Source organism: Staurois parvus, unplaced genomic scaffold (assembly GCF_062004578.1).
Source record: "Staurois parvus isolate SC_StPar_1 unplaced genomic scaffold, SC_StPar_1.0 ptg000364l, whole genome shotgun sequence".
Classification (NCBI taxonomy): Eukaryota; Metazoa; Chordata; class Amphibia; order Anura; family Ranidae; genus Staurois; species Staurois parvus.
Window position 1 is genome coordinate 1 of NW_028318160.1, and position 944867 is coordinate 944867.

The 944867-nt window shown below is 44.1% G+C and overlaps 2 protein-coding genes across 10 annotated transcripts; one reads left to right on the plus strand and one right to left on the minus strand.

Annotated features, from left to right (window-relative positions):
• Nucleotides 1-147131: 147131 nt before the first annotated feature.
• Nucleotides 147132-868420, plus strand: L1CAM (L1 cell adhesion molecule). Of its 9 annotated transcripts, none has more exons than XM_089685157.1 (29): nucleotides 147132-147282; nucleotides 212298-212364; nucleotides 268520-268674; nucleotides 360949-361093; nucleotides 418675-418783; nucleotides 461487-461677; nucleotides 478322-478444; nucleotides 500583-500753; nucleotides 515974-516085; nucleotides 518305-518489; nucleotides 539413-539544; nucleotides 602233-602376; nucleotides 612725-612836; nucleotides 618628-618794; nucleotides 665920-666079; nucleotides 677154-677278; nucleotides 696051-696152; nucleotides 730640-730837; nucleotides 732802-732872; nucleotides 755498-755720; nucleotides 770890-771005; nucleotides 774977-775157; nucleotides 781323-781445; nucleotides 788098-788274; nucleotides 803091-803210; nucleotides 808780-808938; nucleotides 834399-834524; nucleotides 836665-836737; nucleotides 864606-868420. In XM_089685157.1, the coding sequence occupies exons 4-29, from the start codon at nucleotides 361003-361005 to the stop codon at nucleotides 864835-864837; spliced, it is 3723 nt and encodes a 1240-aa protein (XP_089541283.1). In that variant the 5' UTR covers nucleotides 147132-147282; nucleotides 212298-212364; nucleotides 268520-268674; nucleotides 360949-361002; the 3' UTR covers nucleotides 864838-868420. The 9 variants fall into 9 exon arrangements, with proteins under 9 accessions (XP_089541283.1, XP_089541284.1, XP_089541289.1 ...); XM_089685158.1 differs by having other exon boundaries at nucleotides 268520-268614; XM_089685160.1 differs by having other exon boundaries at nucleotides 147148-147293.
• Nucleotides 572686-576837, minus strand: LOC149456329 (uncharacterized). The gene has a single exon (XM_089685166.1). The coding sequence runs from the start codon at nucleotides 576253-576255 to the stop codon at nucleotides 574375-574377; it is 1881 nt and encodes a 626-aa protein (XP_089541292.1). The 5' UTR covers nucleotides 576256-576837; the 3' UTR covers nucleotides 572686-574374.
• Nucleotides 868421-944867: the final 76447 nt, after the last annotated feature.

A 944867-nucleotide genomic window follows, 5' to 3' on the forward strand; every position in this document is an offset into this window, starting at 1 on the left:
GGATGGTGGAAGGAAGGAAAGAAAATGGATGGAGGAAGGAATGAAGGAAAACGAGGGAAGGGAGGAAGTTAGGAAGGGAGGGAATGGATGGAGTGGAAGGAAGGAGGAAAGGAAGGAAGGAAGGAAGGAAAGGGTGGGAGGAAGAAAAGATGGAGGGAGGAAGAAAGGGGAGGGAAGGAAAGGAAGGAAGGAAGAAGGAGGGAGGGAATGGATGGATGGAAGGAAGGAAAGATGGAGGGAGGAAGGAAAGATGGAGGGAGGAAGAAAGGGGAAGGAAGGAAGGAAGGAGGGAAGGAAGAAAGAAAGGAAGGGAAAGAATGGATGGCGGAAGAAAGGAATGAAGGAAGGGGAGAGGAGGAGGAAGGAAGGAAGGATTGAAGGAAAGGGAAGGAATAGATGGAGGAAGAAAGGGGAGGGAAGGAAGGGAGGTAGGAAAGAAGGAGGGGTGGGAGGAAAGAGTGAAGGGAGTTGATAGAGAAAAGAAGGGAAAGAAGAAAAGAGAGGGAGGGAGGGAATGGATGGAGAAAGGAAGGAATTAAAGAAGTGGAGAGGAGGAAGGAAAGCAGGTAAGGGAGGGAATAGATGGAGGAAGAAAGGGGAGGGAAGGAATGGAGGAAGGAAGGAAGGAGGGGTGGGAGGAAAGAAGGAAGGGAGGGGATGGAGGAAGGAAGAGACAGAAGAAAAGGGAGGGAAGGAATGGATGGAGGAAGGAAGGAAAGAAAATGGATGGAGGAATGAATGAAGGAAAATGAGGGAAGGGAGGAAGTTAGGAAGGGAGGGAATGGATGGAGTGTAAGGAAGGAAGGAAAGGGAGAGAGGAAGAAAAGATGGAGGGAGGAAGAAAGGGGAGAGAAGGAAGGAAGGAAGGAAGGAAAGAAAAGGAGGGAGGGAATGGATGGAAGGAAAGGGAGGGAGGAAGGAAAGATGGAGGGAGGAAAGAAAGAAAGATGGAGGGAGGAAGAAAGGGGAGGGAAGGAAGAAATTAAAGAAGGGGAGAGGAGGAAGGATGGAAGAAAAGGGAGGAAATAGATAAAGGAAGAAAGGGGAGGGAAGGAAGGAAGGGAGGTAGGAAGGAAGGAATAAAGGAGGGGTGGGAGGAAGGAACGAAAAAGGATGGAGGGAATGGATGGATGGAGGAAGGAAGGAAGGGGAGGAAAAAATTAAGGGAGGGATGGAGGAAGGAAGGGAAGGAAGAAAAGGGAGGGAGAGAATGGATGGAGGAAGGAATGAATGAAGGGGAGCGGAGGAAGGAAGGAAAGAAGGAAGGAAGGAAGGAAGGAAGGAAGGAAGGAAAGAAAGAAAAAAAAGAAAAGGGAGGGAATAGATGGAGGGAGGAAGGAAGGAAATGGATGGAGGGGAAGGAAAAAAGGGGAAGAAAGGAAGTAAGGAATGGAGGAAGGAAGGAAGGGTAAGAAAGAATGAAAGGAGGGGATGGAGGAAGGAAGAAAAGGGAGGGAGGGAGGGAATGGATGAAGGAAGGAAGGAAGGGGAGGAAAGAATGAAAAGAGGGGATGGAGGAAGGAAGAAGAGAGAGGGAATGAATGGAGGAGGGAAGGAAGGAAGAAAGTGGAGGGAAGGAAGGGAGGTAGGAAGGAAAGAAGAAGGGGTGGGAAGAAAGAGTGAAGTGAGGGGATGGAGGAAAGAAGGGAAAGAAGAAAAGGGAGGGAGAGAATGGATGGAGGAGGGAAGGAAGGAAAAGGAGGGAAGGGAGGAAATGGATGGAGGGGAAGGAAGGAAGGAAGGAAAAAAGGATAGAGGGAATGGATGGAGGAAGGAAGAGGAGGAAAGAATGAAAGGAGGGGATGGAGAAAGGAAGGGAAGGAAGAAAAGGGAGGGAGGGAATGGATGGAGGAAGGAAGGAATGAAGGAAGGGGAGGGATGGAAGGAAGGAAGGAGGGGTGGGAGGAAAGAAGGAAGGAAGGGGATGGAGGAAGGAAGGGAAAGAAGAAAAGGGAAGGAAGGAATGGATGGAGGAAGGAAGGAAAGAAAATGGATGGAGGAAGGAATGAAGGAAAACGAGGGAAGGGAGGAAGTTAGGGAGGGAGGGAATGGATGGAGTGGAAGGAAGGAAGGAAAGGAAGGAAGGAAGGAAGGAAGGAAAAAGGAGGGAGGGAATGGAAGGATGGAGGAAGGCAGGGGTGGAAAAAAATAAGGGAGGGGATGGAGGAAGGAAGGGAAGGAAGAAAGGGGAGGGAGAGAATGGATGGAGGAAGGAAGGAATGAAAGGTGGGGATGGAGGAAAGAAGGGAAAGAAGAAAAGGAAGGGAGGGTATGGAGGAGGGAAGTAATGAAGGAAGGGGAGGGGAGGAAGGAAGGAGGGGTGGGAGGAATGAAGGAAGGGAGGGGATGGAGGAAGGAAAGGAAAGAAGAAAAGGGAGGGAAGGAATGGATGGTGGAAGGAAGGCAAGAAAATGGATGGAGGAAGGAATGAAGGAAAACGAGAGAAGGGAGGATGTTAGGAAGGGAGGGAATGGATGGAGTGGAAGGAAGGAAGGAAAGGGAGGGAGGGAGGAAGAAAAGAGGAAGGAAGGAAGGAAGAAAGGAAGGAAGGAAGGAAGGAAAAAGGAGGGAGGGAATGGATGAAAGAAAAGGGAGGGAGGATGGAGAAATGGAGGAAGGAAGGAAGGAATTAAAGAAGGGGAGAGGAGGAAGGAAAGAAGGAAAGGGAGGGAATATATGGAGGAAGAAAGGGGAGGGAAGGAAGGGAGGTAGGAAGGAAGGAAGGAAGGAGAGGTGGGAGGAAGGAAGGAAAAAGGATGGAGGGGATGGATGGAGGAAGGAAGGAAGGAAGGGGAGGAAAAAATTAAGGGAGGGGATGGAGGAAGAAAAGGGAGGGAGATAATGGATGGAGGGAGGAAGGAAGGAAGGAAGGAAGGAAGGAAAAAAGGAGGGAGGGAACGGATGGATGAAGGAAGGGGAGGAAAGAATGAAAGGAGGGGATGGAGGAAGGAAGGGAAGGAAGAAAAAGGGAGGGAGGGAGGGAATGGATGAAGGAAGGAAAGCCATGCGGTGTGTACACAATACTTAGGGGTACCTCCCTAACGTGTTTCGTGTTCAGACACTTTATCAAAGTATTGTGTACACACCGCAGGTCCTTTATGGACAGTCGGTGGCCATCTTGGATTTTTATGTGAGTGTGATTCATCTTATATACCTTTTTTTGACTAATAAAAATACTACACCATTGGAGGCTTTCTTCTTGGGCTCATTTTTTTCTTGTGAGCCCCCCTCTTTGAAGGTGATTCCTTTTGACCTGATGCATGCTAATGTACATGATCATCCTGGTGGCTGATATGGGCATTTCTGGAGGCTGGTTACCTTACCCAGACGTATTACACCTGGCGGTTGCTGCCCTGATGACTTCAACCGTCTGCAGTGTTCCAGATCCAGAGAACTAGGAGTAGGTTTTATATACTCCATGCACAAGCAATTGTGCTATCTGGTTAGTGCAATCTATATCCTTTCCCATTACCACAGGAGTCACGGATATTTTTCATCACACGTTTTATTGATTTTTTCACATATGTCACTTTATACATCTTACCCCATTGGGGTTCAGCACCTTCTATGTCATTGAGACTCTGGTTTATGTGATTGCTAGTTACAGTTATTTTATGTTTACTCATTTCCTTACAGCGCTGCAGTTTTATATATACACCAAAAAGTCCAACCAGTTGTTATGGTGATCTGAAATATAGCAACGTAGGAACTGTTCCAAGGCTTGGTTGGCCCGTTCTGTGGCTCCATTGACCTTTCCAGATTTCTGCTCAGATCAACCCAGTCACCTTTCGCTTAAAACTTCCTGACAGTATGAAGATTCACCCTGTTTTTCACATAGCGCTATTCAAACCATTTCATGAAAATCCTTTTTCTGGAAGAATTCTTCCACCTCCTCCACCTGTTGAAGTACAGGGTGAAGAAGAATATATGGTGGAGAAAATTCTTGACTCTAGTATGTTTAGAAAAAAATTGAAATGTCTTGTCCAACTGGAAGGATATTGTCAGGGATCCATGGTGACAGATTCACTCGGGCCGTGGTGGTACGAGTGCACATGCACGGGAGCGTGCGGGTGTGCACACGCAGGAGCGCGCAAGTGCGCGCATGCGCAGTAGCATACACGTCACCGCAAGGTGGGCTATTTAAACCTGAAATACTGTGTGATCAATGCCTTCTGGTCTATAATGTCCAGAACTACATTACCTGATTCTGTTGCCTGTATCCTAATCTGACCTGACTAAGAAAGAACTCTGCCCGACCCTGGCTATCCCTGACTATCCGCTTGCCTGTTCCCTTGTACTTAATTTGCTTGTTTGATCCTGACCTGGCTTGTCTGACTTTGCTGCACCTACTTACCTGTATCTGCACCTGGCTTGCATCCTGACGGCTGCCATACTTACCTGCTGCTGCACCCGCGGTCCTGCACCTGGCCTGCATCCTGGTTACTGCCAGTCCCAGTCTGCATCCTGATTGCCGCCATACCTGCTACTGCTACGTTCCTGCATCCACACCTGGCCTGCATCCGGATCTCCTGGATCTTCACCTACCTGCCACCAGCTCCAGACCTACCCGGCACTCGTGCCACTCCTGGTTCTGCGCCCTCTGTTCCTACTATCAGGGTCTCCGAGCGGGAGTAGTAAGAGGACGCCTCCTCTCCACGTCAAGCTCCCCAACCAGGTAGGTGACCGTACCAGAAGGCCATGTCGGAGCCTGAAAGAGGGGCCTCTCCTCTGGAAGAGATCTGCACATTGTGGCACTGACACAAGCCGTCAAGGGCCTGCAAGAGAGGTATAACCGTCTGGAGGACCGTTTCAGACCCTATATGCAACCACACCCTCTGCTAGCACCGCAGCGACTTCCACTCCAACTGTCGCTCCAGGAACCATGGCGAGCCCTACAGTGATGATGTTGCCTCCTGAACCTATAATACCTACACTCAAAAGATTTTCTGGCGACCGCCACAAATTCAGGGCCTTCTGCAATGCCTGTGAACTCTATTTTGCGTTGCAACCCCGCACCTTTTCATTAGAGGCAACCAAGGTGGGGTTTGTGATCTCACTTCTTCAGGGCGAACCACAAGCATGGGCCCACCATTTGCTGGAGAAGGAAGATGCCGAACTGTCTTCCTTAAATCGTTTCTTTAAAGCTATGGCGCAGCTCTATGATGATCCCCAGCGATCTGCGTCGGCAGGAGCCGCACTACACTCTCTTCAGCAGGGTCACAGGGCAGCTGAGGACTATCTAACAGAATTCCGGTGTTGGAGCACCGATACCAATTGGAACGACGCTGCCCTACGATACCAGTTCCGCTTAGGTCTAGCCGAACCCCTGAAAGATGAGTTAGATCGAGTCAGAGTACCTAACACGTTGGAAGAGCTTATTAATCTGGCTATCCAAATTCACCGCCGACTTAGGGAACGAAGGTTGGAATGATCCGCAGGCCAAGTTCGCCCCATGTGGATGCTATCCAGGGTACCACCTCTAATGAGGATGTCACCAACCAGCCCTGCTACACCCAACTGAGTCCATGCAAATAGGGTTGCTATGAACCTCACTCACCCCGGAGGAACGGCAACGCCGCCGACAGGACAACCTATGCCTCTACTGTGGAGAACCGGGCCATTATGTACAGAACTGCCCTGCAAAATTACGTAAGTCTCTGACCACCCTGCCTGCTAAAATACCAGCTGTCAATCCTGCTCATCTCACCATTTCCATCTCATTCCAGCTTTCGGAAAGAACCCTGCCAGTACCCGCTATCATTGATTCTGGGGCCTGCAGTTGCTTTATTGATGCAACCTTCGTTCAGCAACACCAGATACCCTTAAAATCCAAACCTCAGAGACTGACAGTATATCTGGCTGACGGATCTGACATTAAGTCTGGGGCATTCACACAGGAAACGATCCCACTTCCTGTGATAATATCTCCATCTGGTCACAAGGAACTACTATGCCTGGATGTTATTGCATCACCGCTGTTTCCAGTCATCTTGGGGATCCTATAGTTGCATGCCCACAACCCCAGTGTAAATTGGGTATCTGGTGAAGTGGACTTTCAGTCGGCCTACTGCCATTGAGCACTGCTTTCCCCAGGGTCCTGCTCCATCCGGGCCCCTGCTATGCATGGAAAATGATATCGAAGTAGGCCAAATGGTTCTGGCAGCATACCATGACTTTCTGGACGTCTTCAGTAAATGTGGTGCAGACAGCCTTCCACCTCACAGGCCCTATGACTGCCCGATCAAACTTCTACCTGGAGCTGAGATCTCCTTTGGTCGGATCTTTCCACCCCCTTAACAGGTATAAAATGAGCCATCTTAGTAAGATGGTCGATGACTGCCAAGATAGTGGTCATTTCTTTTGAGGGAGGTAAACAAACGACTACAAAGTCCATAGAAATTGACCCCCAAGGTCTTGATTGAACAGGAAGTGGCTGGAGCAACCCCAAAGGAGAAGCTTGGGGTGTCTTATGGCATGCGCACGTCAGACAGGAGGCCACATAGCATTTGAAATCTTTCTTATAACCAGGCCACCAGAAGGAACGTGACAAAAGTTCATCTGTCTTAGAAATCCCAAAATGTCCCACAAGTTTGGAGTCATTAACTAATTTGAGGGCTTTCACCCGAGCAGATTCAGGTACATAGAGACGATGTGCTTGAGTCCAAAAGCCATTCTTGTATTCAAGGTTAATGTTCTTAGGAGGATAACTGAGAAGTGGGTCATTCTCATATCCCTCTTTGAGAAGACTTGAGAATGTCTTCGTAGATCAAGAGTAATGGATAACGGTTTTCTAATAGTGATTTTATTCATGTCTTTGTAGTCAATGCATGGACGCGAGGTGGAGTCTTTCTTTTCAACAAAGAACAGGGCTGCTCCTGCAGGAGATGTTGAGTGTCTAATAAAGCCCTTCTCTAAATTTTCGTCGTGCCACTCCCTGAGCACTTTTAATTCAGGTTCTGACAGTTTGAAAAGGCGGCCAAAAGATATTTCTGCCCCTGGGAGCAGCTCAATGGGACAATCATATGAGCGATGAGGAGGTAATTGATCTGCATTTTTCTTGTCATATACATCCCAGAACTCATGGTATTGTGGAGGCAAGTTGTCATATGATTGGATAGCTAACACATCAATTTGCGATTCCTTGGTCAGTGAAGAACGTGGTGAACAAAGTTCCCTACAGTATTTTTCACAGTGGGGGGATGTAAAATCTTTAGTTCGTGCTGCCCAGTTGATGGAGGGATTGTGAGTGGAGAACCAAGAAATGCCCAGAATGATAGGAAACTTGGGTGACGTAATCAGCTGAAAGCTGATGGTCTCACAATGGTTAGCCTCAAACTAAAGTATCAGGGGAACCATTTTATGGGTAACAGGTCTTGAAGATAAGGGTGAACCATCACCTGTTTCCATATCAATAGGGGTAAATGTATTTCTTGCTTGAATATTATTTCCATGGGCAAATTCTATATCCGTAAAGTTCCCCCTAGCCCCGGAGTCCAGCATAGCTGAGCAGGAGATTTCACGGCCCTCTGAGACAGTTTAATGGGGATGACAAAATGAGAGATTCGAGAGTTCTTTTTATTTTCTTCAGGAATCAGTGGGGAGACAGACTGACTAATAGAGTTTATTTGTTCAGGCACAATCACATCAGCCTTAGCATTTGTTCTAACTTTGTTAGGACAATTAACTGCATAATGACCAGAGTCCCCACAATATAGACATACGTTCTCTGAATGTCTTCTCTCTCTCCTGAATGGAAATGGATCTCTTGATAGCATCAACCTGCATAGGCTTGGGAGTGTTAGAACCTGGAGAGACTTTTGAATCCTACTGAACAAATGGGCTAGCAGAGAGATGCATGCCACCATTATTTCCATACATTCCCAGCCTCTCCTTCCTCCTTTCTGTAAGTCTTTGATCAATTAAGATACATAATTGGATGAAGGCCTCAAGATCATTAGCAGTATCTATTCTGGAAAGCTCATCCTTTACCTGTTCAGAAAGCCCTTGGCGGAACTGGCTTTTTTGTGCTGCAGTGGTATCTGCGATCCAACATCTGAATTTGGCTGTGTATTCAGCTACAGAGCGTTTACTCTGCTGCAGACTATGCAACTTTGCTTCGGCAGTAGCACAACGGTTGGGATCATCAAAAACCTGATTCATCGCAGTCAAAAAGGTCTGAAAATTCTTCAGAGTGCCACAAGTTTAATGGAGACCACCGCCATTACAGGGGTTTCCTTAATCAATGTAGTATATATTTCCAAATGCACCCTGCATTTCCTTCAGAGAAAAACAAGGTAATGTTATTATTGGACTTCTGACTGGAGAAGCTCTAGCTTGGGCCTCCCCTTATATAGAACAAGACTTTCTATATATATAGGTAACCCCGAATTCGTGCAGCTCAGCAATTTGCTGCCTAAGGGGAGCCACAAGCCAGTGGAAGGATTGGCAAAGAGGGACAGCAGTCGCTGATTGGGTGGTAAGGTGTATGAGTCTAGCAGCAGCATTCATAATATACTGAAGGAGGGATAGCCTGTGTAACGGTAGACCAGTGAGGAGGGAGTTGCAGTAATCGAGGCGGGATATAACCAAGGCATGGATAAGTTGTTTTGTGTTGTCATTGGTCAGGAAAGGGCGGATTTTGGAAATGTTTCGGAGGTTGAGGCAGCAGGATTTAGCCAGTGAGTGGATGTGGGGCCCAAAGGAGAGGTCAGAGTCTAGGATTACGCCTAGTACCCTGGCATGAGGGAAAGGACCAATGGTAGTGCTATTGATCTTAATGGTAAAGTCATGAGTGGGGATCGGGGAGGAGGAAATATTACAAGGTCAGTTTTTGAAAGATTGGGTTTAAGGTAGTGATGTGACATCCATGTTGATATGTCGCTTAGATTTGTGATATGTGAGGAGATTGAGGGGGTGAGCTGGGGAGTGGAGAGATAGATCTGGGTGTCATCACTCAGATCTATCTTGTAGCAATATGTTATATGCTGTGTATGGCCTCTAGGGGTCTCACTACTTAGATACTGGTACAACTGTGTTATTTGATCTCTTTGGTTGTAGTTCTAACAGACACATGTTTAATGGCGGCTATGAGCACCTAATAAAATGTCTGCTACTAACTACAGTGTGTGAGCATCTGAGCAGGATCGACTAACAGAACATGGTGGCAGCTGGGCACTGGACCTCTTAATAGCCAGTCTTCTGTCTACAAATACAGATTGTGTGACACTAGAACTGTACAGAGAATCAGCAACTGTAAGTACAGAGTCCCTATCAGACTGCACTATGGAGAGTGGCCTGAAACCCCCTCAGAGACTGGATGTCACTTCTTCCAATCTCTCACAGACATGGAGACACTGGAAGGAAGAGTTTACTCTGTATGTGGACCTGACAGTGGCACCCAGAGATGAGCAGAGGGAAGTAAAGCTGTTTTATTACTTGATTGGGGAAAAAGGCAGAGAACTAGCCGAGACCCTGCTCACAGACAGCATGGCACTGACAGACATACTGCTAGCATTTGATAAGCACTGTGACCCCAAAAAGAATGAGACAGTGGAGAGATACAAGTTCTTCTCAAGGAATCAGGAGATTGGGGACAGTGTGGACAGATATGTGACAGAGCTGAGGAGACTGGCTACAACCTGTGGATTTGGGGACATCAGGGACTCCCTTATCCGAGACAGGATAGTGTGTGGCATCAGAGACTCTCACCTCAGAGAAAGATTACTGAGGGAGGAAGAGCTGGCTTTGGAGAAATGTATACAAATCTGCAGGGCTGCTGAGCTGACTAAAGACAGGCTGAAGATGATGGAGGGCACCAGTGATGCCTCAGTACATGCAGTATCTGTGAAAGGCAGAGCAAGGTCCAGGCTCCCTGTGAGCTCAGTCCAGTGTAAATACTGTGGCAAAAGACATGAAAGAGACAAAGAGAAATGTCCAGCGTATGGGGAGTCCTGCAGGACTTGTGGCAAGATGAACCACTTTTCAGCTGTGTGCAGATTCAAAACCAGCAAACAGTACAGACAAGTCCACACAGTGACCCAGGACACAGACGAGGACAGCACAGAGGGCATCACATGGCTGCAGCTGCAGTCTGCAACAGAGAACGTCAATGTAGTCAAACAGCCAGTAGCCAATGATGCAAAGCAGCTCTTTGCCATATTTATGGTGAATGAACAGCCCATAAGATTTCAGCTGGATTGTGGAGCAAGCTGCAATGTCATTCCATTTACTCTGCTTAACAAACAGGTTCCCATTGAGCCCACTGATAAGGTACTGGTCATGTACAACAAAAGTATTCTGAAACCCATGGGAACATGCAAGCTAAAATTAAGAAATCCACGTAACAGAAAGAGCTACAGAGTGGAGTTTACTGTGTTGCAGGAGGACGATCACATTCCTTTGCTGGGAGTTAAAGCAGTTCAGGCTATGGACTTAATAAAGGTGCAGTCCCATAACATCATGGCTCTGGAAGTTTTTGAGAATACTCAAAATCCTAAACAAAAGGCAGAATATATTTTGGATTTTCACCACATAAAAACAGAGGATGCTGATTTGTTTGAAGGTGATGGGTGCCTGGAAGGTAAATACAAACTAGAAATTGATCATACAATACAGCCTACAAGACTGCCTACAAGAAGAGTACCTGTAGCCTTAATGCAACCGCTTAAAGAGGAACTGCAGGATTTGCACAGCAGAGGTATGATAGCACCAGTACAGGAAAGCACAGACTGGATAAGCAGTTTGGTGGTAGTAAAAAAACCATCAGGCAAGTTAAGAATATGCATTGATCCTAAGCCACTGAATAAGGCCCTTAAAAGAAATCACTACCCAATGCCAACAATAGAAGATATTCTACCAGATCTATCAAAGGCTAAAATATTTTCAGTATGTGATGTGAAAATGGGTTCTGGCACGTGGAACTGGATAAAGAATCAAGTTTATTAACAGCATTTTCTTCCCCATTTGGACGCTATAAGTGGCTGAGAATGCCAATGGGATTAAGCCCGGCTCCAGAAGTGTTCCAACAAAAATTGATGCAAGCTTTGGAAGGACTGTCTGGAGTAAAAATAATAGCAGACGATATACTAATAGTTAGGAAAGGTGATGATCTAGAATCCGCAACAAAGGATCACGATAAAAAGATGATACAATTCTTAGACAGATGTAGAAAAAAACAAATCAAACTGAACCTGGCAAAATTCAAACTAAAAATGACAGAAGTACCATATATTGGACATCTTCTTACCTCAAATGGTGTTAAAGTCGATCCAGAGAAGGTGAGGGCAATACAGGACATGCCGACACCTACAGATATACGTGGAGTACAACGATTCCTGGGCATGGTGAATTATCTTTCCAAATTTTGCAAGCATTTATCAGACATGTGTGAGCCACTGAGACAGCTAACTCACAAAGACGTACTCTGGGAAAGGACAGAAAGCCATGAAACTGCTTTTCAGTCAGTGAAAAATGCTATTGCAGACGCAGCAACGCTAAAATATTTTGATCCAGATCAAGCAGTGGTAGTACAATGTGATGCCTCAGAAACCGGCCTTGGAGCCACACTAATGCAGGATAAACAGCCAATCACATATGCAAGCAGAGCGTTAACTCTAACAGAGCAAGGATATGCTCAAATCGAGAAGGAACTACTAGCGGTAGTATTTGGGTTAGAGAAATTTCACCAGTACACCTACGGTCGACAAGTGGTGGTGCAATCAGATCACAAGCCTTTAGAAAGTATTACAAAGAAGCCACTACTGAATGCCCCAAAAAGACTGCAGCGTATGCTGTTAAGGCTTCAGAAATATGATTTTAACATTTGTTACTGTCCAGGGAAGGATTTACTGATTGCAGATGCCCTAAGCAGAGCTTACTTACCCATCACAAATGAAGAAGAAAAAGACATTGAAAGCATCAATATGTGTGAATATCTGTCTGTTTCAAAAGACAGACTGAAAAAAATACAGACCTGCACAGCGGAAGATAAAACTCTACAGATCCTAAAGACTGTCATCTTGAAGGGATGGCCAAAACACAAGCAGCATGCTCCAATGGAGATTTCTCCATTTTTTCACATAAGAGATGAACTCTCTGTGCAGCATGGAATCATCTTTAAAGGAGAAAGGGCTGTCATACCAAAATCCCTTAGAAGAGACATTATAGAAAGATTGCACTCGACTCACTTAGGTGTAGAAGGATGTCTACGTCGTGCACGAGAATATGTTTATTGGCCTGGAATGAATGACCACATAAAAACTTTATAGCACAGTGTGAAATATGTGCATCGTGCAATGATAAGCAACCGAAAGAGACATTGCAACCACATACAATTCCAAACAGACCATGGTCAAAAGTAGGAACAGATCTGTTCACGTGGAACGACAAGGAATATCTGGTAACTGTGGACTATTTTTCCAACTTCTGGGAGATAGACTACTTACAGGACACAAGGGCCAAAACAGTAATTAAAAAACTCAAGGCCCATTTTGCCAGATATGGCATTCCGGATATTGTGTTCTCTGACAACACTGCTCAATTTACATCGGAAGAATTCAAAAAATTCAGGGAGACGTGGGAATTTGAGCACCAGACATCATCTCCTGGATATCCACAGAGTAATGGTAAAGCGGAGTCAGCAGTAAAAACAGCCAAAAGACTCATGCAAAAGGCAAAACAGGCAGGTACAGAGATATACCTGTCTATACTGGAGCACAGAAACACACCCACACAAGGCCTAGACACCAGTCCAGCACAGCGGCTTATGAGTAGACGTACAAGGACTCTCCTACCAACTGCAGGTCAACTACTAAAGCCAAAGCTTGTGGGCAATGTTAAAGCCAAACTAACGAAGAATCAAGATAGGCAAGCTTTCTATTATAATAAATCTGCAAAAGATCTGCCTGTTCTCTAGAGCAATGAAAATGTATGGATTCAGCCAAAATGCAAATATGACAAACACTGGAAAAAAGCAAAGGTTGTACAGAAATTGGGACCACGGTCCTATGAAATTATAACAGAGGAAGGAAGAAGATGGAGGAGAAATCGGAGACATCTGAAAAAAACACAAGGAGATGATACAGGGCCCTGGGAACAGTATATGGACACTCAAAGCGATGAGACTATGAATACCAGCAACAAAGAAACAGAGACTGCTGAGGAGCATAGGGAGGTCTCTAGGCAGAGAGAGACAGTCCCAGAAAATAGACTGCCAGAATCAGAAGAACATCAAGATTTCTGTGAAGAAACCTCATATGTTACGCGAGCTGGCAGAACAATCAGAAAGCCGGCTCACCTCAAGGATTATATCTAACTTATAGCTATGTTCTACTTCACCATTTTGTGTTTGTTATATTTCATTGTTCTTTTATTTAAAAGAGAAAGGATATAGCAATATGTTATATGCTGTGTATGGCCTCTAGGGGTCTCACTACTTAGATACTGGTACAACTGTGTTATTTGGTCTCTTTGGTTGTAGTTCTAAAAACAGACACATGTTTAATGGCGGCTATGAGCACCTAATAAAATGTCTGCTACTAACTACAGTGTGTGAGCATCTGAGCAGGATCAACTAACAGAACATATCTCTCATCCTTCGGGTTTGATGACCCAAAGGATCCTCCTACCCCTGATACAGTGTTCTCAACAGGTAACTTCTGTCTCTTACAACCAGACCTTTTTTTGCAGATCCAGCAGGCATCTTTTGGGGCTCCATCCCCTCCAGGAATAACTCTGTCCTCTAGAGAAGAATTACTATGGTCAGGGAACAGAATCTTTGCACCAGAAACTACCCGACTGGCAATTTTAGGGCTGTGTCATGACCATACGCTGGCAGATCATTTTGGGGTCCACAAGACCTTAGACCTAGTACAGCGCCTGTTCTGGTGGCCTGAGTGGGAGAAGGATTACAAGGCTTACGTAAATTCCTGTCTGTCAGGAATGGACTGGCCAGCAATAGTGGGACTCACCTGCCTTATGAGCTGCAGTACCAGGGCTGGCCAGCGGGTGCTCCCAGCAATCAGAGACTCAAGCTTGCAGCCAGTCAAACACCTGGAACTAATTATACTGGTGTATTTAAGGGACATTCAGACCTGCAGACTCTGCCTTGGTGTGTTTTTCCTGGGCCCTGTATCCTGTTCCTGCATCCTATTCATGTTCCTGTTCCTGTCTTGTCGCTGACCCTGCCTGATCTGACCTCTGCTGACTTCTCCTGCTCTGACCCCGGCTCGCTCCTGACCATCCCTCTGCCTGACCCTCTGTACCACTCTGCCCGCTACCTGCTGAACCTGGCTTGTGACCCCGACCATTCTCCGCTTGCTCCCCCTGTACCTACCTGCCCGATTGATATTGACCTGGCGTGCCTGACGACGCTTGTATGTACTGTTATCTGTGGGTGGTTGGTTTGGTTTGTTTGCACTGTGTTATGTTCTAGTATTGCACTGCGTTTATGTTTGTATTGTTAGTGTTAATAAATTACATTGTTATAACATATCTGAAGTCTGCGTTTCCCTGCGTCAGTCACACACCTCTGGTCATACCCGGGAGCCCTGACATTACACCAAGGCCAATCCTGACCAGAAGTGGCTGCACAGGGAAGCCATCTTGGTTTGTTGATGGGAAGGATGGATCTTGATGAGGTTGTGTATTTATATCTGCTAGTGTTTGATGACAGAGAGTATGCTTATCAGACTCTGAAGGAGTATCCCCAGGATGAACTGCTAGAATGTATACGGCTCGCTCATGTTCTAGTAGATCAGGGCACAGAGTTCTCTGAGGTGCAGCCATTGATTCAGATTTGTGCGGAGTTGGTTTCATCTGGTTCCCCCGAATGCAGGGATGAATTTTTGCCGCCATTTAGTGCCGACCAGGTAGAGTCCCTGGTGTGGTTATTAGAGGATGATGTGGATTGCTTCTTGGAGCATTATGCTGCATGTTCACCACAGATACTAAGAGATTGTATAAACGCAGTGCAGTCTTTAGTCAGACAGGCTTTGTGTAAGCTCAGCTTTGTTCAACCCATACTGCAGACATGGACAGATTTGTTGCACCCAGCCTCAGTCAGCTTACAAAAACCCAGTCCTGCTTCTAATCTATTTCCTCAAAGCTCTATTCCTGCATTCCCAACAGCTCCTCCTGCCCTGCTATCTACCGCATGTCAGTACCCTGTTCCCACTCGCTGCACCTATCCTGCCTTTAACCCTGTAAAAAAGCCCTCTGTAGCAACTGCTCCCTTCCCTGTTCCATCCTCCAGCTCTTCTCTGTCTCCAGCTGCTCCATTCATTTGCAGACCTGCGTTTACTTGCAGTGCTCCAGTAGTTAAAACCAGAAAAAAGCAAAAATTCTTTCCAACCAGTACCATCCTGCCAGTATCCAAACCGGTGAACCTGCCTTCCGTGGTTCAGCCTGAATCCTCTACTCAGCCTGAACCCTCTACTCAGCCTGAACCCTCTACTCAGCCTGATGCCTCTATTCAGCCTGATGCCTCTATTCAGCCTGATGCCTCTATTCAGCCTGATGCCTCTACTCAGCCTGAAGCCTCTACTCAGCCTGAAGCCTCTACTCAGCCTGAAGCCTCTACTCAGCCTGATGCCTCTACTCAGCCTGATGCCTTTACTAAGCCGGATGCCTGCATTCAGCCTGATGCCTCTACCCAGCATGATGAACTGATCCAGCCTGACGATCCTATTAGGCCTGGTGACCCGATGCCAGCTGTCGAGCCAGACAATCCGGTACCTGATGACCCGGTGCCCGCTGTCATGCCAGTTGACTCAGAGCCCGCTGTCGTGCCTGGTGACTCGGTGCCCACTGCCTTGCCAGATGACGCGGTGCCCGCTGGCGAGCTAAATGACCTGATGCCTGGTGACCCAGTGCCCGCTGTCATACCTGGGGACCCGATGCCCGCTGTCGAACCAGACGATCCAATGCCTGGTGACCCGGTGCCCACTGCCTTGCCAGATGACGCGGTGCCCGCTGGCAAGCCAAATGTCCTGATGCCTGGTGACCCAGTGTCCGCTGTCATACCTGGTGACCCGGTGCCCGCTGTCGTGCCAATTGAGTCAGAGTTCACTGTCGTGCCTGGTGATTCGGTGCCCGCAGTCTTGCCAGACGACTCGGTGCCCGCTGTTCCGCCAGTTGACTCGATGCCCGCTGTTCCGCCAGGTGACTCGGTGCCCGCAGTCTTGCCAGATGACTCGGTGCCCGCAGTCTTGCCAGACGACTCGGTGCCCGCAGTCTTGCCAGACGACTCGGTGCCCGCTGTTCCGCCAGTTGACTCGGTGCCCGCAGTCTTGCCAGACGACTCGGTGCCCGCAGTCTTGCCAGACGACTCGGTGCCCGCTGTTCAGCCAGTTGACTCGATGCCCGCTGTTCCGCCAGTTGACTCGGTGCCCGCAGTCTTGCCAGACGACTCGGTGCCCGCAGTCTTGCCAGACGACTCGGTGCCCGCAGTCTTGCCAGACGACTCGGTGCCCGCAGTCTTGCCAGACGACTCGAAGCCCGCTGTTCCGCCAGTTGACTCGATGCCCGCTGTTCCGCCAGACGACTCGGTGTCCGCAGTCTTGCCAGACGACTCGGTGCCCGCAGTCTTGCCAGACGAATCGGTGCCCGCAGTCTTGCCAGACGACTCGGTGCCCGCAGTCTTGCCAGACAACTCGAAGCCCGCTGTTCCGCCAGTTGGCTCGGTGCCCGCAGTCTTACCAGTTGACTCGGTGCCCGCAGTCTTGCCAGTTGACTCGGAGCCCACTGTCGTGCCTGGTGACTCGGTGCCCGCCGCTCCGCCTGGGGGCCCGAGACCTGTCGCTCCGCCTGGGGGTCCGGCGCCCGCCGCTCCGCCTGGGAGCCTGAGACCTGTCGCTCCGCCTGGGGGCCTGAGACCTGTCGCTCCGCCTGGGGGCCTGAGACCTGTCACTCCGCCGGGGGGCCCCGATGCCTGTCGCCCCGCCGGGGGGCCCGATACCTGTCGCCCCGCCTGGGGGCCGATGCCTGTCGCCCCTCCTGGGGGCCCGGCGCCCGGCGCTCCGCTTGGGGGCCCGATGCCTGTCGCCCCGCCGGGGGGCCCGGTGCCTGTCGCCCCGCCTGGGGGCCCGGTGCCTGTCGCCCCGCCGGGGGGCCGATGCCTGTCGCCCCGCCTGGGGGCCCGGTGCCTGCTGCTCCGCCTGGTGGCCCGCTGCCTGCTGCTCCGCCCGGTGGCCCGGTGCCTGCTGCTCCGCCCGGTGGCCCGGTGCCTGCTGCTTCGCCTGGTAATCCGATGTGCCTCTGCCCGGAGTCCAGCCCGATGTGCCTCTGCCCGGAGTCCAGCCCGATGTGCCTCTGCCCGGAGTCCAGCCCGATGTGCCTCTGCCCGGAGTCCAGCCCGATGTGCCTCTGCCCGGAGTGCCTCTGCCCGGAGTCCAGCCCGATGTGCCTCTGCCCGGAGTCCAGCCCGATGTGTCTCTGCCCGGAGTCCAGCCCGATGTGCCTCTGCCCGGAGTCCAGCCCGATGTGCCTCTGCCCGGAGTCCAGCCCGATGTGCCTCTGCCCGATGTGCCTCTGCCCGATGTGCCTCTGCCCTTTGTGCCTCTGCCCGGTGTGCCTCTGCCTGGTGTGCCCCTGCCCGGAGTCCTGCCCGGTGTGCATTCAAGCGCAGGAATCCAGAGAAGATGTCCCAGTTGGGCATCCGGAGGCTGCCCTTAGGGAGGGGGCACTGTCAGGGATCCTGCCGCTGTGCAGCCGTGCGTCGGATCCCCTCGGGCCATGGCGGTGTGAGTGCGCATGCGCAGGAGCGCGCAAGTGCGCACATGCGCAGTAGCGCACACATCACCGCAAGGCGGGCTATTTAAACCTGCAATACTGTGTAATCAATGCCTTATGGTCTATAACATCCTGCACTACATTACCTGATTCTGTTGCCTGTATCCCGATCTGACCTGACTAAGAAAGAACTCTGCCTGCACTGACCCCAGCTATCCCTGACTATCCACTTGCCTGCTTCCTTGTACTTGATTTACTCGTTTGATCCTGCCCCAGCTTGTCTGACTCTTCTGCACCTACTTACCTGTATCTGCACCTGGCTTGTATCTTGACAGCTGCCATACTTACCTGCTGCTGCACCCATGGTCCTGCAGCTGGCCTGCATTCTGGTCACTGCCATACCTGCCTGCTGCCCCATCCACGCTCCTGTGTCCAGTCCCAGTCTGCATCCTGATTGCCGCCATACCTGCCTGCTGCTGCACCTACGTTCCTGCATCCGCACCTGGCCTGCATCCGGAGCTCCAGACCTCCTGGCTCTGCGCCCTCTGTTTCCACTATCAGGGGCTCCGAGCGGGAGTAGTAAGAGGACGCCTCCTCTCCACATCAGGCTCCCCAACCAGGTATGTGACAGATATGGGCAAGAGGAGAATTATTGGGAGCCTGAGGAAAATGTTCATGCTCCTAGATCATATCTATGTAGTCCTCCCGCGCTCTAGGTTCCTAATCTATATGTACAGCTGCTAACACCTTACTATATACCAAATGGGAAAATGCTAAATGAGGAGTAATTGGTGCTGCGCTAATTCTAAATATATAAAAATTTCAACAATAAATATTCCTCACAATAAATCTTACATAAACATATTTATTATTAGTGGTGTACCTAGGTTACACCTTTTGTATATTTTGGGTGTTTTTCACTGTTATCCACCATTTTGGATGTTTCATGTGTATTCTATTCAGTACTTTATTATTTGTGATTGGTTTTTATATGTTTATGTAAGCTTTATTGTGAGGAATATTTCTTTTTGACATTTTTATATATTTAGAATTAGCGCAGCACCAATTACTCCTCATTCATGCTCCTAGATTAACAAGAGAATTCCACTAGAGGTTTCCCCACAAGCCTAGTCCTAAGTAATCCAGTGGATGTCCTGTGAGGAGGGGAGCCTGGGTCTGAACCTAGGCCTTCTGTAGAGAGTGGCAATGCTTTTTCTTGCTGCGCCACCTGGATTGCTGGACAGCTCCCTTGACAATTATTTGAATGATCCTGCCTTGACCTTGTTTGTCATAAACCTTGAACCCCTTGCTCCTCCCATGAACTTCCTGATATAAGCCATGTCTCTGCACTTCCTGTTTGCCAGATTATTGTGCTCTCCAGCCAGTATCTTGCTCCTTGCCTTCTCTGCTGTTATCCATATTTTGCTACCACGCGTTATTGACCCCTGGCTTGTTCTCAACTACGCTTCTGCCTGATTCCAATCGTCGACTGCTCATTACCGACTGTTAGGGACCTGCCAGCAGTAGCCTCTAGCGTTCAATAGACCAGAATTCCCCATGGCGCGGAGTCTAAGCCCCGACCTGCTTGTTCACCAGGGCCCCTGATGTTGGGGATGGACTTGGAGCAGGCCGGAACCAGGTCACAGCCCCTGGGTGCACCCAGCTGTGGTAGAAGCACTTGCCGGAGGTTTATAGCAGGTGAGAGCCTGATGTGAGGAGGTAGAAAGAGCAGAGTCGGGCAGGCCGGGTCGGTAGTGGTGGAGGCAGCACGGTAAAAAACAGTAGACAGAAGGATAAACGGGTCACAAGCCGGGTTCGGTAACAGAAGATCAAAACGTGTGGGATAAGACAGGAGAATGGTCAGGCAAGCCAAGGTTCAGAGCAGGAGACAATCAGCACATCAAAGGTCAGGCAGAGTCGGCAACAAAGCAATCGAATCTTCAGGAACACAGGATACAGGTAAGACCATACGGAAATTAGAGCCAGACCTGACCTGTTTTAAAGAGGGCGCCCTGCACCCTGATTGGTGACAGGCGCGCGTCCGCGATTGCGAGTGTGCATGCGCGAGCGCCGCTGACGTTGCGGGTGCCCAAGTCCCAATGCTCGCACGCTAGTGCGGCCGGGCACACCGCGCATGTGCAAACCCGTGCGCGACCGCGGCCAGATCTGGGGTCCCTGACATTGCCCCCCCGTACGGGTAGCCTCTGGATGCCCACTCGATTCCTCCTTTGAGGCTGGTTGCGAAGGAATTCCCGCATCAATCTGGGAGCATGGACATTTTGTGCAGGTTCCCACGAATTCTCCTCTGGCCCATAGCCCTTCCACTTAATGAGGTATTGTGTTTGACCACCCCTCTTCCTGCAGTCCACAATTGCCTATACGTCAAATTCCTCTTCCCCATCAATGTCTATGGCTTCTGGAGGACTGGATCTGCGATCTGAGAAAGGATCAGGTACTGCGGGTCTCAATAGCGACACATGGAAGACGGGGTGTATCTTAAGGGACCCAGGAAGTGCTAGTTTATATGCCACTTCACTGACCTTACGTTCTACTTGAAAAGGCCCCACAAATTTGGGTGCCAATTTCCTAGATGGGCATGCCAGTTTCAGGTTGGTTGTTGCCAGGCAAACCCGATTCCCCTTTTCTCCTTCTGTCAAAAAACTTCTTGCTCTCCACCTGGGCTCTAGCCATTGTTTCCTGTAATAACTTATTATTGGTTGTGAAAAAATTTAGGGTCTCTTAGGCTGCTGGGACTGAGTTCTCTGGAACCAAATCTGGCAGGAAAGTAGGGTGGAACCCGTAGTTGAAGAAAAACGGGTATTGATTGGTGGCAGAATAGTTTGCATTATTGTATGCAGATTCCGCCATTGGCAGAAGTGTCAGCCAGTCATCTTGCAGTAAAGACGTATAACATCTAAGATATTGCTTGAGTGTCTGATTGGTCTGCTTTGTTTGCCCATTAGTCTGTGGGTGATACGCTGAAGAAAAAGACAATTTGATCTCCAATCCCTCACATAAAGCCTTCAATAACCTGGACGTGAATTGGACTCCCCTATCCGAAACAATATTTTTTGGCACTCCGTGGAGTCTCATTATTTCCTTAATGAAGACCCGTGCTGTCTCGGAAGCGGATGGTGTCTTCTCTAGTGGAAGAAAGTGGGCCATCTTAGAGAGACAGTCCACCACCACAAAAATCATGCTGTGATCCTGCGAAGGTGGAAGTTCCACGATAAAGTCCATGGAGATCATGGTCCAGGGTCGGTCAGGTATTGGCAAGGGTCGTAGCAGGGTCCCAAGCCCTGTCTCTGGTGGGTTTATTCCGATTACAGATTGCGCAAGTTCTGACGTATGCTTCACAATCTTTGGCCTTGCTTGGCCACCAAAACGTGCGTCGTGCCAATTCTAGGGTCTTGTGTATCCCAAAGTGCCCCGCCAATGGATGGTCATGACAGTAACCTAAAACCAAGGTCTGAGCTTCTTCAGGTACCAGGATCTGTTCCCCCCTCCAAAAGAGACCTTCCCTGCTGTGTATTGGAATTCCCGGTAGATCAGGAACTCTGGTGGAAGCAGCCTGTAGTTTGGACAGAAGCTCAGACTGGAGCAATAGGAAGCTACCCGCCGGTAAGATGGTATCTGGTTGGGGTGTTTCTTTAGGGTCCTCAAACATCCGGGAGAGAGCATCCGGTTTTGTGTTTCTAGACCCAGGACGATAAGTAATATGTATGTTAAACCTTGCAAAGAATAGTGCCCATCTGGCCTGGCGTGGTCGGAGGCATTTTGCTGTCTTCAGATACTCAAGGTTCTTATGGTCGGTATAGACCAAAATGGGGTGTAGAGCTCCTTCTAACAGATACCACCACCCCTCTAATGCTGCCTTAATGGCTAACAATTCCCGATCCCAAATGTCATAATTTCTTTCTGAGGGGGAGAGCTTCCTAGAAAAGAAATCCACCAGGTGCATTAGTTCCTTGGCCCCTACTCTTTGTGACAATACTGCTCCTGCACTAGTTTGCACACATATAGCCCCACCCATTCTGTAAGACTATATCCATTAATGTATTTCTCACAACACTTCTGTCAAGATCTGACTGCTTATTGCTCTGGGCCATCTAGCAGTTTTAGAACCCCCAGGTGTTACTGTGTGAGGCCGGCCTGTAATGGTTGCTTCAGTCACTGGATCCTGTGTTAGGCATTTACTTTCGCATGAAGTTCAATGTGTGTAGCTATCCACAGGGTGCTATAAAGGTTTAGGGCCATGGTCCATTACTATGTTCCCAAACACTGAAGAACCCTTTGAGCGTATTTCCACTGTGACATGTGAAACCTGGACCTCTAGTAGGCCCAAAGTCATGGATAAGGTAAGACAAGGTTTCCCTATATGTTGACATTGGTTTTTGGCTTCTAATAAAATAAAACCAGAGTGCTTAGCCCTTTATATTATTTTACAGGCAAAGGAACAGGAAGTTATTCACGTTAATGTTGTATCCTCTTATTATAATTGTCTCTTAAACTTAAATTTGGTGCATTTTCTCATCCTATCTAGACCTAGTGTTAGGGACCTGCCGGCGGTAGCCTCTAGCATTCCACAGATCGGAATTCCCCACGGCGCGGAGTCTAAGCCCCGACCTGCTTGTTCACCAGGGCCCCTGATGATGGGATGGACTTGGAGCAGGCCAGAACCAGGTCGCGGCCCCTGGGTGCATCCAACTGTGGTAGAAGCGCTTGCCGGAGGTGTATAGCAGGTGAGAGCCTGATGTGAGGAGGTAGAAAGAGCAGAGTCGGGCAGGCCGGGTCGGTAGTGGTGGAGAGAGCATGGTACAAAACAGTAGACAGAAGGATAAACGGGTCACAAGCCGGGTTCGGTAACAGAAGATCAAAACGTGTGGGATAAGACAGGAGAATGGTCACTCAAGCCAAGGTTCAGAGCAGGAGACAATCAGCACATCAAAGGTCAGGCAGGGTCGGCAACAAAGCAATCTAATCTTCAGGAACACAGGATACAGGTAAGACCATACGGCAATTAGAGCCAGACCTGACCTGTTTTAAATAGGGCGCCCTGATTGGTGCCAGGCACGCGTCTGCGATCGCGAGTGCGCATTCGCGAGTGCTGCTGCCGTCGCGGGTGCCCAGGTCCCAATGCTCGCACGCTAGTGCGGCTGGGCACACTGCGGATGCGCAAACCCGTGCGCGATCGCGGCCAGATCTGGGGAACCTGACACCGACCTTGGCTTGTTTACTGACCATGCTTCCATTTGATCCTTACCTGCTTAATACGCTACTGGACCTCCGCTTGCTCACCTCCTGGTGGGATGATCCTGAGGACCGCGACCTGGTGCTAACACGCAGCAAAATCCATCTCCACCATCAGGAGCTCTGGTGAACACTGGTTAGTACTTAGACTCCGCACCTCAGGTGAGCCCACTCCCCTGACAAGGTGACCTGCCTGTGTAACTATCCTGCTGGTTTCGGTGTGAGCCTCTCCACTGCTATAGCAACTGGTCTTCAAGCCTGACCCCTGATAATGATAGTCTTACAGCAGAAGTCTCAAAATTGTACAGGAGAACAATAGAAACAAGAATCTTCTCGGGAACGAGTACCAATATTCCTGTGTATTAAAAGATAAGTAGCAAGAGAACTAAACATATATGAAGAGTAGATCAGTGAAGGGGGGGGGGCTAAAAAAAAACCCAATTGAGCGCAAATCCCAGTACAATAAAAAAAATACATTCATCCTCAGGAGAAAAGTTTGGATAAGCGAACCTCGGAGAAACAACAAGAAGACATTGGAAATTCGGATGGAGATTAAACTAGATTGTCATTTGGATTCTGGGAGGAGAATCAGATCAAAGAACCGACTAACATGAATAGGGTCAGCAAACAAAGTGTCATGGAACAACAAGGAGCAATGTCACAATTACCTACAAAAAACAAGATAGCCGAACTGTTTGCGAAATTGGAGAGATCCATGAAAAATTAGATGGGAGTATTACGCAATGATTTGGGTCGAATACTATTACTGTATTTACTGTTCTTCCACACACATACGACTATGTGTGTGGAAGAAGTAAAGGAGAGTATGGAGATAAAAGTGCAATTAATTAATAAATTAGAAACGCAGGTGGAGGAGATGCAAAGGAACCAGAGAATGCTATCATTTAAACTGGAAGATCATCACTATGAAGACAGAGAAAAAATATGGAAAAGTTTGCATATCACCGAAATAAAATATGAGGAAACAAAACTGCATGTTTTTGCTGACATTGCATCAGAGACTCTAGCTAGAAGATCTTTGAAACCGCTGCAGATCAGATGAGAGAGAAAAAAGTTTGATATAGCTGGGGCTTTCCAGCATGTATGATTGGATGGAAAGACAGAAAATCTGCAAGGCTGAGGTTCCCAGAGGACTTTAGTGACTTTAGCGAAAAATTAGACTTACAGAAAATGGACCCTGAAGGCCTCTTGAGAGTGTGGGGCAGGGGACAGGAAAGTGGCAGCGGGTTTCTAAGAAGGAGTAGGTAGGTGGGGGGTGGGTGGGGGAGGGCGGGAGGTTGGTTGGTAGGGGAGGGTGGCCAGGGGAAAGAAAAGAGGGGGTATTCTGAATTCTCTCCCGGAGACTGGAAATGTTTTTTATCTTCTCCCTCCCTTGCCGCCATGCCGTCGGCCCTCCTCCAGTTGCACCATGTCTCCTTCACCTTCCGTCCTCTTACTCCCCGGTTGTGAAGGGGGGGAGGGATAGAGGGAATTCAGATGCGGGGGCCAAACATGCGGTCAAACTCTGATTTAACCAATGTTACGAACTAGGGATCGGAGTGGGCGTGCATTTTTTGAGTCTTACCCCAAAATAGGAATCGCGAATGGAAATATTCCATGACAGATTCCAGGGCAACATGCAAGCCATGGGGGTTTTAGGGGGAAGCGAGGGTGGGTGGACAGAGGGTGAGGGGGAGGATAGTGGGGAGATGCTGTGGGTTGGGGGGAGAAAGTCCATGTCTTAAGTTGCCTATACCAATGTTTCCTCGTGGGGAATCTGGTAGAGAAGTGAAATAACATTAGAGATGAACCTGATTAAGTTTATGACTAGAGATGAGCGAAGAAATGAAAAATTCGATTCGACTGATTCGGCGAATTTGTGGACAATATTCGATTCGAGTCGAATAAATTCGCTGTGAATTTAACTTAAAAAAGGGTGTTTCTAGGCTTCAGAGAGACTTAATATTAGTGCAGAACACTGTACCTTTAATTTAAATGCCCTTGGAGTCTGCTGGGGAAGAGAAATAATACTGTCACTCAGTATGACATGCAGATGAGTGCCGTCGATCTTAGAATCACCGCACACTTCACTCATTTGGCCAGTCACGGGGCCAAAACCAGTGTTTGGAGCCACAGTGTGGCGGTGGAGGCAGCAGCAATGGGAGGCCATACAGCAACCTATGACAAAATGGAAACCAGCAGGAGTGTGAGGAGACCTCAAAGTGGCACATGGCAGAGTGGGAGCAATGGGAGGCGGTACAAGGACCCATGTCACACTGTGGACCCAGCAGCAGCGTGACGAGGTGGTACGGGGGCCCATGGCAGATTTGGGGCCTGGCAGCACCTATGGGAGGCCTGTAATCTGCCAGCAACCTATGACAAAATGGAAACCAGCAGGAGTGTGAGGAGACCTGAAAGTGGCACATGGCAGAGTGGGAGCAATGGGAGGCGGTACAGGGACCCATGTCACACTGTGGACCCAGCAGCAGCGTGACCAGGCGGTATAGGGGCCCATGGCAGATTAGGGGCCTGGCAGCAGCTATGGGAGGCCCGTAATCTGCCAGCACCCTATGACAAAAAATTGAACACACCAGCAGTGTGTGAGGAGACCTGAAAGTGGCACATGGCAGAGTGTGGCGATGGAGACAGCAGCAATGGGAGGCCGTACAGGGACCCATGACACACTCTGGACTTGGCAGCAGCATGAGGAGGCGGTATAGGGGCCCATGGCAGATTAGGGGCCTGGCAGCAGCTATAGGAGGCCCGTAATCTGCCAGCACCCTATGACAAAAAATTGAACACACCAGCAGTGTGTGAGGAGACCTGAAAGTGGCACATGGCAGAGTGTGGCGATGGAGACAGCAGCAATGGGAGGCCGTACAGGGACCCATGAGAGACTCTGGACCTGGCAGCAGCATGAGGAGGTGGTATAAGGGCCCATGGCAGATTAGGGGCCTGGCAGCAGCTATGGGAGGCCCGTAATCTGCCAGCACCCTATGACAAAAAATGGAACACACCAGCAGTGTGAGGAGACCTGAAAGTGGCACATGTTTGGGGCATGATTCATGGCGGATTTAGTCAGTTGTGTCAGGAACTGGTGGTTTGAAATCCAGACTAATCCACGCCTGATTCATTTTCACAAACGTGAGTCTCTCCACACTTTGGGTGGACAGTCGTGTCCTCCGCGGAGTTACAATACCTCCTGCCGCACTAAACACGTGCTCCGATGCCACGCTACTGGCCGGGCATGACAGCCTTTCAAGGGCAAATTCAGCTAGTTGGGGCCAAAGGTTAAGTTTTGTTGCCCAGTAGTCAAGGGGATTGTCTACCTCGGTTGGCAGGGTGCTGTCCAAGTAGGCCTAAGCCTGTTGTTTGAGGTCCTGCTCCAGGTCCACCTGATGCTGCTGCTGCTGCGGCTGGTTAGTAGTTTCCTCACTGCGCTGGTGAAGAAAGCTACTCATCATCGACTGCAGACTGAGGCAGCCGCTGCTGGTGGAGCTGCCACTGCTCCTACCACCCCACCCCTCCCCTGCTGCCATGGCAGCGGAACGCGAGCGCACAGGGCCCACAGTGTCTGAGGATGGACGTTGGCGCAGAAAGGCAGAGACCAGCTGACTACATAGGTGGTTTTTATAGTACGTTATTTTGGCCTCCCTCTCAGCAGGTGTGAAAAAGGCCACCATTTTTGAACGGTAGCGAGGGTCCAACAAGGTGGACAGCCAAAAGTCATCCCTCTGTCTGATGGTTATTATTCAGCTGTCGCTACGCAAGCAAGCGAGCATGCTATGGGCCATTTGTGCCAAGGAATGCGAGGGACTCCCTGCCTCCATCTCCACAGCATACTGCCACGGTGCGTCTGGGTCCTCTGTCTCCTCCTCCTCTACCAGATGCTCCTGCTCCTCCACTCCTGTCCGCTGAGTGGAAAAACCACCCATTTCACTCAATAATTCCTGAGCACCAATGTCCTCCTCTACCTCCTCCTCTTCTTCCTGTCCTGCCCCCACAGGGTTCATGTGGCATTGAGATCTGTGCGCCACGTCTACCGCACCCTGACCAGCCATTGTTAACAGCATTTGTTCCAGGACGTGCAACAGAGGAATGACGTCGTTCATCCCATAGTCCTGCCGACTCACGAATAGCGTGGCCTCCTCAAAGGGCCTGAGCAAGCGGCAGGTGTCACGCATGAGCTGCCAATGGCTGACATCGAAGTTACACAGGGGAGTACCTTTATCCGCTTGTAACATCAGGAAATCGGTGATGGCCTTTCGCTGTTCGTAAAGGCGGTCTACCATGTGTAGGGTTGAATTCCACCTTGTTGCAACGTCGCAGATCAGGCGATGCTGTGGAATTCCGTTCTGCCGCTGCAGCTCAAGGAGGGTGTGCTTTGCGGTGTAGGAATGGCTGAAATGCATGCAAGGTTTACGTGACATTTTAAGGATGTCTTGCAGTGGGATGGTGGATTTTAGGAACCGCTTGACAACCAGATTGAACACGTGAGCCATGCATGGCACATGGCACAACCTTCCTTGACGCAGAGCAGACACCATGTTCTTTCCGTTGTCGGTCAACATGGTTCCGATTTTCAGTTTGCGCGGAGACAGCCATCTGTTGATTTCTCTGTTCATTACACTGAGAAGTTCCTCCCCTGTGTGACTACGTTCGCCTGGACCTGGCAGCAGCATGAGGAGGCGCTATAGGGGCCCATGGCAGATTAGGGGCCTGGCAGCAGCTATGGGAGGCCCGTAATCTGCCAGCACCCTATGTCAAAAAAATTGAGCACACCAGCAGTGTGTGAGGAGACCTGAAAGTGGCACATGGCAGAGTGTGGCGATGGAGACAGCAGCAATGGGAGGCCGTACAGGGACCCATGAGAGACTCTGGACTTCGCAGCAGCATGAGGAGGCGGTATAGGGGCCCATGGCAGATTAGGGGCCTGGCAGCAGCTATGGGAGGCCCGTAATCTGCCAGCACCCTATGTCAAAAAAATTGAACACACCAGCAGTGTGTGAGGAGACCTGAAAGTGGCACATGGCAGAGTGTGGCGATGGAGACAGCAGCAATGGGAGGCCGTACAGGGACCCATGAGAGACTCAGGACTTTGCAGCAGCATGAGGAGGCGGTATAGGGGCCCATGGCAGATTAGGGGCCTGGCAGCAGCTATGGGAGGCCCGTAATCTGCCAGCACCCTATGTCAAAAAAATTGAACACACCAGCAGTGTGTGAGGAGATCTGAAAGTGGCACATGGCAGAGTGTGGCGATGGAGACAGCAGCAATGGGAGGCCGTACAGGGACCCATGAGAGACTCTGGACTTCGCAGCAGCATGAGGAGGCGGTATAGGGGCCCATGGCAGATTAGGGGCCTGGCAGCAGCTATGGGAGGCCCGTAATCTGCCAGCACCCTATGACAAAAAATTGAACACACCAGCAGTGTGAGGAGACCTGAAAGTGGCACATGGCAGAGTGTGGCGATGGAGACAGCAGCAATGGGAGGCCGTACAGGGACCCATGAGAGACTGTGGACCTGGCAGCAGCATGAGGAGGCGGTATAGGGGCCCATGGCAGATTAGGGGCCTGGCAGCAGCTATGGGAGGCCCGTAATCTGCCAGCACCCTATGACAAAAAATGTAACACACCAGCAGTGTGAGGAGACCTGAAAGTGGCACATGGCAGAGTGTGGCGATGGAGACAGCAGCAATGGGAGGCCGTACAGGGACCCATGAGAGACTGTGGACCTGGCAGCAGCATGAGGAGGCGGTATAGGGGCCAATGGCAGATTAGGGGCCTGGCAGCAGCTATGTGAGGCCCGTAATCTGCCAGCACCCTATGACAAAAAATGTAACACACCAGCAGTGTGAGGAGACCTGAAAGTGGCACATGGCAGAGTGTGGCGATGGAGACAGCAGCAATGGGAGGCCGTACAGGGACCCATGAGAGACTGTGGACCTGGCAGCAGCATGAGGAGGCGGTATAGGGGCCCATGGCAGATTAGGGGCCTGGCAGCAGCTATGGGAGGCCCGTAATCTGCCAGCACCCTATGACAAAAAATTGAACACACCAGCAGTGTGAGGAGACCTGAAAGTGGCACATGGCAAAGTGTGGCGATGGAGACAGCAGAAATGGGAGGCCGTACAGGGACCCATGAGAGACTCTGGACCTGGCAGCAGCTTGAGGAGGCGGTACAGGGGCCCATGGCAGATTAGGGGCCTGGCAGCAGCTATGGGAGGCCCGTAATCTGCCAGCACCCTATGTCAAAAAATTGAACACACCAGCAGTGTGTGAGGAGACCTGAAAGTGGCACATGGCAGAGTGTGGCGATGGAGACAGCAGCAATGGGAGGCCGTAAAGGGACCCATGAGAGACTCTGGACCTGGCAGCAGCATGAGGCGGTATATAGGGGCCTGTGGCAGATTAGGGGCCTGGCAGCAGCTATAGGAGGCCCGTAATCTGCCAGCACCCTATGTCAAAAAATTGAACACACCAGCAGTGTGTGAGGAGACCTGAAAGTGGCACATGGCAGAGTGTGGCGATGGAGACAGCAGCAATGGGAGGCCGTACAGGGACCCATGAGAGACTGTGGACCTGGCAGCAGCATGAGGAGGTGGTATATAGGGGCCCATGGCAGATTAGGGGCCTGGCAGCAGCTATAGGAGGCCCATAATCTGCCAGCACCCTATGTCAAAAAATTCAACACACCAGCAGTGTGTGAGGAGACCTCAAAGTGGCACATGTTTGAGGCATGATTCATGGCGGATTTAGTCAGTTGTGTCAGGAACTGGTGGTTTGAAATCCAGACTAATCCACGCCTGATTCATTTTCACAAACGTGAGTCTCTCCACACTTTGGGTGGACAGTCGTGTCCTCCGCGGAGTTACAATACCTCCTGCCGCACTAAACACGCGCTCCGATGCCACGCTACTGGCCGGGCATGACAGCCTTTCAAGGGCAAATTCAGCTAGTTGGGGCCAAAGGTCAAGTTTCGTTGCCCAGTAGTCAAGGGGATTGTCTACCTCGGTTGGCAGGGTGCTGTCCAAGTAGGCCCAAACCTGTTGTTTGAGGTCCTGCTCCAGGTCCACCTGATGCTGCTGCTGCTGCGGCTGGTTAGTAGTTTCCTCACTGCGCTGGTGAAGAAAGCTACTCATCATCGACTGCAGACTGAGTCAGCCGCTGCTGGTGGAGCTGCCACTGCTCCTACCACCCCACCCCTCCCCTGCTGCCATGGCAGCGGAACGCGAGCGCACAGGGCCCACAGTGTCTGAGGATGGACGTTGGCGCACAAAGGCAGAGACCAACTGACTACATAGGTGGTTTTTATAGTACGTTATTTTGGCCTCCCTCTCAGCAGGTGTGAAAAAGGCCACCATTTTTGAACGGTAGCGAGGGTCCAACAAGGTGGACATCCAAAAGTCATCCCTCTGTCTGATGGTTCTTATTCGGCTGTCGCTACGCAAGCAACCGAGCATGCTATGGGCCATTTGTGCCAAGGAATGCGAGGTACTCCCTGACTCCATCTCCACAGCATACTGCCACGGTGCGTCTGGGTCCTCTGTCTCCTCCTCCTCTACCAGATGCTCCTGCTCCTCCACTCCTGTCCGCTGAGTGGAAAAACCACCCATTTCACTCAATAATTCCTGAGCACCAATGTCCTCCTCTACCTCCTCCTCTTCTTCCTGTCCTGCCCCCACAGGGTTCATGTGGCGTTGAGATCTGTGCGCCACGTCTACCGCACCCTGACCAGCCATTGTTAACAGCATTTGTTCCAGGACGTGCAACAGAGGAATGACGTCGTTCATCCCATAGTCCTGCCGACTCACGAATAGCGTGGCCTCCTCAAAGGGCCTGAGCAAGCGGCAGGTGTCACGCATGAGCTGCCAATGGCTGACATCGAAGTTACACAGGGGAGTACCTTTATCCGCTTGTAACATCAGGAAATCGGTGATGGCCTTTCGCTGTTCGTAAAGGCGGTCTACCATGTGTAGGGTTGAATTCCACCTTGTTGCAACGTCGCAGATCAGGCGATGCTGTGGAATTCCGTTCTGCCGCTGCAGCTCAAGGAGGGTGTGCTTTGCGGTGTAGGAATGGCTGAAATGCATGCAAGGTTTACGTGACATTTTAAGGATGTCTTGCAGTGGGATGGTGGATTTTAGGAACCGCTTGACAACCAGATTGAACACGTGAGCCATGCATGGCGCATGGCACAACCTTCCTTGACGCAGAGCAGACACCATGTTCTTTCCGTTGTCGGTCAACATGGTTACGATTTTCAGTTTGCGCGGAGACAGCCATCTGTTGATTTCTCTGTTCATTACACTGAGAAGTTCCTCCCCTGTGTGACTACGTTCGCCTGGACCTGGCAGCAGCATGAGGAGGCGCTATAGGGGCCCATGGCAGATTAGAGGCCTGGCAGCAGCTATGGGAGGCCCGTAATCTGCCAGCACCCTATGTCAAAAAAATTGAACACACCAGCAGTGTGTGAGGAGACCTGAAAGTGGCACATGGCAGAGTGTGGCGATGGAGACAGCAGCAATGGGAGGCCGTACAGGGACCCATGAGAGACTCTGGACTTCGCAGCAGCATGAGGAGGCGGTATAGGGGCCCATGGCAGATTAGGGGCCTGGCAGCAGCTATGGGAGGCCCGTAATCTGCCAGCACCCTATGTCAAAAAAATTGAGCACACCAGCAGTGTGTGAGGAGACCTGAAAGTGGCACATGGCAGAGTGTGGCGATGGAGACAGCAGCAATGGGAGGCCGTACAGGGACCCATGAGAGACTCAGGACTTTGCAGCAGCATGAGGAGGCGGTATAGGGGCCCATGGCAGATTAGGGGCCTGGCAGCAGCTATGGGAGGCCCGTAATCTGCCAGCACCCTATGTCAAAAAAATTGAACACACCAGCAGTGTGTGAGGAGACCTGAAAGTGGCACATGGCAGAGTGTGGCGATGGAGACAGCAGCAATGGGAGGCCGTACAGGGACCCATGAGAGACTCTGGACTTCGCAGCAGCATGAGGAGGCGGTATAGGGGCCCATGGCAGATTAGGGGCCTGGCAGCAGCTATGGGAGGCCCGTAATCTGCCAGCACCCTATGTCAAAAAAATTGAACACACCAGCAGTGTGTGAGGAGACCTGAAAGTGGCACATGGCAGAGTGTGGCGATGGAGACAGCAGCAATGGGAGGCCGTACAGGGACCCATGAGAGACTCTGGACTTCGCAGCAGCATGAGGAGGCGGTATAGGGGCCCATGGCAGATTAGGGGCCTGGCAGCAGCTATGGGAGGCCCGTAATCTGCCAGCACCCTATGTCAAAAAAATTGAACACACCAGCAGTGTGAGGAGACCTGAAAGTGGCACATGGCAGAGTGTGGCGATGGAGACAGCAGCAATGGGAGGCCGTACAGGGACCCATGAGAGACTCTGGACTTCGCAGCAGCATGAGGAGGCGGTATAGGGGCCCATGGCAGATTAGGGGCCTGGCAGCAGCTATGGGAGGCCCGTAATCTGTCAGCACCCTATGTCAAAAAAATTGAACACACCAGCAGTGTGTGAGGAGACCTGAAAGTGGCACATGGCATGAGACACTGTGGACCTGGCAGCAGCATGAGGAGGCGGTACAGGGGCCCATGGCAGATTAGGGGCCTGGCAGCAGCTATGGGAGGCCCGTAATCTGCCAGCACCCTATGACAAAAAATGGAACACACCAGCAGTGTGTGAGGAGACCTGAAAGTGGCACATGGCAGAGTGTGGCGATGGAGACAACCCACCGACTGTTTTGCTCGCTGCCAAGCTGCCACCCTCTTCTCCTGATGATGCGGAAGCAATAGCCTGATGACGACGAGGCTGCCAAGTGCGATCAGCCTCATCATCATCAATTAGGGTCTCCGCCTCACTACTAGCCCCCTCGGCTGCGTGTGGATCAGGAGACAGACCTGTCTCTAGACCGGCTACCGAGCCACTCTCCTCGCCACTACTTCTTCGCCTGGCTGCTGAAGAGGCGGTTGTCTCCCCCCGTTCCTGACTGCCCTCTGTTAGCTCTTCCTCACTGTACTGGATGACACCGGGAGCACTGGCCTCTGGCTGCGAATAGTGCTGCCTCGACCCCTTCCTCTGCTGCCACGTCTGCTCGCTCCTAAAACATTGCCTCCTCTGCCACTCCTCTGCATGTTGTCTGACATACTCTTTAATTCAACGATTCTGTGTCCCTGAGTAACAATTCTGTGTCTGTCCCTGAGTAACAATTCTGTGTCCCTGAGTAACGTTTCTGTGGCCCTAAGTAACAGTTCTGTGCCCCTCAGTAACAATTCTGTGTCCCTCAGTAACAATTCTGTGTCTGTCCCTGAGTAACAATTCTGTGTCCCTGAGTAACGTTTCTGTGGCCCTAAGTAACAATTCTGTGTCCCTCAGTAACAATTCTGTGTCTGTCCCTGAGTAACAATTCTGTGTCCCTGAGTAACGTTTCTGTGGCCCTAAGTAACAGTTCTGTGTCCCTCAGTAACAATTCTGTGTCCCTCAGTAACAATTCTGTGTCTGTCCCTGAGTAACAATTCTGTGTCCCTGAGTAACAATTCTGTGTCCCTCAGTAACAATTCTGTGTCCCTCAGTAACAATTCTGTGTCCCTGAGTAACAATTCTGTGTCCCTCAGTAACAATTCTGTGTCCCTCAGTAACAATTCTGTGTCCCTGAGTAACAATTCTGTGTCTGTCCCTGAGTAAGAATTCTGTGTCTGTCCCTGATTAACAATTCTGTGTCCCTGAGTAACGTTTCTGTGGCCCTAAGTAACAATTCTGTGTCCCTCAGTAACAATTCTGTGTCCCTCAGTAACAATTCTGTGTCCCTCAGTAACAATTCTGTGTCTGTCCCTGAGTAACAATTCTGTGGCCCTAAGTAACGTTTCTGTGGCCCTAAGTAACAATTCTGTGTCCCTCAGTAACAATTCTGTGTCCCTCAGTAACAATTCTGTGTCTGTCCCTGAGTAACAATTCTGTGGCCCTAAGTAACGGTTCTGTGGCCCTCAGTAACAATTCTGTGTCCCTGAGTAACAATTCTGTGGCCCTAAGTAACGGTTCTGTGGCCCTCAGTAACAATTCTGTGTCCCTGTGTAACAATTCTGTGTCTGTGCGAGTAACAATTCTGTGGTCCTAAGTAACGGTTCTGTGGCCCTCAGTAACAATTCTGTGTCCCTGAGTAACAATTCTGTGTCTGTGCGAGTAACAATTCTGTGGCCCTAAGTAACAGTTCTGTGGCCCTCAGTAACAATTCTGTGTCCCTGAGTAACAATTCTGTGGCCCTAAGTAACGGTTCTGTGGCCCTCAGTAACAATTCTGTGTCCCTGTGTAACAATTCTGTGTCTGTGCGAGTAACAATTCTGTGGCCCTAAGTAACAGTTCTGTGGCCCTCAGTAACAATTCTGTGTCCCTGAGTAACGTTTCTGTGGCCCTAAGTAACGGTTCTGTGGCCCTCAGTAACAATTCTGTGGCCCTCAGTAACAATTCTGTGTCTGTCCCTGAGTAACAATTCTGTGGCCCTAAGTAACGGTTCTGTGGCCCTCAGTAACAATTCTGTGTCCCTGAGTAACAATTCTGTGGCCCTAAGTAACGGTTCTGTGGCCCTCAGTAACAATTCTGTGTCCCTCAGTAACAATTCTGTGTCTGTCCCTGAGTAACAATTCTGTGGCCCTAAGTAACGGTTCTGTGGCCCTAAGTAACGGTTCTGTTGCCCTCAGTAACAATTCTGTGGCCCTCAGTAACAATTCTGTGTCTGTCCCTGAGTAACAATTCTGTGGCCCTAACTAACGTTTCTGTGGCCCTAAGTAACGGTTCTGTGGCCCTCAGTAACAATTCTGTGTCCCTGAGTAACGTTTTTGTGGCCCTAAGTAACGGTTCTGTGGCCCTCAGTAACAATTCTGTGGCCCTCAGTAACAATTCTGTGTCTGTCCCTGAGTAACAATTCTGTGGCCCTAAGTAACGGTTCTGTGGCCCTCAGTAACAATTCTGTGTCCCTGAGTAACAATTCTGTGGCCCTAAGTAACGGTTCTGTGGCCCTCAGTAACAATTCTGTGGCCCTCAGTAACAATTCTGTGTCTGTCCCTGAGTAACAATTCTGTGGCCCTAACTAACGTTTTTGTGGCCCTAAGTAACAGTTCTGTGGCCCTCAGTAACAATTCTGTGTCCCTGAGTAACGTTTCTGTGTCTGTGCGAGTAACAATTCTGTGGCCCTAAGTAACGGTTCTGTGGCCCTCAGTAACAATTCTGTGTCCCTGTGTAACAATTCTGTGTCTGTGCGAGTAACAATTCTGTGGCCCTAAGTAACAGTTCTGTGGCCCTCAGTAACAGTTCTGTGTCCCTGAGTAACAATTCTGTGTCTGTGCGAGTAACAATTCTGTGGCCCTAAGTAACAGTTCTGTGGCCCTCAGTAACAGTTCTGTGTCCCTGAGTAACAATTCTGTGTCTGTGCGAGTAACAATTCTGTGGCCCTAAGTAACAGTTCTGTGGCCCTCAGTAACAATTCTGTGTCCCTGAGTAACAATTCTGTGGCCCTAAGTAACGGTTCTGTGGCCCTCAGTAACAATTCTGTGTCCCTGTGTAACAATTCTGTGTCTGTGCGAGTAACAATTCTGTGGCCCTAAGTAACGGTTCTGTGGCCCTCAGTAACAATTCTGTGTCCCTGAGTAACAATTCTGTGTCTGTGCGAGTAACAATTTTGTGGCCCTAAGTAACAGTTCTGTGGCCCCCAGTAACAGTTCTGTGTCCCTGAGTAACAATTCTGTGTCTGTGCGAGTAACAATTCTGTGGCCCTAAGTAACAGTTCTGTGGCCCTCAGTAACAATTCTGTGTCCCTGAGTAACAATTCTGTGGCCCTAAGTAACGGTTCTGTGGCCCTCAGTAACAATTCTGTGTCTGTCCCTGAGTAACAATTCTGTGTCCCTGAGTAACGTTTCTGTGGCCCTAAGTAACAGTTCTGTGTCCCTCAGTAACAATTCTGTGTCCCTCAGTAACAATTCTGTGTCTGTCCCTGAGTAACAATTCTGTGTCCCTGAGTAACAATTCTGTGTCCCTCAGTAACAATTCTGTGTCCCTCAGTAACAATTCTGTGTCCCTGAGTAACAATTCTGTGTCCCTCAGTAACAATTCTGTGTCCCTGAGTAACAATTCTGTGTCTGTCCCTGAGTACGAATTCTGTGTCTGTCCCTGATTAACAATTCTGTGTCCCTGAGTAACGTTTCTGTGGCCCTAAGTAACAATTCTGTGTCCCTCAGTAACAATTCTGTGTCCCTCAGTAACAATTCTGTGTCTGTCCCTGAGTAACAATTCTGTGGCCCTAAGTAACGTTTCTGTGGCCCTAAGTAACAATTCTGTGTCCCTCAGTAACAATTCTGTGTCCCTCAGTAACAATTCTGTGTCTGTCCCTGAGTAACAATTCTGTGGCCCTAAGTAACGGTTCTGTGGCCCTCAGTAACAATTCTGTGTCCCTGAGTAACAATTCTGTGGCCCTAAGTAACGGTTCTGTGGCCCTCAGTAACAATTCTGTGTCCCTGTGTAACAATTCTGTGTCTGTGCGAGTAACAATTCTGTGGCCCTAAGTAACGGTTCTGTGGCCCTCAGTAACAATTCTGTGTCCCTGAGTAACAATTCTGTGTCTGTGCGAGTAACAATTCTGTGGCCCTAAGTAACAGTTCTGTGGCCCTCAGTAACAATTCTGTGTCCCTGAGTAACAATTCTGTGGCCCTAAGTAACGGTTCTGTGGCCCTCAGTAACAATTCTGTGTCCCTGTGTAACAATTCTGTGTCTGTGCGAGTAACAATTCTGTGGCCCTAAGTAACAGTTCTGTGGCCCTCAGTAGCAATTCTGTGTCCCTGAGTAATGTTTCTGTGGCCCTAAGTAACGGTTCTGTGGCCCTCAGTAACAATTCTGTGGCCCTCAGTAACAATTCTGTGTCTGTCCCTGAGTAACAATTCTGTGGCCCTAAGTAACGTTTCTGTGGCCCTCAGTAACAATTCTGTGTCCCTGAGTAACAATTCTGTGGCCCTAAGTAACGGTTCTGTGGCCCTCAGTAACAATTCTGTGTCCCTCAGTAACAATTCTGTGTCTGTCCCTGAGTAACAATTCTGTGGCCCTAAGTAACGGTTCTGTGGCCCTAAGTAACGGTTCTGTTGCCCTCAGTAACAATTCTGTGGCCCTCAGTAACAATTCTGTGTCTGTCCCTGAGTAACAATTCTGTGGCCCTAACTAACGTTTCTGTGGCCCTAAGTAACGGTTCTGTGGCCCTCAGTAACAATTCTGTGTCCCTGAGTAACGTTTTTGTGGCCCTAAGTAACGGTTCTGTGGCCCTCAGTAACAATTCTGTGGCCCTCAGTAACAATTCTGTGTCTGTCCCTGAGTAACAATTCTGTGGCCCTAAGTAACGGTTCTGTGGCCCTCAGTAACAATTCTGTGTCCCTGAGTAACAATTCTGTGGCCCTAAGTAACGGTTCTGTGGCCCTCAGTAACAATTCTGTGGCCCTCAGTAACAATTCTGTGTCTGTCCCTGAGTAACAATTCTGTGGCCCTAACTAACGTTTTTGTGGCCCTAAGTAACAGTTCTGTGGCCCTCAGTAACAATTCTGTGTCCCTGAGTAACGTTTCTGTGTCTGTGCGAGTAACAATTCTGTGGCCCTAAGTAACGGTTCTGTGGCCCTCAGTAACAATTCTGTGTCCCTGTGTAACAATTCTGTGTCTGTGCGAGTAACAATTCTGTGGCCCTAAGTAACAGTTCTGTGGCCCTCAGTAACAGTTCTGTGTCCCTGAGTAACAATTCTGTGTCTGTGCGAGTAACAATTCTGTGGCCCTAAGTAACAGTTCTGTGGCCCTCAGTAACAGTTCTGTGTCCCTGAGTAACAATTCTGTGTCTGTGCGAGTAACAATTCTGTGGCCCTAAGTAACAGTTCTGTGGCCCTCAGTAACAATTCTGTGTCCCTGAGTAACAATTCTGTGGCCCTAAGTAACGGTTCTGTGGCCCTCAGTAACAATTCTGTGTCCCTGTGTAACAATTCTGTGTCTGTGCGAGTAACAATTCTGTGGCCCTAAGTAACAGTTCTGTGTCCCTCAGTAACAATTCTGTGTCCCTGAGTAACAATTCTGTGTCTGTGCGAGTAACAATTCTGTGGCCCTAAGTAACAGTTCTGTGGCCCCCAGTAACAGTTCTGTGTCCCTGAGTAACAATTCTGTGTCTGTGCGAGTAACAATTCTGTGGCCCTAAGTAACAGTTCTGTGGCCCTCAGTAACAATTCTGTGTCCCTGAGTAACAATTCTGTGGCCCTAAGTAACGGTTCTGTGGCCCTCAGTAACAATTCTGTGTCCCTGTGTAACAATTCTGTGTCTGTGCGAGTAACAATTCTGTGGCCCTAAGAAACAGTTCTGTGGCCCTCAGTAACAGTTCTGTGTCCCTGAGTAACAATTCTGTGTCTGTGCGAGTAACAATTCTGTGGCCCTAAGTAACAGTTCTGTGGCCCTCAGTAACAGTTCTGTGTCCCTGAGTAACAATTCTGTGTCTGTGCGAGTAAGAATTCTGTGGCCCTAAGTAACAGTTCTGTGGCCCTCAGTAACAATTCTGTGTCCCTGAGTAACAATTCTGTGGCCCTAAGTAACGGTTCTGTGGCCCTCAGTAACAATTCTGTGTCCCTGTGTAACAATTCTGTGTCTGTGCGAGTAACAATTCTGTGGCCCTAAGTAACAGTTCTGTGGCCCTCAGTAACAATTCTGTGTCCCTGAGTAACAATTCTGTGTCTGTGCGAGTAACAATTCTGTTGCCCTAAGTAACAGTTCTGTGGCCCTCAGTAACAATTCTGTGTCTGTCCCTGAGTAACAATTCTGTGGCCCTAACTAAAGTTTCTGTGGCCCTAAGTAACAGTTCTGTTGCCCTCAGTAACAATTCTGTGTCTGTCCCTGAGTAACAATTCTGTGGCCCTAACTAAAGTTTCTGTGGCCCTAAGTAATAGTTCTGTGGCCCTCAGTAACAATTCTGTGTCTGTCCCTGAGTAACAATTCTGTGACCCTAACTAAAGTTTCTGTGGCCCTAAGTAACAATTCTCTGGCACTCAGTAACAATTCTGTCTGTCCCTGAGTAACAATTCTGTGGCCCTAATAACGTTTCTGTGGCCCTAAGTAACAGTTCTGTGGCCCTCAGTAACAATTCTGTGTCTGTCCCTGAGTAACAATTCTGTGGCCCTAACTAAAGTTTCTGTGGCCCTAAGTAACAATTCTCTGGCACTCAGTAACAATTCTGTCTGTCCCTGAGTAACAATTCTGTGGCCCTAATAACGTTTCTGTGGCCCTAAGTAACAATTCTCTGGCACTCAGTAACAATTCTGTCTGTCCCTGAGTAAGAATTCTGTGGCCCTAACTAGCGTTTCTTTGTCCCTAAGTAACGATTCTGTGGCCCTCATTAACAATTCTGTGTCCCTGAGTAATGGTTCTCTGTCCCTAAGTAACGTTTCTCTGTCCCCAAGTATCGTTTCTGTGGCCCTAACTCTGTCCCTAATACAGAGCGGTCTGCCTCTGTTCAATGACTGCAGGCAAATGAAGAATTCCAAAATGGCCGCTATTTATAGCTCGACCATTACACAGTGCTGGCTGGCTGGCTGCTGATTGGCTAATGCGATCACATGTCATTAAGGAATGCATTATGGGTCAGCGCGCCTTGTCTGCGCGCCTTCCCAGACATCCCCGCTCCGTCGCCGCACATGTCCGCCGCCATTTTCGGAAAAATTTCGATTCGCGCGTCCGAAGTAGGCTATTTTTCGGATTCGAAATTTTTCCGATATTCGACTCGAATTCCACTTCGGCTACTTCGATTCGCTCATCTCTATTTATGACCTATAACGTGAAAGCATTAAACTCCCCGACAAAAAGATACAAGATACTTAGGGAAATCTACCAATATTCTATAGATGTAGTGTTTCTACAAGAGACACACATAACCCATGAGACAAATGTTAAGCTAAATGCAAAGTATTATCCATTGTGGTACTACGCTGACTCACCTATAAAAAGGGATAAAGGAATAGCAATTGGGTTTTTTAAAAAAATATCAGTTTCAACTTGGAGGGGAGATTAGAGGACCCAGAGGGTAGGTTTCTATTCCTGAGAGGAAAATTACAAGGATTTGAATGCACACTAGTTAATATCTATTGCCCGAACAAAAACCCAGTAACATTTTTAGAGGGTGTTCTAAGAAAACTCTCTGAATTTAAAAAAGGTAGTTTGGTTGTGGCAAGAGATTTTAATGTTTGTCTAGATCCACAGCTGGATATGTCATCCGGTGCGCAGAGAGAAGGTGGTAGGAAATTAAAATTATTGAAGAGGATTTTATACCAATGTCAATTGACTGATACTTGGAGAGTGAAACATCAAAAAGAAAGAGATTACACCTTCTTCTCCTCAGTACATGGATCATACTCACAACTGGATTATATTATGGTTGAGCATAGACAATTGGAGTCGTTGGTTAGCTCCAACATAGAGGTTACATCCTTAGCGGATCACGCTCCTGTCACAATGAGACTATGGGTAGGAGGGGAACGGGACAAAATAACTATGTGGAGATTAAATGAGATGCTATTACAAGAACCTGAAATAGAGAAAAGGTTAAGGCAGAAAATAGAACAATTCTTTGTGCTTAATGAGACTGAGGACGTGTTGGTAACCACAGTATGGGAGGCACACAAAGCTTATATCAGGGGAATACTGATCTCAATAGGGTCAGAAAAAAAGAAAGACAGGAGGGAAAAAATAAAGAGGATGATGGAGGAGCTTCACAAGTTAGAACAAGCACATAAAAAAAAGAGTGGCATAGATATACAACAGAAAATAACCCTTAATAGAGAAGAATTAAAAGATTTAATGGAACAGAAATCGAGAAGGATATATAATAGGGTCTCAAAAGAGAGATATCAGTGGGGGAATAGACCAGGAAAGTATTTAATGAGGAGACTAAAGGAAAAGAACTCAAAGAATTTTATAGAATAAATTAAAGATGAAAAAGGTGTAATGGTGTACTCAACCACTGATATAGCTAGTATGTTCCAAAATTATTATAGTAGGTTGTATGATGTAAGCCCCACAGACCAAAAAGAAATAGAGGATGAAAAGAAGAGAAAAAGGCAGAAATGTTTAAATAAGGTAGGGATGCCTGGAATTTCTGAAGAAAAATTAGAGGCCCTAGAGAGAACTATCACCCTGGAGGAAATTAATTTGGCCCTGAAGCGTACAACCGCAGGAAAGAGTCCAGGCCCTGATGGATATACTGTTGGCTATTTAAAAAAATTTAGAGATCCAGTGAAGAAATCCACCAACTCTGTCAGATGTAAACTCACCAGAAAACTACTGGTAAACAGCATGTATGTACATCACATCAGGACATAGGAAACAGCCAGAAGCCTCTGTATGAAATGCTCCGCCATGGGCAAACAGCAGGTGGACCCTCTCCTAGGAAGAACAGCTCATTACAGGAGCCCAAAAATGGTCAAGATGGCCACCGCTCCGACCTTCGGCAGCGGCGGCGTGACATCAGCAAGTGCAGCTCCACCCGGTGCGTTTTGTGCGCATGTACATCTTCAGGGGTACACCCACTGCTAACGTCACGTGCAGGCTCTATTTAAATATCCTTCAAGGCACGATAAATTACATGGCGCCATTTTTTCAGAGACCCGGAAGCAATGGCCAATTAGAAAATACCGGAGGCCATTTTCTTGAAGCCAATTAGTAGTAATAACGGCCAACATTCTGGAATGTGAGGGGCCACAACGTGGATATAGACATTAATTTTTTTATTGATAAAAGTTAACTCTATGGTCCCCTCCACGTTATCTTATTTTTTCACTATGACCTATCAAGGTGGATGTTCATAGTCCTTTTGCCTATTTATTTATAGCTATTCTGATACATACTGTATTTATTCGTTTGCCATATTACAATTGGCCTATATGCACCATTGAGCTATATTTTATTTTAATTATTTATTTTATTCTCCTGTCTCTTAATATGCCTTTTTATGCATCCTTTTTTTTATATATGCCTCTCAATATGCTTTTATATACACCTTCATATTTGCCTATATATGCCTTATATAGATTTTATCTCCGTATTTTTATGTATGTTTATTATCTATGCTGTGATTGTACTGTATTCTAATACAGCCATCTTCTATTTAAATCGCCTGCTATATATTTCCCTTTGAAGGTATTTCCTCTTTATTTATTTATTCAATTCAATTTATTGTATTTTGGACGTCCCCATTTATTACCTACTTTGATGTCATTATTTGGTTCTTTTACCAATTTTTGGCCTTTAATATCATATATCTATTATAGTCTGTTATTTAATCTGACACCCGTTCATCTAATGTTCTGACTCATCCCAGAGTGGTAGTGGTATCCCCTCACATTCCGGAATGTTGGCCGCAATTACTACTATTTGGCTTCGAGAAAATGGCCGCCGGTATTTTCTGATTAGCCATCGCTTCCGGGTCTCTGAGAAAATGGCGCCGCGTAATTTATTGCACCTTGCAGGCTATTTAGATAGAGCCTGCATGCGACGTTAACAGTGGGCATACCCCTGAAAACGTGCATGTGTACAAAACACATCGGGTGGAGCCGCACTTGCTGACATTACGCCGCCGCTGCTGAAGGTTGCAGCGGAGGCCATTTTGACCATTTCTGGGCTCCTGTGGTGAGCTGTTCTTCCTAGGAGAGGGTCCACCTGCAGTTTGCCCATTGCGGAGCATTCCATACAGAGGCTTCTGGCTGTTTCCTATGTCCTGATGTTTACCAGTAGCTTTTCTGGTGAGTTTACATCTGACAGAGGTGGTGGATTTCTGCACTGGATCATTTCACAGTTTTATCCTTTACCGTGATTGCTGTGATTTTTATTCCCATGGACATTATCTATTACACACATATATATATATATATATATATATATATATATATATACAGTATGTATATATAGACTTTATTTAGTTTCACTTTATATGTTGCACTTGACTGTTCCATATTTATCAATTATTTATTTAGCACTGTATCCTATATCAATGCTAGATTTGACTGTTTCACAATATGTATTTAATTTATTTTATTTTTTTACTTAGTGCTGCACTTTATGCCATATTTTATAAGGAGTTGTTACCTTTACCTTTGTGCTAGCTGCTTAAGATTTATTTCCAGCGCCCGCCTATGCACAACGTTCTTTATATATAACTATCATTCTTAAAAAAGGGAAGTACAGCTCACAGTGCGCTAGTTACAGACCCATATCCTTACTAAACATCGACACAAAATTGTATGCGAAGGTATTGGCAACTAGACTGAAGGAGTTTATGTCGGAGTGGCTACACCTGGATCAGGTGGGATTCATTCCTGGAAGAGAAGGGAGGGACAATGGCTTGAGATCATCGTTCCTTTTACAAAGAGCAAAGAGAGAGAAACAGCCGACAATATTTCTGTTAATTGATGCAGATAAGGCTTTTGACAGGGCTGACTGGGGATTTATGTTTGATACGTTACAGGCCTTAGGATTAGGGCCTAAAATGTTAAAGTGGATAAAAGGGCTTTTTTAATGGTCTGTCAGCGGTGGTAAAGGTTAATGGTTCCCTCTCTGTTTTTCAAAATGTACAATGGTACTAGACAAGGATGCCCACTCTCTCCTTTGTTATTTGTAATCTCCCTGGAACCCGTGTTAGCGAGGGTAAGAAAGTGTGTAGATATAACAGGAATAATGATAGGTGAAGTAGAATATAAGGTGGCAGCATATGCAGACGATGTGCTATTTTATATTGTAAATCCCAGAATAACGCTGCCTAATTTAATGAGGTTATTGAAACAATACGGTGAGCTAACAAATTTGAAAATAAACCCCTCAAAGTCAGCGATTTTAAATATCAATATCTTAAAGATAAAGAAATGTAGTCTACAAAAAGATTTTCCATTTATATGGAGGGAAAAAGAAATTGGTTATCTGGGAATAAAACTTACCCCTTCATCAAAAGGCCTATACAAGGATAATTATATTCTGTTAATTAAGAAATAAAAGATGAGTTGGGGAGACTTTCTAAGGGAGGGGCATCTTGGATAGGTCACATAAATTTGTTAAAGATAGTGATATTACCAAAAATCCTGTATAGGTTTCATATGCCTCCAGTACATTTACCAGGGTCTTTTTTCGGGATAATGAAGAGGACGATACTCAGGTTTATTTGGGCAAATAAAAAAAAGAGAATTAAATATAAAGTATTGTGTAGGGCAAAAGGGAATGGGGGATTGGGCCTGCCTAGTTTCAGGAAATATTATTTATCGGTGATATTATCACGAATTGTAGACTGGACATATAATTCACAAGGGAAATGTTGGGTAAACAAGGAAGGGACGTTGAGTAAGGCACAACCAGAGAAGATAATTTGGATAGCACCAAAATTTCGTATATTGGATGTGAATATTAGCCCACTGACTAGGAAAGTATTAAGAGTTTGTATATAATATTTAAGCAAAAGGGATGGAAATATAATTCAATATGGACTCCCTTGATGGGAATGGAGTTCTCCCTCCAGGGAAGGACAATATTTCCGGGAAATAGATTAAGGATAAAAATGCAGGTTTGAAAGATATATTGGATAAAGGGAAATTGCACACTTTTCAAGATTTAAAGAAGAATAAAGATTTATTTTCACATTGATGAGTTACGTTATTGCCAATTAGGACACTTTCTTTCAATGCTCCCACAACCATTGAGGACATTGGAGGAGCTATATCCATTTGAAAAACTATTGACCATAAGTACTGCTCTAAAACAGACTACCTCAAGGATTTTTCAGATCTTCATGGATATGGAAGGAGCGGTCCCTCCCCTGTTCTTGGAGAAATGAGAAAAGGAACTTTGGACAAAAGTGAATGAGCAACAAAAGAACAGAATATTTAAATTAACACATAAGGTGATGAATATGAACACAATTGAAATGAACTATAAATGTTTGATGAGATGGTATATTACACCGAGTGTGGCACATAAACAACAATTAAATGTCTCACCATTATGTTGGAGAGATTGTGGGAAAAAAGGCACAATGGCACATATATGGTGGGGATGTCCTAAAATACAGGGGTATTGGCAGGAAATAATCCAAAATTCAAGAGATATGTGGGATTACTTTACAGAGGGACCCATGGGTATGTTTATTTTATAATTTTGTTTCTTCTGTGAAATTTCATGAAAATAGGGTGTTGTATCATTTAATTAGTGCGGCTAAGAGTTTGATTCCCAAGTTTTGGCAAGTCCAAGAGTCCCCAAGAATAAGTGACTGGATAAATAGAGTTGATGAATGGAGGATGGATACAGGATGAAGGAGTTGTATCATGTGGAGGAGGACAAAATGGAAAAATTCAGGAAAACTTGGAATAAGTGGTCAAACTTTAAAATATCTAAAAGATATCTGGAATTGTTTGGAGTTTAAGGTGAAAAGTCTAGAGAGAGCACGCTGGAGAAGTGGAATGATGGAGTGGAGGGAAGACGTGAAGGGACACGGATATAGGTGACCCCCAGTGATCTCCATGATCACTGTGTCCTATGGACACAGCTGATTACATGATGTGGTAAAAAGCCAATCACAGCGGCCTTTTACCAAGTGGTTAGCCATGTCCAATGACACAGCAGATCACCAGTAAATGCAGTTGCCGGTTTTCGGCTGCACTTTTCTCACGCTGTCACAGCATGAGGAAAGTACTGCCGATAACCTGTAATTGTCAGAGGACGGATCGGCACCAATCATCAGGGCACTGATGATCAGTGCCCAGCAGTGCAAACTGACTATTCAAACTAATCTAATTATTGCCACAAGGTACTATACTTATGTGCAAAAATTGTGCATTTACAAAAATACTGTGCAACCCGTGTATTACAAAGGAATAAGAATAAAGTGCAATTAGTGACAAACAAAATCACTGCAACCATTTGTTGTACATGATAATGAATCCAAAAATTTTTTTTTAAAATTAAAGTGTCCAAATGCAACAAAAACGCATTTCAATCTTCATGCATGTGTCACACGTGTCCACACTGTGTGAATCCAAACTTTAGCCGTGATGGCCCCTCACCTTCTAGCCACGACCCCACAGGGTCAGCTCGCTTAAAACAGGACACCACTTTGATAGCTCACCAGGACCTCACCCGCCTCTTATACTCTATCAGCAGTCTCCTCCACGATTCATATACAGACAAAAAAGACTCACATAGTGTAATCCTGTTTATTTTGTATATTGAATGTAGAATAAAATTGCCCACTCAAATTTAGGTTCATCTCCTCATAAGCCTTCAATACCCCATGCTATGAATCTCCTGCATGGGTATTTAGATACAGGGATTTCAAATATGGCCGCCACACCGGAAATGACGTCACCGCGCTCCCAGAATCCTCCTCACGTTCCGACGCGTTGCGGGTGAGGTCCTGGTGAGCTATCAAAGTGGTGTCCTGTTTTAAGCGAGCTGACCCTGTGGGGTCGTGGCAAGGAGGTGAGGGGCCATCACGGCTAAAGTTTGGATTCACACAGTGTGGACAAGTGTGACACATGCATGAAGATTGAAATGCGTTTTTGTTGCATTTGGACACTTTAATTTAAAAAAAAATTTTTTGGATTCATTATCATGTACAACAAATGGTTGCAGTGATTTTGTTTGTCACTAATTGCACTTTATTCTTATTCCTTTGTAATACACGGGTTGCACAGTATTTTTGTAAATGCACAATTTTTGCACATAAGTATAGTACCTTGTGGCAATATTTAGAGCACTTTGAATAGTCAGTTTGCACTTTATATTTATATTTATTTAGTGTACTTAGGTATAGCGCTGCACTTTATATTTATATGTATTCACTCATGTTGGTAAGGAGTTTTGTGTCAGCAGCTTGGTGAATAGGGCCCCATTTCTAGCGCAGGAAGTTCTTGCATTCAGTGCCCAGCAGTGCCACCCACAAGAACCCAGCAGTGTCACCCACCTGTGCCAAGCCATGCCACCCACCTGCACCCATCAGTGCCGCCTTTCAGTGCCCATCAGTGCCACCTATCAGTGCCCATCAGTGTCGCCTGTCAGTGCCCATCATTGTTGCTTATCAGTGCCAGCTCATCAGTGCCACCTATCAGTGTCCATCAGTGCTGCCTATCAGTGCAGCCTCATCAATGCACATCAGTGAAGGAGAAAAATTACCTGTTTGCAAAATTTTATAACAGAAACAAAGAAAAACTTTTTTTTTTCAACATTTTTGCTTTTTTTTGTTTATAGCGCAAAAAATAAAACACCCAGCAGCGATTACATACCACCAAAAGAAAGCTCTATTTGTGTGAAAAAAATGATAAAAATTTCATATGGGTGCAGTGTTGAATGGCCACGCAATTGTCACTCAAAGTGCGACAGCGCTAAAAGCTGAAAATTGGCCTGGGCACAAAGGGGGTATACAGTGGGGCAAAAAAGTATTTAGTCAGCCACCGATTGTGCAAGTTCTCCCACTTAACAAAATGAGAGAGGCCTGTAATTGGCATCATAGGTAGACCTCAGCTATGAGAGGCAAAATGAGAAAAAAAATCCAGACAATCACATTGGCTGATTTGGAAAGAATTTATTTGCAAATTATGGTGAAAAATAAGTATTTGGTCACCTACAAACAAGCAAGATTTCTGGCTCTCACAGACCTGTACCTTCTTCTTTAAGAGGCTCCTCTGTCCTGCACTCATTACCTGTATCAATGGCACCTGTTTGAACTTGTTATCAGTATAAAAGACACCTGTCCACAACCTCAAACAGTCACACTCCAAAATCCACTATGGTGAAGACCAATGAGCTGTCGAAGGACACCAGAAACAAAATTGTAGACCTGCTCCAGGCTGGGAAGACTGAATCTGCAATAGGCAAGCAGCTTGGTGTGAACAAATCAACTGTGGGAGCAATAATTAGAAAATGGAAGACATACAAGACCACTGATAATCTACCTCGATCTGGGGCTCCACGCAAGATCTCACTCTGTGGGGTCAAAATGATCACAAGAACGGTGAGCAAAAATCCCAGGACCACACGGGGGGACCTAGTGAATGACCTGCAGAGAGCTGGGACCAGCGTAACAAAGGCTACCATCAGTAACACACTACGCCACAAGGGGCTCAGATCCTGCAGTGCCAGACGTGTCCCCTTGCTTAACCCAGTACATGTCCGGGCCCGTCTGAAGTTTGCTAGAGAGCATTTGGATGATCCAGAAGAGGATTGGGAGAATGTCATATGGTCAGATGAAACCAAAATAGAACTGTTTGGTAGAAACACAACTCGTCGTGTTTGGAGGAGAGAAAATGCTGAGTTGCATCCAAAGAACACCATATCTACTGTGAAGCATGGGGGTGGCAACATCATGCTTTGAGGCTGTTTCTCCGCAAAGGGACCAGGACGACTGATCAATGTACAGGAAAGAATGAATGGTGCCATGTATCGTGAGATTTTGAGTGCAAACCTCCTTCCGTCAGCAAGGGCATTGAAGATGAAACGTGGCTGGGTCTTCCAACATGACAATGATCCCAAACATACCGCCCGGGCAACGAAGGAATGGCTTCGTAAGAAGCATTTCAAGGTCCTGGAGTGGCCTAGCCAGTCTCCAGATCTCAACCCCATAGAAAACCTTTGGAGGGAGTTGAAAGTCCGTGTCGCCCAGCGACAGCCCCAAAACATCACTGCTCTAGAGGAGATCTGCATGGAGGAATGGGCCAACATACCAGCAACAGTGTGTGCCAACCTTGTGAAGACTTACAGGAAACATTTCACCTCTGTCATTGCCAACAAAGGATATATAACAAAGTATTGAGATGAACTTTTGATATTGACCAAATACTTATTTTCCACCATAATTTGCAAATAAATTCTTTCCAAATCAGCCAATGTGACTGTCTGGATTTTTTTTCTAATTTTGTCTCTCATAGTTGAGGTCTCCCTATGATGCCAATTACAGGCCTCTCTCATCTTTTTAAGTGGGAGAACTTGCACAATTGGTGGCCGACTAAATACTTTTTTGCCCCACTGTAAGTGCCTGGTAGGCAAGTGGTTAAAGGGGCAGTCATTTTTCATTACATAAAGTTAAAAAAATAAAAAATTCCTTTATATGTCATTCCTGGGGGGCCTTAAACTACCTCGAAAGCTGTACAAGTTGTACATCTGTACAATGTATAGAACCTGCTGCAGCAGGACTGACATTTTTTTTAATGACATTTTTATTTAAAAAAAAAGTGATTTTTTTTTTCTAAAGTGCGTGGGGTTCCCCCTAAAAGCCATACCAGGCCCTTTAGGGGGGGGGAAGCGTAAGGTCCCCTCTACATTCATGCCAGACCCTTGATCCGAGCACAGGCCTGGCAGGGCAGGAAAGGGGGGAGGGCGATCATGTGCCTCCCCTCCCTGCAGCCTACCAGGTGTAGCAATGGGCGCAAAATTTGCGCCCAGCCTTGCTAATATTTTTTTAGCAAGATGGGAGTCAAGAGAAATTTATGGTAAAAAGTGGGAGGGACTTAGAACCTGGAAAAGATACATTGATGATATAGTGATGGTGTGGGATGGTACGGCTGAGGATTTGGGTTATTTTATGGATCATGTTACAAATAATGAATTTGGATTGGGTTTCACACATTTTAGTAGCACTCACTCGATTAATTTTTTAGATTTGAATATTTTTAAATATAATAATAAATTATATTTTAAAACCTATTTTAAAGAAACGGACAGAAACGGGTATATTCCTGTTTATAGCTGCCATCATCCCCAGTGGATAGAAGGTATACCTAAGGGCCAGTTCTCTAGGATTATGAGGAATTGTTCCAGGCTTGAAGATTATATCACACAATCAGATATAATTAAAGAAAGGTTTATTCAGAAGGGCTATAATCCAGAGAAATTGGAAAAAACCAGATATAAAATTAGCCGTGATTATTTGGGAGAAGGAAAAATTAAGAAAGAAAATGTGATTATAAGAAGGGATGGCAAGATAGCAGATTTTGCTTTTATTTCCCGTTTCAATTGCCATTATAAAGACATAGAAAATATTTTTAATAATCATTGGCCGATTTTAATGAAAGATGCTACTTTAGGGACCCATCTTCCAAAGAAACAGTCGTTCATATATAGGAAAAATAATAATCTTAGGAATGTCCTGGTAAAAGGAGTTATTTCACCTCCCAAGTCAAAAGGTATGAAATTGTTCGATTTTAAAGGATTTTATCCATGTAAAAAGTGTAACGTGTGTAAGATCACAGGCAGTAAAAGTAAAATTTCTGGGTTTGAATCTTTTAATACGGGAGAAAAATTTACAATTGAGAAATTCATCACTTGTGGTACCAAATATGTGACATATCTGTTGGAATGTCCCTGTAAATTACAGTATATAGGGAGAACAAAAAGGACCCTTAGCGATAGAATTAAAGAGCATGTGAGAAATATCGCGAAAGGGAAAAAGAATCATAGTGTGTCGAGGCACTTTAAGGAATATCATCGGTCAGACCCTAGTGTCCTTAAATTTTGTGGGATAGACACAGTGGAAGCTCATTGGAGAGGGGGAAATAGGGTCCAGATGTTGTCCAGGAATGAAACATTTTGGATTTATCAGTTGCGCACTCTAAAACCTAGAGGTTTAAATATCGATTTAGATCTAAACTGCTTTATTTCAGATTGGTAAAAATAGGCCATTGGAATATGTAATAAATTTAGGGGAAGGTTTTTCTGGTGTGAGATAAGGATATGAGTTATCTTCTGACTGGCAGTGGATTGTTTTTTAGCTTATTAAATTTTTTCTTAAATTGGTTCCTTAGATTGGAGGTTATAGGATATTATCTAGGGATGGGGTTTCTGATTGAGGAAGAAAACAACAAAAAACAAAAAATAAAAAATAAAATAGAAAGTTTTATTGCTGATATTTAATATGTAGTGGAAGATTTATTTTAAAAAATTATATTATTTATTTATTTTATTTATTTTTGTACATTTATTTATATTGCCCATTGGGGTTTTGTTGGGGGAGATGTATTGATTAATAAGAAGTAGAGAAGTGACTCATTCAGTTATTTATCAGCTGGGGTTTATATATTTAATGACCAGTAGAGGGTGCCCTATCCATATAGATGATCTGCTTCAGGTTCAATTGAAGTATTTATATTTATATACGGTATGTATATATTAAATCTTATAGATGATTTACTTTAGGTATAGTTTAAATATTTTATATATATATATATATATTAATTTTAACATTTTAGTTCACTGTATTCTATGGATGTATTTTATCTTATGTGTCTATGGATTTAATAGTATTCCTATAGAAGTATTCGGCGGGATACTGTTTAGGGAAAATCTATTGTCTGTATATGGTTTAATAGATTGAGATATACCTATCTATCGGTTCCCTGTGTATGGGAATAAGTATGTATTTATTTTATTTTCTGAGCCGTTCGGTTGAGAATGTAAGGCATCGTTAAGATGCCCATAGTTAAAATGGCGGCGGGACGTTTTTTGCCAGTAGCCTTACTGGATAAGAGGAACCGCCGCATGGACGTCTGGATCCCTTGTGAAAAAGTCGGAAGTGACAAAACGCGTCAGGGTCGTGACGTCAGACGCTGTAGCCGGAAGGAACAGCGCGGCCATTTTTGAATTACTCACAACAGCGAACGGACGGGAGCGAGGATGGACGGTATATTCTAAGATGTAAGTTTACTGAATAAAAGTGTGTATTACCTTTTACTCCACTGAGTCTGCTACTATTTCCCCGCGAGGAACGGGGACCTTGGTATCTATGATCTATGGCTGGATGAGGAAAAAGGGATCCCATTGCTTACTCCTGAGAGGAAGACGCACCTCCTAGGAAGTTTACCTTGTGGCATATAGGAATCCTAAATGTCTTCTGACCTACAGCAAGAGGGTAATTGCAATTTTATCCCCTAACAGAGTGTGGCTCTATTTTGGCACTACTGTCACGGATTACTGTGGCACGGATCACACTGTGTGGTTTATTTTCACGATTGCAGTGTTGTCTCACTGGACCACTAGTGATATGGTGGATTCACTTTTTAACTATATTTAATTTATGTTTATCACTAGTGTGATTGCATGACATCACTCACAGTATTTTGTATTAAGGATAATGCGCTATATTGTATTTTGTTTTTTTGAGGATCTCATGGATTGAGCGGGAAGATTTTGGACACATTTGGAATATTGTTATTTTTGTTTTTGGCTTTTGATTTTGGACTGTGGACTGAGGTGTGGACAATTTGAGAGTGGTGTGGGACTGTGGGAGAGGGTCCTGTATGGATTGTTGAAAAGGTTTATGTTACCAGGCCACATTCCCTCATCATTGAGACGGTGTGCTCATGCCAATGGAAACAAGGGCCTCTTTCCCACAACCCTGGCCCGGTGGTTGTGGGGGTCAGCAGGCAGGGGGGCTCATTAGCATCAGGGTATAGTTTCATAGTTAGTCTGGCTGAAAAAAGACAAAAGTCCATCCAGTTCAACCATTAAAAAAAAAAGTTCAAATCCTACACCCAGCAAAGCATGATCCAATTTGCTCCTGCAGGGAAAAAAATCCTTCCTGATCCCCCAAGAGGCAAATGGATATTCCCTGTATCAACTTTACCTATAAATATTAGTAACCAGTCATATTCTGTGTATCCAAGAAAGAATCCAGGCCTTTTTTAAAGCAATCCACTGAGCTTGCCAGAACCAACTCTTGAAGGAGTCTATTCCACATTTTCAGAGCTCTTACTGTGAAGAAACCGTTCCGTATTTGGAGATTAAATTTTTGATTTCTGATGCTGCCCCCTTGTGATTGAGGTACCCATACACTAAAGGGTTAAATTTAGAAAACAATAAAGAGACCAGTCTTATGAAAAAATCCTTTAATTGAACAAAAAAAACAACAGTTTTTGACAAGTACTTTAATTAAATAAAAAAAGCCCAAAAAATGGTTCCATCATTGTAATCCATCGTCAACGACGGCATCCAGCGTCGTCACAATGGCGCTGACTTGCCAAAATAAAAAAAACTTGATGCCCACTGACCTGTCCACACCTGCTGAGCACTTGTGATGTCACCACTACCTGCGCCCAATTGTGCTGTGATTGGCCAAAGCATTGCACCTGACCTGTGGAATACCTGTGGTCAGGTGCATTGTTTTGTTCAATCACAATGCACTGTGAGAGTTTAGTGCATTGTAAGGAGCAGCACGAAAACAGCCCACTGAACACCCTTTCCTTTCATGTGTTTGGCGAACACACATCAAGTCCATCCCTATTCAGGAGTTAGTGATCCTCTTTGAAACAGATTTCACCTTCTTAGGAGTACAAAACTAAACATAAGCCTCCTGTTTCTTTAATAACCCTATGAACTCATAGAAAGAAAGAATTCTCGCATCTATGTAAGAGGATGAGGAGGTAGCAAGCCTCTTACTGACTGGTCCTCATAGAGTCCACTGCAGAATGAGGTATATACCAAACTTGACAAGAATAACTGTAATCAATTATTCCCCCATCTTCCACTTATTTCTGACAAGACATATGGTAGTTAGAAACCATCTGCTTCTGATCATATTGTGAGAAAACATTACCTGTATGTAGTCCATTGCACTTACCCCCTCATTAGTGTTTTATATGTGTCTTAATTCTTTAGTCATTCAGTGACACACTGTTGCTTTTGCCTTCTTCTGCACAGGACCACACACTTTGACATTGGAGAGGGTGCTGTTTCCAGACTTTGAAACTTTTTTCTCCTTGTGGCACAGGAACATTATCAGAAAATACTTTTACCTTCCTGTGATGTGCTGTCTGTAAAACCCTGTGCTAACATTTCATTCAGTTTGACTAAAGTACCTCCTGCATTCTTTTATATGAACCAGTAAGAAAGTACAAAGTAAATCTACCATTTCATTGAGGAGTAGTTTACACACTTTATAAGATGCTGCTCTGGATTATTTTGCTCCTCCATACTACTGTACCTCACAGTAATTATTTATTTATTGTAATTATAATGTGGGTCACTCAGTAGCTGCCTTTACTCCTTTTTTGACCACCCTTTGATTATGTAATATATTTTTTCAATATAGATGACATCCTATGGGCTCCATATGTACACATCTACTTACCTATTTGAAGATATTTTCCTTCCCTTGTGCAGGATCTATTTTCTGAAAATGTCATGCTTGTAATTTTACTATACAACTTTTAAGTGGTCCTCATGCAATACTTATTTTGAACTATTTAACCAAATTGACAAAGACATTTTTACTTTTATTTAGATTGGTGGCATTATGGTGTCCCTTGTGTTCACTTTTGGTGACTATTGGTTATTTATAATGCTCCTCCCTGTGCTGAGTAGATGATGGTCTACACAGGCTATGCTGTAGAGACGCCGATTTATGCAAATTGTTTTGAATGATTATGACTGATCATTCTGGTAATACACGTATGTATAAATATATTCATATTCCTCAAGGCTACTTAATTTTTATAATGACTGAATCGTAGCTGGATAACATGCATTATATACAGTATCTTTAGATTATGTTCCTGAAGAAGACAATGAATGTTCGAAATGCTTTAAGTTTTCATCTGGACTATTTCATCTGATAATAAGGATTATAGATGATGCAGGCCTTGAAATTTCCACTCGCCTGTTTGCATTGGTGAGTGGAAATTATGGTGGGGGAGAGTGTGTCCCCAAGGCCATCTTGCTGAGCAGGCTCAGAACTCAGGGCTGGATCTGTCACTCGCACTGGGAGCCGTCAGACTGCTCAATAATTGAGCAAAGTGAAAGCAAAGGAAGGAGTTTGTGCTGTGCTCTCTGCCTCCCCCTAGAGTGCAGTACCTGGCTCTGTGAGTGAACGTAATGAAGTACTGCAACTTTTTATAGGGGTGTGTGTGTGTATATTTGTGTGTATGTGTGTGTGTGTGTGTGTACGTGTGTGTGTGTGTGTTTGTCTGTGTATGCATGTACATGTGTCTGTGTGTATGTACATGTGTGTATTTGTACATGTGTTTGCATGCATGTACATGTATGTGTGTGTTTGCATGTGTCTTTGTGTGCGTGTACATGTGTGTGTGCATGTACGTGTGTGTGTGTATGTACGTACATGTGTCTGTGTGTGGCCGGATCTATCACTCGCACTGGGAGCCGTCAGAATAGTTGAACAAAGTGAAAGCAAAGGAAGAAGTGTGTGCTGTGCTCTCTGCCTCCCCCTATAGTGCAGTACTCGGCTCTGCGAGTGAACGTAAGGAAGTACTGCAACTTTTTATAGGGGTTTGTGTGTGTATTTGTATGTGTGTATGTGTGTGTACATGTGTGTGTGTGTATGTACATGTATCTGTGTGTGTGTTTGTCTGTGTATGCATGTACATGTGTCTGTGTGTATGTACATGTGTGTATTTGTACATGTGTTTGCGTGTATGTACATGTACAGTTGTGACCAAAATTATTCAACCCCCAATGCTGTAAAGGGGTTTAGGGACTATAGTGTACATTTGGAATTGTATTCAGAATCAAATCCTACAAGGACGTTGTAACTACCCAAATGCAACTAAAATGACATCAATTGTTTATGTAATACAGTAGTAAATGGTTCTTATGTGGTTTCTTCATTGCCACAATTATTCAACCCCTTAAAGACTACCACTCTGAAGAACAGAGGTTCATACAGGTGCTTTCCATCAGGTATTGAAAACACCTGTGGATGTCACCGAGCAGCAATCAAGCATAATAAGCACCAATTAGGCAGCTTTAAAATGACTGTGATACTCAGCTCCTTCTAGACATTTACTGGTGTGGTTACAAACATGGTGAAGGCAAGAGAATGGTCCAGGAAGACAAGAGAAGAGGTGATTTCTCTTCACAGGAAGGGCAATGGCTATAAGAAGATTGCAAAGATGTTAAACATACCAAGAGACACCTTAGGAAGCATCATTCGCAAATTCAAGGCAAAGGGCACTGTTGAAACGCTACCTGGTCGTGGCAGAAAGAAGATGCTGACTTCGACTGCTGTGCGCTACCTGAAGCGTAGAGTGGAGAGAAGTCCCCGTGTGACTGCTGAGGAACTGAGAAAAGATTTGTCAGATGTGGGTACAGAAGTTTCAGCCCAGACAATAAGACGCACACTGCGTAATGAAGGCCTCCGTGCCAGAACTCCCAGGCGTACCCCCTTGCTGTCTCCAAAGAATAAGAAGAGTCGACTGCAGTATGCCAAAAGCCATGTGGACAAACCACAAAAGTTGTGGGATAGTGTTCTGTGGACTGATGAAACAAAATTAGAACTGTTTGGGCCCATGGATCAACGCTATGTTTGGAGGAGGAAGAACAAGGCCTATGATGAAAAGAACACCTTGCCTACTGTGAAGCATGGTGGAGGGTCAATCATGCTTTGGGGCTGTTTTGCTTCTGCAGGTACAGGGAAGCTTCAGCGTGTGCAAGGTACCATGAATTCTCTTCAGTACCAGGAGATATTGGATGGAAACGTGATGCAGTCCGTCACACACCTGAGGCTTGGGAGACGTTGGACCTTTCAACAGGACAATGATCCCAAGCATACCTCCAAGTCCACTAGAGCATGGTTGCAGAGGAAAGGCTGGAACATTTTGGAGTGGCCATCGCAGTCACCAGACTTAAATCCGATTGAGAACCTCTGGTGGGACTTAAAGAAAGCAGTTGCAGTGCGCAAGCCTAAGAATGTGACTGAACTGGAGGCCTTTGCCCATGAAGAATGGGCGAAGATACCCGTAGATCGCTGCAAGACACTTGTGTCAAGCTATGCTTCACGTTTAAAAGCTGTTATAACTGTAAAAGGATGCTGTACTAAGTACTAAGATTGAATGTCACTTGGGGGTTGAATAAAACTGATAATGCTGTGAGCACAGAAAAGACATTTGTGGTTATTTCATTATAACTGTTATGTTATATTTGTCTGACCTACAAGTGCCTCTTTAATGTAAATGTAAGCAAGATGACTGAATGATCAAAAGCAATGTCAAACTGGCCAAAACACTCAATTTCAGTGGGGGTTGAATAATTTTGGTCACAACTGTATGTGTGTGTTTACATGTGTCTGTGTGTGCATGTACATGTGTGTGTGTGTCCATGTACGTGTGTGTGTGTGTACGTACATGTGTCTGTGTGTACATGTGTCTGTATGTATGTGCATGTGTCTGTGTGTATGTACATGTGTCTGTGCGTGTGTATTTCTGTGTATGTACATGTGTCTGTGTGTATGTACATGTATGTGGGTCTGTGTGTGTATACATGTGTCTGTATGTGTGTGTATGTGTGTACATGTGTCTCTGTGCGTGTGTGTACATGTTTCTATGTGTGTATGTGTATGTACTGTGTCTGTGTCTGTGTACAGGTGTCTCTGTTTGTGTGTCTGTATGTACATGTGTCTGTATGTAAACCTACATGTATGGGTGGTTTGGTCAGGTTTAGGATTATGTGGTTATTATGAGTGGTAGAGGATGGGGCACTTGGGGTACTGCTGGGTTGGATAGTAGGTAGGATATGCTTGGTAGAGTTATGGTTTTGTGAATGAAAGATTATGAGGGGTTATGGTTGTATGCGGTGCATGGTCTAAGTATGATGGAGTGTTTAGGGGGACATTCGAGGCCCTGATGTAATGTGGGGGGACTCTGGGGACCCTGACGTAATGTGGGTAACATTTAACAGTGTCATTTCATGAAATAATTTACGAGGGCGTGTTTAGGGGCAGAATTAGGGGTGTAGCAGGGTAGGGGTTGGATGGGGCAACTGGTGGCGAGTAACTCTTAAGGCCTGGCTAGTAGCTCAGGACTTGAAATTTTAAGCCCTGGATGATGGATATGTCAATCTTCTTCTGTAATATGGAGATATGGTCATATCTCATCATCATAGCTCATGGTGTCGACTCACATAATAAGTGAGCACATAATGCATTTTTGGCATATTAGCAGGTTGGTTTACGTAGTTGAAGTGTGTTTTATGGTGTACAGGACACCAGGGACACCTGGAAGATTGATATGTTTCCCCATAATTTGGGCTGTGGACCTTTCAAAAGGGAGAAAAAGAGGCACAGTTGGAGTATCCAGGGTTTTTTAACCAATTCAGGTTGGGGGGGGGGGTCAGATAGAGAGAGAAAACTGATTTCCAGCTATTCGTTTTTACAAAGTAATTTGGCTGGTGATTCAGAACCCAGAAAATCACAATGGGAAATCAACTGAGGAAAAAAATGTTTTTTTTTTTTACACAATATTGTCACTGAGATATTTCTCTCACATGTCATCATTATATGTGGAATTACACTGCAAAGCACATTCTGACCTTTCTTCCAAGCATGTGAAATAACACCCCAAAGCATTCTGATCTTTCTTCTGAGCATGGGGATACCACATGTGTGAGACTTTATTTTGGAATCTAGACGTGTACAGGAGACCAGAACCAATGAATTTCATCAGGCTTTCAAAGAGCATCATTTTTTCATTTCACTTCTTGACTATCTATCACAGGCTTGGGGACCCTAAAATTCAAGGGCAGTTTAGACACTCCCCAAATGGCCCTATTTCTTGCCGAGAGGCATGTTGCGTCAATGGAAGATTTTTTTTGCCACAAGTTTTTGGCAATTTGAAAAAAAAAATTTTGTTCTTTATTATATACAAAGTTGTCACTTTATTGAGATATTGTGATGATTAAATGTGGAATTACACCCTTAAAACCATTCTGCCTCTTCTACCGAGCATGGGGATACCACAGGTGTGAGACTTTTTTGGGAATCTACTAGGAGCACAGATTTGCAGCTATTTGTTTATACAAAGTTGTTTGGCTGGTGATCTAGAACCCAGGAAATCACAATGGAAAACAAATGAGGAAATTTTGTTTTCCTTTTTTTACACAACATTGTCACTTTATAAAGATATTTCTCACACATGCCATGGTTATATGTAGAATTACACTCCTAAACACATTTTGCTTCTTTTCCAGAGCATAGGGATACTACATGTTCGAGACTACAGGAGCCCAAAACCCATGAATTCCATCAGGCTTTCAAAGGGCGTAATTCACAGGTTTAGGTTCAGATTAAGAGGACCTAAAATCCAAGGACAGTTCAGACATCCCCATATGACCAATTTTCTCGAAAGTAGTAGTAGTGGAGTCAATGGAAGATTTTATTTTTTTCCACAAGTTTTTGGAAATTGAACAATAATACGATTTTTCCTTTTTGTTTTACTCAAAGTTGTCACTTTAGTGAAATAATTCTCACACGTCATGGTTATATGTGTAATTACACCCCTAAACACATTATGCTTCTTGTCCTGAGCATGGGGGTACCACGTATGGAAGAATTTTTTGGGAATGTGTACACAAGCCCAGAAGCAATAAACTCAATCAGGTTTTCAAAGGGCTTAATTTTCTCATTTCACTTCCTGACTACCTACAGTATCAAAAGTTTAGCTGCCCTGAAATTCAAGTTCAGTTTAGACACCACCCAAATGACAAATTTTCTCAAAAGTAGACATCCTAAGGTGCTGAGAGTCATGTTGACTCAATGGAAGATTTTATTTTTTTGCCACAAGCTTTTGGAAATTGAAAAAAAAAAAGTTTTTTTCTTTTTTTAATACACATATTTGTCACTTTAATGAGATATTCCTCACACATTGCATGGTTATATGTGGAATTACATCCCTAAGAACATTCTGTTTCTTCTCCTAAGCATAAGGATGTCACATGTGTGAGACATTTTTGAGAATCTAGCTGTGTAAAGGTGCCCAGAACCAATGAACTCCATCAGGTTTTCAAAGGGCATAATTTTCTCATTTCACTTCCTGACTAACCTTCACAGGTCTGGAGGCCCTAAAATGAAAGTACAGATCAGACACCTCCTAAATGACCCCATTTCTTGAAAGTAGACAGCCCAAGGTATTTTCTGAGAGGCATGTTGAGTCATTGGAAGATAATATTTTTTGCCAAAAGTTTTTGGATATTGAAAAAAAACGTTTTTTCTTCCTTTTTATACACAAATTTGTCACATTATTGAGATATTCCTCACACATTGCATGATTATATGTGGAATTACATCCCTAAGCACATTCTGTTTCTTCTCCTGAGCATAAGGATACCACATGTGTGAGACATTTTTGAGAATCTAGCTATGTACAGGAGCCCAGAACCAATGAACTCCACAAGGTTTTCAAAGGGCGTAATTTTCTCATTTCACTTCCTGACTAACCTTCACAGGTCTGGAGGCCTTAAAATGCAAGGACAGTTTAGACACCCCCTCAGATGACCAATTTTCTCAAAAGTAGACACCCCAAGGTTTTTGCAAAGAGGCATATTGAATCAATGGAAGATTTTATTTTCCACCACAAGCTCTTGGAAATTGAAAAAAAAAAAGGATCTGGTGAACGCGATGGGTACTTGAAAATACCAGATTAGGGTAATTAAAGTGCCTGCATTTTTAAGCAATAAGGCTCTATCTCTGTTGAGAAGTATTGTCTGTGCTCTACGTGAGTGCAGTACAGTTACTCCTGTCAGAGAATAAACTAAGGCACTGTAATATTTAGTAGCTTTGCTTAAGTGCTGTATTTTCTTTAAGATGCGTACTGTCCATGGTAAGGGACCTCTGCCCGGAATACCTAAGCCTCTGCATAAAGCATTAAGTGATATTGCTAAGAGAAAGAAAGAAAAACAGGAGAATTGTGAGACCCCCAGATTAATTTGTAAGGAATGTGGTATTGCCATGGGATGGTTATTATGTAGATCCCTTTGTGGATAATATCACCGGGCGCATTAAAAGCAATAGTCCCTTTCCGAGAGATGGGTTTAACAATAAGTTTCATATGGACATGATAAGGGGACTGTGTTTGGGAGATAAGGAAGCTTTCCCGTGGTTTTCAGGGGACCCTGAATGGGATATGAAGTATATGAAGGCAGAAGGTCTTAACTGGCTGCAGTATTGACCTGGATATACCCCAGAGCCCAATAACCCAAATTTCCACTTTTTAGCCCCTCCATCTGCCCCACCAAGTTATACATAAGTATATCAAACTTTTCCCAAAAGATAGGATGATGACTTCCCCAGGCCTCTGAGGATGGACAGACCACCACAACCTCCCGTAGGTCTATTACCAGTAGAAAATATACAGACTTCAGACAGTACTGAATGGAGGGCAGAGGGAGGAGAAGAGGGAGACCAAAGGGACCAAATGGGAAATGAGGTGGTAATTAAACCCATGGATATGACAGAGATGAATGACATTATAAAGAATAGACAAGAGTCTAGCCGGAACCCGGAAGCATGTGTAGCCTATTTGAAGAGAGCTACCAGAGGGAGACAATGTTCACAACAAGACATGAGACATGATGGCATACTAGGATTTGATATGGACTCAGGTTTTGAGTGGACAAAGGTCCCTACTATTGACACTTTGGAGGCACCTTGCAGAACTTCAACTAATGATGCATTGAGGACCACGGCCAGACAAGATAAAATGTGGGAGGAATTAACAAGTGAAATGAACAGACTATGGAAGGGAAGGAAGTCCTTAGCTACTGTTGTAGCATGTAAACAGAATCTGAAGGAGACATTGACTGATTTTGTTAAAAGGTTTAGGAAAGTGTGAAAGGAAGAAGCAGGCATGAATTTAGGTACAGAAGAAATGGGCACTATATATTCAAGCATTAATGATAGGATTTGGACCTGAAATATGTCTCTTGGTGAAACAGTTGATCTCAGACTGGACTGAAATGACGGCAAAGGATTTTGAGAAGAGGGTGTTAGAAAAAGACGACGCTGAATGTTTTGAAGTTCCCAAGCCTGGTAACAAGGCCCATTTCCAAGGATTGCAACATAGTAATTATTCGAGAGCCGGAGAATACGGTAGGCATAGAGGAAGAGGAGAATTTAGAGGTGGAAGAGGTAGAAACAGCCGAAGAAATGACACGTGTTTTGCATGTGGACATGAAGGACATTAAGAAAGGTGAATGCCCAAATAAAGACAGGAACATGAATAGAAGGGTTGGTGAACAAAGACAGGAAGGAATGCCAGGGGAACCCAGATGCAGAAACCCACCAATAAGATACCCCTTTAATTGGAGGGAATCAAATCCCCAATAGGGGTGCTCTAAAGGTGAAAGCTCCCTCACATGTCCTGTGGCCTTACCTGCAACTGAACAGAATCCACAAATAATTATGACAGTAAGAGATAAGAAAGGGCATTTCATCATCAATACTGGAGAGGCCAAATCTTCTTTAAGACAGGATCAATATGTGGGACCACTTTTTGAATGTGAACCTTCAATAGGGATTGGTGGAGCAATGATAGAAATAAAGAAAACCCCACCACTTTTTTTTTGTGTAATTTCCGGACACCCTGTATATGTTTTAGGAAGGGATCTTCTCTGTAAGATGGAAACAATTATGACAATGGACAAAGAAGGCATGGCTGTGATTAGCCCTTTTCTTACTTGTCCCCAACTTACTAGAGATTTTAAACAGTTACCTGAAGTTGCCCTTACAGTTGGAGGAATACTGATATATTTTCTTTTTGATACGGAAGCCACCAGGTCTTCTCTGAAAGAAGATTATTATGAAGGGTTGAAGGTTGAGTGTGAACCATCATGGGGATAATGGGCATCCAGGTCAAAACATGGGAAACTCCCCCATTAAGTGTAGTAAACCCATATGGAAAAGGGCACATTGTAAATCATTCATTCAAAATTATACCAGGATGCCCCGTGAATCTTTTAGGTCGAGATTTGTTGGGGAAGTTCGGGGCCACAATCAAAGTAAATGAGGAGGGGGGAGTGCCGATGGAACTGTTTTGTGAGCATGGAAGATCTAGATGAAGTAGAGCCTGAAGTCTGGGCCAAAAGTAAATTAGATGTAAGGTATATTCCCTGTACACCTTACAAAACCAGACTCAAACCTGGAATTAGCCTGGTATATCAAAAGCAGTATCCCCTGTCACAAGAAGAGATTGATGGTCTTATGTCAACAACAGAGAAGCTCCTTGAAGAGGGAGTTTTAAAACCTGTGATTTCCCCATACAATACCCCGGTAATTCCAGTGAAGAAATCTGACGGTACGTTCTGTGTAGTGCAAGATCTGAGGGCCATAAACAACCTCATTATTCTGATAGCACCCATTGTCCCAGATGTACCCTCATTGATTACCTCCATTATACATGATACACAGTATTATTGTCAGGGATCCCCTCGATCCCCGCCGCGATGGTCCCGGCACAGGCGCAGTGCGCCGCCCTGTGCAGGGACTCGAACATTAGGTCTGGGCCGGCCGCGGCGTTCGAGTTCGCGCATGCGCAGTAGAAGCCGCGGCCGCCCGCTGGGCACCAATGGCAGCGCAGGGCGGGATATTTAAATGGCCCTGAGCTGTCATTCAGTGCCTTCTGGTCTTACCTATATCCTGTATCCTGTGAACCTGTGAATTGTGAGTTGCTGACCCGGATTGTGCTCTGACCTTGCTGTATTTCTCCTGCCCTGACCCTTGCTTTGCCTGACCTCTCTCTTGAATGCCCCCTATTGGATCTGACCTGCTGTTGCTGACCTGGCGTGTGACCCGACTATTCTCTGCCCGCTGCCTTGTACCATACCGTCCTCCCTGTTACCGACCCAGCTTGTCTGACCTCGCACCTGCTCAGCCATCCATCCGGCCATCCCTCCCAGTGGGGTCTTCTGACCTCCTCATATCAGGCTCTTCCCCGCGGGAGCCCTCGGCGATTACCACTAACGGGTTTGCCCAGTAGTCACGACCTGGTCTCGGGGGGCTCATAGTCCATCCCCACCATCAGAGGCCCTGGTGAACAAGCACCCTGGGACTTAGACTCCGTGCTCTGGGAACGCCTATTTAGTGGAGTGCTAGTGGTACCGCCGGGTGGTCCCTTACATTACCAGAAGGCCATGACGGAGCCTCGAGGAGGACCCTCCCCGCTGGAGGAAGTTTGTAGGCATCTGGCTACCTTTGACGCAAGCTGTAAACGTATTACAGGACAGGTGTTTACAGATTGAAAATCGGTTCCAGGCCTGCACGATATCTGCCCCTGCACCACAGGCCCCGGCCCCTGCACCTCCGCCCGTAGCGGCCCCTGAGCCTACTTCAGGGGTCCCCGCATCACTTCCTATGGCCGAACCCCGGGTACCCCTACCGGAGTGTTTTCACGGGGACCGCACACGCTTCAGGTCATTCCGTGAGTCCTGCCTTCTCTATTTTGAGTTACAACCTCGTACCTTTTTGACGGAATCAGTAAAGGTGGGGTTTGTCATCTCCCTCCTGCAGGGTGAACCCCAAGACTGGGCCCACCGACTGAGAGGGAACAATGACCCCACCTAGGCTCAGTTAACGTTTTTTTTGACGCAATGGCCATCTTATATGATGACCCACAGCGGGCAGCTTCGGCCGAAGCAACCTTGTACACACTCCGGCAGGGCCGACGGGCCGCGGAGGAGTACGCCTCTGATTTTAGGCGTTGGATGGGGGACACACGCTGGAACGAGTTTGCCCTTGTGCACCAGTTCCGTATGGGCCTGTCAGAGGCCCTGACAGACGAGCTCGCCCAGGTAGAAATGCCTGAGGCATTAGAAGACTTAATTGCACTAACCATCAAGATTGACCGTAGACTGCGGGAATGCAGGTTTGAGAGGTCCGGTCAGGGTCGCGGAGGTACCTGGGGGTCTTTCCAGGGTCCCAGCCAATCCACTAGGCCACATTTCCAGAACCCACCACCGGAGGATACTCCTGAACCCATGCAGCTAGGCCTGGCGCGACCTAAGCTATCTCCAAAGGAACGTCAGCGCAGACGCTCCCAGAACCTATGCCTCTACTGTGGTGAAGCTGGTCACATGGTACGATCCTGCCCGCAGAAACTGAGTAAGTGCACCTCTTCTTTCTTATCTGTTGGCCATGTTCATCCTTCCCAATACTTAGTTGTGCCCCTCTACTTTCAGCTTCCAGAAAGGACCGTGGAAGTGACAGCCATAATTGACTCGGGGGCATGCAGCTGTTTTGTAGATATTAATTTTGCTCGCCAGCAGGGTATTCCCCTCCAACCAAAAGAAAAGGGGTTCAACATATTTCTGGCCGATGGGTCCCGGATAAGATCAGGGGTGGTTAACCAGGAGACCCCTTCCATTGCTACCACCATTGCCAGCCAACACCAGGAACTCCTCCACTTGGATGCCATCGCATCGCCCCTTTTTCCAGTCATTCTGGGGCTTCCGTGGTTACGGGCTTATAACCCCCAGATTGACTGGGAAACCAGGGTAGTCTCATTCCCTTCCCCATACTGTCGGGATCACTGCCGCACTTCGGGCCCGGGGGTTCCCCAGGTCCTCGTGTGCTCGAAAGGGGATGCTGACTTAAGGCAGGTCATTCCTGCAGCCTACCATGAATTCCTTGATGTATTCAGTAAATGGGGAGCAGATACTCTACCCCCCCACCGCCCGTATGACGGTCCTATCGACCTGTTACCTGGCTTAGAGATCCCTTTTGGGCGGATCTTCCCCCTTTCGGAGCTCGAATTGGGGGCCCTGAGGGAATACATTGAGGACAGCCTTCAGAAGGGATTCATCCGCCCCTCTACCTCTCCGGCAGGGGCAGGGATTTTCTTTGTAGAAAAAAAAGACTAGACCTTGAGACCGTGTATTGATTACCGGGAATTGAATAGAGTTACAATCAAAAATCGTTACCCCCTGCCGTTGGTACCCCCTGCCGAGTTATTTCAGAGTTTAAAGGCGGCAGTGATGTTCACGAAACGACAACCTGGTTCGCATAAGGGAGGGGGACGAGTGGAAAACGACATTCCGCACCCGCTTTGGCCACTTCAAATATCTGGTCATGCCGTTCGGTCTGTGCAATGCACCGGCCACCTTCCAACACTTTGTGAATTACATTTTTAGGGACTTCCTGGATGTCTTTGTTATCGTCTACTTAGACGATATTTTGATTTTTTCACCTTCTCTGGGGGAGCACAGAGTTCATGTAGCAAGGGTATTAGGGCGGTTGCGGCAGCACGGCTTATACGCCAAGGCTGACAAATGTTGGTTTGAACAGTCTAGTATTACTTTTCTGGGTCTGATTATCTCCACCGCGGGGGTCGCGATGGACCCTCAGAAAGTCTCTGCAATACTGGATTGGCCTGAACCCACAGACAGGAAGGGCGTCCAACGGTTTGTCGGGTTCGCAAACTTTTAACGCAAGTTCATCAAGAACTTCTCGGGTCTGGTCTCCCCCATTACTCAACTAACCAAGCTTGGAACTCGATTCAGGTGGACGCTGGAGGCGCAGGAAGCTTTTGAAGCTTTGAAGAAGCTATTCACTTCAGCACCCATCCTGGGTCACCCCGATGCCGCCTTACCCTACATCTTGGAGGTAGATGCATCAGAGAATGCGGTAGGTTCCATCCTATCCCAGCGAAAGGGCACCAGGGAATTGCTCCACCCTGTGGCATTCTTCTCACGGAAACTCACCCCGGCGGAAAGGAACTACGATATCGGCGATCGTGAACTTCTGGCTATTAAGACAGCGTTAGAGGAATGGAGGTACCTGCTGGAAGGTGCCTCACACCCCATCTTGATATTTACGGATCATAAGAATCTGGAGTACCTGAGGACCGCCAAACGCTTACACCCACGACAGGCGAGATGGGCATTGTTCTTCTCAAGATTCAATTTCCACATTACATACAGGCCGGGATCAAAAAATACGAAGCCACATGCGTTGTCACGCATGTACGAGGAGGTCCCAGCGCCCGCCACTATCCTGTCTTCGGAAAACTTCTTGGCGCTCCAGACGGACCTTCGTTCCAAGATAATGGAGGTATCCACGGCCATACCCATCCCAGCCGGGGTGCCCCTCCAGAACAAGGGGGGACTCCTGTGGAAGGAGGATCGGATTATGGTGCCAGAGGAAATCCGAACCCTGGTCTTGGGCCATTGCCATGACCACCCGATGGCAGGGCACTTTGGCTCGGCCAAGACTTTAGAGCTCCTCCGACACTCCTTCTGGTGGCCTGACATGGCGAAAGATTGCAAACACTACGTTAACTCCTGCATCACCTGCCAGAGGAACAAACCATCAAGGTGCAAGGCTTGGGGTCTTCTGCGGCCTTTACCTATTCCCGAACGGCCTTGGCAGAAAATTTCAATGGATTTCATAGTCGAGCTCCCACCTTCACGAGACCACACAGCAATCCTTGTGGTCGTGGACCGTTTATCTAAGATGGCCCACTTCATACCATTAAGGAAGACTCCGTCGGCAGCCGAAACTGCGCGAGTATTCATTCAAGAGATTGTAAGACTGCACGGGGTCCCTGAAGACATTGTCTCAGACCGAGGGGTTCAGTTTACCTCAAGATTTTGGAGAGCTCTATGTAAAGCTCTGAACATCCAACTATCCCTCTCTTCTGCATTCCACCCTCAGTCCAACGGACAGACCGAGAGAACCAACCAGACTCTGGAGCAATACCTACGCTGCTATACATCTTTTGCTCAGGATGACTGGATACCACTTCTACCCTTGGCGGAATTCGTGTACAACAACGCGTGCCATTCGGCAACGGGGCAGTCTCCGGTCTTTTCCAATTATGGGTTTCACCCTACCTTCCTCCCGGACTTGGTCCCTGAATGCCCAATTCCAGCAACACAGGATACATTGACGTTCTTCTCCTCGAACAACAAGAAGCTACAGGAAGCCATCATTCGGGCCCAAGAAGACTACAAGAGGGCATTTAACAAGAGACGAAGGGGAGATCTGGTGTTGCGACCCGGAGAGAAGGTTTGGTTGTCTACATCCAACTTAAAGATGCTTTGCCCCTCAAAGAAATTAGGCCCTAAATTTATAGGACCCTTTTGCGTTAAGCGGATGGTCAACGAGGTGGCCTACGAACTTGTCCTCCCTGACACACTCAAAATCCACCCAGTCTTCCATGTGTCCCTGCTGAAGCCAGTGGTCCCAGATGCCTTCCCCGAAGGAGAATCTAGACCTCCGGAGGCCATAACGGTAGAAGGGGAAGAAGAATTTGAGGTGGAATCAATCCTGAAGTGCCGAAGGAGGGGGGGCCAGACCCAGTTCCTAATCAAATGGAAGGGCTATGGCCCTGAGGACAATTCTTGGGAACCAGCCCATAATGTCCATGCACCTAGACTTGTCCGGAGGTTTTTTCGCGATCACCCATGGTGGAGAGATCGGGTGGGCATCCGGAGGTTGCCCGTAGGGGGGGCAATGTCAGGGATCCCCTCGGTACCCGCCGCGATGGTCCCGGCGCAGGCGCAGTGTGCCGCCCTGTGCAGGGACTCGAGCATTAGGTCTGGGCCGGCCGCGGCGTTCGAGTTCGCGCATGCGCAGTAGAAGCCGCGGCCGCCCGCTGGGCACCAATGGCAGCGCAGGGCGGGATATTTAAATTCAGTGCCTTCTGGTCTTACCTGTATCCTGTGAACCTGTGAATTGTGAGTTGCTGACCCGGATTGTGCTCTGACCTTGATATATTTCTCCTGCCCTGACCCTTGCTTTGCCTGACCTCTCTCTTGAATGCCCCCTATTGGATCTGACCTGCTGTTGCTGACCTGGTGTGTGACCCGACTATTCTCTGCCCGCTGCCTTGTACCGTACCGTTCTCCCTGTTACCGATCCATCCATCCGTCCATCCCTCCCAGTGGGGTCTTCTGACCTCCTCATATCAGGCTCTTCCCCGCGGGAGCCCTCGGCGATTACCACTACCACTAACGGGTTTGCCCAGTAGTCACGACTTGGTCTCGGGGGCTCCAAGTCCATCCCCACCATCAGGGGCCCTGGTGAACAAGCACCCTGGGACTTAGACTCCGTGCTCTGGGAACGCCTATTTAGTGGAGTGCTAGTGGTACCGCCAGGTGGTCCCTTACAATTATACAGTAATAGATTTAAGTAATGCATTTTTTTCCATTCCAGTTGACGAAGAGACACAATTACTGCATATTTTTGCCATCGCTGGGCGGCAGGTTGCTCCAGGGCTATGGTGATTCACCGGCTGTATATTCCATGGCTCTCCGAGAGTCCTTGAAGGGCTGGGCACCCCACCATGGTTCCACGTTGCTTCAGTGCGTGGATGATTTGTTACTTTGTTCTCCAGACAAGGAGGGTTGTAGGTGGGACAGTATATCTCTGTTAGATCTTTGGGGTACAGAGGGACACAAGGTGACAAGGCACAAGGTACAATACTGCCAAACTAGGGTGGAATACTTGGACTTCTCTCTATCACAAGACACTAGAATGGTGAGCCAGTCCAGGATCCAAGCTATTATGGGACTGCCCCACCCAAAAATTAAAAAGGAAATTCTCTCCTTCCTTGGTATGGTTAATTAATGTCGTCAATGGATGCTTGACTGCTCCCGTTATGACAATATACTCAGGCAGCATGCTAAAACTGAGGCTCCAGACCTCATAAATGGGAACAAGAATCCACCAATGCCTTCCAAATCTTGAAGATCTCACTAGTTTCCTCTTCTGTGCTGGGCTTAGCAAATTACAATGTTGATTTTCATGTGTATGGTCGTGAAAATTGTAAAACCATGGCGGCTGTAGTTGCTCGGGATGATGGGGGACATATGAGGCCAGTTGCCTATTTTTCCAAAGTAGTACCAAGTCCGGTGCAGGGCATGCCAGCATGTCTGAGAACCCTGGCCATCTGTGCAATGACAGTGGATGCTTCCATGAGTGTACCCCTGGGACATAGGACTATATTGCTCACTTCCCATTATGTGCTGCATGTTTTAAAGAATCTTACTACCCAACAGATGACAGTCTAAAGAGCCAGTGGATATAAAGTTATCCTCACCACTACTACTAATCTAGAAATTAAATACTCTGGCCCCAATTCTGGCCCCTTCACCTTGTTAAACTCCATGCTTGGTCTGAAAGGGGAAACTGATATAACTCCAGAGGAACATGATTGTGTTCAGGTTTTTCATGAGGAGACCACCTCTAAAGCAGACATGCAGCAAAATCCAATTCCTGGAGCTATAGATATATTTGTAGATGGCTCCTGCTCTAGACCCACTGATGAGAATTTTTTGACGGCTTATGCGGTAGTCCAGTTACTGGATATTGTTCATGAAGCCAAACCCCTACCTCATACATCTGCACAAGCCGCTGAATTAATTGTCCTCACTAGATCTTTTGAACTCTTTAAAGGACAGGAGGTCAATATTTATACAGATTCCAGGTATGCCTTTGGGGAGGTACATGATTTTGGTAAAATCTGGCAGAGAAGATATTTCACCGTGGCGAATGGTAAGGGCATATCACACTCCGACCTTATTAATGATCTTTTAGAAGCCATTCACAAGCCCAAATCAATAGCAGTAATTAAGTGTAGAGCTCACACATCTTTCTCTGATCCTATGGCTAAAGGCAATGCATTGGCTGACCAGGTGACCAAACAAGCCGCCGCACAGCCCTTGTTGCCACCTACGGCATTCCAGATGACATATTTAGAGCCCCCCCTTGTTAACGGAGCAGTCCTTGCTCCTTGAGCTACAGTACAGTTCCACAGAGGAGGATGTAAACTACTGGAAAAGGAAAGGATTGCCATTGGACATAAATGGTCTAATGTCACAGGGAGGGACAATCATAGGTATCCCTCAGCATAGCGCTGCCCTCATCATTGCACAATTTCATGGCATAGGGCATAGAGGGTGGCAGGTGGTGAAAGGAGAAATAAAGAAATGTTTCTGTATACAAGACCTTTCTAAACAAGCACAGGAGCAAATAGGATGCTACATCATATGTCTCTGGAACAACACAAACAATCCAGGTCAGGCAAAACATGATAACTTGGTGCCACCCAGTGGTCTGTTTGAAGAACTACAAATTGATTTCGCCATATGCCCAACCATATGAGAGGTAAGTATCTTCTGGTAGTAGTGGATAGGTTTAGCTGATGGCCGGAAGCTTTTGTGACCAATAAAGAGGATGCAAACATGGTGGCCAAAATCCTCTGTAAGGAGATAGTTCCGCAGTGGGGATGCCTGGTAAGTATTGACAAGGGACCAGCCTTTGTATCCAAGGTGACTCAACAGGTAGCAAGACTAATGGCTATTAAGTGGAAATTTCATATACCTTGCCACCCCCAAAGCGCTGCCCAGGTTGAAAGAATAAATAATACTTTAAAAGACAAGCTGAGGAAAGGGACTTGTGGGACATTTAAAAATTGGAAAACTTATTTACCTGCAGTATTAGCAGAGATTAGAATGACACCTAATAAGACCACCAAGTTATCACCCTTTGAAATATTATTGGGTAGGCCATTCCCTACCCCATGGACCAGGGCACCATTGGTAGTTATGCCAAAGGATTTGGAACTTATCCAGGAAAAATATGTGCAAGAATTGATTAGGGTGTTGAATAGTTTAAACAGAGATATCTCTCTCTCGTTTCCTCTCCCAACAGATGGACCCACCCCTTTAAGCCAGGAGACTGTGTGTTTGTGAAGGAGTTACATAGGCACAAGACCATTGATCCCCCTTTGGGAAGCCAACTGTGGTGACGGCAGTAACCAGAACAGCAGTGCTGATAGACGATACTCAGGGATGGATTCATGCGTCAAGGGTTAAATGAGTCCTAGACTCTCCTGGGAGGACCACAAAGAGTGAAGAAAACGTACAAGCTTCCAAGGAAACAACTCATCAGCCTGACTCTGACTTAGGGCTCATGTACACTGCAGCTGATAAACTCACGTTTGAACGCTGGAAACTGACAGCAGGTAAACGCAGGTTAAAAAACGTCAGTTTTGATGCATTTGCATACCGCATTTAGCCGCATTTGCGTTTAGAAGCATTTTGTAAAGATAAGCACAGGAGAACCTCCCAAATGCCCAGAATGTACTAGAAAGTGGTAAATTATTAACTATTTCAGACTGTTTCAGAGAAATACAGACAGCAGAAGCAGAGAGAGTAGTATGTGTTGAGATTAGCTTAGGTTTGAGTTGATCATTAACATTTCTTTTGTTTCTAAGGGTGGGAAAGGTGTCTGGTGGAGTGAGTCATTAAGGTCACCTGGCAGGGGGTCTTCATGAGGAATTTGAGGTGTGAATGGTCATTAACATATCTTTTGTTTCCAAGGGTGGGAGAGGCCTGAGGTGTTAATTGGTCATTACAATGCCTGACAAGCTTGTAGGAACATCCTGTGTTCAGTGTTTTGTCCATTTGAGTACCTTGAAAACGACTTGCATGCATTTTTCATGATGAAAAAAGGCTCTGGACAGCATCTGGAAATGGAAGAGTTTAAAAAAATTTCCAAACACGAATGCTTATAAGCCGCATTTACAAGCGTTTGGCATTTGAAACGCTGATAAAATCTACTGCTGAACGCAAGTTTTCTGCGCTCAAAAAAACTACTGTAAACTCAACTGCCTACAAACGACTGTAGACGACATAGTGTACATGGACACATAGGAACACATTAGGGTGAGTTCAGGGGCTGCTGAAAAAACACTGAACAGCTCCTAAACATGAGTTTATCAGCTGCAGTGTACATGAGCCCTTAGAGAAAGACTTAAGACAGGATGCCAATTATGAATCCCCAGACATCTTGGAAACTCTTCTTATTGATAGGATTGATATCACTGGTAGTGTTCTTACCAATATGGGTGGGGACAACGTGTTATTATCACCCTGAGGAAATTCCCTTTTTGTGCGCAAAACCTGCAAGAAATAATACATTGCTCCCCACCCAAATTAATAGAATAAGTAGAAGTGCACCCATGACACTCAGGTATTTTTGAATAAAAGAGACCTAACACCAATAGACACCACCTCCCTCACTGATAAAATGTTGTTAAAATTCAAATACAATTCTGCACAGAAGTCAGGGTATGAAAAATGTTGCATGTGTAGTAAATTGCACCCAGGTACAATGAGAATTCCCGTAATGGCTGTTCCTGTAAATATTACCCCCTTTTTAAATGGGACACCTGCAGTATATATTCAAATGTTATCCAGTGCAGAGGAAAACAAATCTATCTCCTTTTCCATAATAGCCCAAGGGTATCCGCCCGACTGCTGTTTTAAACTAGGAAACAGTTATAATCATAACCTGGAAATGTGTCATAGGTCATTAGTGGATATGTCTGGCCTAGATCCAAAAGCTCTGAATCCTATATAGACTGCCACCAGGAAATGAGTCAGTCTTTTTTCGAAATGGATAAACCTACTCAGCCTCTGCGCAATAGTACTTTATCTTTCCTGGGAATGTTATCAATTGTAGGTTGGAGTTATGACAAGACTGCCAGTCAAGTGACTGTACTGTTTTTGATAAATGATAATTTGTACATTTGTTGTGGCAAGGTATGTTATCCGTGGATTCCAAGAAATGAAAGAGGATGGTGTTATCTTGCCTCCCTAGTCCCAGTCATGAATGTAGTGGGAGGAGGAGATTCTAAACACATATTGCAAGCTAGCAACTACCCAAAATATCCCCTCAAACATTTAAAAAGAAGGGAACTATTTGATACCACAGACAAGGCTTGGGCTTGGTTCCTGTCCTGGATGGGCTGGGGAATTATGGTGATGAACATGTTAAATAACTACAGCATAATCATTATTAATATTATTATTATTATTATACAGTATTTATATAGCGCCAAAGGGTTTGCTCAGCGCTGTACAATAGCAAGGGGGACAGAACATGAGACAATACAGAAACAATACAATACACAAGGGGTTCGAGGGCCCTGCTCTTTCGAGCTTACAAACTAGGAGGGAGGGGAAAGTGGTACAGGAGGAAATGGCTGTGGGGGATGGAGTGGTGGGAGGAGTGGGGGAGGTTAGTTGTTAGGTGAGGGTGGGGTAGGCTTCCCTGACGAGCTGGGTTTTCAGGGTGCGCCTGAAGGTGAGGAGGGTAGGTGACAGTCTGATGGATTGGGGTAGGGAGTTCCAGAGGATGGGGGAAGTCCTGGAGAAATACTGCAATCGGGCGTGGGAGGAGGAGATCAGGGAGCTAGAGAGTAGGAGATCCTGTGAGGAGCGAAGGGCACGGGTAGGGTAGTATTTGGGTATCAGGTCGGTTAGGTAGTTTGGGGCGGCGTTGTGAATGGCTTTGTAGGTCAGAGTTAATAGTTTGAATTTGATGCGCTGGGCAATCGGGAGCCAGTGAAGGGATTGGCAGAGGGGGGTAGCAGATGTGGAGCGGTTAGTGAGGTGGATGAGTCTAGCCGCTGAGTTTAGGATAGACTGGAGTGGGGATAGCGTTTGTTTGGGTAGGCCAGTGAGAAGGGAGTTGCAGTAGTCCAGGCGTGAGATGATGAGGGAGTGTACGAGTTGTTTAGTAGTGTCTGGGGTGAGGAATGTACGTATCTTGGAGATGTTGCGGAGGTGAAGCCTGCATGATCTTGATAGTAATTGGATGTAAGGTAGGAAGGAAAGGTTCGAGTCCAGGGTGATACCCAGAACTTTGGCATGTGGGGTGGGAGTGATGGTGGCGTTGTGTCAGGGATCCCCTCGATCCCCGCCGCGATAGTTCCGGCGCAGGCGCACTGCACCGCCCTGTGCAGGGACACGGGCACTAGGTCCGGGCCGGCCGCGGCGTTCGAGTTCGTGCATGCGCAGTAGAAGCCGCGGCCGCCCGCTGGGCACCAATGGCAGGATATTTAAATGTCCCTGAGCTGTCATTTCAGTGCCTTCTGGTCTTACCTGTTTCCTGTGAATCTGAACCTGTGCCTTGTAAGTTATTTGACCCGGATTGCTCTTGACCTGCTGATTTCTTCTGCCCAGACCCTTGCTTTGCCTGACCTCTCTTCCTGAATGCCCCTCATTAGATCTGACCTACTGTTGCTGACCTGGCGTGTGACCCGACGATTCTCTGCCCGCTCCCTTGTACCTTACCGTCCTCTACGTTACCAACTGGGCCTGTCTGACTTCGCACTTGCTCAGCCATCCATCCATCCATCCCATCGGGGTCACCCGACCTCCTCACATCTGGCTCTCCCTGGTTGGAGCCCCTGGCAAACACCCCTACCACTGACAGGTGTGCTCAGTAGTGGCGACCTGGTCTCGGGGTACTACAAGTCCATCCCCACCATCAGGGGCCCTGGTGAACAAGTACCCTGGGGCTTAGACTCCGCGCTCTGGGCAGGCCTGACCGGTGGAGTGCTAGTGGTGCCGCTCGGCGGTCCCTCACACGTTGTTCGTAGTGATGGAGAGGATGGGGGGGCATGGGGTGGGGGGTAAGACCAGGAGCTCAGTTTTGGACAGGTTTAATTTGAGGAAATGGAGCGACATCCAGTCTGATATGTCGTTCAGGAGGTGGGCGATGCGCGCGGAGAGAGAGGGGGTGAGATGGGGGGTGGAGAGGTAAATTTGTGTGTCGTCGGCATAGAGGTGGTAATTGAAGCCGTGGGAGTGTATTAGTTTGCCAAGGGAGGAGGTGTAGATGGAGAAGAGAAGGGGCCCAAGGACAGAGCCTTGGGGGACTCCGACAGAGAGGGGGAGAGAGGGGGAGGTGACAGTGTTATAGGTAACGCTGAAGGAGCGTTGGGATAGGTAGGAGGAGAACCAGGAGAAAGCAACGTCCCTGATGCCAAAGGAGCGCAGTTTAGTAAGGAGGAGAGGGTGGTCGACAGTGTCGAAGGCCGCGGAGAGGTGAAGGAGCAGGAGGACAGAGTAATGGCCATTGCTTTCGCGGTTAGCAGATCGTTGGTGATTTTAAGTAGGGCGGTTTCGGTGGAGTATAGGAGACGGTGTCATGGAAATTTTCTATTACAGGTTGTCCTTTAAATGTGTCATATATTAGTGTTATTTTTTTATCACACAAGTGTTATTCATATGTCTCTTGTGTGGCTTAATTAAAGCTCTGAAGGCTGCAATTAGGCCATGCGCATTTACAATGTATATATTACAGTACTCAGCTCGGTAATGGATGAGATGGCAGATCTGCGCTTATAGACTGGCGTGTATACCACCACGGCATTCAATGCCGTATCCACATATCAGCAGCATAGTACCACATGGACTTCGTATGGCCAGGCGCCAGGCAGTGCGAACTCCGCGTGTATGCTCATGTATATCTCTACAAGCCGCTACCGATCTGAACTGTATCTGGATGGATGTGTTTTAATAAAGATTGTATCGGGCCCATTCAGATACAGACTGGCACTGTTTAATCTAAGGGATGCTTATACAGACAATGAACATACTGCTGGGAGCTGATAGCATGTAAATAATGGGAAACTCGCTCTCCAAAGCGAGCTTACGGGGGAGGACAGAAAAATTGGTTTAACTGGTTAAGAGGGAACTTTGCACTCCGAGCAGGATGGACATTCTCGTGTATGGACACTCCCTATACATTGTTCTGTGGGAGGGGATTGACTTGGCCCCGTGCGGGGGGTGTGTTTTGTAAGATAATAAAAACAGGAGTCTGGTGTTAGACCCAGGCAGAGTGGATTCCAACTTTAACCTGGGAGTATCGTCTGATTTATTCCTGGATTACTGGAGCTCCATTTCCCCACATCTCAAAAGAGCTAAACCTTTGCACACCGGTTGGAGGCACAGGAATCGTTGAGCTAAGCTGCAGTCGCGGTAAGCCGAGGGTGCAATACGGTTGCAGCGAAGTTCGCACAGCTTTCGGGGGGATTGCTGTGGATCCAACTGCGGACACTCACGGTAAGGAAAATTCATGGAAAGCAAATTTCCAAGACAACGGAAGCCAGACTGTAGAGGATCAAGGAGGTTGTTATCAGTGAGGTGGGCGCTTAGGCGATTGTAGGCCAGGCGCTCAAGGAGCTTGGAAGTGAATGGTAGCAGGGAGATGGGTCTAAGGTTGTTCAGGTCAGTGGGGTCAAGGGAGGTTTTTTGAGTATGGGGGTGATGTGCGCGTCCTTTAGAGGGGAGGGGAAAGTGCCAGTGGAGAGGGAGAGATTGAAGATGTGGGTGAGGGAGCGAATGATGGAGGGGGGGGTGACTGGAGGAGCTGTGAGGGGATAGGGTCCAGGGGGCAGGTGGTGAGGCAGGCTTCGGTGAAGACCTTAGAGACCTCCTCAGGGGTAGCTGGGCTGAAGGAGCGGAGTGTTGGGGAGGTGATAGTGTGCGGGGCGTTGGGCATAGTGGGGGGTAGTGTGGCTATGAGGTCAGAGGAGGGGAGGGTTGAGGGGATGATGGAGGGCAGGGGGCTGGGTGGAGAGGTAGATTGTGAGTTGACAATGTCCTTACGGATTGCGTCAGTCTTGTTTTGGAAATGATTGGCAATCTCGTGGGCGGTGAGAGAGGTGCTGAGTGGAGGTGGGGGGGAGAGAGCAGGGATTTGAAAGTGGAGAAGAGCCGTCGAGGACAGGTGGAGAGGGTGTTGATAAGGGTTACGAAATAGGCTTGCTTGGCGGCGTGGAGGGAGGTGGTGTAGGTGAGAAAGGCGGCTTTGTAGAGGGAGATCGCGCGATGGGATCTGGTTTTGCGCCATAAGCGCTCCAGCGTGCGACTGCGTCGTTTGAGACGTTTCGTATGGTCGTTTTGCCAGGGTTGAAGCGGTCGGGGTCTGGTGTTATGCGTGGTTAGGGGTGCCAGGGAGTCAAGGGCAGCTGACAGTGAGTGCACAGTAGCGGCTAGGTCAGGGCAAGACAGAAGGAGGATACTGTCATACAAATGGTCAGCTGCTGGGTGGAGATGGGTCGGGTTCAGATTGCGGAGATTGCGGGTGATGGTTAGACACTTGGGGGGGGGGGAGTTAAGGGAGGGGGAGATGGAGAATGTGAGGAGGTGGTGGTCAGAGAGGGGGAAGGGGGTGTTAGTGAAGTCGTGGGGGGTGCAGAGGTGGGAGAAGACGAGGTCCAGGGTGTTTCCATCGGTGTGGGTGGAGGACTGTGTGTGCTGTGTGAGCATGAAGGAGGAGGTTAGGAGGAGGAGTTGGGAGGTAGCCAGGCTGTTGGCATTGATGGGGATGTTGAAGTCCCCTAGGATGATGGTCAGTAGCTCGGAGGAGAGGAAGAAGGGAAGCCAGGCGGCAAAGTCGTCTAGGAAGAGGGATGCGGAACCAGGAGGCCGATAGATTACCACAATCCTCAGGGGGGTGGGAGAGAAGAGCCGGATGCAGTGGGCCTCGAAGGAGGAGAAGGATAGGGAGGGGGGTTAGGGAGGACCTGGAAGGTGCTCAGCGGTGGCAGGAGCATACCGACCCCACCGCCTCTGTGTCCGCTCGGTCTGGGTGAGTGGGTCCAGACGAGACCTCCATAGAAGAGTGCTGCAGGGAAGGTGGAGTCAGTGGCTTGGATCCAGGTTTCAGTGACCGCTAGGAGAATGAAGGAGTGGGAGACAAAGAGGTCGTGGATGGCGGTGAGCTTGTTGCAAACCGAGCGTGCGTTCAGGAGTGCAACGGAGAGAGGAGGGGTGGATGTGGGGAGGATGGGGACAGATATGAGGTTGAGAGAGTTGCGGCGGCTGGCAGGAGTAGGGGGGTGCCGAGAGGTGAAGTGGGGAGGTGGGGGCCAGGGTTCGGGGAGATGTCTCCGGCGGTTAGGAGAAGGGTGAGGAAGGTGGCATGGGAACGGGATGTGAAGGAGCGTGTGGGTCTGTTGGTGGTAGCGTGTGGGTCGGCGGGGGAGTGGAGTATCAGGAGGAGGTGGTGAGAGCCGTAGAGGGGAGAAGGAAGAAGTGAGGGTGCAATGTAGAGCTGTTTTGGGGGAGTAGAGGGGTAGAGGGAGGCAAGGTTGGGAATGGAGGAGAGGAGAACGAGGAGGAGGAGTGCAGGTGGCATGCTAGGGTGAGCGGAGTGCTGGTCGGGTCAGGGGGGAGGGAGGTTTCAGTCAGGACGTGAGGATGGGGAGAGTCCGTTATGCCATGTTGGAGATCATCAGTGTTCATCAGTGTCCAATCGTAGGAGGGGAGTGGGAGTGGTGGGCGGCTGGGGCATGGACTGTGTCATAATTGATACAGACCAAGAAGTAGAACTGCTTAATACAGAGCTTAGGGAAGTAAGAAAACAATAAATGCTATATGATTTGGCAATTGAAAGTATGGGTGTTGCATTAACCACTTGCCCTTCATAGGATTTACCCCCCTTAATGACCAAGCCTCTTTTTGCTACTCGGCGCTGCACTAATTGAACTGATAATTGCGCGGTCATGCAATGCTGCCCCCAAACTAAATTTACGTCCTTTTTCCACACAAATAGAGCTTTCTTTCGGTGGTATTTGATCACCTGTGCCATTTATATTTTTCGCTCTATAAACAAAAAAAGACAAAAAATTTTGAAGAAAAACGAAAAAAAAAAAAAAAAATTGTCATAAATTTAGTTCAAATGTATTCTGCTACATATTTTTGGTTAAAAAAAATCCCAATACCTGTATATTGATTGCTTTGTGTGAAAGTTATAGCGTCTACAAACTATAGTATAGATAATGGAATTTACACAGCTTTTACTTTCTGACTGCCCATCACATTTCTTGAAGTGCTAAAATACCGGGATAGTACAAATACCCCCAAATGACCCCTTTTTGGAAAGTAGACACCCTAAGCTATCTTCTGAGAGTCATATTGAGTCCATGGAAGATTTATTTTTTTACACAAGTTTCTGGAAAATGACAAAAACATTCTTTATGTTTTAATTTTTTTTACACAAAGTTGTAATTTAAATTATATATTTCTCATACAAGCCATGGGTATATGTGGAATTACACACTAAAATACATTCTGTTACTTCTACCGAGTATGGGGATACCACATGTGTGAGACTTTTTGGGAACCTAGCCACATACAGGAGCCTAAAATCCAATGACCACTTTGAAAGCCTGAAGGTGCGTAACTTCCTCATTACACTTCCTCACTACCTATCACAGTTTTGGAGGCCCTGAAATGCCAGGATAGCACCAACCCCCCTCCAAATGACCCCTTTTTGAAAAGAAAACACCCAAAGGAATTTAAAAAGAGACATGGTGAGTATTTTTCAGATCTCATTTTTTCACACAAGGTGTTGAAATATAAAAAAAGAAAAGAAGAAAATATGTTTTTGTTTTTTTTCTTCATTTTCCAAAAACTTGTGGCAACAAACGAGATCTGCAAAATACTCACAATGCTTCTTATCAAATTCCTTAGGGTGTCTACTTTCCAAAAAAGGGTTATTTAGGGAGGGTTTGGTGCTATCCTGGCAATTCAGGGCCTCCGAAAATGTGATAGGTAGTCAGGAAGTGTAATGAGGAAATAAATCCCTTTAAAAGCCTGAAGGTGCTTATTGGATTTTGGAGTCCTGTACTTGGCTAGACTGCCAAAACGTCTCTCACATGTGGTACCCTCCATAATCGGGAGAAGTAGCAGAATGTATTTTGGGGAGTAATTCCACATATACCCATGGGACGTGTAAGCAATAAATTATTTAAGTGACAATTTAAAAAAACAAACAAACAATTTTTGTCATTTTTCCAAACACTTGTGGTAAAAAAATAAATTATTTTATTGATTCCAAATGCCTCTCAGCAAATAGTTTGGGGTGTCTACTTTCCAAAAAAGGATCATTTAGGGGGTGGGGGCATTTTATGCCCAGCATTAGAAGTTTATGCCAACATCACTCACTCTTCTAACCAACTGAAGATCAAGCCTTTTCTGTCACTTTTTGCTAAAAAAAAAATCAGTATTTAAATCCCCAAACATTATATATTTTTTAAAGCAAACACCCTAGTCAATATAATAGTGGGTGCTGCAATTTTTTATGTTAGTACTTGCGCAGCGATTTTTCACACACTATTTTTAAAACAAAATACACTTTTTTACTTTTAATGCACAAAAACACAATATATTGGCCAATTATTTGGTAAAATATAAAAGATGATGGTATGCCGAGTAAATACATACCAAACATGACATGCTTTAAAATTGCGCATGCCCCATGCAATGGCGACAAACTGCATACGTTTTTAATATTAATAGGCAACGTCTTAAAAGCCTTTACAAGCTTAAATTTTAGATTTACAGAGGAGGTCTAGTTTTACTGCCCTTGATCTGACGTTCATGGTGATACCTCACATGCATAGTGCAACCACTGTTTACATACCGACACAGGGTCAACTCTCACGCACACAGGTATGCGTGCGCTGGGGCGGAGACGGGGTGCTTTTTTTTTTAAGATACTTTTATTTTTTTAATTATTTTTACACTGTCCCTTTCATTTTTTTTATCGCTTTTAATTTAATGCTATCATAGGGAATGCCAATAGCCCCTATAATTTCAATGTGCATTATCATATATTTTTTTGAGAAATCTGGGGTCTATCAGACTCTAGATAGCTCCTCTGCCCCTACATTATCTAATCAAACCAAGATCAGATGTTTTCCCAGTTTACAAATGGCACTGTTTATATCCTGAAGTGATGAGATGCTCATAGCTTCTAATTTCTTAGACTATAGAGATGATTGGCACCATTCTGGTCTCCAATCAACTCTATGGTCATCTGGCAGAAACACCGGCTGCATTCTCAGGTTTCCCCAATGGCACGGGACTGCCCAAGAAGGCCGTGGAAGGCATCTCCTGCTGCTTGTAAAAGCAATCCTGCAGCTAATTAGCCACTAGGACTGCTTTTACATGAAAGCTGATTGCCGGCTCAAAAAAACGATACCGAGGGGGCGCTCGTGAGCAGCAACCAGGATGGCTGCCTGTTAATTTTGTTCCTCGGCCGCCGGACACATCGGCCGATTTTTGACCCTCAGGGGGTGTCCCTCTGAATTCTTCCTGGCCCCTTGTCCTTCCGGTACCCGGATGGGTAAAAAAACACCGGCCGCCCGCACCTCCAGTATCCGGAGAACCGCGCCAGAGGTTGCGGCCTACCCGCCGGAGGTTGCGGCTGAACCCGCGGCCTCGATTTTGGGTCAGCTGACGGAGGCTTCCAGGACCCCGGCCACTGGTTCGCAGCTCCTGCCGGAGACCGCAGATGAAGCCCCGGATGCGATTTCGGGTCCCCCGCCATCACTATCTGCGGGTGAGATGGATCCTGGTAGGATGGAAGACCTGGCATCAGAGCCATCCCTGCAGTCTCCCATCCCATCCCTGCGGGATGCTGAGCTCCTGCGCCGCTTCAAATGCATGCTGCAGTCGGAATTGTTCTCCGCTACCTCCAAGCTGGCCGACCGTCTTTCGCGGGAAATTCGGGAGTTGGGTAACCGAACGAATGATCTCGAGGATAAAATGGACGCTGCGGCCACGGTCATTGAAAATCACGAACAGGATTTGTGCGACATCAAGAAAGAATTGGTGGACGCGCTGTTACGGCTTGAGGATTTCAAAAATCGTTCCCGCCGTGGCAATTTGCATTAAGGGGTATCCCGGAAACGGTCACGGATCTTATTTCCACCGCTACTGCTCTGTTTCAGGAGCTGACACCCTCTATTCCCATTGACCGGCTCGAATTTGACCGCATACATCGCGCTTTGGGCCCCAGACGACCAGATGGGCCCCCGAGGGACATTGTCATTAAGTTTACTTATTACCACACTAAGGAAACTATCCTCTTGGCGGCCAGAAATAACCCTGATCTCAGCTTCCAGGGGCATCGCTACCAGCTTTTCGCGGACCTCTCCCAGACCACTCTTCAGAAGCGCCGCCAGTTGAGGCCCTTTACTTCGGTCCTGGTGAAACACAGCATTAAATACGCCTGGGGCTTTCTGTTTCCACTTCACTTTCACCTACCAGGGCTGCAGTCGCTCTGTGACTACGCCGGAGGAGGCCCATTCTCTCCTGGAATTGTTACACCTTCTTTCACCGGATGCTGCTGATCGGAGCCCAGCTTGTCTGGATACCCAGCGAGGCCGCTTCCTCCGGGCCACATCTGGGAGCGGTCGTCCAACAGGAAGAAGGCCCTCCCTCAGACCTCTTCGCGATCAAGTCCTTCCTGTTCTTCTCCAGGCTGAAGATGCGTTTTGGACCTCCCACGTATCGTCTCACCGAAGGACTTTTCTGACGGGACCGTGAGTTTGGCCCTTCAGGCTTTCCCAGTTTGTTGGCATTCCAGGTTGGGACTGCTCCAGCTTACTCCCTTGGGTTCCATCCCTGGTTGGGGGGGTCTCTTCCTGGACTTAAGACTCATGACTTTCTGCTGCCGTAGCCTATTTTGGGCCCGGGTGATGATATTCGGGTCTCCGTTGGTGGCATTGGGTAATGGTTCCCTCGGGTTTTGGGGTGGGAGGTTGACCCGGTAGGCCTGGTTGGGTGGGAGGAGGTTGGCCCCTATGGTTCTCCGGGTTTCTATGGGGAGGTCATCACGGAGGTTCCTGCTCCTGGGACTTTTAGTTTTATTATTTTGGTACTCCGTTTTATTAGGTACATTGCCTTATTGCCTTTTTGCCCCCTGAGGGCTTATGTTTTTGATGTTTCCATTTGCAGCCATGTGTCCGGTGGTAGAGCCACCCCTAACTGGTATCCTTCATGTGTAGGATGCATGTCACCATTGGCGTGACACGATTGCACTGTTGTATATACTTTTTGTGTCTTTTTCCTTTTTTCTTTCTTTGTTTTTTTTTTCTTCTCTGTTCTTTTTCGTTTTTGTTTTATGCAGGGTGCCGGGACGCCACGGTCCGATCACCATTGGGAGTGGAAATTGCTGGCTGCTTTAGGCTTTTTTTTGCTGAGCGTGTTGCTCTGATGCCGCCATGGCCACGCCCCTTTTGAAAATTCATTCACAAAATGTTCAAGGCTTTAATTCGCCTCAGAAGCGGGCTAAAGTTTTTCATCACCTCAAATGATGTGGTATGTTTACAAGAGACCAGGTTTTCTCAGTCCTCCGCTCTGCGTTATCTTTCACCTCACTATCCCACCTTTTACACGGCCTCGGCTCCTGAGAAGCGTCGGGGTGTACTGATAGCTTTTAAACGCAATCTCCCTTTTGTCTGTGCTAGGAATATAGCGGACCCCACAGGCAGGTATCTGCTTCTGCAAGGCACCCTCTGGGACCAGGAGGTTACCTTTGTCTCTTACTACGCGCCTAATCGTTTTCAGCATAAATTCTTTTCGCATCTTTGCACCATTGTTTCCTGACACTGTAAGGGTCTTCTTCTTGTTTTGGGGGATTCAAATCTTACCTTGGATTCCACATTGGATAGGCGCTACGCACGGGGGTCAACCCCTTCTCACGACTTGGTGTTGGAGGAACGTATGCGCTCTCTTTTGCGGATGGCGGGGCTGGCGGACGTCTGGAGGGAACTTCACCCAACCGAGCGCGACTTTACATTCTATTCCAATCCTCATGACAGTTTTTGTAGAATTGACCATATATTCATGTATGTTCAGCAGCTTCCCTTGGTTCGGCAGATAATTATTCCCTCCTCACCCTGGTCGGACCATGATCCTTTGGTACTCCTCCTGGCCCTTTCTGGGTCAGAACGGCGCCATTTTCATTGGCGCATCAATGACTCTTTATTGATCACTCAGACTACCTGCCAACAAATAGAATTTTTCTTACAACATACTTCACGGAAAACTCGGGATCGGTCTCTTCGGCTGTGCCCCTATGGGAGGCGCATAAGGCCACGGTGCGGGGTCATGTTATACAGCTGGCGGCAGTCCGGAAGCGGGAGCGCCGACTTTTGGAGATTCATTCTCTCCTGGCCTCTGCAGATGCGCGTTGGAAGTTATCTCCATCCGTGGCCCATAAACGCGCTCAGGACGCTCTGGCGGCGGAGTTGGACCTACTTGCCTCTGCGTTGGACCAAACACAAATTTTATTCCTGTGCTAATAAGCCAGGCCCGATGCTGGCCAGAAAACTCAATTCTGTGGGGAAACCCCATAAACCGATTCGACTGCGACTTCCTACAGGTGGCTGTACTTCTAATCCCCAGCAGATTGTTTCCCGTTTCTCAGACTTCCTTTCGCGCCTCTACGCTAAATCAGATCCCTTCCCCGTGGCTCAAGCAAAGGCATTCTTTCAAGATCTCCGACTTCCTGGGTTATCCGAGGCAGCACAGGTGGCACTCAACGCCGGTGTCACTGTACCAGAAGTGCTCCAAGCTATCAAATCTTTACGGCCCCAGGTCCTGACGGCTTTTCTGGTCTTTATTATAAGAAATTCTCAGCCTTGTTGGCGCCCTTTTTGGCTGACTATTTTAATGCGTTACGACAGGGCTCCTTGCCCTCTCCAGATGCGCTTAGAGCGCATATCGCCATGATTCCTAAGATGACCGATGATGTACAGGAACCGCAAGCCTTCCGGCCCATTTCTCTTCTTAATGAAGACCTGAAGATATTGGGCAAGATCCTTAGTTTTCGCAGCAATAAATATTTGCATAGCCTGGTCCACAGGGACCAAGTAGGGTTCGTCCCCAGGAGGCAGGCGGGTGATAACGTTCGTAAGGTGGTACATCTTATACATTTTCTGCAACAGCGGAAAACCCCGGGATTTTTACTGTCTTTAGACATATATAAAGCCTTTGACTCTCTATCCTGGGAATATCCGCAGTTTGTGCTGTCTCGTTGGGGTTTTGGGGATTCTATTCTTTCTTGGATTCAGGCCTTGTATTCTTCTCCTTCGGCCTCCGTTAAATACGCTGGGTATTTTTCAGATCCCTTTCCTATTGGGCGAGAGACAAGACAGGGTTGCCCCCTGTTTCCAGCGCTCTTTGTCCTGGCGCTTGAGCCGCTGGCTTTGGTGCTTCGGACCGATTGCAATGTATCGGGGGTTCCTTACGCGGGACAGGAGTTCAAACTGAACCTTTTTGCGGACAATGCCCTCCTGACTCTTACTAACCCTCTGACGATGCTTCCTAATTTGCAACAGGTTCTTGAGCGCTTCTCCTTGATTTTGGGTCTCCGTATCAACTTGGATAAGACTGTCGCCCTCAATATTACTTTAGCTTCAGATTTGGTTTCGCGCCTACAATCCCACTTCCCGTACAAATGGGCTTCCTCTTCTCTTGAATACTTAGGCATTCGCTTGACCCCCACTCATGGCTCCTTGTTTGCTGCAAATTATTATCCATTGCTTAGCTCTCTATCCTCTCTTATGCATTCTTGGCAATTTCCGCACCTGTCTTGGATAGGACGGGTTAATTCGGTGAAAATGACCATCTTGCCGAAATTGTTGTATTATTTTCGCACACTCCCGGTGCGGGTTCCCCCTCATTTTCTTCAGTTGCTTCAGGCGAAGTTAATGCGTTTTGTCTGGGCCGATAAGCACCCCAGAGTATCCAAAAATACGCTTTTTGCCCATAGACTTCAGGGTGGTCTTGGGGTGCCTAATGTAACTAGGTATTATCAAGCGAGCCAGATTGCCAAGCTGTCTATGTTGCACGCCGCTTCCGACGTCCCCCTCTGGGTCCTGTTGGAACTACCTACTTGTGCCCCTATCGCACTGTTGACGCTTCTATGGCTTCCCCCTGCCCTGCGCCCTATGGCACTGAGTCCGATGTTACTTCATGGCTTACAAGTCTGGGACTCTGGTTACGTTACTCTGGTGGCCTGATGTCACCTTTTCTGCCTTTGTTCCCAATTATTAACAACCCTCTTTTCCCACCGGGTTTAGATCACCCAGGGGCGTTTTCTTGGTGGGTGACTAATGGTTTTTCGCAAGTGCGGCACTTTTTGATTTTTCGGTCCTTTCCCACCTGGAACTCTCTTCGGGAATCCCGGAATATCCCCCCGGCGGAATTCTTTCGATATCTTCAATTGCGACACTGGATGCTCTCGATGCGGGGCACTTCTGCTTTCCCGTACCAGAAATCTGCCTTTGAACAGCTTTGCCAACAGCGTCCGGGCGCTCCGGGCCTTATATCCCTTCTTTATGCAGCTATGAACAGACGCTCGTCGCATACTTCTCTTTCATATGTTGTTCAGTGGGAGCGCGACCTGGGAGTGGCTGTGGATCCGGAGGACTGGAATAAGGCCTGGTCACTCATAGCTAAATGCTCATTTAATATGACCACACTGGAGGCAGCCTATAAGGTATTGTTTCGTTGGTACTTGGTTCCGGCTCGGTTGGCCCGGGCTAACCCTGCCTGTAGTGATCAATGTTTTTGTGGTTGTGGCCATCGTGGAGATGTTTTGCATATCTGGTGGTCATGCCCGAGACTGTTTCATTTTTGGTCTCGTGTGTTTGGCCTCCTTTTCACCTTGTTCCATCTCTCTCGCCGGGATGCTCGATATGCTTTGCTTCATTGCCCCATACCGGGCCTCTTGGCTCACTAGCAAAAGTTGGCTTCCTCTCTGTTTTTATCGGCCACTAGAACAATTGCTCAGGCCTGGAAGAGTCTGTTTGTCCCTCGGGGTGCGGGATCGTATGACCACTTTGATGCTCAACGAGCAGATGTCGAGTATCTGCAATGACTCCCAACGTAAATTTTTGAAAATATGGGAGCCGTGGTTGCAATATGCCTTTCCCTCACTCCCCCCGGATAGTCTGGGGATGTAATGGCGTTCGGTATTGGCGCTCTTGGACCCCTGCTTTTTGCCCCTCCCCCCTTTTTTTTTTTTTTCTTTCCTCTTTCTTCCTTTTTCTCTCTCTCTCTCTCTGTTTTTGGTGTGACTGGACAGCTGCATTTAGTTGTTATAGGCAGTTATATTAATGTTTTCCAACTTATGTGCCATTGATAGCCCCTGCGTGGGCGTATCTTTTGCCCTGTTGGCATTAGAGCACTGTTTTTCCTTATTTTTATTTTGCAGTTTTTTTATCTGTGCAATTGATAGCCCCTGCATGGGCATGTTTTATTGCCTCTGCTTTATATTGTTTAAAAAATTAATAAAAACCATTGAAATAGAAAAAAACGATACCAGGATGATGCCTGCAGCTTTAGGCATCATCCTGGTAAAACCATTCAAAGTCCAGTGATGTACCAGTACATCGCTGGTCCATGTTGGGTATATATGCTATATTCTTTTTTTTTGTATGGAGCCTGTGAGCTGAATGGAAAAAAAGAGAAGAAATCTCTGCCAGAAAAAGTGTGTGGTATGCCCACCATTAGAATATACCGCCCTGCATCCACCCACTTCTAATGGTGGGCACACATTAGGTCGCATGGTGCCACATGCATTAGTTCCAAGATTGTACAAATGTCTAAATAGTGGCACTCTTGAATAAAATTGTCCATGTATAAGTGGTACCCCATATGGAAAAAGGATGACACCAAGTCCCACACTATCTTGCCACTACTCCCTATGTAGTCTGGGCATCCGGGGGGCTCCACATGACTATCTTTTCCCTCGTAAATCAGAAACTTATAAGTATAGCCTGTTACCCTCTCACAGGTCTTCTACATCTTGACCCCATACACACAGATGTTTTGCTGGGGAGTATAGACATCTGCAAATTTTTGGTTAAGTTGATTTAAGAGGGGCTGAATTTTGTAGAGCCAGTCAAATTCAGGTTCACCTCGAGGATGACAGAGTGTATTGTCGTTGAAATGCATAAAACACATTATACTCTCATATCTATGCCTGGCCATGGCAGCAGAGAACATGGGCATATGATGAATCGGGTCCAATACAACCCCAATTAATTTTTTTTAGTAATGCCCATGTTGAGGGTTAGGCCCAAAAAAAATTTAAATTCAGAAACCATAATGGGTTTCCATGTGAATGGTCTGGCAAGGTTTGAATTTGGGTTGGTGGCGATAAATTGTTGTGCATATAAATTGCTTTGATCCACAATCAATGCATACAGATATTCTGTGAAAAACAGCTCCACAAAATCAAGGGGAGTAGTTAAATTTGCTGTTTCCATCTGAATTCTGGGTTAGGCAGTGGATGGGGGAAATACGGGTGCCTCCGAATTTGTGGACTGCCAATCGGGATTTGCAAGCACATCCGGAAGGATACTAGGGGCTCTACGGGCCTGTGTGTGAATTCTTGGTGGTTGCAGGACAATACTTGTGCTCGCAAGCGCACCAGCTTGTACTACACTTATGGGACTCGCCACGTCACTAAGTGATACTGCAGTGCTGGTATATGAAAGACTGCGGTTTTGTGTGCAATGTATCAAGTGACAGTGACCTACTGAGACTGCACTTGCTGGGGAAGAAGGGGGGGTAAGCATAGGGGCTAAACGCAGGTGTCGGGGCTGATCCTGCTAACGCTGCATTTTTGGGGACACTATACTAACGTGAACGCTGATATAGTGCTAATCTGATCAAAGATATTGATCCGTTCAGACACTACAGTATACTAGAAATGGAGGTTTATTGTGTATGAGCGTGTTCCTGGCAATCAAGGGGTTAAATGTGATTACTGGTGTACTGACTGGCAATCTGACACTATCTGGGAGGGGAGTGAAAACCACAGGAGCGCGAATCATATATACAGGTGATTTTGCACACCCATGCTGCCATGCAGCAGTATTTCTGCTATAGGGCGGTCAGGAAGTGGTTTGTGTTACGGCACTGTGTTACTTTAACTGACAATTGTGCGGTCATGAAACATGTCCAGTAAAAAAATTTTAAAAACAAATTTCGTAATAAATTTAGGCCAAAATGTATTCTGCGACATGTCTTTGATAAAAAAAATCCCAATACGTGTAAATTAATTGGTTTCCGTGAAAGTTATAGCGTCTACAAATGGTGGTATATATACTGGATTTTTTTTTTAATACTAATAATGGTGGCAATCAGCGACTTATAGCAGCAATCAGCAACTTATGGCGGTGATCAGCGACTTATAGCGGGACTGCGGCGGACATTCTGACACTGGGGGGAACTGACTTGGGGTCACTGACATCCCCAGTGACACCAATACATTGATCAGTGCAAAAAAACCCCATTGACACTGTACTAATGGCACTGGGGAGGAAGGGGTTAACATTTGAAGGCATTTAAAGGGTTAACTGTGTGAGGGGAGTGTTTCACTATGGGGCGGGGGGGTGTGCTTCACTGTAAGCGCACTGATCCGAAAGGCTGTGCTCAGCGATCCGGACCAGTGTGCTCAAATTGACAGGGAGGAGAGCTGCAGTGTAAACAATGCAGCCTTCCCCCCCATCAGTGTTTGCCAGTAAACGGCAGCTTGTGGCAGCTTGTGCCCCCTACCCGAAATTCAAATCACGTATATATATATACACGTGATTTTGTGCAGCAGTGCCGACCTGCCACAGTAAATGTACTGTGGCTGGTCGGCAAGTGGGTAACAGGTTTGTGTGAGGTAACCGAAGACTATGAATGTTGTACCTGGATACACAACATTTCTCTGGAAATACCAGACTATTATGATGTAATAGAAAAACACAAAAAGGAAGTCTTAGATTTACAAAATGAAGCTAGGCAAATAGCACAGGATGGTTGGAAACCATTCAAAGGTCTAGGGGAGTTTGGTGATTTTTTTTGGGTCCATATTTGGATGGCTCAAACAAATTGGTATGTTTGTCCTACTATGCCTAATAGTAATTTTAATGGTGTATATTGTGATAAAACTATGTATGTGTTTTTTCAACCGATTTTTGGCACTCTGATTCATATTGGAGGCAAAAGCTATAATCATCGAATTTGTTGTCACTTTGTGAAAAAAGGGAGGGATTGAAGAAAACATATGTGCATTCATTGTATTCATTTTGTTATGCTGCCTCCATTTCATGTGTATGTGCTTGTAACAGTTTCTAATTCCCAGAAATAACTTCTAATTTCTCTGTAAGCAGATATGCCTTGTATGGTACAGCTACTGATGCTGCATTTCCTCATTTTTACGTATCGATACTTGTTTTGTGTTAGTTAGTGATTGGCTACTTTGATGATCTACCTTTTTTCTATGTTTTTGTATTGAAGAACAAACACGCCGTAATAAATGTTGAATAACTGCTTGTACGATTCCTGTGTGTCTCTCGCATTATTCCAATAATCCTGAGGCAGCAAAGACAACAAGGACAGGGTGTGTTACCAATGAACCCTTTCAAATAGAGGATTTTAGTTTTTGCCACAAGGTTTTGGAAACTTAAAAAAATATTTTTTTTTCCTTTCTTTTTTACACAGCGTTGTAAGTTTATGGAGATATTTCTCACTCATGCCATGGTTATATGTGGAATTACACCCCTAAACCCATTCTGCTCCTTTTCCTGAGCATAGGGATACCACATGGGTGAAACTTTTATGGGATTGTAGTTGCATAAAGGAGCCAAGAACCAATGAACTCAATCAGGTTTTCTTAGGGCGCACTTGTCTCATTTCATTTCCTTTTTTTCACAGGTTTGGAGGCCCTAAAATTCGAGGACAGTTCAGACACCCCCCAAATGACCCCTCTTCTCAAAAGTAGACCCCCCCCCCTTCACGGTATTTGCTGAGAGGCATGTACAGTCAATGAACAATTTTATTTTTTTACACAAGGTTTTTGAAATTGAAAAAAGAAATAATTTTATGAGATATTATTCATGTGTGCCATGGTTATAGGTTGAATTACACACCTAAACCCATTCTGCTCCTTCACCTGAGCATGGGGATACCACATGCGTGACTTTTTTTTTGGATTGTAGACGTGTACAGGAACCTAGAACCGATAAACTCCATCACATCAGGGTGCAATTTGCTCAGTTCACTTCATGACTACTGTTCTGTCCTCCTTATGTGTGAAGGTACATAGCTTGACAGACAGCTAAACCTTTCTCGGCAATGAGTTGACAAAGAAGCAACGTCCAACTTTGTCTTTATTGCAAAGATATAAGAGGTGAAACTGAGGAACAGAAAATAAGGCGCTTAGTAACACTGTCTGCCATGTGACAAAGCATATTATACATTACAGTAAGGCAATGCACATATAAACACATGTAAGACATGTAGGTTACATAAAACACAGATGCATAAGATATAGACATGTGTGTAGACGTACCGACGATGCTATTGTGAACCTGAATGTGAGGGCTGGATCCTACCAGCATACCACAGGAATGGAGTCTGTGATGAGGAAATGGCTGCTATGAGCATGGCTGATGATGTAATCAGAGTTAATAGGCTACAAGCTATGGAAGCTGAAATGGGTCAAACTTCTACTGTGAAAAGATGCAGTGTATACAAACAGCCACTAGATGGAGCAGTTACACAATGAACAGAGAATTACAAACTGATAAGGCATACTAATAATGCCTAATTAACAAAGAACAAATTGCTAAAGGCATGACACTCCCCGTCTGGTATCTAAAGGATACCACATTAAATCACCCCTGGAGAGAGCAACAAAACCAGTTCAGTAACGGGTCTGAGGAAGAGTTTGGGCTCCTGTTGTCTGCAGACCTTGACCTCCACTTTTCTGACTTTCCCATTTTCACTTGGGAACACCTTGGTTATCAGTCCCAAAGGCCAGTCATTTCTTCTTGACTGAGAGTCTTTGACAAGAACAACATTACCAACCTCCATATTGGGTTTGCTGGTTTGCCATTTATTCCGGACTTGTAGAGTAGAGATGTATTGTTTTCTCCATTTATCCCAGAAGGTATCTGCTAGAGTTTGCACTCGTCTCCACTGACACTTGTACAAGTCTTTAGCTCTAAATTCGCCAGGAGGAGCCGATGCTGTACCGACTTTTTGGGTGAGAAGAGTGGAAGGGGTGAGCAAGAAGGGATCTTCTGGATCACTGGATATTGAAGTCAAAGGTCTGGCGTTCATGATCGCCACTACTTCGGCCATGAAGGTTGAGAGGGTTTCATGGGTGAGCCTCGAAGTTCCCAGCTGTAGAAAAACAGAATCAAGGATCCGGCGAGCTATGCCAATCATACGCTCCCAAGAGCCTCCCATGTGAGACGCATGTGGGGGGTTGAATGTCCATTTACAGTCTTGGGCGGCAAGATATCTCTCTACATGGTCACTGTCAATGTTTGAGGGGATATGCAGTTCTTTGCAGGCCCCAACGAAGTTGGTACCTCTATCAGAGCGGATTAGTTTAACTGGGCCTCTGATGGAGATGAAACGTCTGAGAGCATTTATAAAGCTGGATGTGTCTAAAGACTCGATAACTTCTATATGCACAGCCCTGATACTCATGCATGTAAATATAACTGCCCAGCGCTTGCTGTTTGCCTGGCCTCCTCTAGTGTGCCGTGTGGTGACAGACCAGGGACCAAACACGTCAAGACCAACATTAGTAAAGGGAGGTTCTATACTGAGTCGGTCCGCAGGGAGGTTAGCCATCTTCTGTGACTGAAACATACCACGTAGTTTTTTGCAAGTGACACATTTGAAAATAAGACAACTCACAAGTCTTTTCGCTCCCACTACCCAAAATCCAGCTGTACGTAAAGCTCCTTCAGTGAACAAACGTCCCTGATGTTTAGTCTTCTCATGGTAGTGTTGCACAAGTAAAGATGCAATGTGATTGCTTGGAATTATTATGGGATTACATTCTTTACTCTCGAACTTTGCATTTGAAATACGTCCCCCAACTCTCAACAGTCCATTAGCATCTATGAAGGGGTCAAGCCTCTTGAGGGAACTGTCTTTAGGAACACTCTTTTGATTTTGGATGAGTTCAAATTCTTGAGTATAAACCTCTTGTTGGATACAACGGATGATAACGTCTCTGGCCTGTGCGAGCTCATCCACTGTATGGGCCTTGTGACAGTAATGCCAACCTTTGCAGTGATCTGATCCTGTAGGTGTAGCTCTAAAGGATCTGGCTATGTGGATCAAGCCGGCTATAGCTCTGTTCAGTGATTTCCACGTAGAAAACTTGTTGAATCGTTTGGATCCAAGCTCTTTGTGAGAAACTCTTGTGGTGAGTACAGAAATATGAGGACGAATCTCTGCATCAGCATTTGGTTCTAATAGCTGAAATGAGTATTTCTCCAGGGTGTCAAGTACAGGTTTGTAGAGGAATGGTGGCCCTGTGAACCACGTAGTATCTTTAAGGTGAGCTGCTGGAACAGCTCTTGTAGCATGGTCTGCTGGGTTGAGGTCAGTTGGTACATAGCACCACTGGGTAGGCTGTGTTGACCTCCTAATTCTTTGAACTCTGTTATGAACATAGACATAGAATCTCCTAGTCTCATTGTAAATGTAGCCCAATACTACTTTGCTGTCTGTATGAAACATTGTACTGACAAGTTTTATATCTATTTCTGACACAATGAGATCTGCCAGCTCTACTGCCAGAACAGCAGGCACAAAGTTCCAGTCTTGGTATGGTAATCTCAGGGCTTGGTGCCAGTTTTGCCTTGCCCATTACAAAGCCAATTTGGACTTGACCTTTAATGTTTATAGTTTTAAGGTAAGCGACTGCAGCGATTGCTTTTACCGAAGCATCACAAAATATGCACAGCTGCCTAGACTGAACTTCTGCAGGGGAGAAGTGGGCATATGGCCTATAGATATGTAAGTTAGATAATGCCTGTAGAGAGTTTCTCCATGCTATCCATAGTGCTTCTTTCTCTGAGGGAAGTGGCGAATCCCAATCACACGTATCTGTGGTTAACTCTCTGAGCAGAGTCTTACCTTGGATGATCACAGGAGCTGCAAATCCAAGTGGATCATATAGACTGTTAATGGTAGATAACACTCCACGTCGTGTGAAAGGCTTTTGCTCTTGGTCGACCTGAAAGGTAAAGGTGTCAGATTTGAGGTCCCAGCTGAGCCCTAGGCTGCGCTGCATGGGTATCGGGTCTGTCGCTAAGTCTAGATCTTTCAAATCACTGGCATGATCTTGAGTAGAGAAGGCTTCCATAACAACTTTGCTGTTTGAAGCTATCTTATGAAGTCTGAGGTTTGAACAGGAAAGCATACTCTGGGTCCTTTTGAGTAGACTGATTGCAGCCTCTGGTGAGGGAAGCGACTTTAAGCCATCATCTACATAGAAGTCTCTTTCAACAAACTTCTTAACGTCTTTCCCATAGTCTTTTTCACCTTCTTGAGCAGAGAGTCTGAGTCCATAAATAGCGACAGCTGGAGATGGGCTGTTGCCAAAAACATGGACCTTCATGCGATATTCTATGATGTCTTGAGTAGGGTCATTGTCCTTGAACCAAAGAAATCTCAAGAAGTTCCTGTGCTCTTCTTTTACTAGGAAACAATAGAACATTTGTTGTATGTCGGCAACTATAGCGATGGGTTCTTTACGGAATCTGATGAGGACACCGAGAAGTGTGTTATTGAGGTCTGGTCCTGTCAAAAGGACATCATTGAGAGAGACTCCCTCATACTGTGAACTGGAGTCAAATACCACTCGGATTCGTCCTGGCTTCTTAGGGTGGTAAACGCCGAAGATTGGTAGATACCAGCATTCTTCTTTTTCTTTTAGGGGTGGAGCTACTTCTGCATGATTGTTCTCAAACATCTTTTTCATGAATAAGAAGAAATGTTCCATCATCTCTGGTCTTTTCTGAAAGTTGCGTCTAAGTGAACAGAAGCGTTTTAAGGCCTGATACCTGTTGTTGGGAAGATGACGTCTCTGTGTTTTGAAAGGTAGTGGTGCAACCCAGTTGTTTGTTTTATCCTTGAAGAATCCTTGTTCCATTATGCCCAAGAAGGCCTCATCTTCAATAGAGGGAGCTATCTTGTGGTCTTCCTTTGTCCTCTGGAACACCGTGCACCCCAAGTGATCTTGGTCTTCACTGCAAGAGTGGTTCTCGGTTTCTGTAAAGTCAGGATATAGCACACTTGCCGGCTTCTCTCTTAGAAGGAATCTGTTAGGACAAGGCTGAAAGAGGGATGGACGTCCATTCTCCAAGGTATTTGTGTAAAGAGAATTCACTGTGGTTGGCTTGTGAACATTTCCTAGGCAAACATCACCTATGATGACCCACCCCAGGTCGAGCTTCTGAGCATATGGAGAACTATGAGGACCATTTATTTGTTTTCTTACCTTGTGGACTCTTATGATATCTCTCCCAAGGAGAAGTACTATTTGGGCCTTTGGGTCGAGTGCAGGTATGAGATGCGCTATGGTCTTTAAATGTTCATGATGTAATGCTGCCTCAGGTGTAGGAATCTCTTCTCTATTGTTTGGGATCTGATTGCATTCAATCAAGGTAGGTAGTTGCAGGGATGCTTCACTATTTATGGATTCGACTTGGAAACCAGTAGCTCTTCTGCCTTTTTCTTCACTCACACCAGCGCAAGTTTTAAGTGAATATGAAGAGCAGTGTCCTTTAATACTGAAGATATCAAAGAAGGCTGAGTTTGCAAGAGATCTATTGCTTTGGTCATCAAGGATGGCATACAACCTTACCGCTTTCTCTTTATGACCGATGGGGTAAACTGTAACAAGACAAATCTTGGAGCAAGATTTGTTACTAAGACCTTCTCCACAGACTTGGGTGCACTGGGGTGTCACTTCAGGAGGTACTGTGTCTCCCTCCTCCCCGCCGTGGGTTTGAATGCAGGTTGCATTGAGGGTTGATGTTCTATGGAACCGTCGACTTGTTCCATGCAGGGTCTTTGGTTAACTGAGGTCGCTTGTTGTATGACTGGAGTCTGTTGGAGCTCCTTAGCAGGGGTTGATGTCGCTCTTGGACCTGGATTTAGGCCTGGATTTAGGCCGTCTTCTGACTTAGCATGTTGCAGTACGTAATCTGAAGTGCGTTGCAAGTTATTGTGAAGACTGGGTTCGGGCCTACTTATGTAGCTGAGTCTATCGCTTGTGAAGTTTGCTGCTTCCTCTAAAGCCTCTGCTTCTGCTACAGCAGCTGCAGCTTCTTTTTCCACAGTTAGCTTTTCTAGAGCTTCTTCCGTGCATGCTTTCTCTATTTTTAATTGTCTTTCTTGTTCGGCAAATGTCGCGCGGGTTTTGGCGGCTTCGGCCTTCGCGCGGGCAATGGCGACGGTGGAGCTGCTCAAAGATCTCCCTGAGCCTCTGGAGTTAACTGAGATGCGAGACCTTGTCTCGAACTGTCCGGATTCCCTTGCTGACATGATGATGCTGTGAACGGGTTAGCACACTTGCAACCGCTGCGGGTGGCGATGCTGCGTAGTTCCTCTTATCCAGCTTGTGAGAAGCCACCGTTTCGCTGCAGTCAGGACTTCAGGAGTCGCAGTCCTCGTATCCAGCTTGTAAGAAGCCGTCGTTTCACTGCAGTCAGGACTTCAGGAGTCGCAGTCCTCGTATCCAGCTTGTAAGAAGCCGTCGTTTCACTGCAGTCAGGACTTCAGGAGTCGCAGTCCTCGTATCCAGCTTGTAAGAAGCCGTCGTTTCACTGTTCTGTCCTCCTTATGTGTGAAGGTACATAGCTTGACAGACAGCTAAACCTTTCTCGGCAATGAGTTGACAAAGAAGCAACGTCCAACTTTGTCTTTATTGCAAAGATATAAGAGGTGAAACTGAGGAACAGAAAATAAGGCGCTTAGTAACACTGTCTGCCATGTGACAAAGCATATTATACATTACAGTAAGGCAATGCACATATAAACACATGTAAGACATGTAGGTTACATAAAACACAGATGCATAAGATATAGACATGTGTGTAGACGTACCGACGATGCTATTGTGAACCTGAATGTGAGGGCTGGATCCTACCAGCATACCACAGGAATGGAGTCTGTGATGAGGAAATGGCTGCTATGAGCATGGCTGATGATGTAATCAGAGTTAATAGGCTACAAGCTATGGAAGCTGAAATGGGTCAAACTTCTACTGTGAAAAGATGCAGTGTATACAAACAGCCACTAGATGGAGCAGTTACACAATGAACAGAGAATTACAAACTGATAAGGCATACTAATAATGCCTAATTAACAAAGAACAAATTGCTAAAGGCATGACAACTACCTTACACAGTTTTGAGGCCCTAAAATGCAAAGAGAGTTCAGACACACTCCAAATGACCTCTTTTCTCAACCGTAGAAACCCCAAGGTATTTGCTGAGAGGTATCTTGAGTCAATGGAACATTTTTTATTTCATACCAAAAGGTTTTGCAAATTAAAAAAAAAAGATTTTTCCTTTCTTTTTACACAATGGGTTCACTTTATTAGGATATTTCGCATTCATATGTGGAATTACACCCCTAAGCCCATTCTGCTCCTTCTCCAGAGCATGCGGATACATGTGAGTTTTTATGGGATTCTAGATGCATACAGGAGCCCAGAACCAATGAACTCCATCACGTTTTAAAAGAAAAGAATTGAAAAATTCCTGATTATAAGCCAACATCCCCGAGGGAGGAGCCTGATCATGGCGGTAGGTGAGAGCGCGATGTGAGCGCTCTCCATAGGACAGCCACCTTCACCCCAAAGCTCCCAAAAGTCCTACCCTTGAGAGGGGGGATCCCGCCTGAGAAGTGGAGTGGACAGAGCCTGTGGGGACCGCGGTGGAGAGACGCTGGAGTCTTCCGTCCGAGGCAGTGGGCTGCTGGGAGTCCAGAGGAGGCGAGGTGGTCACGTGATCTCCCGCAAGGGAGTACTGGGAGGAAGAGAAGCCGGCTGGGTTTCCTAAGCAAAGGGAGACGCCGGCTCTCTTACTGACAAGCCACCTGGACCCGGCTCAGGAGAACGGATCGTGGAGACACCGGCCTAAAGGAGGGGAGCTTTGCTTGCTGGGCACATGAGGCGGAGAGGCGGAAAGGACAAAGAGAGAGACCTGGAGGAATCCCCCCAAAAAAGAGGAAATAAAGCCTGAAGGGACCCCTGAATACAGAATAACGAGCCTGAGAGCAGCCTTCCTGAAAAAGCAGTCGGAGAAGGGTGAGTGAGAGTGGCTGAATTGTACATTAATCACACACTAATTGTATATGGACTGTATAATATTGAAGCAGGAGGGAATAAATAGAGAAAAGGGGGGATTCCTAAAGGATTCCTAAAGGGGACAGAAGAAATTGAACCTCTTTAAAGGACTAATTGCAGCATATGCCCTAAAGTTTTAGAGGAGAGAGATTGGACCTATAGAAAAAATGAAGAGTAAAAGTAGTAAAGGGAGCGATTCCAAGCACTCCCAATCTGGAACGATTAGAAAATATACGTCTCAGGGTAATGTGACCCCAGAAAGAACTCAGGGGATATGTGAAAGAAGTATAATGGAAAATAGTATGGATAAGAGTGTCAGGTCGTCTGTGGAAATGGATAATAATAGTCATTTATTACTAGAGGAAACAGAGCTAAGAGAAAATGAAGAAGAACTACAAATCCCAAATAAAAAGGAGATGGCAGAAATGTTTGGAAAATTGGAAAAATCTATTAAACAAGAGATGGGAATCATTCGGAATGATTTTGGACATTTATTATCCAGAGTAGAAGAAACAGAAGAAAAAATTAAAAAACATGCTCAAGTTATTCCTGAATTGAGAAATCAGATAATGGAGATGAGGAAAGAACAAAATAAGTTGTGGTATAAGTTGGAGATACAAGGTAACATGCATAGGAAAAATAATCTCAGGATAAAAGGAGTCCCAGAGCTTGCACAAGGAGAAGACTTAAGAGGGATAATACATAAAATCTTAAACTCCATTATGGATAAATCTAGTACTGAGACATGTGAACTGAATAATGTATACAGGATAGGAAGGTTCCAGCGAGATCGAGTGGAAGAGAGACCAAGAGATGTAGTTGTACAATTCCATAAAAATAAAGAGAGAGAAGAGGTATGGAAGAAGATAAAAGGAAGAACCAGAATTAAATTTGAAGGGAAAAATATACAAGTGTTTGCAGACCTGACAGCTGAGACATTGTGGAGAAAGAGATCATTGAAACCACTATTGAAACAGATGAAAAAACAGAACATACAATATAGATGGAGTAGCTCGATGTGTTTAATTGGATGGAAGAATGGAGTTACCGCATACTGAAGATTTCCTGAGGAACTGAGAGACTTCTTTGATAAACTTAATATCCAGAGAATAGAGATTCCAGGTTGGGAGGAGGAAGAAGGAGGGATATATGATGAGGGAAAAGAAGAATGGCAGCAAGTTAGAAAGAGAAATAGAGAACTGATAGATAAGGGAACTTTGGAGGAAATGGAGGGAAGGTGAACCGTACAAGGTCAGAGCTCAACCCCTGGGTCAAAAATCAAACTTGGCAGTAGTTCTACAAATGATTAGAAGGCAATTAGTAGGCCTAATGGGGTGGGGAGTGGGAGAGGTGGGGGGGAAGAGGGAGGGGAGGGGGAGGAGGATGGTATAGGGGGAAGCTTTTAAAAATACTCTGCATAGGGAGGAGATGTATACAAGAAATATGGAAGATATAAGATTTATAACATATAATGTAAAGGGGTTGAATAGTCCCGGGAAGAGATTAAAGTTATTTAAAGAATTACAACATAGAGAGGCTTCGGTAGTTTTCTTACAGGAGACACACCTTGAGATTAAGACAAATATAAAATTGAACACCAGAAATTACCCAACATGGTTTGATGCGGACTCCCCAATTAAGAGAGCTAAGGGGGTGGCAATTGGGTTTGCTAAAAACGCAAGGTGGGAGATGGAGGAGATAGAGACGGATCCTGAGGGGAGATTCTTGTTTCTGAGAGGTAGATTGCAAGAAACGGAATGTACAATAGCGAATATCTACTGCCCAAATAAGAAACCAGAGGTATACCTGAAAGGGATATTAAGAAAATTGATAGATTTCAAAAAGGGAAGATTGATAGTGGCAAAGGATCTGAATTTATGCTTGGATCCACAGATGGACACAACCTCTTGTTTGCAGAGAGAGGGAGGTAGGTTACTGAGAATTTTAAAGAAGGAGATACATGAGTGTCAATTGGTGGATATATGGAGAATAACGCATGGAAAGGAAAGAGACTATACCTTCTTCTCTAATGCACACAAGATTTATTCGAGATTAGATTATATAATGGTAGATCATCAACTTATTGAGAGGGTGGTTAAAGTAGAAATAAAGACAATGACTCTCTCAGACCACGCCCCGGTTATAATGAAGGCAAGATGGGGGAGGGAGTTAACAAGAGGGGTAGGGTGGAGGTTAAATGAGGCCCTTCTACAAGACCAAGAGATTGACCAGAAGATCAGAAAGGAGATAGAAATATTTTTTCAGGAGAATGAAACAGGGGATGTGTCAGTGGCCACAGTCTGGGAGTCTTATAAGGCATATATTAGAGGGATACTAATCGCGTTATGGTCAAAAAAAAAAAGGGAAAGGAGTAAGAAATTAACGGAGCTTTTAAAAGAGATATATGACCTGGAACAGATCCATAAAAATAGAATAACAAGTGAGATAAGACAGAAGGTAATAAAAAAGAAGAAAGAACTGGAGATATTAATGGAAGAAGAGAGGAGGAGAGTACTTAATAAAGTAGCAGGAGAGAGGTATAGATGGGGAGATCGACCAGGAAAATACTTAATGAAAGCTCTGAGGAAAAAGAGAGATAGAAATTATATAGAAAAAATAAGACATCCCAAGGGAGAAATGGCTCACTCTACTAAAGAGATCGTAAAGGTGTTCAAGGAATATTATAGTAAGCTGTATAATATTAATTCCCAGGAGGTAGTGAATGAAGGTGAAAATGAGAGTAGAGAAAAAAGAAGAATATACTTAAAAAATGCAGGACTACCAAAGTTAGATGAGGACCTATTGAAATCACTGGAAGTAGAAATTACGCAAGAGGAAATAAAAATAGCAATAAAAAACACTAAGGTGGGGAAAAGTCCTGGCCCAGACGGATATACTGCGAGGTATTATAAAAAATATAGTGAATTGTTAATACCCAAATTGAAAGATTATATGAATGCCCTGGGTGGAGAAATGGAGATTAGACAGGAATCCCTACAGGCCCATGTAACACTTATACATAAGGAAGGGAAGGACGCTACTCAATGTTCCAGTTATAGACCAATTGCACTTCTTAATATAGACACGAAGTTATACGCAAAGGTTCTAGCAAATAGAATGAAAGATTTAATGCCAGAATGGATCCATGGAAATCAAGAGGGTTTTGTATCGGGGAGAGAGGGTAGAGATAATGGAATCAGAACTATGTTATTGAACCAGAAATCTAGGAAGGGGAAAACCCCGGTAGTGGTGCTTTCGATCGATGCTGAAAAGGCTTTCGATAGAGTAAACTGGAATTTTATGATGGATACCCTAGAGATCATGGGAGTAGGTGGTAGGATGAGGGAGTGGATAGGAAAGCTATACAGATCGCCCTCTGCGGTCATCTTGGTTAATAGTGAAAAATCTGAGCCCATAGAAATGTCAAACGGGACAAGACAGGGGTGTCCATTGTCCCCGCTGCTATATGTGTTATCAATGGAACCTTTACTGGAAACAATTAGGAAGAACGTAGACATAAAAGGAATACAGATAGGGGAAACTGAACATAAAGTGGCAGCCTTTGCGGACGACCTGTTGTTTTATGTGGGAAATCCTAGGATAACACTCCCAAACTTAATATGGGAAATTATCAAATTTAAAAATCAACCCAACAAAAACTGAGATCTTAAATGTAAATCTTCCGAATAGTGAGAAAGAAAAGATACAAAAAGAATTCCCTTTTATATGGAGAGATAGAGAGATAAAATATTTAGGGGTTAAACTTACTGCTTCATATACAAAATTGTATAAATTAAACTATATTGCTCTTCTAAATGAAATCAAGGAGGAATTGAAGAAACTGGGAGGAGGAAACCCCTCTTGGTTAGGACGTATAAATCTGATAAAAATGATAATTGTACCCAAAATCTTGTATAAATCTTGTATAAATTTCAGATGATCCCAACTAGACTCCCAGAGGCCTTTTTTAAAGAATTTAAAAAGATAATTACAAGATTTATATGGAAAAATAAAAAACCTAGAATATCTTATAACCTGATGAGTAGTAGTAAAGAGAGAGGGGGATTGGGAGTGCCAGATTTCAGGAGATACTATAATGCTGTAGTACTAACAAGAATCTATGATTGGACACACAATGCAGAGGGGAAAAGGTGGGTTAAGATAGAGGATGAGTTGAGTGGAGTGGACTTGAGTAGAATCATATGGGCACCTGCACAACATAGAGGTTTAAAAGACACTACAAGTGTATATACACTGAATGTTTTAAAGGTTTGGGATAATTTACATAAAGGTATGAAATGGGATTATAACTCACAGTTAATGTCATTAAGGAATATGGAGTATTTCCCACCAGGTATAGAGGGGAGGGTGGGAAAATGGATTAAAAAGGAAGACATTCAACTGAGAGATATAATGGACGGACAGAAATTGAAAACACTGAAGGATTTAAAGAAAGATGGAGGAGAACTTTTTATTAAGATTGATGAGTGGAAATATCACCAATTAAAACACTTCCAAAGCCAATGAGAGGGAGAAAGGAGTGGAATTTATTTGAGAGGTTGTTGGAATCACGGGGAGATGGGAAACGGGGCACGGCAAAAATTTATAAGATTTTAAGAGACTTCATAAGGAAAATTTCAGGGATAAAGATAGGACTAGATCCAGAAGCTTGCCTATTACATAGTACAAAGATACCAATGAATAAATATAAAGATTTGAGTATATGGTACTATGTAAATGCAGCAAAGGGTTTGATACCTAAATTCTGGCATAGTCCAGAGGTGCCGAGAGAAAAGGACTGGGTAGAGAGAGTAAATCAGATCAGTAGGATGGAGAAACTGTATTATATCCAAGAAGACAAGATGGAGGTTTACAATGGGAGATGGAGGAAATGGGAAGATTTTGTATATCAAACAAATATATGTGAAGCAATGGGAAGTGATAACTGAAGATTCTTTTTGAGTCTATAGAGAAAGATGCAAGAGAGCAATGCAGAGTGGGAGGGTGGGGGGATGTGGTAGGGAGTAGGGGTGGAGGGAAGGGAAATAAAAGGGGGAAATAGAAGGGGATAAGAATTTTATATGATATATGAGATTGTTGAAGAAATGTATTGCTATGCTCCTTTGTATTTTCTTTTTTCTCTTTTTATATGTATTTATAAATATGAAAAATTAATAAATATTTGAATTAAAAAAAAAAATAAGCCAACATCCCCAAGACAACAGTTGGAAAAAGGAGAGACCCCCTAACACTGGGACTTTAAAGGCTTAGAAAGTACTGGAAGTATAAAAAAAAAGTATACATTTTATTGTCAAAAAAGGTGATAATACAAAGACCTACAATACAATACATCATACACTGTAAGCTCGAAAGAGCAGGGCCCTCGAACCCCTCATGTAGTGTATTGTTACTGTCTTGTCTCATGTTCTGTCCCCCTAGCTACTGTACAGTGCTGAGCATACCCTTTGGCGCTATATAAATACTGTATAATAATAATAATAATCATACACAGTCATATTAAAGCATCACAATCAGAAAATGAAATTACATGATACGGATACCCAATATGACTGGGTTTGACTGGTCATAAAAGATATAAATTGGTATCATCATAGATGTAACAAAGCTGCAGAGATACTAATCTAATTGTCCCAACACGTTTCAGAGTGATTCCACTCCTTCCTCAGGGAAAAGAGAAGAATTCTGCATATGGGTGACATCATCTAAAAGATTAAACATATTTGTTTGGAACCTGTCTCATATCTATAACAACATGTAATACCTTGTAATCTGTAGGTATACTTACAGTATATGAAAATGCACAATAGATAATTGGTTAAAAGACATAAATGCTTCAGAAATGTCGCCTCATAAAACTGGGGGCTGAACGAACTGGGACAGCAGAACCCCCCAAAAAGGCCTCAAGTCACAAGGACATCCCAGGTCCCTGCACTAGATGACTATATGAGTAATTGAAAACATGCCATATATATCACACCAAGGTGTCATATTAGTTTGTAAAACAGGGGACCCACCATAAAGTGTATAGACGTCCAAGTCAGCACACACCACCTCAAAGATGTATTTCATGGAAATTTGTGAAAGACACCACAAAAGAAAGAGGGAGGGGGAAGAAGGTACAAAACACTACGGCCACACCACGAAAAACTGCAATGAATGACTATAAATGTAGGTTATAAACACATGTACTGTGTCCAACAGTATATAATCTTAATTGAAAAGACATGAACAACCCACCATACAATATCTCAAAGTCCAAAACTGATTCTATATCCTCTTGTTGACACAGTGAGTATAATAAAGGGCTTCAAGGTGAATATGCCCAATTGGAACTACAGATTACTACAGCCACACCACAGAACGCCGCAAAACAGAACTATATGTAAACAAGTCATAAGACCACATTCTGTGTCTGACAACATACAGTATAGAGAGAAATGGAAAACATAGAAACCCATCATAGAGTGTTTAAAAATCAAGATTCTGATTCCTCTTTATATTGGCACAATAAATATAGTATAATGTGGTGCTTCAAGGACAAATGTGTCCAAAAAAAGGATACAAATCACTACAACCACACCACGGGGCACTGCAATGAATATATATATATATATATACAGTTGTGTTCAAAATAATAGCAGTCAGACATCACTAACCTGATCAATCACTGTTTTTGGTAGAAATGATATTTCTACATGGCAAATAATTTACTAGCAGGTGTAGTAGAGCAATAGAAATCCAACAGACCCAACAGTCATGACATGCATGCTGCTGATTCTGTGTAATTGAATCACTAATTGAAAGGGGCATGTTCAAAATAATAGCAGTGTGGAGTTCTATTAGTGAGGTCATTCATTTTTTGAAAAACAGGTGGCAATTATTGCCCTTATTTAAGGAAGGAAGGCAGCAAAGGTTGTACATGCTGGTTACAGTGCATTTCTCTCTAAAATTCTGAGGAAAATGGGTCGTTCCAGACATTGTTCAGAAAAACAGCATACCTTGATTAAAAAGTTGATTGGAGAGGGAAAAACATATAAAGAAGTGCAGAAAATGATAGGCTGCTCAGCTAAAATGGTCGCAATGCTTTAAAATGGCAACCAAAACCTGAAAGACGTGGAAGAAAGCGAAAAACTACCATTCGAATGGATAGAAGAATAGCCAAAATGGCAAGGACTCAGCCAACAATCAGCTCCAGGAAGATCAAAGAAGGTCTAAAGTTACCTGTGAGTACTGTTACAATTAGAAGACGCCTATGTGAAGCTAAGCTATCTGCAAGAAGCCCCCGCAAAGTCCCACTGTTGATAAAGAGACGTGCTGAAGAGGTTACAATTTGCCAAAGAGCACATTGACTGGCCTGAAGAGAAATGGCGCAACATTTTGTGGACTGATGAAAGTAAGATTGTTCTTTTTGGGTCTAGTGGCCAGAGACAGTTTGTCAGACGACCCCCAAACACTGAATTCAAGCCACAGTACACTGTGAAGACAGTGAAGCATGGTTGCGCAAGCATCATGATATGGGGATGTTTCTCATACTACGGTGTTGGGCCTATTTATCGCATACCAGGGACCATGGATCAGTTTGAATACATCAGAACACTTGAAGAGGTCATGCTGCCTTATGCTGAAGAGGAAATGCCCTTGAAATGGGTGTTCCAACAAGACAACGACCCCAAACACACCAGTAAACGTGCAACATCTTGGTTCCAGACCAACAAGATTGACGTTATGGAGTGGGCAGCCCAATCCCCGGATTTTAATCCAATAAAAAACTTGGTGGGTGACATAAAAAAATGCAGTGAGGAACAGAAGTATTTGAACACCCTGCGATTTTGCAAGTTCTCCCACTTAGAAATCATGGAGGGGTCTGAAATTCACATTGTAGGTGCATTCCCACTCTGAGAGACAGAATTTAAAAAAAAATTCAATAAGTCACATTGTATGATTTTTAAATAATTTATTTGTCTTGCACTGCTGAACATAAGTATTTGAAAACCTAAGAAAAAGCAAGAATTCTGGCTCTAAAAGACCTGTTACTGTGCCTTTAAAAAGTCCACCTCTACTCCACTCATTAATCTAACTTAGTAGCACCTGTCTGAGCTCTTTAAAGACACCTGTCCACCCCACAGTCAGTCAGACGCAAACTACTACCATGGGCAAGACCAAAGAGCTGTCAAAAGACACCAGAGACAAAATTGTGGACCTCCACAAGGCTGGAAAGGGCTACGGGGCAATTTCCAAGCAGCTTGGTGAAAATAGATCAACTGTTGGAGCAATTGTTAGAAAATGGAAGAGGCTAAAGATGACTGTCAGTCTCCCTCGGACTGGGGCTCCATGCAAGATCTCACCTCATGGGGTATCACTGATGATAAGAAAGGTGAGAAATCAGCCCAGAACTACAAGGGAGGAGCTGGTCAATGACATGAAGAGAGCTGGAACCACAGTTTCAAAGGTCACTGTCGGTAGAACACTACGCCGTCATGGTTTCAAATCATGCATTGCACAGAAGGTTCCCCTGCTCAAGTCATCACATGTCCAGGCCCATCTAAAGTTTGCCAATGACCATCTGGATGATCCAGAGGAGGCATGGGAGAAAGTCATGTGGTCAGATGAGACCAAAGTAGAACTTTTTGGTCTAAACTTCTCTCGTCGTGTTTGGAGGAAAAAGAAGGAGGAGTTGCATCCCAAGAACACCATACCTACTGTGAAGCATGTTGGTGGTAACATCATGCTTTGGGGGTGCTTTTCTGCGAAGGGGACAGGACGACTGCACTGTATTAAGGAGAGGATGAATGGGGCCATTTATTGTGAGATTTTGAGCAACAACCTCCTTCCCTCAGTCAGAGCATTGAAGATGGGTCGTGGCTGGGTCTTCCAATATGACAACGACCCAAAGCACACAGCCAGGATAACCAAGGAGTGGCTCCGTAAGAAGCATATCAAGGTTCTGGAGTGGCCTAGCCAGTCTCCAGACCTAAATCCAATAGAACATCTTTGGAGGGAGCTGAAATGCCGTGTTGCTCAGCGGCAGCCCCGAAACCTGACAGATCTAGAGGAGATCTGTGTGGAGGAGTGGGCCAAAATCCCTGTTGCAGTGTGTGCAAACCTGGTCAAGAACTACAGGAAACGTTTGACCTCTGTAATTGCAAACAAAGGCTTCTGTACAAAATATTAACACTGATTTTCTCAGGTGTTCAAATACTTATGTTCAGCAGTGCAAGACAAATACATTCTTTAAAAATCATACAATGTGATTTACTGAATTTTTTTTTAAATTCTGTCTCTCAGAGTGGGAATGCACCTACAATGTGAATTTCAGACCCCTCCATGATTTCTAAGTGGGAGAACTTGCAAAATCGCAGGGTGTCCAAATACTTCTGTCCCTCACTGTATATATATAGGTCATAGGAATACAGAATGTGTCCAACAACTTATAACAATAGATGAAAAACACACCATGGAATGTCTCAATAGTGCCCAAAGGTAGTGCCCAAAGGAAGGAAACCAAAAAAGGCTTACCAAAGAGCCCTGGATATGGTGCGCACATGTATACAGGACCAATCTGCAGCACTGAAAGTTCAATGGCTCACAGAAAGACGTACAAATGCCACTCAATGCTGTCATTGAGAAGATTAAAAAAAAAAACATATAAGTGCAACTATCCAACTAACAAGTTCTGAACAACAGCATAGAAATCACTATTAGTAACCAAAAATGGCTAACCAACATGGCAGCAATGTGGCTTACCAAAACCCATAAGGGTACTGCTCTCCAACCTACACAGAAAAGGAAAGAAACCTGCAGCGTGTCAAAGACCGTGTGTCAGCTCACAGGGAACGAGGATTATCAGAGAACAGGAGAGAGGCTCCCTGTGATATAGGAGCCTAATTAGAGCAGTGACGATGTTCAGCTTTACCACAGGGATCCAAGATGGCGTCTAAAAGATACCGGAGCCATGCTCATATGGGGCATATGGAGAGCATTACAACAATATAGTCCGAAAAAAGACAGTATAGGACAAATAGGGGACATGAAATATAATTCACTTTTCCATGACTCCAGATGTAAAACCTTGTAAAAAGGGATGAAAATTGACTGATTCAATCAGACCGGGCTGGGGGAAGTAGAACTGAGGTGGATTTTCCATCTACAAGCTAACTGCAAAAACAATTTGTTCCAGTCCCTCTAAGCCCTGGATGTACTAGGTCTAGGATAAGAAATTTGATTTTGGGAAAATGTCCATTATGTACATTCAGAACATGGCGTCCCAAAGGTAACTCAGGATCGCCTGTACACATGCTTTTGATGTGTCTATATGTATGTCTCCAGAATTCCAACTTAGTCTTCCCCACATAAAAACAGCCAAATTCACAAGATAACAGATATATTACCCCAGCATCACGACAGTTGGCAAAATGTTGGGTTTGAAAAAAACACTATTGGGTAGTTTGCATCGTACTTCCGTATGCATATACTTGCAGTAAGTGCAATTACCACAACAGAAAGTACCCTTTAATTTACAGGGATGTTTTGCCGAGTCATCATGTTATTGATGTGATACAGTCTCTAATGGATATCGCTCTCCTGAAGGTAATCTGAGGAGTGGAAGATACAAATTTGCCTATTAGTGGATCTATCGTTAATAGGTGCCAATACTTTTGGATCACATTCCTATTTGATTGTGGTGATTCGAGAATTTCAATTATGATTCTAGTTTGATTGTCTGCTACTATTTTATTCTGGTTTTTATATAAAAGATCACTCCTACTGTTACTGTAGGCAAGTTTGTAGGCTTTTTTTAGACATGATTTTGTATATCCCCTCTCCAGCATTCTATCATGAAGTGCATCAGCCTCCTCTTTGATGGGTTGCTCCTCAGAGCAATTTCTTCTTATCCTTAAATATTTACTATATGGGATGGATGACATTAAAGCCTTAGGATGGAAATAAGTAGCATGCAGTATGGTATTACCCGCTGTAGGTTTGCGATACAGTTTGCTAGCCAGACTGCTGTCATTGTTGACCAAAATATTGTCATCTAAAAAGGTAACTTCCCTCTTGTTATAAGTCATAGTGAATGTGAGATTAAACTCATTCTTGTTCATTCTTTCTAAACAGCCAATCAAAAGATCCTCAGGATCATCCCAAACCATAAGGATATCATCGATATACTGGCTCCACATAGTAATGTGGTCCGTGTACACTGATAAATCCTCATTGGAGAGAAACATTTGTTCCCACTCACCCAGGTACAAACTGCCGTACGATGGGGCACACAAGGTCCCCATAGCCATGCCTTGCACCTGGAGATAGTGGGATCTATTGAAAAGAAAGACATTGTGCTGGAAAATGAAATCTAAGGCTTTGTGTGAGGATATGTCTAATAGCTGCTATGCCCCTACTATAGGGAATGGAACTATATAATGCTTCTACATCTATGGTGACCAAAAAGGCCCCTTCAGGAATATGTAAATTGTCAATAATTCTCAATAAATGTATAGTGTTCTTCACATATGGGGGCTAAGATGTTCGTCTATCAATTGACTTAAGTTCTCAGTTAGCACTCCATTGCCAGATATAATAGGCCTTCCTGGAGGGTTGTCTAATCTCTTGTGAATTTTTGTAAGGGAATAAAAAGTAGGAATCCTGGGGAAGCTAATTCTAACAAAATCCCAAGTTGTTTTGGTGATAATGCCATTCAAAAAGGCAGACTGAGCTAGCTCATAAAATTGATCACTTCTGATGAGACTGGACGGTATCAATGTGAATCGGAGAGAAATTGTTTACACATACTGACATATTGGTCATTATTCATAATGACAATATTACCTCCCTTGTCAGAGGGCTTGATGACAAGAGAAGTATTGGCTGCCAACGCTTTTAATGCCAATTGTTTGGTCAGATTAAGATTATCATTCCTTTTAGTATTAACATTTACTTTGTTAATTTCTTCCCTCACCAATTTCAAGAAAGCCGCCACATATGAATTGGTGCTTGGAGAGAGGAAAAAATCAAAATTTTTCTTAAGCTTCGAAGTATAGGCAAAAGGTTTAGGTTCTTCTAGATCTATTTGTTGAAGAAGTTGAGTGATGTTAATGTGATCAACGAAGCCTGATGGATCATTTTCTTCCAATAATGATAACAGATCATCAAAGGCTTTTTGATCCTCTCTGTTTAAAGGCGCACTGACAGATTTGTCGTACATACTTTTTAAGATTACATTTTGACCGAACAATTGTAAATCCTTAATTGCTGAGAACTTATCCAGATTTTTAGCCGGGCATAAACTTAGACCTTTAGCTAGTACATTTTTTTCCTCACTGGACAAAGAATAATTGGATAGATTGACAATATTCAGACCTATTTCTTCATCAACTTTTCCATGCATGTTTCTATATTTCTTTGTCCTCTGTTTGCTAAGAGGCATGTTGAGTCAAAGAAAGATTTTATTCTTTGCCACAATGTTACGGAAATAGAAAAAAAGGAAGATTTTGCCTTTTCTACACAACATTGTCACTTTATTGAGATATTTCTCACACATGCCACGATTATATGTAGGATTACACACCTAAACCCATTCTGCTCCTTCTCCTGAGCATGAGGATACCGCATGTGTGAGACATTTGTGAGATTCTATATGCATACAGGAGCCCACAACAAATTAAATCCATCAGGTTTTCAAATGGCGTAATTTTCTCATTTCACTTTCCTGACTACCTTTCACAGGTTTGGAGGCCCTAAAATGCAAGGAGAGTTCAGGCATCCCCCAAATTACCCCTTTTCTCAAACATAGACACCCATAATGTATTTGCTGAGAGGCATGTTGAGTCAATGAAACATTTTTTATTTTATGCCACAAGGTTATGGAAATTGAAAAAAATAATTATTTTTCCTTTCTTTTTACACAATGGGTTCATTTTATTAAGATATTTCTCACACATGCCATGGTTATATGTGGCATTACATGCCTAAACCTATTATGTGCCTTCTCTTGAGCATGGTGATACAACATGTGTGAGACTTTTTTGGGATTCTAGATGCATACAGGAGCCCAGAACCAATGAACTCCATCAGGTTTTCAAATGGCATAATTTTCTCATTTCACTTTCCTGACTACCTTTCACAGGTTTGGAGGCCCAAAAATGCACGGAGAGTTCAGACATTCCCCAAATTACCCCTTTTCTCAAACATAGACAACCATGAGGTATTTGCTGAGAGGTATTTTGAGTCAATGAAACATTATTTATTTTATGCCACAAGGTTTTGGAAATTGAAAAAAAAAAGATTTTTCCTTTCATTTTACACAATGGATTACATTTTTTAAGATATTTTTCACACATGCCATGGTTATATGTGGAATTACACCCCTAAACACATTTTGCTCTTTCTCCTGAGCATGGGGATACCACATGTGTGAGACATTTGTGGGATTCTAAATACATACAGGAGCCCACAACAAATGAAATCCATCAGGTTTTCAAATGGCGTGATTTTCTTATTTCACTTTCCTGACTACCTTTCACAGGTTTGGAGGCCTTAAAATGTGAGGGCAGTTCATACAAACCAAAAATGAGCCCTTTTATCTACAGTAGACACCCCAAGGCATTTGGTGAGAGGCATGTTGAGTCAATAGAAGATTTTAGTTTTTGCCACAAGGTTTTGGAAATTGAAAAAAATGAATGATTTTTCCTCTCTTTTTACACAATGTAGTCACTTTATTGAGATATTTCTCACACATGCCATGGTCATATGTACACCCCTAAACACATTCTGCTCCTTCTTCTCAGCATGGCAATACCATATGTTTGAGACTTTTTTTGAGATTCTAGATGCATACAAGAGCACAGAACCCATGAACTCTATCAAGTTTTCAAACGGCGCAATTTTCTCATTTCATTTCCTGACTTTCACAGGTTCGGAGGCCCTAAAATGCAAGGACAGTATAGACACCCCCTAAATGACCCCTCTTCTCTAAAGTAGACACTCCACAGTATTTGCTGAGAGGTATGCTGGGTCAATGGACGATTTTATTTTTTTACACAAGGTTTTAGAAATTGAAAAAAGAAAGATTTTTTCTTTTTTTTTTTTTTTTTTACACAACATTGTCTCTTCTTTTAGATATTCCTCACATGTGCCATGGTTATAGGTGGAATTACACACCTAAACCCATTCTGTTCCTTCTCATGAGCATGGGGATACCACATGTGTGATTTTTTTTTTTGTATTGTAGACGCATACAGGAACCCAGAGTCATCAGGTTTTCAAACGCAGTAGTTTTCTCATTTCAATTCCTGACTACCTTTCACAGGTTTGGAAGCCCTAAAATGCAAGGACAGTTCAGACACCCCCCAAATCACCCCATTTCTCGAAAGTAGAAACCCAAGTTATTTGCTGAGAGGCATGTTGAGTCAATGGAAGATTATACTTTTTACTACGAGGTTGTGCAAATTGAGAAAAATAAATATTTTTTCCTTTCTTTTTACATAAAATTGTAACTTTGAGATATTTATGACACATGCCATGGTTATATGTGGAGTTACACCCCTAAACACATTCTGCTCCTTCTCCAGAGCATGGTGATACTGCATGTTTGAGACTTTTTTGGGATTCTAGATGCATACAAGAGCCCAGAACCAATGAACCCCATCTCATTTCATGTCCTGTTAATTAAACATTGAGGTCGGCTTGTAAGTTGGAGACATCCTGTAAGGACGTTATTCCACTGCACAGCTTGGTGTCATCTGCAAAGACTGAAATTGTATTTATAATCCCAGACCCTATATTGTTTATAAATATATTAAAAAGTAAGGGTCCCAACACTGAACCTTGGGGTACACCACTAACAACCCTAAACCATTCAGAGTATGAATCCATTTACATACAGATTTTTCCAAGCTTGTAGACTACCTTACACATTAGCTATGTATGAGGAACTGTGTCAAACACTTTGGCAAAATCCAAGTATACCATGTCCACCGCCACCCCTCTGTCCAAGGTTTTGCTCACCTCCTCATAAAAAGAAATCAGATTTGTTTGACAACTTCTGTCTTTCATGAATCCATGCTGTCTGTTGCTTAAAATATTTTTTTTCCAGCAAGAACTCATCTATGTGGTCTTTTATTAAACTCTCCAGTATCTTCCCAACTATAGAAGTTAAATTAACAGGTCTATAATTACTTGGTAAAGATTTTGACCTCTTTTTAAATATAGGCACTATATTGGCCTTACGCCAATCCATTTGTACTATGCCAGTCATTAAAGAGTCCCTGAAAGTTAGAAACAGTGGCTTTGAAATGACAGAGCTCAATTCTTTAAGGACCGGTGGGTGTATACCATCCGGTCCATGTGCTTTATTGACCTTTATTCTGTCTAAATATTTTTGGATCATAACAATTGTAAGCCAATGTGGATCATCTGGAGTTGTGTCAATACCATGCCCATTATGGACGACAGCTCCCCCTTGCTCCTTTGTATACACAGAGCTGAAGAAGGTATTTAATACATTTGCCTTCTCTTTGTCCCCAGTCACCCACTCTAGACTATTTTGTAAAGGGCTTACATGCTCGGACCGGACTTTTTTATTATTAATATATTTGAAGAATGTTTTGGAGTTGGTCCTGCTATCTTTTGCAATCTGTCATTCTTTTTTTAATTTTTGCAGCCTTTATTTCCTTTTTGCGTATTCTGTTCTATTCTTTGTAATGTTTCAACAATGATAGCGTTCCTTCATTTTTATATTTAATAAAAGCTCTTTTCTTATTATCTATAGCTTTTTTCATTTTGGCCATAAGCCACATAGGTTTGATTTTTAGCCTTCTAAACTTGTTGCCCATGGGAATATATTTTGCAGTGTGCTCACATACAGTCTTTTGATGCCAATATTCCCTCCCAGTCTAAGTCATGGAGAGCAGCTCTCAGCCTTGGAAAATTAGCTCTCTTAAAATTGACCGGTTTTATTTTTCCTGTATGTGCTTGATGTTTACAGCTAACAATAAATGAAATCATGTTATGGTCACTGCTACCCAGATGTTCTTTTATTTGGACATTAGTAATAAGCTCTGCATGGTTTGAGATTACCAGGTCCAGCAGATCATCATTCTTAGTTGGGGGCTCTATGAACTGTACCACAAATTGTGCTGTGGTAGGTTTAAAAATGTTTGCCCTTTAACTGAGCAAGGAGCTGAGTCTCCACCTCCTCACTAACACTGGGAGGCCTATAACAAACTCCAGTGATTACCCCATATGCAGTTCCACCCATAATGCTTCAGCCTCATCACACTCTCCATCAACTAGTTCCTTGTCAGGGAAGATCGCCACAACGCATGAATATGCGCATGCACAGGATTCCGACAAGGCATACAGGCGTGCAGGCACTAGGACCCAGACGCGCCTGTCACCAATGACGGCGCCGGGCAGGCACTAGGACCCACGCGTGCCTGTCGGCTCTGGGCGGGCTATTTAAACAGGCCACTGCAGGCTCCAAATTGCCGTATGGTCTTTTCCCCTGCCTGTGTTTCTGACCTTTGTGATTATTCCTTGTTGCCAAATCCAGCCTGTTCCTGACTACTGATCAATTATCTCCTGCCCTGACCCCTGGCTTGTCTCTGGATTATTCTCTGCCTGCTCCTGATTGACTGATACTCTGCTGCTGAACCTGGCCTGTGACCTGACTACTCTCCTGCCTGCTGCTCCTGCCTGATCTGTCTCATCCAATACCGAACTCGGCTTGTCTGACTCTGCTGCTCGCACCACGATGCACCTGCATCCATCCATCCTGCTCGGATCCATCCACATCTTGCTCTGGTCTGCTCGGCTTCTTCACGTCAGGCTCACTACTAAAGTATGTGACACTAGCGGACTACCACAGCTGGGTGTACCTGGGGGCCGTGACCTGGTCTCAGCCTGCTCCAAGTCCATCCCCACCATCAGGGGCTCTGGTGAACAAGCAGACTGGGGCTTAGACCCCGCGCCCTGGGAAACCCCAAACTGTGGACCTAAAGAGCTACCACCAGAGTTGTGACAGTACCATACAGCCATGTCTGAGCCTGCAAGAGGACCCTCTCCATTGCATGAGATTTTTCATCACCTGACGGCACTCACCCAAGCCGTTAAGACGTTGCAGGATGGGTATACACACTTGGAGGAACGCATACAAACCTTGGCCCCACCTGCTTCCGTATCAACAGATCCTGCCACTTCGGCCACAGCCAGGGATGCCACAGAATCCCGCACCAATACAATTGTTATGATGCCTCTACCTGAACCCTGTGTACCTACTCCTGAGCAGCTTAATGGAGACCGGAGTAAATTCAGAGCATTCCGAAATGCATGTCAGCTTTATTTTGAGCTACAGCCCAGAACTTTCTCCACAGAGACTGTTAAAGTGGGGTTCATCATCTCCTTGCTTCAGGGCGAACCGCAGGGTTGGGCCCATCGCCTACTTGAAAGTCACCATCCACACTTGAATACTAAAACAACGCTCGTTAATGCAATGGCCAAACTGTATGACGATCCACAGTAGACCACTACCGCTGAAGCAGCATTACATGTGCTCCAACAGGGTCATCGAGCAGCAGAAGATTACGTCACTGACCAGATGTTGGAGTGGGGATACAAACTGGAACTACGCAGCCCTACGTCACCAGTTCCGCTTGGGTTTGGCTGAACCCCTCAAGGATGAGCTGGCTCGGATTGGCATACCTGATTCGCTGGAGGACCTAATAGCATTAGCCATCCAGATTGATCGTCGCCTGCGTAAACGCAGGCTAGACAAGTCTAACCAATCTCCTAGGCCTACATGGATGCTACCTAGATTCCCAGTCCAGCCTAACCCTCCTGCTAGAGCTCTGGATTCTGAAGCTACAGACATAGCAGAACCAATGCAACTCGGACTAATACGCCCCTCACTTACTCCAGATGAACGCCAACGACGCCAAATTAATAACCTCTGTCTCTACTGTGGAGAGTCAGGACATTATGTGCGTTCCTGTCCAGCTAAGCTGCGTAAATGCGCCTCTGTTTCTTCTGCTGTTCCTCCACCATGTCCTACCAGCTCAACTCAACTAGCTGTACCCACTTCCTTCCAGCTTTCCGGAAGAACTGTGTCGGTAACCGCGATTATTGACTCTGGGGCCTGCAGCTGCTTTATTGATCTAAACTTCGCAGCCCAGCAACATATCCCACTACAGCTAAAAGAACATGGATTGACCATATTTTTGGCTGATGGGTCTCGTATTAAATCCGGACTAGTAGACAAGGAGACCCCGCCAATCAGGACTACCATAACCAACCACCAGCAAGAATTCCTACGATTAGACGCAATCGCCTCTCCAGTATTTTCTATTATTTTAGGCCTACCATGGCTACGGGCGCATGATCCACAAATCAACTTGAAGACCGGGTCGATCCAGTTTACTTCTTCTTACTGCCAAAGACATTGCTTATCCATGATGCCCTCAGCCACACCTACCCTGCTGTGCATGGATTCAGATACTGAATTGCTCAAATAGTTCCTCCAGTCTACCATGGCTACCTGGACGTTTTTAGCAAACGGAGAGCAGATATTCTCCCCCCTCATCGATCCTATGATTGTCCAATCGATTTACTCCCAGGATCTGAAATCTCCTTCGGGCGTATTTTCCCCCTATCCGAACGGGAACTGGGAGTTCTGAAAGAATACATTGATGAGAACCTTCAAAAGGGATTTATTCGTCTCTCCACATCACTAGCAGGAGCCGGAATATTTTTTGTGGAGAAAAAGGACAAATCTTTGCAGCCCCGCAAATTAAATAAAATCACAGTAAAGAACCGTTATCCCCTTCCCCTAGTTCCTGAACTTTTCCAGAGACTCAAAACTGCTACTATTTTCGCCAAGTTAGACTTGAGTGGGGCATATAATTTAGTTCGCATCCGGGAAGTGGATGAATGGAAAACGGCATTCCGCACCCGTTTCGGTCATTTTTAATATCTGGTCATGCCGTTTGGATTGTGTAACGCACCCGCTACCTTTCAGCACTTTATTAATGATGTCTTCAGAGAATATCTTGATATTTTTGTTGTGATATACCTGGATTATATCTTAATCTTCTCCACATCTCTGGATGTACACCGGGAACATGGTAAAAATGTCCTGGGACGACTTCGCAAGCACGAACTACACGCTAAAGCAGAGAAATGTAATTTTGAGCAGCAGAGTTTTCCATTCCTCGGTCTGATCATCTCTACAGCAGGGATCGAGATGGATCCCCAAAAGATTACAGCAATCTTGGAATGGCCGGTACCCTCAGACAAAAAGGGAATTCAGCGATTCATTGGCTTTGCTAATTTTTATCGGAAGTTCATCAAGAATTTTTCAAGTATCGTATCACCCATTACGCAACTCACTAAGTTAGGGGTTCGCTTTCACTGGACCCCTGAGGCACAGGCTGCCTTTGAGACTCTGAAGGGATTATTTACGGCAGCTCCTGTTTTAAGCCATCCGGATTCCTTGCTTCCATACATCCTAGAAGTAGATGCGTCTGAAAATGCAGTAGGGGCAGTTCTGTCACAAAAGAAGGGCCTTAAGGAATTTATGCATCCAGTAGCCTTCTTCTCTCGGAAACTTTCTCTAGCTGAAAGGAACTATGATGTAGGGGACCGGGAACTTTTAGCATTAAAGGTAGCTCTGGAGGAATGGAGATACTTGCAGGAGGGGCCTACACATCCAATCCTGATTTATACAGATCACAAAAATCTGGAATACTTAAGGACTGCTAAACGCCTCAAACCACGCCAGGCCAGATGGGCACTGTTCTTTTCTAGATTTGTCTTCCATATCACCTACAGGCCAGGATCCAAAAACACCAAACCTGATGCGCTCTCACGCATGTTCGAAGATCCAAGAGATACTCCAAAGCCAGATACCATTCTACCAGCAGGAAATTTCTTATTGCTTCAGACGAAACTTTTGTCCCAATTACAGCAGGTATCAGCAGGAGCACCCAGCCCACCTGGAATCACAGTACAGAGCAAGGAGGGGCTTCTATGGAAAGGGGAACAAATTTTGGTACCTGAGGAAACACGAATTCGTGTCCTGGGTTACTGCCATGGTCATCCATTAGCAGGTCACTTTGGGGTCTCCAAGACGCTGGAACTGGCTTAACGCACGTTCTGGTGGCCAGATATGGAGAAGGATTGTAAAAAATATGTAAGCACTTGCACCATTTGTAACCGGAACAAGACCACAAGGAATAAAGCCTGGGGATTACTCAAACCCCCTGCCGGTACCCGATAGGCCATGGGAGATGAAAGTAATGGACTTCATAGTGGAACTTCCACCTTCCCAAGGTCACACCGCTATCTTTGTGGTAGTGGATCGCTTATCAAAAATGGCCCATTTTTTGCCACTAAGGGGTACACCTTCTGCTTCGGAGACTGCTCAGGTCTTCATTAAAGAGATTGTTAGACTCCATGGGATTCCTATGAACATTGTTTCTGACCGGGGGGTACAATTTACGTCAAGGTTTTGGAAGGCACTATGCGGAACCCTGGAATTTCTTCCGCCTACCATCCACAAATAAACGGACAAACCGAGCGGACCAACCAGACTCTGGAGCAGTATATCCGGTGCTACATGTCATTCGTCCAAGACGATTGGGTATCACTCTTGCCTCTGGCAGAGTTCGCATACTATAATGCTAGCCATTCTGCCATCAAACAATCACCATTTTTCGCTAACTATGGATTCCACTCTACCTTTTTACCCGACCTGGTGCCAGAAACTTCTGTTCCTGTTACCCAGGATGTATTGAATTTTTTTGTCACTAACAATAAATTGTTACAGGAGATGGTCACAAAAGCCCAGGAGGACAACAAGAAGGCCTTCGACAGAAGGAGAAGGGGAAAACTGATTCTGAGCCCAGGAGATCAGGTCTGGCTGGCTGCAACCAACCTGAAGATGGCATGCCCTTCAAGGAAGTTGGCACCGAAGTTTGCAGGACCATTTCCGGTAAGACGCAAGATCAATAATGTTTCTTATGAATTAACACTTCCGGAATCCCTTAGAGTGCACCCAGTCTTCCATGTGTCGCTATTGAAGCCTGCAATACCTGATCCTTTTCCAAATTGAAGGTCAAGGCCCCCTGAGCCTATAAATATTGACGGGGAGGAGGAATTTGAGGTTGAGGCTGTTGTGGACTGTAGAAAAAGGAGGGGTCAGACACAGTACCTTATTAAGTGGAAAGGTTATGGTCCAGAGGAAAACTCATGACACAAAATGTTCATGCCACAGACCTAGTTCAGAAATTTTTTCGCAGTCACCTGCAAAAGAGGAGCCAATTGGGAATCCGGAGGCTGTCCAGAAGGGGGGGGCAATGTCAGGGAAGATCACCGCGGCGCACGAATCTGTGCATGCACAGGATCCCGACAAGGCATACAGGCGTGCAGGCACTAGGACCCAGGCGCGCCTGTCACCAATGACGATGCCGGGTGGGCACTAGGACCCAGGCGCACCTGTCGGCGCCGGGCGGGCTACCACATATGTGGGTCTTTTTTGTTATTCTGGACACGTACCATCAGGTTTTCAAAGGATATAATATTATCATTACACTTCCTGTAACAGGATTAAAGGCTTTAAAATGCACAGAAAGTTTAGACATTCCCCATATGACCCCTTTTCTCAAAAGTAGACACCCAAGGTATTTTTTGAGAGGCATGTTGAGTACATGGAAGAATTTAAATTTTGCCACAAGTTTTTGGAAAATGAAAACAAAAATGTTCCGTTGACTCTCCGTGGAAGCTGCCTCTCAGCAATTACCTTGAGGAGTCTATTTTTGAGAAAGGGGGCGATTCTGAACTTTCCTTGCATTTTAAGGCCTCCAATCCTATGATAGGTAGTAATTACACCCTTTGAAAATTTCATGGAGTTCAATGATTCTGGGCTTCTTATGTGACTAGATTCCCAAAAAATGGTGTCACACTTGTGGTATCCCCACTCGGGAGAAAAAGAAGAATGTGTTTTGGGGTGTAATTACAACTATAACCATGACATGTGTGAGAAATATTTAAATAAAGTGACAACTTTGTCAAAAAAACTTTTGTCATTTCCAAAAACTTGTAGCAAAAAAATATAATTTTCAATTGACTCAACATGATTTTCAGCAAATATCCTGGGGTGTCTACTTTCAAAAAAATTGGTCATTTGTTGATGTCTGAACTGTCATTGCATTTTAGTGCCTCCAAATCTGAGAAAGTTAGTTAGGAAGTGAAAAATGATGAGCTTTGAAAACTTGATGGAGTTAATTGGTTCTGTACATGGCTAGATTATCAAAAAAGTCTCATTGATGTGGTATTCCCATGCTCGAGAGAAGGAGAATGTGTTTTGGGGTGTAATTCTTCATATAACCATGGCATGTGTGAGATATATCTCATTAAAGTTACAACTTTGTGCACAAAAGAAGGAAACATTTTTTTTAAAATTTTCCAAAAACTTGTGGTAAAAAATAAAAATCTTCCTTTGACTAAACATGCCTCTCAGCAAATACTTTGTTTACTTTTGAGAAAAAGGGTTATTTGGGGAGTGTTTGAACTGTCTTTGCATTTTAGGGCCTCCAAATCTCTGATTGGTAGTGAGGAAGTGAAATGGGAAGCTTAAGCTCTTTGAAAACCTGAGGTAATTCATTGGTTCTGGGAACCTATAAGTGGCTAAATTCCAACAAAATTCTCACACACGTGATATCCCAATACTCCTCATTCCACATATAATCATGACATGTGTAAGAAATATCTCATTAAAATAAAAACTTTGTGAAAAAAAAAAATTTTTTTTAATCATTTTTCAAAAGGGGTTGCAAAAATTTAAATCTCCAATTGATTCAACCTGTCACTCATAAAATACGTTGGGCTGTCTACTGTCAAGGAATGGGTCATTTGAGTGGTGTTTGAACTGTGCTTGCATTTTAGGGCCTCCTCTGACAAGTAGTCAGGAAGTGAAATGAAAAAATTACACTCTTTTTAACCTGACAGAGTTCATTGGTTATGGTCGTCTATGCGCGGCTTGGTTCCCAAAAAAGTCCCACACGTGTGGTATCCCCATACATGGGAGAAGGTGCACATTGTGTTTTAGTAAAAAGAAAGAAAAAATCTTTTTTTTCAATTTCCAAAACCTTGTGTCAAAAAATTAAGTCTTCCATTGACTCAACATGCATCTCAGCAAATACCTTGAGGTGTCTACTTTCGAGAAAAAGTGTCATTTGGGGGGTGTCTGAACTGTCCTTGCATTTTAGGGCCTTCAAAACTGTCATAGGTAGTCAGGAATTGAAATGAGAAAATGACTGTGTTTGAAAACTTGATGTATGTCATTGGTTCTGGGCTTCTGAACTATCCTTGCATTTTAGGGACTAAAAACCTGTGATAGGTAGTCAGGAAGTGAAATGAGAAAATTATGCCCCTTGAAAACTTCATGGAGGTATTGGTTCTGGGCTCCTATACGTGGTTAGATTCCCCTGAAAAGTCTCACACATGTGGTATCCCCATACTCGGGAGGAGTAGAATGTGTTTTGGGGTGTAATTCCACATATAACCATGGAATGTGTGAGAAATATCTCAATAAAGTGACAACTATGTGTAAAAAAATGAAACAAAAAAAACCCTTTTTTTAATTTTCCAAAAACTTGTGGCAAAAAATAAAATCTTTCAATGACTCAACATTTCTCTTAGCAAATAACTTTGGGTGTCTACTTTCAAGAAAGTGGGTCTGTCAGGGATGCGGGTGTGACCAGAAGTGTGTGGACTGACACAGGGAAACGCAAGCTTCAGATACGGTATAAATAAGACAATTTATTAAGACTAACAATACTAACATAAACGCAGTGCACCAAACCCCAAGCTAACACAAATACATACAACAAGGTGAAACAAACCCAAACCTAAACTGATACAGATACACAGGTACATACACATATAGAACACAACGTAGTCAGGCAGGCCGGAACGATAACTATCGGGCAGGTAGGTACAGGAGGAGCAGGCGGAGAGAATGGTCAGGGTCACAAGCCAGGGATCAAAACAGGAGAAGTCAGTAGAGGTCAGGATCAGACAGGGTCGGCAACAAGTCAGGCAGAAACAGGAACAGGAACACAGGTTACAAGATACAGGGGCCCATGGAAAAACACACACCAAGGCACAGACTGCAGGTCTGGCCATCCCTTAAATACACCTGCAATCAGCCCCAGGTGATGGCTAATTGCCGAAGTGAACCTCCGGTTGTTGAGAGCACCCGCTGGCCAGCCCTGCTACTGCAGCCCACAAGGCAGGTGAGTCCCACCACTATTGGCAAGTCCATTCCTGACAGGGTTATTTTGGGGTGTCTGAATTGTCCTTGCATTTTAGGGTCTTCAAAAACTGTTATAGGTAGTGAGGAAGTGAAATGAGAAAATTATGCCGTTTGAAAACCTGATGCATGTAATTGGTTCTGGGTTTCTATAAGCGGTTAGATTCCCAAGTCTCACATGTGTGGTATCCCCAAACTCAGGAGCAGGAGCAGAATGTGTTTTAGGGAGTAATTCCATATTTAACCATGGTATGTGTGAGAAATATCTCATTAAACATAAAACGCATAAAACTACTGTGAGAACTAGCATCAACGGTAGTGCTTTTAACCTTTTGATGGCGGCCAGCAAAATCCCTTAGCGTTCCGGGTGGACACCATACGGTGTCCTTCCGGGCATGTGCAGTTTGCGCGCCTGCAGAGCCGCGCAGCGGCGTGATCTGTCACCGGGCGTGTACCCTGGACACGGCCGATGACAGATCTGAGTACCAGTCCCGTTGCTGGTACCATGTGACCTGCTGTGACCAATCACAGCAGGTCACATGACAGTTGTATACAATGGATGGCTTCATTCATGCCATCCATTGTATAATAGTGTGTGTAGCTGTGAATGGTCACAGAGATCACATGCACAAGCTGGGCTAATCACAGTCCAGCTGTGTCATGTGATTAGCCGTGGCCAAATCACAGCTAAGCACAGAAAAAAAAAAAACCCTGAATGAATCGATGTAATTCAAGTAAATGCTTGCTTATAGCAAAGTAATTCTTTGCTATAAGCAAATTGTGTAACAAAAAAAAAAAATACTGATCACTTTCCCAAAGTAGTACAATGTTACTATGGTAACATTGTACTACTTTGGTCATAGTGAAATATGAAAAAAAAAATCGTAAAAAAAATGTAATAAAAAATTACAAATAATAAATAAAAAATAAATAAAAAAAGTATATATATTTTTTTTCATACTGTCACCAGTCAGTGTCCCTGATCACCGCCATGCCAGTTATATGATGACGCTGTACTGCACTGGTGACAGTATGTAAAAAAAAAATAGTGAAAATAATTTTTTTAATTTTTTTATTTTCCGAAAAATTATGACAAAAAAATACAACTTCAAAAAACTCGCCATGCGAGTACGTCGGACTGTCTACTTTGCAAAAAAGGGTCATTTGGGGGATATCTGTACTGTTCTGACATTCTTGGACCTCAAGAAATTAGATTGGCTGTCAGTACTTCAGGATTGATCAATATTCAGATCTATACCAAAGTTTGTGACCTCTATAACTTTCCTACAAACTAAAAATACATCCTAACCTGGGTTATTTTCACCAAAGACATGTAGTAGAATACATTTTGGTCTAAATTTATGAAGAACAATTATTTATTTGCAAACTTTTATAAGAAAAACAAAGAAAAACTTGTTTTTCTTTCAAAATTTTTGGTCTTTTTTTGTTAATTTAGCAAAAAATAAAAACCCCAGTGGTGATTAAATACCACCAAAAGAAATCTCTAGTTGTGTGAAGAAAATGATAAAATTTGAGTTTGGGTACAATGTTGTATGACCGTGCAATTGTCATTCAAAGTGTGAGAGTGCTGAAACCTGAAAAATGGCCTGGGCAGGAAGGGCGTAAAAGTGCCCGGTATGGAAACGGTTAAAGTACACAGCCACTTGTTTTCTTCTTTTTAAGGGCCGTTTTTGCCCAATTTTATTTAAAATAAAGTTCTATACAATATATGTTTCCCACGCAGGGGTATCCACCATCAATGCAAAAGAAAAAGATTCAGCCTCCTGGCTTTCTTTAGCAGCACCGCTGCTCAGGCTTTATGCCTCGGTCCTCTAAACCAATGTTTCTCAACCTTTTTTTAGTCAAGGCATCCTTTAAACTTATGGACTGTCCTGAGGCACCCTTTAAAACTATGGACAGTCTCGAGACACCCCATTCTAAAATGTGAAAAACTATTCTAATAGTTTCATATAACACAGCAACATCCACACATATAGGACACCCAACATTAGATGTGATTTATTCTTCCAAAGCAAATACAATTTTGCACACTTGTACTGAGTAGTATTCCAGTGTTTTTTCTTCTCCCTCAGTTTTTCTCTATCACTGAGATAATGTGACCTTAGCAGTGATGGAGAGGGGCAGGGGAGGGTCAAACTAGGATGCAGTGCAGGCAGCTGACATCCTCTTTATCAACTGATGATGTCATTGGTTGTCAGGACGCTAATGGCTAGAAGGTCGTAATGGAGCACAATGAAAACCCGTGACATTGTGTAACTAAAAGGTAGGCTTGTTCCACTCGTTGGCTTGTATGCAATGTTTGGGCTATTTTTAGACATTTTGCCAAGGCACCCTTGAAGAAACCTCAAGGTACCCTTGTGGCTGCTCCCTTGCACCCAAATGGACTCCTTGGGAGGGTGGAGCCCAGAACCCTGGTCCTGACTCTAGAAGAGACCCACACACACCTGCCCAATTAGTCTCCTGGCCATTCCCAAAACCTGGTCCCAGGACTGGAGATTTGTCCCACCCAGATCACTGTGAAATCTCCAAGCTCCAGGTCCAAAACAGATTTTTGCAATGAACCGAGGAAACTGAAAACACAGTTTCCTCCAACTTAAATAAGCACCCTGGAGCCCCTCAATCTGCCTTGTTAAGAATCCTGGGCAAAATGTCCTTTTTACATTGTGACAGATCACCACACTGTCACAGTACTATATGGCAAATGCACATATTTATAGATTTATTGGTAACATCAATCATGATAAAATCCAGTTAGAAGATATATTTCGCTAATTTGTAGTATATATCAAATGGTGCCATACATTCCTTCACAATTATTGTGATATTATTGTACATTCCAAATATAAATACATAATAAGCAATAAACATATAACAATTCATATATTCCACATATAAATACATAGTTGACAATTTGCATTAAAAACACAATGCGTTTCTAATTATCAGCATACAAGTTTTTGGACACACTAGTAGTATTGCATAATCAGCCAAGCTGTTCTACGGGGGCAAGCACATGGCCTCCCTTCTTACGAATTAGCTCCAAGTAAATATGGTAGCGACTGGGAGGGAAGGTTATGTCTGTTTTGGATACTGTGGGTATATGACCCGCAAGGGCAAAAGGCACAAATGGAGGAAAGGTAGGAACACCCAGGAGTGCATAGTAGTCCATAATGACACCCATAATGGGTGCCAAAAGTATCTAAAATAAAAAATATTACTATCAAATTTGATAGTGTAGGACATATGACCCATTATGGGTGTCATTATGGACAACTATTCCTTCCTGGGTGTTCCTACCTTTCTTCCATTTGTGCCTTTTGCCCTGGCGGACATTATTATTATACAGTATTTATAAAGCGCCAATAGTTCGCTCAGCACTGTACATTACAAAGGGGGACAGAACTTGTGACAGAACAGTAACAATACAATGCAAAACATGAGGGGAACGAGGGCCCTGCTCTTTCGAGCTTACAATCTAGGAGGGAGGGGATGGTGGATGTTGGCACAGGAGGAGAAAGCTGTGGGGGATGGAGTGGTAGGAAGAGTGGAGGAGGTCGGCAAGTTAGCAGGGGGTGGGGTAGGCTTCCCTGAAGAGGTGGGTTTTCAGGGTGCGCCTAAAGGAGAGGAGAGTAGGTGATAATCTGATGGGTTGGGGCAGGGAGTTCCAGAGGATAGGTGACACCCTGGAGAAGTCCTGGAGGCGGGCATGGGAGGAGGAGACCAGGGAACTAGAGAGAAGGAGGTCTTGTGAGGAGCGGAGTGTGCGTGCTGGGTGGTACTTGGATATTAGGTCGGTGATGTAGTTCGGGGCAGTATGGTGGACGGCTTTGTACGTCAGTGTTAGGATTTTGAATTTGATCCGTTGCGCAAAGGGAAGCCAGTGGAGGGATTGGCAGAGGGGGGTGGCGGAAACGGAGCGGTTGGAAAGGTGAATGCCTCTGGAAGCCGTATTCAGGATCGACTGAAGTGGGGATAGCCAGCGGCAAGGCAGGCCAGTAAGGAGGGAGTTGCAGTAATCGAGTTGTGATATGATGAGGGAGTGGATGAGCTGTTTAGTGGTTTCTGGGGTTAGGAACGTGCGTATTTTGGCGATGTTGTGGAGGTGGAGTCTGCATGAGTTTGTTAAAGATTGGACTTGGGGCTGGAAGGATAGGTTGGAGTCCAGAAAGACACCAACTACTCTGGCCTGCGGGGCGGGTTTGATGGTGGTGTTGTTGGACATGATGGAGAAGTCAATGGGGGGGTGGGTTTCCGGGCTGGGGGGAAGACAAGAAACTCGGTTTTGGAGAGGTTCATTTTAAGGAAGTGGAGCGACATCCAGTATGATATGTCGCTCAGTAGGTGTGTGATTCCGGCGGAGACTGAGGGGGTGAGGTGGGGGGTTGAGAGATAGATTTGTGTGTTGTCGGCATATAGGTGGTAGTTGAAGCCGTGAGAGTGTATGACTTGGCCAAGGGAGGAGGTGTAGATGGAGAAGAGAAGGGGCCCGAGGACGGAGCCTTGAGGGACCCCAACAGAGAGGGGGAGTGAGGGGGAGGTGGTAGCATTATAGGTAACGCTGAAAGAGCGTTGTGACAGGTAGGATGAGAGCAAGGAGAGAGCAGAATCTCTGAGGCAGAGGGAGTGTAGTTTTTTGAGGAGGAGGGGGTGGTCGACTGTGTCGAAGGCCGCGGAGAGGTCAAGGAGTAGGAGCATTGAATAGTGGCCATTAGCTTTGGCGGTTAGCAGGTCATTGGAGAGTTTGAGTAAGACATATAACCACAGCTCACAGGACAGACATTCCTGATGACCTTCACTTCCAGTCGCTACCATATTTATTTGAAGCTAACTTGTAAGTAGTGGGGCCATGTGTTGGCCCCGGCAAATTTGTTAAAATAATTTGCTGATTTTTAATAGATGGCAGCCTGGAAGTTGCTCAGCACCATCCAACTGGCTAAGCGAAAATGCGCAGTGACAGGAGACCATCCATCAATCTCCCAAGAAAGTAGCGCTCCCTATTAACCAAGTGCACCCAGAATGCTCCTACACGATAAGCTTTGTGCCATCTTACCATGAGAGAGTGGACTGTGTGTGGCATGGTGCCACGCCAGCAGATGGCCCTTAATGTAGGCAGTCAAGAGGCATTAAATGTACAGAGGCGATGCATGAAATGTGGGCAGAGATCCCAGTAATAAATGTCCAGGCAGCTGTTGGTCTTGTCATCTTTACCTTCTGCAAAGGTTCTCTACTCATTGGCCGTCGAGGAGCGCACATCTACTGTGATTCCACAGGAATAAAACAATGTGACAAAACTTGTCTCCTTACTGCTGAGCTACTCCCATCAAATCCAGCTCACATCTGCTAATCATGTTTAATGCAGTTTGGATCTTGGGATAAAAAGTGGTTATGTGCTGGGTCGTGTTACTTATTTAGAAGGAGAGGAAAGTGGAAAAGAGATTTCTTTGAGGTCCCTTTAACACTCATGTGTATGCAGCCATGGGCCTATGTAACCACTTTTGTTTACCCTCTTTCATCCTTTGTTAAATCTCAACCCTGCTAATCTCCTGCAGCCTCTTTGTTTCCACTTCCTTACTACATGTGGTCTAGCGATTTCTAGAATGGGTTTCGTGATGGTGACACCAATGGGCCATACCTCTGTAATTTGACTTAAAACAGCTACGTCGAAAGGCCATGTGACAATGCTGAAGCACAATTGGGAGGCAGGGATAGACCACTAAGTCCCTGAACAAGGACCTTCATGGCAGGATCACCAGACATTGGGGTTAATTTACTAAAGGCAAATAGACTGTGCACTTTGCAAAGTGCACAGTCTATTTGCCATTAGTAAATCAACCCCAAAGTGCAGTTGCTCCAGAGCTTAGTAGATGAGGTAAAGCTTCACTTTTAAAAACAATAGCCAAACACGTGCAAGGAAAAAAACATCATTTTTGATTGGATTAGGGAAGTCTGCAGAGCTTCTGCTTATTTACTAAGCTTTGGAGCCCTGTACACTTCAATAACAGCCCTGTACACTTCCATGGCAAGTCAGTGGCACCTGCAGCTATCCATGGGTAACCAGCAATTACCTGCAGTTGGATGCACTCAAAGTGTATCAATTGCTGGCTGGGCGGACAACTACAGATAGCTGCAGTCGTCGCCGACCTGTCAGATTCCTAGTGTAAAAAGCAACCTAAATTGTTTACCTTTTAAGGTCACATCAAGGCCCAAGGTACTGTATAAATTACCTGGATATACAACATACTTATGATAATATGTACATGTAATACCCTCTAGGTTAGCTAGGTTTGTTGTTTTTTTAGATAGAGGCTGAGTAGCAGCCTGGGATGATTCTGCCTGGGAGTGAGGCAGGAGTTCACCTCAGGACAGGCTGGGAGGTTCTACAGGTCAGGGCTTCTGGAGCCCTCCCACCTTTCCAGAAACTAGAGAACTTTCTGGAAGATGGGTGGAGGAGCAGAGGAGGCCCAGATCTGCATGTTTGAGGGACCTTGGCCAATCCCCAAGCAGGAGGCTGGGCATGTTGACCAGTGCAACCCTCAAATATGACAGAGCCTGGGGAGCACAGGGGAGTCGGGTGGAATATGGACTGAGAGGAAGGCTGGAGTGTGGAGCCTGGGAGGGGAGACTAACTACAGGCTAGTTGCTGAACAGGGGGATCTCCACTGCCCAAAGTCTCCTACGGAGGACATCCTGAGCAGCAGGGAATTTGCCATCCCAGCAAAAGGCCTGAAAGCAGTCACCAACCCCACAAGCTGACAGGACAGGACAGGATAAGGTGCGTACTCCTACACCCCTTGGGCCAGATATAGGGGGAGGGGAGTCAGGTTCAATACTCATCTGGGACCGCTCAGTTGCAAGCTTCTGGGACCTCTTGCTCAAGGATACCCTCAGTACAGCTGATGGAAGCGTAGGATTCATCCGGGGTGTAAAGAGGCACAGCAAAAAGGGACAGTGCTATATTTTCTTGCTAGTCCACATTTTTGTACATAGTTGCTAAGAAGTTCATCCTCAAGTTCTACAGTTCTTTGGGTATCCCACATACCCCTAGACCCCATCCAAGTTGTTAACCCCTTAATAAAAAAAATTCATGTCAAAGTTGGAAGCTGCATCTAGGCGTTAAGATTAGTTTTACCTTCATGCATGAAGGGGTTCAAAAGTGTAACTGGAGTTCAGTTTTAATTTCCTGGACAAATCCATCTAAATCAACTAGCGCATCTAACACTACCTCCTCCCAAGATTGACAATGCTGCTCTCCAAAGTTGTCTCTGTTGCTCCTCTATCAAGAGTAGAGCCACCCTAAGGCTATGTTTACACTTGTGGTAGTGGTGGTAGGGGGTGATAAAAAGACATGGATGGACATGGATTTTAACTGTCCCTTAACAACACCCCTTTAAGCTGCAAAGGCAGTGGACAGAGGTGTACACATGCCACAGTCATGCAGCTTTACATCATGGTGTGGCAAAAATGATTCCCTTCTTGTGGTTAGCAGGCAGTACCGCTTACAGAACATTACCTATTCAACTGAATGAGTCAACCCCGCAACCGAGTGTAATGCAAGTGGTCCTGTTGTTATGGTGCAGGTTTTTAGCAGTTAAAACAGGTGGCAAGTGTAATGTTATCACATACTGGGCACACAAAAACCTGTGTCTGGCAGCCATGTTGTTCAGGAATCATAGGTCGGCCATGATGGTTTTGGAGAGCAGGGACACATTACAGCAGAGAATACCTAGGAGTGCACCCACATAGCCTTTTATCTTAAGTCACATTTCTGTATGGGTCTGGAATTTCAAAGAGCCTGTTATTTCAACTTAGGGACAGCAGACACCAGTACACAGGCATTTACCAGAGCTGCAAATATCTAATTGAGGTTCTGGCATGGGGTCTGACAGTGTCTGCTAACCATGAACATCTGCAGATTATTACTTCCCTCTGGGGGGGGAATTGGGATTGACCGAACGTAAAACAGTGACAAAATTCTTCAGTTCAGTCACCCATGGTTTGTAGGGCATTAAAAAAGAGGAAAAGGACTACCTTCTGTGAGGTTATGTCTGACACCATAAAGTCCTTTTCCTGACTTATACTATTATGATGTGGTGCCATATGGAGTTTACTGTGGCCCTTATGTTTGATGTGCATGGCCTGCAACAAACTATTTAAGACCTCTGCCTCACTCACAATTTCAAAAAACACACAATTCATTCAATCAGACAGGATCAAAACACATTGATATTAAGTATATCTTTGAATGAAGAATATCAAATTGAGGTCATACATGACTAAGCTATAGTATACAGGAGAACCTGTCCAAGAGAACCTATGTTTAGTATCTCGACATGAAATTCAATGCTGCACAAAAGCATAATTTCCAGAATGTAACCTGTACATATCTGAAGATATTAATATTGGTATAAAACAGTTTGTAAGGAATGGCCACAGTACAGTCATAAAGGCAGTGACATCCCATGGCTACTCCTCAGCCGCCTAATTGGTCACAGATCTTTTCTGTCAACACCCCCAACACCACCAAAAAAAGGAGGCTGCCCTTGCAGTTGACAGCTCTCATTTAACATCAAACCAAGGAACACCTGACAAGTCTTCTGGGAGCCAATTTTCCATCTTGCTTGATTGACTGGACTCTGCACAACCAGGACGTTACTGCGTTACAATCACTCTTAGTCTGTTAGCACCTAGATTGTGGTCCCGCAAGCTGGACAATCTTTGTGCAGGGAGAGGCTGAGAATGTCATTGTTGCGTGTTGTTAGTTGTCAGTGACAGAGCAGTGTGAGGTTGACCAGTCATTTGTCACAAGTCAGTGAAGAGGGCAGTGGTCTGACCTGTTTTTGTCACAGTAAGGAGGAAACATAATGCCCCCTCACTGCCTGTGCAAGCCCTCTGAAAAGCAATCTACTGCAACTTGCTCCTTAGAGGGCACTACTAGTGTAAACGCGCACTAAGACACAAAGTGTGTCACTAGCCAGACGGCCAGGTAAAAAGCAAAAAAAGCTAAAAGAAGAAAAATAATGCAGCCATGTAGCTACATATATAGGCTTCATGCACACAGGTGTGTGAATTTATGATGCATTTTTTTCTGCCAGAATTTGGCAGAAAAAAATGTCTTTAATATTGTGTATTTGTGTGCAGTCTTTTTGTGCGTTTAAGTGTGTATCGCGAGTTTATGAGCATATGCAAGTAAATTATGCTCATATGTACCTCTCCAAATGCAGCTTTTGGGGCATTTTTTATGCCCCGAAATGCTGTGCACAAATATACGTTAATGCCAAGTGGGCATAAAAAGAAATGGCTGAGAATCCTAGGAGCAGCATTTTTTCTACACCTGTACATACAAAATATGACATTTATGTTGCTTTAAAGTGGATGTAAAGGTTTGAGATTTTTTTTACCTTAATGCATTCTATTCATAAAGGTAAAAAACCTTCTGTGTGCAGCAGTACCCCAGCCCCTCTAATAGACTGCTCAAAAAAATTAAAGGAATACTTTTTAACCAGAGTATAGCATCAAGTCAATTAAACTCCTGGGATATTGATCTGGTCAGTTAAGTAGCAGAGGGGGTTGTTAATCAGTTTCAACTGCTTTGGCATTAATAAAATTAACAGGTGCACTAGATGGGCAACAATGAGATGCCCCCAACAACAGTAATGGTTTTACAGGTGGAGGTCACTGACATTTTTTTCCCTACTCATCTTTTCTGACTGTTTTTCACTAGGTTTGCATTTGGCTAGGGTCAGTGTCACTACTGGTAGCATGAGGCAATACCTGCACCCTACCGAGGTTGCACAGGCAGTCCAACACCTCCAGGATGGCACATCAATACTTGCCATTGTCAGGAGGTTTGCTATGTGTCTCCCAGCACAGTCTCAAAAGCATGGAGGAGATTCCAGGAGACAGGCAGTTACTCTGGGAGAGCTGATCAGGGCCATAGAAGGTCCTTAACCCATCAGCAGGACCGGTATCTGTTCCTTTTTGCACTTCCAGCAGGCCACTGGTGTGAATGTCTCTGACCACACAATCATAAACAGACTTCATGAGGGTGGCCTGAGGGCCCGACATCCTCTAGTGGGCCCTGTGCTCACTGCACGGCACCATAAAGCTCAATTGGCATTTGCCATTGAACACCAGACTTGGCAGGTCCGCCACTAGCGCCCTGTGCTCTTCACAGATGAGAGCAGGTTCACCCTGAGCACGTGACAGACGTGAAAGGGTTTGGAAAAGCTGTGCAGAACGTTATGCTGCCTGCAACATCGTTCAGCATGACCATTTTGGTGGTGGGTCAGTGATGGTCTGGGGAGGCATATCCATGGAGGGACACACAGACCTCTACAGGCTAGACATTGGCACCCTGACTGCCATTAGGTATTGGGATGAAATCCTTGGACCCATTGTCAGACCCTACGCTGGTGCAGTGGGTCCTGGGTACCTCCTGTTGCACAACAATACCTGGCCTCAGGCAGTTCATGGAGGATGAAGGAATTAATACCATTAAATGACCCCCATGCTCGCATGACCTAAATCCAATAAAACACCTCTGGGATATGGTTTTGGTTCACCAGACGCTGCCAGGTTGCACCTCAGACTGTCTAGGAGCTCAGTGATGCCCTGGTCCATATCTAGGAGGAAATACCCCAGGACACCATCCGTCTTCTCATAAGAAGCATGCCCAGACATTGTCAGGCATGCATTCAAGCACATGGGGGCCATATAAACTTCTGAGTACCATTTTGAGTTGCTGCAATGCTGAACTAGACTGCTGCATTATTTTTTTTACTTTTATTTTTGGAGTGTCTTTGAATTCAGTCCTCTGTAGGTTGATAATTTTCATTTCCATAAAAACGATGGGGCATCCTTACGTTCCTAACACATTACCCAGTCCAAATTATTATTATAATACAGTATTTATATAGCGCTAAAAGGTTTGCTCAGCGTTGTACATTATAGTGGGGGACAGAAAATGAGACAATACAGTAACAAAACAAAACACGAGGGGGTCAAAGGCCCTGCTCTTTCGAGCTTACAATCTAGGAGGAAAGAGTATATGAGTATTGATATCCAGTATGATATTGTTGCCTATCGAGATCTGATGTGTTTTCAAAGTGTTCCTTTAATTTTTTTGAGCAGTGTACTTACCTGAGCCCCATCGCAATCCAGCGATGTGCATGAGAGCATCAGCTCTCTGGAGACTCTCCCTCCTCATTGGCTGAGATAGCAACAGAAGCCACTGGCTCTCGCCACTTTCAATCACAGCCAGTGAGCCAATGAGAAGAGAGAGGGGGTTGGGCTGAGTTGCGCCTACGTGTGTCAATGAACACACAGACCAGCAGCTTGGGAGCAAGGCTGCTTGGGTGCTCCCATAGCACGCTGATTGCTCTGCGGGCACTTGGCAGAAGGGAGGGTCCAGGAGTATCAGCGAGGCCCAAGAAGAGGAGGATCGGGGTTACTCTGTGCAAAACCATTGCACAGTACAGGCAAGTAGAACATGTTTGAAAATGATAATAAAAAGGCATTAAAAATAACATACTGCTTTAATTCTCCCATTGATATATATGCTCCAACATGGAGACTCTCATAGCCTAGTGTTGGGACTGCACTATGCGAAAGGGACTTTTGTCCATACTTCCACATTCATTTTTCCACTGAAATAAGTCAGAAAGGAGATGTCTACAAGGGTCACAGGGTCCCTGCAAGCGTGCAGTAGTTCTTCCATCTGACCATCTTTAAACAAAGTGTGCAATGATATTGTAATATATGAACACCTTTAGGGCTCATTTACATGTGCAGTGCCCTCTGAAGATTAATCTGCAATGGATCACTCTTCCGAGGGCATTTGAGAGGCCATGAAGAGGCAATATGTTGCTAACTCACCACCTATTTTAAGCACTAAAAACCTGCAGCATTGCAATGCAATCATGTGCAATGCAGGCAATACAGTGTAGTTCCATGCAGATGAACAGGCTCAGCTGACAGTAGCTCCACTGAACACAATGAGGGGTAATTTTTGGCCTGAACTAGCCCTTAGAGCAGAAAAAACACTGGATCATGAAAGCAAGGCTTTCTTCCCAAGTGCAGATCTAATCAGTTAACGAGTAATGTAAAGGTAGAGTGTAAAAACACAAGAATAATGATTTCAATTTGTATGGGATTTTAGACATAGTAGGATTTTAGACATACAGAGACCCAACAAACAGCATTTATACAAAAATAAAAACATTTATGTAAGAAAAAAGAACAAAATGTAGTAACCAAACACCGATTATAATTCCTCTTCTCTGACTACAAAAATGCGATGAGCCATTAGAGATTACTGTCCTTTTTTTACGGTTTACTATATTGCACTTTTCACTGTTTTAATCAGTAGTGCACCAACAGTGGAATTAAACACTTTCAGAGCTGTCGGTTTTTCCCACCCACCCAAACTATCACAATACAGCTGAACAGGACTGCACACATGCTGTGACTACAAAACATGTAGCATTTTTAACTTGGGGTGCCGAGTTTTACAAGTGGCACCACTTGCCCATTGGGGCCATGCTACAACTGTGTGCAATGCACATGATTGCAGTGCGGTAGTGTGGCATTATAGGGTTAAATCAGGTGGTGAGGAGTGATATAACATCTTCTCATCACCTGTCACATGCCCTCTGAAAACTGTTCAGAATGCAAGTCACTCTTCAGAGGGCAACACCACAAGTGTGAAAGAGCTCTCATGACACGTTTCTGCCAATGTGGCCTATCAAAATAGTAGGCACCAGATTAAAAAATTCCTGCTGAAAGTTTTGGTAGCTTTACCAACATGTGCAGGTAGTTCGTAACGTAACCAGAATTGCTATTACAGAATTATGCAGAGCCTTAAAATGTATTATTGTAAAATTTCCTGAATGCAGTTCCCCTTTTCCATTACAAGATGGAACCAGTAGCAGCTTTGAGCTCCTTATTCTAAAATATAGGGCATTGAATGCTTGCAGGCAGATGTACTCTGGACCATACATGGTGTCATTGCAGTTGCTGGAAAGAAAGCTACAAGCTCCAATGTACCTAGGATCAGGAGGAGTACAAAGGAGAATGTATAAATGGATAAGTGGGAAAGTGCAGTGCTTGTTGGGAGATCGCCGCCTGTCAGAGCAGAGTGAGGAGCTGCTGCTGAGAGAAAAGAAGGAGAGAGAGAAAGTTGAGAATGATTCGTGGCTGCATAGCTGAGTGGCCGGTGGGTCTGCACTATGCGGAGAGCCCTTTGCTATTGCTACAAATCACTGGCCTGAGAACTGTAAAGTGCCTGCATCTATCTGCAGGGCATACAGCACCGCATAGTGATCTGGTTCTCTGCCACTCAGGCCTACTTCAGTGACACTGGCACACTGGTGAATGGTGATCCTACTGGCACAGTAACAAATTTCTAAAGGAAGCCTCCGAGAATAATCATCACGCTATGCCAATGACACAGCTTACTGCAACAGATCAAAGAAAGCTGGTGAACGGGTCATTGACCCATTTGACACTGTGTAGCTATTTTTTGGAGCTTGATCATCTTTTGCCTTCCCTAAGTTTTCACTTGCCCATTGTTAAGCACTGCTAGTCTTGTTTGGCCAAAGCCTACATCACAAAACCTTAACACATTGCCTGGCCCCTCCCACTTCAGTGTCCTAAGGAACCCATTATTTTCTTATAACTAACCCACTGGGTGCAGAACTATCAGACACCAATAAGCGCGCCAACGTCTTTAAGGGCACAAAATTAGCCAGCAGAAGACTGCCTTACTGTACATAGTTCACTGCCTGTTGAGGGCAGTTACCATTACCTCTCACATTTTTTTCACAAGAGGCCTAGGTTTAGCTCCTTCATCACAAAATGAAACCCTTAGTGTATTGTGTCTGACAGCAAGTTATTTTTGTTGAGCCACCTGAGATGCTGCCTGCCTGATCCCTTGGACAACCTTACTTTTTATCTTAGCTTGGACCTCCACTTATGTAAAACAAGACAGTGCAAATCTAAATAATTTTGAAACTTTTGTGACTGCGATTAATTAAGTTTTTGATTATTCCAATCGCTGCACTACTGCCAAAGCAAAGCTGCATAGTTTGCGGCAAGGTGGACGCTCTATTGCCGAGTACACAGCTGAATTCCAATGTTGGATCTCAGATACCATAAGGAACTCAGCAGCGCAAAAAAAATTAGTTCCATCAAGTGCTCTCTGTACAGGTAAGAGATGAGATCACCATACTAAAGAATCCTAATCATCCTGAGGCTTTCATCCAATTATGTATCCAAATTCATTGAAGACTTACAGAAAGGAGGAATATTTGGATGTAATGGTGGCATTTGTTTTTCTACCAGTCCAAGATTTTCTCTGGATTCTAACACCTATGCAGGTTGATGCTAATTAAAAGATCCAGGATCTCTTGCATGTCTGACAGTAGCTCTACTTGCTGAACAACCTGAGATGCTTTAAAGCAGGGGTAGGCTGACAACTCCAGGGGCCCCTGGGCAATAGGGGATCATGGGGCCCCTGTGTCATCACACCCACACTCAAACCACACCTAAAAAAGCCTATGAAAGGTACCAGGCATCTCATGGGGCCCCGTACTGACCCCAGGCCCTCGGGCAGTGCCCTAGTGCCCGAATGGCCAGTCCGCCCCTGCTGGACAGTTAACTGTCTGATTCCTTGGGCAACCTTACTTTCTATCTTGTTTCCTGTGAACCTTGAACTCCTTGCTCCTCCCATGAACATCCTGTTTAGGCCATGCCCTTGCACTTTTTATTTGCCAGATTATTTTAGTTTTCTCCAGCCAATATCTTGCCTCTTCCACTCCTGTTGTCATTTGTATCTTCACTACCACTTGTTACTGACCTTTGGCTTGTTCCTTGCCTACCCTATCCTTACCTGCTACATCTGCTACCAGGCTTGATCACTTCCTGGTGGGGCGATCCTGAGGACAACGACCTGGCATTAGCACCCAGCCTCCTGGGTTGCATGATGTAGGGAGATCATCCTAACCTAGACAAAGAACTTGGAAGTTAGAGTGAGTACCACCAAATAAAAGGACTCTCCCCTCCCCCCCCAAAAAAAAGCCATTTCATTACAGGCTTTAAGAAGAACCCCATTAACATTTTTTCAAATTCGCTGTTCTGTCTCCTATGGGAGAAAGTACAGTACATGTAGTACTTTGTCCCATGTTGCTAGCAGCTAGCTATGAAATCGCATTGGACAAACCCTTTCTCCCTGCAGATGCCCAGCAACAAAGCTAGTAAGGGGACAGTCGGTGTCTTGGCTCCAAACATTTTACCAACACAAGTGGTGGTAATAGGAATTAATTTTTCTTGCTGCTGTTTCGCCCAGTGGCCATCTCTTTATGGTCATCCAGCCAGTAACACTGTCAGGAAGGGTATGTCAGCATACAGAATGATGCATCAGGGTGATCACCTTGTGAACTTGTGCAAGAATGTGAGTGTGCATCTGTCACTAATGCTGATGCCACGTTGGCTATTTAAACTGGGCTACTTGTAGGCAGATGCCTACTGTTGGGGTGCACACTGCCTCATGTTATTAGTTTGCACTATGTTAATGATACAATATGTGTTAGTGAGTTCTTGTACAGCAAGCTGACTGGGGAGTTAGGAAGGGGTTAAGGCTGCCAACTCCCAGGGTGTTCATGGGTCTGCCCTCTTGTGGTGGGCTATAAATACAAGTCAGTTTATACATATGTCAGTCTATCTGGACACTCTCTTAGCCTTCTACATGGGAATAGACAGGAAGGAATGCAGCAATAAGTAGTGCTGTGATGACCAAGTGGCCCCCCTTTTGGGGTACCCAGTTGGTGTACCGGAAGTTGGTTCTGGACTTTGCTGAAAGGACTTCTCTTATTTAAGAAGTATGAACTAGGCAGCCTGAGCTAGGATGAACTACAGCTGTGTATGGAGGAGTCTGTAAGAGAGTGCTCTATATTGATTCTGTATCTGCACGAAGTTTCAAACATATGTTCTAAAGTTCCAAAAATCCCTGGTCTGAAGTCCTTTAAGTAAAGGAGTGCATGTAAGGCATGTAAAAAAGTAGGGCTTGTTACAAGGGGATGAAGAGAAGTTTGGGAGAGACAGCTACCAAGGATTAACAAGTGGCTTAGAGGTGAAAGGTCGCATTGCTGTTCCTATGAATATCTGGAGGAGTGTTGGGTGTTACAGCTGGAGAACTTGTAACTTGGCAGGGTAACAATGTGCTCTGGTATTGAGGAGGTTTCTGAACTTAACCCCCGCCCTATCGATTGGTGCCCCATACATGGGACCAATATTGTGGCATGGAGCCCCTATGGATCTAGCCTGTATGTCACAGGGGAGATGGAAGACTGAGGATCTTCAAAACTACAGAAGCTCAGAGATATGCAGAGAGTTTGTCTTTAATACACTGAGAAGTCCCAAGAGTGTCACTGGGAGTGAGGTGACATGGAAGCTGGGTTAAAAGAACAGTATACAGTTGCAAGAAAAAGTTTGTGAACCGCCTAGGATGACGTGGAGTTTTGCATGAATTGGGCATAAAATGTGCTCTGAATGTCTTCTACGTCACAACAATAGAAGAACACAGTCTGCTGAACATAATACTACACAAACATTAGATGGTGCCATGGTTTAATTGCACATAACATGTAAACATTCACAGTGCAGGGAGGAAAAAGTATGTGAGACCCTAGCTTAATGACTTCTCCCAGAGCTAATTGGAGCCAGGAGTGAGCCAACCTTGACTCCAATCAATGTGATGATATTGGATGTGTTGCTGACAGCTGTCCTGCCCTTAAAAAACACACACCTGTTTTGGGTTTACTGGTTTCAAGAAGCACTGTCTGATGTGAACCATGCCTCGCAGAAAAGAGCTCTCAGAAGACCTACGATCAAGAATTGTTGAATTGCATGAAGCTGGAAAGGGTTACAAAAGTATCTCCAAAAGCCTTGATGTTCATGTGTCCACGGTAAGACAGACTGTCTACAAATGGAGAAAGTTTAGCACTGTTGCTACTCTCCCTAGGCGTGGTCTTCCTGTAAAAATGACTGCAAGAGCACAGCGCAGAATGCTGCATGAGGTAAAGAAGAATCCCAGAGTGCCAGCTAAAGACCTACAGAAATCTCTGGCACATGCTAACATTTTTGTTGACACATCTACAATAAGGAAAACATTAAACAAGAATGGAGTACATGGGAGGACACCACGGAGGAAGCCATTGCTGTCCAAAAAGAATATTGCAGCACGTTTGAAGTTTGCAAAAGAGCACCTGGATGTTCCACAGCACTACTGGCAAAATATACTGTGGACAGATGAAACCAAGATTGAGTTGTTTGGGAAGAACACACAACACTATGTGTGGAGAAAAAAAGGCAGAGCACACCAACATCAAAACCTCATCCCCACTGTAAAACATGGCGGAGGGAGCATCATGGTTTGGGGCTGCTTTGCTGCCTCAGGGTCTGGACAGATTGTTGTCATTGATGGGAAAATGAATTCCAGAGTTTATCAAGACATTTTGCAGGAAAACGTACGAACATCTGTCCGCCAACTGAAGCTCCGCAGAGGATGGGTGATGCAACAGGACAATGACCCAAAGCTTACAAGTAATTCAACAAAACAATGGCTGCAACAACACAGAATACGCCTTCTGGAGTGGCCCAGTTAGAGTCCTGACCTCAACCCGATTGAAATGCTGTGGCATGACCTTAAGAGAGCGATTCACACCAGACATCCCACGAATATTGCTACACTGAAACTCCAGATCATTGTGCAGGTCTGATCTGCAACTACAGGAAACGTTTGGTTGAGGTTATTGCTGCCAAAGGAGGGTCAACCAGTTATTAAGTCCAAAGCTTCACATACTTTTTCTTCCCTGCACTGTGAATGTTTACATGTTATGTGCAATTAAACCATGGCAACATCTAATGTTTGTGTAGTATTATGTTCAGCAGACTGTGTCCTTCTATTGTTGTGACTTAGATGACGTTCAGAGCACATTTTATGCCCAGTTCATGCAAAACTCCACGTAATCCCAAGGGGTTCACATACTTTTTCTTGCAACTGTACAGGCTTTGAGGTATCCCCTTGAAAGTACTGCACTGAGAGGGGAACGCCTGCATAAAGTTAAGCGAGTGTGAAGTAGCTGTGAAGTGAATTGTGCACAAAGAGTTAATTGTACCAAGAGTTATGCTCGCTTTTAAGTCTGGTTTCTCATTTCTCAAGATTTCTCATGAACAAAGCTTCTGCCTGATCAAGCAGCGAGAAAAATTTCCAGTGTCCCTACTTGGGCTCATTAAGCCTTGCTCACATGCTGCACATGTGGTCTACAGCATTCCCTATGAAACCTGTTATCTGTTCCTTGTACTTGTCTGCCTGTTACTGATCTGGTCTGCCTTGATTACTCCTAATATCTGTCTGTACTGACCTTGGCTTGTCTATGGAATACGTCCTCCTTTATTGACTCCAGCCAGAGTTCTGACTTTACATCTGGATACATGATTACACCCAATCTTGCCGCCAGCTGGCAGCCCAGCAAGCCTGACTCTGCTGATCACCTGCCTGCTGCCCCGCCAGTCTCTGCTGATCACCTGCCTGCTGCCCAGCCAGTCTCTGCTGATCACCTGCCTGCTGCCCAGCCAGTCTCTGCTGATCACCTGGCACTTTCACCTCCCATTACTTTAACATGACCCCTGAACCAGAGGTGCAAAAGAAGTAATCTTTGTCATTCCAGGCTTCTCCACCAGTTATGTGACAAACATATTTCCTGTCTTAGGTCCTGTTCACACTTTGTAGTTTGGAATTCCCAGCAGGATTGCCTCGATTCTGCATGTGATTCAAAATTGCGGCAAAACTGCAGCAAAATGCACAAGGCCCATTTCAGTGCCATTTATTCTTAATCGCACGCCAAATGCCATGCAGCAAAATGCACATTTAAAAAACAGCACAAAGCTTGTTGCTCAAAATGGCGCATGAGCTTTTTTAGAGTGTTTCTGGAGTGGACTGAGCTCGATTCAAATGAATGGTGTTGCTCCAAAAACATGCTTTAAAAATGTGCAAAAAATGCTCCACTCTATGGAGGAACAACAGAGCCATCCTTGGACAACAGCATTGTCAAAGTGGGGAGAGGAAATGCAATGGCCCTTACACACAATACATCATACATAGATTTCTGCGTCAGGAAAAATTGTCCGATTATCTGATCGTTAGTATAGTGCTTTCGACAGCTAGTTCTGACTTTTTGGATAACAAGAACCAAGGATGCAAACTAGAATTTTTATTGTATATGAACACAACATCCAATTTTCATTTAATGTGCACAGTTATCATATGGAAATCAAATAGAAAAAAACACATATGATAAGAGGCATAGAACGTCCCTACACTTCCTCTTCTATTACGATGGTACGCGGCTATGTTTGCCTTTGTCGGTTGAGAATTTTTTTACAAGTCAAAATCATTCTGACTACATCATGATATGCACTTTCATGGGAAATCAGATGATCGGTCATCCAATTTTCTAATAGTGTGCATTAGGCTTTAGATTATTATTATATAGACCTTATATAGCGCCAACAGTTACTCAGTGCTTTACAATTATTATTATACAGGATTTATATAGCGACTATATTGTAAGCTTTAGGGTTCAACTGCCTTTTTTTATCAATCCCCTGGTTACTCATGTGAAAGAGGCCTAATGCAGCCACCACATCTAAGGATTTTACACTGCAATATATTAAGGCAGTAGTAAATCACAACATTTAAGAAAAAAAAACCCCTGCAAGGCAATAGCTGAATGTGCTAGTATGCAACACTTACCTCATGTGCGTGGGAGTCACAGGCACGGTGCGGCGCACTGAAGGAGCGGTATGGGTATGCAATTTCTTCAGAGCGCATGCCCCGGTGACGTCACTGGCTCTTGAAAGAGCGAATATCTCCTAAACGATACACTAGGGTTGCCACCTCATCCAGTAAAAACCAAACACTTATTACACAGGTTCTGTAGCTGATTAAGGTGGTAATTAAACCTACTTAGTGCCTTATCTGTAATAAATTAGCCTCAGAACCTGTGTAATTAAAATGTGTTCAGTTTTAAAAGGGATGAGGTGGCAACTCTATGCTACACATTTAGGAAATATTAATGAATACAGTAATATTACTATAAAGGAGTACAGATTTGTCAGAAAACCTTTACTTTCCTTTCAGAATCAACATTTTCTATCAGACACTATATTACAAAATACTCCCATAAATGTGGGACATTGATTGCAAACAAGGTTTGTTCATTTGCACACACAAAACAGTATTTTTCATAACAAATTCATTCAAGACCATGTTGCAAAAATGAATACACCCCAATGAAAGTCTTAGAAGGCTACATTTTTTACAACAAAATCCTAATTAACAAGAACTCAACTACAGGTGAGTTTAATTATTCATTAAATACAATTTCATTAAATAGGTGTCCAGCAGACAGTTGATTATAAAAGGGCGTTACTTAACAAAGAAAACCCCTTCCTATTTCATGCTGTCAGCAATGGTACCACATGGAAGAGAAATGTTACAAGGCCTTAGAAAGAGAAAATAATTTCTTTACACAAGAAAGGTGAAGGCTACAAGGACATCAGCAAAGCTTTACTTATCAGTCAACACTGGAACAAAAGTGATACAAAAATTTTACAAAGATGGAACTGCAACCATCTCACAGAGACGATTAGACCATCCATGGATGTTAACACCTTGACAGGAGCGTCTACTGATGAGAAGGGTTGAAACAAATCGCTATGCAAGTTCACTGTAGTTAGCTAAAGAAGTAGAAAGCCAAGGTGGGGTGATTATTTCCTGTGACACAATATGGTATACACTGCAGAAGAATGACATGTATGGGTGTCATCCACGAAGGAAGCCTCTCCTAAATCCTATGCACAAAAAAACCCACCTAGAGTTTGCCAGGGCCCATGCTGAAAAAGAAGACTACTGGAACTTTGTTCCAAAAAAAACATTTATCTTGGTCTCATCCCTCCAAAATACAAATGGCTTCAAAACTATATGGCATTGCAAAGGTGAGGAGTACAAAGAAATATGCATGGTGCCTACAGTGAAATATGGTGGTGGCAGTGTCCTTCTGTGGGGTTGCATCAGTGCTGCTGGTGTCGGGGAGCTGCATTTCATTGATGGTATCATGAATTCACAGATATACTGCTCTATACTGAAAGAGAAGATGCTCTCATCACTCCGTGCCCTTGGTGGTAGTGCACTTTTCCAACATGACAATGATCCAAAAACACACATCTAAGGCCACTGTTGCATTTCTGAAGAAGAACAGGGTGAAAGTGATTTAGTGGCCAAGTATGCCTCCTGATCTGAACCCAATCAAACCCTATTAGGAATTCTCTCCATCCAGCATCCAGGCTCTAAAAGAGGTTGTTCTTGAAGAATGGAAAAAGATAAAATGTTGCAATATGTTGCCAACTTGTTCATTCCATGCCTAGAAGACTTGGTGCTACAGGTCATACAAAATACCAGATGGAGGAGTTTTTGTTGTAGGGTGTATATATATATATATATATATATATATATATATATATATATATATATGTGTGTGTGTGTATATATATATATATATATATATATATATATATATATACACATACATATACACACACACACATACATATACACACACACACACATACATACACACACACATACACACTGGTAGGGGGAAGTGCAGAATCATGGTCAGTGCAGTTCGGGCACTGAACAAACTTCTTGTTTGTATTTCCCTAGGCAACACACCAGCCCTATTGTCAACCACCACCACCCCAATCCACCCTTTGCCACCATCCCCCACCAAAAACCAATCACCCGCCATTGCCCCCTCCACCCATCACAACCCCCCCCCCCCGAAAGTTGCCACCCCAGGTAAATGCCATGTTTTTGTTTTCCTGCCGCTGGATCAGCAGAAGCCGATGGATGACCGCCAGCACCTGCTGATCAGCGAGGAGAGAGCGGTGTCCTGTCTGCAACGATGTGCTGGATTTTGTTTGAATAAAATCCAGCACATCTTAGTAAAACCACCTAAAACACAGCTGTCAAACACAAGGCCCCTGGGCTGAATTCAGCCCTCCAGGTCATTTCATGTAGCCCTTGCATCTCTCCTGCAGGTATCCTCTTGTGTTTGCCCCCACCTTGTCTCAGCAGTCGGCAGCAGAGATGAGAATGCCAAATCCTGCACCTCTCAGTGCAGTTACAGCACCCCCTTATCTCTTCCTCCCGTTCTCAGCGTTCAGCAGACTTTGGTAACTGACTCCACTTCTCTGCTTTCCAGCTCTGCTCCCAAAGGGGGTGCACAGTGATGTTACGGAGGGTGTGGGATTCTTGACATCTGATGTAAGGGGGGGGGGGGTGGGGTGCTTTGAACATCTAGTCTTACAGATACAACTGACCCTTTTTTGGGCAACCATAATGATGGCACCTTGACCTATAGGGAAAGGGAGCCTTGACTGATGGGGGCATGGCTGGAAGTTGGGCGTGATTACATGCGATATGTAAATTGGCTAAAGAACATTGCTCAGATGGTATGAGGTGAGGGGGGTGGGGCCTGAACTCACTTATAAGGATGTTCGGAGGTAAAATCTTGACATTTAAAGAACTGTGTTTGAAAGAGTTGCCCACCTTCCCACTCTATTCTTGCTATGTCACGGCTTCTTCAGCGGATTTTGGACCTTGCCAGCGATAAAAGTTGCCGTAATGGGCTATGCCCTTGATTGGAAGTTGGAATTGGTCTAATGTCTGTCCAGCACTTATGGTAAGGAGAGGACTCTTTACACTTGTTTAATCTAATGTTAAAATGTGCTCACAGTACAACTGTGACTGGTACTGGTTAAAATGGTTTGATTTCAAAATGGTCTGTGTTTGAATTAAAATAATGCTGTGGCCTTGTCCCTTTTCCAACTAAATTACACTACGTTTGTTTATTTATATTGGCAAGGTTAAGATATTATCAGTTGGGATTCAAGCCTATACTCCTCAGCAGTCATGCTAATACGGCTTTCCTTGATGTAAAAGGACACACAAAAACACTGGTAACCCTGATCGCCCTAAATGTTTAACCCTTCCCAGCCAGTGTCATTAGTACAGTGACAGTGTATATTTTTAGTGCGACTGGTTCACAGATTATGTACAGCGTTGCATGACCGCGCAACTGTCAGTTAAAGTATGGCAAAAATTGGAGGGTAAATCTTCCGGAGGTCAAGTGGTTAAATGTTTGTGTATGGACAGCATGGTGGCTAAATGGTTAGCACTTCTGCCTGGCAGTACTAGGGTCATTGGTTCAAATCCCAACCATGGCAACACCTACCTGGAGTTTGCACGTTCTCCCTGTGCCTGCGTGGGTTTCCTCTGGGTACTCCGGTTTCCTTTCACACTGTAGGTTAATTGGCTCCTGTCTAAAGTGGCCCTAGTATGTGTATGTATGAATGTAAGTTAGGGACCTTAGATTGTATGCCCCTTGAGGGTTAGGGACTGATGTGAATATACTATAAGTAAAGCACTGCGTAAATTGACTATATAAGTACCTGATATCAATAAAGAAGTGTATGGGCTTCGATATGACGAGGCTGCCCAGTAGTGCACATTACTAAGATGAGCTTGCTGTAGAGCCTGAGCATTGCATCCCTCCCCCCTTCCTCCTCCCAGCTGTAATGTGCTTCCTGTACCCATGGTGGACCCTCCTTAGGCACTGATTCTACTCCATAGGCACGTTTCCTTTTAAACCCAATTCCAGTAAAGTAACAATACCATCTATTCTGCGGAAACTTCGTTGTACCATCTGCCAACCAGCCAATCGTTGCTCCCCCATGGATTCCACATAAACACGTATTTCATCTTCGCATATCATTGCCTGATATGTCTGTTTTGGGGAAAAAAGGGGAAACACTGATCTTAGACGATGCAACAGGAGCTCCCTTCCCCTATTCTGTGTTACAAAAGGTGTGCAGACAATCGCATCGAGCTGCAACAGGGGTGGGAACAGAAACAGCATTTCCAAGGGTGTCAGCTGCTAGACAGACCGTCTATAAAGTGAGTCTGTTTAAATGGACTGCTCAAATATTGCTGTTCCAACTAGTCATAAAACAAGGTCCAATTTAGGAGTGAAGAGCTGAGTGATGCTCCTTGTCTCCTTTATCTTGCAGCAGCAGCAGCAGCAGCATCATCATCACGGGGGGAGGAGCTAAGGACCTAGGCTGAGCCGATGATATCACTGTGTGGGTTTGTGTCTCTACAGCAGCGATCAGCCTGTATCCCGGAGAAGCACACCCATATCGAGGAGAGGCACCACATCCCTACAGAGCCACCACATCCCTGCAATCCTTTTGTCTTGCACCAGGTAGGCTCCAGGTTCGTCTCTGTGTTCTGTCAATTCGTAGGTTTAGGATTTGTCTGATATCATGCAGTGATTTGTAGCACACAGTGGCTATATGTCAGTTGAGTGAACATCCACCCTCTCATTTGCATGTGCTCTGCCATTGTATTGTCTGCTGCCTTTATCCTTTTTCTCCGTTTAAGAAAATTAGGGAACAATGTTTCCCCATCCAATGTTGGGAGGGATTGTTTCCCTCATTTTTTAGAGCCACACTTGAACAGGGTGGGGAATTGGCTACAATGATGAATGCCACAATGGAAATGGATCTGGGACCATGGCTTACTGTTGGGAATGGTGTATTATTATATTTTATTTAATAATTTAAGATGGTAGCCTTTGTTGAATAAAGCACATAGCATACATATCATAATGTGATTGGCTGATATATATATATATATATATATATATAAAAAATCTCTATATCTACACACACACCTTAGATTGTAAGCACCTTGACTTGAGGGCAGGGACTGATGTTGATGTACAGCGCTATACAAGTACCTGTAATAAATTATATATATATATATATATATATATATATATATATATATATATATATAACTATTATGTACTTTACATGTATATTGTATATATTTAGTGTAAAGGTGGCCATACACTATAAAATCTGATTGTATAGCCTCCCCTAACACCATACATGTAACAATCTGATTGAATTGTTCTTCACAGAATTGGATACTATGATCAGATCTATGAATTATCAAATCAATTTCATTGAAATTATTTTCATTGGACTGGACAGAAACTCTGATTATTGGAAAATAGAAAATTTGATATGATCATTAGGTGTGTGCAACATCCAAAAAATATTTCTGAGCTTCTGATTGTATTTATGATCAAACGGTAACTCTTAACAATACAATGCCCTTCATAACTATGTCATGTAAGGGCCTTTGTGATTGAATAGAAATTAAATGGATTGTATAGTTTTGGTAGATTTAAATGCGATTGTACAGTGCTTGTACAATCAGATGGTAGGGTGTATGGCCACACTTACATCTACCATTAACTATGTAGAGTAACGGCCTGCCTGATTTTATACAAATTGAATGGATTGTTTAGGCCATTTTTATACAGGGTGGACCCATCAGCGGATCCGCTTGCTCAGCAGGGGAGCTGTCTGCTGATCCCTGCTGAGCAAGTGGATGACAGGTTCGTGTCCGCTCTCTTATGCAGAGGACACAGCCTGCTGTCCTAAATGGGCGGTTGGGTGGAAACGGACCGCCTGTCCATTTTGATCCGACTGCCATCTGATCCAAACCGACAGAAGGGGAAGGAATCCCCATCCGTCTCTTTTTGGTGAATTGGATTGGATCGGATGTCAGCGGGTATGAACGGACACATGTCTGTTTTACACCTGCCACTCCATAAAGGAGAATAGAGGTTCCGATCAGGTCTGCCTGAAAAACAGCCAGGCAGAGCCGGTAGGTACGTCTGTATGAAAAGGGCCTTATCCTCATGCATTCTATGCATGAAGGCAAACAACCTTCTGTGTGCTTTGCCCACCTAATACTTACCTGAACCCCATCACCAGTAATGTGTAGAGGAGCCTTGGCTCTCCCGAGTCTCTCTCTCCTCATTGGCTGAACAGTGGGATTCATTGGCTCCTGTAGCTTTTAATCACAGCCAGTGAGGAGAGAGCAGGGGGCGAGGATGAACCACGCTCTGTGTGTCTTATGGACACACGGGGCCAGCTTGGAATTGAGCACGCATGCTCTGGGGGCAAACAGCAGAGAGGAGGGGCCAGGAGCACCAGCAGGGAACCCAAGAAGAGAAAGATCTGGGCTGTTCTGTCTAAAATCATTGCAGAGCAGGTACGTATAACATATTTGTTATTTAAAAAAACAAGTCTTTAGTGTTACTTTAATGGTGGCCATGCATGCTTAGATAAATGTTAGTTTTCTTTTTCAGTCGATTTCTCTTGATAAGGGGTAATCAATCTATAGTCAGTAACCAATTTGATTGGTATGGGAAATGCAGTGGAAGAGATTTCAATTGCTAGTTTTAAGATACGATCATAAGTTATCGATTACATTTCTGTTTTCATAATGCAGGATCAAAAGCTAATCAATTGAAATACAATTGAGTTCATGAGCAAAGCATCTCAGTGCTTCTGATTGATTTAACATGACTGATAATTTTTTCCACCCTGGCCAATTGACATGTTTGATAGAATTTGTTCTACGTTCTAAGAAAAGTCTAAATAGTTCAGAACAGAAATTATCAATTGTTTTGATTGAATCACACATCAGTCAGATTTAAAAAAAAACAAAGTGTGTATGGCCACCATTAAGGTGATAAAGATTGTACAATCAGATTGTATAGTGTATGGCCAGCACACATTTTGTTTTAATTTAATGTTTCCATCCAGGGTTCACATAACTTTTGACCAAGATTTACCCAATTCAAATAGAAAATAGGTGTATGTAGGTTAAAGACTTGTATATTGGGTCAAAACTTTGGTAAATAGGCAATAAAAGAAAAAAAGAAACCTGGATATTTGAAGTACCATATAGACCGGGTACTTAAGTTTCCCTATTTTTTATAATTATATTTCAATAATAATTTCTTAAAAATAGCCAGGTAAAATACTCATAAAACAACTTGGGATATCTTTGTGATCCATAGATGTTAGATATCAAAATAATGTATAATGCCTATTCATTAGGCCTCCCCATTTGTCCTTGTCCAGCTCTCTTCCTTCCTATAAAAGTTTGAGCTACCCGTTATATGTCACAGAGAGGCAACTGCTGGCTTTGTGATCAAATGGTGATGGTTTTACTCAATGTGCTTCGTAGTCTATTGACACTGCTTCATCAAGAATATTATTGGTGGTGAGATCTGTAGAAAATCACAGATCATATAATAAGTAGGGATGCGCCAATACTGAGTGTTTTCATGAGTACTCTTACTTGTGAAAATGCTCCTGATACCCAACACTGATACTTTGCAGTGTGATTTGTGTCCATATAAAATGTATGGATGCAAATCACACCACAAAGAATAGCATGCAGTTTGAACAAGAATGCAGTGCAATTCCTGTTTAAATTGCATGCGGTTTCTCCACTGCCCCTGTGTGAACCCAAGCTTGTCATAGCATTCACACAGGAGCAGTGCTGGAAACCTACCTGCACCGATCCCATGCTGTGACAGAAGGAAAAGGTCTGGGGATATGAAATCTCCGCGGCTTGCTCTCCTCTTCGTGCAGGGATGATAGTATGGCTAGACAGATTTGGATTGCTCAGTACTTTCACGGTGCTGACCAATCAGAAGCTGTCTAGTCTGTACTGTCATCCCTAGAAGGAGAAGAGAGAAAGCTGCGGGGACAGACCTCGTTCACACTGCATTTTAATTTGTGCCCCATGCAAGGCTGTGTTTTACCCTGGGTGCTTTCAGGGCTGTGCATCTGCACCCATAAAGATGTCACATTAGGAGCAGTGGCTGTGTCCATGTAGCCGTTGCGTCCCAATAGACAGCAATGGGACCTCTGGCATGGGGATGCACGTAACACCTGTGCAACCCTGTGCGGGCTAAACACGGACTCATGAATTGAAACGCCCAATGTGAATGAGGCTTTAACATTTGCATCAATTATTAATACAGAAGCAAGGTTATTTCTTATCCCTAAATTAATAGGTTATTTACAATTGACTTATCAGGTGTGGTCAGATAATTCCCTATAAAAAAAAGGCAGGCACAGGGGTTTTGAAGGGACCAGACATCAAGATTGAGGGGACTAAAATGACAAACAAAAGTGGATTCACATTAATGCATAACTTCCCAAATTTAAACTGGGTATGAATAAAAGATATAACTTCATTTTACCTTGTTGGAACACCCCAAAGGGATATATTGTGCTGTGAAGTTACCACTGATAGAGGGAAAATACGTTTTGAGTGACAAGTTGAATACAGATGTCATATTAAAGATTATATTATTTTATGTAATATTGCATGTTACTTGTTAAGGATTTCTTCTGTATGTTTAAAAGGATATAGAAAATGAAGAAGACATATACTGAAAACATTATAGATACAAAGTTACAATATTATATAAGTATATATCTATCAATCAGATATCTTAGAATTAGAAAGATGACCTTGCAATGATGAGTTCTGAAAATACGTGGCATTAGGGTTTTTTTTTTCTTAACTACAAATGAACTTACAACTTATATGGAACATAAAAAACACAAAACTAAATTGAGAATTTAAAAAAATTTTTTAGGATGTTTTTTTTTTTTTAACTACTTGCCAACTGCTTACCCGCATTCTGTGTAATCATGTGTCACTTCCTATTTTGGGGTGTAAACGCACCTGCACCCCCCAGGGAGAGAAGAGAGAACACAGCATGGAGTAAAAGCACCACTACATTTTACACGCATGCATTAGATTAGCACATTTAACCCTTTGATTGCCCCTATTAACCCTTTGATCACCTCGTTACCCAGCCAGTGCCATTAGTACAGTGTCAGTATATAAAATTTTTCACTGATCAGTGTATTCCTGCCACTAGCAACATCAGATAACATCAGAGTCAGTAAGTGTCCCTCCCAGCCAGGGATAGCTAGCGTTAGATTGCCCACACACTATCGCACTCACGCTATAGGTTGCTGATCACCGCCATTACTAGTATAGTGTTTGTACAGATCAAGATATTGATCACATACAGAACTATACTAGTGCCTCCTTTGTATAGAGTCAACAAAAACGCAGAGTTAGCATGATCGGCCCCGTTCGCTGCCAGCACTAGCGTTTAGCCCCTCCACTGTTTTTCACGGAAGATTTGTATCAGTTGATTGTGGGCCAAGTCAATTTATACGCACAACAATATATGGCCACCCACCAAAATTCAGCTCTTGCCAGACAATTCGCATGGAAAACTATCACAGTTTCTGAATCTAAAACTCTTTTGGGCCTCAACATGGGCATTACAGAAAAGAATGAATTGAGGTCATGTTGATCCACAGAGCCAATTCATCGTATGCAAAAAAAACACTTTTTATGATTGAAATTATAATTTAAATTATTAATAAAAAAATAAATATATAAAAATTAGGAAGGTAAATATTCCTGACCCACAATAAATGAACATGAACAACTCACCACAGCAATCTATTCAAAAATTGCTGATGAAGCCGTTAATGTCCAGTTCTGCGTTCAAACCTCCTGATGTTAAAGATTTCAGCTAAAAAAATCCATTTAGTCTCCCTTTGTGATCTCTTACTCTATTTGATCCCCTCCATTTAGGGGGGATCCAGTCTACCCCCCAAAATTTCAACATGGAGAGATCCTTCTGATGATACCGCGCAAAGTGTTCAGACACACTATGTTTGAATCCTATCCTAATATTTTTTATGTGTTCTGCAATTCGCACTTTTAAAGGGTGTTTAGTTCGACCTGTATATATTAGACCAGGGCTTGAAAAAGCCGCTCGCGGGGGAGTGTCCGAGATGGGGACTGGAGCTGCAGCTTGATCGTGAGCTCCGGCGCCCTACAGTGCAAACCGCTGCCATCCGGGCGGTCCTGCAGCCCCTGCCTGACATCCAAGGAGGGGTGCTGGACGCTTTTGTCCCTCCCTCGGAGCTCCGGGTGTTTGCAGCCTACCGCAGCCAGCGAAACCGCAGTCTCTCCTGCGGTCGTGGCCGGAGCGAGACACCGCCGCTCCGCCCCCCTGCTATCGGGCCCGCCCCTGGGGAGGTCTCTGTGTGGCCCCCTGGCCTCTCCATTAGCTCAGGGGATCACACTGGGCCTGCACAGTCTGCAATAAGGCCTGGTGGCCCAACGTGGTGGAGGAGAAGCCCCCGACAGGCCTGGAGGCCTACCCCATCTGCCCCCTTTCTATAGGGAATGAACTAGAGGCTCCTGTGCCCCCTCTTGCGGGCCTTTATTGCTGCCTTTCGCCTGGCCTGGCTTACCCCATCTGGTGCTGAGACCCTGGGGCCTACGCTCGCTCCACCTGGAACTTCATCACCCTAAAGGAAGGTATCGTTCAAGTTACAATTTCAGCCTATACCTACCCCTCCCCCTCAATTGTGACAATTTTTTCTACAATTTAATGGCTATGGCGGGATGCATGAGGTGCTCTGCAGCAATTGTTCTTATGCAAATGCAACCCCGCTGGGGGACACGCACGCGTCGCCAGAGAAGATGACCATTTGATCTCCCTGCACCGCGCCACCGGAACATCTACCTTGGCAATAGGGCTTTACACCCCTGCATATAATCTCTACCGGCTGAGGTGCTTGTGAAATACCTGGGCTTCACCTAAAAATGCATCGTACCCCACGCACCAGACCCAAACACCGGGCCCAGCAGCAATCTCCTCCGCATAGCCACACTGCCAAGATAATGCCCAGTCCCCCAGAGCCTGACAACGTTACGCAGCTTACCGGAGATCCGGAGTTGGATGGCGATAGTCAGCAGCAATTCCCCTCGAGTCTGACCGGCCCCCTTGAACAAAACTCTGAAGCCTTACTACACAAATTCCGCGCCATAGTGTGAGAGGAGATCTCAATTGCCTCTCGTAAACTATCGTCTGATCTGGTAAGAGGCCTAAAAGAATTGGGTCACCGTTCCCATCAATTAGAACAACGTATGGATCTGGCGACTACGGTCTTGGAGGGCAATGAACAGGAGGTGGATGATCTGCATGCTGAGCTGGACACTTTAAAATATAAATTGGAAAATGCTGAGAATAGGGCCCGCAGAGACAACCTCCGCATACGTGGGGTTCCTGAGGTAATCACTGATCTACAGGGTACAGCTACCGCCCTCTTCCAGGAACTGGCTCCTGAGATCCCCTTGGAGCGACTGGAATTTGACCGTATCCATAGAGCTTTAGCTCCTAAACCCTCGGAGGGCCCTCCCAGGGACATAATCATTAAACTCCATTGTTACAGCACCAAAGAGCGTATACTACAGGCGGCTCGGAATCATCCGGCTCTGGAATTTCAGGGTAACTCCATTCAGCTGTTTGCGGATTTGTCTCCAGTCACGGTTGCGAAACGTCGAACCCCGAGACCCTACCTTCAGATTCTACAATCAGCGGATATCAAATACAGATGGGGTTTCCCTTTCAAGCTCTCTTTCTCCTTCCAAGGTCGTCAGTTCCAAGCTTCTTCACCTTCAGATCTTCGTCGCCACTTTCAGGAACTGAAACTGGAATTACCACGCTCCCAGACTGAGGAGGCTACAGTTTCCACATGCCCGTGGGGCTCCCAGTCTTCACATAAATCATCTCCTCCAAGCCAGAGTAGTTCTCAGGCTCTTCGATCTTTACAGGCCTAGCGTTTCCAGGAAGTTGACATTCTATGTCCGGCTGGGTATTCACATTTTCTTTTTACTTTTTGAGATGCAGACGACACTACCCACAGATGTTTCTACGCAGCTATGCCATGTCGCACTTTTTTCGCTGCAGCCAACGCCTAAATAACCATGCTAGTTCTGTTTAGATACTTCTATTTATGTAATTATTTATAGGCAGAACCGGCGGTGGAACTCAGGCTGCGGGTGTGACTCTGTTCACTGGGCGGGCCCATGAGTGGTCTCACTCCTCCAGTTATTTTGGAGTTTCTTCATTTTTGAGGCTTTAGCTGACTGAGATTCCTATTGCCTTAGGAGTCACTTATAGACCACTTATTCGTGGATGTATTAGCTTAAGCTGTTTGCTTTGTGTTTTCTTGTCTTTACTAAGTCGAGTGGTTCTGGTGGACTATTGTGTCCCCCTCCGAGCTGGCTAATGGTCTGGATTGGTGTCCTGCCCGCTACCTAGCCTCTTCGTGGGTATATCACCCACAGTTGATTATTACGATGTTTGTACTAATCTTATGGTTTCAAATGCATATTGCTAATGGTCTGGATTGGTGTCCTGCCCGCTACCTAGCCTCTTCGTGGGTATATCACCCACAGTTGATTATTACGATGTTTGTACTAATCTTACGGTTTCAAATGCATATTGCTCGTATATCAGATGGTTTCTTGTTTTCTTCCTTCTTTTCTTTGCTCCTTGTCATGTCTGTTTTGTGTTTTTCTACATTTTTTTTTTTTTTAGGGCTCTCGGGGATCGTGGCGGACTTGATCTTTTTTCCTTTCAATCGCCATATCGTTGAACTGGTTATCTTTGAATGTTCAGGGAATTAACTCCCCGCAACAATGGGTAAAAATATTTAAGCTTCTCCGGTCTCGCCATGTCTATATTGCTTGTCTGCAGGAAACGCATTTCTTAACTACCTCCGCCCCAAAATATTTTGATGCACGCTACCCTCAGGTATTTCAGGCTACTGGCCCTACTAAACAAAGGGGAGTTCTTGTTGCTTTTCACAGCAAAACCCCATTTGTCTGTGTGAAGCGTATTGCTGACCCCAGTGGCAGGTATCTTTTATTACAGGGCACGATTCAGGGTATAGATGTCACAATACTGACCTACTATGCTCCCAATGTCAACCCTGGACCCTTTCTATCACATATCTGCTCCCTCCTGGCTGTCCATCAACGGGATACCCTTTTGATGGCAGGAGATTCCAACTTAGTATTAAATCCCTCCCTAGATAAATATCCTGTAGAGACTTCTAGTTCTTCCGCGTCAGCTAAATCCTTTACCCAAACGTTAAGTCCCCATGATCTGGGAGATCTATGGCGTGAATTCCACCCCCGGGGGAAAGACTATACTTACTACTCTCACCTTCATCATTCTCACTCTAGAATTGACCATGCTTTTGTATTGCACAAACATCTCCCTTTGATACGCTCAGTCTCTATCCTCACAGTTCCATGGTCTGATCATGACCCCATTTTGGTGGTTTGTCGATCTCTCCTTTGTAAGCCAGCCTACTCCTCTTGGATTATGAATGACTCCCTACTTTCGCTAAAGGAGATTCAAGCGGAACTACAGTGCAAATCCCAAGAATACTTTCAGCTAAACTCGGGTTCTGTCTCTTCCTTGGTGACGTTGTGGGAAGCTTACAAGGCTGTTCTTAGGGGCCATATTATTCAGATAGCTTCGAGGCGGAAGAGGGACAGACAACATAAACAGTGTCAGCTGGAATCAAAGCTAGCTTCCATGTCGGCTCAATTTAAGCAGGTACCTACCCCATCGAACCATAGATTGCTAGATCAGGCCCGCCTGGAACTGGATCTCTGTTTGATGGATGAGGCTGAGCGCTCTTTGTGTTGGACGCGCCAGAAATGGTATAGTAAAGCAAATAAACCACATTCCATGTTAGCACGTAGATTACGCTCTTTTACACATCACCCCAAACCGATTTCTTTACGCACTCGTCAGAATGCTCTCACAAGTAACCCTGTAGCGGTATTGGAGGAGTTCCGGCATCGACTTGCCAGACTCTATACGGATCCTACACGGGCTGACCCTCAGTCTATTTCTGACTTTTTATCCCATCTGTCCTTGCCTACTTTGACTCAGGCTCATAAGGACCTGATGGACCGTGATATCCAAATATCAGAAGTTCTGCAATGCATTGCAGATCTGAAGATGGGCAAATGCCCAGGTCCAGATGGTTATACGGCTTTATATTACAAGAAATTGGCTGATGTGCTTGCCCCTCACCTTGCCGCTATGTTCAATGCGGTGAAGGGAGGTTCGAACTTTTCCCCTGACTCTGACTGCTAATGTGGTTATGATCCCAAAACCGGATCGTGATCATTCCTCTTGGGCAAACTATAGGCCAATTTCTCATATTAACATTGACATGAAAATCCTCACCAAGATCTTAGCCACTCGTTTGAATTCTTTCCTTTCTCGTCTGATAAAAAAAAAGGACCAGGTGAGTTTTGTCCCCCACAGACAAGCCGGAGATGCCATCAGACGCATTTTACAGTTACAACATTTGGCTCATGTTTGCAAAATTGATATGATGCTCCTATCTCTAGATATCAACAAGGCCTTTGACACTTTGTCCTGGCCTTCTCAGGTCGGTCCTTCACCGTTTTGGCTTTGGTCCCTTGTTCTTACGTTGGATCTCTTCTTTATATACGTCCCCTCAAGCTAAACTCAAATATTATGCTTTTGAGTCCTTAACGTTCCGGATTGGCAGGGGAACTAGACAAGGGTGCCCACTTTCTCCCATACTATTTATCTTGGCTTTGGAACCTTTGGCAGAAGCTATTCGTATGCATCCTGATATTAAGGGAATAGACGTAACTGGTTCTGAGCATAAGTTCTCTGTTTGCTGACGATATATTGTTGTCTGTCACGAACCCGGGGGTCACCTTGCCAAATTTACTTGTGGTTTTGGATTCCTTTGCAGCTCTCTCGGGCCTCAATGTCAACCCTGCCAAATCTAAGGCTATGTCAATTACCCTCTTACCATCACTTTTGGCTACTCTGAAACATTCGTTCCCTTTTCAATGGCTCTCGGCCTTGCCGTATTTAGGAATCAAGCTCACCCCGACTTATGAAGGACTTTACCGGGCTAATTTTCCCACCGTCTTTAATGAACTGACAGAGCTGTTGTCCTCCTGGTCTCACTATCCGCTTTCGTGGCTCGGTAGAATCAATGCGATCCATATGACTTATCTTCCCAAATTATTGTATGTGTTTCGAGTTTTACCTGTCCCCTCACATATATTGCGTATTCATCAGCGAAAACTCCTGTCTTTCATTTGGGGTTCTTCTCGATCCAGAATTAGTAAACAAATCTTATTTGCTCGTAAGACCACGGGTGGGTTATCTGTCCCAAATCTTCAGTCTTACTATCTGGCGGCCAATATTGCCCCCTTAGCCCATCTTCATGCATCTCATCACTTTCCCTTGTGGGCTACTATAGACTTGATGGATTCCCACCTGATACCAATCTCTTTTTTGCCGTGGCTTCCCTCTTCTCATCGACCTTCATCGCTTAGTCCGACGCTGACGCTAACGATTCGTCTTTGGGATTCTATTAAATATTCGCTGGTCTCATCTCTGCCCACCTACCGTTACTACGTTTGCTACATAACCCATTATTTCCCCCAGGTCGTGATAATCCTGGACAGTTTGCTTGGTGGCAAGCAAATGGCTTCCATGATATGCATTCGATGCTATCTCCCACTCGAATACTCACCTTTGAAACTCTGCGCTCCTCTCATGATATCCCATTGCGGAAACATTATGGCTAACTTCAAATCCGCCACTTTTTCAATACATTAATACAGACGCACTCGGGACCCTTCAGGTTGTACCCCTTTGAAAATCAATGTAGACATAGACCCCATGCTCCGGGCTTAATTTCTCTGGTCTATTCTTCTATTACTTCTTCTAGAACTCCTCCGGTCCATTCTTATCATCAGTGTTGGCAGTCGAAACTCGGGGGCACTCTGGATCAACAGGATTGGCGGACCATGACCCAAGCATTATCTAAATGCTCTAGGAATGTTATAGTACTAGAAAATGCCTATAAGGTTCTTTATAGATGGTATTACACGCCTGCTCGCCTGGCTCGCTTTATCCCTACATACTCTCCGACTTGTTTTCGGGGCTGTCAGCATATGGGTACTATGGTCCATATTTGGTGGACTTGTCCTAAGGTTTGCAGATTGTGGATCAGAGTTTATGCCCTCCTCTGTACTATGTTTCACACAGACATTAAGCACAACCCGTATGAAGCTCTTTTATTTAAACCATTAGTGGGCCTACTTCATCCCGAACGGCAGCTGGCATCACACCTGTTTATGGCTGTCGATCGCAAGGGCTTGGAAGACTCCCCTCCGCAGCTTCGAGGCTGTCAAAAACCGGATGAACTTCATAATGGTCAATGAAAAACTGATGGTTATACTGTTAGACACCCACACAAAATTCCTACAGACATGGCGTCCCTGGCTTAATATAGCCCAACCATCGAGATTCGACCAGTCCCTTTTGTCGATATAAAATTTACATATCAGTTTATTTTTCTTTTTTTCTGCTGCGATCCCCCTGGAGCCCTTTTGTTTTCATCTCCTTCCTCTTCGTTCCTCTCTTTCCTTTTGTCTAGTCTGTTTTTATGCTATGTGTACTGATTGTGATTATTGCTTTGAGTGCCGCACCAGCAATACTATGCTGGACTCCATCGGGAGCCCTGCGTGTGGAATGCCCGTTTCTGAGAGGTTCCATCTCATATCATCTCCGCTTTCTATATGCTGATATAGTGACAGTTTTTCCTTAGAGTTTATATTCTCATTGGTCTATAAACGTTTCCCCATTTTTGCAACTTATTGTTTTCTCCTTTTATTTTTTTTTTTCTTTCTGTACTCGGCCCTTAAGTATGATGTTTATTGCTAGGTCTCTCCATCAGTACATATTCTGTAATATTCAACGAATACCTTGTATGTTTTATTCCTGTTGGTCAGTGTATCTGTTTTTGTCTGATTCTATGCTCCTCTCTATTCTATAATAAAATTCTTTGTAAAAGAAAAAGCTGCTCGCCAAATGCAAGGAGAAATTCCTCTGTGGCGAGCGGCTAGCACAGATGAAGCATGGAGCGACTGCACCTGCTCTCCAAGCCTTATTGTAAAGCCGAGTTCCGGTTTACAACTTCCAGTTTCCGGCTTCTGCGGCACCGCCACCGAGGGGACAGGTGCAGGCGAGGTCCGCTCTCCTACGCTGAGAGGAGACACCCTCTCCACTGCCGTGGGGGACAGTAAGTACTGTATACAACATGTCCTATCACTATAATGGAGTACTGGGGAGATGGGATATATATTACTCAGTAATGTATATCCCAGCTCCCCTGTACTCCATTTATAGTGATGACATGTATACAGTAATGATTACTGTATACATGTCATATCACTATAATGGAGTACAGGGGAGTTGGGATATACATTACTGTGTACAGTTTTATATTTTGGACTATTTATTCTAAAGAAAAATGTAATTTCAGAAGCTTTAAGGGGGCGTGGTTGGGGGCAAGCCGGGGTGGGATTGGGGGCGGACCCAGGCAAGGTTGGGTGGGGCAACTGGTGGAGAGTAAGTTTTGTGACCAGCTAGTAGGTCTGGACTCGAAATTTTAACCCCTGTATTAGACTGCATGGACATTGTAAAGCATAAACCACATGGGTGGTCTCACATGTGATGTATTCAGGAATAGTGAACTCACGTCCCACTGTGTCTGATAAAAATGATTGAATTTTAGTTGGATTATTAATAGTAGTATGGCAGGCTCTACATTTCCTACATGCCCTAAAACCTCTCGAGGGAACATTGTAGTTTTCTTTGGCGCATCTAGAATTTTTTGAACAATTCTCTCCCCAAAATTGTGTGCCCTTCTATAAAATGAATTTGGGTGACCTAGGTATAATGGGTCCTAAAGTTTTATCCATCAATAAAATGCGCCAGTGTCGCTGTATGCTGGATTCAACTTCTGTATATTGACAGTGATAATCAGACAAAAATTCCATTGATGAATATTATCACCCACTCTATCCTGGTCTATCAGACATGCTTCCCTAGGTAATCGCCAGAACTGCCTGCATAACTTGATCCAGAAAGTGCTGGGAGTAACCTTTTTGTAAAAATCTTTTAGAAATGACATTGGATTGGGAGATATTACTATCATAGGAGCAATTCCTTCAGACACACATATATTGTCCACGAGTGATGTTTTTTAACCATGCTGGATGATGCCCACTTCTAATAGACAGGTAACTATTCCTGTCCGTGGGCTTGAAAAATACTTTAGTAATGAGTGCATCATCTCTTCTGTATATGGTAACATCCAAAAAAATCATTGAACTTTTGTTCCATTGATAATCCAACTTAATGTGGTTATTGGTATTATTCAATGTAGTCATATACTGATGTAAATCTGATTCTGACACCTCCCAAATAAGCAATACATCAATAAATCTTCTGTAAAATATTTCTAATTTATGATGTTGAAAAATAAATCTCTTCCCACTCGGTCATAAAAATATTGGCTAGAGTGGGAGCAAATTTTGCTCCCATAGCGACACCACTCAATTGACTGAAAAACATGTTGTTATACAAAAAATAATTATGCTTGAGACAAAAGTCCAAAGCTTTTCCCAAAAAAACGTTCTGTGTATGTGGAAGGTCATCTTTTGCTCAAGGATCAATTTAAAGCCAACAATGCATCATCAAGACCTATTATAGTGTACAGTGATAATACATTGGCTGTTACTAAATAGACTTCTTTAGTTGTATTTAATGTCACCCAGTAACTGGAGTAGATTTTTAGCGTCTTTTAGATAGGCTTTAGTTTTAAAACACTGATCTGAAGAAATTTATCCAGATATTCCCCCAATCTGGCAGTTACCGAACCTATACTATTTACTGTAAGTCTACAAGGTGGACACACTGCGTTGTTATGAATTTTGGGCAGTGTCTATATAAAACTGGTATTCTACAACTGCTTGGTATGAGATATTTTTTTTCTCTTTTATTGAGAACATGCGTTTGATATCCACATCTAACTAAATTCTTAAGTTCTTCTTTGTACCTATGAGTCGGATCCATAGTTGAACATATGTTGTCAGATGAGACTGTTTATAGTTGTTTAAGTTGTCGGGTATAAAATTCTTTATCCATAATGACAACACCTCCCCCTTTGTCCGCTGGTCTTATTATAATGTTTTTCCTATTTTCTAAACTTTTAATTCCCTCCAAAATGTGGGGTGCATTTATCTAATGTTTAGGGATGATTTCTTCCAAATCCCTTAAAACTAAGTTGTTAAATACGTCCACGCAGTGTTTGGCTATATTGGGGGGGGTTAAAGGTTGACTTGTTATGGAGACCACTATCCACACAAGCCCCTAAAGGATTAATCCTATCGATGTTAACCTATGGATTATTAAGAAAATATTTCTTAAGATTAAAGTTATCTAATATATTTATGTACATCAATGTACACATCAAATTTATTAATGGGTTTTTTTGCAGCACATTTTAACCCTAAATTAAGGATATTGGATTCTTTGGGTATGAATGTTACTCTGCTTATGTTATATATACACACCCTCATTGCTTAATATCTTCTCCGTTTTTTTGCGTTGGATTCTTCTGCCTGCTCTACACCCTCTTTTTTCCTATATTATTGCCTCTCATTCTGTATATAGGGAGAAAATGGACGACCCCTTGGCCCCCCCTTTCCCTTCCTCCACCTCTCACAAAAAGGGGGTCCTGGGAATTGGGAAGTGGCATAATGGTCTTCCCTATAGTCCTCAAAAGGTTGGTATCTATTATATGTAGGTACCTGATATTACGTAGGGTGTGAGTGTGGTTGGTTTTGAGGGCGTGTTGAATATCCTTGATTCCTCCACTGAGGGGAATAATACTGCTCTCGATACCCATCAGAAGGGCATCCCCCTCCTCTCTTTAAGTGGTATGGGGGTTTCTGCGGATATGAGCCTACTCCCCTCTGTTCAGAAATAGGTGGGGTGACTAACCCCTCCTTCTTAGTGCCTCCCTTACGTAGATGATCCTGTCCAGTATTTATTTTATCAGGAGTAGAAGGTGCAGTTAATGTCAAGGGATTAGTACTATCCTTTGAAACTGCTGTTTCGTTTTACCAGAGGTAAGCTTTATGATTAGTAAAATCGGTAAAATCTGTTGTATTTTTTTACCTTCTTTTTTTGTGTCTTTATCCACCTTTTCTGATTTCTTTTTAATAGTATTAACCACTTGCCCTCTAGAGGATTTACCCCCTTAATGACCAGGCCTCTTTTTGCTACTTGGCGCTGCACTAATTCAACTGATAATTGCACGATCATGCAATGCTGTACCCAAACAAAATGTGCGTCCTTTTTCACACAAATTGAGCTTTTTGGTGGTATTTGATCACCTGCTACATGTTTTTGGTAAAAAAATCCTAATCAATATAGATTGCTTTGTGTGAAAGTTATAGCATCTACAAACCAAGGTATAGATACTGCAATTTATACCATTTTTTTGCTATACAGCGCTGTACTAGTTTAACGGACAATTGCACGGTCATGCAATATGGTACATAAATGAAATTTATGTCCTTTTTTTTCACACAAATAGAGCTTTCTTTTGGTGGTATTTTATCACATGTACGCTTTTTATTTTTGGTGCTATAAACACAAAATTTTTAAGAAAAAACATTTTTTGGAAAAATACTATATGGTTTTATTTTGGTCATAAAAAATATCCAAAAAAAAAAAAGTCATCATAAATTTAGGCCAAAATGTATTCTGTTACATGTTTATGGTTAAAAAAAATCCCAATAAGTGTATATTGATAGCTTTGTGTGAAAGTTATAGCGTCTACAAACTATGGTATAGATAATGGAATTTACACAGCTTTTACTTTCTGACTGCTTATCACATTTCTTGAGGTGCTAAAATACCAGGACAGTTCAAACACCCCCAAATGAACCCTTTTCAGAAAGTAAACACCCTAAGCTATCTGCTGAGAGGCATATTGAGTCCATGGAAGATTTTTTTTTCCACAAGTTTCTGAAAAATGACAAACTTTTTTTTTTTTTTTACAAACAAAGTTGTCATTTAAATGAATGTCTTATGGAGCGGAAAATACGGTATGTACAGTATATCTCACACAAGCCATGGGTAAATGTGGAATTACACCCCAAAATGCTACTTCTATCGAGTATGGGGATACCATACTTTTTGGGACCCTAGCCACATACAGGAGCCTGAAATCCAATGACCACTTTGAAACCCGAAGGTGTGTAACTTCCTCATTACACTTCCTCACTACCTATCACAGTTTCAGAGGCCCTGAAATGTTAGGATAGCAGCAACCCCCCCCCCCCCCCCCAAATGATCTACTTTTGGAAAGTAGACACCCCAAGGAATTTAAAAAGAGGCATGGTGAGTATTTTTCAGATCTCATTTTTTCTCACAAGGTTTTGAAATATAAAAAAAAAGAAAAAATATGTTTTAGTTTTTTTCTTCATTTTCCAAAAACTTGTGGCAACAAACGAGATCTGAAAAATACTCACAATGTTTCTTATCAAATTCCTTGGGGTGTTCTTTTTCCAAAAATGGGTCATTTGAGGGGGTTTGGTGCTCTCCTGGCATTTCAGGGCCTGAAGGTGCTTATTGGATTTTGGGGTCCTGTACTTGGCAAGCCTGCCAAAAAGTCTCATATGTGGTACCCCCATACTCGTGAGAAGTAGCAGAATGTATTTTGGGGAGTAATTCCACATATACCCATGGCATGTGTGAGCAGTAAATCATTTAAGTAACAATTTTGTGTAAACAAACATAAAATTTATCATTTTCCAAAAACTTGTGATAAAAAAAAAAAAATATTTTATTGATTCAACATGCCCCTCAGCAAATAGTTTGGGGTGTCTGCTTTCCAAAAAGGGGTTGTTTTGGAGGGTGGGGGCATTTTATGCCCAGCATTAAAAGTTTAGGCCACACATCACTCACTCTTCTAACCACCTGAAGATCAAGCCTTTTGACACTTTGGTCACATGAAAAAAATCAGTATTTTTTGCTAGGAAATTAATTTAAACCCCCAAACATTATATATTTTTTTAAAGCAGACACCCTAGTGAATAAAATGGTGGGTGCTACAATTTTTATGTCACATAATACTTGCGCAGCGATTTTTCAAAAGCAAATTTAAAAAAAAAAAAATTTACTTTTAATGAACACAATATATTGCCCAATTATTTGGTAAAATATAAAAGATGATGGTATGCCGAGTAAATAGATACCAAACATGACATGATTTAAAACTGTATGCCCCGTGCAATGGCGACAAACTGCATATGTTTTTAATATCCATAGGCAACGTTTTAAAAGCCTTTACAAGGTACCATTTTAGATTTACAGAGGTTTAGTGTTAGAATTACTGCCCGTGATCTGACGTTCACGACGATACCTCAAATGCATGGTGCAACCGCTGTTTACACACTGGCACAGGCTCAAGGGGAGGGGCAAGGGTTTTTTGTTTTTTTTTGTTATTTTGATTTTCACCTTCAATGGGCATTGTCCTATAGATATATCTTGTGCCCTTACATTATCTAATAAAACCAAAATCGGTGTTATCAGATGCTTTTCCAATTTACAAATGGCGTTGTTTATATCCTGCGAAACTGAAGTGATGAAATGCTCGTAGCTTTCGATTTCTTAGACTATAGAGATGATGGGCACCATTCTGGTCTCCAATCAGCTCTATGGTCAGCTGGCAGAAACACCGGCTGCATTCTCAGGTTCCCTTGATGGCACGGGACTGCCCGAGAAGGCCGTGGAAAGCAGCAGGGGAGAAGGGGCATCATCTCCCGCTGCTTGTAAAAGCAATTCTACAGCTAATTAGACACTGGGATTGCTTTTACATGAAAGCCGATCGCCGGCTGAAAAATACTATATCAGGATGATGCCGACAGCTGTAGGCATCATCCTGGTATAACCATTCAAAGTCCAGGGATGTACCAGTACATCGCTGATCCTTGTTGGGTATTTATGCTATGTTGTTTTTTTTTTTCCCATTCAGTCCACAGGCTGCATACAAAAAAAAAAAAAGAGAAGAAATCTCTGCCAGAAAAAAAGTGTGTGGTATACCCATTAGAATATACCGCCCTGCATCCACCCACTTCTAATGGTGGGCACACATTAGGTCACACAGTGCCACATGCGCCAGTTCCAAGATTGTACAAATGTCTAAATAGTAGCACTCTTGAATAAAAATTGTCCACGTCTAAGTGGTACCCCATATGGAAAAAGGATGACACTAAGTCCCAAGCTATCTTTCCACTACTCCCCATGTAGTCTGGGCATCCGGGGGGGGCTCTACGTGACTCTCTTTCCCTTGTAAATCCGAAACTTATATGTATAGCCTGTTGCCCTCTCACAGGTCTTCTACATGTTGACCCCATATCTGGCACGCTTGCTGGGGAGAAATTGTGTGAATGCAAGGAGGCCAGAAAAATTAATGATGGACTCATTGAACACAGATTTTTTGCTGGGGAGTATAGACATCTGCAAATTTTTGGTTAAGGTGATTTACGAGGGGCTGAATTTTGTGGAGCCGGTCAAGTTCAGGTCAAGTTCACCCCGAGGACGACAGAGTGTATTGTCGTTGGAATGCAAAAAAACACATTATACGCTCATATCTATGCCTGGCCATGGCAGCAGAGAACACGGGCATATAATGAATCGGGTCTGTGGACCAATACAACCGCAATTCATTTTTTTAGTAATGTCCATGTTGAGGGTAAGGTTAAAAAAAAAAAAAGTAAATTCGGAAACTGTAATGAGTTTCCATGCGAATGGTCTGGCAAGTTTTGAATTTGGGTTGGCGGCGATAAATTGTTGTACATATAAATTGCTGTGTTCCACAGTCAATGCATACAGATCTTCTGTGAAAAACAACTCCAAAAAAATCAAGGGGAGCAGTTAAATTAGCTGTTTCCACCTGAATTCTGGGTTGGGCAATGAATGGGGGAAGTACGGGTGCTGCAGAATTTGTGTGTGAATTCTTGGTGGTTGTGGGACAATACTTGTGCTCGCCACCGCACCTGCTTGTACTGCACTAATGGGACTCGCCACATCACCAAGTGATACTGCAGTGCTGGTATTATTATTATTATAATACAGGATATATGGCGCCAACAGTTTGCTCAGTGCTGTACAATATAATGGGAGATAATACAGCAACAATACAGTTTGATACAAGAGGATTAGAAGGGCCTGATCCTGGGAGCTTACAATCTAAGAGGTATGTGACATACCAGGATGTACTAGGTCACTAGTGCTCGCCAGTTCACCAAAAGGTAGTGGGCACTAGTACTGGCACTCTGCTGCATATGAGAGTCATCAAAATTTACCTGCAAGTGCTAACAGAGATCAGGCCTGAACACTGCGGATTTGTGTGCAATGTATTAAGTGACAGTGACCTACTGATACTGCACTTGCTGGGGGAGAAGGGGGGGGTAAGCGTAGGGGCTAAACGCAGGTGCCGGGCCTGATACTAATGTGAACACTGGTATATTACTGATCTGATAAAAGATATTGATCCGTTCAGACACTATACTAACAATGGAGGTTTATGGTGTATGAGCGTGTTCCTGTCAATCCTGGTCTCTACTTCCTGATCCTATAGGCATAGTCTGCTGCTGGACGGCTGGATGTCCCACCTGGATCTAATTACCACACGATGAGTCTTTTTAACCGTTTATCTTGTAAGTGCAAATTTTCCATTGTTTACTGAATAAATTGTCAATACTGCACTTAGAGGCGCCTTCCTCTCTTTTTCTTCTTACTGCATTAGAGCCTTGCTTCCACTCTAAGAAGAGCTGCCTAAGTGTTACTGCTCCCATCCATTCCTGATATCCATCTGGCACCTTTATCTTACAGCTACAGAGGTTGGGCTCCAACAAGCGCACCTTATACAATATACATTTGCAGTTTTAAAGCATGTCATGTTTGGTATCAATTTACTCAGCAAACAATCTTTTATATTCTAACAAACAATTGGGCAATATACAGTTGCAAGAAAAAGTATGTGAACCCCTTGGGATTACGTGGAGTTTTGCATGAATTGGGCATAAAATGTGCTCTGAACATCAGCTAAGTCACAACAATAGAAGAACACAGTCTGCTGAACATAATACTACACAAACATTAGATGTTGCCATGGTTTAATTGCACATAACATGTAAACATTCACAGTGCAGGGAGGAAAAAGTATGTGAGGCCCTAGCTTAATGACTTCTCCCAGAGCTAATTGGAGCCAGGAGTGAGCCAACCTTGACTCCAATCAGTGTGATGATATTGGATGTGTTGCTGACAGCTGTCCTGCCCTTAAAAAACACACACCTGACACAAGTGTCAGAAAACGCTTGGTCTTCAAGAGTGGGTGATGTGTGGTATAAGCTTCTAATGTTGGCCCTGAAATGCCATGATAGTAGAAGTAACACCTTCAAATGACCCCTTTTCGGAAAGTAGACACTCCAAGGTATTTGCTAAGAGGCATGGCGAGTGTTTTGCAGATCTCATTTGTTGCCATGTGTGACAAATACCCTGTGACAAAAATTCTGTAAAATACTCACCATGCCTCTTATCAAATTCCTTGGGGTGTCTACTTTCCAGAAAGGGGTCATTTTGGGGGGGGGGGGGGTTTGTACTCTCCTGGCATTTTAGAGCCTCCGAAACTGTGATAGGTAGTGGGGAATTTATGTGAGGAAATGTGCCCTTTGAAAGTCTGGAGGTGGTCATTGGATTTTGGGGGCTTTATGCTGCCATCCCCATACTCGGGAGAAGTAGAAGAATGCGTTTTGGGGTGTTATTCCACATATACCCATGGCATGCATGAACAATATATCACTGAAGTGACAACTTTGTGTAAAAAAAAAACCAAAATAAACAAAAACATTCAAAACATTTGTGGCAAAAAATAAAATGTTCCATGGACTCAACATGCCTCTCTGCAAAATCCTTGGGGTGTCTACTTTCCAAAAAGGGGTCATTTGGGGGGGGGGAGGATTGTACTGCCCTGACATTTTAGCACCTCAGGAATTGTGATAGGCAGTCAAAAAGTAAAAGCTACATAAATTCCACTATATATACACACCATAGTTTGTAGATGCTATAACGGTCACACAAACCAATTAATATATACGTATTGAGATTTTTATTTACCAAAGACATGTAGCAGAATGCATTTTAGTCTAAATTTATGACTAACTTTGAGTTTATTGGATATATTTTGTAATCAAAAGTGAAAAAAATTTTTTTTTTCAAAATTCAGCCTTTGTTTATAGCACAAAAAATAAAAACCGGTGATCAAATACCACCAAAGAAAGCTCTATTTGTGTGAAAAAAAGAACATAATTTTAGTTTGGGTACAGCATTGCACGGCCACGAAATTACCAGTTGAAATAGTGCAGTGCTGAACAGCATAAAATGGCCTGGTCAGGAAGAGGGGTAAATACTCAGCAGGGCAAGTAGTTAAAGATTTGGCTAAACAATGTGAGATGAGAACATATGAACATACTGACATTTGGCATGGTCAAGAAGATTGAAACATATTGACATTTGGCACGATTAAGAAGATTGTGTAATGTTAGGTAGGAAAATTCTACCCTCCCTGAACATGTCTGACAAAAATATGTGTATAAAAAGTGGATGTTCTAACCATATACTGTAACCACCACACTCCATCTTGCTGGTGGTCCGATGTACATCGTATATTCTGAATAAACCATATACAGATAACGCAAGCTGATTGATGTTGATGTCCTTCATCCAAAGGCTAACTTAACATGAGTAATATCAACCATCTATACTGCCCTGTCTTATCATAAGTATCAATTAGAGCAGCGGTTCTCAACCTGTGGGTCGCGACCCCTTTGGGGGTCGAACGACCATTTCACATGGGTCGCCTAAGACATCGGAAAACACATATTTCCGATGGTCTTAGGAACCGAGACACCGCTCCTCTGTCTCAGGCGATGTGTGGGCGGGATGACATGCCACACCTCCGGGATCACTAAACAGCTCCGCCTCCTCGCCGCTGATTGGCCACCAGAACTGTAGCTCAGGAGAGGCACACAGGCGGCCAATCACCGGCGAGGAGGTGGAGCTTGGAGAGGAGGAGCCGAGCGGCAGCGCACGTAGATCAAAGAAGATCGAGGGAGCTGCCGGAGCAAGTGAAGAGGAGAGGGGCCAGAGAAGGAAGACAGCTGACAGGGAAGTGCAAATTTTGCTGCTGCAGCCAGGTATGCTGGCTGTAGATGGGAGGAGGAGAGAGCGAGCCCAGGCTAGAGCAGGGGTCAGCAAGGTAAGTATCATTGGTGTCAGTGGGAGGAATAGTGCACCATCATTTGTGTCACTAATACCAATGATGGGGCACTATTTCTCCCACACATACACCAACGATGGGGCACTATTCCTCCCCCCACTGACACCAACGATGGGGCACTATTCCTCCCCCCACTGACACCAACGATGGGGCACTATTCCTCCCCCCACTGACACCAACGATGGGGCACTATTCCTCCCTCCACTGACACCAACGATGGGACACTATTCCTCCTCCCACTGACACCAACGATGGGACACTATTCCTCCTCCCACTGACACCAACGATGGGACACTATTCCTCCTCCCACTGACACCAACGATGGGACACTATTCCTCCTCCCACTGACACAAACGATGGGACACTATTCCTCCTCCCACTGACACCAAGAATGGGGCACTATTCCTCCCCCCTCCGACACCAACGATGGGACACTATTTCCCCCCCCCCACTGACATCAACGATGGGACACTATTCCCCCCCCCACTGACACCAATGATGGGGCACTATTCCCCCCCCTTACCCCAATGATGGGGCACTATTCCCCCCTCCACAACACTGACATCAATGATGGGGCACTATTCCTCCCACTGACACCAATGATGGGGCACTATTCCTCCCACTGACACCAATGGTGGGGCACTATTCCTCCCCACTGATACCAATGATGGGACACTATTCCTCCCCACTGACACCAATGATGGGGCACTATTACTCTCAGTGACACCAATGGTGGGGCACTATTCCTCCCCACTGATATCAATGATGTGGCACTACTCCTCCCACTGACACCAATGGTGGGGCACTATTCCTCCCACTGACACCAATGGTGGGGCACTATTCCTCCCACTGACACCAAAGATGGGACACTATTCCTCCCACTGACACCAATGATGGGGCACTATTCCTCCCACTAATACCAATGATGGGGCACTATTCCTCCCACTGACGCCAATGATGGGGCACGATTCCTCCCACTGACGCCAATGATGGGGCACTATTCCTCCCACTGACGCCAATGATGGGGCACTATTCCTCCCACTGACGCCAATGATGGGGCACTATTCCTCCCACTGACGCCAATGATGGGGCACTATTCCTCCCACTGACGCCAATGATGGGGCACTATTCCTCCCACTGACGCCAATGATGGGGCACTATTCCTCCCACTGACGCCAATGATGGGGCACTATTCCTCCCACTGAGGCCAATGATGGGGCACTATTCCTCCCACTGACGCCAATGATGGGGCACTATTCCTCCCACTGACGCCAATGAGGGGGCACTATTCCTCCCACTGACGCCAATGATGGGGCACTATTCCTCCCACTGACGCCAATGATGGGGCACTATTCCTCCCTCTGACGCCAATGATGGGGCACTATTCCTCCCACTGACGCCAATGATGGGGCACTATTCCTCCCACTGATGCCAATGATGGGGCACTATTCCTCCCACTAACGCCAATGATGGAACACTATTCCTCCCACTGACGCCAACGATGGGGCACTATTCCTCCCACTGATACCAATGATGGGACACTATTCCTCCCACTGACACCAATGATGGGGCACTATTCCTCCCACTGATACCAATGATGGGACACTATTCACCCACTGACATCAGTGATTGGGCACTACTCCTTCCACTGACACCAATGATGTGGCACTAGTCCTCCCACTGCAAAATTACAGTTATGAAGTAGCAACGAACATAATTTTATGGTTGGGGGTCACCACAACATGAGGAACTGTATTAAGGGATCGTGGCATTAGAAAGGTTGAGAACCACTGAATTAGAGGGTATACCTATCTTAGTTGGAACTTGAGTGGGAGACCACATTCAGACCTGGTCAATAGATGTTAAATCTCTCATTAACTGCAATTCCATAAAAATAATGATAGAAAATACCATAAAAGAATGCAGTTCCATAAAATAATATATATACATTGCGTAAATATACAGTATAATCCCTAGCAATAGTTTAAACCCTGGAGTGGACAGGGTAATTAAACATAATATAGTGGCAAATGTACAAAATGTGCTCCGTGGTGGACTTCTCCAAGATAAACACACCAGGTTCTATTCAGTTTGTTTAAAACATGGTATAGTCACTTAACCACCTTCCGCCCGCCATATAGTACAGTGACGGGCGCAAGGTGGTTCTCTCATTCTGATAGGACGTCATATGACGTCCTTCCATTCTCACTGCGCATGCGCGGCTCAGGGAGCGCGCAGCATGGCGATCGCCGGTCCGCTGTGTCCGAGGATCACGGAAAGAGCCGAAGATGTCAGCTCGGTCATGTGATCAGCTGTGTCCAATCACAGCTGATCACATGTAAACACGGAAATGCCGGTTAACGGCACTTCTCTCCTCTCGATCTGTCACGCTGACAGCTCGAGAGGTGAGGAGAGCCGGCAATCAGCTTTCCGCGGAGGGGACATGTACACTGATCATCAGGGCACTGATGATCAGTGTGCCCTGATGATCAGTGTGGCCCCAGAAGTGCCACATGTCAGTGTCCATCAGTGCCAGCAGTCAGTGCTCATCAGTGCCAGTGCCCATCAGTGCCACATCAATGCCACATATCAGTGCCCATCTGAGCTGCCTTTCAATGCACCCAGCAGTGCCAGTCAGTGCCACCTATCAATGCCAATCAGTGCCACCTATCAGTGCTGCCAATCAGTGCCACCTACCAGTGCCAGTCAGTGTTGCCTATCAGTGCGCGTCAGCGCCGCCTATCAGTGCCAGTCAGTGCCGCCTATCAGTGCCAGTCAGTGCCGCCTAACAGTGCCAGTCAGTGCCGCCTATCAGTGCAGCCTATCATTGCCAGTCAGTGCTGCCTATCAGTGCCATATATCAGTGTCATGTATCAGTGCTGCCTTTCAGTGCCCATCAGTGATGCCTGTCAATGCCCATCAGTGCAACCTACCAGTGCCTCCTCATCAGTGCCCATCAATGCCACCTATCAGTGTCCATCAGTGTAGCCTATCAGTGCCCATCGCTGCAGCCTCATTAGCGCACATCAGTGAAGGAGAAAAATCACTTATTTACAAAATTGTATAACAAAAACGAAGAGAAAACGTTTTTTTTTCAAACTTTTCAGTGGTTTTTGGTTTGTTTAAGAAAAATAAAAATCCCAGAGGTGATTAAATACCACCAAAAGAAAGCTCTATCTGTCTCAAAAAAATGATAAAAATTTAATATGGGTACAGTGTTGCATGACCGCGCAATTGTCATTCAAAGTGCAACAGCGCTGAAAGCTGGAAATTGGCCTGGGCAGGAAAGGGGTATAAGTGCCCGGTAGGCTAGTGGTTAAAGCAATTGTAAAGGTTCAGATTTTTTCTTATTAAAATACAAACTTGTCATACTTACCTTCTCTGTGCAATGATTTTGATCCTCTTCATCTTGGGTTCCCTGCTGGTGCTCCTGGCTCCACCCCCCTGCTGAGTGCCCCCAGAGCAAGCTGCTTGTTCTGGGGGTACTCATGTGCTCGTTCCTGAGCCGCCTCTGTGTGTTTATGGGACACACAGAGCACAGATTGGCCCACTCCCTCCTCACTGCTTGTGATTGACAGCAACAAGAGCCACTGGCTCCCACTGCTGTGTCTCAAACAATGAAGAGGGAAGAATCCAGGAGAGCTTCTGCTCTCGTACACATCACTGGACTGGGCTTGGGCTCAAGTGAGTATAAGGAAGGCTAAGGGGGGTAGCTGTACATTGAATGCCTTCAGCCTTTAGAACCACTTTAACATGTAATTCTATTGTGTAATGCATTATTATTACTATATTAAATGGCTGGGATGTTAAGTTAGTCACAACCCTCCTATCGTTTTCAGCCAAGGAAGCTGCCATCTTAGTTTGATCTTCAGCTGCCATGATGCTGCACATGTGATCAGTTATGACACCAGCCATTTGATGGTTTGACAGTTTAGTTGAGAGCACAAGCAAATGTGACAGTTAGCACTCTTGGAATGTAAGTGCTCGTTCACACAATGAAAACTGATGGGAAAACCGTGCAGATTTCACTTGCAGAGATATGAGTTTACATCAGTTTCCCATCAGTTCACATCAGTTTTCATGCATGTTTCAGTGAGTTTTTATGCACGTTGACATCAGTGTTTATGCGCGTCATTTATATTTACCCCACAGTGTTGATGTCATGTCAGTTTTTTTTTCCAGCATAGAAAACTGCATACACATTGCAGATTCCTGTGCAGAAAAAAAATCTGCACGTGATACCAGTGTTGTGATGTGAACAGGACACATAGAGAACTATTTTTTTTTGTGCAAAATGGATGCAGGAAAACTGATGTCTCAGCACATGATGTAAACGAGTCCCAATTGTTTTTTAGAACTGTTAACTGATGGGTTTAGATCTGCTTTAAACTAGAACTTCACTTACTACAGGAAGTTCCACTGTTTGTTCTCCCCACCTCTTCTGCCTGTTTAGGATTTTTCTATTCTCCTGGGACAGGTACCTATTTCTGACAGGTGCTCGTTCCCACTTGTTCCCCCACTCCTGCAATCTCCTGGGACACGTCACACACTGATGGGCTAGGATTGAGAGACAGTCACAAACAGGGGCGGACTGACCATTTGGAAGCTTGGGCACTGCCCGAGGGCCCGGGGTCAGTAGGGGGCCCCCATGAGATGCCCCTGCTACCTTTTTCATAGGCTTTTTTTGAGTTTGGGCAAGGACACAGAGGCCCCATGATCCCCTATTGCCCAGGGGCCCCATAAGTTGTCAGTCCGCCCCTGGTCACAAATAATGTATTCATTTTGTGGTAAGAAATAGCATTGCTTACATATAAAGCATTGATAATTTTATATACACACACATATATACAGTGGGGCAAAAAAGTATTTAGTCAGCCACCAATTGTGCAAGTTCTCCCACTTAAAAAGATGAGAGAGGCCTGTAACTGGCATTATAGGTAGACCTCAACTAGGAGAGACAAAATGAGAAAAACAATCCAGACAATCACATTGGCTGATTTGGAAAGAATTTATTTGCAAATTATGGTGGAAAATAAGTATTTGGTCACCTACAAACAAGCAAGATTTCTGGCTCTCACAGACCTGTACCTTCTTCTTTAAGAGGCTCCTCTGTCCTGCACTCATTACCTGTATCAATGGCACCTGTTTGTGGTTGTGGACAGGTGTCTTTTATACTGATAACAAGTTCAAACAGTCACACTCCAAACTCCACTATGGTGAAGACCAAAGAGCTGTCGAAGGACACCAGAAACAAAACTGTAGACCTGCACCAGGCTGGGAAGACTGAATCTGCAATAGGCAAGCAGCTTGGTGTGAACAAATCAACTGTGGGAACAATAATTAGAAAATGGAAGACATACAAGACCACTGATAGTCTCCCTCGATCTGGGGCTCCACGCAAGATCTCACCCCCTGGGGTCAAAATGATCACAAGAACGGTGAGCAAAAATCCTAGGACCACACAGGGGGACCTAGTGAATGACCTGCAGAGAGCTGGGACCAACGTAACAAAGGCTACCATCAGTAACACACTACGCCGCCAGGGACTCAGATCCTGCAGTGCCAGACGTGTCCCCTTGCTTAAGCCAGTACATGTCCGGGCCCATCTGAAGTTTGCTAGAGAGCATTTGGATGATCCAGAAGAGGATTGGGAGAATTTCATATGGTCAGATGAAACCAAAATAGAACTGTTTGGTTGAAACACAACTCGTCGTGTTTGGAGGAGAGAGAATGCTGAGTTGCATCCAAAGAACACCATACCTACTGTGAAGCATGGGGGTGGCAACATCATGCTTTGGGGCTGTTTCTCCACAAAGGGACCAGGACGACTGATCCATGTACAAGACAGAATGAATGGGGCCATGTATCGTGAGATTTTGAGCGCAAACCTCCTTTCATCAGCAAGGGCATTGGAGATGAAACGTGGCTGGGTCTTCCAACATGACAATGATCTCAAACATACCGCCCGGGCAACGAAGGAGTGGCTTCGTAAGAAGGATTTCAAGGTCCTGGAGTGGCCTAGCCAGTCTCCAGATCTCAACCCCATAGAAAACGTTTGGAGGGAGTTGAAAGTCCGTGTTGCCCAGCGACAGCCCCAAAACATCACTGCTCTAGAGGAGCTCTGCATGGAGGAATGGGCCAACATACCAGCAACAGTGTGTGCCAACCTTGTGAAGACTTATAGGAAACGTTTGACCTCTGTCATTGCCAACAAAGGATATATAACAAAGTATTGAGATGAACTTTTGATATTGACCAAATACTTATTTTCCACCATAATTTGAAAATAAATTCTTTCCAAATCAGCCAATGTGTTTGTCTGGATTTTTTTTCTCATTTTGCCTCTCATAGTTGAGGTCTACCTATGATGCCAATTACAGGCCTCTCTCTTCTTTTTAAGTGGGAGAACTTGCACAATTGGTGGCTGACTAAATACTTTTTTGCCCCACTATATATATATATATATATATATATATATATATATACACATACACACATATACACACACACACACGTAAAATGAGAGATCTTATTATATGCTCTGTAATTTACTACATATCTCATATCCAATAATACTCCTGATGATGCAGTGTATAAATGCGTTGACTGGAGCAATCCCTGGTTGATCACAAACATTTATTCTAACAACTAAAATTAATTTGCACACATACATGCACTTTTTTTATATATATTTATGTGCTTACTTTATGCCAGTAACTCCTCTGAACACAGGTTTGAGGCAACACTGCTCTAAAATGCGAATATAAAGGTCACAGTTTGCATGAACACATTGTGCATTAAGCCTTACGCCCCTTCCACATGGACATATCATCTATCTGTTGATGGATCCGGTGATTGTGGGGTTCTGGGGGGTTATTCCAGCCCTGCCCCCAAGTGAATGAGTATGAGGTACATTCCCTACTCATTCACAAAAAAAAAAAAAAACACCACCTGCCACACCCAACTGCTCCTCTCACTTGCTCACACTGAATGACATTGCTGGTAAAATAATCAAAGGGGTGGGGCCAGCTGATGACCCCTGCCCCTTATGATGTCATTGGCCATTACTGGACATATCCATATATGGTCAAGAATGACCCCCTGCTTCTTTGTATACTTCAACGATGGGGTCTCAGTACAGATCTCCCCTAAATTCACTCACCACACTGAAGACCAGATGCTGAAGCATTACAGAGTGAGTAGTCCTCCCCTTGGCTCTATATGATCAAAGCAGGGAAGGAGGCTTACCCTCACACTGGACTGACGTTTTCATGGAAGCTGCAGGTGTGGACTGTGTCATGAATTATTTTTTTGTGTTACATAGCGCTGCAGTGTAGTGCAACACAATAAAAGCAATTTCAGGTGGCCACAGCACCCCTAAAGAGTTGTCACTCGCACCCCTTATGAATGCCATTAAAACAAACCCCATAGTACATACACTATGCATTATCGCAACATGCATTGACATACATTAAGGGAGAGGCATGGCCAAAGATCTTTTGGCCATAAGTCTCTTGTGGATAACAGGAGTGCACTTATGCACTCCTTTCACCTAGATTCCGCTGTCAGCCGTCTAAAACCCGCTGTTGGCTGACATCACAAAACTGGTCCAAGCTCTGCAGGGATCCTGATAATATTGTCAGGATATGCCCAGACACCTGACCAGCAGCTGGCTCAGTCTCTCTGCACACAAGCCCCCTCTACAATACCCTGCTCCGATGAGCACTGGAGGGGCCGAACTGACAGTCACTGCTCTGTACCGCTGTCACGTACCTGATGGGAGACTGAAATGATGAGGTCGGCCTCACTTGTGTCACTAGTCCTGGAGTAGGAACAGAGGGAGTGTAGGAACCAGGGGAACAAGAGTGCCAGTAGTTATTTGCAGCTCTTACTGATGAAAACCTTGGAAGGCTGATGATCCTCTGATTTTGCCACAGTAGTAGTAGGCAGAGCAGGTTTTGCAGATTGCCAGGCGTGCACCAGAGCAAGGCAGGTAGTGAGGACAAGAGACAGGAGCAATGTCATGGAATAGCCAGGGTCATCAACAGTCGGGCAGCACGGTACAGAATCAAAAGGAAAAGCCAAGGTCAGGAGCAGAGCTGAAGTCAGGAACCAGTATCAGGGGAGCAATCAGAGTCAGGTGAGGAACACGTTAGGTCAGCAACAAAGGAATCATACAGGAACAATCAGGACACAGGGGAGCTAAAGACCAGTCAGCACTGAACCTGAGCAGAGGCACTCCTTAAATAGCCCGTCTGGCTCCAATCTTCGCCGTGCGTGTGCACGTGCGCGATCGCACAACCGGCAATTCTTCTGCGGGATCTCCTATGCACATGCGCATTCCCGATCGCGATTCTTCTTGCCGGAAATCCCTTACATTGCCCCCCCCTTAGGGGCAGCCTCCGGATGCCCACTAGGGCTCGTTTCTGAGATTGACGACGAAGATAGGCTTGAACTATCAGTGGGGCATGGACATTAGTGGATGGTTCCTAGGAGTTATCCTCTGGTCCATAACCTTTCCATTTGATGAGGAACTGGGTCTGTCCACCCCTCTTCCTACAATTCAAGATAGCCTCAACATCGTACTCTTCATTTCCCTCAACCAGCAGTGGAGCAGGCGCCTCAGAATTCCGGTTGGGAAACCCACTTGGGATATGTTTTTGGAGAACAGGGAGCAATGGAATACCAGGTGAATCTTCATGTTAGCAGGTAGTTCCAATTCAAAGGCTACAGGGTTCACCTTTCTCTTGATAGTGAATGGTCCCAGGTATCTTGGACCAAGCTTTGACGGACAACTTAATTTTAGATTAGCCGTGGATAACCAGACTTTATCCCCTTGTTTCAGTTTCAAGTTGGCCCTTCTCTGTCTGTCAAAAAAAATTTTTGTTACTCGCCTGAGCTTCAGAAATCGTCTTCTGCAATACTTCGCCGTTCCTCCTGAGGAACTCCATCCTTTCTTGTACTGCCGGAACAGCGTCCTCCACTGGTATTTCCGGAAGAAAGGAGGGATGGTATCCGTAGTTAGAGTAAAAGGGAGATTGCTTGGTGGCGGAATGAATGGAATTATTGTATGCAAATTCCGCTAATGGAAGGAGCGATGCCCAGTCATCCTTTTGAATATGAGAAGCATTGGAAGTATTGCTCCAGAGTTTGGTTTGTCCTTTCCGTTTGTCCATTCGTTGTGGGTGATAAGCAGAGGAAAAGCGTAACTTGATCTCTAATGCCTCACACAGAGCTTTCCAAAATTTGGATGTAAATTGCACTCCTCGATCAGACAATATTCAGGGGAACGCCATGTAGTCTTACGATCTCCTTGATGAAAGCAGAGGCAGTTTCCGTGGCAGAAGGAGTCCCTTTCAAGTGAATGAAGTGAGCCATCTTGGACGGGCGATCAATTACTACAAAAATAGTGGTGAATCCCTGATGGGGGAAGTTCAACAATAAAGTCCATGGAGATCATACTTCAAAGTGTTTCCGGTACGGGCAAGGATTCTAACAGGCCCCAAGTCTTGGGTTTATCAGATTTGTTCCTCAGACAGACTATGCAAGATTTCACATAGTCCTGGCAATCCTTTATTGCGTTTGGCCACCAGAAAGAGCGAGAGACCAAATCTGAAGTCTTATGAATTCCAAAGTGACCTGCTAAGGGATGGCCGTGACATCTCTTGAGAATAATAGTCCTGAGTTCTTCGGGCACAAAGATTTGTTCCTTGTGGAAGTACAGACCATCCTTTAATTTCAGATGCATATTTATGGGAGGTGGATGATTATCCACGACTTCTCTTATTTGCATTACAAGGTCTGTCTGGAGAAGTAAGAAATTATTGGCTGGCAAAATAGTGTCAGGTTCAGACTGCACAATTGGGTCGGGAAACATACGGGAGAGTGCGTCAGGTTTTTTTGATCCAGGACGGTACGTCAGATGGAAGACAAAGCGGAAGAAAAATAATGCCCATCTTGGTTGTTGTGGCCTGAGGAGTTTTGCCGTTTTCAGGTAGGTTTTTATGATCAATGAAGATGAGAATAGGGTGGGATGCTCCCTCCAGTAAGTAGCGCCATTCTTCCAATGCTGCCTTGATGGCTAGTAACTCTGTCTCCCTCATCATAATTTCTTTCAGAGACACTTAAATCCCTTCTGCATCCTGTTGCATTTTTCTCCAGGAAATTAAGTCCCTGTCTTTGTGACAATATGGCTCCTACCGCGTTCTCCGAAGCGTCCACTTCAAGGACAAAGGCTAGAGCAGGGTCTGGATGCTTCAGGATAGGTGCAGAGGTGAACATGATTTTTAATTGCTGAAAGGCTGCATGGGTCTCAGGAGTCTCAGCTGTGTCACTGGTGCAATGATTCCAGAGAAGTTTTTGATAAATTTCCTATAGAAATTTGTGAACCCTATAAAGCGCTGCACTGCTTTCCTGTCTCCTGGAATGGGCCATTCTAAGACGGCGGACACCTTTTGGGGGTCCATAGAGATGCCCTCAGAAGTGATCACAAGCCCAAGGAACTGGATGGATTGTCTCTCAAATTCGTATTTCTCGGCCTTTGCGTAGAGGCGATGCTGGCGTAGTCTATCCAGAGTTTTCTTGTGTTTTTTTTTACGTGATCCCGATGACTTTCTTTAGAACTGGAGAAAACCAGGATGTCATCCAGGTAAACAATGAGGAATAGATCCAGATAGTTCCGAAATACATCATTTACTAGGTGTTGGAAGGTTGCTGGGGCATTACAGAGACCAAAAGGCATTACCAGATATTCAAAATGCCCAAATTGGGTTCGAAAGGCTGTCTTCCATTCGTCACCTTCACGAATTCTCACTAGGCTGTAAGCGCCCCTCAGATCCAATTTTGAGAAGAAACATGCTCCTTCGCAGCCTTTGAAATAATTCGAGGATTAGAGGAAGGGAATAAGGATTCTTGACCATTATCTTGTTTAGGTCACAGTAGTCTACACAAGGTCTAAGAGTGTGATCCTTCTTCTCAACAAAGAAGATGCTGGCTCCTGCTGGTGATGTAGAAGGGTGAATAAACCCTTTTTCCAAAAACGTTCATCTATATACCCCCGGAGGATTTCTAATTCGACTTCGGATAAGGGGTAAATTCGACCGAAAGGAATTTCGGCGCCGGGCAGGAGCTCAATAAGGCAGTCATAGGAACGATGAGGAGGAAGGGTATTGGCACTCTTTATTGAAAACGTCCAGATACTCGTGATACACCACAGGAATGAGTTTCATGGTCTCAGGATCAGAGTGAATACTAAGAGGAGTTGCTACACTTGTTTCTTTAGGAGTGCAGTGAGTCAGACAATATTCTGAAGGGAAGAAGATTTCTCCAGACAACCAATTGATGGTTGGGTTGTGCACTCTTAGCCAAGGCATGCCGAGAATAACTGGAAAAATCGGGGAGGTAATATTCAGACATAGAAATTCCTGGTGTCCTGAAGGAGAGTAGCAGAATATTGGCATGGTTTCTTGTGTTACAGGGCCAGAACTGATACCAGACCCGTCTGTCAGATGAGCGGCAAGTCTTTGTGCATTGGTACGGTGTGGAATCTTATTCTGGGTAGCAAAGTACACATCCATAAAACAACTGCAAGCACCCACGTCTATGATGGCCGGGACCGTGATTGTCATTTCGGCCAGTTGTAGTTGCAGATGAAAGTAGAGGTGCGTACGGCTTGTCCCTTGGGGGTGCATCATGTAAAAACAGTTGGGAGAGGACTTATGAGGTTTTATCGGGCAGGTCGCCACAAAATGACCTGCATCACCACAGTAGAGGCAGAGATTGGATTTCTGCCGTCGAAGGCGTTCTGCTGCAGATAACTGTGGTCTCCTAAAGCTTCTCCTAGCTGGATTGGTGGGTGATTCTGACGGAACAACTTTCATGAAGGGCACGGAGGGCCCAATTTCTGAGCATATCAGAATCTTCCCGTTAGTCCTCTCATCCTGTCTTTCCCGAATCTGACGGTCAATGTGGATCGTCAGGTCTATCAGACTCCAATCTGGTTGTTACACCCACTTGGGCCAGCTCATCCTTCAGGGTATCAGAAAGACCAAGACAGAACTGATAGCGGAGAGCAGACTCATTCCACTGAGTATCAGAACTCCAGATGTGGAAATCAGTGACATATTCCTCCACAGGCCTTTGGCCTTGCTGTAGCTTACTGAGCATAGATTCAGCGGTTTGGCGCCGGAAAGGATCAGCATAGATTTGTGCCACTGCTGTAAAAAACGAATCCACTGAAGTTAGGGCCGGATCATGTTGTTCACGTAGGTGGTATGCCCAGGACTGAGGTTCATTCCTAAGAAGCGTGATGATAAATCCCACCTTAGTATTTGGTGAAGAGAAGGTCCTGGGGAGCAGGAAAAAATATAACTCACAGGAGATACGAAAAGTCCTGAACTTCCGGCGGTCTCCTGTGAAGAACTCAGGCGTAGGCACCCGGGGTTCCGGTAGGGCAGGGGTTTCAAAGATCATACTGGTCTTAGTTTGAGTGGCTGCATCAAAGGCTGCCGTGAGGTCTGTGAGGACATTAGAGTCAGTTAGCAGTTTACTCTCCAGATGCTCAAAGTTTTTCTGTAGGTCTTGTATCACATTAAACAAGGTAGTTACTAATTGGCGAATGTCCCCCAGTTGCGAGGCCTCCCTTTCAGACTCCATCATTGGCTGACTGGTACTGTCACGTACCTGATGGGAGACTGAAATGACGAGGTCGGCCTCACTTGTGTCACTAGTCCTGACCCAGCTGGAGTAGGAACAGAGGAAGTCTAGGACCCAGGGGAACAAGAGTGCCAGTAGTTTGCAGCTCTTGCTGATGAAAACCTTGGAAGGCTTGCACCAGAGCAAGGCAGGTAGTGAGGACAAGAGACAGGAGCAATGTCATGGAATAGCCAGGGTCATCAACAGTCGGGCAGCATGGTACAGAATCAGAAGGAAAAGCCAAAGTCAGGAGCAGAGCCGAAGTCAGGAACCAGTATCAGGAGAGCAATCAGAGTCAGGTGAGGAACAAGCCGGGTCAGCAACAAAGGAATCATACAGGAACAAGCAGGACACAGGGGAGCTGAAGACTAGTCAGCACTGAACCTGAGCAGAGGCACTCCTTAAATGGCCTGTCTGGCTCCAATCTTCGCCGTGCTTGTACACGTGCATGTGCGTGATTGCGCATTCCTGCGCACAACCGGCAATTCTTCTGCGGGATCTCCTACGCACATTCCCGATCGCGATTCTTCTTGCCGGAATTCCCTTACAGCCGCCTTTACCAGGCTCTCCCAAGCGATCGGGGTGCCCGGTAATGATGCAACCAGCAACATCCAGCTCCGGGCACACACTGTGTGACATCAGAAACTGGAAGCAACAAGAATTTTGTCACTTCTAGTTACAGCTCTTTTTTACCTGGCCATGGAAGCAGTTGATCAGTCCAATCTGTATCTGATCAGCTGCATTGGAGGGCAAAGGTCGTAACAGTGCTGACCAAACAAAAGCCATCTAGCTTGTCTTCTCTGCACAGAGAAAAGAGAAAGCCTCTGGGAGGTTTCCCTCACCACACCTGTGTGAACTCAAGCCTGGGTTAACACAGGAGCAGTGGGGTATCCACATGCAATTTGGACAGGAATCGCACCGTATTCCTGTTCAAATCATATGCTATTCTTTGTGGTGCAATTTGCATCCATACATTTTGTATTGACGCAAATTGCACCACAAAGTATTGGTTTCGGGAGCATTCTCATGAGTACTCGTGAAAAAAAAATTCTCGGAATCGGCAACGATACTGATACCGGTATTGGTGCATCTCTATTTTTCACAGAATGAGAATGTCAGGCCATTCAAAAAGAGCAGAGCAGAGGCAATCAGCATTACCCATGACTGACCTCCTCCATAATGCTTGCTTGCTTGGCCTCTCAGGCTCAGGTAAAGTTCAGACTCCTCCAGAGTCCGGGCATCTCGCTCGCTCCTCCTCTTCAATCAAGGCACCAAGCCATGTTGTCACCACACGCCTGCCTCTCCTCCCCCTCCAAGGCCAGCTGGGCCCACACAAGCACGGCTGGCTTCAGAACTGTGCATGGCCATATTTTTTTGCAGGCAGTCACTGTACGTAATGAACATTTACAGACAGTTTGTAAATTGTCCACAGTATACATACTGTCCATAAATTTATGGATGGTTGGCAACACTGTAGCACAGTGGAATCTCAGCCTTGAATCCCAGCTTCCCCAGAAAGGGAAATTCCCTGGCCGAAGTTGATTGGGCAGCAGTGGGTTGGGTGATAGCTTCCTTCCAGAATTGGTCCAAACCTGTGCTCATTCTTACTGCCTGCTAAAGCCTGCACTGCCGCTGCCTAATGACCAAGCAACCCTCTGTTTACAGTCACAAAACAAAAATTAAATTAGTGCCATGTGGGCACCCCTAAATGACAGTACTCAGTGTTAGCCACACCCTCCTAGTTATGATACCGTCTTTTTCCACCATTATTCATATTTTTTTTGCCAATAACCCTAAGGGTCCATTCACACCAGATGCGGTAGGACTGCACTGAGCGGTTATTTCAGCACAGTCCCATCACATGACAAGGCCAAATGCCTCTCCCGTGTGCTCAATTCACACCACTGCATTGTGGTGTGTGGGCACAGTGTGCTGAAAAAGAGTAGTACATGCACTTCACTGCGAGGCACTGCACGCCGGCCAATTGAACTTAATGAAATGCCTGTGTGACATTTCAATAACATTTTTTTGAAATAAAAAAAAAAAACAGTGCTGTACAGAGCGGTGATTCCCTCCAGACCGCACCGCTCACCAGCCTCTGTGTTATTAAGTGGTGACTGGTGTGAATAGACCTTTAAACGTCCACCGACAGTTGTAAGGAAATAACTGCTGGTGTGCGCCATGTCAAGAGCAGTGCCTCTGTGCTGATAATACAAATTGTGATCTTTTTTTGTTCAAACATCACAAGGGACATTTATTTCAGTTCTGTTCACCTTAGTGGGGATGCGATGCATTGTGCTGTGATGCAACACACTGCTGTGAAAAAAACAGTTGTCAGGGACCATCGCGACGCATGGGTCTGCACATGCGTAGGTGTCTGTCAAGACATGCAGGCAGCAGGGCACTAGGACCCAGGTGCACGCGTCGCCTATGATGTTGCTGGGCAGGCACTAGGACCTAGGCTGCACCTGTCAGGATCAGGGCGGGCTACTTTAACCAGCCCTGCACAGACTGGTCTGATCTTGTTCCTGTATTGCTGTTGTTTGAGATTCGTTGCTGACCTTACCCCCTGCTGACGTCTCCTGCTCTGACCCATGGCTAAGTTCGACCTGTCTTTTGGATATCCCTACCTGATCTGAACTACTGGTACCTACCCCGGCGAGTGACCTGACTATTCTTCTGCCTGCTGCCTTGTACTACGCTGACCCCTCTGTTACTGACCTGGCCTGTTTGACCACGCTATTGCTCAGCCATCCATCTGACCCGCACGGATTAGCTGCTACTCTCCAGACCTGTCTGCCTCTTCACGTCAGGCTCTCTACCTGTCATTACCTCTGGTGATTCCTCTACCTCAGGTGGGTGTACTCAGGGGCCGCGACCTGGTCACTGTCCGCTCCAAGCCTACCCCCACCATTAGGGGCTCTGGTAAACAAGCGGACTGGGGCTTAGACTCTGCGCCCTGGGGAATCCTGTCCTGTGGACTGTTAGAGTGCACCAGGTGGTCCATAACAACAGTACTGCATGTTGTGATTTTTTTTTTTTTTTTTTCTTTTCATAAATGCACACTACTGCAGTGCAAGAGTGTGAACTGACCAAATTGTAAACAATGTAAGTTGTCTTGTCTGGGACTGAGCTGGGTAAGGCTGCCCAGTCCAGTTCAAGACACATGGTGTGATGGGCTCTGGGTTACATAGAAATATCATGCATTTTTCATTGCAAATTCGGCAGGCGAAACTACCTTTTTGTCCTGCTTTGTGAGATGCTTTTACAATTGATGTATTTTTTATTTGTATTTTAGTCTACAGCTCACTTAGCTACTACTGGTCAAAACTTCCCAGCTAACTTAAGCCCGGTTCACACTACTGCAGTTTCAGATGCCACTTGAATTGCACAGATCAAATGCACATATTTGCCAGCATACCATGGCACATTGATTAACATCTGAATCTCTATTGAAGAACGATCACATAACAGAGGACATGATGCAACGTTTCAGAGCCCTTTTGCCAGGCATGTGATCATGAATTGGACGTTACTCGATGATCCATAGTGTGCTGGTGAATATTTGCATTTGATCTGTGATATTTACAATTCCAGCTGGTTGTTACTTCAGCACCCATTATTCCTAAACCATATCCAGGAAAGTGTATGGTGGGAATAGACATTATCTTGAGTTGCATGACAAGGAAAATCGCATAGTTTTCAGTGATGTCTGTTCACATCAATGCGTCAGGTTCCTTTACTACCTTGGTACGATTCCAATGTGATTTTGGTCTCATAGAATATACAAACCTAGTCAAAGTTAGGGCAGCAAAGTGGCTAAATGGTTAGCACTTCCTCCTGGCAGTACTAGGGTTGTTGGTTCAAATTCCAACCACAGCACCACCTGCCTGGAGTTTGCATGTTCTCCCTGTGCCTGTGTGGGTTTCCTCCTGGTACTCCAATTTCCTCCCACACTCCAAAGACATGCCGTTAGGTTAATTAGATCCTGTCTAAATTAGCCCTAGTACGTGCATTTATAAATGTAAGTTAGGGATTTTAGATTGTACACCCCTTGAGGGTTAGGGACTAATGTGAATGTACAATATATGTGTAAATTGACAGTGCTATATAAGTATCTGTAATAAATAAAGTTGCATCCAAATAGTAATATATAATTGCACTGAAAGTTGGACAAAATTGTATTCCAGCAGTGTGAACCTAGCCTTAGGAAGATTTATTCTCTGTGACCTCACTTCTGCTCAGACTTATTCCCAGGAGGTACATTTCACATCCACAGTCACATCTCAGTACTGCTTAACCCCTTTGCTGCCAGGTCTGTACAGCGTGCAGACCTGCAGCACTGCTTCTAGCTGGACAGGTCCAATAACCATGAGCTTACAGCAGAACTGTTCAACAGACCCTGCTGAACAAAACAATAGGCTCTGATTAGTGGCTAACAAGCCGCTGATCAGAGTTATTAACCTAAAATGTGACAACCCCCCCCCCTTAACCCACTGCGCCTGTCAATTCTCACTAGCTGCTTCCACCACTTCCCTGCACTAGCTGTCAAACTGCCCCCTTCCCCAGATGCATCTGTGTCCTCCAACGCTAATTTCCCCCCAGCCCCGCTCCTGGCAGCAATGATCCTGTGTGGCTCCCATGCAATTACTGGTCTCCCTCCTCTGCCTTTCCTGCAGGCAATTGCATTTGAGCCAAAGAACTGCCCCCTGCTGCTGCAACCCCCCCTTTCAATGTCCCACCCCCCAGTGATCCTCAGCAGTCCCCCAACCCCCCCCCCCTCCATGCAGTGATGCTGGCTGTCATTTCCACAACAACTCCCGTCTGCGGCTACTGTGTTTACCAGCCCCCTTCCTTTCCTTGTATGAATACAGACTGCACACTGACCGCTGAAGAATAGTAAGAGTGTTTACTATTCTTCAGTTTGAGAATGAACAGGGGTCTCTATGCAGACTCCTATCCATTTATCTACCTGTCTTCAGTCCCTTCTCTTTCTCAAAAAAAGAGACATTAGAGGTCTGTTTAGACCCATGATGTCTCTCCAAGCCCCCCTGCCCCTCCCCCCCCAAAAAAAAAAGTGTAGAAAAAAAAAGTGTAACTGTTGAGAAAAAAAAAATGTAAAATAAATAAAAAAATAAAAATCAGACTAAGGGTAGATTCTCTAGAGGCTGACAGGCAATACGGAAGCTATGAAACGACTCCTCACCGCCTGTTTTACCCTCATTTTTGCAGACAATGCGCCGCAACTGCATGCATTGGATGTGTAGTATGTGGTGGCTTGCATCACTACAAGCCGGTCAAATTTGCCACAGGTGCAAAGCATTGCAGGATGGCGGGCAGCAGACCACAAGTCTAAACAAAGTCTAAGATCTCGTTCATGCATGGCATAATATTGCACGCTGTGTTTAGCTGCAGAGGGATGCACAGGTGTTCCATGCATTCCTGTGCAGTCAATCCCATTTATCTCAGTTGGGAGGCAGTGGCTGCAAGGACACTGCCTCCACTGCTTCCAACTTCACATCCGTGTGGGTGCATGTCCCTGAACTTACACTGTCTTCATGTGGGGACATGCACCTACACCCCCACGGATGTCAGATCTGTCCTTGCAGCTGCTGTGTCCCGATTGACATGAATAGGACTGCCTGCACAGGGATGCACAGAATACCTGTGTATCCCCATGCAGGTAAATACAGTCCTCCAGGGGCGTACGCTTTAGCACACCCCACTGAACGAGGCCTTAGCAGGAGTTTAGCAGTTTATTTAAATAATTTATTTTGTATTTATGTGTGCAAATAAGGATTTTAGTGTTTTTTTGTGAAAAATAGTGATTTGATAAATATTTGCACAACTAGATTTGATACACATTTGCACAAATATTGTGGGGCCTAAAAAATCAGTAGCACCTTCTTTTTATTCTACTGGTCATGCGCTTTCTGAAAATATATGGTTAGGGGGGTCTTTTAGAACCTCTGACAGATGTAAGTGAAAAATGAAAACCTTCAGATTTTTAGAGAAATCCTGGTTATTTAAAGTTTTGCGTATATACTATTTTCAGCATTTTGCAAAAAGGCGCAATTTAAAATTTACAAATATTTGTAATTTATTAACTCAAGACAGGTTTAGATTTTATATTTAGTAGGTTAAGTAGGTAAAAGTTGTTTTGTTTGTGTCTGCCAATATTGATTTTAGTGTTATTTCAACAAAAATATTGTTTTGATAAACAATTGCGCAATTATCGTGGGACCTCAAAAATCAGTAGCACCTTCTTTTTATTATTCAGGTCATGTGTCCCCAGAAAATATATGGTTTGGGGGGGTCTTTTACAAACTCTGAAAGCTGTAAGTGAAAAATAAAAACCTCCAGATTTTTAGAGAAATCTGGATATTTACATTTTTGCAGACTGTAATGGTCACGCGTACTTGGCACACAAACAGCTGTAGCAGCCATGTTGTTACAGGGTTCAGCCATTACATTTTGTCATTTTATTTTCTGTTTTAAAACCAGAGATCCAGGAGCTCTGATTTCTCCCCCCCCCCACCTTCCAGACCATATGTGGCTAAAATTTCATAGGCAGCTTGAGTCAAAAAGGGTCTGGGTTTGCAAAGGACCGGTTATCTCCACTTAGGCCATTGACCTATCGTACTATGAAAATCCTTCAGGCAATTAAAGCTCTAGGAATACATAGCGTGCCATAAAAGGTCTACAAATACAGCAGGCAGGTGCGGGGTGACCTCTACCTAACTCACAAAATCTACACACAATTCATGAAATCCAACAGGACCAAGACACATTAATATGAAGTATATATTTGAATGGGGAATATTATACCAAAAAAAATCAAGGTCATACATGACTAAGCACATGCGAAGGGGGAGATAGTAATCTCCTACCTCCTGGTTGACAGACCCATCTGAAATCCTCTGTTTGGTATTCTGACACTAAATATACAGGTGAAACTCAAAAAATTAGAATATTGTGCAAAAGTTCATTTATTTCAGTAATGCACCTTAAAAGGTGAAACTAATATATGAGACTCATTACATGCAAAAGTAAGATAGTTCAAGCCGTGATTTGTCATAATTGTGATGATTATGGCTTACAGCTCATGAAAACCCCAAATCCACAATCTCAGAAAATTAGAATATTGTGAAAAGGTGCAATATTCTAGGCTCAAAGTGTCGCACTCTAATCAGCTAATTAAGCCATAACACCTGCAAAGGGTTCCTGAGCCTTTAAATGGTCTCACAGTCTGGTTCAGTAGGAATCACAATCATGGGAAAGACTGCTGACCTGACAGTTGTGCAGAAAACCATCATTGACACCCTCCATAAGGAGGGAAAGCCTCAAAAGGTAATTGCAAAAGAAGTTGGATGTTCCCAAAGTGCTGTATCAAAGCACATTAATAGAAAGTTATGTGGAAGGGAAAAGTGGGGAAGAAAAAGGTGCACAAGCAGCAGGGATGACTGCAGCCTGTTGGGGATTGTCAGGAAAACGCCATTCAAAAGTGTTGGGGACTTTCACAAGGAGTGGACTGAGGCTGGAGTCAGTGCATCAAGAGCCACCACACACAGACGGATCCTGGACATGGGCTTTAAATGTCGTATTCCTCTTGTCAAGCTGCTCCTGAACAACAAACAACGTCAGAAGCACCTTACCTGGGCTAAAGAAAAACAGACCTGGTCTGTTGCTCAGTGGTCCAAATTCCTCTTTTCTGATGAGAGCAACTTTTGCATCTCATTTGGAAACCAAGGACCCAGCGTATGGAGGAAGAATGGAGAGGCACACACTGCAAGATGCTTGAAGTCCAGTGTGAAGTTTCCACAGTCTGTGTTGATTTGGGGAGCCATGTCATCTGCTGGTGTTGGTCCACTGTGCTTCATTATTTCCAGGGTCAACGCAGTTGTCTACCAGGAGATTTTTGAGCACTTTATACTTCCCTCTGCAGACGAGCTTTATGGGGATGCGAACTTCATTTTCCAGCAGAACTTGGCACCTGCCCACACTGCCAAAAGCACCATAACCTGGTTCAATGATCATGGGATTACTGTGCTTGATTGGCCAGCAAACTCACCTGACCTGAACCCCATAGAGAATCTATGGGGCATTGCCAAGAGAAAGATGCGACATGAGACCGAACAATGCAGATGAGCTGAAGGCCGCTATTGAAGCATCCTGGTCTACCATAGCACCTCAGCAGTGCCACAGGCTGATAGCTTCCTTGCCATGCCGCATTGAGGCAGTAATTGATGCAAAAGGGGCCCAAACCAAGTAATGAGTACATATGCATGCTTATACTTTTCAGAGGATATTGTTCTATGTACAATCCTTGTTTTATTGATTGCATGTAATATTCTAATTTTCTGAGATTGTGGATTTGGGGGGTTTTCATGAGCTGTAAGCCATAATCATCACAATTATGACAAATCACGGCTTGAACTATCTTGCTTTGCATATAATGAGTCTATCTCATATATTAGTTTTACCTTTTAAGTTGCATTACTGAAATAAATGAACTTTTGCACGATATTCTAATTTTTCGAGTTTCACCTGTAATGCTGAACAATCTACCAGTTTCCAGAATGCAACCTGCACATAGTGGAGGATATTAATATTCGTATAAAATTGCTTGTAAGGGAGTGCCACAATACAATCATAAACGTTGTGACCTCCGAGCCACCACTCCTTATACCGGGTAATTGGTCAGATGACCTCTGTCAAAACCCCTCTTGATGTCAGATAAAATAGAGAGTGTAAGCAGTTTGACAGCTCTTGTTTTAACATCAGCCAACAAACCGCTAACTGGACTTCAGACAGCCACTGTATCATATTTGCTTGATCAATTGGACTATGGATATTTGCATACGTTTCATTTTCACCATTTCGCCAAGAAAAAGTTTACAAATAATTGTTATTTATTAACTCAATACAGGTTCGTTGACAGTGAGCACAGTTCTTCTAAATACACAGCCATCAATTGTTTTGTACCTTCATCTTGCATAGACCGTTCATTGGGCAGGAACTGAGCAAGCCTATGTGGAGCAGATCTGTTGTACTAAAAACAGGAGGTGTGTGCTTCTAAAAGTCTGTAAAGCTCACCATATACTATACAATCTGATTGTACAATATCCTTTACATCTACCATCAACTATGTAGTGCAAGGGCCTGTCTGATTGGATGCAGAGTGATTGGATAGATAGGGGTGACCTATTTTAAAATTTTGGTAAATATAAAGGAAAATGTACAGAGATTGTACAATCGGATTGTATGGTGTATGGCCACTTCTATACATCTAAATTGAACTTGTTCCACTTTGCGATTAACTGTTAATATCACTCCAAATATGGAAGCAAATGCTCATTTTGTCAAGTGCAAAAACAGGCAACAAATGCGCTGTACAAAAATGAGCAAACTTCAGTGTGCCAAAATGAACTACTTTGCTGTGTTTGTCGCATGGAAAAATGCACTAAAATGTGTGCTCCCACTATGCTGTGTGAATGGGGCCTGAAAGTGAAATTGGTGTGTTTAGACCCTCCCTGAGCTGGAGCACACGAACATTGATAGCTGAATGTCTCCCTCCTATGCACTTGTATAAAGTTGGCCATACACTATGCAATCTGATTGTACAATCTGTGCAATTTCATGTAGATTTACCAAAATCCCCATAGTGTGACATTAGTTGACTGCACACGTAAATGTAAAAAAAAAAGAAGCTGATTTACACTGTACAGGCCACATGGCCCATTTGAATGAGCCCCAAGACCTTAAATCGCACACAGAGCTTTGTTTATTAACCGCTTGCCAATTGTGCTATAGCCAAAAGATGGCCACAGTGCAGTTGTCCAGTTCTGGGAGGGCGTCCATGGATGTTCTCCCAGACAGTTCCCTTGGCACGCCCCTAGCGGCGTGCACCCAGCACTTTCAGTGATCGCTGTGTCCTACGGAACCAGCTGATCACATGACAAGGTAAAAGGCCAATCACAGTGGCTTTTTACCACATGATCAGCTGTGTCCAATGAAACAGTAGCTCACAAAGTAAATACAGTTGCCGGTTATCTGCAGCAATTTCCCCATGCTGTCACGCGTGAGGAAAGTACTGCCGGTAACCAGTAAATGTGACAGAGGAGATCTGCACTGATTATCACTGCCACCCAGCAGTGTCACCCAGCAGTGTCTAGCAGTGCCGCCAGTCAGCGCTATCCATCAGTGCCACGCATCAGTGTCGCTCATCAGTGCATCATCATCAGTGCCCACCAGTGCCACCTCATCAGGGCTGCCTATCAGTGCAGCCTCACCAACACACATCAGTGAAGGAGAAAAATTACCTGTTTGCAAAATTTTATAATAGAAAAAAAATCAACCTTTTTCCCCAAAATTTTTGCTCTTTTTTTTCTAGTGCAAAAAATAAAACCCCCAGTGGCGATTAAATACCACCAAAAGAAAGATCTATTTGTGTGAAAAAAAAAATTATCAGAATTTCATTTGGGTGCAGTGTTGCATGATGGCGCAATTGTCATTCAAAGTGCAACAGTACTGAAAGCTGAAAATTGGCCTGGGCAGGAAGGGGGTAAAAGTGCCCGATAGGCAAGTGGTTAACTCAATACAGTTTTATCTGTTAGATTTAGCAGAAATGTTGTAAGTTACTGTATGTTGTGTTTGCTAATAATGATTCATTGTATTTTTTAGCAAAAATATTGTTTAGTGGTGGTGCCCTGCCTGCCTGGGCACTGCCCTGCCAAGTAGGACCTGTGATTTTTCTCAGCAGCCCTGCCTGACTGCTCCATCTACCGAGCTCCAGCTACTATTCTTTTGCAGCTTGGTATGGGCGGATGATAGAAGAGCTCTGATGCAGAATGGGATAGACTGGTGACGGTGCTCTAATGGGAGGGAAAACGTTGAGTGGGGAGGCTCTGGTGAGGGACCTCTGATGGGGAGACTCTGATGAGAACTATGATGTAAAGGTGGGCTCTGATGGGACTATAATGCACAGGGGACTTTGATTGGGAGTATGATATAAAAGGAGATTCTGATGAGGCCTATGATATAAAGGGAGGCTCTGATGGGGACTGATGTAACGTGAGGCTCTGCAATAACTCTAGCAACAAACTGTCCAAAAATCACAAAATCTGTAAATCAGTGCTGTACAAGATCTCTTGTTTAGCAAACCTATTGTGCACTATGTAATACTGTAATATAATGAAAAATAAAGAAATATATATCAAAATAAAAAATATATAATATATCCACCTGAGATATAAATCAAACATGCACGCAATTTGCGTTTTCCCGTGGCCGGCGGTCAGGGAAGCTCGTGTACATGGAGTCTTAGTGTCAGCTGCAATATATACTGTATAGTGCACTTAAATAACACTAACAGGTGGTTATATTTGCTCTATATTTCGTTTGTTAAACACTCGACCTCCGGAAGGTTTTACCCCCTACATGACCAGGACATTTTTTTTACTACTCGGCACTGTTATTTTATCTGGCAATTGCTCAGTCATGCAACACTATACCAAAATTAAATGTTTTTTTTTTGTTTTGTTTTTTTTACACAAATAGAGCTTTCTTTTGGTGGTATTTGATTACCAATGAGTTTTTTTATTTATTGTATAAACAGAAAAGGCTGAAAATTTTTAAAGAACTAATGACCAATATATTGTCCGCTGAAAATTATCAGCCAAAAGTAGTTATCAGCGTTTTACCGATAGAAAAGTGCCAATAATGGCTGAAAAGATTAGCTTACATAACGCGTATTATGGCCAGTGCCATGCCATAATATGCAGCCTCCGCGGAAACCACTCTGTCTCTGCTGCCATTACTCTGCTTTTTTTTTTTTCTTCATTTTTCAAAAACGTTTGGCAACAAATGAGATTTACAAAAGTCGTGCCATGCCTCTTAGGCTTTGATTTTAGTTAGAGTTGTGCTCAAATGTTTGTAAACCCTTGCAGAAATCATGAACTTTTGGCTTTGATATTGAAAATATGACTGATCATGCAAAAAAAAACACAATAAAAAAAAACACTGGTCTTTTATGAACATATGAAGCCATTCATTATTACATAATTGTTTGGCTTCTTTTTAAATCATAATGATAAACAGAAATTACCCAAATGGCTCTGGTCAGTAGTTTACAAATCCAAATAAATTATGTTGCCGCTAAACTGCCATGCATTCCCACTTCAACCAAATATTTAAATATCAAAAAACTCATAACGTGTTATACACTTATGCAAACCTATTATATACAGTATTTATATGCATAGATATGAAATCACATGTACAACTAAAAAAAATGATAAATGTGACCAAATATATATCTTTACAAAACCCAAACAAATATTTGCATTGTGATAATGTAAAAAGAAATTATTCGAAATAAATCCAGTCCAGATTCTCTCTCAAATAATAATAGTGTATGATAACATGCGTTTTCATGCGTGCTCTATAGATAATGAAGAAGTACTCCACCACAGTGTACCTCCACCTCTTACTGCTGCCGCTTATCTCAAAACTTGACCCACACAAAAGGTAAGTTAAAAAATCGCTGCTTTCCCTCCCACTTGGTTACAGCTCCACAGCAAACTTCCAACACACTTTTTGAAGGTATAGATCACTTTAACATCCCTCAGCCAGAAAAAATAGAAACTAATCACAAGAATGGTGCACTGAAAGATCTAGTGCACTAGATAAAATTACCTTCTGTAAAATTGCCTTTTTAAAAAACCATTACCCCCCCCCCTAAGGATGAATATCTCTGGATAAATGTCAAAGATGGCCGATCTCGTGTGCTGATGTCACGTAGCCCCGTCCCAAAAAAGAGCTGCGTCAAAGTGTTGTCGAGTATATTGTATGCTAGCTTTTTTGTGACATTGGCACAGTAAAGGCTTTTTTGGCAAGTCGACCATGCAGCTCATTTTTGTTCAAGTATCGTCGTATTGTGCTCCCTATAAACAGACTTGCTGTCTTTTCCCAGAACATCCTGTATTACTCCTGAGGTTACCTGTGGGTTTTTCTTTGTATCTCAAACAATTCTTCTGGCAGTTGTGGTTGCAATCTTTCTTGGTCTACTTGACCTTGGCTTGGGAGCAAGAGACCTCCGAATTTTCCACTTCTTAAAAAAGTGATTGAACAGTACTGATTGGCATATTCAATGCTTTGGACATCTTTTTATATCCTTATAAAGTTCCATGACCTTGTTACACAGGTCTTTTGACAGTTCTTTTCTGTTGCCCATGGCTCAGTATCTAACCTGGTCAGTGCATCCATGTGAGAGCTAACAAACTCATTGACTATGTATACACAGACACTAATTGCAATTTAAAAAGCCATAGATGGGGGAAATTAACATTTAATTGCCATTTTAACCTGTGTGTGTCACCTTGTCTGTCTGTACCAAGGCCAAACAATCCAGGGTATGTAAACTTTTGATCAAGGCCATTTGGGCAATTTCTGTTATTAGGTTTTATAAAGTAGCCAGCTATGTGATAACAAATGGCTTCATATGATCACAAAACTTAAATAAAAGACAGTTTTTGGCATGATCCGTCATACTTTCAATATCAATGGCAACATTGCAAGATTTCTGCCAGGGTATGCAAACTTTGGAGCACAACTGTACATAGTTACATAGTTAATTTGGCTGAAAAATGATACAAGTCCATCCAGTTCAACCAACAGAAAAAAAAAAAAACACAAATGGAAAACCTCCATATACACTATCCTTTACCCACAGTTGATCCAGAAGAAGGCAAAAAAAAAACCCCCAACAGATCGTGATCCAATTTACCGCAGCGGGGGAAAAAATTCCTTCTTGGTCCCCCAAGAAGAAAACGGATATTCCCTGGATCAACATTACCTTAGTATTAGTTTAGGATCTCTCAAAATGTAAGAGGCTCTTATGTGATGGGGAAGCTTCTGATGTAAAAGAGGGTATTCTGATATGAAGTTATTTTGTGGGGCTTCTTCATTCATTTACATTTTATTCATCCATTTATTAAACTGATTATTTTTGGCCTGCAAATATTTGGAAAATATCCAATGTGGCCCTCAGATTGAATTGTTTGGAGACCCCTGCCCTAGACTAATAGTTCACTAGGTGTGGTAGATAAGTGTGCTACAGCAGCAGTCCTTGATGCAGAGGCCAGGTTGGTCACGATATGACAAAAAAAAAAAAAGTGTCAGACCTTATTCCAAGTTTACCACCGACACAACATCTGGTTAACTGCATATGAATATGGGCTTTGGACCACATTCCTTCTGGATACAAAAGGAGCGAGATGATTGAAATTTTAGGAAGGATCCAGATCTTCTAGTAGCCTTTGTACATAAAAAATGCATTGTATAGAGCCAATTGAAATAAATATATAGAAACTTTTTTTGTACCAGTGTCTAGCTCTGCAGGAGGCTAAATACGGCTTTATGATTTTGTTGTTGGATGTCTGCATCTCCCATATTTAGATTAAAGTCATGTACACAGAGGCTTTTCAATACTAGATGCCGTGTGAATTTGGACCGTCTTGTCTGGGTTAATGGAAGGGAGGATGAATACATCATGTTTGTCCATTTTACTGCTACTAATTCTTCATTCCGCAAGCAGGCTGTCTCCCCCTTTCTAAGTGGGGTGTTAACGAGCCATTGGAGGAAGCTCTTGCTGTTAGGTCACATAGTGCCACAGTAGCCAATTTTTAAGGAACAAATTTCTAAAATGTGGCACACTTGCATAAAAGTTATCCACATACAAATTGTATTCCATAATAAACAAAGGTGACAACAAGTCCCACGCTATCTTACCACTGCTCTTCATGTAGTCTGGGCACTCAAGGGGCCTCCACTTGACTGTCTTTTCCCTCATAAATTCTAAAGCGGTATGTATACCCTGTTGCCCAATCACAGAGCTTATACATTTTTACCCAATACAGTATCTGACACCTTTGCTGGGGAGATATTGCTTGATTTCAAATCTGCCAGTAAAATGTACAAGGGACTTGTCTATGCAGATGTTTTATTTGAGCGTATACACATCTGCAAATGTCTGGGAAGGTAATTTTGGAGGGGCTGAATTTTGTGGAGCCGATTATTATCAGGGTCACCCTGGGGACGACAGAGGTTATTGTCACTGAAATGCTTAAAATACATTATCATCACATATCTTTTCCTGGCCATTGCAGCAGAGAATATGGGCATATAATAATTCGGTTTTGTAGAGCAAAATGATTGTAATTCATTCTTTTGCAATGCCCAAGGGCTAAGACCAAAAAAATTTACATTCAGAAACCATGATAAGTTTCAGAGGTCTTCAGTAAAACACAGCTCAAAAAAGTCAAGATGCATTAAGTTGGCTGCTTCTACCTGAACCCTGGGCTGGGCTATGAATGGGGGGGGGGACACGGGCAGACTGACCATTTGGAAACTCAAGGGCCCAGGGTCAGTAGGGGGCCCCATGAGATGCCCCTGGTACCTTTTTCAAAAAGGCTTTTTTGAGTTTGGGCAAGGACACAGGGGCCCCATGATCCCCTATTGCCCGGGGGCCCCATGAGTTGTCAGTCCGCCCCTGGGGGGGGATAAAAGGTGCTACTGAATCTGGGGGCAGTCACTTAGGGTTTGCCAGCATCTCTGGAAGGCTACTTTGGGCTCTACGGGCTTATGCTTGAATTCTTAGTGGCTGCAGTTACAGTATGCTACTAGGTCTAGCCACCTCACCAGCCTGTACTGCACTACTGATGCTCGCCACGTCACCATGAAATACTGCAGTGCTGGTGTCACGGTATAAGGTCAGTTTCAGAGACTAGTTGCTACAGCAGTGTAAGGCTTACCTGAAACCAGCAGGATTGATACACCAGCGGGTCACCCTGGGAATGACGCAGGCTCACCTGAGGTGCGGGGTTTAAGTATAAACCGGTCTTCACCAGAGCTCCTAATGGTGGAGATGGATTTGGCTGCGTGTTAATACCAGGTCGCAGATCTCAGGATCACCCCACCAGGGAATGAGCAAGCTGGAAACAGTGCTTCTTGAAACCAGTAAACCCAAAACAGGTGTGTGTTTTTTAAGGGCAGGACAGCTGTCAGCAACACATCCAATATCATCACACTGATTGGAGTCAAGGTTGGCTCACTCCTGGCTCCAATTAGCTCTGGGAGAAGTCATTAAGCTAGGGCCTCACATACTTTTTCCTCCCTGCACTGTGAATGTTTACATGTTATGTGCAATTAAACCATGGCAACATCTAATGTTTGTGTAGTATTATGTTCAGCAGACTGTGTTCTTCTATTGTTGTGACTTAGATGATGTTCAGAGCACATTTTATGCCCAATTCATGCAAAACTCCACATAATCCCAAGGGGTTCACATACTTTTTCTTGCAACTGTATGTGTTTCTAGCACTTCAGCAACATGGGGTCAGGTACGCCTGATCTTAGCAGGAACCTCTTCACCATTGCCCGAGCTAGTTTTCTGGGTTCTGCTACTTTCTATAGGTTCATATTCTGAGCCTGATTCTTACAGTGAGGCCTCCCCTTCGCTCTCATCTGGCATGCTCAGAATCGCCTCCTCACTAGTGTATCTATTTTTGGGCACTAACTTTACAGGTACCTAGTGGTGACTAGGGGAAAAAGAGCTCCTAGCTAGCAATCAGGAACTGTTTGCACACTAGAAATAAAATTAACTGCTAATGCTAGCAGAGATCAGGCTTGATCTTGCTAACACTGCGGTTTTGCAGACAATGTATCAGAGGTGGCAGTGATTAGAAAAATTATACCAACACTGCACTTGTTGGGATGGCTAAATGCAAGTGCTGGAAGGGATTTAGGACTGATTCTGCTAACACCGTGTTTTTGGGGACACTATACTATTGGGAACACTAATATAGTTATGACTGTGACCAGGATAAGGACTCAGACAGACACTATACTAGTAATTGCAGTGATCAGTGCTGCATTTTCTATTTCGTGGGGGGGGGGCACGGATGGAAGGACCTTTAATGAGGGGGACATTGATAGGGGAGCTGCAGTGAGAGGACGCTAATGGAGGAATTGTAATGAGGGGATCACTGATGGGAGGAGTTGCAATGAGCAATGCACTGTTCCAACCCAAAGATTCCTTCCTTCACAGAGGCTGGCTGCTACTGGAGTGGATGAGATGCTGTAACTCGTCCACATGACATGTGAGTGCAATGGTTGTTATTTTTCTTCTGTAATAAGAAGCTGTGCTATGGATTGCACTTCTTGCTTCTTTTTTACCTTTTCCAGTGTTCCTCTTCCCTAAGAGGTTTGGGAAACTGCAATCTTTTTTCAATTTTGCCTTGACTGCATCAGTCCCATATACTGGCAGATGACAATGGCCTGAATTATCTGCCTTATGTTTCTGTTACTCCATCCCAGATTGATCCTTATATGTGTATAGTTGGTCTTATGATCCACCCAGTGTAGATTGGTACTCTGCAATTTCTATATCAGGTTCTATTGCTTTTGATTCACTCTCCAGTGCAGCTGAGGCTGTAGAGAAAGGGACTGAGGAATTTATGTCCTCAGTCCCTTTCTCTGTCTTTAATGTGAGACATCAGGGGTCTAAAAAGTACCCCAACAGGGCTGCTAAAAAATTGTAAAAAATAAATTGTAAACAATATAAAATAAGTGTAAAATAATAATAATAATAAAAAAAAACATAAAACCACTGTGTAAGGGACCGCCTGGCGGTACCACTAGCTCTCCACTGAATAGGCGTCCCCAGCGCACAGAGTCTAAGTCCCAGGGTGCTTGTTCACCAGGGCCCCTGATGGTGGGGATGGACTTGGAGCCCCCTGAGACCAGGTCGTGGCTACTGGGTGCGTCCGTCAGTGGTAGTGGTATGCTCCAAGGGCTCCCACGGGGAAGAGTCTGATATGAGGAGGTCAGCAGACCCCACTGCACGGGATGGATGGATGAGCAAGGTCAGACGGGCCGGGTCGGTAACAGAGAGGACGGCAAGGTGCAAGGCAGCGGGCATAGAATGGTCGGGTCACACGCCAGGTCAGCAACAGCAGGTCAAATCCAATAGGGGGCATCCAGGAGAGAGGTCAGGCAAAGCAAGGGTCAGGGCAGGAGAAATACAGCAAGGTCAAGGCACAATCCGGGTCAGCAACTTACAATTCACAGGTTCGCAGATACAGGATACAGGTAAAACCAGAAGGCACTGAATGACAGCTCAGGGTCGTTTAAATATCCCGCCCTGCGCTGCCATTGGTGCCCAGCGGGCGGCCGCGGCTTCTACTGCGCATGCGCGAACTCGAACGCCGCGGCCGGCCCGGACCTAGTGCTCGAGTCCCTGCACAGGGCGGCACACTGCGCCTGCACCGGGACCATTGCGGCGGGGATCGAGGGGATCCCTGACACACTGATACCATCCATTGCCCTACTGATACTGTTCTTTGGCCTACTGACTGACACCACCCTTTGCCCTACTGACACCGTCCACTGTTCTTCCAGCACTGCCCTCTGCCCTACTGACACTGTCCACTTCTAAGGTAGGCTATTTTTTTAAACACATTTGTTTTATTATATTTTTCTAGATTTTCTTTACTATTTAGTTAGGCCTTGCTAGTTAATTTCTTTATGAAAAAAGGGTGCTGAAACCCCAGTGATCTTTGATCTCTTTCATGTTGCTCAGGTAGATCTCCACCTCTCAAACGTTGCCTACCCGTTTTACACTGTGTCGCTGGGGAAAAGCACTTGCAGCGTCACACTGCATAGGTAATTTAGTATACTCAGAGGACCTGTGCCAGGCGGGCAAGGGCCCACCCAGACTTCTCCTGGGCCCTCTGATTTTCCTGTTTCACTTACACAGAGTGATGGGGGCAAGCATGCAGTGGAAGCGGTGTGTAGTAGTGAGGTGGGGAGCCAAGTAGACTTTTTCATTAGGGTCCACAAGCCTCAAACTATGCATCTGGGTGTAGGTGTTGGTGTTAGGCAGCCCAACTGCAAATCTCCCAGAATTTGCATCTTCCTGACCTGCCTTGTTGCCAGGACATCACTAGGAGACTCGCAGCTGTTACTGTTTATGTCCACCATCACAGGAGTGAGTTTTATCTGATTCAAATCCCAAGTGTGCTTTCTCTCCCTCAATGCAGTAGCTTTGAGCTCAGCATTTGAAAGCTGGTTTCTGTGATGGTGGGGACAAACAGTGCCAGCTGTGAGCCTCTTAGTGACATCCTAGCAACAAGGCAGAATAGGGGTTATGTCATTTCTGGGAGTTTGTCAGAGCATAGGCAGTTTTGTTTTTTTTCTAAATGTAAACTATACCTTTAATTGAACAAGCTGATGATAGAAGCTGATTTACTTGAACAGGCTGCTATTGTCATGCTGTGCTCTGCTGGAAAAACTCCATTGTGTCTCACACTGTAAGCTTCCTGCCTGGGCTTACCTTAAAGAAGATCCAGCACCCATAAAATCAACTTCACTTACATCAGCCAGCCTCAAGCCCCCTCTCAGTGCACCCCTCCATCCCTCCACAGAGCGTCAGTGCCTCCACTCTCCCTTCAGAGTGCCAGTGCCCTCCTCTTCCTCTATAGAGTGCCAATTCCCCCCTCTTTAAAGCGCCAGCGCTTCTCTCTCCCTCCTCAAAGTGCCAGTGCCCCCCTCTTCTCCAAAGAGTGCCAGTGCCCCCCCTCTACTTCTGCAGAGTGTGGAGTGAGAACAAATTCCTACTAATACCAAATACTGAACATGCTGGAAAATATTCAAAAATCCTCATCAGTCCCTATCAGTGCCTCATCACCAGTATTTAACCACACTCCCTTTAAGCCACATCTAATTAACACAATTTAAACCTGCCCACTATTTTCCGCGGTACTCATTTTTAGCTTTCTCTGTTCCTAGGGCACACTTTTGATCTTGCACACGGACACTGATTTCATGATACACCCTTGCCCTGAGTGATCTATTCTGTACACTACAACCAGAGCTTGTGCTAAAAAGTATTCCATCATGCTCCAGGTATACCTCTCCCTCACTCTTCTGACACTAGGTGCAGGCCTCAAGCTGCTGTTGCCAACTCCATAAAGTCCTCTTTTAAGTAGCAAGAGAAAGGAAATCACTCTCCATTAAAACCTTTTGTGTATGTTTATTGAAATATAGAACGCACAATCTGATCCACCTGTTTTACGAACCTTGCACATTTCCTGAAAGGTAATCTTATTTTTTAAGCAGACTATACACTGTAGTACAATTTTTTGTTCTACTTTTTTTTTTCAGAATATTCATTTGATTTTCTAATTGTTAATGGGATCAAATCAACATTCTTTTTCTACTGCAGTGACAAATACATTTGAAGAAGCAAAGTAAATTTTGAAGTTCTTTGAATTACATTTGTCCAGTCATTGAATGCATAAAGAATTTTTGTACAAATGTTGATTATTCGAAAATCTACTAGCTTTCCATTTAAAATCTTCAAGTGGTTATGAATGAAAGATGGTAACATATAGAAATGTGCAAATAGCGCAAGATGCATAGAGAAGAGCATGATCAATGTCCAATTGTACAAAGAATTTCTAACATATTAGATGATCTCTCTGATGATAAAGCTTGCCCAGTCTTTGCATGCATGTTTACTGTTTATTGGCCACTGCTAACCCTAAATCTGCATTGCATGCTACTGTGCCTTGTTGAGTGCAGAAAGCATCCATGGAAAACTATGCCTAACTGGCAGTTTTCAGATGCTGATTGGCAGGGATGTTAAATATAATCCTGCAATGACCACTATTGTTATCTTCAGCTGCTCTTACTGGGCTCTAAACACATATGGTAAACTGTGATACAGATCTCCCTGTTCAAATGCTTTAGATCATTTATGTAGCTTTTAACTGTATGTTCGTAAATGGCTCCATATGTAATCAGTCTCAACTAAAATTTACACTGCTGCTGTTAGTGAACCTTTCAGGTGGCGAAATCTGTCTTTTAGAGAATATTTTTTAAAGCAAAACTATTGGCACTCTGCCTATCTCTAAATTTTCCCTCTGCTAGTTTAAAAAAAATGGTTCCACATGCCAAAATTACTTACCCTAATTTATGATGTTTCAGGTCCAGAGTCTTCCATCCTCTTACCTGCAGGGGTGGTGAAGCCTCTTTTGTGTGTTTATGCCACTGCTTTAATGACTTGGACACTTCTATTAGCAGTCCAGTGGCAGGGTCCTTTTAAACCTGCATTGGTTAAAGGTGTAAGGAAGAGATGACTGGTCTACTACAGCACTGGATCCACCATTCGTCACTCCTGGAACCAGCTCCAGCAAGGGATACTGATGGTGTAATAAGACAAGTTAAAAGTCTTCAGAAGGAATATCTTAATCAAAAAAAAAATGAGGGGTGAGAAAGCTTGACTTGGAGACGGTCTTTGAAGAGGACCTATTCTGTATTTTAAAAAAAAGGCAAAAAAAGGTGTAGCAAAAAGGAAACTGTAACCAGTATTTTCTCAAGGCGTGTAGCTCCATGCAGCTGGTCTCTCCCCCAGGTCTATCTTATCATGCCTCTTTCCACACTATGTCTCCATAAGGCTGCATCTAACTTATAAAGGTACGGGGCTTTTCTTTCTCGTTTCAACCTCTGATAACTGGTGAGCTTATAAATTGAGGATTGGTGAAATGATGAATTCTGGGGGAAGGGACTTGTAGGCAGCAAGAGAGGGGGAGGAAACACAGAACAAGAGAAAGAATAAAGTAAAAGCAGAGGGAACTCTGAACTTGTAAGAGTGTATTCGTTGTACCCTTGGGTGTCTCCACCGCAATCGGACAAGGTGGTACTGCAGAGTATCAATGGGTGGAGCCAGGTAGTACAAGCTGTGTTTGGTAACAATAATCATGAGTGGAATAGGTTGGTACAATGTGTAGTACAGTGTCGCAAGTGATTTTACAGTTCCCTATGAGGGCGCTTCCAGTGACTGGTTTGTATGGAAGGCGCTCAGGAGAGCTGGTAGAGATATCAAAGGTCTCTCTGCCTGATGCGGTGATTAGAGATATTTCTGCTAGTGCGGTCCCAAGTGAGGATAACTGCTGAGTTCTCCTCTCTGCTTTCTGCTCAGCTCCCCCCAGCGCTCACTGGAGAGCTGGGCTGTTGAGGGGGAGGAGCAGCTGGCTCAGGCTCTCAGCACTTCGCTGAGAGGCTGAGCTGGGTGCTACTCCAGACTCTGGGGTGGATACGGACTGTGAAGTTGCTGCAGTATGAGGCTCTGTCACTGTGAGAATATAAGGAAATGTGACACAGGATTTGAATTTAAGGTAAATATGACGTTCCAGAGTAATGGTTCTGGACAGAGAATGCTGTGTCTTTGGCTTTCGCCAGATTCTGTAGTTCTGGATGGGAACATTCAATCCTGTGTCTGGGCTTTGCTTGACATCTGCAACCTGGCAGTACAAAGGTGTGCAATGTCATTATATACTGAGGTCTGAAGATGGCTCAGGGCTCCCAGTGGGGAGATGAAAGGACTCAAGGGTTCAAGAGGATCCAGCCAGAAGCCACAAGACAAAGGGTCTCAGTTCCAGGTTGGCTCCTATCCGGGTGTCAGGAGAACCCCAGTCCAGAGGCCAGAGGTTGGCCATGCAGCAGGGTGCTGTGACCAACGGCTAGAGAGCCAAGTATCCAGGAGAGCTGGACAACACAGCCTGAGAGACTAGTAAGAGGAGCAGCATGGTACTGCAGTTTAAGCTGAGTGAGTTTATGAGCCAGGTGGCTTGCAATTTTCCAGTGTTTGTATTTTGCTGAAGCTGGAAACAATCCCCTGCATCGGAAACCTTATCTTTACTTTCAATGATCAGTGTTTTATGATCAATATGGGTTGGCCCCAGTTTATCTGATCTCTTCAGTCTGACAATCTCTTCCAGTTATCCTTATTGGATTATTTTACCTTCATTTGTTTCCTGCTCGTTTGTATTGACTCTTGATGTTTTGGTTACCAAGGACATAGGGAATCTGATTACTATATCTGGGAATTGGGAAATGAGTAGGAAAGATCACATAAGACCACTGCTGGAACAAATGCATGCTATTGCTGGCTGCTGCCATCTATTTAGTGCTTACTGAGAGCTGAGATAATTAAAAAAAGGTTGCACTTAGATTACACTGTGCAACATGTTCTTCTTTCAGAGGCACTCAGCAATAGATGTTCCTTGCATCCACTATACATTAATGCAAAATATGAAAAGTCTTGTTCCCAGCTTGCCAATAGCTGGATTGAAATGCTGAGTTTTGTAGCTCATGTTATGTGGTAATGTTTTTTCCTAAGTCCTTATTCACAATTGCAAATGGGGTTTTCTTGTGATTAGGTGCAAGAGACCAAGTGGGGGTTCCTTGTGATTAGCTGCAGGCGGAAAACAATTGGAGGCTGACGGCTTCCATAGCTATTCACAGCCCATTGCAGCTTCCTCCTGTGAGAAGGGAGAGAGGGGAGAAGAGCTGCTGCAGATGAGCATAGTTCTTGATCGAGATCAGATTCAGTTAAGTGCTTAAGGAAGGGAGGTTTTTTTTACCTTAATTCTATACATTAAGCTAAAAAACCTTCTGGATGCAGTTCCCAACCCTCAGCCCCCCCCCCCCCTTATACTTACCTGGGCCAGCCAGTGAGCAAGTGAGGAGAGAGCATGGGGCGGAGCCGAGTCACCCTCTGTGTGTGAATGGACACACAGGTGTGCTACTGGGAGCACTCGCTGGGGGGGAAGGGCCAGGACCTCAGGTGGGGGACCCAAAAAAAGAGGATCAGGGCTGCTCTGCAAAACCATTGCACAGAGCAGGTAAATATAACATTTTTTTTCTTATCCTTTCTTTTAAAAACACTTTAATGCAGAGAATGCATTAAGGTAAAAAAACCCCTTTGCCTTTAAACCCATTTTAAACCTATAATGGGTAAAACATGTTAGAAGGGAAGGTTTTTAGGTGGGGGCATAAATGTGTGCTATATAGGATTATTAAGGTTCTAACTGAAAGTGACGTCATTAGAGTGTTTCCTCCTTGTTCATTGCAGTTAGTATATATGGAATGTGGAATGCTTCCAGGCCAGCACCTCAATACCCAGAGGCAGAGGGAGACTAATGGCTTGAAAGGTTGACAACTTTCTTCTTTTTTACTAACTTTGTTAATAGTGATGTGGTGCTGCAGGAACACAATCTTCTCCTCAGTTTGAATTACAGTAAAACAAGAGCAGGTACACACGCTGTACTATGTGATATTAATACAGCAATTTCCCTGCTGTACCTTTGTGTGTTGATAGAAGGACCGTTCCCTCCAGAGCACACTGGTAAGCTCACACAGCCCATTGGCTGCAAACACTGATCAGATGCTGATAGTTTGCTGGTTTTTCACCATGCTTTTTGATAGAAGTCGGTCGTGAGATTGGCTTCTGTCGGACAAGGACCTGTACACACAGGCTGAATGTCGGATGGTTTCTACTGTACTGGCTGATTTCGGCCGATATTTGGACTGTGTTTTTACAAGACTTTGGGGTCATCATACATATTACAAATTGACTGTCCAATATTTTTACAGTTAACTTTATATTGACCAAAACTATGTAAGATGAGGACCTATCTAGTTTATACCATCAATTAGTATTCAATCAGGCAGGCACTTGCACTACATAATTTTTGAAAGATACCGGTCCAGACTTCTGGGTGGATCCCGACTAAATGGTCAGAATCTTCCCGAGCCTAAATCTGCTCTGTAACTTAAGGCAACAGTGGACTTTAGCCTACTGTTAGCTGAAAATGGGTCACAGGAGTGCAGAATGAACAACACTCCTGTGACCTACAGGAGAAGTATAGCCAAAAAAGCTTTGGCTATACTTCTATTTTAAGGTGTTCTAGGGGCATAAATTACACATCTAATTTCCTGACTACCGGTTACATTTTGGATGCCCTGGAGCAGCAAGACAGTGTAAACACAAACAAAATGAGCACAATTTGGAAAGCAAACACCCCAACGTATTTTCTAAAAGGCATAATGAGTCTTTTGAAATAATTTTTTGCCAGTTTTTGGAAATATGGAAAGAAAATGTCTTCTTTATAAAGAAAAGTTGCCAATTGCTAAGATATTTTAACACACAAAATGTACATACTTAAAATTACACCCTAAAATATATTCTGCTACTCCTCATGAGTATGGAGTTACCATATGTGTAAGATCTTTTCCTTTCAACAGATGTTTATTAGATAATTTTGAAGTTAGAGAATACAAACTTGACTGGTGTCTTATGCATAAACAGAAATATTACAGTAAAAGGTAACAGTCAAAAGCGCTCGTGAACAAACAAAGTGTAATTGTAATAAGCGACGTGTAAGATCTTTTCAATGTCTGGACTGATTATGTACCCTAAATTGCAACCTGTGTTACACAAAAATAAACCAACACTCTATAGAAAACAATGTACTGTAATGGTTGCCTCTGGGGACGTCTCACAACAGGGACTGTCTCTGGGAAATGGGAACGAATGGTAACCAGATGCTAATTTCTGTGTCATCAACTTTAAGCTGATCAAAATGAAACTGATCAAAATGACAGCTCAAAATTTCGATCAATGTGTGGCCATCCTCGCCAGGCAGAAAGGTTGAAAAACTTTTGTTGATCAGCAGCTGCAACTGCTGAACAGAATATTCTGACAGCAGTGGGTGCCAATGTCAGACTACAATGTCACAGTGGGGGGATTCCTCCATCCACCTCATTTGCTGGCTGAACAAACTTTAGCCCTCTGCTGCATGATTTTAACATGATTTGAAATGAATGAAAATCTTTAAGAAGCACACCAGGAAGAACCAGCAGATGAATCAATTGTATGTAAAAACCAAGATGGCAGACACTGCGGGCGTGATGATATTGTATGTGTGTATGTGACATGGGTGGGCACAGTGACATGTTTCAGGGCAAGGAGCCCCTTTCTCAAACCTACCTTCACTCATCAAGACAGTAATTAATTTTCAAGTATTTTATCAATATCCCAAAGGTCATGTTTCTGTATCAGAGGCATTTGATCACACTATTGAAAAACTTCAGACAGAGAAGACATAATCTGTGGATGTCTAAAATATTTCATTGAAATAGGACATTTTTAAGACTAACATATATTTTATTATTTAAATATATCAACCAGCTACAGCGGTGTTGTGGTAACTGAAAGTTGATTTACATTTAGGATATAACATGGGAAATGGTTTATGATTTCTCCGTTTGATCTACTGTAACTATTTATATGAAATCAATGATGGTTTGATTGCGGACAGCCACACAAGCAGCGCACGTAAGAGAAAATATTTGGTCAGCAATACAGTTATAGAAAGTCAAAGCAATCAATCACATATGAGATTTAATCTGGCCACTTTAAGATGCCCATACCAAATGGCTCTTATAAATACCATACAACGCTGCTGCAAGGCATATTTATTGTCTAGATCTGTGCTTCCTAAACTAGGGCTAGACATAAATTGGTTTAGAGGCCCATTTACCATGGATCCCTGTTGTCACCTGCCCTTCATTTGTTTACTTGACTCCGCTACCGCCTATAAGCTTTTCTGTTGTAAATGACTCTGCTGCCTTCTGGCCTGCGTTTGTTTAAAAGACTCTTCTGCTGCCCAACCACCCTTCAGTTGTTTACAGCTGCACAAACAGTGTACAGGAAAAGCAGCAGCTTGCAGAATCGTAAGTGCCTGGCATTAGAGCCAGCTGCTGGAGGAAATGTAATATGTATGCAGAGGTGATCAGTGATGGAGGAAAAGTGCAGGGAATACAGAGCTAACCAAAGATAAATTTGAGCAGTGTAATATGAATGCAGAAGGGATTGGTGGTGGAGAAAGCATGACCACACCAAAGATGTTCATTTAAAAAGCTGATTTGGCATCTAAAGGAGAAGTACAGCCAAATCTCTTTTGGCTGTACTTATCCTGTGGATCACAGGAGTGCAATTCGTTCTGCACTCCTGTGACCCATTTTCTGCTGGCAACAGGCTGTCACTTGATGTCACTTAGCTGCTCCAGGCTGTGAAAAGATCCTGACTTCAAAGTCGGGATCCACCCCAGAGTCTGGAGCGGCACCTGGCTCAGCCTGTCAGCGAGCTGCTAAGAGCTTGAGCCAGCGTCTCCCTCCAGAGCAAACAGCAGTGAGAGACAGTCACTGCTCTCTGCTCAGAGTGACTGTGAGAACTCAGCGATCAGCAGTCATGTGATTTCTCACACTTAGGGCTAGTGGGGGACAGATGCAGCATTGGACTGATGCTGCATCCACCTAGGTAGGTGTAAATGGGGGAGAAAAAAATTCCACACTTCTCTTTTAAGTAGTTCAAGGTGCTGAAGGAAGGATGGGGGGGGGGCAGAGGTGAGCAGTGGTAGAGAGTCATGGGTAAGAAGCACAGTGGTAAGCTGTGGAGTCCCTGACTTTGTTAATGAAGCCCTTCTATAATCTAGGTTTAGGCAAAATGTTAACTCTCTGTCTATATTCTGTATTCTGAAAAGCATATGTAGTGGATGGGTTTCAGTTTTAAAAGATTGATTGTACTGACTCAGCTCTGTGTTTAGTAATTGTCACACAGCTCAGTGCTTCCAAATGGAGCAGTAGAAAGTAACATTAAACAATATTCTTATTTTCCAAAAATAATTCATACATATTGACTACTTTGGCTACATTTGCATGGGCATTTTGCCATGGTGCGAATGGCAGTGGCAGGAATCTGCTGTGCAAATAGCCACGGATAGCTACGCTTCTCAGACCTGTCAAAACAGCAGCAGGAATCGTTATTCCTGCCGCTGCCATTTGCACCATAGTAAAATGCTCATAAGAATGTAGGCTTAATGACCCAATAATCTGTTTTTCATGAAATAATTTCTTACTGCGTTTTCCTTTTTGAGCTCCTAAGCCTCTTCTTTCCCCTTCACTTTTGTTTAGAACGAAAAATGCATGTTCACTGCGGCCGTATGCACTGCTCTATGCACACTACACCTCTCATAGTTCCTAAATCATAGTTCCTGGTTCATCTTGGGGGCAAGTAAGAGAGGGTGGCTATGTTCCTACATACAATGGGACCATGGACATAGCCACCCTCTACCAATAAGGTCCCTTACTGTTCTGTCCATTTGCTCCCGCCTACCTCTGTGTCCAACCAGATCAAGTAAAAAAAATGGAAAAGGACTGCGTTCTTTTCTGTTTTGGTGAACTGGATTGGCGGTAGCCTGATGTAAACGAAGAGCAGAGTCTATTTACACCCAGCTGTCCATAGAGCTCAGCGGATATTGCCCATGTTCTCTCTGCATAAGCTGAACAGGCACAGATGTGACATCCGTCCCACCCTGCTTCCATCAGTAGGGGGATCATCTCACAGATCCCCTGCTGATTGTAAAGGACTCTACTCCGTTTGGAAGAGCCCTAGATCAGGTCACAGTGCAAAACCTAAGGAAATTTTAGTGATTTGGAGGAAGCTGAGAGCAATGGAAAGTACCATACTTTTCTGAAATAAGAATGTATAATTGAATAGAATTGTTTCTTTTTAAAGCAGGGTTTACTGTCACAGAGAGTGGACACTAAAATACCACTTTGCTTTCAATAATTCTGCCTATATTGTGTACACTGAAGTAATTTTATGTTTCATTAATGCTATATTCCTTGTGTATACAGAAATCAATCAGTGAAACTATGCAACATTTATATTAGAGTGATTTGCCCTTATTTGTTAAGGGAAAAAAAAAAAAAATATATATATATATATATATAAATAAAATAACAGGCTGGGGGCAGAAAAGCTGAAAGATCCTTTACTCAGTCTTCTTCTGTACACCTAGAACCGACATCTAGAAGAGTAGGGCGAAACTATGAATCAAACCTCAACCTAGCAGACTTTGATGTCAAATCCCTCCCTTAGGCTGCTATAGGGCTGGTTTCACTCTGGCGTACTGCGGTTTACCGTGCGGGTGTAATCTGCTATTTTTGTGTGCTTTACTCCTGGTTTTAGAATGCAAGTGTGAAATCCAAACGCACACGTTCCTGCATTAAAAATGGCTGTGTGTATAAATGGGTGCTGCAGCAACTGTCGGCTGGAACAGAACAGAATCAGCAAGGGAAAATGTCACCAGCACATCGAGGATCACCAGGACCAATATGGGTCCAAAAGATTTAATGAATGATCACATAGTTACAGCAAGGCAACGTTTCAGAGTCAGACATGTGATGATGAAGGAGTCCTGCGAGACTCCGAAACGTTGCCTTGCTGTAACTATGTGATTGTTCATTAAAACGTTTGGACCCATATTGGTGATCCTCGGTGTGCTGGTGACAGTTTCCCTTACTCCTGGTTTTAGACGCGGTCCTACAGACTTTCTATTAGGTTGCACATTTTTGCCGCATTTCTGACAGTGCACCTAAAGTCCTGCATGCTGCATGTTTGGTGCACTTTCAGAAACCATGGCAAAAACACAGAACCTAATACGGGACCGTGGTTAAAATTGAACGTGAAGCGTACTAAAATTGCAGATATACCAGCGCTGCAGCACTGCGACAAAATAATTTCATATGCTAACCAATTCTTAATTGTGTTGTCTCTTTATAGAGAAAATCTGTCTCCTCTTCATGGAATTGCAGACCACGCAGCACCTAAATACCAACTTGTAAAGAAGGTAGGTTAACAAAAAATAAACTAGACATAAATATTGGAGACATTAGGCCTTGGCCCTGTATAAATTCAACAAATATAATGTTTTTCTTTTTTAATCAGCATAAGATTTATTGTAAAAACCAGCAGATATATCACAGCAGGTATACTGTACGGTACAGTTGGTATGAGACAATGTCATATTAGTGGAGGTATACAAAAGACCTTACTTGGAATACAAAATAGATCAATAATGAAATAACCAATAGAATCTCACAGTAGCAGAAGAAACAAAAGAAAAAAAAATATATACCATCCAAAGTATTGAAAAGTAGAGCGTCTTCAAATAAGTCAGCCACAACAAATCACAAAGCCCCTACGGTGACTTAACCCTGGAGAAGTCTATCCATCACCAACTGATGTGCTGTACAGTAAGTGTAGGAATGCTACATGGATACCCATGTAGCATACCCAACGGCTTGAGGCATCTTCATATCATATGGAGGAGGTCCCCATGATCCGGTTCACATTTTGGAAACAGAGGGCTAGCCCTGCTCCCCCACCAATGTAACTGGACTGGTTTTCTATATGCCCTATGTAACGGAAATAATTGGGAAAGATTTTGGGAAGGTGAAAATGAGACTAATGGTGCAGAGGTCAAGCAAAGCTCTCATGTGTCCCCATCAATAGTGCCCAGGTCTTTCTCCCATCTGCAAGGCAGCAGAAGTATTCTGAGAGCAATTAGGAAGAATTGAGTAAATTTGTGAAATCATACCTCTTTTATCCGTCACCATCAGGGCATCCTGCACTATGGGGTAGTCAGTGTAAAGGAGCCTGGAGATTTGGGACTGTGAATGGAGAACATGTCTCAGTTGTAAGTATCTATTAAACTGACCTGGTGATGGCAAACTCCTGTAAGTCTGAAAAGTATTTGAGCACAGGGCCATCATATAGCTGTGTTATATACTGATCTCCCCAACTTCCAGTCTTGAAAACCTTCCAATTTGAGCAACTCCCTATAATTGGAATTAAGCTTCGGGGTATAATGTAGAAAGTCTTGAATTCCTAAGGTAGTTTTAACATAAGTCCACAATGTTCATAAAAAGACAATTGTTGCTCCAAATGGGTGAACCCCGTCTCCAGATGAGTAAGGGCAAGGCAACTAGAATCCCAGGTTAGAAGAAGGACGCAGATAGAATTTAAGGGGTCTACATGTGCCCAACCCCTCAGCTGCTGTATTTAGGAGGCAATATAATATGACATAGAATGAGCAACAGCCAACTCCCCTGTTATTTCCAAGTTTGTAAGGTAGATAAGCTGATTCTGGCCTTTTTTTTACACCAGACTAGGTCTCTAAACTGAACTAAACTGGGAATCTATGTGAAGGAACCACATCCAACAACTATATCACGTTTACCAAAACTTTTTTTAACCTGCAAACCAAACATTTAAAAATAGAATAGCCATTAACCAAAAACTCAGTTGCCAAAACTTGAGCTTAACTGAACTAGTCTAGTAAACGTAGTTATCCACCCACAAATGTGGGCAACAATACCACCAATAAAGGATAGCTGTAACAAAAGGAAGGAAGGCCAGGCAGCCCGACTTGATTGACGATCCAGGTGTTGAAAGGACCCCTAGGAAAGAAGAAAAAGGTAGGTTTGATGCACAATAACTTGCCAGATTTCGCAAACATTCAGGACCAATCCTTACAGACAGGTAGTTCCCAGTGACCTACCTTTAGAACTCTATTGTGATATGGTCAGTTCTTTATAGTATTCCTTCAGTCAGAGGGTTTATTTTAGGAAAGTAAACCTCTATTTGAAGTAGAATGTATCATGTTAAAAGATTGCACTCACTCTTGTCCGCATATTCATAGAACTTGGCATTTTTGGTGTGGAGAGATGTTTGGCTGAAGCAGTGGAGGATTGTACAAATATGAAAATGCATGTGTGGTTTAATTATATTTTGGTACCTTTTGTGTACAGGGACCAAGTTAGAGCATAATGAGAAATTAGGAAATATATTCTTTTGTAAGTGAACTGTTTATCTTGAGTGTTTTGTAAGCTCAAAACATCAGTCCTTTGTACTGTTTGTAGTTCTTTTTAAAGCTTTTTTTATATCCTTTTGGAAAATTTGGGACTTGTGTTACACTCTGAGTACAGATTACAATTCAACATTTATGTTAACAGTCTGCTGTGATAGATTAAAGAAGAATGGTAATTAAATGTTTTCAACTTTCAACTTTATTTAAACCCAAAGGAGGCCAAGTTCGTATCAGTGGCCCTGTTGGGGATTAAAATTCCCTTTTTTGCTGCCTGTAGCTGCACCCTATTCATAAGCACAAATTATGGGTGTTCTTTGGGGCAGGGGGAGGTACAGCCAGCACTGAACTCCTGTCTCTAAACTAACTATTATTTTACTATAATGAATGAACAATCAGTGCTGCCCTGACGGCGCTGATTTTTCATTTATAATAGTAAAACATCACTCCACTCTGCAGCTCCCTGTGATCTATCTGCTGGTGCTTGTACACATGCCTTGGCCAATAAATCACACAGCCCCACACCAATGTGGGATCTTTCAATTTTATAAATGAACAATCAGCACTATTGGGACTGGTGTTGTGTACTTCGTCATACACAACTCTGGTCCAGGTAGCAATGAGCAGGGGCGGACTGACAACTCATGGAGCCCTCAGGCAAAAGGGGATCATGGAGCCCCTGTGTCCTTGCCCAAACTCAAAAAAGGGGCATCTCATGGGGCCCCCTACTGACCCCGGCCCTCGGGCACTGCCCGAGTTTCTAAATGGTCAGTTCGCCCCTGGCAATGAGTGTTCATTCATAAACGTGAAGCTCTTTTTAGCGCTGTGGAGCTGTGTAACCTATTGGCCATGGCTTATGGCATGATATTTCTACCAGAAATGCATTTTTAGACAAGTTAAAGGATAAGTTCACTTTTGGGAACATGTTCCACCCGTTTCTAGGATGTAACATGTTCCAACTGCTGCAGGCACTATCCGATCCCCCCTTCCTCCCTGTGGCAGCAGTATGGGGAGTTTCACCGTACTAGCTTTCAGTTTTTGAAATCAGAGCAGCCATCCTTATCTTTCATTCACACACAGTTCTGTGAATGAATGAAATACAAGTACTGACATCTGTTGCGGATGCGGACTACTGTAGTTCATTCAGCTGTTGAGCGCTACAGTAGTTCATTCAATCTTCCTGTCAGTGTTAAACTGTCTGTTCATACAAGGTACCAGCACACAGATTAAACTGGCAGTCTGCTGGAAACCTGCATGGCACCAGCGATCTGCTGATCGCAAGTGCAATGCTTAACTGGCTCCAAAAATAAATAAATAAATAAATGTATGCAATTTTTTTTTTACCTGCAAAAACATGTGCATTTAATATTTTCTTTTTTTTTTAAGTGAATTTATCCTTTAATGCAGGGGTCCTCAAACTGCGGCCCGCCGAACACATTCATCGGCAGGGGACACTAAGTACAGGGGCGGGCAGGGGGCTGCTGTCTCTTACCTGGCTCCGGTCCCAGTCCCACGACGATCCAGTCCAGGATGCGCAGCTCCTTCACTCCGGCTGCTCCCTCACTCGATGTCCGTGCTGCCACTTGGCTCCGCCTCCTCACCGGTGATTGGGCGCCAGTACTGTAGCTCAGGAAAGGCACACAGGCGGCCAATCACCGGTGAGGAGGCGGAGCCGAGCGGCCCCACGAAAATCAAGGGAGGGAGAGGCCGAAGTGAAAGAAGGAGGACAGCTGACCGCCCGGTAAGTGTGCCGTGCAGATGGTACTGCTGCAACCAGGTATGCTGGCTGCAGCAGCACCATGCTGGAACAGGGGTTGGCTAGTTAAGTGTCATTGCTGTCAGTGGGAGGAATAGTGCCCCATCATTGGTGTCACTGATAATAATGATGGGGCATTATTCCTCCCACTGACACCAATAATGGGGCACTATTCCACCCCCCCCACTGGCACCAATGACGTACTATTCCTCCCACTGACACCAACGATGGGACACTATTCCTCCCACTGGCACCAATGACGTACTATTCCTCCCACTGACACCAACGATGGGACACTATTCCTCCCACTGACACCAGTGATGGGACACTATTCCTCCCGCTGACACCAATGATGGGGCACTATTCCTCCCAATGACACCAATGATGGGGGACGATTCCTCCCACTGATACCAATGATGAGGCACTATTCCTCCCACTGACACCAATGATGGGGCACGATTCTTCCCACTGACACCAATGATGGAGCACTATTCCTCCCACTGACACCAATGATGAGGCACTATTCCTCCCACTGACAGCAATGATGGGGCACGATTCTTCCCACTGACATCAATGATGGGGCACTATTCCTCCCACTGACACCAATGATGGGGCACTATTCCTCCCACTGACACCAATGATGGGGCACTATTTCTCCCGCTGACACCAATGATGGGGCACTATTCCTCCCACTGACACCAATGATGGGGCACTATTGCTCCCACTGACACACATGATGGGGCACTATTCCTTCCACTGATACCAATGATGGGGCACTATTCCTCCCACTGACACCAATGATGGGGCACTATTCCTCCCACTGACACCAATGATGGGGCACGGTTCCTACCACTAATTCCAATGATGAGGTACTATTCCTCCCACTGACACCAATGATGGGGCACAATTCTTCCCACTGACACCAATGATGGGGCAATATTCCTCCCCCCACTGACACCAACGATGGGGCACTATTCCACCCCCCCCCCCACTGGCACCAGTGACGTACTATTCCTCCCATTGACACCAACGATGGGACACTATTCCTCCCACTGACACTAATGATGGGACACTATTCCTCCCACTGACACCAATGATGGGGCACTATTCCTCCCAATGATGGGGCACGATTCCTCCCACTGATACCAATGATGAGGTACTATTCCTCCCACTGACACCAATGATGGGGCACTATTCTTCCCACTGATACCAACGATGGGGCACTATTCCTCCCACTGACACCAATGATGGGGCACTATTTCTCCCACTGACACCAATGATGGGGCACTATTCCTCCCACTGACACCAATGATGGGGCACTATTCCTCCCACTGATACCAATGATGGGGCATTATTCCTCCCACTGATACCAATGATGGGGCACTATTCCTCCCACTGACACCAATGATGTGGCACTATTCTTCCCACTGAGACCAATGGTGGGGCACTATTCCTCCCACTGACACCAATAATGGGACACTATTCCTCCCACTGACACCAATGGTGGGACACTATTCCTCCCACTGACACCAATGATGGGACACTATTCCTCCCACTGATACCAATGATGGGACACTATTTCACTCCATAAGACACACTTGGGGGAAAATGTCTGTGCGTCTTATAGAGCAGCCGGCCCAGTGTTCCCACTGCCATTGTATGTCCGCAGTCTCTGAACAAATGCGGACACAGTACAGGAGATGACCATAGTTTTTTTTTTTAAAACTATAGTCCCACTGACACCAATGATGGAGCACTATTCCTCCCACTGACACCAATGATGAGGCACTATTCCTCCCACTGACACCAATGATGAGGCACTATTCCTCCCACTGACACCAATGATGGGGCACGATTCTTCCCACTGAAAGCAATGATGGGGCACGATTCTTCCCACTGACATCAATGATGGGGCACTATTCCTCCCACTGACACCAATGATGGGGCACTATTCCTCCCACTGACACCAATGATGGGGCACTATTCCTCCCACTGACACCAATGATGGGGCACTATTCCTCCCACTGACACCAATGATGGGGCACTATTCTTCCCACTGACACCAATGATGGGGCACTATTCCTCCCACTGACACCAATGATGGGGCACTATTCCTCCCGCTGACACCAATGATGGGGCACTATTCCTCCCACTGACACCAGTGATGGGGCACTATTGCTCCCACTGACACACATGATGGGGCACTATTCCTTCCACTGATACCAAAGATGGGGCACTATTCCTCCCACTGACACCAATGATGGGGCACGATTCCTACCACTAATACCAATGATGAGGTACTATTCCTCCCACTGACACCAATGATGGGGCACGATTCTTCCCACTGACACCAATGATGGGGCACTATTCCTCCCCCCACTGACACCAACTATGGGGCACTATTCCACCCCCCCCCCCCCACTGGCACCAGTGACGTACAATTCCTCCCACTGACACCAACGATGGGACACTATTTCTCCCACTGACACCAATGATGGGGCACTATTTCTCCCACTGACACCAATGATGGGGCACTATTCCTCCCAATGATGGGGCACGATTCCTCCCACTGATACCAATGATGAGGTACTATTCCTCCCACTGACACCAATAATGGGGCACTATTCTTCCCACTGATACCAATGATGGGGCACTATTCCTCCCACTGACACCAATGATGGGGCACTATTTCTCCCACTGACACCAATGATGGGGCACTATTCCTCCCACTGACACCAATGATGGAGCACTATTCCTCCCACTGACACCAATGATGGAGCACTATTCCTCCCACTGACACCAATGATGGGGCACTATTCCTCCCAATGATGGGGCACGATTCCTCCCACTGATACCAATGATGAGGTACTATTCCTCCCACTGACACCAATGATGGGGCACTATTCTTCCCACTGATACCAATGATGGGGCACTATTCCTCCCACTGACACCAATGATGGGGCACTATTTCTCCCACTGACACCAATGATGGGGCACTATTCCTCCCACTGACACCAATGATGGGGCACTATTCCTCCCACTGACACCAATGATGGGGCACTATTCCTCCCACTGACACCAATGATGGGGCACTGTTCCTCCCACTGACACCAATGATGGGGCACGGTTCCTACCACTAATTCCAATGATGAGGTACTATTCCTCCCACTGACACCAATGATGGGGCACGATTCTTCCCACTGACACCAATGATGGGGCACTATTCCTCCCCCCACTGACACCAACGATGGGGCACTATTCCACCCCCCCCCCACTGGCACCAGTGACGTACTATTCCTCCCATTGACACCAACGATGGGACACTATTCCTCCCACTGACACTAATGATGGGACACTATTCATCCCACTGACACCAATGATGGGGCACTATTCCTCCCAATGATGGGGCACGATTCCTCCCACTGATACCAATGATGAGGTACTATTCCTCCCACTGACACCAATGATGGGGCACTATTCTTCCCACTGATACCAACGATGGGGCACTATTCCTCCCACTGACACCAATGATGGGGCACTATTTCTCCCACTGACACCAATGATGGGGCACGATTCTTCCCACTGAAAGCAATGATGGGGCACGATTCTTCCCACTGACATCAATGATGGGGCACGATTCTTCCCACTGACATCAATGATGGGGCACTATTCCTCCCGCTGACACCAATGATGGGGCACTATTCCTCCCACTGACACCAATGATGGGGCACTATTGCTCCCACTGACACACATGATGGGGTACTATTCCTTCCACTGATACCAAAGATGGGGCACTATTCCTCCCACTGACACCAATGATGGGGCACGATTCCTACCACTAATACCAATGATGAGGTACTATTCCTCCCACTGACACCAATGATGGGGCACGATTCTTCCCACTGACACCAATGATGGGGCACTATTCCTCCCCCCACTGACACCAACGATGGGGCACTATTCCACCCCCCCCACTGGCACCAGTGACGTACAATTCCTCCCACTGACACCAACGATGGGACACTATTTCTCCCACTGACACCAATGATGGGGCACTATTCCTCCCACTGACACCAATGATGGGGCACTATTCCTCCCACTGACAACAATGATGGGACTTTATTCCTCCCACTGATACCAATGATGGGGCACTATTCCTCCCACTGACACCAATGATGTGGCACTATTCTTCCCACTGAGACCAATGGTGGGGCACTATTCCTCCTACTGACACCAGTGGTGGGACACTATTCCTCCCACTGACACCAATGGTGGGACACTATTCCTCCCACTGACACCAATGATGGGACACTATTCCTCCCACTGATACCAATGATGGGACACTATTTCACTCCATAAGACACACTTGGGGGGAAATGTCTGTGCGTCTTATAGAGCGGCCGGCCCAGTGTTCCCCCCGCCATTGTATGTCCGCAGTCTCTGAACAAATGCGGACACAGTACAGGAGATGACCATAGTTTTTTTTTTTAAAACTATATTCCGGCCCTCCAACGGTCTGAGGGACAGTGAACTGGCCCCCTGTTTAAAAAGTTTGAGGACCCCTGAATAATGTGTGTAGGTTAGTGTTTTTCCAGTACCCTTGATTAGGAATATGCAATTCAGCACATCAAAAATGCAGCAGTGGGGACATTATGGTAATGCATCTTAATGCAATGCATTGCTGTTATAATAATCCTCTGATAACAATTAAAGTACATTCATTGTATCTGTGTTGGAAAACACAGTAAAATACAAATAAGCACATCTAATGTGAATGATACCTAATGATCAATGAAGCATATGAGAAATTAATGCTGAGTTCTGCTTCCCAGGGTTGCTGGTTTAGATGATGTACAGAAAGTGCTGATATGCACAAGTTTTAATGCCAGCATGCATGAATGAAAACAACTTTAGATGTTGATTTCTTCCGAATCATGTAATAATTGCATGTTACATTTAGTGTTTAATTATGCTGTGAAAGTATGCATTTAAATTGAGACAAAACAAAGCAAAAAAAATTAAAAGCAGCAATAGATGTGTGTCTGAAATGTGTTTTTAAATGTACTGTTGTAGGCACAATCACTGTACATCACCAGCTTCCAGCGTGCAATATCCCATATGTGTGCCACAAATCGTGTGTGTGACCAACACTAACCAGGTTGTAATTTCATCCTCCAATGGAAGCATTCTTCCTTATCCACTTGCTGCCTGCTAACAGTACATTTACTGCTACTGGACAGCACAGCCAGGCATCGAAAGTACCGGTACATCATGGTGAACTTCCTGATTATCGGGTGTGCGCCCGCTCGCTCGACCAATGCTGTGTTTGGACACAGCACGAGTTTGTCAGTAGGTTTCAGCCAATGAGTTTGTGGTCAATCACAGCACAGAGTTCTGCATTTACAGAACTCTGAGTAAACAGAAGAGTGACAACCAGTCTCTTCTCCCTGACAAGCAAGGAGAAAAAATAGCCAGGTCTTTGAGTAAAAGCAGCACACATTACATACATTACACTTGTTAGGCACATTTAACTCCTAGATTGCCTTTAGATGTTAACCCCTTCCTAGCTAGTGTCATTAGTACGGTGTACAGTATTATGTCTAATCACTGTATTAGTATCACTAGCAATGTCAGTGTGAGTCAGTTAGTGTCCCTCCCAGCCAGTGCCTGTTAGTGCCAGATTAGTGGACCACCAACCACCAAGGGGGTGCATGGGTGAAGCATGGACACTGACCACTGACCATTAATGAGGTGTGTGGGGGGCTTGGACACTGACTACCAGGGGGGGCATGGGCACTGAGCACCAAGGAGGGGAGGACAGGAGGGCGTGGACTCTCACCACCAGGGGGGAGCATGGATTCTGACCACCAAGGGGGGCAAGTGAAGGCAGAATACAAAACAGAACACTCAGGGACCTGGAGAGGATTATATTTGCCTGTACTTATACTCGTCTTTACTCACAGTCATTGCACACAGTATGTTACTCAAAATCTTTCTCTAAACAAGATCCTGAGTAAACATGAGTAAATTATGACACCCATGTGCAAGAGGCCTTAAAATGATTCTAAAGGTTTTAATAAAAAAAAAAATTCAACTGTTCACTGAAATCTCCTAGACACATGCCCTAGGAACAACTAATGTCATGCCATGTCATGTCATGTTGCAGGTCAGGCACTATAGCTGACTTTTGTGATCTTCAGACCACTTTCCCATAAGGCAAGGTGGACAGGCAGATAGTGAGAGTACAGCTCAGCCAAAACCAGAATTCTGGAATCCTGAGATCAGTAGCTACCATGGCTCAGGCCATGATGTGGCCCTTTGCTTGTATTTATCTGGCCCTTAGGTCACTATTCCTCCCACTGATACAAATGATGGGGCATGATTTTTCCCACCGACATCAGATATAGGGCACTATACTTCCCTTTAACATCAATGATGGGACAGTATTCCTTACACCAACACCAATGATGGGGCACAGTAATACTTTTTTACTTCCACTGACCACCAAGAAAGGACAGTAAAAAGCCCTTTGTTTAGAAAGTTTGTAGACCCCTGCTATAGACCACAGGCAGCTGTATTGGGTGATGATTGCATGCTTGTAGGCACTTTCAGTACCTGATGCACCTGCTGACCCGAGAAGAGGAAAGGAAAGTGGGTAGAAATGTACCACTTGCTGACCGCGCTATAGCTAAATGACAGCTACATTGCAGTCGTCCATTTCTGGGAGAGTGTCATATGACGCCCTTCTTGTTACATAGTTACATAGTCTGGCTGAAAAAGACAAACGTTCATCCAGTTCAACCATAAAAAAAACAAGTTATAATCCTATACCAACAGTAGATCCAGAGGAAGGCAAAAATAACCCAGCAAAGCATGAACCAATTTGCTCCTGCAGGGGAATAAATTCCTTCCTGATCTTCCAAGAGGCAAACGGATATTTTATATGTTAGCAACCATTTATATTATATGTATCTAGGAAAGAATCCAGGCCTTTTTTAAAGCAATCCTCTGAGCTGGCCAGAACCAACTCTTGAGAGAGTCTATTCCATATTTTCACAGCTCTTACTGTGAAGAAGCCTCTGTATTTGGAGATTAAATCTCTTTTCCTCCAGCCATAAAGAGTGCCCCCTTGTCCTCTGTGATGACCTCAGGGTGAATAACTCTACACAGAGTTCACTATATGAACCACTGATGTGTTTATAACATGTTGATCATATCCCCCTTATGTATTATACATGGTGATCATATCCCCCCTTAATCTCCTCATGTATCACTTACCTGGTGATGGAGGCCAATGGAAAGAGGGCTTCCCTTTGTGGCTAAGTTCCGGACTCCCCTGAGAGTGGGACAGTGGGAGTCAGGCCCAAAGTTGCACAGGTCTCCTGTAGGAGTGCTGGTTGGTGGTCCACTCAGAAGCACAGCTGGTGCACAGAGAAAGGTCTGCAGACAGGAGGCGCCTGTGCGTGGTATGCAAGCCCTTCCGGGATTTGGATGTTTACTGGGTAGTCGGTTCAAGCCAAGGTCAGGTACCAGGTGGGAACCAGAGCGGACGTAGTCAGATGGGAAAGCCGAGGTCATTCACAGAGGAGCGAGAGAGAGAGAGAGAGAGAGAGAGAGAGAGAGAGAATATCTGTAAGCCAAGCCAAGGTCAGATCAGGGGTAAATCAGAGTAGACAGGTCCAGGAGCAAGCCGAGTCGGTAACAGGAAACCACAAGTCAGAATCGCAGGAACCAGGAACAGGGCACGGGGAGCTAGAGATCATCCAGCAACCAGAGGAAGTGATGAGCCTCCTTATAAAAGCCGTCTGGCACCAGACTGAGGCTGATGTGCACCTCTGCGGCCATGTAGAGTACTGGCAGAAATGCCAGATCTTCCAGAACTTCTGCCATGGACAGGACCCTGACAGTGCCCCCCCCCAAAGGGCAGCCTCTGGATGCCCACCTGGGCCATCTTTTCAGGATACTTTGAATTAAATTCTTCAAGTGGGTACCCCTTCCATCTTACCAGGTACTGGATTTGTCTTCCCCGTCTTCAGCAGTCCAGAATTGCTTCAACCTCATATTCCGTCTCCTCCCCAACTGTTATCGGCGGAGGAGGTGGTTCTACTCTCCCTGGAAAAGGATCAGGAACAGCTGGCTTGAGTAGGGAGACGTGGAAAACTGGGTGGATCTTGTATGATTCCGAAAGGAACAGCTTAAACGCCACAGAATTTATTTCCTTCTTGATCCGGAAAGGGCCAATGTACCTTGGACCCAACTTACGTGACGGCCACAGGAGTTTTGGATTGGCAATTGATAGCCAAACTTTGTCTCCAATCTTCAGAGGAGGGTTGCCTCTCTGTTTCCTGTCGTAGTGTTTCTTATAATTAGCCTGGGATTTCAGTATAGACTCTTGGAGGACTTTACAGTTGTTCTGTAGCATGGAGAGTCTGTCCTGTACTGCGGGTACCGAAGCTTCAGGAATGGTGTCAGGTATGGAGGAAGGGTGGAATCCATAATTGGCCCAAAATGGCGACTGGTTTGTGGCAGAATGGACTGAGTTGTTGTAGGCAAATTCTGCCAATGGGAGTAGAGATGCCCAATCATCTTGAGAAAAGGCAGAGAAGCACCATAAATATTGCTCCAAAGTCTGGTTTGTTCGCTCCATTTGCGATGGTAGGCGGACGATAAGCAAAGTTCCACCTTCAGGGCTTTGCAGAGGGCTCTCCAGAACCTGGACGTAAACTGCACCCCTCGGTCTGAGAAGATAATACTGGGCAGACCATGTAACCTGACAATCTCTTTGATGAAGGTTAGTGCAGTCTCTGGTGCGGATGGCGTACCCACCATTGGTAAAAAGTGGGCCATCTTGGATAGCCAATCCACTACTACCAGAATGGTAGTAAACCCCTCCAAGGGTGGAAAATCCACAATGAAGTCCATTGCGACCATCTCCCAGGGACGATCAGGAATGGGCAGGGGCATCAGAAACCCCCAGGCCTTGGCTTTGTCTCCCTTATTCCGCAGACACACTGTGCACGACTTCACATAAGCTCTACAGTCATGATTCAGGTTGGGCCACCAGAAGGATCGCTGGATTAGTTCCATTGTCTTACGGTCTTCAAAGTGTCCAGCCAGTTGATGGTCATGAAAAGCCCTTAACACTTGAGACCTCACTTCTTGGGGTACTAAGATTTTTTCCTTGTGCCACAGAAGACCATCCTGCCTTCTAAGCGAATTTTGTTCAGGTTCAGGGCATAGTGCAGAGGCTTTCTTGATCAAAGACTTTAGGCTGGGTTGGATCGGCAAAATATTTTGGGCCGACAAAATGGTGTTGGGGGGAGAAGGCTCCTCTGGGTCCAGGAGCATGCGGGACAGGGCATCTGCCTTTCTGTTCTTGGATCCTGGGCGGTAGGTTATGTGGAAGTTAAACCTGGAGAAGTATAAAGCCCATCCAGCCTGTCAAGGTCTTAGGCGCTTGGCTGACCTTAGATACTCCAGATTTTTATGATCTGTGAAAATCATAATTGGGTGGCTGGCTCCTTCCAAGAGATACCTCCATTCTTCGAAGGCTATTTTAATCGCTAAAAGTTCCCTGTCTCCCACATCGTAGTTCCTCTTGGCTTGGCTCAGTTTTCTAGAACAAAAGGCTATTGGGTGAAGCAGAGCCTTTGGGCCCTGGCGCTGGTAGAGTACGGCTCCTGTAGCAACTTAGGATGCGTCTACCCCAGGATGAAGGGGAGTGTTGGATCTGGATGCTGTAACACAGGAGCGGAGGTGAATTGATCTTTTAATTGCTCGAATGCTTTTTGTGCTTCCTGGCTCCAGTAAAATCGTGTATGCTGGCTGGTGAGTTGAGTAATAGGGGCAATGATTGTGGAAAAGCCCTTAATAAATTTCCGATAAAAGTTGGCGAAACCCACAAATCTTTGGACCCCTTTCCTGTCTGAAGGTGCAGGCCAATCCAGGATAGAAGATACTTTCTGAGGGTCCATGGAGATCCCCTCGGTGGAAATTATGAGCCCCAAGAACTGAATGGACTGCTTTTCAAACTCACACTTCTCCGCCTTGGCGTACAAGCCATACATCCTTAGAGTGTTTAGCACTTTCCTAACGTGGTCACAATGGAGTTCCAGTGAGGTAGAGAAAATTAGGATATCGTCCAGGTAGACGGTCACAAAAAGGTCTAGGTATTCTCTAAAGATGCCATTCACAAACTGTTGGAACGTAGCAGGGGCATTACATAGCCAAACGGCATCACTAAATATTCAAAATGTCCAAAGCATGTTCTGAAGGCGGTCTTCCACTCATCACCCTCTCTTATATGGACTAAATTGTAGGCCCCCGTAAGTCCATTTTAGTGAAGACTCGGGCTGTTCGAAATCTCTGAAATAACTCGGGCACCAGAGGAAGAGGATACCGTTTTTTTATGGTAATTTTATTAAGTTCCCTATAGTCAATGCACGGTCTATGAGACTGATCTTTTTTTTCTACAAAGAAAATACCAGCTCCGGCAGGAGAGGAAGAAGGGTGGATGAATCCTTTAACAAGACTTTCGTCTAGATAGTGCCGGAGGGCTTCCAGTTCAAGTTCTGATAATGGGAAAATTCGCCCAAATGGTATTTCTGCTCCTGGGAGTAACTCAATTGGGCAATCGTAAGACCGATGAGAAGGCAATGTGTCGGCCTTCTTTTATCAAATACATCGAGGAAGTCATGGTAGGTAGAGGGAACTAGTTGACTGGCCTCTGGTGAAAGTTGAGAGACATACGGAAGAATTGGTGGGTGTAGGGGCACCACAGTGTTGTAGACAATATTCTGAAGAAAAGATGATTTCCTTCTTGGGCCAATTGATCTGTGGGTTGTGGGCTTGCAACCAGGGTATTCCTAGGATGGCTGGAAACATGGGGTATCTGATCACGTAAAAATGAATAAACTCCTGATGGCCAGAGTCGATGGTTGCAAGAATAGGAATGGTTTCCGGGGTAACAGGTCCGGAACTCGGAGTAGTGCCATCCACAAGTAAGACGTCAAGTCTCTGTTTCTTAGGCAGAAGAGGGATGTGTAAGTCCTTGGCCAATTGGATGCCTAAGAAACAGCTACAAACTCCCGAGTCAACGACTGCTCGCAACTTGACGTCCTTTCCAGCCACCTGCAAAGACATGGGGAGAATGACATGGGTGGTTAAAGTCCTGGATAGCTGAATGTACGAAGGATGAGGCTGGCTGGACTTACTTGGGCGTACTAGGCAGTTACACAGGAAGTGGCCTGTGGCACCACAGTAAAGACAGAGGTTGCCTTGCTGTCTGCGTAGCCTTTCTTCCGGAGTTAGGGCAGGTTGGAGAAGGCCGATTTGCATAGGTTCTACCTCCGAATTGTTGATGGGTTACGGAGCAAGGGCAGGAGCCATTGGCCATGGAACTTTTGGCAGAACCCAAGTGGGACGAAATGTCTGAGTATGCACAGCATGTCTTTCCCGTAGACGCCAATCCAACCGGGTAGCGAGCAGGATAAGGTTCTCCAAGGAGGAGGAAGATTCCACCCTAGCTAACTTGTCCTTGAGGGACTCAGACAGGCCTAGACGGAACTGGTACTTCAATGCTGCATCGCTGCAACCGGTGTCTGCAGACCATTTACGTAACTCCACTATGTAGTCCTCCACAGGCTGCCGACCTTGTAGTAGAGCATGGAGTGCGGACTCAGCAGTGGAGGTCTTCTGGGGATCGCCATGGCTTCAAAGAATTCACTCACTGATTTGAGTGCTGGGCTCTTTTGTTCCAGAAGACTATGTGCTCAAGTGTAAGGGATTTCCGGCAAGAAGAATTGCGATCGGGAATGCTCATGCGTGAAAGAGATCCCGCAGAAGAATTGCCGGTTGTGCGCAGGCGCGCAGGAATGCGCGATCGCGCACATGCACGCACACGTGCACACGCACGCCGAAGATTGGTGCCAGATGGGCTATTTAAGGAGGGCTTCTGCTCAGGTTCAGTGCTGACTGGTCTTCAGCTCCCCCCGTGTCCTGCTTGTTCCTGTACGATTCCTTTGTTGCTGACCCGGCTTGTTCCTGACCCGACCCCGATTACTCTCCTGCTCCTGGTTCCTGAGTTCGGCTCTGCTCCTGACTTTGGCTTTTCCTTCTGATTCTGTACCACGCTGCCCGACTGTTAATGACCCTGGCTATCCTATGACCCTGCTCCTGTCCTGTGTTCTGGCTACCTACCTTGCTCTGCTGCACATCGGGCACTACACAGAACCTGCTCTGTCTGCTATTATGGTGTTCAAATCAGAGGATACCCTGCCTACCAAGGTCACCACCTGCAAGAGCCGCAAGCAACAACCACTGGCGCTCTTGTCCCCCTGATCCCTAGACTCCCTCTGTTCCAACCTCAGCGGGGTCAGGGCTAGTGACACAAGTGAGGCCGACCTCGTCAATTCAGTCTCCCATCAGGTACGTGACAGTACCAGTCAGCCAATGATGGAGTCTGAAAGGGAGGCCTCGCAACTGGGGGACATTCGCCAATCAGTAACTACATTGTTCAACGTGATACACGACTTACAGAAAAACTTTGAACACCTGGAGAGTAAACTGCGAACCGACTCTAATGTCCTCATAGACACAGATCTCATGGCCACCTTTGATGCAGTCACTCAGAGACCAGTATGATCTTTGAAACCTCTGCCCTACTGGAACCCCAGGTGCCTACGCCTGAGTTCTTTACAGGGGACTGCAGGAAGTTCAGGACTTTCGTAACTCCTGTGAGTTATATTTTTCCCTGCTCCCCAGGACCTTCTCGTCATCTAACACTAAGGTGGGATTTATTATCACACTTCTTAGAAATAAACCTCAGTCCTGGGCTTACCTTCTCCGTGGACAACATGATCTGGCCCTAGCCTCAGTGGATTTATTCTTTACAGGGATGGCACAAATCTATGATGACCCCTTCCGGCACCAAACCGCTGAAACTATGCTCAGTAAGCTACAGCAAGTCCAGAGACCTGTGGAAGAATATGTCACTGAATTCCGCATCTGGAGTTCTGATACTGCTCTCCGCTATCAGTTCCGTCTTGGTCTTTCTGATACCCTGAAGGATGAGCTGGCCCGAGTGGGGGTACCAACCAGGTTGGAGAGTCTGATAGACCTGACTATTCATATTGACTGTCGGATTCGGGAAAGGCAGGGTGAGAGGACTAACGGGAAGATTCTAATATGCTCCGAAATTGGGCTCTCTACGAATGTTTTTTCATCAGAATCGCCCACCAATCCAGCTAGGAGAAGTTTCTGGAGACCGCAGTTATCCGCAGCAGAACGCCTTCAACGGCAGAAGTCCAACCTCTGCCTCTACTGTGGTGATGCAGGTCATTTCGTGGCTACCTGCCCGGCAAAATCTCATAAGCCCTCTCCCAACTGTTTCTACATGATGCAACCTCAAGGGGCAAGCCGGACGCATCTCTCTTTTCATCTGCAGCTACAGCTGGCCGAAAGGACAATCACGGTCCCAGCCATCATAGACTCGGGTGCTTGTAGCTGTTTTATGGATGCTCATTTCACTACTCAAAACCAGATTCCACTCCGTACCAAAGCACAAAGACTTGCAGTTCATCTGGCAGACTGATCTGGTATCAGTTCTGGCCCTGTAACACAGGAAACCACAGGAATATTCTGCTACTCTCCTTCAGGACACCAGGAATTCCTATGTCTAGATATTATTACCTCCCCGATTTTTTCAGTTATTCTCGGCATGCCTTGGCTAAGAGCCCACAACCCAACCATCAATTGGTTGTCTGGAGAAATCTTCCTTCCTTCAGAATATTGTCTGACTCACTGTACTCCTAAAGAGACAAATGAGGCAACTCCTCTTCTCAGCATTCACTCTGATCCTGAAACCATGAAACTTGTTCCTGTAGTATATCACGAGTATCTGGACGCGTTCAATAAGAAAAGTGCCAACGCCCTTCCTCCTCATCGCTCCTATGACTGTCCAATTGAGCTCCTGTCCAGCGCTGAAATTCCTTTTGGTAGAATTTATCAATATCCAAAGTCGAATTAGAGGTCCTCCAGGAATATATAGACGAAAGTTTGGAAAAAGGCTTTATTCGGCCTTCTGCATCACCAGCAGGAGCCGACATCTTCTTTGTTGAGAAGAAGGATCACACTCTTAGACCTTGTGTTGACTACCATGACCTAAACAATATAACAGTCAAGAATCGCTATCCCCTTCCACTGATCCCCAAATTATTTCAAAGGCTGCGAGAAGCATGCTTCTTCTCAAAACTGGACCTGATGGGCACTTACAACCTAGTTAGCATTCGGGAAGGTGACGAATGGAAAACGGCCTTTCAAACCCGATTTGGGCACTTTGAATATCTGGTAATGCCTTTTGGTCTCTGTAATGAACCAGCAACCTTCCAACATCTGGTAAATGATATATTTCGAGACTATCTGGATCTATTTCTAATTGTTTATCTGGACGACATCCTGGTGTTCTCCAGTTCCATAGAAAGTCATCAGGATCACGTAAAGAACACTCTGGATAGACTACGCCAGCATCACCTTTACGCAAAAGCCGAGAAATGCGAATTTGAGAGTCAATCCATCCAGTTCCTTGGGCTTGTGATCACTTCTGAGGGCATCTCTATGGACCCCCAAAAGGTGTCCGCCGTCTTAGAATGGCCCATCCCAGGAGACAGGAAAGCAGTGCAGCGCTTTATAGGATTTGCAAACTTCTATAGGAAATTTATCAGGAATTTCTCTGGAATCATCGCACCAGTGACACAGCTCACCAGGCAGCATACTCCCTTTAAGTGGACTCCTGAGGCCCAAATAGCCTTTCAGCAATTAAAAACTATGTTCACGTCTGTACCTATCCTGAAGCATCCAGACCCTGCTCTAGCTTTTGTCCTTGAAGTGGACGCTTTGGAGAACGCGGTTGGAGCCATATTGTCACAAAGACAGGGACTCAAATCCCTTCTGCACCCTGTCGCATTTTTCTCCCGGAAATTAAGTGTTTCTGAAAGGAATTATGATGTGGGAGACAGAGAGTTACTAGCCATTAAGGCAGCATTGGAAGAATGGCGCTATTTACTGGAGGGAGCATCTCATCCCATTCTCATCTTCACAGATCATAAAAACCTAGAGTACCTGAAAACGGCAAAACGCCTCACGCCACGACAAGCAAGATGGGTTCATCTGACATACCGTCCGGGATCTAAGAATGGTAAACCTGACGCACTCTCCCGTATGTTTCCCGACCCAATTGTGCAGTCTGAGCCCGAAACATTTTTGCCAGCCAAAAACATCTTACTCCTCCAGACAGACCTTGTCACGCAAATAAAAGAAGCCGTGGATAATCATCCACCTCCCATAAATATGCACCTACAATTAAAGGACGGTCTGTACTTCCACAAGGAACAGATCTTTGTGCCTGAAGAACTCCGGACTCTTATTCTCCAGAGATGTCACGACCATCCATTAGCAGGTCACTTTGGGATTCACAAGACTTCTGAGTTGGTCTCTCGCTCTTTCTGGTGGCCAAACACAGTAAAGGATTGCCAGGACTATGTGAAATATTGCACAGTCTGCCTGAGGAATAAGTCTGATAAAGCCAAGACTTGGGGCCTGTTGGAATCCTTGCCCGTACCGAAAAAACCTTGGAGCATGATCTCAATGGATTTTATTGTTGAACTTCCCCCATCTGAGGGATTCACCACTATCTTTGTAATAATTGATCGCCTGTCCAAGATGGCTCACTTCATCCCCTTGAAAGGGACTCCATCTGCCACGGAAACTGCCTCCGTTTTCATCAAGGAGATCGTAAGACTACATGGCGTTCCCCTGAATATTGTGTCTGATCGAGGAGTGCAGTTCACATCCAAATTTTGGAAAGCTCTTTGTGAGGCATTAGAGATTGAGTTATGCTTTTCATCTGCTTACCACCCACAAACAAATGGACAAATGGAAAGGACAAACCAAACTCTGGAGCAATATCTCCGATGCTTCTCCTCATATTCACAAGATGACTGGGCATCGCTCCTTCCATTAGCGGAATTTGACTATAATAATTCCATTCATTCCGCTACCAAGCAATCTCCCTTTTTCTCTAACTACGGATACCATCCCTCCTTTCTTCCAGAAATACCAGTGGAGGCCGCTGTTCCGGCAGTACAAGAAAGTTTGGAGTTCCTCAGGAGGAACAGTGAAGTTTTACAAAGGACGATTTCTGAAGCTCAGACGAGCAACAAGAAATTTTTTGATAGAAAGAGAAGGGGCAACCTGGAACTGAAACAAGGGGATAAAGTCTGGCTATCCACGGCTTATGTGAAATTAAGTTGTCCATCAAGGAAGCTTGGTCCAAGATACCTGGGACCATTTACTATCAAGAGAAAGGTGAACCATGTGGCTTTTGAATTAGAATTACCTACTAACTTGAAGATTCACCCAGTATTCTGTTGCTCCTTGTTGAAACCACACATCCCAAGTGGGTTTCCCAACCGGAATTCGGAGGCGCCTGCTCCACTGCTGGTCGAGGGGAATGAAGAGTATGAGGTTGAGGCTATTTTGAATTGTAGAAAGAGGGGTGGACAGACCCAGTTCCTAATCAAATGGAAAGGTTATGGACCAGAGGATAACTCCTGGGAACCATCCACTAATGTTCATGCTCCGCGGATAGTTCAAGCCTATCTCCGTCGTCATCCTGAGAAACGAGCCCTAGTGGGCATCCGGAGGCTGCCCCTAAGGGGGGGCAATGTAAGGGATTTCCAGCAAGAAGAGTCGCGAGCGGAAACACGCATGCGCGAAAGAGATCCCACAGAAGAATTACCAGTTGTGCGCAGGCGCGCAGGAATGCGCGATCACGCACATGCACGCACACGTGCACACGCACGGCGAAGATTGGTGCCAGACGGACTATTTAAGGAGGGCTTCTGCTCAGGTTCAGTGCTGACTGGTCTTCAGCTCCCACCGTGTCCTGCTTGTTCCTGTACGATTCCTTTATTGCTGACCCTCTCTCCCTGGAGTCTTTACCTCTTTTAGTACAAGAGAGGATTTTGCTTGCTTTAGAAACCGCGACTTGGCATTGCATGCCATTATTAAGCTCATGATCTACCAGAACTCCCAGATCCTCATCCACCATTGATTCCCCCAGTTACACCCCCCCCCCCCCAGTATGTATGATGCATGCATATTCTTAGCCCCCAAGTACATAACTTTACAGTTATCAACATTAAACCTCATTTGTCACATAGTTGGCCAATTAAACAGTGCATTGAGGTCGGCTTGTAAGTTGGGGACATCCTGTAAGGACAGTATTCCACTGCAAAGCTTGGTGTCATCTGCAAAGACTGAAAGGGTATTTTTAATCCCAGACCTTAAATCATTTATAAATGTATTAAAAAGAAACACTAAACCTTGGGGTACACCACTAACAACCCTAGACCATTCAGAATATGAATCATTAACCACTACTCTCTGAATACGATCTTTTAGACAGTTTTCTATCCATTTACATACTGATTTTTCCAAGCCTGTAGACTTTACCTTACACATTGGCCGTATGTGGGGAACTGTGTCAAATGCTTTTGTACAATCCAAGTAAACCATGTCCACCACTACCCCGCTGTCCAAGGTTTTGCTCACCTCCTCATAAAAAGAAATCAGATTTGTTTGACAACTTCTGTTTTTCATGAATCCATGCTGGCTGTTGCTTAAAATATTTCTTGGAGAGTGGCTCTCAGCCTTGGAAAATTAGCTCTCTTAAAATGTGAGCGTTTTTATTTTTCCCGTGTGTGCTTGGTTTTTACAGCTAACAATAAATTAAAACATGTTAAGGTCACTGCTACCCAGATTTCTTTTATATTTTCTTTTATATGGACATACAGTAAGTAAGTAATATGGACATAGTAATAAGCTCTGCATGGTTTGAGATTACCAGGTCCAGCAGAGCATCATTCCTAGTTGGGGCCTCTATAAACTGTACCATAAATTTGTCCTGTAGCAGGTTTATACATTTTTGCCCTTTAACTTTTCCTGCATGTCCTCCCGTTCTGCTTCAAATAGTGAACTTAACCTTAAAGTTTGTCAACCTTATTCTCTGCAACAACATGATCTTGTTTCCAATTACTGCTCATTCTGCTAGTGTGGTAGGTACATTCCCAGAATTTCCCTTGTAAGGCTTTGATTCCTAGGTCTGTAAATTTGTTTCCTAATCCTTGCTTCACACCTTTTAGTTCGTTTAGTGTGGATCTAGCTGCATCTGTGGATGCCAGCTTTGGATGCAAGGTCTTACAATAGGCTGCCTGAATAGTTTAATGGCTTCTTTTGTGGGTTTTTGCCCCTCTTCTACTTAACTGTTTACCTTTTGGACTGGGTTTGGAGTTCTGACATGAAAAAAAGTACATGGCTGTGTTCCCCAAAGAATACTGCAAAAATGATTTTTCTACTTATTATAAAATCCTTCATTGGGGGATACCACTCTCTCACCTCTTTTTTTGGGCAATAATTTTGCTTGGATTGTTGCCTATGTTTTCCAATACTGGCTACTACTGAGCTTCCTGAGCATGTGCAGAGGTATAGCTACCAGCTGGTTGTAACCTTGATGTTGTGCATACTACCACTTGGTGAAAAGGATTACTTGGATGTATCCCCAAATGAACTACATAACAAAAAGGATTTTGTGGTTAGTACAAAAAATCCTTTTTTTGTTCTAATTTCCCTCTCACTTCTGCTTAGATTTGCATGAGAGCTACTGTTTGTAACCATACTTTTCTATTAGTTGAACTGATGTTAATTTAAAAAATGGCTCCATGCAAACCTTCCTCCTAGTGCAGTAAAGAGAAGAGTTAGTTTTAGGTGGGATTTTTTAGACACTTAGCAATACCCACACATTTATAAATACGAAAATTGTTTTATTGGACCATACTATAAAAAAACAAAACAGTACAAATAACAGTAAAAGCAGTCAACTAGTTGATGATACATCAGTACACAGAGACCACACTTAATTGGTTACATATAGGCAGTCATATACACCTCAATGCTGTAAATAATTCCCAGCACATTTTGATTTCAAAACAAATCTTCATCAGAGTGAAAAACTGAACAGTAGTTAATATGAAATTATAGATGTACAGTTATGAAATTTACATCCTCATATATATGTACAGCAAAGTTAACGCAATGGTGTGTTAACATGTGCTTATGTAAAACTTGAAACATCATCAGCAACTATAAGATAAAATGTGTCCTTGCACATACCCCTCACAGTGTATAGCCAGTGGAGCTGGTGCTAAAGACCCCCCAAAGTATTCTATACAGAAATAAATAAGAAACATGTTAAGTATTGCATACTGTGGGAGGTTGTATTACTTCTCAAGACTAAACCACATATACTGTACCACTACAGTCTTGATCCAATCATGCAGGTAGGGGAATGAGTTGATTTAACTGGGTATACCAGAGAACAAAGGGTCCATACAAGATAATACAAACACAATGCACCCACGTGTGTAAATACACACCTTACATACTGTAAGTGTATTCTCAATAAATATTAACCAAAAAAAGAAAAGAAGGACAAATACCTGACTAAAAACTATTTAAGGCCACCCACAAACACTCCACCAAACTCAATAACAAAAAGAAAGTCCAGGGGGGAAGAATTCCTACTCTGCTTGTTTAATCTAAGAGGTAGGTGTAGTACAATGCAGAAGTAAAGGAAATAAGTATAAAGGCCACTAAATATAAAACCAGTAAATAATTGTAATATAAAAATGCCCATTACAAAAAGAAAAAAGCTTACTTAATGAAAAATCTTTTCATACCTCCTACATCACAAATGCTAATCCCCAACAAAATGGCCACAAAAACAGCACTGCCACCAGTGCTTGCGCTCTCTCTCTCTCTCTTAAATGACCCCTAATGATAACCAGGTCATGTGACATAGGGGAACCAATAAAGATGCAACAAATTAGCACCAAAACCACTCTCCAATCCACACAGTCAATGGGGAAACTATCAAGACAGAAACGCCTCATCTTGTAGATGCGCCTTCAGTCGTCTTCTGGCGTGATGACGGTGCAGTCATGACGTCACTGAAACTGGAAGAGAGACGCTAATACAGATACCTCGGCGGTTACCAGGCAATTGCATAGCAGCTGCCTGAGGAGGAAGCAAATGGCTCCAGATACTAGAGCTGTCCACAATCCTCCAAACTCACACAAGGAAAAAAAATACTGAATTTATTAGATTCTTTATTTAGGTAGTATAGACCTTTAGAAAATATTCCAAAACATGTCTACAGCTTTAAATGCTTTTATGAGCTCAAATTACAACCAGGTATAACCTTTGTCCCAGTTTCCAAGGCTGAATAGATATGTTTACTAAGTCAATATTTTGAAACCCGATTACTAAAATATGTTGAGTGACAAACAGCCCCTGTCAGTCCAGGGAAATGTTGTGGATGGAGGCTACCTGCCACATAGCTTGTGACATTTTGTAAGATAAGCTGGTGGCAATGCAAGGTCTGAAGCAGTATACAGGGGGTTAAACTCCTGCCACACCTTGTTCCCAACTTGGCTTATAAGAGTGCATTCACACTTGCAAATGCACCCTAGACATGGTTACCTGCAAGAACTTCAGCGGGGTTTCCCGCAATTAGCCAGTTATACTGAATCTGACAGTAAGCCTCCATTTACCATTGAGCATTTTTCTGCTTGTTTCCCTGGCTAAGCCCTACTATAACGAAAGAAATCCCATGCTTTCTAATTATCCCTGTTCACACTTGAACATTTAGTTGTTCTACGCCATGCGGCCTATGCTCAGGTGTATTCAGCCATTTTTGGTCCTACAGACTTCATTGGGAGCACCTGTAATTGTGTGATACACATGTTTTTGTGCATTTTTAACACCTTAAGAACGTATCTACTCCTATAGAATTGTTCTCCTCCCCTTTCCCAGCCCAGGAAACAAACTTCTGAAGCTTGATACACAAAAATGCAAAAATGCTTGTAACACACCAGTACAATGACTGAAAAATCCCCAACAATACATTGTGCTCAGGTGTGAATGGAGGCTAAGATCTATGCATCGGAGTTACCAGGTCTGACTAGCTGCTTAGCAACTATTAGGAGATTTCTAAGCACTTTATTTATTTAGTTCTTTTATAGAAAATTCTAGACACATGCTGAACCCTTAGAAAATAGCCAGTAGAAGTAGATGATTATACAGGTGAAACTCGAAAAATTAGAATATCGTGCAAAAGTTCATTTATTTCAGTAATGCAACTTAAAAGATAAAACTAATATATGAGATAGACTCATTACATGCAAAGCAAGCTTACATGACCATGTGGATTTGGGGTTTTCTCAATGCTCAAGGGTAAATGGAGGCTTACTGTCAGATTCAGTATAACTGGCTAATTGCGGGAAACCCCGCTGAGGTTCTTGCAGGTAACCATGTCTAGGGTGCATTTGCAAGTGTGAATGCACTCTTATAAATTACATGACCAAACCAATCATCACAATTATTTGTCATAATTGTGATGATTATGGCTTACAGCTCATGAAAACCCCAAATCCACAATCTCAGAAAATTAGAATATTGTGAAAATGTGCAATATTCTAGGCTCAAAGTGTCGCACTCTAATCAGCCAATTAAGCCATAACATCTGGAAAGGGTTCCTGAGCCTTTAAATGGTCGCTCAGTCTGGTTCAGTAGGAATCATAATCATGGGAAAGACTGCTGACCTGACAGTTGTGCAGAAAACCATCATTGACACCCTCCATAAGGAGGGAAAGCCTCAAAAGGTAATTGCAAAAGAAGTTGGATGTTCCCAAAGTGCTGTATCAAAGCACATTAGTAGAAAGTTATGTGGAAGGGAAAAGTGTGGAAGAAAAAAGTGCACAAGCAGCAGGGATGACCGCAGCCTGTTGAGGATTGTCAGGAAAAGACCATTCAAAAAAGTGTTGGGGACTTTGACAAGGAGTGGACTGAGGCTGGAGTCAGTGCATCAAGAGCCACCACACACAGACGGATCCTGGACATGGGCTTCAAATGTCGTTTTCCTTTTGTCAAGCCGCTCCTGACAACAAACAACGTCAGAAGCATCTTACCTGGGCTAAAGAAAAACAGACCTGGTCCAAAATCTCTGAGGAATGTTTCCAACACTTAGACCAATGACCCAGAGTATGGAGGAAGAATGGAGAGGCACACACTGCAAGATGCTTGAAGTCCAGTGTAAAGTTTCCACAGTCTGTGTTGATTTGGGGAGCCATGTCATCTGCTGGTGTTGGTCCATTGTGCTTCATTTAATCCAGGGTCAACGCAGCCGTCTACCAGGAGATTTTGGAGCACTTCATGCTTCCTTCCACAGAGGAGCTTTATGGGGATGCTGACTTTATTTTCCAGCAGGACTTGGCACCTGCCCACACTGCCAAAAGCCCCAAAACCTGGTTCAATGACCGTGGGATTACTGTGCTTGATTGGCCAGCAAACTTGCCTGACCTGAACCCCATAGAGAATCTATGGGGCATTGCCAAGAGAAAGATGAGAGACATGGGACCGAACAATGCAGAAGAGCTGAAGGCCGCTATTGAAGCATCCTGATCTTCCATAACACCTCAGCAGTGCCACAGGCTGATAGCTCCATGCCACGCCGCATTGAGGCAGTAATTGCTGCAAAAGGGGCCCAAACCAAGTACTGAGTACATATGCATGCTTATACTTTTCACAGGTCTGATATTGTTCTATGTACAATCCTTGTTTTATTGATTGTATGTAATATTCTAAGTTTCTGAGATTGTGGATTTGGGGTTTTCATGAGCTGTAAGCCATAATCATCACAATTATGACAAATCATGGCTTGAACTATCTTGCTTTGCATGTAATGAGTCTATCTCATATATTAGTTTCACCTTTTAAGTTGCATTACTGAAATAAATTAACGTTTGCACAATATTCTAATTTTTCGAGTGTCACCTGTATTTGTTTATTGTAATGTTAGCTGTATATATAGAATGTATAAATTAAAAAGTACTTAGTAAGTATAGGTATAATCCTTGATTATGTGTAAGGAAGCCTGTAAAGGCTATATAATTATATCTTGAACAAGGAACACAGCCTTAAAGCACATAGATTGCAAGTCACCGATGCATGCTTAGTCTCTGGGTTTTTATGTGCTTTCTATGTGTAGACTGTGCTGGTGTAACCAAGAGGATGGTGCTGTTGGGAGGGTTTGTGGTGACGCAATGCCAAATCTCCAGTATTTTCAGGAGCAGATGGGGGCATGCAAATGCCTTGGGGACCTCCCAAGGCGAGAGTTAATTGTTATCTGTATCCAGTGTACTGTGTTGGCTACATGATGTATTCTATGCAAGATCAACATGATATTTCATGCAGAACATGGTTTATATATAAATATTTGTGTTTATATCAAAATAATTGTTTAAGAGAAATCAGTCAATTTCTCTCTTTTCCTGAAGAACAGTATGTTCAATGAGTCACTAGGAATTTTCTTAGGATAACTGCATTGCTCAGATGACTGTTTTTTGTGATTACAGAACAGAGATGAGGTGATGCTGATGATGAATAGATATGTACATCAGAAGCAAGCTATACTGGTTAACTGAAGAGAGAAAAGTGAGGTCAGGGACCTGGCTGTGCTCTCAGGCAGAGTTGTCCAGGTTAAAAGGCTAGCTGAGCAATAACTAAAGTGGCTGTAAAGGCTCAAGGTTTTTTACCTTCATGCATTATATTCTAATCTGGCAAGATCCTTCATCTATCTCACAAATCATCCATAGCAAACAAGTACCAGCAAATAGGATATACAATTTTGTCCAGATGGTGCCAGGTCCCTTAATGTGTTGCACAAAATTGACTGGAAAGTCCAGGACACTTGCTGGCGTTGCTCTTCTGCAGTGGGTACAATATCTCATATCTTTTGGTACTGCCCCAAATTCAGATCTTTCTGGGATCACAAGATGACCACAATTAAACGATTGACCTCTGTTGACCTAACTGGGAACCCTGCAGCTTGCCTTCTCCACCTAACAGAGGGTTCTACTCAGGAATACAAAGCAGTTGATTTACTAAAGGCAAATAGACTGTGCACTTTGCAAAATGCAATTGCCCTCTGCAAGTGCAGTTGCTCCAGAGCTTAGTAAATGAGCAGAAGCTCTGCTGACTTCAGTCATCTAATCACGTGCACGCAAAAATGCTTTTTAATTTTTTTTCTTGCATATGATTGGGTATTCTTGGCAAATGGAAGCTTTACCTCATTTACTAAGCTCTGGAGCAGCTGCACTTGCAGAGTGCAATTGCACTTTGCAATGTGCACTGTCCAATTGCCTTTAGTAAATCAACCCCAAAGCCTCTCTCACTATTCATCTAGTGAATGTAGCTAGGGCTTTTGTTCCATCATTGCAGAAGCAAACGCAGCCTCTGACTAGATCATTGTGGTACTTGAAAATCAATGACATACTCCGTACTGAGGACCTGACTTCCACCTTACACAACACTAAGGAAAAATTTAAAAAGAGACGGAAACCCTGGAGATTTTTCATATCTGACAGTTACCTACAGATGATGTCTGGCACGCAGCCTGATGCGTCTTCTTGACATGCTACTCTGCTACATGCCTATGTGATCCTGTTTGGTGGTGCTCCAGGGAGTAATCACTCTGCTGACCCTTCCCCCTCTCTCCCTCTTTTGTTTGTGTACTTTTCCCTTATTCCGTCCTGTAGGTTAATTGCTGTTTGAAAACTGGTTGATCTTTAAACTTTATTATTATATTATACATAATTTATTCGACTATAAAAAAACAAAAAAAAAACAAACCAGTTTTTCGTTTATTTAGCAAAAAATAAAAAAAAAGATTAAATACCACCGAAAGAAAACTCTATTTGTGTGAAAAAAAGATAAAAATTAAGTGTTGCATGACTGTAGCTACTAACCTTTAATATAAGGACACTTACCCCTCCAGAGATCCAGCGCTGTCCTCACCCAAGCTGATTTTTTAGTCGGCTTCAGGTCCCAGCGCCAGCATTTTAAAGGATAAGTTCACCTTTTGTTGCGAGCCCCGCTTCCCCCCGATCCCCCGTTTTAACAGTTAGTGTGGTAACTGCGGGACCATTTACAAAGCACAGCATTACTCACGCATTCTTTGTCGGAAACCGGCTGTGAAGCTGCAAGGCTTCACTGCTGGTTTTCCCTAGTCAAAGGATAAGTTCACTTTTTAACAAAAAGTACCGTATTTTCCGGCGTATAAGACGACTGGGCGTATAAGACGACCCCCCTACTTTTCCTGTTAAAATATAGGGTTTGGGCTATACTCGCCGTATAAGACTACCCCCCTCTACCAACCAATCACGGCAAGCGATGTACCAGTATTTTCTGTGCACACTGCATACAAAGCCTGCTTGGATTGGGTGGGTCAGCTCTCCCTGCCTGCCCAGCCCTCCCTGTCTCCAAGATGATCTGAGAACTGCCACAGTTATTAATATATAATAATTAATGTTAATTACCGTATTTCCTAAAGGGGTCAAGAACTGCAAGGTACTGCCTAGCTGACGCTTCTGCACATGTCTTCGGCAGCAGTAGACGATCGCTGATCACCATTCCTCACAGAACTGCATGAGACGTCGGATGCAGCCGTTCAGTGCTCGATTGAGCTTGACTGAAACTGTGATATGCAGAGAAGGGATACACATCGGGTAGCGGCAAGAAGACGCTTCTGCACATGTCACAGTTTCAGTCAAGCTCAATCGAGCACTGAACGGCTGCATCCGACGTCTCATGCAGTTCTGCGAGGAATGGTGATCAGCGATCGTCTACTGCTGCCGAAGACATGCGCAGAAGCGTCAGCTCGGAAGTACAGGTAAGGTTTCAGCACAACACCCGGCGTATAAGATGACCCCCGACTTTGTAGAAGATTTCCAGGGGTTAAAAAGTCGTATTATACGCCGGAAAATACGGTAACCAATGCACATTTTTTTGTAGGTAAAAAAAATAGTATTTCCTATTTTTTGTTTTGGGAGCCTGTAAAGCATTGCACCAATGATCAGTAGATCCCTGGTGCCATGCAGGATTCCTGCAGACCTGTCAGTGTATCTTCAGGGGGTTTATTCAGTGTATCTACAGGCGGTTTGTTTGTGCCTCTTTACAGCCGGTTTCCCAGTGCTCATGCGTGAGTCATGCTGCGCTTTTGTGAATGGTCCCACAGTCTATTGGCACCTGTGATGTGTCCCAGAAGGCTGCAGGGGAAGGATAGGGGAGAAGGGGGGTTGAACGTCCGCTCGAATTACTGAGGCGATCCGACTGGAAGTGGGTTTTTACAGGTACCCTCTCCCCCCAAAAAGTGGCAATTGTTAAAGAATAGTGGGGGAGGGAGGATTCAAACAAGGGGAAACTCCCCTTTTGAGTTAAATTCTGCTTTTACAACAAAGTTCAGCGCTAAAAATTAGAGATGAGCGAAGAAATGAAAAATTCGATTCGACTGATTCGGCGAATTCGTGGACAATATTCGATTCGAGTCGAATAAATTCGCTGTGAATTTAACTTAAAAAAGGGTGTTTCTAGGCTTCAGAGAGACTTAATATTAGTGCAGAACACTGTACCTTTAATTTAAATGCCCTTGGAGTCTGCTGGGGAAGAGAAATAATACTGTCAGTCAGTATGACATGCAGATGAGTGCCGTCGATCTTAGAATCACCGCACACTTCACTCATTTGGGCAGTCACGGGGCCAAAACCAGAGTGTGGAGCCACAGTGTGGCGGTGGAGGCAGCAGCAATGGGAGGCCATACAGCACCCTATGACAAAAATGGAAACCACCAGCAGTGTGAGGAGACCTGAAAGTGGCACATGGCAGAGTGTGGCGATAGAGACAGCAGCAATGGGAGGCCGTACAGGGACCCATGACACACTCTGGACCTGGCAGCAGCATGAGGAGGCGGTACAGGGGCCCATGACAGATTACGGGCCTGGCAGCAGCATGAGGAGTCGGTACAGGGGCCCATGGCAGATTACGGGCCTGGCAGCAGCAATGGGAGGCCGTACAGGGACCCATGACACACTCTGGACCTGGCAGCAGCATGGGGAGGCGGTACAGGGGCCCATGACAGATTACGGGCCTGGCAGCAGCATGAGGAGTCGGTACGGGGGCCCATGACACACTCTGGACCTGGCAGCAGCATGAGGAGGCGGTACAGGGGCGCATGACAGATTACGAGCCTGGCAGCAGCAACTTGGACAGGAGGACGTTCAGCTTCTGCACCGTCGGGTGCGTGCTCGCAAACTGTTGTCTCTTGGAAACGGATTCCAAGAAAGACTGCTGACGGAATCCGTGAAGAGGAGTAGCAGGAGAAGGAGCATCTGAACGAGCGGAATATGCCAACAAGCGACAACAGTGGCCCATGACAGATTACGGGCCTGGCAGCAGCATGAGGAGTCGGTACGGGGGCCCATGGCAGATTACGGGCCTGGCAGCAGCTATGGGAGGCCCGTAATCTGCCAGCACCCTATGACAAAAAATGGAACCCACCAGCAGTGTGAGGAGACCTGAAAGTGGCACATGGCAGAGTGTGGCGATGGAGACAGCAGCAATGGGAGGCCGTACAGGGACCCATGAGAGACTCTGGACCTGGCAGCAGCATGAGGAGGCGGTATAGGGGCCCATGGCAGATTAGGGGCCTGGCAGCAGCTATGGGAGGCCCGTAATCTGCCAGCACCCTATGACAAAAAATGGAACACACCAGCAGTGTGAGGAGACCTGAAAGTGGCACATGGCAGAGTGTGGCGATGGAGGCAGCAGCAATGGGAGGCCGTACAGGGACCCATGAGATACTCTGGACTTGGCAGCAGCATGAGGAGGCGGTATAGGGGCCCATGGCAGATTAGGGGCCTGGCAGCAGCTATGGGAGGCCCGTAATCTGCCAGCACCCTATGACAAAAAATGGAACACACCAGCAGTGTGAGGAGACCTGAAAGTGGCACATGTTTGGGGCATGATTCATGGCGGATTTAGTCAGTTGTGTCAGGAACTGGTGGTTTGAAATCCAGACTAATCCACGCCTGATTCATTTTCACAAACGTGAGTCTCTCCACACTTTGGGTGGACAGTCGTGTCCTCCGCGGAGTTGCAATACCTCCTGCCGCACTAAACACGCGCTCCGATGCCACGCTACTGGCCGGGCATGACAGCCTTTCAAGGGCAAATTCAGCTAGTTGGGGCCAAAGGTCAAGTTTCGTTGCCCAGTAGTCAAGGGGATTGTCTACCTCGGTTGGCAGGGTGCTGTCCAAGTAGGCCTAAGCCTGTTGTTTGAGGTCCTGCTCCAGGTCCACCTGATGCTGCTGCTGCTGCTGCGGCTGGTTAGTAGTTTCCTCACTGCGCTGGTGAAGAAAGCTACTCATCATCGACTGCAGACTGAGGCAGCCGCTGCTGGTGGAGCTGCCACTGCTCCTACCACCCCACCCCTCCCCTGCTGCCATGGCAGCGGAACACGAGCGCACAGGGCCCACAGTGTCTGAGGATGGACGTTGGCGCAGACAGGCAGAGACCAGCTGACTACATAGGTGTTTTTTATAGTACGTTATTTTGGCCTCCCTCTCAGCAGGTGTGAAAAAGGCCACCATTTTTGAACGGTAGCGAGGGTCCAACAAGGTGGACAGCCAAAAGTCATCCCTCTGTCTGATGGTTATTATTCGGCTGTCGCTACGCAAGCAACCGAGCATGCTATGGGCCATTTGTGCCAAGGAATGCGAGGGACTCCCTGCCTCCATCTCCACAGCATACTGCCACGGTGCGTCTAGGTCCTCTGTCTCCTCTTCCTCCTCCTCTACCAGATGCTCCTGCTCCTCCACTCCTGTCCGCTGAGTGGAAAAACCACCCATTTCACTCAATAATTCCTGAGCACCAATGTCCTCCTCTACCTCCTCCTCTTCTTCCAGTCCTGCCCCCACAGGGGCCATGTGGCGTTGAGATCTGTGCGCCACGTCTACCGCACCCTGACCAGCCATTGTTAACAGCATTTGTTCCAGGACGTGCAACAGAGGAATGACGTCGTTCATCCCATAGTCCTGCCGACTCACGAATAGCGTGGCCTCCTCAAAGGGCCTGAGCAAGCGCAGGTGTCACGCATGAGCTGCCAATGGCTGACATCTAAGTTACACAGGGAGTACCTTTATCTGCTTTTAACATCAGGAAATCTGTGATGGCCTTTTGCTGTTCGTAAAGGCGGTCTAACATATGTAGGGTTGAATTCCACCTTGTTGCAACGTCACAGCATGAGGAGTCGGTATAGGGGCCCATGGCAGATTAGGGGCCTGGCAGCAGTTATGGGAGGCCCATAATCTGCCAGCACCCTATGACAAAAAATGGAACACACCAGCAGTGTGAGGAGACCTGAAAGTGGCACATGGCAGAGTGTGGCGATGGAGACAGCAGCAATGGGAGGCCGTACAGGGACCCATGAGAGACTCTGGACCTGGCAGCAGCATGAGGAGGCGGTATATAGGGGCCTACGGCAGATTAGGGGCCTGGCAGCAGCTATAGGAGGCCCGTAATCTGCCAGCACCCTATGTCAAAAAATTCAACACACCAGCAGTGTGAGGAGACCTGAAAGTGGCACATGGCAGAGTGTGGCGATGGAGACAGCAGCAATGGGAGGCCGTACAGGGACCCATGACAGACTCTGAACTTGGCAGCAGCATGAGGAGGCGGTATATAGGGGCCCATGGCAGATTAGGGGCCTGGCAGCAGCTATAGGAGGCCCGTAATCTGCCAGCACCCTATGTCAAAAAATTCAACACACCAGCAGTGTGAGGAGACCTGAAAGTGGCACATGGCAGAGTGTGGCGATGGAGACAGCAGCAATGGGAGGCCGTACAGGGACCCATGACAGACTCTGGACTTGGCAGCAGCATGAGGAGGCGGTATATAGGGGCCCATGGCAGATTAGGGGCCTGGCAGCAGCTATGGGAGGCCCGTAATCTGCCAGCACCCTATGTCAAAAAATTCTACACACCAGCAGTGTGTGAGGAGACCTGAAAGTGGCACATGGCAGAGTGTGGCGATGGAGACAGCAGCAATGGGAGGCCGTACAGGGACCCATGACAGACTCTGGACTTGGCAGCAGCATGAGGAGGCGGTATATAGGGGCCCATGGCAGATTAGGGGCCTGGCAGCAGCTATGGGAGGCCCGTAATCTGCCAGCACCCTATGTCAAAAAATTCAACACACCAGCAGTGTGTGAGGAGACCTGAAAGTGGCACATGGCAGAGTGTGGCGATGGAGAAAGCAGCAATGGGAGGCCGTACAGGGACCCATGAGAGACTCTGGACCTGGCAGCAGCATGAGGAGGCGGTATATAGGGGCCCATGGCAGATTAGGGGCCTGGCAGCAGCTATGTGAGGCCCGTAATCTGCCTGCACCCTATGTCAAAAAATTAAACACACCAGCAGTGTGAAGAGACCTGAAAGTGGCACATGGCATGAGAGACTCTGGACCTGGCAGCAGCAGGAGGAGGCGGTATAGGGGCCCATGGCTGATTAGGGGCCTGGCAGCAGCTATGTGAGGCCCGTTATCTTGCAGCACCCTATGTCAAAAAATTTAACACACCAGCAGTGTGAAGAGACCTGAAAGTGGCACATGGCAGCAGAGTGTGGCGATGGAGACAGCAGCAATGGGAGGCCGTACAGGGACCCATGAGAGACTCTGGACCTGGCAGCAGCAGGAGGAGGTGGTATATAGGGGCCCATGGCAGATTAGGGGCCTGGCAGCAGCTATGTGAGGCCCGTAATCTGCCTGCACCCTATGTCAAAAAATTTAACACACCAGCAGTGTGAAGAGACCTGAAAGTGGCACATGGCATGAGAGACTCTGGACCTGGCAGCAGCAGGAGGAGGCGGTATAGGGGCCCATGGCTGATTAGGGGCCTGGCAGCAGCTATGTGAGGCCCGTTATCTTGCAGCACCCTATGTCAAAAAATTTAACACACCAGCAGTGTGAAGAGACCTGAAAGTGGCACATGGCAGCAGAGTGTGGCGATGGAGACAGCAGCAATGGGAGGCCGTACAGGGACCATGACAGACTCTGGACTTGGCAGCAGCATGAGGAGGCGGTATATAGGGGCCCATGGCAGATTAGGGGCCTGGCAGCAGCTATGTGAGGCCCGTAATCTGCCTGCACCCTATGTCAAAAAATTTAACACACCAGCAGTGTGAAGAGACCTGAAAGTGGCACATGGCAGCAGAGTGTGGCGATGGAGACAGCAGCAATGGGAGGCCGTACAGGGACCATGACAGACTCTGGACTTGGCAGCAGCATGAGGAGGCGGTATATAGGGGCCTATGGCAGATTAGGGGCCTGGCAGCAGCTATGTGAGTCAAGTGCCAAGTGCGATCAACCTCCTCATCATCAAGTAGGGTCTCCGCCTCACTACTAGCCCCCTCGGCTGCGTCTGGGTCAGGAGACAGACCTGTCTCTAGACCGGCTACCGAGCCACTCTCCTCGCCAGTACTTGTTCGCTTGGCTGCTGAAAAGGCCGATGTCTCCCCCCGTTCCTGACCGCCCTCTGTTAGCTCTTCCTCACTGTACAGTGGGGCTGAGCCCACAGCATGCGATACTTCGCTTGGTGAGGGAACAGCAAAGGACAGGGGCAGGTAGAGGACACGTGATTTCAGTGGGCTTGGTCCCGGGCCATGCCAACTAACGGTTGTGTCTGACGTACCCACCGACCGTTGGCTGTAGGTGTCAGAGGTGACCTGGGAAGAGGAAGACGACCGAGCCAACCAATCAATGACGGCAGGGTTGTCGGTGGAGACACGACCGCTGGATGACACCGGGAGCACTGGCCTCTGGCTGCGAATACTGCTGCCTCGACCCCTTCCTCTGCTGCCACGTCTGCTCGCTCCTAAAACATTGCCTCCTCTGCCACTCCTCTGCATGTTGTCTGACATACTATTTAATTCAACGATTAGGTGTCCCTGAGTAACAATTCTCTGGCACTCAGTAACAATTCTGTCTGTCCCTGAGTATGAATTCTGTGGCCCTGAGTAACAATTCTGTGTCTGTGCGAGTAACAATTCTGTGTCTGTGCGAGTAACAATTCTGTGTCTGTGCAAGTAACAATTTTGTGTCTGTGCGAGTAACAATTCTCTGGCACTCAGTAACAATTCTGTCTGTCCCTGAGTAACAATTCTCTGGCACTCAGTAACAATTCTGTCTGTCCCTGAGTAACAATTCTCTGGCACTCAGTAACAATTCTGTCTGTCCCTGAGTAACAATTCTCTGGCACTCAGTAACAATTCTGTCTGTCCCTGAGTATGAATTCTGTGGCCCTGAGTAACAATTCTGTGTCTGCGCGAGTAACAATTCTGTGTCTGTGCAAGTAACAATTTTGTGTCTGTGCAAGTAACAATTTTGTGTCTGTGCGAGTAACAATTCTCTGGCACTCAGTAACAATTCTGTCTGTCCCTGAGTAACAATTCTCTGGCACTCAGTAACAATTCTGTCTGTCCCTGAGTAACAATTCTCTGGCACTCAGTAACAATTCTGTCTGTCCCTGAGTAACAATTCTCTGGCACTCAGTAACAATTGTGTGTCTGTGCAAGTAACAATTCTGTGTCTGTGCAAGTAACAATTTTGTGTCTGTGAGAGTAACAATTCTCTGGCACTCAGTAACAATTCTGTCTGTCCCTGAGTAACAATTCTCTGGCACTCAGTAACAATTCTGTCTGTCCCTGAGTATGAATTCTGTGGCCCTGAGTAACAATTCTGTCTCTGTGCGAGTAACAATTCTGTGTCTGTGCAAGTAACAATTTTGTGTCTGTGAGAGTAACAATTCTCTGGCACTCAGTAACAATTCTGTCTGTCCCTGAGTAACAATTCTCTGGCACTCAGTAACAATTCTGTCTTCCCTGAGTAACAATTCTCTGGCACTCAGTAACAATTCTGTCTGTCCCTGAGTATGAATTCTGTGGCCCTGAGTAACAATTCTGTCTCTGTGCGAGTAACAATTCTGTGTCTGTGCAAGTAACAATTTTGTGTCTGTGAGAGTAACAATTCTCTGGCACTCAGTAACAATTCTGTCTGTCCCTGAGTAACAATTCTCTGGCACTCAGTAACAATTCTGTCTGTCCCTGAGTATGAATTCTGTGGCCCTGAGTAACAATTGTGTGTCTGTGCAAGTAACAATTCTGTGTCTGTGCAAGTAACAATTTTGTGTCTGTGAGAGTAACAATTCTCTGGCACTCAGTAACAATTCTGTCTGTCCCTGAGTAACAATTCTCTGGCACTCAGTAACAATTCTGTCTGTCCCTGAGTAACAATTCTGTCTGTCCCTGAGTATGAATTCTGTGGCCCTGAGTAAGAATTCTCTGGCACTCAGTAACAATTCTGTCTGTCCCTGAGTATGAATTCTGTGGCCCTGAGTAACAATTGTGTGTCTGTGCAAGTAACAATTCTGTGTCTGTGCAAGTAACAATTTTGTGTCTGTGAGAGTAACAATTCTCTGGCACTCAGTAACAATTCTGTCTGTCCCTGAGTAACAATTCTCTGGCACTCAGTAACAATTCTATCTGTCCCTGAGTATGAATTCTGTGGCCCTGAGTAACAATTCTGTCTCTGTGCGAGTAACAATTCTGTCTCTGTGCGAGTAACAATTCTGTGTCTGTGCAAGTAACAATTTTGTGTCTGTGAGAGTAACAATTCTCTGGCACTCAGTAACAATTCTGTCTGTCCCTGAGTAAGAATTCTCTGGCACTCAGTAACAATTCTGTCTGTCCCTGAGTAACAATTCTCTGGCACTCAGTAACAATTCTGTCTGTCCCTGAGTAACAATTCTGTCTGTCCCTGAGTATGAATTCTGTGGCCCTGAGTAAGAATTCTCTGGCACTCAGTAACAATTCTGTCTGTCCCTGAGTATGAATTCTGTGGCCCTGAGTAACAATTGTGTGTCTGTGCAAGTAACAATTCTGTGTCTGTGCAAGTAACAATTTTGTGTCTGTGAGAGTAACAATTCTCTGGCACTCAGTAACAATTCTGTCTGTCCCTGAGTAACAATTCTCTGGCACTCAGTAACAATTCTGTCTGTCCCTGAGTAACAATTCTCTGGCACTCAGTAACAATTCTGTCTGTCCCTGAGTAACAATTCTCTGGCACTCAGTAACAATTCTGTCTGTCCCTGAGTAACAATTCTGTCTGTCCCTGAGAATGAATTCTGTGGCCCTGAGTAAGAATTCTCTGGCACTCAGTAACAATTCTGTCTGTCCCTGAGTAACAATTCTCTGGCACTCAGTAACAATTCTGTCTGTCCCTGAGTATGAATTCTGTGGCCCTGAGTAACAATTGTGTGTCTGTGCAAGTAACAATTCTGTGTCTGTGCAAGTAACAATTTTGTGTCTGTGAGAGTAACAATTCTCTGGCACTCAGTAACAATTCTGTCTGTCCCTGAGTAACAATTCTCTGGCACTCAGTAACAATTCTGTCTGTCCCTGAGTAACAATTCTGTCTGTCCCTGAGTATGAATTCTGTGGCCCTGAGTAAGAATTCTCTGGCACTCAGTAACAATTCTGTCTGTCCCTGAGTATGAATTCTGTGGCCCTGAGTAACAATTGTGTGTCTGTGCAAGTAACAATTCTGTGTCTGTGCAAGTAACAATTTTGTGTCTGTGAGAGTAACAATTCTCTGGCACTCAGTAACAATTCTGTCTGTCCCTGAGTAACAATTCTCTGGCACTCAGTAACAATTCTGTCTGTCCCTGAGTAACAATTCTCTGGCACTCAGTAACAATTCTGTCTGTCCCTGAGTAACAATTCTCTGGCACTCAGTAACAATTCTGTCTGTCCCTGAGTAACAATTCTGTCTGTCCCTGAGAATGAATTCTGTGGCCCTGAGTAAGAATTCTCTGGCACTCAGTAACAATTCTGTCTGTCCCTGAGTAACAATTCTCTGGCACTCAGTAACAATTCTGTCTGTCCCTGAGTATGAATTCTGTGGCCCTGAGTAACAATTGTGTGTCTGTGCAAGTAACAATTCTGTGTCTGTGCAAGTAACAATTTTGTGTCTGTGAGAGTAACAATTCTCTGGCACTCAGTAACAATTCTGTCTGTCCCTGAGTAACAATTCTCTGGCACTCAGTAACAATTCTGTCTGTCCCTGAGTAACAATTCTGTCTGTCCCTGAGTATGAATTCTGTGGCCCTGAGTAAGAATTCTCTGGCACTCAGTAACAATTCTGTCTGTCCCTGAGTATGAATTCTGTGGCCCTGAGTAACAATTGTGTGTCTGTGCAAGTAACAATTCTGTGTCTGTGCAAGTAACAATTTTGTGTCTGTGAGAGTAACAATTCTCTGGCACTCAGTAACAATTCTGTCTGTCCCTGAGTAACAATTCTCTGGCACTCAGTAACAATTCTGTCTGTCCCTGAGTAACAATTCTCTGGCACTCAGTAACAATTCTGTCTGTCCCTGAGTAACAATTCTCTGGCACTCAGTAACAATTCTGTCTGTCCCTGAGTAACAATTCTGTCTGTCCCTGAGAATGAATTCTGTGGCCCTGAGTAAGAATTCTCTGGCACTCAGTAACAATTCTGTCTGTCCCTGAGTAACAATTCTCTGGCACTCAGTAACAATTCTGTCTGTCCCTGAGTATGAATTCTGTGGCCCTGAGTAACAATTGTGTGTCTGTGCAAGTAACAATTCTGTGTCTGTGCAAGTAACAATTTTGTGTCTGTGAGAGTAACAATTCTCTGGCACTCAGTAACAATTCTGTCTGTCCCTGAGTAACAATTCTCTGGCACTCAGTAACAATTCTGTCTGTCCCTGAGTAACAATTCTCTGGCACTCAGTAACAATTCTGTCTGTCCCTGAGTAACAATTCTCTGGCACTCAGTAACAATTCTGTCTGTCCCTGAGTAACAATTCTGTCTGTCCCTGAGAATGAATTCTGTGGCCCTAAGAATTCTCTGGCACTCAGTAACAATTCTGTCTGTCCCTGAGTAACAATTCTCTGGCACTCAGTAACAATTCTGTCTGTCCCTGAGTAAAAATTCTGTGGCCCTAATAACGTTTCTGTGGCCCTAAGTAACAATTCTCTGGCACTGAGTAACAATTCTGTCTGTCCCTGAGTATGAATTCTGTGGCCCTAACTAGCGTTTCTTTGTCCCTAAATAACGATTCTGTGGCCCTCATTAACAAGTCTGTGTCCCTGAGTAATGGTTCTCTGTCCCTAAGTAACTTCTCTCTGTCCCCAATTCTCGTTTCTGTGGCCCTAACTCTGTCCCTGTCCCTAGTACAGAGCGGTCTGCCTCTGTTCAATGACTGCAGGCAAATGAAGATTTCCAAAATGGCCGCTATATATACCTCGACCATTACACAGTGCTGGCTGGCTGGCTGCTGATTGGCTGATGCGATCACATGTCGTTGAGGAATGCATTATGGGGCAGCGCGCCTTGTCTGCGCGCCTTCCCCGACATCCCCGCTCCGTCGCCGCACATGTCAGCCGCCATTTTCGGAAAAATTTCGATTCGCGCGTCCGAATTAGGCTGTTTTTCGGATTCGGCACGAATCGAAATTTTTCCGATATTCGACTCGAATTCCACTTCGGATACTTCGATTCGCTCATCTCTACTAAAAATGTTAGAAACCCGAAAGAAGTGCAATGAATCTATATGCAAAAATATAATGTAAATAAATAATAATATATATGCAAATGATGTTGAACCAAACAAATAAGTAGATAAAGTCCAACACACACGTGCAATCTAATAAGTCCTTAGATATTGGAAGGAATCTATAAAATCTGCCAAGTTGGCAAGCCACACTGCTTACCATAAAGTTATGACTTTCAATTTACGAGCGGTCTAAAAGCACACAGTAGGCTGGTCTGCTTGAACATCCATAACAAGGTTCCACTATATCTCAGTAGGAATCCAACTAGTAAAAGGATAATTGCAAACAAAAAAAATACACATAGTATAGTATGTATTAAACACCACTTGACAGGGCCGCCATCAGGGGTTGTGACAGCCCCTACACATGTAGGGTGCTCAGCAGGGGCTGACTGGTTTGGCCGCTACAGACATGCCTACAGCAGGGCCGGTGCCAGCATACTTGGTGGTGTAGACAGAAGGTGGGAGAAGCAGCTTCAGTGACACACAGGAAGCGCTGCCTGCATGGGACACACACCACCCTGGCCGGCCGGTGGAAAACAGCCACACTGAAGGAACAATGGCAGGATCTCTCCTTAACATCGGCCAGCACACTGTGACTGCTGCATGGGTAGAGAGAGCCATCACACACTGGGTGGAAGGTGTGTGCACTGAACCCTACACCGATCCAGTGTCACAGCCACACAGTCCCTCTCTGTAGTGGCAGTGCATGGTGTGGGGTCTGAGAGGACTGGAATGTTGGGAAGCACATTATGCAGTGAAGTCTGTTTAGTCCTGCTGTGAGGTGGCCTGGGATGACCCGCTCCTCTCTCTCAGAGAATGGTATGTTGCTGGATGAGGATGTCTCTTTGCTGAATTGTAGTGTGTCTTTGCTGGATTGGGCTGTCTCTTTCTTGAATTGGGATGTCTCTTTGCTATATGGGACTGTCTCTTTACTATATGGGGCTTTCTCTTTGCTGGATCGGGATGTCTTTCTGCTATATGGGGCTGCCTGTTTGCTGAATTGGAATGTCTCTTTGCTATATGGGGCTATCTCTTTACTGGATCGGGATGCCTCTTTGCTATATGGGGCTGTCTGTTTGATGGATTAGTATGTTACTTTGCTATATGGGGATGTCTCTTTGCTGAATATATGGGGATGTCTCTTTGCTGGATTGAGCTGTCTCTTTGCTGAATATATGGGGATGTGTCTTTACTGGATTGGGATGTCTCTGTTGAATATATGGAGATGTCTCTTTGCTGCTGTTTGGCCAAAATAAAATTCCTTACTGTTACATTTTTAAAGCATTGATGACTTGGAATACGCTTTTCATTTTCATATATTATGTTGTAAGAGTGCTAAAATAAAAGTGGGTGCACTGAAGTACTCCATGGATGGCCAGTGGGTGGATTCTTTGTGACGGCCAGTGAGTGGGCTCTGGAGAATGTTGGTGGTCAGGCCCAGGCCTAAAGCTGTGTAGGGGGTCCCAAATTTTCTGATGGCTGCCCTGCCACTTGATAAAAAAAAAACTAAAATAAATTCACACTAACGTGAAGTGAATCAAACGTATATTTCACTGCAAAGAGTGCCACTGCATGAACCAACAGGGTGAAAAATGTGCCATGCCTAGAAAAATCTCCAACTGCTTCAAAGGGAAAGCCAAACTGCTTATCAGAGTTTACAATGACCATCAAGATATAAATGGTCTAAGCACATATAGTCCGCTAATGCCAATTCAGCCACAGGTTAAAAGCTTCCACCGGAATAACCCGCATGCTGGAAATATAGTAAACAGAAAAAATCAGCTCCATAGCGTAGTAGGTAAACATAAGCCATTTTATTAGAGATAAGTCATATACTCATAATTTATTGGATGCGGCACTGCCACACTATCCTAGACATTACACAGATAATTTGTAAGAAATAACCAATATGAGCGATGATGTCACACGTCTTGGCTCAGCCCTACCTGTTTCATCACAAATGATGTCATCAGGGGCTCAGGGATCGAATGGTAATCACGCACCATATATATCACAGTAAACTCTAAAGGCAGAATTGAACTTTCATTCCAGCCACATGAGGTTGCTACGGTGCAAACACCATTGTGACCAGAAAGAGTCAGGTAGCAGGTAACCATGAATTGTGTCTAGCCACCATCTACTGTAGTGACTATTGGGCAAAAAACTAATGCTAATATAGAAGGTGCCATACTGAAAATGCAAACACATTTACTGTCAGTTAAAAATACTGTGTAAAATAAATAAAACCAGCACAAAACAAATATTTTGAATATAAAAGAAATAAAAGTAATGTTCTATCACATAAAAATATACCAATAATTACATAATTGAAAATTCAAAAAAGCATAATAAAATTACATAGCACATAGGCACAAGAATAGTAAAAAAAATTAAATTGGTAGTAATCTGCAAAAAAAAAAAAAAAATTGGGCATCCCTGCAGGATAAAGTTATAATGTGCTAGTATTCACCGCATACAAGCAAATAATGACAGACTTACCTTAAAATGAAGCCCTCCAGCGGAGCACTGTCACCGCTGCCAGGGCTTTCCTTCTTCATCAAGTCTATCTTCCAGGTTCGTGGGTTTGAATGGCCAAGCTATGGTAACTTCAATCCTGCCCATGTGCATGAGTCACTTCCTCAGCACAGAGATCTGAATGGACAGCACTGTCAAATTGAGAGCGCAGTGCACATGCGCTGTTTATATCACCAGCTGCTACTAAAGTAAAATATCTCTTAAACAATGCACATTTAGGAGTTGTTTGTTGTACCTACAGGTAAGCCTTAATATAGCCTTACCTGTAGGTATACAGTGGGGCAAAAAAGTATTTAGTCAGCCACCAATTGTGCAAGTTCTCCTACTTAAAAAGATGAGAGAGGCCTGTAATTGGCATCATAGGTAGACCTCAACTATGAGAGACAAAATTAGAAAAAAAATCCAGACAATCACATTGGCTGATTTGGAAAGAATTTATTTGCAAATTATGGTGGAAAATAAGTATTTGGTCACCTACAAACAAGCAAGATTTCTGGCTCTCACAGACCTGTACCTTCTTCTTTAAGAGGCTCCTCTGTCCTGCACACATTACCTGTACCAATGGCACCTGTTTGAACTTGTTATCAGTATAAAAAACACCTGTCCACAACCTCAAACAGTCACACTCCAAACTCCACTATGGTGAAGACCAAAGAGCTGTCGAAGGACACCAAAAACAAAATTGTAGACCTTCACCAGGCTAGGAAGACTGAATGTGCAATAGGCAAGCAGCTTGGTGTGAACAAATCAACTGTGGGAGCAATAATTAGAAAATGGAAGACATACAAGACCACTGATAATCTCCCTCGATCTGGGGCTCCCCGTGGGGTCAAAATGATCACAAGAACGTTGAGCAAAAATCCCAGGACCACACGGGAGGACCTAGTGAATGACCTGCAGAGAGCTGGGACCAACGTAACAAAGGCTACCATCAGTAACACACTACGCCACCAGGGACTCAGGTCCTGCAGTGCCAGACGTGTCCCCCTGCTTAACCACTTGACCTCCAGAGGATTTACCCCCCTTAATGACCAGACCTCTTTTTGCTACTCGGCACTGCACTAATTCAACTGATAATTGCGCGGTCATGCAATGCTGCACCCAAACAAAATTTACGTACTTTTTTCACACAAATAGAGCTTTCTTTTGGTGGTATTTGATTGCCTGTGCAGTTTTTATTTTTTGCGCTATAAAAAAAAAGGCTGACAATTTTGAGGAAAAAAAAACAATATTTTGAACTTTTTGCTATAAAACATGTCCAGTAAAAAAAATGCAAAAATCAAATTTAGTCATAAATTTCTGCCAAAATGCATTCTGCGACATGTCTTTGCTAAAAAAAAAAACCCAATACGTGTAAATTAATTGGTTTACGTGAAAGTTATAGCGTTTACAAATGGCGGGAAAGATACTGGGATTTTTAGTTTTTTTTTTATACTAATAATGGCGATGATCAGCGAATTATGGCGGCATCAGTGACTTATGGCAGCGACCAGCGACTTATGGCGGGACTGCGGGACTGCGGCGGACATTCTGACATTGGGGGGTACTGACTTGGGGTCACTGACATCCCCAAAAACACTAATACAGTGATCAGTGCAAAAAAAAAAACACTGACACTGTACATTGTCATGTTGGAAGACCCATTAGGCACTGGGGAGGAAGGGGTTAACTTTATTTTGCAGGGAAGGGTTATCTGAGTGAGGGGGAGTGTTTTACTAGGGGGCGGGGGTGTATGCTGGACGGGACAAGGCTGATCGAGAGAGAAAAACTCTTCTTTCTCGATCAGCTCGTCCTCGAGCTGTCAGGGAAGTGACAGACAGCACAGCTACTGCAGCTGTGCTGTCTGTCACTGTTTGCCGCCGATCGCCGGGAAACAGCCGGTAAAGACCGGCTGTGACCCAGCGACTGACATCCGTGGCGGTGATCGGCGGGACAGATAGGGAGGCGGCGCGTCTCGCGCACGCCCCCTATCTGTTTACAAAACACGCGTTTTAAAACTTGGTTTTGCCTGCCAGTGCCGCCCTACCAACGTATTTCTACAGTGGCAGGGCGGCAAGTGGTTAAGCCAGTACATGTCCAGGCCCGTCTGAAGTTTACTAGAGAGCATTTGGATGATCCAGAAGAGGATTGGGAGAATGTCATATGGTCAGATGAAACCAAAATAGAACTGTTTGGTAGAAACACAACTCGTCGTGTTTGGAGGAGAGAGAATGCTGAGTTGCATCCAAAGAACTACTGTGAAGCATGGGGGTGGCAACATCATGCTTTGGGGCTGTTTCTCCGCAAAGGGACCAGGACGACTGATCCATGTACAGGACAGAATGAATGGGGCCATGTATTTTGAGTGCAAACCTCCTTCCATCAGCAAGGGCATTGAAGATGAAACGTGGCTGGGTCTTCCAACATGACAATGATCCCAAACATACCGCCCGAGCAATGAAGGAGTGGCTTCGTAAGAAGCATTTCAAGGTCCTAGAGTGGCCTAGCCAGTCTCCAGATCTCAACCCCATAGAAAACCTTTGGAGGGAGTTGAAAGTCCGTGTTGCCCAGCGACAGCCCCAAAACATCACTGCTGTAGAGGAGATCTGCATGGAGGAATGGGCCAACATACTAGCAACAGTGTGTGCCAACCTTGTGAAGACTTACAGGAAACGTTTGACCTCTGTCATTGCCAACAAAGGATATATAACAAAGCATTGAGATGAACTTTTGATATTGACCAAAATACTTATTTTCCACCATAATTTGCAAATAAATTCTTTCCAAATCAGCCAATGTGATTGTCTGTCTGGATTTTTTTTCTCATTTTGTCTCTCATAATTGAGGTCTACCTATGATGCCAATTACAGGCCTCTCTCATCTTTTTAAGTGGGAGAACTTGCACAATTGGTGGCTGACTAAATACTTTTTTGCCCCACTGTAAATCAAAAAGCAGACTTTATCACTGCTTTAACCTCTTAGCGGTATGATTATGTCAGTATTTCTGTGCTCAAAGCGGTACATTATTTTCATATATTATTAATGGAAATATGTTATTTTTTATTGTATGCCTGTAATTCTTAGGAATAAATCACTGAAATCTGTCCGAACAAGAGTCTAGTAAACATCCTGGGTATGATAAAATTTGAAACACGAAATCACAAATTATAATGTAATAAATACTCATAAAAAAAAATAAAATAATAATAATACATTTTATTCAATAATGTAATCAAACCAAAAACACTGAAATTTGAAATAGAGTGCCAAGTTCGCACATCACTGAGCTCAGTCGCAGAATCGTTTTCAGTGTCTGATGATGAATTTCCCCACAAATCATTATCACTCAATTCTGCAAGTGGTTTTAATTTACTATCACTGTTCTCTAGCTGCTCTAAAACCGCTTTTGACCTAAAGGGACGATTTTTGGATGCCATGGGCGTTTCTCAGTTTCCAGGCAGAAAGAAAGGTAAAAATGCAGGCAGGGCACTGGACAAAGCACTAGGGACAAAATGTATGTGAAATGGTTTGATACAGTAATGTAATGCTAGCAGATTTTAGTGTATTATGTGTATGTAAAATTTTGACATTTTTGAATCTCCCGCTGGTTTCATCCCCCGTATGTCCTGACGCTCGCAGGGAACGGAACCAGGAAGACGCATGCCGGCATCGGCCGGAGGACATGGCTTGGGATGCAGCGGGAGGACAGCGCAGGACCGCGGGACAATGTAAGTGTTCCTGGGATCTCAGAGCAACGCTGCAGTGTAGCTTGGGGTTACCGCTTCTGGTACTGAAACTTAACCCCGAACTACACTTGGGAATACCGACAGGGGAGGTTAATAAGAACACATCAATTATAAAACTAGTTAATAATTGGAAGGAACATACCGGAATATGTACAGGGATTAAGTTAACTGTTATTATTAAAGCAGTTGCTGTCTCATTTTTTTTTTTTTTTTATTATTTAGATATTTATAACATTTTTCAGATAAATACATATTGCACTTATAATCACATAAAACCAACAAATAACTTTTATTCCTTTCTAATCTCCTTTTCCCACTCCCTCCCCACCTCCCTCTCCCCCTTCCCCATCACCTACCCTACAATACTTTCGCCACTTCCAGTTAGAAATAAGAGAGAGATTCTTGCTATACACTCTGTCCACTTCTGTTTCAACTTTAACTTAAACTCCTCCCACTTGCCCCATCTCAGGTAATATGGTCCCATCCTATCTTCTTGCATATAAATGATTTTTTCCATCCTACAGATCTGGTCAACTCTCTCCATCCAGTCCTCCTCCCTCGGCACCTCTACTTTCCACCAGAACTTGGGTATTAACCCTTTTGCTGCATTTAGATAATACCAAATACCCGTCTACTTATATTTGTTCACAGAATACTCTGTACAATGAAAGAGACAAGTCTCTGGATCCAAACCAACATCAATTTCAGTTATCCTTCTAATTAAATTCACTATCTCCTTCCAGAATACTTGAATTTTTGGGCACACCCACCATACATGATATACCGTGCCACTCTCTCCACATCCTCTCCAACACCACCGTGACTTCTCACCACTCATCTTATTTTCCACTTCTGGTGTAATATGCCACCTTGTCAAGCACTTATAATTCATTTCCACCTCTCTCATGGATATATTCTCGTGAATTAATCTAAATATTTTCCTCTGTTTATCCTCATCAATCTCCACTCCCAAATCTCTTTCCCAATTAACTATATACTTTGGCTTTGTATTTGTGTCTAAATCAGTGAGAATCTTATATATCTTTGCTGTTCCGTGTCTCCCATCTCCCCTTGATTCAAGCAGTCTCTCAAACAGATTACACTCTTTTTTAGATCTTAGGGGTTTTGGGAGATTCCTAACAAAGTGTTTCAATTGGTGATATCTCCATTCATCTATCTTAATGAAAACTTCTCCACCCTCCTTTTCCAAATCCTTAAGTGATTTCAATTCCCCCTCCACCATTATGTCTCTCAACTGGGCATTTTCCTTCTTAATCCATTTTCCCACAATCTTCTCCCGCCCTGGGGGAAAAAATGTTGTGTTCCTCAATGGCATTATTTGTGAATTAAACTCCCATCCCATTTGTTTGTGCATTACATCCCAAACTCTCAAAACATTCAAAGTGTACAAACTAGTGTTATCATTTTAATTCTCTATATTGTGCTGGAACCCATACAACTTCCCTCAATATCCTTCCACTCAGTGTATTTTCAATTTTGACCCAACTTTTCCCACCTGGGTTGTGTGTCCAATCAAATATTCTTGACAGAATTACTGCTTCATAGTATCTTTTAAAATCTGGCACTCCCAAGCCCCCCTGTTCTTTAGTTCTACTTAAAAATTCATAAGATATTCTAGGTTTTTTATTCTTGTTATCATTTTTTTAATTATGTTAAAATAAACCTCAGAGAGCTTGATGGGGACCATTTGAAATTTGTATAGGATTTTAGGTATAATTATCATTTTTATCAAGTTTATGCGTCCTAACCAAGTCAGGATTCCTCCTCCCATTTTCCTTAATTCTAGCCTTATCTCATTTAGTAATGCAATATAATTTAATTTATATAAATTCTGATATGAGGTCGTAAGTTTTATTCCTAAATACTTTAACTCTCCTTTCTTCCATTTAATGGGAAATTCTCTTTGTAAGTTTTCTCTTTCACTATTTGAGAGATTAATATTCAGAAACTTAGTCTTAGTTATATTGATTTTCAAGTTTGATAGTTCCCCATATTCCCTCAAGCTCTTCATTAAATTTGGGAGTGTTATCCTGGGATTCCCCACATAGAACAAGAGATCATCCGCAAATGCAGCCACCTTATGTTCTCTATCACCTATCTGAATACCCTTAATGTCCACATTCATCCTAATTGTAGACAATAGAGACTCCAAGGACAAGACATACAATAATGGAGATAACGGGCACCCCTGTCTTGTACCATTTGACATCCCTAAAGGATCAGACCTCTCACCATTTACCATGATTACTGCGGAAGGCCCACTGGACAACTTTCTTATTCACTCTCTCATCCTGACACCTATCCCCAGGACTTCTAAAGTATCCATCATGAAGCCCCAGCTATCTCTGTCAAATGCTTTTTCAACATCAATCGACAGCACCACTACCGGGTTTTTCCCTTTTCTACTATTCTGGATGAGCAACAGGGATCTCAACCCGTTATCCCTGACCTCTCTTCCTGGAACAAAGCCCACCTGATCTCCATGGATCCAGTCAGGCATCAAATCCTTCAACCTGTTTGTCAAAACCTTTGCATATAACTTGGTATCCGTATTCAACAGTGAGTTAGGTCTATAACTTGCACACTGGGATTCATCCTTTCCTTCTTTATGAATCAATACCACATGAGCCTGTAGGGATTCCCACCTCATCTCCATCTCTCCCCCCAAAGCATTCATATATATCTTCAGTTTGGGTATCAACAATTCATTATATTTTTTATAATATCTTACCGTGTAGCCATCTGGTCCTGGGCTTTTCCGAGACTTAGAGCTTTTTAATGCTATTTTTATTTCTTCCTGTGTAATCTCTGAGTCTAGAAACTTAATATGTACTTCATTAAGTTTTGGCAAACCTGTGTTTTTTAGATATGTCTTTCTTTTCTCTCTTTTTGACTCTCCCAACTTATTTATAGTGTCATGTGGGGTGATATTATACAGCTTACTATAATATTCTCTAAACACCTTAACAATATCTTTAGTTGAATACACCAATTCTCCTTTGGGGTTTTTTATTTTGCAATATAATTCCTATTCTTCTTTTTCCTCAGATCTCTCATTAGGTACTTTCCTGGTTTCTCTCCCCATTTATACCTCTCATTTAGGACTTTATTAAAAACTCTTCTTTTTTCCTCTTCCATCAATAACTCTAATTCTTCTTTCTTTTTTTTAATTTTCTGATTTATCTCTTTTGTTATTCTATTCTTATGCATCTGTTCAAGCTCAAATAGTTCCTTTAAAAGTCCATGCATTTTCTCTCTCCTTTCTTTTTTCTTCCTAACCCCAATCACAGTGAGTATACCTCTTATGTAAGCCTTATGTGCCTCCCATACTGTAGCAACCGACACTTCTCCTCTATCATTCTCCTCAAAGAATCTCATCATTCAGTGCTTCATTTAACTTCCACGTCAGACCTCCCATCTTCCATCTACCCCATCCTAATTTCATTATGACAGAAGCATGATCCGAAATCAACCCAACTTCTATATTTACTTTAACCACAGATTCAATAAGTCAGTGTTCTATTAATATATAATCCAATCTCGAATACATCTTGTGTGCATTTGAGAAGAAAGTATAATCTCTATCTTTCAAGTGCTTAATTCTCCAGGTATCTACCAATTGGCATTCCTGTATTGTTTTCTTCAATTGTCTCAGAGACCTACCCCCTTCTCTCTGCACACTAGAAGATGTATCCATCTGTGGGTCCATACAAACATTAAGATCTCTAGCCACTATCAGATAACCTTTTTTAAAATCCATCAGCTTTTTTAAAATACCTTTCAAAAATATCTCTGGTTTCTTATTTGGACAGTAAATAATAGCTACGGTACACTCGATCTCTTGCAGTTTACCCCTTAAAAACAAAAATCTTCCCTCAGGGTCTGTTTCTCTCCCCTCCAACTCAAACCTTATATTCTTCGCAAACCCTATTGCTATTCCCTTTGCTCTCTTAATTGGGGAATCTGCATAGTACCATGTTGGGTAATACCTAGATTTCAGCCTGACTTTTGATTCTATCTCCAAATGTGTCTCCTGCAAGAATACCACAGCTGGCGCTCTATGCTGTAACTCCTTGAATAATCTAAATCTTTTCCCAAGACAATTTAACCCATTTACATTATAAGTTATAAATTGAATTTCTTCCATCTTTCTCCTGTTTTTTCCTTCTCCCTCCCCTCTCCTCTTTTCTTTTACTTTTATAGCTCTTCCCTCCATGCAGAGTGGTGACTTTACTACCCCTCCCCCCTCCTAGGCTTCTACCTTGCCCAACCACCTCCTCCTCCCCTCCCTCCCCATCCCCCTCTACCCTCCCTCTTTTATGGCTTCCAATATGCCTACTAATCATTTGTGGGAAATCCCACCTTAGATTTAATCCCTGGGGAGAAACTCTGCCCATGGACGGCTCACCCTCTATCCAACCTCCCCAGTGACCCCCATGCTATCTATTTGACTCAATAAATTTCCACCGGTTTCTCAGACCAGTATTCTAGCGGGGATATCGCAAGGAAGATTAGGACAGCTGAATGGAGAGAGAGAAAGAGAAAAAAAAACTCCCCTTCTCCCCCTTCCTCCCTCTTCCCCACTACCTTCCCTCCCGAACAGTCTGCCAGTCCTCTTTTCTTATAACTCTAATTTCTCTATCTTCTTCTTCCCATCCAACTATTTCCACTCTTTGCAATTCGAGTCTATCACAGAAGTTTCTCTTGTCCTCTGGGAATCTCAGATACGCTGTAACTCCATTTTACAATCCTATTAGGCACTCCGGGATCCCCCATGTATAATGCACGTTCTGCTTTCTCATCTGCTCTAGCAGGGGTTTTAAGGATCTCCTCCTCCATAATTTCCCTGGTGTTAAATCTGCAAATATCTGAATGCCCATTTCTCCACACTTAATTGTTGTTCTTCCCTTAATCTTCCTCCAAATTTCTTCTTTATCCCAAAACTTATGAAATTTAACAATTATATCTCTTGGCATTTCCTTCCCAGTACTTTGTTGGAGTTTTCCTGTTCTAAAAATTCCTTCTAATTTAGTTCCTTCCATATCAGATCTCTCCATTATGGAATTTAGGATTTTACATACTACCTCTTGCAATATTTCTCCGTTTGGATTCTCTGGGACCCCTTGCATCCTGATATTTCTCCTCCTGTCTTTATTTTCTTGTACCTCCACCTTATAAAGCAATTTTGTCTGAGTTTTCCCCATGTTAGCTATCTTCTTTTCTAATTCGGAAATGTCTTGGGCCTGATTTTTAACTTTCTCCTCCGTTTCTTCCACTCTCATTAACAACTGCCCAAGATCATTTTGGATATTAACCATTTCTTGCTTTATTGTTTTCTCTAAGTCTTTGAACATTTCTGCCATCTCTTTTTTATTCGGTACTTGTAGTTCTTTATCGGTCTCTACATTTACTGATATTTGTTGATTGCTAGTATTCAGGCCCAGTGATAGTCTAGGGCTATTTTCCAGACTAAGATCTACTTCCCCTTTTCCATTTATGCCTTGGGACCTTTCTGGAGTCACATTTCCTTGGGACGTATATTTTTTAATTGTGCCAGTTTGGGACCCTTTAAGCCCACTTCCTTTAGCGCTTTTGTTTTTCATATCTTCTGTAGATCTTATTCTCCTTTATAGACTCGGAGCAAATGAGGATTAAATATATATACACTCAACCTTGTCAGACTATTTGTCCTTTAACTTTCCTTTCATTAATCCTCTTCTCCTTTCCACTCCTTGGTATTCCCTGGGAATCCCCTTTTTTCCCCGTCCTCCTCTGTTTTCCCAAACAGCACTGTATACTGTTTGCCACATATCAAGCCTCAGCTCGTCTCACTCACCCTCCTCACACTTCTCTTCTTGCGAGACAGCTCCAGCCCCCATATAGCAGTCCTTTCAACAGCTCATCATAGCTCCTGGGGGATTCCTCAGGGTATCCTCTGGTTATTATCCCTGGATTAGGACATCATATTTCTCCTTGTCCCTGAGTACAGGCCAGGCAGCTTTCCGGGGAATGGACCGACTAGCAGACCGGCACCTCCCTCTCTCCACAGGACGCCAGCCGGCTTTCTCGCTTCCCAGCGCTCCTCCTCGGCCGACCATGTGGTCATGCCGCGCCTCCCCGTCTCCTGGCAACCTGATACACTAACTCCGCCGAGCACCAGACAAGCCAGATTTCGTCTCTCACCCCCTCCGCTCCAGAGGGCCGCCACAGAACCGCCGAGACCTCTCAAGCAGAGGTAGGTCCCACCTCTCTGGTCTCCTGCATCACAAGGGCCCCTGGGCAGGTCAGACAGCGGAGCCTGTCCGAGAGCTCCTACATCGAGCCCTCCTCAGCTGCCATGGTCAGGCTCCTCCCCCTCTGTTTAGCAGTTACTAGACAACACCACTTCTATGTCCAGTTGCTGTCTCATTTAAACCAAAAGGAGAGAAAATGTTAACATTGTATATCCACTTTCTAGTGGTTTCTACTTTGGGGAATTTTTTTTTTTTACAAAATGTCCCCTCCAATGTGGAACAAATTTGTCGATATCAAGAAACAGGGTGTGAACTGGATTTTTATTTATGGACCCTGGCATAATGCTTTGATACACTTTGTCCGGAGAAACCCCCTTTGATGTTGGCTATATGTTCACTGAGGAGCACCTGTAATATTATTTTGGTCATCTTTACATACTGCAGGCCTCAGAAGCATTGGAGCGTATAGAATATTTTCTTGGATGCACAAGTAACAAATGTATCAATATTTCACATCCTAGTTGTTAGAATTGAAAGGAGAATAAGTTACCTCCTTTGAATTGGCTAAGTTGATAAGCTATGCAATAACAGCAGGGATAAAAACCTTTCATTGTTTGAAAAAATATAGGTCTAGTAGGGAGGTCAATAACATTTGACACTATTTTATGCCTCAAAGAAGGAACCTTTTTATGCATAATCTTAGGAGTCTCAGGCAACAAAGGACCCAACACAGTTTTTTTATTTTGTTTATTTTAATAGAATAGTGCTGGTTAGAATATGTAGTTAGTAACGACCAATGAAACATATCAGATTTGATTGCATTGTCAGTTTTTTTTCACCAACATTTTATCTCTGTACTGCGTATATACCTCACTGATAGTTTGGTCAAGTTTATCGTTGTCATAACCGTTCTCAAGGAAATGAGATTTCACATTTTTTGCTTGTACTAAATGGTCCTCTGCAGATGTGCAGTTGCGCCTCAACCTTAAAAACTTGCTTTTCAGGTCAGATCTAAGCCATGAGGGACAGAGACAGCTGTGAAGAGACGTGTGTATCCATTTTGATCGTCTCTTTAAAATGGGTAAAAGTCCAGACAGAATTGCTTGAAGCCATAATTGTCAAATCCAGGAAATAGGCTTCCTGATGATTGGCTTTAGTCTAGTATTATACATTCTCATTGAGATTCAATAATTCCAAAGAAGACAAATCAGCACCCCAAATCTTTTTGCAGTAGACACATCCACAGTCAAAAACAAATTGATGTCGGTGTAGACTGCTAAGGTCTCTGTAATATTTTTCTGCAGTTTGTAAAGCATTTGTAAAGTCAAAATGTATTTGTTTTCAAAATCATAAATATGTTATTCTTACCTGCTCTGTGCAATGGTATTGCACAGAGCAGCTCTAATCCTCCTCTTCCAGTTCCCTGCTGTCTCTCCTGGCTCCTTCTCTTCTTGGTGTGCCACCTTAGGAAGCCGATTCCTATTGTGGCACACCTGTGGGTTGAGCCCTAGCTGCGCTGCCTGCATCTATAGAGGTCTCACTCCTCACTCCCTTGTCACAGGACTGACAGCAGCTTGAGCCAATGACTAAAAGGTTGTATACATGACATCAGTACAGCTGTTAAACATAGTAGAAATGCAAAATACAGCATACTGTGACAGTTTGATAAGTCAGCATTTACAAATAAACAATCATCATAACTTTTTTTTAAGCCTCTGTCCATTGTCCTGAGGCATTGAAATATGGCTCATGCAGATCGTACAACAGTACAGCATTGTCGCATTCTTCAAAACCTAAGACAGTAGTAGATTCAAATATAAAGAGCTCCTTAATACTCCATAATGTTACATTAAGACAGCCAATTTATAAAAAACCCCTTCAAATTCATGTAGCAAGGGGGAAAAAAAACAGACCTGTACCTTTTTTTTAACCACTTACCTACCAGGGAACGTTTTGAAATTTTTCACATATATGTTAACATTTTTTTTATGTCACATGACATTTGCATAGCCATTTATTAAGTACAAATTTTTTAGGAGAAAAAACATTTAAAGCACTTTTAAACCCAAAAGCAAACATTTATTATATTGCAGCTTACCAATTCTTAGATGTGATGGTTGCATTAGTTTTCTTTTAAAGGCTTTCTTTCCTATATTCACTTTCTGGTTTGGCCAGTAAGCCTGTTATTTATCAACAGAACAAGCTCCCTTGTAAATGTAGCAGTTTAGATTTTTGAGACAAACCATTTACCACTGACTGGGGTACCTAAAATGATCACCTTCTATTTATTAATTCACAATTTTTGGAGTGTTTTTTTCTTCTTTATTTCCTTTATTTTAGGTACACAATATTTCCATCTCTCAAATAGATCACCCTTTTTGTCATTTCACTATTCTTGTTTTGTTTCTGTTCTTGAATAATTTATGTATTGATGGATGGATCGCACATGTGCAGAATAGACAACTTCCACAGTATATAAGATCTGTCTCTGGCAATGCCGGTCATGCTCCATACCCCTAACGATGCTGATTGGTGGTGAAACATGTTGGGCGGGGCCTAACCAGTGACATCACACACCCGCTGACACACCTGATTTTGGCGTTTGATTGTTCTGTGCTCTATTTTTTAACAATAAATTGTTTTTTACGATTCAAAACCATTGCGGCTCCTTTGATCTTCTCCTCGGAAGGGACTTTTTCATCTGTATCACTGAAAGGATCTCTTCTTTGTCTTGTGACAGTATGAAGAGGAGGCGATGAGAACTTACCAATAGTGAGATGAGTGCCAATTGAGAGCACTGAAGCGTGTATTGTTCTCTGATTACTGAGATCAATACCTTTGGTAAGAGGCTGATTATTTGTTTGGTGGAGGAAAGACTTTTTTAAGATTTGTTTTTCACCATTGGGATTTGTGTCTGAATGAACACTTTATATCTACAATCAGTTTGTTGGATCACACTATTCAATAACATTGCAATATTCTGGACTGTTTAATACCAATACGACAAGACTTAAGTTTGTTTGCATGATTGCTTGTTATTTTTGGCTGGTTTAAAGAGAAGTGCACCAAGTGTACGATAATTTTATTTATTCATGTAAACTCTGTATTACAAAAGGAAAAAAAGCTGTTTACTGTAACTACTTTTGTAACTGCAGTTTGAACTAGAGTTTGACTTCAATGTGTTAGTGTATCTAAATATGCTAGTATATCTAACACTCTCCTCCCTCCAGACTGACAGTGTTGCTGTCCAAAGGTGCCCCTATGCTTCTTCATCCAGAGTGGGGACACTCTAATACAGGAGGTGTGTTACTGGCCAGATCACCAGGTAAAAACAGAAGGAAAATAGCATAAATAAAACGTATGCAGCCACCACATCCAAGGACTGGTAAGCTGCAATATATTACATTTTTGGTTTTGGGTTTAATAACACATTAAATTAATTTTAGTGCACACAAACACAATATAATATTCAGTTTAAAATATGATGTTGCATCCAGTAAATAGATACTGACAACACGACAAGATTTTAAATTGTACACACTTGTGAAATGGCAACAAACTGCAATACTTAATATTGTCCATAGATAACGCTTTAAAAGTCTATGCAAGTTATCAGTTGAGAGTTGAATGTGAGTTATGGAACTAGAATTATTTCTCCCACTCCAACTTTCACTATACCTCACATGTGTGGTGGACTCAACCTTTACTTATGCATGCCAGATCTATATACGCATTTGCATTTATACAGGGGGATGGCTCTGCTTTTAATATTTTTAAATGTTTGTTATTTACATTTTATTTACACTTTTCTTTTTTTTAGGCCGTATATATATCTATTCTGGGCAGCAAGTGGTTAAAGCAATGCACTGCAGTGCAAGACGTGCATTGTGGTGGTCTGCTGTGCGAGCCCAATGGCACTTAATGTACTTGAGGTGTTTCTTAACCATTTGCCCTCCAGAGGTTTTACCTTCCTTCCAGGCCATTTTTTGCGGTATGGAGCTGCGTTACTTTAACTGAAAATTGCGCGGTCATGCAACGCTGCACCCAAATTAAATGTATGTCCTTTTTTACCACAAATGGTATTTGATCGCCTCTGCGTTTTTTTATTTTGTGCACTATAAACAAAACAATTTTGAAAAAAAAAACCCCAATATGTTTTACTTTTTGCTATAAAACATATCTGGTAAAAAAAATTTAAAAAATCTAATTTCATCATAATTTAGGCCAAAATGTATTCTGCTACATGTGTCTGATGAAACAAAAAACCAATATGTGCAAATTAATTGGTTTACGTGAAAGTTATAGCGTCTACAAATAGTGGTATATACACTAGAATTTTTTTTTTCTCTTTTTATACTAGTAATGGCGGTGATCAGCGACTTATAGCGGGACTGTGGGACGGCATTCTGACACTGGGGGGGGAACTGACTACCTGCCACCGACATCCCCAGTGACACTAATAAAAAGTACTGACACTGTACTAATGACACTGGGCAGGAGGGGGTTAATATCTGGGGCTATCAAAGGGTTAACTGTATGCTCTGTTGTTTTACTATATGGCCTGTGTGTGTTTTACTATGTAAGCATGCTGCTTTGTATTGTATGCTCCTGGTGCTGACAGGGGAGAGATCTGTATTGTTTACATACAGACCTCTCCCCTGTCAGTGCTCCTCAGCGATCGCCTGGTGCCGGCGGGGAATCTCTGGCTGGGACCTGGTGATCGACAGCTGTAGCCGCCAATGGCGGCGCAGGTAGATATATGTGATTTTGCATGGCCCTGCCGCCCTGTAGCAGTAGCTCTGTTGTAGGGCAGTCGGGATGTGGTTAATAGCACTGCAACACACTACATAGATTGCCTTGTGTTACCACTGCAGTAAAATGCACATTACAGCAACAAATACTGTATGTCTTGAAGAAGCCTAAAAGCTTACTATTTTTTCAAATATCTTGACCTCCCTCCCTATGCTGATAAACCCCCCCTGTATTTATCTTAGATCAGTAGGCAATGTGCTCACCATATGGGGTGGCACAGTCAGAGGAGACTCCCTGCAGGCACTGTTTGTATTCAGGAGAATGCAGAGCCAGTACCCATGGCACTCTGCACTCTTATGGGTGGATATCATCGCTCTAAAGGGGAACTGATGACTCCTTAGCTTGCTATAATACCTGATTGCACAGGCGAAGACCAGCATTAAGGCGGCGCCCCAGTGTAGAAGTAAGCACACTTTGTGGAGCATTTAGTTAAGCCTAAGTTAGAGGTGTAGCGCATATATGAGCGGTACCTAGTCAGCATGGTTCTCTGTATCATCAGGCTGCACATTGATCCATGTGGGGGGGAGGAAACTGCCTGTTGTTTTATTATGTACAAAGCATATATCATGGCACTTAGCGTGCATATGTAATGTGAGTGTCCTGTTTTAAGTTTAGCATTAAATGATTTTAAATGTATGGAGAGTACTATTGGTTTTCATTCCTTTCACATGAGCAATATTTACATGGGATATAAGAGGAAAAGTAAAGGAACAAGTCTGGGAGCCATTGAGTAGTACTGAAAGCCTGGATCCATATGCATGTATAAGCCCATGAAGGGGCAAAAGTGCATTTGAACTTGTTTAGTCTGAGGTCATTCCCTGGAGGTGAGAATACAAAGTGCACGAGAGGTGTTTTGCATGCTGCACTCGGGTGATTTGGTTCATGAAGATAGAGAAGTCTGGATGTCATTGGTGGATAATTACACATTTTAGATGGACGATATACTTTTTGTTAGTTGCATGTGGATTTTTATATACTGTATGTTTGAGTGACATTTTGTTTAAGTTGCGCTGCATATATATATATATATATATATATATATATATATATATATATATTAGTAATCTGTGAGGTGTAGTGAAAATGCTTGTAGGTTCTGGGCTGCAGTTTCACTTGTGGTTATTGGTAGGTGAATTATCACTGTTTATAGTTTATTCTTTATTTGAAGTTATGGATTTGACATATTGGAAATCTGGATTGCCTGAGTGTACAGAAATGCTATTTGGGGTTACGAATGCACCATTCACCTCTCTGAATGACCTACTGGGAGTGTTGGGACCTTGGGCAGTTGCATATTGTAGGGGTCTTGTAGTGTTCAGTCCTACCTGGGGAGAACATACTGTGCTCCTGTTACCAGTCCCTAACAAACTTCCAGTGTCCAGTTTGATAGTTAAACAAAGTAACACAGGCAAACACAGATGGGCATGTCAGAGGTTTAGTGCCTGGAACAGCAGATAGGAGGAGGCCCCCAGAGATCTGAAACAGGGAAGGTTAAGGCCATTATGGCCTGGCCTCCTCCTCAAGCCAAAATACTAGTAATGTCACGTGTCGGTACAGCTAGCTACAGTTGTTAACCTGTGCAGACTCATAGTGGCTCAACTGAACCTGTGACTGACCAAACAAACAGAAATAGAATAAAATGGTGTCCTTGATGCCAGCGTGTAAGAAGGACCGTCCAACCTTGACGGAGGTACTGGTTGGTGCAACTGTGCACGCGTCCTGGAATTCACCTGTCTGGTTCTGACGCACACCGACACCACTTACTTTTGGTCAAGTTCAGTCCTGGGTCAGGAGGATGAGACAGGAGAGAAATATATCATCCCCTACCTACACAGGAAGCTGCCTTCTAGTAAAACCTCCTATGCCACCCCTGAACGGAGATATATTCTGATCAGCTGCCACGTCATCCAGGTGGTTACAGAAGTCTGGTACTCACCCATCACAACTCATTTTGTTGGCCAAATAGTGTTGCTAGGGAGAGGGAACCTGGTTCTCCAGCAATTCAGTTGGACCAGACCACAAAAAGGTGAATGCCTTAGCAAGGCAGACCTGTGTGACAGCATGCCAAGCCTGCAGCAGCTGCTTGCATTAGGAGGGAAATTGCAGTTCCCTCACATGCTACCACTTGAGAGGGGGTTGTAATGGTCATGTGCATTGGACACAGGAAAAACTGTATATAGCAGTCAATTTGTTCAGGTCCCAGGTCACTCAGGTCATTTTGACAGAAGAGAGACATAGTTGCAGTGACCTTCCCCTAACACCTCCTTCAGTTTATACAATCAACTCATGCCACTCCCTATTAGAAGAGATAAGACTAGTAAAATCTAGCACATCTCATTGCCTCATAAAAATGTCAGACTTGCAAGCCTGAGTAACTAGAGTTGTAACAGATACCTGACCTGGTCTCAGGCACATCAGTCTTTAAAAGTCGTAAATACCTAAACTGGATTAGCAATACACATTTCTGTCTCTCTACCCTGGTAGAATCCATAATCCCAGTGTATTTTGTACTTATGAAATGATAACTGTACAGCCAGAATAAGGACATATTTACCTCCATCAGTTAATTAGTAATGTTTTGAGCCTAAATACCGCTACCTAGGAGTACCGGGATCAGAACCAGCCCAATTCCTCTCCTAGATGAACTGGGTATCTGAAACCTGGAATATTTACCGTATATTCATTCTAAATGTAATTAAATGCTGGTCAATAATATGCACGTTAGTAGACTGTAACATTTAGGTATTCAAAGATATTAATACCTATAGTAAACTGGATCTGTGACATTATCATAAACACTGAGACAACCCATAGCCACCCCTCTGCCTCTTGATTGGTCAGATCATTTTAGACAACACCCCCCTCACGAGCAAGAAAAGGAGACAGCCCTGCAAGTTGTCAGCTCTCGTTTAACATCAATCCAAGGAACACTTGTCGAGTTGTATGAGAGCCGTCTTGCTTGCTGATTTGGACTCTGCCGAACCAAGACTTTGGTAAGTGTTCTCACCCTCCTCCACTGGAATCACTTGGGGGACCACCAGATCTAATAATTATTCAGCATGAAAATATTATTGTCAATGATGTATTATTATTTACTTTACCAACCCAGAAAAATCCCTTTAAACAGTTCAAAAGATTTTATTTTATAAAATAAATAAGTACATTCCAAAGGTCGGGAATATATTTAACTGAGAGGATCAAAATAGCTATTAAAACTCTCTCCTTATTTTCATGGGGCCCATCCTCTTAAAGATACTTACATTTGATCTTCCTTAGCTTTAGAATCTCTTATGCAAACTATTTTACACTAACTACATAAACAGTACAGAATTTCACAAAAGCCAAACCCTTTAGGTGAGAAGAATTGTAGTAAACAGAATGTTTATCACCCCTATTATGTTTTTACCTCATCAAAATACAGAAAATTCAAAAACTTTATTTATAAAGAAAAGTCATAGATTTCACAAAGCCATCTTCTCACTTCAAGCATGGGGTAACATGGGAGTCCCTGATGTTGCCAAAAATTTTAAAGCCACAGTGCTGGACCAGATTAAAGCCTTATTAAACCAAAAACAAAAATGTAATATTTTGAAGCTGACCAATTTATAGATGGGGTGGCTGTATTAATTTTCACCTGGTGATTAAGCCAGTGACACACTTCCTGTCTTAGGGAGCAACGGATACACTTTTGGACAGCAGCCATGTCAGTCTGGGGAGAGGTTAGTGTTGAATGCGCTAGCAGACTTAGATGGGCTTGAATAGCAAATTAAGGAAGAAGTAGGACCAAAGCTCCTTTGGCCCTACTTCTCTTGTGGGTCACAGGCGTGCATTTAGTTCTTCAATCCTTTAACCCGTATTCAGCTGATAGTGAGCTAAAGTCCGCTTTCAGTTGACGTCACTCAGCCAGTCCGGACTCTGAACGGATTCCAACTTTAATGTCGAGATCCACCCAGGTGCCTGATGGGCAGTTGGCTCAGCCTCTCTGCATGCTTTTGAAAGCCTGAGCCAGCCACTCCCACCCCCTGCACAGCATAGAGCTCCAGTGGTGGGGCAGAGCAGAGAGCCAGTGTCTGATAGTCACTGGCTCACTGAACACTGAGAACTGAGCTAAAAGTAGTCATTGATCGCTCAGTTCTCAGTCTTAGAGACGGCGGGGACAGATGCAGCAATGGACCAAAGAGTATGTGTAATGTACCGCCTGGCGGTACCTCTAGCAACCCACGGAATAGGATTCCCCAGAGTGTGGAGTCTAAGTCCCAGTCTGCTTGTTCACCAGGGCCCCTGATGGTGGGGATGGACTTGGAGCAGACAGAGACCAGGTTGCGGCCCCTGAGTACACCCACCCGTGGTAGAGGGATCCGCCAGAGGTATCTGCAGGATAAGAGGCGGATGGGTCCGAGCAGGACGGATGGATGGCTGAGCAGAAGCATGGTCAGTAAGGCCGGGTCGGTAACCGTGGGGACAGCGCGGTACAAGGCAGCAGGCAGAGAATAGTCGGGTCACTCGCCTGGTCAGTAACGGAAGGTCAGATCCAATGAGGGGCATCAAAGGAGAGGTCAGGCAAGCCAGGGGTCAGAGCAGGAGAAGACAGCACGGTCAGGAACAATCAGGGTCGGCAACAATCAATCAGCACAGATACAGGAGCAGGAACAACAGATGAGACCATACGGCAACCAGTGTCAGTGCAGAGCGGATTTAAATACCGCGCCCTGCGCTGTCATTGGTGCCAGGCGCACACCTGCGGTGCCGAGTGCGCATGCGCAAGTTCTGCCGTTGCCGCGGCCGCCCAGGACCTAGTGCGAATCGGCACACTGCGCCTATTCCGAGCCACACGCCGCGGCGGCTCTTGACAGTATGTTTGTATTTTATTTAAATCCCATACTTCTCTTTTAAAGCTGAAGTCAATCTAACACTTTTTAAGCAGTACAGCAACTTTTTTTGTGATAAAGCTTTTGAATAAGTGAATAAAAGCTGACCATTGTAAGCACCCCTTTTGGGGATAAATGGTTTGTCTCAACCCTCAAACTGCCACTTTGCTGGACAATTTGGTCTGTTAAAGGGCATTTAAAAATAACAGATTTACTAGTTGGGTTAACAGGTAAAAGTAATTGAAATAGGGCAGTGAGTTAAAGGGGTTAAAAGAACAGGAAGTGAGAATGCAACATAATGTCTCCTCACCATCAAAAGCCCCCTGAAAAGCAGTCCAGTGCAGATTGCTTTTCAGAGAGTACTGTGAGGATCGCGCGTCAGACCCCTGACCTTCTCACCAAACTCGTGACCGAAGGCCAATCTGAAACCGCGATGTCACGTGCGTAACAATGCCACGCCCAGCTGCACCCTGCACAATGATTTTCCAGCTAATGGACCACAAATCGATGTACCGGCAGCCTGAATGTGATTGTTACTGGGTCAGGTTAATTACGCAATTAACCCTTCACACAGCCACCACTTCCTTTTTGTACAGAGAAAGAGGAAGCTCGGCAATATCAGCAATAACACTATGATGGTTGAGATAATCATCTGTATAGCACTGTCACCGCAGACAGGTTATACAGAGGGTTAAACAAACACAGTAGCGCTCTTTTAGAGGCAGGAATGCGTAAGTTGCATTAACGAGCTATAGAAACAGTTCAACACTTTCAGAAAGAAGATTTATTACTAAAAGGTCAAAAGGGTGCAATAAAAATATTTACAGAGAAACGATGTAACAAATTTATATATAAATATGCAGAGAACAATAGCACAGCAAAGAGGTAACAGGAGGTTAAAGGGTTAAAGTACTTGCCAATCAGCCTTGGGTTAAGCAGATCAAGTTTCAGAGCGAAAGGGCACGTCTTCCAAGCTGGTTCTGATGTTAAACGGAAGAAATCTTCAACTTACACTCTTAGGCCTGACAGCCTATTTTGTTGTCCCCCAGCAGGGGGTGTCTCTGGAGCCAAGGACCAATGCCCCATTTGGGGAGGGATTGTCTGGGCGGAGACCTAAACTAGAACCAAAATCTCTTATTTTCATAACTCATAATTTTGGCTCCTAACTTTTCCTAGGCACAAGTAACATTCCACCCGCGGGTAGATTAACATGCAGACGCATCTGAGCAACGGTTAGATATGAAATATGAAATACATACTTGAAGGGTTCAAGAGATGTGATTTTCTGCTTTCCTAGGTATTCCAATCAGGGAGTGTGACCTATCAAACGATTTGTCTGATCGTGACCAATCCGAAGATATGTCTGGTTTTTATGTAAGTCTCACATATTCCAAGATATGAGATATAGGGGAAAAATGGATGTTAAGTGTTATCTAGTTTCTTACTCCTCTAGAATGTCTTTGAACTCAGGGGAAGGCTTGGGTCATCTTTTTTACAATGTGCTAGATTGCACAGGTTCTTTAGACAGCTAGGCCCCAGCTCCCTTGGGGGTGTTATAGCTCGGAGCTTCCTGCTGTGTTTTGGCCTCCTGTAACACTTCTCATCACTCAGGCCACATGTCACTGTAAATGAACAGAGAGGGAGGGAGGATTATGGGACAACATGATGAATGCTTAACAAAATGGTTGAACCGCGTCTATCTCTGTGTGTATGCTTGCTACAAGTACTGCTTGTGTGAACGAGCCCTTACAAGCCAGATCAACAGGTGCAAATAAAGGAAAACAACCTTACAAAGAAAGCTATTTGGAGTCACCACATCTAAGAACTGAAAAGCTGCAACAGAATACATTTTTAGGTCTAATGCAGCTTTAAATTCTGGTAGGTCTTAAATAAGATTTATGTACAAATTCACTAACTAAATATTATAAACAGCTTCACTTGGACATTTTAGTTCATAGAAATATTTAAACTGTTATTAATATGAGGATGTCACTGTTGCAAATTAACAGACTGAAAAAATATACATAAAGCACCATCTTTATAACAGCGGGTTTAGTGACTAGGGATAAGTGGATTGCTCTGAGGAAAATTGATTTCTCTCTAGGCAAAATGTAGATGGTACAGAATCTCTGTTTCACTTATTGAGTTGTTTAGGTAAAAAAAAACTCTATTTAGGCAATATTTGTTTTTCTTTTGGGATGCCTTTTCTTAAACTGAACTCCGGGATAAGCAACTTATTTAAATAAATTAGGCATGTTTATTCATAATTCACTATTGACTACCACTAGCATTAGTGACTAGATAGGAAAGTAGATCATATTTACTTTTTTGAAACTTTTTTTGTACATTTCTTCAGTTACTTCCTGGTTTCCATGCCTAGACAAATGATGTCATAAATCTCAGAAGTCTTCAGGAGGGGAGGGAGGGTTCACAGCTCAGCCAGTGACTGTGCTAAGGGCAGCTAGATTCCAGTAAGTAAATTCTACATGAATCATTTGCCCTTACTCAAGATGGCCACTGCCAGAAATTCCAGGGGGTGTTTTTCAAAATGATTTCTCAGCAAAATAAAGCATGGAGACATGGCTGCTTTGAATATTAACAATGAATAAATAGCATTTTTGGTTTGTGGTGTTCAAATGCAGTGCAGTTCCACTTTAATGACTCCCTGGTATCTGTCCTACAGGATGCCACAACCATTAGTAAAGTGAGGAAGTTCTTTGCATTCTCAGCACCTGTGTTCAAGCACACCCTCCTCTAGCTGACTGCTCTTGTGCTCCAGAAAACTTGCCCACCACACCAGAAGATAGCTCTTGCCTACTTCTGCAGCATCCACCCAGTGCTCAAGTGCACTCCTGATGTATTTTAGTCTATGTTCCTTACTGCATAAAAATGCATCAACCACTGTCAAAGTGTGTAGAATCTGAGCACTGCTCAAGAATATTTGTCCTTCCCATAACATTGCTCTAGCCTGATGTCTTTCAGGCAGTGTCTGTTCCCATAAATTCCTGCCCTCATAAATTCTCCCGGAGCTGTCAAATTGTGCTAACCCTGATCTCTGTTGCATGCCACTTGTTCCATTAGCATTGCCTTACGGTTCTGTTCTCCTCTTAGTATACAGCTCTTTCTTCCTCTGGATGCACAGGGGAACTCATTGCCAAAAATGCAATTGCATTTATTGGTTTGAGTAGAACTCCAATTGTCAATGAAAATGTATTAGTGAAATTGACAAGAATGCAATGAGAGCTTTTCTTATGAGAAAAATACTCATATTAATGACTCTGCTGCTAACTTCTCATGATGACTCTAAAAGCTCCCCATGCATTACAATCATTAAAACTAGCAACAACTATGTAATGGAAGGTCCTTCCTGGTTGGATATAAATTGATTGTTTAGATTATGTGGGTCCTCATATTGCATAATTTTGGTAAATAGAAATTTGATTGTACAGATTGTATTATGTATGCCAAACCTAAGGCTATCTGTGACAAACCTGGTGTCAGACCACTGCCCCTTTCACCAACTTGTGACAAATGACTGGTCAACCTCACACTGTGCTGTCACTGATGCACAACAATAGCACCCCCAGCCTCACCCTGCACAACGATTTTCCAGCTTGCAGGACCACAATCTAAGTGCCAACAGACTGTGAGCGGTTGTCACTGTGTTTAGTTAACTAAGCAATTAACTCTTTACACTACAACTGCAGTCATGACCAAAAATATTGGCACCCCTGCATTTCTGTCAGATAATGCACCACTGCGCCCAGAAAATTGTTGCAATTACAAATGTTTAGGCTTTCTCATGTTTATTTTTTATTTGTTTGTATTGGTATGACACAAAAAAGTGGAAAAACAAAAAGCCAAGTCTGACACATGCCACGCAAAACCCCAAAAATGGACTGGACAAAATTATTGGCATCCTCAATTTAATATTTGGTAGCACACCCCTTGGAAACAATAACTTAAATGAAATGTTTCCTGTAACCATCAGTGAGTTTCGTACACCTCTCTATTGGAATTTTGGACCACTCTTCTTTCGCTAGCTGCTCCTGGTCTCTCAGATTGAAAGGGTTCCTTTTCCCAACTTTTGAGATGTCTCCACAGGTGCTGTATGGGATTGAGATCTGGACTCACTGCTGGCCAGTTCAGTACTCTCCAGCACTGATTGTAAACCATTTCTGGGTGCTTTCTGACGTGTGCTTTGAGTCATTGTCCTGCTGTAAGATCCATGGCCTCTGACGGAGACCCAACTTTCTGAAACTGGACCTTACATTGCACCCCAGCATTCGTTGGTAGTCTTCAGATTTCATAATGCCATGCACACAGTCAAGACATCCAGTGCCTGAAGCTGCAAAGCAACCCGAAAACATAAGAGAACCTCCACTGTGTTTGACTGTAGGGACTGTATTCTTTTCTTTAACCACTTCAATACTGGGCACTTATACCCCCTTCCTGCCCAGGTAAATTTTCAGCTTTCAGCGTTGTCATACTTTGAATGACAATTGCGCGGTCATGCAACACTGTATCCATATTACATTTTTATAATTTTTTTCACACAAATAGAGCTTTCTTTTGGTGGTATTTAATCACCACTGAGTTTTTTATTTTTTGATAAATAAAACAAAAACACCTGAAACTTTTGAAAAAATGCAATTTTTTTTGTTTCTGTTATAAAATTCAGCAAATAAATAACATTTCTTCATAAATTTAGGTCAAAATGCATTCTGCTACATTTCCATGGTGAAAATAATAATAATAATTGAATTTTATTTTTTTTCAAATGTTTTTATTATTTTTTTTATTACATTTTTTCTTTTTTTTACTATTTTATTTTTCAGCACACTGTGACCAAAGCAATACAATGTTTCCATAGTAACATTGAACTACTCTGGGCAAGTGATCAGGATTTTTTTTAACACATATTTGATATTTGCAATCATTGTTGCTGAATGATTCATTCAGAATTTTGTTGTGATTAGCAGTGATTGGGCAAAGCTGATCACATGGTACAGATGGGCTGTGATTGGCCCTGTCTGTATAATGTGACTGCCTTGACCAGTCACAGCTAACATAATTGTATACAATGGATGGCATGACAGGAAGCCATCCATTGTATACAATTGACATGTGATCTGCTGTGATTGGTCACAGTGGTCACATGACACTGGCAACAGGCCAGTGTAGTGATATGTCTTTGACTGTGTCCCATGGACACAGCCAGTGACAGATCGCGCCATTGTGAAGCCCGGAGGCCGTGTGAGCGGCATGTTTTGACAGGACATCATATGATGCCCAGTCATAACAGCGACTATCCCACTTGGCCTTTAACAGTTTGTTGGCTGGGTGGGACACTCACCATTGTGACTGGGCGTCATATGACGTCCTGTCAAAACGAGCCGCTCACGTGGCCGTGGGGCTGTGCAGTGGCACGATCTGTCACTGGCTCTGTCCACGGGACACACATCACTACACCAGCCCGTTGCCAGTGTCATGTGATCACTGTGACCAATCACAGCAGATCACATGTCAATTGTGTACCAGCTTGAATATGTCTGAAAGTTGATTGAGGTTCTTTTGCCACCATTTGGACAATCCTTCATTGCAATCTTTGAGCAGTTGTTCTCTTTTGTCCACATCCAGGGGGATAAGCTACAGTGCTATGGGCTGTATACTTCTTGACAATGATGTGCACAGTTGACACAGGAACATTTAAGATTTCCAGAGATGGACTTGTAACGTTTAGATTGTCCAAGGTTGAGTCAATTTTTCACCATTTTAACTGGTTTCCAGTGTGATTTCTATATTGTCAGCACTTGGTAATTGATGCAGGTGATTTCAATTACGAATTACAGGAGCATAACAATGTTGGAATGCAATTATTTCTTACAATTTTGAGAAAGTGCCAATAATGTTGTCCAGTCCATTTTTGGGGGTTTGCGTGGGATTTGTTAGATTTGGCTTTTTGTTTCTCCACTTTTTTTGTGTCATACCAATACAGACAAAAAAAATAAATATGAGAATGCCAAATTATTTGTAATTGCAACAACGTTCTGGGCAAAGTGGTGCATTATCTGACAGAAATGCAGGGGTTCCAATATTTTTGGCCATGACTGTACATTTAGTAGTAAACTTTCACAACATTAGCAATAGCAATTTATGACTGTAAATCAGTGTTTCTCAACTCCAGTCCTCATGGACCCCCAACAGGTCATGTTTTCAGGATTTCCCTCAGATGAAACAGTTGTGGTAATTACTAAGGCAGTGAAACTGATCAAATCACCTGTGCAAAATAATGGAAATCCTGAAAACATGACCTGTTGGGGGTCCATGAGGACTGGAGTTGAGAAACACTGCTGTAAATAAATGTATGTACACACCCTGTCACCAAAGATAGGTATATCCTGAGAAATTTTCTCTACAGTAATGCTAGTCAAAGAAACAGGGATTTGTTAATGTCTGCGTTAGAGACAATCTTAACAATTCTAAAATTATGGTTTAATAATTTAAAGGTAATAATAAAGTATTTACAGAAAAAAGGTATTATAAAGGAAATAAAGGACAGGAATTCAGCAGCAAGACAAAATGGGTGAAAAAGGAAAATACTTGCAGTACCTGGTTTGCAGAGTCCAATGAATAAGCAAGACGGTACAGTGGCTTTCACAAGTCCTGGTAGGTGTTCCTTGGTTTGATGTTAACTGAGAGCCTCAAACTATGGTTGCAGTCCCCTTTTTTTGGATCTTGAGGGGGTGTTGACAACAATGACTTGACCAATCAGGAGACTACCACAAATCCAGTTTTCTATAGGTAATTAATATCTTTGAATACCTCCATGTCACAGTCTGCTATTGTGCATATTATTGCTCAGCATTGAATTACCTTTGGAATGAATATAAATATGACAGGGTTTAGATGCCCACTTCAAAAAGCTTAATTTTGTAACGCTGCCACCTTGTCTTCTGTACATACTTTTTCAAAGTGTTACCTGGTGGATATCTAATCTTCTTTGGTTGTAGCTTTTGTCTGCAAGGTTGACTCAGCTGAACTCTGAACATAGAAATTTTACTCCTGTTATTTTTGGGCCTGTTGGCTAGTTGTTGTCCACCTTTGTATTCATTGCTTTAAACTTTCCAAGATATATGAAAAAGTTGCCTGTGTCCTGTATGATTGTACGATTAAAATAAAAGGAATTTTGACTGACCTGTAAATTTAATTTCTTGGTGTACAGTGCAGGACACATGCCACCCTCCGTGAATTCTTCTTGTTTTTCTGTGAGTTATTAGTTTTTAGCAGGCAGTGCAGAGTGGGGTAGGGTTATGAGGCAGGTGCCCTGGGGGTGTGTGTCCTCAAAAGCTTGCCAGTGTCTAATCACTCTTCGAAGCTGTAAAACATGGTGTCTGTGACCTATAAATAAGCTGCCTGTGACCTATACAGTACTCACTGTACTCCTGAGCCTTCTCTTCTGCTGGTGCTGCTGGCTCTTCCCCCTACTGAGTACACCCAGAGGAAGTGGCTTCCTATGGGGGTATTCGTGCCAATGGCTCCCGCTGCTCTCAGCTAAACCTGCAAGGGCGGGGAGAGGGGAGATCGGGCTCAGGTAAGTATTTAGGGGGGTTGAAGGGGAGCTACTATTAAAAGGTTTTTTACCTTAATTCAGAGAATGTATAAAGGTAAAAAGCATTTTATATTTACACTTTAAAACACTTTAATATTGTTTTACCCCTCAAAATGTCTTGCTATTGATGTATGCAGGGTATACATGTTACTTACATGGTACACTGTGTAGTGCCATTCATTTTGAATGTGTTGCAGTGCACAATAAAGCACTAATTTGCGTTGTGGTGCACTTTGTTAACAAAATGGCCGCAGGAATGATTTCAGATCTGTTGTCTGATCACACAACATAACACAGGTGTGTTAAATGCACCACTTCATCTTGGTGTGAATGGGAACTAAAGGTCCAGATTGCAAAAGGTTTGTGTAGCAGGCTCCTTGTACAAGAGGATTCAGAAGGAATCACATGTTCAGCAGTCAGCTTTCCTCTCTCTCCCCTATTTGTAAAACCTGGGCATTCTGCCAAGTTCATGACTCATCCACTACACAGCAAAGAACGCTGGGAGGGGGAGGAAGCAGGAAGTGAAGGGGAGAACAGAGAGACACGAGGCTGGAGAAAAGACAGGGACATGTGGAGCCCGTGCAAGCAGAGGAAGAGGCACTACAGCACTCAGCGCGGATAGAGGGACCCTGCTGTGTGTTCAGAGTCTGGTGAGCTGTCCCCCTGGAGAGAGTAAGACACACCATTTACACTTTGCATATAGACTGGGACATCCGCACCCCACTGCTGGGATCTCACCCATCCAGGGCCCTGTGCAAGCCACAGATCCTCCTGCCTGCTTTGCCCCTCACCACCAGTGTAATTGAGACTGTCTGCCCTGGGGACTGACACATACTGGGAGATTGCATCCTGCGACTGCCCCTGGTCTTGGGGTGCTTTGTGCTGCGTTTAGACACTGAGGTTGGACCCTCTCAGCCCAGAAACCTAGTAAAATTGGATGTAACCCACACCAGCTGAAACTCCAAAGAAGCCTTCAGCTGCTATTTACTTTATTGTAAGGACTAAACGTGCACCAACTAGAGCTCCACCGTTACAAGGACTGAAGTGGGGGAATTTGGCTTAGTAGCCTTATTAGAGGTACCTCTTTATTGCATCCTGTTCTGACTCTGAGGTGATTTTTGGCTAACGCCCCTCAGAAGCAGAATCATACACCAGTGCGGGTAATACATTTCATTGATAGAGTATAAGTAAGTTTATTTGTTTGATATCAGTTGTATTTTGCTTAAAGTGCGACTCTGCCATCTGGAGATTTTTGGCTGTGAAGCCCTCTAGTGGCAGACCAAATTTACTGCATTGCATAAAAGAAGAAAAGTAAGTTTTGAAGTTGAAAGGGGAACCCCACCCCTCTACACTGCATTTCATTCTCCATAAAATTGTTCTTGTTTCATTTAACCCTGTGTCAGCAAATTTCTTGGCGGGGTATTTGCTATTCATTACCAGTTGTGCCAGAGGGATTGGGTTTGCTTAGGATTGGATCTATTGAGCGCAGGACCCATAATATATTCCAGCTTGTCCCAAGGGGCAGTGCTACACGTGGGGGCTCGTCCGGGATACTTGCTGCTCAAATACCCAACAACCACTCAAGCAGTGCCCTATACCAACTCCTAAGATGGACATCGCAGCTGCGACCAAGTGGTGCAGCATGGAAAATGCTTGCCCAGAACAGAGTGTAGTGATCGAGTTCCCCAGAGAAAAGGGGACCGAAAAACAGATTACCAAGATAGTGAATGCACTACCCACAGAGGGGAAGAAAACATGCGTGATAGATGTGATACCCGCCTCAGACACCACCCTGGCATATGCCCTGCTAGAGTGGAACACCGAATAAGAGGTGGGTCTAGGGCAGAAGACATTGGGATTTCGGCGTCTGGCGTTCCCAGGTGTTATTGCAATGTCACCCAGGTTGGGGGTGAAGGCCTGCCCAAGCTTTCCAGGAAGGATCTGCGAAGAGATCAGTTGGAAGACCCCCTCTGCGGCCTAGTATTGAAGGCTTTAGAAAGCAAAAGCCCTGATTTGCTTCTTACATTGTCAAGGGAGGCCCGGCGGCTACATCGTGAGTGGGATCGGCTACAGTTACGCCACGGAGTGGTCTACCGAAGGGGCCCCTCTGATGATCCTGAAGAGAAATGGCAGCTATTTTTGCCCGCAAAACACAGAGAAACGGTGCTGACCGCTCTCCATGATGACCATGGCCATTTGGGACCAGAAAGAACCTTTTGTTTGGTAAGAGACCGCTTCTACTGGCCCTGCATGCGGACAGAAGTTGAAAGTTACTGTCACTCCTGCATCCGATGTATTCAGAGGAAGACTCTGCCTCAACGAGCTGCCCCAATGGGCCACCTTCAAAGTCAGGGACCCATGGAATTGGTGTGCATTGACTTCCTGTGCCTGGAGTCGGATCAGAGTGGACAGGGAAATATCCTGGTAGTGACTGACCATTTTACCAGGTATGCCCAGGCTTTTCCTGCTAGAGATCAGTTAGCATCAACTGTGGCAAAGATTTTAGTAGAAAGGTTCTTTGTGCATTACGGACTACCACAACGTATCCACTCAGACCAAGGGAGAGATTTCGAGAGCAATCTCATCAAGAGACTCTTGAGTCTACTAGGCATCCAAAAGTCGAGGACTACTCCATACCATCCTCAGGGAGATCCTCAGCCAGAGAGATTCAATCGTACCCTCCTGAATATACTCGGGACTTTGACTTCAGTGCAAAAGCAACACTGGAGTAAGCATGTAGTAGCCATCGTACATGCCTACAATAGCACTGCCAACGACGCTACAGGATACTCTCCTTACCGGCTGATGTTCGGCCGGGAAGCCCGACTGCCAGTAGACTTGGCTTTTGGAACCTCTGTAGACCATACCTCTGCAGCTTCCCATAGAGGATATGTGGACCGCCTAAGGAAAAGCCTGAAGATTGCTTATGAGAAGGCTCAAGCTACCTCAGACGCCAGGGGTCAGAGAAACAAAGAGAACTTTGATCTCAGAGTGCGAGTACAGGACTTACAATCTGGAGACAGAGTCTTACTGAGAAATCTGGGTATCCCTGGAAAACACAAGTTGGCAAATCGGTGGCAATCAGAGCCCTATGTCATCTGCAAACAATTGCCTGGATTGCCAGTTTACCAGATCCGACCGGAAAAGAGTGTTGGCCCACTCAAAACCTGGCACCGCAACCACCTTTTGCCTTTGTCAGATGCAGTCCGTCTACCATCACAATCTGATCCACAGTCTACCCCCTCAACTTCTCAGAGGACTAGACCTGTGACCAGGTCTCAACCCACACCACCTCCTGCAAATGAAGAGGACAGTGAGAGTGAGGAGGTAGGGACAGATTTGCTGTGGCCATCTGACATTTCCGAACCCACCACTCCTTTTTCCACTGGAGTGACTGACGTAGTTCCTCTTAGGCCAGAGGCTCCTGAATTTGTGCCTCAGGCCCAACCTACAGAAGATTTGCAAGAGCCTGAGCCGTCTCTACCCGAGTTAGAACCCGAAGACTCTGGGTCCATTGTTGATGAGGGAGAAGACGTGGAGGAAGCTGAACTGGGAGAGACAGAGAGCATTGAGCAAGAGGCAAGGGTTGATGAGTCAGTAGTGTCAGAACCAACATCGGAACCAACACCAGAACCATTGCTAGAGCCCAGGGAACAGAGAGAGCGTAGAGTTATTCAACCCCCAAAAAGACTGACATATGATGTGTTGGGTGAAAACTCTGAAAAAGTAGTACATGCTTCTCCACGCCTGGTTCTCCTACCGCAGTTTCGGTAGGGGACAGCCCTAACTCACCCCCTGGCACATCTGGTTGGGCCATTCCCATTAGTGTGGCCTATGGGCAGGACAACCCTCACTCTGCTACATGGTGGGAGGTCCCTCTGCCAGATTCTTATGCAAGTGTGAATAATTTAATTTCCTGTGTGTACTAACTTTGCTTTTTCTCCGCGTGTATATAAAAAGCATGTAACAGGTTGCTTTTACTGCTGTCTTTGGAGGACTAAAGCTTCTCTGGTGGGGGGAGTGTGTAGCAGGCTCCTTGTACAAGAGGATTCAGAAGGAATCACATGTTCAGCAGTCAGCTTTCCTCTCTCTCCCCTATTTGTAAAACCTGGGCATTCTGCCAAGTTCATGACTCATCCACTACACAGCAAAGAACGCTGGGAGGGGGAGGAAGCAGGAAGTGAAGGGGAGAACAGAGAGACACGAGGCTGGAGAAAAGACAGGGACATGTGGAGCCCGTGCAAGCAGAGGAGGAGGCACTACAGCACTCAGCGCGGATAGAGGGACCCTGCTGTGTGTTCAGAGTCTGGTGAGCTGTCCCCCTGGAGAGAGTAAGACACACCATTTACACTTTGCATATAGACTGGGACATCCGCACCCCACTGCTGGGATCTCACCCATCCAGGGCCCTGTGCAAGCCACAGATCCTCCTGCCTGCTTTGCCCCTCACCACCAGTGTAATTGAGACTGTCTGCCCTGGGGACTGACACATACTGGGAGATTGCATCCTGCGACTGCCCCTGGTCTTGGGGTGCTTTGTGTTGCGTTTAGACACTGAGGTTGGACCCTCTCAGCCCAGAAACCTAGTAAAATTGGATGTAACCCACACCAGCTGAAACTCCAAAGAAGCCTTCAGCTGCTATTTACTTCATTGTAAGGACTAAACTTGCACCAACTAGAGCTCCACCGTTACAAGGACTAGAGTGGGGGAATCTGGCTTAGTAGCCTTATTAGAGGTACCTCTTTATTGCATCCTGTTCTGACTCTGAGGTGATTTTTGGCTAACGCCCCTCAGAAGCAGAATCATACACCGGTGTGGGTAATACATTTCATTGATAGAGTATAAGTAAGTTTATTTGTTTGATATCAGTTGTATTTTGCTTAAAGTGCGACTCTGCCATCTGGAGATTTTTGGCTGTGAAGCCCTCTAGTGGCAGACCAAATTTACTGCATTGCATAAAAGAAGAAAAGTAAGTTTTGAAGTTGAAAGGGGAACCCCACCCCTCTACACTGCATTTCATTCTCCATAAAATTGTTCTTGTTTCATTTAACCCTGTGTCAGCAAATTTCTTGGCGGGGTATTTGCTATTCATTACCAGTTGTGCCAGAGGGATTGGGTTTGCTTAGGGTTGGATCTATTGAGCGCAGGACCCATAATATATTCCAGCTTGTCCCAAGGGGCAGTGCTACATTTGTGTTTGTCATCATTTATACATAATAAACAAAGTATAGGTTAGAGTGGATTTTATGGTTTTGCATGCAGATTCCAAATTGTAATGTGATCTTTGTGCATAGTAAGACAGAGGGGTTACTAAGCTATTTTTGTTCGAATACAGAGTTTAAAGCGGAGTGCCACTTAAAAGGGGAAGTTCCATTTTAGGGCCTCCTCCACTGCACCTATTTGTGAAATGGAGCTTTTGGGGAGGAGTGGGGTTGCGGGTACCCAATTTTGACAGGTACCTGCTCCCATTTCTGCTCTGACCGAGTGGGCAATCAGAAGCGGAAGTTCTCCTCCCCCTTCCCTCCTAGAAGACTACGGGACCATTCACAGTGCGCATCGTGGGAACTCAGCTGTGAAGTTGCAAGCTGTCATAGCTGGGGGCCCATAGTAAAGCTATCGGCACCAGAAGGAGAGGACACAGGGTAAAAACGGCTGAGCTGAGCACAGCGCTGGATCGTGGGACAGTTTTTGTACCGGCTGATTGGAGTTCCTCTTAAGTACACTTGGTGCTCTGCAGATATCATTGTGTCTTTGTGATAGAACATTACAGTGCCCAGTATTGTAAATAAAAAATAAAGTCCTGTCATTTTTACAAGGATGTTGCTGGAACAGGGAACCCTTTACACTATGTGAAGAGACTAGAAATGAATCAATATATTTAATACTATAACAGAACATACCACAGTCAAATTCTAGATTATACTGTGCGATATTATAACTTTCATCCTCTATCCTAATGTGGCAAAAGATTTTTCAAGTTTTTTTTAAATAAGTTTATCAACTCTTAACTTCTTCTTATAGCACTCTTACTTTCCTGGCATTAATCACTTTAAGAGCTGGTTCACTTACTGTGTATGTGAATTGAACGAGTTTTGAACTCGTATGACATGTGAAATATGCAGTGCAACCGGTGTGCTGATTCAGTGCAAATTTAAAAAGAGTTCTGTCAGTTTTCTGAGCACCTGCATTCACTTCTAAGATATTTTACATTCACCAATTATCAAAAACACATGAATAAAACTCATAGGAATTGTTATGGCCAATTCCTCCGCCGCAACTATCCAAAACGTTTCAACTCTGTAAGTTTATTTCTTGCTGTTTCCGTAGAATTGGAAAAATTTCCCTTTTATTTCCTATCTCAGACAAGCAACAGGAAGTTAGATGAAATCTTCCAAAGTGAGGAAAATTCCTCTCACTATGTCCCTGTAACAGGTGTGCCCGTTGGAAGATTTCCACTCACCTCTTGTTCTGGGGACAACTGTAAAATGTAGGGGTTCCCCTTACTTTTTATTTTGTCAGAGTTAATGGTAACCAGTACAGATAGAATGATCAACCTTCCTAAATTGGACACAAACAGCAAACATCCCAGATCGTGGAGTGAATTCGGAATATAGACCACATAAGGAAGATGGAAAATTGGCAGCAGAGGATACCGACAGACATGATACATTCACCCAAACCGGTTTGCTTGGATACTGTTTAGTTCCTCACCACAACTACACACCTTCCTACACAGGTATTTGAGCGATCCATCCCCCCCCCCCCCCTTTCCGAGCATGGTGTGGGTCATTGCCTGCTTGCCCATTAAACCCTACCCCTCCTCTTCTCAGCCCTACCTCTTCCACTTCTTGTTTGTCTTTATTTATATCTCTTCTATCCCACTTAACCCATACGTTTTCCACAGCCACATGCCTCTCGATTACTACATTATGTGATTCATTTTATAGTTACCACACTGGAAAGTTAGACCCTCATTGATATCCTCTCAATACAAATCTTGAAACTTCTTGTACTGATACAAGCTGTAACATGTCCATGTTTTTAGCACTGAGAAACAAGAAACCATAACACATATGCATCATTTGTCTTTTGTTGTCTTACTAAAAAAATTACAATAAACCTACATTTTGCTAACATATAAATTATTTAATAACTGGTCTGTGAACTCATTCTTTGCTAGGGTTATTTTTGTCTTCCTTGGATTAACTGTGGGTATAGGATATTAAATATTTTTAATTTTTTTTTTCCTTTTATGGTTGAACTTAAATGGACTTGTGTCTTTTTCAGAATAACTATGTAACTCTCTAAGACCAGTAATTTATCAAGCATGACTTTTACAGCTTACAAACACCCTAGTCTTCCAAATAAGCTTAACACACATTACAACCAGAGAGACAAACTAACTGTTTTAATATATACCCAAAATTCTAATACTGTATATGTGGATAAGTGATGAGTAGTTTATCTTGTATTTCCATATTCCAATTCTCGCGTTTATGTATTGTTGTAAAACAATGGTATTGGTCATGATACACACTATAGTACAGTGATATGTAACTTACTGGGTATTATTCTGCCTGTAGGAAATGTTATGTGCCTGAACACAATAGAACATTTGTAAGTCCAGTATGAGAGCATAATGTATCATTTGTACCACTGGCATCCAAAAAAATTCAGACAACAAGCCATTTTAGTTACAGACTATATACAGTTGCCAAGTTCACCAAAATACAGAGCCTAGAAGGAGGAAATGAGTAAAATTGTGTCCTTTTCCTCTGAAACAAGTAATCCCTTTGTCACCCAGCCCACACATTATTAGATTGGAGAATTCCATCCCTGTGAGAGAAGAGATGTAGAAACAGAAATAGAGGGTAAATAACCTCCAGAAAGGTTCAGGACAATCATCTTATGAGGGAAGTCAGCAGGACAGAAATGTATTACAGCAAAATATGATATAAAGCTGCCTGTAACAAATACTTAATACCTGGTATTATCATTGTCAGACACATTTCAAACTGGCATCTGGTAGGTATGTTGTGAATAATTAAAGGTCCATTATTGTGAAAGATAATCTATTCTAGTAACAGTATGTGATAAAGTACTTCTAAAATCTTTCTCCTTTTGAATAGTGCTCATAATACGAGGGGCATTCAAGTCAAACTTTTGGGTTTTTATAATAAAATAACTGCATTAATTTTTTTACATACTCCCCTGCTACATTTATACACTTATCCCAGCCTTTTACTAATGCCTGGAAAGGTTCGGCATAGAAAGATTTGTCAGTATGCCCGAACCATCCTAGGACAGCCTACTTCACCTCATCATCATTGTGTTCACTGTTGTCACAGAAAGATCCATCTCCTGTGCAATTTCACGGCAGATTATGCGTCGATTATCCAGAATCAGGCTAAATGTTCACAGGAATGACTGCACGGGGATGCACAGGTGTTCCATGCATCCCCATGCAGGCAGTACCATTGATGTCAATTGTGAAGCAGCTGCATGTACACAGTCGGTGATGCCAATTTTACAACCATATAGGTGTGGGTGCACGTTCCTGACAGATATTAGACTGGGAGCAACATCTGCGTCCCAATTGAAATTAGTGGGACTGCCTTCACGGGGATGCAGAGAATACCTGCTCACCACTGTGTGGGTAAACGTAGCCCTCCATGGGCATACATTTTACTACGCCCCATAAGAAAAAAACCCTAGAATAGAAATTTTGCAGGAATTTTATAAGTTATGTAGTGTTCATGTTCTCTAATGATGATTTTAGTGTATTTTTAGCAAAAATAGTGATTTAGGCCCCACAACTATTGCATGGCCTAAATAACCAGTGGCACTTCTTTTTTTTTTTTAATTCTACAGTGCTTTTAGAAAACGTATGGTTTGGGGGGAGTCCTGAAAAAAACTGAAAGCTGCAAGTAAAAAATTATAATCTTCAGATTTTTAGAGCAATTTTGCTTATTTACAGTTTAGTGTACCTTTGATTTTCACCGTTTTGCAAAAAGGGCAATTTAAAATGTATAAATATGTGTTTTTTATTAGTTTAGGACAGTTTTAGCTTTTATACTTAGTGACAATCTAGCAGGAATGTTGTATGTTTGCTGTGTTTGTGTACACATATAATGATATTATTGTATATTTAGCAAAAATATAATTTTGATAAACTTTTGTGCAACTACTAAGGAGCCTAAAAATTCACTAGTGCTTTTTCTTTTATTCTACAGGTCATGTGGGGGTCTTTAGCAAGCTCTGATAGCTGTAGTTGAAAAAAAAAAATTAAAACATCACAAAAATGGTCTGGCCACTTGAGTTTAAAAGCGTAGTGCAAGGCCTGTCAGTGAAAGGGTTAATCATTCTCTTTCTTGTATTCGGAGATCCCACACAGAAGGGGGTGTGAGCTGAGTTCTTGTTTTGAGGAGTATGGGGAGGTAAACTGGTTGGGTTTCAGGGATTTCTTTTGTAATTACTGTATATTTATATCCATGCTAAACTAGGTCCATAATCATGAAAACCACTGAGCGCTAGAAATAGTCACTCAGGCAGCTTGCAGAGTAGATCAGTATGTGTGTATGTGTGTGTATATACTGTGTGTATGTATATATGTGTATATATATATATATATATATATATATATATATTATACATATACAGTGAAGGAAATAAGTATTTGATCCCCTGCTGATTTTGAATGTTTGCCCACTCACAAAGAAATGATCAGTCTAAAAATCGAATGGTAGGTGTTTTGTAACACTGAGAGACAGAATAGCAACAGAAAATTCTGCAGAAATGCATGTCTAACAAATTATGCACTGATTTGCATGTTCATGAGGAAAATAAGTATTTGATCCCCTATCATTCAGCAGGATTTCTGGCTACCAGGTGTCTTTCATACAGGTAACAAGCTGAGATTAGAAGCAGTCTCTTAAAGGGAGTGCTGCTAATCTCATTTTGTTACCTGTATAAAAGACACCTGTCCACAGGAGCAATCAAACAATCAGATTCCACACTCTCCACCATGGCAAAGACCAAAGAGCTGTCCAAGGATGTCAGGGACAAGATTGTAGACCTAAACAAGGCTGGATTGAGCTACCAAACTATCGCCAAGCAGCTTGAGAGAAGAGAAGGTGACAACAGTTGGTGCAATTATTCGCAAATGGAAGAAACACAAAACAACTTTCAGTCTCCCTAGGTCCGGTGCACCATGCAAGATCTCACCTCGTGGAATGTCAATGATCATGAGAACAGTGAGGAATCATCCCAGAACTACACGTGAGGATCTTGTTAATGATCGCCAGGCAGCTGGGACCACAGTCACCAAGAAAACAATTGGTAACACACTGCGCTGACAAGGATTGAAATCCTGCAGTGCCCGCAAGGTCCCTCTGCTCATGAAAGCACATGTCCTGGCCCATCTGAAGTTTGCCATTGAACACCTGTATGATGCAGAAAAGGACTGGTTGAAAGTGTTGTGGTCAGATGAGACCAAAATCGAGCTCTTTGGCATCAACTCAACTCGCCATGTTTGGAGGAGGAATGCTGCCTATGACCCCAAGAACATCATCCCAACTGTCAAACGTGGTGGAAACATTCTGCTTTGGGGGTGTTTTTCTGCTAAGGTGACAAGACAACTGCACCGCATTAAAGGGACGATGGACGGGGCAATGTACCATCAAATCTTGGGTGAGAACCTTCTCTCGGCCAGGGCATTGAAAATGGGTCGTGGATGGGTGTTCCAGCATGGCAATGACCCAAAACACATGTCAGAGGCAACAAAGGAGTGGCTCAAGAAGAAGCACATTAAGATCTCCAAACCTTAATCTGATTGAAAATCTGCGGAGGGAGCTGAAAGTTCGAGTTGCCAAACGTCAGCCACGAAACCTTAATGACTTGGAGAGGATCTGCCAAGAGGATCTGCCAAGAGGAGTAGGCCAAAATCCCTCCTGAGATGTGTGCAAACCTGGTGGTCAACTACAGGAAACGTCTGACCTCTGTGATTGCCAACAAGGGAGTTGCCACCAAGTATTAAGTCATGTTTTGTGAAGGGGATCAAATGCTTATTTCCCTCATGAACATGCAAATCAGTGCATCATTTGGTCGACATGCATTTCTTTTGAATTTTTTGTTGCTATTCTGTCTCTCAGTGTTACAATACACCTACTATTCGATTTTTAGACTGATAATTTCTTTGTGAGTGGGCAAACATTCCAGATCAGCAGAGGATCAAATACTTGTTGAGAGAGAGAGAGAGAGAGAGAGAGAGAGAGAGAGAGAGAGAGAGAGAGAGAGAGAGAGAGAGAGAGGAAGTAGCTCCACAATATGGATGGTGAACTCTTGTTATATCACTCCTCTCCAGCAAGGGGCCAGCACTTTGCCACTTTGTTAAAAGATTCTGTATATATAGCCTACAGTACAGATGGTGCACAGTCCACATGTGTTTTTCTGCTTTTTCTCTACTAGCAGGAACTTTATTATAGAGAAAATCATAGAATTCTATCATAGATGCAGCTACAAACGTATAAACACTGCCATCTACTGGTTAAAGAATATATCTCTACTGAATACTGATCTACAGTAGTTGTTGCACGGAATATTGTATTCCTACACCCCATTCAACAACTACAACTTATATTAGTGGCATTTTGGATCTCAGTTCTATAAATCTGTTTCGTGTAAGCAGTTTTGTTGAACGCTCTGATCCACTTTTGTTTCTGATAGGTTGGAAGTCTTTACATCTTATTCCATGAATCTGGCTCTGGTTTTAATGCTACGCGAGCAACATAGGACAGACTTTTGGCTAGGATGCCTTTATTGCTTCTGGTGAATTTCCTGATTGAATTCTCTTGTGGCCTGGCTTCTTCTTTTACAATATTTGGATTGTCTGCATTAATTTCCATTTCCTTGTCACTTTATTGCTTATCTTCATGTGACACTGATGTGGAATTTCCCTCAGAAATTTTGAACACACTGAAGTTTCATTGACAATTACACTTATACTGATGGTTACCTTTTTTGTGTCTTGGTGTAGAATTCTGTATCCCTTTTGAAGAAAAGGGGAGAGGGAGGAAAAGGCACCAAACCGCCAACAGTGTAGCACAGTTTTATTAGGATGAACATAAGTATGAAATAAAAATACACTCACAAACATCCAAGGAAGCAGGCATGTACAGCTCAGTGTGGAGACATCAAAGTGATTCCCATCTGTGCAAGAACCGCTGTGATGACACCATTCATATTCTTCATTTTTAATTTTCTTTCCTGTTGTGAAAAATAGCCACTGCAATTTGATTGTGATTGGAAGCAACTTATTGATGAGGCCATGTCTAGGTATTGTAGAGTTGCTAAAGCTGCATCCAAGTTACCTGTTATTGTTTGTTGTGGTTGCACAGTGTTCTGGTGACGGTTGCTGTAATGCATTACTAGCACTATATATAGTGTTTTAGTCCTATATACAGTGCATAGATGCAGTGTTTTAATGTTCCAATCCCTGATCGGGTGGCCCTCTTGGAGTAGGGCATATCTTCCAATTTTCATGCTGCTTCTCAAGATGAAAATAACATTCAATGTTAGATTAATGGCTTCTGGCTGCTTCTCAATATGGAAATAACATCTAAAGTAAATGGCTTCCGGTCATTAGGGAATTACGATACCAATTACCATATTGATTATTAATCATTCCATCACTGTGATTTCTGCAAATGGGCATTTACTGCCCAGACAGGCTTACAGTATGTCCGGAATGTTTACAAAAAAGAAATTGTATCTAAATATATTTCTTTCATTTTAGTTGAATATGCAGGCAGCCAGTTTGCTAATTACATAGCTTCCTGTTATTGTAGTGCTGCACAGTGACTATACTAAAAAGTTTGACTTTCCCAGTGTAAACCTGCTGAGATTAGGTGAAAACAGTTGGGTTATATCCTGTAAAAATGGAGAAATTTTAAACACATTTGGTAGCACCCTCCTTGAATAGGTTGCTAGAGCGGTTCAGGTAAATTTAGTCTGTTTGTCTTCTGTAAACATTGGAGTCGTGTGTAATTATTTTTGGCTATTCTGGATCTCACAGGCTGCAGGCTCAACTACTTCTCAAATTCTTTATTTAAAGACAACAGTGACTTTCAAAGTCAAATGATATACTGAAACATAAATTGCACAGTCAGAAAAATATATAGTTAACAGGTAGCTGAGTTGGCCACATCAAATAACAGACTTTGAAAACAAGAGTGATGCCCCTGAGTGTCAGTTGATCAGTGGATTGGTAGATCAGTGTGCAACCAGAATGCTGACGCAAAAGCAACCTGCTGGTTCTATTTGTCACTAGAAAGTAGAAGATTGTAGAGGAAAGAGTGGAAGTGGAGGGAGGGAGAAAGAGGAGAAAAAAATTAAAACAACATTGGGGGGGGGGGGGGGGTGCACAAATAGCTAAATATATTGATATATCCAGGGTGAAAAGACCTTATATGCCTAACAATCTACGGGATTCACTTCAAGAAGAGACTTACCCTCCTTTGAGTAGATGAACATGGTCCACAAAGTCCAGGTTTTAGAGTAAACATCGTATTTATGTTGAGATGTCAATACAAGATCCTCCATGTGGTTCAGCTCTTCAACTTTGTGAAGCCAGAGACCAGTGGATGGATGTTGTGTCTCCCTGCTCTCTAGTAGGCTGTAGAATATCATGGGCTGGAAGAGGCAGACCTGAGGCTTGAATATTTCTGGGACTCTAGTCAATCCCTGGTGAGGTGTGCCCAGAGAGAGGGCACAGTGGAGAGAGCCCATAAATAGTTTGAGGCCTGGAGCAGCAGAATTATTGCCCTGAGGGAGGGGATACCAGGCAGGTAAGCTGAAGCCTGCAGAGAGTTCATCTAGGTCCCAGCTCAGTGGGAGCTGGGGGGGGGGCTATTTTTTCTGTAAGCAGTTTCAGCCAAGTAAAGGGAGTGCACTGAGGACCCAGCCTGGAGATTCACAGTACAGTGTCTAGCCAATATCTGGTGACACAGTGAGTAGAGGCTTTGAAGTGGGGTCCTAGTGACTATCTGCTGTTTAACTCCTTCTGTGACTGTGTCAGTGTTGCTAAAGTGGAATCTGCATCGCTGGGTGTCCCAGAAGTGCTGGTGTATTTAGTCTCTGCAAAGAAGGGAGGTGCCTCTCAAGACAGAATAGAGAGTCCTTTTGTATATTTTGTACACTAAATCTTTTGAGTATCCCAAGACTTACCCACACGCCATCGAAGTTTAACCAACAATAAAGCCTAAAAAGACATCCATGACCTCATTATTGTATGTGAGACAGAGAGACCTGCTGTTTGCCAGCAGATGAAAACTCACTTGGGAATAGAACCTGGGACAAATCTGCAGGGCCCATCAGGGGTATGCACTACGTCCAACATATCTCTTTGTAAAACTTTCTCCCACAGCTTAAAAAAGTTGGAAACAATGCATGCAAGTCTATTTTACAGATAGAGTTCACAGTTTATAAAGACTTTTCACAACTCTGTGGGCCCACAATAAGGAGATTTCTCCTCACCTTGCCATAGCTTTTCCATGCTTAGCATTTCAGCTGAGTAAGTGGTGCTGCTGAATGCATGGGGCATGAACTGTCGCAGCAATATTATGTGTGTACATTATCTTGTCAGAGTCCCAGTAAGCTTTCAAGATCTGGCATGGAATTGAACCCTGCTTTTATGCACCCAGAACAGAAAAGCCATTATGAGGTCAGCTCAAGTGATTGTAAACATTTTTTTTTTAAATAGCAAACATGTTATACGTACCTGCTCTGTGCAATGGTTTTGCATAGAACAGCCCCGATCCTCCATTTATGGAGTCCCCCGGTGGAACTCCTGGCTCCGACCCCCTGCCAAGTGCCCCCATAGCAATGCTATGAGGACAAACAGGGATTGTCACTGTTGTTGCAAGGGACTTTACAAAGGCCTAGTAAATATCGTGGCAACATAAAAACAGACAATATAAAAAGTTTCTGATCTGGCTACACGCTGTGAGGTCACCACGTATACTTGTCATGCATGCGTATGATGCTTACTATGGAGGCTGGTTAACCTATATCCCCTGCTGTCTCTGAATAGGAGTTAAGGTTTTTTATTTAAATTCATTTCTTTTAGATTTAATTAATCTTTGAGGACCATTATCTTCCTACACCATATTGTGATCCACCTGTCATAGATCATATGACTGTGACCGGCGGACTTTATCTGTGGAACTAACTTGGTGAATTAAATTTCTTTTTCCCTTCGTTTTTTGCTTGTGGTAACTTATATTTTAGCCCGTATGTTTACAGAACCATTGACTGTGGTGACTAAAAGCTAATTATGTTTATTACTCGTTATTATCATTATTTCTTTAGATCTGGTGATTTCTCACTGGTGTCCCTTGTGCTCAATCAGATGCTCTCAGACTCTATGGTGCTGACTGCATCTCCCTACATTGGGCAATTCATGAGTTATTCTGTACTTACTTTTGCAGTCAATTGTAGATATCATCAGCTCTTTTTAATAATCTTGATTTTCTTGATAAAGGTATGAGGACTGATAGATTTGTATAATGCACTTTGTAATATGTGAATATATAAGATTCTGTTGCTATGTTTGACCTTTGTACGATAATCTTTTCTAGATCTTGACCATATTTTCTCCTGATGAACATTGAACTATAATGTGGTACAAATCCTTATAAGATGTTTTTCATGTGAACCTATTTTTATATGACATGGCATCTTTGGATGGTTTTAACACTTTTGTAATAAACATTCAATAATTTTAAGATTGTCTTTGTTTATGGTGCCACAATATACTGTATAGTAGACTCTGTAAAGTCTCTTGCTACAACAGTAACATCCCTTTTTGAATATATGATATGGGATGTGGTGCAATATGACACTGAACCTGTATTCTAATATTCTTCTATCTTGCTATGAGGGCGGTTGTGAGGGCTCAATCCCAAGCTGTGCTCTGTGTGTCCATTGACACACTCAGCGCAACTTGGCCCCACCACCCTCACAGGCTGTGATTGACAGCAGAAGGAGCCAATGGCTCCTTCCATCTCCATAGAGGAGAGAGAGAGAACAGGGAGAGTGACTGCTCTTGGACACATGCTGGATCAAGATTGGGCTTAGGTTAATATAAGTAAGGGCTGGGGGTGGAGGAGCTGCACACAGAAGGTTCTTTTCCTTTAATGCAGAGAATGCATTAAGGTAAAAAAAATCCTTCTACCTTTACAACCACTTTAAGTCTTAGGGCCAATTCACACCTGGACATTTTTGTACCTTATATCAAAGCACAGTTTAACGTGACTTGTATAACTTGTTAAGTTGCGTTGCAATAGTCAGCCCATTTATTTTTAAGAGGTTGACGATGGACAAGAATAGACCTAGGTGCATATAGCTTTTTTTGCCACATGGCAATACAAAACACACAGTAATGTTTTACTACGTTTTTTGTGTGTGCTGCAAGGCATGTGCATTTGAGCTGCATTGCTTTAGTGCGTTCCACAGCAAACCAAACATTAAAGTATAACTGAAGGCAAATCTTTTTTTTTTAGTTTTGGAGAGAGTGGAGATGGATAAGAACACTTATCATTCTTCATCGCTGTCTGTGCCCGTTAGGGAGACTCATACTCTCTATTTGTCCTGTTTACCATTAATATTGAAATTGAAAGTAAAAGAAAATCCCAGATTTTGGGTTTTTCCCAAAAAAATAATAGAGGGGAAATCGTTCAATGAGGGCACTAGTTCTGGTGACCTGGGGGTCCCTTAGAAATTCCATAAATTTGTAGGGATTTGCACTTACTTCCTGTCTGGTTATGGGCCATGAAGTGAAGGGAAATCTCAGCAATGGGACACAGATGGCGAGAAAAAAAAATCTGACGGATTACAACCTTCCCATACTTTATCCAAAATGAAAAAAAAATGTTTTGCCTATAGTTCTACTTTAGCATGTGATGTGAAAATGCCACACAAAAATGTGAAACAGCCCTTTAAAGAACAACTATAAATCTTTGTACCTGAATTTAAAAATCAATAGATTTAGGCTGAATGCAACTCGCAATACCACGAAAAGGAGACTCCCCTGGGATTACATCTTTTGTTTGTAAGCTATTGGGGGTATTATGTGTTACCCAATAAGTCCAATATATACTGTGGGTGTGTGTTTGTGTGTATATATATATATAAAAATATATATATACAGTGGGGATCGAAAGTTTGGGCACCCCAGCTAAAAATTTGTATTAATGTGCATAAAGAAGCCAAGGAAAGATGGAAAAATCTCCAAAAGGTATCAAATTACAGATTAGACATTCTTATAATATGTCAACAAAAGTTAGATTTTATTTCTATCATTTACACTTTCAAAATAACAGAAAACAAAAAAATGGCGTCTGCAAAAGTTTGGGCACCCTGCAGAATTTATAGCATGCACTGCCCCCTTTGCCAAGCTGAGACCTGCCAGTGTCATGGATTGTTCTCAATCATCGTCTGGGAAGACCAGGTGATGTCAATCTCAAAGGTTTTAAATGCCCAGACTCATCTGACCTTGCCCCAACAATCAGCACCATGGGTTCTTCTAAGCAGTTGTCTAGAAAACTGAAACTGAAAATAGTTGACGCTCACAAAGCTGGAGAAGGCTATAAGAAGATAGCAAAGCGTTTTCAGATGTCAATATTCTCTGTTCGGAATGTAATTAAGAAATGGCAGTCATCAGGAACAGTGGAAGTTAAAGCAACATCTGGAAGACCAAGAAAAATATCAGACAGAACAGCTCGCAGGATTGTGAAAAAAACAATTCAAAACCCACGTTTGACTGCACGATCCCTCCAGAAAGATCTGGCAGACACTGGAGTTGTGGTACACTATTCCACTATAAAGAGATACTTGTACAAATATGGTCTTCATGGAAGAGTCATCAGAAGTAAACCTCTTCTATGTCCTCACCACAAAAATCATCGTTTGAGCTTTTCAAATGAACATATAGACAAGCCTGATGCATTTTGGAAACAAGTTCTGTGGACCGATGAGGTTAAAATTGAACTTTTTGGCTGGAATGAGCAAAGGTACGTTTGGAGAAGAAGGGGCATAGAATTTAATGAAAAGAACCTCTGTCCAACTGTTAAGCATGGGGTTGGATCAATCATGCTTTGGGGTTGTGTTGCAGCCAGTGGCACAGGGAACATCTCACGAGTAGAAGGAAAAATGAATTCAATAAAATTTCAGCAAATTTTGGATGGTAACTTGATGCCATCTGTGAAAAAGCTGAAGTTAAAGAGAGGATGGCTTCTACAAATGAATAATGATCCTAAACACACCTCGAAATCCACGGGGGATTACATCAAGAGGCGTAAACTGAAGGTTTTGCCATGGCCTTCACAATCTCCTGACCTCAACATAATTGAAAATCTATGAATAGACCTTAAAAGAGCAGTGCGTGACAGACAGGCCAGAAATCTCAAAGAACTGGAAGACTTTTGTAAGGAAGAATGGGCAAAGATACCTCAAACAAGAATTGAAAGACTCTTGGCTGGCTACAAAAAGCGTTTACAAGCTGTGATACTTGCCAAAGGGGGCTCTACAAGATATTAACTCTGCAGGGTGCCCAAACTTTTGCAGACGCCATTTTTTTGTTTTCTGTTATTTTGAAAGTGTAAATGATGGAAATAAAATCTAACTTTTGTTGAGATATTATAAGAATGTCTAATCTGTAATTTGATGCCTTTTTGGAGATTTTTCCATCTTTCCTTGGCTTCTTTATGCACATTAATACAAATTTTTAGCTGGGGTGTCCAAACTTTCGATCCCCACTGTATATACACACACACACATTTTTTTACCCCTTCATTCATATAGCCACAATCAATATTTGGAAAATACCAATATACACTATACTGCCAAAAGTATTAGAACACCTGCCTTTATACGCACATGAACTTTAATGGCATCACAGTTTTAGTCCATAGGGTTTAATATTGAGTTGGCCCACCCTTTGCAGCTATAACAGCTTCAACTCTTCTGAAAAGGCTGTCCATAAGGTTTAGGATTGTGTCTCCTCTCTAATTCATCCCAAAGGTGTTCTATAGGGTTAAGGTCAGGACTCTGTGCAGGCCAGTCAAGTTCCTCCACTGTGCACTGGTGCACAGTCATTTTGGAACAGGAAGGGGCCATCTGCAAACTGTTCCCACAACATTGGTAGCGTAAAATTGTCCAAAATGTATGCTGACGCCTTAAGAGTTTCCTTCACTGGAACTAAGTGGCCAAGCCGAACCCCTGAAAAACAACCCCACACCATAATTTCCCCTCCACCAAACTTTGCACTTGGCACAATGCAGTCAGGCAAGTACCGTTCTCTTGGCAACCGCCAAACCCAGAGATGTCTATTGGATTGCCAGACAGGGAAGCGTGATTTGTCTCTCCAGAGAATACATCTCCACTGCTCTAGAGTCCAGTGGTGGCATGTTTTACACCACTGCATCTGACACTTTGCATTGTATTTGGCTTGGATGCAGCTGCTCGCCCATGGAAACCCATTCATTGAAGCTCTCTACGCACTGTTGCTGTGCTAATCTGAAGACCACACAAGGTTTTGGAGGTTTTTAGCTATTGACTCTGCAACAGTTGGTGACTTCTGCGCACCGTGTGCTTCAGCATGCGCTGACCCTGCTCTGTCATTTTATGTGGCTGTTGTTCCCAGTTGCTTCTACTTTGTTATAACACCACTAACAGTTGACCGTGGAATATTTAGTAGCAAGGAAATTTCACAGATGAAATTATTGCACAGGTGGCAACCTATCACGCTTAAATTTACCGAGCTCCTGAGAGCGACCCATATTTTCACAAATGTTTGTCTGTATGCCTAGGTGCTTGATTTTATACCATAAAAAACAGTGCAGCGCTGAAGGTAGTAATGATAAAACAGAAATAAGTCCACTGCAAGTCCAGTTCATAGAAACATGTCAGGTGACAAGTAGAAATTCAATGCTGGTGATCCGTGAGGAAGTGGCTCTCCGCCTCCTTCTGCACTGACAGTCACATCTAAAGCTGCGGGGTCCTCTGGCTCTGGAATAGAAAGGAGCACTTTGTTTGCAGAACCCTGACTTTTGAATCCAATACCAAACTGGGAGGAGGAAGATCTGTTGCTGCATCCATAAAGGAGGGACCCACTTTCTGTGACCAGACCAGCTTTGTTCCTTCTGGATTGAGGATCTATGGGCTTTTGATATATACTGCTTATATATATCTTCTTTCTGGTGAGTGCGTTTTTCAGCCACTTCCTCACGGATCACCAACATTGAATTTCTACTTGTCACCTGACATGTTTCTATGAACTGGACTTGCAGTGGACTTATTTCTGTTTTATCATTACTACCTTCAGCGCTGCACTGTTTTTTATGTTATTCTGTATAAGTATATATCGGTTGCTTAGAGTGCTTAGCTGCTGTTTAGGACCAGCGCTCACTGTTCTTTTCCTTTTAGCTTGATTTTATACACCTGTGGTCATGGAGGGGATTGGAACACCTGATACCAATAATTTGGAGGGGTGTCCCAATTCTTTTGGCAATATAGTGTATATATTTGTTACCCCTTAATTCATTTTTCCACAACCAATATTTGAGAAATTCTCTACATCATTGACAACTGATGCAAGTTGTAATGCTCTTTCAAACAGCAATTAGCTTCTTTGCTTAGTCAGCAACATTGGAAGATAATGTATAGCTTGCTTGAGACATTAAAAGTCAATAAAATATTAATGTATAGCTTAGTAATCAAGTGGCAATAGTTCCAGAGAAGCATTATTTGTACATCTATAGTTTTAAAAAAAATTTAAAGTATACAGTTGCAAGAAAAAGTATGTGAACCCTTTGGGATTACGTGGAGTTTTGCATGAATTGGGCATAAAATGTGCTCTGAACGTCATCTAAGTCACAACAATAGAAGAACACAGTCTGCTGAACATAATACTACACAAACATTAGATGTTGCCATGGTTTAATTGCACATAACATGTAAACATTCACAGTGCAGGGAGGAAAAAGTATGTGAGGCCCTAGTTTAATGACTTCTCCCAGAGCTAATTGGAGCCAGGAGTGAGCCAACCTTGACTCCAATCAGTGTGATGATATTGGATGTGTTGCTGACAGCTGTCCTGCCCTTAAAAAACACACACCTGTTTTGGGTTTACTGGTTTCAAGAAGCACTGTCTGATGTGAACCATGCCTCGCAGAAAAGAGCTCTCAGAAGACCTACGATCAAGAATTGTTGACTTGCATGAAGCTGGAAAGGGTTACAAAAGTATCTCCAAAAGCCTTGATGTTCATGTGTCCACGGTAAGACAGACTGTCTACAAATGGAGAAAGTTTAGCACTGTTGCTACTCTCCTTAGGCGTGGTCGTCCTGTAAAAATGACTGCAAGAGCACAGCGCAGAATGCTGCATGAGGTAAAGAAGAATCCCAGAGTGTCAGCTAAAGATCTACAGAAATCTCTGGCACATGCTAACATTTTTGTTGACACATCTACAATAAGGAAAACATTAAACAAGAATGGAGTACATGGGAGGACACCATGGAGGAAGCCATTGCTGTCCAAAAAGAATATTGCAGCACATTTGAAGTTTGCAAAAGAGCACCTGGATGTTCCACAGCACTACTGGCAAAATATACCGTGGATAGATGAAACCAAGATTGAGTTGTTTTGGAAGAACACACAACACTATGTGTGGAGAAAAAAAGGCACAGCACACCAACATCAAAACCTCATCCCCACTGTAAAACATGGCGGATGGAGCATCATGGTTTGGGGCTGCTTTGCTGCCTCAGGGCCTGGACGGATTGTTGTCACTGATGGGAAAATGAATTCCAGAGTTTATCAAGACATTTTGCAGGAAAACGTACGACCATCTGTCTGCCAACTGAAGCTCCGCAGAGGATGGGTGATGCAACAGGACAATGACCCAAAGCATACAAGTAATTCAACAAAACAATGGCTGCAACAGCACAGAATACGCCTTCTGGAGTGGCCCAGTCAGGGTCCTGACCTCAACCCGATTGAAATGCTGTGGCATGACCTTAAGAGAGCGATTCACACCAGACATCCCAAGAATATTGCTACACTGAAACAGTTTTGTGAAGAGGAGTGGTCCAAAATTACTCCAGATCGTTGTGCAGGTCTGATCTGCAACTACAGGAAACGTTTGGTTGAGGTTATTGCTACCAAAGGAGGGTCAACCAGTTATTAATTCCAAAGATTCACATACTTTTTCCTCCCTGCACTGTGAATGTTTACATGTTATGTGCAATTAAACCATGGCAACATCTAATGTTTGTGTAGTATTATGTTCAGCAGACTGTGTTCTTCTATTTTTGTGACTTAGATGACGTTCAGAACACATTTTATGCCCAATTCATGCAAAACTCCACGTAATCCCAAGGGGTTCACATACTTTTTCTTGCAACTGTATATGATTGTATTGTATATTTATATAGAAAATATAAAAATATACATAGTAAGACAATAACCAGAATGGATAGGGTTGGGGATATTGAAAAAGTCCTACGCAAGGTAGGGTAATGTACCTCCCATTTCGTTGCCCCCTCTCCTGGAACTGCCTGCATTTAACCTTTTAAAAATTGTATGTATATGTACCTTTATTCTAGCTAATCATTTGACATGTGATACCTGTTCTTCTGTCTCTCAGCAGTGAGGGATCTTAAATGCTGCAAAGAACAGCATTCATGTAGCGAAGTGAGCACTGTTCTTTGCAGCATTCTCCTTTATGCCCAGCCCTGCATAATGCCGCACACCTAAGGGGTGTGCCTAGGAGACCCTGGGTTCATAGGATGAATGAAAATGGGTGTCATTCATTCTAGAAGAGCAGCATGAGGATTGAGGAGACTTTCTGTGGTTGAAAGCACTGGGTAGCAGGAGAGTTATGAAATCTGCCTTTTTACTTCTACATAGTGGACATTAGATTTTTCTTAATTGTATACTGTATTATGTGACACAGGATGTATTCAGATACATCAAGTTATGCTGCTGCCCTCAATTGATTAGACACTGGCAAACAAAAGCAGTAAGGATAGCCTAGTATAACCCCATCCACTCCCATCATACCTCAGTTTTGTGCTAATGTCCTAGGACAGATGTGTCAAACTCAATTTCATGACGGGCTGCATCACCATTATGGTTGCCCTCAAATAGCCAGTTGTATCTGTTATCTGTAAGAGTAGATGTCCAGAGCATCCCCCCCCTTACATCAGATATCAAGAGCCCCCCAACCATAAGAAGTCAAGAGTCCCTCACCCTCCCTTACATCACCGTGCACACCCTTTACCTTGTATTGCTGCTGGGGAGCAGAAAGTGCAGGGTCTGAAGGAGGGTTTGAGTCAGCTGGCACAGTCTGCTGAATGCTGAGACCAGGGGAGGTGTTCTTTCTGCTGCCAACTGCTAAGATGGGGGGGGGGGGTTGTAGACAAGCCTCTCCGTGGCTGCACGGAGAAGCGCACGCAAGATCTGGCAGGGAAATTCTGTCCTCTGCTGCTGACTACTGAGACATGGTGGGGCAGAAATGAGGGGGTGCTGCAGCTGCAGGGGAGATGTGAGGGCCACATGAAATGGCCTGGTGGGCTGTATTTGGCCTGTGGGCATTGTGTTTGCCACATGTGTCCTAGGATGCCTTCTGAGAGAAACTGAATTTTTTTTTTTAAACTTTTTTTTCTCTTATAGCAAGTTTCTTCATTTTCTGAAGAGTCAGAAGAGGCTTATTTTGAAGCTTTCAGGATTGGCTGATCTTTGGCATTGTCACAGTAGCCATATCCAGGCCTCACACAGAGAACATGTGTCTTTGAATACTGGAATCTGCTGAAGGTGCTTGCCTAGGCACCTGTGTGCAACATGTGAGTCAGCTACAGAGTGTTTTACGGTACACTCATCTCGTAGAAACCTGTCCCTGAAAACTCCTTTGGGAAAATATTATCTAAAGCTATGGTGCTGTGTAAAAGTATTTATCCCTTCATGATTTTTTTTTGCATATTTGGCACACTTAAGTGATTCAGATCATCGAACAAATTTTAATCATACACAAAGATAACCCGAGTAAATACAAAATTCAGTTTGTAAATTATTTTTTTATTTATTAAACCCGAGTAAATACAAAAATCAGTTTGTAAATTATTTCATTTATTAACCTCCCTGGCGGTATTCCCGAGTGTAGCTCGGGGTAAAGTTTCAGCACCACAAGCGGTAACCCCGAGCTACACTCGGGAATACCTTGCAGCGCTGCTCCGGGATCTCTTCTGCACTTACCTTGTCCTGCGCTCCCGTGATGTCCCCCCTGCAGTGTCCCCTGCAATGTCTTCCGGCGGATACCGGCATCTGTGTTCTGAGTTCCGTTCCCGGCAACGTCAGGACGTACGGGGATGGAACTGGCAGGAAATTTGAAAGTTGTAAAAGTGACATTCACTAAACTCACTAAAATCACATAGTAAAACATTACTGTATCAAACCATTTCACATACATTTTGTCCCTACTGCTTTGTCCTGTGCCCTGCCTGCATTTTTACTGTTCTTTCTGCCTGGAAATTGAGAAATGTCCATGGCATCCAAAAAGCGTCCCTTTAGGTGAAAAGCGGTTTTAGACCAGCTAGAGAACAGCGATAGTATATTAGAACTACTTGCAGAATTGAGTGATAAAGATTTGTGGGGAAATTCATCATCAGACACTGAAAACGATTTTGCAACTTTGCTCAGTGATGTGCGAACTTTCAAATTTCAGTGTTTTTGGGTTGATTATATTATTTATTTAAATTTAGTATTATTATATTATTATTTTTTATGATTATTAAATTATAATTTATGATTTCGTGTTTCAAATTTTAACATACCCGAGATGTTTACTTGACTCTTGTTCGGACAGATTTCAGTGAATTGTTCCTAAAAATTACAGGCCTACAATAAAAAAAATACATATTTCCACGCAAAAAAGGTACCGCTTGGAGCACAGAAATATGGACATAATCAGACCGCTAAGGTGGTTAAGGGAAAAAAAGCTGTCCAAACCTGCCTGGCCCTATGTGAAAAAGTAATTGCCTCCCCCCCCTTGCTAAATCATGAATGAACTGTGATTAACCACATTTTTTTGGAAAGCTTAGTTAAATTTAACTTGCCACACCCAGGCCTGATTACTGCCAGACCTGTTGAATCAAGAAATCACTGTATGACAAAGTGAAGCACGCTAAAAGATCTCAAAAAGCAACACATCATGCCGTGATCTAAAGAAATTCAAGAACATGAAAAACAAAGCAATTTACATGTATCAGTCTGGAAGGGGTTACAAAGCCATTTCAAATGCTTTGGAACTCCAGCAAACCATGGTGAGAGCCATTATTTACAAATGGAGAAAACTCTGAACAGTGGTGAATCTTCCCAGAAGTAGCCTTCCTACCAAAATGACTCCAAAAGCACTGATCCATGAGGTCATAAAAGAACACAGAACAAAATATTATAACTGCAGGCCTCACTTGCCTCAGTTAAGGTCAGTGTTCATGATTCAACAATAAGAAAGAGATGGCATCCATGGGAGAGTTCCAAGGTGAAAGCCACTGCTGACCAAAAAGGCACAAAGGCTCGTCTCACATTTGCCAAAAAAACACCTTATTTTTCCCCAAGACTTTTGGGCAAATATTCTGTGGACTGATGAGACAAAAGTAAAATTTTTTGGAAGGTGTGCATCCCAATACATCTGGCGTAAAACTAACACAGCATTTCATAAAAAGAACATCATACCAACAGTCAAACATGGCGGTGGTACTGTGATGGTCTGGGGCTGCTTTTCAGCTTCGGGACCTTGACAACTTGCCATAATTGGTGGAACCAGGAATTCTGTACTCTACTAGAGTCCTGAAGGAGAATGCCAGGCCATCAGTTTGTGACCTCAAGCTCAAGCGCACTTGGGTTATGTGGTCACCTTTTTCTATAGAAGAATAAAATGCACCAGCATCAAAAATGCATCAAAACACACCAATGTCACACTACAAAACCACACTGAAAATTGAAAAGTTGCAGGTACACTAGTGTGAGCCTAGCCTAACTCAAATACTGTGTATATAGTGATACACAAACTGATTAGATTGGAGGGCACCTCATGTAATCCCAGATCTAGGTTAGCTGAACTCAGAATTATCTAGTCACAAATAGGGATCCACTCCATTAAGGCAAACCATACATTAATAATTTTTTTCATTCGCCCAGCGGTTGAATGAAAAAAATGATCTGATTCCCCTATCCACACACCTGATGTGGATGGGGAAATTGTTCCTGCTCAGCTATTGTGCTCTGTCGGTGGGGAGACAGATTGATCAGGAAAAAATAGACAGGCTGGTTGTACAGAAGTTTATAGCGGTAGTAAAATCTGTAATAAAAAAAATAAAGGTTGCCCCTACAGGTTAATGTCATAATGTTCTAGTATGCACCATACACTAGCATATCATGAAAGACTTACGTATCAAGCGGATCCCTCCAGTGGCACGCTGTCACCGCTGACAGGGATTCCATCTTTACCCATTATTAGTGGGTGTGTGTGACCCAAAAACACAAAAAGGGGCACAGCAAAACAGCAGTTTAGGTGAGAACACAAAGGTGCAGTTTATTTACTCTATTTACAAGAGGAAAAACATCGAAACAAAAAGAAACATGAAAATAAATCCTTGCCAACTTGGCCATTTACTATACACACAGCTTCCCTCGCTATCAGCTACGTGCAGCCTTGTGCTGCACCCAGTCCCTACCTCCCTGTTATTTAGAGGCTGGAAACACAGGCATTTGTCTCACCACACAGACAGCAATGCCACTCCCCTCAAGCACAGAACTGGTTCCAGGATGGAGCAACTCCCTATGTAGGCTGGGAAGTTTTATAGAGGCCCTAATGAGCCCACTTGCTTCAACTGGGCTCATTGCCTCACTGCTGAAGGGCTCAGCACTTCCCCCTAGTGGAACAAATCCACATAGAGCCTGAATCTAGGACAAATGTACCTGCCATCCTAGACGCAACCAGGTGATTTTACCTGCCTACTGTCACACAGCCATCTGATGACTTAACTAAACCACATACTGCTTTCTAGCCTACAATGTCCCATAAAAAGTTTACCCAATTTCTGCTCAAAAGGACAGTTGTCACTGCATCTAAGTTGGGTAACCACGATTTGTAGTCCTCTCTAAGAAGTGCTGATATCAGCTTAAGGAAAATGTAGTTAAGTGAATGTAACATAGATCGCTGTTTGCACCAGTGAAGAGAGGGCACAATCATGGAGTTCAGCATTATTACCTTTTGAATCACTGACCCAGAACAAGTATGAAGATCAGGAACGTCAGAGTGAAGGCCAAAATCTTTATATACCTATTTTTCTGGGCCAGCAACTCAGACTACTGAAGCAAGAGAATCAGTGTGACAGCAAGATAACCAGCTTTTATCGAATGAGAGGTCAGCGATGACAGCTTTCATGTTTCTCTTTTTTTCTTTTCTAGAAATTTTGATTTTATTCTCAGTGTCAAACTCTGCAGATTCATTAATCTGTAAACATATACAGTGAAGGAAATAAGTATTTGATCCCCTGCTGATTTTGAATGTTTTCACACTCACAAAGAAATTATCAGTCTAAAAATCGAATGGTAGGTGCATTGTAATACTGAGAGACAGAAGAGCAACAAAAAATTCAAAAGAAATGCATGTCGAACAAATGATGCACTGATTTGCATGTTCATGAGGGATATAAGTATTTGATCCGCTTCACAAAACATGACTTGGTACTTGGTGGCAAATCACAGAGGTCAGACGTTTCCTGTAGTTGGCCACCAGGTTTGCACACATCTCAGGAGGGATTTTGGCCCACTCCTCTTGGCAAATGCTCTCTAAGTCATTAAGGTTTGGTGACTGATGTTTGGCAACTCAAACTTTCAGCTCCCTCCACAGATTTTCAATCGGATTAAGGTTTGGAGACTGGCTAGGCCACTCCAGGACCTTAATGTGCTTCTTCTTGAGCCACTCCTTTGTTGCCTTGGCTGTGTGTTTTGGGTCATTGTCATGCTGGAACACCCATCCACAACCCATTTTCAATGCCCTGGCTGAGGGAAGAAGGTTCTAACCCAAGATTTGACGGTACATTGCCTCGTCCATTGTCCCTTTGATGTGGTGCAGTTGCCCTGTCCCCCCCAGAAAAACACCCCCAAAGCAGAATATTTCCACCACCATGTTTGACAGTTGGTATGGTGTTCTTGGGGTCATAGGCAGCATTCTTCCTCCAAACACGGCGAGTTGAGTTGATGCCAAAGAGCTCGATTTTGGTCTCATTTGACCACAACACTTTCAACCAGTCCTCTTCTGCATCATTCAGATGTTCAGTGGCAAACTTCAGATGGGCCTGGACATGTGCTTTCTTGAGCAGAAGGACCTTGCGGGCACTGCAGGATTTCAATCCTTGTCGGCGTAGTGTGTTACCAATTGTTTTCTTGGTGACTGTGGTCCCAGCTGCCTGGAGATCATTGACAAGATCCTCTCGTGTAGTTCTGGGATGATTCCTCACTGTTCTCATGATCATTGACACTCCACGAGGTGGACCAGACCTAGGAAGACTGACAGTTGTTTTGTGTTTCTTCCATTTGCAAATGATTGCACCAACTGTTGTCACCTTCTCACCAAGCTGCTTGGCAATAGTTTGGTAGCCTAGTCCAGCCTTGGTTAGGTCTACAATCTTGTCCCTGACATCCTTGGACAGCTCTTTGGTCTTTGCCATGGTGGAGAGTGTGGAATCTGATTGTTTGATTGCTCCTGTGGACAGGTGTCTTTTATACAGGTAACAAAATGAGATTAGCAGCACTCCCTTTAAGAGACTGCTTCTAATCTCAGCTTGTTACCTGTATGAAAGACACCTGGTAGCCAGAAATCCTGCTGAATGATAGGGGATCAAATACTTATTTTCCTCATGAACATGCAAATCAATGCATAATTTGTTAGACGTGCATTTCTTTTGAATTTTGTGTTGCTATTCTGTCTCTCAGTGTTACAATACACCTACCATTCAATTTTTAGACTGATCATTTCTTTGTGGGTGGGCAAACATTCAAAATCAACAGGGGATCAAATACTTATTTCCTTCACTGTATAAATTGTTTGTTTCCCAAGAAACCATTTACCAATTTCAGGTGAAAATTGTGTGTATTGCCATATTGAGCTGCAGATCATGCCGAAATTTTCAATCATGTCTGATGGTGTCAGAAAAAATTTGAAGACAACATTTGGGATAAGAAAAAACAATAATTTATTCTTGATTGATTCTTGTAGTTATCTTTGAAAAATTAGCTTTATGTAAAATAGGCTTTGGAATAAGCTTCCTGAATTGATAACTGAATTGAAATGAAAAATCCTAATTTGGCAAGTGACTTTTTTGTTGTTGTTTAATGAATATAGAAAGTACCTTACCAGATATAAAATGGAAATATTTGAGAGGTTCATTATGCTTTATTCTTTCCTAGGTTTCCTATGATTCAGGCCAACAATAAAAATCAGAATTGCATATAGTATGTAATGTGATGTACTGAATATTAGAATAGCAAGCCAAACTGCAGTCTCCCTGGAGTAAAAGAAAAAGGTCTGGTTACTATAATCACATTCAGTTTGGAGCTGTCCCTCACAGTATGTCTTCTGTGCTACAAGATGTCTGTAGTCTTCTGGGTTGAATGAAGCCCAGCCATTTGGGTTGAATGCATGCAGACCGTTATGAACCCACCCTTTAAAAATATGCACTAACAGTGTATTAAGGTAGAGGGCAGAACTGATATCAACAGGAGTTGGGCTGTAAGCAGTACTGTGACAGAGCGAAAATGCCAAACTGTGTCATTATAAATTGAATTAGGTTTAATTAATTCAAAACTGAATTCATTTACACACATTTTAATAGTATTTATTTATGTTTCTAGTGCGTCAACCTTTTCTTTTAATCCTGTTCTATTTGGGTGGATGCATAAAACACTATAAATTGTCATTGATGCTGTATGTTTTACAATAGGGCACAGTGAACAGAAAGCAAAAGTCTCTGAAGACCCTTGCAGCTGTATGCCCACTGTAGAAGGCACAAAGCCAGAAAGGAGTTAAACCCACCATAATGCCTGATACTTTTTTGGGGGTGAGGAATACCATCTGTATTGGCCCATCTTCCATGGGCCAGGTCAGTGGCACTTTGATGCAATTTAGGTGTCCTTCCAAAGGGTGGCTGCAGTGGTGCTGTGCTCTCCTTCTTACTTGTGGCGCAGTACTGTGCCTGCACAAAGAGTGCAGAAACTACTGAGCCTGTTTGCTCGGAAGCCCCCGACATCTCTCTCTTCCTGGATGCCAACTGAGCAATATATTCTGGCTATCCTCTTCCAAAGGCACAGTAATAGTGGTTCTTACTCACTGATCCTGGTTGTAGCAGCTGGCAGGTGTTTGCATCAAGGCAGCATCACTGCTGCAGAGGTTGTTAGTATCCCTTTTGCAGACAATTGATTCATAAATGTGGTAGACCTTCTTACTTGTGGCGCAGTACTGTGCCTGCACAAAGAGTGCAGAAACTACTGAGCCTGTTTGCTCAGAAGCCCCCGACATCTCTCTCTTCCTGGATGCCAACTGAGCAATATATTCTGGCTATCCTCTTCCAAAGGCACAGTAATAGTGGTTCTTACTCACTGATCCTGGTTGTAGCAGCTGGCAGGTGTTTGCATCAAGGCAGCATCACTGCTGCAGAGGTTGTTCGTATCCCTTTGCAGACAATTGATTCATAAATGTGGCAGACCTTAAACATAAATATAGGAGCTTGGATAGACTCAATAGCTCAGGCTCAGACTTTAGTTCTGTTCGGGGGTTTGTAGTGCATAGGTATTGATCCTAATGTAATTTGTTCTGTTGGTTTCCCCCATTCTAACTCTGGCTACACCTGCGTGTTCCTTCTCTTCTAGAGAGGAACTTTCTGCCATAGTGTCAGAGCTCCTAGCAGAATTTCTGGCCTTGTGAGGCCATCTGTGCCCCTTCAACTTTCCCTTGAACAAGACACAATGCAGGAGGAGGACTCATCAGCTGAGGAGGATTCCTCACAATCTGAGGTGATCAAGATGATATGCCTGCTACAGACATATAGCCCCAAATCCAAGTTTACATCTTTATAGATCCCTTTATTCACTGGCAGCTGGACCTTTCTTCCTTCAGTTTTACGCTACTGCTTAAATGGTTTGGTGGGTACATTTCACCAAATTTCCAGGATGAACCTTCTCTCTGTAAAAATGCACAGGATTCTTTGACGTAATTGCTGGGCAGCATAACTCCCTTGCAAGAAGAGCCTTGAGTTGTTGCCCTTCCTCAGCGAATGCCTGTTTGGGTCCTCCTTGAATAAGTATCATGGTGGGTGTGAGGACTCTCCTCCCCCAGAAAAAAAAGGCTTATCCTGCTAGTAGATTTTTACTTCTGAGGCTAGGAAGGGTTCATTTTGTCCTGCACAGTCTTCAACTGCTAAATCTGACAGGAAAATATGAAAGTAAGAAGACATGGCTTAATAAACTAACCAAGACTAGAGTCAAGGTCTCTTCACTGCTATAGGGCACCCTCACTTCCCAAAGTAGTATTTCTGCCCCAGAAATCTTAGATGCCTGAGATCTGGGTGTTGTTTACAGGGGCTACAGACTGCAGTTTTGCACTTTGCCTCTTCGTCCCTTTATGCTTACCAACTTATCTCCTTTTCTGTCTTGGCCTCTAAAGACATTCGGAATGTCCATCTACAGATTCCCATTCTACACCTTTTAAATGACATCTGTGTTTTGCAGTGTGTTACCAGCATTTTCAGTTTATCGCCCTCCCACAGTTTGAAATACCTGGGCTGGCCACATCCTTGTACAGAATTTTTCTTCCTCAGGATAAGCTTCTGTACCTTTGTCCTCATGTCAGGGCCCTACAGGCACATGAGAATCCCTTGATTCATGTTTGCATGAGGATCTTGGATCCTGGTGACCTCCTTAGAGGTGGTCCTATACACCCAGTTTCACTCCAGACCATTGCAACTAGATATTCTGGTCTTGCGTGAAACACAAATTTGACCCTTGGTCCCCCCTTTACAACTGACCCCCAAGATCAGACTCTCCCTAGTTTGGCTAAGGATACTGACCCTGCTCTATGGAATTTTTTAAAAGATTTTTGCCATTGAGATAAGTCTCCCATGGCAGAGGCTTTTATTAGCAGCTTGCCTACAAGCCCTACAAATATCCAGAACTGACTATCAAGATTCACTCCTACAGACTTCAATCTAATTTCCAGCAAAGTTTGAATTCTTGGAAACAACACTCACCAAACACTTTGTGAATATGTTCACTTTAAACCTAGATGCATTCATGTATTAGTACTGTTATGTATTATACTGCAGAAAGTAAGCATATCTTAAGAATCTTAAGAATAAACTGTAATAATAAATCTCTGCATTATCCGTGTTTCTGGCAACACTTTCATTTTGCAGAGCACATTTAAACTGATTGCTGCCTACAGAGCGCAGGGTTCAAAAGTACACTACATACAGAGTGCAGAGTTTAAGAGTGCTCTGCATACAGACTGAAGAGTTCAGGAGTGTACTACGTGGAGGGTTCAGGAGTGGGTTACACACAGAGTGCAGCATTCAGGAGTGGGCTACGCACAGAGTGCAGGGCTCAAGAGTAAGCTACAGAGTGCAGGGTTCAGGAGTGTGCTACAGACAGAGAGCAGAGTTTAGGAATGTGCTACATACAGAGTGCAGGGTTCAGGAGTGCGTTGTATACAGAGTGCAGGGTTTAGGAGTGCATATTTCACAGTCCAGGTTACAACCAAAAATGACTCCCCCTTCCTTCCTTCCCCCAGTACAGAGCTCCTTCCCCCAAACCCACCATGTAGAGAGCTCTTCCCTCTCCTCCACCTAGAGAGTACAAGAGAGGGATTGCTGCAGGGGAGCAGCTACAACTTACAGCAGGAGAATGAAGTGTGCAGACTGAGGGCAAAGGCTTCAGGAGGAGACTGCTGTGTACATCCCCTGCCCTTTCCTCTGTTGTTATAGGGATGTGCAGGGCAGGGAGAGTTCTATGTGAGCCACCTTGAGAGGTGTGCTGCCGCTTGTAAAAACAGCAGTTGGGTATGTTTGTTTTTTTTTCCATCTGTGTCTCATTGGAGAGATTTCCCTTCACCTCCTGTCCCATATCCAAATCAGGAAGTGAGAAGAAATCCCTCCAAAGTGAGATAATCCCAGTGTGTTACCATGATCATTAATGAGATTTCTCCTTTATTACTGTTCTGGTGTTAACCCAAAATTTGGGATTTTCTTTTCCTTTCGATTTTGACGATAACGCAAAACAGGACAAATAGGGAGGGTGAATCTCCCTAACGGGGGCACAGACAGCTTTAAAAACTGAAATGTGTTCTATTCCCTCTAACGGCTCTATAATATTAGGCTGCATCTGAGCTGAATTGTAAACCAACCTATCTGAATGTACAGTTGGTCAAAGGGGCAAAGGGGAACATTTTTTTTAACGGCTGCACCCTAAAATGAGGAATAATCCCCTTTTGTTTTCCTTTTTTTTGGGGGGGGGGGTGGATGTAAATACCTTTGTTTCTAAGGAGGGCCTGCTGTGTTTCATTGCTTTTCAGAAATGTCAGTATTATGTGGAAGAGGCGATAGGGTTGTTTGTGAGTTTGTAGTGCAGAATTATGTTTTTGGAATTGTGTATGTTTCTGTGTGCCCCATTTTGGCTAGAGCTTCTGGGCAGCTGGTCATTCTCTGCTCTTCCTATAGCTCCATACTCTGCATGTGACTGTCTGAGGTCTTTCATTGCTTGTGGCACTGGGTTCATGACAAGTCTGCTCTCTAATGGCTGTATTGCTATATCAAATCTATTTCATAAAGACATAAATTCAGAATCTTCCACCAACTGTCATATTGACTGATGTCACTGAATATAATGTGTTTTCGAATATCACAGCTGTCAAAACAAGTAATGTCATTGCATATAGTATTAAAAAAAAGAAGGTCACCAGCACTCCCATGTAGATAAATTATTAACACATATTTATGTGTGTACCATCACATCTGTCACATATAGCCAACAATTCGGGGCTGCACAAGGGACTTCTGCAAGGCAGCAGAGTGACACGTCACCAATATAAGATCAGGCCCAATGTACAGTGCATCAAGAAAATATTTACAGCGCTTAACTTTTGCCACATTTTGTTATGTTACAGCCTTATTCCAAAATTGATTAAATATATTACTTTCCTAAACATTCTACAAACAATACCCCATAATGACAACATGAAAGAAATTCGTTTTGAAATCTTTGCAACTTATTAAAAATAAAAAATAAAAAAAAACACATGTACATAAGTATTCACAGCCTTTACCAATTACAGCCTAAAGTCATTTTGAATATGATGCTACAAGCTTGGCACACCTATTTTGGGGCAATTTCTCCCATTTATCTTTGCAGTACCTCTCAAGCTCCATCAGGTTTGATGGGGGGCGTCTGTCAGGCACCGCCCGGCGGGATCTCTAGTGACCCACAGAACGAGATTCCCCAGGATGCGGAGTCTAAGCCCCAGTCTGCCTTTTCACCAGAGCCCCTGATGGCGGGGATGGACTTGATGCAAGACTGAGACCAGGTCGCGGTCCCTGAGTGCACTCAACTGTGGTAGACGGGTCCCGCGGAGAGTATGTGCCAGAGGTGAGCCTGACGTGAAGGGGCTGACAGGTCCTGGACCAGTGCAGGATGGATGGATGACAGGAGTATGCGTGGTCAGACAAGCCGGGTCGGTAACAGTGGAGGCAGATCGGTACAGAGCAGTAGGCGAAGAGTAACCGGGTCACGAGCCAAGGTTCAGCAACAGGAGGTCCAATAACAAAGGGGTAGGCAGAGGAATAGTCAAAAACTAGCCAGGGATCAGAGCAGGAGATAGTCAGCAGGAATCAGGACAGGCAGGGTCGGCAACTAGGAACTCACTTCAGAAACAGGAACTAGACCTTGCGGCAATCTGAACACCGCCTGGCTAGTTTAAATAGTGCTCCCTGCACGATCATTGGTGCCAGGCGTGCGCGAGTGCACATGCGTGGCCGTAATTGCCGCCGCGGGCGCCCAGGTCCTAGTGCCTGTACATTGGTGCACCTAGGCAATCTGGTCTCGCGCAGACCCGTGCGCCGCGGCGAGACCCGCAATCCCTGACATTGCCCGCCCCTACGGGCAGCCTCTGGATGCCCAACTGACCCCTTTTCAGTGGTTGGCTTCTAAAAATTTCCCGAACAAGTCTTGGGGCATGAACGTTTTGGGCCGGTTCCCACAAATTTTCCTCTGAACCATAACCCTTCCATTTAACAAGAAACTGAGTCTGTCCTCTCCTTTTCCTACAATCTAGGATTGCCTCTACTTCAAACTCCTCCTCTCCGTCGATGTTTATAGCCTCCGGGGGTTTAGACCTACAATCCGGAAAGGGGTCTGGTGTCGCAGGTTTTAATAGAGACACATGAAAAACCGGATGAACCTTGAGAGATTCAGGGAGTGTGAGTTCGCAGGCAACTTCATTAACCTTGCGTCTCACCTGGAAAGGACCCAGGAACTTAGGTACCAGTTTCCTCGATGGGCAGGACATTTTTAAATTAGTCATGGATAACCAGACCTGGTCCCCTGGGTGCAAGCTTAATTCCCCTCTTCTCTTCCTATCAAAAGCCTTTTTATTGTCATCCTGGGCTTTTGCCATTGCCTCTCGCAACACCTTGCTATTAGAGGAGAAAAAATTTAACATATCCTGCGTAGCAGGAACCGTGACTTCCTGAATCAGGTCTGGCAGGAATATGGGGTGAAACCCGTAATTCGCAAAAAACGGGGATTGCTTCGCAGCAGAATGGCTCGCATTGTTGTATGCGAACTCCGCCAGCGGCAGGAGCATTAACCAGTCGTCTTGGAGGAAGGTGGTATAGCATCTGAGGTACTGCTCCAGGGTTTGATTCGTCTGTTCGGTCTGGCCGTTGGTTTGTGGGTGATAAGCTGATGAAAAGGACAGCTTAATTCCCAGGGTTTCACATAGGGCCTTCCAGAATTTAGACGTGAACTGAACCCCCCTGTCTGACACAATATCCTTGGGAATTCCGTGGAGCCTTACCACCTCCTTAATCAAAACCTGCGCTGTCTCAAGGGCCGTAGGCGTGCTCTTTAATGGTACAAAATGGGCCATCTTAGACAAGCGATCAACAATCACAAAAATTGCTGTGTGATCCTGAGAGGGCGGAAGTTCCACAATAAAATCAATAGAGATCATTCTCCATGGCCTGTCGGGTATCGGTAGAAGTCGTAGTAGACCCCAGGCTTTGTTCCTAGTGGGCTTGTTTCTTTGGCAAATGGCACAGGTTCTAACATACATTTCACAATCCTTGACCATATTTGGCCACCAGAACATGCGTTGTAATAGTTCCAGGGTCTTACGTACTCCAAAATGCCCTGCTAATGGGTGGTCGTGGCAGTAGCCCAGTACCAAGGTACGGGCTTCTTCGGGTACCATGATCTGTCCTTCCTTCCACAAAAGTCCCTCCCTGTTCTGTAGGAGAATACCGAGTGGACTTGGCATTCCTACAAATGCGGTTTGCAATTTGGAACGGAGCTCAGTTTGGAGGACTAGGAAATTCCCCGAGGACAGAATAGTATCAGGTTTGGGGATTTCTTCAGGGTCCTCAAACATGCGGGAGAGCACATCGGGCTTTGTATTTTTTGACCCTGGCCTATAAGTGATGTGGAATGTAAATCTCAAAAAGAACAGTGCCCACCTGGCCTGACGTGGTCTTAAGCACTTTGCCGTCCTCAAGTACTCTAAGTTCTTGTGGTCCGTGAAAATCAAGATTGGGTGTGTAGCCCCCTCTAGCAGGTACCTCCACTCCACCTTGATTGCCAGGAGTTCCCGATCCCCGATATCATAGTTCCTTTCCGCAGTGGTCAGTTTCCTAGAAAAGAAGGCCACTGGGTTCATGAGCTCCTTAATGCCCTTCCTTTGAGACAGGACTGCCCCTACTGCGTTCTCGGATGCATCCACCTCCAGGATGTAAGGTAAAAAAGGATCCGGGTGGCTCAGGATAGGAGCTGCGGTGAATAATTTTTTCAACTCTTCAAATGCTACCTGCGCTTCAGGTGTCCACTGGAAGCGAACACCCTGCCTTGTCAGCTGGGTGATGGGGGACACCAGACCTGAATAGTTCTTGATGAACTTTCTATAAAAATTGGCAAAGCCAATAAATCGCTGGACAGCCATTTTATCGGTGGGGACTGGCCAATCCAAGATAGCCAAGATTTTCTGAGGATCCATGGCCACTCCTGTGGTGGAGATGGTCAGTCCTAAAAAAGAAATGCTGCGCTTTTCAAAACAGCACTTGTCTGCCTTGGCATACAGGCCATGTTGGCGAAGTTGTTCCAACATGCACCTCACCTGACCTCTATGGACCTCCAAGGATGGGGAGAAGATCAGAATGTCGTCTAAGTAGACAACGACAAAGATATCCAGATAGTCCCTGAACAAGTCATTTATGAAATGTTGGAAAGTGGCGGGTGCATTACATAAGCCGAAGGGCATGACCAAGTACTCAAAATGCCCGAACCTGGTACAGAATGCTGTCTTCCATTCGTCACCCTCTCTGACAAAGACTAGATTATAAGCACCTCTCAAATCCAGTTTGGTAAAGACAGAAGCTGACTTTAATCTTTGAAACAGTTCGGGGACCAAAGGAAAAGGATAGCGATTTTTAACTGTTATTTTATTTAATTCCCGGTAATCTACACAGGGTCTTAGGGATTTGTCCTTCTTCTCCACAAAGAAAATACCAGCCCCAGCTGGTGATGTGGAGGGCCGAATAAACCCCTTACGTAGGTTTTTGTCTATGTAGTCCTTCAGTACCCCTAGCTCCCGCTCTGATAAGGGAAATATTCGCCCAAACGGTATTTCAGACCCCGGGAGGAGGTCAATTGGGCAGTCATAAGCTCGGTGCAGAGGAAGAATATCTGCCCCCCGCTTACTAAACATGTCCAGGTAACTATGGTAAGCCGAGGGAATGACTTGAGCCAGTTCTGCATCCGCATCCATACACAACAAGGCCCGCAGGGCCGGGGAAGTCTTAGGAAGTCAATACTGTTGACAGTAGGGTGACTGGAAGTGAATGGGCTCATAGCCAAGGGAGCCCCAGGATAATTGGGAACAATGGGGATGCAATTGTCAGGGAACGAGGAGCCAGACACACAAGGAGGTGCAATTAAAGGTAGGTTTATTATACAACAACAAGACAGAGTCTATGCAAGTCCAACAGCAACAGCAGATGACTTGGTAGAACAGTAGCCAGGAAGGATGGTCGCCAGAGCCGGGGTCAGAAGCCAGGAAGGATGATCGCCAGAGCCGGGGTCAGAAGCCAGGAAGGATGGTCGCCAGAGCCGGTGTGAGAAGCCAGGAAGGATGGTCGCCAGAGCCGGGGTCAGAAGCCAGGAAGGAGTCTTGCCAAAGCCGAGCCGGTATCCAGGAGAGCAATGAGAAACTAAACAGGAGCTGGCTACTGTGCAACAGACAGGACACGAATGCAATGGACAGCTACAAACAGCAGACTTATATGTGATAAGCCACCACCTCCTGGGGGAGGAGCCGCAGGGGGCTGAAAGCATAAAGGATCCCACAATGCTTTGCAGACACCTAAGATGGATGCCAGCACATGGAGCAGCACAAGCCCTGAGGAAAGGTAGGATCTTGACAGCAATGGCATCTAGGCGAAGGAATTCCTGGTGATGGGTCGCCACTGTAGTGCGGATAGGTGGGGTGTCACGGTCTACTAGCCCTGACCTAATACGGGACCCATCAGCCAGGAAAATATTTAACCCAACTTCCTTCGTCTGTAGGGGAATCTGCTGCTGAGCTGCAAAGTCTAAATCTATGAAGCAGCTACATGCTCCGGAATCAACAATTGCCGTTGCTGATAGTTCTCCCAGGAAGCTGAAGTGAGATAGGCACAGCTAAGTAACTGGTGCTGCTAGGACCATTGGGCGCTACCGCCGAAAAAACAGAGGTACACTTACCCATCTTGGCTGGACAGGTACGTACCACATGGCCTGCTTTCCCACAATAAAGGCAGAGATGGTTTATCTGACGTCTCTGGCGTTCCGCAGGTGTTAGTGAAGGCCGCGTCCCTCCTGGCGGCCTAGGCTCAGGTGCATCTCTAGATTCCTGGTTCCGGTTATCCAAACAGGAACTAGGCTGGGCCGGAGCATGAGGTAGCATCCAGGTTAGTCTCAGACCTAGGTTGGACCCGTAACCTGCGATCGATTTGGATAGCCAAGGTTATCAAGCCCTCGAGAGTATCGGGAATGTCTACTCGGGCTAGCTCGTCCTTAAGTGACTCGGATAGAACCATGCGGAATTGGTGACGCAGGGCCGCATCATTCCATTCGGTGTCACTACCCCAATGCCTGAACTCGGAAGCATAGTCTTCCACGGCTCAGTGACCTTTCCTCAGGGTATGTAAAGCTGTCTCAGCCGTCGCTGTCTGCTGCGGGTCATCATACAATAGCGCCATCGCTTCAAAAAATAACGTTACTGATTTTAAGCGCGGATGACGGGTCTCTAATAGGCGGTGGGCCCAGCTCTGGGGTTCATCCTGTAGCAGGGAAATGATGAACCCTACTCTTACGTACTCTGATGAGAATGTCCGCGGCTGAAGGTCGAAGTACAGTTGGCATGAGTTGCGAAATGCCCTAAATCTGCTTTGATTCCCGTTGAAACGTTCTGGTGTGGGGACACGGGGTTCCGGTGCGGGTATTGAGACCACTGTCCCCCCAGGTGGTCTGAATGCTGTCTTCCAGATATGTATAACCCTCCTGTAGGGCTTTAACCCCTTGTGTGATGGTCACCAGGTGTTGGCATATGTCATCAAAAGGGGGAGCTCCCTTTCCAGGCTCAGTCATGGCCGCAAGGTACTGTCAAGCACCACCCGGCGGGATCTCTAGTGACCCACAGAATGAGATTCCCCAGGACGCGGAGTCTAAGCCCCAGTCTGCCTTTTCACCAGAGCCCCTGATGTTGGGGATGGACTTGATGCGAGACTGAAACCAGGTCGCGACCCCTGAGTGCACCCAACTGTGGTAGAGGGGTCCCGCCGAGGGTACGTGCCAGGGGTGAGCCTGATGTGAAGGGGCTGACAGGTCCTGGACCAGTGCGGGATGGATGACAGTCAGGAGTATGCGTGGTCAGATAAGCCGGGTCGGTAACAGTGGAGGCAGATCGGTACAGAGCAGTAGGCGAAAAGTAACCGGGTCACGAGCCAAGGTTCAGCAACAGGAGGTCCAATAACAAAGGGGTAGGCAGAGGAATAGTCAGGAACGAGCCAGGGATCGGAGCAGGAGATAGTCAGCAGGAATCAGGACAGGCAGGGTCGGCAACTAGGAACTCACTTCAGAAGCAGGAACTAGACCTTGCGGCAATCTGAACACCGCCTGGCTAGTTTAAATAGTGCGCCCTGCACTGTCATTGGTGCCAGGCGCGCGCCCGCGTGCACGAGTGCGCATGCGTGGCCGCAATTGCCTCCGTGGGCGCCCAGGTCCTAGTGCCTGCACATTGGTGCGCCTAGGCAATCTGCGCACGCGCAGACCCGTGCTCCGCGGCGAGACCCGCAATCCCTGATAGCGTCAGTGCACAGCCAGTTTCAGATCTCTACAGAGATATTCAATTGGGTTCAAGTCTGGGCTCTGGCTGGGCCACTCCAGCACATTCACAGAGTTTGCCCATAGCCACTCCTTCTTTATGTGGGTGTGTGCTTAAGGTCATTGTCCTGTTGAAAGATGAACCATCGCCTCAGTCTAAGGTGCAGAGCACTCTGGAACAGGTTTTTATCAAGGATGTCTCTGTACATCACTGCATTCATTCCCACAGCATGATGCTGCCATCACTATGGTTCACTGTAGGGATGGTTTTGGCCAGGTGGTGAGCGGTGCCTGGTTTCCTCCAGACATGACGTTTGGTATTCAGGCCAAAGAGTTCAATCTTTGTTTCATCAGACCAGAGTGTGTTGTTTCTCATGGTCTGCGAGTCCCTCAGGTGCCTTTTGGCAAACTCCAGGCGGGCTGCCATTTGACTTTTACCAAGGAGTGGCTTCCATCTGGTCATTCTATCATACAGGCCTGATTGGTGGAGTGCTGCAGAGATGGTTGTTCTTCTGGAAGGTTCTCCTGTCTTCACAGAGAAACGCTGGAGCACTTTCTGAGTGACCATCGGGTGCTTGGTTTCCTCCCTGGCTAAGTCCCTTCTCCCTCAATCGCTCATTTTGGCTGGGATGCCCACTCTAGGAAGATTCCTGGTGGTTCCAATCATCTTCCATTTATGTATGATGGAGTCCACTGTGCTCATTGGGACCTTCAATGCTGCAGAAATTTTTCTGTACCCTTCTCCAGATCTGTGCCTCGATACAATCCTGTCTCGGAGGTCTACAGACAATCGGACAATTCCTTGGCCTTCAGGAATTTGTGCTCTGACATTGCTGTAATTGGTGCTAAAGATGCTTCAACAAAGTATTGAGCTAAGGCTGTGAATACTTGTGTACATGTTTTTTTTTATTTTTAATAAATTGCAAAGATTTCAAAATGAACTTCTTTCACATTGTCTTTATGGGGTATTGTTTGTAGAATGGTGAGGAAAAAAATTAGTTTAATCCATTTTGCAATAAGGCTGTAACATAACAAAATGTGGCAAAAGTTAAGCACTGTGAATACTTTGTGGATGCACTGTATCCAAGGGACACCTCAAGGATATTCTTATGAGATGTATGTTTTTTAGGCTAGGTTCACACTTGAGTGGGTTGATGCGGATGCGGGAATCGCAGCTGTTCCCGAACCTGCAACCACTTGCAGCCAAATTGCGCTGCTCTGTGGAGACACGTGGGGCTGCCATATATTGTTAATGGCACCCCATGTGTCTCAACCCACAGTGTGTTTGCAAATGCAGGGACCTCAGGGAAATCACAAAGTTGAAAAGCACCATGCGATTTCCCTTCGGCTGTGTTTTTAAAATGGCGCAGTCACCATTTTTGTGGGAAACAGAGGTACAGCAGCCCATTCATTTGAATATGGACCGCAAACCCACTGAAGTGGTGCATCCATTCTGCACCAAATTATTACAATTAGCATCCTGACAACTCCAGCAATTAGCCTGTTAATGAACAGGCACATTTGTTAAAATAACAAATATCCAAAATGCACTTACATGATCCAGATACAAAGCTGGTGTGAAGAAATGACAGGGTGCTTAACTTTGTATAATCTAGTATGAACAATCTCTCCCCAAGCTTGCTAGAAAAAAAAGAGCAGACCCAGTTGACCAAACTGGTGTTCTCAGCTCAGAGAAGGAGAGTGCTCTTCCAGCTCCAAGAAGACCAAACGTGTGTTCTCAGCTCAAAGAAGAAGAGTACTCCGGTTTCAAGAGCACAGCTGCACACCTTCAAGTCCCTGATTGTAAGGTCCTGCCACCAACATTCTGCTCTTCAGAGTGGCAAGAACATTACAAAACCACCATTTATATGTTAGCTGACAATCTTTGACAAATACATGGTCTATCTCGTAAGCTTATCTTCAAAGGGAAGTTGCAATACCTGCCAGTGGTGAGTGATGAGTTCTTCAAGCAGCAAATTTTTAAATCAGTCATTAAAGTGTATGTAAATTCTGCATAACAGTATTTTGAAATAAAGAGCAATCTTTTCATAGAAGACCTCAGTGTTTTTATTTTTGATGTAACTTTGCTGTAAATCTACATGCTCAATAGTTGTTAACTTACTGTGGATGACTATGACAAAATCTTCAATAAACCTTACCTGATTTGTAAATAAATTCTGTGTAACAGGCATGGAATGAGCTGTACATTAGCAAAAAAGTGTGGGCTATGCACTATAACAGTGAGTCTAATTGATCCCAATAGCATTTATAACATATATGTGTACAGTGGGGTAATGCCTAGTAAAATCACCAAGATCACTAAACACCAATTACTAGAATAGAAAGGGCTCAGAGTACCTCCGAAATTCCTTAGTGATTACTGTCCAATGATAGATATCGTCATCCAAGAATAACATTGGAACCAAAAACAATCTTAAATAATGTCAATATTGTAAGCCATGTAAGGGTTAAAATCATCAATATTGGGCATGTTAGCTATGTTAGTTGGTGGCAATCCAAGTGTGCAAGCTTACATGAAAAGGAGAGTTCCAACCAGTGCTTAGACCTTCTCACAATTTCCCTGCTAGTTGCTAGCAAGAAGTGCTGCTAGACACTATCTTTAAAGTCCAGAAAGCTTAATGGACTACAAGAGCGATCACCAGCACCCTTATATTTCATTGAGAACTAGAAGCCATCAGCTACAAAGGCTGACAGTACTTGAAGGCATTCATTCACAGAACCCTGTGAAAGAATAACGTGGCCGTGTGGGCATAAGCTCACACGGACATTCTGTTTCAAATTGTGATCGTGGGTGCAGGGAAAAGGTCCTCGCCCACTTTCATAAGGAGGGTGAGGTGGTAGATGCTCAACATGTTACATGGTACACCTTAAATACCGGTGTAATGTGTAACATGTTGAGAAGGGTGAACTTATCCTTAAATTCAATAGCCAGCAAGGGAGACTGCGCCATCCACGCTGTGTAGCCTTCATGGAGGAATCTATTGTTACAAACCCATTGCCACCATGAATCTATTAATCTCTCTCGTTCACAGAGAGAAAGCTACACAAATGACTATCATTAGATTGGAGAAAAATCATCAGTGTATATCTAATGCTCAGTCGTTTCTGTGCAACCATAAATAAAAATGCATAGGTTCTTTAGGAATTTGTCTAATAAGTCCTTTAGGCCTACTTCCTTCTACATTCTTTTAAATACAGCTGTCCCCACAACCATTCTAATATGCTCACCTAGGGGGCATTATCCAGCCCACCCTAAAATAACAGTTGTCACTTCTGCCTGTGGGAATTGTATTCTTGACTTTAGCCTTGTAACCCGGATCTTTCTGATGGAGTAGAAGTCCATTTAGCTGCTGAAGGATACTCATCTCGATGATCACTGGCGCCCCTTCAGATCTGAGCTCCTTGCAATTACTATTCTCTTTCACATAAAGTTTTTTTCCAATAGCTGGATATTCATCCCCTCCACCTGAATAGGCATAGTTATTATGACCCAAGGTGTGTTTCAGTTCCTATACTTTTAAAGTACACTGATGTAATTAATCTTCCTGTTTCCTGTTCATAAACATGAGCCAATCTTGTCAGAAATGTAGAAGTGTCCTGTATATTCTGCCTATTTTATCTCAGAGTCTAGTCAGAACAAGCTTGGGGTGCACCTGCTTCTTATCTTTACCTGCATAAGGACCTTGACTTTCCCACAACCCCTTTATCTATTTATATTGGAGAAACACTCTTTAATCAGACGTCTGCTATTATATTATAGCAGGAGGAATAGCACCAAATTTTTAAGATTGATGAAGACCGACCATACATGGATTGAAATTTGGCCGGTTCGGCAGGGATCAACCGAATTTTGATCCATATATGGGCTAGCAGGTTGTACACAAGTCGGTCTATTGATCGACCTGTGTACAACCAGCCTCTCTGGTTTTTCCTGAATGAGCAGTGCTGCCAGATATAACCAACAGCATTGATCATAGTATTCTGCTGGCGGGAAAGGCTTCCTGCTGGCAGAATACAAAAGCATGGCAGGAGTAATCATCCACCATGATTGTGTGAATGGGAAAATTGGTTAATTTTTTGTTGTTGTTGAACCCGCTGGTTATTTAAAAAATTAATCATGTTTTGACAAGCATATAGAATATATTTCTTCACAAGAACAGATTTGTATTTGACTAGGAGAGATGTTGTTCTCTAATATTTAGGTAGTAATGAACTATAGAGTAATTAAATAAAGAAATATGTCAAAGTTTTAGTGTCTTACAAGCCTACCAAAAAATCTGCAATGTGCAACACTCCATACACATTCAGATGCCAAATTGAAGTGCCTAGAACTAAATCCTATCCTCTAATGGTTACAGTATACCTAAAGGAGTTGATTTGCTAAATTCAAATAGGGTGTTCACTTTGGAGGGGAATTTACACTTTGCATGAGATATTACCCTTACCTTTAAGAATGAGTTAAGCTCTGTTGACTTCCATCATCCATTGAAGTGGAAACAAAAATACATTTTATTTTCCCTATTGGACGTGATTGGGTATTCTTTGCAAAGTGATTTTCTACCACATTCACTAAGCTAAGGGAAACTTTCCTTGCAAAGTGAACAGCTTATTTTTCTTTAGTAAATCAACCCCAAAACCATATGTTCCATAAACCTAGTATAAACCTAGCCAGCTCTCCAGTTGAGCCTTTATTTTTTTGGGGAGTTGTAGTTCCTAAGCAGCCATAAACGTATGGGTTGAATTTTAATGTATTGGAGCAATGACAGATGATTGTTTGCTATTGATGATTGCTGCTATTTTTATTGGATGAATTTATAAAAAAAAGTTAAAGGATCAAAAAAGTTTACAACTGTTAAAAATTCCAAAATTTAGCAATTACAGAAATAACCAATTAACAAGTACCCTGTAAATGAAAGCTCGAAGTCATGACTTGAAAAATAATTGCATATTGTTGTTCAAATCTGTCTTGGATATGAAAGAAGACTGTTGGTATATACATAAAGATAATAAGCTAAAATAGAGTACAGTGATACTGGTGTTTTACAAGGTGTATACATTTTGACAGTTTTAGCACAGCAGTAATTAGGTGTCTATTTATATTTACATAGGTGGTTGCACACAATGAGTCCTTGTAGAGGACTGGGGGGGGGGGGGTGTTCTATGTATTATTGAAGCTGCATTCACAAGTAATTTAGCTGTTAAATGTAAGCATCATCAACAGCTTTATATCATGGTGTTGCCATGGAAACTAAGGACCAGCAGCTTCTAGCACAGGGGTCCCCAGGCAAAGGAAGTGTAAGAGGAGGGAATGCCCTGTAACAGCTCCAAGGGTGGAGGCAATGGATAAGCCAGTGAATTTCTCTGCTAGTGTAGGCGCAAACCATTTTAATGACCTAATGAGATATTATACAAGTCAAAGAATATGCATATTTAAACCCCAAACCAGAAATATATATTTCAGCTTACCAGACATTTAATGTGATTGCTGCATTAGGTTTTTTTTTAGGCTTTTTTCATATATTTTCAACTATTAATCCTGTGAACAACACACTTACTGTCCTGGGTGGCTATACTTACTCCTCCACTGCGAGAGCCATAGGGGAGCAATGGTTGTCACTCAGGCTGGACTTAAAACACCTCTTTCTTTGTTCAACTTCATTACGTAGGGTATGGGAAGATAATTGCCTTTTTATACTTGCCTGTAAAATCCATATACTGGAGTACATCATGGGACACAGAACAGGTTATAAATCATGCCTACCTGGGATGTCCCAAAGCAATGAACCTAAGGGGGGGGGGGGGACACGGTAACCACCTTCAGGATCAAAAAAATCACTTTGCAAAACACTGCAGGCAAAAGGAGTATCCTCAGCGGACCTTGCATCCACCTGGTTAAAACCTTGAAAAGGTTGCAGCCTTACAAACCTGAGCCTCTAGTAGAATAAGCTTTCATTTGAAAAGGTGAACAAATATCACATTTTGACCTGGCAACTGAAGTCTGGGAAAAAAAGAAGACAAAACAATTTCCTGATTAAGATAAAAATTTGAAAGAACCTTCGGCAAAAACAAACTACCCTGTCATAGCATAGTATCAAAAAGCTGTTCTTTGCAAGAAAAAAAAACACCCATCCTGACACTCTTGTTACCGGAGTACAAATACCAAGAACACAACCTGTTAAAGAACTAATAGAAGGCCCCTAAAAGGTGGTCTCTTTAAAACTGAAACCCCATGGGGACAAAGATGAACTAACTGGAGGCACCATGTGTGTGACACCTTAGAGACAAGTATGCACCAAAGCGAGAGAAGCAATCAGGCTTTGAAAATAGTCAGGGCCAAAAACTGTCCCTGGATTGTACCCAGGACAAATATCATATCTACTCCAGATTGGAGGAAAGTCAAACTACGGCCCACAACATATTTACAAGGATACAGCTTCCTAGCCTCACACCATACCACATGCAGTTTCCAGCTCCTATGATAAATCTTCCTTGAAATAGCCTCTCTGGCCCTCAGGAGTGTGGGAATGACTGCATCTGACACTCCCTTATGTTTTAGGAATCTGGCTTCGATACCTAAGCCTTTTAATTCAGGGATCACCCTCTGACATGTTTACCATGTCTGCAAACAATATTTGCCTGGGTCAAGGAAGAGCTGCTCGAATCACCGGTATACCTTCTATCCAAATTCTGCATAACAATATTTTGAAATAAAGTGTAATCCTTTCGTAGAAGACCTCAGTGTTTTTATTTTTTATGTAACTATACTGTAAAGCTACATGCTCAATAGTTGTTAACTTACTCTGAATGACTATGAGAAATCTTCAATAAACCTTACCTGATTTGTAAATAAATTCTGTCTAACAGGTATGGAATGAGCTGTACATTAGCAAAAAAAGTGTGGGCTATGCACTATAACAGCGAGTTTAATTGATCCCAATAGCATATATGTGTGCAGTGGGGTAATGTCTTGAGCTGCTCCTAGTAAAACCACCAAGATCACTAAACACCAATTGTTAGAATAGAAAGGGCTCAGAGGACCTCAAAAATACCTTAGTGTTTATTGTCTAATGATGGATATAGTCATCCAAGAATAATATTGGAACCAAAAGCAATCTTAAATACTGTCAATATTGTAAGCCATGTAAGGGTTAAAATCATCAATATTAGGCATAAACTACAAAATCTATGTTAGTTGGTGGCAATCCAAGTATTCCAAGTGTGCCAGCTTACATGAAAAGGAGAGTTCCAACCAGCAAGATGGTGGGGGTGATCAAAACCCAGTGTGCTTTATGACTGGAACAGAAGCAAAGCTGGGAGTGCGCTCTGATGGAACTTCAAGGTGCATGTATCGGTGGTGGGCAAGGCAGAAGAGCCTTGTAAATACTCATGAACCATGGACAGATCAAAAAGCAGTGCCACAAACTGAAAAATACCAACTTTCTATTGCAAAACTGCAGAAAAACTCTGATGAGTAAGGAGATTGGGACATTTACTGTAGATAGGTATCCTTTAAGTCCACTGATGCCAGGAAATCCTCTGGCTGGAGCAAACATTCAGAGGAAAATACAGGACCATAGATTAATATTCCTAAAAATGCCAATTTAGTTCATTCAGATATACTCACAAGCATCTCGGGGTAACAAAAGCTCAAAAATACCACACTGCATTACACCAGCAAATGTGATGACATCATAGGCTGCTAGCCCTACTTTACGCAGTTTGTGCATGCAAGGGACATCCCCAGCGGACATAAAGAAAGGCCACATCTGGGCATCATTTATATAACTATTTATTGTTACTTTATTGCTATCACAAAGAGTTAATAACCCCCATGTGATAGCATTGGGCAGGTGACAGGCACTCTTTATGGAGAAATTAGGAGTCTAATTGACCCCAATGTCTCTCCTGCCCTTCACAGAACCTAACTGAGCACAGATCAATTCAGTTAGCTGTGTCCCCTGACTGTACCAGCTAGGAAATAGAGGATCTGAAACCAGAAGTGACTAAATCATTGTCACTTCCAGTTTCTTTCAGTACAGGGGAGATTGAGGCATGGATATGCCTCAGTCTCCCCCTGCTCTCCATCCTAAAGTTGGCAGTTGTGGTCCTGGGCTTCCGGTGACAGCGAGAGAGCCATCAGCTTTTGCTTTAGGGGTTCACTTTTTGGACATACAGTACGTAGTATGTCCAAAGAGCTGAACTAGGTAAACTTATACAACTTTTATAATTACAATTTTCAAAACAAAAAACAGAATAATATCACAATCATTTAAGGTCAGTGGCATTTTAGACCCTCCAACCCCCTCCCCTTTCATGGGGGGTTGCTGGAACTTTAATCCCCCGTTTGGTGGTCAGTGGCCACTTAAATCCTCAACCACCTTTGATTGCCGTTTTCCATCACTGCAGCTGGAGGATTTGGGAAATAGATTATTTCCTTAAAGTGTTACTAAACCCACAACAGTAAAATCAGCCTGTATATGCAGTAAAGCATGCTTGTTATACTCACCGTGGAACTCTGCATTGTGTAAAAAGGCCGTTTGATCCTTTCTTGTCTGTTCCTCCCCTTTTTTCAAGGTTACCACTGATTACCTTCAAACTGAACCGTAGGCATGCACATGGTCAGTTTGGTGTGTATTGCTATAGAGGTTTTTTTTTTCTTGGGAGAGTGCTTGTGATCAGCACAGGGGCCAATCAGCACTGTCCAGACAGAGGTCAGGGGTTTTGCATCCTCCTAGAGTAGAAAGAAAACTCCTCCTAAAAGCTTTAACCAGTTCTGGGCTGGACACTGATAGAAGTCACAAGACTGCTCTAACTGCTGATGAGAAAAGGTGTTTAGCAGTTTATATTTACTAAAATAATTGCACTTTCATGTTCTGTGTACTGTGGGAAACCAGATATAGTGGATGCAATTTCCTGGGTTTAATAACACTTTAAATGCTTTGTTCACCCCTTCCTTTGTTTTGAAAGGAAGGGGAAAGCTCACCAGTGTAAATAAGACTATACTGTTTACATTGGTGATCACTAAGACTGGTCATCACACAGCTTTGTGTGCATGTTGGGCATACACACATTAGTAAACAACAAGGACTTATAGGTACATCACCTTCCTTCCCAGTAAGGGGGTTAATGAATTATTTAAGAAAACAGGATTTTTGACTTACCATAAAATCCTTTTCTTAGAGTTCATCAAAGGACACAGGGTTTTCACAAAACTGGAGAATAGTGCATACAGCTTTGTTTACCAGTGTCCAATCTCCTGTAGGCAGCAGCATAATGCAGTGTCTCAGAATTACTTCTACTCTATGTCCCTTAATGAACTGCAAGAAAAATGATTTTACGATAAATCAAAATCCTTTTGTTAGATTATTAAATGTTGTGCTATGTTCCATAGAGATAACATTTTGACAGACGCTCCTTTCAAACATAATTGTTGCTTGGCAGAATTTACTTTACTGTAAGTTAAAAACCATGTGTACAGATAACTATAATTTATTGCTTTTTCAGCAGGTTTTGCTACTTCTTTGAAGATGACTTTAACACTAAACATCTTGAAATCCATTAGTATGAATTAGTCCAGGCCCTCATTAATATTTCAATACTGGCTGTAGTGAGCATATGGTGGAAAGCACAGATTTTTTTTTTAGGACAGCTGTCTGACCCATATGGAAGAAAAATATATTTTAGATATATTTTAAAAATATTCTTCCCAAATATATTGACATATATTTGAAATGCTACAATTTTGGCCATATTCAATATTTGGCCAAATTATATGTATATACTACCTGTTGAAATGTGTTTTTAAATATTTTTAAAAATACATTTCAGATATACTGTATGTCTTTAAAAATGCAAATCTACATTTTTGGAATGCATTTACAAATATATGTAGAAATATATGTTAAAATGACTTTTTTACATGTTAAAAAAAAATCTGAAGAATATATTTTAATATATTTATATTTTTTTGAAGGGTGTCATCAATATGGATATCTGCCAAACCTTCAAATTGATGACACCCCACTTCTAATAGCTCAAGTTCCGCACCTTTGTTAGAATACTTGTCTATTAATAATCCACCTCTTTCCTGTGAAAATGCTTGCCAAAGAAAAAATAAATATATTTTACTACATGCAATGGGGTTCATTTACTAAAGACAAATAGACTATGCACTTTGCAAGTGCAGTTGCTCCAGAGCTTAGTAAATGAGGGGGATCTCTACTGACGTCCATCAACCAATCATGTGCAAGCAAAAATTCTTTTTTTTTTATTTTCCTTACATGTGATTGGGTATTCTTTGTAAAGTGAAGCTTCACTTCATTAACTAAGCTCTGGAGCAACTGAAAATGCAAAGTGCTCAGTCTATTTGCAGTTAGTAAATCAGCCCCAATGTTTGTGTTTTTATCCATATTTAGGTTTCTGTGTATTACTGTTGAGAGACTATTTATCCAAACAAGTAGAGACTATTCCAAATTGGCTGTTATATTTTACATTCCTTAAATAAGTAGTTATTTACCAAATGCATTTATTATTCACTTGCCACACAAATTGACTTAAAAACCAAAAATATTCAGTAAATACCTATTATGTTTATGTACTGCATAAAGTAGCACAGAAGTCAAAAACTCTTGTACTTCATGTACTCCAGTCAGGGCATTTTTTTTCCTGCATGAGTGTTTTTTTCTGCAGGAGTGTTCAGCAGTTGAACACAGCAGTTTAACCACTTCCCTACCGGGCACTTATACCACCTTCCTGCCCAGGCCAATTTTCAGCTTTCAGCGCTGTCGCACTTTGAATGACAATTGTGCGGTCATGCAACACTGTACATATATGAAAGTTTTATCATTTTTTCCACACAAATAGAACTTTCTTTTGGTGGTATTTAATCTCCACTGGGTGTTTTATTTTCTGTGCTATAAACAAAAAAATAGCAAAAAAAAAAAAGATTTTTTGTTTCTAATTTACAATTTTTCAAACAGGTAATTTTTCTCCTTCACTGATGTGCATTGATGAGGTTGCACTGATAGGCAGCACTGATGGGCACTGATAGGAGATACTGATAGGAGGCAATGATAGGCAGTATTGATAGGCGGCACTGATGAGCTGGCACTGATGATGCTGCACTGATAGGCAACACTGATGGGCACTGATGGGTGGCCCAGCTGGGCAGCACTAATGGGTGGCACTGCTAGGCACAGGTGGTTGGCACTGCAGGGCACAGGTGGTTGGCACTGCAGGGCACAGGTGGGCGACCCTGCTAGGCACAGGTGGGTGGCACTGATGGGCACAGGTGTGTGGCACTGCTAGGCACAGATGGGTGGCACTGTATGGCACAGGTGGGTGGCACTGATGGGTACAGGTGGGCAGCACTGCTGGGCACAGGTGGTTGGCATCGGTGGGCGGCACTGCTAGACACAGATCATCAGTGCCGATCCCTTCTCTGACAATTGCTGGTATCGGCAGTTTTTTCCTCACGTTGTGACAGCGTGAGGAAAATGCAGCCGATAACCGGCAACTGTATTTACCCAGTGATCTGTTGTGTAATTGGACAGACGTGGTAAAAGGTCAACGTGATTGGCCGTTTACCATATTACATGATCAGCTTGGTCCGTAGGACACATCGACTACTGGCGGCGCTGGGTGAACGCCACTGGGCGAGCGCAGGGGGCATATTCTGAAATGACGTCCATGGACGTTGTTCCAGAACCAAACAACCGTGCTGTAGCCATTTCCTTCTGTAGGAAACAGGTTAACTAAAGCAGAAAGAAGATACATTAAAGAACTCTGATCTACTCTGGAATGACTGCAAGCAAAACAACATTTTGTAAAGCATCTCTTACAAGTCTACTCTTCCTTCTCATATTAATATCCTTCTGTTCTCTGTTTCTCATTTCTGTACTCCTCTTCTCCTCCCCAAAGCTTATACATATCACCCTCACTTCTACCCTCTCCCACTTCTGTACTCATCACGTCTTGCAAATACTTAATCCACATGCTGACCCAAATACGCGGACAGGGAGGAATGTGCACTGATATACATCCCACTCGCATCTTACTTTCCTCATCCTCCTTCTCCTAATCTCTGTGGGTATCTCCCCTAATCCTGGTCCTCCAGTATTTCACCCCCCGCCACACTCCTTCCTCTGGCAAAAGTCTCAATCCACTCAGTTTAATCTTCATCCCCCTGCTTCCAAAAACTACACATCCCCTTCTCATGTGCCCTCTGGGATGCCTTCTCTATCTGTAACAAGTTCACCTCTGTCCAGGACCTTTTTTCTCCCATTCCCTTAACCTACTTGCAATTACAGAAACCTGTTCAAGTGTCTGATTCCGCCTCTCCCACTGCCCTCTCTCATGGAAGCCTCCACTAGACTCACTCACCCAGGCCCAGTGGTTGGAGTAGAGTTGGTATGCTTCTATCCCACTGAGCACCCTTCAAGTCCTTTCTACCCCTTTCTCTCTATCCCTCTCTTCTTTTGAGACTCACTGTATTTGTGTGTTTTCTCCAATTTCCCTAGGGATTGCAGTGATCTATCAGCCTTCTGGACTGGTGTTACACTCCCATGATAACTTCTCTGCCTTGCTACCCTACTTTCTCTCCTCTGAAATACCCACTGTTATTCTTGGTGATTTTAACATCCCCATTAATGTTAACGACCTGGCTACATCTCAGCTTTTCATCTTAACTTCCTCTTTTGATCTAACACAATGGACACAGTCCTCCACTCACTCTGATGGTAACACCCTTGACCTTGTTTTCTCCCATCTTTGCACTCCTGGCAACATTATTGACACCCCTTTTTCTTCTGTCTGATCACAACCTCATCATTTTCACAGTATCCTTGTCTTTAGCCACCTATCTCTCCAAGCAGCAAACAATTACCTGTAGAAATCTTCGCCACTTTAATCCTTCCCTTTTCTACTCTGCAACTGACCACCTCTATGGCAAAATCACACCCCTGTCCTGCCATGACCTGGCCACTTCTGTCTACAACAGTTCACTCTCATCCACACTGGACTCACTTGCTCCTCTCACTACATGAGGTATCAGGCCCCAACCATTACAGCCTTGTTAGACTGACAACACCAGAAATCCTAAGAGACATAGCCGTGCACTGGAGCGATTGTGGCATAAAACCAAATACCAGCAAGCATTCACCCTATGTAAATCTGCCTTCCTAAAATACAATTCCTCCCTCCATTTTGCCAAACAAGACTACTTTGGCACTCTCATTAATACTCTCTCATCCAGTCCTCGTCGTCTCTTCTCTACCTTTAACTCCCTCATTTCTCTTACCACCACTCCCAGTAACTCACTCACTGTTCAAGGGATTGCCAATCACAAACCCTGTACAAAACCACCCTCAACACTTTCCTCTTTTGACCTTGCTATTACCGAAGAGGTCACTGAAAAGCACATAGACCCTAACTGAAAGAAGCTAATGGGGCTTTTAGAGGCACCATACCAAAAAGAAAATCAATACTCAAAAGTATAAAAGATTAAAGCTTTATTTAAAATTGTTAAAACCACAGTTGTGGTAAAAAGAATGTTGAGCATTCGCATAGCTTGTGTTAAAAGACGTGTGTATCTTGTGCATAGTAACAGTCTTATTACATAACATTGCATAAAATATCCATAGATAACATAACTAGCATAGTTGACATAATTTCCTCAAGATCTTTCACCAATCTTTCTCCAATGCGTTTCACAGGACAATAGCCGCTTAACATATAACATACAGTTCTAAAGTTATATAATCAAAGCCAGAATAAGCAGCTGTCTGAGCTAATACCTCACTGACAACAACCTTCTTGACCCCTTACAGTCTGGCTTACTACACTCCACTGAAACTGCCCTACTAAAATTCGCTAATGATTTACTAATGCTAAAACCAATGGCGACTTCTCCATACTCCTACTACTAGACCTTTCTGCAGCCTTTGATACTGTTGATCATCCACTCCTCTTCAAAATATTCCACTTTCTGTCCTGTTCTCCTTCTACCTAACACAGCACTCCTTCAGTGTTACTTGTAACTGTCTCCTCCTCTCCACTTCCTCTTTCTGTAGGGGTCCCCAATGTTCTGTCCTTAGACCCCCTCCTCTTCTCCATCTATACCTCCTTCCTTGATCCACGGCTTTCAGTACCATCTCTATGCTGATGACACGCAGATCTATTTATCTACTCCTCACCTCAGTACTTCAGTCTCCTCTCACATTACCAACTTATTAATTGACATATCAGCATGGGTGTCGCACCACTCCCTCAAACTCAGTCTTTCTAAATCTGAGCTCATAATATTCCCTTCTGCCCTTCCCCTGACTTCTCCATCAAGATCAATAATACAACTATCAGTCCCTCCCCTCATGCCAGGGTACTAGGTGTGTAATACTGGACTTGTCCTTTCAGCCCCAAATCCAATTACGCCCCTTTTTAACCATTGAAACCATTAAGCGATTTGATCACTTCCTTGTTATCTCTTGCCTGAATAATAATGTCATTAAACACAGCTTTTAGCAAACAATTGATCCCTCACCACCCGGAATGTACTTCACTTTTCTTAACATAGAGCGACAAAGCATATAAAAAAAAAGAATAACATTCAAGAACAATAGTAACATAGAGGGGAGGGAAAGGAGAGGATAAGATGGGAATTCTAGGATGAGAAAAAAGGGGTAGGTAAATAGAGCAGAGCTATATTCCCTGGAACAGGTATAAAGAGACTTGTAGAACAACTTTTTTGTTAAATTTCTTCTCTTTGTGCTCCCCATTGTTCAGCGGAGAGTGAAAGACTCAGGTCCTGTTCCAATTTCAATAGAAACCCAGGGATGAAGCCCTCAGGAGGTCATATTAGCAATTTATAGGACTCAGAAACCTTGTGGGTAGAGGGGCCCGGTTCCAGACATATTGTAGATTTTCCCCCAGAGTGTTAAGGTGGGCTGACCACCCCCCCACAAAGGACACTGGTAAAGGAAATGGGTGAGTTACTGCACTCACCAGGGATCTAATAGCAGATCAGACATCAACAGTATTTCAGCATTGGTCTTTAACTGAGAATCAGCAAGAAAATTACCAAGGTGAAACATACCATGCCCAAGCATTGCAGTGGAATATCAGAGCATGATTGCTCAATCATTACCCACACTTTTTTTTATACCATGTGAGTATCCTGACAAGATAGACTGCCTGGTAATATCAAAGCGGGTACGGAAAGACCATCTCCCTCATATATTTTGGGCAGGACCAGATATGAGTGAGATTTTTGCCCGGAGAAATCTAATGAAGAAACTACATAAAGATTTCAAAAATTATGTAGGGACAACAATAGGCAAAGTCTGAAAGAGATAAGGCATTCTTGGCATAATGTTCAGTTTAAGGATAGCATTCTGACCCATCCATGTGTACAAACCTGTGTGCCATTTGTCGAGGTCAGAGGTAAGGACACGAAGCATAAGTGGAAAATTAGCTGCGGAGGAAATCAATTTCACCCCTAGATACGCAAGATGAATGGTTGCCCATGGAAAAGAAAATGACGAGCAAAGAGTTTGAACACGTGTAGAGGTGAGCATGATGTTGAACATTTCAGATTTGTGTATATTGATCTTGAAATTCAAAAGAGCACTATACTGACTAACCTCATGCAAAAGGTTAGGCAACGTAGTTTCTGGAGATGTGATAAAAAAACAGCATGTCATCCGCAAACATTGTTAATTTATGCTCCGACTTGTCAACCGGGAAGCCATGAACGTCCACGTGCATGTATATGTCTTAAAAATGGATCCAAGGTTAAGATAAAAATCAATGGCGACAAAAGGAAACCTTGTCTGGTACCATTGGTTGGAGTAAAGTCAGCAGCGGTTGTCTCATTAGCTTTGACAGCTGCTGCCAGAGCTGAATATATGGCTTCTATCCATTATCCGAAGGCCTCTCCTATTCCAATATGGGTCAGCATCTCCTTCAGAAATGTCCAATCCACCCTGTTGAATGCTTTCTCCGTGTATGAAGAAAGCAGGCAGACAGGTATTTTATGAGAATGGGCCAAATGAATGTTATCAAGTGCTGTTATTGTACTGTCTTTCGCCTCCCTGGTGGGCATAAAACCAGCTTGATCAGGGTAGATGACATTTTGAAGGTGAGGCAAAAGTCTTGACACTAAGACCTGTGTAAAGGTATTGAAATCAATGTGTAGCAGGGAGAGGGGCCAGCAAATCATACATTAAGCAGGATCCTTTCCCTCCTTAGGCATCACAGTGATATGTACCCTCAAAGTGTCAGCTGGCAGAGGCTGGTCATCCAAGAGAGAATTACATGCCTCCACAAATCACGGGTCTAAGATTGATACAAAGGCCGTGTATCCATCTGGGCCTGGGGCTTTATGAAGCTTAAGAAACTTGACATCCATCAGGTATTCATCTGTTGAAATGGGAGCATTAAAGTGTCGATAAACCCAGACTATAAAAAACTTTCATTACATGATATATAAAAGAGTGTGCATACTCACAAAGCTGTTAAAGCATTCATTTTGTGTAGAGCGAAATATATCTGGGTATTCCTGCCTTCAGCTGTCCCTCCCATTTTCTTTCTGTTCCCATTGCAGGCCTGAGATTGTGTAGACCAGCTTGTGTCCTCTATTGCTCAATTTCAGTTCCCTTCTAAACTCTTCATTTGCTCCTTTTTGTTATCTGTGCAGCCCACGTGACTATAGAGTAACACATGTGGGTGCATACACAGTGGTAAATGACACTATCCTCCCTACCTCCCTACAAGGTCGAGCTGTATTTGGAGTAAGGCTTGCCTGCTTTTCTTCAGCTCCGTCGTCTTTTCAATCAGCTTAGTCTACAGAACACATTTATAGGTTTACCATAAAGTCAGTAGAGCAGCAACCTCCTTATTGTTGGAGAAGATTCAAGCTAAAGTTCATTGTGCAAGGGGTCTTCCTGTGTCAAGGAGTCATTTAGTTTCCACATCCAAGGTTTGTAGCAAGGAGTACCAAAGCCGAGGTCAAGAATAGATGGAGCATGGCCAGAGACAGTCTGTGTACATATCAAGGTGCTCACTGCCTCTAGAAGGAGAGTCTGGGAAACCATCACGTAGTCAAGAGTAATTGTCATGTGGGAACGAGTAAAACGTATAGTCACTATTGTTGGGGTGATGGACCCGTCACACATCCACCAAGGGTATAAATTGAACGGCATTTTCCACATACAGTCATGGCCGAAATTGTTGGCACCCTTGATATTTCTCCAGGAAATCATGTATTTCTCACGAAACGTATTGCATTAACACATGTTTTGCTATACACATGTTTATTCCCTTTGTGTGTATTGGGACAAAACAAAAAAAGGGAGGAAAGAAAGCAAATTCGACATAATGTCACACAAACCTCCAAAAATGGGCTGGACAAAAGTATTGGCACCCTTTCACAACTGCGGATAAATAAGAATGTTACAAGCATGTGATGCTCCTGTAAACTCACCTGGGGCAAGTAACAGGTGTGGGCAATATAGAAATCACACCTGAAAGCAGATAAAAAGGAGAGACGTTCACTTAACCTTTGCATTGTGTGTCTGTCTGTGCCACACTAAGCATGGACAACAGAAAGAGGAGACGAGAACTGTCTGAGGACCTGAGAACCAAAATTGTGGCAAAATATCAACAATCTCAAGGTTACAAGTCCATCTCCAGAGAACTAGATTTGCCTTTGTCCACAGTGCGCAACATTATCAAGAAGTTTGCAACCCATGGCACTGTAGCTAATCTCCCTGGTCGTGGACGGATGAGGAAAATTGATGAAAGATTGCAACGCAGAATAGTCCGGATGGTGGATAAGCAGCCCCAAACATGTTCCAAAGACATTCAAGCTGTCCTGCAGGCTCAGGGAGCATCAGTGTCAGCGCGAACTATCCGTCGACATTTAAATGAAATGAAACGCTATGGCAGGAGACCCAGGAGGACCCCACTGCTGACACAGAGACATAAAAAAGCAAGACTACAGTTTGCCAAAATGTACTTGAGTAAGCCAAAAGCCTTCTGGGAAAACGTCTTGTGGACAGATGAGACCAAGATAGAGCTTTTCGGTAAAGCACATCATTCTACTGTTTACCGAAAACGGAATGAGGCCTACAAAGAACAAAACACAGTACCTACGGTAAAATATGGTGGAGGTTCAATGATGTTTTGGGGTTGTTTTGCTGCCTCTGGCACTGGGTGCCTTGACTGTGTGCAAGGCATCATGAAATCTGAGGATTACCAAAGGATTTTGGGTCGCACTGTAGGGCCCAGTGTCAGAAAGCTGGGTTTGCGTCCAAGATCCTGGGTCTTCCAGCAGGACAATGACCCCAAACATACGTCAAAAAGCACTCAGAAATGGATGGCAAAGAAGCGCTGGAGAGTTCTGAAGTGGCCAGCAATGAGCCCAGATCTAAATCCCATTGAACACCTGTGGAGAGATCTTAAAATTGCTGTTGGGAAAAGGTGTCCTTCCAATAAGAGAGACCTGGAGCTGTTTGCAAAGGAAGAGTGGTCCAAAATTCCGGGTGAGAGGTGTCAGAAGCTTATTGATGGTTATAGGAAGCGACTGATTTCAGTTATGTTTTCCAAAGGGTGTGCAACCAAATATTAAGTTAAGGGTGCCAATACTTTTGTCCAGCCCATTTTTGGGGTTTTGTGTGACATTATGTCATATTTGCTTTTCTGCCTCTGTTTTATATTTGTTCCAATACATACAAAGGGAATAAACATGTGTATAGCAAAACATGTGTTAATGCAATACCTTTTTTGTGTGAAATACTTGATTTTCAGGAAAAATATCAAGGGTGCCAACAATTTCGGCCATGACTGTATCTAAGATAGGAGTAAGAGCTGATTCTCACATGTGCAGTGCGGATTGAAGCTCGGGTTTCACATCTAATTGACACAGTAGTTGTTCAGCAGTTCAGGTCAGGGTTACATCAGGTTCGGGACAGGTTCAGATCAGGATTTTATCCTATTCACACATGTGTGGTTTAGAAACGGTTCCCATAGAAGTCAATACCCTGTAAACCGAACCTGAACCGTACCGCACTGCTCGGAAAACGGAGAGCACTCTTAGGAAGCATAGGAAGCAATGTTATTTCACATGTCATGCAGATTGGATGCGGCATAGGCCCATGGGGCAAGGTTATAACCAATTAAACATGTAAAAACCTAAACAATGTTTAACAAAGGAACTTAAAGATGGCAAAAAATAAATACTATTATTCTCATACTGATTTCCATATATTTTAATTCACAAAATAATAATGTACAGTCCTGATTTTGTTGATCTCTTCTCTGGTTTTCCAGACTCTGTTAGGTAACTGGGTAGTTATGGATAATTATATATATTTATCAAATTTTGTAGACCCAGTATTATCTTCCTTACCCAGTAATAAAGAGAACTATTGTTGGTTGACTTGCCAGCACGGAAGAAAGAGTACATTGATTGTGTATTTGCATGTGTACATGGCTCTCCTTTATCTTTCTGCTGTATTTAAAGCAAATGATAAGTAGGCAGCTACTTAAAGTGGTTCTACAGGCTGAAGGTTTTTTACCTTCATGCATTCTATGTATGAAGTTAAAAAAGCCTTCAGTGTGCAGTTCTCACCAACCCCACCCCCAACGTAGCCTCCCTAATACTCACCTGAGCCTAATCTTGAATCCAGTGATGTGCATGAGGAGAGCATTAGCTCTCCAGGGTCTCTCTCTCTCTCCTCATTGGCTGAGACACAGCAGCGGAAGCCATTTGCTACCACTGTTGTAAATCACAGCCAATTGGGAGGGAGCAGGGGGCGGGGCTGAGCCATGCTCTGTGTGTCTTATAGGGGATAGGGGAGAGGGGCCAGGAGTGTTGGCAGGGGACCCAAGAAGGGAAGGATTGGGGTGATATGTGCAAAACCATTGCACAGAGCTAGTAAGTAAAACATGTTTGTTATTTTAAGGAAAAAAAAAAGATTTGCCTGTACAGTCACTTTAATTTAGGCAGTACAGAGCTTTACTGGTATGAATCAATAAAATGTGTCTGCTTTTTATGTCTTGAATCAGCATTAAATCCAAAAACAGACAATTTTAATCCACTTTACGACCACCCACCTGCAATCTACTGCGGACAGGTGGCCTCTGTAGGTTAGCGACGTACGGTGCTGCCTACTTCTGGGCGCGCGTGCCTCCTCCCCCTTGCTGGCACCCGCTGTAATTGTATGCAGCGAGAGCCTGTCAGCAAGTCTCGGCCAATGATTCATGATCAGGACCTGCTGATCGGCTCTGTACGATCACAATCGAAAGCTGTGCTGGTAAACAGCACATAGATCTGTGCAGAGGGTGCTATCTGTAAGTTTCCAGTCACTGCAAAGTGGGATTAGAAATCGTTTAGTAAAATCAGCACACATTACACATAGTTAGGCACACTTTAACTCCTTGATCGTCCTAGATGTTAACCCCTTCCTAGCCAGTGCCATTAGTACAGTGACAGTGTATAGTATTATCACTTAATGTCACTTGTGATGTGAGTGTCTAATTGCCTGCCGCACTCTCTCGGTCCCATTATAAGTCGCTGATCTCTGCCATTAGAAGTATAAAAAAAATTACAGTATATATACTGTACCATAGTTTGTAGATGCTATAACTTTCACGCAAACCAATCAATATACACTTATTGGACATATATACAGTCAGGTCCATAAATATTGGGACATGGACACAATTCTAACATTTTTGGCTCTATACACCACCACAATGGATTTGAAATGAAACGAACAAGATGTGCTTTAACTGCAGACTGTCAGCTTGAATTTGAGGGTATTTACATCCAAATCAGGTGAACGGTGTAGGAATTACAACAGTTTGCATATGTGCCTCCAACTTGTTAAGGGACTAAAAGTAATGGGACAATTGGCTTCTCAGCTGTTCCATGGCCAGGTGTGTGTTATTCCCTCATTATCCCAATTACAATGAGCAGATAAAAGGTCCAAAGTTCATTTCAAGTGTGCAATTTGCATTCGGAATCTGTTGCTGTCAACTCTCAAGATGAGGTCCAAAGAGCTGTCACTATCAGTGAAGCAAGCCATCATTAGGCTGAAAAAAACAAAACAAACCCATCAGAGAGATAGCAAAAACATTAGGCATGGCCAAAACAACTGTTTGGAACATTCTTAAAAAGAAGGAACGCACCGGTGAGCTCAGCAACACCAAAAGACCCGGAAGACCACGGAAAACAACTGTGGTGGATGAGCGAAGAATTCTTTCCCTGGTGAAGAAAACACCCTTCATAACAGTTGGCCAGATCAAGAACACTCTCCAGGAGGTAGGTGTATGTGTGTCAAAGTCAACAATCAAGAGAAGACTTCACCAGAGTGAATACAGAGGGTTCACCACAAGATGGAAACCATTGGTGAGCCTCAAAAACAGGAAGGCCAGATTAGAGTTTGCCAAACGACATCTAAAAAGCCTTCACAGTTCTGGAACAACATCCTATGGACAGATGAGACCAAGATCAACTTGTACCAGAGTGATGGGAAGAGAAGAGTATGGAGAAATAAAGGAACTGCTCATGATCCTAAGCATACCACCTCATCAGTGAAGCATGGTGGTGGTAGTGTCATGGCATGGGCATGTATGGCTGCCAATGGAACTGGTTCTCTTGTATTTATTGATGATGTGACTGCTGACAAAAGCAGCAGGATGAATTCTGAAGTGTTTCGGGAATATTATCTGCTCATATTCAGCCAAATGCTTCACAACTCATTGGACGTCGCTTCACAGTGCAGATGGACAATGACCCAAAGCATACTGCAAAAGCAACCAAAGAGTTTTTTAAGGGAAAGAAGTGGAATGTTATGCAATGGCCAAGTCAATCACCTGACCTGAATCCGATTGAGCATGCATTTCACTTGCTGAAGACAAAACTGCAGGGAAAATGCCCCAAGAACAAGCAGGTACTGAAGACCGTTGCAGTAGAGGCCTGGCAGAGCATCACCAGGGATGAAACCCAGCGTCTGGTGATGTCTATGCGTTCCAGACTTCAGGCTGTAATTGACTGCAAAGGATTTGCAACCAAGTATTAAAAAGTGAAAGTTTGATTTATGATTATTATTTTGTCCCATTACTTTTGGTCCTTTAACAAGTTAGAGGCACATATGCAAACTGTTGTAATTCCTACACCGTTCACCTGATTTGCATGTAAATACCCTCAAATTAAAGCTGACAGTCTGCAGTTAAAGCACATCTTGTTTGTTTCATTTCAAATCCATTGTGGTGGTGTATAGAGCCAAAAATGTTAGAATTGTATCGATGTCCCAATATTTATGGACCTGACTGTATATATATATATATATATATATATATATATATATATATATATACATATAGCAGAATACATTTTGCCCAAAATTTATGAAGAAATTTGATTTTTTTTAAATTGGATATGTTTTATAACAGAAAGTAAAAAATATTGGGGTTTTTTCTCAAAATATTCTGTATTTTTTGGTTTATATTGCGAAAAATGAAAAAAAAAAACTGTCATAAAATACCACAAGAAGAAAGCTCTATTTGTGTGAAATTTTTTTTATAAATTTCGCTTGGGTACAGCATCACATGACCGCACAATTACCAGCTAGTAACACAGTGTAGTATAGCAAAAAATGGCCTGGTTATCAAGGTAGTAAAACTTTCCAGAGCCCAAGTTTTTATATTGCAGCTCACCAATCCTTAAACGTGATGGCTGCCATTTTGTTTTCTTTTTTAGGCTTTCTTTCCTTAATTTTCATCGGGTGATCTAGCCAGTAAGTATTTTGTTTTTCAACAAACCAAGCTGCCTTGCAGATGTAGCAGTTACAGGGTTGAGACAAACTACTGAATGCTGACGGGGTTGCTTACAATGATCAGCTTTTGTTTATGTAAAACCTTTAGCCGAAAGCAACAAAACTGTTGATGTAACTGCTTAAAAAGTATTAGATGAAGTTTGGCTTCAATTTGTGTGTCTCCTAGCCTCCCCCCCCCCCCAGACTGACAATGCTGCTGTCCAAAGGTGTCTCTGTTGTTCCTTCTGCCAGAGTGTAGGGTCCCTAATACAGGAGTTGTGTTATTGGCCAGATCACCATCAGAAAAAGCCTAAAAAAATAAAACTAAACCAGCCACTACATCTAATGATTGGTAAGCTGCAATTACCTTTTTTGTTTTGGTTTTAATACCACTTTAAAATATCATGATTTTGTTTAGTCTTAGAAGCTAGCATGAACCCAGGTTTAATAATGGCACAACATCAACAGAAAGAACTATGATCACACAAATTATGTAATACATTCAGTGTATGTGGAGGATGATAGTTATATTACTATTACGATGTGCTAAAGAAATCTTAAATCTGAATGGTTGAAGTGGGGTACTGTATTTGTCATTTGCAGCCTTTGTGTAGTGACTAATGTACATAAATATATTACAGTTCTGTATTTTTACATTTTACATGTGGGTGGAAGTGTTGGGCCTGTTTTTCATTCATTGTATAATATTGGAGCAGGCAGCAATCAGATGGCATTTATAACCTCTATTTTTTATGTTTCATGAACACTTTAAATATATACTATATGATAAAATGACAACACAGCTATGTGGTAGTGATCACTATGGACAGATGAAAAATTTCTATTTTTATAATACCAGCATATTCTTTATAATGTGTTACAAGGAAATCACAAAATTAATAAATTACAAACTGGATAATTTTGTCAGTGTGGAGAAATAATTTAACTGCTTCCAGACTGCCGTATAGCAGAAATACTGCTACAGGTTGGCACAGGTGCGCAAAATCACGTATATATGTGTGATTTTACACTTCCGGGTAGGGGGCGCGCTTGAGCCCGGGTCCCTGCCCAAAACTACCCGCCGGGTTCCGGCCGGTAATTACCCGCCGGCGCCCTGTGATTACCGACGATCTCCGATGGGGAGGATGGCTGCTTTGTTTACTAGCAGTCCTCCTCCCTGTCGGCTTGGGCACACTGCTCTGGATGGCTGTGTACAGCCATCCAGAGCAGTGTGCTTACAGTGAAGCACAACCCTCACCCTTGTAAAACACTCCCAGTTAACCCTTTGATCGCTCCTCATGTTAACCCCTTCCTGCCCAGTGCCATTAGTACCTTAGTGATTTTTTTTAGCATTGATCACTATATTGGTGTCACTGGGGATGTCAGTGAAACCAAGTCAGTTCTCCCCAGTGTTAGAATGTCCGCCGCAGTCCTGCTATAAGTCGCTGATTGCCGCCATTATTAGTACAAAAAAAAAATTACACTATCTATACTGCTATTTGTAAACACTATAAGTTTCACGTAAACCAATTAATTTACCCTTATTGGGATTTTGTTTAGCAAAGACATGTTGCAGAATATATTTTGGCCTAAATTTATGACGAAGTGTGATTTAAAATTTTTTTTTTACTGGACATGTTTAACCACTTCCGTGCTGCCCTACAGTAGAGATACTACTACAAGGCGGCACGGTGCGCAAAATCGTATATATGCGTGATTTGCTCTCCCGCGGTTTCCGCGCCCCTCCCAGATAGTGTCAGATTGCCTGTCAGTACACCAGTAATCACATTTAACCCCTTGATTGCCAGGAACAGGCTTACACAATAAACCTCCATTGCTAGTATAATGTCGAACAGATCAATATCTTTAATCAGATGAGCACTATACCAGCGTTCACATTAGTATAGTGTCCCCAAAAACGCAGCATTAGCGGGATCAGCCCCGGCATCTGCTAGCACCTGCGCTTAGTCCCTACACTTACCCTCTCTTCTCCCCCAGCAAGTGCAGTGTCAGTAGATCACTGTCACTTAATTCAGTGTACACAAAACCGCAGTGTTCGCAGAATCAGACCTGATCTCTGTTAGCACTTGCCGGTAGATTTTTTTGTAATGGTCCAAGCAGTCCCTGACAGCCAGGTGCTCTTTTTCCCGTGAGTTGCACTAGGTACATAAAAATTTAGTGTCGAAAATGTCAATGGAAAGGTACTCTACTGAAGAGGCCTACAGGATTCTGACCATGTCAGATGAGAGCGCAGGAGAAGATTCACTGACACAATCAGCCTCAGAATACGAATCTGTAGACAGCAGCGGCACCCTGACAGATAGCTCAGACGATGGAGAAGAGGTCCCTGCTAAGATCAGGTATACCTGACCCTGTTCCCAGGTTGCTGAGATATTACAATCGCATGATGACTCTCATATGCAGCAGAGTGCCAGAACTCTACCTTTTGGTAAACTGGCAAGCACCAGTGGCCTAGTACATCCTGGTCTTTCACATACCAGCACTGCAGTATCACTTGGTTATGTGGCAAGTCCCATAAGTGCAGTACAAGCTGGTGCGGTGGCAAGCACAAGTAGTGTCCCGCAGCCACAAGAATGCGCACACAGGCCCCTAGTATCCTTCCGGATGTGCTTGCAAATCCCAATTGGTAGCCCACAAATTCTGCAGCACCTGTACTTCCCCCATTCACTGCCCAACCTGAAATTCAGGTGGAAACAGCAAATTTAAATACTCCCCTTGATTTTATGGAGCTTTTTTTCACAGAAGATCTGTATGCATTGAATGTGGATCAAAGCAATTTATATGCACAACAGTTTATCGCCACCAACCCAAATTCAAACCTTGCCAGACCATTCGCATGGAAACCCATTACGGTTTCCAAATGTAAAGTTTTTTTGGGACTAACCCTCAACATGGGCATTACTAAAAAAAATGAACTGCGGTTTTATTGGTCCACAAACCCGATTCATCATATACCCGTGTTCTCTGCAGCCATGGCCAGGCATATATATGAGAATATAATGTGTTTTATGCATTTCAATGACAACAAACTCTGTCGTCCTCGGGGTGACCCTGAATTTGACCAGCTCCAGAAACTTCGGCCCTCGTAAATCATCTTAACCAAAAATGTGCAGATGTCTATACTCCCCAGCAAAACATCTGCGTTGATGAGTCCCTCCTTAATTTTTCTGGCCGCCTTGCATTCAAACAATTTCTCCCCAGCAAGCGTGCCAGATATGGGGTCAAGATGTAAAAGACCTGTGAGAGGGCAACAGGCTATGTATATATATATTATATAAGTTTTGGATTTACGAGGGAAAAGATAGTCACGTGGAGCCCCCCCGGATGCCCAGACTACATGGGGAACAGTGGTAAGATAGTTTGGGACTTGGTGTCATCCTTTTTCAATATGGGGTACCACTTATACGTGGACAATCTTTATTCAAGTGTGCCACTATTTAGACATTTGTACAATCTTGGAATTGGCGCATGTGGCACATTGCGACCTAATCGCTGGGGCTTCCACAACGGTTTGCAAATACCCATCTTAGAAAGGGGTAAAAAGCCTGCTGGAGAAATGAGGATGTCATTCAGCTGCAGCACTGACTTGTTTATTCTGACAGTAATAGGGTCTTGCTCTCAGAATATACATAAGTGTGCGTGTGCAGTGCTGTTGGATGAGAATTTTCATCCGCAGTTAAAAAAAGAGCATATATGCCGAAGCATGGGGACCTGGGGTGGGCAGTGTGTGGATGGCCCCTATGCTTCGGCATATAAAGTGCATCCAGAAAATATTCACAGCGCTTAACGTTTGCCACATTTTGTCATGTTACAGCCTTATTCCAAAATGGATTAAGTTCATTTTTTTCCTCAACATTCTACAAACAATACCCAATAATGACAACATGAAAGAAGTTCGTTTTGAAATCTTTACAATTTATTAAAAATGAAAAGCGAAAAAAAACACATGTACATAAGTATTAACAGCCTTTGCTCAATACTTTGTTGAAGCACCTTTAGCACCAATTACAGCCTCAAGTCGTTTTGAGTATGATGCTACAAGCTTGGCACAACTGTTTTTGGGCAATTTTTCCCATTCTTTGCAGTACCTCTCAAGCTCCATCAGGTTGGGTGGCGAGATGTTCAATCGGGTTCATGTCTGGACTCTGGCTGGGCCATTCCAGGACATTCACAGAGTTGGCCCGTAGCCACTCCTTTATTATGTGGGCTGTGTGCTTAGGGTCATTGTCCTGTTGAAAGATGAACCGTCGCCCCAGTCTAAGGTCCAGAGTGCTCTGGAACAGGTTTTCATCAAGGATGTCTCTGTACATTGCTGCATTCATCATTCCTTCGATCCTGACTAGTCTCCCAGTTCCTTCCACTGAAAAACATCTCCACAGCATGATGCTGCTACCACCATGCTTCTCTGTAGGGATGGTATTGGCCAGGTGGTGAGAGGTGCCTGGTTTCCTCCAGACATGACGCTTGGCATTCAGGCCAAAGAGTTAAATCTTTGTTTCATCAGACCAGAGAGTTTTGTTTCTAATGGTCTGAGAGTCCTTCAGGTGGCTTTTGGCAAACTCCAGGCAGGCTGCCATTTGATTTTTACTGAGGAGTGGCTTCTGTTTGTCCACTCTACCTTACAGGCCTGATTGGTGGAGTGCTGCAGAGATGGTTGTTCTTCTGGAAGGTTCTCCTCTCTCAACAGAGAAATTCCGGAGCTCTTTCAGAGTGACCATCGGGTGCTTGGTTACCTCCCTGGCTAAGTCCCTTCTCCCTCGATCGCTCATTTTGGCCAGGCGGCCCGCTCTAGGAAAATTCCTGGTGGTTCCAAACTTCTTCCTTTTATGGCTGATGGAGGCCACTGTGCTCATTGGGACCTTCAATGCTGCAGAAAAGTTTCTGTACCCTTCCCCAGATCTGTGCCTGGATACAATCCTGTCTCAGAAGACTACGGACAATTCCTTGGACTTCATGACTTAGTTTGTGCTCTGATATGTTGCACTGTTAATTGTGGGACCTTATATAGTCAGGTTTATGCCTTTCATAATCATGTCCAATCAACTGAATTCCCCACAGGTAGACTCCAATCAAGTTGTGGAAACATCTCAAGGATGATCAGGGGAAACAGGATACTTCGGAGCTCAATTTTGAGTGTGATGGCAAAGGCTGTGAATACTTATGTACATGTGTTTTTATTAATTTTTTTATTTTTAATAAATTGCAAAGATTTCAAAACAAACTTCTTTCACATTGTCATTTATGGGGTACTGTTTGTAGAATGTTGAGGAAAAAAATTAATTCAATCCATTTTGAAATAAGGCTGTAACATAACAAAATGGCGCAAAAGTTAAGCACTGTGAATACTTTCTGGGTGCACTGTATATTTTATAATATTTTTTGGCACATTTCATGTGTGCCCATCATTAGAAGTGGGTGGATGCAGGGCGGTATATTCTAATGGTGGGCATACCACACACTTTTTCTGGCAGAAATTTCTTCTCTTTTTTTCATTCAGCCCACAGGCTACATAAAAAAAAAGAACATAGCATATATACCCAACAAGAACCAGCAACATACTGGTACATTACTGGACTTTGAATGGTTATACCAGGATAATGCCTGTCCTGTCCTGGTATTTTAGCACCTCAAGGCACTCAGAAAGTAAAAGCTGTGTAAATTACATTACCTATACCATAGTTTGTAGATGCTATAACTTTCACACAAAGCAATCAATATACACTTATTAGGATTTTTTTTTGCCAAAAGTATGTAGCAGAATACATTTTGTCCTAAATTTATAACGAAATTTTAGTTTTTTGGATATTTTTTATGACAGAAATGAGAAAATTTGCAGGAAGGAATTTTTTTCCTGGAGGAGCAAATTGGATCATGCTTTGCCTTCCTCTGGATCAACTGTGGGTATAGGATTATAACTTTTTTTTTTCTTATTTTTAATGGTTGAACTGGATGGACTTTTGCCTTTTTTCAGCCAGACTATGTAACAATATGTAAAAATATCAGTTTTTTTCTAAATGCTCTGTCTTTTTTTGTTTATAGCGCAAAAAATAAAAAGCGCACAGGTGTTCAAATACCACCAACAGAAAGCTCTATTTGTGTGAAAAAAGTACATAAATTTCATGTATGTACAGTATTGCATGACCATGCAATTGTCAGTTAAACGAGTGCAGCACTGTATAGCAAAAAATGGCGTAAATTGCAGTATCTATACCATAGTTTGTAGAAGCTGTAACTTTCATACAAAACAATCAATATATGCTTATTTGGATTTTTTTTTTACCAAAGACATGTAACAGAATACATTTTGACCTAAATTTATGACTAACTTTGAGTTTACTATATATTTTTTATAGTCAAAAGTAAAAAATATCGTTTTTCTTCAAAAATTTTGTTTTTATTTGTTTATAGCACAAAAAATAAAAAGTGCACTGGTGATCAAATACCAACGAAAGAAAGCTCTATTTGTGTGAAAAAAAGGACGTAAATTTAGTTTAGGTACAGCATTGCATGACCACGCAATTACCAGTTGAAGTAGTGCAGCGCCGAATAGCAAAAAAGGCCTGGTCAGGAAGGGGGTAAATGCTTTGCTAAGTGATGTTTCGATCTTGGCACTCTATTTCAAATTTCAGTGTTTTTGGTTTGATTATATTTTTTTCCAAAAAGAAAGCCTTTATTAAGAAAGAACATAATGGTACAAAAGACATGTACAGGGTGCCCAAGCGAAACAGCAGGCACAACCTACAGCGATACAGCAGTAACTCAAACAAGAAAATACAGATAATGATAATGCAATAATACAAAACTCGACTACAATAAGGTAATGCTTGCAACAAACCGGAGCCAATCTAGTATAGTATGGGGTGTAATTGCATCTAATAATATCCCCTGCGCTCATGCTTCGCCAAGCAGGGCTGTAGCGATAGGAAGAGTGGTCATGGCATCTGAACGTAGGAATTGGACAAAAAACTTATGGCAAGGTGGAGAGTTACAAAATCGGCATATATTGCGGTAGGAGCCGTTGATGGAAGTGGGGAGAGTGATAGGATGGCATGTTTAGTGTTCCAGGTAGCATAGCAAAGCGAGAGGCGAGAAGAAAAGAGAAAGGAGAAAAGAAAGAAAGGGAAATAGAGAGAAAAGTGATAGAAACAGAAAGAGGGGGATGGGGGTGGAAGGTGAAGAAAAAAAAAAAAAAAATTAAATAAAAAAATTTTTGCAAAATAAATTAATAGTGGGGGGGGGGGGGGAAACATATGGGGTGAGTAATGACGGCAATATCTGGGGTTACTCATGCATGGGGATAGGAGTTAAGCTAACGCCAGAGTCGCGTGGGAAGGGATACATTGTCGAAAAGAGTCTCAGTGCCTATCACAAAAACTACTGTAAAGAAGTAACATCAGCCGGAAAGCCGGACCAAGTCAGACCTGATGGTCCATAAGAGACCTGTACATAGGAGTAGTTGTGAAGTAGATCCAGCAGGCCCAAATGTGGGAAAATTTAGTGGGGGTGTCAAGGGCCGACGCAATTAGTTCCTCCATGTCTGCCATTTTACCCGCACGGACAAGCCAATCACGAACAGAGGGGGGGCGAGAAGAGCCCCAAAGGACGGGAAGGCAGAGTCTGGCCGCGTTGACCATATGCATGGCCTAAGATCTATGATATTGTCTCCCCGGAAGGGAGGAATGATGGAGGAGAAACTGGGCTGGAGACAGATCCAGAGGCACGGTTGTCACCGATACTACAATCCTATGGACCTCTTTCCAAAACGGTTGAATGCTCGAACAGGACCACAAGATGTGTAAAAATGATCCGTCCGCAGCCCCACACCTCCAACAGGTATTGGGATAAGAAGGATTGAAATGAGAAATTCGTGAAGGGGTGCGATACCACCTCGACACCAATTTGTAACCGTTTTCCTGCGTCGAGACATTAAGGGAGCATTTATGAGAATATTTGAATACACGTGCCCAGTCGGAATCCGCCAAATTATCATCCAAATCTCTATTCCAGGCCTGACAGGAGGGCAGGGAGTTATAGGCCCTATTCTCAATTAAGAGGGGGTAAATTTCTGAAATCAAATGCTTACGCGGTTCTCCTTTCGAGCAAATATCCTCAAAAGGGGTAAGAGGGCGGGTCCAATCACGGAAAGGTTTATGCGAGAGCAGATAATGCCGTATTTGCAAATAAACCCAGAGAGGAAAATCGCGGGTACCCAAGCTGTCACGCAGTTCGTGGAGTGATTTCATCTTGCCTTCGTGGAGAAAATGTTTGGCCAAAATTTGATCATGCGGCCAATGTTCAGATAGAAAGTTCTTGTGCATTCCAGGGGGGAAGTCAGGGTTGAGTCGGATGGAAGTGAGACAATTCGGAGACGCAGAAATAGATGCTGATTTGCAGGTATAGCGGAAGGCTTTCAGGGTAGGACCTACCAAAGGGTGACTAAGAAGGACCTGAGGCGTATGCTTCAGCGGCAGCCAAGGGATCGAAATCAGGGGTGCAAACGAGAAGGCGTGTTCTAATTGCACCCAGTCTTTAGAAGCAGAGTGGACATGCCAATCCACTACACGGCAGAGCTGGCATGCCAAATAGTAACGGTGAAGGTCAGGAAGGCTAATACCACCACTAAGTTTAGGGAGAATCAGTTGGGAATAAGCAATGCGCGGGCGTTTATGGTTCCATAGGAATAGAGAACAGAGCCTCCTACAGGATGTGAAGAAGGCAAGCGGTATGTGGATGGGCAGAGTTTGAAAGAGGTAGAGAAGGCGAGGAAGGATGTTCATTTTAATTATCGCAGCTCTTCCGAACCACGAAAAGCAAGGACGGTGCCATTTATTCAGATCCTCTTGGAGAGAACGAAGAGTGGGTAAAAAGTTCTTAGCATATAAATCGTCAGGGTTGCGGGTAAGCTGCACACCTAAATAAGAAAGTGAGTCCCTTTCCCAATGAAACGGGAAACGCGACTCACAATCAGAAACTACTTCCGAAGGCAAGGTGATGTTGAGAGCGAAAGACTTGGAAAAGTTCATCTTAAAGTTCGACAAATAACGAAAAAATGCAAAGTCCTTTAGTAAATTTGGCAGAGTAATATGCGGTTCGGCAAGGAAAAGAAGAATATCGTCCGCGTAAGTGGTTTGATTATATTATTTAATTAAATTTATTATTATTATATTATTTTTTATGATTATTTATTAAATTATAATTTATTATTTCGTGTTTCAAATTTTAACATACCCGGTATGTTTACTAGACTCTTCGGACAGATTTCAGTGAGTTATTCATAAAAATTACAGGCCTACAATAAAAAAACTACATATTTCCTTCAAAAAAATTTAACGCTTTGAGCACAGAAATACTGACATAATCAGACCGCTAGGGAGGTTAATCTGATTTTATCCACTCATACATAAAATATTATGAGAGATTTAACTCTAAATAATCTGCTAGTGGTTTGAAATAAATGTGTTGGCAAGGTGGACATTCTAGTAATACAATGAACTGAACAAAGAAAATAACTGCCAATAATTTAGTGGCCATAGTTAATTGTTTTCATTAAAGCCTAAGTGCAACCAAGATCATGAAGAGAAAAATCAACATAAGGCACATACAGTTAGGTCACAGGCACAATTTTAGTTTTTTCAGATATTTACCAAAACATATTCAAGCTATAGTTATATAATGGATATGGACTGAAAGTGCACACTCTCAGGTTTAATTTGAGGGTATGTAAATCCAAATTGGAGGAAGGGTTTAGGAATTACAGCTCTTAAGAGTAGCCATCCCCCCTTTTTCAAGGGACCAAAAGTAATTGGACAGTTGAATCAAAAGGTGTTTCATGGCTAGGTGTGGGCTACTCCTTTGTTATTTCTTCATCAATTAAGCAGGTAAAAGGTCTGGAGTTGATTCTAAGTGTGGTCTTTGCTGGACGGGCTGTCTCTTTGCTGGATGGCTGTCTCTTTGCTGGATGGGCTTTTTCCTTGCTGGATTGGGATGTCTCTTTGCTGGATGGAGATGTCTCTTGGCTGGACGTGCTGTCTCTTTCCTGGACGGGCTGTCTTTTTGCTGGTTGGGCTGTCTCTTTGCTGGTTGAGCTGTCTCTTTGCTGGACGGGCTGTCTCCTTGCTGGATGGCAAAGAGACATTCCTGTCGAGTAAAGAGGCATCCCATCTCTTTGTGGATTGGGATGTCTCTTTGCTGGATGGGGATGTCTCTTTGCTGGACAAGCTGTCTCTCTGCTGGATGGGCTGTCTCTTTGCTGGTTGGACTGTCTCTTTGCTGGTTACATAGTTAGTCTGGCTGAAAAAAGACAAACGTCCATCCAGTTCAACCATAAAAAAAAAGTTATAATCCTATACCCACAGTTGATCCAGAGGAAAGAAAAAAACCCAACAAAGCACGATCCAATTTGCTCCTGCTGGGAAATAAATTCCTTCCTGATCCCCCGAGAGGCAATTGGATATTCCCTGGATCAACTTTACCTATAAATGTTAGTATCCAGTTATATTCTGTGTATCTAAGAAGCAATCCAGGCCTTTTTGAAGCAATCCACTGAGCTGGCCAGAACCAACTGTTGAGGGAGTCTGTTCCACATTTTCACAGCTCTCACTGTGAAGAAACCTTTCCGTGTTTGAGATTAAATTTATTTTCCTCCAGACGTGAAGAGTGCCCCCTTGTTCTCTGTGTTGACCTCAGGGTGAATAGCTCTACACCAAGTTCACTATATGAACCACTGATGTATTTATACATGTTGATCATATCCCCGCTTAATCTCTTCTCAAGAGAGAATACATTCAGTTCCTCTAATCTTTCTTCATAGCTGATCTCCTCCATGCCTCGTATCAGTTTAGTTGCCCTTCTCTGTACTTTCTCAAGTTCCCCAATGTTCTTTTGTGAATTGGTGCCCAAAACTGAACTGCATATTCCAGATGAGGGATAACTAATGATTTGTACAGGGGTAAAATGATATCTCTCTCCCTGGAGTCCATACCTCTTTTAATACAAGACGATTTTGCTCGGTTTAGAAACCGCAGCTTGGCATTGCATGCCATTATTAAGCTTTTGATCTGCCAGAACTCCCAGATCCTTCTCCACCATTGATTCCCCAGTTGTACTCCCCCTAGTATATATGATGCATGCATATTCTTAGCCCCAAGTGCATAACCTTCATTTATCAACATTAAAACTCATTTGCCACATAGTTGTCCAATTACACAGTGCTTTGAGGTTGGCTTGTAAGTTGAAGATATCCTGTAAGGACGTTATTCCACTGCACAGCTTGGTGTCATCTGCAAAGACGGAAATGGTATTTTTAATCTCAAACTCTATATCGTTTATAAATATATTAAAAATAAGGCTGAGCCCTGGGGTACACCACTGATGACCCAGACCATTCAGAGTATGAATCATTAACCACTACTCTCTGAATACAATCTTTTAGCCAGTTTTCTATCCATTTACATACGGATTTTTTCAAGCCCATAGACTTTACCTTACACATTAGCCGTGTGTGGGGAACTGTGTCAAATGCTTTTGCAAAATCCAAGTATACCACGTCCACCACCACTCCTCTGTCCAAGGTTTTACTCACCCCCTCATAAAAAGAAATCAGATTTGTTTGACAACTTCTGTCTTTCATGAATCCATGCTGTCTGTTGCTTAAAATATTTTTTTCCAGCAAGAACTCATCTATGTGGTCTATTATTAAACTCTCCAGTATCTTCCCAACTATAGAAGTTAAAGGTCTATAATTATGTGGTAAAGATTTTGACCCCTTTTTAAATATTGACACCACATTGGCCTTACGCCAATCCAGTGGTACTATGTCAGTCATTAAAGAGTCCCTAAAAATTAGAAACAATGGCTTTGAAATGACAGAGCTCAATTCTTTAAGGACCTGTGGGTGTATGCCATCTGGCCAGGTGCTTTATTCACCTTTATACTGTCTAAATATTTTTGGATCATATCAATTGTTAGCCAATGTGGATCATCTGGAGCTGTGTCAATACCATGCCCATTATGGACAAGAGCTCCCCCATGCTCCTTTGTATACACAGAGCTGAAGAAGGTGTTAAATAAATTTGCTTTCTCTTTGTCCACCTTTTTACTATTAATATATTTGAAGAATTTTTGGGGTTTGGTCCTGCTATCTTTTGCAATCTGTTGTTCGTTTTCAATTTTTGCAGCCTTTATTTCCGTTTTGCATATTCTGTTATATTCTTTGTAATGTTTAAACGATGATAGTGTTCCTTCATTTTTATATTGATTAAAAGCTCTTTTCTTATTATCTATAGCCTTTTTAACTTTGGCCGTAAGCCGCATAGGTTTGATTTTTAGCCCTTTAAACTTGTTGCCCATGGGAATATATTTTGCAGTGTGTTCACATACAGTCTTTTTGAAGAACTCCCATTTCTGTGTTGTGTTAATCTATGCCAATATTCCCTCCCAGTCTAAGTCTTGGAGAGCAACTCTCAGCGTTGGAAAATTAGCTCTCTTGAAATTGAGCGTTTTTATTTTTTCCGTATGTGCTTGCTGTTTACAGCTAACAATAAATGAAATCATGTTATGGTCACTGCTACCCAGATCTTCTTTTATATGGACATTCGTAATAAGCTTTGCATGGTTTGAGATTACCAGGTCCAGCAGAGCATCATTCCTAGTAGGGGCCTCTATAAACTGTACCATAAAATTGCCCTTTAACTGTTCCTGCAGTACCATTACTCCAGTCAATTTCTGGGTAGTTAAAATCCCCCATTATTATCATTGTCCCAGCCCTTGCAGCCCTTTCAATCTGTGCAAGGAGCTGAGTTTCCACCTCCTCATTAAAACTGGGAGGCTTATAACAAACTCCAATGATTACCTTTGTAGTACGCGCCCCCATGTGCAATTCCACCCATAATACTTCAGCCTCATCACACTCTCCATCAACTAGGTCCTATTTCACACTCGCTGATGTCTCTTTGCTGGATGGGGATGTCTCTTTGCTATAAGGGGATGTCTCTTTGCTGGATGGGAATGTCTCTTATGTCTCTTTGCTGGATGGGGATGCCTCTGCTGGAGTACGCTATCTCTTTGAATATATAGGGGGCACTATGATTAGATTTCTAGGGGCAATGTGATATAAAAGGGACTGCATTGTAAACGGGCACAGTAATCAGAGCAGTGCCCCTTTACACTGCAGTCCCCTTTATAGTACTGTGCGGAGGACCGACTCCATGAATATTCTGTCACTAACTGCCCTACTGCCCCCGCTCATGCCCTTGCACCCCCCCTCCCCTCCCTGGAAATTGGCTGTTCAGTCTAAAATGCTCGGGCCTGTTTTTTGTCCCAGTCCGGGCCTGCCTATAGGGGCTTTTGAACCGTCACCTATAGAAAATAGGGTACTAAGGTTTGTCGCCATTTCACGGGCGCACAGAATTTTTAAGATTTGACACGTTGTATCTCTTTACTCAGTGCAACCTCATCTTATATATTTTACCAAAAATGTGGGTGATTTATTGCGTTTGTTTGCCCTAAAATTCACTTTAGTGTGTTTTTCATTGAAATTTTTAGTTTCTTAGATCTTTGCGGTAATATTGTGTGACATAAAACATTGGAACTACCACTATTTTATTCTCTAGGGTGACTGCTTTCAGAAAATATATACTGTTTGAGGGTTTTGTATAATATTCAGGCCTAAAATGATTTTTTAAACAAGTGCAAAAACTGCAAAAACGGCTCTGGCAGAGAAAGTGTTAAAGGTGCAGGGTTGGACTGTCATGGTGAGCCTAATGCAAGCTTTACATGGGTCCAATTCTGAACAAATTTTCTTTAGAAAATCAGAAATTTAGTGCTTTTTGTAATCCGATGGTGCCACCATTGGTTTTGAAATTCGACCAACCAAGCCTTTAATTTCACATCATGTTGCTACAGAAAAGAATTTTCGTGTCCAAGAATTTTCTTTTCTTTCCAGGTCACAGCTTTTCCAAAGCTTAATTGAACAAGCTGAAAGAATAAATTCACCTTTTAGTAAAAAAAAATAGTAAATGCACATTTTTTGCAGTAAAAAAATGTGCATTTGTCTGCAGGAGCCTGTAAGGCATTGCACCAGCGATCAGCAGACCTGTCAGAATATCTGCTTACCTGTATGGGATGTACGAGCAGGCAGATATACTGACAGGAAGAACCGGTGAACTACCACAGTGCTCCACAGCGCCGTGGTAGTTCACTGAGGACTACGAGCTAATAGCCGCTAAAGCTGCCTGCACTTGTAGTCTCTCACTCACAGAATACTGTGAATGAGTGACACAGCTGGTTGGAGCCCTGCACAGCCAAGTTTTAAAAAAATATGACAGCTGGGGGGGGGGGGATCAACTGCTAGCTGTCAAAGCGGGTATTGAGGGGGGGGGGGAGCAGGGGCCGGTCAGATCATAACATGTTGCATGCTACACCCATGTGTAACATGTTATGAAAGGTGAACTTATCCTTGAGGTTAGAAGCTGATTGTCTACCTTGCACAGCTGCACCAGATTTTGCACTTTCCAGTTTTAGTAATTCCACCTCTTTGCTGTAAAACCAATACTCACTGAAAGGTTCTTGTACTCCTTTATGAGTCTGTACCATTGATGTGCGAATTTCAGTCTAGCTTTTAGTATAAACAAAGAGTCATTCTGACACCTCTTCACACTGTCTCCACCCCTTCCTCAGTATCTCCTTCTGTCAAAAGAGTCAGGTTGCAAAGGAGGGTATTCAGCTATTGCTATGATTGTGTTATTCATGGTGATCTTTTTTCCCCCTCCCTTAAAGGTGGATTCTCTTCTTGTGTCTTCCTGGATCCTGAAAAGACGTTGACTCTCCGTTATGTCCCATTCACCAAGAGCATGTGTGCTTGGGTTTTTCTCCATCTTCCTGTTGTACATCAACATCCATGCGCTGGATTTACCTAAAAACTGTAAGTAAACCACATGCTCCCTCCTCCTCTGTGTGCCTTATTCATACCTGCTGTAATTTTAAACAGTGTCTAATTGCTAACCATCTGTATATACTTCAGTGTAAATGGTTTCTTGTTTATGAAATGATTCTGTTTTGCCTCACTCACTAGTATAATCACTGCCATAATGTGCAGCAGTCTGTTTACTGAGGGTGTGAAGTCATGAGCCATAATTGTGCTGTGCTTCAGCACAATGAACAGCTCCTAGGGAAGGTAGCAGCTGTATAGTGAGGCAGGCTTTCACGCCTCAGTGAATTCCTGGTCACTTAGCAGGATAGACGTTTATGATTAGGAAGTACTGTATATGTAATCCCACTAAAGTAAGCTTCAACACATGAATGTAGTTTCAAAGGTCATTTTCAATGTTTTTAAATATCCATATTTTAATGTAAAAATACCTGAAGGTCCTTGTTTAGGAACTTCCAGTAAAAGGGTGAAAACTCCCTATCCTTGTCTTCTGATTGTGTTCCTGGCATGTGCAGCCTTCACTGGGCACATGCATGTACACAGTGTCACAAAGAAGCTGCAGGAGATCAGCAGCACTGAGGCCCCATTCACATCTTGCTAATTGGGATCGCGGGCTGAATCGCTTCGATTCTGCCCGATTCCAAATTGCACTTCACTGCTGGCAAAACACAGCACGTCTGTTCGGGTGCCATCATTTTCAATGGAACCTAAACGCAGTGCAGTTTTGCCTCGCCATCAATCGCAACACAATTGTGGCAAACTGCATTGCGTGAAGCTTGTTGTCTGGCAAAACTCAGCACGTGTGTTTGGGGACCATTTATTTCGAATGGCACCTAAACCCAGTGCAGTGTTGTTGCAATAAATTGTGCTGCAATCACGGCAAATCACATCTCGCAAAGTTTGTTGCCAAAAAGAAGCTCCTGCTCTTTGTTGGGCAAAAAGATTCATGCAACGCGGTTTGCCGCAATTGCAGCGCGATTTATTACATGAGAATCGTGGAAAAACTGCACTGCATTTAGGTGTCATTGAAAACGAATGGCATATGAACATGCGTGCTGCGGTTTGCCAGCATTGCAGTGTGATTTGGAATCATGGGCAGAATCATCATAATGCAATGTGGGCAAAAGGGAGCACGTGCGTTTGTGTGCCATTCATTTTAATGGCACCTAAACGCAGTGCGGTTTTGACACAATTTTTGCATGATAAATCCTGCTGCAATCACAGCAAGTGAAGATTGTCACCCATAAAGGAGCAGAAGCTTCTTTTGGGCGACAAGCTTTGCACAATGTGGTTTGCCGCAATTTACCGCACAACAGTTGCAGCAAAACCACACCGCATTTAGGTGCCATTAAAAATGAATACACACGAAAAGGCATGCTGCGTTTTGTCAGCATAACAGTGCAATTTGGAATCATGGGCAGAATCACGGCAATCCTGCCCACGATCCCAAATCGCTAGATATGAACGAAGTCTAAGATGGGGAAAAAAGGTGTAAACAAGTATCAAGAAAAAAACAGCTGTGGTTTATGATACACTGCACCTCAACAAACTAAAGAGTCATAGTGGAGAATAAATATTATTCTCTGCTATAAACCGCAAAGTTACTCCTCCTGTGGTGTGGAGCCTACGGTGCTTCACAGGGTTCTTTCTGGTTAATGAGGCAGAGAGAATTCCCTGATTGGCAAATATACTGAACTGAATAGACTTTGACAGGTCACAAGACAGCGCTCTCTTTATAAACGGAGCCCTAAATGTGGTTTGGTTAGGGTTTACATGTACTGCATGTGTGAACAGGTTTCATTTTTTATCAAAACCTTGACACAGCTTTTTAATTAAAAATATACTGTATGTGTAGTAAGCACTGCAATTTTAAAGTAGAGCTATTCATTTTACAGTGATTTTGAAGTGTATTATTATTATTATTATTATACAGTATTTATATAGCGCCAAAAGGTTTGCTCAGCGTTTACATTATAGTGGGGGATAGTACATGAGACAGTACAGTAACAAAACAATACACGAGGGGTTCGAGGGCCCTGCTCTTTCGAGTCATTAGTGATTTTGCAAGTCATTAGTGATTTTGAGTAGGGCGGTTTCAGTGGAGTGTAGGGGACGGAAGCCAGACTGTAGTGGATTGAGGAGGTTGTTGTCAGTGAGGTGGGAGCTTAGGCGATTGTAGATTAAGCGTTCAAAGAGCTTGGAAGTGAATGGCAGCAGGGAGATGGGTCTAAGGTTGTTCAGGTCAGTGGGGTCCAAGAACATTTTTTTGAGTATGGGGGTGATGTGCGCGTGCTTTAGGGGGAGGGGAATGTGCCAGTAGAGAGGGAGAGATTGAAGATGTGGGTGAGGGAGTGTAGGATGGAGGGGGAAGGTGCCTGGAGGAGTTGTGTGGGGACAGGGTCAAGGGGGCAAGTGATGAGAAGACTTTGGTGACCTCCTCAGTGGTGGCAAGGCTGAAGGAGTGGAGTGTTGGGGGGGTTATGGTGTGCGGGATGTTAAGGGTGGTGGGGGGCAGGGCGGTTGCGAGGTCAGAGGAGGGGAGAGATGGAGGGGTTGTTGTATATTATAGTATACAGTAGTATTATAATAGTGTTCACATTTCAGACAAGTACATTTTCAGCAAGTTTAGAAAATACCTGTTGATCCTGCCATAATTGCGGTGTACTTGTTTTTCCCTTTGAGCTTTAGACTTCATGCACAGGACTTAATAAAAACACATCTTTTACAGATGTTTGTTTTTTTTCCAGCCTGTAAAAGCACCTATGGGGGAGATTTACTTAAACTGGTGCACTCAGAATCTGGTGCAGCTGTGCATGATATCCAGTCAGCTTCTAACTCCAGCTTGTTCAGTTAGGTTTTGGCAAAAAAACCTTGAGTGCCGGTTCACATATATGCAGATTGCATGCAGTTTGATATGTGAAAATACATTGCATCCTATCGTGGCTGTTCACATATGTCCAGTGCACTGGCGGTGCAGATTCAGTGCTGTTTGTAAGACTCATGTACGGTTTCTGAGCAGTGCCTTCAGGTTCAGGTGCAGATTACAGACTATTGACTTCTATGGGAACCATTTCTAAACTGCATATGTGTGAACAGGATAAGATCCTGAGTTAATTCTGTCCTGAACCTGATGTAAACCTGCCATGAACCGGAGAACAACTATTGTATCAATTAGCTGTGAAACCTGAGCTTCAATCCATATTGCACGTGTGTGAGTCAGCATGGAAGCTGACTGGTTTCTATGCAGAGCAGTACCAGATTTTGTTCCATGCAGTTAGTAAATAAAAACAAAATGAAAACATTTTGCTCTAAGAGTATAAAAGAAAGCACACAAACAATGTCTTGGATACAAAATATACGTGACAATACTCAAAAAAAGGTCCGCTATCTGTTTAAGTATAATAATCAAGCAATCCACAAATACTTAAATGAGGAAAAAACCCAATAAAGTACTGGTATGTCACTGGTCCTTGCTGGGCATATATGCAATGTCCTTTTTTTGTCATTCAGCTTGTGGGCTGAGCAAAAAAGATAAAACACATTCCTCCATTCACACCGGTCAATGTGGATGAAGAAATCTCTGCTAAAAAAAGGGAAAAAATATATGCTGAAGCATAGGAGCGATCTGCCCACTGGCCACCCCAGGCTCCCTTGCTTGGGCATATACGTTCTTTTTTTTAACTGCAGATGAGAAATCTCCTCCTGCATGCACTGAGCAACACCCTGTTGCTGACAGAATAAACAGATCAGTGCTGCAGCTGAATGGCATTCCTGTAAAGCAAACAACTGTCTGGCCCTCCTGATCTATTACAGCTGCTAGACTCATTCCAGCATCCTGGTTTTGGCTATGATTCATTCACCCTGCCTGTCCACCTGCAAGGCGATTGATGTGGCCAGTCTCTGGGTGGAGACCAAATTGGATTTAAGCCAGCCAAGACCGCAGTCTCATGCTTGTGATATTGCTTTTGTAAAACGTGCTGCAAGCTCCCTGTCTGCCCGTCCTGCTCTGCTGTTTGAAGGCGTTGACTATCGGATATTGACTACTCTCTGAACTCTGCCTGCCTTTTAACTATGGATCTAACTCTGGCTATCTTGATCTCATCCTCATTGTACATAACTATAGTTAGTCTGGCTGAAAAAAGACAAAAGTCCGTCCAGTTCAACTATTAAAAAAAAAAAAAAGTTATAAACCTACACCCACAGTTGATCCATAGGAAGGCAAAAAAACTCAGCAAAGCATGATCCAATTTGCTCCTACAGGGGAAAAAATTCCTTCCTGATCCCCCGAGAGGCAATTGGATATTTACTAGATTAACCTTACCTATAAATAAATACATAGGTCCCTATTCTTTTGATTTCTTTGCATTCTAGACTGGTACTGTGTCAGCCTTCTCTTTATAGGCATAGGTAAATCTGTCACTAACTATTTTCCTATCTTTTTTTATAATCGTTTCATAATTACATTTTTCCAAGTACTTCTTAAAGTGGAACTTTACCCATAATTTGATAAAAAATATTGTTCCTTAGCAAGGAACATACATTCTGTATAATTATGCCACCAAAATTAGTGTGTGCTGAAAACTGCCTCCAGCATCATTCCTGTTGCTTCTTGCTAAAAGCCCAGATCCCCTGAGCAGCAGTAAATCTTTAGGATGGCAGCAGATTAGCCTCTAGATTTTAATCAGTGCCAGAATATAGAGAGCAACTAAGCATGTGCAGAGCAAGGTGAGACAGTGTATTACTGGATTTTAAATAGTATAGGTACTTATTTTTAATGTTTTACATAGCTATACCTGCAAAAGGGGCCAGACTGAAGTGATCTAGCAGGACTTAATTTTCTGACTAAAGTTTCACTTTTAAAAAAGTTCATGTAAAACCCCCCGGCAAAAAGTATGGAAACACTGCTCTTGTAAAATGTTAATTCAATTGTTTAATTTTGCAGAGAAAAAAATTACAGGCATGCCTCAATTGACATCTCTCGTGTTGGAGCCATGATTCATGTCAATCAGCTGGGTGAAACAGCTCACTAAGGTGTGTAAGCACTGTTTAACTGCGGATTAATTAGCAGATGTAATCTGATGCAGATGTTTGTTTCAGAGCTGCAAAGTACATGGTGATTCCATAATATTTTCCTCAGAATTGAGTGATTCCATATTTTTTCCTCTGCTTGATCTGCAAAAACAGTTGCAATTGACTAGTTTTCTTTCCTTTTTATTTTTTAAGCGTTTCTTAAAGCCAGAAGGTTGGAATGGTAAATTAAACAATTGAATGAATATACTTTTTGCCAGTGGTTGTATGTCTAGACCTTCACTTCAGTTTCCTTATCTACCACAAGAAGTTCTTAGGATCTCCATCATAGTATTCATACATCTTTGCAATTTGGCCTTCTAGAAAATCCTCAAACTCAGGTTCTATCCTAGGGATATTCAGAAACTTTTCTATCCACATACCCCAAGTATTTATTTCCTGACTAATATATTTTTTAAAACACTTAGGTTGCCAATCAATCTAATAGTCAGGGGTCCTCCTGCACTATGAAAGGAAGTAAACCTAGCCTAAAGCTGCCAACATTCAAAAACTGGTACCAAAAACAGTGTAAATTGTACATATAAATAGTGTAGCGCTCATACAAAAAATAGTAAATACTAAAAAAGTAAGATAAATACATGTGATGCGGCTTTAGAAAAATGAAATAAAAAATGTGACAAAATTCACACAGTATAACTCTCCATTGCAGTGGTGTAAAACATAAATAGTGCCAGACTTGAAATAAATATCTGTGCCCCCCACTGGAAACACGTGTTCACACACTAAATCAATACATTAAATAACATGTGCCTTTTGCTTAAAAAAGTGCACACACACTTAATAAATTAAATAATTACCTAAATATCTAAAAAAAAAACCTATCATTCAAGGGGCTAAACATAAAGTGCTAAAGTGCCAAAAACAGTGCAAAAAAAGTGTCCATTCTTCCAAAGATTGATCTCAACAATGTCCTTTTGGTGATGAATATAATCATGCAATGTGCAGTGATATTTGACAAATTTGTGATTGTGCCAAAAACTCTTCTCCTATTTGCGGCTAGATTGCCTCCTTACCTCCTCCCAATGACCCCCTAGGGGCTAACAGGCTTGCAGGATCACCCTGGATCCTTAAATCATATGGGCCAGCAGCTTCCTTCCTTCAATTGATCTCCTTATGGGGCTCCTATTGCCCCTGATCAGCCAAGATATCTCTAGAGGACAATGGCTCACCAGTCCAGTGAGCCAAGAAAAAAAGACCCTCTAAGTGTAGTATTACTACAATACGACTCCTTTATTATAAAGTAAGGAATGACACTCACATTCTATGCAGTCCTCCCTCCTCACCGATATGTGGGTATACTGCATGTGTGTGGGACTTCCTGGGTGTAGCAAAATAGAGTCGCACGCCAGAAGTGCGTCACCACGCACCGGAAACTGTCCTCGCGTACCTACGCGTTATGTCACTGTCTACTCGTGACTTCCTCGACCCTGTTTCCAGTGGGGGGCACAGATATTTATTTCAAGTCTGGCACTATTTATGTTTTACACCACTGCAATGGAGAGTTATACTGTGTGAATTTTGTCACATTTTTAATTTCATTTTTCTAAAGCCGCATCACATGTATTTGTCTTACTTTTTTAGTATTTAATATTTTTTGTATGAGCGCTACACTATTTATATGCCAATCAATCTAGATTTCCTCTTTAGGAGTTTTCCAAAAGAAGAAAACATTGGAGAATATACAGTTTTCCCAGGTTCCAGTAGGTCGTCTGATAGTGCTGGGCATAATAGTAGGAGGTAAAAATCCATGCCTAAGGACTCTTTTAATACTGGAAGGAGATATAGTCATATGCACTTTATTATGGTTGTAGTGTATACTGTATATCTCTATATGCTCACACATTTTATGTCCCCTAAAGTCCCCCACCATTTGGGAGAGCCTGGTTTACCACATTTGCTCACCAGATAATATAATTGCTGTAAGTACATAATACTAATTGAATATTATCATTGTGCAACATGGGTAAGGTTATTATGATGACTGTAATTATATTGACCTCATTGGTCTGAAGAACCAGATATGATGTATGAAACATGCAGCCGTACATTCAAAATTCTGCTGTGACTGGTAGAAAGAAAGTCTTTGTCTAAAGCCATATCAGCTTTATTTGAACCCCTAAAGTGGAAGTAAACATCATCTTTTTTGGTAATTTATTGGATAATCTGCTATTACTGGGATGTGATGTCTATATGCATTAGAAAAGGACATTCTCTGTTTAGATGATTTAAACTGAGGAAAACACACAAACCCTTGGAGTTCTACTTTAAACTGGCATGCCCACATTTGGGTCCACGACATTAAAATGTTTAAGGACACTGGCCACGAAAAGGTAAATGTTGGACTGTGAGGCTGTTGGATCTGACTATCCTCTGAATGATTACAGTCTGACTGTATAGGGTATCATATTTCTATGGCAATCATAGTGCCATTGTGTGTGACACAAGTGATATATAAAGGCTGGAATATTGTACCTGATACAATAGTTACTATACTAGAATTGGTTGCAATTCTAGCAATATGTGGCTCATGTTTTGCCATCGTTACAAACTGTACAGCATGTACTGTTTCAGGAACCTGGTTATTATATTGCCAGGGAGTTAGAATAGTTTCAAACAAACATGTTGCCATCCTGCCCTTGAATCCTTGGTATCATTTAGGTGGATGGCCTGAAGCAGACACAGATATACCAGCTGCAGCAGACACTTCATATCTCATGAAATCACTAGTTTCCTCTTCAGTAAAGAAATGAGTGCTTTTGGCAATATCTCAATAAACCATTCCTGACAAGCTGGGGAGACAGTAGCTTCTTTTATTAACGCGTATGTCAAGGGAAAAAAACCCAAAACAAAACATATGCAGTACATCTCTGCAATACATGCACATTTCTTCATGTTTTATTCCTTTAAAGACGTTGCAAGTACATAAAAAATACCCGCCTATCTTTAAGAAATGTGCTCATCTGTTGTGGGCTGACACGCAGCATTGTTGTGAACTGAGTGTTGTCAGCCCTGCCTTCTACCCATTCTCTTCTCCATTTTATTTCATAACACATATATACACAAAATAGAAATTAAATATTTTACATACTCCACATTCACAAAGTCACTACAATCAAAACCCTGCACAGTCTCCAAAAATTAACCTATTTTTGAACAAGCATGGAACAAGTCAATAACCACTTGTCTACCAAGGAAAGTTAAAATATCTTATTGAACACTAAGGCTGGATATTGATAGTTCCTGGGTTATAGGCTGCTGCATTTAGGTGATATTGGCGAAAACTTTGCTGGACATGCGCTCTGGGTATACTCCTATAACACTATTCCACACCGTGAGGCCTAGTGTCCTGTTGCTAGTGTCCTTAGGTGATGAACCTCTTTTCCACTTACAGAGAAACTATTCTTTGCTTCACGAGTTTATAATTTTACTTTAAGCAAAATCCTGGAACCCAACTACAGATCTGTGACATGGACAGGTAAGACAGGTTCATCTTTTATTTGACCAATACTGTAGTCTCACTTATCCACGCTTATTCTCAGGTGGATGACTTGGTGCATTAAACCGAAAATTGCACCTTGACCGCCGCTTCCACCTAGAGCCCAATTTTAAAGTACTTAGATTCTTCTTCCCTCCATTTGCAATGAGAATTTTGCTACAGGACAGTTGACACCTGGGTTGCCATGTACTCCACCTACATGCTAACTCTATTTCCAACACCCTGTTCCATAAGTACTCCACAGGGGAATACTTTCACTAGTAGCAATGGTGGAAACAAATGGCACGAGGAAAGAACGGCAAAAGTTCATGCAAACACTTGCTCTGTCGCAATTCACTGCTTACCTTGTACCAGAGCAGGACCAATTCTCTGCATCCAATTCTAGCTCTGTCCCAGGCACACAACAAGCTACTTATTTGACCAAAACAAACTTTTTTGAAACTATGTCGAACTTTCTTGGTCAAGTAATGGCTTTAGTACAGCACTCACTGTCCAGAGATCAAGCTCCCCCTCCACTCCCACCATCTCTACCAGAGTTGGAGCATGAAATGCCTCCTCTAGAGGATGCAGACATTGAAGGGAATGAAATGGACCCAGAAGTTCTGATACAGGAGACTACAAAAGCATCCTCTACCCAGACACCTAAATACCTGAGGTTATGGGACTTAGAGACCCTGTAAGTCTAAAAAGACATCCCCCTTCACAAACAAATCGCATGGGCAATTTATGACTATTGGGTTAATCCGGAAAAGCTTTTCACCCCTTCAAGAATCAATACTTAACTCTATCCAATGGAAAAGGAGTTCACTAAAAAAATGGTATGTTCCAGTATTAGACCCTGCTGTCTCAGTCTTAAATACAAAGCTCACACGGTTTTAAAGGCTTTCTTCAATCTTGCAACCAGCTATTGCTGCTGTTACTGTTTGCCACACCACAACTAATTTGACTAGGGCAATGAACAAGCAACAGGACCCTGTCTTCCAGAACGGAACCTTGACGGAGCAGACACTTCCCTCTGCCTTACATTTTTTTTTATATTGATGTCCTAGAACAATCCATGACACATTCTCCAGAACAACTCTCATTTCTGTCCATATTCTGGCTAAATGCCTGATCAGTTGAAGCTGTTTGTAAACAACACCCATAGGTATGAAGAAGGGCATCTCTTTGGTGAGGCACTTACGTTCATCAAAGATTGGAGGAAATGTCCTTCTTTCACAACAGCAGGTTCAAAAATTCTCCTTCTTGGGGGGCTTCTACCTCCCATCACTTTCCACAGGCTTTGCCTTCAAAGCCAAAATTCTGTCCATCATTTCAGCAAAAGACTTGCAACAAAAAATCTACTAAGTCCACCCCAAAACCCTCTGCACACTCAAGGGACCCCCTCACTCATAACATTAAGGGGACATCTGTTACAGCTTGACTTTCTCTCAGTTTCATAGCTGTGAGTTCAATCAGTGGTTTCAAAATAGTACAAAATAGAGTTCTACATTCCATCCTCTCACCATTTTTTTTCCTTCTTTCTTTCAAACCAACCATAATCTTCTCAAGGACCGTCCGATTTGTAGACCATCCCTTGTCCCAGGGAATTATTTTTCAGTTCCTCTGGAGGACAGGTTTAAAGGATTCTATTCAAACATGTTTGTTTACCAAAACCCAACTTGGGTATTTATTTCAACCTGGACCTATAATCACTGAACAAGCATGTCATGTTACAAAGTTTCACATTAAAACCTCAAGATCAGTTACTGATTCTCTAAGACAAGGGGAGTAGAACTCAGGTCATTCATGTAACTGGGTACCTAGACAACCTTCTGGAGGAATCCTCTCCCTTTCAAATATATGCAAACATTTAAAGGACTATTCACATGCTTCACGCTTTCAGTTGAGTAATCCACTTTCAAAAGTCTCTAACCATCCCTTAACCTCAGATACATAGGCCTCATTCTGGGCACAGCCCAGGCAAAACTTGTCCTTTTAGAAAACAAAATTCTCTCTTAGATCTCATGCTCTTATTTTAAGAGACATCTCTCAGTGAGATTCTCTGAGAGTTCTGGGCCTCACTCTAACCTCATTCAAGGCCATCCCTTTCTCTCAATTCCATTCAAGGCCTCTCCATCACAATATTTTGCTAGATACAGAGGAAGAAACACAGCGCCTCTAAGTGTAGACTGAGATGCAAGTTTAATGGTTAAAAAGTAAGTAGGCAACTCACATGTTCATTGCTAAATTACAGGCTCATCATTAATATAGATGCTTAGTCCGCCTCATCACCAAGATGGTAAGCCTTAGTGGAATATATCACAGTAGATGGGGAGGGTTAAGGTGGAGGAGATCAGCGGGATGTATGCCGGTGATCCATATCTAGAATCATTTCTTGTGGCATTTTGGCTACTTCTCCTAGATAAGATTCTTAGATTCCTGATTTTCCGCTGCTTAAATGCAGTGTTGAATATTAGTATTTTATTATTAATTATTTTCTCCTATTCCCTGATAACCATTATGGTATCATTGGGTATCTTTAATTAGATCTACACAGGAGTCTTATTATGCAGAAATTGTTCTTGTAAATGTTGTTGTAAGAGTACAGTAGTAGGACTCTTAGAGGAATTTAGACACATTGGAGGAAGGATTAGCAAAATTACTTGAAAGTGGGTCTATATTTTTGTTTTGTGATCCTAACTCTGTTGCGGTTGTTGGAAACATTAGTATTTTATTTATTATTCTTGGTAATAGGCCAAATTTTATCACAACCATGATATCACAACCGCACCTGTATTCCACAATGCAATTACCAATACATGAAAATATAAATATTCAAAAATGTAAAATACATCAAAAAGCAAAATAAATGTCCTCATGAAATTCCAATATTATAAATAATATGAAAAAAGGGAAAGTTCAATATATATGTGCTCCACTGAAAATTCACTTGAAAGCACTTGATCCTTTATGCTGTACACTCCATGTGCAACTTATACCACCACCACCACCCCATTTTGACCTATGGTTTATAGTTCTTATTCACTTGCCCCTTTAAGGGTATTCTATGAATACAGCCAGATCTCTCAAATATCTCACTGTATCTAACCAATTATACCAATGGATACTCAGCGATAAAGTATACAGACCTTCATAGTGCTTTCCATATAAAATGGCACATTTATTAAAACTCTTAAATCAACATACTGACATTTAAAAGTGCACAACAGATAAGCAGCGTATGTAATGATACCATATGGGGCATCACAATTGGATGCTGCAGCTTGTGGGTATATGACTGATTACTATCACCTTAAAGCTGAGTTCCACCCTAGTGTAGAAACTCTGCTTATCAGTCCCACCCTCCACTGCCACATTTGGCACCTTTTGGGGGGGAGCGGGTACCTGGTTTTGACAGGTACCCCCTCCCACTTCTGGCTCAATTCAAACTGAGCCAGAAATTCAGCCCCCCTCCTTCCCACACAGCCCTCTGTGACATTTCACAGGTCCCAGAGGACTGCGGCCCATTCACAAAGAGCAGCGCAATGCACGCATGCGCAGTAGAAAACTGGCTGTAAAGCCGCAAGGCTTCATTGCCGGTTTCCCTTAGTCAACATGGTTGCACCAGCACTTGACAGTCGATTGAATGATCAGCTCAAGGTGAGGACACCCCTGGATCCCAGGACAGGTAAGTGCCCTAATATGAAAAGTCAGCAGCTACAGTATTTGTTTTTTTATGTACTTTATTTATGTGTATCAAGTTTACATAGGATATCTTGCAATTCTTCTTCACAGTGGGACACTATTCTTATTCAATCCTTTTTAGGTTTTTGGTACATATCTATATAATGCATCAATTAAAAATTTTAGCATAGATAAACTTTGTTAGTAATACATATATACACAGTATATGTGCCCTACTAATGTTCATTAATTTATTTTGTCTGCATTGGTTGATTATACATGGCATTTTGCTTTGTCATCTGGCTAGTTGATATTTACGGCATAAAAGGCTGACTCTTGTGTTGCTGTTCCTGTGATGTCTTACTTGGAAGTGGACAGAGCCAGGTGTGCTATTGTTGTTCTCTGCTGTGGATGCTATAGATGGTTACTTCTAACCAGCTTCATACCTTCTGCACCAGACAGCCTGCTTGCTGCCTGTGGTCAGGTTTCCAGCCTCAGGGACTTTGCTGTGATTTGTTGAAGTGGTGTGCACCTGTTGAAATGGTGGTGCACAACATTCTGGGTGAGGTTGAGAAGATTAGGGGTCTTGAAGGACAGATGGTGGTTGCTTGGACAAAGGTGTGGAGGAATGTCAGGTCCCCATCTGTTAGTCTCTGGGTGTGCAGCTTTTTTTTTCTGTCCTTTCACATCCCCTAGATTTTATAAGATCAGATTTTTGGAAAAAAAAAAGGCTGCATGCATTGGCTCAATATTTAAAAATTTCTTAACCTGAGGGTGTGTTTAGGTGGAGGTTAGGGTTTTGTTTGAATGTGATCGAATGTGAATCAACCATACAATTCATTTCAGTTCTTCAGAGGTATCAGATTTGCAATCAGAAACATCTAATACTGCGTACACTAGAACTTAATTTGTTTCTAGACCATATCTGGATTCAGTGTTTTCTCATGAAGATGCAGGCAAACATTAAAAAAATGTGACACCTTTGAGCTATTACAATGTACCAAAAAAGAATTCCAAAAGAGAAAAGGGGAGAGGAACAAAGGAAGAAAAGAAACAGATGAATAAGAAAGTCAAGAGGAAGTAAACAAGAAATATCCCTTAACTGGTTGCCGCCCAGCCACAGTGTTTTTACTGCGGCAGGGCGGCACCTCTGCGCACAGCGCCGTTTTTAAACGGCACTCTGCAAAACAGGTAGGGGGCGCGCACAAGAAGCGTGCCCACCCTACCCGTCCCGCCGATCTCGGCAGGGGGTATCCATCACCGGATCCCGCCAGGTCCCGGCGATTACCAGCAATCACTGACAGAGAGCACGGCTGCAGTGTTTACACTGCAAGTCTGCTCTCTTGTCAGTTCCGAGCACGCTGAACCTGAGAGAAGAGTTTATCTCTCAGGATCAGCTTGTTCCTGTGAAGTACACCCCCCCCCCCCGCCCCTAGTAAAACACTCCCCTTACACAGTTAACCCTTTCATTACCTAAAAAATGTTAACCCCTTCCTTCCCAGTGCCATTTGTACAGTGTCAGTGTTTTTTTTTTTTTGCACTGATCACTGTATTGGTGTCACTGGGGATGTCAGTGACCCCAAGTCAGTTCCCCCCCAGTGTTAAAATGTCCGCCGCAGTCCCGCCATAAGTCGCTGATCACTGGCATAAATCGCTGATCACCACCATAAGTCGCTGATCACCGCCATTATTAGTATAATAAAAAAAAATCCCAGTATCTTTCCCACCATTTGTAGACGCCATAACTTTCACGTAAACCAATTAATTTACACGTATTGGGATTTTTTTTTAGCAAAGACATGTCACAAGATACATTTTGGCAGAAATTTATGACTAAATTTTATTTTTAAATTTTTTTACTGGACATGTTTTATAGCAAAAAGTCCAAAATATTGTTTTTTTTCTCAAAATTGTCAGCCTTTTTTTTTATAGCGCAAAAAATAAAAAACGCACAGGCGATTAAATACCACCAAAAGAAAGCGCAATTTGTGGGGAAAAAAAGGATGTAAATTTAATTTGGGTGCAGTGTTGCATGACTGCACAATAATCAGTTAAAGTAACGCAGCGACGTAACACAAATTGCTTCTGTAACCGCTTCCTGACCACCCTATAGCAGAAATACTGCTACAGGGCGGCATGGGTGTGCAAAATCACATATAAATATACGTGATTCGTGCTCCTGTGGTTTTCACGCCCCTCCCAGATAGCGTCAGATTGCCCTTCAGTACACCAGTCATCACATTTAACCCCTTGATTGCCAGTAGCACGCTCATGTACAATAAACCTCCATTGCTAGTATAGTTTCTGAACGGGTCAATATCTTTGATCAGATCAGCACTATACCAGCGTTCACATTAGTATAGCGTCCCAAAAAATGCAGCGTTAGCGGGATCAGTCCCGGCACCTGCCAGCACCTGCGTTTAGCCCCAACGCTTACCCCCCCTTTTCCCCCAGCAAGTGCAGTGTCAGTAGGTCACTGTCACTTGATACATTGCACACAAAACCGCAGTGTTCGCAGAATCAGGCCTGATCTCTGTTAGCACTTGCTGGTAAATTTTGATGACTCTCATATGCAGCAGAGTGCCTTTACTAGTGCCGCTCTACCTTTTGGTGAACTGACGAGTACCAGCGGTCTAGTACATCCTGGTCTTTCACATACCTCCTTGATTTTTGGAGCTGTTTTTCATGGAATATCTGTATGCGTTGATTGTGGATCAAAGCAATTTACATGCACAACAATTTATCGCCGCCAACCCAAATTCAAACCTTGCCAGACCATTCGCATGGAAACTCATTACGGTTTTCGAATTTACATTTTTTTTGGGCCTAACCCTCAACATGGGCATTACTAAAAGAAATGAATTGCGGTTGTATTGGCCGATTCATCATATGCCCGTGTTCTCTGCTGCCATGGCCAGGCATAGATATGAGAGTATAATGTGTTTTATGCATTTCAATGAAAAAACACTGTCATCCTTGGGGTAACCCTGATTTTGACCGGCTCCACAAAATTCAGCCCCTCGCAAATCACCTTAGCCAAAAATTTTCAGATGTCTATACTCCCCAGCAAAACATCTGCGTTGATGAGTCCCTCATTAATTTTTATGGCAGCCTTGCATTCAAACAATTTCTCCCCAGCAAGCGTGCCAGATATGGGGTCAAGATGTAGAAGACCTGTGAGAGGGCAACAGGCTATACTTATAAGTTTCGGATTTACGAGGGAAAAGATAGTCACGTGGAGCCCCCTGGATGCCCAGACTACATGGGGAGCAGTGGCAAGATAGTTTGGGACTTAGTGTCATCCTTTTTCCATATGGGGTACCACTTATACGTGGACAATTTTTATTCAAACGTGCCACTATTTAGATAATTGTTCAATCTTGGAACTGGCGCTTGTGGCAAAGTGTGACCTAATGTGTGCCCACCATTAGAAGTGGGTGGATGCAGGGCAGTATATTCTAATGGTGGGCATGCAAAAAACTTTTTCTGGCAGAGATTTCTTCTAATTTTTTCATTCAGTCCACAGGCTGCATACCATAAAAAAAAAGAACATAGTATATATACCCAACACGGACCAGCGACATACTGGTACATCACTGGACTTTGAATGGTTATACCAGGATGATGCCTACAGCTGCAGGCATCATCCTGGTATTGTTTTTTTCAGCCGGCTTTCATGTAAAAGTAATGCTAGTGACTAATTAGCTGCAGGATTGCTTTTACAAGCAGCGGGAGATGATGCCCCCCTCCCCCGCTGCCTTCCACGGCCTTCTCGGGCAGTCTCGTGCCATCAGGGGAACCTGAGAATGCAGCCGGTGTTTCTGCCAGCTGACCATAGAGCTGATTGGAGACTAGAGTGGTGCCAATCATCTCTATAGTCTAAGAATTCGGAAGCTACAAGCATTTCATCACTTCGGTTACGCAGGATATGAACAGCAGCATTTGTAAACTGGGAAAGCATCTGATCACACCGATTTTGGTTTGATTAGATAATGTAAGGGCAGAGGAGATATCCAGAGTCTGATAGACCCCAGATTTCTCAAAAAAAGAATATATGACAATGCCCATTGAAGTTATAGGGGATATTTGCATTCCCTGTTATAGCATTAAAAGTTATAAAAAAAAAAATGAAACGTACAATGTAAAAAAAATCTAAATAACTAAAAAAAAAAAAATAAATAAAAAATTGCCCCTCCCATGCGCGTACACCTGTGTGCACAAGCCTTGACCATGTGGCGGTATGTAAACAGCGGTCACATGTGAGATATTGCTGTGAAAGTCAGATCAAGGGCAGTAATTCTAACACAAGACCTCCTCTGTAAATCTAAGATGGTAGCTTTTAAAGGCTTTTAAAGTGTTGCCTATGGATATTAAAAATGTTTGCAGTTTGTCGCCATTGCACAGGGCATGCGCAGTTTTAAAGCATGTCATGTTTGGTATCTATTTACTCAGCATACCATTATCTTTTATATTTTACCAAATAATTGACCAATATATTGTGTTTTTGTGCATTAAAAGTAAAAAAAGTGTATTTTTTAAAAAACATTTGCATTTGAAAAATCGCTACGCGAGTACTATGTGCCATGAAAAATTGTAGTACCCACCATTTTATTCACTAGGGTGTCTGCTTTAAAAAAATATATAACGTTTGGGGGTTTAAATTAATTTCCTAGCAAAAAATACAGATTTTTTTTCATGCGAACAAAAAGTATCAGAAAAGGTTTGGTCTTCAGGTGGTTAGAAGAGTGAGTGATGTGTGACATAGAATGCCCCCACCCCCCAAAATGACCCCTTTTTGGAAAGTAGACACCCTAAACTATTTGCTGAGAGGCAGGTTGAATCAATAGAAGAATTTATTTTTTTACCACAAGTTTTTGGAAAATGACAAAAAAAAATAATTTATTTTTTTTACACAAAATTGTCACTTAAATGATTTACTGCTCACACATGCCATGGGTATATGTGGAATTACTCCCCAAAATACATTCTGCTACTTCTCCCGAGTATGGGGGTACCACATGTGAGAGACGTTTTGGCAGTCTAGCCAAGTACAGGACCCCAAAATCCAATAAGCACCTTCAGGCTTTTAAAGGGCTTTATTTCCTCATTACACTTCCAGACTACCTATCACAGTTTCGGAGGCCCTGAAAAGCCAGGATAGCACCTAACACAACCAAATGACCCCTTTTTGGAAAGTAGACACCCCAAGGAATTTGATAAAAGCACAGTAAGTGTTTTGCAGATCTAATTTGTTGCCACAAGTTTTTGGAAACTGAAGAAAAAAAACAAAAACATATTTTTTCTATTTTTTTTTTTGATATTTAAAAAACCTTGTGAGAAAAAATGAGATCTGAAAAATACTCACCATGCCTCTTTTTAAATTCCTTGGGGTCTCTACTTTCCAGAAAGGGGTCATTTGGGGGGGTTTGGTGCTATCCTGGCATGTCAGGGCCTTCAAAACTGTGATAGGTAGTGAGGAAGTGTAATGAGGAAGTTACGCACCTTCAGGCTTTCAAAGTGGTCATTGGATTTCAGGCTCCTGTATGAAGCTAGGCTCCCAAAAGGTCTCACACGTGTGGTATCCCATACTCGGTAGACGTAGCAGAATGTATTTTGGGTTGTAATTCCACATATACCCATGGCTTGTGCGAGAAATAAATCATTTAAATGACAACTTTGTGTAAAAAAAAAAAAATGTTTTTGTCATTTTCCAGAAACTTGTGGAAAAAAAATTAATCTTCCATGGACACAATATGCCTCTCACCAGATAGCTTACGGTGTCTACTTTCCGAAAAAGGGTCATTTGAGGGTGTTTGTACTATCCTGGTATTTTAGCACCTCAAGAAATGTGATGGGCAGTCAGAAAGTAAAAGCTGTGTAAATTCCATTATCTATACCATAGTTTGTAGACGCTATAACTTTCCAACAAAGCAATCAATATGCACTTACTGGGATTTTTTTAACCAAAAACATGTAGCAGAATACATTTTGGCCTAAATTTATGATGACATTTTAGTTTTTTTGGATAAATGTTTAAGCCCAAAATGATAAAATATTGTTTTTTTCAAAAAAAAATTTTTCTTCAAAAATTTTCTGGTTATAGTGCCAAAAATAAAGAGTGCACAGGTGATCAAATACCACCAAAAGAAAATTCTATTTGTGTGAAAAAAGGACATAAATTTCATTTATGTACCGTATTGCATGACCGCACAATTGTCAGTTAAACTTGCGCAGCGCTGTATAGCAAAAAAAATGGCGTAAATTGCAGTATCTATACCATAGTTTGTAGACGCTATAACTTTCACACAAAGCAATCAATATACACTTATTGGGATTTTTTTTACCAAAAACGTAGCAGAATACATTTTGGCCTAAATTTATAACTAACTTTGAGTTTACTATATATTTGTTATAGCGAAAAGTAAAAAATATCTTCAAAATTTTTGGTCTGTTTTTGTTTATAGCGTGAAAAATAAAAAGCGCACAGGTGATCAAATACCACCGAAAGAAAGCTCTATTTGTGTGAAAAAAAAAAGGACGTAATTTTTGTTTGGGTGCAGCATTGCATGACCGCGCAATTATCAAATGAATTAGTGCAGTGCCGAGTAGCAAAAAGAGGCCCGGTCAGGAATGGGGGGTAAATCCTCAGGAGGGCAAGTAGTTAAGGAAGAAAACCTAAAGCAATACTCCAATGTGATTAATTTGTCAGGCATAATACTGAGTGTTGATAAATTGTCTCTGTTGTCCCACAGTCTCTCCTTCTCTCCTACATACCATTTTGTTCTGTGTTCAACTCTCATCGACGTTAATAGATTTATTAGAAAACTTTCACTCAGGAACCATTTTGTTGAGGAAGGGAGACATGACAGGTGAATTTTTTTTGATGAAGTCTCCTTTTCTTTTCTCTGATTCATGTGGTACATTAAATTGGAACAATTGCAGATCAAACCTACTGGTGGTGTGTGTGGGGCTGATAACAGTAATCGTATTTCAGGTGACAAATATTTCTACACTGTACATGCTAGAAGTATGGCAGTGGAGGTATTTCAGTCAGTAGTAGAATAGGATTAAACAGAGCTCAAAGAGAAGAAGTTAACTTTATGTTTTTCTAACATCTCAATACAGGAATTAAAAGCATGGAACATCATATAAAAACTAAGGATTTGGTCATTCGGGAGGCTGATAAGGGTGAAGTGGTGGTGATATTAACAAAGGAGCATTCTATATTCTACCAAAGTTCTTAGACAGTTGAATGACCCATCCACTTCTTATCGGCCCCTCAAATCTGATCCTACTAAGATCTTCAGTGCAGGTTTACAGGACCTGATCTATAGAGGTAAAAATGTTAGATCAATTAGTTTAAAAACTGCAGAACACCTTATGGTTCAGAATCCCATTATGCCCATTTTTCATTTTCTTCCAAATGTGCATAAAATAGGAAAGCTGATGTGGTACTGACCTATTGTGGCCGGCATCGGCTTTCTTTTTGAAAGTTTTAGTGAATGGGTGGACATACACCTACAACCACTGGTGTACATTGATTGCCAGGATATGTTAATCACAGGCACAGTGCTTTCTCAGAAACAAAAAGTTCACTGGATCCCCCTCGTTGTATGGGTTTACTCTAGATGTGAGAGCACTGTACTCATGGGTTCCCCATCCCCTAGCTTTGCAAGTGATTAAATATTATCTAAAACAGGGGTGTCCAAACTTTTTAAACAAAGGGCCGGTTTACTGTCCTTCAGACTTTAGGAGGGCCAGAGTGGCCAGTGGGAGTAGAAAATGTCCCAGCGTCAGCAAGAGTAAAAAAAATGACATAGTGCTTGTAGTGTTTTGGACTAGACCAATCGTCTAATGAGTATCTGCCCCCGTCCTGATTCGCTGTATGGTTATGGTGCATGCACAAGAAGAATCACACTGAAGCCGTGTTCAGACAAATGACACTTACTTTATTGAGATAAGGCACAGAGATTTTTTGGGCAAGCAGTTAGTGCTGTGTGCAAAGGTCATGTGAACATAGCGTCACTAGACTACTCATAAGCTTCTGATTGGTCATGTCCATATAAGGTAAACTTCCTCCAGGATCTAAACATCATTGTCTTGGGTGGAGTCACGGATGGAGTCCCGGATGGAGCCACCATCTTAGTTCCACATTCATGGGAGGGGGTGCTGCTAGCGGCCATTTTTAGCAAGGAAATAGAAAGAATAGCTGCACATATATATACATTACAAAATGGTAATTTTACTTAATTCCATCACAGTAGTCAGTGGAAGGAGGAATAGTGTCCAGTCATTGGTATTAGTTGGAGGAACAGTGCCCCATCCTTGGCATTAGGCAGGAGTAAAGAAATTACATAGTGCTTGTAGTCAGTGGAAGGAGGAATAGTGTCCAGTCATTAGAATTATTTGTAGGAACAGTGCCCCATCCTTGGCATTAGTGGGAGGAATATTGCCCCATCATTGGTATTAGTGGGAGGAATAGTGCTCCATCATTGGTGTCAGTGAGAGGAATAGAGCCCCATCATTGGTGTCAGTGGGAGGAATACTGCCTTTTCATTGGTGTCAGTGGGAGGAATAGTGCCCCATTATTGGTATTAGTGGGAGGAATAGTGCCCCATCATTGGTGTCAGTGGGATGAATAGTGCCCCATCATTGGTGACAGTGGGAGGAATAGTGATCCATCATTGGTGTCAGGGGGAGGAATAGTGCCCCATCATTGGTGTTAGTGGAAGGGATAGTGCCCCATCATTGGTGTCAGTGGGAGGAATTGTGCCCCATTATTGGTATTAGTGGGAGGAATAGTGCCCCATCATTGGTGTCAGTGGGATGAATAGTGCCCCATCATTGGTGACAGTGGGAGGAATAGTGATCCATCATTGGTGTCAGGGGGAGGAATAGTGCCCCATCATTGGTGTTAGTGGAAGGGATAGTGCCCCATCATTGGTGTCAGTGGGAGGAATAGTGCCCCATCATTGGTGTCCGTGGGATCAATAGTGCCCCATGATTGGTATTAGTGGGAGAATTAGTGCCCCATCCTTGGTATTAGTTGGAGGAAAAATACTTAACTGTTTATATCAGCAGGAGGAATTTTGCCCCAACATTGGTGTCAGTGGAAGGGAAATACCCCATAGTTGGTGCCAGTGGAAGAAATGGTGGCTCCTTGCTGGTATCAGTGGAAGGAATAGTACACTGAGGGCCGGATAGAGGCAAGCAAAGGGCCGCATTCAGCAGTTTGGAGACCACTGATCTAAACAGTACAGTTCCTACTGTTGAGTTCCAGGAATATTTGCTACAATGTATAGAGTATCTTTTAACTCATATTTTTTTTTATGTTCGATGGCTCCTATTTTATACAATCCTGTGGAGTATCGATGAGAGCTACATTTTTGCCTGCTATTTATTTATGGGATGGTGGGAGGAGTTTTTTTTTTTACTCATCAGAACCCTTTTGCTGAACACCTTCATTGGTTTGCTTGTTATATAGGTGACCTGTTAGTCATATGGGAGGGTGACATTACTAAGTTGGAAGATTTAGTGAGTTACTTAAACAATTTTAATCTGCAATTCACCTATAATGCCAGCATCACATGTATAGATTTTCTGGATGTCACCTTACTGAGCAATTTGGAAACAGGATCTGTTTCTTCAACCACCTACTGCAAATCTTGTGCAGGGAATATTACTCTGCACATGACAAGCTGCCATCCTTCCATTACTATTACAGCTATTTCAGTGCGGCAATTTATCCGGGCACGTAGGAATTGTTCTAATACTTAACTCTTTAACCACTTGCAGCCTGCCTGCCCTCAATGTACTGTGGACGGGCGGCAGCTACAGGCAAAGTGATGTACCCATACGTTGCTCTGGCTGTACTAACAAAGGGGGCACTGCATGCCCAAGCGGGCACGCAGCACTCCACCCGTGACCGATGTGTCCTGTGGGCACAGCGGAATGAAGATCCCAGTGAATGGGACCCGGTGATCATGAGATCACTATGCAATCCCATGATCACAATGTAAGCAAAGCTGTTATGAATCAATCTGATTCATAACAGCTCTGCTTCTCTTCCTGGTGAGCTGTGATTGGTTCACAGCTGTCACATGATACATGGGGCCAATCACAGCTTCCTGTACTATGTGACCAGCTCTAGCCAATCACAGATCACTATTATTTTGCACCATCATGAACTTAAACATTCATGACATGTCAAAACAAGCTTTGCATTGCAGAGCAAATATCTTCATTGCTCATGCAGTGGAAAGAGTAAAAAAACAAAAAAACTGATCACCCCCCAAAGTAGTACAATGTTACTATGGCAACATTGCACTACTTGCATAAAAGTATTTTTAAAAAAAATTATAGAAACATTTTTAAAAAATACAATAAAAAATACTGTATTGGGAATTTAATTAAATTTTTTATTTAAACTACCTGCCGACCGCCTGACCACATTTTGTGTGCGAGCAGCAGCTCTGGGCAAAGTGACATAACATTACTTTGCTTTCTATATTGGATTGTGAACACGCCTGTGCCCCCCGCTGCTCACCCCCCCACACTCGTTGGTCCAGGGAATGAAGAGAGACCACAGCACTGTGAGTAAAAGCACTACATTTTACACACGTTAGATTGGCCCATTTATCCCTTTGATCTCCCCTAATAACCCTTTGATCACCCCGTCACCCAGCCAGTGCCATTAGTACAGTGTCATTATATGGAATTTTTCACTGATCACTGTATTACTGCCAGATAGTGTCAGGGTCAGTTACCGCCGATCACAGCCATTACTGGTATAGTGTTTGTACAGATCAATATACAGGTGAAACTCGAAAAATTCGAATATGGTGCAAAAGTTCATTTATTTCAGTAATGCAACTTAAAAGGTGAAACTAATATATGAGATAGTCATTGCTGTGGAGCACGGATTTATATTTATATTTACATTACTGGGACATTGTGTGGATTTTGTTTGCAGTGGATATATATACAGTTGCAAGAAAAAGTATGTGAACCCCTTGGGATTACGTGGAGTTTTGCATGAATTGACCATAAAATGTGCTCTGAACGTCATCTAAGTCACAACAATAGAAGAACACAGTCTGCTGAACATAATACTACACAAACATTAGATGTTGCCATGGTTTAATTGCACATAACATGTAAACATTCACAGTGCAGGGAGGAAAAAGTATGTGAACCTTTGGACTTAATAACTGGTTGACCCTCCTTTGGCAGCAATAACCTCAACCAAACATTTCCTGTAGTTACAGATCAGACCTGCACAACGATCTGGAGTCATTTTGGACCACTCCTCTTCACAAAACTGTTTCAGTGTAGCAATATTCTTGGGATGTCTGGTATGAATCGCTCTCTTAAGGTCATTCCACAGCATTTCAATCGGGTTGAGGTCAGGACTCTGATTGGGCCACTCCAGAAGGCGTATTCTGTGCTGTTGCAGCCATTGTTTTGTTGAATTACTTGTATGCTTTGGGTCATTGTCCTGTTGCATCACCCATCCTCTGCGGAGCTTCAGTTGGCGGACAGATGGTCGTACGTTTTCCTGCAAAATGTCTTGATAAACTCTGGAATTCATTTTCCCATCAATGACAACAATCCATCCAGGCCCTGAGGCAGCAAAGCAGCCCCAAACCATGATGCTCCCTCCGCCATGTTTTACAGTGGGGATGAGGTTTTGATGTTGGTGTGCTGTGCCTTTTTTTCTCCACACATAGTGTTGTGTGTTCTTCCCAAACAACTCAATCTTGGTTTCATCTGTCCACAGTATATTTTGCCAGTAGTGCTGTGGAACATCCAGGTGCTCTTTTGCAAACTTCAAACGTGCTGCAATATTCTTTTTGGACAGCAATGGCTTCCTCCGTGGTGTCCTCCCATGTACTCCATTCTTGTTTAATGTTTTCCTTATTGTAGATGTGTCAACAAAAATGTTAGCATGTGCCAGAGATTTCTGTAGGTCTTTAGCTGACACTCTGGGATTCTTCTTTACCTCATGCAGCATTCTGCGCTGTGCTCTTGCAGTCATTTTTACAGGACGACCACGCCTAGGGAGAGTAGCAACAGTGCTAAACTTTCTCCATTTGTAGACAGTCTGTCTTACCGTGGACACATGAACATCAAGGCTTTTGGAGATACTTTTGTAACCCTTTCCAGCTTCATGCAAGTCAACAATTCTTGATCGTAGGTCTTCTGAGAGCTCTTTTCTGCGAGGCATGGTTCACATCAGACAGTGCTTCTTGAAACCAGTAAACCCAAAACAGGTGTGTGTTTTTTAAGGGCAGGACAGCTGTCAGCGACACATCCAATATCATCACACTGATTGGAGTCAAGGTTGGCTCACTCCTGGCTCCAATTAGCTCTGGGAGAAGTCATTAAGCTAGGGCCTCACATACTTTTTCCTCCCTGCACTGTGAATGTTTACATGTTATGTGCAATTAAACCATGGCAACATCTAATGTTTGTGTAGTATTATGTTCAGCAGACTGTGTTCTTCTATTGTTGTGACTTAGATGACGTTCAGAGCACATTTTATGGTCAATTCATGCAAAACTCCACGTAATCCCAAGGGGTTCACATACTTTTTCTTGCAACTGTATGTATATATGTGTGTGTATATATATATAAATATATATATATATATATATATATATATATATATATACATAGATTGAATTATTTCACAGAGTGTTTTATACACATGCACGAATTATGTTATTCACTTAATATGATCCTAGTGTTGGGGTTATTATTTTTTGATTACATGTGTGAGCACTAATTATTGATACACCTGTTTTTTACTAAAGTATGTTCATCTATGGATTTTAATTAGTTTGATTTTATATTGATTTAGTATTTAGCGCTGCACCATTATTTATTGTTTATTTACAGTTTATGGTTGGAGGGGGGTGTTAGCAGCTTAGTGGTAGGGTTTCTCCATTCAAGCGCAGGAGATTGCATTTATTCAAAATATGAGATAGACTCATTACATGCAAAGCAAGATAGTTCAAGCCGTGATTTGTCATAATTGTGATGATTATGGCATACAGCTCATGAAAACCACAATCTCAGAAAATTTGAATATTACATGCAATCAATATAACAAGGATTGTACATAGAACAATATCGGACCTCTGAAAAGTATAAGCATGCATATGTACTCAGTACTTGGTTTGGGCCCCTTTTGCAGCAATTACTGCCTCAGTGCGGCATGGCATGGAAGCTATCAGCCTGTGGCATTTCTGAAGTGTTATGGAAGACCAGGATGCTTCAATAGCGGCCTTCAGCTCTTCTGCATTGTTCGGTCTCATGTCTCTCATCTTTCTCTTGGCAATGCCCCATAGATTCTCTATGGGGTTCAGGTCAGGCGAGTTTGCTGGCCAATGAAGCACAGTAATCCCACGGTCATTGAACCAGGTTTTGGTGCTTTTGGCAGTGTGGGCAGGTGCCAGGTCCTGCTGGAAAATGAAGTCAGCATCCCCATAAAGCTTGTCTGCGTAAGGAAGCATGAAGAGCTCCAAAATCTCCTGGTAGATGGCTGGGTTGACCCTGGACTTAATGAAGCACAGTGGACCAGCACCAGCAGATGACATGGCTCCCCAAATCAACACAGACTGTGGAAACTTCAGACTGGACTTCAAGCATCTTATAGTGTGTGCCTCTCCATTCTTCCTCCATACTCTGGGTCCTTGGATTCCAAATGAGATGCAAAAGTTGCTCTCATCAGAAAAGAGGACTTTGGACCACTGAGCAACAGACCAGGTCTGTTTTTCTTTAGCCCAGGTAAGACGCTTGTGATGTTGTTTGTTGTTCAGGAGTGGCTTGACAAGAGGAATATGACATTTGAAGCCCATATCCAGCCTCAGTAGACTCCTTGTGAAAGTCCCCAACACTTTTGAATGGCCTTTCCCTGACAATCCTCTCCAGGCTGTGGTCATCCCTTCTGCTTGTGCACCTTTTTCTTCCACACTTTTCCCTTCCACATAACTTTTCTATTAATGTGCTTTGATACAGCACTTTGGGAAAATCCAACTTCTTTTGCAATTACCTTTTGAGGCTTTCCCTGCTTATGGAGGGTGTCAATGATTGTTTTCTGCACAACTGTCAGGTCAGCAGTCTTTCCCATGACCGTGATTCCTACTGAACCAGACTGAGAGACCATTTAAAGGCTCAGGAATCTTTGCAGGTGTTATGGCTTAATTAGCTGATTAGAGTAGGACACTTTGAGCCTAGAATATTGCACCTTTTCACAATATTCTAATTTTCTGAGATTGTGGATTTGGGGCTTTCATGAGCTGTAAGCCATAATCATCACAATTATGACAAATCAGCTTGAACTATCTTGTTTTGCATGTAATATGTCTATCTCATATATTAGTTTAACCTTTTTAAGTTGAATTACTGAAATAAATGAACTTTTGCCTGATATTCTAATTTTTCGAGTTTAACCTGTATTTATCATGAACAGAACTATACTAGTTCCTCCTTTGTATAGTTTCCCCAAAAGCTCAGTGTTAGCAGGATCGGCCCCGTTCGCTGCCAGCACTAGCGTTTAGGCCCTCCGCTGTTTTTCCCACAGAACATTTATATCAATTGATTGTGGGCCAAAGCAATTTATACACACAGCAATACATCGCAGGCCACCCAAATTCAGCTCTTGCCAGACAATTTGCATGCAAATCTATCACGGTTTCTGAATGTAAAACCTTTTTGGGCTTAACACTCAACATGGGCATTACAAAAAAGAATGAATTGCGGTCATATTGGTCCACAGACCCAATTCGTCATATGCCCATGTTCATTGCTGTTACATATACAGTATGCCCAACATGGACCAACAATGCACTGGTACATCACTGGATTTTGAGTGGTCATACCAGGAAGATACCTGCAACTACAGGCATCATCCTGGTATAGTTTTTTTCAGCTGGCGGTCGGTTTTTATGTAAAAGCAATCCTAGTAGCTAATTAGCTGCTGGAACATTTTTATAAGCAGCGGGAAGGGACATTCCCCCTCTGCCTTCCACGACTTTCTTGGGTTCTCCCATCCCACCGGGGAACCCAAAAAAAGTCAGTTCTGCTGGCTGACCATAGAGCAGATCAAAGACCAGAATGGCTCTATGGTATAAGAAATAATTTTAGTTTCGCCGGATATTAACAGTGCCATTTTTAAATTGGGAAAGCATCTGATCACACAGATCTTGGTGTGATCAGATATTTTAAGGGCAAAGGAAAGATCTAGAGTCTAATAGACCCCAGATTTCTCAGAAAAGAGTACCTGTCCCTGCCTATTGCTATCACAGGGGATATTTACACTCCTTTTGATAATAAAAGTGATAAAAAAAAAGAAAGGGACAGTGTAAAATAAAAAAATAATTTTAATTCAAATTTTTTTTTATATTTCAATATTTTTTTATTGAGAAACGGGCATATAATAGCATAAAACAGGATGGCAAAAAAAGGGGCCCACCTACATGGTGGGACGTAATATAGAATCACAATCACAACACTGATAGGCACGCAAAAAAATTTGACTAACAATGCCAATAAGGATACACACAGAGAGTACCATTACCATCAAGACGTACAGGTTTCATCAATCAATAAACAAAGACTAAACTGTAGGAATAAACCAAATGTAACAAAAACAATGCAGCAGATAAAATAGAAAAAGAGAGAAGAAAGAGAAAAAGGAAGGAGGAAACAGCTCCTAAGAAAAAGGAAAAAAATAGGGGGGGGGGGGGTCAGCTGTAAGACTCTCACGATACAGAAATGTAACTAATCCAAGGCTCCCAAGTCCCCTCAAATCTGGACACATTGTCATTGACAATACTTGTAAGTTTATCGTTTACCATTATCCAATTAAGTTTATGTTTCACCCTGTCCAACAGGATCACAGATTGTTTCCAACTTCTAGCTATGGTAATGCGATAAGAGATATAAAATTAGTTTAGTCGATTTTTTGGGAACGTCAGCGGGAAGTATATGAAACAAGGCCACTTCTGGTGATCTATGGATATTAACTTCTGTTACCGAATATATAAAATTAAATATGCGGATCCAGAACCTACTCGCAACTGGACATTTCCACCAAACGTGGAACATAGTACCTTCTTGACCACAGCGTCGGAAACAGCTAGATGATACTGAGGGGTACATTTTGGCCAAGCGAGTAGGAACCAAATACCAGCGAAGTAGCGTTTTATAATTGGATTCAACAAGATCAGTATTAATCAAGATCTTCGATAAAGTATGAGCTGCATTCCACCATGTATCTAAATCTAATGAACTATTTAAATCCTCCTCCCATTGGGTCATGTAGGACAATTTAGTGAGAGGATCAACAATGGAAGCATAAATAAAGGATAAACGACCTCACATCATCCCACCTGCTCCACAGGAGACTTCGAGGGAAGTAAGCGCACAGGGTTCTCTGAGTAATCTAAGTTTGCTAATGATAAAAAAGTGTGTATAGAGAAGAAAGTGAACGCACTCCAGTAAGCGGCAAATGCACAAAAAGGAACTACAAGCCCTTCCAACTAAAATAGAAAAAATAAGTGCAGCGCTACAAACAATGTCCAAGTAGCAATAAGAATATATATGATTGTCCAATATAAAAATATTATAGGTGATAGACAGTTCAATGATGGGGGACTCTCAGGGAGTATAGGTGTAATCCAATCCAAGGGATAGATAAATTGCCCGCTTACCAGAAGCGCAATTACAATGCGCATGTACAGGTTTCATGTAGCCGAGGTCCCATGTAGGCGCTGCTTTATAGTACCCAGATGGTCCGTCGGTGATAAGACGATACTGGTCTGGTCGGATCACACTGCTCCTTGGGTCCACACAGAGAACCTAAAAATGTTGGGGCTGAGGTATGGGAACTCAGTGCCAGGTATAAGGAGTAAAAATACTCATAGTGTAGTATGTTTTTTATAAAAAATATTTATTAAATCCAATACGTAAAAACCACAGGAGTTACAAAACACATGCCTGCAGCCTGTAGCCAGTAAAAGCAGCTGAAAAAAGATTCTAAACACTGACCAGTGAGAAACATGGGTGGGCCGCCAGACCTCCTGACCCGGTGGCGTGACGTCAAGGCGTGCGAAGGCTCCTCCTAGACGCGTTTCGTGTCAATACACGTCTACTGTAGGGGTGATGCCATGCATGCCTGACGTCTGTTTACCTCTTTATATGCTTCAAAATTCGCGCCAAACCGCACTAGCGCCGCCTCGCTGACGATCAGCGCAACTGCGCATGCGCGGGCGCCATTTTCCCGGAGTTTGGGAACCATAAAGATGGCCGCCGCGTGTCCCACTGCGCATGCGCGAATAGTCTGGTCGCCATTTTCTCGGTTGGATATAAACATCCAACCGGTCTCCAGTGCGCCTGCGCGGATCGGGACGGGCGCCATTTTCTTGTGGATTCTCAATGAGAAAGAAGGGACTGAAGCCGAAATGACTGATCCGCTGCATACAGGAGAACAGTCAGGCAACAGTACGCTCAATACTACTGAGCTATATATCCTACAGGATGGACTTCATATGGATTATATAGATTCTCAATCAACTATAAAACATAAGGGGATCTGGTCCTCTAATACCTATATCCCATGATAATACAACGCATGTGCATGAGACACGGGAGCCCATCTACCAGAGATCCACCTTACGTATATATGTATCTCTATATAAAATAAAAATAAAAATATAAAAAATCTAGAAATATGTAGCCAGAATACAAAAATAATGAAATATAAAAATACACAATTATCCTTAAGGTAAATTGATACACATATAACGTTCATGTACAAGAAAATGCATATACCATAAAAATAATAATAATAGTAATAATAATGCGTCCTACTAATAAGACGCACTAGTATTAACACAAATGGACCCAGTAATGAAGATGCGGATCAATAAGAATAAAGAAGTACCAAGAACCTCAATTGTAAGAGAAGAAGACGTGAAAAAAGGAGCATCTACAAGATGTTATAATTGGTTCATCAGCCCACATAAACGCATGTGAAGAAAGCGAATATGTGGAAGACTTCCTTATGAAATGACCTAAGAAGGCAGGGGCATGTACTACAATCGCCCAGGTACAATAAAACAGCTAAAGTTGCACAAAGAGCCCTCGTTACATAAACACATGTTATGAGCCGTATGGCACCAATATAGGGGACCATGGGAAAATAGAGACGACCAACCAATAGGTGGTCATATGTAAGATCATTCCATATTTAAGTTTCAACTGTTGTCGATGAAGCAGTTTAGGTCCAATTCTATGTTGTGACCTAACGGTGTCATAGACTTCATCTCAAAGATCCATTTAGTCTCAAGACGCGAGACCTCCCTGCTTCTATTAGAACCCCTCCAGTGATGTTGTGCAACGTCAATGCCTGTAAACCTGAGGGTGGAGGGATCTCTGTGGTGATGGTCTCTGTAATGCTTAGATAGGGAATGTTCGCGAAATCCCCTTTTAATATTATAAACGTGATCGCGGAGGCGATCACGAAGTCTCCTCGTGGTCCTTCCAATGTATTGCTTCTGGCACGGGCACTCCAGAAGATACACCACATAACGTGAGTTACAAGAAATGAACGTGGTTATTTCATAATCTTTCCCAGTTATGGTGGAAGTGAAAGATTCGACTTTCCTCTTGGGCATATTGCCATACTTGCATATTTGACATTTCTTACAGGGAAAAAAACCCCTAAGATTACCAAAGAGCTTAGGGTGTGTGGGGGGATCCAGTATATTCGGGGCGATAGTATTACGAAGCGGTGGGGCCCTTTTAAAAATAATTTCCGGATTTGTAGGTAAGCATTTTGAAAGGATAGGGTCTGCTCTAAGTACTTCCCAGTTTCTTTTCACAATGTGGCGTATAACCTTATGCTGAATAGAGTAAGGGGTGATGAATGGACAGAACAGATCTTTCCTTGGGTTAGGTGGTCCCGAGAGCATGTCATGCCTGTCCAATTTAGCTACCCTATCAATTTCCTGATCTATGGCTTCTGCCGTATAGCCTTTATCCAAAAACCTTTGTCTTAGAATTTTTACTTTTTCATGATAGGTTCCAATTTCCGTACAATTACGCCTTATCCTCATGAATTGACTCTTAGGAATGCTATTTAGCCACTGCGGATGGTGACAACTATCAATAGGGATGTAACTGTTCCTATCTGATGATTTAAAGTGAGCTTCGGTACTACAGTATCCTCCTTTATTAAAGATGGTGATGTCCAGAAAATTCACACAATTAGTACTATACTCATACGAGAACCTGATGTTAAGATTATTGTTGTTAAGTGTGCCGAAGAAGCTAATGAGAGAAGCTTCTTCCCCCTGCCATAGGAGGAGGACATCATCTATGTATCTTTTATAGAATAGCAGTTCTGGCCAATCTCTAGAATAGATGATGTCCTCCTCCCACCTTGCCATAAACAAGTTAGCCAGGCTAGGGGCGAATTTAGCGCCCATTGCCACACCCCTGGTCTGTAGATAGAAATTATTGCCAAACCAGAAGTAGTTGCTTCTCATTGCAAAATTCAAAAGGTTCAGGATGAAGGTTTTGTGTGTGGCGGAAACATTATTAGCCAGATTGAGGTAATAATCTGCAGCTGACATGCCATCATCATGATTGATGTTACTATACAGCGATGCGACATCAGCTGTCACCAGGAAAGTTGTCAACTCAGGATTCCAGTTTAGGGTACTGACTTCATTTAATACTTGTTTAGTGTCTTTAATATAGGCTGGAGTAGCAAGGTCCAGAGGCTGTAAAAAATAATCAATGTACTGTCCAACTTTAGAACAGAGGGACCCGATACCACTAATAATAGGTCTAGCAGGGGGGTGTGTAGAGTTTTTATGTACCTTAGGCAGATAATAGAAAACCGGGAGTTTAGGTGACTTAGGACATAGAAAATCTTTCTCCTTACTATTAATTACATGAAGCTCATGTCCCTGTTTAATAAGATTCCTTAGGGTACGCTTGAAAGCGATAACAGGGTCCTTAGGAAGTATGGTGTAAGTATCCCTGTCACCAAGGATATTTAGGGCCTCAGCTACATAGTCTTTTTTTATTTAGGACGACTATACCATCTCCCTTGTCCGCAGGCCTGATAACAATATCTTTGTTATTCAGCAGTGATTTAAGACTTATGTCGAGATCTTTAGGTTTACAGGGATGCTTAACCCTAATGTTCTCTAGGTCTTTAATCATTAATTCCTTAAAGACATTGATATAAGACTGTTTATGTGGTGGGGGATTAAAAAGAGATGCGTTACGGAGATTGGAATAATGGGAATTGATGGTTAAATTATTAGAAGCTGTAACTTTACTCATAAAATGCCTTTTAATTGACAGTTTTCTTGCAAATTTGTGTATATCTACATATGCCTGAAATTTATTAAGCTTGGTCTTAGGTACATATTTCAAACCTTTGTCTAAGACAACCAATTCCTCTTTAGTAGGGATATGTTACTTAAATTATATATACCCTGACCCCTTACGTTTTCCTTTTCTTTGGGTCTGTTGACCCTCTTTCCTCCCCTGCGTCCTCTGCTCTTACACTTCTTTTTCGTGTATGGCCGCCCCCTAAAAAATGCATCCCTGACTGGGAGTCATGATAATGGTTAGGGTAATGGTTCGAGTTCTTTATATCATTACGACAATTATCTCGTCCCTTGTTATAATTATTATTATTGCTTTTAGTAGTGTTCATATTGGGTCCTCTTCTCTGTTGGGTGCGGTGTGCTTGCCCTTTGGGGTGGGAGTTGGAGTGTTGGGGGGATCTTTGCATACCCCCAGATCTATCTTGGTAATAACCACTATTAGGATAGTGCATCGGTTTAAAATTTTGACGTTGATAATAATGGACCCCTGCCTGGGAGATGATGGAGCCCTTTGCATACCTCCCGATCCATCCTGATAGTAGTCATTATCACCATCAGGATAATACATTGGTGTAGAATTCTGATATCCATAGTAATGGGCCCCCTGCTCAGGATAAGTTCTCCTAGGTTGGGATGGATGCCATCTCATATCCCTTGACCCAATGTCAGCATCCGCAATGTCATATAGGGGTTCAAACCTATTTTGGACAGGAATGGGTGGATACTGATTATAGTGTTGTGTTTTAGGTGGTCTAGAGTTAGGGTGGCTAGCATGCCTACTCTGAGAAAAATTATGCGACGCAATAGGGCGCCTTGGAGTGCCCGGAAGTGGGTCCTGAACAGAATCCCCTTTAGGGAGCTGCCATTTGAAAACTAGATTTTCCTGGTAATCTTTGGTATCCCTAGAGTATTTCTTACGTTTCTTATTTTTCTGTGTGCGTTCCACACTTTCAAGATATAATTGTAATTTGTTGGATTCAGCAGTATACTCAGGTGTGCCTTTATATGGGGTGAGTTGTTCCCTCACTTTATTAATTTCGATGTCCAATTTGGCTAATTTTCTCTTTTTTCTGGTTATAAGAAAACCTTCATCCTGAACCTTTTGAATTTTGCAATGAGAAGCAACTACTTCTGGTTTGGCAATAATTTCTATCTACAGACCAGGGGTGTGGCAATGGGCGCTAAATTCGCCCCTAGCCTGGCTAACTTGTTTATGGCAAGGTGGGAGGAGGACATCATCTATTCTAGAGATTGGCCAGAACTGCTATTCTATAAAAGATACATAGATGATGTCCTCCTCCTATGGCAGGGGGAAGAAGCTTCTCTCATTAGCTTCTTCAGCACACTTAACAACAATAATCTTAACATCAGGTTCTCGTATGAGTATAGTACTAATTGTGTGAATTTTCTGGACATCACCATCTTTAATAAAGGAGGATACTGTAGTACCGAAGCTCACTTTAAATCATCAGATAGGAACAGTTACATCCCTATTGATAGTTGTCACCATCCGCAGTGGCTAAATAGCATTCCTAAGAGTCAATTCATGAGGATAAGGCGTAATTGTACGGAAATTGGAACCTATCATGAAAAAGTAAAAATTCTAAGACAAAGGTTTTTGGATAAAGGCTATACAGCAGAAGCCATAGATCAGGAAATTGATAGGGTAGCTAAATTGGACAGGCATGACATGCTCTCGGGACCACCTAACCCAAGGAAAGATCTGTTCTGTCCATTCATCACCCCTTACTCTATTCAGCATAAGGTTATACGCCACATTGTGAAAAGAAACTGGGAAGTACTTAGAGCAGACCCTATCCTTTCAAAATGCTTACCTACAAATCCGGAAATTATTTTTAAAAGGGCCCCACCGCTTCGTAATACTATCGCCCCGAATATACTGGATCCCCCCACACACCCTAAGCTCTTTGGTAATCTTAGGGGTTTTTTTCCCTGTAAGAAATGTCAAATATGCAAGTATGGCAATATGCCCAAGAGGAAAGTCGAATCTTTCACTTCCACCATAACTGGGAAAGATTATGAAATAACCACGTTCATTTCTTGTAACTCACGTTATGTGGTGTATCTTCTGGAGTGCCCGTGCCAGAAGCAATACATTGGAAGGACCACGAGGAGACTTCGTGATCGCCTCCACGATCACGTTTATAATATTAAAAGGGGATTTCGCGAACATTCCCTATCTAAGCATTACAGAGATCATCACCACAGAGATCCCTCCACCCTCAGGTTTACAGGCATTGACGTTGCACAACATCACTGGAGGGGTTCTAATAGAAGCAGGGAGGTCTCGCGTCTTGAGACTAAATGGATCTTTGAGATGAAGTCTATGACACCGTTAAGTCACAACATAGAATTGGACCTAAACTGCTTCATCGACAACAGTTGAAACTTAAATATGGAATGATCTTACATATGACCACCTATTGGTTGGTCGTCTCTATTTTCCCATGGTCCCCTATATTGGTGCCATACGGCTCATAACATGTGTTTATGTAACGAGGGCTCTTTGTGCAACTTTAGCTGTTCTATTGTACCTGGGCGATTGTAGTACATGCCCCTGCCTTCTTAGGTCATTTCATAAGGAAGTCTTCCACATATTCGCTTTCTTCACATGCGTTTATGTGGGCGGATGAACCAATTATAACATCTTGTAGATGCTCCTTTTTTCACGTCTTCTTCTCTTACAATTGAGGTTCTTGGTACTTCTTTATTCATATTGATTCACATCTTCATTACTGGGTCCATTTGTGTTAATACTAGTGCGTCTTATTAGTAGGACGCATTATTATTACTATTATTATTATTTTTATGGTATATGCATTTTCTTGTACATGAACGTTATATGTGTATCAATTTACCTTAAGGATAATTGTGTATTTTTATATTTCATTATTTTTGTATTCTGGCTACATATTTCTAGATTTTTTATATTTTTATTTTTATTTTATATAGAGATACATATATACGTAAGGTGGATCTCTGGTAGATGGGCGCCCGTGTCTCATGCACATGCGTTGTATTATCATGGGATATAGGTATTAGAGGACCAGATCCCTTTATGTTTTATAGTTGATTGAGAATCTATATAATCCATATGAAGTCCATCCTGTAGGATATATAGCTCAGTAGTATTGAGCGTACTGTTGCCTGACTGTTCTCCTGTATGCAGCGGATCAGTCATTTCGGCTTCAGTCCCTTCTTTTCTCATTGAGAATCCACAAGAAAATGGCGCCCGTCCCGGTCCGCGCAGGCGCACTGGAGACCGGCTGGATGTTTATATGCAACCGAGAAAATGGCGACCAGACTATTCGCGCATGCGCAGTGGGACACGCGGCGGCCATCTTTATGGTTCCCAAACTCCGGGAAAATGGCGCCCGCGCATGCGCAGTTGCGCTGATCGTCAGCGAGGCGGCGCTAGTGCGGTTTGGCGCGAATTTTGAAGCATATAAAGAGGTAAACAGACGTCAGGCATGCATGGCATCACCCCTACAGTAGACGTGTATTGACACGAAACGCGTCTAGGAGGAGCCTTCGCACGCCTTGACGTCACGCCGCCGGGTCAGGAGGTCTGGCGGCCCACCCATGTTTCTCACTGGTCAGTGTTTAGAATCTTTTTTCAGCTGCTTTTACTGGCTACAGGCTGCAGGCATGTGTTTTGTAACTCCTGTGGTTTTTACGTATTGGATTTAATAAATATTTTTTATAAAAAACATACTACACTATGAGTATTTTTACTCCTCATACCTGGCACTGAGTTCCCATACCTCAGCCCCAGCATTTTTAGGTTCTCTGTGTGGACCCAAGGAGCAGTGTGATTCGACCAGACCAGTATTGTCTTATCACCGACGGACCATCTGGGTACTATAAAGCAGCACCTACATGGGACCTCGGCTACATGAAACCTGTACATGCACATTGTAATTGCGCTTCTGGTAAGTGGGCAATTTATCTATCCCTTGGATTGGATTACACCTATACTCCCTGAGAGTCCCCCATCATTGAACTGTCTATCACCTATAATATTTTTATATTGGACAATCATATATATTCTTATTGCTACTTGGACATTGTTTGTAGCGCTGCACTTATTTTTTCTATTTCAATGATAAAAGAGTGAAGTTGGTGATAGCAAAATATTTCTCCGGGAGGCATCTGATATGTCGTCAAAAAAAAGTTGAAGTGACCGAGGACTAAACCCATCTAAATAGTCTCCGATACGTAACAGACCCTTATTAATCCACCACTGGAACACCGATGGAGATAGACCCGGGGCAAATTTAGGATTACCAAACACTGGGGCTAATGGGGTATGTGGAGAGGAGAAAGGTTTGCGAGCTCGCCATCTATCCCACACCGATAATGAATAGGATAGAGTAGGACACAAAATAGGAAGACGCAATCCACCGGGAAGCCACATGAGAGTACCCACAGCGTATGGATGGCACGAAAGAGCCTCAATCCCGACCCACTTGGGGACATATCCCCTGGCCGTAGTACACAATAACTGTGATATTTGGGCCACCTGAAAATATGCCAGGATGTTAGGGAGTCCCAAATTGCCATGCCTCTTCAGGGAGAATAAGGTAGACTTGTTAATCCTAGGGCGTTTTCCCCTCCATATAAATCTAGAGACCGCTGCTTGTAGTAATAACAGTTCCCGTTTGGGGACCATGATTGGCAGCATCCTGAAATAGTACAATAATCTCGGTAAAAGGTCATTTTAATAGAATGAATTTTACTGAACCAGGAAAGTGAAAGATCCTGCCAGTCTAATAAGTAATTTTTAAGTCGTTGAAAAGCGGGAGATAGTTGATCTTGTATAACGTCGATATAGATTTCGTGAGGTGAATCCCTAGATAGAGAAGAGAGCCAGGGGCCTACTGAAAATCAAAATTTTCCCGGAGGTAACGAACCTCCGAATCGGGTAACGAGATATTCAAGGCAACCGTTTTAGACGAGTTAAGAGTAAGACCAGAGGCCTCAGGAAACCGATGAAACAAGTGGAAGAAACCAGGCAGAGACGTTCGAGGATTAGAAACATACATGAGAACATCATCAGCAAATAAGGCGCATTTATGATCCCGTTGACCACATTAGACGCCCGAGATAGTGGGATCAGCACGAATAGCAATCGCAAGTGGTTCCATTGCCAAAGCAAAGAGCAATGGAGAAAGAGGACATCCCTGTCTAGTCCCTCGTTCTATCAAAAATGGGGCTGATTTATATCCACGAATGGAAACTTGAGCGGACGGAGTAGAATATAGGGCCCATAACAGCGTCGTAAAATGAGGGCCAAACCCGAATTTGTCTAACGTCTTAAACAGATAGTCCCAAGACAGACAGTCGAATGCTTTCTGAATATCCAGTGACAGTGGTAAAATTTGCCTCTGTGAAGACCCGTCCCAATTGGACTGCACCACTGACAGCAAAGCTATAGTCTGTCGAATTTGGTCCGATGTTTGTCGACCGCTTATGAATCCTGACTGGTCATCGTGAATATATAGGGCCAAAAATTTATGGAGACGTAGGGCCAGTATATTAGTAAGAATCTTTAAATCGCAATTAATTAAGGAAATAGGCCAGTAATTGGACACCATAGCGGCGTCCTTGAGAGGCTTGGGGATTACACTGATGAATGCTTTATTTTCATCTGGGAGTACCATTCCCCCATCCCGCAAATAGTTAAAGTAGAGGGCCATATGGGGCATCAAAATATCAGGGAAAGCTTTATAATAATTATTGGGAAGACCATCTAGTCCTGGGGCCTTATGAGAGGCAAGAGATTTCACCGTGTTCCCGATTTCTTCACATGAAATAGGCCGTTCCATCATCTCCCTATGGGTCTCCTGGAGGGGGGGAAGTGAAACAGACCCCAAAAAGGTGTCAAGAGATGAAGAAGAACCCCCTTTGGGCGAGCTATAAAGTTTAGAGTAGAAAGAATGAAATTTGTGGAGGATCTTACTAGGGTCCTGGGATAACGAACCGTTATCCATTCTGAGTTTGGGGAAAGCCATCTGGGAATGTCTGGGAGTCAGCTTTTGTGCTAACAAAGTGTCAGGTCTGTCCCTCCAAGTAAAGAATTTATGATTAGACCAACAAAGTTGTTTGTCAGCAATGGTAGTAAGACACAAATTAAGTTCCAGTCGGGCCTGGTCAAGTTTAAGTAACAAATCAGGACTGGGATTTTGCTTATGTTGAGCAACCAGGTCAGTGTATAACTGAGTTTTAATGGTAAGTAGGTCATTTTGGGCTTTTTTAAGATGAAAAGAAAGTTGAATAATACACCCCCTGACCGAGGCCTTATGAGCTGCCCAATTAATCGCCGGGTCCGTGTCCCCTGCTTTATTGCAGGCAAAGAATGCTTGTAAATGTGAGGAGATTTCCCAACAATGAGAGGGGTTACCCAAAATACAGTCATTAAGACGCCAGTGAAAAGCCGTCCTACCAGGTGTCCTGGACGACAAGGTTATAGAAACTGGATCATGGTCAGACCAGGGCGTGGGGAAAATTTTAGCAGTAAGAAGTCTGGGGAGTGAATGTGTCTGAAGAAATATACGGGAATAACTGTTATGAGCCCTGGAGTAGTGGGAGTAGTCTCGAGAAGTACGATTATCCTCTCTCCATGCATCAATAAAGTCATAGCGATATAATAGTTGGGCCAACTTACGGCTCCGTCTAGAAGGAGGCTGCAGCGTGATGGTTTGGGAACGATCGAGAGTCTGGTCCAGTGCTAGATTGGAGTCACCAGCCAGAATAACATCTCCCTCAAATTCCCCAACCAGGGTGCTTAGCAGGGACTGAAAAAATTCCACCTGATTGGTATTTGGAGTATAATAAATTAGAAAAGTGATTAGGTGTCCTTCCAAGTGACCTTTCGCCAGAAGATATCGCCCCTCCCTGTCCCGGATAATTTAGGATTCAGTAAAGGACAGTCGGCGAGAAAAGCAAAGGGCCACCCCCCGTTTTTTGCATTAGCAAAAAAGCAGACAGGGTAATTTTTATGGATATAGCGCGGAGAGGAGGGGGGAAAATGAGTCTCCTGTAAGGCAACTATATCTGCCCCAAGAGAGTGGTACAAACTAAAAGCCTGTATGTGTTTAGAGGGGGAATTAAGCCCCTGAACATTGTGAGAAATTAGACGAATACCCCCTCTAGTTGACCGTAGGGAAGACATTATAAATAATTAAGGAGCTAAGCAGGATGGAGACCCTACGTTCCTGAAGAGTGAAAATGTTCCTAAGAGTCCCTAAATGTAAGGAAAAATTGGAGAAAAAAGGAAAGAGAAAGGATAAGACATTCGGAACACAAAAGTCCGCATGTCAAGTAACCGTGGTACACGAAACATTACTAAATAAATAGTTCAGACTATGCACCAGGAAATACAGAGCAATAGCCCTGTAGTGGAATGGATCTGCCCAAAGAAGCGATCTCGGGGAAGAGTCTTCCAGTCAGTGAGAGCGTAAAGACACTCTCCGGCACCAACATTAGCAGAAACCCATCAGCCAATACAAGAACAAAACAAAACAATTGAACCTTCTGAAATGGCATTCAGCAAACAGCAAACAGATGTAAAGTAATCCCCAGGTCCCGCCCCCACCCTCCCCCCCGCCAATCCCCCCACACCAGCAGAGCAGCAGTGGCCAACGCTCGCAGGAGCCATAGAGAGGCCACAACCAATCAAAACATCACAGTGAAAAGTCCCCAAAAGGACACAGGAGTTCAAGAGATCTTCCCAGGTGGATTCCGTGAACCCTTCTTCTTAGAGTTTGGCGTAGCCCACAATGGCTGGAGCAGCGGAGGTCGAGAAGCCGATCCTGTAGGGGAATGGGATGCCGGACTGCGAGAGATAACACCCAGCTGAAGCAGCAACTCCTTGCCATCCTGGAACGTAGCAAACCCATAGGATTTTCCATTAAGAGTGAACTGCAGGCAAAAAGGGTAGGCCCAACGATATCTAATGCCCTTCTGAACTAAGTGAAAGAGTAGTGGCTTGAGGGATCGCCACTTCTGGATAGTGGCCGGAGAGACATCAGCAAAGATTTGTATCTTGTGCCCCGTAAGCTCCAGGTCCGGATTCTCCCTGCTATATCGCATAACCGTTTCCTTCACCTGAAAAATATAAGGCTTGACGATGATATCTCTAGGAGGCCCCCCTTGCCGGGGGGGGGGGATCAATGCCCTGTGAATACGATCTATCTCAAGATGAAGGTCATCAATGTCGGGCAAAGCAGACCGCATGAGGGTGTGTGCGCAGCTAATGAGCTCCTTAACAGACTCAGGGAGTCCTCGAATGCGAAAATTGTATCGCCTGGTCCATTTCTCCAAATCATCAATTTTAGAGTATGCTTCCTCCAGGCGATCTTGCAAGTCGGTGATCATGTTGGAATTTTAACATCAACTTTAGCCTCGATACTGTCCAGCCGTTGGCCCAAGGCCTGAAAATCCTGCTTAAGGTCAGCCACCAATTTTGAGGTTGCTCTATCCAGTTCGCGTTGCAGCAGATCCGTGAACCAAGCTATCAAGGTCACGTCACCCGAATATAGTGGTGGGTCAGGAGGAATTGTTGGCGAGGAGGCCGGGCTGTCATCTGTGGGTTCTGGACTGCTATGCTGGCTGGAAAAAATGGCAGCGGTCTCGCTGCTCAATGGCGAGGAGGCAGGGGAGTCACGGCCCAAGGAACAGGCTAAAGCCTGGGACTCTGGTGGTACAGGGCTGGAAGGTGACCGGGGGGACCGCAGGGAGTCACTCACCCCAGCTGGTGACGCTGTCGCAGTCCTCCTCAGTCCAGTGTGGGATGAGGTGCTCGTTTTCTCCCTCTGGGGGAGAGGTGCTGCCGTGAGAGAGGCAGAGGAGGCACTAGGAGCCGTCGATCCGGGCGCCATCGTGGACCTCCCAGTCCCCGCAGGGAGCAGCATCTGGGAGCCTCTACGGCTCTTCCCTGCCAGTTTTCCCGGCATATTGCATGTGCCCGAGGTCTGGTCCAGGTCCGGGGGGGCCCCCGGAGCTAGCGTGCACTATGCCCTTATATGGGCTGTTATCGGTGTCGGAGGTGTGCGGAGCTATCGCCGGGATGTCCGATCCCGGCGGCTGCGCATGCGCACTCTATTCAAATTTTTTTTAAACATCTTTGAGTTTATTGGGTACATTTTGGGGGTAAGCGGTGGTGGTGGCGGTAGCAGTGTTCATGGAATGACACCACAGAAGCCATTGCAGTTTATCCACTGCACAGGTTCAACCATTGCAGATTATCCACTGCGCAGGCCCACGGATCTCGGCCATATATTGCTTCTAGAAGCTTCACATGTGAGTGTGCATTTTATTTGTTATAGAGATATTAAAATGTTTTAAGGTTTGTACTATGTGGAGTCTTTTATTTATGAGGTGATGTGATGGATGGAGTTAAATTCCAGAGAAGCTATGAATGTTAGTTGGGGTCCATCAAGTTGAACTTCAGCGTCCACACTGGGACGAAAAGCGCAGTTAGACCAAACATAATATTATGTGAGGTCACACTGCTGGAGGTGAGCAGACATCTAGTGGCGAAGTATTTGCACCTTTATGACTTGGAGCACTTGGTGTTTAGATAAGGAAGGAAGGATGGAAGCATTACAATGAAGATAAATGAACTATTTTACACACTTGTATTTCTGTGATTCAGAATTTTGTAATTTATTATGTTTTGCGGTGCACTTATCACAGCATTTTTAAATTTTTACCGCCACAGCAGTTGATTTTTTTCAGCTGGCGATTGTCATGCAAAAATGGTCCAGGCAGCTCTAGAGATCATGTTTTCACTGCTGAAAATGGTAAAGGGTCATAGTTGAGTGGGCAGCACAGTAGCTAAATGGTTAGCACTTCCGCTTGGCAGTACTAGGGTCATTGGTTCGAATCACAGCCACGGCACCACCTGCCTGGAGTTTGCATGTTCTCCCTGTGCCTGTGTGGGTTTCCTCCGGGTACTCCGGTTTCTTCCCACACTTCAAAGACATGCTGGCAGGTTAATTGGATCATGTCTAAATTGGCCCTAATATGTGTATGTATGAATGTAAGTTTGGGACCTTAGATTGTACACCCCTTGAGGGTTAGGGACTGATGTGAATGTACAATATATATGTGTAAAGCATTGCGTAAATTGACGGCGCTATATAAGTACCTGAAATAAATAAATAGATGAAGGTTAACGCTAGACAGTTAATCTGTAAAGGCTCTTAAAGCATTGGCTATGGAGAATTTTCGGTACAATCGATTTTTGCTGTTTCGCAGGTGTGTGCAATTTTCAGTGTAGCTGAGTGCTATGTGTTCTGCCCCCCACTCTCCCTGCTAGTCCAACCCCCCACAGCCGTCAGAGTACAGAGTGGCTGGAGGAGCAGTTGAGCGCTTCTGTGCCTATTCTCCTCCTTTCTTTTCTCCCCTTTGGGATATGTGTGTCTAGAGGGCCATGCTATGACATAGGAGAGGCGCCTTGCCAGCCATGGACAAACTAGGAACCGAAATCGAGAGACAGATGGGACATGTAATCCCTTGGGAATAAATGTCCATTGGCAGCAATGTGGTCTGGACTAGAGATCCCACAAAACCTTGCTACAGAAGGGGTGTAGAGAGCAGGGTTTCCTGGGCAAAATTTACACCAGACAGGCAGTGCAGTCCAGACCGTGAGAGTGAAAGGACTGTGCTGTAGATTGCTATACTGGGAAGAGTAAAAGAGAGAATGCAAGTGTGCCGCTGAAACTCACTGCAGAGCTAAGAGACACAAACCCAGAGGGCCTACTGCTGCTGTATATCTAGGTCTGGTGAGGAAGCCTGTCGTCCATTACTTACTACCATCTCTGGAGACCTAGCCTTTAGGAAATACCTAATCAGCTGCCTTGTTGACTGTCTTAAAGCGTGCCAGTGGTTACTGGGTCCCAACGTTTAACCAGCTGAAGAGACAGTTGCTGCCCCTTGGCCTTTGCCCCTTGCTTTGTTAAAAAGGTACCGCTGTACCATACCTCAGCCAATTCTTTAGCGTGCACTCTAAACTAGTGTAGTATTATTTTCATTCATATTGCATTTAACATTTATCTATGTTGTTTCTCTCTAATTTGCTGAGTTGTGTATTGATTTCAGTTAGTAGTATACTGTAGAACCTGATCTTAGTCACTTTGGCGTAGTCATTACTCTGTCTAGCAGACGGTGTTCAAATTTGCTCACTGTTTGCTCATTTATGTTCTACTGCCATGTATTCTAAACCAGGGGTAGGCAAACTTAGAGTGGTAGACATCTACTTGAACAACATGGGAGAAAGCAAAGATCACTGGGCACAGCGCTAGTTTTAGGGAGCTAACCTAGCTAGGTTGTTAAAAAGTAAGGCAGTTTTGAAGAAAACTTATGGCCGGTTCCCACTGTGATCGCACGGAAGTGTGGCACATTCCCATGCATTTTCCGTGTGCTCCTGAGCAGTGCATTTTATCAGCCAGTTTCATTTAAATGGGCTGCAATGCACTGGAATGCAGAAAAAGTAGTGCATGCACTACTTTTAAACGCATGGCGCACCAAATAGCATGGTACTATGGAACCATGTGATTTGGTGTTCACAAACGCACTGCATTTGTGGTGCCGTTACCAATACATTGACACCTAAATGCAGATCACAAAGGCAGTGTGGTCACCTGTGGTGCCGGAAACGCGCATGGAATGCATCTATACAGCAACGTGTGAACCAGCCCTTAGAAAAAATATAAGAATACAAATGTCAATGTAAAAATATGAACTTATTTAGGTCAGGAGTAACTAAAGCAGAGTTCACAGGTCAGAAGTATGTAGCGTAGCAAGCATTCACAGATCAGGAGTATATAGCACAATATTCACAGGTCAGGAGTACGTAGTGCAGCGTTCACAGGTCAGTAGTATATAGTGCAGTGTTTACAGGTCATTAGTACACCGATCAGGAGTACACAGGTCTGAGTTCTTGTGTAGATCCTGACATGACTCCTGTGCCCAGCTGCCAGTATCCCCCTTTCATCTGCTCTTGCTGTAATAATGCAGCCCTTTTTTAAAAGTACTGCTTTGCCCTTCCCTAACAATCAGTATCTATTCTGGCATGCTGCTTTACATCCACTCATCTATCCTGGGTGCATGTATGTCATGTAGAAAATGGGCAGAACGGATATGAGGAGAGGATCCACAGGAGTCCATATAGCTAGTGTAGCTGCGGTGGGGCTTTGCTTGGAAAAAAGTTGTTTTGATGGCATGGTCGGTACTTGCAGGGATATGATCTACCTGTCACGTGCTTACGACCAATGGGTAAATCACGGCCAATGGGTTGCTGACTCCCCTTCTAAACCCATATACATAGATAAAGCCCATTTATCACTAAACAAGTGTGTAATTATTTTCTTGTAGTGACCTACAGCCCGATTAAAGATATTTATATTTGTGCTTTGTTGTGTATACTTGTGCTTGCAGTGATTTTCATTCAACCAGGTATGTCAGAAGGGCTGAGATTGTTCTTGGAGTCGAGGTGCAGAACAGAGAACCCAAAGCCAAGGAAAACAGAGAACCCCCAAGTGGCTCCTGCTTGAAATGTTTGTGATCTCTTTACTGGACGCATCCCCTTCTTTTATATTTTACCCAAAAATTGGGTGTTGTGTTTGTGTGCTCTAAAGTTCATATCTTAATTGTTCAGTACATAAGCATAATATTCATAGATCATGGATTATAGGATCATACCTTCAGTTAATTGGATACTGGCAAAGCTCTGAGGACACGGAGCGCCGCTTCTATATCCCTCTCTCACTCCGTGAGTCACTCAAAACTTTATTACCTTATTAATTTCTCTTGAGAATCTTCAATCAACTCCTCACTGTTTTCTATACTTTACAAAAAAATTTCCAACACATTTGCTAGCCTGTAAAACAACCAAATTGACCCTATCTAACCACTTACGTTAAAAACAGAGGACTTTGTTTGCATATATTTGCAAATATATGCATAAGCTGCAGTGCCCACAACAAGTCTCCTCTGTATATACTGGGGCCTCAATGCTATAATTTTTCGGAGTCTCCCAAGTAGGAGCACATATAGCAGTGGATAGACCAAGGTTAGGTGTGTCTGGAGGGAGCCGACCCCTTCCTAAAGGCACAAGGATGCACATGACGCAAATGGTTAGACAGGGTCAATTTGGTTGTTTTGCAGGCTGGCTGGTAAGTGTGGTGAGAAATATTTTTGTTTGTTTGTGATGTGCATTCCCCTTCCATGTGCACCTTACTGCAAATGCTAGTTATAGGTTGGGGTGGTTGTCACTTTATTGTACAGTTGGTTTTCTATACGTTACATTAAAAATAGTGCATTCTAATCAATGCAACCTCAGCAAAACCGTGGGAACTACACCCAAAGCTGTGGAGACAACTTGTAATGTTGCTTCAGCCACTGGATCCTGCATTGACCCTCACCTTGGCCTTTAGTGCAACATGTTACAGGTAGCTGCAGGGTGCTATAAAGGTCCAGGGCCATGGTCCACCACAATGGAACCCAGTCCCTGAAGATCCCCTCAGGTCTATGCCCACTGTTACGAGGGAAGCCTTGACCATTTATAGAGACCACGACCTAGTCAGGTAAGACAGGTTTGCCTTGTATTCTGACCTCTATTATCATAACCCACATGCTTGGTATGCACAGTGTCACACCTCTAAACTTTTCAAACTTGGATAGCTAAAACCTATCAATTTGATAGCTTAGGTTCAGGCATTGCATCATATCACAGGTCATGCACTTTACCACCAACTTTGAGAAAGCACGTAGGTGCTCCTTCCACCCTCTTTGAACAAGGAAATTTAGTGCGGGGTGGTCTGCAATCACTTGTAGCGTTAGCCCTCAGGACAGGCTTACCCTATATTCCGCACCCTCCTTTGTGAGTATCCCATGGAGGAACAAATATATTTGTAGGATAACACTGGAATCCAAGAATAAGGGGGCCACAGCAAAAACTAAACCTAATGGTCACTTTGTCAGGACTTTACTTGACACTCCACCTCAGAGTGCTCAGTCTTCCCAAATGCTGGAGCAGGAACACATAGCATCTGATAGCACTTATCCCTGCATCTGAAGCCACCTATATACAGTATCTGGTACACAACAGGCAGCTTATCTGTCTGCAGAGGAAGCTTTCTGCAACCATGGCAAAATTTTAGTCAGGATCTCTGAAGATAGGCCTAGATTCATTGGCTACTGTAGCCTCATACAATCAGCTAATACAGAGCTACAGTTGCAAGAAAAAAAGTATGTGAACCCCTTGGGATTACGTGGAGTTTTGCATGAATTGGGCATAAAATGTGCTCTGAACGTCATCTAAGACACAACAATAGAAGAACACAGTCTGCTGAACATAATACTACACAAACATTAGATGTTGCCATCGTTTAATTGCACATAACATGTAAACATTCACATTGCAGGGAGGAAAAAGTATGTGAACCTTTGGACATAATAACTGGTTGACCCTCCTTTGGCAGCAATAACCTCAACCAAACATTTCCTGTAGTTGCAGATCAGACCTGCACAACGATCTGGAGTAATTTTGGACCACTCCTCTTCACAAAACTGTTTCAGTGTAGCAATATTCTTTTGATGTCTGGTGTGAATTGCTCTCTTAAGGTCATGCCACAGCATTTCAATCGGGTCGAGGTCAGGACTCTGACTGGGCCACTCCAGAAGGCGTATTCTATGCTGTTGCAGCCATTGTTGAATTACTTGTATGCTTTGGGTCATTGTCCTGTTGCATCACCCATCCTCTGCGGAGCTTCAGTTGGCGGACAGATGGTCGTACGTTTTCCTGCAAAATGTCTTGATAAACTCTGGAAATCATTTTCCCATCAATGACAACAATCCGTCCAGGCCCTGAGGCAGCAAAGCAGCCCCAAACCATGATGCTCCCTCCGCCATGTTTTACAGCGGGGATGAGGTTTTGATGTTGGTGTGCTGTGCCTTTTTTTCTCCACACATAGTGTTGTGTGTTCTTCCCAAACAACTCAATCTTGGTTTCATCTGTCCACAGTATATTTTGCCAGTAGTGCTGTGGAACATCCAGGTGCTCTTTTGCAAACTTCAAACGTGCTGCAATATTCTTTTTGGACAGCAATGGCTTCCTCCATGGTGTCCTCCCATGTACTCCATTCTTGTTTAATGTTTTCCTTATTGTAGATGTGTCAACAAAAATGTTAGCATGTGCCAGAGATTTCTGTAGGTCTTTAGCTGACACTCTGGGATTCTTCTTTACCTCATGCAGCATTCTGCGCTGTGCTCTTGCAGTCATTTTTACAGGACGACCACGCCTAGGGAGAGTGCTAAACTTTCTCCATTTGTAGACAGTCTGTCTTACTGTGGACACATGAACATCAAGGCTTTTGGAGATACTTTTGTAACCCTTTCCAGCTTCATGCAAGTCAACAATTCTTGATCGTAGGTCTTCTGAGAGCTCTTTTCTGCGAGGCATGGTTCACATCAGACAGTGCTTCTTGAAACCAGTAAACCCAAAACAGGTGTGTGTTTTTTAAGGGCAGGACAGCTGTCAGCAACACATCCAATATCATCACACTGATTGGAGTCAAGGTTGGCTCACTCCTGGCTCCAATTAGCTCTGGGAGAAGTCATTAAGCTAGGGCCTCACATACTTTTTCCTCCCTGCACTGTGAATGTTTACATGTTATGTGCAATTAAACCATGGCAACATCTACTGTTTGTGTAGTATTATGTTCAGCAGACTGTGTTCTTCTATTGTTGTGACTTAGATGACGTTCAGAGCACATTTTATGCCCAATTCATGCAAAACTCCACGTAATCCCAAGGGGTTCACATACTTTTTTTCTTGCAACTGTACTTATCTCCGCTATTCATTTATACATTGTACATTTATACATTACATGTATATGTACCTTATACATTGTTTTCTGTGTTGTATTGAACTGTATCAGGTTAATATTGTTTTGTAGCATGTAGTGTTAGTTTTGGGTAACTACAACATGTTCACTATGTGATTTTGGTCTCTTTCTCTGTTCTCCTCTTTGCTTAGTGCTAGTTAATTTAGTCTTAGCTAGACCCTCTTCATTTCTTCCATGTTTCCTCAATCAGTATTAATATTTAACAGAAACAGGGCTCAGGAAAGCTCATTGTTTTCTTACCTTTCCAAAGACTGGGAAAACATCCTCTGTACTACAGTTAGCTGAAAGAAAAATTGCATTTGATTCAACTTCTGTGTCCTATTGAAGAGTTAATGTCATGGATACCAAAAACAGAATTCAGCAAGGATGACCAGATCTGTGGGCTATACCTAAAGAAATCAGGAACAAGACAGAGTAAAGTTAAATGACGTTGATTACCATAAATATCAATCTTACAACACCAGCACACCATAAACAATGAAAGTGACAAAATAAACGCAAAATGAAAGTGCAGCAACCCAAATGATACCCTAACTAACTATATACAAATGGAGGGAGCACACATAAACAAGCCAAGGTCAGGACTAAGACAGGAAACAAGAGGAGCAGGGAGCAAAGTACAGGGAGAGCTGGATGCAGGGAGCAGGTCACAGGAACAGGTCTCAGAGTCTGGTATACAAGAACAAGAATCAGGCTCAGGCAGGGACACGGCTTGCAGGAAGAACACTGAAGCCTTGAATTCCAGTCAAAGGCGGGCTTATATACCCCCTAGCAGTCTATATCAGGTGCAGATTAATTACTTGTACAGTCCAGCTGCTGGGAGACACCTGCTGGTGGCCACCGGAATGGTGCCCTCTGGGAACAACAGTGCCACCAGCAGGTGACCCAAATAATGACACAGGTCCTGACAGTAAAGCTGCCTATGGATGGTGCCAAGTCAACAGGTGAATATATTGTCTGGACAGACTGGGTCTAAGGAGGTATGTCAATTCATAAAGCAACATTTAAAACAGAACAGTATTATAGTGGGTTTTGTGACAAATGGCCTTGGATAGCACAAGGGGTAGCTAGGAGCTATGCATGCTGTGCCATTGTGGCAAGGTAAACAACTCCACTTCAGGTTTTGCACCTGGGTGAGAGGCCGCAGGATACCTTCTAAAGAGTGAAACCTTTCAAGTTAAAAATGAGAGAGCCAGACTAGCAGTATGGCTGAAAAGGAACAATCAACACAAACCTGAATGGATGTGTGATTGAGCACATAGCTAGAACGGTTAGCCAGGAGGCTGTAACTGTCTTTGCAACTTTTGTAACTTTGTCCTTGAGGGGAACAGCATGTCTACCTTTCTAGAGGCAAAGCATGTCTACTAATCCTTGAACAATACATCCAAAACATGCATAGGAAGCAGTTGACTGGCTGCATTGTCTACTTCCCTCCTTCCCTCCTTCCTCAGTTGCTACATCTACCCCCACTCTACCCCCAACATTCTCCTGGCACTTTTGCAGCCTACCTCTGCTGCTTTCAGCCAAAAAGAGGAAGGCTTACAACAGGGCTCAGAGACATTTCCCTTGCTATATCCAGTATTGAAGTTATTGGGCCAGGCAGAAGACATTGAAGCGAAGGCTGGAACCTCAGCAGGATTTGCCAACACTCACACCACTAAATGCAGTAGCTACCTTCTTGCACTTAGTTCCCTTCTCCAGTTGCTGGACTGTAAAAAAGAAAAAAAAAAGAAAATTGCTGTCCCTGAACCACACCTAGAGTCTGAATGCTAACTTGGCAAAGCTGCTGGCATTGCAACTGCTTCCATTCCAGCTGGTGGTAATATCCCCTTCCCAACAGTTCTTAGGTTGTGTTGTCAATAGTCAACTATACCCAGTCGCCAATACACTTCTAACAGGGTCATCCATGCCCTCCACCATTCTGTGGAAATGTGTCTCTGTCATTAAGCCATGCTTTTAGTGGCAGGGTACAAATGACCACCAAAATGTGGGCAGGTAGAGTATATATAGTTCACTGCACACTGCTTTCTGCCAGCTAGAAAGGCTGCTGTGGTGCCACCACTTTGTTGGGAAATGTTAACAGCTCTGTCCACTCTGCTTATTTTTTCTCATTTGCCTCATCCTGTAATTCCTCATTTTCCTTAGCACCACTAGACCACCAAGCACTCCAGAGAGCCGATGCAAAATGCTGCCATTCGGTGCTTCATTCTGTATAACTGGGGAATGGGAGCCACACTGGGCTGCAGCTTGCACGTCTTGGGAACATACCTACTGGCCTCTCTCCAGGCCCTGGCCAAGAGGTGGCTTACCACAGATCATCAGGTCATTTGTAATATTAACACAAATGGGTTGGTTGCCTAAACCCGGTCACTGGTGACTATTTGTTCCAGGGTGGATACTGAAATGCAAAAGCTGCCCATAGGTTGATTGAAATTTGAGGTGAATAGAGGAATCTTCTCCACTGGGACGTTGTATTCTGACAACAAGACTCTCCACTGTCAGAATACACTGACCAAATGGCTGCAGCTGGCTGACTGAAAAAAACTTTCCAACAAGACCGTTGACAGTAGTCCTGCTGTCAGAACACAATTTCCCAGCAGGGAGGATTCCTGTATCCATCTCAGTTGTGTGGATGAAAGAATTCATTGTTTTTTTCTTTCTCCTGGTTCCCAGACAGTATAGACTGGCTCACTTTTATAAAAACTAGCAAATGCATCTGTTCCTAAATGGGTTCCTTTTAGTAGTGCAGATTATTGATTGTGATTATTTTGCGCATGTGGAATATCCTATGTAAAATACCTAATTTTATGTATGTGTTATGAAATAAAGTGGTCAGAGGAGGAAATGGAGACAGCACATCTCTGAAACGTGACAAAAAATATCTAAAAAAGGTAGCAAAAGTCAGGCATCTACCGTAGGTGGATCCTACTAATATTATCGGTATCCCTGCAGAGCCTTGGACCGGCTCTGTGACTTCAGGCGTCAGCCTACTTTAGCCCATTGTTGGCTGAATCTGGGGTCATAGGAGTGCAGAAAAAGAAAAAAAAAGCTTTGGCCATACTTCTCCTTTAACTGTACAGATCAAGAGCAGGAAGACGTAGGCCTGCCTTAGCTAAATACTATTTAATACCTGCTAACTTCTAATCAGATTTCTGTAAGCTGCTGTATTAAACATATACAAGTGTCTTAAATAAATATATCCACTATACAGTGTTATGCTCTATTTGTCACATACAGTATATAATGTGCATACATTTTTTATGTGAAAACAATCCGTTCATTAAATAAAAATATATAATACTTCATAGCTCAGTGTTTAAAGTGTTACTAAACCCATGACCCTGCATTCACTATATCTGGTCTCCCACAGTGTACACTACATGGAAATGCAGTTATTGTAGTAAATATAAACTGATAAATACCTTTTCTCAGCAGCAGTATATAGCAGTCTTGTGAGTTCTGTCAGTGTCCAGCAGAGCACTGGTTAAAGCTTGTAGGAGGAGTTTTCATTCTGCTCTGACTGTCTTATGAGGCTGTATAGCCCCTGACTCTCTGTCTGGACAGTGCTGATTGGCCCTGTGCTTTTTACATGCGCCCTTCCAAAGAAAGAAAAACTCTCCAGCAATACAAACTAAAATGAGCATGCACAGAGTGGCTTCTAGAGCTCTGTACTATCAACAGATGGATTGGGGACAGTGGAAGAAGGGGAGGATCAGAGTGACAGGATCAAACAGCCTTTTACACAATGCAGAGGATTGACCCCTTAGGTTCCACAGTGAGTATAACAAGCATGCTTTACTGCATATACAGACTGATTTTACTGTTGTGGGTTTATTAACACTTTTATATACAGTGTTATTAATAAACAGATCTTTTTACCATTTCAGTTTTCCAGTTCTTTAATTTTATCAACCAAAGTGTCCAGTGCATCCAATAAATAATTTAGACTTCATTCAATATTCAAAGTGCTTGGTGTTTCCAGCTTTCTCAGTCTCTCCAGTCAGCTTTATAAATAAAGCGCTCCACAATACACACTGTGCCTCTTCTCAACCAGTGTTTCTCCAGATATTTTTCACATAAATAGCCAAATGTTTTTACAGTTTTAGAGTGACGAAGCATTAAAATCTTTGTTGGGGTATTTTATTTTTGTGTCCTGCTGGGGAGGTCCTGTTTCATTTCCATGTCTTGGAGACACAGCAGGAAATTGAAGAAAATCTCTGAGGCCTGGTTCACACCTGTGCATTTTAGAATGCACAAAAAACTGATGTGTCATAAAAATACATTGAATCCAGTACATTCACATCTGTGTGCTGCGCTGTGCTTCTTTGATAGTAATTGAGCATTTCCAGTTTTCTGTGCATTTACATGCGCTGTGATGCCAAATAGAATAATGAACACATGTAAAATGTATCACAACACATGGAAAAAATGCACTTAACCCCTTGCCCTCAAGAGGATTTAACCCCCTTCCTAACCAGGCCATTGTTTGCGATACGGCGCTGCATTACTTTAACTGAGAACTGTGCAGTCGTGCAACGCTGCACCCAAATGAAATGTATGTCCTTTTTATTCCTACAAATAGAGCTTTCTTTTAGTAGTATTGATCACCTCTGCGTTTTTTATTTTTTGTGCTATGAACAAAGAATGCCCGACAATTTTGAAAAAAACAACATATTTTTGACTTTTTGCTATAAAAAATGTCCAGTAATTTTTTTTTTAAATTTCATCATACATTTAGGTCAAAATGTATTCTGTAACATGTCTTTGCTAAACAAAAACTAAAAACCCAATACATGTAAATTATTGGTTTACATAAGAATTATAACATCTACAAATGGCGGTATATATACTGGAATTATTTATTTATTTTATACTAGTAATGGCGGCGATCAGCGACCTATAGTGGGACTGCGGCGGGCATTCTGACACTGACTAACTGCCATTGCCATCCCAAAGACAGTAATACAGTGATCAGTGCTAATAAAAAGCACCGACACTGTACTAATGACACTAGGCAGGAAGGGGTTAACATCTGGGGCGATCAAAGGGTTAACTGTGTGCTGTTTTACATGATGTGCTGTGTGTGTTTTACTAGGGAAACATGCTGCTTTGTATTGCTCTGTAATGGAGAGCAATACAAAGGAGCATGTCAGTGCTGATGGAGGAGAGATCTGTGTTTTTTTACACACAGACCTCTCCCCTGTCACTGTTCCTCGGCGATCGCTGGTTGATGGTGGGTAATCTCGATCCGGGACCCGGTGATCGACATCTGTAGCCACCAACGGCGGTGCAGGTAGGGCAGCGGTCGCGCCCCCTATCCGAAAGTGCAAATTCATGTATATATACATGATTTTGCACAGCCCTTCCTCCCTGTAGCAGTAATTCTCCTATAGGGTGGCGGAGAACCAGTTAAAAAAGCACACAAAAGCGGACGTGGATAGATGTGAACCCAACCCAATGGGAACAGAATTCCCACCATAGATATTTGTCAAAGGATTAGGTGTCCGATTTGGGGAATTTTCCTCTAAAATTTTGAACTATTGATCACATTTTGTCTCAGTGATCATAGGGGGGGTAAATCTACTCAGCAGGGACACAGGCAGCTATAAGACCCTGAAAGGGTATTTTGCCTTCCCCACTCCACCCAGCACAAAAAAACGGCCTCTAAATACTCTTCCAGTGATAGAGACTGTCCTATGAAAACATTTTACATATTTACCTTAAATTGTTAATCCAACCTCCACCCACTGCTTTCTTCAGGTTTTTAATTTGGTTAGAGTAGTAAGGGAATCCCCAGTTGTCACCTGGGTCACTAGAACTAGTGTCCTCATTGGAAGATTTCCCCTCTAATATTCAGGAGTCATCCCAATATTTGGGATTTTCATTTACTTTCAATGATAATGGTTAACATGACAAATTGAGAGGGTTGATTTACCTAAAAGGGAGTAAAGGGAGAAAACATTTTAATCCATTTCCACTTTGTCCAAAAGTTAAAAAAAAAAGTTTTTCTTTAGTTATATTTGTGTAATATTTAGTTATAATTGTGTTATTTAATTTGTGCTTACACAGCAAAATGTTTTTTATTGTTCCTGTGCTCATCCTTATCTGCTTGCTGCTTTCCAAGACTGTGTCATATAAACCAGCTTTGGCTTTCTTTCTCCCTCTCTTTATTTTGCTGCACTAACTGGAACCTACAGATGAATTTCCAGCCAGTAAGTCTAATCTTCTATTTCCTGAACAAATGTGCTGCTTATTGTAATTATTTATAAATAAACCAATAGACGATATACAGCAGTCAGAGGTTTAGGACAGGTTCACACTGGTGAGCTGTGGTTTGGCCACAGCATGGGTGTATACATAATATTTGTGCGTTTTACCTGTCTCATAAACTTCTATTAAGATGAGTGTTTTCTGAAAGCCTGCCAAAAGTTTGCATGCTGCATCTTTGGTGCACTTTCAGAAAACTGCATACACTCACTCTGCTGCCAAACTGCAGCACACCAGTGTGGACCCAGTCTTAGAGATAATTCATAAACAAAAAAAATATCATGCCATGAAGAAGAAGCGCATAACCACACATGTAATATCACCAGCAGCTGCCATGGGCTGTCTTTTTTATTTGTCAACAGGTGTCTTAAGAACCCTGCACATAAGCTAGCTTCACCTATGCACAGTATTTGGTCATTATGGGGTTGATTTACTAAAATTTGATAATACAAAATCTGGTGCAACTGTGTATGGTAGCCAATCAGCTTCTAACTTCAGCTTGTTCAATTAAGGTTTGGCAGTAAAACCTGGAAGCTGATTTACAGAGCTGCACCAGATTTTGTACTCTCCGGTTTTTGTAAATCAACACCTATATCTTTACCATGATCAGAGAGATTGTCTATCGTAGCTATTGATTTCTAAATTGGCCATAATCACAGTTTATCAAAAGCCAGAGAACTGAAAAGTTGATCTGTAGGCGGCTTGAAGCAGGGCTCCATCTGTACTTTTTTTTTCTATTTTAAGAAGGGTTTGCACACTTCCTAGATCTATTCTGGTCTCTAACACCTCAGTTTTGTTCTCTTCCGATTGTCAATTAGATTTGACCAGCTCCTGCTTTGTTGACAGCTTAGCTTTTTTCAGCCTAATGGATTTGGCCATGGGTTATATTTAAAATTCACTTTCTCGAGGACACATGTCTATCTTTAAACAGTGAACAGAAAAAAAATATGGTGAGGAGTGACCCCTATTTCACTCCATCAAGCAGCAACTGAAAAATGCTTTCAATGCGAGTTGAATTTACAACTCCGCATTGCTATAGTGTGTGTAAACAATAATGTAAGAGCCTAGTTTAGTTTATTAATGAAGCCTGTATCTGTACAATACACTTTCGCTTGCTGCAGAGGCATTGTATGTATGTACAGAGGCTATATAAAAGTATTTTCCCCTTTGAGATTTTCATGATTCATTGACATAGCACAATAAATAACAGTGGGTTTAAAGTTTACACCAGTCAACAGAAATATACTCTCTCGTGTCCAAGTGAAAAATATCTGCAAAGTGATAAGGGAAGCATACCCACAGCTTCCTGATGACACCATGTCTATTTATGTTCACCAGTGTCACCCACTGACTACTTTTTTTAGGCACTGTACTTTATTTTTATATAACCGTAAAAGTTTGTCAGATTTGTAATTGTATATCAGAGCTCATTTACACTTGCTTTGACTTTAACACACATTAAAGCGCCTACTGCTTCAACATACGTTTTTGATGTGTTTTTGATGCTTCTGTGATGCTTCAGTGATGCTTTTTTGAAGCTTTGATGAAGCTTGGCAAATGCCCTGTATGGGTTGATTTTCTATTTGTTTTAAAGGGACCCAGTATAACCCCGGCTCAGTAGTATCTGCACTCAGCAGATCCCCAGCTTATTAGTATCCTGTTTAAAGATCCCCAGCTCATTAGCACCTCTCTCCAGCAGATCCCAGTATCATTGGTAACCTCGTTCAGCAGATCCCCAGCTTATTAGTTCCCTTGTTCAGCAGATCTTCTCCTCAGTAGTTCCAACAGCTCTGCTGATGCCCCACTCAGCAGTGCCCCCAGCTCTGTTGATTCCCCGCTCATAAATAACCCTCAGCTCTGCTGATCCCACAGTCAGTAGTAACCCCCAGCTCTGCTGATCCACCACTCGGTAGTAACCCACAGCTCTGCTGATCCTCCTTTCTCACTGGTCCCAACTCATCCTCCACTATACAGTATTGTTCCCATGTTGCACAGCATGTGTGCCGTCTGCTAGTTGATCCTCACCAGTCTGGACCCCACTCATCTTCCTGCTGCTCCACGCTGCACTCTAGATGTATTGTCTGCACCAGACACTTCCAAAATATGTACACAAGAACCAGAAGTGACTGCTGTCTTTGTGCTTCGCTTGTTGGTTTCCCAGTTAGGGTTGCCACCTCATCCCTTTAAAACCAGACACATATTAATTACACAGGTTCTGAGGCTAATTTAATGGAGGTAAGGCATTAATTGAGTTTAATTACCACCATAGTCAGTCCCATAACCTGTGTAATTGATATGTGTTCAGTTTTAAACACATGAGGTGGCAACCCTATTCCCAGTGCATCCTGGGATCCATACCTGCAATACCACCAAAGCAAACAGAAGCCAACTCTGAATAAAAGCCCCTCAAAAGCTGAAGGTGCTTTTAGCAAGCTTTGTTATAGACTACTATGGAGGCTTTGGAGATGCTTTGAAGCACCAAGAAAGCAGCATTCCGTATAATTTTTAAAGCAAATGCAATGTGTGAACAGGACCATAAGCGTACCATTTTATTTAGTGACAGGTGCTTTGATTGGCATTCAGAGTGCTTTAAAAAGCGAGTCCAATGCCACATTGTGAAGCAAGTGTAAACGAGCCCTTACTGCATGATAGTAAGAGAAAAAATCTGTGGATAGCTTTGGTAACATATGATACCTGTCTTCCTCTTAGCACAACTGTTTCCTCCTGTTTTCACTGGACAACCTCCACAGACGTATGTGGTCTTCCCTAACGATGATATCATGCTCAGGTGTGAAGCAAAAGAAAACTCCAGAGCTTGGTATGTTCAGCAGTTCCTTTTTTTTACTGCCTTTGGTTGCTTTTCAAGACAGCAATACACTAAATATTTATACACTGGTATATTGGAGGTACCACATGGTGGGGAATATGATGGGTGAAAATTGGTGGTATCTCAAGGTCCATAGCTCTGTGGAAGACCAGATATAAAACAAAGTATGTTGAAGTATATTCCTACTCTTGAGGAGTGTCAGGAATGGACTCGTCAATGGTGGCGGGACTCACCTGCCTTGTGGGCTGCAGTACCAGGGCTGGCCAGCGGGTATTCTCGGCAGCAAGAAGCTCACTCCTGCAATCAAGCCATCACTTGAGGCTGATTGCAGGAGGTGTATTTAAGGAATGGCCAGGCCTGCAGTCAGTGCCTTGGTGTATTGTTCCCATGAGCCCCTGTACCTGCATCCTGCCTGATCCCTGCCTGATCCTGACTCTGCTTGAACTCTGCCTGCACCAACCTCGGCTACTCCTGACCAATCTTCTGCCTACTCCTTGTACCTTGTCTGCCCATTAGCTACCGACCCAGCCCGCCTGACTACGTTGTTCTCCATATTTATATATATATATATATATATCAGTTAAGGTTTGGGTTTGTTGCACCTTGTTGTACGTATTTGTGTTAGTTTTGGGTTTGGTTTGTTGCACTGCGTTTATGTCTGTGTTGCCTTAAGAAATTATATTGGTTTACACGCTATACCTGAAGTCTGTGTTTCCCTATGTCGGTCCACACACCTCTGGTCATACCCGGAGCCCTGACAAGGAGGTTCTTTTTTATCTTTTTTACTAAATTATCATGGAAACATCAAGTTTAACCCCTTGGCACCGGCACCTCCCGGCCCTTTAAGGGTTTCAGAAGCCAGGAGGCGGGGTGGGGTTTTAAGGTCATGTGACCGCCGTGATTCGCCGTCACATGATCGGGAAAGGTCCCGATCGAAAGAGGAGATCGGGACCTTTCTGTGAGCACCGGACATGTGTGCTGGGAGCGCGCAGGGCGTTAATAATAAATAGAAGAGGTTAATAATAAATAGAAGTTTAAAGAATATGTAAACCCAACATTTCATATTCCTGATATGTGCCTGCTGTACCATGTATGGAACTTTTGTATGAAAAGTATCATGTTCTCTTTGTACTGTATTCCTTCCTTTGTGTTAAATATCTGGTGTTCCTGTCAGTCCCCTGATTTCCTATTAAATACTGACCACATTAGGTATGAGAGCACAGCATGGCCCATTTTCTAGCTGTGCTGGAACTCAGCCTGCTCTCCTCCAATGATCAGACTTCTGCTGACACTCTACACCCCTCAGCCCAGATATTCACTGGGAGGATCAGTGTTCTGTTGGTTCTCATCCCTGAGGATGGAAGGAGCTTATGCAACTGAGAATAGGGGGTATGTGATCACCTATAAAAAAGGGGAAAAAAGGTATTTATGATTTTTTTTTTATGTACAGGTGAAACTCGAAAAATTAGAATATCATCCACGATAGAAGCCGTGATTTGTCATAATTGTGATTATTATGGCTTACAGCTCATGGAAACCCCAAATCCACAATCTCAGAAAATTAGAATATTACATGCAATCAATAAAACAAGGATTGTAAATAGAACAATATCAGACCTTTGAAAAGTATAAGCATGCATATGTACTCAGTACTTGGTTTGGGCCCCTTTTGCAGCAATTACTGCCTCAATGTGGTGTGGCATGGAAGCTATCAGCCTGTGGCACTGCTGAGGTGTTATGGAAGACCAGGATGCTTCAATAGCAGCCTTCAGCTCTTCTGCATTATTCGGTCTCATGTCTCTCATCTTTCTCTTGGCAATGCTCCATAGATTCTCTATGGGGTTCAGGTCAGGCGAGTTTGCTGGCCAATCCAGCACAGTAATCCCACGGTCATTGAACCATGTTTTGGTGCTTTTGGCAGTGTGGGCAGGTGCCAAGTCCTGCTGGAAAATGAAGTCAGTATCCCCATAAAGCTCATCTGCAGAAGGAAGCATGAAGTGGTCCAAAATCTCCTGGTAGATGGCTGCGTTGACCCTGGACTTAATGAAGCACAGTGGAACAACATCAGCAGATGACATGGCTCCCCAAATCAACACAGACTGTGTAAACATCACACTGGACTTCAAGCATCTTGCAGTGTGTGCCTCTCCATTCTTCCTCCATACTCTTAGTCCTTGGTTTCCAAATGAGATGCAAAAGTTGCTCTCATCAGAAAAGAGGACTTTGGACCACTGAGCAACAGACCAGGTCTGTTTTTCTTTAGCCCAGGTAAGACGCTTCTGATGTTGTTTGTTGTTAAGGAGCGGGTTGCCAAGAGGAATACGACATTTGAAGCCCATGTCCAGGATCCGTCTGTGTGTGGTGGCTCTTGATGCACTGACTCCAGCCTCAGTCTACTCCTTGTGAAAGTACTCAACACTTTTGAATGGTCTTTTCCTGACAATCCTCTCCAGGCTGCTGTCATTCCTGCTGCTTGTGCATCTTTTTCTTCCACACTTTTCCCTTCCACATAACTTTCTATTAATGTGCTTTGAAACAGCACTTTGGGAACATCCAACTTCTTTTGCAATTACCTTTTGAGGCTTTCCCTCCGTATGGAGGGTGTCAATGATGGTTTTCTGCACAACTGTCAGGTCAGCAGTCTTTCCCATGATTGTGATTCCTACTGAACCAGACTGATAGACCATTTAAAGGCTCAGGAACCCTTTGCATGTGTTATGGCTTAATTAGCTGATTAGAGTGGGACACTTTGGGGTTTATTTACTAAAGCTGGAGAGTCCAAAATCAGACTCCCTTCTGCATAGAAACCAATCAGCTTCTAACCTCAGCTTGTTCAATGAAGCTTTGGCAATGAAACCTGGAAGCTGATTGGTTTTTATGCAGAAGGGAGTCTGATTTTGGACTCTCCAGCTTTAGTAAATAAACCCCTTTGAGCCTAGAATATTGCACCTTTTCACAATATTCTAATTTTCTGGTGGATTTGGGGTTTTCATGAGTTGTAAGCCATTATCATCACAATTATGACAAATCATGGCTTGAACTATCTTGTTTTGCATGTAATGAGTCTATCTCATATATTAGTTTCACCTTTTAAGTTGCATTACTGAAATAAATAAATGAACTTTTGCATGATATTCTAATTTTTTGAGTTTCACCTGTATACATAAATGTTTTGCCTTTCATTTTTTAAACAGAATGGGTTGTTTTACAAGGTGAGGGTTTATATATACTTTAAAGTGGTATTAGACCCAAAAGCAAAATTTGTCATATTGCAGCCTACCAATTATTTGAGTGATGGCTGCATTCATTTTATTTTTTTTGTTTTTTGCCTTCTTCCATTTTCACCTGGTGATCTAGCCAGTGAGTCTCTTGTGGTGACTTTTTTTTTTTTTAAATCAGATTTTTAGTTGCAGCAGACAGCATCCATAATGACAAAATAACAGATGTCGGCAAAGTTACTAGGCCATTGACTGAGTACAGACAATATCAAATAACAATTGTAGTAAAGGCCTAAGTCTCCTGTTTTTAAATAGAACAAGCTGTCTTATAGGTGTAGCAGTTAGCGGGTTAAGACAAACCATTTAACACAGACAGCGATGCTTACATAGTCAACTTTTATTCATTTATGTAAAACATTTATCCCAAAAGAATTAAAACTGTTACTGTAATTGCTTATAACATGTTAGCTGGAGTTTGGCCTCAATTTGCTACTGATTCTAACACTAGCCTTCCCCCAAATTGACAATGCTGCTGTCCAAAGGTATCTCTGTGCTCCTTCATTCAGAGTGTAGGCACTGTAATACAGGAAATGGGTTACTGGCCAGATCATCATGTGAAAACAGAGGGAAGAAAGCCTATAAAAAAAAACTAATGCAGTCCCAATATGTAATGATTGGTCAGCTGTAATCGGGGCAAGTGCTTCCACTAGAAAAACTAGGTGGCAACCTAGGCTCTGCCACCTAGAGGTGCCTGGGTGCAGCACAGACTAGAACTCTCTCTGTGTGGGATGCTGCCATGTCATGATGAATCCTTCAGCTGAGAGAAGGGGCAGCAGAGGGGAAAAGAAAGGACAGAGGAAGATGCCGGGTGTCTGGGGGCAGTGTAGCAGCTGAGCTGCCGCTCCTTCCAGTGTTCTTCTCAGACTCAGTCCCTTACTGCAAGCTGGCTGATGGCCGCTGAAGACTGTGGAGTTCTAGCCCTTCTCTTCCCATTCATCAGCGCAGGCGGAGCTGCGCCTGCGAAGGAAGGTAATGTATGATTCTGATGTTTCGTGTCTGTGTGAATGTGACCTGGTCAGCCGAATATCCATCACATGTGCAATGTATCAGTGAGTGATGAAAATTTTCATGATCCCACAGCCTGCTCTTCTAGTGCCTGCTGATCTGTGTCAATGTTGGTGGTGGTGTGTTGTGTCAGATCTGTCACTGTGTGCGTTTGCTCAGTTCAGGTGCCTGCTGTCACAGCGTTTTATCTCCCCCCATTGCCTGGGGAATTACATCCTGGGATCTGTCAGAGTGTGGATTCATCAACCTCCAATCACTGCAACTGTCACCCTGCCACGGCCAGCAACAGATACAGTCCATCCGTGACACTGATTTTGTCTTTAATATTGGTGCTAGTGCCATCTTATGGCACTTATTTTTGCGAATTAAAAGAAATTTAGCAGTTTCACATTTTTATTGATTTATTATTTTCTACAGGTTTTTTTTTTAATGTATTTATTTTTTTTTTCTGGGGGGGGGGGGGTGGCTAGGGTGCAAAATAGTCTAGCACCAGCCCTGCCTGCAATATATTCCATTTTGGTTTAGGGTTTAATACTGCTTTACCTTCAACTATGTAGTGCAAGGGCCTGCCTTTGACCTCATATTATATGGTTTTGGTAAATCTAAATGAAAATTTTATAAGAAAAATGTATAATGTATGGCCAGCCTTACTGTGCTTTGCAAATTGTTTTTCTTCATTGTTCATTAAAGCAGAAGTTCCCTCAAAAGTTTAAGTTCTTTATCCTCCTTATTCCCCCTCTCCTCTGCCATTATTGGAACATTTTTTTTGATCTGTGAGCGAGTACATACCTGCTCCCACTTTTAGGCAAGAATAGCAGAAGTTTGCCCCCCTCCCCCCTGCCCACGACCTCCTGGAACAAATCACCTGTCCCAGGAGGCTGTGGAACTAGTCTGGAAGCGCAGCAAGTCACACACATGCGCAGCAGGGAGCCGACTGTTAAACACCAGGCAGTCACAGCTGGCTTCCCTCAGTAAAGGTGCTGGCCCAAAAGGAGCCAAAGACGGGCAAAGAACTGGCATGGGTGAAGACAGCACTGGTTCCCTAGGTTGGTGACTGTCTGTTTATTAAAAGTCAGCAGCAACAGTATTTGTAGCATTTTTTTTTCACAATGACCATAGGTCACCTTTAACTGGTTCTTGCTTGGTCTATTGTACAATGATAACCGAGGATGTCAGTGCATCACCGATCAGGGTAAAGAGCCAATGACATTGGCTCTTTACCATGTGATCAGCTGTGTTTTTTTTCTTTTTTTACATACCGTCACCAGTGCAGTACAGCGTCATCTCATACTGGTATGGCAGTGATCAGGGGCACTGACTGGTGACAGTATATTAAAAAAAAAAAAAAAAACATCATTTTTTTTTCTTTTATTTTATCTTTTTTTTATTACATTTTTTAGTTTTTTTTTAACACACTTTGACCAGAGAAATACAGTGTTACCATAGTAACATTATGAGTTTTTTCTTTTACACATTATGATTGCTTAATGAATTTCACTGGTATAAGCAACCATTTTTACTGAATGATATTGATTTATTCAGTGTGTATTATTGTGATTAGCTCTGATTGGCCACAGCTAATCACATGATACAGATGGACTGTGATTGGTCTTGTCTGTACCAAGTGATCATTGTCACCAATCACAGCTAGCAGCACAATTGCACAAAATGAATGGCATGAATCAAAGCCATTCCTTGTTTACAATTGTCATGTGATATGCTGTGATCACGGCTATCTCGGTACCAGCAGTGGGCCAGTATAATGATCAGTCATTGGCTGTGTCTGGTGGATACAGCTGATGACAGATCGCATCACATAGCTTGTTCTTTGGAGGATGTCCTACGATGTGCTGCCAGAACGGCAAACGTCCTGCCCAGCTGTCATTTGACAATAGGCTGAGCAGGAAGTGGTTAAACATATGCTTATTTAGGCGCTTATGTAATGTCTGAATGCTGCAGCCTACATAGTGTGGGCCACATGTACATTGTATAATTATAGATAACATAATAAAGACTATAATCCATGAAGGATTTGATCTCCCGGCTTTTGGTATTGGTTGTTGATGTACATGAAGTTTTGCTATTTGTAATAGATAATATTTCTGTTAGTTTTCAATTTACTGAGGCAACTATGTTTGCTAATGTTTTTGCTCTTCTAAAAGTAAATTTAGTTTTTTTGGGTAGTTTCCTCTTTAGCAGTGGGTCTTGTTTTAAAATAAACATGTTCACTATAATTGTTAGTAAGTATTAATAACGCCATAGTTTTTTTTTTTTAATTTTTAGTTATCTAGTTGTAGCATTTGAACAATTGATCTATTTTAGAATTTTTGCATGTTCTAATGCTACTGATATTAATTTTTTTGTAATATACAAAAGCCAGCACTTAATGAGTTCTCTACAGTCTTTGTTTTTTTAAAAGTGCATGTATTGAAAAAACTTCCATATAGGTGTTACAGTATTATTCTTATGCGCTCACCGGAAAACTGAAGAAATAAAGCCCTTTCAGCTCTGCCCTTATCAGCCCTTTGTATGACGATGTTACTGTTCTTCTGTAGATTGTTAAGTGCTCGGAATTCTTGACTGCTAACATTCTTTCTGATTAGTGGTAGATCACTGAGTTTGTTACATTCTTGCATGACAATTGAGGTAAGGTATTAATGAATGGTACTTTTAGACTTTGTGGGATTGAAAGTAGAAAGTTTTTAAGTTCTGTTGAGATAAGGGTTCCAAATAGTTCACAAGTAAGCTTTTCAGCTGTATCCTCTATTGGTGTAGTAATAATAGGTAGAGTTCCTGGTTTACTTTTAATGTGTTACTAAACCCACAACAGTAAAATCAGCCTGTATATGCAGTAAAGCATGCTTGTTATACCCACTGTGGAACCTAAGAGGTTAATCCTCTGCATTGTGTAAAAAGGCCATTTGATCCTGTCCTCTGTGCTTCTCCTCTTGTTCAAATGTCCATGTCTTATCCTGATAAGACAGACTGAACCCGTAGCCATTCTGCACATGCTCAGTTTGGTGTGTATTGCTAGAGAGTTTTTGTTTTTTTCCTTGAGAGAGCGCATGTGATCAGCACAGGGCCAATCCGTGTTTTCCAGACAGATGTCAGGGGTTTTGCATCCTCCTAGAGCAGAAAGAAAACTCATCCTACAAGCTTTAACCAGTGCTCTGTTAGACACTGATAGAAGTCACAAGACTGCTCTAACTGCTGATGAGAAAAGGTATTTAGGAGTTTTTATGAGTTCTCTACAGTCTTTGTTTTTTTAAAAGTGCATGTATTGAAAAAACTTCCATATAGGTGTTACAGTATTATTCTTATGCGCTCACCGGAAAACTGAAGAAATAAAGCTCTTTCAGCTCTGCCCTTATCAGCCCTTTGTATGACGATGTTACTGTTCTTCTGTAGATTGTTAAGTGCTCGGAATTCTTGACTGCTAACATTCTTTCTGATTAGTGGTAGATCACTGAGTTTGTTACATTCTTGCATGACAATTGAGGTAAGGTATTAATGAATGGTACTTTTAGACTTTGTGGGATTGAAAGTAGAAAGTTTTTAAGTTCTGTTGAGATAAGGGTTCCAAATAGTTCACAAGTAAGCTTTTCAGCTGTATCCTCTATTGGTGTAGTAATAATAGGTAGAGTTCCTGGTTTACTTTTAACGTGTTACTAAACCCACAACAGTAAAATCAGCCTGTATATGCAGTAAAGCATGCTTGTTATACTCACTGTGGAACCTAAGAGGTTAATCCTCTGCATTGTGTAAAAAGGCCATTTGATCCTGTCCTCTGTGCTTCTCCTCTTGTTCAAATGTCCATGTCTTATCCTGATAAGACAGACTGAACCCGTAGCCATTCTGCACATGCTCAGTTTGGTGTGTATTGCTAGAGAGTTTTTGTTTTTTTCCTTGAGAGAGCGTATGTGATCAGCACAGGGCCAATCCGTGTTTTCCAGACAGATGTCAGGGGTTTTGCATCCTCCTAGAGCAGAAAGAAAACTCATCCTACAAGCTTTAACCAGTGCTCTGTTAGACACTGATAGAAGTCACAAGACTGCTCTAACTGCTGATGAGAAAAGGTATTTAGGAGTTTTTATATTTAATAAAATAATTGCACTTCCATGTCGTATACTGGTGGGAGACCAGATATAGTGAATGCAGGGTCCTGGGTTTAGTAACACTTTAAGTCTTTTATTTGCATAGTATCTTTGTAATGATAATTTCCTGGTGTATCTTTGAAGGTCAACGAATAATTGATAAGTATTGGCTTTTGTAGAGAAACAAAAAGAGAGGCATTTTTGTAATAGATGTGTTTAACACATAGTAAGTTCACAAATAGATAAATTAATTATATTTATGGTGTTTTCTTGATGAGCCTGTTTTATGTTGTGTTTTCTTGTTCCTCCCCTCTTCATGTGCTTGGGACTTTTCAGTTGTGGGTATAAGTTTATGGTTGTAGGACTCGGGTGGAGGGTTGAGAGTTCTAAAAAGAACCTATAGATGTAGGTGAATTAAAGAAGTCTGTATAACTTTATGAATATTCGTGTTAAAGGTAGAAGTAGGCATACTTCACAGTTATTTCAGAATACATTTTTGCCAGCTCATCGGGTACCAGAATATGTGGATCTGGCGTGTTGGCTTCTAGATGTAAATTGTGTTCTGATCTATGTTCCTATAGTGAACTAATAGCTATCTCCTGTATCTCTGGGGACAAGGCATTGTTATCCAAAGGTGTAGGTATATTGATTTTCGTATGCGTGTGATTGGTGGTGACTTCAGTGTTAGAAGTGTCTGTACTTGTTGTCTAGGCTGCTAAGGCATTTAGTTTAGGGGGCTCCTGTTAAATTTGGGTTTTTGATAAGCCTTTAGGATAATATGGATAGGCATTAGTAATAGCTTTTTTTTTTCTTTTGTTGTGTCATGACAGGGGGGATCTTTTTTGTTCTGTTGTGATTGTAAAATTCCCTAGTGTATGGGTGATTAGAATTCTTATTGTTTCTTTTTTAATTTTTTTCTTCCCCTCGCTGTTGGTGCCATCACCTTTGGTGAAATTATATTACTGCATCTGTAGGTTTGGGTCTAAAGTCTTTCTGCCCTTTTGAATAATTGGCTCTTTCCAATATCTTTTATTTGCTCTCATAGAGGCCTTTTTCCCATCCTTGTTACCCGATTTGATATTTGTATATTTAGCTTATTTAGTTGTGGATCATCTAAATATGTGATGATCCCTTATCAATAATATGTTTCAAAGCCTCTAGGGTTTTTGTATCCCAAAAAGTGTCCCATAGATCAGCAAAGGATACATCATCTGGTAAGGCAGACGGTATAAATACTTGCAACCCACTTGTTGCTACAGTATATATATATATTTCATATTGGTCAAGATTAGATTTTATTTCCTTTTCCAGTATTCTTCTAGTTTCCAAATATATTTGATGGGATTCATTATATCTTTATCTTGTGTGCCAGAAAACTATATTATGGTCTGTATTCAGTTGTAATTTCTGTGTTGAATTCTTTTAAAAAATAGTCCATGTTTACAGGGATACAAATACCTCTAGTGACAGATGAAGAATATCAAAGGAGTCAGAGATATGATTATTAATACCTGAACCCTCACCCTCGGGCCATTCTATACAATCAATGACTTTACAAGTGTCTAGAGCCACTATTATTCTTGTGCAGGAGTGGGTATATGGATATTGATAATATTTTAAGATTTAATTAAGATTATTTTATAAATGTGCAAACAAAGCAAAACAAAATTCCAAAAGTCCACCATGAATTTTCGTTAGATTTAAAGTAGAACTCTGGGCAGAAACTTCCTTACATGTCATTGTTGTTGATTTTCTACCTTCACTGAATATGTCATCCATCTTCTTGTAAACTCAGTAGTTGCTCTAATATAGCCTGAAGATTTTCAAATTAGACCATTAATTCCCAGGGGTTTCCTGTTTGTACAGTTGCAAGAACAAGTATGTGAACCCCTTGGGATTACGTGGAGTTTTGCATGAATTGGGCATAAAATGTGCTCTAAACGTCATCTAAGTCACAATAATAGAAGAACACAGTCTGCTGAACATAACACTACACAAACATTAGATGTTGCCATGGTTTAATTGCACATAACATGTAAACATTCACAGTGCAGGGAGGAAAAAGTATGTGAGGCCCTAGCTTAATGACTTCTCCCAGAGCTAATTGGAGCCAGGAGTGAGCCAACCTTGACTCCAATCAGTGTGATGATATTGGATGTATTGCTGACAGCTGTCCTGCCCTTAAAAAACACACACCTGTTTTGGGTTTACTGGTTTGAAGAAGCACTGTCTGATGTGAACCATGCCTCGCAGAAAAGAGCTCTCAGAAGACCTACGATCAAGAATTGTTGACTTGCATGAAGCTGGAAAGGGTTACAAAAGTATCTCCAAAAGCCTTGATGTTCATGTGTCCATGGTAAGACAAACTGTCTACAAATGGAGAAAGTTTAGCACTGTTGCTACTCTCCCTAGGCGTGGTCGTCCTGTAAAAATGACTGCAAGAGCACAGCGCAGAATGCTGCATGAGGTAAAGAAGAATCCCAGAGTGTCAGCTAAAGACCTACAGAAATCTCTGGCACATGCTAACATTTTTGTTGACACATCTATAATAAGGAAAACATTAAACAAGAATGGAGTACATGGGAGGACACCACGGAGGAAGCCATTGCTGTCCAAAAAGAATATTGCAGTACGTTTGAAGTTTGCAAAAGAGCACCTGGATGTTCCACAGCACTACTGGCAAAATATACTGTGGACAGATGAAACCAAGATTGAGTTGTTTGGGAAGAACACACAACACTATGTGTGGAGAAAAAAAGGCACAGCACACCAACATCAAAACCTCATCCCCACTGTAAAACATGGCGGAGGGAGCATCATGGTTTGGGGCTGCTTTGCTGCCTCAGGGCCTGGACGGATTGTTGTCATTGATGGGAAAATGAATTCCAGAGTTTATCAAGACATTTTGCAGGAAACCGTACAACCATCTGTCCGCCACCCAAAGCTCTGGTGGCTGCTATTCCTCCTATTCTCCCAGCCACCGGTCTTGGCCCTTCCCATCTGCAGTTCTTTCTACAGGAAGCAGGGATGTACTTCCATCCCTGCTTGCTGTAGTGGGCAGAACAAGACTCAGAGACTGCCGGTTTGTACCGCCTATGGAGTTGGGGTTATAAAAATGACAACCCCCTTGGGCCGCTCTGAAAGGCTGCACTGGCTGGAGGAGGAGGATACAGCTGGGACACAGGAGGACTGATCACAGACTAAACGCTCCTCTTTCAGCCAGATAAAACAGTTCTGCAGCAGTTGGTGAAGCTTCCAAGAGCCAGGAAAAAGCCAGCTGTCAAAACTGAGCAGTGATGTTGAGGTGGTTGGGACCAGAGCAGCTGTCAAATGCCAATGGGAGAGGGACTGGGCAGGCTGCTACATATCTGGGGCTTCACCCAATTTCTTAAACTGTCCAATCATTGGCTGTCCTTTGACATCTGCTCTGGTCCCACCCACCTGAATGAGGGGGCATATAGAGCAACTGATGCTCTGCACACTCCTCCATGCAGCTGCTGAATGTCTGTGGGAGGAAGAGGGGGATAAGCAGGCATTCAGCCCCCCCTTCTGACACACTGTTCCCCCACCTGTCACACTGCCACCCCCCCACACCTGTCACACTGATGTAATAGTGCCTGTCCTGTGACCCCACAGGAGGGAGACTTCTCACCTACTGTTTCTGTGACCCCACCAGAGGGAGACTTCTTGTCACTGTGACACCACCGGAAGGAGACTTCCTTTTTCTGTGACACCACTGAAGGGAGACTTCCTCTTTATGTGACACCACTGAAGGGAGACTTTCCCTCACTTCCTGTTTCTGTGACCCCACTGGAGGGAGACTTTCTCTCACCTCTCATCCCTGTGACACCACTGGAGGGAGACTGCCTTTTTCTGTGACCCCAATGGAAGGAGTCTTCCCAACAATTCCTGTGTCTGTGACCCGTCCAGAGGGAGACTTCCCCTCGCTTCCTGTCCCCCCACTGGAGGGAGACTTCCCCTCACTTCCTGTTCCTGTGACCCCACTGGAGGGAGACTTCCCCTCACTTTCTGTCTCTGTGACACCACTGGAGGGAGACTTCTGCTCACTTCCTGTTCCTGCCATTGGAGGGAGACATCCCCTTATTTCCTGTCCCTGTGACCTCACTGGAAGGAGACTTCCCCTCACTTCATGTCCCTGTGACACCACTGGAGGGAGACGTCCTGTTTCTGTGACCCGACTGAAGGGAGAATTCACCTCACTTCCTGACCCTGGCACAGGAACAGCCATAAAAACAGTGTCAGAGGTTCAGTGCATTCCTTGAGGTGTTAGAAATGTGTTCTTTCCTGAGACCCCATTGGATACTTTTCAAGTCACCTCCTGTAGAATTGCTACAGTATCTGATCAATTAGTTTATCTGCTGTTGTGACTAGAGGGGGAGAGAATTCATGTGAAGAGAGCAGCCACAGCCAGTAACAGAAAACCTAGAGGAGGAAGAATTCAATATAAAGTAGACTACATAGAATGAACCAAACATTTTGCACATGCATGCTGTACATGTATAAGATTGTTGTCTAACTGTTCTGCTGTGTGATACTGAGCAGTGTGGCTGGAGAATGAGAGGGTGCAATTTACAATGAAGTGGGCGAGCACATATTCAACATGTACAGGCCTAGTGTACCCGCCAACCTTCACTGCAATTCCCAGAGGTTGATGGGAAATGTAGTTTCCTGAGAGGAGAGGATATGATGTAATCCCTGCTGTTACATTTCCTCCTTGGCAGAGCAGATTCTGTTATCTTTTGAATTACCTAAAAGACTTCTTGAAAATTCAGTTAGACTTTGCTTTTTAATGGTAAGGCATTTCAAAAATGTATTAACTGTTTTGTGTTTTGTGTAGGGAGGTGTACTAATGGGTGACTTTTTTTGCCTGTCCCAGAGTTCTTCTTTAAGCCACATAAGGATAAAATTAAGTGCCAGCACACCAATCGTTCACCATCACCAACAGAAAACTACACTCCTTGCCAAATGTATAGACCCCTTATTCAATGGAGGTCATAATGTACTTTTTCCCACAAACATGGGCATCCAAATAACCAGCTCTTGTTCAGTCTCCTCAAAACACGATCTCTGAAACCCGTTCAGTACTCCCAGTACACCATATATTTAAAATAAATGCAAACTACACATAGTGTGATACTGTAAGATGACTATATCATTAACCAGAAAATGTACTCGCATAACGGCAAAGATATGTATACATATCAGGAATGTAGTGTGCGTTCCTAATGTGTGATGACGTCAGTTAATGTGCCTCACTCGACACATTTCATTAAAAATAACATCCTCAGGGGAACCAGGAAGCACAAAGTCTGGCTACAATGGAATGCATTATACAGAAGCTATAAACCAGATGAGAAGGAAACATCTACACCATGTTATTAGACATCCAAAAAATGCCACTATTTATATATACTACAATTCAAACTGTACCTTTTAAAATCACTACAAAATTGCCCTTATTTAAACTTCAACTGGTGGCAAGCAATTCTCTTGTTCCCGCACAATGTACCTTTACATCGTGGCGAAACTGTGAGGTTTACAGACAAGCCCGCGCCCCCCCCCCCCCCCCCGCGCTACTCGTGCTGTGGTTGGACAGAGCTTGAGTTTGTCAGCAGGCTCACAGCCAATGATGTTGGCTGTGAACCTGCTGATGGCTGTGGCCAATCACAACATAGAGTCCAGTATGTTAGTAAACACACAACAAGATCTTGCTTGTTCCCTGATCTCACTTTCCATTCAGAGATGAGATCAGGAAGAAAAGCCAACCAGTCTGTGAGTAAAATCAGCACACATACACCTGTTAGGGATGATCAGATCAAGGGGTTAACTGTATGCCTGTCACCCAGCCAGTGTTATTAGTACACTGACAGTGTACAATATTATCACTGATAACTGTATTTGTGCCACTAGCAATGTCAAATAGTGTGACTTCGAGTCACTTAGTGTCCCTCCCAGCCACCGTCAGTCAGTGCCAATCCCTGATTGCCAGCCATACTATCACAGTCTAACAGTCACACTTTAATTTACTGCCATTACTAGTATAGTGTCTGTCCATATCAGTATCCCACTCACGCTCAAAACTATACTAGTGTCCCCAAAAATGCAGCGTTAGCAGGATCAGCCCCAATCAGAGTACCAGCACTGGCGTTTAGCCCCCCCCCCCCCCCCCCAGCAAGTGCAATGTCTGTATAATTTTTCTGATCAATGTCACCTCTGATTCATTGCCCACAAAACTGCAGTGTTAGCAAGATCAGGCCTTAAATTTTATTTCAGCAGTTAATTTTCTTTCTAACATGCAAGCAGTTCCCGATTGCTAGCCAGGAGCTCTTTTTCCCATAGTCGCCACTTGGTACCTGTAAGGTTAGTGTCCAGAAAAAGGTACACATTAGTGAAGAGGCGTGCAGGATTCTGAGCATGACAGATGAGAGTGAAGGGGAGGCCTCACTGTCAGAATCAGGCTCAGATCATTATGTTCAGATGCAGCAGGGCACAGGTACTAGCACTGCACTACTTTTTGGTGATCTGGCGTTTGCTCCTAGTGCTAACCACCTCACCAAATTGTACTGCACTGCTGGTGATCACCACTTCACCATGAAATACTGCAGTGCTGGTGTCTTAAAGGCCAGAATGTACTACACTGTTGGTGTAACTGCAGCCACAATAATAATGCAACTGCAGCTACAAAGAATTTGAGCACAGGACCATAGAGCCAATAGTAGCCTTCCAGAGGTGCTTGCAAACCCTAATTTCCTGCATTCTGCAGCCCCAATTCACACCATTCACAGCCCAACCCTGGGTTCAGGTGGAAACAACCAACTTAACAATGCCCCTTGACTTTTTTTAGCTGTTTTTCACCAAAGACTTCCTTAATTTGATTGGACCAAAGTAATGTTCATGCCCTACTGTAGATCGCCGCCAACCCAAATTATGGCATGGTTTCCAAATGTAAAACTTTTTTGGGCTCAAACTTTAACATGGGTATTACAAAAAAAAATTAATTGCGGTCATATTGGTTCACAAACCCGATTCATCATATGCCCATGTTCTCAGCTGCAATGGCCTTTTCAGTGACTAAGCTCCCAAAAAGTCTCACACGTGGTATCCTCATATTCAGTAGAAGTGGCAGAATGTGTTTTCTTGTGTAGTGCCATGTATACACATGACGTGTTTGAGAAATACCTCAGAAAAGTGACAACATTGTGTAAAGAAAATTGTTTTCATTTTCTAAAAACTTGTGGCAAAAAATAAACACTTCCATGGACTCAACATGCCTCTCAGCAAATACCTTGGGGTGTCTACTTTCTAGAATTTGGGGGGTGTTTGTACTATCCTGGCATTTTAGCTTCTCAAGAAATGTGATAGGCAGTCAGAAAGTTCGAGCTGTCTAAGAACTGCATAAATTCCCGTATATATACCATAGTTTGTCTATAACTTACACAAATCATTTATTATACTCTTATTTTATTTCACCAGACACATGCAGCAAAATACATTGTGGCCTATATTTATGAAGAAATTTGATTTTATTGGATATGTTTTATAACAGAAAGTTAAGAATATAGTTTTCTTTCAGAATGTTGTCTTTTTTTGTTTATATATAAAAAAAAAGCCCAGTGGTGTTCAAATATCAGCAAACGAAAGCTCTATTTGTGTGAAAAAATGATAGAAATTTCATTTGAGTAAAGTGTTACATATTCGAGTAATTGCCAGTTAATATAGCACAGTGCTGAAAAATGCCTGTTTATGAAGGGGATAAAACCGTCCATAGGTCAAATGGTTAAAAATATAAAATTCAAGAATTAAAACCAATTATGGCCAATTAAAACAGGGTGCCATGTAATGGTAGAAAAAGAGAAGACATGCCTTAACAATGTCTCCTTGGGCAAGAAAGAATAAAGGAATATAATCTTTATTCATTTATTAAATATAATGTTCTTAAGTATGAACATTGTAAAAAGAGTATTTATATAACTTCAAAATGACACAAGGAAGTCAGGTAACACTGGGCCTAAGGTTTTGTAATTTTTCAAAATATGCCAACGTTTATTGATAAGTTTCTCCACTTTATAATATAGGACAAGGTTATTATAAGGTTATTGAGAAAGTTCTGTCTTCAGACTGAATGCTGGGTTTCAACCCAGCATCCTTCTCTCTCCTCGTTGCCTTCTTGACTTCCGATAAAGTATTCCTATCCTTCTGGGACACCAATTGTATTCGTTTATCTAATTTGTTCTCCTCATATCCCTTTTCTAAGAATATACATTTCAAAATATTCACCTGGGCATGAAAATCGTCAACGGTTGTACAATTATGTCTTAAACACAAAAGTTGACTTTTGGGAATTCCACTCAACCATGAGCAGTGGTGAAAACTCCAGACAGGAATGCTTGGGGTATATACTCCAGGAATAAAGGCGTAGGGTTTTATAGATACCCATAGATACAGAAAGCCTACAGCACTGAAAGGTAGGAATATACTTTTTTCTGAGAATGCTAGTAGAGGTTCTAATTATTCTGGTCCTATGTGGTCTGGACCCAATGTTTATCCCAATCACTATGCCCAGATGGAGGAAGAGGTTTGCCAAATCCCTTGTTTAACCCAGCTACTATAGAGGAGGTGGGTAAACTTTTTTTGTAAAGCCTACCTAACCACCTGTCCCTTGGACCCTGTTCCCTCACAAATACTACGGTCACCCTCTGGCTCTATCCTTCACTCTTTAACTAATTTCTTCAATCTCTCCCTTTCTACTGGCATCTTTTCCAACTCTCTAAGACATGCGCTAGTCACCTCTATACTTAAAAAAGGCTACACTGGACCCCACCAATTTTAGCAACCTAAGACCCATCTTCTTACTCCCTTTTGCTTCCAAACTCCTTGAACGTCTAGTGTACAACCGGCTGACCTGCCACCTCATTGAGAATAACCTTCTTGATCCCCTTCAGTCTGGATTTTGCCCGCAACACTCTACAGAGATTGCTCTCCTGAAACTCAAAAATGACTTATTACCGCTAAAACCAATGGTCACTATTCTGTACTCTTACTCTTGGACCTCTTCACTGCTTTTGACACAGTTGACTACCCCCTCCTCCTCAAAAAAACTCTATTTACTTGACCTCCGTGACTGTGCTTTCCATTTTGGTTCAAATCTTACCTGCCTCACTGCACCTTCAGTGTCACTTACAACTCTACTTCCTCCTTTCTTACTCCTCTTACCATCAGGGTCCCCTAAGGTTCTGTCTTTGGACCTCTCCTATTCTTAATCTACACTTCTTCCTTGGGTCAGCTGATAGCTTCCCATAGTTTCCAATACCATTTTTATGCTGATGACACACAAATCTATCTCTCTATTTCTCAGCTCACCCCATCAGTTTCGTCACATACCACTGATTTACTAACAGACATATCAGACTGGATGTCACACCACTTCCTAAAACTCAATCTATCCAAAACTGAGCTCATAATATTTCCACCCCCACGTGCCTCTTCCCCTGATTTCTCAGTCAGGATCAATAGCACAACTATCAACCCATCCCTGCATGCCAGAGTGCTAGGGGTAACCCTGGATTCTGAACTATCCTTTCAGGCACACATCCAATCCCTGTGCAAATCATGCCGCCTCAAACTCTGCAACATGCCCTTTTTTTAACCATTGATGCCACAAAGCTCCTAATTCACTCCCTATCTCTTGCCTCGACTACTGCAACTCCCTCCTCATTGGCTTATCTTTACATAGGCTATCCCCCCTCCAGTCCATCATGAATGCTGCTGCCAGGCTCATCCACCTTACCTACCGTCTCTGCCAATCCCTACACTGGCTTCCACTCGCCAAACAAGTAAAATTCAGAATGCTAACAACAACTTACAAAGCCAGCCACAACTCTGCCCCCAGCTACATCACCAACCTGGTCTCAAAATATCAACCAAACTACTCTCTTCGATCCTCCCAAGAACTAGTTCCCATGTCACCTCCTCCCATGCTCACCTCCATGACTTCTCCCGAGCTTCTCCAATCCTATGGAACTCCCTACCCCAATCTGTCCACTTTTAGACAATCCCTGAAAACCTCTTTAAAGAAGCCTATCCTGCTTCTAACTAGTTAAGTGCCTTTTATTTGCTCTATCAGCTCATCCCCCACAGCTATTACCTTTTGTATCACTCAACCCTTCCTCTTAGATTGTAAGCTCTAGCGAGCAGGGCCCCCTGTTTCCTCTTTTACCAAATTGTATTGTAACTGTAATGTCTACATTTAATTTTGTGAAGTGCTGTGCAAACTGTTGGCATTATATAAATCCTGTATAATAATATTAATCTCCTTTCTATGAAGAGGAACCCAGGTCTCCAAGAAGGGAATCGGGTAACTTGGGAGAGGGGAAAAGTATGTTAAATCAGGGCTTGAAATATTCCCTCCCATGGAAATTGGCTAAATTTCAAACTTTTGTACAGTAGATATTCACAAATAGGTGAAAAAATTTAGTATTAAAAAATATTTTTTGGACAACCTGGTTAGCAAGGATCCTCGAGTTAGATCTGCAGGATTGAGTATTTTCCATACAGGGTTAGATAATGCTTCCCTTTTCAATCCCCCAGGTAATCTGGCACCGTCTATCTCTAGTCCTGAAGGATTTGGATGGTAACAGGATTTGAAAGGGGACCCTACATGCCTCTTAGGCTTTTCAGCAGCAGGCATCTGTTTCCTGGATCACAAAGCTAACATCTGGTCTCAAATATTATGTAAACCCAACATTTCATATAATGGATATGTGTCTGCTATACCATGTACTTGTATGAAAAGTATCCCGCTCTCTTTGTATTTCTTCCTTTGTGTGAAATCCCTGGTGTTCCTGCCAGACCCTCTGCTTTCCCATTAAAAACTGACTACACTAGGTATGAAAGCCCACTGTGGTCAGTTCTCTAGCTGTGCTGGTAACTCAGTCTGCTCTCCTTCAATGATCAGACTTCTGCTGACAACCCCCCCTGCACAGCCATTCACTGGGAAGGTCAGTGTGCTGCTGTTTCTCCTCCCTTAGCTCATATGCAGCTGAGAACAGAGGGTAGGTAATCAAAGGGTAAAAAGGTGTATATACTATTTTTTTAAATGCATACATTAATGTTTTTCCTTTCATTTCTTTTTTAAATAGAATGGGTTTTACAAGGGGAGAGTTTACAATCCCTTTAGCTTTACACATTTTCTGAGTTTTACCATCAGGATGTTCATGCCTCATCCTATGCCAGTTTCACAAATAGTGTCCCTTAGGTGGCTCTTTGAGCTCCAACCAGCCCCTATTTTATGATGTCACTTGTGGGCCTATTAGCATTTTGCTTGCTGCGTTTCCTAAGTTGGACTGATATGGGATGTCCCAGTTATCTCATAATTCCTTTTAACCCTGTCTCCTTTAAGGAACCATAAAGAAAACAGGATTTTTGACTTACTGTGAAATCCTTTTCCTGGAGTTCATGAAGGGACACAGGTCCCACCCCTCTGTCTTGTGTTTACTCCCACTACTATTTTTGCATGAAACTATAACATGATGGGAGTGTGATGGGTTATATCTGGCCAAGTAACAGCTTTTTTATTTGCCAGTGCCCAATGTCTGCTATTCAGCAATCTAACCTATTTGTCTCAGGGTTCCTTCTGATCCTTAAAGGGGTATTAAACACAAATCCAAAAATATAATATATTGCAGCTTACCAATCATTAGATGTGTCTGCTATAGTTGTCTTTTTTCCCCTTTTTTTTTTACCTGGTGACCACCAATAACACCCCTCCTGTATTAGAGTGCCCCTATCTTGGCTGAATGAGCACAGGGGCACATTTGGACAGCAGCATTGTTAGTTTGTCAGTCCTGAGGGAGGGGAGTGTTAGATGGACTAGCAGATTTAAATACACTAAAAACTGAAGCCAAATTTCAGCTTTTTTGTAAGCAGATACAGCAAACCATTTATTTTCATTTTAGGATAAATGCTTTACATAAATAAAAGCTGTTCATTGCAAGCACCCCAGGCTGCGTTAAATGATTTGTCTCATCCTGGTAATTGATACATTCTGCTGGAGGGCTTGTTCTTCTGAAAAAACAACAGACTTACTGACCAGATCACCAGATGACAATAGAAGAAAGAAAGCCTAAAAAAGAAAATACACCAGTCATAACATCTAAAAAATGGTAAGCTCCAATATAATGACTGTTTGCTTTTGGGTTTAGTACCACTTTCCTTTCAATAATTTTTATTAGGTTTTTTAATAATTTTAAAGATTTGTAAAAACATTTTTAAAGATCAAACCTGACCGCATATATAAAACCAAAGTTACAAAAGTAAACAGCTAAAAATGGCGGTCGTATGTGAGTAGAACAAAATTTAAATAAGTAACATTATAAACAACTTGTGAAATGACCAGAAATAAAACTTACTGTATGTGTCGGTTAGTTAGCTGATGCACAAAAGATACTATGTATTAGTGATTCACCAGCCGACATTGGTATAAAGTGATATCTTGAAGGATACACAAATTTGTGATCCAAACGGGAGGTGTATAAGACACCTCATGGTTCATATGGCATCCCTGTGGAAAAGCCAGAAGAAGAAAATCTAGAAAGGGAGGACAGTAAAAGAGAAGGGACAAATCAGGAGGTGAACATCTGAAATGTTCGGGTTCGAATTGTAAGAAATAATACGGCTATAGCATGGTGAAGCTTACCGCTGAGATCTCGGGGTGGTCATGTTGGATCTATGGAGTTCAAATTTTAAGGAATCTCTCATGGGTATCTAAGAGGATGCTGGACAGTTTTTTGTTGATCAAGAAGAAATCAAGACAGCGTTGAACTTCTGTATAGGACACAAACTGTTGTTTCCATGCTTTCACTATGGTTTTTTAGCCGCCAGTTATACATGAGTGGCAAGTTTGAATTGGTGTTTAGATAAACCCAGGGGTTTTAAGTGTAGCAGAGTATACCAAGGATCTCTTGGGAAGGGGCTCATGAATAATGATTGGAGTAGTTTGAGAACCCTTGACCAGAACCGGGAATGCCTAGGGCATGTCCACCATATGTGCAGAACATCTCCCTGTGCGTTACACCCTCGGAAACAAATATTAGGGGCTGATGGATGAAGGAATGCTAAGAGAGATGGGACCAGATACCACCATGTGACTGTTTTTAAATGCAGATTCCATGGTGAGGACATTGATAGAGCATGAGGTCAGGGTTAACCTTATCTGTGACCAGAATGCACGATCTTTGGTGCTGTTAAAATCTCTTTCCCATCTGGAGACATAAGCGTGATTGTTAGGGTTCCATAGGTTAGATAATTGGGAGTACAGGATAGAGATAAGTTTAGGAGAGAGAGGTGTCCGGTGGCAGATGTGTTCAAATATAAATAATTGTGTGGTTGGGTCTTTATCGATGAGAGTTGATGATACCCAATGCTTAATTTGTAAGTATCGGAAATGTTCTGAGTCAGGGACTTGATGTTTGTTTTGTAGCTCTGCCCAAGTGTAAACTGAGCAACCCGTAAGAAATGAATGAATACAATGGAAATTGTGAAAGATCCACTACTGGAATGCGGCAGGAGATTCGAGGCCAGGTGGGAACATAGGGTTACCCACGAGGGGAAGGAGTGGTTAGTGAAGGGAAATTAAGCTGCTAGTGTATTTTGTGGAGTGCCATATTCACAATGAATGGGCCATAAGGGGGATGATAGACGTGGGTCTGGATTTCAGGGGGAGCCACAAAAGTGAAGTCAGGGAGGCCAGGTGGCAGGAGAGAGCTTCCAAAGTAACCCATACAGGGGCTAATTGTGCTGCATACAATGAGGATAAAGGTGTGATTTGAGCCGCCACGTAGTACTTAGAGAAGTTAGGAACTCCCAGGCCTCCCTGTTTTTGATGAGTGAGCATAGTACTTTTAGTGACCCGAGGTCTTTTATTGGCCCATATAAAACGTAAGACGTGGTTTTGAAAGGCTTTCAGGGCATAAGAGGGAACTGGGACAGGAAGAGTGTGGAATAAATATAGTAGTTTGGGAAGGATAGTCATTTTCACTGCATTCATTCTACCCATCCACAAAAGGGATTGATGTGACCAGGTTGCAAGTAGAGTTTTCAGGGAATGGAAAATTGGAGTATAATTGGCCTCGTAGAGAGTATGATACGAGTTTGTGAGATTAATCCCCAAGTATTCCAGATGTTTAAGGGGCTAGGCAAAATTGTAATTTTGTTTCAGCAGGTTCACATCTGCTGCGGGAGGGAAACATTAAGTGCTGAAGATTTGCCTTCATTTACTATTTGGTTAGAATGGAAAAAAATGTGGGTAGGGAGGTGTGCGGTTGGGCAGCATCAAAATTAGATCATCTGCAAATGCACTAACTTTAAAAGATTGATGGGCAAATGTGACTCCTTTGACATTCAGGTTGGTTCTGATAGGACAAAACAAGGGTTCCAGGGCTAAAACAAAAAGTATTGGGGGCAGAGGGCATCCCTGGCATGTTCCACTTTGGCTGGGAAAGAAGGAGGATTGTCTGGAGAGGTAACAAACTGTGGCAGAGGGTCCACGATAGAGAGCCTGCACCCAGGATTTAAAAATAGGCAGGAAGCCCCATTTTTCTAAGGCATAGTACATATATTCCCAAGAAAGGGAGTCAAATGCTTTGTGTATGTCTAGGCTCAGAATCATGCCAGCAGATTTTTATTGTTGTAACAAATGGATTAAGTGGATATCTTTATGGGTGTTATCTGAAGCCTGTCGGATCTTTGTGAATGAGATGATGCAAGAAGGAGTGAATTCGGGTAGCGAGTATTTTCTCTAAAATCTTGATGTCAATATTTAATAACAAAATTGGTCTAAAGTTATGGGGATCATGAGGGTCTTTTCCAGGTTTCGGAAGCATCATTATTTGAGCTGCTGTGGATGATGAATGAAGGTCTGAATGAGAGCGTAGATGGTTAAAAATTTGGTTAAGTGGGGGGCCAGAGAATCAGCAAATTTTTTATAGTAAAGCACAGAAAAGCCGTCAGGTCCAGGAGTTCTTTGCGTTTTAAGCATTTTTATTGCCTTGAGGACCTCTGGGACGATGATATCAGCTTTCAGTGTATCTACCATGGAGGTGGATAATTTGGTGAGATGAACATCCCGGAAGAGATCATCCCGAAAGAGATCATCTGCCAACTCCCTGTGTAGAGGCTGCGGGGACTGGTATAACTTGGACAGGACGGTGGCAAAAGTGTCCACGATTTTGGAGGGATTAGCTGTGGTGATTTTGTTAAAAAAGCATAATCTGGGTGTTATGGGTGTGAGCGTTAAGAAGATTAGCCAGCATTGGTCCTGGTTTGTTAGTGCAAGTGTAATATTTGTGTTTTGACCATCTGAGTTGTTTTTCGGCTTTATCGTCGAGAAGAAAATTAAGTTCAACTTTAGTAGCTTCTAGTTGCTTACGCATAGGAGTAGTGTGGGCTTGTTTAAATTGGGCTTCTAGTTGTGTTAAGCGAGAGGATAGAAATTATACTCTATATTCCCTTTCTTTCTTTCTGCGCGAGGCGATTTGTATTAGTTTCCCTCTGAGTGGTGCTTTGTGGGCTTCCCATAGAATTGTAGGAGTTGAAGCTGATGTGAGTTTATCTTTAAAGTAGTTGGAGATAGTGTTTAATGGTCCCCTGTACCACATTGAAGGACAATCTGGAGTCGTTAAGACACCAAGAGTAGTGTTGAGGAGTGGAGGCCAGCGTTCTACAGGTGAGTAAGAGAGGTGAATGGTCAGACCATGGGGTGGACAATATCTTAACATTGTGAACATTGGGAAGGAAGGCCTGGTGGGTGAAAAGGAAAAGAGCTAAGGTATCCAGCAATAAGCCGTCTTATGTCAAATGTAATAAGTACAGGAGTTTCAATGTCCTGAGAAATAAAAAGAAAAAAGGAAGTTAGGAAATGGATAATAGTGAGATAAGGCGTAGAAAGCTTGACCACAGGGGTGCCAAACAGAGGACTGCCTATACAATCGAGGGCAGCGGTTACACCAACTGCCATGGTTAGGGGGTCACTGGAAACCCTCCAGGCACACATTGTATTATATAATCAGACAGCTTTTACTCCCCCCCAGTAAATAAAAGCGTTCAGGTACCAGACATTGAAAAGAAAGGAGAGAGAGAGAGGAAAAAAAAGGGGGAGGAAAAGGGGGCAGAGGGAGCGATATAATGAAATATCATTGCCGCAGAGAAGTGGGGGGGTCACCCGTTGCAGGGCCCAGACCAGGTAAAGCCACGACTGTCCGGAGTGGTTCAGAGACCATTAGACTAGGGCAGTTGGAAATAGAAGGTATGAGGTAGGAGATGCGATGGGGTCCCACTGCCCACAGCACTCCTTTTGAGCACAAGGCTGTATAGGCCGCATCCAGCTCAGGGTCATGGCAACGAGCCCCCAATCTCAACCAGAAGGAAGGAACAGAAGAACTTGAAAGGCAAACTTAAAAGTTAGTACGTTGGAGTTCAGTTTAAAACATTCCGTGAAAGGGTGTATCGGTTCCAAGTCGGGTGAAACCATTCGAACTTGAGGTGCTCCAAGAAGGGAGTATCGTCTGGTATCAGTCCTCTTCCAGGATCTCTGGTCAGGGAGCCTGCTTGGACTGCCTAGGTGCTGGTCATCGTTTGTGAGGAAGTGGTTCCCAGAGAGGAGTAAGGAGAGGAAATTTGCGGGGTGAGGCTTGTGAGCCAGTAGCGGAGGGAAGCATGAGTTGTAATCTGGTAAGAACTTCCTGGGCTTCGTCTGGCGAGGAGAAGGTATGGGGGTGACTTTGAAAGGAGAAGATGAATTTGAATAGGAAGCTCCAATGGTATTTTATGCATTTGGTTTTGTAGTACCTGGACAAAAGGCTTCAGTTCTCTGTGCCTCTGAAGTGTTTGCGGACCGATGTCAGAAAATTTTTGGTATTTGTAGGATTGGAAGCTCAAGTCCCTCTTAGACCAGGCTGCTTGCATAACAGCCACTTTAGTTTTGTAGAAGGTAGGTTTGATAATGATATCCCAGGGAGGACCCAGAGCTCTGTGGATTCTGTCGAATTCTAGTCATTCAATTGAGGTACCAGGGATAAGTTCCTGCAGCAGCGCTGTGACTGTCGAATTGAAGTCCTTTATAGATTCTGGAAGGCCTCTGATTCGAAAACTACCTCTCCTGTTACGGTTCTCTAAATCTTCAAGTTTTTGCAAAGCAGAGGAGAGGTCTAGTTTCATTGTATCGATATCTTGTTCATGGTTATCAATTACTAGAATGGCATCATCAATTTTGTTTTCGAGGTCGTGAATTCGGGAACCTATGTCTCTGATTTCAAATGTAATCTTAGTGGTAAGTTGTTCCGTGGCTGTATTCAGTTCCTTTTGAAGAAGGAGTTTGAATTTTTCAAGTAGGACTAAGTCACGGAGCACTGCGTCCATAGGTTCTTCTTTCTGTACCGTTGAGAGTCCGTCGTTAGAATCATCTAATAGAAAGCCAGTCTCTTGGGAAAGACACGGGTATTCAGGCAAAGGTTGCGGCAAGGCCATTTTGGAGCGAGGTAAGCCTAAGTGGAAGCAATTGTAAGTTTGGTTGCCTTGGCTGGGGTAGCTAGGAAGTTCTTCCCCATGGTCTCCGTAATGGAGCCACCTCCCAGTGGCTAACGTGGGACGGCGTAAGCGGCTACTCAGTATTGCCTCTCCAAGGTCCTAAAACTTTACGTTCTTGAAAGGGCCTTTAGTGGGCACAGAGTTTTGGGCCACCAGATGTGCGGTTGGTGTATAATAGAAGGGAGGAAGGGGTGAAAGGTGCACTGCCCGCTAATGGTGGCGCTGCAGGGGTCCAGAAAGCAGTCAGGGTCGCTGCGGTGGCCCAGTAATGGAGACTGGGGCTAATTGGGGGTCCAAAAGGGACTGTGTATCCCTACCTCCTTCTCCGACTGTGGCGGGATCCTGCTTGAAGGTCGTGGCCTTCTCTTTCAGGCCGTGATTGTCACGTGGCCAACCAGGCCTCTAGGAGTTGGGAGGCCTAGGACTGGAGTAGGGGCTCTCGCCTGGAGTGTGGGACCAGGGCCGTCCGCAGGGAGCCATCCGACAGTGGTGAGAGGCCGCAGGGGCCCCGAGTCCAGTGTGGCAGAGTGCCAGGGCTGATTTATGTAGCCGAACTCTGGGCTAATGTGGCGGGTGCCGGCCGTGGAAAGATGGTGGCCGCCGCTTCCTTTTGGGACCGGAGCAGCTCTCCCTCGGGGATTGAAGCGGGTAGCTCCGCCGTCTCCACTCGGTCCAGCAAATTCCAGGGGGTTCTAGGGGAGATGAGGAGGGGAAGCCAGTGGGCAGGCTCGTCTTTGGCCAGTGTAGAGGTGAAGGTGTGCCTGGAGGTTAAAGAGCGGCCATCATGCTCGCCTGCTCAACAGCGACGCCAGGTTTAGTACCACTTTAATGAACTCCAAGAAAAGGATATTACAGTAAATTAAAAACACTGTTTTACATGTTGTACTGCTGTATTAAAAGGAGTTTATCCGAAGTAATTAGGTTTAAGAAATGTGCATTGTTTACAGTCAGTTCCAAAATGATTACATAATAAAGCTATTCATTCTGATCATATTTTACTTTCCCTGGTTCTTCTATTAGTGGTGAATACTACAGTAAGTCCCCACTTCCACAGAGATCCCACATGTATGGCATATGCATACTTACAGTACATTGGTCCAAGCTGGACCAATGTAACTGGGCAAAAATTCCACAGCTGGAATTCAGCTTTAAAAGATATCAGGATCTAGAGATGTATTGACATACACTATACTGCCAAAAGTAATGGGACACCCCTCCAAATGATTGGATTCAGGTGTTCAAATCACCTCCATGGCCACATGTGTATAAAATCAAGCACCTAGGCATGCAGACTGCTTCTACAAACATTTGTGAAAGAATGGGTCACTCTCAGGAGCTCAGTAAATTCAAGTGTCGTACCGTGATAGGTTGCCACCTATGCAATAAGTCCATAGTGAAATTTCCTTGCTACTAAATATTCCACGGTCAACTGTTAGTGGTATTATAACAAAGTGGAAGCAACTGGGCACAACAGCAAATCAGCCACAAAGTGGTAGGCCACATAAAATGACAGTGCATGCTGAAGAGCATAGTGTGCAGAAGTCACCAACTTTCTGCAGAGTCAATAGTTAAAGACCTCCAAACTTAATTTGGCCTTCAGATTAGCACAACAATAGTGCATAGAGAGCTTCATGGAATGGGTTTCCATGGCAGAGCAGCTGCATCCAAGCCTTACATCACCAAGTGCAATGCAAAGTGTTGGATGCAGTGGTGTAAAGCACGATGCCACTGGACTCTAGAGCAGTGGAGATGTGTTCTCTTGAACAGACTTCTCTGTCTAGCAATCCAATGCACATGTCTGGGTTTGATGGTTGCCAAGAATACGGTACTTGCCTGACTGCATTGTGTCAAGTGTAAACTTTGATGGAGAGGGGATTATGGTATGGGGTTGTTTTTCAGGGGTTGGGCTTGGCCCCTTAGTTCCAGGCATCAGAATACCAAGACATTTTGGACAATTTCATGCTCTCAACTTTGTGGGAACAGTTTGGGGATGGCGAGTCTGGGGTGGAGGAACTTGACTGGCCTGCACAAAGTCTTGACCTAAAACCGACAGAACACCATTTGGATGAATTAGAGTGGAGACTGCGAGCCTGGCCTTCTTCTCCGACATCAGTGCTTGACCTCACAAAAGCGCTTCTGGAGAAATGGTCAAACATTCCCATAGACACACTCCTAAACCTTCTGGACAGCTTTCCCAGAAGAGGTGAAGCTGTTAAAGCTGCAAAGGGTGGTCCAACTTAACCACTTGCCCTACAGAGGATTTACCCCCCCCCCCCTTCCTGACCAGGCCTTTTTTTGCGTTATGGCACTATGCTATTTCAGCTGGTAATTGCGCGGTCATGCAGTGCTGTACCCAAACAAAATTTATATCCTTTTTTTTCACATAAATAGAGCTTTCTTTTGGTGGTATTTGATCACTGCTGGGTTTATTTTTTTGCGCTATAAACAAAAAAAGACCAAAAATTTTGAAAAAAAATATATTTTACTTTCAGTTATAAAAAAAATATATAGTAAACTCAAAGTTAGTCATAAATTTTAGCTAAAATGTATTATGCTACATGTCTTTGGTAAAAAAAAAAAAAATCTCAATAAGTGTATATTAATTGCTTTGTATGAAAGTTACAGCATCTACAAACTATGGCATAGATATTGGAATTTACACCATTTTTGGTATACGGCTCTGCACTAGTTTAACTGACAATTGTGTGGTCATACAATACTATCCATAAATTAAACTTATGTTATTTTTTTTCACACAAATAGAGCTTTCTTTTGGTGTATTTGATCACCTCTGGGTTTTTTTTGCGCTATGAAAAATCCAAAAAGCTCCACAATTTTGAAAAAAAGACGTTATTTTCTCATTTATGTCATAACAAAATTTCCAATAAACTCAAATTTCGTCATAAATTTAGGCCAAAATGTTTTTTGCTACATGTCTCTGGTAAAAAATCCCAATAACTGCATATTAATTTGTTTGTGTGAAAGTTATAGCGTCTACAAACTATGGCATAGTTTAGGGGTGTCAAACTGGCGGCCCTCCAGCTGTTACAAAATTACAAGTCTCATCATGCCTCTGCTTTTGGGAGTCATGCTGGTAACTGTCAGCCTTACAATGCCTCATGGGATTTGTAGTTTGGCAACAGCTGGAGGGCTGCCAGTTGACACCCATGGTATAGATACTGGAATTTACACAGCTTTTACTTTGTGACTGCCAATCACATTTCCTGAGGTGCTAAAATGCCAGGGCAGTACAAACACCCTCAAATTACCTTTTTTCAGAATCTAGACACCCTAAGCTATATGCTGAGAGGCACGTTGAGTCCATGGAAGATTTATTTTTTCTCAACAAGTTTTTGGAAAATTACAATTTTTTTTTTTGCAGAAAGTTGTCATTCAAATGGTATATTGCTCACACATGCCATGGGTATATTTTGGAATTACACCCCGAAATATATTATGCTACTTCTCCTGAGTATGGGGATTCCACTTGTGTGAGAATTCACATGAAAAAAATCTGTATTTTTTGCTAGGAAACTACTTTGAACCCCCAAACATTATATATTTTTTAAAGCAGACAGCCTAGTGAATAAAATGGTCGGTGCTGCAATTTTTTATGTCACATACTACTCGTACAGCAATTTTTAAAACGCACATTTTTTTAAAAAAATACACTTTTTTTTTACTTTTAATGCACAAAAACACAATGTATTGGCCATTTGTTTGGTAGAACATAAAAGATGATGGTATGTCGAGAAAATAGATACCAAACATGACATGCTTTAAAACTGCGCACGCTCCATGCAGTGGCGACAAACTGCATACGTTTTTAATATCCATAGGCGACGCTTTAAAAGCCTTTACAGGCTACAATTTTAGATTTACACAGGAGATCTAGTGCTATAATTACTACCCTCGATGTGAGGTTTGCGGCAATACCTCACATGCATGGTGCAACCGCTGTTTACATACCGTCATGGGGTCAACAGTTGCGCACACAGTTTCATGCGAAGCGGGGCGAGGGTGCTTTTTTTTTTTTTTTAATTATTATTTTTACACTGTACCTTTTCATTTTTTTTTATCACTTTTATTGTTATCACAGGGAATATAAATATCCCCTGTGACTTCAATAGGCAGTGACAGCTATTCTTTTCTAAGAAATCTGGGGTCCATTAGACTCTAGATATCTCCTCTGCCCTTACATCATCTGATCTCACCAAGATCGATGTGATCAGATGCTTTCCCAATTTACAAATGGCGCTGTTTATATCCTGCGAAACTGAAGTGATGAAATGCTCGTAGCTTCCAATTTCTTAGACTATAGAGATGATTGGGGGGGGTGACATCTTTGGCATCTTCTCCCGCTGCTTGTAAAAGCAATCCCGCAGTTAAGTAGCATCATGCTTGTATAACCACTCAAATTCCAGTGATGTACCAGTATGATGCTGGTCCTTGTTGGGTATATATGTTTTGTTCTTTTTTTTTTTTTTTATGCAGTCAGTGAGCTGAATGGAAAGAAAAGAAATCTCTGCCAGAAAAAGTGTGTGGTATGCCCACCATTAGAATATACCACCCTGCATCCACCCACTTCTAATGGTGGGCACGCATGAAAAGTTCTTTTTTTTTCCGTTCAGCCTGAACCAAACAGATTCCTCTATTCACATCAAACAATGTGGATGAAGAAATCTCTGCCTGAATTATTTTTTTTTAAATATATGCCAAAGTATTGTGGCTATCCACCTACTGGCCACCCCAGGCCCCCCTGTTTGGGCATATATGCTTTTTTTTAACTGTGGATGAAAAATCTCATCCAACATCGCTGCACACACTTTTGTAAATTCTGAGAGCAAGACCCTGTTGCTGCCAGAATAAACATTTCGGTGCTACAGCTGAATGCAAAGAAAACAGCAATGGTTAAAAATAAAACCGTAATTCAATAAAACAACTTTTTTTATTGAAGTATGTGCCAAAATATTTTATAAAATATATACGTTGAAGCATAGGCGCCACCCACCCACTGGCCACCCCAAGCTTGGGCATATATTCTTTTTTAACTGCGGATGAAAATTCTCATCCAACAGCGCTGCACACACTTACTTATGTATATTTTGATTGGTGCTGCAGCTGAATGGCATTCCTGCAAAGAAAACAGCAATGGTTAACAATAAACCGGTAACAATAAAACTGTAACAGTGAAACAGTAACAGTAAAGCAGTAACTCGACAACAGTAAAAGGACAACTATTACTTTTAAATTTTTTTTATTTTTTATGCTTTTTTTCTAACTTTTTTTTTAACTTTTAACCAGATGCTAGGGTCTCTCAAAATTTTCCTGACTATCTAACATCTTTCGAGACCCTGTTTGAGAATGGAGAATGGTGAATATGTGCCCTGAACTGTGTCGTGCTATACCCTATACTAATAGTCAACTAGTGTATGGTAGTGACGGAAGCAGTCATTGAGGCAGAGACCAGGTTGGCCAGGACAGGAGGGACAAAAAAAAGCGTTTGTCAGATCTAATTCCGTGTCTGCTTCAGACACAACATCTTTTTTGGGGTTCCTTTTGGTTTGGGCTACCAGGAATAGCATCAGGAAAATGCGTCTCATGTAGCCGGCTCACTGCATCTGTGTTTGGGGTTTGGGCCACAGCTCCTTCTGCATACAAAAGGGCCGAGATGATCTCTTCCTGGAATTTTAGAAAGGATCCACTTTGTCCAGTTGCTTTGTAAAGCACAAAAGCGTTATATAGAGCCAATTGAAATAAATAAACAGACACTTTTTTGGTATCGCTTCTGGCTATTTGGGAAACTAAGTACAGCTTCATCATCTGTTTTTTTTTTAAGTCCACCCCTCCCATGTAAAGGTTATAGTCGTGGACACAGAGGGGCTTCTCAACAACACCAGCTGCCGTGGAAATTTGGATTGTCGTGTCTGCATGAATGGAAGACAGGGCGAAAACATCCCATCTTCCACTTCACTGTGAGCAATTCATCATTTCTCAAACAGACTTTCCCCCCCCCCTTTCTAAGATGGGTATTTACAAGCCTTTGGGGGAGGCCCCTGCGATTAGGTTGCACGGTGCCACATGTGTCAATTCCAAAATTGTATAAATGTCTAAATAGTTGCACGCTTGAATAAAAATTGTCCACGTATAAATGGTACCCCATATGAAAAAAAGAGTGACACCAAGTCCCAAACTATCTTGCCACTACTCGCCATGTAGTTTGGGCATCTGGGTGACTCTACATGACTATCTTTTCCCTCATAAATCCAAAAATTACATGTATAGTCTGTTGCCCTTAAACAGGTCTTATAATTTTGACCCCATATCTTGGCACACTTGCTTGGGATAAATTGTTTGAATGCAAGGCGGCCAGAAAAACTAATGAGGGACTCATCAACGCAGATGGTTTGCTGGGGAGTATACACCTCTGTAAATTTGAGGTTAAGATGATTTACAAGGGGCTGAATTTTGTGGAGCAGGTCAAATTCAGGGTCACCCCGAGGATGACAGAGTGTATTGTTGTTGAAATGCATAAATTGCATTATATTCTCATATCCATGCCTGGCCATGGCAGCAGAAAACATGGGCATATGATGAATAGGGTCTGTGGACCAAATTAAATTTGGAAACCGTAATAGGTTTCTATGCAAATGGTCTGGCAAGGTTAGAACCTGGGTTGGCGGTGATAAATTGTTGTGCATATAAATTGCTTTGATGCACAATCAATCCATACAGATCTTCTGTGAAAAAAAGCTAAAAAAAAATAAAGGTGAGTAGGTAATGTGTTACTAAACCCACAACGGTAATATCAGCCTGTATATGAAGTAAAGCATGTTTGTTATACTCACTGTGGAACCTAAGGGGTTAATCCTCTGCATTGTGTAAAAAGGCCATTTGTTCCTGATTTCTCTGTTCCTCCTCTTGTAAAAGCGACCACCTCTTATCTCTTGATAAGACAGACTGAATGGTAGGCATTTTGTACATGGTCAGTTTAGTGTGTATTGCTAGAGAAGTTTTTTTTTTTTCTTGGGAGATTGCATGTGATCAGCACAGGGCAAATCAGCACTAGTCAGAGAGAGGTCAGAGGTTTTGCATCCTCCTAGAGCAGAAAGAAAACTCCTCCTACAGGCTTTAGCTACTGCTTGGCTGAACACTGATGGAAGTTACAAGACTGCTCTAACTGCTGATGAGAAAAGATATTTAAATTCATTTCACCTCCATGTTCTGTAGGAGACCAGATACAGTGAATGCAGGGTCCTGAATTTAGTAACACTTTAAATCTGCTATTTCCACCTGAATTCTAAGTTGGGCAGTGAATGGGGGAAATGCGGGTGCTGCAGAATTTGTGGACTGCCAATCAGGATTTGTAAGCACATCCGGAAGGACACTATTGGCTCTATGGTCCTTTGTTTGAATTCTTGGTGGCTGCGGGACACTAATTGTGCTAGCCACTGCACCAGCTTGTACTGCACTTTTGGGACTCGCCACGTCACCAAGTGATACTGCAGTGCTGGTATGTATAAGACCAGGATGTACTAGGCCATTGGTGCTCGACAGTGAATGGTTATGCAGTTGTACCACCTCAGCAACCTTGGAATGGGGTCGGGTATGCCTAATCTTAGCAGGGACCTCTACTCCATCGTCTGAGCTGTCAGTGTGCCGCTGCTGTCTACAAGTTTGTATTCTGAGGCAAATTCTATCAGTGAAGCTTCCCCTTCGCTCTCATCTGACATGGTCAGAATCCTGTAGGTCTCTTCAACAGAGTACCTTTCGTTGGACATTTTGGCAACAAAATTTATATCTTCCTTGGCTGTCAGGGACTGCTTGAACTGCTACAAAAATATTTACCTGCAAGTGATAGCAGAGATTAGGCCTGATTCTGCGAACACTGCGCTTTTGTTTGCAATGTATCAAGTGACAGTGATCTACTGACACTGCACTTGCTGGAGGAGAAGGGGGGAGGGGTAAGTGTAGGGGCTAAACATAGGTGCAGGCAGATGGCAGGGCTGATCCTACTAATGCTGTATTTTTGGGGACACTATACTACTGTGAACGCTGGTATAGTTCTGATCTGATCAAAGATATTGATCCGTTCAGACACTATACTAGCAATAGAGGTTTATTGTGTATGTGAGCGTGTTCTTGGCAATCAAAGGGTTAAATGTGATGACTGATGTAGTGGCGGGCAATCTGACACTATGTGGGAGGGACGCTAATGCTACCTGAAGTTGCCGGTGACACTAGGGGTCATTAAAAAAAATCTGTACATTGTTCTAATGAAACCGATGACAGGGCAGTAAAGGAGTTAACTGGGGGGGGGGGGGATCAGGAGATTAAACGTGACCTAACTTTGATTTTACTGTAAAACTGTGATGTTTTTGACTCACGTGGATCTGCTTTCTTCTCTCTCTGCAACGGAATGTGCTCAGGGAGAGAAGATTGCATCATTTCCTGTACCTGTGTAAATGTAAACACAGGTACAGGAAAATATCTGATAGGACAAGGATCAATCAGCAGATCCAGGTCAAAAATCACTGGCCTGAATCTGCTGACTGATTTGTCGGGCACGGATTCACGGCGCCGCCGGGTCGGTGGGCGCACGTGCCCTTGGCCTGCGATCACGGCAGGAGCACAAATCGATTTTGCGCAGGGAGTCCGCTCTGTAGCTGTAATTCTGCTATAGGGCGGAGCTAAAGCGGTTAATATTGAGCCCTACGGACTAAGACTGGGATGCCATGAAAGTTCATGTGCGTGCAAGGCAGGCGTCCCAATACGTTTGGCACTTTTCTATCATGTTCAACCAAAAAAACAAAAATAAATAAGTAAAATATGAAAAAAGAAAAGCCTTTTCATCCTCAGATCCCTGAGCTCATTCACACCAGATGCACTTAGGTGCCTTTTAAACGCATGCGCAGTAAAAAGCAGTTTATTTCAGATCAGATTTTTACATTAAAAAAAAATGCGCTTGCATTAAGGCAAGGAAAATGGGGGGATTGTAGCGTAAACAGTCCCTAAATGCAAAGTTGACCCAGAGGAATGCAAAAAACATTCCTCAGTATTGCGTCCTTCTCTGCAACTAATGTTAAAAATCGACTGTGTTGGTGACCTTGGGCAGCAGTGACTTTAGTGACTCAGTTAATAAAAGTGTCTGTGCACTGACACAAGGGAGCAAGTCATGTACCATATCCTGAAGAGCTGGATATTCTCAGCGGCTGTGGAGGAGAGAGGTGTGGTGAAGGAACCCAGGCAAGGTGAATATAGGGGTACAAAATGCATATAAAACCAACTTTAAAGTGTTTTTACACTTTCCAGATCTGTATTCTTCACAGTATGGCACTTTTAAAGGCATCTAAAATGAAAATTAGCAATTAAATTCTGACTGTCAGATGTATTGAAAATTAAGACATCTGATGACACCATTGTTTTGCCTCTAACCTACTTTTTACAAATCTATGCTGCATAAATATTTAATAATGAAGTCAATAAAGTGTTGCTAAACCTTAACAGTAAAATCAGTCTTTATATGGGCTAAAGCATGCTTGCTATACTCACTGTGGAACCCAAGGGGTTAATCCTCTACTTTGTGTAAAAACGCTGTTTAATCGGTCTTCTCTGATCCTTCTCTTATTTTGCTGTCCTCAATCCATGTGCCATAGTTAGAGCAGCAGTTGCAAGTCTGCACATGCTCTGTTTGGTGTGTATTGCTAGAGAGTTTTTTTGGAGGGGAAGGTGCATGTGATCGGCACAGGGCCAATCAGCACTGTCCAGACAGAGGATCAGGGGTCATGCAGCCTCATAGGATAGTCAAAAGAGAATGAAAACTCTTCTTACAAAAGTAACCTGTGCTCGGCTGGACACTGATAGAAGTAGTAAGATATACTGCTATATACTGCTGATGAGAAAAGGTATTTAGCAGGTTGTATTTACTATAATAATTGTATTTCCATGTTCTGTGTACTGTGGAAGATCAGATATAGTAAATACAGGGTCATGAGTTTAGTACCAATTTAAGCCTATTTAGTTATTTAACCGCCTCCCGCCCACCATATAGTAATATGATGGACGCAAGGTGGTTCTCTCGTTCTGGGAGGATGTCATATGACGCCCTCCCATTCTAACCGCGCATGCGCGGCTCCCCGAGCGCGCAGCGATTGGAGGTGCGCTGTGTCCCTCGGACACAGCGGATCACCGATCCATGGAAATAGCCGAAGATGTCGGCTCGGTCATGTGATCAGCTGTGTTCAATCACAGCTGATCACATGTAAACAGGGAAATGTCGGTTATCGGCATTTTTCTCCTCACGAGCTGTCACGCTGACAGCTCGTGAGGAGAGGAGAGCCGGTAATCGGCATTCCTCGGAGAGGACATGTACACAGATCATCAGAGCACTAATGATCAGTGTGCCCTGATGATCTGTGTAGCCCCAGCAGCGCCACCTGCCAGTTCCCATCAGTGCCACATCAATGCCACATATCAGTGCCCATCTGAGCTGCCTTTCAGTGTCACCCATCAGTGCCAGTCAGTGCCGCCTATCAGTGCCCGTCAGTGCTGCCTATCAGTGCCAGCCAGTGCCACCTAACAGTGCCAGTCAGTGCCGCCTATCAGTGCCATATGAGTGCTGCCTTTCAGTGCCCATCAGTAATGCCTGTCAATGCCAACCAGTGCCACCTATCATTGTCCATCAGTGCAGCCTATCACTGCCTATTACTGCAGCCTCATTAACGCACATCAGTGAAGGAGAAAATTTTTTTTTTTCAAAATTTTCAGTGGTTTTTGGTTTGTTTAAGAAAAAATTAAAAACCCAAAATAAAGCTATATCTGTCACAAAAAAATAATAAAAATTTCATATGGGTACAGTGTTGCATGACCACGCAATTACATATTACCAAACTATTTTTTGTGACTAGACTATCCCAATTTCAATAAATTCATAAATCAATAAATATTAAATAAATTGCTCAATGATAAGTGTCCCAAAAATAAATGTCCCAAATAATAAATGTCCAAAAAGTCTCTAAATAATAGTGTCTTTTCCACCTCCAAACCAAATAATGTCTTTCTTAAGATGATCCAAACGTAACTTATCCAGAATCTTTGTGTACCTTAAAAAAATATAAACTTAAAATAGTGTATTGCCTTTTACATAAAACGATAAAGTGCCATAGATCGTGTATCATGCAAACTGCATAACGTGCACTCAAATCACACGTGAAAAGAAGAAAAAAAAAATATTCAATAAAAATATATCGGCATGATTACCAATACAAAAATTCAATCAATACCTCAAAAACAATGCACACGTGAATAATATTAAAACGTGAACATTCCAAAATCAAAAATATGTGATCCACTCCACATGCAATTGATAAAATTACTTAATAAATATTAAATAATTGATTATAAAAAAATGTGATTATAAAAAAGTGACACAACTTGCAAAACCACTCCTGTGGTTTATATAGTGAACCAAACAAATCAATAGTGAAAATAAATTGATGGTGAATCACTCCAGCTAGTGCAACAATGGATAATTACTCTAAGCCAATATAAACAGGCTTTCCCCAAAACACTGGATGACAGCACTCTCCAGGATCCTAATATTCTTGTTGTTACTCTTCCATGTTCCTCATAAAGTAAAGCCAGAGATTAAGGATAATATATAACCAATTCAAAACACATTTATTAGGTATCTTACATTAAAATTAGAAAAAGCAGCTTCCAGCATGTGAGATTGCTCTAATGTAGTTCAATTAAGGGAAAAACCGCATGTTCCCTTTTCCAAAATGGCCGCGACCGCACTTCCGGTTTCGTGTCAGTGTGTCAGCCGTGACGTCTGACGCACTGACAGGGAAAGCCTGTTTATATTGGCTTTGGGTAATTATCCATTGTTGCACTAGCTGGAGTGATACACCTTATGTTCATCATCAATTTATTTTGACTATTTGTTTGGTTCACTATATAAACCACAGGAGTGGTTTTGCAAGTTGTGTCACTTTTTATAATCACATTTTTTTTATAATCAGTTACACTGTTCAACAGGTAAAAAGTTTTGGGCATAAAATTAGCTAATCTTGCATAATTTTGGGGTGCTGAAAACGAAAATGACCCTAAAAAATGTTGATTGGCTCTAGTTTCCATGATATATTCACCCATCTAATGACGTAAGCCATTCAAAATTATGATGCAACTTCAGCTGCATATTGCGCAATTGATACTGGTGACCAATAGAAAATTGCATGTATACTGAGATGATGCAATATTAGCCTTTAATTGCATCACTTCACTGCATAAAAGCTGCAGTATCTGCAGCTGATTGTAGTTCGACAGCGTCTTTACATTTCGTTTTATGCTTATATAGGCTACTCAGTAATGCCTCGAACTTGTGTGAATAAAGCAGATAATTTCTGCTATATCTGCGGTGAAATAACTTTTATCTCACAAAAAAGGAGGATAACAGGAATGATTAAGAAAGCCTACAACTTGTATTTTGGCTGCAAGATAGGAGACCAGGACAAGAGCTGGGCACCACATATATGCTGCAATTCTTGTGGGACGGCACTGGAGCAATGGTTGAATGGAAAAAAGGCATCTATGCCTTTCGCTGTGCCAATGATTTGGAGAGAGCCAACAGATCATGTTAGTAATTGTTACTTTTGTATGGTGCCTCCAACAAAAGGGCTAAATAAGAAGAAAAAGTTATCTGTGCACTATCCAAATATTCCATTGGCAATATGTCCAATTCCTCATGGAGAGGGGCTACCAATTCCTAAAGCACCAGAATCCTTTGTGGTTGAGTCAAGTGAGGAAGAACCTGAAGCGTGTAGTCATCAACCGTCAACCTCACATGACCCAGACTTTCTTCCATCCACACCCACTAAACCACACCTCATTACACAAGTGGAATTGAGCGATCTTATCAGAGACCTGGATCTTCCGAAGAACAAGGCAGAGCTTTTGGGGTCAAGACTACAACAGTGGAATCTCCTAGCAAGTGATGTTCGTACGTCTTTCTACCGTCATCGTCAGAAAGATCTGATCCCATTCTTCGTCCAGGAAGGTGATATTGCTGTATGTAACAATGTTCATGGTTTAATCTCAGCCATCAGCGTATGCTATGATCCCGATGAGTGGAGGCTGTTCATTGATGCTTCAAAGGCGAGTCTTAAAGCTGTTTTGCTCCATAATGGCAATCAGCTGCCGTTAGTTCCAGTTGCTTACGCAGTTTCAATGAAAGAAACGTATGAAAACTTGAAAGAGCTTTTAAGGTGCATCAACTATGATGAACATCAATGGTCGATTTGTGGTGACCTGAAGGTGATTGCTATCCTACTTGGACTTCAAGGTGGATATACTAAGTACTGCTGCTTCCTCTGTGAGTGGGACAGTCGTGTGAGAGAAATGCACTATGCCAAAAGAGACTGGCCATTACGCCAGTCATTGCAGCCTGGAGAAAAAAATGTTAACTATCCAGCACTTGTAGACAGCAATAAGATCTTATTACCTCCATTACACATCAAGTTGGGATTAATGAAAAACTTTGTTAAGGCAATGGACAAGAATAAAGCAGGTTTCAAGTACCTGATTAGCAAATTTCCAGCACTTAGTGCTGCAAAAATAAATGAAGGAGTCTTTGTTGGGCCACAGATTCGTAAACTTATTCATGATGATGAGTTTCTTTCTCTGTTGCGTGGAAAGGAAAAGGCTGCCTGGGCAGCATTTGTATCAGTGACATCAAATTTTCTTGGAAACAATAAAACACCAGACTACAAGAAAGTGGTAGAAAAACTCATCCAGACTTACAGAAATCTGGGTTGCAACATGTCTCTAAAAATTCATTTTCTACATTCGCATCTGGATTTTTTCCCACCAAACTGTGGAGCAGTGAGTGATGAACACGGAGAGCGCTTCCATCAAGACATTGCAGCTATGGAAAGAAGATATCAAGGTAAATGGAGCCCATCAATGCTTGCTGACTATTGCTGGACAGTTGTAAGAGATAGCCCTTTCCTCGAATACAAGAGAAAAGCCAAGAGAAGCAAAACCGACACAAACTGAAGACAAAACTAGTGAGAATCCTAAGTATTAAAATGATTCAACTTAGCTTATGGCTATAATTTTTCTTGGTAATCCTATGCAATATATTATGCCATTTAGGCTTTGTTATGTAGTCAATATCACTTGCTTTATATTTGTGGAAAGACATCTATCTATATAATTATTGTGCATTATGTAGTCATTACGCCTATAGTAGAAAACTTTCCGTTAACAGAAAAACTAGAGCCAATTGACAAATTTCATTGTTATATTTGAACTCAGAATGTGAAATTCATTAAGAAATGGATCCTTTTGTTTCCAAAACTGGCAAAAAATAAAAATTTGTTGAACAGTGTTATTTAATATTTATTAAGTAATTTTATCAATTGTACTATGTAGAGTGGATCACATATTTTTGATTTTGGAATGTTCACGTTTTGATATTATTCATGTATGCATTGTTTTTGAGGTATTGTTTGAATTTTTGTTTTGGTAGTCATACTGATATATTTTTATTATTGAATATTTTTTTTTTCTCTTCTTTTCACGTGTGATTTGAGTGCACATGTTATGCAGATTGCATGATACATGATTTATGGCACTTTATCATTTTATGTAAAAGGTAATACACTATTTTAAGTTTATATTTTTTGAGGTACACAAAGATTCTGGATAAGTTACGTTTGGATCATCTTAAGAAAGAAATTATTTGGTTTGGAGGTGGAAAAGACACTATTATTTAGAGACTTTTTGGACATTTATTATTTGGGACATTTATTTTTGGGACACTTTTTTGGCTCTATACACCACCACAAAGGATTTGAAATGAAACGAACAAGATGTGCTTTAACTGCAGACTGTCAGCTTTAATTTGAGGATATTTACATCCAAATCAGGTGACCGGTGTAGGAATTACAACAGTTTGCATATGTGCCTCCCACTTGTTAAGGGACCAAAAGTAATGGGACAATTGGCTTCTCAGCTGGTCCATGGCCAGGTGTGTGTTATTCCCTCATTATCCCAATTACAATGAGCAGATAAAGGTCCAGAGTTCATTTCAAGTGTGTTATTTGCATTTGGAATCTGTTGCTGTTAACTCTCAAGATGAGATCCAAAGAGCTGTCACTATCAGTGAAGCAAGCCATCATTAGGCTGAAAAAACAAAACAAACCCATCAGAGAGATAGCAAAAACATTAGGCGTGGCCAAAACAACTGTTTGGAACATTCTTAAAAAGAAGGAACGCACCGGTGAGCTCAGCAACACCAATAGACCCAGAAGACCATGGAAAAAAAAAAAAAAAGACCAAAAAAAAAATGACCGAAAAATTCTTTCCCTGGTGAAGAAAACACCCTTCACAACAGTTGGCCAGATCAAGAACACTCTCCAGGAGGTAGGTGTATGTGTGTCAAAGTCCACAATCAAGAGAAGACTTCACCAGAGTGAATACAGAGGGTTCACCACAAGATGTAAACCATTGGTGAGCCTCAAAAACAGGAAGGCCAGATTAGAGTTTCCCAAACGACATCTAAAAAAGCCTTCACAGTTTTGGATCAACATCCTATGGACAGATGAGACCAAGATCAACTTGTACCAGAGTGATGGGAAGAGAAGAGTATGGAGAAGGAAAGGAACTGTTCATGATCCTAAGCATACCACCTCATCAGTGAAGCATGGTGGTGGTAGTGTCATGGCGTGGGCATGTATGGCTGCCAATGGAACTGGTTCTCTTGTATTTATTGATGATGTGACTGCTGACAAAAGCAGCAGGATGAATTCTGAAGTGTTTCAGGCAATATTATCTGCTCATATTCAGCCAAATGCTTCAGAACTCATTGGACGCCGCTTCACAGTGCAGATGGACAATGACCCAAAGCATACTGCAAAAGCAACCAAAGAGTTTTTTAAGGGAAAGAAGTGGAATGTTATGCAATGGCCAAGTCAATCACCTGACCTGAATCCGATTGAGCATGCATTTCACTTGCTGAAGACAAAACTGCAGGGAAAATGCCCCAAGAACAAGCAGGAACTGAAGACAGTTGCAGTAGAGGCCTGGCAGAGCATCACCAGGGATGAAACCCAGCGTCTGGTGATGTCTATGCGTTCCAGACTTCAGGCTGTAATTGACTGCAAAGGATTTGCAACCAAGTATTAAAAAGTGAAAGTTTGATTTATGATTATTATTCTGTCCCACTACTTTTGGTCCCTTAACAAGTGGCAGGCACATATGCAAACTGTTGTAATTCCTACACCATTCACCTGATTTGGATGTAAATACCCTCAAATTAAAGCTGACAGTCTGCAGTTAAAGCACATCTTGTTTGTTTCATTTCAAATCCATTGTGGTGGTGTATAGAGCCAAAAATGTTAGAATTGTGTCGATATCCCAAAATATATGGACCTGACTGTACGTTGACTTTCAAGGGTGAAAGTATTTGACTTTTCTTTTTTGGGTAGGTTTTTTATTGGTAAAGGTGGTATTGTGCAGAGTTTATACTAATGACCACGCAATTGTCATTCAAAGTGCAACAGTGCTGAAAGCTGGAAATTGGCCTGGGCAGGAAGGGGGTATAAGTGCCCTGTAGGCTAGTGGTTAATTAATACCTAAGATGACATTTTCATTTTACATATGACATATTACATAATTAATTAATTCCCTTTATTATCATCATTTCTATTTTAGGTATAGTTGGGAAAAAGATGGGGTACGGTTTGAACCAAATGACACAAGAGTCATACAGAATAAAACGTCTGGAACTTTAGTCATTTCCAATTCCAATGGAAATATAAAGGATTTCCAGGGAAAATATCGTTGCTTTGCCAGAAATGACCTGGGTACAGCTGTGTCAAATGAGGTCCATGTGATCGTAGAAGGTATGTTTACCATCAGCTTTTACTATGTGTTGAATACTGCATTTACATATAGTTCAGATAATTCATCAGGGTCTAAAATATTACTGGTTTGTGTTGAAACATTAACAACAAGTAGACATTAACCTGCATTGCAGAACAATTGGAGAATGAAAATTTGAGTCAGACTGGGGAATGTAGCTCTTAAAGTGTAATTAAACTTTTATGGTTGAACGTGGTTTTTGTATGGTAAATGTTAGCTGCCACAAATGGTTGTTTTGTTCGTGTAAATATAAAATTATTCTGATTTAAAAAAAAAAAATAACCCTGTTGCTCACTTCATTTGGGATTTAGGCTGTCTTCAATGACCAGTCTAGGAGATGTTTGTCTAGGGGATGTTTGTTTATGGAGTTTTTTTTGTAGAACTTGAGATAGGAATGGGGAATTGTAGCAGGATACTCCAAAATTAGAACTATTCATACTGCGGACATCAGAACGTATCTCTTAGTTGAGCAGTATTAAAGTCCTGACTGAAAGCAGATAGCAGACTTCTCTTTAAAATGTAGTAACAAGTAGTTTAGGAGTGAGCAAAGTCCCTTTTTAGAGGTAGGGTAGGCAGGGCTGAGCTCTTAGGTACTAGCCTGTAATGGCAGACCGTGGCAGTCCAAAAGTAACAGAAACTGAGAAAAAGTCCTTTGCAGTAGCACCCGTTGAAGCTCTTCAGAACACGCTGAACTTTAGTAGAATGAAGGTGAGCCGCTGTCCTTTCACACAACAGCAGCCCACATAGACTTAACTCGAAGAAAAACAAGGGAGTTCTCTGAGCATTAGGAGTTTACCCCCTCCAGGTTGTAGCCATGGGTGTTGGATAGGAAAAGGCCTTTTCTTCTGAAAATAGCACAATCACCAGATGTACCCCTTTTCAATTTTCAAGGGTAGAAGGGGAAGGGGAATTTGTGAATAGAGGGATTTCCCTCTTACTGTACCTGCAACTGTAGTAATTCTAACAACTTCTAACAGAACATTTTAGCAACGATCCTCAGCAGTAAGAATCTGGATGATTTATCTGGACCATCTTTCCATCAGGGCCCCAGACATTGCTGGTCCACACTTGACATTGCCGTCTGGCTCTCTTGATCACCACTTTGTCGATGAAGATGGATCTTTCCAGACTCCAGTTTTCTTTGACAGACAGGAATTCTTCCCAGAGTGGAGCTTTCGTTCTGTTGCGGAAGGTCTTAGGGATGTACATAAAGCTTCTTCACCCCAAGAGCCCCTCTTGGCCTCAATTTCTTCCACAACCTTCACAATACACTGAAGGTGAGAGAACCTGGGTAATTTCTACCTATCACCTCTCCCAGGTGGGGCATATTAGGGCTGTTTCCTCTTTGATAAGGATGTTGTAGGCCTCATTCTCAGCTCAAGACTAAGCATAACTCTTACGAGAGAACAGATAAGGCTCCCATTTACATAGGCTTCACAGAACCCCAAATTTCTTGCACACTGCACAATGATGGCATCTTCCTTGTCAAACAGGTTAGAGCATTGAGAGCTGAGAGCCTTTCTCCTCTGCAGCCTCATGGACAAATTCAGTCTCTTCAACTGGCTCCCAGTCTGCTAACCCTTCTTCTTGGGATCCATAGTGGTACTGGAAGCTAGTTGACCCAATGTCAATAGCTCATGACTCCTCCTCTCCTAAAGAGCCCCAGGAAGCTAACCTCTGTACTCCGTAAGCCATTGCGGCTGGGGTCCCTATTTGTGAGCGACTAATAGTGACTGCTGTTGAAGCAACTGGTTGGTATTCAGCCTGAACTGGGTGGGTGTCTCGCACAGAGACGATACTAGTCTCCCTGGTCTGGCAGATCCTCTCCACTGCATCAGGCCAGACTCCCATGGGGGGCCAAATGTACTCTGGTGTCGGTTAGCCATGCTGGATGTTCACCACCTTTCTCAGCAGTTCCGACAAGCACATCTGCTGCCGTCATCTTGCTACTCCTCACACGTGGTTCTTCCTCAGTTGCACCCAGAATGGTGGCTTAGCTCCGCCCCTCTTCATTGGCCTACTTTGGGTGCCGACTCCGCCCATTCTTTATGAAGGGCGGACCCTCCTGTTGGGCAGACAGTCCCAGTGTGCTGTTTCCCACTCTGCTAGTTAACCCTTTCACTGCCACCATTTGAAAATGTCCCGTTACTGGCAACTGTGTAGCAGACATCTTCTGTGGCACAGACACTGATAATGATCCTGTCTCCTTTCAGACAGACTTCACTGGCTCTCTCACTGCCACGCCACACATCAACATTTGCTGCTGCCACCAGGAAAAGCCCCTGATCTGGCAGTGTCCTTAACTGTAAAGCACATTGTTTGCCTCTCTGCAATTCAACATCCCAATTGCCTCTACACACAACAGCGACAATCTCTTCTGTTGCCCGTAGCAACCACTATGACTTCCAAGGGGAAAATCCCAGACTGATGTCCCCACATGCTAACCTTGCGACGGCCCCTTGCACTTTTGCTCCGGTTTCCCTTACTTCAACTCACAGCCAGGCACAGTGTGTTTCTTCAGCCAAATACACACACTGTGAGGGACCGCCGAACGGCACCACTAGCACTCCACTGGTCAGGCGTGCCCAGAGAGCGGAGTCCCAGCCCCAGGGCACTTGTTCACCAGAGCCCCTGATGGTGGGGATGGACTTGGAGTACCCCGGGACCAGGTCGCCACTACTGAGCACACCTGTCAGCGGTAGGGGTGTTCGCCAGGGGCTCCAACCAGGGAGAGCCAGATGTGAGGAGGTTGGGTGACCCCGATGGGATGGATGGATGGCTGAACAAGTGCGAAGTCAGACGGGCCGAGTTGGTAACGGAGAGGACGGTATGGTACAAGGGAGCGGGCAGAGAATCGTCGGGTCACACGCCAGGTCAGCAACAGTAGGTCAGAACGTCAGAACAGTAGGGGCATTCAGAAAGAGAGGTCAGGCAAAGCAAAGGTCTGGGCAGGAGAAATCAGCAGGTCAAGAGCAATCCGGGTCAATAACTTACTTAGGCACAGGTTCAGAATCACAGGATACAGGTAAGACCAGAAGGCACTGAATGACAGCTCAGGGACATTTAAATATCCCGCCCTGCGCTGCCATTGGTGCCCAGCGGGCGGCCACGGCTTCCACTGCGCATGCGCGAACTCGAACGCCGCGGCCGGCCCGGACCTAGTGCCCGTGTCCCTGCACAGGGCGGTGCACTGCGCCTGCGCCGGGACCATCGCGGCGGGGATCGAGGGGATCCCTGACATTGCCCCCCCCTTACGGGCAACCTCCGGATGCCCACCCGATCTCTCCACCATTGGTGGTCACAAAGAAACCTCCGGACAAGTCTGGGTACATGGACATTATGTGCTGGTTCCCAAGAATTGTCCTCAGGGCCGTAGCCCTTCCACTTGATAAGAAATTGGGTCTGGCCCCCCCTTCATCGGCACTTCAGGATTGATTCCACCTCAAATTCTTCTTCCTCTTCGACTGTTACGGCTTCCGGGGGCCTGGATTCCCGTTCCGGGAAGGCATCAGGGACTACCGGCTTCAGCAGGGACACGTGGAAGACTGGGTGGATCTTGAGTGTCTCAGGGAGGACAAGTTCATAGGCCACTTCATTGACCATCCGCTTAAGGCAAAAAGGGCCTATAAATTTAGGTCCCAACTTTTTTGAAGGGCAGAGCATCCTCAAGTTAGAGGTAGCCAGCCAAACCTTCTCTCCGGGCCGCAACACCAGATCTGCTCTTCGTTTCCTATTAAAAGCCCTTTTGTAATCTTCTTGGGCCTGACTGATGGCTTCCTGTAGTTTCTTATTGTTCGAAGAGAAAAAAGTTAGTGAATCCTGTGTTGCTGGAATTGGGCATTCCGGGACCAAATCCAGGAGGAAGACAGGGTGAAACCCATAGTTGGAGAAGAACGGGGACTGCCCTGTTGCTGAATGGCAAGCGTTGTTATACGCAAATTCCGCCAGAGGGAGAAGTGGTACCCAATCGTCCTGAGTAAAAGATGTGTAGCATTGTAAGTATTGCTCCAGGGTCTGATTGGTCCTTTCGGTCTGTCCATCGGTCTGAGGGTGAAATGCCGAGGAAAGGGATAGTTTGATATCCAGGGCTTTGCACAATGCCTTCCAAAATCTCGAGGTAAATTGCACACCTCGGTCCGAGACGATGTCTTCAGGGACCCCATGCAGTCTTACAACCTCTCGAATAAAAACTTGCGCCGTCTCGGCTGCCGATGGAGTCTTCCGTAATGGTATAAAATGGGCCATTTTAGATAAACGGTCCACGACCACGAGAATTACTGTGTGGTCAAGTGAAGGTGGAAGTTCGACTATGAAGTCCATAGAGATCTTCTGCCAAGGCCGTTCAGGGATGGGTAATGGACGTAGCAGACCCCACGCCTTATTCCTTGAAGGCTTGTTGCGCTGGCAGATGACACAGGAGCCCACGTAGCTCTTACAATCCTTGGCCATGTCTGGCCACCAGAAGGAACGTCGGAGAAGTTCCAGGGTCTTGACCGGGCAAAAATGTCCTGCCATCGGGTGGTCATGGCAATGTCCCAAGACTAGGGTTCGGGCTTCCTCCGGCACCACAATCCGGTTCTCCCTCCATAGGAGTCCCCCCTTGTTCTGGAGGGGCGCCACATCTGGGGTAGACATGGCTGTGGATGCTCTCAGTATCTTGGAGCGAAGGTTCGTCTGGAGGGCCAAGAAGTTTCCTGCAGGCAGAATAGTGTCCGGTACTGGGATCTCCTTGGCGTCCTCATACATGCGCGACAATGCGTCTGGCTTCGTGTTCTTTGATCCCGGCCTGTATGTGATGTGGAAATGGAACCTCGAGAAAAACAATGCCCATCTCGCTTGTCGTGGGCGCAAACGTTTGGCGGTCCTCAGATATTCCAGGTTCTTGTGGTCTGTGAATATCAGGATGGGGTGTGAGGCACCTTCCAGCAGGTACCTCCATTCCTCTAATGCGGTCTTGATAGCCAGTAGTTCTCGATCGCCGATGTCATAATTCTTCTCCGCAGGGGTAAGTTTCCGTGAGAAGAATGCTACTGGGTGAAGTAATTCCTTGGCGCCCTTTCGCTGGGAAAGAATGGAGCCAACCGCGTTCTCTGACGCATCTACTTCTAAGATGTAGGGTAGGGAGGCGTCAGGGTGACCCAGAATGGGTGCCGAGGTGAATAACTTCTTTAATGCTTCAAAAGCTTCCTGTGCCTCTGGCGTCCATCTGAATCGTGTCCCAAGCTTGGTTAACCGAGTGATGGGGGAGACCAGACCCGAGAAGTTCTTGATGAACTTCCAGTAGAAGTTTGCGAACCCGATAAATCGTTGGACGCTTTTCCTGTCTGTGGGTTCAGGCCAATCTAGGATCGCAGAGACTTTCTGAGGGTCCATTGCGACCCCCGCGGTGGAGATAATCAGGCCCAGAAATGTAATGCTAGACTGTTCAAAGCAACATTTCTCTGCTTTAGCGTACAACCCATGCTGCCGCAACCGCCCCAACACCTTTGCTACATGTACCCTGTGCTCCCCCAGGGAGGATGAGAAAATCAAAATGTCGTCTAAGTAAACGATGACCAAGATATCCAGGAAGTCCCTAAAGATGTCGTTTACAAAGTGCTGGAAGGTGGCCGGTGCATTGCACAACCCGAAAGGCATGACCAGGTATTCGAAATGGCCAAAACGGGTGCGGAAGGCCGTTTTCCACTCATCCCCCTCCCTTATGCGAACCAAGTTGTAGGCTCCCCTTAAGTCCAGCTTGGTAAATACTACTGAAGCCTTTAAGCTCTGGAATAATTCCGGTACCAGTGGTAATGGGTAACGATTTTTGATTGTGACCCTATTCAGTTCCCGATAGTCAATACATGGCCTTAAAGTCTGTCCTTCTTTTCTACAAAAAAGATCCCTGCACCTGCTGGGGAAGTGGAGGGACGGATGAATCCCTTCCGGAGGCTGTCCTCAATATAGTCCTTCAGGGCCCCTAATTCCAGCTCAGAAAGGGGAAAAATTCGCCCAAAGGGAATTTCTGAACCAGGTAACAGGTCAATAGGACAGTCATACGGGCGGTGGGGGGGGTAGAGTATCTCCTCCCCATTCACTGAACACATCAAGAAACTCATGATAGGCTGCAGGAATCACTTGTTTTAGGCTGGCATCCCCTTCAGAGCACAGGAGGACCTGGGGGACCTCCGGGTCCGAAGTTCGGCACAGTTCCCAACAGTATGGGGAAGGGAACGAGACAACCCCAGTCTCCCAGTCAATTTGGGGGTTATGGGCCGGCAACCATGGGAGCCCCAGAATGACTGGGAAAAGGGGTGATGCAATAGCATCCAGGCGGAGGAGCTCCCGGTGTTGGCCGGCAATGGAAGTAACAATGGAAGGGGTCTCCTGGTTAACCACCCCTGACTTTATCCGGGAGCCATCAGCCAAAAAGATGTGAAACCCTTTCTCCTTTGGATGGAGGGGGATACCCTGCCGGTGAGCAAAATTGATATCCACAAAACAGCTGCATGCCCCCGAATCAACTATGGCCGTCACCTCCATGGTCCTTTCTGAAAGCTGAAAGGAGAGGGGCACAACTAAGTATTGGGACGGATTCATATTGCCAATAGATAAAGAAGATGAGGTGAACTTACTCAGTTTCTGTGGGCAGGAACGTACCATGTGACCAGCTTCACCGCAGTAGAGACACAGGTTCTGGGAGCGTCTGCGCTGGCGTTCCTCTGGCGGTAGCTTAGGCCGTGCCAGGCCTAGCTGCATGGGTTCGGGAGCATCCTCAGACGGCAGGTTCTGGATGTTTGGCCTAGTAGTTTGACTGGATCCTTGGAATGACCCCCAGGTATTTCCGCGACCCTGACCAGACCTCTCCAATCTGCGCTCCCGTAATCTACGGTCAATTTTAATGGTTAGTGCAATCAAGTCCTCTAATGTCTCGGGCACCTCCACCCGGGTGAGCTCGTCTTTCAGAGCCTCTGAGAGGCCCATACGGAACTGGTGCAAAAGCGCAAACTCGTTCCAACGAGTGTCCCCCATCCAACGCCTAAAGTCAGAGGCGTATTCCTCAGCCGCTCGCCGACCTTGTCGGAGTGCGTATAATGTGGCCTCGGCTGAGGCTGCCCGTTGTGGATCATCGTATAAGATGGCCATAGCATTAAAAAAGTTGTCAACTGAAACCAGATGGGGATCATTATTTCCCCTTAGTCGGTGGGCCCAGTCTTGGGGTTCACCCTGCAACAGGGAGATAACAAACCCCACTTTCACTGAATCCGTCAGAAAAGTCCGTGGTTGCAGTTCGAAATAGAGCAGGCAGGAGTCACGGAATGACCGGAAGCGTGTGCGATCCCCGTGGAAGCGCTCGGGTAAGGGTACTCGGGGTTCCGCCATAGGGAGTGATGCGGAAGGCCCGGGAGACGGCTCATGGGCTGCTGCGACCGGGGGTGCAGGAGCCGGGGCCTGTGAAACAGGAGCAGATATGGTGCAGGCCTGGAACCGATTCTCAATCTGCAAACATCTGTCCTGTAACACGTTTACTGCTTGCGTCAGGGTAGCCAGGTGCCTGCAAACCTCCTCCATCGGGGAGGGTCCTCCTCGAGGCTCAGTCATGGCCTTCTGGTACTGTGAGGGACCGCCGAGCGGCACCACTAGCACTCCACTGGTCAGGCGTGCCCAGAGCGCGGAGTCCAAGCCCCAGGGCACTTGTTCACCAGAGCCCCTGATGGTGGGGATGGACTTGGAGTACCCCGGGACCAGGTCGCCACTACTGAGCACACCTGTCAGCGGTAGGGGTGTTCGCCAGGGGCTCCAACCAGGGAGAGCCAGATGTGAGGAGGTCGGGTGACCCCGATGGGATGGATGGCTGAACAAGTGCGAAGTCAGACGGGCCGAGTTGGTAACGGAGAGGACAGTATGGTACAAGGGAGCGGGCAGAGAATAGTCGGGTCACACGCCAGGTCAGCAACAGTAGGTCAGAACTAATGAGGGGCATTGAATGACAGCTCAGGGACATTTAAATATCCCGCCCTGCGCTGCCATTGGTGCCCAGCGGGCGGCCACGGCTTCTACTGCGCATGCGTGAACTCGAACGCCGCGGCCGGCCCGGACCTAGTGCCCGTGTCCCTGCACAGGGCGGTGCACTGCGCCTGCGCCGGGACCATCGCGGCGGGGATCGAGGAGATCCCTGACACACACACACTTCTGCTTGTTGTCTTCAATGAATAGTCCAGGGAATGTTTGTTTTTGGAGTTTTATTTTTAGAACTGGAGTTTTATTGTAGAACTGGGGATAGGGATGGGAAATTGTAGTAGGATACTTCAAAATTAGAACTATTCACACTGAGGACATCTGAACTTATCTCTTAGTTGAGCAGTATTGAAGTCCTCAATTCAAATGTAAGTGCAGCGCTAAAGCATAAGTGAAAAATGCAATCATAGAGTGTTTATGTGAATAGGAGTTGTGACGGGAGTCACTCAGGGTAGGGGGGCCCAAGTAACCCAGCTCACTTTGGAGAAGTGGGGAGACCCCTGTCTCAGCTCCCCATATCCCTCTTATGTGTAAATCCCTCTTATGTGTTGTCACGGAGTGTCTGCTCCTCTCCCCCCCCCACCCCCTGTGCCTGTGTCTTTCTGTGTCCCTTCATCCTTTCCTCATCCTGTCACAGCCTTTGAAGATAGGCTGCACAGGATGAGGGGGGTCAACTCACCCCCCTGCCCCTTGTCACCTCCTCACATCCTGATGCGGCCTTTGAAGGCAGGCCGTGCAGGATGGGAGGAAAGTGACCCCTGTGGCGGACCTCACACCTCTACGGCCGTATAGCCGGAGAGGAGTGACACCCCGCTGAGGGATTCTGGCGCGGGGCCGCCAACAGGTCTCCGCGCTCCCCCGGTGGGTACAGCACGGGCACAGGGGCTTCCCACGCTCTGCGCCCGCCAGGAGACAAAGGCCGCGTTCACGAGTGCGCAGCCCGAGTCAAGGGGGCGTGCCTCGTTGCCCCGGCAACGTGGCGCTGGGCCGGACATTGCCGGGGCAATCGGGAAGCGTCCTGGCTGGCCTTAAAAAGGCTGGCGCGGGACCCGGCCTTTGTCTTCTGTCTCCGCCGCTGCTGTACTGCAAGCCTTTGGGAGGTCCGGGTGGGGACCAGACCTCCGCAGCCATCCCCGATCAGCACTCTGCAGGAGACCCCCCCCCCCAAAGGTCAGGACTCTTATCCGCTGCCACTCTGCAGAATACTCCAGGTTTGGGAATACCCGCTGCCCTCTGCTAATACTCCAGGGCTGGGAGTATCCGCTGCCACCCCGCTAATGTTACTCTGCTAATTCTCTGGGTCAGGACTGTCTGCTGTGGGCCCCACAATACTCTGCCTAATACTCTGGGGCCCGGATTACCCGCTGTGTTGTGTGCTAGAACTGCTTTGCTGTGGGCCCCACAATACTCTGCCTAATATTCTGGGGCCCGGATTACCCACTGTGCTGTGTGCTAGAACTGCTTTGCTGCGGGCCCCACGATACTCTGCCTAATACTCTGGGGCCCGGATTACCCACTGTGCTGTGTGCTAGAACTGCTTTGCTGCGGGCCCCACGATACTCTGCCTAATACTCTGGGGCCCGGATTACCCGCTGTTGCTGTGTGCTAGAACTGCTTTGCTGCGGGCCCTACGATACTCTGCCTAATACTCTGGGGCCCAGATTATCTGTGTGCTGAGGAGGTTCGCCACCCCCCCCCCCAGCCTGATGTTGTCCCTAGAGATCTGTGTGGGAGCTGTGCTGAGGTCAGACCCCACAACCAAGGTCCCGCTGAGTCCCCGTGAGCCTGATGTTGTCCCTAGAGAGCTGTGCTGAGATCAGACCCCACAGCTAAGGTCCCGCTGAGTTCCCGTGAGCCTGATGTTGTCCCTAGAGAGCTGTGTGGGAGCTGTGCTGAGGTCAGAACCCACAGCCAAGCTCCCGCTGAGTACCCGTGAGCCTGATGTTGTCCCTAGAGAGCGCTGTGGGAGCTGTGCTGAGGTCAGACCCCACAGCCAAGGTCCCGCTGAGTCCCCGTGAGCCTGATGTTGTCCCTAGAGAGCTGTGCGGAAGCTGTGCTAAGGTCAGACCCCACAGCTAAGGTCCCGCTGAGTCCCTGTGAGCCTGATGTTGTCCCTAGAGAGCTGTGTGGGAGCTGTGCTGAGGTCAGAACCCACAGTTAAGGTCCCGCTGAGTCCACGTGAGCCTGATGTTGTCCCTAGAAAGCTGTGTGGTAGCTGTGCTGAGGTCAGAACCCACAGCTAAGGCCCCGCTTAGTTCCCATGAGCCTGATGTTGTCCCTAGAGAGCTGTGTGGGAGCTGTGCTGAGGTCAGACCCCACAGCTAAGGTTCCGCTGATTCCCCGTGAGTCTGGTGTTGTCCCTAGAAAGTTGTGTGGGAGTTGTGCTGAGGTCAGATCCCACAGCCAAGGTCCCGCTGAGTCCCCGTGAGCCTGGTGTTGTCCCTAGAGAGCTGTGTGGGAGCTGTGCTGAGGTCATACCCCACAGCTAAGGTCCCGCTGAGTCCCCGTGAGCCTGGTGTTGTCCCTAGAGAGCTGTGTGGGAGCTGTGCTGAGGTCAGACCCCACAGCCAAGGTCCAGCTGAGTCCCCATGAGCCTGCTGTTGTCCCTAGAGAGCTGTGTGGGAGCTGTGCTGAGGTCAGATCCCACAGCCAAGGTCCCGCTGAGTCCCCGTGAGCCTGGTGTTGTCCCTAGAGAGCTGTGTGGGAGCTGTGCTGAGGTCAGACCCAACAGCTAAGGTCCCGCTGAGTCCCCGTGAGCCTGGGGTAGTCCCTAGAGAGCTGTGTGGGAGTTGTGCTGAGGTCAGACCCCACAGCCAAGGTCCCGCTAAGTCCCCGTGAGCCTGGTGTTGTCCCTAGAGAGCTGTGTGGGAGCTGTGCTGAGGTCAGACCCCACAGCTAAGGTCCCGCTGAGTCCCTGTGAGCCTGCTGTTGTCCCTAGAGAGCTGTGTGGGAGCTGTGCTGAGGTCAGACCCCACAGCCAAGTTCCCATTGAGTCCCGTGAACCCGCTTGTCGTGAGTGTCCCTTCAAGCCGCATGTTGCGGAATGCCATGAACTGCATGATTGAGTGCCTTCCATAGTTCAATAAAGCTTTGTGTGTTTACCGTCTTCTTTGTGTGTTCTGCCCTGCCTACGCTTCCGTCACATGTGTAAATCACCCTGCGCCTGTTAGGGGTACAGGGTGATCTGTCCTAATATTGGGGTGTGGGGTTGCTGATTGTTTGATGTTATATGGCTGCATCCCATTGTTCTATTGTTTGGGAGTAAACTTTTATGGGATGCATGTGTTTATGTGTATTAGCTTAGAGGGGGGGGGGGGTGTCTCCAGCAGCCTTCCCTCCTGATGGGACTGTCTGCTGGTGTGAAGTTTGAATACCTGTGTGTCTCTTGTTACTAAATGTAGATTGCCCCGCCCTGTATCATTATGCAGGGAGGGGGAATTGCCCCTTTGTTGTGTATATATTGTACCTGTGTTCAAATAAACTAGTCTACCTCCTGGTTTACTTCAAGACCGGTGTCATCTAGTCTTGTATGCTCGGCTGTGGTGTCTGTTGTTGGTGTTCAGACGGGGAAACGATAGTCTAATGGAAGTACTCAAGCGAAGTCTGGGTCAGTTCTGTTACATTGGTGGCAAGTGGTGGGATTGTGCTTCCTGGCTGTGAACACATCCAAACCACCACCGGGATTCAAGATCAGGAAAGTAGATGTCGGTCACCCTAGTGGAGATATGGACCTGGCATCAGAGTTCACGGGGCTGCTGAGGATCATTCTTGCAACATACCTCAGGATTATGTCTGCGGATGAGTACCTGGAGCTCAGGCAGCGGATTCGGCTGGTGCTTTGGAGTGGAGCCCTCCAGGTTGCTGGTATGTACAAAGGCAAGTGCTATCCAACCCCAGGGGAATGAACCAGGGACCAATGGGAGTTATGGATGCCATTCCTGGGAGAGCGACCCCAGGAGCAATGGGTGACTGAGTTGGACAGGCTGGTCCAGCAAGAGATAGAGCTGGGCAACCGATATCAGGTTCTGCAATGGCACGCAGAGCAGAAATATTTAGGGGTGACAACAGAATGCTCTCCGGAGGGATATGATTTTGGTGGCTCTGGATTGCTGTGGGATAGCCTTACAGATTATTTTGTGTTTGGCGATGAAGGAGAACCTACCCTTGAGGACCTGCGAGAAGACAGAGAGGCTATGTTCAGTCTCACAGGGGTCTCAGAGCTTGAACCAGATCTAGAATACCTGCTGATGAAAGAACATTATCTGGAAAGGGCATACAGGCAACTACTAAAACATGTTCAGCAGCATGCTCAAGAATCAGCAGTGGAAATTCCAGAGATTGCCGTCCCCAAACCTGAAGTGCTGACAAAAGGGCAGATGTCAGAGGAAAAGACGAGGAAGCTCGGGCAAATGTGCCAATGCGCAACATGGCCACGCCAATTGACGCAAAGAAGTGCGCATGTGCATAGGCAGGCGACACGTAGTGAAACATTCCTGTGCATGAAAACACACCAGCACACGCAGGGTGCACTAATTGCTGACACTCAGTGGCCTTTATAAGGACCGCAGCTCTGCTCAATGATTGCTGGATTATCGTCAGCCCCTCCTGTTCCTGTGGTCCTGAGTCTTCTGCTGATTACCCATTACTGACCCGGCTTGATCCTGATCTTGTTCCTGTCTGCTGCTCTGTGTATGACCCCGGCTTGTTCCTGACCTTGTTCCTGTCTGCTGCTCTGTGTATGACCCCAGCTTGATCCTGACCTTGTTCCTGTCTGCTACTACTCTGTGTATGACCCTGGCTTGATCCTGACGTTGCTCCTGTCTGCTGTTCCATATTGATCCTGGCTCTGGCTACTGACTACTCTACCCATCCTCCGGGATCCAAGTGTTCTCTGGAGAAATGCACCCTGCAACTGGAGCACCCACGGGCTCCATCTCTTCAGGCATTTCCAAGCAGCAACACCACTGGCAACCCGTGCTTCTTTGGGCACTGCACCTCCTGTTTCCACCTCCAGGGGCGCACTGCACTTAACCGTAACCGCTCTATTACAGCCTCCGGTCAGGTATGTGACAGCAGAGCTCTGGTAGGCTCTTCCCAGCACTGGTAACTTCTTTTGGGTTCCATGGACAGGAGATGGTGAACCCCAATCCCCAGACACCAGTTCCAGAGACTGGGGACTTGATTGACTTTTCTGCTGAGGAGGAACCAGCTGGTGCGCCTCCAGCAGAAGAGCTAGCATCAGGGCATGGCATTGTTGACCTCTGCCCACAACAGTCAGCACCGCAGGAGCTACAGAAAGAGGATGCAATCGGCACCTCGCAACTGCAGCTTGAGCTGATGTCTGTGGATGGGACTTCGGTCTCCAATGACACATTCCCAGAAAAGGGTCTGGCATTGGGTCAGGAGGATGTCAGCCTTACTTTGCGAACACTGGGGGTTGTCCATCAAGTCAAAGTGGATGAGACTACAGTCACCACCTGGATACCCCAGGGATGCTGGGCAGTCGGCCCAGATCCCCAACAGCATGATGGAGTTTGCCCAGCCACCCTGTCTTCTCTCCAATGGCTGAGAGGACTTCAGGAAGAAGGACCAGTCTGTACTTCTCCCCAGCAGTGGGTATGTTCTATGAGAGAGGCAGAGGTTGGCTGGGTGAGTAATGCTTTGCGTGGGACAATTTGCTTGGGGTACTGTGTGGATGCTGGCATTGGAGGACTGGAAGTACAGACTAACTTTGGAGTCAACCCAGCTGGGGTCTGCTCCTGTGCCGAAAGGGGAGATATGTGACGGGAGTCATTTTGGGTGGTGGGCCCATGGAACCTAGCTCACTTTGGAGAGGTGGGGAGACCCCTGTCTCAGCTCCCCATATGTCAGGGCAGGAGCTGAGGAACGAATAGGCAGGCCTAATAACAATGTAACGCACTGGCTGACGACAACCACCACCCACAGACCGAAGTCCCTCAGGGAGCGGAGTCTAAGTCCCAGGCTGCCCTTCACCAGGGCCCCTGATGGTGGGGATGGACTTGACGCAGCCAGGAACCAGGTCGCGGCCCCCGAGACACCCCAGTTGCGGTAATGGCCGCCGCCAATGGCGTGTAGCTGGTGGAAAGGACAATAGAGTAGTCGGGCAGGCCGGGTCAACAACAACGGGACAAAACGGTACAGGACAGCAGACGAGAATCACAGGTCACGGGCCGGGTTCAGCAACGGAGGGTCAGATCAAAGGAGAACACAAAGAATGGTCGAGTCACAAGCCGAGTCAGATTCCAGGAGAGTCACGAGAGTCAGAACAGAGCTGTAGCGACACAAGTGCAAAGAGCATGTGCGGACCACAGGCTTATATGTAATCAGCCACACCCCTCTGGGGGATGGACCTCAGAGACCTGAAGGCATAAAAGATTCCCACCATGCTCTGCAGAAATCCAAGATGGATGCCAACACATGGAATAACATAACCTCTGGGAAAATCACCCTGTGCCTTGACACCATATCCCTCTTATGTGTAAATCACCCTGTGCCTGTTAGGGGTACAGGGTGATCTGTCCTAATATTGGGGTGGGGGATTGTTGATTGTTTGCTGTTATGTGGCTGCATCCCATTGTTCTATTGTTTGGGAGCAAACTATTATGGGATGTGTGTGTTTATGTGTATTCGGATGGGAAAGTGGTAGTCTAATGGAAGTACTCAAGGGCAGTTTGGGTCAGTTCCATTACAGAAGTGTTCATACAATAAAAACGTCTCAGATCATATAAAATCATAGAATCATAAAAAAACTCTAAAAATCTGAACATAAATAGTGAATATAAATAGTCCGTGGCACTACAGGTCACAGATACGTGTGTGCTTTTTAGCAATATTAGTGATTATACATAGTCTGTGGCACTACAGGTCACAGCAATGTACGGTGATCGTGGAACTACAAGGTGTAGCAATAACATCTGGGATGCTCTAGAGTGATCATGATCCAACATGGGAATCCACCACCTTATATGGATGTGCACTCACCAGAACACTACTTGTATAATAGCGTTAATGTTGACCCTTATGGGGGGTCTCAGGAAGCCATAAATAGGGACTGGACTTCTCTAGGGTCAGGGCTATGCAAAACCAGCAAAGGATCCTCCTAGGGGGGAGAAGCTCACCACAGGAGCCGAAGCTAAAAAGCAAACATGTATTACTTGACACTTCTGTGACATGTAGCGCAACAGACTGTTTATGTTCAGATTTGTAGAGTTTTTTATGATTCTATCATTTTATAATCTGAGACGTTTTTATTGTATGAACACTTCTATACACATAAGCACTCTATGATTGCATTTATCACTTATGCTTTAGCGCTGCACTTACATTTGAATTGATTATTGTGGGTGTGTTACCTTGCCTTTTGTGCTAGCTGCTACCATTGTATCTGCGCTCACCTTATATCTTGTGTTATAGTATTGAAGTCCTGACTGAAACAAATAGCAGACTTCTCTTTAAAGTGTAGTAAAAAGTAGCTTAGGAGTGAGTATAATCCCTTTTAGCAGTAGTAGTTGAAGGGCTGAGCTCATCAGGTACAGGCTTGTTATACTGTGGCAGTCCAAAAGTAATAGAAATTGAGCAAAGTCCTTTGCCGTAGCACCCGCTGGACAAGCTCTTCAGAACACTAGCTAGTGTTCTCTTTTCTCAGGCATCAGAGGGGTAGCAAAGGTCACAGAGTCCCCGAGATCTGTGTCTGTACTCACAAGCCCAAGGAAAGAATGGTTGCCTCCTTCCAATCGACACTCTATCTAGTAATAATTGAAATAAACACCCTGAGCTATGTGTATTAAAAAAGAAATCATCAAAAAATGTGTGAATAAAATGACAAACAGCTGCACTCACTATGTGTTTTCACCAAACAACAACATTTTCAAAAAACTATACGTGTTGCACTATTTAGATCAATAAACAACCATAATAATCTGATGAAAGGTGCACATGTGAAATAATTCATAATAATAAAAAGAAAAAATGAAAATTAATAATTCAATTAATAATCCTAACTAGGATGTTTTCAATCCTGCCCAGAATCAGGTGTGGGGAAATTACATCATTTTACAGAGTTGGAAAGTTTACGAAGGGGAGTCTACTGACTCTAGCCACTGGTGGAAGGAACAGAGTCACTCAGCAGGATAGGCAGTGTGTCACATGACACAAAGCAAAAACTAAACCCAGAATATCAGGAAATCTGCCAAAAAATTGAGCAACATGGTACAGGGGGATGATCTATGCTGGTATTGATAATCACATTCCTTTCTAGTGAAAATAAAGTTGGAGTTCAGTTTTAGGCATTTTACATAACATAACCCTAGTGCTATTACAGAAAAAGAACTTGTTTCTCTATAAAAAGACTAATTGGTCTTTACGCTTGAATAAAAGTATTAGCATGATGTCCCAGGGGGGTGGGAATAATATTTTTCATTACATTAGATCATTATTGCAGAGATGTTCAAGAATTATTCGGGTGTCATTTTTCATGTTTCTTGAACAACACTTGTGTACCGTAAATTGCCTTGCTTTTTTTTCAGTCATTTAAAATATTTTGTCTGTAAAAGCAAGCTTATGTATAATAAAACTATTTTTTAATATCACATCTTACCTTCCTCTAGCCACGCCTAAATGGCCGAAAGAGATCATAGAACCTGTTGAGGTCGAAGAAGGAGATTCTGTGGAATTGCCTTGTAACCCTCCAAAAAGTGCTGTGCCCCCTCGGATCCTCTGGATGAACAGCAGTGAGTACCAAGCAGTTTCAGTTCATTGCCTATACATATATTTTCATAGTGATACTATTTTGTAAAGAGTTAGAACAAGTCATTATATTAGGGAGCTCAAGGACTACACACAATGTATACAATTTTATTAACAAGTTAGAAAAAAACATAAGTATAAGACAACTCAATTAAAAACATATTCCAGTTGTTATGACACAGCTTGATGCTGCCTTCACCATGCTTCACTGTTGGGACGGTATTGGGCAGGTGATGAGCGGTGCCTGGTTTCCTCTAGATATGTTTAGAATTGAGGCCAAACAGTTCAATCTTGGTTTCATCAGACCAGAAAATCTTTTTTCCTCACCGTCTGAGAGTCCTTCAGGTGCTTTTTTGCAAACTCCAAGTGGGCTTTCATGTGTTTTGACTGGCCTTATGTTGTTTGGTGGGCGGGAATATAGCGACCATTTTCTTGTAGCCACACTGTGGCTCCCACAGGTACAGTGGGGATCGAAAGTTTGGGCACCCCAGCTAAAAATTTTGGAGATTTTTCCATCTTTCCTTGGCTTCTTTATGCACATTAATACAAATTTTTAGCTGGGGTACCCAAACTTTCGATCCCTACTGTACCTCAGACCTCTTCAGTTCATCAGGGCAGCTGTTCCCCGGCTTCCTGACCACAGTGTGTGTGTTCCACATGGCTCCTCAGTTTTCTTCTTCTGCTAGTGAGACTGCTGATTGTTCTGCTCTGGCTTGGTGTGGTGAGTGCTAGTGGTGTATCACCTCCTCTGCTGGCCTGGGGTACTTGTGTATCCTTGGGGGTTTCCCTTGCGGCTAGTGGGCGTCTATTTTCAGATGTGCGTGCGCATGCGTGTGCCCACCGCTGCCCCCTATGCCAGTCCAGGGTGAGAAGAGAGAACATGACACTGAGTAAAAGCACTACATTTTACACACACACGTTAGATTGCCCTTATTATTTTTCCGCCAACCTGCGGCTTTCCCCAGCTCGCCTGTGGGCTTTGTACAGGGCTGTGCAGGATTTGCTGTCTCAGGGGGTGATTGTCCCAGTTCCACCCAAAGAATGATTTTGGGGGTTCTACTGCAACTTGTTTACGATTTTGAAGGAGGAAGGACGTTGTTGCCTGATCCTGGGTCTCAAAGGCTCTGAACTGCTTTGTGCACGTGCAGAAGTTCAGGATGGAGTCCATTCAGTCCATGGTGGCCTCCCTGTATCAAGGGGATTTTCTGGTATCTATAGACATCGAGGATGCCTACATGCACATCCCCATCCGTGTCTGGCACCTGTGTTTCCTCCGCTTCCTGGTGGCAGAGGAGCATTATCAGTCTGTGGCGCTACCCTTTGGTCTCGCCTCAGCTCCTCGGGTTTTCAGTGCTGGCTCCAGTTCTGGCTGTGTTGAGAGAATTGGGGATTACCATGATTTATTTTCTGGATGATCTGCTTTTGAGGGCAGAGTCTCTAGGCCATGGAGCATGATGTGGTGATCATGATCACCACCTTGCAAGAGTTTGGGTAGATCCTGAATTTTCAGAAATCCACTCTTCTCCTGACCAGGGAGCTGGACTATCTAGGTCAGACTCTCTCCAGTGTTGGTCAAAGTTCTTCCGCTGGACAAAGTCCGGAAGCTTCAGTCAGTGATTTGGCTGCTGCTGTCCTGGAGGTGGTCCACCCTTCACTGTTGTATGCAGATCCTGGGACTGATGGTCTTCACCTTTTGAGGTAGATCAATGCGCTCCATTCCATACGAGGCCCTTCTTGAAGGAAATCTGTACAAGTGGGACAAATTCCCTGACTCCTTGGACACCCAGATTTGTCTGGGTCAAAAGACCAGGATGTTGCTACTTTGGTGGCTTTGACCTCCTGTCCTTCAGGAGGGGGAAATCTTTCCTTACATTGGATGGTGATGATGACAAACGCCACCCTTTCCTGCTGGGGAGGAGTGCTGTCGACAAGCTCAGCCCATGGTCACAGGTTATGCCAGTGGAGACCCAGTTATCGATCAATGTCCTAGAACTTCAGGCAGTCAGACTCTGCCTGGAGCAGTGGACAAAGCGTCTTTGAGGGCACCCTGTCCATATCCAGTCAGACAATGTCACAGTGGTAGCCTATGTAAATCACCATGGTGGGACAATGTGTGTGGCAGCATCGCTAGAGGCCTCCTGCATCCTCAGGTAGGTGGAAGGACACATGCGGGCACTTCTCACCATGCACATCCCCGGCGTTAACAATTGGCAGGTAGACTACCTCAACTGTCAAACTTTGGACCAAGGCAAGTGGTCCCTGCATCCCATCATGTTTCATCAGATTTGCATCCTCTGCCACCAATTCTAGATGGATTAGGCAGACCATGTTTCAGGCCCATTAAGGGTCAGCTTCCTCTTTCCTGTAACGGCGCCTTCTTCTTAGGTGCTTAGTGATTCCTGGGCCTTCCATCATCAGGCTCAGTGTCTCAAACCTGGTCATCTGTGTACAGCTTTACTAAATTTTACAAGGTGGATGTCCTGGCATCTTCGGACTTATGTTTTGGTTGCAAAGTTTTGCAGGCGGCTGTTTGGGGTTTCTGTTCCCTCCTGGGGGGTGTATGTTCTGGTTAGGCTCCTGTGTTCCGGTTGAATTCTTGTTGGCCAGGTTTTGTCTTTAATGTTTGGTCTTGTTTTTTTCTTCCACCCCTCACTTAGTGGGCAATTGAGAAGTCCATATGGTCGAGAAAATAAGACATCAATGAACACAAGAGAAAATGTTTTTTTTTTCTTACCGTAAAACCCTTTCTCTGAGTTCATTGACAAACAAAACACCACGCCTCTATGTTTTTTCCTTGACACTGCTTGTGACTAACTGGTTTGCCTATTCAGCCAGGACTTCTCATAGATGGTGCCGAGTTTTTTTCTGCCTAGTGTGCTACTCATGCTGGTGGCACTATAACCATATGGTTGAGAATAAAAGACGCTGTGTCCAACAATGAATTCAGGAATGGGATACGGTGAGTAACTAAAGAAAATGAGAAAAAAATTAATATAAACAACTGTAGAATCAGGCTGCCACAGTAATCTGTGTTAAACAAAAAAGTGTTAAAAAAAAATTCCTGATCACCCTCCCCAAAGTAGTATAATGTTACTATGGTAACATTTGCACTACTCTGATGAAAGTGTTTAAAAAAAAAAATTGTAAAAAGAAAAATGTTGCTCTGGGCAAAGCGACCTACCCCTACGTCGCTTTCTATTTCCACATGTGCGTGCGCATGCATGTGCCCACCGCTGTCCCCTATGCCAGTCCAGGGAGAGAAGAGAGAACATGGCACTGAGTAAAAGCACTACATTTTACACACACACATGTTAGATTGTCCTTATTAACCCTTTGATCACAATGTCACCAAGCCAGTGCCGTTAAAACAATGTCAGTATATAATATTTTTCACTGTATTACTGCCACTAGAAATATCAGATAGCATCAGGGTCAGTTAGCTTCCCTCCCAGCCAGGGTCAGCTAGCGTTAGATTGCCCGCACACTATCGCACTCATGCTATAGGTCGCTGATCACCGCCATTATTGGTATAGTGTTTGTATGGATCAATATATTGATCACAAACAGAACTATACTAATGCCTCCTTAGTATAGTGTTCCCAAAAATGCAGCACTAGCGTTTAGCCCATCCACTGTTTCTAACGGAAGATTTGCATCAATTCAGCTTTTCCCAGACAATTAGCATGGAAACCTAGCACGGTTTCTGAATTTAAAACTTTTTTGGGCCTGACCCTCAACATGGGCATCACAAAAAAGAATGGACATTGGTCCACACACCCGAATCATCATATGTCCATGTTCTCTGTTGTTACATATATGCCCAACATGAACCAACAACGTACTGGTACATCGCTGGACTTTCAGTGGTTATACTTAGATGATGCCTACAGTTACAGGCATCATCCTGGTATCATTTTTTCAGCTGGTGATCAGCCTTCATGAAAAAACAACCCTAGCAGCTAAGTAGCCACTGGATCGCTTTTATAAGCAGCAGGAAGGGATGCCCCCCCCACCACCACCACCACCACCTTCCATGGTTTTCTTGGGCTCTTCCTTCCCACTAGGGAACCCGAGAATGCAGCTGGCAGTTCCACTGGCTGACCATAGAGCTGAACGGAGACCAGAATGCCTCCAATCATCCCTATGGTCTAAGAAACCGGAAGCTATGAGCATTTTATCATTTCGGTTTCACCAGTTACAAACAGCGCTATTTTAAAATTAGAAAAACAAGGAAGGACCGAGGAGAGATCTACAATCTAATAAACCCCAAATTTCTCAGAAAAGAGTACCTGTCATTGCCTATGGCTATCACAGGGGATATTTACATTCCCTGTGATAAAAATGAAAGTGAAAGGAAAAAAAATGAAAGCGACAGTAAAAAAAAGAAAAATAAATATTTAAAAAAAAAAATTCACCTCCTCCCTCATCCTCGTGCTCATGCAAAAAGGCAAAACGCAAGCGGCGGTCCGTGTCGGACCATGCACCATGCATGTGAGTTATCACTGTGAAGGTCAGATCGGGCGCAGTAATTCTAGCACCAGACCTCCCTGTGTAAATCTAAAGTGGTGACCTGTAAATGCTTTTAAAGCTTCGCCTATTGATATAAAAAATTTGCGTAGTTTGTCGCCGTTGCACGGGCATGCGCAATTTTAAAGCTTGCCATGTTTAGCATCCATTTACTCAGAATAACATCATCTTTTATATTTAGCAAACAATTGGGCAATATAGTGTGTTTTTATGCATTAAAATTCCAAAAAGGCTATTTTTTCCCAAAAATTTGCGTTTGAAACATCACTGCTCAAATGCAGTGTGACACCCAGCATTTTATTCTCTAGGGCCCCTGCTTTAAAAAATATATATACTGTTTGGGGGTTCAAAGTAATTTTCTAGCAAAAAAAACTGTTTTTTCATGTAAACAAAAAGTGTCAGAAAAGGCTTGATCTTGGCACTCACCCATTCGAGTGATGTGTGGCATAGACTTCTAATTTTGGCCCTGAATACCCCCAGAATAATCAGGATTAGGGGGGTCACCATCTTCATCCTCCCCGCTGTCATCTATAGAAACCCCAAGGTGTTTTGGGTGTTTGGTGACCCCCATCATCCTGATTATTCTGGGGGTGTCAGGGGTGCAGTGTGGAATGTGAATAGAGAGTATACAGCGCTTGGAAAGATCCTGAGATACACCAGAGTGGTGTTTGTCCCTTGAGGCGAAGTGTCCCTGTATGATCTGTGTAAGGAGGAACCGGAGAGGAAGCTGGTTATAGAGCATACATCGCTGGGGAGGATCCTGTGATATACCAGAGTGGTGTTTTGTTTCCCAAAGCGAGTTGACCCTGCAGGGTCGATGTAAGGAGGTGAGGGGCCATTGCAGCTAATTTTGGATATACACAGTGTGGACACTTGACAACACTTGCATGAAGATTGTGTATGAGATACACTCTATATTTATATATGGACATGTTCACACAGAGTGGCGTTTTTTAGAGTATTTTGTGGTATACAGTTTGTTTGGTCACTTGGTCACTTTGAATATTCCCTTATAGGGAATACGCAGATTGCACTGTATTGAGTAAAATTGATCACTTGGTCACTCTTGCTTATTCCCTGTGTAATACACGTGTTACACTTTATTTGCACTATTGCACATTTATATGATATATATTGATTCGAATATTTATTTATTTATTTATATGAATGTTTTTTTAGTATTTAGCGCTGCACTATTTATTTATTTATTAATTATTTGGACAGCCCAGCTGCTGGGAGACACCCACTGGTAACCAACGAAACTGCGTCCTTTGACTCTGGGAACCACAGTGCCACCAGCAGATGACCCAAGTAGTGGTCTTGACATCCCCCCTTAAAGAGCGACTTCTGGATGCTCCATTTACCTTTGACCCAAACATCCATGTGGTGCAGGATAAATCCAAAAAAGGTTTCCCCTCAGTGTCTGAGGACTCTCTTGCACTTTTCAAGCCAAAGTCTTTTAACCCGCTGGAAGGTGTTCCACCTGAGTCTGGTAATTGGTCATGCGCCCCACCCGCCAGGGTCTGATTACACTGCCACTGGGATCCTAAAGCTGCCTGGGTTACCCAAAGGTAAGATTCCTAAAGAGTTGCAACATCCAAATTCTCCATGCCCTCAATGCAGCACATGTGCCAATGCTGGGACCCCCAAAGGCCAGCTGAAGACCTGACACCAGAATCCCTGATCCATGCAACAACCCTGACACCAGGGTGTCCCAACCGGACCTTCCACATTTGGTTTGACAGAAACTGTTCCACCCTCTAACAGCCACATAGATCTACCCAAGGCATTGGTTACCCAGCGAGGGTCCCCTAATGCACCTGGGATTGCAAAGATACCACCTAGGTCAGGGCAAGGTTCAGATGGAACTCTGCCCTTTCGAAGAAGGTCTCTACTACTGGGAATGAACTGGGGAATGCAGTTCTTACTTACATAGTGGATATTCGGATTGTCAAGCTTTGGCGCAACAAATGGCTGCAAGAGGGACCCAGGAGGGGCAGCGATCTTTGTCTGAGTGGGTAGCCCATGCCAGGCATGCAACAAACTTGGAGGCACAGCAAAATTAGAGGCACAGCAAGATTATACCCAACAGCAGATGAGACCCTAGTACCAAAGACTAGCTGGGCAGTGGGTACAAATCCATCTGAGGCAGACTGGGCAGCGGACACAAATCCATCAGAGGCAGACTAAGCAACGAGCACAGGAGCATCAGAAGCAGGCTGGGCAGCAGGCAGAGGACAATCAGAGGCAGACTGGACAGCAGGCAGAGGACCATCAGAGGCAGGCTGGGCAGCAGGCAGAGGACCATCTGGCTGGGCAGCAGGCAGAGGACCATCAGGCGGGGCACCACCAGGATAAGCAGCAGGCAGGGCACCATCAGAGGCAGGCTGATCATCAGGCACGGATACCTCAGAGGCAGGCAGGTTGTTGGACACAAGACTGTCAAAGGAAGGTGGGTCATTGGGCACAGGACCATTAGAAGCAAGGTGTCATCGGGCATGGGACCCTCTGGCTGGGTAAAAGGAACAGGACCACCAGGCTGGACAAAAGGAACTGAAACACAACCCTCAAGCAGGACATAAGGAACAGGACCCTCAGGAACAGAACTCTCCGGCTGGGCACTAGAAACCTCAGACTGGGCATCAGGACCAGGATTTTCTGGCTGAACACCAGACTCAGGACCACCAAGCTGAGCAACTGGCAAAGGAAAATGTGAGGCAAGATTACAAGAGGTTAGCAGATCACCCGAGGCAAGATTTGGCAGCAGACAGCAGGGCACCAGTGGCAGACTGAAACCCATCTGCAGGCAGTAAAGGATGGGACTGTATCTCATTAGTAGGCAGCATGCCATCAGGCTGGGCAATGGTCAAGGAATTAGCAAAGTCAATTTGATCAGCCAGTAAAGGATCTATGGAGCCAAACAGGATGGTGGACAGAGAACTTATTGGCTGGACAGCAGGTGGTATATAGTTATGGTTAAAGTGGGACATTGGAACACAGGTTGGATGCAGGTTGGCTTGGAGCAAAGGACGAGGCCCCACTTGGTGGTGTCAGGGCTCCGGGGTGTGACCAGAGGTATGTGACTGATGCAGGGAAACGCAGGCTTCAGAAAAGTTATAAACAATATAATTTATTAAAGACTAACAATACAAACATAAACGCAGTGCAATACTAAAACATAACACAGTGCAAACGAACCAAACCACCCACAGATTACAGTACATACAATGCAAGCGTCGTCAGGCAGGCCGGGTCAATAACAATCGGGCAGGTAGGTACAGGGGGTCAGGCAGAGAATGGTCGGGGTCACAAGCCAGGGATGAAACAGGAGAAGTCAGCAGAGGTCCGGATCAGGCAGGGTCAGCAACGAATCAGACAGGGACAGGGACAGGAATGCAGGAACAAGATACAGGGCCCAGGAAAAACACACACCAAGGCTGAGACTGCAGGTCTGGCCATCCCTTAAATACATCTGCATAATCAACTTCAGGTGTTTGGCTGGCTGCAGGGTTGAGTCTCTGATTGCTGGGAGCACCCGCTGGCCAGCCCTGGTACTGCAGCCCACAAGGCAGGTGAGTCCCACCATTACTGGCAAGTCCATTCCTGACAGTACCCCCCCCCTCAAGGAGCGGCCTCAGGACGCTCCAAACAGTCCTAGCTGGGCAAAATGTTCCACCGCCCGGGTCTGGTAACTGGCGGGATATCAAAGACTGGCACATGGGGCAGGACTCCGGGCAGAGGCACACCGGGCTGGACTCCGGGCAGAGGCACACCGGGCTGGACTCCGGGCAGAGGCACACCGGGCTGGACTCCGGGCAGAGGCACACCGGGCTGGACTCCGGGCAGAGGCACACCGGGCTGGACTCCGGGCAGAGGCACACCGGGCTGGACTCCGGGCAGAGGCACACCGGGCTGGACTCCGGGCAGAGGCACACCGGGCTGGACTCCGGGCAGCGGCACACCGGGCTGGACTCCGGGCAGCGGCACATCGGGCAGGACTCCGGGCAGCGGCACATCGAGCTGGACACCGGGCCACCAGGCGGAGCAGCAGGCACCGGGCCACCAGGCGGAGCAGCAGGCACCGGGCCACCAGGCGGAGCAGCAGGCACCGGGCCACCAGTCGGAGCAGCAGGCACCGGGCCCGCAGGAGGGGCGACAGGCATCGGGCCCCCAGGCGGAGCGACAGGCATCGGGCCCCCAGGCGGAGCGACAGGCATCGGGCCCCCAGGCGGGGCGACGGGCATCGGGCCCCCAGGCGGGGCGATGGGCGCCGGGCCCCCCAGGCAGGCGACAGGCATCGGGCCCCCAGGCGGGGCGACAGGCATCGGGCCCCCAGGCGGGGCGACCGGCATCGGGTCATTAGGCACGACAACGGGCATCGGGTCACCAGGCATCAGGTCATTTGGCTCGCCAGCGGGCACCACGTCATATGGCAAGGCAGTGGGCACTGAGTCACCAGGCACGACAGTGGGTTCCGAGTCAACTGGCATGACCACGGGCACTGGGTCAGACATTGGATCGTCTGGCTCGACAGCGGGCATCGGGTCACCAGGCATCAGGTCATTTGGCTCGACAGTGGGCACCGCGTCATCTGGCAAGGCAGTGGGCACCGAGTCACCAGGCACGACAGTGGGCTCTGAGTCAATTGGCACGACAGCGGGCACCGGGTCATCAGGTACCGGATCGTCTGGATCGACAGCGGGCATCGGGTCACCAGGCATGACAGCGGGCACTGGGTCACCAGGCATCAGGTCATTCGGCTCGCCAGCGGGCACCGCGTCATCTGGCAAGGCAGTGGGCACCGAGTCACCAGGCACGACAGTGGGCTCCGAGTCAACTGGCATGACCGCGGACACTGGGTCAGACATTGGATCGTCTGGCCCGACAGCGGGCATCGGGTCACCAGGCATGACAGCGGGCACTGGGTCATCAGGCATGGGATTGTCTGGCTCGACAGCGGGCATCGGGTCACCAGGTATGACAGCGGGCACTGGGTCACCAGGCATCAGGTCATTTGGTTCGCCAGCGGGCACCGCGTCATCTGGCAAGGCAGTGGGCACCGAATCAACAGGCACGACAGTGGGCTCCGAGTCAACTGGCATGACCGCAGGCACTGGGTCAGACATTGGATCGTCTGGCCCGACAGCGGGCATCGGGTCACCAGGCATGACAGCGGGCACTGGGTCATCAGGCATTGGATCGTCTGGCTTGACAGCGGGCATCGGATCACCAGGCATGACAGCGGGTACTGGGTCATCAGGTACCGGATCGTCTGGATCGACAGCGGGCATCGAGTCAACTGGCCTAATGGAATCATCAGGCTGGATCAGTTCATCAGGCTGGGTAGAAACATCATGCTGGGTAGAGGCATCAGGCTGAATGGTGGCATCAGGCTGAATGGTGGCATCAGGCTGAATAGTGGCATCAGGCTGGGTAGAGGCATCAGGCTGGGTAGAGGCATCAGGCTGAATTGTGGGCGCCGAGGCACCAGGCTGCACCACGGAAGGCAGGTTCTCAGATGGGAGGCTGACCGGTTTGGATACTGGCAGGATGGTATTGGTTGGAAAGAACTTTCGCCTTTTCCTGGTTTTAGTTACTGGAGCACTGTAAGTAAGCGCAGGTTTGTAAACGGATGGAGCAGCTGGAGACAGAGAAGAGCTAGAGGATGGAACAGGGGAGGGAACAGTTGCTACAGAGGGCTTCTTTACAGGGTTAAAGGCAGGATAGGTGCAGCGAGTGGGAACAGGGTACTGACATGCGGTAGATAGCAGGGTATACTGGGCTGTAACTGGAGGTGCTGTTGGGAATGCAGGAATAGAGCTTTGAAGAAATAGATTAGAAGCAGGACTGGGTTTTTGCAAGCTGACTGAGGCTGGGTGCAACAAGTCTGACCATGTCTGCAGTATGGGTTGAACAAAGCTCAGCTTACACAAAGCCTGTCTGACCAAAGACTGCACTGCGTTTATACAATCTCTTAGTATCTGTGGTGAACATGCAGAATAACGCTCCAGAAAGTAATCCACATCATCCTCTAATAACCACACCAGGGACTCTACCTGGTCGGCACTAAATGGGGGCAAAAATTCATCCCTGCATTCGGGGGTACCAGATGAAACCAACTCAGCACAAACCTGAATCAATGGCTGCACCTCAGAGAACTCTGTGCCCTGATCTACTAGAACATGAGCGATCCGTATACATTCTAGCAGTTCATCCCGGGGATACTCCTTCAGAGTTTGATAAGCATACTCTCTGTCATCAAACACTAGCACAGATAAATACACAACCTCATCAAGATCCATCCTTCCCAGCAACAAGCCAAGATGGCTTCCCTGTGCAGCCACTTCTGGTCAGGATTGGCCTTGGTGTAATGTCAGGGCTCCGGGGTGTGACCAGAGGTATGTGACTGACGCAGGGAAACGCAGGCTTCAGATAAGTTATAAACAATATAATTTATTAAAGACTAACAATACAAACATAAACGCAGTGCAATACTAAAACATAACACAGTGCAAACGAACCAAACCAAACCACCCACAGATAACAGTACATACAATGCAAGCGTCGTCAGGCAGGCCGGGTCAATAACAATCGGGCAGGTAGGTACAGGGGGTCAGGCAGAGAATGGTCGGGGTCACAAGCCAGGGATGAAACAGGAGAAGTCAGCAGAGGTCCGGATCAGGCAGGGTCAGCAACGAATCGGACAGGGACAGGAATGCAGGAACAAGATACAGGGCCCAGGAAAAACACACACCAAGGCTGAGACTGCAGGTCTGGCCATCCCTTAAATACATCTGCATAATCAACTTCAGGTGTTTGGCTGGCTGCAGGGTTGAGTCTCTGATTGCTGGGAGCACCCGCTGGCCAGCCCTGGTACTGCAGCCCACAAGGCAGGTGAGTCCCACCATTACTGGCAAGTCCATTCCTGACAGGTGGAATGAGGAAGTCTGTCCAAAAGATGGATGGTACTCCTAAGAAAGGATTGAGCAGATGGAATTGCCATAGGGTGGGGCCTGATTGCTGAGAATCCCCCATAAGGCAAAAGGCTCAATTATGGGCTGGATCAGAGTGACAGGCATGGTGGCAGGCTGCACCAGAGCAGCTGGCATTGTGGCAGGCTGGACTGGAGCAGCTGGCATAGAGGCAGGAGAGGACAAAGATAGATTTGTGTGAGTTGGGAAAATCCCCATTCTATCTTCATCTATATGGTATAGTTCCTCAGTTCTGTATACTTGATCTACTTTTCCCATCCAATCCTTTATTTTTATTATTCTTGTTCCTTCCAGTGTTTGGGTATTAAGCCTTTTGCTGCATTTATATAGTGTAATATACCGGAGTTTTTATATTTTTCTACTGAGAACTTAGTACCATGAAAGAGACATGTCACTGGATCCTTTGGGATTTTAATCTCCATTATCCTCTGAATCTGGTGAATTATTCCCTCCCAATACTCTTGAATTTTAATACATTCCCACCATATATTTAACATTGTGCCCTTTTCCCCATATCCCCGCCAACACAAAGGTGAATTATCTCTACATTGTTTATGTGCTATATTCGGTGTAATATACCATCTCGCCAAAAATGTATAGTTCATTTCCACATCTTTCATATTTACATTTTCATGTGTTAATCTATATATTTTTTTTCACTTTTCCTCATCTATTTTTACTCCTAATTCTCTTTCCCATTTCTCCATATATGGAGGAATCGTGTTCATTAATAATCTAGTGAAAATTTTATATACTCTAGAAGTCCCATGCTTCCCATCACCTTGTGTATTCATTAAGTGTTTAAATGGATTCCATTTATCATTTGTTCTTAAGGGTTTGGGAAGCTTCTCAACTAAATGTTTTAATTGAAAATCAAGCACTTCCCCCTTAATCTCATTTAATAATGTTTTTTTTGTGATGCAGTTAAATTTATTCCCAGGTATTTTAGTTTTCTTTCCTTCCATATGAAAGGGAACTCATTTTGTAGAATTTTTTTCTCTTTATTTAGCAGGTTTACGTTCAAGATCTCCATTTTAGTTGGATTTATTTTTAGATTTTATATCTCACCATATTCTTTCATTATTTTCATTAAATTCAGCAGTGTTATCCTGGGATTAGCCACATAGATGTAAGGGACCACCTGGCAGCACCTCTAGCAATCCACTGATAGGGCCTCCCCAGAGCGCGGAGTCTAAGTTCTGGAGCACTTGTTCACCAGGGCCCCTGATGGTGGGGATGGATTTGGAGCGCTCCGAGACCAGGTTGCAGCTACTGGATATCCCTACCGGTGGTAGAGGAGTCTGCCAGAGGCTCCCGCAGGGTGAGAGTCTGATGTGAGGGGACCAGGGGGTCCTAGAGGGATGGATGGAGGAGCGAGAGCTAAGTCAAACAAGCCGAGTCGGTAGCCGGGGGATTGGTGCGGTACAAAAGAGTAGGCAAAGAATGGTCGGGTCACATGCCAGGTCAGTAACAGGAGATCAGATCTAAAGGGGAACATCCAGGAGCGAAGTCAGACAAGCCAAGGGGTCAGGATAGGAGAAGGCAGCAAGGACAGACAATCCGGATCAATAGTACTCACAACACAGGTATCAGATAACAGGAATCGCAGAAAGACCATTCGGCAACAAGTGTCTGTGCAGGGTTGGTTTAAATAGCCCACCCTGCACCTGACAGGCGCAGCCTAGGTCCTAGTGCCTGCCCAGTACTGTCATAGACGACGGGTGCGCCTGGGTCCTAGTGCTGTGCTGCCTGCATGTCTTGACAGACACCTACGCATGTGTAGATCCATGCGTCGTGATGGTTCCTGACATTGCCCCCCCCCCTATGGGCATCCTCCGGGTGCCCAACTGATCTCTCCTCCGTGGGTGGCTGCGATGGAACTCCCGGATGAGTCTAGGGGCATGGACATTTTGGGCTGGTTCCCAAGAGTTCTCCTCTGGACCATAGCCTTCCCATTTGATCAAGAATTGGGTCTGGCCTCCCCTCCTTCGGCAATTTAGGATTGCTTCCACTTCGAATTCCTCTTGTTCCTCAATGGTGATGGGTTCAGGGGGTCTGGATTCTCGGTCCGGAAATGGATCTGGGACAACTGGTTTTAGCAGGGAGACGTGAAACACCGGGTGAATCTTAAAGGTTTCCGGAATAAGGGCAATAAGAGCAAGGCCTGGGGATTACTGAGGTCTCTACCAGTACCTGACCCCCCAAGGAAGATGATATTGATGGATTTCATCGTAGAGCTACCTCCATCAGAAGGATATTCAGCCATATGTGTTATAGTGGATCGATTTTCCAAAATGGCCCACTTCATTGCCTTGAAAGGAGTACACTCTGTAGCAGAAACAACCCAAGTCTTCATTAAGGACGTGGTGAGACTCCATGGTGTTCCAGGAAACATCGTTTCAGATCGTGGGGTACAGTTCACCTCAAAATTTTGGAGAGCCCTTTGTGAGAAATTGAGAGTGGGACTCTCGCTTTCTTCTGCCTATCACCCCCAGATTAACGGCCAGACAGAGAGAACCAACCAAACCTTGGAGCAATATATTCGATGTTTTACATCCTTCTCTCAAGATGACTGGGTATCACTCTTACCCTTGGTGGAATTTGCCTATAATAACTCAAGACACTCGGCCACAAGACAATCTCCCTTCTATTCGAACTATGGATATCACCCTGCATCTATTTCTAATTCAATACCCGAATCAGCGATTCCAGCAGTCCAGGATATCTCAGAATTCTTACAGCAAAATAACAAAATACTGCAGGAAAAAATATCAAAGGCTCAGCTGAATAACAAGAAGTTCTTTGACAGGAAAAGGAAAGGAGAACTGGTCCTTGAACCGGGACAAGAAGTATGGCTATCAACAGCCAATCTAAGATTAACTTGTCCTTCAAAGAAGTTAGGCCCAAAATTCGTGGCTCCTTGTCCCGTAAAGAGGAGAATCAATGACGTAGCGTATGAGCTCATATTACCAGATTCCCTGAAGATTCATCCTGTATTTCATGTGTCACTACTCAAGACTGCACCCTCTAACCCATTCCCAGGTCCGCAAGTGGGGCCACCTGAACCAGTAATCGTCGACGGCGAAGAAGAATACGAAGTTGAAACCGTTGTTAACTGCAGGAAGAGGAGGAACAAACTCCAATATCTGATTAAATGGAAAGGGTATGGTCCTGAAGATAATTCTTGGGAGCCGGAGTCTTACATCCATGCCAAAGAGTTAATTGAGGCATTTAAACGCAGGCATCCAGAGAAGTTGGCCCAGTTGGGCATCCGGAGGCTGTCCTTAGGGAGGGGGCACTGTCAAAGATCCTGTCGCCGTGCAGCGGTGCGAGGGCGACGTATTCCCTTGAGTCACGACGGTGCGAGTGCGCAGGCACGTGCGGCCGCGCATGCGTGGAAAACTCGCGCATGCGCAGTAAGCGCACACGTCATGTCTGGCAGGCTATTTAAACCTGCTTCATAGTAAAATCACTGCCTTCTGGTCTAATACATTCCTGATCCTGATACCTGTATTCTGCATTACCCGACTAAGAAAGAACTCCGCCTGCACTGACCCCGGCTATCCCTGACCATTCTCTTGCCTGCTCCTCTTGTACTTATCTGCCCGCTTGTTACCGACTCTGTCTGCCTGACTCTGCTGTATTATTCTGCCTGCACCTGACCTGCATCTTGTCAGCTACCATATCCACCTACCGCTGCACCCACGGCTCTGCATCTGGCCTACATCCAGATCACCGCCATACCTGTCAGCCACCGCATCCACGCACTGGTGCTCGGTCCCAAGACCCGCACCCTGACTGCCGCCACACCTGCTTGCTGCTGCACTTACGTTCCTGCACCCGCACCTGGATTGTGTCTGGATCTCCTGGGTCCCCAGCTACCTGCTGACAGCTTCAAGAACTACACGGCACTCCTGCCCCTCCTGGCTCTGCACCCCTGTTCCCACTTTCAGGGGCTCCGAGCGGGAGTTGTAAGAGGACGCCCTCTCTCCACTTCAGGCTCCCCAACCAGGCACGTGACAAGCGGGGACCCCAGCCATCAGGTGGATCGCTGGAGATCCATGCAGAATGCCTGCTCTGCCACCTGGATGGAGCTGGGGTCAGACAGGAGGCAGTAGGGAGGATGAAGGGGGAGCCAAGTGGCAAAGCTGAGCAGGAGGCACAGGCACATTGTTTGAAGTGGCAAGATGTCTCCAGTGGCTCAGCTCTCTGGCATGTCATGTGTCGATTGGGCTGGGAGAAGATCGGCAGAATCTCAGCAGCGGTGAGAGCCAGACAGCTACATGAAACCCTCCTCCACCTGACCACCGCCATCCCCATGGTGACCTCTCACCCTTGGCTTATGAGCACCTCTTAGCCCCCCACGCTCACCCTCCTAACTGGGACTGCACAAGCCTAACCACCCGCCGCCACCTGATGCTGAAGAAGTTCTCCTTTGTCCTGTAACACTGCCCCCTCCTCTGTGAGCAAGCCTCCGTGGGCGAGCCGAAGCACTTCAGAAGGCGTAGCCAGTACGGCGGCTGAGGCCATTCGTCAACTTTGGTCTCCTGGTTCGGTTGAGCAGCGACCATCCCTTCACTTGTATTGGCTGACAGTGGAATCATTCGGACTCATGATCTCCTCTTCTCACTTGCAGGTGGGCTGATTCTTTTCCTACCATCCATAGCTTAGAGCGGCGCCCAGGGGCAGACTGACCATTTGGAAACTCGGGCACTGCCCGAGGGCCCGGGGTCAGTAGGGGGCCCCATGAGATGCCCCTGGTACCTTTTTCATAGGCTTTTTGGAGTTTGGGCAAGGACACAGGGGCCACATGATCCCTTATTGCCCAGGGACCCCATGAGTTGTCAGTCCGCCCCTGGCGGCACCATAAGGTATACTTTTCACTGCCCTCTCCTATCTCAATGCCCTGTTCTGTCTCACTGCTCCCTCCTGTCCTGCTTCTCCCCTCCTGTGACACTGCCCCTCTCCTGTGACATTGCCTTCTGTCCTCTTGCCCCCCTCCTGTCCCGCTGCCCCTTCCTGTAACACCTCCCCCCTCTTGTGACACTGCCCTCCTCCTGTGAAGCTGCGCATTTCCTGTGACTCTGCCCCCTTCCTGTCATGCTGCCTCCTTCTTTGATGCTGCCCACCTCCTGTGACTCCGACCCCCTCCTATCTTGCTGACCCCCTCCTCTGACACTGCCCCCCTCCTGACTGGCAGGGGCAGCCTTGTCCCCACAAGTCTTGTGCTTTCACCCTGGCAGTGCAGAGGCTGCTCAGGGTGCCGGTGGTGACGTCTGTACGAGGAGTCCAGGGATAGGGAGGGTCCATGGGGAGTCCGGGGATCTGGTGAGTTCGATGATGGGGAGGATCTGTCTTTCTGCACACATTACAATCTACACAGGGACACATGAACACTTTGTCCATCACTCAGCTGCACACAACTCATTTTCCATGTTCCCAAACTGGCTCCTGGAGCCCAATGACACCTGGACACATCAAACTTTTGTTGTTAATATTTATTTTTGTAACTCTATTCTTCAAAAAACAGTGTAATTTCATGAGATAATTTGCAAGGGCATGTTCAGGGGTGGGATTATGGCGGGGCAGGGTAGGGGTTTGGTGTGGGCAATTGGTGGCAAGTAACTCTTAAGGCCTGGCAGTAGCTCAGGACTTGAAATTTTGAGCCCTGGTATACTGTATGTACTGGAATTTACGCAGCTTTTACTTTCTATCTGCCTTTTAATTTATTGAGGTGCTAAAATGCCAGGGCAGTACAGAAACCCAAATGACCCCTTTTTGGAAAGTAGACACCCTAAGGAATTTGCTGAAAGGCATGTTGAGTCAATGGAAAATTTTTGGAAAATTACAACTTAAAATTTTTTTTTTATAACACAAAGTTGTCATTTAAATGATATATTGCTCATGTAGGCCATGGCTATATGTAGAATAACACCCTAAAACACATTCTGCTACTTCTCCCAAGTATGGGGATACCACATGTGAAAGACTTTTTGACAGCTTAGCCACATCCTGGCCCCCAAAATCCAATAACCACCTTCAGGCTTTCAAAGGGCATATCACTTCCTCACTGCCTATTGCAGTTTTGTAGGTCCTAAAATGCCAGGATAGTATAAACACCCCCCTAAACGATCCATTTTTGGAAAGTGGACACCCCAAGGAATTTAGTAAGAGACATGGTGAATATTTTGCAGATATAATTTTTGGCACAGGGTTTTGAAAAAGAAGAAAATAAAAGAAAAAATGCATTTTTAGTTTTTTTTCTTCATTTTCCAAAAACTTGTGGCAACAAATGAGATCTGCAAAATACTCACCATACCCCTTAGCAAACACCTTGGAGTGTCTACTTTCCAAAAAGGGCTCATTTGGGGAGGTTGCTACTACTATCCTGGCATTTCAGGGCCAACATTAGAAGCTTATGCCATACCTCACCCACTCTTCGAACCGTTTCTAACACTTTTCTGACCCTTTTTTTATTTTTTACGTGAAAAAACTTTTTTTTTTGCTAGAAAATTACTTTGAACCTCCAAAAATTATATATTTTTTTAAATAAAATGGTGGGTGTTGCAATTTTTTTATGTCACACAGTATTTGTGGAGCGTTTTTTCGAACGCATTTTTTTGGGAAAAAATACAATTTCTTGAATCATAATGCACAAAAAATTTAAAATTGCACATGCCCGTGCAATGGCAACAAAATGCATACATTTTTAATATTGATAGGCGACGCTTTAAAAGGCTTTACAGGTCACCAGTTTAAATTTACACAGGAGGTCTAGTGCTAGAATTATTGCCCTCAATCTGATATTTGCAGTGATAACTCACACACATGCATGGTGCAATTTCTGTTTACATACCGACACGGGACCAACGCTTATGTCTGCCTTTGTGCATGAGCATGGGGAAGGGGGATTTAAAAAAAAAAAAATATATATATATTAGATTTTATTTTTTTTTACTTTTACACTGTTCCTTTTTTTTTATCACTTTAATTGTTATCAGGGGGAATGTAAATATCCCCTGTGATACCAATATGTAATGACAGGTAAATCCGAGGTCTATAAGTCTCTAGATCTCTCCTCTGCCCTTAAAGCATCTGATCAAAGCAAGATCAGTGTGATCAAATGTTTTCCCAATTTAAAAATGGCACTTGTATCCTCCCTAGTGGTCTGATTATGTCTATATTTGTGTGCTCAAAGTGGTATATTTTTTTGCATTGAAATATGTAGTTTTTTTATTGTAGGCCTGTAATTTTTAGGAATAACTCACTGAAATCTGTCCGAACAAGAGTCTATGGGTATGTTAAAATTTGAAACCCGAAATCATAAATTATAATTTAATAAATAATAATAAAAAATATTATAATAATAAATTTAATTCAATAATATAATCAAACCAAAAACACTGAAATTTGAAACAGAGCGCCAGTTCGCACATCACTGAGCAAAGTCGCAAAACCGTTTTTAGTGTCTGATGACAAATTTCCCCACGAATCATTATCACTTAATTCTGCAAGTAGTTCTAATTTACTATCACTGTTCTCTAGCTGGTCTAAAACCGCTTTTGACCTAAAGGGACGCTTTTTGGACACCATGGACTTTTCTCAGTTTCAAGGCAGGAAGAACAGTAAAAATGCAGGCAGGGCACAGGACAAAGCACCAGGGACAAAATGTATGTGAAATGGTTTGATACAGTAATGTTTTACTATTTGATTTTAGTGAATGTCACTTTTAAAATGTCCCTCCTGTTCCGTCCCCGTACGTCCTGACATCACAGGGAACGGAACCCGGAAGACAGATGCCGGCATCGGCCGGAGGACATTGCCAGGGACCCTGCAACACTGCAAGGGGGACATCGCGGGAGCGCAGGGCAAGGTAAGTGCAGAAGAGATCCCGGAGCAACGCTGCAAGGTAACTCGGGGTTACCGCTTGTGGTGCTGAAACTTTATCCCAAGCTACACTCGGGAATACCTCCAGGGAGGGTAATATCCGGCGAAATAGGAAATGATGAAATACTTGTACCTTCCGGTTTCTTAGACCATAGAAATGATTGGAACCATTCTGGTCTCCTGCTCCAGTGATACAGTGGCTGAGCACCAGGGGCAGGTCTTAAATGCTCCATGCGCTTTAATATGCGCTATCTGGTTAGTGCATTACTTGGCTATTTCTTATCATTTCTGAAAGTCACTACTTTTGGTTCTTTACATATTGGAGACTGTATGCATTTTCAGCACATCTGATGAACTTACACTGACATTTACTGATCCACAATCATATGTGGTCTATCATATGTTTAATCGCTATTTGGGTTAGCGCTGCACTCTCATTCTTTATCATTTACTTTGGAGGTTCCCGAGGTGCCTTTTTGTGCCAGCAGCTACCGTACTTACACCCATACACTGCGCTCGATTTTATATATAGATTTTATATATAAGTTTATTTCATTCTGGTCTCCTATCAGCTCTATGGTCAGCCAGTGGAACTGCCGGCTTCATTCATTCCTCTGTGGGACATGAGAGCCCAAGAAAATCGTGGGAGGGGGGTGTCGCAGAGACCATGGCCATATGATGAATCGGGTCTGTGGACCTATATGACTAAAATTCATTCTTTTTTGCAATGCGGTGCTTCCACTAGGGGCGCCTTGGTACAGCACACATCATGAATAATCCTTCAACTGAGAGAAGTGGCAGCAGAGGGAAGAAAGAAAGGACATAGGAAGATGCCGGGTGTCTGGGGCCAGTGTAGCAGCTGAGCTACCGCTCCTTCCAGTGTTATATATAGATTTTATATATAGGAAAATTGATTCCTTCATTTTTATATTTTTTAAAAGCTCTTTTCTTAGTTATAGCTTTGTTAACTTTGACCGTAAGTCACAATAACCACTTGCCTACTGGGCACTTTTACCCCCTTCCTGCCCAGGCCAATTTTCAGCTTTCAGAGCTGTTGCACTTTGAATGACAAATACACGGTCATGCAATACACGGTCATGGGTACACCATATGATATATGATATTTTTAGCGATTTCTTTTTACACAAACAGTGCTTTCTTTTGGTGGTATTTAGTCACCACTGGGTGTTTTTATTTTTTGTTATACAAAAGAAAAAAAGACCTCAAACTTTGAGAAAAAAAATGTTTTATTATATTCTATTATAAAATTTAGCAAACTGGTAATTTTTCTCCTTCACTGATGTGCATTGATGAGGCTGCACTGATAGGCAGCATTGATAAGGCAACACTGATAGACAGCACTGATGGGCATTGCCAGGCTGTACTGATGAGATGACAGTGATGAGGCAGCACTGGTGGGCATTGATGAAGAGGCACTGATGAGGCTACAGTGATATGCGGCACTGATAGGCGGACGTCATATGATGCCCTCCCAGAACTGGATGACTGCGCTGTAGCAGTTGTTCAGCTATAGCACGGTTAGGAAGTGGTTAAACTTCTTGCTCATGGGAGTATATTTTGCAGTAATACTGCATTTAATACTGCTTTCACGTTCATTATTTTATGCATTGAGACAGATCCTTCATATGCTCTATCTTTCTCTGAAAAAAAAAAAACACAACAGCAATACATACTGTAGTAGTCCACTGTGGTGCACTTCAACTCGGCTGCATTGGAGGTGCATTGAATAGTATATTGGAGTGCATTTCAGTACACACCTCACCACATTCAGTACACACCTCACCACATTCAGTACACACCTCACCACATTCAGTACACAACAATGCAACAATGTGAATAGGTCTTAAAGGTCAGGCCCTTTCCATTGTTTTGTAGATATGTTTGTTAGCTGCAATAAAATTAAAGTATTTTTTCATGGATATTTTATAAATATTCCTTTGATTTTGTCTCAGTTTAATTTGCAACTTGTAGATTTCCAGCAGTGCAGTAATGTGAGGAATAATTTTAGAACTATACTTTCTAGCACATATTAAAGGATTAGTTCACCTTAAAAAATAATTGCACGTTTTTGCAGGGAAAACATTACAGTTTTTTTTGGTGAATGGAAAGCATTGCATCAGTGATCAGATCGTTGGTGTAATGCAGGACTCCTGCAGACTGTCAGTGTAAGCTGTCTGCTCATACATCGTATGGACAGGCAGTTTCACACTGACAGGAAGAATCAATGAACTACTAGAGCTCTCAAAAGCACTGTGGTAGTTTGAGAACTACAAATCGACATCCACAAAGGATGTCAATACTTGAAGTTGTTTCATTCACAGAACTCTGAATGACGTGGTTGTGTGGACTGAGCCCCGTATGGCCACGCTCTTTTCACAAAGTGACAGCTGGTACAACTTCTCCCCATACTGCTGTCTCACAAAGGGCTTGGATTGCCGTGCCAGTGCAAGAGTGGCAAAATGTTACATCTTCCACCCTAAAAACGGGTGGAACACGTAGCATGTTCCCGAAGGTGAACTTATCCTTTGAAAAAAAAATAAATTTGATTTTGTTAAATATTGAAAATTCTTTCTGCTGATCAGTATATTATATAATTATCCCTAATTTCAGATGAATGGGAAGAGTATACATGTTTTAGACTGATGTTTATGTAATATCTTTATAGTAATAAGTACATTTTTTATCCTCTGTTTAGCCTTACTGCATATTATTCAGGATAATCGTGTCTCAATGGGAATGAATGGAAACCTTTATTTCTCTAATGTGAAAGTGACAGATCACCATCCTGATTACATCTGCCATGCCCAGTTTGTTGGAGCCAGAACTATTGTGCAGAAGGAGCCCATTGAACTTAAAGTCAAACCAAGTAAATATATGTTTCTATTATTTTTCCTCTGTCTTTGGGGGGTGCATGTTTTAAGCATTAATTGGAGTGAATACACTGGGATGTATGAGCGATCAATAGACAGAAACAGCTATTTTAAAGAGCAAAAGTCTGTATGATAATTATAAAAGAATTGACTTTTTTGGGAAACACATCACACCACAAAGAATGACACTGTGGTGTGCTGATGTACGTTTGTGTTGGCTGCTACTGCGTACAATAAATGTAATTGTACAGTACTGTAGTAACTTCATTGCATAGCAGTTACTATTCATAGCTGTGAATGCATAGCCCTAAGTGTATTTAATATACCAATCAAGTGTCCATTGCAATGTTTACCTAATAATACATTGTAATAAAAATACTATGGGGTTGATTTACTAAAGGCAAATATACCATACAATAAGTGCAGTTGTTCTAGAGCTTAGTAAATGAGGTAAAGCTTTTCTTTGTAAAGAATACGCAATCAGATGGGCACTGGCAGGTGGCATTGATGAGCACTGACAGCTGGCATTGATGGACACTAACAGGTGGCACCGCTGGGGCTACACTGATCTTCAGAGCACACTGATCATCAGTGCCCTGATGATCAGTGTAGATGTCCCCTCAGAAAAATGCCAATTACTGGCTCTTCTCTCCTCTAGAGCTGTCAGCGTGACAGCTCGTGAGGAGAGAAATGCTGATAACTGGCATTTCCCTATTTACATGCGATCAGCTGTGATTGGACACAGCTGATCACATGACCGAGCCGATATATTTGGCTCTTTCCATTGATCGGTGATCCACTGTGACCGAGAGAAACAGCGCACCAAAGATCGCTGCGCTGCGTGCTCCTGGAGCCACGCACGCGCGGTTAGAGTGGGTGGACCGCCTTGCGCCCGTCATTACCTTATATGGCAGGCGGGAGGCAGTTAACCGAGTAAGTTCCTCAGTTACCTCTGTCTCCAAGAATCCTGAAAGTGAACTGTTATTACTAGAACCAATATGTTGTTCAATTTATTTCTGAAAAGACTGAACAGAAATTATTGTTCAAATGGTTTGATACATCCAAGTGCTGTGCCCAGTTTTCATTTTAGTGATCCCATTGTATTTTTTCCTTCCATTGCTGATATACTTAAAAAGGTTTTGTCTCCTTTCTTAATATATTTAGCCATATCCTCCTTTTTCTGCTTTGGCCTCCTTTTTGTCTATTTTTATACACTTCTCTTTCAGCTACACTTTGTTTCCTTGAATCTCCTACAGGTGAAACTCGAAAAATTAGAATATCGTGCAAAAGTGAATTTATTTCAGTAATGCAACTTAAAAGGTGAAACTAAAAAATTAGATAGACTCATTACATGCAGAGCAAGATAGTTCAAGCTGTGATTTGTCATAATTGTGATGATTATGGCTTACAGCTCATGAAAACCCCAAATAAACAATTTCAGAAAATTAGAATATTACCTGCAATCAATAAAACAAGGATTGTACATAGAACAATATCGGACCTCTGAAAAGTATAAGCATGCGTATGTACTCAGTACTTGGTTTGGGCCCCTTTTGCAGCAATTACTGCCTCAATGCGGCGTGGCATGGAAGCTATCAGCCTGTGGCACTGTTGAGGTGTTATGGAAGACCAGGATGCTTCAATAGGGGCTTTCAGCTCTTCTGCATTGTTCGGTCTCATGTCTCTCATCTTTCTCTTGGCAATGCTCCGTAGATTCTCTGTGGAGTTCAGGTCAGGCGAGTTTGCTGGCCAATCAAGCACAGTAATCCCACGGTCATTGAACCAGGTTTTGGTGCTTTTGGCAGTGTGGGCAGGTGCCAAGTCCTGCTGGAAAATAAAGTCAGCATCCCCATAAAGCTCGCCTGTGGAAGGAAGCATGAAGTGCTCCAAAATCTCCTGGTAGACGGCTACGTTGACCCTTGACTTAATGAAGCACAATGGACCAACACCAGCAGATGACATGGCTCCCCAAATCAACACAGACTGTGGAAACTTCACACTGGACTTCAAGCATCTTGCAGTGTGTGCCTCTCCATTCTTCCTCCATTCTCTGGGTCATTGGTCTAAGTGTTGCAAACATTCCTCAGAGATTTTGGACCAGGTCTGTTTTTGTTTAGCCCAGGTAAGATACTTCTGATGTTATTTGTTGTTCAGGAGCAGCTTGACAAGAGGAATACGACATTTGACGCCCATGTCCAGGATCCGTCTGTGTGTGGTGGCTCTTGATGCACTGACTCCAGCCTCAGTCCACTCCTTGTGAAAGTCCCCAACACTTTTGAATGGCCTTTTCCTGACAATCCTCTCCAGGCTGCGGTCATCCCTGCTGCTTGTGCACCTTTTTCTTCCACACTTTTCCCTTCCACATAACTTTCTATTAATGTGCTTTGATACAGCACTTTGGGAACATCCAACTTCTTTTGCAATTACCTTTTGAGGCTTTCCCTCCTTATGGAGGGTGTCAGTGATGGTTTTCTGCACAACTGTCAGGTCAGCAGTCTTTCCCATGATTGTGATTCCTACTGAACCAGACTGAGAGACCATTTAAAGGCTCAGGAACCCTTTGCAGGTGTTATGGCTTAATTAGCTGATTAGGGTGGGACACTTTGAGCCTAGAATATTGCACCTTTTCACAATATTCTAATTTTCTGAGATTGTGGATTTGGAGTTTTCATGAGCTGTAAGCCATAATCATCACAATTATGACAAATCACGGCTTGAACTATCTTGCTTTGCATGCAATGAGTCTATCTCATATATTAGTTCACCTTTTAAGTTGCATTACTGAAATAAATGAACTTTTGCACGATATTCAAATTTTTTGAGTTTCACCTGTATATGCTGATTTTTTTTTTCTTTTACTAGCAAACTTACCTCTTTAGTGAACCATATTTTTTTTTCTTCTGTTTCCTCTTACTAATTTGCCTAACATATAATATAGTTGCTTCCAAGATGGTAGACATTTAACAGTGCCCACTGATTCCTTACTCCTGTCTCTAATTCTAATTAATTTTTTAGAAATTCTCCCATTTTAGAAAAATTGGTTCTTATGAAGTCTAAAACTTTTGTCTTGTATATGATTGTTCAGTTCTTGTTTTAATATTAAACCAAAGATATTGGTGATCACTAGAACCCACATTTTCACAAACCTCAACATCAAACAATCGATCCCCATTTTTTGTACTAAATCTAAAATATGATCACTTTGGGTTGTACTTTTTTTTTTTTTTCAATAAGGATTTTTTGTTGAATGAAAATAGCAAGAGCATACAAGGTTGTCCACAGACACATAAAATACAGGTCAACATCCAATGTAGGGGGTGGGGCTATGCTGACATCATCACGCTCTAGGACCCATGGCGGGTCGGTCTGTAAGATTGCTTTGTTTATTGTGAACAAGGTGAGTACCTTTTTAAACTTAATAAAGAGCTAATAAGAGGTTTTACACTACGTGGCATCTATGGTCTATCTCTTCCCGGTCCACCATTGATTCCTGTTACCGAGTCTTTTGGTTTTCCGCTGAGTATAGATGAAGTCAGAGGGTTTTAGCCTGTTTAAATGAGCGCCATTAGACCTCCTATAATCTGGGGTCTATGATTTGGGTAAGAATATAAAGAACTCTCAGCGCACTAATGGGTTGTATCCAGTGCATTGTAGATCAAATGTTCAAAAAGTCCATTCCATAAGTCCCAATAAAGTCCATAACTATATAACCACTTTAGGTGGCAGCCATTCCAAAGTGAGCCAACTCTATATGCATTTATTATTATACAGTATTTATTCCTAGATTGTAAGCTCGAAAGAGCAGGGCCCTCGAACCCTTTGTGTATTGTTTTGTTACTGTATTGTCTCATGTTCTGCCCCCCACTATAATGTACAGCGCTGAGCAAACCTTTCTGGCGCTATATAAATACTGTATAAATACTGTATAATAATATGCATGATAAGGAAAGAGAAGAGGATAGGCGCACAATAAAGATTAATAAAAAATAGGTATATATATATATATGTATATATATACTAAATAAATATTTTTTAATTAAACTTTATTGTTAATATATGGTCCTCTGGGCTCTGTAGTCCTCCAGACGTTCTTGGCCCTATAAATAGAATACATCAGGTAATTATTATTATTATACAGTATTTATAAAGCGCCGATAGTTCGCTCAGTGCTGTACATTACAAAGGGGGACAGAACATGTGACAGAACAATAACAATACAATGCAAAACATGAGGGGATTGAGGGCCCTGCTCTTTCAAGCTTACAATCTAGGAGGGAGGGGATGGTGGCACAGGAGGAGATAGCTGTGGGGGATGGAGTGGTAGGAAGAGTGGAGGAGGTCGGCAAGTTAGCAGGGGGTGGGGTAGGCTTCCCTGAAGAGATAGGTTTTCAGGGTGCGCCTAAAGGAGAGGAGAGTAGGTGATAATCTGATGGGTTGGGGCAGGGAGTTCCAGAGGATGGGTGACACCCTGGAGAAGTCCTGGAGGCGGGCATGGGAGGAGGAGACCAGGGAACTAGAGAGAAGGAGGTCTTGTGAGGAGCGGAGTGTGCGTGCTGGGTGGCACTTGGATATTAGGTCAGTGATGTAGTTTGGGGCAGTGTGGTGGACAGCTTTGTACGTCAGTGTTAGGATTTTGAATTTGATCGGAAGCCAGTGGAGGGATTGGCAGAGGGGGGGTGGCGGAGATGGAGCGGTTGGAAAGGTGAATGAGTCTGGCTGCCGTATTCAGGATTGACTGAAGCGGGGATACCCAGCAGGGAGGCAGGCCAGTAAGGGGGAGTTGCAGTAATCGAGTCGTGATATGATGAGGGAGTGGATGAGCTGTTTAGTGGTTTCTGGGGTTATGAACGTGCGGGTTTTGGCGATGTTGCAGAGGTGGAGTCTGCACGAGCTTGTTAAAGATTGGACTTGGGGCTGGAAGGATAGGTTGGAGTCCAGAATGACACCAAATACTCTGGCCTGTGGGGTGGGTTTGATGGTGGCAATGTTGGACATGATGGAGAAGTCAATGGGGGGTGGTGTCCGGGCTGGGGAGAAGACAAGAAACTCGGTCTTGGAGAGGTTCAGTTTAAGGAAGTGGAGCGACATCCAGTCAGATATGTCGCTCAGTAGGTGTGTGATTCGGGCAGAGACTGAGGGGGTGAGGTGGGGGGTTGAGAGATAGATTTGTGTGTCGTCGGCATATAGGTGGTAGTTGAAACCGTGAGAGTGTATGAGTTGGCTAAGGGAGGAGGTGTAGATGGAGAAGAGAAGGGGCCCAAGTACAGAGCCTTGAGGGACCCCAACAGAGAGGGGGAGTGAGGGGGAGGTGGTAGCATTATAGGTAACGCTGAAAGAGCGTTGTGACAGGTAGGATGAGAGCCAGGAGAGAGCAGAATCTGAGGCCTTAGGCCTGTAGAAGGAGCAGTCAGCTCCAAGCGCGTATTTTTTTGGAGGAAAATTTCACTTTAATGAATTTTAATGCATCAAAACACATTATAATACCCAATTGACTGGTAAAAAATAAGATGATGTTACGCCAAGTAAATATATACCAAACATATCACGCTTTAAAATTGCGCATTTTTGTGGAATGGCACGAAACTAAAAATACCGGGTTGATGTCTGCATCTACAGGCATCATTCCGGTAAACCCTCTGAACTGGCGACATAAATGTACGTTGGCCGGTCTGGAATTAAGCGATGGGCTTCTTTTCCCTTACAGAGAAATCACTCTTGGCTTAACTAGTTTTTTATTTTAGCTTGGGCTGCTTCAAGCAACACTTCAGACAACTCTTCACCATCTTATAATAGCACAATAGAAACATTGCATCTGGATATGTGCTACCTTGGTAAAACGATGGAAGCTGTACCCATACCCTATGCCATGGGGTTATTGTTGCTTTGGGTACTGGATCCTGCAAAGACCTCAGCACTTTGTACAATGCATGTAGTCATCCGCAGGGAGCACAAACCCTCCAAATCCCCCTCCTAGCACAAATTCCACTCCCCAAACCCTCCATCTCCAAGCACAAAACTGGTAAGAGGTACAGGGTGTGCTCTCTCTCCGCTCTGTGCACTGGAGTTTACACAGGGTCACACTAAGACCGAGGTGTTGCTTCTGCACCCTTTAGGACTCTTTGTGGAAAACACTGCTCTAGATGACAGGGGGAAGTAGCATCCTGTGAAACACTAAGCATCTCTAAGCAACCTTTGCTCCACTGCTTACAGCTAAACTAAATATACCTAGCAACCTACTATAAGCTAGGAGGGTGCTACATCCACCCCCTCCATCCCAGTAAAAAAAAAGTCCCAGTCCCCATGTCCCCATGGGCAAAGGCACAGAAATAGATCCTGGTCCCATGAGCATGAGTATTCCATGCTAAAAAGGAGGGGGAAAGGGGAAATGACAAGAAAACATTCCACGTGATAAGCAAGCACTTCAGTACAATAACTAGTAAAGAATATAAAGGACAATAAATATAAATAATTGCCATATTTTACACAAATATAAATGTATTTTTGTTCGATGAAATGGATAGCCCCAAACTTGTCAGAACCGGCTCTGACTCCCGTACCATATTTACATAGATACATTCTGCCTAGGTAGAGCTTTACCACTAGCTAAATAAATAACCAGCACATATCAAATCCCACAATAGTGATAATATGAAACTTGGAAGCAACCAAAGATAAACATATATTCCTTCCTTTAAAGCAGTGGTTCTCAACCTTTCTAATGCCGTGACCCCTTAATACAGTTCCTCATGTTGTGGTGCCCCCAACCATAAAATTATTTTCGTTGCTACTTCATAACTGTAATTTTGCAGTGGGAGGAGTAGTGCCACGTCATTGGTGTCAGTGGGAGGAATAGTGTCCCATCACTGATGTCAATGGGAGGAATAGTGCACCATCATTGGTATCAGTGGTAGGAATAGTGCCCCATCATTGGTGTCAGTGGTAGGAATAGTGCCCCATCATTGCTGTCAGTGGGAGGAATAGTGCCCCATCATAGGTGTCAGTGGGGGGAATAGTGCCCCATCATTGGTGTCAGTGGGAGGAATAGTGCCCCATCATTGGTGTCAGTGGGAGGAATAGTGCCCCATCATTGGTGTCAGTGGGAGGAATAGTGCCCCATCATTGGTGTCAGTGGGAGGAATAGTGCCCCATCATAGGTGTCAGTGGGGGGAATAGTGCCCCATCATTGGTGTCAGTGGGAGTAATAGTGCCCCATCATTGGTGTCAGTGGGGGGAATAGTGCCCCATCATTGGTGTCAGTGGGGGGAATAGTGCCCCATCACTGGTGTCAGTGGGGGGAATAGTGCCCCATCATTGGTGTCAGTGGGAGGAATAGTGTCCCATCACTGATGTCAGTGGGAGGAAAAGTGTCCCATCACTGGTATCAGTGGGAGGAATAGTGCCCCAACACTGGTGTCAGTGGGAGGAATAGTGCCCCATCATTGGTATCAGTGGGAGGAATAGTGCCCCATCATTGGTATCAGTGGGAGGAATAGTGCCCCCATCATTGGTGTCAGTGGGAGGAATAGTGCCCCATCATTGGTGTCAGTGGGAGGAATAGTGCCCCATCATTGGTATCAGTGGCAGGAATAGTGCCCCCATCATTGGTGTCAGTGGGAGGAATAGTGCCCCCATCATTGGTATCAGGGGGAGCACTAGTGCCCCAACATTGGTGTCAGTGGCAGGAATAGTGCCCCATCATTGGTATCAGTGGCAGGAATAGTGCCCCCATCATTGGTGTCAGTGGGAGGAATAGTGCCCCCATCATTGGTGTCAGTGGGAGGAATAGTGCCCCATCATTGGTGTCAGTGGGAGGAATAGTGCCCCATCATTGGTGTCAGTGGGAGGAATAGTGCCCCATCATTGGTGTCAGTGGGAGGAATAGTGCCCCATCATAGGTGTCAGTGGGGGGAATAGTGCCCCATCATTGGTGTCAGTGGGAGTAATAGTGCCCCATCATTGGTGTCAGTGGGAGGAATAGTGCCCCATCATTGGTGTCAGTGGGGGGAATAGTGCCCCATCACTGGTGTCAGTGGGGGGAATAGTGCCCATTCACTGGTGTCAGTGGGAGGAATAGTGTCCCATCAGTGATGTCAGTGGGAGGAAAAGTGTCCCATCACTGATATCAGTGGGAGGAATAGTGCCCCAACACTGGTGTCAGTGGGAGGAATAGTGCCCCATCATTGGTATCAGTGGGAGGAATAGTGCCCCATCATTGGTATCAGTGGGAGGAATAGTGCCCCATCATTGGTGTCAGTGGGAGGAATAGTGCCCCATCATAGGTGTCAGTGGGGGGAATAGTGCCCCATCATTGGTGTCAGTGGGAGGAATAGTGCCCCATCATTGGTGTCAGTGGGAGGAATAGTGCCCCATCATTGGTGTCAGTGGGAGGAATAGTGCCCCATCATTGGTGTCAGTGTTAGGAATAGTGCCCCATCATAGGTGTCAGTGGGGGGAATAGTGCCCCATCATTGGTGTCAGTGGGAGTAATAGTGCCCCATCATTGGTGTCAGTGGGGGGAATAGTGCCCCATCATTGGTGTCAGTGGGGGGAATAGTGCCCCATCACTGGTGTCAGTGGGGGGAATAGTGCCCCATCATTGGTGTCAGTGGGAGGAATAGTGTCCCATCACTGATGTCAGTGGGAGGAAAAGTGTCCCATCACTGGTATCAGTGGGAGGAATAGTGCCCCAACACTGGTGTCAGTGGGAGGAATAGTGCCCCATCATTGGTATCAGTGGGAGGAATAGTGCCCCATCATTGGTATCAGTGGGAGGAATAGTGCCCCCATCATTGGTGTCAGTGGGAGGAATAGTGCCCCATCATTGGTGTCAGTGGGAGGAATAGTGCCCCATCATTGGTATCAGTGGCAGGAATAGTGCCCCCATCATTGGTGTCAGTGGGAGGAATAGTGCCCCCATCATTGGTATCAGGGGGAGCACTAGTGCCCCAACATTGGTGTCAGTGGCAGGAATAGTGCCCCATCATTGGTATCAGTGGCAGGAATAGTGCCCCCATCATTGGTGTCAGTGGGAGGAATAGTGCCCCCATCATTGGTGTCAGTGGGAGGAATAGTGCCCCATCATTGGTGTCAGTGGGAGGAATAGTGCCCCATCATTGGTGTCAGTGGGAGGAATAGTGCCCCATCATTGGTGTCAGTGGGAGGAATAGTGCCCCATCATAGGTGTCAGTGGGGGGAATAGTGCCCCATCATTGGTGTCAGTGGGAGTAATAGTGCCCCATCATTGGTGTCAGTGGGAGGAATAGTGCCCCATCATTGGTGTCAGTGGGGGGAATAGTGCCCCATCACTGGTGTCAGTGGGGGGAATAGTGCCCATTCACTGGTGTCAGTGGCAGGAATAGTGTCCCATCACTGATGTCAGTGGGAGGAAAAGTGTCCCATCACTGATATCAGTGGGAGGAATAGTGCCCCAACACTGGTGTCAGTGGGAGGAATAGTGCCCCATCATTGGTATCAGTGGGAGGAATAGTGCCCCATCATTGGTATCAGTGGGAGGAATAGTGCCCCATCATTGGTGTCAGTGGGAGGAATAGTGCCCCCATCATTGGCGTCAGTGGGAGGAATAGTGCCCCATCATTGGTGTCAGTGGGAGGAATAGTGCCCCATCATTGGTGTCAGTGGGAGGAATAGTGCCCCATCATTGGTGTCAGTGGGAGGAATAGTGCCCCATCATAGGTGTCAGTGGGGGGAATAGTGCCCCATCATTGGTGTCAGGGGGAGTAATAGTGCCCCATCATTGGTGTCAGTGGGAGGAATAGTGCCCCATCATTGGTGTCAGTGGGGGGAATAGTGCCCCATCACTGGTGTCAGTGGGGGGAATAGTGCCCCATCACTGGTGTCAGTGGGAGGAATAGTGTCCCATCACTGATGTCAGTGGGAGGAAAAGTGTCCCATCACTGGTATCAGTGGGAGGAATAGTGCCCCAACACTGGTGTCAGTGGGAGGAATAGTGCCCCATCATTGGTATCAGTGGGAGGAATAGTGCCCCATCATTGGTGTCAGTGGGAGGAATAGTGCCCCATCATTGGTGTCAGTGGGAGGAATAGTGCCCCAACATTGGTGTCAGTGGCAGGAATAGTGCCCCATCATTGGTATCAGTGGCAGGAATAGTGCCCCCATCATTGGTGTCAGTGGGAGGAATAGTGCCCCCATCATTGGTGTCAGTGGGAGGAATAGTGCCCCATCATTGGTATCAGGGGGAGCAATAGTGCCCCAACATTGGTATCAGGGGGAGCAATAGTGCCCCAACATTGGTGTCAGTGGGAGGAATAGTGCCCCATCGTTGGTATCAGTGGGAGGAATAGTGCCCCATCGTTGGTGTCAGTGGGAGGAATAGTACCCATCCTTGGTGTCAGTGGGAAGAATAATGCCCCATCGTTGGTGTCAGTGGGAGGAATAGTGCCCCATCATTGTTGTCAGTGGGAGGAATAGTGCCCCATCGTTGGTATCAGGGGGAGCAATAGTGCCCCAACGTTGGTGTCAGTGGGAGGTATTGTGCCCCATCGTTGGTATCAGTGGGAGGAATAGTGCCCCATCGTTGGTGTCAGTGGGGGGAGGAATAGTGCCCCATCGTTGGTGTCAGTGGGGGAGGAATAGTGCCCCATCGTTGGTGTCAGTGGGGGGAGGAATAGTGCCCCATCGTTGGTGTCAGTGGGGGGAGGAATAGTGCCCCATCGTTGGTATCAGGGGGAGCAATAGTGCCCCAACGTTGGTGTCAGTGGGAGGTATTGTGCCCCATCGTTGGTATCAGTGGGAGGAATAGTGCCCCATCGTTGGTGTCAGTGGGGGGAGGAATAGTGCCCCATCGTTGGTGTCAGTGGGGGAGGAATAGTGCCCCATCGTTGGTGTCAGTGGGGGGAGGAATAGTGCCCCATCGTTGGTGTCAGTGGGGGGAGGAATAGTGCCCCATCATTGGTATTAGTGACACCTATTCCTCCCACTGACACCAATGATACTTACCTTGCTGACCCCTGCTCCAGCCTGGGCTCGCTCGCTCCCTCCCTTTCCCATGGTACAGACACTTACCGGTCAGATGTCTTCCTTCTCCGGCCGCTCTCCTCCTCTTCACTCGCTCGAACTTCGCGGTGCTGCTTGGCTCCTCCTCTCCAAGCTCCATCTCCTCGCCGGTGATTGGCCGCCTGTGTGCCTCTCCTGAGCTACAGTTCCGGCGGCCAATCACCGGCGAAGATTGATCCCGGGGGTGTGTCCAGATGACAGGGACGGCATGTCATCCCGTCCACACCTGGAGACGGATAGAGGAGTGGTGTCTCGGTTCCTAAGGCCATCGGAAATATGTGTTTTCCGATGGTCTTAGGCGACCCCTGTGAAAGTGTCGTTCGACCCCCAAAGGGGTCGCGACCCAAAGGTTGAGAACCGCTGCTTTAAAGGCATCAACAAGGCCAAATGGGTCCACCCCCTTCACTTGTCAACAACAAACTTTTCTCCAACAAGGTGGCTGAACAATGACCTGGCAACCTGCCAAAGAACAAAACAGAGGGTCCCCTCATCTTTTTTTTTTTCAGTAGCTTATAGGGAGCTGAGAATCCATACTAATGACTCCTTCCATCATAAGGCTTGGGGAGTTACCCAAGAGACAAACACAGGGGCTAAACAAAAATGCAATCCAGCTCAACAGTAATAATTTGGATCTGGAACTTGGACTATGCATCCATCTGACCCCCAAATGTTAATAGAGTAGTTACGGTTTTGTTTTCCCCACCGCCACTCTGTCCTTAGATGGCACCCCCCCAGGCCCCTCCTTCTTAATGTCCTGGAAGCAGGTCAAAAACCTAGGATAACGATGCTCTCAAGAATGCCTCAGGACATACAGGTAATCCCAAATGAGATCCTCTTCCCATTTAGGACTCTTGGCTTTCACCTTGTCCATTGTCTGCTGGTCACATATGGGTAGTCCAACCCTTATTTCAAGGCAACCCTCCATTGTACTTCTCTCTGGAACTGAGAAAACCTTGGTAGCTGGCTTGGCTTTCCACAAAGGCCTGTATCTGCTCCGTTGAACTTCCTGTAAGAGTTACTAGACCCCTCATGTGACTCTGTAGACAAACTCTCCTTCCTTCCCCAGGATGCCCTCCCCCCCCAATCCCACTCAGTACAGGGTGAGCTGAGAGGGGTCCCATTCCTCCATGCCTGCCTCCAGGGACTCGCTGGCTCTCACCCTTGGGCCCTTGGGGACCCTAGGTCTATAGCACCCCCACCAGCACATCGCTGAGCCAAATCCTCTCTACCACTTAATTTTATTTACAGCCTACTCTGGTCACAGCTTATCACTCCTGGCAATATGGCCTCCACAGAATACATTCCTCCTAGCAACTTTACACCTTCCTACCCCACCTGACTTCCATGCTGCTCATAGCTTACACAAACCCCTGCACCAATGAGTACCGTCCATCACTGTAGAGCACACACTCCTGCACTCTCCACCACTATACAGAAGGGCAGTCTCACACATGTGCACCACTACACCAACGTGCATTCCCTAGCCCTCTGTCACTGCACCAGTGTGAACTTCTGTACTCTCTGCCACTGCATGAACACAAACCCATACTCCTTGCACTGATGTGCACTCCCAATACTGATGAGCACTACTACATTGTGGTGCAAAATGATAAATATTCCTCCTGCGCTGCCAATATCCTAAAACAAACCAGGATGGTTGCTAGCACCTGCCTATAATACCAATAGTGTCAAAAAAAGTGAATGGGAAAATTATGATGCGCAACCCAATGACTGAGGAAACCCAACCCCTGCAATAAATGATGAACCAAAAATGATGAACCAAGAAATATATAAATATGTAAAAGTGTAAATGAAATAAATATACATTTGTAAAAACATGACTCAATAAATCAAATATTAAAGCGGAGCTCTACCTAAAAGGGGAAGTTCCGCATTAAGAACTGCTCCCCCGCTCCCCATTAAGGATTGGCAGCTTTGGGGAGCGGGTACCCGATTTTGACAGGTACTCGCTCCCACTTCCGGTCCGATTGCCTAGGCGATCGGAAACGGAAGGTGTCCTCCCTCCCTCCCTTCTTGTAGTCTTTTGGGACACGTGTCAGGTCAAGACTACAGGACCATTCATGAAGATCAGCGCTACTCGTGCATGCGCAGTGGGTACCGGGCTGTGAAGCTGCAAGCTATCACAGCCGGGTGCCCACACTGAAGATGCCGGCCTCCTGGAATCCAGGATAGCCGGTGAAACGAACTGTAGGGGACAAACCACGGGACCGAGGGACACGTAAGTGGCTGCTTTTTAAAAGTCAGCAGCTACAGTTTTTTTAGCTGCTGACTTTTTTTTTTTTTTATAGGTCGAGTGGAACTCCGCATTAAGTGGACAAAGAATAATGAACAAATCAGCTTCCACATACATAAAACATACATACAAATAATCGTGACCCAATGTGTAAACAATATAAATATTAGATAATGATGAATCACATGATGTGCATAAACCATGTGAAAACAATATGAAAAATACAAAGCAACCGTGCACAGTCCTAATAATGTTTCTTCAAAACGTGACAATCCAGTGACCACTGCAAAGAGCAATCCACCACCAGCTAGTGTGCATGCTCACCTCCAGGCTGCGACATACAGGTGTAAAAAAGCTTCAACATACACTCAGAACAATCCTATTCCTGTATATCCCCTCGGCAGTAATCAGGGCAATCCTCTTGGCGGAAAACAGTAAACACTCATGAGCATACCAGCAGTAGTGATGTCCCCTCACGGAGAAGGCCAGACATTCTCCTCTTAAATGGCCCCCACATGGAAGATTAAATCAGAGAAGTGTAGTAAGCAAAGATATTTACATTTTTGGTTGTAATATGACAAAATGTGGAAACTTTCAAGGGGTATGAATACTTTTTCAAGGCACTGCATCTAGTCATTTGAACAGCATTTTAAAACAACATGCCTTACCTAGTATCCGTCCATAAAGGAGAATTCTAGGTTTAACCATGTTTTCAAAATCTCCACTGTAATTACTGTGTCTTCAAATATTATTTTAGTCATTTGTGAAAATGTCCATTTTACTCCCTCAATCCAAAAATATACTGGTAAGTTAATTAGAGGTAGTCAAAATGCCTTTGTATATATGACAGTGATTGGCATTTACACTGGGACAATAATTTTCTACTATATATACTCTCTCTCTAAATCACTGGTTCTCAACCCTATCTTTTGGGTATATCCAGGGTGGATTAATTAACCCCATTTTAATAAAAAAAAGGGACACATGGAAGTTCAGACTAGATAAATCTGTCAGTTTTTTAGACTGATCCAAACTGAACCACAATTTGTGTATGTGTGGGTGGATGTAAACGGGCACTCATCTGTTTACATCTGATTCAGTTTATATCCGCAGAAAAAAAAAGCAAAAGGTCTGCATCCTTTTCTGTTTTTGTGAACATAAACAGATGTAAACTGAACTAAAGGTGGATGTACAAACTGATGAAGACTGATGTAACCTCATGTAACCTTTTTGCAAACATAACTGAACTGATGTCGCAGTGTGTAAGGACCCTAATTATTCAACCTTTGAGTCTATGAAGAAATGTGGAAAATACCTATTGATGACTGGTTAAAAAGCACTGCAAATTAATTTGTTGGCGATTTAAAAGATATTGAATTAAAGTGTTACTAAACCCACAAAAGTAAAACCAGTCTGTATGTGCAGTAAAGCATGCTTGTTGTACTCGCTGTGGAACCTAATGGGTTAATCCTCCACATTGTGTAAAAAAGATGTTTTGATCCTGCCTTTTCTGATCCTCCCCTTCTTCTACAGTCCCCAGTCCATCTCCTGATAGAACATAGCCTTGGGAGAAAGCTGCACATGCTCAGTTTGGTATGCTCAGTTTCTTGTAAGAGAGCATGTGATCAGCACAGGCCCAATCAGCACTTTCCAGACAGAGGGTCAAGGGTCCTGCAGCCTCATAGGGGAGAATGAAAACTCCCCCTACAAGCTCTAACCAGTGCTCTGCTGGACACTGATAGAAGTCCCAAGATTGCTCTAACTGCTGATTAGAAAAGGTATTTAGCAGTTTATATTTACTAAAATAGTTGCATTTCCATGTTGTGTGTACTCTGGAAGACCAGATATTACTGCAATGCAGGGGTTTAGTAACACTTTAAATAAAAGGTGTGATTTCCTTTTGATTTGATTTCTTATTTTCCTTGCAGCTAACTCTTTGAAGTTCCGCAAACCTAAAATGATGGCACCTACAGGCAGTACAAGCCGCTACTTGGCACTAAAAGGAATGCCTCTGCAGTTAGAGTGTATAGCTCAAGGACTGTAAGTACAGTGATTTTGCTACAATATCAGGATGCAGAGATTGATTGCAACACAATTAGTTTAAAGTAGTTGAAGTAGTATTGTGTATCATGTAATGCTGCATAATCCAATGTAATTTCAGGGAAACAAAAGCACTCTTCCTATTGAAGCACTATTTATTGGCATTCCCCGGCCTTTGGACAATGTAAAAATTTAAAAACTAGGTTTTGTGTACAGTTTGTTGGAATCAAAATAAAAATAAACCGAAAACTTTTATTTGTCTGTAATAGCTTTCCATCATATAAGCCCCTTTCACACTGATCAGCTGTGGGGTACGGCAGTGCTGGTACGGCACTACAAGCAGGACTTTTGGTGCGCTTTCAAAAAATGCACCAAAACAGCCAATTTTAATGGAAGTGTATGGCAAAGCGTGGGTAACCTGCACAATAACCACGGGTACACCAATGTGAAAGGGGCCTTAGTCAACATATACCTTTTTGGTATATATTGAGAGATCAGCGAGCGCTCAAGATTCTGATGCGGTCAGCAGCATATGCACTAAAAGGAACCCAAAAACTTTATATAAAACATACATAAAAAGTGGGTGCAGCGCTGAAATTATTATATATAAAAAAATATATAAACGTGCACAAATACTAATATGAAATTATTAAACTCAAGTGATATCATAGAAGTGACTCTTTACAATCAGCACAAATAGATACATGCGACTGTGAAAGTCAATAAACAGACAAAGAAAGTGTTCATATAATGGTGAAGGTCTGATAAACACCAGTCAAAAAATTGTGCCGCATACAGATCCTGTTGCACAGGTGGTATCAAAGAATTTCATGTGACTTTAATCTGCAGGGAATATGATAAAAATGTGCATTCACTAGATGCGCATAGTAAAAGCGCAATATGTTGAATCATATAATGGCCATAAGATCTGCAGGAAGCCCCTTTACGTAGGTGGACTAGGCAAGCAGCATAGGAAGAGACTCCCTCCTCTAGATCTGAGATTGCACTGCAAATTTTCTCCAGATGGAGTCCTGGAAATCGTTTAGCTCAGTTCAGAGCCAAAAAAGAAGGTGCTCTTAGTGTAGTATTTGATCAGATTTATTTAGGTATAAAATAATATATCATCCACGTGGAAAATAGCGCCAAAAACAAAGTTTAAAACCAGTGAGACTGACCAGCCACTCTCTAAGATGGCTGCCATCTCTAAGATTTTCCACGTGGAAAATATATTATTTTATACCTAAATAAATCTGATCAAATTACTACACTAGGAGCACCTTCTTTCTTGGCTCTGAATTGAGCTAAACGATTTCCAGGACTCCATCCGGAGAACAGTTGCAGAGCAGTCTCAGATCCAGAGGAGGGAGGCTCTTCCTATGCTGCTTGTCTGGTCCACCTAAAGGGGGCTTCCTGCAGATCTTATGGTCATTATATGATTCAACATATTGCGCTTTTAGTATGCGCATCTGGTGAATGTGCATTTTTATCACATTCCCTGCACGGATTAAAGTCACATGGATTAAAGTCACATGAAATTCTTTGATACCGCCTGTGCAACAAGATCTGTATGCGGCACAATTTTTGACCGTTGTTTCAACCTTCAGACCTTCACCATTATATGAACACTTTCTTTGTCTGTTTATTGACTTTCACAGTCGCACGTATTTATTTGCGCTCATTGTAGCGAGTCACTTCCATGATATCATTTGTGTTTAATAATTTCATATTACTATTTGTGCACTTTTATATATTTTGTTATATATAATAATTTTTTCAGCGCTGTACTCATCACTTTTTATGTATATACCTTTTTGGATTCCTTATATGGGACAATGTAGATGCAAAAGTGGTATAGATACATTAAGGTAAATAATGTCCCAGTAGTAGTATGGCTCTCCCATCCCCACCTGGTCCAGTGCTGTGTCTGTCTGCAGCTGCACTCTCCTCTCTAACTGCTCTTACAGGACACAGAGGCAGCAGCAGGGGAGTGCACCCACATTTGTACCCACATAGCACACTGCTTGCTATGGGGACACACTCAAAAGAGGAGTGGAGAGCATTGGCCTGGGACCCTAGAAGAGGAAGTAACATGCTTTGTGATAATTGAGAGCATAGTCATACATTTCAGTATAAAATATTGAACACACAAGACAGAGTATAGCTGTGTCTGCTTATTTTATTCCATACATTTTTTTTTTATAATCTTTTTTTCTGGATAGCCCCACTCCAGACATTGAGTGGCAGCCTTTCACTGGTAATATGGACCTTAATCGCCTTAACTTTGATGAATATAAGAAGATCCTTCATATTGAAAATGTGAATGAGGATGATGATGGAGAGTATGAGTGTATTGCCAAGAACACAGAAGGAGATGTCCGCCACAAATACATTGTTACAGTGGAGTGTAAGTCTCAAGTTATCTTACCAAATAAATGATATATATATATATATATATATATATGATATTAAAGTTAATACACAGTAAAATATTAGGGTATTGGAAAAAAGGATGCATAAACATGGAAATTGCCCCATACTAAGATTTTATGTAGAGAGGTATTCTGAATATTTAAGTTGCATAAAAATACACCTCTTGGCCTAAATTGTTGCTGAAATATCAGTACTTTTGTTGCTATATAACATTTTATGACACATTTAACCTTTTTTACATATATTAAAGGTTATTAAATAGTGTAAGCCTTTTAACAACCTTTACTGATAAGTAATTTAATATTGTTAATATGTTGCCATTGACCATTTTCACATACCTGAATGCAGAGCATGAGATGATTAGGGTGGCTTATTTTTCTATTCTGTATAGACTTTGCTATATCACATAAAATGGCATCAAGGAAGAGACCTGCTCAGCCCACACTGCACAGGGAAATGTAGTGGATCCTATTAGAGAGCATGCAGTCACCGTCTAGAATGCATTACCACTGACCAGTTTCAAGGGCTGTCCCTCTTCATCAGAGCAGGTTTCTTTGCACTCCATGCTCATTGTGTCCTGGCCAAGATTAGAACCCAGATACTCAGCATTGCAAGGCAGAAGTGCTATCCACCAGGGTGGGGCCTGATAATGCAGCGAAGAGCCTGAGGGGTTAATTCTGGTCCTGGTCTCAGTTAAACAGCAGCAGAACCTCCTCAAACCCCACATATTTACCTCATGAGCAGAAAATGCAGACTTCAGGGAACATTGTTCGGTGGCCAGACACATTGAAAATAGATCACACCTGATGTCCGGACGGCCTATCTCATTTCTTGAGCCCCTAACATGCCAGGAAAGTACAAATAGACAGTCCAAGCTATTTAGTAAGAGGCATGGTGAGTTTTTTTGAAGTTGTCATTTTTTCCCACAATTCTTGGGAGAATGAAGAAATAAAATTTTTTTTGTAAAACAAAATGTTCATATTAACAAGTTATTTCTTACATACAGCATATGAATACTTGCAATGACACCCCAAAACACATTCTGCTACTCCTGAGTATGGCAATACCACATATGTGAGACTTTTTCACAACCCGTCCACATACATCCAAGTAGCACCATCAGGCGTTCTAGGGGCATAAATTACACTTTTAATTTCCTGTATACCTATCACATTTTTGAAGGCCATGGAGCACCAGAATAGTGGAAACACCCACAAAATAACCCATTTTGGAAAGCAAACACCCCCAACATATATTCTATGAGGCATAATGAGTATTTTGAATGTGACATTTTTTTTCCACAACTTTTTGAAAAATGTGGAAAGAAAATTGAAACTTTTTTTTTTTTTTATACAAAGTTGTCAACTTATAAGATCTTTCTAAAAACACAGCATGGACATAACAAGAATTACACCCCAAGATACATTCTGCTACTCCTCCTGAGTATGGAGATACCGCATGCATGAGACTTTTTCACAGCCTAGCTAAACAAAGGGTAAACAGAAGGTTACCTGTGGTTATAGTAGAGAAGTTGTCTGCAGAGGAGCGCAGTGGTCCAGGAAGCAAGCAGAGATGTGGTCAGCAATAGCCAAATTAATAGTCCAGGCAGCTGGCAGTAACATAGTCCAAAAACAGTCCTGGGTCATTACAGGCAGCAGGCAGAGATATGATCAGCACAGTATTGGTCCAGGCAGCAGGAAGGAACATCAGGTTTAAGACCTCAATCATGTAAGACCTGGCCACAGGGGTAGAAGCTTCGCCCCACCCAATCCCTTTGAAGCCTCCAGACTAACAGACCCTGATCCGGGAATTACAAAACCCGAAGAAAACCAAAAACTGTTTTTCTCTACTCTGAAGCCCCTCACACATGTGAGACTACTGTGTTATCTTGCATCCCACTACTACAGGAGAAGGGCAAAAGATCAGTTCAAGTGGCAGGCAAAAAACATGGTCAATTAACAGGTCGAGGTCAGTGCAGGTAGAAGGCAGAAACATAGTTTAGAAACAATCTAGACTGCAGGCGAAAGCATTATTGGTAAACATGCTAGGGTCAGTTCAGGTGGAAGGCAGAAAAGCAGTTTAGAAACATTCCAGAGGGCAGGCAGAGGCATTGTCGGTAAACAGGCCAGTTTTAGTTTACATGGTAGGCAAAGGCATGGTCAATCAAAGCAGCATGCAAATAATCAGCATGGATTTTAGAAACTTGGAAATGGCAAGCTGTTAAAAATAAGGGGAACTAATATTTTAGTGACGTGATAATGTCGGAAGCAGTCTCCGATGCATAGGCCTGGTTGGGAGGGACATTGGGGATAATGAACACTGGTGTCTCTCCTAACTCCTCTTCTGCTGCATACCCAACATTTTTTTGTGGCATTTTCTTCCTGATTCTGTGTTTTCTGGAAAATATTGCTCGTGAAGTCTGCTCACACAATCAGAGCAAATGTTTTCTGGTGGGGGATCCTTGCTGGTAGATCAGGGCAGAGATAATTTCTTCTATATATTTGAAGAAGGTGGTGGGTTATACCAGAAGAGGCACTTTCTTGCTGACAAATAGGGCTGTAGCATTTGATCATTTAAATCCCCCTCATAAACCAATTATAATCGTGGATACATTTAGGTTTATGGATGGGACCGCGTCTTCCGTGAATTTCCACTGAAGTGTAACTGTGAATGGTGGACAGGGTGTAAACATCTCACGTATCTCTCCACTTCATGGTCAACACTTCCTCATTTCTCAGACTTGCGGATTCCCCCCTTTTTAGCCTTGTGGTTACTAGAATTTGTGGGAAGCCCTTTCTATTTCTTTGGGTGGTAACGCAGGCTAAGGTTTTCTCATCTTTTTGGAACAGTGGGAATGCCAGGTCCCAGACAATTTTTCCACTTGGTTGGGCACTCAAGGCTGGATCTGGAAGTCTTTGCCTTCGTACACACGGAGGGCATGCACATATCCTGTAGCTCTTTCACAGAGCTTGTTCAGCTTCAATCCATACCTGGCCCTTTTGGGAATGTATTGCTTGAATTCCAGCCTGCCACTGAAGTGGACAAGGGATTCATCCACACAAATGTGTTGCTTAGGGACATAAAGTTCTGCAAATCTCTTAGCAAAAGAATTTATTAGGGGGCAGATTTTGTATAGTTTGTCGAAGTTGGTATGATCTCGGGGAGGGCATCATTGAAATGCAGGAATAGCATGATCAGATCATAACGTAACCTGGACATTACAGCAGAATAGATGGGCATATGATGGATGGGGTTGGTGGACCAGAAGGCATGCAATTCGTTTTTTTTGTAAGCCCCATGTTAAACGTAAGGCCCAAAAACAATTTTAACTCCTCCACTGTGAGACATCTCCATAGAAAAGAATGGGCATAGGATGTACTGGGATTGTTATCAATATATTGCTGAGCAAAAAGGTTTGTATTGCAGTAAATTGGCTGGGAAAAACTAATTTAAAAAATCAATTTCAGAAAAATCTTCAGTATTGGTCTGCACACCTGGCTGTGCGGTGAAAGGGGGGATTGAAGTTGATCCTGAGCTGTAAGGCAGCCGTAAAGGGTTTTCCCGGGTGTCAGGATGTTAGCAACCACCTGGCGGTACCTCTAGCAGCCCACAGGACAGGGTTCCCCAGAGCGCAGAGTCTAAGCCCCAGCCTGCTTGTTCACCAGGGCCCCTGATGGTGGGGATGGACTTGGAGCAGACTGGAACCAGGTCGCGGCCCCTGAGTACACCCGTCTGCGGTAGAGGAATCCGCCGGGGGTCTGTGCAGGTGGAGAGCCTGACGTGAAGAGGCAGAAGGCGGAAGCAGGGATGGCTGGATCTGTGCCAGATGGATGGATGAGCGTAGTGAAACGGGCCAGGTCGGTAACAGAGGGGTCAGCATAGTACAGGGCAGCAGGCAGAAGAATAGTCAGGTCACTCGCCGGGGTCGGTACCAGTAGTTCAGATCAGGTAAGGATATCCAAAAGAGAGGTCAAACTTAGCCAGGGGTCAGAGCAGGAGAAGTCAGCAGAGGTCAGGTCCAGGCAGGTCAGCAACGAATCTCAAAGAACGGGAATACAGGAACACAGGAATAAGACCATATGGCAATGAGTGTAGGTGCAGGGCAGGTTTAAATAGTGCGCCCTGCCCTGCCATTGATGCCAGACGAGCAGCCGCGATCGTAAGTGCGCATGCGCGGCCGCCGCCGTCCAGGTCCTAGTGTCCGCCAACTAGAATGGATCGGCGCTCTGCGCATGCGCAGAGCCATTCGTTGCCGCCATCCCTGACATTGCCCCCCCCCTACGGGCATCCTCCGGATGTCCAACCGATCTCTCTCCCGTGGGTGGCTACGATAGAACTCCCGGACCAGTCTAGGGGCGTGAACATTTTGGGCCGGTTCCCATGAGTTCTCTTCAGGACCATAGCCCTTCCACTTGATCAGGAACTGTGTCTGGCCGCCTCTTTTCCTGCAATCAATGATTGCCTCTTGAAGGTTCTTGGGAGTACCAACTCGTATGCCACCTCATTGATTCTCCGTTTCACCCGGAATGGGCCCATAAATTTCGGCCCCAGCTTTTTCGAAGGACAAGACAACCTCAAATTGGTAGTGGCTAACCAGACCTGATCCCCTGGTTGCAAGCTTAGCTTCCCTCTTCTTTTCCTGTCGAAGGCCCTCTTACTGTCCTCCTGGGCCTTCGTAATGGCTTTTTGAAGTACCTTGTTATTGGCTGAGAAAAAATCCAGCATATTCTGTGTAGCTGGAACTGGCTTTCTGGAATCAGGTCAGGTAAAAACGTGGGGTGAAACCCGTAATTGGTGAAGAATGGGGATTGCCCCGTAGCAGAATGAATTGCGTTATTATACGTGAATTCCGCCAATGGCAAGAGTGCCAGCCAGTCGTTTTGAAGAAAAGACGTGTAGCACCTCAAGTACTGCTCCAGCGTCTGGTTTGTCTTTTCTGTCTGCCCATTCGTCTGTGGGTGGTAGGCCGATGAAAGGGACAGCTTGATCCCCAGGACTTCGCATAATGCTCTCCAGACTTTTGAGGTAAATTGGACTCCCCGGTCCAAGACGATGTCTTCTGGAATCCCATGAAGCTTGACTACTTCTTTTACAAAGATCTGTGCCGTTTCCATAGTCGAAGGCGTACTCTTTAGTGGCAAAAAATGGGCCATTTTTGATAATCGATAAATGATTACAAAAATCGCTGAATGGCCATGGGATGGGTCCACAATAAAGTCCATCGAAATCATCTGCCATGGTCGATCCGGTATGGGTAATGGTCGTAATAAGCCCCAGGCCTTACTTCTGGTGGGCTTATTCCGCTGACACGTGGCGCAGGTCTTTACGTAATGTTCGCAATCTTTCGCCATATTTGGCCACCAAAATGTCTGCTGGAGTAGTTCCAAGGTTTTCGCAGTTCCAAAATGGCCTGCCAGAGGGTGATCGTGACAGTGCCCCAGAACTAGGGTTCGGACCTTCTCAGGTACCACAATTTGCCCTTCTTTCCAGAAGAGACCCTCCTTGCTCTGTAGAGATACCCCAGGCTTGGCATTCCCATGGATGCAGTCTGTAATCTAGAGCGTAGTTCTGTTTGGAGGGCAAGAAAGTTTCCCGTGGACAGGATGGTGCTGGGTTTGGGGATTCCTTCTGGCTTCTCAAACATACGTGATAGAGCACCGGGCTTTGTATTCTTGGACCCGGGTCTGTACGTGATGTGGAACACGAATCTGGAAAAGAAGAGTGCCCATCTTGCTTGGCGTGGTCTCAGACGTTTGGCGGTCCTCCTCAAGTATTCCAGATTCTTATGGTCCGTGAAAATCAGGATTGGATGTGTGGCGCCTTCCAGCAGATACCTCCACTCCTCCAGGGCTGTTTTAATAGCCAGGAGTTCCCGGTCTCCGATGTCATAATTTCTCTCTGCCGGTGTAAGTTTCCTTGAAGAAGGCCACTGGGTGCATCAGTTCCTTGGCACCTTTTCTCTGGGATAGAATGGCCCCTACTGTGTTCTCCAAAGCGTCCACCTCCAGGATATAAGGCAGAGAGGAGTCATGATGACTAAGGATCGGGGCAGAAGTAAATAGTTCCTTTAAAGTCTCAAAGGCTGCTTGGGTCCACCGGAAACGGGTCCCCTGCTTGGTGAGCTGGGTAATGGGAGACACAAGGCCCGAGAAGTTCTTGATGAACTTCCTGTAAAAGTTCACAAATCCAATAAAGAGTTGTACGCCTTTCTTGTCCGTAGGTACCGGCCATTCTAAAATTACCGATACCTTTTGGGGATCCATCGCAACCCCCGTGGTGGAGAGAATCAGCCCCAAAAAGGTAATGCTGCGCTGCTCAAAACTGCACTTGTCAGCTTTGGCATACAACCCATGTTGGCACAACCATTCCAATACACTTTTGACATGACCCCTATGGTGATCAAGAGAAGGGGATAAAATCAGAATGTCGTCCAAATAAATCACCACAAAGATGTCCAGATAGTCTCGGAACACGTCATTAATAAAGTGTTGGAATGTTGCCGGGGCATTGCACAGTCCGAAGGGCATGACAAGGTACTCGAAGTGCCGAAAACTCATGCGGAAGGCGGTCTTCCACTCGTCTCCCTCCCTTATGCAAAACTAGTTATACGCGCCACTCAAATCTAGCTTGGTGAATACGACTGCTGTCTTTAGTCTTTGGAGTAGTTCTGGAACCAAGGGAAGGGGGTAACGATTTTTTATGGTCATTTTATTTAGGTCCCGATAGTCGATACAGGGCCTTAGAGACTTATCCTTTTTCTCCACGAAAAAGATTCCTGCTCCGGCCAGTGATGTGGAGGGGCGGATAAACCCCTTCTGGAAGCTATCGTTTATGTATTCCTTGAGGACCCCCAATTCCCGCTCTGATAGGGGGAATATTCGTCCGAAAGGAATCTCAGATCCAGGTAGGAGGTCAATGGAGCAGTCATAGGTTCGGTGAGGAGGGAGAGTGTCAGCCCCCCGTTTACTAAATACATCCAAGTAGTCGTGGTAGGCCGGGGGAATGACCTGGATGAGCTCGGCATCCCCGTCAATACACAGGAGAGATTGAGGAGCCAGAGTGGTCGGGACGTGACAATGATCCTGGCAGTAGGATGATGGGAACTGGATAGATCCAGTTTCCCAATCAATCTGGGGATTGTGTGCCCGTAACCAAGGGAGTCCCTGGATTACACAATTCGCAAGGACATCGCCGCAACTCACACGCCCTCTCAACCCGTCCCCTCTCACACAGCTACCCCCTCATCCCCCCTCTCCCTCGACATAACCCGCAGGGACTTCATCGCTGCTCAAACTCCCTCCAACCCCATTCCCCCTCACTCAGCTACCCCCTCATCACCCCTCTCCCACGGCCCCACCACTGCTCTGACCCCCACTTCCACCCCACCCTACATTCCTCATACTGAAGCCCCCCCAACACTCCACACCTTTGACCTTACTACCATCGAGGAAGTCTCCAAGATCCTCTCTGATGCCTGCCTCACCACCTGCCCCCTCGACCCTATCCCCTCACAACTCATACGACCTCCCTCCCCCTCCATCCTACGCTCCCTCACCTACATCTTTAATCTCTCCCTCTCCTCCGGCACTTTCCCCTCCCCTCTGAAACATGCACACATCACCCCCCTACTTAAAAAGCCCTCCCTGGACCCCAATGACTCGAACAACCTCAGACCCATCTCCCTGCTCCCATTTACATATAACTCCTCGAGCGCCTAGTCTACACCCGCCTAAGCTCTCACCTCAACGACAACAACCTCCTCGATCCCCTACAGTCCGGCTTCCATCCCCTACACTCCACCAAAACTGCCTTACTAAACTCTCCAACGACCTGCTAACCGCCAAAGCTAATGGCCACTATTCAGTGCTCCTACTCCTTGACCTCTCTGCGGCCTTCGACACAGTCGACCACCCCCTCCTCCTCAAAAAACTACACTCCCTCGGCCTCAGAGATTCTGCTCTCTCCTAGCTCTCATCCTACCTGTCACAATGTTCTTTCAGCGTTACCTATAATGCTACCACCTCCCTCTGCCAATCCCTCCACTGGCTTCCGATTGCGCAACGGATCAAATTCAAAATCCTAACACTGACGTACAAAGCTGTCCACCATACTACATCACTGACCTAATATCCAAGTACCGCCCAGCACGCACACTCCGCTCCTCACAAGACCTCCTTCTCTCTAGTTCCCTGGTCTCCTCCTCCCATGCCCGCCTCCAGGACTTCTCCAGGGTGTCACCCATCCTGTGGAACTCCCTGCCCCAACCCATCAGATTATCACCTACTCTCCTCACCTTTAGGCGCACCCTGAAAATCCATCTCTTCAGGGAAGCCTACCCCACCCCCTGCTAACTTGCCAACCTCCTCCACTCTTCCTACCACTCCATCCCCCACAGCTATCTCTTCCTGTGCCACCATCCCCTCCCTCCTAGATTGTAAGCTCAAAAGAGCAGGGCCCTCGATCCCTTCATGTTTTGCATTGTATTGGTATTGTTCTGTCACATGTTCTGTCCCCCTTTGTAATGTACAGCGCTGAGCGAACCATTGGCGCTTTATAAATACTGTATAATAATAATAATTACCTGGAACAGGGGGGATGCAATGGCATCCAAACGGAGGAACTCCCGATGATGGTTAGCCACCGTGGTACAGATAGGTGGCGTCTCCCGGTCCACTAGCCCTGACTTGATGCGTGACCCATCAGCCAAGAAGATATTAAGCTCCCGTTCCTTGGTTTGGAGGGGGATCCTCTGTTGGCTGGCAAATTCTAAATTTACGAAACAACTACATGCCCCGGAGTCGATAATTGCCATTGCCGTTACGGTTCTTCCAGGCAGCTGAAAGGAGATGGGTACGGCTAGGTAATTAGCATGGTTACCACATTTAGAAGATACAGTGGAAAAGACAGCATCACACTTACCCCGTTTCGCTGAGCAAGAACGTACCATGTGACCTACCTCCCCACAGTAGAGACATAAGTTGAGTGCCCGTCGCCTTTGGCGTTCCTCCACTGATAGTGCTGGTCATGCCAACCTGAGCTGCGTTGGTTCAGGCATCTCCTCAGGTATCAAGTTCCGGCTTCCTCCTGGTGGAGTCTGGACTGGAGCACGGGGAAGTACCCATGTGGGTCTCTGCCCTGGGTTAGATCTCTCTAATCTGCGTTCCCGCAGTCTGCAGTCAATCTGTATGACCAGGGTGATGAGATCCTCCAAGGAGTCAGGTAGGCCCACCCCGGCTAGCTCATCCTTAAGGGACTCCGACAGACCCATGCAGAACTGGTGGCGTAATGCGGCATCATTCTATCTGGTGTCCCCCATCCAGCGTCTGAACTCGGCTGTGTACTCTTCCGCTGTCGGAGGGAGTACAGGGCCGATTCTGCGGAAGCTGCCCACTGTGGATCATCGTATAGTACTGCCATTGCAGCAAAGAAGTTGGTCACAGTCTCCAGGTTAGGATCCTGGTTCTCCATTAGCTGGTGAGCCCAGCCCTGAGACTCGTCCTGGAGTAAGGAGACAACAAACCCCACCTTCACCGATTCCGTAGAAAAAGTCCGGGGCTGCAGGCTAAAGTACAGCTGACAGGCATTCCGGAGGGCCCTGAATTTAACTCGATTCCCGTTGAAGCGTTCCGGTAACAGCACACGAGGTTCCAGTGGGGCAACGTGACTACTGCCCGGTCAGGCGGTTCGGAGGGTTCTCTGGTTGCCGAAGGAGCACCCGAGCCCTGGGATGGGACTGCTGGTGCGGCCAATGTCTGGATCCGGTCCCCTAGATGTATGTAGCCCTCCTGCAGCGTTTTGACAGCTTGCGTAAGTGCCATCAACTGCTGATATATCCCTCAGAGTGGGGATGGCCCTCTTCCAGGCTCCATCATGGCCGTATGGTCCTGTTAGCAACCGCTTGCAGTACCTCTAGCGGCCCACAGGACAGGGTTCCCTAGAGCGTGCAGGCTAAGCCCCAGCCTGCTTGTTCACCAGGGCCCCTGATGGTGGGGATGGACTTGGAGCAGACTGGAACCAGGTCGCGGCCGCTGAGTACACCAGTCTGCGGTAGAGGAATCCGCCGGGGGTCTGTGCAGGTGGAGAGCCTGACGTGAAGAGGCAGAAGGTGGAAGCAGGGATGGCTGGAATCCATGCCGGATGGATGGATGAGCGTAGTCAAACGGGCCAGGTCGGTAACAGAGGGGTCAGCGTAGTACAAGGCAGCAGGCAGAAGAATAGTCAGGTCACTCGCCGGGGTCGGTACCAGTAGTTCAGATCAGGTAAGGATATCCAAAAGAGAGGTCAAACTTAGCCAAGGGTCAGAGTAGAAGTCAGCAGAGGTCAGGTCCAGGCAGGTCAGCAATGAATCTCAAAGAACGGGAATACAGGAACACAGGAATAAGACCATACGGCAATGAGTGTAGGTGCAGGGCAGGTTTAAATAGTGCGCCCTGCCCTGCCATTGGTGCCAGGCGAGCGGCCGCGATCGCGAGTGCACATGCGCAGCCGCCGCCATCCAGGTCCTAGTGTCCGCCGGCTAGAATGGATCGGCGCTCTGCGCATGCGCGGAGCCATTCTTTGCCGCGATCCCTGACACAGGAAGATATGTTTGGGCTCTAATTTTTGGGGTCTGGTGGGATATTCCAGTACTGGTACTGGGCGTTTCATGCTGGGGTCTAGCGCAATTGTTGTCTGCTGATTGACCATTGGGGTGTATGGCGCTGTTTGTGGTTGCCTGCTCTTCAGAGCACCATATCCTTTTTAGGAGGGACTGCTTCCTCCTCAAATTCGGTCACTGACCCACTACTTTCTACTGGCTCGTATTCCAAATTGGAATCAGATGGTGAGAGCTCTCCGCTGTTCTCATCCGACATGCTGAGGATTTTGAGCGCGTCCTCACTAGTAAAATATTTTTTGGACATTGTGGCTCTGGTGATTGTGGCTGTATGAGGGGTAAACTGCTGATGGATGGCTGTGATGGGTACACTGCTGATGGGTGGCAGTATCAACTCTGTGACGAGTACACTGATTAGGCTGCACTGATGGCTGTGGTGACAGGTACACCGATGGGCTTCACTGATGTATGCACTGACAGTTACACTGATGGATGCAGTGATGGGCTGCACTGACAGGTCTACTGATGGGCTGCACTGACAGGTCCACTGATGGGCTGTGCACTGATGGGCTGCACTGACAGGTCTACTGATGGGGATGCACTGACAGATGCACTGATGGCAGCACTGACAAAGCCACTGATGGCAGCACTGATAGAGCCACTGATGGGTCCACTAAAGGCTCCACTGACAGATCCACTGGTGGCACTGACAGGGACTCTTAATTAGGGGCAGTGTGGTGCACAGTAGTGAGGATCGGTGTGTGAGGAGGAGAACACAGGCACAGTGAGAGACTGCTGTGTGTTTATATTTATGATCGGCTGTGACAGGTCACAGCCGATCACATGGTAAAAAGCCAATTTCATTGGCTCTTTACCTTCAGTTGGGAAGCGCTGTGTCCTAGGGACACAGCCTGACAGCAACGGCCATGCAACTTGCCCCCGGGGACGCACATGTGCGGCGCAATGCACAGGGACAAGTTAAAGTAACATATCACAAATTTGGAAAACAATAATGCTACCTTTCAACAGCAGTCTCCTTACTATACCTTGATGACCTGGAAAATAGGAGATGAAGAAACATTTGGATCAAGGACCTCCCTTAAACAAGAACCACAGCAGATGTAAATGACACAGTGGGGTTGATTTACTAAGACCGGGGTGTGCAAAATCTGGTGCAGCTCTGCATAGAAACCAAACAAAGTCTAGGTTTTTATTTTTATTCTTTTGTCAAAGCTTAATTAAACACCGTGAAGCTGATTGGATACCATGCACAGCTGCACCAGATTTTGCACTTTCCAGTTTTAGTAAATCAACCCCAAAATATTCAATTTTTAACCTATATCTAGACTATCCCTATTGAAATACAGTACACCGAACCTTGGGCCCTCGCTTTTCAGTCCCTACTAGACCCAGGGTCGTTGTGTGCAGAATCTATTATGTAAAAAGGAAGAAATCATGCAATCTGTCTGGTTTAAATATTTGATGCAGCTCAGGTTTAACTTTAACTGGATATATCCTGAAGAACGCTGCAGATGTGATGCCTAATGAAACCACTGCTGGATATAATCTGGGAATCAAGGGTGACTTACAAATGTGGCTTTCCTCTAAAACTAATTGTTAAGAAAGCAGAATGAACCTTCATTCTCAGATCCCCAACATAGGCCATGGGGTTATTTGAATTCTTTGAAACAGATCTAATCCCAGTTCAGACTGGTTGTAACCAACACCAGAACTTTCCTGCTTTACTCAGTAGAAATCCTACCAACAGAAATTGCAGGCCTAGACCCTCCCCACTACATCTGCTTCATAGTGAATAATGACCTTGCTACTACTAGACTCTGAAACAGACTTGTTTCGACATGAGACACCCAGATCAGTGCTTATAACAGCCTGTGACACCTTTATTTTAATACCGGGACACTTCATGGCAACACACCCCAATGATGCCCTACCATTTCCTCATTTCATTTTGGGATGACATTCAGTCCCAAACACCTCAATGCAACTTTAAACTAGTATAATATTTTTTATTGGGCTGGTTAGGAGAAAAAATCTTCACATGAAAGATATTTTCAAGCCCTCTTAAAGACGGTAGACAACTGGATACTTTACAACCCTAATATTTGGTTAGTGTTGTAAATGACGTGATGTTTCTTAAGATTCAACAGTTACACAACAATACTTTGTATCACTTCGCCTTGGATTAAGGTGTACTGTTGAGCTAAAGGGTCCTTAGATGTTGCCCATGACATCACCAAAGGGCCACACATAATGTTAAATGTATGTAATGCTTGACTGTCAAAAACTGCAGACCTAATAGAGGAAGTGAGGGTCAGAGATTGTGGACATACTACATTTTTGGCTGTAGATATGCTACAGAAGACAATATAAAACTGGGAACGTGTTTAATGAGGCTAGTAGAGATAAATGCAAATACCCTAATCGATGTTCCCACTGCAGAATTCTGAGGTCCAAGGGCTGCATATCATATACCAAAGGGGCACAGGTTGGGCAGTGAAGATCTAGATGTTTCCATTTTACACATGAATTGAGTTTCAAGAAAGAAATGTATTAGTTGCTAACTTGATGGTATAGATCTCCTCATTCCTCATAAGATGCATTAGATATCTGCTATAAATTCAAATAAATGTTGGAGATGTTTATCAGAGATTGGCACACTCTTACACATTTGGTGGAGCTGCCCATCAATTAAATAGTATTGAGATGAAATAATACATATATGGGGTAATATCAATAAACCATGAGTGGACATCCATAATGGTGTTGCTCTCCGAAATCCGTGGTACAATATCTTCAATCTTTAACAGGTCACTATGTAGGTTTTTTCTTAGTGACTCAAAGAAGATCAAAGTATTTACCCCAGCGGACATGCTACGAAGCTTCAGACTTCAGTTGACCAACAATTGCCACGCAAGCGGTCCTCCCTGTGGTCTTGCATGCAGTTTCTGGGCCTTATGATGTCTGCCTTATAGGTTTAGTCCACCAGAAGCCTCCCTTTGGGGGTTTTGGGGATATTTCCTTGCTTACTCCTTCTCAAAAGGTTGCTTTCTTGGTTGCGGCAGTTTTTGGCCCTGGTGGCCTTATTCTGTAAGTCTCCCTATCTCTTCTTGCGCAAGGATAAGGTGTTTCTCCACCCATGCATTTCCTTTCTTTGGAAGGTGGTGCCCGATTTTCACTGGAAGCAGGACATGTCCTGCCTTCCTTGTGTCCATTGTCATAGTGTGCTATGAAGATTGTGTTGCACTTCTTGGATGTTTTCCGGGCCAGCCTGTCTGCTAGGGCTTCCTTTGTGAAGTGTCCCCTCCCAATATGATCTTCACCTCAGCAAACACAGAAAGAATTGTGAGATATTGGAGAGCTACATTAGTCTGTATGGTATTAGGTAGGTAAAAGTTAGCAACAGTAAAGAGTCAAATAGGTACCTTTTACAGGGGGTCCACCCTTTGGTCTAAGAAGGTTATCGGGAGGTTCTTTTGTAAAGCAATGGAGACTCTCCTGGACCTTCCTTTAGGATTCATGCTATGAAACCAATGTGAAAAATTCCTATTATGTCAGTCAGGGATGTGATCAGCCTGGAAATTAGTTTTCTGAAACAAGATAAGTTGTACCTTTTAGGATTGTGGACGTGGTATAAGATTTGTTCTCATTTGGAGATGATATTGAGAACTTATATATTGTAAGAACATAGCTTAAAGTCTAGTAAACTAGTAATTGTGGCAGCCATGTTGGAGATTGGGGTTAAGGGGAAAGAGGTGTGGAAGAGGAGGGGAGAATGGGGCAAAGAAAAGGAAAAGAAAGAAAAAAGGTAAAGAGGAGGTAGATGAAAAAATGTATAAAAGATTAGAAGAGAAAGAAAAAGAGAAGATGGGACAAATCAATAGGGAGTTATCAAAAGGTTACCAAAACAAAAATAAGGTAGATGTGCATAGTTGGGGAAACGTGGCTAAAAATGAAGGAACGTGAGGTGTGGTTCCAATGCTTAACAATTAGTAGCAAAATGTAAACACCCATAAAATGTATATAAAAAAAGAGGGCGTTAAGTGAAAATATCCACTTCACAACCAGGCCATAGTCAAGACATCCTCGGTTAAAAGTGGAACCAGGGTTATGGCTGCAGTAGCTACGTATTTTTTTTTTCAGCTGGCGATTCTCTTTTTTAAAAGTGATCCACTGGGTCTCTTTTTTTAAAAGTGATCCTCTGGATCACTTTTAGAAGTGATGGGAGGGGTCCCCTCCACCTTTCCAGTGGTTCTCAAACTTACCTGGATGATCGGTGAGCCCGAGAACTTATCAGGTGATCATGGCAGCTGGGCATAGAGATGAGTGAAGGAAAGATGGCCTCTGCTCATCTCTATGGCCTAGAAGGACTGGAGTGACGTCATGATGTCACTTCCGGTTCTGGCCTAATGTACTGTAAACAAGGCTTTTTTTTAAGCATTAGATCAGTGCTTTTTTACAATTCCAATGCTTTACATTATACAGGAGAGATGTGGAGTCTTATTGACCCCAGATCTCTCCGTAAAGAGGACCTGTCGCTGCTTATTTCTATCACAAAGGATGTTTTGTTTACAACCGCATAAATAAAAAAATAATTACAAATAAAAAAAATGTACAGCTGCCCCCCCCCACCACCCCCGCGCTCAGTGGTGAACACATACTTAGGTCACACCCACACATGTAAACAGAACCTGGTACTAACATGCAGCAAAACCCATCTCCACTATCAGGAGCTCTGGTGAACACCGGTTAGTACTTTGACTCAGCACCTCAGGTAAGCCCGTGTCCTCTGCCAGGGTGACCTGCTTCTGTACATATCCATCTGGTATTTGGGTGCATCTCTACTGCTATAACTACTGCTTCCGAGCCTGACTCCAGATCGTGACACCTGGCCTGTTCCTTACAGCCCTGATGGCAGAGAGGTGGACTTTCTCCAGATGGGTTACTATGGTCAGATGGACAAGAAGAACTGTACCTCGACCCCACATTCAACAATGTGGATAATCTGCAGTGCTACTGGTTGATGCTGGATCTTGCTGGCAAAGGAGTAAGGTTTTGAGGATCAGGAATGCTCTGCAGGCTAGTCCACCAAGGCGGTATCTCAGGCTCCAGGGTTGTCTCAGATACAGAAGACCACAGTGGACTTTCTGGTGGATGTGGAATGCACGAATTCTCATTCTCATTGCCAAAATCCTCTTCCTCTGAAGTCTTTGATTTTGGGTCCTTGTGGTCACTTTCCAGGGCTTCATGTTCTGTCCCTCTCTGTTGTGTAGATTTCTAGCGTGTGAAATTGGAATGCAAACTTTCTCAGCCTTCAGCAGCTGAATTTGGAAGAATGGGTTCCACCACCCAAATGTGTTTGCAAAGATTTGTTTGTGTGTGTGTGTGGGGGGGGGGGGGCTGCCAGATGTTGATTTCTTGGCATCCAGTTTCAGCACTAGGTTTTGAATGGAACCAGGGATTTTCTGCCATTTCCCGGAGATGCCCTTGTGACTCCTTGGGATCATTTGTTCCTAATCTTTGCATTCTCTCCACATTATCTGCTTCCCCATCTCTTAAAGGTGGTGGCCATTCCATTTTTGATTGCTCTGGCTTGGCTAAGAAGAAGGTTATATGCCAACATTGTAAAGAGCTGTGGGCTCTTCCAGATTGGCTAGATTTGCTGTTGCAGGGTTTGATCTTCCATCCTGCTATATGGTTGTGAAAATTATGTAACTGCGCTGAGTGCCAAAAAAATCCAAACAAATTGTGAACTATAAGACAAAACAAATAGTGAAACAATAGTCGCACTCAAAAATACCAATACAAATGCTCAATAAGTGATATCCAGTTGCACTCTTGATAAAAAAATATACTAATAGTGAGTCACATACTTTAAATGTGCTCCTACCAATTAAGTCAAAATGCATGAATCACCAAACAATGAAAGTTTTTTTAAGAGAAAAGTCTGATTATGATGAACAGCCGTGTCCACAATAATCCTCTACATGTGTAGTGAAATAAAGACTCTCATGCCCACCACCACAAAAAACACACTGCTCCTTACTGAATAGTTAGACCCCAGATTATAGGTGGTCTAACAGAGCATAGTGCTGAATATATCTTGTTTGTCACATCCTAGATGGAAAAGGTGTCACAGACTTCGATATCTCTCCTCCTCTCTTCCTCTCTTTTTCTGATCTGCTGTGTACTGCTGCACATCTCCTGGCACAGCCTCGGGACACTCTGCACATGCTCAGTTTGGTGTGTACTGATAGAGTTTTTTCTCTTTCTTGGGAGGGTGCATGTGATCAGCACCGTCAGCACTGTTCAGATAGACTGTCAGGGGTTATGTAATCTTATAGGGTAGTGAGAGGAGAATAAAAACTCCTCCTAGAAGCTTTAACCAGTGCTCAGTCAGTTGGACACTGGTAGAAGTCACAAAACTGTTCTAACTGCTGACGAGAAAAGGTATTTTGCAGTTTACATTTACTAAAATAATTTCATTTTCATGTTGTGTGTAATGTGGGAGACCAGATATAGTGAATGCAGGGTTTTTCTTTAATACCTTATATGTTTTATCATCAACTAGAATTTTCTTAAAGTGTTACTAAACCCATGGAAGAAAATTCTAATTGCTGATAAAACATATGAGGTATTAAAGAAGAACCCCACTTTAAACTATGAGAAAGAATTGGAAGCTCTTTTATACAATGCATTTATGGATGCTGTAATCACCAATAAGGAAAATAACCATTTGATTCCTTCTGCACCTAGAATGCCTATCATATACGGTTTACCAAAGATTCATAAATCTTTAGAATGCCTGCCTGGTCATCCAATGATAAGCGGTATTGACTCTCTAACCTCAAGAGCTGGTAGATATATAGATTTTTTTTTTTCTTCAAAAACTTGTAGGGAAAACACCATCATATTTGAAAGACACTAAAGATGCGCATGTGCAGTTGGATAAAATTGTTATTGATGATGAATGTCTTTTAATGACAGCTGATGTTAGTTCCTTATACTGTATACGATTATCCCACATGTGAAACGAATGGAGGCAGTGGAATATTATTTAAGTAAAGATAACTCCATATGTGATGAGATCTTTTGGACTTTTGTCTTAAACAATATTTTTTTGGGGCATTATGAACAGTACTATTTACAGAAAACGGAAGTAGCTATGGGGAGTAAGTTTGCTTCCAGTATGGCCAACGTGGTTATGGCCCACTGGGAAGAAGGTGCTATATATAGTAAAAACATGGCTGAGGTAGTCATCTGGAGAAAATTCATTGATGGCAAGGAACAGAGAAAATGTCACAATCCTTTATGATTTTTTGAATGATAATGACATAGGGATAAAATGGTCATATGATCTGAGTAACACAGAGATTACCTTCTTAGACTTCACTATTTTTAAAGCGAAACAATCATTAGCCACTTAAACTGTTTTTAAAAAGACTGGCAAAAATGGATACATTCCAATAGCGGTTGTCACCATCCTTCATGGTTATGCTGCATCCCTAGGGGCAGTTCATGCGTTTATGCAGGAGCTGCTCTAATTTTTCAGATTTCCATCAACAAGCAGAAATGTTGAAAGAAAGATTTATGGTAAAAGGTTATAATTAATAGGATTTAAATTTAGAAATAACACAAATTTCCCAGATTATAAGGGAGAACCTTTTAAATACAACCCCTATGGAACAAGCTAATAGTACATTTTAGTGGGCTTTCTCCACTACTTTTTCATTACAACATTATAATATCAGAAAAATATTGAATAAACATTTGGATATTATTAAGAATGATAGGATCATAGGTGATAAAATTCCTAATAAACCTCCCAATATAAATAAAAAGGTGGTGGCTTAGCCCACAATGTGGTGCAGAAGCCTCAGAAAGCATTCATGTTTGGGAATTTGGTAGGTCTCTTTCCATGTAGAAAATGTAAAGTTTGCAAACAAATGGGGAGAAACTGTTTAAGAACAAAATAATTTACAATAGATCTGAAGTGACAAACAAGGTGTATAATATTAAACATTTCAGCACGTGTTCTACTACTTATGTAGTATAAATGTTGAGCTGTTTGTGCAATAAGCAATATGTGGGTAGGACAAAGAGGAATGTATATATTAGAATAGGAAAACATTTTGACAATATCAAAAAGGGTTATCAGTACCATAGTTTATTGAAACACTTTTCATCACGCCATCAAAAAGACCCATTATGTTTAAAGGCTATAGGGATAGATAATTTTGAACCAAATTGGAAAGGAGGCAATAGGATCAGAGGCGTTGCTCAGCTCGAAACAAGATGGATTTTTTATTTAAAATCCAATGCATCCTATAGTCATAACATTGAATGGGACATCAACTCTCTTATCAATAACAGTTGATAGTATAGGTCACACTGTAGGAATATCAGGATGTTTACTCAGAATATTAAGGTGCTTATAGATATTGGGAGTTGGTTGGGCTGAAATACAATATGGTTGGCATTAGTCCTGATTTTAATATATTATTTTGTATATTATTATAATATAATTTATAATTATATATTCTAATTTTAAATTTGCATTTTATTCATATTTTATATGTATAAGCTTTTTTGTTTAAGCATTGTAAACGGTACATGCACTTGCACTTTAAGTGGTGGGATTTTTATTTTTCCTGATTTGATAGTATGAATCCTGAAGCCAGGTGCAATTGTATCTTCTAGGCAGAATGGTTATTTTATCTTTCACCACTGGGGGGAGTTAATACTCAGACTATAATGTGATAGGATGTTTATAACTTCTACCACGGGGGGTGGAGTGAGCATTCAGATGATATTCTGGATAGATTATTATAAATGTTTAAGAATTTTTCAATATAAGATTTCTTCCCATTTATCCGGCAGTGGTTGTTGTACTATCAGTAATTTTTTCATTTGGAGTTGAAGGGTAGGGGCGGTCACTGTGAACTCTTATGTGTCTCTTTAAACTCAGCATGCACATCAGCACAGTCACCTGATCCCCTTGAAAACGTCTATTGAGACGAATTGTACGTTGGGGCTGGACGGAGATTGTGCTGACATCACTCATGCCTGTCTGGAGCCGACCCCAGTTGTGTTTATGACCTACATGCTTGTATGCTTTACGGTTGCTGAATTTGATGGCATGGCTGTTGAAGCCCTTGTTCTGAGTGTTGGATGTTTCTGATCCTGTAATTCATACCCTCCTCAAGACTAAAAAAAGTACACCCCTAAAAATGTACATGGTGTACATGGAAATTTTATGGGGCACATTTTAGCTTTTCTCCAATCTGGTGTGGAGATTTCTCTGTATTCAAATCAAGTGCCATATATTGGCCTTGGCTGTTCTGTGTCAGACCTATTACACCTCATTCCTTGAAAAATATGTTTGAGCAGGGTATCACACATATTGTTACGACATTCTCCCTTGGACTTTAACTTGGTCTTGTCTGTTTGATATACTTCTCCCTTTGGACCTCTCTGAGAGATTCCCTTGTTGTGCCTTACAAGGCAGATGTTTTGGCAATTTCCTTAGCTTGCAGGGGCTTGTAGTTGGCCTTGCTTTCCTGGTTCTTCACCAGGATAGGGTGGTGTTGAGACATTGTTTTGCCAGCTTTAAGTCCTGATCCTAAGCATCCTAAGCACACCAGAAATGTTTGTGCTTCCCAGACTATTCAGAATCAAGCTTCTATTACTCGAGGCTGATACCTGGTCTTCTCTTCACATGCTTACTAAGTTCTAGCAGGTAGAGGTTCATGCCTCTGCAGACACCAATATTGGTTGGAAGGCCTTGGCAGCATTGTAGTGGGGTTCTGCTCTGTTTTTTAACTTTTTGTTGTGTTATGCACCCCTCATGTTCAGTGCTTTGGGACATCCCAAGTAGTCATGAATATGAACTCCTTTGTCCTGTTATGCAAGATTAAGAAATTAGAGTTTTTAGTGTACTTGTAAAACCCTCTTTTTATAGTTTATTCTTAGAGTAGATTCCAAAAATTACATCAGTTTTATGTGTCATTTGTTCAAGTAACTTTATCTGCAGGCACCGTTTGAAAATCTAGTGTTTGCCTGTTCAAATATGCCAATTTTCTTTTAGTTAACTTATTTTTTGCACATTACTGTATACAAAATGACTATACATTTCCTACAGGAATTTGAAATTTTTAAAAAAAAAAACAGAATTAGGTTGGAGAAATTTAAACAAGGTATTTTTTTCTTATGGAACAATATCATCTATTTGGTTACCAATGACCTTTCTCTTAATGCTATTTTCTCCCATTGTTTACCTTGTTAGCTGCTCCTCATTGGGTTAACAGGCCAAAAGATGAAATCCGTGGTCCAGGAGAACATGTAAAATTCACCTGTGATGTAGATGGCAAGCCCAAACCCAAGATTACCTGGAAAATTAATGGTGAACCTGTAAAAGGTATGAAATAAGACTATTATACCTTAGTTTAATCTTGTATTTTTTCCCTTTTTGTTTTGTTTTTATAATTTTACTCTATCAGACTGAAGATGGGGGAGTCTGCACCTATAGGTTGTTTGTTACTCCCACCTTTGCCTATCCCTTTTAAGGCAGAAAGTGGGTGCAGAATAACCATTAGCCTGGTGTGAATTTTGAACTGCTGCAATGGGAATGATGGGAATAAAGATGGCACATAGCACAGTTTTAAAATAAATTAATAATTATTATGCATATTTTTATGGGCTATATGACTGTTTTTGAAGACCCTCATATGCCCTGGTCCTTTTGCACTTCTGTGGCCATTCATCCACTATTACCCAGCAGCTAAGGCTGGCCATACATTATACAATTTTCTGTCCAATTTCTGCCCAATTTCCTTTAGATTTACCTTCAACTATGTAGTACAAGGGCCCGCCTGATTGGATGCAATTGAAAGTGTTGTTTAGGTTTGACCTCATATTATATGGATTTTGGTAAATCTAAAGCAAAAATCTCAGGAAAATTGTATAATGTATGGCCAGCCTAAGTCTTGCTCTAAGTTCCAGTAGCAGCTGAAAATTAGTTAACCCTAATAAGACCTTATTAACCTCTACTTCTCCTGATCTATTTATTTCTATCTGCTTTTTTACCTCTAATATTTAAAATGTTGACATTTAAAAATCTCCGATTTGCTCACATTAGTTTTAAAGCTGGACCTTAACCTCCCTAGCGGTCTGATTATGTCCATATTTCTGTGCTCAAAGCGGTACATTTCTTTGCATTTAAATATGTATTTTTTTTATTGTAGGTCTGTAATTTTTAGGAATAACTCACTGAAATCTGTCCGGATAAGAGTCTAGTAAACATCCCGGGTAGGATAAAACTTGAAACACGAAATCATAAATTATAATTTAATAAATAATCATAAAAAATAATAATATAATAATAAATTGAATTCAATAATATAACCAAACCAAAAACACTGAAATTTGAAATATAGCGCCAAGTTCGCACATCACTGAGCAAAGTCGCAAAATCGTTTTCAGTGGCTGATGACGAATTTCCCCACGAATAATTATCACTCAATTCTGCAAGTGGTTCTAATTTACCATCGCTGTTCTCTAGCTGGTCTAAAGGGACGCTTTTTGGATGCCATGGACGTTTCTCAGTTTCCAGGCAGAAAGAACGGTAAAAATGCAGGCAGGGTACAGGGCAAAGCACTAGGGACAAAATGTATGTGAAATGGTTTGATACAGTAATGTTTTACTATGTGATTTTAGTGATTTTAGTGAATGTCACTTTTTGTCATTTTTGAATTTCCCGCCGTTCCGTCCCCCGTACGTCCCGACACTCACAGGGGACGGAACCCAGATGACAGATGCCGGCATCCGCCGGATTACATTGCCAGGGACACTGCAGGAGGGACATCGCGGGAGCACAGGACAAGGTAAGTGATTGAGGGATCGCGGAAAAGCGCCGCATGGTAAGCCCGAGTGTAGCTCGGGGTTACCGCTTGTGGTACTGAAACTTTACCCCGAGCTACACTCGGGAATACCGCCTGGGAGGCTACACTGTAAGTTGGACTTTTGAACTGTTAGTTTTAGGTTAAAAAGATAGGTTAGGAAACTATGGGGGTTTTGATTTAGAATAAAACGACATTAATAAAGGCAAAATGTTTGTTGAGTTCCCTTTTATAATGAGGCCTTGAACTTTTGGGTTAGATATGATCCTAAATAACAGCAGTTTAAGGATTGGTCTGTTACCAACTGATACAAACTGTCTTCATGGTCATCAACCTCAAGCAGATATTGTCTACCTGCTATGGACATGCCCTCTGCAACTTTTGGTGCCAGGTGACAGAATTATTGTCAGCCCCAATTACAGTGCCCACTCTCATGTTGTGGCCCTGCTATATACAGATATTATTGAGGATTAACTTTTTTTTTAAAAGGTGTTTATTTTGCATTTATAAAACACAAACAATAACAGAACAAGAAAAAAACAAATAATAATAGAAACTCAAAACTAAAATCAAAAAGTAAGGGTACATAAAAAGGGGATCAAAAAACAAACAACAAATTATTGCAGGCCAGAAACCCCATACATATAACAAGAAAGATTCACAAAACAAAAATAATAGCATAACAGGTAAGCAGAAACATACAAACACACTCATTAGCATGTAAAATCCAACCACTCAAACCATAGAACCCTGTGACAATGGTTGTGACAAGAGAGCATCTCCCCAAAAAGAATCCACTATATCCAGCCAAGGCTGCCAGGTGTTTGTAAATTTTTTTGGGCAGGCCCGTCCTTTATAGATCAGCTTATATTGAGGCAGCACTAGATTAAACAAGCGATAAAATCAGTGTATAGAGGGAGGAGTATCACCCTTCTAATTCAACAATTCAAGTTTTCTAGCATAAAACAGAAGCAAACATATCAATATCCTAGAATGAGTGTGAGTAACAAAATCGTTCAAAATACCCAACAGGCCAACTTCTGAGGTACGTGGCACTGGCAAATGCAGTTTCGTCAAAAAAAGTAAAGAGGTCCTGCCAATATGAAGCAAGGCCCGGGCAGGCCCGAACAATGTGCAACAGATCAGCACCCTCAAGGCCACAGCGGGGACACAAGGATGCTGATCCAAAGCCCATACGGGCCAGCCGGGCTAGGGTATACTGAAGATGATGTATGAATTTGAATTGAATAAACCTGTCAGCAGTACTAATAAGATTTTGAAAACAGACCTCCTCCACCTCCTCCCAACCCTCCCCAGGCAGCCCGGAAAGAATCGCCTCCCACTTACGAAGAGCAATTTGAAAGGGGTTAGCCCCGGCCGCCTGGATACGGGCGTAAAAAGAAGTAACCAGCTTCATCACATCATGGTCCAGCATCAGCCCCTCAAGGGGCAAAGTGGAAAGTTCAAGGGCTAAAGTACCAAACTGAACCCCTGGAGCATGCCGTAATAATAAAAAAAACCCATCAACAAAAACGTGGGAAAGATGAGTGACCCCAAGGCGACTCCACCACCCTGAATCAGGGTGGCTTAGAAGCTCAGGGACACTCGGGTTGTACCACAAAGGAATCCGAGGGGATACACCAGGAGATGGAGATAACAACTTGTTTCCCTCCCACCAAGCCAACCAACTAGTGTCTATCAGAGAGTAATGGGAGCAATGGGAAGTAACCGACCTATAAAGAGTATCCTGAAGACAGGCAAGAGAGCCAAACTGGGCAGAGAGAAAAGCATTGGAAGATGTAGGAGAGGAACCAATCGTACACGTAAGCCAGCTGGGAGGTGATAAAATAATTATGGAGGTTAAGACAAGCCAAACCTCCATCCTCCTTAGATGCCTGAAGCAAGGCCTTGGCCACCCGCGGGTTAAACCCACCCCAAGAAAAGAGTACAAAACCGAATCCAGTTTGTTAAATAGCTTTCTAGGAAAAAAAACTGGCGATGCCCTAAATACATACAAAAATTTGGGTAAGTATATAATTTGGAAAATATTAATCCTACCAATCAAATTGAGAGGCAGTGTAGCCCAAGTATGAAATCTAGTCTCCATATGTGTAACAAAGGGTGCAACATTTAGCAAAAGTGGAAAGGTCAGAATGAATTTGGATGCCCAAATAACGAAATTGATGTGAAATTTGCAATTTGGTGTTAGACAAAATACAGAACTATGGGACCAATAGGAAATGCCAACAATATGTCCCAACCAACCTGAAGACCCAAAGCCTCTCCAAATTCCTCCACCACACACATCAGACTTAAGAATGATTCAGCGGAGCCATCCAAATATACCAGGGCATCATCAGCATATAGTGAAATTTTTCTCTAGCAAACCAACACGAATGCCCTTGATCGCCACCGCCAAAGCCATGGGCTCAATGGTCAGAGCAAACAGGAGGGGCGAGAGGGGGCAGCCCTGTCTCTTGCCCCTACGCAAGGGGAAGGCCAAAGACACATCCCTGTTAGTACGTTCCCGAGCTCTGGGATTGGCATACAGCAGTTGAACTCAGCGTATAAATTTGGAACCGAACCCCATCTGGGACATGGTTTCCCATAAAAAAGGCCAGCGAACTGTGTCAAATGCCTTTTGCACATCCAAGGATAACACCAACCCACTCCGCCCCTCAACAGCAGCTCTATGTATATGAAAATATAGATGTCGTATATTATCAAAAGTGCTCTTTCCAGGCATGAATATAGACTGGTTCCGGTGCACTAGTGTCAAGATCACTCTCTGCAAGCGGGTGGCAAGAAGTTTAGACAAAATTTTAACATCACTATTAAGCAATTAAATTGGACGATACGACCCACACTGTAACAAGTCCTTATCAGGCTTGAGTATTAGCACTATGAGAGCTTCATTCGTAGAATCTGGAAGTGATCTATCCGCAAAAGCTGAATTAAAAAGGTTATGTAGACACGTAGCCAGATCCTCCCTGTATGTTCTATACCATTCAGAAGGCAACCCATCCAACCCCGGTGTCTTATTGGAAGGCAGGGAACAAACCGCTGCCAGTATTTCTTCCACCGTTAATGGCGCATCAAGGAGAGAACTGTCTAATTCACTCAAGGTGGGAAATTCAAGAGAAGCAAAAAAACCTACAAAGGAGTCCTCAGTTTGAGCTCCCACATCCTAATATACCGTTTCGTGAAAATGATCAAAAGTCTGGTTAATAACAATCAAGTTAGAGGAAATAGTGCCATCAGACAATCGAATTTCGGGTATAGAACTATCAGCAACCTCTGTGCGGGAGAGATACTCTAACAACTTACCATTCTTCCCACTATTCTCAAGCAACCAAGCCGATAAATAAAGTTGTTGTTTACGAGTTAAATCAACTAGATGGAGCTGCAGGGCACGATGAGTGTTGATTAAAGCACCCCGAGACCCTGGCTAGGGAGATGTATACTGAGAACGTGCAGAAGACAAGAGAGCCTCAAGCTGCCGTTGGGTAGCTCTAGTGACCCTATGGTAATGATCAATATTGGAAATCTAGGACCCCCCAATTACAACCTTAAAGGCGTCCCATTGATAGCCCGGGAAAGATGAGTGTTCATTAGTAGCCCAATAATTAAGCATATCAGTATGAGTGGGTCCCTGAAATTCTGGCATAGAGATCCAGAGAGGGCTGAGCCTCCAGGAGCGAAAAGCAGGTTTATGGCCCAGTTGCAATTCTAACCGCAGCAGAGAGTGATCCAAAACTGTCTGAGGAACATACGAAATAGAGAGCACCCAAGGTAGCACCACAGGCGAAGCCAAAGCATAATCCAACCAGGAAAGAGCATGGTATGATTTGGATTGACAAGAATACACCCTAGCCGTAGGGAATTTCCAACGCCAAATATCAACATATTGATAAGAGTCACACCACTGCCCAAACAACCTAGAATCAAAAGAGAGGGGCCTCAGTCAGTCCAACGCAGGATTCAGGACCAAATTGAAGTCCCCCTAATATAACAGTAGCAAAACAAGGCAGTGAAGACAATCGTACACTCAAGTCAGTAAACATCGCAGCCATGGCAGGAGGATAAAAGTAAACAGCTACCAGGATCAGCCGGACACCATGTATTGAACATAACAAAAGGACATATAGACCTTTGGGGTCAATGATCACCTGATCACAGGAAAGGGGAGGCCCGTACAAATCAACACAGACACTCCACGTGCATAATTCGAATAGGTAGAGTGGTGCGAGGGGGCTACCCTCAGGGAGAGGCCTACATGGGACTCTATGGGTTCTCTCAATTACAAAACAGGAAAACAAGACACGGCCAAATTCCTGTTCCAGCCAACTCTCCAGAAAGGCCACCGGATCAGACCCCTCCACTTTCCAGGGCAGGCCCCCCAACCGCAAGTTATTCCTGCGGTGGCGATTTTCCAAGTCATCCACCTTCTCTTCCAGAGATTTAACTTTACCCCCATACAAAATAACTTTAGGCAGGAGAGGGTTAAGCACGACCTTCAAATCACTAATGCGCCTGTCTGTAGCAGACACCTGTTCTCTGACTTTATGCATGTCCTGGCCCATAAGGGTAAAATCATATTTGAGCTCTTCTACCTTCCCCATCAGATCAGAGTTATTTATCTTGATAGTAGCCAGAACATCCGACAGGGTGGGTTCCGCAGCCTCCTCCGCACCATCGTCACTCTGTTTTGTATACGTCATATTTATGATAGCTGTCTACTTATGAAAGCTGTCTGCTTTAGAGTGGACCTTTGACCCCTTTAGATGGTCCTGTATCTGACTGGTTGTACTGTCTGTGTGTATAGGTGTCTATGGAGAACTACGTGTGTGCATATCATTTCATTTGTTTCTCTTTTCAAAAAACATTTTGTACAAACCTATTGTAACACCATTTTTTCTCCTGAAGAAGGCACATTTGCAAGCCGCAAATCTCGCTATGCTCAACCTTCCCCATTGTCAAGCAGTTTCAAGCAGATATGACAATTCTGTATATTTCAATAAAGCTAGCATGCCAAGTTTATTGCAAAAGATCTAAAGGGTATACAATTGCATTACATACAAAAAATGTATATTTGATTTTGAGCCACACCTGGGTAGAACTGCCAAGTTAAGACTTGGAGAGCAAAATGGTGATGGATCAAAGAAGGCAATCATGATTAACCTCCCTGGCGGTAATCCTGAGTGTAGCTCACAAGCGGTAACCCCGAGCTACACTCGGGAATACCATGCAGCGCAGCTCCACGATCCCTCGGTCACTTACCTTGTCCTGCGCACCTGCGATGTCCCTCCTGCAGAGTCCCCGGCAGTGTTATCCGGCAGATGCCAGCATCTGTCATCTGGGTTCCGTCCTGTGCGAGCGTCGGGACGTACGGGGGACGGAACGGCGGGAAATTTGAAAATGACAAAAAGTGACATTCACAAGAATCACTAAAATCACATAGTAAAACATTACTGTACCAAACCATTTAACATACATTTTGTCCCTAGTGCTTTGTCCTGTGCCCTGCCTGCATTTTTACTGTTCTTTCTACCTGGAAACTGAGAAATGTCCATGGTGTCCAAAAAGTGTCCCTTTAGCGTTTTTAGACCGGCTAGAGAACAGCGATAGTAAATTAGAACTACTTGCAGAATTGAGTGATAATGATTCGTGGGGAAATTCATCATCAGACACTGAAAACGATTTTGCGACTTTGCTCAGTGATGTGCAATCTTGGCGCTATATTTCAAATTTCAGTGTTTTTGGTTTGATTATATTATTGAATTAAATGTATTATTATTATATTATTATTTTTTATGATTATTTAACCACATGCCGCCCAGCCACTGTAGAAATATGGCGGCAGGGCGGCACGGCTGGGCAAAACCACGTTTTAAAACGTGTGTTTTTAAAACAGGTAGGAAGCGCGCGCAAGGCGCGCCGCCGCCCTACATGTCCTGCCGATCACGGCCGCGGAGGTCAGTCGCCAGGTCACAGCCGGTCGTTACCGGCTATGTCCCGGCGATTAGCGGCAATCAGTGACAGAGAGCACAGCTGCAGTAGCTGTGCTTTCTGTCAGTTCCCTGACAGCTCCTGACACGCTGATCGGAACAGAAGAGTTTATCTGTGCCGATCAGCGGTGTTCCCTGCAGTACACACCCCCGCCCCCTAGTAAAACACTCCCCTCACACAGTTAACCCTTTTACTGAATAATAAAGTTAACCCCTTCCTCCCCAGTGCCATTAGTACAGTGTCAGTGTTTTTTTTTTTGCACTGATCACTGTATTGGTGTCACTGGGGATGTCAGTGACCCCAAGTCAGTTCTCCCCCAGTGTCAGAAATGTCCGCCGCAGTCTCGCCATAAGTCGCTGATCGCCGCATAAGTCACTGATCGCCGCCATTATTAGTATAAAAAAAATGAAAAATCCCAGTATCTTTCCCGCCATTTGTAAACGGTCTAACTTTCATGTAAACCAATTAATTTACACGTATTGGGGTTTTTTGTAGCAAAGACATGTCGCAGAATGCATTTTGGCAGAAATTTATGACTAAATTTGATTTTTAAATTTTTTTTTGATGGACATGTTTTATAGCAAAAAGTCCAAAATATTGTTTTTTTTCCTCAAAATTGTCAGCCTTTTTTTTTATAGCGCAAAAAATAAAAACGCACAGGTGATCAAATACCACCGAAAGAAAGCTCAATTTGTGGGAAAAAAAAGGATGTACATTTCATTTATGTAGCGTATTGCATGACCGCGCAATTGTCCGTTAAACTAGTGCAGCGCTGTATAACAAAAAAAAGTCGTAAACTGCAGTATCTATACCATAGTTTGTAGACCCTATAACTTTCACACAAAGCAATCAATATACACTTATTGGGATTTTTTTTACCAAAAACATGTAGCAGAATACATTTTGGCCTAAATTTATAACTAACTTTGAGTTTACTATATATTTTTTATAGCTGAAAGTAAAAAATATTGTTTTTTTTTTTTTGTGGTCTTTTTTTGTTTATAGCGGGAAAAATAAAAAGCGCACAGGTTATCAAATACCACCGAAAGAAAGCTCTATTTGTGTGAAAAAAAAGGACATAAATTTCGTTTGGAAGCAGCATTGCATGACCACGCAATTATTAGTTGAATTAGTGCAGCGCCGAGTAGCAAAAAGAGGCCTGGTCATTAATGGGGGTAAATCCTCAGGAGGGCAAGTGGTTAAATTATAATTTATGATGTCGTGTTTCAAGTTTTATCCTACCCGGGATGTTTACTAGACTCTTGTTTGAACAGATTTCAATGAGTTATTCCTAAGAATTACAGGCCTACAATATAAAATGCCAAATTTCCATGCAAAATAATGGTACTGCTTTCAGCACCAAAAATCTGAAATAATCATACCGCCAGGGAGGTTAAGATAAATATGAAAAAATCATCCACAGAGAGGATGATGGTCAAGACCGTGTTGTCAACCACTGAAGAGAAATTTACTGACCAGACACCCAAATTTTACTGAAAGCACCAATATTTTTTTTTTTTGCTGAAAAAAAATCATGAAATTAACTAACAGCCACATTTTTGTTTGAAGATAATAATGTAAAGAGGAATGCTGCAGACTTTAGTGTGAAGGGAAACTATGATATAAGGTGGTCTCTGTTCCCCTTTACATCAGAGTTCCCACTTACATCAGGATCTGCAGCGTTACCCTTTACATCAGGGTCCACAGAGTTCCCCCGTGCACTGTAAGGGGGAATCCTGCAGACTCTGATGTAAAGGAGACCTCTGAGGACACTTATTTAAGGGGGAACACCATGAACTCTGAGGTGGGGGGATTCTGGACAAACCCCCCCCCCCCCATCAGACTGGTTTTGGACATCTGCTCAGGCGCACCGTGCAGGGCTCAGACAGATGGTTCTCTCCACAGTCCACACACTTCTGATTCCTCCCATGACCCCCATCCCAGCAGCGCTCCCGCTCTTGGCTCTTCTCCAGGCTCCCCCTCAGAGACTGCAGATATGATACAAGACACAAAATGGTCAGAGATTGTGGACATGATAGAAGAGATGTCAGAGATTGCGGACATGACACAAAAGATGGTCAGAGATTGTAAACGTGGTACAAGAGATGACCAGAGACTACAAACGTGGTACAAGAGATGGCCAGAGACTGCAGACATGATACAAGCGATAGAGATTGTGGACATCAAAACAGGAGTTGGTTAGAGGCTGTGGACATGATACAGGAGATGAAATTGCAAAATAAAAATTGTGCGCTGTCACTTTGTGTATCCCAAGTGTAAATGTGAATTATAGCCTCTGTTGTGCTGCTGCAAACACCAATAATGTGTGTTCTTTGCATTAATATTAGAATCAGATAAATACAGAAGTGCTGTGCTGCTCCAGTAACAAGAAATAAAAATAATAAAACCGTGACCAATACTATAATAAACAAAGTGCTATACATCCTGTAAAAGTACAAAAGTCTCTTCCACTCCACAGATGAAAAGAAAGAGCATCCACTTCTACTGGTAAGTGAACCCACTAGCCCAGTGCTGCAAACTTTCAACAGCATGTCTCTTTCACTCCAATGATGTGAAAATGAGCATATTCCTACTTGCAAGTGAGCCCACTACCCCAGTGCTGCAAACGTGAAATAATGTGCTCCACTGTCACACCCTGATTTATAGATGGACCCTCACCTTCATAGGTTGACCTATAGATTATAATAGGTCTGACTGTACATCTCCCCTTCTACTGGGGGGTTGGCTCAATCCTCTCACAGGTCCTAGTTCTCCTTGTTGTTATAACCATTCATTGGGGGTAGCCTTATCCTAAATCCCTTCTTTCACTTTTAGAGGCTGTATGATTATAGCACTTTGTTTATTAAAGTAATGATCACGGTTTAATTATTATTTACATTTTTTATTTCTTGTTATTGGAGCAGCACAGCACTTCTGTATTTATCTGATGATACAGGACATGGTTAAAGGCTGCGGACAGGATACAGGAGTTGGTTAGAGGCTTTGGACAGGAGACCGGACATGTCTAGTGGCTGCAGACAGGATACAGGAGATGCTTAGAGGCTGCGGACATGATACAGGACATGGCTAGTGGCTGCTGACAGGATACAGGAGATGGTTAGAGGCTGCGCACATGATACAGGAGATGGCTAGAGGCTGCGGACATGATACAGGAGATGGATAGAGGCTGCAGGCAGGATACAGGAGATGGTTAGAAGCTGTGGACATGATACAGGAGAAGGTTGCAATCACACCACTGACTGCAGTGCCTCCTCTGCAGCATGTAATTCCAACTTCCTTCCTTCCAGGCTGTGCTGAGTACTAGAAGCCGCCCATTAGCCGCAGTACACTCCAGTGCATGGATCCAGGGGGAACAGGGTATCTGTCCACTGACCGCTGGTCTCTAGGAAGCATGCCCACTGATGTGGCTGCCGTTTATTCATAAATGGCACCAAATGAACATGACACGCCTACCAGGGAACAGCCAAAAATGTCCGAGCCCAGCATGTGCAGTTCCAAAGTCGGCCCATGGCCATATTTTTTACAGGCAGCTCCTGTCCGTAATGGACATTTATGAACAGTCTGCAAATTGTTTGAAATGTATAAACTGTCTGTAAATTTACAGCCAGTTTGCAACCTTGGGTCAAGATGAAATATATGAAATGTGATCAAGATGGATGGACATGGCTGGATCAAGATGGATCAATAGCCCCATTTCTTTCTGAGCTTCCCCTTTTATTTCCAAAAAACTTGGTCATCTAGGGACGAGCAAAGAAGGTGCAGTTTGGCATATTTAGTCACTTTGGGGAGTATTACCGATTTAAATTATTTGAACAGCCAGTAGAATAACTTTCCCACCAGATGGCACTCTTAAGACTAGAAATCCCTATATTAGGTCTTCTGGGAAAATTGGATTTTTTTGATCTGTAGCAGATAAAATAGTTTTGTCTCTAGATTAATTTAAATATGTCATTTTACTTAGAGTGTATACAGTATAACTTGTGTGGTACTTGTGGCATTATTTGTGATTTTAATCTTTGGTATATTAGTATCTTAATCATGAAAGGAGGTGTAATTACTGTATACCCTGCGATCTATGTTAAAATATTAATTATACTCCTAAAAATGTTTGGATACCTTTTGCACCATTTCCCTCTTACTTCTGAAAAGGTATAGATTATGAAACACACATTTCCTATTAAAAGAATTACATTGTAATATCATCTTAATCATGATTGAGTCATTTTGGATATTATGTCTTATATATTATTAAATTCAGAAATACATATAATTAATTTTCCCTTAACTGCAAGACACTTTATAGAAAGATTCACGAAAGTGTCCTTCAGTTGTTAGTATTTTTAAAGAAGGAACAGGGCGGACTGACAACTCATGGGGCCCCCGGGCAATAGGGGATCCTGGGGCATACAGAGAATGTTCTCTTAGTCAGCTGGACAAATATCGAACCAGAAAGTTGTTTTCCTTAAAGTGGTTTCCTCTGCATGCAGCCCCCCTTTATTCTTACCTGAACCCGATCCCAATCGACCAGTGTGCACAAGAGCCGATGCTCTCTCCCTCCTCATTGACTTACAGAAATAAAGGATACAGAAATAGAAGCCATTAGCTTCTGCTGCTGTCAATCACAGCCAGTGAGGAGGGGGCAGGGCCTTACCATGCTCTGTGTGTCTTATGGACTGCAAGCGGCTTGCTGTGGGTGCACTTGACAGGGGGAGGAGCCAGGAGTGGCAGCGTGGGACCTGAGTAAAGGAGGATCGGATCACATAATTGTAATCCATTGTACACTGTGTTAAATGTGTCTCCCTGAGAGGCCACATTGCTGCCACGTGCTTTACTGTTGACGGCATCCATTTGGCCAGTGATCCAGTGGCCATATTAGGATGGACAGGAGGGTGGTCACTTTGTTGTGGATCTTCTGTTTGACTTCTATGGGAGCTGGATGGAGAAGTGCATGGCGGCCTCGTGGCAGTGGCTATCTTGCCAGTGATCCTCATTGACGTGTATGGTAGCTGGCTGGGGAAGTGCATGGCACCCATTTTCTTGTAGCTTCAGTGGTCCTGGAGTCATTCGTCTTCTGCTTGGAGGCAACATTTAGGCACAAGGTGGGCAGGAAGCACCCCGTCATGTGCATCTTTAGACATTTCTAAGCCTGAGTCAGGCTTCGCTCTGCATTTTCATTGGACCCTGAAGATGCCCCCCCCCCCCCAATTCCTCAGACAGCGAGGTCGAGTCCTCTGTCTCTGTAATTTCACAGTAGAAAGTGCTGGTGACCACCCTGATTACTTTATGTATGAGACACTTAAAAGTGAGATTTTTCCTTACCTCACATATTTCACAGAAGTTCATTTACAAAGATTGGGAGAGTCCAAAGCTTCCTTTTGTTGTTCTGAAGTGCTTTGCAGTCCTTTGAGGAGGCCCTTCTGAAGAAGTGGCCCTTACCTCCTATAATGAATTCCCCTATTTCGAGGCTAAAAAAAACAGCCGTCATACCAGTGGAGGAGTCTCTCTCCTTTAAGGATCCTGTAGACTGCTGGACAGAATCAGTCGCCTGCTCTATGTTTACCGTTGTGGGGTGAGCTGTGTTGGCCATGGCCCTGGTGCCTGAGGCTTACTGAATGGGCCAAAGTTCTGCAGCAAAGTTTGTCCACCAGACAAGTGGTTCAGGTGATCAGGTCCAATCTGGAGGACCAGTTGGTCCAGGGCCTGAAGTATGTTTTGATGCATCCTTGGATGCTATTTCACTCCTTCCAAGCTCTCCTTCTCAGTGGTGGTGCATTGATAGGTGTTTCTGCTCAAATGCTGGTCTACTGACCAGACTTCTAAAAAGCCTTGGTGGATCTGCCCTTCCAGGGGGAACAACTCTTCGTTGCTACCTTGGATGTCATCATCAAGAACCTCACAGGTGAAAAGAGTATTTTCCTCCCACACAAGTCCACGAAGTCTACGAACAAGTCCTTTTCAGTATTATGATTTTCCCCCAGCTATTTCCAGGGTGGGGATTGGGGGGGGGGCGTCTTTGCTGCTTCTCGAGCCCATGGACCTCCTTTATTCCAGTGGGTCCGTGAAAAAGTTGTGTCCAGCTACAGGATAGAATTTCTTTCTTATCCACCAGAGAAATTCTTTCTCTCCAATTTTCGCCATCTGTCACTGCACCTTTGGGCCCTGTGCCGAAGCAACCAACCTGTTTATGGTTCCAAAAAAAAGGGAGGGTTCACCTGACTTTGGAACTCCATGACCTTGAATTTTTTCATGCGAGTCCAGAAGATCAAGATGGAATCTATCTGTTCGGTGGTGGCTTATCTTCATCAGGTAGATTTTCTGTCATCCAAAGATATCAAGGATGCATGTCTGTACTTTCCCATCTTTGAGGGACATCAGTGGTCACTTTGTTTTGCAGTGGGGGATGCAAAATTTTGTTTTCTGGCACTCTTTATTGGGTTGACCTCGGGCCCTCGGATATTCTCCAAGGTGTTGGCTCCAGCCCTAGCATTGCTGAGACAACAGGGGATTGCTGTGATGAATTATCTGGATGACTTGTTCCTTCAGGCAGACTCCCAAGCTTCACTGACTGACAGTGTGAAGATCACAATGGGATTCCTGAAGGACTTCAGATTGATCCTGAACCTCAAGAAGTCTGCCCTGACCCCCGGGAGGCTGGAGTGTCTGGCCCTGAGTCTCCAAGCAGGCCACAGTGTTTTTCCTGGCAGACAAGCTCTGAAAGCTTCAGACTGAGGTTCAACTACTCTTGTCCCACAAGCAGCCCTTCCTGCAGTCTTGCATGTAGGCTCAGGGTGTTATGGTGTTCACCTTCACGGTGGTCCCAGAGGGAAATCCTGTTGACATCAGACAAGTCTCCCTTTTCCCTGGACAACCAGATTTTTCTTGGCAGTCAGTGAAGGTCTCCCTCCACTGGTGGTTCTGGTCTCCTCTCCTACAGGCTGGGAAGTCCTTTCCCCCTTCCACTGGATGGTAATCAAAATGGATGCCAGCGTGTCTGGCTGAGGATGTGTCCTGGGTTTGAGATTAGCACTAAATCGCTGGACTCCAAAGGAGCCTCAGCTACCCATCAACATCCTGAACTGTGAGCTATCAGTCTGTCTCTGGAGCAGTGGATGGATCTTCTCTGGAGGCTTCCAGTCAGGAGCCAGTTGGACAATACCACAGCAGTGGCCTATATCAACCACCAAGGCAAAACAAGCAGTGCAGCAGTGGCGCTGGAGATATCACGCATTTTGTGGTGGGTAAAACTGGCTCTCTGTTAAGAAATAGCCGACTGATTCAATTAGTCGCCAGACTACCGATCAAGGGGAGTGGTACCTACTCCCAGATTTGTTCTATCAGATTTGCCTATAATGGGGGACCACGGACATGCATTTTCTGGTGTTCCACCTCAACAGGAAGGTACTTAGATTTGTGGCGAGAGCATGGAACCCCCTGGCGGATGCAACGGATGCATTAGTGGCACCATGGGACCAGTATCGTCTCATTTACACCTTTCCTCTTCTCAAGCTACTCCTTTGCCTGCTGTGAAGGATAGATGCTGAAGGGATTCTGGTAGCTCCAGACTGGCCTTTTCTGGTATTCTGGTGTGGTGCGGCTGGTCACAAATGCTCGCTGGCGATTGCCTCCTTGAGAGGACCTTCTGTTCTAGGGTCTGGTCTACCACCCTGCTTTACCATCTCTGGCTTGGACAGGGTGGCTATTGAAGCCAGGTTTTGAGGAACGGGGTTGTTGGGCTCAGTGATCCCTGTTGAAGGCACACAAGTCTACTTCTCAGAAGGTATTGTATTGCACCTGAAAGGTTTATATTGCCAGGTACAAGGCTCTAGGTGTCTGTCCACGTTCCTTCTTGGTGGCTAGTGTTTTAGTCTTTCTCCAATGGGGCATTGCACAGTAGCTTGCCTTGAGTACAATTAAAGGCAGGTTTCTACCCTTATGGTCTTTTTTCCCTTGGCCCTGTATTCTTTGATCTGCACTTTCATCCAAGGGGATTGTTATGGGATGCGTCCTGTGTGTTCCACGTTGCTATCATGGGAGGTCTCCCTTTGGGAATATATAGGAGATTCCCCTGTGTATTTTTTCTCAAAATTTGCCTCCTTGGTCACCATTACTTCCACTTGATGGGTGTTGGAACTGGTGGCTTTGTCCTGTGAGTCTCCCTCTCTGGTTTTGCACAAGGTGGTTTGCTGTCCATGCCTTCCTTTCTTTGGATGTGGTCCGGGCAGTTCCTTTGTGCCTGTCAGCTATGGCCTCCTTCTGGAGGTCAGCTTCTCTTTTTTTGTGCTCACAGACAGTCCATGAAAAGGCCTGGTGGCCTCCTCTGCTGTTACATGCCATTGGATTTGGCAGAAGATTGTTCTTGCATATGCCATTAAAGGTCGGACTCCTCCCTTCCTTGTTGTAGTACACTCTACCAGGGACATTAGTGCCTCCTGGAAGTTGCAGCCACAAGCATCAAGGTTGTTTCCTGGTCATCTGTGCATGTTTTAAACAATTTTACAAGTTTACAATTTTACAAGTTGTGTTTGCATCTTCGGATGCTTGTTTTGGATGCAAGGTTTTGCAAGCCACTTTTTAAGATTCCTTCTTTTTTTTGGTTTGCCCACCCTTTCTTGAGACACTGCTTTGGGACACCCCTATGGTTGAGAATCAGAAGAGCTGTGTACATCAATGAGCATAAGAGAAAACTGGATTTGGTTACTCATCGTAAAATTCCTTTCTCTAAGTTCATTGATCGACGTAGCACCCACCCCTATTTTTTGGAGTGCAAACTTCTGACACTTCTTTCTGACCAACTTGCTTGCCTATAGCAGGGAGAGGGTTTATATCAGCTAGGACTGCTCATAGGCAGTGTTGTGTTCTTTTTTTGCCTAGTGTCCTACTCCTGTAGTTGGTACTATAAACCATATAGTGAAGAATCAGAAGAGATATGTCCATCAATGAACTCAGAGAAAGTGATTTTATGATGTGTAACAAAAATGTTTTTAAACAGCATATCTTAGCTCTTGAAAATGGGGAATCTGATGTCACACACGCTACCGAGCTAGAGCACAGAGCTCCCTGATATCTGATAGCCGAGTAGGGGAAAGGTATAAAGGTATACACCCCCCTCTACACAATGACCTAGAAAAACATACAGAGCTAAGGCTATGAGCCACCTGCTGCATGCTGGAGGGGAGGGGGGTGTCTCCCTGCAGGCTGTTGTGCCAGCTTAAGCAGCCCATAGATGTATGGCTCATGTAGGCTAACTCAGAGCATAGGTTCTGCATACATGCCATCCATGATTTCCCTCAATAATGCATTTTTTCTGCACAGTCAGTTGGGGATAAAGGAATGTGCCTTTATCTGTGTTTGATGACGTGGTGTATGAGGAGTCTTAAATTATTGACATTGCTCTGAAGCCTAAGGACACCATTTGGTCTGTGCATGCAGTGTGCACATGCCTGAAACAACCTGTGTCTGCCACACCTAAGATTACTTGCCTGGATTCTCTTAAAATTCCCCAGCTTGTTATAGTGTTCCCTGCGATAATGCTCCAATTGTCGTTATCAGAAAGGTAGCAGCCCTATACCCCAACAGAGTCTATCACTTACTGCCTACAATTTGGATATAACCCATTGGAAGCAATTTCCTCTATACCCTCCACACAATAATCTGCCGATAGGCAGCCTCCAGTGGCTCAAGTCTAGCCCTATCTTCCACCCAAGTGTAATACCCAGCTTGTTATAAGCTTCCAGTTCACTCTCTAATGCAACTTGTATAGTAATTGATGTAATCCTAAAAAGAGCTTTCCTCCTCCCAAGTATTTTTCTTAGCAATATCTTGTTAAGGAGAGGTTCCTTACTTATTGAGCCAACCCTTTAGTGGATTCAGCCATTTCGAGTCTGACTGTCTTCAGTGTTTAAATACTAGATCTCCTTTCTAAGGCCTTATTTCGACACGCTGGCCCTGCCCTATATCTTGCTATTGCTGCCATGTCTGTCTGTCAGACTTTTAGGGGTTTATTTACTAAAGCTGGAGAGTGCAAAATCAGACTCACTTCTGCATAGAAACCAATCAGCTTACAGGTTTCATTGCCAAAGCTTCATTGAACAAGCTGAGGTTAGAAGCTGATTGGTTTCTATGCAGAAGGGAGTCTGATTTTGGACTCTCCAGCTTTAGTAAATAAACCCCTTAATGTCTGGTCCAAGGATATTTCTCAGGATCCTAAGTCTGTCATCACACATCTGTCTGTCTTTCAACAATTGGTGCTTATGTCTGGCCTGCATTGATGGGTTCGCAGATTTCATTTGCTTGATATCCAGAATGAGTCTCCTTTTGGTACAAGAAACGCCGTTTGCATATGCACTTTGAAGTAAACTGATTTTTTTGGCCATGACTCGGACAAATTTACCATGGACTTCACTGGGGGAAAGAGCCCCCTTTCCTTAACAAAGACTCAGATTGATATACCCTCTATCTCAGAGACTAAAAGTTTGTTTTGTTACTCCCAAGCCTCCAAGGCAAAGCCTGGAACTTAGTTTTAGCATAAGACTTCTAAGGCCATAAACAAGTCCACTTCACAATGAGGGATCACTCCCACTTGTCTGTTTGGCCATTTGTAGCCCCCTCCAGGAAAATGCAGAAATTTGGGTCCAGAGGCTACAAACTGAAAATTCCGTCTCTCCTTTCCTCCCGCTTCATATTGTCTAACTTTATATCTATAACTACCACTTCCTCAAGTATAATAAGTGACAAATTAGAAAAACCAATATACAACAAAGCTTAATTCCCCATAGCACAAATAAAACCTTCACCCTTGAAGATATGAAATAGCAATATGAAAATGTGCCAAAATTACATAAATAGATAAATACTTGTACAATTCACCTCATAAAGCAACTATATATCAATATTCCAAAAGAAGTTCAAAAAAGTAATTCAAAAAAGTAAGAAAAGTCCCAAAAAAAAGTCCAAGCAAAATTAATATAAATCCAAAAAATTCCAAAAAATATAAATATAAAAAATAAAACTGAGAAATCCTTCCAATCCTTCCTTTCTCACGATAAACCTCAAACAAAAAGAAAATATCACATAGTGTATTATCTTTATAATATAATAAAATATTCGTGACAACACTCTGGTGATTATCCAAATAAAATATAATTTATTTTTTAAGTAATTAGTGTAAAAAGTGAACCAAGTGAATCAACTTAATTAATTAAAAAAAATATAATATATAAAATAAATTAGTGCAAAACACTGTGTACTGTGAATCACTCTTCCAGTGCTCCAAAAACAAATCCACACTGTGCCACTTCTATTGTAGTAAGGAATATATACCCTTACCAACACTCCTCCATAAACCTGCTTTCAATAATTATCCTATGGATGGGATCCTCCTAAAGTGCTCCCCCAGATTCCACTGTATTCAGGGCACTATTCCAGCAGGATTTTCCATATCTCCATATCATTGGCACCATATAGATAGAAAGCATATGAGGGACAAATAGTGTAATACCACCAAAGTAATGTACAGAGAAACTTTATTAAAACTGCTCACATTTCAAATGATTTAAAACCGCTTTAAATACCGTAGAAACCGCCAAGCTACCATCCAGGAACCGGAAGTCGACCGGTGGCCATTTTGCAAAAGGGAAAAAGAGGATAAAGACTGTGTGTTGGTCCCTGGATGTTCCCTGGATGGTAGCTTGGCGGTTTCTACGGTATTTAAAGCGGTTTTAAATCATTTGAAATGTGAGCAGTTTTAATAAAGTTTCTCTGTACATTACTTTGGCGGTATTACACTATTTGTCCCTCATATGCTTTCTATCTATATGGTGCCAATGATATGGAGATATGGAAAATCCTGCTGGAATAGTGCCCTGAATACAGTGGAATCTGGGGGAGCAATTTAGGAGGATCCCATCCATAGGATAATTATTGAAAGCAGGTTTATGGAGGAGTGTTGGTAAGGGTATATATTCCTTACTACAATAGAAGTGGCACAGTGTGGATTTGTTTTTGGAGCACTGGAAGAGTGATTCACAGTACACAGTGTTTTGCACTAATTTATTTTATATATTATATTTTTTTTAATTAATTAAGTTGATTCACTTGGTTCACTTTTTACACTAATTACTTAAAAAATAAATTATATTTTATTTGGATAATCACCAGAGTGTTGTCACGAATATTTTATTATATTATAAAGATAATACACTATGTGATATTTTCTTTTTGTTTGAGGTTTATCGTGAGAAAGGAAGGATTGGAAGGATTTCTCAGTTTTATTTTTTATATTTATATTTTTTGGAATTTTTTGGATTTATATTAATTTTGCTTGGACTTTTTTTTGGAACTTTTCTTACTTTTTTGAATTACTTTTTTGAACTTCTTTTGGAATATTGATATATAGTTGCTTTATGAGGTGAATTGTACAAGTATTTATCTATTTATGTAATTTTGGCACATTTTCATATTGATATTGTCTAACTTACCAATATCCTCACAAAGACTGACAAACCTGCTCTGGTGTATCTCCTTGCTTAAGGGGTCATAGCCGTTGTCATAAAAGTATAGATATTGCAAAGTTTCTATTCAAACCTACTCACTCCCCCTGAGTGCCAAAGGGGGCATCCACCCCATATTGGTTCTTAAGGCCCTGAACACCTTCCTCTGGGTGTAAAAATTCTGCATAGGTTGATCATAGCTTCACTCCAGCCGGTAGATCTTGTGGCCTCTGTGGACATCAAGATTGCCTACTTACATGTGCCATCTTCCTGCTTCTTCATTTCATCACTTGGAATATCTGGACCTGGTCCTAGACATGGCCCTGTCCAAGTTTTTCCTTCCCCTGGACAAACTTTATACTCTCCACTCCCTCGGTTGCACTTTACAGTCCAGGAGCGAATCAACCCTCCACTTTTGCATGAGGGCTTCAGGCCTTATGCTGGCCTCCTTTTGAGGTAGTACCGTATGTTATATGCCCAGTTTTACTCTAGATTATTGCAATTTAAAGTGTTACTAAACCCAGGACCCTGCATTCACTATATCTGGTTTCCCACAGAACATGGAAATTCAATTATTTTAGTGAATCTAAACTGCTTTTCTCACCAGCAGTTAGAGCATGTGCAGCCTGCTCCCACAGCTCCGTTCTATCTGGAGATGGATTGGGGACAGTAGAAGGTGAGGATTAGTGAAGACAGGATCAAACATCTTACTACATATACAGACTGATTTTACTGTTGTGGGTTTAGAAACACTTTAATGTATAAAGGCAAAACTGTTTTAGCTTTGGATAGAGTGAAGAGGGTTTAGAACACCTGTCAGGTTTTTATTTCTCTGTCTTCTTTACCTAGATTCACCCCCTCTATTTGTTCTGTTTACCTTTTAGTTAGGCGATTGCAATATACAGGAATATGGAAAATTGTACTTAAATAAGCACCCACGCACCCACACCCACGCAGGTTAAACTGGATGGACTAGTGTCTTTATTCAACCTTACCAACCATGTAATTATGTAACTACCGTTATCTCCAAAAGTGAGAGTGAAGAAAATCCCATATTTTGAGTTGTCACCAGAACAGAAGTGAAGGGGAAATCTTCCAATGGGGATGCAAGTTCTGGTGACCCTGGTGACAACCATGGATTCTCTTAGTTTGGAGGGATTTCTTTTCATGTTCTGTTTTAGTTGTGGGGCAGGAAGTGAAGGGAAAGCTCCCCAATGGTACAGAGATGCAAAAAAAAACCTGACTGCTGTTATACCCTCTGTCTCTTGATCCAAAATAAAGTTTTGCCCTGTCCCATTTGCTTGATCAGCAAGACCAGGCTTGGCATGACATGGTGGGTCATGAGTTTGGTGCTGAAATCAGGAAAGTTACCCCCCCCCCAATGGTTTGAATGGTCCTCATGACAAAGACCAACCTATTCCTTCAAAGATGGCCCTATCTCTAATCAAGCTTTAGGGAGCAACAAGAAGTCTTGAAACTTAAAAAGAAACATACCTGATTCTGGCTTGAGAAGAATTTCACTTTCCTGGCCCTGTCTGTTGTGCACATCCCTGGCATGTGAAAATTGTGGATGTCCACCTAGCCCAGTGGAACTCCTGACTTTCAAGTTCAACAACAAACTGAACAGGTTTGTCTTTAGATCCAGGGATCCTCTGGTCTTCACAATGGATTGTCTGGTGATTATATGGGAACAGTTCAACCTGATAAATGCCGTTCTTTCTTTGAAACTCCTATGTCGCCTACTCTGCAGGAGCAAGATGGAGAGCACTCAGGTGATTCTCATCACATAAATGTGCCCCAGGAGGATGCGGCAGACTTCTGTGCTCCCTCCTGGATCATCTGAATTTTCTAGATAACCACCCTGTTTTCTGGCTGTCCTTTGAAAGGACAGGGGCTTGTCAGATTTAGTTATCTTCTCTCTGTCCTATGCTTCTCAAAGATAGGAAATCTTTATTAAATAACTATATATACTGACAAAAAGAGCCTTTTGTGTACAGAGACCTAACTCTAGGCCACTCACACCCAGTGAACAAAAACTGTGAAAATTGAATAATGATGCAATTTCTAAAAAAATATACTCACTACCTCTAACATAAACAAATGTGAAATCACATTTGTTTAATATAATAGCGTAATATAACATTCACAATAGAACAATGTGTCATCAAATGCAAAACAAATAACATCAAACAATAATGAACATTAACATATGTTGCATTAAGTGTCCTTTAAAGTGTCCAAACAATCAAAATCTTCAGTGTAAAAGTGTGCAGTCCACCTCCTTGCAGATATTGAGATCCTTTGCAAAGTACAGTGCAAATCACACGTGCTCCCCACCAAGAAAATGCACTCATCTTCTAGATTTGGCTTGAACATACTGTATATCAGACAGGTCAAAATAAGCTTATGTAATTTTCTATGCTATGCTAGAAAGTGGTCCTTGGGACAACTCCTGTCTTTCTACAGTCTGATCTGTATCAACCATTGGCCTTGAGTACTATCAAATCTCAGCTCTAGTGGTTCTTTTCCAGAGACTGCATGATATCTCACTCCTTAATGAAGGCTTTCATACTGTGTGTCACTCACATCTCTCCTATATATTCAAAAGACTAGATTAAAAAGCAAAAATAATTACGCTCGGGATAAAAGCTCATAAAATATAAAGAGATCCAATCAAGCAGCTAACATAATATTGCAGGATACAATATAATGAACATGTAAAAGATGGTGAAGCGCAACTAATACAGTGGGGCAAAAAAGTATTTAGTCAGCCACCAATTGTGCAAGTTCTCCCACTTAAAAAGATGAGAGAGGCCTGTAATTGGCATCATAGGTAGACCTCAACTATGAGAGACAAAATGAGAAAAAAAATCCAGACAATCACATTGGCTGAGTTGGAAAGAATTTATTTGCAAATTATGGTGGAAAATAAGTATTTCAATATCAATATCAAAAGTTCATCTCAATACTTTGTTATATATCCTTTGTCTGGCACTGCAGGATCTGAGTCCCTGGCGGCGTAGTGTGTTACTGATGGTAGCCTTTGTTACGTTGGTCCCAGCTCTCTGCAGGTCATTCACTAGGTCCCCCCGTGTGGTCCTGGGATTTTTGCTCACCGTTCTTGTGATCATTTTGACCCCACAGGGTGAGATCTTGCATGGAGCCCCAGATCAAGGGAGATTATCAGTGGTCTTGTATGTCTTCCATTTTCTAATTATTGCTCCCACAGTTGATTTGTTCACACCAAGCTGCTTGCCTATTGCAGATTCAGTCTTCCCAGCCTGGTGCAGGTCTACAATTTTGTTTTCTGGTGTCCTTCAACAGCTCTTTGGTCTTCACCATAGTGGAGTTTGGAGTGTGACTGTTTGAGTTTGTAGACAGGTGTCTTTTATACTGAAACAAGTTCAAACAGGTGCCATTGATACAGGTAATGAGTGCAGGACGGAGGAGCCTCTTAAAGAAGAAGGTACAGATCTGTGAGAGCCAGAAATCTTGCTTGTTTGTAGGTGGCCAAATACTTATTTTCCACCATAATTTGCAAATAAATTCTTTCCAAATCAGCCAATGTGATTGTCTGGATTTTTTTTCTCATTTTGTCTCTCATAGTTGAGGTCTACCTATGATGCCAATTACAGGCCTCTCTCATCTTTTTAAGTGGGAGAACTTGCACAATTGGTGGCTGACTAAATACTTTTTTGCCCCACTGTAAATCTCTCTAACATTTCAATCCTTTAGAAGTAAGATGCTAAAAGATATATTAAACAGTCCAATCCGCAGGTAAGTGGTGTAGTTCAGCTGGAAAGAAAGTGACAGAGTCCACCTGTAGAGCCTGCATAGGCTGCTCTTTGGATATTAGTGCTCAAATTCCCTTCTGGATTTTGCAATGGGACACAACAATTTTTGGTTCAATGGTTTATATTTCCTGCAGAATAGAGGTGTGGCCATGGGGGCCCAGTTTGCGGCCAGCATGGCCAACCTTTTTATGGCCAAACATCTGAGCTGGTGCTTTGGAAAAGATATATAGATGACGTCCTCCTCCTATGGGATGGTGATGTTGAATCCCTGAAAGGATTCATGGACTGTCTAAATAACAATAACTGTGGTGTTTTACTACAGTATGAGTCTAGTAAAACAGAAATCCATTTAATTGATCTTAGAATTGGAGTTTGTCGTAACAAACTTGTGGCATCTACTTTTTTCAAACAAACTGATAGAAATGGATTTATTGAGACTGATAGCTGTCATCATTCTGCCTGGCTTAGATCCATTCCAAAAAGCCAGTTTCTGAGACTCAAACGGAACTGCACGAATCATAAAGAATTTGTGTGGGAGGTTTAATTTTTAAGGCAGCCCTTCCTCGAAAAGGGTTATAATCCCAAGGTTTTAGTTGAGGCATTTATTGATGTGGACGGCAGAAGTAGGCAGGATATGTTGCTACCTAAGATGACAAGAGACAGATAATTCTTTCAATTGTGCCTTTTTATGTAGCATCCTCTTAGTTAGCTAGGGGGAGCTAGATTGACCTGATTGACAGTCAGAGGCTGAGTAGCAGTCCAGGAGCAATAGTCAGAAGGCTACATTTGAATTAGGAGCTGAGAGACTCTGCAGACCAGCCTTCTGGAATTCCCCCTCTAGATTTTTGGAGAAGGGTCTAGAAACAGTGGGTGGATCTGAGGAGTGGCTGACTTGTACTTTTAAGGGATCCTGGCCAATCCCCAACAGGAGGCTTGGCAAGGGGCCAGGACAACCCATAATCGTGAGTGAGCCTGCTCAGTAGCAGTAGAGTTCGGGTGGAAGACGGAGAGGAAGATGTGAGGCTGAAGGCAGGAGCCTGGTAGGGGGCACTGATGGAGAAAGGGGTTCACCTACAGGTGATGGAGCTGGAAAGGACAAAAACTTGGAACTTTACCAGCCCCCTGAGAGCGAACCAAAAAGAAGGCCTGGTAGCAGCCACTACCCCACTAGCTGTATGGGAGAAGGACTGACTGAGTAGACCTGCACCCCTTGGGCCCGACAGTGGAAGGAGCACTGAGAAACCAGATTTGCCATCTTCTGGACTGTCTAATCTATTAAAGTGATAGATACTGGATCTCCTGCATAGGGATACGTCCAGACAGCTGGTTAGAGCGAGAGGAGTCTATCTGAGGTCTAGGGTGGTACACTAGGAGACGCTGGCTAGCTCTCTAACAGAGACTGTATTGCAGTGGAGGCTTGTAAAGAGTTGTTGTCACTTCATTGGTTCCATTGGGCATCCTGTACACCCCTAACCCTATCCCAGTTCAAAACCCCTAATAAAATCACAAAAACAAAGCTCAAGGACTGATCTCTTGACTTCTGGATGCAAGTCTGCATGGAAATGTGTGTTGCCTAGCTGTGCAGGACTACAGGGGGACCAGAAATCTCTATGCAACTCCTAAGGGTTAGTGCTACATTTACTTCCACACAACATTGTGCAATCAAGAAAATCCTGCACAAACATTGGGAAGTGTTACATACTGATAGGGTCTTAGGCCCTTTACTCTCAGATACTCCCTCAGTGATTTTTAGAGGGGTACCTTCATTAAAGTTACATATATCCCCAAATGTTGTATAATCACCTAAAAAATATTCCTCTTTCCAAGAGATGACTGGCTTTTTTCCTTGCAGAAAATGTGCCGTTTGCTAATTTAAAGCTCAGAAATGTAGAAAATTTAGCTCCTTTCAGTCTGTAACCACCCATGGTTCTTATATTAAGTCCTTCATTACCTGCACTACTAAAAATATTAGATATCTTATTCAATGTCTGTGCGGCCTCCAAATTGTTGGACGCATGGTACGTACATTGAGAAGGATCTTTCCCAACCATAGTGTATCAAAGCATTACGCGATACACCATAATAAAAATCCTGAAGGAACGTTGTTTTTGTCCATCAATAGATTTACCAGCAATTGGAGGGGTATCCATATTAGATGTGAAATCTCCAAACTGGAAACGTTATGGATATACATTTGAAAACATATGTCCCATATGGTTTGAACATAGACTGGGATATAAACTCGTTTATTAACAACAGTTCTATTGTGTTGACCATATCCCCTCATATTGTTTTTATCTTCAGTTGTGTTTTGGGTTGGTGAGTGGTTTTCTCCTATATTCATCATCCTTTGAGCACTAATATACACACTATTGGGGCGGCACAGTGGCTTAGTGGTTAGCACATCTGCCTTGCAGTAAATCGGTCATGGGTTCGATTCCTGACCATGGCACCTCCTGCATGGAGCTTGCATGTTCTTCCTGTGCTTGCGTGGGTTTCCTCTGGGTGCTCCTGTTTCCTTCCACACTCCAAAGACATGCTGGTAGGTTAATTGGATCCTGTCTAAATTGGCCCTAATATGTGTATGTATGAATGTAAGTTAGGGACCTTAGATTGTACACCCCTTGAGGGTTAGGGACTGATGTGAATGTTCAATATATATGTGTAAAGCGCTGCATAAATTGACAGCACTATATAAGTACCTGAAATAAATAAATATTGAGGCTCTACGGGTGGACTCTGTCACTTTCTTTCCAGCTGAACTACACCATTTACCTGTGGATGGGACTATTTAATATATCTTTTAGCATCTGTGTTTTGAAATGAGATTTATTTATTAGTAGTGCTGCACCATCTTTTACATGTTTATTATATGGTATCCTGCAATATTGTGTTAGCTTTTTTAGCCCGAACATGATTATTTTTGTTTAATATGGAGGGGGGGGGGGGGTTGGCTTGACCCCCTAGTTCCAGTGAATGGAACTCTTAAGGTGTCAACATACCAAGACATTTTGAATAATTTTATGCTCCCAAATTTGTTGGATCAGTTTTGGGATGGCCCCTTCCTGTTCTAAGATGACTGTGCACAAAGCAAGGTCCATAAAGGCATGGATGAGTGAGTTTGGGGTGGAGGAACTTGAGTGGCCTGCACAGATTCCTGACTTCTGGCTTGAGGGAATACCTTTGGGATGAATTAGGACGGAGACTGCAAGCCAGGCCTTATTGTCCAACATCAGTGCCTGACCTCACAAATGTGCTTTAGGAAGAATGGTCAAACATTCCCATAGACACGCTACTAAACCTTGTGGACAGCCTTCGCAGAAGAGTTGAAGCTGTTATAGCTGCAAAGGGTGGGCCAACTCAATATTGAACCCTACAGACTAAGACTGGGATGCCATTAAAGTTCATGCGTGTGTAAAGGCAGACGTCCCAATACTTTTGGCAATATAGTGTATAATGGTGCTTAATGGTGCTTATGAAGGAAGGGAGGGACCCACTCTTATGTCAGAACTATAGGTCTGTCTCCCTGTTAAATATTGACCTTAAATTGTCCACGACTTAAATTTATGAACGACTTACGAACAACTTAAGTTGTTCATAATTGCCACGAGACGGATGGAATATATCACTGACATTGTCTACACGAACAGAGTTGGTTTTGTGCCTTTGCGGGAAGCTAGGTGTTGTCATAGATAAAGGATAAAATTTATTCCGGGACTGCCTACGAGAGCATGTATACAACATCAAAAGAGACTTTAAGGAGCACTCTTTTTCTAGACAGTATCATAACAGAGACCCCTCCTCTCTTAAGTTTGTTGTGATTGACATCATTACATCCCACTGGCGAGGCACCTACAAAAAGAGAGCGGTCTCACAGGCTGAAACAAAATGGATCTTTGAAATAGTCTGCACCCAAAAGGACTTAACAAAGACATTGATCTTAATTGTTTTATTGACAATAGTTGACGTTTTTACTGCTTTTTTATTTGCCTTTTAGCCTCCTTTTTAGCCTCTTTTTAATATTGTATATATTTTTATAATATTTTTTACCCGGTTATTATCTTTTTTAATTTTAAAATTTTCCTATCATGTCCTCCTCCCTATTAATATAGTTTATTACGGTAAGATGGAGTTTATGATTTGAGTCACCATATCCGTTTTGAATTATTACCATTTAATGATGATTTTAACTGGGATTTATTATATCTCTTTTGTGGTGATTTTAGTGTATTCTATGCTATTTTTTGACGGTATTCTATTCATTACCAATTTTTGTCTTTCTTGCATATTATCTGGACTCTTATTACTTCTATTACCCTTTAATAATGATTTTATAGTATCTGATCTTATTGGGCAGTTTTTTAAGGTTATGCATTATCTCAACTATTTTATGTTTTTATTGGTATCCTTTTCTGTTATATGCACTTTTTGCACTTTATGTGTTTTAAGTTTTATCTTGCTAATGGATTGTGTAATTTTTTTGCAATAGACCGTGATTTTTGTTTTTAATATGCTAATTATTTATGTATGTATGGTCTTACCACCTATATACAATGATATGTTTTTTTCCCTTCATTGGGATATATTAACCTATTGGCGACAATAATATGCATACTCTTACCCATGTGCGTACCCTCAGAATTATGCCCACTTATTATCCAGCAATTATGTTGGGGAATATACTTATTTCCTTCCCACATTAATGTGGGTGTTTTTTCCCAGCTGTTCCAATTGATTATATACCTGCAATGCTTACAGGACACAATTCTGTGTCATTCCTGGACGGACTATGGCAAAATGGTGTTCGCGCATGCGCGCGCAACCATTTCCGCTTTTTGGGAGCATGGCGCGGACGCAGTGAGCATGCGTCAGCCAGTACATGCCGATATGCACGTAATGCGCATGCGCGGTGTGCGGCAAGATGGCGCGCACGCACGTGCAAACGAATGATTAATGATTAGGACTATAAATAGACATGACGCATGGCACTGGTGTGATGGCCAGCCTTTCTGAAGAAGTGCTTTTGCACGAAACGCATTAAAGGGGCCATTACGCCGTGACGTCTTGCCGCTGCCACCTAGCATAGGTCCGGCGGCCATCTTTTAATTGTGAATGAGCCCATCCTAGAGGATATAGGAGCTGAATCACATGTGGCACCATTCCAGAGGAGGGGGCTGTTCCAATATTAGCTGACAAGCATCCACCCATCCATTAAGGAGGCCTCTGGCTGGATTACATTCGCACACACCAAGGGAGACGTCTCTGTAGCTGCCTACCACCCAGAGGAAGGAGAGTCCATTAAAACGGGCCAACTCATCCATCCCATCCTGAGAGGGGGACATCTGGTCATATTAATTATATGCGTATTTAAAGATACGCATCTGGAGAGTGCGTATTTTTACTATCATTTATTGGCACACCACTGAAGTTTGAAGTCACCATCAACTCCTGTATCAATCACCTTACCACGAACTGTCATCATTTTATAATCATAATTTTATACTGTTATACTTTGAAATACTTTTTAGCGCTGCACTTTTGTGAATTTTAGTTTTTATGAGGTTTTTACTTGGTTACCTTTATGTGCATCAGCTGCTAAATTATTAAGCTCTCACTGATTATATATTTTATTGCATAGATAAAGGATAAAGGATGATTGTAAGCTCGAAAGAGCAGGGCCCTCGATCCCCTCATGTTTTGCATTGTATTGGTATTGTTCTGTCACATGTTCTGTCCCCCTTTGTAATGTACAGCGCTGAGCGAACCATTGGCGCTTTATAAATACTGTATAATAATAATAATGATTAATAAGTATCTCCACAGTAACAAGTCCAAGAGAGAGATATGTATTAGGTTCCAGAACAGTCCACAAGATACTTTCAACAGATGACAAAATTCAGCATTGTTTAACGCCAAAATCACATTCTTAAATACTCTTAAGTGGGTAAACAAGTTCCCCTTTGAAAAATGCTATTTATCATAAACAAATACTCAATAAATACTTAGGGCCACTTGTCATCATTAGATACTGGCCAAATTGCATTTTTACCAAATTGCATTAACTTGCCCCCTAGATCCTTTCAAGTCTGATTAGACAAATCTGCATTTTACTTTTGATATGTAAAATAGCCTCACATACCTATGTACATATTAACCACTTCCCTTTACAAACAGCAGGACGGTGGCAGTTCATAAATGGCACCCGCATTTTCAAGCTGTTGCACGCTCCCTGGGAGCGCGCAGCACCGCGATCCGGTGCCCGCTGTGTCCTCCGGATACAGTGGAACACCGATCATCATACGGGACCTCTGAGCAAGGTCCCGATCATGTGATCACTGAATGGCCAATCAGTGATCATATGCAGAGTAATGAGCAAGATGTCACTTATGACATCATTGCTTACTATGTGTGAAATCTGTGAATGATCACAGAGGTCACATGGTACAAGGCTATTCACAACAGCTTTGTACCATGTGACAAGCTGTGACCAATCACAGCTCACACAGCATTTCTTAATGGCTGCAAGAATGCAGCCAGAGAGAAGGAGAAATTATTGCTTTTACAGCCTTTATGGATGTAAAAGCAATAAGTGTATAAAAAAAAAAAATCTTCATCACCCCCTACAAGTAGGACAGTGTCACCATGGTGACACTGTACTGCTAGGGTGACAGTATGTAAAAAAACAAAACAAAAAAACAAATAATATAAAAAAAAATGTAAAAAAACATTTTTCAAAATTATAATTTTTGGTTATAAACTAATTTGGGTTTTTTTTTTTTTTTTTTTTACTAAAAGGTAACTGAATAAATTTTGGCTAAGATTTATGATGAAATAATATTTATTTGCAAAATTTTCCAAATTTTTGGACTGTTTCATTTATATATATATTTATCTGTCTAAAAAAAAATGCTAAAAAATTCATATGGATACAGTGTTGCATGACCGCGCAATTGCCATTCAAAGTGTGATAGCGCTGAAAGCTGAAAATTGGCCTGGACAAGAAGGGGGTGAAAGTGTCCGGACTTGAAGTGGTTAAAACACTGTGTGTATGTGTGGGTGTGTGTGTATATATATATATATATATATATATATATATATATATCTGCCTACACTAGGGATAATACTGCTAAGGTCCTCGCCATCATCCACTCTGCTCATTCCAAGAAAATCCCTCTTTTAATCCTATCCACTTATGCTGCAAAGGCATTTGATATGGTTACTGGACCTTCCTGATGGAAACCCTTCGACACTTAGGCCTAGGAAAGTGGATGATGCATTGGATAACCACCATATATTCACATCCCTCTGCACAAATGAAAGTAAATGGTCATCTCTCTGCTCCATTTCAGATTAAGAATGGCACATGACAGGACTGCCCCCTGTCACCACTGATCATTATACTGACATTAGAACCTTTTCACTGCAAGATCAGAAACCATTCAGACATAACCAGACTGCTTATAGGGACATCTTTTCCCCCTGAAAGTGGTGGCATATGCTGACATTTTTTTCCCTCACAAACCTATTTATTTCCTTGCCAAACCTTCTATTTGAGTTAAATGCATACAGGAGTCTGTCACACGTCCCGATTAAAAGTACAAACCTCTGAAAATGTATCTGCCTACCTCTCTGGCAGTCACCTGAAGACTAACTTTCTATTCAAGTGGGCAGTGTCTCACATTAGGTATCTAGGCATTAACCTCCCGAGATGCATAGAGAATTTTTCTTGTTTGGCAGATGCAACATAATTAAGAAGCATATTATCCGCCGTCTGCTTTATCTTTTACAAGCACTACCAGTGTGCATTCCTGAAGGCCATTAATAAAATGTTCTTAACTTTTCTATGGTCTTATAAACCACCATGCTTCCTGCAGTCCATTCTATGGCTTCTAAAACTGCCCTTTGAGCAAGGTAATCCACTGGTGCCTTCATGCATCTTCAAAACAATGGATGTCCATAAAACAGGCTGTCATAGGTCTCCTTCTGGAGACTCTGCTTTGGTGCCAGAATGAAGTCCCTGCTAGTCTCAACCTACTGTGGGAGAAACTTGGTGCATATGCTCCAAGGTCTTTCAGAAAACAGCGCTTTCTCCCAGCCCCAATCGGCTCTTTTCCACCATAGGACCTTTTAGTCTGGGCCTTTTCGATACAGGCTTTACAACATGGAAATGAAATGGACTAATCCAAGAGAGGCACTTTGTGGCTGGAAGACGCTGGACCTCAAGATCTCAGTTGTTTGCCAACCCGGCATATGCCGCTCTTTCCTTCTGGCACAAAATTCAACCCTCACATTTTCTGGCCTCCTTACCATCAGCTTCACTTTTCACCCATTAGCTCACTTTAAGTGAGAAAAAAATACATAGAGAATATTTAAAATAGTAAAATCCACCACAGTTATTCCTTTCAATTGAAATTCATTAATTAAGAATTTTCATGAATATGAATGAATAAATAATGAAAAATGTCCCAAAAGGAATTTAGTAAAATACGTATTATAAAGATCAATTTGACCACCATCAGCCAAGGACCTTTTATCATGGTAAAAATAACACAGATAATTGAGCTGGTTGATGTGCAGACTTTCATTCTAACGCAGTGAGTGCATTCATGTGTGTTTTTATCGATTTCAGTAAAACTACACCTAGTCAGTGGCACCTTCTCTGTTTCTCTGTTTTCTATATGGGCATTAGGGAGATTCACCAAAGATATTGCTCCAGTTATGTTCTGCAGCTGTAAAAAAGTGTTTTAGTTGTCATTGGACTTTGAATGACTTATATTACTATTAACAGAAATTTAGAAGTGTACATTCTTTTACGTTTAAACCAAACTTTAAATTTCTCTTCTGAGTCTGAGTCCACCTTTTCTGAGTTTTAGCTCACCTCTTCTGAATCTGAGCCTGCCAGCCTTTTGCCAGTGCCATGCTCTCCCAAGTCCCTGCCAGTCCCACAAGTACCCATTGCCCTGTTAGCTATGACCTCTTTTGAGAAGTTTTCCAAGCTTCCATCTGCTGTACAGCCAGCTACCAGTCTTGTTCCTGTATCATTGGTGACTGTTTTGACATCCTTCATGTTGCTGAGAAGCATATGTGGGGGGATTTAATAAAACTGGAGCATGCAAAATTTGGTGCAGCTCTGCATAGAAACCAGTTGGCTTCCATGTTTTATTGTCAAAGCGTAATTGAACAAGCTGAAGTTAGAAGCTGATTAGCTACCATGCACATCTTCATCAGATTCTGCTAGCTCCAGTTTTAGTAAATCTTCCTGTTAGATTTCCAGAGTTATGAAAAAACTCTATTAATATTTCTAGGTTCTTGTAGATGGTTGTGGGAAGAAATCCTTATGAAAGCCAGGTCAGTATGAGCAGTGTGACTTTATTTGATCACACACCAAAAATACAAAGTCAATAAAAAAACAGTAAATTCAGATATATGTAGCTTAAAATGAAATAAAAATAAAGAATAAATTGCCTTGGATATTAGGAAATAATGTAGTTCCTTTGCATAGCTTAGATAGAAGTATTCTTGGCCTAGTTTAAGAAATGCCCATGTGCTATTCTTTTGTTCTTTGTCCAAGCATGTGCTTTGAGTAATAGTGTGTGAAAAGAATGTCTCTGTGTGTGAGTGAATGAAGTGAAGTGTAGTCTATATGAGAAGTCTTCTGCCTCGTTCTTTGAAAAGCTGCATACTTAAAATGCATGAGAAATTAGGTCCTCCCATTAAGCTTTGTTTCAAATTCGCGGGCTTCTAAACTACTCCCATAATCACACCCAATTTGAATAGAAACATGTGTTCCCATTCAAACCACCAAGTCATTATCATGATTGACATACAGACTATGAGAAAGGTTTCTGAAGTTCTTATATTACATACAACTGTCAAAATCCATGATTTATGACTACAATTTAAACTCTCAGACTCATTAAAAGAATTCACAATATGGTATACATTACATGAGTATTTTAAAAGAAAACAGGACTTTAAACCTCTACTGATTACCTAGACTCAAACACAAATAATTCACATCTGACCACTGAAATACAAAACCTCACATTCACATCCAATTAATAGGGAATATATTCTGCCAGCATATATTTCAAAAACTACTAAAGACCGAATTAAAGTTTGGATATTAAAAAATTAATATTACATTCCCCTCTGAAATATGAAATTCATATTAATTTATAACAAGCACACATCATTTATATCACAAACACTCAGGTTTTGATTTAGTAATCTCAAATGTATCATTATTTGTAACTGAGTCAGCATAACCAGAAAGTAGTTTCCTCTGAAGTATATCTTGTAATAGATTATCTCCTTTCCTAATTTCACTTCTAATTCGCTTATAGAAACTGTTCATTTTACACATCAAACATAATTGAAATATAATACATAATACGATAATAATAAAAATAATTATTACAGGATGTAATAAAATATTTCCTGCTGCAGATGCAATTGAAGTTTTTCCCAACATTGATACAGTACGTTTACATTTTGACCACCAAGAATGACCTGAAAATCCAGACCATTCATGTTCTATATCTTTTAAATTCCCTTGTTCATGTTTAAATAATATTTCTGCTTTTTGAAGTTCATCTGATAATGCTATCAGTAAACCTTCATCTTTTTGAATAACATTTGCCCAATCTCTCCATGGGAATTCATCCACTTGAGATATATTGTACTGTATGGGAAGAGCACTTATATTTTTCATAAGCATGTTTGTTAAATTCATTCTCATCCCATTAACACTTATTGCTGAAATATCTCCTTCTATACAGAACAAACCTCGACTTAAATTTTCTGTATGTGTACAAGAAGAGAAGAAGGATTGAACCCTTTCTGAGTCAGACATAACTTGAAAACAAACTTTCTTTTTATCTACAATTGAGATTAACTCAGAAGTGGTTTTAACCTTTTCTATCCTTGCTGAACATAGAGTATGGTTATGGTAACAAGAATGAAATATACCTTTGTCTTGATTAGGTAGACAAATCACTTTAGACTGAAATTGTAAACATGAAGACAGATCTAATTGTTATAACTCAAAATTATTATCAGTAAATGCAAAATCTGTATATTGCAGATGATAATATAGTAACTGTGTGTTGCTAACTGGTAATCCCAAGACAGTGATTGGAACCAACATTTGTTCTTTTCCTGCTACAGGAATCATTGAAGAACTATAACATATGTTCTGATAACATCCAATCCACTTATTTACCCACAGATCAGTATGGTTTATGGCATATACATACTCTCTTGGTAAATTTTGTACAATACCTATAGGAGTTATTCCACTTTGAAAAGCTTGAGCTATTATTTTAAAATTTGTGGAATATTCCATCTGAATTTCTAAACATGCTCTGGCTATATGGGAATGCTGTTCACTTGACATTAAATTAAGAGTAATATTCTCTAAGTGTAATATAGATGGACCCATAATATTGGCTGTTTTAATCACCATATTTTCCAATATTTGATTCAAGTTTCTTTGTACTTTAATACTATTGCTTCCCACTAAACCGGCTGTCTCGAGATCAGACTTTAGTGTACTAATGTCCATGCTATTTGTAATACTACCAATAGTACCTATTCCTCCTAAAATACCTTCAACTATACCACGTTTATTCCTGTGAGGATTCCTAATATCAGTACCAAACCATCTTTCAATACCTAATTCCATGTTAACCAGATGTTCTTTACATTGTGGAAACCTTGTTGAGATTTTCCATTCTGAAATGTTAAAGTTCCACAATATAATAACAAACTTTCCTTCTCTCAACAGAAGTCTGGTCTGGAAATGGTTAATTTGGAAGGGACTGGCTGGAATAAATTTCTTATCCGTACACTGCGTTCTTTTAGGGGATAGTACAATTACATTTGTATTTACACATTTCTTTGGATAATTTTCTATTGATATGCAGCATTCATATATACCTGTATCATTAATTGATATAGTGTTTTGATGATACACAAAGTTATTATTATCCCAGTTCAAATTACCAAAAATACTTTTATGGATAACATCAGTTTTATCATGAAGAAAACTTCCCAAAAATTCACCATTCCTTTTCCAAGTTAATAATGAATTTTGAGGTAGGTGTATTTGTATATTACACATCAAATTCAGATTATCCTTTCCTTCTACAAGTCTTAATGATTGAGGAGATATTTTTATCTCTGGGACAATCAAATCTACCACAGTAACAATTACTTTGACTTTAGTTTGAACCAAAGCTCTTGTCACTTGGAAATCCCATATTTTCACTATGTCCTCTTTTTCATTACCATTAATATTCAAATGTTCAGGATCAAGAAAGTGTGAATAACTTTGTAATTGATACCAAATATCTGTTTTAGAACTTCCTATATTTCCAGTATTTAACATGTCTATGGAAATATCTCCTGACCAAATAGTAGGTTCATTTCCCTTTAAAACTATTAACCAGTATCCCATATCGGATAAATTACATTCAAAGTTACTAGTTTCGTTATTGATCCTATAAAATCCTTGCATTTTAACAAATTTTGATTTAGACTCTATTTTAGCTCTAACTTCAATATCATTATTATGAACGAAATACAATTCCGAACAACAAGTTCTCCCATAACCTATGCACATATATCCTAGCAAGTCTTCAGCTGTATTAATGTTACTGTCTTTAGGAAAAAATCTTTTGTTCCTAATAAGTGTAGTGTTTTTCTTATGTAGGGCTTCAGTCTTGTTAACTTCTGCATTGCTGGAAAAGTTTATGTTGTAGATTACTAATATTGTCATTGTCACTAAGAAAAAAATCAATCCTGTAATAAGTCTTTTCTTTCTACTGCTTTGATTTTCCTTATGTTCTTTTGTTGCAATGTTTATTTTTCTTTGGAATCTGCGATGCTTTGTTTCTTCCGGATTATTGAAATCCATGTCTGCAAAAGAAATGCAGTATCATTATCTCGGTATAAACAATTTGCATTGGTCACTGTGCACCCACATTGTTTGTTGTCTGCGCGCATTTTTTACTGAATTAAGAGGTCTTTGCACTTGTACCATTACTCCTTGAACATCCAAAATATCAAATGGACCTTCCCAGTTGCTTTGCCATGGTCCAGTTTTTCTGAAAGTTTTTACCATTACTTGTCCTCCTTTTCCGAACTTAGAAGAATGTGGAGGAACCATTTTTTGCATGCGAGTAGCTGCATGTGGTACAATAGTGTTCAGATTGTCTTGCAACATCTGTAACCACTTTGTTTTTTCTATTGCCTCTTTTTGCGGCGTTGACAAAAACGGTTCATGGGGAAAAACAATACGCATTTTCCTTCCTGTCATTAACTCAAAAGGAGAATACTGTGTTGCAGAAGATGTTGTACTTCTGACACTCATCAGAACCAATGGTACAGCATCAACCCAAGTATTTCCTCTGTCTAATAACATTTTTGCAATCCTTGATTTAACAGTCCTATTCATTCTTTCCACAATACCTGCAGATTGTGGATGATAGGGCACATGAAATCTCTATTGTATACCCAAGATTTTACACATTGCCTGCATTATTTTACCTGTGAAGTGGGTTCCTCTGTCGCTACTGAGGTTTGTTGGTATACCCCAGACTGGAAAAACATGATTAATTAGCATTTTAGCAGTTGTTAATGCATCATCTTTGCGAACAGGCAAGATTTCAATCCATTTTGAAAAAACATCAACTACAACTAAAGCATACCTGTACCCATTTTTACCTGTAGGTAACGGTCCTATATAGTCTAGTTGTAATGTGGACCATGGTCCATCTGCTGGAGGAGTTCTTTGTAATGGAGGTTTTTGACCCTTTGGTCGAGGATTCACTTGAGCACAGATTAGACAAGATTGAACTACACTGTCTACTGTTTCTTCCATTTTGTCCCAGTAAAATTTTTCCTTGAGTATTTCAAGCAATCTTTGTTTACCTATGTGACCTAGGCTTTCGTGATTGTATTTTGTAAATTCTACCTGTAGATGCTGCGGTATAACAGGACGCAGAAACCCGTTTAAGTCATGATACAAAATTCCATATTCACATATAAAGGGAAATTTTGGATCAACCTGAGAAGCAGAAAGAGATGGATCCCTTTTCTGTTCTTCTGCAAAGGAGGGAATCTGTGTGTCTGTCTTCCTAACAACATTAACTGAGACTGGTTCAGACTGAATCACTGGTACTCCATGTAAAGCTGCTTCCTTTGCTAAGAGATCAGCTGTTCTATTGCCTACACTCATCTCATCATTGTCCTTCCTATGAGATGGAATTTTTACAATTGCATAGGCAATAGGATTTTCCTCTGCTAGCTTAAAAATTGATTCAAGTGTCTCTTTGTGCACTAGGACTTTGTTAGATGCATCTACAAAACCTCTACGTTTCCAAATTGGTAAATAATCTGTCAGGGAACGTACAACATATGAACTGTCACTGTAGATCACTAATGGACTTCTATTCTCTTCCTTGTCTAATGTCAACACAGTTTTTACTGCTTCAAGTTCTGCCCTTTGAGCTGAAAAATGTCCTGGCAATTTGTGCTGTATGGAATAATTACGCTCTGGATACCAAATTGAATATCCACTGTAATAATTACCTGACATACAGTATCTAGAACCATCAACAAATACAGGTTCATCAATTTTCTCTGCCTCTCTACGGAAAAGAGGAGAGGAAGTTTCTTGGACTTCACATAAGCATTCATGTTCTAACCCGTTGTATTCCATCAACTGAGGTAGGACATACTTGGCATTATGTTCAACCTGTATTTGCTTAGGTGATAGAGCCAACAACCATTGAGAAAATCTTTGGTTGGAAACTCCCGGAACATTTTTCTCAAAAAGAAACTTCAAAGTGCTATGTGGAGTTTGTAGAATAATTTTGTTGAATCCTACAATATGCTCTGTTGCTTTTACTGCATAATGTACTCCCACAAGTTGTCTGACACAATCATCAAAACCTTTCTCTACTGCAGACGTGAGAAGTATCCAAGACTTCTCCAGACTCCTCCCTGTTTCTGAATCAAGACAGCTGAGATTGCAGTTTCTGAAGCATGCACTTGCAAAGCAAATGGTGCTTGCTTATCAACAGTAGCCAAAGCTGGAGCTGTTTGCAAATCATTTTTCAACATCTCAAAAGCTTTTTGCTGTATTTCTGTCCAGGGACCAAATACATTTTCCTCATTGTACTTCAACAAATCATACAATGGTTTGGCTTTTTCTGCAAATGATTCGATAAAATCTCTAGAGAAATTTACCAAACCCAAAAACTGTCTCAGTGCTTTGAATGTTGCTGGTACAGGAAGTGAAGCAATAGACTCAATTCTTTCCTGTAAAGGCTGTCTCTTTCCTGGACCAATCAGAACTCCAAGAAATTTTACTTCATTTTTCATGAGCTGAACTTTGCGTGTATTCAGCTTGAGACCTTCATCTTGCAGAAGTGTAAACAATTCTGCTAAGAGAGTCCTGTGTTCAGTGTCAGAATTCGTCATAAGCAAGATATCATCTACATATTGAATTAAACAATCAGGTCTAGAAAATTTAGACAAAACATTTGCTAATGCCTGATGTAAGATATACTTAGCAGAATGATATCCTTTTGGAAGACGTTTGAGACAATATTGCACATTTTTGTGGACAAATGAAAACTTGTATTGGCAACTCTCAGCCAATTTAATACTAAAAAATCCATTTGCAATGTCAAGAACAGAGAACACTTTCGCATTGGCATTTATTTGTGACATGATGTCTGGAGTTTCTGCCACAATGGGTGTACAACTTGGAGTGTATTTGTTTAGCATTCTTAGATCTATCAATAATCTATATGCACTAGGGTCATCACGCTTTGCCACTACCCACAAAGGATTATTAGTAACTGAATTAGCTTTCCTGATGATACCCTGTTCCAAAAATTCTTGTATGATTACTGATACAGGTTCATCAGATTCTGGCGGCAACTTGTATTGTTTTAATGGGGGATGGTCTTTGCCTTGAATATTAACTTCAATATTTTTGAACAGTCCAGCTTCATTTTTCCCTTGACTCCACAGTTTTTTGTGTAGTTGTACTAACTGTTTCAATTCCAGATTATCTCCAGTATCTGGCCATTTATAGTCAGCATCAATTGCTTCTGTCAAACAGATGCTACCGACTTCACAATAATCTGTTGGGTCAATTACCATAGGCTTACGATTAGCAGAGCCTTGCCAAACAATGCCATTGGCTAAATCAAGTATCCACCCTCTTTGAGACAAAACATCAGCACCAATAATGTTCTCTGATCCTTGACAATACCAAAAGTCTATCTCCATTTGCGAACATCCTGGTATTTCAAAAGACACATTTTTACATTTTTTAGCTTGAACATCACCTTTTCCATTGAAACCTACAACTGTGCATACTGTTGCATTAGATGGAATTGGTATTTTTATGCCTAAAACACTTATTTGGGCTCCTGAATCCAATAAAATTGAAGATTTCTGTCCATTAATTTTAGCTTTTACATAAGGGCGGCCACACTTATCCAAGAAAATTGGAGCTACATATTCCAGACAATGGAGTTCAACTTCCTTTTCTTTTGCTAGTCATGGTGAAGGTAATAGTGGCTGTCTTGAAGTATTGGATGAATGTGAGTTGTTCACATTTCCTCCATTACTAATTGACATTTCACTAATCTCTCTGATCAGAGGAGCGTAGGGTGAAGATGACTTAACTTCCTGTGAACGAATTGGAGCTGACGGTTCAGGAGAAATAAGTCCATTTTCTTTACCCAAATTTCTCATCTGAATGTCTTTCAAAAACTTCCTACACTGCCATTTCAAATGCCCTGGTTTTGCACAATAGTAACAAGTGAGTGGTCTTTGATTCCCTTGTCTTACTCTGTCATTCCTGCGGGGGGCAGCATTTCCTGTCTTGAATTTATGCTGACTGTCAGTCTTAGGATAATTATTCTCAATTAAAGCAATTTTTGGTCTTACATTATTTAGCTTTAATTGTCTCCTAATTTTGTCAATAATATAGGCAGCGTCATCCAAATTATCCTTTTCATTAGCAATCAATAAAGATGCTGGATCAAGGTACTTAAATTTTTTTACAAAATCCTTGACCATAGCAGGGGTCTCATCTTGTAAATTAAAAATCATCCTGTATGCCTTAGAATATCTAATCCTAAAATCATAAGGGTCATCATTAATAGTAGCTCTTAAGGAGTCTAAAATTTCCAAACTAGGTGTCTCCTCTCCTGTTGTGAACAGTAATAACTGTCGTAGTCTATCAGTAGCATTGCTATGAATTTCCATATCATCCTCATTCATGAAAGGAGTCTTGACTAACCTACGAGCCATAAAACTGGGGATCCACAACCCAAAAATGCGATTTCTTTGCTCATCAGTTAATTGAAACCTATCACAAAAATTCTCAAAAACATCGGAATTATGGAAAGAATTTTCTCTCATGTTATATGCTGGTATATCCTTCAATATTTTCATTAACTGATCCTGAATCTGTAACTTCAACTTAGATGCTCTAGCAAGTAATTTCTCTCTCTGTACATTAGCCTCACTGCCTACTTCATCACCCCTGGGTGAGTCCGGGATAAATGAGGCCTGGGCCGTTTCTGATTGTTTTTTCTTCGCTACCACAGCTATTTGCTTATTTTTTAATATTGCAACATTTTGAGATTCAATTTCTTGCTCAAGATGTTCAATATAGGTACAAAAAGTTTCACAATTTGCACAATTGGATTCAACAGTATCCTGCATGTCTGTACTCTGTAAGACAGTTTTGCTATCTGTCTTAACAACACAAACCACATTTTTCTTTGGCAATTCAAATACCATAGAATTGAAAACTCTAACTAGCTTCACAATGTTACGCAATTTTCTTTTCATCTTATTAAACGTAAATCTAGAGCTATCAATATCAACATTAGCCTGCATACATTGATCATACATAGCTTTCCATAAACCAGTATCAGAAGCATGGCTAGCTAAACCTTGAAATTCCAATTTACTTTCATTAGCTAATGAATCAATAAATTCCATTTTTCTACTCACCAAATGTAGTAAATTTCCTCTTTTGTCCTGACTTAGAGACTTTTCTGGTCACCACTTGAATCCTCAGATCTCCACAACCAACGTTTTCCGTTCCAGGTTCTGCAATCTTTCCGAAGCTTAATCAATAGAAATAGTTCATCTCAATCCCCTCTGAAGAAGCGAGGAGAAATTGAAAAAACGTGGAAAAATCGAATGGCTGGCACTCGCCAATAATGTTAGATTTCCAGAGTTATGAAAAAACTCTATTAATATTTCTAGGTTCTTGTAGATGGTTGTGGGAAGAAATCCTTATGAAAGCCAGGTCAGTATGAGCAGTGTGACTTTATTTGATCACACACCAAAAATACAAAGTCAATAAAAAAACAGTAAATTCAGATATATGTAGCTTAAAATGAAATAAAAATAAAGAATAAATTGCCTTGGATATTAGGAAATAATGTAGTTCCTTTGCATAGCTTAGATAGAAGTTTTCTTGGCCTAGTTTAAGAAATGACCATGTGCTATTCTTTTGTTCTTTGTCCAAGCATGTGCTTTGAGTAATAGTGTGTGAAAAGAATGTCTCTGTGTGTGAGTGAATGAAGTGAAGTGTAGTCTATATGAGAAGTCTTCTGCCTCGTTCTTTGAAAAGCTGCATACTTAAAATGCATGAGAAATTAGGTCCTCCCATTAAGCTTTGTTTCAAATTCGCGGGCTTCTAAACTACTCCCATAATCACACCCAATTTGAATAGAAACATGTGTTCCCATTCAAACCACCAAGTCATTATCATGATTGACATACAGACTATGAGAAAGGTTTCTGAAGTTCTTATATTACATACAACTGTCAAAATCCATGATTTATGACTACAATTTAAACTCTCAGACTCATTAAAAGAATTCACAATATGGTATACATTACATGAGTATTTTAAAAGAAAACAGGACTTTAAACCTCTACTGATTACCTAGACTCAAACACAAATAATTCACATCTGACCACTGAAATACAAAACCTCACATTCACATCCAATTAATAGGGAATATATTCTGCCAGCATATATTTCAAAAACTACTAAAGACCGAATTAAAGTTTGGATATTAAAAAATTAATATTACACTTCCCCTATGTGTCACTCTGATGTTCAATTCAGCCCAGAATGCCTGATTGATACTTTTGTTCAAGTGTGTCCTGATGCTGTCAAAACTCTCTAGCAATACACACCAAACTGAGCATGTGCGGAGTGACTCCAAAACCTCTGTCTTATCAGGAGAAGAGTGGGGCACAATGGAAGAAGGGGGCATAAGAGAAGACAGGATCAAACAGCCTTTTTACACAATGCAGAGGACTAACCCCTTAGGTTCCATAGAGAGTATAACAAGCATACTTGGCTGCATATACACACTGATTTTACTCTTGTGGGTTTAGTAACACTTTAAAGCGATTCTAAAGGTTCTTTTTTTTTTATAAAATAACAAACATGTCTATACTTACCTGCTTTGTGTAGTGGTTTTGCACAGAGCAGCCTGGATCCTCCTCTTCTCAGGTCCCCCGCAGGCTCTCCTGGCTCCTCCTGTCTGTCGGGTGCCCCCACAGAAAGCAGCCTGCTATGGGGGCACCCGCTGCTCCGTATGTCCATTCACACATGGAGCTGTGGCTTGCCCCCCCTCCTCATTGGCTGACTGGCTGTGATTGACAGTAGCAGGAGCCAATGGGGCAGCAGAGACCCATAACAGAGGAGGCTGTCATTCACATCGCTGGATCGCGATGAGGCTCAGGTAAGTATTGAGGGGGTTGGGGGAGCTGCTGCACACAGAAGGTTTTTTACCTTCATGCATTAAATGCACGAAGGTAAAAAATCTTCAGGCTTTACAACCACTTTAACCACTTGCCTACCAGGCACTTATACCCCCTTATTTACCAGGCCAATTTTCAGCTTTCAACGCTGCCGAATTTGATTGACAATTGCGCGGTCATGCAACATTGTACCCATATGAAATTTTGATCATTTTTTTCTCACAAATAGAGCTTTCTTTTGGTGGTATTTAATCGCCACTGGGCGCTTTACTTTTTGCGCTATAAATAAAAAAAGTGCAAAAAATTTGAAAAAAAAAAAAAGTTTCTTTGTTTCTATTATAAAATTTTTCAAACAGGTAATTTTTCTCCTTCACTGATGTGCGTTGATGAGGCAGCACTGATGGGCACTGATAGGCGGCACTGATGGGCACTGATAGGCAGCATTAAAGGGCACTGATAGGCAGTACTAATGAGGTGGCACGGATAGGCGGCACTGATAGGCAGCACTAATGAGGTGTCACGGATAGGCGGCACTAATATGCAGCACTGATAGGCGGCACTGATAGGTGACACTGATGATGGGTACTGATAGACGGCACTGACTGGCATCACTGCTGGGCACTGACTGGCAGCACTGACTGGCACAAACGCTGGGCACTGACTGGTGGCACTGACTGGCAGCACTGCTGGGCTGCACTGGTGGGCAGCACTGGTGGGTGGGCACAGGTGGGTGGCACTGCTGGGCACAGGTAGGTGGCACTTCTGGGCACAGCTGTGTGACACTGCAGAGTGGCACAGGTGGGTGCACTGCTGGGCACAGGTGGGTGATCTGCTGGGCACAGGTGGGCGGAGCTAGTGGGCGCACTGCTGGGCACAGGTGGGCGGAACTTGTGGGTGGCACTGCTGGGCACCGATCATCAGGGCACTGATCATCAGTGCCCTGATGATCGGTGCCGATCCTCGCGGTGACAACTGCCAGTTCTCGGCAGTACTTTCCTCATGATCTGACAGCGTGAGGAAAGTGCAGCCGAGAACCGGCACTTGCATTTCCCTGTGATCAGCGTGTCATTGGATCACGTGGTAAAAGGCCGCTGTGATTGGCCTTTTACCACATCACGTGATCAGGACACATCACGTCCGTAGGACACAGCGATCACGGAGATCGCCGGGTGCGCGCCCCCTGGGGCACGCAGGAGAGCGCGTTCTGGGAGGCCGTCATATGACGTCCACCCAGAACTGGCCGGCCGCAGTGCAGCCGTCATTCGGCTATCTGCGGTCGGCAACTAGTTAAGCTCTACCATCATGGGGGAGTAATTTGATAGGATCATTAGCACAATGAAAAATCTTTTTAGTATAGCCAAATAAAGCTAGTCAAGGAAGTAACAATCAATTCTGTTATATAAATCACTGTGAGGGTTAGTAGAAATAATACTCCCCTGATTCGTGGTGGAGTTTTCTCCATTAATCCACCAAATGAAAGTGGTGAAGTAGTTTTTTGCAGTTGTTTTTTGTTTTGTTTTTTTATAAATATTTATTGATTTTCAACAAAATTCATTTTACAATCATTTTCTCCAATAAAAAAGAGAAACAATATCACTTTACAACAATAATTATCTCCCTAAATGTCTATATCCCCCCCCCCCTCCCATCTACCCTCTTCTCCCTCCCTCCTCCCCCCCCCACCCCCCCACACTCCCATCCACCCACTCTGCATTTTTCCACCTCTCCCTGTATAAAGCAATCAGAGTATTCGTCTTATTAGATGTTATATCTTCATATATTTCACCTTCACATTAAACTCTTCCCATTTTTTTACATAATATGTCCCATCTTATCTAAATGCATATAATAAAGTTTCTCCATCTCACAAATCTGATTCACTCTAACTACCCAATCCTCTTCCGTCGGCACATCCTTTTTTCGCCAGAACCTGGGTATCAATCCCTTTGCTGCACTTAAAAAATACCATGTACCCGAATCCTTATATAATTTCACTGATAACTCTGTATTATGGAAAAGACAGTTCTCTGGGTCTAATCTAACGTTGATTTCAGTAATCCTCCTCACTAAGTGAGCTACTTTTTTCCAAAATACTTGTATTTTTGGGCACTCCCACCATATATGATACAATGTGCCTATCTCTCCACAACCCCTCCAACACAATGGTGAATTCACCCCATTCATTTTATGTTCAACTTTCGGTGTAATGTGCCATCTTATCAAACACTTGTAATTTATTTCCACCTCTCGCATAATTATATTTTCATGAATTAATCTATATATTTTCTTCTGCTTCCCCTTATCTATTACCACCCCCAAATCTCTTTCCCATTTCCCTATATACAATGGTTTTGTGCTGGTGTCTAACTCAGTGAAGAATTTATATATTTTAGCAATTCTGTGTTTTCCATCTCCCCGTGATTCTAACAACCTCTCAAATGGATTCCAATCCTTTCTAGTTCTCAAAGGTTTTGGGAGTTTGCCAACAAAGTGTTTCAATTGGTGATATCACCACTCATCTACCTTAGTGAAAACTTCTTTTTTCTTTTCCAACTCCTTAAATGATCCCAATTCCTCCCCCACCATTATATCTCTCAATTGCGCATCCTCCTTTATAATCCATTTTCCTGTAATACCCTCCCTACCTGGAGAGAAAAACTTTGTGTTCCTTAGTGGCATTAACAGTGAATTAAATACCCACCCCTTCTGTCTGTGCAATACATCCCAAACTCTTAAAACATTTAAAGTGTACAAACTTGTGCTAGCATCTAATCCCCTATATTGTGCAGGCACCCATATACTCCTACTCAAATCCGTTCTGCTCAGTGCATTTTCGATTTTGACACAACTTTTCCCTGGGTTGTGCGTCCAATCAAAAAATCTCACCATTATTATATATATATTATATATATATATATATATATATATATTATAAATATCTCTTAAAATCTGGCACACCCAAACCACCCCTTTCTTTATTTCTACTCAACGTTTCATAACATATTCTAGGTTTTTTATTCCTCCATATATATCTTGTCATCATTTTTTTAAGTTCTTTAAAATATACTTCTGGAAGTTTGATTGGGACCATATGAAATTTATATAGGACTTTGGGCACAATTACCATTTTTATCAGATTTATGCGTCCTATCCAAGACGGGTTTCCTCCCCCTAATCTCTTTAATCCTCTTTAATCTTGTTTAATAGTGAAATATAGTTTAATTTGTACAAATTCTTATATGAAGCAGAAAGTTTTACCCCTAGATACTTTAATTCTTTTTCTCTTCATACAAAGGGAAATTCCACTTGTATTTTTTCTTTTTCACTGTTTGTAAGATTTATATTTAAAATCTCCTTTTTTGTTGCTTTGATTTTTAAATTTGATAACTCCCCATATTCCTTCAATATCTTCATTAAATTTGGGAGTGTTATCCTAGGGTTTCCCACATAGAACATCAAATCATCCGCATAGGCCGCCACTTTATGTTCTCTATCTCCTATCTGTATTCCCTTTATATCTATGTTCTTCCTAATTGTAGACAGCAAAGGCTCCAAAGACAAAACGTACAAGAATGGGGCAATGGACATCCCTGTCTTGTTACATTTGACATCCTGAAAAACTCCGACCTTTCTCCATTGACCATAATAGCTGCTGAAGGCTTACTATATAACTTTCCAATCCACTCTCTCATTCTAACTCCCAGCCCTAGAGCTTCCAAGGTGTCCATCATGAATCCCCAGTTCACTCTATCAAATCCTTTTCCGGCATCAATTGACAACACCACCGGGGTTTTCTCTTTTCTACTTTTCTGAATGAGCAACAAAGATCTCAACCCGTTGTCTCTACCTTCTCTCCCTGGGACGAACCCCACCTGATCCCTATGTATCCAATCGGGCATTAAATCTTTCAACATGTTTGCTAATACCTTTGTGTACAATTTAGTATCTATATTCAGCAATGAGATTGGTCTATAGTTTGAACACTGGGTGACATCCTTATCTTCCTTATGAATTAGAACTACATTAGCCTGTAGGGATTCTCGCCTCATTTCCATCTCACCCCCTAGGGCGTTCATATATATCTTCAGTTTAGGTATTAACAATTCTTTGTATTTTTTATAATATCTCACAGTATACCCGTCTGGCCCTGGACTTTTCCCCGTCATAGTACTTTTTTTTTTGTTTACAAACGATTTTATTGTACATAAGTAGACAGTAAAACAACAGCACATTTTTAAAGTGATATTGTCAGCAAAAACAAGGCACTTTTGAAAAGTACAATACATAAAAGTATAGTAACATAACAAAGAAGAAAAGAGGAAGTTACAAGTGCATGAAATACGTAAACGTATTTCATGCAGTAAGTTGAGTGATACATCTGTCAACAGTATATGTCAGCCAGCTTTTACTAGGGATGTTGTGAAGCATGTAGTAAGTTTCTACGATCTCTCCATGACTCCCATTTTTTATCGTATAAGTGCATCTTATCCAGTAGGGTATAATGAATGCGTTCCATAAGCATTACAGCGTCAATTCTGTGTAAAACAGAGTACAAGGGTACAGCATTGGACCTCCAATGTAGGGCAATAGACCATAAAGTGGCAACACATAATGTATGTATCAATCTCAGATTGGCATCAGAGACCCCTGGGACATGGGCCCCCAATAAACAGGTCTGTATGGACAATCGTATCGGGGTACCCGACAGTGAGGTAGCCACCTCAGAAATCTTACGCCAAATCAAAGATACGGTCGGGCAATCCCAAAATATATGAACCAAAGTACCTGTGAGGCCACAGCCCCAGAAACATAAAGGGGATGTTTGTGGAAACAATACATGTAGTCTTGACGGGGTATAATACCATCTGGTTAGAACTTTTAGGGCCGTCTCACGAACCAAAAGAGATCTAGAGCTCTTGCATATATTATCCACCATGGAATCCCAATCCTCATCTGAAAAAGTGATACCACAATCCTCCTCCCATTTTCGTCTGTACAAAGGGGGAGCATGAAAAAGACAGATCAAAAGTTGGTGATAAATTTCTGAAATAAGACCCCTACCCCTGGGAGAGTCACGGCTGATACGTTCAAAAAAGGAAATCGGAGAAGATGGGGTAAGGCCAAAGTGTGCATTAAAAAAGTGCCTAATCTGTCTATAACGAAGGTACTCACGAAGAGGAACATCAAATAACACGCGCAGCATATCAAAGGTAATGTAAGATCCTCCTCTTTGGAAATCAGATAATCTGATAAAGGATCGATCATACCACCAATGAAACATGTGAGGGGAGGAGAAAGCTACAACAAAAGTAGGATCACCAAAAAATGACACACCTGGGGGAATAGGAGAGACTAAACTCAATTTAGATTTGTATTTGGACCAAAGTGTCAGCGAGTGGGTCACTATGGAGTTATGAAAAGTAAGCGATCGGGGGGAGATTTTTGACCATAAAATTCCCGGTAAATAAAAAGGTCGTATCGACTGAGACTCAAACTTGATCCATGGGATTTGAGAGTTAATAGTAGCCCATTGTGATAATTGCGCAAAACGAGCCGAGAGATAATATAGCCAAAAATTAGGAAGACCGAGACCGCCCGTCCGTTGTGAACGATACAAAATAGATGAGGCAAAACGTGGATGCTTATTTCCCCAAATGAAATTATTAATAGTCCGCTGAAAGTGATCCAAAAACGTTTTTGAGACCGGAACTGGAAGTGCTCTAAAAAGATAAAGCAGTTTAGGCAAGATATTCATTTTAACCGCCGTGACTCTTCCCAGAAAGGAAATATGATAACCATGCCAAATCTTCAGTAAAGTAGAGAGACGTGATACACATGGTGGATAATTAGCTGTAAACATATCTGAGTATCTGGGAGAGAGATTAATCCCCAGATAGGATATCCTGTCCTTGACCCAGCGAAATGGAAAAGCACTACGGAGAGATACACTTAGGGAGTCAGGAATATTAACAGGCATAATCACCGATTTGGTAAAATTAACAGTGAGACCTGACACTTTGGCAAAATCATTCAATACGGCACACAAATTAGGTAAAGAAGTCAACGGGTTAGTAATAAATAGCATAACATCATCAGCATACATGCTCAACTTAAAATGTGAAACTAATAATGAATAGCCAGAAATATCCGAATGTGATTTGATCGCCAATGCCAAAGGTTCCAACACCAGCGCAAACAAAAGGGGTGAAAGAGGACAACCCTGACGGGTACCTCTACCCAATGTAAAGAAATCAGAGTTACAGCCGGGAAGCCTTATTCTTGTTTTAGGAGAATCATATAGGGCATGTATGCCTGCCAAAAACCCGTCACTGAAGCCCATTTTCTGTAGCAAGGAAAACAAATAGGGCCAAAGAACACTGTCAAAGGCCTTGTTTATGTCTAAACTCATCAACAGAACCTCTTTGGAATGTAAATTGGCGTCTTGAATAACATTAAGAGTGAGACGAATGTTATCAGTAATAAATCTGTCGGGAATAAAACCTGACTGGTCTGGAGAAACCAAAGAGGAGATGATAGGGGCCAACCGGGTCATAGTACTTTTTAATGCTACTTTTATTTCTTCTTGTGTGATTTCTGAGTCTAGGGAGTCCAATTGTGCTTCACTCAGTTTTGGTAAACCTGCATTTTTAAGTATGTCCTTCTTTTTTCACTATTTACAATTCCAGCGTTATTTATAGAATCTTGGGAGATGATATTATACAGATTACTATAATATTCCTTAAATACTCTAGCAATATCTTTATTTGAGTGGACCAATTCACCCTTGGGGTTTCTTATTTTTTCTATGTAATTCCTATTTTTCTTTTTCCTTAAGGCTCTCATTAAGTACTTTCCTGGCCTATCTCCCCATCTTTACCTTTCGCTTATTACTTTATTGAAGACTCTCCTTTTTTCCTCTTCCATCAAGGTCTCTAGCTCTTCTTTCTTTTTTATTACTTTCTGCATTATCTCTTTAGATATTTTACTTTTATGCACCTGTTCAAGCTCAAATATTTCCTTTAGAAGCCCACTAATTTTTTTTCTTTTTTGCCCCCATTGCAATAAGAAATCCTCTGATGTAAGCCTTATGGGCCTCCCACACTGTAGCCACTGACACGTCTCCTGTATCATTCTCCTCAAAAAATAGTTTGATCTCCTCCTCGATCTTCTGATCAATCTCATGATCCAGGAGAAGTGCCTTATTCAACTTCCAAACTAAGCCTCCCTTCATCTCTCTTCCCCATCCTGATTTCATTGCGACAGGGGCATGATCTGATAAAGACATTACTTCAATTTTTACTTCTACCACAAACTCTATAAATCGATGTTCCATCAATATATAATCCAATCTAGAATATATCTCGTGTGCATGTGAAAAGAAGATATAGTCTCTGTCTTTTATATGCCTAATTCTCCATATATCCACCAGTTGGTACTTATGTATCAACTTCTTTAGTGATCTCAGAGACCTACTCTCCTCCCTCTGCACAGAAGAGGTAGTATCTATCCGTGGATCTACACAGATATTAAAATCTCCAGGGGGCGCATGCGCGGCCAGGATCGATGGCGGCCGCACTTTAAGTGAGCTCCGCTCATCCCCGGCCAGTAAAGACTCACCCGACAGCCGCTTCCACTCCTCTTCAGCTGTGGGTGAGTCCTACGTACCCCGCACCCGGCCCGGCACTTGAGGAGACTTGATGGGGAAGATAGGGCGCTGGAGGCCCCCCTCCCCGCAGTTACGTGACCCGCGGCCGTCGCCGCTCCGGCAGTTCCTCTCCAGGCCGCAATCCCCGGCCTCTAGTATGGCTGGGAGCCCAGGAAGGGATCGCGGCCCCCCGGTGGTCGCAGAGGGTACTGCACCCAAGGATGTTCCAGCCTCTGCCCTGACACAATCACTGCTGGAGGACTATGAGCCCCAGCATGCTACTGGGGGGGTTGCGGAGCAGTCTGCATCAGGGAAGCATCCTCCCTCCATCCAGGCACCTCAGCAGGCCACCTCATCAGCTTCCCTCACATTGTCGGCGTTGGATGATAAGTTACAAAATTTTTTGCGCAACATTACTGCGTCCATATCCACGGAGGTGGGAAAGCTGGCCTTGGAGCTTAGAGGGGAAATTGCCCAGATTGGAGACCGCACGGACAGATTGGAAAACGAGTTTGATAATTTGGTACAATACGTCCACGTACTGGAAGAAGATAACGCTTACTTGAAGCACTCCATGTCCCAAATGCAGCTCCAGCAAGAGGACCTGGAAAACAGGGAACGGCGCCAAAATATCCGTATTCGCGGTATGTCCGAGTCTATTGCAGATGCACAGCTGCACCGTCATCTTCTGTCCTTCTTTACTGCCACTGCCCCCTTAGTTCCAGTAGCAGATTGGCGTATGGATAGGGCTCACCGCTCCTTGGGCCCAAAACCTGCTGAAGGCACCAGACCACGCGACGTTATTGTTCGCTTTCATTTTTTTCAAAGGAAAGAAGCTCTACTTTCTGCTGTTCGTCATAAATCATCGCTGGATTTTGAGGGTGACAGACTCCAACTCTTCTGCGACCTGTCCCCGATTACGCTGGCTAAGCGACGAGACCTGAAGCCGATTACCATGCACCTTCAACAACACCATGTCCCTTACCGTTGGGGGTTTCCCTTTCGGTTGGTCGTAAATAGGGACAATACCCAAGTTGTGCTCCGTGATCTTCATGAGGCGGACTCCTTCCTAAAACGCCTGGGACTTCCGCCTCTGTCAGAGGATGGGTCCTCTCTGCCACCAACTCCGTCTCGTCCGTCCGCCACCCCCAGCAGGATTTGGACCCCGGTTCGCAGAGGTCGGAAGAGACCTTCACGTCCGCGCCATCCTCGGTCAACTGATCCACCTGCTTGACGAATCTCTGGGGCTACCTTCTGGATCTGGTGATGAACCTTTTCCTCCTGGGTTTTTGGTTCTCTCTTGCACTTTTTTTTTTTTTTTTTTTTTTCTTCTCTACATAATTTTCCCACGGGTTTCCCTTATCTGTCCGGCCAAATTGTGTTGGGTGCTTTTTTCATTTTTGATTACTTTTTCTTTGCTGGCCGGGTTTGACGTCCTCTCCGATGTTCTGGTTGTCGTGCTGCTCCCGATTTTGTCTAGCCATAGGCCTAGACGACTTGGGTCACATTGTTGCTCCCGAGTTTATATCCTTGCGGATACTTATTTCTCTGTTTTTTGTTCTTTACACTATTGCCTTGCAAAGTATTGTGTTCAACTGTTTGATGTTTTTTGTTTTTTACTGTATTACATCGATGGTATTCCATTCATTTTTCATGCTATTACATGTAAAACCGTTGTCGTTATTTTATAATGGCTTTGCGGTTTCTGTCATATAACGTCAAGGGCCTCAACTCCATTCAAAAACGGTGGATGGCTTTGAAGGAATTCCGATCCTCAGGAGCAGACATTATTTTTGTCCAAGAGACCCATTTCAAATCGACTGGCTCTTTCCGTTTTGCCTCGAGATTTTTTTCCCAAGCGTACTCGGCCTTTGATCCCTCTGGGAAGGCCGGGGTGGCAATCCTTATTGGGTCACACTGCTCCCTTCGGGTTGTTTCCTCCAAAGTTGACCGTCAGGGTCGTTATATTATTTTAGAGTGTATGCTTGGCGAGACTCCCCTTGTTCTGTTGAATTTATATGCTCCCAATACAGGTCAACTGCAATTCCTGTCCCAAACGCTCGCTAATCTGGATTCCATTACTACCTCACAGGTGATTGTAGAGGGTGATTTCAATCTGATTGTTTCCCCTCATAAAGATAGGAAGGTGCTTTTTGAATCCACCCCCTCGAAGCGGCAATGCTCCTCTTCAAAATCGTTTCGTAAATTGATTAGGGAGCATCGTCTCTTTGACGCTTGGCAGATTAAACACCCTCTTCATAAACAATTTACATTTTACTCCAACCCTCACCGTAGCTATTCGCGCCTAGATCATTTTTTCATCTCTGCCTCTTTGCTCCCACTTCTGGTTTCCTCTGAAATCAATCCCATCACTTGGTCTGACCATGCCTCTTTGACCTTAAATCTTTTTTTTCCCCCTGCTGTGTCCAAACCGTGTCACTGGCGCCTTAATGAGACATTTCTTTCCACAGATCATCTTAGGGATGAATTGTCACGGGGACTCGATTCATATTTCACTCTTAATGTCGGTTCCGTAGCTTCTTCTTCATCTCTGTGGGAGGCCCACAAGGCGGTTTTTCGTGGACTTTGTATTTCCATGGGTTCTCGTTTAAAAAAGTCCTCGGCGAGTGCTAGGGCCTCTCTCATACAACAGCTCTTGGTGGCGGAACGTCGGTTACTGAATAGGCCATCTATTTCGGGGCTTCAGAGGGTGGCATCTCTACGTGCCCAAATTAAAGCTTTTGACTCCTGTAAGACTGCACAGTCTCTCCTTTGGGTTAAACAGAAATTTTACGAATTTTCTAACAAGCCACACCGTATGTTAGTCAACCGTCTCAAAACTCAGTCCCCTTCTACGATGCCCGATCTTCTAATACAGCCAGATGGAAGCCCTACTTATGACCCTCGGGCCATGGCAACACTTTTTGGCTCATTTTATGGGAAATTATATAATTGTCTGACCCCGGACCTTCACCCGTCTCTCACACAGTCATCATTTGACAATTTTTTTGACCCCTTGTCACTTCCGAGAGTAACATCCTCAGACATGGACGCCCTTAATGCAGACATTACACTAGAGGAATTATTGGACACAATCAAACACCTCCCTTCTCGTAAAGCCCCGGGACCGGACGGATTGCCTTACTCCTACTATAAATCTTTTATTGGTATTTTGGCCCCGCATCTTCTCTCCCTTTACCGAGATCTTTTTAAGGGAATCATACCCCAGACTGACTTCTCCCGTGCATATATCTCGGTTATCCCTAAGCCTGATAAGGATCACTCTATCGTAGATAACTATCGCCCTATTGCCCTACTTAATTCCGATTATAAGATTTTTACTAAAATCTTGGCCAATCGACTCTCCGGTATTATCTCCAAGCTCATACACAGGGATCAGGTGGGCTTTGTACCTGCCAGACAGGCTGCAGATAACACCAGGAGATCTATTGATCTGGTTGATTTGGTCAATCGTTCCTCTACCCCTGCTGTGTTATTGAGTCTGGATGCTCAAAAAGCTTTTGACCGTTTAAGCTGGCCCTATATGTTCATGGTTTTGGAGAGATTTGGTTTTAGGGGTTCATTTGTAGCAGCTTTGAAGGCCCTTTATTCATCCCCTTTTTCACAGGTCAGATTAGCCTCCTTTCTCTCACCACCCTTTCAGATGTCAAATGGCACTCGTCAGGGCTGTCCACTCTCTCCCCTGCTGTTCATTCTCTGCCTGGAGCCATTGGCTATCGCCATCAGGTCGGATCCGGATATCCGGGGAATACAATCCCATTCTCGTGAGTACAAATTATCGTTATTTGCAGATGACATTCTCCTTACACTTACGAGTCCCCACACCTCTTTACCGATTTTGCATAAAACTTTGAAACAATTTGGGGCTTTATCAGGCTATAAGGTCAACACGTCCAAAACTGAGGCACTTCCAATACATGTTTCTCCTGACGTTCTTTCCTCCCTTCAGGCAGCCTTTTCCTACCGATGGTGCACCCACTCTTTAAAGTATTTAGGTACCAACCTCACCTCCTCTTACCAATCCATATATGAGGCCAATTTTCCCCCACTGTTTGTAGCAATTTCTCGCTCTCTGAAACACTGGGATGCCTTGCCCATTTCCTTCCTCGGTCGTATTAATGTCCTAAAAATGACCGTGCTACCCAAACTTTTATATCTGTTTGCAACTCTGCCCGTACCCGTTCCTATGTCCAAGCTCCACTCCCTTCAGAAATCTTTCTTACACTTTATTTGGCACAACAGGCGGCACAGGATTGCTCGTTCGGTTCTGCTTTCCCCACATTCTAGGGGAGGCTTGGGAGCGCCGGATATAATAACATACTACTTTGCAACCCACCTTCGCTTTCTCATGTCATGGTCCACCCACTACCCTCCCAATACATGGACTGAGATTGAGTCTTTGCAATTGTCCCCTGTTCATCCGTGTTCCCTTCTCTGGTCGACCTCAGCAGTGGAAGTCCTTTCTTTTCGACACTTATTCCTAGGTCCCATGCTTTTCTCATTGAATGTTTGGCAGAAATGTAAGGCTAAATTCACATTGGCCTCTGATTGCTCCCCACTGACAAATATCCTTTATAACCCTAATCTTCCAGACAATATGGCCAAGTCCCGGATGTCTCTCTGGGTAGGATCTAACCTTTTTCAACTACGTCACTTGGTACACCCGGTGACTCGTAAGTTGCATTCATTCTCGGATCTCCAGAGGAAAGCCTCTCTACCCTCTCGCCATCTGTATATATACCTTCAAATACGCCACTTTTTCTCTACTCTATCTCCCTCATTGAGCTTAGGGAAACCTACCCCCTTTGAACGTCTATGTATGGAAGGTCCCCACCAAAGGGGTATTGTCTCTAGCACCTATAAAGTTCTTATGGAGGCCCCCCCTTTGTCCAATGACGCTCACCTCTATATGCGTAGATGGTCTCAATTTATACAACGTGATATTGACTTATTGTCATGGAAGAAAATATGGGACAATGCATCTAAATCCTCTATTTGTGTGGTTTTTAAGGAAAATATATACAAGATTATGATGTTGTGGTACAAAACACCAGAAGTTCTTCATGTTTATAATCCGAGTGCTTCTCCTGCTTGCTGGCGCTGTAGTAGAGCTTCTGGCTCTCTTTATCATATTTTTTGGACCTGCAGCTCCATTGCTCCTTTTTGGGAAGAGGTTCGCTCCTTGTTGCAATCGTTGTTGCATGTTTCTCTCCCATTTGACCCATTGCATTTTTTGCTGGGCTTGCCATTCCCGGGTCTACCTAAACTAGCCAGAAAACTTGCTGCACATGTGCTAACAGCGGCCAGGAGAAGTATTTCTATGTGTTGGTTATCCTCTACTCCACCTTCATTGCCAACTTTGTATAAACTTATTGCCGATGTAAGACAGATGGAGTGTTTGACTGCTTCACATAGTGGTTTGTTTGCTGTATTTGAGATGATCTGGCTCCCGTGGGATAATTTCTCTTCCTCTATGCTGGCCTGAAATGTAAGACCCTGATTATTAACGCACTGTTAATATATGACTCTATTGGTCTTGACTAAATGTAATCCTTGCCATCGATGTACTTCTCTGTTTTGCTTGTCTTTTTTGTTTTTCTCTCCTTGTTTTCTGTAACATATGATTTCTTTGAAAACCAATAAAAAATTGTTAATATAAAAATCTCCAGCCACTATCAAACTGCCTTTTTTAAAATCCATCAGTTTTTTCAATACTCCCTTCAAACATATCTCCGGCTTTTTATTTGGACAATATATATTCGCTATTGTGCACTCAATTTCTTGCAATTTGCCCTTTAGAAACAAAAATCTCCCCTTAGGATCTGTCATTCTATTCTCCAGCTCAAATCTTATATTCTTTGCGAACCCTATAGCTACCCCCTTTGCTCTTTTAATTGGAGAATCTGCATAGTACCACACTGGGTAATGTCTAGTATTCAGCCTAACATTTGACTCTATCTCTAGATATGTCTCCTGTAAAAAGACCACTGAAGATGTTCTATGTTGCAACTCTCTAAACAACCTAAATCTCTTCCCAGGACAATACAACCCATTAACATTGTAAGTTACAAACTTTACTTCTTCCATACTTCTTTTCTCCTCCAACTCCTTCTCTCTTCTCCCCCTACTCTCACAGCTCCTCCTAACCCACAGAGTGTTACCGGTAGTACCCCCTTCCCTCTCCCCTCCCTCCACTTTACCCACCCTCCACCCTGTTAGGCCTTTAATTTGCCTACGAATCATTTGTGGGCCTAATCCCACCTTTGATTCAGATCAATCTCAATCTTGCCGATCGACCATTCTTCCATCCTATCAGACAGGCGGGAAATCCCCATCTATATTGAACTTTCTGCTTTCTCATTTGTTCTAAAAGTGGTTTTAAAGTTCTCCTTCTTACCAATGTTCCTGCTGCAAGATCAGCAAAGATCTGAATATTTACTTCCCCATATTTTATTATTGCTCTTCCTTTTACCCTTTTCCATATTTCCTCTTTGACTCGATAATAATGAAATTGTACAATTATATCTCTCGGATTGCTCTTTCTTCCCTCCTGTTGTTGGACCCCTCCTATTCTATAGACCCCATCAAGTTCAAGCAGAGCTGTTAAAGTTTTTTCCAATATTATATCAAACACCTTCCCTATTGTTTCCCGCAGGTCTTCTCCTTGGGATATCTCCGGGAGACCTCTTATCCGTAAATTACTTTTTTCTGTCCGCTTTCCTGATCTTCTAGTTTATATAGCAGATTTCTTTGCTCTTTTCTCATATACGTTAGCTTTTTTTTTCATGATAGATATGGCTTGGGCATGTTTGTCTAATTTTCCCTCTGTATCTTTCACTCTTACCAATATCTGCCCCATATCTTTATGTAGTTTCCCAATTTCTTGTTTTATAGATTTTTTAAATTCTTTAAACATATCCGCTATTTCAATTTTAGTTGGCAATTGAGATCTCTTCTCTTGTTCTTTCATATCTTCCCGTGTCCTTGTTTTTTCTATATCCATATCTTCCATAGTTTGGATTCTATTTGCCATCCCCAGGGATAGTCTAGAGCTTTCACTGATGCTATGTTCCATCTCATCATTACCATTTATTACTGTTTGTCTCTCCGGGGTACTATTTCCCTGTGATGGTATATATTTTTTAATTGAGCTTGTTTTGAGCTTGTTTTGTTTGCCGTTCCCTTTGCCGTTTTATTATTTTTTTTTTTGCAGTTGTTTATCTTAGCAAATGATATGGGTAGGAGGAGTATTTTTTTTTCAAGTTATTCCAAAAGATTGAATGTTTTTTCAAACAAACTAAGTTGACCATTGTTAGGTGCATAAACATTTGTGAAAGAAAATTTACTCTTATGGGATCTCATTTAAGGATCAGTGCAAGTTGCTTTAAAGTTTATGAGCAGTGAATTATCCACAGCGGTTGTCACACCTTAACTACTTGCCGCCCTGCCACTGTAGAAATACGGCGGCAGGGCGGCACGGGCAGGCAAAACCACGTTTTAAAACGTGTGTTTTGTAAATAGATAGGGGGCGCGTGCGAGGCGCGCCGCCGCCCTATCTGTCTCGCCGATCACCGCCGCGGATGTCAGTCGCCGGGTCACAGCCGGTCCTTACCGGCTGTTTCCCGGCGATTGGCGGCAAACAGTGACAGACAGCACAGCTGCAGTAGCTGTGCTGTCTGTTACTTCCCTGACAGCTCGAGGACGAGCTGATCGAGAAAGAGGAGTTTCTCTCTCTCAATCAGTGGTGTCCCGTGCAGCACACACCCCCGCCCCCTAGTAAAACACTCCCCCTCACACAGATAACCCTTCCCTGCAAAATAAAGTTAACCCCTTCCTCCCCAGTGCCATTAGTACAGTGTCAGTGTTTTTTTTTTTGCACTGACCACTGTATTAGTGTTTTTGGGGATGTCAGTGATCCCAAGTCAGTACCCCCCAATGTCAGAATGTCTGCTGCAGTCCCGCAGTCCCGCCATAAGTCGCTGGTCGCTGCCATAAGTCACTGATCGCCGCCATAATTCACTGATCGCCGCCATTATTAGTATAAAAGAAAAAACTAAAAATCCAAGTATCTTTCCCGCCATTTGTAAACGCTATAACTTTCACGTAAACCAATTAATTTACACGTATTGGTTTTTTTTCTAAGCAAAGACATGTCGCAGAATGCATTTTGGCAGAATTTTATGACTAAATTTGATTTTTGCATTTTTTTTTTTACTGGACATGTTTTATAGCAAAAAGTCCAAAATATTGTTTTTTTTCCTCAAAATTGTCAGCCTTTTTTTTATAGCGCAAAAAATAACCGCACAGGCAATCAAATACCACCAAAAGAAAGCTCAATTTGTGGGGAAAAAAGGATGCAAATTTCATTTATGTACCATATTGCATGACCGTGCAATTGTCCGTTAAACTAGCGCAGCGCTGTATAGCAGAGAAATGGCGTAAATTGCAGTATTTATACCATAGTTTGTAGACACTATAACTTCCACACAAAGCAATCAATATACACTCATTGGGATTTTTTTTACCAAAAACATGTAGCAGAATACATTTTGGCCTAAATTTATAACCAACTTTGAGTTTACTATATATTTTTTATAGCTGAAAGTAAAAAATATTGTTTTTCTTCAAAATGTTTGGCCTTTTTTTGTTTATAGCGTGAAAAATAAAAAGCGCACAAGTGATCAAATACCACCGAAAGAAAGCTCTATTTGTGTGAAAAAAAGGACGTAAATTTCGTTTGGGTGCGGCATTGCATGACCGCGCAATTATCAGTTGAATTAGTGCAGCGCCGAGTAGCAAAAAGAGGCCTGGTCATTAAGGGGGGTAAATACTCTGGAGCTCAAGTGGTTGAATTTCTATACTGGGGAACCACTAGACAAATGTTTTAAAGTGGGTTTCCTAAAGGAAATTTCAATCACAGCCTATTTTTCTTCTGAAGAGTTCTCAGAATATATTATAGGAAAGTACTTTAGGGTGGACCATAAGAGGTGTTTTGCGGGAGTCTAATATGGGAGCTGTAGTGGTAGCTCTAGATTCTGGGTACAATTTGTTAAACAGAAAAATATTAATTGTATTTATTTATTACAGGTACACCACTGTCAGTTTACACAGCACTTTACATACAGTGTATATTGTACATTCACATCAGTCCCTGCCCTCAAGGAGCTTACAATTTAAGTTTCCAAACTCACATTCATATATACACATACTAGTTTAGACAGGAGCCAATTAAGCTACCAGCATGTCTTTTAAATGTGGGAGGACACGCACACAGACACAGGGAGAACATGCAAACTCCAGGCTGTAGTGTTGTGAAATGAAACATCAACTTGGTCCAATAGAGTGATTTTGATTGTCTTGTTTTGAGTTGTGTTACAGCTGTGTTATGATTTGTAACACATATCTGCTTCAAATCCTTCACTACAATACCCAGGTCTGTGATATCTTTTTTCGGAGTGGAAGGAGTGTTCATTGTGCTGTATGTAAAGGTCCATCATCCATGCCTGCTTTAGTAGGCAAAGCTCTAATGTAGTCTAGCAAGACAATGTCTCCTTCGTCTTGTACTAGATCTACCATCTTTAGAACCCTCAGAGTATGCAAGATACCCCAAGGAATGATGACTGGACCTACAGGTCTGTGCCATTTTGTGGTCTGCAGAGTCTGGGTAAGAGTTTGAGAAAGAGGGGCTGTTTACTTGTGGTCTGGACCAGTATGTTGTTGAAGGTGTTTAGCAGCTTTCTCTTTGCCATCTCAATGGTAGTTTTAGGAGTAAATGAACAAACAGTAAGAAGGTAATTCTGGCGCACAGAGATGAGGTAAACAATGTATATAGAGTGATGCAAGGAATAGCAATGATGTAAAACACTGTGGAAAAAAGAATAATGTCCATAAACAAACAGAAAAGTCTTTTTGGAAGTCTCTCGGGCAATCCGCCCAAAGATTAGCACAAATTAGCAGCAGCCATCCTAGGAGCAAAGCCAACTTTGTATGCAAGAACAAAATGAAAGAAACAGGAGGCACCCATCTAAGTTCGGTAATTAAAACCGTGTTTAATTGTAAAGGATAAAAAACACTCACAAGAGTAATAAAAAAAAACAAGCTCATCTGTGTGTGAGAGGGATGATCGTTCCTCAACGTCCTGCAGGCACCACCAGTGGCATGGGGGATGTATGCTGGGCTGATGGAGATGTGTGAAGGCACAATGGAGGTCTGTCCTGTAAAGTAATGGTGCTGTGAAGCCGATCCAGCGGCATCTGTATAGGAAGAGACCTACAACCAGCTTGGAGCGCAGCATTGGAAGTGACGTCACAGGGACAGGCGGAGGGTCATCGTGGTCAGGAGGCACAGACATGGGACAAGCTAGTTGTAGGTCTCTTCCTGTACAGACGCCGCTGGGTTGGCTTCACAGCACTATTACTCTAGAAGACAGACCTCCATTGTGCCTTCACACATCTCCCTCAGCCCAGCATACATCCCCCCATGCCACCGATGGTGCCTGCAGGACATTGAGGAACGATTATTCCTCTCACACACAGATGAGCTTGTTTTTTTATTACTCTTGTGAGTGTTTTCATCCTTTACCATTAAACACGGTTTTAATTACTACACTTAGATGGGGGCCACCTGTTTCTTTCCTTTAGGTGTAAATTAAAACTTTGTATCGCTTACTATCCTGTTCAGACTGGTAGCTCCACAGTTTCCTTCCTCACTTAGCGGTGCTCGCATCATGTCTCCGATTGTTTTGGTTTTTGATTACTAACCTTATTCCAAAGTGGTGGCAGTACAAAATCTGGAAATTGTGTTCACTGTGTTTTTAGGTTTGTGACATTACTTTTTACCACTATGTGATTATGTATGTATTGTTTACAGTTTTTAGCTCTGATGAAGGGAGAGTGTTTTGGCCCTTGAAGTACATTGGCTTTTCACCCTGAACTTTCTAAATATACATATATCTGGACTAAAATCTTTGTGTTGCACTCTTGTTTCCTTCAACTTCAAGGTCTGCTTTAAAGGGAACCTATGATGAGAGAAACACCTTTTCATTGCTGACCACTAATTCCCCAAAATGATAGCAGACTAGCTGTCATGCAGATTCTCTGGTTTCAGATTTTTCTAATGTGCAGTTCATGAATTCAGACTTTACAGGCATTTTGGTTGTTCTAGGTAAGCAACTCAAGGTACTGAAGCTAGAAACAGCCTGTCAGCTAGAGGAAGAGGTTAGCAATAACAGCTGACATATGCTTTTCAGCTGCACTTCTTAGCATGATCTGCTGTCTGGTCATGTTTCTGTCTATTTACATCAGTAATGATTTATTGACATCTTTCTCTATGCCACATATGTATTAATCTCTATATAAAAAATATCACTCATTACCATTTTCATAACCTCTTTCCATGTGACAGTCTCAGAATCAGGTCCAAATGTGAAAATGGAGGGTGGGAGTTTGATCCTGCAAAACTTGAAGACTAATGGCTCAGCAGTTGTTCAGTGTGAAGCACGCAACAAACATGGTCGTATCCTTGAAAATGCTTATGTTTATGTTGTTGGTAAGTCCATCTATTCACCCGTATATGTTACTACTAGCACTAAATGTAATGGTCATTACATGTCTATTGAGCATAACAATCTACCTATTATTCCTGATCCGACCCACCTACCCAGATCTTGATCTCTCTCTTTCTTTCTTTCTTTGTATTTTGCAACATTCAAAACACTGGTATTATGATCTAGCTGTTGGAATAGCTTTGAATTACAGTATGAGAGGCCACTGAGATATTCTTCCCACCATTTTCCACCTATACCCTAACATACTTGCTAACTGTCCCGATTTTGCTGAAACAGTCCCGATATTCGAGCAGCGGGGATAGCTACAGAATCTCTGCTGTTGCCAATAGTGCACTGTCAGGTCACATTCAAAGTATGAAGAGCGAGGACAGATGAATTACTCTGCCAGCCCCACCTCCTCCCTGAATCCTGATCTCTGCTCCGCCTCCCTCCACACTGCTTTTTGTGCACTTCAGACTCCAGTGCTGCAGAACTTGAACGGAATATTGTTACTGCTGGAGGTGGTGAGTGCGGGGTTGCTGAAATGAAGCTGCAAAAAGTTAAGGATTCGGAGATGGGGTGAATGTGCAAGGAGCCGGCTGGCTGGAAAAGGAGTTTGTAGGTAGATGGTAGGCAAGGATGCCTTTGTGCTGCAGGAGCCAGCTTCAGTTACCAGCTCAGGGGCCTGTGCATACACCTTTCCCTCTGGCTGACAGATATCTCTGCCCAGCCATTGCTGTACACCACCCCTAAGGGCCCTTTCACACAGGTGGCTGAGCCGTGGTTTTACCACCACCCCTGGCGGCGCACCTAAATGTTAACAATACACTTGGACAGGGCTGTATGCATGCATTTTAAATTCAAACTGCAGAGTTTGACGGGCAGCACCGCCTGTCAAACTCGCCCATTGAATTCAATGGGGCCACTCTGCACTTGACTCACATTAGTGGCGTTGTCCCACAATGTAAATTGACATTCAGAAATAAAAAAAAAAAAAAAAAACAGGCATCAGGAGGCAGAGGTATGCTTGTCAGCTGCTGCAATACCATCTTCTGAAAAGCGATCCACCACAGCTCGCTTTTCAGAATGCAGTAAGCATTACCGCAAATGTGAAATATATAAAAGCTGACACACATCATCCATTTCACACCCACCACCATCCAGGATGTTACTCCCCAGCCACTTCCATGTTACCACCTCCCCCCCGCCACCAACTTACATCATTGACCAAACGATTCCCAACCCACAGGTGACCTATAGGCGAGCTGTGGTGGATCGCTTTTCAGAAGATGGTATTGCAGCAGCTGACAAGCATACCTCTGCCTCCTGATGCCTGTTTTTTGTTTTTTTTTTTTTATTTCTGAATGTCAATTTACATTGTGGGACAATGCCACAAATGTGAGTCAAGTGCAGAGTGGCCCCATTGAACTCAATGGGCGAGTTTGACAGGCGGTGCTGCCCGTCAAACTCTGCAGTTTGAATTTAAAATGCATGCCGGGTGGTGGTATTTGGCTGAGGAATGATATATCATTCCTCAGCCAAATACCACCACCCGGCATACATACATACCTACCTTCTGTTGACAGGCATCGCTCCTAACTACTTCCTAACCCCCAGTTGACAGACATTATTCCATAGTTTCTTTTTCATCCCACATCTCCCAACATCCCTCCCTAGTGACCACACAGACACTGACACTGAAAGTCATCCTTCCCCACAAAGTTGCCTCACCCCCCCCAACCCTCCTCCAACAGACATCACTCTCCAGCTACTCCCCTGCTGATTAGTATCCCTTGCTGACCACCTCACACCCCCTTGCTGACAGACATCTACCCCCAGACCAGGGGCGGACTGATAACTCATGGGGCCCCCGGGCAGTAAGAGATAATGGGGGCCCCATGCCCCCACCTACACTCAAGCCACACCCACACAACACCCTACCTACATATTGCAGCTCAGCTGCATAGAAGGGGCATTTAAATAATTACTCCAGCAAAGACTGCATGAATGTTCCCGGCTTATTTCCGTAGAAGCCACTGGGCACTTCCACGTTTAAAGATAGCTGCCATGTAGGGGAAGTGAAAGAGAGAGGGGAGGGAGAGGGTGAAAAAGAGAAGGGGTGTAAGAGAGAGGAGGAGGAGTGAGAGAGAGAAGAAGGGATGAGAGAGGAGGGGTGTGTTTTAAATTGCGCTAATTGAGCTAATTTTTATTATCTAATTTTTTACTTATTTTTTACAATTTATCTCTGTATTATTTTTTCACAATGATTTTGTGGGGGTAGTGGACAGTGTCAGTAGGGAGTGAACAGGGAGCACTAGTATATGTTGGGCTGTCATTAGATTGGGATGAATAAACAGCCTGTACCCCCTTATATCGGAAGGAAGGGAATGGATGGTCGGAAGGAAAGAAGAAAGAAAAGGGAGGGAGGGAGGGAATGGATGGCGAAAGGAAGGGGAGGGAAGGAAGGAGGGGTGGGAGGAAAGAATTAAGGGAGGGGATGGAGGAAGGAAGGGAAAGAAGAAAAGGGGGGAGGGAATGGATGGAGTAAGGAAGGAATGAAGGAAAGAAAGAAAATGGAGGGAGGAAGGAAAAGGAGGGAAGGGAGGGAGGGAGGAAGGAAGGAATAAAAAGGGAGAGAGGGAATGGATGAAGAAAGAGAAGGAAGGAGGGGTGAGAGGAAAGAATGAAGGGAGGGGATGGAGGAAGGAAGGAAAAGAAGAAAAGGGAGGGAATGGATGGAGGAAGAAATGAAGGAAAAGGAGGGGAGGGAGGAAGTTAGGAAGGAAGGGGAGAGAAGGATGAAAGGGGGGCGAAGGAAGGAAGGAAATAAATGGAAGGAGGAAGAAAGGGGAGGGGAGGAAGGAAGTAAAAAGGAGGGAGGGGATGGATGGAGGAAGGAAGGAAGGAAGGAGGGGTGGGAGGAAAGAATGAAGGGGGGGGGATGAACGAAGGAACGAACGAAGGGAAAGAAGAAAAGGGAGGAAGAAAGGGAATGGATGGAGGAAGGAAGGAATGAAGGAAGGAAAGAAAATGGATGGATGAAGTAATGAAGGTAAAGGAGGGAAGGAAGGAAGGAAGGAAAGGGAGGGAACAGATGGAGGCTGGAAAGAAGGAAGGAAGGAAAGGAGGGGGGGAGGAAAGGATGAAGGGAGGGGATGGAGGAAGAAAGAAAAGGGAGGGAGAAAATGGATGGAGGAAGGAATAAAGGAAGGAAGGATGGAAGGAGGAAAAGGCAATGGATAGGAGAAAGGAAGGAGGGAATGGATGGAGGAAGGAAGGAATGAAGGAAGGAAAGAAAATGGATGGACGAAGTAATGAAGGTGAAGGAAGGAAATGAAAGGAGGGGAGGGAGGAAAGGATGAAAGGAGGGGATGGAGGAAGAAAGAAAAGGGAGGGAGAAAATAGATGGAGGAAGGAATGAAGGACAGAAGGAGGAAAAGGCAATGGATAGGGAAAGGAAGGAAGAAAAGGGAGGATAAAGGGAGGGGATGGAGGAAGGAAGAAAAGGGAGGGAGGGAATGGATGGAGGAAGGAATGAAGGAAAGGGAGGGAGGGAGGAAGGAAGGAAATGAAAGGAGGAGAGGGAGGAAGGAAGGAAATGAAAGGAGTAGAGGGAGGAAGGAAGGAAATGAAAGGAGGGGAGGAGGAAAGAAATAAGGGAGGGGATGGAGGACGGAATGAATGAAGGTAGGGAGAAAGGAAGGATTGAAGGAAGGAGAGGGGGAGGAGGAAGGAATGGAATGATTGAAGGACGAGGAGGGAGGAAATGAAAAATGAAGGGAGGGGAGAGAGAAAGGAATGAAGGTAAGTAAGTAAAGGGAGGGAGGGAATGGAGGAAGAAAATGGATGGAGGAAGGAATGAAGGAAGGGGAGGGAGGAAGGAAGGAAGAAAAATAGGGAGGGAGGAAATGGAGGAAGGAAGGAATGAAAGGAGGGAAGGGAGGAAGAACGAAAGGGAGGGAAGGAAGGAAGGAAAGGAAGAATGAAGGGAGGATGGAGGAAGGAAGGAAATGGATTTATGAAGGAAAGGGAAGGGAAGGAAGAGGGAATGGATGAAGGAAGGAAGAAAGGAAAGCAGGGAGGGAAGGAAGTAAGAAAAGGGAGAGAGGAAATGGATGGAGGAAGGAAGGAAGGAGGGTGAGGAAAGAGGAAGGAAGGAATGAAGGAAGGGGAGGGAAGGAAGGAAATGAAAGGAAGGAGGGAGGAAAGAAGAAGGGAGGGGATGGAGGAAGGAAGAAAAGGGAGGGAGGGAATGGATGGAGGAAGGAAGGAAATGGATGGAGGGAAGGAAGGAAGGAGGGGAGGGAGGAAGGAAAGAAATGAAAGTAGGGGAGGGAAGGAAGGAAGGAAATGAAAGGAGGGGAAGAAGGAAATAATGAAGGGAGGGGATGGAGGAAGGAAGGAATGAAGGGAGGAAGGAAAGAAGCGGGAAAGAAGGAAGGAATAATGAAGGAGGGAGGGAAGGATAAAATTAAGGGAAGGGATACAGGAAAGGAATGAAGGTAAGGAAGAAGAGGGAGGGAGGGAATGGTGGAAGGAAGGAAGAAAAGGAAGGAAGGAGGGGAGGAAGAAAAAAGGAGGGATGAAATGGATGAAGGAAGGAAAGAAGGGGAGGGAGGGAGAGCGGAAAAGGAGGGAGGGAAGGAAGGAAAGAATGAAGGGAGGGGATGGAGGGAGGAAGGAAGGAAATGGATGGAGGAAGGAATGAAGGAAGGGGAGGGAAGGAAGAAAAGGGAGGGAGGGAATGGATGAAGGAAGGAAAGAAGGGAAGGAAGGAACAAAAGGGAGGGAAGGAATGGAAGGGAGGAAGGAAGTAATGAAGGAAGGAAAGAAAATGGATGGATGAAGTAATGAAAGTAAAGGAGGGAAGGAAAGGGAGGGAATAGATGGAGGGTGGAAAGAAGGAGGAAAGGAGGGGAGGGAGGAAAGGATGAAGGGAGGGGATGAGGAAGAAAGAAAAGGGAGGGAGAAATGGATGGAGGAAAGAAGGAAGGAAGGACAGAAGGAGGAAAAGGCAATGGATAGCGAAAGGAAGGGAAGGAAGGGAAGGAGGGAATGGATGGATGAAGGAAAGAAAATGGATGGACGAAGTAATGAAGGGGAAGGAAGGAAGGAAGGAAATGAAAGGAGGGGAGGGAAGGAAAGGATGAAGGGAGGGGATGGAGGAAGAAAGAAAAGGGAGGGAGAAAATGGATGGAGGAAGGAATGAAGGAAGGAGGAAAAGGCAATGGATAGAGAAAGGAAGGAAAGGGAAGGAAGGAAGGGGAGGATAAAGGGAGGGGATGGAGGAAGGAAGAAAAGGAGGGAATAGATGGAGGAAGGAATGAAGAAAGAGAGGGAGGGAGGAAGGAAGGAAATGAAAGGAGGAGAGGGAGGAAGGAAGGAAATGAAAGGAGGGGGAAAGGAAGGAAGGATTGAAGGACGAGGAGGGAGGAAATGAAAAAATGAAGGGAGGGGAAGAGGAAGGAATGAAGGTAAGGAAGTAAAGGGAGGGAGGGAATGGAGGAAGAAAATGGATGGAGGAAGGGGAGGGAGGAAGGAAAGAAGAAAAATAAGGGAGGGAGGAAAGGGAGGAAGGAAGAATGAAAGAAGGGGAGGGAGAGCGAAAGGGAGGGAAGGAAGGAAAGGAAAAGAATGAAGGGAGGGGATGGAGGAGGGAGAAAATGGAGGGGGAATGGATGGAGGAAGGAAGGAAATGAATTTATGAAGGAAAGGGAAGGAAGGGAAGAGGAAGGAGGAAATGGATGAAGGAAGGAAGAAAGGAAAGCAGGGAGGGAAGGAAGTAAGAAAAGGGAGAGAGGAAATGGATGGAGGAAGGAAGGAAGGAATGAAGGAAGGGGAGGGAAGGAAGGGAGGGAAAGAATGAAGGGAGGGGATGGAGGAAGAAGAAAAGGGAGGGAGGGAGGGAGGGAATGGATGGAGGATGGAAATGGATGGAGGAAAGGAAGGGAAGGAAGGAGGGAGGGAGGAAGGAAAGAAATGAACGTAGGGGAGGGAAGGAAGGAATGAAAGGAGAGGAGGAAGGAAATAATGAAGGGAGGGGATGGAGGAAGGAAAATAATGAAGGGAGGGATGGAGGAAGGAAGGAATGAAGGGAGGGAGGAAGGAAGGGGGAAAGAAGGAAGGAATGATTGAAGGAGGGAGGGAAGGATAAAATTAAGGGAAGGGATCCAGGAAGGAATGAAGACAAGGGAGGGAGGGAATGGTGGAAGGAAGGAAGAAAAGGAATAAAGGAAGAGGAGGGAAGGAAGGAGGGGAGGGAGGAGGGAGGAAGAAAAAGGAGGGATGAAATGGATGAAGGAAGGAAAGAAGGAGAGGGAGAGCGAAAAGAAGGGAGAGAGGGAGGGAAGGAAGGAAAGAATGAAGGGAGGGGATGGATGGAGGAAGGAAGGAAGGAAATTGATGGAGAAAGGAATGAAGGAAGGGGAGGGAAGGAAGAAAAGGGAGGGGGGAAGGAAGAAAAGGGAGGGAGGGGAATGGGTGGAGGAAGGAAGGAAGAAAAGGGTGGGAAGGAATAGGAGGAGGAAGGAAGTAATGAAGGAAGCGAGGAAGGAAGGAAATGAAAGGAGGGCAGGGAGGAAAGAATGAAGGGAGGGAGGGAGGGAATGGATGAAGGAAGGAAGGATTGAAGGAAAGGGAGGGAAGGGGGAAAGAAGGAAGGAGTGATTGAAGGACGAGGAGAGAGGGAAGGAAAAATTGAAGGGAGGGGAGAGAGGAAGGAATGAAGGGAAGGAAGAAAAGGGAGGGAGGGAATGGGTGGAGGAAGGAAGGAAGAAAAGGGTGGGAAGGAATAGGAGGAGGAAGGAAGTAATGAAGGAAGCGAGGAAGGAAGGAAATGAAAGGAGGGCAGGGAGGAAAGAATGAAGGGAGGGAGGGAGGGAATGGATGAAGGAAGGAAGGATTGAAGGAAAGGGAGGGAAGGGGGAAAGAAGGAAGGAGTGATTGAAGGACGAGGAGAGAGGGAAGGAAAAATTGAAGGGAGGGGAGAGAGGAAGGAATGAAGGTAAGGAAGAAAATGGATGGAGGAAGGAATGAAGGAGGAAAAGGAGGGATGAAATGGATGAAGGAAGGAAGGAAGGAAAGAAGGGGAGGGAGAGCAAAAGGAGGAAGGAAGAGGGAGGGAAGGAAGGAAGGAAATGGATGGAGGAAGGAATGGAAGGGAGGGAAGGAATGGATGGAGCAAGTAGGGAGGAGAGAGGGGGGGGAGAGAAAGAGGGAGAGGGGGAGGGGAGAGAAAGAGAGGAGGGAGGGGGAGGGGTAGAGAGAGAGAGAAAAGCACTGACCTGGTACATTAAGAGGCATCACAGAGCTGCCGACTGATCTGGATAGGGGAGGCAGAGCAGATCCTCTCTCTTCTGCCATGGAGGATGGGGGGAGGGGCTGGACACTGTCAGAGCAGACGAGGCATCAGAGACCTGCAAGGTGGGGGGGAGGGGCTGAGTAGCACAGAGGGGAAATCCGATGCACAGTCAGGGATGATCGATGCAGGGGAGGGACAGTGACAACACTGATCTCCCTGCATGGATGTCAACGAGGCAGCTGGAAGTCTCTCCCTCCCATGGCTTTCAGCTGCTTCATTGAAATCCATGCAGGGAGATCGGTGCTGTCACTGTACTTCCACTGCACCGATCACCTCCAACTTTGTTCCTGATACATATTATCCATGGGGGGGGGCAGTGTGTGCAGTGAACACCCCGCATCCATGGATGATATGCCTCTCACCTTCCCACTGTCCACCAACTCCATCACAGCACAGTGTAGGACCAGTCACCCGACTTACTCTGCCACCACGTGAAGTTGCAGGTGAGCTACTTCTGGGTCGAGATCTGAGATTGCCTCCTCCTTCACTCCCCACGCTGTCACTGGACATCGAACCTCTCACGGGCCCCCTACTGACCCTCGGAAAATGCTCTAATGGTTAGCCAGCCGCTGCCCCAGACTTTGCTCCTTGACTATCCTAACACCCGGACATCCTTCCCCTAACCTTACATCTTTCTCAGCCTGTTTCATCTCCCCCCCCCCCCCCCCACCTCACCTGAAAAACATCTTTGCTGACAGCAGTAAAACCTACAGCTAGTCACACAATACAATCTGATTGTGCTTACTTTCTGCACACTTCTCCTGCACATACTGCCTGTTATCATACACTTTTTCTGCACATAAGACTCACCACCATACCCTGAGCATTCCTCTCCTTCGCCTAATACCTTCTTTCATATTCTCCACACTCCTCTCCTGCACATACTGCCCACTGTCATACCATCCACACGCAACTCCTGTACATACTACCTACTGTCATGCTCTCTACACTCCTGTCTTGTACTTACTGCCCACTGTCATTTCCTCCACACTCATTTTCTACACATACTGTCCACTGTGTTCCCCTTCACACTCCTCTCCTACACATACAGCCCACTGTCATACTCTCTACACTCCTCTCCTGTACAGACTGCCTTTGTCTTATTCTCCACACTCCTCTACTGTAAATACTGCCTACTGTCATACCCTCCACGCTCCTCTTCCTCACCTGCACACACTGCCTATTGTTATTCTGTCTGCACTTCTTGCCCTCACCTGCACATACTGCCCACTTTCATACCCTCCACACTTGTCTCCTGCACATACTGCCCACTGTCATACCCTCCATTCCTCTCTCCTGCACAAACCGCCAACTGCTTTACCCTCTACTCTCCTCCTCTATGCATCTTACTCACTAGAACTATTCTTCAACATTATATTGAATAACTCCAATGTTGCTTGCTCGACAGTGTGCACACTTTTGCTAGTTCAGCTTAAGAAAATTTTCTCTGTCTCCAATTTTGTTGTGTCCAATATTAGTACTTATATCATTTCATGATTACTACTATGACATACTGTATAGAGAAGCATGGGGAGTGTGTTTGAACATAATCCACCCCAGGTGTCAGCTTTGCTAGTCACACCACTGCTGTTTAAACTTCTTACCACTGTCTAGACCTGAACAAGCACTATTACAGCAGGCATACTATGTTGCATGAGACAAATTTATCACCTCATTTTTCTCATATGTAGTGTTCTTCCACCATTTCTGTACTGTGCAGAATGATTGTTCACACAATTAATGTCCGCAGCCACTTTAAAACCTTAGGATTTGTTTACCATTACAGCCACTGTTTTGTTGTTTTTTTGGTTTAATTTTGTATATCTTTAAGCCCTGATAACTACAGCTTTCCTATACATGTTTAACCACTTCAATACTGGGCACTTTCACCCCTTCCTACCCAGGCCAATTTTCAGCTTTCAGCGCTGTCACACTTTAAATGACAATTGCACAGTCATGCAACACTGTACCCAAATGAAATTTTTATATTTTTTTTCACACAAATAGAGCTTCCTTTTGGTGGTATTTAATCGCCACTAGGTTTTTTAACATGTTTTGACAAATAATCGAAAAAAGACCCAGAATTAAAAAAAAAGGCATCTTTTTTTGTTTCTGTTATAAAATGTTGCAGATAAATAATCTTTCTTCAAAGTTTAGGCCATAATGTATTCTGCTACATTTGTTTGGTGCAAATAACCCAAATCAGTGTTGATAACTTTTCTACTTTTCTACCAAATAAATAATAGAGTTCGCAAACTATGGTATATATCTGAAAATCAATCAATCCTGATGTAGTGGTGGCAGAAACACACAGGGCATAGAAACACTGCACAGCTTTTTTTTTTACATATTATGATTGAATTTCACTGGTATAAACAACCATTTTTACTGAATGAAACTGATTCATTCAAAATGTATTGTTGTGATTAACTGTGATTGGCCACAGCTAATCACATGGTACAGGGATGGGCTGTGAATGGCCCTGTCTGTACCATGTGATCACTGTGAACAGAGCTAGCAAAACAATTGTAAGCAAAGAATAGCATGAAAGGAAGCCATTTATTGTTTACTATTGTCATGCGATCTACTGTGAATGGTCACAGCGATCATATGGTACCGGCAGCAGGTAATCAATCTTCGGCTGTGCCAAGTGGGCCGACATAGCCCCAAAACGCGTTTTGGGAGGACATCATATGACGTCCACCCGGAATGAAGAAAGTCCCGCCCAGCCACCATATTACAAAAGGCGGAGCAGAAACTGGTTAATTAACGTACAGCATTAGGTTCAAGATATGTGTCTTGTAAATGATTGCTCCACCCCAGATTAAAGTACATTCTCTACAATTGATAGCAAAAAAGTATCTCTGCAAACTTTTTTGAAATGTTGACAACTATGCCTCTGTCAGTTTAAGGTGATCTGACCTATACTTTCTCTCAAATAGTGTATTAAAAAAATTTGGGTCTTTTTTTTTTGTCTTTTTCCAATAAAGAGCTGGCTCCACAAATCTTGACAGCAGACAAAATGACCTACATTGCAGTAGAGAACACAGATGTCTTCTTGCATTGTCAATTTTTTGGATCTCCAACTCCCATTACGCACTGGTAAGAAAGTCTCTTTTAACTACACGTAATAATAATTTGGGTAGCTGCACTTATGAAAAACCAAGCCTAATAGTCCTTTCACCTTTTCCATACTGCGCATATACCCCTGTACATAACTCAGATGCACAAGTAAGCCAGCAGGATCCGCAGCCCAGCAGGTGTCTACTGTTCAGCCTGGATGGCTGAGTAGAACTGTGTGCTTGGCCTAATTTCCTAACGTTTTAAAGGAAAAGTCATCTACCTGCACACTATGAAGAAAAGTCACAGATGTGCCTCAGCACCACCAAGCCTTGTCTTGGCCTTGGATCCTACACAGAGTTGCCTGCTGATCTGAGATATGTACAAGGAGATAGTCATGGCCAAAAATATTGGCACCCTTGCATTCCTGTCAGATAATGCACCACTTCACCCAGAAAATTGTTGCAATTATGTTTAGGCATTCTCATGCTTATTTCTTTTGTTTGTTTTGGTATGACACACAAAAGTGGAGAAATAAAAATCCAAATCTGACACATTCCACACAAAACTCCAAAAATAGACTGGAAAAAAATATTGTCGCCCTCAATTTAATATTTGGTAGCACACCCCTTGGAAAAGAATAACTGAAATCAATTGCTTCTTGTAACCATCAGTAAGTTTCTTACACCTCTTTACTGAAATTTTGGACTACTCTTCTTTAGCCAACTGTGCCAGATCTCTCAGATTGGAAGGGTTCCTTTTCCCAACTGCAGTTTTGAGATCCCTCCACAGGTGCTCTATGGGACTCATTACTAGCCTGTTCAGTACTCTCCAGTGCTTTGTCTTGAACCAATTCTGGGTGCTTTTTGACTTGTGCTTTGGGTCATTGTCCTGCTGTAAGATCCAACTCAGATTTCATAATGCCGTGCACACGGTCAAGACATTCAGTGCCTGAAGCAGCAAAGCACCCCAAAACATCAATGAACCTCCACTATGTTTGATTGTAGGGACTGTATTCTAATCTTTAAAGGCCTCTTTGCTTTTTATGTAAACAAAATTTTGGGCTTTACCAAAAAGCTGTAATTCTCCAAAAAGGATTTGGCAAGTTTTGGCAAACTCCAATCTGGCTTTTTTATGTTTCTGTGTCAGCAGTGGGGTCCTCCTGGGTCTCCTACCATAGCATTCCTTTTCATTCAGATGGCGACATATAGTGCAAGCTGACACAGCTGTACCCTGTGCCTGAAGGTCAGCTTGAATTTTTCTGAAAGTGGATTGAGGTTTTTTAGCCACCATTCTAACAATCCTTTGTTGCAATCTTTGATCAAATTTTCTCTTTTGTCCACGTCGAGGGAGATTAGCTACAGTGCCATGGACTGTAAACTTCTTGCCAATGTTGCGCACAGTGGACACAGGAACATTAAGATCCCTGGAGTTGGACTTGTAACCTTGAGATTTTCCATGCTTTTCCATAATTTTTGTTCTCAAATCCTCAGACAGTTCTTTGCTGCTCTTTCTCTTCTCCATGCTCCATGTGGCACACAGACACACAACAGAAAGGTTGAATCAATTTTTCAACATTTTAAACTGGTTGTCGGTGTGATTTCTATATTGTCATCATGTTAATTGATTCAGGTGAGTTTAATTCCAAATTACAGGAGCATCACAAACTTGGAATGCAATTATTTCTTACAATTTTGAGAAGGTGCCGATGATTTTGTCCAGTCCATTTTTGGAGTTTTGCGTGAAATGTGTCAGATTTGGCTTTGTGTTTCTCCACTTTTTTGTGTCATACCAATAAAAACAAAATAAATAAACAAGAGAATGCCCAAACATTTGTAATTGCAACAGTTTTCTGGAAAAAGTGGTGCATTATCTGACAGAAATGCAGGGGTGGCAATTTTTTTGGACATGTCATTATGTTTAGTATAGAGAGGGAATGATAGCAGTTAGGGTAATGTTATTAAAAGTTGTTATCCTTTTAAACAGTTGGGATAACAAAACATACATTTGGCGCTCGGGTTGAAAAATTTGGAGACCCCTGCTCTAATCCACCCTGATTCCCAGCCTCTGGCTTTAACAGCATGACAGTTTAAACTCAGGTCCTAAGGCATAGAGAGATTTCTGAGTCTTTGATTTCTACCTTAATTCAAGTGAGAAAGGCCACTTCCAGCAAGGTTTATTATGATACCTGTAAATATTTCTTTACCTGGTATGAGCGTAGTCAATTCAGTTCCAGGGATTATTGTGAATCACATTCTGGCCTTCCTGCAAATAGGTCTTGATCAGAATTTGGTTCTTAGCACCCTAAAAGGGCAGATACCAGCCTTATCCTTCCTTTTCCAAAGGCAATTTGTGAAACCCTTTGTTCAAGATGTTTCTTGCAGCACCTGTACTTCCTTGAGACCTTAATTTGGTTTTCTCTTTCCTGCAACTTTAAACCCATTCTTGCCAGAACATTAGCTTTTAGGTAGCCATTGCATCAGTCAGATGTGTCTATGCACTCGCTGTCCTTTCCTATAAAGAGTATTTCTTTATACTTCAAAGTGATAAGGTTGCACTACGCCCTGGACCATCCTTTTTTTCCAAAGGTGGTTTCAGCGTTCCATTTCAATGACTATATTGTAGTGCCATCCTTGTGCCTTGCTCCTAAGAATCCAAAGGCTTTCTCTCTACATTGCCTGAATGTAGTCAGAGCCATTAGAGTGTACTTAGAAGTTACTGATAACATTAGGCAAACAGATTTTCTGAACGTGATTACAAGCGCTTATGCTTCAGGAGTCAAGCCAACTGTGAAAAGCCACCACCTGGTCTTCTCTTCATGCTTTCTCAAAGTTATAGCAGATGGATGTCCAATGTTCTGCAAATGAGGCTTTTGGCCCCAAGAGTTTTGCAGTGGCACTCTGAACTTTTTTGTCTCTGACCTCTGTTGTTTTTGGGCTTGTTGTCACAGTTGCTGTTTGTCAAGTAGTTGCCCACCCTATATATTCATTGCTTGGGGATGTTCCATGGTGTATGAATACGTTTTCTATGTCCTGTACTATATGATTGAAATAAGTGGAATTTTTACTTACCGTATTTTCCAGCGTATAAGACGACTTTTTACCCCTTGAAAATCTTCTCAAAAGTCGGGGGTCGTCTTATACGCCGGTATACGGCATGCTGACACTTGGTGTCAGGGCGGCACTTTTTAGGGGGGCGGCACGGTGCCGCCGCCGCCTCCCCCCCTCCAACGGAAGGGACACTAAGTACAGGGGTGGGCAGGGGCTGCTGTTTCTTACCTGGCTCCGGTCCCAGTCCCACGACGATCCAGTCCAGGAAGCGCGGCTGCTCCTTCATTCAGTTTGGCCACTGGATGTTCGTGCGGCTGCTCGGCTCTGCCTCCTCACCGGTGATTGGCCGCCAGAACTGTAGCTCAGGAAAGGCACACAGGCGGCCAATCACCGGCGAGGAGGCAGAGCCGAGTGGCCCCACGAAAATCGAGTGAAGGAGCGGCCGGTAAGTGTGCCGTGCAGAGGTGCTGCTGCAACCACATATGCTGGCTGCAGCAGCACCATACTGGAACAGGGGTCAGCAAGTGTAATTGGTGTCAGTGGGAGGAATAGTGCCCCATCATTGGTATCACTGATACCAATGATGGGGCATTATTCCTCCCACTGACACCATCGATGGGGCACTTTTCCTCCCCCCCACTGACACCAACGATGGGGCACTATTCCTCCCCCCCCCCACTGACAACAACGATGGGGCACTATTCCACCCCCCACTGACACCAATGATGGAACACTATTTCTTCCCCCACTGACACCAATGATGGGATACTATTCCTCCCACTGACACCAATGTTGGGACACTATTCCTCCCACTGTCACCAATGTTGGGACACTATTCCTCCCACTGACACCAATGACGGGGCACGATTCCTCCCACTGACACCAAAGATGGGGCACTATTCCCCCCACTGATACTAATGATGGGGCACTATTCCTGCCACTGATACCAATGATGGGGCACGATTCCTCCCACTGACACCAATGATGGGGCGCTATTCCTCCCACTGACACCAATGATGGGGTGCTATTCCTCCCACTGACACCAATGATGGGGCACGATTTGTCGCTCTGACACTAATGATGAGGCACTATTCCTCCCACTAATACCAATGATGGGGCACTATTCCTCCCACTAATACCAATGATGGGGCACTATTCCTCCCACTGATACCAATGATGGGGCATGATTCGTCGCTCTGACACCAATGATGGGGCACTATTCCTCCCACTGAGACCAATAATGGGGCACTATTCCTCCCACTAATTCCAATGATGGGGCACTATTCCTCCCACTAATACCAATGATGGGACACTATTCCTCACACTGACACCAATGATGGGGCACTATTCCTCCCACTAATACCAATGATGGGGCACTATTCCTCCCACTAATACCAATGATGGGGCACTATTCCTTCCACTAATACCAATGATGGGACACTATTCCTCCCACTGACACCAATGATGGGGCACGCTTCTTCCCACTGGTGTGCATTGGAAGAGGGTAGTCTTATATGGCAAGTATAGCCCAAACACTATATTTTAACAGGAAAAGTAGGGGGTCGTCTTATACGCCCAGTCCTCTTATACGCCGGAAAATACGGTACCTGTAAATTCCATATCTTGGAGTACAGGGCACAGGCCACCCTCCCTAAATTCTCCTTGTTTATAAGCATTGTTTGCTACAAAATTGAGGAGTCACTGAGTCAGGTCAAGTTGTAGGGGAGGTGCCCCAGGGGGTATGTCCTCAAAAGCTTGCCAGTGTTCAGTCACCTGAAGAAATAGGCTTATAACCCATGGTGTATGAATAAGTTGCCTGTTTCCTGTACTGTACTCCAAGATGTGGAATTTAAGTGTAAGTCAAGAGTCCTCTATTTTATTCACTTGCAAATTGACTTTGAAGTTGCTAGGAATATTGATTAGTCCAGGGGTGGGCAACTGTGGCCCCCCAGCTGTTGGTGAACTACAAGTCCCTCATGCCTCTGGGAGTCATGCTTGTAACTGTCAGTTTTGCAATGCCTCATGGGACTTGTAGTTCTCCTTTTCTGGGAGTGTCTCTGCGCTAGCCTAGGTCCTGCACCTGTTCTTCCTTACTTAAACCTTTAAACATAGAGAAATTTTGGATGCCTAAACCAGAGAACCCTTTTATGGGTAAATAACATACATAAATATGTTAAATACACATACAGTATAATCTGTAATCACAGGTCCTCTTTATTAGGACAGATGTAAATGATTCTGGGTGTCTGGTTTTTTGAACATTTATTTTGTACATAAGCAGCTCTCCCAGCTTTACAGCTGGTTCACATCAGGAAACGCACAGGAACATGCTTGTGTTCCTGTGTGATTAGAGTGCAGCGTATGTACTACTTGCACTACTTTAAAAACACACTGCAACCAGATTGCATGGTACTTCTGTACCATGTGATTCGGTGCAGGCAAACGCTCTGTGTTTGCAACCTGAGTTTGGTGTGTCATTAGTATTACATTGACGTACGCTGGCGATAGCAAGTGCATTGCATTTTGAACACAGTGTTGGAAACACGCAAGGAACGTGGGCTTCACACACTGCGTGCTGGTGTGAACAGGCCCTAAAAATTGTTTAATTTTTTACACATTATACATAAACTGCCTAAAGATTTTACAAAACTGCTGGCCATGCATGCAAAATCTAATTGCCAAAAGATCTTTCTAGCAGGAAAAGGGCCTGCAAATATTACTACTGAATTAAATAGAGATCTTTTATATCTGCATGCACTTCTACTTTAATGTCTCTTTTTCAGGTATGATAAATATATGAATTCTGTAGTAAGCAAGGATGGCTTTGAAATCCTTACAAATGGGAGCATGAAAATATCAAATGTGCACATTGAAGATGAAGGAAATTACTGCTGCACTGCATCGAACAGCAAAGGCAACATGACCATCTCTGCATACATAGATGTCAGAAGTGAGTTTATAACCAAAAATTGCCTGTTATGCCTTGAGATTACATAATGAACAATAGATAACATTTTGAGCATGGTTTTCCATTTTCTTAAATCTGATCACCAGACAAACACTTAAATATGAATATGTAATACATACTGTATGTGAGATCTGTTCTACATGACAAGGGATTTGTCCATTCAGTCCTGGAATCGACTTTTTTGCAGTTACTTTCACTTAGAGGTCCTCTGCATCCCTACTCTATCCATCCAGTCCTGAGATCTATGCATTTCCACCAAAGACCATGTGCATGCGTATCAGATCTGTAAGAACTCCCAGAAATGAAGATTTAAAGAAAAGGGAAAACTGCAGGAGAGAATAATTTAGGAGTTTTCTGTCTCCTTTGAGGCCTCAACAACCATTGTTATGGCATGGAAAATATATATCTGTCTTCTTGCTGTTTGGTTTGTGGTTAGGAACTTTTGAGTACAACTAAAAGCAAAACATGTACTTTTACACATTTTCTGGTGCTCTTGATATTGGTCTTACCTTCTGAGACTCTTATGGACCTGACTCTTGCTGGCATCAGTTTAGCATCAGAGTTTATACATACCAAATGCAAGTGAGGGACAGACACATTTAATGTGAAAATGGCTTAATGTAGCTTAACGTGTAATAAACTGCCTAAAGCTCAATAAAGTGACTTGAAACTTTACACAGCCCAAGTTCTCAACATCCCAAACATGTCCTAGAAGTTTCATAGATTTTGGCCTGCCACAAAGAAAATGGGGGAAATTAAGCTTGTTTTTTGGGGAGCTTAATGTGACTTAATGTACAAAAAAGAGCTTAGATGTTTACCAATTTCCCCCAAACTTCACAAAATAGAAGACCCTATCGATGGCAACATATTCTGAAAATTTCAGACCATTTGGTAAATCACACGAAAAGTTATTCACGTTAAAGTGACACTATAGGCACGTTTTTTTCTGCATAAAAATAACAAACATGTGATACTTACCTCCTCTGTTGCAGTTGGATTTGCACAGAGCAGCCTGGATCCTCATCTTCTCGGGTCCCTCTTCTGTGCTCCTTGCCCTCCCTCCTTTTCAGTGCCCCCACAGCAAGCAGCATGCTATGGGGGCACCTGAGCTGTGTCACAGCTCCGTGTGTCCATTCAGACACAGAGCCCTGAATAAGCCCCACCCCTATCTCCTATGATTGGCTAACTGACTTTTATTGACAGCAGTGGGAGCCCATGGCACCACTGCTTTGTCTCAGCCCCTCAGGAAGGAGAATCTCGGAAGGCTGAGAAAGTCATGGTGGTCGCTGGAGAGAGATGGAGCTAAGGTAAGTGTTAGGGGGGCTCAGGGGGGCTGCTGCACACAGAAGGCTTTTTATTAAGTGTTCTTGCATGGCAAGACCACTTACTGTTATCTCACATATATATTCTTATTATAGCCAAATTTACCGCCCTAACTCCTCCCACAGTTTTTACACTACATAAACAGTAATATACCGAAACGTGCGGATTGTTCCCGATTTGTGTGCTATTACTTTGTGGAACGTTTCGCCGAATGGTTCACGAAATATCGGCGTTTTGGTGGTGAAATTGGTCCCATAGGAATGACTGGTGGAATGTTCAAAACTAGAGTGGGAGCTGACAAAAGCTAGAGTGTGAGCTGAAAAATCAGGACATGATTTCTAAACTGCCATTACTCCCTCATTTTCAAGCTCACCTACACAAATCTTATATCAAAACTTTCAGCTATCCCTGCTGTCACTAAAAATGTCCACGGCTAAGCCATAGTCCTGATAGTTTTTACAATATGACCATTTGTTTGCAACTCACGCCACCCATTGACATTCATTGAAACTCCACTCTAGCCACCTCAAATTTGAAGGGCAATATCTAAACTGTGACTGTGCCTTCATTTTTCATATTTCAGAGACATACTATGCATCAAAATGTAGGTCTGGATCTTGTGATTCTCACAATATAAAGCTCTTCAGTGTAGGATTTATAATTTTTAAACTACAACCGTTTGAAGATGGCAACCGCCAGTGAAGTGAGCAAGTTGGAGCAGTTTGTTTTTAACCGCTCTTCTCTGCCCTTGCTGTAGAGTGGGTTGACATAGGAACCCAGGGGTGTGAGCAGGCAGCAGAGTGACAAAAGCTAGAGTGTGAGTTGTAGACTACTGGTGGAGGCAAGAACACTTCACACAATTTCCCCAGAAAGCTTTTCTAGTTTTAATGTATAGAATGCATTAAGATAAAAAACCTTCTGCCTTTACAACCACTTTAAGCTATATTTTACAATGCTAAAACATTTAATGTAAACAGCTTAATGTAAAAAGAGCTTAACGTACCATAATGTGCCTAAATCTCAATCAATTGACTTGAAACTTTGCACAGCCCAAGTTCTCAACATCCCAAACATGTCCTAGAAGTTTCATGGGTTTTGATCTCCCACAAAGCAAGTGATTGACATTCAGCTTGTGTAGCCCTTACCACCTTGTGTAGTGGCCATAGCATGGGACACCAATGGGGGAATATTATGAGTGTGTGTTTGTGGCTCACCAGCCAATCACTGGGGGTTTCTTGGCTTGTGGTGCATGCTTGGGAAGTGCATACTTCCAAGTTTCAAATACCAGTGAATATTGGCACAAAATCTTCAGGCTTTTGCTAGAAAGCTGAACATGAAGAGGAACTTCATCTTTCAGCATGACAACGACCCAAGCATACATCCAAATCAACAAAGGAATGGCTTCACCAGAAGATGATTAAAGTTTTAGAATGGCCCAGCCAGAGCCCAGACCTGAATCTGATTGAAATCTGTGGGGTGATCTGAAGAGGTTTGTGCACAGGAGATGCCCTCGCAATCTGACAGATTTGAAGAGTTTTTGCAAGGAAAAGTGGGCAAATATTGCAAAGTCAAGATGTGCCATGCTGATAGACTCATATCCAAAAAGACTTGAGTGCTGTAATAACATGAAAAGGTGCTTCAACAAAGTATGAGGGTGTGCACACTTATGCAACAATATTATTTTAGTTTTTTATTTTTACTTCCCTCCACCGAAAAGATTTCAGTATGTTTTTCAACTGAGTTGTACAGTTTATAGGGCACATTAAAGGTGCAAATGTTTCTGAAATTATTTTTCTTTGTCTCATTTTCTTACATCACAGAAACTTGACTTTTTTAACAGTGGTATGTTGACTTTTTAAATCCACTGTATATATTCATGAGAATTGCTATGTGCTCAATCTTAGTACAGTCTACAGGTGAAACTCGAAAAATTAGAATATCGTGCAAAAGTTCATTTATTTCAGTAATGCAATTTAAAAGGTGACACTAATATATGAGATAGACTCATTACATGCAAAACAAGATAGTTCAAGCCGTGATTTGTCATAATTGTGATGATCATGGCTTACAGCTCATGAAAACCCCAAATCCACAATCTCAGAAAATTAGAATATTACATGCAATCAATAAAACAAGGATTGTACATAGAACAATATCGGACCTCTGAAAAGTATAAGCATGCATATGTACTCAGTACTTGGTTTGGGCCCCTTTTGCAGCAATTACTGCCTCAATGTGGCGTGGCATGGAAGCTATCCGCCTGTGGCACTGCTGAGGTGTTATGGAAGACCAGGATGCTTCAATAGCGGCCTTCAGCTCTTCTGCATTGTTTGGTCTCATGTCTCTCATCTTTCTCTTGGCAATGTCCCATAGATTCTCTATGGGGTTCAGGTCAGGCGAGTTTGCTAGCCAATCAAGCACAGTAATCCCACGATCATTGAACCAGGTTTTGGTGCTTTTGGCAGTGTGGGCAGGTGCCAAATCCTGCTGGAAAATGAAGTCAGTGTGTGCCTCTCCATTCTTCCTCCATACTCTGGGTCCTTGGTTTCCAAATGAGATGCAAAAGTTGCTCTCATCAGAAAAGAGGACTTTGGACCACTGAGCAACAGACCAGGTCTGTTTTTCTTTAGCCCAGGTAAGACGCTTCTGACGTTGTTTGTTATTCAGGAGCGGCTTGACAAGAGGAATAAGACATTTGAAGCCCATGTCCAGGATCCGTCTGTGTGTGGTGGCTCTTGATGCACTGACTCCAGCCTCAGTCCACTCCTTGTGAAAGTCTCCCAACACTTTTGAATGGCCTTTTCCTGACAATCCTCTCCAGGCTGCGGTCATCCCTGCTGCTTGTGCACTTTTTTCTTCCACACTTTTCCCTTCCACATAACTTTCTACTAATGTGCTTTGATACAGCACTTTGGGAACATCCAACTTCTTTTACAATTACCTTTTAAGGCTTTCCCTCCTTATGGAGGGTGTCAATGATGGTTTTCTGCACAACTGTCAGGTCAGTAGTCTTTCCCATGATTGTGATTCCTACTGAACCAGACTGAGACACCATTTAAAGGCTCAGGAACCCTTTGCAGGTGTTATGGTTTAATTAGCTGATTAGAGTGGGACACTTTGTGCCTAGAATATTGCACCTTTCACAATATTCTAATTTTCTGAGATTGTGGATTTGGGGTTTTCATGAGCTGTAAGCCATAATCATCACAATTATGACAAATCACGGCTTGAACTATCTTGCTTTGCATGTAATGAGTCTATCTCATATATTAGTGTCACCTTTTAAATTGCATTACTGAAATAAATGAACTTTTGCACGATATTTTTGTGGCAGACCAAAATCTTTGAAACTTCTAGGACATGTTTGGGATGTTGAGAACTTGGGATGTGCAAAGTTTCAAGTCAATTGATTGAGATTTAGGCACATTAAGCTCCTTATACATTAAGCTGTTTACATTAAATGTTTTAGCATTGTAAAATATAGCTTAATGTAAATAACTTTTGGTGTGATTTACCAAATGATCTGAAATGTTCACAATATGTTGCCATAGATAGAGTCTTCTATTGTGTAAAGTTTGGGGGGAAATTGGTAAATATCTAAGCTCTTTTTTTCTTTTTTTTTTTCCATAAAATATAACTTTGTTTACACCTTTGTACATATATACATGTCTTAAAGCAGGTCTAAACTGATTCACAAAAATCTCATATAAACATGTTAATGGCATTTCAAAATGTTTAATCTTTTTTTTTTTTTTTTTTTTTTTGTATTTCATTGGTTTTTATTAACTTTAAACAGTATAAAATAGAGGCAACAAAACACACCCACGCAGGGGCTATCAATTGCACCGATAAAAAAGGCATAATAGAGCAGACAATGCTCTAATTCCAATAAGGCAAAACGTATGCCCAAGCAGGGGCTATCAATGACACATACAGTTGTGACCAAAATTATTCAACCCCCACTGAAATTGAGTGTTTTGGCCAGTTTGACATTGCTTTTGATCATTCAGTCATCTTGCTTACATTTACATTAAAGAGGCACTTGTAGGTCAGACAAATATAACATAACAGTTATAATGAAATAACCACAAATGTCTTTTCTGTGCTCACAGCATTATCAGTTTTATTCAACCCCCAAGTGACATTCAATCTTAGTACTTAGTACAGCATCCTTTTACAGTTATAACAGCTTTTAAACGTGAAGCATAGCTTGACACAAGTGTCTTGCAGCGATCTACGGGTATCTTCGCCCATTCTTCATGGGCAAAGGCCTCCAGTTCAGTCACATTCTTAGGCTTGCGCACTGCAACTGCTTTCTTTAAGTCCCACCAGAGGTTCTCAATCGGATTTAAGTCTGGTGACTGCGATGGCCACTCCAAAATGTTCCAGCCTTTCCTCTGCAACCATGCTCTAGTGGACTTGGAGGTATGCTTGGGATCATTGTCCTGTTGAAAGGTCCAACGTCTCCCAAGCCTCAGGTGTGTGACGGACTGCATCACGTTTCCATCCAATATCTCCTGGTACTGAAGAGAATTCATGGTACCTTGCACACGCTGAAGCTTCCCTGTACCTGCAGAAGCAAAACAGCCCCAAAGCATGATTGACCCTCCACCATGCTTCACAGTAGGCAAGGTGTTCTTTTCATCATAGGCCTTGTTCTTCCTCCTCCAAACATAGCGTTGATCCATGGGCCCAAACAGTTCTAATTTTGTTTCATCAGTCCACAGAACACTATCCCACAACTTTTGTGGTTTGTCCACATGGCTTTTGGCATACTGCAGTCGACTCTTCTTATTCTTTGGAGACAGCAAGGGGGTACGCCTGGGAGTTCTGGCACGGAGGCCTTCATTACGCAGTGTGCGTCTTATTGTCTGGGCTGAAACTTCTGTACCCACATCTGACAAATCTTTTCTCAGTTCCTCAGCAGTCACACGGGGACTTCTCTCCACTCTACGCTTCAGGTAGCGCACAGCAGTCGAAGTCAGCATCTTCTTTCTGCCACGACCAGGTAGCGTTTCAACAGTGCCCTTTGCCTTGAATTTGCGAATGATGCTTCCTAAGGTGTCTCTTGGTATGTTTAACATCTTTGCAATCTTCTTATAGCCATTGCCCTTCCTGTGAAGAGAAATCACCTCTTCTCTTGTCTTCCTGGACCATTCTCTTGCCTTCACCATGTTTGTAACCACACCAGTAAATGTCTAGAAGGAACTGAGTATCACAGTCATTTTAAAGCTGCCTAATTGGTGCTTATTATGCTTGATTGCTGCTCGGTGACATCCACAGGTGTTTTCAATACCTGATGGAAAGCACCTGTATGAACCTCTGTTCTTCAGAGTGGTAGTCTTTAAGGGGTTGAATAATTGTGGCAATGAAGAAACCACATAAGAACCATTTACTACTGTATTACATAAACAATTGATGTCATTTTAGTTGCATTTGGGTAGTTACAACGTCCTTGTAGGATTTGATTCTGAATACAATTCCAAATGTACACTATAGTCCCTAAACCCCTTTACAGCATTGGGGGTTGAATAATTTTGGTCACAACTGTAGGTTACAATAACATCAGTGAAACTCTGACTAACGCAACTAAAGGCAGCTGTCCACTGTCACACCAAAACAAACAAAAAAGAGAGAAGAAGAGCAGAGAGGAAAGAAAAAAAACAAAAAAAAAAACAATACACACCAAAGAGCAGGGATCCACGAACGCCAATACCAAACTCCATTACCTCCCCACACTGGCCGGGGGGAGCGTGGGAAAGGCATATTGCAACCACGGCTCCCATATTTTCAAAAATTTAGGTTGAGAGTCATTGCATATACTCGACATCTGCTCGTTGAGCATCATAGTAGTCATACGATCCCGCACCCCCTGAAAAAGTACAAACGGACTCTTCCAGGCCTGGGCAATTGTCCTAGTGGCCGATAAAAACAAATAGGAAGCCAACCGCTGCTGACGAGCCAAGAGGCCCGGTATGGGGCAATGAAGCAAAGCATACCGAGCATCCCAGCGTATGGAGAGATGGAACAAAGTGAAAAGGAGGCCAAACACACGAGACCAAAAACGAACCAACCTTGGGCATGACCACCAGATATGCAGTACATCGCCATGATGGCCACAACCCCGAAAACATCGATCACTACAGGCAGGGTTAGCCTGGGCCAGACGAGCCGGAACCCAGTACCAACGAAACAATACCTTGTAGGCTGCTTCCAGCGTGGTCGTATTAAATGAACATTTAGTTATGAGTGACCAGGCCCTATTCCAGTCCTCCGGATCCACAGCCACTCCCAGGTCGCGTTCCCACTGAGCAACATATGAAAAAGAAGTGTGCGACAAGCGTCTGTTCAAAGCTGCGTAAAGAAGGGAGATAAGGCCCGGGGCACCTGGGCGCTGCTGGCAAAGCCGTTCAAAGGCAGATTTCTGATATGGGAAAGCAGAAGTGGCCCTCAGTGAGAGTAGCCAGTGCCACAATTGAAGGTACCGAAAAAATTCCGCTGGGGGAACATCTCGAGACTCCCGAAGGACATTCCAGGTGGGAAAGGACCGAAAAATCAAAAAGTGTTGCACCTGTGAGAAACCATGAGCCACCCACCAAGAAAAAGCCCTCGGGTGATCTAGACCCGGCGGGAAAAGAGGGTTGTTAATGATTGGAAGCAAAGGCAAGAAGGGTGACATCAGGCTACTGGAGTAACGTACCGAGTCCCAGACTTGTAGGCCATGGAGCAAGATCGGACTCAGCGCCATAGGGCGCAGGGCAGGGGGAAGCCATAGAAGTGTCGACAGTGCGATAGGGGCACAATTAGGTAGTTCCAGCAGGACCCAGAGAGGAACATCGGAGGAAGCGTGCAACATAGACAGCGGAGCAATCTGGCTCGCCTGATAATACTTAGTTCCATTAGGTACCCCAAGACCACCCTGGAGTCTATGAGCAAAGAGCGTATTTCTAGAGACTCTGGGGTGTTTATTGGCCCAGATAAACCGCATAAACTTCGCCTGAAGCAACCGAAGAAAATGAGGGGGAACCCGCACTGGGAGGGTGCGAAAATAATATAACAATTTCGGCAAGATGGTCATTTTCACTGTCCTATCCAAGACAGGTGCGGAAATTGCCAGGAATGCATAAGGGAAGATAAAGAGCTAAGCAAAGGATAGTAATTTGCACCAAAAAGGGAGTCATAGGTGGGGGTCAAGCGAATGCCCAAGTATTCAAGAGAAGAGGAAGCCCACCGGTAAGGGAAGTGGGATTGTAGGCGCGAAACCAAGTCTGAAGCCAAAGTAATATTGAGAGCGACGGTTTTATCCAAGTTGATACATAGACCCGAGATCAAGGAGAAGCGCTCAAGAACCCGTTGCAAGTTAGGAAGCGTCGTCATAGGATTAGTGAGAGTCAAGAGGGCATCGTCCGCAAAGAGGCTTAGCTTAAACTCCTGTCCCGCGTATGGAACCCCCGATACATTGCAATCGGTCCGGAGCGCTAAAGCCAGTGGCTCAAGCGCCAGGACAAAAAGCGCTGGGGACAGCGGGCAGCCCTGCCTCGTCCCTCGCCCAACAGGAAAGGGATCCGAGAAATACCCAGCGTATTTAACGGAGGCCGAAGGGAAGGAATATAAGGCTTGAATCCAAGAGAGAATAGAATCCCCGAAATCCCAACGAGACAGCACAAACCGCAGATATTCCCAGGATAGAGAATCAAAACCTTTATATATGTCCAAGGACAGTAAGAATCCTGGGATTTTCCGTTGTTGTAGAAAATGTATAAGATGGACCACCTTACGGACGTTATCACCCGCCTGCCTCCCGGGGACGAACCCTACTTGGTCCCTGTGGACCAGGCTACACAAATATTTATTGATGCGAAAACTAAGGATCTTGCCCAATATCTTCAGGTCTTCATTAAGAAGAGAAATGGGCCGAAAGGCTTGCGGTTCCTGGACATCATCGGTCGTTTTAGGAATCATAGAGATATGTGCCCTAAGTGCGTCCGGAGAAGGCAAGGAGCCCTGTCGTAACTCATTGAAATAGGCCGCTAAAAAGGGCACCAATAGGACTGAGAATTTTTTATAATAGAGACCGGAGAAACCGTCGGGACCTGGGGCCGCGGAGGACCGTAAAGATTTGATCGCTTGGAGCACTTCCAGTACGGTGACACCAGAGTTGAGGGCCGCCTGTGCTGCCTCGGTTAATCCAGGAAGATGGAGGTCTTCAAAGAATGCCTCTGCCTGGGCCACAGGGAAGGGATCCGGGGCAGCATAGAGGCGCGAAAGGAAGTCCGAGAATCGGGAAACAATCTGCTGAGGATTAGAAGTACAGCCACCCGTGGAAAGTCGAAGACGAATCGGTTTATGGGGTTTCCCCACAGAATTGAGTTTCCTGGCTAGCATGGGACCGGGCTTATTAGCACAGGAATAAAATTTATGTCTGGTCCAACGCAGGGCCCTTTCGGCCTCCGAAGAGGCGAGGAGGTCCAATTCTGTCGCCAGAGCATCCCGAACGCGTTTATGGGCCACGGATGGAGATGACTTCCAACGCGCATCCGCAAAGGCCAGGAGAGAATGTAGCTCCAAGAGCCGGCGTTCCCGCTCCCGCTTCCGAACTGCAGCCAGCTGTATAACATGACCCCGCACCGTGGCCTTATGCGCTTCCCATAGGGGCACTGCTGAAGAGACCGATCCCGAGTTTTCCGTAAAATATGTCCGTAAAAAGAATTCTATTTGTTGGCAGGTAGCCTGAGTGGTCAGCAAAGAGTCATTGATGCGCCAATGAAAAGGGCGCCGTTCTGACCCAGAAAGGGCAAGGAGTAGTACCAAAGGATCATGATCTGACCAGGGTGAGGAGGGAATAGTTATCCGCCGGACCGAGGGGAGCTGCTGGACCTGCATGAATATATGATCAATTCTACAAAAGCTGTCATGAGGATTGGAATAGAATGTAAAGTCACGTTCAGTTGGATGAAGTTCCCTCCAGACATCCGCCAGCCCCGCCGTCCGCAAAAGAGAGCGCATACGTTCCTCCAGCACCAAGTCATGAGAGGGAGTCGCTCCCCGTGCGTAGCGCCTATCCAATGTGGAATCCAAGGTAACATTCGAATCCCCCATAACAAGAAGAAGACCCTTAGAGTGTCGAGAAACAATGGTGCAAAGATGCGAAAAGAATTTATGCTGGAAACGGTTAGGCGCGTAGTAAGAGACAAAGGTAACCTCCTGGTCCCAGAGGGTGCCTTGCAGAAGCAAATACCTGCCCGTGGGGTCCGCTATATGCCTAGAACAGACAAAGGGGAGATTGCGTTTAAAAGCTATCAGAACACCCCAACGCTTTTCAGGAGCCGAGGCCGTGTAAAAGATGGGATAGTGAGGTGAAAGATAACGCGGAGCGGAGGACTGGGAAAACCTGGTCTCCTGTAGACATACCACATCAATTTGTTGCGATTTGAGGTGATGAAAAACTTTAGCCCGTTTCTGAGGCGAATTGAAGCCTTGAACATTTTGTGAATGTATTTTCAAAAGGGGTGAGGCCATGCCGGTATCAACGCAACACGCTCAGCAGAAAAAAACCCAAAGCAGCCAGCAATTTCCACTCCCAATGGCGATCGGACCATGGCGTCCCGGAACCCTGCAGAAAACAAAAACGAAAAAAAACAGAGAAAAAGAAAAGAATAAAGAAAGAAAAAAGGAAAAAGACATGAAAAGTATACACAACAGTGCAATCGTGTCACACCAATGGTGACGTGCTTCCTACACATGAAGGATACAGTTAGGGGTAACTCTACCACCGGACATATGGCTGCAAATGGAAACATCAAACAGAAGCCCTCAGGGGGCAAAAAGGCAATGAACATAATATAATATAGTAAAACTTAATAAAACTAAAAGTCCCAGGAGCAGGGACCTCCGCGATAACCTCCCCATAGAAACCCGAATAACCATAGGGGCCAAACCCCTTCCATCCTACCAAGCCCACCGGGTCAACTTCCCACCCCAGAGCCCAAGGAAACCATCACCCAATGCCACCAACGTAGACCCAATTACCATCATATGGACCCAAAATAGGCTACGGCAGCAAAATGTCCCGATTCTCAAGTCCAGGAAAAGACCCCCCTAACCCGGGACTAAGCTCTTTTTTGAACGTTAAGCCACATTAAGCTAGGACATGTTTAGGATGTTGAGAACTAGGTCTGTGCAAAGTTTCAATTCAATCGATTGAGATTTAGGAAGTTTATCACATGCTAAGCTACATTAAGCCATATTCACATTAAATGTGAAAATCACATTAAAAGTATGTCCTTGCAAGTGGCCATTTGCCTATGTGCAATACGAGTCTGGACACTAGCAGTGTTCCTCATCACTCTTTTGGTTGTCCAGATGCAAAGATTCCTTTGGCTTTGGGCTGGGGTACATTGTTTGATAGCTGTCCTACGTCACAAACAGAAAATGCTTTTTTGAAGCTAAGCTTGATGAGGCCTTATGGGCAGTGTTAATTTTGACGTCAACTTTTGATTTAGTTTCAGTCATAGTTTTTTGATTAAAATAAAATTTTAGTTTCAACCATATTTTAGTCATCTGAATTGTTTTAGTTTTACTCATATTTTAGTTGACTAAAATCTCCAGTACATTTTAGCCAACTAAAATAATTTTAATTGGCTAAAATCTAATGGGTTTAGTTAAATTGTTTGCATTGCAAGGTTGTTGCATTATTTAAGCATTTTTCTAGAATTTCCAAACTCATTATTTACTCCTGGAGTAAAAATCAAATAACGTTATTATTTATGTACTAAGGTTTGCAAATGCACTACATACCCAGATTTAGCCATTGTGATACATAACCAATGTTAATTTTGATGTCAGATTTTTATTTAGTTTTAGTCAGTCTTTTGACTAAAATGCCATTTTAGTTTTTAGTATTTTAGTCATGTGAATTGTTTGTGTTGTAGTAATATTTTAGTTGATTAAAATAGTGTTAACTTCATAGACAAATATTTTCGTCAATGAAATTAACACCGCTTAAGTACAAGAATGCAGGATCTTTGGGTTTACACTTCTGCTTGGGGCCTTCCATATCTCAGGACAAATCATAACTTCCTATGTTATTAGATCTGTTACTGGTGAAGGATTTGAAAGGTATAGGAAATCCAACATGATGGGTCTACTGCCAACCTTCTTTATCTGGAAGATTTGCCCTCACCATAGATGACCTGGCACCTACTGTATGATGAGGGGACTGATATGACTCTTGGTGATAGTTTAGAGATTTTTCTCTTCTCAAGCACATTCTGGTCTTTTTTTTCCATCTGCTCATCTACTTCCTAAAGAGCCCCTTACTCCCTTAGGCTTACTTACACCTTGCCCTGCACTTACCTGCATGGCTTTACCTGATTTGGGTGCATCTTGATAGAAAAAGATAGCCTATTCCTTCATCAAACTGCATTGTTTCCCTCATCCATTGCTCTTAAATGTTGTTAGCTTTGATGGGCCACTTCGCCATGCCTTCCAGGCTCATGGGTATCTACTGCACTGCAGCTGGACAGCCAGTCTCTGATCTCCTACCATTTTGTTGGTAACCATTTTGTTGGGCCTTATTTGGTCCCTTTGGTCAAGCTTGGTGGTGTCTTTACTAGTCAACTGGATGATTTCATTGTGAGCATTGCTGTAGTAGGTGATGGTTGTAAACATCCTGCTCTGAACAGTTTAGGCTTCCGATTGCTTTCCTTGGTCTTCCTGTTCTTGGTTGCTCTGGTGACTTACTTGATTACTATGTTTATGACCCCATCACCACCGTTGTTGGTCATAATGAGTGAACTTAGTGAACCTTGGGCCTTGTGGTTGTTACTTTTCCTGCTTGTATTCCACATTGTGTGTTACTATGGGAATGCCCTGTAAACAGTGCAAGCTTTAAACCAGAAGTCGCCACCTATTCAGAATGGTTAAAGTGGCTGCAAACCTTGAAGTCATAAAACAATCTGATCATAAAGTGGAATAAAGTTTACCTGCACTTTGAGATAAGTGCCACATCTAGAAGCACTCCCGTTCTCCAGAAATCCTCCATTCTCTGCTAAATTGACTTAACCCAACAGCAAGAAATCTAAGAGGACAGTCCTCCCCTTCTCTTATAAGTGACAGGCTGTGCAGAAAAGAAACATGCATAAGCTCCCAAACGTAGTAAGGCGGGCCGGGTCGGTAGCAAACGGGCAGACAAGGTACAAGGAGCAGGCGGAAGAGTGGTCAGGAATGACTGAGGTCGGTACTGGCAGAATTCGTGCAGAGTCAGGATCAAAGCAAAGTCAGGATCAGGCAGGAAGCAGACAGGATGCAGGTACAGGGGCTCATGGGAACAATACACCAAGGCATTGACTGCAGGCCTGGCCATTCCTTAAATACACCTCCTGCAATCAGCCTCAGGTGATGGCTTGATTGCAGGAGTGAGCTTCTGGCTGCTGAGAGCACCCGCTGGCCAGCCCTGGTACTGCAGCCCACACGGCAGGTGAGTCTCACCACCAGTGGTGAATCCATTCCTGACACTGCCTTTCAGGAAACCAGAAGCCACAATTTTCAAGTAGGTGCTGGCCTCAGCGACCATGTATCCCTTGGTTTACACTGGGATACTCCCATCCTTTATAGTATAAACTTGTGTGCAGATGAAGGTGGTATGTCTATTACACTCCTAGTCTACCCCCTATGAGGTGTGTTTTTTTTTTTTTTTAATTCTGGAGTAAATATTATGCCACGTAACCCAGGGATCCTGCTACTTTACCTCTCTGCCATGCTATAGCTGTTGCCTTCAGCCAGAACCACTTTTCCAGTTCTGACTTCCCACACCTAGATCCCACTGTTAGTGGGCTTGTGATGGAAGGTGGGCACATTTCCCTTCTAGCAATATGTAATTCCCTGTAGTGTCACCTTTCTTGGTATCTGGGGTCCTGATCTCCTCCCTTCTACTGGTGCTAGCCCTGGTGGCCCTATGGTAGCCGTATACTCTGTGGGACCTAAGTCCCAATTCCCAACTCTTCTGTGACTCTGGACTATGGTTATCCTTCTTTGCCTTGTTGTCCATTCCTGCAAGTTGGTGGTATGGCCTCCTACATTGTACACTTCTCATGTAACCATTGTCTTTTACAGTCTCAAGATCTGAGACCGGATTGACCACATTCATATATTAGGGAAGGTGTGTTTTCTGTGGGAGCATCCCACAGTTCATGAATATAAAATACTGTGACCCTCAAGTGATGAAAAAGAAAATGAAATACTTACCATAAAATCCTATTCTTGAGGAACACAGCTTCCCCTCTTGTATTGGATATTGTTCTATTTTTCAATACAGCTTGATAAAACTGAGCAGGGTTATTACAAGATTGAATAAGTCCGTAGGGGCTAGCCTTTAATTTTTGTATATCCAAAGTCCAATCTCCTGCAGGTGGCAGTATAACCCAGGAATATGAAAAGCTACTGTATGTTCCACAGTGGAATCCGAGGAAAGGATTTTTTGATGAGCGCTAAAGTCGTATTTTAATGTTTAGACCTGATAAAATTGATAAATAGATAAACGCTGTCATTACTTACACAATTTTTTTTTTTTAAGTCTACTGTTCTTTTTGCCTCTGCTACATCATGCAGTAAAGCATTGCACAGTTTAAGTACCCTTACGGTACCCATTACCCATTCCTAATCTGATAGAAATTTATAATTTCTACCATGTGTAACTGATGTTCCTTTGTTCTTTAAATATAAAGTAAATGTGTAATTTCTATATAATAGCATTTACTACTTTTTAACACATTCGATGACGTATGCCATTTTTCTAATCTTTTACTGTAAATAACATTTTTGCTGCTAGATGGTAGCTAAGAACATACGTACATTCTACAATCTAGGCAAGGAACAACAGGATAGCTCAATGACAGGGGAAAACCCGGGTGTTCTGGTAAATCATAGACTTAACAGCATGCATTGCATACTGCTACTTCTAGAGCGATCCTGATACTGAGCAAGGTTTTTGGAAAAAAGCATACAACCAGGAAAGGGATTCATAACCTTTTCCTTTTTGTGCAAAGCAGTGATAACACTTCATCTTAACCGTGTTTAAAAGTGGCACTATTCATCCCAGTGCTGTTTTGAAATAGCACCCAGTCTCAGAGGCTCCAGCGAGTCCTGGTGTGGTTGCAAGCTGCAACCTCTAGCTGGCTGCAAAAAAATCCTCTGGGCAACAGAACACTATTAGAGGTGATCCTCTGCTGCACAACTGCCTGGGGGTCTGGATCAGGCCTCCACTGACCAGATAAAAAAAAAAGGTGTAAAAAAAAATTAACAAGAAAAAAAATCTCCTAAAAATAAAAAAACATTATTACCTTCCCATATTAAGTCACCAGTCTTTTTTGCGTTCACTTCTCAAAACCATCATACCCACAAATAAGTGAGCACAAAGTAATTCAAATTTTTAGAGATCACAAATCTATGAAAAAGTCACCATGATGCTAATTTGTCAATCTGAATTAATCTAATGTTAATGTTACGCTAGCAATTTAGTTTTTACTCCTGCGTGCATTGCAAAGTAGCATCTGAATGGGTTTAAATCTCTTCTAAAGTAAAACTCATACCTTCACTTTGAGCTTTACCTTTCTGTTATGTTACATAAAAATCTGTCTTATGTGATGTCATTTTAATCAGCAGACTTTATAGATTATATTTTGCAGCACCTTCCCTCCAAAAATAAAACTAGTAAATATAATACATTAAAAGAGCTTCAGTTGCCTCTCCATTAAGTCATGAAATAATGCATATAACTTTGGATACTACTAAAATTAAGAAAACAAAAAGGCACTCCTGCCTAGCAGCACTAGGGTCACAGGTTCGAATCCCAACCATGGCATGACCTGCTTAGAGTTTGTGTGTTCTCCCTGTGCTTAGGGTTTCCTCCAGATACTATGGTTTCCTTTCATATTCCAAAGGCGTGTTGGAAAGTTATTTGGCTCCTGTCTAAATTGGCCCTAGTATGTGTATGTATGAAAGCGTGTTAGGAACCTTAACCCCTAGACGCCGAGCGCAGGCAAATATGCGGCCTCTTGGCGTCTGGGCCTTGATGCCAAGCGGCCGCCTATTTGCGTACCATTTGAAAATACATATGTGCTGAGAGTGTGCACCCTGCGTGCTCCCAGCACATATGTACATGACTCATGGAAAGATCCCAGCCTCCCTTTGCAATCGGGACCTTTTCCGATCATGTGACCACCTTGACAGCGAACCACGGCGGTCACATGACCCTAAAATCCCTCCCTGCCTCCCAGCTTCTGAAATCTTAAAGGTCCAGGAGGCACTAGCGCAAAGGGGTTAAATTGTAACCTTCTTGAGGGCAGGGACTGATATGATGAATAAATTGCACTGCTAAAATTGAATAAGCTGCCCAAGTACCTGTAATAAATAAATAGAACAAAATAATGTATTTAAAAAAGCTTTATTTGTCTGAGAGCCCAAAAGGTAAAAGCTTAGAACCCCCTATATATTAAAACCAATTAAAAGGAGAAGCCACTTGACCAAAATTACCCTAAATGTTCAAAGCAACCACCTACTAAGATGATTAAAAAAAAAAAAAAAAAATAGTAGAGACAGTCACATTTATGTTGAGGAATCTCACCAGAGATTACATCCAAATTGGACTATAGCAGTCTTAAAGGGTCACCTTAGAAACAGCACATCGATTGCATACATAAACAGAACATAATATTCAATGAAACCTATATGAATTATGTCAATATATAAATTAGGTATGTCAAATGAGATATATAGAATAGCTGGACTTAACAAGAATAGATTGTTCACTAGTTATAGTGAAGGTGACTGACTCTGCTTAAAAAAAAAATTATATATACATTGCTAAAAATAATTAAAGGAACACTTTGAAAACACATCAGATCTCAATTGGGAAAAATATCAAGCTTGATATCTATACTGATATGGACTGGGTAATGTGTTAGGAATGTAAGGATGCCCCATCGTTTGATGGAAATGAAAATTATCAACCTACAGAGGACTGCATTCAAAAACACCCCAAAAATCAAAGTGAAATAATGAAGCAGCAGGCTAGTCAATTTTGCTGAACTTTCATTGCAGTAACTCAAAATGGTACTCAGTAATTAGTATGGCCCCCAAGTGCTTGTATGCATGCCTGACAACGTCGAGGCATGCTCCTAATGAGACGATGGATGGTGTCCTGAGGTATTTCCTCCCAGATCAGGACCAGGGCATCCCTGAGCTCCTGGACAGTCTGAGCTGCAACCTGGTGGTGTTGGGTGGACCGAAACATGATATCCCAGACGTGTTCTATTTGACTTAGGTCAGGCAAGTGTAGGGGCCATTCAATGGTATCAATCCTTCCATCCTCCAGGAACTGCCTGCATACTCTTGCCACATGAGGCCGGTCATTGTTGTGTACCAGGAGGAGCCCAGTACCCACTGCACCAGCGTAGGGTCTGACAATGGGTCCAAGGATTTCATCCCGATACCTAATGGCAGTTAGGGTGACATTGTCTATCTTGTAGGCACAGGCAGCATAACGTTCTCCACGGCTTCTCCAGACCCTTTCATGTCTGTCACATGTGCTCAGGGTGAACCTGCTCTCATCTGTGAAAAGCACAGGACTCCAGTGGCAAACCTGCCAATTCTGGTGTTCAATGACAACTGCCAAACGAGCTGTATGGTGCCGGGCAGTGAGCACAGGGCCCAGTAGAGGACGTTGGGCCTTAAGGCCACTCTCATGAAGTTTGTTTCTGATTGTTTGGTCAGAGACATTCACACCAGTGGCCTGCTGAAGGTCATGTCATGGGGTATAGGGTTCTGGCAGTGCTCATCCTGTTCCTCCTTGCACAAAGGAGCAGATACCAGTCCTGCTGATGGGTTAAGCACCTTCTACGGCCCTGTCCAGCTCTCCCAGAGTAACTTCCTATCTCCTGGAATCTCCTCCATGCTCTTGAGACTATGCTGGGAGACACAGCAAACCTTCTGGCAATGGCACGTATTGATGTGCCTTCCTTGAGGAGCTGGCCTGCCTGTGCAACCTCTGTAGGGTCCAGGTATCGCTTCCTGCTACCAGTAGTGACACTGATCCTAGCCAAATGCAAAACTAGTGCAAAAAACAGTCAGAAAAAATGGCAGTGGCCTCCACCTGTAAAACCATTCCTGTTTTGGGGAGTTGTCTCATTGTTGCCCATCTATTGCACCTGTTGTTAATTTTAATAACACCAAAGCAGATGAAATTGATTAACAGCCCCCTCTGCTGCTTAACTGACCAGATCAATATCCCAGGAGTTTAACTGACTTGATGCTATACTCTGATTAAAAAGTGTTCCTTTAATTTTTTTGAGCAGTGTATTTCAGTTATAAATCAGGATATTATACACAGGGTAGATGTATCTTACAGCAACAGAGTGTCTAAGGAGAAGACCATTTAGATGAAGAGGAGCCAAGAAAGATGTAGTTTAGATGAAAATAGATAGATGAAAATAATTTCATCATATATCATTTGAAAATATCCATCTCCAATTACCCAACATAGATCTTCATGCAAGAGATTGGCATGCATCAGATTGCCATGCCTGTTGCTTTAAAGCTAATCCACTTGTGCATTGAACAGTAGATATAGAAGGCACATGAACACCAACTGTATATTCTTCCTAGTGAAGAGTCCAGTCTTCCAAAAGAGTTATATCTCAAGGGGCCTTACCATCTATCATTCATAAAATAAAGTCTCCAAAAGGAGAAGTCAAACGTAGCACCATAGAGTGAAATAATGCTGCTCCAAATTCCATAAGAGATAACCATTCAAGTATGAGACCACCAGTAAATATCATGTTTTCATCAAGGTGATACTACTTCATCATCTCGCAGATGCTCAAATATGAATCCATGTCCCATAGATATGCAGTTAGGTCCATATATATTTGGACTCAGGCACAATTTTAGATTTTTGAGGTATTTACCAAAACATATTCAAGCTATAGCTATATAATGGATAAGGGCTGAAAGTACATACACTCATGTTTAATTTGAGGGTATGTACATCCATATTGGAGGAAGGGTTTAGGAATTACAGCTCTTAAGAGTAGTCACCCCCCCCTTTTTCAAGGGACCAAAATTAATTGGACAATTGAATCAAAAGCTGATCCATGGCCAGGTGTGGGCTAATTCTTCATCAACTAAGCAGGTAAAAGGTCTGGAGTTGATTCTAAGTGTAGTATTTGCATTTGGAATCTGTTGCTGTGAACTTACGTCATGCGTTCAAAGGAGCTGTCCATGCAAGTGAAACAGGCCATTATAAGGCTTCAAAAACTAAACAAATCCATTAGAGAGATGGCAGCAACACTAGGAGTGGCCAGATCAACAGTTTGGTACATTCGGAGGAAAGAAGAATGCATTGGTGAGCTCAGCAACATAAAAAGGCATGGACATTCATGGAAGACAACAGTGGAGGATTATCACAGGATCCTCTCTATGGTAAAGAAAAACCAATCCACAACATCCAGACAAGTGAAGGACACTCTCCAGGAGGTGGGTGTATCATTGTCAATCAAGAGAAGACTTCAAGAGAGCAAATACAGAGGGTTCCCCACAAGGTGAAAACCATTCATAAGCCTGAAGAATAGAAAAGCCAGATTAGACTTTGCCAAAAACATAAAAAAAAACCAAACCAGTTCTGGAAAAGCATTCTTTGGAAGGATGAAACTAAGATAAATCTCTACCAGAAGGACAGGAAGAAAAAAGTGTGGAGAAGGCTTGAAATAGCTCATGATCGTAAGCACACAACGTCATCTGTAAAGTACAGATGGACAATGAACCAAAACACACTGCAAAAGCAGCCCAAGAGCTTTTGAAGGAAAAGAAGTGGAATATTCTGCAATGGCTGAGTCAGTCACCTGATCTCAACCCAATTGAGCATGAATTTCACTTGCTGAAGGCAAAACTAAAGGCAGAAAGACCCATAAACAAAGAACTGAATACAGATGCAGTTAGAAACTGGCAAAGCATCAGAAAGGTGGAAACCCAGTCTTTGGTAATGTCCATGGGTTCCAGACTTCAGTCATTGCAAGTAGAGGATTCTGAACAAAACATTAAAAATGAACATTTTATTTATAATTATATTCATTTTTCCAATTACATTTGAGCCAATGTTCAACCTCTTGAATTAAAGCTGAAAGTCTGTTTCATTTTAATTTATTTTGGTGGCATGCAGAGGCAGAAGTATGAAAGTTTGCCTGTGTCCAAATATATATGGACCTAACTGTAATTAGATCAGATCTATTTAAGGTGTGAGCTGGACAGTCCAGAACCCATGGCTAATACAAGCATGACAGTTTTTCACAATGTGTTAAATCGCTATGGAAAGTGAATTTCTTAATTGAACTGATCAAATGCGAACTATATTGGGTAGGACGTGCACTATAAATGGGCCAACATGGTGCCCAGTGTCATGGCATTTTTGGCTCTATACACCACCACAAGCATCCCCAGGGATGAAACCCAGCGTCTGGTGATGTCTATGCGTTCCAGACTTCAGGCTGTAATTGACTGCAAAGGATTTGCAACCAAGTATTAAAAAGTGAAAGTTTGATTTATGATTATTATTCTGTCCCATTACTTTTGGTCCCTTAACAAGTGGGAGGCACATATGCAAACTGTTGTAATTCCTACACCGTTCACCTGATTTGGATATAAATACCCTCAAATTAAAGCTGACAGTCTGCAGTTAAAGCACATCTTGTTTGTTTCATTTCAAATCCATTGTGGTGGTGTATAGAGCCAAAAATGTTAGAATTGTGTCGATGTCCCAATATTTATGGACCTGACTGTAAGTCACAACAATAGAAGAACACAGTCTTAACAATAGTAACACAAACATTAGATGTTGCCATGGTTTAATTGCACGTAACATGTAAACATTCACAGTGCAGGGAGGAAAAAGTATGTGAGGCCCTAGCTTAATGACTTCTCCCAGAGCTAATTGGAGCCAGGATTGAGCCAACCTTGAGCAAACCTCAGCGGTGTTGCTGACCGCTGTCCTGCCCTTAAAAAACACACACCTGTTTTGGGTTTACTGGTTTCAAGAAGCACTGTCTGATGTGAACCATGCCTCGCAGAAAAGAGCTCTCAGAAGACCTACGATCAAGAATTGTTGACTTGCATGAAGCTGGAAAGGGTTACAAAAGTATCTCCAAAAGCCTTGATGTTTATGTGTCCACGGTAAGACAGACTGTCTACAAATGGAGAAAGTTTAGCACTGTTGCTACTCTCCCTAGGCGGGGTCGTCCTGTAAAAATGACTGCAAGAGCACAGCGCAGAATGCTGCATGAGGTAAAGAAGAATCCCAGAGTGTCAGCTAAAGACCTACAGAAATCTCTGGCACACGCTAACATTTTTGTTGACACATCTACAATAAGAAAAACATTAAACAAGAATGGAGTACATGGGAGGACACCACAGAGGAAGCCATTGCTGTCCAAAAAGAATATTGAAGCACGTTTGAAGTTTGCAAAAGAGCACCTGGATGTTCCACAGCACTACTGGCAAAATATACCGTGGACAGATGAAACCAAGATCGAGTTGTTTGGGAAGAACACACAACACTATGTGTGGAGAAAAAAAGGCACAGCACACCAACATCAAAACGTCATCCCCACTGTAAAACATGGCAGAGGGTGCATCATGGTTCGGGGCTGCTTTGCTGCCTCAGGGCCTGGACGGATTGTTGTCATTGATGGGAAAATGAATTCCAGAGTTTATCAAGACATTTTGCAGGAAAACGTACGACCATCTGTCCTCCAACTGAAGCTCCGCAGAGGATGGGTGATGCAACAGGACAATGACCCAAAGCATACAAGTAATTCAACAAAACAATGGCTGCAACAGCACAGAATACGCCTTCTGGAGTGGCCCAGTCAGAGTCCTGACCTCAACCCGATTGAAATGCTGTGGCATGACCTTAAGAGAGCGATTCACACCAGACATCCCAAGAATATTGCTACACTGAAACAGTTTTGTGAAGAGGAGTGGTCAAAAATTACTCCAGATCGTTGTGCAGGTCTGATCTGCAACTACAGGAAACGTTTGGTTGAGGTTATTGCTGCCAAAGGAGGGTCAACCAGTTATTAAGTCCAAAGGTTCACATACTTTTTCCTTCCTGCACTGTGAATGTTTACATGGTATGTGCAATTAAACCATGGCAACATCTAATGTTTGTGTAGTATTATGTTCAGCAGACTGTGTTCTTCTATTGTTGTGACTTAGATGACGTTCAGAGCACATTTTATGCCCAATTCATGCAAAACTCCACGTAATCCCAAGGGGTTCACATACTTTTTCTTGCAACTGTACATGCAACCACGGTTGGAAACCCTTGAATTTTCTTGATAAACTCTCAGTATCAAGGAAATGCCTATCACAGCATCTAAGTATGCTGACAAAATTAGGGAAAGCACCTGTAGGTGTAGAAAATCAACACAGACCCCAGGGAAGGACACCACCCTGTACTACATCCAGAAACTGCTGAGATGCCAGTCATTTCTGTTATGTGGAAGAGCTGGAGACCACACAGGATATGACACAGAATGGAAACATAGCTGGCAAGTCTGATTCAGTGTCTGCTGCTACTAGATCCCTGGACGATATTCTGTCTGACGACCTGGATCAGGACATTGAGACCCTTTGAACAGCCTACCCTGAAAAGTCTTAAGTGCAGTTGAAAAATTTGCAGCATTAGTGAACACCATATGGGAACACCCTTCAGGCCTGAAAGAGGAGGTATCGCTGATCTGCTAAGATCTTCAGGATATGGGAAGTAACAGCAGTGGAAAGTCATATTAGTGACCTTGATACGATAAACTAAATGCACTGGTTAAAGAATCCTGCACTACCTCACAACTAACAATGACAAACAGCCAGAAAAATTATATAAAGAGCGGACTCAGATGGAATAACTTTCATATTGGCAGGCTACAATAAAGTGTGGAGGGTACAAATCCTACTGGCTTTGAGGTGCAGTGGTTTTTGGAGCTGTGCCTTCACGCTGCTATTCTCTACCAAATGAGTTCAAAGAACGCCTCTATGCCCTCTGCCACTAGACCTATGCTGGCATGAGTTTTGAATTACAAAATTAGGGAGATAATATTACGCCTAACCCGAGATCATCAAGACATCCAGTATAATGCAATTAAAGTGTCCATCTACCCAGATTTCTCTGCTGAAGTGCATCGTAGGAGAGCCAAGTTGGATGAGGTAAGGAAAGCACTGCAACACTTTCACATACCTTATAGAATGCTTTATCCAAAAATATGAGGATACTTGCCCATGGGCAAAGCCACTTTGAAGCTGACTCGGATGCATCCATCTGGCTGGACAAAAATGAATCCATCCAGAACCAACAGGTTACTGCAGCAGTTTAATGAACATGTGAGCTATGGTGAGCATCTCCTAAACAAAAATGTTATACTTTTTGATTGACTGAGTAGTCTGTCTCTCTGGGCTGGGAGTTCCTATTGTTTCTTACTGCTGCACAGCTACTTGACAAGGAGCTGCAAAATATTATTTCTCGGTTTAGATGAATCTGTGTTTGGCTGATTCTGTTTGCAGATTATTCCTTGGGCACACATTTAGTGAGCTATAAAGTTCAATTAATGAGACCTGAGCAGTTACAACACTCAAAATTGGAATATGGTTACTTCCTGTTAGTCTTTTTTGTTTGCTCAATCCTGGTCTATTTTCTTCAACATTATAGTATGGTACTGTGCTATACACTTATCCAAATTGCATCTGCTGATTTAACAATGACAAAGTATCAGCCTTGTTCTAACGTTTTACCACAGTCCATCCATTTCCCTAGTGAAGAAGATGAACTACTTACAGTCCATGAGATGGATATAAAAACAGTCAGCTTCCATTTATACCTACTGGCACAATGGAATATCAGGGGATTGAAAGACCCCTCAACCCCCCTCAAGCACTATGATTGATTAATAAAAAATATTTAATACGAACCAGCAATTTGTGATATACAGGAAACAAAACTCACTAAAGCAACCACAAGCTATGTTATTCATGAATAGGACATGCTTACCACTCCATTCATACCTCTTATCAGGGGCGGACTCAGGCACTGCCCGAGGGCCCGGGGTCAGTAGGAGGCCCCATGAGATGCCCCTGGTGTCACGGATCCACGGTCGCCGCCACCAACATGCGACAATCGCACGTCCGCGACTAACAGTAATACGTCACGCCCACGGCGTCAGACCCCAGACCTTCTCACCAAACTCGTGACCGAAGGACCGGCCGATCTAAAACCGCGGTGTGACGCGCGTAACAAGGCCCCACCCAGCTGCACCCTGCATAGCGATTGTCCAGCTAATGGGCTACAATCGGTGCCTGCAGCCTGAATGCGCTTGTTACTAGGTCAGGTTAATTACACCACTAACCCTTCACACTGCCACCACCATCTTGAAATGTACAGAGAAGACGAACTCTGTCAGAAATACACTATAATGATTGAAAAGTCACCTGTCCAATATGGTCAATTGGGCAGGGAGTAAACAAACACAGTAACGTCTCTTCAAAAGGCAGGAATTCGTGAATTGCAGGTAAGCGCTTAGAAACAGTTTAACACTTTCAGAAAGAAAGATTTATTACTAAAAGAGTCAAACAGGTGCAATAAAATATTTACAAAGAGATGTCACAAAAATATATATATATGTATATAAAGACACAGCACCAAGAAAATAGGAGGGAGATTACAGGGTTAAGTTACTTGCCTTGCCTTGGTTTTGCAGATTCAAGCTGCAGAGCAGGGTGATTCTTTGATCTCCTTTTGTTACGATGTTAGCTGGGAGATCTGTGTGTATCTTAAACTAGCTTGTCTCTTCTTAAAAGTCCCTTTCAAAGGGGAGGGGGTCTCTGACTACACGTTTTGGGAGTGGTCAGTGGGAAACTCAGTTAAAACTAACAGCTTCATAATCCATGACATGAAACACACAGTTGACCTGAGGAATGCTCAATTCTCTTTCAAGTCCGGGAGAGAAGCTATCTTATCTTGATTACGATGGGGGAGAAAGTTTACATGTTTCCCCAGACAACTAGCAGGAAACCAGGGATGTCTTAACCTGGTTGACCCACACCATCTGTCAGGAGATAACGTGTGCCTCTCAGGAAGGGAGGGAGGTAGGGAATGAGGGCTGAGAAATAGAAAATATCTCGAATAAAAAGAGAAAAAAGGGTGAAGGAGAACTCCGCTCCAACTCTGATGAGCAAGTTTGCTACACCTGGTACCTTTTTTTATAGGCTTTTTTTGGGTGTGGGCAAGGACACGGGGGCCCCATGATCCCCTATTGCCCGAGGGCCCCATGAGTTGTTAGTCCGCCCATGCCTCTTAGTTGTACAAAGTGAGCATATGGGTTCACAGTTGCTGGATTTCCTGGTACTTGGCCTGGCCATAGATGATGAGGGCTGTTGGATTTTTAGACACATATAATACTTCTTCTAGTGTCTTGAGGCGATTATGAATGAAAGAGCCATTGAAATAAAAAATGAAGTGTGATTTTATTCTATCACACAATGGTGTAAAATAACAAATGTAAAGCGTATTATGAACAGTTCCATGTAGATAAAATTACTGTAGAAATAACGAGCAAATGTGTAAAGATAAAGTCACCATTATTTGTCATGGCTGTCCTGGCCATGTGCAGTTATCCATGTCCTTGTCCGTCTCAATGACTTTGTGAAGAAGAAGCCGGACGTGACGATATCATAGCCGGAAGTGATCTTGTAACAGTATGCACCTGTTGCAGCTTCTCAGACGTGTGTATGCAAGAGTGTCATGTTAGCGTGTAAGTGTGTGTCTCATTGTCCGTTGTCTCATGGTCTTTTATGAGGCAAATGTACGTCATAGTTAGTGATCTTAATACCTTCTATGGAAATTATTACTGCTTAGCAAAGCCATTTCATTTAAGGAAAGGATGCTATACATATGATGTTTGATGGACAGGAACATATGTATGCTGATGAACCCTCAGCTATATATTTAAAGAATAGTATAGCTTAAGAACATATCAATGTATAATCACTAAACTATATATGTATCAGTGTTAGAGACGTATACTAAATACACACAGATACTATTAAAATACATAATGTAATAGTAAGTCACTTCTAATAACCTTGACATAACTACCAGATACTCCTATGCCTAAATATAGTATACTCAACCTTCAACTGATTTAGCTAGTTCAGCTTAATTTATTCATATCTTTTTCAGTCTCAGTTTAACTTATTCATATCTTTTTCAGTCTCAGTTTAATTGAAGAATACTAATACTACCATTTGTCAAAAGACCATTTACACATATTAATATTAATTATGACTAATCATAAAAACCAAATATTTTGCAAGCTTGCCATCAATATAAGTGCCGAATCATAATTTAGATTTATTACAAGGGCCAATATATATATATTATTTTTACCAGTTCTTTATTCAGGAAAAATCTTTAAAATGATCTTGGGTGATTTCAATTCCCACTTGAACCATTCCTTAGATAAACATTAGAGATGAGCGAATCGAAGTAGGCGAAGTGGAATTCGTTTCGAATATTAGGAAAATTTTGATTCGCGTCGAATCCGAAAATAAGCAGACTTCGGATGCGCGAATCGAAATTTTTCCTAAAATGGCGGCGACATGTGCGGCGACGGAGCGGGGATGTCTGGGAAGGTGCGCAGACAAGGCGCGCTGACCCATAATGCATTCATTCATGACATGTGATCGCATTAGCCAATCAGCAGCCAGCCAGCCAGCACAGTGTAATGGTCGAGCTATAAATGGCGGCCATTTTAGAATTCTCGATTTGCCTCCAGTCATTCAACAGAGGCAGAGCTGGCTGTATGCAGGGAGAGAGTTAGGGACAGAGAAACGTTACTTAGGGACACAGAAACGTTAGTTAGGGCCACAGAATCGTTACTTAGGGCCATAGAAACGTTACATAGGGCCACAGAAACGTTACTTAGGGCCACAGAATCGTTAGTTAGGGCCACAGAAACGTTACTTAGGGACACAGAATTGTTACTCAGGGACAGACAGAATTGTTACTGAGGGACACAGATTTGTTACTGAGGGCCACAGAATCGTTACTTAAGGCCACAGAATTGTTACTTAGGGCCACAGAATTGTTACTTAGGGACAGACACAGAATTGTTACTGAGGGACACAGATTTGTTACTGAGGGCCACAGAATCGTTACTTAGGGCCACAGAAACGTTACTTAGGGACACAGAATTGTTACTCAGGGACAGACAGAATTGTTACTGAGGGACACAGATTTGTTACTGAGGGCCACAGAATCGTTACTTAGGGCCACAGAAACGTTACTTAGGGCCACAGAATTGTTACTTAGGGACAGACACAGAATTGTTATTGAGGGACACAGAATTGTTACTGAGGACCACAGAACCGTTACTTAGGGCCACAGAAACGTTACTTAGGGCCACAGAATTGTTACTGAGGGACAGACACAGAATTGTTACTGAGGGACACAGATTTGTTACTGAGGGCCACAGAATCGTTACTTAGGGCCACAGAATTGTTACTTAGGGACAGACACAGAATTGTTATTGAGGGACACAGAATTGTTACTGAGGGCCACAGAACCGTTACTTAGGGCCACAGAACCGTTACTTAGGGCCACAGAAACGTTACTTAGGGCCACAGAATTGTTACTTAGGGACAGACACAGAATTGTTACTGAGGGACACAGATTTGTTACTGAGGGCCACAGAAACGTTACTTATGGCCACAGAAACGTTACTTAGGGCCACAGAATCGTTAGGGCCACAGAAACGTTACTTAGGGACACAGAATTGTTACTCAGGGACAGACACAGAATTGTTACTGAGGGATACAGAATTGTTACTGAGGGCCACAGAATCGTTACTTAGGGCCACAGAAACGTTACTTAGGGCCACAGAAACGTTACTTAGGGCCACAGAATTGTTACTTAGGGACAGACACAGAATTGTTATTGAGGGACACAGAATTGTTACTGAGGGCCACAGAACCGTTACTTAGGGCCACAGAAACGTTACTTAGGGCCACAGAATTGTTACTTAGGGACAGACACAGAATTGTTACTGAGGGACACAGATTTGTTACTGAGGGCCACAGAAACGTTACTTAGGGCCACAGAAACGTTACTTAGGGCCACAGAATCGTTACTTAGGGCCACAGAAACTTTACTTAGGGCCACAGAATTGTTACTTAGGGACACAGAATTGTTACTCAGGGACAGACACAGAATTGTTACTGAGGGATACAGAATTGTTACTGAGGGCCACAGAAACGTTACTTAGGGCCACAGAAACGTTACTTAGGGCCACAGAAACGTTACTTAGGGCCACAGAATTGTTACTTAGGGACAGACACAGAATTGTTACTGAGGGACACAGAATTGTTACTGAGGGCCACAGAACCGTTACTTAGGGCCACAGAAACGTTACTTAGGGACACAGAATTGTTACTCAGGGACAGACACAGAATTGTTACTGAGGGCCACAGAACTGTTACTGAGGGCCACAGAACTGTTACTTAGGGCCACAGAAACGTTACTTAGGGCCACAGAAACGTTACTTAGGGCCACAGAAACGTTACTTAGGGCTACAGAAACGTTACTTAGGGCCACATAATCGTTACTTAGGGCCACAGAATCGTTACTTAGGGCCACAGAAACGTTACTTAGGGACACAGAAACGTTACTTAGGGACACAGAAACGTTACTCAGGGACAGACACAGAATTGTTACTGAGGGACACAGATTTGTTACTGAGGGCCACAGAACCGTTACTTAGGGCCACAGAAACGTTACTTAGGGACACAGAAACGTTACTCAGGGACAGACACAGAATTGTTACTCAGGGACACAGAATTGTTACTCAGGGACACAGAATTGTTACTCAGGGACACAGAATTGTTACTGAGGAACACAGAATTGTTACTGAGGGACACAGAATTGTTACTCAGGGACACAGAATTGTTACTCAGGGACAGACACAGAATTGTTACTGAGGGACAGACACAGAATTGTTACTGAGGGACACAGAATTGTTACTGAGGGACACAGAATTGTTACTGAGGGACACAGAATTGTTACTGAGGGACACAGATTTGTTACTGAGGGACACAGAACCGTTACTTAGGGCCACAGAAACGTTACTTAGGGACACAGAATTGTTACTCAGGGACAGACACAGAATTGTTACTCAGGGACACAGAATTGTTACTGAGGGACACAGAATTGTTACTCAGGGACACAGAATTGTTACTCAGGGACACAGAATTGTTACTCAGGGACAGACACAGAATTGTTACTCAGGGACACAGAATCGTTTAACTAAAGAGTATGTCAGACAACATGCAGAGGAGTGGCAGAGGAGGCAATGTTTTAGGAGCGAGCAGACGTGGCAGCAGAGGAAGGGGTCGAGGCAGCACTATTCGCAGCCAGAGGCCAGTGCTCCCGGTGTCATCCAGCGGTCGTGTCTCCACCGACAACCCTGCCGTCATCGATTGGTTGGCTCGGTCGTCTTCCTCTTCCCAGGTCACCTCTGACACCTACAGCCAACGGTCGGTGGGTACGTCAGACACAACCGTTTGTTGGCATGGCCCGGGAGCAAGCCCACTGAAATCACGTGTCCTCTACCTGCCCCTGTCCTTTGGTGTTCCCTCACCAAGCGAAGTATCGCATGCTGTGGGCTCAGCCCCACTGTACAGTGAGGAAGAGCAAACAGAGGGCGGTCAGGAACGGGGGGAGACATCCGCCTCTTCAGCAGCCAGGCAAAGAAGTAGTGGCGAGGAGAGTGGCTCGGTAGCCGGTCTAGAGACAGGTCTGTCTCCTGACCCACACGCAGCCGAGGGGGCTAGTAGTGAGGCGGAGACCCTAATTGATGATGATGAGGCTGATCGCACTTGGCAGCCTCGTCGTCATCAGGCTATTGCTTCCGTATCATCAGGAGAAGAGGGTGGCAGCTTGGCAGCGAGCAAAAGAGTCGGTGGGTTGCCCAGGAGGCAGCAGGGTCGCAGCAGTGTCAGTGGAGGCAAACGGCCACGGAGTACAGCACCAGCTCCACTGCAGCCTACCACCACGGCCAGTAGTGGTGCCGGTGTGCACGGAGGAAGCAGCAGTCAGCCAGTGAGGAGTATCGGGGTCAAAGTTTCCTACTCGGCGGTGTGGCAATTTTTTGTCAAGCCGCCCGAGGAAGTAAACGTAGCCGTATGTCGACTATGTGGCCAGAAAGTCAAGCGTGGCCAGGGGGCCCATGTTGGGACTACAGCGTTGCGGCAGCATATGCAGCGTCGCCATTTGGTGGCCTGGGAAAACCGTGATAAAGATACGGCGGTTCTGCCCGCCCCAGCCCCCGCTCCATCACCCGCTCCGTTACTTGCTCCGTCACCCGACGTCAATCGCCCTCTATCAGCCAGTCAAGGCTCCAACACCTCTGCTGAGGGGAGTTGTCGCTCGTTGCCATCTTCCGCTCGTTCAGATGCTCCTTCTCCTGCTACTCCTCTTCACGGATTCCGTCAGCAGTCTTTCTTGGAATCCGTTTCCAAGAGACAACAGTTTGCGAGCACGCACCCGACGGTGCAAAAGCTGAACGTCCTCCTGTCCAAGTTGCTGGTGCTGCAGTCCCTCCCTTTCCAAGTGGTGGACTCAGCACCTTTCCGAGAAATGATGGCTTGTGCCGCGCCGCGGTGGAGAGTGCCAAGCCGTCATTTCTTCGCCAAAAAGGCAGTGCCAGCCCTGCATTCACATGTAGAAGAGATGGTGGGCCAGTCTTTGAGCATGTCGGTCTCTGCCAAAGTGCACGGCAGCGCCGACGTGTGGAGCTGTAACTACGGTCAGGGACAGTACATGTCATTTACGGCCCACTGGGTGAACGTGGTGCCGTCACAGCCGCACCAGCAACTTGGACAGGTCACGCCGCTTTTGCCTCCACGTTTGCACGTCCTTGGTCCACAAAAGATGTCCGCCTCTACCACCTCTTCTTCCTTCGTGTCCTCAGCCGCCACCCCCGTGCCAAGTCCCATTACCCGACCGGCATATCACATGTGCAGGGCGCAACGGTGTCACGCTGTGCTGCACCTGGTATGCCTTGGCGAACGTAGTCACACAGGGGAGGAACTTCTCAGTGTAATGAACAGAGAAATCGACAGATGGCTGTCTCCGTGCAAACTCAAAATCGGAACCATGTTGACCGACAACGGAAAGAACATGGTGTCTGCTCTGCGTCAAGGAAGGTTGTGCCATGCGCCATGCATGGCTCACGTGTTCAATCTGGTTGTCAAGCGGTTCCTAAAATCCACCATCCCACTGCAAGACATCCTTAAAATGTCACGTAAACTTTGCATGCATTTCAGCCATTCCTACACCGCAAAGCACACCCTCCTTGAGCTGCAGCAGCAGAACGGAATTCCACAGCATCGCCTGATCTGCGACATTGCAACAAGGTGGAATTCAACCCTACACATGTTAGACCGCCTTTACGAACAGCGAAAGGCCATCACCGATTTCCTGATGTTACAAGCGGATAAAGGTACTCCCCTGTGTAACTTCGATGTCAGCCATTGGCAGCTCATGCGTGACACCTGCCGCTTGCTCAGGCCCTTTGAGGAGGCCACGCTATTCGTGAGTCGCCAGGACTATGGGATGAACGACGTCATTCCTCTGTTGCACGTCCTGGAACAAATGCTGTTAACAATGGCTGGTCAGGGTGCGGTAGACGTGGCGCACAGATCTCAACGCCACATGACCCCTGTGGGGGCAGGACAGGAAGAAGAGGAGGAGGTAGAGGAGGACATTTGTGCTCAGGAATTATTGAGTGAAATGGGTGGTTTTTCCACTCAGCGGACAGGAGTGGAGGAGCAGGAGCATGTGGTAGAGGAGGAGGAGACAGAGGACCCAGACGCACCGTGGCAGTATGCTGTGGAGATGGAGGCAGGGAGTCCCTCGCATTCCTTGGCACAAATGGCCCATAGCATGCTCGGTTGCTTGCGTAGCGACAGCCGAATAATAACCATCAGACAGAGGGATGACTTTTGGCTGTCCACCTTGTTGGACCCTCGCTACCGTTCAAAAATGGTGGCCTTTTCACACCTGCTGAGAGGGAGGCCAAAATAACGTACTATAAAAACCACCTATGTAGTCAGTTGGTCTCTGCCTTTGTGCGCCAACGTCCATCCTCAGACACTGTGGGCCCTGTGCGCTCGCGTTCCGCTGCCATGGCAGCAGGGGAGGGGTGGGGTGGTAGGAGCAGTGGTAGCTCCACCAGCAGCGGCTGCCTCAGTCTGCAGTCGATGATGAGTAGCTTTCTTCACCAGCGCAGTGAGGAAACTACTAACCAGCCGCAGCAGCAGCAGCATCAGGTGGACCTGGAGCAGGACCTCAAACAACAGGCTTGGGCCTACTTGGACAGCACCCTGCCAACCGAGGTAGACAATCCCCTTGACTACTGGGCAACGAAACTTGACCTTTGGCCCCAACTAGCTGAATTTGCCCTTGAAAGGCTGTCATGCCCGGCCAGTAGCGTGGCATCGGAGCGCGTGTTTAGTGCGGCAGGAGGTATTGTAACTCCGCGGAGGACACGACTGTCCACCCAAAGTGTGGAGAGACTCACGTTTGTGAAAATGAATCAGGCGTGGATTAGTCTGGATTTCAAACCACCAGTTCCTGACACAACTGACTAAATCCGCCATGAATCATGCCCCTGCCATGTGCCACTTTCAGGTCTACTCACACTGCTGGTGTGTTCCATTTTTTGTCATAGGGTGCTGGCAGATTACGGGCCTCCCATAGCTGCTGCCAGGCCCCTAATCTGCCATGGGCCCCTATACCGCCTCCTCATGCTGCTGCCAGGTCCAGAGTCTCTCATGGGTCCCTGTACGGCCTCCCATTGCTGCTGTCTCCATCGCCACACTCTGCCATGTGCCACTTTCAGGTCTCCTCACACACTGCTGGTGTGTTGAATTTTTTGACATAGGGTGCTGGCAGATCACAGGCCTCCCATAGCTGCTGCCAGGCCCCTAATCTGCCATGGGCCCCTATACCGCCTCCTCATGCTGCTGCCAAGTCCAGAGTCTCTCATGGGTCCCTGTACGGCCTCCCATTGCTGCTGTCTCCATCGCCACACTCTGCCATGTGCCACTTTCAGGTCTCCTCACACACTGCTGGTGTGTTGAATTTTTTGACATAGGGTGCTGGCAGATTACGGGCCTCCCATAGCTGCTGCCAGGCCCCTAATCTGCCATGGGCCCCTATACCGCCTCCTCATGCTGCTGCCAGGTCCAGAGTCTGTCATGGGTCCCTGTACGGCCTCCCATTGCTGCTGTCTCCATCGCCACACTCTGCCATGTGCCACTTTCAGGTCTCCTCACACTGCTGGTGTGTTCCATTTTTTGTCATAGGGTGCTGGCAGATTACGGGCCTCCTATAGCTGCTGCCAGGCCCCTAATCTGCCATGGGCCCCTATACCGCCTCCTCATGCTGCTGCCAAGTCCAGAGTCTGTCATGGGTCCCTGTACGGCCTCCCATTGCTGCTGTCTCCATCGCCACACTCTGCCATGTGCCACTTTCAGGTCTCCTCACACTGCTGGTGTGTTCCATTTTTTGTCATAGGGTGCTGGCAGATTACGGGCCTCCTATAGCTGCTGCCAGGCCCCTAATCTGCCATGGGCCCCTGTACCGCCTCCTCATGCTGCTGCCAGGTCCACAGTGTCTCATGCCATGTGCCACTTTCAGGTCTCCTCACACTGCTGGTGTGTTCAATTTTTTGACATAGGGTGCTGGCAGATTACGGGCCTCCCATAGCTGCTGCCAGGCCCCTAATCTGCCATGGGCCCCTATACCGCCTCCTCATGCTGCTGCCAAGTCCAGAGTCTGTCATGGGTCCCTGTACGGCCTCCCATTGCTGCTGTCTCCATCGCCACACTCTGCCATGTGCCACTTTCAGGTCTCCTCACACTGCTGGTGTGTTCCATTTTTTGTCATAGGGTGCTGGCAGATTACAGGCCTCCTATAGCTGCTGCCAGGCCCCTAATCTGCCATGGGCCCCTATACCGCCTCCTCATGCTGCTGCCAAGTCCAGAGTCTGTCATGGGTCCCTGTACGGCATCCCATTGCTGCTGTCTCCATCGCCACACTCTGCCATGTGCCACTTTCAGGTCTCCTCACACTGCTGGTGTGTTCCATTTTTTGTCATAGGATGCTGGCAGATTACGGGCCTCCTATAGCTGCTGCCAGGCCCCTAATCTGCCATGGGCCCCTATACCGCCTCCTCATGCTGCTGCCAGGTCCAGAGTCTCTCATGGGTCCCTGTATGGCCTCCCATTGCTGCTGTCTCCATCGCCACACTCTGCCATGTGCCACTTTCAGGTCTCCTCACACACTGCTGGTGTGTTGAATTTTTTGACATAGGGTGCTGGCAGATTACGGGCCTCCCATAGCTGCTGCCAGGCCCCTAATCTGCCATGGGCCCCTATACCGCCTCCTCATGCTGCTGCCAAGTCCAGAGTCTGTCATGGGTCCCTGTACGGCCTCCCATTGCTGCTGTCTCCATCGCCACACTCTGCCATGTGCCACTTTCAGGTCTCCTCACACTGCTGGTGTGTTCCATTTTTTGTCATAGGGTGCTGGCAGATTACGGGCCTCCTATAGCTGCTGCCAGGCCCCTAATCTGCCATGGGCCCCTATACCGCCGCCTCATGCTGCTGCCAAGTCCAGAGTCTGTCATGGGTCCCTGTACGGCCTCCCATTGCTGCTGTCTCCATCGCCACACTCTGCCATGTGCCACTTTCAGGTCTCCTCACACTGCTGGTGTGTTCCATTTTTTGTCATAGGGTGCTGGCAGATTACGGGCCTCCTATAGCTGCTGCCAGGCCCCTAATCTGCCATGGGCCCCTATACCGCCTCCTCATGCTGCTGCCAGGTCCAGAGTCTGTCATGGGTCCCTGTACGGCCTCCCATTGCTGCTGTCTCCATCGCCACACTCTGCCATGTGCCACTTTCAGGTCTCCTCACACTGCTGGTGTGTTCCATTTTTTGTCATAGGGTGCTTGCAGATTACGGGCCTCCTATAGCTGCTGCCAGGCCCCTAATCTGCCATGGGCCCCTATACCGCCTCCTCATGCTGCTGCCAGGTCCAGAGTCTCTCATGGGTCCCTGTACTGCCTCCCATTGCTGCTGTCTCCATCGCCACACTCTGCCATGTGCCACTTTCAGGTCTCCTCACACACTGCTGGTGTATTGAATTTTTTGACATAGGGTGCTGGCAGATTACGGGCCTCCCATAGCTGCTGCCAGGCCCCTAATCTGCCATGGGTCCCTATACCGCCTCCTCATGCTGCTGCCAGGTCCACAGTGTCTCATGCCATGTGCCACTTTCAGGTCTCCTCACACTGCTGGTGTGTTCCATTTTTTGTCATAGGGTGCTGGCAGATTACGGGCCTCCTATAGCTGCTGCCAGGCCCCTAATCTGCCATGGGCCCCTGTACCGCCTCCTCATGCTGCTGCCAGGTCCAGAGTCTCTCATGGGTCCCTGTACAACCTCCCATTGCTGCTGTCTCCATCGCCACACTCTGCCATGTGCCACTTTCAGGTCTCCTCACACACTGCGTGTGTGTGGAATTTTTTGACATAGGGTGCTGGCAGATTACGGGCCTCCCATAGCTGCTGCCAGGCCCCTAATCTGCCATGGGCCCCTGTACCGCCTCCTCATGCTGCTGCCAGGTCCACAGTGTCTCATGCCATGTGCCACTTTCAGGTCTCCTCACACTGCTGGTGTGTTCAATTTTTTTACATAGGGTGCTGGCAGATTACGGGCCTCCCATAGCTGCTGCCAGGCCCCTAATCTGCCATGGGCCCCTATACCGCCTCCTCATGCTGCTGCCAAGTCCAGAGTCTGTCATGGGTCCCTGTACGGCCTCTCATTGCTGCTGTCTCCATCGCCACACTCTGCCATGTGCCACTTTCAGGTCTCCTCACACTGCTGGTGTGTTCAATTTTTTGTCATAGAGTGCTGGCAGATTACGGGCCTCCTATAGCTGCTGCCAGGCCCCTAATCTGCCATGGGCCCCTATACCGCCTCCTCATGCTGCTGCCAAGTCCAGAGTCTGTCATGGGTCCCTGTACGGCCTCCCATTGCTGCTGTCTCCATCGCCACACTCTGCCATGTGCCACTTTCAGGTCTCCTCACACTGCTGGTGTGTTCCATTTTTTGTCATAGGGTGCTGGCAGATTACAGGCCTCCTATAGCTGCTGCCAGGCCCCTAATCTGCCATGGGCCCCTGTACCGCCTCCTCATGCTGCTGCCAGGTCCACAGTGTCTCATGCCATGTGCCACTTTCAGGTCTCCTCACACTGCTGGTGTGTTAAATTTTTTGACATAGGGTGCTGGCAGATTACGGGCCTCCTATAGCTGCTGCCAGGCCCCTAATCTGCCATGGGCCCCTATACCGCCTCCTCATGCTGCTGCCAAGTCCAGAGTCTGTCATGGGTCCCTGTACGGCCTCCCATTGCTGCTGTCTCCATCGCCACACTCTGCCATGTGCCACTTTCAGGTCTCCTCACACACTGCTGGTGTGTTGAATTTTTTGACATAGGGTGCTGGCAGATTACGGGCCTCCCATAGCTGCTGCCAGGCCCCTAATCTGCCATGGGCCCCTATACCGCCTCCTCATGCTGCTGCCAGGTCCACAGTGTCTCATGCCATGTGCCACTTTCAGGTCTCCTCACACTGCTGGTGTGTTCCATTTTTTGTCATAGGGTGCTGGCAGATTACGGGCCTCCTATAGCTGCTGCCAGGCCCCTAATCTGCCATGGGTCCCTATACCGCCTCCTCATGCTGCTGCCAAGTCCAGAGTCTGTCATGGGTCCCTGTACGGCCTCCCATTGCTGCTGTCTCCATCGCCACACTCTGCCATGTGCCACTTTCAGGTCTCCTCACACTGCTGGTGTGTTCCATTTTTTGTCATAGGGTGCTGGCAGATTACGGGCCTCCTATAGCTGCTGCCAGGCCCCTAATCTGCCATGGGCCCCTGTACCGCCTCCTCATGCTGCTGCCAGGTCCACAGTGTCTCATGCCATGTGCCACTTTCAGGTCTCCTCACACTGCTGGTGTGTTCCATTTTTTGTCATAGGGTGCTGGCAGATTACGGGCCTCCTATAGCTGCTGCCAGGCCCCTAATCTGCCATGGGTCCCTATACCGCCTCCTCATGCTGCTGCCAAGTCCAGAGTCTGTCATGGGTCCCTGTACGGCCTCCCATTGCTGCTGTCTCCATCGCCACACTCTGCCATGTGCCACTTTCAGGTCTCCTCACACTGCTGGTGTGTTCAATTTTTTGTCATAGAGTGCTGGCAGATTACGGGCCTCCTATAGCTGCTGCCAGGCCCCTAATCTGCCATGGGCCCCTATACCGCCTCCTCATGCTGCTGCCAAGTCCAGAGTCTGTCATGGGTCCCTGTACGGCCTCCCATTGCTGCTGTCTCCATCGCCACACTCTGCCATGTGCCACTTTCAGGTCTCCTCACACTGCTGGTGTGTTCCATTTTTTGTCATAGGGTGCTGGCAGATTACGGGCCTCCTATAGCTGCTGCCAGGCCCCTAATCTGCCATGGGCCCCTGTACCGCCTCCTCATGCTGCTGCCAGGTCCACAGTGTCTCATGCCATGTGCCACTTTCAGGTCTCCTCACACTGCTGGTGTGTTAAATTTTTTGACATAGGGTGCTGGCAGATTACGGGCCTCCTATAGCTGCTGCCAGGCCCCTAATCTGCCATGGGCCCCTATACCGCCTCCTCATGCTGCTGCCAAGTCCAGAGTCTGTCATGGGTCCCTGTACGGCCTCCCATTGCTGCTGTCTCCATTGCCACACTCTGCCATGTGCCACTTTCAGGTCTCCTCACACACTGCTGGTGTGTTGAATTTTTTGACATAGGGTGCTGGCAGATTACGGGCCTCCCATAGCTGCTGCCAGGCCCCTAATCTGCCATGGGCCCCTATACCGCCTCCTCATGCTGCTGCCAGGTCCGCAGTGTCTCATGCCATGTGCCACTTTCAGGTCTCCTCACACTGCTGGTGTGTTCCATTTTTTGTCATAGGGTGCTGGCAGATTACGGGCCTCCTATAGCTGCTGCCAGGCCCCTAATCTGCCATGGGTCCCTATACCGCCTCCTCATGCTGCTGCCAAGTCCAGAGTCTGTCATGGGTCCCTGTACGGCCTCCCATTCCTGCTGTCTCCATCGCCACACTCTGCCATGTGCCACTTTCAGGTCTCCTCACACTGCTGGTGTGTTCCATTTTTTGTCATAGGGTGCTGGCAGATTACGGGCCTCCTATAGCTGCTGCCAGGCCCCTAATCTGCCATGGGCCCCTGTACCGCCTCCTCATGCTGCTGCCAGGTCCACAGTGTCTCATGCCATGTGCCACTTTCAGGTCTCCTCACACTGCTGGTGTGTTCCATTTTTTGTCATAGGGTGCTGGCAGATTACGGGCCTCCTATAGCTGCTGCCAGGCCCCTAATCTGCCATGGGTCCCTATACCGCCTCCTCATGCTGCTGCCAAGTCCAGAGTCTCTCATGGGTCCCTGTACGGCCTCCCATTGCTGCTGTCTCCATCGCCACACTCTGCCATGTGCCACTTTCAGGTCTCCTCACACTGCTGGTGTGTTCCATTTTTTGTCATAGGGTGCTGGCAGATTACGGGCCTCCTATAGCTGCTGCCAGGCCCCTAATCTGCCAGGGGCCCCTGTACCGCCTCCTCATGCTGCTGCCAGGTCCACAGTGTCTCATGCCATGTGCCACTTTCAGGTCTCCTCACACTGCTGGTGTGTTCAATTTTTTGACATAGGGTGCTGGCAGATTACGGGCCTCCTATAGCTGCTGCCAGGCCCCTAATCTGCCATGGACCCCTATACCGCCTCCTCATGCTGCTGCCAGGTCCAGAGTCTCTCATGGGTCCCTTTACGGCCTCCCATTGCTGCTGTCTCCATCGCCACACTCTGCCATGTGCCACTTTCAGGTCTCCTCACACACTGCTGGTGTGTTGAATTTTTTGACATAGGGTGCTGGCAGATTACGGGCCTCCCATAGCTGCTGCCAGGCCCCTAATCTGCCATGGGCCCCTATACCGCCTCCTCATGCTGCTGCCAGGTCCACAGTGTCTCATGCCATGTGCCACTTTCAGGTCTCCTCACACTTCTGGTGTGTTCCATTTTTTGTCATAGGGTTTTGGCAGATTACGGGCCTCCCATTGCTGCTGCTAGGCCCGTAATCTGCCATGGGCCCCCATACCGACTCCTCATGCTGTGACGTTGCAACAAGGTGGAATTCAACCCTACATATGTTAGACCGCCTTTACGAACAGCAAAAGGCCATCACAGATTTCCTGATGTTAAAAGCGGATAAAGGTACTCCCTGTGTAACTTAGATGTCAGCCATTGGCAGCTCATGCGTGACACCTGCGCTTGCTCAGGCCCTTTGAGGAGGCCACGCTATTCGTGAGTCGGCAGGACTATGGGATGAACGACGTCATTCCTCTGTTGCACGTCCTGGAACAAATGCTGTTAACAATGGCTGGTCAGGGTGCGGTAGACGTGGCGCACAGATCTCAACGCCACATGACCCCTGTGGGGGCAGGACAGGAAGAAGAGGAGGAGGTAGAGGAGGACATTGGTGCTCAGGAATTATTGAGTGAAATGGGTGGTTTTTCCACTCAGCGGACAGGAGTGGAGGAGCAGGAGCATCTGGTAGAGGAGGAGGAAGAGGAGACAGAGGACCCAGACGCACCGTGGCAGTATGCTGTGGAGATGGAGGCAGGGAGTCCCTCGCATTCCTTGGCACAAATGGCCCATAGCATGCTCGCTTGCTTGCGTACCGACAGCCGAATAATAACCATCAGACAGAGGGATGACTTTTGGCTGTCCACCTTGTTGGACCCTCGCTACCGTTCAAAAATGGTGGCCTTTTTCACACCTGCTGAGAGGGAGGCCAAAATAACGTACTATAAAAACCACCTATGTAGTCAGCTGGTCTCTGCCTGTCTGCGCCAACGTCCATTCTCAGACACTGTGGGCCCTGTGCGCTCGCGTTCCGCTGCCATGGCAGCAGGGGAGGGGTGGGGTGGTAGGAGCAGTGGCAGCTCCACCAGCAGCAGCTGCCTCAGTCTGCAGTCGATGAGGAGTAGCTTTCTTCACCAGCGCAGTGAGGAAACTACTAACCAGCCGCAGCAGCAGCAGCATCAGGTGGACCTGGAGCAGGACCTCAAACAACAGGCTTAGGCCTACTTGGACAGCACCCTGCCAACCGAGGTAGACAATCCCCTTGACTACTGGGCAACGAAACTTGACCTTTGGCCCCAACTAGCTGAATTTGCCCTTGAAAGGCTGTCATGCCCGGCCAGTAGCGTGGCATCGGAGCGCGTGTTTAGTGCGGCAGGAGGTATTGCAACTCCGCGGAGGACACGACTGTCCACCCAAAGTGTGGAGAGACTCACGTTTGTGAAAATGAATCAGGCGTGGATTAGTCTGGATTTCAAACCACCAGTTCCTGACACAACTGACTAAATCCGCCATGAATCATGCCCCAAACATGTGCCACTTTCAGGTCTCCTCACACTGCTGGTGTGTTCCATTTTTTGTCATAGGGTGCTGGCAGATTACGGGCCTCCCATAGCTGCTGCCAGGCCCCTAATCTGCCATGGGCCCCTATACCGCCTCCTCATGCTGCTGCCAAGTCCAGAGTCTCTCATGGGTCCCTGTACGGCCTCCCATTGCTGCTGTCTCCATCGCCACACTCTGCCATGTGCCACTTTCAGGTCTCCTCACACTGCTGGTGTGTTCCATTTTTTGTCATAGGGTGCTGGCAGATTACGGGCCTCCCATAGCTGCTGCCAGGCCCCTAATCTGCCATGGGCCCCTATACCGCCTCCTCATGCTGCTGCCAGGTCCAGAGTCTCTCATGGGTCCCTGTACGGCCTCCCATTGCTGCTGTCTCCATCGCCACACTCTGCCATGTGCCACTTTCAGGTCTCCTCACACTGCTGGTGTGTTCCATTTTTGTCATAGGGTGCTGGCAGATTACGGGCCTCCCATAGCTGCTGCCAGGCCCCTAATCTGCCATGGGCCCCCGTACCGACTCCTCGTGCTGCTGCCAGGCCCGTAATCTGTCATGGGCCCCTGTACTGCCTCCTCATGCTGCTGCCAGGTCCAGAGTGTGTCATGGGTCCCTGTACGGCCTCCCATTGCTGCTGTCTCCATCGCCACACTCTGCCATGTGCCACTTTCAGGTCTCCTCACACTGCTGGTGGTTTCCATTTTTGTCATAGAGTGCTGTATGGCCTCCCATTGCTGCTGCCTCCACCGCCACACTGTGGCTCCACACTCTGGTTTTGGCCCCGTGACTGCCCAAATGAGTGAAGTGTGCGGTGATTCTAAGATCGACGGCACTCATCTGCATGTCATACTGACTGACAGTATTATTTCTCTTCCCCAGCAGACTCCAAGGGCATTTAAATTAAAGGTACAGTGTTCTGCACTAATATAAAGGCTCTCTGAAGCCTAGAAACACCCTTTTATAAGTTAAATTCGCAGCGAATATATTCGACTCGAATCAAAATTTTTCCACGAATTCGCCGAATCAGTCGAATCGAATTTTTGAATACTTCGCTCATCTCTAATAAACATACCTTTACCCTATAGATTTATAGAAATCTGCAGTCAGCTGTATTGTAGTCATTGGCTTTGCCCTGAAGGACAGAAAGGTCTCATGTCTGATAATGGTTTTAGCCCTGGGGATCCAAGTTCAGACGCTACCTAAATTTGAAAACTAGGGGCAAGGTTTCAGAGTGGAAAAGCCAATCTGGGTGGAAAGACTAGTGGCATTCAGTAGAAGTTCCTACATTTTATGTATGAAGTGAGAGTGTGGGGAGTAGGCAGATAGTAGGAGGCCTTCAGGAACTGTGTCAGGGGGATTGAGTGATAAAGAAAAGGCAATATCGAAGACAGGTGTCGCCCCATGATTGGTGTGCATCTGCAAAATATCTATCAAAGATGTGGGTGAATAAGTTTGCATGATAGAGTAAGTTAAAGTGAGGTACTCCAAGGCTTCTGTCTAATTAGAATGTTATGGGGTGGGCTTTCTTTGCCCATATGAAACACGTTACCACTTAGCGACTGGAGGAACACTTTGTGTACTTGTATAGGGATCATTTGGAATATATACAGATACCTAGGTAAAATGTCCATCTTGCATACTGATTTTTCCCAAACTGGTAATGTTTAAGGATGGTTTGGTGTTCTAAGGACTCTCTAGTGGTTTTTAATAGTGGTAGTTAGTTAATCCAATAGAGGCGGGATAGATCTGAAGTGGTATAGGTTCCCAAATGATTAATATCAACCAGTTGCCAAGAGAAGGAGAAATGTTCCTGAATCTTTTCTCCTTTTTTCCAAGGTTGAAGAGCTAGGTAATATATTAAAAGAAGGGATCGGCAGGTACTGTGTTCAGCTCACTGAACTAAAGGTCCATTTGGGAAACTTTTGTAGGATATAGGTTTGAGCACCGTTTTGTTTGTGGTAATAGCAAAGTGACATCTTGCTGCATTTTTTGGCGCATTAATTGCCTTTTGGACCTGGTGTTTGTAGTGGAGTGACTTCATTGGGGGCCCTCGCTTCTGTGAGTGTGACTTATCTTCTGAAATGTCTCTAGAAAGGAGATACTGTTTAATAGGTCAATAGGTTTCCCATTTCATTTTGGAGAAGTTAGGGTTGTTTTTTTTATGGTGTAATGCAAAATTGGTGAAGGTGGGGATAATATTTCTGATTATGGGTTGGTTGGGAGTGTTTTTTGTGAAAAATCCATGTACATACTCATATGCCACACCAGATAACTTATTCAGGTAGAAATGTGCTATCTGTAGAAAGGCAGTCTTCTGACATTGGTATTCTTTGTTTTCAAAAGTTGGAATAAAGACTTGGATTTAATTTATTTATTTAGAATTCATGTTTCTGTGCTTTGCTTTTATTTTATTACACCAAACCTCAGGAAATGGCCTGGCGTGCCACAAAAATACTGAATATGTAATGTTTTGCCTCAAGTTAACATTTCACGTTCTACTATTAAATGCTTTTTTATATAGGCATTTAATTCCACTGGCAGATGCCAGAATTTATACAGCTTGTCTGAGCTTCCAGAAAGCAGGATACAGGGAGCTGAAGTTACACTCTGCAATGCGAACTGCTCTGAGAGCTGATTGCAGGAAAGGGACACACCATTTCACACAGCACACAGAGCTGATGCTGTCAATCTTATTCTGAGTTCTGTAGCTCCCTACCTAGTAAACTTTTTCTCTCAGTGTCAGGAAAGTATGTGTCAGGGACTGCGGGTCTCGCAGTGGCGCACAGGTCTGCACATACACAGATTGCCAAGGTGCACTAATGTGCAGGCACTAGGACCTGGGCGTCGGCGTCGACAATTGCACCAATGACTGTGCAGGGTGCACTATTTAAACTGGCCAGATGGTGACTAGGTTGCCGCAAGGTCTAGTTCCTGTACCCGTGTTCTGAAGTGTGTTCCTGTTGCCAATCCTGCTTGTCCTGATTTGTGTTGACCTTCTCCTGCTCTGACCCCCGGCTCGTCCCTGACTACTCTCCTGCCTGTTGTATATTACTATTGGACCTCCCATTGCTGAACCTTGGCTCGTGACCCGGCTGCTCTCTGAACTTTTTCAAAGATTGAAGTCAGCTTCTGTCTTTACTAAGCTGGATTTGAGGGGTGCATACAATCTAGTCCGTATCAGAGAGGGGGACGAATGGAAAACAGCATTCGGGCATTTTGAATATTTGGTCATGCCATTCGGCCTTTGTAATGCGCCCGCCACCTTCCAGCACTTCATAAACGACGTGTTCAGGGACTATCTGGACATCTTCGTTGTCGTCTACCTGGACGACATCCTGATCTTTTCCCTGTCATTGGAGGTCCATAGAGGTCACGTGAGGTGCGTGTTGGAGCGGCTCTGCCAACACGGCCTATACGCCAAGGCAGGCAAGTGCTGTTTTGAACAGCATAATATCTATTTTTTGGGTCTGACCATCTCCACCACGGGAATAGCCATGGATCCTCAAAAGGTCTCGGCTATTTTGGATTGGCCAGTACCTACTGACAAAAAGGCGGTCCAACGCTTCATTGGCTTCGCAAACTTCTATAGAAAGTTTATCAAGAACTTTTCTGGCATGGTTTCCCCAATCACCCAGTTGACCAGACAGGGGGTCCGTTTTCAGTGGAAGCCGGAAGCGCAGGAAGCCTTCACATCCTTAAAGAAGTTGTTCACTGAAGCCCCTATTCTGAGCCCTCCTGACCCATCATTATCCTATATCCTGGAGGTAGATGCGTCTGAGAACGCAGTTGGGGCAATTCTGTCGCAGAGGAAGGGCATTAAGGAGCTCATGCACCCGGTGGCCTTTTTCTCTAGGAAACTGACTTCTGGACCTCCCATTGCTGAACCTTGGCTCGTGACCTGTCTACTGTTTTGTACCTACCTGCCTCCACCGTTACCGACCTGGCTAGTCTGACTACGCTCATTCCTGACTGTCATCCATCCATCCCGCTCGGGACCTGGACTTGTCAGCCTCTTCACAGCAGGCTCACCCCCCCCAGCACGTACCCTCGGCGGGACCTCTCTACCACAGTTGGGTGCACTCAGGGGTCGCGACCTGGTTTCAGTCTCGCATCAAGTCCATCCCCAACATCAGGGGCTCTGGTGAAAAGGCAGACTGGGACTTAGACTCCGCGTCCTGGGGAATCCCGTTCTGTGGATCACTAGAGATTCCGCCGGGTGGTGCCTGACAGTATGTCAAAAGTGACTCATGCTGGTAACAGAAGAAAGAGGCAGCAGACAGAAGTTACACTTCATGATCAGGACTGACACAAATACTCACTATGCAGGAATGTGCTTTGTGCAAATTTTTGTTTAAAACCACTTTAACAAGAGATTATCTGATGTGTTTAACTCCTTGCCCTCTGGAAGATTTACCCCCCTTCATTACCAGGCCATTTTTTGCAATATGGCGCTGCGTTAGTTTAATTGACAATTGCGCAGTCATGCAGTGCTGTACATAAATTAAATTTGTCATTTTTTTTCACAAATAGAACTTTTTTGGGGGTATGTGATCACCTCTGCCTAATTTATTTTTTGCACTATAAACAAAAAGAGACCACCAATTTTGAAAAAAAAAAAAAAAATTCATATCCCCCAAAAAAATCTTCATAAATTTAGGCCAAAATGTCTTTGGTAAAAAAAATCCCAACAAGTATATATTGGTTTACATGAACGTTATAGCATCTACAAATGGCGGTATATATACTGGAATTTTTATTTATTTCGTTTTTATACTAGTAGTGGCGGCGATCAGCAACTTATAGGGGGACTGTGGTGAGCATTCTGACATTGACGCTGGGTGGAAACTGACTAACTGCCACTGACATCTCCAGTGACACTAATATAGTAATCAGTGCTAATAAATAACACTGACACTATACTAATGACACTGGGCAGGAAGGGGTTAACATCTGGGGCAATCAAAGGGTTAAAAAAATGGCAAGCAAAGGGTTAATATGTATGTAACTATCATGTGGGTGCAAATGTGCTGCTTTTACTCACGTGTGGTGTGTCTTTCCTCTCTCTTTGAAATGAAAAGGTTCCAGGGAGAGAAGATCCAGCTAGAGTCTGTGCCTGTATTTACAAATGTAGGCACAGCTCTGCTTCTCCATTCATTGCAGGAGATCAGCAGAGTCCGGATCAAAAATTATGGTTTGGGAGCTGCTCAAACATGTCCTTCAGCAAATGTCAATGGGGGGACACATGCATGCGCACTCCGAACCCGGAAAAACACAACTACATACGGGTACTGGTCTTTAAGCGATAATGAAACAAGAACAAAGCAAAGTGCAGTATTCAACATTAACCAATTTTTGTAATAAAGCAATTCAACCCATGAAAGTGCATGAACATTCTTTCTGTGTGAATGAGGCAAAAAATCATGTTTTTAGAATATTTCCTGTGCTGCTGAAATTATGTTTTTCATTAATTTAAAATGGAAAATATACTGTAGTACCAGTATTTGGTAGCTAGCAATTTCTGATTATATCTAGTGCCATCTAGTGGCCAAATGCAGTTTTTTATGTTTCAGCAAATTAATAATTAACTTTTTTTTGCCTCATTCTTTTCCACTCTATTTTCCCTGAGTGAATAGCTATACAAATGTTTGCATAAATATATCCTTTTATAGAGCAGTTCTACTGAGCACACATCCCTGTCACTGGTGGTATTTCATTTCATCCCTTTGGTTGTATATTGTATTGAGGACTCTTGTGCCTGTTTGCTGGAACTATTTGATGGGCATTTGTTTTGATTCTGTACAGCACTATTTAAAAAAAATATATTTTGAGATGTTTAATTGCATTTTCATATCATTTATAGTGCATTACTGGCACTTTTATATTGCTATACTTCATGCTGTATTGAGGTCTAGTGCATATGATACTTGGTACTTTGTATTTTTGAGTGGAGAATTATACATCGTGTTGAGGGGTACATTTATAGTGTATGTGTTTTTTTTTTAATTCAAGTTGTTACTGTCTCCTTTACCAGGATCCGTATCCAGTTTTTTGACAAAGTACATCTTTATTATAACATTTTAACTGTTATATAGAAATAATTATTTTCTGTGCATTTTCTTACAGATGCTACCCACATTGTAACTCCCCCAAAAACACAGCGTGTGAGGAAGGGTGGGAAGGCTACATTTGAGTGCATTCCTGTATTTGACCCCAGAATGTTGAAGTACCTCATCGAATGGAGAAAAGATAACATAGAGATAACAGAAGATGATGACGATGACAAGTATGAAGAATATTGATGGAAAACATGTTATAGGATAGGGAACACAAAATCATTTGATCAATAAACTAGATATAGTGTTATTAAACTAATAGTAAACTAATGCAGCAGCTATGAAAGCACTACTTTGGCTTAGCCTAAACTAAACCAACCATTTTGCATTTTTCCTATTATGATGTCCATCAAATATCATGCAATTAGGACAGGTATGGTGCTTTGATTAGACTTTTTTCACACATATCCAAGTCAATAAAACAGATATTTCCACAGCAATGCTATTGGCAAGTGGGTGGAACTGAGCAGTGGGGGACAATTCACTAAAGGTTATTGCACGCGTTATGTCGTTTGTGTGACCACATATCGCATGCGATACTGAAAATGTTAATTCACTATTGCTAGTATGCGGTATTTACTGAAAATAGCAAAAACGCTTGGTAAATACGGCAAAAAAGACCTTCACGGAAGGAAATAAATAAATGCATGCAGTAATTAAGTAGTGGTCTAGGCATGTGGTATGTACTAGTAACTGTCTGTAACTGTGATGGTTGTTAAGGAGTGGGTGGCCGCCACATTCTTAACAACCCTAGAGTCATTAGTTGTCTGTTGGGTTTGCCACTGACAGCTGAATGTAGAAAAAAAATTGCTGGCAATTAAAAATTAAGCAAAAAACAGTGTGGGAGCCCCCCCATCCATAGTAAGTCCTTTGGGTCTGGTATGGATTTTCAGGCGAACCCTCATGGCAAAATAAAAATAAAATAGTGTGGGCCCCCCCCCCCCAAAATCCATACCAGACCCTTATGTGAGCATGCAGCCCACAGGTCAGAAAAGGGGGGGATCCCCCCTCCTGAACCATACCAGGCCACATGCCCTCAACATGGAGGAGTGCTTTGGGGCAGGGGGGCTCCCCCCCCCAAGCACCTTGTCCCCAAGTTGATGGCCTTTGGTTATGACGGTCTGCGGGTGGGGGGCTTATGGGAATCTGGAAGCACCCTTTAACAAGGGGGCCCCCAGATCCCGCCCCCCATGTGAATGAGTATGGGGTACATGGAATGACCATGCCCCCTTGTAATGTCATGGGGCATGCTTGGTCGATGACGTTACAAGGGGGTGTGGTAACTCGGTGACATCACTGGATGGCCCCAACTCTTAGTTATTTAAGAACTGTCATGCCAGCGGAGCTGTCAGATGGCAGGAGCCAGCATCGAGAGCAGAGCCTTTTTTTTTTTTTTCTTTTTTTGGGTCAACGGTGGCTGCGGGCATCATGATTGACAATGGATCTACTTCGGGGGACATTTTTTTTATTTTTGTTTTTTTAATAAAGGACTTTTCAGAACTGCCTCCTGTGTTTTCTACACTACACTTCTTTTTCGGGTAAATGAGTAGCATGTACCCCATACTCATTCACATGGGGGGGCAGGATCTGGGGGCCCCCTTGTTAAAGGGTGCTTCCAGATTCCAATAAGCCCCCCCCCATCCGCAGACCCCACAACCACAAGCCAGGGTTGTGGGGAAGAGGCCCTTGTCCCCATCAACATGAGAAGAAGGTGCTTTAGGCAGGAAGCCCCCCTGCCCCAAAGCACTCCCCCATGTTGAGGGCATGTGGCCTGGTATGGTCTGGGGAGGGTTGGGGGGCCCTTGTCATCCTCCCCTCCACCCCCCTTTCCTGACATGCCGGGCTGCGTGCTTGAATAAGGGTCAGGCATGGATTTTTCCCCTCAAAATCCATACCAGACCCAAAGGGCTCTATCCTATAAAGTGCGGCTGTCTCCCATAGGAAATGTTCTTTTTTTATCCTCGCTCCAGACACCTTGCATACAGAGAAGAAAAAAAAAAGTTTCTCTTTCAAGCATTAGCTTTCCTTGTGGTCTTCGCAGGTTTAGCCTCTCCTGGGCAAGAAGACCCCCTCTTTTTGGGCTGTAAATCTCCCTTGATGGTGGGTACCCTTGGTACTGGGGTGGACTACAGTGCAGTATAAATGAGTGCGGTTAATGCTGAAGCCATCTGCTGGTAGTTAAACACTACTACGGCTGCTGCTATCCAGTGGGGTTCTTTCCCGCTATTTGTATGGTATAAATGACCGTAATGAAGCTGGCTGGCTGTTTTTGTTATATTTTTTGCTTTAACAGGCTTGTTGGGACTTGTAGTCTGCCTGTTGTGGCAGCTTCGCATGCTGTAACGTGGGGCTGGTGCACTGTTCTGTGGCGGGTGACATGTCACAGATTGGCTGGCAGGGAGGCAGGGCCAGCCCGGGTTTCCCCTGGTTGTTATGGAGCCATTGGGTACGCTTTCGCTAATTGGAACCTGCCTTCTGGTTGAGCAGTTGGCTTCCTTCTCCCTCCACTGCTGTCACCACAGTATACAGCCTTGGTGTCTGCCGCAATTCACGGTGAGTTTATGCTCAGATTTTCTATTATGCCTGTGTCTCCTTCCTTGTGGTGCCTCCTGCTATGCTATGCTATGCCTATACCTGCAGGGGCATGGAGTGGAGATTTTATATAGAGGGCTCCTGTTTATCAGTATCTTTTAGGATTATTGAAAGCCCTGCCGCCAGCCTCAAAGCACTGAAGTTTTTAAGGAAATTAATTTATTTTTAAATTTATTTATTTTAACCACATGCCGCCCAGCCACTGTAGAAATACGGCGGCAGGGCGGCACGGCTGGGCAAAACTACGTTTTAAAATGTGTGTTTTCTAAACAGGTAGGGGGCGCGCGAGGCCGCGGATGTAAGTCGCCGGGTCACAGCCGGTCGTTACCGGCTATGTCCCGGCAATTAGCGGCAATCACTGACAGAGAGCACAGCTGCAGTAGCTGTGCTTTCTGTCTGTTCCCTGACAGCTCCTGACACGCTGATCGGGACAGAAGAGTTCATCTGTCCGGATCAGTGTGTCTCCGTGCAGTACACACCCCCGCCCCCTAGTAAAACACTCCCCTCACACAGTTAACCCTTTCACTAAATAATAAAGTTAACCCCTTCCTCCCCAGTGCCATTACAGTGTCAGTGGTTTTTTTTTTGCACTGATCACTGTATTGGTGTCACTGGGGATGTCAGTGACCCCAAGTCAGTTCTCCCCCAGTGTCAGAATGTCCGCCGTAGTCCCGCAGTCCCGCCATAAGTCACTGATCGCCGCCACAAGTCGCTGATCGCCGCCATTATTAGTATGAAAAAAAATTAAAAATCCCAGTATCTTTCCCGCCATTTGTAAATGCTCTAACTTTCACGTAAACCAATTAATTTACACGTATTGGGTTTTTTTTTAGCAAAGACATGTCACAGAATACATTTTGGCAGAAATTTATGACTAAATTTGATTTTTAAATTTTTTTTTACTGGACATGTTTTATAGCAAAAAGTCCAAAACATTGTTTTTTTTCCTCAAAATTGTCAGCCTTTTTTTTTTTATAGCGCAAAAAATAAAAAACACACAGGCGATCAAATACCACCGAAAGAAAACTCAATTTGTGGGAAAAAAAAGGAGGTCAATTTTATTTATGTACCGTATTGCATGACCGCGCAGTTGTCCGTTAAACTAGCGCAGCGCTGTATAGCAAAAAAATGGCGTAAATTGCAGTATCTATACCATAGTTTGTAGATGCTATAACTTTCACACAAAGCAATCAATATACACTTATTGGGATTTTTTTTTACCAAAAACGTAGCAAAATACATTTTGGCCTAAATTTATAACTAACTTTGAGTTTACTATATATTTTTTTCTAGCTGAAATCAAAAAATATCGTTTTTCTTAAAAATTTTTGGTCTTTTTTTGTTTATAGCGTGAAAAATAAAAAGCGCACAGGTGATCAAATACCACCGAAAGAAATCTCTATTTGTGTGAAAAAAAGGACATAAATTTTGTTTGGCTGCAGCATTGCATGACTGCGCAATTATCAGTTGAATTAGTGCAGCGCCGAGTAGCAAAAAGAGGCCTGGTCAGGAAGTGGGGTAAATCCTCAGGAACGCAAGTGGTTAAAAGAGTGCTGCATGTACTTCAGAAGGAAGAGACCAGGGCGAAATAATTTTTCGACAGTTGGTCACTCCAAGTATACTAATTGTATTCTTATCCATAAGAATTAGCACAGACCGCTGCAGTCAAGGTCTTGTCACCTAAAATCTGCTAGAAGCATAGATCGGCCCATCATCATAGCAGAGGGCATTTTGGTCTGCCGGAGACTCTTTTCTGTGCCTGCCTGAGTTGGCTGTGGCTTGGACCTGTTCAGCTCCAACTTGCTTGAGTAATGAATGTGCACTGGCAGAAGGAATGTATCAGAGATGCATTAAAGTGGCAGACAAAAGTTTGCCTTCCCACTATGCTTGTCCACTAGGAAGTGCTGTGAACCAACTTTTCAGGATAAAGAGAATATCACGGCTGCCTTTAAGAAGCAGCCAGAAGCTCTCTTTCCCACTATGCTTGACCACTAAGAAGTGCCTTGAAGCTGTATTTTCAGGATAAAGAGTGTATCAAGACTACCTTAAAGGGGTAGATACATGTTTTTTGGCCCACTTTTTCATAGCTGCAAAGGATTGCTATGAATCCTGGGTGAAGCTACCGTAGCCAGGTGATTGCAATCAACTCAACATGCTAATAACTGCAGAAGGCCTTCCACAATGGAGAGCAGGTCAGCTTCTGCTGGCAAGGAACAGCCAAATGGATAAGTTGGTTATTTATGTGAAGCCGGTGCCTTCGCCCCGGTTAGTCCTTTTTTCTTTAGAGCAGGTAAAGTTTACCATGAGTGGAGTAGAACCAGAGGAGTCACAGGGATCTAGGCATTTCTTCAGTCAGAAGAAGAGGTCTGCATGGTTTTCTGGGGACAGTCTTTCTTGAGACAATACAGGACAACAGCAGCAGTGAGGCTGAGGTGGTTGGACAGCTATTTTTCACAGCAGAAGGAGGTTAAAGTGAAGATTGCAATATTTTTTCTCCCTATAGTTGTTAGCAGGCATCTTTTTTTTGCTCATGGTCTTTACTTTTCCCCTGAAGGTTTCTGGGTCAACGGTTTGCACCAGTTCTGGTGGCATACAGCTCACCATTCTTTGCCCATAGGGACCATTACCTCTTAAAGCTCTAAGGGGCAACATTCAGATACAGGTTTTGATAGAAATATACAAAATTTGCATTGCCTCTCTTCACCTGGGAGACCTTGTGGCTTTTTGTGGGCATCAAAGATAACTAAGGTTCCCATCCCTTCAACAATTCCTGTGCCTTGCCAGAGAGTACAAAAATAATAAAACTGGAGTCGGGAACCACTTCCAAAGTGTAATATTGATAATTTGGCCGAATCACCATTAAGGTTAAAGGTGTTGTCCTCAGGACTGATGATATATATAGCAAAGAGAACAATCTGCAGCTTGAAAAATATTTATTGAACACTATCAAAATGGCAAATTTTATAAATATCCCTCCACCCTAAACAAAAATAAAACACAATGACAACACTGCCATATCATAAAAACACCCGCCCCCGGGCACACAGACACACCTTCCACTCACACTGGGATGTGCATGACAAAGGGATGGGGTTATAGGGGCTCCAGATATATTTTTCAAGTCGCAGATTGTTCTCTTTGGGAAATCTTTTCTTGTGGATCCTTCACCCACAGGTTGGTGTTTGTGCCTTACCAGAGAGTCCATGCTCCACCAATCTGTGTACTAGGATGCTAGGCCCTGAAGTACTGAAATATTCTCATGGTGGGATCTTGAGACCTCTGGGTGAGGGAACAATTGCTACAGGCTCTATTGAGCGACCCAACATGAGCTTTTTGATATTCCAGTGATTTGGATGGACCCAGAAGCTTCAGAAATTGTCACTTGGGCTGAATAGTCCTGCACACAGCTCAGGGCAGAGTGCTTTTGCTCACCAATAGCTTACACATCAGATTCTAAGTCTCTGGGCTGTATACTTTTATATGAGAGGCCTCGATCCAAGGGTAGCTTCACATGGGACAATGCCTTTGGCACCCTAGCCATGTACAGGCCATTTGTTTTTTGGTGAACATGTTGATTTAGTCTTAGGACAATTTTCCTATTGCTTTTGGGAGTTCGGCTCTGGAGCAAGAGACTTCTTTCCTGTTGTTTTAGAAGAAAATGGAGAAATGTGGCTGTCAGAAAACATATTTAAATGAGTTATTAGTGGCCCGGGGCCTTCTTTGAATGCTGATGCAGGAGTGGAGTGTGAGGATTTTTTTCCCTTCTTTTTTGTGTCACCGGTTATGGGACATATCTTCATGTTCCTTTAGTCTGGCTACCCCAGCGCTTTTTCAGATTTTCATCATTCGGTGCACTCTTTCTTGTGTATTGTAGCTTTGGTCTTTGCTCTACACCCAGATCCTTTTTGATGATACAGTCGGTCTTTATGGCAATGCTGGGAATCGAAGGTCTTCAAGCCATTCATTACCTCAGTAATATCCTGCTGTTAGTTCCGCCTTCTACTATATCAAATTTTAGCCTGCGGAACACTCAAGAACTTTGAGTAGCTTTTCAATTATTAGTATAGTCATCTTCAGTCTTCTCAGGTCTTGCGACAGTGAATAATTCCAGCTAAAGCCACATCTCTCATTCTAAGTAGAAGATCCTGAACATTTAATTCAGGATGAAGGTGGTAATATCCAAGCCATTTTCATTAGCAAGAAGTTGTTGCAATTTTTGGACTTTCTGCCCTCCACCATGCCTGTGGGGGCAAGGGCCAGATGGTGAAGTAAAAGACTTCAAATCATTTTCCTTCAACAATGGAATCACTATTCTTCAGCTCTAGAAGTCTCTCTTCCCAGTTCCTATGGCCCACTCCTGTTATTGTAGATGGTTTCTTGGTTCAGGGTCAGAGGAGACGGGGTCCAATGGCAAGTTTCAACCTGTTCGGACTAGAGGTGGTCTGGTAAGTTCCGATGACAGTTTAGTCTCTGTTATGAGGTTAGGCGGTTAAAGTCTTTCCAGACAACAGGATCACAGTAGCTTACTTAGCCTGCCTATGTGGAGCCAGGAGTCTGCCACTTTAGAGGATAACATGCCTAATTTTTCTTTCACTAGAGTACAACGTTCAGTTTTGGGTGGCGTTGTATCTTCCAGGGACAGAGAATATTAGCAGACTGATTGAGCAAGAAGTTCATTGATCTCTACAAATTGCTTCTTAACCATAAATACCTACGGATGATCTTTAACCTAGGGATTGTGTTGTCTATTGGTCTGATGCAGTCAGCAGTCAATACCCAGCTTCCTTTCTACTTTTCCTGGGACTCACAGGTCATAGGTCATGATTCCAAGATGTGGAAATTCTGCCTGGTGCATGTCTGTCCTACAACTGATTATCAGAGTGTTTCCAAACGTCTGATGGGAAAAAGGCCAGATATTATTCATTTTGCCCTGTGGGTTGAGAGAGTCTGGGTTTCCTAGGGTATTGTAACGCACCGCCTGGCGGTACCTCTAGCAACCCACGGAATAGGATTCCCCAGAGCGCGGAGTCTAAGTCCCAGTCTGCTTTTTCACCAGGGCCCCTGATGGTGGGGATGGACTTGGAGCAGACAAAGACCAAGTCGCGGCCCCTGAGTACACCCACCCATGGTAGAGGGTTCCGCCAGAGGTATCTGCTAGCAAAGAGCCTGACGTGAAGAGGCAGATGGGTCCCTGCGGGACAGATGGATGGATGGCTGAGCAGAAGCGTGGTCAGACAGGCCGGGTCGGTAACCGTGGGGACAGCGTGGTACAAGGCAGCGGGCACAGAATAGTCGGGTCACTCGCCGGGTCAGTAACGGGGTCAAATCCAATAGGGAGCATCCAGAGAGAGGTCAGGCAAGCCAGGGGTCAGGGCAGGAGAAGGCAGCACGGTCAGGATCAATCAGGGTCGGCAACAATCAACTGATAGCAGGAGCAGGAACAAAACAGGTAAGACCATACGGCAACCAGTGTCAGTGCAGAGCGGATTTAAATACCGCGCCCTGCACTGTCATTAGTGCCAGGCGCACGCCCGTGGTCGCGAGTGTGCATGCGCGAGTTCCACCGTCGCCGCGGCCGCTCAGGACCTAGTGCCCGCACGCCAGTGCACATCAGCACACTGCTCCTGCGTCGGGCCACACGCCGCGGCGGCTCCTGACAGGTATGGGTCAGTTGTTGCCGAGATCGCCCGCTCCATAACAGGTATTTTGATCATAATCCTGGGGGCTGAAACGGATGGCCTGAAGGGTGGAAGGAGGTGCTTGTAATAATTTTACATTGCAAACTCAAGAAGAGTAGACTAGTCAACTTATCAGCATTGGATGGAAGGCTTTCTTGTGCAAATCTTCAGGGAAGAATTAGAATCCCTTCAGTTTTGAATGTTCATGAATTCCTGTAAAATGGGTTGGAGAAAGGCTTGGCATACAATTCGTTAAAAGTCCAGGTTTTGACTCTATCACCTGTGACAAATAGAAAATGGACCTTTTAATCCTCTAGTTTTCGTTTTTTTCTTTCTTAAAGGCTGCAATGAGTATTGAACAAATGGTTAGACAGTTCTTCCCAAGTGGGACCTATCTTTTTGTCCTGAAGGCATTGTCTCCTCCTTTTGATCTGATCTTCTATCACTCTTTGCCCCTTCTAAGCTAAAAAAAAAGATATTCCTTACTGTATTTGCTTTCACTTGCAAAGTATCAGAATTATGTGCCTTTTCTGTCAAAAAAAAAAACCCACTGCCTTGCAAACTGCCTTATGTTTGAAAACAAGGTCATTTTTAGGCCACTTAGATGTCTGGCTTTTCTTCCCAAGGTCTCAGCTACATTCCAGGTGAACTGGGAAGTCACACTTCCGATCTTTCCAGGTTACGAAAGAAAGGAAGTATGGAAGGAATTCAGTCTTGTTTTTCCCTGCCGACTTACCCAGAAGGATTTTAAGCTTTCAAGGGCAAGATAATCTCGTTGTGTCCTAAGGGGGTCAAGGGAGATTTCACTGTATTGCTAAGTGGTAGTTCTTCCTGGCTGGTTAAAATGATTCAGGTGGCCTAGCTCTCTGAGGCTTCCTCCATTGGAGGTTGCAGCACATTCCATGAAAAGTATGGCAGTCCCTTCAGCACATTATCATGAAAAGTCCACATCAAAGGTCTTTGTTCTGCTCTATAAGGAGCAATTCAGCCCCCACCTTCTCCTGAAAATGGGTTGGTTTTCCTTTCTGTTTCTTACAGTCCCACAATAATATCTAGTGACAGATGTATTGAACAAACCTTCAGTCTTGCTCCCCCTCCCCTAGGCCAGAGTCTGGCTTCTGAAATGTATTACTCAGGACCTCTAATCAGAACTAAGCTGACATTCCATAAGGGTCAGGAGGGATGGGATGTGTTACACCTATCTGTCTGTCTGTGTGTTACTCCCCAAAAAATTCTTAATGTAAAGTTATATCTTTTATAAACATCCTAATCAAGGAATATTACAGTATAAAACTTGTATGCTTAATGCATATGAAATAGATTCTTACACTCCTAATAGCCATCCCATAAAGAAACTCCAGCTTCCCACCAACAGAGATGGGAAAGCTAGCCAATTCATGACTAATTACTACCGCATGTTGCTAGAATGTAAAGAAAAAAACCAAGACCTATATTTACATACATATATGTACATGTTCACATAGACTATAAAAGTCTGTTTATCTTGCTTTTCCCAATCTAGAACAAATAGAAATATAATGACTCTATTATTCTATTGAGATCCAACACCTTCATACATATGTTAGTAATGTTAATAAGCAGATATTTTAATGGAAACTACAAGTAGTTTTTTTATATAAATATGGTCCACTGTTTTTGTCATGGTTGGTCTACTGTTGTCACTGCCAAGAACGCCCTGTAGCCACCTCTTGAGCGCATGCATGTTGACAAAAAGCGGCTGCAGGAGATTAGTAGCAATAAGATGCAATAAGGATAGAAAAAAAGGAAAAAAGTATATTATTTAAAGCTGAACTCCAGGAGAAGTAAATATTGTCTAAATACAAGAAACATGTGTATTCCTCCTTGAATATTGGTATGCTTTGTGTATTTCCTTCAGACCTGTGCAATAACTCAGTGTGAAACTTTTCCTCTGTGCAGGAGCTTCTTGTAATAAAGACTGGTAACTGCTGCTCTCTCTCCTTGTGCAGGGTGAATGGTCTTGTCTATGCCTCTTCTTGTAGTCTTCTGCAGGCAGCCGTGCAGGCATGCTGGGCCCCTCCCACGGCTGTGCTCTCTGCATAAAGCTATGTGCAACATAATGATGATGTCACTGCTACTTTTACAATGTAATATCTGAGTTTGCAAAGGCATTTGGTGCACACAAAGCCAATTTACTGTATATTTTTGTCAGTGAGTTGGGGTGCTGACATCACATTGGAGATGGAAATGCCCATCAACAGTATTGCGGCTTTTGAGTGTCCACACAAGAGAGACTTTATCAGGTAGATAACATGCATATAATGTTAAGGGAAGACTTTTGTTGACATAAATAGTCTGATGATAGGGTCTGTTTCAAGGTTTTATTCTTAAAGCGGTATTGAACCCAAAACCCAACGTGTATTATATTGCAGCTTGCCAATCCATAGATATGGTGGCTGCATCAGTTTTCCTTTCTTTGGCTTTTTCCCTTTGTTTTCCCCTGGTGACCTGGCCAGTAACACACCTCCTGTATTAGTGAGACACCACTATGCAGGAATGAGTCAGGACACAACAGACAGCAGCATTCTCAGTCTAAGAGGGAAATGAGTGTTAAATGTATTAGCAGATTTGAATACAAATAACAAATTGAGGCCACACTCCAGTTAATACTTGATAATCAGTAACAGCAAACTGTTTTTCCTTTTGGGATCATATTAATCACCCCTGTCAGCGGTAAATGGATGGTCTCCTTTATGTAAGCTGATACATGCTGCTGGAGAGCTTGAACTTCTCAAAAACAGCAGCGTTCCTGACTGAATCACCAGATGAAAATAGAGGAAAGAAAGTAAAAAAAAAAAAAAGGAAACTAATGAAGCCATCACATCTAAGAATAAGCTGCAATATAATAAATGTTTGCTTTTGGATTTAATATTGCTTTAAGGAAAAAAAGTAATTGCTATAGTTTTTAAATTAAACTATGTTTTTCTTTGTGCAGGTATTTTATTGAAAAGTATATTCTCACCATAGAGACTGTGCAGGAAGATGACCAGGGAAACTATACATGTGTTGCTGTTAGTGAATTGGATTCAGTGAGTAGATCTGCTCGTTTAATCATGCTCGGTAAGTGTACAGAGACAGTTTAACTTTAGATTCAAAATTCTTCTCACTGTGAAGTTGGCATTTATCTTTGTCTGGTTTAACAATAGCATTAAATACTGCATACCTGTTAATTGGTGCTCAAGCTGTTTCTCTGGGTTCTGAGATGTTAGTGGGGATCTGATATAATAAGCACAAGAGATGATTTACAGATAAGCAAAATAGTTCAAATTTAAACTGCATAATGCTATACACTATTACAGATATACTGCTGTGTAGGGTGCAATGGAAATCTATCTGTATCTGCAATCTGTAGTTGTACACAGCGAGCGACTGAATTTGTCAAGAATTTATACATACTAGAATAATTCTAATTAAAAAATGAGTATACGAGTGCGCATGCGCGGCCGGCGGGAAAGACATGTCCCGCTGAGGCTCCGTCTCCCCGTCGGGTGACAGCTCCCTGAAGCAGCGGGCCCCGGCCCGCAATATACCAGGAGGGGACCTGGTCCCCGTGGTGATCTTCCCAGGGTCCGATCCGCCCTGGACAGTGACGGATCCTCTGCGGTGAGTCGGAGGAATCCGACAGAGGACTCCGTCCCTGCAGCGAGCCGTCCATAGGCCTGCCCACCGCTACCCTCGTCACATAGAGCCAGGGGAGAGAAGAGAGAGAACAGGGGGGCTGAGATTGGAATAACAGCCCCCCCCCAATATAAGCAGCACTATGGTCAAAGGGGCACCCCGGCACCAGGTCCCCCCATCCACCAAAACCATTAAGGAGGCCCTGGCAAAGGCCTCCTCAAAGATGGCCACCGCCCCAGCACGTGGAAGCAAGCAGGCAGCAGGAGCATATGCAGCCCTGCAGGATCCGCAGCCCAGCCATCCCTGCACGTCTGAGGGTGAGTCTGACCCTGAACCAGATGTCCATACACAAGCCATGACGCCTGACCTTACACCCCCAGACCTGTTGTCACGCTTTGAAAAAATGCTACACAAGGCTTTGAAACAAACCTCAGACCGCATCACTGCCACACTATCTAGGGAAATCCGTGAACTGGGACAGCGCACTGCGGACCTAGAACAGAGGGTGGATGGTCTTGACGCCTCACTTCAGACACATACAGATGACCTTGATCTCCTGCGTGACGAAAACGCAACTCTATTGACACGACTAGAGGACTTTGAAAACCGAGCACGGCGCTCAAATCTACGTGTCCGGGGCCTTCCGGAAACTATCGTTGATGTACAATCGACAATAACAGCTCTGTTCCAAGAGCTTGCCCCAGCTATCCCAATCGATAGATTGGAATTGGACAGAGTCCACAGGGCGTCAGCACCACGACGCAATGACGGTCCGCCACGTGACATTATAGCCAAGCTTCACTTTTTCCGTACCAAGGAGCAACTTCTACAAGCTGCCCGTAACGCAGAATCTCTACAGTTCCAAGGTCATACCTACCAACTATTCCAGGATCTATGCCCCACAACCATCGCCAAACGCAGGGCTATGAAACCTCACCTACAAGTACTTCAACAACATGCGATACAATATAGGTGGAGTTTCCCTTTTGCAGTGCGATTCCGACACCAGTCCCGAGATTACACCTGCAAGACGCCTGAGGACCTTATAGACACCCTGCGGACCCTGCAACTACATCCCCCAGCGACGCCTTCAGAGAGCGCCAAGCGGAGGTCCACATCCAGCTCGCCACGGAAGTCCTTCCCCACGCGTGCAACTGAAGGTCAATCCAACTTCCACAAGAGAGGGCGTTTTTCGTCTCCGGGCCTACCCTCACAAGAAACCATGGACTGAACTCTGTCCCATGTTTATCCCTTTTTTTCCCCCCCCTTATTTTTTATCGCACACACCATGCGATATACTCTTTTGATTGTCACTACGGTTAGCACCGTTAGTATTCTCTCTCCCTCTACATGTTAAATCTTGGTTGCCCCACAACATGAGGTCTGTTCTGCAACCCACCCTCCTGGGTTTTATAATAGTTTACATCTGGGAGCCTAGGCTTTGACGGCATGCGATGCCATACCCCTACACCCATGAGGTTTCACTAGCACCATTAGTGCCGTCTGAGTCTGGGATTCCCTGATTTTATTGGATGTTTTTCTCTTTTTAATATACCTGTTTTTTTCTGCCGGGACCTTGCCACTATTTGGTAATCACATTGCTGTCATCCTTACGGTCCGCGTACCTGCACACTCCACCTTAGCCCCTGTGTTATTGGTTATTTAATAACACTTGGGCTACTATTGCTCCCTAGCCCACCCTGACTCAGGGTGTCCTTGGGAGCCCACCTTTTAGGCCTTAAATGGCCTCTTACACCCTTTCTTTCCTGTTACCTCTCTCCTACCGTACCCCTCTTTCCTCCCTCCAACATGACTCCATGACTTTGCTTAACATACTCCGCAACAATCTTATCCTCCGCAGTAATCGTCAGGCTCCACCCTGGGCGGTGGTGCCATGCTATCCAATCCACTATGCGCTTTCCCCATGGGCTCGTTAAATGTCCTTACCCTGAATGTTCAGGGCCTCAATATCCCGCAGAAACGTAATAAGGCTTTCCGAACCTTTGCTACACTTAAAGCCCACGTGGTCTGTCTTCAGGAAACACACTTCACTTCCAACTCCACTCCTAAGTTTTTTGGTCCTCGATATCCTCAGGTCTACACAGCCTCTGCCACTGCCAAATGAAGGGGGGTACTGATCGCCTTCCATCGAACAACACCTTTCGTGCCATGCACCGAAATCAAAGACCCAGAAGGTCGTTACCTCCTGTTAGTAGGGCAACTCCTTGATGTAGATGTCACCATTGTTGCATACTACGCCCCAAACCAAGACCCTTTACCATTCCTTTCACACATACTCTCGGTTATAGACCATCATAAACGCGGAACTTTAATTGTTAGCGGAGACTCTAACAATGTAATATATCCCTTTCTCGACAAATCTCCTCAACTATCTCCTATCCCTGCTTCTAAGCAAACCCATTCCTGGCTCTTTCACTTCGCAGGCTCGACCAGCTCACTAAACCTATCAGGATACGCACCTCCTCTGGCAACCTCACTAGTAACCCGGAACACATCCTACGGACGTTCCATAAACACTTGTCACAACTTTACTCCTCTTCCACACCTTTCGACCCCACACAGGCTGATACCCTTTTAACTTCCATTTCTTTCCCGAAACTCTCAGAGTGCCAGTTAGCGGCACTTGAAAGACCCATCTCCCAAGCCGAAACCTTAGACGCTATTAAAAGTCTAAAGCTACGTAAACGCCCAGGGCCAGATGGCTTCTCAGCCACTTACTATAAAAAATTTGCTCATCTCCTTACACCTATCCTCACTAATGCTTTTAACGCTTTACTATCTGGCCAAACCTTCAACCATGAAACAGTGCAAGCGAACATTTCAATGATCCCAAAGCCGAATTCTGATGACACGCAGTGGTCCAACTATAGGCCAATCTCTCTCCTCAACATTGACATCAAACTGCTAGCAAAAGTCCTTTCTTCACGTCTTAATCTGTATATTGGCTCTTTAATTCATAATGACCAAGTGGGCTTTATCCCGACTAGACAAGCGGGAGATAACATCAGACGTGCATCCCTTTTGGCAAACTTGGCAAGATCCCGTAATATTCCCACATATTTCCTGTCCCTAGATATCCGGAAAGCATTTGATACAGTCTCGTGGCCATACCTCGATTATATTTTGCATCGGTGGGGTTTTGGCCCACATTTCTTAACCTGGATCTTCTCGCTGTATCGAGAACCTTCGGCCAGAATTAGGTATCTGGGGCACAGGTCAGCTCAGTTCCCGATCTCCAGAGGCACGAGACAGGGCTGCCCTCTGTCCCCCTTGCTCTTTGCTCTGGCTATAGAGCCCCTAGCCCTCTTAATTAGAGCTAATCCGGATGTCAGGGGACTCGAAATTGGGGGCACACACCATAAGCTATGTCTCTTTGCGGATGACGTCTTGCTCTTTCTCACGTCACCGTTGACTTCTTCACCTTCCCTACTCCGGCTTCTCGAGGCGTTTGGCGCGCTTTCTGGTCTAATAATAAACCCAAATAAATCTACAGCACTCAACATTTCTCTCCCCCCTAAAGAGTTGACGCATCTGAAACAGATTTTACCATTCCCTTGGTCACAGTGTCATATCCCTTTCTTGGGAATCAAACTGACTCCTGGATTATCGGACCTTTACGCAGCTAACTATCTTCCGATGCTAAACCATCTCTCTGCCCTTATGTCCAAATGGTCTTCCCTCCCCCTCGCATGGCTAGGCAGAATAGCAGTTATCAACATGTCAATCCTCCCAAAAATTCTATATCTGTTTAGAGTCCTTCCAGTCCCAGTCCCCCTCATTACCTCCGCACACTGCAGCGTCGCATCTTTTCCTATGTATGGGGCAATACTCGCCCTCGTATACCCCGCTCCACCCTATACCGCCCTAAGCTTGCTGGAGGTCTAGGCCTACCCGACATCAGCAAATATTATCAAGCAGCGCATTTAGCCCAATTACCTAAGTATCATGCAACCTTTGAAATTCCTCAATGGGTTGCGCTTGAATCAATAAAATGCGATCCCCTATCCACCGCTAACCTACTCTGGTTGAGGCCGATAGACCGCCGCTCTATAACCAACCCCATCACTTCTCATTTTTTATCCTTATGGGATAAATTGAAAACCCGTTACCTCCTCCAATCACTACATAATCCTATGCTCTCGTTTCTACGAAACCCAGATTTTCCCCCGGCGTGGCAGACACCCCGTTTATTCAAAGCCTGGTGCTCCGCTAATTTGCTCCGTACGCATCACTTCCTACAGAGGAATAAGTTTAAATCCTTTGCCTCGCTGCGGGAAACGCATAGCCTCCCGGCCTCTGAGATATTTAGATACTTGCAGCTACAACACTTTTACGCCCCATACGCTACAATAACCAATCGGCCAGACACCATGTCTCTCTTTGAACGAGCGTGTTGCAAAGACCCTCATAGACGTGGGCTTATCTCCTGCTTATACTCACTCTTCGCCGCTTCGACCACCACGTCCCCCCCTCTATATACCCATAAATGGGAAGTGGATCTAGGTAAGAAATTCGACCCGTCTGATTGGGACCACATTTGGGCCAACACAAAATCGTCTTCGCAGAACGTTGTAGCATTGGAAACGAATTATAAAGTTTTAACCCGCTGGTACTTGGTCCCAGCAAGAATCACAAAATTTACCCCTAATTACTCGCCCAACTGTTTCAGAGGCTGTGCGGACATTACCATATATGGTGGGACTGTCCTGTAGCCCGAACCTTTTGGGATGAAATTTTTACCATGATATCTACATTTAGCACTATCACTATACAGCCAGACCCAACGACAGCCCTACTCAACCAATGCCCTTCTGGCATCTCCAACTCGCAATTTAAGCTGTTTATGCAAGTCACGACAGCAGCTAAACAGGTTATAGCAAAGTCTTGGAAATCCCCTACTCTTAGTGTCGCGGCTGTCAAAACCAAAATAACTCAAGCCATGATACACGCAAAGGTGGAAGCCACAGTTCTTGACACGATCCCTAAATTCCTGCGCATATGGAGCCCTTGGGTAGAGCATTTCCTTCCGTCTAACTTTGACGAGTCACTGCTTCTCCCTTGAGTTCAGTACTGTACGACAAAGACATTTTCCATAACCCCTTGTGCGTAGCGCGTAGAGGCTGTTGTGAATTTGATGAATGTTCATGGAGTCATGGTTGTTGTTCTTCTTCCCCTTCCCCCCCCTTCCGCCCCTGTCTGACCCCCTCCAGAATTCCCCCTATTTCTTTAATGCACTTGGGAGACATTACCATGATTGACTGATACCATCTTGTATTCTGTCATTGATTTCTATTTACCTGTTTCCGTTAGAAATGTATAGGCGTTAATGCCTTGTCCCTCATTCATTTTATTGTATCCTACTGTCACATCAATGCCTAATATGTATTAACAATGTCTCCTTGTTTGTGTCATCCCCGTTTATTGTTAATAAAATTGTTTGAACAAGAAAAAATTAGTATACATTTAGATGACAAACCAAAGATATATTGCATGCATAAAAATGAACCACACCAAGCTGTACTAGCATTCTTGCATAAACACTGCCTCAGCTCCAACTGGACTATCAATGACAGATCTCTTTAAATATACAGTATATATGCAGATGATAAAAACATTTAAAAAATCAAATTAACTAGTGATAAAAATCATTAGGTAATAAATATTAAATGTTAGCAGCATCAAAGCTAAATGAGTGGACAGAATGTTTCCAACGTTAACTGCTTAATTAATAAGTAATTAGCAGTACAGAATTATGCTTCAAAGTTCCACATGGCAGACACAGGGAGATTCTTGTACTGCTGGTCTTCAGATTCAACATCAGGAACTGTGAGCAACACAGTATTTTTCAAGAGTAATTTACAGTATGACAAATGGTAGATTTTTCAGGGCATTGCCTAGGTTGATTCTACATTTCCAGATGTTACTTAGATAGGAAATCTTCACCTTTTAAACTCAGGTGCACTTTAAGTAGTTAGGGCTAATTCACAGAGAACGAACAGCTGCTGGTGAGGTAAACTGCAGCGGTTTCCTCTCCAGCAGCTATCCATTTCGGGTGCAGTAGGGGGTGGCGTGGTGCACAATTCAACACATCACACAGCTGTCTTTTTTTTTTTTTTTTCCCCACTGAACTTTATTTGAAGTGTACAAAAGTAAGTTTCATGTATGTAACTGTACAGCAGCACAGTGTGTTGCTGTACAGTCACATGCGATCCTGAATGATGCACAGCAAAAAAATTTAGCATGTCTGCACTTTATCACATCTCACTGCAGTGCAGCTTTGGCCTGTGTTGCAGTGTGAATGGACACATGGAAAACAATTGGTTTCTGTGAATCCTTGGGGTGACCAGCATTTTACAATGCTGTAAAACGCCACCGCACTTAGTGTGAATTCAGCCAGTATTTAAAAAATCCCAATAAGCGTATATGGATTAGTTTACGCAAACGTTATTGCATCTACAAACTACAGGACATATACAGGAATTTAAAAAAAAAATGTTATACCATTTATGGCGGCGATCAGCGAATTATAGTGGGAATGCAATATTGCAGCAGACATTTTTACAATGACACTTTCTGGGAACCAATGACACAAATACAGTGATCAGTGCTTAAAATATACACTGATTATTATACTAATGACACTGCTTGAAAATGGGATAACATCTAGGGTGATCAAAGGGTTAAGTGTGTGCCGTGCTATGTGCTTCGTGTACAATAGATGGCGCAGGTACAAGACAAAGTGATAGATCATGTTCCCAGCTCTGCAAGGACACACAATCGATCACTCCCTCCTTTCACAAAAGAGCTGTGCCTATGTAAACATACACTATATTGCCAAAAGTATTGGGGCACCTACCTTTACATGCATATGAACTTTAATGGAATCCCAGTCTTAGTCCATAGGGTTCAATATTGAGTTGGCCCACCCTTTGCAGTTATAACAGCTTCAACCCCTCTGGGAAGGCTTTCCACAAGGTTTAGCAGTGTATCTAGGGGAATGTTTGACCATTCTTCCAGAAGCGCATTTGTGAGATCAGGCACTGTTGTCGGACGAGAAGGCCTGGCTTGCAATCTCCACTCTAATTCATCCCAAAGATGTTCTATCATAAAGTCAGGACTCTGTGCAGGCCAGTCAAGTTCCTCCACCCCAAACTCGCTCATCGATGTCTTTATGGACCTTGCTTTGTTCCCTGGTGCGTAGTCATGTTGGAACAAGAGGTCCAGTGGCTGAGTGCTTTACACCACTGCATCTGACACTTTGCATTGTACTTTGTGATGTAAGGCTTGGATGCAGAGGCTTAGCCATGGAAACCCATTCCATGAAGCTCTCTATGCACTATTGTTGTGCTAAGCTAAAGGCCACACAAATTTTGAAGGTCTTTAGCTCTTTACTCTGCACATAATTGGCGACTTTTGCGCTGACCCCGCTCTATCATTTTACGTGGCCTACCACTTTGTAGCTGAGTTGCTGTTATTCCAAGTGGCTTCTACTTTGTTATAATACCACTAACAGTTGACCGTGGAATATTTAGTAGCAAGGAAATTTCATGGATGGACTTATTGTACAGGTAGCAACCTCTCACAGTACCACGATTGAATTCACTGAGCTCCTGAGAGTGACCCATTCTTTCACAAATGTTTGTAGAAGCAGTCTGCATGCCTATGTACTTGATTTTATACACCTGTTGCCATAAAGGTGATTGAAACACCTGAATCCAATTATTTGAATTTCTGTCCCATTACTTTTGGCAATATAGTGTAGGTACAGCTCTGTTCTTTCTCCCTGCCTGAGGATCTGCAAGTCCCGGTGAACATCCTTACAGATCGGCTTTTGCTGTGACAGTTTACAGCAGAAGTGATTTGACAGCAGAGCCTGCATGCCCCGTGAGAGGGTTAAGTAATACAAAGGGGGATGAGCTAATGGAGAAAATAAAGTACAGTTTTTAGGTGGGGGCAGGATAGGCTTGGGGTGATGGGATTTCAGGGATCTTCTAAAAGTAGACAGAGTAGGAGAAAGTTGGACAGATTGGGGTAGGGAATTCCATAGGATGGGAGAGACTCAGAAAAAGTCCTGAACGCAAGCAAGGGAGGAAGTGACATGGGAGCTAGAGAGCGAAGAGAACAATTTGGTTGATATTTTGAGATGAGTTAGTGATGTAGCTGGGAGCCGTGTTGTGTATGGCTTCGTATGATGTTGTTAGTATTTTTAATTTAATTTGTTGGGTAAGAGGAAGCCAGTTGAGGCATTTGCAGAGAGGACTAGCATACACTGAACAGTTGGTAAGGTGGATGAGTCTGGCAGCAGCATTTATGATGGACTGAAGAGGGGATAGCCTATATAGACGTAAGCCAATGAGGAGGGAGTTGCAGTAATCAAGGTGGCAGATGACCAGGGAGTTAATTAGGTTTGTGGTGTCATTGGTTAGGAAGGAGCGTATTTTGGCAATATTGAGGTGGCAAGCTTTGGTCAGTGATGCGATGTAGGGCCAAAATGATAGTCCAGAGTCCAGGATAACACCTAGCGCCTTGGCATGAGGGGAAAGGGTTGGTAATTGTGCCATCAATCTTGACAGAGAAGTCGGGAAAGAGGCACGTGGGGGAGGAAATATTATGCGGTTGGTTTTGATAGATTGAGTTTGAGGAAGTAGTGTAACATCCAGGCTCATATGTCTGTTAGTAAATTAGTGATGCGTGTGGAGACTGATGGAGTGAGCTGTGGAGTAGAAAGATAGATAGATTTGAGTGTCATAAGCGTAAAAATGGTATTGGAAGCCATGGGAGGCTATAAACTGACCCAGGGAGGAGGTGTAGATCGAGAATAGAAGAGGTCTAAGAACAGAACTGTGATGGGATCCCGACAGATAAAGGAAGGGGAGAGTAAAGTGAAGGTGTAGTGGGATAAGTAGGATGAGAACTGGTGAATAGTCATGGAGACCAATAGAGTGGAGCTTTTTGAGAATGAGAGGGTGGTCCACTGTGTCAGAGGCTGCAGAGAGGTTCAGGAGCAGGAGTACTGAATAGTTTCCATTGGTTTTAGCCATTCACACAAGCAAGATAATGGCACTGCAACCCCATCATGCAATCGGGCTGGCAAGAGCTCTCTGTTTCCACCCACCATGCCCGACTTGCAGTCTTCACCCCGCAACACAAGAGTCCTTCCATGTAGCTAAAGTTGGCAATCAGATGAGGATGAATAAAATTTCTCTTTACTTTGTCCAAAGAGCATACATGTTCCAAATAGAGCCAAAACTGTGTTGAGAGCAAAATGCAGATTGCTCTGTCAGTTGTAGACTAGACACTCAAGGAATTTGGAGGACAAGGGGAGAAAGAAGATGGGAAGTAGGTTAAGACTTGTGTGGTCCAATGAGGGCTTTTTAAGTATGGGGGTGACTAGAAAGTTGGGGAAGATGCCAGAAGAGAGTGATTTAGAAGGATAGAGCCAGAGGGTGATCGTGGCATCTGTGAGGAAATGGGGTTCAGGGTCAGGTGGTTAGGTGGGAGTTAGAAAAAAGTTTAGCAACCTCGTCTATAGTAGTGGGATTGAATGAGGGAAGTAATGAATGTAGCTGTGGACATGGAGCCATAAATGGGGTGGATATCTGTACAGCAGAGATCTCATCACAAATTTTATCAATCTTATTTTTTAATTGATTGGCGATCTCATGAGCAGTGATTAAGGTAGTGGGTGGAGGACGAAGTAGAGATATGAAGGTAGAAAAGAGTTGACGGGGATTGGATGGGAAGGTGTTAATGAGAGTGATTAAAATAGGTCTGCTTGGCAGAAATACTATTTTTGTAGGGCAGATTTATATTGGTTGAAATCTTTCTGAGACTTAATTTTACTCCACACTCAAGAGGGTGGCTATATTTCTTTCAGGCTTCTGGTGTCATCTGTATGCCAAGGTTGTAAGGGTCTGGGCCTGGTCATGTGTGTTTTGAGGGGGGCAAGAGTTTCTAGGATGGATGACAGTGAACTGTTGTAGACAAATGTGGCTAGATTGGAGCAGGACAGGGGTGAGATGGAGGTTTCTGTGGGTAACTGTTAGGCAGTTGGGGGGAGAGGAGCTAGAAGACAGGGGAAGAGCAAAGCTAATAAGGTAGTAATCAGAGAGAGGAAAAGGATTGTTGGTGAAGTTGCATGAAGTGCATAGGTAGGAGATAACAAGCCAAGGATATTGCCGTCAGAGTAAATAGAAGAATTTATACTTTGCTTCAAGTCAAAAGAGGAGGTTGGATGGAGAAGTTTAGAAGTATTGGAGTGTTAGTATTAACAGGGATGTTGAAGTTGCCAAGAATGATTTCGGGAATTTCAGTTGAGAAAAAGTACAGCAGCCAAGCAGCAAAGTATTCAAGGAAGGTTGATATCGGTCCAGGGGCTGCTAGATCACAGCAGTTAAAGAAACTGGAGAAAATAGATGAATGCAATGTGCCTCAAATGAGGAGAGTGAGAGAGAGGGTGGAGGGTGAAGTACCTGAAAGGTGCTATGTGGGATAGAATGATTCCCACTCCACCTCCCTTCCGTCCACTGGGTCTGGGGGAGTGAGCCCAGAGAAGGCCGCCATGGGGGAAACAGGGGAAGCAGTGTTGGAATCATGGGGCCAGATTTCAATAATGGCAAGCTGACAAAAGAAGTTCACAATAAAAAGGTCATGAAGAGAGTTGAGTTTGTTGCAGACAGAGTGGACATACCAAAGAGCGTAATTGAAGATGAATCTGGTTTTGGCAGAAGAGGAAAGGAAACTAAGTTGTGTAGAATTTGGCTTCTGCGGAAGGGTGTGGGGTGATGGGAGCATTGGGCACAGTTAAGTGATGGAGGCCTAGGGTTAAGGAACACTTTTTTTTTTATTCAGAGTATAACATCAAGTCAATTAAACTCCTGGTATATTGATCTGGTCAGTTAAGTAGCAGAGGTAATTGTTAATTCCAGGAGACAGGCAGTTACTCTAGGAGAGCTGGACAGGGCCGGACAAGGTCCTTAACCAATCAGCAGGACCGATATCTGCTCCTTTGTGCAAGGAGGATCAGGATGAGCACTGCCAGAGCCCTACAAAATGACCTCCAGCAGGCCACTGGTGTGAATGTCTCTGACCAGACAATCAGAAACAGACTTCATGAGGGTGGCCTGAGGGTCCGATGTCCTCTAGTGGGCCCTGTGCTCACCTGCCGGCACCATAGAGCTCGATTGGAATTTTCCATTGAACAGCAGAATTGGCAGGTTCGCCACTGGCATCCTGTGCTTTTCATAGATGAGTGCAGAATCACCCTGAGCAAATGTGACAGGGTCTGGAAAAGCCATGGAGAACGCTAATCTGCCTGTAACATCGTTCAGCATGACCATTTTAATGGTGGGTCAGTGATGGTCTGGGGAGGCATATCCATGAAGGGACACACAGAGCTCTAAAGGCTAGACAAAGGCACCCTGACTGCCATTAGGTATCGGGATGAAATCCTTGGACCCATTGTCAGACCCTATGCTGGTGCAGTGGGTCCTGGGTTCCTCCTGAGACACGACATTTCCGGGCCTCGTGGTGAGAGTATGCAGACAGTTCCTGGAGGCTGAAGGAATTGATACTATTGAATGGCCCCCACACTCATCTAACCTAAATCTAATATAACACCTGTGGGATATCATGTTTTGGTCCATCCGACTCCGCCAGGTTGCACCTGACTTTCCAGGAGCTCAGTGATACTCTGGTCCAGATGTGGGAGGAAATACCCCAGGACACCATCCATCATCTCAAATGTTGTCAGGCATGCATACAAGCACGTTGTGGCCATACAAACTACTGAGTACCATGTTGAGTTGCTGCAATGAAATTTCAGCAAAATGGACTAGCCTGCTGCCTAATTTTTTTTAACTTTGATTTTCAGGGTGTCTTTGAATTCAGTCCTCTGTAGGTTGATGATTTTCATATCCATCAAATGATGGGGCATCCTTACATTCCCAACGCATTACCCAGTCCATATCACTATAGATATCCAGTATCCATATATTTTTCCCCATTGAGAACTGATATGTTTTCAAAGTGTTAAATTTTTTTGAGCAGTGTATATACATACACACATAATGCCAAAAGTTTTGGGACACCCCTCCAAATCATTGGATTCAGGTCACCTCATGGCCACAGGTGTATAAAATCAAGCAGCTAGGCATTCAGACTGCTTCTACAAATATTTGTGAACGAATGGGTCGCTCTCAGGAGCTCAGTGAATTTAAGCGTGGTACCGTGATAGGTTGCCACCTGTGCAATAACTCCATCTGTGAAATTTCCTTTCTACTAAATATTCCACAATCAACTGTTAGTGGTAAAGTGGAAGCAACTGGGAACAACAGCAACTCAGCCACAAAGTGACAAAGCAAGGGTTAGCATATGCTGAAGCGCTCAGTGCACAGAAGTCACTAACTGTCAACAGAGTCAATAGCTAAAGACCTCCAAACTTCGATGTGGCCTTCAGATTGGCACAACAGTGCATTGAGAGCTTCATGGCCCAGCAGCTGCATCCAATCCTTCCATCACCTAGTGCAATTCAAAGCATTGAATGCAGTGGTGTAAAGCACGCCACCCCTGGACTCTAGAGCAGTGGAGACGTGTTTTCTGCAGTGACGAATCACACCTCTCTGTCTGGCAATCCGATGGAGTTTGGCGGGGTTTGGCGGTTGCCGGGAGAACGGTACTTGTCTGACTGCATTGTGCCAAGTGTCAAGTTTGGTTGAGGGGGGATTGTGGTGTGGGGTTGTCTTTCAGGAGTTGGGCTTGGCCCCTTAGTTTCAGTGAAGGGAACTCTTAAGGCGTCAGCATACCAAGACATTTTGGACAATTTCATGCTCCCAACTTTGTGGGAACAGTTTGGGGATGGCCCCTTCCTGTTCCAATATGACTGCGCACCAGTGCACAAAGCAATGTTCATAAACACATGGATGAGCGAGTTTGAGGTAGAGGAACTTGACTGGCCCACACAGAGTATTGACCTCAACCCAAAAGAACACCTTTGGGATGAATTAGAACGGAGACTGCGAGCCAGGCCTTCTCGTCCAACATCAGTGCCTGACCTCACAAATGCACTTCTGGAAGAATGGTCAAATATTCCCATAGACACACTCCTCAACCTTGTGGACCGCCTTCCCAGAATAGCTGAAGCTGTTATAGCTGCAAAGGGTGGGCCAACTCAATATTGAACCCTACGGACTAAGACTGGGATGCCAATAAAGTTCATGTATGTGTAAAGGCAGGTATCCCAATACTTTTGTCAATACAGTGTGTGTGTATATATATATATATATATATATATATATATATATATATATATATATATATATATATATATATACAGAGAGAGAGAGAGAGAGAGAAACTTTTTATCCATCATAAAGCAGAGTTCCATCCAAAAGTGGAAGCTCCACTTATCTGCCTCCTCCCTCCACTGCCACATTTGGCACCTTTTTGGAGGAGAGGGTACCACCAGTGCCGCCCACCTGTGCCCTGCAGTGCCACCCACAAGTGCCCAGCAGTGCCACTAACCTGTGCCCATCAGTGCCACCCAGGGGCGGACTGACAACTCATGGGGCCCCCGGGCAAAAGGGGATCATGGGGCCCCTGTGTCCTTGCCTAAACTCAAAAAAGCCTATGAAAAAGGTACCAGGGCATCTCATGGGGCCCCCTACTGACCCCAGGCCCTCGGGCAGTGCCCGAGTTTCCAAGTGGTCAGTCCGCCCCTGGTGCCACCCACCTGTGCCCATCAGTGCCTAGTAGTGCCACTCACCTGTGCCCAGCAGTGCCCCCCAGCAGTACCACCCATCAGTGCCCAGCAATGCCAACCATCAGTGCCTAGCAGTGCCGCCAATCAGTATCGCCTATCAGTGTCGCCTATCAGTGCCCATCATTGTTGCATATCAGTGCCGCCTCATCAGTGCCAGCTCATCAGTACTGCCTATCAGTGCTGCCTATCCATGCCACCTCATCAGTGCCCATCAGTGCTGCCTATCAATGCCCATCAGTGCTGCATATCCATGTAGCCTCATCAACGCACATCAGTGAAGGAGAAATATCACCTGTTTGCAAAATTTTATAATAGAAACAAGGAAAAACTTATTTTTTGCGCTATAAACAAAAAAAAGAGCAAAACATTTGGAAAAAAAAAAAACACCAAGTGGCTATTAAATACCACCAAAAGAAAGCGCTATTTGTGTGGGGAAAAAAAATGATAAAAATTTCATATGGATACAGTGCAATTGTCATTCAAAATGCTACAGTGCTGAAAGCTGAAAATTGGCCTGGGCAGGAAGGGCCGTACGAGTGCCTGGTAGGCAAGTGGTTAAAGTAAGGCTGTCATGCGCTAGTACATTAGGACATTATCCTGCAGGGGCTTTTTTTTTTTTAGTGGTTTACTACCGCTTGAACAATTAGGATGCATTAAAATCTGTATGTTTCCGCAACCTGCACAGAAAACGCATGCTTTGCCACGTTTTGGAAACACGCATCATGCTTGCATTGCCATTATGGCAAAGCATGCTTTATCTGTTTCCTCACGTTCATAAATAAATACTCAGATGTAAATGCAGCCTAATTGTTAATGACACCCGATCGTAATTAACATGCCAATATGGTAACACAACTGCACCTTTGCAGTGTGCTTCCGAAACGCATGGCAAAACCTGAATTTTCTGTGTAGGGTGCTGCGTGTTCAGAAAAGAGCAGATGTGAATGTAGCCAAATTTTTAATGACACCCCAATTGTGGTTAGCATGCCATTATGGCAATGCAAGCACATTGCATGTTTGAAATGTGTTTTTACGAAATACACGTCAAAGCTTGCATTTTCTGTGTGGGTTGCCATTAGTTCAAAAATGTGCAGATGCAAATGCAGCCTGATGGTAATGACATTTCAATTGCAGTTAGCATGTCATTTTGGCAACACAAGTGTAATGCACATTTGCAATGCGTTTCCGAAGCAAGCGATCATTTTCTGCAGGTGCATTCAGAGACATGAAGAAGTGAATGCAACCTAATTGTTAATGACATCCCAATCATGGTTAGTATGCCATTTAGGCAACTCCAGTTTGCAGCGCATTTCTGAAACACGCAGCCAAGCATATTTTCTGTGCTGGTCGCCGCACGTTTGGAAATGCAAAGGTGTGAGTGCAGTCTAATGTTTAATGACACCCCAACCACAGTTAGCAAATGCGCATTTTGCTTCATGACAAAATGCGCTACAAACACGCCAAAGTGCACACTAAAGAAACATGCAGCGCTCCACGGCCGAAGCGGTTCTTGAGCTACTTTGGGGTGTTTGCTGCACATATGGCAGCCCATTCAAGTGAATGGGCTGCCTTATTTACAATTCACATTTACAAGGGAAAAAAGCATAGTGGGAACATGCATTTCCATTAAGCCAGTGTTTCTCAACTCCAGTCCTCATGGACCCCCAACAGGTCATGTTTTCAGGATTTCCCTCAGATGAAACAGCTGTGGTAATTACTAAGGCAGTGAAACTGATCAAATCACCTGTGCAAAATAATGGAAATCCTGAAAACATGACCTGTTGGGGGTCCATGAGGACTGGAGTTGAGAAACACTGCATTAAGCTCAGGTGTGAATGGAATGTGTTTGATAGGAGAATGTTTAGGCAGCAAGGATGACCTGAAAAAAAGAGGTGAGGGTTAAAAAAAAACCACTTGAGTTTATCAAAGTGTGATAGGAATGCTTATCTAATGCTACTTCCACTTCAAAAGTCACATTGAAGTGGATCAAAGTCAGATCAAAGTAGGAAGCAACTACCTAGATGCACTTGGAATAAAATGAAAATGACATTGCATTATTGTGAACCAAGCCTAACATTCACTAATGTCTGCCGTTCCTAACTGACTGAGTGGCCAAGTCTCTTTATTATGTACTTTTTATATAATACATAAAAATGCATACACAGTTCAACATGAAAAATATATGCATGCACATTTTATTACTAGATTTATATAAACATCAAAGGGTAGCTGTAAGTCATGTTTGAATTATGCAAATCACACTAGGTGCTCAATGGTCACCAGTGGTCATCCAGACACTTTTGATTTCGGTGAACTACTGCATGAACAACATTGACTAAAGTGTCCACAAGAATTGCTCTGCACTTTGTTTCAGTTTCTTCCCATAGTGCAGTCAGTGTGGGTGGTTTTCTACACCACATCCGTTAGTGTTCCCCACAGATAGAAATCGAGGGGTGTTAAGTCCAGGCAATGAGGAGGGAATCCAACATCACCTCTACGTCCTATCCAACGTCCTGGCAGAATGTCATCGGTGATAGTGAAGTGGTGCACAATCCTGGTGGAAGTAAAATTGTTCATCCACATAAACTGCATAATGGCCGGTAAAATGGATGTGCGAAGTTTGTCAAGGTACACTGGACCAGTGACTGTGCCTTCAAAAAATAATGGTCCAATTAAACCCTTGGATGACAGTCCACACCAGACAGACATTTTGCCCTGGTACATTGACTGCTTTGTCCACATAAATGTGAGGATTTATTGGTGGCCAATAAACAAAATTATGACTGTTCATTGTACCATTTAGTTTAAACTGCGCTTCATTTGACCACACCATTTTCTGTACAAACTCCTCATCCTCATATACCATGTGTCGAAACCACTCAAAGTACTTTATTCTCCAATCAGGTCCATCTTCATTCATGGCATGTCTCAGGATGAAACATTTCCACTGTGCTCTCTTCAGAATACATTGCATTCTTGATCTGCTATTTCCTGTCTCATGTGCTCAATGTTTGACAGACCACTAGAACACAATATCCGAGGAAGCAGAACTTGTTGTTGTGCAACGCCTACCAGATCTTTGCTTGTGCACATCACACATAGTGCCATTGGTTTCTAACTTATCACAAATTTGTGTGATTGCTAGTTGTGTTAGTGGTTTTGTTTCGAACTTACTTCGCCATTGTCTTTGAACTTCACACACATTTTCAAATTTACAATACCGCTTCAAAATAGTCTTGCGTTACTCGAAAGTCAAGCTTACCTCCGCCATTTACTTTGATTCTCTCCTGACAGTCACATGATGACATCAACAGTGGTGCGACTACTGACATATTTAGGGGAAACATACTACCCATTGCTGCCATAATTCTGGTTTTAATAAAGGGCAGAGATAGCAACTGTTGAAGTGTGTATACATTTTTTGTCATGTTAACTGTATTAATAATTTAATGTATATACAGTGATACCTCGGTTTTACGTACGACTCGGTTAACGGAACTTTCGGTTTACGAATGAAAATCCATTGATAATAAATGCCTCGGTTTACAAATTTTTACCGCAATATGAAGCAAGTTTCCCCAGGATGCATTGCGCCTGGGAGGTTTATATCTCCGTGCATGCTGGAGTCTGTGTTGTGCCTGGGAGGTTTACACAGTAGCACTGTGCATGCTGGAGTCGGTGTTGTGCCTGGGAGGTTTAGCAACATGCATGCTGGTGTCTGTGGAAAGGTAGGGAGGTGAGGTTTGTCCTTTGCATGTCTTTTACTGTGTGTTCTGCATTGTGGGGTGGTTTCCATGCCAGCTCATGTGCTGTGCATGCCTGCTACTGTGTGTTTTGCATTGTGGGGTGGTTTCCATGCCAGCTCATGTGCTGTGCATGCCTGCTACTGTGTGTTTTGCATTGTGGGGTGGTTTCCATGCCAGCTCATGTGCTGTGCATGCCTGCTAATGTGTGTTCTGTATTGCCATGTTTTAAAAGATGTGTGCTTTAAAATGTGAAGTTGGATGTTTGACATGTTATTGCTTGAGTAATCCTGTCCCTGTACAATATTAATTCCTTTGAAAAGTGCACTTTATAAAGAGTTTTGTACAGATAAAAGACTTGTGTTTGAATTTTTTTCTGACCTCAGGAATGGATTAATTGGTTTTCAATGCATTCCTATGGGAAACGGTGTTTCGGTTTACGAATTTTCCGCTATACGAAAATTCACGCAGAACGAATTAAATTCGTAAACCGAGGTATTACTGTAGTATGTATAACTAAACTAAAAATGTGTCTTTATTTTATGTTTGTTTGTTTTGTATGTATATTTAGATGTAACTAATATGGTGTCAATGGTATTCGTAAATATTCATTATACTTTGATCCCTTAAGAGCTATTACCTTTTGTCACATATCATGTTAACTGCATTGCTAATATTTTAATGCTTTTAGACTTACCAGAGCCTCCTTACAACTTGGAACTCTCCACCTTTCAAGATACAAGTGTGACTTTAAGTTGGACCCCAGGAAAAGATAACAATAGCCCCATTGATGGTAAAGTTTTACATCTTGTAACCTTAATTGATGTGATTTTGTATTGATTTTGAAATCTACTCTAACAATGAGAATAATACATGCAAATGAAAAATGCTTAATGGATGGAGGCAAACAGTTCATCCACCTGTACTCCACTCATAGATTTTGTTTCATTCATGAAAGCTATATTACAGCATCTATGATTTGAGGAGGGGGCAAAAAGATAGGGTATAGTTGTCACTCTTAAGTGCTTATGACAGATCCTGTCAGGGATCCCCTCGATCCCCGCCGCGTTGGTCCCGGCGCAGGCGCAGTATGCCGCCCGGCGCAGGGACTCGAGCACTGGTTCCGGGCCGGCCGCGGCGTTCGAGTTCGCGCATGCGCAGTAGAAGCCGCGGCCGCCCGCTGGGCACCAATGGCAGCGCAGGGCGGGATATTTAAACGACCCTGAGCTGTCATTCAGTGCCTTCTGGTCTTTCCTGCATTCTGAATCCTGTGAACCTGTACCCTGTAAGTTATTGACCCGGATTGAACCTGACCTTGCTGTTTTCGCCTGTTCTGACCCTTGCTTTGCCTGACCTCTCTCCTGAATGCCCCCTATTGGATTTGACCTGCTGTTGCTGACCTGGCGTGTGACCCGACCATTCTATGCCCGCTGCCTTGTACCTTGCCGCCCTCTCTGTTACCGACCCGGCCCGTCTGACCCTGCTCATCCATCCATCCATCCCGTGCAGTGGGGTCTTCTGACCTCCTCACATCAGACTCTTCCCCGGGGGAGCCCCTTGCGCATACTACTACCACTGACGGACGCACCCGGTAGTCACGACCTGGTCTCAGGGAGCTCCAAGTCCATCCCCACCATCAGGGGCCCTGGTGAACAAGCACCCTGGGACTTAGACTCCGTGCGCTGGGGACGCCTATTCAGTGGAGTGCTAGTAGTACCGCCGGGCGGTCCCTTACAGTACCAGAAGGCCATGACTGAGTCTAGAGGAGGTCCCTCGCCGCTGGAGGAGATCTGCAGGCACCTATCCAATTTGACACAGGCCGTATCGGCCCTGCAGGATAGATGTCAGCAGATTGAAACTCAATTCCAGGCCTGCACTATATCCGTTCCTGCCCCACAGGCCGCGGTCCCCACACCTCCAGCAGCCCCTGTGCTGGTGTCTGGGGCACTCGCACCACTCCCGGCGGCCGACCCCCGAGTACCCTTACCAGAACGTTTCCACGGGGACCGCACACGGTTCAGAGCATTCCGCGAGTCCTGCCTCCTCTATTTTGAGCTACAACCCCGAACCTTCGTGACTGAATCCGTGAAGGTGGGGTTCGTCATATCCCTCCTGCAGGGTGAACCCCAAGACTGGGCCCATCGATTACGGGGAAAAAATGACCCTCACCTTGGTTCGGTTGACAGTTTTTTTGATGCTATGGCCATCCTTTATGATGACCCGCAGCGGGCAGCTTCTGCTGAAGCTACTCTGTACACACTCCGGCAAGGCCGCCGAGCGGCGGAGGAGTACGCATCTGAATTTAGGCGGTGGATGGGGGATACTCGCTGGAACGAGTTCGCACTCCTGCATCAGTTCCGTGTTGGCCTATCAGACGGCCTGAAAGACGAGCTCGCCCGGGTGGAGGTACCTGAGACTTTAGAGGACCTAATAGCACTGACCATTAAAATTGACCGTAGACTGCGGGAACGCAGGTTTGAGAGGTCCGGCCAGGGTCATGGAAATCCCTGGGGATCATTTCAGGGTCCCAGTCAAACACCTAGGCCAGTCATCCAAAACCGGCCACCTGGAGACAACCCCGAACCCATGCAGCTCGGCCTGGCACGGCCTAAACTATCCCCAGAGGAACATCTGCGCAGACGATCCCAGAACCTGTGCCTCTATTGTGGAGAAGCTGGTCATATGGCGCGTTCCTGCCCGCAGAAACTGAGTAAGTGCACCTCTTCTTCCTTATCCCTTGGCAATGTTGGTCCATCCCAATACTTAGTGGTGCCCCTTTCCTTTCAGCTTCCAGAAAGGACCGTGGAAGTATCGGCCATAATTGACTCTGGGGCATGCAGCTGCTTCGTGGATATTAATTTTGCTCACCAGCAGGGTATTCCCCTTCAATTGAAACAAAAGGGGTTCAATATTTATTTGGCCGACGGTTCCCGAATAAAATCGGGGGTAGTGAACCAGGAAACCCCCTCCATCACCACTGTCATTGCCGGCCAGCACCAGGAACTCCTCCGCCTGGATGCTATAGCTTCACCCCTCTTCCCAGTCATTCTGGGGCTCCCATGGTTACGGGCCCATAACCCCCAGATTGACTGGGAAACCGGAGTAATCACGTTCCCTTCCCCATACTGTCGGATATACTGCCGCACTTCGGGCCCGGGGACCCCCCAAATCCTCCTGTGCTCTGAGGTGGAAGCTGAATTAAAACAAGTAATCCCTGCGGCCTACCATGGGTTTCTAGATGTGTTCAGCAAACGGGGAGCTGATACTCTACCCCCCCACTGCCCTTATGACTGCCCCATTGACCTGTTACCCGGCTCAGAAATTCCTTTTGGGCGAATCTTCCCCCTTTCAGAGCCCGAATTGGGGGCCCTAAAGGAATATATCGAGGACAGCCTCCAGAAGGGGTTCATCCGCCACTCCACTTCACCGGCGGGGGCGGGAATCTTCTTTGTTGAAAAGAAGGACAAAACCTTAAGGCCATGTATCGATTACAGGGAATTGAACAGGGTCACGATAAAAAAACGTTACCCACTACCGTTAGTACCTGAACTGTTCCAAAGTTTAAAGTCAGCAGTAGTTTTTACCAAGCTGGATCTGAGGGGGGCGTACAACTTGATTCGCATAAGGGAGGGGGACGAGTGGAAGACGGCCTTCCGCACCCGCTTCGGTCATTTTGAATATCTGGTCATGCCGTTCGGGTTGTGTAATGCTCCGGCCACGTTTCAACATTTTGTAAATGATATTTTTAGAGATTTTCTGGATGTCTTTGTGATCGTTTATTTAGACGACATTCTGATTTTTTCCCCGTCTCTGGGGGAACACAGAATACATGTAGCAAAAGTATTGGGGCGGCTGCGGCAGCATGGGTTGTACGCCAAGGCAGAAAAATGTTGTTTTGAACAATCCAGCATTGCCTTCTTGGGCCTGATTATCTCCACCGCGGGGGTCGCGATGGATCCCCAGAAGGTCGCTGCAATACTGGATTGGCCTGAACCCACAGACAGGAAAGGCGTCCAGCGATTCATCGGCTTTGCAAATTTTTACCGGAAGTTCATCAAGAACTTCTCGGGTCTGGTCTCCCCCATTACTCAGCTAACCAAGCTGGGGACCCGATTCAGATGGACACCAGAAGCGCAGGAAGCTTTCGATGCCTTAAAGAAGCTGTTCACTTCGGCACCCATTTTGGGTCACCCAGACGCCGCTCTGCCCTACATCTTGGAGGTAGATGCATCGGAGAATGCGGTAGGCTCCATCCTCTCCCAACGAAAAGGCACCAAGGAACTGCTCCACCCGGTAGCGTTCTTCTCACGGAAACTGACCCCAGCGGAGAGGAACTATGATATCGGTGACCGTGAGCTACTAGCGATCAAAACGGCGTTAGAGGAATGGAGGTACCTGCTGGAAGGTGCGGTGCACCCCATCTTAATATTTACTGACCATAAGAACTTAGAGTATCTGAGAACTGCCAAGCGTCTACGCCCGCGACAGGCGAGATGGGCACTATTCTTTTCAAGATTCAACTTCCATATTACGTACCGGCCGGGATCAAAGAACACTAAGCCGGATGCGTTATCACGGATGTACGAAGACGCCAAGGAGACCCCAGTACCTGACACCATCCTATCCTTGGGTAACTTCTTGGTCCTTCAGTCGGACCTTCGTTCCAGGCTAATGGAGGCATCCACAAACTTCTCTACCCCAGGCGGAGGGCCACTCCAGAACAAGGGGGGACTCCTATGGAGGGAAGATCGAATTGTGGTGCCGGAAGAAGCTCGAACCCTGGTCTTGGGGCATTGCCACGACCACCCAATGGCGGGGCACTTTGGCCCAGAAAAGACCCTGGAACTTCTCCGACGCTCATTCTGGTGGCCAGACATGGCTAAAGATTGTAAGGGCTATGTCAGGTCCTGTGTCACCTGCCAGAAGAACAAGCCCTCAAGAAACAAGGTTTGGGGTCTGCTGCGACCCTTACCTATTCCTGAACGGCCTTGGCAAAAGATCTCACTAGACTTTATAGTCGAGCTTCCGCCATCCCGAGACCACACGGCAATCCTGGTAGTCGTGGACCGCTTGTCCAAGATGGCCCACTTCATCCCGTTGAAGAAGACCCCCTCGGCGGCCGAGACCGCGCGAGTCTTCATTCGTGAGGTAGTCAGGTTGCATGGGGTCCCCGAAGACATTGTCTCGGACCGAGGGGTCCAGTTCACGTCCAGATTCTGGAGAGCACTGTGCAAAGCCCTGGACATCAAATTATCTCTCTCTTCTGCGTTCCACCCTCAAACTAACGGTCAAACCGAAAGGACCAATCAGACCTTAGAGCAATATTTGAGATGCTATACCTCATTTACTCAAGATGACTGGCTGCCACTTCTTCCTTTAGCGGAATTTGCGTATAACAACGCCCGCCACTCAGCAACAGGGCAGTCCCCGTTCTTCGCCAACTATGGCTTTCACCCAGTCTTCCTCCCGGATTTGGTGTCGGAATGCCCAGTACCAGCAACACAAGATGTGGTAACGTTCTTCGCTGCGAACAATGAGAAGCTTCAAGTGGCCATCAGTCGGGCCCAGGAAGACTACAGGAAAGCATTCAACAGGAAACGGAGAGGAGATCTGGTATTGCGGCCTGGGGAGAAGGTTTGGCTGGCGACGTCCAATCTAAAGATGCTTTGCCCATCGAAGAAATTGGGACCCAAATTTATAGGCCCCTTCTGCATTAAACGGATGGTTAACGAAGTAGCCTATGAACTCGCCCTCCCTGACACGCTCAAGATCCACCCGGTCTTTCATGTGTCCCTTCTGAAGCCTGTGGTCCCAGATGCCTTCCCTGACCGGGAATCTAGACCCCCGGAAGCGGTAACGGTCGAAGGAGAAGAAGAATTTGAGGTTGAAACAATCCTGAAGTGTCGAAGGAGGGGAGGCCAGACCCAATTCCTTATCAAATGGAAGGGCTATGGTCCTGAGGACAATTCTTGGGAACCAGCCCATAATGTCCATGCACCCAGACTTGTCCGGAGGTTCTTTCGCGATCACCCGTGGTGGAGAGATCGGATGGGCATCCGGAGGTTGCCCGTAGGGGGGGGGCAATGTCAGGGATCCCCTCGATCCCCGCCGCGTTGGTCCCGGCGCAGGCGCAGTATGCCGCCCGGCGCAGGGACTCGAGCACTGGTTCCGGGCCGGCCGCGGCGTTCGAGTTCGCGCATGCGCAGTAGAAGCCGCGGCCGCCCGCTGGGCACCAATGGCAGCGCAGGGCGGGATATTTAAACGACCCTGAGCTGTCATTCAGTGCCTTCTGGTCTTTCCTGCATTCTGAATCCTGTGAACCTGTACCCTGTAAGTTATTGACCCGGATTGAACCTGACCTTGCTGTTTTCGCCTGTTCTGACCCTTGCTTTGCCTGACCTCTCTCCTGAATGCCCCCTATTGGATTTGACCTGCTGTTGCTGACCTGGCGTGTGACCCGACCATTCTATGCCCGCTGCCTTGTACCTTGCCGCCCTCTCTGTTACCGACCCGGCCCGTCTGACCCTGCTCATCCATCCATCCATCCCGTGCAGTGGGGTCTTCTGACCTCCTCACATCAGACTCTTCCCCGGGGGAGCCCCTTGCGCATACTACTACCACTGACGGACGCACCCGGTAGTCACGACCTGGTCTCAGGGAGCTCCAAGTCCATCCCCACCATCAGGGGCCCTGGTGAACAAGCACCCTGGGACTTAGACTCCGTGCGCTGGGGACGCCTATTCAGTGGAGTGCTAGTAGTACCGCCGGGCGGTCCCTTACAGATCCCTTGGCTTTATTAACCCCCAAGCATTGGTGGGTGGTAGTGTGGGATCAGAGGGTGGAAGATTTGACTTAAAACAGAAGCCAGCAGCACAATGGATATATGGCATCGATTGTAAGGCACGTGTGCTGATTTTTTTTTCTTTTTAAGTTTTGAGTAAATTTAGTGTTCTGCTTCGTGTTATTGAACTGTTGCATAACACTAGTCAGACAGTCTAACAATAATTCAGAAGTCAAGTAGTGAAACAGCACACATTTAACCCTTTGATTTCCCGAGATGTTAACCCCTTCCTGCTCAGTGCCATTAGTAAAGTGTCAGTGCTTTTTATTAGCACTGATCAATGTATTGGTGTCACTGGGGATGTCAGTGACACCAAGTCAGTTCCCCCCAGTGTCAGAATGCTCGCTGCAGTCCCGCCATCGCCGCCATTACTAGTAAAAAAATAAATAATTCCAGTATATATACAGCCATTTGTAAACACTGTAATTTTCACGTAAATCAATTAATTTACATGAATTGGGATTTTTTTTTTACCAAAGACGTAGCAGAATACATTTTGTCCTAAATTTATGATGGAGTTTGATTTTACATTTTTTTTTTAATGGACAGGTTTAATAGCAAAAAAGTCAAAAATATAGTTTTTTTCTCAAAATTGTCGGTCTTTTTTTGTTTATAGTGAAAAAAATAAAAACCGCACAGGCGATCAAATATCACAGCAAGAAAGCTCTATTTGTAGGAAAAAAAGGACGTAAATTTCACTTGGGTGCAGCATTGCATGACTGCGCAATTGTCAGTTAAAGTATCATAAAAAATGGCCTGGTCAGGAAGGGGGGTAACTCCTCTGGAGGGCAAATGATTAACCAATTCCTCTGGAAGGCTGGGAAATCCCAATAATAACATGTGACATGTTAGCTTATTTATGGTTTTGAAAACAGATTTAGGAACCCACACTGGGGAATTATGAAGAACATAGAGGAAGAGGAGAAGGATTTTCATATTGTGAAGACTAATCTTCTCAATAAGCGAGAGAGGAACATTTTCTCCAGGTATTTAGTTTATGCTCACTCACCTCTATACTGAGCACTTTTGCCTCTTTCCTGCTCAGACCAGTTTTTAGCTTTCAGTGCTCTCAGACTTTGAATGACAATTACTCATTCATGCTACATTGTACCCAAATTAATTTTTATTTATTTCGATATAACCAAAAAAAGGCGAAAATTTAAAAAATAAACAATATTTTCTACTTTCTGCTACAAAAAAATGTTGTCATAAATTTAGGCTAGAATGTATTCTGCTACATGTCTTTGGTAAAAAAAAAAAAATACCCCAAAAATCCTAATAAGTGTATATTAACTGGTTTGTGTAAAAGGTATAGGGTTTACAAGCTATGCTATCGTTGGAAATTGATCAATCCTGATATCCTGATATCCTGACTTCCTATCTCATTTCTTGAGGCCCTAAAATTTCAGGACAGTACAAAAATCCGCCAATTGATCCCTTTTTTGAAAGTAGACAGTCCAATGTTTTAGTAAGAGGCATGTTGGAGTTTTTGAAGTTGTAATTTTTTCCCACAATTGTTTGGAAAATTAAGAAATTAATTTTTTTTCCCCACAAAATTGACATATTAACAAGTTCTTTCTCGTACACGCCATAGGCATACTTGCAATTACACCCCAAAATACATTCTGCTACTCCTGAGTATGGCAATACCACATATGTAAGACTTTTCCACAGCCTGGCCACATACAGAGGCCCAACATCCAGGTAGCACCTTCAGGTGTTCTAGAGGCATAAATTACACATCTAATTTCCTAACTACCTATCACATTTTTGGCCCTTAAGCACCAGGACAATGGAATTAACCACAAAATGACCATATTTTGGAAAGCAAACACCCCAATGCATATTCTATGAGGCAAAATGGGGCAGAACATGTGTTTTTTTTTTTTTTTCCACAACTTTTTGGAAAATGAAAATGTAATGTAAACTTATTATCAATGTATGAAATATTTCTAACACATAGCATGTGCATACCAAGAATTATACCCCAAAATACATTCTGCTACTCCTCCTGAGTATGGTGATGCAACATGTGAGAGACTTTTCCACAGCCTGGCCACATAGAGAGGCCCAACATCCAAGAAGCACCTTCAGGCTTCTAACATATAGCATGTACATACCAAGAATAACACCCCAAAATACCTTCTGCTGAGCAAAGGGTAAACAAAAGATTACCTGTGGTTTTAGCAGTACAGTTGTCCACAGAGTTGAGCATTTGCCCAGGCAACAGACAGGGATGTGGTCTGCAATTGTCCAGACAGCAAGCAGTAATACTGTCCATAGTCAGTACAGGCAGCAGGCAGAGATATTGCCAGCACAGCCAAAGCATTGGTCCAGGCTGCAGGCAGAGATGTGGTCAGCAACAGCCAGATGAATTGTCTAGGAAGCAAGCAGAGACATAGTCAGACCAGCCAAAGTATTGGTCCTGGCAGTAGGCAGGAACATAGTCCATAAGCAGACAGTACAGGTAGCAGGCAGAGCCGTAGTCAGTTCAGGTGGCATATGGAGGCATGGTTGGCCAGGGTCAGATAGCAATAGGCAGGAACATCAGGCTTAGGGAATTTTTCCCACCCAAATCTCTTCAAAGCCTCTGGTCTGTAGACCCCAATTCAAAAATTACAAACCCAGAGAAAACCAAAAACTTAGCTTTCTCTCCATTCAGCAAAACCATTCTGGAGCCCCTCACATACGTGAGACCCCTGTGTTATTTTGAATCCCACTAATACAGTGGCAGGGCAAAAGATCAGTTCAGGCGGCAGGCAAAAAGCATGGCCGATTTAACAGGCTGAGGTCAGTTCATGTGAAAGGCACAAATGTGGTTGATAGTTCAAGCAGCAGGCAGAGGCATCGTCAATAAACAGTCTAGGGACATTTTGCTTTTACTAAGTTGGCTGACTATTGATCCTAAACCACAGAATAACACAATATGAGAACACATTATTGTCAATTCAATGGTGTTGTGTACCTTACCTTTAGGGTAACTCCACTTTCAAGAGAAAAAAATTAGCAAATAAACAATATAATGTATACAATTGCGAAGTCATATTGTAATTGAATGTATTAAAAATAACCTTTCCTTTTTCTGTAAAATGCTGTGCGATATGGGTACCTGGAGGAATTCCATACACAAATGGTGTACGGAATGCCCCTAAAAATATTATTTCTTGCTTGAGTAATTGGCTTACTGATTTTCCCAGAAGTCTGCACTAAGAAAGTGCAGTGCAACAGTATGAACAACTTAAATAAAATGTGCAAAATACAAAGATAATTACACCATAAGTGAAACAAACATTATAAAGTGGAGTCCATATATTAATCTCAAGAAGCCTTTCATCAAATGTGTTTAATGTTTACGACTCCTTGCTATTCAAAAAAATCTTTCATATACAGTATGGTCCATAATTATATAGCAGTCTGTGGTGGTATTTGATCACTACTTTTTTTGTTTAATGAAAAATAAAAAACAGACCGAAAATTTTGAAAAGAAAAAAACTTTATTTTTTACTTTCTGCTATGAAACATATCCAATAAAAAAATTAAGAAAAATAAAAAATTTTCATAAATTTAGGCCAAAATGTATTCTGCTACATGCCTTTGGTAAAAAAAATCCCCAAAAATGTATATTGGATTGGTTTGCGTGAACGTTATAGCATCTACAAACTATGGTGTGTATATATACTGGGATTTTTTTTTTTACCACTAATGGCAGTGATTAGTGACTTATGATGTAGCGGCAATATTACACTAACTGGCACTGGGTGGGGGAACTGACTAACTGACCTTGACTTTTCCTGTGACACTAATACTATATATGTAGTATATGACTATGTACTGTCACTAAAACAAATAGTAAAAGTGAGCGCTCTTAAAATAAGCAGCTGAGCACCCAAGGAAATCAAATAAAACCTTGTTAAATATGTAAAAATTGTGCAGCACTATGATAAATATACTATAAATCCAAAAAATGTCTTAAAAATAGAATAAATCATACAAGTGTGACAGTCTATGTGATGTGAATAACAGAATCTTCAATCCAGTGATGGTGCTCTCAGTACTAAAGTAAGAACTACGCACTCACCAGAAGCGTAATAAAATTACGCGGTGTGTATATCAATAGAGATCCCCCTTCACAGGCCTGGGTCCGGGCTGGAACATGGGATGATTCCCCCTCCAGGAATAAGGATGTGAGCCCTCAAGGGATGTGAATGGATCCAGCAAACCAGAGGTCCCTTTAAGGCAGCAGTTCTCAACCTGTGGGTCGCGACCCATTTGGGGGTCGAACGACCATTTCACAGGGATCGCCTAAGACCATCGGAAAACACATATTTCCGATGGTCTTAGGAACCGAGACACCGCTCCTCTGTCTCAGGCGATGTGTGGGCGGGATGATATGCTGCCCCTGTCACCTGGCCACACCTCCGGGATCACTCAACAGCTCCGCCTCCTCGCCGCTGATTGGCCACCGGAACTGTAGCTCAGGAGAGGCACACAGGTGGCCAATCACCGGCGAGGAGGTGGAGCTTGGAGAGGAGGAGCCGAGCGGCAGCGCGTAGATCAAAGAAGATTGAGGGAGCTGCCGGAGCAAGTGAAGAGGAGAGCGGCCAGAGAAGGAAGACAGCTGACAGGTAAGTGCAAATTTTGCTGCTGCAGCCAGGTATGCAGGCTGTAGATGGGAGAGGGAGAGAGCGAGCCCAGGCTGGAGCAGGGGTCAGCAAGGTAAGTATCATTGGTGTCAGTGGGAGGAATAGTGCCCCATCATTTGTGTCACTAATACCAACGATGGGGCACTATTCCTCCCCCCACTGACACCAACGATGGGGCACTATTCCTCCCCCCACTGACACCAACGATGGGGCACTATTCCTCCCCCCACTGACACCAACGATGGGGCACTATTCCTCCCCCCACTGACACCAACGATGGGGCACTATTCCTCCCCCCACTGACACCAACGATGGGGCACTATTCCTCCCCCCACTGACACCAACGATGGGGCACTATTCCTCCCCCCACTGACACCAAAGATGGGGCACTATTCCTCCCCCCACTGACACCAAAGATGGGGCACTATTCCTCCCCCCACTGACACCAACGATGGGGCACTATTCCTCCCCCCACTGACACCAACGATGGGGCACTATTCCTCCCACTGACACCAAGAATGGGGCACTATTCCTCCCCCCACCGACACCAACGATGGGACACTATTTCCCCCCCCCCACCGACACCAATGATGGGGCACTATTTCCCCCTCCACCACACTGACATCAATGATGGGGCACTATTCCTCCCACTGACACCAATGATGGGGCACTATTCCTCCCACTGACACCAATGATGGGGCACTATTCCTCCCACTGACACCAATGATGGGGCACTATTCCTCCCACTGACACCAATGATGGGGCACTATTCCTCCCACTGACACCAATGATGGGGCACTATTCCTCCCACTGACACCAATGATGGGGCACTATTCCTCCCACTGACACCAATGATGGGGCACTATTCCTCCCACTGACACCAATGATGGGGCACTATTCCTCCCACTGACACCAATGATGGGACACTATTCCTCCCACTGACACCAATGATGGGGCACTATTCCTCCCACTGACACCAATGATGGGGCACTATTCCTCCCACTGACACCAATGATGGGGCACTATTCCTCCCACTGACACCAATGATGGGGCACTATTCCTCCCACTGACACCAATGATGGGGCACTATTCCTCCCACTGACACCAATGATGGGGCACTATTCCTCCCACTGACACCAATGATGGGGCACTATTCCTCCCACTGACACCAATGATGGGACACTATTCCTCCCACTGACACCAATGATGGGGCACTATTCCTCCCACTGACACCAGCGATGGGACACTATTCATCCCACTGACATCAGTGATGGGGCACTACTCCTTCCACTGACACCAATGATGTGGCACTAGTCCTCCCACTGCAAAATTACAGTTATGAAGTAGCAACGAAAATAATTTTATGGTTGGGGGTCACCACAACATGAGGAACTGTATTAAGGGGTTGCGGCATTAGAAAGGTTGAGAACCACTGCTTTAAGGGATAGGTGGGTATGGATGCCTGTGTACAGGTGCTTCCAAAGTAGCATAAGCAAATAATGAATAAAACATGGCAGCGTCAGGTGTAATGAAAGGCTGACCCTCCTGAGATAAAGATGACCCCAGGGCCTCCACGTGGCACCAGCGGCGTGATGTCACAACATCCTAGGCTCCTGCCGACGCGTTTCGTGCGCATGTCACTGTGCCTGTGCCCGTCTGTGGTACATTGCGGGCGGTCAGTCCGCAAGTGGTTAAAGATGTGTGCCTGCACTATGCCTTGAAATGACTGAAGACTGAGGCCCTGATTTACTAAGACTTGAGTCTACCAGCAGACTCTGAACATTCAAGCAGACTCAATGAAATCAATCAAGACCTGTCAGTCTTCTGAGAGGCGTATAGCAATCTCATTGACGAACGTCTACTTTACTATTAGTAAATGTGGAATCGCGTCTGGCACATTTTTAGGTGCAATACCGGATATATTCGCTAGATGGTGCACAAGCGCGGGCTTTGTACAGTTGGCGTTTTCCTGTTTGCATAAGAGAATACTTAGAATGTAACATAAAAAGTACACCTATATTATAATTTTTTTTTTTCTTGCTGTTTCTCCAAAATGATCAGACAACTAATGCATTTACTAATGAATGTCATACATTCTATTTTCAAATGTTAAACATTTTCACACTTATATCTCTAATAATTTGGAATATCTAGTTCTAAGTTCCCAATATAATGATATAGCTTCCTTCTCTTTAATCATGTAACTATTCTATGTTAAGGTATTAATGCGCATGGGTTATACACATCACACATCTGGGGGTGCAGCGGTATGCTGGCAGCTATGGGTTAGTCATCCAGCTCCATCCATCCATCCATCCATCAGGGTGGGTGTCAAAATGGTAAGGGGAGGAATTAGCTCAGCCACAGGAGCCAGAAAGGTGCTTAATAGTGTAATACACGGGGGCGGGGCCTGAGCATGGCGGCAGAGGAGAGCTCGATGTAGGAGCTCTTGGACGGAGCTCCGTTGTCTGACCTCCCCAAGTCTCCAGGTCTATCCGCCTAGGCATGCAAAAGTCCTGTGGCATGGGACTTACCTTGGCCTGACGGCCCCCTGTGGATGAGAGACAGAGGCATGCGGGAGGAAAGCGGCTGGAGACCGGCGGTGAGAGTGCGCCTGGATGCCGAGAAACGAAGGAAGCCGGCGTGACCACGTGACCGGCCGCTAGACATTACTGGGAGATCGGGAAGCCGGCCAGCGTTTTGCGGTGAGAGAGCAGCGCCGACCTGCTTGCCGGCTCACTCCCCCCCCATCTCCCTGAAACCCTGTGTGCTAAAAGCAAAGGAGGAGGAGAAACATCAAGACCTGGACAGTGGAGACCCTGGGGAGTTCCCCCCCCATGAACAAAACCCTGAAAGACTGAAGGAAGAGAGCTCTTAGCCGGGTCACAAGAAGAGACATATGAGGAGGGTGAGTGACTATGGCTGAAGCTTGATTTACACTAATGTAAAGTATTGTATTGATCCCTAAAGAGAAGCAGGGTGTAAAAGAAAGGGGGGACCCCCAGGGACTGTAAAAAATGTGGAAGAGGTCTGCTGAAAGAAAAGCCTGAAAATACCAGCAAGGGGATAGGGCAGAGACTTGTATACCAAAGAATTGTTTTCCCTTCCTACCCACGAATTTATAAAGGAGGATAAGAAGGATAAGAGCCACAGAGAAAATGAAAAACAAAAATGTAAAAGGAAGTGGGCTTAAAGGGTCCCAGACTGGTACAATCAAAAAATATACCTCCCAAGGAAATGTAACCCCAGAAAGGTCCCAGAACAGGATTAAAAAAGGAGAAGCAGATCTTAGCCTGGAAAGTAGCCCTAGAATATCATTAGGCCTTGACACTAGTAATCAGCAAATATCAGATAATATAGAGACGGAAAAAGACCTACAAATACCTAATAGAAAAGAAATGGCAGAAATGTTTAAAGAACTGGAGAAAACAAAACAAGAAATGGTAAATATTCGAAGTGACCTGGGACACCTGTTGGTGAGAGTGGAAGAAACGGAGGAAAAAGTTAAAAACCAGACCCAGGCTATTTCTGAACTAAAAAAAGAGATAATCAATATAGGGAAAGCCCAAGAAAAATTGCTGCATAAGGCTGAGATACAAGAAAATAGAGACAGGAAGAGAAACATTAGGATACGAGGGATCCCAGAGAACTCAAAGGGAGAAAGTCTACAAGAGGTGGTTTGTAAAATATTAAATTCTATAATGGACAGTACTGATATGGAAAGGACTAAAATAGAAGGAATTTTTAGAAAAGGAAAAACTCCAGAGATATCTGGGGAAAGAAAGGCCGAGAGATATACTAGTTAAATTTTATGAGTTTCGGGACAAAGAAAAAATCTGGAAGAAGATTAAGGGAAAATCAGTAATTAAGTATGAAGGAAAGGACATACAGATATATGCGGATTTGTCACCAGAGACTCTGTGGAGAAGGAGAACTTTGAGACCCCTATTGGAAAGGTTGAAAGAACAAAATGTGCAATATAGATGGGGGATTCCCAAATGCCTAATAGGATGGAAAAATGGGGTTACAGCATATCTCAGGTTTCCAGAAGATTTGAAAAATTTTTGTGACAGTCTAAAAATACAAAGAATGGAGATTCCTGGCTGGGAAGAAGAACAATGGGAAATTAGAATGAAGAGAAAAAAGGATTGGCAATTCGTGGGGGGGAGGAGGCGGGGGGAGGGGTGGAAGAGGAGAAATACGTTTTTTTTTTCTCTCTTTCTATCTCTTTCTGCCCTTACCCTACCGTCCTTACCTTACTGTACTCGAGATAACTTGGGTAGGACTTGGGGATTAATGGGGAGGTTGGACAAGGGGAAAGTCGTCCATGGTCGGAGTTTCAGCCCTAAGGATCAAATCAAAAGTGGATTCTATTTTCACAAATGATTAGTAGGCAAATGGTAGGCCTAAAAACTGGGGGGGGGGAGGGGGGGATGGAAAGATGGGAGGGAGGGAGAGGGGAGGGTATTTTCCTGCAAGATAAAAGAAGATATAAAAGCAAGTGAGATGGGAGAAGGAGGGGAGGAGAAGAAGGGAAGAGAAAAGGAAAAAATAAAGAGAGAGAAAAAATATAGATGGAGGAGAAAAGAGAAGATCCAAGGAAGATGGAAGAGATTCAGTTTATAACATATAATGTAAACGGGTTGAACTGTCCTGGGAAAAGATTTAGATTATTTAAAGAACTACACCATAGGGCAGCCTCAGTGATATTCTTACAGGAGACACACTTTGAGATAAAATCAAATGTTAGGCTGAGGTCTAGATATCACCCAACATGGTATTATGCAGACTCACCGGTTAAAAGAGCAAAAGGTGTAGCAATAGGCTTGGCAAAGAATACTAGGTTTGAGTTGGAAGATAGAAAAACAGACCTAGAGGGGAGATTCTTGATTTTAAAGGGCAAGTTACAGGAGATTGAGTGTACACTGGCCAATATCTACTGTCCTAATATAAGGTCGGAGGCGTATTTGAAAAAAGTGTTGAGGAAGCTGATGGACTTTAAAAAAGGCCGTCTGATCCTGGCAGGGGATTTCAACTTTTGCATGGAACCACAAAAGGACGCTACTTCCCACACACAGAGAGAGGGATGTAGGGCCCTGAAATTATTGAAAAAAGAATTACACATAAGTCAACTGGTAGATGCCTGGAGAATTACACATATGCAAGATAGGGACTATACCTTTTTTTCAAACATGCATAGGAGGTACTCAAGATTAGATCATATATTAATAGAACATCAATTAATTGAATATCTGATTCAGGTAGAGATAGAGACAATTTCTCTATCAGATCACGCCCCAGTTACTATGAAAATGGAATGGGGAAGGAGGATAATAGGAGGGCTGGGATGGAAATTGAATGAGACACTCTTAGTAGAAAAGGATATAGCTCAGAAAATAGGGGAGGAGATCAAACGCTTTTTTAAGGAGAATGAGACAGGTGAGGTATCAACAGCCACAGTGTGGGAATCTCATAAGGCATATATAAGAGGAATATTGATAGCGATTGGGGCAAGAAAGAAAAAAGAAAGAAGAGAGAAAATGAGTGGGCTCTTAGAAGAAATAAGTAAATTAGAACAAATACATAAGAACAGAATAACAAAAGAAATAGAGTTGAAGATAAAAAAAAAAGAGAGAAGAACTGGAAGAAGTGATGGAAGAGGAGAGGAGAAGAGTATATAATAGAGTTTTGAGCGAGAGATATAGATGGGGAGAAAGACCTGGAAAGTATTTGATGAGAGCCCTGAGGAAAAAGAAAAATAGAAATTATATAGAAAAAATAAAAAATGTTAAGGGTAACCTGGTACACTCAAATAAAGAAATCACCAAAGTTTTCATGGAATATTATAGGAAACTGTATAATATAAACCCCCTGGAAGGATTAGAAAATATAGAAAGTGAGAAGAATCAAAAAAGAAAGAAATATCTGGAGATGGCTGGGTTATTAAAATTAAGTGAGGATCAAATGAACTCCCTAGAGGCAGAAATCTCACAGGAAGAAATAAAAATAGCATTGAAGGGTACAGCGTCGGGGAAAAGTCCAGGACCAGATGGATATACAGTGAGATACTATAAAAAATATAGTGAAATTTTAGTACCAAAACTTAGAAATTACAATTGCTCTGGGTGGAGAGATGGAAGTAAGAAGAGAATCGCTACAAGCTCAGGTGGTGCTCATTCAAAAAGAGGGAAAGGACGCCTCCCAGTGTTCGAGCTATAGACCTATCTCATTATTAAACATCGACACTAAGCTATACGCAAAGGTCCTAGCAAATAGATTGAAAGAACTAATGCCTGAATGGATACATGAGGACCAGGTGGGCTTTGTCCCAGGGAGGGAGGGCAAAGATAATGGGCTACAATCACTGATCTTAGTCCAAAAAAGTAAAAAGGGAAAAGAACCGATGGTGCTACTCTCTATAGATGCTGAAAAGCGTTTGACAGAGTGAACTGGAGATTCATGATGGATACTCTTGAAGCTCTGGGAATTGGGCCTAGAATGAGAGAGTGGATAGGAAAGTTGTACAGATACCCTTCTGCGGTTATTGTGGTAAATGGGGAGAGGTCGGAACCCATTGAGATGTCAAACGGAACAAGACAGGGATGCCCATTGTCCCCACTGTTGTATGTTATATCATTAGAACCACTGTTGTCAACAATAAGGCTGAACAGAGACGTAAAGGGAATCCAGATAGGGGACACAGAACATAAAGTTGCTGCTTTTGCGGACGACTTGCTGTTCTACGTAGGAAATCCCAGGATAACACTTCCAAACTTAATGAAGCTATTAAAGGAATATGGGGACCTGTCAAATTTAAAGATTAATCCAACAAAAACGGAGATTCTAAATATAAATATTTTAAAAAATGAAAAAGAAAAGATACAAAAGGAATTTCCCTTTTAAATGGAAAGATAGAGATATAAAATATTTAGGAGTAAAACTTACAGCTTCATATAAACATCTATATAAATTAAACTATATTTCATTGATAAACGAGATTAGAGAGGAGTTAAAAATATTGGAGGGAGGAGGCCCGACATGGATAGGCCGTATTAATCTGGTAAAAATGGTAATAGTACCAAAAAGTTTATATAGATATCAAATGATCCCAATTAAACTCCCAGAGACATTTTTTAAAGTAATTAAGAAACTGATAACAAGATACATATGGAGGAATTAAAAACCAAGAATATCATATGAGTTGCTGAGTAGGAGGAAAGAGAGAGGTGGATTAGGGCTCCCAGACTTCAAAAGATATTACAAAGCAGTAATATTGGCAAGAACCATAGTTTGGATATATAACCATAAAAAAAGTTGGGTGAGAATTGAGAATGAACTCAGTGGAACAAACTTAGGTAAAGTGATATGGGTGCCAACACAGTATAGGGGTTTAAATGACAATGTAAATACATACACTTTGAATGTTTTAAAGACCTGGGATAATTTACACAAAAGTATGAAATGGGCTTTTAATTCAACATTGATGTCACCCCCATGTAGAGAAGAAATAGGAGGTAGGTGGTTTAAAAAGGACGAGGTCCAACTAAGAGATATTTTGGTGGAGGGTAAAATAGGATCATTTAAGGAATTAAAAAAAAAAGAGGGAGAGATTTTCACTAAATTAGATGAATGGCGGTATTTTCAATTGAGGTGTTTTGTTGGAAGTCTTCCAAAACCTTTAAAGACAAGAGATAATTGGAACTTGTTTGAAAAGGTATTGGGGACACAAGGTGATGGGAAACATGGGATTGCAAAAGTCTATAAAATACTCACTGAATTAGATACAAACACAAAGCCAACATATATAGCAAAATGGGAAATGGATATGGGAGTTGTGATAGATGAGGAAAAGCAGAGGAGAATATATAGATTAACTCACGAAAACGTTTCTATGAGAGAAGTAGAAATGAACTATAAGTGTTTGACAAGATGGCACATTACACCAAATGTAGAAAATAGGATGTGTGGAGAGAATTCACCGTTGTGTTGGAGGGGATGTGGAGAAATAGGTACTGTATACCATATATGGTGGGGATGCCCAAAAATCCAGGTATTTTGGAAGACAATAATCCATTTGATAGGAAAGTTAACAGAAATAGACATAAGTCTAGACCCAGAAGTATGTATTTTGCATAATATGGATATAACAGTAAATAAATATAAAAAATCAGGGATATGGTACTATATAAATGCTGCAAAAGCTCTGATACCCAAATTCTGGCGGAGAATGGAGGTGCCGAAGGAAGAGGATTGGATAGAAAGAGTAGAGCAGATTAAAAAGATGGAAAAACTCTGTCATATTCAAAAAGATAAGATGGAGGCCTATTATGGGAAATGGGAGAATTGGGAAAAAGCCAGATTATACATGAAGTATAAGAAAGAATAAAGAAAACAATAGAAAATTTTAACTTGCTGTTATAAGAAGATGCAGAGAAAATGAAGGGCAGGGAGATGGGGATAGGGCGGGGGGAGGAGGTGGGAGGGAAATTTGGAATAGAGCAAATAAAGTAGAAATGTTGGATATTATAATGTATTTGTTTATATATATATAATGTGATGATGAAATGTATTTAAAATGGAAAATTAATAAATATTTAAATAAAAAAAAAAAAAATAGTGTAATACACACGTCCCAAGGGTGGTTTACCTTTCACAAGTTCATGTACTACTGCTCGTCAAGGATAAACCACATGTGCCATTCATAGGCACTCTCTGAGTTGGTACTCTGACACAAAGGACATTCCATTATTCAGGAATGATTATTATGAACTTTTTTTTAGCACCATTTACCAGTTTACATCATCATTAATGGGCAGCACAGTGGCTTAATGGTTAGCACATCTGCCTTGAAGTAAATGGGTCATGGGTTCGATTCCTGACCATGGCACCTCCTGCATGGAGTTTGCATGTTCTCCCTGTGCTTGCATGGGTTTCCTCCCACACTCCAAAGACATGCTGGTAGGTGTATTGATTCCTGTCCAAATTGGCCCTAGTGTATGAATGTGAGTTAGGGACCTTAGATTGTACACCCCTTGAGGGTTAGGGACTGATTTGAATGTGCAATATATGTGTAAAGCGCTGCATAAATTGACAATACTATAAAAGTACCATAAATAAATGATTGCACTTTTTGGATTTTACATGCGTTGATGATTGATAACATGCATTTATAGCACTGCGCTATTATTTTAACATATTTCTATTCTGGGACTGTTGCCAATAACCTGAGTGCTAGCTGCTACCTTCATATCTATACCTAGATTTATATTTATCTTGTGTAATACCATTTTAGTAGTCTATATAATTTTACCAGCGCTCGCTTTATCATTATTTTTAAACAATATAGCTATTCTACTTTGCAGCTCAAACTCTGTCTCCTACAGTGGCTTAGTGGTTAGAACTCAGAACTTACAGCACGTGGGTCATGAGTTCTAATCCCAGTCATGGATGCATCTCAGTTTGAATGCTTTCTCTGCACGGGTGTGTTTCTGCCAACACTCCAAAGACATTCTGTTAGGTTAATTGGGCCTAGTATATGTAAAAAAACAAAAAAATCAGTTGTTCAATCGGCTGACGTTACCACCAACAGCAAAAAAAATTTTCTGATTTTCATCCCGTCTACGGCCGGCATTTTTACTTCTGTCCCTTGCAGAGAGCTCTGCTATTATTTTTTACATGAAAAGTATTGTGGTTGCAACATTGTATCCATTTCGGATACAGATGTTTTTATTCGGATACAAATAGATACATTGTTGCAAACGCAAGACTTTTCATGTAAAATATAATAGCGGACTGGAATTCTTCTTCTTCTTCTTCTTCCCAACTTTACCAGTAGAAAAAAAAAATGTGCCAAAACCCCGATTAAACGGCCGACCAATTAACCCACTAACAGTGCAAAAATTGGCTGATTTTTTTTTTTCCGCCCGATTTTCGACCCATCTATGGCCTGCATTAGATTGTGAGCTCCTTGACATTTGTGAATGCCCAAAATATGGAGATCAATATCCAGGGTTCTGTCAGTGCCAGGAATATAGATCAATTAATTAAGATTTTGGCTACTGACTAGAAAGTGGAAAGGAAGTGAATCTTACCTGCGTCCTTTTCTTCTGACAAGTTTTCTTCTGACTGCGTTCACACTAGCTTTGTCAGCAGGCATCAGACAGGCATTTGGGAAGCGTTTTTTACGCTTCTCAAACTGCTATGAAGGTTCTGCACATGGCAGCACACAGCGCTGTTCACACTGAAGCGTTAGCATTGCATCATGGCAAAACTGGCGCCTCCTGTCGAGTCAGGAGGAGTTGAAGCCTCCCATTCAAGTCTATGGTGCCACTCCTCAAATGCCTGGCAGACGTTTGTGGTGTGGTTGCGAGGCATTTTCGGAGCGTCAATACCATTTAACTTCATTACAGGCATTTGTGGTGCAGTTTTACGCTTGGTACATGCCTCAAAACCGCACATAGGGCGTTTGGGGAGCATTTGAGGAGCATAAAAAACGCTTCCCAAACACCTGTCAAACGCTATAGGGGCGTTTGGCAAGAGTTCGAAATAAAGTCAAGTGTGAATGAGCCCTTAAACCTCTCTCCTTATACAACTTGACCCCCACCCCCCCCCCGTCATCACCTGTTCCATCTGCAAATCTATGTATCACCGCCCAACTCTTTTTATTTAACTATTTGTTTACTGATCAAGTTAGTGTCTCATTTTCTATCACCTACAGATCAGATCTCACATTATTATACGATTCCTGATTGTATCTCACCACTAGTCTGATTGAATTCACAATTCCTGGTCAGTCCTGTTCCTTGACCTATAATAACCTTTAGGGCCAGTTCACACCACATGTGTTTCAGTTACTTTTTTTCCATCCAAAACGCACAGAAAGAAGGTTATATGGTTGTCAATGTCATAGTTCACTTCAGCACTTGCAGTTCCAGTGCGTAGCAGGTGCTGCCAAAAAAGTCAAACAGGCTGCATTGTTTATGCATAGAACTGTACTGGAACACGGTAAAACGCCCTGGAACGCACTAAAATGCACATGTCCCTAATTAAATTTTAAAAAAAGAGAGGGGAAAAAAATTAACTGGAATGCATAAAAAAATGCACTGGAACACGTCAAAAACGCATCCAAACTGCACTGGAACACACCAAAAATACATCCAAAATGCACTGGAACACACAAAAAATGCATCCAAAATGCAGTGGAACACATCAAAAATGCATCCAAAATGCTCTGGAACATGCATCAAAAAAGTGCATGCAAAAACGCAACTGGAACACATCTAGACTGTTTCTATAGTGTGAACTGGCCCTTAGGACTTGTTCACACCATTTGTGGTGCAGAAACGCATGCAAGAGCACGCATTGTCCAGCACAGCAAAGAAATGCAACGGGGCCCGTGATATCTAAGAGTGGCCCTGGGTGTATGCTTCTGTCTGTGCCACCTGTATAGTTAGGAAGAACTTTGAACCTCTGCTATGTACCTCAATGGATCTAGGAATTGGACATGTTTTCAACTGAAAATACAATTATTAGTAATGTTTCCCTGGCAATTGAGGATCAGCTCCTTGGTGGAGAACAGCGATCTCACCATGTCCAGATGTGGTCTGGAATTCCACAAAAGAACAATTCACAAAACTAAAAAATAGACTTGCAAATTACCACTAAACTCTCCTAACTACACTCCCATCCACTAACACTCCCCACTACCACTTCTGGGTGTGTGCAAACGTCCTTCCGCCAACGTCATGACGTATTTCCGGTATGACAGCTGCTCTAGCGCCTCCAACAGCCGTCTTGGCGTTTATTTGTGCACCATAGCAATTTTACATGCGGCTCCATTGTGTATATAACATTCGCAAATATATGTTTGTAGTTCTATTGTGGATTTGGCATGGGTGAATGTCTGCTTGCAACTCTACTGTGTGTATGACATTGGCAAATATATATTTGCCGGTAAAGGCCCAAAGTCAACATAAATTGGGGGCCCAATTTATTACTGTTAAGAGGATTGTAGAAAAAGAATAGCTAGCTGGACATTGAACACGACCTATTCATTGGTACATAACTTGGTCTTGTGGTGCAATAGGGGGCTTTTGGTTTGTTAGTTTGGACATACTTGCATATGTGCACTCTAACAAGGAAGATTTGGGCATATTATATAGCTAGCAAAAATAAGTGTTAGGGGTGCTAGTACATTTATTTCAGATACTTATATAGCGCTGTCAAACTACACAGCGCTTTACATATATATGTGGTAAATTCACATCAGTCCCTAACCCTCAAGGGGCATGCTATCTAAGGGCCCTAACTTGCATTCATACATATACTAGGGCCAATTTTGACAGGATCCAATTAACCTACCAGCATATCTTTAGAGTGTGGGAGGAAACCAGAGTACCTGGTGGAAACACAGGCACAGGGAGAACATGCAAACTCTAGGCAGGAGGTGCCATGGTTGGGATTTGAACCAATGACCCTAGTACTGCCAGGTGGAAGTGCTAACCATTTAGCCACTGTGCTACATTCAACTAGAACATGAAATAATCCCCCAAAAATACATAGTCCAAATGTTTATTGATCAAATACACATTCCACATTTATTTGGACAGCAACAACAAGTAGGTACATTCAATATCTTGGTGAAAAAAAAAAAAAAAGGATTGATGTTGCTAAAATAGAACGGTCCCTGGTGAACAAGTGTTCCGGTACTTAGACTCCGCACTCTGGGGAGGCCCTATCAGGGGACTGATAGAGATGCTGTCAGGTGGTCCGTTACAGTACCATTCGGCCATGACTGAGTCTGGAGGGAGGCCCTCTCCGCTAGAGGACATTTGCCGACATTTATCCGCCCTGACTCAGGCAGTAACTGCACTTCAGGATAAATGTTCACGTTTGGAAAATCGTTTTGATACCATGACCGTGTCTGAGACTCCTTCCCAGAGCCAGGCTTCGGCTGTCGGCTCTGGGGGAACCTCTGGATCTCCCACAAGGGCTGCGGCTGCACCTTCACCAGCCGAACCTCGTGTTCCCATGCCTGAACGTTTTCGGGGAGATCGTGCACGATCAGGTCTTTTAAAAACGCATGTCTACTATATTTTGACCTGCAACCCCGTACATTCACCACTGAGTCGGTCAAAGTAGGATTCATTATGTCCCTGCTACAAGACGAACCCCAGGACTGGGCCCATAGATTAAGGGAAAGTCAGGCTTCCCAGCTACAGTCTGTAGACGCAATTTTTGAAGCTATGGCCATCCTTTACGACGACCCCCAACGGGTGGCTTCGGCCGAATCCACCCTTTACTCACTCCGACAGGGTCGCCGAGCAGCAGAGGAATATGCCTCTGAGTTCAGGCGATGGATGGGGGACACGCGTTGGAATGACGCTGCCCTGCGTCACCAATTCCGGGTCGGACTCTCGGAGGCGCTAAAGGATGAGCTAGCCCGAGTTGGCCTCCCAGAGTCCTGGGAAGATCTGATCGCCCTGGCGATCCAAATCGATCACAGGTTGCGGGAACGCCGGTCTGAGAGGTCAGGCCAGGGTCAAGGAGTCACATGGGCACCTCCCAGGGGCACAGGTCAAGTAACCTCCACTGATAATCTACCATCCGTTCCCGTGGATACTTCTGAACCCATGCAGCTGGGGTTGGCTCGGCAGACCCTCACCCCAGACGAACGCCAGCGAAGACGCACCAGGAACCTCTGTTTTTACTGTGGAGAAGCTGGACATGTCGTGAGGACTTGCCCGGTGAAAGCACGTAAGTCAAGAACTTCAGTTCCTTCTTGTTCCATGGGAAATATAAGCCAATCCAGTTACTTAGCAGTGCCCCTCTTTTTTCAGCTTCCAGGAAGGATCGTGGAAACCACAGCAATCATTGACTCGGGGGCCTGCAGTTGTTTTGTGGACCTTGACTTTGCCCGTCAGCAGGAAATTCCTTTACAGGCCAGGAAATGGGGGCTTAACTTATTTTTAGCTGACGGTTCCCAGATTAAATTGGAATTAGTAGATCAAGAGACTCCCCCTATGCTTACCACCATAATGGGTTTTCACCGGGAGTTGTAACGTTTTGACGCCATCGCCAACATTTTCCCAGTGATCCTGGGGCTTCCGTGGCTACAAGCCCACAACCCCCAGATCAACTGGGAGAACGGTTCCCTCAGTTTTCCTTCGGCATATTGTCGGGAAAATTGCCATGCCTCAGGGCCCGGGGCCCCCCAAATTCTCCTGTGTGCTGAGGAGGATTCCAGTCTGAGACAGGTTGTTCCAGTAGTAAATCATGACTACCTTAACGTTTTTAGCAAACGTGGGGCCAACACCTTGCCCCCACATCGCCCATATGACTGTCCTATTGATTTATTACCAGGATCCGAGATTCCCTTTGGCCGCATTTTTCCGTTATCTGAGGTGGAATTGGGGGTGTTGAAGGAATATATAGAGGAGAACCTCCGGAAGACATTTATCCGTCCTTCCACTTCACTGGCAGGGGCGGGTATTTTCTTTGTGGAAAAGAAAGATAAAACCTTGAGGCCTTGTGTAGATTATCGGGAATTAAATCGAATTACGATTAAGAACCGCTACCCTTTACCGCTAGTCCCAGAGCTCTTCCAAAGCCTGAGAGCGGCGGTTTGCTTTACCAAGTTGGACCTCCGTGGGGCATACAATTTGGTACGCATCCGGGAAGGGGACGAGTGGAAGACAGCTTTTCGCACACGGTTCGGTTACTTCGAGTATCTGGTTATGCCTTTTGGACTCTGCAACGCTCCGGCCACCTTCCAGCATTTTGTTAACGATGTCTTCAGGGATTTCCTGGACATTTTTGTCATTGTGTACCTAGATGACATCCTGATATTCTCACCATCCTTAGACACCCATGTGATTCATGTTCTGGAGCGTTTGCGCCTACACGGCTTATATGCCAAGGCCGATAAGTGTTGTTTTGAACAGCAGAGCATTTCTTTCCTGGGTCTGATCATCTCCACTGCGGGGGTCGCGATGGATTCCCAAAAAGTCGCGGCAATTCTTGAATGACCAATCCCAACTGATAAAAAAGGCGTCCAACGATTCATTGGGTTCGCCAACTTCTACAGGAAGTTCATTAGGAATTTTTCAGGTCTGGTCTCCCCTATCACGCAGCTGACTAAGTCAGGGGTCCGCTTTAAATGGACATCAGAAGCTCAGGAAGCATTTGAAACTTTGAAACGATTGTTTACCACAACTCCCATTCTGGGCCACCCGGACGCAGCACTACCATATGTGCTAGAAGTGGATGCATCCGAAAACGCGGTGGGATCAATTCTGTCCCAGAGGAAAGGGCCAAAAGAACTGCTGCATCCAGTGGCATTTTTCTCTAGGAAACTCACCCCGGCAGAGCGTAACTATGACATTGGGGACCGAGAGCTACTGGCCATCAAGACCGCTCTGGAGGAGTGGAGATACCTGCTGGAAGGAGCAGCCCACCCGATTTTGATCTTCACAGATCACAAGAATCTCGAATATCTAAGAACAGCTAAACGCCTAAGGCCACACCAAGCTAGGTGGGCACTCTTCTTTTCTCGTTTCTCGTTCCACATCACTTCTAGGCCGGGTTCAAAGAATACTAAGCCAGACGCCCTTTCGCGCATGTTTGAGGGCCCCAAGGAGGAACTCAGGCCAGATACCATCCTGTCATCAGGGAACTTTTTGGCCCTTCAAACTGATCTGCGTGCGAAACTGCAAGACGCATCAGGGACATGGTCTTCCTTACCAGAAGTACCACTCTCCCGCGAAGGAGGTTTGATACGAAAGGAGGGATTGATTGTGGTACCAGAGGAGGTGCAGACGCAGGTCTTGGGGCACTGTCACGATCATCCAATGGCAGGGCATTTTGGAGTGGCAAAAACGCTGGAGCTGCTGAAACTCACCTTCTGGTGGCCTAACATGAACAGAGATTGTAAACGATACGTGAAGTCTTGTGCTGTTTGCCAGAGAAGCAAGCCAACTAGAAACAAGGCCTGGGGCCTGCTACGCCCACTACCCATTCCTGCTCACTCTTGGCAAATGATAGCCATGGATTTTATAGTGGAGCTACCTCCGTCCCAGGGTTATACTGCAATTTTTGTCATTGTTGATCGCCTGTCGAAAAAGGCTCATTTTGTACCCTTGAAGAGTATTCCTTCGGCTATAGAGACTGCTCGGATTTTTATCAGAGAAGTGGTCAGGTTACATGGGGTTCCAGAAGACGTGGTATCCGATTGCGGGGTACAATTTACCTCCAAATTTTGGAGAGCCTTGTGCAGGGCCCTGGGTAGCAAGCTATCACTCTCCTCCGCTTTTCATCCCCAGACCAAAGGACAGACAGAGAGGACCAACCAGACCTTGGAGCAGTACCTGAGGTGCTACACATCTTTTTTGCAAAACGACTGGCTGACACTCCTGCCCCTAGCAGAATTCGCTTTCAATAACGCAAACCACTCAGCCACAGGGCAATCGCCGTTGTTTGCGAATTACGGATTCCACCCCACCTTCATGCCTGACCTGATTGCTGAAAGCACAGTTCCAGCCACCCAAAGCATGGTCAGTTTTTTTTCTGATAACAAACTACTGCAGGAGGCCATGGCTAAGGCCCAGGAAGATAACAAAGAGATGTTTGACAAGAAGCGAAGGAGGGAACTAGTGCTGCAACCAGGGGATAAGGTCTGGCTAGCAACAACTAACCTGAAACTACTTTGTCCCTCGAAGAAGCTAGGACCAAAATTTTTAGGACCCTTTCAGGTCAAACGCATGGTTAACAAAGTGGCTTATGAGCTTGTCCTTCCAGAAACCTTTAAGATTCACCCGGTGTTCCATGTTTCATTGCTGAAACCGGTGGTCTCAGATCCATTTCCGGACCGGGAATCCAGACCCCCTGAAGCCATTACTGTTGAGGACCAAGAGGAATTTAAAGTGGAAGCAATTCTAAATTGTCGAAGGAGGGGAGGCCAGACCCAGTTCTTGATTAAGTGGAAAGGCCATGGTCCAGAGGAGAACTCTTGGGAACCAGCCCAAAATGTCCATGCCCCTAGACTCATCCGGGAGTTCCATCGTAGCCACCTGCGGAGGAGAGATCAGTTGGGCACCCGGAGGATATCCATGGGGGGGGGCAATGTCAGGGACCATCGCGACGCATGGGTCTACACATGCGTAGGTGTCTGTCAAGACATGCAGGCAGCAGGGCACTAGGACCCAGGCGCACCCGTTGTCTATGACAGTACTGGGCAGGCACTAGGACCTAGGCTGCGCCTGTCAGGTGCAGGGTGGGCTACTTAAACCAGCCCTGCACAGACACTTGTTGCCGAATGGTCTTTGCGTATCCTGTTGCCTGTGTTGTGAGTACTCTGATCTGGATTGTCTGACCTTGTTGCCTTCTCCTGTCCTGACCCCTTGGCTTGCCTGACTCTGCTCCTGGATGCTCCCTTATAGATCTGATCTTCTGGTATTGACCCTGCGTGTGACCCGACTATCCCTTGCCTACCGTCTTGTACCGCACCGACCCGCTAGTTACCGACATGGCCTGTTTGACTCTGATCTTGCTCATCTATCCATCCATCCCTCAGGGATCCCCGGGCTCCCTCACATCAGACTCTTAACCCACAGGAGCCTCTGGCAGACTCCTCTACCTCTGGTAGAGATACCCGGTAGCTGCGACCTGGTCCCGGAACGCTCCAAGTCCATCCCCACCATCAAGGGCCCTGGTGAACAAGTGTTCCGGTACTTAGACTCCGCACTCTGGGGAGGCTCTATCAGGGGACTGATAGAGGTGCTGTCAGGTGGTCCGTTACACATACATTTCTCATCATGTTTGTCTGAAAACTGCATTTCATTCTAAATAAAGCAAACTTGGAAGAGCAGAGCAATGTGTTAGGATTACAATGCAAAGATAATAAACACACAATCATTGTACAATACCACACAAACACACCTTAGAAGGAAGAACATGCAAAACATTTACAGCCCACATCAAAACACAGCGTGAGTGTGGCCTGGGGCAATTCACCACAATATCGCTTCCTCCCCCCCAACACAGCCTGAGTGTGGCCTGGGGCAATTCACCACAATATCTCTTCTTCCCCAAACCACCACAGACAAGGACTTGCAGAAAAAATGTGGCCTGTACAAGGCAAAAATAAGCCACTACTGCATCTCTTTATACAAGGTAGGCCACACCCACCACTGTCATTCATTTGGTCAGAGAAAGTGTCTGCACCTGATTAATTCTCTTCCCACCTGCGTTAACCCTTGGTATACAGGCCCCACAAATCAGAGTCAGAAAGAAAGCCACAGTGAAGTGTACCTATGCAGCATACAACAGAACATTGAACAGGGATGTGAAAGGGAACCCTATTGGCAATATTTCTTGGCCCTATGGGCACAATTCACTCCAGATTATCGCACGAGTTAAGGCAGTCACATGACCACATCTCGCATGCAATACTGAAAATGTCAATTAACTTTTTCTAGTATGCGGCATTTTCCATAAATCAAAAAAACACTCAGGAAATCAAACATAAAAAAGCCTTACACCCTGGTCACATCAAAGCCGATTTGAAAATTGTGCGACGTACAGTGAAGATGCCGATTTCCTTGCAATTTGCAAGACATCTGACGCAGGTATCTATGCAAATCACCACAAATGTAGTACATGTACTACTTTAGAAATCAGTGTCGGAAACGCACCCATGTGACTGCTCTAAAAGCAGACAATAGGGTGCGACTTGGCATACGATTTGCAAGTCGCATGTCATGCAAATCGTATGCCAAGTCACATCCAGTGTGCACGATTTCAGGTGCGATTTGGGAATTGAAATTGTACCTGATATCGGATCTAATGAATGTGGATGTGAGTGTCTTAACATAAGCGATTTGCTGCAGCACAATTTCAAACGTCGTTCTTGTCTACCTTTTTCAGCATTTTATAGCGATTTCATATATAGTCTACAATCGAAACCGCAGTGCAAAACACAATTGAAAATTCAATAACTCATTGGTAAATCTACAGAAAATATGGTAAAATTGCCAACAAAAAGCACAATTTTAAATCGCATCTAGTGTGAACCAAGCAGGCAATTCAACAAAGAAAATAAATCTTTGAAGGCATGCGGTATCTGCATGCTCGGATAAGGGTCTGTTATGGATTTGGGGGGGGACTCCATGCCATTATTTTATTAATTTTTTTAATCCTTTTCTCTCTCTCGCTCACTCTTCTCATGGTTTGACAAACTTTCCCAAAAGGAGGTGGAGTGCAAAACAGCATTATCAAAAAAGAAAAAAAAAAGCTCCACTCTAGACAGAGGCTAGCTGCCTTATGCAGTGAGTCTCTCTCTGACAGTTCTTACATAGGTAAGGGGCGGGGCCGGCTGGGGACATCAAGCATGTGATCCCACCCCATGTGACATCAATGATGTCACATGGGGCAGGGTCACATGGATGATGTCCCCGGCTGGCCCCGCCCCTTACCTATTTAAGAACTGTCACGCTGTCTCTCCACTGAGGCTAACCAGCTTTATGCAGGAGACAGGCTGACAGTTCTTAAATAGGTAAGGGGCGGGGCCAGGCAGGGACATCAAGCATGTGACATGGGGCGGGGTCACTCGGATGATGTCCCCGGCTGGCCCCCCCCCTTACCTATTTAAGAACTGTCAGAGACTCACTGCATAAGGCTGGTAGCCTCTGTCTAGAGTGGAGCTTTTTTTCTTCTTCTTTTTTCGGGTCGCCGTGATTGATGTTGGATCTACTTCGGGGGACATTGTTTTATTAAAGGACTTGTCAAAGACCCTGTACTGTTTTTTTTACACTACACTTTTGCTTTTTTTGTGACTTAGTAGCGGTACCACAGACTCATTCACGTAGGGGGGGGGGGGCCTGGATCTGGGGGCCCCCTTGTTAAAGGGGGCTTCCAGATTCTGATAAGCCCCCCGCCCGCAGACCCCCACAACCACCGGCCAGGGTTGTGGGGAAGAGTGCCCTTGTCCCCATCAACATGGGGACAAGGTGCTTTTGGGGGGGAGGAGCCCCCCTGCCCCAAAGCACCCCCCCATGTTGAGGGCATGCAGCCTGGTATGGTTCAGGAGGGGGGGGGCGTGCTCGCTTGTCCCCCCCCCCCTTTCCTGACCTGCCGGGCTGCATGCTCGGATAAGGGTCTGGTATGGATTTTAGGGGGAACCCCACGTTGTTTTTTCTTTAATTTTGCGTGGAGTTCCCCCTTAATATATATACCAGACCAGAAGGGCTTGGTATGGATGGGAGGGGGGACCCCACGCATTTTTTTTTTTTTTTTATTGCAGACCTTTATTTTTACATTCAGCTGTCAAAATAAATATTATCTAGACCTTCGAAATAAGTAAAATCATTACAGAAATAATTATAAAGGATAAGAAACAAAATTAGAATCAATAGAACTAAGGAAATGAAATTAGAATACATAAAGATATGCCTAGTGCTGTTTGTTAAACACGGTAGACGCGACCGAGTGCCGGCTGTCAGAGGAATCCAGCCAGAGATTTACTATTGAGCAGCGTCTAAAAAGCAAGCGCCCACAGAGGACGTCTAAAATGTGTTCTGCACATGCGCATTTATATCAGCCAAAGACACTGCACAAGCGTCTAGTTTTTCACTGTGTCGACTTGCTTAAAAAAAACTATTTAACACATTTTACATTTTTTTTGAAATGGCAGATATTGTTTAAAGTGAAGTCCTGATATTTGGCAAAGCAAATTTCAATGTGAACATGTTTCTGCAATGATTTTTCATGGTGTTAGACGTGCCTCTTAGCAAGTCTGCTTTTTGAGTCTGATTCCTGGTCTGTGTCTCATTAGCAAATTCGATTTAGCGTCTACTTGTTGACGCTTCTCTTTAGTAAATCTCTTAGCAGGGTAAAACTAGACGGTCGCCACTAAAAAAATAGATGTTCGCCCACGGAAATGTGCCTTTGCACAATAGTAAATCAGGGTCTGAATGTCTAACCTTGCATGTGGTGTTCTGCGTGAAAGGTTCTGCTAGTATGTCAATGTTATATGTCATGGAAAAGGTACAGTAAAGTGCGGAAAATGCAATTATATGTGCACATTTTGTACACATAAATGCCTCTGGCAAGGGATGGTGTGAGTGGTTCTCAGGCCAGGAGAATGACACACAATAGCGGAGTTCCTCAACAATAGGTAGGTGGCTGTCCTATCTGAGAATAAGTGGGGCAGGGACTTGCACAGTTCGGCTCCAACTTCTGCCCAATCATAGTCCCCCTCTCACCCGGATATGATAGCGTGGACCTTTCTTAATGGTGCACTTCCATAGCTGGGCAGGGCTGGGTGAACATTGGCCGAATTCCCACAGGAGGGAGCAAACTATCTTTTACACAAACATTTATGTTGTTTCTTCCAGGGTAATAGACTACATTGCAAAATAAATACATGTTAAAGCTGAGCTTCACTCAGCACTGTATTGAGGAATAAATAATTAAAGGAACTACATTTAAATACAGATGTATACAGTAAGTACATGCAATAAATTTAGTATGAGATTTCTGCCCCTTAAATACCGAAGAGTATGTGGGCAGGTCCAGATTTACTGCTAGGCCACAGCCTGGGGCAGTATGTGGGACAGAAGTGGCTTTAAGCTGATGAAAACAAGGGTATAGAGGGAAGTGTGTGTTCATTCATTCTTTATAAACCATTTCTTTCTTTGTCACTCCCACCCCACTCTTTCAAATGCACACTCATTTCTCCTAGTTGCTACAACTAGGGTTGCCACCTGGTGTGTTTATTTGTCAGCTTTGCTAATAAAAATCTATTGCCAATATTAATAATACAATACTATTATTATTATACAGGATTTATATAGCGCCAACAGTTTGCTCAGCGCTTTACAATATAAAGGGAGACAATACCGCAACAATACAGTTCAATATAAGAGGGATAGGAGGGCCCTGCTACTTGGAGCTTACAATCTAGGAGGGAGGGGCTAGTGGTACAAAAGGTAGTAACTGGGGGGGATGGACTGGTAGGAAGAGTAGAATATTCCATTATTAGCTGAGGGCAGGATAGGCTTCCCTAAAGAGATAGGTTTTCGGAGATCGCCTAAAAGTGAGAAGAGTAGGCGATAGTCTGATAAATTGGGGTAGAGAGTTCCAGAGGATGGAGGAAGCTCTGGAGACGAGCATGGGGGGAGGAGACAAGGAAGCTAGAGAGCAGGAGGTCTTGTGAGGAGCAAAGAGTACGGGTTGGGTGATATTTGGAGACAAGATTGCTGATGTAATTTGGGGCAGAGTTATAAATGGCTTTATATGTTATTGTTAATGTTTTGAATTTTATCTGTTGGGCAACGAGAAGCCAGTGGAGGGATTGGCAGAGAGGGGTGGCTGATACAGAACGGTTAGTAAGGTGGATGAGTCTGGCAGCAGCATTCATGATAGATTGAAGAGGGGATAGCCTGCAATGAGGTAGGCCAATGAGGAAGGAGTTACAATAGTCAAGGCAAGAGATAACCAAGGAGTGAATAAGTATACAATAAGTGAACAATAGAATTAAAAGGCCAGTATTGTTCCCAGAAAAGGTGGTGACCCTAGCTACAACACACTCCTAACATTATATAAACACAGCAGAAATTGTGAGCTTGGTGCAAAAGAGGTAATGCAGTGACCTATATTTCAGACACAAGGAAATACTAAAATAATTAATCAAAAAGGTGAGCAAAACCAATATCTCTGTAGTGATCAATACAAAGTTATATGTATGAAAAAATTAAATTTATTTTAATGTAAACTTTACTAAACAATGTGCCTCACAAATGGTGAAACAATAATCACATAAATAAATAACTTCTGCATAACAAAAGGGGGTAAACTTCAAAGAAAAATATTATAAAATCCAAAATGTAAAATCTTTAAAAACGATGAATGTTCACATGTAAGGATCCAATACCACCTCACAAACAAGTTTGCAAGTTCCCTTACCAAATGGTAATCATCTCCAAATAATAACAGATCAACAGCACAGAAATCATCCAAAAGGGGGGCCCTCACTCAGGGTACCATTGTCTCAGCCACCTCCACGGTTCTTCACTGGTTATCTAAAGGCAGTACCCCAGAGAAATAATGGGTAGGAGAATGAACAAAGAACCATAAACTAGTAGGCTAAAACCACATGATTTTTTAAAAACAGATATACTCACAAAAGTAACAAAGTAACATAGGCAAAACTCACCACGCCATGGATCAACAGTGGGTGTGCCACTGGCCCCACCCTGCATGCGTTTCGTCTGGTACAATGGACTCCTTCAGGTGATAAAGAAAAGTTAACACTCCTAACATTACATCACTATTTTCCAAACATTCTTCTTTTTACAAGTGTATCCCTGTGCCTTTCCCTTTTTACCATATTCACACATTAGTGTTCGCTCAGAATGCTAATGATTAATCTGCAACATCATAAAATAACATTCCCTAGACTTCTATGTACAGCTCATTGCTCTACCTAAAAAAAATTTGCCTACATAAATAATTAAAAAAAAAAAAAAAAAAGAGTAAAAACAAAAGTCCAACACTCTTAATATAACAATCATCTGTAAAATGATTTAGCAATTCAATCAGTCAGGTTGTATTTACAAACAGGTTGAGGGAATGTCTGGTGAATGTGCAGGGAGGGTATCTATAATCCCTTAAACAGGGTTAATGTTATGGTCAATACCTTTTCCTATAGAACAGATGTTGTCAGGGAATGTACGTTTCATTGGGCGAATGCACACTCTCATTTTCTTTTCTAATTCAAAAGTATATTTTTAAATCTTACAGAGTTCATCATAGAGTTCGAGGAAGATAATTTTGAACCTGGAATATGGCATGAACTAAAACGGGTTGATGGAACTGAAAACTTGGCGCACCTGGATCTTTCTCCTTATGTAAATTACCAGTTTCGGGTTATTGCAGTGAATGAGCTGGGACCAAGCAATGGAAGCAAACCATCAGACCGCATTAGCACACCGGAAGCAGGTGATAATTTCACATTAGATATAGTTAGGGATGAGTAAATCTCAACAAATGTTCCCCACCGTTCAGCTCAGCTAACATTAAGATTTATTTTGGAGGTGAATATTCCCTATTCATCTGGCATATACTGAAGCAGTAACTAGGCCCAGTCCTTACCAGTTGAGTTTTTGAGTTTCTGCTCTATTCAATACCCCCTTTCCTTGCCCTTTTGCCAGAGTTTAGCAGTATGAATGGGATCCAGGAATGAACATGCATTTAATTGAAAACAGGAGTAGGGTTGGGACTAATCTTATAGTCATAATATGTTAGTAATATATATTTAAACAGTTGTAGTGTTTCATGAATTCTTTAATATACGATGTATACCCATGCTATGTAACAAAAGATTAGATATACTCCACTCATTTTACTTTACCTCTTGTGTAGACCAGACATGTACAGGTGAAACTTGAAAAATTAGAATATCATGCAAAAGTTCATTTATTTCAGTAATGCAACTTAAAAGGTGAAATTAATATATGAGATAAACTCATTACATGCAGAGCAAGATAGTTCAAGCTGTGATTTGTTATAATTGTGATGATTATGGCTTACAGCTCATGAAAACCCCAAATGCACAATCTCAGAAAATTAGAATATTACATGCAATCAATAAAACAAGGATTGTACATAGAACAATATCGGACCTCTGAAAAGTATAAGCATGCATATGTACTCAGTACTTGGTTTGGACCCCTTTTGCAGCAATTATTGCCTCAATGCGGCATGGCATGGAAGCTATCAGCCTGTGGCACTGCTGAGGTGTTATGGAAGACCAGGATGCTTCAATAGCGGCTTTCAGCTCTTCTGCATTGTTCGGGCTCATGTCTCTCATCTTTCTCTTGGCAATGCCATATAGATTCTCTATGTGGTTCAGGTCAGGCGAGTTTGCTTGCCAATCAAACACAGTAATCCCACGGTCATTGAACCAGGTTTTGGTGCTTTTGGCAGTGTGGGCAGGTACCAAGTCCTGCTGGAAAATGAAGTCAGCATCCCCATAAAGCTTGTCTGCGGAAGGAAGCATGAAGTGCTCCAAAATCTCCTGGTAGACAGCTGCGTTGACCCTAAACTTAATGAAGCACAGTGGACCAACACCAGCAGATGACATAGCTCCCCAAATCAACACAGACTGTGGAAACTTCACACTGAACTTCAAGCATTTTTCAGTGTGTGCCCAGGTAAGACGCTTTTGACTTTGTTGTTCAGGAGCGGTTTGACATTTGAATATGACATTTGAAGTCCATGTCCAGGATCCGTCTGTGTGTGGTGCTCTTGATGCACTGACTCCAGCCTCAGTCCACTCCTTGTGAAAGTCCCCAACACTTTTGAATGGCTTTTTCCTGACAATCCTCTCCAGGCTGTGGTCATACCTGCTGCTTGTGCACCTTTTTCTTCCACACTTTTCCCTTCCACATAACTTTCTATTAATGTGCTTTGATACAGCACTTTGGGAACATCCAATGTCTTTTGCAATTACCTTTTGAGGCTTTCCCTCCTTATGGAGGGTGTCAATGATGGTTTTCTGCACAACTGTCAGGTCAGCAGTCTTTCCCATGATTGTGATTCCTACTGAACCAGACTGAGAGACCATTTAAAGGCTCAGAAACCCTTTGCAGGTGTTATGGCTTAATTAGCTGATTAGAGTGGAACACTTTGAGCCTAGAATATTGCACCTTTTTCACAGTATTCACATTTTTTGAGTTTCATCTGTATAACCAATTTAGTAACACCAAAGATCCTTACAGTTAAACTCTGCTTAGGTTGCTTCTGTTTTAATCCATCTGTGATATTAAACAAGTCAGATTTTAGATTTCCAGAATTTAATATCAGGAGACTGCCAAAACTATTTAATGTTTATGGCTATTCTTGATATAAAATGAGCCATGACAGTTACACAATTTAAATTGTATTTTTTGTATCCACCATAGCTCCTTTAAACAACCCCATTGATGTTCGGGGAGAAGGCACTAAACCAAATAATATGAAAATAACATGGAAGGTAAGTTATTCTAAGACCATAGATTATAATAGACATTGCAAATAAGAAAAAACTGTATTAACAACAACCAGAGCGCAACCTTTCCAACATACTTGATAAAGTCCTAATCAGAAAATATAAAGCCTCTGACATATGACTGTCATTTTTGCAAGTAATAGCCCCATCCTTTCATGCACGTTAAATTACTCTTCTGGTATATTGATCGATGAATTACTATGAATTCTATTTCAGACTTCAGTGTCTTTCGCTTACAGGTAATAAGAATTCACTGACCAAATCATGCTAATCAACATTAGCTTACGTTGTTATCATATCTAGTGAGTTATGTTTACCAGTGTTCCTTTAAGTGGTACAGCCCTTCCTTGTCACTAAGTGGAGACATCTAAACATCCTTTAACTTCGATCAGTTCGTACAATGTGAAAAACTGGTCTTTGGCTAAACCATATACATTCACAAAGTGTTCTGGCTGATCAGCAATACATGTTCTCAGACATTTACATTAAAGTGGTAGTAAACACTGCTTGGTCACTTGTATCTACAGGTAAGCTTATAATACAGCTTATCTATAGGTTCAGTGAATATCTCCTGATGTCACTGACACATGCACACTGCTCTCTGAGTTGAGGGCACATGTAATGGCCGTGCCCATGCCCAGGAGTGACGGTATCACAGCTCGGCCATTAAAGCAGCCAGAGGCTGTGAACCCAGAAGGAAGACTGGGTGAAGATGGAAGCCCTGGCAGCGGTGACAGCATACTGCTGGAGAGATCCCTTTTACAAGTTAGTCTGTCATAATATGCTAGTATGCATTGCATACTAGCACATTATGCCATTAACTTGCAGAGAAGCTTTTCCTTTTTTTTTTTTTTTTTTTAAGACTTCACTACCGCTTTGACATTTTAAGGTTGTGTTTTTTTTTTTTTAATTACACCTGTGAATTGGCCTCACTGCCAAGCTTACCCTCTGATTTCAAGGCTTTTAAGCAGTAGTAAACTTCTTTTGAACTTGTACCTACAGATAAGCCTAGGTGCCTTAGGAGGTATTCAAACTCAATGCAGCCGGTGACATCACCAGTGCATGCACAGATTTCTACGTGGATGGCAAAGAATTCACATCGCCTGAAGAAAGCATGCATGTCTCGTTCTCAGTTCAAAACCATGCTAGTGTGTTTTGCTGATCGCAAGGGGATAGTTCAATACAAGTTCATAGAACATGGTACAACAGTCAACCAATGAAAGGTTGGCCTGCAAAGGATACGGGAATCTGTTTAAAGGAAAATACTGGAATTCTGGCCTGACAAGTGGATTTTATGCCACAATGCTCCTGCACATGATGCGTTAAGTGTTTGCGAGTTCCTGGCGCAGAAATCTATTCCAAAACTTGATCAGCCAACTTATTCCTCTGACTTCGCACCCTGAAACTTTTAGCTATTTCCAAAATGAAAAAATGCCTTGAAAGAGCTCAAGCACTGTGACATCAAGTTTACAATATGCTAGCGCTAGGTTGGACATTTTTTACCTTAATGAATTCCCTGTGTTAAGGTGAAAATGTCCCTCTATCTGTACCCTCACCTCTCACCCTCCATTTATACTTACCTGAGCTCGATCTTGATCCAGTGATGTGCCCTTCTGCAGAGGCTCTCTCCTGTCTCTCTGCACACAGAAGCCACAGAGGGAGCCATTGCCTCTTGCTGTTGTCAGTCAAATTCTGTGTGCAGGGGGGCGGGGCCAAGCCACAATATCTGTGTCTATGTATGCAGGCAGCGTGGCTTAGGTGGGCCGCCATAGGAAGCTGCTTCTTATGGGGGCCCATTGAGAACAGGAGGAGCAAAGAGTGCCAGCACGGGATCTGAAAGAGGATGGATGAATAGATGATGAAATTTTGTATGGATTCAGTTGTGAACTAAACATTTAAGCACTGATGAAGTGGCCTTCCCCCTTAAATGTTAGCTTTATATGATGCCCTTATCCATTAATCATTTTTAAAAGAATCACCAAGCCATATGACTTCTAGAAATGCAAAAGCCTGTGTTCGTATTAGATCTCAATAGTGGTGGCCAGCGTGCATTCCAAGCCTCGCTACCAGCGTACCGGATATGATGCCATAGGAACCTGGAGGTGACGGGATCATGCTTCTATGTACGTTTCACCTGGCGGCGTCTTCAAGAAGTGATGTACAACCACAACCGTGCACAATATATAGGAGTAGGAGCATGTTAAATGGATGGCTCCAAAAACATGGCTGACTTATACAATATTAGAGGCAAATTGATGCCACATGTATAACGGCTGTATAAACTGCTGCGGTGTACAAAAATTGGGAACCCTTTATGACATATTGGCAAACAAAATCTATAAAAACAAAAGTAATTTTAAAAGCATGAATATTATAAAAACATATATCTTGGGATGGGTACACTATGAAGCCATAATGAGACATGGAAAACCACTATGAGAGGATATATTAACTCCCATATGTCACGATCGCGGCGTCAGACCCCAGACCTTTTCACCAAACTCGTGACCGAAGAACTGGCCGATCTAAAACCGCAATGTGACGTGCGTAACAATGCCACACCCAGCTGCACCCTGCACAACGATTTTCCAGCTAATGGGTACTGATCGAAGTGCCAGCAGCCTGAATCGATTGTTACTGGGTCAGGTTAATTACGCAATTAACCCCTTCACACTGCCACCACCTCCTTTTTGTTCAGAGAAAGAGGAAACTCGCAATATCACCAGAATACTATAATAATTAAAATAATCGTCCGCATAACCCGGTCAATGACACAGGCCGATTGTACAGAGAGTTATACCAACAGTAGCGTCTTTAAAGGCAGGGATTCATAAATTGCAATTAAGAGCTATAGAAACAGTTCAACACATTCAGAAGAAAGATTTATTACTAAAAGGGTCAAACAGGTGCAATAAAAATATTTACAGAGAAGATGTAACCAAGATATTATATATATATATATATATATATATATATATAAAACAGCACAGCAAAGAGATGACAGGGAGAAGTTAAAGGGTTAAGTTACTTGCCATTAATCCTTGGATGGAAGCAGATCACGTTTCAGAGCGAAAGGCACAGGTCTCCCCAGGTGGTATATTGATGTTAAAAATGGGGGATGTCTTCAAAACTAACTTCCTTAGGCTTGGCAACCTGTTTTAAAGTTTCCCAGCAGGGGGTGGTTCTGAAGTGAGAGACCAATCCCCTGTTTAGGGAGGAACCATCAGGCAGAACTCTAAACTGGAACCAACATCTTTCATAATTCATATTCTGGTCCATAACTTACCATCTGCACAAGCAATAGTCCACTCGCGGGTATATTATTACACAGACAAGTCTGAGGATTCTTTAGATATGAATTATGAAATTATATATTGCATGGTTCACGAGTTCCATGTTTTGGCTCCCCTGATGGTCCGAGATAAGCGAGTGACCCGTCAAACTGTTCTCCTGCTCATTGGCCATCTGACGAGGTGTCAGGTTTTTATGTAAGTCTCTCATATTCCAAGATATGAGACATAGAGGAAAAATTGATTTGAGAAGTGTTCATCTAATTCTGTCACCTATGCTGAGCTAGGTTTATTAGCTCAGAGTCCCTTTCAACTCCTGGGAAGGCTCCTTATCTTGTTACGAGGTGTAAAATTACACAGGTACTTTGGCCAGTGAGACTCCAGCTCTCTTGGGAAAACTTGTCCTATCTCTTCCTAGGTGAGAAAGGATACAGCTTTCACAGACAGCTCCACACCTAGCTATAGATACCTTGCCTGGCCAGTGACCCATAAACAGTACACATACACACACACTGGCCAGATGTCTCCTCTCAGTGAGAGGGAGGGGTGGGGGAAGGATAAGGGAGAAATATGTGTCAGGACAGTTAACCCCTTTGCCAAGATGGAGGTTGAAACCAAAATGGTTGAACCACGTCCATGTCTGGGTATACACTGTTACACCTCAGGGCAGGGCAAAAAATAAAAAATTATAAAAGTTAATGAAAAATATAAAATGAAAATAATAAAGCTAAAAATAAAATGAAAATTTTAATGAAAAATAGAAACGAAAAAATGAGATGAAAATATAAAAAATAATAATGAATGAAATGAAGATAAAAATAATAAAAATAAAATAAGGAATATAAAAAAAAATAAAAATAGAATTGAAATAGAAAAATAAAATTAAAGTTAAAAGTAGAAATAAAAAATGAAAATAGATAAGTGACAAGCTATAAAGACCTATAGGCAGATATTATAATGGCTGACGGGGGTCCTGCAAATTATGAGCATCATACATCTAAAATATTTAGCACTCAAATACAAATATATATTTATTTTAAATGAATATGAAGAATAATATTTGAGACAGTATAAAGAGTTGAAAAAATTGAGACCATGGTTTTTTATAGAAAAGGGGGCATGATTAACAATTAAAGAATTATATGGGTAAATATATACCCAAAAGGTTCCAGTGTGGAAAAAGGGGGAACCCTCACCTATCTAATGCACAACCAAATATTAAGTGTAACATACTCCATTGCAAAGAAGGGTTACAGCAATGGATATACCCCTAATAGTCAGTGAGAAGACAATAAACTGAGCTCCTGGTGCCCCACCCCGTGCCCCCCCATCCTCTCCATCACTACTAACAACGCCACCATCTCTCCCACCCCACATGCCAAAGTCCTGGGTGTCACCCTGGACTCCCACCTCTCCTTCCTACCCCACATCCAACTGCTATCTAGATCTTGCAGGCTCCACCTCCGCAACATCTCCAAGATACGCACATTCCTCACCCCAGACACCACCAAACAACTCGTACACTCCCTCATCAACTCACGCCTGGACTATTGCAATTCCCTTCTCATTGGCCTACCCAAACTAACGCTATCCCCACTCCAGTCGATCCTAAACTCAGCGGCTAGACTCATCCACCTCACCAACCGCTCCACATCTGCCTCCCCCCTCTGCCAATCCCTTCATTGGCTCCCGATTGCCCAACGCATCAAATTCAAACTGCTAACTCTGACCTACAAAGCCATTCACAATGCCGTCCCAAACTACATAACTGACCTGATACCCAAATACTACCCGTGCCCTCCGCTCCTCACAGGACCTCCTACTCTCTAGCTCCCTGGTCTCCTCCTCCCACGCCCGATTGCAGGACTTCTCCAGGATCTCCCCCATCCTCTGGAACTCCCTACCCCAATCCATCAGACTGTCACCTACCCTCCTCACCTTCAGGCGCACCCTGAAAACCCTCCTCTTCAGGGAAGCCTACCCCAACCTCACCTAACAACTAACCTCCTCCACTCCATCCCCCACAGCCATCTCCTCCTGTACCACCTTCCCCTCCCTCCTAGATTGTAAGCTCGAACCCCTCATGTATTGTATTGTTACTGTCTTGTCTCATGTTCTGTCCCCCTTGCTACTGTACAGCGCTGAGCATACCCTTTGGCGCTATATACTGTATAATAATAATTAAGGTCTAAATCATAATTTAGCTCCTTCGGATCCAATGTTTGCAGTCTATGGATTCACTGGATTTCCATCTGTGAGACCTTTTTTGTCATATCAGTACCCCGCCATTGTTTGGATATTTTGTCAGTTTCCCAAAACTGTAGAAGTCTGGGGTCCCGATTGTGTTTCAATCAGAAATGGTTGGACACGCTTTGCTGTTTGTAACCATTCTTAAATTGCAATTTACACGGACATGTAAGCAAATAAGTGACATATCTTGCATCACATGTGATGAACTTCTTGATATTAAACCTTTCACCAGTAACATGTGATGAGAAATTGTCAATCTTTTTGCTTTTGTCTTTAATAATCCTGCAAGCTTAACATCTCCCACACTTGTAAGAACCTGTAGCATTCAAGAACTTAGGGGCCTCCTAGGGGGTTCTGTCACGTTCTTGGAGATGATATGCCTAAGGCCCAAGGCCTTTTTGTATATAACTGTGGGCTTCTTAGGGAGGATCTGTTTTTAAAAGTATGGTCCCTCAATAGAATAGGCCAATGTCTACCAATACTCTTTTCCAGTTTCTTAAACTGTGGATTATAGCCTGTAATGAATGCCAAATCTGCACCAGATTCTCTCTTAGGTCTAGGTACCAATAATGTGTCCCGATTCATATTCCTTATTTGGTCTCCAGTTTTTTCTAACTTTGCTTTCTTATATTCTTTCTCCAAAATTCTTTGTAATAATTTCTCTGATTGCACTTCAAAATCTTCCCTCCTACCACAATTTCTTCTAATTCTCATGAATTGACCTTTGGGAATTGCCCTCAACCACCTCAGGTGATGGCAGATTCTTTTAGAAATGTATCCATTTCTGTCAGTAGCTTTAAAGAATGTTCTAGTACAACTTGTCTCACTTGTCTACAACTAGTAGTGTTCTAGACAAACTTGTCTCACTTTTAAAAATTTCCAAATACAAAAACTGGATAGCCTCCCATCCTGTGTTGCTTTTAAATTTAATACCATAGTGTCAGGGCTCCGGGTATGACCAGAGGTATGTGAACTGATGCAGGGAAACGCAGGCTTCAGATATGTTATAAACAATATAATTTATTAATACTAACAATACAAAACGCAGTGCAATACTAAAACATAAACACAGTGCAAACGAACCAAACCACCCACAGATAACAATACATACAATGCAAGCGTAGTCAGGCAGGCCGGGTCAATAACAATCGGGCAGGTAGGAACAGGAGGATCAGGCAGAGAGTAGTCAGGTCACGAGCCGGGTACAGCAACTAACGGGCAGGTAGGTACAGGGGGTCAGGCAGAGAATGGTCGGGGTCACAAGCCAGGGATCAAACAGGAGAAGTCAGCAGAGGTCAGGATCAAGCAGGGTCAGCAACAAGTCAGTCAGGCAGGAACAGGAACAGGAATGCAGGTAACAAGATACAGGGGCCCATGGAAAAACACACACCAAGGCCCAGACTGCAAGTCTGGCCATCCCTTAAATACACTTCCGTAATCAGCTTCAGGTGTTTGGCTGACTGCAGGGTTGAGTCTCTGATTGCTGAGGGCACCCGCTGGCCATCCCTGGTACTGCAGCCCACAAGGCAGGTGAGTCCCACCATTATTGGCAAGTCCATTCCTGACAGTACCCCCCCCTCTCAAGGAGCGTCCTCAGGACGCTCCAAACAGTCCTAGCTGGGCAAAATGTTCCACCGCCCGGGTCTGGTAACTGGCGGGATATCAAAGACTGGCACATCGGGCAGGACTCCGGGCAGAGGCACATCGGGCAGGACTCCGGGCAGAGGCACATCGGGCTGGACTCCGGGCAGAGGCACATCGGGCTGGACTCCGGGCAGAGGCACATCGGGCTGGACTCCGGGCAGAGGCACATCGGGCTGGACTCCGGGCAGAGGCACATCGGGCTGGACTCCGGGCAGAGGCACATCGGGCTGGACTCCGAGCAGAGGCACATCGGGCTGGACACCGGATCACCAGGCGGAGCAGCAGGCACCGGATCACCAGGCGGAGCAGCAGGCACCGGATCACCAGGCGGAGCAGCAGGCACCGGATCACCAGGCGGAGCAGCAGGCACCGGATCACCAGGCGGAGCAGCAGGCACCGGATCACCAGGCGGAGCAGCAGGCACCGGATCACCAGGCGGAGCAGCAGGCACCGGATCACCAGGCGGAGCAGCAGGCACCGGGCCACCAGGCGGAGCAGCAGGCACCGGGCCACCAGGCGGAGCAGCAGGCACCGGGCCACCAGGCGGAGCAGCAGGCACCGGGCCACCAGGCGGAGCAGCAGGCACCGGGCCACCAGGCGAGGCAGCAGGCACCGGGCCACCAGGCGGGGCAGCAGGCACTGGGCTCCCAGGCGGAGCGACAGGCATCGGGCCCCCAGGCAGAGCGACGGGCACCGGGTCATCAGGCACGACAGCGGGCATCGGGTCACCAGGCATCAGGTAATGTGGCTCGCCAGTGGGCACCGCGTCATCTGGCAAGGCAGTGGGCACCGAGTCACCAGGCACGACAGTGGGCTCCAAGTCAACTGGCATGACCGCGGGCACTGGGTCAGACATTGGATCGTCTGGCTCGACAGCGGGCATCGGGTCACCAGGCATCAGGTCATTTGGCTCGACAGCGGGCACCGCGTCATCTGGCAAGGCAGTGGGCACCGAGTCACCAGGCACGACAGTGGGCTCTGAGTCAATTGGCACGACAGCGGGCACCGGGTCATCAGGTACCGGATCATCTGGCTCGACAGTAGGCACCGGGTCATCTGGCGCTGGATCGTCTGGCTCGACAGTGGGCATCGGGTCACCAGGCATGACAGCGGGCACCGGGTCATCAGGTACCGGATCATCTGGATCGACAGCGGGCACCGGGTAATCTGGCATTGGATAGTCTGGCTCGACAGCGGGCACTGGGTCATCAGGCATTGGATCGTCTGGCTCGACAGCGGGCATCAGGTCACCAGGCCTGACAGCGGGCACTGGGTCATCAGGCATTGGATCGTCTGGCTCGACAGCGGGCATCGGGTCACCAGATATGACAGCGGGCACCGGGTCATCAGGCATTGGATCGTCTGGCTCGACAGCGGGCATCGGGTCACCAGGTATGACAGCGGGCACCGGGTCATCAGGTACCGGATCGTCTGGCTCGACAGCGGGCATCGGGTCACCAGGCATGACAGCGGGCACTGGGTCATCAGGCATTGGATCGTCTCGCTCGACAGCGGGCATCGGGTCACCAGGCATGACAGCGGGCACTGGGTCATCAGGCATTGGATCGTCTGGCTCGACAGCGGGCATCGGGTCACCAGGTATGACAGCGGGCACTGGGTCATCAGGCATGATAGGGTCATCAGGCGTGATAGGATCATCAGGCTGGATCAGTTCATCAGGCTGGGTAGAGACATCAGGCTGAAGTGCGGGTGCCGAGGCACCAGGCTGAACCACGGAAGGCAGGTTCTCAGACGGCAGGCTCACCGGTTTGGATACTGGCAGGATGGTACTGGTTGGAAAGAATTTTTGCTTTTTTCTGGTTTTAACTACTGGAGCACTGCAAGTAAATGCAGGTCTGCAAACAAATGGAGCAGCTGAGGACAGAGAAGAGCTGGAAGATGGAACAGAGGAGGGAGCAGCCGCCACAGAGGACCTCTCCACAGGGCCAAAGAAAGGATAGGTGCAGCGAGTGGGAGCGGGGGACTGGTATGTGGTAGTTAGAGTATACTGGGCAGTCACTGGGGGTGCTGTTGGGGATGCAGGAAGAGTGCCTTGAGCAGAGGAATGATATTGCAAGCCGACTGAGGCTGGGTGTAACAAATCTGTCCATGTCTGCAGTACTGGTTGAACAAAACTCAGCTTACACATAGCCTGTCTGACCAAAGACTGGACTGCGTTTATGCAATCCATGAGCACATGTGATGGACAAGCTGCATAGTGCTCATGGAAACAATCTGGATCATCTTCCAACAACCATACCAGTGATTCCACTTGATCCACAATAAATGGGGGAAAAAAGTCATTCCTGCTTTCAGGGGTACAGGACCGAGCCAACTCAGCACAAACCTGGATCAATGGCTGCACCTCAGAAAACTCTGTGCCCTGATCGACTAGACAATGAGCGATCCTTATACACTCTAACAGTTGATCCCGGGTATACTCCTTCAGAGTCTGATAAGCATAGTCTTTGTCATCAAACACTAGCAGAGATAAATACACAACCTCATCAAGATCCATCCTTCCCAGCAACAATAAGCCAAGATGGCTTCCCTGTGCAGCCACTTCTGGTCAGGATTGGCCTTGGTGTAATGTCAGGGCTCTGGGTATGACCAGAGGTATGTGAACTGACGCAGGGAAACGCAGGCTTCAGATATGTTATAAACAATATAATTTATTAATACTAACAATACAAAACGCAGTGCAATACTAAAACATAAACACAGTGCAAACGAACCAAACCAAACCACCCACAGATAACAATACATACAATGCAAGTGTAGTCAGGCAGGCCGGGTCAATAACAATCGGGCAGGTAGGAACAGGAGGATCAGGCAGAGAGTAGTCAGGTCACGAGCCGGGTACAGCAACTAACGGGCAGGTAGGTACAGGGGGTCAGGCAGAGAATGGTCGGGGTCACAAGCCAGGGATCAAACAGGAGAAGTCAGCAGAGGTCAGGATCAAGCAGGGTCGGCAACAAGTGAGTCAGGCAGGAACAGGAACAGGAATGCGGGTAACAAGATACAGGGACCCATGGAAAAACACACACCAAGGCCCAGACTGCAGGTCTGGCCATCCCTTAAATACACCTCCGTAATCAGCTTCAGGTGTTTGGCTGACTGCAGGGTTGAGTCTCTGATTGCTGAGAGCACCCGCTGGCCAGCCCTGGTACTGCAGCCCACAAGGCAGGTGAGTCCCACCATTATTGGCAAGTCCATTCCTGACACATAGGCACTGTTATTTATAGAGGACAGGAAGCTCTCCAGTTCCTGCAATTTTTCTCCTAAATTATAAATATATCAACTGTACATTTTTAATTGTGGCATTTCCCTGTAAACGATTTACTGTTCCTCCCACTTATTGAAAAAAATGTTAGCAGCGCTCGGGGGCATACCTTGCTCCCATCGCTACTCCTTTAATTTGATTAAAGAAATTTTCATTATACCAGAAGTAACTGTTGGCCATCGCCATCTCCAAGGCCTCTAGTGTGAATTCTCTCTGAGGGCGTGTTACATCGGAATAATTGTGGAGTTCCCATTTGGTTGCATCAAGAGCATCCAGTTGTTTTATGTTCATGTAAAGGGATTCCACATCCACTGTAGCCAGCAGGGTTTGCTCCATTATATTAATCTCCTTCAATAAATTAATAAGATCCCTACTATCCTTGAAATATGCCTTTCCTCTCATGGCAATAGGTTGGAGGAAAAAGTCCAGATATTCTCCCATTCTGAAGTATTCTCCAGGGGGAGTGGTTCTTTTTTTATGTATTTTGGGGCCTGATGTATGATTGGTATTTTGGGGATTTTGGGTACCAGATATTTGGCCTTTTTTATTTAAGATTCTTTGTTTACTTCCCTTTTTAACCAATTTTGTTAATTTGCCCTTTAATTTAATAGTAGGGTCTTCTAATTTGTTATAGGTACTAGTGTCCTGTAATATCCTTTGCATCTCCTTCTCCATACTGTCTTTTATGTAAGATTACTAGGCCAACCCCCTTATCAGTGGGTCTTATGACTATTTCTTTTTTTCTTTTCTATTAACTTAATTGCCTCTCATATATTTTTGGAATGGGTTTTGGCTCTATTGCATGTGATATTCAAAATATCTCCCTGAACCATGTTCTTGAAACTTCAATGAACTGGTAGGTGGAAGTCTTGGGGTTTAAAGTAGACTTATTTTTTAAACTTGTGTGAATATTTTCATCAGTGATAATCTGATCTCCCTTGTGAGGGTTTTCTAAAAAGTGTTTTTTTGATATTAAGTTTTCTGGCAAACGTTTCCACATCAATGTATGCTTCAAATTTATCAAGATGTTTACTTGGAGCAAATTTTAATCCTTCATTTAATAGAGCCTTACTTTAGGACCCCTTCTTGGCCTCTTCATATAATGTTCTTTTTTTAGGTAGTTACTTCACAGGATGTAGGTAGGGCTTCTCTGACACCTCTCTGGGCCATACCAAGAACTGTCCTTGCCTTCTCTCCAAGTTCCTGATTCACAGATCTTTTTCTCTGTGCTGCCCAGTCTTAGTGAGTACTAACAGACCAGTGGCCAAGTGCCTCCACAAAAAGGTTAGGGTCTACCTTTTTTACACCTAGTTAAAATCTTTTCACTTTCTCTGGTCCAATTGCTTAGCCAGTTAATTTGCTTTAGCGGCAGTGTCAATCCTTGAAGGGACATCATCCACTTAATAAGTGATAACTCTGTAAGGAGCGACTCCCTCCATCCTTATTCATAGTGTGCAGTTCCACCCACTTTTCCTGGGCCATCCAAGGCACATGAAACTAGCATGGGCTGTTCCCTTTCTCAGAGTGATCACTGAGAGGATTGCTAAGGTCTTTTGCACTCAGCAGCATTTTGCTGACTTGCCTGCAGTTTGCTTGAGTGGAAATAGCCTGAATGGCTTTTTTTCATTCTCACATGAGGGCTTAAGTGCTTTGTATTTCAAATTTAGACAAGACCTCAGTTACCAATTAAAGGCTCTGGGCTTGCTGCAGAGTGGAATCACCCTGACTGGCTTTTGACTGTTCATAAATCTAGCTTGTATTTCACATTTTCAGGGTGCTGGAGCCGTTGAGACCCACTCAGACTACATGGTTGCAGAAATAGACCCTCTTTCTCCTGTCTTGTTCTCTGGTTCAGAGTATGTTGTCTCACCTGCTTCTCAGTCTTGTTCTCTGATTCAGAGTGTTTGGTCTCAACCAATAATCTCAGGGTACCCTTGGTACATGAAACTAGCACTGACTGTGCTTATAGCAAAGTAGACCTGTCTGAGGTTTATTTAGCTTTGCAGAAGGAAACCATGGACAGCCTTATCCAGGTAATCAATGAGACTCTAAAATAGGATCATTTTAAGTGTTTGGCATCTATTGTGAGTACTGGCAGACCTAAGCTATCCGCTAAGTTTTTTTTCCCTTCAGCAATTTAATGACTTGGTTACTTCAAAGATGAAGTTGCCTGACTGTCTTTTTCTCGATTCCCAAATTATGTTCTGCTGCCTTTCCTTACCCTGCAGAGGTGGTTAAGGAATGGGCCACTCTACTCTCTGTAGATCTTCATGTTTCTTCCTTTAGGGTGTTTTTTTTCTTTGTTCTTTGTTGTGTCTATATCAAGCCTTTTTTGCTTCTGCTTGATTCTCCTGGGGGTTTCTGACTGGACTAGACTTTTTTGCCACAAACTTGTTGCTGGTGAAAGATGTATTCATCTAGCACATGACTTATCATCAAATGCATGGCTGCAGGCCCATTGGTTGCACCACTAGAGACTCAGCATGCTGGCCATTCTGTACTTATGTATAGCTACTCCCTTAGGAGCCGCTGAGTATTTTGGGTACCCTGTTCACTACTGAGCCCTGAACAGATATTGCCCCTGCTGTCACTACCAAAATACCTAGGTCAGGCACCTCCCTGGCTACCACACCAATGATAAACACGTAAACACTGATGAGATAAAAGTTTAACTTGTATTAGCGTCACCAGGATGGCAAACCGGACAAAAGAGAACAACAATTAGCTGAATATTTCAAATGGCAAAACATCACAAAGTAAAGGCAATATAACCCAATACAGTCACATTTTAAGCCATGCCCACCCACCCTGCAGGACTGAAGAATTAGACATTACCTCCCAAACCAAGAGAATTTTCACAATTGAGCATAGAGGGAAAGAAAAATAAAATAAAATATAAACTAGCTAACTTGTGGCTCCCCGTGAGAAGAAGATGAAAGAAAGAGCACACAAACCTTGCGCATTACCTCAATAAATAGTGACTAATTTTATTAATAAGGAAATATACTCACAAAATGGTTGTATAACAGGCATAAGTAACCATAATCCAAACAGGGTTACAGGTAACTCAAAAAGGGGGGGTATGAAGGCTAACGCGTTTCGAAGGGTGCTCCCTTCTTCATCAGAGCTGGGTTTGGCAGATAGAGACTTCAGTATGGTAGAGTTCCCATGGCAAGTGTCACTAAACAGGCTGAACTGCTGTAATACTGACACTCAGTGGCTGAATATCTCCTTGCCATGGGAACTCTACCATACTGAAGTCTCCATCTGCCAAACCCAGCTCTGATGAAGAAGGGAGAAGAGAAGAGAGAGGGTTCAACTCATATGAATGTAGACAAAAATGTATCCCAAAAGGTCCCGTGAGTATGTGAAAAGCTCTTCAGCCAGCTAGTTGGAGCTCATATGGTGGTGCAAAATAAAGGTGAAATCTGTTCTAGAAGACAGAGTTACCCAAGGGATGGAAAAATAGCCAAAAGAGTTTTCTTTTAATAGGGAATGTGATGGGTCTCTTTAAGGACAACTGAAAAGGAACATAGTAGTGTATCCCTTTTTAAATGGGGAGCTGAACTTGAAAAGCTAATCTCTTCCTTGGATTTTTGTAACCTGTGGTGAAGTGAGTGCAGGATTCCTGCCTGGCAGAGATAGTGAAAGACGTTGTTTGGTACACTGCAGACAGAGTTGGTTAAACAGGTAAAGGTGGTAAAATGCAGAACTGGATGGGCTATAGCTTCTGAGCTTGGCAGTGTAAGCCTGTACTGGTGATTGCCCTAAACTCAAGAAACTGGAAACAGCAAACACACACTATGGCAATGCTGTGTGGGTGATGAACCCTCTCACCTGGTCCATTAGTGCAGCAGGGCATAGCAATGACTCTCCTGTTAAGGCCCCTCTTTGTCCTCCATGGCTGTGGCTGTGTAGATAGCGGTGACCCGGCTAGTCTGCCTGCAGTTTCCACTAACCTGCCTCCTCGGAAGGCTCAGCACTCTAGTGTTTTGTGCCTCTACCCAGCCCGATCCGGTTTGGCCCTGCATGGATCCACTCTCACATCCAGTGTCTTAACACCATCTCTCCCATATCTGAATAGAAAAGTCCTGCTTACAGCATACAGGTCCCAGCATTCCTGTAAGGCTGAGTGATAAATAAGCTATGTAGCACTTCCATTTTGTGGCCAAATACTGTACTACAGTAACATTGCACAGCGTTACATTAAAAAAGCAGCAGAGTAAATAGAAAAAGATATACATTAACTAAAATGGCCTCAAGTAAGAGAGAAGAAAAATGGAGGAGAAAACTGAAAACACTGAAGAAAAATAAAAAATGGAGGGATGAATCAAACAGAAAAAGGGGAAAAAAGAATACAAGAAGAGAACTTGTCACTAAGAATTCTCTCCAGATTCTGATTAAGCTGTCTGATATGTGTTGGAGATAATGTACTTCTGTTATGCCTGCCTGTGGGCAGATCACTTGGCAGCCCATATTAACTCAGTTACATAGTCTGGTTGAAAAAAAAGACACAAGTCAATCCAGTTCAACCAACAGAGAAAAAAAAAAACACACACACACACACACACACACACACAAGCAAGTAAGCAAATAAAACACCTCCATATACACAGTCCTATACCCACAAATAATCCAGAGGAAGGCAAAAAAAGCAATAAAGCATGATCCAATTTTACCTATAAATGTAAGTATCCAGTTATATTATGTACATTTAGGAAAGAATCCAAGACTTTGTTAAAACAATCTATTGAGATGGCCAGAACCAGCTCTTGAGGGAGTTTATTCCACATTTTAACAACTTTTACTGTGAAGAAACCTTTTCATATTTTGAGATTAAATCTCTTTTCCTCCAGACATAAAGAGTGCCCCCTTGTCCTCCTATGATGACCTTAAGGTGAATAACTCTACACAGAGTTCACTATATGGACCATTTATGTATTTATACATGTTGATCACATCTCCCCTTAATCTTCTGTTCTCAAGAGAGAGTAAATTCAGTTCCTCTAATCTTTCCTCATAGCTGAGCTCCTCCATGCCTCTTATCGGTTTAGTTGCCCTTCTCTGTACTTTCTCCAGTTCCCCAATATTTTTGTGAACTAGTGCCCAAAACTGAACTGCAGATTTCAAATGAGGTCTTACTAATGATTTGTACAGGGGTAAAATGAGGTCTCGTTCTTTCTGCAACCCAAACCTCTTGTAGTGTACTACAAGAGGTGTACTACTGTAGTGTACGTCGCCATCTTATACTATTATAAGATGGCGACGGAGCAACATGCCATCTGTGAGCTCTGTCACCCCACTGCTTAATCCGCTGCCATCCGGGCGGCAGCGGACACTACTAGGGCCCCCACACACCTGGGGCCCCCGACCAAGCATCCAGGAGGGGCCCCAATCAATTTTGGCCCCCCCCCGAAAATCGCGGCCTACTACATCCCGCGAAGCCGCGGCCTCGATTAATTCGCGGGCCGACTCGCGGCACCACCGCCCAATCACGGTGCCGCCGCTCCGTCCTTCGGCCCCTGCCCTCTGACACACAGCGGAGTGGTCCTCCCCAGGCGGCCCTTGACCCTCTCCACCGTCTGCAGGGGCCACAGCAACCTGAGGCAAGGCTACAAGGACCACCTCACCTGGATCTGCCTAGCAAGGACCACCAAGCAGACTGCAACCCAGGAAGAACCGCAGCCCAACAAGGACAACCTCAGATACCCGCACGGCAGCACCACCACCCGCACAGCCACCACCTACAGAACGGGTAAGCTGCCACCATCAGTACGGGCCGCTACGAACCCAGACACCCGAGCTCCAGCCCGAGGGGACGCTACCACCCCCACCCGTGAGGAGAAGCCACCAGCGTGGACAGGTAGCCTAGCCCACTCCACCTCCAGACGTCGATCCATACCACCCACACCACCTCCCAACGCCGGCCTAAACCACCCCCTGACGCCGGGCCCTCAGCACCTCCTGACGCCGGGCCCCCAGCACCTCCTGACGCCGGGCCCCCAGCACCTCCTGACGCCGGGCCCTCAGCACCTCCTGACGCCGGGCCCTCAGCACCTCCTGCCACCGCTGGGCCCACATCGCCTCCTATCACCGCGTCCCACGGTTCGTCCAGCCGCCGCACCACTGTGCCCACTGACGCCGTGCCACAACACCCAAGGATCCCGGCCTACAGCACCCACAGACTACAACCAGCCAGCTACGGCCCCAGCCGCCCACCACTCCTGCTCACCTCCTACGATCGGTCACTGATGAACTCCGACACGGCATAACGGACTCCCCCCATCCTCACGTCCGGACCAAAACCTCCCTCCTCTCCGACCCGATCAGAACTCTGCCCATCCTAGCATGCCACCTGCACTCCTCCTCCTCGTTCTCCTCTCCTCCATCCCCAAACTTGCCTCCCTCTACCCCTCTACTCCCCCAAAACAGCTCTACATCGCACCCTCACTTCTTCCCTCCCCCCTCTACGGCTTTCACCACCTCCTCCTATTACTCCACTCCCCCGCCGACGCACAAGCCACCGCCAACCGACCCTCGCGCTCCTGCACCTCCCATTCCCATGCCACCTTCCTCACCCTCCTCCTTCTCCTAACCGCCGGTGACATCTCCCCAAACCCTGGCCCTCCATCTCCCCACTCGGCACCCTCCTACACAGGCCAACCACCGCAACCCCCCCAATCTCATATCTGTCCCCCTCCTCCCCACATCCACCCCTCCCCTCTCGGTTGCACTCCTGAACGCCCGCTCGGTTTGCAACAAGCTCACCGCCATCCACGACCTCTTTGTCTCCCACTCCCTCAACCTCCTAGCGGTTACCAAAACCTGGATCCAAGCCACTGACTGCACCTCCTCTGCTGCCCTCTCCTATGGAGGCCTCGTCTGGACCCATTCAACCAGACCGGGCGGACGCAGAGGCGGAGGGGTCGGTATGCTCCTACCACCGCTGAGCACCTTCCAGGTCCTCCCTAACCCCCCCTCCCTCTCCTTCTCCTCCTTCGAGGCCCACTGCATCCGTCTCTTCTCTCCCACCCCCCTACGGATTGCGGTAATCTATCGGCCTCCTGGCTCCACATCCTCCTTCCTTGACAACTTTGCCGCCTGGCTTCCCTTCTTCCTCTCCTCCGAACTACCGACCATCATCCTAGGCGACTTCAACATCCCGATCAACGCCAACAGCCCAGCTGCTTCCCAACTCCTCCTTCTAACCTCCTCCTTCGCACTCACACAGCACACCCAGTCCTCCACCCACTCCAACGGAAACACCCTGGACCTCGTTTTCTCCCACCTCTGCACCCCACACGACTTCACTAACACACCCCTCCCACAACTCCCCCCCCCCCCCGAAGCGTCTAACTATCACCCGCAACCTCCTCAATCTGAACCCGACCCATCTCCACCCAGCAGCTGACCGTCTGTATGACAGCATCCTCCCTCTGTCATGCCCTGACCTGGCCACTACTGCATACAACGACTCGCTGCTAGCTGCCCTTGACTCCCTGGCACCCCTAACCACTCGTAGCACTAGACCCCGCCCGCTTCAACCCTGGCAAAACGACCACACAAAATGCCTCAAACAAAGCAGTCGCGCGCTGGAGCGCTTATGGCGCAAAACCAGATCCCCTCGTGCGTTCTCCCTTTATAAAGCCGCCTACCTCGCCTACACCACCTCCCTCCACGCCGCCAAGCCAGCCTATTTCTTAACCCTTATCCGCAGCCTCTCCACCTGTCCTCATCGGCTCTTCTCCACTTTCAAATCCCTGCCCCCCCCCCCGCCACCCCCACCCAGCACCTCACTCACCGCCCACGAGATTGCCACTCACTTCCAGAACAAGATTGACGCAATCCGTAAGGACATTGTCAACTCACAATCCACCTTTCCACCCAACCTCCCGCCCTCCTCCAACCCCTCTGCCCCCCCTCCCCCGACCTCATAGCCGCACTACCCCCCACTATACCCAATGCCCCGCACACCATCACCTCCCCAACACTCCGCTCCTTCAGCCCAACTACCTCTGAGGAGGTCTCTAAGGTCTTCACTGAAGCCCGCCTCACCACCTGCCCCCTGGACCCTATCCCCTCACAGCTCCTCCAGTCACCCCCCCCCCCCCTCCATCATCCGCTCTCTCTCCCACATCTTCAATCTCTCCCTTTCCACAGGCACCTTCCCCTCCCCTCTAAAGCACGCACACATCACCCCCATACTCAAAAAACCCTCCCTTGTCCCCACTAACCTTAACAACCTTAGGCCCATCTCCTTGCTGCCCTTCAAATCCTTGAGCGCCTGGTCTACAATCGTCTAAGCGCCCACCTCACTGATAACAACCTCCTTGACCCCCTACAGTCTGGCTTCCGCCCCCTGCACTCCACCGAAACCACCCTACTTAAAATCACCAATGACCTGTTAACTGCCAAAGCCAATGGCCACTATTCTATCCTCCTGCTCCTTGACCTCTCTGTGGCCTTCGACACTGTTGACCACCCTCTCCTCCTTGCCAAACTGAACTCCCTTGGCATCAAGGATGCTGCCCTCTCCTGGTTCACCTCCTACCTTTCCCAACGCTCCTTCAGCGTCACCTACAACACTGCCACCTCCCCCTCCCTCCCCCTCTCTGTCGGGGTCCCCCAAGGCTCTGTCCTCGGGCCCCTCCACTTCTCCATCTATACCTCCTCCCTTGGCAAACTCATTCACTCCCACGGCTTCAATTACCACCTCTACACCGACGACACCCAAATCTACCTCTCCACCCCCCACCTCACCCCCTCACTCTCTGCCCGCATCGCCCACCTCCTAAACGACATATCAGACTGGATGTCGCTCCACTTCCTCAAACTTAACCTATCCAAAACCGAGCTCCTGGTCTTCCCCCCACCCCGTACCCCCCCCATCCTCTCCATCACCACTAACAATGCCTCCATCTCTCCCACCCCACACGCCAAAGTCCTGGGTGTCACCCTGGACTCCGACCTCTCCTTCCTACCCCACATCCAACTGCTATCTAGATCTTGCAGGCTCCACCTCCGCAACATCTCCAAGATACGCGCATTCCTCACCTCTGACACCACCAAACAACTCGTACACTCCCTCATCATCTCACGCCTGGACTATTGCAATTCCCTTCTCACCGGCCTTCCCAAATGAACGCTATCCCCACTCCAGTCGATCCTAAACTCAGCGGCCAGACTCATCCACCTCACCAAGTGCTCCACATCTGCCTCCCCCCTCTGCCACTCCCTTCACTGGCTCCCGATTGCCCAACGCATCAAGTTCAAGCTGCTAACCCTGACCTACAAAGCCATTCAAAATACCGCCCCGAACTACATAACTGACCTGATACCCAGATACTACCCTACCCGTGCCCTCCGCTCCTCACAGGACCTCCTGCTCTCTAGCTCCATGCCCGATTGCAGGACTTCTCTAGGACTTCCCCCATCCTCTGGAACTCCCTACCCCAATCCATCAGAATGTCACCTACCCTCCTCACCTTCAGGCGCACCCTGAAAACCCTCCTCTTTTGGGAAGCCTACCCCAACCTCTCCTAACCCCCGACCTCACCTCACAACCAACCTCCTTCATTCCACCCACCATTCCATCCCCCACAGCCATCTCCTCCTGTGCCACCCTCCCCTCCCTCCTAGATTGTAAGCTCGAAAGAGCAGGGCCTTCGAACCCCACGTGTAGTGTACTGTTACTGTCTTGTCTCATGTTATGTCCCCCTGCTACTGTACAGCGCTGAGCATACCCTTTGGCGCTATATAAATACTGTATAATAATAATAGTGTGGTAGTTTCTTGTAGAATTTGCCCACTGAAAGGCCGGTCAGCTGATTTAGATACCAAGAAATTCTTGCTCCCACTTCCCTTTCAAGGGGAACTCATTTGTTCATGTCTAGATGAGATTATCAAGAATACCACAGACAGGAAGAGTTACCATCTTCCCCAAACCTACAAGCCTAAGCCTTTGCTTTTTGGGCATTCCTTCCATACCCAAGAAAACTTCAGGGTTTTTCAAATGAGTGAGTCAAAGACTGGCTCACAAGACTTTCACATGTGTAAGTCAAAGATATTTGGAGAACTGGCTCAAGAGCCAAGTTCCCCAAGTGTTTTTGCAAGCCTTCCAGTATGTTCCTCCAACTATGATGACAGGATAGAGGGAACATCTGCTTATGTTCACAGATCTGTCAGAGTATCTGGTGTATACAAAACAAATCTCTTTCCCCCATAAGAGGATTTTTGCTTCAAGTCTCCTTTCTTCACCTCAATGTGCTGAAGCCTTTTGCTAAGTTGTACAGGGAATTGCATCTCAGGGAGTAATTGTTTTCTCCTTTTTACTGTCACCAGTATTGCAAGGGCTTTGTGTGACCTTTTCTGGATATTGTGGTTTGAAATAACTTGATGAACATTAGGAAGCTGGACTCTCTACACACATGAGATTTCCTAGCTTTAATAGATATTTGGGACTATTTTTCCTGACCACTAGCTCTACAGCTTTGCAGTGGGGGAATTTCACTTCCAGTTTGTGGCTTTTTCCCTTGGATTGGCCACTGCTTTCAGTGTTTTTACCAAGGTCCTAACCTTGGCATTACTGTGAACCAGACATATATTAGTGATCGCTTTTCTCAATGACATATCAATGACGTGATAATCAGGGCTACTTCAGCTATGAATTTACAAGTTGATTTTCAAATCAAATAAAAAGATGACCACCGCCCAAGTCTATAACTGGCTTATATAGCAAGGACACATAAACAGGCATCACATAGCGAATGAAGGGGAGAGAACAATGTTCTTGGACAACTTGCCAGCCAGCTTGCCAACAACCGAATTACCCTGTCTGACAGTATGTGTTTATAACAGGGGTTTAGTTAGCACACATTTGGAAATACATACGTAAGCCACAGAGCCACGTTACGGCACCCTGATAATCTGTGGTTCTAACTCTACAATTTCTGAGAGCCCCCATAGTAGAGGCACATGTATTTAATGGATAGATCAAGGACAGGTGGACCTGAGGGAGCCCACCCCTCTTAAAGACAAAGGAGTGCACAGGACCCTAGCATATAGCACAATGGCAGCCAGGGCATCCTACTGCACCCACGTACCTAAACTCCCTTGCAAATCACCCTTCAAAACATTCCATAGTCCTTGATAAGAACTAGGAGGGCTAAATAGCCCCTTATAAATAATGCAGGAAGTCTGCACTGGACAGGTCTGAATTTAGGACAAGATTAACTTTTTTTTTGCACAGATATAACAAAATACTTCTAATGGTACGTTTTATAAATCAAAAGAAAATTACGTACATTTTAATCTCTGCTGGCTTTTTTGGGACACCCACTGGTGGACACTGGAATTGCACCATTCCAGTTATGGAACTCACAGTACCACCCTCAGGTATTCTGGCTGTTCTGCTTCTTTCTGGCAGGTTTGTACCTTTTGTTCGGATTGTTACATATAACATCCTTTCTGTTATGTACCCTCTTGTTTTATGGAATCTCAACTTGGGCACTTTATGGGCCTTCTGGCACTGGGATTCTGTTTCTCGGTCATCAGTCCAAACCTCTAACACGGCTCAGAGGGTTAGAATTGCTGCATTGGCGGATGCTAGCTTTGCATGAAAAGCTTTGCAGGCAGCAGTGTGATTTAGTCACAAAACCTTCTGAGGGGGTTGCCAGGACCCTTTTTCTATCCTGTTGTTTTTTTATTTTGTTTTTTTTTTGGGGGGGGGGGTCACCTCCCCACTGATTGGTATTTTACCCATGATTATTGGCCTGTTGTCACAGTTAAGAATTTGTTCTAGTAAAGGTTGTTTTATCTTTATCCTGTTATTCTCTGCTGTGATGCTACTGGGCTTTTATGCATTTGCAAAGGTAAAGCTACTGTGTGGGGCTTACACCCTTTATTTTTAGATTGCCCATCCCTCCTAAAAGGCAGAGCTTTATCTACACATGGAAGAATAGTTTTCTGGAGCCCTGCGACTGAGGATGTTTACAGGGAGTACAAAAGCATAAATTATATAATGCATGTTTTCATACTTATTCATTACTTATTATTGATTTTTTTTGACAAGTAAATTGAAAACTAAGATATAAAGAAAGAATATAACATGACAATTCTGTTAATGATTCTCCTGTTATTGGCAGCCTATGAGAGGAATTGAATGGAATGGACCTGGTTTTGCTTACCTTGTGAAGTGGAAAAGACAGAATCAGAATGAAGAATGGAAGGAGAAGATGGTCACAGAGCCTTATATCTTTGTAGAAGATACCAGTACATTTGTGCCTTATGATATCAAAGTCCAGGCTGTCAATCAGCTTGGGGAAGGCCCTGAGCCTAAAGTTGTCACTGGATACTCTGGAGAAGACCGTAAGTACCTCTACTTAACCCTTTCTTGCCCATTGATACCTCGATGTGCAGGTCAATTCAGTTACTTAACTTGACAACTCTAGTACTATTTTGCATACTTATTTCATTTGTATACATTTTTACAATATATTAAGTTAAACTGATTATCTTTTAAAAATGCTAATTATCTTTTTACAGCATTGAAAGTCTGAAAGTAGCAGTATTCTTCTATAGCAAAGGTGTCAAATTCAATTTCATTGCGGACCACATCAGCATTCTGGTTTGCCATCAAAGGGCCAGCTGATATCCAGAGCTCCCCTCCCCCCTTACATCAAATGTCAAGAGTTCCCCCACCATCAGAAGTGAAGAGTCCCCCACCCTCCCTTACATAACAGTGCACCCCCTTACTTTGTGCTGCTGCCAGGAAGAAGCTGAGGGCAGAGCTGGGAAGCAGAAAGTTCAGGTTCTAGAGTAGGACCAGAGGAGGGCTGTAGTAAGCTGATGGAGTCTGCTGGATGCTGAGACCAGGGGAGGCAGAGACAAGGGTGTATTGTGGCTGCACAGAGAGGCGCAGGATCTGTAGGAAGAGTTTTTTCCTCTACTATGCTGCTGACTGCTGAGACAAGGTGGGGAAGTGACGAGGTGGGTGCCACAGCTGCAGAGGAGGTGCAAGGGCCCCATAAACTGTCCAGATTCAGCTCCCAGGCCTAGTGTTTGACGGATGTTCTAAGGCTGAAGAAGGGTGTCATTTTTTTGAGTAAAGGCTCCAGCATGCACATGATCACTATATCATATCTGATTGTGTGTGTTTATATATATATATATATATATATATATATATATATATACATACATACATACATACATACATACACACACACACACACACACACACACACACACACACACACACACACATACACACACACACACAGCCAACACTATATTACCAAAAGTACTGAGACGCCTGTTTTTACACGCACATGAACTTTAATGGCATCCCAGTCTTAGTCCATAGGTTCAGAATTGAGTTGGACCACCCTTTGCAGTTATAACAGCTTCAACTCTTCTGGGAAGGACCTCCACAAGGTTTAGGAGTGTGTCTATGGGAATGTTTGACCATTCCTCCCTAAGCTCATTTTTGAGGTCAGGCATTGATGTCCGACGAGAAGGTTTGGTTCACAGTCTCCACTCTAATTCATCCCAAAGGTGTTAATTTGGGATGAGGTGCAGGCCAGTCAAGTTCCTCCACCCCAGACTCGCTCGTCTATGTCTTTATGGACCTTGCTTTGTGCACTGGTGCGCAGTCATATTGGAATACGAAGAGGCCATTCTCAAACTGTTCCCACAAAGTTGGTAGCATGAAATTATCCAAAAGTTTTAATATCTTAATATGCTGACGCCTTAAGAGTTCCCTTCACTGGAACTAAGGGGGCAAGCCTAACCCCTTAAAAACAATCCCACACCATAGTCCCCCCTCCACCAAACTTTACACTTGGCACAATGCAGTAAAGCAAGTACTGTTCTCCTGGCAACCGCCAAACCCAGACATGGCCATCAGGTTGCTAGACAGAGAAGCGTGATTCGTCACTCCAGAGAACATGTATCCACTGCTCTAGAGTCCAGTGGCTGTGTGCTTTACACCACTGCACCCGACGCTTTGCATTGCACTTGGATGTAAGGCTTACATGCAGCTGCTCGACCATGGAAACCCATTCCATGAAGCTCTCTACACACTGTTGTGCTAATCTGAAGGCCACATGAAGTTTGGAGGTCTTTAGCTGTTGATTCTGCAGACAGTTTGCGACTTCTGCACACTGTGCGCTTCAGCATGCTCTGACCCTGCTGTCATTTTACTTGGCCTACCACTTTGTGGCTGAGTTGCTGTTGTTCCCAGTTGCTTCCACTTTGTTATAATACCACTAACAGTTGTCTGTGGAATATTTCGTAGCAAGGAAATTTCACAAATGGACTTATTGCACAGGTGGCAACCTATCACGGTACCACGCTTCAATTCACTAAGCTCCTGAGAGCGACCCATTCTTTCACAAATGTTTGTAGAAGTAGTCTGCATGCCTTAGTGCTTGATTTTATACACCTGTGGCCATGTAGGTGATTGGAACACCTGAATACAATGATTTGGAGGGGTATCCCAATACTTTTGGTAATATAGTGTATATTATTATGATCAGGAACCACGCTGATCATCAGCGAAGACCAGAGTTGTCAGTGATAGTTGGATCTGACTGCACCAGTTGGTGGCTCTCAGAGAGTAGAATATTTGTTTATAAATGTAACCCCAGCACAAGACATTGTGTTGGGGGATGCTCATATACAGATAGTCAATAGGAAGAGGTTTAGCAACACTGACAGTGCTGGACATCGAAAACCTTTTTCTGTCTACAGCAGGGCATTTAAAATTTTTTAACAAAGTGCCTGTTTACTGTCTGTCAAACTGTTGTGGGGAAGGACAGTGTCCAGTAAGAATGAAAAAATTCCCTGACTTCCTACATCAGTAGGAGTAAAAACTACCCCTGCATCTAGTGGTCAGTAGAAAAAAAATTACTCAGGGTCAGTGGGAGTAAAAAATGTTTATGCTTTTGTGGTCAGCTAGAGTAAAAAAAAAAAATACCCTGACATCAATAGGAATAAAAATACTGTGAGGTTAGTGATCAGTAGGAATAAAAAAATGCCCAAGAGTCAGTGATAAGTGTGAATAAAACAGGCCTCAGCATTAAGCCAACTTTATCTGGCCATCCCTTCTATCATATCAGAATGGTGTTTCAGAATTTCTACATTATCACTTTCCCCCCGTGGTAACTAAACTATCTGGGACCAGCAATATATTTCTGTTTTAACCCTTAACAATTAAAGAAACCATTTGTTGTTCTATACAGCTTCCAGCAGGGTGGTGTCTGCAGAGCAGACACGGAAATGACAGGTAATCTTCTATAGCAACCTACTCATCAGTGAGGGCATCCTCCAGTCTTTGACACCACTTCAGAAAATGTGCAATGCTTTCACTAACACTTCAATGGCAAGGGCTTTCACATGTAGTGCCCTCCTAGTTAGGTGCTAATCTATAGGTAGAATTTAGATAAAATTTAGTTGTTTGGGCTCTGCTGTATTCAGTGGAGTTGAGTTTGATTAGTGTAGGTTGTTCTAGGCTCTGCAGCAGCAGGCTTGCCTTTCTCCCCCGTGTTTCCAGAAAGTACTGGAACATAGTGGGCGGAGAGGGTAGAGCCTGAGCTGATCATGTATACAGAATCAGCCAAGCCCTGGTCAGGAGAGCGACCAGCAGAGGGCTGGGAGGTATATACAGTATAAAGTCTGGAGCATCCTACAGCAGGATCCTTTGCCTGCTGGAGAGTGACCCAGCCTGGAAGTGCTGTTAAACCTTCCAAGGCCATTGAGAAGCGGCAGGAAAATTCTGAGGGGTTCTGGCTCAGAGAGGAGCTGAAGAACTCACTACAAGCGTCAGGAACAGTTGGAGCAAAGTCTAGAAAGGATTTAACCAGGAGGCTCATAGTACAGTGTTCGCTTATACTAAAGGAGACATCCATGTATGCAGTGGCACCATGAGTAGAGATCTGAGAAAAATCCTGTTGAGAGACGTTTGCTAGTGTGCTCATTTGCTGCAATGACTGTTCCATATTTGCTGGCCAGGGTAGTTTCCACTGTGGGATCTCCCTGTGCTAAACTGTTCACATTTTCTACATTAAAAGCCTTTTCTGCAGGAGTTAACGGTTTGCAAGTTAGTGTCCTCAATCAAGTTTGTCTTAGTCCTGAGTATCCCAAGGTTATTATAATAATAATTATTATTATTATACAGGATTTATATAGTGCCAACAGTTTGCACAGCATTTTACAGCATGAGGGCAGACAGTACAGTTACGATACAGTTGAATACAGAAGGAATCAGAGGGCCCTGCTTGTTAGAGCTTACAATCTAAAAGGGAGGGTCAAGTGATACAAAAGGTAATAACTGTGGGGGATGAGCTGATGGAGAAAGTGGAAATACAATACAGTTGTTAGGTGTAGATGGGATAGGTTTCTTTTAAGAGAAGGGTTTTCAGGGAACAAAAGTGAACAAAGTAGGGGATAGTCAGATTGGGGTAGGGAGTTCCACAGGATAGGAGAGGCCCAGGAAAGGTTCTGGAGGAGATGACAAGGGAGCTAGAGAATAGGCATTCTGGGAGGAATGAAGATAACAATCTGGGTGGTATTTTGAGACAAGGTTAGTGATGTAGCTGGGGGCCGAGTTGTGGATGGCTTTGTAAGTTGTTGTTAATATTTTCAATTTAATTTGTTGGGTGAGTGGCAGCCAGTGAATGGATTGGCAGAAAGGGGTAGCAGACACTGAACGGTTGGTAAGGTGGTTGAGTGTGGCAGTAGCATTCATGATAGCCTATGTAAAGGTAATCCAATGAGGAGGGAATTGCAGTAGTCGAGGTGAGAGATGACGAGAGTGAATGAGAAGCTTTGTCGTGTCATTGGTTAGGATGGGGCAATCACCCTAATGCCTTTTAGGTTCACCCCAATCCCTATACCTGGCTGAAAATACCATATGACTGCCTTATTTGCACAATTAGGAAACAGAATCTGGGTTGATCAGCGGGACCAAATACAGGGTTTGCGCTACACATGTGAGACAGAATTGAGGTTTTATTTGTCGATCCAGCACATTCATTTTCTAACAGTACTCGGGTCTCCTATTGGAGTTTTCCATGTTAGAGGAACCATATTGTAAAAACGGAACAAAACAAAAACATGATTAGTAAAGAGAAGTATGTAATAACAATAAAAGGTTTGTCTTTCTGTCCCGGATGAGACAATTTTTAGCTAACTGGTCTTTGCTAGTTAATTTAATAGCTATTACCTGTCTGTCTTTAAATATATTTATGGGCAGCACAGTGGCTAAATGGTTAGCACTTCCGCCTGGCAGTACTTGTGTCATTGGTTCAAATCCCAACCATGGCAGCACCTGCCTAGAGTTTGCATGTTCTCCCTGTGCCTGCGTGGGTTTCCTCTGGGTAATCCGGGTTTCCTCCCACACACCAAAGACATGCTGGTAGGTTAATTGGCTCTAGTATGTGTATGTATGAATGTGAGTTAGAGACCTTAGATTGTACGCCCCTTGAGGGTTGGGGACTGATGTGAATGTACAATATATACAGTTAGGTCCATATATATTTGGACACAGGCACAATTTTATAGTTTTTTTTCAGGTATTGACCAAAACATATTCAAGCTATAGTTAGATAATGGATATTAAGTAAATTGATAGTAAATTGAAGGTATGTACATCCAAATTGGAGGAAGAGTTTAGGATTTCAGCTCTTAAGAGTAGCCATCAGCCCTTTTTCAAGGAGCCAAAAGTAATTGGACAATTGAATCAAAAGCTGTTTCATGCACTTTTTATCCCGCTTTAGCTAGTTCGCAGAATGACTTTACCCCTACCTTCCGATCCCACTGGGAAGCTGATCTTGGCATTCATTTCACAGATGTACAGAAGGAGAAGATTCTCCACTTTGCACAGAAATCATCCATTGCCTCTAAGGTTCAGGAAACTTGTTATAAAATCTTGACCAGGTGGTAAAGGGTCCCTACAACCTTACATCGCATCTTTCCCCAAATTCCTGACCTTGGAGATGTTGGAGATGCGGTGCTGACCGGGGTATGATTTTCCACATCTTCTGGGCCTGCTCTAAAATTAAACCATTCTGGCAGATTGTGACTGGCACCATTAACGACTTGACGAGTGTTGATGTGGCACATGATCCAGTGGCCTGTCTATTACGTCTTACAGATCGCCCCATTAAAAAGTATAAGATCTCATTGACAATTCAACTGCTAAACGTGGTGAAAGCTTGCATTCCCCTGTGCTGGAGGTCTGTACACCCACCTATGAGGGCCCTCTGGTTTTCCAAAGTCAATGAGCTAAGAGACATTGAGGACCTCACAGCCTCTTTACATGACTATGGGGAAATTTTCCAAGACACCTGGAGACTGTGGAAATATTTTGTCTATACTGACTCCTACTTTCAGCAGTCTCCTGGGCCTGTCTGAGGGGCCCCATCTCGCCTGATTGGTGTGGTCCCCAGATGGTAGAGATGCTCTGCCTTATTCTGCTATTCTCTACTCAACTGGCCTCTTCTCGACTTCATATTCTGTTTTCCTAGATTTTCTTGAGGATCTTTGTTTGGGATCTCTCTGTGTCCCTGCATCCTTTTCCTCACCCTCTTCCCCCTCTCTCTCCCTCCTCCCCACCCCCTTTTTTCCCGTCCCGCTTTCCTCTACCCCATTTTTTATCCTACTTAGCTCCCCCCATCCATTCATAGATTTGTCCATTGATTTCCTATATCATTGGGCGCTATATACCTGAAGTGACTTATCAGTGTGGTGCCGGAAACCTCTGTTCAGGTTCCTTTCCCCTCCTCTCTTTTGGCAGTACACGAGCGACCTTTGGTAACCTGGTTCTTATTACCGCTTTTACAGGTGGTTGTATACACTAGACCTCAGGCACCCCAGGTCAAGATATTGTAGCTTCATAACTGCCTTATTATGCTGGTTTTTGTACCTGTTTTCACCATAACCTCGATAGATTACTTTTGTATCCTCTTATTTTGGTTCATCTACTGCCAAGCATTCTTTTCTTCTGTATACTTTGTACTTCGCAATCTCTGGCTTTTTTTAACAAGGAAAATATATAAATAAAAGAATTTTTAAAAAAGCTGTTTCATGGCCAAGTGTGGGCTACTCCTTTGTTATTTCTTCATCAATTAAGCAGGTCTGCAGTTGATTCTAAGTGTGGTATTTCCATTTGCAATCTATTGCTGTGAACCTACATCATGCGTTCAAAGGAGCTGTTCATGCAAGTGAAACAGGCCATTGTAAGGTTTCAAAAACTAACAAATCAATCAGAGAGATAGCAGCAAATTAGGAGTGGCCAAATCAACAGTTTGGTACATTCTGAGGAAAGAAGAACGCACTGGTGAGCTCAGCAACATAAAAAAGGCATGGATATCCATGGAAGGCAACAGTGGTGGATGATCGCAGGATCATCTCTATGGTTATAAATGTTATTTAAGGAACACCATCTCCTCTAAAGGGCAAATTAATATATTATCCCTTCCGACGCCAGTGGATCTTCTTCCATTGGGCTGACATATGCATTCCTGTGTTTGTGCTGGGAGTGCATACGTTGATTGAACAAGGTGGAGAGCATGATATTACTGACCCGCCTCTCCACCTTGTCCAATTAAAAGAACACTTTGCATTAATTCAGAAAATACAAGGCATTTTCTGATCAGCCCCTGTGCTGAGTGGCCAACCATCTACATTTTAAATGCAGCAGGTCAGATGCTCAGCTTCCAGTGGCATCAGCCAAGTATGGTATACTGTATACATAGTTACATTGGTCCAAGCTGGACCAACGTAACTATGTATAAATTATCCATACCTGGAATTCTCTTTTTAATGGTCAGTTTTTTAAAGATCTACAATTGGTTGGCACTGTTGAATCTTGAATTCTTTTGCAAGGACTTCAAGGAATTATATGTGTGATTTAGGGCTCTTTGACACAGGATCAGCGAAAGAACACACACAGTTAAAGAAGTCCAGTCTAATCTAAACATAAACCTGCCTCTGTTCTAAGCGCTATACTAACTAGCCTGTAGAGGAAATTGTACAGTGAGGAACAGAAGTATTTGAACACCCTGCGATTTTGCAAGTTCTCCCACTTAGAAATCATGGAGGGGTCTGAAATTCACATTGTAGGTGCATTCCCACTCTGAGAGACAGAATTTTAAAAAAATAATTCAGGAAAATCACATTGTATGATTTTTAAAATATTTAGTTGTCTTGCACTGCTGAACATAAGTATTTGAACACCTAATAAACAGCAAGAATTCTGGCTCTCAAATACCTGTTACTGTGCCTTTAAAAAGTCCAACGCTACTCCACTCATTAATCTAACTTAGTAGCACCTGTCTGAGCTCTTTAAAGACACCTGTCCACCCCACAGTCAGTCAGATGCAAACTACTACCATGGGCAAGACCAAAGAGCTGTCAAAAGACACCAGAGACAAAATTGTGGACCTCCACAAGGCTGGAAAGGGCTACGGGGCAATTGCCAAGCAGCTTGGTGAAAATAGATCAACTGTTGGTGCAATTGTTAGAAAATGGAAGAGGCTAAAGACGACTGTCAGTCTCCCTCGGACTGGGGCTCCATGCAAGAGCTCACCTCGCGGGGTATCACTGATAAGAAAGGTGAGGAATCATCCCAGAATCAGAAGGGAGGAGCTGGTCAATGACATGAAGAGAGCTGGGACCACAGTTTCAAAGGTCACTGTGGGTAGAACACTACGCCGTTATGATTTCAAATCATGCATTGCACGGAAGGTTCCCCTGCTCAAGTCATCACATGTCCAGGCCCGTCTGAAGTTTGCCAATGACCATCTGGATGATCCAGAGGAGGCATGGGAGTAAGTCATGTGGTCAGATGAGACCAAAGTAGAACTTTTTGGTCTAAACTTCACTCGTCGTGTTTGGAGGAAAAAGAAGGATGAGTTGCATCCCAAGAACACCATCCCTACTGTGAAGCATGGGGGTGCTAACATCATGCTTTGGGGGTGCTTTTCTGCGAAGGGGACAGGACGACTGCACTGTATTAAGGAGAGGATGAATGGGGCCATTTATTGTGCGATTTTGAGCAACAACCTCCTTCCCTCAGTCAAAGCATTGAAGATGGGTTGTGGCTGGGTCTTCCAACATGACAACGACTCGAAGCAAACAGCCAGGATAACCAACGAGTGGCTCTGTAAGAAGCATATCAAGGTTCTGGAGAGGCCTAGCCAGTGTCCAGACCTAAATCCAATAGGACATCTTTGGAGGGAGCTGAAACTACATGTTGCTCAGCGACATGTGGCCCAGAAACCTGACAGATCTAGAGGAGATCTGTGTGGAGGAGTGGGCCAAAATCCCTGTTGCAGTGTGTGCAAACCTGGTCAAGAACTACAGGAAACGTTTGACCTCTGTAAGGCTTCTGTACCAAATATTAACACTGATTTTCTCAGGTGTTCAAATACTTATGTTCAGCAGTGCTAGACAAATAAATTCTTTAAAAATCATACAATGTGATTTCCTGAATTTACCTGAATATACTTCTGTTCCTCACTGAATATACTAACCTATTCTCAGGGCGCTCCAGCCCAATCACTTGATTGGCTCCCAGTGCCTTCTCTGGGCACTCTGGTCTGGTCACATGATTGGCTCCTAGCGCTTGCTTCAGTCAAGAGGAGGGACAGTGAAAACGAATGCCCCATAGTAAGCCTATGAGTCATGTCACCGCATAGCCGTTGTCAGCAATCTCTGTTCTTCACTGAACCAGCCACTGGGGAAATCACATGACTGGACTGCCCAGGGAATAAGTAGGTATACACTTCTTTCCTCTACAGGCTAGATTAAATAGGGCTTAGAATGGGGGTGGGAGAAGGTTTAAGATTAGATAGGATTAGACCAGACTTCCACTAGAGAATTAAAACAATTCTAAAGGCTCATTTTTTTTTTTGTGGGGGGGGGGGGGGGATAATAAACATGCTATACTTACCTACTCTGTGTGCAGTGGTTTTTCAGAGAGCAGCCTGGATCCTCCTCTTCTCGGGTCTCCTGCAGGCTCTCCTGGCCCCTCGCTCCTGCCAGGTGCCCCCACAGCAAGCAGCAGTTTTCGTGTCAGCCCTGAATGAGTCATTCATGTGGTGCATGCTCAGGAGACCTCTTAGGTCAGCTCGGGGATGATTCTGAATGAATGGAGGCCATTCTGCGCAGGTGCTGCCACTGCACCATGAGTGACTCATTCAAGGCCAACATGTAAACATTAAAATTGTGTGTTAATTGGAGGCAGCACCACTGGTTACATATTGTTGATTAGTTATGTTCTCTTTGACATCATTGGTGCTATACTGGCTCGTTTGCTGGGCTTGTTATATAAGGGAAAGGAGGATAAAAAGAACAAAAAACTAAAAATGTTAATCATGCAGTACATGACACAGGTAAGTGGACACTGGCAAACCCTATTCCACTCTTCATTTTTTTCTAATGTCCTATAGTGTTGTCACAAAATTCAGTATATCCGGTGCTCCAATTTAAATAAAAATACATAGCAGTACTGCAGCTCTCAGACTGCCAGAATAACAAACAACTACGAAACAAAAGCACAAAATGCCTCCTAATACTCATTGGGGGATATAAGTTCATAAGACAAAAGTAGGGAGGGTGAACCTTGTAGCATCCTGTTCACACAGCCTGCACTGTCTATCACTTTCCAAAGAAGGAGCTGTCAGGAGCTGGAAAACAATATTCTGTGAACACACAGCCTCTGGGAAAAGTGATGAAACACTCCAATGAAATGTGCATCAAAAGCATGTATTTTAATAAGCAGTATCAACTCACATTAAAGCTGACAAAAATGCACTTGGAGATGTGAATTAATATCCACCCCAGCTATTGTCCAAGCGGTCATTCCCTATGCCCCAGCAAGAGATGCAGCAGCTGTGGAAAAAATTGCAAGAACCTGTTCTAGATAGAAGTGCTGGTGTCCTCACCGCTGAGAGGCAATCTGTGCTGTCAAGTGTCCACTCTTGGGTGCACTGTCTCCTAGGCGACTTGTTTCAAGGGAACAACCATTTTAGACCCCCAAGTCACCATGCATGCCAAAGACCCTCTAGGCTTCAACAGGGTCTTTGGTGCACACTCTATAGGGGAAGATCCTTTTCCCCAACATCTTCAACCTGATATGTCAGAGATTGGGGTCTTTGAATGTGGATATACTGGCCTCCACATTAAAAAAGTTACATCTGTTTGTGGCCAGGACCAAGGATCCTTTAACACTGGCATCAGGTGCTCTGATCATTCCCTGGACTCAGATAAGGCTAATTTATGCCTTTCCTCCAGTGCAAATTCTTTCTTGACTGCTCTGTAAAACAGAGCAAGAGAAGAAACCAGTGATTCTCATTGCAGCAAACTGACCCAGAAAATCTGGTACACAGATTTGGTATTCTTTCAAACACTTCAGACATACTGTCTCAGGGTCCCCTGATCCATTCTGCTGCTTCTCAGTCACTGGCTTTAATGGTATGACTGTTGAAGCCCAGGTCTTAAAGAACAGAGGGGTCTTTGATTTGGTTATTCCTGCATTGCTAAAAGCAAGTAAAGCCACTTCCAGAAAGATGTACTATCATACCTGGATTTTCTTCTTTGCCTGATGTGAACACTCTATTCCATTATTTTCCAAAAACCTCTGGCTTCTCTTTCCCTTGTAACAACCTTTATTCAAGGTTTTCCTCAGATCAAATCACCTTTACAGCACTCTGTGCTTCCCCAGGACCTCAATTTGGTTCTCTCTTCCCTACAGGAACCACCCTTTGAACCCATTTGAGAACTCTCCTTGGATGATCTCCCCTGCAAGGTAGCCTTCCAAGTGGCTATCATGTATGACAGACATGTTATGAGCTCTCTTGCACCCAAGACCCTCCTTTCTTCCTAAGGTGGTGTAATCCTACTACCTCAAAAAAAGACAGTCCTTTCTTCCTTGTGTCCTGCTCCTAGGCACCCAAAGATGATTGCTCTTCCCTGTCTAAACATGATCAGAGCCATTAGAGCAGGGGTAGGCAATCATAAAGAGGTGGAGAACTACCTGAACAACATGGGAGATGCCAGAGATCAGGGGGCACATCATCGCCTCCTCACACCTGATCTACACCTCTAATTGCCATATCACAATCACGAGCATTGCACAGCAATCATGGGTTTAAATCAGGTGATGCGGAGGCAACATATCGCCTCTGCACCACCTGTCAAGCGCACTGGGATCGCTTTGCAGAGGAGCAGCGGTGCCTACTGCACCTGCAAATGAGCCCTTAGTTGTAATTGGCGGCGGCACGCTAAGGGCTTTTTCACATATAAAGTTGGGGATGGTAAAACCCTGTGGTTGAATCATGGTTTTACCCCCCCCCAAATCCCTAAAATCCCTACCTCCTTTAGCTGCTGAAGCAGCATCCAAAGTTGTACACATGCCACAACAGGACTTACACCCCTGTTGCTTTTGTTAGGTGCTACCGGCTGTCAACCAAGACCCATTTAAGTAATTGTGGCAACTCTGCAAGTGCTTTGCAACTGCATGCTTTTGCAGAGTCCAAGGGCTTAAAGCAGGTTGTGAGAAAGCAACACACTGCTTGTTTAACCCCTTATTTGCTGTACTGCACAAGGTTGCAGGGCAATTGCAGAGAGGCCTCGTTCACTTGAATGGGTCATGCTTGGCTGGTGCTACACCCACCAACCATGACAGAGCGGAGGAGCAGCACAATCTACTCCCTACTACAGCTCCAACTTTACAAGTAGTTACTCTGCATTGCAGATGCATGTTTGATGCTCTGGGATGGCTGCTCAGCAAGCCCAGACCAAGATCCACCAGTCAGCTGGCCAAGATCTACTGATAGATCACAATCTACTGGTTGCTGACCCCTGCAAGGCTGTATGCATCGGGTTTTTTTTACCTAAACAATTATTTTTTGCTCAAAAGTCCAAAAACGCTGGTTTGCTGTGTTTTATTGCATTTTGGCACGGTTTTCAGCGTTAGAGCATTTTTACAGCTAAAAAACCCACTAGTTCTGGGTTTTTTGTCCAGCCAAAAAATGCCCCTGCCAAAAAGCGCTGTGTGCATGGACACATAGGATAACATGCTGGGGAGTTTACTGGCTGTAGAAAAAAATGCCAAAAGCCAAAAACAGCAGTTGTAAAAACGTCCAGTGTGCATGAGGACTTGAGTGTACCTAAAACCTACAGCTTCTATCAGCAAGACGGACTCTATTTTTCCTAACCTCAGGACCTCACAAGGCACATCCTGCTTCAAGATCCACCAGTGCTGGATAAAACAACTCACCTCCCAAGCTTACAACTCTAAAGGATAAAGCTCTTTTAGCACTAATATGTGCTAGGTCCACCAGGTTGTTTCCTTGGCATTCTGACATCAAGCCTTTGTTGCCCACCTTTGTAAGGCAGCCACTTGGTCTTCAGTTCAAATCTTGTATCACGTTTTTCCAAGTGGACGTTCAATCCTTAGTGGAAGCATCTTTTGGTCGCAAAGTTCTTGCAGCAGTACCCTGAATTTGGATTTGTTGGGCCTGTTGGCACAGTTCTGCTTACCTTGTTGCTGCCCACTTTTCTCATTCATTGCTTGGGGACATCCCAGAGTCTATGAATACTAAGCTTGTGTCCGACACAGCATCCTTAACCACTTCCCAACCGCCCAATAGCAGAAGTACTGCTATACTACAGTATATATACATGATTTTGTATTTCCAGGTAGGGGGCGCGCACGCTCCCTACTGCACCGCTATTGGTTCCTAGGGATGTCACTCACCGGGTCCCGGCCGCCAATTCTCAGCTGGGAACCGGTGATCATCGGCGTAGCTAGCAGGGAAGAGGTCTGTATGTAAACAATACAGATCACTCCCGTCAGCAGGAACTGGCTGCTTTGTGATGCTCTGCATAGCAAAACACACAGTACACAGTTAACCCTTGGATCGGCCCAGATGTTAACCCATTCATGCCCAGTGTCAGTACAGTATGAGTGCTTTTTATTAGTGACACCAACATAGTTCCCCCAGTGTCAGAATACCTACCGCAGTCCTGCTATAAGTCGCTGATCGCCACCATTACTAGTAAAAAAAAAAAAAATTCCAGTATATATACACACCACCATTTGTAAATGCCGTAACTTTCACTTAAACCAATAATGTACACGTATTGGGATTTTTTTTTTAGCAAAGACATGTAGCAGAATACATTTTGGCCTAAATTTATGACAAAGTTTGATTTTTTTACATTTTTTTATTGGACATGTAGAATAGCAAAAAGTCAAAAATATTGGGGGGGGGGGGGGGTTTAAAATTATGGTCTTTTTTTGTTTATAGCGCAAAAAATAAAAAAGCACACAGGTGATCAAATACCTCCAAAAGAAAGCTCTATTTGTGGGGGAAAAAAAAGGACATAAAATCTAATTTATGTACAACATTGCATGACCACGCAATTGTCAGTTTAAGTAACACAGCGCCATATCGCAAAAAATGGCCTGGTCAGGAAGGGGGGTAAGTCCTCTGGAGGGCAAGTGGTTAAGATAAAAGGATTTTTGACCTGTAAATTCCATACAGTATCTTGGAGTACAGTAAAAGACACAAGCCACCCATCCCCCTGCATTGTTTTTTTTACTATGAAAGTTTTTACCCTGTAAATCTTAAGTGAATATACTTGGGTAAAATGGGTAAAAACCATTGTAAAAAAATAGAGCAAATATGCAGATTTAAATCTGTGCTAAACAGTGGACAAATGTTGGTCATATTATCCATCAAATCAATAGTGAATAGACACCTCTGTGTACCTACTGTATATAGCAGATTTATTTATGCAGAACTGTACATTAGACATTAGAGCAAGGGTGCTCAGACTTTTGAAGAGCGAGGGCCACTTAGGAATTTGTAAACCAATCATGGGCCACAATGAATTAGGAATTTTTTATTTTGAGTAAGTAGAATAATGAATATTTACCTCCTGAAGCCGCTGAATGTCAGAAGGAGGGAGAGGAGAAGAAGCTGTCTTTCAGTGGTCGCAGGAGGAAAATGGAGAGGATTAGTTCCGGTTAATGCCACTTCCACCACCCCTCCTGTTCCAAAAGTAAAACAGAATGTGAGATTGAGGCCATTGCGACCGCTGGCATTACACCAGTGGTTTACCACCCCCCAAACCGCAAATTTAAACAAGCCCTTGCTGTCCTGAGCCCCCTATAAGGCTGCTTTCACAATGATGTGCTACGGTTTACCTGCACCCACCTGTGGCTTTCCTGCGGGTTAGCTACGCTTTGCTGTAGACTTCTATTATATTTTGCAGGTGTGGTGCACTTCTGAAAGTGCACCAAAACTCCTGCATTCAGTTTGAGGTGGAGGGCCACATCACAGGCCTCCGAGGGCCACAGGTTGAGCACCCCTTCATTAGAGATTAGAAGGAGAATAATTGTTCAAAAATAGTTTTTTTTTCTCCAAAAAAGACAGTTTTACTTCAATCTGCTTTTTACTATTTGCCTCATTATGTTTTTAACAGAGTTTATTACATTCATCATTTGTTTCTTCCTGCACAGATCCCCAAAGTATCCCTGAGAATGTTGGTTTAGAAGCTGTTAATGACAGTACAATAAAAGTGGCATGGTTGCCTGTACAGAAAGAAGGATTAAACGGTCACCTGAAAGGATTTGTGGTAAGTTTGGACTGATCTTGTAATTGGTGTAGTTTCACTCAAAATTTTTGAGGTAACTGCTTTATGCTTTCAACATTCATTGGACACAATCTGTTAACAAACTGGAGAATATTTTCTGTGTACCATGTGCTTCTGCATAAGGGCCCATATAGCAAGAAATAGACACCTCTGAAATATATGGTATGTATTATGAGCAGCCAGAGGACTAAGATTGCTTATCATCTAGGATTATTTATACATAGACCATAACAAATTGGATGCATACTGGCAGTTTTACCTCTGCCCAGGCATTGTTCACCCCCTTGGTCCAGTTAATTTGTGAGGTGTGAGTGCCCAGAACTGTGCCTGGGATTGCTTAAGAGAACTATGCCTGGGTCCACTTGGAAGAGTTGGCCCTGGAACGGTTCACATGTGGTCCAGTACAGTTCACTTCAGGGTGAGTGTAAATCATGCCTGAGCACTTTTTCATAGACCACTGAACACAAAGGTGCACTAAAGTGTGCCAGGGAACACTTGCTTATTGCCCAGTGTGAGTGCATGCCAGCAGCGAGATGGGGAGAGGAGACAATCAAGCTCAGATAAGGTTCAATTCAACCAAACCAGTGTGCCCAGTGTGAGTGCATCCTTTCTGTCCTAGGATGAAAATGCTGTTTGTCATTGTCCCACCTAAACGGACCACAACCCAAACAATGAAGATACATGCCTGCCATCCCAGACCCATCCCATTGTGTCCTGTACATATTACCTCCCTCTGTTTCAACGCAGAGGTTTCAGAGGTAAAGAGGGACACTTTTAAGTGTTTCCTAGGGAGGACATTAGCATGTTGGTGTTGTTTTTCCAGGTCTGTGTCCCACCACAAATTTTTAACTTCTGGTAGGGCCAAGAACCACCTAGTTAACATAGCATTTGTTTGTTTTTTATGTCTCATCCAAGGTAAGTGGGGCATGGTCCAACACCAAACGGAACTTCCTGCCAAGGAGAAAATAGTGTTCACTTGATGGTTAGGCACATTCACTCCAGTGCACTGCAGCATAATGTTTTTTGGCAGCTGTCAACTTCCTACTAAGAAAGATCACTAGGTGTTCATCCCCGTTAACCTCTTGGGACAGAATAGCTGCTAATTGTTTCCAGGAGGCATCTGTTTGGACATTAAATTCCTTAGAGAATTCTGGAGCAATCAGCACTGGATACTGACATAAGGCTGTTTTAGGTTCTAAAAAAAAAAAAACTCTTCAGCCTTGTCATTCCACTTAACTGTGGCCCACTTCTTACCTCTCCTCAAGTCACTAAGTGATGCAGTAATAGTGATGAAGTTGGGGACAAACGGTCAGTTCCCAACTATGCCCAGGAATGCTACGACCTGATTCTTTGTGATGAGGCAGGGTTTTTTCTGAGGCCTCACCCTACCCACAATGTACCCCAGATATTTGGTCTCTTCCATATTTGCCTGGGTTGACAGTAAGCCCAGGCCGGCGCTAGACTATTTTGAGTAGCTGCTTGCATCCCCCCCCCCCCCAAAAAAAAATACAGCTTTAAATAAAACTCCAAAATAAATGGCTTGTGAGGCACCTTATTGGCTGAATACGTCTTCTTCACTGATTGGCTGAAATTTGCAGGAGACAGCTTCCTCTCCAGCTAACATCATTCAATCCTGTCTGAGGACAGTGACACCAGGACCCTGAAGTGACTTTTTACACATTGATTCCGGGTCATTAACAGGAAGGGAAGATCAATGAACAGCTCACTGATCGCCCTCTCTCTCTCCCACCATGCAGGTCCCAGGTTAGTTGATGGCAGCACCACTGTTGTACAGCATCGGGGGGTTTAACACAACACCCCACCACTATTGCTATACTATGGTGGCAGTGCCTTTTCAGCATAATGGGGAGTAGTTGGGGGATAGTACATTTTTCATGTCTATCAAACACAAGTGTAAATAAAAATTAACAGAAAGCATCTCACTGTGCATATGTGATCGTTATCATTATCATGATGATGACCACACAGTACAGAAGGTGCTATATGTGTCTGTATACAGTGTATGGCTGTATTTGTCTGCATGGTGCATACAGAAAAACATTGTAAACAAGTAAATTTCTGCGCTAGGATAAAAAAAAAAAAAAAAAAAAAAAGCAGCTAGCACAGGTTAATAGATACCAAAAACCAAAAATATTACAATACAAATAGTGCAGTTCTGATCAAAACACAGTGACACAATGTAAAAAAAAAAAGTGATAGATATAAATTAAAATCCACCATATGTAAATAATAGTGCTCAAATAGTCCACAGAAGATGTAAGAAGTGCTTCAAAACATCAGAAAAATCATTCATTCCGGCCAGTGGCCACCAGGAGTGGTGTTGTCACATTAGGCCCACCATGCTTGCGGGCTGCCAGCCGGAATAATTGTATTACTGAATCGGGATTGCTGCAGCCACGGGATTGTTGATGCTTTTTAGTTTTTTAACTAAATGTGAGTGCAATATACTTTTTTAAATAAATTTGTAGTATAAGGATATATGCACTATGAGTCTTTATATCTTGCATGCCAATACTGCCTGAGAGCAAGGCTAGAGTGAGACCAAGGCTTGGAGTATTGCTATACTATCTACTGTGGATGTGTTTGTGATTAACCCCTGAAAAGCTGCTGGCATTTCATTAGTTTGAAAGCCTAGCAGCTCCAGTAAGAGCTCAGTTTTTCTATCAGCAGGATTGTTAGAGGTGTCTCTTCTCCCTCTGGCTATACTGGTTGAGTGGGTGTCTTCTTTCTTCTGATGTTTTGAAGCACTTTTTACATCTTCTGTGGACTTTTTGGGCACTATTATTTTACATATGGTGGACATTAATTTATAATTATCACTTTTTTTTACATTGTGTCACTGTGTTGCACTATTTGTATTGTAATACAGAAAAACATGACATTCCAACAATGCCAGAACAGTATTGGCAAAAACACGGATACACACCAAACACAACACTCGCAGTACCGTTCTGCTTCCCCCCCACCTAATCACATTACAAGCCAGTGTCCCATTGTATAAGAGTACTGCAACAAAAAAAAAAAAAAAAAAAAAAAAATGTAAAATGTCTTAGGGCAGGCTCTCCCCAAGCAAATCAGCTTACATTTTAGGTATTTACCATACAATATATCTGCTGCACTGTAAATGGCATTTTTCCAATGTAGCAATATAACCTAACAAGCATAAAAGATAATCATTCAAATCAAAATGTGGTTATGGGTACGTGGTCAAAATCATTAAGATTTCCCAATAGGCCCACCTCTTGGGTTCGTGGGACTGGAAGGCGAACAAATCATGCCAATATGTAGACAAAAGGGGACCTAATCAAAACATATGAAGAATATCGGCTGAAATCTGTCAGCATGTAGGACAAGAGGCTGTAGGACAAGAGGCTGCAGCCCCAAGCCCCATACAGGACAGTTTAGCAGGAGTGTACTTAAGGTTATAAATAAACTTAAATTGGGTACGTTTTCCAGCAGCATTGACTCTAACATAATTAGTAAAGGTCACTGGGCTAAACAGGACCTGAAGAATTCTAATTTGTTTTGTGGCAGGAGGAGCAAGCATTGTAATAAAGACTGAATCTAGAACAAGGATAGGGAAGGTATATGCTACTCTGTTAATAGGGATTATTGCTCTAAACAGGTGCTCCAACATGGGCCACTGCATAAGGTACATACTCCACTTCTGGGCTGCTTTTTACCTTTCTGATTGAAACAACATGACACTTCAACAGATTCTATGCATAACAGCACTATGAGCACATAAATCATTTGACATTTAAACTCCTTAGCAACTCAATGAGACAAACTCAGAAGCAGAATATTTAGTACCATGGGAAGCGGGTTAAGTTATGGGGGTTGTCTTAATAGCAACTGTATGATATGCAAAGACGTTAATATTCTAGAGCTTTTTCAGTCTGTCTTAGTTTCTTGTGAACTTTTTTTCACAGGTACAATATGCTGCTCAGAATGATAGGCATACACATAAGATAACTGTGTATGGTAATGTTACTCATGCCAACATCAACGGCCTAAAGCCTTTTACTAACTATTCAGTCGCAGTCCATGTGCTCAACGGTAAAGGTGAAGGCTCAGCAAGTGAGACAAAGATCATCAGAACAGAAGAAGGAGGTGAGTTCACACAGATACAGGTAGTATAGTTCAGTATATCTCAAACCTATCTCCCAAGTATAGCTCATTAACCCTTTTCCACCCTACAACACAACAATCCAATTTGTGCAAAATGTGATAAAGTTTAACTGTAAATCTAAACCTGCAAGGATACAGACCGTTATATTTGTGAATTCAAGCTCCACTGTCTTTATAAACCCACAAACAGTGAAGTGTAAAGCTGGCCATACACCAGTAGTATCTCATTTGAAAGAAATCTTTTTTGGACTAGTCACCTGCTTTTTTTAATTGAAGCTAATGTTGTTCGTTTATCTTAAACAAATTAAATTCTAACTGTGAATGTGTTGTTCAGCAAAAATCATACGTCTTGTTCCTGTTCATCCCAAAATCGAGCACAGATTTCAAAACATGGCAATCGACCACATTTTTTCAGGGTTTTCATGTAGAATTTGTCAAGTCCAGAATGGTTCTATTGAATGCTCTAACAAATAATTTTTTAGACTTTGAGTGGAGTAATGTCAGTGAACAGGGAATTCTGATTTCTTGCAACAGGCCACTGTTCCACAATTTTTCTCTTTCATTGTAAAACCAAATTTTGATTTGGAAACAAAAACAATTCCCTGATGTGTAATAGGTACCCTCCACTTCTATAATTTGCATTTAGCTTTCCTACTGGCTATACCAGGCAGGTGTATGTGTGCTACAAATTTATAAAATCGCAGTGCTGCTCCAAGAAAAAAACGTGACAGTCAAACAAGAAGATTAAAACCTCAGAGTGCTCTGTGTATGCAATATATATATACACATATGTATACACACATATACACACACACACACACACACACACACACACACATATATATATATATACACACACACACACACACACACACATACACATACACATACACACACACACACACACACACACACACAGTGGGGATCGAAAGTTTGGGCACCCCAGCTAAAAATGTGTATTAATGTGCATAAAGAAGCCAAGGAAAGATGGAAAAATCTCCAAAAGGCATCAAATTACAGATTAGACATTCTTATAATATGTCAACAAAAGTTAGATTTTATTTCCATCATTTACACTTTCAAAATAACAGAAAACAAAAAAATGGCGTCTGCAAAAGTTTGGGCACCCTGCAGAATTTATAGCATGCACTGCCCCCTTTGCCAAGCTGAGACCTGCCAGTGTCATGGATTGTTCTCAATCATCGTCTGGGAAGACCAGGTGATGTCAATCTCAAAGTTTTTAAATGCCCAGACTCATCTGACCTTGCCCCAACAATCAGCACCATGGGTTCTTCTAAGCAGTTGTCTAGAAAACTGAAACTGAAAATAGTTGACGCTCACAAAGCTGGAGAAGACTATAAGAAGATAGCAAAGCGTTTTCAGATGTCAATATCCTCTGTTCGGAATGTAATTAAGAAATGGCAGTCATCAGGAACTGTAGAAGTTAAAGCAAGATCTGGAAGACCAAGAAAAATATCAGACAGAACAGCTCGCAGGATTGTGAGAAAAACAATTCAAAACCCACGTTTGACTGCACGATCCCTCCAGAAAGATCTGGCAGACACTGGAGTTGTGGTACACTATTCCACTATAAAGAGATACTTGTACAAATATGGTCTTCATGGAAGAGTCATCAGAAGAAAACCTCTTCTACGTCCTCACCACAAAAATCATCGTTTGAACTTTGCAAATTACCATACAGACAAGCCTGATGCATTTTGGAAACAAGTTCTGTGGACCGATGAGGTTAAAATTGAACTTTTTGGCCGGAATGAGCAAAGGTACGTTTGGAGAAGAAGGGGCACAGAATTTAATGAAAAGAACCTCTGTCCAACTGTTAAGCATGGGGTTGGATCAATCATGCTTTGGGGTTGTGTTGCAGCCAGTGGCACAGGGAACATCTCACGAGTAGAAGGAAAAATGGATTCAATAAAATTTCAGCAAATTTTGGATGGTAACTTGATGCCATCTGTGAAAAAGCTGAAGTTAAAGAGAGGATGGCTTCTACAAATGGATAATGATCCTAAACACACCTCGAAATCCATGGGGGATTACATCAAGAGGCGTAAACTGAAGGTTTTGCCATGGCCTTCACAATCTCCTGACCTCAACATAATTGAAAATCTATGGATAGACCTTAAAAGAGCAGTGCGTGACAGACAGCCCAGAGATCTCAAAGAACTGGAAGACTTTTGTAAGGAAGAATGGGCAAAGATACCTCAAACAAGAATTGAAAGACTCTTGGCTGGCTACAAAAAGCGTTTACAAGCTGTGATACTTGCCAAAGGGGGCAGTACAAGATATTAACTCTGCAGGGTGCCCAAACTTTTGCAGACGCCATTTTTTTGTTTTCTGTTATTTTGAAAGTGTAAATGATGGAAATAAAATCTAACTTTTGTTGACATAGTATAAGAATGTCTAATCTGTAATTTGATGCCTTTTGGAGATTTTTCCATCTTTCCTTGGCTTCTTTATGCACATTAATACACATTTTTAGCTGGGGTGCCCAAACTTTCGATCCCCACTGTATATATACACACAAACATATAAATATATATATATATATACACACACATATATATATATATATATATATATATATATATATATATATACACATACATACACACACACACAGTCTACACAGAAGAACACAGTCTGCTGAACATAATGCTACACAAACATTAGATGTTGCCATGGTTTAATTGCACATAACATGTAAACAGTCACAGTGCAGGGAGGAAAAAGTATGTGAGGCCCTAGCTTAATGACTTCTGCCAGAGCTAATTGGAGCCAGGAGTGAGCCAACCTTGACTCCAATCAGTGTGATGATATTGGATGTGTTGCTGACAGCTGTCCTGCCCTTAAAAAACACACACCTGTTTTGGGTTTACTGGTTTCAAGAAGCACTGTCTGATGTGAACCATGCCTCGCAGAAAAGAGCTCTCAGAAGACCTACGATCAAGAATTGTTGACTTGCATGAAGCAGGAAAGGGTTACAAAAGTATTTCCAAAAGCCTTGATGGTCTTGTGTCCACGGTAAGACAGACTGTCTACAAATGGAGAAAGTTTAGCACTGTTGCTACTCTCTCTAGGCGTGGTCGTCCTGTAAAAATGACTGCAAGAGCACAGTGCAGAATGCTGCATGAGGTAAAGAAGAATCCCAGAGTGTCAGCTAAAGACCTACAGAAATCTCTGGCACATGCTAACATTTTTGTTGACACATCTACAATAAGGAAAACATTAAACAAGAATGGAGTACATGGGAGGACACCACGGAGGAAGCCATTGCTGTCCAAAAAGAATATTGCAGCACGTTTGAAGTTTGCAAAAGAGCACCTGGATGTTCCACAGCACTACTGGCAAAATATACTGTAGACAGATGAAACCAAGATTGAGTTGTTTGGGAAGAACACACAACACTATGTGTGGAGAAAAAAAGGCACAGCACACCAACATCAAAACCTCATCCCCACTGTAAAACATGGCGGAGGGAGCATCATGGTTTGGGGCTGCTTTGCTGCCTCTGGACGGATTGTTGTCATTGATGGGAAAATGAATTCCAGAGTTTATCAAGACATTTTGCAGGAAAACGTACGACCATCTGTCCGCCAACAGAAGCTCCGCAGAGGATGGGTGATGCAACAGGACAATGACCCAAAGCATACAAGTAATTCAACAAAACAATGGCTGCAACAGCACAGAATACGCCTTCTGGAGTGGCCCAGTCAGAGTCCTGACCTCAACCCGATTGAAATGCTGTGGCATGACCTTAAGAGAGCGATTCACACCAGACATCCCAAGAATATTGCTACACTGAAACAGTTTTGTGAAGAGGAGTGGTCAAAAATTACTCCAGATCGTTGTGCAGGTCTGATCTGCAACTACAGGAAACATTTGGTTGAGGTTATTGCTGATATCCTTTGGGTCAACCAGTTATTAAGTCCAAAGGTTCACATACTTTTTCCTCCCTGCACTGTGAATGTTTACATGTTATGTGCAATTAAACCTTGGCAACATCTAATGTTTGTGTAGTATTATGTTCAGCAGACTGTGTTCTTCTATTGTTGTGACTTAGATGACGTTCAGAGCACATTTTATGCCCAATTCTTGCAAAACTCCACGTGATCCCAAGGGGTTCACATACTTTGTCTTGCAACTGTAGGTTCATCGGTTGTATGTACACTGTTTATTTCAGCTCACAGAGAGATCATTGGAAATGACCATTTGCATGTGCATAGAAGCAAGTGTGTTTTTCATGTGGCTCCCTAACCATGCAATACCAACATTTTAAATATAGAGTACTAGTTGGATAAATTAAGAGATAAATAAGGACCATTATAGTTACCATTCCTGGAGAAAAGGCATTTTTAACAACTTTCCTGCTTGGTCACATGATATCCCTGAAAGGAAGAATTAGTTCATCAAAACTCTGACCCTTTAAAACATCCTTGCACATGCAGGGGTGGGATGAAATCCTCGCCTCAGCAAGAATTGTGAAAAATCCCATTTGCAAGAGGTGGGGGAGGTTTGAAGGCAGGGCAGCACAATATGCACTTTAGGGTAAGGGTCTCATCAAAGGCTAAGTTCACCTTTTTCTAAATTCCAGCTTCCTTATGTACCAGTATAACATGAATGCTGCAGAAGAGAAAAATCTTTTATATTCTACAAAAGTCCTTTTTTCAGCTCCCAGTGTTTCCTATAGAAAAATCATCCATTACTTGCTGGTCTTCATCCTGGTATATAGGTGGGAAAAATCGTTAGAAGGAGCTTCAGCAGCTGACGTCATTAACACACACCATGCACCTGCTCTCCTCCTCCGCCCACCTCTCTACCTACATGCACACATTATCCGTGAGCACCATTCTCCCTGAATACACTGTCAGTGTCTTCCTCTACTGATCGATTGTTTTGTATCTTCCCTTCATCTTGCATAGATCATTCATTTGGCAGAGTGTGCAGGAGCTGAGTGATCACACAACACTCTATGTGGAGCAGAACTATTGTATTGAAAACAGGAGAAGCATGTCCCTGGATATCTGAATGTACAATCTCCTTTTGATCTAACACCAACTATATAGTGCAAGGTCCTGCCTGATCAGATACTCTGTAATTGTATATAGGCATGTCCTCCTATTATATAGTTTTGGAGATTGTACTAATAGATTGTATAGTGAATGGGCACCTTTATACACCTAAAATGAACTAATTGCACTTTCAGTGCCATTAATTGTTAACGGGACCTCAATCATGGAAGTAAACACACTTTTTGCCGTATGCAAAAAATGTGGCAAACCGTGCAGTAAAAAAACTGCAAACTGCAACACAAAATGCTCCGTAAGCTACGTTGCCGAATTTGTTGTGTATAGGGCAGCCCAATGCTTACGCATTGAAATCAATGGGCTGCCCTATGCGTGCCACAGGAAAAACGCACCTGGGACCTGAAACTGAAATTGGTGTTTTTAAGCAAGAATGACAGATGAGTGTCTCCATTCACTCCCTCCTATGTACTTGCATAAAGCTGGCCATACACTATGCAATCTGATTGTACAGTCTCTGTACAATTTCCTTTAGATTTAACAGAACTACAGAATAGGAGGGCATACCTGAACAATCCATTCAATTTGTATCAAATCAGACAGGCCCTTGCACTGCATAACTGAAGGTAGATCAACATGAGATTGTACAATCAGATTGTATGGTATATGGAACTTAAAGGAAGAAGTAGGAAAGGGTATATGGCCACAATAAAGGAAGAAGTAGGAAACTGGGTGGAAGTAAAAAAGAGGTGGTCTAGTGATGAGGGAGGTGTGGTCCAGAGTGGTAAACATGCCCTCTTCTGTGATGCAGTAAGGCAGTGCATGATGGGATATGAAGTTATCTGCATGGTCGCTGGATGACACAGGAATTGATGTGCTTAGAATGCATTGTTTAATGTTTTGATTTTAAGCTGTCATGAATAAGATAGGTGAGAGATGAGCACACTGGGATGGCATGGGCAGAAAAGACATTTCTATTTATTGTGAAAAGTGAAATTCTGCCTGGAAAGGTGAACTTAGCCTTTAAGTTAATATTGAACATAACTTATTTATAAGATTAGGTATTTATCTAAATAAACGTAAACCATCTTTTTTTTATTGTATGCAGTTCCTAGCCCACCATCTGGATTACGTATTGAACGGCTGTCTGACACATCTCTTGCATTGTTTTGGGGACCTCCCGAACATCCCAATGGAATCCTGACAGGCTACAAGATTTCTCATCACTTGGGTAAAGCAAAATGGAAAGGAGGGATGGGGCTGTTATTTAGGCTCCATGCACACTGGGCATTTTAATAGCGCTGGAAACGTTAGCTGTGTAAAGTCATAACGTGAGTTTTTCAGAGTTTTTTATTAGCGTTTAAAGGCGTTTTGCCGTGTTTTTTCCATGTTTGTGTTTTTTAGCTTCTTTCTTTTTTTCTTTGCTCAATAAAAGTCCAAAAACGCCGGTTTGACGCATTTTGCCATGTTTTACAGCATTAGAGTGTTTTTACAGCTAAAAAACTCTAGTTCTGTTTTTTTCCCACTAGTTCTGGGTTTTTTTCTAGCCAAAGACGCCCCTGCCATAAAACGTTGATTACAGGCTATGTGTGCATGGACACATAGGATAACATGCTGGGGAGTTTACTGGCTGTAAAAACAAAAACAAAAACAGCAGCTGTAAAAACGTCCAGTGTGCATGAGGACTTAAGGTTCTAGTGAGATTCAGTATGTCAGGGTAAAGCACAATTTCAGTTAATATCTTTTTAAGAGATGCATTTTTCAAATAAGTCGTTTTTGGGAATAATTACTGATTGCAAATGTTTTTATTTGAATTATATAATTCATAATGTGCAGCCTTTTACAGGGAATCAGGAAATTTCATTCTTAACATCCTCTTTTTCTCAAATACATACATTTTACATACTAACTTCTAGTACCCTGGCCCCCAACACATGCAGCCCTTTGGTACTTACTGTGCGGCCCTTTTCCACCCTGAGATAGTAGCATAATTGAGAGAATTAATTTGTACAGAGGCTGTAAAGGCAGCGCTGTGCAGCTTGTCTACAGACTGAAGCTTTGTTCACACCATATATGCCAAAAATTATATCAAAAACTTCCATGCTACCACAAAAAATGCAAAACAAAATTTGAAAAAATGATTGCTGAAGGGCAAAAATGGACTTCCATATTGAAGTCCAAAATTATATTTGTATCACAATACTATTTTTTAAATTATTATTATTATTATTATGGGAGGTATGGATTAGTATTGAGATAAAAATATTATTTCAGATTTCAATATGGAATTTCATTTTTGCTTTCTAGATACTTAGCAATTGGTATATTGGAAAATGGTTTCCGTTTTGGTCTACAACATGCTTGTGGGCGGATATGTATTCTCATATTTGTTCCCATTAGTGATCTGTCCTCTAATGAGGGAGAATTAGTATACAACAAAATGCCACCTGTTGTTTAGTGATTAGGGGCGGGTATAAATGACACAATACTTCCAGGCTACATTCTTCTGAAGCAGTCATGATTAGGTGACGAAATGTGTCAAGGGCATGTCCAGATGGCATCACCAAGCAAACAGGAACTGGAAATTGGCCATCTTGGAGAGGTATCTGAAGCCAAAGTCCAGCCTTCAAGGGAAAAATGTTGGTTTTTAAAGAGGCAATCTATTCCATGTGCACTGGATGTAGTGCACTTATTTTGAGTGAGATTTTAACCCTTTATTTTAATAAACTGTTATGATAAGCTGATGTATTGCACAATGTGGTCTTTTTTTTTCCTTTTGAGCAAATATATGGAGGAATTGTGTTTCTTGTGAGGATAAGACATGGATAAATGCTGCATGGAGACAGAACCCTTTTAAAGGGCAAGGCACTTATTGACATTGTGTAACAGGTCGAAACCTGAGGTAAGCACCCTGTTTGGAAGGTGGAAGAAGCATTTGCGGTGGTGATTGGTTTAATTACCTGCACTGGTGGATGTTTTCATCTGTATGGATTTATTTTTAGGTGGACTTTTAACATACAATAATTTATTATTTCACTATAAATTGTTTTTCACTATTCTCATGTTATCTGCACAGATGTGGATGTTTATTATTGCACAACAGTGGATGTTTTGTATTTGGTACTTTATATGTAATGATGATATACATATAGATGAGTTTTTTAGTTACGTGTTTATTTTTATGCAGATGTATTGCATTTGTAAGATGATTTTTGTCTAGTCACATGATTTTATTCGGCTCTTAGGGTTATATATTTTGATTGTGCAGAGTTCTACTTGTGTGTGTGTGTGTGTGTGTATATATATACAGTTGTGACCAAAATTATTCAACCCCCAATGCTGTAAAGGGGTTTAGGGACTATAGTGTACATTTGGAATTGTATTCAGAATCAAATCCTACAAGGACGTTGTAACTACCCAAATGCAACTAAAATGACATCAATTGTTTATGTAATACAGTAGTAAATGGTTCTTATGTGGTTTCTTCATTGCCACAATTATTCAACCCCTTAAAGACTACCACTCTGAAGAACAGAGGTTCATACAGGTGCTTTCCATCAGGTATTGAAAACACCTGTGGATGTCACCGAGCAGCAATCAAGCATAATAAGCACCAATTAGGCAGCTTTAAAATGACTGTGATACTCAGTTCCTTCTAGACATTTACTGGTGTGGTTACAAACATGGTGAAGGCAAGAGAATGGTCCAGGAAGACAAGAGAAGAGGTGATTTCTCTTCACAGGAAGGGCAATGGCTATAAGAAGATTGCAAAGATGTTAAACATACCAAGAGACACCTTAGGAAGCATCATTCGCAAATTCAAGGCAAAGGGCACTGTTGAAACGCTACCTGGTCGTGGCAGAAAGAAGATGCTGACTTCGACTGCTGTGCGCTACCTGAAGCGTAGAGTGGAGAGAAGTCCCCGTGTGACTGCTGAGGAACTGAGAAAAGATTTGTCAGATGTGGGTACAGAAGTTTCAGCCCAGACAATAAGACGCACACTGCGTAATGAAGGCCTCCGTGCCAGAACTCCCAGGCGTACCCCCTTGCTGTCTCCAAAGAATAAGAAGAGTCGACTGCAGTATGCCAAAAGCCATGTGGACAAACCACAAAAGTTGTGGGATAGTGTTCTGTGGACTGATGAAACAAAATTAGAACTGTTTGGGCCCATGGATCAACGCTATGTTTGGAGGAGGAAGAACAAGGCCTATGATGAAAAGAACACCTTGCCTACTGTGAAGCATGGTGGAGGGTCAATCATGCTTTGGGGCTGTTTTGCTTCTGCAGGTACAGGGAAGCTTCAGCGTGTGCAAGGTACCATGAATTCTCTTCAGTACCAGGAGATATTGGATGGAAACGTGATGCAGTCCGTCACACACCTGAGGCTTGGGAGACGTTGGACCTTTCAACAGGACAATGATCCCAAGCATACCTCCAAGTCCACTAGAGCATGGTTGCAGAGGAAAGGCTGGAACATTTTGGAGTGGCCATCGCAGTCACCAGACTTAAATCCGATTGAGAACCTCTGGTGGGACTTAAAGAAAGCAGTTGCAGTGCGCAAGCCTAAGAATGTGACTGAACTGGAGGCCTTTGCCCATGAAGAATGGGCGAAGATACCCGTAGATCGCTGCAAGACACTTGTGTCAAGCTATGCTTCACGTTTAAAAGCTGTTATAACTGTAAAAGGATGCTGTACTAAGTACTAAGATTGAATGTCACTTGGGGGTTGAATAAAACTGATAATGCTGTGAGCACAGAAAAGACATTTGTGGTTATTTCATTATAACTGTTATGTTATATTTGTCTGACCTACAAGTGCCTCTTTAATGTAAATGTAAGCAAGATGACTGAATGATCAAAAGCAATGTCAAACTGGCCAAAACACTCAATTTCAGTGGGGGTTGAATAATTTTGGTCACAACTGTATATATATATATATATATATATATATATATATACACACTCAGATTTCACTTTCAGAGACACGAGTTTACACCAGTTTTCATGTGCGTTTCAATGAGATTTGTACATTTTGGCATTATTTTTTTCATGTGCGGTTTTTTATGCACAGATTCACATCCTGTGACATCACTTCCTTTTCCTGTTTGTGTTGAGAGAAGAGGACAGTTTGGACAGTTTATTGCTAGTGTTATTGTAGATTGTCCCTTTAAATCATATCCCAATCAGAGCCTCTTTATATCATAGGTCTGAACGGAACCTCTCTTTATCTCAGTCTACATCATAGTTCCCATCGGACCCCCCATCAGGGCCACCTCTCCCATCAGACTCTCCCTATCAGTGCCCCTCCCAACATAATTCCCTCATCAGAGCCTCCCCATTAGAGCCCCCCCCCCCATTAGAGTTTCCTCATAAGAGTCCCCTCACCATTGCTTCCCACTCATCAGTGTCACCTTTCATTGTAGCGCCGTCACCTGTTTCCCCTCATTCCCTTTCAGAGCTCTTCTATTATCCGCCCTTACCAAGCAACAAGAGAATAATTGCCAGAACTTGATACATTGAGCAGTCGCGCAGGACTGCTGCTAGAAGTCACGGAGTCCCACACAGCCTACCTTACAGGGCAATGAACATTCCTAAGTCCCTTTCACTGCAGTCTCAGCTGCAATGCAGAATGAATGCACTGGAGGCTCTATACAGAGGCTCTGGTTCATTCATAAACTGAAGATTAGTAAATAATGTACCGATCACTCACTGTGTTCATTCAGAAAAGGAAAGGCCCGGTAAAAGACATATTTACAGGCCCATTCCTCCACTTTCCAGACTGAAATATCACCCTGTGTGTCCACAGCAGCTGCCAGTGGAAGGGACAGGACGGGAAGTTGCCCCCCCCGTACAATCCTGGAATGGCCCCAGGAAATGAAGAGCCAATTCAATCTGACAACACCATAATTGCGGAGTACATAAACCATCAAGTCAGCATAGAAGCCTAGTCGTAACTGGTGAGAAAGAGCACAGGCAGAGCTCCAGAGCAAGATACCCACTGGCAGATGTAGCAAATGTTTTTATTGCTTCCTGGACACAAAATACTCTGATGTACATGTTTCCAATACTGTATATTCTCCATTGAATTCTATAGAGAATCAAATTATTGACAATTTCCACGATTTTGGTAGCATTGGTCTGACTAAAAAGATTCTGATAATCCAACTTAGTTCTTCTGTTCCCAGACTCCCCATAGCTGCTCCTGACTCATTCGGACTTGTCAAGGCCTGATTCTGCACCCTGGTTCTCAATCTGCTGGCTTGAATGTCATGGCTATTGAAGCCTAGGTGCTGAGAGATGGAGGGTCTTTCTGAGGTGGGGATTTTTACCATGCTAAGGGTTCACAAGCCCTCTCTTCCTAAGATGTACTACCACAAATGGAAAGTCTTCATTTGGAGGAGTCTTTCAGACTTAATTTTAGAACCTTTTGAGTTGCTCTGGCCTTTGGTCTCCTATTCATTTATTTTAACCTTTGTTCAGGATGTCACTCACATTGTCCCACTGTTAAGACCCCCCCCCCTTTCTCCACTGGGCCCCATAGGACGTTAACTAGGTACTCTCTGCACTACAGGGAAAACACTATCTGAGATCCCCATATAATCCTGTTTTAGATTACTTTTCTTATTGCCATCACCCCTTTCATCAGGGTCTTAGAGTTGGCAGCCTTGCCCTGCAAGTCACCTTTTCGTATCCTTAATAGTGCTGTGTTAAGACTTAGGGCCTCTTTTTTGCCAAGGGTTATCCACATCAACAGGGATGTTGTATTTCCTTTATTTTGACAATCATCTTCCCATTTGAGGGAGACACTTTGGATTTGTTGAAATCTCAGTGTGTGTCTGTCAACCATGACCTAATTTGAAGGACATATTCTTTGTTGGTAATTCCAGAGTGTGTCTTTGCAAAGGATCTTCCCTCCCCTGTCACTACTTAATTTGTCAGGGCGGTGAGTTCTTCCTTGGCTTTATGGCACCATGCCTCATTTCATGCAAGGCAGCTATCTGCTTTCTTGTTCTGTTCGTATATTCACTAAGGCTACGTTCACACTAGCCTTGTGTGCAGGCGGCAGAGAGGCGTTTGGGAAGCATTTTTACCGCTTCCCAAACGCCTCTGCCAATTCTGCACATTACAGCACATGGTGCTGTTCTAACAGGAGCGTTTGCGTCGCGTTGCGTCGCGGCAAAACGGATGCCTCTTGTCGAGTCAGGAGGCTTTGAAGCCTCCTATTCTCATCTATGGTGCCGCTCCGCAAACGCCCGGCCGGCGTTTGCGGTGCGGTTGCGACGCGGTTGCGGGGCATTTGCGGAGCGGTAACACCACTCAAACTGCATTATAGGTGTTTGTGGGGCGTTATTAACGCTCGGCAAATGCCTAGCAACCCCCGCTAAACCGCGCATGCGGCGTTTGCGGAGCGTTTGCCAAGCGTTAAAAAACGCTCCGCAAACGCCGGACCAACGCTTGCCAAACGCTATAGGGGCGTTTGGCAAGCGTTGGCAAAACAGCCTAGTGTGAACGAGCCCTAAATTTCCCTGTATTTATGCTGATGTGATGCAGTCACATTTTCCATGAGGGTTTCCTTGGTGTTTTGGTTTGTTTTGCCTGTCTCATTTTCCTTGGAATGCTTTTAGATATCCTAATAGTTCCATAATATCTGACAATATAAATGCTGAGAATGTTTTGTACTCACTGTAAAATCATTTTGGAAGGTAAAATAGAAAATGTATTTGTATTTCAATGTATATTTATATGCATCTAGCTTTTGTTTTATTTGCTGCAAGGTGGAAAAATGCAGTTATATTCAATGAGCATATATCCTTTGCAATGAAGGCAGAAAAATAGTTGTAGTTGTACACTCTGATGTTTCTCCATTTCTCTATTTCTTACAGTGAATAAGGATTATACTGACTCATTTGTACTGCAAACAATCAATGATCCAACTCAACAAAACTGGACATTTCACAACATGAGTACCAAGGATACCTACAAGTTTTATGTGTATGCCAAAAACTCTGTTAAAGAAAGTTTACCTTCAGAGATAGAGGGGAGCACAATGAAAGAGCTAGGTGAGGAATCTGGGATTCATTATAAATTTCATTGGTTCCGTAAAATAAACTTTCATATGTTAGATTTTACCATATTTTCCCCCTTGTATGTACACTATATTGCCAAAAGTATTGGGAGGCCTGTCTTTACATGCACTTGAACTTTAATGGCATCCCAGTCTTAGTCCGTAAGTTTCGGTATTGAGTTGTCCCACCCTTTCCGGCTATAACAGCTTCAAGTCTTCTGGGAAGGATGTCCACAAGGTTTAGGAGCGTGTTTATGGGAATGTCTGACCATTCTTCCAGAAGCGCATTTGTGAGGTCAGGCACTGATGTTGCACGAGAAAACCTGGCTCGTAGTCTTCTCTCTAATTCATCCCAAAGGTGTTCTGTTGGGTTGAGGTCAGGACTCTGTGCAGAACAGGCTAGTTCTTCCACCCCAAATTCACTCATCCATGTCTTTATGGACCTTGCTTTGTGCACTGGTGCGCGGTCATGTTGGAACAGGAAGGGTCCATCCCCAAACTGTTCCCACAAAGTTGGGGACATGAAATTTTCCAAAATGTCTTGGTATGCTTATGCCTTAAGAGTTCCCTTCACTGGAACTAATGGGACAAGCCCAACCCCTTAATAACAACCCCACACCATAATCCCCACACCATAATTCCCCCTCCACCAAACATTACACTTGGCACAATGCAGGCAAGTACCGTTTTCCTGGCAACTGCCAAACTCAGACACATCCATCAGATTGCCAGACAGAGAAGTGTGATTTGTCACTCCAGAGAACACGTCTCCACTACTCTAAAGTCCAGTGGGGACGTTCTTTACACCACTGCATCCAACACTTTCCATTGCACTTGGGGATGTAAGGCTTGGATGCAGCTGCTAGGCCATGGAGACCCATTCCATGAAGCTCTCTACGCATTGTTGTGCTAATCTGAAGGCCACACAAAGTTTGGAGATCTTTAGCTATCGATCCTGCAAACAGTTGTCGACTTTTGCGCACTGTGGGCTTCAGCATGCACTGACCCCGCTCTGTCATTTTATGTGGGCTACCACATCGTGGCTGAGTTACTGTTGTTCCAAGTTGCTTCCACTTTATTATACCACCATTAACAGTTGACCATGGAATATTTAGTAGCAAGGAAATTTAACGGATGGACTTATTGCACAGGTGGCAACCTATCACGGTACCACACTTGAATTCACTGAGTTCCTGAGAGTGACCCATTCTTTCACAAATGTTTGTAGAAGAAGTCTTCATGCCTAGGGGTTTGATTTTATACACCAATGGCCATGGAGGTGATTGGAACACCTGAATCCAATTATTTGGAGGGGTGTCCCAATACTTTTGGCAATATAGTGTATTTATTATACAAATTTTTGTATAATTCTAGAACCATATACTTTGTCTCCCCTAAAGAAACGGGCTGTGCCCCATGAAACACGTTGGAGCAACCAGCAAAGTATTAACTTGGAACCATCATAATTATGATGATATTTATACTGCTCAATGGTTTATATTGATTGTGTTCGTTACTAGCACACTGTGCTTTTTAACATGAACGTTTTGTCTGTTCAACCCTCAACACCACGACTGTGGTTTGAATTTTATTAATAATGCTATATTTTGGTACTTTTTTGAATATTTAATTTTGTGGTATGGTACCTCTAAAGCCCCAGTAGTTTTTCTAGTTAGGGTTATATTTTTTTTATATTCTCCCAGTATTTCACTGGCAAAGTTGTGCATCAAACTTTAAACAAGCTTCAACATGCTTTTTCGTGCATACAGGCCATGGCAGTTGAGTGCACAACTTATTGTTTGGAACAGTTGTACCTGTTAAGTCCAGGTCTTTCTGAAGATCTCCACAAATGGTCCTTGGCTCTTGGACAACTCTTCTAATAATTCTTTTCACTCTTCTGTCAAAAATCTTGCGAGCAGCACCTGGTCATGGCCAGTTTATTGTGAAATGATGTTCTTTCCACGTCTGGATTATGGCTCACTGGAACATTCAGAAGTTTTGAAATCCTTCTTTAACCAATTACCATGTGTGATACCTTGATAATGAGACACCTTGGTAATGAGACACATTTTTATAGCCCATCAGTTGACACTGAGCCAGCTGATATTATTTTGCACTGACAAGGGGCGGAATTGCTTACTAATTACTAATAGATTTCAACTGGTGTCTTGGCTTTCCATGCCTTTTTGCACCTCCCTTTCATGTGTTCAGTACTTTTTCCCTGTGTCATTCCATTTTATTACACATGACTTAATTTCTGAATGTATTTGTTTTGGTATCTTTGTATGTATGGATTGCATGGGTGGTTACCAACATGTGGTGAAAATGTCATGTCAATAGCACCTTTAGAAATATATTTACTGAGAAAAATGTTGACGTGTTCAATACTTATTTTACCCGCTGTATGTGCAGATTGCTATGTAGATTAAAGTGCTACTCTTAGTGTAAATGGAACATGTCCATTTACACCCGCCACTCCATGGAGGAGAATAGAGGTTCCGATTGGAACGTTCGTGTGAAAGGGGCCTTACAATGATGAATGACAGCCCCAAAATATCTTTAGCTCAATCCCTAGTTTCTTATTTTATACAAATAATAGATCAGTTGGCACTTGCTTCCTCTTCCACTAGATAGATATCAAAGGTGAGTATTCACTTATGCTAACATCAATCCCATTGTGGGATAGACTTTTGGACATAAATAAAAACATACAATTGTATCCAAGGGTACTGCAAACTTTTGAATATTGTGCCACTGACTAATAAATACAGTGGAGGGAGTAACAAAAGCACAATGCTTGCACAACTCTACTGATGATAAAATGGAGAAGATGCTTCTCCTAATAACAAGAGGTGAGCAAGTCCCCTTCTTGATTAAATGTGATCAATTCTTTTTCTGAAGTGTCTATGAGCTCAGAGCTGGATGGAGGAAGAGGGTTGTTAACCCTTCAGGCTCTGCTCATGTAGTGTAATCACTGCACGGGCAGAGAGAGGGATGTGAGCGGTTTGGTGACAGTTCACATTCTGTACGGCCGGTCACATCAGGCAGGAATCTGTGACAGTTTTCTCTATACTCCTGGGCTAGTTTCTGTTTCACTCCCAATTTAAGGCGCACTATTGCTTTCTGTCTTTGCCTCGCCAGTGACATGTAAAAGCTTTTTGCAGTACTGCTCTCAAGTCTGCCTGAAAAACTGTAGAGGATCACCAGCCTCGTGTTGGACATGTTTTAAAGGAATCCCATCCTTCTTTCTCAAGGAATACTAGGAATGCTTGTCGAAGTCCTGTTTAACTCCTTTTTCATTAACCCTGTTTGATAGAATAGTTCATTGAGAAGAAGCAGAAGTTAAACAGGACCAAGCAGCACCTGGCGCAGAGGGGGTGGATGGAAGGCAGATCCAGTAAGAAGTAGTAGTGAAAGGTTTTCCTTTAGAAGCTCTGGCAACAGTCCCTATGTTGTCCCACCTCCTCCGGAATGCTAGGCACACTCTCCCTGCCAAGTGGGTTCCTGTCCAAAACCTAGACCTAAAATGTGCACCAACTGCAGTGGGACAGTGCTTTTTATAAGCACTGCCCTCACTAAAGATGGCTGCAGGGGTCACCCTGTTGGCAGTGTCCAATCTAGCAGCAGTCCACCTGATGGCATGTGCAAAGGTCCAAGAGGAATGTGCATTCTTCATTCCTCAACCCTCTCTTTTGAGCAGCTGCAACAGTGCCACCTTCATACTGCACCTGGCTGCATGCCACTTTCTGTGGCATAGGTAGATAGCAATGGTGCTCCTTCAGTTGGGAGCTTCACATTTTATCTGCATTCTTTTTTTTTTTCTTTACTGCCTATGGCAGCTATTCACGCGTGGATGAGGACAGAGGCAAAGAGCTACATTAGAGCTGGAGCTTGCTATCACAAGATTTCAACTTAGAAACCTCATACAGAGCTGCACACATGTGAGTTAGCCTAGGTTCACACTAGTGCTGCTGCATAATCATGCATTTATTGTAGCACGTTTTTGGTGTGTCTTCATATTTCATGGGTTTTTTGGGTTTTTCTGTGGGTGGATTTTAAACACAAAACTGGCATGTGTTTTACATGCCCTTTGCATAACGCCTGTGGGGCCAAAAAACACATTATGCTGCACCAAAAAAGCACCTGCACCTTTACAAAAAGTGCAGTGTTGAATTGACAAGAACAGGCACCATAGAGAATAATGTGAGTTCCATTGTCATGTATGGCACAGCTTCACTATTCTGTAACATTCTGGGGAATTAATTAAGCTTACTGCTCAATAAACTGCTTAAGCAGGGAACTGTCTTGAGTAGCATGCACCATCAATATATTAATGTTAGTTAATACTAAGCAGATAGATCTGATATAGGCCTATGTGTGCCCTCCAGGCAAGCTTCTATTCAAAGTGAAGCAGAAACTAGTATGGGTTCTGCGACTAATTTACCTAAAAACTGTGGAACTCTTCTGCCTAGAAAACTGCCACAGACCTGTGTCTGCTCTAGAGCGCTCATTTGGAATGTGAGCTGTCTGCAGACAGCTCACAGTCCTCTCTCTGTTCATACAAGCAGAGCCTGCACAGTCTGCCTCCCTCAGCTGAGTTGGGGGGGGGGGGGGAGCCTTGCAGACAGAGGAATCTGGAGCATGCAGCTCCAGCTACTGTTCTGTGCCTGTGACAGACACACCATAGAACACAGAGCAGATCAATCAGTCCTAATTAACATATGGGCTTGTGTCCATTTTGTTAATTGGGAACAGCATCTGCTCCATTCATTTTCTATGTTTAGAAGAGTAGTGCAAGCTTGTACTTGCACCACTCTTTGTTAATTCCTCCCATTGTATTTATCAGTGGTGCAAGCTGAAAATGTTCACAATAGATTTGGATACAATTTTATGTTTTTATTTATGTGTGGAAGTTTATCCCACTGTGAGAAGGACTAGTGGTGTCAGCATTGAAAGGAATTAGACTCTCATCCCTCTCAAGACACTGACCCCCGTCAGTCCCAGGCTTGATCAGTGACTGTACTCAGGCCTGGAGCCCACTCTGAGACACACAGGAAACGTAGACACAAGGTGGTATCTCAGAATGAACTGAATTTATTCTTCCGTGTTTCAGCTTATATAAGAAACTTCAAACAATGCATAAAATATAGAAGCCAATCAAATATCAGATATGCATAAACCAATCAAGTTTTACATGCGTCAGTCATGGCCAATCATTTTTGATATACGTCATATTTGAACGCTTAAACACTTATGTAAATTCCAAGTTCTTAAGAAAAAGAAATATTTATTTTTAACATATACTCAGGATGCTGCTAAAACCACTAACTTTTCAGTTTAATCTGATAAGAAGAAAAAAGAGAACTTGGAGTTTAAGAGAAAGAGGTTTCTTGAGAATATGAGACAAAAGAGGAGCCTTAGAGTTTCTTGAAAAAAGATAACATACAATAGAAAGAGGAAGTTAGTTTTTAAGTTAAAGACAGAGATTATACAAGTCTTAAGTATTATTTCATATTTGAACAAGATGGCCTTTACTAATTCTTAGCACAAGATGGCTACTTTTAGGCTAAGAGACAAAATGGCGGTATGGTATTGCTGAAAGGCTGATTCCTTCAAACCCCCTCTTAGGTCACGCACGTGACCTTACACCTTAATTACAGGTTTGTACCTGAGGCCCTTAGTACGTCTTTTATCAAGACACTGATTCCACATGGTTTTAGTAATGGTGGCGTCAATAAGTTTCTGCAATAAACCCCGGATACAGGGAATACAGCAGCAACCACACAGAGTTAATACTGCAGCAGCCATTACTATAGAAACTAACATAGTTTTCATCAGGGTTCCCCATTTACCAAACCAGGTTTCAAATAGGCTGGCTAGTGGATTTTCTACTCCTGAGTTTTCAGCCAATTCTTCAGATAACATTTGGAGGCCTTGAAGGGCTCTAGTAATGCTTCCATCAGGAGCGGTGTTATTGGGGATAAAAGTACAACAGTAGGAACCAAACATTTTACATACTCCTCCTTTCTCAGCTAATAACATATCAAGAGCAATACGGTTTTGCCAAGCAGTAAGGGATGTTGCATCAAGTTGGGCAGAAACACCTTTCAGAGCATCCCTAGTATAGTTAACAAACCTTTGTTGATTATAGTAAATGTAATTAATCCAATCCACATTTTTGTTAGGCTGTACCCATAAAGCGATAGAAGCAAACCCTGCAGCAATCTGATCCTGAGCTTTAAATTCATCAGGGACTCCTCTTGGTACGCCTATAGAATCTATATAAACTCTATCAAAGGAACCACGGGGTGCACTTCTCTTATGCCTTCTTGATCCGGATTTTTCCAAAATGGGCAAGCTTCTTATCCCATCTTCAACTTTGACCATAAAGAAAGGCATGAGAAGATGGGTCAGAGCACAGCTTCCCTTCCATCTGCTGGGGAGTCTGGCTCTGAGTCTCATATCTCCACACAGCCACCACACATCTGACAGTTGCTGCCGGTGGTCCTGAAACCATTCCTTCCGGTAGCCTTCTGCAGAGGTGCGGATGGTCTTAATACAGTAATTAGGTGGGAATGTACCTAAATCTTTACCCTTAGCATCATCATGTTCAAAGCAGGTAAAATTTCCTGGTACCGGTTTAGAGGCTAAAGGTAAGTTTCTTACTCCGGTTACAGGGAACTTCTTAACAAAATCAGAACATTCCTTCTCAGTGATGTTATCTTTATACATTCTAATTAGGCAGGACATATTAGTTTCTTCTTCTAAAAAAGGAACTGTGGCAAGTAAGGGGCGGGGGTTGGCACATGAAATACAGTCTCCCTGGCCCTTGTTCTTAGTTGTCCATCTCACCCATTCTATCCATTCATTTTTGTCAGAGTAACCAGTTTCAATGCTTAATCTGTCTTCTGATTGCATCACTACTCCTGTCACCTCGTTATCCAGTCGATCCCTAACTTTGGGGAATGAATTGTCTATGGTACTGACAGGGATTCTTGGAGAGGGCTTTACCTGTAATATGACTTTGGCCCAGGGATCTGTTCCTGACACAGTTATTCCCAACCTATATTCCCCACTATCTCTGACCTCTGGGTTTCTTATTGTGAAAATAATATTCCCTTGGCCTTTTGCTATAGAGATTCTTTGATAGGTGCCTACCTCATCTGGGGAAATTCTAGCTGATTTGGTCTCCCATTTATGGGGGTCTGTTGTCCACCATACATTCTCCCAGTCACCACATGACTTATCCTTCCCACACATATATACATTATGAGGTCCAAGATCATAAGTAACTTTAGTCGGGTCAAACACCTGGTTCTTAGTCAGAGTAAACACTATGGTCTGCTTTGAATCCTCAGTAGTCAAGACTGGTGTTTCCTGTACCCCCCATCCCTTATCTGGTACAAAGGACACTCTTCTCAACCTTCTCTTAGTGCGGGTTAGACCTCGTTTCTTTCTGACACTAGGATGTTGTGTACTATAGTTTTGTGTGTGCACTGATTTTGCATTATCTGGGTCACTAGCTTGGATGGAGTTATTACATATACTCTTAATCACTCCAAAATCATCTGGGTGATAAATACAGTTAGTTATTGTCCATACTGGGAGGAACACAGTCAGGGTTGCTAGTACAAGGAAGCAAAATGTCTGCCCAGAGTACTGTGAGAGCATACGAAAGGTCATCTTCTTCAAAGACTTTTACACCGGCTTTACTTCCTTTTTCTTCTTTTGTATCTGTGTCTTTGCCTTTGTCTTGCTTCTTAGGGGCTTGGTTCACCCTTTTTACACGACTGGCATGGATCCAGGCCTTGGAATCCTCAGTCAGGACAGCAGTCCTGGTGACAGCGATCACAGAAGTGGGGGGTCCAAAGGGATATTCTTGCTTCCAATTCCTATGGAGGGCTTGTATCACCACACAGTCCCCGACTTGGAAAGAGTGAGTTGGTTCCTGTGAAGAAAGAGGAAAGGTGCGAGTGACACTTCTTTCAACTTTGTCCAAAGTTTCAATTAGTTTTCTCACATATTCCTCCTGACTCATTTCTAAGTCCCCTCTTTCTACCATGAGTGGCTGTCTGGCCCAGGGAGTGGGAAAGGGCCTACCCATTAGAACCTCAAAGGGGGAGTAACCTGTCTTTTTAGAAGGAGTCATTCTTACCTCTGCCAAGACTGCAGGCAGTACTTTCTTCCAATTTGCATAGGTACCGTCAGTAGCTTTCCTAATTTTATCCTTGATGGTCCTATTCATCCTTTCCACTATACCTGAGCTCTGGGGGTGGTAAGGAATGTGAAATTTCCACTCAATTTTGAGTGTTTTCACCAAATCCTGACATACCTTGGCCACAAATGCTGGGCCGTTGTCAGAATTAATCTGGAGTGGACATCCTCATCTAGGAATGATCTCCTGTGTGAGGATCTTCACTACCGTTTGGGCATCTTCTTTTGTGGTTACAAAGCTTTCTACCCAGCGGCTAAACATGTCCACAATTACCAAAAGATATTCCTGTCTTTTCCCTACCTTTGGCATGTGTGTAAAGTCTACCTGTAGGTGGGTAAAAGGTGTTGATGGGTATGTCAGGTGTTCATGTCTTGCCTTGTGAGGATTGTTTGGGTTATTCCTTATGCATGTAATGCATCTAGACACATATGATTTTACCAAAGAGGGGAGGCCAGGGATGAAAAAATCATTGTCCAGCAGTTCACATGTAACCTGCCATCCTCTGTGACCTACTCCATGATACTGTGAGATGAACAGAGGTGCACTGGCCTTTGGAATACATGGTCTCCCCTCTGTGACACAAAGTCCAGTTTGTGGATCTTTGGTCACACCAGCTGCATTCCACTGCTTAATATCTTCGGAGGTAGCATATGTCTGTAAATCCTGCAATGTTTGATCCAACAGTGGCATTTCAGGGGTGAGCATTGGCATCTGGATCATGGCAGGCTGGGTAAGGGCCGCTTCTTTTGCTATTTTGTCAGCTAGAGCATTTCCCTTTGCAATATCAGTTTGTTCATTTGTGTGTGCCTTACAGTGTAGGATAGCAAGGGATCTTGGCAGTTGTATGGCTTTGAGTAAAACCTTCACCAGAGATGAATGTGAGATGGATTTTCCATCTGCTGCTATGAATCCTCTCTTTTCCCAAATTATTCCAAAATCGTGGCACACGCCAAACGCGTATCTGGAATCTGTGTAAATATTTACATCCTGTCCCTCAAAAAGCTGACATGCTCTTGTAAGGGCAATCAGCTCAGCGGCCTGAGCTGACTAGTATGGGATGGATTTTGCTTCAAGTACTTTATCTGGCAACTGCACCACCGCATATCCTGCATGGTAAACAGTGTCAGTGGGTCTCGAGCAAGAGCCATCTACAAAAACATTCTGTGCCTCTGGAAGAGCCACAGAAGACATATCCTGTCTTGGGGAGGTGTCCTGATGAATCAATTCCAGGCAATCATGCTGTGGAACAACTTCATCCTGCTCTCCTTTTAAGCCTAATAAGGCATTCAAAATTGGAGCTGGACCTGAAGTGGGAGAGGTATATTTTATTCTCAACTTAGGGTTTGACAACAGTATAACCTCATATCCACTAAGTCTCTGGGCTGACATGTGTTGGGTATGTATATTCTTGAGTAGAATAGACACATTGTGGGTGGTATGTAAGGTGGTCTCATGTCCCAGAGTGAGTGACGTAGCCATTTGGACCACCATAGCGCATGATGCTAATGCCCTGAGACACGCAGGCATGCCTTGGACCTGCACTGGAACCATTTTTGAGAAAAAAGCAACAGGGCGAAGTTTTCCTCCATGCTCCTGAGCTAGGACTCCTGCCATAGTTTTACAATTTTCCCTAGCATACAGATGAAACATTTGGTCATATGCGGGCAGACCAAGACCAGGGGCTAGTACCATAGCATTTTTCAGATACACAAAAGCATTGCACATTTCATCTGACCATTTTACAAAATCTGACATTTCTGAACCTGTGGCTTGTCTCAAAATATTGTCATAGTAGGAACAGTCAGGTATCCATTGTCGGCAGTAACCAATCATGCCAAGAAAGGTGAGCATGTCTTTCTTGGTCAATGGGCGGGGCAGACCCATAAGAGCCGCAGCTCTTTTGTGGCTGACATTCCTTTCACCTTTTGTGAGAACAAAACCAAGGTATTCGACAGTTTTCTGACACCATTGTAGCTTTTTCTTAGACACTTTATGACCACATTCACATAACCAGTTCATGAGATCTACACTGTCCCCCTGGCTGGCTGCCCGATTAACACTACAGAGAAGCAAATCATCTGCGTATTGAACCAAAACTGAACCATGGCGAGGAGTCCATGGCTTTAAGGTAGCCTGGAGGACAACAGAGAAGACCACAGGCGAATCTACATACCCTTGCGGTAATTTACACCAAGCAAGGGTCTTCTTTCTGTAATGAAACGCAAAGATTGGGCGTGTCTCCTTGGCAACAGGGATTGAAAAAAATGCATTTGTCAGATCAATCACTGTGAAAAACTCAGCATCAGCTAAGATGGAGGAAATGAGTGTTGGTACATCAGGCACTATTGGAGCAATGGGAATCACAAGATCATTAATGGCCCTCAGGTCCTGCACAAATCTGTAAGAGCCGTCCGGCTTCTTAACTGGATTTATTGGGCTATTGTATGGTGAAATCACCTCTTCAAGGACTCCCTCCTTGAGAAAGTGTTCCACCATGGGCGCTATTCCTTCCTCCTTTTCTTTTGACAAAGGGTATTGTTTGTGAAACACAGGTTGAGCCCATGGTTTCAGTGTGGCCTTGTAGGGAGTGCAGGAAATAGATCCCACATCCAAGGCACTTTTTGCCCAAACTTTGTCATTAATTGTTCCAGGAGGAAATGAGGGGTCTTCTTTAGTAATCATTGTTATGGCAGGGATGATTGGCATTTTGGCAGAGTGAGCCACAATACCACCTCTCTTTGTGGATTTCAAGTTGATGTTCAACTCTCCCAGGAGGTCTCTCCCTAACAAATTAACTGGACAATTGGGTATGATTCTGAATGAGTGATCTAGCAGAGTGATCCCCTGTATGGGGTCAAAAATTGGAAGAGGCGGTGTTTTATAAGTTTTGGTAAGTATCCCATTTATTCCCATGGAAGGTTCAGCATTCATTACCTCTCCCTTATAATAATCCTCACTCAGACTCGAACGAGTGGCCCCGGAGTACAACAAGAATGGGATTAATTTGTCCTGTATATGTAAGGATACAAGGGGTTGTTCCTTATAAGAGTGAGAGACAAGCGGGAATGCTGGGATACCACCTTCTGGGCACCTTCATTTATTTTGTGCCTGTGTCTGCCAAGAGATAGGAAACCTCACATTCTGCTGTGGGAGGTCCCTTTGTGGTTGGCCTGGGGAGGGGCTATGCTGGGCATGGTCCTGAGTTTCATATGGACATTGATTTCTCCAATGATCCTCAGCCCCACAATTGAAACAACCCGTGTCCCGTCCCCTATTATCCCCTCTTCTTCCCCTAAACCGGCCTCTACCTCGGTTATTAAAACCACCCCTTCTTTTGTACTGTGGGTTTCTGCGGGGAAAGGGATCTTCCTGAAAATGAGTGGCCACCGCCTTGGGTATCTCAAGACATCCAGCAGCATCTTTCTCAGTCAATTTCAATTGAAATTGTTCTCTGGTACAAGTGGGCCATTCAGAAATCATCTGTTTTACAGTTAACATGACACTGGGTTTTAAATTGGACAGGAAAGTCTGAATCAGTAGACTATGCATGGTGTCTTGCAATGTCAGTCCTGCCTCTTGTGTCCATGTCTCATTAAACCTTTTCCAAAAATCTAACACAGTTTCTCCTGACTTTTGCTTGCAGGCTACTGTGGTAGGGAGGGAGGATCTAGATTGGAAAGCTCTTTCCATTTCCTTAGAAATCTCTCTCCACATATTGTTTCTACCATCTTCTGTGTTTAATTGATAATTTGTGGCAGTAGTGCCACCTGCTTCTAAGATGGATATGGTCCTAACATTACCCCAATTCCAAGGGGAAGTTTGTCCCAATATTTCATCGAGGATAAGATGCATATCCTCTTGTGTGTAATTTCTACCTTTACATGCTTTCTTCAAATAGCTCACAGTAGCCATTGAAGAAACAGTAGGCTTTGGACAGTGTTTGACAATCCTTCTATCTCAATGGGTTTCTTCAATAGATTGTCTCCTATTGTCATGAAGGGCATTTGTTGTGTATTGGAATCAATACCATATTGGGTATTATGGCGTGTGTGTGATGGACTTAGCATGTCCACTATACCTAGACTATTAGCTGCTCTGAACAGCAGAGAGCCTGAACTAGCGGATTCTTCAACAAGTGAGTCATCTGCTTCAGTAGTTGAAGAAACAGCTATTCCCCCTGTCGCTCCCTGTGTGGTAGGAATTTGAACCACACCCTGGGTGTCTGCGGGAGTTTGAACTGTACTAGGCTGTGTGGCAGAAATGTGAACTGCACAAGGTATCTGGTAGATCTGTGAAAGTGTTGGTGCTGGTAGTGCTGGAGGTGCTGGAGGTGCAGTGGGATTCTGGACTGCATAATGTCCGGCTAAAAAATCAATATCCTCTTCAGTAAGAGATGGATAAGGTTTTGTGGGCCGTGGGACATATGGGGGAGGAGATGGCATGAGGGGGTGTGTGGGTCTGTCTATTTCTGACTCCAATGCATGTATTTTTGTTGCATTTATATTTCTAACTTTGGCTTTATTTTGTTTCCCAGTTTATCTATGAAACCAAAGAGGAGCAAATTCTATCCAATTTTGTCCTCCCTTGGTCATGTATTTCTTGTTCCCTGCAGGATCTCCCTCATACCATGGAAAAGCCTGTTTATCTAATAAACAGAGACCCTTAACCATATCCATATGAAAAGTATTATTACTCCCATCACGGGGGAACGGGTCAACACTACCCATTAATTCACTCCAGTCCGCTAATTTATCCACCCAGGGGTTAATTAGATAGTAATCTGTCCCACAGATACGGGCTACATAATCTTTACATGTCTCACCAACATTTGGGGGAGGGAGTTTATCCTTTCTTTGACTACTCCCCATGTTTTACACTTGCAAAGGTCTGTGTTACAAATCTGTCCTATAGGCTGTCCCAAAAGACAGGGGTCAACTTCCAAATGACAATTTACTTTATAAAAATGTCTGGACTTAAGATATTTATTTGGTCTCTCTCTAGTGGTTGACCAAAAGTGGAGATTATAACCTGGATATACAATACTTCTAATAATATCCTGACTTTGACTATGTCCAACCTTTTCTAACAATAAGCCTACAACACAATTTGAACAAGACATTTACATAGGCACCCAACTCCGTGTCACCATGCTATCACCTTCCCCAGGTCATCAACCAATAAGGTTTAGCTGGAGGGGTGGGGCGTGTTACACGGAAGTTGACAAACCCTTCAGTGACCTCTGGTCCATACACTTACCACCTGGACACTTGTGTCACACAAACAAATTATCTTATACTTCTATGCGATAGGAAGAAAAGCAAAGAATTGCAGGACAAAACTGATCAACCCGGACTTTCCCTGGTTTCTTGTCAAAGAAACTCCTTTAGTCCCTTCTCTAAGAGACTTGCACTTCTACAAAGTGCTCTGGTCTTCCCAAAAGACCTGGTGCTTCCAAAAAGCACACTGCGCCTGGCCACTGGCGTCTTATGACGCGAGGTCCAGTGCAACAAAGGGCCTGAAATTTTATCACAGCCTTACGGCAAGACAGATTGATGACAAAAATGACAAGAAATCTTACCTACCGAAGGGTGATTATTTCATCCTGGATACGAGCCCCCAGCTGAAAGGAATTAGACTCTCATCCCTCTCAAGACACTGACCCCCGTCAGTCCCAGGCTTGATCAGTGACTGTCCTCAGGCCTGGAGCCCACTCTGAGACACACAGGAAACGCAGACACAAGGTGTTATCTCAGAATGAACTGAATTTATTCTTCCGTGTTTCAGCTTATATAAGAAACTTCAAACAATGCATAAAATATAGAAGCCAATCAAATATCAGATATGCATAAACCAATCAAGTTTTACATGCGTCAGTCATGGCCATTCATTTTTGATATACGTCATATTTGAACTCTTAAACACTTATGTAAATTCCAAGTTCTTAAGAAAAAGAAATATTTATTTTTAACATATACTCAGGATGCTGCTAAAACCACTAACTTTTCAGTTTAATCTGATAAGAAGAAAAAAGAGAGCTTGGAGTTTAAGAGAAAGAGGAAGTTCATTAGGTTTCTTGAGAATATGAGACAAAAGAGGAACCTTAGAGTTTCTTGAAAAAAGATAACATACAATAGAAAGAGGAAGTTAGTTTTTAAGTTAAAGACAGAGATTATACAAGTCTTAAGTATTATTTCATATTTGAACAAGATGGCCTTTACTGATTCTTAGCACAAGATGGCTACTTTTAGGCTAAGAGACAAAATGGTGGTATGGTAATGCTGAAAGGCTGATTCCTTCAAGCATCACTAACAGAATTATCACCTTAGATATCTATTTAGTGTATAGAAGGAAGCAAACGACAGCTGATCTATTTGATTGTATTTTTGTTTTTAACGGTATATTTGGATGGTTTATCTCTATCATTAAGGATGCTGATATTTTGATAGTGCTTTTTACCTCATATTTTGCACAGTGGACATTACCCCCTCTTATTTTATATCCACTTGAGTAGTTATGTTTCATTATTATTTTCATTATTAATTTTTAACCCTTATAATTGTTCTTGTTTTTATTTCAAAATATTATGTTGTTTTCAGAATTTCCACCAGTCCTAAACATTACAGTTTTCAGTACAGATAAGTATGTCTGTTTAAAATGGAGGCCGCTGGATGGACTGAGATCTGGTGAAATTATAGTGCAGATACAGAATACGAGCAGTAAGTAGAAAACAACTAATGCCTACCTTGTGTCTAATAACTTTGGCCTATGCACACAGGAGCACTGCTAGGTGAGGTGCACCTAAGCAAGGATTAAATGCGGAGCCAAACTACTAATTGATTCCTCCCACACCTAACAAACTCTCCATGTAGTCATTTCCTCCTTAACCCTAGGTTCACATCTAAGCGTTTTCTGCAACATTTTGCAGAAACACAATGCAGTCCATTTAACATGATTTCCTATGGGACATGTTCACAACTGGTGCGTTTTTTGGAAAGGGTAAGGGACTTTTATGAACACAAAAAGTTGTGGATTTGGTTCTATAGACTTCAATGGAAACACTGCAGAAAAGCATGCATTGCATTTTTGTTGTGCTTTTGATGTGTTTTGCATTTTAAATCTGCCTAGCTACAAGAAAAATAATTTTTAAAAAGTGACGCAAAACTCGGTAAAAATGCAGGTGCAAAACACAATGCAGAAACAGTTCAAACACAACCTGCATAGGTGTGAACCTAGCCTAAAATGTTTTTTAGAAGGGATGCAAAACAACCATCACTTCTTGGCCCTCCTGTATGCTGTTCTTCTCATGCTGTATACTGAAGAGAGGAACTTTTATTTTTAATTGTTATATATGGTAATTATTATTATTACACAGGATTTATATAGCGCCAACAGTTTGCTCAGCGCTTTACAATATATCGGGAGACAATACAGCAACAATACAGTTCAATACAAGAGGGATTTGAGGGTCCTGCTCCTTGGAGCTTACAATCTAGGAGGGAGGGGCTAGTGGTACAAAAGGTAGTAACTGTGGGGGATGGACTGGTAGGAAGAGTAGAAGATTCGAGTATTAGCTGAGGGCAGGATAGGCTTCCCTGAAGAGATAGGTTTTCAGAGATTGCCTAAAAGTGAGCAGAGTAGGCGATAGTCTAATAAATTGGGGTAGAGAGTTCAAGAGGATGGGGGAAGCTCTGGAGAAGTCCTGGAAATGAGCATGGGAGGAGGAGACAAGGGAGCTAGACAGTATGAGGTCTTGCGAGGTGCAGAGAGTACAGTTTGGGTGATATTTAGAGACAAGATAGGTGATGTAATTTGGGGCAGAGTTATAAATAGCTTTATACGTTATTGTTAGTGTTTTGAATTTTATCCGTTGGGCAATGGGAAGCCAGAGGAGGGATTGGCAGAGAGGGGTGGCAGATACAGAATGGTTGGTAAGGTGGATGATTCTGGCAGCAGCATTCATGATAGACTGAAGAGGGGATAGCCTGCGATGAGGTAGGCCAACGAGGAGGGAGTTACAATAGTCAAGGCAAGATATAACAAGGAAGTGGATAAGTTGCTTAGTGGTTTCCGAGGTTAGGAACGGGTGTATCTTGGAGATGTTGCGGAGGTGAAGTCTACAAGATTTGGACAGTGATTGGATTTGGGGCTGAAAGGACAGATGGGAGTCTAGGATTACACCTAGTACCCTGGCATGAGGGGAGGGACTGATGATTGTGTTATTGATCTTGATGGAGAAGTCAGGGGAGGGGCACGGGCTGGGGGGAATACTAAGAGCTCAGTTTTGGAAAGATTGAGTTTGAGGTAGTGGAGTGACATCCATGCAGATATGTCACTTAATAGGTTAGTGATGCGAGAGGAGACTAAAGGGGTGAGGTGAGGGGTAGAAAGATAGATTTGTGTGTCATCAGCATAGAGATGGTACTTAAAGCCATGGGAGTTTATCAAGTGACCAAGGGAGGAGGTGTAGATGGAGAAGAGAAGGGGTCCAAGGACAGAACCTGGAGGGACCCCTACAGAAAGAGAGAGTGAAGAGGAGGAGGCAGCGTTATAGGTAACACTGAAGGAGCGCTGCGATAGGTAGGAGGAGAACCAGGAGAGAGCAGAGTCTCTGAGGCCAAGAGAGTGGAGTTTTTTGAGGAGGAGGGGATGGTCAACTGTATCAAAACCCGCAGAGAGGTCAAGTAGTAAGAGTACGGAGTAGTGGCCATTGGTTTTAGCAGTTCGTAGATCATTAGTGAGTTTTAGTAGGGCAGTTTCAGTGGAGTGTAGTGAGCGAAAGCCAGACTGTAAAGGGTAAAGAAGGTTGTTGTCGGTGAGGTGGGAGCTCAGGCGATTGTAGACTAAGCGTTCTAGGAGTTTAGAGGTAAATGGCAGCAGGGAGATGGGTATTAAATTGTTCAGGTTGGTGGGGTCCAGGGAGGGCTTTTTAAGTATGGGAGTGATGTGCGCATGCTTTAGAGGGGAGGGGAAAGCACCAGTAGAGAGGGAAAGATTGAAGATGTGAGTGAGGGAGCATAGGATGGAAGAAGAGGGTGACCGTAGTAGTTGTGAGGGGACAGGATCCAGGGGACAGGTAGTGAGATGGGCTTCTGAGAAAACCTTAGTGACCTCTTCGGTAGTGGTAAGGTCAAAAGAGGAAAGTGTTGAGGGAGGTTTAGTATAAGGTATGCTAAGTGGGATGGATGTCTGCAGTGGCGATGCCCCTATGAATTGCGCCAATCTTGTTTTTGAAATGATTTGCAATCTCGTGAGCAGTGAGTGAGGTACTGGGTGGAGGTAGAGGTGGAGAAAGTAGAGAGTTAAAAGTAGAGAAGAGACGACGAGGACTGGATGACAAGGTATTAATAAGAGTGACAAAGATGGCTTGTTTGGCAGCATGAAAGGAGGACTTGTATGTTAAGAGAGCAGATTTATATAGGGTGAATGCTTGTTTAGATTTGGTTTTACGCCACAATGAATGTACCTCAGTGCATTGGGGTTTCATTCATTTTGAATCGTACCCCAACGCACATCGACAGTGCACCAAAACCGACCTACATTTTAGTACAGTACAGGGAACAGTGAATCATCTTTGTGATGCTGTATCCTGGGAAAAAAAGCTGCAAGTATACATTTAGATTTGTTGTGGTGCATTTAAAGGATAAATTCACCTTTGGAGCATGTTATCATGTTCCACCCTTTTTTAGGGTGGAACATGTAACATGTTCCCATAGCCGCAGCTGCGCCTGCCACCCCCTCCCTCTGACAGATACTACGCGGAGAAGTTTCCCCGTACTACCAGTCAGATTTGAAAACAGCACGGCCGTGCTGTGAATGAGTGCCTACAAATCCCAGCAGCCTTAGCAGCTGTGGGCTTGTAGTTTTCAATGAACTACCACAGCGCTTGACTGTACATTCCGTATGGTAAGCAGATATTCTGACAGGTTTGCAGGAGACCTGCATGGCATCAGCGATCTACTGATCGCTGGTGCAATGCTTTCCAGGCTCCTTTGGACAAAAATAATAAATGCACATTTTTTTACCTGCATTGTCTTACCTCAACATGCGTTAAAGTGCTTGAAGTAAAGAACTGTACATATGTGAATTCAGCCTTACAGGATTCTCATAAGCATGGTGTGCAGCTGTGTGCAAGTGAATTTAAAGGAAATTGCCACTGTTGCTGGAAAAAATGCATCTAAAATTGCTATACAAGCCATTTTGTAATTTAATGTTATTAAAAATAACTTTGCTATCTGCAATTGCTGTAATGTTCTCAATTTGTCAAAAAATTATGTGCAATGTGGTGAGCCAATGGTGTTCTGTACAGCAAAAATATCATATTTCTTCCATGATCTAATCTCTCTTGTATTGAACTGTATTGTTACTGTACTGTATCCCTCCTTAACCCCTTGACGCCGACGTAACACAAATATGCGGCCTCACGGACCTGGGCTTTTTTCCGTGGGGCCGCATATTTGCGTACCTGTCTTTGTGCTGGGAGCGCGCCGCTCGGCGCGCTCCCAGCACCAAGACCGCGGTGTCACTGAGAGCCCCGGGTCCCGTTCTAACGATCGGGACCCGGGACTCCCGATTCCGGGTCACGTGATCGCTGTGATAGCCTCTGATTGGCTATCACAGTGATCAATCACTGTGCAGCCTGGCCCCCTTGTTTTCTCTCTCTATGAATGGAGAAGAGAGATACATTGTATCTCTCGAACTCCTGACATAGAGAGAGAAAAAAAAAGTTTGTAAAAAAAAAAAAAAAAAAAAGATAAATAAATATTAAAAAATAAAGAAAAATACCTAGATCAAGGTTTGATCTAGTTCAGTACCAGGGTTAGTGTTTGGGTCAAGGTCAGGGTCAAAGGTCAGGGTCAAGGGCAAAGGTCAGGGTCAAAGGTCAGGATTTAAAAAAAAATTGGTATCAGTGTCAGTTAGTGTTAATGTCAATGTCAGTGACAGTGTGTTTTATGTAAAAAAAAAAAGAAAAAAAAAAGACAAAAACAAAATGCGCACTGTTGTTTCTGGGCTGTACTACGGGTACAAACAACAAATAACATACACATATATGGTATCGCTGCGATCGTCAAGAACTGGAGAATGTATTTTGGGTTGTTCTTTGGTGGTAGGTTATGGTCGTAACAAGAAACACACAGTTAAATATAAAAAAATGATTTTTTTTACTATTTTGGCCCAGTTTTCCTTTAATAATAAAAAAAAATTAGGAGCTATCCATGACCATTTACCACCAAATGAAAGCCCAATTTGTCCTGAAAAAAACAAGGTATAATCCACCTGGATGTACAAAGTAGTTGTGACGATATGTACGGTTTTACTAACATGTCAACATTGCAGAATTGTGCTTGGGCATTTAGATTTGTTTTACCCTTAGGCGTGAAGGGGTTAATGTAAAGCACTGAGCAAACTGTTGGCGCTACAAAAGTCTTGTATAATAATAATAATAATCATTGGCTTTTTTTTTCGTCAGACATTTACACTGTAATACAGCTTTCCCTGCAATAGAAAAGCTATGTTTGGTAAGATACTTTTTAAGCAGAAACTAAATCCAAAGGAATGCAGACAGTGGAGCTTCCCTCATTAGAACACTGAGATTCCATTGGGTGGTTATAATGAACACAGACCTCCCAGTCAGGAATCAGTGTGGAAAGGACATGGTTGTTCACAACAGGAGTTTGCAGCAGTTTGTTAAAACCCTTGCAATGTATATAGATCACCCAGTGGGTTTTTTTCTCTAAACAAAACCAGGGTTACACTTTAAATGTAGCATTCCTAAACTTTCTTTATTGATATTATGTCTTAGTTTTATAGACTAAACTGGTTTCTACCCAAAATTGTTATTTCAGTATTGTCTGGTAGCTTGAAAGGCATATCACATAAGACATCTCAGTTCCAACTGTTGCAGCCATTATAATGTCACAGCATACCATTACTCTTTCCCAGTACATACCCCTTAATTTGAAATCTGAAAATACAGAAGAGTTCAGATACAAAAACATGACATTGTGATCTTGAGAATAGTAAGGACACCAATTGGACACCAATTTCTGCTGAGAGATCTCACAGTTTTAGTCTCCAAGAAAAGCAAATTAAAATAATTATATATTTAAATTTTATCAGCTTTTCTATCTTTTTCTTGTTGGTGTAATCTGCCTCAAATAGATTTTCTTTTTGTATAGGTACACAAACAGGCCAGTTTTCACGTTTTTTTTGTGACTCAAATAATTTCTTGAAGGTGCTTTTGTAGCTTAAGGTATTTATTAACTTTACTACTCTTCCCATGCCTAGATGACCAGTGGTATCTCCATGGTGTTGTCAATGCATCAGATGCAGAGTACAAGTTGCATGAATTGAAATCAGGACAGAATTATTACATCCGTCTTTTGGCCTTAAACTACAGTGGCTTTGAAGAGATCTGGAAAACTGAAGTGTTTACTCCATCTATAGGTGAGATACAGACTTTCTGAAGTTGACCACTGTTATCTTTCTCCACCAATGTTAAAGTAATTGTGAAGTGTGTTTTGGTTCTGCATACAGAAGGGGTAGGAAATCTGTATTTATTTAGGAGCAGAGCTGTTTTACCACTTTAGTACCTGATCCTTTTCCCAATATATTCCTTTGCTTCCCAGAGCTTATTTTTTTTCTTTACTGCACAGATTTCTCAGTTCTGCAGACTTAAGTTTTATGGTTTTACCTAATGTATTAAATTTTCTTTTTCTTTTTTGTTTAATTTGGCAGCTTTACTAGTTTTACAGTAAATAGTAAAAAATATCCTCCTAATTTTTCCAAAGACAGCTTTTTACATAATTTGTGCAGCCACAGATATTTATCCCAAAACTAAACCCACAATTCACATAGTCAAAATACCAGAATAAAGAAACTAATTTTTAAAATGGTAAAAGCTGAGTCCAATGAGATTTGAAAAGGACAGTCACATGGTTGAAAATAAAGATCCTTAATTCCTGCGTAAGGCTAGGTTCACACCTATGCAGTTTGTGTTTGATCTGTTTCTGCAGTGCGTTTTGCATTTTTGCACATGCAATTCGCGTTTTTTTTTTTCCAACTTGTTGCTGTGCAGATTACAATGCATCAAAAGCGCACTACATGCTTTTCTGTAGCATCTCCTTTGAAGTCTATTGAACCAAAAATGCAACATTTTGCGTTTAAAAAAGTCCATGACCCTTTCCAAGAAATGCACCGCGTGAAAATGCGGAGATGTGAACCTGTCCCATAGTAAATCATGTTAAAAGGACTGCTGTGCGTTTCTGCAAAACGCAACGGAAAACGCATAGGTGTGAACCTAGACTTAAGCTTTGTCAATGGAGACTAATGTTTTCTAATTAAAATCAAAGTGCGTAATGGTGAGCATTTGTGTTTTTTTAAGACAGTCAAGTCAGTGAGAAAAATTGCCCTGGTATATATTGTTTAAACAGAAGCCTCCTGTTGCAATAATAGGTAATCAATGGTACATATTCTTATCTTTGATTTAGTCCATTTTTTTCCCATTTTATGAGAGAGAAAGCCTGCTCTTTGTTCCTGCATGTTTACACTAAACCAGCACCAGTACCCTTCCTAGATGAGTCGCCTGGAGATAAAGGGCTGAGTCTAGAAAACCTGTACCTCATTGTTCTGGAAGACACAGAATATATGCTCCTAGTCTAGGTTTTTGGTCTACCCACAAAAACTGGGAGAATTCACATTTCAGTGATTTACAAAAAATTGGTGGAATAGAAATTGGCAGTGTTTGAAAATACTATTCCTCCCAAGCCATGTATGCGTGGAATGTCTCCAGTTCTGCAAGTCCCATCGTAGCATTGCCAACAAGGGGGAAAAGTTTTCTTTGAATACATTTTCAAGTTTTGGAGTAAGGTAAATCCCAAGATACTCAAGTCTCCCTTTCGCCCACTTAGGGAAAATTTGTCTCTAAGGCATGCATAGTGATAGAAGGAATAGTAATATTTAGAAAAAACAGCAAGTCATCTGCATAAGCAGAAAATGTATATTGTATAGGGTGCGCATGTTGGAGCCCAACCTCTGTAGCTGTAAGATAAATGTGCCAGATGGATATCAGGGATGGATGGGAGCAGTAACACTTAGGCAGCTCTTCTTAGAATGGAAGCAAGGCTCTAATGCAGTAACAAGAAAAAGAGAGGAAGGCGTCTCTAAGTGTGGTATTGACAATTTATTCAGTAAACAATGGAAAATTTGCACTTACAAGATAAACAGTTAAAAAGACTCATCTTGTGGTAATTAGATCCAGGTGGGACATCCAGCTGTCCAGCAGCAAACTATGCCTATAGGATCAGGAAGTAGAGACTAGGATGTGCCTGTGCATCAAAAATGAAGCTTGGAGAGCAGAGTCAGATGTAGCAGGTGAAGGGGGGCAGTAATGCATTTCGGTGCATGCTCAATAGGCTCCTTCTTCAGACCTGAGCCCCAGTAGAACCCTGACATTTTTATAGTGTGAAGGGAATGGGAGGGAGGCAAGTAATTCCTGGGTCCTAAGGACCTACATGTTTTCCTGCATCGTGCAAGAATTAATACAAGTATAAAAAGATATAAAAACAGAAATAAAAATAGAATTAAAACAGACGAGAGAATAGCTCTAATGCTTTAGGGTTAAAAAGTATACGAGTGTGTATGTATACATATAATAACATATATCTAAAAAATGGCATATTCGATAGAAGGGAAATAGAAAATGACAATTAAATCTAAAAATAAATAGAATGGAACAATGGAGGTGAAAATAAACATTAATAATAATGAATAAATCAATGAGGTAGTGAAAAAGGTGGATTATTGTACCATAAATAAAAAATTAATAGAAATAAATATAAAAACAAAGTTAGAAAAACGCATTTTAATAAAAACGCATTATAATAAATGGGCTTGCTATAATAGTATGTGAATTTTATGTATCTCTTTATTATCCCTTTGTGATGTAATAAAAGGGATCGTAGTTAAGTGAGAGAGGGATAGGAAAGGGATATACCTAAATTAGTTGGAAAAAGTACAAACAGCTGTATAAGGATATTATGTTGATATTTATAACCACCATTTGGAGGGAAGCAAATGTCTCTATAAAATGGAGCTTATTTCAAGCTCTTCATTTAGGCCACCAGGGGATAACACATCCAAGGTGTAGATCCAAAAAGTTTCCCTCTGACAGAGACGCAAAAAACGCTCTGCCAGAGGGAGGTCCCGTGGCATTCCTTCAATGATCCACACATTAAGACTGTCAGTGGATTTTTCATGGCATTCAAGGAAATGTCTGGGTACGCTATGCTGATCTTTTCCATCCTCTATGAGGCGACGGTGCTCACCAAAACGTTTACGAAGGGTACGTGTGGTTCTACCCACATAGTTCAGACCACAAGGACAAATTAGACAATAGACCACGTATTCAGAAGAGCATGTGTAAAATTCCTTAATCTGATATGATATCCGTTTAACAGTGAACTCCCTTTGTCCATGATGAATAAACTGGCATGTTTTACATAAGGGTTTTTTGCACTGATACATACCAACAATAGGGGAAAGGGTGAGAGGAACTGTGTTCTTTCTCTTAGTTTTAAGTTTGCTGGGTGCTATTTTCCCTTTTAATTTGGGAGCTTTCCTGTTTGAAAACTTGGGTTGTTGTGGTAAAAGTGATTTGAAGTAAGGGTCTTGGTGCAAGATTGGCCAGTGTTTGCATATAGTATTTTCCATTTGCTTATGATGACTATGGAACTGAGTGACAAATCTAATCTGTGATGGCATATTTTCAGTAGGATGTTCTGATGTTGTAGGGCCATTAGTATAAAGTGTGTGGGCTTCTTCTACAATATCCAAAGGGTAGCCCTTCTCGATAAATTTATTTTTAAGTATTGTACCTTGTGAAATGTAGTCGGATTGCTGGGTGCAGTTATGGCGCAATCGACAAAATTGGCTTTTAGGAATGTTTCTAAGCCAACGTGGGTGGTGGCAACTCTTATAGTGTAAAAAAGAGTTTCCGGCTGTGGGTTTGGTGTAGTTCCTGGCATGGATCTGATTGTTGCTGTGATAAATATCAAGATCAAGAAAGGCTAGGAGGTCTTTGTCGACTACATGGGTAAATGCCAGGCCCATATCATTGATATTACAGTAGGATATTGTCAGATATGGAGGATTTCTTCAGGAGACTAAGGCTCAAAGAATATTTCCACAATAATGAAAGGAATCCTAGGACAATGGAGTGCTACACAAAGAAAAGAACAGCTGCTTCACACCTCCACAAGCACTCAACCCCAACCTGGACACCTATATTGATAGCTTCAGATTGCGAGCTACATCCCTGATATCCACCCAGCAAAAGAAAATTCTGTACAATCTTTCACCACTAGAGCGAAGGGCTATACACAATTTGCGCAATAATCAGGCCATCACCATCAAACTAGCGGATAAAGTGGGAGCAGTTGTTGTGATGGATACAAACAAATACATACAAGAAGGCCAGAGCCAGCTGGAAAATGCCATCTACTATAAAAAACTGGATTATGATCTGACCCAGGACTTTACAAAGCAATTAAAAGGTCTCATTTAAATACTTCCAGCCCACCTACATTCAGAACTTATAAATGCGATTCCGGGTCATCCAGAAATCGGGGACTTCTACATGCTACCCAAAGTCCACAAGCCAGGAAATCCAGGCAGACCCATCATAACAGGTATGAATACACTCACCGAACAAATCTCAGGCTTTGTAGAAGAAATTTTAAAACCGTTAGTCATGAATACTGCTAGTTTTCTGCAAGACACAACTGACTTTCTGAACAAGATCAACAACATACAGCAATTACCATCTAATACACTTCTAGTGACTATGGATGTAGTATCCCTGTACAGTAATATCCCTCACAAGGATGGATTAGCTGCATGTCACAGTTCCTTATCATCCTCACCAAACCACAAATACGCTGCTGAGGATGTTACACAGCTCATTGAATTCATACTTACACACAACTACTTTGCCTTCAATAAAGACATCTATCTTCAATGTATGGGTACTGCGATGGGAAGTAAAATGGCACCCCAATATGCCAATTTATTTATGGCTGACCTGGAGGAAAAATTCCTGAACAGCATGGAACAAAAACCATACAGATACTGTCACTATATTGATGATATTTTCATCATATGGACAGAAGGTGAAGAAAACCTAAAACAATTTTACTCACTGATCAACACTTTTCATCCATCAATCAAACTAAAAGTGGAATACTCAAACACACACGTCAACTTCCTAGACACCACAGTATACATCAGGGATGATACGCTTCACACCTCAATATACAGGAAACCCACTGACAGATGCAACTACCTCCACAGTTCCAGCTTCCACCCCCAACACATGATACGTGCCATCATACACAGCCATGCCATCAGATACCACCGAATATGTTCTGACCCAAGAGACAGAGATAAACATCTCAGGACACTAGCAGACTCCTTCCATAAGAAAGGTTACAAGGATAAAACTATCAACACTGGCATAAACACAGCCTTGAGAACCCGAAGAGAAAATCTACTTCAGTACAAGGAGAAAAAAAATAACCGTGTACCTCTAGTTACCACATACAACCCAGCACTAGAAGGGATAAGAAAAATAATCAAAGATTTACAACCCATCATAACAGAGGATGGAACTCTGAAAGAAATATTCCAGCAACCCCCAATACTGGCCTTCAGACAACCCCCCAACCTCAGAAATAAACTAATCAGTAGGAAACTTCCTTCTGATAATGATGTCACAAATAATGGAAGCGAACCCTGCAATAAGAAACGCTGCAAACTGTGCAACCAAATCAATCCATCAAAAAGTGTCAGACACTCAAAAGGGGTCTTCAATATCTCTGGATCATACAGCTGCACCTCCAGTAATGTTGTGTATCTTATTCAGTGCAGAAAATGCAGCAAAGGATCTTATGTTGGCTAAACAGGACAGCAGTTGCAAACAAGGATGAATTTGCACAGACATACCATCAAGGAACATAAATAAGATAACCTCTGCACACCTGTAGGACACCATTTCGCACAACCAGGCTACACAATGGGAGACCTCAATGTTTTAGTGCTTAAAGGAAATTTCAAATCCATTCAGGAAAGAAAAACTTGAACTAAGAATGATAATTCTATTTGACACAAGAGATAAGGGCCTTAATTTGGACATGGGATTCCTCAATCATTATCCGACATTTTTATGACTATTAGCTGTAGCTTGACTCCCTCTGTGTGAGTGTAGTACCCCTCCCCCCTCGCTTTGACTGCATCTTATCTCTAGCCTCCCTTTTTTTTTTTTTTTTCCTTTCATCTCTTCTAACATTCTGCTAACTTTGTGAGTAGTACTGCTTAGACCTTGAAGAAGGGGACATTCTCCGAAAGCTTGTCCTCAAAATTGTATGTTAGTGCAAATAAAAAAAGTATCACGGACAGTACTCAATTGTTACAGTAGGATACAAAATCCTGAATGTCAGTAATGTTCCCATCCCAAATAATTATAATATCGGCAATATAGCGACCGTAATACACAATGTGGGATAGGTATGGGTTGTTATGCCAGATATAAAGATGTTCCCAGTGGCCCATAGTGAGATTGGCATATGAAGGGGCAAAATTAGCTCCCATCGCTGTGCCTTGTAGCTGCAAGTAGAAATCTCTATCAAATTGAAAATAATTGTGAGTAAGGCAAAATAGTATAGCATTGAGAACAAATGTGGCCTGTCTAGGGTTAATGGTAGCATCCTCTGATAAAAAATGTTGTATGGCCCGTATGCCAACATGGTGGGGTATAGATGTATAAAGAGAGGAGACATCAAGAGACAGCCAAAGATACAAAGATATTTAGGTTCCCATCGATAGGCATGCAGTAGTTCTAATAAGTGTATACCATCTCTGATAAATTATTGCAGATTTTGGGCTAAAGAAGAAATCTACATATTGCGAGAAGCCACTAGAGACAATGTTCATGGCGGCCACTATGGGTCGGCCAGGAGGATTGGTAGTATTTTTATGCACCTTGGGCAAATAATAGAAATATGGCGTGTGGTAAAATTCTCGGATCAAAAATGATATTTTCATTTTAGAAATAATACCATCATTAAATGCTTGGGTGGCTTATTGTTTGGCCTCAATACTAAATGTAAGGAGTGGATCACTTTTTAATTTAGTATATGTGTCTGTATCTGATAGTAGTCTATGCACTTCCAAAAGATAGTCATTACGGTTTAATAAGACTATACTACCTCCTTTATCAGCAGGTTTTATAATTAGATTGTCGTTGGTGGTGAGTAGTTTGAGAGCTTTTTGTACATCCCTTGTGAGGTTGTGTTGGCTATACTTATTTTTCTTAGTGTTGTTACACATAGAAATGAGGTCGGAATAGACAATTCAATAAAAGGTTTCAAGCATGGACCTTTGTACTGTGTTGGGTAAAAGCTAGATTTGGGTCTCTAGGCTGGATGTCCCACCTGGATCTAATTACCACACGATGAGTCTTTTTAACCGTTTATCTTGTAAGTGCAAATTTTCCATTGTTTACTGAATAAATTGTCAGTACTGCACTTAGAGGCGCCTTCCTCTCTTTTTCTTGCATCTGCATATGCAGCAACCTTGTGTTGTGTATTGTGTATCATTCACTTCTACACCCCACTATCTTCGGGTTCATTCTGATTCGTCTCCGTAGAGGCTCAGAACAAAAATAAGTGATAGTGAGCCTGGTTTTACTTGTTAAAGATCACCTTTATACAAAAAATAATGACTGCACATTTTTTTGCAGGTAAAAATATGTGCATTTTATTATTTTTTGCTGCAGGAGCTTCTAAAGCATTACACCAGTGATTAGCAGATCACTGGTGCCATGCAGGTCTCCTGCAGATATACTGACAGGAAGACTCAATGAACTACAACATGTGGTGGTTTATGTAAGAATTTTTTCTACTTATGAAGGCCGGTGTCCCTTTCCCTTAAATAAAATATTACAGTGCCTCCAGCCGTTAAAATACGGCAATTATCTAATGAACCAATAATTTGGACACCTTAATAATTTGATCACCACTTATTATTATACCTTGAGTCCTTTTAGCCAGTATGATTTCGTACCATACACACAAAAATTGCCTTATAATATATAAATATGTAAATTTATTTATGTACAAAAATTATATATATATTAACACAAAACGCAAAAGACTGGTGATGAATGGATACTGGTACACACGATCAAAGATATACTATACCTATATTATACACAATACAATATTTCTAGATAATAATGATTACAATTAAATTTAGTAGTAAATGATAATTTTAGAGTACTTCAGAGGTCATTTTCTCCCAAAACGTGGCCATAGGAATGGGAGAAAATATTCCCTGATAAATTGTACTCTAACCAATAAAAATTAATTATTTATGCAATATGTGAATTTTTTTATGACACCAAACAATTTCTAGCAGTAATAATATGGATCTTCCTATATATATATAAACACCCAACGCAGTTATTATCACTCTATTGTAATTCTTATCACTCTAAACAACAGAGGAAATATGCAATACAATATTAGATCTAAACAGTCTCACCACACCCAGAACCTGGATTATGACGCCTCCCCAGTGGATTCAGCTGGCAATGGAAACACCTTCAGGGATGACCACAGGGGCAAGTGAGAGATAGATGGTAGTGTTGGAAAATGTAGGATGGTAGAAATACAGAGAGTTTAGAAGTTTAGTAAAAAGTTTCAAAAGTTTGAAAGGATTAAGTAGTGGTTCTTCAGAAGGGATAGATTTCAGCCTCGTCAGATTTCTTCAGCTTGTTGTTCTCCTTTGGTAGCTTGTTTCTTTTTTTGTGTGTGTGTTTTTTTTCAGCTTCCTTTTCTAAATGAGGTGCATGGCTTTTTTATACCATCCAAACCATTGTTCTAAAAGACCCTCCCAACAGGCTTTTTGATTGGCCGGTCGAGAAGTGTATGTACCTAAGCTATCTCTCACCTGTCCACTAGGGGGCAGTCAGGGATCACAAAACAATTTGAGTATTTATGATGACTCATACCTCGGGTGGAACCCAAGGTGATTTTAGGTATTAAATAGACGTTTCATCCAAATATATATTTGATTATACCTATAATGTCCTGGATAGGAACCATAGAAGATATATGTGTATTCAGTTATTCATTTCCCTGAGGTTAAAACTTGGGTGAAAACATTTGCTTTCTGATAGAAATATACAACTGATACCAATTCACAATATATCTTACTTTTCACCATTTCATACTCAATTTAGTGGTATACAATCCCCAACTCTGCTGAATATATTTTTGTTTGAGAAAGAGTGTGAATAATGTGTCTTTCTTTTAATGTCTTTGTGGGTAAAAATATAAGTTCTGAGTTTCACCTTTTGGGTCTTAGGAATGACACAGGAAACCGCTGTTTACTTGTCCATTGTAAAGATAATAGGGTAAACAACTAGTTATCCTTGTAGCCTTCGTTTGAGAAGTCTGTTGGCTTATCACTCTCTCCAAGGTTTTGTTTAATCTTCTCAGACTTACAAGTATGGTCTTACGTATTGTTAATTTGGTCATGTGTGGTGACTCACTGTTTGGAAGTCCAACGTTGTATTTGACTGTCTAACTTTTTGTAGGTGCAATCTCCTCAACTCCAATAGACAAATAGCATTTGTTGAGAATATATACTTTAGCTAGTCTTATAGTCACCAACATAAGCTCTCAGGATTGTCTGTCTTGGGACCACCTGTAGATATTCAAATAGTCTATTGTCTCTGGAAAGAGCCCCTTCTATTCATTGTGCATGTGATTTCACTAGAAGGTCATTTGAATTCTAACCAAGAAAAGTTAACCCTTAACAGATGGCTGGGCTTGTGGCTGTTGGAATAGAATTTATGTTTTTGAAAAATAGTCCCCAAAAGTCACTACAAACAGCACTCTATAGCACCGTGGTGGTTCATTGAGAACTACAAGCTGACAGCTGCTAAGGCTGTCGGGACTTGTAGTTTCTCATTCACAGAACACAGTTGTTTTTTTAAATTCTCTATTTAAAAGATTGCAACAGATAACAAGAAATATATTGACTCCCATGTACATGTCCAACATAAGATGTCGTATGTTACAAGGCACATTGCAGAGGACAAATAGAAAAATAAATGTATAAATACCCATTATGCATGGATACAGATAGACATACATTGCAATGTCAAATAGGATAAATCTGCTCCTGTATCTAATACAAAGCAGTTCCTATGAGTCAAATGTGGATACAGATAACTAAGGGCGTGCAAATCCCAAACATATTTTTTACTATTTTATCAAGACAGAAAGAAAAGAGATAGAAAGAAAGAGAAAATAAAAAAGGGCGAGGGGGGGGGGAGGAGTGCCTCTGAGGGAACTTGGGGGAGGCACATCTCAACATCTATCCATGGACAAAGCCAACAGAAGGAAACTACGCTAGTCAATGGCATACGTATTGCATATATTCATCAGAGAAACAAAAGAGATTCCAATAAAACCACCTGGTCTTATGTTCCTCAGTTTTGTCTCGCAAGGTTGAGGTCAGGTCCTCCAGTTGTTCTATATCATTCACCCTAGCAAGCCATTGGGCAACTGTCGGGGGAGATTGCTGTTTCCATAAGCTAGGAATGCAGGCCCGTGCCGCATTCAGCAGATGCTTCAGAAGAGATTTGTGATACCGCTTCTGCGATAGGGGAGTTAGATTGAGCAGAATCGCAGCAGGATTATCTTGCAAGGAGATGTCCGTAAATTTGTGAATAAGGTGAAGCACCGGTTGCCAGAAGGTTTGAAGTTTAGGGCATTCCCAAAAGATATGTAAGAGAGTACCTACCAACGAACCACATCTCCAACAACAATCACTTTGTTAAGGCTAAAGTTTTGCAAGGACCGACCGAGTTCTGTACCAACGTGTCATTATCTTGTAGGTGGTCTCTTGGTATTTGCTACAGACGGACGATTTGTGTGCAAAGAAGAGTATGCGTTCCTTTTGGGAATCTGAGAAACTAACCTATAGGTCTCGTTCCTACTTAACCTAATAGGGGGGGTCGGACTGAGCATTGAGATCTAGAAGGTATTTGTAAGAGGTAGAAAGAGAGCTTTGAATCGGATCTTCTCCCAAACACAGCTCCTCAAATGTTTGCAGCTTTCTAGGGAAAAGTGAATGTTTAGGCAGAGAATACACGAAGTGGGATAGTTGGAGGGTCTTCCAACAGTCTGTGAACAAGGTGGATGGGCTGGGGAAACGGGTATCCAACGCAACCCATCCAGTGGGATACAGAAAGTGAGATGCACGGAGTAGACCCTGGGAGGTCAGGGAACGGAAGCTAAAATTAGTAAGCCCTAGTGGAAATCCTGGGTGGCCTATGATGGGCATCATGGGACAGGGAAAGCTCTCCAAAGATGCCAAGGAAAAAAATCTGTTCATTTCAGCCAACACGGAACCTATTAGTGGATGAGCATTCAGGTGGGATGGGTGTTGCTTTCCTGCCCATGGAAGTCCTGCAAGCGGGGCTTCCGACAGTTCTTGTTCCAATGTGACCCATAATTTGTGCTTCTGGTGTCTACACCAATCCACTCTTCTGGTCATCTGAACCACTGTATAATATAGCACAAGATCTGGGAAGCCCAAGCCACCCCTCAGCAACAAATTCCTACTTAAACGCGGATGTTTACCATGCCAAGCTTATGGCAGTTTAAGTGGTAGAGCCTGTAAAAGGTACAATGACCATGGCATAACGTTCATCTTCAACACGTTACACCAACCAAACCCCCCCACGACAAGGCAAGGGAATCCCACCTTTGTAGGTCAGCAGACAACACCGGCAGGAGAGGTTTGAAATTAAGGGGGTAGATAGTGTCCAGGTGTGCAGAAATTTTAGTTGCCAAATATTGTATAAACTGCGTAGCCCATTTAAAAGGGAAGTAAGGGCAAACTCTAGTAATCGGTAATGCGGGTATGGGCACATTCAAAGCTTCGGACTTTTGAAGATTAACTTTAAAATTGTAAAATGTACCAAATGTCTCCAATTCCAACAGGAGGGAGGGTAGGGAAGGAAGGGGGTTGGTGACATAGAAAACCAAGTCGTCGGCATAAGCCGCTACCTTTATGGTGGTAACCTTTTCTTAGCACACCCTATACAGGACTATTGTGTCTAATGTGTTGAAGAAATGGCTCCAAAGTATGGATGAACAATAGAGGTGATAGTGGACAGCCCTGTCTAGTTCCATTGGATATCAAAAATGGGTCTGAATTACAACCATTAAGCAGACCGTGGTGGACGTGTTAGTGTATAACGCAGAGACCCAAGACAGCATCTGTGTCGGTAATCTTATCTGTTGTAAAGTTTCCTAAAGGAAATTCCAATTTAACCTGTCAAATTGTCAGGGCTCCGGATATGACCAGAGGTGTGTGGACTGACACAGGGAAACGCAGGCTTCAGATATAGTATAAACAATATAATTTATTTGAGACTAAACAATACATAAACGCAGTGCAAGACTAAACATAAAGAACATCAGGCTGGGCACCGGACAGAAGCACATCAGGCTGGACACCGGACAGAGGCACATCAGGCTGGACACCGGACAGAGGCACATCAGGCTGGACACCGGACAGAGGCACATCCAGGCTGGACACCGGACAGAGGCACATCCAGGCTGGACACCGGACAGAGGCACATCAGGCTGGGCACCGGACAGAGGCACATCAGGCTGGACACCGGACAGAGGCACATCAGGCTGGACACCGGACAGAGGCACATCAGGCTGGACACCGGACAGAGGCACATCAGGCTGGGCACCGGACAGAGGCACATCAGGCTGGGCACCGGACAGAGGCACATCAGGCTGGGCACCGGACAGAGGCACATCAGGCTGGGCACCGGACAGAGGCACATCAGGCTGGGCACCGGACAGAGGCACATCAGGCTGGGCACCGGGCCACCAGGCGGAGCACCGGGCCACCAGGCGGAGCAGCGGGCACCGGGCCACCAGGCGGAGCAGCAGGCACCGAGTCATCTGGCAAGACAGCGGGCTCCGAGTCATCTGGCAAGACAGCGGGCTCCGAGTCATCTGGCAAGACAGCGGGCTCCGAGTCATCTGGCAAGACAGCGGGCACCAAGTCATCTGGCAAGACAGCGGGCTCCGAGTCATCTGGCAAGACAGCGGGCTCCGAGTCATCTGGCAAGACAGCGGGCTCCGAGTCATCTGGCAAGACAGCGGGCACCGAGTCATCTGGCAAGACAGCGGGCACCGAGTCATCTGGCAAAACAGCGGGCATCGGGTCATCAAGCTCGACAGAGGGCACCGAGTCATCTGGCAAAACAGCGGGCATCGGGACGTCAAGCTCGACAGTGGGCACTGAGTCATCTGGCAAGACCGCGGGCACCGAATCATCTGGCAAGACCGCGGGCACCGAGTCATCTGGCAAAACAGCGGGCACCGGGTCATCTGGCAAGACAGCGGGCATCGGGTCATCAAGCAAGACAGCGGGCACCGAGTCATCTGGCAAGACAGCGGGCTCCGAGTCATCTGGCAAGACAGCGGGCACCGAGTCATCTGGCAAGACAGCGGGCATCGGGTCTTTACGCTCGACAGCGGGCACCGAGTCATCTGGCAAGACGGCGGGCACCGAGTCATCTGGCAAGACGGCGGGCACCGAGTCATCTGGCAAAACAGCGGGCACCGAGTCATCTGGCAAAACAGTGGGCATCGGGTCGTCAAGCTCGACAGCGGGCACTGAGTCAACTGACAAAACATCGGGCACCGGGTCATCTGGCAAGACAGCGGGCATCTCGGGTTGTCAAGCAAGACAGCGGGCACCGAGTCATCTGGCAAGACAGCGGGCACCGAGTCATCTGGCAAGACAGCAGGCTCCGAGTCATCTGGCAAGACAGCGGGCACCGAGTCATCAGGCATCGGATCGTCTGTCTCGACAGCGGGTACCGGGTCATCTGGCTCAACAGCAGGCACCGGGTCATCAGGCATCGGATCGTCTGGCTCGACAGCGGGCACCGGGTCATCTGGCTTGACAGCGGGCACTGGGTCATCTGGCATCAGGTCATCTGGCTCGACAGCGGGTACCGGGTCATCTGGTTCGACAGCGGGCACCGGGTCATCAGGCATTGGATCGTCTGGCTCGACAGCGGGTACCGGGTTATCTGGCTTGACAGCGGGCACTGGGTCATCTGGCAACAGGTCATCTGGCTCGATCAGTTCAACAGGCTGGGTAGGAACATCAGGCTGGGTAGAACCATCAGGCTGGGTAGAACCATCAGGCTGGGTAGCGTACACTCTGTCATCAGGCATCAGGGTATCAGGCTGAATTGCGGGTGCCGGGGCACCAGGCTGAACCACGGAAGGCGGGTTCTCAGACGGCAGGCTGACCAGTTTGGATACTGGCAGGATAATACTGGTTGGAAAGAATTTTCACTTTTTCCTGGTTTTAGTTACTGGAGCACAGGAAGTAAGCGCAGGTTTGTAAGTGGATAGAGCAGCTGTAGGGAGAGAAGAGCTGGGGGATGGAACAAAGGAGGGAGCAGTTGCTACAGAGGACTTTTTTACAGGGTTAAAGAAAGGATAGGTGCAGCGAGTGGGAGCAGGGGACTGATATGGGGTAGTTAGCAGAGTATACTGGGCCGTCACTGGGGGTGCTGTCGGGGATGCAGGAAGAGTGCTGTCAGGGATCTCCACGATCCCCGCAGCGATGGCCCTGGCGTAGGCGCAGTGCGCCGCCCTGTGCAGGGACACGGGTACTAGGTCCGGGCCGGCCGCGGCGTTCGAGTTCGCTCAAGCGCAGTAGAAGCCGCGGCCGCCCGCTGGGCACCAATGGCAGCGCAGGGCGGGATATTTAAATGGCCCTGAGCTGTCATTCAGTGCCTTCTGGTCTTACCTGTATCCTGCGAACCTGTGCCCTGTAAGTTTTTGACCCGGATTGTACCTGACCTTGCTTTATTCTCCTGTCCTGACCCTTGCTTTGCCTGACCTCTCTCCTGGATGCCCCCTATTGGATCTGACCTGCTGTTGCTGACCTGGCATGTGACCCGACTATTCTCTGCCCGCTGCCTTGTACCACACCGTCCTCTCTGTTACCGACCCGGCCTGTGTGACCTTGCTCATCCAGCCATCCCTCGCAGTGGGGTCTTCAGACCTCCTCATATCAGACTCTTTCCCGTGGGAGCCCTCGGCGCATACCACTACCACTGACGGACGTACCCAGTAGCCACGACCTGGTCTCGGGGTGCTCCAAGTCCATCCCCACCATCAGGGGCCCTGGTGAACAAGCACTCTGGGACTTAGATTCCGTGCGCTGGGGACGTCTATTCAGTGGAGTGCTAGTGGTACCACCGGGCGGTCCCTTACAAGTGCCTTGAGCAGAGGAATGACGTTGCAAGCTGACTGAGGCTGGGTGCAACAAGTCTGACCATGTCTGCAGTATGGGTTGAACAAAGCTCAGCTTACACAAAGTCTGTCTGGTCAAAGACTGCACTTCATTTATACAGTCTCTTAGTACCTGTTGTGAACATGCAGAATAACGCTCCAGAAAGTAATCCACATCATTCTCCAATAACCATGCCAGGGACTCTACCTGGTCGACACTAAATGGCGGCAAAAATTCATCCCTGCTTTCGGGGGTACCAGATGAAACCAACTCTGCACAAACCTGAATCAATGGTTGCACCTCAGAGAACAAGAGCAATGAGCGATCCTTATGCACTCTAGTAGTTGATCCCTGGTATACTCCTTCAGAGTCTGATAAGCATAATCTCTGTCATCAAACACTAGCAGAGACAAATACACCACCTCATCAAGATTCATCCTTCCCAGCAACAATAAGCCAAGATGGCTTCCCTGTGCAGCCACTTCTGGTCAGGATTGGCCTTGGTGTAATGTCAGGGCTCCAGGTATGACCAGAGGTGTGTGGACTGACACAGGGAAACGCAGGCTTCAGATATAGTATAAACAATATAATTTATTTAAGACTCAACAATACATAAACGCAGTGCAAGACTAAACATAAACACAGTGCAAACAAACCAAACCCCCAACAGATAACAAAAGAACAATACTAAGCGTAGTCGGGCAGGCCGGGTCAGTAGCAAACGGGCAGGCAAGGTGCAAAGGAGCAGGCAGAGCGTAGTCAGACGGGCCGGGTCAGGGACAATCAGGCAGATAAGGTACCAAAGGAGCAGACTGGAGAGTGGTCAGGAATAGCAGAGGTCAGGACAGGCGGAGTTCAATCAGAGTCAGGGATCAAGCAGGATCAGACAGGAAGCCGACAGGATGCAGGTACAGGGGCTCTTGGGAAACATACACCAAGGCGCTGATTGCAAGTCTGGCCATTCCTTATATGCACCTCCTGAAATCAGCTTCAGGTGTTTTGGCTGACTGCAGGAGTGAGCCTCTGGTTGCTGAGAGCACCCGCTGGCTAGTCCTGGTACTGCAACCCACAAGGCAGGTGAGTCCCACCACTATTGGCGAGTCCATTCCTGACACAAATGCTTTTCCTGTGTCCGTGGACAGGAGTAAAAGCGGGGTATGTGATTTCCTCACTTTGGCAATGATATTGAGAGTTCTTATGGTGTTATCTCGGGCCTCCTGTGTTGGGACAAAGCCTACCTGATCCAAAAAATAATACAGGGTAATAAAGAGGACAATCACAAGGCGATTATTGTAGTGAAAAGCTTAAAATCACAATTCAGGAGTGAGATAGGTCTATACCACACAACCACACAAGTGGATCCTTACCCGGTTTGGGAATCACAGATATGTTAGCATGCAAAAGATCGGACAGAACAACTTTGCCATCCATAATAGCATTAAAGGCAGCAGTGAAATGAGGTGCTAGAATCGACTGGAAGGATTTATAATAGGCTATGGTGAAACTGTCAGGGCAGGAGCTGAGGAACGGACAGGCAGGCCTAACAATGTAACGCACTGGCTGACGACAACCACCACCCACAGACCAAAGTCCCTCAGGGCGCGGAGTCTAAGTCCCAGGCTGCCCTTCACCAGGGCCCCTGATGGTGGGGATGGACTTGACGCAGCCAGGAACCAGGTCGCGGCCCCCGAGACACCTCAGCTGCGGTAATGGCCGCCGCCAATGGCGTGTAGCTGGTGGAAGAGACAAAAGAGTAGTCAGACAAGCCGGGGTCAACAACAACAGGACAGAACAGTACAGGACAGCAGACGAGAATCACAGGTCACGAGCCGGGTTCAGCAACAGAGGGTCAGATCAAAGGAGAATACAAAGAATAGTCAAGACAAGCCGAATCAGATACCAGGAGAGTCACGAGAGTCAGAACAGAGTAACAGCAACACAAAGACACAAGACACAAGTGCAAAGAGCATGTGCGGGCCACAGGCTTATATGTCATCAGCCACACCCCTCTGGAGGATGGACCACAGAAACCTGAAGGCATAAAAGGGCTCCCATCATGCACAGCAGAATCCAAGATGGACACCAGCACATGAAGTAACATAACCACAGGGAAAAGGTAGGACCTTGACAGAAACCATCTGGTCCCGGTGCCTTTCCAGGTTGGGTAGAGGCTAGTGTTACAACAAATTCCTCCGCTGAGATAGGTTTAGACAAGGCGTCTCTTTCGTCATCTGTAAGTGTTGTAAGGTTTGAATCTCATATATATTGGTGCATATCCGTGACCATATATGAGCTCGGAGGAGGCGTTGAGGAGGGATCCAGGTTGTAGAGCTTAGAGTAAAAAATCTCTGAAAGTTTTAGCTAGATCCGGAGCAGAGTGAATCTTTTGACCTGATGGGGAAGAAAGGGCAGATACATAGGTTCGATAAGGTTTGGCCCTCAGTGCATTGGCCAGTAATCGGCCACATTTGTCCCCAAACTCATAGAAGGAGTGGTGGGCCTTCAATAAAACATGTTTAGCATCATACAGGGAGTGTTCTTGAATAGATTCACGGACCCTCAAGAGGTCTGTTTCAACCGTATGATCCAATCCCGTTTTATGTGCGCGCTCTAGGACATGAAGCCGAGTCAGGAGGTCAGACAACGTTTTCTCCCTTTTCTGCTTGGCCAAATGGCCATGCTTAATAAGAATCCCTCGTACAAAGCACTTATGGGCAGGCCATACAGAGAGTGGGTTAGCTACATAATTTAAGTTCTTAGCAAAAAATGTGGTAAGTTCTTGAAGCATATCTGCAGCAATGCTGGGGTCTTTCAGAAGGGACTCATTGAGTCGCCAAGACGATGAATGAGGCTGTGTCATGTGTACCGATAATTCCAAGAAGATTAGTGCATTGTCCGATAGAGCAATATTACCAATTTCCGCATTGGAGACCTGGGGAATGGCCAAGTGTTTTAAGCAAGAAGAAATCAATTCTAGTATAGGAGCCATGCATGGAAGAGAAGAAAGTAAAATATTTTTCCTGTGGGTACAATATCCTCCAGATATCTACAAGTTGATGGGAATGGAGAAGGTCTAAAAGATGGTCCCTAACCTTCCCGGGTATGAAGGAGGAGCCCTTAGAGGAGTCTCGGCGAGGGTCTAGGGTCAGATTAAAATCATCCCCCAATATTAGAGTCCCCTCTAAAAAGGAGTTGAGTGTAGAAAGGAATTTCTCCAGGGTTGGAAGTGGGTCACAGTTGGGCAAGTCAATGTTTGCAAGGGTAAATGTATGTGTATAGATCCGGCCTTTAATCCGCAGGAACCTGCCCTCATGATCCGTGCGGACATCAAGGAGTTGCCAAGGAAGAGAGTTCAATATTAAAATGCTGGTACCCTTGGATTTAGAGGATGGAGATGGACTATGATAAACCATTGGAAAATGCTTGTTGTATAGTTTAGGAATTTTGTCAAGTTTAAAATTAGTTTCCTGAAGGAAAACTATCTGTCCTCTATGTCTCCAGAGTTCTGCCAAGCAGCTTGTTAGTTTCTCATATTCAGCCAAATGCTTCAGAACTCATTGGACGGCGCTTCACAGTGCAGATGGACAATGACCCAAAGCATACTGCAAAAGCAACCAAAGAGTTTTTTAAGGGAAAGAAGTGGAATGTTATGCAATGGCCAAGTCAATCACCTGACCTGAATCCGATTGAGCATGCATTTCACTTGCTGAAGACAAAACTGAAGGGAAAATGCCCCAAGAACAAGCAGGAACTGAAGACAGTTGCAGTATAGGCCTGGCAGAGCATCACCAGGGATGAAACCCAGCGTCTGGTGATGTCTATGCGTTCCAGACTTTAGGCTGTAATTGACTGCAAAGGATTTGCAACCAAGTATTAAAAAGTGAAAGTTTGATTTATGATTATTATTATTCTGTCCCATTACTTTTGGTCCCTTAACAAGTGGGAGGCACATATGCAAACTGTTGTAATTCCTACACCGTTCACCTGATTTTGATGTAAATACCCTCAAATTAAAGCTGACAGTCTGCAGTTAAAGCCCATCTTGATCGTTTTCTTTCAAATCCATTGTGGTGGTGTATAGAGCCAAAAATGTCAGAATTGTGTCGATGTCCCAATATTTATGGACCTGACTGTAGGGCGGGACACAGCCACAGCATGATAGCTGACTAAAAAGCAAGCTTGTCCCAGCATATTTGGAAAAATTGGCAAGTATGCAGGTAATGAAAGATACTTCAATTTATTTATTTATTTATTTTATTATTTATTTCAGGTAGTTATATAGCGCTGTCAATTTACGCAGCACTTTACATATATATATATATATATATATATATATATATTGTACATTCACATCAGTCCCTAACCCTCAAGGGGCGTACAATCTAAGGTCCCTAACTCACATTCATACATACACATACTAGGGCCAATTTAGACAGGATCCAATTCACCTACCAGTGTGTCTTTGGAGTGTGGGAGGAAACCGGAGTACCCGGAGGAAACCCACGCAGGCACAGGGAGAACATGCAAACTCCGGGCAGATGGTGCTGTGGTTGGAATTCAAACCAATGACCCTAGTACTGCCAGGCGGAAGTGCTAACCATATAGCCACTGTGCTGCCCCAATTTCTGCTTCAATAACAGTGTGCAAAAAACATGCTGCATTAATACTTTCTTGGATTAGGAAGTATATTCTCCATAGGAAGAGAGAGATACATAATCATGTACAAAGCTTTAGTAGGACCTCATTTGTTATATGCAGTTGATTTTTGGGCATCAGTTTACAAAAAAAAGGATGTGTGGATAGGTGTAGAAGTGTGCTCGGTATAGAAGGTGGTCACACTGGAAGTTGTGTCTTTTAAAAACTACAAGTGTGACCACCTTCCATACTGAGCGAACCTCTACACCTATCCAAATATCGATCTTCTGGAGCATCTTTCTGTTGCTATCGGACAGGCAGCAGCTGAGACCTCAGCAAGATATACCTATGTCTTACCTGCAATACAGACAACACACCCCAGATCACCACCAGAAAGAAACTGCCAAACCAATCCAGCACACTACAGGTTCCAGCTTTCCAAAAAAGTCTTGTCAAGGATAATAATAAAGAGTTGATGGTCATGCAATATGGAATCCTGCAGCTGTCAATACAGATCCAGGAAGATCGAGGAAGCTCAAAGATAAAAGTAACAACAGCGCAGGATATCATTCAGCATATGATAAACATTTATTGCAATAAAAACGTAACACACCTGCATCTTAAAACACTGGTGTTCAGCACAGTGGAGACATGGAGACATCATCAGCTGTTGATGTGTAGCCGCAAAACAAGAATCTCTCATGCTGACAAAGAGAGTGTATGTTCTGACAGCTATCAGAGACCCACCAGAGCTCAGCGTTCTGGAGCTCTGTGTTTTGCCTCATGGTGTTCCTCGTGTAGTACTGGTACATCTTTCCCAGTACCAGACTGGGAACACCATAAGGCAGGACACAGTGCTCCAGAATGCTGAGCTCCGGCAGTCTCTGATAACTGTCAGAACATACACTCTCGTTGCTGGCATGAGAGGTTCTTGTTTTGCAGCTACACACCACCAGCTTATGATGTCTCCATGTCTCCCCTGTGCTGAACACCAGAGTTTTAAGATGCAGGTGTGTTACGCTTTTATTGCAATAAATGTTTATCATATGCTGAGTGATATCCTGCGCTGTTGTTACTTTTATCTTTGAGCTTCCTCAATCTTCCTGGATCTGTGTTGACAGCTGCAGGATTCCATATTGCATGACCATCCACTCCTAAATTAAACCTTATTTATTAGGTTTTTTTGATAAATTTAAATACAGAGATCAAACGTGACCGCATACTAGTACATAAACCCAAAGTTACAAAGTAAATAGCTATTAATGGCGGTCTTATGTGAGTGAACAAAATTTAAATAGGTAACATTATAAACAACTTTTCAAATGACAGAAATAAACATACTAAATGTGTCGGTTAGTTAGCTGATGCACAAAATATACTATGTATTCATGATTCATCAGCTGACACTGGTATAGAGTAATATCTTGGAGGATACACAAATTTGCAATCCAAACAGGAGGTGTATAAGACACCTCATGGTTCGTATGGCATCCCTGTGGAAGGACCAGAAAAAGAAAATCTAGAAAAAGGACAGTAAAAAAGAAGAGATAACTCAGGAGTTGAATATCTGAGACACCCGGGTTCGAATTATAAGAGTTAAGACAGTTATAGAGTGGAGAAGCTAACCACTGAGATCTCGGGATAGGCATGTTGGATCCATGGAGTCCAAATTTTAAGAAATCTCTCATGGGTGTCTAAAACAATGCTGGATATTTTTTCGTTTATCAAAAAGAAATCAAGGCGGCGGTGAACTTCTGTATAGGACACAAACTGCTGTTTGCATGCTTTCGCTATGGTTTGTTTAGCCGCCAATAATACATGGGTGGCAAGTTTGAATTGGTGTTTAGACAAACCCAGGGGTTTCAGGTGTAAGAGGGTATACCAAGGATCTCTTGGGAAGGGGCTCATGATTGGTGATTGAAGTAGTTTTAGAACCCTTGACCAGAACCGGGAAAGCATAGAGCATGTCCACCATATCTGTAGGACATCTCCCGGTGCGTCACACCCTCGGAAACAAATATTAGGGGCTGATGGATGAAGAAATGCTAAGCGAGATGGGACCAGATACCACCATGTGACCGTTTTGAACGCAGATTCCATGGTGAGGACATTGATAGAGCATGAGGTTAGGGTTAACCAAATCTGTGACCAGCGTGCGCGATCATGCTGTTTAGATCTCTTTTCAATCTGGAGACGTAAGCGTGATTGTTAGGGTTCGGTAGATTAGTTAATTGTGAGTACAGGATAGAGATAAGTTTAGGAGAGAGGCATCCGGTGGCAGATGTGTTCAAATAGAGATAATTGTGTGGTTGGGTCTTTATCGATGAGGGTTGATGTTACCCAATGCTTAATTTGTAAGTATCGGAAAAGTTCTGAGGGAGGGATTTGATGTTTGTCCCGGAGTTCTGCCCAAGTGTAAACTGAGCGACCCATAAGAAACAAATGGATACAGTGGAAATTGTGAGAGATCCATCACTGGAATGTGGCAGGAGATTCGAGGCCAGGTGGGAACACAGGGTTACCCACAAGGGGAAGGAGTGGTAGGTGAGGGGAAATTAAGCCGCTAGCGTATTTCATGGAGTCCCATATTTGCAATGAATGGGCCATAAGGGACTGATAGACATGGGTCTGGATTTCGGGGGAGCCACAAAAGCAAAGTCAGGAAGATGAGGTGGCAGGAGAGCGCTTCCAAAGTAACCCATACAGGGGCTAATTGCGTTGCATACAATGAGGACAAAAGTGTGATTTGAGCCGCCACATAGTACTTGGAGTAAGGGGAACTCTCAGGCCTCCCTGTTTTCGAAATGTGAGCATAGTGCTTTTAGTGACCCAGGATCTTTTATTGGCCCATATAAAATGTAAGACGTAGTTTTGAAAGGATTTCACAGTGTAAGAGGAAACTGGGACGAGTGCAGAATAAGTATAATACTTTAAGAAGGATAGTCATTTTCACTGCATTCATTCTACCCACCCCTGAAAGAGGTTGATGTGACCAGTTTGCAAGTAGAGTTTTCAAAGAACAGAAAATTCTGTTATAATTGGCCTCGTAGAGAGTATGATACGAGTTTGTGAGATTAATCCCCAAGTATTCCAGATGTTTAAGGGGTCAGGCAAAATTTTAATTTTGTTTCAGAAAGTTCACATCTGCTGCGGGGAGGGAAACATTAAGTGCTGAAGATTTGCCCTAATTTACTATTAAACCCGATATGGTGGAAAATTTGGTTGGGATGGAAAAAAGAGTGGGTAGGGAGGTGTGGGTGGTTGGGTAAGCACCAAAATTAGGTAATCAGCAAATGCACTAGCTTTAAAAGATTGATGGGTGAATGTGACTCCTTTCACGTCCGGGTTGGTTCTGATAAGGCAAAGCAAAGGTTCCAGGGCATGTTCCTCCTTGAATAGGAAAGGGAGAGGATTGCCTGGAGAGGTAACAGACTGTGGCAGAGGCTCCACAATAGAGAGCCTGCACCCAGGATATAAAAATAGGCATAGTACATATATTCCCAAGAAAGGGAGTCACATGCTTTGTGTCAAAGGAGGATAAAGCCCCCTTGATCTTTGTGAATGAGAAGGTGCAAAAAGGAGTTAATTCAGGTGGCGAGCATTTTCACTAAAATTTTGATGTCGACATTTAATAATGAAATTGGTCTAAAGTTATGGGGATCATGAGGGTCTTTTCCAGGTTTCAGAAGCATCACTATTGGAGCTGCTGTGGATGATGGATGAAGGTTCGAGTGGGAGCGTAGATGGTTAAAAAAATTGGTTAAGTGAAAGGCCAGAGAATCAGCAAATTTTTTATAGTAAACCCCGAAAAGCCGTCAGGTTCAGGGTTTTTTTGCGTCTTAAGCATTTTTATTGCAGTGAGAACCTCTGGGACGGTGATATCAGCTTTCAACGCATCTACCATAGAAGTGGACTGGTATAACTTGGACAGGGCTGTGACGAACGTGTCTACGATTTTGGAGGGATTAGCTGTGGTTATTTTGTTAGGAAGGCGTAATCTAATCGGGTTAGTATTGCGGGTGTGGGACTTGAGAAGATTAGCCAGCATTGGCCCCAGTTTCTTAGCACACGTGTAATATTTGTGTTTTGACCATTTGAGTTGTTTTTCGGCTTTATTGTCGATAAGGAGATTAAGCTCAACTATAGTAGCTTCTAGTTGTTAACGCATGGAAGTAGTGTGGGATTGTTTAAATTGGGCTTCTAGTTGTGTTAGGCGGGAGGATAGAAATGATACTCTAGATTCCCTTTCTTTCTGCAAGAGGCGATTTGTATTAGTTTCCCTCTGAGTGTGGCTTTGTGGGCTTCTCATAAAATTGTAGGAGTTGAAGCTTATGTGAGCTTATCTTTAAAGTAGTTGGAGATAGCCTTGTATGGTCCCCTGCACCTCATCGAAAGACAATATGGAATCGTTAAGATGTCAAGAGTTGGGGAGTGGAGGCCAGCGTTCTACAGGTGAGTAAGAGAAGTGAATGGTCGAACCATGGGGTGAACAATATCTTAACATTGAGGACATCGGGGAGGAAAGCCTGGGGTACGAGAAAGTGGTCTATGTATGTATGGCAATTGTGGGGTGCAAAATAATAGGTGAAGTCCCATAAGTCAAATTGGCTTCAGTAGAGTCCCAGTGTTGATTGGTTGGAGAGGAGAAGTCTAACTGTCTATTCAGCACCAGATTACAGTCAACAATCACGATTAGGGCACCCTTCGTATGTGGGGAAATACCCTCAATAAATGAGAGAAGAAGCGGGATTGGTAGGCTTTGGAGCATAATAGTTGACTAGTCACTTCTATGTCACAAATGGACCCCTGTAATATTAGATATTGACCCGTAGAGTCCGCATTTTTTTAGCTTTGCAAAGTAATTAATGTATTTTTTTTTTACTTACAAATTTGCATTTCACTTTTAATATCCAGATAGCCCTTATCCTGTCACTCGCCTCTCTACCTGGCATAAATCCCACTTGGTCTAAGTGTATGATACTCTGTAAATGTGGAATCAGTCTTGCTTCCAATATTTTAGTGAAAAGTTTGAGATTGATTTTTAGTAAGAAAATCAGTCTATAATTTGTGCATAGTGTTTGGTCTTTTCCTTCTTTTGGTAGGACAGTAATGTATGCCGATAACGATTCAGGGTGTACATTATGCACTTGCCTGTGAGTGCATTAAACACCTCTACAAGGTGTGTGGTGAGCTGGGGTTAAAAGTTCTTATAATACCCTAATATAAGTCCATCAGTTCCCGGGACCTTGCTCGCTTTTGTCTGTTTAATTGCTTGTACAAATTCAAGTGGTGTAATGGGGCTGTCCATATCATCTAATGCCTTGAAATCTATGGTTGGTAAATTAAACTGACAAAGGTAGGGGATGTTTAATAATGTATCTTGCGCATAATGCAGGGATTGTAATTAGGAAGGTGGTAAAGAATCATTTTATCCAAAAGTGACATTTTTTGATAGATGTCATGAGAAAAGTATAGGGGCTGCCATTTTAAACCTACTTAGGTGGCTTTGTCTGACTTCAGTACTTTTGAGTCCGAAAACTACTTAGCCCTAACACATGTTCTGGGAAGTGACTTAGACATCATTTAAATGAAGGCATCAGCATGACAGCCAGGAACTTAGCATTCTTAAAAGGAGAGATCAGCAATGTCAGCCTTCATTAATCTCTAATGATAGTTGTATGACAAGCATATACACCATTTTTTCTATCACATAAAATATATTGTTTAGATCTGTAATTGGTTCTAGCAGTGGAGACAGCTACCAAGTAATTGCTTAAAGCATAAAGAAAAACTATCACTTTCATCTCTTCCTCTTTGCTGAATACCTGTCTCTTTATATAATTTTTCTGGTTCAGTTGTTACTCAGAAAGGATTCGCTACAGAAGGCTGGTTTATTGGGCTGATAAGTGCTATTGTACTGCTGCTGCTTATCCTTCTCATCCTGTGCTTCATCAAACGCAGTAAAGGGGGCAAGTACTCAGGTGAGACCTAACCTGTCCTTTTAACTATCTTTAGCTACTTTCAACTGCTTCTCTGTCACACTTCCTAAAATTGCATAATCCTTTCTATTTAAAAAAACAACAACTTTTTTTTATGTTATTAGGTCTCTTAAAGAAGAATAACAATTTAAAACGAATGTGAAAAGAAGCTGGTACATGGACATGGATCCTTAATGCAATTTATCGTCACAGGGTTCATGAGCTATAAGTAAGGCCTCTCTGGCTGAAATGCGTTAGCGTCTCTGTCTTCATTGACCTGATGCTCTGTGAAATTAAATTGCATTAAGGATCCATATCTGTGTACCAACTTCTCTTCACATTTGCTACAATTGGCTGTCAGGAGCCTTGGCTGTACACCCATGAGTCCCGTTTGGATTGATTGGGTGAGGAGGTTAGAGCACTTTTCTGTGTGTGTAATAGTTAATATCAGAATTCAAACAATGCAAAAAATCCTAGTGCTTCCATTAATATATGCTAAGATACACATAAGACAATATGTGAACACAGGGATCTGTTTGTATTGTATGTGCAGCTTTTGAGTAGTCCATGCCTGCTACTGTGTGGACCAACCATAAATGAACTTCAATAAGGCTGGCCATACATTATAAAATTGTCTTGTACAATTTGCCTTTAGAATTACCAAAACCATATAATATTATTACTACGAGTTTATAATAATATATAATATAATATGAGGTCAAACCTAAACACCTTCAATTTGTATGTAATCAGACAGGCCCTTGCACTACACATTTGAAGGTAAACCAAAAGGGAATTGAATAAGATAATTGTATCATGTATGGCTAGCTTTTATGGCACCATTCCAAACCTATTTAAAATCATGCTCCTTGATGACTGTCTGTGTAATGTGTTTGCCATCATTCTTGTTTTTAATTCTGTGAGGTTACAAAACTCTGGTTAGTTCTCATTTTGATTGTGCAGTCCAGTTTTGGTCAGCAGTCCTCAGGAAGATGTGCTTAAACTGGAGTCCAGAGAAGGAGAACAAGGCTAAAATGGGGGACCTCAGTTATAAGGAACAACTACAAACATTACATTTATTCTCCCAGGAGAAGAGATGATTCTAACATTGGGAGGAAACCATTTATCTTAAAAGAAGAGACATGGCCAATAAGCTTGGATAAGAGGCGGTGCGGTCTTAAACTGCGTAAGGGGTTCTTAACTGGTATACCAGTAAGGAAACTCCCTTCCACAATCAGCAGGGAGTGTAGTTACATTTGAAAAACGTTTACATATATTTCAGAGCTATTGCAGTGGCTATGGAAAGTGGTAGTGACATAAACCTACATACGCAAAGACACTCAATTGCATCTTTAAAATCCCATACAACCATGACTTGTATGGCTATCGGAATGTGATGCTGTTGACCTCATCTTTCAAGCTCCTGATCCCACTGGTGTCAGCACAGTATGCTGCCCATGCTGAAATCAGAGAAGGGAAGGAGTTTCACCACACAATGAGTGCATGCACCTCAGCAACATCACAGTGGAGGGCAGAACATCTTTGGATTGGCTTTGTGGTTGCTCATCTCGTGGTACGGCTCCTTCCCATCTCCATTTCCAGAGTGGTCCAGCACACCTGACAGATCAGACCAGCTGCTTACCTTATCCCCAGCTCTACATCACTAGAGTTTTGTTAGTGCAGTTTTATAAAATGTAATACATTTGTATACAGTTTTTAACCTACCATACTATTGGTGCTGTTTGCACTGTTTATCTTTATTTTTGTTTTTTCATATACCGAGAGCCCTCACTCCTTCCTGATCTGCGGCAGTGGGTGCCTTGCATCTGTAGTTGTAGGTTGCTGTTTAAATGATGGGACTACCTGCTAGGCTTAACGCTAGCAGGTACTCATTATTGAAGATTGATTGTACTGCCATTTGTAGTTATATATTTTATATATTTCCTTAAATATTTTATTACACACACTGCGCCGGTTAATACGGGGAATTTTTGTAGACTTCCACCCTCATATTTCTACACATGTAGTGGATTTATTTAGTGGAAAGGTTGGGCTGTGATATTTTTTTGGTTTGTATATATTTTTTTATTACTACCCTTTATTTCTTATACTAAATGTCTACTTACATACTCTGTCCAAACAGTGAAAGACAAAGAAGACACTCAGGTGGATTCTGAAGCAAGACCAATGAAGGATGAAACATTTGGGGAATACAGGTAGAAAACATAGGACAAATCTTATATTCTAAAAATATAGAAACAAGAGTCCTGTACACGATAATCCAGAACTTTGCATTTGTCACCCAATTCCAACAAATCTCATTTTCAAAAACAGGGTATCCAAAAAATGTGCCTACATTGATGGAACCAATCTTAGCAATATTTTGCAGGATGCACTAGGAAATGGTGATTTCACTAAGGATAGACATTGGACGAACCTTCTGTACTCCATGTTTATGGATTAGATTTAATGGGACAACCCATTACTTACAAATATGCATCTCATTTTGTAAGTGGAAATCCAGGCAAAAATGTTCTCTAGTTTTTGTTAGAGAAGAAAGGCTATGACACTTTATGTGGTTTTCCTCACCTACTTGTGCCACTGTTTTGAAAATTTCCTGTTCTGATTACAATGGTAAGACACTCTGGTAGTACATAAGACCACGATGGATATAAGAAGCCATCATAAATTTCAAACCACCTGAATCAGCCTACAGTACTGTGCAAATTAGTCGGGACAAACAGGACATTACAGTGAGACAATTTCAGGTTTACAAAACAAATTGTTTTTAATATCTGTCAGTAATGGATATGGCTTCCCTTAGTTTTAACTACCTCCCTTACACTCTTAGGCATTGATGCCACAAATTTTTCACACAAATCCTTCACTTCAGGGTCCCTAAATCACACTTGAAGAACACTTTCTATCATTTTAATTGTTCTACAATCCATCCTACTTATGGTCGAAATGGCCCACAGGTTTTTTATTGGGTTTAAGTCTGGTGAATTTCCTGGTCATTCCAATACTTGTAATTTTTGTTGGGAAATAAACTCCTTATTTAACTTGGAATTGTGGCAGGGACTTAGGTATTGCTGGAACACTCCATCTTCCACTTACTTTCTTCCACTGCTTCAAAGTCCCGTTTCTATGCTTCTTTGCCCATTGCAACTGCTTCTTCTTCATAGTGTGGTGTCAAGAGCTGATTCTTAACTGGGCACCTAGCTTTGCGACCAAACTGGAGGAGTCGACCTAGCACAGTGAAAGCGTCCACATTAACTCCATGATGCAAGCTCCCTTTTGATGTCCCCACTGGTTATCTTCGGGTTAATGAGCTAATGAGTAGACTATCATCCCTCCACATAGTATTTCTTTATCTTCCAGAACGTCATTTCCGAGAAGACCCTGTCTCTTGATTCAGATTCACAATCCCTGAAACACTTGATTTCCCCACACCAACTACATTTGCTATCTCCCATACTGTAAATTCAGTATTTTCTCTCAAAGCAATTACTTTTAGTCTCTTTCATGGAGTGATATCCATCTGCATCTACATATATATCTATAGTACATCTACATCTGTACAAAAATAACATAATATTAACTATAGGGAACCAACTTCAATCACATCCTCACTGCAAGAAAGATTGGTTCAGACTGAAGTAAAAAACTGAAAACCAGGAGACCACCTTCTCAAACAGGTTTACACATGTAGAAGTCAACCTGCAGCAAGTTTAAATTTGCATAAGCCCAATACAGGTTCCTGAAACAGTGCTAGCATGCTTGTCCCAGCTAATTTGCACAGTGCTGTAGCTGACTACACCTACAGTATACCTGAAGTATCACTGTGGACCTCTCCTGATCTGTCATGAGAGAAATATAGTCTGCCATTGCTGGCTTTCTAAAAATTCTAGGTGACTAACTGTATCTGACTCTAGTACTTTTCAAAAGTTTAAATTAGTTTCTGTGTTCATTTCATACACAAACATTTTGTAAGTGTACAAAATAAATGTAAAACGGCACATACCTCTTATTATTATTATTATTATAATAATACAGGATTTATGTAGCGCCAACAGTTTGCGCAGCGCTTTACAATATAAGGAAGACAGTACAATTACAATACATTTCAGTACAGAAGGAATGTGAGGACCCTGCTCTTGGAGCGTACAATCTAAAGGAAGGGGGAGATGATACAAAAGGTGATAGCTGCGGGGGATGATCTGGTGGAGGGGATTCAAGTACAGTTCTTAGGTGGAGGTTGGGTAGGCTTCCCTGGACAAGTGAGTTTTCAAAGATTGCCTAAAGGCAAACAGGGTGGGTGAGGCGAGCGTGGGAGGAGTTGATGAGGGAGCTAGAGTGGAAGATTTCATGGGAGGAGCGGAGTGGGCGATTTGGCCGATATCTGTGGATGAGGTCGGTGATGTAGCTAGGAGCAGTGTTGTGAATGGCTTTGTAAGCTGTGGTTAGTATTTTGAATTTTATACATTGGATTATGGGAAGCCAGTGAAGGGATTGGCAGAGAGGGGCAGCAGTCGCTGATCGCTTGGTAAGGTGTATGAGTCTAGCAACAGCATTCATAATAGACTGATGGGGGGATAGCCTGTGTAACGGTAGACCAGTGAGGAAGGAGTTTCAGTAAGTGATGCGGGATATAACCAAGGCGTGAATAACTTGTTTTGTGGTGTCATTGATCAGGAAGCTGCGGATTTTGGAAATGTTCTGGAGGTTGAGGAGGCAGGATTTAGCCAGTGAGTGGATGTGGGGCCCAAAGGAGAGGCCAGAGTCTAGGATTACGCCTAGCGCCCTGGCATGAGGGGAAGGACCAATGGTTGTGCTGTTGATCTTAATGGTAAAGTCATGCGTGGGGAATCGGGGAGGAGGAAATATTACAAGCTCAGTTTTTGAAAGATTGAGTTTGAGGTAGTGATGTGACATCCATGCTGATATGTCACTTAGTAGATTTGTGATACGTGAGGAGATTGAGGGGGTGAGCTGGGGAGTGGAGAGATAGATCTGGGTGTCATCAGCATGGAGGTGGTATTGGAAGCCATGGGAGGTTATCAGTTGGCTCAGGGAGGAGGTATAGAGAGAGAAAAGGAGAGGCCCAAGAACAGAACCTTGGGGTACCCCAACAGAAAGGGGAAGAGGAGCGGAGGAGGAGGAGTTGTATGTGACACTGAAAGTGCACTGAGAAAGGTAAGAGGAGAACCAGGAGAGAGCAGAGTCACAGAGGCCGATGGACTGGAGTTTACTGAGGAGGAGCGGGTGGTCGACTCTATCAAAGGCAGTGGAAAGGTCAAGGAGTATGAGTATGGAGTAATGGCCGTTGGTATTAGCAGTTAGTAGGTCATTAGTGAATTTTAGTAGGGCAGTTTCTGTGGAATGTTGGGTGGAAGCCAGACTGTCGGGGATCAAGAAGGTTGTTGTCGGTGAGGTAGCAGTTCATACGGTTGTGAACAAGGCGCTCGAGAAGCTTGGAGGCAAACGGGAGCAGGGAGATGGGTCTTAAGTTATTCAAACAGGTGGGGTCCAGCGAGGGTTTTTTGAGAATGGGGGTAACCAGTGCATGTTTGAGTGGGGAGGGAAAGGTGCCCATGGAGAATGAGAGGTTGAAGATGTGGGTTAGAGAGTTTAGGATAGAGCAGGAAGGAGGCTGCAACAATAGTGAGGGGACAGGATCCAGGGGACAGGTGGTAAAGTGGGCCTTGGAAAGGAGATCGATAACTTTCTTAGAGGTAACCGGGTCAAAGGAGGAGAGTGTTGAGTTTGGTGTTGGACCTGGTATGTTGGTTAGAGGAGGAAGCTTGACACTGGAGATCTCATCACGAATTGTGTCGATCTTCTTCTTAAAGTGACTGGCAATCTCCTGTGCAGTAAGTAAGTTGGTGGGTAGAGGCAGTGGGGGGTGGAGTAAGTAATTAAGGATAGAGAAGAGTTGACGAGGATTGGATGAGAGGGTCTTGATGAGAGTGTTATAGTATGTTTGCTTAGCAGCAAAGAGGCTGGAGTTGTATTTAAGAAGAGCGGATTTGTAGAGGTTAAAGTCTTTCAGTGATTTACTTTTACGCCATGCACGCTCAAGAGTGCGGTTGTGTCTCTTGAGGCTTCTGGTGTCATCTGTTTGCCAGGGTTCAGACAGGTGAGGCCAGGTTCTGCGTGTAGAAAGAGGAGCAAGAGCGTCCAGGGAGGATGATAGTTGTTTTAGGCAGATGTGGCCAGCTCTGGGCAGGACAGGAGTGCAATTTCATCATAGAGGCGCTCAGTAGCGGAGTGAAGAAGGTCAGGGCTGAGGTGATGGAGGTTTCTACAGGTGACGGTTTGCTGGTTGGAGGCATGGGGGGTAGGAGTAAGGGAGAGTGTGAAGCTGATAATGTTGTAGTCAGAGAGAGGAAAAGGGGTGTTAGAGAGGTTACAGGGAGTGCATAGGTGGGTAAATACAAGGTCAAGGGTGTTGCCATTGCAGTGGGTGGTGGATTGTGACCATTGTGTTAGGTTAAAAGAGGAAGTTAGGTTGAGTAGTTGAGAGGTGGCAGGGGTGTGAGCATTGACTGGGAAGTTAAAGTCGTCGAGGATGATGGCAGGGACCTCAGAGAGAAAGTACGGTAGCCATGCTGAAATTCATCGAGAAAGCGTGAAACTGGGCCCAGGGAAAGGTAGATGACTGCGATCCTCAGACAAATGGGAGAAAAGAGATGAATACAGTGCACTTCGAAAGAGCGGGGGGACAGAGATGGGGGGGCAGGAAGAACCTGGAACCTGCATTGTGGGGAAAGAAGAAGTCCGACTCTGCCCCCTTTTCGTCCTCTGGGTCTGGGCGAGTGAGTCTAGAGGAGGCCTCCATGGGAGAGTGCAGCTGAGGAGACAGAGTCAGAATCCTGGAGCCAGGTTTCAGTAAAAGCAGGAAGGTTGAGGGAGTGGGAGAGGAAGAGGTCATTGATAGTAGAGAGTTTGTTAGAGGCTGAGCGGGCATTCCAGAGGGCACATAGGAGGGGGGGTTACATATTTTATTGTCTAGATGAGAAAACAATGAATTCCACTTTAATTATTTCTGGAAACAGAATGGTGCTATTTCTTGAACTATCCTTGGGCTGTATTCCCTTGGCTCCTCTAGCATTGCTATTCCCTTGGCTCCCCCAGCATTAAAACAGATGTAAACTCAAACATTTGGTCTGCTTTAAACAATAACAACGTATTAACATAGTAAAGAAGGTAGGGGAGGATGAGAGTCCTCATGAACCAGTGTATTGTGGTTGCAAATGTCAGCAGAGTTTTCACTTACTTACTTACTGGTTTAAAACTCTGCTGACGACAGTGCCCAGTGCTGCATTTAGCCATTTATCCTGAAAATTAAGCGATATGGACCCCCTTGTGGCAGACAGGTAAGATTATGATGGTTACAATGTCTTTGCAAGTCTTTGAAAGAGAGATTTCCATTTGTATTAAATGCAAATGCATGCATATAGTTTATATAACATATAATAGGGGCTATTGTGCACAAGCATTTGAGATCAATTTAAATATCCATTGAACATGGTAAAAAAGAACCTCAGGGCAAAGCAACAGATTTCCTTTAGGCCCCTTTCACAGGGGTGTTCCATCTATCCATTTTTCAACTGTCCATTGACGGATGAGAAACAGACAGCAGTGCATTCCTATGGGCAAACTGACTTTTTATTAATCTGGTGAAGATTATTACGCAATCATTATTTGTAGCTAAACACAAAAGACCTGCTGATGGCCAGACCAGAGGAGAACTCTTCTCTTTCCCAGATGTATGTTGCATATTGCCTTTTTATCAATGTAAAATAAAGAGTAAAATTCTAAAAACAGAAACCTTTAAAAAAAATATTAAATAAAAAAAATAACATTGTGCTTCTAAAAATGTATATGATGTAATTTGTGTCTGGAAGTAGCTGTGGGTATAATGCCCATATACACTATTTCCATGTGTGTGATTGGTATGCTTGTCCTTATGCATTCATTCTCCACTTTTATCCATGCTGCCCATCAGATCTCTGGAGAGGTAAGCTGCTCTCATGTGGTAAAGTTTCTTTTGAATATGAGGCAATAGGGGATGCGCTGATGCACGTGTTTAATTATTCAGCTTTACAACCACTGGTGCCCTGTTACTTGGATCTTCTAAAGTGACAACAAAGTCATGGTTTAAAATATGGATTGGCTTCTTGCACACCAGCCTTTGTGGCATTCCCATGATAAATAGACAGCCTGATTGCTCTTTATGAAAAAAAAATAGTGGCTGTAATTTTTAATGTCCCTCAAGTCTACTTTTAGAAAAAAAAAGTCGAGTGGCCTTAGAAATAACAGAAGCCAATGACTGATTAGATCCATCAACATCTGCCAATTCAAATATCAAGCTTGTAAAGAGGACAATCTTTTAATTGTAGCATTTACAAATGTATATGTCATGAATATGTTCTGAATCATCAGAAGTAAGGTCAAATTTTAACCATCTTAGTCTTGCAATGTGGGTTTTCCATGAAGTTTCACCAGATAAAAACCACGTGCAAGCAATATTCTATGTTTCTGATAGGTGAAAATACCCATATACTCTTTCTAAATGAAACAAAAAATACCAAAGCTAACCTAATACATTCTTCCATGGTATAAGAATTTCCTCATCCTGTGAGCTTGTACTGTATATTTTAATACATAAAAAAAAGATCTCTGTTGCCTAAATTGAAGAAGAAAAATCAAAGCTGGCCTCTTATTGGCAAAATTACAGTTTTCAAATGCACTAGATTTGATGACCCATCTCAAACTGTGAATGCTACAAGTAATCTTTTCAGAGTACATTAAGTTGTGAATTTAGTGTTCTTATTAAATAAAATGAATATGGCATATAAGACATTGATTGTGACAGAGTCACTGCTGGCACATCCCTAGTATATTTTGAACTTGCCACATTCTTTTGATAAGAGAGCAGCATGACATTTGTCAACATGGCTTATCTGTATTCATTATTTCATTTCAGTTCATATGATAGCTTATGAATGATAGCATTATTAAATTTGATGTATGTTAATTACTATTATCTTTTAGAAAATGTTAATGTACACAACTGATTTCTGACTAGATCCCATGAAAATATAATCTAGTTATTTAAAGTGCTCACTTACTCTGCCAATGTCGACTTTTGTGTAAAAACGCATTGTATTTTGTAATTCTGCATTGGTGATTATTGCTTGATGGGGATCTTCACGGTTGCTGTGTTGTCTGTTGCTAACATGCTCATGTTTACTACAATATTATTTAATTACATAAGTGATGTCTACTGTTAAAAATGGGATAGTGACATTACTTCAGACATTGGATGGGCTATAATAGTGAATTTGAATGCCAAGTATCAAGTAATATTGGGAACAGTTTGGAAGAATCTCCCCTCTGCATTTATTCTACATTTTCCCCATAAAAAAAAATACTTCAAGAGTCCAAAAAACAGTTTGAACAGTATAATAGGTATAAAATACTGACATACTATCCTTTAGTAATTGTGTAGCACTACCCCCTTAGGAGTCGTTGAAGTTTGGGTTCCCCTATAGTCCTGCACAGCCAGGCAACACGCATTTCCTTCACACAGACTTCACATCCAGTCCTTAAGCTTTGTTTTGAAGTTTTATTAGCGGATTGAACTTGGATGGAGTAAGGGGCGTAAGGGATGTCCAAAGGGAATGGCAACTGAGGAGAGCCTCCCTGGAACCATATACAAGTCTCTTCAGACAGCAACAGTTCTCTTTTGGAGAGCTAGCCAGCAAATGCTGTTGTGCCACACCAGACTCTAGATGAATCCTCTCCTCATCCAGCTGTACTGGGTGAATCCCTTGGCAGGGGATCCAGTACCTGCAGCTGCAGTGTGAAACAGTCCCGGGTAGAAGCTAATCCAATTTCACACCAGGTTGCTTCTTCCCCTTACTGGAACAAGGGGTGCGGGCCTACTCACTCTGTCCTTCTCCTATGCTGCTGATGGGTCAGTGGCTGCTACCAGGCCTTCTAGCTGGGCTGCTCCTTCCCTACTGCATAGGTTGTCCTCAGTAAAGGCCCAAGCTTTCCTCCTTTCAAACATCCTTCTGCCTGTAGGTGAGCCCCTCTCCATCTGGGCCCCTCCCAGGCTCCTACTCTCAAGCCTCTCACTTCCTCTCCATCTTCCACGTGAACTCTCCTGCTGCTGAGCAGGCTCTATCACATTTAAGGGTTGTCCTGACCCTATGCCAAGCCTCCTGTTGGAGAATGGCCAGGATCCCTTAAAAGTGCAGACAAGCCACTCCTTACCTCTGCCCACTGCTTCTAGAACTTTCTCCAAAGTTCTATTGCAGGGGGGAAGTTTCAGAGAGCTAGTCTGCAGAGCCTCTCAGCCCTGATCTGAATTTGACCTCCCTCTGATTATTACACAGGCTGATACTTCGCCTCTAACTAACAAATTATAATCTAGCTCTTCCTAGCTACCTAAGAGGGTGCTACAATTATACCCGTGGATGTCATTCACTATAAGAAATTCATCCACTCATTTTTCAAAGAGTTATTTTTCTTATTAAAGTTTTACAACAGACATAAACAACATTTGAGAGACAGATGCACAAGAGAGCATGCAGGTCCATATGTTTGTATGATCCATAGGTTCATAATATTTAAGGCCCATACACAACTGTACTCTGCAGTAATACAAGTTACCATTTGTTGTCGCAACGCATGGGCATGACCCCCTACACACCTTTGCGACATACCTGTGCTGCAGAGCACTTTTATACTACTGTGTGTTGTGGTGCATTGCACTTTTGATAATGCCACAAGAGTGTTTTTTGATTTATTGTGGTGTAGGCATATTTAGTTGAATTGGCTACCTAAATGCATGTTAATGTACAGCCTAACGCATGTGCGTTAAATGCTCCTCAACAGACCTGACTGCTGTGAATGGGCCCTTAAAGAATAGTGGTTCATTAAAAGGATCCTGTAATGCATTTATATATGGCTGTTAGAGCCTGTTTGTCCACATCCTTTCCAGCACTTTTCTGGGGGATGCGACCACACCACTTGCAATCTGCTCTATAGTAGAAGTACTGCTACAGGGCGTTATGGCTGCGTAAAATGACGTATATATTTGTGGTTTGCATTTCCAGGTAGGGGGTGCGCGCACATGCCACTATAGGTGGCTGGAGATGTCAGTCACCGGGTCCCGGCCAGTACTATGTGATTGTTGGCAAAGCCGATAAGGGAGAGACCTGTGTGTAAACAACACAGGTCTCTCTACTGTCAGCATGGACATGCTGCTTTGTATCTCTCTGCACATCAGAGAGATACAAAGCAGCATGTCTCCTAAGTAAAAGAGCACACAATATAAAACACACACACCACACCACACTGTTAACCCTTTGATCGCCCCAGATGTTAACCCCTTCCTGCCCAGTGTTATTAGTACAGTGTCAGTGCTTTTTATTAGCACTGATCACTGTATTAGTGTCACTGGGGATGTCAGTGGCAGTTAGTTCCCACGCAGTGTCAGAATGCTGCAGTCCCGCTTTAAGTCGCTGATCGCTGCCAGTACTAGTATAAAAAAATTGAAAAGAAAAATTCCAGTATATATACTGCCATTTGTAGATGCTATAACTTCCAGGTTAACCAATTAAAATACAATTATTGGGATTTTTTTTAGCAAAGACATGTTGCAAAATACATTTCAGCCTAAATTTATGAAGAAATTTGAGTTGTTACATTTTTTTTTACTTTTTGCTATAAAATATATCCAATAAAAAAATGTATTTCTCAAAACTGTCAGTCTTTTTTTGTTTATAGAGCAAAAAATAAAAAACGCAGAAGTGATCAAATACCACAGAAAGAAAGCTCTATTTGTGGGGAAAAAAATGACATAACAGTGTTGCATGACCGCGCAATTGTCAATTAAAATAACACAGCGCCGTATCGCAAAAAATGGCCTGGTCAGGAAGGGGGGGAAATCTTCTGGAGGGCAATTGGTTAATGTAGGTGAGATTTTTTTTTGTTTGTTTGGGTTTTTTTTGCCAATAGGAAAGTATTGACTTTGATGCCATTTTGATGTGGCTTCGGATGGGTGTGACTTTGATGCGACTTTGGATGGATGTGTGTCCTTAAACTGCATGGGGATTCCCTCCCAATCCATACCAGGCCCTTTGGGTCTGGTATGGATTTTCAGGGGAAACCCACACACATTTTTTTTAAACAATGGTGTGGGATCCTCCCCAAAATCCATACCAGACCCTTATCTGAGCATGTAGCCAGGCAGGCCAGGAAAGGGGGGGACAAATGAGCACCTGCCTCCTGAATCATACCAGACCACATGCCCTCAACATGGAGGGGGGTGCCCCCAAAGCACCTTGTTCTCATGTTGATGAGGACAAGGGCCTCTTCCCCACAACCCTGGCCCAGTGGTTGTGGGGATGCAGGGGGTGACTTATAGAAATCTGGAAGCACCCTTTAAGGCGGTGGAGCTGTCAGATGGCCCACGCCATTTTTTTTATACATTTTGGTGTGGGGCTCCCCTCAAAAGCCATACCAGATCTAAGGATGTGGGAGGTACCCCACAACTTTTTCTTTACATTTTGTATGAGGTTCCCCTTAAAATCCACACTAGACCCAGTGGGCCTGGTTTGGATGGCAGAAGACCCCAATTAATTTAATGCCGCCAGTCTTTTGTTTACATTCAGCTGTCAGCAGGTAACTCCACTGACAGCTAATGAGTCATCTGCTCCTTAACAACCATGCTGTGCATCTGCAAAGTCTGGCAAAACTGTTGCATTGAAAACATTCAGTTGTCATTTAGGGTTAAGAGCTAGGGATAATGTTAAATGTTAGGGTTAAGGGCTAGGGTTAAGGTTAAATGTTAGGGTTAGGGTTAAATGTTAAGGTTAAGGCTAGGGTTTGGCTTAATTGTTAGGGTTAAATGTTAGGGTTAAGGACTAGGGTTTGGGTTAAGGGCTAGGGTTAAACGTTAAGGTAAGGGTTAGTTTTAAATGTTAGGGTTGGCATTTTTACCTTAACATTTAACACCAATCCTTAACACTAACCCTAACATTTAACCCTAGCCCTTAACCATAACATTTAACCCTAGGCCTTAACCATAACATTGAACCCACTGTGCTGTGTGGGCAACACAGTGGCTAAGTGATTAGCTCTTCTGCCTAGCAGCACTAGGGTCATCGGTTTGAATCTCAACCACAGCACTCCCTGCCTGGATTTTGCATGTTCTCCCTATGCCTGCAAGGGTTTCCTCCAGGTACTCCACTTTGCTCCCACACTCCAAAGACATGCTGGTAGGTTAATTGGCTCCTCTCTAAATTGACCCTAGTATGTATATGTATGAATGTGAGTTAGGGACCCTAGATTGTAAGCTCCTTGAGAGCAGGGACTGATTTAAATGTACAATATAAACGTAAAGTTCTGAGTAAATTGACGGTGCTATGTAAGTACCTGTAGTTAATAAAACCCTTAGCCCTTAACCCTAACATGTGACTTTGGACACAAAAGGCATCAAAAATGTAACACTTTTCACCAGTTCAGAACAGGAACAGGAACCCTTAAAGTGGGACTTTAGGCTGGGAAACTTTAATTGGCAGACAGGCAGGATTTTATTGCAGAAATAATGTGGTTTGTCTTTTCTGCATTAAAGCTACTTACCTGCCTGTCTGCCTGCCTTTGCACGCACAGCTCATTGTACAAATTCGGCAATGCCAGATCTGAATGAACGTCATCTCCAGCCAGCCAATGACCGCAGCTAGTGATCAAGACCCAGAAGTTGCCCATCCAAAGATGTCAGCAGCAGGGCAGGGAGCTTGGGGACACCAGATCACTGGAGCTGAGGTGAGTATTATTTTGCTTTAAGGTCAATACTCTTCTCTTCATTCACAGCCCAGCCCAGCTCAAATCCAAAATAAAAGCACTTCTATAGCGATATCACATTAAAACAAGGTACAAAATACAAACACATTAAATAAATCACTTTTTGCATACTATTTAAAAACACCGCTCCTTTAAAAACCGCGTAAAAGATTATCACTTCTGGGTGCACTTGTATAATGACGACACTTCCTTTTGACGTGATTCGTCATGTGACTTCCTCAGTGTGTACCTTGGGGACTGTACCTGAACCCCAATATGTGTGGTTGGCCTGTAATATCTGCTTGGGGCACTGGATCCTGGGCACCTAGTACAGTATGTTTAGTTAGCTGCAGGGTACTATACAGGTCCAGCATGCAAATAAAAAGATGGCCACCGCCCAAGTCTATAACTGGCTTATATAGCAAAGACACATAAACAGGCATCACATAGCGAATGAAGGGGAGAAAACAATGTTCTTGGACAACTTGCCAGCCAGCTTGCCAACAACTGAATTAACCTAACAGTATGTGTTTATAACAGGGGTTTAGTTAGCACACATTTGCAAATACATACTGTCAGGTCCATAAATATTGGGACATCGACGCAATTCTAACATTTTTGGCTCTATACACCACCACAATGGATTTGAAATGAAACAAACAAGATGTGCTTTAACTGCAGACTGTCAGCTTTAATTTGAGAGTATTTACATCCAAATCAGCTGAACGGTGTAGGAATTGCAACAGTTTGCATATGTGCCTCCCACTTGTTAAGGGACCAAAAGTAATGGGACAGAATAATAATTATAAATCAAACTTTCACTTTTTAATACTTGGTTGCAAATCCTTTGCAGTCAATTACAGCCTGAATTTTGGAACGCATAGACATAACCAGACGCTGGGTTTCATCCCTGGTGATGCTCTGCCAGGCCTCTACTGCAACTGTCTTCAGTTCCTGCTTGTTCTTGGGGCATTTTCCCTTCAGTTTTGTCTTCAGCAAGTGAAATGCATGCTCAGTCGGATTCAGGTCAGGTGATTGACTTGGCCATTGCATAACATTCCACTTCTTTCCCTTAAAAAACTCTTTGGTTACTTTTGCAGTATGCTTTGGGTCATTGTCCATCTGCACTGTGAAGCGGCGTCCAATGAGTTCTGAAGCATTTGGCTGAATATGAGCAGATAATATTGCCCGAAACACTTCAGAATTCATCCTGCTGCTTTTGTCAGCAGTCACATCATCAATATATACAAGAGAACCAGTTCCACTGGCAGCCATACATGCCCACGCCATGACACTACCACCACCATGCTTCACTGATGAGGTGGTATGCTTAGGATCATGAGCAGTTCCTTTACTTCTCCTCTTTTCTTCCCATCACTCTGGTACAAGTTGAATGTGGTCTCATCTGTCCATAGGATGTTGTTCCCAAACTGTGAAGGCTTTTTTAGATGTCGTTTGGCAAGCTCTAATCTGGCCTTCCTGTTTTTGAGGCTCACCAATGGTTTACATCTTGTGGTGAACGCTCTGTATTCACTCTGGTGAAGTCTTCTGTTGATTGTTGACTTTGACACACATACACCTACCTCCTGGAGAGTGTTCTTGATCTGGCCATCTGTTGTGAAGGGTGTTTTCTTCACCAGGGAAAGAATTCTTCGGTCATCCACCACAGTTGTTTTCCGTGGTTTTCCGGGTCTTTTGGTGTTGCTGAGCTCACCGGTGCGTTCCTTCTTTTTAAGAATGTTCCAAACAGTTGTTTTGGCCACGCCTAATGTTTTTGCTATCTCTCTGATGGGTTTGTTTTGTTTTTTCAGCCTAATGATGGCTTGCTTCACTGATAGTGACAGCTCTTTGGATCTCATCTTGAGAGTTGACAGCAACAGATTCCAAATGCAAATAGCACACTTGAAATGAACTCTGGGCCTTTTATCTGCTTATTGTAATTGGGATAATGAGGGAATAACACACACCTGGCCATGGAATGGCTGAGAAGCCAATTGTCCCATTATTTTTGGTCCCTTAACAAGTGGGAGGCACATATGCAAACTGTTGTAATTCCTACACCGTTCACCTGATTTGGATGTAAATACCCTCAAATTAAAGCTGACGGTCTGCAGTTAAATACTATGGGGGCTCTCAGAAATTGTAGAGTTAGGACCACAGATTATCAGGGTGCCGTGACATGGCTCTCTGGCTTACGTATGTATTTGCAAATGTGTGCTAACTAAGCCCCTGTTATAAACGCATACTGTTAGACAGGCTAATTCGGTTGTTGGCAAGCTGGCTGGCAATTTGTCCAAGAACATTGTTCCTTCCCCTTCATTTACTATACAGGTCCAGGGCTGTGGTCCATTTCTGTGGTTATCAGACACTAAAGACTTTTTTTGGGTTATATTCACCCTGACAGGCTAAGCTTGGCTATAGTAGGCCCAACCTTGTAGATAAGGTAAGACCGGGTTTCTCTGTATAAACAATAGTTTAAAATGGTGTGCACTGTCAATATGTACCACATGCCTAACTGTTAATACAATACAAAAATTTTAAAAAAATTTGACTTCTTAGGTGTTACTTAGAGTAAACAAGCATAATATCTTTTAATACATATCTTTATTAGTATTTCTTCTTAGCATTAAAATCATTATAGAATGAAACAGAGATAACTGGCATACATGTAAGGTCAAGTAATATGTAACAGTGAAACTATAAATAAAAAACTTTCACCCATAAAGTCTGTCTACCACTCCCCCCTGCATAATCACATAGTATTCTTTAACAAGAAGTTAAATTGGCCCTGTTTATAGAAAATAAGTAGCCTTTTAGAGGGTTGAGGGCACTGTTGTTCAATGCGTTTCTCAGGCTCAGTGGCCTGCTTCATCAGGAGAATTCAAATGTTTACATTTAATTTACTCATAATTAACTTTTCTAACACAATTCTTCTACATTTAAAAGCTTACCTGGATATATAGGTGGGATATGTGCCCCTAGCAGTGTGCCTAGACTCCGACAAAAGCAATAAGGGTTATGTGGACTGCCTTTCCTGGTCCAGGGATAAGCATAGGGAACCTAGAAGGAGTCACTGACTGAAGGACCTAGTGGGATCACTCACAGATGTAGTAAATAAGGAATAGACTTGCTATCTCTTATTAGGAATATCTCTTATGTAGGAATAAACTAAAATCCCCAATAAGATCTCAGTCATCTATATCTATATTATGTTAGATAATGTATATACACAGTACTATGCAAACGTTGGAATGTTTGAAACGTGTGAAGAAATGCTGTAAAGGAAGAATGGTTCAAAATTCTAAATATTTTAATTGTTTATTTCTAGCAATTTGCAAAATGAGCGAGTAGAATAAAAATCTAAATCAAATCAATAATTGATGTGACTACCCTTTGGCTTCAAGCCAGCATCAAATCTTACACTTGCACAAAGTCAGGGATTTTGTAGGATTAGAGTCAGGTGTATGATTAACCAATTATAATGAGGTGCCAATGATCATCAATTTCATATGTAGGTTGAAACATAGTATTTAACTGAACCAGAAACAGATGTGTAGGAGGCTTAAAACTAGGTGAGAAACAGCCAAACTTTGCAACTAAGATGAGGTTGTGACAGAATGTTTCATGTCACAGATCATACGTCATGGCAAGACTGAACACAACTAAAAGACACAAGGTAGTTATGCTTCATCAGCAATGTATCTCCCAGGCAAAGATTTCAAAGCAGACTGAGGTTTTAAGATGTGCTGTTCAAGCTCTTTTGAAGAAACGGACAATGTTGAGAACCATAGATGCAGTGGTTGGCCAAGGAAACTTAATGCAGCCAATGAAAGACTTATCATGCTGAGTTCTCTTTGACATCAGAAGATGTCCAGCAGTGCCATCAGCACGGAACTGTTGGAAACCATTGGGACCCAGATACGCCCATCTACTGTGTGGAGGAGTCTGGCTAGAAGTGGTCTTCATGGAAGAATTTCTGCAAAAAAGTCCTGTCCTGACATGAAATAAGACTAAGCGACTCAACTATGCATGGAAACAGGAATTGGGGTGCAGAAAAATGCAGCAGGTGCTCTGGACTGTTGTCAAAATTTGAAATATTTGGCTGTATCAGGAGGCAGTTTGTTTGCTGGAGAGCGGTACAATAATGGGGGTCTGCAGGCAACAGTGAAGCATGGTGGAGGTTTCTTACAGGTTTGAGGCTGCATTTCTGCAAATAAAGTTGGAGACTTGGTCAGGATCAATGGTGTCATCAGTGCTGAGCAATACAGGCAGATACCTATCTATCACGCTATACCATCAGGGAGGTGTGTGATTGGCTTCAAATTGATTCTGCAGCAGGACATTGATACCAAACATACAGCCAATGCCATTGAAAACATCTTCAGCAAAAAGAACAAGGAGTCCTGGAAGTGATGGTTTGGTCCCCATAGAGCCCTAATCTCATCGCATCTGCTGGGATTACATGAAGAGACTAAAGTATTGAGGCAGCCTGCACCCACAGAAGATCTGTGGTTAGTTCTCAAAACTGTTTGAAACAACCTTTCTGCCGAGTTGTTTCAAACAACTCTTGTTTGCTCTTTTGAAGGCAAAGGGTGGTCACATCAAATATTGATTTGATTTGCATTTCTCTTGTTAATTGACATACATAAAGTATTAAAGTGTGTGATATATACATACACATAGTATATCTCACCTTGTGGAGAATCTCCATTAGAGAAGGGGGAGGTGCCACCCAATTGGCAGGATTTAAAAAGTATATGTACTCTCTGATCCTACAATTTTCAAAAGAATAAAAAATGTAATAAGAAGTGGATTTGGGTAAGTGTGTGCTAAGTAAGTGACATATTAATTGTCCTCACAAGTCAAGGAGTAGCACATTTTGGGCTGTGCTTAACTCCCATGTGTGAGGATGAATAACAACTTCCTTTCCATTAATATCCCCCACCAGGATTGATCACAAAACGCCATGCAATGTGCGTAATTTCTGGTTTATCGACGGAACTTAGCCTAGAATGATGCACCTGCAAAAGAGGCAGGTATATGGAGGATGTGTAATGTACTCCTGCATCTAAAGATGGACATTCCCCCAGTGAATCCAAGGCCATGGCTTAAAGTACAGCCATGACTATATGGGTAAAAAAGACCCCATCAAAGATATTGGGAAGGGAAAAGAAATCCAGAAAAGAAGACTAAGAGGGAAAACTGTGTGGGCAAAAATAATTCCACCATGCTGCCCTTGTTGTCACTGGGTGTCACATTAGGGGATCCCTGCACAGGACGTTATTTGTTGTTTTACGGTTACATCTTACTTGACCTTACAGGTACGCCAGATATTTCTTTTTGAATGTATGATGATTTTAATAGGAAGAAGAAACACTAATAAAGATGTGTTTTTTAACAGGTATTATGCAGGGTTTCTCTTTATGAGGGTAGAGGTACCTCTTCCTGGCTTTTTATTACATCATCCACAGTGTATTCCACACTATTCAGTTTTACAGGATTAGGAGTTCTTCACTTTATTGTGGTGACCCTTGCCATTGAGTTTCTAACATTTCCTGGTGCAGGCAATTTAAATTTGGTGGTTTTCTCCTTCTAATTAGTCTCAGGAGGATGAGGTAACTACATCACACCTCCTGGACGATGCATTCCTGCCTGCCTTTCCTGCCAAAAATGCATACAGCATGTTTCTGCACTTCTGCTGGCCAAAATAAGGGATCTTCTAGCGTTTTCATTAGATGTTCTGATGATTCTTTGGCTCAAATCAAGTTGGTTTATGCTTTTCCTCCAAGAACGATCCTCCCTTGACGTTGCACAAGATAGAAGAGGAAAGGTTTCTCGTGATTCACATTGCACTAAATGGGCCCAGAAAAACGTGGTTGTCAAGGTCCTACCTTTCCTCAGGGTTTGTGCTGCTCCATGTGCTGGCATCCATCTTGGGTGTCTGCTAAGCATTGTGGGATCCTTTATGCTCTCAGTCCTCTGCAGCTCCTCCCAGGAGGGTGCGGCTTATCACATTTAAGTCTGTCGGTTGCAGCCGTTCTTTGCATTCGTGTCCTGTATGTTGCATTGCAGCAAGCTCTTGTTGTGCTCTCGTTGCTCTTCTGGAAACCGACTCGGCTTTGATAAAGACTCCTCTTGCTCTGACCTTTGGCCCGTTCTGACCATTCACTGCGTTATTCCATTACCTGACCTCCCGTTGCTGAACCCGGCCCGTGACCTGAGTATTCTTGCCTACCGTCTTGTACTGTCTGTTCCGCTGTTATCAACCTGGCCTGTCCAACCACGCTATACGTCTTCCCATCTGGCCCCTACCCGTTATACGCCATTGGCGGCAGCCGTTACCGCAGCCGGGGTTACTCTGGGGTCGTGACCTGGTCTCAGGCTGCGTCAAGTCCATCATCAGGGGCCCTGGTGAAGGGCAGCCTGGGGCTTAGACTCCGCGCCCTGAAGGACTCCGGTCTGTGGGTCACCAGAGGCTGTCACCAGTCGGTGCGTGACCTTACCATAAGGCCTGCCTGACCATTCCACTAGTCCTGACACTGGTACACAGGTATACATTAATGTCTGGTTGATGAGCCCTGGCCTCTTCAAGCAGACCAGAATTACTAGCCCAGGGCCCCTAATGATATAAATATCAGTAATAAATAAATAATAATTTATGAATTACATTTCTCATGGAAACAGGAGTTCATAAGGTGTTTCCACGGTCAGGGGATCAGATGTTTAAGGCAAAATTGCATCCTATACTATACTGTACATAGGTGAACAAGTACCCATTTAAACGTTATTTACGATAAACAAGTACCACATATCCTACAGGATTCCATCCTGTTTCTCAGTTGCTGGCTTTCATGGCATGGCTGTTGAAACCCAAGTTCTAAAGGATAGGGTATATCTGACTCTGTTATTCACACCTTATTCAGAGCAAGAAAATCGAACTCCCTCAAGAATTACCATCGCACATGGAAGATAGGAAGCATAGTCTCCTTAAGGGACAGGTTTCTGCCTTATCCATTTTATTCCACAAACTTGCCTCGCAATCCCTAATCCCTTTTGCTCATATAAATACCCCAATATGTCCACCTCCTGTATCACCTTGGAACCTGAACATGGTGCTCATTTGTTCTTAATTTATATATGTATACTACTAGGGATGACCACACACTGTGCAATCTCATTTCAGTCTACCTTAAACTTTATGGTGCAGGGGCGTGAGTGAATTGTTCAATTATATTCTCCTATTGTCTGGTTTTGGTGATTCTAAGGGAAATTGTACAGAGTTTTTTTTTTATGTATATTTTATTTTTTATCATTTTGGGGTATTCCCTGTCCCCTGTTTTTTTCATCTAGATCATACATCAGGTGTAAATTTCTCCAAATATATGTTGATGTCACAAATACCCCTAACACAGGTGGTCAGACTCTGTAGCTGGCTTCTGTTTTTCACCTATAGTAGCCCCCTTTCCCATAAGGCAAGCAGGACTACTGGTACTCGGTTGGCACCAGGTCTTATACACAATGCTATAGTGCCTGGCTGCCACGCTGGGGAAGGTGGAAACTGAGCACAGCAAACATGTACTTGTGGCTGGCAAACAGGCAGAGTGGTTCGATGACAGTCCAGGTACAAGTCAGGCAAGGTTCACAATAGTCAGGGTCATATTCGTACAGGCAGGAGTTCAGAGAGTAGACTATATCTGATCTAAGGTCCCTAACGAGAGAATCCAAACTAACAGGCAGGGCAGACAAACAGGAAACTTGGAGCACATGTCACAAATGCAATATCACAAACATGAGACTGCAGACTTGGCTGGCTTAAACTAGGTTTGGTTTCCACCCTAGATTGGCCACATCAATCACCTTGCAGGTGGACAGACAGGGAGAATGTATCACAGCCAAAACCAGGATGGTAGAATGAGACCAGCAGCTGTGATGGAGAAGGAGTGGTACATGCTCCTGACATTACCCCCTCTGAGGAGGGGCCCCCAGACCCATAGAGCCAAGGCTTGACATTGGGCACCAAACCATGAGGGAGAGACTGGACATCTGGCACCGGACCATGAGGGGCATCCGGTAAGGGACCATCAGGCTGGGCATCCAGCACAGGACCATCAGGCTTGACAATGGTCAGGGGATCAACAAGGTCAGGTTGGTTAGCAGATAGTCTATGGTTCCAAACTAAAAAGTAGACAGAGAACCAGTAATGTCAGGCTAGATAGCAGGTGACCTGTCACTGGAGTCAAGCTGGATAGCAGGAATACAGGCTGGATGCAGAGTGGCTTGAAGAAAAGGTCGAGGGTCACAACTGGCCTAATGCAGAATATCCAAGGGATCATCCATCCAAACTTCCTAGAAAGATTTGAGCAGATGTAGGTGCAGTAGGGTGAGTAGGGTTATAGAATATCCTGCTTATGAAAAAGCAGGAGGCTCAGTTGGCATGGGTTGGACTGGAATAACTAGTACAGCGGCAGACTGGACCACATCGGCAGGTGTAGCAACAGACTGGACCGCATCAGCAGGTGTACCAACAGACTTGACTGCATCTGCAGGTGTAGAGGAAGCAGAACTTGAGGAAAAGTTAGCCTAGATGTTCCAATTCCAATTTATTTACAGTATATGGTATTAAAGTTTAAGCCAAGGATAACCTGAGATAGACAGAAGATGTTAGCAAGCAGATTGTCTCCCTATGAAATTCTCCAATGATCAGAGTAATAGGTACAGTGTACAAGGTGACCAGGCCCATGGACAAGGGTGAGTTATCAACAGCTAAGACAGAAAAGGGTTTGTCCACATTAGACAAGAGAACCTCTAGCAGATGTGCTAGGTCACTGTCAGTGAAATTGCTAGCGGCACCAGAATCTATGAAAGGTGAGGGGAAAACGTGGCAACTAAGTTGCACAGAAACAGGAACAAATAGTTTGTCTCAGGGGAAACCTGGCACACCATAGTCTAGAGAAGCAGACCCTACCACTAGACTCTTGGCATTTCCAGGCTTATTGGGGCAGCTGCCTGTTATTTTTAAAAAACATTTTTTGGCACAGCTGTCAACCCATCATGCCAGGGTGCTATATGCAATCCTGGACTCTGAAATTTCCTTTTGTCCCCACATCCAATTACTGTCCAAAGCTTGTAGCCTCAACATCTGCAATGTCTCCAAAATATGTTCCTTCCTAACCAATGACACCACAAAACTTCTAATTCACTCCCTGTTTATCTCTCACCTCTCCACCAGCACTACAGAAGTAAATAAGGAAGCTACACAAGTTTTAATATTGGAGGACCATAGGTGCTGACAGCTCACATCCTGAGGAAGGGAACCCTGGATCTCCAAAACCGGTAGATGAGAGTAGCTGTCAGAGGCATTGTTGCATGTGCATGTGCTGGAACTCTCTTAGGCAACATTACTTTCTGTCCGGCCACTAGACTGGCTCCAAATTAGTGTCTGAGACCCAGATATTTCAGCTGACTTACAACCACTGTGTCAAGCCTGGGGAACACACCACCCTGAGCACTCTTGCTATTGCCTAAGATGGGGGTCAGTAACCAGTAGATCACGACCAGGTGGCTGGTGGATTGTGATCTTGGCTTGCTGATCCGCCATCCCAGAACATCAAATAGAGTGCAATGGAGAGGGACTTGTAAAATTGAAACTGTGGTAGGGAGCAGGAGCTGCATAAGCTGATGCCTCCTCTGTAGTGCTGGCTCTTGTCCCATGCGGAGTGATACTAACTGCACTCCACCTCTTATCTCCGCTAGCAGTCTCCAGAGTGGTGCCAGCAGCAGGAAAGAAGATATCTTCATGTCGGTGTGAAGCAATATACTAGACATAATAGTATAGGGCTGCTTTCACACTGCTGCTCTGCGGTTACCCCCACACTGCGGGTGCAGTGCAGTGCACTTGCAGCTTTCCTGCTATGCTTAGCCATAGACTTCTATTATATCCTGCAGGTTTGGTGCACTTTCTAAAAATGCACCAAAACTCCTGAATGCAGGAGTTTTGGTGTGCTTTCAGAAAGTGCACCACACCTACTGGATATAATCGGAAGTCTATGGCAAAGCGCAGCTAGCCCAGAAAAGTTGCAGATGCACTGTGCTGCACCCACAGTGCAGGTAAACCCCAGCATCAGTGTGAAAGGGGCTTTAAACAGTAAGGGTTCATTTACATTTGCAGTCTGGGGAGTGGTAAAACCCCATAGTTAAGTGTTTTATGCCATCTGTCCCAACCTCACCCCCTTTAGCTTCAGTGGCCAGGGGTATACACATGTTGCAGCCACAGCAGGAGTTATATGCCTTGTCTTAGTTGTTGGGTGCAGCACCTGCCAAGCATGACCCTTTCAAGTGAAGGGGGTTTAATTCCTGCTGCAGCATGTGTACACCTTCGGATGCTGCCTCAGCAGATAAAGAGGGTAGGGATTGAGGGTGGTTAAACCACGACTCAACCGCAGGGTTTTACCCCCCCAACTTGTGAGCAAGCCCTAAGAGTACCGCTGCTGAATGCAACTATGGGCTCATTCACAAGTTCAGCAGGCACTGCTGCTCCTCTGAAAAGCGATCCGAGTGTGTTTGACAGGTGGTGAGAAGGTGATATGTTGTGATATTGTAGTACGGCAATTAGAGATTTAAATCAGGCAGTGAGGAGGCAACACTGTGCCCGGTGATCTGTGACTTCTCCCATGTTGTCCAGGTAGATCTCCACATCTTTAAGGTTGCCTACCCCTGGCCTAAGGTAATCAGCCATTACCTGCTTTCGCTTCTCTCTGAGAGTAATTTGTGTCCTGTGTTTACACACTACTCAGCAAGCTGTTAGTTTGTAACCAGAAATAGTCACATTATTCCTATCTACACTCCTGTCATACACAGAACCTTCAACCTACCTACCTCTCATTTTTTTTTCCTATACCCCCACTTACTGGCAGGCAATGTCTGTACAATTTGGCCTCTTAAACACGGGCTTTCTGTATGTCAGTTTTTCATCTGTCAGTTTACGGATGAAAAACAGATATCCATGTATTTCTATGGACTAGCGGATGTCATCGGATGATCATCCATTTACATCCAGTAATCTCCGCATCCATTAACATCTGTTTTTTTGAATGGAAGAAAACCCTATTTTTCTTCCGCAAAAAAACCCGGAACAAACGAAAAACGGATGTCAACGGATTGTAGCCCGGCAGGTCAGGAAAGGCACCGAAGCACCTTGTCTCCAGGTTGTTGGGGACAAGGGCCTCTTCCCCACAACCCTGGGCTGTGGTTGTGGGGGTCTGTGGGCAGGGGGCTTGTTGGAATCTAGAAGCCCCCAGATCTCGGCCCCCCCCATGTGAATGTATCCCATTCACAGAATAAAAAGACAGGAGACCGTTTTTGACAAGTCCTTTATTAAAAGAAGGAAAATAAAAGAATGTCCCCCGAAGTAAATCCAATCTCAATCACGGTGCCCGCTGCCGCCCCGAAAAAAAGGAAAAAAAAAAAGGCTCTGGCTCTTTGCCGTCTGACTGCTCTTATGGCTTGTCAGTTCTTAAATATGTAAGGGGCGGGGCCACCCAGTGACATCACTTGTGTGACCCCACCCGCTTATGACATCGACCGGGGCATGCTGGGTCAATGATGTCATATGGGGCGGGGGCACATACATGATGGCCCTGCCCCTTACATATTTAATAACTGTTAAGCCAGCGGAGCAGTCAGACGGCGGGAGCCAGCGTCGGGAGCAGAGCCTTTTATTTTTCTTTTTTCTCTTTTTTCAGGTAGCAGCGGCAGCAGGCAGCGGGCAGCGTGATTGACGATGCATCTACTTCAAGGGACATTCTTTTATTTTTCTTCTTTTAATAAAGGACTTGTCAAAGACTGTCTCCTGTCTTTTTTCACACTACACTTTTTTTTTTGTGAATGGGTAGCGATACCATGTACCCCATACTCTTTCACATGGGGGGCCAGGATCTGGGGTGTATGTTTCCGGAGGAGGGGGGCGCTCGCTCTCCCCCGCCCCCCTTTTCTGACCTGCCGGGCAGCATGCTTGGATAAGGGTCTGGTATGTATTGTGGGGGGACACCACGACATTTTTTTTTTAAATTTTGCCGTGGGTGTGCCCCTCAAAATCCAAACCAGATCCACGCCATTTTTTTAATTATTTTTTAATTGCCGGCAGTTTTTTTTTCTAATTCAGCTGTCAGATGGGAACCCTGCTGACAGCTGATGATTTATAGGTTGTTAGGGGCTTGGCGGCCACCCTTTCCTTAACCCATGACAGTACTGACAGATAAAGTACATATCTCATGCCTGGACCACTACTTAATTACCACATGCATTTAATTATTTCCTTTTGTGAATTGACTTCAGATGTCTTGCAAATCGCACCTGAAATCGACATGTCATCCAACTTTGAAATCATGTGACTTTGAAATGGCATGATTTCAAAGTCGGGCTTGATGTGAATGGGTATTAACAGACCAAAAACGGATGTAGACAGATGAAAAACAGATGAAAAAATGGCTGTAAACTCACCTGTTTTTTCTTTGAAAAACTTGACTGAACTCATGAAAAAAACGGAGCGCCCGTGTGAAAGGACCCTTCGGATACCCACCCAGCCCCCAGATCCAGCGTTGTCCTGCTGACATCCGCTTTAAGTGATCTTTAGTTTTCACTGACTACTCAATCTCCTTTACTTCCCTTTGAATAGATTTATAGGAAAGTAGAATTGTTTTTATTTAAATTTAAGGGTGTTTAGTATAGCTTTCTAATCGAATACAGTTTAGTGCTGAGATTATCTCTTTCATGTAATTTTTGTAACCTTTCCCACATTTCTTTAGTAGCAGTTTCAAACTTATATATACACTATGTTGTCAAAAGTATTGGGATGCCTGCCTTTACATGCACATGAACTTTAATGGCATCCCAGTCTTAGTCCGTAGGGCTCAATATTGAGTTGGCCCACCCTTTGCAGCTGTAACAACTTCAACTCTTTTAGGAAGATTGTCCATAAGGTTTAGGAGTGTAATTATGGGAATGTTTGACCATTCTTCCAGAATCGCATTTGTGAGGTCAGACACTGATGTCGGACGAGAATGCCAGGTTAGCAGCCTCTGCTTTAATTAATTCCAAAAATATTTTATCGGGTTGAGGTCAGGACTCTGTGCAGGACAGTCCAGTTCCTCCACCCTAAACTCACTCATCCATATATTTTATGGACCTTACTTTTTGCACTGGTGTGCAGTCATGTTGGAACAGGAAGGAGCCATCCCCAAACTGTTCCCACAAAGTTGGGAGCATGCAATTGTCCAAAATGTCTTGGTATGCTGATGCCTTAAGAGTTCCTTTCACTGGAACTAAGGGGCCAAGCCCAACCCCTGAAAAACAAGCCCACACCTTAATCTCCCCTCCACCAAACTTTACACTTGGCACAATGCAGTCAGGTAAGTACCGTTCTCCTGGCAACCACCACACCCAGACACGTCCATCAGATTTTCAGACAGAGAAGCATGATTCGACACTCCAGAGAACACATCTCTACTGCTCTAGAGTCCAGTGGCTGCATGCTTTACATCACTGCATCCGACACTTTGCATTGCACTTGGTGATGTAAGGTGATCCAAATGCAGCTGCTCGGCCATTGAAACCCATTCCATGAAGCTTTCTACTCACTGTTGTGCTAATCTGAAGGCCACATGAAGTTTGGAGCTTTTTAGCTATTGACTCTGCAAACAGTTGGTGACTTCTGCACCAGAAGTCGCACTGTGCACTTCAGCATGCACTGACCCCACTCTGTCATTCTAAGTGGCCTACTACTAGGTGGCTGAGTTGTTGTTGTTTCCAGTTGCATTCACTGTGTTATAATACCACTAATTGTTGGACATGGAATATTTAGTAGCAAGTAAATTTCAAGGATGGACTTATTGAACAGGTGGAAACATTACGGTACCACGCTTGAATTCACTGAGCCCCTAAGAGGAGCCCAGTCTTTCACAAATGTTTGTAGAAGTCTACATGCCTTGATTCTATTCACCTGTGGCCATGAAGGTGATTGGAACACCTGAATCCAATGATTTGGAGGGGTGTCCCAATACTTTTGGCAATATAGTGTATGTATGATTTGATCTTTTTTTTTTGCTAAGAGAGATTGTACTCTGAGCTTTCTGATCTTTCTCTATCCATTTCTCACGGGTGTTCTGGCCTGACTTCTTTTCTACTTTTCCACTTACCTTCTCTTATTAGCAGCATTTTCATCTTAAATATCCAAGACTGGTAGTTCTGATTTGTCAGATTTGCAAATGAAAGCTTTGTTGCAGCTGTGTTACTGGCCATTTGCTTTTATTCTAATGCAGTCTTCTTTTAGTTGCTGTATCTTGCACTTATTTGCTGTAGCCGGCTATGACTGATCCTGGGCCCATAACCTGTTAGAATTTATGTTTACAGCTCTACAGGACAGATAGACACATGTGAACAGTGCTGCTTCACTGCAACCAGGAAAGGAAGTCATAGAGCATGTCATAGATGCAGCTACAAACTTATAGACACTGCCATCTACTGGTTGAAGAATAGATCTCTATTGAATACTGATGTAGTTATTGCACAACCTACAGTACATGAACGCTGTATTCCAACCAATAACCAATCAAAGGGTCTGAGAAGTCACTAGGGGGGGGGGGTATGATCAGCCACTCCCTCACTCAACTTATGACCAGCCACTTCATCAGATACATTTTTTTAAATTCTATATTATGAGATGCCTATGTCAATTTGGAGAAGGAATGTGTCTGAGTCGCCTCCTGTATTTGGTCTTAAAATGATGATTATTTTATACAAGTGGCTGGATGCTCCTTATTAATGTAATTGATAATTCCCAGAAGATATGAATTATCTAAAAATACTGTCTCTGCAGTGAAAGATAAACAGCCAGGAATAAGCCTCAATTTCCATTGCTCGCTAAACTATTTATGACATGCTATAAAATTATTTACAACATGCCATAGTCTTGGCTAATAAGTTGTTGGTTTGGGCATTGTCAGAATAATGGATGTAATTACGTAGACCTGGACCATGCTGAAACCTAGAATATTCCTAACCTATTTGTTATGATAGCCATTAAAAAGTATCTGGTTTGTGCTGGCTCTGATAATTGGTAATTATACTAATTGGTAAATATATAAACTGATGATAACTACGACAGCTAATCAACTGCACCAATCAGGACATTCGAGGTTTCACGCCATCAACCATAAAAATTATATTATTAAAACAAGATTTTTATTTACATTCAATATCATAAAACTGTAGAAAAGTATAAATGAAATGGATTATTGTATGTGCGGTGAGCATTCTCCAGCAGCTCAGTGCTGCATGGATAGGGAAAGAGAGCGCACACTGTGCATGACCCACTTTTTAGAAAAATAAACCTGCTGCCATTAAGAGAATGCGCATACAAGCAAGGTAATTAATTTTGTAAATAACACTATTGCTAGACAATATTATATTAAACCCAAAGAAAAGAGCCAAAACATGTCCTAAAGTGTTAGCTGTAAAATTAGGTAAGAAAACAGTTGGGGCCTCATTCAGTTAAATCCTTAAACTAGCTGAGGGGCGCAAAGATGAAATGAAAGGAGAGTGTGCAGGCCAAAAAACAACCAGTTTGCAATGTCTGCTTTAGAGCATGCTACATGCTGCTACTGCTGTTGTCCTGTGCATGTACTATGTCTTTTAGATGCTCCATTGCCTTCTGTATGTCATCTCTTTTGTACAGTCTTTATTGTTTAGAATATTCTTCACATAGTTCTTATTTAACAAGGCAAAAGATAAATGTATGAGTATAAACTCATAGTGATCAATATTAAAGAAAATATATATATATTGTTCTGATGTTCACAGAGGGAGACAACTGATGGGGTGGTTTGCAAAAAAACTACACGTTTTTGTGCGTTATTAAATAAACCTGCTAGTCTTTTCATGATTTTTATATCCCACGTTATACCCTAGCATCAACTAGATTTCAACTAGTATTGATTACGTAAGTGATTCAGGCAAAAACATATATGCAAAGTAAATGTATATCTTCTTTATCACATATAAAAGTAAAAACATCTCAGAAGGAAAAAATGGGCAAAGTATTTTGTAAAATTTGCAAAAGGGCATGTACAAGGTAGTATATTAAAGCCCATTCAACCTGAACAGTACACTTTAGCCTTGAAGCTCAAAACACTAAAAACAAATTTCCTTTCCTACATCTCTTTCTAGTGATAATGATGAGAAGCCATTTACTAGCAGCCAACCTTCTCTGAATGGAGACGTAAAGCCACTTGGAAGTGATGACAGTTTGGCCGACTATGGTGGAAGTGTGGATGTCCAGTTTAATGAAGATGGGTCCTTTATTGGCCAATACAGTGGCAAAAAGGAAAAGGAAGCCACCGGAGGCAATGACAGCTCTGGCGCAACCTCTCCAGTTAACCCCAACATCACAATTGAATAGAGAAATACATTTTAAAAGGAAAGAAGGTTACAGAGGGAGGAGTAGTGGAAAGAACTGAAAGATTCTGAACAATTTATTTTTGTTTGCAAACCTACTTACCAATTTGGTGCTAGAGTGGCAAGTAGTATATTGTAAGTCTCTCTTGCACCAAAGTGGTTGAACTGCTGTTCTTTGTTGGACTGCAACTCAATGACTTGTGCGACAGAAAAATGGACCAAGAGGAGTCAATGGATGGTACCATTCAATCTCTGCTGCAATGGGATAGGTACCACTGTTCTCATTATTATTTAAGTAAAATAGATAAGGTAAAATATGGAACAAAAAACACATCATAATGAATGCACGTATATAAAATGAAAAGAAAAAAAAAAAGAAAAACCAAAGAAAGGAAAAAAAAGAAAAAAATCTCTTTCACGCCAAGTTCTGCGTTCACATGGACCTGTGTTACTTTTCTATGGTGTCTTTTCTTTGTATTGTTCTCTTTCTATGTCTTTGGGGTCTTTTGCGAAGGACATGCCAGCTACACAGATTTTCTGTGTGCAGCTTGCCAAAAAAAGAAAAATCTTAAGACTAGAACAATGTATGCATATGTGTGTTTTCTAATCACCAGAACACCTTCTGTCCTACTTTTTATTTTCTAAACATTCGCCCTGGAAGATAAATCAATTCAGAAAAGTATTATTTTTTTTTTTACACTTCCTCTCATCTGGAAGAGAGTTCATTGATGGTTTGTTCTTGAAAGGGTATTTGTAGGGTATTTGTAAATACTCCTCTTATAATCTATATCATCTGTCTTAAGGAAAGAAGTATAACATATCACAACATACATGATGGTTGTAGAAATAGTGATGTTAAACATACAGCATTAACATTTCATTAGCCTAGTTCAAACAGTAAAAAACTGGCATAATTCATAAAAACCATATTATTCCCTCCGTTTGTCGAATTTAAAGATTGATTAAAAACACACAAGGGGTACACTAATTTGCACAGATGCACCATAATATACATAAACGTACAGTCTTATTTGCCAACATTTTGTGCAGGGTTACAGTTCAGACAATGGAAATGCTGATTGTCAGAAACATTTCCAACATGTTCCTTTGAGAGAAGTCGAATAAATAATCTATATGTATTGAACGTCAGAGCCCACACACTGATTGAACTTTGGCCTGTCTAGCAGGGACTTTCAATCAGTGTATGGCTATCCTGAAACCTTGTATTTCCAGGAAGAACCACGTTTTTGAAATACCTGACTTCACAACTAAATTCATCAGAAGGAAGAAATGTTTCTTGCCCATAGCAATCAATCATATTTTACCTTTCATGATTCAAGTGCAGTTTGGAGGAATGAAACCCTAAGTCTGAATGATAAATGTGAGCAACATGGACATTTTCCTTTAGATATATTGTGTTGAGTTTTAGGGCACACATACAAACCATCAAAGTCTTGAACAGTGCAGATTGAGACAAATCTTTTCTTAGACACATTAGTCAATTATTTGTTTTTAAATCTGTTGTGTGAGCGGCACATAAGTGTAGATGTTGAACATAGGCTCTTGCTGGTCTTTTTCAAGATAAGTGAGGCACTTCTTTCCTTAATGACCAAAGGAGAACACATTTCCTTGTTTCAATTTGTCTTTTCTCAGGGGAAGGTGCATCAAAATGGGTAAGGTTCTTACATGGAGAGACTTTCCAAGTCACTTTATCTCCCTGTGCCTCAGGGTGCTCCCAATAGAATAGTTCTTACCTATAATCCTGTCTTTCTGCAATAACACACAGCAGTGTTTTTTTGCCTCACAGGTGGCTGCCTGGAGACATTAGCAGAATATTTCCAGATAAAAGTGCTTTGTATAGCTAAAAGGTACTATTTTCCCCCTGAGCAACCGCCACCCCTGTCTGTTACCACACGTGTATCTGTGGATGTTTAATTTGATTTCCTTTTTTTTGTGTGCAGAAGGGGGAGGGAGGGGGAGGTATATGAATGCTGTAAGAAAACAATGCCAGGAAAATACATGTACAAAATCATGCAATGTTTGCCATTCAGTATGGGAAAGGCATATCCCTTTCTAGTCAGTGAATACCTGATGAAATAAAAGTGATTTAGTAATATTGAAATCTATAAATAGAAAAATGTAATTATTCCTGCAGTACTACATTCCAGGCAGGGGCGGACTGACCATTTGGAAACTCGGGCACTGCCCAAGGGCCAGGGGTCAGTAGGGGGCCCCATGAGATGCCCCTGGTACCTTTTTCATAGGCTTTTTTGAGTTTGGGCAAGGACACAGGGGCCCCATGATCCCCTATTGCCCGGGGGCCCCATGAGTTGTCAGTCCACCCCTGATCCCCGGCTTAATATAGTAAAGTAACAATGTATAACAAAAAGCAGTAGTTGGGAATAGACAAACTGCATGCATTTAATATCCATTTCTTGATTTATTCCAAGAGATACATAATAGAGATTACTTACACATTCCAGGGGAAAGAATAAAATATACAGATGGAGAATGCTGTTCTATGATTGATGTATTCCTGATAAAATGTCTTGGTGGGGATGAAACAAATATCCACCATGTAAAAGTGAAATAGATTTCTGAGAGTTCTGCTTTAAGGTTAGAGGTCAGATACAAGGGGAAAAAAGTTCTCCCAAAATGCTTTGTGGTGCTGAAGGACAAACCAAGTGCTACCAGTACTGAAAGCTAATGTCCCAGTACTTATAGGTAAAGTATAGGAACAGGTGTTGCTACCTTCTATCAGCAGGAATACAACTTCATGTCTTCCTTATGGTTGCTTTAGATCCAATGGGGGAGATTTACTAAAACTGGAGAATCTGATGCAGCTGTGTATGGTAGCCAATTGGCATCTAACTTCAGCTTGTTCAGATAAGCTTTGACAATAAAACCTGGAAGCTGATTGGTTTCTATGCAGAACTGCACCTGATTTTCTCTGCTCCAGTTTTAGTAAATCTCCCCCGACGTGTATATTGATCAGTTAGCAGAAAAGCCAGTCTCAATACAGAATGTTCTACAGCAGTTTAGGCTGATACCACATGTCACTGGCTGGTAGGATATGCTTTACTTTTCAAGTATAGAGTTTGTGGCTCATCTCTAATTGACATCATCAAACTAAAGTCATAAGACTGAATGGTGGCTTTTGATTGGTTGCTGAGGGGTATTGTGCTATGAATTTTGCTTCCTTTGCCTTTTGAATATTTTTTAGTACAGGTTAGAAATGAAGAGAAGAATGAGTTGACAATGGTAATGTCTCCAGTGGGATACTGTGTTCAGATGGGGCTTTGTTTCCTGGCATTGTTTTACAGTGTATGTAAATGATCTGACTTGGTGTTGACCCTCCAGTTCTGAAGATCATAATTATCTTTTTTGCGGTCAGAGTGGAGACCGTAAGCACCACCAATTGTGCAGGGGTTAAAAGGGAATCAAGCAGCGCCAGGGAAGGTGCAAAATGTACCTTTTTGAATGTAAATAGTGTTCTGAAGTTTGTATCTGCCAGTAGAGTATAGGCCTATGTAAGTCCTGTCTATAGCTTAGTATTGTTAAAGAAAAATAAAAACTATATCATGATATACGTGGACTGCTGTGTGTTTTTCATGTACACGTCTCTTGACTAAAAAAATTTAGGTAAATATGTAAAATTAACTTTTGGATCATTTATGCACTATAGCAAGTAATACAAACATTTTCCAATTCAGTCAAAATAAAAACTTAAAATGTGCTTTTATGTTATGCTGCATATGCCGTCTGAAAGGTAAAGGCCATCCTGTTTTGTAAAGCTCATGGAAATGAGAGATATGATTTACAAGGGAAAAGATTTCAGACAAGATTACATTGTTCTCCAAAATGCTGCACTTGGGCCTAGATACAGTCACTTGAGATCTTATGTCACATAAATATTTTAGTAAAACTAATGCTATAATGCTTTATATTCAAATGTACAGAACATCACATAAGATAGGGTAGACATGTTTCCTGTATTTTCCTTATTCCTCTTAAGACTTCCTTTACCCACTTACCCTTCCAGTTCATTTGAGGAGTGAAGATGGAAACAAACCATATGGAAATAGTTATTACAATACAATAAAAAAAAAAAGAAAAATAGCCTTTTCACCTTGCAAGGGAGTTTTCCCTTAGCTCAGTGAATACGGTGAAACTCGGCTGACTGTCATCAGTGAATCATGTGCCAGCAAAAAATATTTTTTGGGGGGGGTTTTTTGCACGTGTCTGGTTATACAGTACTTGGCAAAGGAAATTTCACCCCTTTTAGTCCATCACTTTACAGAGCATGCCTGACATTTCTCCTCCTCCCACAGCATATTGACAGGCATTTTAAAGTGAGTGGTGTGTGGAGGTTGTATAACATTGGAGATGCATGTAAAATAAGCTCTTTAGATCTTTGCTTTTGTTTTGTAAGAGAACCCTGCATATGTCTAATGAATACTTAACTCTTCGGAATCTGAAGGAAAGGTTTGGTGGTATCTTGGTTGTGTTTGAGGACTCACTCCAATCCTTACCAAAAGCCCTCCAGTCAAACCCAAGGCATGGGCAAATGTGCCCCATCATGTGTGAATGCATATATGTGGGTGAATGGGAGAGCCAGGTCCTTGGGGACAGTGATGCATTAATGTGTCTGTACAGGATTCTTTCTAATACCATAACATATATAACTTAACAGCACTGCTCTATACCATATATTTCTTATCAAATAACACATTCCTTCTAAATTTCAAAATTCAGTCCATGTGCTTAAAAGTCCAATAAAGTGAAACAAGGGCAGTCCAAAAACAAAGTTCAACAGCTTTTGATGGTGCAGGGTTCCCCTCCTTTGTTCCCCTACTCACCAACTGGTGTTGACCCTTAAATACTTAGAGTCAAAATGCACTTGTGTAAACAACTTTGAGTGTGGGTTCTTCTCTCCATCGTTCTTCCAATCCATTGCAGGTTTCACAAATAGTCATATGCAAAGAGGATCACAGAAATGTACATAACAGTATAACGCTATTTTATTAAAATTATATAAAATAGGTTACACTCACAATAATATTGGGTAAAGAGGCATGTAATGCTGAACTGGAAATGCCGCCACTATGTGCATTCCACCAGTTGGATGTGACGTCACCGGAAGTCCTCATCTAATGCGTTTCACCCCTCCCACAGGGCGTCTTCAGAAGCTTGCATGCAATTTAAAGCCACAAGGTCCAGTCTTCTCTTGCATAAATCACTTAAGAAGTGGACATGAGTCAGGCAGGAGAAGGCACATCACAGCATCTGCCATTAAAGGATAAGTTCACTTTTTAGAAAAATAAAATGTGCATTTACGATTTTCTATAGAAATGGGTGAAACATGTAACATCCTTATCCTTTAATCCTTTATTTGTAAAACACATTTAACAATGTAAGCACATAGAAAGACTTTGCACACAGCAAACAAAACAAAATATTTTTGTCCAGAACACTTACCTGCTAGCAAAAGAAAAAAATTACACTGCTTGAAAACAGAGGTTTTAGTTGCATAACATTTGAAAATATATGTGGAAGCTGCACTGCTTCATCAAGGCCCCTTTGTATAGCGCAGTCCTAACTCTTATCTCTGAGTCTGCATGTTGGAACATATATATAACAATGGATAAATTAAGGGCAGATACAGTATGACTGGATGGAGTGAAATGATTAGTCATGTGCAAATGAAGTTTACGTAACAGTCTCCTGAATTCACCAAGAAATAGTAGAAGCCAAAGCTGCCATGTGTTTATAAAAACCTTTTGTAATGACAAAGAATAAATCTCATGAAAAGCAACTTTGGTTAAAAAAAAAAAAGTCTTGTACACAACCACTTTATCTATATGAAGAAAAAGAAGGGTAAGAGCCTGTATGATAAAGCTGCCAATACCCTCCTAGTCAATGTAATGGCCACTAGGAAACCTCTTGGAATCTCTGGAATATTCTCAAAGAGAAGCCTCTGTAAGACCAGCAAAACTAGGTAAGGGCCCAGGAAACAAGGGAAGGATGAACAGACTGAAAACAAACTTTCTTCATAAAGAGTTGGGAGTAAATGATGCTGAAAACCACATGGTCTGAAACTTGACCCCCTAATAGTACTCAACTCCAGGCACTAAAATACCGCTTGCTGCGAAAAAGACAATCCTATAGATTGAGAATATGAATAAGGATAGACTTCTCGTGATACACCTAACATAAGATCAACTGGCGAGCAACTATCCTTCAGCATGGTTAGTATGACTGACTGTCCACTCCCCATTTCTCAAAATTTTTGCTTAAAACCAGCAACTGAAGCTGAGTGCAAGAATGGACCTTATGAAAGCAGGTCTGGATGATTTGGCAGGTGTCACTTCCTTTGGGACCAATCAAGAGCTATGAGAATGACTGGAATTGCTTTCAGTTTGAACCAGCCATGCTCTTTTCAGTGGAACTTGGTAGATCACACTGTAGCAGTGGGCCACAGAAGCATATTTCAACTAATCCTTTACTTCCTCAACAAACTTGTCCACCTTCTTGTTAGGACACCAAAAGAGTCACATCTGTTGGATGCATCTGGCAAAATACACCCTGGTGTTTAGACTATTCCCTGGGGTCTAGGCTTTGACGGCCTGCCGCTTTTCCACATACTGCAGATAGGGCCAGAACATTTCATTCTACTCAGCACCGAATCTGGTCTACCTCATGTGCTGCCACCAGATGTTTGGTTTCTCCCTGTTTGTACATCACTGCCATAGCATAGTCCAATTACACTCTTCTTGCTTGCTCAACCAGGAAGTATGCCTGAGGAAGGAGGATAAAAACCTATCACTCTGTGCTCTAGAATGATAACTAGTCAGGCTTCCTTCAGAGTCTATCAAATCTGCAGATGAAGGTTGTCCTATCCTCAGTCCCAGAAACTGGTGTCTCTTGTCACTGAAGATTCAGCGTTGGAAATGGAAGACACCAGTGGAGGAATGACTAACTGAATGTTCCAGTCTAGTGAAAATGGCGACCTTATGATCTCTGCAGAATCTTTTGCTATAATCCCTAGGAAAGATGTTGCAATGAGAATTGCAACAAAGGAGCACCATGAGCCCCTGGACTTTGATGCATTACTGCAGCAACAACTAACAGCAAGCTGTCAGTGAGGATTATCCTTTTTTCCTGACCACTAGGAGATATATATTCAGTTTACAGTTGCAAGAAAAAGTATGTGAACCCCTTGGGATTACGTGGAGTTTTGCATGAATTGGTCATAAAATGTGCTCTGAACGTCATCTAAGTCACAACAATAGAAGAACACAGTCTGCTGAACATAATACTACACAAACATTAGATGTTGCCATGGTTTAATTGCACATAACGTAAACATTCACAGTGCAGGGAGGAAAAAGTATGTGAACCTTTGGACTTAATACCTGGTTGACCCTCCTTTGGCAGCAATAACCTCAACCAAACGTTTCCTGTAGTTGCAGATCAGACCTGCACAATGATCTGGAGTAATTTTGGACCACTCCTCTTCACAAAACTGTTTCAGTGTAGCAATATTCTTTTGATGTCTGGTGTGAATCGCTCTCTTAAGGTCATGCCACAGCATTTCAATCGGGTTGAGGTCAGGACTCTGACTGGGCCACTCCAGAAGGCGTATTCTGTGCTGTTGCAGCCATTGTTTTGTTGAATTCCTTGTATTCTTTGGGTCATTGTCCTGTTGCATCACCCATCCTCTGCGGAGCTTCAGTTGGCAGACAGATGATCGTACGTTTTCCTGCAAAATGTCTTGATAAACTCTGGAATTCATTTTCCCATCAATGACAACAATCCGTTCAGGCCCTGAGGCAGCAAAGCAGCCCCAAACCATGATGCTCCCTCCGCCATGTTTTACAGTGGGGATGAGGTTTTGATGTTGGTGTGCTGTGCCTTTTTTTCTCCACACATAGTGTTGTGTGTTCTTCCCAAACAACTCAATCTTGGTTTCATCTGTCCACAGTATATTTTGCCAGTAGTGCTGTGGAACATCCAGGTGCTCTTTTGCAAACTTCAAACATGCTGCAATATTCTTTTTGGACAGCAATGGCTTCCTCCGTGGTGTCCTCCCATGTACTCCATTCTTGTTTAATGTTTTCCCTATTGTAGATGTGTCAACAAAAATGTGCCAGAGATTTCTGTAGGTCTTTAGCTGACTCTCTGGGATTCTTCTTTACCTCATGCAGCATTCTGCGCTGTGCTCTTGCAGTCATTTTTACAGGACGACCACACCTAGGGAGAGTAGCAACAGTGCTAAACTTTCTCCATTTGTAGACAGTCTGTCTTACCGTGGACACATGAACATCAAGGCTTTTGGAGATACTTTTTTAACCCTTTCCACCTTCATGCAAGTCAACAATTCTTGATCGTAGGTCTTCTGAGAGCTCTTTTCTGCGAGGCATGGTTCACATCAGACAGTGCTTCTTGAAACCAGTAAACCCAAAACAGGTGTGTGTTTTTTAAGGGCAGGACAGCTGTCAGCAACACATCCAGTATCATCACACTGATTGGAGTCAAGGTTGGCTCACTCCTGGCTCCAATTAGCTCTGGGAGAAGTCAATGAGCTAGGGCCTCACATACTTTTTCCTCCCTGCACTGTGAATGTTTACATGTTATGTGCAATTAAACCATGGCAACATCTAATGTTTGTGTAGTAATATGTTCAGCAGACTGTGTTCTTCTATTGTTGTGACTTAGATGACGTTCAGAGCACATTTTATGCCCAATTCATGCAAAACTCCACGTAATCCCAAGGGGTTCACATACTTTTTCTTGCAACTGTAGAAGCTAAACAGTTAACCCACAATTTTAACATAAGTTCACACCTTTCTGTGGATTTTGTCAATGTATGAAAATAGCCAAAGACTACAATTAGTCTGGGAGGCTAATAAGGAATTTGGCAGGTGTTAAACTCATTCTGTTCTTTCACAAGTTGTATAAATAGGAAGTAACAGTAGTGGTGTGAACCTCCTGCGCTCCCAAGTGTTTAAACTATATAAAAATATATATAAATCCCAAGGGAAGCTGCTAACATTAAATCATATACCAGTGATTGTGATAAATAAATACAATAAAGAATGTAGCGCTACTCCCAAAAAATATATGCACACATAAATAATAAAAAAAAAATAAAAAAATAAATAAAAATGTGAAATCACAAAATTACATAAAAAATAAATAATAAAAAATATATAAATATAAATGTGATGGTGATATCAATTAATATTAATTGGTGCCCATGATTCATTGAATCCACACAATAGAATAAATAACTCAAAACATGTGAAAAAACATTTCCATATATATATGTATATATAAACACGCATACATATATATAATTCTGTGTATCTATAATCACACGTGCCTCTTATGTAGTGAAAAGACCACTATAACAGTACAAACAACAGTGCTCTCAAAGTCCAATAAATGCTGCTGGCAACCAAAGAAAAACAGTGCCTCCAATAACTAGTTAGTGACCAAACAGAACTCGTGTAGATCTCTGAGTGCGTGTGAATCTGACAATCCGACCACCATCTGGATAAGGGCTCCTTGAGGAAGTCACATGACATTGTGATGCAACGCGTCGGCTTGACGTGGTGACGTATTTCCGGCGTGGCGGCCATCTTGGTACACCTGTATACTCAGCTGTACACCCATACATACATACCCTCATCCGAAAGCATGAGGTTTTGGACTGGCTGCTACGTAAGTGGAAAAGTTTTATGTTATCTGTCCCTATTTAACAAATAAAATATACTGCACTACGGGAGGATCCATTTTGTCTCATTTGAGAGATTGATGCTGCAAAACTTACCTGGAGAAGAGCCAGAGGTGGAATATTTATTTCTGAGAGAGCAACATTTGGAGTAATAGCTATCTTGGAGGATCCGTGAGGGGGATCCACAAAAGCTATTTGATCCGCAAGGGTCGAAGTGATGAGGTGAGAGGCTTATCCAGATGGTGGTCGGATTGTCAGATTCACATGCACTCAGAGATCTATACGAGTTCTGTTTATGGTCACTAACAGTAGTTATTGGAAGCACTGTTTTTATTTGGTCACCAGCAGCATTTATTGGACTTTGAGAGCACTGTTGTTTGTACTGTTATAGTGGTCTTTTCACTACATAAGAGGCACGTGTGATTATAGATACACAGAATTATATATATGTATGCGTGTTTATATATACATATATATATGGAAATGTTTTTTCACATGTTTTGAGTTATTTATTCTATTGTGTGGATTCAATGAATCATGGGCACCAATTAATATTAATTGATATCACCATCACATTTATATTTATATATTTTTTATTATTTATTTTTTATGTAATTTTGTGATTTCACATTTTTATTTTTTTTTTATTATTTATGTGTGCATATATTTTTTGGGAGTAGCGCTACATTCTTTATTGTATTTATAAATAGGAAGTGTTGCAAAAGTGCAAAAATGTGTATGTGTGTGTGTATATATATATATATATATATATGTATGTATATGTATGTATATGTATGTATGTATGTATATGTATGTATATATGTATATGTATGTATATATACACACACACACTGCTCAAGAAAATGAAAGGAACACTTTTTAATCAGTGTATAGCATCAAGTCAGTTAAACACCTGGGATATTGAACTGGTCAGTTAAGTAGCCCAGGGGGTTGTTAATCAGTTTCAGCTGCTTTGGTGTTATTGAAATTAACAGGTGCATTAGATGGGCAACAATGAGATGATCCCCAAAACAGGAATGGTTTTACAGGTGGAGGCCACTGACATTTTTTTCCCTACTCATCTTTTCTGACTGTTTTTCACTAGTTTTGCATTTGGCTAAGGTCAGTGTCACTACTGGTAGCAGGAGGCGATACCTAGACCCTACAGAGTTTGCACAGGCAGTCCAACTCATCCAGGATGGTACATCAATACGTGCCATTGCCAGAAGGTTTGCTGTGTCTCCCAGCACAGTCTCAAGAGCATGGAGGAGATTCCAGGAGACAGGAAATTACTCTAGGAGAGCTGGACAGGACCTTACAAGGTCCTTAACCCGTCAGCAGGACCGGTATCTGCTCCTTTGTGCAAGGAGGAACAGGATGAGCACTTCTAGAGCCCTACAAAATGACCTCCAGCAGGCCACTGGTGTGAATGTCTTTGACCAAACAGTCAGAAACAGACTTCATGAGGGTGACCTGAGGGTCCGATGTCCTCTAGTGGGCCTGTGCTCACTGCCCGGCACCATGGAGCTCAATTGGCATTTGCCATTTAACACCAGAATGAGCAGGTCCGCTACTGGCACCCTGTGCTTTTCACAGATGAGAGCATGTTCACCCTGATCACATGTGACAGACATGAAAGGGTCTGGAGAAGCCGTGGAGAACGTTATGCTGCCTGTAACATCGTTCAGCATGACCGGTTTGTTGGTGGGTCAGTGATAGTCTGGGGAGGCATATCCATGGAGGGACGCACAGACATCTACAGGCTAGACAACGACAAAAAGAAGGGAAAACAATGACAGAGGCACAAGATGCCTAAGTCAAGCGGGTCCAAAAGAGGTCAAACTGCGGCTTGTAATAAGAAAAATGTATAAATCTTTAATTGCAGTAAAAACACGAATCAACACACATGATAAAACAAAAACAGTAAAAGGAGAGAGCCTCATCACTACCAAAGAGAAAAATAGAAGAGAATGTGATGGTTGTCCGGGATGGCGCCACACATGCTATAGTCCCAGCACCAAGGAAGGGTTGTGGAAAACCCAGATGAAATGGGTGTAAGATGTGGGGATGGGAGGGATAGTGCCAGAGAGAGCTATTATTATTATTATTGTAGTAAGCCAACACCTGGGCTGATTGCAGAGGTGTATTTAAGGAATGACCAGGCCTGTGATCAGGGCCTTGGTGTATGTTTCCCATGAGCTCTGGTATCCTGTGTTCCTGCTTATCTGCCTAGTTGCTGACCCTGCTTTGATCCTGACCTCTGCTGACCATCTCCTGTTGAACCCCTGGCTTGCCTGACCATCCTTCTGCCTGATCCTCTGTACCGCGCTGCCCATGAGTTACTGAACCCGGCTTGTGACCCTGAGCATTCTCTGCCTGCTCCTCCAGTACCTCACTGACCGCACGTTGCTGACCTGGCCTACCTGACGCTACCCAGACGATCCATCCATCCCACACGGATCCAGTCACTACTGTCCAAACCTGCCAGCCCCTTCACATCAGGCTTTCCCCTGGTACATACCCTCAGCGGACCCCTCTACCACAGTTGGGTGCACTCAGGGGCCGCGACCTGGTCTCAGTCCTGCGCCAAGTCCATCCCCACCATCAGGGGCTCTGGTGAAAAGGCAGACTGGGGCTTAGACTCCGTGCCCTGGGGAATCCTGTTCTGTGGGTCACTAGAGATCCCGCTGGGTGGTGCCTGACAGTACCTTACGGCCCGCCTGACCATTCCACCTCTCCAGCCCTGACTATGCCTGTGTTCCTGAAGCCTGCTACTTCCCTGTGTCAGTCCACACATTTCTGGTCATACCCGGATCCCTAACAGCTATAGAATAGAAATCTAGGTCATGAAGTGAATTTAGGACATAATCCGCTTTTTTTCTAAACAATTATCTGGATTTCACATGAAAAATTGACAGATAATAAGCATGATAATTAGAGATGAGCGAATCGAACTTGGCGAAGTGGAATTCGTTTTGAAGATTAGGAAAAATTCGATTCGCGCCGAATCCGAAAATTAGCAGACTTCGGATGCGCGAATCGAAATTTTCCAAAAATGGTAGCGACATGTGTGGCGACGGAGCGGGGATCTCTGGGAAGGCACGCAGACAAGGCGCGCTGACCCATAATGCATTCATTCATGACATGTGATCGCATTAGCCAATCAGCAGCCAGCCAGCCAGCACTGTGTAATGGTCGAGCTATAAATTGCGGCCATCTTAGAATTCTCCATTAGCCTCCGGTCATTCAAGAGAGACAGACCTCTCTGTATTAGGGACAGAGTTAGGGCCAAAGAGACTTTAGGGCCACAGAATCGTTACTTAGGGACACAGAATTGTTACTCAGGGACACAGAATTGTTACTCAGGGACACAGAACTGTTACTCAGGGACACAGAATTGTTACTCAGGGACAGACACAGAATTGTTACTGAGGGACACAGAATTGTTACTGAGGGACACAGAATTGTTACTCAGGGACAGACACAGAATTATTACTGAGGGACACAGAATTGTTACTGAGGGACACAGAATTGTTACTCAGGGACACAGAATTGTTACTCAGGGACACAGAACTGTTACTCAGGGACACAGAATTGTTACTCAGGGACACAGAACTGTTACTCAGGGACACAGAATTGTTACTCAGGGACAGACACAGAATTGTTACTGAGGGACACAGAATTGTTACTGAGGGACACAGAATTGTTACTGAGGGACACAGAATTGTTACTCAGGGACAGACACAGAATTGTTACTGAGGAACACAGAATTGTTACTGAGGGACACAGAATTGTTACTCAGGGACACAGAACTGTTACTCAGGGACACAGAACTGTTACTCAGGGACACAGAATTGTTACTGAGGGACACAGAATTGTTACTCGGGGACAGACACAGAATTGTTACTGAGGGACACAGAATTATTACTCAGGGACACAGAATTGTTACTCAGGGACACAGAATTGTTACTCAGGGACACAGAACTGTTACTCAGGGACACAGAATTGTTACTCAGGGACACAGAACTGTTACTCAGGGACAGACACAGAATTGTTACTGAGGGACACAGAATTGTTACTGAGGGACACAGAATTGTTACTCAGGGACACAGAACTGTTACTCAGGGACACAGAATTGTTACTCAGGGACACAGAACTGTTACTCAGGGACACAGAATTGTTACTCAGGGACAGACACAGAATTGTTACTGAGGGACACAGAATTGTTACTGAGGGACACAGAATTGTTACTCAGGGACAGACACAGAATTGTTACTGAGGGACACAGAATTGTTACTGAGGGACACAGAATTGTTACTCAGGGACACAGAATTGTTACTCAGGGACACAGAACTGTTACTCAGGGACACAGAACTGTTACTGAGGGACACAGAATTGTTACTGAGGGACACAGAATTGTTACTGAGGGACACAGAATTGTTACTCAGGGACACAGAATTGTTACTCAGGGACACAGAACTGTTACTCAGGGACACAGAATTGTTACTGAGGGACACAGAATTGTTACTCAGGGACAGACACAGAATTGTTACTGAGGGACACAGAATCGTTGAATTAAAGAGTATGTCAGACAACACGCAGAGGAGTGGCAGAGGAGGCAATGTTTCAGGAGCGAGCAGACGTGGCAGCAGAGGAAGGGGTCGAGGCAGCACTAGTCGCAGCCAGAGGCCAGTGCTCCCGGTGTTATCCAGCGGTCGTGTCTCCACCGACAACCCTGCCGTCATTGATTGGTTGGCTCGGTCGTCTTCCTCTTCCCAGGTCACCTCTGACACCTACAGCCAACGGTCGGTGGGTACGTCAGACACAACCGTTAGTTGGCATGGCCCGGGAGCAAGCCCACTGAAATCACGTGTCCTCTACCTGCCCCTGTCCTTTGGTGTTCCCTCACCAAGCGAAGTATCGCATGCTGTGGGCTCAGCCCCACTGTACAGTGAGGAAGAGCTAACAGAGGGTGGTCAGGAACGGGGGGAGACATCCGCCTCTTCAGCAGCCAGGCGAAGAAGTACTGGCGAGGAGAGTGGCTCGGTAGCCGGTCTAGAGACAGGTCTGTCTCCTGACCCACACGCAGCCGAGGGGGCTAGTAGTGAGGCGGAGACCCTAATTGATGATGATGAGGCTGATCGCACTTGGTAGCCTCGTCGTCATCAGGCTATTGCTTCCGCATCATCAGGAGAAGAGGGTGCCAGCTTGGCAGCGAGCAAAACAGTCGGTGGGTTGCCCAGGAGGCAGCAGGGTCGCAGCAGTGTCAGTGGAGGCAAACGGCCACGGAGTAGAGCACCAGCTCCACTGCAGCCTACCACCACGGCCAGTATTGGTGCCGGTGTGCACGGAGGAAGTAGCAGTCAGCCAGTGAGGAGTAGCGGGGGCAAAGTTTCCTACTCGGCGGTGTGGCAATTTTTCGTCAAGCCGCCCGAGGAAGTAAACGTAGCCGTATGTCGACTATGTGGCCAGAAAGTCAAGCGTGGCCAGGGAGCCCATGTTGGGACTACAGCGTTGCGTCAGCATATGCAGCGTCGCCATTCGGTGGCCTGGGAAAACCGTGATAAAGATACGGCGGTTCTGCCTGCCCCAGCCCCCGCTCCATCACCCGCTCCGTTACTTGCTCCGTCACCCGAGGTCAATCGCCCTCTATCAGCCAGTCAAGGCTCCAACACCTCTGCTGAGGGGAGTTGTCGCTCGTTGGCATCTTCCGCTCGTTCAGATGCTCCTTCTTCTGCTACTCCTCTTCACGGATTCCGTCAGCAGTCTTTCTTGGAATCCGTTTCCAAGAGACAACAGTTTGCGAGCACGCACCCGACGGTGCAGAAGCTGAACGTCCTCCTGTCCAAGTTGCTGGTGCTGCAGTCCCTCCCTTTCCAAGTGGTGGACTCAGCACCTTTCCGAGAAATGATGGCTTGTGCCGCGCCGCGGTGGAGAGTGCCAAGCCGGCATTTCTTCGCCAAAAAGGCAGTGCCAGCCCTGCATTCACATGTAGAAGAGATGGTGGGCCAGTCTTTGAGCATGTCGGTCTCTGCCAAAGTGCACGGCAGCGCCGACGTGTGGAGCTGTAACTACGGTCAGGGACAGTACATGTCATTTACGGCCCACTGGGTGAACATGGTGCCGGCACAGCCGCACCAGCAACTTGGACAGGTCACGCCGCTTTTGCCTCCACGTTTGCACGTCCTTGGTCCAGCAAAGATGTCCGCCTCTACCACCTCTTCTTCCGCCGTGTCCTCAGCCGCCACCCCCGTGCCAAGTCCCATTACCCGACCGGCATATCACATGTGCAGGGCGCAACGGTGTCACGCTGTGCTGCACCTGGTATGCCTTGGCGAACGTAGTCACACAGGGGAGGAACTTCTGAGTGTAATGAACAGAGAAATCGACAGATGGCTGTCTCCGCGCAAACTGAAAATCGGAACCATGTTGACCGACAACGGAAAGAACATGGTGTCTGCTCTGCGTCAAGGAAGGTTGTGCCATGCGCCATGCATGGCTCACGTGTTCAATCTGGTTGTCAAGCGGTTCCTAAAATCCACCATCCCACTGCAAGACATCCTTAAAATGTCACGTAAACTTTGCATGCATTTCAGCCATTCCTACACCGCAAAGCACACCCTCCTTGAGCTGCATCGGCAGAACGGAATTCCACAGCATCGCCTGATCTGCGACGTTGCAACAAGGTGGAATTCAACCCTACATATGTTAGACCGCCTTTACGAACAGCGAAAGGCCATCACCGATTTCCTGATGTTACAAGCGGATAAAGGTACTCCCCTGTGTAACTTAGATGTCAGCCATTGGCAGCTCATGCGTGACACCTGCCGCCCGCTCAGGCCCTTTGAGGAGGCCACGCTATTCGTGAGTCGGCAGGACTATGGGATGAACGACGTCATTCCTCTGTTGCACGTCCTGGAACAAATGCTGTTAACAATGGCTGGTCAGGGTGCGGTAGACGTGGCGCACAGATCTCAACGCCACATGAACCCTGTGGGGGCAGGACAGGAAGAAGAGGAGGAGGAGGTAGAGGAGGACATTGGTGCTCAGGAATTATTGAGTGAAATGGGTGGTTTTTCCACTCAGCGGACAGGAGTGGAGGAGCAGGAGCATCTGGTAGAGGAGGAGGAGGAGGAGACAGAGGACCCAGACGCACCGTGGCAGTATGCTGTGGAGATGGAGGCAGGGAGTCCCTCACATTCCTTGGCACAAATGGCCCATAGCATGCTCGGTTGCTTGCGTAGCGACAGCCGAATAATAACCATCAGACAGAGGGATGACTTTTGGCTGTCCACCTTGTTGGACCCTCGCTACCGTTCAAAATTGGTGGCCTTTTTCACACCTGCTGAGAGGGAGGCCAAAATAACGTACTATAAAAACCACCTATGTAGTCAGTTGGTCTCTGCCTTTCTGCGCCAACGTCCATCCTCAGACACTGTGGGCCCTGTGCGCTCGCGTTCCGCTGCCATGGCAGCAGGGGAGGGGTGGGGTGGTAGGAGCAGTGGCAGCTCCACCAGCAGCGGCTGCCTCAGTCTGCAGTCGATGATGAGTAGCTTTCTTCACCAGCGCAGTGAGGAAACTACTAACCAGCCGCAGCAGCAGCAGCATCAGGTGGACCTGGAGCAGGACCTCAAACAACAGGCTTGGGCCTACTTGGACAGCACCCTGCCAACCGAGGTAGACAATCCCCTTGACTACTGGGCAACGAAACTTGACCTTTGGCCCCAACTAGCTGAATTTGCCCTTGAAAGGCTGTCATGCCCGGCCAGTAGCGTGGCATCGGAGCGCGTGTTTAGTGCGGCAGGAGGTATTGTAACTCCGCGGAGGACACGACTGTCCACCCAAAGTGTGGAGAGACTCACGTTTGTGAAAAAGAATCAGGCGTGGATTAGTCTGGATTTCAAACCACCAGTTCCTGACACAACTGACTAAATCCTCCATGAATCATGCCCCAAACATGTTATTATTTTTAACATAGGCCTCTGTATGGCCTTCAATTTAAGCTGCTTACGCTTCGCCACTCTGCCATGGGCCCCTGTACCGCCTCCTCTTGCTGCTGCCAGGTCCAGAGTGTCTCATGGGTCCCTGTACGGCCTCCCATTGCTGCTGTCTCCATCGCCACACTCTGCCATGTGCCACTTTCAGGTCTCCTCACACTGCTGGTGGGTTCCATTTTGTCATAGGGTGCTGGCAGATTACGGGCCTCCCATTGCTGCTGCCAGGCCCGTAATCTGCCATGGGCCCCCGTACCGACTCCTCATGCTGCTGCCAGGCCCGTAATCTGTCATGGGCCCCTGTACCGCCTCCTCATGCTGCTGCCAGGTCCAGAGTGTCTCATGGGTCCCTGTACGGCCTCCCATTGCTGCTGTCTCCATCGCCACACTCTGCCATGTGCCACTTTCAGGTCTCCTCACACTGCTGGTGGGTTCCATTTTGTCATAGGGTGCTGGCAGATTACGGGCCTCCCATTGCTGCTGCCAGGCCCGTAATCTGTCATGGACCCCTGTACCGCCTCCTCATGCTGCTGCCAGGCCCGTAATCTGTCATGGGCCCCTGTACCGCCTCCTCATGCTGCTACCAGGTCCAGAGTGTGTCATGGGTCCCTGTACGGCCTCCCATTGCTGCTGTCTCCATCGCCACACTCTGCCATGTGCCACTTTCAGGTCTCCTCACACTGCTGGTGGGTTCCATTTTGTCATAGGGTGCTGGCAGATTACGGGCCTCCCATTGCTGCTGCCAGGCCCGTAATCTGCCATGGGCCCCGCACCGACTCCTCATGCTGCTGCCAGGCCCGTAATCTGTCATGGGCCCCTGTACCTCCTCCTCATGCTGCTGCCAGGTCCAGAGTGTGTCATGGGTCCCTGTACGGCCTCCCATTGCTGCTGTCTCCTTCGCCACACTCTGCCATGTGCCACTTTCAGGTCTCCTCACACTGCTGGTGGGTTCCATTTTGTCATAGGGTGCTGGCAGATTACGGGCCTCCCATTGCTGCTGCCAGGCCCGTAATCTGCCATGGGCCCCCGTACCGACTCCTCATGCTGCTGCCAGGCCCGTAATCTGTCATGGGCCCCTGTACCGCCTCCTCATGCTGCTGCCAGGTCCAGAGTGTCTCATGGGTCCCTGTACGGCCTCCCATTGCTGCTGTCTCCATCGCCACACTCTGCCATGTGCCACTTTCAGCTCTCCTCACACTGCTGGTGGGTTCCATTTTGTCATAGGGTGCTGGCAGATTACGGGCCTCCCATTGCTTCTGCCAGGCCCGTAATCTGCCATGGGCCCCCGTACCGACTCCTCATGCTGCCGCCAGGCCCGTAATCTGTCATGGGCCCCTGTACCGCCTCCTCATGCTGCTGCCAGGTCCAGAGTGTCTCATGGGTCCATGTACGGCCTCCCATTGCTGCTGTCTCCATCGCCACACTCTGCCATGTGCCACTTTCAGGTCTCCTCACACTGCTGGTGGGTTCCATTTTGTCATAGGGTGCTGGCAGATTACGGGCCTCCCATTCCTGCTGCCAGGCCCGTAATCTGCCATGGGCCCCCGTACCGACTCCTCATGCTGCTGCCAGGTCCAGAGTGTCTCATGGGTCCCTGTACGGCCTCCCATTGCTGCTGTCTCCATCGCCACACTCTGCCATGTGCCACTTTCAGGTCTCCTCACACTGCTGGTGTGTTCCATTTTGTCATAGGGTGCTGGCAGATTACGGGCCTCCCATTGCTGCTGCCAGGCCCGTAATCTGCCATGGGCCCCCGTACCGCCTCCTCATGCTGCTGCCAGGTCCAGAGTGTCTCATGGGTCCCTGTACGGCCTCCCATTGCTGCTGTCTCCATCGCCACACTCTGCCATGTGCCACTTTCAGGTCTCCTCACACTGCTGGTGGGTTCCATTTGGTCATAGGGTGCTGGCAGATTACGGGCCTCCCATTGCTGCTGCCAGGCCCGTAATCTGCCATGGGCCCCCGTACCGCCTCCTCATGCTGCTGCCAGGTCCAGAGTGTCTCATGGGTCCCTGTACGGCCTCCCATTGCTGCTGTCTCCATCGCCACACTCTGCCATGTGCCACTTTCAGGTCTCCTCACACTGCTGGTGGGTTCCATTTTGTCATAGGGTGCTGGCAGATTACGGGCCTCCCATTGCTGCTGCCAGGCCCGTAATCTGCCATGGGCCCCCGTACCGCCTCCTCATGCTGCTGCCAGGTCCAGAGTGTCTCATGCGTCCCTGTACGGCCTCCCATTGCTGCTGTCTCCATCGCCACACTCTGCCATGTGCCACTTTCAGGTCTCCTCACACTGCTGGTGGGTTCCATTTTGTCATAGGGTGCTGGCAGATTACGGGCCTCCCATTGCTGCTGCCAGGCCCGTAATCTGCCATGGGCCCCCGTACCGACTCCTCATGCTGCTGCCAGGTCCAGAGTGTCTCATTGGTCCCTGTACGGCCTCCCATTGCTGCTGTCTCCATCGCCACACTCTGCCATGTGCCACTTTCAGGTCTCCTCACACTGCTGGTGGGTTCCATTTTGTCATAGGGTGCTGGCAGATTACGGGCCTCCCATTGCTGCTGCCAGGCCCGTAATCTGCCATGGGCCCCCGTACCGCCTCCTCATGCTGCTGCCAGGTCCAGAGTGTCTCATGGGTCCCTGTACGGCCTCCCATTGCTGCTGTCTCCATCGCCACACTCTGCCATGTGCCACTTTCAGGTCTCCTCACACTGCTGGTGGGTTCCATTTTGTCATAGGGTGCTGGCAGATTACGGGCCTCCCATTGCTGCTGCCAGGCCCGTAATCTGCCATGGGCCCCCGTACCGCCTCCTCATGCTGCTGCCAGGTCCAGAGTGTCTCATGGGTCCCTGTACGGCCTCCCATTGCTGCTGTCTATATCGCCACACTCTGCCATGTGCCACTTTCAGGTCTCCTCACACTGCTGGTGGGTTCCATTTTGTCATAGGGTGCTGGCAGATTACGGGCCTCCCATTGCTGCTGCCAGGCCCGTAATCTGCCATGGGCCTCCGTACCGACTCCTCATGCTGCTGCCAGGCCCGTAATCTGTCATGGGCCCCTGTACCGCCTCCTCATGCTGCTGCCAGGTCCAGAGTGTGTCATGGGTCCCTGTACGGCCTCCCATTGCTGCTGTCTCCATCGCCACACTCTGCCATGTGCCACTTTCAGGTCTCCTCACACTGCTGGTGGGTTCCATTTTGTCATAGGGTGCTGGCAGATTACGGGCCTCCCATTCCTGCTGCCAGGCCCGTAATCTGCCATGGGCCCCCGTACCGACTCCTCATGCTGCTGCCAGGCCCGTAATCTGCCATGGGCCCCTGTACCGCCTCCTCATGCTGCTGCCAGGTCCAGAGTGTCTCATGGGTCCCTGTACGGCCTCCCATTGCTGCTGTCTCCATCGCCACACTCTGCCATGTGCCACTTTCAGGTCTCCTCACACTGCTGGTGGGTTCCATTTTGTCATAGGGTGCTGGCAGATTACGGGCCTCCCATTGCTGCTGCCAGGCCCGTAATCTGCCATGGACCCCCGTACCGACTCCTCATGCTGCTGCCAGGCCCGTAATCTGTCATGGGCCCCTGTACCACCTCCTCATGCTGCTGCCAGGTCCAGAGTGTCTCATGGGTCCCTGTACGGCCTCCCATTGCTGCTGTCTCCATCGCCACACTCTGCCATGTGCCACTTTCAGGTCTCCTCACACTGTTGGTGGGTTCCATTTTGTCATAGGGTGCTGGCAGATTACGGGCCTCCCATTGCTGCTGCCAGGCCCGTAATATTTCATGGGCCCCTGTACCGCCTCCTCATGCTGCTGCCAGGCCCGTAATCTGTCATGGGCCCCTGTACCGCCTCCTCATGCTGCTGCCAGGTCCAGAGTGTGTCATTGGTCCCTGTACGGCCTCCCATTGCTGCTGTCTCCATCGCCACACTCTGCCATGTGCCACTTTCAGGTCTCCTCACACTGCTGGTGGGTTCCATTTTGTCATAGGGTGCTGGCAGATTACGGGCCTCCCATTGCTGCTGCCAGGCCCGTAATCTGCCATGGGCCCCCGTACCGACTCCTCATGCTGCTGCCAGGCCCGTAATCTGTCATGGGCCCCTGTACCGCCTCCTCATGCTGCTGCCAGGTCCAGAGTGTCTCATGGGTCCCTGTACGGCCTCCCATTGCTGCTGTCTCCATCGCCACACTCTGCCATGTGCCACTTTCAGGTCTCCTCACACTGCTGGTGGGTTCCATTTTGTCATAGGGTGCTGGCAGATTACGGGCCTCCCATTGCTGCTGCCAGGCCCGTAATCTGCCATGGGCCCCCGTACCGACTCCTCATGCTGCTGCCAGGTCCAGAGTGTCTCATGGGTCCCTGTACGGCCTCCCATTGCTGCTGTCTCCATCGCCACACTCTGCCATGTGCCACTTTCAGGTCTCCTCACACTGCTGGTGGGTTCCATTTTGTCATAGGGTGCTGGCAGATTACGGGCCTCCCATTGCTGCTGCCAGGCCCGTAATCTGTCATGGGCCCCTGTACCGCCTCCTCATGCTGCTGCCAGGTCCAGAGTGTCTCATGGGTCCCTGTGCGGCCTCCCATTGCTGCTGTCTCCATCGCCACACTCTGCCATGTGCCACTTTCAGGTCTCCTCACACTGCTGGTGGGTTCCATTTTGTCATAGGGTGCTGGCAGATTACAGGCCTCCCATTGCTGCTGCCAGGCCCGTAATCTGCCATGGGTCCCCGTACCGACTCCTCATGCTGCTGCCAGGCCCGTAATCTGTCATGGGCCCCTGTACCGCCTCCTCATGCTGCTGCCAGGTCCAGAGTGTCTCATGGGTCCCTGTACGGCCTCCCATTGCTGCTGTCTCCATCGCCACACTCTGCCATGTGCCACTTTCAGGTCTCCTCACACTGCTGGTGGGTTCCATTTTGTCATAGGGTGCTGGCAGATTACGGGCCTCCCATTGCTGCTGCCAGGCCCGTAATCTGCCATGGGCCCCCGTACCGACTCCTCATGCTGCTGCCAGGCCCGTAATCTGTCATGGGCCCCTGTACCGCCTCCTCATGCTGCTGCCAGGTCCAGAGTGTCTCATGGGTCCCTGTACGGCCTCCCATTGCTGCTGTCTCCATCGCCACACTCTGCCATGTGCCACTTTCAGGTCTCCTCACACTGCTGGTGGGTTCCATTTTGTCATAGGGTGCTGGCAGATTACGGGCCTCCCATTGCTGCTGCCAGGCCCGTAATCTGCCATGGGCCCCCGTACCGACTCCTCATGCTGCTGCCAGGCCCGTAATCTGTCATGGGCCCCTGTACCGCCTCCTCATGCTGCTGCCAGGTCCAGAGTGTCTCATGGGTCCCTGTACGGCCTCCCATTGCTGCTGTCTCCATCGCCACACTCTGCCATGTCTCACTTTCAGGTCTCCTCACACTGCTGGTGGGTTCCATTTTGTCATAGGGTGCTGGCAGATTACGGGCCTCCCATAGCTGCTGCCAGGCCCCTAATCTGCCATGGGCCCCTGTACCGCCTCCTCATGCTGCTGCCAGGTCCAGAGTGTGTCATGGGTCCCTGGACGGCCTCCCATTGCTGCTGTCTCCATCGCCACACTCTGCCATGTGCCACTTTCAGGTCTCCTCACACTGTTGGTGGGTTCCATTTTGTCATAGGGTGCTGTATGGCCTCCCATTGCTGCTGCCTCCACCGCCACACTGTGGCTCCACACTCTGGTTTTGGCCCCGTGACTGCCCAAATGAGTGAAGTGTGCCGTGATTCTAAGATCGACGCCACTCATCTGCATGTCATACTGACTGACAGTATTATTTCTCTTCCCCAGCAGACTCCAAGGGCATTTAAATTAAAGGTACAATGTTCTGCACTAATATAAAGGCTCTCTGAAGCCTAGAAACACCCTTTTTATAAGTTAAATTCGCAGTGAATATATTCGCCTCGAATCGAATTTATTCCTCGAATTCGCCGAATCAGCCGAATCGAATTTTTGAATACTTCGCTCATCTCTAATGATAATAGTAACAAGGCATATGACCAAAAAATAGTATTGAAACAAGATATAGTCTCTGGAACGTCCTCAAGGCTGTAGTTGATATAAACCTGGATAGAGATATAAAACCAGGTGCAGCAATATACAGTATATCCCATAGAGACCAGATTCAATTTATATTTTCAAGATGGGTTTCACACTAGTGTGTGCAATGTAGAGATAGTGTTCCAAAAAGAAATCATGGCGGTATAGATGGTGGCTTGATTGCCAAATAAATTACTTCATGCAGCCAAATAGGAACACTCCAGCAGCCACACAATGCACATCTCAGTGAGAGATCAATATATTATAGATCATGAAGTGTTAATACCGATCCCACAATACCAGCTTAAATGTATTCTGTATATATTGCTCCAGCAGTGCATGTTCACCAATAACCTATTCATAGACCAGTATATATATATAAAACTGAACAGATATAAGAAGTTACCTTCAAACCTGCCACCAAACGAACATGGATCCAGGGTAAGTGGAATTCTGTAATCCTTGATAGTAGTTTTCAGGTGTAAGCAATCAATCCTTAAATGGATCAAATGATGTTACACAGATAGGTATTTTCACATGTGGTATACAGCATAGAGTCCTGCTGGTCAGGTTATATATGGCGCCGTCACTGATGTGGACAGTGATGAACTGATCAAGGTTTCTGCAGAGTATACAGCATAGAGCGGAGTGGCTGAGCCTGTTTGTAAAGATGTGCAGGCAGTTGAAGCAATGTTAGGCAGATGAAGTATAAGCAGAGTATGCAGCAGAGCAGCTGAGCCTAACACAATAGCTGATGGGATCGGACAAGGTGCCGTGGGTACATGCGGTTTGGCTTTACCATCTTGAACTTGCCGGTCCGAGAGACTGCGCATGTGCTGGCTAGACAATGGCACCCTGACTGCCATTAGGTATCCAGATGAAATCCTTAGACCCATTCTCAGGCCCTACGCAGGCTGCTGGGATTCAAACTTACCACCCACATCTCCTTTTCTGAACCACAACAATGCCAGGCAGGGCAGACACAGGAGGACAAGGAGGAGGAGGAGGAGCAGAACCAGCTCTCTCTCTCTCCTCTCCCATCCATGTGAGGTGGAGGGGGAACTGTCGGTGCTGGCTATGGGTTGTGAGAGAGAGGCTCTTTTATTTTTTATTATTTTTTACCTTTTTTAGGAGCCCTGTTTGCTGAAAAGGGAGCACACAGAGGGGCCCGGGCAGTAGAAAAAAGAGGAACAAGGACAGGAGGGGCAGCAGGGAAGGCATTTCCTGGAACCAATCCCTTGGATTTTCCTCCTGAAGCAACTGAATGCTGGTGGAGGGAAGAGGAGAAGATGGCTTTCAGCTGCTGCAGAAGGAAAATACAGGAGATCATTGGAAGGTGACAGGTGACAGCGGGGAAACCCACCACCTACACAGCACAACATAGGAAGGAGGGGGGCACCGGTGTGTCACAATGAGGAAACTAAAAAATAAGGAGGTGCCCCGCAAATTGACAGTTTTTCACTCCGGCGGGAGGCCCCTCCCCTCAAGACAGGTCTCTGTCCCTCTCCCGGGATCCAGAGACACGTGGGGAGAGATGTCAGCTTCTCTCCACTGCATTCCTCTAGCCCAGCACAGACTGCAGGCTCTGCACAGACCTCCCCCTCAAGCAGTCCACAATAACAAAAGCAACACTGCTCCCCAGAGGTACAATCTGGGAATGAGAGCCTGTACAATGCATCCCTACATAATTCCACTACTGAATTTGCGGAACATCTGGAGGATTATCCTGCAGAATCATTGCCCCTTACAACTGCAGTAATGAAAGATATATTGATTACACTGAAAGGCTCACTGCATAAAGATATGATGGGCTTTGTATCGCAAGTTAACAAGGATATTGAATGTATGGGAGAACGTGTATCTCACGTGGAAACTAAAATGGGGGAACTCGCTAAAGCCCATAACGAATTAGTGGACGCACATAATGATGCTCAAGATGACTTGTCAGCACTGAAGGCGAAAGTGGCAGATCTAGAAGACCGATCCCAAAGGAATAATATTAAATTTAGGGGTATTGGCGAAAATATCTCTAATGCTGAGCTACGCAAATACATTCAGCAAATGATTTCTGCTCTGCTGCCTCATACTCCGCATAGAAAAGTTGTAGTAGACAGGGCCCACAGACTGCCAAAACACTCTTTTCTTCCTGCCCATGTTCCAAGAGATATTATATCGAGAATCCACTTTTACCACATTATAGAGGAACTCATGCTATTCGCCTGCAAATACAACCCGCTCCCAGACCCCTGTACTGGGATCTCCCTGTTCACTGATCTCTCTCAACATACCATACTTGCTCGCAAAAAGTTACTATCTTTTACGAAATTGCTACGAAACCATGATATCAAATCACTAAAGACAACCGTGTGATAACGGTCAAATCTGAAGCGGAAGGATTCCAACTAGCCAGAAAATGGGGTCTCCTGCCGACTGCTGACACCTCAACTCCTAATAAAGGCTCTCCAAGTAAAATACATCCTGATTGGGAAAAAGTAGCGGGCTAAGATTTTAAGCTGTGCTATCTCTCTTTACCTTTTGTTGCCTACTTGCTGTACACCTAGACAGCCATTATTCTGCTGCGCCTTTCGGCTTGGTACCCCCACCCATTGAAGTGATAAAGTTCACACAAAGTTTTTTGTTGACTGTAATTTTTGTTTTCTTCTATTTTTTTTCTCCTTTTTTGTTAATCTCCTTTTTTCAGAGCAACGGAAGTGACCAAGTATGGAAATACCTCCTACCGCTCTTCTTTCGCAAGATGAAGAAACAAAACTTTATCCTATGCCGGGCCCCCGTGGACACTGTAAGCATACTTATCTGGCTCACACTTTTCTTTATTCAACTCTACCGTAAACCACTTGAGGGCATACCTGCATCATCCACTTTATATCCACCATGGCCTTAAAAATTATATCTATGAACGCTCATGGACTCAATAGCCCATTGAAACGTAATTCTATGTGGAGAGAAGCACAAAGGCTGGGTGGCAATGTGATATGTGTCCAAGAAACACATTTTGCCTCTACTAAAGCCCCACGCTGCTCACACCGTTCTTTCCCACATATCTATACATCCAACAGCCCGAATAAGAAATGTGGCGTACCTATAGCCATTCGTAATTCTGTGGCATTTTCGTTGATATCCTTAGAAGCTGATAGCAAAGGCAGATATCTAATCGTATGTGAAATCAATAACATCACTTATACCAGGAGGGTGGAGGAGGAGGGTGGCAAAACTCCAGAGAGGTTTCGTGCTATTTTGCGGAGACTTCAACGCTATTATTAACACCTCCATAGACATCTCACATACCTTCCGCAAACTATGACACGCTCTCGCTAATGCGATGTCCAAGGCTAATCTGTACGACCCCTGGAGATGTCTACACGCTTCCGAAAGGGACTATATGCATTACTCAGCACCGCACAACTTCTACTCAAGAATTGACTTTTTCCTGATGGATATTCAATTGCTACAAAATGTTACTAGTGCAGATATTCATCCTATAACATGGTCGGGTCATGCACCTATCTCTCTGACTATTGAGGAATCCTTAAAAATTTCTACTATGTTTCTTTGGCGCAATAATGTATCTATGTATTATAACTCAGCTTTTCGGTCTGCCATTGTTGGAACTTTACAGGAATTTTTTGATGTTAACTCTTCTTCTACTACGAATGTTTTCAGCACATGGCGTGCACATAAAGCGTATTGTAGAGGTTTCCTTTTGAAATTGACTTCCCAGGCTAGATGAGATAGGAATAAATCTTTCTCAGAATTGGTCCACAAAATAGCTAAACTAGAACATCTTCATAAGCAATCCCTGTCCCCTTTGGTTCTCCAAGACCTCCAAAACACTAGGTTTGAACTTAGAACCCTTATGTCTTGGCATCATGCAAAGAATCTGAAAAGAGCTAAAACTACCTTTTATACACAAGGGAATAAAGCGGGGAAGATGCTAGCGAGATACCTTGCTATTAGACAATCAAAATCTAAATTAACGTCACTCGTGGATCCTGTATCCAATAATACTTTGTATCTCCCTAATAAAATAGCGGAAGCATTCAGCTCTTACTATTCGCAACTATATAACCTCAAAGAGGACCCTAACACTCCCCAGCCCACCCCAGAGCTTATCCACAAATTTTTGGATAAATTAAATTTGCCTAAATTATCGAATCAAAAACTAGATGGGCTTAATCAACCTATCTTGGAATCCGAGATAAGTCTGGCTATTAAGACACTACCTAAAGGGAAATCAACGGGGGCAGATGGCTTCTCAGTCGAATACTATCAAGAATTCCAATCCATGCTAGTTCCTCACCTTAAAAAGACTTACGATGAAGCAATACTTAAATCCGAATTTCCATCGGAAATGTTAAAGGCTATTATAGTCACTTTGCCTAAACCGGGGAAAGCCCCGGACTGTCCCCAAAACTTCAGACCAATTTCACTTCTAAATACTGACCTTAAAATATATGCTAAAATTGTAGCTAATCGCTTACTAAATATTACTCCCGTTCTTATCCAAGCAGACCAGGTGGGATTTGTTAAAGGGCGCCAGGCCACGGATGGCATTCACAGGATACTTAACCTGATGCACTTTGCTGAATCAAAGGGCCTTCAAGCTGTGTTTTTGGCAGTGGATGCCGAGAAAGCATTCGATAGGGTTCACTGGCGGTATTTGGATGCTACTTTAACCAAATTCGGGATAACCGGCTTCATAAAGTCGACCATTATGGCACTATATACTGTCCCCTCAGCCCAAGTGTTCATGTCTAATGCCCTTTCTGCTCCCTTTACCATTACTAATGGTTTGAGACAGGGATGCCCCCTATCCCCTATAATGTTTTCTTTGGTAATGGAACCTTTAGCAACTGAAATCAGATCCAACCCACGGATATCAGGTATTCAGGTAGAGTCAACTTCTCATAAAATAGGATTATTTGCGGATGATGTAATCCTCACGGTCACTGAACCGCTGCAATCTCATACTGAAATTTCAGCTTCCTTGTTGTCCTTTAGCGCCGTATCCTATTATAAACTCAGCATCACCAAATCTTGCGCCCTTCCTATTGCAATTAAGAAAGGACCCCTGAGCTCCCTTAAGGATAAATTTCCCTATCAGTGGACCAATAAGAAGTTGGATTATCTTGGTATTTGTATATCAGCCCCGTCATCCCTCACTTTTAAATATAAGTTTGAAAAACTGTATCAATCCACTCTACTGGAGATGCAAAGGCTTGACAAGTTCGAAACCTCATGGATAGGCAGAATAGCGGCATTTAAGATGTTGATTTTTCCTAAGATCCTGTATTATTTCCGCACGATCCCAATTTTCATCCCTCGGACCTACTTCCATAAATTGGAGGTGGCTATAAAAAGATTTCTTTGGAAGGGGAAGAAACCACGGATCCCATTTATGACTCTTACAAAACACAAATCGAAAGGGGGAATGGGCCTACCTGTTTTAAATATGTATTATTGTGAGACACTCTTAGAGCAACTTCCGGCATGGTTTGTTCCCACGGATAAATTATGGGTGCAAATAAAACGTAATATGATTCTTAATAAAGATCTACAGGCCCTTACCCTGGTTAGAGCAGCTTCACCTAAAATATTACCTACATATTTACCATCTATAACTGCCACACTAGAAGCTTGGAAAATAGGTTTGATCTTGATGCCCAACTCTTCTCCTAAAATTCAAATTAATATACCAATCTCTGCATATGAACACCTTATCCCAAATCTCAATACTAAATCGCTAAGGGACCTAGGGTACAATACATTTGAAGAAATAAAACAACATGTTCCGAGCATAGGGATGCACCCTTACCTGCAGATACGAGGCTTTCATGGTACTGGCCCAAACACATTGCTAGAGGTAGATTCCAAACTATGGCACATCATAAAAAATCCTATCAAAATGAATAACGGAATTTCCAAGCTTTATAAACTTTTACATTACGACCGCGACATGTCCACAGTACTTCGCATAACCCGATGGGAAAAGGATCTTCAAAGATCCTTTACAAGAGATGAGTGGGAGGAAGCTATGAAAAGTAGTTTGAGTATTTCTAATTGTACTAACCACTGGGATTGCTCCCTGAAAATATTGCATCGCAGCTACTTCACTCCTTATAAATTATCAAAAATGTATCCTAACACAACCCCATTATGTTGGAAGAATTGCGGCGGAGAGGGGAATATACTTCACATTTTGTGGAAGTGCCCTTGTCTGCACTCATTCTGGAAGGAGGTCTTATCTCTACAGTGTCTGGTACAATTTCCTCTCCGGCCCCCCATTTGGCCCTTCTTAACCTTCAGCTGAACCTCTTTCCTAACAAATATAGAACAATTATTGGTCACATTCTTATTGCCGCTAGATTGGCCATTACCAGTAGATAGAAATCGTTGAATTCTCCCTGAATCTCAGAAGTCATCCAAAGAGTACAGACACATTATGTACATGAGAGGGCTCTGGCGTTTAGTCATTCTTCTGTGGAAAAGTTTGATGCAAAATGGTCGTATTGGAAAGATTTATCTCTGCCATTTCATGTCACTGTTTAGAAATTGTTGCATGATGGTCATAAAGGTTAATATGAAAGCTCTGGTCTCCCCTTGCTCTTGTGGTTGCTCTTTTCTAGTTCTTTCTCTCCTCTTTTTCTTTTTCCTTCTATCTGGACTCTCCCTTTTCTCCTTTCTCCTTTCTCTTTTTCCTTCTTTCTCTATGTCATCTACATATATATATATATATATATATGTATTTATTTTATCGTTTGGAAATATCAGGTTCAAGTGGACCCGCTTGGTCGGTCTTAAGTGAATAGACTCAACTAAACGTTTTGTACATACAGTATGTTATATGGACACGATATAACTTTTTGACTGGAAGTATAACTTCTTTACGCTTGCTATCTCTGACATTTAGCGTATATCTTGGTCATGTACAGTTGTGTTCAAAATAATAGCAGTCAGACATCACTAACCTGATCAAGCACTGTTTTTGGTAGAAATGATATTTCTATATAGCAAATAATTTACTAGCAGGTGTAGTAGAGTAATAGAAATCCAACAGACCCAACAGTCATGGCATGCATGCTGCTGATTCTGTGTAATTGAATCACTAATTGAAAGGTGCATGTTCAAAATAATAGCAGTGTGGAGTTCTATTAGTGAGGTCATTCATTCTTTGAAAAACAGGTGGCAATTGTTGCCCTTATTTAAGGAAGGAAGGCAGCACATGTTGTACATGGTGGTTACAGTGCATTTCTCTCTGAAATTCTGAGGAAAATGGGTCGTTCCAGACATTGTTCAGAAGAATAGCGTACTTTGATTAAAAAGTTGATTGGAGAGGGGAAAACATATAAAGAAGTGCAGAAAATGATAGGCTGCTCAGCTAAAATGATCGCAAATGCTTTCAAATGGCAACCAAAACATGAAAGACTTGGAAGAAAGCGAAAAACTACCATTCGAATGGATAGAATAGCCAAAATGGCAAGGACTCAGTCAACAATCAGCTCCAGGAAGATCAAAGAAGGTCTAAAGTTACCTGTGAGTACTGTTACAATTAGAAGATGCCTATATGAAGCCAAGATATCTGCAAGAAGCCCCCGCAAAGTCCCACTGTTGAAAATAAGACATTGTCAGGGCCTGGACTTGAACCTGGGACTTCTACTGTGTCAGGCAATAACTCTTCTCACTGAGCTACCTAGGATGCTGGACAACACTCTGCCTCACCTATTGGATAATCCTGCCTTGTGCCTTGTTTGCTCTTGAACCTTGAACTCCTTGCTCCTCCCATGAACTTCCTATATAAGCCATGTCCTTGGACTTCCTCCTTGCCAGATTATTGTGCCTTTCCAGCCAATATCCCGTTACTGTTCCTGCTGCTGTCTACACCTCCGCTACTGATCTTTGGCTTGTTCCTGACCACGATTTCGTCTCATCCTAACGTACTACGATTGATCTGCTACCATTTGTGACCGACCCTTGGCTTGTGACTGACTCTGCTTTCGTCTGATCCCTAACCTGTTGATCCGCTATTGGTTCCCAGTCTGCTCATTCCCTGGTGGGGTGATCCTGAGATCTGCGACCTGGTATTAACACGCAGCCCAATCCATCTCCACCATTAGGAGCTCTGGTGAATACCGGTTAATACTTAGACCCCGCAGCTCAGGTGAGCCTGCGTCATTCCCAGGTGGATCCGCTGGTGTACCTATCCTGCTGGTTTCAGGTAAGCCTTTTACTGCTATAGCAACTGGTCTCTGAACCTGACCTTACACCGTGACAGAATAATCTGGCCCACACATGGAGGCCGCTATAGCAAATGCCATGGCTCCTGTCAGGCAGCAAATTTCAGAGCTACAAGAGTTTGGTGTTACCTACCAAAAGAAATTTTCTGAACTGCAAAGTGTAGTAGAGGGGCAACAGGAAGAGATCCATGCTCTACAGACACGATTGCTGGACATGTGCTCCCGCGATGTTGCTAATACACGCATGCCTCTGCCACTCAAGTTCAATGGAGACTGCCGCCACTACAGGGGTTTCCTTAACCAATGCCGCATTTATTTCCAGATGCAACCTGCTGCATTTAATACTGAGAGGCAGAAGGTATTGTTTTTATAAACCTCCTGACTGAGGAAGCCCTAGCTTGGGCCTCTCCCTATATAGAGCAAGACAATGCAATGTTAAACAGTTTTGCGACTTTTGTGACTGCAATTAACCAGGTCTTTGATGATCCCAACCGCTGCGCTACCACTGAAGCAAAGCTGCATAGTTTGAGGCAGGGTAGACGCCCTGTTGCGGAGTATACAACTGAATTTTGACGGGGATCCGCTGGTGTACCTATCCTGCTGGTTTCAGGTAAGCCTTTTACTGCTATAGCAACTGGTCTCTGAACCTGACCTTACACCGTGACAGACATGCTGAAGAGGTTACAATTTGCCAAAGAGCACATTGACTGGCTTAAAGAGAAATGGCGCAACATTTTGTGGACTGATGAAAGTAAGATTGTTCTTTTTGGGTCTAGTGCCCGGAGACCGTTTGTCAGACGACCCCCAAACACTGAATTCAAGCCACAGTACACTGTGAAGACAGTGAAGCATGGTTGCGCAAGCATCATGATATGGGGATGTTTCTCATACTACGGTGTTGGGCCTATTTATTGCATACCAGGGATCATGGATCAGTTTGAATACTTGAAGAGGTCATGCTGCCTTATGCTGCAGAGGAAATTCCCTTGAAATGGGTGTTCCAACAAGACAACGACCCCAAACACACCAGTAAACGTGCAACATCTTGGTTCCAGACCAACAAGATTGACGTTATGGAGTGGCCAGCCCAATCCCTGGATCTTAATCCAATAGAAAACTTGTGGGGTGACATCAAAAATGCAGTTTCTGAGGCAAAACCAAGAAATAGAGAAGAACTGTGGAATGTAGTCCAATCATCCTGGGCTGGAATACCTGTTCACAGGTGCCAGAAGTTGGTTGACTCCATGCAACACAGATGTACAGCAGTTCTCAGAAACAGTGGTTATACAACTAAATATTAATTGATTCAAAGGAAAGCAAAATCTTCGGGGGGCGCTCGTGAGCAGCAGCCAGGATGGCTGCCTATTAATTTACTGTCTCGGCCGCCGGACACATCGGCCGATTTCTGACCCTCAGGGGGGGTCCCTCCGCTTCCTCCCTGGCCCCCTGTCCTTCCAGCACCCTGATGGGGAAAAAAACCCCGGCCCCCCGCACCTCCAGCGTCCGGCGGACCGTTCGGGAGGTTGCGGCCTACCCGCCGGAGATCGCGGGTGAAGCCGCGGCCTCGATTTTAGGCCGGCCACCGGAGGCTTCCAGGACCCCGGCCGCGGATTCGCGGTTTTCGCCCCGGACAACAGCTGAAGCCCTGGCTGCAAGTTTGGGTCCCCTGCCATCACTACCTTCAGGTGAGATGGATCCTGGCAGTGGGGAGGACCTGGATCCCGAGCCATCCCAGCGGTTGCACATTCCATCCCTGCGGGATGCCGAGCTCCTGCGCCGCTTTAAAAGTATGCTGCAAACAGAATTGTCCTCCGCTACCTCCAAGCTGGCCGACCGTCTTTCGCGGGAAATTCGGGATTTGGGCAATCGGACGAATGATCTCGAAGATAAAATGGACGCTGCGGCCACAGTCATTGAAAATCACGAACAGGACCTGTGCGACCTTAAGAAGGAATTGGCGGACGCACTACTGCGGCTTGAGGATTTCGAAAACCGTTCCCGCCGTGGCAATTTGCGGTTAAGGGGTATTCCGGAAACGGTCACGGATCTTACCTCCACTGCTACTGCTCTGTTTCAGGAGCTGACACCCACTATTCCCATTGACCGGCTCGAATTTGACCGCATACATTGTTCTTTGGGCCCCAGACGACCGGATGGGCCCCCGAGGGACATTGTCATCAAGTTTACTTATTACCGCACTAAGGAAACTATCCTCTTGGCGGTCAGAAATAATCCTGATCTTAGCTTCCAGGGGCACCGCTACCAGCTTTTCGCGGACCTCTCTCAGACCACTCTCCAGAAGTGACGCCAGTTGAAGCCCTTCACCTCGGTCCTGGTGAAACACAGAATTAAATATGCCTGGGGCTTTCCGTTCCGCCTCACCTTCACCTACCAGGGCCGCAGTCATTCTGTGGCTACGCCGGAGGAGGCCCATTCTCTCCTGGAATCTCTACATCTTCTCTCGCCGGAAGCTGCTGATCGGAGCCCGGCTCATTCCTCTGGATCCTCGGCAAGGCCGCCCCCTCTGGGCCGCATCTGGGAGCGGTCGTCCAACAGGAGGGGGGCTCTCCCTCAGACCCCTTCGCGATCAAGTCCTTCCTGTTCTTCTCCAGGCTGAAGATGCGCCTTGGAACTCCCACATATCGTCTCACCGAGGGACTACCCTGACGAGATTGTGAGTTTGGCCCTTAGGGCCTCCCCGGTTTGTCGACATTCTAGGTTGAGACTGCTCCGGCTTGCCCTTTTGGGTTTCATCCCGGGTTGGGGGGGGTCTCTTCCTGGACTTAGGAATCGGGACTTTTTGCTGCCGCAGCCTGTTTTGGGTCCATGTGATGGTGCTTGGGTCTACGTTTGTGGCATTGGGTGATGGTTCCCTTGGGCTCCGGGGTGGGAGGTTGACCCGGTGGGCCTGGTTGGGTGGAGGGGGGTTGGCCCCTGTGGTTCTCTGGGTTTCTATGGGAAGGTCGTCGCGGAGGTTCCTGCTCCTGGGACTTTTAGTTTATTAAGATTTACTATATTCTATTATGTACATTGCCTTTTTGCCCCCTGAGGGCTTCTGTTTTGATGTTTCCATTTGCAGCCATGTGTCCGGTGGTAGAGTTACCCCTAACTGTATCCTTCATGTGTAGGATGCACGTCACCATTGGTGTGACACGATTGCACTGTTGTGTATACTTTTTGTGTCTTTTTCCTTTTTTCTTTCTTTGTTCTTCTCTTTTTCTCTGTTTTTTTTTGTTTTTGTTTTCTGCAGGGTTCCGGGACGCCATGATCCGATCGCCATTGGGAGTGGAAATTGCTGGCTGCTTTGGGCTTTTTTCTGCTGAGCGTGTTGCGTTGATACCGCCATGGCCTCACCCCTTTTGAAAATACATTCACAAAATGTTCAGGGCTTCAATTCGCCTCAGAAACGGACTAAAGTTTTTCATCACCTCAAGTCGCAACAAATAGATGTGGTATGTCTACAGGAGACCAGGTTTTCTCAGTCCTCCGCTCTGCGTTATCTTTCACCTCACTATCCCATCTTTTACACGGCCTCGGCTCCTGAGAAGCATCGGGGTGTTCTGATAGCTTTTAAACGCAATCTCCCCTTTGTCTGTGCTCGGAATATAGCGGACCCCACGGGCAGGTATTTGCTTCTGCAAGGCACCCTCTGGGACCAGGAGGTTACCTTTGTCTCTTACTACGCGCCTAACCGTTTCCAGCATAAATTCTTTTCGCATCTTTGCACCATTATTTCTCGACACTCTAAGGGTCTTCTTCTTGTTATGGGGGATTCGCATGTTACCTTAGATTCCACACTGGATAGGCGCTACGCACAAGGAGTGACCCCCTCTCATGACTTGGTGCTGGAGGAACGTATGCGCTCTCTTTTGCGGACGGCGGGGCTAGCGGACGTCTGGAGGGAACTTCATCCAACTGAACGCGACTTTACGTTCTATTCTAACCCTCATGACAGTTTTTGTAGAATTGATCATATATTCATGCAGGTCCAGCAACTCCCCTCGGTCCGGCGGATAACTATTCCCTCCTCACCCTGGTCAGACCATGATCCTTTGGTACTCCTCCTTGCCCTTTCCGGGTCAGAACGACGCTCTTTTCATTGGCGCATCAATGACTCTTTACTGACCACTCAGGCTACCTGCCAAGAAATAGAATTCTTCTTACGGACATACTTTACGGAAAACTCGGGATCGGTCTCTTCAGCACTGCCCCTATGGGAAGCGCATAAGGCCACGGTGCGGGGTCATGTTATACAGCTGGCTGCAGTCCGGAAGCGGGAGCAGGAACGTCGACTCTCGGAGCTTCATTCTCTCCTGGCCTCTGCGGATGCGCGTTGGAAGTCATCTCCATCCGTGGCCCATAAACGCGCTCGGGACGCTCTGGCGACAGAATTGGACCGCCTTGCCTCTTCGGAGGCGGAACGGGCCTTGCGTTGGACCAAACATAAATTCTATTCCTGTGCTAATAAGCCCGGTCCCATGCTAGCCAGGAAACTCAATTCTGTGGGGAAGCCCCATAAACCGATTCGGCTTCGACTTTCCACGGGTGGCTGTACTTCTAATCCCCAGCAGATTGTTTCCCGATTCTCGGACTTCCTTTCGCGCCTCTATGCTGCCCCAGATCCCTTCCCTGTGGCCCAGGCAGAGGCATTCTTTCAGGACCTCCATCTTCCTGGATTAACCGAGGCAGCACAGGTGGCCCTCAACGCAGGTGTCACCGTACCGGAAGTGCTACAAGCAATCAAATCTTTACGGTCCACCGCGGCCCCAGGTCCAGACGGCTTCTCCGGTCTCTATTATAAAAAATTCTCAGCCCTATTGGCGCCCTTTTTAGCTGCCTACTTTAATGAGTTACAACAGGGCTCCTTGCCCTCTCCGGACGCACTTAGGGCACATATCTCTATGATTCCTAAGACGACCGCTAATGTCCAGGAACCGCAAACCTTCCGGCCCATCTCTCTTCTTAATGAAGACTTGAAAATATAGAGCAAGATCCTTAGTTTTCGCATCAATAAATATTTGTGTAGCCTGGTCCACAGGGACCAAGTAGGGTTCGTCCCCGGGAGGCAGGCGGGTGATAATGTCCGTAAGGTGGTCCATCTTATACATTTTCTGCAACAACGGAAAATCCCAGGATTCTTACTGTCCTTGGACATATATAAAGCTTTTGATTCTCTATCCTGGGAATATCTGCGGTTTGTGCTGTCTCGCTGGGGTTTCGGGGATTCTATTCTCTCTTGGATTCAAGCCTTGTATTCCTTTCCTTCGGCTTCCGTTAAATACGCTGGGTATTTCTCGGATCCCTTTCCTGTTGGGCGAGGGACGAGGCAGGGCTGCCCGCTGTCCCCGGCGCTCTTTGTCCTGGCGCTTGAGCCACTGGCTTTAGCGCTCCGGACCGACTGCAATGTATCGGGGGTTCCATACGCGGGACAGGAGTTTAAGCTGAGCCTCTTTGCGGACGATGCCCTCTTGACCCTTACTAATCCTCTGACGACGCTTCCTAATTTGCAATGGGTTCTTGAGCGCTTTTCCTTGATCTCGGGTCTACGTATTTATTTGGATAAAACCGTTGCTCTCAATATTACTTTGGCTTCAGATTTGGTTTCGCGCCTACAATCCCACTTCCCTTACCGGTGGGCTTCCTCTTCTCTTGAATACTTGGGCATTCGCTTGACCCCCACCTATGACTCCCTTTTGGCTGCAAATTGTTATCCTTTGCTTAGCTCCTTATCTTCTCTTATGCATTCCTGGCAATTTCCGCACCTGTCTTGGATAGGACGGGTTCATTCAGTGAAAATGACCATCTTGCCGAAATTGTTATATTATATTCGCACCCTCCCAGTGCAAGTTCCCCCTCATTTTCTTCGGTTGCTTCAGGCAAAGTTTATGCGTTTTATCTGGGCCAATAAGCATCCCAGAGTTTCTAGAAATACGCTCTTTGCTCATAGACTCCAAGGTGGTCTTGGGGTACCCAATGTAACTAAGTATTATCAGGCGAGCCAAATTGCCCCGCTGTCTATGTTGCACGCTTCCTCCGATGTTCCTCTCTGGGTCCTGCTGGAACTGCCTAATTGTGCCCCTATCGCACTATCGACACTTCTATGGCTTCCCCCTGCCCTGCGCCCTACGGCGCTGAGTCCGATGTTGCTCCATGGCCTACGAGTCTGGGACTCGGTACGTTACTCCAGTGGCCTGATGTCACCTTTCTTGCCCTTGCTTCCAATCGTTAATAACCCTCTTTTCCCGCCGGGTCTAGATCACCCGAGGGCATTTTCTTGGTGGGTGGCTCATGGTTTCTCACAGGTGTGACACTTTTTGATTTTTCGGTCCTTTCCCACCTGGAGTGTCCTCCGGGAGTCTCGGGATGTTCCCCCAGCGGAATTTTTTCGGTACCTTCAATTGCGGCACTGGCTACTCTCGCTGAGGGCCACTTCTGCTTTCCCATATCAGACATCTGCCTTTGAACGGCTTTGCCAGCAGCGTCCGGGCGCCCCGGGCCTTATCTCCCTTCTTTACGCAGCTTTGAACAGATGCTCGTCGCACACTTCTCTTTCATATGTAGTTCAGTGGGAACGCGACCTGGGAGTGGCTGTGGATCCGGAGGACTGGAATAAAGCCTGGTCACTCATAGCTAAATGTTCGTTTAATACGTCCACGCTGGAAGCAGCCTATAAGGTATTGTTTCGTTGGTATTGGGTGCCGGCTCGTTTGGCCCAGGCTAACCCTGCCTGTAGTGATCGATGTTTTCGGGGTTGTGGCCATCGTGGCGATGTACTGCATATCTGGTGGTCATGCCCGAGGTTGGTTCGTTTTTGGTCTCGTGTGTTTGGCCTCCTTTTCACTTTGTTTCATCTCTCCATACGCTGGGATGCTCGGTATGCTTTGCTTCATTGCCCCATACCGGGCCTCTTGGCTCGTCAGCAGCGATTGGCTTCCTATTTGTTTTTATCGGCCACTAGGACAATTGCCCAGGCCTGGAAGAGTCCGTTTGTACTTTTTCAGGGGGTGCGGGATCGTATGACTACTATGATGCTCAATGAACAGATGTCGAGTATATGCAATGACTCTCAACATAAATTTTTGAAAATATGGGAACCGTGGTTGCAATATGCCTTTCCCACGCTCCCCCCGGCCAGTGTAGGGAGGTGATGGAGTTTTGTATTGGCGCTCATGGACCCTTGCTCTCTGGTGTGTGTTTTTGTTTTTGTTTTTTCTCTTTCTTTCTTCTCTGCTTTTCTTCTTTCCTTTTCTGTTTGTTTTGATGTGACAGTGGACAGCTGTCTTTAGTTGCGATAATCTGAGTTTCACTGATGTTATTGTAACCTATGTGCCATTGATAGCCCCTACGTGGGCATACGTTTTGCCTTATTGGAATTAGAGCGTTGTCTGCTCTATTATACATTTTCTATCGGTGCAATTGATAGCCCCTGCGTGGGCGTGTTTTGTTGCCTCTGTTTTATACTGTTTAAAATTAATAAAAACCATTGAAATACAAAGGAAAGCAAAATCTTCAAACATTTGTAAAGAAGAATACAAACACTGCTATTTTTTTGAACAGTCTAATATTCACTTTTGTTCACTTTTTTTAGAGGAACAACATAAATTAACACTCCACAGAAAATGATCTCCTTAATTTTACAAAGACTGCTTACTGCCTTTGATATGGTTGACTACCCCCTCCTAAAAAAAAAAAAAAAACTCCCTTGATCTCCGTGGCTGTACGTTTCATTAGCTCTCATCCTACCATATCACTGCACCTTCAGTGCCACTTACAATTCTATTTTCTCCTCCTCTTCCTTTTTATTATGGGATCCCCGAAGTTTTTCTTCTTCGACTTCTCCTACTCTCCATCTGCAAATCCTCCCAGGGTCAGGTGATGGCTATCAATGGCTTTCGATACTATTTCCACTCTGATGACACCCAAATCTATCGCTCACTCTATCCATCTCCTCACACATCACTAATTTACTAACAGACATATCAGTCTGGATGTTGCACCACTTCCTCAAAAGCAATCTATCCAAAACTGAGCTCATAATAATTCCTCCCATGTGCATCTTCCCCTAACTTCTCTGTCAAGATAGATGGCACGACTATCAACCCGCCCCTGCATGCCAGCATGCTAGGTGTAATCTTGGACTCTGAACTGTCCTTTTCGGCCCCACGTCCAATCACTGTCCAAAGCTTGCTGTCTCAACTACTGCAACTCCCTCCTCATGGGCCTACATTTACATAGGCTATTCCCCTTCAGACCATTATGAATGTAGCTGCCAGAGACTCATCCACCTTATGAACCATTCAGTGTCTGCTCCCCCACTCTGCAAATCCCTCCACTGTCTTCTGCTCACCCAACAACAACTTATAAAGCCATTCACAACTCTGCTCCAGCTACATCACTAACCTAGTCTCAAAATACCAACAAAATTGTTCCTCTGAAGAGCTCCTGCTTTCTAGCTCAGGGCAGTCTTTAACATGGGGCAAAAGGGGCAGCTTCCCTGAGCCTAGTCATTGTTGTAGTGCCCAAAGCAGCTGCCCCTTGAGCCTCTGCTGCCCCCATGAATGCCAACTGTCCCCAATTTGCCAGGACAGTCATGATTATCAATCAGCTGTCTGTAGAACCAATCACACTTTCTTTGAGCACAATTCTGGATGCGATTGTCTCTACAATCACAGCTCTGAAACCAATCAGCTGAAAGAAGAAGTTCCATATTTGCAGTTTATCCAATTGCATGCACGTAGTGTGCCATCCTGACCCGGCCCCCTTTAGTGAGTCGGGCCACTAGTCATCGGTAGGCGGGAGAGGTATCAGCCAATAGGCTCCAGCGGGGTGAGAGATTATCTGTAACGGGCAGTTTGAATATTGCTTTATGGAAGTGTGATTGATCAGAGCTCTGTGTCCTGAGAGAGTGAGGTGAGCTCTGGGACTGAGAAGGGACCATACACGGAGGTATATCATCTGGATCAGGGCTATATTGAGGGGATAGAAGAACTACAGAGTGAGGACAGTGTGAGAGAGGACTGACATAGAGAGGAGATGAGTGTCAGGGCAGGAGCGATGGAATGGGCAGGCAGGCCTTATGGTAAGGTCGCGCAGCGACTGACGACAGCCACTACCCACAGACCAGAGTCCCTCAGGGTGCGGAGTCTAAGCCCCAGGCTGCCCTTCACCAGGGCCCCTGATGGTGGGGATGGACTTGACGCAGCCCGAGACCAGGTCGCAGCCCCCGAGTAACCCCAGCTGCGGTAATGACTGCCGCCAATGGCGTACCGCTGGTGGGAGCTAGATGGGAAACCGTATAGCGTGGTCAGACAGGCCGGGTCTATAACAACGGAGCAGACAGTACAAGACGGTAGGCAAAGAATACTCAGGTCACGGGCCGGGTTCAGCAACGGGAGGTCAGGTAAAGGGATAAAGCAGAGAATAGTCTTGTCCAAGCCGAGTCGGTTACCAGGAGAGCAACGAGAACAGAACAAGAGCTTGCTGCAAGGGAACATACAGGACACGAATGCAAAGAGCAAGTGCAGACAAGAGGCTTAAATGTGATCAACCACACCCCTCTGGAGGAGGGACCATAGAGGCCTGAAAGCATAAAAGGCTCCCACCATTCTTTGCAGAAACCCAAGATGGATGCCAGGATATGGAGCAGCACAACTCTGAGGAAAGGTAGGACCTTGACAATGAGACTGGAGGAGGAGGACATGGGATGGAGGAGATGGGACTGGAGAAGGAGAACATGGGATGGAGGAAGAGGACAATATGGGATGGAGGAGATGGGACTGGAGGAGGAGAATGAGGGATGGAGAAATAGATGTAACTGGAGGAGGAGGAGGACATGGGATAGAGATGAGACTGGAAGAGGAAGACATGGGATGGGGGATATGGGACTGGAGGAGGAAGACATTGGATGAAGGAGATGGGACTGGAGAAGAAGGAGGATATGGTATGGAGGAGATGGGACTGAAGGAGGAAGAGGACATGGGATGGAGGAGTAGGAGGAAGACATGGGATGGTGGAGAAGGAGGATATGGGATGGAGGAGGACATTTTTATTATTATACGGGATTTATATAGTGCCAACAGTTTGCACTTTAAAATATAATGGGATGGAGGATGAGGAGGACATGGTATGGAGGAGATGGGACTGGAGAAGAAGGAGAACATAAGATGGAGGAGATGGGACTGGAGGAGGAAAACATAGGATAGAGGAGATAGGACTGGAGGAGGAGGATGTGGGATGCAGGAGATGGGACTGGAGAAGGAAGACATGGTATAAAGGAGATGGGGCTGGAGGAAGAGGACATGGGATGGAGGAGCTGGGATGAGAAGAGGATATGGGATGGAGGAGGAGGACTTAGGATAGAGGAGAAGGGATTGGAGGAGGAGGAGAACGTGGGATTAAGGAGAATTAGGGTGAGGGAGATGGAACTGGAGGAGGAGGTCGCAGGATGGGGGAGATGAGACTGAAGGAGGAGGTTGTGGGATGGAGGAGATGGGACTGGTATACTGGTTTCCTCTTTGCCCCCACAAGACTATATTCTCCCATGGCTCTCTTGCTGCCAACTTCTACTTATTTCCACTCCTACGAGCTTCAGCTGCTTCAGGAGACCCACAGGAGGACTGAACTTTGAAATTAAAATTCCCCACTATTCTTCTGACGCCCTACCCGCTTCCTGTATTTGAGCCTCCAGCAGCACTGATCCTCCACTGTGCCCCCACCCTAGCACTGCTTGCTGGCTGCCTCCTCCCCCACCTGCTGGCAGCAGCTGCTGCTAGGGTGGCAGACCAGTGCAGGCTTCAGGATGGAGAGCGGAGTTGGGGGCACCATAAACATGTCATGTTTACCAGCCCCTTCCTGAATGAACACAGTGAGCATTTGTTGATGATCGCTCTCTGTGTTCATTCATCATGTATGGTTTGGGGGGTCTTTAACAACTCTGAAAGCTGTAAGTAGGGGAAAAAATGGAAACATTGCAAAAATTACCTGGACACCTGAGTTTAAAAGTGCAGCGCAGGGCCTGGAAGCGAAAGGGTTAATCGTTTCCACTCCCTTCTTTTTCTTGTATTAGGAGACCCCACCTGTAAGGGGGTGTAAGCTGAGTTCTTGCATTGAGGAGCATGTGCGGAGGTAAACCGCCAGGGGTTTTTGCAGGTATATCTAAGCTAAGTCTATGCTGAGCTCCTGCAGCTTTGCAGAAGTAGAAGTGCTGAGAAGTGAGCAGGAGGCATCTACTTTTCAGATGTATCACCAAACACTGAAGAAATTGGGATTATCAAGGATAGTCACTGTCCCCAGATTTTGTCATGTGTATATAGAGTGCGGGTCTGCAACACGTAAATTGCATTCTACCAATCCATAACAGGTAGGTGATTGGTAGATTGCATTCACTTCCCTACGTGCTGACCCTCAGCCTAAAGCGCTTCTCCTCCACCTGAAGAGTGCATAGGGAGTGTACTGAAATGATCCCCTCTACCCTCCTCTCCCATCCATCCAAGGGATTTTTGCCCAGGGTCCAATCAATATTAAAGACAGCCCTGGCTTAAAGTAGAACTATAGGCACATTTTTTTCTCTCATTTTGGATAGAGTAAGGGAAAATCATAACCCCTGCTGGCTAATTTTTTTGCCATCTGTGTCCCGTTGTGGAGAATTCCCTTCACTATCTGTCGCATAGCCAAAACAGGAAGTGAGAGGAAATCCCTGCAAATTAAGGGAATCCCTAGGGGACCCCCAAGTCAACAGAACTAGTGTCCCCTTTGGAAGATTTCCCCTCTATTACTTTTCTAAGGACAACCCAAAATTTTAGACTTTCTTTTACTTTCAATGATAATGATAAACAGGACAAATAGAGAAGGTGAATCTCCCTAAATGGAACACAGACAGCAATAAAAACCTGACAGCTATTATAATCCCTCTCTACTCTATCCACAACTAAGATAAAAATGTTTAGGTATACTTTAATCCCTAACACATCTGATAGGCCAGTTGCACATGGAGAAGAATGTACTGATGTTTATACTATTTATTTTGTTAAAAAAAAGATCCTGAGTAAAATGTTCTATAAAGACTTTGCTTAAATGTGCATAAAGGAGCATATACTGTACATGCATAAAATTCTTCTTCACTGGCAGTGTTGCCATATACACATGTATAAGCGTGTAAATATGTATACGTGTGTAAATTACTGCACTCGAACATAAACATTTCTAATTTTGTTTACAGCTCTGTACTCATCGTTCAATTACTGTTCCTTACTGATCCTTGTGTATGGTTCTATAGACAACAATGCATCTATTTCCAAGCCTGTAAAATATGTGGCATTTTTTACTCCCGTGTGCAAGAGGCTTTGCAGGTGTTGGGCTTTTTTTTCAGCCTGTAAAGGTTCCTTTTTGTAAGCCTATGTGTCTGTGCACACATAGGTATTTACAAGCATATTAGAAAATGAGCATTTACAAGCTGGCAAAAAAAACAAAAACAAAGGTGCATTCAGGAGAGGAGCCGAATTTGAACTCTTAAAAAGTGAAAACCAGGAGAGGGAGGAGCCTGGTCATGGCGGTGAGGGAGAGCGCAATGTAAGCGCTCTCCGTAAGGCCGCCACCTGTCCCTCATTGAGCCTTGTAATGAATGTAGAGGTGCCCATAAAGCCCTACCTGTGAGTGGGTGCCTGCTGGAGACGTGAGAGCACGGGGAGACGTGGCGGAGCAGGTCTGTCGGAGAGGAGGCTGGGGCGGCTGGGGACCGCTGCAGCGGGACGGCTGGAGCTTTCAGTCTGGGGCAGCAGGTTGCTTGGAGCCCAGAGGATGCGAAGCGGCCACGTGACCTCCCGCAAGGGAGTACTGGGAGGAGAAGAAGCTGGCCAGCGTTCCCAGGCAGAGGGAGACACCAACTCTCCCACCGACAAGTTGGAGCGTAGACCTCCAAGAAAGAAACCCTGCAGGGGAATCTCCCCCTAAAAATAAAATTAAAGGCACAATACAGATGGGCTGGAGAGAACCAAGCTCACAGCCCACGGAAGGAAGAGCTGGAAGCCACCCCATATTGAAGAGAAGACAGCAGGAGGGTGAGTATGAGAGCTGAAGGGGTAATGAAATGTATTGCGTGAAGTGAATGAACTATACTTAAAGTGAATGTAGAGGGGGAGATTACCCAGGGGAGTAGAAGAAAGGAAGAAAAAGTAATAAGAGCCTGGTGGTGGATAATTTAAAGTGATATATGGGACTGTATAATAACTAACCCTCCCCACAGAGTTTGGATAAGTGATTCAAATTTCTGACTGCATGAAAAATAAAATAGCCAAAGGAGGTGGACCCTAGAGTTCCCAAACAGGTACAATTAAAAAATATATACCCTCACAGGGAAACCTGACCCCAGAAAGACAACAAGGATTAAGTAAAAGGAGTGTGTTGGAAATCAGTATGGAAGAAAGTCCTAAACTATCCCTGGAAATGGCTAACAGTAGTCAAAAAAGGAGAGAAAGAGTGGAGGTGGTAGAACAAGAAAAGGAACTACAAATGCCAAACAAAAGAGAAATAGCAGAAATGTTTCAAAGCCTTGAAAAATCAATAAAACAAGAGATATCGATAATACAGAAAGATCTGGGGCAAATGATAGCAAGAGTGGAAGAAACTGAGGGAAAAGTGGAAGAACAAGCCCAAACTATTTTGAAACTAGAAAAGCGGACGATAGAAATGAGAAAAGAACAAAGAAAGCTACTATATAAAGTAGGATAGAGAATCAAGAAAATAGGGATAGGAGATGTAATCTAAGGATAAGAGGAGTACCAGAGATTTCACACGGTGAAGACCTAATGGGAATAATATGTAAAATCTTGAATACTATAATGGACAGATCGATATCAGAGTTGCTTAAATTGGACAATGTGTATAGAATAGGAAAGCTCCATCAAAAAAGGGGTAAAGAAAAATCAAGAGATATAATTGTGCAATTCCATAATTTTGAGGATAAAGAAGAGATATGGAAGAAAATAAAAGGAAGAGCATCGATTAAATATGGAGAAAAAAATATTCAGATTTTTGCAGACCTAGCTGTAGAGACACTGACAAGAAGGAGATCTCTGAAACCATTATTAGAGCAGATGAAGAAGCAAGATGTGCAATATAGATGGGACTTCCCGGCGTGTTTGATCGGATGGAAATACGACAAAGTAGGTTTGGCATCATGGAGACAGGAATTGTATTACATAGTTAGTCTGGTTGAAAAAAGACACATGTACAATCCTATATACACAATCCTATACCCACAGTTGATCCAGAAGAAGGCAAAAAAACCCAATAAAGCAAGATACAATTTGCTCCAGCAGGGGAAGAAATTCCTTCCTGATCCTCCAAGAGGCAATCAGAAAATCAGATATTCACTGGATCAACTTTACTCATAAATATTAGTATCCAGTTATATTATGTGCATTTAGAAAAGAATCCAGTCCTTTTTTAAAACATCTACTGAGCTGGCCAGAACCAAACTGGTTGAGGGAGTCTATTCCACATAATCACCGGTCTTACTGTGAAGAAGCCTTTCCGTATTCTGTGGAGATTAAATCTCTTTTCTTCCAGATGTAAATAGTGCCCCCTTGTCCTCTGTGATGATCTTAAAGGGAATGGCTCTACACCAAGTTCACTATATAGACCTATAATGTATGTATATTGAGAAATAGAGTATAAATAGTGAGCGCTCCTTAAAATAGCTGCTAAAACACCAAAGGTAACAAGATAAACCTTCAAATGGATCAATAAAAATATAAGTGCAGCGCTAATAAACAGATATATAATAAATGAATATCCAATGTTAAAAGAAAATGATATATCAAATAGTCCAGTATTATGAAAATAAATAAGTTCATATGATAAATCCAGAGGATAATAAAATCAGCAGCAGATAGATTTGTGACACCAACCGGTAGTAAAAGTGCGCACTCACCGGAAGCGTATAGGTAATATAATAACCACCAGGATGACTCTAGGTAAGCCGGACAGGTAGATGAACTTTCATCTATGAAATGGTCATCAAGCCTTAGGAAATGGTTGGTATCTGCTGGATCCAGAGGTCCCCATAAGGATGGATTAGGTGCTCAGCCTGAGTACAGGGCTCCTTTTCTCTGGTTGTGGAAAATCAATGGGGGTGTCCTGCAAGCCTAATAGCTCCAATAAGGAGCCAAAAAACAGGTGCCCATAGTATAGTATTTCAACATTTTTTAATAGTAATCAAATTGTATAAAAACACATAGGGTAGTACATGTAAATATGCAGAGTATGCAGCACTAACCCTAACAAAGATGGCCACTGGGCTTCCTCATAGCTCCAGCGGCAGTGACGCCATGCTCAGCCTGGTTCCTCCTGAGGCCTTTCGTGCAATGGCACATCATCAGAGGGGAGAACCAACATCAGCGTGACCAACGTCTTATCTATATATAGAGAAAATGGCGCGTGCGCATTATGCCACCGTCATGTTGTTGAAGTCCGCGCAGTGCGCATGCGTGACTCCAGAGACTCCATTTTGTCATGGATGAAAGACCGAATAATAAGCTGTTTAGGAGAGCAGCTATGTCATCACTCAACGATCGTTATAGATGAGAACAGCGATCGTAATACTGCCAATTATTGGGCAAAAAGACTCTCAGATGCCAACAATTGATTAACAATAATAGCTATCACTAATTCATAACAAATTGTGACCGGCATCGTTAATTGACATATCTATAGCCAATGTAAAAAAATTATATATAATAAAATTAACATAAGTTGTATATAATTATCAGCATGTAATCCATAATAATGGCATATAAAATAGGTCTATAGAAAACATTTAACACGGCGAAATGGGTAAACTGCAAAAAATCCAAATATATATTAAAATTCATAATAAATAGTCTAAATTGATCATATATATATATATATATATATATAATATAAATTGATTAAAATAAAGTCAATGACCTCTTGTCAGATGAATAGACATAATGAATATATATTTCCAAATGGATAAAAAATAATTAAACAAGAGATGATATATATAATATTAAAAAATATATTAAATGGTACTCTTAAGTAGTATAATGTGTGTTCTCTAAATCCTTTTTTAATGTTTGATACATGCTCACGCAAACGATCAAGTAGCCTTCTGGTGGTCCGGCCTACATATTGTTTGCGGCAAGGGCATTGCAACAAATAGACCATGTATCTACTGTAGCATGATATAAACTTCTTAATCTTATATGTTTTCCCAGTGTTATGTGAGGTAAAAGAGTCAATCCTATGTCTCCATGTGTTGTTACACTTGCAAATAATGCATCTATTGCAGGGATGAAACCCGTTAAGGTCAGAAAACAACGATTATCCATTATCCATTATCGGATACACCACAATAAGAATCCTTCTTCCCTTAAGTTTATGGGAATCGTTATAATCACTCCACATTGGAGGGGCACTAATAAAACGCGTGCTGTGTCACAGGCAGAAACTAAGTGGGTATTTGAACTCAATACTTTGCACCCAATGGGACTGAATATAGAATTAGATGTGAATTGCTTCATTGCTAACAGCTGAGATTCAGCATTCAGACCCCACTTTTTATCCAAACCTGGTTTTCTGGTCTATCCTATTCTATTCTCATTTTTATTTTAATTATTTATTATTTTTTATTTATTTTATATGGCTTATAACCTTTTTTGATATCTTATATGATATTATTATTTTATCCGGATATATCACTACTTTTTAATATCATGGTTTTGTCTTCATCTTTATATGATTCACATTTTATGCGATACTACTTAAGAGTACCATTTAATATATATATTTTTTTTTGTTTACAAGCGATTTTATTTTTGCAAAAGTAGACTGTGAAACAACAATACAGTTTCAAATGATACGTACAGCAATAACAAGGCACATTTGAAAAGTACAATACAGAAAAGTACAATTATGTAAGAAAGAGCGGAAATTAAAAAAAGAATAGATTTTAAGTACATGAAAAAAAAAAAAATGCAGACGGTAAAGTGGATTGAATGACACACCTGTCAACAGTATATGCCAGTCAACCCTCAAATGGAATGCCTTAATCATGTAATAAATGTCTCTAAACCCTCCATGACTCCCATTTTTTATCAAATAAGTGCATCTTATCCAGTAAAGTATAGTGAATACATTCCATGAGCATCACAGCATCAACCCTGTGTAAAACAGAGGCTAAAGGTACAGTTATGGGTTTTCAATGTAAGGCAATAGCCCATAAAGTGGCAATGCAAATAGTATGTATCAATCTCATAACAGCATCAGAGACCCCCGGGATTCGAGCTCCCAATAAACAGGACTGTATAGTTAGACGTATCGGGACACCTACCAATGAAGTAGCCACCTCAGATATCCTGCGCCAAACCACGGAAATGGTTGGGCAAGCCCAAAACATATGAATCAAAGTACCTGTGAAGCCGCAGCCACGGAAACAAAAGGGGGGCGTTTGTGGGTACAATACATGTAGTCTTGACGAGGTATAATACCATCTGGTTAATACCTTAAGGGCAGTCTCACGAACAGAAAGAGATCTAGAACATTTACATATATTATCCACCATGGAATCCCAATCCTCATCCGAAAAAGTGGTACCACTATCCTCCTCCCATTTTTGTCTATATAAAGGGGGTGTGGGAGAGAAGCAAATCAATAATTGGTAATAGAGATCAGAGATGAGACCCTTGCCCCTAGGAGAGTCACGGCTAATTCGTTCAAAAAATGAAATTGGAGAAGAGGGTATAAGGCCAAAATGTGAATTAAAAAAATGTCTAATCTGTCGATAACGATGGTACTCACGAAGAGGAACATCAAAAAGTACGCGTAGCATATCAAAAGTAATATAAGATCCTCCTCTTTGAAAGTCAGATAACCTAATGAAAGATCTATCATACCACCAACATTTGAGGGGAAGAAAAGGCTGTAATAAAGCTAGGATCACCAAAAAATGAAACACCCGGAGAAACAGAGGAGACCAGATTTAATTTAAGTTTATATTTGGACCAAAGTGTCAATGAATGGGCCACTATAGAGTTATGAAAAGTAAGCGATCGAGGAGGGATTTTGGACCACAATACACCTGGTAAATAAAATGGGCGTATAGACTGAGATTCAAATCTGATCCACGAGATCTGAGAATTGTGATAATTGTGCAAAACGGGTTGATAGATAATATAGCCAAAAATTGGGAAGACCAAGACCTCCCGTCCGTTCTGAACGGTACAAAATAGATGAAGCAAAACGTGAATGTTCATTACACCAGATAAAGTTATTAATGGACCGCTGAAAGTGATCTAGAAACGTTTTGGAGATCGGAACTGGAAGTGCTCTAAAAAGATAAAGTAGTTTAGGCAAAATAATCATTTTGACTGCCGTGACTCTGCCCAGAAAGGAAATAGGGTAACCATGCCAAATCTTTAATAGAGTAGAAAGGCGTGACACACATGGTGGATAATTAGCAGCAAATATATCTGAGTATCTAGGACAGGGGTCTGCAACCTTTAAGACATAAAGAGCCACTTGGACCCGTTTCCGAGAGGGAAAAAAAGACTGGGAGCCGCAAAACCATTGCAACATTTAAAACAAATCCGACACTGCATATATTGCAAAAAACGCTCTGGTCATGAAGGGGGTTTAAGGGCCCAGTAAGCAAAGGGTTAATCAGGGCCACAGTGTATCATCATAATCACAATCATAGCCTTAGGTCAGTGGTGGGCAACCTTTTTTTTCGACTGAGCCAAATCTCGCCAAAACCACGATTGAAATTTATTTTGAGAGAAACATTTTTAAAACTGAAAATACATCCCCCATATAGTAATTCATCCCCCATATAGTAATTCATCCCCCCTATAGTAATTCATCCCCCCTATAGTAATTCATCCCCCATAGTAATTCATCCCCCCTATAGTAATTCATCCCCCCTATAGTAATTCATCCCCCATATAGTAATTCATCCCCCGTAGTAATTCATCCCCCCTATAGTAATTCATCCCCCATAGTAATTCATTCCCCATATCTCCTCTCACAGTCCGCCCTGAAGACCAGAACGGGTTCCCGCGCCGTTCTGGTCTTCAGGGCGGACTGTGAGAGGAGAGGAGTTCGTCACGCTGCCCCGCCTACATCCGGGCTGCCCGCCTACATCCTGACAGCCAATGTTTGCCAGCGGGCGCCCGGCACACAGAAGATCTGCATTAAAAGAGCCGCGGCTTGCCGACCCTATTGCCTGTCACCTGGTGGGCAGTGTGCTCCGGAGCCGCAGGAAAGGTGAAAAAGAGCCGCATGCGGCTCCGGAGCCGCGGGTTGCCGACACCCGATCTAGGAGATAGGTTGATACCTAAATAGGAAATCCGATCCGTGACCCAACAAAATGGAAAAGAACTACGGAGAGATGCACTTAGGGAATCAGGAACATTAACAGGCATAATCACTGATTTAGTAAAATTAACTGTAAGAACTGACGCTATAGCAAAATTATTCAATATCATGTATAAATTAGGCAACAAAGTTAACGGATTGGTAAGGAAAAGCATAACATCATCAGCATACATGCATATTTTGAAGTGTGAAACTAATAATAGGTAGCCAGAGATATCCGAGTGTGATCTGATTGGAATTGCCAAAGGTTCCAACACCAGCGCAAATAAAAGGGGTGAGAGAGGACAGCCCTGACGGGTACCTCTACCCAATGTAAAAAAAATCAGAGTTACAGCCAGGAAGCCTTATTCTCATTTTGGGAGAGTCATATAGGGCATGTATACCAGCCAAAAACTCGTCACTGAAGCCCATTCTCTGCAGCAATGAGAACAGATAAGGCCAAAGGACACTATCGAAAGCCTTATTTATGTCCAGACTCAGCAACAAAACCTCTTTGGAATGCAAATTAGCATCCTGAATAACATTTAATGTGAGGCGAATGTTATCAGTAATAAATCTGTCTGGGATAAAACCCGATTGGTCCGGAGAGACCAAAGAGGAGATAATAGAGGCCAACCTGTCTGCTTAAAATACAGCTGAATATTTTCAAATCGTTATTCATTACTGAGATAGGTCTATAGTTTTGTGGTAGATGGTGGTCTTTCTGAGGTTTGGGTATTAAAGACATATTAGCCAATAGCATTTCCTCAGGGAACTTACCCCCTGCAAAACATCACTAAATAAAGTTATCAAGTAGGGAGCCAACGTAGAGGCAAAATGTTTATAATAACTAGCGGTGAATCCGTCAGGACCCGGTGCAGTGGAACTTTTTAGCGCGCTAATCGCACTAGTTATTTCCTCCAAAGTGTCAAGGTCCTACCTTTTCCCTCAGGTTATGTTACTCCATGTGCTGGCGTCCATCTTGGATTCTGCTGTGCATGGTGGGAATCCTTTTATGCCTTCAGGTCTCTGAGGTCCATCCCCCAGAGGGGTGTGGCTGATGACATATAAGCCTGTGGCCCGCACATGCTCTTTGCACTTGTGTCTTGTGTCTTTGTGTTGCTATTACTCTGTTCTGACTCTCGTGACTCTCCTGGTATCTGATTCGGCTTGTGACTCGACTATTCTTTGTATTCTCCTTTGATCTGACCCTCTGTTGCTGAACCCGGCTCGTGACCTGTGATTCTCGTCTGCTGTCCTGTACTGTTTTGTCCTGTTGTTGTTGACCCGGCCTGTCTGACTACTCTTTTGTCTCTTCCACCAGCTACACGCCATTGGCGGCGGCCATTACCGCAGCTGAAGTGTCTCGGGGGCCGCGACCTGGTTCCTGGCTGCGTCAAGTCCATCCCCACCATCAGGGGCCCTGGTGAAGGGCAGCCTGGGACTTAGACTCCGCGCCCTGAGGGACTTCGGTCTGTGGGTGGTGGTTGTCGTCAGCCAGTGCGTTACATTGTTAGGCCTGCCTGTCCGTTCCTTGGCCCCTGCCCTGACATTACACAAGTGCCTTGAACCCTGACGGTGCAGGCACGCCTTTGCTCACAATGCTAGTCGCCAGAGTCGATCAACAGGATCACCTGTTGGATCAGTTCGCTCAGGCGTTGCAAACTCTGCTTGCACGCACTGCACACCTTGCTCCTAGTGCTATTAGGCTGGTAGTCACTCCGGTGGTCTCTCCCGCTGCTTCTCTGCCTATTGCGTCCACCACCTCGGCGGCTGCATCAGCGGCGCCCAGAGGTATGACTGGTTCTGCCCCTCTTCCACAGCGCTTTGGGGGTGAGCCGAGTCAGTGTCGTGGGTTCCTCAACCAGGTGCGTATTTATTTTGAACTAATACCCCACGCCTTTCCGTCTGAGAGGTCAAAGGTGGGGTTCCTAATTTCACTACTCTCAGACAAGGCCTTGGCCTGGGCAAATCCCTTATGGGAGAGGAACGACCCGGTGATTCAAGATTTTTCCGGTTTTGTCGATGCCTTCCATAGGGTATTCGACATACCAGCTCGTTCCACCTCGGCGGCCAAGCTGTTTATGACCATGCATCAGGGTTCACGGACCGTGGCCGAGTACGCCATAGAGTTTCGTACCCTTGGCGGCAGAGGTCAGTTGGAACAATGAGGCTCTGGTGGCTGTGTTTTCCCATGGTCTTTCTGACACATTGAAGGACGAGATTGCAGCTTAGGAATTGCCTGTGGTGTTGGAGGAGCTCATCTCTTTCCTGATCCTGATTGACACCAGGCTCAGGGAGAGGCCTTCACTCAAGGAACGCCTGCGGAGGCCTTCCAATCGACTGGCACCTGCGTTTTCTGTCCCACCCGTTCCTCCCTCTCCTCCCACGCCTCCTGGGGATAGCTTGTCTGGTGGGAAACCCATGCAGCTGGGGTTTGCTCGCCTTTCCGAGGGAGAGTGGGCCGCTCGGCGTCGGGAGGGTCGCTGCCTGTATTGTGGCCTCGGTGGGCACTTTCGGCAGTCTTGTCCGGTCCGTCCGGGAAACGCTCGCACCTGAGATCATGTCGGGGACAGATCTTGGGTGGAGTTTCCTCGTCCCCGGCATTCCGCAAGGATAAGCCACTGATCACCGTGGTCCTTTCTTGGACGGAGGGCTTGGTGACGGGCCAGGCGTTGGTAGACTCTGGGGCCGGTGGGTTGTTCTTGGACAGCTCGTTTGCTGCACAGCACTCCATTCCCCTGCAGGCTCGTGCTACCCCATTGGTTCTCGAAGCAATAGATGGCAGGCCCCTGCAACTGCCGCAGGTTACCCACGAGTCTCTGCCGATAGAGGTAGCCATTGGGGCTGTTCACAGGGAGTTGGCCTGTTTTCAGGTGATTTCTTCCCCACACTATTCGGTGGTTTTGGGGTATCCCTGGCTCCAGAGGCACAATCCAACCTTCAATTGGCAAACAGCCGAGATTCTCTCATGGTCTCCACAGTGTGGGGCCGGGTGCATCCGGGGGCCGGTTAAGGTATTGTGTGCCTCCTCGGACTCTGCGTTGCCCACCGACTATGGGGAGTACCGGGACGTGTTTGATAAGGTACGCGTTGGTACCTTACCGCCGCATCGTCCTTACGACTGCGCCATATCCTTGCAACCCGGGGCCACTCCTCCGCGTGGCAGGGTGTACCCTCTCTCGGTTGCGGAGAATAAGGCCATGGAGGAGTACGTTGTGGATGCGCTTTCTCGGGGGCACATTCGTAAGTCTACTTCTCCAGCAGGAGCAGGTTTTTTTTTCGCAGAAAAGAAAGGTGGGGAATTGAGGCCCTGCATCGATTATAGGGGTCTCAATCGGATTACCATTAAAAATGCATACCCAATTCCTTTGATTTGTGAGTTGTTCGACCACCTTAAGGGAGCAACAGTCTTTACCAAACTCGACCTTAGGGCGGCGTACAACCTCGTACGGATCAGACAGGGGGATGAGTGGAAGACCGCGTTTAACACCAGAACCGGGCACTACGAATACCTGGTGATGCCCTTCGGATTGTGTAACGCGCCCGCGGTTTTTCAGGAATTCATAAACGATGTCCTTCGTAATTTGTTGCAGCAGTGCGTATTGGTTTACCTGGATGACATCTTGGTTTACTCTACCTCCATGGAGTCCCATGTCCAGGATGTCAAGCAGGTGCTGCAACGATTGCGTGAGAACGAACTCTTTTGTAAACTCGAGAAGTGCAAGTTCCATCGATCCCAAGTTGCCTTTTTAGGCTACATAATTTCCGCGGAGGGATTTTCCATGGACCCTCAGAAGGTTGCGGCGGTTCTGCAGTGGCCTCGTCCCAATGGTCTTCGGCCCATTCAGCGCTTTCTGGGTTTTGCCAACTACTATCGGAGTTCATCAGGAACTTCTCCACATTGGCAAAGCCTCTTTCTGACCTAACCAAGAAGGGGAGTAACCCTCACGAGTGGCCATCCGAGGCCATCATAGCTTTTGAGGCTCTGAAAGCCGCCTTTGCTTCGGCTCCGATTCTTTCGCATCCCAATCCTGGGTTGCCCTTCGTCCTCGAGGTTGATGCTTCCGAAACGGGAGTAGGGGCTCTCCTGTCTCAGCGTCGGTCGCCCGATGGACCCCTACTTCCCTGTGGGTTCTACTCCAGGAAGCTTTCCTCTGCAGAGTGCAACTACCAGATTGGAGATCGGGAGTTGTTGGTCATCATTCTGGCTCTCAAGGAATGGAGGCACCTGCTCGAGGGTTCCGCAGTTCCAGTCCTCATTCTTACCGATCACAAGAACCTAACTTATCTTTCGGAGGCCAAGAGATTGACACCCCACCAGGCCAGATGGGCTCTGTTCTTGTCACGCTTCAACTATGTGGTTTCATATTTGCCTGGTTCCAAGAATGTCAGGGCTGATGCGTTATCACGGCAATACTCTGAGTTGCCCAGGGAAGACTCTGAGCCAATCTCAGTTATACCTCCAGATCAGATCCTGGCTGCCATTCACACCAGTCTGACCTCTCCTCTTGGGGAGCAGATTTTGGCGGCTCAAACTGATGCTCCTCCCGGGAAGCCGGAGGGTAGATGTTTCGCACCCGAGGGATTGCGCACCCACCTGCTGCGTACCTACCATAACGCCAAAACTGCCGGGCATCCGGGGAAGAACCAGCTGTGTTGGGTCGTCTCTCGGTTATTCTGGTGGCCAACCCTCTGTGCCGACATTGCCTCTTATATAGCGGCATGTTCGATCTGTGCCCAGAATAAGTCTCCACGGCATCTCCCTTTGGGTCTTCTGCAACTCATTCGCAATGGGGAGCATCCTTGGTCACATCTAGGTATGGACTTTATTGTAGACCTCCCGGTGTCTCGGGGTCATACGGTCATCCTCATGATCGTCGATCGGTTTTCCAAGATGTGCCATTGCATTCCACTCAGGAAATTACCAACAGCGCAAGAACTGGCCACGGTCTTTTCCAGGGAGATTTTTCGCCTGCATGGGTTGCCTAAGGTGATTGTCTCGGACCGCGGGAGTCAGTTTGTGTCCAGATTCTGGCGCGCCTTCTGCTCCCAGTTGGGTATTAGTCTCTCCTTTTCTTCAGCCTACCACCCGCAGTCCAATGGGGCTGCGGAGCGTTCCAATCAGGCCTTAGAACAATTCCTTCGGTGTTATATTTCAGACCATCAGGACGATTGGGCCGATCTCCTGCCTTGGGCAGAGTTTGCCAGGAACTCGGCGGTCAACTCCTCCTCCGGGATGTCTCCCTTCATGGCCAACTATGGGTTCCAACCCGCGGTATTACCTGAGAGGTTCTCACCACAGGACATTCTGGCTGTGGAGAACCATCTTGCTGCCCTGCGTTCTTCATGGGGGCAGATCCAGAGGGCCTTGAGGGACTCAGCTCAGCGCCAGAAGTTCCAGGCTGATCGCAGACGGTTGCCCGCTCCTTCATACCAGGTCGGCGATCGGGTGTGGTTGTCTACTCGCAACCTCAATCTTCGGGTGCCCACACCCAAACTAGCTCCCCGTTTTACCGGTCCTTTCCGCATTCTCCGCAAAGTGAATCCGGTGGCCTATGCCCTTGCCCTTCCGTCTGGGATGCGGATCTCCAATATCTTTCATGTTTCCCTGTTGAAACCTCTGATCTGCAATCGCTTCTCTACCTCTCTGCCTCGGCCCCGTCCTGTCCGGGTTGACGGTCATGAGGAGTATGAGGTGAGCCGGATCCTGGACTCTCGATTGGTGCGCGGTCGATTACAGTTCCTGGTTCATTGGCGCGGTTATGGTCCCGAGGAGCGTGCCTGGGTTCCTTCCGCGGATGTCCATGCTCCTGCCCTCCTCCGGGCTTTTCATACCCGCTTTCCTCAGAAACCTTTTGTTGAGCCGCGGAGGGGGAGGGGCCCTTGAGGAGGAGGTACTGTCAAGGTCCTACCTTTTCCCTGAGGTTATGTTACTGCATGTGCTGGTGTCCATCTTGGATTCTGCTGTGCATGGTGGCAATCCTTTTATGCCTTCAGGTCTCTGAGGTCCATCCCCCAGAGGGATGTGGCTGATGACATATAAGCCTGTGGCCCGCACATGCTCTTTGCACTTGTGTCTTGTGTCTTTGTGTTGCTATTACTCTGTTCTGACTCTCGTGACTCTCCTGGTATCTGATTCGGCTTGTGACTCGACTATTCTTTGTATTCTCCTTTGATCTGACCCTCTGTTGCTGAACCCGGCTCGTGACCTGTGATTCTCGTCTGCTGTCCTGTACTGTTTTGTCTTGTTGTTGTTGACCCGGCCTGTCTGACTACTCTTTTGTCTCTTCCACCAGCTACACGCCATTGGTGGCGGCCATTACCGCAGCTGAGGTGTCTCAGGGGCCGCGACCTGGTTCCTGGCTGCGTCAAGTCCATCCCCACCATCAGGGGCCCTGGTGAAGGGCAGCCTGGGACTTAGACTCCGCGCCCTGAGGGACTTCGGTCTGTGGGTGGTGGTTGTCGTCAGCCAGTGCGTTACATTGTTAGGCCTGCCTGTCCGTTCCTCGGCCCCTGCCCTGACACAAAGTACAGGGGGCATTAAGAGAGGCTATCTGAGAGGGTGTGAGAGCAGGGAGGGATATAGAATCCACCCATGAGTCAGATAGGGGAACAGAATTCGACTGCAGAGGAGCCAATAGGTTAGAATAAAAATTTTCAAAAATACCCAAAACTTCTTGAGGAAGAGATGAAATAGCACCAGAGTTAGTGCGTAACTTATAAATATGTGGGGGGCGCAGAGAGTGATTCAATTTCCTTGTAAACATAGTGGATGCTGTGTTGCTTTGCAACAAGAATGAGGCCTTCAACCAGCGGAGAGCTTTTTCAGTCTTTTGAGAAAGTAGAGTATTCAATTCTAAGCACTTTTGAGATAATAGCTGTTTATTAATAGGAGATAGATTACCAATATGACTCCTATAATGTGCCTCTAACTCTGGGGAAAGTTGTAGAATTTATTGCAATCGTTTTCTATTCCTAGATGAAGCCATAGAGATAAGGCGACCATGTAGGACCGCCTTATGAGCTACCCATAGTGTGGCTGGAGATATATCAGGAGTAGAGTTAGACTGAAAATATTCCTGTATGAAAGTAACCACCTCTTGGCGAGAGTTAATATCAGTAAGCATAGAATTATTAGGTTTCCAAGAGTAGGGGGTAGGTGCCAATCCTATAAACGTATATACGTTTATAGGATTTATAGGAAACGGCTATAATATTGTGATCCGACCAGGGGCTCAATGAAATGTAAGCTTTCCTAGAATTAGGTAGCAAAATAGGGGTACAATAGATATAGTCTAATCTAGCATAAGAGTCATGTGGGTGAGAGTAAAATGAATATTCCCTGGCTCCCACATTGTCTGCCCTCCAGGTGTCCACCAACTGGAGGGCATCCAGTTTTTTAGTAAGAGATTTTGGGAAAGCCTGGGAGGATTGCGAGGAGGAGTTTCGGTCCAAAACAGGGTTTGCTACCAGGTTAAAATCACCACCCACCAATAGATGGGGGGACAAAAACCTATCCAGAACACCAAAAAATTTTGAGAAAAAGGAGGCTTGTGCCGAATTCGGTGCATAGATATTAGCAATTGTAAGTTCACGGCCCAAAAGAGTGCCTTTAAGAATGATAAACCTACTGTCCGGATCACGATACACATGTTGAACCTCAAAGGGAAATGAATTATGCAGAAAAATGGCTACTCCTCTACTTTTAGAGGAATGTAAGGTATGATACCCCTGCTTATAGGATTTATGAAAATATGTCAGATGTTTTGCGGCTGCAAAATGTGTTTCCTGTAGTAAGATAATTTTAACCCCTAGTCGCTTATATTGAAGAAAGGCTGTTTTGCGTTTATTTGGTGAATTGAAACCCTGGACATTATGCAAAATACATTGAATTACCATAGTATACAAAAATTGTAGCTATCAGCATAAAAATACACATTGATAAGACATCTCCTAGAATTATTTGGCTAGACATAAGAACCTGTAAATCCACATCAGATATAGTTATAGTCAGTAGTACCAATCTAGGGGACATCCAGACCCCAATATGGGTGTCGTGACATCCACAAACTGGTACAAAATCAATATCATGTACTAAAGCTTTGAAAAGAGAAAAGACAAAGCAAAAGTGAAGCTTTAAGAGCTCCTACAATTAAGAGGATAGCTAAGAAACATGGATCAGGTGGGCAATTTGCCGTACCTGAAAAAACAGAAAAATCAAACATCAAAGGGCCAAATGGGCCCAAACCCTGTCTTCATAAAACATGGAAAACAGAGCCGCCACCCCGCAATTGGGCTGTGACACCTCCAGCCATGTCAGGCGGCAGGGTGGGGTCACGTGTCCAAACGTTTTGAAACCATGAACTTACGGGCAGTATTAAGAGGGTCCAAAGACCCTTGTTAAACTTTAACACATCCAGATATATATGAGAAAGCAGACATATTGGATCAAAAAATAATAATACATACACATGTAACAATTTGCAGCATCCTACAAAGGACTATCAAAACAATGGGTAATATGCAAGTGAGCAAGGTCTTTTCAACCCGGTTCTTGTCGGACTCTGCTTCTATCTCTTCGTGGAGATGGAGTATACCAAATGGGAGAGATTCAAGGGGTGGAAGGTGGACGTTGAGATGATGGGGCATCTGCCAAGCCCAATTTGGCTAAGATTTCTCTGCCTTCGGGAAGGAATGTGGCTATGTATGTGCTCCCATTATGTGGAACTATCAGCTTAAAAGGAGCTGAGAAAAGGGCAGTTGAAATTTCCTTCATTTTTCTACATTTTTCCAACGTAGCTGGAGAAATATCTGGAAAGATTTGTAAGACCGAACCTTCGAAGGTGATCGTTGGGGTATTGCCAGCGGCTCTAAGTATGTCTTCTTTAGTCAGGAAATCCTTCATACACAGAACAATGTCCCTAGGCGGTTTATCATTAGGAGGTTTAGGGCGCAGGGCTCTATGGATGCGGTCACAAGCAAAGGACCCAGGGTTGCGATCCGGAAGGAGTGACCTGAACGTCTTGGTTATGGTTTGTGAAAGGTTCAACCTGTGCCTGCAATTGTGCAAAGGCCGTTTGAAAATGATCATGATCTCTGGAAAGTTCACCATAAGCCAGGCTGAGTTCATCATGTTTGGTTTCTAAGCGGTCGGTTCTGGAGCCCAATGTGGCTATTTCTTGAGAGAGAACATTAGTGCTCTTATGGAGTTCTGATTGGAATTTAGCAGCCAGCTTGGTGTACATAGTTTCCAAGCAAGATTCCAAGTCCCCCTTTGTAAGTTGCTGTGCATATTCACTAACCTGAGCTAATGGGTGAGGTGCGGTATCCTGCGTGGGACCGTTCTGTATTATCTGGAGACCTGCTGCAAATCTCGTGTTTTAAGTAGGTATGTTGTAAGGGACTTTTGAGCTTGTCCCCTTTTTTTCTTGGTGGACGGCATACAGGGAGTCTCCTGGGGGTGATCAGCTGAAAATTAGATAGCCAAGGAAGATAATAACCCCAGTAGACCTATAACGCCCTAAGCAGGTGTAAGGTTATAGCTACATGGATGCGGTCAGGCTCATCAGCAAGATCTTTATATTGTAAAAATGATTGTCAAGCCGTGGAGATGCAGAGTGGACATAAGCTGTGGTAGGCACCCCTAACAAGGCCAAGGACCCAGAAGCTGGCTCTAACTCCCACCACAGGGTCAAGGGGCCTATGCGCTACAGAATACCCTGTATACTGGCTCTAGGGTCCTCCAGGACAGGTGTAGGGAGGCCAGGTACCTCACTGACCACAGTATTCAGGCCACAACAGGGGGGGGCTGTGATCACGGAGGGAGGGGCCTCCGGGCCAGAGAACAGGAGCTACAGTCCCTGGAACACTGGAGGGGAATCAGATGATCAGCACCCGCCCGCCCCCATGCTGCCTGTACTCACTGTGGCCCGGATGGGATAAGATCAAGGCCAGATGGAGCAGGCAACACTAGGCCGCAGACATCTGTTGCCTCGGAGAGGGGAAATAAGGTCCAACGCCCCTCTCCCAGATGCAGGGGATGATGAAGGTGCCTCCGATGCCCAGGAAGGATCCACCGCTGCCCGGATGGCAGCGGATTTTGTGCCAAGGCTCTGGGCTATGCGGCCACTCTAGGCCACAGATGTCCTTTGTCGCGGAGAGGGGCAATACAGCCCGGATGCCTCCGGTGCTTCGCTCAGTGCCACCGCTGCCCAGATGGCAGCGGATTGAAAACCAAGGTGCCGGAGCTCCGGTCGCCATCTTGGACACGCCCCCCCTTTAATATATTTTTTAATATTATATATATCATCTCTTGTTTAATTATTTTTTATCCATTTGGAAATATATATTCATTATGCCTATTCATATGACAAGAGGTCATTGACCTTATTCTAATTAATTTATATTATATATACAGTCAGGTCCATAAATATTGGGACAGCGACACAATTCTAACATTTTTGGCTCTATACACCAGCACAATGGATTTGAAATGAAACGAACAAGATGTGCTTTAACTGTGACTTTTGGTCCCTTAACAAATGGGGGGCACATATGCAAACTGTTGTAATTCCTACACCGTTCACCTGATTTGGATGTAAATACCCTCAAATTAAAGCTGACAGTTTCATTTCAAATCCATTGTGGTGGTGTATAGAGCCAAAAATGTTAGAATTGTGTCGATGTCCCAATATTTATGGACCTGACTGTATATATAATATAATAAGGTCAATGTGCTTTCCTGGACTATCAGCTTTAATTTGAGGGTATTTACATCCAAATCAGGTGAACGGTGTAGGAATTACAACAGTTTGCATATGTGCCTCCTACTTGTTAAGAGGCCAAAAGTAATGGGACAATTGGCTTCTCAGCTGTTCCATGGCCAGGTGTGTGTTATTCCCTCATTATCCCAATTACAATGAGCAGATAAAAGGTCCAGAGTTAATTTCAAGTGTGCTATTTGCATTTAGAATCTGTTGCTGTCAACTCTCAAGATGAGATCCAAAGAGCTGTCACTATCAGTGAAGCAAGCCATCATTAGGCTGAAAAAACAAAACAAACCCATCAGAGAGATAGCAAGGCGTGGCCAAAACAACTGTTTGGAACATTCTTAAAAAGAAGGAGCATAGCTAGCATATACGACAATCCTCAGCACCTCAAATGAAACAATATGTTTACTTTTAGAAGGGCACCTCCGCTTAGGCTTATGGTAGTCCCCAATGTAGTTGACCCACCAAAAAAGATGTCCTCATCCTTTGGGCTCAAAGGGTTTTACCCATGCAATAAGTGTATTGCGTGCCGATATAATGGCATACACAAGACCAAAGTCAAAAGCTTTGGATCCAGTACCAGGGGAAAAAATTACACTATTCATCCAGTGATCACATGCAATACTACACACATAGTGTACCTCCTGCAGTGCCCGTGTAATCTTCAATACGTGGGTAGGACCACGAGGCGTCTGAGGGATCGCCTTAGGGAACACTATAATAACATCAAAAAAGGCTTTAAGGACCACTCTCTGTCCAAGCACTTTAGGGACTATCATGCTAGGGATCCCTCAGTATTAAAATTTACAGCCATTGATATGATTGAACAACACTGGAGAGGAGGACACAAGAGAAGAGCAGTATCCCAGCTCGAGACCAAGTGGATAGTTGAACTTGGATCCTTGCAACCTCAAGGCCTGAATGTGGATCTGGACATCAATTGTTTTATAGATAATAGTTGATTTCTTTTTTATCATTTTTATAAACAGAATAGAATTTTTAGGCCGGTAATTTTGATGCACCATAGCTTTCTCATTATTTTATATTTTTTATTTTTATTATATTTTATTCTTTCATCAGATGTTTGTTCCAATTAGATGGGGTCATTTTTACATCATCATGGTTCTTTAACGGAATGGGTTTTATATCCGCCGCAATTATCATTTAGCATATCTGTGGTTTTATTGCTCCCATATTCTCTTATATATTTATGTATTTATATTTTAACTTCATTTGTTTAATTATTTTTGTATGCAACTTTTCTGTGGTTGAGCTGTCTATTGGTTTTAATGATATTTATTCATGTGACATGTTTATATGTGTATAATGTAGGGTATTTATAACATCTTGGTTATCAACATCTTACCCTTTCTCTGGACTTGTCTCTGGATTACAACTAAATGGAGGCTTCATCGATTGGTTGCACTGTTTATTCATGTTTGGGCTCAGCCCGAGATTTGTGTACCATGAGGTATCCCCACATCAAGCTGGATTATGACTCCTGTTGTAATTATATATGTTCATGTGTGTCTCCGGCTCAATGGCGGGTGGAGACTTAATGAATGTCAGCCGCATCGAGGCGGGTGATGTGTGTCTGGCTCGATGGCGGGCGGATGGCTCGGGTGGGTGACGCGCCCGTGCGTGCGCAGTGATGTCACTTGCACATGCGCGATTGCCTCTGGCGGTGCGTGGTGTTTGCTGCGTGGTGGTCACCGCGATTGGCGGCGAGTGGCGTTCACTGCGCATGCACGACCGCGGTTTTTAAACTTGCGTCTCTGGGAATGGATTCACCCCTTTGATAATGAGCTGGTTGCTCGAAACATGTCAGAGGATCCACCCAAGCGACGCCATTTATTTATGAGAATCCACTAACCACCAGGGAACCTATGCATTAGAACTGGAAGCTGTTATGTGCTATGTGAGTTGTTTACAGTTTATTTTGGATCTTAATCGAATAAAGGCATACTTCACTATTAGCACTATTTTGCCCCCCGACTCGTTTATTTCGAGCTTTGCAAGGTGGAGCTTTTTTTTGGAAGCATGTTTGTATGTCCCTGTGGTAAGCGCATAATTGCACTAGATTTTCTGAATACACAAATCTGGATTTGGAACGCACCAATTGCTTCTGATGTCACCTGGTGTATCTCATACCTTTATATCAGCTAGCATTGATTTATGAACTTATTAATATAAGTTCTGTTTTGTTTTTCTTGATTATCTGAATTTATGAGTCTCAATACAAGGACTGCTATATGTTGTTGATATATGGTTGATCTCTATATCTATAAATCAAATTATCATTCATCTTATCATTCCATAGCGCTGCATACCCTATACATATTGGTTCTCTTGTATTTATTGATGATGTGACTGCTGACAAAAGCAGCAGGATGAATTCTGAAGTGTTTCGGGCAATATTATCTGCTTCAGAACTCATTGGACGCCGCTTCACAGTGCAAATGGACAATGACCCAAAGCATACTGCAAAAGCAACCAAAGAGTTTTTTAAGGGAAAGAAGTGGAATGTTATGCAATGGCCAAGTCAATCACCTGACCTGAATCCAATTGAGCATGCATTTCACTTGCTGAAGACAAAACTGAAGCTAAAATGCCCCAAGAACAAGCAGGAAATGAAGACAGTTGCAGTAGAGTCCTGGCAGAGCATCACCGGTGATGAAACCCAGCATCTGGTGATGTCTATGCGTTCCAGACCTCAGGCTGTAATTGACTGCAACGGATTTGCAACCAAGTATTAAAAAGTGAAAGTTTGATTTATGATTATTATTCTGTCCCATTCCTTTTGGTCCCTTAACAAGTGGGATGCACATATGCAACCTGTTGTAATTCCTACACCATTCACCTGATTTGGATGTAAATATCCTCAAATTAAAGCTGACAGTTTGCAGTTAAAGCACATCTTGTTTGTTTCATTTCAAATCCATTGTGGTGGTGTATAGAGCCAAAAATGTTAGAATTGTGTTGATGTCCCAGTATTTATGGACCTGACTGTATATGATCAATTTAGACTATTTATTATAAATTTTAATATATATTGGAATTTTTTGCAGTTTACCCATTTCGCCGTGGTAATCGTTTTCTATTGACATATTTTATATTCCATTATTATAGATTACATGCTAATAATTATATACAACATATGTTAATTTTATTATATATAATTTTTTTACATTGGCTATAGATATGTCAATTAACGATGCCAGTCACAATTTGTTATGAATTAGTGATAGTTATTATTGTTAATCAATTGTTGGCATCTGAGAGTCTTTTTGCCGAATAAATGGCAGTATTACAATCGCTGTTCTCATCTATAACGATCGTTGAGTGATGACATAGCTGCTCTCCTAAACAGCTTGTTATTCGGTCTTTCATCCACGGCAAAATGGAGTCTGTGGACTTCAACAAAAGGGCGGCGGCGTAATGCGCATGCGCCATTTTCTCTATATATAGATAAGACGTCGGTCACGCTGCTGTCGGTTCTCCCCTCTGATGATGTGCCATTGCACGAAAGGCCTCAGGAGGAACCAGACAGAGCATGACGTCACTGCCGCCGGAGCTACGAGGAAGCCCGGCAGCCATCTTTGTTAGGGTTAGTGCTGCATACTCTGCATATTTACATGTACTACCCTATGTGCTTTTATACAATTTGATTACTAATAAACATGTTGAAGTACTACAGTATGGGCACCTGTTTTTTGGCTCCTTATTGGAGCTATTAGGCTTGCAGGACACCCCCATTGATTTTCCACAACCAGAGGAAAGGAGCCCTGTACTCAGGCTGAGCACCTAATCCATCCCTAAGGGGACCTTTGGATCCAGCAGATTCCAACCATTTCCTAAGGCTTGATGACCATTCCATAGATGAAAGTTCACCTACCTGTCCAGCTTACCTAGAATCATCCTGGTGGGTATTACATTACATTACATTACATTGAGTTTATATAGCGCCAAAGGGTTTGCTCAGCGCTGTACAATAGAGGGGGGGACAATACATGAAACATTACAGCAACTACAAACAGCACACGAGGGGTAAGAGGGCCCTACTCTTTCCAGCTTACAATCTAGGAGGGAGGGGGTAGTGGTACAGGAGGAAGTGGCTGTGGGGGATGGAGTGGTAGGAGGAATGAAGGAGGGCAGCAGTTAGGTGAGGGTGGGGTAGGCTTCCCTGAAGAGGTGGGTTTTCAGGGAGCGCCTGAAGGTGAGGAGGGAAGGTGACAGTCTGATGGATTGGGGTAGTGAGTTCCAGAGGATGGGGGAGGACCTGGAGAAGTCTTGCAGACGTGCGTGTGAGGAGGAGACCAGGGAGCAAGATAGAAGGAGGTCCTGTGAAGAGCGAAGGGTACGGGTAGGGTGGTACTTGGGAATCAGGTCGGTGAGGTAGTTAGGGGCAGTGTTGTGAATGGCTTTGTAGGTCAGAGTGAGTAGTTTGAATTTGATGCGTTGGGCGATAGGGAGCCAGTGGAGGGAGAGGCAGAGGGGGGTGGCAGAGGTGGAGCGGGTGGTGAGGTGGATGAGTCTAGCCGCTGAGTTGAGAATGGTCTGAAGCGGGGAGAGCCTGCACTGGGGTAGGCCGGTGAGAAGGGAGTTGCAGTAGTCAAGGCGTGAGATAATCAGGGAGTGTACAAGTAGTTTAGCGGTGTCTGGGGTAAGGAAGGTGCGTATTTTGGCGATATTGCGGAGGTGGAATCTGCATGTGTTTGTAAGTGATTTGAAATGAGGTTGGAAGGAGAGGTTAGAGTCCAGAATGACTCCAAGGACTTTGGCTTGCGGGGCGGGATTGATGGTGGTGATGTTAGTAGTGATGGATAGGATGGGGGGGGGGGCGCGGGCAGGAGGGAAGACGAGAAGCTCGGTTTTGGAGAGGTTGAGTTTGAGGAAATGGAGCGACATCCAGTCAGAGATGTCGTTTAGGAGGTGAGTGATGCGGGCGGAGAAAGTGGAGGTGAGGTGGGGGGTGGAGAGGTAAATTTGAGTGTCATCAGCGTAGAGGTGGTAGTTGAAGCCGTGGGAGTGTATGAGTTTGCCAAGGGAGGAGGTGTAGATGGAGAAGAGAAGGGATCCAAGGACAGAGCCCTGGGGGACCCCAACAGAGAGGGGGAGGGAAGGGGAGGTGGCACCATTGTAGGAAACGCTGAAGGAGCGTCGGGATAGGTAAGAGGAGAACCAGGAGAGAGCGGTGTCTCTGATGCCAAGGGAGAGTAGTTTATTAAGGAGGAGGGGGTGGTCAACTGTGTCGAAGGAGGTCCAGGAGGAGGAGGACAGAGTAGTCGCCTTTGGCTTTGGCGGTTAGTAGGTCGTTGGTGATTTTGAGGAGGGCGGTTTCGGTGGAGTGTAGGGGACGGAAGCCGGACTGTAGTGGATCAAGGAGGTTGTTGTCAGTTAGGTGGGCGCTTAGGCGGTTGTAGACTAAGCGCTCCAGGAGTTTGGAAGTGAGTGGCAGCAGGGAGATGGGTCTGAGGTTGTTTGGGTCAGAGGGGTCCAGGGAGGGCTTTTTGAGTATGGGGGTGATGTGCGCATGCTTTAGGGGGGAGGGGAATACGCCGGTAGAGAGGGAGAGATTGAAGATGTGGGTGAGGGAGCAGATGAGGGAAGAGGGGGGTGACTGGAGGAGTCGAGAGGGGATAGGGTCCAGGGGGCAGGTAGTGAGGCGGGCTTCTGAGAAGACCCTGGTGACTTCCTCAGTGGTAGCGGGGCTGAAGGAGTGCAGAGCTGGTGGGGTTACGGTAAGCGGGGTCTTGGGTGTGGAGGGGGGCAGTGCGGTTGCGAGGTCAGAGGAGGGAAGAGATGAGGGGGGGGAGGCTAGGTGGGGAGGTAGATTGCGAGTTGACTATGTCCTGACGGATTGCATCAATCTTGTTGTGGAAATGAGTGGCAATTTCGTGGGCGGTGAGTGAGGTACTGAGTGGAGGAGGGGGGGGGGGAGAGCAGGGAGTTGAAGGTGGAGAAGAGTCGGCGAGGGCAGGAGGAGAGGGTGTTAATCAGGTTTACAAAGTAAGCCTGCTTGGCGGCGTGGAGGGAGGAGGTGTAAGTGAGGAAGGCAGATTTGTAGAGGGAGATTGAACGGGGGGACCTGGTTTTGCGCCATAGTCTCTCTAGCGCGCGACTGCGACGTTTGAGGCATTTAGTGTGGTCGTTCTGCCATGGTTGGAGCAGTCTGGGTTTGATGTAGCGTGTGGTTAGGGGTGCCAGAGAGTCTAGGGTAGCTGATAGTGAGTCGTTGTACGTGTTAGTGGCTAGGTCAGGACAAGACAGTGGAAGGATGCTGTCGTGTAGGCGGTCGGCAGCTGAAATGGAGGGGGGCCGGGTTCAGGTTGCGGAGGTTGCAGCTGGTGATGGTTTGGCGCTCTGGGGGGGGGGAGTTAGGGGAAGGGGAGATGGAGAACGTGAGGAGGTGGTGGTCGGAGAGAGGGAAGGGGGTGTTAGAGAACTGGTTGAGGGTACAGAGGTGGGAGAAGACGAGGTCCAGGGTGTTCCCAATGATGTGGGTAGAGGATTGAGTGTGCTGTGTGAGCGCGAAGGAGGAGGTTAGGTGGAGGAGTTGGGAAGTAGCCGGGCTGTTGTCATTGATGGGGATATTGAAGTCCCCGAGGATGATGGTTGGTAGCTCAGAGGAGAGGAAGAAGGGAAGCCAGGCAGCGAAGTCATCCAGGAAGCGGGGTATGGATCCGGGAGGCCTGTAGATCACTGCGATCCTTAGGGGGGTGGGGGTGAAGAGCCGGATACAGTGAGCCTCGAAGGAGGAGAAGGTTAGGGAATGAGGGTTAGGGAGGACCTGGAAGGTGCTCAGCGGTGATAGGAGCAGGCCGACCCCACCACCTTTGTGACCGCTCAGTCTTAGTGAATGGGACCAGACGAGACCTCCATAGGAGAGTGCCGCAGGGGAGGTGGAGTCAGTGGCCTGTACCCAGGTTTCGGTGATGGCTAGGAGGTTAAGGGAGCGGGAGATAAAGAGGTCATGGATGGCAGTAAGTTTGTTGCAGACCGAGCGGGCGTTCAGGAGTGCAACCGAGAGAGGGGGAATGGATGCGGGGAGAAGGGGCACAGATATGAGGTTGAGGGGGTTACGGCAGCTGGCGGGAGCAGGGGGGTCCCTAGAGGAGGGGTGAGGTGGCGAGGGGCCAGGGTTCGGGGAGATGGGAGAAGGAGAAGGAGAAGGGTGAGGAAGGTGGCATGGGGATGGGAAGTGTAGGAGCGTGTGGGTCTGATAGTGGTGGCACGTGGGTCGACAAGGGAGTGGAGTAGCAGGAGGAAGTGGTGAGTGCCGTAGTGGGGAGAGGGGAGAAGTGAAGGGACAATGTAGAGCTGTTTTGGGGGGGTAGGCAGGTAGAGGGAGGTGATTTTTGGGATGGTGGAGAGGAAAATGAGGAGGAGGAGTGCAGGAGGCATGTTGTCGTGGGTGGGGTGACAGTTGGGTCAGGGGAGGTGAAGGGATACAGGTCAGGGCAAGGTGGTGTGGGGAATCTGTATTACCGTGGGAGAGTCATTTGAGTCCTTCTGTAGGGGTAGAGTGAGGGTGGAGGGCGGCAGCTGGTTGGCAGCAGTCTGTGGGTGCAGTAAGCTGGCGACCATGGGTGCTGTGGCATGTCTTCAGTGGGTACGGTGGTTCGGCTAGTGGAGGGGTCGTAGGGTGCGATGGCTGGGGGTGATGGTAGGCACGGCGACTGGTGATGCTGGCGGCTCGGTGACTGGGGTTGTTGAGGCCAGGCGTCGGGTGCTGAGGGCTCGGCGTCGTGAGGCGCTGAAGGTGTTGAAGGATCGTCATCAGGGTCGAGCGGGGCGTTGCGGTAGCGATCGTCGGCCCTGCGTGGTTTGTGCTCAACCGTGATCTGTTGCGGCCGGTAGGAGAGACCGCGGCTTCAAGGGTCGTGGTGGGCCATTAGTCGCCGGGGCATCGCCAGAGGGAATAGCGTGCCGGAAAGCAGGGTGCTGGGCGAGCGGTCCCTGGTGTGGTGGCTGGCTGGTAGTCCCAGGTGGGGTGGTGGGCAGGGGATCCCCGGTGGGATGGTGGCCGTGCTATCCCTGGTGGGGTAGTAGCGATACCTGGAGGGATAGTGGCTTAGGGTCCCTGGTGGCTTGGGGTTTCAGGTGGATGGTGGGATCCCTGAGTGAGTCCCTGGAGGCTGGCGGTGTGATGGTGGTTGGGCTCCCTGGTGGGTAGTGGGCGCCCCTGGTGAAGTACCTGGTGTCCTGGAGCGTCGGGGTGGAGGTGGATCCCTCCTGGGTTAGCAGGACCGTTGGTGGTGGTGGTAGCTTCCCGGAGGAGCGGAGGCGTCCCACCGCGGCCGCAATTCCCGCCGCGATTCCAGCCACGGCTGGCAGGAAACACCGCGGCTTCGGGTGCCGTGGTAGGCCTCAAGCTGCTTCGAACCGCCGGAGCTCCGCTGGAGGGACGGAGTGACTGCGGGTGTTGGTGGGGACCTCGGCAGCAGGCACAGGGGCCCGGATGGGCCCGGATGGCAGCGGTAGGGGCGCAGGGGTGCCGAAGCTGACCATCCAGTGGCTGCTCCGGGCGATCTGGTACCCGGTGGTCGGGGATGGACCCAGAGTCGGTGAGGGGGGCCCTGGGGAGGCTGGCTGATTGGCGGGGACCGAGGAGCGGAGCGGCAGTAGTCCGGGCTGATGTCCGGCGATCCTGGTCGGCCGCGCCAAAAATCGAGGCCGCGGCTTCAGGTGCCGGGTAGGCTGCAAGTCCCGGAGCTCCGGGAGAAAGGTCCAGTGGCCTTCCCTGGCTGGCGAACAGGGACCGGAGGGTCGTGGGGCCCCCGTCAGGGTCCGCTGCCGCCCAGATGGCAGCGGATTGGGGCCGGGGGAGCAGGAGCTCGCCGAGACACGTCCGTCCGCCGGGTATTATATTACATGTGCATTACCTATGCGCTTCCGGTGAGTGCGCACTTTTACTATCGGTTGGTGTGACAAGTCTATCTGCTGCTGATTTTATTATCCTCTAGATTTATCATATGAACTTATTTATTTTCATAATACTGGACTATCATTATACTATAGTCTATTATTATACTATTATATTATTATTATTATACAGGATTTATATAGCACCAACAGTTTGCTCAGTGCTTTACAATATAACGGGAGACAATACAGCAACAATACAGTTCAATACAAGAGGGAATGGAGGGCCCTGCTCCTTGGAGCTTACAATCTAGGAGGGAGGGGCTAGTGGTACAAAAGGTAGTAACTGTGGGGGATGGACTGGTTGGAAGAGTAGAAGATTCCATTATTATCTGAGGGCAGCATAGGCTTCCCTGAAGAGATAGGTTTTCAGAGATCTCCTAAAAGTGAGCAGAGTAGGCGATAGTCTGATAAATTGGGGTAGAGCGTTCCAGAGGATGGGGGAAGCTCTGGAGAAGTCCTGGAGATGAGCATGGGAGGAGAAGACAAGGGAGCTAGAGAGTAGGAGGTCTTGTGAGGAGCGAAGAGTATGGTTTGGGTGATATTTAGAGACAAGATCGGTGATGTAATTTGGGGCAGAGTTATAAATGGCTTTATACGTTATTGTTAATGTTTTGAATTTTATCCGTTGGGCAATGGGAAGCCAGTGGAGGGATTGGCAGAGAGGGGTGGCAGATACAGAACGGTTAGTAAGGTGGATGAGTCTGGCAGCAGCATTCATGATAGACTGAAGAGGGGATAGCCTGCGATGAGGTAGGCCAATGAGGAGGGAGTTACAATAGTCAAGGTGAGATTTAAGGAGTGAATAAGTTGCTTAGTGGTTTCCGAGGTTAGGAACGGGCTGATCGCCACCACTACTAGTATAAACAAAAATTAAAATTCCAGTATATATGCCCCCATTTGTAGATACTATAACTTTCACGTAAACCAATTAATTTATACGTATTGGGATTTTTTTTAGCAAAGACATATAGCAGAATACATTTTGGCCTAAGTATATGATTAAATGTGATTTTTTTTCATTTTTACTGGACATGTTTAATAACAAAAAGTCAAAAATAAATGTTTTTTTTCTCAAAATTGGCAGTCTGTTTTTTATAGCGCAAAAAATTCGGAGCGGAACCAATTCATCTGTTGACGGATAATCTGGAGACCCTCCTTCGGGATCCATCCCTTAAAAAGCCATTGTCATTTATCTACAAGGCAATGCTACCTACAATTCATGTGGGTTTACACTCCCTGCAGATGAAGTGGTGGATGGTGATTATAGCGAGTTTGATGGTGAGGATTGGGAGGATGTCTGGGATTACCCTTTCACACAACTAGTGGCTAGCAGAGGCAAATTATTACAGTTCAATATCTTACATATATCATATTTAACACCAGCTAGGCTTCATAGAATTTTTCCTGGGACGACATCTTTCTGCTGGCGTTGTGGTACAGCCGCAGCGGATTTCTGTCACATTTTTTGGTACTGTTCCCATATCTCAGCCTTCTGGAGGGATGTCACGGAGTTAATTCGCTCTCTGACTACCATCTCTATTCCCCAGATGATGGATGTGTGTCTCCTGGGCCTGGTCAGTCCTTTAGCACATACTAGAGCAGTTAGGACATTTTTTGGTCTATTACTCTTCTATGCCAGGAAGGCCATTGTGTTAAAATGGAAGGGTTTCCAGGCTCCTTAATTAAACTTTTGGAAGACACTGGTGAATTCTGTGGTGCCCTACTACAGGTTGACATATATCTCCAGGGGATGTCCAAGGAAGTTCAATAAAATTTGGGATGTCTGGTTAGAATCCTCCTCAACAGTGACAACTACTTTTGGGTAACTAAACAAATTGTGGTCAAGTTGCTTCTCATTTGCCCTCTTTTCCCTATGACCCTTAGTGTAATCATTGTGCCTTTGGCTTACTCCTTGGGGAGTGCAGTGGGACTTTCAGGGTTCCCCCTACAGTATCTATTTCCCTTTTCCTATCCTATGAGACTTATAATTCCTTGTAAATTGTACCGATCTTAGATCATTAGGCAGCTGGTAAGAGTGAGCTGTTATGTTTGTTAGGTTTATTATGGGTTTTTTTATGTTATATTATATTATTGTTTTTCTACCAGAGCTGAAGAATGCTGGGGAATGGAGGCTCTGTTTTTGCAAAAACTTCAACAAAGAGAATTTCTAAAAAAATTAAAAAAATTAACACAGCGCCGTATCGCAAAAAATAGCCTGGTCAGGAAGGGGGGTAAGTCCTCTGGAGGGCAAGTGGTTAAACCTCATTTGCCACATAGTTGCCCAAGTAAACAGTGCATTGAGATCAGCTTGTAATTTGGAGACATCCAGTAAGGACGTTATTCCACTGCACAGCTTGGTGTCATGTGCAAAGACTGAAATGGTATTTTTAATCCCAGACCCTATATCGTTTATAAATATATTAAAAAATAAGGGTCCCAACACTGAACCTTAGGGTACACCACTAACAACCCTAGATCATTCAGAGTATGAATCATTAACCATTATTCTCTGAATACAATCTTTTAACCAGTTTACTATCCATTTACAAACTAATTGTTCCAAGCCTGTAGACTTTACCTTATACATTAGCCCTGTGTGGGGAGCTGTGTCAAATGCTTTTGCAAAATTTAAATATACTAAGTACACCGCTACACATTTGTCTAAGGTTTTGCTCACCTCTTCATAAAATGAAATCAGATTTGTTTGACAACTTCTGTCTTTCATGAATCCATGCTTTTACTTAAAATACTTTTTCTAGCAAGAACTCATCTATGTGGTCTTTAATAAAACTCTCCAGTATCTTCCGGACTATAGAACTTAAACTAACAGGTCTGTAGTTACTGGGTAAAGACTTTGACCCCTTTTTAAATATAGGCACCACATTGGCCTTATGCCAAACCAGTGGTACTATGCCAGTCATTAACCACTTGCCCTCCAGAGGATTTACCCCCTTCCTGACCAGGCCATTTTTTGCGATACGGCATTGTGTTACTTTAACTGACAATTGCGCAGTCATACAATGCTGCACCCAAATTAAATTTGTGTCCTTTTTCCCACAAATAGAGATTTCTTTTGGTGGAATTTGATTGCTTCTGCATTTTTTATTTTTTGCGCTATAAAGAATAGACCGCCAATTTTGAGGAAAAAAACATTTATTTTTGACTTTTTGCTATTAAACATGTCCAGTAAAAATTTAAAAAATCACAATCAGTCATATACTTAGGCCAAAATGTATTCTTCTATATGTCTTTGCTAAAAAAAAATCCCAATACGTGTAAATTAATTGGTTTACATGAAAGTTATAGCATTTACAGATGGCGGTGTATATAATGGAATTTTTTTTTTTTGTATTGATGGCATGGGCATGCAAGGCTTCCAGTGGCACTGGATCATTGGTGTTTATTGATGATGTGACAGAAGACAGAAGCAGCCGGCTGAGTTCTGCAGTGTTTAGAGATACAGTTGCAAGAAAAAGTACGTGAACCCCTTGGGATTACGTGGAGTTTTGCATGAATTGGGCATAAAATGTGCTCTGAACGTCATCTAAGTCACAACAATAGAAGAACACAGTCTGCTGAACATAATACTACACAAACATTAGATGTTGTCATGGTTTAATTGCACATAACATGTAAACATTCACAGTGCAGGGAAGAAAAAGTATGTGAACCTTTGGACTTAATAACTGGTTGACCCTCCTTTGGCAGCAATACCCTCAACCAAACGTTTCCTGTAGTTGCAGATCAGACCTGCACAACGAGTAATTTTGGACCACTCCTCTTCACAAAACTGTTTCAGTGTAGCAATATTCTTGGAATATCTGGTGTGAATCGCTCTCTTAAGGTCATGCCACAGCATTTCAATCGGGTTGAGGTCAGGACTCTGACTGGGCCACTCCAGAAGGCGTATTCTGTGCTGTTGCAGCAATTGTATTGTTGAATTACTTGTATGCTTTGGAAAATTGTCCTGTTGCATCACCCATCCTCTGCGGAGCTTCAGTTGGCAGACAGATGGTTGTACGTTTTCCTGCAAAATGTCTTGATAAACTCTGGAATTCATTTTCCCATCAATGACAACAATCCGTCCAGGCCCTGAGGCAGCAAAGCAGCCCCAAACCATGATGCTCCCTCCGCCATGTTTTACAGTGGGGATGAGGTTTTGATGTTGGTGTGCTGTGCCTTTTTTTCTCCACACATAGTGTTGTGTGTTCTTCCCAAACAACTCAGTCTTGGTTTCATCTGTCCACAGTATATTTTGCCAGTAGTGCTGTGGAACATCCAGGTACTCTTTTGCAAACTTCAAACGTACTGCAATATTCTTTTTGGACAGCAATGGCTTCCCATGTACTCCATTCTTGTTTAATGTTTTCCTTATTGTAGATGTGTCAACAAAAATGTTAGCATGTGCCAGAGATTTCTGTAGGTCTTTAGCTGACACTCTGGGATTCTTCTTTACCTCATGCAGCATTCTGCGCTGTGCTCTTGCAGTCATTTTAACAGGACGACCAAGCCTAGGGAGAGTAGCAACAGTGCTTAACTATCTCCATTTGTAGACAGTCTGTCTTACCGTGGACACATGAACATCAAGGCTATTGGAGATACTTTTGTAACCCTTTCCAGCTTCATGAAAGTCAACAATTCTTGATCGTAGGTCTTCTGAGAGCTCTTTTCTGCGAGGCATGGTTCACATCAGACAGTGCTTCTTGAAACCAGTAAACCCAAAACAGGTATGTGTTTTTTAAGGGCAGGACAGCTGTCAGCAACACATCCAATATCATCACACTGATTGGAGTCAAGGTTGGCTCACTCCTGGCTCCAATTAGCTCTGGGAGAAGTCATTAAGCTAGGGCCTCACATACTTTTTCCTCCCTGCACTGTGAATGTTTACATGTTATGTGCAATTAAACCATGGCAACATCTAATGTTTGTGTAGTATTATGTTCAGCAGACTGTGTTCTTCTATTGTTGTGACTTAGATGACGTTCAGAGCACATTTTATGCCCAATTCATGCAAAACTCCACGTAATCCCAAGGGGTTCACATACTTTTTCTTGCAACTGTATACTGCCAACGCAGATTCAGCTATATGTGGTAAAGTTGATTGGACGGCGCTTCACAGTACATGTGGACAATGATCCAAAACACACTGCAAAAGCAACCCAGGAGCTTTTGAAGGAAAAAAAGTGGAATATTCTGCAACGGCCGAGTCAATCACCTGATCTCAACCCAACTGAGCATGCATTTCACTTGCTGAAGGCAAAACTAAAGGCAGAAAGACCCACAAACAAAGAACAACTGAAGACAGCTGCAGTTAGAGCCTGGCAAAGCATCAGAAAGGAGGAAACCCAGTCTTTGGTAATGTCCATAGGTTCCAGACTTCAGGCAGTCATTGCCAGTAAAGGATTCTCAACAAAATAATAAAAATGAACATTTTATTTATGATTATACTCATTTGTCCAATTACATTTGAGCCCCTGAAATGGAGGGACTGTGTATAAAAATGGATGCAGTTCCTAAAATCTGTACTTGATATTTATGTTCAACCCCTCGAATTAAAGCTGAAAGTCTGCACATCAAATTCATTTGGATTGTTTCATTTTAATTTATTCTGGTGGCATACAGAGCCAAAGATATGAAAATTGTGCCTGTGTCCAAATATATATGGACCTAACTGTATATTTAAAATGATTCTATCCATGCAAAAAAAAAGCCTTTAGTACTGCTTTAACCACTAGCCCTCCTGAGGATTTACCCCCTTTCATGACCAGGCCATTTTTTGCGTTACGGCGCTGTGTTACTTTAACTGACAATTGAACGGTCATGCAGCGCTGCACCCAATGAAATGTAAGTCCTTGTTTTCCCATGAATTGAGCTTTCTTTTGGTTGTATTTGATCGCCTGTGCATTTTTATTTTTTGCGCTATAAGCAAAAGAAGACCTACAATTTTGAGGAAAAAACAATATTTTGGACTTTTTGCTATTAAATGTGTCCAGTAAAAAAAAATTAAAAAAATCACATTTTGTCATAAATTTAGGCCAAAATGTATTCTGTGACATAACTTTGCTGAACGAAATCCAAATACGTGCAAATTAATTGGTTTACATGAAAGTTATATCGTTTACAAATGGCAGTGTAGATAATGGGATTTGTTTTTAATCTACCAGTAATCGTGGCTATCAGTGACTTTTAGAGGAACTGTGGCGGACATTCTGACACTGGGGGGAACTAACTTGGTGTCACTGACATCTCTAGTGACACCAATACAGTGATCAGTGCTAAAAAAAATGCACTGACACTGTACTAATGGCACTGGGCAGGAAGGGGTTAATGTGGGGGGCGATCAAAGGGTTAACTGTGTGCTGTGTGTGTTTTAATAGGGGGCGGGGTGTTATTCACTGTAAGCACACTGATCGGGATGGCTGTACTGTGCACAGCCATCCTGAGCATTGTTCTCGAGCTGACAGGGAGGAAGATTGTTTGTAAACAAAACAACCTTCCTCTCCATCAGAGATACTCTGTAATCACCAGGCGCAGGTGGGTCATTTCCGTGGCCGCAAATGGCGGCGTGGGTAGGACTCGTGCACGGCTCACGCACGCCCCCTACCTGAAAATTAGAATTCACACACACACACACATATATATATATATATATATATATATATATATATATATATATATATGTTATTTTGAGTACAGTTGCCGCTCTGTAGCAGTATATCTGCTATAGCAGTGTTTTTCAACCTTTTTTGTGCAAAGGCACACTTTTTTCATGAAAAAAATCACGAGGCACACCACCATTAGAAAATGTTAAAAAATTTACCTCTGTGCCTATATTGACTATATATAAAGTAATTCTCTTGAATAGGAATCAAACACAAAGAAATTATTTTATAATTACTTTATTATGAAATAATAAAGTATTTTATAATTGGACCCGGGGGCCGGACCAAGAGTAGATGAATGATGTGTATGTGTCATCCATAGTAAGTATAGTAATATTCCCCCATAGTAAGCATAGTAATTAATCCCCCATATAGTAATTCATCCCCCATAGTAATTAATCCCCCATATAGTAATTCATCCCCCATAGTAATTCATCCCTCATATAGTATTTCATCCCCCCATATAGTATTTCATCCCCCCATATAGTATTTCATCCCCCCATATAGTATTTCATCCCCCCATATAGTATTTCATCCCTCATATAGTAATTCATCCCTCATATAGTATTTCATCCCTCATATAGTATTTCATCCCTCATATAGTATTTCATCCCCCATATAGTATTTCATCCCCCCATATAGTATTTCATCCCCTCATATAGTATTTCATCCCTCATATAGTATTTCATCCCCCCATATAGTATTTCATCCCTCATACAGTAATTCATCCCTCATATAGTAATTCATCCCCCATATAGTATTTCATCCCTCATATAGTATTTCATCCCCCCATATAGTATTTCATCCCTCATATAGTAATTCATCCCCCCATATAGTATTTCATCCCCCCATATAGTATTTCATCCCCCCATATAGTATTTCATCCCCCCATATAGTATTTCATCCCTCATATAGTAATTCATCCCTGATATAGTAATTCATCCCCCATATAGTATTTCATCCCCCCATATAGTATTTCATCCCTCATAAAGTAATTCATCCCTCATATAGTATTTCATCCCCCACAGTACTATTCCCCCCCCCCCCTTCTAGTAAGCCAAGTCCCCCGTGTCAATTCACTTACCTTTTGCGTTCCTCTCGCTGTCTTCCCGCGCCGTTCGGGTCTTCAGGGCGGACTGTGAGAGGAGCCTAGCTCCCCTCCCCTCACGTTCGGCACGCTGCCCCGCCTACACACATCCTGACAGCCACATCCGCAAGCCGGATTAAAAGGTCCGCGCGGACTTTTGGGGCTGCCAACCGAGAGGAGGCAGGGGAGCGGCCGACCGAGAGGAGGGAGGGGAGCAGGCGCCCGGCACACAGAAGAGCCGCATTAGACTGGGTAAAGAGCCGCATGTGGCTCGCGAGCCGCGGCTTGCCGACCACTGAATCATTAGATTCTAATGATTGGTCTATTTGTGAGCCGAAGCCACATGTTACAGATGAAATTGGAATTTTTCCCACGGCACACCAGACAATATCTCACGGCACACTAGTGTGCCGCGGCACAGTGGTTGAAAAACGCTGTGCTATAGGACGGTCCTTAAGCGGTTAATATAAAAGATTTATATCCAACATCTGTCCTTCATATAACTTCATGTTTGAGGCACAGTTAATATAACCAACATATCCTACAAATATTTATTTTCATATATACAGTATGTTATCTTACTGTCAAATTAACCCCTTAAAGTAGTGGTTATCCAGGGCTGTAGATAATTGTTTTTCTGGGGGGAAGGTTGTTTCAGCTCGCAGCTGAGCTGCATTTTTACTGCTTCAACTCCTCCCCCCCCCCCCTACACTAACTTCTCCCCCTTAAAAGAAGGAAGGGGTGGGTGGAAGGAAGGAAGAAAGGGGTGGATGGAAGGAAGGAAGGGACGGGTGGGTTGAAGGAAGGGTATGTGGAGGGAAAGAAGGAAAGGAGGGGTGGGTGGAAGGAAGGGGTGGATGGAAGAAAGGAAGAGCTGGGTGGAAGGAAGGAAGAAAGAGGTGGGTGGGTGGATGGAAGGAAGGGAGGGATGGGTGGAAGGAAGGGGTGGATAGAAGGAAGGGGTGGGTGGAAGGAAGGGTGGGTGGAAGGGAGGGGAGGGTGGAAGCAAGGGGTGGATAGAAGGAAGGAACGGAGGGTGGGTGGAAGGAGGAGTGGGTGGAAGAAAGGAAGGAAGGAAGGAAGAGGTGGATTGAAGGAAGGAAGGGGTGGGTGGAAGGAAGGAGTGGATGGAAGGGAGGGGTGGGTGGAAGGAAGGGGTGGTTGGAAG

Excerpts from the sequence above, each read along its gene's own strand:
- L1CAM (XM_089685157.1), top strand. The coding sequence starts at position 361,003 with ATGTCCCATTCACCAAGAGCATGTGTGCTTGGGTTTTTCTCCATCTTC. Across the intron at positions 771,006-774,976 it reads GTCACCTGAAAGGATTTGTG|GTACAATATGCTGCTCAGAA; the intron begins GTAAGTTTGGAC and ends TTTTTTTCACAG. Across the intron at positions 803,211-808,779 it reads GCAGATACAGAATACGAGCA|ATGACCAGTGGTATCTCCAT; the intron begins GTAAGTAGAAAA and ends TCCCATGCCTAG.
- LOC149456329 (XM_089685166.1), bottom strand. The coding sequence starts at position 576,255 with ATGGATTTCAATAATCCGGAAGAAACAAAGCATCGCAGATTCCAAAGA.